A 1,153,433-nucleotide genomic window follows, 5' to 3' on the forward strand; every position below is an offset into this window, starting at 1 on the left:
ACAAAAACCAGAAAGACAAATATTATCACATGTACTCATATGCTCATAAAAATGTTGATTTCATGGAGGTAGTGAGTAGAATGACAGTTATCAGAGGCTGGGAAGAATGTGGGAGTGTGTGTGGGGGGAAGTAAAGCAGAGTTGGTTAATGGGTACATACAGTTAGTTAGAATAAGTTCTAATATTCTCTAGTTATATAGGTGACTATATTTAACAATTACGTATTACACATTTCAAAATAGCTCAAAGTAAGGACTTGAAACATTCTCAACACATAAAAAAGGTAAAATGCTGATGGTGATGGATATCCTAAATATCCTGACTTGATCATTACACATTCTATTCATGTAACAAAATATCACATGTATCCCATAAATATATTCAAATATTACATATCAATAAAAACATTAAAAAGTAAAAATTTTAAAAAGACATCTGAACAGCTTCCTTGTGTGCTTTTTGTTCCACAATACATGTATGTCCTCTTTAGCTTTATTGTGAATATAAATCAGAAATTATAAGGCCAGATGCAGTGGCACGCATTTGTAAGCCCAACATTTTGGGAGACTGAGGTGGGAGGATCACTTGAGGCCAGAAGTTTGAGACCAGCCTGGGCAACAAAGCAAAACGTTGTCTCCACAAAAATAACTAACTAATTAAATAAAAAAGATCCAGGCATGGTGGCACATGCCTGTAGTCCCAGCTACTAAGGAGGCTGACGTGGGAGGATCACTTTATCACAGAAGTTTAAGGCCACAGTGAGCTATGATTGTGCCGCTGCACTCCAGCCTGGGTGACAGAGTAAGACTCTTTCAAAACAAAAACAAAAACAAAACTATCTATATTGGATAGCAAACAAATTTGGGATGGAAACTGTTGAGTTTCTGTTATCTAGTCAATACACATAACCTCAATGAGGAATTTTGTTACCGCCTGGATATTTGTGTCCTCCCTTCCCAAATGGCTATGCAAAATTCTCACCTGAAATGTGATGGTGTTAGGAGGCAGGGTCTTTGGGATGTGACTGGGTCATGAAAACGGAGTTCTCATGAATGGGATTGTACCCTTATAAAAGAGGCCCCAGAGAACTCCCTGGCCTCATTTTCTCACTCCGTATCTTTGGTTAACTTCTGTTAAGCCAGGATAAATCATTACCTACATCACTGGGTTGCTTGCAGGCATAACTCACAGAAATTATTTCTATGCACTAAGTCTGTGGTAAATGTTAATCGTTATTATTTGTCATGGTATTTACGAATAGTGACCCATGACATTGGTTTGGTTGCCTGATGAAATCCATTTCCTATAGCATTTTAGTGTAACTTAAGATTTAAATTTTTAAAATCATAATATGCTAGGCACCTACTAAAGACTCTACTTCAAATCAGCCTATTTTGAAATTAGAAGTATATGCTGTTTAAAATCAATTAACTGCACAAATAGCTGTTTAAAGTAGATAAATTTCATTTGAATAATATTTATAAGTAATTATTTATATGATGTGTATCTGGATCATTTAGCATTAATTCATCATTCAGGAACTCTTCAGTGGGAACTACAGTCAAAAGACACACACACACCTACATTCTATAGTTCATGAATTCTTCAGTCGTAGTTATTTGCCCCAAGACCTTCTTTAGTTAATTGATTAGGTAGAGGGTTTCATCGGCTCAGGCAGGGAGTGTGGATGTTGTTAAAATTCTTGTCTGGATATTGTGCACATCTCATAGAAAATGTTCTTAGTGACTAGTGAGTAATAACTATGCCCTACTTCATGAAGGTCCAATTCAGAGTGCTGTTCTACAGCCCTCTCCACCTCCACTGAGAAGTTTCCATTGGTGCATTGAAAAAATGAGTTCATTTACATGATACTGTATCAAGTTAAAAAGATTGGATTCTCTTATAGGTATATTGTTACTTTTTTTTAATACGGCAAAAGTAATACAAACATGTAAAACAAAAAATGTGGAGTACAAAATTTTATAGTCCCATCCCTCTAAGATGACCACTATATGTATATTTTTAAACAAAAAATGCACGATTTTAGATATGTTGTTCTGAAACAGCCCTTTATTGATGGAAATCTAGGGTGCTTCCAAGCTTACTATTACAATATTGAAAATGAACATCCTTGAACATATATCATCACATACTTGTGCAAGCATTTCACCCATTAAACATCTAAAAGTAGAAATACTGGTTTAAAGGATACCTGTATTTAAATCTTATTAAATAGCCTCCGAAAGAGTTTATCCTGCTCACTTATTCACAAAGCAGAAATGTGCCTATTCCTGCTACCTACTTACCTGCCCTGAATAGTACCACGCTTCTATTTCTTTACCACTCTCTTAGATGAAAAATGATAGGTCTTTTTATAAAAAGATTTGAGAGCATTATGGGATTGAGCATTTATTCATATGTTTTGTGTCATTTTAATTTCTTTCCCATTAATTATTGTTTACCCTTCACCCTGTCTCACCCCCATTTCCTGGTTGTATCTTTGGGCAAATCAACTTCTCTGATACTTTGTTTCATTGTCTCTGCAGAGTCGAAACGAGGTACATCCTAAACCTGTGCGTTTTCATGGGTCTTTTTCTCTCGTATCTGATTTCATCTCTATCCCACTTTGTAATGTATTGTTAAAAGGTAATTTTTGAAATAAAGGTAAAATCATGACTCTCATACAGAGAAAAAATGAACATGTGTGAAAGATTTTACTTATTTGATAAGGGAAGCAGGCAAATGTTATACAGGATCAAAGGAAAAGTCAAAAGGTACCGATTTATATGGAATAAAGGAATGGAAAAAGGCAAAAGTATTTTTTTCCTGAGAGGGGAGATAAGTTCACTGAAACCCTATCAGACAAGACAGAATGTGTAGTCTATCCATTAACAAAGAGTTGTAAAATAGCTCAGAGACTTTTGTTTGTTTGTTTTTTCAAATGTTTATTTTATGTACAAAGAACTATCATGGTTTTTCATTGAGTAGATGCCTTGGATAATCCTTTGAAGGAAGATCATTTAGTCCAACTTAATGAAACCAATATCCTTCGCGTACTGACGGAAACACTGGCGGCACAATTGAGGCCATATTTCCGGATCAGACCGTGCCGGTTTGAACACACGCGGCAAGAGCGAGAACCCTGGCCGAATTTTCGCGGGTGGCTCCAGTACAGCTGCTGGTGACCCATCTTGCTCTCAGAAGTGCAACGAGGTAAAAGGAAGGAACTAGCTCAGAGATTATAAAGGCTAGAATCTGACTGGCTGGGCACAGTGGCTCACAACTGTAATCCCAGCACTCTGGGAGGCTGAGGTGGGAGGATCGGTTGAGGCCAGGAGTTAATGACCAGCCTGGGCAACAGAGAGAGGCCCCAAATCTACAAAACAAATAAACAAACACTTAGCTGGGCATAGTGGCACATCCCTGTAGTCCTAGGGGAGGTGAGGAGGGAGGATCACTTGAGCCCAAGAGTTAAGCTGCAGTAAGTGATGATCATGCCACTTCACTTCAGTCTGGGCAACAGAGCAAAGCCCTGTCTCTAAGAAAAATTAAAAAGGCTACATTAGGTAACACAAGGCATGTTGTGTGTAGATAATCCATAATTTTCCATTGAAACACAATTTTTTGTATAGTCTCTCCTCTTTTAATAAAAAATAATCTCAAAAGATTATTCTTGATCACAAAGAGTCACATGGTTACAGTCTCGCCAATGCACCACAATGTAGCAGTTTCTCATTGCCCAAAGTATCACCCGAAGTTCTTTGTATAATGACCAAGAAAATTAAGAAGGGCAGACACCAAGGGTGAAGTTGGAGCAAAAGTTTAATAAGCGAAAGAAGAAAGCTCTCCACTGCAGAGAGGGGACCCGAAAGAGGATTGCTGTTTTCACAGTTGAATACAAAGGCTTTTATAAGAAACCGATGAGGGCTGGGCACTTTATTTCCGTAAGGCACAAATTTCTGGTAACCCCGTTGCATCCTCCTAGTGCGCATGCGGGCCTTTAGCTTGAATTACTCCATATTGCTTTGTTCCCTTCACTGTGCATGTGTCAGGAGACGAAATTTTCCATTGCAGGAATGTTTGGGCAAGTCACCTGTGTAGCCTGTCTTATCTGTGCATCGGTGGGCACGTCTTAGGCAAGCCCCCTGTGCAAGTTCCCTTATCTGTGCCTGCAGCTTGATTTTTCAGGCTGTACTTTTGTTTGAAAGAATTCAACCAGGGACCCACCCTAACTGCTGCCTAACTGGTTTCTCCCTTCCTCCTCTCTCAACATTGGCAGATCTGGCCTGATTATATATACAGGTGTAGCAAGCAAATTCCTTTACCATAGAGACCTAAAATTTGCTTTGCTGGAAGTTTTTATAAGTAATCTCAGAATGGGCTTTTAAAACCTCTCATTATTTACTATCCTGGGGCTAAGAAACCAAGGTAAGAACTCATCATCAGATTTCCTTGCAGTTCCTGTAAATGAGACGAATTGCTTTCTTCTCCAGGTCCCCAAAAGATGCTAAGACTTTTGGACCTGCCAGAAAGTGACCTTCTGTACCTACCTGGAAGGCAGGGAAACCTATAAGTCAGGTACCAGGTGAGCTTACCCAACAGGACATTGCATGCATTGGTTTCACGAGGTTTACAACCTTAGTTACTTAAAAGAACATGGTCATATTTGGTAAAATGGCATCATTCTCAAATATGACAACTGGATATGCACATGCAAAAGAATAAAGATGAACTTCTTCCTCAAACCATACACAAAAATTAACTAAAAATGGATCAGAATCCTAAATGTAAGAGCTAAAACAATAAAATTTTTGGAATGAAATGTAGGGTATAAATCTTTGTGACCTTGGGTTAGGCAAAGCCTTTCTAGATGTAACACCAAAAACACAATTGACAAAAGAAAAATTAGAAAATTGTGGACTTCACCACAGTCATGCTTGAAAGGACACTATCAAAAAAGTAAAGAGACAATCCACAAAATGGAGAAAACATTTGCAACTCATATGTCTTATAAGGAACTCATGTCTAGTATATATAAAGAAGTCTTACAACTCAATAATAAAATAACCCAAATACAAAATGGGCAAAGCATTCTAATTAACATTTCTCTAAAGAAGATATATAAATGGCCAATAAACACATGAAAAGATGTTCAACATCATTAGTCATTAGGGAGAAAAAAAACAAGTAAATCTCAAGGTGATAGGATAGCACTTCATACCCATTAAGATGCTGTAATCAAATAGATAAGAAGTGTTTTTGTTGTTGGTTGCGGTGGTTTTTGGTTTTTGTTTTTTTTGAGACAGGGTCTCATTCTGTCATCCAGGCTAGAGTGCAGTGGTGCGATCACAACTCAACGTTCTGAGCTCAGGTGATCCTCCCACCTCAGCCTCCCAGGTAGCTGGGACTCCAGGCGCATGCCACCACACCTGGCTAACTTTCCGTACTTTTAGTAGAAATGTGGTTTCGCCACGTTGCACAGGCTGGTCTCAAACTCCTGTGCTCAAGAGATCCACCTTCCTCAGTCTCCCAAAGTGCTGGGATTACAGGCATGAGCCACAGTGACTGGCCAAGTGTTGTGTAAGGTGTAAAGATATTGAAACCCTCATACACTGCTAGTGGGCTGAAAAATGGTGCAGCCACTTTGGAAAACAATCTGATAGTTAAACATAGGGTTGCCATAAAAATGAGTAAACATAGAATTACCATATGACCTAGAAAATCTACTTCTAAGTATACATCCAAGAGAAATGAAAACATGTTTACACAAAAACTTGTAAATGAATTTATATAGCATCAGTATTCATAATAAGCAAAGAGTGAAAACAGTCTAAATGTCTTTAAATTGATGAGTGGATAAATAAAATGTTATATTTGTACAATGGAATAATATTTGCAAATAACAAGGAATGAAGTAATGATACATGGTAAAATATAAATGAACCTTGAAATGTTATGCTAAGGGGAAGAAACCAGCTATAAAAGATCACATGAGGCATGATTCCGTCTATATGAAATGTCCCAAATAGGCAAATCTGGGTTGGTGCTTAGTGGGGAAATGCAGAGTGACTATTAATGGTTATAATATTTCTTTTTGAAGTGAAGAATATGTTCTAAAATTGATTGTGGTGATGGTTGCATAACTGAATATACTAAGAACCATTGAATTATACACCTTATTATTATTATTATTATCATTTTTTAGACAAGCTCTCGATTTGTCTCCCAGGCTAGAGTGCAATAGCGTAATCATGGCTCACTTGCAGCCTTGATCTCTCAGGCTCAGGTGATCCCCCATCAGCCTCCCAAGTTGCTGGGACTACAGGCATGTACCACTACGCCTGGCTGATTTTTAAAAAGTTTTAGTAGAGAGGAGGTCTCCCTATATTGCCCAGGCTGGTGTCAAACTCCTGATCTCAAGCAATCCTCCCGCCTCAGACTCCCAAAGCGCTGGGATTACAGGCATGAGCCACCGTGCCTGGTTGAATTGTATAGTTTAAATGGTTAAAGTGCGTTGTATGTGAATTATATCTTAACAAAGCTGGCACGCCAAAAATAACTGAAATTATGACTGTCTACTGTATACCATTGTCTATTGTCTATTATCAGCCAGAGTTGCACCTGAACTCTGATAAATAGAACAATGTCATAGGCAGTGAAGGCATTGACAAATCTCTAGGAAGTTCACATATAGATTTTAGTTTGTAAAATGTTTGTGATGATTTTACCCATATAAATTTAAACTAGGGAAGTGTAAGTATCTTTTTTAATTTGACAACTCTTTCTATGTAACTCATTAATAATAACACACTGTAGGGATGAAAGAAAGTTTTCTTCCACTCCCTGGGAGTTCAAGAATTTGAGTCTATAAAACAAAACGACAATAGCGAGATCAACAGTAGAAAAGGCATACAAATGTATTAACGTGCAAGTGCACGGGAGTCACCCGAAGTGTGCTACTGAAAGAAGGGCCAGACGGTTGAAGTTTAAATACCCTCTTCATAGGGGAGAGGGAGTGGGGGATGTAGGCAATTTTAGAGGAAAAGCAAATGATTTTTAGGGGTGAAGAACAAACAATAGCCTGGGAGAAAGTCTATCTGGGCTTTGGGTATGGTGTCCAATCTAGTCATCATTCCAGCAAGCTAACCTTCTTTGTTTTCTGAGATTATAGGGAGAAGACCTAAGACAATTGCGTTCTGTCTGGAGGAACTTCCTGTAGTCCCATAAGGGAACTTCAGAGAAAGCCTCTCCCTCTGCTGTCTGAGAGGCAGAGGACTGTGATTGGGGGACAGAGGATGAGGGTGGGAGAAGGTCGGAGAGACTTTGTTTCTGAGGCTGTTTTTTTAGTTGAAAGCATGTCAAGAGGCTGGGCGTGGTGGGTCATGCCTATAATCCCAGCACTTTGGGAGGCCAGGATGGGAGGATGCTTGAGCCCAGAGTTCAAGACCAGCCTGGGCAACATGGCAAAACCCCATCTCTACAGAAAATACAAAAATTAGCCGGGCATAGTGGCATGTGCCTATGGTCCCAGCTATTTGGGAGGCTGAAGTGGGAGGATCTCTTGAGCCTGGCAGGTCAGGGTACAGTAAGCTGAGATCATGCCACTGCATTCCAGCCTGGGTGACAGAGTGAGACCTTGTCTCAACAACAACAACAACAAAAAAAAGGGGCTTGTCAAGGCACCATATTTTACGGTATCATTCTTTTGTTTTTAGACCTAATAATATTAAACGAGCCTAATTATTTCTAGCATCTCTCTTTTTAGAAGGTAAAAGACCAAATCTTTGTGACTTTATGGGAGTCCTTTGGGAAATCTCAGAGGCAGTTCTAGTTCTTTGTGGTTCTCAATAAGCTTAAAGAGCACAAGGGGGTTTGGAGACCAAAAATATTCTACTCCTTTGGGACAAAATTACTCTTTTCCTCAAAAAATGGAAGCACACAGAGCTGTATTTGTCAGAAACTATGGCTCCTAAATATAGCCAAAGCCACATATTCATTATAACTTGTAGCCAAAGTAACACACTTCTGTTTCACAGAGAGACCTGGAGAGTGGATAATTGTTCACTGTCACACCAGCATTTTGCAGCAGACTAGCAGAACTTGTGAATACACACAATACAGCTTGCCTTAGCCACACATATCATTTTTATACACTCCTTAAAGTGGCAGAAATGAGCAGCACATTCATTACAGATCCAGAGAGATAGTCCCATGAAAATAAGAAGTAAAGGGATATAAACTTGAAATTATGAGTAGTAATGAGTGTTTCAGTATTCTATCTTACTATCTTGAGATACTGTCTCACTATCTAATGATTCTCCATTAATTAACTCAACTTACCATTGGTCCAAGGTTTTAAGTTACTTACAGACCTTGAAAATTGTCCTGAAGCTGACATACACAAAACATAATTATTGTTGAAATAAAGTTTATCACAATAATGATTCAGTCTGGGTAAATATAAATTTATATTTGTAAGCATCTTAAAAATGAAGTAGAATTAAGGCAAGCTTATTCAATCAATTAACCTGTTTAAGATTAGGAAAAACATATCCAAGTAGCATAAGCACCTACATTATATTATTCTCATTCTCTAATAAATCAAAGAAGACATAAGCATTTTTTGTTAAACCAGTAATATTAAGCTTGTCTCATTTGCCAAAAAATTTATCTAAATTATGTGAACTTGAATTCTTAAAGCATTAATTTGGTTTCTGCAAGAGCTCAAAATAGAAAACAGATAAACAGAAAGGACTAACACACTAGATTCTCTGCTATCTCTCACCTAGCAGAGATCTCTATTAATTCATTTACAGAGATCATCAAATAATCAGATCATAAAAGTAAATTCCCAACGATTACTTCCAGCAACGAGAAATAACTTACTGACAGTAAACAACCCAAAACCAAAAATGTAAAATTAATATAGAGGAGAATTAGGATGAGAAAAACGGTGAGCAAAGTTCTCTTGCCACCTTGGATTCAATTCTGTGAGCCAAGAAAAGATCTACCTGGGCTTACACTGCCCATGAAGTGCATTTCTCTGCCTGCAAAGGTTACCTGGCTTTGGTAGGTAAATCCACTGGGCATTTCAGTGGAACTTCCAAAATTGTTAAAAGATAATTTTCTAGAAAAGGTAAGATCATGACTGTCATATGGGTATACAAATGAGCTTGTGTTAAAATTTTTATTTGACTCATTCAGTAAGGAAGGCGGGTAGATATTATAATTGGTTTAAAGGAAAATTCAAAGGCACACATTTCTATGGAGTAAAGAAATGGAATTACAAATAGAGGCAAAACTGTTTTTTTCCCCCCATAGGAGATGGGAAGTCAATTGAACTCCACTCTGTGAGACAAAATATGCATGTCTATTGTCAAAGCAAACCACAGCCAGACAGAAAGTTAAAGTGATAAAAGCAAATTTTATTCAGGAATCATTGCAATAGGGAAAAAGAGATCTCAGCATAGAGTGAAACCCCATTCTTAATACAACAAGAAAAAGCGGGGATTTATGACCAAGGAAAAGGGCAGAGATCAGAGGATAGAAAATTACTAAGAAGAAACATCAAGGCTATGGGGATTATTGCTACACAGACTTAGGATTCTTGCTAAAGGCAGTCCATTGTGATAAGATAAAGAGGATGAAGGAAGAGGAATTTGATCAGCTATCAATAGTGATCAGATACTAAGGGTAGGGGATTTTTGCCATATTGACTCAACAGGATTCTTGCTAAAACGGACTAGGTGGGGCAAGGATGAGACGAAGGGTGAGACTTAGTCTAAAAGAAGATTCAAAAGAGCCTAAGGGGAGGGTCTTTGTCACTTTTAAATTACAAAGAGTCATAAAATAGTTCAAAGATTATGAAAGCCTAAAATCTAGTAACCCAGAGTGACATGCTGTATATGGATAATGCATTAAAGCACATTTTTTTTTTCTATAGTCTGTTATGAGGGATGTCTTTATATAGCATTTGTTCATATCTTCTGCAGACCCCATAAATGTTGAATTGCTTCTCAAATAAAAAAAACCTGGCTGTTAAGAGACTAGCTGAGAAAATATTTCTACTTATAGGGTAAATGCAAAATGGCTTTATTAATACTGATAGATAATGCAGCAAGTGGCCCTAAGATTGTCTCTTAAGAAAAGAACTTTTATCTGAGGCCTTTTAATGATCAGGTCCTGGCCTGGTGCGATGGCTCATGCCTATAATCCCAGCACTTTGGGAGGCAGGCAGATCACTTGAGCTTAGGAGTTCAAGACCAGCCTGAGCAAATGGTGAAACCTCATCTCTACAAAAAAACACAAAAATTTAGCAGGGTATGGTAGTGTAAGCCTATAGTCCCAGCTACTTGGGAGACTGGGAGGTGGAGGTTGCAGTGAGCCAAGATGGTGCCATTGCACTCCAGTGTGGGTGACAGAGTGAGACCCTATCTCAAAAAAAAAAAAAAAAAAAAAAAAAAAAAAAAAAAGAACACTATACTTATCAGACCCAAAGAGACATTAAAATGAGACTGCAATAATGTCCTATTTCCCACTTTGAGCTATGTATTAATCTCTTGAAACTGCTTGCTATTGCTACAAGTAGCTATAAATTAAGCTAATAATACCACACCAGACACTATAGCCCACATCCTGTAGCTAAAAATGTATAGCCATTAACTACTCAGTGTCATTTTCATGAACCAATGAGAATTCCTGACAAGCAACTTTGTATCAGCCCACTCTACGTCTCCCTTTTTTGCCTTTAAAATTCCACTTGTAACTACCGCTTGTTGGAGTATATTCAGGGCAACTTGAATCTGTACTCTTGTGTTGCAATCTGCAAAGTTGGCCCAAATAAACTCTCTACGTATATTAATTTTGCCTCAGCTTCTTCCTTTTAGGTTGTTGACACACTAAAGAAACAAAACAATAATGACAACATAAGGCTATATGTCTAATTTCAACCTGAAATAAAATTTAAATCAAGTTAAGATGTTTTTATATTGATGGGGTTCAGAACACGTCATCTTAAAGTGTGACTGTAAAAGACCAGAAGACACCACCCCAGATAAGCCTCTTTGACATATAATTTTTTTGAGCTGAATTATTTTGGGAAACAGCAGACACAGGAGAAACTCAGAAAGAGTAGAAGTTACCCTTTTGTAAGAGAAATTTATGTCTATAATGAAAATCTTTATTTGTAAGGGTGTCTCGCTCTCAGTACCAGGAAGAGAATGACTAAATCACAATATACTCTTAATTAATGGAGAAGGAACTGACTTAAGTTTGCATAACAAACTTTGATCTTGCATACTATACTCTTCTTATCTCCCATACTCAGCCTTTCCCAATAAACTTCTCTTTTTATTTCAACAAAGGACAGTATAAGCTGAAGTTTAAACAACCTTTTGAGATCTTCTCTTGAGATTTAGCCTGGAGATTTTACTCTTTCAGATTTCCCTGAGTATCCCTTTCAAGTATACTGGAGGTATACATGTTATTCAACTTTTATTTATTTTTCTCCTGTTAACCTGTCTGTTTTTATAGAGTCTCAGCTACGAATTCTGAAGGGTAGAGAGACAATTATTTCTCCTCCTCCATGGTTTGATATTAAATTACCTGTTTAACTGATTAATAATTTTTTTTTCCTATTAGTTGTTTGGGTATCATTTATAGACAATATGCAAAAGAAAATAAATTGCCCACAGCTGGGAATAACTGAAGTTATATTCTGAAGTAGAAAGTCCAAAAGTTTCTTAAAGAAATTAAATAATTGATGGCTTCATTTAATAAGTATTAGGGATTATTCTCAACGTGCCAGGTACCATGTGTTATCCAACCAAACTTTGGTTGGCCGACCTGGTGCAGCAAAGGCAGACATTGACACCGAGATTTGCAGTGAGAGAAAGTGAGGCATTTATGGCGTGGCATCAAGCAAGGAGAATTGGGTAGCTAACACTTAAGACCCAAACTCTCCCGTGGCTTACAAGCAAGGGTTTTTAAAGGAAGGGGTACATTTCAGGAAAGCAGAAGTTACAGGCAAAATCATACGTAATTCAATACATGGAGGTTATACATTGGTTTTGCTTCGAAAGGCAGAATATCTGGAAGTGGGTGCTTACAAGTAATAGAGAAGTTGACAGATCGTTTGATTTACGATTGCTTAGGGAAGCAATGCTTTGTCTAAAAACTTGGGATCAGAAGAAAGGAATGTTAAGGTTTGATCTATGGGCATGATGACCCTCTCTAGGCCCCTCATGAAGACATTAAGAACAAGGGACAACGATCAGAGTTCAGTCCTCAGTTCTCCCTTATTTGAGGTCTGTGTGACGGGGGTCAGCATTTTCCATCTTGTGGGCATACAGGTTTCTGAAAAACAACTCAGGGACATATGTCAAGATGCTATCTTCAGTTTTTACAGGGAACCAAACATTTTATGACTCTTACTTGGGTGGCTATTGTTTAAGCTTATTATTACCTTATTGATTAGTGGATTATTTATTTATTTCTCAAGGATAGTGTGGTGCCTGGAATTTTCCCCTGAAGGGACTCAAGATTTTTTCTTTATTTCCATGCTCGAGGGATGGGGGAGCAGGACCCTAAGAGGGATATCATGTGCTTACAAGAAAATGCAGTTTCAGCTTTCAAGGATTTTAAATTTTTTATTTTTTATATATTTTTTGAGATGGAATCTCACTCTGTCACCCAGGCTGGAGTCTGGAGTGCATTAGTACAATCTCAGCTCACTACAACCTCCCCACTACCACCCAGGGCTCAATCGATCCTCCTACCTCAGCCTCCCAAGTAGCTGAGACCACAGACATGTGCCACCATGCTCGGCTAAGTTTTTGTATTTTTGGTAGAGACAGGGTTTAATCATGTTGCCCAGGCTAGTCTTGAACTCCTGAACTCAAGCAATCCGGCCACCTCGGCCTCCCAAAGTGCTGAGATTACAGGTGTGAGCCACCACGCATGGCCAAGAAGAATTTTAAATTTATCTGCACCAGTAATCATCTGTAGATAGTGGCAGGATTATTATTATTATTATTATTATTATTATTAGAGAAGATCTTGCCCTGTCACCCAGGCTGGAGTGCAGTGGTGTAATCACGAGTCACTGCAGTCTTGACATCCTGGGCTCAAGAGATTCTCCCATGTTAACCTCCCAAGTAGCTGGCACTACAGGCATGTACCACATGCCCAGCTAAGTTCTAATTTTTTTGTAGAGATGTGGTCTCATTATGTTGCCCAGGCTGTCTTGAATGCCTGGCTTCAAGCAATCCTCTTGCCTTGGCCTCCCAAAGTGCTGAGATTTCAGGTGTGAGGAACCACACACAGCCAGCAGTAAAAATATTATAATGCAGGTATGCAGAAGTGTCTGGGAGTTGAAGTCCTTAGGGCACCTAAGGTCAGCCTTCAAGGAGCTGGCAAGGCCAGGGATGTGTGGAGAAGAGTGCTTCAAGGAGAGTGAGTAACAAGTGTATGGATTGGCTGGGTGTGGTGGCTTACACCTATAGTCCCAGCACTTTGGGAGGCCAAGGCAGGCAGAGTCCCTAAGGTCAGGAGTTCGAGACCAGCCTGGCCAACATGGTGAGACCCCTTCTCGACTAAAACTACAAAAATTAGCCAGGTGTGGTGGTGGGAACCTGTGATCCCAGCTATTCATGAGGCTGAGGCAGGACAATTGCTTGAACCCGGTAGGTGGAGGTTGCAGTGAGCCGAGATCGCGCCATTGCACTCCAGCCTGGGCGACAAGAGTAAAACTCCATCTAAGAAAAAAAAAAAAAGTGTACGGGTTGAAAGGCAAGGGAGCAGGTATCATTCTGGAAATTATAAGTCCTTCTGTGTAGCTGAAGCATACAATGTGAGAAGGAAGGGATGAAAAGAAATAAGGAGGGGAAGAAAGCAGGACCAGCCATAAAGGAGCCTATTGTGAAAAACTAAAGAGCCAGGGCTTTCTGTTGCAGGTGAAGCATTTTAAGCTAGGGAGTTGTGGGATCAAATTTGCATTTTTAGAAAGATGGCCCAGGAAGCAGGTTGGGGGATGGGTTGTTAACCGTGTTTCCTAATGAATACTTCATTCATGATTTAGCACAAAGTTTTAAGTGATTCTCAAGTTCCCTTGAGGTATTTCTTTACAATGTTTGGTCTGTAGCTACAACTTGGCTACACTGTGAGTGCAAAGCTGTGACTCTGTGATAGAAGGTGAATGAAAGAAATGGGAGTTGGAGGGACATGATATTTTGAAGTGGGGGTCAACAAACTATGACCTGAAGCCAAAGTTTTATGCTGTTATTGTAAAGAAAATTTTATCGGAACACAGCCACCCCTATTTGTTTTTGTATTGTCTATGGCGGCTTTTGTGCTGCAACAGCAGAGTTGATTAGTTGTGTGAGAGTGTATGGGATGGAAAGCAGAACATATTTTACTGTCTGTTAATGGGAAAAGTTTGCTGACCTCTAATTTAAAGGGTTAAAATTTTGCATACTGGCTGGGCATGGTGTCTCACACCTGTAATTCCAGCACTTTGGGAGGCCGAGGCAGGAGAATCATGAGGTCAGGAGTTTGAGACCAGCCTGGCCAACATGGTGAAACCCCATCTCTACTAAAAATACAAAAAATTAGCCGGGCGTGGTGGTGGGTTCCTGTAATCCAGCTACTCGGGAAGCTGAGGCAGGAGAATTGCTTGAACCTGGGAGGCGGAGGTTGCAGTGAGTTGAGATCGTGCCACTGCACTCCAGCCCAGGCGACAGTGTGAGACTCCATCTGAAAAAAAAAAAAAATTGCACATTAATGTATTTTATTTTTTGATTTATTTTTTATTCCCTATATTGAAAAAGGATTTGTCCAAATGTTAAGGCCAGCCCAGTGCAAAATGTCGAACCTTGAAAGCTCTGCTGGTAATAATACTGGTAATAATATGTGAAGATGGCAATATTAATGGCATGCAGAGGATTGTCTCTATGACTTCAATTCTTCTAAAAATCTTCCAAGAAGGAGCAGAAAGATCTTGTTTATGTACTATTGAATTTGATTTTTTTTTGTGGTTGTTCAATGAAAGGCACTTGATAACAGATACATTTTAAAATATGCTGCATAACTTTTAGCACCTTGGATTTGAAAATCTCAAGGACAGTAAGTGAGTTTGTGGTTGGAGTACCATAAGCCTGGTTTTTACTGGATTCCTGGTTTAATGCCTAGAGGCTTAGGATAATCCCTTATTTGTGGGGAAAAATGCACAGAAGTATTTGTTTCTTCAACTTACGTTAGCAGCTTCTGAGGGTCCCTATTCTAAATAAGACCGTCTTAGATTGCATCAAATAAGCACCTTATGGGACTCAGAATAGGTCATTTTACTCCTGGCATCTCCTGTAGCCTCCTGTACTCCCACAAGCTTCCTGCTTAACCACCATGAGCTAGGACACCTCCAGATATTTGAAATTTTGGTATAGAGATGCAAAACCCTATTTCATGGTTCAATTTTCTGTAGTGTCCATATTCACCTCAGGAGACGGTGACTGGAACATATGCACCAGTAGCATTTATTTAATAAGAACCTCCTTTGGCTCTTATTGCTAAACCCAATGACTAGTTCAAGGCTGGAGAACACTGACACTTAAAAAGAAAAGAGTATATTTCAGTCTTTGATTGAAATTATCCAACGTTTCTGGAAAAGTCAATTTGGATAACAGTTGGTGTTTCACCTCCTAGTGTTAAACCCGTCTTCCCTAGGCTGTCCTTTTGGATCTGTTAATCAAGTTTCCTGTCTTCTCCAGAAAGCAGCTTAATTGTTTATGTTCTGCAGAAACCCCTCACTGAGAAAGATATTTAATTTGTATCTTAATCCAATATTTTTATGCAGTATGGTAAAACACTATTACTTGTTACAGTATATTGTCAGCTTCATTACTGGTCTCCTGATAGAATTTCTTCCTTTGATTTTAATCTGACTTCTATTTTTCTGTTACCTCCGTCACAACTTTTGGGTTATTTTTTTGACCCAAAATACCCTTTTCTGCCAGAGAAAAACATCATCATCACCATAAGAACTATTGATTGCATGCCTACAGGGTGCATGTCATTGTACCTGGGGTTTTACCAGGTTTCATTAGCTTTCTTTCCTGGTGCAGCAGAATGGCACTCAAACAATAACGAAATACAAAACCAAAAACACAAATCCCACAAATCAACCTGCTTTATGTCATTCCTTCTGTCTGGAAGAAATGAAAACTGGTATTCTAAGGTGTGAACCAGGCACTAAGATGGATCTCAAAAATAGGTGCTTTACTTAGAAATATATTCAAGCCTATAAGTATATTATTAGCATGACCTTGTTTGTTTCTTGCTGGAATAACTTTCTCTTCCATCCGCCCTTTTCCCTTTTTGCCCCCATCTGCCCTTCTGACAGCAACAAAATGAGTGTTAGCAATGTGCTATTATTTGACATCCTTCTTTTTATAAAATTGAATTTCTTTTGATAAATGTCAGGAGGGGACACACATTCTTCAGTAAAATGAACTGAGCCTAGAACAGATTTGTCACTGCCACCTCACCAGTCATCTCTTTTGCTTCTGACAAATACAGTATGTCCTGAGCTTGTCTGTCCTTGGTGACCTTAAGGAAATGGAAAAGTGATTCCATCCTTTCTGATTTCAGCACGGTGAATTGTCACAGATGGCAAGTTAGAAATGATTAAAGTGTTTACATATTCTTTCCTTGTTGCTGTCCTCTCAGGGCAAATGTATAGAAGGATGGCAGAACAGAACAATATGAAAGACTTTATGTTAAATAGGACTATTTTACATTTGGGTTTTGCAATGTTTAATGTTATAAAGATTATTCGTGTTTATTTCACAAATACCTTTTAGTATTCCAATAGAAGGATCAAATTTAGAATAGCTGATCCTTCAACATTGACTCTACCTCTTTGTAAATCATATTAAAACAAAAAAGAATCACATAAAATAACCTTTAACCTTATTTCTGAGAGTGGATCAGTCTTTGTCTAAGAACATGATGTTATTATTATTATTCTAGTGTCCAGATGGCCCTGAAGAGCTGACGGTATAGGAAGTCAAAGTCAGGAAAGAAGGTAGGAGATTTGAAGTTGTTACCCTCAGAAACACGGGACAATAAAAATGAGTATATTAATGTAGTGCTGCAAGGCATTATCCTATTTTCAGGTAGTTAGTCCTAGAATTAATAGGAAATCGGCTGGGTGCAGTGGCTCATGTCGGTAATCCCAGCACTTTGGGAGGCTGAGGCGGGTGGATAACGAGGTCAGGAGTTCAAGACCAGCCTGTCCAATATGGTGAAACCCCATCTCTGCTAAAAAATACAAAAATTAGCCAGGCGTGGTGGCACGTGTCTGTAATCCCAGCTACTGGGGAGGCTGAGGCGTGAGATTCACTTGAACCTGGGAGGAGGAGGTTGCAGTGAGCCGAGATTATGCCACTGCACTGTAGCCTGGGCAACAGAGTAAGAATCTGTCTCAAAAAAAAAAAAAGAAAGAAAGAAATAGTAGGAAATCTTTCTTTCTCAGATCTGCCTGAAACTCTGTTGTTACTGCACCTTATCTTTTTTTTTAACTTTGAACCAGAAGGTTCAGTGTTAGCAATGTAAGAAAGATTTAAATTGGTCTTTACAGAGGTAAAAATGGATCAATTTACTCCTTTAGCAAACTGTTACTAATCTCTGCTGTGTATAGATGCTGTGTTAGGCATGGAATGGGTAGAGAACTTCACAGAAAAGGTTCTCACTCTCATGGGAGTAATTTGCCAGTAATCAAGTAAATGAATTTGTAGATTATTTCTTAGTTCATTTATGTTGCTATAAAGGACTACCTGAGGCTGAGTAATTTATAAATAAATTGGCTCATGGTTCTTTAGGCTGTACAAAAAGCTTTGCTCCAGCATCTGTTTCTGATGAAGGCTTCAAGCTGCCTCCACTCATGGTGGAAGGCAAAGGGGAGCTGTCATGTGTAGAGATCATATGGTGAGAGAGGAAGCAAGAGAGAATGCAGGGGAAGGAGCCAGGCTCTTTTTAACAACCAGCTCTCATGGGAGCTAATAGAGTGGAAACTCAATGTCCTTGGTAATGTCCAGAGGACAGTACCAAGATATTTGTGAGGGATCCACCCCCATGACCCAAACAGCTTTCATTAGGCCCCACCTCCAACAATGGGGATCAAATTTGAACATGAGATTTGGAGGGTCAAACAAACAAAGCTATAGCAATTATGAAATTGCCACAAGGGAAATACACAGGAAGATATAAAATAAAATAACAAGGAAGACAAACTTGAATAGCAGTAATGAATGCCAGAGGCATTATTCTATTTAATAATTCAATAACATATATGTGTGTATTGATCATGTATTGAGCACTTACCGTATGTCTAGTGATCTTCTAAGTGCTTTAAATGGACTAATTTATTTAATTATCACAAGAAGTTTTTGAGGAGGGTTGCTATGGACTGAATGTTTGTAATCCCTCAAAATTCAAGTGCTAAAACCCTAATTTTAATGTGATGATATTTGAAGAGGGATCCTCTGGAAGGTAATTAGGTCATGAGGGTGGAGCTTTCACTATGGGATTAGTGCCCTTATGAGAAGAGACACCAGAGAGATGATCTTTCTTTCTCTTAGCCATGTGAGGACACAGAAAGAAGGAGGCTGTCTGCAAACCAGAAAGAGAGCCCTCACCATATACTGAATATGCTGGCCCCTTGATCTTGGACTTCCCAGCCACAGAACTATGAGAAATAAATGTTTATTGTTTAAGCCAGTCAGTACATAATATTTTTGTTAGAGCAGCCCAAATTGGCCAAGATAAGGATCTTATTATTATTTCACATCATGATGAAAAAACTAGGGCACAGAGAGGTTTAGTAATTTCATAAGGTCACAAAACAAATAAGCAGTAAAACCAGGATTTATCCCAACTAAACTAGCTCTAGATCTGCATCCTTAACTATTATTGTTATTACAATCCATCCAGTAGTTGTTACATAAATTGCTTAAGTGCTGAATATTGTGTCAAGTAATTGAAATACAAATATTAATAAAAATGGTGCATTACTTTTAAGAAGCTCACAGTCTAGCAGGGGAGACAGAATAATAATTAGAATACTGTGAGATAAATGTAATACTAGAAATATGAAGAAATCATATTAGAAGCACTGAGGATACAATACTACCATGCATAGTGTTTATTGTTTTCTTATTTTAAAAAAAAACTAATAGAGACAGTAATCCATGAGGCAGTTTATAAAGTGCTGCTAAATTTGCTACTAAGGCAAATGGGAAATCAAAGTCCTGTTAATGACTCTTTCTAAAATTTGTTTGTAGATATTTCTTAGCCCTTATAGGCCAAATTCATTAACCCTCAATGATGCTAGCTTTTTCTTCTATTCCTGCCACACAGGAATAGAATTTGGAATTAAGAGGGAAAGAATTGTGTTCAAGTGGTCAATTAAATACTAACTTATACTCTATCTTATGTTATTAACTACTGCTTGGTGAAGTTTTTCTTTTCCCTGCAGTTTCTTTATTCCTTACTTCATTCCTTAATTCTAAATCCATAATCCCAATTCTTGCCTAACATCCCCACATGAATATTTCCCAAATATCTCACAGTCAATATGTTCTACTCATGGTAGTAATATTGTAGTAGCAGAAAAGTGTGATACCTTTCCTCACTCATTTAAGAGTCATGGCTGACACTCCTATAACAAAAGACAGATTAACAAGATAAAAGGATAACAAATTTATTTAATCAAAGTTTTATGGTCCAGGCGCGGTGGCTCACACTTGTAATCTCAGCACTTTGGGAGGCTGAGGCAGGTGGATCACCTGAGGTTGGGAGTTCGAGACCAGCCTGACCAACATGGAGAAACCTTATCACTACTAAAAATACAAAATTAGCTGGGTGTGGTGGCTCTTATCTGTAATCCCGGCTACTCCGGAGGCTGAGGCAGGAGAATTGCTTGAACCAGGGAGGCAGAGGTTATAGTAAGCCGAGATAGCACCATTGCACTCCAGCCTGGGCAAAAAAAAGTTTTATGTGACACAGGAGGCTTCAGAAATGAAGACCCAAAGACCAAGGAAAAAACTGTTTTTATGCTTGGATTCTATGAAGAATGAACAGCCATGTAGAAATGTTATTGGCCAAAAGGGTATGATAGAATGGTAATAGACTGAAGGGAAAAACTCAGTAACACCTGTCTGTTTAGATTCTTCTTGGTCTCTCCACGTAGTATTCCTTCTTCCCAGAATGGAGCAAGGCCCTTCTGGAATGAGGATCTTCAAGGGAGAAGGGAGAGAGTTATCTTTCTAAGTTTTATAGCTTGTTTTGTGGGAGAGGGGTTCTAGTGTCTATGACCCATCTTGGGGAAGAGGGATTCTGATTTCTATGACTCACTTGGAGGAGAAAAATGGATGAGAGACAGGAGAGTGAGAGATGGTTAGAGAGACTTGCTTCTGAGGCCCTTCCAATGTCCTTCAGTTCAAAGTACTCAGCATCCCAGGGTGCCATACTTTGGGGTATCATGTTCTGAGCCCTGTCAATATCCTCTCTCAGGCTCTTATGCTTAGATACCTTCCCATCTCCTTCACCCCATAAAATAGATTCTTAGGGCTTCTATAACAAATTAGCATAAACTGAGTGGCTTAAAATATCAGAAATTTATTCTCTCACAGTTCAGGAGGCCAGAAATTAGAAATCAAGGTGTCGGCCAGGCATGATGGCTCACGCCTGTAATCCCAGCACTTTGGGAGGCTAAGGCGGGCAAATCACAAGGTCAGGAGATTGAGACCATCCTGGCTAACACAGTGAAACCCCATCTCTACTAAAAATACAAAAAATTAGCCAGGCATGGTAGCGGACGCCTGTAGTCCCAGCTAGTCAGGAGGCTGAGACAGGAGAATGGCGTGAACCTGGGAGGCGGAACTTGCAGTGAGCTGAGATGGTATCACTGCACTCCAGCCTGGGTGACAGAATGAGATTCCATCTCAAAAAGAAAAAAAAAAAAAAAGAAAGAAAAGAATTCAAGGTGTCACCAGAGCCACACTCCTTCCAAAGATTCTAGGATCCTTCCTTGCCTCTTCCAGCTTCTGATGACTTCTGACATTTCTTGGTTTGTAACAGCATAACTCCAATCTCTGCCTTCATTTTCACATAGCCTTCTTAACTTTGTCTCTTATGACAATGTCCCTCGTCCATTCCTCCATTCTCTCTCTCTCTCTTTTTTTTTTGGAGATGGTGTCTCACTCTGGTACCCAGGCTGGAGTGCAGTGATGTGATCTCAGCTCACTGCAACTTCTGCCTCCCAGGTTCAAGTGATCCTCTCCTCTCAGCTTCCTGAGTAGCTGGGACTACAGGTATGGGTCACCACACCCAGCTAATTTTTATATTTTTCTTAGAGATGGAGTTTCGCCATGTTGCCCATGCTGGTCTCAAACTCTTGGGCTCAAGCAATTCACCTGCCGTGGCCTCCCAAAGTGCTGGGATTACAGGTGTGAGACATCACGCCTGGCCTCCTCCTCCATTCTCATTAAAAGACTTGAACAAACATTAGTATAGTTTATGACAGCTCAAGTTCGCATCCTTAGTATCACCACTCCAGTCTCTTTAAGTTCCTCCTTGGCAAAGCTCAAGGCTGCCCAAAAAATTTATTTTTTGTTCTGGCCAACACCTGAAGATAGGGCCCCTGTCTTCTTGTCTCTATGGGAGGGTAGGAGCCTAACTTTGACCAGTACCAGTTAGCAAACTCAGATGATTTCACATGGGCCAACTCACTGCTATGGTTTAGATGTGTCCCCCAAAGTGCATGTGTTGGAAACTTAATCCCAATACGACAGTTTTGGGAGTTGGGGCCATATGGGGGTTATTTAGGTCATGGATACTCCACCTTCACCAATGGAATAATGTTGATTATTTAAATGGCCTGAAGTTGTGCATAAACTCTCTTGCTTTCTTTCACCGTGTGATGTTTTCTACTATGTTATCATCCAGCATGAAGGCCCTTCCCAGATGCTGGCACCGTGCTTTTGGACTTCTCATCCTTCAGAACCATAAGCGAAATACATTTCTTTTCTTTATAAATTACCTGGTCGGTGATATTTTGTTATAGCAACACAAAACAGACTAAGACACTTGCCTTCTCACTTTTTGTAAATTTACACTCCCTGACTCTGCTCCCCACTGTTCCCCTTTCCTATTCTCTCATTCTCTCTCTAAAACAAATCAAAGTTGAGTTCAGTTTATACTGGATTCTCTTCCCTTTTGCAGTAGTTAATTACTAATTAAAACCTGTCTTTAGGCAAGGCATGGTGGCTTGTGCCTGTAATCCCAGCACTTTGGGAGGCCGAGGTGGGTGAATCACCCAAGGTCAGGAGTTCAAGACCAGCCAGCCTGACCAACACAGTGAAACCCCATCTCTATTAAAAATACAAAATTAGCCAGGCGTGATGGAGCATGCCTGTAACCCCAGCTACTTGGGAGGCTGAGGCAGGAGAATCGCTTGAACCTGGGAGGCACAGGTTGCAGTGAGCTGAGATTGCACCATTGCACTCCAGCCTGGACAACAAAAGCAAAACTCTGTCTCAAAAAAAAGACAAAACAACAACAGCAACAACAACACCCTGTATTTATCACTTTAACTAGTATCTGTATCTGTTTATCTTTGGTAATTATAAGACAGTCTTTTTGAATTTATGGTCCATCCCAATCCACTATGATCTCATCACAATCGTTACTTTATTTATATCTGCAACACACATTTTTAAATAATGTAATGTTCCAATGTTCTGGGTGGACAGGAATTTTGGAAGGAAACTATTCAACCCACTGCACTCCGATATCCAATTAGTTACTCTAGCAAACTGTATTAATTGTTTACCTAATATCCAATGCCCATGTACTCCATGCTAATAATGCTTTTTCAAAAGGACAATGTGATCAGCCCATAGTTATGGACCATGATCAGTCTCAGGTGATCAAGACACTTCTATTCCCCACCTGCCTAGCCTCTAGCTAGAGGCTACCATGTGACTCGGCTCCAGCCAATCACTCGCCTAAAGTAGGCTGTGGAGGAAGGAGATGGTTGTTCAACAACATGAGAGAAAAACCAAGAGAGCTGACAAATGATGTCACTGATATTGTCAAGCTTCTGCACCAACACCAGTAGCCACCTACCTGCATCTACTTGAATAAAGTAAGCCTCTGTGTGTTCAACTTTGTTCAAAAGAAATTCTGTTTCTTGCATCCAAATGGATTTCTAATTGATTTATTCACCAAGCTCAATTAATTTTTTTCAAAATGTCTCATATTTATTGTTTCCTTTCCAGTCAATCAAATCTTCATCATTTCTTGCTAGACAATTAAAACATCCTAATTAGCTTCCCTGCCTCATTCCAGTCTCATCTGCTCCCTATGGGCTCACCAGAGTAATTGTTCTGAAATACAAACCATGCCCTCTGTTCAAAAACTTTCCTCAGCTCTCAGTCACTTAGAGAATAAAGTCTAAATTTGTTAGTACTAATGATCTGGCCTCAATAACTTTTTCTAGTCTAATTTACTTCACTATCCCTTATGCACTCTATAATTTGCACTCCAAAATTACACTCCTAGATAGACCCTGTATTTGCACATCTTAGCCTCTCTCCTCAGTCGGGAAAAATTTGTAGGAATACTATTTATTCTTCAGAACCCAGCCCAATCTATTCTCCTCCAGGAAGGTTTCCAAAATCATCAGGTCAGAATTAATCCTTGAACTCTGATACTTTGTTGTTTGTTGCTCTAGTTCAGGCAGTCCTAGGCTTTAGAATGCTTGACTTGAAAACAACTGGCACCTCCATCCAGTGTACATGTACACATAACAATTCTCTTTCCTATGCTGAATCTAGACTTTCATCCTTCACCAATAACCAAGTATTTCACAGCATCACGGGGTGCTTCTGCCTGATGGCCAGCTGGTTGATCTTGGCAGTTTTATCATTTCTATTCCTTTGTAATGCCTGTGCAATTACTTAAATATTCTAATGCATTTTACCTGATATTTTAGACACATGAAAATGATACTACTAATGAAAATATAACTGAGACCAATATTAAAATCATGAAATAGGCTCAAATTTGCTATATCTTTAGCTTTACTTAAATTGTTCTACTGTGTTTAATTTTGAAGGAACAGGACAAAATTAAGAATATATGTAGGTAGGGCTGGGTACGGTGGCTCACACCTGTAATCCCAGCCCTTTGGGAGGCCGAGGTGGGTGGATCACCTGAGGTTGGGAGTTCGAGACCAGCCTGGTCAACATGGCAAAACCCCATCTCTACTAAAAATACAAAAATTAGCCATAGGTGATGGTGCACATCTGTAATTCCAGCTACTTGGGAGGCTGAGGCAAGAGAATCCACACGGGAGGTAGAGGTTGCAGTGACCCAAGATCATGCCACTGCACTCCAGGCTGGGCAACAGAGTGGACTCCATCTCAAAAAAAAAAAAAAAAAAAGAATATATGGAGGATGCAGGAATACAGATGCCCATACAATGTGGGATATGTTCCAATAAATCATCAACAGTTGAAAATATTGTAAGGCAATAATGCATTATTATATCTAACCTACCAAACATTGTAACGTAGCCCACCCTACCTTAAACATGCGCAGAACACTTACTTTATCTTACAGTTGGGCAAAATCATCTAACACAAAGCCTGTTTTATAATACAGGATTGAATATCTCACATAATATATTGAATACTGTATACTAAAAGTGAAAAACAGAATGGTTGTATGGGTACAACAGTATTTCTACTGAATGCGTCTCACTTTTACATCGTAATAATGTCGAAAAATCATAAGTCAAACCATTGTAAGTCAGGGATTGTCTGCATATTATTGTAGGTTGTGACTTAAAGTGTAAGTTTAGCAATGGGAAAAATAGAGACATGTTTAAAATTATGGAGTAAGAATTAGCATCAAAACTTTGCAATTATTCAAAGGCAGAGAGAAAATCACAAGTCCTTAAAGCTATTGATTGGATACAATTTGGTAGGAGTTCTTTTATCAAGAAAAGAATAAGGACTGGCATTCTATGTTTCTTCTTATTAAAAATGCTCACAAGTTACATATCACAGTCAGCATCACAGTTTTCTGCAAAATCTCCATTAGCAAATCCTTCTCCCCAAAGTGAGAATATCCCCTTTTCCAGAATACTAAATACTATCTAAAGGAGAAAAAGAATGGTAAATTGAGGTGAGAAATTATAATGACTTTATTGTCTCTAATGTTTAATCTACATTTTAAAATTTTAAAATGCTTTTAGAAATCATACACACATTCTAGAACACATAGGGATAAAACAAAATACACATTTATACCATAATTACAGATTGTATAATACATTTAGCACAGTATAAAAAGAATCCCCCACATAGCTCAACTTCTATAGCCACAGTACAAAGGGAGACGTTAATTAATTGGACTCCGAGAGACAAAGAATTCTTGATCAAATAAGCTTAGGAATGCCACTTACTAAATCCAGTCTTGTAGGTTCAAAAAATACATTAGCATTTTAAAGGTTATGGGAAGGCTTCACAGTTAAAAAAATCCATTTAACTTTGTTTAATAATTAAACACTCATTTATTTGCAAAGAGGAAAAATGTTTTTCCCTTCAGCACACCTATGAACAACCCATCCCAACAAAAAGAAACAAAACCATAAAGAAAGAAACGGCTTTCCTTAAATCTCAATTTAGGAAGAGCTAAATGATGGATTTCAGAGATAAAAAGATCTTATTATTTTGAATTGTTTTGCTGTGCCTAGTACAGTGTCTAGCAAAAAAAAAAAAAAAAAAGCTCTTAATAAATACTTATTAATTAAATAACATAATGAGAAAAAATTGAAATGGAAACCAGTTTGGAGTGCTGGTGTCACAGGCGTGTGAACCAGAGCAACTCCATCTTGAATAGGAGCTGGGTAAAATAAGGCTGAAACATACTGGGCTGCATTCCCTGATGGCTAAGGCTTTCTAAGTCACAGGATGAGACAGGAGGACAGCACAGGATTGAGGTCATAAAACCTTGCTGATAACACAGGTTGCAGTAAAGAAGCCGGCTAAAACCCACCAAAAGCAAGATAGTGACGAGAGTGACCTCTGGTTGTCCTCATCAGCACCATGACAGTTTACAAATCCCATGGCAACATTTGGAAGTCACCCTGTATGGTCTAAAAAAGGGAGGCATGAATAATCTACCCTTTGTTTAGCATATCATCAAGAAATAACCATAAAAATGGGCAACCAACAGCCCTGGGGGATGCTCTGTCTATGGAGTAGCCATTCTTTTATTCCTCTACTTTCTTAATAAACTTGCTTTCGCTTTATGGACTTGCCCTGAATTATTTCTTGCCCAAGATCCAAGAACCCTCTCTTGGCGTCTGGATCAGGATCCCTTTCCTGTAATACTTGGAGCTCTGAAAAAGTTTTAAAACATTCTTGACTTCCAACCAATGATTTTTTTCCCCATTGTGGTAACATATACATAATATGAAATTTATCATTTTAACCTTTTTTAAGTGTACAATTCAGTGGCATTACATACACTCATATCGTTGTGCAACCATTACCACCCTCTATTTCCAAAACTCTTTCACCATCCCAGACAGAAACACTATGCCCATTAATCAATAACTCCCTATCCCTATTCCTCTCAGTCCTTGAAAACTTCTATTCTACTTTCTGTCTCTATGATTTTGACTATTTTAGGTACTTCATATAAGTGAAATTACACAATATTTGTCCTTTTGAGTCTGGCTTATTTCACTTAACACAATGTTTTCAAGGTTCATCCTTGTTGTAGCATGTATCAGAATTTCATTCCTTTTTATGACTGAATAATATTTAATTATATGTATATGCCACATTTCGTTTATCCGTTCATTTGCTGATGGACATTTGGGTTGTTTCTACCTGTTGGCTATTGTGATATAGGGGAATAGAAGTATTTCCTCACTCGTCCCAGGTTCATGGCTGAAATGCAGATCAACAAGAAAAAAAGCATATGAATTTATTCAACATATGTTTTGTGCGACATGGGAGCCTACATAAGGCAATGAAGACCCAAAGAAGCAGATTAAGCATGTGTACTTTTATGCCAAGTTTGATGAATAAATGGATAGACATGGAGAAATAGACTTGGACATAGGGGGCATAATCTACCAGTAATGAATTTGGGGAAACTTAGCAAGGCTTGTCTGTTCAGATTCTTGGTGTCTCTGTGTCTTTGGCTGCTTTATCCAGGTATTAGAGAGGGCACCTCTCACATGAGGGTCCTATGACTTGCTTCAAGGGAAGGTCAGAAAATCCTTCCTAAGTTTTATGACTTGCTTCAGGAAAGAAGGGTGGAGTAAAGTGAGGGTGACCTTCCTGATTCTGCTGTTTTCTCAGATTCTTTCAGCTTAAATAAGTATGTTGGGGTAGAGTGTCTTAAATTCTATCAGTGAATAATGCTGCTATGAACGTTGGTGTACAAACATCTGTTTGAGCCCCTACTTTTAATTATTTTAGGTATATACCTAGAAGTAGAATGCTAGATCATGTGGTAATTCTATGTTTAACTTTTTGAGGAGCTGCCATACTGTTTTCCATAGCGGCAGCACTATTTTACAGTCTTACCGCAATATGTGATGGTTCCAATTTTTCTACATCCTTATTGCTATGGTTTAAATGTTTTTGTCCACTCCAAAACTCATGTTGAAACTTAATCTCCAATGCAACATGTTGGGAGATAGGGCATAATGGGAGGTGTTTAAGTCATGAGGCTCCATCCTTATGAATGGATTAATGCTGCTATAAAACAGGCCCGTAGGAGTGGGTTCTCTCCCTCTCCTGCCTGTTTGTCATTTGAGGAAACTACATTTCTCCTCTCCAGAGAACTCAGCATTCCAGCCACTATCTTGGAAGCAGAGAGATCAGTTCCTAACTTGCCAGTCCCTTGATCATGAACTGCTCAATCTCCAGAACTGTGAGAGAATAAATTGCTGTTCTTTATAAATCCAGTCGGTGGCATTTTGTTACAGCACCACAAAATGAAGTAAGACACTCACTAATGCCTAGTGTGTTCAATTTTTAAAGAAACAATAGCCATTCTAATGGATGTAAAGTAGTGTCTTACTGTGATTTTGATTTGCATTTCCCTAATAACCAGTGATGCTGAACATCTTTCTATGTGCTTATTAGCCATTATTATATTTTCTTTGTTTATTTTTGAATCTCTATAAATGATTTAAAAATTCTATATGACATTTTGATATACAAGTTGCCACATTTTAAAATTACACTGATCTTTAGTCACACAGGGACTTTGGTTGGAAGAGAAGGTTATTCCTTGATTCTCAGTTCTAGGATTTTCAGTGGAGAGCAATTTACTTTTAATTTATTTTTTATGATCTCCTAACAGTAAAGAGGATTCAGGACCTTCTGATTTGTCTATGCACAGGACAGAGCTGACATAGAAATTCTTACCACTTAAATACATAGAAATGCTAATATTACTAGTTCATTCAATCAATGATTTTTTTAATTCCAAACAAGATCAGGGAAATTTTTTTCTTTGGCTTGTTAGCAATCATCTGAACATATAAAATGTCATTAATTATATAACACTACTTTTAAATACAATTTTGGCAGACAAATGGGAGGATATATTTAAAAACCATTAATTTTTCCTTTTTTTCAGTTTCCATCTGACCTTGTATATCATGATTAACAGGTTTATTTGAAGGATGTGACAAAAAAATAAAAAATAATAATTTGATGATTTTCCGGGATTATCTTTTTTCTCAGAGTCTCATATAATGTGTTTTTTAAAAATTGTAAAATGTTTCAACCATTGTAAATTTTCATTTAATCAGCACTTCCCCCAGTTTTTCTCCTTGATGTTCTTCTAGAAACTTTGTCAGGAAAAATTGTGAAGAATTTTGAATAGGCACAATTCTGGGTGTTCTGGAATGTCTGACATTGCCTGGCTTACTCTCCAAGGTAGGGTTATCTGATTCTGTTGGAACCTGTGCTTTGGACTGCCCTTGACTGAGCTATTTTACAACTCAGGAAGTTGTAAAAATTGACTGACAGTAAAATGCAAATTATTCTTTTCTGTAGACATGCTAATGAATTTTATCATAGAGATACAATTGATTTCCTCTCTATAGAAAAGATGATTCCAAACATTACACTTTAGTACCTATAGGATCTATTATTTTGCACATATTAGCACACTTACTTTAACATTTCTGCTTGCCTACGTATGACTGTTTCTATTCTTTTTTGAATAGGTTGTCATATCTTACAGGGTCCTTCATTAATTAATGAGTTAAATAAAATTTTTCACATATGCTGATTTAATATTTGTATTTTGCCATTTTGGAAATCATCTTTTGACAAGTTTATTATCCTTGATAGTTACTAAGTACTAGTTTTCTCATCAGCTTAGGTAAACCTATAATATAAATAAAAGTTTACCTTTGAACAAATTAAATTTTTTCCAGATAGCAAGAAAGTCAACATTTACTAGGTTTTTCCTGCTTGCTTATTAATAAAATATATGCTGATTAATTTTAAAAAGCATTCTTTAATGTTCCCTTACTTCCTGTCTCCCCTCTAGATTCTAATTGTCTGTTGCTTATTCAATCTAGGGCTGATTTCCTTTTTGACAAGATTACTAGGCTGATAGATAAAGGAAATGTTATAGACACAGTACATCTGGACTTAAATATTGTATTTAGCCTATGTCGAATAGTTTTCTATATAATAGGATAAGTGACAACTAGGTAAAACTGCAAATAATTCTGGCCCTGCCTGGTTGAGCATTTTATTAACGACTGTTATGCCTATTGTGGGACTGACTTAGATTAATTTTTGTTGAACACATTCTGTTTGTCAGGCACTTTTACTATATCGTCTAATTTATGAATATTATCTTTATCCTGCATGTACTCAAGGACCAAATTAAGATAAGTGATTAAAAATTATAGAGAAAATCATTTCACTGAACATAAGAGTAACTTCTTAGCAGTTAGAACTCTCTGAAAATGGAATAGTAAATTTCATGAAACAGAAAATAACAGAATGGTTGAGAACATAAGGTTTAGTGTCGGGTAGATCTGCGTTTGTGTGCTCCAGGTTCACCATACAGTAGCTTCTTGAGCTGGGGGAAATTTCTTCTTTGTTTCCTTATCTGCGAAATTAGGATATTAGTAGTACCTACCTCATAGTGTTTTCGTGAGTAGTAAAGGAGATAACATTTTAAAGTGCTTTTAGCACATAATAAGCCTTCAACAAATGACAAGTTAAAAAAATACTATTATTATTATTTTGTTTGTGGTTTATGGAGAATGAGAAACAACACATGGAACAGAATCACCCCAGATGAGCTCAGCCAACCCTTAGCTAATCTGTAGATGCGTGAACAATAATAAATGTTTTAAGCCACTGAGTTTTGGGAATGGCTTGTTATACAGCAACAGCTTATCAATACCTCACGGTCCCTTTCACCTCTAAAATTTCATAATTCTATGGGATTATGCTATACATGTTGCCTCTTATTTGAAAGGTGAATTACAGGTACTTCTCGACCATGAGGTAAAGAGTAAAATGTATCTGTTTCTCATCACTGATGCTTGCCTGAGTTTGCACTTACTAGAGAATCGCTGTCTCAAGAAGCAATACATGATTACTAATCATCTTGCTCACTTCTTCTACAATTCTTTCACATATTATCTCTCAGAAGGATAGATGTTGTCTGGCTTGTTACTACAAAAAAGTCCAAGTCCACATCGCAATTATAAAATGACTTATCAATTAATTTAAAAAGCATTGCTTGGTGTTTTCAAGGTATTAAAATGTGTATTCTTAAGCATTTAAACATTAATCTTTTATGAACTGTTCCTGACATTGCTAATGGATGAGTAGGAGAAACAGAGTTCTAATAGCCTCATTCATGTCTTCAGAAGTCTAGGAGTCCTCAGTTTATTTAAAATTCTGGTTAATTTTAGTTACTCATGCTCAAGGATACTCTCTGAGCATCATGTCCGATTTTCTTTCAGTTTTTGAATTTACTCTTAGTTGTGTACAAGAAATACAATTAGCAATTCTTATTTATTTGGGACTAATTATCCACATTACTATTTCCCTTTCTATTTTGCTTAGTTTCAAAGCTCCTTTACATAAATTAAACAGGTCTATAAAAGGAGGTAAAAACTCAAATCACACAGGTTTATTTTATTATGTCGTGAAAAGTATTAAAATGTTTTTGATATCACTTTCAATTAACTATGAATTTTATCACTAATTCATTCCTCTGCCCCATCTTAGCATAGTAGTGTTTAAGATATGTTTACAAAGTTTAAGGCAATAGTAAGGTTTAATTAGGTAACCAGCTATTTTGAAAGAACAAGTTTATTTAATTGAATTAAGCCTTTTCTTTTTTGAAATTGGTTTTTAAGTTTGGTGAAATAGCAAATTATTGAGAATGTGAAGGGCTTATGTTGGCCTTTCTATAATAACCTTAGGTCTCCCCATTCCTTATTAATTCACAGTTAAAATTAATTCTTGGGACAAAGGAATAAATCCTACATTGAGTAGTGAGATGTGCAGATTCTTCTTAAAGTTCTGATATTCAGCTCTTCTATGGTCTTGGACAACTTTTCCAATATCAATGCAAAAAGACACTTTTTGGGATGTCCACTGATTCTATCTTCTCTGGGAACTGTTCTTCCTGTTCACAGGGGTAGACCTCTGACAATCAGGTTTGCTCTACTAGGCCCTTACCCACTGGTTTAGTTGATTGGAATATAGGCAAGTTCTTAGTTGTAAACAACATGAAATCACTCTGGTATACTTAAGAAAAAAAAAATTATTAGAAGAGTTTGGGAACATTCACAGAATCAATGAGAAGAACTGAAGATTGAGCTTGGAAAAAAATGAGCAATAATTAAGGGAGGCCATAACTCAGGACATCTAAAATCATGCTGCAGAAGAACCTGGTTAGGACATGACTGCTGTCGTTGCCGAGCAGTCACCACTGTATCATCAGATGCTGGAAGCTGCTACTGCCACCAGAACCAGAAGCCACTGCCATTGGTGCCACAGCCATAGAAAAATTCCAAATTGTGTGTATCACCTGAGAAAGTTCCAAGGAACCAAAAGGTGGGGAGTTGAAATATCTGCTCACCTAACTGAAGATTCTTTATAATTAGAAAGATGTTTTGATATTGAACACACACCACTGATGAAGGTTCATCATAAGGGCAAACAGGTCAACTAGATTTTCTCCCTGGACATACCTAGAAAAAAATAATAATGGTTTTAGCATACCATCCTTGGTTTCTCAAAGAAAAGAGATATGAAGTTGGAAGCTGCCGAGTGACCATGATCTTACCCGGCATATGGACAGAGAAACAGAGAAAGTCTAACTTCAGAGAAAAAATAAATAAATAAATAAATAAATAAATAAAGCAAACATGCAGAGAGAAGAAGATATGAGAGATGAAGAAAGAGCTGGTAACTTTTCCATCTCTTTCTTAGGCCTGACTGCCCTTCTGAATTCTTATTTTCTTGCTTGGGCTGGCTCGATATACTTTCTGTTGCATACAGCTTAGGGCAACAGAGAATCTTATTTAATATACAAAGTGATATCTGTGATAGGGTTCAGAGTAAGAGATTCTCAATCAGGAAAGATAAAATGGGTGAAGTCAAGGCAGGTGTCAGATTGGGAGGAGCCTCACACTCCCACCTACTACCTCAGTCTTAGGATAGAAACTTATCAGTCTTTCTGCAATATTGAAGTAAATAGGGAGAACTGCTCATTATATCTTACAACTCAGATCATTGTCTACCAAGCCATGAGGGGCCTTGGTAGAAAATATTAGTATATATCTATTTTTTGTAGCTGTCAGTATAAGGTGCAGAAGAAAAAAACCAAGTTAGATTTGCTTGACTGGAAGCACAGAGAGAAAATCTGAGCTTCTAAACAGATTGCTGGGTGGGTGCAGTGGCTCACGCCTGTAATCCCAGCACTTTGGGAGGCCAAGGCAGGCAGATCACTTGAGGTCAGGAGTTCAAGACGAGCCTGGCCAACATGGCAAAAGCTTGTCTGTCTAAAAATACAAAAATTAGCTGGGCATGGTGGCAGGCACCTGTAATTCCAGCTACTCGAGAGGCTGAGGAAGGGAGAATTGCTTGAACCTGGGAGGCAGAGGTTGTTGTGAGCCAAGATCACACCACTCTACTCCAGTGAGTACAGCAAGACTCTGTCTCAATCAATCAATCGATCAATCAATCGATTGCTGAGGTATCAATGAAGAAATAAATCAAGGAAATGTGAATTGCAGTAGTTGAGTCCTGAGTTGACTCCCCTTTTTGTAGTTAAGATAAATAAATGTCTTGACCAGCAAGTGCAAGATCCTGGAAACAGGAATGGGAATATCCTGGAAGAAGCAGAAGAGTGGGGAAGACTGACCATACTTCTACCTCCCACCACCATCCTTCCAAAGTACCTCTCACTAGCTAAAATAGGAGAATAGGGACAGTATTTCCATAGCTGATAAGAGCGGAGGGAGTTCTGTTATTCTAACTACCTCATATCAGGCCATAGTTTTTTTGTTGTTGTTTTAGAGATGGGGGTCTCGCTATGTTGCCTAGGATAGTCTTGATCTCCTGGGCTCAAGAGATCCTCCCACCTTGGCCTTCTAAAATGCTGGAATTACAGGCATGAGCCACTGCTACCAGCCAGGCTATAGTTTTTTTATTTTTATTTTTATGTTTTTGAGACAGAGTCTTTCCCTGTTACCCAGGCTGGAGTGCAATGATGTGATCTCAGCTCACTGCAACCTCCACCTCCCAGGTTCAAAGGATTCTCCTGCCTCAGCCTCCTGAGTGGCTGGGATTACAGTCCTCTGCTACCACGCCCAGCTAATTCTATAGTTTTTAATTCATGTAGTAAAGAGCCATATGGATGGTGAAACCTTCAGACTTACTTCAAAAACAAACAAAACAGAACATAGGCCTGAGCAGAGGGAACAAGCCCTGGCTATTCAATTCAGAGCATGACCTAACAAGATTTGTGGTGCTGGATTTTAGCAAATGGAGTCCAAAATGGATGTGACAGCCAGCCGGAAAGGTTTTATAAGAATGAAAATGTCAGTGAAAAATACTAAATCTGGTGAAAGGGGACCATAGTCGACTCATACCAGAAGAGTCAATTCTTAGGAAATTTTCAGACACAATCCAAAGAAGAAATAACACAAACTGAAAGTTCACTATAGGGTCAAGAAACTCACCAAAGGAGTGAGTCAAAATTATGCCCAAATAAGTCACTTGCTCTTTCAAGCTTTTCAAACTGCCACTGTCCAGCAGATTAATCACAGACCAGTGATCACTATATGGAGCCTTCTTTCTGTCACTATTTCTCTATATAGCCATTTCCCCAAGTATTGTATATTAGATATATTGAGAGCAGTTAAGTTTGTAATTTAATCTCTACATTTTAAGAAAATGAGAACCAAATTAAAACTGGATTTGGGGAGGAAATGGACCTCACCCAGAAATTTTACACAGGAAGAGCAGTGACCCAAGGCAACATCACTTTCGAATGTAATGGATTATCCACTCATTACCTGGGTAGTCCTCCATTGTGGAGCATGTGTGAATGAGTGTGTGTGTACTGGTGTGTACTTGCATTTGAACCTGAGGTAGCTGGATATTATGAGTCAAGAATAACTTTATAATGTAAAGGAAGAAGTGTATGCGTTCTGAGTGTACTTATTCATGTATCTGTCTAGCCAACTTTTAGCAAAAATTGCTTGTCCTATCTGTAATGGTTGTCCCCTGGTCATGCTATTTATGCATCGAGAGACTCTCCTAAAACCATAATTGATTGGACGTAGATGAATATCTGGTTCAAAGCAGGCCAATTAGCTTCCCTATCTTCAGAAATAAGAATTGGTAATTGCAGGAAGGCTATTCTCTTCCCACCTGCACATTCCAACCTTAGTCCATTGTGTAAAATATCTTTGAAAATGTTACAAGGAAAGTTTCTGCCCTTCTCTCCATTTCTCAGCAACTCAACCCCGAGGGAGTTGGTGGAGTGACTTAGTCAATTAGTAAGTTTGAGTAAAGGGTCATTGCACATGTCTGACCAGATCCTTTATTCGCCTTTTGCATGTGTGCAAGTGGAATGTGCTCACCTCCTGGATGTCTTCCCCATCTGATAAGCTCGCCAGGTGAGGCCGCCAGGTCACACCATCTCCTGAGATGCAATCTGGATATCTGCCTGGACTGGCTGAGTTCAATTCAAAGGAAAGTTGCAGAAAAGTACATTTTGGCCTCAAGTTCAAGCCACATTATCCCATCCAGCTTTACTGTGGCAATTTCTCAATTGGCTTAGCATTCAGAAGGGAGAATAATGTGATTAATTGACTGCATAAAGTCCAGAATAATTTAGGCACCCAATCATTCTGGACTGGTCCCTTGAATGATAGAGATGTAAACTGGGGATCTGTGGAATAAATATCTCCTACCCATCATGTGGTTGGGAAGCATAGAAAATACATCTGCAGAAATAGAGAACAAAGCAGTTGTTCAGAGAGAAACAGGGTGAAGACACAAAGATAGAGAGTTATGGCCTCAGTCCCACCCTGGAGCCAGCTGCATTATACTGGCCTTAGGTTCTGTGAAATATCATTTATTCTTATACTGTATTTTGTTTTTGCTCAGGCTAGCTCAAATTGCTGTATAATTTACAAAGAATCCTAACTAATATACCCTCTGAACTTTACTATTTTCATTCATACATAGCCATTTAAATACATTTTCTATGTGTCTCACTTGGAGAACAAAATGAGATGATACACACCAAAAAAAAAAAGAAAAGAAGAAAAGAAAATCACAAACTCTGAGTCTTTTTGATAATATCCCAAATAAATGGTTTTCCAGCCTTTTACCTTGACAGGAAATCACTATTGCTTGAGGGAGTCTGTTCTGTTTTCAGAATCCTCTAGTTGCTAGAAAGTGGATATATATAGTAAGTCAAAATTTTCTTTCCTGTAACTTCATCTCATTTATCCTAATTCTTTCCTGTTGGGTCACACAGAACAAATGCAGTCTCTCTTGTTCAGGACAGCTCTCAAAGTTTATGAAGACAGCTATTAAATTCTCACCTAAGTCTTTTCTTTTATAGACTACATTTTCAGGCCGTTTAGGTATAGGTCATGATTTCACTGCATGACTGTGCCTGTAATAACCAAGTAAGTCTGGACATATAAATTGGAGAGATAAAAACAATTTTGATTAAGTCTTGATCACTGAAAAAGAAAAAGAAGTCTTTGTTAATAAGGTAATTGGGATGGTATTTGCCTTTTATAGTGTTTCTAAATCACTGACAAATATCTTCAGATTCAGGTTAAAAAAATACAAATTCCTGGGAATTCTTAAAACAGAATTCATCCTATTTTTTTTTGTGTGTGTGATATTTATATGTTTTAAATTTTTTTTTTTTTTTTTTAAAGACAGAGTCTTGCTCTGTTGCCCAGGCTGGAGCGCAGTGGCACGATCTTGCCTCACTGCAACCTCCCCCTCCCAAGTTCAAGGGATTCTCCAGCCTCAGCCTCCTGGGTAGCTGGGATTACAAACACGCACCACCACGCCTAGCTAATTTTTGTATTTTTAGTAGACACAGGGTTTCGCCATGTTGGCCAGGCTGGTCTCGAACTCCTGACCTCAGGTGATCCACCCACCTCTGTCTCCCAAAGTGCTGGGATGACAGACATGACCTACCACGCCGAGCCTGTGTTTTTAAATTTTGATAAGTGACCACAATGATAAAGTGGTGTGTCATTTTTTGAGGATAGAATTATGCTAAAAGTTTCAGAGGTTTTCTAAAAAATAAAAATACAATATTAACTGCATTTGATGAGATTATGTATTTTAATAACATGTAAAAATGATCTATACCAGATAATAGAAAAAATGAAAAAAGTATCACTAACACCAAATAAAATCAATTAAAAATTGAAAGATATTACAAATATTTAAAAGTTATTCTTAAAGTAAAAATTTAAAACACACAAACCATGAATTGCCCTATCTGACAGTCTTGGTCTTCGTTTTGTGACAAATATTCCAAATGTAGAAAAATTTCTTTCCTTTTGTTTTGGTGTTAGAGTTGAGCGCATCCAAAAGCATCTTAAAGTTGAGTATTACAGCCCACATACCTTTCTATAGCTCATTTATTTCTTTATTTTATTTTGTCAGCTTGCTCTGGTTTTATAAATTGACATTCCTTTTGATAATTCAGGTTTTAGATCAGTTGCTGATTTTATGTTGGAATATTCCACAAAAATCCCTATCTTCTTTGCATTTCTTCAATTAAAGTGTTTATAAGGAGGACTTCTGGTTCTGGGCAAATGGAAGTACCCTCATTCCTCCCAGACCCTCTTTCTGACAACTAAAAAACCCTGGCTGTAACTCAACAAACAAGCATAGGAAGACTCTAACACTGAAAAGAAGAAGGTGAACTACTTAGGAACCTGGGGACCGAAGGAATGACATGGCACTGAGTTCCCTGGATTTCCTTATTGCCTCTCATATATTCCAGACAGAGTCCTGCAAAAGCTTTCAATTTGGAGCCACTAACAAACATACACAAGAAGCCCCAAGATGAGCCTGTTCCTTCCCCCTAGCCAGAACTTTTTGGCGATACCTGCCCTACTCCAGGCAAATACCAGTGGAAAAACTGCACCCTCCCTTTCTCAAAGTTTGAGTAGAATAGAACAGGAAGCTGAGTTTTTGCCCCACTCTCTGGAGGCAGGCAGCAGCACTGTGATCCCCCTCAGGTTGGCTTTGCCTGGCTGAGCAGGGATCTGGTTTTCTATCCCTCGCCTTGTGTCGGCAGGGTTCAGCAATGAGCTGAGCTTGTACCCACAGTGAGACTCAAAGAGATGGTGGGATGCAGGGCTCATCACAGTTATGCTTCAGTCTAGTGTCAGTGGGAACCAACAGGAAGCTGAGACTCCACTCCCATCCAGCATCAACAGCTGAACCGGGTCGTGTGACTCAAGTCTGGTCAGTACTCTACCTACACCCACACCTCCATGTAGGCAGGGCCCAGTGGGTTGCTGAGTCTCCACTTCCACCTAGCATCAATGAGACAGAACAAAGCAGTAGAGGCAGGGATAGTTGGCACTTTGCTTGTCTCCCTGTCCTCCTCTGGCATCAGGGAGGCCCAGCAGAGAGTTGAGAACCTAATTTCCACCCCAATCCTGCTGTAATAAAATGGTGTGAATCAGTCGTCTGCTTCCACCTTTCTGGTGGCACCTGAACTTAGAGGTATCAAGGTGGTGTGAGCGAGTATCTCACTTTGACTGGAAAGGTGTCGACAGGGCAAGGGGCAAACTTCTGACCCATGTGTTAAGGGCTGAATTGTGTTTCCCATCCTAAAGTCATATGTTGAAGCTCTAATCTCCAGTACCTCAGAATGTGAATATATTTAGAGATAGGTCCTAAAAGAAATAATTAAATTCAAATGAGGTTATTGGGGTGGCCCTTAATCCAATCTGACTGGGGTCCTAATAAGAAGAGGAGATTAGGACACACATAGAGACACCAGTGGCAGGTGCACCCAGAGGGGCAACTATGTGAGGACACGGTGAGTGGGTGACCATCTATCTGTAAGCCAAGGAGAGAGGCCTCAGAGGAAGTCAACCGTGTCAACAACTTAATCTTGGACTTCCAGCCTCCAGAACTGTGAGAAAATACATTCCTGGGTTTTTGTTGTTGTTGTTTGTTTGTTTTTGAGATGGAATCTCGCTCTGTTTCTCAGACTGGAGTGCAATGGCACAACCTTGGCTCACCACAACCTCTGCCTCCCGGGTTCAAGCAATTCTCCTGCCCCAGCTTCCCGAGTAGCTGGGACTACAGGCATACATCATCATGCCAGGCTAATTTTTGTATTTTTAGTAGAGACGGGGTTTCACTATGTTGGCCAGGCTGGTCTCAAACTCCTGAACTGGTGATTCGCCCACCTCAGCCTCCCAAAGTGCTGGGATTACAGGTGTGAGCCACCACGCCTGGCCAAATTTCTGTTTTTTAAGCCATCCAATCTGTGGCATTTTATTATGGCAGCACTAGAAAATGAATTACCCTCCCACCCCTACCCCGCCGTAGACATCAAGACAGGATGAATAAGTACTCCACGTTTGTCTGGATGGTGTTGGTGGGCCCACTAGGAGACCAAACATACAAAATCACCTGCCTTCTTGCTACACCCCAACAGGAGGACTACCTGATTAAAAAAGATTAAATAGAATCCAGAGTCTTATACTATAATATCCAAAATATCCAGAATATAATTGAACATCATTCCTCATACCAAGAACCAGGAAGATCACAAGTTGAATGAGAAAAGAAAATCAATAGATGCCAAAATCAAGATGAATCAGATGTTGGAATGATCTAATATGGATTTTAAAGCAGTTATTATAAAAATGCTGTAACCAGCAATTACAAATTCTCTTGACACAAACAAAAACTAAAATATCTCAGCAAATAATTAAGTTAACAAAAAAGAACCAAATAGAAATTATAGAACTAAAAAAGTAATGAAATAAAAAATTTGCTGAACGGGTTCAGTAGTACAGTCAAGATGACTAAACATAGAATTGATGAACTCTAGGATACATCATTAGAATTTACCCAACCTGGCTGGGTGTGGTGGCTCATGTCTGTAATCCCAGCACTTTAGGAGGCTCAGGCAGGAGGATCCCTTGAGCCCAGGAGTTTTATACCAGCATGAGCAATGTAGGGAGACCCTGTCTCTACAATAATAATAATGATAGTAATAATTTACCCAACCTGAACAATGGAGAAAATAGATTGGAGCAAAAATTTGGACAGACTGAGGAACCTGTGGGACAATAACAAAAGAGCTAGCATTTGCATTATTGGAGTTTCAGAAGTATAGGAGAAAGAATGAGACAGGAAGAGTATTTGAAGAAATAATTTGTTAATATGTCCTAAATTTGGCAAAAGATATAAACCTATAGATATAAGAGGTGGAGTGAACCCCAAATAGGAGAAATCAATGCCAAGACAGCTCAGTTAAACTTTTGAGTAGTAAAGACAAACAACAAAAGTATTGAGAGCATCCAGAGAGAAACAGCACATAACTTACAGAGGTACACCAATTTGAGTGAGAGCAGATTTCTCATCTGGAGGCCAAAAAGAAGTATTAATAACAAAATATTTTCAAGTACTGAAAGAAAAGAACTGTCAATTCTATTTCTGGTGAAAATATATGCTTCAGAAGTCAGTGGGAAATAAAGACATTCTCAGATGAATGAAAATAGAATTTGTTAACTGTAGTCAATAATATATTTTGATCATGTGCAGGCTTAGCCATTGCTTCATTATTTTGTGTTTGTTATTCCAGCTAAATCTACTCTCTCAGTGTTTTTGCTTTTTATAGTTATTAACAAGATATTAATCTTGGGTTGTTTTTATTTCAACAAATTTTTACCATGTGTGGTTTTATTTTGAATTGTTTCTCCCATTACTAGCTACTATAAATTTGTAATTATTATCTGGCTAACTCATTAGATAATTTGAGAAATTCTTTCAGATATCTCAGGATTATCAATGAAAAGCCAATCAAAACCAATCCCCCCTGTTTTCTCCCCCCCACTGTAGGGTACCAGGAAATCCCTGGACAAAATGTGAGGCAGGCCTGGATCTCCTACATAACTGCTTCCTTCATTCATGGATCTAAGGATTTGGTCAACTATTACTAGGACAGTCATTTAGCAAGGCTTATGTATTTCCATTACCAAGAGATAATCTACATATGTTGTGATAAAGGAAAGAAATGAAAAAGATGAGATATTCACTAGCTTTTATGTTTTGCCCTCACTCGTTTTTCTGTTTTCTACTTTATTATAACCTTATAAAAGAAGAGAGGAACCCTGCCTCTCAGTGTACCAAATAAGAAAGGCAAAGTTGTAATTGGTTAACATCATTGTCAATCATCTTGTATATTAAAGACAGAGGCAGATCACCTACCTGTGAAAATCTGAGTAGGGCATGTCTATGGAGTTTGATCTTTGATGCTTCTCTTTCTTACTCTAGTTTTTCCGGGTCTTTTTTGTTAGTTCAAAATTTGCTTTATTTATTCCTATAAACTTTTTGTATCCATCCCATCAAGCAGTTATCCTTTGAGCTACAATGTAATTATACTTTTTAAGTTACTTTAAAATATACAATTAAGTTTGTTATTATTGACTTAAGAGTCACTCTATTGTGCTATCAAATGGTAGGTCTTATTCTTATTCTTATTCTTACTCTTATTCTTTTCTTTTCTTTTCTTTTTCTTTCTTTTGAGACAGAGTCTCCCTCTGTCACCAGACTGGAATGCAGTGAGTGATACAGTCTCAGCTCACTGCAACCTCCACCTCCTGGTTTCAAGTGATTTTCATGCCTCGGCCCCCTAAGTACCTGGGATTACACTCATGCACCTCCAACCTGGCTAATTTTTGTATTTTTAGTAAAGATAGGGTTTTACCATGCTGGTCAGGCTGCTCTTGAACTCCTGGCCTCAAGTGATCTGCTTGCCTTGGCCTCCAAAAGTGCTGCTTTTACAGGCATGAGCCACTACACCTGGCCTTATTCATTCTTTCTAACTAACGCTTTTAGTACCCATTAACCACCCCCACCTCCCCCAACACTCCCACTACACTTTCCAGCCTCTGGTAACCATCCTTCTACTCTCTATCTCCATGAGATCAATTATTTTGATTTTTAGATTCTACAAATAAGTGAGAACATGTGATGTTTGTCTTTCAGTGCCTAGTTATTTTACTTCACATAATGATCTCCACTTCCATCTATGTTGTTGCAAATGACTGGATCTCATTCTTTTTTATGGCTGAATAATATTCCATTGTTTATATGTACCACATTTTCTTTATCCATTACTTGCTGATGAACACTTACGTTGTTTCCAAATCTTAGCTATTGTAAACAGTACTGCAACCAATGTAGGAGTGCAGAGATCTCTTTGATATATTGCTTTTCTTTCTTTTTAGTATATACCCAGCAGTGGGATTGCTGAATCATACAGTAGCTCAAGTTTTAGTTTCTGAGGAACTTCCAAATTGTTCTCCACAGTGGTTGTCCTAATTTACATTCCTAGAAACAGTGTATGAGGATTCCTATTTCTCCATATCCTCACCAGCATTTCTTATTGCCTCTCTTTTGGGTATAAGCTATTTTGACTGGGATGACATTATATCTCATTGTAGTTTTGATTTGCATTTCTCTGATGATTAATGATGTTGAGCACCTTTTCATATGCCTGTTTGCTGTTTGTATGTCTTCTTTTGAAAAATGTCTATTCACATCTTTGGTCCATATTTTGATTGAATTATTAGATTTCTTTTCTCCTATAGAGTTGTTTGAGGTCCTTATATATCCTGGGTACTAATCCCTTGTCAAATGGGTAGTTTGCAAATATTTTCTCCCATTCTGTGGGTTGTCTCTTCACTCTGTTGATTTCCTTTGATGTTCAGGAGCTTTTTAACTTGATGTGATCCATTTTGCCCATGTTTGCTTTGGTTGCCTGTTCTTGTGGAGTATTGCCCAATAAATTTTTACCCAACCCAATGTCCTGAAGATTTTCCCCACTGTCTTCTTGTAGTAGTTTCATAGTTTGAGGTCTTAGATTTAAGTCTTTAATCCATTTCAATTTGATTTTTGTATATGGTGAGAGATAGGGGTCAAATTTCATTTTTCTGTATATAAATGTCCAGTTTTCCCAGGATCATTTATTGAAGAGACTGTCTTTTCTTCAGTGTATGTTCTTGGCACCTTTTTCAAAAACAAGTTCACTGTAGGTGTGTGGATTTTTTTCTGGGTTCTCTATTTTGTTCCATTGGTCTCTGTGTCTGTTTTTATGCCAGTACCATGCTGTTTTGGTTACTATAGCTCTGTAGTATAATTTGAAGTCAGGTAATGTGATTCCCCCAATTTTGTTCCTTTTACTCAGGAGAGCTTTGGCTAACCTGGGTCTTTTGTGGTTCCATATAAATTTTAGGATTGTTTCTTCTATTTCTGCGAAGAATGCCATTGATATTTTGACAGAAATTGCAATTAATCTGTAATTCTTTGGGTAGTATGGGTCTTTTAAAAATATTGATTCTTCAAATCCATGCACATGGAATATTTCTTCATTTTTTTGGCATCCTCTTCAATTTCTTTCATCAGTGTTTTATAATTTTCATTATAGAGATTTTTCAGTTCTTTGGTATTTAATTTTATGTGTGGTTATTGTAAATGGGATTACTTTTAAATTTGTTTTTAACATTGTTCACTGTTGGCATATAGAAATGCTACTGATTTTTGTATGTTGATTTTATATCCTGAAACTTCACTGAATTTGTTGATCATTTCTAATAGTTTTCTTGTGGAGTCTTTAGGTTTTTCCAAATATAATATCATCTGTAAACAAGGATTATTTGACTTCCTCCTTTACAATTTGAATGTCCTTTACATCCTTTGAATCACCTGAAGTTACAAAACTCACTGGTAACAATAAGTACATACACAAAAAAACCAATTTTATAGCACTGTAACTGTGGCATATAAACTACTCTTATCCTAAGTAGTTGAAGACTAAACAATGAACCAATCAAAAATAACAACTATAACAACTTTTCAAAACATAGTAAGTAAAATAAGATATAAATAGAAACAGCAAAAAGTTAATAAGTGGGGAAACAATGTTAAGTCATAGAGCTTTCATTTGTTTTCTTTTTGTTTGTTTATGCAAATAGTCTTGTTATCAGGTTAAACATAATGGGTTATAAAGTAGTGTTTGCAAACCTCACAGTAACCTCAAACCTAAAAGCATACAATGGATGCACAAAAAATAAACAGTAAGAAATCATCACCAGAGAAAATACCTTTACCAGAATACAAATAACACAAGGGCAGGAGTAAGTCTTTACTTATCAATAATAACATCTTTCTCTAGTTTGACTGGTCTAGCTAGGACTTCCAGTAAACCTTGAATAACACTGTTGATAGAGGGTGTCATGTTCCAGATCTTAGAGGAGAGGCTTTTAGTTTTTCCTTATTCAGTGTGATACTAGCTGTGGGTCTGTCATATATAGCTTTTATTATGATGAGATATGTTCCTTCTATCCCCAGTTGTTTGGGGGTTTTTGTCATAAAGGGATTTTGAATGTTATTAGATGCTTTCTGAACATGAATTGAAATGATCATGTGGTTTTTGTGCTTCATTTGTTGATATGATGCATCACACTGGCTGATTTGCACATGTTGAACCATCCTTGCACCCCTGGAATAAATTTCACTTGGTCATGGTGAATGATCTTTTTAATATCTTGTTGAATTAAGTTTTCAAGTATTTTGTTGAGAATTTTTGCATCAATATTCATCAGAGATATTGGCTTCCAGTTTTTTTTTTTTTTCTTTCTTTTTTTTTTTAATGTGTCTTTGTCTATTTTTGGTATCAGGGTAATACTGGCCTTGTAGAAGGAGGTTGGAAATCTTCTCTCCTCCTCTATTTTATAGAATAGTTTGAGTAGGATTGGCATTAGTTCTTATTTAAAAGTTTGGTAGAATTCAGTAGTGTAGCCATCAAGTCTCAGTCTTTACTGGGAGACTTTTTATTATGGCTTCAATCTTGTTAATTGTTATTGGTCTGTTCAGGTTTTAGATTGCTTCCTGGTTCAGTCTTCGTGGGTTGTATGTATCTGGGATTTGTTCATCTAGATTTTCCAATTTATTGGCATCTGGTTGCTCATAGTAGCCTCTAATGGGCCTTTGAGTTTCTGTAGTATCATTTGTAATGTCTCCTTTTTCATTTCTGATTTTATTTATTTGGATTTTTTTCTCTTTTTTTCTTAGTTTGGTTAAAGGTTTGTCAATTTTCTTAATCTTTTCAAAAAACCTCCTTTTTATTTCATTGGTCTTTTGTATTTTTTTCATTTCAATTTTATTTATCTTACTCTGATCTTTATTATTTCTTTTCTTCTACTAATTTTGGATTTGGCTTGCTTTTGCTTTTCTAGTTTTTTAAGAGGCATCCTTAGATTGCTTATTTGAAGTTTTCCTGTTTTATGATTTAGGCACTTATAGTTATTAGGTTGGTGCAAACATAATTGTGGTTTTGCCATTACTTTTAATTATTATTATTATTATTATTATTATTTTTGAGACGGAGTCTCGCTCTGTCGCCCAGGCTGGGGTGCAGTGGCCAGATCTCAGCTCACTGCAAGCTCCGCCTCCCAGGTTTATGCCATTCTGCTGCCTCAGCCTCCCAAGTAGCTGGGACAACAGGCGCCCGCCACCTCACCTGGCTAGTTTTTTGTATTTTTTAGTAGAGACGGGGTTTCACCACGTTAGCCAGGATGGTCTTGATCTCCTGACCTCGTGATTCACCCGTCTCGGCCTCCCAAAATGCTGGGATTACAGGCTTGAGCCACCGCGCCCAGCCTTCTAATTATTTTTAATGGCAAAAATCACAATTACATTTGCACCAACCTAAATAAACTTCCCTCTTAGTACTACTTTTGCTGTGTCCCACTGGTTTTGGTATGTCATATTTCCTTTATCATTTGTTTCAAGAAATTTTTCAATTTTCTTCTTAATTTCTTCATTGAACTGTTCATCATTCAGGAGCATATTGTCTAATTTCCAAGTATTTGTATAGTTTTCAAAATTCTTCTTATTAATTTCTAGTTTTATTCCTTTGTGGTCAGAGAAGATGCTTGATATTATTTCAATTTTTTGAATGTTTTAATACTTGTTTTATGACTTGACATATGATCTATCTTTGAGAATGATCCATGTGCTGAGGAAATGAATGTGTATCTGTAGCTCGTGGATGGAATGGTCTGTAAATATCTATTAATCTGATGTTCCTTTGTTGATTTTTGTCTGGAAGATCTGTCTTTCTGCTGAAAGTGGGGTGTAAAAGTCTCCAGCTATTATTGCCTTGGGGCCTATCTCTCTCTTTAGCAGTAATAATATTCCCTTTATGAATCTGGGTGCTCCACTCTTGGGTGCATGTATATTTAAAACTGTTATGTCCTCTTGCTGAATTGACCCCTTTATCATTATATAGTGACCTTCTTTGTCTCTTCTAGGTTTTGTCTTGAAATCTATTTTGCCTAATATGAGTATAGCAATTCCTGTTCTTTTTTTGATTTTGTCTTTGGTTTTTTGGTTTTCATTGATGGAATATTATCTTTTTCCATCTCTTTATTTTTAGTCTATGTGTGTATTTGTAGGTGGGTTGTGTTTATTGTAGGCAACAGATTGATGGGTCTTGTTTTTTCATCTATTCAGCCACTCTATGTTTTTCTATTGGAAAGTTTAGTCCATTACATACAATGTTATTATTGATAAGTAAAGACTTACTCCTGCCCTTGTGTTATTTGTATTCTGGTAAAAGTATTTTCTCTGGTGATGATTTCTTACTGTTTATTTTTTGTGTATCCATTGTATGCTTTTAGGTTTGAGGTTACTGTGAGGTTTGCAAACACTACTTTATAACCCATTATGTTTAACCTGATAAGACTATTTGCATAAACAAACAAAAAGAAAACAAATGAAAGCTCTATGACTTAACATTTTTTCCCCACTTATTAACTTTTTGCTGTTTCTATTTATATCTTATTTTACTTACTATGTTTTGAAAAGTTGTTATAGTTGTTATTTTCGATTGGTTCATTGTTTAGTCTTCAACTACTTAGGATAAGAGTAGTTTATATGCCACAGTTACAGTGCTATAAAATTGGTTTTTTTGTGTGTGTACTTATTGTTACCAGTGAGTTTTGTAACTTCAGGTGATTATTTATTGCTCATTAATGTTCTTTTCTTTCTGACTGAAATATTATCTTTAGCATTTCACCTTGTCTTGTAGGACAGGTCTGGTATTGCTGAAATCCCTCAGCTTTTGTTTGTGCAGAAAATTCTTTATTTCTCCTTCATGTTTGAAGGATATTTCATTGAATACATTATTCTAGGTTAAAAGTTTTTTTTCCTTCAGCACTTTAAATATGTCATGCCACTCTCTCCCGGCCTGTAAGGTTTCCATTGAAAAGTCTGCTGCCAGATGTGTTGGAGCTCCATCGTATGTTATTTGTTTCTTTTCTCTTGCTTTTTTTGTGTGCGTGTGTTTTTGTTTTGTTTTGAGATAGAGTCTTGCTCTGTCACCTAGGCTGGAGAACAGTGGCGTGATCTTGGCTCGCTACAACCTCCAGTTCCGGGTTTACGTGATTCTCCTTGCCTTAGCTTCCTGAGTAGCTAGGATTACAGGTGCCCACCACCATGCCTGGCTAATTTTTGTACTTTTTTTTTTTTTTTTTTTTGTAGCAGACACAGGGTTTCGCCACATTGGTCAGGCTGGTCTTGAACTCCTGACCTCAAGTGATATGCCTGCCTTGGTCTCCCAAAGTGCTGGGATTAGAGGTGTGAGCCACCATGCCTAGCCTTTTAGGATTTGTTCTTTATCTTTGACCTTTGGGAGTTTGATTATTAAATTCCTTGAGGTAGTCTTCTTTGGATTAAATCTACTTGGTATTCTATTACCTTCTTGCACTTGGATGTTGTTATCTTTATCTAGGTTTGGGCTCTGTTATTATCCCTTTGAATAAGCTTTCTACTTGTATCCCCTTCTCTACCTCCTCTTTAAGAACAACAACTCTTAGGTTTGCCCTTATGAAGCTATTTGCTAGATCCTGTAGGCATGTTTCCTTGGTTTTTCTTTTTTCTTTGGTCTCCTTTGACTATATTTTCAAATAGCCTGTCTTCAAGCTCCCTAAATCTTTCTTCTGCTTGATCAATTCTGCTATTAAATTACTCTGATGGATTCTTTAGTATGCCAATTGCATTTTTTAGTTGCAGAATTTCTGCTTGATTCTTTTTAATTATTTCAGTCTTTTCCTTACATTTATCTGATAGAATTCTGAATTCCTTCTCTGTGTTATCTTGAATGTTTTTGAGTTTCTTCAAACCAGCTATTTTGAATTATCTGTCTGAAAGATCACCTATCTCTGTTTCTCTAGTATTGGTCCCTGGTGCATTATTTAGTTCATTTGTTGAGGTCATGTTTTCCTGAATGGTGTTGATCCTAGTAGATGATCTTTGGTGTCTGGGCATTGAAGAGTGGGTATTTATTATAGTCTTCACTATCTGTGTTTATTTATAGCCATCCTTGGGAAGGCTTTCCAGATACTTGAAAGGACTTGGGTGTTGTGATCTACAAGGACTTGAGTGTTGTGATGTACTTTAGAGAGCACCCCAAACCCAGTAATGCTGTGATTCTTGCAGACTCACAGAGTACTGCCTTGATGACCTTGGACAAAATCTGGGAGAATTGTCTAGATTACCAGGCAGAGACTCTTGTTCCTTTTTTCTTACTTTCTCCCAGACAGTCTCTGTCTTTGTTCTGAGCCACCTAAAGCTGGGGATGGAGTAACACAAACACCCCTGTGGCCGCCACCACTAAGACTGTGCTGGGTTAGACCTGAAGCCAGCACAGCACTGGGTCTTGCCCAAGGCCTGCTATAACCCCCCCTGGCTACTGCCTATGTTTTCTGAAGACCCTGGAGCTCTACTATCACCAGGTGGCAAAGCCAGCCAGGCCTGCGTGCTTCCCTTCAGGGAGGGAAAGTCCCCCAGCCCACCAGTGGGTACAGAAGTGCCATTGTCTAGGAGTCAGAGACTAGAGTGAAAAACCTTAGAAGTCCACCTGGTGTTCCATTGTATTGTGGTTGAGCTGGTAAACAAACCACAAGACGCTGTCCTTCCCACTCTTCTCTCCCCTTTCCAAAAGCAGAGAAGCCTTATCCTATAGCCACTGCCACCCCAGACCATGAAAAGTACTGCCAGACTACCACTGATGTTCCCTTAATGCCTAACAGCTCTTAAGTTAGCTTGTCATGAATGCTGCCTGGCCTGGGACTCGCCCTTCAGGGTCGTGGGCACCCCTCTGGCCCATGACAGGTCCGGAAATGCTGTTCAAGAGTAAAGTCCTGGAATCAGGGACCTCGAGAGCCTGCTTGATTCTCTACCCACTGTGGCTGGGTTGTTAGCTGAAGTTATTCCCTTCTGGCCCAGGGTGTGTCTAGAAATGTTGTCTGGGAACTAGGGCCTGGAACAGGGGCCTTACAAGTCTGTCTGGTGCCCCATCCTGTTGTGGCTGAGCTTGTATCCTAGATGCAAGACAAACTTCTCCTTGTGCTTCCCTGTCTTCTCTTCAAGTGGAAGGAAGGTGTCTCTTTTGGAGCTGCAAACTGTGCAGCCTGAGGTTAGGAGAGGGGTGATGCCAGCACTTCCTTGACTACCCACCCAGTGTCTCAGTATGTCACATGCCCCACCAGGCCACTGTCCTGGGCCTATTTCAGCACTAGGATATGCCTAAGAGTTGCAGTCCTTATGGCCTAGACTGCCTTTAAAGTTTACTTGGAGACAGAGAGCTGTACCCCTGGGTGGCGAGGTTTGCAGGCACTCAGTTTCTCCTCTGGCTAGGGCTAGTTTAAATGCTCTCTCTATGGGTGGACATCAGCTGAGTTTGGTTGGTGTTTCCTTTCTGCTCTAACAAGATACACTGAGTTCAATGCCTCACAATTGCTGTGTTCTCACTCCCCCAGCACCCAAGGACACTCTCCACACCATGCTGCTTCTGGGGGTAGGGGTGGAATGGGGGGTGGCATCAGCGATTCAGTACTATTTTTTCTATCTCTTCATTGCCTCTTTCAGCGATATGAAGTTAAAATGAGGTACCATGAGTGCACACCTGATTTCTTGTTCTTATGGAGGTGTTTTTTCTTTTTCTGTGTAGATAGTTGTTAACTTGGTGTGGGGTAGGGGGAAAATTATGTGGAAATTTGTATTCCACCATCTCGCTCTGTCTCCCTCTTTCCCAGACTTTTTTAAACCTAACAACCACAGTGTTTAAGTGTGAGTAGAAAATAAAGGGACTTTGTTGAAAACCCTTCTGATTGATCTTTATTTTTTAAGAGGTCTGAATCTTGACCTGCCTTGTAAGAATATCCTATTAATTAATTTGAAGGGAAGGCCAGGAGAAGGAAGGCTCCTTTAACTGTTGGCCAAAAATTATCCTATAATACTTAGAGAGCAGTTACTGTTTCTAAAAATGTTAATCTAAGTCTTTCATATTTTCATATCAGTTTGTATACTGGCTACTGACTTTCTGCTCTGTAGGCTGAGCAAAATACAAAGAGGAAAGGGTAAAGGACCTCTTCAGCATTAAGCCACATGAAAATTTCTTGCCTAGAATTTGTCAAGGTAAGGCAGGGGTGATAGATTCAACCAGTAAGAAAACAATGAACTGCCATTTTTAGATTCATACAGTTTATTACTTACTTGGACAGCAAAAGCAAGAGTAGCCAAAGGTGCCAGCTTTGGTATCCCTTGCACAGGGTGACACTGATACAAAGGAGGTCAGATGACCACAACCTGGATGACAGGGCACCCTGTTCCAGAGGAACCAATGTCATGCTTCGGCTAAGCAGTTTTACAGCCTGAGGCTGTACTCTAGGGAGAATGAGGTAGAAAGTCTCATACCTCCTCAAAACACAGGAGGCAATGAGAAACTGGGAGGTGAATGAGAAATGGCCTTGGGGCAGGTCCTCACAAGCCTCTCATGATCTCATGTTATAGGAGAATCAACAGCATTCCACCACAACTTAGCTCAGCCGCAGTCAAGTCTCGCTGATGTGGCCTTTGTGGAGATGTGCAAGGGCACATGCAAATGTGCAGGTCACTGTGGTAGAATCCTTCTCCTATATTTAGCTTCTGTAGCCATTGATGTGACTGTGATTTTTGTTAATCAAAAATAATGGCTTTGACCTGAATAAATTATTTACTGAAGTAAAAAGAAAGTCAAGCGGAATGATTATTCTAGTCCAAAAAGGCTAAAATTATAGGCAAGTCTTCACTAAACCCAAAAGTCACTGATTTGTTTAAATTCTACGTTGTGAGATTAAATAAATCTCAGTCACTTCAAAAAACCCATTTTCACTCCCCTGTCCCCAACCTTTTTTCCCACATTATTGCCCCACTTTAAGGAACAAACATTGATGAATGAGAGACAGAAGGCAAGAAGAGTACAGTTAAAAAAAAATGCCTTAACCTTTCCCCTCCTGAGGGCTGATTCTGTTACTCAGTGGTTTCACGCAGCCTTCTTGAGATGTCCTGTGTGACTAAGTAACCAACTGCATGTACTGGGATGCTATAACCAGCCTGGGAACATACCACCATGGATATTCCTCCCTCTGTCCCTGCCTCTGTTCCCCCTTTTCCTTCATTATTGCTTTTCTAGTACTGCATCCCTGCAAGAAAATTTTTAACATGTGAACTTGTCTCAGGCACTGTTTTCTAGAAAATCTGAGCTATAGCAGTCGCTTATATTTTTAGATATTCATTATACAAAATTTCAAACATATACAAAAACCATGAACAAGTACAAAGAACTCCCCTCATCATCTAGATTCAATAATTATCCATTTTATTTTCACATTTATGCTATCTCTTTTTCTTCCTTCTTTTTTTTTTTTTTATGTTGAAGTATAAAGAAAATGCCAGAGAATACATCTTTTAACTTCAACATACTTCAGAATACCTCTCCAAAAATCATGGACATTTTCTTACATAATCACAATGCCATTATTGCACCTAATAAAATAGTATTTCTTTGGTATCATCTAACACCAGTCCCTAGTTAAATGTCCGTGATTATCTTACAAGTCTTTATAGTAGTGATGTTTGAATCAGGATCCAAGTTAAGATTCACATCTTACATATCATGGCTGTATTTTTTTTTAACCTAGGCTTCTCCAGACCCCTTCCCTCTCCTGTGTGTCCAGTTATTAACTTGTAGAGACTATCAATTGTCTCAGAGAGTGTCCTCCATTCTAGATTTACCTGTTTCCTTCTTTGTGGTGTAATTTTTTTTTTTTTTTTTTTTTGAGACAGGGTCTCACTCTTGTCATCCAGGCTGGGGTACAGTGGCACCATCTTGGCTCACTGTAACCTCTGCCTCCCGGGTTCAAGCGATTCTCCTGCCTCAGCCTCCTGAGTAGCTGGGATTACAGGCACGCACCACCATGCCAGGCTCATTGTTTATTTTTAGTAGAGACAGGGTTTCACCTTGTTGCCCAGGCTGGTCTTGAACTCCTGGCCCCAAGTGATCCACCTGCCTCAACCTCCCAAAGTGCTGGGATTACAGGCGTGAGCCACTGCGCCCGGCCTCTTTGTGTTGTCATTTAACTTATTCCTGTAACCCTCATGTTTTTTGTAAGCCTGTAAGTGAGAAGTCAGTTTTAAGGCTTGATTAGATCCCATTCATGTTTTTGGGGTGATAACATTTCATACTTGTGTTGAGTGCTTCAGATGACATTAGGTCAGGAAGCACACAATATCTGGAGTTCCACTTGTAATGACAGATTATTAGGCTGAGGTAGTGATCGTCTGATCACCATTGTGAAGTTCCTCATGAACATTTCGTCTGTTAGTTTGATCCATTGATGATGGTTGCCTGAATCATTTATTAAATGCAAGGTTGCTAAATGGTGGGTTTCCAATTCTGTTGTTTCATATTTATTATAAAAAACTACTTTCCCTCAACAACAATTTGGTTTTCTGATATATAGTTTAATCGGGAAAGATAAATGAGAAAATTTGAATTATTTTCTTTTAATGGACAATTTTAGAACAAGGGCTTAGTGCTAGCTACTTGCAATAGTGTCCAGTGGATTTTTTTTTTTCCTTTTATTGATCTCTCCTTTTTGGAACATCATTAAGAACTCATGAATTTTTATATGTTCAGTATGTTTCAAACAACTGCATCCATTACTTTTTTTGATGCTTAAATTGTCCATCTTTGGCCAAAGGAGCTATTTGATGCTGGTTTCTGTGTCCCTTTGACACGTCTTTTTGTTAATGGATTCCTGGCTTTGTGGCACAAGTTATCCTATGCTCATCTTGTGTATAACCTGGCCCAGATCTGAAGTCAGAGATTCCACTAGTCAGCTCTAGTTTCTTTTAATTGGAAATTGTACTAAAAAACCCCAAACTGGATGATTTACATTATTTTTATTTGTAATAAAAATGAAAGGTTATATATTTAAAATTTCATGCCAAGGTAGTAAGTTTAGAATCAAATATTTATTTAGTTAATAAATAAAACTATAATTGCTTATTCTGTCTTTGTTTTAAGCTTACTTTTAAATTATTTTTATAAAAGGGGATATACCTTGTTATAAGTATACCTAAAACTGGATTAATAACTATATACCAATATTACATTTTTTCCAGATGGTACAATTTATATTCAAAATTTTCCAAAAAGTTTGAGATGAAGGATATAAATGAAATCTCAAATGTTTTCATATGAATTCAAATAATAATATCAATTTCATCAGAGTTGCTATATAGTAAAAGCTTTGAAAAACTTTTTTGAAATGTCATGATTTGATATGAGCTGACAAATATGAGTTATAGCTTGAAATAAGTAAAGGGCTATAATTTCAGGTGTTAACAGACGCCTGTGTGGAAATACATGACATTCAAACAAATGAAATGCAAAATGCCATTTGGCAGTAATTCTCCAAGTGAGGTTTGAGAACCCATAGGGGTTACTGAAACCCTTCCAGGAGCTTTGTAAGGTCCTCCCTTTTTCAACTATGAATCTGTATGACAGTTAATTTTCTTCATATCTTAGGTATAACAACATATCACAACAGCCTGAATGCAGAGGCAGAATATGAGAATCCAGTGTTCTCCATTAAGCCGGATAATAAAGAGATTTATAAAATGTTAAAAATGCCACTTTCCTCTAATTTTTTGGGAATAAATGTAGTCATTATTTATAAAAATAACGTTTACAGTTCTAACATGTAATGGGTTTAAATTAAACAGACACGTGTCTAACATATTTCTATCTTAAATTTTAATACAGTAAATATGGACATATATAACCCACATAAACAACAGCTCTTCAAAGTTCTCAATCATTTTTAAGAATGTAAAGAGAACTTGAGATCAAAAAGAAGTTTGAGAACTGCTACTCTATGATACTTCTATTATTTGCTTACTAATGGTAGGTATGTATAGATAGGAATAGATTTTAATATCTGCATTTATGGGATTTGTAAACTTAATTATTTTAATTTGTTTAACTATCTCCTTGAATCTTAGATTTGATGCCTAACTATAATTTAAATTTGTACCTTAGTTAGGACTACATGATTCATTTTCCCCTGATGGTATTAACAACAAATAGAGGTCTGCTTTAATATATGAGGAGACAAAGCAAATATATTTGAACTAGATACACAAAGCTAAATATTCAGCTTAGAATTTAATTGATAAATTAGAATAAAATAGGATGCTCTAACTGCTGCTTCTTTTTCTCATAAACTATTTTTCTCCCAAAGATCAGTTTTAGGTTCAGAGCAAAATTGAGCAGGAAGTATAGAGTTCCAGTATATTCCTGTACCCCACATCTGCACAGCCTCCCTGACTATGAATATCCTATACCAGAGCAGTATATTTGTTACAACTGATGAACTTACATTGACATCATTATCACCCAAAGTTGAGATTTTATATTAAGGCTCCCTCTTTGGGTTGTATATTTTATGGGTTTGGACAAATGTATAATGAATGTATCACCATTATCATATCATACAGAATAGTTTTACTGCCCTAAAAATCTGTGCTTCATGTCCCCTCCTCTCTGATCTCTGGCAATCACTGATCTTTTTACTCTCTCCATATGTGATGGTTAATACTGAGTGTCAGCTTGATTGTATTGAAGGATACAAAGTATTGATCCTGGGTGTGTCTGTGAGGGTGTGGCCAAGGAGATTAACATTTGAGTCAGTGGACTGGGAAAGGCAGACCCACCCTTAATTGGGTGGGCACCATCTAATCAGCTGCCAGTGAATATAAAGAAGGCAGAAAAACATGAAAAGGAGAGACTGGCCTAGTCTCCCAGCCTACAGCTCTCTCGTGTGCTGGACACTTACTGCCCTCAAACATCGGACTCAAAGTTCTTCAATTTTGAGACTCGGACTGGCTGTCTTGCTCCTCAAGCTTGCAGACAGCCTACTGTGGGGCTTTGTCATTGTGTAAGTTAATGCTTAGTAAACTCCCCTTTATATTTATATATCTCTCCTATTAGTTCTGTCCCTCTAGGGAACCCTGACTAATACACCATAGGTCTGCCTTTTCCAGATATTAGCTTCTTTTTAAGTACACTTGATGAATCTTCTTGACAAAATCAGGCCAGACCTAGCAACTCTTTTTGTATGTTTATTTACTTCCCAATACAATAAAGGCCATAAACACCTGTATTTGTTCTTTATTCACCTACATTCCATCCCAGACTGTCAGTTCCTAGTGACCAGGAGCTCCATTTAATTTGGGGTCATGGTACCAAATAGTTCTTGACTGCTATTTGATGAGGGTGGTCCCCTCACCTAAGTGCTTTTGCAATTAAGTCCTTAAGCACTGGCAGAGAAGAGCTTACCTTACAGTAATTATTTCTCTGGCAAGTAAGAAAAACTGGCACATATCCCTTTCACAGGAGAGCAATTTTGCTCGCTTCAGGAGACTCTTGGAATTTTAGTTATCAGGTCATTTAAGACTCTGAGTAGATTCTTAAACCTTTAGAATAAATTTTGAACCAAGAATGCCAGAATGTCTGTTATTTACATTAGTATTAAGTGATCTGAAAGTGCACAGAGTAGTTTGGCAGCATCTAGAAGGAGAACAGAGACAGAAATAATGAAGATATAACTGGAGGAGTAAGAAAAGGAGAAAAAAAGTATTTTATGTCTGTTCAGTACTTCTAGGTGCCACTGCTGCTGAATGCCTGGGCTTCAGCCTAGGTTGGGTTGCTCCTAGCAAAGAAAACCAATCCCTGAGACAACGAGTATTGCCAGGGAAGACAGGCTTTAATGCAGGTGATGCTGGCAGGGAGACCAGTCTCAAACCTGTCTTAGGGAGACTAAAGTTAGGACTTTCTATAGCAGGGAATTATGGCGGGGTAAGGAAGAGGAGTTTGTGAACAGGCAGCAGATGTACCTCATTGTCCAGATGTAGTGTTCTGGAAAGTTTCAGTTCCTTGACACTATCTGGGAGGTCTGACAGTGTATCTCCTGAGAAAGGAACTCAGGTAAAATACATGCAAGTTTCTCAAGTTTCACTTCGATCGGAAAATTCGGTTGGTTTCGGTCTTCCCTTTCTATTTATCAATTCCTCAATCATAGGGAATCTGGTAGTTAATCTTTCCAGCTGCTTCACATGAAGGAAGGGCATCTTGGGATGATAAGGAATGAAAATATCGCACCTGTAATTGCAAGTACTTACGAGTACCTGGTTGGCATCCAGCTTGTTGGAGCACCATGATTTGGGTACTTTCATCAACATTTGAAGCCACATTGAATTAGGATAATTAATAACATGGATAAGAAGGTTTCTTTGTAGGTTGTAATAACCCAGTTAAGAGTTTGTACCATTTGGCCAGGCGAGGTGGCTCACGCATGTAATCCCAGCACTTTGGGAGGCCGAGGCGGGCAGATCACGAAGTCATGAGATCAAGACCATCTTGGCTAACACAGTGAAACCTCGTCTTTACTAAAAATACAAAAAACAAACAAACAAACAAACAAACAAACAAACAAACAAAAACCCAAATAGCTGGGCGTGGTGGCGGGGGCCTGTAGTCCCAGCTACTAGGAGGCTGAGGCAGGAGAATGGCGTGAACCCGGAAGGCGGAGCCGAGATCGCGCCACTGCACTCCAGCCTGGGCGACAGAGCAAGATTCCGTCTCCAAAAAAAAAAAAAAAAAAAAAAAAAGGAGTTTGACCCATTTGAGGGCAAAAGCTTCAGTATGAAATTCCAGTTTCTCTCAAGTAAACCGCCTGTCCTGTATTACTCACTTTGGTTTACCTGGAGGCAGCAAAACTGAATAGTTTCCTGAGTGCACCTGAGTAGGAAAAAATGCGATGAGGAGTTGCCCAAAGATCGTTCGTGAGGTGCTTTGCCACTGCTGCCCTGTACTTAAGCAACTGTGAGGATTCTCTCTTTCCTGACTTACAAAACAAGAGGAGGAGCTGAAAACACAGTTTCACAGACTTTTCAGCTCTTTACTGTCCTCTCCCCCGTTAGTATGTTACTGAGGTTAGAGCAAGTGCTCAATAATTCCTTGCTGAATTAGTGTCGTTTCTGATCTTTTTAGATCCACGCCGCATTTTGAGCCCGACCTGGGCGGGCGGTCCAGAGACCAGTTCTCCGCCGGGGGCGGAGCTTCGGAAGGCCACCGCGCGCCGGAGGAGCGGGGCGGAGCTTGCCGCCGGCGGAGGGCGGGGTCTGCGCGGGGACTTCCCCTGGGCTGAGCTGCGCAGCGGGTGCGGAGGGCGGGCGCCCGGCGTCCGGCGGCGGGCGGGGGGCTGTGAGGCTGGCGGGGGTGGGCAGGCGCGCAGCCGCCGACCCTTGGTGGTCTCCTGGGCTGGGGACCCTTCCCTGGGAGTCGGCCCCGGCCCCGGTGGGGCGAGCGTTGCTGGGGCGGAGGGGTGCGCGGCCGCGAGTCCTGCGTGATCGCGAGCATGTGTGCGTGCGCGTGTTTATGTGAGGCGCGTGCGGCGGCCACCCCTGCCTAGTCCTCTTCCTGGTGGCACTAGCTAACTAAGGTGGGAAACCGGCGCCAGAGGCGGCACACCTGGCACGGAGCCGGCCCACTCCTCCCCGCCGAGCCCCCAGAACGCGCCCTCTCCCATTCCTCACAAAGGGCACTAGTCCGGTCCCCGGCCCTGGCCCTGAGGGAGCGCTGTGGGGACGCGCTGCCTTCTGCCTGGAAGTGTTGGGCAGGTGGTGGGAGAGCCTCAGGCTTGAACAACAGGATTTTAAAGCACGTGTCTGTCTGTCGTTTTTTACTTTTAGGGTTTTGGCCAAATTGGGCGAGGGCACAAAATAACCACTTACCCCTTCTCACCGAGGAAGAGCGGGAGAAAGGGTAAGTAAGGAATGGTCAGGGGTGGAAGGAGCTAGGACTGTCCTGAGAGCGAGAGAGAGAAGGGCTAGATCCAGAACTACTCCTGGGGAACATGGGCCCAGATTCTACCTTTTCATCGGGAACTGGAGGACCCACCTTCAAAGTCACAGGCCCCAAGCCCCGGGCTGTTTTCAGGCTCACACAGTCTATAAAGTTGCCTGGGAGTTTAACAGCTTGGGCATATGGATCCCTTTTAGCCGCTTGACCCGACAGAAAACTGCCCTTCCCCTTTACCTGTTTTTACCTTGCAACAGTGGTCCTCTCTAGTTGTCTGTCTCCGGCCCCTATCTTATTAGCCAGCTTTGACTAATCCCTGAGACCTTAGCACTAAAGAATCCAGGTCCTGTTTGATAATGAACAGTAACCCCCTCTAGGGATGTTTACATTTTAAAAGGGGACTCCTGAAAAAATCCTTTAGGACCCTGAGGCGTAAAGTTAGTAACAAGGTTACTAATGTTGAAGTTCTTCGGAATTTTCTCTCAAGCTTACAGAAGAAGATGTTTTGAGGGGAGAGAGATGACCAGGCTGGGCCTTTTTCTCTGGACTTTATACTCTTGGTACCTCCTTGCAAGCATTCCATTCACTTTTGAAAAGTTGCCAAAAAGGACACTGAAGTCTTCTGAGGCTTACTGTGATTTTCAGTGTGGTCTATTTCATTGGTTCTTCTGTGGGACTTTTCTGTCACTTCTTTAATACACTGCTTCCCTCTCCCCTGTATGATGAAATGAAACACACCTCCTCTCACAAGGTTGGGAACTCCTTATGCATCCTGTATGTCACATATAAATAACTGTTTTAAATTAGTTGAAATTCAGATTAGATACAAGCAGGAATGTAGTAAACCACATTCTTGGATTCTTACACAGGATAAGTAGAATTGCCCTCTGTGATCGGCTGCCTGTTCTAATACTGGCTGCCTGTAACCTGAACGTGCCTGTTTGTGCTCAAGTGATAGGTGACCACATAATTCACTTTATGGAAAACCAGGAAGTGATTGTTTATTGATAATGGGTTCCTTCATTGATTCAATAGCTAATTCTTTCTTTTTTACCATGTGCTGAGCACTTTTATCAGCACTTCGATAAAAGTAGGATGGTGAGAATGATGAGATCGTATTGGAGATGGCTGTTTTGGGGCAGGCCTTCCACCAGTTTTGTGGATTTTCTGAATCGTTACATGTTAATGTACAAGACTTTCCCTCTACTACTCATCATAGTGGTTTGCAGGTCTGTACAGTGTTGTGAAGAATATAATTATTATTACACCTTTCTAGTACTTTCAGTAATAAACTTACAAGGATGACTGACCTTGGCGATTTGTGTCCTATACTGAATAATGTTACAGTCGTTTTCCAGTGTACAAGTATAATAATTAGATGAGGATAACTTTTGTAGTTGTTCCATAAGAAGGACCTAATATTAGGAATCATGGAGAGTGTAAATGATGATGTCCTTAGAAAAACAAATACGAAAGTAGACCATTAACTTGCGTGGGTTTCTGTGCATTTAGCCTCATTTAAAAAATCTAAACTAGAATAGTTCTTTGGCTTTTTCTGGTTATAAGAGTAATATAAAGTCAAAAAAAGTTATTTAGAATTAAATCTGGGAGGGATGTAAAAGGCAAAATGTGAGTTTCCTATGAGCCTACTCTCAGATGACCATTTAACAATTTGATATTTATTTCTTCAGCTTTTTGTTCCATATATACACATACTTAAATATGCAACTTAAGTATATGTTAAAAATGCATACATCTTAACTATGTATTATATATGGAACATATGTGGGACATGATACATGTTTATATATATATATCTATTTCACTGTTATTTGGTAAAATTATAAATTTCTTCCTTTTTCTCCTTCTTCGTGGCTATTTACCACCCCTCCTCACTCCACCCGAAACTTTCATGTAGAAGTAGCATGACTTTTATAGTCTTTTGGACATAAGTTTGATTTCTGGCTCCTATTTTATTAGCTGTGTCACTTTGGGCCATTAAAACTTCCCTGCTGCATGATTTCTTATCCATCAAAACAGAACAAAGAGTATATATAAAAGAATGTGTGAAAAAACAGTGCCTGGCACGTAAGTACTTTTAAATTTCCCTCCCTGTTTTTCTATGTGGTCACCCATTACTTTCCTATGATCTTCCCTTTGATTGTGGAAAGCCATGTAGTACCTAACTTTCCTGTAGCTGTTAAGCCTCCCTGGGATTTGCTTTTCACAGGGGATCACCTGGTGTATCTGATCCTAGAATTTCTGGGACAGGGACTGACACCTGATGTGACCTTATCAGATCATTCCACAGCCCTGGATAAAGTGTGTCAGCTTGAAAAATGAAGGGAAAGAATTTCTATAATGTGTTTAAAAAGCCCTGACAGTGTTCTTAAAGTGAGAAAGACATACTACTGTATTTAGCTGAGTACTTAAACTTAGGATTTCTATTTCAGAAATGTCTTTGGTTTATAAGAATTACAATAAAAATGCTGATGCTTCATGTCCAAACTGTCATGATTTTGCCAAGTTGTGGATTTAATATACAGCTTAGCTGAGTATTCAGCATATCTAATACTGCTCTGAAAACTGAGAAAGACAAGTTCACAGACATCTGATTTCACACCAGACATCTGGTTTTACTTTACTGAGGAGTACGTTTTGTCAGTAGATTATAGGCATATCAACTGTACTGCTATAGTTTGTGACATTTCTATCGTAAGCTGTGGTCTGTGGGGTTTAGTATGATGTTTTACTCAAATGACAGCCCACCAAAAATGAGCACCTGGTCAGATAAGCATATTTCCCACAGGTTTCTTCTAGTGTCATTGTTCTTACAAGTTAACAAGGCAAAATCATTCTATCCTTGGTGGCTTTTATATTTTTTGTGGAAGCAAGAAAATATTCTTAAAGCAAAGCCTTACTTAAGAACCCATTGTATTCCACAAGTTCATTTTCAAGTCTATTGTTTGTAAAGTGAACAGTGTACTGATAGGAATAAATAGCATTTAGATTTCCAGGTCCGGACCCCAGGAAATATGGTACTTACTTTCATATGGTAGTAAGGAAAGCTTTTTAAACTCATTGTGAGCCTATTATATATTAGTGGTACTGTAGACTCTAATCGACATATGTAATAGTGTTTTGGAGGCAAATGTCTTCTGAGTGCCAACCTAGAATGGTTGGACCACGTCTCCCGCCATTTTGAGGTAGTGAGGGTATAGAAAAAGCTCTGGAGGTTGTCATTCTTAGGTTTTCAGGCGGGCCCTGTCCTTGCTTAGCTGTTGACCTTGGACGTAAATTCCTCATGTGTAAATGGGACAATTACTCATGATTACTGTGAAATTCAGTCAGTGAGTATAATGTAGCACAGTATCTGTCATAAAATAAATTCTCAGTAAATAGTTGTTTCATTTTTCCTCAAAGTCCTAGACATAAGAACAAAGATACCCTTCCACCCCCTGCCCTTGCATCCGGATTAAGCCACTGGCCTAGACCTGTGGCTCCACTGGAGGGAAACTACCCATGGCATTGGGGATTTGGTAGTGGGGACTCAGAAAGGATGATGCAGAATAATGACACAGGAGAGGGGTTGCCAACTGAGAGAAAGGTGGCAGTCTTGATCAGTCCATGAATTTAGGTCAATGAATTACTTGGTTCCTAGAAACAACCATCTTTTTCTCTGGCTTCTCTGTTGATCTTTGTCAACTGTTCCACTGGAAACTTTTACCTTCTTGATGTCTACTTAGTCCAATAACAAGTTTGTTTTTTTGTCGTCTTCATACTACCTGAATAACCATATTTTTCTATTTTTTTTAATGGTTAGGACTTAGTAATGGATGTCTGTACTACAGTAACAGATGTCTGTACTACAGATGTCTGTACTTTCTTAAGATCTGGTATTTGTTTTTCTATACTCAAAGTCCAGTTGATTTTCTTGTTCTTTCATTGGCCCATACCTTATTCATTAACCTCTCCTCTCCTTTTTTATTATATATCTGCATTGAACTAGTAATGTACACGGAACTAGTGACTGTGAATTGAACTAGTGAGGAGGATATAAAGATGAAAAGTCGTTGTCTTTGACCAAGGATCTTATAGTCTAATAGGACTACAGATATCTTGACCAGTAGTTCAAATACAGTATGCTATTTGCTATAACAGAGGTAGGTACAAGTGCAAATGAAATCTAACAAGAGCTCTTGATCTCTGCCTGCAATACCAGGGAAGGGTTTTAGTAGTGGTTGTGTTTGAGCTGAGACTTGAAAACTGAGTAGGAGCGGACATGTTGATAAGCAGTAGAAAGCATTTCCAGGTAAAGCCAACAGCCTGAGTAGTTGTGTGGCATTACGAGAACATAGTGTGTACTTGGCACTATATGTAGGTAAGTTATATTAGAGTGTGAAGGACAAGGTCAGGAGTGAAAGGAGATGAAACTGGATAGCCAGTTCAGGGTACACTTCCTATGCCATGTGTAGGAGTCAGCCACTGAAGAATTGTGAGTGTCATGGAAGATCACTGAAAGCAGTGTGCAGGGTAGATTGAAGGTGGAGTGGGGTTGGGTGTGGGGACATGGCAAGATTGGAAGCTTTCAAGGACAGTGCATTAGTATCGATAAGAGAGGTAGAAAGCTTAGATAAGGGTGGAAGTAGTGGGAATAGAGAAGTGAGAATGTTTAGGAAAAGTTAGATGAGGGAGAATTTGCTGGTCTTTGTGACTGAATGTAAAAGATATGGGAGAGTGAGAATGTTAGAATGCTTCATAGGTTTCTGGGTAGTGAGTGGGAAAAGAGAAGAGGAAGAAGGTATGAGGGAGAAGAGAATGAGTTCAACTTTGGACCTGCGTTTAACATGCTTGCAGGGCATATCATTGGCAAGTGTGAGATGTCTAGAAGGCAGTTGGATATAGGATCCTGGAACATCACAAGAGATTGCAAAGGCTGGAGAAACAGATGTGTGTGTTCTTACCATGTGGAGAGTGCCCCATTATTGGAACGCTAAGCTAGTGAGAGTTATTTATATCCTACTTCTCAAGGTCATCACCAAGGCCTGATTTTTCACAAAAAAAATTTGCAACCTCTGGCATAAATGGGTTAAGGAACCCTCAGGGCAGTGAGAGAAATGGATATATAAATAAAGCAATCTGGGCACGGTGGCTCACCCCTGTAATACTAGCACTTTGAGAGGCTGAGGTGGGTGGATCACCAGAGGTCAGGAGTTCGGAACTAGCCTGGTCAACATGGCAAAACCCTGTCTCTACTGAAAATACAAAAATTAGCCAGGTGTGGTGACACGTACCTGTAATCCTAGCTACCCAGGAGGCTGAGGCAGGAGAATCACTTGGACCCAGGAGGCAGAGGTTACAGTGAGCCGAGAATGTGCTACTGCACTCCAGCCTGGGTGACAGAGCAAGATTCCATCTCAAAAAAAATAAAAAAATAAAAAAATAAATAAAAATAAATATATAAATAAAGCAATGCTTTGAGGGACAATATGTACTATGATAGAGTTAGAGTTCAAGGTAAGATAGACGCAAAAAAATGGACTTCATTATTTTTGTGATCCTGAAGGACTCACAGAAGGTGATACCTGAGCTATATCTTGAGGTGTGGCATGGTGAGGTTCAGGGAGTGAGATTAGGGGAATAAAATATTCCTTAATGGCCCCATGATAGCAGCAGAAGGGGCTTGGGTTTCTCCTCTCCCCTTTCTTGTTCTTTATGATTTTATTGCAAGATATTTTTGTCTTTGAGGAAGTTCTTAGGGGGTTAATATGTTTCAGTTTACATATAGACATATCAGCATTTTCTCCCTGTGGTATAAACTTTCTGTGAATTTACCAACGCTGGTTTATTATATATTAGACAGCTGACACAAACCAGTGCAATTAAATCAAGTATCTGGGGGATGAGGTCCAGGCAGTGATATTTTCAAAGCATCTTAGGTGTCCTCATGGCAGTCAGGGTGGAGCACCACTGGGCTGAAACATGGTTTAGAAGAAAAGGCTGGGATTTGGTGCCAAAAACTTGTAGATTAGATTCTTGCAATTCCTTTTAATTGTTATGTATCCTTAGTTAAGTTACTCAGACTTCTCTAAGGCCATCATTGAAAAATGGGATGGTAGTATACCTGTCCTGCCTACCTGTTTTGCAAAGTTATATGGCTCAAAAGACGAGATTTGTGTGAAGGGACATTATATGCAGATGTGATTATAACAATAAAATGTTCTTTTGACCTTCTCTAGAAGTGGACAGGCTTAAGAGCTGGCTACCTTGTTCTGTAAGATGGTAACTACTTCATGGATTTTGATTTAATATTTTACCATCAGGAGCATTTTGATGATACATTTTACTACATTTGTGTAATGCTACGAGGTTGAAGACCTAAAGCCAAAAAGCAGAACCTTAAAGAAACGGCAGTTGAGCATTTCCTGTCTGACATATTCTAATTGTTTAAAATTACACAAATGCTTATTGTAATTAAGATTGTTAAGTGTGTAATCTCAGTGTCAGTAATATTTTAGTATTAAAATTCTCTAAATGTGTTGTGTTTATTTTCAAGATATGCACATTAAAAATAGCAATTTTCCAGAAAATAGAACTCCACAGAGCGCAATGGAGTACCACAAATTCACTTATTTTGTAGATTCGCATTATATTTGTTAAGAATACAGGGACATATACTGTGTCTGTGCACTGTAGGAAGCCTGACATACTAGCGTCAGTCATATAATCACATAGGAATGATCATCCTTACAGTATTATACCTTATTTTAATTGAGAAGAAGGTGGTATTGTTTGAACCTTCTTGAACCTAAAACCTAAAGACTGGGTTGCAGATCTGTTTTCTCTACTCATTCCTGTATGACAGTTGGAAAATTAACCCCTCTGAGCCTCATATGTAAAACTGGGTTCTCTGTTGTTTTGTAACATGAAAAACTTAGTGGCTGAAAACAACAATAATTGTTTGTTATCTCATGGTTGCTGTGGGTCAGCGATTTGAGGGGCCTTGCTTGGGTCTCTGGAGGTTGCTGTTAGATATCAGCAGGAGTGGAAGTTTTATAGGAGCATCACTGGAGCTAGAAAATTCACTTCCAAGGTGGCTTACTCACATGGCTGGCCAGTTGGTGTTGGCAGGTTGGTTACTTTCCGTGATGGGCTTGCCATAGGGCTGTTCTCATGAGGTGGCAGATGACTTTCCTGAGATTCAAGCCACCGAAGTGGACGCTGCAGTGCCTTTTATGCCTTACCTGTGGAAGTCATACACCATTATTTCAGATGTATTCAGTTGGTCCCGTAGACCAGTCCTGATTCAGTATGGGAGGGGATTACACAAGGACATGAGGCAAGGATCATTGCGGACTGTCTTGTGAGGGCAGGCTACCTGAGAGGATAACAGTCTCTACCTGACATAGGATTGCTTTGAGATGCATTGTAAGCATTTATGGGAGAGTCCTTTGTAAGCCATTAAAGCAGCATATAAATGTGTTATAGAAGTGATGGTGGCTCACACCTATAATCCCAGCACTTTGGGAGGCCAGGGCGGGTGGATCACTTGAGGTCAGGAGTTCGAGAACAGCCTGGCCAACATGATGAAACTCTGTCTCTACTAAAAATACAAAAATTAACCAGGTGTGGTGATATGCGCCTGTGATCCCAGCTACTCGGGAGGCTGAGGCAGGAGGATCTCTTGAACCCTGGAGGTGGAGGTTGCAGTGAGCAGATATTGTGCCACTGCACTCCAGACTGGATGACAGAGTGAGAGTCTGTCTCAAAAAAGAAAAAAAAAAAAAGTGATACTATTCTTTTTGACCAGTAAAACTGAATGGAAGTTGAATTATTTTGCTTTGTGCCATGTTAGCATTATGACACACTTTGCTCCAAATCCTTCCCTGCTTGCTTCTTTAAAATCATGTTATATCTTTATCTTACATCTTTATATTCAAGAATTCTCCCCCTTTAATAATCAGCTAGAACAAAATAGCATGTCTTAAGTTTCTCACATCTCTGGTGTAATAGTACTACATTGAATGGAAGAAAATTATAAACGAGCAGTGGCTATAGCATGAACTTGTTGGTCATCTGAGTAATAGCCTCAGGTTTCATTCTAGAGCATCTCCTTGAGGAAACCTCTGAATGTCTTCTTTGTATTTCTCTTTTAGTACTTTCTCTACTTTGCCTGGACTATAGTCTTACCATATTTTTGATTGGAAAATTCTTAAGGTAGAAGGGGCTATATTTCCTCCTATTCAGTGTCTTTTATCACCTTTAAGCTAATGCTTTGTACTTCACTGGTGCTTAATCAGTGTTTACTGAGCTGGACGGCTGGCAGAACTCTAGCCTTCGTTGCTTCCCTGAAACTTCAGATGAAGAAGGTCGTGTTTTGCTAAGGTGGTAGTGGTAGTGATAGTGGTGGTGGATCCTGCCGGAACCATCTTTGAACCTGTCTTATAGGTCCCTGATTTGCCATTGGAGCCCTTGGCCTCTCATAAATGACTCAGGTATTTGGACTGTTTGTTAGTTGCTTCCTCACTGATGACCAAAGCAAGCAAGTGACCACACACACACCTCTAACAGTCATACCTAACATACCTAATAGTCATACCTAGCATACTATTTGTTTCTAAACACATAGTATGTTTTTGGTAGTACATAGTATGTTAGGTGTAACTTTCAGAATCTCATTGAACTCCTGCTTAGTTTGGTAACACATAGTATGTTCTTGACTTGTTAAATTAAGAAGACCCAGGATATAAAAGTGTACAACTTTCTTTCAGGCAATAAATCATAAAAATTTAATATTTGTACCTTTTCCCAAGTTTATTCTGAGACATAGGTCTTTGTCACACACACTTTTATATATCTTTCCTTTGAAAAATGTAGCATTTACAGTCAACTTTTGAAAAATCATTTTGCTTGTTCCTGGAGGACACGTTGCAAACACATTATCAAGTTCTAGTTTTGTAATTGTATATAGCGAAGACTTTTTTTAAAGAAGGGAAATGTTTGTAATGTCATCATGTTTTGTATTTTAGGATAATTTCGTTTCATATGATTCCCATTATGTAAACTAATAATCACATTTGTATCAACTCAGGATTCTTTTCTCCTTGTTCCTGCAGATTTTCTCCTGCAGATTTATCTGCTGACTTCCCACTTTAGGAGTTCTTTGCTTCCTTAGCCCCACTACCTGCCTTCTCCATCTCTTGTCTGACTCCTACCCTGTCTTTGGACTCAGTATACTGATGACCATTAGAGGATAAGCAGGCTACAATGGGCAGAGCAGATGTTGTGAGGAACAATGTGTATGTAAATAAGAGCGGTGCAGAAGGTTAGGATTGACAACTTTCTACTAAATAGGTAACAGAGGTAACAGAGGACCTGTGAAGTAATAATTTATAGGAGAAGATTAAGATTGCCACAGATATTTTGCCTTACTTATGTAAAATAGACTATTTTTTAGGGTCATTTTTGGTTCACAGTAAACTTGAATGGAAGGTACAGAGATATCCCATTTGCTCCCTGCCCTCACACATGCGTAGCCTCTCCCGCATGATCAATATCCCACACCTGAATGGTACGTTTGCTACAATTGATGAACCTACATGGACACATCATTATCCCCCAAAGTTCATAGTTTACATTAGGGTTCATTCTTGATGCAGTGCATTTAGTGGGTTTGGACAAATGTATAATGCCATGTATATACCCTTATAGTATACAGAGTATTTTCACTGCCTAAAAATCTTGGGTTCTGCTTATTCATCCCTCCCTTCTCCTAACCCCTGGTAACTTCTGATCTTTTCACTGTCTCCAACGTTTTTGCCTTTTCCATAATGTCATAGAGTCAGAATCATATAGTATGTAGCCTTTTTGGCCTTTATTTTTAGTTTTGCTGGTATTGCAGATTATTTACAAAGGATCAGCATTTGTTTAATAGTTGCTTGAATAAGAGTTTTTTTTTAGTGTCAGATTTAAATACTGAATAATTATTATTTAGTTTTGTTAAATGTTAATAACTATTTAGCACTGTTATGTGAAGGCAGTTTGAATCAGTTTATAAGTGAATTAGCTTGTGCTTTTTATGAGTCTCACTACGTTTTTTTTTTGAGACGGAGTCTTGCGCTGTCATCCAGGCTGGAGTGCTGTGACATGATCTCAGCTCACCGCAAATTCTGCCTCCCAAGTTCAAGTGATTTTCATGCCTCAGCCTCCCAAGTAACTGGGATTACAGGCCTGTGTTACCATGTCTGGCTAATTTTTGTATTTTTGGTAGAGATGGGGTCTCACTATATTGGCCAGGCTGGTCTCGAACTCCTGACCTCAGATGATCCACCTGCCTCGGCCTCCGAAAGTGCTGGGATTACAGGTGTGAGCCACCACATGTGGCCAGAGTCTTACTATTTCTCATGTTTAAGAGATATCCTGTAGTCTGAATATGTGGATTTTATCCTGTAGTCTGAATATGTGGATTATGACAACATATTAGAAGATTTTTTGAGACCTGTCTGATGTATATGACTACATTATGTCAATACTCTAAACATTCAGTTAAAACTCTTATATCAAAACTTAAAAAATAGGCTTCAAATATAAATACCCAGATGTTAACATGGTGATATATAGTGAAAAGGATATGTAAGATCTTTATTCAGGTGCTGTCTCTGTTATTACCTATACGAACATGAACAAGTTGCTTTTTGTCTCTGAACTTCATTTTCCTTCTGGGAAAATGGAGATAACACATACTTCATAGGTTATTTTGGAGGACTTTATAAGCTGTTTGTAAGAATCCTATGTGAATTTAAACTCATAAAGAAAAGAGAGGAATTGTTCGGTTAATGAGTCAGACTTGGTTACTACCGTAGACTTAAATTTTTTTGTTTTGAAGATTAATAGTAAAGAAGGGAAATAATGATTTGGGGCTAACAAGTCAATACTGCCAAACAGATGGTTATGTAGCAGCATCTGAGAAAAAAATGACTGTATTTTTTGCTGAAAATGTCTCACTGATTAAGCCTTCTTTTGTCTTCTTGTGAAAGGTATATATACCCTTTGGGATATTCTCCTTGTGTGCTTTGGTCTTAATCATATTTATTACCTAGTTGTCAGCTTGAGATGTTAGTCTTCCTTCCAAAAGCATAAATTATATTGCCACATTTTTGTGTAGTGTCAGAGACACATTATTTCCTATTTGTAGGAAGAAAATGCTAGATTCTAAAGCACTTACGACCGGTCTCTGTATGGGTTGAGCCACAAGGGCAAGGTAGTATTAGATGGAAAGATTCTTGGGAAGAGAATAGAAATAGCCTTGTAAAATTAAATTCCTGAGGGAGGTGCTATATTAAATACAATTCTAGTTTCAATCAAAATGTCCCTATAGTTTAAAATACTTAGAGAAAAATGGTGACATGATAATGAATTAAAATTATAAAAAAAAACTATACACTTCTGAGTTTGAGAACAGTTGATGGTGATTACTTCGAAATAAAGGTGTAATTGTCATCTCCTGTTAGTACCATTGACATGCTTATTATATTGTAATATCAACTTTTTGTATTTATACTAATTTACTTTCTTCTGTTAACTTCAAAGTGTATCATGTATCTAAAGACAGAACGGTGGTATATCCTGTGACAACAGATGTAAGAATGACTGTTCAGCTGCTAACTCCTAAAGTAGACATGGAGAATCAAAAAGGAATTGTCACCAGCAAATAAGAAAGAGTACAGACAATTCCTGTTAGGTGTTACCTGATTTATGGTATTGAGAATGGGGAGAAGAAAAATTTAAAAGCATTCTAGAGAAGCATGCAGTCAAACAAACTTTATTTTTTGAATGTATTTGGAAGAACTTTTTTGGTGTAGCACGCACATAGAAGGTCAGTTGAGAGCATTGAATTGGGTGACAAGATAGATAATATTGTGTCCCTGAAACTGGTTTCTCACTACCTAGGCTAAATGTGGGGAAATTCAATGTTCATAACATTTCATGAATTCTTTCTGGACATATAATCTCATCTCTTGAAAGCAGGATAGGCCAGGTGCAGTGGCTCACACCTGTAATCCCAGCGCTTTGTGAGGCTGAGGCAGAAGGATCACTTGAGTCCAGGAGTTTGAGACCAGCGTGAACAACATGGTGAAACCCTATCTCAACCAAAAATACAAAAAATTAGCTTGACATGGTGGCATGTGCCTCTGGTCCCAGCTCCTTGGGAGGCTGACGTGGGAGGAGTGTTTCAGACTGGGAGGCAGAGGTTGCAGTGAGCCGTGATCATGCCATTGTACACCAGCCTGGGCAACACAGTGAGACCCTGTCTCAAGAAAAAAAAAAAAAATTAGACTGATGTGGTGGTGCCCATAGGTAGTCCCAGCTACTCAGGGAGGCTGAGACGGGAATCGCTTGAGCCCAGGAGTTTGAGGCTGCAGTGAACCATAATCACAACACTGCACTGTAGCCTGGGCAACAGAACAAGGCCCTGTCTCCAGAATAAATAAATAAATAAAATAAAATAAAATAAAATAAAAAACTAAAAAATAAAAAAACCAAAAAAGCAGGATGAAAAGGGGAGTGTGACAGTTTGTTTAGCATACAATGGAGAAGTAAGAGTACAGTCGTTGAGTGAATTGCATGAATTTGGGCCCATACTTGTCCATTTTGAATTTTATGATAAAGTGGTGAGAATCAACTATGATTTTTTATTATTAGAGGTCTTATCTTTAAGTTGGTCTGATTGTCTGGTTGTTTAAAGTTGCCTTGCAACCATGATTGTTCCAAGCCCTTAGTCAAAGAAGTAGAGCAGCACATTACCTTATTTCACCTTTCTGTAGCATTCTATTCCATAGTGGTTTAAAATTAACTTATTGAATAAATGAGAGTATATTTGATATTTGAATCAGTTTCAAGTCTGCTCACTGAAGTGCTGGTTAAACTCAAGATTGCAGTCAGTAATCTTTGTAAAATTCTCTGACCAGCATTCTGCTGCTTAAAATGGTTTTGTGGCTTCTAGTTGCCCTAAAATTAAGAAAAACTTAAATTGGCCTAAAAGACCTATCCTACCTGGCTCTGCTTGCCTCTTCAGGTTTTTCTCTTTTTTACTACAATATTAGCCTTCTGTACCCCAATGAGACTAATTTATAGATAATAAGTTCTTGTTACCTGGGCCTTTGTTTCATTTTTAAAATTTGGATCATATCTTCTTACAGATACAATTTAAATGTTTAGAGGCCTCTATAAATTTTCCTTGCTGTGTGTTACTATGTCACAAAATTCACTGGATTTACTTATTTGTAAATATAATGTAGTAGGCCCTAACTAAATAATTTTTGAATCAACGTGATAATTGAGTGATTAGGGAGAGAGCAGAGACATCAACTTGAATGGACCTTTGAAGGAAGGGAAGAACATTCAAAACAAGGAATATAGTTTGAACAAAGACATAGTGGAAGTACCCATGTTTCTAAATTTAAGAATTAAGAAAACATAGTATATGAAAAAGCAAAGAAAAACTAGGAAAAAAATGTTTGCAATTCATATTATACGAAGACAGCTGATTTCATAAATATGTAAAGAACACAAACAACTCAGTGGAAAGAAGACCAACAATTGGATAGAAAAATGGACAAATATACGAAGAGTATTAATATTTCATAATAAGAGAAATGCAAAATTTAAACTTTAATGAGATGTCTTTTGTAAAAAACATAATTGGCAAAGAAACAAATTTTGAAAACACAATGTGTCATTGAGGGTATAGGGACCTAGGCAAGTGTGAGCATTGCTAATGGGAGTATGGATTTGTGCAATTTTCATTGAGATCAGTTTGGAAAATTTGAAATCTATATAGCATTTGAATTTTCTACTAGAATGTATCCTATAGATCCTGTAATTGTGTGAAATAATGTATTTAAGGATACTCTTGGCAATGACTGGAAACAAATGCCCATCCTTAGGGTAGTGGATCAATAAATTATAGTATATATAATGAAATATTTATATTGTTAAAAATAAGGCAGTTTATATATACTGAAATGTAATAATCTTCAGGATATAGTAAGTCAAAAAGGAAAATACAGAACGATGGATAGATTATTCTGGAGGAGACTTAAGAAATGTATTTTCTTATATATGCATTGACTATTTCTGGGGGGAATTATAAGAAAATGGAAAATGCCTCTGGGGATTGGAACTTGGTAACTGAAGAGCAGGGATGGAGGTTATTTTCCATTGTATTCCTCTTTTGAGTATTTTAAATTTTGTATTAGGTAAAAAATAAAAACAAGGAAGAAATATATTCAACTCAAAATGTACTTCTGCATTACATACAGCCAACTCTGAGAAATCAGGGAATAGAAAAATGAATTTAAAAAGAATCCTGTGGTTCATGTATCTGATAAGGGGTTACTATCCACAGTATATAATTTGGGAGGCTAGGGCGGGTGGATCACCTGAGTTCAGGAGTTCAAGACCAGCCTGGCCAACATGGTGAAACCCTCTCTCTACAAAAAATACAAAAAGTTAGCTGGGAATGGTGGCCTGTAATCCCAGCTACTCGGGAGGCTGAGGCAGGAGAATTGCTTGAACCTGGGAGGCAGAGGTTGCAGTGAGCCGAGATCGCGCCACTGCACTCCAGCTGGGTGACAGAGCAAGATTCCGTCTCAAATAACTCCGAACATCTCAACAAGAAAAAACAACCAGACTAAAACATGGGCAAACGGTTTGAATTGACATTTCTCCAAAGAAAATATACAAATGACCAATAAGGGCATGAAAAGATGTTCAACATCATTAATCATTAGGGAAATGCATATCTAAGCCCTAGTGAAATTCTGTCTCACAATCATGAGGATGACTCCTATGGAGTTTTTTGGAAGCTTCTATGGGCAGAGCTGACCAACCTGTTTTCTCTCTCTTTTTTTTTTTAATTAATATTTAAAAATATAATTGTACTAGTTTTATCTTAATAGTGTAAAATATGTGATCCTTTTGTTCTGCTTTGAGAGTGTGTGTGTGTGTGTGTGAGAGTCTGACTTCTGGATGCAGATACTTTGTTCTGATGTTGTCTTATTCTGCTTCTCTCAATGTAAGAGAGAGGATTGGGGTTTTTGTCTTCGTTGGGGTTTTGGTTTTTTTTCTACTTTAATTTGTCTCACTCTTGTTTTGTTTGGGGTATAAACCATTCTCAGGGATCCTTTAATTTTCCTTCATTCTTAGGGTAGCCACTTACCTTCCTTCCCTCATGAAAAAAAAAAAAGCCAATATACATTATTTTTATATATGTTGAATGTAAACTTCCCCTCCTCAGCTGCTTTTCTCTCACCTTGTTTTGCTGCTCTGTTACAGTAAGCCTGAATTCTGTTTGTCCTCTGCTACAAAGGCCACCTTTTCGATTTTTCCCAGTCAGTGAAATAGAACGTGTCTAGAATACAAAAAGCAGATGACATATTATTCCAAAGGTAAATATGTACATATAAATTTATTGGGTCTTATTGATTTTCTCTGTGATAGGTGAGATATCTAATTTAGTTGCTTTGTTGATGTTTTACACTTTTATCTCCTTATTCAGTAACTTTGCTCTTTCTTTGCATTAAAGAAATACGAACTGAATTCAGAGTCGATAGGAGCCATACTTATTTTTTTTTTTATTATACTTTAAGTTCTAGGGTACATGTGCACAACGTGTAGGTTTGTTACATTTGTATACATGTGCCATGTTGGTGTGCTGCACCCATTAATGGTCATTTACATTAGGTATGTCTCCTAATACTATCCCTCCCCCGTCCCCCCATGCCACGACAGACCCCAGTGTGTGATGCTCCCCATCCTGTGTCCAAGTGTTCTCATTGTTCAATTCCCACCTATGAGTGAGAACATACGGTATTTGGTTTTCTGTCCTTGCGATAATTTGCTCAGAATGATGGTTTCCAGCTTCATCCATGTCCCTGCAAAGAACATAAACTCATCCTTTTGTAGAGCCATACTTAGTTTTAAGTGTAGAATTTGTCTTTCAGCCAGGTATGATGTTGCTCACTTTATTTCCTTGATCTCTTTTTCTTCCTAGTTCTCAGGTATTAAAGCTATAAGATGTACACTGTCCACACCTTTGAATGATTCTGAGTTCATTTGTTTTGCTAATTTTTCTCTCCTGCTAGGAGATGTGAGGAAAAAAGTGTGAGGAAAAGTATTTTCTGTTCAGCTTCTTTTGGAAATAAAGTAGTCGAAGGGGAATGAAAGGTATATTCTTAAAGATTGCTATTTGATTATGGAATAAAGAAAATTTTGAGTAGTAGTTTATCTGAAGTGTGATTCTCTCTTGGAACATCTAACATCCTATTAGTGTTAATTTGCATATCTTTTGCTTTTAACAAAGGTGTGATTGGATCAGAAAATATAAAGGCTATACATTTGCTCTCATATAAAATTTTTTTTTTTTTTTTTTTTTTTTTTTGAGACGGAGTCTCGCTCTGTCCCCCATGCTGGAGCATAGTGGCCGGATCTCAGCTCACTGCAAGCTCCGCCTCCTGGGTTTATGCCATTCTCCTGCCTCAGCCTCCCGAGTAGCTGGGACTACAGGCGCCCGCCACCTCGCCCGGCTAGTTTTTTGTATTTTTTTTAGTAGAGACGGGGTTTCACCGTGTTAGCCAGGATGGTCTTGATCTCCTGACCTCGTGATCCGCCCGTCTCGGCCTCCCAAAGTGCTGGGATTACAGGCTTGAGCCACCGCGCCCGGCCTGCTCTCATATAAAATTAATTTTAGGGTAATACAACCTTCTAGCTAATTTTTATCTTTGTTGAAAGTATTTTTGACTGAGGATTCTGGTTGGTTAGAAGCCAGAGGAGTCTGGTTGGTTAGAAGCCATGCTGTTCAGGCCGGTACATTGGGGATTAATCAAGAGTGGTCTTGCTGGCTTACAGAGAAGGCTTATCTCATCTCTTTGCCCAACACGTATTTTTGTTCTCAAGCAAACTAATATAGGGAAATTGGTGTCAGGGGAGGGGTTTGTTATACTAGCAGTCCCTGCCAGTTACAGGAGGTGACTAGTGTGGTGATTAGCATCAGCTTTGTATTTGAAAAGTAGAGCACACTAATATGGTTATGAATGTTTTAATAGGTAGATAACGAACTATTGCAGAAAAAGTGGTAGTTTAAAATTAATTGCAGTTTTGGTTGAAAAATGTAGTTGACTTTGTTCTGTATTTGCTTTTATATTTGCTGAAAGTATTACACATAAAGATTATGCTTTAAATACTGTAAAATGTTTTTCTAGTATTAAGTAAATGATTGTGGAAAATGTTATATTTGAAAGGTCATGTTGATTTTCTGGCATTTCCAGTTTTACATTTTATATATACAGTTGGATTGCTTTAGCTTCTAGTTGAGTGTTAGAAGACCCAGGTAATAAATGTAGAAGATAAATTGCAAAAGGACACAATTTTTTAGAATGCACGTGTATTTTATGTTTCTTTTGTTTCAACAGTGAAATTTCAAATTCTAAGAGGCAGTTGAGAGTGCTGAAAGTACAGCAGGATAATAAGGACCTTCAGTAATTGTGAAGTTTAAAGACAACCCTGATAATATTTTTTATTAATTGATGTTCCATATAGACTTTGTACTTTTTTTCCTTTTCTACCCCTTCTCCATTTGAATGAGACTTGAACATTTACCTTTTACCTAGTGGATTGAATTAATTGTGTATTCAGAACACTTTTCCAAATAAGTAATATCTGAATGCTGCAGTAGCAGTTATGAAATCAATAACTCATCGTGCCCTGTGTTTTATTGGGAGTGCTGAATATTTATTGGGGGTTACGAGTAACTGGAGGCAGTATAGCATAGTGCTTAAATACATAGTTTACAGGGTCAAATAATCTGGATTCAGCTCTGCTATTTACTGTCTCTTTGACCTTGGGAAGATTCCTTAAGCACTCTGAGCATCAGTTTATATCTTTTAAAATGGGGATAAAAGTAAGGTTAATGTAGAGATTAAATGAGGTAATTAAAGTAACAGTTTTTAATATTACTATGTTTAATACAGTGATATAAAATTTTAATCAACACAAAATGAATATTCTCTACTAGACTGAGGTTTTTATTTTATTAGTTTTACAACAAGAATATTTAGTTTTTTTGTTTTCCCAATTAATGCTTCCTTTAGAGTTTGTAGATTTTTATCATAATTTATGGAAGAGTAATATTGACTGATTTTTGTGAATGGCTAATCACTCTATTAAAAATGAAATAAAACCTTACTATACCACTAGCCAAATATTTTTATATTTTATATTTCATAATCTAATATTTGTAACTGAGGTTAATATCCAAAATATAGGAAAATGTTGATATGCTTTTGACTGAGAAAAACTAGCCTTTTAAGTATTTCTTGGAGGATTCTGTTACCTACATCTCACTTTTATTTTTAAAACTCACCTTTCATCAGGGATTTTATTATGGCTGGTTTTGCTTAACATGTATGAAGAAGTAAAATTGCCACTTTTCTTTTTAATTACTTGGATAACAATTAGTTGGTTAGGGACAGGTCTTTTTAGGTGATATGCCTAGTCTTTTTTGCAGAACAAAGCTACATTAGGTTCTGAGAAACTTTATTTTTCAAAACTGGTAGATATTAATTTAAATTGCATCAAATCTCTGTATGGCTCATGTATTTTTATCTAGCTCATATATTCCCTGAAACCTATCAAAATTGTTACTGAATTTTCTTTCTAAGCCATTTATTGTCACAGTCATTGTGAAACTCCCTAATATCATTTGATGTTGATGAGACAATAAAAATAAGTTTCTTATAAAATGGGAGAGATCAGATTATTCTCAAGGCTACTAAACTGCTGTTTAAGATGAAAACAACCTTTCTGGTGACCAGTATAAAAATAATTTAGTTTTATTTACTATTATTGGTGCTTATTTGCAAATGGAGGCATAACTTATCTTTGCTGCTGAAAGCAGGAATATATTAGAAGCTTTCCTAATGTGTTTATTAAATGAACGCAGGTATGACGTAAAGATCAGACAAGAAATTTAGCAGTGTTATCTTTATAAGTGTAAATAATTTCATGAGTATGTTGATCTTATAGCAGAAGTCAGAAATGGCCTTTGAACATGGGTGTAGTGATGATGATGGAACATATCATGGAAGATAGGTAATTTTAGTACTGTAAGGGAGGGGCCATTCTGATATTGGAGGGTAAAGGCCTGAAGTTAGAGTCATAGAATCATAGATAATTGGAGCTAAGGTCATCTATTCAAATAGATGAAATGAATTGCTTACTCATTGGCATAGCTAAGACTTGAATCCAAATCTTATTTCGGACTTGGTACAAAGCATAACAGGAACAGAAAACACTTAGCCCTAGAACAGAGTGGGCACTTGGTTCTTTGGGAGGGATACATGCATGGAGAGGTAATATCAGATGAGTTGCATGGCTGTCAATACAGCCTGATCTGGCTGCTTATTTTCTCCATTGCTCTCTTGACTGGCATTTAAAGGAGTGGAATGTCATCAACACAACCATATGAAACTATCAACATTGTAAATGGGTGGTAATATAAACCATATCTACAATTAAACAAACAGTCAGGATACATTTATTTAGCATCTGCAAATGCTTAGCAAAATTCTAAGAATTTTAGGATGTATAGAAAGGAGTGAGACAAGGCCTATGCCCTTTAGGGGCTTACAACTTAGTTGAGAAGTTACCTATAAAACGGTAACTAACAGTTTTGGGTGCCAAATGAGGGTGTGGCTAGTGAATGCCAGAGGAGTTTGGAAGTGGAAGAGGGCCTTGTAGGTTACAGTGCTAATATAGGGTTTCCCAGAGAGATGAAAATCAAGTTTGGTTGCTTCTCACCTCATTAGGTCTTATGAATAATTTTATGTGTTCAGCTGTAAAGGTTTTGGATTCATTTAACTTGTTACAGATCCTGGACTTGATTGCAAGTGTTTCCCTGACTTCCAGTCAAGTGCCATTCCACAATTGCACAATGTTGTGCACAGGTTGGCAGGAGGTTTCTGTTGGAAGAAGCCCATTTTTGCTTATCAATCTTCATTGTGTTCACTAGCAGATAAAATTCATCCCACTGGTCTTCTGGATGTTTTATGATGGAGCACCCCCAGTTTCAGTTACCTGGAGCCCCTTTTGTTTCTTGATTGGCAAAACAGCTAAAATTGTTACTTAAATATGAGTTTGGTGGATCTTTTCCTTTAAGGTGATCTTTCTACTAAGAAACTATTAAAGTGAGGTGGGATATTTGTTTACAGTATATGAAACATAGCAGCAGCTGGCATTTACAGTGGGCTTCTGTTGTTCAATTAGATCATTTTGGTGTTCTGTTATGAATCGTTAACTTGAAGATTGGTACATAAATAATGCCATTAAAAATAATAAGTAAATTTAGAAATAGCTGCATCAGAGAATAAATATACTTCTCAAAAATCCATTTTGTTTTCCCTCCTCCTGGATATTTCTGTATTCAAATGGTATTTCTCATTTTAGCACAAAGGAAGGCCTATAAACCTGACAGTTGAATTTAGTCTAACCAAGAAATATGAAATACATTAGAGCTTGAATTATATAGTGCAAACCTCAATCCACTGCTGATTCTTTAAGGCAGTGTTTTTTTAACCTTTTTCTTTTTTTATTTTATTCTTATTTTAATGTAGTGAACCCTTCTTCAAAGAAAATCTTGGTTGGAATTCCATTATTGGAAAAAAAAAAAAAAAAAAAAGAAACAGATAAAAGCAGAGTGGCTCTGATTGAGGCAGCTCAGAACTCTGTTCACTTAGCACCTGCTCCCCCTGGCCCTTAAGACTCCAGGGAATCATTAGGAGACCATGGAGCACAGACTGAAAACTAATTGCTTGTAAGGAAAATCTAACTAAACACTTTCTAAAAATCAGCTGTTAATTGGGAAAAAAATTCTTAATGCCTTATAGTTGAGTGGATTATGAAAGTTACTTGATCCTTCTTATCCATCTTTACTGCCTTTGGACAAGAGTGTTGTGTTATGATTTACTGAAGAAAAATACACACAGAAAAAAATCAACTTCTTGAAGTTCAATATACAGATATATGTAATAATCGGCATATGTTATTTTTTTCTTTTCTTTGTTTTTTTTTTTTTTTTTTTTTTGGTGAGATGGAATCTCGTTCTGTTGCCAAGGCTGGAGTACAGTGGCATGATCTCTGCTCAATGCAACCTCTGTCTCTCAGGTTCAAGCGATTCTCCTGCCTTAGCCTCCCAAGTAGCTCGGACTACAGGCATGCGCCACCACACCTGGCTAATTTTTGTATTTTTAGTAGAGACGGGTTTCACCATGTTGGCCAGGCTGGTCTTGAACACCTGACCTTGTGATCTGCCCACCTCAGCCTCCCAAAATTCTGGGATTACAGGCGCATGAACCTCTGTGCCCAGCCTTTTTTTTTTTTTTTTTTTTTTTTTTAATGAACCAGGGTCTCATTGCTCTGTCACCCAGGCTGGAGTGTAGTGGTGTGATCACAGCTCACTGCAGTCTCGATCTCCTTGGCTCAAGTGATCCTCCCACCTCAGCCTCCTGAGTAGCTGGGAGCACAGGCATGTGCCACCATGACTGGCTACATTAATTTTTTTTTTTTTTTTTTTTTTTTTTTGAGAGAGGGTCTTCTTTTGCTGCTAAGGTTGGTTTCAAACTCCTGAGCTCAAGTGATCCTCCTGCCTTGGCCTCCACAGTGCTGGGATTACAGGCATGCACCACTGTTCCCAGCCCACATATTTCTTTCTGTGTATATTTATACTTACAGCAAAAGTATAATTTCTTTTTAAAACCACTTTCTCCATAAATATCTTCAACTGTGAAGTAAAACTATCAGGTAAGAGATGGAGGCAGTCATTTGTGTGTACATACACCACACACACACACACACACACACACACACACAATTTATGGCATGTGGTTGTGCAGTGCTGTTCAATCAAGGCCTCCAGAGTATGATGTAGTTTATATGGACAGCTAAGTGGTTTATTAATTTGTTCAATGAAACTATATTGAACACTGAGCACTTAAGTGCAAAGCACTGAAGTATAGCAGTGAACAAGTGTTTCTGCCTGCACAGAACTCACAGCTGATTAGGGGTAAGGCTGAGAAAATCAGGTGTGATAAATGTTGTGCTGGGGGAGCATAGAGTTTTATGGGAACACATAGGAAGGGAATCTAAGTCAGATTTGGAGAGCCTCAGTGGACTTCCTGATAGTGACATCTGAGCTAACCTGAAGGATGGGTAAAGCTGGCCAAAACAAAGAAAGGTGGGAAGAGTGATGTAGACAGAAGGGAGAGGTGTGTAAAGGCCCAGAGACAAGTAAAAGTGTGGCATATTCTAGAAATTGTATGGAGTTGGGTTTGGTTGAAGCATGATGTGCTATAAAAGAGTGGAACTGGCCAGCCACGGTGGTTGACACCTGTAATCCCAGCACTTTGGGAAGGTAGGTGGATCACTTGAGCTCAGGAGTTTGAGATTAGCCTGGGCAACGTGGTGAAACTCCATCTCTATAAAAAATACAAAAATTATCAGGCGTGGTGGCACATGCCTGTGGTTCCCACTACTTTGGAGACTGAAGTGGGAAGATTGCTTGAGCCTGGGAGGCAGAGGTTGCAATGAGCTGAGATTGCACCACTGCACTCCAGCCTGGGTGACAGAGTGAGACCCTATCTCAAAAAAAAAAAAAAAAAAAAAAAAAAAAAAAAGTGGAAGTGATGAGACTAGGAATCTAATCATAATTAGCCTTATATGCTAAATCTAAGCAGCTTGATATTATGCTATAGAAAATGAGGGGTTATTGAAGGATTTCAAGTAAGAGAAAGTTAGGATGATTTCTATTGTTTTCATAAATGGTCACTTTGGCTCACTACCATGTTGACCTTTGGGCAGCTGTTTGGATGATAGGGTCATTCTCTGAAAGTAGAAGAACCGGAGAGTATAGAATGCTGTGTAGTTTGTCTTTCCATAACATCCCCAATTGCCTCTATCCTTTATAAAATCCATCTTTCTTCATGTTATTTTTATGGCCCTCTTAGCCTTATCACAAGGCTGGAATAATTCCAAAGAACAATGCTTAATGTTCAATATCTATATAGATACTACACAGAAATGTCTGTACTCTTTCAGTGTAGAAACTGATATGATGCCTGGCACTTAGCAGATATTCAATAAATGTTTATTGATGTGAAAGGAGTAAATACCAAAAGAAGAGATGTTGATTCATTTTTTTTTTTTTTGGTAAGATTTCTCTGCTTTTCTTAACATGTCCTTTAGATGCAGACAATTTCAACGTCAGCTATTTCTTAACAAACTTACAAGGGTACAACCATTATATAATAGTACTAATGATAATTAATTAAACATTGTACATTCTAAATAGTCTTCAAAGTCACAAGCTTTTTGCTTTACTAGTGGATCTCAAATTCAATTAACAGTTGGATATGCAGATATAATATTCAAAGAATAGTGAAAAGCTTTAACTCAGCTCAACAATTATTCTTTGGAAATTAGTGTAGAAGGATAATGTATAAATTGAAAATTTTTTTTATACGTGCAAGAGAACTTCTTTTCTAACATATTTCTGAGAATGATCATAAAGGGGATTTATTTTAAAACAATATTTTAGGCGGAGCATGGTGGCTCATGCCTGTAATCCCAGCACTTTGGGAGGCTGAGGCTGGTGGACCGCTTGAATTCAGGAGTTTGAGACCAGCCTGCGTAACATGGTGAAACTCCATCTATACAAAAAATGCAAAAATTAGGCAGGCCTGGTGGTGTGCATCTGTGGTCCTAGCTATCGGGAGGCAGAGGTGGGAGGATCATTTGAGCCTGGGAATTGAGGCTGCAGTGAGCCTTGATCATGCTACTGCACTCCGGTGTGGGCAACAGAGGGAGACCTTGTTTCAAAAAAAAACCCCAAAAAACAAACAACAAAAAACAACCCTCCTCCAATATTTCATATTTTATTTAACTTAGTAGTTTGTAACATTTTTTTCATGGTATTACTTACTTAAATGAAATGAAATTACCTGATTTACCTTTTGAAGCTAAAACCCATATTTTAAAGTATTGCTCAGATTCAGAAAATTAGCAAATTCAAAGCTGTTTTTCCAGTGGTTTAAACTCATTACTGACTTTATTTAATAAGTAATCAAATTTTTTCATATTTAGCCAGTGGGATCTCCAGGCAAGCTCCCATCTTCTTTGATGTACTTCCATCTTTTTTCTAAACACTTCTTAGTGGCCAATGAAAATGTTTCAGGCTCATCTTAAACATTCCCCACCACAGACCCAGAATCAACCTTTTCTCTGAAGAGTGCTGATTCTTTGGAGTAGGGAATGGTATTAGACCCTAACAATTGAGTACTACGTATACTCATTGCTACTTCTATATGGTTTTGCTTCCAGAGCCCCACAGCATTTGTCCCTGATTCTGGCTGTGTATTTATATTCCCTTTTCCCACAGTCAGCACTGTTCTCCCAACTCATTTGCTCAATCCTACAATGTAGCTTAAGTAGTTTCACAATTGTTTCCCTTACTGTTTGCATTCCCCACCCCTCAACTTCCCAACCCAAATACCGCCCATAGTATTTGACTATATACCCTTGGGTTGGGTATAATCAAATACTGTATCCAAAAGTTACTTGGATTAGTCCCTTTTCCTCCCCCACCATAGTTGATGACTGTTTAATTCACTCCCTTGTTTAGATTTTAAGTGTCTGATGGAGCAAAGACCATTTCTTTAGGTGTATCTCATATAGAATCAAAATCTGTAGTATAAATCAAGAATATTAATGAGATTGTTTTGCCCTGCATTTAATATCTTTCATTAGACACTCTCACTAAAATAAAGTGAAGTATGCAGTTTTTTTCTTTCCTCTTCCTCCTCTTTCTCCCTCTCCTTCTTTCTGTCATTTCTCTTTTTTGCTTTCTTTCTTTGTTTTTTGTTTCTTTTTGGTATGGAACATTTCTCTACCTTACTGCATTTTACTCAGTATAGTAGAGGCATTTCTGCTATTAATGACATATGCATTCCTGAAAAATCTTTAATTCTGCAAAATTATACCATAAAATTTTAGGGCTTGTAAAGAAAATAGGGCTAGGAACAGATCATTTGAAACCAGTGGAATTTTGTAAACAAAGCTAAGAAAATAGAAGTTGTCAAAAAAACAATAGCATTATTAAATCCCTACTGGCATTTGCACCCAGCATCACATCAGTCTTAGCCTCAATCCCTGGTTTTCTTTCTTTGTTGTAGGTCCTTAAAGTCATTCTACTTCTAATACAGATCAATTTCATCAAAGTTGAAAATCTGCTCCAGGATATTGATCTGTTGATTTTGTTTTATTTTAAACACAGGGGAAAATATCTTTGCATTTCTTCGTTGGTACTCTCAGCCTCCTTTAACAGTGGAAAGTCTTGAAGCCACCAAATGAGACTTTCGCTTTTTTTTTGAGACGGAGTCTTGCTCTGTCGCCCAGGCTGGAGTGCAGTGGCCGGATCTCAGCTCACTGCAAGCTCCGCCTCCCAGGTTCACGCTGTTCTCCTGCCTCAGCCTCCCGAGTAGCTGGGACTACAGGCACCCGCCACCTTGCCGGGCTAGTTTTTTGTATTTTTTAGTAGAGATGGGGTTTCACCGTGTTTAGCCAGGATGGTCTTGATCTCCTGACCTCGTGATCCACCCGTCTCGGCCTCCCAAATTCGCTTTAATTGGGAGAAAACTTGCTCTTGGTTGGATCAAAACCTTCATGTACTGGGGAAAATTGTATATGAACCAGCATAGCTTTCACATAAGACTGATGTCATTTTCCTACATGTGAGCTAATTTACATTAAGAAATAGCTATTGTAGCAGAAAAAACTAGTATTAATATTGTTTTAGTATATAAAGATACTAAATACCCATTACTGAAGATATAAGTAATATGGAAAAATATACAGAATAAAGTTAAATTCCTTTCATTGCAAATAAATACTGTCATCATTTTGGTTCATATTCTTTATTATTTGACCTCTTTCTATGATGATAAGGATGACGATGAGGAGGATGCTGTGTGGGTATAAAATTTCACATAAATGGGTTCTTTTAAAAATGCAATTTTCCAACTTTTTTGAAGCAGAATCTCAAGCAATATAACGATATATTGTTCTTTTTAATGATTGCAAATTATTCTGTTTGCATGCCATCATTTATTTACATATTTGTGGACATTTGGATTTTAGTTTTTCACCGCAATAAAAATGGTATGTTGAATATCCTTGATCATATCTTTGCATCCATAAAATAAATTCCTGGAGTGGTGTTTCTGAGTCAGAAGGTGTATTCATGTAACATTTTGGTATATATTGCCATATTATATTTGTCAGTTTGATAGACTAAAGTGGTCCTTTGTTTTTATTTATATTGATGTTATTATCAGTGTGTTTACACATCTTTTTATGTCTTTATATACTGTCTATATTTTGTTTCAGTGAAATAGCTTCCTCTCAAAATTATTGTCTTTTATACTTTCTAAGAATTGTGTAATTTTAGAGATATTGAGCCTTCATGATTAATAAATATTATGATTTTTTAATATCCTGCTGATTGTCTTTTAACATTATGGCATGTTTTGATTTTTATGTAGTGAAATCTATCAGTATTTGTCTTTCATGTTTTCGGGGTTCTGTAAAATGTTCAGAAAGGCCTCTTTCTACCCTTAAAACACTGTTGCTTTTGTTTCCTTTTATTATTTTTATATTTCTATTTATTACATTTAATGTTTGGCTTATCTGGAATTTATTTTCTTATGATGAATTTAATAAATATCCAGCTTTGATTTTATTCTCCTTCTAAATTGTAGCTAATTGTTTCAACATAACTTGTTAATTCAACTTCTCTTCCCAATATGAATGTTGACTTTATCAAATACCAAGTTTCCTTGCGCCTTTGGGTCTTTTTGTGCTTTTCGTATTTATTAGTCATTTCTGCAAAACAAATAACCACCCAAATCAGTGGCTTAACACATTTATTATCTCACACAGTTTCCGTGGATCATCAGAAATTTAGGAGCAGCTCAGCTTTATAGTTCTGATTCGTGTTTCTCTTAACGTTGAAGTTAAGATTTCAACTCTAGCCACAGTTGATGAAATTTCACAGGTATCTTAAAACAATGTCTTCCAATTTACAGGCAAGTATGCAAAAATCAAAACAAGGCATATAAGTATGGAGAATAATCTAAATGAGATCACAGTTCCATATGCTGTAATACTCACCATAGGCTCATTATAATACCTGGACTTTTTGTGCAGCAGACACTTGTGTCTGGGTAATGCTGTGCTCCATCTGCTTTTATCTCCAGGCCACTCAGGATGAGCTTCTTTGTACTCTGTCCTCTTGGCTGTTTTATTTATTTATATATTTATTTTTACTTTTTCTTTTTTTAACATATGCTTCTTGTCCTTTGTTGCCATTTCAGCAAATGTGCATGCGTGTTTGTGGGTACACTTGCACTTATAAGCTAAAAGGACCATAAGCACTCATTCTAAAGGAATTTATTTCTGTTGCTTTCACCTTAAATTGCATAAATCTTTTCCTCTGGTTTGCATCTTCAGTACTGAGTCTGCACTGTTGCTTTTTGAGCTCCCCATGGACTTGCAGCTGCCATACATGGGCTGCGGGCACCCTTCCAAATCTTTAAGCCATAGTCTGAACAGATTTTATTTTTGACAGACTAATCAGAGCCTTAATGTGCTTTCCTGATGGGGGAGACTGTGTTTCTAATTTTTTGTATTTATCATTTTGTAAAGAGTAGTAATAGTCCCTGGGCTAGCTATAAGTTTGCTGGTTAAATTGTATTTTTCAGTCCTACTTTTTTGTGACTTTCTCTTTCCATTTTTGTCCCTTGGGGTCTAGTGACCTGGTTCTTTTGAGAAGCCTTCCTACTCCTGACTCCCAACCCTGATCAAAGGAAAGACCATGTTGTAGGTATGACTTGAGTTGATATGGCATTCTAGTAAAGGCATTTGCATTCTAGTATAGAAAGCAATATATTTGAAGCGTGAAGAGTAGGGGTCAGGATAGGATTTTCATGAGACCCAGAAACCATGTTCTTTAAAAAAATTTTTCAATTCTGCTTATTGTTGAGCCCTAATAAGACCCTTGTTCCATTCTAAAATAAGACCGAAGTAGGGCTGCAGTGTAAGAGAAGTGAATATGAAGCAGTGTTAGGCAGTAGGAAAAAATGTGAGGTAACAAAGTAGATAAGGAACAGCAAAGCTTGATACTTGGATGACTGTGCTTTGGAAACTGGCTGTCACATGATTGCTAGTGATATTTTTCCATTACTCATGTTATTGCCTAATGCCCACTTTCTAATATTTTTGTACCCTTCTTTTTTTAGGTTCTGAGTGTTACTACCTTTTTCTTATTTCCCCTGTCTCACTTCTTCTAAGTTTTGATTTTCAAAAGGTTCTTGAGATTTTTTTTTCTAGAGTGCTTTTTCCATTTATAGGCTTTCTTAATTTTTTTTAAAGCCAATTTTGAACACAGCCCAAATGCCAAATAATGCAGTATTTTCTTCTTAGCTATTCAGTGAGTATTCCTGATGCTGATAATATATCCTTTTACTAACCCAGTGTATTATTACTTCAAGAAAAAATGGACTTATGGTGAAATAGTCCAGTATCCTCTACTTGCTTTGCTTGGGTTATGGATAAGTACCTGGTCTGTTTCATTTATACACATATTTAAGTCCTCATATTGTTAGCTTAAAATTCACATTGCCTTTAGCTTCTACTTAATGATAGCAGTTATACTTTTCTATTAAATTGGAAAAAAATAGAGTACAGTGTTGAAATCCAAACTTTGTGGTTATTAGGGTTTAAAGCTTACCAAGCTTCTCCTTGCTAATAGTTATCATTTAATAGGATTTTTCTCCCTCTGTAAAAAGCTATTATTGACTGTCTTATTAATTTTTATGGTAAACTTTTTGTGGAATTTATTTCATTTTAATAACTGAAATTTGAGATTAGGCATTTGTTGTAAATGTTGTTAAATGGTGTCTATTTGGAGTTACAGGATAAGGATAATTTATAGGATTAGGATGGCCTGAGCCAGTTCTTAAGAGAGTCCTAGAATATTGTTAAAGGATTTTGATTGATATGGTTTCCAAAAATATTGGAGCCATGAAGATGTCCATATTGATGAGGAAAAAAAAAAAAAACTAAAACAAAAAAATTCATATTGAGGCCGGACGTGATGGCTCACACCTGTAATTCCAACACTTTGGGAGGCTGAGGTGGGCGGATCATGAGGTCAGGAGATTGAGACCATCCTGGCTAACACGGTGAAACCTGTCTCTACTAAAAATACCAAAACAAAATTAGCTGGGTGTGGTGGTGGGCACCTGTAGTCCCAGCTCCTCGGGAGGCTGAGGCAGGAGAATGGCGTGAACTTGGGAGGTGGAGCTTGCAGTGAGCTGAGATGGCGCCACTGCACTCCAGCCTGGGCAACAGAGCAAGACTCAAAAAAAAAAAAAATTCATATTCAGTCTTATGTCTCACTTGTCTTAATATATATCCTGTTCCCTGATCTGGCCAGCATTCTTGCTATCTCAGATGGGCTGTATGAATCTTCACTCTAATTATATTTTTCTTTTATCTGAATGACTTAACAAATGTAATTTATTCTTTTATTTCCAGAGTTTTGAGGAAAAATTTTAAACATACAGAAACATTCTAAGATTTTTATAATGAACATTTTTAAACTCACCACCTACATTCTAATTCATTTTTTTTCTTTTTAGCCTTTCTCATCATGAATTTTTTTCCCTGTAATTCCAGTTCTTTTCTTCCTTTTTTTTTCTTTCCTCAATGACTATTATGTAATTTATTCCTGTGGTCCAATTCCGGCACTAAGTCATATATTTCCTTTTATTTTGCTTAAAAAAAGAAAAAACCTCAAGACACCTGACAGTGCTGAACACATTCTTGTTAACTGGTCAATATCAGTACATATGATTGCCCCTAACTGGTCAAATCTTAGAACAGCATGAGGTTCAAAGCAGAACAAAATGATTATATATTAAGTGTCTTATCACCTAGAAGATGGGCTTTATTGGTTTATTGTCTGTAATGGACATCCTTAATTCTGTTACCCTTTTTTGATTTGTTATTGGTAGTCCTCTTCCTTAGACAGAGCTTGTGCTTTATCTGAAGAAATACCCTTTGATGATCTAGCCATTTTCTTTACACAAATGCTTATGTAAACAAAACAAATGCATATGAACATTTTGAACCTCTGGAAACCCTGCAAGGTTTCACAGATGAAAAAGTTTGCTTACTGAGATAAAGTAATTTCCACACTGTTGAATCACGATTTGAACTGAGGTCTTGGATTCAAAGCCCAGCAGGTTTTCACTGACTTTCCCTCTTTGCTGATGCTGCTTCTGAAGAGCACCTTGGACAGGATGGGGCCTGCTCTTCTACAGAATCTGAGGGAAGGGTGTGCATAAATGCATGATGTTTGCAAGTTGGAGTCCTTACCAAAAAATCAGGAAGCCTTTCTGAATTTCCATATCCTAGTTGTTTCCTGGTTGTATTTTCTCTCTACATCAGTTGTACTAGAGCATGACCTTCAAATTCATTTGATTTTACGTATTGCTAACTTAAAATTGAATACATCAGTTTTAACCTCTCTTCTCTTAGTATCCAGATGCTTACCAGTTTACCAACAGAAAGTCACAATTATCTCCATGAAAGAAGCAATTTTATAGGGCGTATCTTCATCCTTGTATCAGTGTTGACTTCTTTATTGGGTATCTTTGCCAAAAAATGACTAACTTTATGCCTTACATAATTACATTTCTCCTCCTTTATTATTTTTGACTGTTTTTCCTCTTTCTTTCTTATTTCTTTTTTTGTGTATGTGCCATTTTGGTCTTTCCTGGGAATTTTCAGGTGAGAACTACTAACTCAGACAAGACTAAAGATAAAGAATTTGAAACTGGTATTCATGTTCTAAAGAGTACTAAGTGTCTGTTTATAAAATATTATTTACTTATAATGTGAAAGGAGCAAGGTAGTCCTGAAAATTTTTTTAAATTGCTCTCTATAGATTACTTGCCAAGATCTGCTTCCATTGGAACCAAAATTGTTGTAATTTATCAGTTTTTCTTTTTTATCCTTGTATTAGTCCAGATGTATCCAAATGTTTCCTGATTTTTCACATGCTTAGGCTCTGTTTACCAAGCCAGGTTATTGGTACCAGGGGCTGCTAGAAAGATCCATGGAGGATGACAGCTGGATTATGTGTGGTCATCTGCTTGTTTCTTGTGATCTTGTCACAGGTCCCTCTGGGGAGGAACTATGGCTTGGTTAATCTGGTGTCTTAACACAGTGTCTAGCACAAAGTTGGCACTTAATGTTGAAAGAATGAAAATGCAAACTCCACATGGAGAAACGACTGTGCTGGCCTTGTTCTATTTCACATATGTATCTCTTAGCACAATTCCATGGTGCATGGTACGTATGTATATACTGACCGATTCAGGCATTGTATGTCAGATTTGCTTGGATCCCCACTCTTGTGTTCTCTGATATTCATAGTTTGATGATTTCCTCTTTATAAATAAAATCTTGATTTTGTGTAGGCTTATGATGATGATTGAAAGGTTACATTTTACATAAGATACTGCTTTATAACTTATTATTTTCCTCTTACCTTCAAACCTCCCACACAACTTTTAAATAGTTTTTATAATTAGGATGACTTGTGGTGGATTTATCCACCTGGTTGCCATGGATGAGTGATTGGTGACTTTGTACAAGCTAAAATATAAGCAGACTTAAGAACAATTTTAGATGAATTAATGCATGATCAAGCCACAAGTTGTTATGGGAAGGAGAGAAATTTACAATGTGGGTTGTTATGTGGTTGAGGTCAGCATCACCAAGAAACTCTCACTTGTAAGTGCTGTAAGCCAGGTGGCAAATATGATTTCACTTGATTCTGAAAGCTTATTTAAAAAATATTCTCAGTTTAAGTATTTCAGCAATGAACCTGGTGTACTTACAACTTTAAGCAATAATTTTCTCAGGAGCAGTGTTTTGAACCTCAATAACTTCCATAGTTACAAGAAGAATGAGGTAACTGATAAAGATTATTCCCTTTTTGCCAGGGATGATTTTAGTACCTCATTGTTATTGCTTAGATGAAATTTTTCTCAGAGGAAGTCGGGGCTAGTACTTATTAGTGTGGTGGTTTTAAACATTTAAATTGTATACAAAAGACCGGATCATCTGAATGATTCTTTGGCAATTTACATAGACAAGGAGATGCATTAACTTTGCCAATATGTGAATGCCATAAAACTTTAAGAAAATTATTGGATATGACAACATAGAAATATTGTGTTCATTTCTTCATGTATGTATGGCTTCTTTAGTATTTACTTGATAGAAGCTTTTAACAGTGTTTTATTATTATGAAATATAGGTGCCCCTCACAATTCAGATAAGACAGCACTGAATTGAGCCTTTTCTTTTCAGCCTCTGAAAATAGCAACCACTTGTACCTTGTTTCCAGGGTAGCCTTTATTGCCCTTGCTTCCTTGGCTTGGAGCAGGATCAGCACACTATCAGACTGACACATCTCCCTCATGCTCCTTTTTAATCTCTCAGAAAAACACTTGCCCTGACTTTGTTGGGCAGGGGATGGTAGCAGTGCTCTGGTCAGCAGTCGAGTTGTGGAAATGAGAAGTGAAAGAGCAACAGTGTTCAGGTCTTTATATTTAAAATGTTCTTTTACATGATTTGCACTGGTTTCAGCTCCCTCACCATTGTGTCTTTTAACCAGTTGTTTAATAAAATTAATTCTTTTTTATTTTTGACACTTAAAAAAGTCTCAAACCATAAAGGCAACTACTTTTTCTTAGTCAATAATGATCTCAGTATATTTTTTTAGTATCTGCTAAAGTTCTTAAGAAACAATTAAAAACAATAAAAAATTATAGAAATAAAGCATTCTGGCTTAGAAAGAACCTTAGGTATTACATCTAACCCTTCCTCCCCCTCACTTTTTTTGGAGACAGGGTCTTGTTTGGTCACCTAGGCTGTAGTGTGGTGGCACAGTCATAGCTCACTGCAGCCTCAAACTCCTTAGCTCAAGCAGTCCTTCCATCTCAGCTTACCAAGTAGATAGGACTACAGGTGTATGCTACCATGCCTGGCTAATTTTTAAATTTTTAGCAGAGATAGGAGTCTTGCTGTGTTGCCCAGGCCTCGAACTCCTCACTTGAGTTCTTGCTTGGCCTCCCAAATAAGCCCCTTCTTGTTACACATGAGGAAATAGGCACAGAAGTGACTTGTTCAAAGTCATGGAGCTGGTTATAGACAGACACAGATTATCCACCTCAGGTCTCCTGAGTCTCATTACCATGCTCCTTTTTGGGTACCAGTGACTAAATGGAGTAGAAGTAATGTAGGAGAACATTACTGGAAAAGAAGAGGAAGCTCAAAATTCAGGGAATGTGAATTTAATGCAACGTTTATTAATGTTTCCCCCTAATTTACATTTTAATCATGCATACTACCTTATCACTAAGATAGCTGTGGCATCATACTTGGAAGCATTCTGTTTCTATCCTGCAGGTATCCTCAGCTATTTTGTGAAGGTCCATGCATGCAGGGTATGATGAACAGCAAAGAGAAGACATGTTTCCATTCTGTGCCTCTTAAAAGTAGTGAACATTTGACAGAACTTTCCAGAAGTTTCCAGAAATATGACAGCCTGCATTGGCTGCATAAACAACATTATAGTCAGTTAAATATATTGATTGCTGCATAAACAGGAAATAATCTTGCTCAGTGTTGTTTGTACTACTTAGAGCAGCAGAGACTGGAGTGAGAGTGTGGTTTGTTCATTGTGATGGGATAGAGATTAACACTAGTGTTACCCCATATTATCTGTATATCAAAGTGACTTCCTAGGGCAGATACCATTTTTCTTTTTTAGAAACCAGCTAAAGTTCAAAGAAGAAAATAGTAATCGTCTCTATTCCTAGCCTCCAGAATTAACCACTGTTAGCATTTTGATGCTGCTTTCTTCCCTCTTTTGGTATACTTTAATAACTACACAAGTAACATATGGGTGGTTATTAAACAATTAAAACAATATAAATAATATTCAATTTAAAATACTTTTATGTGCACATATAAATGTATGTAGAAATGTATTGTTTATTGAAAGTTTTTGAATGGTACTATACTATATGCTTAGCCATCTTTATATCCTCTGTACTTAGCATTGTTGCTTGATAGTAAATAAATGCTTACTGAATTAAAAATTCACGTAATAAATTTTGTATATACTCTATCCAAACTGAACTTATTTTAGTTTCTTAAACAGCTACATTTTATTTTGCCCCTAGGCCTTCATATATGTTACTGCTTTTACCTGAAATGCCCAGGTCTTCCCTCAAATGCCATTTTTTCGGGGGTGGGGGTGTAGTGGGGCAGGCCTTCCTTGATCATTTTCTGATGAATAAGACAGCCTTGCTTCATGCTGTCGTGCTTCAGGGCTATCGTCCCTTTTTAATGCTCATCCATTGGAAATAATTGTTGAAGGGCAGTCTTCCTTGGTATATTGTAACTCCTTGAGGGCAGGGAGCACATCTGCTTGTTTGCCAAAAAAAAGTTTGAGGAATGGAATTATGAGCATAATTTTAGTATGAAATATTTTGACATGTAATTCAAGAGAATGACAAAATAACAGTGCTTTGACAGGCTACCACAGCCCCTTGACACTTTATTTCCTTCCTTCTCCCATCATTGCCCATCTAATTCCAGCTCCTGTCAGTTCAACTTCCAACATACATCTTAAATCTGCCCATTTTAGTCCGTCTCCACTATCATCCTACTCCAACTATCATCTCTTGCCCTGGACCACTAGAATAATCTGGTTTCCCTATATCCATTTTTGTCCTATCCAGACTTTCAGAAAGATGATTATTTCAAAACGCAGATACGATCATTCACCTCCATTTTAGAACATTTCAGTTACTTCGCATTTGCTGCAAATCCTTACAGGGCCTGCGAGGTCTTAACTGCTCTGGCATTTACATTGCCTCCTCCCATTTATGTCCCACTGTACTCTTCCACTTCCTGTGTGCTTTATCTACACCAGCCTCCCTTCAGTTGTCCATCACAACATGACCACTCCTGTCACAGGGACTTTGCATGTGACATGGCTGCTCTCTGGAATACCCTTGCCTACCCCACAGTTCTTTATCTAGACAACTCCTCCTCATTTTTGAGTTCAGCCTCTTCCTCAAAGACCTTTCCTGACCTCTCTGTATCTCTCTCATAGCACTTATTACAACTCTTATGTATATTTATGTGATTTTCAGATTGACCCTTATCATTCCATAGTTGGTTGTAAAAACTCGATGAGATAGGGGACTGGGACTGGCCTTGCTCACTGTTTTATGGTTCCCTGGTGCCTAACACAGTGCTTGTGGAAGACCCTTAGTAAACACTGGTTGAAAGAATGAATAAGCCAAGTAGTAAGTGAGTGGGTAGATGAGTGGATGGATGATTGAACTGCCTTAGCAGGGACAAAGAGACAATCCACTGGAAGTCATTTTCTCATGGAACCAGGTGGAGGTTAGAATGTAGAATCTGGTAGTGGTGTTCATTTTCTGTACAATGTTTGTTCTGCAGATACTTAATGTAGTACGGAGGTAAACTAAATGTAAGGAGACATTCAGGATGATATTTATTTGCTAACTTTTCCCCTTTTCTCATTTTCAGAAGGTAATAAACTTGAGGAGTGAGTAAACATCTGACCTTTAAACACCCAAATATCAGTATTTTCCAGACTGGCTCTAAGGGAATCACTTGAAGTGTTTTATTTTGGTGGTCTGAGTGAGAGTGGGGATCTTCATTTTTAAGCATGTCAATCAAGGCAAGCTTGGGAAACACTACCCTGGAATTATTATCTGGGTGTTGTATGTGACTTAAACATAAGTGTAGACCACCTAAAATAACTTTGAAGCTGTCAAACTGGTCAAAGAGGAATTGATTACTTACTGTTGAGCCATTTCCTTTCTATTCTACATAGTAACTATTTTTTTTTCCCTATGTACATGGGAGCATGTTATAAATTACTTGTGGAGTCAGATATTTTATAATCTGAAATCTTTGGATATATTTATTTATATTTTGGAAACATTAAAAAGAATAGATGTGGAGGTCATTCCATTTATACATTTATTGTAAGACCGATGTTTGTGTTGTTAAACCTGTGGTTAGAAGTGTTTTCAGAGAGACTGAGCTAATGAAATCTAATATTGAGGAGAATGTATCTTTTGCATCTTGAAGGTACTAATTTGATAAATATGTCAAAGTTATTCTTCTATATTAAGGCAGATAGTACATGATAAATGGGACCTTTGTAAAATAGTCCATTGGAAAAGTATATTAAATCTTTTGTAGAGATATGTAAAAGGAGCTAGTAAAGGTGTTTTGATTCTAGGCAAAAGATGTCATTGAAGAGAAACTAGTTTTACTCAAGGGCTCACATTAAAGCTGGGTATGAATGAATGAAACATGTCAAGCAGGTTTACTCTTTTAGGAGTATAGTGGTTAAGATAGCTCACAGAAACAGTCAGTACCTTGGGCCAAACACATTTCTTGAGTACCAGATGTGTGAAATCATAAGCAATTTAACTTAAGATTATAGTTGTTAGATGAGTTTGAATGAAAACATGTTTTTAAATTGCTTATATTCTAAAGTTAGTCTGAGTTACATTTATTCTGATTAGGTATAAAAAGATTACTGGTTTGGGTGAATGTTATGTTATGTGCAATATATGTTGATAAAAGTATAAAAAACAAGAGTACTGGTCTTAATTACTTACCTTGCATACATATAGCCCTTATTGATGTCAGTTACAGTAGGTAATTCAGAATTAGCCAATTTAGATTATCATTCATCTTTTTCCTGTGATATATTAAAGATTTGGGAGGGAATTAGTGGTTGAGTATTTTTATTTTTATCTATTTTCTGAGTAAACAGATAACATTGTGAGTTTTATGGTATACAACACAATGTTTTGAAGTACATGTACATTGTGGAATGGTTAAATCTAGCTAATTAATAAATGCATTATCTAACATATTTATCATTTTTGTGGTAAGAGCATGTAACATCCACTCTGTTTACATTTTTCAGGAATACAATATCTTATCATTAGCTATACTCACCTTACTATACAACAGATGTCCTGAAATGTATTCCTCCTAAATGTAATTATATCTCCTTTGAGCAACATCTCCCCAACCTCTCCTCCCCACTAACTACCCCACCTTCTGGTAACTACCATTCTACTTTCTACTTTTATGAGTTTAACTTTTTTAGATTCTATATATGAGTGATTGTGCAATATTGTCTTTGTGTGCCTGGATTATTTTACTTAACTTAATGTCCTCCAGGTTTTTCCATGTTGTATCAGATGGCAGGATTTCATTCTTTTTTATGGCGAAACATCTTAAAGTTATCTCACATCTTAAAGTTCATTCATCCATTGATGGACACTTAGATTAATTCCATACCTTGGCTATTATGAATAGTGCTGTGATAAACATGAGAGTGCAAATATCTCTTCTATATATTGATTTCAGTTCCTTTGGATATATTCCTAAGAATAGGATTACAGAATCACATGGTAGTTCTATTTTTAACTTTTTGAGGAAACTCCATACTGTTTTCTATAATGGCCATATTAATTTACATTCCCATAAAGAGTATATAAGGGTTCCTTTTTCTCCACCTTTGCCAGCACTTGTTGTCTTTTGATAATGGCCATTCTAACTGGGGTGGAATGATATCCATGTGGTTTTGATTTGCATTTCCCTTATGACTTCACATTCTTTTCATATACCTGTTGGCTATTTGTATGTCTTCTTTTGAGAAATTATTGTTAAGCTCTTTTGACCATTTTTTAATTGAGTTGTCTTTTTGCTATTGAGTTGTTCGAGTTCCTTATGTGTTTTTGGATATTAGCCTCTTGTCAGAAGTATAGTTTGCATATATTTTCTTCCATTCTGTAGGTTGTCTCTTTATTATGTTGATTGTTTGCTGCACAGAAACTTTTTAGCTTGATGTAATCCCCATTGTCTGTTTTGCTTTGGTTGCCTGTGCTTTTGAAGTCTTATCCAAAAAAGTCTTGCCAAGACTCCAGCTTGTGTGACAGAGTGAGACCCTGTCTAAAAACAACAACAACAATACCAACACTGCCACCACCAACAGTGCAAGTGATTTATCTCTGATTTAACAGTCCAAATGTAAGCAATGCAGGACAGTATGGTGCCTCCATAGTGTTGCAGACCTAGGATCCTTCCATTTTGTTGCTTTGTCATCTTTACTTGAAGCTTTTATCTCATAGTTTGAGATGGCCACCCCTACTCCAACCACCAAATTGTTACAGTTATAAAATGGGGAAGAAAAGGGAGGGCATCCTCCTTTTCAGGGTACAACCTAGAAGTATATCCTTTCTACTCATGCTGTTGATCAAATCTAGTGACATGGTCACACTTAGCTGCAAGGGAGGCTGGAAATAGTCTTCAGTTGGGCAGCCACGTGTTCCACTGAAACTTATTGCTGTAGAAGAGAACAGATATCAGGGGTATAAGGAGTAACTTCATCATAATAGTCAGCAACAGAAAAGAATTTACTTCTGGAATGCTTATTTTTTTCTAACTTACTGTTTTGTGTGGAGAAATTTTCTACTGAAGTTAGCAAGTGGACTTGAGTCGTGGAAAAGCGTTAACCTGAGTTCATGTATTTTGCTTTAGGACTTTAACTAAGTCAGATTTATTCTGACGGTTACAGGAATGAGTGTGAAATATATTAAGAGACAAGATTGCCCTTTGGTAACTCTTACTTTTCATGTACTGTTTTTATGTTTTTGTTTTTCACCTATCTTGAGACTAATTTCATAGTTGTTTTCTTTGTATTTTTAGGTATGGCACAGTCACAAGGGTGGGTGAAAAGATACATCAAGGCCTTTTGTAAAGGCTTCTTTGTGGCGGTGCCTGTGGCAGTGACTTTCTTGGATCGGGTCGCCTGTGTGGCAAGAGTAGAAGGAGCATCGATGCAGGTGAAAATGATATAACTTAATTCTTCAAAGCACATACTTCATTGTTTTTCAAGCACTAGAAATGAGAGTGCTAATTATTATTCCTATTCTGGGAACTGAAAGGTTATAAAAAGGCATTGAAATGAAATTTTACTTTACTGAATGTGTTCTTAAGGTCTTCTAAAACAGTCATATTATAATCAGAGGAGAGGTTAATAAAAGTAACTATCAGTTCTCTGGGGAGATGCTTAAGAAATTATACTAAATGACACTATTTTCTATTAATATGGCTCTATTCGAATATCCTTTTAATGCGAAATTATTAGTGTAGTTGCAAGATAGGTTCGAGTCACAATCAGTTGCTCTGTTGTTATATAGGTATATGATTTCAGTTTGTAGAAATGTCTAGACCATTGATCCCAGATATTGTATTGTGTTCTTTAAGCATGTTGCTAATTGAAAAGATTAAGTGCAGTTTACAGTGGAAGAACTTTGGAGTGGAGATTTCCAGAAGTTTTATGCAAATAGTCTTCTGGAATAACTTGGAGAAAATTATGTTGTCCTAAAGTTGATGTCTAGAACCTAGTGGTTTTAGTAAGTTTATGCAGTTAGGCAGAAATTGCATTTTGTTATGGGGTTTGGTTTCTTGTATTATCAATATGTATTAAGTTCATGCGTTGTGCTAAATAGTTATATAAAACAAATAACTAAAATGAATATATAACCTTCTAAAAAATCAAAATTATACAGAGAATAACCAGCTTAGTTTTTTTTTTCTTTTTGTTTTATTTAGAGCTAGTTAAGGGCATAGTTATCAGCTTTAGGGAGTTAGAATTAGTTTGCTTTATTTATTGTAATTATGGTGTTGAACTTCTCCCTGAGTTCTGGTAGTCAGTGAGATACAGAAGGTCAGGGAATCCTTTAGCTTCTTTGGGAAAAGCTACATATTTAAAGCTGGACTGCCTTTATATTCTACTTCCATCATTTGAGCACAGTTAGGGCTTTCTCTTGGGCAGAAGATTCTGCTCTCAACCCTTGTCTTTCAGATTCTCTCCATAGTGGGTCACCAGCCCAAAGCAAACTGGTCACTTACTTTGAATGCAAAAATATCTTAATGTAGGGGTACAGTAAACATAGGAAGGGAGATTTACAGGCATATGGCTTTAAATACACTTTAACACATTTAAGATAGAATGTATTTTATATTTGTTGCCTCTTTAATCTTGAATTCCTAGCAGCCTTGTCTTAGACCCAATCCTTAGGAAAATGTAGACATTCTTTGCTGAGCTTTGGAGTCAGATTCTTCATTTCAGATTAAAACTGCCTTCTTCACAGCCATCCACATTCCTTTTTGGTCCCAAGGATCCCTTTGAATCCATTCACAAGCATGTATCTTTTGGTAATAAATAATCCAGTTAAGAATGATTTTTTCCCCCAATTTTGTTACTGTTGTCTTGCTATACAACTATCACTGTTCTAAGAAGAACTTTTCCAGAACACAAAATCTCCTTACTTTGGATCCAATGATATTCCAGAGGATCATGTGGCAATCATAATATCCCAGTCTTCATATTTTTAGCCCAATATATTCCTACGGAACATCTATGTTGATGGCTTGTGCTGAGAGCTAAAGCAGTTCATTGCATAATATGAGATACAGGTCTTGCTTACAAGACCCTGACTGTCTTATGAAAGAACAAGACTTATCCCCAGTGAAGAAGGTAGTGAAGAAAGGGTTAAATCATGTTATTTCTAAATGTCGATTCATGGACTAAAGCCAGGTTTGCATTAGATATATTTGAATTTGCAGAGGTATTAGAATTTCTTGCAGTATTCCTGGGCCCTACCCCTAAGAAGTCAAATTTATTATGTTAGAATTTGTTTGGTATATTGTGTATAGTTTCCTCGGCTACTGGTAATAGGAAAATAGCTTGGTACAAAGGGAATTTGTTGGAAGGCTTATTATATACACACAAGGAAGTCAGGAGTGAGGCAGTTGTCAGGGACAACTAGAGCCAGGACCTGAATGCTGTCGGAGTGCTCTGTCTTCTTTCTAAGTTCTTCTCTGCATCTTGGCTTAGCTCCCTAAGACCAGCTTTCTTTGCATAGCAGGGTACATGGCTGCTGGCAGCTCGCATGCCCAGTTTCTTCACCGCCTGAGAGAGATTGCTCCTACTGCCTTAATTTCAGTTTGGAGTATCTTGGGGAAGGACTGTGATGTATTCAGCTTGGGTCACATGCCCTTTTCTATACAACTATACAGATCAACTTTGGCCACCAGGATGGGGAACCGTGATTGGTCCAGCTTTGAACAAGTATACACCCCAAGTCTGTGGCTAGGCCAAGTGATCTGTAAGAAAATGCCAACATCTCTTTGAATCACATTGTTCTGTGGGAATTAGGGGGTGGAGTATAGGTGACATTTCCTAGAGGAAAGAGAATTCTATTTTCTGAATCAAAGTAGAATGGAATTCTAGGAAGAAAGGAAAACAGGTTTTTACAATCGGGTCTATATTTCATGAAATTTAGACCAACTCTAGGTATAATAGATAATTTAATTTACAGTTTCACTAGATACCAGTAAATCATACTTTAAATTATTTAAGAGCAGAAATTACAATAATGAGATTTACAGATTAACTAATTCAACATATTTGAAGACATCTTTGCTACTATACAGCTTTGATCAACTAAACATGTTTATATCATGGGGTTCAACAGAATTTTTGACAATTGGGATAAATTCTTCTCTTTAAATTTCTCTAATGACTCAAGGACTGAAATAGTTGGCATGGTGTGGAGATCTCTGGAAGTCCCTGAGCATCCTGCAAGGAACACAGCTGCTTTTCTTTACTCTGGGAAAAGCCACTCTTGAAGGTCACTCAGCAACTGGTAGAAACATTATTTAAGAAATAGCCAAGGATTGAAAAATTAAATCTCATGAAAGGGACATGTAATACTAGTATTTTGGGTTTATTGAATACATACTGTTATGATAACACTGGAAATTCACTTTGAGTAACCAATTTTGCTGTAAAAATTGTTTTTCGATCTTTCAAAAATTCTGTTGGTGTGTGTTTAGGGGCAGCATGTTTTTAAGATTCCCTCTATGAGAAATACTTATTTACTTATTAAACACTACTCAGTGGTTCTTTTTTCAGGTTAGGATTTTCAATATTAATTTGCAATTCATTAAGTGTTTGACTAGAAAGATAAGGGTGATCAAACATGGGAAGTATCAGCTTATTAAAGGCAAGCCACAAATGAAAATAAAGTTTCTAATGATGCATTGGTACAATTCAATGGAAAATAGGATTTAGTTTATAAAATATTTGGTTTTTATAAAGCCGTAGAGCTACATTCATTTCATTAGATGAGTTGTCCCTTTTGCAATGCTCGACACAATAAATGCTGGCACAAATTGGTGGTTAATGATTATTCATACTGACCTATTCACCTCATGCACATGAATCACTTCTACTGGTTGCTGAAAGGTTACCTATGAAAGTAGATGTTCTTCCTTTTCTTAAAAAAGAAGCACCACATTACATGACATTCATTTAATTCAGGAAATGAAGACTGATATTGCATATAGTTGAAACTACAGAGGGAATTTATGTAGGTGGAATGTAATTATTCAGATTAGAACTTTAATCGCTTACAGAGGCTTTTAGAGTAAAAGGGTGCCCTAGGAATAATTTAATGACCTCATGCCGAAGTTTTAGGTTTTATTTGAGTGAGAATTCCTGCAGTGGGGTTACTGGTCCTGATAAAAAAAAGTATATGCTTTCCACATTTAAAACTAAGATTTAAGACTTTGAAAAGTAAGTAAAAGAAATAATTTTGTGTCATTATCTTTTTTTTTTTTTTTTTGTAATTGATACATAATTTTTACATAGTATATCATTTTCCTATTTTCATTTGCATGGCCAGAGGGGAAAAATACTTGAACACACTACTACACAATCCTGTCTCTCTAGGTCAGACTTCAGAGATATATGTATGCGGAATATATTAGGAAATTATAGAATATGTAGGAAAATACAGTTTAATCAGCATTGAGGTTTTTGTTCATCAGTAACATACATTTATGGGTTTGAAATTGTCTTGACTTTCAGCTACCTGTGATTATCTTGTTTCCTGTTGAGTTTGAAATTAAAAGTATCATCAAAAAGCAAGCAAAGAGACTCTGTCTTTCAATCTGTGTTTAAAAAAATTTTTTTTAACCTATAGCCGGCTTAATAATATTCAACAGTCATTATTGGTTGTAACTTATTTTGACACTCTGAGAAGCTGCATACAGACTCTCAAGAAAAGAGATATATTGTGATTTACATACCAGCATTTAAGATAGAGTTATGGAGTTTTATGTTACCTGCTAAATTTGCACTTCCAAGATGCTGGGCACCAGCTGGCACACATTTCCTCCTGTGCTGACTCCTCTTTGTCATCACTCGCCTTGGTCTGCTGGGGCTGACGTCAAAGGAAGTCAGGATTTAATGTTGGAATGCTTTATTGGCTTACTTGTGTGCTTTCTGCCCAAATTACTCTTGGCTCAGAAATCTCACCTGATGTTTTACCCCTTAGGATGAGTTACGAGTTTTTACATAGTTCTGTAACCTGTCATTAGTAGAGACTTTGTATTTATAGCAACAAAAGTGTGATCTTGAAACATTTGGCGAGTGATAAATTTGTAATGTCCCTTTGTGGATTTTTCTTCACTTGCCGTGATAGAATAACTATGTGTTTCTGTTTTATATAGCCAAGGTTATATCTGTTATTTAAACACAAACTTTATTACACTTTTTAAAAAGTTGTTGTAAATTTAGATTTACACAAAAGTTGCAAGAGTAGTGCAGAGAACTCCTATGGGTTCTCCTTCCAGATATACCAGTTTTCAATATTTTAGTATATTTATTTTATTATATTTTTTCCCTCCCTCTTCTCTCTCTCTTCCTCCTCCTCCCCGTCCTCTTCCTCTCCTTCTGTATTTATGCGTGTATGAATACATACCCACAAAAAGTCTTATTAAACCATCTGAAAGTAGGTTTCATACATCATGCCCCTTTAATTCTGAATACTCTTGTACATTCTTCCTGAGTCATGATGCTTGCTGATTGGTATATTAATGCTTTTCTTTACTTATTTTAAAATTTTATACTTTATTCATAGTATTATAGAGCTTTAAATACATTAAGAAATGACTCAAGTTCTAAACTTTACATTTGAAACAACTGAGACTCAGACAGTTGAGGTACTTTACGTAAGCTCACACAATCATTGAATTTTGGAATTCTGACTCGGACCAACTGTGATAGTGCTGTCCGTTTTACTAAATAATAACTAATAAAAGTTGTGCCTTGTCACTGTTATGATGCCTCTTTATACTATTCCTTCTCACAGTGATGTTTTATTCCATTTTATTTTGGTTTATGGAATGATGTACTTAGTAAGTTATTTAATTTTGGGATGATTCTGTAGTACATTTAGTACTTAAATATAGAAATTAAGCTTTATGTTATAATGGGGGATAAAAGCTTTTAAATTGTGCCACTCAGATTGATAGAAGATACTCTTCTCTTAGAAAGTCTAAAGATTATAAAGTTTATAAGAAGGGATTAGACTATCTGGAAATACAGCAGATGAGACATATTGAAATATTCCCAATGCAAAACTCGTAAAAAATTAAAAACAAAACATTAAAAACTTTAAAAATGTAGAACTAGCTTGCAGGGAAGCAAGGGAAATTCTCAGAGACCAGAGTAAGGGGAAATACATTTCCAGGGCAGTAAGTACACATTAAAGTCAGTAGCTGTCACATGGATATTCGTCAATTCCTGGTCATTTAGAGCTTTTGGTTTCAATGGCCATATGGGGATCAGAAGACAAGGTCATAGGCTCATACAAGGCAGGAAATTGGAACAGATATTCTAAATAAAGTCAGGACCATGGAAGAGACACATCTTTAGGAAATGGATAGACTAAAACAAAAATCTGTTCTGTAAGAACAATTGTCTAGGCTCTGAGAGAGAAAGCCCTAATGTGGAATTGAGGTTTGAATTCGCATTCACTGCACCTGAAAAATCCTAAACTGAGATACTAATTTCCAGTAGCCTGGGTTTAGAGCAGCCCCAGGCACCAAATTCCCTGGGCACATGCAGCTTGCAACCAGGCCTTATAGAATCCCAGAGATAAAGTTTGATGAACATTATATCCCAGTAAAAATATTGCATGAGAAAATGAGCTCTATAAGTGAGAGTCAGAAGCAACTGTGAGCTGAACCAGACTTTAAAGACTTGAGAAATTGGAGCTATCAGATATTAAGTGTAGTTGAAACAAAGAGAGGAGAATGAAAATAGGAGAAAGCAATAAGAGATAATCTAAAATGGTCAAGCAAAGTACTAATTTTATCACTTGTGCTTTGATACATTGTTTTTTTGGGTGATGATGGCATTTATTGTGGTTATTGTAAAAACTTATCCTCATAGTATGAATATTACAAAATTGGCAGTGAAAGACATAATAGCTGAGATGTACTTTAAAATAATATGACAAAAATAAAAGTGTAGTAGGGTTACAGATGAAACAAGATCGGCCATTAATTCATAATTGTTGGCTCTACGTGATGGATTACATGATGGTTCATTATGCTAGTCCATCTACTTTTTAAAAACCATTTTTATTGAGGTGTTATTTATATACCATTGAATTTACCCATTGTAAGTGATATAATGATATTTTCCAGCTTTATTGAGGTAAACTGACAACAATTACATATATTTAAAGTATACATGGTATATATATATTTATTATACTTTAAGTTCTAGGGTACATGTACACAATGTGCATGTTTGTTACATGTGTATACATGTGCCATGTTGATGTGCTGCACCCATTAACTCGTCTTTTATATTAGGTATATCTCCTAATGCTATCCCTCCCCCTTTTCCCCACCCCACGACAGGCCCCTGTGTCCAGGTGTTCTCATTGTTCAATTCCTACCTGTGAGTAAGAACAGTATACATGATATTTTGATACGTGCAGACATTATGAAATGATTACCACAAACTAATTAACATACCCATTACTTCACATGGTTACCTTCTTTTTGGTGATGAGAACATTTAAGATCTACTCTCTTAGTAAAATTCAAGTGTATAATACAGTATTATTAGCTATAGTCACCTTGCTGTACATTAGGCTTCCAGAAATTATTAATCCTGCATAACTGAAACTTTGTATACTGTGACCAACATCTTCTCATTTCCCCTACTTCTCAGCTCTTTACAACCACTATTCTACTCTCTGCTTCTGTAAGTTCAACTTTTTTCGATTACACATAAAAGTGAGATCATGCAGTATTTGTCTTTCTGTGCCTGGCTTATTTCATTTAACATAATGTTTTCTAGGTTCATCCACACTGTCACAAATGACCAGATTTCCTTCTTTTTAAAAGCTGAATAATATTTCATAGTATATATACCACTGTGTGTGTGTGTCTGTATATATACACCTGCAGAAGAATATCCACACACACTCATATATATACAAAAACCCACAGCCATACTGGCCATACTTCCCTTCATCCATTTATGAACATTTAGGTTACTTCCATATCTTCGCTGTTTTGAATAATTCTGCAATGAAATGGGAGTGAAGATATTTCTTTGACTTACCGATTTCTTTTCCTTTGGATACATACCCAGAAGTGAGAGTGGTAGATCATCTGGTAGTTCTGTTTTTAATTCTTTGAGATATGCCCCTATTTTTCATAATGGTTGAACTAGTTTATGTTCCTACCAATAGAGCACAAGGGTTCTCTTTTCTCCATATTCTCACCAACACTTATCTCTTGACTTTTTGATAATAGCCATCCTAGCAGGTGTGAAGTGACATCTCATTACACATTTAATTTAATTTCCATTTCCCTGATAATTAGTTATATTGAATATTTTTTATATGCTTCTGGGCCATTTGTATGTCTTCTTTTGAGAATTCTCTATACAGGTCTTTTTTCTATTTAAAAATCAAGTTATTTGTTTTCTTGCTATAGAGTTGTTTGCATACCTTATATATTTTATATACTAACCCCTTATTAGATATATGGTTTGCAGATATTTTCTTCCATTCCATAGATTGTCTCTTTACCATGTTGATTGTTTCCTTCTCTCTTCAGAAACTTTTTAGTTTGATAGAAGCTCAGCTGTCTATTTTTGCCTTTGTTGCTTGTGCTTTTAGGGTCATATCTAACAAATCATTGCTCAGATCAGTGTCGTGCAGCTTTTCACCCTATGTTTTCTTCCAGTAGTTTTACAGTTTCAGGCATCATCTTTAAAAATCCATTTAGAGTTGATTTTTGTATATGGTGTGAGATAAGGGTCTGATTTTATTCTTCTGCATGTGGATATTCAGTTTTCCAAGCACCATTTATTGAAGAACCTATTCTTTCCTTGTTGTGTGTTCTTGGCATCTTTGTTGAAAATTGATTTTTCATAAATGTGTACATTTATTTCTGAATTCTCTATATTCTATCACATTGGTCTATATGTCTGTTTTTATGCTAGTATCATACTGTTTTGATTACTGTAACTTTGTTTTTGAGTTAAGTAGTGTGATGCCTCCAGCTTTGTTCTTCTTGCTCAAGATTGTTTGGCTATTCAGGATCTTTTGTGGTTCCATATGAATTTAGGATTGTGTTGTGTATTTGTGTGAAAAATGACATCAGAATTTTAAAGGGAGTGCAGTTGAATCTGTAGAATGCTTTGGGGTGACTTGAATTTTTTATGAAAAATATTTTATATAATAAAATATCAATAAATAATAGTAAAATTCTTAAACTTATGGAGTCATGCAATCATTACCATAACCCAGTTTTAAAATATTTTCATCACCTGAGAAAGGGACCTTATGCCTGTTTGAAGTTAATCCTCACTCCCACCTCTTTCCTTAGGCAACTACTGATCTGATTTATAGATTTGCCTTTTCTGAACCTTTCCTGTAAATAGAACCATACTAATGTGGTTTTTTTCCTGACTGGCTCTTTTACTTACTAGAATTTTGCGAGGTTTAGCCATGTTATACTATGTATTAGCATTTTATGTCTTTTTATTGCAAAAAGTATTCTCTATGAATATACCACATTTTGTTTCTCCATTCACCAGATGGTAAACGTTTGGGTTTTGATGTTTTCATTATTGTGAATAATGCTGCTATAGATATTTGTGTCCAGTTCCATGTATATACATGATTTCATTTCTCTTGGGCAGATACCTAATAATGGGATTGCTGAGTGGCATGGTACATTTATGTTTAACTTTTAAATAAATTGCTCAACTAACTCGGGTGGGGAAAGTGGGCTGCTGACTGGCACCACTTGCACTCTCATTCCACCTCTTTAACACCTGATATGGGGGAGTGAAGGGCCTACTTGCCCCATCTTCTTATTGCTGGGGAGTGAAGTCCCGCTCCCTGCTGGGCCCTGCTGACACCATGGTGTTGGGGGATTGGGCGGGTGGTTTTTCCTTTGATGTTTGACTGGATTAGGATGGTTATTAGCAAAAATGTTTCTGTTCCGCTAGGTCTTCCCTTTCCTGGTCCTTTGGCTAGAGAGAGAGGCTTTTCTTCAGGTCTTTTTTTTGTTTGTTTGACAGAGCGAGGCTCTTGCCAGACTGGAGGGCAGTGGCGTGATCTCCACTCACTGCATCCTCTGTCTCATGGGCTCAAGCCATTCTTGTGACTCAGCCTCCTGAGTAGCTGGGATTACAGACTTGCACTATCATGCCTGGCTACTTTTATTTGGTATTTTTAGTAGAGGTGGGGTTTCACCATGTTGCCCAGGCTGGTCTCAAACTCCTGAGCTCAAGCGACCTGCCCGTTTCAGCTTCCCAAAGTGCTGGGATTACAGGCGTTGGCCACCACGTCTTCAGGCCCTTTTTTTGGTTGGCCTGTTGGTAGCTACAGGTTGTAGGATTCTCTAGTGCCTGATCTAGGATATATGGGACGGAAAAAGTCCAGGGGAGTTGCGATGGTGTCATTTCTCAAGTCCTGTGGTTCCTAGCCTCTAGTTTCTTCCTATATTTTTGTTTGTGGTGTTATGTTCAGGGTGTTTTAGTTGTAAGAGGGATGACTAATGATGAATGGATGAATTCTGGTCCTGTTTTTTAATCTTCCCAGATATCAGAGGTTACTGAGGTTTGGCCAGTGGAAGATGGGAAGAAGTGAAGTGCCGTTTTTAGACCTGGCTCATGAAAAATCTTTGCGATCCTCCATGCTCTCTCCTCTGTCTGCTGGCTGAATGCAGATGCTTTGTATTTTTTTATGATCTGGTTAGATAGGTGTGGCCACTAGAGGAGACAGAGGAGAGGCTCAGGGAAACAAAGTTTATTAGACTTACAGGTCCTAGAGACAGGAGGTAAAAAGCATGGTATATGGGGCCACATGGGAAAGACACTAGAGTGGTCAGGAAGCAGATGACAATAGCAGGTAGGCCAAAGGTTTTTGTGGGGTTTCTGTGCAGGAAAGGCAAGGCAAGGCAGGGCAGGGTGAACAGTTTAGGATTGGCTAGTTTGAATAATTTTGGCAGATTCTAAGCTGTAGGGGTGGTCCTTGGTTGCCTGGTACCTGGCCTTGGGAAGATGAAGGCAGAGGAAATTGTCTCCAGGGTTACACTGGCTGGAGGAGGTATGGTTCTGGATTGGTTAGTTTGCATATGAAAGGCATGCTTCTGGTTGAGCTCTTGCTAGCTGGGAGAATTGGCTAGGTCTGGCAGAGGCAGTGTCTCCCCAGCTAGGAATGTTTTTTTAAGGTGTCAAAACATCATAATATACAGGATATCTATACTGATATTGATATCTGTATCAATACCTATATCTATATTTATGTATATGTATGTATATAATATAATACAGCAGAGGATCCAGTTGAGGACACGATGCCACAGGGGATGGTAGAGGTACAAGCTCAAAAAAACTGGGTTTCTGAATGATTGCGTGGAGTCAGTCCACTCACTATTGTGTTATACCACTGAGCTTTTGAAATTCTTTTTACAAGCATTTAGCCTATTCTGACTAGGTAACACAACTCATTATTTTATCTTTTCTTCTCTGCTTTTTCTTAAGTTCCCTTTAAGTCTAAACTCAAACTCTGTCTTCTTCATGCAACTTTCTTTAATTCTGTCATTCACTTATTAGAAATCCTACAGCATTGTAAGTTTAACTCATGATTATAAATCCTTTTGTACTGTCCTCTAATTATTAATTTCATGGGTTAACAATAACTGTACTTTGTAAGTTTCTAAAAGAAAGGGACCATAATCCTCTCACCTGCTAGTTCAGAGGGATGCTGGAATAAATGCATATGAAATTTCTTCTTTGAAGCATTGATATGCCTGAATAATTAAACCCTACAGAAATATGATAAAATGAAATTATGATCATTAAAATTTTTTTTTTTCTTAGACTTTGAGGGTATTTCTGGTGAAAAGTTTTTAGCTTCTTGATGAATTCATCATATTCTTTATGGCAGAGATTTTCAAACCTTTTTGCTCATGACTCATATTAAGTAATGTAGTTTTGCACTATACACACATACATGCAACTGGAACAAAAGTTTCATTTAACAATACTTAAACCATAATTACTATCATTATGTGCAATGCTGTCTGATATTTTCTGTTCTGGTCATAACCTATTAAATTGATGATTCTGACTCACTCATTGGTTGTGACCTGTAGTTTGCAAAATGCTGCTTTATTGCTGGAAGGAAGCTTACAAGGGTGAGAGAGCTCAGATTGAGCTATAACTAAGGGAGTGGAGCATGTTAGCTTTTGATTCTGAAATTTTAAATGTGGGCTTGTCATAAGCACATCAAGCAGTAAGTGCAACACGAAGGATAAGGAGCCCCATAGTCTGTCCCTTGTTTGAGAAAACCCTTTTGTAGCTGCTGTGGTCCTTGGGCCTTTTTTTATTACATCGTCTAGGGTACTTATTAATGACGATTAATGAGCCCCATTTCAGACCTATGAAATTAGAATCGCTTTGTGAGGATCTTGGAATCTGCGTTTTAACAAACTCTGTAAATACTAAAGTTTGAGAACCATTTTCTGAAGGAGAGCTCCATGTCTTGGGTGAGGGCAAATTGTTGGGGGATTTGCTAGACACGGTAATTGCTTTTGCTTGAAAAATCCTCATTGCCTTTGTTTACTAAACTTTTGAATTCTTAGTCTTACACCTTTTAAAAAATTTGTTTTATTTACCATCTCTTTGTCTATTAAATTATTCATCATATATTTGTGCTAGTTTTAGCTTATTGTTTGTAATATTGAGAATGGCAGGAAGCAGCCAAATGCCTAGGCAGAGAGGGTGGGTCCCCAGTGAAACCCGCTTCCAAGCCCAAGACAGTTTAAAGCCTGAAAGCCAAGCTACAAGTTACATCCTCAGACTGGATTGAGAACTTGCCTATTTGACATGCTTTCCTCTGATAGATCCCCACCATTCAGCCATTTTACATATACCCACTCTTTCCTAATTGGTTTTCTACACTGTCGTGCCCACCTTTGAGTGGTGTCTTCACTTTAACCTTTTTTGCATGGTCACAAACCAATCAACACACTCTCCCCATTCTGAGTCTGTAAAAGGCCCTGGACCCAGCCACACTGGGGACTTTCCTGCCTTCAGATAGGGGAACCATGCCCCTTCCACCTGCTGTGCCCCCTGTTTGCTGAGAGCTTTCCTTTTTCACCTATTAAATTCTACTTTACTGACTCTCTGGTGTCCGCACGCCTAATTCTTCCTGGTTGTGTGACAGGAACTCGGACGTAGCTGAGCTAAGGAGCAGAAAGACTGCAGCAATATTATACTGATGAGTACATCATTTTATATTATGTTCTTTTTTTAATTTTTAAATTTTAATTAAAAATTTTTCTATTTTATGAACCTTATTTTTATTTAAGTTTTTTTTAATTTTATTTTTTAAAATGCCTGTTTTATACTTTTTAGCTTGTCATTTGCTTTTAAGACTATTTAGTTATCTTTAAAATTTTTATTTTGTCAGTGAATTTTTTTCTTTCTTTTAAAAATATAAACTATCTTTTATTTCTGTAGCTTTTAAAATGATGAACAGAAAGCACAGTCACAAGATTGTCAGCTGAATGGATGGCCCATTCATTTAGCATGGGATATGTGTAGATTTTTATGGTAATGATTCCGTAGTGAATCAGGCCTCCCTCATTGATTTGTGTAGTTTCCTCCTACAGTGACTCTGACCATGTGACTTGTTTTGGTCAGTAGAATATAAGCAAATACTGCTCAAGAAGGAGCTTGGTCAGTACTTGTGAGCTGGTAACATGTAAGAACTCAGGCTATCCTGATGGAGGAGATTTTGGAGAATAAATGAAGCATCCTGGCCTTCAAGCCCCAGTTGAGTGCCTGACATGTCAATGAAGCCATCTTGAACTTTCCAAATGAGGGAAGCCAAAATCGCAGGATCACAAGCAGATACATTTTGGTTGTTCTTTTTAGACACATAGTTTTGGAGTGGTTTGTTATGAAGCGAGAGATAACTGAAACAAAAAACGGCCTTTTATTAGTGAAGTGATACGATAACAAAAACCTAAAATATGTAGCATTGATTTGGGGACTGGTTGGCAGTTTGGAACTGGTAATGTGGTGAGGGGAGTGTTGGCAGAGGCTGGACAAATGGCAAACAACTGTTAATAGAAAACAGAAAGATAGTAAAATATCTGTTACTGGGTACTGGAATTATGATGATCTGTTTTTTATAGTACTGAAACATTTTTAAAAAATGTGAACTGTAAGAACTTCAAAAATACACGATATACCTAATGATCTTACAGATTTGGCTAAGGAGATTTCCAGGTAAAAATATTGAAGTTGTCAGCTGGCTTCTTACCGCTTTATATAAGATATGGGAAGAGAGAAATGAACTTATAGCAGAAATTAGAGGAAATATAGGGTACCCAGAACTTTTTGGGTTGGAAAATCTTTGAGGCAAAAGATCCTCAAAGTAAGAAATAGCCTGGGGTAGAGATCAAATCAGGACTGGAAGACTCTTTATTAAGACCTCAGGGCCGAGTGTGGTGACTCACGCCTATAATCCCAGCACTTGGGGAGGCCAAAGCATGCAGATCACTTGAGCCCAGGAGTTTGAGACCAAACTGGGCAATGTGGCGAAACTGTGTCTCTACTAAAAATAGAAAACTTAGCTAGGCTTGGTGGCATGTGCCTGTAGTCCCAGCTACTTGGGAGGCTGAGGTAGGAGGATCACCAGAGCTCAGAAGGCAGAGGTTGCAAAAAACCAAGACTGTGCCACTGCATTCCAGCCTGGGTGACAGAGTGAGACTCTGTCTCGAACAAAAACAAAAGCAAAAACATAAAAAACCTCAGAAAGATATAAGGTGGTACTTAATATATCTTTTTAATTAGACAACATAAATTGTAAACTCTTCAGGGCTTTGTGCCATAGCAGCCTGACACTTTCAAAGTAAAGAAAGAACTGGTTTGAAAAAAATTATGGGTCGGGCATGGTGGCTCACGCCTGTAATCCCAGCACTTTGGGAGGTCGAGGCAGGTGGATCACAAGGTCAGCAGATTGAGACCATCCTGGCCAACTTGATAAAACCTGTCTCTACTAAAACTACAAAAATTAGCCTGGCGTGGTGGCGTGTGCCTGTAGTCCCAGCTACTCCGGAGGCTGAGGTAGGAGAATTGCTTGAACCTGGGAGGCGGAGGTTGCAGTGAGCTGAGATCGCACCACTGCACTTCAGCCTGGGCGACAGAGCAAGAAAAAGAAGAAAGAAGGAAGTTATGGATGTAGTTGTGGGGGGAATGGAATGAGCCCCAACTAGATTAATGGGAAGTCTACAGCATTTTAAGGGTGTTGAATTAACTTGTACTAAAATGAGGTCAATTTAGAAAAAGACCTCTGGGGTGTGTCCACCTTATTATGAAGGAGCATTTCTTTTTTTAAAATTTATTATTTATTTTGTATCATTATTATTATTATTATTTTAAAGAGACAGGGTCTTACTCTGTTGCCCAGGCTAGAGTGCATTGGTGCAATCAGCCTCGAAGTCCTGGACAGCTAATTTTTAAAATTTTTGTGTGTGGAGACAGTCTCACTATGTTGCCCAGGTGGTCTCAAACTCTTAGCCTGGAACCATCCTCCCACCTCCCAAGAAGCTGGGTTTACGGGTGTGAGCCTGGCCTCCTTTCTTTTTAAAAAAGAGCGCAAAGCCCAGAGGGCAGAGCTAAGAGCCATGCAGACCAATAAATTAGGGAACCATTCCAGAAAGCAGAAAAGAGCTCTAATTAAAGGACATTCCTCTCCATGGGATGGGAGGCCTTGACAACACATGCTGCTGGATTTTAGGCTTTCTATGGACAAGTGACTTCTGTGTTTTTTTCATTGCCTTTTAAAATCTATGGTTATCTTCTTTCCGTCTTCCCATGATATGTTTGGTGTTTGGCAAACAGATAATTTATCTTTTCACTTCGTAAGTCTCTGATTTGAGATGAGCTGCACCCTGGAGTCCTCATCCATTCTGGAACCTGATGCATATCATGAATTAACGAACATGAATCCTATTGCAAACATCTGAGGAGACTTTGGGGCTCTTAGGAAGGGTTACATGTATTTTGCATGTGTGAGGGATATGATTCATTGGATCTAGAGGGCAGAGCTTTGGTAGATTGTTACGTTGATATTCCCTGTCTGCCCCATCCCCCATGAGCCATGCTCCTTGGTACTGAGCTCTATGTCGTCCTCTCCTACACCGATTCTTGACTTGGCTATATGACTCCCTTTGGCTGGTGGAATATCAGCAAATTCGCAAACAGAGGCTTGGTAGATGCTTACACAAGGGAGTTTGTGCTCCTGGAACACTGCTGCCTCCATGGCTGCAGCTGCCTGAGTGATCACAGCCAGACAAGCTGGCTAATTGCATAGCTAAGCATAGCCTAAATTGTGGAATCATGAACCAATAAATGACTTTTGTTTTAAGTTTTGGAGTGGTTTGTTTTGCAGCAGTAGATAAGTGATATAAGATATATATGCTTTTTTTTACCCCTTTTTATCTGCCACAGTGCTTTTCAGTTCCTTTTGATAAGCTGTTTCCTATGCATGTGAGCTCCTTTGTTCTAATAGCTTTGATCAATGTAATTTAGGGTACCCAGGTACCAAAATTTCTATTTACACACATTTGTAGTTTTAGGATGGTAACTGTTTCTTTTTTATTTTTTTCCTTATAATGCAGCATCAGGTTCAACAATGAGGAGCGAAAGGATCTAAAATCCATGGTATTATCTTCACAGATTTCTTCACAGATATTATATAAACCACGTGAATAGATTGCTACACCATTGTATACGTTGGGGAATTTGGCCTCTTTGGAGTTACATGCTTCTGAGGGAATCACGCAGCCTCCTAAAATCTTTGTTGTTTGTTGAATCATTTCCTTTCTATGCTACACACCTTACTATGGACTTTTTTTCTTTTTCTTTATTAATAGGTTAGGAGACAGAAAAGTGGTTCTGGGCAGGAAAAGCTTAGCAATGAATAGGAAAGCCTTATTCAGTTTTATGAGGAAGTTAAAGATTCAGCACGTATCTTGCTGGGGCTTTTCCGTGTAGCTGGCTTATTTTACATATAGCAGTCGGTCTTCAAGTTAATATGCAAATATGTTTATATAAATTTTATATTTCATTGACTATACATGATCTATTTCTGATATGGTTAATTAGAACTATACATTAGAATAGCTGTCTCAAAACCTGTTTTATTAGCTAGAAAACACTATGCACATATTTAATGGTAGTATTTTATAATTAGTGCATTGAAACAGAAACTTTGCAGATTTGAACCTTGCAATCTAGTTGTAGCAACCTGAATTAAAGAGATGCTTAAATACTGAAGAGCTTGTTTAAAGAACACAAACTTTAAAAATATTAGTAATAAGAGGATATAAAAATCAGATGCTTTCCCCTTCAAAAGCAATTCATTGCTTAGTGCTTACAATAATATAAAAGCACTGCATATTGATTGGCAGAAAACTTAGAAAACATAGAAAAATATGGAAAATAAATAATTGATACCACCTTTCAGAATTATTTATTTTAAATATATTATTATATAATACTAATAGTTAAAAATTATTGAATGATCACTATGTTCAAGTCATTATAGTATTGACTTTATAGATATTAGTTTATTTACTATCCCCCACAACTGTATGATGAAGATACTATTGTTAGGCCACATAACAGATGAAGAAATACAATCAGAGAGATTGGATAACTTACTGAAGATTGCAAAGATTTAAACCCAGCTTCTGACTTCAAAATTTGCCTTTCTAAACCATTATAAGTTATTCTGTTTCTTTTCTGCACAATTTCCGTCTTTACATTATTCTTTTTCTGTTCTTCCCTTTTTTCCTCCATCCCATCTTTCCTGAAATTGGATCATACCAGTTTGTCGCGTTTTTCACTTATTTTCCAGACAAATCCAAATATATATTTTTGCGCAGTGTAATTTTTATAATCATTTTTTATATCCATACAGTTTAACCATTGTTAAACCAAGGTTTAATCAGTTTCCTATTATTGGTTTTGAGCTTGGCTCAGTTATTCACTTGATTTTAGCTAAAAGTTTGAGAAGCTATTAACTATTGTAACTAATGTATGATGAATATCTTTGTATGTGTTCCTTTGCACATATGTCTACTTAGTTTCTTAGGACATCTTTTTAAATGTGACATTTTCAAGTCTAAGGACAAGATCACTTTTAAGACTTTAAATATATTTTGGCAAATTACCTTGTTGATAGTTTATATAAAGATTTTCATTCCTACAGGTAGTATGTGAGGCCTGTGATACTTTGATGGATGTGATGTTCTATAGTAGAACATGCAGTTAAGTTTAGGAGAATGAAAAATTAACAACCCAATATAATTCTGAGTTAAATCAATATGTTATATGTTCACTTTTATTAATATAGTTTTACAGGCTTTTAAAAGAAAAATTAAGAAATTATATTATAATTAGGGTTCACCAGAGAGACAGAACCAATAGGATATATATCTGTCTATCTGTCTCTCTGTCTGTCTATCTATCTATCTATCTATCTATCTATCTATCAATCAATCAAAGGGAATTTATTAGAGGAATTGGGTCAAGTGATTTTGGAGGCTAAGAAGTTTCATTGATAGGCTCTCTGTAAGCTGGAGGTCCAGATAGCTTGGCTTATTCCAAGTCTGAAGGTCTCAGAACCACAGAAGCTGATGGTATAACTCTCAGTCCAAGGCCAAGGGCCTAAGACCTGGGGGCTGGTGGTTCAAGTCCCAGAGTCTAAAAGTCGGAGGACCTGGAGTTCTAAGATTTCCAATGGAAAGAGCAGGGTGTCCCAGCTTCGGGGGGCGGGGTGGGGAGAGAGAGAGAGAGAGAATATTTACCTTTCCTCTTCCTTGTTCTTGTGTCCAAGCCCTCAACTAATTGCATGGTGCCTGCCCACGTTGGGTGAGGGTGGATCTTTCTTACTGAATCCAGTGCTTCAAAGGCCAATCTCTCCTGGAAATACTCCCTCACAGATATACCCAGAAAAATGGTTTCTTAGCATTCTGGGTAGCCCTTAATCTAGTCAAGTTGACACCTAAAATTAACCATCAGAAGGGGTATGGGTAATAAGTACCCATTATTTAAGAAGAATGTTTCATTTCTAACTTACAGCTTTGTACAGACCTGGGTACATTATAGTCTATTTTATTATGCACACCTAGTGAGACAAATCTGAGAACTCTAGAAGCCATGCAAATTATGGAGACCCCTGAATAGCAAGGGAAGAAAGATGGCATTGTAGACCATATTGTCCACTTTCTTTCAAAGGTGTGGCATCTAAAAATTCTGTAATCAGAATGTACATTTACTTTAACTGTACTTACGTCATGCTTCTTGGCCAGTGCTGCAGTGTGAAAAAGTCTAAATCAACAGTACTATTTCAGTTTCTTCTATTATTGCCCCTGCCCCCACAGATATGTCTTCAAAGTAATGGTTCTTCAAAAGAAGTCTGAGGGCTACTGTTGGGTCCTTGTGACTGCAGCTGGGCTCCATCTCACTTAAAAGCACAAGGTTTGATATTTACCTGTTGTAGATTGTGTGTAGCCAGTGTGAGTGGTAATTTTTATAAGCCTGAAAAGGTTGAAAGCGTTGCACCCAAAGAAGTAAGGTCAAAACTAGGCTTTCTTGATGTCTTGGAAGCAGTGAATCATAGGCTATAGGTTCTTTAAAATTAAAATATGAATAAAAAATTTATAGTAAAAAGCCAGAATAATATCATTTATTGATTGATGGCTTCAGTTTAGTCTTACAAGGCAAGAAGTGTACTGTGACTGTGTTTAATTCTCTAGGAGAATTTTATTTTCATAAACCAAAACGTGAATTCTTCCAAACCTGTCATGTGATTTGAAGTTAGACACAAGCTGAGGATTTAGGATACCTTGACAATAATATTTGTTTGTAGGAGAAAGAAAAATCCTTCAGCATAGTCTTTGATCAGAGAAAAGATTAAAACCTAACTTTTGTGTTATGCTTGTTCCAAAAGCAGATTCGATAGATATTGGCTACTTCTAGCTTTAGTATAACTTATTGACATCTGTTGAAATATGCTGACTTATATTGTATTTCTTAGAGTGAACTATATAGTACTTAGGTCAGAGCAAAGCATACAAACTAAATATATGTTCATTAGAAAAAACAACTTGTGAGATACAACTGAGCCAGAGGAAAACAAGGTGTGGGGAGGGGTAAGCAGTAGGGGAGAAGAAAATGGAAATCATAATTTCATCAACCAGAGCTAAGAACTGTTAGATTTTTCAATGTATATGTTTTTATATATCTCTGTATGTGTCTATATGTTTTAAAAAATAAGATTTTAAAATATAATGGGTGTAAAATTCTTACAGGTATTCATAACTAATTATGCACATTAAATTTTTTTGGATTAATTTATACAGGCAGAACAATTAAGACCCCAAATAAAAGCATCCTAACTTTACTTGCTTAAAAAAAGTGAGGAAACAACAAAAAATTTAGAAATGAGGGGTAGAATATTCTGCCTAAAGACTTTCAGTTTACTATGTAAAATGGGAAATATGCAGGGCAATATTTAAATGTTTAATTTTTCTTAAATCTTGTGGAAAGGATACTGTACCTGATTTTGTTTCCCTTTATTTTGTTATTGTTGCCATCATCATTAGTGTCCTGTTTGTTGACTGCTACACTGTTTCATGACTGTAATGTTTTGTAGACTGTTCTTGTAGCAACCCCATGAGGTCAGTGTTACTGCAGTCAGTCCCCATTTTATAGATGAGGAAATGAGACAGGTTAAATAATTTGTTTCAGGTAATATGGTTAATAAGAAATAGAGACAAGATTTGAACATAGTTTTCTGTGTTTAGGGCAAGGACTATTCAAAACACTTCTCCAAGTTTGATTTTTAACTTTAGTGGTCCACGGTAGAAGCAGAGAAATAGATGAGTGTGAGAATGCAAGTTGCTGAGAGAGACAGAGAGAGAATATTTACCTTTCCTCTTCCTTCTTGTTGTATCCAAGCCCTCAACTAATTGTATGGTGGCTGCCCACGTTGGGTGAGGGTGGATCTTTCTTACTCAGTTCAGAGCAGATGTTTGGCTTGTTTTGTTCTTTGTTAGTGTTTTTCCTTTTGCTACTGGAAATCACTGTGACTACTAGCAGGAATATCTGATACAATCAAATACTTGGAGATATAGGTGGAAACCCCTAGATTAAATATTCTCTGAGATTTCTTCAAAAACGTTATTATTTGAAGTTAGTTATATTTTGATGAAGTCTCTTGGAATCTAGGATTTAAAATATTAACAACATAACAAGAAAGTACAGATTCTGTGGCCATATCAAATTATTATTTATGACTTTTAATTTCTACTTGATGGGTTTAACTTCATTGATTTGAAAAAATTGCTTACTCTATTTTTTTTTTTTTTTTTTTTTTTTTGAGGCGGAGTCTCGCTCTGTTGCCCAGGCTAGAGTGTAGTGGCATGGTCTCGGCTCACTGCAGGCTCTGCCTCCCGGGTTCACGCCATTCTCCTGCCTCAACCTGCCGAGTAGCTGGGACTACAGTAGTTGGGACTACAGGCGCCCACCACCACACCTGGCTAATTTTTTGTATTTTTTAGCAGAGATGGGGTTTCATTGTGTTAGCCAGGATGGTCTCGATCTCCTGACCTCGTGATCTGCCTGCCTTGGCCCCCAAAGTGCTGGGATTACAGGAGTGAGCCACTGTGCCCGGACGTTGTTTTTTTCTTTTTAATAAAGCTTTTGTTTTTAGTGAATTACAGAAAACTGTGGTTCTTATAGTGCTATAGGAACAGCCTCCCAATTCAAGAAGGTTTTTCTTTATAATGTTTTGTTGATATTCATAAGTGTTAGATTCATAAATAAATAATATAGTTTACTGTGTTGTGATTACCATTATTTCACTATGAATAATAAAGCCCTATTCAACTATTTCTAACTCTTAAATTGCCTAACTTGGTGAGACACAAAAAATTTCTTACTATACTTACTTATCTAGAATATGTTTTCATTGAAAGAGATGTATACATTATTTAGATAATGTATATTCTAGAAACTGTCTGATTTAAATAGCTTTTAAAAACCTTTAATCTTTTGGACTTTATAGAAATATTATTTTCCAACCACTGTTCTGGGATTAGGTGTACAAAAATGGCTAAGACATGGTTTCAGCAGTTGAGAAACTTAGACCTGAGTGAAAAGAGTCCTACCTGTAGGCAGATACCTATTAAGTACCTGCATTGCTATGGGAACGCACATGAGGGAGTAGCTAATTTAAACCTGTGGAGGAAAGAAAAGGTAAAAGAAAACTCTGTTGCTTCCTTTGTAAAATCAACCAATGTCATTCAGGTGTTGACTGTTGATTCTAGTATTTCACTGTTGGAGGTTAGACATGCTTCCTTCTGTTTTCTTCCCTTGCATAAATCTTTTGTTTATAATGCTTTACCTTTTGGTTCTAACAATTACAATTAGAAAAGTTGGGCATTTGAGTGATTCTGTAAGGGAAAGATGAAGTTAAAATTTGGGTCAATGGAGACTTTTCTATCTCCAGTGTTGGAACACCAAGATGTAATTTTCCAATTTCCTTAAGGGAACTGCAGCATGTTTTATATTTTTATATTTTTTAAAGGCTTTACAGAGGAGTCCCCATCAGATAAGGACTTTGACAAATGACTAGAAGTTTCCAAGTGGAGAAAAAACATTCTTGACAGAGGGGAAGTCTGATGATGAGGCATTCAAAGAGTGGGTTAGAAACTGGACCTGACTTACGAGTCTTCCAGTATAGGGGATAGGGTAAATGGTACTACTGTTAAATAAGGAGGGGAAGTGTATTTCGGGGCTGGAGTAGGCTGGAATAGGATCTTTGTTTTGACCTTGTTAATTTGGAAAATCTTTGGAAATTCCACCAATTGATTTTTAAAATTCTTTCCACTAAAATGTGTTAATTACCTGCAAAGTGCCCGATCTCAAAAATATAGGCATAAAAAATAAGTCTAAAAACTTAAAAAAATAAGAGCTTATAGACTCTTAGAAAGAGAGATAAGGGAACGATTATAATGCACATTTAAATATTTGATAGAAATAATCATAGGATGTGATGGTGAACTTGGGATTTTTGATCTTACGAGTTACAGTCACAAACTTCAAAAAAAAAAAAAAAAAAAAAAAAACCCACCAGTAAAAGAGACCAAGAAGAACAGTCGGAAATAATTAAATCACCTTTTGTTCCTTCACTATTATGGCAAGAAAAAAAAAAAAGAAAAGAAAAACCAAATGCAGTGAAAGTACAATAGGGAGATTTTCTCTTTATGGTCCAGAGTCCAGATAGTTTCCCTCCAGGTCACCTTTACTGTGTCAGTTATATAGGAAGAAGAATACAAAGAAATGAGGGAAGAGGACCTGTGGATACTGAGGTCAAAGACAGAGAGGAAGAGGGAGATAGAGAATTTGAATGAGAAATATGAATGAAATAGAGAGTGTACCCTTGTGGAAGCTCAACTTTTAATAATCTAACCTATTGTTGTGATGACAAAAGCTCCGTTCCCTAGCACCATGGCTCAGTAAAGCCCTTTGGACTTATGCTACCATATTGACTCTGTTCCTCACTAGGGATAGAGACAGAGGAGGATCCTGGGGGTAGAGAGTACAGAACTGCCTAAAATTAAAATTGTGATGTAGTAGTATCAATAATAGAAGTTATTGAGAGGTCACCTATGGGCCAAGAACTACCATAAGCACTTTAAATGAATGATCTTACCAAGTAAGGTAGTGTAGTCCACTCTTGAACAATGACGGGGTGAGGGACCCAACTCCCATGCAGTCAAACATTTGTATGTAACTTTTGACTACCCCACACCCCACAGCTTAACTACTAATAGTCTACTTTTGACCAGAAGCTTTCCTGTTAACATAAACAGTTGAGATTAACACATATTTTTATATGCTATATGTATTATATACTATATTTTTACAATAAAGTAAGATAGAGAAAATAAAATGTTATTAAGAACATCATAAGAAAGAGAAAAAGATTTCTATTTCTTAAGTGGAAGAGGATCATCATAAAGGACTTCATCCTCACTGTCTTCATATTGAGTAGGCTGAGGAGGAGGAGAAAGAAGAGGAGTTGGTCTTATGTCTCAGGGGTGGCAGATGTGGAAGAGGTGGAAAGGGAAGCAGGAGAGGCAGACACACTCAGTGTAACTTTTATTGAAAAAAATCTGTGTATTAGTGGAACCATGCAGTTCAAACCTGTGTTGTTCAAGGGTCAACTATATTTATAAATCCCTTAAACAGTGTCTTGCACATGGTAAGCACTTAATGTATCTGGCTATTGTTATTAGACTAGGACACATGGTAAGTACTTGGTAGGTATTGGCTATTATTATTTAATTATTAATTAAATAATAATCATCACCATTTTCCTAGTAATGTATGGCATAATGAAGTTAAGTAACTTGCTGAAGATCATATAACTAGAAAGAAATGGAATCATTTCTAAGTTGGAGGTGACAGACTGATTAGTGTAGATATAGCATGAATTGCATAATGATTGGTGCTTGAAATATGATGATGCTAGAGAGGAAAGAAAACATGTGCCAAAAGTAGAAGACATTATGATTAAAAAAAGATCTCTTTAGCTTGCTGACTGGTTGGATGAGAAGTAAGAAGACAACTAAGATTTTTAAGCTGGTTGACTGGGAAAGGGTAAACTGAATGTAAGAAAATAAGAAAGGACTGGGCATGGTGGCTCGTACCTGTAATCTCAGCGCTTTGGATGATAAGACAGGAGGATTGCTTGAGGTCAGGAGTTCAAGACCAGCCTGGTCAACATAGCAAGATCCTCCCATCTCTAAAAAAAAAAAAAAAAAAAAGGAAAAAAAAGAAACCAACTTAGCTGGATGTGGTGGTATGCATTTGTAGACCTGTAGTCCTAGCTACCTGGGACCTGGGAGACTGAGCCCAGGCATTCAAGGCTACAGTGAACTATGATCATGCCAGTGCACCCCAGCCTGAGTGGCAGAGCGAGACCCTCTTTAAAAAAAAAAAAAAAAAAAAGAAGAGGCAAATGCACTGGCTCACATGTGTAATCCCAGCATTTTGGGAGGCTGAGGTGGGCGGATCATGAGGTCAGGAGTTCGAGACCAGCCTGGCCAATATGGTGAAACCCTGTCTCTACTAAAAATACGAAAATTAGCTGGGCGTAGTGGTGCACACCTGTAGTCCCAGCTACTCAGGAGGCTGAGGCAGAAGAGACTGTCTCAAAACAAACAAAAAAACAAAAAAAACCTTTTTATTATTAGGAAGTGATAACAAATTCCATTTTAATCCTGTTGAATTTTTTATCAGGTAGTCAAGTGAAATGACTAGCAGGGAATTTAAAACTAAGTTAGAGATTTAGGTATTATCACTAAAGGAGTTGGTGAAAGCTCTGGCAGTGTTTGAGATGTTCAAGGATAACCAGCGTTTTTCAGCTGCAAAACCCTGGATCAAAAATAGTGTCAGGATAATAGCCTCCAGGCAGAATTTTGACATATTTATCAACTCTTGCTTTGTAGAAAATCTACAAATAATTCCAGGAATCTTTAACAAAAGGCATGCCATTACTGCTCCAGGGACTGGCTGTTGCCCTGTGTTCACTGTTTTCCTTGCTTCTGCCCCGGTTGCTGTTGTTGTGTCTCCACTGGCTGCTGTCATTGGCTCCTCAGTGAAGGCGGAGAGCCTCAGTTGTTGCTTGGCACCTTTCCTATCACCACAGAAATGGCCACTTCCCATGGTAGCATTCTTGGAGAGTCAGAACTGAAATCAGCAAGAAACAACCAACTGCATCAAAAAGTGGGCTGAAGCTGGGCGCAGTGGCTCACACCTGTAATTCCAGCACTTTGAGAGGCCAAGGTGGGCAGATCATGAGGTCAGGAGATGGAGACCATCCTGGCTAAGATGGTGAAATCCCATCTTTACTAAAATACAAAAAATTAGCGGGGCGTGGTGGCGGGTGCCTGTAGTCCCAGCTACTCAGGCTGAGGCAGGAGAATGGCATGAACCCAGGAGACGGACCTTGCAGTGAGCTGAGGTCGCTCCAGTGAGACTCCATCTCAAAAAACAAACAAACAAACAAACAAACAAACAAAAAAAATGTGGGCTGAGGACATGAATAGACAGTTCTCAAGAAAAGATATACAAATGGCCAAAAAGCATATGAAAAAATCCTCATCATCTTTAATTATCAGGGAAATACAAATCAAAAGCACAATGCAGTACTACTTCACTCCTGCAAGAATGGCCATAATCAAAAAATAAAAAAAAAAAAGATGTTGGTGTGGATGTGGTGAAAAGGAAACACTTTTACAATGTTGGTGGCAGTGTAAACTAGTACAACCACGATGGAAAACAGTGTGGAGGTTCCTTAAATAACTAAAGTAGATTTACCATTTGATCTAGCAATCCTTAGCAATACTAGGTATCTACCCTGAGGAAAATAACTCATTATATGAAAAAGATGTGTGCTTGCACACACATGTTTATAGCAGCATAATTTACAGTTGCAAAAATATGGAACCAGCCCAAATGCCCATCAATCAACGAGTGGATAAAGAAAATGTGGTGTGTGTGTATATATATATATGTATACACACACACATATATATATTACTCAGCCATAAAAAGGAACGAAATAATGTTATTCACAGCAATCTGAATGGAACTGGAGACTATTATTCTAAGTGAAGTAAGTCATGAATGGAAAACCAAACATTGTATGTTCTCACTGATATGTGGGAGCTAAACTATGAGGGCACATTGGATACATTGGACTTTGGGGACTCGGGGGAAAATGTGGGTGGTGGTAAGAGATAAAAGCCTACACATTGGGTACAGTGTACAATGCTCGGGTGATAGGTGCACCAGAATCTCAGAAATCACTACTGAAGAACTTAATTCATGTAACCGAACACCCCCTTTTCTTACAAAACCTATTGAAATAAAAAATGAAAAAGAATTAAAAAACAGTGCAAAGGCTGTCTTAGCTCTTCTAATTATTTTGTCCCCCTGTTCTTGCCTCAAGCTTGTTGTTCATTGGATTTGTCTGTACCCCTGTCCAAATGACAGGTATGCTGGTTTCATAGTTCCCCAATCAAATTTTTGTTCCTGTATGGTTCCTGACCTTCAGAAAAATTCTTACACAAAATGTTTCTCAGTTCTTGATCCATTAATCCTCAGGCACAGTTAGACTTCTCTGAATCCTAGGATGAAAGCCCGTTATTAGGCTCAAACTGGGACCAGGACCCGTGACATGTGCCCTTTTGAGAAAAGAGAGGTCAAATTGGGAAATCCATACATTTAATAATGATAATTCTATCACATCTTTCTTTTGCCCTCTTCAGTTCTTCATATGACTGTGAAGATTTGTGGATATGACTGTGATTTGGGATTATTTCTTCTTTTCCCGAGATGGAACAATGATGTGTACTACTGTGGAATTATATTCTATCTGGATATTTTGTTGGGAGGTTTGACTCACTTCTTCGTCATGTTTTTATATTATTCTTAAGGCTTTTCATACCTCTTTACTGGAGTTTACTAAAGATTTTAATGTCTAGCACATGTTCCTTTCAAATAAGTATTGGCAATTTATTTTTTTCTGGTTCATCTGTGAAGAATCCCAATGAGCCTTTTTGAAAACTCATCATTTGCAGTTACTTTAGAACAGCAATTTATAGAAAGGTACTGTATTAGAAATGTTTTATTTCACTCCACTCGAGCTATGAAGTGCAAGAACCATGAAGATTGAAAAATACAAATGATAGATGTGTCTCTTTCTCCTTATTTTCTAGCCTTCTTTGAATCCTGGGGGGAGCCAGTCATCTGATGTGGTGCTTTTGAACCACTGGAAAGTGAGGAATTTTGAAGTACACCGTGGTGACATTGTATCATTGGTGTAAGTAACTCAGAAGCATACTATATTTGTATATAAAATTATTTATACTTAATGCTGATTGAAATGGTAATCCATTGTTAATATCATACTGCCAATTATTAAATTGAATACATGTTAAATATAATGTGTTTTTAAAAAATCAATTTTGCAGTGTAACAGTGCTCTAAAAAGAATTTTTTGTGTTTAAAATATGTTAACTGACTAACATATTTGGATTGGGTAAAATGTATTTAATGTTGATTAGAAATTATTAAAAATACATGCATTTAGTATTACTTTGGAATATTTTGAAATTTTGCATTTTGGTAAGCAACTTTTTTGTTACCCCAATGTTTTCTTGGTTTGTATAGATAAAAAGTATCCCTAGAAGGTGATAATTATGACATGAGAATCATTGACATTTATGTACATCAGGAGTTTAACTGAAAAAGGAAATTTGAAAGACTAGTACTGGATGCTTCTGTTTGGGGCCAAAAGGTGGCACTGTTTCACTGTTACAATATTGTGACTGGTCAGGATCAAAAATTTCATTCCGGTCTTAATGTAGAAAAGGAATGTCAAAGTGTGCATAACTGATAAAATGATATAATACATAGTCCTAGGACATGCTTAAATGGTTTGGAGATTTTTGTTTGTTTGCTTTAAAAGTAAATTTACACTAGGAAGACTGCAGCCAAACTTGTCTAATTTCTTCTGGTTTCAAATACTTATAAAAATGTTATAGTATGATTCCCTGTTATGCCAGTTAGGGGAAACAATTAATGTAGCAGTGTTACTGCCATTTGATTTGGCTACAGTAAAAACCTGCTACTGGGTAAATACCTTTCCCATTTGTATTTCCAATTCTTGAATTGGAAGGATTTTTTTCTTGTTAGATGGTAACTTAAAATTGTTTGGTAAAAGCACGACATTGCTTATTTGTACTTAACTTCGGCTAGTGCTTTGTGGAAACAGATATTCTATAAATGTGTTTCTTTCAAGACTATTCTACCAGTATTCATTTGAAGATATATTAACCAACTCTGGTTAGTGACTAATGAAATAAATTCAAGTGGAGTTTTGTATGGCAGACATCCAAGGAGGGGGATTAAATGCTTCTCAGGTTTTGAGTGCTTTTAAAAATATTAACCTGCTCTTTGAAGTGTACTTTTATTTTGTCATTCAGAGTACTATTTTTGCAACCTCCTGAACAACCTTTTCCATGCTGGGTTAGCCTGTCATATGCTCATTATTCTTTTGCCTTTGGTTTGACAAGGTTACATCCTCACTTAGTTGGTGATGGAAAGGATACCCACCCAAGTGAAAGAGGTCACACTATACACAGACAATTGTGCAGTATTTTTTTTCCCTGTGAGAAACATGCTCACTATCTCTAACCAAGTGGACTTGAATAGATAATTGAAAAATAAAACAAGGCTCCTTGATATTCAAGGTTGCATGGGTTCATAAAAGTACCCTGCCATATCATGGAGTATATTAAAAAGAGCACATTACTCTTTTATGTAAATATTCATAGTGATTGATATTTATTATATACATTAACTTCAAAAATATTCTATTCAAATTGGGATTGATATATAAATTATACCTATTCCAGTTGAACTGTATTTTTTTTCTGGAGACAGAGTCTCGCTCTGTTGCCCAGGCTGGAGTGCAGTGGTGTAACCTCGGCTCATTGCAAGCCCCGCCTCCTGGGTTCGGACCATTCTCCTGCCTCAGCCTCCCGAGTAGCTGGGACTACAGGCACCCGCCACCATGCCTAGCTAATTTTTTGTATTTTTAGTAGAAATGGGTTTCACCCGACTGTGATGGTGATGGTGGTTTCACGAGACCATCCGTGTTAGCCAGGATGGTCTCGATCTCCTGACCTCGTGATCCGCCCACCTCGGCCTCCCAAAGTGCTCGGATTACAGGTGTGAGCCACCGCCCCCGGCCCAGACTGTGTTTTTAGTGACTCAGTTATGTGCTATATCTTTGTCATGTACAAATAACACAAACTTTCACGTGCTTGTTTTTAGGAGGAGCCATTTACATAAAAGAATGCTTAGTTACTAGTATTACATATTTAACAACAGATGATCATGAAGCAATATTGTTACTTTGAGAAAGAAACAAAAAATCTGATGCTAAATTCTTCTTTAGCATTATTTAAAGTCTTTTTTTAGGTCAGGGTCAGGTGGCTCAGGCCTGTAATCCTGGCACTTTGGGATGCCAAGGTATGTGGATCCCTTGAGCCCAGGAGTTTGAGACCAGGTCGGGCAACATGGTGAAACCCTGTTTCTACAAAAAATACAAACATTGGCTGGGTTTAGTGATGTGGGCCTATAGTTCTAGCTACCTGGGAGGCTGAGGTAGGAAGATTGATTGAGCCTGGGAGGTCGAGGCTGCAGTACTCTGTGATTGTGCCACTGCACTCCAGCCTGGGTGACAGTGAGACCCTGTCTAAAAAAAAGTATCTTTTTAGTCTTATGAGCAAAAATGCTTTCTAGCCTATATCTGTGTATTTTCATACAAGTTAGAAACTGCTTCATTTTAGAAGATTGATGTTGATTTGATCACAGTTCATAATATACATTTAATTTATGTCAAATATTGAATATTTGCTTTTCTTACACAATGCATCAGTTTGGTTTTAACATAGATGATAATTTTTGTTACTACATTGGAGCATCCTATTTAAGAAATGTGTGATGAATACAGAAATGTGCATTAAAATGTTCAATTTAAAGCTAATTATAAAATATACTTTGTAATTTTGTTTAGAAATTGATATTAACAGTATACTTTCATTGATAAGTAATCTTTGAAAACCTTCTTATATTAAAAAAGTATAACCTTTTTATATTAAAAAAATCTTGAGACAGTGTATTCAGAATGTGTGGGAATACAACATTTCTACTATAATATTTATGCTTTTCTGGAAAATTTGCAGTTTGCAAATTCTTAAATCAGTAGGGCTTATTCAACTTTATAACCAGAGCACTGATGAAAACAATAACAATCTCAATAAAAATACTAACACAGTTTGTAAGACATAAAGTTTCTAATAATTAAACGGCAGTAAAAGTAGTATTTTACTTAAAACATAAAAGGTGGCGACAGCCTAGTGGTAGGTGGTATAAGGAAGGGTTGAGGCTGTCTATGGATACAAGGGCAGAAAGACATTATCATCAGAAGTCATAAACAGAGAAAAGCTTGTAAGCTTTGTACAAAATGTTCTGATACCAGAGTTGTATGCTCTCCTCATTGTTTTGTGTTACTTTGTTGTATTTATTTATTTATAAACAAAGATCAGGGTTAACTTTGCAACAGCACTTCTAAGAGAAAGGTTGAATGTATAATACTGATTGCTTCCTGGTTTGCTGCCATTAGTATACGTAGCCTTCAGTTGCCTTTACTAATGAAGCAAAACATTAATGATCTGGGAAAAAAATTACATATGAACCAATGTAACTTCTGCATTACACTGAAATCTTTTCTCCATTTACCAGTTGTCTATGTTAATTCATGTTGCAGAAACACACACTATAGCAAAGCAGACTGTCCTTTCTATTGGAAGGGGTTTTGTTCAGAGTGGGTTGACCAGTGTTGTTTCCTATAGTGTGGGATGTCTGGCAGAGGGAGGTCGGTGCATATTATTTTTTTGCATATCTTTCTTATTTTTCACTGTCTCCTTCTTTCTTGTAAAAAGTTGGTCACAGTGGAGTTATTGTTTAAGTATGTTATTCAGTAGCTATATTTACTTAATAACATTACTGATTGCACAAAATATGATTTGCTGTCATCAAGTCCTCAGTATATGTAGGTGGCATCATACTCTCTTAGTGATTTACAAACTCAGTGGTGATTAAGGAGGATTTTCTATACCTTGGAATTGACTTTTCATTAACCTGTGTGATGGCCTTCCTGGCTCGCATAAGTTGCACTCTTTCACAATAATATATCACTTAACAAGTCCATTGGGACAGAGGTTCTTTCATAATAAAGTCCTAAATAATCACATTTATAATTGTTTTAACTTTATTTTACTTTTATTTGTTTTGAAGAAAAGTTGCAAAAATAGTATAGAGAGTTCCCATAAATCCCCTAATGTTAACATTATATAGAACCATGGTTCAATTACTGAAACCAGTACATCAGTAGAATATTATTAGGTCTAATCTATAGACCTTATTCAAATTTCATCTGTTTTCCCACTAATGTCCTTTTTTTGGATGAAGATCCTACTCAAGATCCCATATTTTCATTTTTTATTTTTTATGTCTCTCTAGTCACCTTCAGTATATGACAGTTCCTTGATCTTTGTCTTTTATGACATTGACACTTTTGAAGGGTACTGTTCAGTTATTTTGCAGAATGCTGCTCAGCCTCTTTAATGTTTGATGCCAGACTCTCTTTAAATGGAGAAGCACTAATGTTGATGGCAGTTGCTGAGGCTGAGGAAGCTGCAGCAGTGGGAACCCCTGAATGAGGGAGAAACTGTCTTGAGTAGGCAGTAGGGCCAGCTGGGGAGATGGATATCACAGGGGCAGAGGAAAAGGACATGGTAGGATTTCTCTTTCAGGCATGGGTCTTTTTTAGTTTCTTGGAACCACATACGTGGGTCATGACTACAAGGGTTCAGGGGTTCTAGAAATAAGTCTACTGAGTCAAATTTATAGCTGCTAGGAAGCAAAGAACAGAGCTGTGTGGGTGGGAGAAAAGGCCACAGTTTATAGAGAGCTAGAAAGGAAGGATGAAGGGCTTCCTTTCTCTTCCTTTCCTCTTAATCTGGATCACAGATTTCACTGTATTGAACCAGTGTTCAGTTCTATAGTAGAAGGTTGGTGTAAGGGAATTCTTTGAATGAGCATGCCTGTAAGTAAGCATTGTGCTAAGTGCTTTGAGTACGCTGTTTTGTTTTTGTTTTTGTTTTTTTTGAGACGGAGTCTCGCTCTGTCGCCCAGGCTGGAGTGCAGTGGCGCGATCTGGGCTCACTGCAAGCTCCGCCTCCCGGGTTCATGCCATTCTCCTGCCTCAGCCTCCCGAGTAGCTGGGACTACAGGCGCCCGCCACCTCGCCCAGCTAGTTTTTTGTATTCTTTTGAGTAGAGACGGGGTTTCACCATGTTAGCCAGGATGGTCTCGATCTCCTGACCTCGTGATCCACCCGTCTCGGCCTCCCAAAGTGCTGGGATTACAGGCTTGAGCCACCACGCCCGGCCGAGTATGCTGTTTTTATTTAATTCTCACAATAGCTGGAGATAGTAATTTTTAACATAATGAAACAGATTTAGAGCAAGTGCATAGCAAGTAAAAAGCAGGGCCAGAATTTGAATCCACATTCATTTGACTGTAAGCCTATACTGTCTGACAGAGCAAGCACCTGCAGTTATTGAACACTTGAAATATGGTGATTGCTGCTTGTTAAAATCATAATAATTTGGATATATTCTTGCAAATAAATATATTACTAAAATTCTACCTGTTTCTTTTTCGTCTTTTTCTTCTAGTTTTATTTTATAAGAGATTGGGTCTTGCTATGCTGCCCATGCTGGGCATGAACTCCTGGGCCTAAGTGATCCTCCTGTCTCAGCCTCCTGAGTGGCTGGGACTACAGGCAAAATCAGGGCATCTGGCTGATTCTTCCTTTTTAAATGTGCCTAGTAGAAAATGTAAAATTACACATGTGACATACATTTTATTTCTATTTGATAATACTGGGTTTAAATCTTTTCCCATTATACACTGCTGCATCCCTGGAGTGTGTCTGAAGTGAACTAAGATGAAATCCCAAAGTCTGAGATGGACAACACTAAGGTAGTTGCTATAAAGCAACGGTAGACTTCTAAAGATAGGTAAACACCTGGTGTTGGTGAGAGTGCTGGAGTGATCAGGTCCAAAGACAGAGAGAAAAAGACACATAATCTATGGAGAGAAAAAAAAACAACCATAATATTTTTAAAGTATTTACTGACTGCTTATTTTTTTTTGTAGCCATTGGGTTAGGAGTTCTGACTTCACTTTTATTTGATTCTAATTAAGAAAAACCAATAAAGTAGGTATTGTTGTTATCCCTGGTTTTATAGATGAGAACACTAAAGCATAGAGAGGCTAAATAACCTGCTTAAGGACATGGTAAATATTAATAAATGGCAGAGCAAAGACTTGAAGTGCCTCACATCAAAGCTGTGACTTAACCATCATCCTATAACGTCTCCATGTGATGTGGTACGATGCTATGGTTGAGTAACATTGATTCTCACCAAAGAAGTCATGCTGGCCCTGGTATGTCTACATCTCTTATTTTACTTCCATTTCTGTAGTCAAATTTCTGATACAGTGGTTCCTGAAATACATTGTAGTCTCCTCATCGATAACAATAATACTGTATTGTGAACATATAGTGTGCATACAGTTTCAACAGCTGGTTTTTGTCATGCTAAACTAATTGCCAGTTTCTGACAGATGGCCAGTGTAGTGTGGTGGCTGCTTCTCTATCGATAAGTATGAGCAAAGAGTCATAAAGATTTGAGCCAGGGAAATAGATGAAATAGAATAGAGCCCTTGAAAACAAAACGAAAGGTGCTTTGTGTCTTGAGTGCTTGTAAATCTTGAAAGGTCCCTTGACCCACCAAGGAAATTAATTGGAATCTGCTAAAAATGGAATTTCATGTTTTGCCCACAGTAATAATAATACTGAATAATGACCCATAATTGTATTAAAAGCCAGTTATCAGTTGAGCTGGGAAAATATAATTGTGTATACTTATCTGTTCTATCTGTACTCATTCCCAATTTTTAAAATCTATGGCCAAACATTTTTCTGAGTTTGTAGTTAATATAGTACATTTAGAAAGACCATGACTTTTACAGAAAGATTCTTTAGGGAGGATGAAGTACCTAGGTTTCTAGTTTTTTTTTTTTTTAAATTGACAGTAAAATGCTGGGGAGGGAAATCCTGTATTGCAGTTTATTTTTGGCACTTTCAATTATCCATAGTAATTTGCAGTCATTACTAAGTATATGTACAAGTGACATTTTTTAAATAAAGAAAATGAGATAGTAAAAGTATTATTATTATTATTAGATACAGATTAAACTGAATTTTAAATACTGTTCATAGCCATACAAAAAGTTGGTATCCTTGGCTGGGCACAGTGGCTCATGCCCGTAATCTCAGCACTTTGGGAGGCCGAGGCGGGTGAATCACGAGGCCAGGAGATCGAGACTATCCTGGCTATGGTGAAACCCCTTCTCATACTAACAATACAAAAAGTTAGCTGGGCATGGTGGCGGGCATCTGTAGTCCCAGCTAATCGGGAGGCTGAGGCAGGAGAATGGCGTGAACCCGGGACACGGAACTTGCAGTGAACCGAGCTTACGCCACTGCACTCCAGCCTGGGCGACAAAGTGAGACTGTCTCAAAAAAAAAAAAAAAAAAAAAAAAAACCAAAAACCAAAAAAAAACCAGTTGGTATCCTTAGGACAGTCCTTAATAGCAATTTGTTTTCTTAAGTAGGATAAACTGTCTTCACAATGCTTATACACTTAATTATGTAATAAGACATTTTCTTAGTTCAGAGACAAACTACAGCTTAGAAGTGTTTCATAAATTTCAATTTTGAATTACTGAGATTTTGTGTTAATGTAACCATAGGAGATATATATAGCTTCTGCTCATCCTGTTTTATAAATTTTATATCCTTTGAGAAGTAACTATAAGTTTTCAAAGAACAAAATTATACAGGCAACATTCTATTAAATACTGGTGCTTATGTTTATAAATGTTTTTATTTTTACTCTGAAATAATCTAGTCTCTGAGAATGCTGTTTCTTATATTTAAAAAGATGAGTAAGTACAAGGCAGCATTTACAAAGGACCTCCCAAATACACGTTAAATATTATATGTAAGGAGTCAGATTTAGCTATTGAGGAGAAGCATTTTGACTATGTTTACATAATAATTACAACAGAATTAATTAATATTTTAGAGTAGTAAACAGTTTAGGTTTCAAGCAGGAAATAGAACACAAGGCAAATCAACCATCACATAGGTGTGTCAACCTATCTTAAATACTTTTGGAATCAGTAAGATATAGAGGCATACGTAAGGATAGGCCACAGATCAGTCAGTGGCTGATTTCTATTTCTGGCTGTAAATGGACTAGTTTATTTCAAACTAAGGCCTACACTGTCAATAATGAAAAAAACTGGATTAAAAAAATGTGTATGGCCGGGCGCGGTGGCTCAAGCCTGTAATCCCAGCACTTTGGGAGGCCGAGACAGGCGGATCACGAGGTCAGGAGATGGAGACCATCCTGACTAACATGGTGAAACCCTGTCTCTACTAAAAATACAAAAATTAGCCGGGCGCGGTGGTGGGCATCTGTAGTCCCAGCTACTCGGGAGGCTGAGGCAGGAGAACGGCATGAACCCGGGAGGCGGAGCTTGCAGTGGGTGGACTTGGCGCCACTGCACTCCAGCCTGGGCGACAGAGCAAGACTCCGTCTCAAAAAAAAAAAAAAAAAAAAAAAAAAAAAAAAATATATCTAAAGGCGTTGGAGTACTACCAAGGGTTAAAGATCTAAGAATGAAAGGAAACATACTGAAGTGAGCCCTGTATTTGTGTCATTTTTCACCTTGGATTCTGTCAATTTGCAAGCAACACAAGCCAAGCTGAGAAGCCGAGCAGCAATAGCTAAGATGGTGAGAGGGTGAGCAGAAATTTTATCAGTTTCACAGTGCCTGCAAGCTAAAATTCAGAAAGGAGGAAGAAGGACCCTGGTAAAACACTCTAAGCTTTTCATTGGGATTCCTGTGGGGCTATATCCTAGGAGTTAGGAAGAACTATAAATAGGCCACTACTTACAAAAATCAAAATGTATTCTTTGATAAACCCAATCTTGATTTTAAGGTGGTCTGCCTTTACTTTAACGGTCATTCCTGGAAGCAAGAGACATCATGCAGGGTTTCTGTAATTTTTTTTATGCACAGCACTTGACATTTAATAAAAAATTATACCATGCATATTAGAAGCCAGGACCAAGAAAAACAACATAAAACAAGAAAGGATAGAAACAGTCTCACAGTAATCCAGATATTGGAATGATTAGACATGGACTATTAAATAACTATAATTGGGTAGGTGTGGTGACTCATGTCTGTAATCCTAGCACTTTGGTAGGCCGAGGTGGGAGGATCACTCCAGCCCAGGAGTTCAAGACCAGCCTGGGTGACATAGCAAGACTTCTCTGGTCTCTACTTAAACAAAAACAAAGAAACAAAAGCTGGGCTTGGTGTTGCATGCCTGTAGAATCAGCTAGCTACAACAGAGGCTGAGATGGGAGGGAGGATAACTTGAGCCTTGGAGATCATGGCTGCAGTGAGCTATGATCTCACCACTGCACTCCATCCTGGGTGACGGAGTAAGACTCTCTCTCCAAAAACAGAAAAAAATTATAATCAGTATTTTTAAAAAAACCGATGAAAAGATGGATAATTTCAGCACAGAATAAGAATCCATAAAAGTAATTTAAAGAAATTCTAGAAATAAAAACGGTGACTGAAATGAAGAACTCAGTAGATTAGTTTAATAGAAAATTAGACACAGCTGAGGAAAGAATTAGTGAACTGGATGATGGGTCAATTAGAAAATATATAGAATGGGGTATGGAGGGAATAAAAGAATGGCATATACAATCAATAGTGTAAATAGTGTAATAGTGAAAAATGCTGACCACCATCTAATTGGAGTCCCAGGAGAATAGAAGAGTAGGAATTGAGGAAGAACCATTATCGTAATAGATTCAGGCCAAGAGTTTTCCAAAATCAATGAAAGACATCAATCCACAGAATTAAAAAGCACTAGTGGAATAAATACAATGATAGATATTTAGGGTACGCAGCAGTCAAACCACTGAAAACCAAAGAATATAAAAGTGTTTTTTTTTTTTTGAGACAGAATTTTGCTCTTGTTGCCCAGGCTGGAGTGCAATGGTGCGATTTTGGCTCACTGCAACCTCCACCTCCTGGGTTCAAATGATTCTCCTGCCCCAGTCTCCCGAGTAGCAGGGATTACAGGCACACGCCACCACACTTGGCTAATTTTGTATTTTTAGTAGAGATGGGGTTTCTCCATGTTGGTCAGGCTGGTCTTGAACTCCTGTCCTCAGGTGACCTGCCTGCTTTGGCCTCCCAAAGTACTGAGATTACAGGTGTGAGCCACTGAGTCTGGCCGATAAAAGTCTTAAAAGGAAAAAAGACATATTAGCTTCAAAGAAGCAAAAATATAGCCTACTTTTCAACTGATGGAAGACAGGAGATAACTGAATGACATCTTTAAAGTCGTAAATGAAAAAAAGTCAATCTAGAATGTTGTACCTGTTGGAAATATTCTTAAAAAATAAAAGAGAAATGCATTCTTTTTCAGATAAACAAGCCCCTAGCACATGCTCAATTGTTCTTTTGGACTTCCTGTACAAAACAAATTCAAAGGGTTAAGAATTTCTAGTTGGTAGGTTCAGAGCATTAAGCCCCAATTGTGGTGTCCCTTCTGAGCCCAGGATTATGTGTGACTGCACTGGTCACATTGCCATGAAGCCAGCCCTGGTGGTTGGTAGAGGGGTGGGCACTGGACCTAAGCAGGGCCAATCAGAGCCGTTCCTGGAAATGGATATATAAATATTAGGAATGAAAAGTTCTTTATTTTGTTAGAATTTGAACAATATGATCTGTAGAAAATCAGTCATATTTCCTTAAGGATACATCAGTAAAATATGAGGCAAATGTAATAATTAGAACTTTGGTTTCAAAGCAGATTCCATGCTCTAATTCCCTGGATAGTGAATATAATAAGATGATATATCCATAAATAAGTTACTTTACACTGCTAAAGGGACAGATGTAAATAAGGCGACTAATCAGTTTACCTTAAAATAAAGGTTATCCTGGATTATCCATGTAGGCCCAGTGTAATCACGTGAGCCCTTAAAAACAGAGGCAGAAGTAGTAGTTAGGGAGATGCAGCATACGAAGTCAGAGATCCAAAGGACAAGAAGGATGCAACACATTGTTACAGCCTTTGAAGATTCAGGGACCATGGGCAGAGGAAAGCAGGCTGCCTCTAGAAGCTAAGAATGACCTTCACTCAAAGATCAGCAAGGAAACAAGTACTTCAGTCTCACAACTACACAGAATTTTGCCAACAGCTTAATGAGCCTGGAAATAGATTATCCTGGGATTTCTAGATAAGGGCGTAGACCCGCTGACACCTTGATTTTGGCCTTGAAAGATCTTAATATGAGGACCTAGCCAAACTTACTAGACTTCTGTCTTAGAGAGCTGTTAGATAATAAACAGATGTTATTTTAAACCCCCAAATTTGCTGTATTTTGTTACAGTGGCAATAGAAAATCATGTTAAGCAATAAAAAATACAGACAGTTTTAAAACCACCTTTACTATGTACAAGGAAATGTACTTTTACAAAAGATTATTAAGTGTTTGAAAACACCAATTTTATTTACAGAACTGACTAATTTAAAAAGTATTATTTTCTTTTCTGTGAAACAAATCTGAAAGCCTCTATTTGCCTATTCTTCAGTGCAAGACTATGGGACTAGGCTTTGGGAGATCTTGTTTCTGCTTTGAGTTGCATCATTTTTAACTGGCTGAGTGAACCTGGACAGGTTATTTTAACTGTTCTTGGATCAATTACATCATCTGCAGAATGAGAGGTACAGACTAGTTGATCTTTAAGGTCTCTTTCATTTAAAAAATGCATGAAAATAGCTTTAGGGATCAAATGGAATTGTTAGGAAGCTCAACATAAGAATTAATCCCTCAGGATATCAGAAAACTATGTTGCATAGTTTTAAAGTTGGAGTCAAAACTGACTTGAAATTTTTTAAAGAAGAAGAGCTATATTGACACATTAAGTAGAAGTTCTGGAACAGATAGGAGACTTGGAACACCAGGTCTTTATTGGTGAAAGACATCAAATGAATATATACTTATCAAGATTATATCTGTAGTTGCAATTATTGAAATTTGCAAATATAAACGTTGGCAAGTAGATGTTTTAACAGAAGGATGAGATCAAAATCCTTTCCTATTTATTTAAAATTACTCAAAATAAGATAGTGGTAGAAATCTTTGTTTCTTCATTTCTTGTAATTTATTCTGGGAGTAGAATTTTTAATATTCTAATGGCTAATTTTGTTCTGGTTATCTCCATCTCTCTTGTCAACTTAAGATGTATTTCCCACCGGTAAACACAGTGTCCACTGGTTCTTGCTAAATAAAGATACCATAGTCTGTATTCTGCTTCATAGTTAAGGTCTTGGAAAAGTGGAAGAAATCTCTCAACTAAACTTAAACATAACCTTATTTGATCCAAGGTCAGTGGATAACTTTAATTTTTCTTTTCCTTTTAGAAAAAAGAGGCACAGTTTTGGTGAGTAGAGGTGGCAAGGCTGGGAAATGTGTCTGTAGCTGATAAGAAAGGGAAAGGGCTTAAAATGACATCCACCAAATTTTATCAGTGCCTTGGAGCTCAGGAAAGTATTTCTTTCCAAGAAGAGAGCAGGAATGCCTTTTAAAAAAATTGTTTATTTCCATTAATGAGAAACCTCAAGGACCCATGAAAGGTTATTCCTTTGCATTATCTAGTGACAGCTTTACTCATACTCAGAGGTTACATTAATATTTACTGATGGCACAAGTATAGATTTCACTTTGTTAAAAATTGTATGGATGTTGGAACTGCTGTTGAAGAAGCTGACTTGGTTTGATTTGGCTATGGATATGATAATTATAATATGGCTTTCTGTACTTTTAGAAGTCATAAGTTACATTGCAAGGATTTGTGTATTTGGGTTGCTAGAAAGTTACCATATAGTATTATGACAGTATAGTAGAAAACATGTCTCACATAAGAATACTATGTCTTATGTGAGAATAAGAATACTATGTCTCACATAAATTTTACCATAGAATTAAGTAAGAATCATTAAAATATTCCAGGTTTATTAAAAATTCATTATTCTACTAGAGGATCTTTAAAGAGCAATAAGAACTTGAAGAAATAATAGGAAAGCTTTGGTAACAATGACACTGTGCTAATTGAGTTTAAAGAAGATAAAGAATGTATTAACAGAATGGATCCAAATTTGGCGGAAAAGATTTGTAATAAATCAAGGGGGGAAATCAGTTAATAAAGAAAGAGGCCAATTATCAGTGAGGGGAGGGGAGTGTGTTTCCTGATTCTAAATGAAAGGTTAAACTACTTGGGTGAATTTCAGTTTAACAGAAAGGAAGAAAAGCAATATGGATAATTAGGCAGTAATAAGATCATACTGGGAAAAAAAAAAAAAAAAAAAAACTGCCTTAGGTGCTAGGGGAATATTGGCTAATGAACTTAACCTCCTGCAGTTATCTTTGAATATTCATTTTTGCTTTAGAAATGGGAGAAGTGATGTTTTTAGTTATTTTCAAGGAGGTATGATTCTTAGCACACTTGATCATATTGTGGACTTAAAGAAAAGTCATTTCAACTTTTATTTTAGATTCTGGGGGCATATGTGCAGTTTGTTACTTGGGTATATTGTGTGATGCTGAGGTTTGGGGTATGATTGATCCCATCATCCAGGTAATGAATATAATAGCCAATAGTTAGTTTATCAGCCCTTTTCCCCCTTTTCCCTCCCCCCTCTAGTAGTCCCCAGTGTCTATTATTGCCATCTTTATGTCCATCAGTGACCAATGTTTAGCTCCCACTTATAAGTGAGTACTTGTGGTATTTGGTTTTCTGTTCCTGCGTTGATTTATTCTTAGGATAACGGCCTCCATCTGCGTTTATGTTGTGGCAAAGGACATGGTTTCATTCTTTCTTATGGCTGCGTAGTACTCCATGGTGTATTTGTACCACATTTTCTTTATTCAGTCCACTGTTGATGGGCACCTAGGTTGATTCCATGTCTTGGCCATTGTGCATAGTGCTGTGATGAACGTATGAGTGCGTGCATCTTTTTGGTAGAATGATTTATTTTCCTTTGGATATATGCCCAGTAATGGGATTGCTGGGTCAAACGGTAGTTTTGTCTTAAGTTCTTTAAGAAACCTCCAAACTTCTTTCCACAGTGGCTGAACAAATGCTATTAAATGCTGCTTATTGCGAATATTCTCTAGAATATTGATATTGAATCTACCACAGATGCTTAAGCAATGTAATGACTATCAACTGTCAGTTATTCTTAACATGAAGTAGGTTGACAGAAACACCAGCAATGTGATTCAGTCTGCCAGTATTGAAGGAGCAGTGATACTCTGTAGCTCCATGCTGGATTATGCCTTGCTAAGAATAGTCAACAGTGGGACACTTAACATCTGCTATATAGTAAGCTGAAAGGGGACATATACAACCAAGGAAAACTTGAAAACTTTTAAGGATGTGGTAAAGCTCAGGTTTTAATGACATGTGGCTCTGTACTTTTGTATTTTTTTGTATTTTGTATTTTGGGGAAGGCGGCCACATAGGAGTCCAGATGGAATAACTTTGGAATAGATGAATACACTAACTCCGGTTATGTGAAGAGGGGCCACAAACAGCCAGGCAAAGAAAAGAAGACTTGCAGATTGCCACGGAAAACTCCTCTATGGAAAGCATAGTCACCCTGTGCATAGCTAACTCTTATTAGCTAGATTTTCACCATCCTTTTTATTTATGTGATAACATTGAAATAACAGCAAATATTCAAGAAGTGGAACTGATATTCTTTGTTTTTATTACTTTTAATAATGTCATTTTGGAATGACAATAATAGTTTTATTTGTTACAGTAAATATAGGGTATATGTACAAAATAAAATAAGTATGTTACTTAATCAAATAATCTTTATTAATTTTTATCAGCACTATTTGCATTGTTTTTTTTTTTTATTTTTATTTTTTTTTCTTTTTAGTAGAAGAGACTTGGTTTCGCCATTTTGGCCAGGCTGATCTAGAAATCCTGGCCTCAAGTGATCCACCCACCTCAGCCTCCCAGAGTGCTGGGATTACAGGCATGAGCCACCGCATTCAGCATAGCACTATTTTTGGAACAATATTTCTACAAAGGAAATAACTACCATGACTACAACAGTTATTAGCTTATTAAGATGTCTCATAAAAATTAAGTTTTAAAGTTTCAAGTGATGTTTATTTTTCAATTTCACGTGGAAAGCATGAAAAAACTAATTTTTTAAATAATTGTGTCTTTTCTTAATGAAAAGTGTAAATACATTTATAATTGTTGGAATATTGAAGAAATTACAGCTAAATATTTTGGTTGGTTATAATTATTGGTGATTCTGGAACTGTGGTTTACCTACAACATAATGGTTGAGTGTCTGAAGATTTCACTGGGCAAAGCAGGATTTTAAATCTTGCCAGAATTTGAAATACAGTATATTATCATATACTATAGCTATATTTTGAATATAAGTCTTAATTTTGTGTGAATATTACATTATTGAGCAACATGAGGCCTTAATAAGTTACCACTATCAAATGGCAGATAATAATATAATGGTTGAGAGTAATTTCTCTGAACTTTTCCAGATGTGTTTTCTTAGAACTTTTTTTAAAGAGATGTGTACTTGAGAGGAGGATATTCTCTTTAAAATTCATATGGAATTGATTGAAGTAAATTCAGAGTGTGTGTACATATATATATACACACACACACATATATATACTCACACACATATATATACACATATATATATATGCCCACAGTAAAACAAAACAAAACTGAATCATGAGTTGACATACCTTACAATATTTGTTAAATTACAAGTTGACTGGTGAACAAAGGATATTCTTAGGGAGATTGTGATTTTAAGTTTTTTTTTTTTTTTTTTTTTAACAAGTCATTTTATTGAATGTGGTGTAGAATAAGATTGTATATAACTGTTAAATTTTCACTGACATTTCAAGTGGTGGAATAATAGAGGAAATATACCCAGGGACTAGGTTCTAGTCTAGGTTCTGTTTCTAGTAACTAGGTGACCCGAGTAAGCCACTAAATTAGTTAGGACCTTATTTTTTTAAACTATAAAGTCATGAAGTTGTCTTGGGTGACCTCTTCATTAACTTTCACACTAATGTGATATATATAGGCTGGCTCTGATGGAACTTTTCTGAGTCCTGTTCTTCTAATTTAGTATCTATTCTAGAGGATAACATTTTGAATGTTTAGGGACGTTCAAAGAAATATAATATGAGCCATATATGTAATTTTAAATTGCCTAGTAACGCTTTGAAACAAGTGAAAAAAGAAACAAGTGCAATTTTAATTTTAATAATTTCTAACCCAATATATCTAAAATGTTATTTCCACATGTAATTAATATTAAAATATTAATGAGATATTATACCTTTTTTGAAATAAGGTCTTAAAAATCTGGTGTTGGTTTCATTTGGCACGTCTCAATTTGGATTAGTTGCATTCAAGTGTTCAGTAACCACATGTGGCTTTTGGCTACTGTGTTGGACCTTTTTTGCTGCTAAAGTTATAGCATCTTTTTATCTATACCCATGAATCAAATTTAGAGACTTTAGAGTCAGCTTTAATTACCTTTCGTTTTCTCTTCTCTACTCTATACAATAATGACAGAGACTTACATTCCCTAGAATCTGTCAAGATTTACAGGTAAATCAGTACATTTTGCTCTTATTTCCAAGCATCTGGAAAGAATAGTGATGTTTATTTCCAAACATCTGGAAAGAGATATTTCTGGGAAGAAACATCTGTGAATCCTCTTCAATTCCTTAAGTCACTTACTCCCTTAGTTTAGTAAAATCAGACTTCTATCTCTAATATTCTACAAAAACTCTTTGGAAAAATTCTCAAATCTTCTAATTGCTAAATCTGATGGCCACGATACAAATGTTTCTTCATCTCTTAGCAGAAATGCACACTGTGAATACTTCCTCCTTGAAACTTTCTTGCCCTTTGTTGTATATTACATCCTTTTTTCTTGGTTCTGTTTTAGCTTTGTCTGCTTTGTGGTTCCTTTTTTGGCCCTCTTTGTTTTCCCTTTGTCCACTGCTCTTGACTTCTTGCCTACCTGATTTCTTTTTGAAGCATCATACCTGTAATTTTAGCTCTCTATTGGATATATGTGTATGATGATATTCCTCAGACTTCTCAAACCCAACCTAGCCCATACCAAACTTGTTTTCTTCTTCTGGTTACTATTTTGATTCTTGGCATCATATTTAGTTACAAGTCAAAGTTAGAGACTTCACTTCCATCTTTAACTTCTAGGATTTTCTGATCATCTGTATCCAGTTAGACTGGATCTACCTGAAAAATATCTATTGAATATTTTTTGGGTCTACCTGAAAAATATCTATTGAATATTTTTCTTTTCTCCATTTGCAAAGTCCAGGTGCCACATAGATCTCTCCTTCATTGACTGTGATATGTTTTCTCTAGTACATTTTCCACATTGCTAGCAGATTTATTTCCAACATAATTTGGATAATATCACTTTCCTGCTTAGAACTTCTGCTGATTCCATTTTCTTCTTACATTGCATATGAGTCCTAGACTGCTGTTCTATCTTTAACTCTAGACATTCTCTTTTATAGTTCTCTCTCCTCTAAAAGTCAAGACTTAAAAATATTTCAAATGATGAGATTTTAGGCTTCTTGATGGCTACTGGGAGAAACTAGCCATCAAATATGGATAGTATGGCCCCTAGAGCACCGCTATACTCATAATAAATGGGCCAATATGATGTATTTATGTGATACCCATAATTAGGTTAATAAGCATGTTTCTTTTTTTTTTTTTTTTTTTGTAAGTAAATCCCCATATGGATATTTTAGTTACCGGGAGCAAGAGTTAATAATATCCAGGTAACAATGAATGATGTATGTTTTATTTACACACATGCTTTCTATACTTGGAAACTAATATAGAGGTTTATCTTGGTTAAGCTGTACAGCTCAGCTGACTTTTATAGGAAAACAATAGATCCCCTGAGGTAATACTAATGTAAGTAAAAAGTAACTTTGGCCATTAGTATATCTAGCTGGGATGAGAAAGAATGACTTTAATTGTTACCTATTTACTAATATTTTTACAGTTGGTTGTTTCCTGACCTCTTTATTCTCCTAGCATATTTAATTGAGATGAGATGAGATGTTACTTCTCTAAAGTGCAGCTTATTTTTTTTCTTAGCCAAATCCTGTTATTATTAACCTCATTTGCCTTAGCTGACAACAGGCTTCCCTTAGGCAGTGTAAGCATCGATGCTCTGAGGAAGAGGATAAATATTAATTGGAGTGTACTACTTCTTGGAGACCTTTAAGAAGTCCTAAATAGTCTGAGAAAGTGATTTTTGCTTCTACTTCAGGAGTGTTTGTTTAAATACTTAATTGCTGAATTTGAAAGAATACTGGAGGTCATAAACAGTAATGAATATATTGTCAACTGGAATATTTCTGCACATACTCAGAATGTTTTGCCCCTTTCTCAAAACTATAGCAAGGTAATAAACTGATCATATTTAAAAGGGTAATTAACCTTACCATCTCTGTAATCCCGAGTAAGTCTAGACATGAACTCAGGAGTTGGCATATTGTTTTCAATGTACATACCAGCCATCTTTGAACATTTATTCTGTAAAATGACTTGTATTATGTTTAAGTGAGTATGAGCAGTGTGACTCACATAAGTAGGAGAAAAGAAGCCAAAAACTGCAACAAAATATTCCCTTTAAAATGAATACCATCTTTTACAGAACTGAATATATTTCTGGACTGTATATAGAATTGGAAATTTTAGAACTAAAAGTTTTTAAGAGCTTACTATGTGTCAGGAATTGTTCTAAATACTTTACATATATTACCTCATTTAATCTTTCCAATAGCACTGTGAGGTTAGAACTATTATTTTATAGTGAGGAAACTGAGGCACACAGAGACCGGGTGACTTGCCCAAGGTCACCCAGTAGGTGCTGGGGTGAGGATTTACACCAGGGCCTTCTCACCTCAGGGGCTGTGCTTTTGACCACTTGGGTCTTCTGCTAATCAGTGATTTAATCTGCTATTTGGTCAATCTGGTTTTTTACTTACGAACTTTCCTGCTACTACTCTTAGCTCATACTTAGTACAGTTGTCCCTTCATATGCATGGGGAATTGGTTCCAGGACCTCTCAATTGTACCAAAATCCAAGGATGCTCAAGTCCCTGGTGTGAATGGTGTAGTATTTGCATATAACCTATGGACATCATTTCGTATACTCTTCTCTAGATTACTTAGGACACCTAATACAATGTAAATACTATGTAAATTGTTGTTATACTGTATTGTTTGGGGAATAATAACAGGAAAAAAATGTCTGTACATGTTTAGTACAGTTTCTTCCCCAATGTGTGTGATCTGCTTTTGGTCGAATCCATGGATGTGGAACCCACAGATACGGATGGCCTACTGTACTCTCATTTCTAAGTTGAACGTTTCTTGAGATCTAGATATTTCTGAGGTATTGATAGATGTACTTATATAAATACACAGATATAGTACATAACTGCATCTCAGGGCCATTTTGTACAGTAACAGTAATCACTTTTTGTTAATTGTAGTTATTGTAACTGAGGTATATTTCTGCTAAGCCAAGTAAGGGAATTTTTTAAATAAGTTTTTTTGATGTGTTTATTTTTACTTTAAAAAGATGGTTTATAATTTGCAAAGATCAATGAGGATTTCTTTTCCCATGTTCACTCCCCAACTCCTTACCCTTTCCTAAAAAGCGACTAAATTTGATAATTTTTAATTTTTTTGTTTTGAGTGACGCCTGGACTCAAACACTACTACTCCTCCCCATCCCCCAACAATTAAACAAAACTAAGTACACGTATTTTGGGAAGAAAAGCATTATTAAGGACCATTTCTTTGGCTGAAGTAGGGGTTTGAAAACTGTCTTTTAAAAGCCGAAATAGACCCTGGGAAGTAAGTGGGAGTGTAATGTTTCACATATAGCCGAAATAGCCCAGGTAGGGGATTGATGAATATCAGAATCTTGACTGAGAGCAGTCATCAAAAAATGTGTTATAAGCAAATAAAACACCTGAGGACTTAGGATGTACCACCAAATAGGGGTCAGAGAGCCCATTATGGCAGAAATGGCAGGTGTTAATGACCTTTTGGACAATGGGTAATTTACCTAGTAAAATTTAAAGAGTTGGCTGGACACGGTGGCTCATGCCTGTAATCCCAGCACTTTGGGAGGCTGAGGCGGGCAGATCATGAGGTCAGGAGATCGAGACCATCCTGGATAACATGGTGAAACCCCGTCTCTACTAAAAATACAAAAACAAAATTAGCCGGGCGTGGTGGTAGGTGCCTGTAGTCCCAGCTACTCGGGAGGCTGAGGCGAGAGAATGGCGTGAACCCGGGAGGTGGAGCTTGCAGTGAGCCCAGATCTTGCCACTGCACTCCAGCCTGGGCAACAGAGTGAGGCTCCGTCTCAAAAAAAAAAAAAAAAAAAAAAAAGAGTTGGCCGTGTTTGTGTGTATTCCCAGCATACGTTTGATTGGGTGGGTAAGGTCCATGTAAAAATGATTGAGGCTAGATTGACTTAATGTGTAGGTCAAGGGAAAAACATCAGAGGAAAAATTAATAATAATAGCAGCCAATGCTCATAGAACACTTACTACAAGCCAGGTATTGTTCTAAGCACTTTATATAGATTAATTGATTTAACTGTTAAAAAATTAATGTAAGTAATGTGGCATGTATTTCACATAGCAGTCCTGTGACTTGTAAACTTTACTTATTTTTTTATTTATGAGACATAAATAAAATGTCCCGTGTTGCCCAGGCAGAGTGCAGTGGCATGGTCACAGTTCATTGTAACCTTTAATTCCTGGCCTCAAGTAATCCTCCTGCCTTCGCTTCCCAAGTAGCTGTGACTGCTTACACCTGTAATCCTGGCCTTGTACATTATTACCTTTATACTCATTTTATTAGTGTACAGAGAGGTAAATTAACTGGACTTATATAGTCTAGTATGTGGTAGAGGCTAAATTCAAAGTGAAGCAGTCTGCCTTCACAATCCATGCTCCTGACCTCTGCCATATCCTTCTAGATTAAGATATAAGTATGAAGGAGGAAAGGAGCAAAAGAGTAGCAAATGTATATATGATAGAAAATGATGTCTTTACTACCAATTTTATTTCAAATCTCAATTTGTGGCAGCCATGCTGAGGCTAAACTACTTTCTAGAATTTGGATAAACAAATTATGTAAATACTCTAAAGAATTGGCTTATCCCTGTGTACCAGATAGGGCCTTGGTGAGAAAGAGGTGGTACATTCAATGGGGACAATGAAGAGAGTTTAATGAATGGACTTCATTATAGAGGGATGGGTGGTAGTGCAGAATGCAGTCATTGAATGATAGTGAAGTGCCCAGGGACTAGCAACAGTGGGATGTCATCATAGCCTGATGCCAGAAGGAAAAAGAGGTAGGGATGGAATTACCCATTCTGGTGAGAGCTAGAATTATGGGAGTGGGGCTAGTGGATAGGGAATAGGACTGTGGATAGCCGAATGTAGTTGCTACCAAAAGAGTGGCCTGGTGGGGGTATGGAGTGGCAATAAATACCCTCCCTTCTCTCTTCTGTTGTATTGTGATCTTGGGCAGGTGCCTCCCATTTGCCAACCGCAACTTGAAGCGAGAAATTAAAGCAGCATGGATGGTGCAGTTCACAGAGGTTAGCCTCTGGGATGTGGAGCAGAAAGGAGCAGGGAATAGATTTAGAGGGCAACAGAGATTAACCAGCATGCCACATGTTACGGGTTGAGTTGGATCCCCCCAAAAACGTTGAAGATCCGCATCTTTACAGAAGTAATCAAGTTAAAATGAGGTGTTTGGGTCCTAATCCAGTATGACTGGTATCCTTATAAATGGGAAATTGGGACAGACACACACACACACACACACACACACACGGAAGATGATGTGAAGACACACAGGCAGAAGATGGCCATGTGCACGTCAAGGAACACCTGAGGCTGCCAGAAACTAGGAGAAAGGCATGGAACAGATCCTTACTGCCTTCGGAGGGACATAGCCTTCCTGGCACCTTAATTTCAGATTTCTGACCTCCAGAACTGTGAGAATACATTTATGTTGTTCTAAGCCACCCCGTGTTTGGTATTATGTTATGGCAGCCCTGTGGGATAACATACCATATGTCATGAAACAGTTCCTTATTGATTGGATTTGTTTCCAGTTTCTTTTTGAGTGTATACAGCCATAGAGCCATGAAGACCTTAGAAATCAACTGATGTAAAATACTGATTTTGGAGATGCAGACCTTGCCATTGGTCACACAACTTTAATGGCGGGGGCAGAGCTAGGACCCTATAGACAAGCTGTATTAGAATTCTTAGAGGTGGACATGCTAGGGTTTTAGTTAGGGCCATAAGCACATTTTATCATTGAACTTCTAGTTAAGAAAAGATTTATCACACAAAGAAATGATAAATGTTTGAGATGATGGATATCCCAGTTACCTTGATTTGATGATTACACATTATATGCTTATATTAAAATATCACCTGTACCTCATAAATAAATACAACTATTATGTATTCATAAATAATTAAAAAAACTTTTTAAAAAGGAAAACCATTATTTCTAGATTTTACAAGTTTTAATATCCTAATCATTAATTTCTAGATGTAATTAACTGTGTTTCATTGGTTCATTAATTTCTTATCTCTACTTTGAGCCAAAATTTTCTTGTTAATATGAGGCAGTTTTGGAAAACCTTTGGCCACAAAGCTCTCTTTTGAAAATTTAGAAGAAAAATAGTGTTATTCAGGTGATGATCATGTTGTCTGTTACTTTGTTTAATGATTATAAATTCACTAAGATGTATCCAGTTGGGAGACTATTTATGTAAGCAAGCTGGAAATTGTCATGTGTACATAATAAGTTGCTCAAACAATTACTGGTTATACTTTGAGTCTTACTTTGGCTGGATATTTAAAAATTATACATTTAGAATAATTATTATTAAAATAAACGTATATGGATAAATATAAAGATGTTTCTAGAAATCACTTATCAACTCCCCAAGACGATACTGTCTTTTAGTACATACACATCCAGGTTTTTTAAATCTCTGTGTTTGTGCCTGTGTGTGTGTATGATCTATATAAAATGGAATTGTGTCATACAAACAATCTTGTAGCCTACTTTTAAAAACTCAACATTATAGTGGCAAATTATTTTTTTCCATGACAGTAAATACATTTTGAAGGAATGCTGTGACCCTGCAAGTGATACAGAAACAGCTGTTTCCAGTTTTTACTAAACATTATGTTAAATGTATTTTTGCCTTGTAAACAATGTGAAAAACATCCCTGTAGGTAAATCATTGTACTGTTATCCAATTCTTATTCTACATGGAATCAAGTTTGCATGATGAACAAAGAGATCATCTTAAGAGCAATTTCCAGTCTCCAGAATAAAGTGAAAACTCAGGAACATATCTCAATAGGAAAAATTTGCAGTAGGTTGCAGAGATGTGCCAAAGTCAATGTACAAAGACTTCAAAGAAAAGAGGAGTTAAAAAAGCCTTCACTATAAACCTTAAGCTAAATATTGGGAATAAAAATGATTACAACCCTTTAGGGAAGCAATTTGGCAATGTGTAGCAAGAGCTATAAAAAAACTTTCATCTTTGCTAGAATGTGTGTTCCTGTGCGTGTGCATGTATGTGTGTGTGTATTTCAGGATGATTTTTTTTTTCGCTTTTTATTTTTTGTTTGAATGTCTTATTTTGAAAAAATCTAAACGTGCTTCACTTGGAACTCCCATCTGCTTCCCCAAACTGTGTTTTTTTGTACCAAATCCCAGCTATCATATTGGCTTTTAATTTTGATTGTTGTTTTTGATATATAGTACTTCAGTTGTGAGGAATGTATTTTAGGAAAAGAATTTGAAATATTGGAAAGACTCATGTTTAATAGGTTCCTAATGGAATTATTTGTAATGGTACAAAAATTGAAAGCAGCTATCCAACACTAAGACAAAATATACATTGTGGAATGTACACTTGATGCAATACCATACCTAAAGTGAAGCCTGTGAAGAGTTTGTGGTACCATGGGAAAAAACTTATGCTGTTAAATAAATAAATGAATAAGATGGTTAAGCAAGTATATAGAATCAAGTAAGCAAAAACGTGGCTTGGAAAAATATGAGAGGAAACTATACTAAAATGCTGAATAGTGGTTTACTTGTGTCATAGTCTTACGGTTTTGTGGGTGTATTTTTTCCTTTTGCCTGCTGTTCATTATAGTCCATATTTTTATATTGACCATTAATTAGTGTTATAATAGGAAAAATGCAATAATCTTGAATCATGATAAAAACATAGAACATCATGTTGGGCTTTAGATAATCATGCAACCTGACTGAAATCTTTTTTTTTTTTGGCAATTGTGGGAACAAATTATAGGGACAAATAATATCAAAGAAGGATTCTGATAGGATTTTCCTTGTGGAAAAATTTGCAAATAACTGCTCTCATTCCTCTCATCTCCTGGTTAACTTTTCTTCTTTGACCACTTAAAAAAAAAGACAAGGAAAACATTTATTAAAAAATCTCCCACAAATACCTTTGTTTATGAAGTATAAACAAAACAATAATAAAATAGTGTGACTATTTTATTCTTTTTTTCTAACTTTCTGAAAGATTAATTTGTTGGCATTAAATTAGCTTCTCATTTCTAATTTGTCTTCCTCTATTTTCTTTTAGTTCTTGGAATTTGCACTAAAACTCTTAAACATCAATGTGTTCAGATGTATTTGTGAAAGAAATATTCCTTATAGCATTTAGATAATAACAGTTAAAATTTCTTAAAAAACTCAATTTGAGTGCCCAAGTAGTTGTATGCTTATTCTGTTTAGTTTGTTTATTGCATTTCAAATGAGTTTAAGTGTGAGTTACAATTTATGTCTGAGGCTCTGGCTACCTTCTCTCCCTGTACTCCTTCGACCCTCATGCTAAGGTGATTCAGCCCACACAGCTGAATTTCAAAATGAAGCATATTGCCTGCTAGTTGTCTTCTGGGGCCTCTAGAGGTGTAGTAATACTAAGAGCTACTCCATGAAGCATTTTTCTTTCATTGAAGTCTATGATAACTTTATTCACATTCTGATTTTCAAAGTCAGTTTCATTTCAAAGCAGAAAGCCAAGAATGCTTTCCAGACTTTAGCAATTTCCTTTATTGCTCCATATTCTTTCTTAGGAATGACAGTGTACACTTGTAATCCTCCTACCATAGGATCCCCCTGCACTGAAGAGGGAGTTCCCTGTGAATTTCTGATCAGTAAAAAGGGTATGTTTTAAGGGAAAAGTTATATTTTACTGTAAGAAATTAATGATAATATATAATAATACCAGAAACTTTTGCCTCTCATTTAGGTTGCTGTGACAGAGGGAAAGGACATGATAAATGACTCATAAAACTTGTGACTAGAAGTATCACATACCACTGTTGTTTGTATTTCATTGCTCAAAGCAGTGACATGTTTACTCTTAAAGGGGGAGTAAGTAAGTATAGTATAAAGATATAATAAAGACATAAAGGAATGTTTATTATTTCTAAGTACTTTCATAGATCTGATTGGTTGATTGGTTTATTTAAATAAAATTTATTGAGTACTTACTGTTTATTGTCATTTTTTATTACTAGTGCCTGTCATATGCACAAGGGACAAGATTCCTGCACTCATTGAGCTAACATTGTTGTGATAATACTGTTTTGGAAATAAGCTTTTCAGTATTTATCAAGAACCTTAACAATTCTCTTATCTTTTTTCCTATTAAATTCACTTCTGGACTCCTACACTAAGGAGATATTAGTAAATATGAAAATATGTATAATGATAAAGATAACAGTTTTCTTTGTAATATTGAAAAATTAGAAACAGATGTCTAGTAGGAAAATAGAGGGAACTCTATTATATTTACTCATAGAATGTTATGAACTCATCACTTTGTATTAGAAACAGTTGCCACATTTTTTAGTGGTTATTTTCAGTAACATTTTAGCATCCTGTGGTGACATAAAGCAGATAACGTAATTCATTCTGGGTGTAAGGACTAGCAAATGGTGAAGATTTTAAATTGTTAGGATTACATAGAAGAATTCTATGTCCCCAAGCATGGAGTTTATGTACAAGGAGATGAGGAGGATGTAGAGAAACTGGAAGTTTTGAATTCTAATAGTGTATCCAGTCATTCAAGGAGACATATCCTGAAGGCAACTGGAAATATAGAATCAGAGACTGGTTAAAAATAAAGGCTAAAAATGTTCTTTGGGGATTCATCAGTATGGAAATGTTAGTTGATCTTGTGGAAGCAGATGAGCTGTGAAGGAGTGAATCAAGATGAAGGAGAATATAGGCAGAGAATCAAAGGGGGATGCTGGTGGGAGAGAAGAGGAAAAGGATCTTGAAGAGAGTGACAGGAAGAAGACAGGAAGAGAGGGATAGGAGAATCAGGAAAATTTTCTGTTTGGGGAAATTGTGGAGAAAGAACTTTTTGAAGGGAAATAGAGCAGAGGCAGAGGAGAAAGATAGGAGGAACAATTTTATTGGTAATTTAGGGTGGTTTTCCTAGTAACTTAGGGTGGTGCAATGGTAAGTTATTCATTTGTTAAAATAGAAAGCATATTATGTTTATTTTTGATAGAATAATAGCATTTCATAAGTTTTTTTTTTTCTTGAGATGGTGTTTTGTTCTGACGCCCAAGCTGGAGTGCAGTGGCACGATCTTGGCTCACTGCAACCTCTGCCTCCCGAGTTCAAGTGATTCTCCTGCCTCAACCTCCCGAGTAGCTGGGGAGTACGGGCGCATGCCACCATGCCTGGCTAAATTGTGTTTTTTGATGGAGATGGGGTTTCACCTTGTTGCCCAGGCTAGTCACAAACTTCTGACCTCAAGTGATCCCCCTGTTTCGGCCTCCCAGAGTGCTGGGATTACAGGCATGAACCACCGTGCCCTGCTGTGTTCTATAAAAATTGATCAAAGTCTTTTGACTATTTAAAAACCACATTTAATTAAACACTTGATAGCGCAAGCAGAAATTATTTACATTTTTAATAGAAATTTAGTCATACAATGAAAATGCACTCGACCATTTCTTGATACAAAGAAAAGATTTATGCTAAGAAGTAGTCAAAAATACCAGTTTTATTTATTCATTTATTGAAAAAATAATGTATATCTCGGAGACTGGAGCAGGCTAAGTGACTTGAAAGCTGCAAGAAAGAAAAAAAGGAAGCAAATGTAACTTTTAAATCTTTTAGACAAAAATATCTAGGTAGTATGATTCTGCTTAGAAACTCAAAGATTTATATGCTGTATCTTGAAGCAACTAAAGGACATGGTGAACATTTTTCATATGTCACAAAGTGTTTTATATTTTTGCTGTAAGGGACAAATTAGCAATATTTGGAGACTTCACAATAACTTTGTGGGGAGAGCTAGGGCATTTGTAATGAGAAAAATATAGTTTTGTCTTGTATGAAAAAGTAAGTTATAGGCCAGTAAAATGTTTCAGTATCTTGTATACCTAGAAGGACAGCTGTGACAATTGTGCCTGTATAGATCTCATTTATCCTTAAAACCTTCTAGTTTTAAATTGGTACGGACAGTGTCCTTAGTCAAATAGTATGGTCAGAATGTATTTAAATTTCTGTCTGTATATTCTGTTTTTGGCCCACTGCAGAATCTAACAGATAGGTTTTTATAGTTTTCTTTTTTTCTTTCAAGGCCAATATTAAGTAAAATGTAACAGGTAATCTGAGTTAGCATCATTGATAAGTATTAGAATATTAGGTTTTTAGTTAGGAAAAGACCTTATTGATCATTTGCATTTCACCTGCTTTTGCAGATGAAGGACTTGAGACACAGGAAAATTAAATATGCTAGTCCCACTAGAAGTAAGCTACCTGACCGTCAATATGTGTATTTCCAATAATCTCTGCTGCACCTAATTTTACAATATCAGTGCTAAAATGTAAATGTAACCAGGCAGAGAATTACTATTGACTCAGTGTTGATGTGGTTTCAGTAATTCGGCAAACCAGAATCCTGAGTCAAGCATCATGTAGTAGGTAAGAGAAGAGAGAGGGAAGGAAATCTAGGCATGGGATGTTCAGTCTGTTACTGAGACAAAAGACCTGTGATTCAGTTTTGACAATGTCACTTATTAACTGTGATTTTAGAGCAAAACCCTAAATTCTCCAACCTTCAGTTTCTTTATATATGAAATGGGAATAAACATTGTTGCTGTACTTACTTCCTAGGTTAATTGTGAGAATCAAGGCCATTGTGAGAAAGAGTCAATTTCTAGTTTACCAACATTTATTTGCTGTTACTAGGTACTAGGCAATATTGTAGCCTTCAGCAATACAAAGACAATGGAAACTTTTATAACATATTACAAAAGGCTAAAAATTAAGAAGTAAAATTTAGCAGGAAGTCTGATTGATATCATTCATAAATATTTAGAATATTTGCTTTTTAATTTGGAAAAGACCTTAGAGTTCAATAGAGACTTTTGTCTCCTTAGTCTTCAAAGAGATTACAACTTGGAGAGATGATCCTTTAGACAAAAAGCCTTATGATACATTGATTGAGACTGTCATTATAATAAAAGCAGTTTTACAAGCTGTTAACTAATCTAGGATTGAAAAGAGGAAAGGAATGTCAGCAGTACATCAGAAAGAAAGAACATAATTTTCTTAGAAGTAGAAGTAGAGGAATGAGTGTTTTTTCATTTTTATTATTTTGCTTTAAGCCAGCTCCATTATGCGACACCATCTTGTTTGCCCTTCTGCTAGAGACCAAACCATCCCCACCACTCTTTTAGTAAACAAGAGATTGAATAACCTTAGTTCAGTCAAGGACCTCACCTTTTCTTGCCCTAAAGAGTTATTTGGCTTCATTGTGATTTTGGCCTCAGCTTTAAGATTCATAAATTTCTAGCAGTCTGTGTGGATTAACCTAGTGTTACTATTTAAGGAAATGATGACCATCTAGTAATAGGTTTTCTGATTGTAAGCTATTTGCCATTTATAATCCTGCTATATGTTTTTACACTTACATTTGTGGTGTTTTATGGATTCTAAAATGTCTATTTTTTTCATATTTGAACGTATCTGAAACTGGGATGCTTCTTTGAATTGATAGATTCAAAATCCATGTTGGGTAAGTGGTGGTTTTGATGGAGTTGTTATCTGTGCATGTGTGAATGTGGCTGTAATGTCAAAATTTAATTGAGTTATGTACATTTCAGGTATTCTAATAATTGCCAAATCCTATGATTTAGGCTTGGAAAGATAAGTTATATATACTCAAGTATATACGTGGAGGCATGGGAACAGAACAGTGGAATATATGATATAGATATCCAAAAAATGAAATCTAAGTGATAAAAAAGCATTATGTCATAGTTTAATTGACAGCCTTTTTCCTTCTAGGGATATATATATAAATAGTAAACATACATCATATAATGATGGTGCTTTGGATTCATTCATATTTGGATTCAAAATATTGATGCTGCAACAGTTTAATTTGAGTGATTTGAATGGATGACTTATGTCTTAATGGAAATTTTAAGAAAGCCTGCCTATGGAAGGTGGATATTATTTCAAAAGTCATACTTTTAATGATAGAATATGTTAAGGGATACTTTTAAAGAAAGGTTAAAATCATGTCTTTTATTCAAATATAAAAAGAATGGGTATCAAAGACTTTATTAAGCTCATTAATTAATGAGGGGATCAGTAAGATGTTAGAAATTATTCAAAGGAGAATTTTAAGAGCATACATATATAGGCAATCGAGGATGCTGAAATGAATGTGCAACAGATGCAAAACTGGTTAATATACTCAGGCCAATTATCCATTTAATTTCACTGGACACAATTTATTTGCATTTTTATGGAAAAGAATTATTTGTATTATTCTGTATCTTACAACTACATAGTTGTAAAGTAGCTGAAAGACAATGTAAGGCTCATATTCTTACTGAATCAGATAATCTGGAAGGGTATACTAAATAGGACATCTACTAATATTTTGCATATTTCAGTGTTTCACAATTTTTCCTGAAAAATCTTAGAATTTAGAAGGTTTCCTGATAGACTTTGTATCAAATTTTAATTTCATAGGAAGGATTGCATTCAGACCATGCTAGAAAGATAATTACCTGATGTTTTCTTATAGCTTCTCCCTTAATCAGTCATTATTCCATCTAGCTGAATTAGAGTGTTAATGGTTTTGAATTTTTCATTTATATCTTTGGGTCAGTAAATTGAATTTAATCTTGATTATATCTTTGGGTAAAGAGAAACTTAAAAAAAAGCTTTGAAAATAAGGAATCTATAAACACTTATTGATTACATACTTTATGAAAACACATCTAATTAAAATAAATTATCTCAATAATTCTTAATAATGAAACTATAAAAATTATAAGAAGACTCCTAGGAATATTTTTTAGCAATTTTTTTGAAATGATACACAGGAATTATTAATGAAATTAGCTATATTTGAGCGGGTCTTTGTATTTAATTCCTTTTATACTTCCTTTAGTGAGTTGAGAATGAATCATTTCCTATTTTTTAATGGAGTTAATTGCTTAAATATGGAAAAATGGAAAGTTAAATGTATTTGATGGAGAGCAGAATCAAAGCTATTATCACAAAATATATACTTTTTTCAAAATTGAAAGTAAATTAAAATTAAAATGTTTAACTTTATTTTTGCCCATGAATTTTGACTGAGAATAAGTTGTCACTTGATGAGCCATGTGTGGTGGCCTGTACCTGTGGTCCCAGCTATTCTGGAGGCAGGGGTGGAGGATTACTTGAGACCGGGAAGTCGAGGCTTCAGTTAGCTGCGATCATGTCACTGCACTCCAGCCTAGCTGACAAAGCAAGCCCCTGTCTCTAACAACAAACAAAAACCAAAAACCCTCAAGAAGTCCAAAGTTGTTTATATGGTTTCAATTTGCTGTTACAAAGTTGTCTCACAATGCTTTGTTGATGTATTAAATATATGAATACATAAAGTTCTTACTGAGCATGCAGATATAGTTATTTAAGTGTTATGTTTATTAGCTTGGTAAAGTATATTTTTGAGACATAACCCTTTACATTTGAAAGTCTGGCATTTAACTTGGGCTCCACTTCCCAAACCATAGGGAAATACTCATTGATTCATTATTCAGCAAATATTTATTGAGTGCTTGTTGTAAGGCAATCATTTTATAAATGCATTTTATCTTAGGGATCTTTCCCTTGCCACAAATAAAAGAACAAGAAAGATTGAGTTTTGCTGTGTAAGAGTGATTCTTGGGTTGGATCAAGACATTGGTGAGGGATAACCAGTCAATTACATGGACTTCCCAAAATTATCCTTCCATCGTTTTGCTTTCCTCTCAGTGGCTCCCCATTAACCATAAAGATGATCTCTCGGTTTCATCCTCTTCTATTGGTAGCATGTATCTTTACATGTGCTTAGTCAGTTTAAAGCAAGATACCAATATCAAACAATGCTCCAATTTAAAATGAATACTTTTAAAATCACACTTAAATTTGTTGAATAGCTTCACAAATGCATCTCTGAATCTGTTTCTTACGGTCTTTTGTGAAGGTTTTTGAAGGGCTGTGCTGATCAGTGGAAAATCAGAAGAGTGAATCTGCTGTAATGGTGGGGAGAAGGCATCAAGGAAAATGTGCGCAAAAAAGAATTAAGGTGGTAAATTTATACGAGAGGTATTCAAGGCAGGAAACTGTGAAGACACTGCCTAAATAGGAGTGAAGATGCAAGCTAAACAGTGGGATGCTATGAGTTTTTGTGGCCATAAAATGAGGTCAGCTAAGAAAAGAAGTATTATTTGGGTTTCAATGAAGGCTGCACTGTGCATAGATTACTTCCAGTTGTAGCTATGGACACTAATCTATGATAATGACACGAGGGTTAGAAAAGTCACGTGCAAATTAAGTAATTAGAATTGGAACAACATGTGGTTTAGGTAGTGCTACCTCCGGTGGCGAGTTTGATACAGGTAAAGTGAGAGTTTATTTATTCAGAACTCCTACTGTGTGTCAGACTCTATTCTAGGTATTTGAGATTGGCCAGTGAACAAAATGATGTAGATCCCTGCCCATTTGAAGCTTACTTTCTAGCAAGAAGAGACATACATAGAGACATAATAGGTATAGTAATTGTGTACATTTTTTTGTTAGGAGATAAATGCTATAGAAAATAGTACTGTAAAGAGGATCAGAAGTGTTGGAGGAGATTATGGTAGATTGCTGTATTGAATAGAGTAGTAATTTGCTTTTGAATTGGAGAGTTATAGCAACCTGCTACTTTATTTCCTCTCCCTTATGACTTCAGAGAATTGGAAGTTGGGCCTCCCCAGAGAGATTTAGTGGCAGACGAACAGGAAGTAAACAGATGTGTATTTTTCAAGATTGTAGTAAAATTTGGATAGTTTAGTCATGATCTTCTCTTTGTCCCTTAATTTCTTTTTTATTCAGCAATAGAAAATGATAAAAATACGTTACTGGAAAATGGGCTGCAAATTATCAGAGTTCTAAAGCAGAGATATATAATTTATTGGAAATAAATCTCACTTATGAAGGATTTTGGTAGCATTTGAGTCATATGCTTCATAGGAGTCTCACGACAATTTTGTGTAACTATGGTTTGCTTAGGGAATTCTAAGTTTTATCTACTTTTCAAAAGACCAGTGTAATCAATGTTTCTTTGGCAAAACTCTATATATCTTGACAGCTTGTTAAAATAATAGTTAGCTTCTGACTTTCCATTTCACATATGCAGACTGTATCATAAATTGCTTTACTAAACTTGATGCATATGTATAGTCGTGGTAGATTATACAAGATTGTTGCTGATAAAAACTTTAAAGTAAGGCTCAAAATTAGATTGTAAACCTGCATGTTGATTAATATATAACTGTTACTAGAAAAACATAAGTGTAAAGTATTTCATGTATCACTGAATAATGTAATGTCTCCAATAGATATTAGACTGAAGGACAGTAGGAAGGGAGATACCTTCCCCAGCCCTACTGCCTTTCAGTGACTAGAATTGTTTCAAGTCTGTATAGAAAGGCACTGTTAATTTTTTATTCCCTGTGACCTGTATATCTTCTCTTATCTTCTACTTAATCCTTTCTTTTAAAAAAGTATATATTGATTTCTTGCATGTGCTACTAGTGATATGTCCAGAGAAAATGTAGGATTTCTTTGTTTGCAAGGGTTTCTTCCTTTTCTACTAAGTCATTTTGCCTTGCCTTCTCTCTCCTTTTTTCCTTTATTCTCTTGTTATTGCCTGTTCTTCAGTTAATCCCGTTTCCCAATCTCTACCCTTTTAGCACTCCATAAAAAGGATCATGTAATCGGAAATCTAGAACGTTAGAATGTATTTGAGAATGCCCATGTCTCAGAGAACGTGCTTGAATTCTAATTCTCCATTAGTTCTTTCAAGTTTCATTCTTCTCAGCCTTCACATTTATACTTCCTTATTATTCATCATGATCTTGTATGGTTTTGTTCCTTTGAAGGCCAAAGCAGTTTAAACTCATGTATGTATGTATGTATGTATGTATGTATTTATGTATGTATATATGTATGTATATATGTATGTATGTGTTATATATGTATGTATGTATGTTTGTGTCTATTTTTTTTTCATTCTTCTAGGAAAGAGGGGGAATAAATTGGTAGGAAAGAGTAAAGATGGTAAGATGTTTTCTCATATGGAGAGCTGGTCCTCACTTAAGCTGAGAGCACCTGTAGTGGAAAAATACATGAGATTTTATTTTTTTGTGGCTCCCCACAGTTTGTCTGCCCTAAACAATGTCCTGTAGTATTCTTGGGGATGTGTAAGAGCATGACTTTTTTTTTTTTTCCTATAAAGCTAGAGAAGGATAATTGTGAGAAGGGAGATGGGAAAGGATATCATATTTGAGAGGCACTTTCTCACATAGGTCATTTTTAGGAAAAAATTTTATGGAAGTTTAGATCTAGCAGTTGATTTCCTTAAATATATTTATGTGCCTAGCTATTTCTTAGAAAAATCTTCAAGTAATTAAAGGGGTATGTCTACTCCAATTTGAAGACCACTGCATTATACCATATAGCTTCTGTTCCTGCTTATCATTTTTACTCTCTTACTTTTTTGTGTTAGGTATATTTGTTATCATCAGGGTTAACAGCGTCCTGTTGTTTATTTTCTGAGTGTAGGAAGTATATAAATGTTATCTATATGACTGGATTTGTTTAAGTACTTGATAAAGATGTAGCAGTGGAAGTGATGAGGAGAAGAAAAGGAAGAGGAGGAGAATGAAGACAAGTAAAAAATAATTTTAAAAAATTCAACACTTATTTGCAGGCACTTAACAATGCTAGATACTGTTATAATCACTTTAAATATTATATCTTTATTTAGTCCTATTTGTACCCTGAGAGGCACTTACTGTTATTATCCCTGTTTTATAGATAAGAAAATTATGGCACTGAGAGGTTAAGAAACTTGTCCAAGCTTGTCAGTGGTGGAAGCAGAATTTGAACCAAGCAGTCTTATTCTAGAAAGAGCCTTAACCACTGTGCCATCTTTCTTGTTATGTGCATGTGTGTGTATGTACATATACATACATGTGAACATATTCACCAATGCATTAGCTGGGCTAGACCATAAATGTTTGTATCAACAGATATATGAATATTCACAATGTTTTAAACCATCAGAAAAAGGACAATGTAATTAATGAAGAAAAACATAAAGGGTATGGGAATGGGGAAAATAGAAAAAGAGTAACAACCTTATTTATCTCAAGTGACAAAGTAATTTTTTAAAAATAGAAATACAACATTTAAAGATACATTCATAGCAATTAAGCCTATACCTTTAACATTTTGTGATATTTACAGAGAAATAATTATAAAATCTATTTAAACATTTTTCACCTTTTGAAATTATATACCCTGTCAAGATGCACATACTATATTCTTTACAGTTCAGTTTTCACATATAATAATGACATTTAAACTTTTCCTTCCTTCTAATAGATAAAAAATCAAATTCCTTCTTTTTTAACTTTTTTTTTTTTTTACTTTCCACCCCTTTAACTGTGGCTGTAGAGAAAAAAATTGAAAATGCACTAAGTTTAAAGATACTTAGTGATCCCCACATTTAAAAATAGGAGGAAGAATGAGTGGTAGCTTAACATATTTGAATTGAATGTAATAGTTTCTGATATTTTGATAATTACAACCTTTTCAGTGTTGTGTCAAAACATTTGAAAAAATGGATTCTGAACTCCCTCTGGGATATTTTGAGGAGAGTTCTGTTCTGTGAAGTCTGGACTGGGAAGGAATGTAAAGCAGCACACTAGTATGTCCCCATATTTAGAACTCTTCAGAGGAGACTTGATAAATGTTTTGAGCTCTGTGTGCTTAGCTGCAGCAAGCTGCTTCAAGTTTACTAGGCATGCTGGAAATTAAGTTGATTTTGGGTCAAAGAGTGACCATGATTTTATCCTCCTCTGCATCCTTAACCAGCCCACTCCGGTTTCCTTCTCTTAAGACAGTGGTCCTAGTACTCCAATTGTTTGTAAAGTAGCAGGTTCCTTTGATAGGCTTGTAAAATAACTTATTGCATTTGAAAATTTGGATTACTGTATTGAATAGAGATATAAGTAACAGATAAATTATTGTCTCTGATATATCATGTAGCCATGTGTGAATTACCTTTTTGGGTCTTTGTTTTCTCATTTTTAAAATGAAGGGGATTGAATGAGATAACCTTATAACCTTATCTTAAGAAACGTAAAAGCAACGTATGCTATTACGTGTGTGTATTTTTACTAATTTATCTTAAAAGTTTGTGATACATGCTCTGGAAAGAAAAATTCAAATGAAAAATCCTCAGTATTTCTGAAGCAAAGGTGAAATTGAGAGATTCTAGATGGTTGTGTGAGGCCTGTGTTCCACTTTGGTGTTATCCCTGTCAACATAGAGGCTTTTGTTCTGTTCTGTTCTGTTTAAATGGTGTTTGTGACTAGGTCCAAACCAGCTCAGTTTGGCTTTTTAATTCATAGGACTTGCTATGAAGTGGCACTTAACTATATGGGAAATTTAATTTTAAAACCACTTACTCTCCTATGATTTAGAAAGGACCTCCTAGCACAGAATTGTGGAAAATTCTATTAGTGTATGTATTTAACATTATAGTATCATGTGCTTTATTAGCTGCATCCGGTACTAGTTTATTTATACCAGACTGTTTTTTTGTTTTTGGTTGTCACATTTGAGGCACCTATACAGACATACTGCAGTGGATACTTCGGCCTTCTCATTAGCACAGACCATTTTCTGAGGGTTAGAGATGTACCTTGTAGCCATCTTTGATATGATGGCTGATTTCAGGGTTATTTCGTTCAATATTCTGGCATTGATGAAAGTTTATATAGGGAGCAAAGGGTCATGAAAGGGGTAAAATCCAGTATTTGGAAGGTCTAGAAAATCATTCAACTGTAAATGATGAAGTTCTCAAGTACATGTCTCCATAGCTACTTCCAATGATTGAAACTAGTTTTGAAAAGACAAAATACCTGGAATAGTTTTTGGCTTTAACTTCCTATAGTTCCCCTAAGGAAGTAGGACTATACTTAGTGTAGTTATCCTGAGACTATTGTGGGATCAATTTGTGGAGCGTGGTAAGTGGCTCCCAAAAAGGAATCCCTACTTTGCAGTGAACACTTAACTGTATGGCTTTGGACTCCTCTGATAAATAGTTCAGACCATATTACCTGCAGAGCTTTTTTTTTTTTTTTTTTTTGAGAGGGAGTCTTACTCTGTCACCAGGCTGGAGTATAGTGGCACGATCTCAGCTCACTGCAATTTCTGCTTCCTGGGTTCAAGTGATTCTCCTGCCTCAGCCTCCCGAGTAGCTGGGATTACAGGCGTGTGTCACCACACCTGGCTATTTTTTGTATTTTTAGTAGAGACAGGGTTTCACCATGTTGGTCAGGATGGTCTCGATCTACTGACCTTGTGATCTGTTCACCTTGGCCTCCCAAAGTGCTGGGATTACAGGTGTGAGCCACTGTGCCTGGCCTACTTGCAGAGCTTTTCATGTGACTGTTACACTGCCTTATTTTCCAGTTAGTTGTGTACAGGAATACTTTTTTTTAAATTGTGTTTCATCTCACTGCACTTGGCAGAGACTGTGTTTTTTTACAGATTGAAGGTTTGTGCCAGCTCTGTGTCAAGCAAGTCTGTTGAGACCATGTTTTTAACAGCACGTGCTCACTTCATGTCTCTATGTTGCATTGGTAATTTTCACAATATTTCAAACTTTTTGTTATTATATCTGCTATGATTATCATAATCAGTGATTTTTGATGTCACCATTGTAACTGTTTTGAGGCACCATGACCCACACTCATACAACATTCCTGACCTAATCAGTAAGTGCTAGGTTCTGACTTCTCCACCTCCACTGACCTGCAGTTCCTCCATCTCTCTCCCTCCCCTTGGGCTTACCTATTCCCTGAGACACAACAATATTGAAATTAGGCCAATTAATAACCCTACAATGGCAAGTGTGCAAGTGAAAGGAAGAGTTACACGTCTCTCACTTTAAATCAAAAGCTACAAATTATTCAGCTTAGTGGGGAGGGCATGTTGAAAGCCTAGATAGGCTGAAAGCTAGGCCTCTTGTGCTGAGCAGTTAGGGAGGTTGTGAATGCAAAGCAAAAGTATTTGAATGAAGTGAAAAGTGCTACACCAGTGAACACATGGGATGATAAGAAAGTGAAATAGCCTTATTGCTGTGATGGAGAAAGTTTTAGTGGTTGGAATGAAGATTAAGCCACAAAATTCTCTTAAGCCAAAGCTTAATGTAGAGCAAGGCCTGACTTCCTTCAATTCTATAAAGGTTGAGAAAGGTGAGGAAGCTTCAGAAGAAAAGTTTGAAGCTAGCAGAGCCTTTAGTTCATGAGCCTTAAGGAAAGAAACCATTTTCATAACATGTAAGTACAAAGTGAGGCAGCAAGTGCTGATGTAGAAGCTGCAGCAAGTTACCTAGAAGATCTAGCTAAGATAATTGACAAAGGCGCCTACACTGCACAACAGATTTTCAAGCTAGACGAAACAGCCTTATATAGGAAGAAGATACCATCTAGGACTTCTCTAGCTACAGAGGAGAAGTCAGTCCATGACTTTAAAGTTTTGAAGGACATCTGACTTTGTTGTTAGGGCCTAGTGTAGCTGTTTACTTTAAGTTGAAGCCAGTGCTCCTTGACCATTCTGAAAATCCTAGGCCCCTTAAGCATTATGCTGAATATACTCTGACTGTGCTCTATAAATGGAACAAAGCCTAGATGATAGCACATCTGTTCGTAGCGTAGATTGCATAATATTTTAGGCTCATTCTTGTGACCTACTGCTCAGAAGCAAAGAATCCTTCCATAATATTACTGCTTATTGACAATGCACCTGGTCACCCAAGAGCTCTGATGGAGATGTACAAGGTGATCAGTGTTTTCCTGCTCGCTAACAATATTCATTCTGTTGCCCAAGGATCATGGAATAATTTTGACTTTCCAGTCTTATTACTTAAGAAGTACATTTGTTAGGCTATCGTTGCCATAGATAATTATTCCTCTGAGGGATCTAGTCAAATTAAGTTGAAAACTTCCTGAAAAGGATTCACCATTCTAGATGCCATTAAGAACTGATTCATGAGATTCATGATTTGTGATTCATGGGAGGAGGTCAAAATACCAACATGAATAGCAGTTTGGAAGAAGTTGATTCTTTGAGGGTTTTAAGACTTCAGTGGAAGAAGTAACTGCACTAATAAAACAGTTTGAATTAGAAGTGGAGTCAGAAGATTTGATTGAATTGCTACAATCTTGGATAAATCTTGAACGGATGAGGAGTTGCTTTCTGTGGATCAGCAAAGAAAGTAGTTTCTTGAGATGAAATCTATGCCTGGTGAAGATGCTATGAACATGGTTGAAACAACAACAAAGGATTTGGAATATCCCATAAACTTAGGTGGTAAAGCAGTGAGAGGGTTTGAGAGGACTGACCCTAATTTTGAAAGAAGTTTTACTGTTAGTAAAATTCTATCAAGCAGCATTACATGCTGCGGAGAAATCTTTCATGAAGGGAAGAGTCAATTGATGCGGCAAGCTTCATTGTTGTCTTATTTTAAGAAATTACCACAGCTACCTCACTCTTCAGCAACCACCACCTGATCCGTCAGCAGCCATCAACATTGAGGCAAGACACTTCCATAGCTAAAAGACTACAACTTGCCAAAAGCTCAGATGATCATTAGCATTTTTTTTTTAGCAATGAAGTATTTTAAAAATAAAGTACGTCCTTTTTTTTTTTTTTTTGCCATAATGCAGTTGCACACCTAATAGATTACAGTTTAGTGTAAATGTAACTTTTATATACACTGTGAAACCAAAAAATTTGTATGACTCACTTTATTGAGGTGATCTGGAACTGAACCCATGGTATCTCCACTGGTGTACGTACCTCTGAGGTCTTTCCTTGATATAATGTGTGAATACCAGTTTCCCCTGCCTAGAGCTTCAGGACTAGAAGTGCAGCTTTGAGAGCACTGGACGGGGAGATGGAGTCCTTGAGACTGGGCCACTAGAGTTGTGGAGTAGAGGTTGGAAGGGAAGATTGGAAAGAGCCATTTCTGAAAAGCAGAGATGAAGGGATTAGCCATGAAGTAGATGAATGAAATAGCGTAGCAAGGATGTAAACTTCAGGGAGAATTTCCAGAGGAGAGCTAGATGCTGGGGTATAAGACAGAATGATTTGTAGTAGTCTGTGACTGGTGTAGTTAAGGATGGGCTGATTCTAACTGCTGGACCCCGGCTTGATTTCACAACGTGTCCACATCTTTTGTTGCCAAGTAATGTTGTCATTTACGTGCAAAGTTCCTCTGAGGCAAGAAGTGTTTCCTAGTCATTTTTTATCCTATTAGTGTCTAGCACATAGTAGACAAATAAAACTTTGTTGAATTTTAGTTCATATTTGTGAAGACCTGTATGTTTAAATTCAAGATACATGACAAATGGAGATTGGAAGTTGTAATTTCTTTTTTAAGAGAGTGTGTTAGGGGTGCAGAATGAGAGGGCTATGTTTAGTAACTGATAGTCTTACTGGTCAACATCTATCTTCTGGGAAGAAGCATGACTAATCCTATACATTCCTTTCACATTGGCTTTCTCTGCTTTCTTTTGCCTATCAGCTTTGTCCAGATTGTAAACAATAACCTAGAAGAGAAAGGTTTTATATTTCATTATCATTTCTTCTAACAACGCAGCTTTGTGTGAATAAGACAATATCAAGTAGATTGTTTACTTTCAATTAAATTTCCCAGGAAAGAGTTCTAGCATTTAATTTTGATTAAAAGTGAATTTTTGTTCTCTAGAGGATTGTCAGAAGTCATTATAAAAAGAGCTATGTTTGGAAACAGTGGATGTGGGACTCCTGAATATAATAGTAATTTAAACTCAGAGGTTTTTCATAAAAATCCTTTTTTTTTAATAAAAAAGAGATGACAGTTTATAAAGAAATGTAGTTCTATAATTTTAGATGTTTAAGAACATAAAAATGGATTATATTAACGATATATAGATTTACAGTATTCCTTGAGACTGTCAGCATGCTATTTTAAAAATAAGTGACATGTGTCTTATAGTAAACAATTTAGTATTTCTGGTTGAAAAATACTTTAAAAATGTACTGCTATTATAACTCATTCATATTGGCCTTTAATAGGTAACTCCATTGGATTGGTTTCTGCCCCAAAATATTTTGCTGTTATAGATTTCATGGAATAGCAAAGAACAAATAATGTGTACATGCTTGTGTAACATAATGTTAAAGAAGATTTAGGAATTGAAAATGTTGAGAAACAGCTTTTCCTGGCATGCATACCTAGAGAGGGTTTGCATCACCACTAGGGACACAGAATTGTTATGATCTCTGGCTTTTTATTACATGTCTGATAATTATTTGTTCACAGCCAGACCTACCATATTCAGTTCTGCAGGTTGTGCACTGCATAACTGTAATGATATTGTGTAAAACCTACACATTTATATGTAGTGACTCTGGGTTTTGAACAAGATAAAGCAATTTCTTTACTTAAGGAGTTTACATTCCAGTGGGCCAGACAGATAATAAGTAAGATAGGAATATATCAGGTAAAAATAAATACCATACAGTTAATTAAAACATTGTAAGGTGATAGTGGCCAGATTAGGTGGTCAGGAAGAAACAGTAAAATTAAAAGAAGTGGTAATTTAAGAAATAAAATATTTGGTAAATGGTATAATTAAAATTATATATATTTCTAGACATTATCATTTTTGTATTTTGTTGCTAAAGATAGTCTGATACAGTTGTTTGTTTTCACTTTGGGTTTTTAAAAACTGTGATAACAGTGGGATGTATTTATTTTTTTTGAGATGGAGTTTTGCTCTTGTTGCTCAGGCTGGAGTGCAATGGTGTGATCTCAGCTCACTGCAACCTCTGTCTCCCTGGTTCAAGCGATTCTCCTGCCTGAGCCTCCCGAGTAGCTGGGATTACAGGCATGTGGCACCTCGCCTGGTTGATTTTGTATTTTTAGTAGAGACGGGTTTTTTCCATGTTGGTCAGGCTGGTCTCGAACTCACGACCTCAGGTGATCCACCCGCCTTGGCCTCCCAAAGTGCTGGGATTACAGGCATGAGCCACTGTGTCTGGCGGTGGATGTATTTTTTTAAGGATATATTTTGACTGATTTTCATAAAAAAAAGAGTAAGTGCGTTATACAGTTTGGATGTTTGTCTGCTCCAAATCTCATGTTGAAATATAATCCCCAATGATGAAGGTAAGGGAGGTGTTTGGGTCATGGGGGCAGATCCATAATGAAAAGCTTATTGCCTTCCTCATGATAAGGAGTGAGTTCTTGCTCTAAGTTCATGCAAAATCGTTTGTTTAAAAGAGTGTGGCACCTCTCCAGTCTTGCTTGCTCTCTTGCCATAGCTGCATGCCCTTTACCTTCTGCCATGACTGGAAACTTCCTCAGGCCCTCACCAGGAGCAGATACTGGCATTCTGCTTCTTGTACAGCCTGTAGAACTGTAAGCCAAAATAAACCTCTTTTATTTATAGATTACCCAGTCTTAGGTATTGCTTTATAGCAGTGCAAACAGATTAACACAGTGCAGTTTTGTCTAATGACCTAATGTTAGATTCTTTGAGTTTAACTTAGTGACAGTATTACAAGTATAACAAAATATTTAGGGCTTAAAAACTTTTGAGTTACTTTATTTTGATTTTTTACACAATGAGAAAAAATGTTTGAAAAGTATTCATATGTGTGTGGGGTATGTGTGTGTGTAAGAAGAAAAGACTTGGAAGACAAGTCCGAGCTGTCTTACTTAAGAATACGTTTGTATGTAAGTTTTCTAGTTTGTGAAATATTATGATGAGAAATTTTGTTTTCGTGTTTGTACATTGTTTGGTTATAAGTGTACCTTTTTAGAGTGTAGTGTATTTCCTTCCAGCCTAATGTAATTTTTTTTTTGAAACAAAGCTTTTCCATGTTGCCAGTTGGTTTCTATGTTTAATATCCTAATGGATCTTAAATAGAAGGTCAAGTGGATATGACATAATTTATGTAATTAGTCCTTTATTTTAATAATGTTTGCTTTTTCTGGAGTTTTACTGGACAGGTCCTCCTGTCCATCTTGCTGCCATTGGACTGCCCAGTATGTATGTTCCCTTAATAAATTCTGTTGTCTCTTTCACTAATTCTGGGTTTCCTTCTTTGGCCTCTCAAACATAGTGCCATCTAATTGAAGTCCACAGAGGTTTGGCAGGACAACTGGTATGCATGGCAAGAAGTTGAAGAAAATTCCGTGAGTGCCAAGATGATGGGATTAGGAGAGAGGAAGTGTGCGGAGGAAATTCTAGGCTGACTGTCTGCATCTATAGGGGGTCTGATAGCTGCTATCCTTGGTGAATGGGGCCCACTGCAGCAGTATAGGGATGCCCCCAAAACACTGAAGGGTCTGGAAGAACTGTTGCCAGGGGTGGATCTAACTAAACGAAAGTGAGATGCCCAAGCTGTGGCAGCTGTGAGTGGCTGGCTGCTTCTATAATTTGTAGCTTATAGTTTTTTTTTTTTTTTTCTGTATTTTGGAATATCAAAATAGATTGTCCAATTGTGAATTTCTTTAAAAATATATTTAGTGGGGACAAATGCAGATTTCTTACATGTGTATATTACACAGTGGTGTAGTCTTGGCTCTTAGTGTGCCCATCACCTGAATAGTGAATATTGCACCCAATAGGTAATTTTTAAACCCTTACCCACCTCCCACCCTCCCACCTTTTGGAGTTTCCAGTGTCCATTGTTCCACTCAGTGTGTCCATGTGTAGTCATTGTGTAGCCTCTACTTATAAGTGAGAATATGCAGTATTTGACTTTGTGAGTTATTTTAATAAGGTAATGACCTCCAGTTCTATCCATGTTGCTGCCAAGGACATTATTTCATTATTTTTTTGACTGCATAGTATTCTAAGTTGTATATATACCACATTTTCTTCATGAAATCCTCTGTTGATGGACATTCAGGTTGATTCCATACCTTTGCTATTGTTACTAGTGCAGAGATAAACATACAATTTCAAGCATCTTTTTAATATGATGATTTCTTCCCTTTGGATAGATACCCAGAAGTGTGATCAGTAGATCTAATGGTGGTTCCACTTTTAATTCTTTGAAAAATCTCCATACAGTTTTCTATAGAACTTGTACTAATTTACATTTTTACCAATAGTTTATAAGTGTTCACTTATCTGCATCCTTGCCAACATCTATTGTTTTTAGTCCTTTTAATAGTAGCCATTCTGACTGGTGTAAGATGGTATGAGAAATATATGATTGTGCTTCTAATTTGAATTTCTCTGATGAATAGTGATGATGAGCATTTTTTCACATTGTGTCATGATTGGCTGCTTGTTGGCTGCTTGTGTGTCTTCTTTTGAAAAGTGGCTGTTTGGCCAGGCACAGTGACTCATGCCTGTAATCCCAGCACTTTGGGAGGCCAAGTCAGGTGCATCACCAGAGGTCAGGAGTTCGAGACCAGCCTGGACAACATGGTGAAACCCTGTCTCTACTAAAAATACAAAAATTTGCTGGGCATGTTGGAAGGCGCCTGTAATCCCAGCTGTAATCCTAGATGGGAGGCTTAGGCAGGAGAATCTCTTGAATCCAGGAGGTGGAGGTTGCAGTGAGCCAAGATTGTACCACTGCACTCCATCCTGGGCAACAGAGTGATACTCTGTCTCAAAAACACCACCACCACTACCACCAAAAAACAAAACAAAACAAAACAAAACAAACAAAAACAAAAAAATGAAAAATGACTGTTCGTGTCCTTTGCCCACTTTTTAATGGGTTTTTTTTTTTTTTTTCCTGTGGAAAACATTCTCTAGTTTGTCTATTTACTCTGCTGATTATGTTTGTTTCTTTTGCTGTGCAGAAGCTTCTTACTATAATGAATTCCCATTTGTCTATTTTTGTTTTTGTTGCATTGGCTTTTGAGGACTTGGTCATAAAGTCATTGCCTAATCCAAAGACCAGAAAATAAGACTTTGTGACAGGTATGGGTCAACTTTCATTCTTCTGCATATGGCTAGGCTATTCAGTTTTCCCAGCACTATATATTAAATAGGATAGAAATTTTTCAGTGTATATTTTTGTTGACTTTGTTGACGATCAGTTGGTTGTCTGTATGTGGCATTGTTTCTGGATTCTCTATTCCATAACATAGACCTATCTGTTTTTATACCTGTACCATGCTGTTTTGGTTCCTATAGCCTTGTAGTATAATTTGAAGTCAGGTAATGTGATGCCTCCAACATTGTTCTTTCTGCTTGGGATTGCTATGGCTATTTGGCATCTTTTTTGGTTCCATATTAATTTTAGGATTGTTTTCTCTAATTCTGTGAAAAATGATGTTAGTAATTTAATAGGGATTGTGTTGAAATTGTAGATTGCTCCATGCAGTATGGTCATTTTTAACAATATTATTTCTTCCATTCCATGACTATGGGATTTTTAAAAATTTGGTTGTGTCATCTGCACTTTCTTTCATCAGCATTTTGTAGTTCTTCTTAAAGAGATGATATGGTTTGGTCCTGTGTCCCCACCCAAATCTCACCTTGAATTATAATATCCGCACGTTTCAAGGGCAAGGCCAGGTAGAGTTAATTGAATCATGGGGTCTGATATGGTTTGGCTCGGTGTCCCCACCCAAATCTCATCTTGAATTGTACTCCCATAATTCCCATGTGTTGTAGGAGGGATCTGGTGGGAGATAATTGAATCATGTGGGCAGTTTCCCTTGTGATTAAATTCTCATGATAGTGAATAACTCTCACAGGATCTGATGGTTTGATAAGGGGTTTCTGCTTTTGTGTCTTCCTCATCATTTCTCTCCTTGCCTGCTGCCATCCGTGTAACATGGGACTTGTTCCTCCTTGCCTTCCACCATGATTGTGAAGCTTCCCCAGCCACGTGGCACTGTAAGGCCAATTAAATCTCTTTCTTTTGTAAATTGCCCAGTCTAGGGTATGTCTTTATCAGCAGTGTGAAAATGGACTAATACTGGGGTGGTTTCCCCCATGCTTTTCTCGTGATAGTGAGTGAGTTCTCACGAGACAAGCATCTGACATTTCCCCTTCTGGCACTAATTCTCTCTGCCATGTGAAAAGGTGCCATCATCAGGATTGTAAGTTTCCTGAGGCCTCCCAGGACATGCAGAACTGTGAGTCAATCGAACCTCTTTTCTTTATAAATTACCCAGTGTCAGGTTTCTTCATAGCAGCATGAGAATTGACTAATACAAGAGATATTTCACCTTCTTTGTTAAATATATTCCCAGGTGTTTTTTTTTTTTGTAGCTGTTGTAAGTGGAATTGCCTTCTTGATTTGGTTCTTGGCTAGGTCATTATTGGTGTATAGAAATGCTACTGATTTCTGTATATTAATTTTGTATCCTGAAACATTACTGAATTCATTTATCAAATCTAAGAGTTTTTTGGTGGGATCGTTAGGGTTCTCTAGATATAAGATCTTATCAGTGAAGAGGGATAATTTGATTTTCCAATTTGGATGCCTTTCAATATTTTCTCTTGCCTGATTGCTCTGGTGAGAACTTCCAGTATGATGTTGAATAAGAGTGGTGAAAGTGGGAATTCTTGTCCTTTTCCAGTTCTCAGAGGGAATGCTTTCAACTTTTCCATATTAAGTAAAATGTTGGCTGTGGGTTTGTCATATATGGCCTTTATTATGTTGAAGTATGTGCCTTCTATACATAGTTTGTTCAGAATTTTTATCATGAAGGCATGCTGAATTTTACTGAAGGCATTTTCTGCGTCTGTTGAGATGATCATATGGGTTTTGTCCTTAATTCTGTTTATGCAATGTATCACATTTATTAGTTTGTATCTTTTGAACCATCCTTGCTTCCCTAGGGTAAATCCCACCTGATCATGGTGTTCCAGCTAATCTCGCTTTGCTGACACCATTTATTTAAGGAAAACTCTCTCTAACTGTGTCATTCCTCTACTCTCACACCACAACAATCATCAACATAGATGACTGTTGTGACCATATGTGTGGGTTTTTTTTTCCCCACACTCCAAACAGCAGACACCAGCTGGGTATCCTCTAATTCTATTCTCACATTACCTAACTGGAGATAGTGTCAGATTCCACAGGTTTAGGGCTTAGTTCCCAAGACTGCACCTTTCCCTGTTCCCCCTCTACCAGTCTCAAGTCTAGGCCTCTGGAACTTCTGATGGACTGGCTTCAAGTTACAGTTCCCATGACCCCCTCTTTGGGTTCAATTAATTTGCTGGAGTGGTTTACCAAATATGAATTTCTGAATACTAACTTTTTGTTGTCCAAAGAATACAATTTTTTTTTTAATCTGCTGAAAGTTTGGAAAAAGTATAAATATCTTAAAATAGAAATTAGGAAAGGTTTGACTTCATTGTTATTCCAATTATTAGACATTCAACAAAGGTCTCAACTGGAAACAACGATGATGACAACAATGAAAGCCATTACTTCTGAAAGAGAAATTATACTTCTATGACTTTTTTATAAAGTTTAGAATTAGAGCTTTTGGTAGAGTTTTAGTAAAGTTTGATGGAGGCCGCTTGAACTGTAGGAAATTGTTTCTTTCTTTTGTGATCATCAGTTATTTCTACCACATTTTTGTGGACCTAACCACCCTCTTTTTTTGTTTTAATATGCATTATGGACCTACCCACCCAAATATTAGACTTAAAAAATTATATAATTGAAAATAAAGTTGGCTGGAAAAAACCTGTGTGATCTTGCATTCTGCACATGCATATTTTTTGGCTACCTATATTGGGCTGGTGTTAGGGTACTATGATCCTTGCTTGTAGAGTTTATAGATTAATAAAAGGAATGAGTAGAATACTTTATTATATATGAGAAAAATGAGACCAAGCAAAGTGACTTGCTCATGAGTATACAACAGTTTCTCTTTACGCTGACTAGTGAAATCTTGAGAAAGTCCAAAGTTCATTAATGATGGATATTGTTGTACCATAGGTTGCGTTTCCTCTCTAGGTTTATCTGGATTTTGTTATCTAACAAAAGAGCTATAAATCCTGGCCATATGCCATGGAGGTACTGCAAGTATGATACCTATTACTGAGATGGAGACCTTTTGTGGTCAAGATAAAAAAGGGCACAGTGTATTTAATTTTTTTTTTTTTGAGACAGAGTCTTACTCTTTTGCCCAGGCTGGAGTGCAGTGGCGCAATATTGGCTCACTGCAATCTCTGTCTCCTAGTTTCAAGCGATTCTCGTGCCTCAGCCTCCCGAGTAGCTGGCCCTATAGGCGCTCACCACCATGTCTGACTAATTTTTGTATTTTTAGTAGAGATGGGGTTTTCCTATGTTGTCCAGGCTGGTCTCGAACTGCTGACCTCAGGTGATCCACTTCCCTTGGCCTTCCAAAGTTATGGGATTGCAGATGTGAGCCACCATGTCCAGCCTGTATTTAACTTTAATAGTATCTTTTGTCTATTTACCTCCCTGGGTAAATGAGAAAACAATAAATATATTCACGAACTGGAATAGGTTTTTATTTTGTGCACCCAGCATCCAGGACAGTATTTAGGTATAGTACTTAGATCTCCTAAAAAGACTTACTTTTGAAAAGATTAATAGTTTAAAATAGTTACCACACCACTTTTCTAAGTGATTACTTTTATTTGGCCTGCTTAAGTAAGGATTTTGGTTTGAGGATGGAGAGTCTGATAAATCAAGGAAGTACAACAATTTTATTTATAATTATTTATCTCTTTTTAGGCTAAGAGGATTATATATTCTCGGAACTATAGATCTATTTTAAATTCAAATTTTGAAAAGAAGTTAAAGAAGGCTAAAAGGCATACTTGATGACATTTTTAGTTTTTCCTAAAAATGTATAAATTTATATGCTTTTATTTTTTCTACCAGGAAGGAAAAGAATAATAATATTCTGTTATTTTTAGATTCCATAGCTGTAGTTGTCAGACATATTTCAGTTAGGTTATTCAGGAGGCATATTGTAGAAATTGTCAAAAAATTCAAACATTTCTTTACTTTGTTATTAATTTTCAATATTCTTACCTTATGTATTCTCTAATTTTGCCCTTTTCCCAATTTTAATATTATAATAAGAATTTCAAATAGGACTTTGTAATTTATGAGTTAAAACCAGATGGATGAGAGGATGAGTACCTTAAGAATAGAATGCATTTCCTTGTGTTTGTTTTGTATACACATGGCAATAGCCACTGAAAGGGAACTAAACTACATTATGATCATTCTTGCTCAGAAACTCATGTCCAGCTGGCTAATTTTAGAGCCAAGACCCTATATAATACTGTGTTGCCCCTTTCCAGCTCTAATTTTGATTTCGGGGTCTGCATTTTTGAAAGTACAGGCCAATATGTCCAATAAACAAACTAGTGAAATTATTTTGCCCACATGATAAATGTTTGTAAAAATGTTCCCCAAAGGGATCTCTAGGAAGATATCATTTCTTCAACAAAAATCTTTTGCCTTTGAAAGGTGAAATTTAGTTGTGGGAGTCTCAATTTAAGAAACACAGGCTATTTTATCTGAGTTGGAGCTCAATTAGATGTGAATCTTTAAATTGTTTACTTAATTCTTCTGTGCTATTGTGAAAGGATGCTATTTCGTAAATGTGAAATCAGGAATTCTATGTTGATTTTTTTTAAAGCTAACTTTTAGTGCTTTTATTACATAGTGGACAGGTGTTATCCTGCTGTTGAATTCAGGAACCATTCTTAGCACCAGATGTGGGTACTGAAGCTTTCCTGGTCTATGTGTGGAAAGCTTGCTTGTTTAGGCTGCCAAGCCAGAGGAGGCATCATACTTTTCACTCAGGCCATTCCTCTTCTGCTGACAGATGAAAGATTGGCAAAGTAGAGTTTTTAAAAAGGGTAGGTTAATTGTTTCTGGAGATTAGAAGAAGGGGCCTTTTTTTGTGTCGATGCCTATAGGCATGCTTACCCCCTGCCCCAGCCCCCACATATATGTACCTATATCAACATGCATTTCCCTACATACGGTTCCCAGAGATTCATGAAGCTGCTCTTGAAGCTCATGAGCAACCCCCAGATTAATATACAAGCGTTACTTAATGAAAGAAGAAAAAAAGATTGCATGTTCTTTTATTTGATAGAAAGCACCATATTCATCCATTCATATGTCCTGAGCACCTGTTCATCCATCTACTCATGTATCTATCCATCCACCCACCTACCCATCCATCTACCCATCCAACCTTCATTCGTGTTTTATCTGATACTTTCTGTTTGTCAAAACTCTGTGTATTTTACTTTTATACTTTTAAAATTGAGTACTATACTGCTTTGTAAGTACTTATGGAGCTTTGTAAGTACTTACGGAAAATGAAAGAATGATTCATGACAACTATGAAGGTGTTCTAGTAGAGAGTGTGTACATATTTGTTTGTGGTTGTATAATAATGCAGTTTGAAGCATTAATAGGTTTGGAAAGGTGGCATAGATAGTTATTTCAGCTTTGCTTTTCTTAGACTCATTTTATATTTCAGAAAGTCTTTTTGTGGACTTTTTGTACTGCTCTAGTTTTAAAATAAAGTGCATTGTCAGTAAAGCAGAGTTAGATTTTTTTTGGTGAAAATAAAATTGATAGACACTTGAACATTTCTTTAGAAAGTTACTCTATCAAAGAAAAGTTTAAAAGGTTTTTAAAAGATTTTACTCATTTTACCAAAAAAAGTTTCTCTTCTTTGGAATTGATTATTAATTTATTTCACATATGAGGCATCTTGTAAAGGTTTTATTTAGGGCAGTAAGGAATCATTTTAGTATTTTTAATCATTCAATTTTTATATAGAATTTTTTTCTAGTCCTTGTTACTTTAAAAAATTACTGTTGAAACCCCCTATTTCTCTTGACATTTTCAGTATTCATTTTTCTACTGCTTTAGTCTTTATCATCTGTATATGAAACAGAAAGTATCTTTTTTAGACATGGAAGACAGAGTGACTTATTTGGAAAATAAGATTCTAATTACTCTATCATTTTCTGTAAGGGTGAAATACAATATAAGGGAACAATAAAGAAAATCTCCTAGAATATTGCAAATTCTAAAAAAAGGAACGTAAAGATTCAAATGCACACAATCTGCTGACAGGACTGAGCCAATGAGGTGTACAGCATGAGTGTGTTGCTACATAGACTACACTTGTATCAGGAGCATATCATGAAAGATGAAAAAGTGAAAGTGGGTACTAATAGCACTCAGATTTCAAAATGAATATCATTAGTATTCCAGCAAAATTACATTCATAGCTATATCTTAAATCCAATGTGTTTCAAGGGAAGAAAATGTCAGTAATATGAACTTACCTAATAGAATCGAGCCTGAGGCTCTGTATTTGCTCTTATGACATTAAATATGTAACTATTTAAAAGTCTTCTGATATGTGGGGCTAGATTTATAATTTAATACTGTAGTAAATATTAAGAGTGCTTAATTTTTTGGCATAATGGAAACATAGCATGGAGATTAATATCTGATCAATAGTCAGGATCCTTTTGCAAGGTTGTTCCCAGATTCACACTGTTCTGGCACTCTGCATATAAATACTTTTCTGTTTAAGGTTTATTGAGTTGGATCACTTAATTGCATCTCAAAGTTATACCTTCGAATTCTCACTTTTTTCTATTTCAATATGGTAATATAGTTTTCTGTTAAATAGTGACAGTATTATTATTTGTACCAACAAATGAAATCAGGTTTTCTATTTATTTTTGTTCTAGAAGTCTCTTTTCTCTTGGATCTCTGAATGTTCTTCATTTTCTTTTATAATGCACTGTCCAGTCCCAAGAAGTACCCTAATATTAATACTACCTTTCTTAACTGATTTCAGTTATTAGAGCAAAACATTTCATTTGGCTTAGGGATCGTTTGATAGTACCTATAGAAAATAATTTGAAACAAATTACAAGGTATCTTGAGTCTGAACCTCTGGCCCAACTCAGTCGCTGGGAATATTTTTAGAGGATTATTTGAGGTGAAGGTCCACTGATACTTCTATCCTCAGCCACTAACAGATAAATGATAAAAGAATTCTAAGGTCTTTTCTAGTGAACTCCATAAAGAGTACCAGTCTTGAGTGATAAGTGAAGTAAGAAGTTTGGATCTGAATAAGGGAGCAAATGAAAAACTATCATGACATTAAAGTGGTCAGTAATGCAATGAGACTAAGAGTTAGGGCTTTGTAACCATACTCATAAAATAAGGTGAATTCTGTTTCACCTCAGTTCCTGTCCCAAATTTAAAAGCATGGTTGTACAATTGCATGAATAGGTATATGGGTAAATATTTTTTATTATTAATTACTACTATTTATTAAACAGCAAACACTGACTTTCATTATTTTAAAAAATCTCATATAATCTTCACATTAAGCACGTGAGATACACAGTGATATCCACATCTTGCAGATCATAAAGAAATAATATTGCAGTAAACTCACATATGCCAGCATTTTGGTTAGGTTGTTTACAAAGGCAAACTACTCATCAAAGTAAATGTGACCAGCCACATGCCTTAAAAAGGGCAACATAACAAAGTCTCTAAATAGATTGTAGACAATTTGCACAATACTTTGATATTTGTCCTTTGTCACTTTTTGGGGGGCAGAGTTGCTATGTGAAAGATTTGCATTTTTATTTGCATCCTGGTCTAGGGAAAGCTTTCTAATCCCTGAGTATGCATTCTTGGGATTTCAAGACTTTAGAGAATTGTTTCCCAAAGTGAGTTCTGGGGAAAACTTGTTATTGCAAAAAACCTCTCAGTGGTAATACCATCAAATGTGAATGAACATACCTTTAATTATTATAAATGGAATACATGTTGCTGTGATTTAGTGGTGAATAAGCAAAACCTAAATTATATTGGTGATTGAAAAGATCACAGTATCTTCTAAAATCAGTATATAACATACAAAAAGGAGGGATTAATGTACATATATTTATTTTAAATTATTTTGACATATTTGAGAAGCAACTACCAGAAATATATAATTTACCTCTTTTAGCTGTAAAACAAAGTTTATGTATTATAAGGTTACCTACATGATATTCCATACCCTGGGATGAACTTTCTGCTCCCTGTACCCAATCTGGCAAAATTTTACTAACCTTCATGGTCCTGAAAATCCCTGCCTGTCGTGTTTTTATAGCAGTTAATGTATATCACATTGCATTACAATTCAGTTCTCTTTTTCTGTATCATTTAGAGACATCTGCTTCTTAGAGGACTTTGACAAGTATTTGTGGAATAAATGAAGGAGTAGATGAATAAATTATATGTTTAATTAATTTAGCAAGATTTTTATCCAGTCTTAACTATTTGGACCAGTTTTTCTGACTATTTGATCTAAGAATGATCCAGCAAGTGGGTAACTAAGATTATGGTTCAAAATGTTTGGGAACACTTGCTGATTCCTCTTTCTTTACTGAGTGAATTTGAAAATTAAAAGGATTTTGGAGAAATGACTTTTTAATTTGAAAATGTATTTTATTATGGAAATTTTCAAACATACGGAGAAGTCGAAAGGCATTTACAGTGAACATCAGTATACTCACCACTCACATCTTATCACTGTTCTATTATGTATCTATCTATATTTTAATCCCTCTATTCATCCATCAGTCCATCTTATTTATTTATGATGCATTTCAAAGTAAACTATAGGCACTTCCCCCTAAATACTTTCAACATGCGTATTGTTAACTAGAGTTCAAGAATAGTTTACAGGTTTTTTTTTGCTTTTGAGGTAAAATTTAAATACAATAGTGTGTATAAATCTTAAGTGAACATTTGCTAGTTTTAACATATGCCCATGTTGTGTAACCCTAATGTCTATCAAGATATAGAACATTAACATCATCCCAGAAAGTCCTCTTATGGTCCTTCTCAGTCACCTTCTGCTCCCACACCTTACAGGGAACCACATTTCTTACTTTTTCCCTTTTTCTATAGATTAGTTTTGCCAAAACATGATGTCTTTAAGGAATCAAAGTATGTAAATGTTTATGTTAAAAACAGAAAGCAATCCCTAAGTAAACATTTACATCGATTACATTTACATTTCAGTTGAAACTAACAACTGAAATGACAACTGGAAAACTACAGAGGGCAATTGATGAAGGAAACTTAAAATGACTTCATGTAATGACTAATGACCTGGATTTAGAGGAATGTCAGAAGTACACGTGGCTAGCGTTCCATTATGCCTTGTAATTGCTATAATGGCAGCAGACTGTGTAAACCTGAAAGTCACTTGACAGAGAATCTTGCCTGGTGGTCAGCAAATGTGATACAATTCTGTGACCCAAATCAGCACATATTTTACAAAGGTTGTAAAGTCAAAATATGGTGATTGTTTCAAATGTTTTGGTTTTGTGATAGAATTGCTTAATATTTGGCTTTTAGGATGATTGTAAAATGTTGAAAATACAGTTTTAATTAATATACAATGAAGAGAAATATTTTGGAATGTATGAAATTACTCTGTGTTAAGAGTCTCCATATTAAAAATATAGTTTTAAATATCATGGTTATACATCATGCATAGATGATTATATAGATGTAATGAATCCCAGCTGTTATTCAGGTACCTTGTGATATATGCCTCACCTAATATATTTAAATGCTGAGCTTTTGTCAGTAGAGAAAAAAGTCATCAGTAATATCTAAAAATTAACATGGCTTAGTCTGGGACACTGGCCCTTACAGTCTATTAATTACTTGTCGTCTCTGGCCTCTCTCTGTTATTCATACCACAGCCAAACACTGAGTACTAGCCGATGCGTTTTAAGAATCTACTGAAACCACCCGTCTATCTTCCTTCTCTCCCTCGTTCTCTTCTTCCTTCTCTCCTTTATTCCCGGCTCCTTGAACAGATATTTGTGGTGCGCCTGCGTTGTAACAATGTAAAATGGTGGAGATACTGTCATGAGTAGAAAGCACCTTACTGTAAATCAGGTTCTACAGATGCTGTTTACGTTTGTAAACATTAACTTCTAATGAATCAGAATTCACTTAAAAAATCATACATCCTAGAATTTGTGAATGGATTTTGTGAAAAACAGGGCATGTTGGTATACGTGATAAGATGGATTATTCAAAGTTGATCGAATGTCTATACTGTTTATTTCATTGCGTTATCTCTACAACTGAAACAACTAGACTTGCTTTACCATTAACCATCTGCAACAACTATCATGCTCAGTGTAGCCATTAGTATAGTTAACTATCTTTTTATTTTAAAAAGTTTCACCTGCCAATTTTGTTGATCTTTGCAAAAAACCAGCTCCTGGATTCATTTATTTTTTGAAGGATTTTTTGTGTCTCTATCTCTTTCAGTTCTGCTCTGATCTTAGTTATATCTTGCCTTCTGCTAGCTTTTGAATTTATTTGCTCTTGCTTCTCTAGTTCTTTTAATTGTGATGTTAAGATGTCGATTTTAGATCTTTCCTGCTTTCTCTTGTGGGCATTTAGTGCTATAAATTTCCCTCTACACACTGCTTTAAATGTGTCCCAGAGATAGACCTCTAGCAAGATTAATAAAAGAAGAAAGAAGAATCAAATAGACACGATAAAAAATGATAAAGGGATATCACCACCGATCTCACAGAAATACAAACTACCATCAGAGAATACTATAAACACCTCTACGCAAATAAACTAGAAAATCTAGAAGAAATGGATAAATTCCTGGACACATACACTTTCCCAAGACTAAACCAGGAAGAAGTTGAATCTCTAAATAGACCAGTAACAGGCTCTGAAATTGAGGCAATAATTAGTAGCCTACCAACCAAAAAAAGTCCAGGACCAGATGGATTCACAGCCGAATTCTACCAGAGGTACAAAGGGGAGCTGGTACCATTCCTTCTGAAACTATTCCAATTGATAGAAAAAGAGGGAATCCTCTCTAACTCATTTATGAGGCCAGCATCGTACTGATACCAAAGCCTGGAAGAGACACAACAAAAAAAGAGAATTTTAGACCAATATCCCTGATGAACATCGATGCAAAAGTCCTCAGTAAAATACTGGCACACCGAATCCACAGCACATCAAAAAGCTTATCCACCACCATCAAGTTGGCTTCATCCCTGGGATGCAAGGCTGGTTCAACATAACGCAAATCAATAAACGTAATCCATGACATAAACAGAACCAATGACAAAAACCACATGATTATTTCAATAGATGCAGAAAGGGCCTTCGACAAAATTCAGCAGTCCTTCATGCTGAAAACTTTCAATAAACTAGGTGTTGATGGAACATATCTCAAAATAATAAGAGCTATTTATGACAAACTCACAGCCAATATCATACTGAATGGGCAAAAACTGGAAGCATTCCCTTTGAAAACCGGCACAAGACAAAGATGCCCTCTCTTACCACTCCTATTCAACATAGTGTTGGAAGTTCTGGCCAGGGCAATCAGGCAAGAGAAAGAAATCAAGGGTATTCAATTAGGAAAAGAAGAAGTCAAATTTTCCAAGTTTGTAGATGACATGATTGTATATGTAGAAAAGCCTGTCGTCTCAGCCCAAAATCTCCTTAAGCTGATAAGCAACTTCAGCAAAGTCTCAGGATACAAAATAGATATGCAAAAATCACAAGCGTTTCTATACACCATTAACAGACAAATAGAACCAAATCATGAATGAACTCCCATTCACAATTGCTACAAAGAGAGTAAAATACCTAGGAATCAAACTTCCACGGGATGTGAAGGACCTCTTCAAGAAGAACTACAAACCATTGCTCAACTAAATAAAAGAGGACACAAACAAATGCAAGAATATTCCATGCTCATGGATAGGAAGAATCAATATCGTGAAAATGAACATACTGCCCAAAGTAATTTATGGATTCATCGCCATCCCCATCAAGCTACCAGTGACTTTCTTTACAGAATTGGAAAAAGTACCTTCAAGTTCATATGGAACCAAAAAACAGCCCGCATTGCCAAGACACTCCTAAGCAAAGAGAACAAAGCTGGAGGCATCACCCTACCCGATTTCAAACTATACTACAATGCTACAGCAATTACAGTAGCATGGTACTGGTACCAAAACAGAGATATAGACCAATGGAACAGAACAGAGGCCTCAGAAATAACACCACACATCTACAATCAGCTGTTCTTTGACAAACCTGACAAAAACAAGAAATGGGGAAAGGATTCCCTATTTAATAAATGTTTCTGGGAAAACTGGCTAGCTATATGTAGAAAGTTGAAATTGGATCCCTTCCTTATCTCTTATACAAAAATTAATTCAAGGTAGATTAAAGACTTAAATATTAGACCTAAAACTATAAAAACCCTAGAGGAAAACCAAGGCAGTACCATTCAGGACATAGGCATGGACAAGGACTTCATGACTAAAACACCAAAAGCAATGGCAGCAAAATCCAAAATAGACAAATGGGATCTAATTAAACTAAAGAGCTTCCGCACAGCAAAAGAAACTACCATCAGAGTGAACAGGCAACCTACAGAATGGGAGAAAATTTTTGCAATCTACCCATCTGACAAAGGGCTAATACCCAGAATCTACAAAGAACTCAAACAAATTTACAAGAAAAAAACAACCCCATCAAAAAGTGGGCAAAGGATATGAACAGACACTTCTCAAAAGAAGATATCTATGCAGCCAACAGACACATGAAAAAATGCTCATCATCACTCGCCATCAGAGAAATGCAAATCAAACCCACAATGAGATACCATCTCATGCCAGTTAGAATGGCAATCATTAAAAAGTCAGGAAACAACAGATCCTGGAGAGAATGTGGAGAAATAGGAACACTTTTACACTGTTGGTGGGAGTGTAAATTAGTTCTACCATTGTGGAAGACAGTGTGTCGATTCCTCAAGGATCTAGAACTAGAATTACCATTTGACCCAGCGATCCTATTACTAGATATATATCTAAAGGACTATAAATCATGCTACTATAAAGGCACATGCACACGTATGTTTATTGAGGCCCTATTCACAATAGCAAAGACTTGGAACCAACCCACATGTCCATCAATGATAGACTGGATTGAGAAAATGTGGCACATATACACCATGGAATACTATGCAGCCATAAAAAAAGGATGAGTTCATGTCCTTTGCATGGACATGGATGAAGCTGGAAACCATCATTGTCAGCAAACTATCACAAGGACAGAAAACCAAACACTATATGTTCTCACTCATAGATGGGAATTGAACAATGAGATCACTTGGACACAGGGTGGAGAAAATCACACACGGGGGCCTATTGAGGGGTGGGTTCTAGGGGAGGGTTAGCGTTAGGAGAAATACCTAATGTAAATGGTGCAGCAAACCATGATGGCACATGCATTCCTATGTATCAGACCTGGACACGTTGGGCACATGTACCCTAGAACTTAAAGTATATATATATATATATATATATATATATATATATATATATATATATATATAGTTTCCCCTGTACCTCTATTGTACAGATAGTTTTTTATTTGTTTCAAAACAACTATCCTTGGTCGGAGAAGTTTAGAATTTCTTTTGTGATCTCAATTTGTGTGGTAGTAAAGTGCTCACAAAGTCGCAAGTTTGAAAACTTGATTTCTTTTCTCCATTTGGTTGTGAGTTTGACTGACCAACTTAAGTATTTAATTTCCATTATTTATAATGAAGCACTTTTCAATTCAGGCTGAATCTCAGAAAAAAAATACATATAAAAATGTAAATGTAATTACTTTAGAACAATTGAAACATTTTTATTGTGATAGCATATATATAACATATAATGTACCATTTTAACCATTTTTAAGTGTACAGTTCAATGACATTAAATACATTCTTATTGGGGTGCAGCCATCCTCACCATCCATTTCCAGAATGTTTTCATCTTCCCAAACTGAAACTCTTATCCATTAAGCAATAACTGTGTAACACTTCACCACTACTTCCAGTGTCTGGTAACCACCTTACCATTTTCTGTGAATAGGACAGTATCTTTTGAGTAAGGGCAGTAAATTACCATTTTGCTCTGTTAACCCTGAAAATCTGAGACACATCTCAGTTAATTTAGAAAGTTTATTTTGCCAAGGCTGAGGACATGTGCCTGTGACATGGCCTCCAGAGGTCCTGACGACATGTGCCCAAGGTGGTCAGAACACAGTTTGGTTTTATGCATTTTAGGGAGACGTGAGACATTAATCAACATATGTAAGATGAACATTGGTTCCGTCTAGAAAGGCGGGACAACTCAAAGCAGGGAGGGGCTTCCAGGTCGTAAGTAGATAAGAGACAAATGGTTGCCTTCTTTTGAGTTTCTGATGAGCCTTTCCAAAGGAGGCAATCAGATATACATTTATTTCAGTGAGCAGAGGGTGACTTTGAATAGTATGGGAGGCAGGTTTGTCCTAAGCAGTTCCCAGATCCACTTTTCCCTTTAGCTTAGTGATTTTGGAGCCCATTTCCTTTCACAGCTCCAAATCCTCTTAGGTAAGAATTTTTTTCTTCCTTTTAGAAAAAGTCTTTGGTAAAAGTGTAACAATCAGGGTCTAATCAGAGAAACAGAGCTACAGAAATATATGTATTCCAAGTCTAGATTCAGTTCTTTAATGTATTTAACAAAACTTCCCATTTTTATTTAATAATTTGAAATTTTTTAGTCTCGGCTGCCAATATATTCTTCATATATTGGAATAACATTATTCTGCAGCTGTGGGAGGCAGCAGCAAGTAAGGCAATTATATAAATGCAATTTATTTAAAGCTTTAACCATTTATGTGAAGCTAGGCATTTGATTTGATTTCCACCTATGGCAATGGCTTTCAGAAATTTCATTTGTAATTTATTTGATGTAATTTCAGGCTGAGAATATCTTCACAATACAATATTGAAAAAATAGTTTATTGAAGGATGGCTTAATGAAATATAAAGAGTATGAAATGAAATGTAAATCAAATAAAACTTAGGGGCTATTTGCATAAATGGCATTTAGCTATTGGGCATTTTAATATTTGTATGTGTACAAATGTAATTTTCATAGTACAAAAAGGTGGTTTTACAAATGTTCGTTTTATTAGAAGCAATCTCTTAAATATAATTAGATAAAAGAAATTTTTCTGTATTTTTTATTTTCTTAAATGAATTGGTATTGTCAGGCCAGCATTTGATTTGATCAATATATTGTTTACTCAAAGAAAAGCCTTAGTGATTTAAATAACCATAACTGTAAATGTATTAAGAACTTCACTGGCAGTAGCACTGCAAAGCTCAAAGGCACTCAGTGTAACCTAATTACTAGGAATAACATTTGTATTAGTGCTAGTGAGATGTGAGCTTTTTGCACTGAAGGCTGAAGAGTTATCAGATTAGGTCCAGTGTGAGCAGAAGGGACATATTTCAAATTTACCCTTTTAAATCCTAGAATTCAGTGACAATGATGTGACTGGGTTATTGATATTGTAGTGCATCTAGGATGAAGAAATGAATATGTAGAGATTACTAATTAGTGAATATATATTTTAATCAAGACATAATTATCTCTAGCATCAGGGTCAGATCAAGGTTTTACTGGGGATCTGAAACAGACTATTTGGAGGCAGCCCTCCTAAAAAAAATACAAAATTACAAATACAAATTTATATACAAGTCAATATGTATTTAGAATGAGAAAAGAAATCATAACTGATTACAATTTTGTAAAAGATGGTCAATGACATTATAATAATATTTGGAAAAATAGCTGCTGATCACAGTTTTAAACTACTTCTTCCACATCTATAGGATACATAATGTTTGAGCGCCTCCTCAGATGACAATGACTTTATAATATAATTTTTTATACATTTAGAAAGATAAATTAGACTTTCCTGTAGTATAGTTAAGAAGATTGGCCGGGCGCGGTGGCTCAAGCCTGTAATCCCAGCACTTTGGGAGGCCGAGACGGGCGGATCACGAGGTCAGGAGATCGAGACCATCCTGGGTAACACAGTGAAACCCCGTCTCTACTAAAAATACAAAAACTTAGCCGGGCGAGGTGGCAGGCGCCTGTAGTCCCAGCTACTCGGGAGGCTGAGGCAGGAGAATGGCGTGAACCCGGGAGGCGGAGCTTGCAGTGAGCTGAGATCCGGCCACTGCACTCCAGCCTGGGTGACAGAGCGAGACTCCGTCTCAAAAAAAAAAAAAAAAAAAAAAAGAAGATTTTGTTTTTATTATTGATAATTGAGCTGTACAAAATGTGCAGCTTCACTCACAGACATAGTATTTATAGAACAGCTACAGATTTGGGCTCTGCAAACGCAGTGTCTGAAAAGTTCTGTTTCATTGTGAGTCCCATCTAAAAGAAAAAACAAATGTCTGCCACATTTATAATGGTATATGCGCTATTAACTATATTCCTAATAAGAGAAAACTTGACTAGGCATTGATTACAAATGGAATTATCTGCTTATTCTATTTCATGTCTCCTGATTGGAAGAATTTTCCACAGAGTAGCTTCTGGCTGTGTGAATTTCAGACTCTGCTTCTCTCCCATTTGCCACAAATCTTTAGTTCTAGTTGCCACGGGACACATTCGTGGCAGAGGTTACACATTCAGGTACTATGTGTATGTACATATGTGTCTGACTATGTACCTTCATATCAGAACCCCATATGAGTTAGCACAATGGGAAAGGGATGTATTCCTAGAAGCCACTCCTATACTGGAACAGATGGTAAACTAATTACACATAGAAATGACCGAGAACCACTTACATATATCCCACTAAAAACAATGTACTACCAGTTCTGAACATACCACCAATTCTGAATATACCACCCAAACTAAATATATCACCCTTTGCATGATCCCCAGGTTGCTCGCCGTGACTCCCTCCACCCGACAGCAGAAGATTGGTTGAGGGGAACTGGGAGTGGTAAGGGAAAGATATTTTATGGGCAAAATATCTTACTTTTACAAATTTTACTAAAATATATAATCATGGATACATTGCTAGGGTACCTGCAGGGACATTTTCAAATGAGGAAGGCCTGAAGCTTAAGCTTTATGATGAGTTTTGTGGTAAACCCAATTCTGTCAAATAAGTGCTGTTTCTTCAATGATAGAAATCTTCTATATCTGTGCTACCTAATATGGTAGCTTCTAACTACATATAGCTGTTGAATACTTGAGATGTGAGTGCAACTAAGAAAGTGAATCTTTAATTTTATGTACTTTAAATTATTTTCAGTTTAAATAGATACATGTAGTTTATAGTTACTGTATTGGACAGTATATATCTAATGTATTAATATATTTGTGTAAAATTGAGGCTCCTTTAATTCTATTAAAGGTATTATGTATCATACTATATTCTGCTTAACTTTGGATGTTGTTTAGGGATTAAACTCTCAATTGTGGTCTAATTTTATACTACATATGATTCATATATTGCCTACTGAGCAACTAAGCAATTTTCTTAATTATGGACAAATATTATGCTGGCTGACCTATGCATATTAAACTGAAACAATACTTTTAAAGTGCTTCTTCTGGTTGGGATTTTAAAAATATGATTATTAAAACCAATCATATTAAAAAACCTTATATGATGGGCTAAAATATGTGTTTTCAAAGCAGGGGTTAAAACTTTTTACATGAAGTACTTTTATTTTTCTCTTAGGAAATTTAATAAGGCATCTCCAAAGACAGAGGGAAAGTGGATTATTTGGTTGACATGCTTAATATTTTATTTCACTGCTTAGTTTGCTAATTCTAGTGGTTCAAACCAGATTTCAAAATCTGGGCTAAATCTCTGTCATGCTATGACATGGCATTTGACAGTAACTCCTGAATATTTAATTGATAGAAAAAGAGAAAGCATGCATATTGTTTAGTACAATTGTGTGAACTGCTATGACATATCATTATGTACAATTTTCTGAAAGACTGCATATTTTATTCATTATATGCCTAGCACAGGGAAGAAATTTGTCATTACTGTTAATGCAGTGAACAGGTGACCTTTCAAGCATCATATATAAACTTTCAATATGTACTTTAATGGGATAGCTGATGATTTTCTGTTTATGTGCTGTTGATTTTATTTGCACAGTTGGGTGTTGACAAACACTGGGAATAGATGTTATCCATGGATCTACATGTAATAATTATAATTAATATTTAGAATGACTGGATTAACTTTTTAAAATTGAGATGAAATTCACATAATATTATGAACCATTTTAAAGTGTACAATTAAGGAAAATTATGCAAAATCTCTTTCAGAAATTTAGGATTCATGATATGTTTTATTTGCAGGTTTCAAAATTTTTTTTGTTTAAAACCTGTATATGTTTAAATATTAAAAACATTTAATTATCACTTGATAGCAATTTGTAAAATCCTAAGTAGAATTTTAAGTTGTTATGTAAAATTTCTTTGAAATGGAGAATTTTAATCCTAAATTGCTTCCTGATAGATTTGTCATTGCATTTTATTCTCAGGTGTGTCATTTTTTTAATAGGCTGTGGTTGTGTCATATATACTAGTTATAATTTGGCTTTTCAAAATATCAAATGCCAACTATATGCAAAATAAGTAAATTTTTATGACTATGAAATTCACTTCAATTGTTGAAATGTACAAAAGCCCCAAATGTCTTCTTTTAGCCTATTTTGTTGACTTTGGTGATTTGTCAACCTGAAGGTAAAAGACTGTATTAGTTTTCTATTGCCGTTTAATAAACCACAAACTTAGTGGCTTATAAAAATGTAAATTCATTATCTCAGACTTTTTGTAGGGCAAAAGTCTGGGTATAGCTGGATTTTGTGCTCAAGTTCTTAAATGCTAAAGTGAGTGTCTCCCCTGGGCTACAGTCTCATCTGGGATCTCCTAGGATCCTTTTTCATGTTCATGTGGTTGTTGGCATAATCCAGTTTTTTGGGGTTGTGTGATTGAAGTCTACATTTTCTTGCTAGCTCTTGTCTGGAGACTGCTCTCAGTCTCTAGAGGTCCCCTCCTGTAAGTCCTTGCTACATGGCTCCTACACAGACCCCCTTCTTTAAGACCATCAGGAAAAGCTCTCTTAAACTTTGAGGCTTATCCTTCAAGGAGGCCCCAGTCCCTTTTAAGGACTCCCAGAATCATTTCTATTTTGACAAACTTGAAGACAGCTGCTTTGGGACTTTAATTACATTAATAAAATCTTTTCATCCTTGTCGTATAATGTAACATCATCCTGGGAGTGAAATCTATCATACTTAAAGCCCTACCCACCCCCAAGGGGAAGGGAATCTTCAGAGTGTGTGTACCAGTGGGCAGGAATATGGGACGCCACCTTAAAATTCTGTCCACTACAGGAAGCTGTGGGAAAATTTGAAAATGTGTGTTTTTTTTTTTAATTAATAGACTGTATTTTTTAGTGTAGTTTTATATTTGTGTAGAGAGCTCGCATATAATCCCTTTTTCCCTGTGCACAAGGAATAATAATTTCACCTATTATGATAGTCTTACATTAATGTACATTTGTTAAAACTGATGAACCAATATTGATATAATATTATTAACTGATGTCTATACATTAGGGTTCATTCTTTGTGTTGTACAACTCTATGGATTTTGACAAATGCATGTCATGCATCCACCATTGTGGTATCATACAGAATAGTTTCACTTCCCTAAAAATCCCATGCTCCTACCTATTCATCTCTGTCTTCCTCCTGCCCATCACTCCTACTACTGATCTTATTACTGTTTGTACAATTTTGTCTTTTTTAGAATGTCATTTAATTGGGATCATACAATATGTAGCTTTTTCATACTGACTTCTTTCATCAGTATGCTGGCTAAGACTCATGTCTTTCCATGGCTTTATAGGTTATGATTTTTTAAATCACTCACTAATATTTGATTACATGGATGTACCCTAGTTTGTTGATTCAGGAAGCTACCCTCTGGGTCTTTTTGAGACTTGCTGGGAAATTGCCTGCAGAGGTGACATTGAAATTCACTTGCAATCTTCCTGCGGGGGTACAGGAGGAAGTGGCTTCTCTTTGTGGTTCCAGCGTACTTTATTCTCTTCTTGCTTCTATGGTATGTGGTGGAAGTGCGCAGCCCCTGAGGAGGGGATCAAGTTCACTGCAGAGATTCTCATGGAGGTGTTATTGAAACTTTCCGGAAAACTGCTGGTTGGAACATCTTGAGACTTGCCAGGAAACCACTTGGGATGCTGGTGGAACTGGCTGGGAAGCTGCTTATGGAGGTGCTGCTGCAACTTGCTGGGATGTGAGTATCACTGGTATCTTTGTGATGCTGATTGCCATAAGAAACACAAGAGAACAAAGCATATCAGAACTGGAAGGAGAAGCTCCTTCCTTCTGCAGTGTTCTCTCCAGCAGCCTCTGCTAACAAAATTTAATGCCAGCTGCTGGCAAAAAAAAGATATAGGGTCCAGCTCCCATATCACAAAGCAGGACAGTGAAGGGTAAATTTGGAGCTGACAGGCAAGAGGTTGATAACTGGCACACTTTCTGTTTCAACTTTGCTGAGAATTTTTTTTTTTCTTGAATCAGGACTGAGTGTTTGATAATTGCCACATCCTTTTCTGTAACTATTGATATGGTCATGTAGTTTTGTTTTTTAATCTGTTAATATGGTAAATTACATTGATTGGATTTTTGGATGCTAAACCCATCTCACATTCCTGGATAAGCCAAACCTCATCATGATGTATTTTTTTTTTATATTGCTGGGTTTGATTTGGTAATATTTTGTTAAAGATCTTTATGTCTATATTTATGAGATATATTGGCCTGTCATTTTTTTTAAATCTCTATCTGGATTTGTAGACTTGGTGGCTTCATTAAACAAACTGGGAAGTATTTCTTCTTTTTTTCTTTTCTAAAAAAGTTTGTATAGGGTTTAATTCTTCCTTAAATATTTGATAGAATTGACTGGCAAAACTATCTGGTCCAGGAATTTTCTTTTTGAGATGATTGTTAATTATGACTTAAGCTTTTGAGATTGATGAGGGGTTTATTCTGAGTCAGTTTTGTAATTTGTGTCTTTTAAGCAATTGATTCATTTAATTTATCTAAGTTATTGGTATAAAATTGTTCATAATATTCCTCTATTTTTGTTTTGATGCCTGAAGTATTTGGAGAATATCTCCTTTTTTATTTCTGATATTTGTAATTTGTATCTTTTCTGTTTTACTCCCATGGTCATTCTAGCTATTTATCATTTAAAAATGCTTTCCAAAAAGCAGCTTTGGGTTTGTTTTTTATGTCTTTGATTATTTGCTTGTTATTATTTCTTCCCTTCTATGTACTTTGATTTTAATTTGCTTTTCTTTTTCTACCTTGTTAACGTAGAAGTTTGTTTTTTTTTTTTAAACTACAAAATTTCTTCTAAACCAGTGGCTCCCAAATTTTGTTGCAAATTGGAATTGTCTGGGGAATCCTTAAAAATTAATAATTCTGTCTCCCATCCCCAGATATTTTTATTTAATTATTAAATTGATATGAGGTACAATGGGATTTTTTAAAAACTCCCTATGTGATTTTTAGTGTGTAGCACATTTGGGGAAACACTGTTCTGAACAGTAGTTTAGTTTTCTCCCCAAAATTTTGATATAGTGTGTTTTCATTTTATTCAAGATGTTTTTAAATTTCCTTTGTGGTTTCTTTTTCCATTGGTTATTTAGAATTATATAGTTTGACTTCCAGATATTTCCGGACTTATTCCTTAATTGATTTCTGTTTTAACTCCTTTGTGACCAAAGAAAGTACTCTGAGTGATTTCAATACATTTTTTTTAAGGCCTGGCATATGCCCTATTTTGGTTAAATTTTTTACGTGCATTAGCAAATTTTGTGTATTCTGCTATTGTTGTTTATAAATATCAATTAGGTCAACTTGTTAATGGTGCCACTCAAGTATTTATATCTTTACTGTTTCTGATCTCTTTGTTCTGCCAATTACCAAGAGAGTAGTGTTGAAATCTTCAACTATTATTATGGGTTTCTTTTTTTCCTTTCAGTTCTAGTTTTTGCTTCATGTGTTTTGAAGCTCCATTATTAGGTGCATAAATATTTAGAATTGTTATCTGTGTGTGTGTGTGTTTTTATTTTTAATTGTCATTTTATAGCTCACTCCTGCAGTTGTCCCCCACCCTTCCCTTCGATGACCAATTTTGCAGGCTTCAGGGAGATCAGGGAACAAAGTTGGGTGCTGGCAGCTCCACTGTTCTGCCAGCTGGGGAGAACAAGTCACAATTACAAATAATCACAACAATTAGCACCTGTACTTGGGAGAGCTGCAAAGTGAGGAGGCCCCAGCTCCCGTTGTACGCGGGTCTACTTGACAGTGATCTTACTCTAGAAACAATGATATTCCTTCGCCTGAGGCAATTGATGTTGATGAAACCGGTGGCATCGATTGGCTCATAATTCCCCTGCACGCTGACGCTCACCAGCTCCTCCTTGTAGAGAGACAGTAGAGACTTCTGGCTGAGGATGTACACCTGGCCCTTGAAGATGGGCACCTGCACTTTTCCTTCCATTTCCTCCTGGGACTTGGTGATGCAATGGTGGACAGATTTACACTCAGGGTTGATTTTGTGCACGTCCCGATCCGTGGTGAAGACCTCGATGTCTAAATGAGCCTGGTGAAGGATGGTGCCTGCTGGGGTCTTGTAGATACCTCTGGACTTTATTCTAATGAAGCGGTTCTCCACAATGTCAATACAGCCCATGCCGTGCTTGCCCGTGACTTCGTTCAGGTACATGAAGAGCTCCAAGAAGGTCTGGTGAGGTGGTGCCATCTTGATGCTCACTTTCATGGGGACCCCTTTTTTTGAACCTGATCTCGAGAATTTCAGGGATGTTGTGGGCTTTGACTGGGTCATGGGTGTATTGGTAAATGACATCTTCGCCTTTGTGTTCATTTTTGGAAACTATTTGATCTGGCTGTATGATTTTAGTTTCACAATTTTTTTCTTATAGCACTTTAAATATGTCATTCCATTTCCTTCCAGCTTGCATAATTTCTGACAAGACATGTTTATTATGTTTACTCCTATGTACATTATATGCCTTTTTTTCTTGCTACTTTTAAGATTTTTCTCTTTATTACTTTTTTTTTTTTTTTTTTAGCAATTTGATTATAACATGTCTTGTCATGGTTTTTCTTTATTCTGCCTGAGATTTGTTGAACTACTTGGATTTGTAGGCTGATAGTATTGATCAAATTCAGAAAAATTGGAGGCATGTTTTCTTTAAATATTTTCTTGACCTCTTTCCTCTTATTTTAGTGCTTGAATTACAAAAATGTTAGATTATTTGTTGGTACCCTCACATATTATCAAGACTGTTTATTTTTTAAATGTTTTCTTCCTTTGTACTTTGTTTAAAATTATTTATGTTGCTATGTTTTCAACTTCACTGATATTTTCTGTAGTGTCTTATCTGCAATATTTTCATGTCAAAAATATTTTTTAATGTTTGGACACTTACTTTGGTGGTTCTCAATATGTTCTCTTTGTCTTTTCATTACGTTCATGTTTCCATTAAGTCTTTAATCTTATTGAACTTATTTTAATAGCTGTTTTAAGGCCTTTTAATGTAAATTTTGTTATCTTTGTTAGTTCTGGATCTGTTTTTATTGACTGATTTTTCTCCTAGTTCTGGGTAATATTTCCCTCCCTTTTATTTGTCTGTCTCTAATTTTTTTTTTCATTATTAGGCATTGACTATTAGTATTTACATTGTTCAGCTGAATTTGAACAATGTAGATACTAATTTACATTGGTTTTTCTTTTTGGTTACTAATGTAATACTAGTTGCATTTTCGTTTTTCTTTTAAATGGTCTCTCTCCCTACCACCCTCCACTTTTTTGGTAGGTATTTAAGTTATTTGCAGATCAGCCTGCTCATTTCAAGGCTATTTTTATGCTTTTCAAGGATGATCTAGGGTAATCTTTAGAGCTAGTTTAGACTCACTACTAAGGCATGAGCTTTCTGGAGTCTCTACAGAATACTCTGGGTATTCAACAACAAGGGCTCTTCATTCTTGGAATTGTTCACTTTATAGCTCCCCTGAAATTGATCTTTTCCTGCTAGTTATTTTTCACTTGGCTGCTTGGAGTTTCACCCTATGCAGCACAGATTCCTATTCAAAGCCTCATGAGTATTCTTATGCCAGTCTCTGCATAGTGTTCTCTTTATCTGTAATGTGTCCCACAAATTCCAGCCATCCCAGACTCTTCAAACTCTAATCTGTTTCTCAACTTATTTGGACCATGATGTTCTTTTTGAGTTCCCCATTCTTATAACACAGTTTGGACTTTGCGTCTAGGTTGAAACACAGACAGTCTTAGATATCAACTGATTTGTTTCCCTTTTGTTAATAATCACATGCCTCTTCTGCCATTTGTCTACTATCTGAAATAGCTTTATATATGTTGCCCACTTTTCTAGTTATGTATAGGATTTTAAGGGCAGTCCTGTAGAAGTTCAGCATAATTATTTGTTCCACTTAAATTTAATGTAATGAATGTAATTTTTCTAAACCTGAATATTGAATCTGGCTACTCTTAGAAGCAAGCTTTATGTTACTGTATGTTTTTATATTCAGAAATTTCAAATCTTTCTATAGACCATAAGGTTATTTAACCAAGGTTATACTGATGTCTTAAAAAAAAACTCTCAAGTTTTTCACAAGATACCCTTTAGGTCATTTAATTTTGCATGTGTGTATGTGCAAGTTGGTGATGTACATGTACAGCTTCTTTTAAACATGTACTGGGACCCACCAATGAGAACATGCAGTTGTGATGGTTCTTACTGTAGAGCATGCTGAACTATGAGAGTTACTCATGGTTGTATGTTACCCCAGGGACTTTTAATGTGCTTGGTTATATAGGTCTGCAAATTTTTAGCTATGGGCTGATAACTATATTGAATCATAAATTTATTACTGATGCATTGCTTTCTAGGTAGACGTTAAATTTTAAGACAATTAAGGGTAGGAATTAACTTTGTATTATGGAATGGTTTCTTCAACTTTAAATGAATGTCTTAAATGTAAATATTACTAATTTGTGTAATCAATACACAAAAACATTGTTTAATTATTAATTTGGAACAAAAATTAATTACAGTTTCTTAAGAATCATAGAGGAAATGGAAAATATTTCTAAATAAAAACAATTTAACTGACAGAAGCTTGTTAGCACTTAGCAACATTTATTTTCAATTACAAATGGTACTTTTTTATCACCATTTTTATTCTAGGTTTGTATCAATATATCATCTAGACAGAAAGTGCTGATGTAGGTTTTTCAGTGCTAGCCTGCAAAGGAATTGAAGGTGAATGTGGTTTTAGTTACATATCCTGCTTCCTCTACATCTGTGCTTTGTGTTTTATTAGACTGTTTAAAATACATTGTTGTCAAATATCGAAATGTCAGGCTTGCTGATCATTTATATGCCTTCTTTTTAAAAAAATATTAACTACATACAATGTGATTATCAGCTGTCTTTTCTAGGGGTGTCTGTAAATTTGAGAGTGTTTTACTGGTAGATACATGAGAAGTTAGTATCTCCAAGTTTTTCATTCATATTGGCTTACTGCCATGTGAAATTTATTACTGAACTTTCATATGAAAAAGATAAAACACACTGTCATCTCATCTTGTCCCATTGTGCATTTCAGTTACAGGAACAAAATGATATGTTTGTAGTTCTGTGACATGAGGCACTAGAAAAATCTTTATTATAGAGACTGTGTGACTCAGAGTTTGTGTGTGTGTTTATGCATGACTCTTGCAGAATAAAGTTGTATTTATGTGTACCCATAGTGGTATTTCTGTGTCTGTATGAACATAGTGATTCAGTAGATTAGATCATGAGCATTCTTTATATTTGTCTATAGTAATTAAGTCTCTCACTGAATATGAACCAGGTACTGGCCAAGCTGTCTTATAATAAATATTATATTTATTACTTGTTTCAATGGCTATATAGATAATCATAAGTGTTGCAAGTTGGTCACTCATTGGAAAATCTTAAATACACTACTTACAGGGAACTTACCATGTATAAACACATATGGTGTTATCTTCTCCTTTTTTGGTTTGTTTTAGATAAGTGCGGTGCTTAGCATTTAAGGCAGAATGTTTTATTTTTATGTTAATTAACATATATTTAGTTCTATGACCTTGAGCATGCTATTTAATTTTCCCATGCCTGAGTTATCTCATCTCTGAAATAGGAATAAAATAGTTCCTGCTTCATAGGATTGTGTTGAAGATTAAATGAGTTAATACATATGAAGCACTCAGAACAATTCTTGAACCTAAGCAAATTTCCAGTGAGTAGTAGTTATTGTCACCATTATTATTAGTCAATTTAAGAATCAGCCACTAATCTTTCTTTTTTATGTCTTTATATATAATTTACATTTCATAAAATTCACTCATGCTAAGTATAGAAATTGATGATATATAGTGAATGTATAGGGTGGTACATCCATCACTATAATCCAATTTTGGAATATTTTAATCATCCTGAAAATACTCCCCATGGCCATTTGCAGTTACTCTTATTTCTTACCCCTACCTCCAGGCAACCACTAATCTACTTTGTATTTCTATTGATTTTCCCCTTCTGGCTATTTCAGTTAAAAAGAATCATACTGTAAATGGTCTTTTGTGTTGGCTTCTTTCCCTGAGTGTAATGTTTCTGAGGTTCATCCATGTTATAGTATGTATCTGTATTTTGTTCGTTTTTTTTTTGCTGAATGTTAGTTTTTGTTTAGATGTACCTCATTTTGTTAATCCACATACCATTTGCTAACCTTTTGTGTTGTGTTGCTTTTAGGTATTATGAATAATACCATGAATATGCTTTTATAATTCTTTCTGTAGATATATGTTTTCATGTCTCTTGGGCAGATTTCTAGGTATGGTATTGCTGAGTTGTGTGATGTATTTATGTTTAACTTTGGAAGAGACTGCCGAACTGTTTTCCAGGGCGGCTGTGTGTACCATGTTATATTCCCATGAGCAATGTATGAGGGTTCTGTTTTCTCCACATCCTCACCAACATTTGTTTTTTTTAAATCTTTTTTGATTTTAGCTATCCTAGTGTGTGTGTAGTATCTTATTTTAGTTTTAATTTGCATTTCCCTAAAACACAGATTTATGTGTCTTACTCAAGGTTACACCCCAACTCTGGGGATACCGGGAATTTCATTATGCATATGTGGGCTCAAAGACTGTGCCTCTTTTCCTCATGTGGGACAATTTTCAAATACTGTATCCACTGCAGAGGTTCCTGTGGCTCAAACCTCTGTTACAACCGCATTGCAGTTAAGCTTCTTTCTCTGCCTGTCCTGCTTCCTTCACTCCCTTTCAGATGTTGTTTCTCAGGGCACTCCCCAAAATGCATGCAAATCCCAGAATCTTAGAGCCTGTTTTCTAGGGAATCCACCTATAACAGGGATATAGAGTTGATAGGAGTCACTATTTTAGAGAGAGTGATTAAGGAAGACCTCTAACTTGAGGTAATCTTTGATCAGAGACCTGAATACAATGAGGAATTAAACAAACTAGATAAGTCAGGGGAAACTTTTCCAGACAGAACAGCAAATGCAAAGATCCAAGGCAGGACCATGCTTGACAGTAAAAGACCATGTGGGGAGTGACCAGAATCAGTAAGAGGGAGGGAAGGTAGGATATAGCAGGAGGCCACACCTTGCATGGCTTTTGAAGTGTTTTCAGTAGTGGAATTCCATGATCACTGTACATACACCGCATGTTCTCACTCATAGGTGGGAACTGAACAATGAGATCACTCGGACTCAGGAAGGGGAACATCACACACCGGGGCCTATCATGGGGAGGGGGGAGGGGGGAGGGATTGCATTGGGAGTTATACCTGATGTAAATGACGAGTTGATGGGTGCAGCACAGCAACATGGCACAAGTATACATATGTAACAAACCTGCACGTTATGCACATGTACCCTACAACTTAAAGTATAATAATAATAAATAAATTAAAAAAAAAAAAAAATAGAGTGTAAGGGACCAAGAGCAGAAATAGGGAGCCAGTAAGGAGGCTACCATAATAGTCCAGGTGAAAATGGTTGTGGCTTGAGTTAGGGTGGTAGCATTGCAGTGGGTGAGAAGTGACCAAATTCTGGATATATTTTAAGGATATACTTTTTTTGATGACTGGGATATGGAGTATGAGAGAAATAGAGGAATCAAGGAGGATTCTGAAGTTTTTGGCTTAAGCAATTCCATGAATGGAAATTGTGTATTGAGATACAAGAGGCAAAGGAGTGGGTACGGGTGGTAGAAACCAAATTTTACCTTTTAGACATGTTAAATTTTTATGCCTATAAGACATCTAAGTGTAATGTAGAGAACTTGTCATTCATATCTGAGTCAGGACTGAAGATAGAATTTGGGGAATTTTCAGGATATACATTATATTTAAACTATACATCTTAGTGAGATCACGTAGATAGAGATTGACAATTTTTCTTCTGTAAAGGATCAGAGGCACTAGATAGTCATTGTTGCAGATATTCAGTTTTAACCTTGTATTGTGAAAGGAGCTGTAGATAATAATTAGGAAAATGGGTGTGGCCATGTTCCAATAAAACTTTATAAAAATTAATAGATGGTAAGTTACATTTGGTCTGTAGGCAGAAGTTTACTGACCTGTGACCTAGACAGTGAATAGAGAAAGACAAGAGTACTATACTCCTCCTAGGGCAGTCCAGCACTTAAAGGTTAGGAATAATGGGAGTCAGGAAAATGAGAAGGAGCAGCCAGTGACCTAGGAGGGAAACTCAGGGAATGTGATTAGATTATCATTTATGTTTCTCCTCACTTCAGCTATGTTTTTAAGTACATAAATAATTCATGTAAAAATCGAAACATAATATTCTAATCTTTCATGATCTTAGACGTATTGTTTCTCTGATATTATACTTTGATAATCACTTATTAGAATTTATGGGTATTACAATGTAAAATGTTCATAACTTTTTAGGCATTCGAGTGTGAAGTTCTAATAATAATTTTTAGTGCATTTTTTCAAATATGCTATTTTTAAACTATGATGTGTGGGGTTATTTGTTAAGATGATGTACTTGGAGTTTTCTGTTCCTGAACTTTTAGCTGGTCTCTGGGGGTGCCTGTATACTTGGGAGCAGTAAAAGCAGAGAAAGAGAGTTCAGAGATAACAGATACATCTTTTAAATTTGAGTATTTCCATTTCTTGAGACCTTTGACATTTTTGTAAAAGTACACCATTGCACATTGTCTAGTAAGTAACTAAAAAGGAGCTGTGTAAGCACATGTGAAACTCACTAAACCATACTTGGTAAAAGAAGTTACAGACTTGTAATGTCTTAGCTCAGAAAGATAACTGATTATATATATATATTACCAGAAATCTTGGTTAAATTTGTATTGTATTTAATTTGTAGAATTGTAGTTCTAGCAATCTACACCTGCTGTAATTTTTATTTTTCTGATATTTCTATAACTAACAGATGCAAGTTGAAGTAGGAATTAAGGAATTACTTTAGACACATTTTTTTGGGTTGCATTTTGGAGTTCAGACACCAGAAGTGATTCTGAAAGTTTTGTATTGCTTACTGACAGACATTATGTACCAAGAACTCACATTACTGTAGGTCACTGAATTAATTTAAGAAATACCAATTGACATCATTCCTTTAGGGAATTGTGGGCTACTGCTTGATATTACTGTCTTTGACAAATGTGAAAATTTAGAATACACTTTATTTTTAGTGTGTTGGGACTTTAAGAATGAAGTGATTCCAAATTTAAATTTTTTCAAATGGATAAAAATTATACTTTATAGACTTTCTTTCTACCTCTTTTCACTGAAATAGTGAAGTGCTTGAGTTTTCCATCAACTGTTGTACATAGTTGCTTATTTCTAAATGGAAAAAGAGTCCCAGAAAGTATTTGAAAGTCTTGAGAGTTGTGCTCAGAAGTCACTTATGATTTATGGGAAGAAAGTAGTCAAAATTGGTATTCCTTATGTGTCTATTACATTTGAATGCATGTATATTCTGTTATGTATAATGTGTTCTAGGTGAAATCATTAGGAAGTAAAATGTTTTCATTATAATTGCAGTGTCAGTTAGGAAAACCCTTTTTGCTTGAAGACTCTCAGTAATTCCACTGAACACTCCTGGTATTTCAGCTTCTTGTGGTGACCATTTTAACTGTAGCATACTCAACCTGATTTCTTTGCATGCTAGTTATGTACTCAGATGAATTTATATCCTTTGTACTCCAAAATATATATAAAAAAATAGATTGACTAGCATGAATTTCTATGGCCATTTGTTTTCTAGCCAAGTAGATAAAGTACTGTGAGCTAGGGCTGTGTTAAACGTGATGCATGTGCTAGGCCTTCATAAAGGATAAAACTCCCTGTGTGTTATGCTGCCGCTGGATTAGTTAATCAGTATATGTGTTTGCAGGTTGTTCCAAGTATGCCTCTTACAATAATATATAGGTTAAAAAAATAAGCAGAAACCTTTCAAAAGACTTCCAAGTGACATGGCTAATTTTGCCCCAATATTATTTTATATTTAACTGATGGCAACTCTATATTTAGAATTCAAGCTATCATGTAAATCAAAGGATCCCAATTTTAACAATATCACACAGAAAGGGATCCTCACTTCTACCCTTTCACTATCCTCTGCAGGATTCTTTACAACCCAAAAAATATTGGGTTTTGTGTTTGGGATGTAGCTTTCAAACTATGTAATCTGAAATAGCTGCTTAACTTTTTTCCTGTGATTCTTCATGTGTAATAAATAAAATAGTTGACTTAGATTATTTTATTGACTCCCTTTAAACAAAACATGTATCTTGAATACTTACTATTTGAGGCTACAGTGAGCCAAGATTTTGCCACTAGGTGTGATTGCACCAACCTGGGTGACAAAGTGAGACCCTGTTTAAATATATATATCTATATCTATCTATATATATATCTGGGCTGTACTAGTCTGTTTTTACACTGCTATAAAGAACTACCTGAGACTGGGTAATTTATAAAGGAAAGAGGTTCAATTGACTCACAGTTCTACATGGCTGGAAGGGCCTCAGGAAACTTACAATCATGGTGGAAGGCAAAGTGGATGTCTTACATGGTGGCAGGAGAGAGAGGAGAGTGAGAGGGGAGGGCCTGTCAAACAATTTTAAACCATGAGATCTCGTGAGTACTCACTATCACGAGAACAGCCCTGTGATTTAATCACCTCCCACCAGGTCCCTTCCTCAACACATAGGGATTACGATTTGAGATGAGATTTGGGTGGGGACACAGAGCCAGACCATATCATGATCGTGGCAGCTTGCACGTAGTCCCAGCTACCTGGGAGGCTGAGGTGGGAGGATCACCTGAGCCTGGGGGGGTCAAGGCTGCAGTGAATCGAGATTGCACCACTGCACTCCAGCCTGGGTGACAGAGTAAGATCCTGTCTCAGAAAAAGAAAAGAAAAGAAACAATAGGTGTAAATAGACATAAATATACATAATGTGTTTGTGGAACTATGAAGGCAATGTGTCTGGAACAGAAAATTTCCATTGTGAAGATATTAGGAAATAGTTTGAATATACAGATATGCAGAGTCTTGAATGCCACCTTGAGGATTTTTAATTTGATTTTATAGTAAATTGAAACTTTTTTTGTTTTGTTTTGAGACAGGGTCTCTCTCTGTTACCCAGGCTGGAGCATAGTAGGGTGATCTTGGCTCACTGTAACCTCTGCCTCCTGGTAATTCAAGTAATTCTCCTGCCTCAGCCTCTCGAGTAGCTGGGGCTACACGTGTATGCCACTGCGCCTGGCTAATTTTCATATTTTTAGTAGATACTGGGTTTCATTGTGTTGCCTGGGCTGGTCTCGAACTCTTGACCTCAGGTGATCTGCCTGCCTCGACCTCCCAAAGTGCTGGGATTCCATGTGTGAGCCACCATGCCCAGCTGTAAATGGAAGCTTTTAAGGTTTTTGAGCAAGTAAAGTGATAAAAGCAGCATCTTAATTCTGGAAAAGGATGATTCCATTTCATTATATGAGGTAATCTATAGAGATAAATAAGGAAACTTGATATTGCCGGGAATACAAGCTGGGGTCTTTCACAGAAACTTAGTTTCAGAACAGAAGACTTTTGCTTGGTTTTAATTTGAATATGTAGGACATGTACATTGTGAATGAATGAAGGATTGTTTTTCCTAACTTATTATTATTAATATTATTATTTTTGACATGGGGTCTTGCTATGTGGTCCAGCCTGGAGTGCAGTGGCAATTCACAAGCACAATCATAGCTCACTACAGCCTTGAACTCCTGGGTTCAAGCAGTCCTCCTGCCTCAGCCTCCTGAGTAGATGGGACTAGAGATGCATGCCACCCTACCTGGCTTCTATTATTTTTTAAAAACCATGAATTTATAACATGATAAACAGTCTCTTAGATAATATTTTTATGGATTTTATTCACCAGTCTTGCATTTACCACTGTGTTTGGAATGTTGGCAGTGCTAAGTAAACAATGGTTTAATAATGAGCCTATAGCCTTCCTAATTCTATTCCTTAATAGCCTCTCAAGTTATTCCTTCTACCTGCTGTTGAATGTAGCTATGCAGTCCATGGTTTACCAGTTGAATTGCTCAGTATGACCATGGCTTGCTTAACATTTTTCTCAATCAGACTTCATGAATATTTAAAGAACCTCTTGAACAGAAGTAGTGGTCTACTACCAGTCAGAGTCCATATTTCCAGAGTGCTACAGGAAGTGTAATCTGTAGTGTTTCTTTGGAAAGGACATGGCTGGTTAATTTTTCTCTTATTCAAAAAAGTACATTGAAACTTGGAAAGGTATTAGAACTGTAGTTTTAATCCTACTTATCGATGTATTATTTTCATCCTAAAATTCTTTTGCTACTACAGGATTTGTTTTTCTTTAAAGAACCATATTCTGTCTTGTGCTATTGTTAGTTAAGCACAGGTCTCTCTTACCAGAATACACTCCTTGGAGGCAGAAAATTGACTTTAATTGCCTTTGCTCCCCCATAACACTTAGCATAGGTTGGCAAATGTTTAAGTTAAAATACTGTCTTTAATATTTATAGGTAAGTATTCACTAGCAAATTGGAATTGTATTTTACTTACAGATTAACCTTAACTCATATAACTTATTGGATTGCATTTTAGATCAAGAGGCTAAGTTTTTGGGGTATCTCAACAAAATAATCTCACCACATGCTATCAAATTCTTAAAAATAGAAGCAAATCTGTTCTGTCCAAAGTAAACTTACTCCCAACATTTATGGAAATATTTAAAACATCTAAACTAGAGCAAGGAAATGACAAAAAGTGAAAAGACACAAAATAAACCTTTCCTCACCAGAATATATTTGGGAAGAGATTATCAGTATAATCCTTTTTTTTTCTTTTTTGGTATGATTGCAAAATGTGTCACTTCTATTGATCATTATGGAAACAAGAAAAGTTGTAAAATTATAATACTAGTACTCTTAAGGCATTTTGTTTTAGAGTAAAAATGCAGTCATTAATCTAATGTCATATGCATTTCCAAAGATGAGTCTATGGGGTAAGCAAGACAGGTTGAGACCTCCTTTTTAACCTCATGCCTACGCATTTCACATCACCAGTATCTTCTGAATGAGCCATGCAGTATACCTACACACAAATTTAGCATGGGGAAGGTACAGTAAAATGCATTGTTGTTCAGACTACAGTTATAGATGGCTGATCCATAGAAAAACCCTAAGGAGCACAAGGTGAGAACATTTTAAATGGACAATGGGGTAGGCGGAGAAGGTCGAGTCTGGAAGGGTCAGACTGGTGGGGATAGGGGAATATTACCAAGTAAGAGGTGTAGCAGCAAGGCGTAAAATTGGGTTCTGGGGATACAGGTCATGTCATCATAGAATTCTGAGATTGAAAAATCTTAAGAGATCATCGTGCTAAGAAATTACTGATTTCTGAATTGTTCACCACAGTCTAAAATATTAAGTGACTTGTTCACTGTTGCAATCATTAGTCACTGGCAGGCCCGAAAGGAATTAAAAGTCTTGTAGTCTTGTACTCATTCATTTATTTAATGAATATTTACAAACTGCTTACTATGAGCTAGGTGATAATGATAAAATATCTGAGACATAGTTCTTCTGAAATTCTTTTGATTTAGTTGGGGGACTGACCGGTAAGTCAGAAATATAAGGTGATAAGGGCTATGATCAGGTATGTTCAGAAGTCTTGGAAAACAACACAGGAGAGGTATCACATTCAGATGGAGAGTGGGGCTAAGGACTCAGAAAAGACTTCTGGGGCAAATCTTTTTCAATAGTTAGAGGAATTGAGTCCACTTTTTAAATTAATACATTATAGATGTAATTGGTGTGTTCTACATAGAGCCAAAACATCAAACTACTCTTAATAATGTAGGATGTTTTGTTGATTCTCTTCTTTTATAGTGCTGGTAGCATGGAAAGCAAGGAATGAAGGAGAACCTTGATTCTGTATTAAAGGAGCCTAAAGATAGGATATGCTAGTACATGTTTAAACGATAGGATAAGCTACTACATGTTTAAAAGGTAGGAAATGCTAGTACATGTTAAACAAAAACAACTTAGGTATTGTTAGTATGAAAGGATACATTAATAATAATACATTAATAATACAGTTAGGCTGGGTACAGTGGCTCATGCATGTAATCCCAGCACTTTGGGAGGCCGAGACTGATGGATAACTTGAGACCAGGAGTTAGAGACCAGCCTGGGCAATATGGTGAAACCCTGTCTCTAATAAAAATAAAAAAATTAGCCAGGCATGGTGGTACATGCCTGTAATCCCAGCTATTCAGGTGGCTGAGGCACACTTGAATCTGGGGGGTGGAGGTTGCAGTGAGCTGAGATCATGCCATTGCACTCCAGCCTGGGCAACAGAAAGAGATATTTGTCCAAAAAAAAACCAAAAAAACAAAAAAAACCTCTTTGCTTTGTCGAAGATCAGTTGGCTGTAGGTATTTGAGTTTATTTCTGGGTTCTCTATTCTGTTCCATTGGTCTTGTGTGCCTATTTTAAAATCAGTACTATGCTGTTTTGGTGACTATGGCTTTATAGTAGAGTTTGAAATCAGGTAGTGTGATGCCTCCATATTTGTTCTTTTTACTTAGTCTTGCTTTGGCTATGTGGGCTCTTTTTTGGTTCCATATGAATTTTAGAATTGCTTTTTCTAATTCTGTGAAGAATGATGGTGGTATTTTGGTGGGGATTGCTTTGAATTTGTAGATTGCTTTTGGCAGTATGGTCATTTTCACAATGTTGATTCTACCCATCCATGATCTTGGGATGTGTTTCTGTTTGTTTGTGTCATCTGTGATTTCTTTCAGCAGCATTTTGTAGTTTCCCTTGTAGAGGTCTTTCAACTCCTTGTTTAGCTATATTTCTAAGTATTTTATTTATTTTATTTTTTTGCAGCTATTGTAAAAGGAGTTGAGTTCTTTATTTGATTCTCTGCTTGGTCACTGTTGGTGTATAGAAGAGCTACTGATTTGTGTACATTAATCTTGTATCTGGAAACTTTGCTGAATTATTTTATCAGTTCTAGGAGCTTTCTGGAGGAGTCTTTAGGGTTTTCAAGGTAAATGATCATATCATCGCAAACAGTGACAGTTTGACTTCCTCTGTACCGATTTGGATGCCCTTTATTTCTGTCTCTTGTCTATTTGCTCTGTCTAGGACTTCCAGTACTATCCTGAAGAGGAGTGGTGGGAGTGGGCATCCTTGTCTTGTTCCAGTTCTCAGAAGGAATGCTTTCAACTTTTCCTCATTCAGTATTATGTTGGCTGTGGGTTTGTCATAATGGCTTTTATTACATTGAGGTATGTCCCTTGTATGCCGATTTTGCTGGAAGTTTTAATCATAAACGGATGCTGGATTTTGTCGAATGCTTCTGTATCTGTTGAGGTGATCATGTGATTTTTTGTTTCTAATGCTGTTTATGTGGTGTATCACATTTATTGACTTGTGTATGTTAAACCACTCCTGCATCCCTGGTTGAAACCCACTTGATCATGGTGGACTACCTTTTTGATATGTTGTTGGATTAGGTTAGCTAGTATTTTGTTAAGGATTTTAGCATCTGTGTTCATCAAGGATATCAGTCGGTAGTTTTCTTTTGCTCATGTAACCAATTCCACCTCTACCCCAAAAACTTATGGAAAAAAATTGATCTGAAAAGTGTTTATGGTTTAAACTTGACGTGTTAAAATACTTTTGTCTGAGGAAAACGTGATTAGCTGTCTCCAATTCTGTATACAAAATGCATTTCAGATGGGTTAAAAATAGAAACAATATTAAATGTAAGTCATAAAATACTTAGAAGAAAGTGTAAATGAATTATTTCATAGTAGGCTGAGAAAGGCCTTCCTCAATATAAAACCAAGGGGACATATAATGAAGGAAAAGCTTACAAATTTTATTATGTAAAATGAAACTCTCTTATATGTCAAAAAAGTGAAATGATAAAGTGAATGAGAACCTAGAAAAATATTTGCAACATCAAACATGTCACTCCTGTATAAAAAACAGCCACAAAATAGTAATAAAAAACAAATACATTCAAAGGATAATAGGCAAAGGTAATGAACAAATAGTTCAAAAAAGAAAATGAAAAATGAATTTATTAAAGTGATTAATCTTACTTGTAAATGAAATGGCATGAAATTAAATGAGACATATTTTTTCACCCATCATACCAGCAACACAATATTGATGAAGTTTCTTTAAACCTGTACTCTTATGGATATTGGAGAAAGAACAATTTGGTGGTAGGCATCAAAAGGCTTGAAAATATTTACATGTCTTTACTTGGTACTTTCAACTTTTAGAATTTTTTTCCAAGACATAAATCAGAGACTAGAGCAAAGATAAAGGGAAGTTCACTGCTGCATTATTATGGTAGTAACTGGCCAATAGTGGTGGGTTAGCTAAATAAACTATAATATTTACAAACGATGGAATATTCGTACAGCCATTCAAAAATCATGTTTTTGAAGACTATGAATATTGAAAATGCTCCTGTAATGTTGTCAAACAAAAAAGCAAGTAATAAAATGATGTATACTATAATTCTAGTATTTGAAAAATATAGTACATATGTATAGGTAAAGGATTAGAGGACTACAGAGAATATAAATATTGGAAATATGTCTATTATAAGTGATTTTCTTATAATGAAAAATGTTTTCTTTTCTTTTTTTTTTTGAGATGGAATCTCACTCTGTTTCTCAGGCTGGAGTACAGTGGCGCGATCTCGGCTCACTGCAGCTCTGCCTCCTGGGTTCACACCATTCTCCTGCCTCAGCCTCCTGAGTAGCTGGGACTACAGGCGCCTGCCACCATGCCCAGATAATTTTGTTTTTGTATTTTTAGTAGAGACAGGGTTTCACCGTGTTAGCCAGGATGGTCTCGATCTCCTGACCTCGTGATCCACCCGCCTCAGCCTCCCAAAGTGCTGGGATTACAGGCGTGAGCCACTGCATCCAGTGAAAAATGTTTTCTAAAGCTTCATTTCTTTTATGAGAAACAGTTATAAACTACAGACTAGCATTGTATATCGTTATAATAGTGTTGTATATATACAGTAATTTGCCAACTATATTTATCTATTCTTTTGAATTTTTATTTTACTTTAAGTTCTGAGATACATATGCAGAACATGCAGGTTTGTTACATAGATATACATGTGCCATGGTGGTTTGCTGCACCCGTCAACCCGTCATCTAGGTTTTAAGCCCTGCATGCATTAGGTATTTGTCCTAATGCTCTCTCTCGCCTTGCCCCCACCCTCTACAGGCCCTGGTGTGTGATGTTCCCCTCCTTGTGTCCATGTGTTCCCATTGTTCAACTTCCACTTATAAGTGAGGACATGTGGTATTTGGTTTTCTGTTCCTATGTTAGTTTGCTGAGAATGACGGCTTCCAGCTTCATCCATGTCCCTGCAAAGGACATGAACTCATTCTTTTTTATGGCTGCATAGTACTCCATGGTGTCTATGTGCCACATTCTCTTTATCCAGTCTATCATTGATGGGCATCTGGGTTGGTTCCAAGTCTTTGCTGTGGTGAATAGTGCTGCAGTAAACATTTGTGTCCATGGGTCATTATAAACATGTGTCCATGTGTTTTTATAGTAAAATGATTTATAATCCTTTGGGTATATACCCAGTGATGGGATTGCTGGGTCAAATGGTATTTCTAGTTCCAGATCCTTGAGGAATTGCCACACTGTGTTTCACAACGGTTGAACTAGTTTACACTCCCACCAACAGTGTAAAAGCGTTCCTATTTCTCCACAGCCTCAGCAGCATTGTTGTTTCCTGACTTTTTAATTATCGCCATTCTAACTGGTGTGAGATGGTATCTCATTGTAGTTTTGATTTGCATTTCTCTCATGACCAGTGACGATGAGCTTTTTCTCATATGTTCGTTCTCCATTCTTCAGACACTCTGGATATATTACAAATTCAGTAATATGAATTTTATAGTTTAAGAAAATTTGTTTAATAATGCTTATTTAGTGGAGAGTCCAGATGGAATTAATGCCCAATAATTTTTCTTGAGAATGTTGCAGAATAATATTACTACAGATAGTTAGTTGCATATTTTTAATACAATAGAGATGAAATTGTACTATGCTTTCAATTAACTTATTTAAATGGGAGAAAGGCAAAAACTATCAACAGCAGAATAAAGAAAGAGTACATATATAAAAGTACCAAAAAGCTGTATTGTGTTTGCTTCATTTTCTCACTTTTAGAAATTTTGTACCTATACTATGATTTTCATTAAAATGTAGATATTTCTTATACTAGCACATTCATTTACAAGAAAAAAATTTTGCTCTAATGACTATAACATAGTATAAAGTAAAACTGAGTTCATGTAGTAATGTGTGGAGACACGAACAAAACTGGACTAAAAATTTTTATTGATTGCTTTCTAATTGTGGTAGAAATACATTTTAGGTTTCCATTTATGGAGAAAGAAAAAAATGGCAGAGGGTAGAAGAGTCATGTGGAAGAAAAAATAGAAAATATAACTTGGTATTTATGCTTGAAAAAAAAAAAGATGATTCAGGCAATTGGCCCCATTCGCTCTGTCTGACCACCCTTGCCTCCTTTGGCTTCTCAGCATTTTCACCATCCTAACTACTGCTGGCCAGTTTCATCACAGCTGCCCTCTGCTTCCTGCTGTAGTGTGTGTTTGGCCACTCTCTTGTTCACATGAATGGTACAAGACATTAACTCATGAAGTCAAAGGATACTCATCAGATGGAGAGCAGCTGCACACATAATGCACGGCTCCACAGTGACCATAGAACAGTGTGTTCAAATACTTCAGAAGGACTTGCCACTTCGAGGACACCAATCAAGGACCTGATCAGTGGCCACCATTTCTGCATGTCGAGTAGCCTGAAAAGAGAAAGGGCCTTGCACTGATATTGTTTGCTTCGTGTAACTACTATTTTACAAATATACAAAAAATAAGTACCAAAAAAAAAAAAAAAAGATGATCGATTAGAGTCATCTTCTAAAATGTGTAACCATGGAATTGTCTTATAGTCTATTATCCGATGAGATTCCTAGGTTTTTGATTTGGTAGCTAGTGATAGGGACGGATATTTAAAATTCTTTGAGATGAAAAGATCCTAACTTATTTCGGCTTGAACACTCTGAGCTAAGTCATTTAGCACAACCTTATATAACCCCATCAGAGTGTTTACTGTTTTCTAATATGGGGACAAATGAAAAATTTAGAAAATTAGGACAGAAAACAAACAAACAAAAATGGCACTCAGAAAAGAAGTGGAATAAGGAGAACACATCAGAACCCTAATTTGATTCATATTTGTTTCTCAGACTTTTGTTATTTGTTTAGATATGACGATGATGTTGTCATCAGTGATGGCAGCAATGAAAATCGATTATACTATATTTAATGCTAAATGCTTTACATAGGTTATATCTGAGGTAAGCCAGAAACTGTTGAGAGAGGAACTTAATATATTTATCAAATCTAAGATTCATCTTTGTGTCATTTATTTTATCTTTGTCGTATATATTTATGATAAAGTATTTCTTCATGTACTTTATGAAAAATATTGTCAATTAAACTGTGATACTATTTATTGACTGTAAGATATGTCTTGATTCCAGAGATGACAAAATATTTTAAAAATTATATCCTCATCAATGAAATATGTTGATTGGTGAAAGTGAGACTAGCAGACTGATGAATAACTGTTTCCTATTTTGAAATCAGTTTTAAAAAGTTTATCATTAATAAAGGTGGAAGTTTTGAAAATGTGAGAACATGATGTTAAAAAAAACCTGTTCCAATCCTGATCTCTTGGCTATCTTTGGGCCTTTCCTTTGTGGAAAAAAACACACATCTATAAAACCCACTTATGTGAGCAGAGAATCAAAAGAAGGATTTGGAGAGGTCTGCATATCTTCAAGTAGGAGTCGCCTTTAATGTAAGTATAAGATAAACTTTAATTTCTGCTAGTTTTATACATTAGATTTCAAAGTTGTACTCTTGGGAGTGAGGGATGGTGGTAGGGAAGATTTTAAGAGTAAAACAGAAAATGAACATTGAGAAATAAATACATTGTTCCTTGGGGAGTGTTCTTTCTAGAGACACTGAGCCTGTAAACCATTCCCTCCTACGTAAAATGTCAGGAGCAAGATTAAATAGCTCTTCCTAGCATGCAGAGTTTACAGACCGCAGATATTCCCCGAGCACAGCAGACAATAGAGTAAGTTTAATTGAAAATACGTTATGTTCTAAATTCTGCTTATTGTTTAGTGCAAAACTTGAGGAAGGAGGAAGGAAGGGAAAGGGAAATGGGACAAGTTTTTTACAAAAGGTAATGGGAGGAGAGCTGTTGCAGAGCCGGGGAACAAGTAACTGGCTATTCACTTGTAAGATCTGTGGAAAAGTGGAAAACAGATTGAAGCATTACAGTAGTGTAGAAAGATATTTCTTTTTTTGTTTTCAGTTCCCAGCAGAGAGCTTCAGAAATCCTTGGAATTGTCTGAGTCATTAGGGTGACGAGAGCATCTTTTGTTCTAGTGAGGTTATTCTTGGTGGGCCCTTAAAAAGCTTCAGGTTGCAGGCTGGTTGCCCAACAGACCAAGCCTTGATTAGCAGCTTGGGACTTTTAATCTCATGTGAAAACCTTTGGGGAGGGGAAAGGGGCTGGAGATTGAGCTAATCACCGATGGCCAGTGATTTAATGAATAATACTTATTAATGCAGCCTCCACAAAAACCCCTAAATGCCTGGGTTCTGAGACTTTTATAGTTGGCAAACACATCCACATGCCAGGTGGGTGGTGCCCCCCAGCTCCATGGGGACAAAAGCTCCTGTGCTCTGGACCCTTCCAGACCTCACGAGATTTACCTCCTCATCTGGCTCTTCATTTGTATTACTTATAATGCACTAGTAATGATAAGCAAAGTGTTTTTTGGAGTTTTATGAACCACTCTAGCAAATTGCTGAACCTGAAGTGAGGGGAAGACCCTCCACTTCAGACTTTATAGTCAAGTTGGACAGAAGTGTGTGTAACCTAGGAACCTTGTTTTGTGGGACTGAGCCCTAAAGAGTCTGATGCTAACTCCCGGTTGTTATTATCAGAATTAATTGAATTATGGGACTTTCAGTTTGTGTCAGAATTGGTTGGTGTCAGAAGGAAAAACACTTCTCACTTGATGTCGGGGTGGTGTCAGTAAACACAGCTGAAGCATACTTAGGAGAGGCATTGAGTTAAAGGCCAGGAAAACTGGAGGGAGGTAAAGAAGTAATAGGTTGATGGGAAGTGTGTTCAGTTGTAGATAAGGAAGTTAAGGCAATAAAATAAAAAAGTAGTCACATCAGATGCTTTAGAATCTAAATCTATAAATTCTTGGCCTTGGGCCGGAAATTGTTTTTATTATAGCTTCTGTACATTTCCAGTGGGAGACATTGATCATTAATATGTGGCTAGAATAGGAAAAAGAGACTTGACTGGTCCAGTTAATCTTTTTCCTGGTTAGACAGTATATCAATTGGAAGGGTGCTTAAAAATTTGGAAATGTGATTGCTCATGTGACTTTGGGCTAAAAGTATGTTCTTGTCTGAGGCCCTCCTTGGGTAGCTAATAGCCAAAGAGAAAATATAGTTTGCACGTTGCTGTATGCTGGAGATAAATGCAATCAAGCTGGTAATGAAGAATTTGTATATGCAAAGCTAGGAGAGGACATTGAGGCAGGGAGGGAAAGAACACTTTCTGAACCTCCTTTGCCAATCGAGAATTATTAACCTGAGATTGAAGAAGTGCATATCTGAGGTCAAGAACAAGGGGGCAGTGCTCAATGTCATCCTTTAGAACAGGGGGCAGGAATCCCACCTGGAGAGTGGAGGCAACTGAAAGAGAGGTATGGTTGTGTTGCCATATATTAAGGAACTCTATTCAGGTTTCCTTGAACTCATACTCTTATCATAATTGTTGTCATTGTTGTTTGTCTTTTTGCCATTTTTGTGGTTGTATAAGGCTGAAGTTTTTTATTTTAAAAAATGTGCATCTTTGGATAGTCATTCTGTATAAAACGCAGGCAGTGCAGTACCTATGGTTGTTGCATTGGGTTATTTAAAAATGCAGAAATTTAAGACACTTACAAAGCAATCTGAGTGTAGAATCCTAGATTTGAATTATTTTTTCTGTAACTGTCACACAATCTAGCATTGCCCATACCTAATTTTTCATAGTTTTAGTGATTCATCTTTATCAAATCTTTGTAAAGCATTGTACTTACTTTTCTTGGATACAATAATCCTTTCTGCACTCATGTTTCATCAGGTTGTAAATAATTTAGTTAAACCATATAATTACTATAACAAGAAAAAATGGTAATAAGTGTGGGAACAAAACAACCCCTCTTGGTGAGTGTGAAGCTCAAGGGTTGGGAAGAAGAGCAGGGGCAGAGTAGAGAGTGGCCTGTACAGGGTGCTGCATGTTCCACAAGGGAGTGGAGAGCCTCGACTAATGGAGTATCAGCAAGAGATCTGCTCCTGATGCTCACAGTCTTTCCAGTTCCTCTGTTCCTGTGCTTTCTAGAGATTCTTTAGTCCTTTGAAAATCTTTTATTTACATATTAGCAATAAGCCATGTTTGTAATTATTACTAAAAATGAAAATAACAGGATATATTAGTAACCGGGACTGCTATTATAGTAGATAATAGGCTTTCAAATAAGTGTAAGAATTCTGAAATTTATAAGGTAAGATTTTTTATGTTAGTTGAATGTATTTTAGTAGTAAAGTAAGGAGTAATATTACAGGCTGATTACTGAGGTCTCTTAAATTTATCCTATAATTAGAATTTTATTCTTCATAGTTACATGTTAATGTGTGTCTGCATTTGTTTGTGTTTTTTTTGTTTTAAAATGTGATACTAAAAATACACAGAAATTGAAATTTAGCCCCACTGCAGTTCCATAATCTCTTCTTGCTTTGTTCTGTTGCTAAGTCAGAAATTCACATTTGCTAGATTATTACCTATTGCCATGGAAATAGTTTTGTTGTATTACTATTTCACTATAGGAACAAGCAGCAGGAGCTAATGGACCATAAGAGGGAAATTTGTTGTTTAAACAATGATTATCTTTATATTTGGCTAACATGAAAAGGGGAAAGTACAGTTTTTCTGTCACACAGCATGAGAAGTAAATGAATGAGATTTAGAGACAGAATTTACCTGAAAAAAATTTATACCTGTCTTGTGAGTTGGAAATAAAGTTACCTACTCACAAGACAAAATTATAAAATGTGTCTATATCAAGCTGTGTTTTGTCAAGTCACAAAAGAGGGCCTGTGGCAGGTTGGGTTCCCTAGAAGCAGACAATGAGATGGAGTTTGGGGTGTGAGATGTATTTTAGGGATCGTCTCTAGGGAAAGGAAGAAGGAAGATACAGGATTGAGCAGGGGAGGAAGCCAAACTGTGAGGCAGGCCTGACAGAACCCTAGACAAGCCAGTGGGACCCTCAGACAGTGTGGCCTTCAGAGTTGTCTCAAGTCACCACTGCCCTGTCAGAGGATGTCGAATACCCCAAGGGAGGGCGGTTCTCTGCAGCTATGACGATGTTGAAGTCTACTGACCTGGCGGTTATCTACTGACTGCACTGCCCATATATGGGCCATGAGTGAGTGCTTCTTTGAAGGGGGCTCTGGGTGATGCCTGTTGTTGTCTACATAGGTCTTATTTTGTGACTATCAGGGAAATTTTGCAATTTTATCCTTATAATATTTATAATTCCCCAATATAAATCACCTTTCTAAGCCAAGTATTCTGTAAGAATTAACATTTTACAGATTTTAGACACGTTCAAAACACCTTTTAACATCCTTATTTTATTTATTTAGTGCCCTTAGAATTATATAGGCTGTATTAGCCTCTAGCGCAAGCACACTTTTTTATTTTTCAAAATTCAGAGCAGATTGTGGCTCTTCATAGAGAGCTAAGGTTTTTCTTAATAGTTATATGGGCATTTAGGGCCAAACGTGTCTTTGTTTTTTAATCATTTGACAATGATTTCAAGCTCATAGAAACATAGCAAGAATAGTACAAAGAACTGATAAGATTTTCACTCAAATTTTCAGTATTAAGATTTGTATAGCTGCTTTATCATATTCTCTCTCTGTCTCTCTCTCAGTTTGTCCTCCCTCTCCTCTTACCATTACACATTATTATTATTTTGAAGTTTTTTTTGGCTTCAGAGAACATTGGAGACATGATGCCCCAGTACTCCCTTAGTACTTCAGTGACTGTTTTCTAAAAATAAGGACATTTCCCTACATAATCTCAGTATAAACAACAAAATAAGAAACTAGTATTGATACAATGTTACCATCTATTACACAGATTCAATTCATAATTCACCAACTGTCCCAATGATGTTCTTTATATGTCAAGAATCTAAGCCTTGTATTTAGCTGCCCTGGTTCTTTGCTCTCCTTCAATCTGGAATCTTCATTAATCTTGCCTTATCTTTAATGATTTTGACATTTTTGAAGAGTACAACTATGTTTTATTTCTCTACTTGGATTTATCTGATGTTTCCTCATGAATAAGTTATTTTGGGTATTATTACCACAAAAGCGATGCTATCTTCTCAGTTCTTCATGTGAAAAGGTGTGGTTCGAGCTTATCTTGTACTTTTCTTGCCCCAACCCTGGTGCTACCGAAGACTTCTGGTTTCTTTTAGTGGATTCTAAGGTTGCCCTTTGCTACTGAGTTCTAAGGTTGCTGTTTGCTACTGAGGTGTCTTTGCTTCTAGATCTTTTCAGTGAACAAACCTAGGAAATACAGGTTTGCACATTTTATGTATATATGTATGAACATATATATACACACACACATACACATACTGATATGGCTTGGCTGTGTCCCCACCCAAATCTCAACTTGAATTGTATCTCCCAGAATTCCCATGTGTTGTGGGAGGGACCTAGGGGGAGGTAATTGAATCATGGGGGCCAGTCTTTCCTGTGCTATACTCGTGATAGTGAATAAGTCTCATGAGATCTGATGGGTTTATCTGGGGTTTCTGCTTTTCCTTCCTCCGCCATTTTCTCTTGCCACTGCCATGTAAGAAGTGCTTTTTGCCTCCTGCTATGATACTGAGGCCTCCTCAGTCATGTGGAACTGTAAGTCCAATTAAATCTCTTCTTGTTCCCAGTTTTGGGTATGTCTTTATCAGCAGCATGAAAACACACTAATACATATGTACATTACATGTATATATGTATGTACATATATACATATACATCTCCATCTATCTATCTGTTGATCGGTGATCTATCTATCTACAAATATACGATCCCACTGATCTCCTCAATTCCAAATGACAGGGTTTATTCTTCCTTCCCCTTTTTGTACTTGTAGGTTCCTTCTCCAACATTAGAAAAGCTGGCTCCCATTATCCTCAGCATATTTAATTGTTTGCCCAATTTCCCCTTTTTATACTTAATTTTACAGCTATATGGGTCATCTCCTTGACCTCAACCCACTATCCCCAGCCAGCTGGTTGAATATTTGGTCCCGGTCTTACTGTCTTGTGCCAGCTAATTTCTCAGTCCTAACCAAGGAAAACGGGCCCAGATACTTCTTGTTTCCTGGCACTTTTATTATTTTCCTTTAGATATAAAGGGCTGTATGGACTCTAAAAGTGATTTGGCTGAGCACCTAGCATTTGGTATGGGTTATATCATAAAACAAATTGCTATTAAAAATGGGGTTATTTATTTATTTATTTATTTATTGAGACACAGAGCCTTGCTCTGTCGCCAGCCTGGAGTGCAGTGGTGCGATGTTGGCTCACTGCAACCTCCGCCTCCTGGGTTCAGGTGATTCCCCTGCCTCAACCTCCTGAGTAGTTGGGACTACAGGCAAGTGCCATCACGCCCGGCTAATTTTGTTGTATTTTAGTACAGATGGGGTTTCTTCATGTTGGCCAGGATGGTCTTGATCTCCTGACCTCATTATCTGCCCACCTCAGCCTCCCAAAGTGTTGGGATTACAGGCATGAGCCACCACGCCTGGCCATATTTTAGTTTTTGTGAAAAAAGTTATTATTCTAGATGTGAATGACAGAACTTTATTGCTTAGCTTAAGATTCTATTATGGAAGATAATAACACTGGCATACATGCTAGCCATTTTTGATGTTAAAGATAGTTTATGAATAAGAAACTATATTGTTAAGGCAAGTTTTTCTTTGGTTTCTTTTAGATTTATTTTTTGTCAGCTTGCTAAGCAATAGCTAAAATGAGTTCTTGTTGAATTTTGTTTATTGGTTTGCAATAATGAGAACAGTTATTGAGTCCAATAATTTTGTGCTTTTATTTTCAAGTAACAAAGTGTTCTTATTTTGTGATGATACCACAGAAAGCTAGTTTAAAAGCTAGTTTTAAAGGATCTGTAGCTTGAGAGGTTATAATTTAGAACGGAGGCATGGTGGTCAGAGGAAATGAGCCAAAGTTAAAAGCCTTTTCTGTGCCATTGCATCTGTAACCATCCTCAAAGTACTCTGCACTTTATGTCACAAAAAGCCTCAAATCCTGTGGGTAAATGTTATCTGCAGGAACCTCATCATTTCTGAAAACAGTACTTTTATTCTTAGAGTGTTTGAACAAGAAATACAAATAATAGTATTTTCTTTTCTTTTTAGAGGACAACAGATAGATAGAAGTATTCTTCTGCTATTTTTGAATAAGTGCTATGTGATATAAGAAGCAAAATCAAATTTAAAATTAATGGATGGTGAGATAGAAACTTAAGGTATTATCTTGGTTAAATCTCTTTTGCCTCCTTTGTGAAACAGTCATTCTCTTCTTTTTGTGGGGTTATTTTATGCCTAATTTTCTTTTACCAGGTAAAATGTAATTACTTGTCAGCTAATAGTTTATGGCACAGATGTTTTTGCCAAAAGCATTAAAGGTAGATCTTGGTTATATATAACCTTTAAGGGACACAGGGAGCACACATGATATGGACAAAGCAGTTGATAGGCGGTGATTATGATCGCACAGGGAAGGGGAGTGAAGGCTCATGTTATTCTTTTTCTTTAAATGTATTTACATTTTATCATGAGTCTTTTATGAGTTTTCATGTCCTTGTCTGATGTAACTTTACTTGCTTCTTATCCATTCCCTCTCTCTTTTTGTCTGCCTTTGTCTCTCACATACATTCATTTATACACACCCAAATATACATACCTTCACATTGAATTTAAGTAGCTGGCATGCTTAGAAATATCCTCACATGGGGATTGCATAGGGCCAATGTATATAAATTGGTGTGCCTTTGTGTATATATGTATACATATATGTACCTTTATGTATATATGTATAGTCACACACTCTATTTTCAAATAGAAAACCAGTCATACAAAGTATTTGCCATATCTTAAACATTCAGTTTATGTTTGTTAAGTGAATGAACTTGTGAGTCTAAAAAGAGCAATGATATTAAGGATTGAGGAAAACTGGGCATAGGAAAGGATTACTCATGGAGAAGTTATTTTTTTAGCAAAGATTGACTTGTCTAGATGGTTATGTCAGGTTATTTATCAATCATGTGGAGCAGGCTGGGAGTGGTGGTTTATGCCTATAATCCCACTGCTTTGGGAGGCTGTGGTGGGAGGTTTGTCTGAGGCCCGGAGTTCAAGACCAGCATGGACAACAGAGCGAGACCCTGTCTCTTAAAAAGAAACAAATTAGCTGGGAGTGGTGGCATGTGACTGTAGTCCTAGCTACTTGTGAAGGTTAAGCCCAGGAGTTGGAGGCTGCAGTCCAGCCTGGGTGACAGAGTAAGACCCTGTCTCTATTAAAAAAAAAAAATTTTATGTGGAGCAATTGGGAGGTTGAGTTTATTCCTTCAGCCTACCTTGCTGAACCAAATCTTATTTCTGATTAGTAGAGGGTAAGTGTATAATTAATTGAGATGTACACATATGTCATTGTAAAAGATAAATTATGCTTTAGATGAAGACAGTGACCTGGGTATGGGATCAGATATTTGTAATTTTTTTCCCTTTCCATCAGCTTTTCTTATGGCAGCTCATTTTCTGTCTTATGACAGCCAAGTAACTCTGTAGAGTAAAATGACTTTTATATGATAGAAACCATAATGAACCACTCAGGACATTTGCCTTTAAAAACAGCAATAAAAAGATCAAACATTCTCTAGTTACAACTTTAACATTTTACCATTTAGAGTGATATTGCTAGTCTTGTCAATGAAAATGACCACTTGGCATCTTTTTGGAGTATGCGAATGTATGGTTGGGGACTCACTTTGGCCTGGTGTAGCGCTTTGGGTCTTGTACAGGATTTTCTGAATCACTTTTCTAATGTGCCCAAAATGTAGAGAACAGGATACTGCTTCCCCTGCTGCTTTCCTGAATGTCAACATCTTCCTCTTTTATAAAGGGCAAATTGCTATATTGAAAGGAGTGTGAGCAATGAAAATCCATGATTTGGTTAATAGTTCAGATTAGGGTACCAACCACTTGGCTTTCTTACCCCTTTTTGCTCAAATGCCACTTGTCAGTGAGGTGTTCTTTGGCTATCTTATTCAAAACTGTACCCTTGCCCCCCACCTCCACCTTGCCTTATTTTCCCAGTAGTACCATCTGACATACACATTTTATTTATTACACGTCTTTCCTATAAGAAAGAGGTCCATGAGGGCAGGGTTGCTGCAATCCCAGTGCATTGCCCAAAGTAGGCATTTGTTCATTATTGGTTGATGAATAAGGCCTTACAGAACCTACCTAATTTTTCTAAAAATTCATTTCCTCAAGCATAAAATGGAAGTGTTAGGAAGTACTTTGTGTGCTGTAATATACTTTATGAGGTGTTTTGTTAAAGTTAGAAATTAATCAAGTTAGAAATTCTAAATTTAATACAATTTATGTATTTCCTAACTTTATCCAGTTGAAAAAATATGTGTTAAATGCTCTTTTTGAAATGAATGGGGACAACTCCAAAGCTGCCTTTTTGGCCCCAGTTCTGTTTACTGCTACATGACTCATTTTCACTTGTTTATGAATCATATTTTTTGCTTGCTGCTTAAGAGATTCCTTACCTGGAGGCCAAATGGAGCAGTGATTGACTGAAGAGTCAGAAGATTGTTTACCTATGATACAAAGACCTTCAGGATCTCCTTCTTTCTGTCTTCTTTCAATAGTAGAGGGACAGTGCTGATAGAGTGCAGCAAGGGCCAGTTTCTGCCCTCCAAAGTGCTTTAGGAGTTTGGGAGAAGTAGGAATGAATTGTGACTTGGAGTGGGGACCAGCCTTGACAATATGCTCAAGGCCAGAGATACAAAGCTGAATTCAGCGATCTCTACCTGATTTCTTAGTGGAGATACAATTGCTGTCACCACCACCACCACCACCACCAGCACTAGCACTAATACGTCGTCGTCCTCCTCCTCCTCTTCCTCGTCTTCGTCTTCTTCTTCTTCATTTAGAGATGGGGGTTCTCACTCTGCCACCCAGGCTGGAGTGCAGTGGTATAGTTATAGCTCATTACAGCCTCAAACTCCTGATCTCAAGTGTTTCTCCCACCTCAGTGTCCTGTGTAGCTGGGACTGAAGATGTGAGCCACCTCACCTAGCTGGGAGATACTATCAAATAGCTAATTATAACCAAGTTCTTAATTGAGATATAAATGAGCACAAGAGCATAGATGAGGCAGTGATATTGAAATGTAACCGGACAGGTCAGAGAAGACTTCCTTGATAAGGTGACATATTAACTGAATATTTATGGGCTTGAACATATAAAAGTGGAAGGAGGGGGATTTCAGAAGGGGCAGAGTGAGGAAAAACATGAAAAAGAAAGAGGCAGGAGAACTTAGTGCATATTTTAGTTTGTCACTAGGATTTTTGGAGGTTGAAGGTGAGATTTTGATTATTGAATCCTCCACCTACCCCTCCTGCCTTCTGGGATTCTGGACTGAAGCATTATTTATAAAAGGTATAGAAGCCAGCAGGGAAATAAAGTGCTGTTTAAAAGGTGGACGAATTCTGGGTAGCCCTCAGTGTCTGGCTTTTTCAGCGAAGAGTGTTGGACCATGAGGCTTGGTTTCGTAGGCTTAGCTTGGTTTTCTGATCCAGTGAAGCCCAATACCCTTCACACATTCACTTGTCGGTGGAGACACTGGAGCAGAGTAGAGATGATGATGGGCGGGCCAACAGATTCTTTTTAATCACACAAAATAATTATGACCACTCAGCCTGGAGAACCACATCCTACCTAGGCATGCCTACCACTCCCAGAAACAGGCAGAGTGGAGGTATGGAGAATCTGGGCTCATTTCTTTAAAGCACAATAACTCCACCCAAAAGGTTTAAATGTGGCAAAGTATGATAGCTATGACTCTTGCCTTAGGAAGGAACTAATTAGGGTTATATAGACTGGAGGGAAACCCTCTTTATTCTCTTCAGTCTCTCTACTTCACATGTGCATAGATAGAAACCCTAGAGGGATACATGGGTTCCCTGTCCCCAGTCACTCTAGTCCACGTTTTCTTCCTCCATTCCTCTTTATGACTAATGGCAATCATTTCTCACAGGTTTATTTTTTGTGTGTTAAGAGTATGGATCACTGGCCACAGAGTAGACTGAAGATGATTCTCCCCTACCTGAATGAATCTATGTCCTTGGCTTTAAAATATTTGCTGTAAATATTAAATACTTGGAAGTATGGAACCACATTTGCAGCTACTGTTAGCCAAAGGTGCCCAGTAATTACCATATAACCTGAGTAATATTTTAATACAGAAACTAGAGTTCTTACCTGCATCTGAATTTATCTTTGCCTCTTGAGCCACCTTCACTTTCATTTCTGGAGGAAGAGGTGTTCTTTCTTCTGTTCAGGATTGCCTGTCCATCTGTGTTCTAGGTCTTCTCTCCCAATTCCTCAGGCTCTTGCTCGATTAGATATTCCATTTCTTGCCCCTTTAATCAGCTTTTCTGTACTGACTGCTTTTCTGAGCCTTTGAACATGCTCAGGTCTCTCATGTCCAAAATAAAAAATGACAATACCCCAAACCATCCCTTGATTCTGTGCTCACTACTTTATTATTTTTTTATTTATAGTTAAGATTTTAGAAACAGTTGTTTATACTTGGTCTTTCTTGCTTCTCTTTTGCTCTTTAGCCTTTGGAGTCTTTGGCAGTCTTGCTGGTTCCTACCACTGGGATCGCCTTCATGAAGGTCATCAGTGATCTCTGACTTGCCAAATACTTTTTGATTTTTTTTTTTTTTTTTTTTTTTGGTATTTTGTATACTTTTCAGTGCTTCTCTGAAGTTAGGTACTTTTCTTTTGTATTTGATTCTATTGAATGTTACTTCCTTAAAAAGTTCTCTTGGTTTTTGTGATTCTGTTCTTTATGAAGTAGACTCTACTCTTTCCTTGCCTTGGGAAGGGACTAATTAGGGTTATATAGACAGGAGGGAAACCCTCTTTATTCTCTTCAGTCTTTCTACTTCACATGTGCATAGATAGAAACCCTAGAGGGATATGTAGGTTCCCTCTCTGCAATCACTGTAGTCCACATTTTCTTCCTCCATTTTTCTTGTTCATATGTGGCTATTTGTTAGTGAACTTGCTGTCGATCCTTTCTCTCCTTTTCAGAATTTTTGTGTTGCTGTTCCTTCCTGGACCCTTGACCTTATCACTCTACAACCTCTCCTGGAGCAAACACTTTTATGGGTCTGCTGCTAATTCCATATTCTCTAGCTTCAGCTTAGGCATTTCTGTTATACTTCAGATCGTGACATCCAATTGCTTCCCAGACATTTCCACTTAAATAACCTACACGCATTTCATACTTGATACATTTGATGATAATAAAAGTGTTCCTCTTTCCTGTTTGCTATTTCAATGGGTGATAACATCCTTTCCACAGTTTCTCAAACCAGAGAGTTGGTAAGCATTTCAGACTTCCATTTAGCTCATTACAGTATAACTAGCATGGTACCTGCATATCCTAGGCATGCAATAATGATGTGTTTGAATGAATGAATGAATGAACACATGACTTCTCTCTTACTCCTTATATTCAATCAGTCACCAAGTCCTGCATCTTCTTTTCTTTCTTCTCTTGAACCTTTCTCTTCTGTTCTTCTCCATTCTTAATATTCTGGATGAGACTGTCCTCTCTCACCTTGGTGATTTCAATAGTCTACCTTGTTCTCATCATTGCTAGTGTATTTTCCTCCTCACAGTTTTTCATCTACACAAGTACTGTCCAATTGAAATGTATTATACAAGGCATATATACAGTTTTACCTATGCTAGTAGCTACATTTAAAAATAAAGAGGTGGTATTGATTATAATAATATATTTTATTTGATCTAGTTTATCCAGAATAAACTAGATGGTTTATTTCAAGTGCTCAGTAGACACGTGGCTAGGGGATATACCATATTCACTAAAGTAGCTCTACACTGCTAGCAGAGTAAAAAAATCTCATCCAGTCTCTGCTTACATTGCTCCTCTGTTTTCACTTTTTCAGTGACTCCCATGTCTTACAGGTCAAAAAAAATCTCAACTTAGTAGTATCTCCTGTAAGGCGTGACATGGTCTGGCCCTTCTCTACTTCCCTCTCTGACCTTTGTACTTTGCACCCTACTAATGCCAAACTAATGTCGTTACTAGTACTATGCTGGGTTAATCAGCTACAATAGTTCATGCAGTGTTGTTTCAGCACTTGTGGATGGAAATGCAGGCATCTGGGTGAAAACATGGTTTTCTTTATTCTCAGATCTACTTATTTTTAAATAAGGTGCTCAGATTTGCTCTCTCATTTTGGAAACGTGGAAAACAGTAGTGAGAATAACCTGATATTTTTCACTTAGAATCAACTCAGGTACCTTAGAGAAACAGATTCTGTTACTTTTTGTGAAGAAAACTGAGGTTAAATTGTCTTCTAAGGTTAGCAGTTTATGCCCGGTATTTCTTTTTACAATTTCTGATGATAAAATGTGATATCAGAGTGTATCAGAGACAAGCCAGATGGCCAATTTTAGACTAGTTTTAGTGCTAACCAAAGGGCTAATTTTTCTCTCTCAAACTCAAGCGTGACTATTTATTGTCAAAATATTCAATAGCTGGACAAGCTAAATTGGTCCAGGAAAACCTAATTGGATATTTTCCATCTTGCATACCTCTGCTGCTTATATTTAAGGAACCCTAGGGAATAGCTGTTTGTAAAAATATTGATTACATGTCTGCTGTTTTTTAATAGCTGCATATTAATTCAAGAAGTTAAATTTCAAGGGACTGAAATTTTAAAGAAAAAGAAAAATCGGAACCCTAGCACTAGTCCTTTCACATCCATTTAGGTGAATAGTTTTAGTTCTATTGCATTCTGAGTGTTGTTATCAGTCTGCGTGAGGAGGACCACATGATTAGCTTGCTCATACTTTGACAAAAAAATCATTATATGGCTCGAGCATGTTGTAGGAGTCAATGAATATATAATCTATTTCAGATTCCCTGAAGATATTAAATATCATCTCACTTTGAATGTAGAGGGTATTTCTTAATAAATGTTTATAAACTCTCATGGCAGGGCCTTCATATGACAACTAATAAACATACCATTGTGAATGGTGTTAATAAAAAGACATAATACTGTGAAGTGCCTTCAAATTTTTTGGGTGTTATAATAAAGTATTATTTTTTTCCTGACAAATAAATTAGCAGTGATTTAATCATTTTATGGTAATTAATGTTGCAGAATATGCACAGAAGAGTTTCAATGGAGCTATTTTACTATTTTCTAGTAACTTACTTTTGATTTTTATTTAGATAATTCATAATACTAAATCAGCTGTAGAGAACAGTTGCCACTTGCAGTGTATACATGGATTTTGTTTTTACCTAAACTTATGTGGATGTATGAAATCTGTTATTAATGTTAGAAAATAAAGTTGTTCATGAATGTTATTTCATCTAAAAATTCCAAACTTGAACTAACTTGCTAGTTTTCTTAATCTCAAAATGAGTTCTTATTTACTTGATGAGCAAATAGTAGGCAGTTACATGTTAGACAGTTTTGTTATTTAGAGTTTGATAATATGTGCCATTTTATATTTCTGGAATTTTCTGATCTTGAAACTATAAGCCTTCAGATATGTATTATTATTAATAATATATTATTATTTGAGAAAATGACTGGTATTTCTATTTGACTTTCAGCATGGTTCCTTTCCACCATATTCACTTGATAAGGGAATTATTTATTTATTTTTTGGCTCAGTGAAATATCAGTAGTGCTTTTCTGAGGTGCAGCAGTCTAACGTGAGATTGTTTTAAGGTGTAATATTATGAAATTTCATTTCACCATGTAAACATCTTGACATATTTTGCAGTTTTTAAAGTGTCTTTTATTTAGATATTTATAACAACTATTATCCTGCATAATACATATATAATTTATGTACTCTCATTGGGTGCATTCTTTGACTGGAATATAAATTTTCATTTACGTATCAGTTTAAGTTTGAATTATGTTGTAGAAGTGAGGAAGTGATACTATACATGGTATTTCTTATCTTTAATAGGACTTTTTTTTACCGTAAGGGTTACTTGAAGTTTTGAATGATATTTTATTGGCAATTTTGGTCTTCTCTTACAGTGTACAAATGTCATGTATTGTGTTCTTCAATTAATAAACAGATTGTATTCTACTGCTGGAGTAGCCTTTCAGTAAATATATTTCAAAATGGTGTCATTAGTCTTTTAATAAATATTATTATTAAATATGTATAAACATGGGAAGGTCTACTGTATAATTATATGTTTTAAATTATCTTGTATTCTTATGGAATTGTATACCTGTTTCTCATGCAGAATAACTACACCATTAAGAGAGCATACTAACCTGTTTTTATGTTTGTAAAGATTGCATGTCAACTAGATGGCTTGAATTAATCTGAATTCACCTTCATAATAGTGCTGAAGAAACTGATACTGCAACTTCTCATGTAACAAGAAGATCTCAAGTTTAATAAGTCTTTGAGCTGATTCAGAAAATAGATTTGTTGCTAACAGCTTTTATGTTAATATTGATGTGAGAATGCAATTGGATATTATAAAAACTCTTCAGTTCAACTGTTTAGTCATTAAAATAATTTTGATATAACAGGTATTGATTAAGAAAGAGATTTTAGAGATAGAAAGACCTGACTTCAGTTCTTTGATTTGCCAGTTACAGCTACAACGGTGCCCTTGGGTGATTATAACAATACCTGCTTCATAGAATTGCTTTGAAAATAATTTAGATAATAAGATTTAGTAAGTACTAATAAATATGAAGTATTATTATAAAAGTCATGAACATTTTTGTCTTAAATATATTTAAATTTGCCGGAAGTTTTATCAATTTTTCTATTTGTGACAATTATAAAATGTTGACTAACTGGATTATAAGTATGCTAAGCTATAGACTTTTTGGAGGGTCCTTTGAATGCCAATACAATCCACATATCAGAGAACATTATACAGTTGACATTTAATAAAATTGAATTGAATTTTCAGGGCTTCAGCTGGTATGATTGTCATGCAATTTTGCTTATATCCTGACATATAATTGTTTTATAATTTTTCTATATTACCTGCCAAACTACATTGTAAACAAAAATTGATTAGAGATTATATTTCAGCTTTTAAAAAATATTATCTAAAGTTGTGTGAAAAAAAAAAAGACCTTCAACTACCAAGTCTGTTCCGTAAATATTTCTTGGATTTTAACATGATTTTTTTAATGGATTATCTGTATTCCCCTTGATTTTAAAAGAAAAATGAATAAGTAAAACTTAGTTAAGTTAGAATTATTAATGGAAGAATGCTAAAATCAATTATGGTACCTTAATACTATGTATAGTATTATAAGATATATATGTGGATGTGTAGTTGTACGTGCATAGAAAATACTGTGGTAGGATTAACAGCAAATTGTTTATAGAATTACTTCGGGTGAAGAGATTAAAATAGTTTAGAGTGTATATCAAATTGAGTTTTGTAATTGCAAGCAAACTAAACTCAGAGATTATCTAATCAAAATAAGAAGGAGATTTATTGGATAAAATGTGATTATATCATAGAATCAAAAGCCAAGCTGAGTAAATAGGCCCCTGGAAGCATGGAAATATAAACAGCTGAGACAGTTCATTGGCAGAAATTCCTGTGCAGTTTCTGTGGCAGGAGTGGGATTTGGGAATTTCCTGTGACTGACAGCCCTACTAGAATGACATAGAATGGAGGGAAAAGCATTTTAGCAAAGGAAAAGATGCTGGGCATGAAGAGTATCATAGAGCTGTACTATAGAGGGATACTATACTGTAGAGCTGTACTATAGAGGGGTTACTGTACTATAGATCTGTACTATAGAGGGATACAATACTATAGAGCTGTACTGTAGAGGGATACTATACTATAGAGCTGTACTATAGAGGGATACAATACTATAGAACTGTACTATAGAGGGATACTATATGATAGACCTGTACTATAGAGGGATACTATACTATAGAACTGTACTATAGAGGGATACTATACTGTGGAGCTGTACTACAGAGGGATATTATACTATAGAGCTGTACTATAGAGGGATACTATACTATAGAGCTGTACTATAGAGGGATACTATACTATAGAGCTGTACTATAGAGAGATATTATACTATAGAGCTGTACTATAGAGGGATACAATACTATAGAGCTGTACTATAGAGGGATACTATACTATAGATCTGTACTATAGAGGGATTCAATACTATAGAGCTGTACTGTAGAGGGATACTGTACTATAGAGCTGTACTATAGAGGGATACAATACTATAGAACTGTACTATAGAGGGATACTATATGATAGACCTGTACTATAGAGGGATACTATACTATAGAACTGTACTATAGAGGGATACTATACTGTGGAGCTGTACTACAGAGGGATATTATACTATAGAGCTGTACTATAGAGGGATACTATACTATAGAGCTGTACTATAGAGGGATACTATACTATAGAGCTGTACTATAGAGGGATACTATACTATAGAGCTGTACTACAGAGGGATACTATACTATAGAGCTGTACTACAGAGGGATATTATACTATAGAGCTATACTACAGAGGGATGCTATACTATAGAGCTGTACTATAGAGGGATACTATACTGTAGAACTGTACTGTAGAGGGATACTATACTATAGAGCTGTACTACAGAGGGATATTATACTATAGAGCTGTACTATAGAGGGATACTATATGATAGACCTGTACTATAGAGGGATACTATACTGTAGAACTGTACTGTAGAGGGATATTATACTATAGAGCTGTACTATAGAGGGATACTATACTGTAGACCTGTACTGTAGAGGGATATTATACTATAGAGCTGTACTATAGAGGGATACTATACTGTAGAACTGTACTGTAGAGGGATATTATACTATAGAGCTGTACTATAGAGGGATACTATACTATAGAGCTGTACTACAGAGGAATATTATACTATAGAGCTGTACTATAGAAGGATACTATACTATAGAGCTGTACTATAGAGGGATACAATACTATAGAGCTGTACTATAGAGGGATACTATACTATAGAGCTGTACTATAGAGGGATACTATACTATAGAGCTGTACTACAGATGGATACTATACTATAGAGCTGTATTATAGAGGGATGTTTTCCTTCTTTATGTATGAACACATACACACATACACATATATATTTATATATGAAATGGAAATAAAAGAGTGATATTTTAGAAGAATGACTAAGAAAAACCTATAGAACTCGGTGATAAGGAGCTACTTCTAGGGGGAAAATCCAATATTAGAAGAAAATAACTATATATACTATATTTTTTATTATGCAAATATATATTACATGTATTTATTTTCAAAACACCTTTACTGAAATTTAATTCATATACCTTATGATTCACCCGTTTGAAGTATACAATTCAGTGACTTTTAGTATATTCACAGAGTTGTACATTCATCAGAATAATTTTAGAACATTTGTGTTACCCTCAAAGGAAACCCCACATCCCTTAGATGTCACCAGCATACCATCTCCATTCACTTTGTCCCTAGCAACCACTAATGTGCTTTCTGTCTCTATAGATTTTCCTATTCTGAACATTTCCTATAAATTGAATTACACAATATGTGGTTCTTTGTGACTGACTTCTTTCACTTAGCATGATGTCTTCAAGGTTCATCATGTTCTATATATCACTACTTTTTATTCCCTTTTATGTCTTAATAATATTCACTGTATGGATAGACCCCATTTTCTGTGTCCAGTCATCAATTGATGAACATTTAGATTGTTTCCACCTTTGCTTATTATGAATAATGCTTTTGTGAACATTTGTATACAAATTTTTGAATAACTTTTTAATTCTCATGCATATATAGCTAGGAGTAGAACTGGTGGATTATATGGTAACTCTGTGTTTAAGCATTTGAGGAAATGCCAAACTGTTTTCTGAAGCAGCTGCTCCATTTCACATTCTCACCAGCAGCGTATGGCGTTCAGTTTCTCCACACCTTCATGAACACTGTTATTATCTATTTCTTTGATTGTAGCCATCCTAGTAGATGTGAGGTAGTATCTCGTGGTTTTGATTTGCATTTCCCTGATAACTAATGATGTGGAACATCTTTTTATGTGTTTATTGGTCCCACATATATTTTAAATTAATGAGATTATGAGGCTTTTTTACTTTCAGAATTTATTTTTTTAAAAACTTGTCAGATTTGTTTAGATATTTGTACCATTACTCTTCATTGTTTATAGTTTTGACTGTGTGTTATGTAACACAATTTTAGTTACTCTACATAATTTCTCTGTTAGCTAACTGTTGTAAGAAATGGAGACTGAGAGAAGATAAGTAATTTGTTCAAGGTCACAGAGCTAGTAAATTGTATAGGATTTGAATCCAGGTCATTTTAAATCCAGAGCCTGAGTTCTTTAAAAATGCTACTATAGCATGTCTCAAGTAACATATGTTTTTAGGTTTCCTGTATTATTATTGTTATTGTTGTTGTTCTGGTTGTTACTTTATTTTACTCAACTACATAATCTCACAGAGACAAAGGCTCTTAAATTTCACATGAACCTCAGTTCAAAAATGTCACTTTTGGCCTGGCGTGGTGGCTTATGCCTGTAAGCCCAGCACTTTGGGAGGCCAAGGTGGATGAATCACTTGGGGTCAAGAGTTCAAGACCAGCCTGGCCAACATGGTGAAACCCCTTCTCTACTAAAAATATGAAAATTAGTCAGGCATGGTGGTGCACGCCTGTAATCCCAGCTACTTGGGAGGCTGAGGCAGGAGAATTGCTTGACCGGGAAGTGGAGGTTGCAGTGAGCTGAGATGGCACCATTGCACTCTATTCTGGGTGAAAGAGCAAGACTCCATCTCAAAAAAAAAAAAAAGTCACTTTTACCAAATGCAGGAAATCTGTTCACAGGATTGCTGAGGTACGGTTGTTTAGCCAGGATTACATGTTGTTTTCTATCTACATGAGAGCTGTATTTGCTAAAAATGCACATTTCCAGGCTTCACTCAGATACTATGAATGAGCCAGTTGAGTACCAGAGCTGGAAATCATAATTTAAGCCAATGGATTGGATCAAAAACCACTTTTTTTGGTGGCAGATATTTTACTGTTTCACAAGACTACTGTTATTATTACTTTTGATGGTTTTTCATCTGTTTCCTGGTAGTTTTTGTCTTTTGATCTGCCTCTGCTCTTTGTAGCAACACTCAACAAGCCTGTTCCTTTTAATGTTTGCCAAATATGGCATCAATGTGTGAGTTCTTTTAGTCTGTAGTTTACATCCTGAGAGTTTTACTGAGTTAATCATCAGTGAAGACTCTCTTACTGAGCATCTCCTCAACAGTGGGAGACAGCACTAAAGTATAAGACCCCCCACTATGAAGGAGCTAAACTTCTGGTAGGAACTGTGAGCATTTACCAGAAATATTCAAGTCTTTTTGATAGATCATGATATCATATTTGATGCTTAAATTTCACATTTTCTTGTCTCTGAAAACAAAAGTCTAGACTTAGTGACAATAGTTTTCCCTGATTTAATGTAACTTTTCCTCAGCAATGTGATAGCTATCGCTAACATCGAATACACCATCCAGTCTTCGCACAGGCTTAGATAACCCTGAAACTTTGTTCTCTCACTTGGGTTGCCAAGCAAGAAGAGAATACTATTAAAGGGTCAGACTCATGTGATCAGGTCCCATTAGCTTTTGATTTATGGCCAAAGACATTTTACTTACGTCTTTACTTGTTTGACTCTCAGGATCTGACTGTCTTTTGGTTTTAACTTGGTAAGAACTATTGGGCTTTTTCCTCTTTATACTGCGAAAAATGCAAGGAGCTTTATGATAAGTTGTTCATCAGAGTACTTGTTAGACATAAGGACAGTAATAATGTGGGAGAAAGAATGGACTTTGAAAAGCTTGCTTTGTGGAATTGTTGAGTCTTGTCATTTTTTTTTTGGGGGGGGGAGGTTTCCTCTTGAGAACTAGCTTCTTATCACTAAATTCTTTTAGGTTTTTATTAGTTGTTCTTTTAGGATGCCAGTCTTTCCATTTCATTTACCTAAAGTTACCAGCCTAGTCTAGGACTTTACTAGCTACAGAATGATCAGTACGAGGAAAGAGAAAAGGCTCAATGGTGAATTTATTACATGAATATTGACTTGATTTATGCAAATGCATTGTCAACAGGTTATCAATTTACATTATTCAGTATGCATTTGTAGACACTTATGACAATATCAAGCTTTAGCACATGAGCAATTTTTGGAGACCTGCTTTATGCTTGGATAGTTCAGAGCAGCTCCCATTATATAATCTGAAGTAACCATGATGAGGGCTTGGCTTTTTTCAGGAACTGAATGAGGTCTTTGCTGCAGACTAAAATGGGAAGGATCAGAGCAAGCTTACCATCAGAAATCGATGTTTGCCTTTTTCTTCTTCCTCCATGATTAAAAAAGCAGGGGGAAAAAACCCACTTCAACTTTGATTTGATTCAAAATAGTATTTCCTAAAACATAAGCCATTCTTGTCAAATATGAGTTCCTTAACTTAAAAATACGTTCATTTAAATCCCTGATGTATTTTCTCATGTTCTTCATTCATGCTTAGGGACAGAGTGAGTGGGATTTATGAGTTACTGTACTCAGTACAGGAGAAATTAATTTGGTATAAAATATGTAGAGTATAATCTTACTATTTTTGTATAATATTAGAATTTATCCTACTCTTACCAACCTATCCTCGAAGCCATTTTCCTTTAGTTCATAATCCTCACTAACCAATTTTTCTCCTGTGGGAACTTATAAGCATTAGCAAAGCTTATAACTGAAGTTGTCAAGAAAACAAACAAATTGAAATATCTGCCACAGAGCAGCTTTACAAGTAGCAGCTCCTGGATCATGAAAGGACCAAGAAAGAGGATCCTAAATGCATGGCCTCTTTTCCACTTCACTTTACTTAGTAGCACTGAAAAACAGGTTTCTCTCTTTTAGTCAGTGATTTTTCTCAATTTCAATGTATTTACTGCATGACATTTGCTGAATACATTTGCAAACATCTCATCCAGTTTTCAAAACAATTCTGCCCAGTAGATGATACCAGCCTTCATTCCTCAGTGCCGCACTGTCTTCCAGTATGTTAACTTTTTTGATCATCTCGAATTATTTTTCCTTTTTGTAGAAAATTTATTTCTTCTTTCCTTTTATATATTTTCAGTTAAATTTAAGAAATATTCATTTAACAACTACCCTGTGGGAGGCATGTGATCTCTTTCTCTCCACATTTTTTTTTTTTCACCACTTAACGCTACTTTAAAGTGTTTTGGGGAAAGTTTCTTAATCCTCAATAATGAAAATATTGGATAATTTTGTAGGGGCAAGTCTCTTAATCCTCCATAATTACAACTTTGGATAATTTTATAGATTCCTTCCTCCAGTGGGTAACAAAACAGATTAAATCAATGTATTATTTTCACTTTTACCCTAATTGTTCATCTTCAGTGTGTAGACTTTATGGGTATTTGCAAGAACATGATCAGTGATCTACAGCACTTGAAATAGAAAAATGAAACTGATTAGGAATTATGACTGCTCATAATGTTCTGTCCCTGTTTTGTTTTTCTAGTGCAAAACTAGTGTTTCTTATCATCCTTGCTCATACATTATGTTCATAGCCTTTTGGGTAGAGTAGGAGGGAAAGAAATAGATTAAATTGTCTTTCTTATCTGCCATCCTGTACCACTCTCATCATTTCCTTTTTTTTATGAAACAGAATTCACTTATGTTAAAAAAAAAAAAAAAAAAGAACAGAACTCATCAGAAGTGACAAAGTCAGTGATCATTTGAATGCTTATAGGCAGTCAACTCCATCTCTCTTCTCTGCCTTCCTTGGTATCTGCTTCCTTGTAAGGTGGCTCATATTGTGGTTATGTGATAGCAGCCAGTGGCATCTGGTGGGTGGCAGGTGGAAGGTGAAGGAATATTTATCTCGTGCCCATTGACAGAAGGAAAGAGAGTAAGAGATACATATTCTTTTCTTTCATGTGGCTCTAGCATTTTGTAGAAATATTCAGCATAAAGGAAGTATTATTCCAAAGTTTTCTTTGTTGTGTTTTGTATTTTTTTTCAGATTTTTTGTTTTAATTTTTGTGGATACACAGTAAGTATATATATTTATGGGATACACGAAATGTTTTGATACGGGTATGCAATGTATAATAATCACATCATATAAAATGGGGTATCCATTTCCTCAAGCATTTGTCCTTTGTATTTTATATTTTGTTTGGTCATTGCTTGCAATTTTTATGCATGATGTTGGCACAGAACCTCAGACTGGCAATTGTATAATGCTGGCTGTTTCTCCTTGGTAAAATTGGAATACTGAAACTTTGGAAAATGTTTCTCAAGGTGATTGTTCTCTTACCCAAAATTGTGGCCATTTGTCAATATATTCTTGAGTTTCACAGTTTGAAGAATACCAATTATGAAACTTAAGACACGCTACTTTGAAGTGCATGTTTGATGCTGACCAGCTCAGCTTTAAAAACAGTGTTTTCACAATATTTTATTTGTACGTTTGTTTTGTTTTGCTTCAAAGAATAGTTTCCTAAGCTGAGCCTATTTAAATTACATAAACATATGACTACACCCACTTCTTCACACCTTTTAGAATTTTAAATTTTTAGTATAGGCTATATATATTTGCCAGTGTTTACTTCTGTGCCTTTAATGAAATGCCTTAACATTGTGGGAGTGACTTTTAAGTTCAGTCTCTGTACATACAGTCTCTATGGTGATACTGTGTCACTATTATATACTGAACATTCCACCAAAAGTGCCTGACAGTCAAAGAAATGGCCCTACTTTGTGGGAGTGACTTCTCAGTTCAGTCTCAGTACATACAGTCTCCATGGTCATACGGTATCATTACATGCTGAAGGGTCCACAGAAGGTACTTGCATGTCTTTCTTAGAAACTTCATGTTACCTCCTATGCTATGGTCCTCTTTTGATGGGTGCCTTAGGCATATGCTAACAAGATTTTGTTTTTTTAAAATCTTGTGACCCCATTATCCAAAGGCAGTCAAAAGCACACAGCCATTAAGGGGCTGAACATGAGGACTTTATACTGCATACTGGAAAGTCACCACAACCCTAGTAAGATCTTCTTTTCTAAGAAAGGGATGCAATTAATAGAAAGATTCAAAAGTTTTGAGAGAAGGCAGGCTGCAGAATCTAGGATACTGTAGCAGCCATGAGGAAGACATCACCATAACAGAACGGGAAAAATCCTACAGAGAAATTAGTAAATTAGTAAACAAGAGTCCAAGCATGGAAGATTGTAAGACTTGCCATGACTCTCCTCAAGTTGCTGTGTATTTTGAGGGTGGCTATATTCTGTTCTTCCTTACCTCATCATGTATCCTTTCTGTAGCCCCTCCATCACCTGGCATACTCTGACTGTGTTTCTGTTTTGGAGATGCCTAAGAGCGGATGTCCTACAATTGCCTATTGAATAATAAATCAGTTTTCAAACAGTGATAATATATAACTGAAATAAAAATCTTGTATAATAAAATAGCCTAAAATGAGGCTGAAAACACCAAGTATGGAAGTGGAATATCTGAAAAAGAAGCGAGATTGTAGGTTTTTGTGTTAATATTTTCTCACTATATACAGATTTTATTTATCTTTAAATAAAACTTACCTGGTTGTATCATAGTTCTTAAGAAACTATGGAATAATTTAAATGAGGAAAAAATATGGCTATATACTAAATTGGTTTAGGGAAATCTCATTAACATGCTGCCTTTTTGTCAAGCTGCTAAGGCTCACTGACTCAGTGTGAATTTAGAGAAACGTGATTTTGATGGTAGTGCTACTAACTATACTTCATCACTGTCTAGATTTCTTTCTCTGTGTTAATATTTATGGTTATTTGGAAATTTTCCAGTGTTAACTATTTTTAACATATATGTCAACTGTACAGGGAAGTTCTGTTTGAACAAGGGTGCAATAAAGAATTTTATAAGTTTTTCCATAGATGCTTTCTGTGTAATCTCCCTGAGAACAGAGATTTTTGCTTATTTTGTTCAATGATCTATTCCACTTGCTTAGCCCAGTAGTACCTAGTTGGGTGTTCTAGAGGTATTTGCTAAATGAACACATTCAATATCAATAGGAATTTCTCGGAGGGCCCATGTGCTGAGCAGCCGAAGTGCCGCGGAAAGTGGAGAGCTGACAAGGAAGATTTCTGAGCATTTTTGCTGGCAAAGGGATTTCGTACAGCCTCCAGGCATGCGTCTTTCTGCCCTACTGGCCTTGGCATCCAAGGTCACTCTGCCCCCCAATTACTGCTATGGGATGAGCCCCTCAGGCTCCTTGGCAGACAAGAGGAAGAACGCCCCATGGAGCAGGCGGCGCCCAGTGGTTGTGGAACCCATCTCTGATGAAGACTGGTATCTGTTCTGTGGGGACACGGTGGAGATCCTAGAAGGCAAGGATGCCGGAAAGCAGGGCAAAGTGGTTCAAGTTATCCGGCAGCAAAACTGCGTGGTCGTGGGAGGGCGGAACACATATTACCGCTACATTGGCAAGACCATGGATTACCGAGGAACCATGATCCCTAGTGAAGCCCCCTTGCTCCACCGCCAGGTCAAACTTGTGGATCCTATGGACAGGAAACCCACTGAGATTGAGTGGAGATTTACTGAAGCAGGAGAGCGGGTACGAGTCTCCACACGATCGGGGAGAATTATCCCTAAACCCGAATTTCCCAGAGCTGATGGCATCGTCCCTGAAACATGGATTGATGGCCCCAAAGACACATCAGTGGAAGATGCTTTAGAAAGAACCTACGTGCCCCGTCTAAAGACACTACAGGAGGAGGTGATGGAGGCCATGGGGATCAAGGAGACTCGGAAATACAAGAAGATCTATTGGTATTGAGCCCAGGGACAGCAGCTCCTCCCCAACTTCTGTCCCAGCCTTGAAGGCTGAGGCACCTCTTTTTCAGATGCCAATAAAGAGCAGTTTATGAAAAAAAAAAAAAAAAAAAAAAAAAAAAAGGAATTTCTCTAATTTACTGTAAGGTATAGAGTCATGTTATTACTGGAGGGGAAATTAAGGATCATAGAGAATGACTCACTGACTCTTTTCATTGATTAGGAAATTGAGGCTGAGAGACGTTAAATGTTACCTAAGGGTATGGCTGAAGAGCAGCAGAACTAGGCCTACATTCTAGGTTTCCAAACAACTGGCTCAGTTTCACATGACCAACACGGGTTAGGGTTGGGTTTAAACTCAGATCTGACCGACAGTGAAGTCCTTTGTCTGGATAAGAGTTTTTGATACTTTTATAAAATTTTAATATGTCACCTTTTCTTTATAGCTTTTCCTCTGTCCCTAAACAGAATTAATTACTTCCTTAACAGATTATACTAAATACTATTGTTTTCTAGCATGTATCACATTATATTGAGTTGATTCCATGGTGGTGAGTGCTTAAGACCAAGGACTAATTCATCTTCCTCTTTGCCATCCAGAATTTAGCCTGACTGCCATGATAGATGACCTGTGTTTTGAATTGCTGTGAGAGGTGGTAACAAATAATATATCTAAGCCTAGGTCTAGGGAGATAAAACTTTTATGAGAAGAACAAAGTCTCATCACCTTTTAAATACAGTTAATGCTTGATAAGTGTTAAAATTAAATAATAATTATTCTTGGAGATGTGATTTAATGATTGTTAATCTTGATTGGCTTTTGAAAATGACTTCTTTTTTTAATTTTTAAAGAATTGGTAGCAGTACTTTTCTATTGATGTATTGGTTTCAACATTAAAACTCCTTCTGACCTCATTCTACGATTTCCTACTGGCTTTTTAGACTCTCACCAATTCATGATTAATGCCAGTTTGCAAAATTTTGCCTGACTTTGACACGAGTAATTTTAGCCCTTTCATGAAAACTGAAATCCTAATACTATTATGAATATATTCCTTAGTAATTATACCAATGAATTTTATACAGCTGTAGCAAAACATGTCTAATTATCAGTTATCTTTTAAAGGAATTTTTTATTCTTTTGAACTTGAAACTTATGTAAGGCTGGTATTTATACAACATTTGAAAACATGAAGGGAATAACATTTCAGGAGAATGTTGTGGTATTACAAAATGTAAAAACCTATAGAAGATGCCTTGTTTTGCCTGTGCATCTCACAAATGTAATGCTATTTACTGATAGTAATATTTCAAACCAGTTTTTTATTACTGCTAAGTCTTCTGAGATACATAATGTCATCCCTTTAGGGAAATGGTCTGAAAGTATTTGATTCCTGTTTGTCGTGTGAAAAACTACTGTAACATCTTATTTCTATGAAAACAATATTAAAAAAGAACAGGAAATACTGTAACAGTCATCCATGTGCTAATTTCTTGAAAGAAGGTCTGTATTATTGGTATTGTCATTGAAATCTTTGGTCCCTTCTATAAAACATAATATTTTATGAATATAACAAAACTTGAAGTTCAAACCATCTTCCTTTACAGCTTTAAAAAAAATGAGGACCAGAATGAATTCACACTTCAGATGTTGAAGCCAGCTGATGGAAAGCCTGGACTAGATTTTAGCTCTTTAAATACTTTGGCCAGTACTTTTCCCAGTATACTAAACCATTGGAAAAGAATAAAAGTCACCCAAAGAACTGCTAAATAAGATTATATAATTTTATCCCCTTATGCTTTTATATTTTATTTTACAGATTTGTCGTTGTTGTTACTCTTGTTGCCGGTAAAGGAAACAGATTGACTTAAAAGCAAAAAAGGAGTTTGTTAGACAAATCTGGTATCTGGGATGGGAAAAAGCTTACAGGATTGAAGGGAGACTAAAGAGTTATGCTTGAAACAGATAAGAATTAGGCAGATCTGGAAGATCTTGGTAGCAAGAACTTTCAGGAACAACAACAACAAAAAGGTTAGGCTGTGTTGCTGGCGTAAATAAACTCTAACCACATCTTTGGTATGTGCATTGATTCTACTTAATACACTAAATCTTGAGAGAATGTGTCTGATTGACTGAATTTGGATTCTATGTTCACTTCCCTATACCTTTGGAGTGAGCAGAGAGTTTTCTGGAAGCAGCCTTTAAAAGATGTCTTTAGTTTCCATAATGGAGAACATGTATTTGGATTTATGCTTCCACCAGGACTGCATAGTACAGAAAATTCCCCCAAAAGAAGCAGGGATGATGTCAGGAAAAGGGCTGGATGCTGGGCTGCCATAAAATGACATATCCACATAATACACCTGAGAATTCTATTATGCTAGAAAACTCTTTTTTCCTATATCCATTATAACCAGCATTTTCCATATAAGCATATTCAATATTTTTAAAATGTGGATTATGTAGTGTATATAGATTGAGAATATCTTAAAAGTTTTTCTATCTGTTCTTCTGTCTCTGGTAGCATCTTAATTACTTAATAATATCTTTTCCTTTTTTTAATGAGTGGTCAGAAGGAAAAACGAAGAGGGGGATGCAAATCTAAGATAGTCTTTATGTACAGCATTCATTGCTCAGTGAATGGAAATAATAGCTATAATCTATTGCTTATCCACTGGTTTTTTACCTAGGTTTTCAATGTAAGAACTATTTGAGAACAGAATCTCAGGTTCAGTTGCAGTGGAGCATGTTGTTTACAAGTATGAGGTCTAGAATGAGACTCTCTAGGTTCAAATTTGGACTCACATTAGCTGTGTGGCCTTGGACAGGTTACTTAACCTTTCTGTTTTTGTTTTTTCCCCATGTGAAAAGGGGGGAAATAATAGGATCTATATCGTTTGAGTAACTGTGAAAATTGAAAGATATAATATATATCAAGTACTTATTAGCATAGTGCCTGGCATTTAGTAAGCGATAAATATTAGCTATAATTATGTGTATTAGCTTTTGTTAACTGTACTACATGTTGTGTTAATAAAAAAAAAGCCTTTTTGCTGAGAGAAAGAAGTACTACCAAATTGAGGAAGAATGAAGATAACTAAATAACTTGACCTAAATATAGTATTGTGCTTTTAACCCAGTAGGAATAAAAACAAATTAATGATTATTACTCCAGAAATACCTATTAGTGTATGTCCTGTTGTGCTTGCATTGTGTGGGCTCTTCATATTCTTACTGTAGTTTTAAAGAAATTATTAAAACAATTCACAGAGTATTTTTTTTATTCTTCTTTCTGATGTAATATTTACTAATGGAATATTTTATCCACACAGGAATATATGTAGCATGTAGGTAGTTACAAAGCATAGCAATAAGAGGAACAGCCACGAGTGTCACAGAGAACACGGTCAGCACGTTCTTCTGTGCATTCCTCCTCTCTCCGATTCCTCTCTCTCACAGTACCTGAATTTTGTGCTTATCTTTTGCCTGCTTTTTTCCCCCTCAACGTTTGTATTTAGAAATAATTTTAAACTTACGTCAAAGTTGCAAAGAATACCCATATTCTTTTAAAGCTGGGACTTATCAAGTGTTGACATGCTAACATTTTGTCCCATTGGTTTTATCGTGTGATCTCTCTCCCTGTCTCTCCTCTCCACATATATACGTGTGTGTACACATATATACAGAGAGAATGAATATATTTATGAAATAACCTATAGAGAGAATGCATATGTATAGAGAGAATGAATATATGTTTATATTCTTTTTTTAGAATCTTTTGAAAGTTGCAGATATTATTGCCTTCTTTCACCTCTAAATATTGCAATGCAATTTCCTAAGATTAAAGCATTTTATTTATATAATCACAGTATAATATCCAGTGTCAGTAAATGTAACTTTAATATATTGCTATTACATAACTTAACATTCATATTTGAATTTTGTCAGTGTACCTAGTAATGTAGTTTATAAACATTGGCTTTTTGTTTCTCTCCAGTACAGGATCCAGTATGGAGCCGTGTATTGTACTTGCTTGTCAGGTCTCTTTAATCTCTTCTAATCTTTAATCTGTAACAATTCTTCAGCTTGCTTTTTTTTATCTTTTATAACACTGATACATTTGAAGAATACAGGGCCTTTGCCCCTTCCTTCCTTCCTTCCTTCCTTCCTTCCTTCCTTCCTTCCTTCCTTCCTTCCTTCCTTCCTTCCTTCCTTCCTTCCTTTTTAATAGAATGCTTCTCATTTGAGGTCTGTTTGATGTTTTCTCATGAGTTAGGTTCAAATTTTTCATTCCTAGCCAGGATATTATATAAATGATTTCTCTTTTCCAGGCATCGCATCTGGAAGCACTCAATATTTATCTGGTCAAGGTACTGTCTAGTTTCTCTATTTTTTAGTTACTACTTATCCCCCTGCTATTAATGAGCAATCCATGGGGAGATATTCAGATACCCTGCATATATCCTGCTCTTAATTGAAATTTCTCTTCTTGATTTAGCATCTACTAATAATTCTTGCCTGGACCAGGCTTTATTGTCATGGTTGCAAAATGATGATGTACCAGTGCCAGTATTTACTCTTCATTTACTAGTCAGTCTTTAGCATCCTGCTCTGCCAGTACTTCCCTTCTTCATCATTTCCATCTACTTTTTATTAAAAAAATTTTTTTACTGGTGGTTTATAATTCTAAGTCTTTGTGATAGGTTTAAAATATCATTTTTGAGCATTTCCTTACTTTTTGGCCTAGCAAGGTGATCCAGGGTAATTGTGTATCTTCTGTATCTAGCCCTGAAACTAGCTATTTCTCCAGAAGCCATGATTCTTTTTGGCAAGGAATGGCATGAAAAATCAAGATTGGAGTGCTAGGTTTATTGGCCCTGTAAATTGATTAAACTGTAGTTTATAAACTAGTTGGTAATTGTTTCTCATTTTCATCCTTCAACTTTGGTTATTTATTGAGTTTCTTTCACTTAAGTCAAGATGCCACCTTCAGAACCTATGATGTTTTAATTCTTGTTGCCTTATTTATAGTCCTTTATATATTTATCATGGTATTCCTCATATGAATGTCAGGATTGGCTGCCATGTTGTAGGAAATTCAATAGCTGCTCTAGCGTGGCATGAAACAAGGAGCTGTATAGGATTAGTAATGATGTCTGTCACGGGCAGATGAAATAAAGCATTATGATGTGGCATTATTGAAAAGGATAAGCATGAAAATATTTTCAAGAAATGAAATATTCATGATAGCAGATCATGTTTCCCAACCTGAACAGTTTCAAATAATCACTTATTTCTCCTACATCTTTCATGAGGTACAGGAAACTAAGGAGATACAGGATTGTGCAAAGGCCACTGCGGGATATTAATTTTATACTGAATTAAATTTTAAAAGTTCAGCAGCAGAAAGGTTAAGACCTTCTTATTTAAAGTTTGTCTTATTTCTTAAGGTATTTCCTGTTGTTTAGAGTTTTAACCACTCTACTTTTTGTTATAATGGATGTGATTTTAATAAAATAAACAATTTTTATTATGTACATAATGTTTATAGTTTTTGTTTTGCTTTGTTTTTTTTTTTTTTTTTTGAGACAGAGTCTCACTCTGTCGCTCAGGTTGGAGTGCTGTGGCATGATCTTGGCTCACTACAACCTCCACCTCCTGGGTTCAAGCGGTTCTCCTGCCTCAGCCTGCCGAGTCGCTGGGATTACAGCGCCTGCCACCACACCTGGCTAATTTTTGTATTTTTAGTAGAGGTGGGGTTTCACCATGTTGCCCAGGCTGTTCTTGATCTGCTGACCTCAAGTGATTTGCCTGCCTTGACCTCCTAAAGTGCTGGGATTACAGGTGTGAGTCACCATGCCTGGCCAGTGTTTATAGTTTATATAAAATATTTCACATGAATCCTATTATTATTACTATTATTTTTGAGACGGAGTCTCACTCTGTAGCCCAAGCTGAAGTGCAGTAGTGCAATCTTGACTCACTGCAACCTCTGCCTCCAGGGCTCAAGTGATTCTCGTGTCTCAGCCTCCCAAGTAGCTGGGACAACAGCATCCTAATTTAATCCTACCTACTGAATGTGATCCTGTAATTACTATTTTTTTAATAAAGGAACTGTGACTAAGACACATTATGTAATTTCACCAAAGTCACAGAGCTGTGCTCTATATATGTATATATACTCTGCCTAGTTGCAAAAAAAAGAATTGAGATAGATTATTTTTTTAACCACAATACAAGTAAAATGTAAAAACTAGCAGATGACAGAAGAACACTAAAAGCATATGAATAGAGAAGTGAATATGCTAATTATAAGAGCTAGCTATTATAATTCTTATGATTAACAATCAAGTTTTATTTTATTCAATTTGACTTTTAATGTTTGGCACCTGCTTTGTGCTGTTAATTTTGTTAGTCCTTAGAAGAGGTTACTGTCTATATAGGGAGACAGAGATATAATTATATTATTTATGTTTTTTTTTTTTTTTTTGGAGACGGAGTCTCGCTGTGTCTCTCAGGCTGGAGTGCAGTGGCCTGATCTTGGCTCACTGCAAGCTCCGCCTCCCGGGTTCACGCCATTCTCCCGCCTCAGCCTCCCAAGTAGCTGAGACTACAGGCACCCGCCACCACGCCCAGCTAGTTTTTTGTATTTTTAGTAGAGACGGGGTTTCACCATGTTAGCCAGGATAGTCTCGATCTCCTGACCTCGTGATCCACCCGCCTCGGCCTCCCAAAGTGCTGGGATTACAGGCTTGAGCCACCGCGCCCGGCCGATAATTATATTATTTAAATACAAAATGATAAGCGCTGTGGCAGTACAAAGAAAATAACCTGTGCCCATTGTATGTGCAGGAAGGGGTAGATGTGTGTGTGTGAGGGATCTTACATGAAAGTTTTCTGGAAAAGAAGATTACTGAATCGAGCCTTTAAGCACAGGTAAGAATCAGCTAGGCAGTAAATAGGGAATGGATATTCTGGTGAGGGACAACATGATGGAAAGGTAATACATAAAACCATGTGGTGTGTACAGGGAGCTAAAAGAATAAGTACAGGAGAAAATGGGAGGTGGTTGGGAGATCAGGCTAGAGAGGTCAATAGGGATCAGGTAATCTTGTCCTCATATGCTTGTATTTTAATTTGGAGATACCTTGAAGGTTTTAAAACAGGAGAGTCCCATGATTAGATTTTTTATATAAATTTTACTCTTGCAGCTGTGCAGAGGATGGATTGAAGAGAGGAAAGACTGTAGGCAGACAAATCAGCTAGACTAACACTCTAGAAATCCAGGATAATGAAGAAGAGATACATTTCCAATGTATTTTTTACTTCAAGCCTTAACGGTCTTAGGAAATACACTGGCTGGTGCTAGTAAGATTGACAAAAGTGGAAACACGAGGGTTACTTTATTATGATCAAAAAGGAGGAAATATTTCTACGATAGGTATGTTTTTTACAGACTACATTTTTAAAAATTCAGAATTGCTCTTGACTCATGTTACAACAAGCAAGGCAGAGCAACTCATATGGTTTCTAATTCTTCGGTTTCAACAAACTTAAGGAAGATGTAATTGAGTTAACAGCTGATAGTTTTCAAACATCAAATATTTTTAATAAGCTATGTGATTTTGGTTTCAGTAACATTGCCATAACAAAACATCCTTCTCGTCGTCTACTTAGTGAACAATTTCAGTTCTTTCATAAACAGAGAAAATAAAAAATAGAAAAAATTGATGTGAAACTTTATACTAGCAATGAGTAACATTCATTCAGAGGCCTATACACTATTTTAAAAAAGAAAAAAATCTAGCCCTTCTCATTAAGAAATGCATTTCCATATATTTCTTATTTTGAACATAACAGTTTTAGAAAATTAAACACAATTTAAAAGTTCAATTTTAAGATACATTTTTATTGAAGAGAAGTGATCAGTTAAAAACTTTTAGAAATAAAAATGATTAAATTAGGGTAAAAGCCTGTGGGGAGATAACTAGAAATGAGTTTAAGCAAAAAAGTGTATATATATTTTCTAACTCTTGAATTTTTTAAAAAATAAAATTCTTGCTGGCGTATATCAGATTACTGTGGAATTTAGATTTTTTGGTTCCCTTAAAAGACTGATATAACAGTTTTATATAAAAATCACAGTATTTGTGACATGCTGGAAATTATAGCCTTTGCAATCATTTAAATTCATGATGAAAATTTTTACATGTCAACTGAAAATGTATGTTGTGGATTTTTAGAAAATTCTTTTAGGAATATGAGAGGGAAAAAAAATGAAGACTATTGTTTTAGAGCTTCCTTCTTAGAACCTAACTTTCTTCAACAAGCCATTTTGTAAAATGTAGATGAGTAAAAGAATTGAGATCATACCTACTGAAAGTATTATTTTGTTAGTAATGAAGAGTAGTTTCCTAGGTTTTGGATGCCTGACATACAGGTTATGATAAAGCTGATCTTCTTTTATCAAAGATGAGTGGTCTAGACAGCTCTCTTAGTTGAATACTTTTTTTTATTGAAGGGTACTAGTATCCCTAGGCAGCACCAACATTTTCCTGAAAGGAAATCTTTGGATCAACATAGGCCCTTGAACAAGTAAGTATTTTGTTGAGTTTCCATAGAACAAGACAGATATAATTTGGCAAGGAAAAATTTTATGTTAGAGTTTATTAATTGCTTGCTTTAAGAATACTCAGTTATGCTGCAACTGCTACTATAGAAAGTATAACTCTGAATAGTGAGTTAGCTAAAATATACTCCCAGATAATTGAATTAGTAAGTGTATATAATTACATATAAATTACTCTCTATAATTCTGCGTAATTAAGTGTTCAAGAATGCTTGCAGAATGCAACAATTTTAGTTTTGATATGCATAATGTTGAGTTTGTTGTAATGGTAGTAGTGAGAATAATAGGGACCAGATGCCCACACAGCTAATAAGTTGTGAAACTGGTATTTAAACCCATGTGTTCAATGCCATGTTATTTCTACTACAGCAATAGGAAGACTGCCTAGCATTTTATTCATATAGAAAATTGGCTATATTTAAATATAGTTTATTGTTTACTATTAATAAAAGGAATCCTGGCATTGTTACAGGATTTCACTAATTTATTTATGGTTCGTTAAACTCTTAAAAATTTAGGACCCTAAAGAGCTTCTGTTCTGTAGGTTAGTTTTATCAATATTTAGCATATTGGAAATTAAGATTGAGAACATTTAAAATATATATTCATTTAAAAATAAAAACAATAAATTTATTATGTATCAACATAAATAAGACAGTTTTATGAAAAGTATATATTTCAAAACAAAAATATTTAGTGAGAAGAGGGTACTGTTTTACTTTTGCTTTGTTCTTTGTTTTTTGGAAACAAGGTCTTGCTCTGCCGCCCAGGTTATAGTGCAGTGGCATGATCATAGCTCACTGCAGCCTTGACCTCCTGGGCTCAAGTGATTCTCCTGCCTCAGCCTCCCAAGTAGCTGGGACTATAGACATGTGCCACCATACTTCACTAATTTTTTTATTTTTTGTAGAGATGAGGTCTCGCTATGTTGCCCAGACTGGTCTCAAACTCGTGAGTTCGAGCAATCCTCCTACCTCAGCTTACAAAAGTGCTGGGGTTACAGGGAAGAGCCACTGTGCCCTAGGCCTGTTTTACATTTTTGTAAATCTCTTTAATATCTGGCCTATAGAAACAGGTGGATTCTTATATCTGCTTTTGCATTCAATATGTTGTGTAATGTTATTTGATTTGGAGTATGTATGAAAACAATCATCCCTCACAGATACGTACTTGGAAATGGAGGCCTTATAGACCCCCTGAAAAGTTCATGGGGACCATCAGAGTGGCGTCTGTGGAGCACACTATGGGGACACTGCTTTAAAATATTATCAAAAGTGTTACATTTTAATAATTAGTATGCATGTAATAAAATGAAAATCTAGTTTTTGCATATGTATTATGTTGATGTCTATATTTGATTTTAGCTTCATGTATTATGGAGGACTTTCCCTAACTTTTGGATTTGTAATTACATTATGGCAAAATTGTAATCAGAAACCGAAATCATTTTTTAAAATTTATGGAGTGGATTAGAGTATAAATTTCAACAGGATAGGAATTGTGAACAGATGTTATACTGAAAAACCAATAGAAAATAAATTCAAATAGGTTATTATTAATTTAGTAATTGTAATAGTATGAAATAATTCTGTACTCCAAGAGAACATTTATCCCATTAATTCTTTAAAAAATCAAGATCCTCAACCATCTGTTTATCTTTCACCATCTTTCCCACCCTCACTCCACCTCCTTCTTGCATTTACTTCCTCTTCTTTAACATTCGTTCAATAAATATTTATTGGACTCCTTATCAGTTAGGGTAACCACTAGCTTATGTAACAAAGAGATTAAAAAATGTATAATGGTTCAGACACAATGAAAGTTTATTTCTTGCTTAACAACCAATGAGCATATTTCTGCTTGGAGTAGTGGCTGCTCATTTTATAGGTGGCTAAGGAAGCTGCAATTTCTGTGGCGTTTATGAACCTGGAGAGGCCCAGCACGGTGGCTCACATCTGTAATTCCAGCACTTGGGGAGACTGAGGCATGTGGATCACTTGAAGTTGGGACTTCCAGACCAGACGGGCCAACATGGTAAAACCCCGTCTCTACCAAAAATAGAAAAATAAGCCAGGAGTGGTAGTGGGTGCCTATAATCCCAGCTACTCGGGAGGCTGAGGCAGGAAAATCTGTGGAACCTGGGAGGTGGAAGTTGCAGTGAGCTGAGATTATGCACCTGTACTTCAGCCTGGGTGACAGAGACTCTGTCTCATTAAAAAAAAAAAAAAAAAAAAAAAAAAAAGAAGAAGAACCTGGAGAATTAGGAGGCCACCTCACATGGATGCCCTGGCCGTAGCTTTTGTCTTCATGAAAAGTAGAGGTTGGACATTCAGATCTACTATGTTGCAGAAAAATCAGATTTTTGTGTCACTGACCTTGCCAGTAAAAACAGCAGAGGCAACAGCAGCCGGCCTCTGTCTCAGTGTGTTAACCTTGCTTTCCAAAGTAATTCCAGTGTATTTGCTTGGCAAGAGCTAGGTGATGTGCCAACATCTAACTGTCAGGAAGTCTAGGAAATAAACTTTAGCTTTCTAGCTTAGCTTTTGTTCTAGCTGTCTAGCTTAGCGTACGTTAAAGAACACAACTGAAATGGAGTTGAGTACACTCATCTGCACACCTAGGAAAGAGATCTAAAATGAAATATAGTAGCATGTCAGCAATTATTATGTCTGGCTAAATCACAGCACCTTCTCCTTCTTTTACTATCTTGATTTCACTCCCTTGTTAATCTTCATCGGTATTAAAGAGACTTTATCCCATTTCCAGTTGTCTCCCTTGGTTGCTATAACAGCATAAGATAAACAGAACAGTCATATTGGTGATTTCCAGCAGTCATGGGAAGACTTTACTTTTAGTGCATAAACTATAGAAATTTCACCCATGCATAGTTCTTTTGTGGGTGGGATTATTTAGTGAATTGGTTAAGGGAGCCTTTCAATGCAACTATATGTATGTTGAAATATGTCAATCTTGATTATTCTTGCTTTGCTGCCTGGTGTGGATACTTTGGGGTTTCTAACTTCTAATTGAGATTAGGCATTATGGTAACCAAAGATTATTATGTTATGGAAGAAGCCAAGATAATCACAAGATAATGTGATTTTTTTCCTTAGGTAGGTCAGAATCAGTCACTTTCTCTTGTTATGCATTGCTGCTTACTGAAGCTTCTATATAATACATGAGGGCAAAAGATGCTTTCATTAATGTTTGGGTGTTGCCTAAGTAACAAGTGGAGTAATTGATTTATCCTCAGTTCCTGGTTGTATCCTGGTCATTGGGGAGCTGAGAATAGAGGGTAGTAAGATAATGCATCTGAAGCTGTGGGGTAGGTGAGGAAACGTGAAAGAGTAGTCCAGAAGGGAAGGGAAATCTAAACATACTAGATGTCTACAAATCAATAGTTCATTCTAGAGTGTGAGGCACCCAGAGGGTGTAGCAAAAACAAGCCAAATGATTATGTACTCGGAATCTAAAATGTGAATGGTTGACAGCCCAGTATGAAGATTGAGTTTCTACTCTGAGATAGGGTGTCAAAAGAGTCTAGAATGCCCTAGGGTGAAAACCTTGGCTTTTTGTGGCTTGCAGAAATCAGAGTATGGGAGTGTGGTGCGTATGGTGCGTGTGGTGTAGGAGGGATTATGGTAGTAATTCCAAAACTGGCTAGTGCCCTTGGGTTACTTTCAGTTTCCATGTTCATGGGAAGATGGGTATGTCCCACATGGTTAAAAGTACCAGATAGAAATGGGTAACAGCATATATATATATATATATGAATAATTCCTTCATGATGACTCATGTTGCTTAGGGCTAAGAGAGTATTTCCTTTCAAAAATGCATTGCTTACCTCCTTAAAACCAGTTTGATGGATTTGATTATTTTATTCTGTTTAATGAAAATATTTAGACATAATAGCTAGAGCTCATGAATGTTCCCAGCTATATAAATGAAAAAACAAAGTGCAACATTCAGACAAAACAAGTTAATTCAGTTAATACTACTCTGAGTTGTAAAAGGACAGACCAGCATCTGAAGGGTTTTTAATGTGGCAATTAAACATGGTTAGGGGGCTATGTAAATTAGCATGTTTTAAACTGCATTTATGGTCATCTTAATCTGATATGGCTGACTTAGTTTCATAGTCATTTGAGGATAGTTAATTCTACTTTATAGTTGCTTACCAGGAAAGTATGCGTCATGCTGTGTGGTAGGGTTTTGTAAATGAATTTAAAGAAAATTGTTATTGTTGGAAAAAAAATTCATTGTTTAAGCATCATCTAAAGTCGCTGCCTCTAAGGGATCATTGCTGCATGGTATTTAAAAGTAGGTTTTAAATGGGTTTTATATCTTGACAATTTGAAAAGAACAACACAGATGTGTGTATTTAGCCAAAAAACTTTAAATGCTACAGTGGGCCAGTCTGTGTCCACATTCCTTCTTGAAGTGGTTAGTGATTAATCCTAGGGCAAAGATGAGTTTGTAGTTTATAAAGTACTGTACCAGTTGATAGTAATCTTGTAGCTTGTATATATGCTATATATATGTGTGTGTGTGTGTGTGTGTGTATATATATATATATATATATATTTTTTTTTTTTTTTTGAGACAGCATTTCACTCTTGTCGCTCAGGCTGGAGTGCGATGGCACCATCTCGGCTCACTGCAAACTCCTGGGTTCAAGTGATTCTCCTGCCTCAGCTTCCTGAGTAGCTGGGATTACAGGTGCCCACCACCATGCCTGGCTAATTTTGTATTTTTAGTGGAGATGGGGTTTTACCACGTTGGCCAGGCTGATCTTAAACTCCTGACCTCAGGTGATCCGCCCACCTCAGCCTCCCAAAGTGCTGGGATTACAGGCGTGAGCCACCGAGCCCAGCCTATATATGCTTTTAATATCTTCTGACTAAACAATCTGTAAAATTGTCAATTCTTTCTCTGTTTTTTTAAAAACCAGTTTTATTTCAGCTTATCTAGAAAGTTAACTTTATAACATTGTTTATATGAGAATTCTTCTAAAATTTTTCAGTGCTACACTAAAAAGTGTACAATTGGGATTTAACATTGAATAAGGGGTTACAGTCATTCCCCAGCATCTGTGAGGGACTGGTTCTAGGACCTCCCTTGGATGCCAGAATCCGAAGATGCTCAAATCCCTGATATAACATAGTGTAGTATTTGCTTATAACCTATGTATATCCTTCCTTATACTTAAAATCATCTCTAGATTATATATATTTCCTGATACAATGTAAATACTGTATAAATAGTTGTTATTCTATATTGTTTGGGGGAATAATGACAAGAACAGAAGTCTATACGTATTAAGAGATGCAAATTTTTTTTGAATATTTTCAATCCTTGGTTGGTTGAATCCACAGATGAGGAACCCATGGATACAGAGGGCCAACAGCATCTGAACATGTTGAATGAGTCAAATTTACTAGTCTAAAAGGAATCTGATTCTATTAATCCGCTTTGTAGTTGAACATATTTTATTCAGTATAACGTTTTCTATGTATATATATATGGTGTGTGTTTAATTTTCTAAATTTAAATTTAATGTTTAAATTAAATTAATTAGAAAATTAGTTTAATTTTCTAAATTCTGCCTATGTGGAACCTCGTGTCGCTTAATTGTTGCCCTTTGGAGTTTGTTTTTCAAATAATCATATACTCATGAAAGCAAATATTTTAAGAATCATTAAGTTTTCTAACAGAATTAGACTTTGTATTTTCAGATATATTTAATTAAAGACCTATTGGTAGGAAAATAACTTAAAGAGCACTCTTAATAAAGCTTAAACACAAACCTTTGAAATATGAAGAAAATTAAAATAGACTACATTGTATGTTCTCCTTAATTAAAAAAATGCTTCAAATATGTTTGGATCATTGCTCAGACAGTAGAAAATAAATTACATTTGATATAGAGGTGAACATTTACAAGATTACTCATGAACAACATTTCTGTACATCTTATGAATGAGCAGGAGGTTTTTCTATTCTATTTTTTCCCTGTTTTTTATTGTTTCTCTGTTTTGAGTAGAAGTTTTCAAAATTGCTTTTAAAACTGGTGAGTATTTATGACAATAACTGAAGAAAAGAAAGAAATTTTGAAAAAATATCTCAAATTACTAATTAAGAGGATATACACAGATTATATACATTAAGTAATAAAGCCCACGATTATAATTTACACTGAATAAGTTTTGAAGAGTAACAACACTTTTTATTTATACAGTATCTGGTTAAAGATTTATAGTGTATAAATTACTGATTTTCATAATTAATTTATATAAGAAAAGCATTTCACCAAACTGATTTCATGCATTAGAATTATGTACATTATATTTTTAACTTTTAAAAATTTATTCCATTTTTATTTTTTTATTTTTTATTTTATTTTTTTGTTTTTTGTTTTTTTTTGTTTTTTTAATTTATTTATTATTATTATACTTTAAGTTGTAGGGTACATGTGCATAACTCCATTTTTATTTTTTAAAAATTCCATGCACATTGTAAAAAATAAAAGAACTTTTAAAAAGAAAATTTAATTTCTCTTTTCAGAGGCAACCATTGTTCTTTATATTCAATACAAACTTTCAGCTTTAGCATACTGTGTTATAAATTGGACATTCATAAAATGTTTTGCATGGATGCTGGTGCTAAAGATTAGCTTGTGGAAAACTAAATTCATTAGTACGTTTCTCCAGTAGCATCCTTTTCAGATCCTTCACTTTCTCTTTATTCTCTCATATTTTATTCTAGTACCTATACAATTGTGTTTATTCTGTTGAGATTGGAGTTCAGTATAGGGTAGGGATTTTTTTGTTGTTGTTGAATGAATGGTGTATCTTCATTTTTCAGAACTTCTTTTATTTCCTTTGGTTGAATTTTACAGTTTTCTTCATATAAACTTTGCACATTACTTCTTAGATTTACTTCTAGGTTTTCTGTATTTTTTTGTTATTGTTAAAAATATTCTCTCCAATAAATCTTCCAATTGCTTATTTATGATAATGTATAACAAGGCCATTAACGTTGATCTTGATTCCGACCGCATTTCAAAATATTCTTATTTATATTTTTCAGTTTATTGTCTGTGTCTTTCTAGGTAGCCATATTATCCAAAATAACACATTGTCTTTTTTTTTTTTTTTTTAAAAAAAGCCTTATACATCTCAGTTTTTTTTCTTTGTTGACTAGGACCTCTCCTCCCTCTTGACTTTCATGGGCATCCTTCTGATATTTATCATTTAATGTACTATTTCCCTTAGGCTCCTCATATGTAATCAAATAAGTTTTTTCCCCTCTATTTCCAATTGGTCAAGTGGTTTATTTTCATTGTTGGTTGCTGTTTGTTTACTTTAGGTGGAAATTAGATTTTTCAAGTACTTTGACTTTTGATACTAGGTATCAATCAAGATGGTAATATATGTGTTGTGTATTTATTTGTTAATATAGTAAATATATTACCTTAATGGATATCCTTAAATTTACCTGTCTTACATTCCTGGATTAAATATTATTTGGTCATATTTTTAACTATTCAGCTGGATTTATCAAGATTTTATTTGGAAAATTTGTACCTATATTTATAAATAAGGATCTGTAGTTTTTTCCTGATATCTTTATTCATTTTTGGTATCAGAGTTATTCCATCCCCATTTTTCCTAAATATAAAGCTCGATGTTCTACCCTTTATTGATTTTACATTCTCTCTGAATAATATCTGTTCTTACCACTTCAATTACATGTCTCCTTATACCATTTTATCACCTAATAGTCTGTCGGAGGACCCTACATAGGCAACTATATTTGATATTTCAAATGCTTTCAGAAGACAGAGAAGAAGGAGAAAAAAGAAATATGTGGATAAAACCAGTGTTTTCATAACTTATGTAACATATATAGCTGACTGTGTTTATGGAGTCTATCATAAAAATGTATAGTCTTTTGATATATTAAGTTGTATATTTTCTTCTGAGTAAGTTCTTTTTTGTGTATGTATATATTTATGTATATATGTGTCTGTATATGTTTTCAATACCCATAGCCCTTTTCCCACTAAACTGGACTGAACCTTATTGCCATTACAATGTTTTTTCAGAGAAGAGTGTTAATGCAATAAAAAAAAGTTAAATTCCTTTTTCTGAGTTCTGAGTAGGCTACTGAAACTTCTAGTTGGTTTAATGGTCTTGACACCCAAGATAGTGTATTTCAAGCAGCTGAGCTATATGAGATAGAAAAGCGTTTTGAGTTTTTAAAACAAAGCTCTGAAGATATCAGTGCATAAATTTATTTTTATTTTAACAACAGATTGGAAAGAAATTAGCCAAAGAGTGAGATGATCTCATCACATTATTAAGTAAGTGTTGCCTTGGTTAGAAGGGGAGTTGAAACAAGATTCAGTAGACATGGCAGCCGTGTGTTCTGCCGTCTTTCCTCTACAGCCAGGGATAATGATAGAAGCTCCCTTTAATAGAAGATCTGAGCATTAGAGATTTGTGCTTCACTCTCTAGGTGAAAGCCAGGGGATGTCAAGCCTTATATAAAGCCCCTGTCTGATGACAGTGTGCTGGTGGCAGAGTTGGAATGGCTGCACAGCCCTCTTCTTCTGGAATTTTGTGAAGCAACAATCTCGTGGGTGTATCCCATATCGAATGACATGGGATCAATTAGATGGAGATGGTTGACCATATGAGAAGAGTCTGCAGATAAAGCAGGTGGAAGATAGTTAGCAGGCTCCTATGCGCCCAGGAAGGCAGTTGAGACTTCTTGCACTTTTGGGCAGAACAAGGGAGCTGGATGCAAGACCAGTGCTTTAAAGGACCTCACAGTAATGATGAAAAGAAGAAGCCAGGAATGGTAGTATGGAATACATGATTAGAGACTACTAAGACTACTACAGGTAGTTCACTGAAAACCAGGTTACACAAATGCTGTTGACTAGAGACTTGACAGGTGCCAAAGCAGAATGCTACAGGTCTAGTGCCTTTCACCAATACCATGCGGCTGCTGTGTGAACTTCCCTCACCATGTAACCCTCACCTTCGGGAAGAGAAAGATGAGGAGTCATGAATTCTTAAAATGAGAATATGCAGAAATTACTGAGGAGAACCAGAATGATGTAAGTATTTCTAGTAATGACTAGATGATGTCTTCTGATACTTGGTGCTACAGAAGCAAGAGAGAGAGGAGGTAAGTTCCATTGTAGAAAACAAGATGACCAGGCACAGTGGCTCACGCCTCTAATCTCAGTACTTTGGGAGGTTGAGGCACAATGATCACTCGAGGCCAGGAGTTTTAGATCAGCCTGGTCAACACAATGATACCCCATCTCTCTAAAAAAAAAAAAAAAGGTTGGATGGGCATGGTAACATGTACCTGCATTCCCCAGCTACTTGGGAGGCTAAGCCAGGGTGGTCGCTTGAACCCCAGGAGTTCAGGGCTGCAGTGGGCTATAATTGTGTCTTTGTCATCTTTGTGCTATGCTTATAAGGTTTTCTTAAAAAATACTTCTCCCATATCCTGTCAAGCGTTACCATTCATGTAGGTTTTATAATGCTTCTGGTGTTTGTGTCCATGATTCCAAACATCTGGCTAATTGACTGCATTTATACCTTTTACTCATATGTCTTGGTGTTATGTATATATTTGTTGTCTTAATGGGAAGCATACTGATACAAACTGCAACTGGAAAAAGTAGTAGAAAAGGAAATATTCTCTGTCAAGTGTCATTCTGTTGAAATAAAACTGATGTTTAAGTAGATGAACATCTTTTCACTGAGAAGTTGTGACCTAATCAGATTCAACTGCATATTAATATATCAAACAGGAAATATTAAAGTACTATGTAGCAGCTGTCTTGAAATAGGCAGGTTGAGAAAATTTAAAGTGATATACATTGGATATATGATACAACATTTATGAAATTGAGATGGACAATATGTCTGCACTTATTTAAAATACATTGCTTGAAGTTTAACAGAATGATCATGTAATTAGATAATAAAGTACAGTTAGTGGATGCCTTTTGTTTTTGGAATCACATTATAGCCACTTATTTAACAATTTTTATCTGTAGCACTCATTTGAAATTTAGATGTGTCAGAAAGGAATAGGTTTTATCAGATATGAGAGAACTTGATGATAAAATGATACTGATGATGAATTGCTCCTGTAGCTGGCTATCATCAGGAATTGGGAGTTATCTATAGTGCAGTGTAAGTAGAAAAGATGGGTCAGGCACGGTGGCTCACACCTGTAACCCCAGAACTTTGTGAGGCTGAGGCGGGCAGATCACGAGGTCAGGAGTTCAAGACCAGCCTGGCCAACGTGGTGAAACCCTGTCTCTACTAAAAATGTAAAAATTAGCTGGGCACAGTGGTGCGTGTCTGTAATCCCAGCTACTCGAGAGTCTGAAGCAGGAGAATTGCTTGAACCCAGGAGGCGGAGGTTATAGTGAGCTGAGATTGCGCCACTGCACTCCAGCCTGGGTGACAGAGCAAGACTGTTTCAAAAAAAAAAAAAAAAATTAATGCCCCCCTTGTTCATTTTGATTTAATGGGCTGGTATAGAATGCAAGGTATTTTCCCCAGTGTACATGCAATAGTGAATTGAGCAAAAAATGTATTAAGTAGGCTTTTTACTTTCACATCAAAATCAATACCAGCCTGTTGGTGAAAATTTTAAGATTATGATTTCCTCATCAATTTGCGTTGTACTTTCATCTCTTACAATGTAATACTTGGCCATCTACTGTAATAATATTAAATGCAGTGATTGAAAATGCATAGTCTATTTTTCATCTAATTCATCATCCCCAACAATTACAGTATTCACCGTTTTGGTCTAAGTGGAAACTCTATAAGTAAATTAGGGTAATGTAACCTCTAAGACAATTAAAAATAGATTTAAAAGATGAGAGGTGAAAGTCCTCATGGTGACTATGAATAAACTATTAAATGTTATGGATTATTTTTGGAAGAGATGTTAGAGTCTGTTTTCCTATAGTATAAAATACTCTATAGAAGTTTTCCTATAGTATAAAATACTCTATAGAAAATTGAAGTGAAAAGTTGATATTCTATGGTGAGGTGAAGCTGAAACCTTCTCCTAATCAATACACAACTTCAGATAAAAGCTGCTATTGTGGCTATGATTATTTATGCAGAATGATCATATAAAATGCAGATAATTAGTATACTCCTAGACCCCCCTCTCTGAGGAAGGAATATTGTAGCATTACAGTGTGTTGAACGCCTAGTGTATACTGCTTTAGGATCTGGGGATACTAAGATGGCCTTGTTCAATGAGTTCATAGCCGAACAATTTATAATAATACACACTAATAACTAAAAAATAAAGATAAGTCCAACAATAAAACTATATATGCAAGCTTCATGATATGTAGTATAGTTTATTATTTTAATAGTTACCATCAGGATTCCTTTTAAGAAGGGAACATCTGGGCCAGGTGTGGTGGCTCACGCCTATAATCCCAGCGCTTGGGAGGTTGAAGCAGGTGGATCACAAGGTCAAGAGTTTGAGACCAGCCTGGCCAACATGGTGAAACCCCCTGTCTACTAAATGTACAAAAATTAGCCCAGCGTGGTGGCATGCACCTGTAATCCCAGCTACTTGGGAGGGTGAGGCAGGAGAATCACTTGAAACTGGAAGACAGAGGTTGCAGTGAGCTGAGTCGCGCCACTGCACTCCAGTCTAGGCAATAAGAGCTAAACTTCATCTCAAAAAAAAAAAAAAAAAAAAAAAAAAAAAAGGAACATTTTTGTTTTGATAAATAAAGTAATGAGCTCACATGCAGTAGATGAGAGCCATGATATCGGGTGTGGATCGGGGACTCTTATTCTTCTACATCAGAGAAGAGACATTTATTTTGACTAGAACAGGGAGCGGGCTCCTGAGAGACAAGAGGAGAGGAAGTCAAGGTAGTAGGCTGGATTGGGCCTCATGATTTGGCCCTACCAAGAGAAGGCCATGTATTTTCTTTGGCCTCCCCTTCCTTTCTGTTCTTTCAGTCACTATTTCATCCAGCTCTTATCTCTCTTCACAGCAGGGACTCCATTCTACTCCCCTTGCTGGTACCGCCTGACTACCCTTCCTCCTCTACAGACATTCTTAGTGAATGAACTGTTGCATAGTTAAGGCTCCTAGGGCTTTATGAAAGCCAAGAAATATTTATTTGCCTTATTAAAGTTTAGAGGGAGAAGCTGACTTTTATCATTTGAAATTTAAAGAGAAAGGCAACTGAAGTAAGTTAACTGGGTTGCATTTGGTTAAACTTTGCTCAAAATTTTAAAACTATTTTTCGCTGTCTCATTTTTTTTTCCATAGTGAGGTATATTGCATCCCACTTACCTGTAAAATTCTTGGGAGGTCGAAACAGTGTTTCATGCATTTTGGTTACCATCCCAATGCCTAACGTAGCAGCTGCTCAACATAGGTGCTCCTTCATATTTGTTAAATAATTTATTGTTATTAACATTAGCAATAATTTTAATTTGTTATTTTGGCAATATTTTAGAGAAAAATAGAATTGAAGTAGCAATCCTATGTTCTGATTCTGGTAATTAGAGCTCTGGGAGGCTCCTCGTAGATAATGTAGTTTGAACTCTGAAATCAGTTTTTTCCTCATGGAAAACAATTAAAATTGCAGAAAAACTACGTCTGGAAATAAAACAGCCTCTGATGTGTTCTGCATGCAAGCTCAAGCTTATAAAGTATTAACCAGGACACACAGAACTCAGTCTACTTGGGAAGGAAATAAATACTTGAAAGGATTTTTGATGAAGAAAATATTTCTTTGCTAGTCTAAAATCTTTCCAGGAAAGTCCTTAGGAGTTTTTGAGATACACATAAGAAGGATAGAAGAAGTCATATTCATTGCTTTCAGATACCAGAACCCTTGGATGTCAGAGTCAGCTAGTATGTAAGTGGCACAGGTTCATTTTCTACCAGGAGATCATCTAGGGACCTATGAGACATATTTTAATGCTATCGTAACAGTTTCTAAAGACTATCAGACAAGTCTAGTTCTATAAATGACACTAATAATGCCATTGGGGGTATTTTAAAAACCTTTGGAAGCAATGACCTTATTCGTAGGGCAGACTTATGTTAACTGTTTGCTATTAGGACAATTTTGCAAGTTTTACTTATTTGTTATTCTCAAAAACTGCATCATTTGGTTTCTAACATACTGAAATGGAGAAGGAAGTGTATTAGAGTATAGTTAGATGGACCGATAACTGGCTCAGTCTTTTTAAGAAAACACGAACACCTACTGTGTTTTAGGGAGTGGCTGAGAATTTAACATTAAACAAAATGTGATCTAGTTGGAGAGACATATTTATGAAGAGAAAACCTTTTTATATAAAGATTTTATATAAACACTTAGAAGTATTTCATCTTCATAAATACTTTGATAGAGCTTTTTTAAAAATTATGCTTTAAGTTCTAGGGTACACGTGCACATCGTGCAGGTTTGTTACATATGTATACATGTGCCATGTTGGTGTGCTGCACCCATTAATGTAATGTAAAGCATTTACATTAGGTATATCTCCTAATGCTATCCCTCCCCCCTCCCCCCACCCCACGACAGGCCCCAGTGTGTGATGTTCTCCACCCTGTGTCCAAGTGTTTTCATTGTTCAATTCCCACCTATGAGTGAGAACATGTGTTTGGTTTTCTGTCCTTGTGATAGTTTGCTCAGAATGATGGTTTCCAGCTTCACCCATGTTCCTACAAGGGACATGGACTCATCCTTTTTTATGGCTGCATAGTATTCCATAGTGTATATGTGCCACATTTTCTTAATCCCGTCTTGATAGAACTTTTTAAAATAAAATTTTCTGTGAGAGATAAGTTTCGCTTATGAGAGAGGAAAGATGGGGAAATATGTCACAGATGACAGACAGTGGAATTGGGCTGTGAAAGATGAGTAGAAGCTCATTGCCTTTTCTTTGTCCCTGTCTCTCCCATTTTTTTTCATATATTCTAAATCTGATAATCATACTCAAGCCCGACCCCCTATTCCCCAATCTCCTTGGAGCTGATCTCAGTTGACTGGGAAATATGAACACTGGAGAGAGGCTTCCTCTCTGTAGCCATCCTTCCCCCTTTCCTACTGTGTCTCTTAGTCCTGCTTGAAGCTTATTCTTGTACTTTGGTCCCATTTCTCTGGTTGTCCATTCTCTCTTCTGCTCTGGTTTGGTTTCTACTGAAGTAGTCAGGTCAGGAGTTAGGGTATGGGCTTTGGAGTAAAACATGAGTTTAATTCCTGACCTTGTCCCTTGGAGACTGGTTTCATCCACTTCTTAATCGTTTTTACCTTCAATCCCTCCCTGTCTTCTGGTGTTTCTCTTTCAAACTGTAACTTGCTTGTGCACCCATACAAATAAGTCACTTCCCTTCTCTGGCCCTTACATCCTCTCTGCTCTCCTTCTTAGCCAAGCTTCTTTAAAAGGCTAGACTACACTGCTAACACTCCATATTCTTCAACCTATCGCAATCTGTATGCTTCTCATATACCTCAAGCTCATCACATTCAGAACAAAACTCTTCTTCCTCAAGCCAGCCTTTCTGCCTCTATTCCCTCTCTGAGTTTATTCATTCACCTAAGCAGAGACTTGGCAGTCATTCTAGACTGCCTTTTCCCACCTCTCTTCTTTTTCTTCCTTCTTCTCCTTATCAGTCACATTAGTGATTAGTGAACATTTCTTATGAGACAGAGACGTTTTAAACTCTCTGCCGTCTATTATCACAGCTAATTTTGCCAGCATCTCTATGAGTTAGGTGCTCTTATGCCTATGTTACAGTCGCAGAAACCAAAGTATAGCTTCATTCACACAAATTAAAGTGGTGTAGCTGGTATTTAAAGCCCAGAGTCTGACCAGAGCCACATTCTAAAGTCACTGCTATACTACAGCTTACAAATCTAAAGCATCACGAAGTATTGTCAGTTCTGCTTTTAAAAATCTCTCTTGAATTCATAAATATTGTTCCATCCATACACCTGTAATCTAGTCAGCTTCTTGTCTTGGCTCACCTCAGAGCTATAAGGTCTCAGTCTCCAGTGTGGCTTTCTGTTTATCTGTCCATGTATACGTTCAGGGGGATCTTTTAAAATACCATAGTGAAAGTATAAGTTTTATCATTAAAAAAGCACAGTGGGCCTATAAGTCTGAGGTAAGTTCACACCTTTTCCTGTATCATTTGGAAGGCTCCATCCAAACTACTTGGAGAAAAATGCAGTTGGTATGTTGATTGCATAGATAGTTTGAATATATGAGTCAGCTTACATATTAAATAACAGATTCTGGATCTAACAGATGCTCAGTAGTCTCTCTTACCCCCATTCTCTCCTCTGCTTTCGTTAGGTCTCTCCTGAAATAGCCCAGGACAGGGGTTGGGCATAGGCTTTGGAATCAACATGGATTCAATTCCTGACTTTGTTACTCCCAATATAGCTTCTAGCAAGTGTTTCTATTTCTGTAATCTTCAGTATCTTCATTATAAGTTGATGATTATAATGTCTTCCATATTAGGCTTTACTGAAATAAGACATGCAAAGCATTTACTACATGTGATGGTTCTTATTGTTGACTTAGTGAATTTGTCTTTGATCATTGAAATACAGCAATGACAACATACTTAGAAGAGAGTGGTTAGGTAATTGAAATAACCCAATGCTATGTCTTGCAGTAATGGTTGAAATTGAATAAGCTATAGCTATTTAATCTGAAGACAAGAAAACTGATGCAAGAGGGTGGGTAATAGCTGCTTCCAAGTGTTTGTGGAGATATGGAAGATGAATTCAGTTTATTCTCTTGGCTCTAAGGAGCGTAGCCAAATGGGTGTATACTAAAGAGTTTAGGTAGATTTTCACTCAATATAAATAATTCCATAACAGAGCTGCCTTAAAATGAACTGGACAGTATAGCAGCTGTTTCAGTGGAGGTCTGATGTTCATCAGTCGGGATTGTCAATTGGGACATTAGTGCTTTGAATAGAGAGCTAGACTTGTTAACCACTAGCCAGAATCCCACTAGATAATCTCCAGGGCACTAGCCTCCTCTGATGTTCTATGAGTCAACTCAGTTTTTGCACATCATGTTATTTTCAAGCATATTCCACCTGGAGCATTTTACAGATCACAGTTTTTGTGGTAACCAGTTCCTGTAATATGTTGCAGTTCTCAAATAATCAAATACCATGCATTATTTCCTCTTCTGTACTTGCATGCTGTCTTTTATATTTCCCCAAAGTGTTAAATCTGGCCTTTAGGAATCAACATCCTGTAAACCCCAGGAGACAGTCCAATGTGTGCAACATAGGGCTTATTGCAAACAGCTGCTTATTGCAGAGTGGTGGGTAGCAAATTGTGCCTCAGGTGACCAAGAGGAAATGAACCTGATCATGTTGAGCTTTCTAATGAAGCACAACTAAAACAGTTTGATGTAAAAGTCTGTCTACTGGGCCAGGCGCGGTGGCTCATGCCTGTAATCCCAGCACTTTGGGAGGCCGAGGCAGGTGGATCACAAGGTCAGGAGATCGAGACCATCCTGGCTAACAGAGTGAAATCCTGTCTCTACTAAATACAAAAAATTAGCCGGTCATGGTGGTGGGTGCCTGTAGTCCCAGCTACTCGGGAGGCTGAGGCAGGGGAATGGCGTGAACCCGGGAGGTGGAAGTTGCAGTGAGCCGAGATTGCGCCACTGCACTCCAGCCTGGACAACAGAGCGAGACTCTATCTCAAAAAAAAAAAAAAAACAACAACAAAAAAACTGCCTACTTGGAATTTCTACTTGACCTCAAATTAGTAATATTACACATTTAGTAATATTAGACATTTAGTAATATTAGACTTGCCCAGGAGTGATAAAGGAATTTATTGAATCTTAAAATGTGGATAACATTATATGTGATACTATATGAAATTTCCAGTTGTCATTCTTACTTAATAAATCTGTTCCATAAAACGCTAAGGAAAACTGTATGTGAGTTAATCAGGGTTTATCTTTACTACTACCTCTGCCCTGTCAGTTTTACTACTGTTGTATACCTCTGAGTTGAGTCCCTGGGTTTCTGGGACTTAAATGTTGTTTTGCCTCATATTCTCCTCCAGAGCTTTATCACTGTGGCCTCTTCCTGGTGCCTTTAGGTGCCACTTCATTTTCAGAACTTTGTCGACTTGTTCTCTCTAATTAAAATTCTCCAGTGTTTTATTTTCTTTTCCTCCATTCTCCTGTTTGTCCTTCCTAAGGTAACAACGATCTACTTTCAAAAACTCAACTATATTGATACATGTTAATACATGAGTTAATCTCAGGTAACTTACGTATGAATGGTAGTGTTCAAAACAGAAGACATTTATCCATCTCTAGTGATGGGTGTTAGGTGGTTGAAAGTGAAATTTAGAGAAAATAAGAACTTTGTGTTCACATCAAAATAGTCTGCATATATTATACCTATAGACAGCTTCCCTGCCTTTTTGCTTCCTTCCTAAATCATTTTCAGTCTTTCTACTGTATGCTAGACATGGCTCGCTCTATTGGGAATATGCTGAAGAGCAAAGAAGGAAAGATCAGTGAATGGGTAATAGAGAAAAACAGGAATACAGATTGAGAGTTCAGTTTAGATATGGTGTCCAAGGAAAGTCAATTTCAAGAGGTATTACATTGAAACCAAAGGAAGAAAAGGAAGCAACCATACACAAAGTGAAGGGAAGAGTGTGCTAGCCAGAATGAGCGGCATGTATAAAGGTTCTGAGGTGGAAAAAACTTGGCATGTTGCAAGATCTGGAGGAGGCCGTGTGGCTGGAGCTTTACTAGGACAAAGCTGGAGGACGTATGTTTGGAGAGGTCAGCAGAAATCAGAACATTAATAGGATGGTAGGAAGGTATGTTTGGAGAGGTCAGCAGAAATCAGAACATTAATAGGATGGTAGGAAGTCATTGAGAGAGATTTTAAGTAAAGTGACTTCTATTTATAGTCTGACAGCTCTATATTAAATTGCATGGGGCAAGAATGGAAATAATGAATTTAGAGGTCTAAGAGAGGGGAAGTGGATTACTGTGAGTATAGAAAAAATGAAGATAAGTGGTCAGATTGAAATATCCCTTTGGAGGTTCATACCTAGACTTTTTGGGTTGTATTGGAAATAGCATTTCAGCGAGAGAGAAGAAACAATGACCACAATCAGTTTTCTGTTTTGATCAGTAAATGATGGTTGTACCACAGAATGAAGTGGTGAAGGTTCCTCACTTTACAGAAGAGGAAAATAAAGCTTGAAGAGGTTATGGTGACTACAAGGTTACCTTCTCTTTCACCCTGCCTTTTCAAATTTAAATGAACACCCAGACCATCAAATTATCTGTGCCGGAAATATATTTTTATTCTATATTATGTCTCAAGGACTCAGCATGGGACTGGCATTGATATCATTCACTCATGTATCAAAAAGATATTGAGTTCACTAAGTGCTATTGTATATGGAACAGGGACACAGAGAAAAGGTCCCTCTGTTGCTGATAGTGGAGAAGACAGGACATTTACACGCTATGTGGTTGCTGAAGGAGCGAAGCACCAGGTGCGCAGGGAGCCAGGAAAGGATTCTGGGTGAATGTCATGTCTCAGCTGAATAGTGAAGGCTGAGTGGAAGTTAGAAAGGACAGGATATAGTGTGGTAGGCAGAAGTGATAGCTTGTAATTAGAGCCAGAATCTGAAAAGCTCAGACAGAGGACATGAAGTTGGATCCCTGTAGTTGAAGAGTTTAGTTCAGAGAGACTAGAGAAAGGAAAAGTCACAGAAGTGAGCAGGGCATGTTATAATACTCCAAGAGCCATTTTAAGAACTTAGATACAATGCTGTGATAGACAGGGGGCCATTTATGATTTTTAGAAGGGGCATGACTTGATACAATTAACATTTAACAAAGACTCTTGTAACTGTAGTGTGAATAATAGATTGGAAAGGGATACAGCCACTCAATAAATATTTGTTGATAATATTCTGCAAAAGTCTAGTATGTATAATGGGTAGTTGCAAGGATTTTCAGCTTGGTTAGACTTAATCAATGACACTATTTAAAACCACCAGGGAATGGTACAAACAGGTCCTCACTGAATCTTACTGCTATTTTATTCTGTTATTTAATTTTTTTGGCAATTTGAGTTTAGCATATACATGGTTTCTTTTGGTAGTTTGCTGGGGTTTTGCATAACTTTTATGTTACAAGGGTGTTACATTTAAAAGAAATCATACAACTTTTTAGAGATTTGTGTGTCTTTTTCTCTTTGAAATAGTGAATACTTAGTGCTACAAAAATTTTAAGGTAGCTAGAATTACAGTGAAAGTTGACATATTTAAAATACTTCTAGACAGAAATCTCGGTGAAAAAGGAACAGAAAATTATATATAATTATATTTGCATAATTATAATAGCATTTTTAAGATCAATAAGATAATACAGGGAAATTCAAATGTCAGTTTATTACCAATGTAAGATTGTGTATGACCTTTATTCTTTTTTTTTTTTTTAAATAGAGTCTCGCTCTGTCGCCAGGCTGGAGTGCAGTGGCGAGATCTCGGCTCACTGCAACCTCAAACTCCCTGGTTCAAGAGATTCTCCTACCTCAGCCTCCCGAGTAGCTGGGATTACAGGCACATGCCACCATGCCCAGCTAATTTTTGTATTTTTAGTAGAGACAGGGTTTCACCATGTTGGCCAGGGTGGTCTCCATCTCCTGACCTCGTGATCTGCTCACCTCGGCCTCCCAAAGTGCTGGGATTACAGGCGTGAGCCACTGTGCCTGGCCAACCTTTATTCTTTGTATTGTTGTATATATGCAAAAAAGATTTTTTAAAAATATAATATTTTAGTATATATTTAAAACTCCCAATTGATAAATTTAACTTCTGGAAGTTTTCTATAAGTCAAATCTAACCTTCCTCCGAAGTACAAAAGTTATTTCTCCTCTACAATCCAGTATCAAATCTCTCTTTTAATATTTTCTTTTAAAATATTTTGGTTACTTGAAGTTCTTTCTTAAATACCTGTCTTGGTCTATTTTGTGCTGCTATAACAGCCTACCTGAAACTGGGTAATTTATAATGAATAGACATTTATTGGCTCATGGTTCTAGAGGCTGGGTGTCCAAGATTGAGCGGCTGGCATCTGGTGAAGGCCACCTTGCTATTTCATCTTGTGGTGGAAGAGCTAAAAGAAGTCAAAAGAGGGTGAGAGATCAAACATACAGCCTCAAATTCTTGTAATCAGTATGAATCTATGCATAAAGGTGGAGCCTGCATGACCTAAACACACCTCCCATTAGGCCTCACCTTTCAACCCTGTTGCATTGGGATCAAGTTTCTAAAACTTGCTTTTTGGAAGACACGTTCAAACCATAGCAATATTGAACTAATCTCTTCCTTTGAAAAATCTGCCTTTTTGGTTCCAGCTCTATCCTCTGTGGTTTCAAGGATATGTTTAAATATTTCAAATGCTATCGAGGCTTATTATTTATGAAGACTTATGCAGGAGCATTTACCATGGGAATGGTTTTACTTTAGATCATAATGAAATAGTTACTTCAAGCCAGTTTCTTTCCTGTACTTATATGTGTTTAGGTGTGTTAAGACTGGATTGAAAGTCTCATTTGGTGTATATATACACATATATATTCATATGTATGTAACTATATATGTCTTTTTAAACATTAATTGCAGTTTACATCATTTATTCATATATTCATTCACTATGTTTGCTGAGTATTTTCTATTTCCCTCCATTAGAATGCAAGAGACAGGTGCCTAGAACAGTGGCTCACAGTAAATATTTGTTAAATGAATAAAATTGATTTAATATCTTGAGAACTTTTCTGTGTGATGTATTGGCTACTAGAATTATCACTGAGAGGTTAAGTTATATTAAAGATTACACAGCTGATTAGTAGAAGAATTATTACTAGAATCTAATTCTCAATGTTGCTCTGCTGAATTCATTGCTGTTCTAACATATACTTAATGTTTTCGGTGAAAATTAAAAATTGAAGTATATCATGCAAACAGAAATGTGCACACATCTTGAACGTACAGCTTGATGAACTTTTCCAAAGTATTGGTCCATGTAATTATCACACTGATCAATATCAATAAAGAACATTTCTTCCCGCATGTGACCTTCCTGTCTTTACCCAGATGACTTTTGTCTCCATAGGTTAGATTTGCCAGAAGTGTGTATTAATCAAAAGCATACTTACAGTAAGTGCTCTTTTGTGCCTGACTTCTTTCAGTGACTATTATGCAGGTGAGGTTCATTCCTGCTTTTATAACAGAAGTTCAGTGTTGTTTTGCTATGTAGTATTCCTTTGTAAGACTGTTCTGCAATTTATGTTTCCATCCTCTTGTTAATAGACATTTGGTTTGTTTCCAGTTTTGGGGTACTACAAATGCTTGAACTTTCCTGTACATTTGTGAATTTCTCTTTGGTATAAATCTAGGAGTGCAATTTCTGGGACCTAGGATATGTACTTATTCTGCTCTAGGAGATACAGCTAAAGAGTTCTCTAAAGTGGTTCTATTATGTTCTATATTTGAAAATATGGTGGACATTAGAGATGTGTTTTGAGGAAATAGGGATCATATTGGCTGAAAACATACACAGTCTTAATTCTTAAAGAATCTAAATAGGATATAATTACTTTTTTTTTTTAAGAACAACTAGAATAATATCTTTTATATTTTTCTGTTTATCCCAGCTTTTCCTTTGACCTAGGAAAAAGTTGAATGGATATATTATCAGGCTGTCATCTCTTTGAAGTACAAAGAAGTCTGTAATAGAAGAAAAAATTTCAAATATTCAGGGATCATACTGAATTACTATAGATGTATTTGTTGCCCAATAGTAATGATTCTTTTTCCCCCGTGTATACCACAAAACTTGAAGTCAGGAAAAAGAAACTTTCAGATTTCAGTTCATTTGATATCCAGTAACTTTTTTTTCTATTTTTTTCCCCATGTACTAGAGTTTCTTGGTTATGTTTAATATGTTACAATGAATTGTTTCTAGAGTATTCTGTATATAGAATGGTAGTATCAGTGATCTACAAAAAATTGATATTTCTTTGATGATTATATTGCCTGAGAATCCCAACTAGCACTCTGGAGGACTATGTGCAGTTCTTAAACCATGTGTTTTGGAACATAGCATCCTGATTTGATATGGCTTTTGAGGCTATTTTAGCCTCAGTTCGTTTCAGTATGGTGTTTGGAAGGTATTGTGATATATTACAGAAGGCTAACTACTCAATTTTCACCAAAATTCTTTTACTGTGCAAGTACAGGTCCAGAATAAAAAGTTGAGTTGAAGTCTTTAAATTAGATAGAGGAATGAAAACATCACTAGCTTTTATATCTTTGTTTCATGTTCAATTGTACTGCATAGTTTTTATCTAATTGAGAGGAGTGGTATAGTTTGTTTAATTACTCCTCCTTACTTCCAGTTTTTTCAGTCACTATTTCTGCAATTTTGATTGGCTAAACTCTTTACTTCACTGTGTCTTAGTTGCTTCATCTGTAAAATGCGGTGTAGGGCTAAGCTGGTTCTTCCTAAAGCTAATGTCATGGTGTATGTTCTATATATTTATGTAGGGTATTAGGTATATATTAATAAAGAACAATTTACATGGGCCTTTTTTTTTTTTTTTTTAATTCTTCTTCATTACAAGTGGAAGGAATTATTTCAGAGAGAAATACTCTCTTTTTAGAGAGAATAACTATCTTCCCTTTACTTACCTTCATGACTGGTGCTAAATGAACCAGGGAGGAAAGAGATCTGCTGAATCATGGCATTGAACTAGGTGTTCTAAGCATTATAATTTCTGATGAATAGTCTCAAGAGGCTTCTGCAAAATGATACATTCTGACATCCAGTGACCTTTTAAACTAATATTTCTATTATATAATTCAGTTGCTTCTGTTTCCTGAAAGTAATAACATTAGTTTGTACTGAAGTAGATAATGATTTTGTTAGCAATTTCCTTTGTGGTAAGTGTTTTTACAGTAATTTAGTTTGAAGGAAGAATCGTTTGTACAAATAAAATCCAGAGGAGCTCACTTGTAGTATACTGGGATCAAGAGAAAATGTAGTTATTGACTCCTGGGACAATATTCTTGAGACTCAGGATAAATAGTTATATTGACAGAATTTATTTTTGGTGAAGCTTGTTGCCAACTGCAAATCTTTCTTAAGCATGTGCACATGCATGCAATATTGGGGCAAAGGGATAAGAATGTGGAATTCCTGCTGGTTCTTTCTATTGCTAGTTCTTTCTCATTAATGGATAAAAATTACAAACTAGATTTCTTTATTCACAAGATCATAATACCTCACAGAGTATATAGTAAGTACTAGTGAAATGATAATCAGAGGCATATACTACAGTGTCTGGCTAAGTGATGCTAGATAAGGATCAACAATTTTTCTTTCTTTCATGTGTGCCATAAGATCCTAAAATAACTCCCAAGCAGGTAAAGATAATTTATTTTTCATAAACTTTTACTATTAAGTGTACTTATTATGTATGATTGTTTGATTTGTTGCATATCCATCAATTCTTTTTACCAATGTAATTTATTATTGAGAATACCTAGTCCCTATTTATGCAATAACAATTTACTATAACTAGAATGACAAGGGTGGGGATAGATGGTTGAACTTTAGTTTTATATTCTTATCTAAAATACTGAGATTCATAGAAAAAAAAAAGGGAACGGGAACGTGCTAAGGAGAAAAAAAATAGCAATAGATTTTCTTTCCTTCACAGTTTGCTTCTATTCTTTAATCACACATAACTTCTACACATCTTTCCTACAAACCCTCTCCTCTGCTAAACGAATCTCATCTTTGCCCTACAGTTATCATCTCTGCAACTGTGTATTTGATTGCAGAACTTTCTCTTCTCTACCATAGTTGAGGTCCTGCCTCCTCCATGAAGTGCTTTCACCGTGCTTCTGTGCTTGCTTTATTCCTTTGTCTGTCTCTGTTCTCTGTCTCACCTACTTGCCACCTAGAACAAGTTGCCCTGGATTGTAATATATCCTTTTATGTATGTTTTAACTCTCCAGCTGGATTATGTGCAGAGGCAGTCCTTTTTATTTTTTTGTATCTCTGGTAAACCTCATAGAGGCCTTCACATGACAGATTTTTAGTGAATGTTTGTTGATGCTGTTGCTGCTTTTGCCTCTGCTAATGTTGATGAAAAAGAATGAAAATCTACTCCTGAATGTATGGTACTTAGTTTTTCCATTTCTCTGTTTACCTTGGGTAACTAAGACACTCTAGGTTTAACTAATTTGAGGTCAGACTTGGTTCTTCCTGCTGAATGGTTGATTCATTTATTTGTCAGCCTACCTGCCCATTCAGCTGTCCATCCATCTGCCCATTCATTGGTCTAATTCATCCATCCATCCATCCATCCATCCATCCATCCATCCATCCAAATAATTTAATTAATACCTTCATTTAGATAGTACAAAATATGCTAGGAGCCATGGACGATAGAAAAAAAATTAATAGGGGATGATTATAGTATAATTTCTGTTATTGGCTATTCCTAAATAATTTTGATATCTTCAAATAACTTTAAAAGACAGGCAAACAATATCTATGTTAATAAACTCTACTGAATGTATTACTTTTTATAATTCTCTGCTTTTTTTAAAAAAGAAAACCTAGCCATTTCATTTAGCTGTGGATGTTTGTTGCATTAGATAGATTTTTCATCCTAATGTAGAAATCTTACTGAACCAAGAAAGTACTGCAGAATTTCTGAAGGCCAAATATTCAAACTTAAATAATAATAATGTAGGCTTGCTTTTCATTAACTTGACTAAAATTTAAAGTTGGAGTTGAGAAAAGATTGGAAGAGCTGACATTAAATATATATGATGCTTATGAATCTGTGTTTGGCACTATTTTCACTTACTTGGTTTACCTTATCAAGACTAGTTTCTGTTAAGCCACTTTACCTTATTCATTATAAGTAAGACTAAGTACCAAAATTCCACAAAAAACAAAAAACAAAAAACAAAAGAAAAAAATCTACTTCTGAGAAAGGCAACTTGATTAATCAATAATGTAAACATGAATTCATATTGGGTAAAATTACTTTAGCAGAAAGATCTGACCAATACTATAAAATAAGTATGCTTTGTTATGAAGATAAGTGAAGAGATAACTTTCATTGAGAAACAGCAAGAAATTATATAACAAATTAGGCAGAATGAAACATGAATGCATGGATATGAGAAAGAACTTATTAGAAATTGTGGAATTGAAAAATGTTGTGATTGAAATTAAAACACTACTGTAGACAAGATAAACTCTAGAAAATTTACTGTTAGAATTTTTAAGCTGACAGATAGTATTGAGAGATCCACCCCAAATCAAAGATAGATAAAACATATAAAAATATTGTTGAGACTACAAGTTAGGTTGGGAAGTGTCATCATAACTAAAAGTATCTAAAACATTTTAAGCACATAATATCTTTATTTCTTTATCTCCCATTCACTTTAAAATAAGGCCTGGTATGGTAGCTCACACCTGTAATCCCAGCACTTTGGGAGGCAGAGGTGTGTGGGTTGCTTGAGCTCAGGAGTTCAAGACCAGCCTGGGCAACATAGTGGGACCCAGTCTCTACAAAAAACTTAAAAAAAATTAGCCAGGCATGGTGGCACACACCTGTAGTCCCAGCTACTTGGGGGGCTGAGGCAGGAGGATTTCTTGAGTCTGGGAGGTTGAGGCTGCAGTGCGCCAACATTGTGCCTCTGCACTCCAGCCTGGATGACACAGTGAGATCCCATCTCAAAACAAACAAACAACAACACAAACTTAAGATGAAATTAAGTATGCATGAAACCATTTTTTGACAAAACAATTTAAACATCAAGTAAGTTTCTATTGATGTACAAAGTACGATAACCTCTTTACCCTTTTTAGCCAATCGCAATTCCCACCCCATAGGTAATCATTATTCATTTGATGTATATCATCCCAGATACCTTTATTCCTGTGTATTTCCATGAAATTATATACATACATGTAGAAATGTATGCTTTCCTGCTGTTTTATAAGAGGGATCAAATTTGTGCATATTACACACCTTTAAACGATTTACAATACATGTCATCATGTCACAATAAATGTTAGAGAACTTTACATATTGTTTATGTAGCTCAAACTCATTCTTTTAAACTGTCCTGTTGTGTTCTTTGGTATGTGTATTTCCTAGTCTTTTTAGTAATTTTCTTACTGAGGGACATTTAGGCTCTTTCTACTTATTGCTCCTACAAACAGCATTTCAATAAACTTTCTTATATATGTTAAGTTACTAGTGATCTTGGATATCTCTTCATGTTCTCATGTGTATTTCACCTGTAAATTTCATGTTGATAACTTTTACTTATTTTTATTTTGAGATGTTCTATATAATAAATATTAACCTTTCATCTTTGTGCTGTAGATATTTCCTCCCTGTCCATTTGCCATTTAGCTTTGTTATATTTCCACTCTTTATACATTTTACATTTCATGTTGTCTGGCTAACTTTTTTGGTACTCTCCAGGCTTATAATAACAGAGATATTTGGTACTCATCCTCATATTTATTATTATTTAAAGGGATGCATCCATTTCATCAAATATGGTTTTAAATATATAAGATCTGTTCCAAAGAGAAGGTGAGGGAGGCTGAAACCTAGCTCTTGTTTGTATCTTTTCTATAAAGAAAAGTTTTTTAGGTCTCTTTTCCTGTCTCCTCTACTTCTTGTGCCAGTGTTAAGGTTTAGATTCCAGAGGAGCATTAGTAAGTGTGAATCTCAGCTGAGCTTATAGGACTTGGCCTATAAACTGCTCCTGCTACAGAGTCAAAGACCAATGAAAGCTTCCTGTTAGAGCTCTCTATGGGATAATTAACAGTATAAGAGTGATATGCCTCAAGAAAGAAGAGATGTGTCTCAAATTTTGGAATTCCATCGTTACCTGACTGATATTACCCCAAATCAACCTTTCTCTTCTGTTGTTTTCTGTGTACTGAGATACAATAGGAAAAGTGAGGGAACTGGAAGAAATACAAGTGAAGGTTTAAAAAACAATAAATTTAGTAGTCTGGTATTGTCTTACATACTTGGGCAATCAGTGCCATAAATCTCTAGGGAGCTAAATTCCCCGGAAGTCTTTTGCACTGTCAGGACCAAGTTGAAAAAATGATGAGAGCCTAGAGCATACCTCGGCACTGTTTCTTTATAGTCATGCATGTAGGAATGCCATGTTATACAAATTAGTTTATTACCCTGAATGCCTTTATGAGTTGGGAATTTAATTCATTTCTTTTTTATTTTTAAAATTTCATTGATAGAAATGTTAAGGCTATGAATTTTTCTCTGATTATTGCTTTAAAAATACTTGATCAACCTAAGTGCCAATCAACAGATGCATGTATAAAGAAAATATGGTATATATACCCAGTGGAATAGTATTCAGCCATAAAAAAGAATGAAATCTATCGCGTACAGCAACATGGATGAAACAGAAGGCCGTTTTGTTAAGTGAAATAAGCCTGGCACAGAAAGACAAATATAACATGTTCTCATTCATGTGGGAGCTAAAAAAGTGAATGTCATGAAGACAGAGAGTATATTTGTAGCTACCAGAGGCTGGGAAGTGGAAGAGGGGAGGAGGAAATGAAGGGGGGAAATATATATATGTATTTATTAACACCAAATTGTACACTTAAAAATGGTATAGATGATAAATTATATATGTCTATTTTACGTCAATAAAAATATTTTGATATGTAGTGCATTTATAATTTTTTAAAAATGTATTTTCTAGTTTTAGCTTGTATTTACCCCTTCACCTAAGACTTGTTTAAGAAAAGGTTTTTTCTAAAAGAAGATATACAGGTTGAATAGTGTATCAGTCAGGGTCTTCTAGAGGGAGAGAACTAATAAGTTAGATGTGTATATAAAGGGGAGTTTATTAAGGCGAACTGACTCACAGGATCACAAGGTGAGGTCCCACAATAGGCCATCTGCAAGCTGTGGAGCAAGGAAGTCAGTCCAAATCACAAAAGTGAAGAACTTGGAGTCCAATGTTCAAGGGCAGGAAGGACCCAGCACAGGAGAAAGATGTAGGCTGGGAGACTAAGCCAGTCTAGTCTTTTCATGTTCTGCCTGCTTTTATTCTGGCTACACTGGCAGCTGATTGATTAGATGGTGCCCACCCAGATTGAGGGTGGGTCTGTCTCTCCCAGTCCACTGACTCAAATGTTAATCTCCTTTGGTAGTACTCTCACAGACACACCTAGGGAACTTTGCATCCTTCAATCCAATCAAACTGACACACAATATTAACCATCACAAGTCCACCCCTTGTCAACTTGAACCCATACACATCTCCTGAAATCATAAATAGTCTTCAAATAAAGACAATAATAAGATCATAATTATGCCTAACATAATAAAACTATCCTTCGTACAACTAGAAATGCACCAATCCCCAACCCAAATGCTATTACGTAAGGTTAACAACACTTAAATGCTGATGGTAAATCAATGAATCTGAAGTCACATTTAAAGGAAAAAGGAAATAAAATGAAGATATTTTCTTGTACTAATATGTACATGCACAAACATGTTCTTAACAAAAGGAGGAGGAAATACTCATTGCAGTTACAGTCCTTGTTGTACAACTGGTCACGTGGTTGTAGCTGGTATTGATGACTACCTTCTTCTACTACCCGTTCTGTATTCCCTTTGCCTTCAGCAAGCACCTCAGCAGATTGTGTTTTTTTTTCTTTGGAGTGACACAAACCTTCATTCCTGAAGGGTCTGGGCTATTTGTAGTCATGACTGGACTGGGCTGTTGTAGTTTCCCATTGACCTTAATCAGAGGGCATGGTAATACTAAGAGACACCCCAAGGGATCTCCTGTATTCCAGACATCCCTTACCTCCATTGTGGATTAGTAGACTGATTTCATTTAATCCAACCAAGTTGACAATATTAACCATTGAAAGGAACCTTTTTTAAAAAGTGCTTAAATAATTTCTAGTTTTATTTTATTTTTGGTTAGAAAGTATTTCTTAGAGTATTTCTATTTTATAGAATGTACTGATGTACATTTCCTTATCATATAATGTATGATCAGTTTTTGTGATGCTCTACATGTATTTGAGAGAAAAGTTTATTTTTAGGGTGTAAAGTTTGACATGTATTCATAAAATCTACTTTATTAATATTTGTAGGTATTTTTAAATTTTCATTTTACATGTTTATTGATCTACCTTGTTCTAAGTAGTATGTTAAAATCTCCTATTGTTAGTGTTCTTTTTGTGACTTCTGGCATCTCTTATAGTTTTTGTTTTACAAAATGATACTATATTATTTGGTACATAGATATTTATATTTAATATGTCTTTATTGTGATTTTGGCTTTAGCATTAAAATGTGTTCTTCTTTGTTACATTTAATGCTTTTTGGCCTGCATTTGATTTTGTATGATTTTCTTTCAGTTGGTAGGTTAAGTGCATGCACAATTATTGAAAAGACTGATATTGTGATTTTAATTTTGTCATATTGTAATTATTATGCATGCTATATTATACTTGCTTGGCTTCTTTCTTTAATAACCCTTTTTTACTATTTGATTTTTGAAGTTTTTTTTTCTAGGAAGGTTTTATTTTGGTCTAGATGTCATGTTTGTGCCTCTTCCTTTACTAACGTCCTTATTCCCCATTTAAACATCATGACCTTTTAACGTCTGGTTATTCAGCTGTTATTGATATTCTTTAGTTCCTAACTCATGCCTATAAAACAGCCTTTTTGTCTTATTGTTTTTGCAGCATTATTTCTACTTTGAGAAAATAGCACATAATATATAGCATGTAGCATATAGCATATAATGTATTTTCCCATGTGTCTTATACCTACAATAAATATATAAATGTATACTATTAGTTTTTGCTTAACTTTCCCAGTTAATAGCAAGTTGGGTTACGTTCATCTTCTAATATTCTTTAAGAACTCATGGATACAGAATTCCTTGAATTCTTGCATGTTAAAAACTTTTTCTGTAGCTTTGATACTCAAAGGCAGCTTGGCTGTTTGGATTTCCCTTTATTTCCTGGAGCCTTATGAAAATTCTGCTCCATTGGTATCTTGCTTTGAATCTTTTTAAAAATTGTAAATTGATAATTTATAATTGTATAAATTTATAAAGTGATATATGACCCATGAATACAATGTGGAATAATTAAATCAAGTTAGTTAACAACATATTCATCACCTCAAATACCTAACATTTTTTGTGGTGAGAACATTTGAAAGTTACTAGCTTAGCAATTTTAAGATGTACAGTACTCTATTATTGACTATAATCATCATGCTGTACAATAGAACTAAAAAAAGCATATTCCTCCTAAGATTTTATACCCTTTGATTATCATTTCCCCATTCCTTACTGCCCCAGCTTCTTTAACCACTACTGTACTGTCTGCTTCTATGAGTTAGATTATTGTAGATTTCACATATAAGTGAGAACATGTGATATTTGTTTTTGTTTGCCTTACTGATTTCACTTAGCATAATGTTCTCCATTTTCATGCATGCTGCCAGAATCCTTCTTTTTAAAGGCTGTATAGAATTTTACTGTGTGTATTTACCACATTTTTTTATCCAGTCATCCCCTGATGGGCACTTAGGTTGATTCCATAACTTAGCTATGGTGAATAGTGCTGCAGTAAACACGGAATACAGGCATTTCTTCAACAAACTGATTTCAAATCTTTTAGGTAAACACCCAGAAGGTGGATTGCTGGATCATATGCTAATTCTATTTTTAGTTTTTTGAAGAACTTCCATACAGTTTTCATAATCGATATACTAATATATATTCGCACCAACAGTATACAAGAATTCCCTTTTCTCCATATCCTTGTCAATATTTGTTAACTTCTGTCTTTCGATAATAGCCATTCTGATAAGTGTAAGATGATTTCTCATTGTGGTTTTTAATTTGCATTTCTCTAATGATTAGTGATGTTGAACATTTTTGCGTATGTCTGCTGGACATTTGTATGTCTTCTTTTGAGAAATTTTTATTCAGATATCTTGACCATTTTTAAATTGGATTTTTGGTTTTCTTGCTATTGAGTTGTTTGAGCTTTCTGTATGTTTTGAATACTAACCTCTTGTTGGATATGAATCTTATTTTTGATAAATCTATTGCCACTCTAATTCTTTTACTTGTGTATATTGTTTGAATTCATTTGCCTGGATTCCCTGAGGATTTTTCCTTTATCTTGAATGTCTACTACTTTTACTAAAATATGTCTCTGAGTTGATTGTTACAAGTTTCCCCCCACCCCCTGTGGTTGGTGGGCCTATTCAGTGTATAAGTTCTGGTCGTTTGTGTTTGAATACTTTCTTGGTTAGAGTTTCATTATTAGTCATATTTTATTTTAAAAAGTCTTCTTCAGAAATTCCATTTATATATAAATTGTATCTTCTTTTTCCTGTCTTCCATTTCAACCACTTTCTCTTTGATCCTTTTTAGTTTTTTCTCTATTTGATTTTATTCATTTAGTTGATTTTCTACTATTTTTTAGTATCTCCTATTGCATTTTCTTTCAAATCTGTTTTTCCTCGGGCATCTTGTAATTTACTTTCCATTTCTGATGTGATTTTGTATTTTTCTCTTTTCTTTCTGTGTTCAGTCAATTGGTGTTTTATTTTTTCCTTTTAAAATTTTCTGGTCATTCATTTCTCTACTTAGTTTTTAATTCTTGTTTCAAGGTTGTTTTTTAAATCCACCTAATTGCAGAATTTATGGATATTTATCAGTTTTGAGTGTCATGGTTTTCTTCTGTCTTGCCACTGTCTTTCCATTTGTTTGTGTGAGAGGGTAGAATTTTTTATCACCTGAATCGTTTGGGTCCTTATTTTCAATTTTCTTTTTATGCTAGTTTTTTGTTTATCTATATGCTGGGATGGTTTAACATTTCTAGTTTCAGAGCACCCTCTCCTGTCATTGTAAGCAAAGTATTGTTTCTTTACTGGATGGCATGGCTTTCAAATGGCATATGCCCTTCAATTTTTAATTTTTCTTTAGTTTTATATAATTCAAAATGTTCTCCCCTTTTTCTCTCTCTAATGTATAGTTTCCAAAGAAATCTCTCCTTTTGTTTTAGCTCTCTTTTCTCTCCAAAGTGACGCTTTTACAAGGTGGCTTTGTCATGTCCCATGTGCCTTTTGAAGTCTCCTCTCAGTTTTCAGTGTTCTGAGCTAACTGTTCACTTTTCAGTACATGCAGGGCCGAGGGCTGAGTTTCTGTTTCTAGCAGTGATTTTAAATCATGGTTCAACCTGCCTTTCACTCCTCTCTGCTCTCGTCTCTGTAGTTTCTCCTGAACTGCTCTTGGTCTCCACGAAGGCTACTGGCAGGAGCACATGAGAGAGAGAGGTAGGTTTTGATGTTTATATTTATATTTACAAGTACTTCGAAGTTTGGAGTTTCCTTGTTTTCTAGTTATGTTGAAATAGTGAATTTTGTATAGTTTTAATTCTTCTCCTTCTCTTCTTTTTCCTCTTCCTCTGTTTCTTTTCAGGATATTTTGGTACTTTCAAATTTATACCTCTGCCACAGCTTCAGCTGCCTAGAATCCTCTCTATTAATGCATTCTTGATGGCATTCAACATCCTGCAGCAACTTAAATGTTTCCTATCTTGCTTTTTATGAATTTAAATAACATGATTGTACATGAAAACTTTTCAAAAGATGAGAAGATCTTTTAAATTATTGTAGGCTTTATGAGACACCCAGTCTGAGCAGGTTAGGAAAAAGTAGATTCTGAGGTCTTACCAAGGTCTTACTAATGTAAATATCAATGGCTTTTTTTTCTCTCTGTTATTAGTGGTTAGAGTTCCAATTTTCTTTTGTGAGGCTAAATAATAAAATAATGATCTTTTTAAGTGTGATGCATCATTGACTGCTGTCGTTTTGCAAAGATTATCTGAGAAAACTCTGTATGTTTAGTAAGTCCAAGGGCACGTTGAAGTTTCATGTGGAATAGTTACATGGGAATTTGCTGCAGCAATTACTCTGTGGAATAGTTACATGGGAATTGGGCATGCATGTATCAGCAATTACTCTGCTGTTTAATGACAAGTTAAAAATTATCCATTTACTTTATATACTTCAAACTTTGTAATGCTTTTAGAATTTGTGTGCCCTGAAATAATTTTTGTACATCACTTCCCGAGCCATACATTTCTCTCTGTGGGCTTTTTATTCTAGCTGCATTATGAACATCCCACCCATGGGCATGAACATTTATCCTACACAGTATCCAGCTGTTAGCTACTCTAAGATGTAACACACCTCTCGTCTTTAGAACTAATTCTAAGCCTTGCTGTACTGAGGCTTATAAAATATAAACCCTTACCTTTTATAATTGCCATTTACTTTATATACTTCAAACTTTGTAATGCTTTTAGAATTTGTGTGCCCTGAAATAATTTTTGTACCAATAAGGAGCAAGAAGGGATGGTTGCTTTCCTACTGATGGGGGTTGATTCCAAACTTTGCTATTGATAATCAGTGCCGCAATAAACATACGTGTGCATGTGTCTTTATAGCAGCATAATTTATAATCCTTTGGGTATATACCCAGTAATGTAAGATCCTTGAGGAATCGCCATACTGTTTTCCATAATGGTTGAACTAGTTTACAATCCCACCAACAGTGTAAAAGTGTTCATTTCTCCACATCCTCTCCAGCACCTGTTGTTTCCTGACTTTTTTAATGATCGCCATTCTAACTGGTGTGAGATGGTATCTCATTGTGGTTTTGATTTGCATTTCTCTGATGGCCAGTGATGATGAGCATTTTTTCATGTGTCTGTTGGGTATGAATGTCTTCTTTTGAGAAATGTCTGTTCATATCCTTTGCCCATTTTGATGGGGTTGTTTGTTTTTTTCTTGTAAATTTGCTTTGTAGGTTCTGTGCCCTTTGTCATGAGTAGATTGCAAAAATTTTCTCCCATTCTGTAGGTTGCCTGTCACTCTGATGGTAGTTTCTTTTGCTGTGCAGAAGCTCTTTAGTTTAATGAGATCCCATTTGTCAATTTTGGCTTTTGCAATTTGCTTTTGGTGTTTTAGACATGAAGTCTTTGCCCATGCCTATTCCTGAATGGTACTACCTAGGTTTTCCTCTAGGATTTTTATAATTAGGTCCATTTAAGTCTCTAATCCATCTTGAATTAATTTTCGTATAAGGAGTAAGGAAAGGATCCAGTTTCAGCTTTCTACTTACGGCTAGCCAATTTTCCCAGCACCATTTATTAAATAGGGAATCCTTTCCCCATTTCTTGTTTCTCTCAGGTTTGTCAAAGATCAGATGGCTGTATGTGTGGTATTATTTCTGAGGACTCTGTTCTGTTCCATTGGTCTATATCTCTGTTTTGGTACCAGTACCAGCTGTAGTATAGTTTGAAGTCAGGTAGCGTGATGCCTCCAGCTTTGTTCTTTTGACTTAGGATTGTCTTGGAGATGCGGGCTTATATGAACTTTAGGTGAGTTGGTAGCTTGATGTACACGATCTGTGTCCTCTTTGAGAGCTCCTTGTTTTGTAAGTTGGATTCCTATGAAGCAATTGTGAATGGAAGTTCCTTCCTGATTTGGCTCTCTGTTTGTCTATTTTGCTGAAATTGCTTATCAGCTTAAAAAAATATACAATCATGTCATCTGCAAAGAGGGACAATTTGACAATACCCTTGATTTCTTTCTCTTGCCTAATTGCCCTAGCCAGAACTTCCAACACTATGTTGAATAGGAGTGGTGAGAGAGGGCATCCCTGTCTTGTGCAGTTTTCAAAGGGAATTTTTCCAGTTTTTGCCCATTCAGTTTTGTCATAGATAGCTCTTATTATTTTGAGGTACGTTCCATCAATACCGAATTTATTGAGCGTTTTTAGCATGAAGGGCTGTTGAATTTTGTCTGAGTAAACCAGCCTTGATTGATCATGGTGGATAAGCTTTTTGATGTGTTGCTGAACCCGGTTTGCCAGTATTCAAAATAACTTTTAAGAGCTTATAGGAGAGTACTCTGAGAGAGCTCTTTGTAGTTTCATTAGTTCTATTATGACTGAGAGGTCATGTGGTTTTTTAAAAATATTATTTGGCTTAATGATGAAAAGACGGTGAAATGTGGGTGGTTATGCTGCTTTATAATACTTTATTCTTATATGTATTCTTATATATCTACTCTATTTACCTATTTCCCAAACAGGTGATTCAGGTATGTAGTTAAAACCCTCATTTCCACAGTGAAATCAGGAGCTTTTTGATACATAGAAATCTGGAGAATTAAGAATTTTTCGTACTATGTACTCTATGTTTTCAGCTTGCATTTCTGACCTTAAGCAATTTATGGCTCTCTTTCTTTCTACTTCTGCATTTATTTTGGCCAAATCACAGGATTTGATGATGACTTTTAAATTATTAAGATACCATAAGATTACTTTCTGGCCTCTAACTTATTTCTGAAAATAGTTAAAAATATTTTTCCTTTTCATATAGAAATAGCACATTTGTGAGCTGAATTTTTCTATATTTATTTTTATTTATTAACATATTGTATATTTTCTCTGTGCCAAGTGCCACAAAAGAAATAGTTCAGTCTTTTGAAGTGCAATGAAATACATGGATGAATGAATGGTGGGTTACGGTACCTCGCAGGAACAGCTGTAATAGAGATATGCAGCAAGGGGAGTGGAGTACATGCTAATGAAATTGTAGAAATTATTTAGTTACAGTGACACTTTTTATGCATAATGATCTGTGTGCGTGAACACTTATAAAGCAGGTTAAATGGGGCATTCTATTTTGATAATATTTTCTCTTACATGAATTTTAAGAATTATTATCTTGCTTAACTGAAACTTTATACCCAGTTGGACAACAACTTCCCATTTTTCCCTCTCCCAAGCCCCTGACCACCACCATTCCCTTTTGGCCTTTATGAACTAAACTATTTTAGACACTTCATTTAAGAAGAATTTATGTAGTATTTGCGCTTCTGTGACTGGCCTATTTCATGTAGCATAGTGTTTTCCAGGTTTATCTGTGCTGGCAGGATTCCCCTTTTTCCCCATCCATATGCCAGGATTCCCTTCTTTTTAAAAGCTGAGTAATATTCTAGAGTATGTAAACATACTACATTTTCCTTATCCTTTCATCTATTGATGGACACTTAGGTTGATTCCGTATCTTGGCTATTGTGAATAGTGCTGCAGTGAACATAGGAATGCAAATACTTCTTTGAGATCCTGATTTCAATTACTTTGAAATACCAAATACCAAAATTTATTTTGGATAAATATCTGAAAATGGGATTACTACGATAAATGGTAGTTCTTTTTATAATTTTGGGTGGAACCTCCATACTGCTTCCATAGCTGTTACATTCCCACCAACAGTGCATAAGGGTTCCAATTTTTCCAGTGTTCCCTGTACTTGTTTTTTTTGTTGTTTGTTTGATAATAGCCATCCTAGCAGGTGTGAATTGATACCTCCTTGCAGTTTTCATTGCATATTTCTGATGACTAGTGATCTTGAGCATCTTTGCATATTCCTATTGGCCATTTTTATGTCTTCTTTGGAGAAACGTTTATGAGAAGTAGGAATCTTAAGGAGGAATATGTTATCAGCAGCTGAAGAAGATTTCTGAATGGAGTTGAGTAAGAGACAACTGAGAATTGAGGCATTGTACAATTTTCACTTATGGAGGGAGAATGCATGCCCATAATTTTGGAATTATTGTAACTTTAATATCTGAAATGGAAAGATATTTTAATTATAATCTTTGGTAGTGAACAAAAACTATTTTTTGTAGTTTTGAGAAAATTTAAAAAACATTTAATCAAATTCATTTTTGCTAAGCATCTTAATTTTTATTTGGCAGTCTCAGTCTTATAAATGCATAGTTTATATCTTAATTGAGGTACTATGATGAACTAATTGCTTTCAACATACCTAAAATATATAAAATTTGATTAAGTGTAATTTTCTTTATATGTTTATAGACCTGAAAGTAATAGCAAGTGAAGAGAGAAGAAATTTACTCAGGTTTGATTTAGGAGATTTTATGAAATCTAACTATAAAAAAATACTGTACATGATTTAAGCACAGCATGTTTTACCATATGCAATTTCAAGCAATGATAAATTATAAATAGCAATTTTGCTTACAATTGAGTTATAGACAAAACTACATTATAATTTAAATTAAAATTCCAGAACATTATTACTACAGCAAAATTTCATGAGGGGTTCAACCTCTCTAATAAAGAAATGCAAATGAATCAACTGTGAGATGCCAGTTTGATCTACCACACTGACAATGCTAAAAGATAGAATGTAGTATGGACAATGGGTCAAGGGAATAGAAGTTATATACTTGTGGTGGGAATGTGAAAAGTTTCAATAGTTTTGAAAGGTATTTAGATGATACATATTAAAATTTACATCCTTTGATTCAGGAATTTCACTTGAAGGATTTTTTTGGTTAAGAAAATAGAGACACAAAAAATTATATGAAGGGCTCGATTACAGAAGGACTTATAATATTAAAACACTAAAAAAACCTAAACTCCAAAAAATGATAGAAAGATTAAAAATATTTTGGTAGGTCCACATGATTATCTTAGTATACATTCATTTAAAATTATATTTTGGAATTCATGTCCTAATATGGTAAAATATCTATAGTGATATTAAGTGAAAAAAATGGAATTAAAACATGTTTATTTTGCATGCTTTCACATTTGTATTTTTAAAAAAATTATCTGCATACAGGAAGATTGAAACAAAATATACCAAATACTGTTTTTATTTATAATTTGAAGATAGGTAATCTTTAAAATGTTCTCATTTTATATATCTTTTTGAACTTTCTAAGATTGCTACCATTAATCAGTGTTATTTTAAAAGTTAAACATTATTTTAAAAAGCTCTTAGAATTAGCTCAAAGAATATACAGCTATGAAAATATACATTATTGGCCGGGCGCGGTGGCTCAAGCCTGTAATCCCAGCATTTTGGGAGGCCGAGACGGGCGGATCACGAGGTCAGGAGATCGAGACCATCCTGGCTAACACGGTGTAACCCCGTCTCTATTAAGAAATACAAAAAACTAGCCGGGTGAGGTGGCGGGCACCTGTAGTCCCAGCTACTCGGGAGGCTGAGGCCAGAGAATGGCGTGAACCCAGGAGGCGGAGCTTGCAGTGAGCTGAGATCGGGCCACTGCACTCCAGCCTGGGTGACAGAGAGAGACTCCGTCTCAAAAAAAAAAAAAAAAAAAAAAAAAAAAAGAAAATATACATTATTTTGTAACTAAAATCTTATATTTCTTTTTTTGTGCATTAACCTATTATTGGGTTTTGTGCTAGTAAGCTAACATTCACTGAACATTGCATTCTCTATGAGATGGCATTTGCAAATCTCATAAATTTAGAGAACACAATTATGTCAGTGAATTGAAATTAATGAAATGGCATCCCACACAGGCACCATAATTTGCATATTAATTTCAGTTAATGTTTTTATGGATGTGACAGACTTATCTTAGTCATATTTGATAAAAAAATTAACAGATTGTGAAGCAACCAAATGTTGAGCACTTACCCCCTAGATTTTCAGTATTCAAAAAAATCTTTGGTATGTTATTGTTTGACACTTTGAATTTTAGTTTATTTACCTTTTATTGCTTTAAAAAATAAAAATAAATTTTGTCAATAACAGATTGTTGTTGATATCGAATATTTATTTCTTAGCTGTAATAAATTATTTTCCTTTGTTAGGGAATGTAGTATTGGAATTTCTCATTTAAATATATTACACTTAAACATTATATTACTCATGATTTTGAATGAATTTTTTATTTGACTCTAGGAACTATTGTTAAAAATATTTACTGGTCTTCTCAAACATGCCTTCATGTTTTATGGCATCTTTTCTCAACTTGAAAAACAGTGACTTTCCTCAACTTAATTTAAGGAACGTTTGATGAATTATGGTTTGTAGTTGACTAATTAGTTTTACCTCCTTTTTTAGGCATTGCCTTAATGCATTCTCTCTCTATTATGGTCAGTTTTGCCAAATGAAATTTTATTTTACCTGTTTCAAATTTATTTGCATGTACAATAGACTTCTTTTCCTCTTTGTGCTTCATTTTCTCTTTCAATTCATCTCTTTTGATGACTGTTTCTTCTTTGTTATTTTTCACTTTGTGTGTTTGGGCTCTCACCCTAATCTCCCCACCTTTTTATTTATTAGGTTGGCTACTAATTTGTCTATTTTGTTGAATGTTTCAAAGAACCAGCTTTTTGATCTGTTTATTAATTTTGCTGTTTTTCTGACTTCATTTTTATTTTTATTAATTTCCTTCTGCTTTTGTTGTCTGTTATCAGTCTTTTTCTAGTTTTTCACATTAAATGTTTATGTCATTTTATATACTTTCTTGTTTTCATTTTGAAGAAAGAGAGTTTATTACAGTGAAGAGTTTGCAAACGTGGGAGATGCGGCCTTTAGTGTAAAACAAAGGTGCATTCACCATTTTATTTACTTTTGTTAAAAAAAAACTATGTAAGTATTTAATGCTATGAACAGAGCTGGGAGGCATAGGCTTTGATATAAAATAAGGTGCATTCCTCATTTTATTTCTTTAAAAAATATGTAAGTATTTAATGCTATGGATTTTCTTTGGAGAAGTGCTTTTACCGTGACCCATAAATGTTAGCCTGCTTTTTAATTTGTAGGTGAAAAGGTCTTTTTCTCATGTAAATTATTATTCATTATTAGTAGGTTTCTTGGGAGAGATTTTGCATCGTGATCTGAGAACAACACTATTAAATGTATTTGTATATTAGTATTAATATTACTAATATTAGTATATTTCTAATTTTTTAAAAAAATTCAGTTCCTTCTACAACCCAGACATTGGATTTCTTTTTCATTTTTTGGGACCTGGAGATTTCTCTACTATTGTTTCAAACATAGCTACATAACTGAGAATTCTTATGCTGTTCTTTCTACTTCAACATTTCATCGATTTGGAGCAGAAAGTGACTCATGGTTCTGTCTGTACAATTGAGTATAATATTATGCTGATATTATGCTTGTGTTAAATTCAGTTTCAGAATGTCTATATGATGTGAACTAAAATTCTGCATCTAACCAGTCATGGGGTCACTTTGATCTCAATAAATATTTATTGAGAATCTATTTATCTGGCACATACTATTTCCATGGATCAGGCATTAAATAATTTGGGTGTCAGCCTTTCGTTTATTAATAATTGTCCAGTAGTTATCATGTCTTATAGTAGCCATATTCAAGACTAATTAAATTGCCAGTAACTACAAATTGAAAGTTGTTACCTTACATTAATTCCTATAGGGATGTCTCTTGGCATTGTTTTCTTTGGCAGAAATTATAAAAGTTCACAAATGAAAGTACTTTAAGTACTGTGAGTGTGGTAGATCATATTATACACAGGGTTTTAACATAGTTATAGGCTTTAACATAATTTGAGTTTTAACATACGGCATTTTAGGTTTAAGGATTTGTATCATACCTCAAGGTATTTTAATGTCCATAACTAAGTCACAAGGACAAGAATATAAGTAAAGTCTTAGAAGTTTTTTTTTTTACAGTCCTTTGAAAAGACATGCTGAACTTTTCTATACTTATCACTCTATAGTTCCATGCCTTTTAATTAAATAAACTGCTGAGCATATAATTTTTCTTTCATTTTGGACTTTGAAGAGTGAGTCTGCTAAGAGAGTACTTACATCGAAACCACATTCAAGTGTCTATGTTACAGGATTTCTAATTTGGTGATTAGAATTTGAATTTGGTGATTTGGAGCATAGCTATATAGTAAAGCAAGCTTTGGATTTAAGGCTAAAATTTTGATTTGCAGTTAAGGACTCCTTTTATATCACTCCCATGATGTACTGCAAAAACCTGAGAATCTCAACCTCAAAGATAAATATTAATAATTTAGAAAAAGAAAAGATTGTTTTTTTTTTCCATGAGAATATTTGCATTTAATTTAAGACGTTGAGAACATTACCTCAAATCAGAGATCTGAGTAGTCTCTAGCTTCTCAGGAGCACTCAAAATGGATGGAGATTTTTCTTTATAATTAGTGTCATTTATTTAATCAGTGTGCAATGATTAAATCATACACGGAAGCAGGATTTTGATTATAATCCTTTTATTTCAATAGAGTTATAGTCTGCTTACCCTGAGCCAATTGTGTGTTGACTTTCACTCTCACTGTATGGACATATGCTTTTTTGGTATTATCATAGGGGCAAATAAGGGTAAGTCAAATCAAAAGGTCATGATGTAGCCTCCTGATCAATTAACTTTCCTAGATTCATTAGGATTGCCCTGGAATTTCTGACAAACTTTTAGCTGTTATTTATTTATTTTTCCATTGGGCAGATTGAAGAATACTTAGTTCATACCCATTTTGATGGCCATATTTTCTTGAAGAAAACACGGAACACATACTGCCTTTCATTTATATCTTTATTCGTCAATTCAGGAAACATTTAGTGAGAGTCTCCTTTGTTCCAAGTACTGTTGTAGTCATTATGATACAAATATGAATAAGTTGCTTGTACTTTAGGAATCTAATAATCAGTGATTGGGGGAGGAAGAAAAAAGTAAACAGTACAGTATAGTATGATAACTACAAGCATAGCGTGCTTTCAGAGCACACAGATGTGTCACCTGGAAAAACTGGAGAGGTCTAACAATGTTTTCTTGAGGATTACACCTGCATCAGACTCAATTGCTTTAGTGTTGGGGATGAGGAATGGTGGTGCCTAGTGCTGAGAGAATATGAGCAATTGAGTAATTGCAAATCCTTTAGCATTGTTGGGTACCAAAGTGGGAGTGGTAAGAGTTCAGTGTGAACAGCAACCAGTCAGATTATCAAGGGCCTTGTAAACACTGTTAAAGAGTTTGGACTTGATCTGAGGGTGGTGGGTTGCTCCTAAAATGTTTTAGAAAGATTATTCAGATTATGTTTTAGAATTTATGGGTTGTAGGCCAGAGAAAGGGAAACCAGTTAGGAAACCGATAAAATAACCTAGGTCAGAAATGATATGGGCTGAAGCAAATGCTGAGGAAGTGAGAGAGAAATGAATAGTTGCATGAGTGAACAAGAATTTGGACTGTGAGAATGGGAAGAGGCAGAGTCACTCCTAAGCTTCTGATTTGAGTAAGAAGGTGGATGATGGTGGTGAAGCCATTGACTGAGGTGAATGGAGAAACACAAGAAGGCATAGTTTGGGGATTTTACAGAATTAGCTTCTGTCCTGGTAGGACAGTGTGACCACATGTTCTCTATGACCTAACAGTGTACAACCCGGATATGATCTATTGTTGAAGCCTCACATGACTTATGGCTGGGGATCAATGACTTTTCCTCTCTGTCTGAGTATATATATCTTCCCACAATGGAGGCTGATGTGGGGATGAACGTATACTTTTTTTTTAAAAAAAAGAAGTCTTAATGCACAGAAATATATAGTAGTGAATAGTTAACAAGGGAAGAAAGAGCTCCAGTTAATAGTACTAAGTTAAAAATAAAAGAGAAAAGTAGAAATAATTTTTATATAAAGTCATTGTTATGACCTCTTATGGAATGTGGCAGCTGAAATATTAGCTATTAGTTAACCCCTAGGAGGTCTTGGGCATTACCTGGAAATGGCCCTGAAGGTGTATTTTCAGCCAATGTTCTGGTCTTTCTTTAATCTGTTTGTTTCCTGTTTTATACTATATGTTATACTAGCATTCTAAAAAAAACTTAGGTTTAAATTATTTCTTTCTTAAAAGAGAACTTATTCCTATAGAATATAGCCTTCTGTATTAAAACAGATTATAGGGTTGTTATTGAGGGCTGATCTTTGAAACAACCAAACATATAAAATTGATGAATGATGAACATTTTGATAGTTTACTGATTACTATTCTGTTATATCTCTGCTTCTTCCGCTTTCTACCCTAATCTCTTCCCACCGTCTCACCAGCCATAAGGAGTTCTGCTTAGATCTGCTAGACTATGAATTTTTTTTGACTGTTTTAGAAATAACATTATATTATATTTGGAACATATTGGAGAAATCTATAATATGTAGCACATTAGTGTAGAAGGATATTCTACTTCCTGTGCAGAGATGACTTTTAGTGCTTATGAGGACTTTAACTATGGTCTTTAAGCTATAGAGAACATCAGGTCACAGCTTTATATTGCTGAACAGTTCTCTGGATGATGTGAGGGTGAAAAAAGAATGCTCTCAGCACTTTTTTTGAGTGTGACAAGATTACAAATGATTCCTCACAAAGTCTTGAAAGTGTATTCATGCCCTCAGACTTGCCCTCCTGCAGACATATTTGGTAGCAGTTACTTAGCCTAACAAAGTCTAAAATAGTCTTACATTAAAACCCCATGGTGATTTTCTGATTACCAGGATGGTAGGACAGGGATGTTTTCTTATTGGTTATTGTGACGTGTGGACAATATTGAAGTTAATGATAGCAAAATAGTTCACTTATCTATGTAGTTGGCTGACTTGTGGCTGAATGGCAGGCTAATCTTAGAATTATTCAGCAAAGTCTGGCTAATGGCCGAATCATGATGAATAGACAGTATATTAGCTCGTTAATTGAAATGAAGAACTGTTACTTCCATACTTGAAATGTAGATAATACCAATTACGTAACAGTCCTAATTTAGTAACTAAAATATTTTTAACAGAATCTATTAAGTACTAGAAATTTTTCTTAATTATGGTATAGTTATTCACTCTTCAAGTGGCTTGGTAAGGCATTGACTTTAAAAAGTGCCGTCTTCTATGATATCTTTTGACTTACAAGTTTGCCATTGTACCTCAGAACTAGAAAATCAATTTCTCATTTGAATCGATCCATACCACTGTTTTGCAGTTAATTACTTCGGTCTAGGGTTTAGTTATGTTCAGATCTGCTATAGGTTACATCTGACCTGAGGCTTCTTAATGACGATGATTTCTATGGTAAAATCTTTTCATGGGGAGTTGCTTCCCAGATCTTCCTTTTGCTGTTTCCTTTAGACATCTGTATGTGTCTGCAATCTATTACTACCAGATTTCACCACCAGCCCTTGAACTTACCTTGAATTGTTTGTGTGCTCAACCCCTTTGCTGTTGTTTGTAAGGAACCTGAGTTCTCCATTAGCTTCCAATGTGTATTAACCGGGCATCTGGGGAAAGGATGCCATCTGCTTTGAGGAGAGAATCAATCACCCTTTCATTTACACTGATATTTGGGCTCCTTAAAGGCCCCGTGGCCTTCCTTCACTCTTTAACTTTTTAGATTCTGACCTATATGGGAAAATAAAACTGCTAAATCATAAGCTAGTATAGTTTTTACTTCCATAATCCTTCATGGCTTGGATAAATAAAACATTATAAGGATTGCATCATAAATAAGTGGTTATATTCTGTTAATATTTATGTACCATAATTGGTGCTCATTAAAGAGCAGGTTGAAAAAATATAGACTTCAAAATATAACAGCCTATTTGGTATTTTTCTTAAGTAAAGGAAAATGAGACCATGTAGAACCTATAACAAACTTTTATTCAACCTTTCCTGAAATTTTCAAAGTTTCACTTAACTCTGACAGGTTCAAGGAAATAATGAAATATTAAATTCACGTACTTTAAAAAGCTTAATATTAATACGTTTAAAGAACTGTCTTTAAGCATCTTAAATATTTCTTAAGCAATTCAACAACAAAATAAACACCCTTACTAACCAAGTGAAATCAGACTGACAGGTTGTCTGTAGCAGCCTTACAGTGGTCTCCTCTGGTTTATGATCTGGGGAATGAAGACAAATCGTTGATTTTTAAATAAAATCCCATATACTCTTTGCTAAGAAAATTTGCCTTTAACTTTTAGACTTTTGAATATTTTATTACTAGTTTTTTTCTGTCTCTGATTCAGTATTATTATGTCTCCAAAACACTGAATATCTAGGAAGTCTGATTGATAAACCTCAATTTCCAGAGAGTCATGTAGTATTTCTTTGCCCATATAATGTTGGATCTTAATATATAAATCTTGCATTCAGCCAACCATATTAAGCTTGGCAAAATCCTTTGTTTCTACATTAGATCTGAATAATGATATACTGACAATTAGAATCTTCATTTATTTCTAGTTCAGAATGGCTTCAGATGTTGTTGAGCTTTGTACATACATCTTGAATGAAATGAGGTAGGCTGGAGTGGGTATAGGATTTAAGGTCAGAGGCCTGGATAATAATCTGGCTCTTCCAAACTCACTTAACCCCTTTGAGGCACTTTTCATGTCTGTACAAAGGAGCCAACAATCACGCCTGTAATCCCAGTACTTTGGGAGGCCGAGGTGGGCAGATCATGAGGTCAGGATGTCGAGACCATCCTGGCCAACATGGTGAAACCTCGTCTCTACTAAAAATACAACACTTAGCTGGGCGTGGTGGCACGTGCCTGTAATCCCAGCTACTCAAAAGGCTAAGGCAGGAGAATCACTTGAACCCGGGAGGCGGAGCTTGCAGTGAGCCGAGATCTCACCACTGCATTCCAGCCTGAGGACATAGTGAGACTCTGTCTCAAAAAAAAAAAAAAAAAAAAAAAAAAAAAAGAGCCACCAATATCTCTCTCATTGGGTTGTTGTGAGATTTGAAAGAGATAATGTATGTGAGATTCTTTACAAATGGCCTTTTATGATTGTAAATATGAGAATTGTTTTTTACTGAAGCATATAAATTTATGAGATAATACATTTTGACTATCAGATGTCCTTGCATATTTCTTTATTTTCCCTTTTCTCCATTTACTTTTTAAAAATTTGTTTATTCTCTCTATTCCTTCATAAAGAAATGTGTGTATTAAATTAAAGGCCCTGGTAGCTTGAGTGTTCCTAAGTGGTAGCCCTCTACAAAATGGAATCTTGATGAATAAGAACCTGGATTAATTTGTTCATGGCTAAGTATTTTTCTTTTCTCCCTAACTATGTATTCATGCCTAAATCATACATTTAGATCATAACTAAGAATTTTACTTTGTTGGCTCTTAACATAATGAAATATATTCTGGTTTTCAGGCCCTTTTTTCTACTTTTTTTGCTGCATGTTCTTTCTTTGTCTATGTATCTTTAACTTGGGGTGGCTGGCTTGTGTTTTGAATACATCCAACATCCTCCACTCTTTATGCTTCTTATGCCTTTCTTTATACCATCCACCCAGTTGTAATTCCCATCTACTCTCTGAGATACAGCCATGTGCCAATGCATAATGTCAATAATAGATTGTGTTTTTGATGGTCTTCCCATAAGAGGATAGTACCATATTTTTACTGTACCTTTTTATGTTTAGATGTGTTTAGATACACAAATACTTACCATTATGTTACAGTTGCCTGTGGTATTCAGTGCAGTTACATGCTGTAGGTTTGTAGGCTAGGAGTCATAAGCTAGGGTTAGTTGACCATACCATCTATGTTTGTGTAAATACACTCTGTGATGTTCGCACAATGATGAAATTGCCTATGTGCTTTTCTCAGAACGTGTTTCAGTCGTTAAGTGATGTATAACTGTACTTTCTTGTTGTTCAGGTGTGGTTTAAGCCTTATCTCTTACCTGAAGTCTTTTCAGACTTCTGTAGCCAGAGTAAGCCTTTTTTTACATTCCTATGTAGTTATTATCTGTAATACTCATCTTTTTATTACTTGAAAAATGAAGACTTTCTTTCTTTCGTTCTTTTTTTTTTTTAGAAGCCACTAGGAAACGTTTCCTTGTGTGTTGTTTGCTTAAATGGACTTAGTCTCATTCATTACTGAAAGACTACTTGGCGGTGAGGAAGGTATTACTATGATTGGTTTACATTAAACAGAGCTTAACTCTGAAGCTGTGGTAGAAAGGATTTGGAAGAGCAAATTGCATTGTGGGCACAGATAATTGTCCATCCTAGAAAATATCCATATAAATTTTTAAGAAATGCAGAAGCATCAGAAATATTTTTAGAAATCCATTTCATTTCTGTCTTCATTTTGTTTATTTGTTTTGTTTTTTCAGTCATTTCCTGCCATTACGGCACTCATAGGCTACTGCAGGATTCAGATAAATACTTTTTAGCAAAGTATCATAAGTACCGTATGTATAAGCAAGATCCTAAGGAAATACTAGTTTCTTCCTATTGCTTTACCACCTGTCAGGGCTAGTTTCCTATGTTATTTGGACCTCTCTCTGCATGACTGCCCAAGTTTTTCATATCAATAAAAGAAGCTTAACACAAAATTACTGATTGTGATTAAAAAAGTCTTTTTCCTGGTTGGTTGTATAAGATGGACTGTGATAGCATCACAAATGTTTGCCTTATGATATGTTTTAAAAAGTCAATGATATTCTGGGGGAGGGCCACCTTAAAAGAAGTGAGAATTAAATCGGAATTTTTCTTTGGGTGAGATATGCAAGTATACTCTTAAAATATTTCCCTCCTAATTTACTTTGGTTAACTTCTAGTTCTCCTAATTAATATGTAGGAATTTGGCATATTAAGAGGGTAGATTTTCTGTAAAACAATCATGACAAAATAGCAGACAAAAAATAGAGTATATTTCACAGCTTAATTTAAGTAACATTTTTACTACTCTTTCAATTATGTTCCATAGGTCTCCACTATTTGTTTAGAAGAATCTATAGGATAATTTTATTTCTTTAATCTTAGTGGAAAATACGGTTATTAAAATGGACATTGAAAACATATTAATAGTTATTAAAGTGGGCTTAGCTGATAGATTGATTAGAAGCTGGGGAACTTGCATAGAGAAGGAGGAGAGCTAGCTTTTTCCTAGACAAGTGGGAATTACTTCAGTTTATTGTATTACTTCAGTAGTTATTGCATTACTTCAGTTTTATTATCCTATACTAGAATAGCTTTCTAAATGATCTTATTTTCCCCATCTTATTCACTCTAATGAATCCTTCATTCCCCTGGCAGTTATCTTTCTAGAATTTAAATTTAAAAATTTAAAATGCAACATCATTCAATCAGTTGTATGAGCAATGTATTAATAGAATCATACTTTGCTCACCTTTTGCCTAACCTTTTCTTCAGCATATTCCTGATAATCTCCTCATTTGCTATATTTTAAATTGTATACAATTCTACTTTCCAGGACATCTTGTGCTTTGTCAGATCTGTATGCCTCCACACATGCTGTTTTTCTGATCTGAAATATTGTTTTTTCTTGTATTCTCGAGAAGCCGTAATTTTTTCCCCAAGTCACTTCCCTGAAGCCACCTGTGTTAGGCTATTCTCACATTACTATAAAGAAATACCTGAAACTGGGCAATTTATAAGGTGAGAGGTTTAATTGGCTCACAGTTCTGCAGGCTGTACAGGAAGCATAGCAGCATCTGTTTCTAGGGAGGCCTCAGGGAGCTTTTACTCATGGTGGAAGGCAAAGCGGGAGCAGGCACTTCACATAACAAAAGCAGGAGCTAGACAGAGAGTGGAGGGTGGAAAGTGCTGCAGTCTTTCAAATGCCCAGATCTTGAGAGAACTCACTATCACAAAGGCAGCACCAAGCCATGAGAGATCCACCCCTGTGATCCAAACACCTCCCACCAGGCCCCACCTCCAGTGTTGGGGGTTGCAGTTCAACATGAAATTTGGACTGGACAAATAATCCAAATTATATCACCATCTATGACCCTTCTTGGCTGTTGTAGTTGGCTCTCCTGTATACCTGATAGACATAGCCTAGTTATTATTTACTGTATTTTGTTTCTTTCTTCTGATTCTATTTCCCGACTATAGTAAAAACTCCTATAGTTGATTTTACATCTGTAACTCTGGGATTTGGCACAATGTCAGGAACATAGAGACAGTAAGTATTTGTTGATTATTGAGAAAGTTAAGATTAGATTGAGAATGGCATTTTGAGTGCTTGTGTAGTATTTGATTTTCTTTACAGTTATTATTATACTATAGAACATATATTTAATTTATTTTATAAATGGTTAGAAGATAAATGCATCACATTCTATTTTTCCATTGTTTGGTTTTGTGACAGTTAGTGCTGTTATCTCTTATCTATATATCTGCCCTTCCACACTCTACTGCAGAGATATAAAACCTGTGAACCACTCATGCCAGATTCCATTGCTAGCAAGTTTTCTATTAGGTACAGCCAAAGCAAGGCAATCTTGAAAGACTGTAAGATAAGAGAGAAGCAGCAGCTATTTATTTCCTTTTATTGGATGGTGTACTTCAGCACGCAGAAGAGGATACTGAAGGTGACTACAGGTGGCTGTGAGTTCCAGAAGCATTAGTGTTGGCATCTTGAATAGCAGTAGCAGTACTCCTGCCTCTGTACAGTATAGGCTCTGTTGAGCAATAACAGAGTAGTCCCAGTGGCACCTGTAGCAGTTTTTCCAGGAGCTGGGTAATGATTGCAGGCTTGTGGGCTCCAGCCTAGTGGAGTAGCATCCTCACTTTGGTTTGAAACCCTGTTTTTGTTTTGTGCCTTCAAGTATTTATTTCTTCCTTTTTTTCTAACCCCTTGAACAACTGTATAATCAATTTCTGGTATTAAGTTTCCTATTCTGGAAATGTCTATAGTAGTTTCTGCTTTCTTTAGTGAACAATAACCAGGAGTAGTTTTAGGAGACAGAATTTCAAAGATGAGAATTTGAGATTGATTATCTGGCCATACTGCAGTTGAATACAATAGTATATCATTGCCAGTGGAAAATTTCCATTCCATGCAGGATCAGCTCAGTTACTTAATGTATCAACTTTTTTATCAGAAACGAAATGTTTACTAAAGTCAAAGCTTTGGGAAATCAAATGGAAGTTGTAATTGACTGTTATGGTTTGAATAATGATTCCTCTTGGCTGTTTTTGACTATGCTAGAAGGTTTATAGAAAGGAAATTATGGGTTTAGGACTTCTCTCAGTTCAAGGATAGTCAGGTAAACAGAGATCCATGATCCCCTCCCTACTCTCATTGCCAACACAAATTGTCTTATCTTTTATCATTGCAGTAATGATGCAGCTGAAAATAAGAACCAAACTTCAGTCCTGAGAATTACAGAATCACAGTACAAGTTGAATTCACAGCCTCCCTAGCTTTCTTATATGGAAGATAAGACATGAATGGTAGACATGGATCATGAGAATTTAAATGAATATATGTATGTGAGTGAACTCACCAAAATCTGAGAGCCTTGAACCCCAGTTTCCTCTATGCTTCATATGCAGTTTCCCCAATGCTTTATTGTGGAACCAACATCTTCTTCTTTCTCTAAGGAGATTAAATTCCCTCTTCTTGAAGAGCCTGTAATGGCCATAGCGACCTCAGTCTTGCAAGAAAATATCCTAAAGCCTTAGGGAGATAGGAATGTTGCAGTGGCTTTATCATGTGTAACCCACAAATGCTTTCCTCATGGAAATATTGAGAAATGCATTGGTGAAGGGAACATCACTGTCCTTGAAGAAATCTGGGAAGGCTGTATTCTGATTGCCTTGGGTATGATATTAAGTGCCACTTTCAAAGTAGACTCTCTCATTTTAATGGAATGATGGAATCCTGGAGTGGCAGAGGCTGAGTGTCCCAGTGTGATCACTGGAAGCAAAGTGAGTACAATTGCAATAATGGGTGAAAGAGCCAGAGTGACAATCAGACTGTTGTGACACCAATCTTTTAATTTTTGATGGTGGCTGAAATATCACTAACTGTCACAAAACCAAACAATAATGGAAAAATAGAATGTGATGCATTTATCTTCTAACCATTTATAAAATAAATATATGTGCTATGGTATAATAATAACTGCAAAGAAAACCAAATACAGACTCTAGGGTACAGAAACATACTTGATGTTGTGAGCAGAAAACTCATTTCCTCACCCTGATACAACATCATGGCCTCTCACTCAGTTTCTAGACCAGAGCCAGTTCACAGAGCCACAGCCCTTAAATGAAATGAGGACAACTGTATCCCTCTGAAGATAAAGCATGACTATTGGTACAAATACATACCAAAAATCTCTTCAAGTTGTCCAATGTGATCTCAGTCATTTACCAGGATGATTGTACATTGTGGAAAGGGAAATTCTTAGTTATTTCAGGGATTACCTTACATGGCTCTTACTTGACACTAATCTTTGGCAGGGAGGGGAGACCCAAAATATTTGACCATTGTTCTTGTCAAAATGTGACTTTATGGTGACCAAATGATCCCTCCCTCCCTGCCTGCCTGTGTGCCTGCCTTTCTCCCTTCCTTCTTTCCTTCCTTCCTTCCTTCTTTCCCTTCTCTCATTTTCTTTTCCTTTTTCTTTCTTTTTAACTTGAATTACTCTTACTGTAGTTCCAGGGAGTCTGTGTATCTACCTTGTGATCATTGTGCAGTTCTTGAATGCTTACCTTGACTTGATATCAGCTGTAGCTTGCAGAACGTCCATATTGGCTTTCTGAACCATGGAGTGAAGGATGTTGTGGTAGAAGGGGCCAAGTGGAAAGCCCTGGAACTGTTCTCCCATCCAGGAAAGCAAACCAAAAGCAGTAAATTCATTACAGAAATTTCAGAGATTACCGCTGCTATTAAATACTTAAAAATTTTAAAACAGAGATTTTTAGCACATACTCATTTTACTCACCTGCTTGCCTTGCACAAAGGAGAATAGGCCTTAGAAACCATGATGCTTTGTTTTAAATTTAATCAGGTTGCAATTCTGATTGGAGATACTCTTCTAGATGTGATCTTTTTACTAGAGCCAGTCATTCTTGTCTCTGGCACTTGGTATACGGCTATTGATCTTGCAAATCCTTCCCCTATTCCTGTATCAATTAGCCAGGATTACAAGAAGCTGATTACATTCATCTGACCAAGAATACATTATACTTTACTGTCAAGGCGTATAAAATCTGCTTTGTCATAATCTAGTACATATTGGAGTTAATTTTAAAATGGTTAAATAAGGATAAGAAATTTCATACTTTTTCCATTATTAGTGGAAATTTGTAAACCAAAGAACATTTCTTAGAACTAATAAAGGGTAGAAGAAGAAGGTGTTAATTAGTGCTTAAAGCAGTATATATTTGATTGGCTTAATTTAGGATGATTGTTCTTCCAGAATTAAAAATAAAGACCAACAGAAAGAAAACTTTAACATAAAAGTTAATTTTAAGCTATAGAGTTTCTTGTCTCCTTACCTTTCCCTTGTCTTAATGTGCTAAATTAAAAATCAGAGGTTCTTAATAGTTTTTGTGCCATGGACCCCTTTTCCAATCTGGGGAAGTTTGTGGATCCAGTCTTAGAATTAAAAAACAAAAAAAATTAAGCGTGTGAACTCAGGAGTCTTAGATTTTTTTTTTCTTTTCTTTTCTTTTTTTTTTTTAGATGAGGTCTCACTCTGTTGCCCAGTCTTGAGTGCAGTGGTGATCTGGACTCTTGACTTACTGCAACCTCCGCCTCCCGGGTTCAAGCGATTCTCCTGCCTCAGTCCCTGGAGTATCTGGGATTACAGGCACGCACCACCATGCCCGGCTAGTTTTTGTATTTTTAGTAGAGACGGGGTTTCACCGTGTTGGCCAGGATGGTCTCAACTCCTAACCTCAGGTGAACCACCGGCCTCGGCCTCCCAAAGTGCTGGGATTACAGGTGTGAGCCACCCTGCCTGCCCAGAATGTTTTTAATGCACAAAATAAATGCATAGGATTGTAAAGGAAATAAACTAAATTGAAATAGTGCCATCAAAATATTTAAAAATCGTCCGGGCGCGATGGCTCACGCTTGTAATCCCAGCACTTTGGGAGGCCCAGGCAGGCGGACCACGAGGTCAGGAGATCGAGACCATCCTAGCTAAGACAGTGAAACCCTGTCTGTACTAAAAATACAAAAAAAATTAGCTGGGTGTGGTGGCGGGCGCCTGTAGTCCCAGCTACTGGGGAGGCTGAGGCAGGAGAATGGAGTGAACCTGTGGGCGGAACTTGTGGTGAGCGGAGATTGCGCCACTGCACTCCAGCCTGGGCGACAGAGCGAGACTCCATCTCAAGACAAAACAAAACAAAACAAACAAACAAAAAACAACCAAAAAAACCCAAAAACAAAATATTTAAAAATATCTGAAATAGTAATATATGAATAGTAACAGTAATAGGATGCAGCATTACTTCTAGCAGGTACTATAATTTTGGAGTTAGTGATGAGTGTAACAATATTTCAAAATATATATTATTTCTCTTGGTCACAGGTACAACAAATAGTACTGCGATTTGTTGTCTGCATTCTTAAAGGGAAATTTAAGCTTTTAGCTAATTGTTAATGAAAATAAGCATATGATCTTTTTTTCATCCAAATACATGAATCATATTCCCTAAATTGTATCTATTGAACTTTTTGGTGGGGTTTAAAACCTCTAACATATGCCGGGCGCGGTGGCTCACGCCTGTAATCCCAGCACTTTGGGAGGCCGAGGCGGGCAGATCACAAGGTCAGGAGATCGAGACCACGGTGAAACCCCGTTTCTACTAAAAATACAAAAAATTAGCCGGGCGCGGTGGCGGGCGCCTGTAGTCCCAGCTACTCAGGAGGCTGAGGCAGGAGTATGGCGTGAACCCGGGAGGCGGAGCTTGCAGTGAGCCGAGATTGCGCCACTGCACTCCAGCCTGGGTGACAGAGCGAGACTCTGTCTCAAAAATAAAATAAAATAAAATAAAATAAATAAATAAATAAATAAATAAATAAAACCTCTAACATGGTGGAAAGACAAGACTGAGTGAATCTATGTGAAAAAGTATCAATTCTTTGACCAGTGAGATACCACATAGTCAATGAATACTTCTGATATACTAAATGGTTCCTTGTGGACCTTTAGGAGCAAAATTATTTTGAGCACACACTCTGTTTTCTTCCATTTTGTTAACTGGTTGAGCTCATTTACTTATAATACTCATCCAAACTGGCCACATAACATTTTAAAATTTTGTTTATTTCCAAAAAATTGACTTTTTGCAATCATCTTCACTAATTGCCTGGCATAGAATTCTTACTAGGATGTTTACACATGTACTATTTGTTGTATATTTGTCAGCTCACTCAAATAAAACTGCAAATGAGGAAAACCATTGTATTTTGTCCACTACATCTATGAAATAATCTTTTTATTTTTTCTTCCTTCTCTCAAATCTCAATCCCAAATCATGACAATTTCACAACCATTTGAAAAATTATTGTGTTTATTGGATTATATGCAGGTGGAGTTCTGTACTTTATTCTACTAATCAGTGGTTAAGTTAATGATGCACTAGTTTAAATTTAGCAAAATGAAGCATTACAAGCTCAGCTGAAAAATGATTCTTGTTTTAACCAGTATCTTCACACAGCTGTTTAAATACCATATTGTACTTTTTTCCCTTTCCTTATTTAAGATGGCACATGGTACTTGTGTAATCTTTGCTTATTTTAAGCTGGCATAAAAGAATGGTTCTCAGCAAATTGAAGGCAATTTGCAAAACTGAAGGATATTCTTATGAATTTAGGCCAAGTTAAATTATTATTGAAGAATACATCTTTTTTCCCCAAAATTTCTCCTGAGAATTTTTTTATTATAATGTTATATTTGAAAGTTTATGACAAAGGTACTTTTTTTTCCCATTTGTTCCATGTAATTTTCTTTCTTTTGTATGATGATACCATTAAAGTAAGATTGACCAGAAAGAGTCTGACGTTTTTAAATTGTAGTAGTTCACTGTCTGTACTATCAATTTTATAATATTTTTCTGTCTAGAAACTTTTTGTTCTGCATACATAGAAATAAAGGCTGACTCAATGCATATTACATTAAGATGGCAAGTTTAAATACTTTTTTGTAACTGCTTGTTTTTTCACTCCTGCCCTATCCCCACTGCCTACATCTTCAATCTCCAGATTCCTACATCACCAATAAGACCCAAAGTTTCCTTTTCTCTTGTATTTTTCTCAAATGTACCAAATAAAACTTTACCTTTAGATTTTATTATTTGCTTGCCCTTATATATTTAGCTTTCACATTTTCATGAAAGGTATATAATATTTACAGATATTAATAGTAATATTTTGTCACAATATATCTGTGAGATAGGGTACTGCCAGTGTAGACATTATGTTTACTTTTTAGCATGGGACTCTTTATGTTGGTTAATTTAAGCAAATAATCTTGTAGGCCAGAAATACATTTGAATTTGGAAAGATAAGGAATAGATATGCACAAGCATAGTTGTAACTTAAGAAACTGAGTTGAACTATATCACTGTAATTGTTTTACTTTGCGAAAAAACTCAATATCTCTGTTGCTTAAAATTTGTAGAATTGCTTAAAGTGTTCAATTATATTCTGTATATGTATTCAAGTCCCCTTGATATCAGGCCTGATTTTGGTTGAATTTTATTGTTTTGTATTTATAGAACTTATTTTTATTATTACTGGATTTACACCGAACAACAAGAAATAATGACCCATGAGCTTTTATATTAATAAAAATTGTATTGCTATGGCCATTTCTAAGGAAGTTAGAAACACAATTGGAACAAATAGGAAATAGTTCCGAGTAAGAAAAAAAAATCTCAAAGAATAAAAACAAACTGTGTAAATTATGAATATGATAAAACTTATGGGGAATATAGTAACTTGAAAATATTTTTTGATTTAATAAATATTATATATAAAATGTATGTAATTACATTTTATAATGGTATATTGCTTTTATGCAAAGTTATGTTATATATAGCATATATAATTTTGGGAAGTATCACTCTGGAACCTTCTATATTTTTACCTACTGGGAGGTAGATAATCATAGTTTTTGCCTAGTTATATTTTATTATAGAATATGGTACATACAAGTATGTTTAGTGCAGAGATCAGAATTAAAATGCATAAGGGAAACTAGAAGGGGTGGAACCAAAAATCAAAACTTAGTGACTTGACAGTATTGGTAAATACTGTTAAAATAAGAATAACAACATAAATAGTAACTTTCGTGTAATATTGGCCAAATATTAATCACTGTTTAGTTTCTTATTTCAAGTGCCATTTAGAGCAAATATATGAGAAAATTAAGAGCTTAAATTGTGGAGTATATCAATAAAATATTTTTTAGGATCCAAAATAAGGTACTTAGTTTTCTAACACAATTTAAGATTGTATAATAGATGTGCTTATTTCCTTTTTTTGAGATTCCTGTCTTATTTATGTAGAAAATAGAAATGATAAACTAAGGACTATATATAGAAAATAGAAATAAAGATATATATATATGTATATATAGAATATAAGTAGAATATAATATATATAGAATATAGTTAACCAGTTCTTTAAACATCAGAGAAGCTCTTAATAATGAGAGATAATTTCCATAAATATAAATTTAAAATATATAATGCTGCTATATACTGACAATCTAGTCTTCTTCCCTGCCTCCCCCATGTGCTGTGGGTAGTGGACTCTTAGTTTTGTTGTTTTATTTTTCTTGATTCAGCCCAAGGGATAAAAGTCAGAAAACATCATCAAATTGAAAGAGTCTCTAAAGATTGCTTACACCACATTACTTTATCAAGAGAGCTTCTCATTACAGCTTCCCAGCCAGTAACCCCTTTTCTGGTTTAAAACTACACACACGCGTGCACACACACACACACACACACACAGAGTCCAGTGATAATCAATGTGATCTCATATATAAAAATGAAAGGCCTTTAAATATTTCTGAAAATTTGCTGACATAGATGTCAAATAAATAAAGACAGATTTATGCTAGAATTTTTTAAATAGACATAATTTTTTAGAGAAGTTTTAGTTTCACGGGGAAATTAAACAGAACATACAGAGATTTTCCATGTACCTACCCCTGTTCCCATACATTCATGGACTTCCCCATTTATCAGTATCCCCCACCAAACTGGTACATTTGTTACAGTTGAATTGACATTGAGACATCATCACCCAAATTCCACATTTTACATTAGCATTCATTGTTGATGTTGTACATTCTATAGCTTTGGACAAGTTTATAATAACATGTATCCCCTGCTAGAGTATATAGAGTAGTTTCACTGCTCTAAAAATATGTGAATTTATAAATGTTTTTTGATGATTAAAATTATATATATGTACTTTGGAAAATTTAGAAATGTAAAACAGAAGGAAGAAGAAGAGGAAAAGATGGTCATTGCACACATTTTGATACAAATTTTATTTAAACAGATATCAAAGTAATCTCTGCAAATTTGGGCCATGTTTTTTACATCTCTTGATATTTAGAGATTTATTATAAAAATTTGTGATAGTTTCTGGATAGTATCTAATTAGATAGGTATCGACCTATTCTTACCTCCACCACTTTTCCTCAGAAGCTCGTTTACCTAATTATCAACCACTTTTTGTGTAAAGCACTGAAGATAGAGAACAACAGAATGGAGACCTCATCCAGGTTAGTGACATTCTCACAGGGAAGATGTTGGTTCTAAGACCAGGTTCTAGGATATGGTTCTTAGCTTCACAGGACCTGAAAGCTGATTCTTCATTATTTTAAAGTTTATTAGCCTTTCCAGGATACACTCACCAAACAAATTCATAAATATATGTTATCTGGTATTACTGATATGTAAATCAGAGTGCTAATTTATTAATTTGCCATTTTGTCCCAGCTACTTGAGAGGTTGAGGTAGGAGAATCACATGAACCTGGGAGGCGGAGGTTATAGCGAGCTGAGATCACGCCACTGCACTCCAGCCTGGGCGACAAAGTGAGACTCTACCTCAAAAAAAAAAAAAAAAAAAAAAAAATTAGCACTCAGGGAGATGGATTTCTTTGTAAAGCCCTGAAGCCAGCTGATCCTACTGAGCTTCACACCACTGCTATTCTGGGTTGCTAACCAAAATACCCCTTTTCTAATAATTTAGCCCTCTCTCCACTCTGCTTGTACTCTTCTCGGATTCTTTTTTCCTGCACAGCTTCCCACTCTTCTTAACACTTACAAGCCTCTGGAGACGCCATTTCATAGCAAATCAAAAGAAATCAACCTCCCTCATCAAAAAAACAAGACAAAGTTTCTCTATTCTTACACTTGTCAAAAGAGTTTTCTTATTTCACTTCCTGTCATCAACTAAAATCTGAAATCTGGAGCCAGCTCTTTCTCCAACAAAGAGCCCTGTCTCTTAGGTAGATTATATTTTAAAATTCTTATTTCTGAGACTTCCCTTTGATCAGTGTCAAGGAGATCATTTTTTTGAGTGTGTTGGTTGTTGTTTGTTTTTGTTTGTTGAGGAAAATAGGAAAGGTAAGGTTTAAACTTTCTTAAATTTCCCTTCTAATTACATATTTTTAAAGTAACATGTGGGTCATCTTGATTTTGGACACTGATGTTCAGATGGTTTCATTTCCTCTTACAGGATATACCATACACACAGACACACACACACATTATATATGTATATGTATAAGCACCCATATATTATATATGTATATATACCCATATATTATATATGTGTTATATATACACACTATACATATGTACACACACATATATACACACATTACATATATGTATATACACACATTATATCTATGTATATATACACACATACTGGCTCACAATACGCTGCAAATGACTGAACATTAATTTTTGCTCTTCTCAATTCATTCTGAGGGTGCTAATTTCATTTCCCTTTGGGGCATGATATTTACTGTTGTCCTCTTTCTCCACTTTACCTCCATTAGTATATTTTTGCTGAGAAATAGGAAAAACCTATCTCTATAGATTCTGTGGCACTTATTTCCTGTAAAAGCTGTAAGTGCACATTTTATTTGGACATTGATTTCTCATCTGATGACAGAAAAGGCAAGGTTAGGATTTCAGAACTTCTCTTCTGTTAACAATATCTTCATCCTCTCCTTAGTTTAATTCATGATAATAGTTCAGACAAACTTTGACCGTTAAATCCTTTTAGGCAGCAGTGTTTCCCAAAGGCCAATATTCGTTATGAATAATTAGTTTCTTCAATTCATTTTAGTGTATGAAATTAACAGTATATGGAAATTCATTTTCTTTCTGATGTAATAAACTTTTCATTAATGTATGAGATTAACTTTTCAGTTTTTTTCTTTTCCTATACAACTGATGGTTAGAGTATTCAATAGGGTATTTTACTCTGTTCAGAGTAAAGTTCTTTTGGGAGGTTTGTGGTTTTAGTAGTTGTTCCCTCAACTCTGTTCCTTCCATCATACCTTTTTTCTTTTATTGCACAGGAAATGGTGAGGTCTCACCAAAAAGCATTCATGAAATCCCTGAAGAACCCTAGTAAAGGTGCTGAGATTGATTTTTGTGTTTCCTTTTTAAAGAATGCACAGAGCAATGTGTGAATCCCATATCTTTGGGAAGCTTAATATTCAAAAACTGTCAACTCAGTTTTGAAAAATTGCCTTGTTTTTGCCATTATTATTTCTGACAAATGGATCAGGTGTAATTTTAAAGAACGGGAGAATCAACCTTAAGTTATTTCTTCACAAATATGAAAGGAGTCCCACAAAACAAAATATAGTATGCCCTGACTTTGCATAATCGTGATCATAGGAATCAAATCCCAAAGCACTTATAGAGAGGTAAGTAAAAGCATTGCAGAAATAAATAATCAAGATTGATTGCCTCCAAATTGTGAGTATATATAAATAAACAAAAAATTTGCTTTAAGGGATTGAACTTTTAAATTTATTCAGCCAGAGATTCATTGTTCTGATGTCTGTGTGATTTTCTCTTTAAGGAAAGACTGAGAACATATTCATACTTTATAAATTGCTAATACCTAGTGGTTGATATAATTATTAAATGATCTGTGAAGAATACATGCTATTTTAACTTTTCAGGTTTCTATAGCTCCCTTAGAGAAAAAAAATCAAAGCACTTTGAGGGTACTTAGAGCAGAACAAGGCAATCTAAGGGGGAAAATGTATACTTAGAAATACACTTGGATTTTTAAATATTTGAGTCCTGGGTATCTTTGCAGTTTCAGAATTGCAAATGATATTTGTATGAGGCCATATTTTGCTTTCTAAAATTTCAAGGATGGGGGCAAAGTGGCAGTGAAATGTGCTATCTTGATGCTAGTAGGATACAGTTATTTTGTGAAGAAAATTTAGTGACTTCAATATTGGAGGTTCGGGTCACTGGACTGTAGTGTAAAGCCAGGGATGTGGTAGCCCCAGAAATTATCTCACAAATGAGTCATATTAAGAAAACTCTCTTTAAGATGTATTCTATGACATACTCTTTCCTTTTATGGCAATATTTTTCCTTGGAACTAAAACTAGAAGTCACCAAATAAAAGATTCTAGGTAATAAAGATTTTGGTAATTGTCATAATCTCCATAAGAGAAGCCAGAGAGAAAAACAAATTCTTTATTTCACTACTTTTTTTGTGTGATGACTAATGCTCTTTTAGTAGATGTGTAACCTCGATTTGGTTATTTAACCTCTCTGTGCTTCAATTTCTTTTATTTATATAGTGGGAACAGTAATAGCACCTCCTAGGGTTATCATGAAGACTAAATGAGCCTGTGTACGCACGCATACACACACACACACACACACACACAGACACACACACAGAGTTATCGAAAGAGAGAGAGAGCTTTTAGACAAGTGCTATGTATAGATGTGTTTTTGCTATTGCTGATTCATGCCACACTTCATAAATAGGGATGTCAAGCTCTATTCTATGTGCTGGTCATATAATGAGGAACAAAGCAGACAAGGATCTTGTTCATATGAAACTTGTATTTTGGTTGAGGAGGTCAGGGAGACAATACAACAGGTAAATAAATGATAAAAATTTCAGGTAGTGGTAACTGCTATGTAGGGGATTAAACTTGGTTGTTTATATAGCTTGAAGTATTTTTTAAGGAGGTAACATTTTAGTTGAGAACTGATGACAGAGAACTAACCTTGTAGAAATCTGGGGAAGGACATTCCAGTGAAGTTACTAAGATGTGCTAAGAGAACAAAAAGACTGGTGATGCTAATGGGTACTGATCTGGGCCTGTGCAGTGTTAGGTGTGACTTGAGAGGCTGGCGAATCTGGTCTTGTACAGCTCTGTGAGCCTGGATAAGGAGTTAGGATATCATTCTAATTGCGGCAGGGAACTCTTAAGGTTTTTTGTTTTTTGTTTTTGTTTTTTTTTTTTTTTAGCATGAAATTGACATGGCGTAATTTACATTTAAAAAACCATTTTGATAAGACCTACTGTATAGCTACAGTACTCCAGACAATGTGGTATTGGTGGAGGGACAGACACATAGATCAATGGCATAGTATATGAAACACAGAAATAGCCTACACAGATATGGCCAACTTAATTTTTGACGAAGGTGCTAAAGCAGTTCAATGGAGGAAGGTTAGAAATTTCAACAAATGATGCTGGAGAACCTGGACATTCACAGGTAAAATAATGAACCTTGATCTAAACCTCATACCTTCTACAAAAATTAGCTCAAAATGGACCATTGACTTAAATGCAAAATGTGGCACATGTCTTGTACTTTTAGAAAGATCTTCAGGTAAGTCTGCTGTGCGAACAGAATTGAGGACCTCAGCAAAACTGCAAACAAATCTCAGCACTTAAAAGTACAGGATGTTATCCAGGAGTGTTTTAGGTTGTGTGTGATACTTGTTACAGGCATTTGATTCTGCAAGTCTGACCTGATCCCAGAGGACCAGTATCACTTCCTCAACTGAGCACCTCTTAACTGAGAATGTCAGAGATATTTATATGTCTATAGATGTCTTAATATTTTTTCCTTCAAAATAAGTTTTACTCTAATTCCACTCTACTTCCCTAGGGTCTGTCCAGCTTTTATTTCAGATACCTGTTGAAATAATTACTTCCTTACTTGTAGTTACTACAACTTTGTCAGCAAGGATGCAGCCACTGTTTATTTGTGCTTGCAGATTGCTGTTAGTCCTTTTGTTCACTTTTCTTTTTAAAATGAGCCCTGGCTAGGCAATAAATTCTTTGTGTAAACAGACCACATGCAAGTGTCTTTGCATGGTAGCTGTAGAATCCTGCCTATTAAAAAAAAAAAAAAAAAGACAACAAATTCACACATGAGATTCCTTTTTTGTGTGCATGTTGCTTATGATCAGGAACTACAGTAAACTGTTACCTCATTAATAAGTTTAATATTTTGTTTTTCAAAAGACCCACTTTGTATCCTTTTTAAGTAGATAATCACACATTTCTTTTTTTTTCTGCTTCAGCTACCTTGAAAGAATCTGGGAAAACTCCACTAATAATGGTTTTGTATTTGCTTCTGAAAATGACAAACTCTTGTTTGATTTTTCTAATGGCCACTGAATTCTATGTTGCATTTTGAAGATTGTTTATTTGACGAGCTCACTAGAACACCTAGCGTATAGTAGGCATTTAATGATGGTTATTGAATGAGATTAACTGCTATTTAGTGATAGCTGGTGTGTACCACCACTGTTTGGTATTCTGGCAAGTTCTGTGTTCCTGTAGCTTTCAATTTTGTGGTACATTATTTATGCATAATGACAGCTGTCCAAGACTTTTTATAATATCCCACTTATGAACATGATGGAAACTCTTTCTCAAATATATTTGGTATTTGTCTCTGTGTGTGTTTAACTGTACCCTGACCTGGTTCCTTCTGTCTTTGCCTTTGTCTCTTTTTCTCTTTCTTAAGTCTCAGTGACATTGTACACCAGTTATTTATGGTTCTGGTAATTCAAGACAAATAGGGAGGTGTGTAGGCTGGTCCTTAAATAAAGTTCTTCCTGATAACTGTGCCTCTTGACTATACTTTCTCCCGTTTATGACCTCAAGTGCATAGAATTTGTTTACTTATTATTGATCAATATTAACCCCTTTATTTTAGTTTATTACTTTTTTTCATACTGCCTGCATTATTCTTCCTGCATTGAATATGTATGTAAAGTAATATATGTCCTTACAGTGTCCTCTCCATCAGCTTATTTAGGTATATGTATATCCTTGAAAAAAGATTGGCTTTTTTTTTTTTTTATTTTTTAATGCAGAGTCTCTGTCACCCAGGCTGCTGCAGTTCTGTGGCACGATCTTGGCTCACTGTAATCTGTGCCTCCCTGGTTCAAGCGATTCTCTTGCCTCAGCCTCCTGAGTAGCTGGAACTACAGGCACCTGCCACCACATCCGGCTAATTTTTTTTTTTTTTTGTATTTTTAGTAGAGACGGGGTTTCACCGTGTTGACCACGTTGGTCTTGAACTCCTGACCTTAAGTAATCCACCCACTTTGGCCTCCCAAGTGCTGGGATTACAGGCGAGAGCCACTGCACCTGGCCTGGCTGTTTTTTTTTTTTTTTATTATATATTTTTAACAAATACTTACATTGCATTTTTCAAATCCCAGACAGTTTTAAGCTTTTAGCAACATTAATTCATCGAATCCTCACAACAGTACTCCTATCCCTCTTGGCACAGAAAGGTTAAGTAATTTGCCCAAGGGTATGTAACTTATAAGTGTGGAGCCAGGATTTCAAGCTGAGACTGTCCGGTTCTAGAGTCCATACCTCTTTGACCAGTATAATAAGCTTCCTCTCCATTAATGCTGAAGTATTGTGCTGTAAAGCCTGCTTGGTTCTTTCCTCCTTTTCCATGTTGCTATGTGTACATCAAATTCATAATCTTTAATTGCTACTTGATATTCTGTTTCAAGCATATGCCGCATTTTCAACTTTATTAAGTTATATATAATAATGTCATTTTAAGTGTGCAGTTTAGTGAGTTTTGACAAATGAATACATTTTTGTAAACAACTTCACAATCAATACAGAGAACATTCCCTTCACCCCAAGATGTGAAGGAGTACCCTGGTACCCCTTCCCAGTAAATCCTGCTTCTGGCTGCATGAAATCACTGATCTTTTTGTCACATTGGATTCGTTTTTCCTAAACTAGGTTTTGTATAAATGGTCTTATAGAGTATACACCTTTGAGTTTGGTTTCTTTTGTTCCACTTGTTTTTGAGACTCATTTATGCTGTTGTTTGAATGACTAGTTCATTTCTTTTTATTTCTTTTGCGATTTTTCATTGTGGAAATATACCACAATTTGTTTATCCATTCACCTGTTTGTGGATATTTTGGTTGTTTCCAGTTTTTGACTAGTATCATTAAAGCTGATATATACGTTTATGCACAAGTCATTGTGTTGTCATGTTTTCTTTTCTCTTGGTAAATATATAGGAATGGAATTCCTGGGTCTTATGATAAGTATATAATAACTTTATTTTTAAAACTGCCAAAATGTTTTACAAAGTGATCGTGTGACAGTCTCACCAGTAACAAATAAGAGTTTGAGTTCCTTCACATTCTTGACAACACTTGGAATATTGTCTGTCTTTTATTTTTAAGCTTTTTATTTTGAAATAGAGTCATAGTTGCAAAAATAATGCCGAGAGGTCCTGTGTTTCCATCACCTAGTTTTCCCCAGTGATAACATCTTGTGTAATTTTAGAACTGTATCAAAAGCAGGGATGTGATGTTGGTACAATCCACAGACCTTATTCAGATTTCACTAGTTTTATATGGATTCATTTCAGTGTACATGTATATATAGTCCTGTGGAATTTGTCACATTTGTAGATTCATGCAAGCACCACCATAATCAAGATACAGAACTTTCCTATTATCCCAAAGATTCCTCATGCTAGCCATTTATATTCTTACGCATCCCTCTTGGCTCCCTTTTCTCCATTTCCTCTCCATTTTTGTGGGCCCTTGGCAACCACTAATCTGTTCTTCATCTTCATAATTTTTCCATTTAGAGAATATTATATAAGTGAAATTATATAGAATATAACCTTTTGAAGTTGGCTTTTTCACTTAGTGCAGTGCCTTTGATATCCATCCAAGGTGTTGTGTAACATGTATTGATAGTTCTAGTTTTTTGCATTTCATTGCTGAGTAGTATGGATATAACACAGTTTATTTAACCATTCAGTCAGTAAAAGACATTTGGATTGTTTTTAACTTTTGATTATTACAAAAAAATGTCTGTTATGAATATCTATGGTCATGCTTTCTTGTGGACAGTTCCCATTTCTCTGTGATAAATGCCTAGTATTGTGAGTGCTAAGTCTATACTAAGTGTATGTTAAATTTTGTTTTCTATTTTTTTTTAAAAGAAAATTTCAAACTATTCTCTGGAGTGGCTGTACCATTTTATATTCCACCAGCAAATGTATGATTTATATAATTTCTTCATATCCTTACCCGCATTGGGATTACCATTTTTTAAAGCTGTTCTAACAGTTGTGTAAAAATACCTCATTTTAGTTTTAATTTGAATTTCCTAATTACCTAATGATGTTGAATATCTTTGTGTGTGCTTATTTGCCACTTTTATATCCTCTCTGGTGAAATGTCTGTGTCTAGTATTATCAGTTTTTAATTTTAGTCTTTTTAGTTTCATGTATTGGTATTTCACTGTGGATTCAGTTTTTGCTTTTCAGATGAATTAGGATGTGGGCATCTTTTCAAATGCTTATTGATCATCCTCTTTTTTGAAGTATCTGTTCAGATTTTTTTTGCCCATTTTAATTATGGTTTATTGGTCTTATAAAGTTTTGAGTTCTTCACATCTTGCTATTACTCCCTTGTCAGATATGCATATTGCAAGTATTTTCTCTTATTATATAGATGGCCTTTTTTATTTTTAAATGATGTATTTTTAAGAGTAGAAGCTTTTCATTTTCATGAATTTCAATTTAGCAATCTGTCTCTTTCATTTTTAGTGCTTTTTTTGTTAACATTCTTTCTAATAAATCTTTCCTACTCAGAGTTCATGAAAATTTTCTTCTAAGTGTTCTAAAAGTTTTGTAGTTGTAGGTTTTATGTTTGGGTATAAAATCCATTTAGAGTTAATTTTTGTTCATATGTCACATTTTTATTATCCAACCTCCTAGTGACTGTTACTTTGGATTACTATCATAAATAACACTGACAAAATATCATTATATATAGCTCCATGTGAATATGTGGAAAAGTATCTCTAGGTGGTTTTATATATATATATAGTATACATATGTATACAAATATATATAATTTATATATGTATACATATATGTGCATATATACATATATGTGTGTATATATACACATACAGCACATATATATATATTTTTATTTGTGTATGTAAAATGGTATCCACAATGGTTGCACACATTTATACTCCTGCTAGCACGGCGGGAGAGTTTTGTTGGCTTCATTTGACTTCTTATGAATTACTGTATAATAAGATTTTTCCTTCTTTTTCACTGGCTTCTAAACCCGTATTTCATGTGTTTTGTTTGCTGCATGCTTCTCTGTGACAGTCTTGTGACCCTTTTCCATTTTACTTATTCTACTCTTTTGTAGAAGGGGAAACCTTTACTCTTAACCTGTTCAACTTGTGTCTAAACTATGAGTATATAGTCTATGTGTGAAGCCCTTAGGGCCGTACCACAGTTTCAGTACTTAAGCTTTGTCATATGTGTTTTGCCAACTTACCACCCTTTTATCTCCTTTTTGGTTCTTATCTGTGGTCCTTGTCTATCATGATACTGCACTGGGGACCTCAGGTAATATATTAACACATAAAATTAAGTGGCAAATTGTGTGAAGACAATTTTCAAATATAGTTATGAATGCTATGTAATTTTAGATGAAAATACGTATGAGCAGATGGTGAAGTAAGTAGTAACTTACAGTACCTTGTTACAGGTCACACCTTGAAAGTCTCCTGTCTAGTAAAGGACAAAACCATCATGTTACAAATATGCTGCAAAATGCTGTAATATGCAGTTTGAAACTTCACATACTATTAGAAAAACTTGTATTGAACAGATGTTTCAAGTCATAAGGTCTGCAGTATAAGCCAGTTAAATTTACATAATGATTTCATAGGCTAAAATATTAGTTATCTTCTCACTTATTGAAAAGTCCATTTATTGCTACATTACACTTAGCTGCAGTAAGAAATACCCATACTAATCTTCCCTCTGAAATACTGACTGAGAAAATTATATATGAAAATAAAATATTTCTTTTTTTAGTTTTTGCTAAGTCGTTTGAAAATTAATATTAGTTATGAATTATATTTATAGAAACTGTCACTTGCATTAAATGGCGCTTGCATCTGGTGAGCATTATTTCACAGTATCAGCAATTTAGTTTGAATCTGTACTTGCCAGTTTTGGTATCAACACTGGAAAATACTAGGAAATCATTGTGAATCATTGACAAGGTCCTGATGGTTTAGTTGCCATGGTTGCTCAAAATGTATAATCTTTTCTTCTTGTCTCACTGATAGATTCGTGTTTAAATTATGTAAACATTAAAACACAGAAAAAGAATTAGAGCATAGATATAAGGGTTATTTTTACTTATAGCTTTATATGTAAATTAAAACTACATTGTTTTTAAAAAACTTCCATTGAACAAACATTTTTCTCACCATGTTTACTTTTGATTGACAAGTTTTGGTTAATTTCTAGAGCCATATACTGCTCATTCTGGTTTTCCTGGGACAGGTTAGGTTTATGCCCATGTTCCTGGTGTAATTATTGAGAACAATCTGTTTAACTCAAAGTAAAATATGCCTTATAATACATCTCTCAAATCAATATACTTTTGTTAGCCCTGGGCTCTCTGATTTTGCCTCCAACTAGCCGTATGACTATGGGTAAAGAAAATAACCCAAAGTTTCTTTATGTTTCTTTTTTTTTGGATTTATTATTATTATTATTATTATTATACTTTAAGTTCTAGGGTACATGTGCATAACGTGCAGGTTTGTTACATATGTATACTTGTGCCATGTTGCTGTGCTGCACCCATCAACTCGTCAGCACCCATCAACTTGTCATTTACATCAGGTATAACTCCCAATGCAATCCCTCCCCCCTCCCCATGATAGGCCCCGGTGTGTGATTAAGTTTCTTCATCTGTAAAGTGAAATGGTAAGGGTAAATGATCTCTGAATATTCCTGAATGCTTTTAAGATTAATGTTTCTTTGATGTTTAGTTGCTTCTAATATAGCAGTGGTTTAGAGCAGTGATTTTCAAAGAAGTTTATTCTGTTTTACTATTTATGGTCTTTCTCTGTTCTATCCTATTATATCCTATTAAAATAAATGCTAGTGATGACCTACTAACTTGATTGCATGATCAGAATAGGGTTAGGTTGAAATCTATATCTTGATTTACATGTTCCTGAGTATCATTTTTAATTTTTTACAATGACCAGTTAGTTACCTTCTCTAAGCTTCAATTTCCCCATTCACTTGTGGTTAAGTGTTCTGAGATTAAATGAGGTAAGCTATATAAAGTGCGTAGCAGAGCACCTGTTGTATGGAAGAAATTGCATGTTAGCTGTCCTCTTATTTATTCACATTATAAATGTGACTCCCCTCTGCTAAGATTACCTTACATAGAATCTAATACATGGAAAGTTTTTTTTACCACATTGTTAAACATATTTTAAAACTACAGATAATATTATATCCTTGTCAGTCAGCAATTTTGAAGCATATCCATAAGTGCTTTGTCAAACAGTAGTTATGTTTTTATAGTAGTTTTGTGAAGTAAGTACCTCTTTGGTTTGCTAGCTGAGTAGACTCCCCACCAAGAGGTCAAATGTCAGGAAATTCATTGAAGAAAATACATTATTAATTTTCTGCCCTGTTCTACTTAGGATATTCATCTTGTTTTTCATTTGAAATAATACATAGCTTCTTTATATTGAAGTATATATGCCTTTTAAAAATGTTAGAATCAAAAATTGCTCTCACAAACAGTGAAAAGGATTAATATTTTGATTATCTTTGAAGCAATAAGCTATTCGTTTCTAAAATAAAATACTAAATTTATACCTGATCAGTCTTTTGGTCTAATGCTCAGTCAATATACTGGGGAAAGAATTGAATTCAGGGGTTTGGCTTTTACATTTATTTTGCTCATACTGGGTTATCATTTTCTGAGTTTCCCTGCACTTCTTAGGTGTACACCATTACTTATATCCCATGTCCTTGCTGCTGCTCTGACTGAAAAGCAGGATGGTGAGGTATATGCTAAGAGTTAAGTCTTTTGACTTAATATTTTGACCAGTCTTTCATCCTTCATATTGAGTTTCATTCTATAGAGGAATGAGCTTTCTTGGCCTTTACCATTGTGCTGCGAAAGTAGTTCAAAGTGGTTATAATGGTTGTTCCAAAAAGAAGATAAAATAATGAATATATATAGTATTATGCAGAGCACATATCAATCTGCCATATTCTTTCCATTATTAACTCAATTCATTTTTCATGATAACCCTGGGAAGTAGGCATTATTATTCTCCAAAAGGTGTTCAATATTTGCCACAGTCCTGAAACTAGTAAATGGCAGAGTTGAAATCTAAACCCACCTGGCCCACCCTGGGAAGTTTGTGGAAGTGGATTCTGGATAATACACTCAAGATCACAGTCTTTAGTCTGATGTTTTTCATTTTTATTAGCGACATATAATATGTCAGTTTCTTTGAACCAGGCTAGGATGCCAGTACTCTGGAAAACAAAAAGAGGATATCAATTAAAAAAAAAAATCATGGCAAGTTGGAAGAACTAGTAAATGTAAACTGAGTACATTTACATCTACTGGATATAGCTCTGTAGGAATGTATGCAGGGTAACTCACACAGGGAGGAAAAAACAAACTGTACAAATGTAAGAGGATAACATTAAGAGGCTACCAGGCAATTCCCTTTTTCTCCTGAAGCCCTGGTCATGATTTTATTATGTAGAATTTGGAGAGAATCCAGAGGAATCCAACAGAAATTATTAAAAGGTTTGAGAAATCTGCTATGTGATGAAAGTCTAAAGGATTGGGTTTATTTAGCCTACAGAAGTGAAGTCTGAATAGGGACTTAATTAGTCTTCAAGTTCAGTGAAATCATAGACACAGAGGCCGGAGTGGTTCTTAGGAGAATTGTCTTCTGACAGGCATTCTTGAACATGGTTTTCTTGGTTTCACTGTGTGTGAAAGGATATTATATTAGTGATGATGAGCAGCTCTTCTTTCTTCACTGCAGAGGGACAGGCAAGAAAGAGCTTAAATCACCACAGTAGTGATTTAGGTAGAACTTTTCAAATATCCTTGGAAGCTTGTGGAGATTCCTTCCTCAAAGCCTTTTTGTTTTTAGTTTTATTTTCAATGGACAGATAATAACTGTACATATTTATGGATACGATATGATGTTTTGATGCATGTTTACAATGTGGAATGATTAAATATGTTAATTAACAAATCCATCCTCTAATATACTTGTCCTTTTTGTGGTGAAAACATTTAAGATCTACCTTTTTAGCAGTTTTGAAATATGCAATGCATCATTATTTATTATAGTCACCATTTTGCATCAGATCACTTAAGGCTTATTCCCTCTAACTGAAATTTTGTACCCTTTAATCACTATTTTTCTCATCCTTTTCCCCTGGCCCCTGATAACCATCGTTATATTTTGTGTGTAGACTGCCAGGTTTTGGTGGAATGGATTTTAAACTGACGGAAGAAAAAAGGTACATTATTCTTTATACCTGGTTAAAGGTAAACATTTTTTTAGATCCTTTCACTCTAAGCTCTGTAAAAGTACGAGGACATCTGTCAAAAGTAAGACTGGATGATAGGTATTTTAATGTTGTAATCAGGAGCCTCATTCAGTTTGTAGAACTCCTTAGGGACTCTCTGAGATGTTTGTGGGCCATTGCCCAGGAGGGCCCTGCCCTTTGGAAAAGAAGACATTTATTTAGATGATGCGAGCGGCTGCTGCAACCACTGGTCTTCTGCAAAGGCTTCTTGGTGTTTCTCATTGAACTTTTTTTTTTCCCTCCAAGGATCTTTTCTGATTGAATCACCCCAAGTTACAAGATACTATCTGTGTCTTTCCATTGCCTCTTTTTATCTAGAAATGATATCCATTTCTTTAGCAGCTGGCCTCATTTGGATTTTAAGGGAGGGAGTGGTTTCTATTTAAAGTCACATAGTAAGGTATGAAATGCACATAAAGAACTTCTATAGGATCTTTATTTGAACAGACTTCCTTCTTTCCTCCCACAAATATTTACAGAAATCCTGCTAGGTGCCAGGCATTATTCTAGGTACAGTGAATATAAAGCAGACAAAAATCTCTACTGTTTTGGAGCTTGCATTCTAGTTGGGAGGTGGATAGAAAATTATGTGTGTGTGCGTGTGTGTGTGTGTGTGTAGTGAGAGAGAGAGAAAGAGAGACAGAGAGTATTACATAGTGATAAGTGCCATCAGAAAACATGAAGCACAAAAGGGGATTTATACAGGGTCAAAAGTTCAATTTGCAATCGATTTGTCAGAAAGGCCTCATATGTCTATGTATCACAGATATTTCTCAGTTGCCTATTTTGGGCTTCTGCATCTTTTCTCCCTTGCTTGCCAAAAACAGGAACTGGCAGCTTGGCAGGCACTACTTCTACAAGGTTGCTGACCTCTGACATAAGTAGGGTCTGTAGGATTTAAATCATTCATTTTATTTTTTAAAAAGAAGTCAATCATGCTTTAATAAACACAGATTATATTTTAAAATTACCTCTGAAGGTATTTAAAACATTCCAACAAATATACAAATATGACCAGAATTTGCCAAGTATATAGGCAGTCTATTTACCTTCTTCTATATATTTAGAATGTTTCTCCTGATTTTTCTTATTCCTCATATTATATGTTGCACATTGAGGGATTTTTGTAAAGGGTGATAGGCAATGGAGTATGAAAGGATTCAACAGCCCCACTCCCAGAAAACCCACTTAATGCACATGATCCCTAATGGTGGGTCAGCAGCATGACGGTTGTATTTGAATAAAACTCTTATAAAACAAAATTAAGAATCATGTGGACTTACTGCTGTGAGCATGGGAAGCAACTGAACTATGTCCTTGTTTTCTTTGTGCAGTGGCAGACTGGGGAGAAGATACTAACAGATAATATGTAGGTTTGAAATTTGCAATAAGAATGTGAGTGAGCTGAATCTGAATAGAGTGAGACTCAATTCAAGGCTGGTGCTTTTGTGGTGGGGATATTAAGAGAGTGTTAACTTCACTAATAGGTTTTATGTTCATTAATCAAATTCCAATTCAAATGGCCTTTAAATTTATATAAAACCTGGAGCTGTGTCAACATCAAAATTTCCGCGAGGTCATAGAAGGCTTAAAACACAACAACCAAGCATAAGAACAGTAGGTATACTGAGTCTGGAGAAACGTTTGAGCTGGGGAGGCAGAGCTGAGATCACGCCATTGCACTCCAGCCTGGGTGGCAGAGTGAGACTCCATCTCAAAAAACAAAACAAAACAAAACAAAACAAAATAGAACAGTAGGTATAAAGTTTCTTTCTGGGACTACAAAATAGCTTGGATCTCTTTCCTAAAATTTTCAGAATTGGTCTTTTGATTTATATATCCCTTTGAAGGGACAGACAGAATAACTTGAGATAATTTGCTCATTGTAATTTCAGGTCCAGGTTCAGTTCATCATGATTACCATTATCTTACAAATTAAGCACTACATCTTACCCTAGCATTCAAGATTGTTCAGAATTTGTCACCAACTTGTCTTTCCAGGATTTCTTTCTTTCTTTTTTTTAATTATATTTTAAGTTCTGGGGTACATGTGCAGAATGTGCAGGTTTGTTACCTAGGTATACACGTATCGTGTTGGTTTGCTGCACCCATCAACCCGTCATCTACATTAGGTATTTATCCTAATGCTATCCCTTCCCTAGCTCCCTAAACCCCTGACAGGCCCCCATGTGTGATGTTTCCCTTCCTGTGTCCATGTGTTCTGATTGTTCAACTCTCACTTATGAGTGAGAACATGCAGTGTTATGTTTTCTGTTCTTGTGTTAGTTTGCTGAGAATGATGGTTTCCAGCGTCATCCATGTCCTTGCGAAGGACATGAACTCATCCATTTTTTGTGACTGCATAGTATTCCTGGTGTACATGTGCCACATTTTCTTTATCCAGTCTATCATTGATGGGCATTTTGGTTGGTTCCAAGTCTTTTTTTTTTTTTTTTTTTAATACTTCAAGTTCTAGGGTACATGTGCACAATGTGCAGGTTTGTTACATATATATACATGTGCCATGTTGGTGTGCTGCACCCATTAACTCGTCATTTACATTAGGTATATCTCCTAATGCAACCCCCCCTCCCCCCACCCCACAACAGGCCCCAGTGTGTGATGTTCCCTTCCTGTGTCCAAGTGTTCTCATTGTGTTCAATTCCCACGTATAAGTAAGAACATGCGGTGTTTGGTTTTCTGTTCTTGTGATAGTTTGCTGAGAATGATGGTTTCCAGCTGCATCCATGTCCCTACAAAGGACATGAACTCATCCTTTTTTATGGCTGCATAGTATTCCATGGTGTATATGTGCCACATTTTCTTAATCCAGTCTGTCATTGGACATTTGGGTTGGTTCCAAGTCTTTGCTATTGTGAATAGTGCCGCAATAAACATACGTATGCAGGTGTCTTTATGGTAGAATGATTTATAATCTTTTGGGTATGTAGCCAGTAATGGGATTGCTGAGTCAAATGGTATTTCTGGTTCTAGATCCTTGAGGAGTCGCCACACTGTCTTCCACAATGGTTGAACTAATTTACACTCCCACCAACAGTTTAAAAGCATTCCTATTTCTGTACTCCCTCTCCAGCATCTGTTGTTTCCTGACTTTTTTAATGATCACCATTCTAACTGGCGTGAGATGGCATCTCATTGTGGTTTTGATTTGCACTTCTCCAATGACCAGTGATGATGAACTTTTTTTCACGATTGCTGGCTGCATCAGTGTCTTCTTTTGCGAAGTGTCTGTTTGTATCCTTTGCCTACTTTTTGATGGGGTTGTTTTTTTCTTGTAAGCTTAAGTACTTTATAGATTCTGGATATTAGCCCATTGTTAGATGGACAGATTGCAAAAATTTTCTCCCATTCTGTAGGTTGTCTGTTCACTCTGATAGTTTATTTTTCTGTGCAGAAGCTATTTAGTTTAATCAGATCCCATTTGTCAGTTTTGGCTTTTGTTGCCATTGCCTTTGGTGTTTTAGTCATGAAGTCTTTGCCCACGCCTATGTCCTGAATGGTATTGCCTAGGTTTTCTTCTAGGGTTTTTATGGTTTTAGGTTTTACATTTAAGTCTTTAATCCATCTTGAGTTAATTTTATTAACAAATAGCCTAAATCCACTCAAACAGGAATTTCTCTCATAGAATATCTTTTCCCTTTGACCACATCTTTAGTCCTACTTATAGGGCTGCATATCTGCAATTGAATGTGATCTCTGCTGTCTTTGAAACTCTCATAGTACTTTGTTTAACATGTACCTTAGTGCATTGGAAACAACAGTGAGAACGAAAACCAGCCAAAAAAATCTAATAAATTACAAGAGAATCTTCGTGTGACTCTTCGAAATGTAATGTGGGTAATTTTTGATGTTTACCTATGCAAGGCATTTCATTATTAAGCTTGTGGAAACCCAGATTGTCTTTGATTGGAATTTGGATAGATTACATTTCCCAGCTCTATGAAGCAAGATTAAATGCTGCAAACTTTGTAGACCCCAATATTTCTTTCCATTGATCCAACTATCCATCACATAGGAGGGAGTCCGTGGAAGTTCTCCTGTCCGTGAAACTGCTTGAGGGCTATTTCAAAGGGCTGTCTTTTTGGCTTTACATTCTAGTTCTCTGTAATTAGACTTATATACATTTTTTTTTTTTTTTTAACAAGATCATCTTCAATTCCCTCCAACTCTGGGCCTGAATCAGAATGTCTGGCAGTTTTTAAGTTCATAACAACTTTGAACAAAACTAGCAAGTAGACTTAGCCATTTTCATACTCAATTCCTTGAGAAAAATACCACCAATTTAATGTGTATTTTGTTTGTTTATTATTTTTTTGGTGTGAATTCTTGATTTTGTGGAACAAAAGACCGTAAGTTACATCTGTATCCATGATATTAGTGACATCCTTTGCCCTCCATCCATGGTGCCTTTACAAATCAGTTATGGTGTTTAATACAAAAGCCTTTATGGTGCCTTTACGAACCAGTTGTGGTGCTTAATACCACAGTCAAAATCAGGGTCTGCAAATGTTTTCCTGAGGGCTTAGTAAATACTTCTGAGCAGGTAAAGCAGGAATACGTACATTTAGAGATTCATTCTGTATCTTAATGGCTTGGCACTCTTAAGTGAGCAGGATATGTGCTCCTTCTTATTTTTCTTCCTACGTAGAGAAAAGTAAGGTTATTTCTTATGCTGGTATCATTAATTTATTACCACAGACAGGATTGGGGTGGGCTTTAAAGAACATTGTTTCTGATATCTAATTATTGGCTGTAAGAATGGTTTCATAGCACCTTCTCTAAAATCAATTGCAGAGATCCTCTAACATTTTATTGGTCCATAGTAACAACCCCATGGAGCAAGTCATCTCACTTATCTAGGGAGAGCACATTCTGCAGCCAATTTATCTTGAAACATTGCCTCATTTGAATTATTCTAAGGGTGTCTTATCAAATGTTTTCTTTTACAGCATGGTGATTGGGAATGCCTGCCTTGGAAATTCTGTATCCCTAAATCATTCTGACCAGGCTCCGCATCTCTGGGAACTCAGTCACCCTCTGACGGGTGTGTTAAAGAGGATCCATGACCATTTTCTGAGAGAAATCATGGCCTTCCTTTGCTTAGGAGTGGGGTGCTCTCCACATGCTGCTGTTTTGTTTTCATAAAGTAATGCAAACCTGGTTGTTAATCTGCTAATTCTCTAAGTTCAGTATGCCCTTTATTGACAACAGAGAATATTTATATTCCTGTTTTTTCTCAGATACCACAATCTCAAACTCTATGCCACTTTGTCCCTATCAAAACTGTCTCTATGATAATATTTGCATAATATTTCTGAGGAATATATAATCTGTTCATTCTGCTAGGGAGTACACCTTTTCTTTTAATTCAAGCCAGACCATCGGAGAGTTTTGGCCCTTTGAGAATGGCTTTTACTGAGTGGTAGTGTGGTGTTATCATTGACAGATTGAGGGTCATTAGTAAGCAGTTTCAGTTAAGTCATTATTGTGTTCATCATGTTGGAATGCGTAAGGAGATGATCCACATATTACACAGTCTTTGTCTTATGAACAACCATGGGAGAAAGTTCTTAACTGTCCTGTCCCAGTGTCAGGAAAACCTAAACTTCTCCTGAGCCACTGTTGCTGAGAATCTTCTATTGGTTTTGATTCCCAGTGCATCTCTAACTGTACTTCTGTTAAACTTTTCGTGAACTATCCTGACTCCATCTTCTTCTCTTATTATTTTTTCTTTATGTGTGTCTTCTTGATAATTAGTCTTTTTAGTGTTATATTGTATGTACTTCTATAAGCTATCAAAAATCCTTTTGGAATGCTGTAGGTAATGAATGAAAAACAACAACCCACAAATATGAGCTTTGATTGAACCTTCTTCCTTGGTTTTATATTATAGTGACTGGTTTTCATACATAACCCCCTATCAGATATGAGGACTTTCAGGGTGATTGTTGTCTCTTATTCTTTATCATGCAGAAGTATCAAGCACAGTACTTTGTATTTAATAGTATCCCTGTGAATATTTTGCATTACATAAATATGCATTTATTGAATCTAGATACTGTTGGGTATACAAATATGAATTAAGTGTGGTCTCTAGTCTCAGGAAAACTGTAAATCACTCTCAATTGATTTACAGTTGGAGAGATACAAGAAAGACTGTGTTAAGTGCTATCATATGCTGTGGAAGTCTTGAGAAGGGAGCAATGAATTCTGATTGGTGAGGGTCTAGAGGATTTGACCGGGGGAATACTGCTTTGGGGAAGTCTATTCTTAGCACTGAAAATTGAATTGCATGAGCATTTATGTAGTTTTTGTATGATTCTGAATTGCTTTTTTTCTCCCTTAAGTTTCAACGATTCCCCTTTAAGCTAGTGTTCTGAAATTTAGAGAATACACCTTTAATGATACCATGATTTCATAGACTTTAGTCCACTCCAGTCCAAACTTGAAAACTTTAGTGTTGCCTCTTCCCTTCATTTTCTGATAATTTTAAAGGCTTTTCTCTGTTCAATCAGATCTTTCCCAAGGAAACATTGCTAATGATTTTGTAAATGATGATTTCTGATTATTTTTGTTTTTGTTTTCCTCACAGCGTGTCCTGTTTAGATGATCATATGATTTTGAGGTCATTCATTAGGCTGTGACATTGTACTAAAGGCCCTCTGTAATTTGCATCCTGATGGCCCTTCCTGCCTTGTGTTCCTTCATTTCCTCCTCATATGCCACACTGTTTCATGTCATAGAGTAAGCTGCATCCTCTCTTTGCAAGGCCTTTATTATGTGATACTGTCTGTGCAAACTCCTTTCCATTCTCCATGATCCTCTCATTCACCTGAGAAGCCCTTCCTTACTCTCAGCACAGTCACTCCACCCTGTGGCTCATGGGTGTAGACAAATAGCCTCATCAGTCCTTGTTTCACTGACAGCAGATATTAATTTGCATTTCTCCCTTTTCATTAGATTTGAGCTTCTAGGTGGCCAGATCTGCATTTTGTTCTACTTTCTCCAGTGCCTGGTAGAGTGAGTGTGTTTTCCTGTATTTGCAACTTTTTGTCCAACCATAAAGATGGATAGTTTTGTAGTATACTAAAAACCCTTTGAACTTGTATCACTCACAGAGTACATTGTCATGGCTGAGCTAGAGATTACACTCTGGATTTCTTTCCTCCATGGCAACACTTCATTCAGTTTTCTTTTTGCTCTCAGTGCCTGCAACCTTTCTTATTTGTGAAATTTTTAAAGCCCCGGGCTTATAGTTGTTCTCAACTCTACTGACTTTTCTTTCCTCTTCACTCTTGCTACCCTTAAGCAAAGTCATTGTTAGCACTATGGTTTTCCCAAACATTCCTCCCCAAACTCGTCCACTTCCAAGAATCATGAATTTCCCTTCAAGTTTCCTTTCCATGAACTACATCCTTTTTTTATTTTTTATTTTTAGTTAATTTTAGATGATGATGATGATGATTATTATTATACTTTAAGTTCTAGGGTACATGTGCATAACGTGCAGGTTTGTTACATATGTATACTTGTGCCATGTTGGTGTCCTGCACCCATCAACTCGTTAGCACCCATCAACTCGTCATTTACATCAGGTATAACTCCCAATGCAATCCCTCTCCCCTCCCCCCTCCCCATGATAGGTCCCAGTGTATGATGTTCCCCTTCCCGAGTCCAAGTGATCTCATTGTTCAGTTCCCACCTATGAGTGAGAACATGCGGTGTTTGGTTTTCTGTTCTTGTGATAGTTTGCTAAGAATGATGGTTTCCAGCTGCATCCATGTCCCTACAAAGGATGCAAACTCATCCTTTTTTATGGCTGCATAGTATTCCATGGTGTATATGTGCCACATTTTCTTAATCCAATCTGTCACTGATGGACATTTGGGTTGATTCCAAGTCTTTGCTATTGTGAATAGTGCCGCAATAAACATACATGTGCATGTGTCTTTATAGCAGCATGATTTATAATCCTTTGGGTATATACCCAGTAATGGGATGGCTGGGTCATATGGTACATCTAGTTCTAGATCCTTGAGGAATCGCCATACCGTTTTCCATAATGGTTGAACTAGTTTACAATCCCACCAACAGTGTTAAAGTGTTCCCATTTCTCCACATCCTCTCCAGCACCTGTTGTTTCCTGACTTTTTAATGATTGCCATTCTAACTGGTGTGAGATGGTATCTCATTGTAGTTTGGATTTGCATTTCTCTAATGGCCGGTGATGATGAGCATTTTTTCATGTGTCTGTTGGCTGTATGAATGTCTTCTTTTGAGAAATATCTGTTCATATCCTTTGCCCACTTTTTGATGGGGTTGTTTGTTTTTTTCTTGTAAATTTGTTTGAGTTCTTTGTAGGTTCTGGATATTAGCCCTTTGTCAGATGAGTAGATTGCAAAAATTTTCTCCCATTCCTAGGTTGCCTGTTCACTCTGATGGTAGTTTCTTTTGCTCTGCAGAAGCTCTTTAGTTTAATTAGATCCCATTTGTCAATTTTGGTTTTTGTTGCCATTGCTTTTGGTGTTTTAGACATGAAGTCCTTGCCCATGCCTATGTCCTGAATGGTATTCCCTAGGTTTTCTTCTAGGGTTTTTATGGTATTAGGTCTAACATTTAAGTCTCTAATCCATCTTGAATTAATTTTCATATAAGGAGTAAGGAAAGGATCCAGTTTCAGCTTTCTACTTATGGCTAGCCAATTTCCCCAGCACCATTTATTAAATAGGGAATCCTTTCCCCATTTCTTCTTTTTCTCAGGTTTGTCAAAGATCAGATGGCTGTAGATGTGTGGTATTATTTCTGAGGACTATGTTCTGTTCCATTGGTCTATATCTCTGTTTTAGTACCAGTACAAGCTACATCCTTTTTTTTTTTTTTTTTGGCCAATTTCTCAGTCCTACTTCCTCTTTCCAAATGCTGGCTTCATTTGTCCAGCTGCCACAATGAGTGGCTGTAGTAATGAAGAAGGAGAAGAGGATGTTAAGGCTTCTTTCAGTGACATTAAAAGCTATGGAAACACAAGTTATAATTTTTTCAGTTATATTCAATAGTCAGCAAGACTAACTGAATTTACAAAACAAAAGAATAATTCTTCAGTTTACGAGCAAAATATCTCTAGAAGTTTTGTACTATAGGTGCAGTGAAAAAGTAACTGCTTTTTTAGATGGCTGCAGTGTTCCCAACATTGTGCCCATTAACTGTGGCAGAGCCATAAGAAGTACAGGGTATTTTACCTGTGTTGAAAAACTTGTGTTATATACTGAGGAGAAAATGGTAATATACGTGAGTACTGTGACATAGAATAGGATATGAAATGCAAATCTGATCATGTCTCTTTTTACAACTTTAATGATGTCCTGTTACCCAGAGTAAAGCCCAGGCCCCTTGGAGTGGTTTTCTTGATCATTAACAATCTGGCCGTAACCTCCTTTTGCAGCTTGTCTTCCTCCACTGCCATTCTCCTACCACATACCCTACATGCTAGGCACTCCAAACTGCTCCTCATTTTAGATTTTATCATTCACTTGAAAACCTCCTTGCTTTGGAAATCTGCCTCTATGTTTTTCATTTTCTTTCTCCCTGTCTTTACTACATAAATTTATATTCATCTTTCAAGACCTGCCTAAATGTTACTTCCTCTGTTCTGTAGTGTCATTCTTTCCTGCATTTTCCTAGGTAGAATTAGTGTCAACTCTGTATGCACTTTTAGCTCCTTGCTAACTCCCATTCTTGCATTTACCACAATGTTCTGTAATTGTTTTTTTCTGATTTCCCTTTTGATTTCTTCTTTGACCCATTGATTATTTAGGAGTAGGTTAATTTCTACCTACTTACGATTTTTCCAAATTTTTCCTGTTATTGATGTTTAATTTTTTTCTATTGTAATCAGAGAACATGTATTATTTCTATCCTTTTAATACATTGAGGTTTTTTTATGGCCTAGAATATGGTCTGTTCTGGAGAATGTTCCACATGTGCTTGAAAATAACGTATATTCAGTTGTTATGGATAGAGTATTCTATTGATGTCTGTTAAATTAGTTGTTTATAGTGTTGTTCAAGTCTCCTATTTCCTTGTTCATCTTCTGTCTAGTTGTTCTATGCAATATTGAAAGTGAGTTATTGGCCAGGCCATGGTGTCTTATGCCTATAATGCCAGCACTTTCGGAGGCTGACGGGTGTGGATCACATTAGCCCAAGAACTTGAGACCAGGCTGGTCAACATGGTGAAACCCAGTCTCTATAAAAAACACAAAAACTAGCATTGTGGCTCACACCTGTAGTCCCAGCTACTTGGGAGGTTGAGGTGGGAGGATTGCCTGAGCCTGGGAGGTTGAGGCTGCAGTGAGCTGAGATCGTACCACTGCTCTCTAGCCTGGGGGACAGAGAGAGACCCTGTCTCAAAAAGAAAAAAAAAAAAAAAATCTAAAAGAGACTTATTTAAATTTCCAACTATTATTGTTGAATCATCTGTTTCTCCCTTCATTTCTGTCAGTTTTTATTTCAAATATTTGAGTGCATCATTATTGACTGCATATATGTTTATCATTTCTATAACTTCCTGATTGATTGGCTCTTTTATTATCACAAAAGTTCCCTCTTTATTTCTGAACTGGGAGCGGGCAATAACCAACTACCATAGACTCTTCCCTTTCTTACTGAATTTCCATTTTTGTAAGAACAGATATTTCTTCATTTGCTGTCTGCTCTGAAGATGATTTACCTTAAAAAATTTGTTTAACCAGTTTCACTGGAGACCAGAGCAGTGGAGATCCTCATGCTGTCATGCCAAAAGTTGATCTGTCACGCTTCTTTCTATAATTTTTTTTTATGTGTGTGCTTCTTTTCCATCATAGCCAATTAGTCTTATAAGCTTTATGAGGCTATGTTTTATTCATGTTCGTTTGTTCACTACCTAGCACAATGCTTGAAATATTGAAGGTCAGCAATTCTCAATTTTTTTCTCTTTTGGACACAGTTTTGAATACTGAAATTTTTCATGGTATGCTTGAATATATTTTAAAAAACAAAAAATAATATTAAATAACTTAGCAACAATTATGAAATATTTATTGCTATAGCTTAACAACATTTCATGACTTCTATAAAAACAACCTTAGTTGTCCTACCATTCCTATGGTCTCTTTCCAGTACCCTGTTACCTTTAGAGAAGAGCTGTTTACTGCTGTGACTGATCTGTGTCTTCACTGTATGAAATCAAATTTGTTTTTGGTGCCACTTGATGTCATTTCCTATCTTTGACTTGTAGCAGAGTACCCCATTTATGTAATGCTGGTATATAGTATGTTTGTACACTTTTCTGATAAACATGGATGTAATAATATGTCTGCTTAGTTTTGACAAAAATAACTAGTTAGTTTTTGGGTCAACTTGGGTGGAGGCACCTCTGTGAAGTTTACTATGCCTCCCAAGTGTCTCTGTTGGGTACTTAGTCCGCGTTTAGTCACTGTTGGATAAAATAAAGGTTAAACTATGAAGTATATAAAGTGTAGACTTCAAATGCTATGGAAGTCTTCCATGTAACCTAAGCTGTGAGGTTTGTGACAGTTTCTTGACTTGCCACATTTTTTAGTCTCTATCCTATGGATTTAAGGGGTTACTAAATTTTATTGCCTTTATCTTCTACAGGTTTCTAAACCAACCTCCTTCCCTCCCTCCCTCCCTCCCTCCCTCCCTCCCTCCTCCCTCCCTCCCCTTCCTTCCTTCCTTCCTTCCTTCCTTCCTTCCTTCCTTCCTTCCTTCCTTCCTTCTTTCCTTCCTTGAGTCTCGCTCTGTCACCTAGGCTGGAGTACAGTGGCGCGATCTCCGCTCACTGAAAGCTCCACCTCCCGGGTTCACGCCATTCTTCTACCTCAGCCTCCTGAGCAGTTGGGACTACAGGTGCCTGCCACCACACCTGGCTAATTTTTTGTATTTTTAGTAGAGACAGGGTTTCACCATGTTAGACAGGATGGTCTCGATCTCCTGACCTCATGATCCACCCCGCCTCGGCCTCCCAAAGTGCTGAGATTACAGGCGTGAGCCACTGTGCCTGGCCAATTTTACTCCTTTCTTGGTTGTTCTTAGGTATTCAGTTCTTATCCAAGCCTTTAAACACTTATACTAAGTTTTTAGTAAGAGCCGCCTAATTTGTTTGTTTCTTTAGTCTGTGCTTTTGGGAAGTCACCTTGTACTTTACTACATAGACCAAGTTTCTCAGAAGACCGGTTCATCATGACATTTCCTTTTTTTGCTTGCCACTGATGTTTTCTAAATGTTTGATGTGTACCTAAAACATGTGTACTGTTTTAGGTACAGTGGTTCCGTGGTGAACAAGCTGGACAAAGTTTCTGCCTCCTTGGACCTTCTGTTCTGTGTTGTGATAGGCAGTAAACAAGTACATAAAGGAGATTCTCACACTGTGATAAAGGCTATGGTAGTAAAAAATACTATGATGGGATAACTTAAAAGAGCACCTTAGGTAGGTGAAGAGTGAAGACATCTGAGGAGATGTCATGTGAGCTGAGACTTGAAGGATGTGGATGAGCCATGCAGGAACTGGGAAAAGAGGACTTCATGCAGAGGGAATAACAAACATAAGGTCCCAGGAATAGGGAAGAGCTTGGCATGCTTGTAAAACAGAAATGAGGCTGTGACAGCTAAAACATAATGAAGGGTGAGAATAATTAGATGATGTCGAAGGGAAAGCCAGATCATTTAGGGCCTTGCTAAAGTATGGCAAGGAGTTTTATTTTGTTTGAAGAGCCCTGTAAAGTCATTGATGTTGTTAAGAGGAGTCAAGTTACTTGTTTTTAACAGATAAATCCTGGAGAATAGTTTGAATAGGCAAGAATAGAAGTAGGAGACTACTAAGAAGGTTGATACTTGTTCTAGGTAAGTGACACTAGTGGCTTAGCATTAAAGATGGAGAAAGCTGGGTAGGTCAAGATAGAGGTTGGAGCTGGAGTCAATGGAATGAACTGGGCAATGCGTTAAAAGCCAGAAATATTTGTTCTCCATATGCTGCATCATGGACAAAATCCTTTGTACTTTGAGGTCTCTGTAACCTGGCCTCTTTGTATGTCTGTTTATTTTCCTTTACACCCTAAGGTCCACTTTGTTCTTCAAGCAAAAGAGGATATAATATACTAGTTAAAAGCACATGTTTTTGCACCCGACTTCCTGAGTTCAGATCTTAGCTCTGTCCCTTCCTGTGTGATATCAAGTCAGAGAAATCTTGTGCCTTAGTTTCCTCATCTGTAAAATTGAGACAATGATATTTAGAAAAAGGGTTTTTTGTAATTAACTTAGGATCTCAAGATGGCATCCTTTGGCTAGTAGAAATAGCTTTTCAGTTGCTGCCTCAGTCTTCACGTGGCCTTCTCTTATGTCTTTCTGTTTGTTTCTCCTTCTCTTCAACGGACTTATCTTTGGATTAGGGCCCATCTTAATTCACAGTACTCTCATCTCAGGATCCTAAGTTAATTACAAAAAACCTTTTTCCAAATCAGGTCATATTTACAGTTTCTGGAAGTTGGCACATTGGCATATCATTTTGGGGGTTCACTATTCAACCCATTGTAGTGAGCTTTTTGTATCTGGCTAAGACCACATTAGTTCCAACTTTGCTTTTATTCTTCTGTTTTATACATTTTACCCAATTTTGAAAATCTGGCATAAACCTTATGACTTCCATAAAATAGCCTCTGCTGTATAAGATTTGTTATTGGGAGATAACAAGTAAAATCAAATAAAATAATGTTTTTGAATGTCTATGATTATCAAAACTGCACAGAGGACTTGCTCTCAACAGACTACTTAGGTTAATTGCTTTTTATGGATTATTTGGGTAGTTGAAATTCTTGTTTTCATGTTCCATGTCTTAAGAATTAGGAAAAATATTTCATTCTCATAGAAATTTGTTTTGATGACTTAGAAACCATTAAAATGAATATTTCTAATTCTATTAAGAAGAACAAGATATCTTAAAAGTTGGATTAGAGATAGAGTTTTAAATCTAATTTCTGGGTACAAGTTGGGTATAGATTTCAAGGAAATGGTTGTGATCACACAAAACTAGATCACTTGTGTATGTGGGGAAGATAGAGCTAGAACAAAGAAGAACTAATACCAATCCTCTTGGAACTATTCCAAAAAATTGAGGAGGAGGGAATTCTTCCTGACTTACTCTGTGAGGCCAGCATCAACCTCATCCGAAAGCCAGATAAAGAGACAACAATAAAAGAAAACTGCAGACCAAAATCTCTGATGACCATAGACACAAAATCCTCAACAAAATATTAGCAAATATAACTCAACAGCACATCAAAGAGATAATACACCATGATCATGTGGGATTTATCTCAAGGATGCAAAGATGCTTCAATATATGTAAATTGATACATCTGATACATTACATACACAGAATTAAGGACAAAACCATATGATCATCTCAATAGATGCAAAAATTTCGTTCAGTAAAATTCAGCACCCCTTCATGATAAATATCCTCAAAAGACTAGGCCTTAGAAGGACATATCTCAACATAATAAAGAAAATATACGACAAACCCATAGCTGACATCAAATGGGGAAAAGTTGAAAGTATTCCCTCTAATAACTGGAACAAGACAAGGATGCCCACTTTGGCCAGTCTTGTCCAACATATTACTGGAAGTCCTAGTCAGAATGATTAAGCAAGAAAAAGACATAAGAGGCATCTAAATTGAAAGTGAGGTAGTCAAATTATCCCTGTTTGCTGATGATATGATCTTATACCTAGAAAACCCGACAGACTCCACTGAACAACTCTTAGAATTGATCAATGAATTCAGTAAAGTTTCAGGATACAAAATTAATGTACAGGAATCAGTAGTGTTTCTTTATACCAATAACAGTCTAGCTGAGGACCAAGCCAAGAAGGCAATCCCATTTACAATAGCTATTAAAAAACGCTTAGGAATATATTTAATCAAGGAAGTGAAAGATCTCTATAAGGAGAACTACAAAACACTGATGAAAGAAATTGTAGATAATACAAACAAATGGAAAAACATTCCATTCTCACAGATTGGAATAATCATTATCATTAAATCTACAGATTCAGTGTAATCCCTATAAAATTGTATGTTAAAACTTAATTGTGTTACCTTGTGAATAATTCATACACCCCCACCAGACTGAATAAGTTGTATCAGGTTTGTTAAAAGTGAATTTTTTATTATTACATTTTCAGTGTAATTACTGTCTTTCCTTCACCAGTTCCCCACAACTGTCTTTGGAGTGTGAATTACTTATAGGAAGTAGCCGAAGTATAGAAATGCTAGTGGGGGGAACAATAATTCTGGTTCAGAACCATTAGGAATTCAATTCAGAACATAAACTTTCTTTTTAACAAGCTAATTCTCCTTGGAAATATTCGAGTTTGTTGATAGAAATGTTTATGTGAGAGTGCTTTACTGTTATTTGTAGAGAAGCATTTGGGCCAAGTCTCTTATCTCATTAATGTCCCCCGACCTCTTATTAGTGAGCAATGTGGTCTTACTGACTTACAGGCACTGACCTGTATTCCTTGTCTCTGTGAGCAGATCCTCTGGGATCCTCCATGGGATTCCTATGAATATGCACAGTGCAATTGCATTTTTCCCAACATGAAAGAATTCAAATAGTCTGGAATCTTACCAACTTTAATTCTGACACATCTCAAGATTAGAATGTCAATGTAAATGAAGAGGCAGAGTTGCGCCTTGGTGCTACTGCTTTGGGATCAGAGACTGGAAGATGTCAAGCAGACAGAGCTGTAAATGATCAAGCGTGAGTGCTTTACGTACTGATGGGGAATGCTGGTATCTTTTCATGTCTGCACTCTGTTAATTCTCTAAACCGTTATGCTATTACTCTTTCTGTTGGGAATAACAAGAAAAAATATTCTATCTGTGTTGCCTGCTCCTGGGACATGTGCCTGTTTGCTTAAATACGGGTCTTTGAATTTAGGATTACAGAACAGTTGTTCAGAAAACAACCACAGCAGTATACTTCAGAAAACCCTTCTCTCTTTTGAGATATAACTGGATTGGTGATTCGTGTCTGTTTGTTAATTGCAATAAAGCTGCTATTGTAATTTAGTATGCTTGTTAAGAACAGTCCAACAGTCCTCTGAGGGACAATAGATAACCTGCCATGTGTCTTGCTTAGGGAGCTGGTAATTATTTTACTGTAAATGAATCTAACAATAGCCTATCAGAAAACCACAAGAGGGACAGGCTTTGAGGGAGAAGTGTTAAAACTGAGGCTCTTCTTTATTGACTACATTCATCAGCCCAAATTACTGGCAATAAGGTTTTTAGAGAGGTTCAAGTAAAGTAAAATAATTAAGATTCTCTTCAGTTACTGTAAAAAAATTCTTAATATGAGTGCATCTTATTTAAGACTCATTTTAACCTTCCTTTTAATGGAACTTTTAATGCTTCATATTATGTAATGATGACTTTCCATTTTGAAAAGGTGATCCTACCAGATCAGAGACTTGTAAATTTTTCCTGTAGGAATTGCTTGATTATTATCACTAATCACATTTTAGAACTACCTACTATATTTTATTTTGATTTACATTGATTTTTCCCCCCTGGGAAAAACAGGTGTAATTAAAACCCCGATGGAAGTAATAATTTTGGGTGTCACTGGCAGAATAAATAAAGGATAGGTTAGGGAAGCACATTTTCGTCCCATGAAAGACTTTCAAAATTATATGTTGACTGCGGAAACTGTAGGCAAGTTATTAGTTTCCAAAAAATTTAAGAAGTATATATAGTTCTTAATAAAAAATGGAGTTTGTTATAAATCAAACTGATGACTTTGGTATTTGCATCCTCTCGGCATTAAGATCAAACCTACTTTTATTTATATCCTTTTCATTACTTCCCTCTATGCCACTGTGCTCCAACCAAACATAATTATTAATTCCAGAAATATTCCATGTAATATTTGTGGTTTTGGCTATGATTTTCCTTGAGCCTTGTATGTTCCTAACCCTAACCTCTGTATATCCAGAACTTGAGACCCCTTCAGACCCTGCTGCCTCGAGAAGTGTTCCCTCATCAGGTGGAATGAATGTCCCATATCTCTGATTCCCACAATATTGCACCTGTACGTCCCTGCATCCTCAAGGCAGAAGTTTATATACTCTGTTCATAATGACCCCATACCCATGGCAAGATAACTGTTGTTCTATCCACTGGCACTTCCTTTAATTTAGAGTTTATTATTATTTATTATGTCTAGTTTTCCATATTTTTCCTGTTAGGCTATTAGCTCATGTTAACCTCCTTATTGTATCAAATAAGGCTACCCATGATCTGATCCCTGTCTTTCTCATGCAGCCCAAAATTTCTACTGCTTCGGGCTTTATGCCTCAATGTTCCAATAATGTTTCAGAATTGCTGAGGTTTTTTTTTTTTTTTTTTTTTTTTTTTTTTTTTTTTTTTGAGATGGAGTCTCATTCTGTCACCCAGACTGGAGTACAATGGTGCAATCTCAGCTCACTGCAATCTCCGCCTCCCGGGTACAAGCGATTCCCCTGCATCAACCTCCCAAGTAGCTGTGATTACAGGCACCCACCACCACGCCCAGCAAATTTTTGTATTTTAGTAGAGATGTGGTTTCACCATGTTGGCCAGGGTGGTCTTGAACTCCTGACCTCAAGTGGTTTGCCCGCCTCGGACTCCCAAAGTGTTGGGATTACAGGCAGGAGCCACCACGCCATGACGCTGAGCTATTTTTAATTTCTGGACTTTCATCTAGGTGTTTCTTCTGTTTGTAATGTACTTCATATTCTATCAAGACTCCATTATCACCTCCTCCAATATCCAGATCAGTTAGCTAGTTTCTGTACTCTTGCTACGTACTTCTGTATTATAATCTGAGGCAATCTTACTGGGTAAATGAGACGCTGACTTTGAAATCTCTATCTTTCTGCCAATTGCCAGTTTTGGTCCTGGAGTCTGAGGTGTGTGGGTCCAAAGAAAAGGGCTAGGTGAGCCCAGTTGAAAAGGTTGGAGATGTCCTGTAGGAATAAGTTCCTGGCTGGACATTTCTGTGAACTTGGTCAGCCCTTTTCTACTTTTGTTCACTCCTCTTCTCTATTAACACATCAAAAATTTTATAATAGTCTGTGTATCAGACAATCAGTGCTGAGTCTGGGACACTTACTATGTGTGAAGCACTGTACAGGCCTTGAGATTAAAATGTTGAACAAGACAGAATGGTTTCTTGTGGAGCTTAGCTAGTGACGTAAATAGTTGTAGTATGATCAAGTCATTTTCAGTGTGTTTAATCATACTGAAGTAGCAGTGTACAGGGCCTTTTGGGATTATAGTAGTGATTTATTTATTCTGGGGAATCAGGAAAGGTTTGTATTAGACATGGCATTTAAGCTGAGATCCAAGAAATGAGGAGTTTACTAAAAAAGCAAGGTGGAGACTCTAGAAACATTAGTATAAGCAAAATCCCTGAGATAGGATAAAATGAGATGTGGTTGAAGGCCAGCATAGTTAGCTGGGAGAGTTTAGACAAGATAATCCTGAAGAGATAGGGTATGGGCTTTTTCTTGGAGGTTATGGGAAGCCACATTAAGGATTTTAAACTTTGTCTAAAAGATACAGAAAGTCATTGGAGAATTTTAACGTCATCATGTTTATGTTTTATAACAGTTATTCTGTCTGCATTACAGAAAACAGATTGGGTGGAGCAAAAGTAGAAATGGAGTGTTTGTATATATCTGATTAAGAGGCTATTGCTGTGGTCCAAGCATGAGATTACTCTGGTCTAGATTGGTGTGGTAATAGAGATGAAGTAGACACATTGGAAACATGTGTAGGAATAGAATGTGGTCAGAGAGAAAGTAGTTAAGAATGACTTCTAAGCTTGAACAACTTGAGCAACTTGCTTCATGGTGGTGTCATTTTTTTCCGAGATAGGTTTTAGGTAATGTAGGGCATTCGTACTCAGGGACTCTCCAAGATATCCAGATGGTCAATTGGATAGATAAGCCTGATCCCGAGAGGTGAATCTGGAGTCATGGCAGGCATCTGTGTGGATGCAGTTACCTGGGCCAGTGATTGTCAAAATGTGGTCCCCACACCAGCAACATCAGCATCACTTGGATTTAGACATGGACTTTTCTTAGGCCCCAACCTTGACCTACTCTATATCAGAAACTCTGAAGGTGAGGCCCAACTATCTGTGTTAATAAGCCTTCCCTATGGTTCTGATGTACACTGAAGCTTGAGAACCACTGGCCAAAGCAGTGAAATGTAGCATGAGGACATAAGTGTAATTTGTGTTATTTTACTCCAAAAGTAGTCTTAATTTGTGATGAAATTTTATGTCATTCAGCTTTTGCCCATTCTTCCATTGGACATGTATATTAGTCCATTCTCACAGTACTATAAAGGACTGCCCAAGACTCGGTCATTTATAAAGGAAAGAGGTTTAATTGATTCACCATTCAGCATGGCTGGGGAGGCCTCAGGAAACTTACAATCATGATGGAAAGGGAAGCAAACACGTCCTTCCTCATAGGGAGGCAGGAAGGAGAAGTGCCAAGCAAAAGGGGGAAAGCCCCTTATAAAACCATTAGATCTCATGAGAACTCACTCACTATCATAAACAGCATGAGGGTAACTGCCCCCATGATTAAATTACCTCCCACTGGGTCCCTCCCATGGCATATGGTGATTGTGGGAACTACAATTCAAGATGAGATTTGGGTGGGGACACAGCCAAACCATATCAGTATGTTAATGGAGTATGTAATAGTCTCAGCAGGAGTTATATAGTCCTGAGACTGTACTTTACACTAAGATTTTGAAAAATTGTTCATGTAAGATAAGTGCTCATTTTAGAGATGCCATAAACAAAATCCAATTGTTATATATTGCTAAAGGAATGAAGAAAAAACTCTACAAGTAAGAAAATAAAAACAAATTAATACTTTTGTTTTTATTAGATGGAGGTCTTTTCAGTTCAAACGTACCGTTCATAAATTATTGAAATGTAGGTGTCATGTAGAAATTACTTCAATTAAACTCTTTACCTTGGAAACTACTTTCCAAATGGTAGGATGCTATTTGGTAAGCCTTTTAAAGTTGGTTTTGACAGCTAATTTGCTCACATAATAGCATAAAGTTTCTTCTCTTCTGCATCATGTTTTTAAAGAAGTTTTTTTCTTTATAGTGAACTCTGATAAATATATGAGATAATTGATGGACTACATCTACATAAAAAAGAATTCAAGTCACTAAATACAATACTCATGACAAATAGAATACATTTAGACTCTTCGGTCCCAGGATTGCATTCTGTCACTATGCTCAAGAAAAATACTGAACATTATTAAAAAATGAAAGGCAGATCAGTAGAAAAGGTTTCTTTAAGGCACTACTGAAGTTTATCATAATGGGAGACAGGTAATGATAACTTCCAAGTAATGGCATCTATGCTATAGTACATTCATTTGACACATTTTATTTGAATGAAATAGTTTTTTAGTTTTCTAAATAAAAGACAAGCCAGCTTTCTCTGCCCCCATTTAATTAGGGCAGCTACATTGTAGGCACTAGGAAAAGAAAATGGGTGATTTTCGAATCAGTGGGGAAGATACACACACACGCATGCACACACACAAAGAAGGTACAACAGGAATAGGGTTCATATAGGTTAATATAATAACATGCAGTACCAAAGAGTGATGCCTGCACTGAATCTTGAAAGACAATTAGCCAATCTTGAGAGAGGTATTCTCAAATCAGAACATGATAAGTGCTTTTCCTTAGAGCAGGTATAGGTAGCCAAAAATGGTGCAACTCCAGGAAAATTTCTGAGTGGATTTTGATTATATACTTTAGGATAGCATTTCTGTGTGGTGAGTTTGCATTTGATAGGTCTTCTTTTAGATAGGATACTGGGGCTTAACTAGATTTAAACATGTAATTCCATATTTTGATAACATAATTTCATAATTTGTTACATCTTCTTTCATGATGTGAACATTAGTTGTTTTTTTCTTAAAAAACTGTGATACATACTACCATTAATTAAAACTTGCATTTAACATCCTATACCTACAGATGAAAATACTGTGTTCATAGTATGTTTAATAATACTTGTCAGTGAATATGTCTTTTCATTTTTAAATTATAAGATGAAATAAGTGGCACTGTTTCTGAAGAGAGATGCCATAGTATATAGCAAACACATAATTTTTGTACTTGCCACTTTATTTTACAATTATTTGGATACTTGCATGTTTTCAAGATTATATATACTTGATTTGGCTTAAAAATTCTATCATTTGTTCAGTCTTTCCATATGAATAATGTCTTTCTATATGGATTGCATTGCTTAACGCTTATTTATATAGTGTCTTAGCATGATGAGACAATATAATAATATGAAAAATAACTGGTATTTGTTGGGACAAGGAAAGGAATCACATCAAAGTGTTTCTTAAATGAGCAGATGCTGCTTTTGATAAAAACTTTTACAGTGAAACCTCTTACTATCTCCACAAACTCTGCCCTCTCAGTGCCCTGTCAACTCATGACTAGGTATGGATCTCAGACACTGGCAATTGTAGGCAGAAGTAGCATAGGCGCTCTCTCCCTGTATCATCCTTACTTTTGTGCCCTATGCAGTAACTGGACCTTGCTCCACCTACTTTAGAAGTAATAAAAAGTGGGCAATATTTGCAGATGCCTCCAATTTACCAAGGACCAGAAAAGATAATAATTCGTATAGAAATCTGAAGTTTGGCCAGGTGCAGTGGTTCATACCTGTAATCCCAGGTATTGGAAGGCTGAAACAGGAGGATGGATCGAGCCCAGGGGTTTTAGACCAGCCAGGGCAACAGGGTGAGGTCCCATTTCTATATAAAATAGAAAAATTAAAATTAGCCAGGCATGGTGGTGCTCGCCTGTGGTCCCAGCTACTGGAAAGGCTGATGGGAGGAGGATCATTTGAGCACAGGAGGTTGAGGCTTTAGCGAGCCATGTTCATGCCACTGCATTCCAGTCTGGGCAACAGAGCAAGACTCAGTCTCAAAAAAAAAAAAAAAAAAAAGGAAATGTCAAGTTTAACTCATATCTCTACCCTGGGAGTGCAGTTTTCACTTCTGGCTCCCTTTTTTTTGAAACCAGCAAGTTTACCTCTTTGGCATTGTTTTCCTATTGCTGCCACCACATAGCTGAAGCCTGTTCCTGGAATCCTGCTTTGGGCAAAACCATGACCTAGGTGAAGTTTGTCTTAAGACAACTCCTGCCTCCCTTTTCTATCTCTGCTATCCACCAAACATCTAATACTCTTGAGTTCCTTCTACCCTGTGGGACTTCACACAATGTTATTGATTGGTTGCATCCTAATATCCTACTCCTTTAAGGGATATCTGCTTTTTATAAGAGAATGTCTTGGGGGGAATAATATATAACACATAGGGATAAATCTCTAATGGTAGAATTTAAAACATCTTGGTGGTGGGGTGTTGATGAGTGAGAAAATTGGGGACAGAGACTTTTGTCTAATCCTAAAGTAAATGAATCAGTGACTACTTCCTCTGTTTGTTTTGTAAAGCTGGGGTTATTATTCATAATTAGTGCCAATTAAAAAATGTCTTGAATTACCATACTTAAAAAGATAGCATATAGGCATGAATGGGCCAGAATTTACTACTACTTCTTTGAAAAAGATACTCTGTAATGATACAGAGAATGAACTGAGACTATTTTTATACAATGACTCATGAACTCATAGACATGAAGGAATGATTGTTGTTCCACATTTCAACTTGTGGTCTATCCTGGAATCATATTTTAATTAACCTAGCAAACACCTTTGTGGATGATAAGTAATATTATCCCCGGAGAATAGTATGTAGAAAAAACCGTTAATATAATCTGAAAGCTCGAAAAAGAAAAAAAAAAATAGACCAATCATTAAGTCTATTAAAGATTGGGTCAAAAGATAGTTCAAGGTTAAGAATGTCCTGCTAAGAAGTTGCCCAGTAAATCAGTGAGAGAATTGGGAGAAGAACATCTGAGCTTCTGGCCTCTTAGGGCATGGAGTCACTGTTTTCTTTGAGGCCATGTTTATAATCACAGCAAGTGACCTGGGGAGACCAGTGCTCCTAGCAATGAAACAGATGGCATGATGTTCCCATCACCCTGCAACTCATGAGCCATAATGCTGACCAACTGGGAGACAAATGTTAAATAATAACAAATTAGGGTATGTTTAAATAATGACATTGAATAAATCTTAGTAATTTTATATTTTCAAAGGACTTTACAATTGTTTTTTATTACCCATTCAAATTACCTAAAATTCCTCTAATTCACTATGCTCTTTTTAATGTCTCAAGAAAGGTCTCTTTGAAACCATACATATTCTGATGATGCATTTGTATTAAGAAGAAAGATTATCAACCCCACAACTTGGTAAGGTTCTATAAAAATTTATAGAAATATGGCACGTTAGCACTAAAGGGAATTTTGGACATGTGGGGGAATTGAATTTGTAACTGTGGTCCTCAGACCAAACTTATGATCAAAATCATCCAGAAAACATGGTATTGAATCAGTTAAGGGTGGCCTTTGGGGTTTCAAAACAAACTTTCTGGATCATTGGAAAGCTAGGTTAGAGAAATTGATCAAAGACCACGCGGACCTTGACTTTGCTTTCTTCATCTGGATGAGGCTGTGACCTTGCTTATGCTGAGCTTGATTCAATAAATAGGAGAGATGCTGTTTGTAAACATTCCTTTCAATGGAAGCATGTCTATTGCATCATAAGTTCTTTCTGGCTAAGCTACTTTAACCACATGTATAAGAGGGCAGTGGCATGACAATAATGTGGCAATTTCATATGTCTGGCAGGAGAATGTCATAGTCTTGGCTGTTTGACTGGGGTCTTAGACTAATTTTAAAGTGGGTATATGTAAGTTCAATTAAACCCCAATTTTATAGATGAGGAAAATGCACTTTATGGAAGAAAAACGACTTGGCTAAACTGATGTTCTTAGTGCCAGAGCTGGAGATAGAACCTAGTTCCTTTTTTTTTTTTTTTTGAGATGGAGTCTCCCTCTGTCGCCAAGGCTGGAGTGCAATGGTGCGATCTTGGCTCACTGCAACCTCTGTCTCCTGGGTTCAAGTGATTCTTCTGTCTCAGCCGCTCCAGTAGCTGGGATTACCAGTGTATGCAACCACACTTGGCTAATTATTGTATTTTTAATAGGGACAGGGTTTCACCGTGTTGGCCGTGCTGGTCTTCAACTCCTGACCTTAAGTGATTCGCACATCTCAGCCTCCCAAAGTGCTGGGATTACACGTGTGAGCCACCGTCCCTGGCTGTCTGGTTTCTTTTAATGACAGCATTAGATTTCCGTCATTTTTACATTCATTCATGTATTTATGCATTTAGTGAAATTACCTGTGTTTGTAGAGATACAGCAGTCACTGTCCTCATAAATACTATATTATATTTAAGGAAGACAGACAATAAACTAAATAAGTAAAATACGCTTTAATATATGTTTCAACATGTTTAAAGTATGTTAGGTTGTGGTAAGTGCTATTTAAAAAATCAACTCAAAATGAGGCTTGGGGGGTATGTGTGAGAGCAGGCTGCTGTGATTTTAGGATAGGTTGGTCAGGGAAGACCTCACTGACTTGGGTAATCAGTCATTAACCCAGTCATGTAGACTCTAATCTTGTAATGCCTACAAAAATCGACTTTCCTTTAAATTTCCCTGAATAAAAACAGAACCCCCCTGTCATGTCTTTTCTTGACCACAAATGCTTGTTTTCTTTCTCTCTCTTTCTCATATTTTTAGAGCTTTCATTATCCTGCCCCTAGTCTGATTTTCAAAAAATTCAAACCTGGATCATCTCACTCTGCTACTCTGAAATCTTGAGCAATTTCTGAGCAGGCTTTTCTTGGGCCTGTGCAGACTCAATGCTTCTGCCCTTCTGGGTCTTTGCACCTTGTGTTTTCTTTTAGGAATGTTCTTCCACCCTTTGAAACCCTAGCCATGTTTCACAGTCCATGTCAAATAATGTCCCTTCCATGAAATTTTTTTCTGATTCCTTTGTCCCTGCTCACCCCATCCTTGAATCCTTGATGATAAGAAGTGGTTTCTAAATCATATTTTCATTAGCACAGCTCCTGACAAATTGTCACTGCTCCAAAATGGTTTGTTAAATCAAATTGATATTTACCAGATTCTGTTGAGAATCAGAGATCTCAACACAAAGTTGAGATTTTGATTTGGGTTCAATATACTGCTCATAAAAGTGCAGCTGAGGCCTAGGAGAAAAAGTGTTCAATAGAATACATTTCCAACAGAAAAAGGCTTTTAGTAATATAGCCTATTCTATGTTCAGAAACAGTTGGGGAGAATGTACTCACGTGAATTTATGTGGGCAGCTGGCTGTCAGCTGAACCATGTGGAAAGGAATCTGCCTTAAACTGTTTTCTGCTAAAATAAGCAACATTTTAGAAATGTTGTCTATCTCTTTAGATTAGTACTAAATTATCCCACAGTTCTTTGAAGCTCATCAAGTTGATAATTGTTTCCAATGATGTGTAAACAAACTTGCTTGCTTTAAACAGTTAAGTCTTGCTTATTTGTGTAAAAGATGCAGGTAACAAAGGGTTGGAATTTAATAGGGGGAATTCAGTATATCAGCGTCCTTTCCCATTGGTTCCTGCCCTACAGCATATCATGCTGCACAACTGTGGGTACGAAAGCTTCGCTTCTGGGAGATTTAGCCCTTTCTCCACCTTGAGCCACATTTACCAATATGAGAAAACTGCTTCTTCAACAGAGACTGGAAATGGATGGCTATTTCCATATCTAGTATCCCTGGCATTAAGGTAGTGAGGCAGCCTCCCAGCTGGCCATGCATTTTCCTTCGATGCCAATCTAACCGTCTAATCTTCTCTGTAACTAGCCAGTCAGTACCTGGTCTTCTCGGTTTCTGCTTTGTAATCAAGTCGAAAATAGTGCTGGTATCCAGCCTTAAATTCTCTATTCACAGATTTGATTCCTGTTGGGCGAAAACCTAAAAAAAAAAAAAAAAAAAAAAAAAAATCTTGCTTAGACAATTAGTTTCTGCAGGGCAAGTTTTTCAGAGATATATTTGCCAAGAGGGTATGTATAAAATAAAAGAAAATTCCCATCTGCTGTTTCCAGCAGAAATGTCTGATTTGGAAATATCTTCTCTACCCAGAGGATTTGACACTATTGGGCAAGCTTGTAGACCTAAATCTGAATCTCGCCTCTTAAACACAGGAGGCCCTTTAATCCAAGACAGTTTTGTTTGTAAATAAGCCTGTGCCCTTGTCAGGTGATGGTCATTATCTCATTTTAAGAAGAGACAGGTAGAAAATAGTAAACTGTATGATGTGAGACTTTGTTCCCTGATTTTCTGTGTTAATGTGTTTAAATTTCATTTTAAGTTTTAACACTGTATTAGTTAGAAATGTAATTGGGCATTTTTCCTTATACTTTGAAGCTGCGTATGGGTTATTATAACTGTACTCACTACGTCCATCTGTAGCCTATCACCCATTCATCCTAGACAGAACCTTAGGAATTATTTTTAGATATCTAAAATGGGGGATTTTTTTGCTTTTTAAATATATCTTCTTATTAAGGTCACCAGTGACCAGCATGTTGGGAAATCCAATGGACAAATTTTAATCCTCATTTTTCTTTACTGTTAAAAAGGCACAAATGCATTCTTTCTTCCTCGAAATGCTTTCTTCCTCTGCCTTCCAGTAAAGCCATGCTCTCCTAGTGTTTCCCTAATTTCCCTAGTCACTATTCAGTCATCTTTGCTTGCTCCTCTTCCTTTTACTGATCTCTAAAAATTAGAGCACACCGGGTATCAGTTCATGGACCTCTTCCCTAGTAACAGTGACTCTCTAGTTATTTCATCCAGGCTTGTAGTTTAAAAATGCTATTGATATGCTGATGACTCCTAAATTTATCTGTCTGTCCCAGACTTCTTTCCTATACATCCAGACTCATATATCCAATGGTCCCCTTCTTATCTGCATTTAGATGTTTACTTAGATTTGAAACCCAGTATATCCAAAGAACTCCTCCTCATTCCTATTTAAGCTGTTTCCCATGGTTCTCTTCATTTCAACAAATAGCTGTTTTATCCTTCCACATGCTCAGGGCATAAAACTTGAGGTTATCCTTGAGTCCTCTTTCTTTTGTTGTTTTCATATTTTACATCCAATCTGTTGGGAAATTCTTATGGTTATTTCTTCAAAATATATGCAGAATACAGGTACTTCTCACTACCTGTACCTCTCCCAGCTACCAACATCTTTCACCTACTTGTTACAGCTTCCTAACTAGTCTCCTTGTTTCTGTCCTTGGCACATTATAGTATTTTCTGAAGACACCAGTAACAATTACCATGTCACTTATCTACTCCAGACCCTTCAATGTTTTCCCGCCTCTCTCAGAGCAGAAGTCAAAGGCCTTACAATGGCTTACAAGGGACTATATTATCTGACTACTCATTAACCCTCTGAAATCATTTTTTTATGACTCTCCTCCCATTCACAATATAGCAGCCACAGTGGGCCCTTCCTCCCTGAGCAAACATACAGGACCCAGACTGTCAAATCAGATAAACATGCATTAGAGATCTTGCCCAGTATCAAACTCTATTAATTAATGTCAAAGATACAGGCATTCTAAAAGCTTAGTCAAGTGAGAGAGAGAGGTCCAGGATATCAAGGGCAGCTTCCAGGGTCCTTTCCACATTGGACAGGATTCTCTGGCTCAGAGCAGATGAAGTCTCCATATGATGTGCATGGGATTACCTCACGTAGCAGGAATATTTAAATTGTGAAACATCTCCATTTAATACTCTAGACAGTTCTATCTGTTGAAGATATTATCTACGAAGATATACCTCATAAATCTCACGTTCTATTTACTATAGGTAATCTTTAGCTAGGGACATCTTGCTACAGATTATTTCTGCCTCTTGGTTAAATACTGTTAGTGTATTTACTTAGAACTCCAGAGGACAAGAACTCCAGAGGACAGAGCCCTGCTGCAGGGCTGTTGTACTTGCTCTTCCCTATTATGGAAATGCTCTGGACTTAGATCTTCTCATAGCCTGTTCCTTCACTTCATTCAGGCCTTTACTAGCATTCAGGCCTTTATTAACCCTCCCTGGCTGCTCTGTATAAGATTTCAGTCCCACTCCCTGATACATCGTCTTCCTCTTTCCAGTGTTTTTCTCTTTTATACTTATCCCTATCTGAAATACTATTATTTTATTTATCTTGTTTATAGATTGTTTGTGCCATTAGAATATAAGTTCCTATAGGCTGAGGTTTTTGTTCATTGTTTTATTCTTAGTGCCTTGAATGATACCCAACCATAGTAGGTTCTACTCTGTATTTATTGATTGAATTCTTGTTTTTGCATCCCTACTACACTGCCTTGGCCGAGGACCTCATCATTTCTCACTTAAATTACCACCGTCATCTCCTAACAGACTACTGGTATATTGTTTCCAATATGATCTTTTTAAAAGTCAAATCTGGTCATATCTCTCTCTTCAGCTTAATATTCTTTAGTCTCTCCCCATAACCTTCAGGGTAAAATCATATTTCTTAGCACGACACTCAAGTCCTTGCTTACCTTTCTGACCGCAGTGCAGTCCCTTTCTCACTCATATGTATATGTCTTTCCCCTTGAAGGTCTTAATGCATTTTGTTCCTGAATTTTTGTGCCTGAAATGGCCTATCTGAATCATGTGAATAACTAGCTCCTTGATGATTTAGCCTAAAACTATTTCCTGATGTTTCACTTTATTTTCTTTAGTCTGGATTAAGAATTCTCCTGTAGAAACCAGTACCTTTGTCTGCTATATCATTTACATGTTATGTTATACTTATTCTAGAAAGTATATGTCTTATTCACTAGACTCCAACCTTCCTGAGTTCTGTTCAAGACATTTGGTAATTTAGTTCATAGTAGATCTTCACAATGTGCTGAATGAATGAAGCCCTGAATCAGAAAATAAAGGGAATTTAAATTGTTAATAGCTTTTTAAAAATAGTTCCCTGACTTGGTCACATAAGACAAAGAAGAATAATTCCTTAATTAGTTTTCATTAATTTCATCTGTACTATACGTAAAGAACAACTAAGTCAGTATTTCAGTGGGATCCGGTCAGGGAGGGAAATCATGTTGTGGGAGGTGTTGGTGAATATACAGGGAATATTATGAGGTTCAGTTACCTCAGAGAGCTAAACTATGATGAGAGAACTTTCAGGAGGCTTGTTCATCTTCATCCTATACTTAGCTGTGGAGAAATTAACCATAATTAAATATTTGTCATGTTATTAAATAGATCAACTTAAATAACTTAATGGAAGTTTCTTGACCTACGAACTTGTTACGTTATACTGAGAGTTATGTGTTAACTAGAGAAGGGCATCTTTTTTTTACTGAGATTCATAGTGCTTGGTTTCCTGGAATTTTCATTCCTGATTCTAAATATCCCTCATTTCAAACATCATGTTTTTTTAAAAAAATTATTATTATACTTTAAGTTCTAGGGTACATGTGCACAATGTGCAGGTTTGTTACATATGTATACATGTGTCATGTTGGTGTGCTGCACCCATTAACTTGTCATTTGCATTAGGTATATCTCCTAATGCTATCCCTCCCACCTCCCTGCTCCCCACAATAGGCCCCAGTGTGTGATGTTCCCCTTCCTGTGTCCAAGTGATCTCATTGTTCAATTCCCATCCATGAGTGAGAACATGCAGTGTTTGGTTTTCTGTTCTTGTAACAGTTTGCTGAGAATGATGGTTTCCAGCTGCATCCATGTCCCTACAAAGGACACGAACTCATCCGTTTTTATGGCTGCATAGTATTCCGTGGTGTATATGTGCCACATTTTCTTAACCCAGTCTGTCACTGAGGGACATTTGGATTGATTCCAAGTCTTTGCTATTGTGAATAGTGCTGCAGTAAACATACGTGTGCCTGTGTCTTTATAGCAGCATCAAACATGTTTTTTTATCCCTATGTATTTACACTGTAATCAAGAATAGTAAGAATTGCCATTTTAAAAGTATTTATCTACTGATTTAATTTAAGCTGGTCTGTTTTTATTAAATTCACAAATGGGAAACTTGATAGGACAATAAAAAAATTCTCTATTGTCAGGTATTTGTAGTATAATTTTATGTCTGCAATTTTAATACCTTTTTGATTGTATACTCCTTTAGAGAAGCAGTCTCTTCCTCATATTTCATATGAAAATGACTTATTCTTACATATTTTCTTTTTTTTTTTTTTTTTTTTTTTTTTTTTTTTTTTTTTTTTGAGGCGGAGTCTTCACTCTGTCGCCCAGGCTGGAGTGCAGTGGCCCGATCTCGGCTCACTGCAAGCTCCGCCTCCCGGGTTCGCACCATTCTCCTGCCTCAGCCTCCCGAGTAGCTGGGACTACAGGTGCCTGCCACCGCGCCCAGCTAATTTTTTGTATTTTAGTAGAGACGGGGTTTCGCCGTGTTAGCCAGGATGGTCTCGATCTCCTGACCTCGTGATCCGCCCGTCTCGGCCTCCCAAAGTGCAGGGATTACAGGCTTGAGCCACCGCGCCCGGCCATTCTTACATATTTTCTAAAGTACCACAACCCATTATGATTAAATTGTTTTGCAAAATGGAATTCTGAGGTGTATAAGAATATTATCATGAAAATATCTTTATAGGTAGAGACCTTCACGTTACCTTATAGGTGCCATCCCAAAATTTTGAATCTACTTTGTTCTTTTAGTTAACATAATCTCTCTTGATTAGGTCTAAAAATGAATTACTTTATACCATATTCTGCTCTGTAGTGAACTGGCCAAGGGGACAATGTAGCTTAATCCCAGTTTTGTAGAATTCAAATTACAATTTACATATAGTCATGAGCCACATAATGACATTTCAGGTAATAATGAGCTGCATATATGATGGTGGTCCCATAAGATTATAATGGACCTGAAATATTCCTATTGCCTAGTGAAGTCATAGCTGTCATAGCATTGTAGCACGATGCACTACTCGTGTGTTTGTGGCAATGCTGGCGTTAACAAACCTACTGTGCTGCCAGTTGTATAAAAGTGTAGCCCATATAATTATGTATATTACATAATACTTGATCATGATAACAAATAACTGCTACTGGCTTATGTATTTACTATGCTGTATTTTAAATCATTTTAGAGTGTAGTTCTTCTACTTAAACAACAAAAGTTAATAGTAAAACAGCCTTAGGCAGGTCCTTCAGTAGGTATTCCAGAAGAAGGCATTGTTATGATAGGAGATGACAGCTCCATGCATGTTATTGCCCCTGAAACCCTTTCAGTGGGACAAGATGTGGAGGTAGAAGACAGTGATATTGATCATCCTGACCCTGTGCAGACCTAGCCTGATTTGTGTGTTTGTGTCTTAGTTTTTAAGGAAAATATTTAAAATATTTTTTTAAAAAGAAAATAATTTTTTAAAATAGAAAATGACTTATAAAGGTTTAAAGAAAAGTATTCCTCTACAGCTACATAATGCGCTTGTTTTAAGCTGTGTTATTATAAAAAGCAAAAAAATTTAAGATTTTAAAAGTTATAAAAATATTAGTAAATTAAGCTTAATTTATTATTATTATTGTTGTAAAATTATTTTTTAGAGACAGGGTCACTCTGTCTCCCAGGCTGGAGTGTAGTGGTGTCATTATAGCTTACTGCATCCTTGAACTCCTGGCCTCAAGAGATCCCCTTACCTCAGTGTCCTGAGTAGCTAGGACTATAGGCATGTGCCACCACTCTTGGCTAATTTTAGTAAATTTTTAAATTAAAATTAAACTTAAGCTACGTTGCCCAGGCTGGTCTAAAATTCCTGACCTCGAGTTATCCTCCTGCCTTGGCTTCCCAAAGTTTGGGGATTACAGGCATGAGCCACCATGCCCAGCCTAATTTGAAGAAAAAATTTAAAATAAATTTTGTGTAGCCTAAATGTACAGTGTTTATAAAGTCTACAGTAGTGCAGTAATGTCCTAGGCCTTCATGTTCACTCATCACTCACTCACTGATTCACCTAGAGGAGCTTCCAGGCCTGTAAGCTCCATTCTTGGAGCTTATACACTTTATACAGGGGTACCATTTTAAATCTTTTATACCAGATTTTTACTTTACCTTTTCTATGTTTAGACATGTTAGGTATGTTTAGCTATGCAAATACTTATCATTGTGTCACAGGTGCCTACAGTATTCAGTACAGTCACATGTTGTACAGGTTTGTAGCCTAGGAGCAATAGGCTAGACCATAGAGCCTAGGTGTGTACTGGGCTGTACCATCTTGCTTTGTGTAAGTACACTTCCCATAATGATGAAATTGCCAAAGTTATGCATGGCTATAATTAATTATTTTATTTCCTCAGTTAATCATGTCCTGGTGTCCATTCAGTACTTAAGTATAAGTACTGAAAAGTGTAGTTTTAACATATTTATTTCAAAAATATGTTTTTCTAGCTAGGCACGGCAGCTCACACCTGTAAGTCCAGCACTTTCGGAGGTCAAGGCGGGCAGATCACTTGAGGTCCGGAGTTTGAGACCAGCCTGGCCAACATGGCACAACCCCATCTCTACTAAAAATACAAATGTAGCCAGGTGTGGTTGCAGGCACCTGTAATTCCAGCTACTTGGGAGGCTGAGGTATGAGAATCACTTGAACCTGGAAGATGGAGGTTGCCAGGAGCCGAGATCATGTCATTGCATTCCAACCTGGGCGACAGAGCAAGACTCTTTTTCAAAAAAATAAAAAAATTAAAACAAACAATTAAAAAATGCTTTTCTTCATAAAACCAGTATTTTAAATGGGATTAATATATATGAGCCATCATGTAGAAGATTTATAAATATGAATGAACAATATGGATGGTAGTGACTAAGGCCCTACTATCTTGTGAACATATTTTATATTTTACCATTGATCTTCTTGTTTTCAATCAATTCACCTATTTTTCTTCTCTAGTATTTACATTGTACTCCGTGATCACCCACATATGAGGGGTGACATGTTAACTAATCTTTTAATATATTTCTCCAAATGTCTGCATCATTGAGATTTGTGGTAGCAGGAAGCATAAAGGAACAACTCCCAGTTATCATTATTTTATTGATGTTCCAAGAGTTTCCTTATTAACCTTTATGTTAAGTTTTGGGGTTTAGTAATTACATATTATTGTGCTAGGAAAACATGCCTTGCTTAATTATTAAATCAAATATCCTGTAGAAAAAGGTGTTTTAACCACATGTTTTCACTCATAAGTGGGAGTTGAACAATGAGAACACGTGGACACAGGGAGGGGAACATCACACTCCAAGGCCTGTTGTGTGGTGGGGGACTGGGGGAGGGATAGTGTTAGGAGAAATACCTAATGTAAATGACAAGTTGTTGGGTGCAGCAAACTAACATTGCACATGTATACCTATGTAACAAACCTGCACGTTAGGCACACATGTACCCTAGAACTTAAAGTATAATAATTAAAAAAAAAAAAGAAAAAGAAAAAGGTGTTTTAAGGATGTATAGACCATATATTTTGTACCAGTGTAATCATTCACTGTGTTGTTTAAGCAAATAAGCTAGTTTAAGCTTATAATGAGTTTTTAATTTATAGGGAAATGAATCAGTAGGGCAAAGAAAGGTACAAAATCTTAGAAGAATTTGCCTTGTATAATAATGGAAGACTCACATGAGTAAAATCCCTACTGAACTAGCTTTTGTTAGACTAAAGAATGCAATTATATTAAAAATGAATACTTCAGTGTAATATGAATCCAATGCTGCCTGAATTATTATGTGCCAAATTAGGTTGCTGTAAACAATAACAAAATGGGTGATTGTGTAAATGAAGGCTTGGAGTTATTTAAACTTGCAATAGCATGTTTAATTAGATGCAGGGAAAGCAGAAAATGTTTAATGTTGTAACAGGTGACCTGAATCAGTCTGTCCTACAGAACGATAGGCTTTTAGACTAATTTTCATTTAAAACACAATAATTGAATAACACCCCTATTAATATATAATATGGATTATTTCATATTATTCATTTTTAGTAAGATGGCTCTTTTAGTGTGACAGCTGTCAGTGGGAATTATTATGAGTTGTGTGTGAAACACTGCTAACGGAGTTAAGCCTTTGTTGGATTTTTCCCTTGCAGAATCTGAGAAAACTGTTTGTTATCTTCTGGTTAGATTATATTAAGATCATAATCTGATAAATGTCTTGAGAGAAAAACTTACGCTGTGGCATTTGGCTGGAATATAATTGTGTAGGTCTCGTCTACTTTTATCTATTGTAGGTAGTTTAAGGTGCTTACTTAGAAAAATGATGGACTCATCATCTTTAGAAAGATCTCTGGAGTTGATGATCTACGCAGATATTATTTAGTCAAATACCTGAAACTGCTTCTTGCCTTTACATTTTTTGTCTTTCAGACTCAATACAACTCAGGTATTTTGAAAATGTTTTTTCTCAGAGGGTGTGAATTCACAGTATATGACAATTTAATGTGGCAATTCAGGGCAGAGAGTTAAATTATTGAAGAGCCACCTTGATTCCCTTTAGGGGTACTCTATCTTATGATTTTCCTGTGGTACAGAAAAACCCTTTTACTTGATTTAGAAGAACTTTTCTCTTTAGGCAGCATGGTCCTCTATGAACAATGGACATATAGTGAAAATCTGTGGTGAGAATGAGAAGCTGCAAGCATATTTTAACAATGAAACTGCGTATTTGTAAATGTGGAGTACAGTTTACTGTGTTAATCCTTCTTCAGTGGGGTATTTCATTGACATATTCTATTCGTTTGGAGTTGGTTTCCAAAAGGAATTAGAAGAAGAAAATATATTACCTTACACAGTGAACCACAGTTATCAAAGTGTTATATGTAGAAAATAATATTCGATTTAAACATTATTTTTCAAATAAATTGTTACAGTTCATATGTACATCATTTGCAGATCTAGAACTTGAAGTCTGTTTGGTTTAAAAGCAAAACAAAGTTTAACTTTCATGTATGCCATTTTGTAACTATGTAACTTTGGTAAATAAATGTTTTTGTATGAATAAACCTAAATAGCATAGTACTTTAAAACAAGGAAAAAGAACATTTGTTTAAATGGGCTTGCTAGAATACTATCTAAATCAAGCAACTAATTTTTTGTTTTAAATAAAAATACTTCCCAAAGAAAGAATATACAATGTATAATATAAATCTCTATGCTTCATTTTAATTTTTTGAGAAATAGTTATGATTTGTTGTTTGGAATATGCTGCTCATTGAATATCTTTGAAAAGTTTTTAAAAAAGCATTTATTGTTTCCAGAAACATTCCTTGGTAATTACAGCTTTGAACAATAGAATACAGACAAAACTAGTATGTGGGAGTTATTATCTTGTTAGAAGCATTGTATAGATATATAATCTTTTCTTGGAAAGAATTCTGAAGCTTTTGGTTTGGACAATAGTTATTGAAGTACACTGTCTCTATTCTGAGTGTTCCAAGAAAGCTTGTGTTAACCGAAGCATGAGATTTGGAAAGAGTAGACCTCAGTTCAAGTCCTGACTCATCTATCCCTAGCTCTTTCATCTTTCAGATCCTGGATGGCTCAGTCACCTTTCCTGAACTTCATTTTCTTCTTCTGTAAACTTGTGACATAGTGTGTAACTTACAGGATTTTATTAGGGTAAAATGGTACATGCATATGAAAATTTAAAATTATATACTATAATAATTATAGTCTAATTAATTCCCTTATTATAGTGTATAATTAACAAAAACTTTCACTTGTTATTAGGTGGCGCTTCTCTGTAAAAAAAAAAATGCTGTAATGAATCATTTTAAGTGGAGCATGTTTTTGTAAAATGGATGATCATCACCCTCCTTTCTCTCACTCCCTCTCCAACCATTCTTTTGTTTCACTCATTTTCTACTGTGAAATTTTCAAATTGCAGCTGTTGGTGTTGTGCCTGTGATATATCTGAGAATGCATTCTATCCTCATGGAAAAGAACACATTCAGTTTGAACTTGAGGTTTGTTAGTTTTCTTTAATTATGATATGTGCAGTCATGCTTAGAAGACATATTTGTCTCCAAGGATTGGTGCCCAGTTTGATTGCTGTGGGAAGATATGCTTTAAAATTTGTATTGGTGGTGGTCGTTACAATAGTGGAATTGGGGTGGAGGTGGAATTGCTACTTAACTGGCAGTTTCATCTGTATAGAAAACCTTGATGCGTTCTTGTAGATTATAGATTAAAAATGTAAAGTAGTTATATTTGGGTATAGGATCGTGGATAATTAAAATTTTTACTGCATTATGTTAATTACATTTGAGAGTTACATATATGTTTGCTATGCAAAAATTAATGTTGATAAAGAGCTGAAGATTTTTCCGAGAAACAATACACAATTGACCTTTGAACAACACAGGTTGGAACTGCACAGTTATATGTGGCTTTGCTTTCAACCAGACTTGGATTTGAGGGATACGAAACTTGTGTTACAGAGGGCTGGCTTTTTTAATATGAGAATTCTGCAGGATGACTCTGGGACTTATGTTGTGCAGATTTAGTTATATGTGGGTGGTCCTGGAACCAATCCCTCATGTATACAGAGGGACAAATGAGCTAAATACATGCTAAATGAGCACGTATATGTAACCTGATTTTTTCTTTTTGCTAATAAAATGTTAATACATTGGGTTCATCAATTATGCAATAAACTAGGTATTAAGTATTCTGACAGTCTGCCCTAGATTTAAAACAGCACTTTGAGTACAATATTAGGTAGTGAAATATCCTATTTCAGAGAGTTTTCATCCATGAAATAGCATTTTTGTGTTCATTTCTGTTTACCAGATGAGAGATTGATAGGTGAAAACAAAAATGTTCCATATTTGTTATGGCTCATATTTGTAAACTTTACCCTTTGCAGGTTTGCATATATTCAGAGACTTTCAGGATCATTCCAGAGTGCTTAGGACCATTCATTTTATTTTGAAATCAATAAAACAAAACAAAACAAAAGACCAGAAACAGATAAGAAACTTTACATTTTAAGTCTTTTCTCTATCATTCATAGCCACCAAAGCAGAGTTTTAAAGGCCTTTATCACTCAGAAATCTCATTCAGCGAGGGTGGTTTGGGGGAAAAAATGCTTAGCTCAAATAAGAGGTAACTTGATGCACAAATTTTATTTCTTAGTGAATTGGTTTTAAATGGCCTTGCAATCTGTGGAGTTAGATAATTTCAACAAATATTATGTTTGGCACTTCAGTGCTTTGAAAAAGGTTTGTAAAAAATTAGATGGTTGTAGATGTACAGTCTTATTTGTGAGTTCCCTCTTCTGTTCCATTGGTCTATGTGTCTATTTTTGTACCAGTGTCATGCCATTTTGGTTACTATAGCCTTGTATAGTTTGAAGTCAAGTAGTGTGATACCTCCAGCTTTGTTCTTTTTGCTTAGGATTGTTGTGACTATTCAAGCTCTTTTTGGGTTTCATATGAATTTTACAATAGTTTCTTCTAATTCTTTGAAGAATGTCAATGGTAGTTTAATGGGAACAACATTGAATCTATAAATTACTTGGGAAGATGACCATTTTCTTGGTGTTGATTCTTCCTATCCATGAGCATGGAATGTTTTTCCATTTGTTTGTGTCTTCTGATTTCTTAGAGCAGTGGTTTGTAGTTCTCCTTGAAGAGGTCCTTCACTTTTCTTGTTAGCTGTATTCTGAGGTATTTTATTCTCTTTGTAGGAATTGTGAATGGGAGTTCACTCATAATTTGCCTCTCTGCTTTCCTGTTGTTGGTGTATAGGAATGTTAGCGATTTTTGCACATTGATTTTGTATCCTAAGACTTTGCTGAAGTTGTTTATCAGCTTAAGGAGCTTTTGGGCTGAGACAGTGGGATTTTCTAAATATAGGATTATGTCATCTGCAAACAAAGTTAATTTAACTTCTTCTCTTGCTATTTGAATATGCTTTGTTTCTTTCTCTTGCCTGATTGCCCTGGCCAGAACTTCCAATACTGTGTTGAATAGGAGTGGTGAGAGAGGGCATCCTCGTCTTGTTTTCAAAGGGAATGCTTCCAGCTTTTGCCCATTCAGTATCATATTGGCTGTGGGTTTATCATATATGGCTCTTACTATTTTGAGATATGCTCCTTCAATACCTAGTTTATTGAGAGTTTTTAACATGAAGGGATGTTGAATTTTATCAAAGGCCTTTTCTGAGTCTATTAAGATAATCATGTGTTTTTTGCCTTTAGTTCTATTTATGTGATGAATGACAAATATGACTTTCTCTTCTAAATGGATAGTTTTCTTTCCTTATAAGCAGTTTGTAAATATTTAGTTAAAGCAATAAGAAATATAGAGTTGAACACTTTAATTCTATAAGCATATAACTTTTAAAATTATATATGTAACACATGAAGGACTGGAAAACCTATTGTTGTGGAAATTACTAGTCCATGCAAGAATATAAAACTTTAACAACTTGGGAATTTACTAGTACTGTGTACATTCCTGTCAACATGCCTCAGTTATATCATAGTTTTTAATTCTACAAGAGTTTTAGATGGAGAATTAGTATTACAGAGAACTCTTTAAGCATAATACATATTTCATAATTCAATATATAATACATATTTCACATTCAGAATATGTATCTCGGGAATGATTGAATGGCTGGTGACCAAGGCAATGTCATGCCATACTTTTTTAAATTCCTGTTGTTTCTTCTCAAAACAACTACTCTTTAGTTGGCATAAGAATAATAAGAATTTTTTTTAGTAACAATATTTTTCACCTTCAGATATGTGGTTTACAAGAAAAGTGCACAAAAAGAGATTTGTGATATGACAGAAATAAATATTTTAAGATCTCCTTTTTCTTCCCTGGTAAAATACAACTTAGTAAATGTAACAAATTAAGAAATACCAGTTAGAGAACACTGGACAATAGATTGTTTCTAAATAGAGTCATTATGAAAGAAAATAGTATGTCAGAGTCCAAAATCTTAATTAGTTGAGGAATAGTTATACATTTATAGATGAATTCTAGCTTGTTCCTGTTTTTAGCCTCCCAGAATTTATCTTTTTTAGTCATTATCATGATCTAGTTGTGCATAGGCTTTGGTTGAATTGTAGGAGTGTTTTGAGTGGTCATCTGAGATGTCCAGCATTCAGTGATGCACGAGGCCTTCAGAATGAAGAAGGATTGTAATAAAGCTCCCAGCAAGCTCATTTGTGTGCTATGAATAGCTCACTAGGTGAAATACAGCCAATGCAAAAAGTACATGGGTGGTTCAGGTCAATGAATTGTATTTTGTAGCTCATTGGATTTTTTTTGCACACTCCAAAAACTGCTTTCCCACTGTTCCTTTAGCTGGGCCCATGGATTGTGAAGTGTTGTGATGTAGTTCTCTTTTGTTTTCTTTTGTGCTCTGGAGTTGGAGCTATGAAAGGCAGATTCATTTATTGTTTAGTTGAATCAGAATGACTGCAATTCCACAAACAAATTGGACTTCAGTTAGGAGTGCTTTGTCATAAATAATGTTGGAAGAGATTGGATTTTCTCCTAGCTGATATACTTCTGCTGTACATTAAAATCGGTGTCTCAAAGGGACTGATTTATTACTGAACTGACTGATCACTGGGCAACATACACCTGTCCTTGTTCTGCTTTGTTTTTGCTATCTCTATTTTCCTAAAGCATATTCAGGAAAAGTTTATGGTAAGGGAAACTAATATTTGATTTTCTGAATTATTGTTTTCATTTTAGCCTTCATTAAAAATATCACTTCTGTGATGCAAAACTCTCTCAGTGAATAATTCTTCATGATCTAGAAAGAAAACCTATTTCACAGATTGGTTAAAGGCATTTTCCATGGCTGGGTCAGGTGAGTCATATTTTTCACATATAACGTTAGGACATTTTAAACTTTAACAACATGTTTTTGCTAGAGGCTACAAATACTGTAGCAATACCTGCAAATACCTCTTTTCATTGACTGTAAAAAAGTTTTTTTTTCCCACTGAAGTATATTTACTTCCTTTTGTTTCAAGTTACTGAGTTCTATAAATCATCCAGAGACATAGAAAATCTGGTAATTTCTTCCTTGGTGGAAAAGTGTATATATAGGTATATATACTTATATATATATATATATATGCACACTTTAAACTTACATATTTACACACTTTATACTTATGTATAAAAGTTACAGCACAATATACATTTGGCTAGACCCTTGGTACTTAACTACAAATGCCATAACAAGTTGCATTTTGTTTTCTTGAATCAAAGGCTTCTGTGTGGCAGTTACATTGTATCAGTAAGAATCATTTCATGTGTAGGGCTGTCCTTGCCAAGTAGGTTAGATGGGTATTAATTTTGTTAAGCATTTTTTTGGTCTTGTTTTTGCAAGCTCTAGAGCCAGAATTTGCATCTATCTCTGTCTAGTTCTAAAGATTATGTATTTTCATCTTTGCATATTACTTGTTGTTGTACAGGAATAAAATTTTACAAAGCAAATCATACTTTATATTCAATACATAGAAGACAGTGGTCAATGTGTTTTTAAAGTGACCGTTTTTTGGTAAAGACCTATTTTAACTTCAAATTATTTTATATTATATATTCCTCAAATGAGTCACATCCATAGTGACTTGGAGTGTATTAACAGGTGCTTTAAGTATATGTAATCTTATTGATGATATTCAGAATCATATTAATAGTTTTTTGAAAGTAAGACTTAAATGTAAATTAAGCACAATTCAAACATAATACAATATTTACCGTTCAAACAGTAACTTAAGTTACTGTTATCTTAAAGGTTTTCCAAGAAGCATATGGTCATGACAGTGTAGCATTTACATGTATTCTGAGTGTTCATTTATTGTAACTGTACCACATATAGTTTTAGATGCTCTGTGCTTTGCATTTTAAAAGCATTTGGTGTTTATAGCACCTCTGTCTTTCTAAGACATGGCCTGACTAGGTTTGATGTCTAATGTGATTTTTAAAAAATCACATTAAGTGTGACTTAAGTATGGGGGTTGGAGTGAAAATGAAAATGAAAATGTTTAATTTTTCTGACATCAGACTAGTATGCTTCAGGGAGAAATTTAGCAAAGGTAATTGGACAGACTACCAATATAAATTAGGTCAATAGCCCGGACCTACAAGTGCTAGCCTTTATAACATACTTGACAGCAACACAAATCTGTTAAAAGAAAATGGGACTGTCCTTGATATGAAATAATGGGATTGTCAAAGATACAACACATGGTACACTTTTTCCTTTTAATTACCATATGAGAACAAAATCAGTTTTTGCAGCTGGTTCTTCTTCATTTTATTTGCCTACATCTCACACCTAAGGGGTTTGAAACATGACAGACAACAGGTGTGAATATGTATCTAATAATTGACTACAGTTTCTGTTCTTCCTTTAAAAATTGACTATATTGTAAACATCTCTAACACTAATAAAGACAGCTTGTTTTTTCTTATGTGTAAAATGCTTTCTAAGCCATGGTTAGATTATATGTCTGAATCAAACGTAAATAAGTCAAGTTATTAAATTACTCTTTCTAGAAGAACAGATTTTAAAGGAATGATGAGTTTCAGTCAGTTTAAGTGCAGCTGACAAGCAGCCATTCATTATAGCCTAGTGTGACATTGATTTTTGACTAGAAGAAATGGAAACATAGCAGTAGCTATACATCCTTGAGGAAACATTCTATATTATTGATACCCTTTGTTTCCTTAAGAGCTACTCCTAAAATTCTATTCAAATTGAATTTTGATTGTACTAATGAGGAAATCTATTGTCAATGTCAAAACATCCATTATTGTGAAAATAAGATGGTAATGCCAAATTATTACCTTAGCATCTATTTCTACCTTATTCCTTACGGACAAAAGCTGTTTCCTTAAGGACAAAAAGTGTTTCATTATAGAACACCTTTAAGACACTTTTAAAACAAGACCTTAAAAAAAAAAAACAGGAATTACAAAATACCGCTTAATTACCTTTAGCAAGAACACTTAGGCTTGCTCATTGGGCAGATTAAATAGACGATTGAAACAAAGTCAGTTGATTTGGCTCATTTTTCCCCCTACATTTTCTCCAGTGATTACTGCTCTCATCTTTTTGCCAAATTGATGGGAGTTGGCAGTAAAACAGAAGCAGTTGAAAATGTGGGAGAAGATGAAGTTTTCTGGATTGCATAAAGGATCATGAGAGATAAAGAGATTGCAAAGAATTGGTCTTATCAGGTTGATATTCTGCATCATGTGTTTGTCTGTTTTCTCTCATAATCAACTAGACCTAAATTAAGAACCCTTGCCTTAAGAGAGTGTTATTTTTGTTTTCCAAATTTTGGTAAATATGATAGATTCGGCCAAGGAGGTGTTCATAATTCTTGCGTATTTTATCTTTGTCTTGTCATTAAGTGTGAGAGCATTAAATTCAAATTTTTTTGAAAGTTGGTGAAAATTAACAATGGTGTATTGTTAATTCGTATGAATAGACTATGTTGAAATTAGGGCCTAGGAGAGTGAATGCTGGCTTTTGAGGCCTGATCATAAAGAATATTATATGTGACATTTGTGTAAGGGAAATAAGTGAAGGAGGTGATTTCAGGGAAAGTAAAGTAGTATTTACTCAGCGATAGTTTGGATAACAAACGAACTAGGCTAATGTTGAACACGATGTGGATTCGAACTCGTTATTCAAATTGACAGAGACTTGGAATTAGTTCAGATTTACCTATGAGAAAGATGGTCTGTTACAACAAAAACAGTGGTCCATTCAGAGTGGGGCAGAGATATTGGAAAGTTGCTGTTTCTTTGGGAATGGTTTTCCACTATTGGTGAAATAGTGAAAGTGAAAGCTACTATTATTGCAGTTATAGCGTGAACATTACATACTTTATCATTTAATTTTCAGGGTCATTCTGAAAGGCAGTTATTGTTATGCCTGTCTTACAATTGTGAAAATTAGGATTCAGAGGATATAATGAACTTATTCAAGGTCAAACAACTACTAAGTGGCAAAATTGAACTCAAGCTACTCAAGCTAGGTCTGTCTGATTGCAAAACTTTTACTTTTCCACATACTATTCCAAATTATCAAAAAATATTAGAACTATTTTTCCATGTAACAAGTCTATGTTAGGTCAGCTTTCACTTCAGCTTATGTCATAACAGCTATCTTCATGCGTGGATATTTTACCTTTTGATGGGTCTTTTATCACTCTAAAACCTTTCTTTTTCATTATTTGTGATTGGGTCTTAAAAGAGAGACAGTAGCTAGAATTATATTAGATTGACCCTGGAATCTACTCCTTCCTTTAATAAAAAATCCATCTCTATAACCTTGAATTTGATGCTTTTCTAACTCTCTAATCTTCCTGGCTTTTATAATATTAACAGTGAGTGAGTGAGTGATACATGTTATTGTCAATGAAACTTAACAATTTATGTGGTAAGTATTACTATTGTCTTCACTTTACAGATAGGGTCAAGTAACTTGCCCAAAGTCAAACATAAGTAAACTAGTGGAGCCAAGATTTAAAACCTTACAGGTTCCATAGGGTGAATCCTTGGTCTTTCAACTTCTCTTCTCTGTAATACATCATCTTTTTCCAGACTTCCAGACTGTCTTCTTCCTCATGGTACAGGATTGTTTTCTAATTACTCCAGTTTTATGTGTCCTTACTTGGTCTTATGTTTCCATAAGCAATACTAATGGCAGCCCCAGAAATTACAGCTTGACATTCCAGAACACTAGCCTTAACGTTTGAGAATAGGATATAAGACAATGCAGCTTTGGAGTCCATCTTCTTCATATAAGGGCTTTACTTCTAGGCAGAATAACATTAAACTAATAAAATAATAGTCAGCTTAGTGCCAAATACTATGTTACGTGCTCTTCATGCATTCTTTTATTATTGCAACTACTTTATTGGATAGATACCATTATCATCATTTTACAGATCAGGAAGGTAAAGCTTAGGGAGCATAAGTAATTCGCAGAGGTGTTATCTATCTTGAAGTCTATTTTACTTTAGAGCTCATGAGCTAAGGTGACTGATCTTGCATATTCTCTGAATAAAGCCTCTAGATCTTAAACAGCAGATTGGACTAATTGAACCCTCTGAATGATGGTAGAAATGATCCTAATTTTTTTTTAAAGAAACAGATTAATACATTTATAAGGTGTAATTTCTATGATTATAGGTAAATATTATATTAATGCTTTGTTTTAAATTATTTTTGCGGCCGGGCGCGATGGCTCATGCCTGTAATCCCAGCACTTTAGGAGGCCGAGGCGGGCAGATCACAAGGTCAGGAGATCGAGACCACGGTGAAACCCCGTCTCTACTAAAAATACAAAAAATTAGCCGGGCGCGGTGGCGGGCGCCTGTAGTCCCAGCTACTCAGGAGGCTGAGGCAGGAGTATGGCGTGAACCCGGGAGGCGGAGCTTGCAGTGAGCCTAGATCACGCCACTGCTCTCCTACAGAGCAAGACTCTGTCTCCAAAAAAAAAAAAAAAAAAATTTTGCTTAATTTCTTCTATTTTATAGTTTTAAAATCTTGCCTAAATATGTTTATTAAAATTAATATTAACATTGATATTAACCATTAATATTAACAAGGTAATATATAGTTTATCTTAGTTATGTTAAATATTGCCAAAATAAAAGAAACAAATTATAAAATCGTTCTTATTTAACTTATTTCAGATGAAGGTAAAATACATGTGAATATGGCATGCTAGTTTGTAATTTTCCAGTAAATCAAAACAAAACACAATACACAATTTTATGAATTATTCTTATAGGACATCCAATTGAATTAATTATTCAGTATCTAAGGCACAGGATAGCATTGTTTTCTTCTTCCTTTTACTGAATTATCTTTTCTAATTTTAATTAGCTTCAAAGGAATTATGAATTTAGTATTTATTTTGAGCCTTCTATGTGTCAGACATTATGTCTGGGTGCAGAAATATTTATTCCATCAACTAGGATATTTAGGTTTCTTCTTTTGGATATTTGTTCTTTTTTGTGCATTTAAAAATTATTATACATTCTGAGTTATGGAAATGTCAGTGTTGTAGGTTCTTACTTTCTATTCCCAGAGAATGGCCATTTAATTGTTTCAGCCTAGATGGAGTTACAGGAACTGGATTTGCCTTCCTTCTAGAAACAAATAAAAAAGACCAGATACAACGTACGAAAGGGAGTCTTCAGACGTTAAATATCAGACAGTTCAGGACAATGATCCTTTAAGAATGGCAACAAATGAGGTAAACCCTTTGACTGTACCAGCTGATTGCCTTAAGAGATTTTTTCCAGGGCCCAGCAGGGAGGAGAACCCAGGTGAATGTTGGTCGTCTAGGGTTGATGAGACACAGTTGGGAGAGTGGGGAGGTCCAGGTGGCTAGAGTTTGCAGGACAGAGTACTGACTGGAGAGAAGATGCACAGAGAGAAAACTACATAGATATGCAGAGGGTCGGCGTATCAGCATGTGGGAAACCTACAAAAAGCTGGAGAAATAATCATCTCAAAAGAACACAGGGAATAATTTTCAGAATTTATACAGGGCTGGGAATTATTCATGTTCCCTTATCAGCCAGAAAGTGGAAAACCTCATAACTCACGAAGCATCAGATAGAATAAACAGAAGAATATTGCCTAGTAGTGGAGCATATTCACCCTAGATTAAAGGCTGTGCCAATTTTGCCTAACAAAGTTTAAAAGCCAACTTCTGTAGGATTTGCTGTTCCCAAGTAACTTGTTTTCCAAAACAAAGCTCAAAGATGTTCATTAGAACACAAGAATATTTACCACCCCAAAAGGTGAAAATCATGTTTGGGAGCTAGTAAAAATATTACTTTTTATGCAAAGACACAGGAAACCATGACACAAAATGAGGAGAACATCAATCAGTTAAAAAAAAGCACACACAGAAATGAGAGAAATAGTAGACAAAGCATTAAGATAGTTATTGTCACATTTCATGAGTTCAAAAGAGATGAAAGATTGAACACGTGAAGCACAGAAATGGAAGATATGAAAAAGACTTAAATCTATCTTCTAGAGATGAATATTATAGGACCTAAGATGAAAAATTAGCTGGATGGGTATATGACAGTTTAGAGTCTACAAAGAAAGACATTAATGAGGTGACATCATAGCAATGGAAACTGCACAAAATGAACCACAAAGAGAATAATGACTAATTTAAAAAAGAGAGAATCAGTGAACTGTAGGACAATTTCAAGTGCTTCAATATTCATGTAATTCAAGTTGATGAAGAGGAGAGAGTTTTAGACTGAAATATTTGAAAAAATGGTGGGAAAGACAATTAATAAAAACTGTAAACTCAGGTAGAATAAACTAAAAAAACTCCAAGCACAAGAAAATGATACAAAGGCATATCATAATCAAACTGATTAATACCAGTGATAATGAGAAAATCTTAAAAGAAGGTAAAAAAAAAAAGAGATATATCAGGTACAGAGTAACAAAGATGGTTAAGAGTCTTTGCTTTGGAAACAGTGAAACACAAAGGCAGTGGAATAACATTTTTAAATTATAGAAAGAGAGAAAGTATCAATGTGGAATTTTTATTTTTTTATTTTTTTATTTTTTTTATTTTTTTTTATGACGGAGTTTCACTCTTGTTGCCCAGGCTGGAATGCAATGGCATGATCTCAGCTCACCGCGACCTCCGCTTCCTGGGTTCAAATGATTCTCCTGTCTCAGCCCCGAGTAGCTGGGATTACAGGTACCCACCACCATGCCTGGCTAATTTTGTATTTTTAGTAGAGACTTGGGTTTCCCCATGTTGGTCAGGCTGGCCTTGAACTCCTGACCTCAGGTGATCTGCCCGCCTCGGCCTCCCAAAGTGCTGGCATTACAGGTGTGAGCCACCATCTCCAGCCATCAACGTGGAATTTTATACCTAGTGAAAATATCTTACAAAAGTAAAGATGAAATAAAAACTTGTTTAGATAAACTAAAGATGAAAAAATTAATCACTAGTAGATCTGTACTGAAAGATACACTAAAGAAAGTTCTTCAGGCAGAAGAAAAATGTTATCAGTTAGAAACCTGGACTATATAAAGGAATAAATGACACTGAAAATGGTAATTTTCTCCCCGTAGAGTCTCTTTTAAAGTTATTTGACTAAGTAAAAAATAATAAAAATATATTGTGAACTTCATGACATATATAGAAGTAAAATTATAATAGTAACAGTGCAAAGGCTAGGAGGGGGGAAATGTAAGAATACTGATGTAAATTTCTTATACTATGTATGATGTGGTGTAATATTACCTGAAGACAGTTCATGATAAATTAAAAGTATAAACTGTGAACCAACCACTAAAACAACAGTCAAAAGAATTATAGCTACGAAGTCAAGAAAGCAGATAAAATGGAATAATATAAAATACGCAGTTAATCCAAGGGAAGTAGAAAAAGAGAAAAAAGAGGCTGAGGGCAGATAAAAGCAATAGAAAACAAGTAGCAAAAGGGTAGATTCAAATCCAGTCATGGTTGTATATATCCAGGGGAAAAGGAGATTATCTTATAATGATAGAAGGCTTAGTTCATTAAGAAGGCCATAAAATACAACATTTATGTACCTAATAACAGCATCAAAATACTTGAAGCAAAATATGGCAGAACTTCAAGGAGCAAGGCACAAATCCAATTTTTGTTGGAGATTTAAATATTCCTTCTTAATAACTGATGGACAGAGTAGACAGAAATAGGTATAGACATAGAAGACCTGAACAACCCTATTAATCTGGTGTAACTGACATCTGTATCTATATCATACAAAGAATATTATCTGAGTTTAATGAAATTAAATTAGGTGTCTATAATGAAGGACTTGTAGAAAATCTCTACATATTTGTCAATTAAATGACTGTCCTCTAAATAACCCAGAGGTTAAGAAAGAAAAAAGAATTAAGGAAATATTTTTAACTGTATGAAAATGAAAATGGAAACACATCAAGATTTGTGGAATGTAGCTAAAACAATACTTAAAGGGAAATTTATAGCACCATTTGTATTATAATGACCATCCAACTACATTAAAGTTACTTGTTAATGGGTTGTCTTCTTGTATATTGCAAACAAGTTCTGCTTGTGGGGAGAAATCTTAGCTACAGAATAAACATAATGTTTACTTTGTAAGATGGTGCTACAAAACAATTTGTGTGTAAAAATTATATTCTATAATTTGAATTTTTAATTTTTTACATTTGGACTTTCATTAGACATTGTTTGGTAAAGGTATTTAATCATTAGAATATTGTTGGTAAGTTTTTAAGTTATTTCATGTAAGTTGAATATTGATTTCATAAGAATTATCTTCTGTTGCTAAGTTCACATTGTAAGTGCTGGCACTAAATACCAATAAACCAATAAAAGGCCAGTCCGATACTGTTCAAACAAATATATACTTATAAATCTTCTCAAATTTAAAATTCATATTTTGACAATTAATAACTTTTACTCCCTGAATAAAATAATTATTGGTGACTTTTTTCTTAGTCAAGTTTTTGAATAACCTTTTTGTGTTACGATTATCTTTTTCATGTATTTGATACTAGAAGTCATCTCAGTGAAATTATTATATAGTCAGTTTGTCAAATACCACTCACTTTGTATGGGTATTTCCTCAAATTCTGATTTCCTTTTAAATGTTAGAGAGTATTTTGAACCTAACATTATTACAAAAAGTAATTTAAGGTATTTATTTCAGGGAGTGAACTGTGACATTTTAAAAATGAGATCACATTTATTTATATACAAAGGTATTTAACCACCAATTATATAAGGATATAAGGTCATTTTTACTAATAACCTATTTTTTTAAATATTAGAGATTGTATTTATTAATCATGCTGTAAAAGGATTACTCATTTTAAAAAGTGGCTAACTTAGGTACATGCATTGAATGTAATCTACATTCATTGTATAAAATGTACATTCATCGAGCAGACATTTATTGAGCATCTAAGATGAGTTAGGTTCAATGTTTTCACTGGGAATATGGAGAAATTCTGACCTGAAGCAGTTTATAGTCTAGTAGGGGTAGGTGGTAGCCTGGCAAAGCAGAAATTGCAATACAGTGAGATAGAAGCAAGATGCATTGGGAGAACATCGTACCAGCATTAATGCAGCCTGAGGAGGAGGGTAACTCCTTTCAGAGGAGTTGACTCAGAAGGGGATTACAGACACAGAGAATGAGTAAATGTTCAGAATTGTTGGCTTACAGTGTGTATAAATTAGAATGGTAGGTGGGGAGGTAAAGGTAGCAGAGATAAGCTATAGGGTTAATATTTATCCTGTAAACAAGCAGAAACTATAGAGTGAGTGATCTAATCACATTTTCATTTTAGTACTGTCATTCTGAAAACATTCTATGAGATGGAATGGAAAAGGAATTGATGACTCGGAGTGTGAAGAGTGAAGAGTTCTTAGTATTTGTTATTGGTTAATTCTCTTTTGATTTCAGGGGTCAAAAATCTAATGTAACTTGGGCTAACAAGAAAGAAGTCAAAAAAAGAATTTATTGGTTCAGAAAATTGAAAATTTCCATGTCAGATCTAGCTGACCTCAGGACTGGCCTTTACAGTCCATCTCTGGTATCTGTGTTGCATTACAGAGTTGGGTTCATTGCAGGTTATGACTCCTGAGTTCACATATACCTAAATGTTTTTCTTTAAAAAAAAAAAAAACCCTCCAAAATGAATCAATATAGTGAACTAATTATTAATTTCTATGGGATTCTTTGGCTATTTTTATTGGTGTTTGTGAATTCTTTACTCTCCTAATTGAAGATTCTTTGTTCTATACATGAGTCTAAGCTGCTTCTAGGAGAATGTTACAAATTTTTTTGGAAAAATTCTATATCCTTACTTTTCTTTAAAGTTCATAAGAATAATAATTATGTCGAGGAATCATATGTAAATTCATGTTACTTTTCTACACTTTAAATTGTGAAGAAAATACAGAAATACTAAATATTTATTAATCTAGTCCACATTTATTAAACATTTCTTTTGTGTGTGATATTAAGTCTCTATGTGTGAAAGTAATTTTGTTTAATAGGGCTTTTATACTTGAGGACTCCTTTCCTGTTTTCCATTTTGAATTGTCTTAAGATTCAGATTGACTTCCTAGATAGTGTACTGAAATTTGGCAGTGTTTTTTATAGAAAAAAATTATTATACTTGAGAGTTGTATCATATGATATTCCTTGAGAAAATCTCAGAAGAGTGTTTCAGTTATAATCGAATTGCCTACACTTACAGAGCTTTTTTATGAAGATTATTATACATATTTATTCATAGTTCTCTGACTTTGTTTTACTTCAGTACTCAGTCATCATTTATTTATTCACTTTCAGTCAAAAAATATTTACTAAGCCCTTAACATATGTGCTGCTCTCGGTAGATAAAATAGTCATGAATATTTTCTCTTATGGGATTTATGTTGTGAAAGACAGATTAAACAAATAAACACACTAAGTTGACAACTGGTATTAGAGGGGGAAAAAAAAAAACCAGGCAACAACCTTCTTTAGAATGAGCAAGCAGGGAGGGCCTAATTGGAGAAGTAATATTAAGCTGATCAGGTGGGTGATTAGGAGTTATTTTTTCTTGTTAAAAATTTGGGAGAAAGTCTAGGTAAATACTTTTAGGAGGGATAGAGCTTGCCTTTTTGAGAAAATCAAAGAAGACCTGTGACTGTTAAGGGTGAAGGCTACAGTTATGAAAGATGGGGTGTTTTGATATTATGATTTTCATTTCACAAAAAGTATTAAGTTTGTTAAGCACTAATGCATTAATTGTAGTGGCAGGAAATAGATGATGGTGTAAAACGTCATAATAATTTACCTCCTGCATTTGAGAAATGGAGACAGATCCATGTTTCACTTTGTTGTCAGTTATTAAGTACTTGCAAAGGCAGACAGATTAAGTAATCTGGTTGCTGATAGGACATCTGAAAAATTATTGGTTTCAGTATTATAAAAGCTTTCTTTTTGTTTGTATGTACACACACACACACACACACACACACTACTTATTTACCTACCTCATAGGGCTTCTGTACATTTTGTTGCCTTTGTCAGATGTCACCCCCTTCGCATTAATTTGCACCCATTCATTAGTTATCAATTTCAGCATTTCTTCTTGAAATAAGTTTTTCTTGATCCCCCTTCCTCAGTAACCCTAAGCCTAAGACATGTACCTTTGTTACAAATATTCCCAGACCTGTGCTTCCTTTCTTTAGATTGTATCTCAGTTTGTAATTGCACACTTATTAGTGTTTGATTACCGTTTCTTACTCTCATACACACTCAGTAAACTGAAAGCTCCATGAGAGCAGCTTTCAATTTAAAATCTGCATAGCTTGGCACTGAACCTAGCACCTGTATGGTAGTCAAATATTTGGTGGAAAAATATTTGGTGGAATGAACAAACAAATATATACCACCACCTCAGCCTAAAGTTTTTCTGTCAGACAAAGCTGACATTTTCCCATGTTTATTTTCTTTCAGGATAAACTGAGGTTTGATTATTTAAATATTTTTTGAAATTACATATAAAACACTTTTATGAGCATAGTAACTGTCTTAAAATTAGGGGTAAACTAAATATTTCATCTTGTTGCACTTCTTTCTGCATTTCTTCCCTTTTGAATCTCTTTATTCTTCAAATTTCTGTGTGATCTAAAGTATGGAAGACCTTGCTAATGTTTGAATTGGTATCAGACCTCAGTAGATACTTGCGAAGTGAAGAAATGAATTATTTACAAGACAAGAAGCTGTTCTTCACATTAATTAATTGGCTGTAAGAATGATCCAGCAATGAAGAATGCTGAGCACTAGTTTCCCCATTTTCATGATTAAAGCAAATGCCCTAGGCACACATTTCTTTTTCTGTGCCATCATAACAAATAAAGACCCTGTCACCCCAGCAACTCATTATTGTTTGTTTTCTATTTGGTGAAATCCAAAGAGATCTTCTGTGGTTATATTTGGGAATTTATTAAAGCTTGCAAATCTCTGTTGTTCCATAAAGCTGAAAATAAAACATATGCTAGCCCATACCACACTGTCCAGGGTCTTTTTTGGAATTACATTTAAGAGCTGAGAAAATGTAACACAGAGATTTTTACCAAAGCTTACATAATCTTCCGTTCTTTACACTCGGGCTTTTTTTCTGAGCATTTCTCCAATGCAACATCCCCACATATTTGGGCAGAGTTTAGAATCATTTTCCATACTAAGTGAAAAAATGATTCTAATTGAACTTTATCAAACGTTTGCCTCTGAAATGGAAAAGTTTGGTGTGTACTAATGATACAGATTATTTTAATATATGTGATAATTCCTTTTCTCTTTTAGTCAAATGTCCTGGAAATTCTTCACTAAATCGAATTTTATCCATTGTTGAGGTTTCTCCTAATGATAAGCACTTAAACCACACAATCAACCCTAGAAAGATGGAAGGAGATGGTGGGAATGTGAGTAGGGTGAGTTGGTGTGGCAACCTTTGGAACCAGTTTAGCACATTCCACGGTACTTTTCCTATCAGAAAACCAGGGATGATTTCAACCATAAGGAAAAGCAATTACCTTGATCACCTGATTGTGATTTGCATGCCAGAAACTGATAAAATCATTTCACATGCTTCTATCATGTATCATGATACAGATTGTATCAATGGGTACATATGTATCACTTACTATGCTAAGTTTCTGTTTCATGGTCAGGATACTTTAAATACTCTCAGTATTTCCTTTCAAAGGGAAATTGAGGGTTATTAAATCAATAGTTTTTAAAAAGTGTTATAAAAATAGTAAGAATTAATTTTTGTTTCTATTGCATTATATCTGTCATCAGTGTGGAAAGAAGTTACTTTGTGATAAAGGCAACCCCATAGAATAACTGAATGTTTTGTAAACTGTTAGTGTGTTGGTAAATTGTTGGTATGAAAAATCAGGGTTGAGTATGACATTAATAGTAGGTAGTTAAAAAAACTAGCAATTCTGAGGTTTCGGGCTGTACACACACACACACATACAAGCATTGCTAGTGCTTATTGAATTACCTCTTTGCACCATGTTTAACTGTTACTTCTTGGTCATTTTTGAAAGGTATAAATTATTTTACCTTTGATTTTACATGTATTCTTCTTTTTTTTACAACATAGTAAAATACCTTTCACCTAAGATGGCAGAGGTCCTTTGTTAACTCAAGAAGATGAATCTCCATAGGATATAGGATATGCTATATTTAAATGTAGTTCTTCTGCAAATAACTATAGAATATTTATGCATTTTTGACAAAGTTTCAGAGGCATAAATGCTGCCATTGCCCAACAGAGGAAATTTCATACAAAACTCACCAAACTTTATGTATGGTCAGTTTCTGGGAATGGATACTTCTGCAGACTTGTTCCCCAGTCTTCTTGCACTTCAAACACACACTTGAAAGATGTGATCTGTCGGCCTGTACTGGTCTTGGCCATCTGGTCTCAAGGACCAGATGAATCAAGGAAGCTATCTTGATTCTTGTGCTTAGAACTCAGTGTTTCCTGGCTTTTGGGAGGTATTTCCAGATTTGACACCTTTGATTTTTTTTAAAAAAATAAACGTTTTTCTTTTTGGGTTTCATTTTTTTTTTAAATGAGAACCTATTCATCTCCTGATACAAATTGATAGAAATAGACTTGACTTTATCAAGTTAAGTACTTGAGCCAGACACATGTTGTATTCCAGCCTGTGTTCCAAGTGCTCCTGTCCTCACCTTGACAGCCTTTCAGGTTTGTGACTGATAGGGATGGAAGTATGTGGATTTTATTTATATGCTGTTGTCTTGTGGTTAGTATGTTTTCTTGAATATAGAGGAATAGAATTATTTTGTGTTTCAGAATTGCTTGTTTTAAACATGAACATAAAAATATTTCAACAGCAGATAATCTCTTAATGAGGGGATTCCTGGTTAGCCCATCTGAAGTCAATGGCTAACCAGGGATTCATATCTTGAATCCACCCATCACTTCCCCTTTTTACTGGCATTTCCAGTCTCATCTTCTCCACTGATTATTATCTTGACCAATAAATTTACTCATGTATTTTCAATGTAACTCTCTCCATTCTATCCCATCACATTATTGCTATATTACTTCCATCTAGCCAGTTTACCAAAAAGCATGTTACAATTATTGTAGACTCAATGATACTGTACCTGATAATGCCCTTTTTGGAGAAATGAATCAAAGATCATAATTAACATTTGTTTTTTGTTGTTATTGTTGGCAGAGTTAAACTTTCTTATTCCACTTCACAATTAGCTATAATTGTGTTGCTATAAAAAGAAATTTTACATTGTCTCTCCTATTACTGTGGTAGTCAAATTGATTATCATTTAGCAGAAAATCAAAGAGCACAATGATTAAGCAGTAGAATGACCTGTTGCTAGCTCTCAGAGGTTTAATTCCCCAGAAGCGGACATTGAGATGAAGATTTGTTTGCAAATAGTTTATTAAGACAGTGAGAAACAGCTAGGCATGGTGGCTCACACCTATAATCTCGGTACTTTGGGAGGCTGAGGCAGGAAGATCGTTTGAGCCTAGAAGTTCGAGACTAGCCTGGGCAACATGGTGAGACCTTATCTGTAAAATAAAATAATAAAATAATAAAATAAAATATAGCTGGGCATGGTGGCACATGGCTGTAGTCCAAGCTACCCAGGAGGCTGGGGAGGGAGGATTGGTTGAATCTGGGAGATCGAGACTGCAGTGAGCTGTGACTGTGCCATACTTCAGCCTTGGCAACAAAGCAAGACTCCATCTCAAAAAACAAAACAAAATAAAAAAAGGAGCAATCAGTTAGGGAGTGACAGAATGGGGATAAAAAGGGAATGGGGAAGAAGAGGTATGATTTTAGACAAAGTCTCTTCCAGGATAGCTTTAGTCTAAACCTTCATGAAAGCTCTGGAGTATGAATTATTTGTCTGTTCAAACCCAAATTAAATGAGCTGGATGTTCATACTTCCATCCCTATCAGCCATTGCCTAAGGATGATAAAGGTGTACAGGAGGGGAGATGCTTATCCCCAGTTAGGGACAAAGTGGCTATAGTAGCCTGAGGGCATAAGAATACTTAACAAGTCTTATCTTTTGGAAGCAAAATCACACTGAAACATGTGAGTCACAATATGTATTGTAATGTGCACAAGTCATCTTAAGGAACCATGTGATGGAATTCAATAATTTACTTTCCACTCCACTTAACCAACCACTCCTTTTTTTTTTTTTTTTTGCTTTAACTCACCATTTTGACTGGAAAAGGGATGAATATCCTATAGCACTTTTGATGGATAATTGTGCACATTCTTCTTTGATACTATATTGATATTCTACCAAAACTCAACAAGCAGTACTTTCCTATACACTAGTTACAATGTGGAATCTGAGGCCATATCAATGAACTTTTTGTATTTTCTCCGTCAAAAATCCATTGGTTTATCTTGCACCTTTGAATAAATCTTTTACCAATACATGTATTGGTCATTTGGAAAATATTGATTCATTGGGTTGTATATATCTTCCACATGTTTATGCATTTTATTATACAGCATAAACAAATCCCATTTATTAATATTACTACTGCTGTCATCAGAAAAATCATGATATTAGTAAGCTCTTACAGTGACAATATAAGGCTTTCTTACAACTGTCACAGTGACAGATGTTAAGTTTTTCAAACTTCTGTTTTTTGCTTGAAAGCTTTAATGTTATCATTGGTAATGAATACTGTCCGTTGTTTTCCTTGAAGTGACAGATTAACTTAGTCCATTTTTGTGAAAGTATCTACCAAAAATCTAAGTCTAACTAATAATAGTTTATCTGTCAGTTGTCCCGTCAAGAAAAAGTGTTTGATAGAAAAAAGTGGCTAGTTCAGCTTGCAACTGAAACAACCAGGAGTGCTGTTCCTTAAACAACCATTGTACTCCAGTGTGCAGTGAGTGCTTTATGTGTATTTGCCATTTCACCACACAGAATAAGACACATTTAATTTGAGATATAATGGAACTAAGATTTTTACTACTTCATCAAAGATATTCTTAAATAAAACAGACTTTGCTTGCTTTAATGACAGTGCATGGCAGTGAAGAGTACAATGACTCAGTAAAGTTTGATGCCAAGGCTTTGATTTGTGCTAAGCTACTAGCAGTTCTCCCACCAGTGCTTTCATATCATCTGTGAAAATATTAACATAGAAAATGGGTAAATAACATCTTAATATCATTATGAAAATAATTTTGCCCTCATGAACTCCTGAAAGGTTCTCGTGGATCTCAGGAGTCCACTGAGTTCACTTTAAGAGCCACTGCTTTAAATAAAGCAACAACACACAGTATTTTGCATCTTGCCACCCTCTGTCACCAAGTATCTACCTTAGTCTTTGCATACAAATTGCAATAATCATTTAATTTACTCCTTGAATAATTTTGGAAGATGATATTTAAAACACCTTTCTTCAACTTCCTTGGATACTTCTACTTTTAACAGAGTTCCTCTCTAAAATGTTATTAGCAGGTGTTTATATTTTCATGGAAATTTTCCTGTGACAGATAGACTCACACATTTACAAACCATCATTTGCTGAGGCCATCAAGTTAATTTTCCTTAATCTATTTATTTCAAAGAATTTTAGTATATCCATTTTACACTCTTTAGTTTTTAAAGGGTGAGAATAATGGCAGTCCCACTTGTAGTTCTGAAATGCTTTTCAGTTCACAAAGCACTTCCTCCTGCATCATCTCTTTCAGCCATCACACCAATCCTTTGAGATTTGCAGGGCAGTGTCATTATCTCCACATGAGTAAACCCAGGTTGAGAGACGGGGAAGTGGGTTGCCTAAGGTCTAAGGCCACACAGTGAGTGGCAGAACAGAATTGAGATGCTCTGTTTTCTATATTCAGTTTCCTCCTGTGTATAGTGTTCTTTCTTTTCTTGTAACAATTTAAAAGGCATTCTATATTTTTTCCCCTAGTCTATGTAGCTGGTTTCTCTTATGATTTCATATCATAAGATGCCTGCACAGGCTGTTGACTTAGATAAAAATACTGTATAACTGAAGAAATGGAAGCTACACATAGGCGCTGTGGTCTCAGCAAAGGCCTGATACTGCTCACAATTCTGTTGTAACCATGAAGGTTACTTCCTTTTAAACTTAATAAGTATCAGCCAACCCAGGTATGAAATTTTCAGCTACAAGAAGAACTGCAGAAAACAATTAAATAAACCCTATAGCCAATATAAGGCAAAACAATACAGAGAATGGAGATTTGCTGGGTAATTAAGCATGTTATAAAGTAAACTGACTAATCGATAATCGTATGCTGGGATTAGTAATACAAAAGGCTGACACGCATTGTATGAATTAGTGAAAAAGGGTTTTGAGGAGAGTTTACAATAGCAAAGATGATTGCATATTATAAAAATTAATTAAACATTATTTCTTTGTGGTATTCCTTTTTGGCCAAGAGGATTGAACTGAGCTTCCTAGAGTTCATTGTGCTTAATTAGACTTTAAAAAATAATTTTTCTTAATTTGTTAGAAAATATTTTTAAAAAACTGCAAGTGATAGAGAATAATAACATATATCCATGTATGCACCATCCAGTTTTATCATATTTTAACATTTTTCTAGCTCTGCTTTTCTTAAAGAAAAAATATTACAAAGATAATTAAAACTTACTGTATACCTTGTTGTGAGGCTGTATCCATCACTTCCAAGAGTTAATTATAATTCTGAATTTACTGCTCATTTTTCCATGATGCATGTTTTTATATTTTGATACATATGTTTGTATTGATAAATATATATAGTGTTTTTCATGTTTAAATAGTTTATAAAATTTGGTATCATTCTATGTCATTTTGCAACAGTTTTTTTATTCAATATTGCTTTTGAGATGATTCATATTTATATATGTAACCCTGATGTAAGTATACAATGTGTAGTATTCTTTAGTGAGTATGCCATAATTCATGTATATGTTCTACTCTTGATGGCTATGTAGGTTCTTTTCAAGTCTTGCTATATGGAGTGATATCAGGACATTGTTATGTATACTTCCCTATCCACATGGACTTCCACATGGATACTTCCCTATCCACAGTTTTTTTAGGGTGTATACCTAGAAATGGAATTGCCAGGTCTTTGGTATACATTTGTTTAATTTATTAAATATTGTCAGCTTATTTTCAAAAGTAGTTTTGCTATTTTATACACTTCTGCATTCCTTACTCACTTATGCTCTTATATAAGAATGTTTCATTTTCAGCTCACCTCATAAAACTTGGTATTGTTAGATTATAAATTTTAATATATCCAAATATCATCTCCTTAAAGTTTTATTGCACATCTCCCTGATTACTACTGAGGCTGAACATCTTTTCATATGCATATTGACTATTTTCCCTCTGTGAAATGTTTGTTTCTATCCTACTTTCATTTTTCTTTTTGGTTGTTAAGCTTTAAAAAAATTACTGTTGATGTGTAGGTGTCCTTTTATATTTTGGATAATAATCATCTGTTAGTCATAAGTCTTGACAATATTTCAAGTCTGTGGTTTATTAGTTTTGCTCATGTGTTTTTTTTTGCACAAAAATTTTTATTTCTACGTGGCAGAGTTTTTTTGTTGTTGTTAGGCATAGGTATTTTTCTTGTTTAGGAATTTTCTTACTCTTGTGTTATAAAGGTATGTTTTTCTATATTTTAATTTTCACATTTAGGTCTAATCAATCAGGAACTGAGGTGGGATTACAGATCAGGAACCTGGAGGCAGCATTATACCTCTAATATATCTACATATCTTGCTTTTCACATTTAGGTCTCACCTGTCAGAAATTGAGGTGGCATTATAATTAGGAATTACTGGTGGCATTATACATCAATGGGGGAAGACAATAAAAAAGTAAATCCCCTTTTACTTTGTAGCTAGTCTTGGGTAGGGATTTACTTTTCCCCTATCATCCCCCCGCCAATTGTGATGGCATCTCTTTGATATTTCATGTCCATGCTGGCATGGATCTGTTTCTCTGCTCTTTGTTCTGTCGTTTTAGTCTAGCTATGCATCTCTGGCCTAATGCTATGCTGTTCTAATAATGATAGTTTCAGTATCTGGCAGGAGACTTTTTTCTACCTTGTACTACGTTTTCATAATTATCATTGTTATTCTTAGCTCTTTAGCCTTCTATATGAATTTTGGGATTACACTATCAACTTCTATGAAAAACTCTATGGAATGACTTCAAATTGATACATTAGTTGCCACAAATTTGCTGTATTTATGTTTTTTCCCACATGTGAACATGGAATTACTTTTCATTACGTAGAGCTAAGGTTTTATAATTTTCCCCATAATGTGATTATACACATTTTCCCCTGTGTACCGTATGTTTTTATTGTTGCTAGTGTGTATAGGCTCACATACTCTCTCTCTCTCTCTGTTTCAGTATTGAAATGCTTGTTTCTTGTATATAGAAAGTCTGTAGTGTTTGTTTGCTAGTCTTTAAACTACTTTTGAAGTCTTCTAATAATTTGCTATAGAATCCATTAAAATTTTCTATTTTGGTGGTCATAACATACAGATGTGGGTAATTTTCTAATACCTGTTTCTTAAATTTTTCAAATAGTCTTGAGGCATTGACTATTATCTCTAGGCAGTATGAGAGAAGCAGTTTTGTTTTTATGTTAATGATAATGTGACTAAAATTTCAGTTTGTGATGTTTGCTGTAAGCTCTTAAGAGATACTCTACGTTACTCTGTATTTGGGTAGAGATGCTTCCTTTACTCCTTGTTTGTGAAGGTGTGGTGGTTAATTTTATGTGTCAACTTGACTAGGTAACAGGATGCTCAGATATCTGGTTAAACATTATTTTAGGTTGTGTCTGTGAAGGTGTTTCTCGAAGAGGTAAGCATTTAAAATGGTGAACTTAGTAAGCAAATGGCCCTTTCCAATGTGGGTGGACATCAAACCATCTGTTGAGGGTCTAAATAGAACAAAAAGGTGGAGGAAAGCTGAATTCATTATCTGCCTGACTGTTGAACTGTAGCACCCATCTCTTGCCCTCGGTTACCCTGGTTCTTAGGCCTTCAGACTCATACTGGAATCTATACCACTGACTCTCTGGTTCTCAGGTCTTCAAACTACATCACTGTCTTTCCTGAGTCTCCAGCTTGCAGAGGGAAAATTATAGGACTTTATTTCCATGATCACATGAGCCAATACCTTATAGTAAATATCTGTGTGTCTGTATATCTATCAGTCTCTGTCTCTCTTCTCTGTCTCCCTCTGTATCCATCCATCCATCCATCCATCCATCCATCCATCCATCCATCCATCCATCCATCCATCCATCATGTTTCTCTGGAGAAGCCTGAGTAATACAGAAGACTTTTTATCTCAAATGAATATTTAATTTAACAATTATTTTTCCTGCATTTAATATAATAAATTTTCTGATGTTAAACCATCTTTGCAAATCTGCAATTAAATCTAGCTTTTATGCCTCCAAATAATTTAAAGAAATTTATTTTATGTATTCAGAAATACCATCAGATTTGTTTCAAAATCTGAACTTGTTTTAAAAAGGATTTATTTTTTATCTGGTAACCAAAAAATATTTTACTCTTCATTTTTTATACCTTATGATACCTATAAAATATTTTACTTTATAATACATATAAAGGAATTATAAGTAGAAGCTCAGCTCTGACTTTGAAATTGATTTGATATTTTTCCTTTGTGAGCCTGTGCTGCTTTAATATGGTGGGAATAGGGTCAGTGGTTTGTTCTTTAATACTAACTGGAAAAATGTAATATTAGGTTTCAAATGGCAAAAACCGCAATTACTTTTGCACCAACCTGGCAGATAAGTGACATAAAATATAAGTGACATAATTCTATAGTGGAACTTGGAGAAATAGTGCGAGCATAAATTTGTAGTCAGAGAATTAGGTTCCAAATTTATTTTGTGAAATTTCTTTTTCCACTAGCTGTTTATTGGCCTCTGATAAAAGAAGTTAAAATAATATTCCCATTGCTTGAATCATTCTTTCACTACTCTAAGATCACTTTGTTGCTTATGGATACCTCATTTACTTCCATTAATTTATTGAGAAAGCTTTTCAGATTAAACACAATAGAAACAGGTTAAGAAAGATTAAAAAAATGATTAATTTCCTGTTTTATAGAGCAAAAAAATTAGTGGTACTGTTTAATTATTGTAGTTGAATTTGATTCCACCAAACAGTGATTTGAGATCGTAGAATACTGACAGCTAAGGTAAAAAGACAGTCATATTAAATTAGATGTGATTTCATTCTTTCATAAGATAATGCATCCTATGAAATCATAATAAAATATGTAAGCAAGAATACAGACTCACTTAATTTGAATAATATGTGAATTAATTTTATGATATCAGTAGAGCTAATTTTCATGTTTAGCTAGCCCTATTTACTTAAAATTTATGCACTGGCAAATACAATAGCTCAAACCAATGCAGAAATATTAATACCTGCAATATTAATTTAAAATCTAAGGTCCTAGGCCTTACTTCCAGAGATTCTGGTTTATTAGGTCTTGGTCAGCATATTGATGATCGCAGGTGGTCTTAGGATTACACTTTTAGAAATAGTGCCTCAAACAAAGAAAAAAAAGGTTATGATTTTACTGTAATTGGGTCATTATTCTAGATTTCAGAAAGTGGCTTTTAAAATTTTTTAGTAGTTTGGCATTTCAAAGTAGAGGAAGTTATAAATTTCCATGTAAAAATAACTTGTGATGGTTAACAGCTAAACAGCTAAACCCAAATAGCATAACATACATCAGTAGTTGATTTTGTTAGCCATATAGTCTCTTTCTTTCTATCTTAATACCTCTATTTCATGCCCTCTTTCACTCCTTCATAAATTTTAGTGCTCAACATAGATGACTTTTGATCTTGTATAGATATTCTTAGTTGTGGATGTATTTGTTATTTCATATTTTAAGCAGAACTCTGGGATTTTAAGAAAAATATTTATTATTTTGTATTAGAAGAGGCAGGTCCTCGATTTCCAAGATTTATTATACTTTTGTAATAACTGGCTTTAGTCAGGGGCTCAGATTTCAGAACTGTTCATGGGAAAGTAATTTCCACTGGTGTCATTGCTAACCAAGTGAGTGACATTGATGTACGTAGCCCTGGCCTATAACTGGTCAGCCTGAAATAATTAATCAGAAAAAACAACTATTTTAGTACCTGACTGAATTAAAGCCTTATTCATTATGAACTAGGTTAATTGGAGATCTCCCATCTCCAGACTTTCACAGCTGTGGTTAGGTTAATGAAAATATTTTAGATCTAGCTGAGTGTATAGCCTTGGATATTTCTGTGATTTAATTTAAGACCATATGGGGAACATTTTATTTATGTTGCCTGGGGTTTATTGGTGCATTTTCTTTAACATTGTAATGGAAAAAACTGATAACACTTTTGAAAATATGTTGAAAGTTTACACTTTTGTTTTATTAAATGTGGGCAATACAACATAATAGTATAGGTACATGCATTATTTATTTGCAGCTCTTTCAGGAGGAAGACATTAATTTTCATAAGAAATATGACATTTATAAGAGTTGAAAAGTTTAAAAGGAAGTGCACAGAAATTGGTAAGACTTGTAAAACCTTGGTTTACCAGGTCTGGTGATGACTTGCATAAGAAAACTTTAGAACAGGAGCAGATACTTGGGATACTTGTTTATGTTTTGCTATTTGTTTACAAAGACCATAAATGCTAAGCTAAACAATTCATATATAGGGAAAGAGTGAATAAAGAGAGAAGATTTTATTATTGTCCCTAGGATACAAATTTTCTGTCCATCATAGAATCCTTTGATGTTTACTGCTTATGAAAGCACAAAAAGGCAATAGTCTTTTCCATAGCTCATGATTTTGAAAAGAAAAGTGAAGAACATGAAAAATACTGCTTCCGTTGATTCTAATACTCACCTTCAGAGAGAGATCGAAGACTTTCAGTTCATAGTAGAGATCTAATCTTGCGAAAAATACTAAACTTAATTTTTATATTAAAAAATAAGATTTATAGAATATATAGGGAAGATTGATAGTTATTTCATATCAAGCAGTTTTTCTTCCTTGTATTAGAATTTCATTCATATTGATTATTCTTTAGCATCATAATTTTGAGATAAATCTTACCTGGAACTATTGTTATTTGCTTCTAATCAGAATATAAAATATACTAGTTTTGTTATTGTTTATAAAAGATAAAGTAAAGGAGATTGGATAATTCTGTCACAATTCTCATTCTGACTCAATGGACATTTTTAGTTGTACTCAGCATTGATATCCCCTTTATTCCTTACTTACAGTATATCCTAGTTTCTTCACTCTGCTCTACTCTGCTGTAGGCTAAATGCTTCAGGAGAAGCTGAGCCTAATCCAAGCTCCATGAGTGGGCTTTATTAGTCTAAGGTGAACACCACCTTTCTTACCACTTCTTGTTTCATGTGAAAAGGGTCAGGTACCCACTTAAGTGGACTGATATTAGGAGTAGTGCTGGTACATCCCTGGACAGGTCTTCCTTTATTCTCACTGGGAGAGTTTCTTGAATTGATTCTCTTTCTGTTCTGCTGGGCTCCTGGCCACCATTCTAACACCAAAAGGAGAACTAGCTTTAAGATAAAGAATTACTACAGATTGCAGAACAGAGAAAAATATTCCTAACCAGGAACATTTTAACTCCACTGCATATTGTTGGGGGGTGGGGGGGGGGTGAGTGCGGGGGGGGGGGAGAGAGAGAGAGAGAGAGAGAGAGAGAGAGAGAGAGAGATCAGAAGATGAGGAATGTCTTTGATAAGAATTTACACTGGAATTTTTTCCCCAGAAAATTACAAAGGGAAAATTAAAATGTGCCATTTAGGGTTTTATTTAAAGTATTGATATGGGAAAAATCACTTGCATGCATTTTATAAAATGTCTTTTCTTCTTTTCCCCCACTTTTCAAAGGTGTTATTTTATCCACTGCAAGACTTCAAAATGGTTATGTGGTTGACTGAACATAGTCATAAAGCCAAGCCTTCTGAAGTTGAAGGGCTTATTGCCTTAAATGATATTCTTTTGATTATATGGTTAGCCTATTTGCATTTGTTAGTGCCTCATATGATATAATTGGATGTCTCATCTTTTGCCAAAAGATGTTAGAATCTGAGAAACCATTTCCTTGAAAATTCCACTTTAAGGGTACAAATTCAGGTAGACAGGAGGAATATGGTATTTCTTTTTAGTTCTATTGCACAGTGTGGTGAATATAGTTAATAATAGAGTATTGTACATTTTTAAATTGCTGAGAATAAATTTCAGATGTTCTCACCACAGAAGAGTGGTAAGTATTTGACGTGATGGATGTGTTAACAAGCTTGATTTTATTATTCTACATTGTATTCGTAAATCATAACATCACTTTGTACACCATAAATTTATGCAGTCATAAATTGACAATTTGTGATAAAAATACATTCCAAAAACTAAAATTCAGAGCAAGTTTAAACTGTGGAATATATCTTGAATCATTTCCTCTTTTTCTAGGGAAGAAATGAAATACTCATATAGTTAATCCTTCATCTGTTTTCTTGTTATCTAGCTTGATAGGCAACATTTTAAAACAGTGCTCTTGAAAAGAGACTATTTCAATGAATATGTACTTGGGACCTCCTCAAAGGAAAGTGAGATGACAAAATTGGTGACATGTGTGACTCCATACTCTAGTGACAGAGAAGACAATTACAGTGAGGTAGCTGGAATGATCTGAAGGCAAATTGGAATTTTCCGAGAGAGAATGGAGATGTTTATGTGAAGAGAAAGACAGTTGGAAGGAAATGTTATTTTAGCTATATATTCTGGCCGTACATGACTTAACAAGTATGAATTTCAAGAGGACAATAAAAAAGAAATTATAGTAATCAAGATAGGAAATGATTAAAGAATGGGAGAAAATTTTAGCCGAAAGGGAATGTGAAGATTAAATACAAATTCTAACAGCCTGGTTGACAAGTTGATGAGCACATTTACAGATGAGAAATGTAGAAGGAACAAAAGAATGACTTCAACAGTTTTGTGTAAGAGCCAGCCTCAGGTTTGTATTAGAAAGAATGAAAGTAGAATTTGAGCAAAGAAGTTTCTGAAAGAGGAGAAAATTAATGTTTTGCCACAGTTTCCTTCTGAGGCTTACCCAATGATTGACATACTTTTCTTTTTTAAGTGCCTATTTGTGGGCGATCTGATACTTTTTGTATCTAACCTTTCTTTTATTGTTGAAAGAAATAAGACGAAATTCAGAAAGGAGAGAATGTATATCTTTTTTTGAAGTTAGACTAAATGGGTGCCTTCCATATTTTGCCTGTTATGTGTAGTGAGTTTGATCTTGTAATATAAAAGTAGCTATATTCAAATAAGCTAGAATAGCTTCATGATTCTTGTTTGGGAAAAGTAATTGTTACTTATTTGCTAGCAGTATTTGTGCAGAAGCTGGAAAAACATTGGATTTTGGGTCAGATTCAGATTCGAGTCTAATACTGTTACTTAGCAACTTTTTGATTCTGAGTAAGACACTTAACTTCTTTAGGCAGAAGGGTATGATCATAAGTATGCATGGGAGTCTCACCAGTGAACAGAATGGCTCATGTAGATGATCTGGAAAGTACTTATCGTGCTTAGGAAATAGTACTTCTTGTACCTATATAATGTCTCTGTGTGGTTGCAACCACTGACACTTTTAACCAATGGTAAATATAAGGAGTGATGGGTACTATGGCAAACTGGTATCTGAATTCACAGTTTAAAGAATGTAGATTGCAGTGATTGTTGATATGTGGGAATGAGGGCATAGTTTTGCCAGAACTTCTGGTTTTTGGTTTTAGTTTTTATTTCTAAGGAGGAGACTTAAGTTTGGATTTTTTCTGTGAAGTTTTTCATTTATACATGTAAGCATTTCATCAGAAAACAGTTTTGCTGCACTGGTATGTGTCAAACAAAACAAGTCTTCAAGCCAGATCTGGCCTGTGGCTGTGTTCTACTTTAATCTCTCTCTCTCTCTTTTTTTTTGTTTTTAACATGGTTATTGAGCTCTGGATAATCTGCACAGTATGTACTAGAGTTTGTTTAAATGTTGAACAAGATGCTGAACATTCTTAATATCCTATATTTTATTTAGGCGCGATTTAACATAAATTTGAAAACAAATTGTCCAGGCGCAGTGGCTTACACCTGTAATCCCACCACTTCAGGAAGATGAGGCAGGCAGATCACCTGAAGTCAGAAGTTTGAGACCAGCCTGGCCAACATGTTGAAACCCTGTCTCTACTAAATAAAAAAGAAACTGGATTTGGTGGCAGGTGCCTGTAATTCCAGCTACTTGGGAGGCTGAGGCAGGAAAATCGCTTGAACCCAGGAGGCGGAGGTTGTAGTGAGCAGAGATCACGCCACTGCACTCCAGCCTGGGTGACAGAGTGAGACCCTATCTCAAAAAAAAAAAAAAAAGGAGAAGAAAAATGACTTTGTCATTCATTGGATTAAAAACAAAGTAGCTAAGAGGATACATTTAATTAAGCATAGAAAGACTCAAAAGAAAGTGATTGATTTTATTTCTCTAATTTTAGTAAGATATAACCATGAAATTTGTTTTGAGTGTTTCACACAGATTTTCTAAATTAGCAAGAAAAGATATCCTTGAAAGGGACTGCGGAGAGTAAAAGGGGACAGATGATGATTTTTTATAATTTTTTTTCAAAATAAAATCATTACCTGCCTATTTAATTGATTTATTGTGTATTAAAAATATGTTTCTACCCCCAAGGTTACCAAAGTTAACCATCATATATTTTACATTAGAAATGTATGAAAGCCTGTAGCTCTTCACTATTCATGTGACTTGGGTCTTTTTTTTTTTTTTTTTAAATCAGCTTTTATCTTAGATACAGAGGATACATTTGTAGGATTGTTACATGGATATACTGAACCCAGGTACTGAGCAGAGTACCCAATAGGTAGTTTTCCAACCCATGGTTCCCTTCCTTTTTTTCCCCTTTAGTTGTCCCCAGTGTCTGTTGTTCCCATGTTTATGTCCGTGAATGCTCAATGTTTAGTTCCTACTTATAAGTGAGAGCATGTGGTATTTTGCTTTCTATTCCTACATTAATTCACTTGAGATAATGGCCACCAGCTCTATTTGTGTTGCTGCAAAGGACATGATTTCATTTGGTTTTTTGGCTGCTTTTTTCTATTCCTTTATTTTTTTGGCATAGAATTTCAAATTAATAATAATAATTTAATACTGGCCATGTGGTAACTTTTTGGTTTTAGGGAAAACTAGAAATAGAGGAAGCAGTCATGGTTTGAATGAAATTACCCTTACAGATGATTAGTTTGGGGGTGAGCACGTGATCCACAAATTGTGAAGCTATAGGTCACCAGTGCTATGATCTGGCCTGACTCAAAATTAGGAGTGGGTTAGTCAGTTCAAGAGAAGGAGTTAATTAGTTAGCAATTCAAGTAAAGTTAAAAAAATACCACAAACTAGCAGATGACCCTAAGGTGATGGGGGTGATTATGGCAAGACAAAATTATGATGAAACAAACTATGAGTAAGATGACAGAGAAGACATGTTAATAACCATGTTAAAACTGGTTGCGGTGGCTCATGCCTGTAATCCCAGCACTTTGGGAGGCCGAGGTGGGCGGATCTCCTGAGGTTGGGAGTTCGAGATCAGCCTGACCAACATGGAGAAACCCCGTCTCTACTGGAGTAAGTCAAGGCAAAATAAAATTACTGCTCCAAGGAGCAGGCACATGAAGAATCGCTGAGTATCATTAATGGGAGAGCACCAGAATGAAGATCTGGGAACACCTGCGGCTGAGGCCTCTGATCTCCCTTACATCCCTTCCCTCCTTGAACCAATTTTCAGCTTTCATTTAGGCTCTGTCTTGATTTTTCTGTCACAAAATATTATCTTGTAGCTAGGTCTTTGCATATCTAGTCCTTCTTGAATTACTTCAATTTCCCCATTCTCTCTCTCCTCTCTACTACCTCCCACTTCCTTCATAGCCAGCTCTCACCCAGTTAGCAAATTTCACTCTCGTTTCTCTTCCTCCAAGAAGCCTTTGCTGACTCCTTTCTTTTTGGTGGTGGTGTTTTCTTAAACCATGAAACCCTTCCTGGAATACATTACGTCTTTTTTTTGCCCCTGCTTTTCTTATGATCTCTCAATTTCTCCCTCCCCAGACTATGTCAAATGTTTTTACAGCCTCCAATTCCTTCCTATTTTCTATTCTAGCTAAGACAGTGTTGAGCCTTCATTATCTCACTTGGATCATGATTAGCCACAAAGTCACATTCTAACTACGGCCTTCCTCCAGAATTTCAGATTCTTTTTCCTAAAGTACAGGAGAAAATCATATCACTCTGTCCCAAAATCATGAGTAAATCTCTAAGTCCTACTAAATTAACTGTAGTTTATCAAGCCAATATTGCAAATGTTTCAAAATGAGGTTCCATTGGCCTGTCCAGCTCCTCACTACTTGATCACTGACTGTGAGGTCTCTATGAGGATACCCCATCAAACCACTTGCTGCTTCTCATTTTCTTTACAGTACCCCTATTCATGCCATTCTCACCTACTGTATTTCCTCCCCATTTCCCATCCTCAACCAGTTTTTTTTTTGTAGCTTTCATTTAGAAAATGCTACTTCTGGCTGGTCGCGGTGGCTCACGCCTGTAATCCCAGCACTTTGGGAGGCCGAGGTGGGCGGATCTCCTGAGGTTGGGAGTTCGAGATCAGCCTGACCAACATGGAGAAACCCCGTCTCTACTATAAATACAAAATTAACTGGGCGTGATGGCGCATGCCTATAATCCCAGCTACTCGGGAGGCTGAGGCAGGAGAATTGCTTGAACCCGGGACGTGGAGGTTGCTGTGAACTGAGATTGTGCCATTGCACTCCAGCCTAGGCAACAAGAACAAAACTCTGTCTAAAAAAAAAAAAAAAAGAGAGAGAAAATGCTACTTCTTCCATTCTGCCATGATTTACTTGTTTTTTTTTTTTCTTTCTCTGTCACGCAGACAGCCTAATACACAAAAAGAAATACAGTAGAGTTTTATCTATTCTAAAGCCCAATGATTAGGAACACTAGTGCTGTAACCAAACTACTTTAGTTCCAACCTGTTTTTGCTTTTTATTCTGTGGCCTCAGACATGTTAAGTAACCTTTCTTTGCTTTAGTTTTCTCATCTGTAAAAAGGAAATAATTAGTGCTTCCCCAAAAGTGTCATTGACTAGATTGAATGAAGGAATACATGTAAAGTGTTAAGGACAGTATCTGGCACTGAGTGCTTAATAAGTATTATTGTTACTGTTATAAGTTATCAAAGTGATAAACATTTTGTTATAATTGAAGTGACTTTTTTCACTTGTCAACATATATTCCAAGAAAAAAATAAAGAAATTCATCACCAATGTACACTAATTGACTAAAGATATTGAACTGGTAATCAAGGCATTCTTTACTTCATTTTGGGCTTATTTATTGAGCCAATAAACATGGAATCATTTTAGTCTTATTTTGAGTAGTTTTCTCTGTGGTTTAAAGAATTTCATTAAACAAATCTCAGTGTAAAGATGGCTGCTTTTTCTCAACACTGAATTTTCAAGCTCCTTAGAGGTAAGGTCTGCACTTACATTTTCCCATTGTATCTTTAGATGTCTTTTCCTTCTTGTATCAGTTCCATTAATGAGAATGCCTTCCACATCATGGTTTAGCCTGTCTACTTAATGGTATTTCTCAGGAATAATGGGCTGTTTTGTAATAATTGCCTGAATAACTAGATTCAAAAACAAAGGTGAAAAGAACTTGAAGAGTTCGCTTCATTTCTAAAATGTGACTTTCAGTTAACCATTGAGAAATATGCTCTAGAATATGTTTGCTTAGACAAAAGCAGTGGTCAGTCTTCAGTTGTATAATTAAATGTTACAGGCATGCCTGTGGGGAGGTAATACAGGCAGCTCTAATTTTATCCAATTTTCTGATGGATTTAGAACAGTGACATCATCTTGAAGCAGAGACTGTGGACCCTTCTCTGGTGAAGCTTGACTTAGTCTTTCCCCTTCCTCCTTCCTGCACCTCTGAAGTACTCAGCACCTTGGAGTTCATTCATGCTGCTTAGCTGCACAGACCACTGTTCTGGGCTGGGCATCATAACATATTTGTTTTGTTATTGTTGTTGTTTTTGAGACAGTCTTGTTCGGTCACTCAGGCTGCAGTGCAGTGGTACAATCTTGGCTCACTACAACCTCCGCCTCTTGGATTCAAGCAATTCTTCTGCCTCAACCTCCTGAGTAGCTGGGATTACAGGTGCCCACCACCACACCCGGCTAATTTTTTTATTTTTAGTAGAGACGGGGTTTCACCATGTTGGCCAGGCTGGTCTCAAACTCCTGACCTCGTGATCCACCCACCTTGGGTTCTCAAAGTGCTAGAATTACAGGTGTGAGCCACTGCGCCTGGCCCATAACAAATTTGTGTATCAGGGATTTGGGGATTAGAAATGACAGAAATCCAAATCAAAGCTTACATAAACATTTCATGGGCTAGATTAGTGAATTTGGAGGATAGTTTATTGATTCGTGAAACCGGGAAGTCCTGGGGTATAACTGACCTCGGAAAACTCCTGGAGCTCCAATGGTGGTATGACATTTTCGTCTCTCTCTTTGTCTCATCTTTATTTCTCAGTTACGCTTCTTTGTGTATTTGTTTCATCTTATCCTATATGGGACAAGGTTCAGACAGGCACATGGTGGCAGGTATCTCCAGATATACATTATTGTAGCCCAGAATGAGGGAGATACGCACCTTCTTATAAAAATAATATATTCAGTTCAGTTGCTCTGTCCAATTCATTTAACAAATATTTATTGAGTCTCTATACGAGACTTTGTGAAATCCCATGAAATACATGAAAAAATACAAGAAAACCATAAGTACTTTGAGGAAATAGCAGAGAGAGTGCTACTAGAATAGAACTCTGTCTCTCAGTGAACACTTAAAAATTCCAGGGAACAAATCTAATTGACGTTGCTTTGGTCTTCTGGCCAACTTTGTATCCAGCCACTGTGCATGGAGGTTCAATGTAAGTGGCCAGGCCCTTGGCAAAATTCAAGTATGAGTGTTACAGGATCCTTGGAATGTTACTTTGCCAGTCGGAAACCTCTTTGACCAGTGGCACATTTGCTGGAGTTTTGCTTAGGCCCGCTGGGCTTGTTCTGCTCACTCGACCTGGAAGGCTGCACTTGGCTTATGCTACCAGCCTGGATCCTATGCCTGCCAAGGGTGAGCCAGGCACGGAGTGGTGAGAGGTGTGCAAGCGAGCATGGGGTCTGACCATTGCGCACAGCCAGGCATGCTGGCTGCAGCAGGGCAGGCAGTTCCAGGCACTGGCATGGCTGCTAGTGTTGGGGTGATCAGTCCCAACCCCGGCTGTGGGTACCTGAAGTCTGGTGGCGACAAAGGAATGAGAAAAGACAAGTTAAGAGTAAAAGCAGGTCCATGGGGCCATTTGCTAGAGTGAAGGCTGCAGAAGGCCCAGAGCTGTGGTTTCTTGGCAATTTATTGAGTAAAATCTTTTGATCTAAGAAGGGGATGGTATGGGGTAAAATGGTGAAGGAGGGGGAGCGTACATCACTGGAAAGATTTATAGCAGTGGCGGTTACGTGAATTTCCTTTAAGCTAAAAGCATATGTCCAACTACTAAGATAATCTTTAACTTGGGGCTGCAGGTCGTGGGAGCTGGTTTTACAAGGAGCCAGGATGTCTGGTCACATTCCAATGCTTTCACCCCTGAGCATTCTTTGTAAAGCTGCAGAACAGGTCATGCTCACTGGCCTGGGGACACAATAGCAATAAGGAGATGTTTCTCTTCAGAGGCCCCCTATGATGTTTCATAAGTGTCCTATACAGGGGTGACTGACTAAACTGGCACCCCATAAGCCCTTCCACCAGCATGCCAGCTCCCTGAGAGGCTGCTGTCGGACCAGGCATACCGCAAGCAGCTTCCATGGTTGGCACTGGGAATGTGGTGGTACACAGAAGCTTGGAGATTCCAGGAATAGGAAGAGACCCAAAGAAGATGTCACAGCCCAGGCTCAAGGAGCTCCTAGATCTGGGGTCCCTGAAGGACCATAGCTCTTCTCTCCTTTTCTTTCTCTCCTTCTTATCACCATCTATGTGGCAAGCAAGGGATGTGTTTCAGCCCTGTTTTTGTTACAGCTCTTTTAGCCCTGCCATTTGATGGGTCCCAAGTTCTTGTCCTGAGTCCAGGAAGAATGAGGTATGTGGACAGGTGGAGAGTGAACAAGGCAAAGAGGAACTTTATTGAGCAACAGAACAACTCAGAGGAGACCCACATTGAATAGCTCCTCTCCACAGGCAGGTCATCCCTTCAAATGTTCAGCTCTCATCAGAGAGGTGATCCTGGTGTGGGTAGCTCCTCTCCACAACTGGTCATCCTGTCGTCTCTTTAGCTCTCAGCAGAGAGGAGAGCCTGAAGTGGGTTCCATCAATTTTTTGAGTCTGGCTGAGTCTGGAGCTCTTGTGGGCCTCAGAGGGGAGGAAGTGTGCACCAATTGGTCCATGAGTGGCGATGGGCAGGGCTGGAAAGTACCACAAGTTCCCACTCTGGTTTGCACCACTAGCAGCCTGGCCCCTAGAGGGCCTCAGGCCCTCTGCAGCTTAAATGTGGGGCTTCACTACGGACCCACCCCCTTCCACTCAGGAGCCTGTCTGCCTCCTGCCACAGTTCATGGCACCCAGGCTGTTTGTGCTGTGGGGTGCCTGCAGGCCAGCACCAAGCTGCCTTCAGGCTCCACTCAGCCTCCCTCCCATGCTCATTGGCACCCAAAGCCTGGAGGGGACTGAGGCAGCAGGATCGCTGGTATGTCAATGCTGCCCTTAGTGTGTGCACACCCAGCCTGATTGTGACAGCACCTGGGCTAGGCCTCAACTCCACTCCAAGATCGGAGCAAGTGCAGGGAGCAACGAGAGGCCAGGCAGTGAGAGCAGACACTTCTGAGCCTGAAGAGACAGGGGGCCTTTCCTGGCCTCCAAGAGTACAGAAATGCCTGGGTTTGGAGCCGCCACTGCAGCTGTGCCTGGGAGGGTGGGGCTTCTGGCTGCTTCCAGCCCCTGCCAGTTCTGTGGAGAGCGTAGTCGTGGAAACACATCCTCCACTGAAGCTGTGTCATGGCAGCCTCTGCTCTAGATGGGCTGCCGTCATGAGGATTGAGAACTCCACCAGAGCACATGGAATGAGACGGGTAGTCCACCCAAGGACAGAGCAGGAGATGGGAAATGCACTGGGCAGAATTGTAGCCGATGCCCCATGGAATCCACAAATCTAACATGTTGTTATCCTTTACCTTTAGAATTGCTCTCCTTTTTCAACCAGACCCCACTGTGTGTAAAAATTATTTTTTAAAATCATTTTATTCACCCATTGTGTATATGAAAACATTTATATTTTTGTGATGGTAGCAATAATTATTGTTTGCCACCCCCCTGGTTTTGTTGGGTAGTAGGGGACAGGGTCCCACTCTGTTGCCTAGGCTAGAGTGCAGTGGTGTGATCTCAGCTCACTGCAGCCTCCGCCTCCCGGGCCTAAATGATCCTGTCACCTCAGCCTCCTGAACAGCTGGGAACACAGGTGTGTACCACCGTACCTCGCTGGTTTTTTTTTTTTTTTTTTTTTTTTGTATTTTTTATAGAGACAGGCTTTTGCCAAATTGCCCAGGCTGGTCATGAACTCCTGGACTCTAGTGATCCACCTGCCTCGGCCTTCCAAAGTGCTGGGATTACAGGCATGAGGCACTGCATCTGGCCGTAATGATTGTTTGCTCTTTGAAGGAAAAAGTTGTTTGCTCTTTAAAGGAAAATCTATGAACTATTATTTTATAAAATAAAATTAATCTTCTAGATTAGGGTTCCCTGACTCATCCTTATAATTCCCCCAGAAAGTTGAGAGAGAGAGAGAGAGAGAGAGAGAGAGAGAGAGAGATTGAGATTGATCTGGTTTAGTAGATCAAGATGAAGACTGTCAAAATGGCAATACAAATGCTTAGGATGATTTAATGATTACCTTAGTTTCATCTATAGTATAGAAAGACAAGAGCAACATTAAGTAGGATTTCAATCTTCTAATCTGAAGTTTTGAATATTCCAACCTCTCTGCACAGTCTTCTGCCTTGTTTTCTGTCTTTTTCCAGGTGATAATTTGTGTTCGAATAATCCCCAAATTTTTCATAGTATGGCTTTACAGGTATACTACATTTATCTGTCAAGCTTCTGATCATATACCCTTGGTCAGAATCTTTCTCAGGGTCCTTGTTTCTTACAGATTAAATAGATTGGGTCTAATATTCAATGACGTTTTGACCTGGTTCAGTTCTGATTCCAACCCTATTTCCTACTCCTCCCATTGAATTGCAGCATGCTTTAAACTCAAAGTGTCTTTCTTATGTCTTTCCTTTTTTTCTTCATTTTCGTCTCTCTTTCTCTGAATAGCCCATTGCTTTCTTCTTTCCACACTTTCGCTTTTGTAGTTCCACATAGAGTCTTTTCCTCCCAGTTATTCAGGATGCCCTCCACCTTAACTCCTTTGGTGAAAATCCAATTTATGTTTTGGGGCTTATCTGAAAGGGATTCACATCTATGCAGGCTAATCATATGAAGTTTCCTTCCTCTGAACTCTTGTAGCACTTTCTGTAGTATTTCCTTGAAGTATTTAGTTTTCTTGTATTTCATCTTATACTTTATGGGATTTTATAAAGTTTTATATACTGACTCAATAAATATTTATTAAATGAGTTGGTGGATAGAGCAACTGACTGAATATAATATTTTTTTGGAAGAAGAAGAAAATTTTTGCTTAAATTAAATTTCTTATTCTATTTCTCTTTCCCCTTTTATCCAAGGTCGATCCAGGTAAAGCCAAAGGCCTTATCCTTATCTGCACTGTTGGGAGACACAACACAAGAATTTCAAGTTCTAATATTATTTCTCATTTTAAGTAATTTTGGTCTCATTTAGTTCCAGTTCTCACTCTCAGAAAAAGATTACTCTTTGTATATTAATATTTCTTAATCGTGGTTCTTATTTCAGTACACTAATATCATGGTATTAAGATCAGTTTTTGTTTTTTGTTGAATATCTTCCCTTAGAGGGCAGTCTTATGATTAAGAACATAAGTATAGGCAGATATAGTTTTTTTTTTTTTAAATATTAACCAGGTAGTAAAACTAGAAAAGGGAACACACTTAAAAATGTGTGCTACTTAAAAATATGTCAAGCATAAGAAAAGAGAAATATTTCTTTCCAATGGTAGTGAGAAGATACCTTAATTGGGTTATAAAATAAATACAGGTAGTCCTTAGAGTTTTCTAAGAATAATGAGACACCTAACTGCCTGGTTGAAGAGACTTCTACCTAGACATAACAAGAGTAGTTTCAAGGAATTTTGTTAGTTTTTGCACTTCTGAGTTTACATGTGAAATAAACCCAGCTTGAAAACTTTAAGCTGATGAATAAAGATAGCCACATAATTATGTTGAATGTGTGCTCTATCTTTAAAACAGATGTACTTTCTAATTATTAAGACAAATATCCTAACTAATCAACTAATTCTCTACTAATCTTCCTATCAGGAGTCTCTTCCTAGAGAATTGCTGAAGCTGGGGTAATTGTAATTAAGGTGAGGCAGAGAGTTAAGAAAGCAAAAAACAAAGTCTCCTACCAAATGGAGCTATTTGGAAAGGAGTTACTCAGCCAAAAGGAGATACAAGGAGCTACTCTGAAGCAAAGGCTCCACTAAAAGGTGAGGACAAGGAGAAGAGATTGATTGTTCACTCTTGGCAAAGAACACCTTGCTTGGACTCTGAGGGGACAGAAAGGGTACTGTAATTCCCTCCCATGAACTGGAACAGGGCTAACAGGCATATAGCATAGGTAGGCCTAGAAGTAGGCACGATGAGGCCTAGAGATCAAGAATATCTGAGTCATTTTTCTCTTCTTGACCCAGACCTTCAGGCCCACCTGTAAGTGTCCTGCCCACCTATTTCTGGGTAGTTTCTTGATGTTATACTTGTGTATATAATAAAGAGTAACAAAGAAGAGTTATTTTATAGTTCAAATACTGTTCTGTGTTGTTGCTAGAGTAATCAGTCTCTTTAGAGATTCATTTAACACAATTATGTCTTTGAAAAAGTCATTTGTTCCTAAAGGCTGATTATTATAGGAGGGTATCTTATTCTGATAAAGGTGGTAATTATTTATCTGACTAAGCAATCTTGATTGAATATAGCTAAATGTTTGGCATTTAGACTAGAGAAAAACTGTATTGGTATGTGAATAAATTAAAAGTAAATATGAGTTTTACCACCTTTATTAGCTGAAACTACATATTCATTTTTGAGTTTAATCTGTAATTAGTGAGTTTTTACTTTTTTTTTTTTTTTTTTTTTTTTTTGAGACGGAGTCTCGCTCTGTCGCCCAGGCTGGAGTGCAGTGGCCTGATCTCAGCTCACTGCAAGCTCCGCCTCCCGGGTTCACGCCATTCTCCTGCCTCAGCCTCCCGAGTAGCTGGGACCACAGGCGCCCGCCAGCTCGCCCGGCTAGTTTTTTGTATTTTTTAGTAGAGACGGGGTTTCACTGTGTTAGCCAGGATGGTCTCGATCTCCTGACCTCGTGATCCACCCGTCTCGGCCTCCCAAAGTGCTGGGATTACAGGCGTGAGCCACCGCGCCCGGCCCTACTTTTTGTTTTTTGAGAAGGAGTCTGGCTCTGTCGCCCAGGCGGAGTGCAGTGGTGTGATCTCAGCTCACTGCAACCTCCGCCTCCCGAGTTCAAGCGATTCTCCTGCCTCAGCCTCCGAAGTAGCTGGAACTACAGGTGCATGCCACCATGCCTGGCTAATTTTTTGTATTTTTAGTAGAGATGGAGTTTCATCGTGTTAGCCAGAATGGTCTCGATCTCCTGACCTCGTGATCCGCCCACGTCGGCCTCCCAAAGTGCTGGGACTACAGGCGTGAGCCACCGCGCCCGGCCATGAGTTCTTACTTTCTGAACATTACTTTCAGATTTCTGAAGAAATAAACAAATTGTGCTAAGTTCTCATCACAGATTCTTATAATGCCATCAGTTTTAAACTATAAACATGGAGGCAGCACCCATGGAAGTAAGAGAGTGAATGTTTACAGCATGTGTACGTAAGTTGCCTCAAAGGATAATTAGATGATTATAAAGACACTTTCTTTGAGATAGCCAATTTTAAAAATCTATTGCTCCCAAGTTTTACTTATTTGAGTAATGGTAACATATTAGCAATTATGAAACTTCAGTTGCAGCCAATCCCATTGAAGAAAGAAAGTAAATAATAGCATTTTCTGTAAAGACCCAAAGGATGGCAACAGAGCAATCTTTGCATTTTCTGCTGTGTATTCTATGCCCAGCTTCCCATCCATGTGTTCTCTGAACTACCTACATATGTATCATTCATCTGATTTCACTCTATTTGTTTTCATTTGTTTTATAACTCTTCCTTTGGCACCAGGGAGATAATTTTCTAGCTCTTCTCCATCCTTTGTGAACCTCTGAAAGAAGGCTTTTATAATTAGACTTCATAGCTTTAACAAACATTTCATAACCTGCCAGTAAAAATGTCAGTTCTGTGGGCCAGGGCATAATTAAATGAATAAGTATCAGTGTGGTAATTCAGCCACAAAATAAAATAATTTAAAGGGGTTATTAATTAAGGACTTGATTTGATTTTGGAATTCTAATCAACAATAAGCTGTGATTGTTATGGGTAAAAATCTTCTTGCTTTCACTGTTCCCTTTTCTTGGCCTATTACAAATAGTAAATAAAATTGTATCAATGAAATTTTCACTTTATTATTATTTTTTGAATGATTATGCACCTGAGAGAATGTTATTAAAGTATCAACAAATTGTATATGCTCAAAATGAACGTTTTGCTATGAACCTTTAAAACCAAACCTGAGTAATACAAACAATATATAAACCTTATAGTAGACTCTATTTGAGTCCATTAGGTCCTGATGGAAGGCTGAAAAAACAGTAAAAATGGAATCCTGGAAGCTAATAATAGTTTGTTTGGTAAGGGGTCTTTTGAACTGAGAGCAGTAGGAGGACGACAAATGTGTAAAATGTTGGGCACTATAATGATAAGGTACAGCAAGGATGGATTAACTATTGGTAACTCTTGTAAAAAATAAAGAAAAACTAATTTTCAGGACAAACAAAAAGACTGGTAGAGTAAAATTAATATTTTAGAATAGAAAACCTCTATCTTTGAGCCAGGCGTGGTGGTTCATGCCTGTAATCCCAGCACTTTGGGAGGCCGAGGAGGGCGGATCACGAGGTCAGGAGATTGAGACCATCCTGGCTAACATGGTGAAACCTCGTCTCTACTGAAAATACAAAAATTAGCTGGACATGGTGGCACGCGCCTGTAGTCCCAGCTACTCGGGAGGCTGAGGCAGTAGAATCGCTTGACTCCGGGAGGCTGAGGTTGCAGTGAGGGATTGCGCCACTGCACTCCAGCCTGATGACAGAGCGAGATTCTGTCTCAAAAAAAAAAAAAAAAAAAAAAAAAAAAAAAAGAAATCCTCTATCTTTGCTAGGAATTAATTGGTTGTTTTTACATTTTTAAAGATATATTTGAAGTCTGGGAATGAAAGAGTAAGCAATTACTTAGAAGTCAGCATAATAATGACTAACATTAATTGAGCTGTTACATTGTTCTAGGAATTGCAGTAAGTGCCTTATGGGTATAATCTCAAATCTTCTCATGAACCCATGAATTAGGTTCGTTTCTATGAGGAAACTGAGGCACAAAGATTCTTAGTGGCTGAGCTGAGATATTTAACTAGGACAGCCTATTTCCAAAAGTCAAGTGCTTGGCTATCACTCTGTATCCTTTCCAAGGTATATTCTATTGATGATGATGCTTTAAGTACATTTCTAACCAGGTTGATTTTAAAATGGAGACTCTGTGGAAAGTTTTCCATTATACAATATATTCCAAAAGGAGAGACACTTCCAACGTTAAATCATTGAATAAATTTCCTTAAAAATCTTACAAATGTTTTTTATAAAAATTATTTTTTATTCAGAAAAACTTGCATGATAAATGGCAATTTCTGGTATTTTTTTAATCTGCTTACTTGAAATGTATGCTGGTTGTGCTCATCTGGAGCCTAAGAGTAACACACCTGAGGAAAATCATCTCCCCTGATGAGGCTTATTGTTTGTTATTAATTTTGTTCTGTTTGGTTTTATTGTTCTCTTGCTTGGGAGATGAAAATAAGCTTCCAAGTATATATTCTCACTTTAAAAATCTTAAGAAAGAATGAATAAGATCTAGTTGTTGATAGCACAATAGAGTGACTATAGTCAATAATAATTTAATTGTATATTTAAAAATAACTAAAAGAGTATAATTGGATTGTTTTTAACACAAATGATAAATGCTTGAGGTAATTCCATTTATCCTTATATTATTATTTTGATACATTGTATGTTGTATGTCTGTATCAAAATATCTCATGTACCCCACAAATATGTACACCTACTATGTACTCACAAAAATTAAGAATTAAAAAAAAAATCTGAAGAGCACAGTCACTTACTGGGTCACTATACACCAAAATGAATATAAACATAGACTTGAAATGTAGTTTGAGATGCTGATTTGGGGAAACTAATCAAAAGGCTTGAAAATTGCTTAGCAACTCTGGACTTAATGTATCTTAGTGCTGGAAAGCTAAAGGGGACTTACTTACTTGCATAAAGGGATATTAAAAGAAACATGTTTTTGTTTCCTCTGGGTGGATAGAGAGGAAACAGGCTTAAGTTAAAGCAAGCACTATCTAGTGTTATAAAAGAGATGTAATGAAAAACCTCTGGTCTTAATAGGGAGATCTGAAGGAGGTTATAGATTCTTTAAAATCACAACTGTGTAAGAATAAGGTAGTGTTTGAGGTGTTTTAAAGCAGTCGTGTGTGCCATTAGAAAAACAGATTTGGTGTCACTGGGATGCCTTTAGAGATTTAACACTGTGTTTTGTGGCATGTTTTAATTGTGTGCACTTGAGTTTGGAGCTGTGCAGGCAGTCCTCTACTTAAAGTGATTTTACTTGTAGATGATGCATAAAGGCTTCCCTCCAGTTTCTTCTATATTATTATGTAATAGTACTTAACGCAAGCAGGTCACAAATGAACTCGCCCCAGCTAGTCTGACTCCTGATGTGAACCAAATAAGACCCGCTCATCAATAGCCTCAGCTTGTTCCCATGGGCTACTCTGTGGAACTCAGATTAGACTCAGTGCTAGAGCAGCAGCTGGGACAGAGCAGAATGGGAGCAAGATGGCCTGGCCTATAGTTCATGATTTAATCTTTTTTTTTTAAAGTGTGTAAATCTCCTGTATTTTTTGTTATTATTTATTTTTATTTAATGTTATTTTTTTTTACTGATATGGATAGTTTGCATATTTAATTCTTGAATTCAAAGAGGTAAAGATGGAAGGTGGGAGAAAAATATATATTTGGTTATGAGGAGAACTTTAATCTATGTAAGGTCCCGTGATGTTCAATGGAGCTGATTTTCCTGAGGAGTTAGGAAATTGGCTCTGTGACAATCCCCATGGAGAAGTTCTGTAGACAACTGTAGCAATGATAATGCCCTTGAAATAAATACACAACAAACCAAGTAAAAACACTGTGAAGGGCTACACTTGATGATGTATGTGATGGGCTGAATGTGTCCCCCCAAATTCTTATGTTGAAACTTAATCACCAATGTGATAGTATTGAGAGGTAGAGCTTTTAGGAAGTGATTAAGTCATGAGGCTGGAGCTCTCTTGAGTGGGATTAGTGACCTTATAAAAGAAGTTGAAAGGAGGGTCCTAGGCCTGTTTTATTTTGTTTTTGGCTTTCCACCCCTGCCATGTGAAGATGCAGTGTTGTCCCTTGTGTACTTTTTGCCCCTCCTGCAATGTGAGGAGGCAGCAAGAAGGCCCTCACCAGATGCTGAATGCTGGCACCTTGGTCTTGGACTTCTCAGCCTCCAGAACTGTGGGAAGTAAATTTCTGTTTCTTGTAAATTACCCAGTCTGATATTTTGTTATAGCAGGAGGAATGGACTAAGATATAGTGTATGAAGTTTTATATATTGGTGAAAAAGGATTCATTCTGATTACTATATTGTCACACTTTACATCCCGATATACTCTCCAACAATGTTTAAGTAATGACTGCATCAATAAAAGGAGTTTGAATTGCAGACACTTACTTTGTGATCTTTAGTAGGTTAGTTAACTTCTCTAAGCCTTAGTTTCTTTATCTTTAAAAGGGGGATAGTAAAACATAAGCTCTTGTAAAGATTAAATCATTTATTATATGAAAGTACTCAACATGATATTTAAATGTGAAAGTACCTCAAGTATATAGGTATGTAAGTATATAGGTGGTAGCCAAGAAGGTTTATTTTTTAAAAAATTTATTTTTAATCAAAATCACAAAGTAGAGTACAGAATTTTCATGGGAAAAGAGAGCTGGTAGATCATAATATATATAGCTACTTTATGCTTATGTACTAATACACATAATATAGATCAATTGTCATTATTTAATACTTAGTATGTTTGGAAAACTGTACAACATATTAAATTTTGATCAGATATTTTTTCATGTATGTTGTCTTGCAGAGGTGATGATATGCTTTGGGTTTTATTATAAACTAAAATGAGGTTTTTCTTTTGTTGTTTTATGTCCTTGTAGTTCATACTGTCATTTATTTTTAACAGAAGCAGATCCCAAATTGCATTTTAAAGGTAGATGCCTCTCATGAGACATTTGCATCAGTGAGCAATGTGGGCTTGTGAAAGTCCTTTCAAAACTACTCACAGCAGGATTTGTCTCAGTCGTTGAAAAGTTCTTGGACAGCACAAGATAATTTCTCATCCACTAGAGGAACGTTATTATTTTAGAATAATATTTTAAAAATATAGATCCTATAAAAGGTAAAAGATTATTTTTTGAATGTCAGATTTATTTCCTTTCTGATTGTACGTTGGGATGGTTAGAGTTTAGGAGTTTAAGTGATTTGTGAGTGCATTCAGCAGTTCTATAGTGTGAGATCTTTTGTATTATTAAAGTAACCATTTTAAACTATTCCTGAGAAACTTCTTACAAGGGTAACCAATGTAATGGTCTTGAGACATGGAAATTGTTTCCAAGAGAAGTTTTAGGATTTAGTGATTTTTTTTTCAAATATTTGAGAGCTATCTTTTTGGAATTACATTGCTCTGCTCTTTATTATACTGCATAATACCCTAAGGATCTTTTTCATTTTTTTGATTCATTGTATCAAACCTATGTCCCTTCCTCCAGAAAATGGAAAGGTGAAGGCAAAGATAAATTATTTTACCTAATGTTTGACGGTGATAGAAGCAGAACAAGTAGCATCATGAATCTAATTCCTTGGGTTTCTTTGGTCCTTCAGTTTTAATTGAGGAAAAAAAAAAAAGGAACTAATATAATAATGTAGTATTACCCTGGTCTACTATTTCCCAAACATTACTTCTTTTTTATTTTTTTAAAAACTTATGCCTTATATTTTCTGACTACTTTATTTAAAATAACACCTTCCCCAATAATCTGTATCTATCTTGCCTTCATTTTCTTCAAAACACTTGTTGCCATCTGACATACTATATATTTTTCTTGGTTTTTTTTTTTTTTTTTTTTAAACTGTTTGTTTCCTTCATTAGAGCAGGGACTGGTATCTGTTTTGTTTATTGCTGTATCCCAGTACCAAGATCAGTGCCTGGTATATAGGAGGCCCTCAATAAATGTTTATTGAATGAATATGATAAAACAACAACAACAAAAAACCATCTTGTCTATTAAGGTGACTGACTTCTTTTTATGTTAGCATTTGTTTCAAGAATTAATTCATCTCAAATGAACTGTCATCCCTTTGACTGTCACCCTTCTTTTTACTTGCATCTGTGTCTGAATAGATAGTCCTAGTTTGGGAAGTTGTAATAGTCACTTCTCATTTTTAGATGGCCAATGGCCTATTTAAGGAGGGTAGATTACTTCCCCATAACCATTAATGTTTATAGTTTAGGGCAAGAGATCAATACTCAAGCCATCTGTATTAAACTTGGTCTCTCAATATGGTGGTCATCTATGGATGTCTTTATTTGCTTGATTGTTTCTATCCATTTTCCAAAATGGATTTAAGAGGCTAGCTATCTACAAATTCCTAACATCCCATTCACACTCATCTCTGTTTCTAATCTACTAATCAATAATTATTGGGTCAACTAGATAGAGTTCATAGCGCAAAGTTGCTTATTATTTCTTTATCTCATTTCTAAAGAGAAGTGGTTCATTTCCCCAAACTCCTTTTTTGCTTGGATAATGTTTTCCTTTGATGTTATATTTTAGCACTGTTTCAGCCAGTCTCTGTGAAGAGTCAATTCTACATATCCACTTTACTGTCGATCATTAGAGTGCAGCAACCTAGAACAAAGTGGAGGCACTTGAATTGCTGGCTGGGTTCACGAGTGAAACTAACTGTGAGAACACTCATCTTTGCCCCGTTGGGTTTATTTGGAGTAGATCAGTTTAAATGATACGCCTCCATGGGAGAAAGAAGACGCTTCCATAACAATGAATTCTGCATGACAGGAAGCTGTGAGTGCGTGAGAAGTAGTTATTTTTGATTCTTGAAACTTGTTATCAGAGAATTGTTAGCATGGTGGACTTAGGGGCCAGCACTCCAGTTAACAGCTTCCTTTTCCGGACAATTTTAAGTTCCATTAATGGATTTTAGTTAACACTGACTTTTTCTGCCAAGAGCGGGTGTCGTGGAAATTTATAACCCGGTATCAAAGGAAACAGAAATTCTTCATTTGACTTTTAATTGTCTCTCGAGTGACAATTATGCTCTGAGTGATGGGTCGAATGATGTTATTTATCACAACACTAGGAACCTGTTTAGTCAAGTAGAGAAGCTAGTTTTCAAAAGATGTGCTTTGAAATTAATATCTAGTTTTGCATGTGGATTGATTAGTAGCTTATCTATTTGGGCTGCTTTACAAGAACTGGGTAGCTTAAAAACAACAGAACTTTGTTTCTCATTGTTCTGGAGACTGGGAAGTCCAAGATCAAGATGCCAGCATATTCAGTTTCTGGTCTGGGCTTATTCCACATAGCCAGTGTTTTCTTGCTGTGTTCCCACATGATGGAAGGGGCAAACAAGCTCTTTAGCCTCTTTTATAAGGACACTAATCTCATTCATGGGGGTGGAGCCCTCACAACCTAATCATCTCTTAGAAGCCCCATCTCTCTCTCTCTCTCTCTTTTTTTTTTTTTTTGAGACAGGGTCTTGCTCTGTTGCCCAGGCTGGAGTGCAGTGGCACAATCTCACTTTACTGCAACTTCTGCCTCCCAGCTCAGGCGATCTTCCCACCTCAGTCTACTGAGTAGCTGGGACTACAGGTATGCATCACCATGCCTAGCAAATTTTTTTGTATTTTTTGTAGAGATGAATTTTCACCAGATTGCCAAGGCTGGTCTTGAACTCCTGTGCTCAAGCAATCTGCCATGCTCAGCCTCCCAAAGTGTTGGGACTACAGACAGGTGTGAGCCACTGTGCCCAGAGGCTCCACCTCTTAATACTATTACAGTGGGGATTAGGTTTCAACACAGGAATTTTGGGTGGACACCAACATTCAACCATAGCAGTCATATTATAATTCTCAAAAAATTTTTATAAAGATCACATTCCTGAAATTGACGCAATTGTTTTTGGACTTGATACGTTAAATGTTGGTTGGTGATAACACATCGATTTTCATTTTATAGTAGTAGGATGTAGGCATGCTCTGCATTTCCATTTAATGAATTGTTTGTGTTTAAAAGATGTCTTCAGACCCTCTAAGCATATGTGTTTGATACTAGCTTTTTCATATGTGTTTCTTAGAACAGATATGAATTGTTTCCAAACATCTAAACAAGCCAAGATGGGAATCAGGATTGTATGAGTAGGATCTCATTTTGTCTTGGTAGAAGACTTAATCTAAAAGAATTTTACACAAGGAAAAGCTCTTTTGTTTTTCACTATAGTACTATAATTTTGTTCAAATTGTTATTGAATAAAATAACAATGAAAATATTAATTATTGCAGGAGTACTACATTTTATTAGCAGTTATGTTAATGGGTTCTTCCTATTGTTTGTAATGCCTTTTTATCTTTTATCTGTTTGTTGAATTCCTTTTATTCCTCAAGTTCTAGGTGAACTATTATCTCCATGAAGTGTTTCTTTCTCTGCCAGGGCAGAGTTGATTACTTTTCCTCAGTCATCCCATTATTGCTCTAAATTTTCTTTTTTTTTTTTTTTTTTTTTTTTTTTTTTTGAGACGGAGTCTCGCTCTGTCGCCCAGGCTGGAGTGCAGTGGCGCGATCTCGGCTCACTGCAAGCTCCGCCTCCCGGGTTCCCGCCATTCTCCTGCCTCAGCCTCCGGAGTAGCTGGGACTACAGGCGCCCACAACCGCGCCCGGCTAATTTTTTGTATTTTTAGTAGAGACGGGGTTTCACCGTGGTCTCGATCTCCTGACCTTGTGATCCGCCCGCCTCGGCCTCCCAAAGTGCTGGGATTACAGGCGTGAGCCACCGCGCCCGGCCTTGCTCTAAATTTTCTATTATGGATATAGATATTTAGTATGTCTATTATTTATTACAGCCATATAATAGTGTATTATAATAGTTTATGTGTCTGTTTCTTCCTTTTTTTTTTTTTTTTTTTTTTTTTTCCCAGCAGATGGTGAGTTCTTCATGGGCAGAAATAATGCCGTTGTCACTTTTTAAATATAAGCTCCCAAAATAGAACCCAGTATATACCAGGTTCTTTAGTTGGTAGAGTAAACAAACAAAATACAGACAAAATGTCCTGTCATTCATTTGTAATAATCCCTACTGTTGGGCAAACTTTGATGGTGTGAATAAAGCCAGTATGTTTGAAAATTTTATATAGTTCCACTAGATGTAATAAAGAGATTGATTAAAGATCCAACAAGTTAAATTAAACAGTATTACACTTTCCACTGTACCAATAAGACATTTTTAAAAGTTTAGATTATGCTTTATTCTGTGAAAAGGCAATATCATGAATCCTGCTTTATTAATACCTAAATATGTTATATCACCATTGGTTAGTTTTGTATGGCAGAAAGGATATAGAAAAAGTAAGAATAGAAAGAAATTTTAACATGATGTACTTTTCTCTGTAATTTTGTAAATTCACATTCCATACCTACCAATAAAAATAACTCTATACCTTTATTAAAACTTCAATATCTTCATTTATATTTAGAGTGGTAGCAACATAAAATTGAAACCTGAGAGTTGTGAAGGATATAAAGTCATGTTTTAATAGAGAAACTAAATTGCTCCTTCAAAGAGCCTATAAAACTGAAAAGCATTCATTATAAATGTAATAAAAACTTATGAGTTCCATTTTATTAAAACTACACCCAGTTTCCTGGAGGGACTGGATCATTTAGAGGTAAACCACTGACACTTTATGTCTAGCAACATACTTTATGTGAGATAAGACATCTACTGAAATGAGGTTGGTGGTTTTAACATGATCCCTAATGCACATGCACTCATAAGATTGTAATTTTAACTTTAGCAGAGTTTGCTGCTTTTGATAGTAAATTATTTACTGCTCAAAGCTCCTTCACCAAAAAACAGAATGATAGTGAAAGATAAAGCTTATGCTTCTTCTAATTGACTTGTTATATCAGACTAACATTCTGTAAACGTCTTACTCAAATCAAATTATATAGGTTAGCATCGTTACAGGATAATAACTTTAGTGATTACCATTGGCTTTTCTTTTTCTATTCAGATATAATACTGTTTTTAATGTGTTAAAGAGAATCATTTTTAGTTTTGGCTTCTTGTAGTGTTTTCAACTTTTACATATTTCATATTTGGTACTATTTTACATATTCCACATACAGATTTTAATTAATTGTAGTTGTATTGCTGACAGTATGTGAAGGTGCAAGAGGAAATTACAGGGAACTGACAGGTTGTCCAGTTACTCTTAGTTTTAGAATCAAGTAACTTTAAATAGAAATACTCACATACTTAAATGAGAGAATTGAAATATTTGAGTTAATATACATTATATGTAGGCTGTATTGATTTATTCAGAAATGAGGCAGGTTGTTTTTTGTAAAATGGTGGCAGAGTAAAAATGTATTTATTTCAATCCCTTTCTTGAAATCTACTTCACAAATGCATGTCAATTAATGAAAAAAAATGGACACAAATCATAACAGCCCAACTAGGAAACACAATTCCAAAACGTAATGACTGACATAGCTATCAAGTTCAGTGGAATTCAGTCCATATTGAGGGAGGACACTGGGAGCTGAAACATAGTTTTCCAGATCTCTACTTGTTTGTATATATCTCTGAAAATGCATATATTCTCCACTCAAACATTCAATTCAATTGGTAGTTTTTGGTAAATATTGAAGAAGTTTATATTCTTTTGAGGAACTTACAATCTAAAGAAAGAGAAAGATATGACAAGGACATTATAACTCTAAGGCCAGATACAAGTATTATGGAAAAACAAAGTCCCAGAATGAATGAGTTCTAATAACAGAGGAGAACTGGGAAAAATGCTTCATAAAGGAAGTAGCATTTGCAAAAGTGTGGAAAGAAGGATAAGATTTCGGTAGGCAGTAATGGAAGGAAAAGGCATCATTTGTAGAAGTAGCATGAATCAAGGCAGAAATTATCAGGGCATGTTTGGGGAATAGTTATGGATTCCAGTTTGATTGCAGCATGGGATACATGCTGGAAAGTATGAATCACTGCTTCACAAGGAGCTGTGGTTAACCAGAGTGACCTGGCACACCCATGGTAGTAGGAACTTTGAGTTCATTATGTCAATTAATCTACACAGCAGCCCATGGGGTAATAATAACTGCTTGTACAGGTTAGGAAAGTAAGACTCAGAACTTGCCTAAAGTCGCTCTGCTATTGAGTAGTTGAGCCAGGAGTATGACCCAGAGCTGTTCTGACCCGTGTCATTACTCACAGTATTATATGATTCTAAGGGCAGACCTGGAGCCATATTTAGAGGAATTGTCACATCAGGTCAAAACTTCAGCCAGGTTATACAGAACAGAGAGAGCATTTTTTTTTTCTTTTTTCAAAATGAGTAGAAGAAAGTCTGTCTTCATTTTCCCATTAGTAATTGCGTTCTTGTGTCCTGAAGAACAGGAAAAGAATACATGGCTTCAAAATGCCATCTTTGAAATCCTTGGTGAAAAAGTATAATTAAAACCCAGATGTCCCTAAATTTAGATTATCTATGTACTCTTCATTCTTCTGTGCAATATTATCTGTCTACTGATTTCTAAATTATATTTAGTCAATGTTTTTTCCTCCTTCTTTGTTGTTGTTGTTTACTGTAAGGTAGATCTTGCTTTAAATCCCTACTAATGTATGACAATTCTAAAGTCTGAAGGAACTTTTAATTTCAAAGTAATTGCCTGGCATCAAGAGTAATTTTCAAAGGAGCTAAATTATTTTAAACATTTTAAACTGCAATTTTAGTCTTTAGAATTAGATGGATTTGTCATTTGATAGAATGTAGTAGTATTGAGTGAACACACTGAAAGCTATCACATTGTATAGCAGTTCTGCTGAGTTTTAAAATATAGTTATTTTTGCCATCCTTCCAGCTGATACTTCCTTAACTGATGACAGATGGTACTTTGGTTTGCTGAAGCCCAATTCTATGATTATGTTATCTTTGATTGCCTTTTTAAAGATGTATGGAGATATCTTCATCAAATAATTAGCTATATTACCTTGAGAATTATTTTACTATAAATACGTGATTCATTTTTGTTTTGTTTTGTTTTGTTTGTTTGTTTTTGAGATGGAGTCTTGCTCTGTCGCCCAGCCTGGAGTGCAGTGGCGGGATCTCGGCTCACTGCAAGCTCCACCTCCGGGGTTCACGCCGTTCTCCTGCCTCAGCCTCCCGAGTAGCTGGGACTCCAGGCGCCTGCCACCACGCCCAGCAAAGTTTTTGTATTTTTAGTAGAGGTGGGGTTTCACTGTGTTAGCCAGGATGGCCTCGATCTCCTGACCTCGTGATCCACCCGCCTCGGCCTCCCAAAGTGCTGGGATTACAGGCGTGAGCCACCGCGCCCGGCCAATACTTGGTTCATTTTTAAAGGAATTTGTTGGCTTATGTTATCATGTGAGATTTGGTGTACTTCCTCAGCCTTTTCAGTATTTTCTGGGCCTCCGATTATGTAAAATAGCATAGCATTAATTCATGATGTCTTTGTGAATATAAGAGGATTCAAGAGAGTTCATGGAAGTTTAGGGAAACTTCGTAAAGGAAAAACTGGAAGTAGCTCAAGTCAGCCTCAGTAAGGGCAAAATAAATGGATATACCTGTTCAGTGAAATACTGCACAGCTCTGAGAACCAGTGAGTCAATTCTGTATGCCCTGTTAAAGAGTGGTGCCTAAGACCTATTTTTAAGTTAAAAAACTGTAAAACTGCAAATAGTATGACAGCATTTATGTAAAGATAAAGCTATATGGATATGTAAGAAACAAACATGTACAGTGAAAAATTTTGAAAGAAGCATAACAATGATTATTTCTGGGGAAAGAAGCGAGGAAAAAATCATTTAAATTTAAATTCTCATATTTTCATTTCCTGTTTCATGAAAATGCTTTATTTTTTTCATCCTGTTTCTCCCATACTCACAATGGGCATGTATTGCTTTTATTAACTAAATAGTTTTTTTAAAAAGTCTGTATTTACTTAGAAAATAGCGTGTAGGAGACTCTTAGTGTCCTCCATAATCTTTTTGAATGAGACTTCATCATCTCCTAATTTACAATGATTGTAGGATGCTCTAGAGAAAATCCCACACCGTTCTAGTTTAACACTCGTAGTGATGAATGGGTCACTTCATGGAATTATTTTCTTTTCTAGTTTGATTTTTATCGTTTGATTCTGGAAATGATGACCAGATCTAAATCTTAGCAGGCATGACCAGCATGGTATAAAAGGTTAGCACCATAAAGCATTTTGTTCCTTTTAGGGAACAATATAATCTTTCACATTATTCCAAGAGATTATTTTTATTGTGTTTTTAAGGCCACAAATAATCTTGGTTTAAAAATTAAATTTGTGGGTGTGGCCGCTCATGCCTATAATCCCAGCACTTTGGGAGGCTAATGTGGGAGGATTGCGTAATCGGAGTAGTTCAAGACCAGTCTGGGCAACACAGAGAGATACTGTCTCTACCAAAACAAACAAACAAAATAATAAAAAAATAAGGTGGATGTGGTGGCATACACCACCTATGGTACTAGCTGCTTGGAGGCTGAGGTGGGAGAATCGCTTGAGCCCAGGAGTTTGAGGGTGCGGTGAGCTGTGATTGTGTTAATGAAGTCCTGCCTTGGTGGTAGAGCAAAAATAAAATAATATAGAATAAAGTAAAATAAAGTAAATAAAATAAAATAGACAATAAAAATTAAATCTGATTACATAGTCTAGCATTCTATTCATATTGATGAAAAATATGAAATTCATTAAAACCAATGCAAAAAGTTTATCTGGAATATTTGTAGGTTTAAAGAGATTTCAGATAAATTTTTTTTTTTTTTTTTTTTTTTTTTGAGACGGAGTCTTGCTCTGTCACCCAGGCTGGAGTGCAGTGGCCGGATCTCAGCTCACTGCAAGCTCCGCCTCCTGGGTTTACGCCATTCTCCTGCCTCAGCCTCCCGAGTAGCTGGGACTACAGGCGCCCGCCACCGCGCCCGGCTAGTTTTTTGTATTTTTAGTAGAGACGGGGTTTCACCGTGTTAGCCAGGATGGTCTCGATCTCCTGACCTCGTGATCCGCCCGCCTCGGCCTCCCAAAGTGCTGGGATTACAGGCTTGAGCCACCGCGCCCGGCTCAGATAAATTTTTGTGTTGGTTTTAATAAATTTCATATTTTTCTGATAATTTATAAAAGTTAAATTTATCATGTTCTGGAAAACACATGGATTTTAGAATCATCCACACTCATAAAAAGGAACTCATAGGGTAGTAAATGGAAATAAATGAGCTCACATACATAAAGCATCCTGAAGACAGACTCAGTCCATAATTAGACTTTCAATAAAAATATATGTACATATTTGCTTTGAAAAATAAAAATTCCATTATAATAAAGTTTCTACACAATTAAAAGATAATGTGGCAACTGATAAAGAGACATGATTGAAATTTTACACTTTGACTTCTAGTAGTGTTACTTCCTATATTCTTCCAGTCTGTCTCATTTTTATTCCTTGCAAGTTTATGTTTTCAACATAGTCTTTAGAAGCAGCTGATAATGTCAGTCCAGTTTGTATTGAGATCATAGAAATTGGTATCAGTTGAAACAGAATAGATAAGTTTTGAAAAAAGATTGTTTCTAGCCTCTCATCTAATCTTCCAAAAATATTAATGGGATTTAGGGTTCCACTGTCCTTACTACTTTAAATTGAAATTAGTTTAAATTGAAATGGTATTAATAATCCAATAAACTTAAAATCTTTGTAATTTTGTGTAAGTATAAATGGAAGCCAAAAATATATTACTTCATGCCTCTTTCATATACTTTACAATGTAAGTTTTATGTAGTGCATATTATTTCATTAAGACCTAACATATTAAATAAATATACTAAATGGTGACAGTTTTAATTGTTATTTTTCAGTAGTTTGGTTTTTTAAAAACAATTCACTGAAACACATTTCTGCTTATGGAAAATCATCTATGAAAATGATAAGTAAAATTGTTTTGTTGTAATATTTTTGCATAAGTACATACATTGCAAAAAAACTGGAAATTTAGTGTCTACATGCTAAATATGATTATAGAAGTTGATACTGGGTGGAGCTAAGTAGTTATGGTCTTGGTAGGTAATTTTATGATTTCTAATATAAGGTTAGACATAATGCCTACCTCACAGTCTTGGTGAAAATTATAAAGGAAGTTTTATAAAAGAAATACTGTTTTAGGTGTTTATCTTTTATTTAGAAACAAATACTGATTATTGTTTTTATCAGCTCTCTATATATTTGTGAAGACATACATACTATTCATTCACAACATCTGTGAGTACTTGTTGTGGACTCGGGATTGTGGCAGGTAGTGGCTTTTGTGATAAATAAGATGAGGTTATTAACACTGTTGAAACTCATAGTTATTGAAGGAGAGGAAACATTGAAAGCAAGTAATTATGGTACAAAATTACAAATGTTATAAACAGGCGTAGTGGTACAAAGGAAGGGTGTATTCTGCTGGGATCTCCAGAATCTTTCTCAGAGACTGCTCCTTAAGCAAGATAAATGAGTGTTGATATGACCAAATGGTAGACTGTCATAGGTAAATTGAACATTAAGTAAACATCTACTCCACTATTAAAAGAATACTAAATGTAGGATGAATACTCAGTTCATCAAATGTTTATTGAAAAGCCACAGTAGACAAGTTCCTGTACTAGGTACCGAAGAGCTAGAACCCTGAAAAGATCTGGTTCTTGCTCTTCAGGGGCTCACAGTCCTACAGGAGACAGACGTGTGTTCCCAGAGGGCTGTGCCCCAAGGCAGAAGTCGAGTAAAGGTGCTGTAGAAACTTTGTGCCACATGACCTGGCCATGGTATCACTGCCAAATCCCAAAGAGACAGCTGTGACTTTATAAGTAGTTTGGCCTCTGGAATACTGAGTTAAAAGTGGACTGGCCTAAAAGAGCAGAGAAATTTTAAGAAATCAATAATATTTTACAAGCCCATATATGATATAGTCTTGAGATGTAAAGCCAATTAATGGGTAGGACACAGATTAAATAACTGGAAGTTGACCCATAGCCTGGTCAAAATACGTGTATATAATAGGTAAAATAAGTAATATTAAAAGGGAATATAAATTATATCACTAAAAATACTATTAGCTAACCCAGCTAAAATCTCTTAATTAGGTATATCAATTAAAATATGTACTGAAAGATCTCCTATTGATCTTTTAGTTTTTCCCACTTAAATGAAGAGGCTCTTTCTGATTGGCCTCTGTTCTCTCTGGTCAGGATCTCTGGATATCGAGGATTTCCCATTCAGAGGACTACATTTAGCATCCCTTTTCTCCTTAATCCCAAATAATCAATCACTCTCAGGAGTTATAAAACCTGAGTGAAAATAAGAACTATATTTTCTTGAAAAGTCATTGGAGATGGATGCTCAATGTTTGACTCTGTTTTAAGGATTGTTTCTAGGTCTTTCTAAATCATTACCACACTTTCTCACCATCAGACAAAAATTACCTCAATTTTATTTTTATTGTGCCTTTAAGTTTGTTTATCTGTTTATCCATTCTTACTTCACTGATTCTTGGGTGGGAAGAAGTAGCACCTGAACCCACTGTCAAGAGCATAGCTTCCACTGTGCCCTTGTTCTGTCATTCCCTGCTTCCTGCAAGAGCTTGCACAGACACCCATCGACTTTCTTTTGTATTTTAATTTCTTTCCATTAGCCCTCAAAGAGGCTACATCTCCATGTACTTCACAAAAGAGAAATAAACAAAAGAGGAAACCCCTCACATTAATCTCTCCCCAGGCTTTTTCCTTTCTCACTGTTCTTATGTTTGAACAGTTGTTTTTACTCAGTATCTCCATTTATGCATCTCTTAGTAATTCTCTATCCACTGAAGTCTGGCTTCTGCTGGAATCATCCAGAGCTCTCAGGTTGCCAAGGACTTCCCAATTGCCCAACTCAGACTCTCCTCAGGGACTTGATCACTGTACAATCTATGTGATTAGCCATCACCTTTCTAAACTCCTCCTTGTGGGGAAAAGAAAGAGAGATCAGCCTGTTACTGTGTCTATATAGAAAGAAGTAAACATAAGCGACTCCATTTTGTTCTGTATTTGAGATGCTGTTAATCTGTGACCCTACCCCCAACCTTGTCCTTGCAAGAGACATGTGCTGTGGTGACTCAAGGTTTAATGGATTTTGGGCTGTGCAGGATGTGTCTTTGTTAAACAAGTGCCTGAAGGCAGCTTGCTGGTTAAAAGTCATCACCATTCTCTTAATTTCAACTACCCAGGGACACGTACATGGCCAAAGGTCGCAGGGACCTCTGCCTAGGAAAGCTAGGTATTGTCCAAGGTTTCTCCCCATGTGATAGACTGAAACAATAATGCTAAAAGGTTTATGGAGATGTTTGCATATGCATCTCAAGGCACAGCATTTTCCTTTAGACTTATTCATGTCACAGAGATTTTTGTTCGTATGTCTTACTGCCGATTTCCTCCCTACAATGATCCTATTGTCCTGCCACTCCCTTATCTTTAAGATGGTAAAGATAATTATCAATAAATACTAAGGGAACTCAGAGACCAGTGCCAGTGTGGGTCCTCTGTAAGCTGAGTTCTGGTCCCCTGGGCCAACTTTTCCTTTCTCTATACTTTGTCTCTGTGTCTCATTTCTTTTCTCAAGTCTCTTGTTCCACCTAACGAGAAACACCCACAGGAGTGGAGGGGCAGGCCACCCCTTCACTCCTTTACCTCATCAGCTACCACTCTCTTTTTGCCTCAGTAATTTGTTTTTAGTCTTATTGTATCTTCTGCCTTTATCCTGCTTAAAATCGTGGCTGTTTATTTTAGTTCTGCATTTGATCTTCTCTTTGTGTACTTTGCACTCTCTTGGGTAATCATCCCCTTTCTTTGATTAACCTGCCATGTGATGCCCAAATCTGGAGCTCTTATCTGGGTTTCTCCTGAGCTCTATTCTCTTTCCTGCATCTGGATGGACAAGGCACTTCATAATTGGTATGTTCCAAACCTCTTACTGATTTATATCTGTTGTCAACTAGAATTGAGATTGCTATCTTTCAAAATAAACAAATTCACTTAATTTTATTAAGATTAAGTATTTTACATACTAAGTTTTGTTAGAAGAAGCAAAAAGAAAAGGAGTTATGATTGCTGGCAGTTTGAATTGCTCAGTTTGCAGACTAAATACAAATTTGGGACTTTAGAATAGCAGGAAATAAAAATACATTTTTTTGAAATGAATTGACACATGATATTTTCGAAAGTCAAAGGAAACAAATGACTTTATTGGGGTTGCTTATACTTATATCATGGTGTAGTATTTTTATTTTAAATATTTGGCCTTGACGCTAAATAATATATGGGAATATGAGCTGTCATAATCTCATAATCTTTTCAGGGCATAAAATAATCTGATCAAGGCGGATGAGGGTTATAAAAATGTATTGTTGTATTTATTCTGTCTTTGCTGGCTTCTGGGTGAGTCGGAGAGAAAATTCCTTCTTCCACTTGGGTACATAGTCCATCAGCCAAACTCCAAGTGATAACCTGATGAGTAAAGGTGTCAACCATAAGGTTGCTCTGTGCCAGTGCGACTTCTGTTTGCTTCCATTACCTTTCACCAGATCCTGCCTGATAACCACAGATTTCCATGTGGTCGCTTTCTGCTCCTGCTCCTGCTTGTCAACAAGCCCTCTCACCTGCTTCTACTACATAGTTCCTGGCTGTAGAAATGGAACCAAGCAGCTTTGTTTTGTAGAATAAATGGATTTACCCTTAACCAGCAAGGGATGATTAGGATGGGAAGGTAGGGTGGAGGGATGTGTATAGAAAGAATGTGAAACTTGAAGTGCCCTTTTAAAAATGTTTTCTTGTTTGGCTCAGAGTAGATCAACTTCTGTTTGGCCTGACTTTATTTCCTAAAGACACTAACTGGTCTCAAGACATGTTTAAGATTAAAAAATGCTAGAATCTTCTTACCTTAGAAGCCAGTTTGTGCTACTACTGACCTGTCAGGAGGAATACTTCCATGTCAGGAGGAAGGAATATACCAGTATTTGCCTTTAGGGGATTTGCCTGTAAGAGTACCTTAAAAGTCATTCCCAGTCAAGGCAATTCGTTTAGATGTAAAAGCATACAAGTGGTGTGCGTGTGCGTGTGTGTGTGTGCGTGTGCGTGTGTGTGTGTGTGTGTTTGTGTGTATTTGAGCAGCAGCATTTTACCTTGCTGCAGATTTTAACTATCTTTCTGAAAGTATTCTGTTATAGTGAATGTGACTGTAATGTAACAAACAGATTTTACATGCTTTAATGGAATGTAAATTGCTCTGTGAGGCTAAATGAAATAGTTAATCTAGACTTTTGCCTTCATTTTCTAACCTGCATTTGGGGGGAGGAATGTTCAAAGAATATTTTTTTTTTTTAAAAAAGAATGCCATTCAAAATACAAAATAATATGCTGCAAATGATATTAATAAAGGTCATATAACTACATTAGAATGAAGACTTGTAAGCCAGGCTGGCCTTGGAAATAGTTGTGAGTCAGGCAGTATGCTTTTGTTGCTTCTCACCCTTACCATCTCTTTGATGCCTTCTTATCTGCCACTGCAGTGGTCAGTTCCTTTCTATCCCGTTTGCCTGCTCAAAGCAAAAGGAAGAAGTATTATTGATGTTTGCTATGGGTCAGGCTTTGTATTGAATGTTTGACATATACTGTCATTTAGATGACTCTTAAATTTGTGGCACCAGCTCTCCTTCCCCAGCTGCAAACTTTGTTTACTCAAACTGCCTAGTTAAGATGCTGCTGTAGAATTTATTTATATCACATGATGTTATACACAAATACCTGCTTACCAGCCTACCTTCGTACATACATATTAATAATCCTGTTTTATATAGATAAGCAATATGCTCATGTCATGTCGGTGAAAAGTGTGGCTTTTGATGCTAGACTGCTTGAAGAAACAAAGGCTCCAGAGATTGTCACCTGCCCAAGGTCACATATTGTTAGTGACATATTGTAGTAAATGGATTTGGACCTAAGTGTGGCAGACAGCAACTTTCATTCTTGCAAGTATTTTTAACCACTTTTCTTTACCTTACATTTCTATTGTTCTATTGGTGCGTAATGGAGTGAAATATTTCTCTTAATTGTGCATTTTTGTTTTTTATATATACATATCATATATTTTATGCAAAATACAAATAGTTTTCCCTTTGGACAAATCTAAAAGTATATTTGATAACAGAGGAAGAAGCTCTGTAATCTACATTTAGCATGTTGGTAATGCTAGATTTATTTTTAAATTAAAGCCTGAAGGACTAGTAGAATCAGAGAAAACATTTATTTTGCTTAGGTGTCATTGTTTACCTTGAGCATGAAAAATAGAGCAAGTAGTTAGAAAGCTTAGAGGAGTTAAAAATAATAACCGTCATGGTGCCTCAGAAATAAAAGGAAATGATAAAGCGTATACCTACTAGCTCAGTGTTCAGTGATTTTAGCTATTGGTAAGACAGTTAATTTAGTGTAAAAAATGGTATGAGATGATGCTGTAAAATGTATATCTGCAGACAATTTTTGTGTTATTATTTATTTTGATATACTGTCAACTGGTCATGTTAATTTCCACTGATAATACAACTGAAATTATCGTTTCAACCTGTATTTCAGGGACTTTCTCCAAATACACTTAGAGTTGTCTTATAAACAAAACCTTATTATAGTCACGCAGAGTTTGAAATGTTAAGGCTAATTTATGAGAGCAGTTTGTCTGAATAAGCATTTAGATTAGGAAAGGAATCTTTCCTCTTTTCTTTTTTTTTTGGTTGAGACAGAGTCTCGCTTTGTTGCCCAGACTGGAGTGCAGTGGCCGGATCTCAGCTCACTGCAAGCTCCGCCTCCCAAAGTGCTGGGATTACAGGCTTGAGCCACCGCGCCCGGCCCAGGAATCTTTCCTCTTGAAGATATAGTAAGTCTTCTCTTTCTACTCCTAAGCCCTCTATTTCCCATGCCTGGGGTGGGTTGGAGGTAGAGAAACACCTTAAGCTAAGTCAGTTCAAGATCATAAAAGCTATGAAGAATGACAATCCTCTGAAGCTTTTCTGTATTAAAAATATCCCCCTTATTCTCTTACCTTCATCTTTGCCCTAGTTCTTTGCTGAAGAGTGCCATAGTTTCTTCAGAATTTGTAGGGTTTAGGAGAATGTGGACCAATATTTCTTTTTTTTTTTTTTTTCAGGACTTAGGTTATCTGTGATAGGAAAGTTAAAGTATAATCTATGAGTAGAGTGTAAAAACATTAAAGAAAAAGCTCTAGAGAAAATAACTGCCCTATTTAGTAAGTGTTAGTGCTGTTCTTTTGGTCATTAATGTCAAGCTGATTTCCTTTCTGGCAGGCCCTTGTAGTATTTTTTTTTTTTTTCATTGAAAAAGATGGGTTGCATGAAAGCACTGATGTCTTTTAATAGTTATAATTGATACACAGGCCTCTCAGGCTTCTGACACCACAAAGGCAAAGTTTCTGCTTTTGAGACACATCTCTCTGCCCCTTTTATCTCCTCTAATTGATTTTGTTATTTTAATTGAAAACACTGGTTTTAAAGAATAGAATTCTATAGGGCCCTGGTTAGAGAATGGCCACAATAAAAAGTGTACATGAATTATCTCATTTCATCTGAGTGGCAATCTTTAGCTGTGGTGCCTCTAGACCATTCTCTACTGCTTACTGCAGTTTGCACTTGAGGGCAGTTCTCTCTCAACAGTACTCCTAGTAGGTGCAATAATGGAGCTGGCTGATGCTATTGGAATGGTGCTTGAACAGGAGGAACTTTTTTATTAGCCATATCTGTAGTTCTGATCTTCTAGGAAGTTAGTTGTAATAATTCCCTTGGCTTAAAAAGATCATATTAGGTAGGAAATCTTCCTATTGAAAAAGATGTTATTCTATAGGACTAATAGCTAAATAACAAGCTAATATGAGTAATGACATTATTTTGGAGAGTGTCAGTAATACCAAGTTTTTCAAGTGGCCACTCTCTGGGTCCCCTTCCATTGTGTGCAGGTGCCTGATTAACAGTTTACCTGTGCTAGCTACCCACTCACTAGTGAGTACAAGAAATTATCTCCTCCCAGGACAAAACAAGTTCTTTCCTTAAACTGCCAGATGCAACTACTATGAGCAGAGCCCTCTAATGAGCTCTTATGGACTGAATGTCTATTCTCCAAATTCATATGTTGAAATCTTAACTTCAAATATGATGGTATTAGGAGCCTTTGGGAGGTAACTAGGTCACAAGGATGGAGCCCTCATATATGAGATTAGTGCCCTTATAAAAGGGGTGCCAGAACAGTGTCTTGCCCCCTTTCTGCCATGTGAAGAAACAATGAGGTCAGTCTGTAAACTGGAAGAGAGCCCTCACCAGAACTTGACCATACTGACATTCTGAACTCAGCTTTCCACAACTGTGAGAAGTAAATTCCTGTTGTTTATAAGCCACCCAATTTATGGCACTTTGTTAATTGCAGCCTGTACTAAGACAGGAGCACCATGAATTGGCCTGAAACATGTGGGATACAGTCTTTATTTAAGCCGTTATTGAAACAGCAAAAGAGAACTTAAGCCACACTGTGACAGAGACTGCCACAAGCCGTGGAGGGAGCAGGAGCGGTAGACTGGCAAGCTACAAGCACTGACATCTACTTTTCCTCTACAGAGGGTCTCTGCCAGGAAGGTCCCAACCCTTCCTACTAAAGCTTCTCCTTCCCTGACACATCCCAAATCAACTTGGCCTTCTCTGTTCCCATACCATCCTTTAAAACAAACAAACAAACAAAAACTTCCATTTTCCCTTTCAGAAGCAATAGCATCAATATGGATGTAAATCTCACTCTAACTTGGCGGTATTTTGACGTACTTAAGACCTCAGATTCCAGAGTCAGGCTGCCTGGATTTGATTCCCAGATCTACAATTAATACGTGAGTGATGTGGGCAGGTGATTCAAGGTCTCTGTGCTTCAGTTTCCTCTGTAAATAACCTGTATGCACTTTATATAGAGAAGTAGTTGAGTTGGTGTTTGTAAAGCACTTAAAACAATATCTGCCACCTGATAAGCTCCTTTTAAGTGTTTGCCATCATAATGATTATTATTACTTGAAATATAGTTCTAATGACAATGTTCATTCCTTCAACAAATATTTATTAAGAACATATTTTGTGCTAAGCATAGTATTCTGTCTCATTTCCAACAGGCTCCGTACTACGAGTAAGGCCAGATGCTAACTATAATAGAGTGGTTTGAGTTCTCGTTACAATACTATATTTGAAATATAAGAGCACAATTGTCTTTTAACTATATATTTTAAAAGGTTAGATACGTAACTTGGGCTTGGGTGGTATTGCCCTGAATATCTGGGTACTCTTTCAAAGTGCCAGCATTGCATTTAGTTGGCCCTAAAAGAGAGAGCCTGGTGGCCCTCTCCTTGGGTGGCAGAACTTACATCTTGTCTACGCAGTTGCTCTGCTTCCTTGAGACCCGCTGATGGAAGGGTTAAGACCTCCTTGGCCAGAAAAGGAATGGCCTAATTTTCTTGCTATTAGAACACCACCAGCTTACTCCCATTCTCTTACACTGCTTTGCAACATACACTGTATGTTTGCAGTTGTCCTCGACAACATTAATACTTACTTTGATTTTATTTATGTGTTTGGAGTCTTTTCCTCTGTGTAAAGGTGTATTCATTTATGGAAAAAAAAGTGCCTACTAGTAATTCTATTCTCAGAACTAAGTAGACTAATTTATACTGTACTGGGAGACAAAAAGGTATTAAAACTGGGGGAAAAAAAAAAAAAAAAAAAAAACCAGGGCCAAGGGGGAAGTTACAGAAAATTGTAGGGAAAGAGTTTTCTTTTTTTTTTTATTTTTTTATTTTTATTGAGACGGAGTCTCGCTCTGTTGCCCAGGCTGGAGTGCTGTGGCCGGATCTCAGCTCACTGCAAGCTCCGCCTCCCGGGTTCCCGCCATTCTCCTGCCTCAGCCTCCCGAGTAGCTGGGACTACAGGCGCCCGCCACCTCGCCCGGCTAGTTTTTTGTATTTTTTAGTAGAGACGGGGTTTCATCGTGTTAGCCAGGATGGTCTTGATCTCCTGACCTCCTGATCCGCCCGTCTCGGCCTCCCAAAGTGCTGGGATTACAGGCTTGAGCCACCGCGCCCGGCCGGGAAAGAGTTTTCAAAAGTAAATGTGGCCTCTTCCTGGTGTTGCCTTTGTCTCATCCTATCCTTTATACATGAATTCCAGAGGCTCTTAAAGAACTAGGCCACAAGATACATTCTTAGATTTTATATTGAAAACTGATTACCTCATCAGTATGCCTGATAAAAGTTGAAAGAGGCTGGGCATGGTGGCTCACACCTGTAATCCCAGCACTTTGGGAGGCCGAAGTGGGTGGATCACGTAAGGTCAGGAGTTTGAGACCAGCCTGTCTAACATGGTGAAACCCCGTTTCTACTAAAAATACAAAAAATTAGCCAGATGTGGTGGCACTTGCGTGTAATCCCAGCTACTCAGGAGGCTGAGGCAGGAGAATCGCCTAAACCCTTGAACCCAGGAGGTGGAGGTTGCAGTGAGCTGAGATCGTGCCATTGCACTCCAGCTTGGGCAACAAGAGTGAATCTCCTTCTAAAAAAAAGAAAAAAATGAAAGATATGGTTCTAGATGCTTAGAACAATTGAGTGGAATAATAGGCATATCTTAGGCAGAAAAGAGGAACAATGAAGGCCAAAGTAGACATAAGGACATGAATAGTCCCATGGCTATAACTATAGTTGTGACAATCACATGCCAGCAGCATATACAGTGGTGTCACTGTCTGTCTGTGCGGTCTTTCCTTTAGAAAAGGTTAATTACAGCCTTTCTTTGCATCATGGACACCTTTGGTGGGAATCTGCTATCCCCTGTACAACTCTTCTCAGAATACATTTTTAGATGCATAAAATAAAATATATAGTGTTTAAGAGGAAACCAGTTTCATTGAATTTATTTAGCAAAATATTTTAACATTTGTGATGTATTATATATTTGTTTCTTCATAATATATTTAAATGTATTAAGATGATCTAATAACACTGGGCCTATCAACAATTATAGTTTCAAAGTAGTGTAGTGTTGAAGGTAAAAAATATTTCAAGATATGTAAAACAGTTGGAATGTGATATGAAAATAAATCAGATTTCTGTTGGTGACCAAGTCATAGAATTTAAAATAAAGCATATTTCCCTACATGTCCAAAAGCTAAGCAAGCTAATCACTCATATCTGTTTGTACTTCTCATGTTATTTCATTTAAAATGCTGATATCCATTGAAATAAAAATTTAAATGAACGAAGTGGTTGGACAATAATTCAAAAGGATCTGGCAAATAGTTTGCTCTAATCCTCTTGCTATTCTTTTCATTAGGTTACAAAAATTTTAGTTTTCTGTTACTGTTCTAATCTACAAGAATACTTACAGGTTAAAGTGAGTTTTCAGATTCAGTAATTTATGTTTACTTAATATATTTTTGTGGTTAATTGTTAGGTTCTTTTTATCCTTTGAGGTAATATGCTCACAACCTCTAGATTTGCTTATTTTGCCAGCACTTTCAGATCTTTAGTTCTTATGCCTCCCGACATCTAGAATTTCTCCAGGCATATTTTATTTCTAATTTCTAAATGCAATGAACATATTCAGACATAGGAAGAAGGCCTATGAGTTATGGGTGATTGTTGTTATGTACTAATGGTGCCCATGGAGGGTCTCATTAACACGCACAGCATGAGGAATTTTTGCAGCTACCACGTAGAGCTGAAAAATCCAACCGCAGTGTAGATTTGATTGTTTATGTCTCAGTATTTTTATTTGGAGCTTTAAAGGACATTAACAAAACTTCTTGGGACAGGTGGAATGCCATATGGCATAGGGACTGGATCACTGCCATAGCTTTAGAGATTTATCAAAGCTTCTCCTTCTAGTGGGAATAATGTGAGTCTCTTGGACTGCTTCCATTCAGTGATGACATTCATGTACAGATCAGCAACAAAGGTACTTTAAAAACAAAACAGTAACTATCTCGAAAGAGATTTCTTGCTTTTGATAGGGCCTGAAGGAGAACTTCTTTATTAGCAGGATCTTTATTGGATTCAAAAGTTTTTTATACTTACTAACTTCTTACATAAAATGCATACAAATACTGTTGTGCAATAATTTGAGGGTGGGTTGGGTGATATAGTGGTTTCTATGCATTGAATACTCCTAAATTCAGATTTTATGCCTTCTGAACACACGCATGTGTGTACACACACGCGCGCGCGTGCACACACACACACTTTTTGAACATCTATGGGTAGTTCTGAATGGTGGCATTGCCTTTGAGTGGCCGTGTCGTCTGGGGTCTGATGTAGGTAACAACAGAAGTCAGGTTTCTGTTGCGCTTCTGACATTAGTATAGCAAACTTCTTTTCCACAGTGTTTTTTGGCCAACTTTGAGGTGGGGTGGGAAGAACTGCGTTCGTAGTACTGCTTGCTACAACTGCTTCTAATGATCTCTAAGCAGTAGTGAGACCAGAAGCTCTAGAGAGCAGAAAGACAAGGGAAGTTCCTTTCAACGCCTGAGAGAGAAAATGGATTGCATCCTTGTTTAATAGAATATGGAGAAATTGAATATAATTATGTCACTAACTTCAAATTATCAATATATATGTACTTTGGAATACTATATATAATTCATTCTGTACAATATAATTTTTGTAAATAATGATACCTTTCAGGGTGTCATTTTAGATAGAAATTGGCACCTTAAATATTTTAAGGTAAAGATTAAAGAATATAGAATAACATTTGCTTATTGCCTCATTTCCATTATTTTCCCCCCTACTTCTCTTTGATTCTTGTGACAGAATTATAATTTGTCTCAAGAACACCCTGGAGTATTCTTTGATTCTTCGTAGCTGCTCATATATCTCTAATAAAGTAGTGAACCATAGTATGAAAAAATGATATTGCATTGAATATAAAATATAATAACTACCACTTATGGATACTTTCTATTTCCATAAATGAGCTAGATACCTTATATTGTCCCTATTATTGTGACAACAGTGCAAACTAGGTGTTATTATTTCCACTTTATAAATGCAGAAAATGAGACCAAGATAAATTAAGTAACTTCCCAAGTTCTTAAAATGTACCTAACAAGTGGCACAACTGGGTTTTAAAAAACCATTATCAGTTAAATTCCAGAGTGCATCTTCTTTCTTTTATGACTGAAATATTTGTCTTTTGTTTTATGTCAGACATTTCAAAGGGATTCATAGTTTCTTGATTGAGGCATTTTGCCCCTTTGAGTTAAAGGGCCTCGATGAACAACAAATATGCCTTGTGGAAGACTAACAACAACAAAATGAGAGAAGTCACACTGCTAATGAGAAACAATGTATGATCTAGGAAAATGCCAACCCAACTTCTGACTGTAAGTCTGAGAGTGTAGCTTCTCCTTGTCCCACTTAAGCTCTGGATACATATGCAGTCATTTCCCTTTATAACTCTGTGGACAGAGCTTGCAATATAAGATCTGAAATGATACAAGTGACTCCCAGTAAAATGAAGCCGAGGAAGCTATGGCCTAAAATATAAACTCTTTTAAAAAGCTTGTTTCCTTACTGAGCTTGCCAATTTCCATAATTAGTCAGAGGCAAATAAGTACCTTAATTAGTTTGATCTTTATGGAATTTCCAGCATATTTTTGTTTTGTAATCAGAACTACATTTGAATATATGACTAATATTCCTTATAAAGGTTTACATTAGCATACATCAAAATGGTTTACTTCCGTTTCAGGATAGAGATATTTTATTGACATAATTTTAACATGCATTTCATAAAAACACAGTGTTTATGCATTATTACTTACTTATTTGAAATATCACATCTTCAGTCTGCGGCATCATGGGGTTAAGCAGAACATAATGGCCTTTCTTCATTTTTTGGTTTAGACACAATCACAAACATTTAAGATACATTTGTAAATAGTTAATATGTCTTAACCACTTTATATAAATAATACTTTAAACTTTTTTTTTTTTTTTTTTTTTTTTTTTTTTTTTGAGACGGAGTCATGCTCTGTCGCCCAGGCTGGAGTGCAGTGGCCGGATCTCAGCTCACTGCAAGCTCCGCCTCCCGGGTTCACGCCATTCTCCTGCCTCAGCCTCCCAAGTAGCTGGGACTACAGGCGCCCGCCACTTCGCCCGGCTAGTTTTTTGTATTTTTTAGTAGAGACGGGGTTTCACCGTGTTAGCCAGGATGGTCTCGATCTCCTGACCTCGTGATCCGCCCGTCTCGGCCTCCCAAAGTGCTGGGATTACAGGCTTGAGCCACCGAGCCCGGCCAATACTTTAAACTTTTAAAATGATCATTAATATAAAAGCTTATGCAATCTAGCAAGGCACCAATTTAAGAGAAAACTGCCAGTCTGTGTCTGTAAGATTTAACATTCCAACGATAGTATAAATTAAGGGTTGATTTGATTAGTGAATTGCTGTTTTCCAGATTTCAATTTACATAAGCACTTGAGAGAATCCAAACTATTTAGAAACTAGCCTGAGTTCTCTTGTTTTCTTTTGCATGTCTCTGCTTCCTTTGTGTCATATATCTGTAGGATCAGATTTTTTTCTTATTTGCAACTAAATTCATTCTTGAAATCATGACTGCCTTAGATTTCACATCACATTCTTACCTCCACCTCAGAGGTATTTTCTTTTGAGAAATACGATTGACTTTCTTTATGTTTTTAATACCACTTGAAAAAAAATCTCTGTGGGTACTTTGTACTCTCTTTTCTAATTCTCATTTTTCAATCTTACTATCTTCCTTTTTGTCACTTTCAGTTGATAAATAAACTGAGAAACTCTATATTGACCCCAAGCTGAGTGCTTTCTTGAGTTTTCCAAGGTCTGAGGGTTCTTTTGAGTGGAATGCATCATGGAGTTGTCGGGGACTGAGCTCTGAGGCAACCTGGCTCCTCTACAAGCAAATTCTTTTTTTTTTTTTTTTTTTTTTTTTTGAGACGGAGTCTCGTTCTGTAGCCCAGGCTGGAGTGCAGTGGCCTGATCTCAGCTCACTGCAAGCTCCGCCTCCCGGGTTTACGCCATTCTCCTGTCTCAGCCTCCTGAGTAGCTGGGACTACAGGCGCCCACCACCTCGCCCAGCTAGTTTTTTGTATTTTTTAGTAGAGACGGGGTTTCACCGTGTTAGCCAGGATGGTCTCAATCTCCTGACCTAGTGATCCGCCCGTCTCGGCCTCCCAAAGTGCTGGGATTACAGGCTTGAGCCACCGCGCCCGGCCTACAAGCAAATTCTATTGAGACCTTGGGACGGCTTCTGCTCTTCTCAGTTTTCATAGGACCAAAGAAGTGATAAATACCTGATGGTACTAGAAACTAGAAAACAAGCTATGGATTTAGTTTCATTAGTATTATTATTAACCTGGTAAGTGGGAATCCTGTTACAGAGTTCCACTGAGCATACTGAACAATTGAGTCCTGAGGATGTTAAAGTGATGGACGGTTAGATAGATTTGATTATACTAAGAATGGCACTAGGAAGAAAAAGAGTAAGATTCTTCATTTTATATGTCAACTCCTTTGACTTATTGCCTCTTCTGACACTTAGGAAAGATCATTTTAAAACCTCTTTTTAAGTTTTTTATTTCTTTTTACGCTTAATTCTTTTTATTAAAGAAGTGACTGCATATATTGAAATGTTTATTCTTAAAACTTTTGAAGCCCAATAATTTTATTCAACACTTGTTCTATATGTAAGCAAGGTCTGAGCATATTTAAAGTGACACATGAGCTAGCTACAAAATTTATAGCTATTTATTTTAGCTGTAAGAAGTAAGCAGAAATGTGGAAGCAATGATAAGAATCCCTTAGTGTACTTTATTCTTGTGTTAGCTTTTATCATGCCATTGAAAATAGTTATGGTCAACTTTTTGTTATTGTTTGTGGCATAAAACTAGATTAAATACTGCTGGTCATTTGTTTAGGTTTATATAAAATCTGCACATTTATCTTAGTATCTACTTCCAAAATTGGAAAGTTCACGTTTTTGTGTTTTAGGGCAAGAGAGCCTTCATTTATTCCTCTTATTGATCATTTGAGTTTGTATTCATTGCTGTGCTTCCAACTAGTAGCTGTCTATATGGGGCCAGAGCTTCTCCATCAAGCTGGGTACTCAAATACAGGATTTACCCATTTGTTAAATCTGTTTAATGAGTAGTTATGATTCATCTGACATTATTTAGAACATGGAGTATGTAATGATGAACAAGACAGGGAAGATCCCTATTCATGGACATTACTTACATTCTATTAAACAAATAAATAAGAAAATAGCAGAATAGTGATAAGTAAATTGCAGATATAGGATTATTCATTAGAAGCATGTTTCATGTTATATGTTTGGGGAAATATTATCCATTCCTATTTTAGAAAGTCACATGAAGATATTGCTATATTTATTCTCCAGCCAACCACAGCAGGGGAAATTAGGCTCAGTGATGTTCTTATTAAGTGGCTCCTAAACATATGTGCAAGTTGCCTACTGGCAACAAAAACAATATAGTAATAAGAACATCAGGTGATGTATACTCCTAATTACATTTAAATAGCCCTATGTATCGTGATAATAATGTAATAATGGTAAGATAACATAGTGATAATGGTATAGTAAGATAGTATAGAAATATGGTATAATATTTGGTGGTTATAAAAATTAATATCATTTTCCTTGTTCCAATAGCATCAAGTAAACACTGTAATATATGTTATTTTAATATGCTAGATTTACTTTAAGGAATAACATTTTTGTATCCAGGAAACAGCATAGAAACCTAATATACAGTATGTCAAGATTTTTCTCAATTTATGAAATGAAACACATATTCCATAAACAGCCAAAATGAATTTTAAAAATAGGCTTTGTCAATATGTACGTGTAAATGAATGAAAAGTAATTATATAGTACAGTCACTTCAGCACAATTTTATTACAAACTTGTGTCGTTTTATTGTGCTTCACTGTATTGTGCATTAGATTTGTGGTAACCCTGCATTGGGTAAGTCTGTCATCACCAGTTTTCCAACAGCATGTGCTCACTTCATGTCTTTGTGTCACATTTTGGTAATTCTTGCAGTGTTTCAAACTTTCCTTATTGTTACATATGTTGTAGTGATCTGTGATTAGTAATCTTTGCTGTCACTGTGGTAACTGTTTGAGGGCACCACAAACCTCACCTGTACAAGATGGCAAGTTGAATTAACAAATGTGTGGTTCTGACTACTCCACTGACTGGCAGGTTCCAGATCTCTTTTCCTCTCCTCAGGCCTTATTTGCTGAGACACAACAATATTGAAATCAGACCAACTAATGACCCTACAATGGCCTCTGAGTGTCCAAGAGAAAGAACTAGTTATGAGTCTCTCACTTTAAATGAACATCTAGAAATGATTAATTTTAGTGAGGAAAGCATGTCAAAAATTGAGATGGATCATAATGTAGGCCTCTTGTATCAATTAGTGAAGTTGTAAATTCAAAGGATAAGTTCTTGAAGGAAATTAAAACTGCTACTCTGGTGAACACACAAATGATAAGAGACTAAAACAGTCTTATTGCTGAGATGGAGTTCTGGATAGATCAAACCAGCCCCAACATTCTCTTAAGCCAAATCCTAATCCAGAGCAAAGCCCTAACTCTCTTCAATTCTGTGAAGGCTGAAAAGAGGTGAGGAGGTTTCAGAAGAAAAGTTGGAAGCTAGCAAAAATTGGTTCATTCCTGACAGCTTCAGGAAATAAGCTGTTTTCATAACATAAAAGTTTAAGGTAAAGCAGCAAGTATTGACATAGAAGTTACAGCAAGTTATCCAGAAGATCTAGCTAAAATAATTGATGAAGGTGTCTCTACTAAACAACAGATTTTCAAGACAGATGAAACAGCCTTGTTTTGGAAGAAGATGCCATGTAGGACTTTGATAGCTAGAGAGAAGTCAATGCCTGACTTCAAAGCATCAAAGGACAGGCTCACTCTCTTGTTAGGAGCAAATGCAGCTGATGACTGCAAGTTGAAGCCAGTGCTCGTTGCCCATTCCAAAAATCCTAGGTCCCTTAAGAATGATGCTAAATCTGTTCTACTTGTGCTTGATAAAGAAAACAACAGAGTCTGGGTGACAGTACATCTCTTCACAGCAGAAGTGTCCAATCTTTTGGTTTCCCTAGGCCACATTGGAAGAAGAATGGTCTTGGGCCACACATAAGATACAGTAACACTACCAACAATTGATAAGCTAGAAAAAAAAATTGGAAAAATCTCATAATGTTTTAAGAAAGTTTATGAATTTGTGTTGACCATATTCGAAGCTGTCCTGGACTCAGATAAAAAAATTTTTTTCAAGATACTACTACTCATTGAAAATGCACATGGTCATCTAAGAGCTCTGATGGAGATGTATAAAGAGATTAATGTTACTTTCATGCCTGCTAACACAACATTTATTTTGTAGGCCATGGATCAAAGAGGAATTTTGACTTTCAAGTCTTATTTTTTAAGAAGTACATTTTGTAAGACTCTAGCTGTCATAAATAATGATTCTACTGATGGCTCTGGGAAAAGTAAATTGAAAAGCTGGAAGGGAGTCACCATTCTAGATGCCATTATGAACATTTGTGATGCATGAGAACAGATCAAAATATCAACATGAATATGAATTTGGGAGAACTTGATTCCAGTGCTCATGGATGACTTTGAGGGATTCAAGACATAAGTGGAGGGAGTAACTACAGGTGTGGTAGAAATAGCAAGAGAACTAGAATTAGAAGTGAAACTTGAAGGTGTAACTGAATTGCTACAATCTCATGATAAAACTTGAACAGGTAAGGAGTTGCTTTTTATGGATAAGGAAAGAAAGTAGTTTCTTGAGATAGAATCTTCTCTTAGTGAAGATGCTGTGAACACTGCTGAAGTGACAACAAAGGACTTAGAATATTTAATAAACTTCACTGATAGAGGAGTGACAGGGTTTGAGAGCATTGACCTCAATTTCAAAAGTTTGACTGTGGGTAAAATGCTATCAAACAGTATCATGTGCTGCAGAAAAATCTTTCATGAAAGGAAGAGTGAATTAATAGGGCAGACTTTATGGTTTTCTTAAGAAAATTGTTACAGCCACCCCAGCCTTCAGCAACCATCACCCTGATTACTCAGCAGCCGTCAACATAGAGGCAAGACCCCCTGGTAGCTAACGGATTATAACTGGCTGAACGCTCAGATGATTGTTAGCATTTTTTTTTTTTTTAGCAATGTGGTATTTTTAAATTAAGGTATATATATTTTTTAGACATAAAGCTATTACACACTTAATAAAGTATAGTATAGTGTAAACAAAACCTTTATAAGCACTGGGAAAACAAAAAAATCTATATGACTTGCTTTATTGCTATATTCATTTTATTGTGGTGGTCTATAACAAAACCTGTAATATCTCCAAGGTACGCCTGTATCTGGTTCTGCGATTCAGTAGAAAAATGCTTGCTGGTTCTTAAGAGTATGTGTATGTCCCCTAGCTAGTAAGAAATAGTAATGCGAAAAGTAATTAGCATATCTGAGCACATGGTATTTGATGTTTTCTTATTTCAAATATCAAGTTAATCCCATTTTTACAATAAAACAAAAAATGAATACCCAGGAAAAGGCACACAGGGAATGTGGAAGCCAGGATTTAACTTCCTGCCCTCTGACAACAAGTACGTTGTAAGCCATTCCACTCTTTGTGACATAAAGCCGCCAACCCCATCTTCCTGCCATATTTGATGTTTCTATATGTGAATAAAAGAAATGTCACATGTACCCAACTCTAAGGGAACATTTTAGGTCAAAGGCTCATCTTGGTAAATTAAACTTGTGTGTTATCTTCCAGGGCCTTGATAACAATGGTTCTAGTTGCTTCATGGACTAAAAGATCTATAAATGTAGGTAAATATCAAAGCTGACTGTTCTTTAATTTTATATTCTATTATTCTAGTTAACACACTTTTTAAATTTGGAGATGTTTAAAAGACAGAGTTTGATCATTATAAGAGAGAAGGTCAAAGGAAAGGGAATAGATTTTTTAAAAATAGGGAAGGCTGGGCACAGTGGCTAATACTTGTAATCATAACAGTTTTGGAGCCTGAGGCAGAAGGATTGTTTGAGGCCAGCAGTTCCAGACCACCCTGAGCAACATAGCAAGACTCCATCTCTACAAAAAAAAATTTAAAAAAATTAGCTGGCATGGTAGTATGCATCTCTGGTCTCAGTTACCCAGGAGGGTGAGGTAGGAGGATCACTTGAGCCTGGGAGGTCAAGGCTGCAGTGAACTGCAATAGCACCACTGCACTCTAGCTTGGATGACAGAGCAAGACCCAGTCTCCAAAAATAAGAACACAAATGAAAAAATAAAAGGGCAGTGTGAAACTCCCTAATCAAGTCAAGTGTTTGTTGTGCTGATTTTAAACTTTTTTTGACCATTTTGTTAAGAATATTTTTGTGCAGTACTTTTTCAAGATTCACGTTTTTCCTATCCTTTTTTTCAACATTTACCAGTAAACTTAAGGATTGGTATTCATCCAATGAAGTGCATATTCAGGAAGGAAAGAATTATGCAGAAAGAAAGGTATTAAGGGACACAGATTTTCCTTTCTTTCTTATACTATGCGTAGAAAATAAACTAGATTAAGCAAATGGCGTTTCATACTTAGAAGATCATTGAGAAGCTATAGGTAATAAGAGAGTCCACACTATGCACCATTTATTTTTGTTTATGGTTTGAATGGGTTTAAATGATTTTTACTCTTTCAGTTATTTTGAAATGTACAATTAGTTATTGTTGATGGTAGTTACCCTTTTGTGCTATCAAATACTAGATTTTATTCATTCTATCAAACTATATTTTTGTATCCATTAACCATCCTCACACTCACAGCTTCCACTATCCTTCCCAGTCTCTGATAACCATCATTCTTCTCTCTGAGTCCGTGAGTTCATTTGTTTTAATTTTTTTAGCTTCCACAAATAAGTGAAAACATGAGATTTGTCTTTTGGTGCCTGGCTTATTTCACTTAACATAGTGACCTCCAGGTTCATCCATGTGGTTGCAAATGACAGGATCTAATTCGTTTTTATAGTCGAATAGTACTTCATTGTGTATATGTACATTTTCTTTATTCATTCTTCTGTTGATAGAAATCTAGGTTGCTTCCAAATGTTGATTATTGTGAATAATGTTGCAGTAAACATGGGCGTGCAGATATCTCTTTGAATACTGATTTTCTTTCTTTTGGGTGTATACCCAGTAGTGGGAGTGCTGGGTCATATGGTAGTTCTATTTTTAGTTTTATGATGGGCCTCCAAACTGTTCTCCATAGTGACAATACTAATTTACATTCCCACCAACAGTTCACAAGGGTTCCCTTTTCTTCACATCCTTGCTAGCATTGTTGTCTGTCTTTCAGATAAAAGTCATTTGAACTGGAGTGAGATGTTATCTCATTGTAGTTTTGACTTGCATATCTCTGTTGATCAGTGATGTACCTTTTCATGTACCTGTATGCCATTTGTATGTCTTCTTTTGAGAAATATCTATTCAGATCTTTTGCCCATTTTTAATCAGATTATTGGTTTTTTTCCTATTTTTGATCGCCTTATATATCTTTTTATTAATCCCTTCTCAGGTGGACACTTAGCGAATATTTTCTCCCATTCTGTGGGATATCTGTTCACTTTGTTGATTGTTTTCTTTACTGTGCAGGAACCTTTTAACTTGATGTGACCCCATTTGTCCATTTTCGCATGGGTTGTCTGCTGTTGTAGGGTATTACTCTAGAAACCTTTGCCCGTTCCAATGTCTTGGAGAGTTTCCCCAGTGTTTTCTTGTAATAATTTAATAGTTTGAGGTCTTAGATTTAAGTCTTTAATCCATTTTGATTTGATTTTTGTATATGGTGAGAAATAGGGGTCTGGTTTCATTCTTCTACTTTTTTTTTTTAAACCTCCAAATTATAGATAAAATTTATATTTCTTGAAATAATTTCTGATGTTGTGAATCCTGTTATTTCTAATGGAATGTGCATTTTTGCATAAACATTATAGATTTCTCTTGATAACAAACCTACAATGGACTGCATTTATTTCTTTCCTACCCCCTATATTACATTATTACTAAAAAGTGTACATATTGTATTACTTAGGAATTAAAAGAATAGACAGTCTCGTTGAACTGCAGTGAGCTTATAGTTTGCAGTTAGGAATAAAGGAGGTACTTGTGTTTTTTTCTTGAATGTGGCTAAGCTAAGATGGGGAAAATGCTGCCTGTTATTGTAAGACCTTTTCCTTGGCCATCTGCTTGCCCACATTCTAAATGAGTCAGAAATGGAAGCAAGACAGTAATTAGGATGCTGTATAGTTAATCCTAATCTTCTTGCATAAAGCCGGAATACATAATGCAACGAGGACTCTGAAAACAGTAGTTTTTTTATGATTTTCCACTTAATTTCTGATATACTTCAAAAGAAATCATTTTCAGTTTAATAGAGTTCAGTATGTGCTTTAATAAAATGTAAAGGTTTTTAATGGTAGTAAGAAATTATTAAGTGCCTGTTGTAAGCCTAGTATTCCACCAGGGACTTATTTATGTTTGATTTATTGGCTTTATATTCTTTATTGGAAAATCTAGCCCACTTAAAGGAATCCCTTTAATGCTGAGTGTTATATGTATATCTCCTCTGCCTTGCATATTTTTCTTTGACCATTTACTGCACAAGTATTGATTTCGGAATATCTTTCAGATTCTTTCTCAGCAATTTGAGTTTGTGCATCTGTGCCAAGAAGGGATTATATTTGTTTCCGTGCACATGCTTTATGGGGCTCTGTTCCTTTTTTCAATAATTGTTTTACTAGAGTCAATAGAAGGCTGGTTAATAGTTTTTCATACGGTAATAGAATTTTTTGAAGCAGGGAGAATGTAATCATGAAATTTAAAAATAAGCAAACAAGGGCCAAAAGATTTAGGCTGTATATTTCCTGTAACCACTCTGAACTTTGAAATTTGGTAATATTTTGTTGACATTGAGTGAAGTAGGAGCTGCAAATATAAAACATACAATAAAAATATAGACTGTGGCTCTAGGCAGAAGGCGTGTAAATATGCCTGTGTGTATGCATGGTAATATGCATTGAACTAGGAGTCAGAAGACTAGGTTTTGCCATTCACCAGCTGTAGGAAGTCATTAAACCTCTATCTGCGTCAGCTTTCTGAGTGGTATTACCTGCCTTGCTTGTCTTATTTGTAAGTATGCACTGAGATTAACTATGTTAAAGGACTGAAACTTTTAGAGTTGTTCAGTTGTTAAATAGTGTAAGTCTCTGTGTTTATAGCCAGTTCAGTGTTGATTGTAGTATTATTCTAGTGAAACTGAGACCAGGGTCCCATGGTTTTAAAAATATATTCTTACATGAGTATGTGTATATGTATAATTTTCCTTTATGATATGGGGCAGGTAGTGAAAATTGAAGAATGCTATTCCATACAAATAGATGCCCATGGGGGTGGCTCATATTTATAAAAAGAGTTGATGCTGATAATCCTTTGAAAGAGAAACTCAGCAAGCATTGTTAATATATTTAACTTCACTGTAGGTACTTTTAGAACAATAGTTTGAAATTTTAAAACAGAACAGTGAACGGCAGATATTTGCTTGTGATTTTCTTAAATGTTACAACGATGGTAAGCTTCTTTCCTCATATTTTATCTGCATTTTCTAGATATGTCCTGTGACTGATTTGTCTTCAGTTACAGGACTGTTATTAGTCCTGGTGTGTTTTTCTTGATTATGTAAGAAACACTCCAAGAGGAAGGTTGTATCTGCTGTTTTACTAGGGATTGGAAATGGCACTGTTACTCCAGAAATGCATCACTGTTGCTCTTTGAGTCTGGACATACAAATTATAGTTAACTGTTTACCAAACTTGAGAAAAAGAATGAGTGTATGGCCTCCAAACCACTGTGGTTGTAACCAGTAGATTCAGGCAATGTATAAAATTCATACACTTTCATTACAGTGTTTCTCCTTTATTGGGTAGACACTAAGTTAACGTTCTCAGCATCTTCAGAAAGTTTACTAAGTAGCTCACAGAATGGGTGTGAGAGGCCAAGTGTGCACAAGTGATTCAGTGATTCAAGCCATTAAAATTGTGTATGGTTAATTAATTTTTTTCAGGTAGAAAGTTGTTTTAGAAATTATTTGTTAAAGAAATCACTTTTTAGGAAATTAATTTATCAGAAAAATAGAATAATAAGTGTATTTTATCTAAGGAGAGTCTGAGGTTTTAGATGTCATCATCTAATAATGTTAAATTTTGAAAAGGAAAATTTAAGTTATTAAAAATCTTCCAATGACTGCAACACTTTGGTAGTAATATTAATGCTTTGAGAAAAAGCCCTACTTCTAGGAAATTAGAATCTCCTGGGGCTTTTATGACCTAAACTCTCAGTTATTCTTTGCTGGGATTCTTATTGACTTCATGTATTGTTCATTTGTCTATAGCATGTGGTACAATAGCAGTCCCTCAGCAGGTTACAGTTCTCTCTTTGCCATGTAGAAAATAGTAGTTCTATTACATAGATTATCGGCACGGTGGTTTTTCCACCATTATACCATGAGTTCTCTGCCATTTTGTCAATTTCAAGTTGATTTTAATTAATTTAATGGTAGGTTGCCTTTTAATAATGCTTTTATAATATGACATATAAAACTCCACATGAGCTTGGAACACATTAGGTTAAATGAAATAAACCAGGCACAGAAAGATAAATACTGCATGTTCTCACTCATATGGGAAAGCTTAAAAGTTGATCTCATAGAAGTAGAGAGTAGAATAGTGGTTACTGAGGAGGGGAAGGAAAGGGGAAGAAGGAGATAGCCAAAGACTGGTTAATGGATTTAAAAGTACAGCTAGATAGGAGGAATAAGTTCTAGTGTTCCCTAGCACTATAGGGTGACTATAATTAGCAACAATGTATTATATATTTTAAAATAGCTAGAAAAGCAGATTTTGAAAGTTCCCAACACAAAGGAACAGTAAATGTTTGAAGTGATAGATATGCTGAATACCCTGTTTGATCATTACACATTGTATACATCTATGAAAATATAACATTGTACTCCATGAATATATAAAAGTATTATGTGTCAATTAAAATAATAATAAAAGCAAAGAAGAAATCATAGTGTTCTAGTCTGTAAATTTAATAATGAATATAATATCAGTAATAAATAAAGCTGCTAAGTTTCCTTTCTTATGTCTCTAAAGCACTCAATGTTGAGTGCAGTCTGCTTAGGAACCAGCACTATGATGCATATTTATATTATGAAAGTCCCTTATATTTTAAACCATTTAGCAAGCAGGCTTAGCAACTGACATATGTGATTTATTTATCTTCACAATGTAGTCTTCACTATACCTAGATGCACAATATTGAAGAAATTCTTCTGGGCATATACTACTTTTTTGATTGAGATTAATGCTGTTTTCTGTTAAATCAGAGAATAAATTACCAAATGCGTGCACCCTATATTTCACCAAACCCATAATGTTCCACTCATTCTTTTCTTCAAGTTATTGCTTTCTTATTCCTTTCTCCACCGCTAACCATACCTTATTACTTAGCCCCTGCATTTTTAATTCTTTATTTTTTCTTTTTTTACCTATTATACATCTACTTATTTTACATAAATGTAGATAGTTACAGTTCTATCTGCTTTTAGTGTAAGCTACCTGCAGTTTTTTTAAGCAGCAGAGTTATAATTTACAAGAAATGTTCTTCACATTGTTTCTTGTCTAAGGAGCACCCTCAAGTGTGTTCTAAACAAATCCTAGTCTCATTAGGATGTTGGTAAATTTTCTTCAGGATATTAATCTTTTTTCCCTCTAGATTATTTTATTCTACACATACACATTATGGCTATAATCTTTAAATATCCAACTTTATGTAATACATTTTTCATAAATGTTCAATTTGCCATGTTTTCTTTTGAGGCAGAAGAAACTTGATCATGGAGGTGAGAAAGCTTTAAATGATTTATATTATACAGGTGGTTCCCTAATGCTTCTTTGTCTCTCTTTGGGCTTTTAAGGTAAATATTTAAATAGTTATTATGATATTAATAAAACTAGAAGGCTCAAATATTATTTCCCTTGTGGTCAATGATTCAAAACATTGATTTTATGCTACCCTAGTGAGTTTCTAATATTTTCAATGTAGTACAATATTGAGGCCTCATGGGAAAATTTAATTCATGATAATTTAAAATATAAGTGTATGCCACATGGTGTGCACCACATATCCTCTTTCTCTATGTGTGTGTGTGTGTGTGTGTGTGTGTGTGTGTATCTTGCATCCATACTTTTTCTTTTAGAAAAGGGCTCTTAAGAGTGCTCATGAAGAAAAACTGATTGCCTTCATTGCTTTATACTTATATAGATTTTTGGATTTTTATACCGATTTCTCAGAGGTAAAAGTAAACCAAGGAAATACAATCAAACACACAGAGTCTTCTCTTGCCTTCTGAGCAATTAGAACTATTCAGTATAGCCTGATTATAAGATACAAACACTGTGTTCTTGTATACTATGACCACATATCTCAAGGCTCATATTTCTGTTTTAAGAATCTTTCTAAGTACAAGGAGAGTGAGGGTTGAAAATTACCTTCTGGGTACAGTTGTTCACTAGTGGGGTAACGGATACACTAAAAGCCCAGACTTTACTACTATGCAGTATCCTTGTAATAAAACTGCCCATGTTCCTCCCTATAAAATTTAAAAAATTTAAAAAAGAATCTTTCCAAGTATGGGGAAAACATGTAGATGATGTATACCTTAGGTAAACTGGGAGCTAGGGAGATGATGATAGGAACCCTCAGACCTCATTATTTTGACATGCCAGGAGATGTGTAGATTTGTAGGATTATCTTTTCTAGGGCTACCCTGTCCTTTTGGTCACATTCTCTACCTCTCTAAGTCCACTTCCTGTGCTATCAATTTCTTTTGGAAATGACTGCCACAGGCTTTATTTCTTAAGGGTATTGGCCTAAACTATTGTATTGTGGGCTCCTGTTCTGGCTACAGCCATCTTTCAAACAACCGTGTTTCTGGATTTTATGTTACTGCCAGTTGTTCTGGACTTTTTCCCCTGCCATGATGATCTAGGGTCACTGCAGAAGAAATTAATTCTGCTCTTAAATTGGCCTTTATCTTTTTGCTAATCTACCTGTTGTTTCCTGTACATCTAGATTCCCTGGTTTGAAGGTTGCCTTGATTTCCCAACATAGTTGTTGGATTTCCTTATGGGAGAAAAAACAAGACTAACAAGACTAACAAGAGAGAGACCTTATATTCTTTTATAAGAAAGGATTCTTAATATTGGTTTTTTCCTTCCAAATGGCAATTCATAATATGTGCTAAAATACAGTGACGTAGTTTCAGCAGTTTCAACTGTTGCTTGAATGTATGCATATGTATAGATAAAACAGCTTGCAAATGTATTTCATCAATATAGATGTGCTATTACAAATCATTTTTATATCTATATCTCTTTTGTAAAACTGGATTAACTTGAGTGCTTTTAAAATCTAATATAAGAAGTTAAATAACTAAATGCCACCATGAAAAACAAACAAAAGGGGACAATAAAAGAAGAGAACTACTGGATCTGACAGAAATGTGGAAACACTGGTGTGCCAGTGTAGTCTGTGACATTTCTTCATGAATGAATTTTGTTATATGTTGTATTGTGTCTCCCCAAAACATGAAGTCCTAATTCTCAGTACCTGTGAATGTGACATTATTGGAAAGGTCTTTGCAGATGACCAAATGAAGATGAGGTCATTAAGGTTGCCCCTAATTCAGTATGACTGTGTTCTTATAAAACAGGGTAATCTGGACAGAGAGAGAGAGTCACAGGGCAAATGCTGTGGGAAGATTGGAGTTACGATACCACAAGCCAGGGAACACCAAAGATGGTCATTGTCAGCAAGCCACCAGGAAGAGAGAGGCATGGGACATGTTCTCCCTCACAACCCTAAATGTAACCAAACCTAGGTTCAGAAGAAAGCAACCCTGAATGTAACCCAAACTCAAGTTTGGTTGCTTACTGCTCAAAAACCAAATGTGAGAGATAAGAATTGGTGGGAAGAGAAGCAGGTTATTCACAGTCAGCCAACTGAGAAGATTTTGGACTAATGTCCTGAAGTACCATCTTAAGTGAATACAATTTCAGGTTCTTTTTATGTGAAGGGAAGGAGAAAGAGTTGGGAATTGGGATCAAGAGGTAACTGATGATTTCACTGCAGACATCTGGGCCCCAGGGAGGGTCCAAGGAGGTTGGGAATGTCTTTTTCTTTGGTCAGGTCACAATGCTCCTATAAATCTTTAATAAAATATATAGTTGTATACACACTTCTCCTTTAATCTCAGAGTTACTTTTAAAAACTACATGATTGCTGTTTTTGCAGATTACCTCACTGTTCTAAAATTATCCTTTCCTATATGCAGGAATTGGATAAGGGCCCCTTAACAAAAATGGAGTTAGTTATAATATTAATGCCTCTTTTGTTGTTTCACTGTTACATGAGGATACCTTGTTTTTAGACTTCCAGCCTCCAGACTGAAACAAAAATTTTTGTTGTTTCAGGCACCCAGTTTATAGTACTTCCTTATGGTACTCCTTGCAAACTGATACCAATTTAATTTGGTAACCGATGATCTAATATCTATTTCAAAAGCCATAGCATCTTTCCATTTAGTGTCAGTTTTTGTTTTTTTTTTTTTTTTTTTTTTTGAGACGGAGTCTCGCTCTGCCGCCCAGGCTGGAGTGCAGTGGCCGGATCTCAGCTCACTGCAAGCTCCGTCTCCCGGGTTCACGCCATTCTCCTGCCTCAGCCTCCCGAGTAGCTGGGACTACAGGCGCCCGCCACCGCGCCCGGCTAGTTTTTTGTATTTTTTAGTAGAGACGGGGTTTCACCGTATTAACCAGGATGGTCTCGATCTCCTGACCTCGTGATCCGCCCGTCTCGGCCTCCCAAAGTGCTGGGATTACAGGCTTGAGCCACCGCGCCCGGCTAGTGTCAGTTTTAAAGGCTAGATTATTTACTTATGACAAATTATTTTTTACAGAAGGAATGTATGGAAAGGATAGAATATATTATACAGCTTTGCTTGAAAAGTATGCAAGTAAAAAAGTATGCTTTACTTTTCAAGCAAAGCATGCAAGTAAAGCTTTAAGATTACCTTTAGATCTGTTTTTCAAATTAGAGAAGTCCTTGTTAAGTAAAATCTATATAGCAATATGGAAAGTACTTCAAAGGCAGGGGTAAAAAAGCAAAATCAATTTAGCATAGGTCAATAAATGTGTATATATGCCCAAAAAGAAATATAAACTGGCTTAGCAGCAAGACACCTTTCTTCATTAATGATGTCTGGTTTAAAATGCACTGACCGACTCTCAACTTATAAGACTGGCTCACATCCAAACCTCCTGTTTACAGATGCTGCTAGATGGTTTGCTTAGCAACGTACATAATGGGACCATGGGGAATTTGGTTTTCCAGCTAAATGAGTTTAGAATGCTCAAATAAAAGCAAAGGTTCAGGTCTGTAGGAAGAAAAAAAAAACAAAACAAAACAAAAAACAGAACTTAAAGCCCACAGGTAAAAACCAATCACAAATAATTGGATTATTTTTGCTAATCATTTTTCAAATTGTTAAAATAAATTCATATTTATAAATGGCTGTAACACTCAAAACTAAGTCCATTTTTACAGACAACATATCCAACAGAAAAGTTTCAAATTTTGCCACAAAGCTACATAATTCCAGTGTTCTATAGACCTTAATGAAATTTATTAAGATTGAAAACTTTCTATGCAAAAATTTTACTGTTTGAATAAAGTAAGTAGAAATCTCTTAGTTTCTCTGAAGTGTAAAAAAAACACCAACAACAAAACAACACCCAGATTGGTAGGCAGATATCTGCAAAATAGTTTAAAAAAATTAAGTGGAACAGTTAATGGAAAAGGTATTATTCCTGTTCATGAAAGAATTCATATTGCATATACCCAATAGCTCAAAAGCCAAATCTTAGATGTTAACTTAAATCACTACAACCATTCTTTCTTTCTACATTATTTTACTGAGGATTCTGAGTAAACACAACAGACTCTTGTTGTGTTCTTAGGACCAGTTATTTTTCAGGTACATGATGTTAAATCCTTAGAAGGATATTAGAGAGTGAGCCTAATACTTTATTCTCCCTTTTACTATATCCTGGTGAAGATAATTTAGTCGTTGGGAAGCGTGTTCCTCAATACACTAAAGGTTAGAGAAACTGCAACAATGCACTTGTTTTCAGGAGTTTGGAGTAATATGATTTCAGTTGGTAACCTTCTGATACTATTTGGTTTGAAGCTGAGGGGTGCCTGAGTTAGGATGTCCATATAATCTTGAGCTTGAAGTATACTGAAAAATCAGGTAGACCAGCAAGGTTTTGTGCAAAATGGGATGTATGGTCATTTTTCGCAGAGCAGACCACTTCTTTATAGTGAAAAAAAATGTTTTGGATTTGTGGTTCATGAGTGGTGTCAGCAGGTAACCAATAAAAACAGTCTAGAACAGAGCATGGTGATAATCAGTTAGTTGAGAGCCAGTCAGAAGTAGCTGAAACTGTATGTTACTGGACATAATCAGAGGAAAGATCTAAAAGCAGGCTTTGATGACAACCGGTGTAGTTCATGACATGGTCAGATCTAGCCCCCTCACATGGGAAAAGAGTAAAGTGGTAAATAAGAGATCAGACTAAATGGTAGAACATTGCCAAGTGATATACATCATAACAGCTTCACATGGGCCTGTGACAGTGTTGAGTTTTTCTATGGTGTAGTGGGTTGAATATGACCACACCAAATGATGTGTCCATTTCTCAGAACCTGTGAATTTCATCTTATTTGGAAAAGGAATCTTTGCAGATGAAAGTTAAAGGACCTCAAGATGAGATTATCCTGGATTATCCAGGTGGGCCCTAAATCAAATGACAAGTATCTTTATGAAGGAGACACAGAAGAGACACGCAGAGAAGAGGTGAAAGCAGTGTATAGGCAAAATAAAGGCAAAGGTTGGAGTGATGCAGCCTCAAACCATGGAATGACTGGACCACTAGAAATTAGACAAAATAAAGAAGAATTCTTCCCCAGAGACCTTGGAGGAAATGTAGCCCGATGACACCTTGATTTCAGACCTCTGGCCTCCGTAACTGTGAGAGAGTAAATTTCTCTTGTAAGCTGCCCAGTTTGTAGTGCTTTCTCTGGGCAGCCCTAGGAAACTCATATAGTATGTGTGGGGCACGAATGAGCCAACTCTAATGTTCTGCAGTTGGCACTGCCTTAGGATAATGGAGGCCACTTCTGGGAAGGAAGCTGTGAAATCCTAGGTGCTCCCTGATTGGTAAAGTATATTTGCTTCTCTTTTTATGTAACCTAGGACATTATTTAAAAGGATAGGAGATAGTATAATATAATAAATAATAAAATTTACGTTCAAGCAGGCCAGAGTGGGAGGAATCCTAGTTTCTTAGGAAAATAATTATACTTCCGGATAAGAACTTCATAGATAGTTTAAGGACTAGATTTTGATTGTCTAGAATTTAAATCTATGTCGAGACTATAGATTTCATTTATTGAATTTCCTGGATTAGAGTCAGGCTGTGTCACTAATTAGCTGGGCAAGATACCCATCTAAGCATCAATTTCTTAATCTATGAAATGGAGATAATAATCCTTCCGTTATTACTAACCTCACTCATGGGGTTTAAATGAAATAATTTAAAAATATGAATTGCTACTTTTTTCTTGTCATTTTAAGATTATAATTAAGAGACTAAATGTTCTTAGAAATGAGATGACAGATCCTAGTTGGGTTATTGAGCTCTCTTTGGGGATGAGTATATCACTGTCTTATGAGAGAAATTTCAGTCTTAGTCTCTGCTGATTGGCTGAGAGCAATCATTAATATTAATCAAAACCTATATTAATTGAGAATGCACTACAATCCTGATAACTTGTCAGGGGCTTGGCCTTCAAATGGTAGAAGGCAGAACTGCAGTTTTATCTCAAGATGCTGTCAGTCCTGTTCCTAGGAGCCAAGAAATCTCCCAGAATGAGTATGGGAGATTTGTTTTGGTGCTGCGAAGAAGGTGTTTGTAGAGTTAACCCCAGCTTCGGTCAAGGGCTTATCACAAGTCTATTATCCTTATACTGATTGTTCCTTGTTATCACTTGAAACAACTAAATCAAGATTTTTAAAACTGAATTTTTAAATAAAATAAGTAGATAAAATTAGCAAAATACTAATGAAGTCAGTTAAAATAGTAAAATAGCTTAAATGCATTAAAAAATAAACAGCCACTGTGGAAAATAGTATGGCATTTCCTCAAAAAGTTAAACATGAAATTACCCTGTGATCCAGCAGTTCCACTTCTGGTTATTTATCCAAAAGAATTGAAAGTAGGGTCTTGAAAGATATATTTATATACTCACCTTTATATCAATGTTATTCACAATTGCCAAAATGCAGAGGCAACCCAAGTATCCATTCACAGATGAATTAATAAGCAAAGTGTGGTGTATATGTACAATTGACTGTCATTTAGCTTTAAAAAAGAAGGAAGTTCAGACATATGCTACTATATAGATGGACCTTGAAGCCATTATGCCAAGTGAAATGAGCCAGTCACAGAAAGACAGATACAGTATGATTTTACTTGTATGAGGTACCTAGAATAGTCAAAACCATAAAGACAGAAAGAATGGTGGTTGCCAGGGGCCTGGGGTGGGGGGAGTGTGGAATGTGGAATTATTGTTTAATGGGTACAGAGTTTCTGTTTTATATTATGAAAAAAGTTCTGGAGATGAATGGTGGTGATGGCAACACAACAATATGAATGAATGGTACACTTAAATATAATTAAGATAGTAAATATTATGCTATGTGTATTTCTCTACAATAAAAAATAATTGAAAAAAAAAATCTACAAAACCACACCCAAAACAGTAAATAACCTAGCAAAAAAAATTTTTTTTAATCAGCTCACAACAAAATGAACAAAATGTCATGTCCCTTCCAAGCTCTTTATTTGAATTAAGTGACTTGAAAACTTGACAGATGCTATGTTTGTGAGCCTGGCCTGATTCCTATAATTAGTTATACCCTTCCTTTGCTTTTCTGACTCATCTGACAGTAAAGTTCATAGATTTAAACTGGATCGAGTTTTCTGGGCCTCAGCATTATTAGGTCACTGTGTACTGTTGTATTACTACCCTGTTCTTGATAACTGGGCTCTTTATGTCTTGCTGCGGCATCCCTCCACCCTTTCATCCCATTCCTGGTAAATCCATCTGGTGTCAATCTCTGAGCCTGTGGTGACTTCCCTAGTGACCCAGTGCTTCCTCACAACATGTCCTGTGAATGGCGCCCATCCACTTAGTGACAGGACTCCCTCTGCTGCTTACTTGTCTTTCTAGCTGGCTTTCTATCACCTTTAGATTTCCCGGAGCTCTACCTTGTTGTCAACACTCCCTGCAATAGGTTGGTGCAAAAGTAATTGCGCCAACCTAATACTATGTCTGAAGTTGGCCAATTGGCCTGCCTTTTTGCTTGCCTGCCTGCCTGCCTTCCTGCCTTCCTGCCTCCCTCCCTCCCTCCTCCCACCCTTCTCTCCCCTCCCATCCCCTCCTTCCCTTCCCTTCCTTTCTCCTTCCCCCTCTCCTACTTTCCCTCCCTTTTTTTAACTGCTGTCATACTATGCCTTTTCCAGTAGTCTGTTTTTAATCCGGTAAATGTTATGTTCTGCTTACTGCATGGTACTTTCTTCTTACAGCTATTTCAGATCTTTTGTGCTATAGCTTGTTCCAGTATAGAAGGAAAAGCTCCTTCCTGCTCTATTCCCCATCCATTTGAGTCTTTACATCTGTAGTTAAGGCCACAACAGCCTAGTCTCCCCTGAGATAAAGCAAACCTAAGTTACTTTAGAACAAAGACTATTCTCAATAAGAGATATCAGACTATTGGATTATAGACCAAATTCCCTTATAGAACGTTCCCTTGGAGAGTCCCTGGTTCTCTTATTAGGTTGGGGCATCATCCACTGCATCTCAGGTCTCTCTGGCAGCACTGCACACAAAATCTATAGAAAATCTATCAAGCTCCTTATCCCATCCCACCCTCATCTAAAGCTCACGAAACTTCACCAGCTAAGTTTCCCACTGATACCAATCCACACAAGCCACTTAGGGTTTAATTTAATGTTCTATGACAAGGCAGGAACATACACGTGACAGAATTGAGACTACCAGAATATTGACAGGGGATTATCAACTTTTTTTTCAGAGTTTCAAGGATAAACGAAGCTAGACACTAGTTAAAGCACTGAGGAGAGATTTGATTGAGTAATAAATAGTTGCATTAGGGAAGTGAGTCCAGCATGAATTGAACTCAACTTCACCAAAACAAAAAGCTGGAGACTGTTTAGAGGCCAGGGACTGGCACTGAGGGGTGTTAATAGGGGGTTGGTCCATGTGATGAAGCCACCTGGGTTTGTTAATTGACACTTCTCCAGAGGAGAAGCAATCTATCTTTATGACAGGAGGCAATGGTATTAGTCAGAGCAAGGTGCCCACTAGAAGTTGGGCCTTAACTCCCACAGGATCTGGGAGTGAGAGTGACAGTTGTCTCCCAGAATGTTTGCATCTCATAGAGAGAGCATTCAGGTCCTTGAGGAAACAGTTTGGGATAGCAGATTGTCCCAAAGGGCAAAAAAGCATTTATAATTGCAAGCTTTCCAAAGCAACTGCTCTATAAGAGCAGGGTTCAGGGGCCTATCTGGTTTGGGACTGGAACAAACAGCAAGTTCTTCTGGCAGTATTGAGCTTTTTTCAGGCATGCACTCTAAGGTGGGATGGGGTCATCCTAGAGCTGTGGCCTTGAGCAGTTAGAAACTATGTTAGTGTTTGTTCAAGTCTCGTAGTGTTTATGTTGGTGGGGGTGGGAGTGTCTAGACAAAATCATTTGTGCCAAGAGTTTGCAGTTTTTATCTGCCACGGTTGAGGCTTAGTCAAGTGGAGGATCGGAGGATTCTGACAAAAGTTTGGTCAGGAGAAAGTCATTTGGCAAGAGCATACCTTCTAGCTGGAAATTTTATCTTACCTTGGAGCTTGGCAAACACAATGGGGAAAGAAAACCCAAAACTACTCACTCAAAACCTGGAATCTTCCTTGATTCACAAACATGCCTTCTGTAAAGTTAAAATCAACTTTAAAAATGGATAATGAATGCATCCCTGTGGAGGATGTGCCCTCCCTAAGCTGAGTAGGTGACTACATTAGATGACTCTAATATATGTTTTCATAAACTTTAGTATATTTGTGTTGTACTTATTGTCATTTTAAAATGTCACATTTTCCCTTTTTAATGTTGCCAGACTTTATCCCTTATGATTCTAAGAGCTCATGTTTACCTGAGGTCATTGCTCCTTGAGATGACTTTAGAAATAAATTTTGTACAATTCTAATCAAATTTCAGAGTTTAATAAATTTCTTCAAGATTCTTTTAAATTTCTTCATGTCTTAGACATTTTAAAAACTCATTGGAAACACGTACGTGTAATGCATTTAGGGAGATGTAAAAGACATAATTTTTAACAAAATCTTAGCGATCAATAGTTTGTTTACCAATAAATATAAAAACTGGTATGACCTTACTTTTGGTTTGGTTTGTAGGCATTGATTTTGTGATTTTGATATAAACAATTTTAGTGTGTTAACCAGAGCAGACCATCCTTTGGACTAATATTAGCCATCTAACAGTTGTTAAACACAAGTGGTAACTCACACATACTCACATATTATGGAGTTCAACATCAGAATTCTATTTAAAGCAATATCCAAATATAATGTTTTTTTTAAATGTTGGGTCCTTTATTTGAAGTGGAGACAGTTTGTCAAGTTGTCTTAAAAATTGTCCTGTCAATAAAATTATTTATAATGAAATGAATAAATTGCTTCTTTGCAGTAAACATTTCATTCATTAGGATCAAAAACCTTGTGGATAATGAATGTCCTAAAGTCTTTTCACTATTTTGAGCAAATTGGTATTTAATACTGTTGCTCCATACAATACACTTGTTTAGCATACTTATTACTCACATCCTTGAATTTTGAGGAATGTGCTCTGAAGCATTTGTGAAATTTGAATATACCATGATAGGATACCTAAAAAATTCATCATCACTAAAGGTTATTTTGGGTAACTTTTTTGTTTCCTGGTTTGCTATTTTTTTTTAACCATAACTGAGTAATCAGTTTTATCAGATACTTTTTTCTCTATCTATTGAGATAATTTTAATTTTGTCTTGTAGAATGTTAACATAGTAAATTACATTTGTAGTTCTTTTAGTTATAATCCCCTTGTAATCCTAAAAGTTGAACTTAGTCAAACAGTAGAAATGTTTTTATGTATCACTGGATTTCATTTTTATAACATTTTGTTCAGGATATTTACATATACATACATGAGTGAGAGGGCATATTATTTTTTGTTCTATTGTCATAATCTGTTTTTTCATCAAAGCTATATTGACTTCATAGAGTTGGGAAATAAATCACTCCTCCCTTCCGTGCCCTTTCCCCCCATTCTCTAGAAAAGTGAAAGATTGAAATGCTTTGTTTATTGAAAGTCTGATAAAACTTCCATTTAAAAGTCTCAGAGTCTGTTGTATTTATGGAAAGATTTTAAGGAAATAATTCCATTTATTTAAAAGTTGTATATTTATTTGTATTTTTATTCTTTGTTGAGATCAACTCTATTTTATAAAGATATTTCTATTTAATGAAAGTTTTTTCAACTTATTGGCAGATAAGTATTCACAGAACTCTTTTAGTATCTTTTAATTCTGTTAAATCTCTGATTATGTTACCTTTTTCATTTCTAATATTTATTTGGCCCTCTTTTATTAATTTTTCAAACTTGTCAGAAGTTTATGTGAATTCTTAGTTTTTTCAAAGAATTAACTTTGCATTTTGTGATTCCTGTTTAATCTTACATTTTATATGTCTTTATATATTTTTTTAAATTTTTTTACATTTTATTTTATATTTCTTTAATTTTTGTTCATACCTTTGTTATTACTTTCAATTACCTTTATTTTTACTTTATTTCTCATTGTCTAACTTCCTAAATGACATACTTAGCTCATGAATTTATCCTTCTATCTTAATAAAAATTTAAGTCATTAAACTTTTAACAGAGAGTACTCAACATATATATGATAAAGAGTAAAGAACCAGTTGAGTTATAGATGTTAATTCATTTACTCACTTACATGCAAAATGACTTACTCACCATACCAGCCTTAAAACATATACGATTTAAATTTTAGTGTCTGTACAAGCTTTTTGTAAACCACAACTGTGATCTATAGAAATTGCAGTAAACTACTCTAATATGTATAAACCTAGGCAAAAACACTGCTCAAATGTTTGTTAGTGGAATTTATCATTTTTCCTATATATAGCACTTCTCTGAAGCATTTTTTTATAGCTTTTTAATATTTTCAGATAACTTATTTATAATAATACAAACATACTTATGGCATACTTTCATAAATTACGTAAGTGAAATTTGCCTGTATTTTGCTGTTGCATTTTTTGGATATATTTAATACTGATTTATTCTGTTTGCTCATATTTATGAGATGAAGAAGAATTTAGCATCTATCATCACTGATCAGTTTTAACCACGATTAGAATTTTACTAAAATACCCCTTATGAATCATATCATTTAGTAAGTGAAGAACCAAAAGTGTGAAGCTGCTCTGTGCAAGTTGATACCGTTAACTTTGGAGCACTTGAAATGCAGCTAGTCTGAATTGAGATGTGCCCTAGGATAAAATCCAGACTGGATTTTGAAGACATAGTAATAAAAAAAAGAATGTAAGATTCCTCATTAATAATTTTTATGTTGATTGCATGTTTAAGTAATAATATTTGAGGTATATTATAAAGTAAAATATATTATCAAAAGTTCACCTTTTTTCCTCTTTAAATGTGTCTATTAGAAAACTTAATGTTGCATATATGATTCACCTTATATTTCTGTTGGACAGTGCTTCTCTAAGAGTTCATTTCTTCATGTAAGCCTTCATGAGAAATTGGTAAAAAATACAGTGACAAAACACAGGGCTTCTATTCCCCATTTAAGGCATTTAGCTTATTTCAAAATTCATTTATTTTGTTTTCTTCCTTTTGTTTAGTGAATTTATTTTTGCTGGCTGAGTGTTTTCTTAATTTGGAGAAGTTAAAAATTATTACGGAAAAGGTTGTTGTTTTTTCAAGCCAAATACATCAACCAGGTAAATATTTTAAGGTATAAATATCATCAGTATCAACCTGAGGACAGGTGTGGTAGCTCACACCTGTAATCCCAGCACTTTGGGAGGCCAAGGTGGGCAGATCATGAGGTCAGGAGTTCGAGACCAGCCTGTCCAACATGGTGAAACCCCATCTCTACTAAAAATGCAAAAGTTAGCTGGGTGTGGTGACACGTGCCTGTAGTCCCAGCTACTCGGGAGCCTGAGGCAGGAGAATCGCTTGAACCTGGTAGGTGGAGGTTGCAGTGAGCCGAGATCATGCCACTGCACTGTAGCCTGGGCGACAGAGCAAGACTCCGTCTCAAAATAAATAAACAAATAAAATAATCAGCACCAATCTGAACAGAAAATACCCTTTCTTAGTAGAATGCTGCCAGAAACATTTTAAATTTCAAAACATAATTTTATGTCACCTAGTTTAGAACTAGGTACATTATGACATTTGGTGGAATAAGCGTCTGGATATTAAGCATATGCTTATAAAAGAAGAGAAGACGCTCCGTTTAATTTTGGTCATGTTTATTTCATTGATACTCTAAATTTAGGTGTGATCATAAAGCATCTATTGTAGAAAGGTTAGACCAGTCCTGGATTTTGTATTAAGCTTGGGCTGAATAGCTTGGAATGGAAACTTAGATATTACTCACAAAACAAATTATTTGTTCTTCAGTTTGATAATTCAAGAAAACTGAAATAAATAACCCCGTTTGTTATCTGCATTATTCAACAGAATATGTATTTGTGGATCTTTGAAAAAATGTATACGCAATATAACTTCTTACCTGTTTAGAAACAATATCATAGACAGTTGTGTAGCACCCATGAGTATGAAATGTCCTAAAACAACTGAAAACTGTGATTAGAAAAACTAGAGTTTTGGACGAAAGTTAAATTTGCGTCTTATAACAGTTTTACATTTAGAAATTACTCTTAGCAATCGTAAAATCACATAATTACCTCGAGGCATAGTTGCTACTACTTTATGTAGTGAACAGTGTTTAGTTGCAAGTGCTATAATGGATTATATTATATAATTTAAAAATCTCACCCTTATGAATTATGTTTTTACTGTCATTACTGTTGAGTTTATTTGGTATGCAACAGTCTTTGATGATTCTCTCTATATGTGTATCTATATCTACCTATATCTATCTATAATCAGAGCACTTTGAAGAGTTGAAAATATTGGAATGTATTTTCTTTGACATGTAAAAAATACTGTAATCTTATTTTACATTTTTCTGAGTTTTTGCCAAAATGTGTTTTTGCTTCTGGAATAATAAAAACATGTATTAAGGTATTATTTTTGTATATAGAGTATGGGATGAGAGAATGCTCACAAGCTAGAAAACTGTAATAAAAATTCTGACAGTAATGTAGTGCTAATAGTAATATATTTTAATGATGTCATCGGGGCCAGATTTGTGTTGCCTATGCAGACAACTAGAGTAAGTTAATATAGTTGTGTAATCACCAATAATATCCAGAAAATGTGTTTACTGTTTGATTATAGTTTTTTTAAAAAAATATTTATTATTTTATTTTATTTTTAAAATTTTTGTGCTTAGATAGTAGGTATATATGTTTAGAGGGTACATGAGATATTTTGATATGGGTATACAATGTGTAATAATTACATCAGGGTAAATGGGATATCTATTACCTCAAGCATTTATTCTTTATTTGTGTTACAAATGCTCCAGTTACACTCTTTTAGTTTTTAAATGCACAATAAATTATTGTTGACTGTAGTCACAGTGTTATACTATCAAATACTAAATCTTATTCATTCTATCTAACCATATTTTTGTATCCATTAACCATCCCCACTCCTCCTCCAATATGCTTCCTATTCTGGTAACCATCATTCTACTCTCTACCTCTATGAGTTCCATTGTTTTTTTAGTTCCCACAAATAAGTAAGAACATGTGAAATTTGTCTTTTCATGCCTATTTTATTTCATTTAACATAATGACCTCCAAAACCATCCATGTGGTTGCAAATGTCAAGATTTTATTATTTGTTATGGCTGAATAGAACTCAACTGTGTATATGCACCACATCCATTGTTGGACACTTAGGTTGCTTCCAAATCTTGGCTATTGTGAATAATGCTTCAACAAACATGGGAGTACAGATATCTCTTTGATATACTGATTCCCTTTCTGTGGGTATATACCCAGCAGTGGGAGTGCTGGATCATATGGTAGTTCTATTTTTAGTTTTATGAGGAGCCTCCGAACTGTTCGTTGTAGTGGCAGTACTAATTTACATTCTCACCAGCAGTGCACAGGGAGTCTGTTTTCTCCGCATCCTTACAGCATTTGTTAATGCCTTATGTTTTACATGAAAGCCATTTGAACTGGAATGCGATGTTACCTCATTGTAGTTTTGATTTTCATTTCTCTGTTGATCCGTGATGTTGAACACCTTTTAGGTGAAATAGACGGATTTTTTGAAAATCACCCATTCTCATCACTGACACATGGAGTAGTAGAAAATTTGAATTGTCATATCTGTTAAGAAAATAAACTCTGTCAATAGAAACCTCCTCACAGAAAAAAATGTCAGGCCCAGAAGACTTCACCAGTCTGGTGTTCCAAACATGTAGGAAATACTAGATACAAGGTCTGCACACAAAGTCATTTGTATTTCTCTGTGCTAGCTTGAAAGACTTAGAAAATGAAAATTTTAAAAGATGACATTAATACTAGCATCAAAATCATCAAATACCTAGGGAAAAATAAAAGATTTGTAAAACCTGTGCACAAATTTCAAAAGTAAAAGAAACCTAAATTAATGGAAAGATATATCATGAGTTTATGAATTGTGTCAATGTTGACTCAGGAAACTGAGTATAGATTTAATGTAATCCCAATTAAATATTCAACAGGATTTTGTGGGAGAAATGCAAAGGCCCAAGAGTAACCAGGTCAGTGTTGAAAAACAAGAATGAGGTTGGAGGACTAACATTACCAGATAACAAAATGCATTAATATTGAAATTTAATATTTAGAAAATAAAGTAACTTAAAATACCAAGTATTAGAGAGGGAAGATGTGGAGCAGCTAGAACTTTTAAGGTGCTTGTGGCAATGGAAGTTGGTATAACCACTCTGGAAAACTGTTGACAGCCTAGTCTAAAGCTGAACTTAAACATCTCCTGTGACCCACCTATTCTAATCCTAAATACATACCAAACCAAAAAATGTGTGTAGCTGTACCACAAAATCTATACAAGAGTATTTTAAATAAACTAAACTATGGAAATGTCTATCAAGAATAGAAATAATAAAAATCCTGTAGATATAAAATTAAATTCTATAGAGCAATGAAAAGGCATAAACTATGACAATACAAAGAACACGGATAAATCTCACAGGTATAATCTGGAGCAAAGAAGTCAAACACAAAATAGTACATATTCTATATTTTAATATCCATGAGTTCTCAGACAGGCAAAGTTAAAATGGCAGTTTAAAATTGTTGTTACCTTTAAAGAGGCAAAATCCCTGGGATGGAGCACAAGGGAAGCTTTCTGGAATGGTTGATGTAAGTGAGTTCACTTCATGAAAATACCTCCAAGCTAGGCCTAAAATTTTTACATTTTACAATATCTATGTTATATAACAATGAAAAGTTTTTAAAAGTATATATTATTTTTGTTCAGTAGAAAACATGACTGTCTGTGTATATGTGTAATTGCATATACATTTCCATGACAATGCACACAAGTTTCCATTGTCATGGAAATGTATGTGCAGTTATACATATACACAGACAGGGAGACAGAGGAATATAAATGCAAGGCTTTCTAGTGAAAAAATTTTTATTGACCACATTGGCATTTCAGATGGCTTAGAGATTGGTTAGAAGAGAGCTTAGTTTACCTGTTCTAATGTTCCAATTTATGTGTTCCAAGAAGGAAAATGCCTACCCAGAGAAGAGATCTAAATAGTTTATTTAGAGTGACTATTTCTCAGTTTCTCTGTTTCCTAGTGGATAAGCAGTTGCTGGTGACATTCTCCCCAGAAGCAGAGTCAGCCAGAGTTGAATGTTATTGTCCAGCCTTTTTGCTGCTCTAGTATTCTCAAGGCTTGCGTCACCAGCCCCAAAGTAACGACACACACTACTGCAATGATATCTGCATTCCACCTAAGGAAGTTTTGGAAACTTTGGGTTCTTCTGTTTCTTACAACAAATGCAGAAACAGAAAAACCATATTCATCCTGATCCTAGGAAAGAAGGCAGAATTATTACCCATACATCTTTGAATATATCTCTCCTCCCCAGCTGAGTTTTAATAATAACTCATGATCTGGATGTGGTAGCTTATGCCTGTAATGTCAGTTTTTGGGAAGCCAAGGTGTAGGAGATCACGTGAGCCCAGGACATCTCAGATCACGTGAGATCACGTCTCAGATCACGTGAGACCAACCTGGGCAACGTAGTGGGACCCTGTCTTTACAAAAAATTAAAAAAATTACCTGAGCATGGTGGGGCATGGCTCTAGTCCCAGCTGCTTGGGAGGCTGACACAAGGGGATCACTTGAACCTGGGAGGTCAAGGCTGCAGTGAACCATGGTCACACCACTGTACGCCAGCGTGGGTGACTGACAAGAGTGAGATCTTGTGTCAAAAAACAACAGCAACAAAGAAAGAAAACTGAACTAATGTACAGTGATTTTTAGACTTCAGCCATCTCGTGTGTTAAATGTAAACTCAAACTGCTATTAAGAGTTTATTAATTATCCCTAGTTCACAGAAAGTAAGATTTGGAGCAATGAGGTTCTTACATTCCAAGTAGAATTCCTTCATGTAGTTTAACCAGTATTGGTTTACCATCACCATTTTCTTTTTGCTGAAATTAATTTGAAAGTCAGATATAACAATAGTAGTGATAAAAAGGGATGTTCTTTTCATGGTGAAGTTTGGGTTTTCTTGGTGTTATTTTTCTTATTGTATTTAAAAAATAACATTCTATTTGCTGACGAGATGCTTATAATTCTCACTAGGAAGATCCTAAAAATATATATGTATATGGTGGATAATAATGCTAATGCCTATCTACCATTATTATGTTTCTAGCAGGACTTTAGAAATCTAAGAAATAAATAGCCAGTTAGTAAAGATAAAGCAGTCAGGTGTTAGAAATATCTATTAAAGGTACTTTAAAGTAGTTTTAATTTTATTTTTAACATTTTTAGCTATTAAATATAATAGTGTGGTATATAATAGAGCATATGCATCTTTAATTTCAATAGACTAAGAAACAAGATTGAGTAATAAATGAATCATTGTGCTGTGAAATTAGTGGGGATCTTTTCCTTTTTTATAAAAAGAGAAAAGCAATGATACATGAGAGCCTTATTAGTAAGAAACTTACTGGGAGAATAATTTGATAAAACGTGAAGACTCTCAGCAGCGCAGTTTCTAGTCCAAGAAATTTGAATAAGTGTTAGGAAATATGAATTTGTTTCTGCTTCATCTAACTAGATTTGGTACAATGGGGTGTTCAGTTAGGGAGAAAAAGCCTCTGGTACTTAATAAGGCAATAATTCATGCAGAATGGATATGAGCAGTCATTGAATGAAAAATTGATTTTTATAGTGTCCCAGACTTGGTAACTTTGGAGATTTGTGTGCTTATTGTACAACTACCATAAAGAAAATGTGTATTTCTCATTAAAAGGTGAGTACCTTTTTTCCTGTGTTGTATATATGTTTGTTAAGAGTTTAATCATTTTTCATCTGCAATTTTAGACACTCTTACTGTGTTTCCAAGTACAGTGTAAGTAAAGAAAAATAACATGGCCTCATGGTCTACTGATTTCTGTTAATCCAGAGTAGGTCAATTCATAAACTGGTCAATTTCCATCCTTACCATGAAGAGATAGGCACAGTTTAGTTTATATTGTAAATCAAAACATCCTTTAACAATCCAGAAGGCTGCAAAGTTAAGATTACCCCTCGTAACTAACAGAAAGTTATACTATTTACTGATTATGTTGTAAGTCAAACTACTGCACTGTTCTGATTCTGTGTGGTAGCATAGTGTTTATTGTTACAGTATGTCTCAATATATAAAACAAAAAAATTAACTTTAGCCGGTATAAGTCTTTGTGTTGACATTTTATTGACAATGAAGTTTGAATACCTATAAATCTTCTTTAAAATTCCCAAAGTCATGATGACTTTTAAATACTGTTCTGTTCAAAGTCATGATGACTTTTAAATACTGTTCTGTTAAGAACTTGTTTTAAAAAAGAAAAATTGAGTAACTAGCTATTTGCCATAAGGCAGTACTCCTAAACATATAAAATGCTATTTTAAAGAGATATGCTTCCTTTCCCCTCATGTATAATATATTCTATTTTGGCATACCTAAAGGCCTTTAGAATTCTTTACAGTAAAACTGCACGTTTTTGCATTTATATTTAACTCAGAAAAATCAACAAAAATATTACTTTGAGGCTTGATATTTATCCAGCTATCCATTCATCATTCATCTATATATATTTATGTACAGCTATCCAGTATTTACCTGGCACTGTCCTAAGTTCTGGAATACTAAGAAGAATGACATTTACTTCTTGTTAGCTCATAATTCAGTAGAGATAGATAATATTTAAAAAGAGAAAGTAAGAAGATGGGATTAGAAGAAAGTAAATAGAGATTATTTTTGTAGTATAAAACTTTGGAGAAGATGAAATAATGACCCTTTTGTCTATTAATGAGGAGGAGCCGAGTTGAGGATACAGTACATAGAACATCTTGCTAGCATCTGCTTGTGTTCTGGTAGAGTTTTATGAACTGAGCTGAAACTTCAACAAGTAATCTCACTTATTAGGGAGGATGACAAAGGAAAAACTTTCGGTATATGTAACTGTTTTTCTATTATACTATGCTTAATAAAGATTTCCTTTCTCAAAATATATTCTACTAAGAAGTTGCTAGTGTGAGAAATAAACAAACGCAGTGCTAAAATGTGATGGGTGCAGTAACAGAGATGTTTGCAGGATTCAGTGGGAAGAGGGAGTACTATACTTTTGCTGAATTGAGGAAGAGCCTAAGGAAAAGTTATACATAAGAGGCAAAGTGGTTTAAATAACGGTAGTGCAGTGGTAACATTAAGTGCTCAAAGGGAAGGCAATGTGTAGATTTTAAGCATTTAAAACTTTAAATTAATTATGATTAATTATGTAATTAATAGCAATTAATATTACATTTTAAAACTTTGAACATATACTAAATTATAGTGAAGAGTCTAGTAAAATACCATGTATTTTACCCCACCAACTTTCTCCCTTCCAAGATTATTTTAAAGCAAATCCCAACACCATAGTATTTTTATCTGTAAGCATTTCCATCAATATCTATGGATAAGGTCATTCATACATAGTTATTATTACTCTTATCACATCTAAAACTTTGAGAATAATCTCTTAATCTCAAATACTGTTTTCAGATTTTGTTTGTTTGAGACAGAGTGAAACTCTGTCACCCAGGCTGGAATGCAGTGGTGCGATCTCGACTCACTGCAACCTCCGCCTCCCAGGTTCAAGCTATTCTCCTGCCTCAGCCTCCTGAGTAGCTGGGATTACAGGCATGCACCACCACACCCAGCTCATTTTTGTACTTTTAGTAGAGATGGGGTTTCACCATATTGGCCAGGCTGGTTCTGAACTCCTGATCTCAGGAAATCTGCCCTCCTCAAGTGGTGGTATTACAGGCGTGAGCCACTGCGTCTGGCCCTGTGTTCAGATTTTCGTGATTGACTCATAAATATTATGTTTATTTTTTACATTTGGTTTGTTCAAAATAGGAGGCCCACATGTTATGTTTTGGTAAAATTAGGAGCTCCATATTTTACATTTTGGTTATGTCCCTTAAATACAGTTTTAATTCCATAGATCAGTTATGTCTCTGTCTCTTTTTGTCTCTGTCTCTTTCTTTCTTCCTCCCTCTCTCTCATTACAATTTGTTTGTTGAAATTTGTTGAAGAAACCAGGTTAGTTTTGCTGTAGATAGTTTCCCACATGTTGAATTTTGGTGATTATATCCCTGTATTTTCATTGAACCTATTTCTCTGTGCCCTGTATTTCATGTAAGCTGGTTGTTAGATCTTTCTAGACATTTTAAAGATGTGGAAAAAGAATGAAAAATAAACTGTATGATCCCAAATGGCTATCAGTAGAACTGAGGCCTTCCCTTTCTCAATTACTATTTAAGTTCAACAAATGCTGATTGAACCTTCTTTATGCTCAGGTACACTGGCAGGTGGCCTAGATGTTATACAGATCAGTAAAATTCAAAGTCTGTTTTCAAGTGCTTATAATAGTTCACTGTTACACAGGAGTCACACTGGCCAGCTTGCTCAAGAATCCCAGGACAGTATTCTCTAGAATATCCTGACCCTAACACAGGCAGACAGAGCAGTTCTCTGGTGGGAAACAGCTTTTCCTATGGAATAAAAGCCACCAGCGCTTATAATCTCTCCAGGCATCAGGAATGGACTGTGGCTAATGAAATGGCACAGTTGGTTATATGGAAGCCATGCAGAAGAGCAGGTAACCTGAAGTAATCTGCTAGGAGACCAAAGAGAAAATTAAGCTCAAAAAAGATTAGTAGGGCATGCTTATTTCTCTGAGAAAAGAATAGCCAATATGGCTTGCATTTTCCACCATAAGATGAATATATACATATGTATATCTATAGACACACATACATGTTCATATAAGTATTGTTTTTACTTCGAGAGTGTAAAATTCTATAGTAATGAATATTTTGAGTGCTTGAAGGAAAAACAAAGGACAAAACACATCTCAACCTTGTTTCTCCTTAGTTGGCTTTGTTTCATGTTTGAATTGTGAAGCCAGCTCAGTGGCAGAGCCAATTATAGCAAAGGTCTGTCAGACTCTATCCCAGGGACTCAGTTGGTGGTTTGGTGCAAGTTCGTACTGTCAAGATGAGTGGTTTTGTTCACGATTTTTAATGTAATAGCAGGTAATGTACTCTTTAATACCAGGAGGTTCATTTGCCTGTAGTGGAAAGGGAGCAGCTATTGAGGGAAGTTCGTTAGGGAGGCAGAACCAGGACCCCCTTAACTGACAGCCTAGAAATGAGAGTAAACCCTGTGTCTTGGAGATGCTTGAGGAATAAAGATTTGAACATATGACAAGACTTATTTAAAAATTAAAAATAGAGAGCATGTATCTTTGGTGGGTTATGTCAACCCCTATGTGAAATTGCAATACATTGTCAAACCTGCAAAGAGATCACAATATTCTATTTGGTTTTCATGTCATGGTTGAGATTTTAAGTTTCTTGCAAGTCACTGCATAATAAAGGCAGGCATGACAAAGACAAATAAAACAAAGTAGTACTGGAAATAAAATAAAAAGTGAAATGGAATTTTGTTAAGGTTTGGCTTCCTGACATATCCAAATTTATTGGTGAACTGTCAGTGTATTACTTCATGGGGTATAAGAATAGCCAGCAGTTGTTTTTTGGATGTTTTAAATAAAAATTTGACGAGTTGCTTCTTTCTTCAAAGAAAGGTAATCTTGAACATAAAGTGATCCTCCCGTTTTTTTCATATACATCATTGTAGATGACTCAAATAGCTATTTAACATTTTATTTTATTAATTTTGTTATATTGGTTATGTAAATCACATATACTTATTTCAATAAACAGCTGACACTTGAACAACGTGGATTTGAACTGTGGGGTCTGTGTGTACATGGATTTTTTTCCTATACATGTTGGAAAATTTTTTGGACATTTGCAACAATTTGAATAAACTCATAGCTGAACCAATTAGTCTAACAATATCAAAAAGTTAAGAAAAGTTACGTATGTCATGAATGTATAAAATATATGTAAGTACTAGTTTATGTGTTAATTGACTGTTTATGTTATCTGTAAGACTTCCAGTCAACAGTAGGCTATTAGTAGTTAATTTTTGAGGGAGTCAAAAGTTAAATGCAGATTTTCAACTGCTTGGGGGTTGACACCCCTAAACCCCACGTTGTTATAGGGCCAACCATATTACTTTTTTCTGCTCTTACGTTTCATGAAGAATCTGTCAGTGTTTTACATGTATCTTCAATATCAGTGTTTTTCATTATTAGAACCACTTTCTGAGTCACTTAACAGTTTCAGAACATATCTTCTTCTTTCTTTTGACTTCTGACCTGATGTTATCACTGCAATTATATCCCAAACTGTAATAACTTATAAAACATGAAGGGATTGGTTTTAGTTCTGTTTTGTTTCATCTTCTCTGTGGTTTATATTTGTGATGTCTTCAACATAACTACTTACTGTATTACTTCTAACGTACTCTTTGAATTTTTTTATTACAGCAGCAGCATAGCAAGTGGATAAAAGCAGACTCTGGAGTCAGCCTGTCTAGATTCAAATTTTATTTACTCTATCTGGGACCTTGGCCTCATTAAGTTATCTCTGTTTTAGTTTTTTTCCTATGGTTAATAATAGTCCCAACCTCATAGAATAGCTTTGAACATACAGTGAGTTGTTCCACATGAAGCACTTAGAGGAACTATTACTATTTAAGTGTTTCATAACAAAGTATAATCATTTGACATTAAATAAACCAGTATACTCTTTTGGTAACACAACACAGACACACACACACACGCGGACACACACACACATACACATATGTCATCCACTACTTGCAATTGTGAGATTATACTCCCAGAAATAATTTCAGAATGAATAAAGGTAGAAGCAAATAAATCTGTAAAGTGTCCTCTGTAAAGCTTAAAAGACAGAAATTATTGCAGTAATCTCACCTTAATATGTCTTTTTAAAATAGTATTTTGCCCCAGGTAAAAACTGTCATCTACTGAAATGTTTTTACAATAACTTTATTGAGATATAATTTATATACTGTAGGTTTCACACTTTTAATGTACATAATTCCATGAATGTTAATATATTTACAGAGTTGTACAGTTATTACCACGATGGAATTTCAGAACATTTTTCCTTATCCCCAAAAGAAACCCATGCACTCTAGCAATCATTCCCTATTCCTTCCTCTACCCTAGCGCTAGCAAGCACTATCTACTACTTTCTGTTTGTATAGATTTGCCTGTTTTCACTATTTCATGTAATTGGAATCATACAATATTTAGCCTATTGTGAGTGGATTCTTTCAGTTAGCATAATGTTTTCAAGATTCCTCAATATTTTAACATGTATCAGAACCTCATTTGTTTTTATTGCCAAATAAAATTCCATTGTATAGATGTACCACATTTTATTATCCATTCAACAGATGACGAAAACTTGGGCTGCTTCTATTTTTCACCTGATATGAATAATGTTACTATGAACACTGGTGTAGAGGGTTTAGCATAGACATATGTTTTCAGTACTCTTGGGGTATATACCTAGGAGTAGAAATGCTGGGTCATATGGTAACTGTATTTTTAACATTTTCAGGAACTGCCTACTGTTTCCCAAAGCAGCAATTTAAAACCATAGAAAGCTCACTGTTCTTAGCAAGATTCAGCTATTTTTCTTGAGTAAATGCTTCTTGGAACATTGCAAGCATTTGTTCAACTTTTGGAATTCTGAAAAAGTTTATTTGGACAACTGTTTGTGTTTTGGTTGCTTTTATAGAGGAGCATATTTTTGGAGGTCCTTACTTCACCATTCTAGAAGTGGTCGCTCCTGCCTCCCAACCACTAAAATTAAAACAATCTGACTATGGGGGACTAGAGCCACTAATGTGCTTTCAGGCCCAGAGAGTGAAGCAGAGGATTAAGCCTAAGGAATCTGAATCTCCATGGTGGAAAAGTACTAAGAGGAGAAAGAAGCTATGCCTCGGAGAAGAGTGCATTGAAGTGACCCACTGGATAAATCCCTTTTTATGTGGATACTTAAGAGATATTGCCAACATGTATTCTCATATTTTTCCATGTATGTTGATGTAATCCTTCCAGTTTACAAGGCTCTCTTGCCTAAAGATAACTTTCAGTCAGTGCTCTCATTTTGGACGGAAACCATTGGGAAAGATAAACAATTGCATGAAAGTCCCATGCAAGACCTTTATATTAATTAAACCAATTTCTTATTCATTTATGTGAACCATCAATCACAAGATATTTGAGGATGATTCAAAATAATGAATGTACAGGACTGAATTTAAAACAACAACAACAACAGCAACAACAGCAGCCCCCTGGCCTGAGAGGAAACAAAATGTAGTTAGGGAATATTGGAAAACTTATAGAAATTATAAATTCTTCCAAATAATTTGAGAGAATATTGTGTCTCTAAAACAAGATTAGCATCTAAGAAAAAGGAACAGATAATAAGAAATAGTTTTTACAATTAAAGTATGATTGTGAAAGTGGAAAACTAAATAGAAGAGCTGTGAAATAGAATGGAGCCACAGGAAGAACAAATTAATTATTATGAATATAAAACCAAAACCTTAGCCAAGAAATGTAGGACACAAAGATGGAGCCAATAAAATAAATGTTAGGAGATGGAGGATACATTTAGTAGCAGCAGCATCTGTCGAACTCAGTGTTACCTCTGGCATCCAGTGAAGGCTTCTACCTCCAGAACATGTCTAATTCAATTGCAGATAAAACAATATCGATTTGTTTTTTTCAAAACGTTTCTTTCTTAATTCCCTTCTTCATCCATTAACTTAATAAATATTTTTTAAGTTCTTTTTACATTCCTGTTACTGTGTTGACCCTGGGCATAGAGCAGACTTGATTCTTGCCCTCGTGGAGTTTACAATTTAGATGATAGAGCAGGATGTAGGGGCTCTTGCCTTCTGTGCTGTGTTTAATATTAACTCTGCCTAGGCTGCTGGAAATGCACTTCTAACATATTTAACTGTTCTTCTATTAATTTTCGAGGTCTGATTCTAAGCTAAACAAAGAGGCTATCATTTGGGCTCTGGTGGCAATTTCTCTACTTCCTATAAGTATGCTTCTTTTTCTTTAGTGTTTTTCTTGGATTAGAGGGAGGATTTGAGAAGGCATTCTTGATCCAGATAAGTGAAAGGGAATTTAATATTAAAAAAAAAAAGAAAAATATTTAGCTCTTTTTAAAGCTAGCAAGAAATCAGAGAAACAAGATAATCTTCCCTCCCTCCCTCCCTCCCTCCCTTTCTCCCTTCCTCTCTTCCTTTCCTTCCTTCCTCCCTTCCATTCCTCCCTTCCTCCCTTCCTTCCCTCCCCCACCTCTTTCCTTCCTCATAAAAAAGGCATGTTATATTGACAAGAAAAGCACAGATCCATCTATTTTGAATTATAAGTTTTTAGTTAGCATTTTTAGTTACCTGAAAGATATTTTAGCTATTGCACTCTTTTGTGGGTATATTACATTACAACTTCTCTTCACTTATTTTTTATATTCCTCTGATTTCATTTTTAACCTTTAGATAAAATTTAGTTTTTGTTGGCATTCCTTTAATCTCTCCTAAGTCAGTATATGTGCATTCTATCTTCTGTACTTTTCAATGATTACTCTGAATGGGCGTTGAATGATGAATGGAGCCAACATATCCAGAGAATAGCTGACTTTTAGCATTTGCCTTTAACAGCACAATTTTCCAAATGCATCCTTTGGAATAATGTTTTTATTTGTTTATTTATTTTTAACTGCTCTAAGTTATATACATTGTTTTTCTCCCAAGTTTTTGCTTCATAGAATTGTGCTTCTTAGTAAGAAGTGGCTCATGATTCTAATAGTCCCTTAGTATTACTTATGTCTTTGCAACCACCAGACTCAGCATTCACCCTGATGTGATGCTCAGTTGACACTTGAGAGTAAGTGGGAAGAGTTCACCTAATGCCTCATCTAGGGTACATGCTGTTCCTATTGTATCTTCTTTCTTACTTGGCAGTCCATTAGAACATATTGTTGATTTTATTATCAAAACCATCATCATTCTGAACTTCTTACTATATGTGCTGCTACTTGGCCTACCCATACCAGAGCAATGGCCTTTGTTTGGTCTCTGACAATCAATTCTTCCTAATAGAGCCAGTGAGTTAAATATCTAGATGACATTGTTTTCATTTAAATAGGTAATAGATATACAAAGATAAAATTGAAAACGCACAACAGCCTATAAAGTGACAAGTCTCCTTCCTGCTTCCATCCTCCAACCACAGTTCCTCTCTACAGAGGCAACTACACATATTCCCTTTTGACATATGTGCGTATGTTCACAAAGCTGCTTCTTGCTAGATGAAGATCCAAATCCTTAATATATTTCATATACTTGCATGAGTATATGTCTTCAGTTTTATTTCTCAGCATATTCTCTAGTTTCCTCTCCTCCAGCCACACTGTACCTAAACATCTTCTTTTGTTGTAGATCTTACCTTGCTTTTTCTAAACTCTACACAACATATGCACATTTCTACCCTGAAGGTTCTTCCTCCTTCTCTGCACCTCTTAGCTTGACTCTTCCAGGTTAGACAATATCTTCTCAGAGAAATCCTCCCTGAACCTACAGTTCAGATCAGGCCCTTCTAAGACAAGATTCCTGTTTTGCTTTCATAGTATTTATCACAGTTTGTATTTATATATTTAATGATCATTTGCTTAATGTCTTTTTCCTTCGCAAGACTTTTAGTACCATTAGGGCCTGTATGTTGCTCAACGTTGTTTACTCAGTACTGGCACATAAATAGTTAAGAAACATCTATTGAATAAATGCTCAAGAATCCTCATTTGCCTGTAGGAGGTATCTCTTTCATTGTAATCCATTCACTTATTTCTTGTCTACTGTTTTTATATGGCCAGTCTCCCAGAACTTCTATCCCCCCTGGATTTAATATGTTTTAACTCAGCAACTCTTAAATAAGCATAAATATTTTGGATAGTAAGAAAGGGGAAAATGAAGTGAAAACTATAGGAACACAAAGGAAAAGATGATCCTGGCACTTCTGAGATAGACACGCTGTATTTGAGCTACTGCACCAATGAGCATTATGATCAGCTTCTCTATGGAAGGTAAAATTTCTCCCTTAAACTCTCCAAATACATCTGACTCCCAGCTTATGTGACTTTCGAACTCTAAGATCCACAAGGGCAGATCTGGCTCACTGCTGTATTCCTAGAACTTACCACTATTCCTGTGAAGTAGGCATTGACTAGATATTGTCTAACTGGAAGTTTAAATTGAATGTGGCCATATTGTGTATTTATAGAAGTATTTTAGGAAGAGGAACTTGCAGTTATTCAGGGAAACTGTGGCACATTATGTTACTAATGTCAAATACTGGGGAGACATAGAGAAGTATTATTTGTGCTCTTAGTTTTGGCTCTGCTTTTCTCTAGTAACTGTAGTAGGTTTTGTCATAACATGATGGGTTTGCCTTGTAAGAAAAATAATCTTACAACACAGAGATTTTGTTAGTCCAGAAACAATCCTTTTATTTGACAGTGTTGCAGTGTATTATCTGTGACCTTGAGATAGAAATAATAATTTTTTAAAAAGTTTTCCAAACAGGGTAGGGTAATGAACGAATAAACAGAAAACAAACCATTTTAAAGCTTTGGTTAGATCATTGATTAGTTCATGTGGGTTACTTTGAATATACAGTATCTGCATTGGTTTCTTTCTCATGGGCAAAGAGATTACTAGTGTTATCATTTAAAATGAGAATGCATTTTCTCACATGGATAGCACAATAAATGTCCTGAGATTTACATGGCCCTGATGAAGGATCAGTCACTGGCTGTGGTTTATATTTACTTTCTGTGCCCTTCCTCAGTTAGAATGATCTTCATTAAAGGTATTATTCCATTTCTTGGCTTCAGTAAGAAGTGCCTGTAAAAGAATTCTTTCATTTGAAATCAGTGAAACAGGAAATTTATAAGCAAAGGAAAATGAATTGCTAAGAAATAAGTATTTGTGAAATGACCCAAGGTGGGTTTTAAAAAATGTGTATGGATAGAGCATTTCTACTTTATTTTCTTAAAAATCCAAAATTGTTGGTCTTTCATGGGGAACATACTGTACTTTTAGGATAACACCTGTTGTTATGGATTTATTTTTGGAATTTTTGACCTCAAGTGTGAATGCTACATAGCCTTGTGTCATGAGTGTTTACCTCACTTATTTAGCCTGGTGCAGGGGTTGGGGGTTGGGGGTAGGATTCCTCAAATATGTATTCAGAAAATTAAATTACTTCTTAGTGGTTATAACATCACAATTGCATTCAATATTTATACAGTATCATGATTACATAATCTGTCACCTCTTTTTGAAATCCATGCTTTTGTTTTCTTCTCATTGTGTAATAAAAATGGCAGTTTCCAAAGATGGGTATCTTTAGTTTTTAAATGGCACGTTGATTTTTTTCATGATATCAGCAAACATTTTTGTCTTTTTTGATTTCAGAACAAATGTAAAGCATTGATTGGCACACACACACAAGTTAGGAAATATGCTGCTTGGCAACTGAGTAAAAGTAAATTAAAAAAGTCTCTTAAACCTCCAAAAAGGTATACAATAGTACAGGATGGGTTCTGTGCACAAGCTTTCTGTCTGTAACATAAAAGACATCACAAACTAAAAATAAAATCAGAATGATGAATTTCAGTGACAACAATAAAAGTTTTGGGACCGTGAGAGTTGTTCACCTAATTGAGGGCACTGCCTTTTCTTGTCCTCAGGTATAGGATATTGCTCCATTTTAAGCCATTGAGGGAGAAGGGCTTTATATTTAAATTGCAAGCTAATAAATAGTCTTTTTCTCATTAACACGCATGACCTTTATGATTTGTGCTCTCATGCATACTGGCCCAGTTTCTCAGTCTCTGTTAATGATGTTTGGAACCTCTGTTTAACATGGATTATTTTCTACCTGAATCCCTGCAAATTCACAATAGGTGTTAATTGTAGTGATCTGCTTGTCCTGTTCAGGAAAGAAAAGTATCAAAATGAACCCTACTTGTTGCGCTTTTTCTGATTACTTCAATATGTGTATGAAATGATACTATTTATGAAAGTTATGCAGGCAGCTTTGTAATACTTCTGTTATTATGATATTATATATAATACATGGGTTTCTTACTTCAAATAAGCTCTTTTCTATTCTTTTTTGTTTTTGTTTTTGAGGCAGAGTCTAACCCGGTTGCCCAGGCTGGAGTACAGTGGCACAATCTTGGCTCACTGCAACCTCCACCTCCTGGGTTCAAGCTATTCTTGTGCCTCAGCCTCCTGAGTAGCTGGATTACAGGCATGTGCCTCCACACCCAGCTAATTTTTGTATTTTTAGTAGAGACGGGGTTTCACCATGTTGGCCAGGCTGGTCTCGAACTCCCGATCTCAGGTCATCGGCCCAACTCGGCCTCCTAAAGTGGTGGTATTAGAGTCATGAGCCACTGTGCCTGACCCTGTGTTCAGATTTTAATGTATGCAATATTGAATACTGATCTTTAGGCACAGTGGCTCATGCCTGTTATCCTAGCACTTTGGGAGGCTAAGGCAGGAAGATCTCTTGAGGCCAGGAGTTCGATACCATCCTGGGCAACATAGTGAGACCCTGTCTCTACAAAAACAAAATTAAAAATTGGCCAGGCATGATAGTGCACATATGTAGTCCTAGCTTTTTGGAGTCTGAGTCAGAAGGATCGCTTTAGCCCAGGAGTTTGAGACCAGCCTGGACAACATAGTGAGACCTTGTCTCTACAAAAATAAATTTAAAAATTAGGCAAGCATAGTGGTGCACACCTGTAGCCCTAGCTTTTTGGGAGCCTGAGGCAGGAGGATCACTTTAGCTCAGGAGTTTGAGACCAGCCTGGACAACTTAGCGAGACCCCATTTCTTAAACAAACAAACAAACAGACATCTCTAGCTCCTGGTTAAATATGATTGATTGAGCACGTGTTTATCTGTTCTCATTGAAATGTCACTAAAATGCCAGTGAGGAATAAAAACTCCCATAAACCCACAAGGATACAGAGAATGGGAAGGATACTATAGTGGACAAGAGATGTTTGCAGATTTGTAGTTGTTTAGAGAGTTAGGGAATAAATTGTTGTAGGTAGATAGAAAATTAAGCAAGCTAAAAAAAGATGAAGCTAAGGCAGTGATTATCTGTAGGAAATATAAAATTATACAAAAAAAAAAAAAAAAAGAAAAGAAATGTAACCCTGGCATTTTATGTGTCTCAGGTCTAATAATTTATAATAATGCATATATTAATGTTGATTTAACAAAAAGTTGTGATAAAATTATAATTTGAAGAAAGATTGGGAGGGGAAATGTGGAGGGGTTTAAGGGAGCTAAATTCTCATTCTTTAAAGTATTATTTCAAAGGAAGTAAATTATATCAAAGACTTTAAATGTTAGTAGTATAGGTATGGAATTTGGTGCTAACACCAGAAAAAAAAATTCTGAGTTAATGTTACTTGATTCTCTTTTACTTTCTCCATCCCCAGTCATACCAGAGCCTACAGACACTAATGCATAGGGTAGAGACCATTGCAGCTGGAAGATCCGAGTGCTAGTCCTGACTCTTTCACCAACTAGCCATTCATTTTTCAATTTAAAAAGTCATATTGTTTCATAATTCTTAAACCACTTCATCACCCAAGTTCTGTACTATGTCTCATAGACATTTTCCTCTATTATAAGCAGAGTACGTAAGAAGAAACTATTTCCAGAAGCTCTCTCAAATATATTAATTTCTTATTTGCTTTGTCACTCAGTCATTTACCTAAGTGGCTTTAGAATTACCCTTTCAGTGGAAGAATAGACTATTTTTCTTCTTAAATGGCCAAACAGTCTTAATAACTTGTAGTATAGCATGGAATTATTATTTGCATGAATGAAGAGCAATAGTTTCTTTGGTTGGGGCAGATGGAAATATTTTCAGTTCCTACATCCTGTAACATTTGTGAGAAGTTCAGATATTTCCAAAATTGCAAAAAGCCATCTGGCCAAAATGGCTTGGCCCTGTTAACTTATTTAGCCCTCCCCAATTACATTTCTTAGCTTTCTCATGTCTTATGCTCTCAGTTTTTACAAAGTTTATTCAACAGTGAATATGATATTAAATGATGCATAGTGTTTTGAAAGGCACCCAGCTATTACTTTGAATTTTATTTAGGTTTCAGAACCCTGGAGATTGAATGGGCGTGCGGAAAATATCCAGTATTGATGCACCTGGGCTCAGAAAGACATGATCTTGTCCAAAGGTTCATATTAGCCAGGTCATTGCTACTTCATGTCATATCTACCTTTGCCAACCAGTTTTTTTTTTTTTGTTGTTGTTTTACAGGGCAGTGAAGAGCAGATGATAATAGACACAAGCCAACATTTAATGAGGCCAGATAAGCTTCTTAAAGTAGACAGAAGGCTTTGTCCTCTGAAATCCCCCGAGTCTTGGTCTCCCTCTTTCCTTCTTGCCCCAACTCTTTTTTCTGTCCCTTTTTTCTTCCCTTGCCTTAAAAGGGAGGAAAGTTCTTATGTCTCACTGTTTTTAGTTGGTTTCCTTAATTTGAGTCTCTCCTCTTTCTTTTCTGATCTTTATTTTCAGTCTTATTCATTGAACTCCAAGAAAATAACATACGTAGGAAATGTAATTCTAACTGTGGTTTAGTGGATGAGACCATGGAAGGCTAGGAGGTAACTGTAGAATTAAAAATTAGAGTTTCAGTTTTTGAAGAGTGTTGCCAACAGCACAAGCAATCTTGTCAGAGAAAGAATTATCCTAGTTTTTCGTTTTGCTGGGAAATTGTGAGTTGAACCAGATTTCCAGCAGGCAAAATACATTTTAATAGGTGTTCTTTTTTCCTAGCTCAAAATAGGTTTTTTTATTCAGAGAAAAATGTGTTTTGTTTCTACTTGAGGAATTTGAGGTTTATTGCTAGTTTTATAAAATGAATAGACACTATTTTATGTGTCTTCTGTTACAAAAAGAACAACTTTCTAGATGGGGGAGATGATTAACTTGCATATCAGGATTAGGCTAATTACTACTATCTGTAATTTTCCCAAAATATATTTGGAAGCTGCTTAATTGCTATAGCATTAAAAAAAAAATCTCTTTACTTTCTCATAGTTTTTCCCGCCATAGGTAATTCTCTAAATTGTTTCAGGGAAGTTGCCTATCCCCTGAAGCTTCTAACATTTTAGATTCTTAGTGAATACTTATTGAACAAAAAGAAATATCAATCTAGTCCAGTCTCTGGCCCTTGTTACCTGTTTTGTGTAGTTTGTTACCTGTTCATAGACTCATTTAGGATTTTTGCTTCTGGGTAATAGCGCCACTGTAATTCCCAAAGCTTTAAAATTGTGTCTTAATTTAGATCTTTTATTAGCTCCGTTCCAAAATTTTTTCCCACATTGTACAATGTAAATAGGGCAAAGAAAAAAAAATCCAGACTTATTCCTTTTTTTTTTTTTTTGGTGAAATACTAGATATCAAATGGATATCACATTCATTTATTTGTTCATTATTCTCACAATAGTCAAATTGAATCTTAAAGAGATCAACAGAGATGATTTAAAAAATCATGTCAATTAAAACACATTTAGCAGTATGGTAGTTCCTCCTATAGTTGTGGTCTTTGAATACATCATAATTTTCAATATTTTTCCTCCCTAGAAAATAAATACAGGCAATCTCTGTTGCCTTGAAGGGTTTTACAAGTAAGTTTTATTACTTGAGGGTGCAGAAATGCCAGGCTATTCCAGGCAAGTGAAAAAATAATGTCTGGGACTCTTTTCTGGCAAAACAACTAACTATACTTTCAGGTTCATGAGAACCAAATAGGACTTCAGCTGACTTTTTTCTTTTAAAATAGAAGTATCTATTGGCAGGACCTTATATCTAATCTTTTTCTAGCTTTCTGTTTTCTTGTAGGACTACTTTGATTTATTGTGAGTCATTTTGCAGGGTTTTATTTACAAGTATACCTAACTTGGAACAAGTAATAACGTTTGTTTGCAGATGCCTAGTACAATTTAAAATGGCTTAAGCAGTTATATAAGAAACAATGAATTATATTGCCCATGTAATACAAAGTAGCTACCACAACTAAGCAGAAAGACACACTACTTCCTTCTTACTTTGATCTTATGGCCCCTGGAGTTAATTTAGGGCAGGAAATGCCAGTGCTGGAGGGCTGCCACATCATTGGACAAAGTGAGAGCCTTTGGTTATTTTCTTTATGAGACTGTCACCCTAGTTTTGCTAGTGCTGAAGTGACAATAGCAGAAGAAAACCTGTAGCTAAAGGGCCCTTGTTGTTTTCCAGTGGAACAAAAACATCACGATTACTCTAGGCAATATGACATTATTCACATTCACTAAATATTTTGAAAAGAATGAATGGAATACCTTTTTGTATTTTAAAGTAGGTTTATGCAAAGGTATAGCACAAGGCTGGTCTTGGTGGCTCAGGCCTGTAATCCCAGCCTTTTGGGAGGCTGAGCGGGGCAGATAGCTTTGAGCTCAGGAGCTCGACACCAGCCTGCGCAACATGGGGAAACTGCATTTAAACAAAAATTAGCCGGGTGTAGTGGCTCATACCAGTAATCCCAGCTCCTCAGGAAGCTGAGGCTGGAGGATCACTTGAGCTTGAGAAGCAGAGGTTGCAGGGAGCTGAGATCACACCACTGTACTCCAGTCTGGGAAACAGAGTGAGACCCTGTCTAAAAACAAAAAACCAAAACCAAAAGTTGTAGCATATACATCTGTACTTCAACTGAAAGAGATTTTTAAAGTATAATTTCTTAAATCATTCATATTAAAGTTCTCATAAAAATCCAACACTAATTTCTGTTCTCCTTTGTTAGAGCTGTTGAAATACAACTTAGTTTTAAGAAACGGACTGCTTCTGACTCTGTGCTTTTATCATTCAGAGCACTGAAGTAGTAATTTAATATTTTTATTCCTCAAATCAAATTATTTTTTTCCTATCATTTGCTCTGCTTCTTGGCTTATCAAACTTGATTATATTTGCCTTTTCTTATTTTGAGCAATGTGGTCTAAGTGTATGAAATAGAAAAAAATGATCTTACTAAGTAGATAAAACAATATGGCAGTGTTTTTTTGCATAATGGAAAATCGTGAATTCTGGCTTAAATTTTTTTTTTTTTTGCCATGATTAGGAAATAGTGAAATGAATAATCAGCAACTAGCACTGATTAAAATTCTTTACTTCCAATAGAAAAGACCATTTTTATAAGGTATCTAGATGGGTCTTCCAGCATGCTTATCATTATAAATTGAATACAGAATGAGTCTTCTCATAAATAAAGCTTACTTTATTTTTGCTATACCACTATAAATGCTATCAAATAGCCGAGGTGGAGGAAGTTTACCACATTTCCACTAAACCTTATTGCCACTAGAAAGTGAACCAACCCACCATCTTTTTGCAGCATTTCAACATGACAAAGACCATATGTAGTTAGCTTCTAGATTTATGCATTTCTGTTTGTTTGTAGTGAGATTCTTAATTCTATGCTGTTCTGATAATTGCTGATGCTAATAAGTTATGCTAAGACCTACCCTTGCTACCTGCTTAATGACATTTGTCTAAGAGATTATAGTAGTGTACATGAGGAATTCCAAGGACTATAGTAGGTGTTAGCAAGCTAACCACCATTCAACCTTTCAATTTGTTTAACATGGAGAACAAATCCCTGTCACTACCACCTATAAAAACTTGCTAGTGATATTACTAAAAGTTCCTTACCTGAATTTTCTTACCTATAATATAAAATATGGTTGCTGAAAGAATCTTTCTTATAGAGGTTAAATGAGTTTATACGTCTGTTCATGCTTAGCATTTCCTAAGTGCTGGTGATGATGACATTGATGATGCTGGGAACCACATCATTTGGGATCAAGTGGAATTATCCTTGTCCATTTACAGCCGGCTTTGCTCCCATTTGAAAATAGTGCAGGAATTTGGTTAATACTACTCCAGCCACATAAAGAGATTAGAGATTAGCACACTTGGAGGATTGCTTCCAATTTCCGGTACTACATTTGAAGAGAGACTTTAATGACTTGAATCATATCCAGAGAAGAGTGACCTGAATTGCTTTAAGCACATGGGTTTCTTCAGTATGGAACAAACAAAACTTACAGAAAGGCTAGCATAATCAATAACTTTCAGGGCTGCCCTACGGGATGTAGATTAGATTCATTATTTTTTGTTTTCTAAAATAGAATTGGTAAAGATTAGAAAGAAACAAATATACCACGAGAGGGAAAAATCTATTTACTCCTAGGACTTTTAAAGAATATAATAAGGTGGGTGGGCACGGTGGCTCATGCCTGTAATCTCAACACTTTGGGAGGCCAAGGCGGGTGGATCATGAGGTCAGGAGTTCAAGACCAGCCTGGCCAAGATGGTGAAACCCCATCTCTACTAAAAATACAAAAAGTAGCTGGGCGTGTTGGTGGGCACCTGTAATCCCAGCTACTTGGGAGGCTGAGGCAGAGAATTGCATGAACCCAGGAGACGGAGCTTGCAGTGAGCTGAGATCATGCCACTGCACTCCAGCCTGGGTGACAGAGCAAGACTCTGCCTCAAAAAAAAAAAAAAAAAAAAATTAGTAAGGTGACATATAAGCAACTGACCTATTTACTTCATAATGGTAATGTATGTTGGTCACATCATTGGGAGATTTGAGGACTGTAGGGGGATAACAGGGTGGGCAATGAGGTCATCTTTTATTCTGAGATAAGAGGTCTTTGATGATACCTTGAAAGTGTGGGCATCTCTAGTCTGGATTAAGAGTGAAATAGTGGAGTCAAGAGATAATATTATAAAGTTTGTCAAAGGCAGAATGACAGGCTTTTGTAAGAGTGTATTTGGGAGACAGGGAGAATGTGAGGCCCTCTTTTTTGTATGTTCTTGATTTTGTATAAAAAGCATATGTTATTTCTATAAAAAAATAAGTTATTAACATGTAAAAATTATTTCGTATTTTGAAATAGTATATTTTAAAAGAATAATGTGGCATCATGATGGTAATGTTGAGATTTCAAGTCAAGAACTTTGGAAGAGGTTTAATGTGAAAATTCCTTTCTGAAGCCAGAGTGTTTAAAGATCACAGGGTTAACTTTTCCCAACACAGTAAAAATCTTTATTGATAAGGCCCATCACTTCTAAGAAAGACACTCACAGCTCTTTGTTTGTTTTTTTTTTTTTTTTTTGAGACGGAGTCTCGCTCTGTCGCCCAGGCTGGAGTGCGGTGGCCGGATCTCAGCTCACTGCAAGCTCCGCCTCCCGGGTTCCCGCCATTCTCCTGCCTCAGCCTCCCGAGTAGCTGGAACTACAGGCGCCCGCCACCTCGCCCGGCTAGTTTTTTGTATTTTTTAGTAGAGACGGGGTTTTACCGTGTTAGCCAGGATGGTCTCGATCTCCTGACCTCGTGATCCGCCCGTCTCGGCCTCCCAAAGTGCTGGGATTACAGGCGTGAGCCACCGCGCCCGGCCTACTCACAGCTCTTTGATAGTGCTCACTTTGGAGGAGTGGAAAGACTCAATGGGATTGCAGATTCGTCTGAAAATACTTTTATTCAATTTCTCCTTCCTGTGACCAACCAATAATTCATCAAGGTAGGTTAGCATCACTTTTTTGACATCACAGAGTAGATATGGATAATAAATCAAATCCCAGTCATAATATGTATGAGAATATCTTATATCTTAAAAAGTACTTTATAGATATGTAATCAGAGTGTTATCATATTTAATTTTAGTTTCAAAATCAGGGGCCATTGGTCTCATAGATACTATGGTGTTTTATATCTTCTGGTTTCTGTAAAGCTAAAACTGGATTCATTTTTTTCCAGAATAAGATGACAATTTGTGCTGAGTTACTTACATATTCTCCCTGATAGTCTGAGTATTCACACTGAGACAGCTGGCCTGAGTAGTATAGCCTAGTATCGGGGTAGAATTCCCTTATCAGTAAAATGAAAATCACTCTGTTATATATATTTAGTAAACATTTTGTTTAAGAGGCTACCTGGCCCTTTTCTATTACTGATACATAGTGAAATGGGACAGATACATCTGTGGTGAGATGAAGTCCTCTTCACTAAATTAGGAGCTAGCATCAGGATATTAAAGAGGTCTTTTTAGAGTATACTCAGGTATGAGTATTTTAAATGTCATAGAAAGATGGATGTGATGTGCTTTTATCCTATTTATTTTTTGTTTAGAATTTTCTCCTTGGTTTCAGGTGAAAATCTCTGAAAAATTTTTAAAACAAAACATTGAAGGATTGAAAAATAACTATTTTCATAATGTATGTATCAGAGTTCCCCAAAACACTTTTGAGAAAATGTCATAGCAAAAATATCTCCAAATTTTATGTTTTTATAATGGAAGAGATAAGTTAATACTATAAAAATTCCTCCTCAAAATTGAGCTTTCAAAAATGCTTTGACATAGTGCAGTTTTTACTCTAATAATCCAAATTAGACTACCTTATATTAGATAATATTAATAAAACTTTGCTTCTTAGGAGAGCACAGTGATAAGAAACTATAGAAAATCTAGAATGGATATCTGATTTATGTGGATCAGTACATCTACAAATACTCTTAAAGTTGTTTTGAGTTCAGCGTCCCAATTGGAAACATAATAGAGAATATTTACAAAATATTATCTGAAGAAAATGATATGAAATCTAGGTAGTTAGAAGTATGTCTGGTGTTATATAAAATATAGTTTAAAGAAATTAGGCACAGTACTTTTTTTGGTTTTTCCTATATCTGTTTCTCTTTATACACTCGTTAAACTCTATGTTAACATATTTATGAAATTTCTGAAAAAGAAATACAATTGACACAGTGGAAATAGAACTAGGTCAATCTTAAAGACATCAACCACAATTTCACATTACATTTGGGCTTCTATGTATAAAATTACCCAGAATACTTAGGCTGTGTTTCATTTATTTGTCCTTTGGGGAGACAGTGGAAAGCTGGAGTGACATTTTGACCATCTACTAATTTCATGGGGGGTGTATTTTTAAAATGTCTGAAATTAGATATCCATCAAATACTGGACTGTAATAACTGAATATAAAGGGTGTTTGTTTCTGAGAGTACGCTTGTGAGGCTTTTTAGTATGTGTGTTTTCAGATTAGGGAAAGTTTAAGAGGGTGGAGTATAGAGTGTGCCTATGTCCATTTTCTTTTCTCTTTTATTTCCCACGTCTTCCCATATTTCTAACTCTGGAGGAAGCTGGGTGCTAGACTATATAGGGAGATAGGATTGAAATATGGCAAATGAATCTTTGTACCCTTATAAATTAATTCTGGTCTTTTAAATTTGTCATAGTCATTTTTTTCCCTAGGATACTGGTTTCTAACATGGTTAGCACAAAATAAAGTTTGATTTTTACCCACCTCCTGATTTTTCTTTCTGAAGCCAGCTCCTGCTTTGTCCTTCAGAACGGTCTCCCAGTTGCCTAGCACTCTTGTCATTACTAAAAATTTTCAGCTTATTAGTCTCTTCATGCCATTCCTAGTCTACCCTTAACATTTCTCTGCCCTCTAATTGGGATATTGTGTAAAGATTATCTTAGCTCTGAGTTAGAAGCCTTTCTGGACTATCTTACAATAACTGATAATGTTGTAACCCCCCAAATATGTATAATCTGTCCCCCTGCCTATCATGCTTTTAATTCCCTGAATTGTAATTGCCAGATTCATTTGTTGGTATTCACCTTTTCACTCTAAGTTTTAAGATGTCAGGAGATTTGTCTATTGCTGTCAGTGTTGAATCTCTAGTAGCTAATATTTTGTCTGGTACACAGTAGATCTTCAATAAATGGTGTGTGAATAAAGCATGGGCCACTCCTTGCTTCCCTGCTTAGAAACCTTGCTACTATTAGACCTGACCCTTGGAAGAAGCACTAACATACAATGAGTCATTAACATAACAACAACAGTAACAACAACTAAGCTTGGTCATATCATTTGGGATGAGAACATAGGTCAACATAGTGACTTTAGTACTCGTTGAATACTGAGGAGCTTCTTTATACATAAAAATATTTCTGCGTGTCAGTTTAATTCCATAGAATTTCATTAACCTAAGAAAGTCTTTTAAAGAACCACCTTTTTTCTTTCACTCGGACGTATAGATGATCAGCTTCCTCTATGAGTATCTATAGATTTTAATCACACAGATAAGTTTGATGGTGTCCAGTTTTTATTTAAACTCTTTGCTAACTCTTTTATCAATATGCAATCCATGTCACCTAAACTATATTAAATAATTTTGTTCTCTTGATCTACATTATACAATTTATAAAGTAGAACTCATAAGAACCCAAGATTTGCAATAGATTACATGTCAGTCAACAAAGCTAAGCATTATCAGCTCACAATGACATCTGACTCTCCAAGCTGTTGGTATTGATGTGGGTGGTGTTCTGAGTTTCCAGTGCCTATAGTGTCAGTAATCACAAGGATGGAAATGTTGAAGAGAAGTTTCTGTCTCCTCAAACTTCACTTTTTAAGCAGATGTACCTGCTAAGATTGAGTTACTGTGCATGATAAGTGTAATCGGAGAGTTGGCAAGCAGGTTAAATATAATTGACCATTCTATATTTTCCTATAATGGGACTGAGAAAGAGAAGAGCTTTGTAGATTGGGAATGTGAAGTAGATGCATGGAAATAATTGCAGAAAAATTCTTTTAAAAGTCCCTAGCCTTACATCTACTTGGAACTTGATGTATATTCTTATTTTAAAGGTTTTATTTATAAGAATGTGCATAGGGTTTCCTTTTTTGATAAACTAGTGTTCTTTGTCTTTGGCAAATAAGTAGTAACTGCAATTTGACAAATAAAGACTCTTTATCCCCATTTTCTGATGCAAAACTGAGATAGGAATATTATAAAAGAACATACTGATGGGGAGAGTTAGAAGATAATAGGAACAATTAATGAATCGAATGTTCTGTTGATGGATTTTTCCCTCTCCAGAAAATCACCTATTAGTTATTGTTGTGAGTTACGGCACGCTTATAAAGTTCCTGTTATTATTTCTCTTGGTATTGAGTCATTTGTTTTTTTTTTCTCTATGTTATTATTTTTGTTATAGTTAATATGCATTCATATGAACTATATGAATATATTCATATATATTCATTCATATATTTGTTCATATATATATTCATATAGTTCATATGTTTTCTTGGGGAAAAATACTGAAATACTTCTCTGAGACTGATATATAAAATTGGAATGTTAATGCTGAACTCAAAAAGAAATTTCATGAGGATCACATAAATTGGGTTGCAATTATATAATATACATATTTATATGTAATATATATTACATTATACTACAGAAAGAGATGTGCAGGCCTGCCTATCAGCATGCCTGTCATATTGTAAGATAGCAAATGTTCATTTTCCCACACCCCTTCTTTAGATCTGAAGTAGATTTCCTAAGAGCACAGCAAATTGTTAATCTGGCACATATTCACAATTTAGTGAATGTTTCCTTCTTTTCTTCCTTTCCTTTTTCCTTCCTTCCTAATCTGTAATCTTTCTACTCAAGTAAATATAAATGCATGTTTATCCAAATATAATGTTAATAATATGTTTATTATTTTCTATGCATGCATGTGTCAACAAAATATCTCAAGCGTTGCATTATCACTTTAGGACCGACCCTGGACTGCGGCACACATAATCCACTGGAAGGAAACCCTCATTCCCTTTAGCCTCACACAGTTATTTTTGTTGTGGTTCTTTTTTTGTTTTTTCACTGCAGTCACTTAATTCCTCTTGATTTGTGTGGAAAAGATGTTGTTTGTAGAAAGAAATGAATATTTTGTTTTCTACTTTTTATATATATTTTCTATATGCCATATCCGTGGTTACAAGAAATTTTTTTACACTCAAGGATTTGAATTGACTTGTTAGCATGATATACTTATATGAATTCATATATTTTATACGTAAATTTTTTTTAAATCTTGATAAAATAAGTGATTTAATATGAAAGTTCTATACTAGAATTTTGTTTCATTGATTTATTTACTAGGAAATACGGATAGGAAGGTAAGAGCTTTAAAGTTATTTTGGAGACATGATTTCTTGTTTTTTTATTGAATAGATGATTCTTCTCTGCAACCATTATTAAAGAGATGTTTACTAGAGGTATCTGACCTGAATCCCAGTTCTGATAATGAATTTCAATTTTATATCGTATTCTTTTGAAAGACCATTTGGGTATGTTTAGCTATATTGCTTTAATATTGATACCTTTATTGGTTTAAGAACTATTTCTGTCTTTACCAGCCTTGAGTCTAGTACCACAAATGACAGGGAGGTTCTTTTATTACACCGTGATTCTCTCAATGTGAGGATTAGGAGGGTTAATTTATGTCCCAAGCTCACTCCATTATTTGTTCCAGAGGCTGGTAAACATTACAAAGGAGTATCACAATTGGATTTTGAATCAATAACTTCAGACACTGAACCATATATTTTAATGAGAAGCTGGATTTTCCTTACAATAGTCAAATAATACTATTAGTTTCTTGGCGATATAGTAGAGTTAGAAAAGATAAATATAAACATACAAAGTACTGTGAGGTCTCCAAATGTTATAGTTCATCCTTCTAAAAGGCTTACTAAGGTCAACCACAATTCTTTTTGCTATGCTTTGTTACTCTGGGCCACTTCACAATAATTTTGAAATTATATATGATACTAGCTTTGAATGTATTACTTATTTGAACTATTCAGTTTGCTCCTAGAAAAAGTCCTATTGACGTATCTGTGAGGTGTTTACACCCTTAGTTGGTATATGCTCTATGGCATATTTCAAAAACGAGCTAGGAGCCTTCTGAGATGTATATACAGTGAACTAGAATAGGTAAATTGAAATCTCTGTAGGCTTGTCTATTTTTAGTATGAACAAAAAGGAATCACGTTCTATTTCATATGATGTCTTCTCACTTGAGAATTCTAAATGCATACTACTGAATTCATGAGCCTCCTGTGTATATTGTAAATGAAATGTTTAGGCCAAATTTTGGAAATAATCTATATTCTGCTGTAATATTCTTTTTAAAAGTTTTTCTCTTAATAATTTTTCTTAGAATTTGATATATGTTTTATGACTGCTAATATTAACTCTCGTTTTGCACTTTGCTCCTCTGTAAAAATAATATTTTTATTTTCCTTTAGAGGAATAACATAAAACTAGGCCATGGCCACTCTTAACACTCAAGTCCTTACTTTTCAAATGAACAGATAAAAGCAGTCACTATTGTGTGGCAACTGGAGTCAGTTCTGTCTTTTCCCAAAACTCCATGATACTCATTGTAGCCATTTCTAGACATGGCATTCCAATACAATGCTGTAGTTCTCCCAAGCAACGACCTAGTTATCTGTGCATTTATTAGAGTAAAATGATATTATAGAAGCGAAGCTGTAGTGAAAATATTAGCATCTGAAAAAGAAGATCATTGTAGTCTTTTCTGTTTAATTGATTGCAAAATATCCTTTCGGGATCCTTAAATATAGTAATATATAATGGTAGTAATAATATAATATATATAATATATAACATAGTAAATATAATGGTGACAACCATATTCTTCACAAACATTTTTACTTATTTGCTATAATGTCTTGGGAAATTTGAGGAAAAAGATTGGATAAAAGAAAATAGAGCCACAATTTAGTTACTATTCATTACTCCCTATCTCCTAGAAAATCAGCATTGTGATGAAGCCCAAGATACTATGTATAGTGACATATATAATTAGAATTATTTCCTCATATTTTTGATGGCTGTGAGATATGTTATTGAGGTTTTTTTCACTCCTTAATACATGCATACTTTTAAACATTTTAGTTGTTTTTATTTTTTGCTTTATTAGTTTCTGACACATTTTGGATTTTTCATCTAAAACATTAATCTCTGAAATTTTAAGATTATCCTTTATAGTTATTAGAGTATCTTGTAAAAGTTAATGTGTGGCCGGGCGCGGTGGCTCAAGCCTGTAATCCCAGCACTTTGGGAGGCCGAGGCGGGTGGATCACGAGGTCAGGAGATCGAGACTATCCTGGCTAACATGGTGAAACCCCGTCTCTACTAAAAATACAAAAAACTAGCCGGGCGTGGTGGCGGGCGCCTGTAGTCTCAGCTACTTGGGAGGCTGAGGCGGGAGAATGGCGTGAACCCGGGAGGCGGAGCTTGCAGTGAGCCGAGATCACGCCACTGCACTCCAGCCTGGGCGACAGAGCGAGACTCCGTCTCAAAAAAAAAAAAAAAAAAAAAAAAAAAAAAAAAAAAAAAAAAAAAAGTTAATGTGTATAGTTAAGTTGGTTCTCCTCCTTGTAAAGATATATATAGACATTTTGTCAGTGCTAGATAAACCTTTTTGAAATTCACTTCTCATTTTCTCTTTGAGTTTGAAATAGGGGTCACATAACAGTTATCCATGTTTTATGCATAGAAATAATTTATAGTAACTAAATGTGCCTTTTTTTGTTTGTTTGTTTTGTTTTGTTTTGAGACGGAGTCTCGCTCTGTTGCTAGGGTGGCATGCAGTGGTGTGATCTTGGCTCACTGCAATGCCGCCTCCCGGGTTCAAGTGATTCTCCTGCCTCAGGCTTTCAAGTAGCTGGGACTACAGGCATACGCCACCACACCCAGCTAATTTTTGTATATTTAGTAGAGACGGAGTTTCACTATGTTGGCCAGGATGTTCTCGATCTCTTGACCTTGTGATCCGCCCACCTCAACCTCCCAAAGTGTTGGGATTACAGGCTTGAGCCACCACACCCAGCCTAAATATGCCTCTTAATTTATCCAATCTAAGGATAGTATTAGGCTGTTTTCTGCAGATATACTGAATAAGATCAATATTATATTTGAAGCAAGCTTTTACATCAAAGTTGTGATAAGTAAAGCATTTTAGACCAAGGAAAAACCTTGTAGTTTTTCTGAGCATTATCATTTTGTGAAAGTATGAATGATTAAGGCTGGGACTTTACCAAATCACACAGTTAACATGTATTTGTGAAAATACTGATAAAGAAAATAAACCAGAATACAATCTAGTAGAATATAAGTTTTAGATGGTAGAAAATTTGTCCTGTTTCTCTTTTTCTCATGACTAATAGCCATACAATAAATGTTTATTGAATATGAACAAAAGATAATTAAATGAATAAACTAAGGAATTATTTTAAACTTATGCTTGTTTGTGTGTAGTTTTACTTAAACTTCCTTTGTCTAATTAGAATAAAAACTTTAGCACTAAAATAAGTATTAAATGACTAGTATATGTACCATAAATCTATGTCATTTCTTTCTTCGTAAAATGGTTGGCATATGTCTGCCAACCTGTTGCTGCTTAGCGTTACTGACAATTATATACATTATAAATTATATATTTGGTCTCACACTGTTTTTATATATTTTTGTATTCAATTGGGCATGCTTATTGTTAGAAAATCTTAATTTTATTTTGTACTATAAATTATAAAGTATGTAATTCTTCAAAAATTATTTTTGTGCCAAGGTGTTTTTCTCCATACAAGGTGAACAGATTAGGTGGCATTCATACAGCTGTAAACTTTAGAGTTTTATTTGTTATAGGTAAAGTTCTGTTTTGCCACAGGAGCATTCATATCATATCACAAAATTGCAAGTTAAATGCTTTGAGTACTTTGACCAATGCTTAGTTTTATGTGAGGATTAAGAGGTAACAGAGAGAGTATGAAACACTCTTCTCATTGAAGCAGATGTCTTTTCTCTCTCACTGGAAATTTATATTAAAATTTAATCAGATAAGTAAGTTCATGATTTGCCTTGAGCATCTGTATATTTTTGGTTGTAACAAAAATACTTCATTTTAGTGCTCACTGCTAGATGTCTATTGAGAATGCATATTTCATAACAAATTTTAAAAGAAATATGTAGATTAAAATGAATTCTCAGTGCTATGATATGTTTGTGATACTTCTTCAGGCACATAGGTTTCAAAGAAACATACAAGGTACATGCTTAAGTTGTTGCTGACCTACACTATGCCTGCATCCTAATAGGTTGTATTTCAGCTCCTATATTTTTGACAAATAGCTGAGCTCTGTAAAGCTCTGTTTGTGGTGCTGAAACCTCTCATGATGTATGAGCATGTCTGGCTGATAAATTCTAATGTCAGCCTCTGTGTGATAGTGAATCATCAGGTTGTAAAATTTGTGTTTGGGAAACACGTTGAATTCGCAAGTTTCATGTTTTGGTTGTGTTAAAATTAACTCAATTTGTCCTTTTGCTTTAAGAAGTTCATAACAATTGCCTTCTACACTGTCAAAAACAGCTAGGATTTAATTGGAAACTGTCAATGCTATCACAAAAGAAATGTCTAATATTAACAAATAAATTGATAGGACTACAGTGCTGAAAATGTTTATAGGCCAGTGGGATGTTGATATTATGCAGCAAGCCATTGTAAGAAAAGTTAAAAGTTGCTTATGAGCAGACACAATAGCAATTAACATGAAAGCTTTGTAACTTTGAGAGATAAACAATTTGCCTATAAAAACTGTGGTATTGTATTGTCTCAGAATGTTTGCTTTGTACACAAATACTTCTGTTTTTTCAGGACTGTGGGGGTTTGTTTGTAAAAATGATTGAAATCCTCAAAAATCTTAATTCTCTTTTTTTAAGTGAAATCCTTATATTCCCTATATAAGATTTTTAAATAACTGCTAATGTACTTGGCACTTCAATTCAATGATTTGTAATCTTTTAAGCTGTGGGTTTCAGGTGCCTTAAATATATTCTTAGAGGACTGGACTAAAAAATTAAATTCTTAATTTTTTCTTTTACTTTAAAATAGTTTTAGAAGCTTTTCCTTTAGTTAACATCATTCCTCTTAAATTTGTGGCAAACTCTGGAAGTATCTGAATTGTGTCATTTTTATATTGGGGTGAGCTAAATAAAAGAAATTTCAGAAAGTTGAACCTGTTAAACTTCTACTACTAATCCTGTATGTTTTAGGGTATAATTCTAAAATCTTAGTCTCGGACTGAAACATGCTGTTTCCTTGCCATGTTTCAATATAGTAAATTATTAAGTTATTTGCTTGTTATTTCAGTGAAGCTCCTTAACTGTTTTGAATCAGAGAGAGATTTGAAAATTATACCTAGAGCATAAGTCATAATGAAATTTGGCAATAGTTTCTGCAAAGCAAGCAGCCTAGACCATGCATGGTGGGTCATGCCTGTAATCCCAATACTTTGGGACACTGAGGTGGGTGGATCATGAGGCCAGGAGTTCAAGACCAGCCTGGCCAATATGGCAAAACTTCGTCTCTACTGAAAATACAAAAATTAGCCGGAGATTCAGTCGCATGCCTGTAATGCCAGCTACTTGGGAGGTTGAGGCAGGAGAATTGCTTGAACCTGGGAAGTGGATGCTGCAGTGAGTTGAGGTTTTGCCACTGCACTCCTGCCTGAGCAACAGAGGGAGACTCCGTCTCAAAAAAAAAAAAAAAAAAAAAGAAAAAACAGAAGCAAGCAGCCTAAAACTAAGCTACTGCCAATAATTAAAATAAGACTTTATGTTGCTCAGATACTGAATTTATATTGTCTCAACCTAATAATTTAATCTACTCCAAAAGCTACTTGTTAAAATCCTTAAGTGGATACATAATTTCCTAGAGTTTCTGTCAATAGTTAAAGGGTTAAATACAAATTATGATTGCCATTTGATATTGATTAAATGCTTTCTGAAATCCGTATTTGAGACTTTATAAAAATGTAGGCAATCCCATCACCCAAGGAAAGTGCCTTACTCTTAGCATTCCAAATTTCATTATAGAAAAACACCTTTTAAAAACTTTGTCATTTAAATGATATCTGATCAGATGATATTTCCCAGAAATTACTCTTTATTTAGAAACAAAACAAGACAAAAGCAATTGATTTTAATCCAAAATGTATTTTTCCTTATAAAAGAGGTCCACATACTCACTGTGTCTACTCTACAGAATTTGTCCATTTTATTACACCACGTGTCAAGTTTATCTGGTCACTGCAAAAACTCGTGGCTAATATGTGTAATACAACACAGGAGGAGGTATTGCTCAGTTCAACTACTCTTATATACTTAAAAAAAATACAGAAATGTTTTTGTCCACTTTAACTGTAGTCCAGACATAAAAGTTACATGAAAGTTTTAGAAAATGGAGTTATTTTATTTGGTTGCCACAGTACCCCTTGAAGCCAGTTACTTAAAATGCTGACGTTATACATATTTCCATTGGTCAGGAGCAGCATTGGTGAAGCTTAAACTTTTCTCTCAAAAGTAATCTTTCTTTACGTTGTTTTTTGTTTGTTTGTTTTGTTTTGTTTTTAACACAACTGCAGTCTTTAGCTTTTTTTTGTTCGTTTTTGAAGTAGGTTTAGTTGGTGGTTTTTACGACATTTGTTGGTAAACCTATAACAGTTGCTTTTACTTTCAATGATGTACTTTTTTCTTTTCGTGCTTCCCAGAGATTTATCAGAGGAGGATAAAGCTCACCTAATGCAAAAGTTGGTTTCTGTAAGTAATTCCTCACATAGCTATGTCCACCATCACAGTTCATTTCTTGAGAGAGGCAGCTGATAAGACATATCACACCAATAATCCCCAGAAGGCCTCCAAGACAGGCCATAAGTGTTGTACTATTACTCTTTTCATACTGTTTTTGATCAGGGTCCAAACCTTTGGTGGTGACATTTACACATTTTTTTCTGTTTTTCTGATAGATGGTGGGAATATCAATACAAATTTTATACTCAGTTGATGGGTTCAGATGAGTAAGATTATATACCTTGACATCAGATGGTATTCGAGCACTTTGCGCAGCATGAGAATTTTCAGTGTTGACAAAGGCTGTCCATTTAACACTAGATTTGAGAATTTTAGAACTTGCTTTCCAGGATACCAAAACTGAATTGGCCTGAATATCTCTTATTTTAATATTCAAAGAGCCATTGTTATCCTGTGGAAAAGATCCATCCACTTTGATCATGACAGACTTCAAGTCAGCGCCAACTAGGTTAGTTGCTATACAAGTATATAAACCCCCTTCTTTGGGAGTTATGCCATTTATTTCTAGTGTTCCTTCAGAATGGACATAGAGATTTTCTGTCAGGGTATTAGGCAAGAGTTTTTGACCAGAAGGTGTTATCCAGTAGATTTCAGGCTGTGGTTCTGCAGTAGCTCTACAGTGTAAGGAAACATAACTCCCAGCTTCTACATTTAGATTAGAAGGAAAGCTCTCAGGAGCTATAAGAGGGAGACAAATTTCCATCATGTCCCTGAAATGAACTTGCCGAACATTCTGACCTTGGAATTCAGGTGGGTCCACACAAAACAGTGAATCTGGCTCCATAAATCGAATGTTGGTTTTGTTCATATTAATCCAACGGATGACACAGTCACATCTGATGGGGTTACTGTGTATGCTGATTTCCTTGAGGTTTGGCAGAGACTCAATGGTACCATGGTACAGGGCACTGAGGGCGTTGCTGTTCAGCATGAGTGATTCCAGCTTGGGGAGTCTGAAAAATGCATTGGGGTGAATGTAAGACAATCTGGGGTTGTTAGTAGCTTCTATTTTTCTTAAATCTGGCAGGTTATCCACAGCAAGACTATCGATGGAAATCAGCTCAGGCATATTGTTTATCCCCAACTCTTTTAAGTGTAGCATATTGCTAAAATCACCCCTTCGTATTCTATTAATAGGATTTTTATTTAGATCCAAAAATTTGAGATTTACAACTTTTTGAAGAGCAACATGGGGTACTTTAATAAGCCTGTTGTCATAAAAGGAGATGCTTTCTAAGTTTTCAAGTCCAACCAAGGCATTATCTGGTATTTCTGTAAGGTTTATACCAGCTATGACCAGGCTGCGAAGATTGATAAGAGGCTTAAAGTTCATGTCTTTGATTCTGATAATTGGATTTTCCCCAATCATCAGAATCTCTAGATTTGGAAGAGCATCAAACCACTTACTGTTGATCATCTGCAATCTATTTGAATTGAGATGAAGTCGAAGAAGATTATGTAGGCCAATAAAGGCTCCAGGTGAAATTGCAGAAAGCAAGTTGTGATTAATATAGAGTTCTTGTAAGTTGCTCAGTTCTGACAGACATTTTTCAGGCAGTTCAGTAAGTTTGTTTTCCTCTAGGTACACAGAAAGGAGCTGAGGCGTCTTTTTTACATTAATATTGGTGACCGAAGATAAATTGTTTTGAGATAAATCCAGGCCAGTAAGGTTTACTGGAAAGTCTGTGGAGTATTCAATTTTTGCAATATTGTTAGTCTGCAGGAGCAGAATCTGTGTGTTAGCAGGCAATCTGGCTGGGAAAGTTAAAAGACCTAAATCATTACAGTCCACTGTAGATGCTTCCATATAAATGGATCTGGGTGTAAACCAAGGCCTGATTTCACACGTACATAACTGTGGACAATCCACTTTTTTATCTACAGCTTGTACTAGTGTAGTGATAGCTAGGCCGAGTAGCACATGAATTCGGAGTGGCATGTCCTTCATCTTAGCTTTCTTCTTCAGAAATGTAATGGGCCCTTAAGGATTCCACAGTCAGTGCTAGTAAGTTCAATAGGAGCTGATTGATAAGGAAGATACTTGCATTTGTCAAATGATGAATGCCATAGAACCACAAAGTTTTTCTTCACTGAAATAAGTGCCAGTGCCAAAATTGCATTGTCCAAAAATGTCATGCATATTGGAGAAGAGAAGGTTACTATTTTCTTAATGATATAATATTGATGTACTTTTTGAAGGTGGAGTATGTATAGATGGTCATAGGAGATTGAGTAATTCATTTATTTAGAAGTATAATATTCAAATCCCATGCTTGTTCAGTATGTGCAGGAATAGCAGCATGATGCTAAATGTAATAAAATGAAATATGAAAGAAAAAAGAGAACAATAATTAGTACAAATGAAAAATACCATAATTAATATCCATTAACTAATTATAATTATTTCATGTATAAATTTTATTTTTAGAGTTTAAGTACTTCAGTATGTCTTGGTGACTTTATCATTTTCATGACTGTCCTTGATAATTCTTGGCCCAGACATTGGGCAGGCTGAGAAATTTAATCTTTAAAAGGCTAAAGATTTATTATTATAATGAATATGTTTCCAGAAGTTTTCTGTTATTTCAAATCTTTACTTGTTTATACCTTGTAATTTTATTCATTATATTTTCATTAGCTTTGAAATTTAGTTACAGGGAAAAAAAGAAAACAACTTTTAAGTTTTTAAACTGTTGATGGCTTTTTTTTTTTTTTTTTTTTTGCTTTTTAGAGAGGCAAAATAAAAAGCCAATAAATAAATAATACTGTTCACTTATAACTAAATGAGTTAGACTGTGATTCAACAGGCTCCCAGGAGACAGGATTTAGAGACAAAAATTATAAAATGTTAAGTAAGCTAGATGTAGTGGTATTAGCTGTTTCCCATTTTCATTCATACTTCTCTCCATAGTCTTCTTTGCATAAAGTGACTTGAGTTTTGCAGTCTTCAGAGAAGATTAAGTTCAACTTGCTGTAGATGTACCTGTATGTTATCATTCTTAGCTAAAGTTCAGGAGATTAACATTTGGCTGTTTTATTTTTCCCTGAGAATAACTTACCTTCCATTACTAACAATGAAAAAACAATATTATTACATCACTGATATGGTTTGGCTGTGTCCCCGCCCAAATCTCATCTTAAGCTGTAACTCCGATAATTCCCATGTGTTGTGGGAGGGACCTGGTGGGACATAATTAAATCGTGGGGGCAGTTTCCCCCATGCTTGTGATAGTGAAATAAGTATCACGAGATCTGATGTTTTTATAGGGGAAACCCCTTTTGCTTGAGTCTCATTCTTTCCTGGCTGCCTCCATGTAAGATGTGCCTTTTCCCACCTGCCATGGTTGTGAGGCCTTCCCAGCCACGTGGAGCTGTGAGTCCATTAAATATCTTTTTCTTTGTATTACTCAGTCTTGGATATATCTCTATTAGTAGCATTAGAATGGACTAATACAATCAGTAACACAAAGACCTAGATATTTTTCTTTTAAATGGATACCAGTGTCTTTGAAATATAATCATTTCCAACACCAAGTTTCAAATTTGATATGTGGGGATCTTTCTTTTTCTCTATGTTTACCTCACCATCTGCCATTTTCCTGCAGGGAACCTTCTCCCTATTGATAGAGCTATGGTTGCATCACTCTGCCTGGAATAGTTCTTTCTTTGTTTTAAATTACTTTTTACTGTCTTTTCAAACCTGAGTTCAAGAATCTCCCCTCTGGGAAGTCTTTCATACAAGACTTTCATATAACCCCTCCCTCCAGATGTACTTAGCTGCCCCTCCACAGTGGTCCCATGGCTCCAGCACTTGCCTCTGTCAAGCATTTCCTTGATCCTTCCTTTCACCAGTCACTAATCTCCTTGAGAGCATGAGGCCTGCCTGACTTTGCATCCCATCTTCTGGGCATTATCATTATAATATAGTATACGTTCAAGAAATGTTTCGAATGAAACAATAAATTAATTTTATTAATAAAATCATTTATGCATCCTTTTACATATTAAGCAATTCAGTCTGCTTAATTTCTATCTGTTTTAATGTGTGTAAGTATATACTAACATCATATTTGTGTTACATACATTACTAAAATCCAGAGACTAAAATTCAGGCTAGTACAAAGGAATGTTAGACTTTAAGAGAAAAGTTAATCTATTGTATCTGTGCTTTATTATTTAATTTATCCGGTCAACATTTATTGAGCACTTTCTACATGCCAATTATTGGGTTAATAGCTAGAATAAAAAAGATGACTTAGATATGGTTGATTCCTTTAGTAAACTTTCAGTCTGGAGGGGAAACAGAAGTAAACAGATGGTTACAATTCCATATGCATGCTCATTTGGGAGCATATACCCCTCTGAATAAAACGAAAATAGAAAATAGAAATCTGTTGCTCCTTTATGTCCAGAATGAAAGAAAAACCTAGGTACAAAGTCCAGTTGCATTTCTGTATGTTTCCATAAATCACTTAGCTGAGAATGGAGAAACCATTACTTCTGTCAATTAATTGGTTAGGTCTGCTTTCTCCAGCAGAGCAGAGAGGTACCTATATTCTTCTTTAGGTTAACTAGAGGTTCGGAAATATTAAAGATGAAGCATTCTTTCTGGGGGAGTCTTAATATAATGTCTCTTTTTGTTTTGAAATTATCCCGGTGAGTGTCTTAAAATCAACTCAAATGTCTATCAATGACAGACTCGATTAAGAAAATGTGGCACATATACATCATGGAATACTATGCAGCCATAAAAAAGGATGAGTTCATGTCCTTTGTAGGGACGTGGATGCAGTTGGAAACCATCATTCTCAGCAAACTATCGCAAGAACAGAAAACCAAACACCGCATGTTCTCACTCATAGGTGGGAATTAAACAATGAGAACACTTGGACACAGGAAGGGGAATATCACACACCGGGGCCTGTCGTGGGGTGGGGAGACGGGGGAGGGATAGCATTAGGAGATATACCTAATGTAAATGATGACTTAATGGGGGCAGCACACCAACATGGCACATGTATACATATGTAACAAACCTGCATGTTGTGCACATACACCCTAGAACTTAAAGTATAATAAAAAAAAAATTATGTTTGTATTTAATTAGAAAGTGTTTTCTTATTTCATCATTTACATAGCCATATGCTAGAAACAACCACATTTTGAATTAGATTTATTCTGAAAGCTTTTGAAAGTGAGGGTGTTTATAGTGGTGAGCATATTCAAATGTTGTTTCTCCTGGTCTGTAGGAAGCAATAGTATGGGAAACACAATAGAGAATATAGAAATTTATCCTTTCTTCAGCATAATATTGACTTTTCCTTATGTCTGTGGAAATGAATATATTTCACTAATATACTATTTAGTATGGGTTGTTTCCAGGATAATAAGTAAGTAATAATTGTATCTTCTTAGTGCTTTATAGTTTTCAAAGCCTTTTCTTATTCATTATTAATTTAATATTAATGAACTTGTGAGATAGGTTGGTGATGTACTTTAATCTCCATTTTTTAATGTAAGGTTGTTGAGACCCATCTGCCTGATACCACACAACAAATAAATGGTGGGGTGGGATTAAAACCTAGTTTAGGCCGTTAAAATCAAACAATTGTAATAATTCTCATATCTTATATATCCAATTCCTGTGGACACTTATAATTTGAGATTTCTTTACTGTGAAAATACCAATTGTTTCTTGGTATAATTATATGTGGAAGCTTTTATGAATAAAGCTACTTTTCCTTAGTAAGGAGATCTTCATTCTTTGTCTGTTTTTCATCATTTATGAAATACTGATTCAACACCTACTTTTTGGCAGGCATTATCGTAGATACTGGAAAGTCAGCAATAAATAAGATAAAATATCTACTCACCAAGTTTTCAGTGATCAAAGGGGTAAATAGCTAAGGCCAATGATGCATAGTAGATTTGATTTACAATAAAAACGTGTGCAATGCTCTGTGGATGTACAAAGGAAAGAATGCTTAATTCTGTTCCTCCAAAAGGAGCAACATGAATGTTCTATGTGCTTTTGTGATACTTATACAAAATTAACTGGGGTATAATGAGGACATGTGGATAAGAAGATTTAAAATCCACTATCTTTTAGATGAGTTTTTATAATGCTAAAGCTTAAGAACAAAGTGTGCCTTCTTCTTTGCACCTCATTATGTGTATTACAAAGACTACAGAGTCTGAGGAAAAGAAACATTTTGATACTTAAGTTGAAAAATTGGTGAAGAAAAAAATTGCCATGGGTACATTAAAACCTAGTTTTTCCTTTTCTTTTATAGCAAATTACTAGCTAAGTTCATTTATATAAAGAACTTAAATTCTATTCTCCCATTATCTGACTTCATATTCCCTTGTAAGACTTGATCTTTCTTCAGTTCTAATTGAAAGTTCCATATCCCGAAGGTATTGTTGAATTACACTAACTGCATCCCTATAAAAGACTGTTCTGTTTTCCTTGGGAAATATTTCTTTTCCAGTTTTTCGAAACGAATTATTTGAATTTATATGACAACTTTCAGGAAATGGATAATGGTAACTATTTAGAATAGTTTAATGAATGATATCCTTAAAAACTGATGTTAATGAGAAATTGATTTAAGGAAAGAAAAGAAAATTTGTTTTGCATTAAGAAACGCGGGCCAGGTTTAGTGGATGATTTTGTAACTGGGGACAGGATACCTCACTTTCTGGTACCTCAGATTATTGATCTCTATAATTTAGAAATTTGGCTGCATGATCTCTAAGATTCTTTCACATTCCAAATTTATGTTGTACTATTCTGTGAACATCAAAGATGTTTTTCCAAAGGTGTCTAACAATTGAATGTGTGTAAACTCACTTATCTGAATTTAACCTTTGTGTTTTTTTAATTTATTATAAGTTTATATTCAATACTCTAGTCCCATGCCATTAACAAATTAGAATCAGTGAATTTTAGCCATTATGAGGCTTTTAATAAAGACTATCAAATTAGTTACCTGCCATTATTTCTATTTTATCTTTTTATCTACACAGTAGTAAACAAACGAGAGAGTTACTTTAGTCATTAAATTAAGGCAAACTGGAAGTAAATTGCCTCGATTAGAGCACTTGATCTGAATTCAGATGTGAATTCAAATTCCTTCATTTTGCCTCAAAAGCTCAGTCTTAACCACTAAGTTCTACTTTCTGTCAAATGTTTATTTTTAAAATAGCACTACACATCTTGATATCTTTTCAGAAAGGTGTTTCCTCCAACTGTATGGGTGTACTGCCTTTTGTGTTATTGTTGTCGGGTGTTTCTCTTCCTTTGATAATAAAGTTTTACTCAGACAAAATTATAAGGCAGTTGAATATTGTGGAAGGAATAAATTAAAAACTGTTTTCTAAGCCTAGTTTTGCCATGTGAGAGTAATCACATTGCTCTCTGAATCTTAGTTTCTCACAAAATGTGCACTAAATTTTCACTGTTGTTTTCAAGTTGATGTTAATGTCCTGTGAAACTGTAGAGATTTTGCATGGGGTTGCCATTATAAAGAAATTTGTTTATTAGAGAAAAATTATTTTTGTTATTGTTTCAAAATTTATGTAGTAAAATGTATGTCATGTCCACCCATATATTTAATGGATGCTATCTTTTAGAGTGTTTTTAGAGTGGATTCTGATATTTTCAGATTCTCAAATCTGATATTTTGAGATTTTCAAACTGGCAAAGATCCTTATTATTATTATTATTATTATTACAGAAATAGCTATAGATTTTTTTTTTTAACAGAGGGGCAATTTGGTATTATTTTATGTCCTTGTCATGTTTAAGAACTTTTATTTTTACCCAGCAAGCATTAATGCAGATCATAAACAAATCATGTGCTGTTTCCATTCCTCATGATATAGGGCTCAGATGGTCCTTTAGATGACAATAAAGGCCTTGTAATAAAGTTCTCTCAGAGAAACCAATAGTAACTTAAATAGCACAATTTTCTCTCCTGAGTCTCAAAATATGCTTTGGGCAGATTTGAGAGAATCTTGGATGTTTTATCTTTTTTCTTCTCTTGTTTTTAGAATTTGAGGCTTGTGCTACATGGGGATAGTTTTCTTTAAACAATAATTCCGACCAGGTGCGGTGGCTCATGCCTGTAATCCCAGCACTTTGGGAGGCTGAGGTGGGTGGATCACCTAAGGCCAGGAGTTTGAGACCAGCCTGGCCAACATAGTGAAACCCAGTCTCTAGTAAAAATACAAAAATTAGCCAGGTGTGGTGGTGCACATCTCTAGTCCCAGATACTCGGGAGGCTGAGGCATGAGAATTGCTCGAACCTGGAAGGCGGCGGCTGCAGTGAGCCCAGCTTGCTCCAGCTACACTCTAGCCTGAGCGACAGAGTGTGAGTCTGTCTAAAATACATACATACATACATATATATATAATAATTGCAAATGTGTCACCCTAATACATCAAATTTATGGAATCTAGTTATAGTACAGCTATAATTTAGAAAGGGTAGTTTACAGTATAGAAATCTCTCTTTATAATTTTCTTTTACAGAGCGGGGAATGAAATCTTAATCACAGGAGTATTTCACATTTGGGTAGTCATTTCTGTGTACTCATAAATTACTAGCTTGTCATGATACTGTCATTTTTTATTATGAAAATTCTGATTTGTTATTTTTAATTATTGATTTTGCTCAACTGAGTACTTCATTAATAGCAATATTTGTGAAGTTAACTTTTGTACATGATTAGTAAAACAAATGATAATTTTAAGCCGTAACTTGTCTCTTGATGCTTATAATTTTTCTTATAAGCATCACTCCGTATATTGGGGAATTCTAATTTACAATATGGCATAACAGTACATTATTCAATATTGTTTGAGAGCCAATGGATTTTGATTGCCTGATTTGCTTTTTTAACTTTTCTTCTATGATTACCTTGTTATTTAGCATTTATGCAGTCCCAAGTGTAGGTCTCTCTGGGAAAAGCACTCATTTATTCACTATCCTTAATAATCACTCATCTTAGATTGAAGTATAATCATCTTGTTTTCCAAGTTGGGAAATAGTGATGGAAAATTTGCTTCAAGTTATAATTAAACTAGAGATCTCTATTTGGGTGATGCCTCTCTGTTAAGTCACCGCACTTTAACAGTAGGGTATTGTATAAGTATGCAGGCCTGGGAGTTAGTAGGAGACCTTGTGACCTTTAGTGACTTCGTTTCTAAAATAAAAATTATCTTCAAATTCTATTATTATATAATTTTTGTAGTAACCTTAAATATTCTCAAAACGGTTTCAATATATTTATTTTCTTTTTTGGTTGGGGTGGGGGGAGTTGAGATGGAGTCTCGCCCTGTTGCCCAGGCTGGAGTGCAATGGCACAATCTCGGCTCACTCACTGCACCCTCCACCTCCCGGGTTCAAATGATTCTCCTGCCTCAGCCTCCCGAGTAGCTGGGATTACAGGCACCTGCCACCACGCCCAGCGAATTTTTGTATTTTTAGTAGAGATGGGGTTTTACAATGTTGGCCAGGCTGGTCTCCATCTCCTGACCTCATGATCTGCCCTCCTTGAACTCCCAAAGTGCTGAGATTACAGATGTGAGCCACTGTACCCAGCCAATATATTTCTTTGTGCAAACTTAATACAGTGTACTTGGATGGATACTGATAGGATTTACTCAGATATTTTATGATATTTTTAGGTTTTCATGTTTATTCACGCTTTATGTGTCTCAAACTAGGGCATAGAGATAGACAACGTGCTAATTTCACTCGCATCAGAAATAGTCTATAAAAAGATTCTTACGACCTGTACAAATTCATGAAAATTTTGAAGAACTTGAAAAATTTGTACGTCAGGAGTAATTTATTTATGCTTATAAGAGAAATCATTGTTTTCCTGGCAAAAATGTGTGTGTATGTGTGTGTGTGTGTAGATTTGTGTGTATGTGTACACTGAGAGACTTCAGTTCTGTTCAGAAAATTTTGAATGTGATTGACTAAATTTATGCATTAAATTTTCCCATTTTGTCCAATCTTTATTTCTATCAATAGATGTTTTGAGGGATTTAATTAGACTTTAATTTGTATTTTACAATTTCATATAAATTGAGAGGAAAAGTCTGCCCAATTGAGAGGAAAAGTCTGCCCAAATATGCTTTCCTTATTCTCTTGACAGTTTTGGTCTCTAAAAGCTCATTCTTGTCATTTATTTACAGTTTATTTGAGAAGCTAGTGCAGAGTATGACTGGTAAATGATGTCATCCTTTTATCTTCAAAGGAATTACCAAAGATGTGGAGATTTCCCTGCTTGAATGACAGGAGAAAGACTTATATTGTGCCTCACAGTACAGTGGTTTGGGAAATGTGTGTCTCATGTAGACCCACTTCCAATTATCCTGCATTTCAGATGAAAACATTTGGGGTAATTATCCAGATAATTTAAACCATTTTTAAGTCATGTTTTTAATTGGAAGATAGCCAACTATCCTGTCTTTGAAGTCTCCATTCTTTATGTCACATGAAGACTGTCCATCTCCCTGGTATAGTTAAAATAAAAGAAAGAAATGAAGTGATTGCAGCTTGAGTTGGTTTTATGAACAGACACGAGTATGCTGCCTTATGCTCTCTGATCTTGCAAGCACTACTCTCTAGGGCCTTTTACATGGGAGGACATGATAGGCATGTATACAAAAAAAAAAAGGACTATTCTATATTGATTGCCACAAGTAAATGCTTTTATCAATCTCAGGAGGGATGGTTTCTGAAGCATAGATATGTTGTAAAAGGATGGCAGCAAAAAGGTTTTCATCTCATTTGTATTCCTTGATTAAATTTGACAGAATAGAAAATCATTGGTTTGTAAAGAAGATAAGGAAACCTGTGGACAAGAGTCCAATGACATAGTATAGATAGAGAATGAAGAACATTTTAGTTACAATATTATTGCAGAAATCTTAAAATTATGTTTTGGGGAGGAACATTCCTCTGAAGGAACTCGGAGTAGAATCTTTCTGGGTAGTTCACTTTCTATTCTGCATATAATAAAGTATTGGTTCTCATTGCTATTAAATAAAACAACACTAATATCAGTGTTTTACGTTTTTACTAAGAATTGGGAAGATAAAACGTGTCAGAAGAAAGGAAATAAAATGAGCTCTTTCAGTTTGAAAGAATTTTTTCAAATGCAGTAAACAAGAGACTAAATTATAGCACCACATTTTCGGGTGTGCTGGTGTCAGCTGATGCCTGCCATGAGTTCAGAGATGGATGGTGCTTTTCTGTTACTATATCTAAGGGAGATGATAATAGCAATGTGGTCTGTATTTTTAGTTCCTTATTATAAGCATGGTATTGTCTATTTTCTTTTTAAAAGTGTGTCAGATTTCCCTCATGCTCTATGGTTTGTTTCCTGCTTAACTTCTTGACAATCTGCTTAAAACAACATTGGTATATTTGTGTCCAGAGGATACAAAAATGTTTTAAAAATAGAACAGCAAACATTCCACCGTAAGCTTTGAAAAAACTTCCTGAATTATGGTTTTGAGTTTCAACCAAGACGTGGAGGCTATATTTATGGCTGTGTGCATGTTCGTGCATCTTTTTGTGAGTGGAAATTCATTACTGTACAGGACATGAGCTCTTTCCCTAACACTTGTGTTGAACGGTTAATGTGAGATGGTGGCACTCTGAAGTACAAAGTAACAGAGAGAATTAAAGTTCTTGATGCATGCTAGGTCAGTGAAGCTTTGTTATTTATTTCCTGTGTGGAAATAAAAGGCACTATATGCAGGTTAAAGTTTTGCATTTCCAGGGCCAGGAGTGGTGGCTCACGCCTGTAATCCCAGCACTTTGGGAGGCCAAGTCAGGCGGATTACCTGAGGTCAGGAGTTTGAGACCAGCCAACATGGCGAAACCCAGTCTCTGCTAAAAATACCCTGTCTCTGCTAAAAATACAAAAATTAGCTGAGCGTGGTGGTGTGCACCTGTAAACCCAGCTACTCGGGAGGCTGAGACAGGAGAATCACTGGAACCCAGGAGGCAGAGGTTGCAGTGAGCCAAGATTGCACCATTGCACTCTAGCCTGGGCAACAGAGCAAGACTCCATCTCAAAAATAAATAAATAAATAAATAAATAAATAAATAAATAAATAAAGTTTTGCATTTCCTTTTTCCTGTCACCTAACTTAAAGACATGTATTTTTTCTTTTTTAGAGAAAAGGTCTCCTTTTGTCACCCAGGATGGAGTGCAGTCACTTAACTTTATAGAAGCCTCACAATAGCTCTCTACTTGAAGTTAATTATGTAGGACTACTTTATGTAGATGACCTTGCAAAATTTTATTGCCTACAACCCCCTGAAATTCATTTAAAATTACTATTGACGCAGGTGGACATGAGTTGAATCACATTATTTCTGTTCATAATGGGCTTTATGGTAAATTCTTCTTTAATGTGTTTACAATATTTGACTACTGTAGCATTTAAGAACTAGTCTATACCAGGTTATGAACATTTGGGAAATATGAGATCCCCCAAAAAAGTGACATGATAAAAGAAATACATTTTGCCTTATGTGTTGACTAGAGAGGGCTAAAGTTAAGGGGGGAAGTAAAAATACTAACGGGCTATTTTTTTTTTTTTAATGGAAAGCAGTACAATTTGTGATGCATACCAAATTTTAATTTTGTGTTAATGGACAATATAGGCCCTTGGTAACATTACCTTTCTTTTTTTTTTTTTTTCAACTGCTACCCATGAAGAGCATAGGCAGTATGCCCACTTAAGTGTCTTTTTGCAAGATTATACATGACTAGAGCCCCAAAGGGAGTTCTAAATCTTAGTGGAGAAAAAGAGTTCTTTAAAAACAAGGTTGTAAATTTGCATTCATTTCCCTCTTAGAAGCCTGGTGTTCATCTCATATATGGATTAGGTGAAAGCTAAGTGACAAATCACCTGTTTGGGAAAATTTCTTAGTAGATAAACTCTCTCCAGATAATTTAGGATTATGTTTCAGACTATCAGTTTAGGCTCAGAAAAGCGAATGGTTTTATATTATGTTATAGCAGCTTCACAGGGTAGGATTTAATACATTTTTATGGATAAAATGAATAGTGTTCGATTATTGGATCTGAGTTAGGAGAAGAAATTTTCCCTTCACAGTCACATGGTTTAAGATCTGGAATCCCTTAAATTTGATCTGGGACATTCACCTAACTTTACTGTTCCAATATGCCAAGACAAAATTATTTTGTGAAGGAAAGTTATTTAATTTACAAGTTAATGTCTCTTGCAGAAATATTTCACATTGCTCAATCAAGAATTACTCAACATTAATTTCATATATGTAGAAACATTCTTTGAACTTTAAGTTATTTGTATTCTATACTTATGTTTTGATATTTATGCTTATGTTTTTATATATTTTCCTTAAGATAGTTATGTAGTAAAGTTTATAATAAACCATTTTGGGCTTGGAGCTCAACATCCAGACCAAGAAAGGAATAAAACTTTTTCGTGATTTCTGTTAATTATAATTCATGACACTGGTTAGTAAGATATAATCTATATTTGTGATCATTCCTGGTATTGTTTATGTTTTCTTGGAAGATAATATATTATTTCAGTGAATAAAAGCTATTCTAAATATATGAGAAAAATTATTAAACTGTCACAATAATGGATATGGACTTGAAAAATACTAGTTTTGAGGTTTTCTTTAATGACTGATTCCTTTCAATTGTATGGAGAAACAGAGATTTGAATAAGAATATCATTTTCCCTAGTGATGTCTTTATGTCTAATATCCATGAACAGATAGGATCTTTGATGCTTTACTTATCTTTGCATATTTTAGTATAGTTCAGATCCTAAATACTTTTAGGAGTCTCGGTCTGTCGCCTAGGCTGGAGTGCAGTGGCATGTTCTCAGCTCACTGCAACCTCCACCTCCCGGGTTCAAGCGATTCTCCTGCCTCAGCCTCCTGAGTAGCTTGGACTACAGAACCATCATGCTCCGCTAATTTTTGTAATTTTAATAGACACAGGGTTTCACCATATTGGTCAGGCCAATTTTGAACTCTTGACCTTGTGATTCGCCCACCTCGGCCTCCCAAAGTGCTAGAATTACAGGCATGAGCCACTGCGCCCGGCCCCTGAAGACTTTTTAAGGGCCCTTTCCATTAACTTCAGTTTTCCATCATATAACAATAGCAACAAACAATAAAAACAGCAATAGTAGTCACAGTCATAATGTGCTATAATGTACAAATTCAGTTCAATTTTCATATATGACCTTACTTGATTCCCCTAACAATCCTGTCAGCATGTTCAGTTATACCCACTTTACAGGTGATGACTCAGAGAGATTTCATGAGGTGGTCAAAGTTGGAGGGCCATATCAGTGATGGCTCCTGAACTCTGTCCCAGGTCCCCGACTCCATTTTCAGTCCTCTTCCTATGAGCTCTGTGTAATAAAGCTTTGTGTTATAGAGATATATGTACTTGATTGCCCCCTTACTAGTTGTTAATGAAACACCTTCATGTCTAGACCTATGTCTTACTCACTGCGTAAGCCTATACAATGCTGACTTGTCTTCTTTGCACAGTGAAATTAAATGATACTTTCTTTTAAAACTTAATTAAGATGCTTTTGTAGTTCATAAGCATGATGATTGAGTTTTCTTGCTCTTGTATGAGATGTGCCTCCCTCAAACCTTAGAAAACTGACTTGAAAAAAAAACTTAATTATGGAAGAAAAGTTAATAGTTAATCATGTAGCTGTCAATGAACATGTTAAATTGTACTGAAAATGTTTTACACATTTTAGATGTTTGTTCTTTAATTTGGTCTTTAATTCTCCTTGGTAATACCTTATTTATGAACCACCTTACTTAAAATACCCCGTGAAGTCACTCTCACCATGTTGTTTTCTTTATAGATCATTTAAGACTGCTATAAATTATTTGCTTTTTCTTTTTTGCTTACTTCCCATCACCTCCACTAGAATGTTAGCTATATTAAAGTTGTTTCCTGTTTTGTTCAGAGCTATATATCTCCAGTGCCTAGCTAGAATATTGCCTGGCATTGTAGTTCAATAAATATCTACTGAATGAATGAATATCAGTTGCTTTTAATTATAAACTTCCATCTTCTTATACATTTAAACAAATTTGCTGTACAAGGTACTCATTTGTGACCCTTATTTTGCTGGTGAATGCTGAATTGACTCATGTGGTTTGTATGCATGAACTATTTAGTGATGATATAAGCTTGGCAAACAAAAATAAATATGTGTGTTTTTTTTTTAATTCAGGAGATTACAAAAGTGTAACAAAACCCACTTGAAAATAGTAGTATGTTTAGAAGCGTATAATTAAATCTGTGATTGTTTAAAAAGAATCATAAAAATTCTTCTAATCCAATGTCTACTCTCATTATATCTTGAATAAATCCGTTGTGAGGAAACTAATAGAGATACGTATATTTTGTTTGTATATCTTTTTGTACTTGAGATATGGTTTTCAATTGATTTTTATAGATTATATCTCTAGTAATAGCACAGTGTAGTGGGGGTATAAGATATACAGATTAGTTTCTTAAAATTTGTGACATTTGTATTTGGAGAATATAGAAAATCATGTAATTTAAGTTATAATATATTCTTAATGACTGGAAGTGCCACAGACTTCCGGAATTAATGTAAAAAGCTGTATCAACAACAAAAAGAGCAATAATAAACATTAATATAATTGAGTGTTAAGTACTGAGAAAAGTCCTCGAGAAAATTGGTTTGGTGTGGCTGCAGGCCAGACTATGCTTGTTGCCAGCTGATAGTGATCAAATGTAATACATCAACAATCTGTGAGGTTTGTGTCTCCAAACCTAGACTGGGGTTAAGAATCTGCACTAGAAAGTGACACTTAACAGAAGACAGTGTATTGTATTCTGTAAATAAAAATAAAAAACAGTATTGTAAAGAAAGCCATATATACTTTGCTAAGGAAAAGTTTATGCAAATCAAGACAATATCTCAATATTTGCTGCAAATTGAGACTGGGAAATATTTTTGGTGCAAAATTTCAGCAGAAGAACTCAAAGTCTATTCAGCACACATGAAACTAGTAAAATTTACTTAGAAGTTTAAGCTTTGCATGCTAGATTCTATAATATTAGCTGCAGAATTGGAAATACTATAGCATGACCCAGAGCTTTGAAATGGACAGCCAAATGTTGCAAATAAATCTTTGGGAGTTTATTATTAGCCAACAAAATTATTGCTCACTAGATCCGAAATAACAAATCTGTGGCCTTGACATTTAATCAGAGCATGAGACGCATCTATTGAATTTCATATTTGAGATTATTACTTTACTAGAGCCCCAATTAAAGCATGTAGATTCTAAAATTCTGTTCAGATAAGGTAAAATACAGAATGCTTGTTATACATGCACAGAATCTTTTTATCCATTGCCCCTTCTTCAACATGCTTATTTTGAGTTTTTACTGAACAGAAATGACTTTAATGTAAGTATACAAAGAACTACCCAGAATTTCTTTTTAGAAACAAAGGAGGTAGGAGGTTGAATTTGCCCATATTCCCCTGTGACTGATCAGTTGAGTATAAACTATTTACAATAGAATGTTGAAAGGAATTTTCTACCTGCTGTAGGGCTGGCATTGTAATATAAGGCAATTTTACATGCCCATATAATTTAAATTATTAGACTTTATATAAAAACTTTTCTTCAAAGTCTGCCTAAAAAGAAAGAAAAAATGGGAGAGGAAAGAGAGAAGGAAGAAGGGAGGGGAGGAGAGACAGAGGGAAAGGGGAAAGAAGGAAGTTTCTGAATCTCTCCCATCTATCTTTTTCACATTCTAGTGAGAGAAATTCTAAGTATTGTCTATTCATGAGCATCTGCAAATCACATTGCAGCTTAACTGTCTCTCCTCTGATTTAATAGAAACTTTGATTGTTTTCTAGGATTTATATCCAGAGTAATTGCTTTTGCATTTTAATATAGAAAGAAGTAGATTGAATAAATGCATAACATATTAGAAATGCTATTAAGCAAATGATTCTATGTGGTACTATCGAATGAATGTTTTCCTTTACTCTTCTAAACAAAACACACATTTCTCCAATTATTTTTAAATTGAGAACAGTGGAAAAGAAATCTATTTGTGTGTTGATTTTTTTTTTTTTTTTTTTTTTTTTTTTTTTTTTTTTTTAGTATGATTAAATGGTATAGCAGAAGTTTTATACAGTATAGTCAGGTACTTTTCCCTGCAAGATCTGTAAGGACAGTTTTTATCTGCATCCTAGATATACAGTATTTTCACACACCGAGACTTTAATTCCTGTTATCTTAATGTTATTTATAAGTCCCTCGCATCTCTTAGCAGCCATACTTCATCAACTCTTGCTATATTTGAGTCTCTGCCTCAAAATAGCGAGCCTTTATCTCAAGCCGCGGGTGGTGAGAAGTTCATGAGAAGTTTACACGTGGCAAAAATGGTGATGGTAGAAGACATCTGTTTTTCATTTTATTTGTGTGTTTTTAATTGGACTGTTTTTCTTAGAGAGTTTCTCAAAACCAGTGAGTTTCTAGAGAGAAGAGATTTCTATTATTTCAAGGGATGATAGTTAAGATCCTTCAAAAAAGTTGACCTTCCCACATCAGACCAACGTCTGTAGAGTTTGAACAGTTGTCAAACTTGCCCTTAAATAAGGAGAACAATGACTTGAGCTTTAATTGTTCCACATTCAGGGCTTTAAATGTTCCAGATAGTTTGCCTCTTCTCTTAGTTCCCAGTTAAGAAGTAAGTAGGTAAGGGATGAGTATTCCTCCCATTTTATTTAGCGTGTAGGTGCTAATTTGTCTGCTCTAATGTGCACCAATGTTGGTATTATATGTTCTAAGGTCCTCTGCTGTATCCTTGGAAACAGACTATGTTATGTGTTACTGTGAGATTACAAATATGTTTCTAAGAAAATTAGCTGCCTATTATTTGTACTTGCTCTTGTTTCTGATTCAGAAAAATAAGCGTGCCCTTGCTGGTGCATTAAGAATTGAGGTGTTGTGTATTCCTGGGAGTGTCACTCATAGATTTGATACATACATCAGTGGAGTTAAACTGGCTAAAAGAGCTGTCAATGAGAAAAAGTGGGGATGCTATAAAAGGCAATGGCCCTATCACATTCATGTGACTCAGGCAATCTTCATCTATTTCTTTTATATTTTTATGGATTTTTTCTTTTATATTTTTATGGATTTTTTTTCTTTTCACCATTTGCATAAATTGGTAGTACACGTAATATAAATGCAAACAACAGAGAGCAAGCCCATTTTTAAAGCTATGAGAAAATAGACCTGTCAGGAGATTTGTTCAATTTAGGGTGGGAGGAACAATAAAAATACATGCTGTATTTGTTTCTTAGAAAGTACTCTAAGGGTGTTTTCCCCCCAGCCAACTAAATTGCATGTGGCAGTTGCTACAGCAACCCATTTTTGTGATTTGCAGAATAAGGGAGCAAACCAGATGTCAATTGTCAGTAAGTTTTTGTTGTCATGGAAGACGTGAATGTATGCAGTGTCATTTGGCCAGTTTATGTACTGTTGTGGTGTATTGTTCTCATCTGCTATTTTCAACATGCTGTCATGAATTAGTATTCCTTTCTTTGGATGCATAATTTCTGAGTTTCTGAGTTTTATACATGATGTTAACTGAAATAACTACATGTCAGATTCATAGAATGTTGTTGCAAAATGAAGGTTATTTGACATCTGTTTTGTAATTTTTCAGCCTATTGACATAAGAATTCTTTATTTCATGAAGAAGACTCAAATTAATTTTTAAAGGGCACTTCAAAGATTTTGTGTTATTTTATTTGAAAATACATATTTGCAATCTACAGAGTTAAGAATATATTATTGTCTCAATGAGATCTTTAGTAAGAAAGTAGGAAATAGCTCTGGACTGGGAGCTTCTGAAAGTCTGTGGTCATGCCTCTGCTGTCTGTATTCTGGCAAGTAGATTCACATTTTAGTCCCAAATCACTTGTAAGAGCTATTATATCTGGAACTCCCCATCTCTTCTTTTTATTTTTCTTCCTCTTTTGTGTGAGGGACTGTCCCCTTTTCTCTGCTTTTCCTGTCTTCCCCACTGTTCTAGAAGCCATGACCCTCTCATTCTAAATAGATTTTGCCCTCCTTCCAATGGGATGAGAGCCTGGGTATTTGTACGCATATTTTTAATTTGATAAGAAGTGTTGCTTACAGCTTATTGTAAATACATTAACATCTCATTGCTTGTGGCAAGTCCTCCACACTTTTCATCCCTACTATTAATTTTCCTTTTCTTCACATTTAAAAATTTTTCTTTAGCATTTGTTCTAAAAAACCCCGAATCAAAAAGACTAGATAGGGGGATTAATGATGAGACTTTTCTATTATTTAGCATGATTTAAAATTATTGCTGGCAACCATACTAAGTAGTTTCACATACAATATCCCCTCAGCCTTTTAAAAAATTGATATCAGCTTCAATAGAAGTGATGGTATTAGTTACTAAAGTGACATCGTATCAAAATATATAAACATGGAGCATTAACAACAGAAGTGAGAACAATTTCTAGAACAAAATGTAGAGTTTGGTAAATCTAAAGCAGATAACAAAAGAAATTGTTTCATTCTTTACAATAAATTTGAACTGTGGATTACAGAACAAAACATTTACAGGAAAATGGGACACAGAGGGAGTGGGAGAAAGAAAATCATATGACTTTTGTCTCTCCTGTACCTGGAGTTTCATCATTTCCAACTCTGCAAAATTGGCTCAAGATGTGAATAGTAAAGGCGTATGTATGTGCATGCATGCATGAATGAAGGCATCCTCCAGCAAATTTGCCTTTCAAAAAAGTTGCCTGAATATAGGCCCAAACTCAGAGATATGAAGAATGTTAACCTGGGGAAGTGAAAATGAAAATGTAGCTTTTCCCCCACATGCATATTACAGGAGTATCACTTTTCAGTATTCTCATTTTGTTTCACACTTAACCCCAAGATTTCTTGAATTGAGAATTCAAATGCCTTATTTTGCTCTCTGGTACTCTCAAAATGGTGTTCAATAGAAGTAGCCTAGTCATTAAGGGATCAGGCATGGACTCTCATTCTTTCTCTGCTGCAGCCATTGTTTCCTCATCTACTGAAAGGTGAGTGATGATAGTATCTACTTCAAAGGGATGTTGTAAAAATTAAATAAAATAATGCATTAAAAGTTCATAGTATAAAAAAGTTCTTCTGCACCAGACACATACAAAGTGGTTACTAAATGTTAATCACTATCATATTAAGAAGTCATCATATGGATAAGAACTCATTAGAATTTGCTGTAACTTAAACTTATAGGTGAAAATATTGGAACAGGAGAAATGGCAGAGCAAAATAAAACTACTTAAATGCCATTTTGCTCTGATTATCATAAAAGATTGTAGAATTTTGCTTGCCTAGTAGATATTTTTCTGGTTATTTCTATGAAAATAATTCTAAAAATGTATCATGCTATTTACCATGTTAGTTATATGACATGTCTTAGAAGAAGAAAAAGTCCTGGAAAGCAGGTGCAAATCAGTGTGGCTAGACTTAGTTAATTATTTATAAACTGGTAAAAACTATTAGTAGTTGTCAAATATTAAAAAAAATCCAGTATTGGTCTGTGTGTGAAAGTATAAACGTATGCATGTATGCTTGTTGGCAATGGAATAGATAGAGATAAAGAAGTACAATTATAACTATAAATCTGCAGAAATGCTAATACAGGTTTTTTGAGTTGTTATTACTTGAGATATGGTTACATTTTGTAGGAAACAAAGTCTAATATATATTGTTAAAATTTAACAACATTCATTAGTACTCACACAAAGTTCTAATTAGAGTAAAAATAAGAGAGAAACGAAAACTGTGAAGTCACTATGATAAATGGACACTGTAGTCTTAAAAAAGACCATGTTATTGTCAGCAATGTTTAAATTTTAGCAACTCGGGGACTTGAGTGCTGGTTGTCCTATACTATATGGTCTACAATGGGGTTTTAATTAACATTTAAAAAAATAAGTTTACAATGAGATTTATGATTTCAATGATTGTAATTATTTTATACGTGTTATAAAGTCTTTTATGGCCCTAGGAAAGAGAATTAGTGAAGAATGGTTTCAGAACTTTTTAAATTTGAGATGGAATGTCCCAGAGTAGTGGAAGTTTCTAATAGAATAGCACGAAGAAGCTGGATTATTCTATTTATTTTTTAGATAGGTATGAAACTTCAAACTTGCTATTTCTATGGTTTCCATTCTTTCATTATACTTGTGGACCTCCGCTTAGTAATTTTTCTGTCTCTCTTTTATTTGACTGATTTAAACAAAACAAAATAACTCTTCAGCTAAAATCACTTTAGGTCACAAACTCAAAACTCCAGACTCGAGTAATTAACATGCTTGATGCAAAGCAGCAGCAACACATTACTGTCAACAAAATGACAATCTAAAGAGACATCTTGAAAACTGACTGGATGACAGTGAATTGTGCTTCTGCTAAACTCCAGCAGCTAAGAGGTTCCACCAATATGGGCCCTTCACAGAGAAGACACTGCTGAGTTTATAGGGTTGAGTTTGAGAACTTTTGGTCATCGTGATGCATTAAAAAAAAGAATGATTTGACAGGAGCATATGGTCCAAACTTTTTAAAACTGTGATTGTAGTCAATGTGCTATGAAATACCCACTGGGCAAGGATTGAGTCACCTGGTTTGGGTTCTAATTATGTCTTTAAGTCACTTAATAAGTGACCTAAAATCTGTAACATCTGTCTCAATATAGGGATTCCGTTATATTCTGACTCATTTTGTTTTAAAAGAAATTGACGGGCAGTGTAGAGTTTACTCATTAATCATATTGGTGGCAGTTTCTGGGTGACCCTCATTTGAGTTCCATATGGAATGAGATATAGTGTATGAAAATTGGAGTTCATGAACATGTGGGCAGAAGAGGTTTGTCCATTTTTGGTAGGTGTTTCTCCTAAGGATACATAACCTAGTACCCTAGAGATATCACCTGACTGCCAAGAAATGACTGTGGATGGTATACCTTTTTAGATCAGGGACAGCAGAGATAGGAACTATGTTTACCACAGCCTTTCATTATTACATATTAACTGAGGTCATTTACTTTGAATGTCCCAGTCAGATCCCTTAAAATCAAACCCCTAACTCATTTAGCTATACCCTCTTCTCAGTCTTCTCAGGAAAGATACAAGACAATATACCTATTTAACCTGTTATTTTTCTTGTATATTTCTCAGGAATTATACAAGACAGTATACCTATTGTACCTGTTGTACCTATATATATTCTGTATTAATTCAAGCAATTGATTGTCTCAAGTAATTTTTTTTTCATTAAATCTAAAACAAAAATGGTAGACAGTGGACAAAGAAAAAAGCCTTGAATCTTTACCCAATAATTCTGTAACTTTGTGCAGAAAATAAATATGGATTCTTAGGTGTTATTCTTACAGATTCTGAGATCACACATTAAAAGTACCCAAGTGAGTTTGGTAGTACATCATCACAGGTACAAATATATGATTCTACTTGCTGTATCATAGAGACATTCTTCCTTATCAGTATGCCAAGGTTCTGTTCAATGACTAGGGATGTATCTATATCATGGTCGTTGATTAAATGACCATGAGATGAAATGTCTAAATGAATAAGTGGTAAGATATTATCTTAGAATATTTCTTCTTTCAAAGACATAAAATCTCTATCAAGTAAAATCCAGAGCAGCACATTGCTTAAAAACTAAATATGATGATGTGAAAAGAAAGCATCATGCTTAAATGGGGTTGAGAATTTGGTATACTACTAGCAGGGGTGGAGGCAGAATGTGGTGATCAAGGAGGAGGAGTTACCATTCTGGACAGGAAAAACTCTTCATGGGAGAATTTTAAACTTATAAATGTTCATCATCTTTACAAAATATAGAAAGATATTTAAAAGTTTTCAAATATTTTCAAATCTGGTGAGCAATATTCAGGGTCGAAAGAATAAGGTTAAAACATTGTTATACTTGTTCAATTTGCAAGATATTTATGATCAAGAAAACTTTCCTTATTTCATTAGTGATTTCCATTCCCTAAGAAATGATAAAGATCTTAGATGTTCATAAATCCTCCTGGAATTCAACCATGATATTTTTACATACATTACACTTCTAAAATTACACAGATTAATAAGAATGTTTAAGTAGAAAATCCACAAGTAATACTTCTAGATTAGTTGAATTATATTGTGTTCATTATCATTATATTATTTATGAAATAATATTATACTAATCAGGTTGTACCATGTGGTAAAACTGTAAAGTTTGATACATTTATTATGTTTATTTTAAATCTATATATGTTATAAATATTTTAATATATTATATATATTTTTTATTATATATAAAGTTTGAGCATATTATTATATATATACTCCTGATCTTGGCTGAGTTTCAAACTGTAGAAAGAGCCTGTTGTTAGATGCTTCTGCATAAAAAGTCAAATGCTTCTCTAAGGATTAATATATTATGCTTATTCTAAGAAATCTGTGATAAGGCATTAGGTACAGTGTACACTGCTTGGGTGATGGGTGCACCAAAACCTCAGAAATCACCTCTAAATAATTTATTCATGTAACCAGACACCATCTGTTTCCCAAAAACCTATTGAAATTAAAAAAAAAAGAGAGAAATATATGCTAAGGAAGACACAATAACATGGGCTTCAGAGTCAGACATTCAGGATTCAAATCAGGACCTTTCCACTGAGCGAAGGTGGGCAAATGCTTCTCCATTTCAAGCCTCGGTTCCCTCATGGAACCAAAGTGAAATGAGAGGAGGTGAACAAAGAGCTTACCCAGGTTCCAGGCTGTGGAGCATGTTAAATAAATGTTGCCCAACATCTTCCTCTTCTTTCTCTTTCTCCTCCTCTTCCTTGTCTTTGTTGTATATAAGAAGTAGCAGGAAAAAAACCCCAAAAGTTTAATTTAAAATTATACATGTCCTTCTTTATTTCTTATATGTTAAGTTATTCATGATTCACAGTACTTTAACCTTTTATCACCTCAAAATTGAATTTATTTTTTCAGTTGTCTAATTGCTTATAATTTCAAAAAAAATCTTCATTTTGAACAGAAAATATATGTTGATGTGAGCTCTCTAAACTCCATTTTTAATCACTGGAGGAATCCTCAACAACATTTTTGCTTTAATTTTACTTTCAGATTTTGTTTCGTAGAACAGTCAAGTCGAAGGACTCCCCTGATAGTCTTTTCAGGAGGTGACACAGCAAGAAATGCTGAAGTTTTACAAACAGCTAGTACAGAACGCTTCTACTAAAGTTTTAGGTTTGGCTCAGCATCCTCAGTTTGAAAAGCAAGTTACAGCTTTCATCAGTTAACCTTGCAGGGCTAGAAGCTTATGCATACTGAGGAAGATTGATGAATTTCATTGAAAATTGATGCTCATAGTAGCAATGAAATTGTATTCAGACTATTTTCATGTTCATCATTTAAAAGAGAATGCATGAGGGGGAAAAAGTGTCCAAAATTTGGAACTAGATACAAGGACACCTTATTATAAATAATGAAATTTGAGGCCAACGAGCTAAGTTTTGCATTTTTCTTTCGTGTCACTTATACTGCATGACCTCAGGTAAAGAAGTATGTTGACTTCTACTTGATGGAAAAATGATGAGAGAGGAAGCTATAAGCTGCCGGTTCACAGGTCTGGCTGTGAACTGAACTGCAAAAAATTATTTTAGTTAATCTAGTGGATCGCGAAACTCAAATATAAATAAGTAAAGCATCACTCCTTTCTCAGAAACAAAAGAAGAATCCTACAAAGATATAATATTCTAGTATGAGCAGAATGCATGATATGAAACTATAAATGGAGTTTTTGTATTTTGATAGAGAATCTGACTCTTGGAAGGCGATATAAACTAGCTATATTTAGGCAGTACCAATGGGAGGCAGTGTTGCCTCATGTACAAAGGCATGTTCTTGAGAGCTAGGTTCCTTTTCCTGTTCTTCATTAGTTATGGCAAGTTACTTTTCTTCTCTAAGCCTTATTTTTCACGTTGGTAAAATGGGTTAAACATAGTGCTTCCATAGTACGGTTGTTATGACGATTAAATGAGAAAATGTATGTTAAGTGCTTAGCACAATGTTTGGCACGGAAAATGTTTGTATGTTGTAAACGAGATCTGCCAGTATTACTACCATTCCTTTAGCCAGTAAAGGACTGTCTAAGAGAGATGATGTGGTTTGAATGTATAAGGTCTCTGCTTATATTAATTTATGTCATAACATTTGTTTTAATTCTTCATTACTTTGATTATTTTGCCCAACAGCAGCATATTATGGTATAATTTATAGCCTAAATGTAAAAATGAGACTTTGATATTTACATAAATTTTGCTTCCTCATTAAAAAGTAATTGATTAAGGAAATGGTGGTTTGGAAAATGCCTCACTGATTTTAAAAAGTTAGCTGAACATCACCTTATGACACTCTTTAAACAACTGTAGTGTTTGTGTAAAAAATATGTGGGTAATAAATGACAATATGAGGAACAAATATAAACTATGTGTTTGGTAAGTGAGTCAGTTCAGCTAGTCACACAACAAATTGACTTGGATGAAGTTTATATCTTATAATGGCATTTTATATATTTTTCATTCAAGAATGACTATGAATAGAGCTTTCAAAGTTTATATGTTGTTAGAGTATGTTTATCTTTCATATATGGCAGTCACCTTGTTTTGCTCTTTCCATTCTATTCTGTTGCACTTTCTTTTCAATGCTATAGCATTGTGACCTAGACTCAATTCTCTCTTCACTTGCTGTATCTTTTTTGTTCTCAATGCCTTGGGCACCTGCAGTGTAAGGCCATTAACACCTTGGCCTTTGTAGAAATCAAAATATCTGTATAGATATATATTGAAATTATTTCCTGCAACTATTGAAATTTCAATAAAGGTCATTGTGGTTCCACATATTCTACAGATGTTGAATACTTTTTGTAGAACATGTTCAGTGTTTGGTATTTCTGAGTGACTGAGTTTTGATAAAAATAGAATTAAACTTAGACCCCATTAAAAGTCCATATTTTGGAGGCATATAAATATAGCGATACAGTAAACAGTCTAATGACATAAAAATCAACATGAATTGTATGTTTGAAAAATACGTCTGTTTTTAACATTTTTTTTTTCCTTAAGAAAGGTAAGCTGCAAATTAGTTGACAATGTTACTTAAATGCTTTGATCTCTCAACATTATGAGACTATAAATTATAGAACAAATGTTACCCCAGGGAATGAATCCACTAAAATATTTGCCTTCATTTCATTGTAGTCGTTATTAATTTGATAATTTTTGAAAAAAGTTATAAGTCCAAATCAAACCTGTTTACCACAGTGAAAACGAAGTCTCTTAAATGTCTTCTATAGTTAAAATATCTACTATTATTCATGTCACTTGTAAGTGTTGGGAGTCCCGAGCTTCACCTTTGGGGCCTTAATCCCGGGAGAACACATTCTGCCATTCCTCAAGTCCTGTTTTGTACCAATTGGGAAACAGTGCCTCTTGCATTGTTCCTCAGGGAATTAGATCCCAGGAGCTTCAGGAAATAGAGAATGTTGCCTATTGATGCTAACCTTTAACTGATTCAGTGGGCCTTTTTTATGCAGACATGCAAAAAGTGGTGATGTTTAAACTCCTTCCCTGAGTAGAATAGCTGATTATCTGTGGAATGCTTCACCTCCTGGAAGTAAAGCGTGAAATGACAAACTTTAGAATATGTTTTAAAGGGATTTTTATTCATTTCAAGATCTGTATGACTTTTGACAGACAAAATCTCCCCTAGAAAGGGCTCACAGAATAATGTATGTAAGTTTACTGGCATTTTGACTTTAATAGTTTACAAATATACCAGTTTACTTTCAAATTAACTAATATTTTTATCTTATTTAGTGTGTCATTTTCTCCCCAAGACAAACCAGAAAGGAGATGCTAAAGAAGTTGCTTTTATGTTGACACTTGATCCATTGGGGGTTCTTAAGTGACTTTGGAGACTTTGTTCGTAATTTTTAGTAACCTGGAAAATCCCTAAATAATTTACTCATCTCATTTTATCCAGTTTTTGAGACCTTTGCCAAGTATCTGTTTATCAAAGTGCTAATGCTGTCAGACAAACATATGGATGAGTAGGTAGAACAACATACAGTCTTTTTCTCCAAGAATAGATGTGGGTTGTGGGTTTTTTTTTTTGGTTTGTTTTTTTGTTTTTTTTTAAATTTAACTCAGGCATAGCAATAGCTGTGATTTAAGAAATAAAGATTTTAATTTGCAAAAATCTATCCAGATATGGTGTGGCATGGTACAAAAACATAGTTGTTGGAAGGGTAAGATCTAGAGTGGAAGTTCAATAAAAAGGGAACTGACATTTATTACTAACTTCAGAAATGCCAGGGACCAGTGCTACACCCATATTTTCTTCTACTCTCTGGAGTCAGAGACCCTTGCACCTCAACATGTTAGCAAGTCTCTAACCTCACAGAACCTCATTCTCCTGTCTTAAAGATGTTCATCATCATCATATCTACCCTACTTCACCAGATCGTTGTGAGGAGCAAAGTAATTGTTGAAAAATTGCTCTGTAAATGGTAGAGCTTTAAACAAATATTCACAATTACTGTGTTTATATTTTGTATCTTTCTTACAAGTTGAGTCAATTAATTACTATTATGTTAAGCAAAATTTGGAGAGCACATTTAAAAACAGAGAAATTTGCCCAAAAGAAAAGAAGAGGATTGTGATACTAAGGAGATGTCATTGCCTACTGGAGCTCCCACTCTGACTCTAGAAATCAGAAAGTAAGTTGGGATGGAGTAGGGGAGGGAGAGAAGGAGACGGATTGCTATCCTGATGTTTATTGTTTTCCAATGAGATGTATAAGCAAAGCATGGATCCTGAGAATGGACACTGTATATAAAAAAATAAGGCACATGTTAAGTGCTTTAAATTATTTATAGTGAACCCAAGTAAAAACAGATGTGGAGAGGCTCCTCAGAATTCTTGGAAAACCTTAAAACTTATAGTGGATGATCGATAGCTGAGTCTCTGTAAGTGAAGGATAGTGTCATTATTATTATTAACATGTTTTAAAAACAGGGCAAAACTCTAATATTTATGACTCTTTACAGAATATAGTAAACCACATTCAAAAGATGAATTACGGTTTTGAAATATTTGGGTGTTATATACTTAATAAATCATTGCTGCTTCTGTTATTGAATATTGGCTTTTGCTTTTAGAATGCTTGATTATCTGAATAAACATATCTCTTTTTTGCACATATCTGTGAGTCTGGGGGGATTTTTTTCAGATAGTTTTTTGAGAAAACATTATATTTGAAAGGCTAAGGAGGCAGAATTTTAATGGAATGTTGGAGGAAGTATTGTAAGGAGTTCTAACCTGGGCCTCTCCAATCAATAGCTGGGTGAATACAAAGTACAGTATATTACATTATAACGATTTCAAACCCTTTCAGTCTCAGTTTTTTTCACCTACCAAATAAACATATTAGACTAGCTACTACTGTCTCTTTCAATTCAAAAAATTCTATTCTATGAAAGCATGTCTCCCTTCTATATTCCCATATACTGAAGCTGTGTAATGTGTTTTTATTAATGGCACCATAGATAATTCTTCCCTTATTATGGCCTAAAGATGAATTAACATAATAGAAAGCAGGTGTATACAAACTTGACAATTATGCAAATATAGTAGATAGCCTGTAGGTACTGTACTTCTTCAGAAAGATTTGAGATGGGCATTAAGTCTTCCTTGTTAATCCTGTATTTAATGACCTCTAAATAGCATCTATTGAGACCTTCAATTCCTTTCAACAAGTTAGAAAAACATTTTGATTTATCTCTCTTCCTTTTCCCATCCTCTGGCACCAGCTACTGTCTTTATATTAGAATTTGACTTCCTTTCCTTTCACATTGTGGCTAAAGAAATAATTGTTATCATGTTTTACTAGTGACTTCGTAGCTGTCTAACAAGACATCACTTTTTCAGAAGGAGAGGGGAGGAATTCCCTGAGCAGGAGCTATGTTCAGTTGTCACACAGTGAAGCTTTCCTAAGTACTCATTGCATAGCCAATATCAGACAGCTTTATCTTTGACAGCACGGACAAGATGTACTGATGTTTTGCCTAGAGTTTACCTGATTTATTTAGTTTCATGTGCCAAACAATGATACATAAGTAGTTAAACTCTCAGAACCAGGTCTACATGGAACATTTTAGTGGGCTGTACGCATGTCTAGTGTTTCTTCAGACTGGCTGGAGCCACATTATTTTAAATCATTTTAGAGGAGCATCCTTATTGAGACTAGAAGTAAGAACTCATTTTTTAGCCTGCTATTAGCTTTCTTTTAATGATCTCCTTTAGATTCACCAACAGATACCTCACCTATGCCCATTTTCAGGGGCTGCTAATTAAGTAATAACCTTTAACTTAGGTAAGTTTTTTTTTTTTTTTTTAAACTCAGTTTATAAAGCTTTCTGATCAAGTTAGGTTGTAATAAATACCAAGTGCCATGTTACATAGGAATGTTACACCCAAAAAAATTCAGACTGGGGAGGAGGAGTGAAACATCAAACCCATCATATGGCAAAAGCAAAAGATGTTAAAAAAAAAAAAAAAAGAACAAAGAAACAGTGAAATATAGTTAGTGCATCATAAGTTGATCACCTTTTTCATAGATCACTAAATTACTGGCCTAGAAGTCTGGTAGCACTGTTTATTCAGCCATTAATAACAAGAACAACCACCTCCAAATAAAAAATTCCACCTACTCATCAGCATTCTAACTCAGCATGTTGCCTGTGACAAGCGACACCCTGAAAAAAATGGTCCTTTGAAGCTTGTCTTGCCAGGAAGCTGCTATTTCTGGTATAGTTACATGATTTGGGGAGACTATGGTTAAGTCTTCCAGGCATACACATATGTCCATCATCTGGCATTTGTAGGTGCTGATCAAATCACCAAACTCACTGGCACACACTGAGTGACAACACTGAGGGCCTGGAGTGTTGGTATTTCTCAGACTCAAGTGGGCACATTACTGATCTCTGTAATCCACAAAATATGTATGTGAGCTTTACTATGGTTAAACAGTGAATCCACTGTTCTTAGGTGTCATCGATTGCAATTTTAAAATAAGGCGGGTTAGATTTAAGAATGTGTGTCTGGCATGCAAACTTTCCCTGGAAAAGGTCTAAGAAAAACTGAAATCAATACTGCAATGCTACATTATATGAGAGTTTGAAATCAGAGGGTTGAGTATCTACTTCTTTTCCTCTTGGTTAGGAACTTAGGAGGTACCTCAGAATATCAGATCTGGTCTGTTTCAAAAGCAGCACTTTTAATAAATAGCAGAAAAGCAAATAAAACACCTTTTCCTTTTTGTAATAAATCATTTTGTTTTTTTTATAGATTGCATGTGGCGTTTGAGGCAGAGTGAGCAAAGCTGCCAATATTGTAAGCTGATGCTTCAGCATCTTTCATTTTTCTCTCTGAGCAGGAACCCTCTTCTTAAACTTGTTCATTTTACAGAGAGAAAATCGAAGCCACTGGCATATTGTCAGAGCTGCTTTATTGTCATCATTTACAAAGGTCACTGGAATTAATTGACTTCTTATATTACATATTGTAAACTGATTCATTTTTTGACACATTTATGGGAAAGTGGCAGGATCTAAGTGGCTGGTTATTGTCTTTTTGCTTTGGCTTATATTACAAACTAGAAAACCAATAATAGCTCTGAAATCACAGTTGTGGAAAAAAATAACCCACAGTTTCAAAGAAGCTGACTCTGTTAACTATGTGGTTAGTTGAACTAAAAGAAGGCAGGAGAGAGCTCCAGAAGATGAAATACAAATGCTAGGTTTCTTTTACTGTCTTTCTAGGACCCAGTAAAGAGGGCAGTGAATGTTTCCATGAATATCCTCAATTGATGTTGTCTGTTTGAAAGCATATTCTAAGTAGCTGGCTTCCCTTTACAAGATTGGAAGTAAAAATTAACCCACAATGAATTCCATGAATCATCGATACATGGATGCTCATAGAGTTTACTGAGAGTAATTCTGTCTCAGAGGCATTGCTTCTGAAACTAAAGATGAGAAATATATCAGTAATATTTATGGTACCAGAGCACAGTATATTCTAGGTAGATATTTTGAACATTTACTTCTCTTTTTGTTTTCACATTATCCCCTTTTCACTAAATTAGGAAGGTTCTACTCATATTCATAGCCTGCTTTCACTGAAATTAGAGGCACAGAAACAAGGACATATTGTTAAAAATGAATAAATTAGAGCCGAATTAAGCCATCCAGCTCAATAACAGCAAAGGGAATATAGCAGTTGGTTAGAACAAACAATCTTCTTAAATAGGAAATGTACTTTAAAGCCATCCTGCTGTGATCCTGTTAATTACCAAAGAAGATTAGAACTCTTCTGGTTCATGGGATCCTTTTACCTAGTGTGTGGCAGTTCCAGCTGCATTAGCAATCAGACATTTGCACTGTCCCTTCAGACCAGTGAGGGGATGTTATTAAAGGGAAGTCATTTACCCCAGTCCGTAAGATGTAGCCTGGCAGAAATTCAATAACTGTTTGTGATATGCTCAATCCGCTACTCTGCTTAGTGATTTTAGCTCTTAACATACAACAGCATTTGCCTTAATTTGCATCCACTGGGTGAGAGAGAATAAAAATGCCCCATTTGGTGGGTTGATTTCAAAACACAGAATAATGTGTGATCTGTTTTTCACTACAAATAATGTGAAGAAAAAGGAAAATTGCACCCCCTCATCCGTGTCTCTCCTCTTGTCTTTCTGTCTCCTTCTCTCTTCCTCATCTCCTTCTCTCTCCCTCTCCTCTCTTCTCCCCCAGTGTTCCCTTCTCTTCTGTCTCCCTCCTTTTTCTCCTCCCCCCAACACTGCTTTTTCTCTCCCACTCACATCCTCTGATGGGCATTCAAGCTAGTAAAATGCATGTTGGAGAATCTCACAAACACAGCTAGGCACACACAGAGCCAGCTGGGTTTTGCATGTGAATTTCTTCTCAAAAGTGCAATAAAAGAAAAAATGCTCTTAGAATTCAGACAAGAAGACATCAAAGGAGGATTTAGGTGTAAAAACGTGATCATCGAGGTGACAAGAAATAGAACGTATTTTAAAAGATATGTGTATTTTAAACTTACCTCGAAAAGCAGTTTCAGTGCTAGCCCACCTCCGATGTCCCTGCGTGCTGGATTCCTCAGTTCCTTGGTTGAGATAATCACATGGTTGTGTTCTTGCCCGGTGTAAATAGGTGCATTTGCGTGTCTATGTAACAAAGTGTACACAAATATGTACTATAGATATGCACACATGCACGTAATCTTATCTCTGTATTTTAAAATATAAAGGAAGGCAGAAGGCTGCAGCCAGGATTCCTTCTTTTTCCCGGAACTCTTTTTCTCAGTCGGCAGGCTGAGGTTCTCAATCCAGTGAAGAGAGATCCTGTGAGCTGGCTTTATTTTCCCTTGTTTCCATGGTGGTTAGTGGTGCATCGTTCACCCGATCAGTTGTCACACTGACATGGTGCTGCCTGCTCAGCGGTCATTAATAACTGAACACCCTCCACTCCCCAGAGAGGAGCCAATCGCTTCAGACTGCCAAGATGTAGCACTCGCAGCTGCTCCAGTCTGGTTGGCTGAAACAAACTGTCTGTTCTATGACACTGCTGCTTAGGATACAAATAAATGAAACAGGCTTGCATATTTTCCTAGGTATCATTTTCCTTATTTTTTTCCCCCTTTCTGGAGGAATGTTGGGAATTTTTTGACAAGTTTTCTCAATTTGAGGTTATCAGTCATTCAGAGAAACAATGTTTTCAGTCTGCAAATAGGCAGGACACACTACTGATAAGGATTTCCCAAATATTAAAAACACGTCGTAGAGACTCACACCTCCAACTCTGTCTCTGTGAAGTTCAGCAATGACTGTATTATTTAAGAAGAGAAGCTTGCAACTGTTTTGAGTGGCATTTGGTTCTCTATAGATCCTACTTAATTTAGCATATGTGCTTGGTGTTCAATAACACTTTTTTTTTTAGCAATGACATTTCTTGTCTGGATTGACCAGATTTTTAAAATAAAACATATATTTGCCTCTCTGTAATTCACAACATTGGCATTTGAGGGGGTACTTTTTAAAAATATGTATTTCTAATTATACTCACTGACTTCTCCTTATATGATGTAATCAATCTAGGAGCTACATATGAATGGGTACATGTGTAGGTGTGTTTGTATATCTGTGTGTGTGTGTGTGTGTGTGTGTATTTAGGATATATTTTTTTACCACTCTGGGGAAATAATTCAATTGTAATAAGCTAAATTATAAAAAATATTATTTATCTTTGTTCTTAGGCCTATTAACTCTGAGAGGATATTTTCCAGGAAAATATACTATATAAGCCATATATGTAAAACATTTTTATTAATTACCAGAAATTTGGAAAACACAGGAACACATAGCAGTGCATATTTCTCAAAGAACATCTATGAAAAAATCAAAAAGCAGTTTTAAAAATGCATGTTTTACAACCTTAATTAGTATACTAAAGAAACATCTTGTTGAGGAGAATGGAACATGAGGATTAATATATCAACAGGTCAAAAGCAGGCTAGTCATAACTCCAACCCCAGTTTTGAGAGACTACCCTCTAGTGGAGTAAAAAGAAATGACACTTACTTAGATTTAGGAAAAAAAAAAAGCCTTCATATCTAATTGCTCCTTCAGTATTTATTGACATGACATAGACCAATAGTTTGCAGTTACAATAATAATAATAATACCAGAAAAAATTTTAAACAATAGGCTTATCTTTAAATACTAAATATTTTCACTCTGTAGTTTTCTAGAAACAGTTCCCAAATGCTTTTTCTCTATAAGAATTTATTCAAATGAATCAAAATAAGTTCAAGATAAAAGTAGCATCTCATTTAACTTAGTATTTATTTCAGAATGTTATTGTAATATTTTATTATTTGCTAGATACTCTAGTATTTACTCAGAAAGCCCTGAGTCAATTCTGTATATTAGGGATCATGGTTGAGTGTTGGGATGTTGTGTTAAGAGTATGTTTACATATAATTTAATGTACTTTTAGTAGTAGTAATAATCATCCTTCTTACCCCTTAATTTTAATCTAGGAAATCTCAATTTCTTTAATATTCCAAATTATTTCAATATTTGCATGATTTATTGCCACATATGGAAGAATAATCTTAAAATTGTGATAATTATTTGAAAAAGGAATTTTTATTTATGCCATGGTATCTAAGTGATTAATTTTCATCGATTGGTATTGACTATATAATTGACAAATCCAGTAATCAAACCAATTATAATGCACTCCCATAATGAAGGTAAGTTGTGATAGTCAAACAGAAACACGATTAAACTACTTTCTTGGTTTTTAAACAATCATACCTAATATTTTAAATTTCAGTCTCTCAGAAATCAAGAAAAAATCTTTTCATTTTTGATTCATTTAGAATTGTTAAAGGTAGCCATTTATATGTTATCTTACATTATTTCATAGGAAATTGTTTTAACTAAATGATCACTTTTTTGAAAGTGGGAGATGAGAGTGCTCTTCCTGCAATTGTCCTTTTAATGTAGGTACATGATAAATTTAAAATATTTTATACTCATTTTTATAAATTTAATATCATGGAGCACTAGAAATGAGATTTTAACGTGAAAGAGAAAATGACTCTGGCTGTGGATGAAAAGGATGACGATTCTGTTCTTTGGCTGGAATTTCTATTTTGTTCCAAGAGCATCAGCAGCTTTGTAGAATCAGTGTGTGTTTTGGGTGTTTTTTTCACTTATCAGGGACTTCAGTCCTTAACTGTAAATGTGAAATGTGGCTCTCTCAAAAGATACATGAAAAAATTATTTTGGTATCACATCTATATAATGAAGTACCATATGAAGACATTACATTGTAATACAGTAAGGATTTTAGGGTTTTTGAATTAATACAGTTGTGAGTGATCATCAAATGAGAACCATGGAAGCTTAGCACACAGTTGGCACCTTAAAGACAGGATAGAGCCCCTCAGGTATTCCAGATTTTTTCCACCATATTACCCTATCATCTACCGGATGATTGACAGTCCTCTGCTAATTCTTCTTTTCCTTCTTCTTGTTCTTTTCCTCCTTCTTACTCTCCCTCCTTTCCCTTCATTTTTTTTTTCTTTCTTTAGTTTCTTCCTTTAGAAGGCACTAAAGCTTCAGAGAAATTTCACATTGCAAACCACAGTATTACATGGTTGTACGTGTTGCCTACATTGTAGGAAATGTCTACAGGTTTCCTAGATGAATACTGAGTTTTAATGGAAAGGTGTTGAAATGATTTTAAAACATAAATGAATAATTGCAACCTTTAAATTATATTGAAAGAGTTTTGCCTTCATCATCAAATAAGAAAATATTGGGGTACAGTAGATCAGTATTCATTGACTTAGTCATTGGGATTTTTTTTTTTTTTTTTTTTTTTTGAGATGGAGTTTTGCTCTGTCTCCCAGGCTGGAGTGCAATGGCACGATCTCCGCTCACTGTAACCTCTGCCTCCCGGGTTCAAGCAATTCTCCTGCCTCGGCCTCCTGAGTAGCTGGGATTACAGGAGCGTGCCACCAGGCCTGGCTAATTTTTTTTTTTTTTTTTTTTGTACTTTTAGTAGAAATAGGGTTTCAACATGTTGGTCAGGCTAGTCTCGAACTCCTGACCTCATGATCCACCCACCTGTGCCTCCCAAAGTGCTGGGATTACAGGCAAGAGCCACCAAGCCTGGCTAGTGGTTGGGATTTTTAACTTGTTTATTGCAATTTCATCAAATCCAGGGCTTTATTTGCTTTGTGCTTTTCTTAGAAAAGTAGCCTGGGCAGTTGGTAGAATGTGAGTTGTAGAACCACAATGCCTGGGTTTGGATCCTTACCTTGCCACTTCCTAGAGACTCTGAGCATCATGTTAAGTATCATCTCTGTTAAGCGTCATTTGTGCATCTTGGTTTAAGTATCATCTCTGCATCTCATTTTTCTCCCAGAATTGTTAAGAGCATTAAAACAGTTAATATGTATACCGAGTTTAGAAAAGTGCTCAAATATAGTAGTCTTGAACAAATGTTTGACGTTATTATTGGCATTATTATGGTAGTGGTCATTGTTATCATGGTCATTGTTTTCCTCCTTTAACAAGATGTAATCTCTCATTTGATCCACAATAGTACTCTTTATCACTCTTATTATTTATCTTTTTTTGGTATTATAATTGCTTCTGTAATTTTATCGCTCTTTATTTTATCTTTATCGCTCTTATTATTTATCTTTTTTTGGTATTATAATTGCTTCTGTAATTTTACCTGTTTCCCCTTTTAGCGTATAAGATTCTCCTAGAGGGAGTATATGTCTTATTACATTTTTAAGCTCCACAATGCATATAAAATGGATAAAATAACATCTGTCGAGCACTAACACTAACATATATTTGTGTATTATATACATTAACTTCAAAAATATTCTATTCAAATTGGGATTTTTTTTTAAGACGGAGTCTCGCTGTGTTGTCCAGACTGGAGCGCAGTGGTGCGATCTCGGCTCACTGCAACCAACGCCTTCCGGGTTCAAGTAATTCTCCTGCCTCAGCCTCCCTAGCAGCTGGGACTATTGGTGCGTGCCACCACGCCCAGCTAATTTTGTGTATTTTTACTAGAGATGGGGTTTCACCATGTTATCCAGGATGGCGTCGATCTTCTGACCTTGTGATCAGCCCGCCACAGCCTCCCAAAGTGCTGGGATCACAGGCGTGAGCCACTGTGCCTGGCCAAGATAGATATTTTTACGTTCAATTGACAGTGTAGAAACATTGGCTGGAAGAAGCTAGCTTACTTGCCCAGTGTCCCAAAACTATTAAATAATGGGGCTAAAATTTGAACTCAGTTCTGCTTACAGAGCCAGAGCACTTTCTACTGCACAAGGTACTCAACATTCACTTGTCAAATAAATGAATGCTTGAGGGATGGCTGAGCCAACCAATTCAATGTAGTCAGCAACAAGGGATGCCAAAAATAAAATACTATTTTTAAAAAAGGAATGAGTTTTATGCACTAGACAGTGGATGCTTTTATACAGTAGTGTTTGTTCAGGGTTGATGACAGAATTTTTATTGCTGTCATGATTTGAGAAGTAGAGCTCTGAAGAAATGCAGTGCCTAGTGGAAAAAATGAGTTGATATGCTCAGAAAGCTAAATACAAATGAATGAGTCACTGATGGTGAGAGGCTGACATTGTGCTAAGAAGGTCTTCAGTGATTTTGTCCTTTGTGGTCTAATTCTAATAACAGATTAGTTCTCAATTCAGTTAAAAACATGATGTAAGGTGAGTAGTAACACTGGTTGTTTGTTAGAATGTTGAACTAAAGCAAGTTGGGTCAGAGTTCTCATTTTCTTTTTCAAAGGAGTTTTGGAAGGTAAAATTGGAGAAAAACAGAGATTCTTATTTACCTATAGGTTTTGTTTTAATTTTAAATTTTTTCTTTATTTTTCAGACAGTCCTTGCTCTGTTGCCCAGACTGGCGTGCAGTGACACGATCATAGTTCACTGCAACAACCCTGAACTCCAGGGCTTAAATATTCCTCCTACCTCAGCTTCCAGAGTAGCTAGGACCACAGGCACAAGCCACCATATGCTGCTATTTTTTCTTTTAAGTTTTCTCTTCTTTTTTCTTTCTTTCTTTTTTTTTTTTTCCTTTGAGTAGAGATGTGGTCTCTCTGTGCTTCCTAGCCTGATCTCAAGCGGCCCTTCCACCTCTTCCTTCTATATGGCTGGGATTACAGATGTGAGCCACAGCACCAAGCCATGTCTTTTTTTTTTTTTTTTTTTTTTTAATTTTAAGTTCAGGGGTATATGTACAGGTTTGTTACAAAGGTAAACATGGGTCATGGGGCGGGCGGATTGTGCATATTATTTCATCAGTCACGTATTGAACCTAGTACTCATTAGTTGTTTTTTCTGATCCTCCCCCTCCTCCCACTCTTCACCCTCCAGCAGGCGCCAGTGTCTGTTGAGTTTTCATCATTTAGCCCCCACTTGTGAGTGAGAACATGCAGTATTTGGTTTTCTGTTCCTGCATTAGTTTGCTAAGGATGGTAGCTTCCAGCTGCATCCAGGTCCCTGCAACAGACATGATCTTGTTCTTTTTTTAATGGCTGCATAGTATTTATTCCTTGGTGTTTATGTACCACATTTTCTTTATCCAGTCTATCACTGATGGGCATTTAGGTTGATTCCATATCTTTGCTATTGTGAATAGTGCTGCAGTGAACAAACATGTGCATGTGTCTTTATAAAAAGCGGGCAAAGGATATGAACAGATACTTTTCAAAAAAAGAAATACGTGCAGCCAACAATCATGTGAAAAATAGCTCAACATCACTGGTCATTAGAGAAATAGAAATAAAAACCACAATGTGATACCATCCCACATCAGTCAGAATGGCTACTATTAAAAAAGTCAAAAAACACCTTACTAAGTCCTTACTAGATTAATGGGATGCAAACCCACGAAAATTTAGTTAACAACTAAATACCCTAATCAACTAGCTTCAATCTACTGGCGAGGTTGTGGAGGAAAAGGAACACTTTTACACTGTTGATGGGAGTGTAAATTAGTTCAACTGCTTTGGACAGTGATTCCACAAAGACCTAAAGGCAGAAATACCATTCAAACCAGCAATCCCATTACTGGGTATATACCCAAAGGTCTTATTTTTAATGAAAGATACAAATCATTTGAAGAACAAAAGTAATCTCACTATGCCAAGAAATTCACAATCAAGGATGACGTCAGAAATCAATGAGACAAATTTTTTTCTATATCTCTTCCTCAGATTCCTTTATTCGTCCCTATGTTTCTCCTTGTATTTCTCTGTAGATCCAAAAGGTCTGTCATCTTGGCTTTTCTCTGTGTCTCTCTCCATTCTTTTCACTCAGGGAATTGACTTTTATTCCTTTTCTAGCGATGTGAAAAAATATCTAGCAATATTTCCACAAAATCTGTAGATATGCTTAATTGTTACTCATACTACAATGATAACAACAATCATCCCTTTAATCCTGAACCCTAGTCTGTCTTTCCATCTCTGTCCTCCTCGTATTAAGTTTCTCAAAAGAGCTATCAATATTTGCTACAATCATATCATCACTTTCTACCTACTTTTTCAATTGACCTTTCTCTGGTTTCTAATCCAACCTTGTTACTGAAATTCTGCTTTGGAATCTCAACCAGTGCCCTCCCAATTTGGTTCTTGCACATCAAAGCCTCCTAAGTCATTGTCATGCTTGTCTGAACATTCTGTCTCTTGTCATTGTGGGTTCATCTGCCTCTTAAGTATTTGTCCTAGGTTTGTTCTTTTGCCTACAGTTCTTCATATACTCTCTTAGATAATATTATCTCTTCTACTGTGTACTTACTACTTTCAAACCTATATCACTGCTCTTGCAAATAAAATAATCAATCAATCAGTCTCTTCATCCATGCATCCATCCATCCATGCATCCATCCATCCATGCATCCATCCATCCATCCATCCATCCATCCATCCATCCGTCTGTCTGCCTATCAATCCATCCCTCCAATTGTCTGGTAAATGTCGCTACTTGCATGATCCCCAGGCACTCTGTACTCTACGTGTCTAAAGCTGACCTCTTAAGCTCTTCCCTAAACTGGCTTTCTTTTTTTTTCTTTCTTTCTTTTTTTTTTTTTTTTTGAGACGGAGTCTTGCTCTGTCGCCTGGGCTGGAGGGCAGTGGCCGGATCTCAGCTCACTGCAAGCTCCGCCTCCCGGGTTTACGCCGTTCTCCTGCGTCAGCCTCCTGAGTAGCTGGGACTACAGGCACCCGCCACCTCGCCTGGCTAGCTTTTTGTATTTTTTAGTAGCGACGGGGTTTCACTGTGTTAGCCAGGATGGTCTCGATCTCCTGACCCCGTGATCTGCCCGTCTTGGCCTCCCAAAGTACTGGGATTACAGGCTTAAGCCACCAAGCCTGGCCTTTTTAAAAAATTTCTGCTGTTACCTAGTTACCTAGAGAACTGCAAAACTTTGGACTTTGTGCCTCATATCTTGCATTTCACCATATGCAACTTGATTTTACTCAGAAATTTTCTTAAATTATCTTCTCCGTCTGCTAGGTGTTCATCCTGTCTTACCTTGGCTGCTGCAATTGCTCCTAATTTCCCTGCTTCCAGTCTCATCTTTTATAGTTCATCTTTCTTGCTTCTAATTTCATCCCTTCTAGTCCATTCTCCCCTTCTTCCACAACACAGCCAGGCACACACTTGTGTTTAGCAAGCCTGCTTCTCACTGTTCACTCTTCATTCCTCAGTTCAATTATTTCTTGACAGCAAATTTAGTATTTTTGTCGTGACATTTATTATTGGTATTATTAAAAAAATAGAAATGATTTCCCTTGAGCTATCCAGAAACCACAATGAAATAGATCAGATTTTAAAATATACATTGCTATGCAAATGCAGAAATTATGTATGCTGAAGTTAAAGTACCTAGAATAATAATAAATAACATTTGTTGAGTTTAACTATATGCAAGACACTGAAACTTGGTAGACCCTGCACACATATGGTTTCATTCTTACAGTACTGTGAGGCAGTCAGGGACTTCACCGTTTTCACAGAAGAGGAAACTGGGGTTGGTGAACTTCTACAGTTATCACGCTAGTGAGAAAGGAAAGCTAGAATGCAAGTCAGACTCCAAAGCCAACAGTCTTCAAACTGTATTTTCTTCTCTTCAGTGATCTTTTGAAGCCCTCGTTCTCCTCTTCTTTGCATGTTTTATAGCTTAACTTTTGCTCCTTGTGTTTGCTTATTTGTAACCAGATTGACAAAATATTCATGGTAGAAGACTAACAATTTAGCTATGCCTCATGTTTCTCATCCCCAAAATGTTTGACGATATTTTTATTCTACTAATTGGATGATTAACATAGTGTGAAGGTATCTATAAATTATTATTCCTCAAAGGCAAACATTATATCAGCTGAGATAATTTTTTATTATTTTCATGTTGGTTTTTATTTTGGATAGTTGTTGTTATTTGTCCGCCTTTAAGAGTCAATATTTAAGATGAATGACAATTGTATTACCCAGAGAAACCAGCTCTTTTTCTAATTATTGTGTCATCCTGAAACTAAATAACAAAATGGATCGATACACGTACATAATAAAACTTCAACATTGGTATACATGAAACTACTTTACTATATTTTAAATATATTTGAGACTACGAAAGACAACATTTGCACCCTGTTTTAATAGCAAAGTTTCAAAGCTTTATTGAAGATGATTATTATGCAGAAAACTGGAAAATGAGAAGTAGTAGTCTTTAGGCATAGACAGAACAAGAATAGGACAGGCTTAGGATTTAAAGGTAAGGAAATGTAAAATACAATCAAACAAAAGAACAACACGTGTCTTTTTTTGCAAAATCACTTATCTTTCTTTCCATTCCATAGACATGATGCAGAAAATGAGCAAATTAACCCTCACCGTTAAGAGCACTTCTTACATCCTTAACCTTTTATAAAGGGTATACTTGATTAGAAATGCAATGAATATTCAGTGCTTTGGTCAGTTTAGACTTTGGGGGTGCTCCCCAGCTGTATAATGCTCACTGAGAGCCTATGTGTGAACCACAAGCCTGGGAGAAGCCTGGCTGGCTGAAGGGGCTGTGCTGAAGGCTTTCACATAGTTCCCATTACTAAGGAAACCACTCGTTTTGTCTGAACACTCTCTGAATAGATGTCTCATTTGAAGTCTAGTGCTCAAACCATGAGGATTGCATTATGGAGCTGAGAAAGAAATGAGGAGAACAAAAAATGCTTGAAAATGCCAACAAGCATTCACAAAGCGTTGTACTGTAATAGCATTCCATGAGACAGAAGGTGCGTTTATTTTTGCTGCATTCCAAGCTATTTTGGTGTTATAAAAGCAAATTCCTTTGCTTGCCCACGTAATCAAAATAGGAAAAGCAGATGTTCTTCTGACCTATTCTTAATTCCTGCTCTTGTTAGGGTCTCACTGAGAAGTGTGACATACAGCAAAAGAAGGACAAAATATGGATTCTCATATTAATGTAGTTTTGCTCCGTTGTGCTTTATAACTAAATGGTGTAGTGCTATCCCTGTGCCAATAAACAAACACATGTTCAGAGTCAGACCTCAGGATTTGTAGCCTCCAAATGGTTACTGTTAAATTCAGAATGGCTACTGCAAACTGGTGCTCGGTGCTCTTTAGTAAGAATCCAGTTCAGATTTGGAGTGAGAAAACACTGCTTCTAGGAGACTCCTGCTCACTCTCCAGCTTCTACTAACCTACAGCAAGAAAGCAGCTCCTACTTAAAGTATCAGGCAATCATTCTTTCTTCCTTACCCTGGAAAGTAGAGTTTGCAGGACTTTGATTATAGTAAGTTCTTTATCATCCCTCTCCCCATTTTTGATATGGTCAATTACATTATTTTAAAAGTATACATATTGCTATGCAGACACCCAGTCAGAGGTTGCCACCTCTACACCCATATAGAAAGTCGGGGAGGAAGTCATTCTTACCTCTGTGTTGAGCTCCTTTAATCCTTTCAGCAAACAAGAGATGTATCAACACAGTTAATCCACAAATGCAGAAATTAATAAATATGTATAGATTACTTGTCGTTTTACTTTTTGCTGACTGTCATAGCAGTTAGTGTCTTACCCGCACAAGAGCCCATGACTAAATGAGATCTTTGGACTCATAGCCCAGAGCTTTAGCACTGCACTAAGGACAGTCCCTATGTGCACAGTTTGGTCAAGTCTCTCTTTAGAAGACCGCTGTTAACAAAGAGGTGCTAGCATTTCTAAAATCTAGAAACAGGCACAATAAGCAAGTCCAAGTTTATTTCTTTCATGGATTCTTAAAGATTAATACTAAAAAGTTATAAATGTGAAACACTAACACAGCATTGTCAGAAGAAAGTCTTGGGTTTGTTTTTACGTTTTCTTTTTTCCTTAAATATATTGGCAGTCTCGCATTTTTAATAAACATATATTTCAAGTAATTGTCTTTTGCAGATTTCTTCCTCGACCACATTTAAGAAATGCCAAATTCAGTAGAATTGACTAAGGATAAACTAAGTGGTTTTCTAGCATTTAATGGGGCATCCTAACACCACTAAAAAGGCCCTAAATTTGAAAGCATGAAAGAAGAAAGTTTATTCTTGTGGAAGTACAAAAATACTTATTCTATCAATAATATCCTCACTAGGCAGATTACAGGTCTTCAATTCATTTTGAAATGAACAGCCTGAAGCTGCCAGCTGTTTCTGATCTGATGTGCTTATAGAATATTTACTTAGAGTATATATTTAGCAGTTTACATATCATGGCTACTGACAAGAAAATTCTCCTAATACTGAAACTTACTATGAAGTTTCTGTTTTTAAAATGGATATATATTTGGTCCCAGATATGTTACCTTGTCAAAATTTGGCATTGAACAGGATGTCTGCATCTTTGTATTCCTGGTCCTTAGCACAATACCTAGCATATAGTAAGCATTCAGTAAGAAGAGATTGAACTGAATTGTTTGATATGAGAAAAATCTAACAAAGTCAGCATGTATAAGATGATCCTTAGCCTGGCTTAATTGAGTGTAGAATGATGGAAACAGCAAATGTTTAACTGTCTTTGACAATTAGCTAACAAAGTCTAATTTTTCCATGTCCTTTCAATCACTTATAATCTTTTTTGAAATATTCTGTGTTTATACATACACACATATATCATATATATTATACACACATATATAATATATAATACACATGTATATAAGAATATACATATGTGTATATAAGTATATGCATATATGTGTGTGTATGTTTACATATATATGTGATAAAATTGCATTGAAGGGATTGAGTCAAATCTAACAGCCCTTACTTCGTTTCAAGTACAGTGGTTATGTTTGTATTTCATTCTCTTAATGGGAGAGTTTTCAAAATGTCTCCAAGTACCATGAAACATCAGATATTCATTATAATTCTGTTTCTGCCTGCAGCAATAAGATCTGTAGTCCACTATAACAGTCCTACATTTCGATTAACACCAAGCATCATCTTATCTGGAGAAGTAAGTCCTGTTTAGAAGACTTAAATTTGTTCATAGAAAGAAATTGTGTCTTAGTCCATTTTCTGTTGCTATAACAGAATACCATAGGCTGAGTAATTTGTAAATAAATGACATTTATTTTCTATAGTTCTGGAGGCTGCGAAGTTCAAGGTAAGGGGCTGCATCTAATAAGGCCCTTATGACATCACACGTGGCAGAGGGCATCACATGGTGAAAGAGCAAGAGCATGCCTGCTCAGGTGTTTCTCTTCTTATAAAGCTACCAGTCTCATTATGGGAGCTCAACTCTAATGACTTGATCTAAACCTAATTGCCTCCAAAATACCCCACCTCCAAGTGTCATCAGTATATGAATTTGGGGATCAGGTTTTCAACACATGAGATTTGGGGACCCATTCAAGCCATAGGAGATTATAATTTGAAGACAAATGGAGAATTTAGTTATTATCCAAATTATTAGTATATATGTATAATCATAAAGTTAGGAGCTCATTTACTAATTTAAAAAATGTTATGGCCTTTACTATGCATATGCAAGCATACATGTGCTTTGAATTATGAAGTCCCTCCTGTGCGATTTAGGACATTGTCTTAAAGCCTAGGTCAAAACTTATCTTCCTATGGCAGATAAAATTCTAAGAATGACTAAAATATAGTGAACTTAAATATAAGTAAATGCCAATTTGTGTAGTATTAGATTTAATGGATTTAGAAAAAAGTTAATATATTCAATTCAATGAAACATGTATTGATTTTGATTCCTTCTATATTATTTAACTAAATTAATGTTGGGTTCTAAAATGGTTATTTAAAAAATACCACAGTGTAATCCCAGCACTTTGGGAGGCCAAGGCAGGCGTATCAGCTCAGGTCAGGAGTTTGAGACCATCCTGGCCAACATGGTGAAACCCCGTCTCTACTAACAACACAAGAATTAGCCACGCATGGTGGTTCATGCCTGCAGTCCCAGCTACTTGGAGGCTGAGGCAGGAGAATCACTTAAACCTGGTAGGCGGAGGTTGCAGTGTGCTGAGATCGTGCCACTGCACTTCAGCCTCGGTGACAGAGCAAGATTCCATCTTAAATAAATAAATAAAAATAAAAAAGACCACAGCTTTATTGTAAAACATTTTGAAAACTAAAAAAGGATGAAGAAATGGGGAAGAAAGCCTTTGCACATCAAAGGATATATTTTATATACCACTTTGGTATACTTTGCTTTGGTACATTTTTTTGCCCTTGCATAGTAGAAAATATTCCATATTTTAAAAGTTACATCATAAAAATAAAAGAATCTTTATTATTTTAGTGCCCATATTAATACTATATAGATACTCCATTCCCCAAATATTGGGCGTTTGTTTCCTAATTTTTCTATGTTGTGAATAATACAGAGAATGCAGTAGCAAGAATCAGTAGACTGGATTGCTTTAAGTGACTTTCTAGACCAAAAGATTGAAGCATTCCAAGACTCCTGATATATTATACAGATTGCTTTCCTGAAAGTGCATACCAAGTTCACATAGCAGGTATGAGTCTCATTTCTATCATGTCCTTGCCAGCATTTATTTTTTCATTCATTCTTTCAGGAAATATACTTGAACACCTGTCCAGGTTTTGTCCTAGATGCTTGGGATATAAAGGTGAAAAATAAAGTCACTGTTTTCAGAAATGTTACTTGGGGTGATATAAGAGGTAGATGATAAATAGGCAATGATAAACATGCAAGTAAATAATGATTCCAGACATTAGTAAATATCATTCAAAAATTAAAACAAAGTAATAATATAGTGAATAGCAAAGAGGGATTATTAACATGCAGTATTAAACAGGTTCACCCTTAGAAGCTAACATTTGAGCACAGACATGAATGTTGAAAGAAGAGTCAGGCCAAGAAACAAAAGCAAAGTGTAATGGGCAGAAGAACAGTGTGACAAAGGTCCTAAGGCAAGAATGAGCTTGGCATATCCCAGGGACAGAAAAAGGCCAGTGTGTGCATGAGTCATGAACAAAGAGGAAGTGTTAGGATGCGAGGCCTGAATGGTGACCAGGGATGAGATCTCCTATAGTCTTGAAAACCGTGGAAAGGAATTATATTTTAATTGTAATCGGCAGCCATTGGACAGTTTTAAGTAGGGTAGAGATATTATTACACTTACAATTTTTACTCACTGTTTCAAAAGTCACTAGGCTGCTACATGGAGAATTAGTTAGAGGTGGGTAGGAGTTAAGGGGAGCAACAGATGCTGAATACTGGACTTCCCTGATAGCTGAAGAGATGTTGAGAGATGGTAGTATTCCAGAGATATTTTAAGCCTAGACCTAAAAAGACTGTTAATGGATTGTGTATAAGGGATATGACAAAAGAGGATTTATGTCAGACTTCTACATTGTGGTAGACTGTGGTGCTGCTATGTGGGTAGTGGTGCTATAAAGTGAGAGGTGGGATTCCGAGAGAAGAGCAAGTTGCGCTCATCCCCAAACAGAATTCTCTCTTTCTCATGTAATGGAAGGGTAATGTTTTACAATGTTTAAAATGCTTTTATCTGTTGCTTAACCATATAAAACAAAGAAACAAAAAAAAACAACCAAACAAAAAACTTTGCCCTCATCAGCCCTAGTCATTTATTTCCCTGAAGGGAGATTCAAATTTGTAACAGAAGAAATTCCAAGAAGTAGTCAGTATAAGATGCAGCTTTGTTTTACAAAAATATAATTATGCAACCAGCAGAAGAAACAACTAGCACAATGGCCTTAAGGTGTGAATTTCTGGACCAAATACAGCAAGCTAGGCTTTCATCTTGAGATAAGATTTTCCTGATTCCACCTGAGCCTGAGACTCAGCTCATGCAATTTTTCCCTAGCTGGAGGAGAGACCCCATTCACTATTAAGGTCTAGCTAGAGTTAGAAAGAAGAAAAATAAAATATAGTAGAAGGAAACTAAAAGCCTTTTATTTTGCCCTGAGGATTTTTAGGGAGAAAAGAGAGGAGAGAGATGAGAGTAAGGTAGTTAGAGAGGTGTGTTCTGACATACCCTTGTGACTTTAGCTTGGAGACGGGTAGGTGCATTAAGTAAACAATGATATCATTGCCCCCATCTCTGGTAAAATATCACCTCTTTGTTCTCCCATCATTTTTATACTGTGCCACAGCAAATTGACCACACTATTATGTGGACAGAGGGATTCCCTGTGATTTAGCTTTCCTGAGCCACAGATGCTGGGTTGAGAGACAGAAGGCTAATGGACAAAGGGTCCCAACAGCAGAGGCTGGGCTGATTCCTGAGCTACATACTGAATGGAAGACAAATGAGTCATTCAGGAGGTTGCTGCCAGTGGAAGCTGAGGTGAGGCTGATTCAGCTACAAAGAACTATCAGGCTCTCAGTAAACCAATGGGGACAAAAAAAAAAAAAAAAAAAAAAAAAAAAATCCCCACACTAAGGCAATCAACCATCCAAACCTCCACAAAAATGTTACCAACCATAGATCACAGCTTTCAATGTCAGCAGAGCAAGTAGTACTCAGGGGCACATTGAATACATACCAGATCTTCAGTGCTTCTCAGACTTACGAATCACCTAAGGATTTTGTTAAAATGCAGATTCTCATTCAGTAGGGCTGGAGTTTAGCCTGCATCTCCAACAGCCTGCCAGGAGATGTTGGTGGTGCTGGTCCACAGACCACACTTTGAGTAGCAAAGAGCTAGTACACACGCAGGATCATCATGAAGGCCAATGGACTCCTCTCCTCCAATATCATGAGGGGGGCTATTTGAAGAACCAAACTTTTTTTTTTTTTCCTAGAGAGAAATGAAGTATGATTGGAAGGATCTATGAAACTATTAGACTAGACCAAATTTTAACTAGATAAGATATTTAGTTCATTTGATTTTCTGGTAGCTGGCAAGGGGAATGATGAGGTGAACAATTAAATTGGCTGTCAACAAAAGTAAAACATTGTGTTTTTTTAATAGTTCAGAATAGTGAGTTAAGCCTGGCTGACCTTTTAGCCAAATAATGGACACATCACATTTTAAATATAAAAGCATGGAGCTCAGAGGAGAGATTGGAGTTTAAGGTGTAAATTTAGAAGTCATCAGCATATCTATCTTTAGATGCAACAACATGGGGAAAAAGTGTACACGAAGACAAGAAGTCCTGAGAATCTGACCTGGGGCACTCTATTATCTAATGTGAAATAAAAATGGAAAAGCCAGCAGAGGACAGTGGGAAAGAGCAACCAGCAAAAAGAAAGCCAAAGGAACTTCATGTTACGGAGGCTCAGAGAAAAAAACATTCTCAAGAAGAAAGGAGGGACTGTTCTAAATGTTCCTGCAATTTCGAGTATCATGAAAACAGAATATTCACCATCAGATTTGGCAACTAATATTCATTTATGATAGATACAAATAAAACTTTTCAGTTCTGAAAACAAGGCCAGGTGCTGTGATTCACACCTGTAATCCCAGCACTTTGGGAGGCCAAGGCGGTTGGGTCAGTTGAATTTAGGAGTTCAAGTCCAGCCTGGCCAACATGGTGAAACCCCATCTCTACTAAAAACACAAAAAATTAGCAGGGCATGGTAACGCATGCCTGTGGTCCCAGCTACTCAGGAGGCTGAGACAGGAGAATCACTTGAATCCAGGAGGTGGAGGTTGCAGGGATCCGAGATTGCACCACTGTACTCCATCCTGGGTGACAGAGCGAGATTTCATCTCAAAAAAGAGAGTCTGAAAACAAGCTATTTAAAATATAACAGCCAAACTTTTTTGCTCCCATTACAATGACAGTTCTTGAACCCCACTGCCTCATAGCCCTTCGCTCCACTTTCTTCCTTCCCATTATCTCTTCTGTCCACACTAATCAGCCTTTGATCTCTGTCATTGTGTTGAACAGTTCTTATCAGTCACTTGCATGTTACCAAAGTCTCTAAAATTTCTTTGTTCTTAAAGATTCTATGTACAAATAGACGTTCTCTTGATATTTTCAGCATTTCTGTTTTTTGATCATAGCCAAAAGTACTGCAAAAGTATCCTTATTCCTGAAACCTGATACGTGATTGCAGTCTTGGCCAAAACCAGAAATGAAAGGAAAAAAAGGTATTGGGATGTGGAAGTTAAAAAGGCATTCGAAAAAAATTGGGACTCTGTCACCTTTTTCTATTGAAAATCAAGCCCCATTAGCAAGAACATTAGAATTTTGATTCCCAGCCGTGTCTGTGTAGATGAAAACTCTGTGAGCCAACTTCCCTTTTCCAAAGTGATCTAAATATTGTTCAGAGAGTTCTAGTTAGTTGGCAGAGAAACAAGTATTTAGGCAGAAATATGTCCAAAAATGAGAAGACTAAAGATATGCATCATGTGTCCATGTATTTTACATGGGACCAAGATTAACTGGGTTCTGCTCCGAACCTTAAGAAAGAAGACTTTTTCAGCATTGCTAGAAATAAATCTTGCTTTAAAAGTTCATTGCAAGTGTGGTGTTTATGAAAAGCAAATTAGTATTCTGTAAATTCTCTTAAAAACTTAAAGTGATAATCAGCTAAAAGACAGTTGATGAGTCATCATGGTAGGTGGAAAGATGACAGTCAGGTCAGGAAGTGAATAAACCAGGTTTCTTATTTTTGCTCTGACTCAATTTAATGTATTAGTTTGGGTAGGTCATTTAACCTGTCTGGACCTTATTTCTTTAAAATGAGGGTGTTAAACCTGGTTGTCTCTGGTGTCCCTTCCAGCTTTGATGTTTTGTGAACCTGTAGTTCAATAGTCAAAATTACGGAGTAACAAAGCAGAGTTCAGCAAGTGTTATCTGTGCAAAAGTGATTTCCATTTGAATGGTCAGATATCAGAGCTTGGACATTGTCCTGAGTTCTGTGGACAGACCAAGGGATAGAGAGGAACAGAAACTGACCAATAAACACATGCATACTTATCAACAATTTATCCCAAATACAACATTTCTCAAATTTCCCTACAGCGAAGCCAAAGGTTAATAATTAAAGAACATTAGTGTACAGACCATTAGAAATAAGTAGTCTCTTCCTGAGTGGCAGAGTTCTGCTACATAACTGGTAACACAACTAAGGAAACATTTAAGGGTGATCTCTATTTCAGGAAAAGAGAGTTAACAGAAGATAACCTCTCAAGGGAAATGGTGGAATCCCACACATTTGAGACTCCTAAAAATGGACTCAAAATTGCAGTAAAAATGATGCCACAGGGAATAATCTGGCACTGGCAAGCAGATAGACTTGATAAGCAAATGGGATTTTTCATTTCTGTTTGCCATGTTTCTAAGAGGAAAATGGCCAGCAAGAGAGAATATGGCTGAGAACATAGTCTCAGATCTATACAAACTTGCAGGCTTCAATGAAAAAAACCCTCTCAGGGATACTACTTTTTAAATTTTTAACTTTCAATTTTGGAAAAAAATTAAACTTGTAAAAAATTTGCAAGAATAGCCCAATGAATCCCCAAATATTCAGCAATTTATAACATTTTGGTACGTTTACACACTTTCTCTCTCTGTCTGTCACTCCCACTCTCACTCTTGCTCTCTCTTCCCCTTCTCTCTCTGTTTCCCCCACCACACACATACAGCTATATGGGTGTATATGAGTGTGTTTATATATATATGTGTATGTGTATATATATATATATATGTGTACACTCATTGTCACTTTTATTGCTATCATTTTTGTTGACCTATTTGAAAGTACATTGCAGATATAATGACCCTTTAACCGGAAATCCTTTGTAGAAGTTTTTCTCTTACATAGCCACAGTACAATTATCAAATTCAGTATATTTAACATCAGTACAATGCTATTATCTAATACATATTCCGTATTCAAATTTCACCAGTTGTTCCTAGAATGTTCCTTATAGCCATTCCTATGCCCTTACCAAGGATCTAATCCAGGATCATGCATTGCTTTCAGATTTCATGTATCTTTAGACTCCTCTCTTTTTTTTTTTTTTTTTTTTTTTTGTGACAATCTCACTCTGTTGCCCAGGCTGGAGTGTGGTGGTGCAATCTCCGCTCACTGCAAGCTTCACCTCCTGGGTTCACGCCGTTCTCCTGCCTCAGCCTCCTGAGTAGCTGGGACTACAGGCACCCACCACCACACCCGGCTAATTTTTTGTATTTTTAGTAGAGATGAAGTTTCACTGTGTTAGCCAGGATGGTCTTGATCCCCTGACCTCATGATCCGCCTGCCTTGGCCTCTCAAAGTGCTGGGATTACAGGCGTGAGCCACCACCCCTGGCCTAGACTGCTTTTATCTGAAAGTTTTCAGGTTTTCTTTGTCTTTTGTCATGCTGACTTTTTTTTTTTTTTTTGAGTTTTGTGGAATGTCTTTTATTTTGGGGTTTCCTGATATTTCTTCATGCATGGATTGAGGTTATGCATTTTGAGAGTAATGCAGTTTACACTGCATTAAGTTCATCTTATCAAAAGGCACAAGATACCAGTTTACCCCAGATTGGGGGACATCAACTGTGATCTCTTTAGCAAAGAGAGTATCTGCCAGGTTTCTCCACTGTAGAGTGAATTTTTTTGATATTAAGTATTTTGTATATATATTATATTCCTCATCAACTTTCATGAAATATTTTTGCAATCACTGATGTTTCTTGCCTGAATCAAGTACTATTATGATGTTGTAAAATGATTGTTTCTAACTCCGTCATTCCTTTTCTATTAACTAGTTGGAATTCTGTTGTAAGGAAGAGCTGTCTCTTCTCCCTTCTTGTTTAGCGCCAGTAAGGACTAACGGATCTTTTTCCCAACAATGAGTTGTAAGCTATTAGTATCATCATTTGCTGTGATTCTTAAATTGCCCTATATTTGGCTGGTGGGTAATATTTCCTTTTAACATTTTCACTCATTTGTCATGACCCCTCATTTTTTTAGTGGATGTATCATCAACAGAGTCTTGGGAACTTTATGAAAATTTGTATTAAACTTAAAAAAATTGAAGTGAAATTCACATAACATAAATCATTTATAAATGTACAATGTATAAATTTGGTGGCATTTAATACATTCACAGTGTTGTACAAACACCACCTCTATCAAGTTACAAAAGCATTTTCACCCCATCAAAAGAAAACTCTGTACCCATTAAGCAGTTACTTCCTGTTCTCCCTTTCCCCTTGCTCTTGGCAACTACCCGTCTGCTTTTTGTCTCAGTGAATTTACCTATTCTAAAAATTTCATATAGTTGGAATTATGTAATATGTGACCCATTATGTCTGGATTCTTTCACTTAGTATAATGTTTTTGAGATACATCCACACTGTAGCATGAATCAGTACTTTACTTCTTTTTATGGCTGAATAATATTGTATTATATATATATATATCACATTTTGTTTCTCCATTTATCTATCTACAGATATTTGTCTTGTTTTGTTTTCGTGTTCTGGCTATTATAAATAGTGCTGCTATGAACATTCATGTACATGTATTTGCTTGAGTACCTATTTTTAGTTTTGAGATATACATAGGAATGGAATTACTGGCTTATGTGGTAATCCTATGTTTACCTTTTTGAAGCACCATCAAACTCTTTTCCAAATTGGCTGCACCAGTTTACATTCCCACCAGCTATGTATGAGGGTTACATTTCTTCTCCACATTCTTACCAGTACTCTTTATTGTTTATTTTTGTATGTGTGGGGATTTAAAAATTCTTATAATTTTAGTGTGTGTGAAGTAGCATCTGATAGTTTTGACTTGCATTTCTCTAATGACTAATCATATTGAAAATTTTTTCGTGTACTTGTTGGCCATTTATTTATCTTCTTTTGATAAATGTCTGTTCAAGTCCTTTACCCATTTTTAAAGTGGGTTATTTGTCTTTTTGTTATTGATTTATACAAATTCTTTTTAAGCTATAAACTTTTTAGTAATATATGACATCATATTACTTAACAAGTACAAATGTATTTAAAGTCATGGTTTTTTTCCTGATCCGAAATTTAAGTGAGAAACTTGAATTAATAATAGTACCAAGGAAAATATCAAATAGATAATTCTTTGAAATTACTCAATTACAACTTGAAGATATGTCTACTTATATATGAAGTCTAGGTTTGTTGTATTTTAACATATCTAAGGTTCAGTTAAAATATCATATACTATACCTACTGTCCAAGGTACCTTCCATATTGTCCAAATATGGCCACTATGGTGCAACAGAGCATTTTGGAGTTTCTCAGTGAGTTAGTAATTTCAACTCACTAGGGAAAATCCTTTTAAACTCAATTAGTATTTCTTGAATGAAGCTCAATTTGGCAAACTTGTAAAGTCTCTTTTGCAAAAACAACTTACTCTAAGTTTCTATCAATCTTCCTTATTTTCTTAGTCAAAAATATCCAATCGTAAGTTTCTTTCTAGACAGGTAACATTTTTATTTAACCTAAAAATATCCTAAGTTTTTTCTAGCTATTGCCTTTCTCTGTAATTTTTTCTCTGTATACCGTTAATAGAATTCATGGGCCAAACACTAATCATCATTTGCCATGACAGTTAGAAGCAGTGCAGCCATACAGTATGCTACTTCAAACATTGTGGAGTGTTTTGCAGCATGTTAGATTGCTGATATTTTCAGATGCGAAGGCTGCCTTGTGAGGTGAAGCCTGCAACCCTTTATAGTTTTGTGGTGCTTAGTATTTTTTCCAATTGAATATATAACTTTCTTTTCATTATTCAAAGCTTCTTTGGACTTTATATTTTATGCTTTACATAGTTTTTTCACTATCAATTTACATCTAGTCCTACATTCCTGACAAAAATGTGAACTACTTTAGCTAAAAACTGTTTTCCTTCCAACCTATAAATCTGTGTTGTGAAGTTCTCGATAATATTTATCACCTTTCTTCTGTTACATGTGGACTGTCTTTGAAGGAGGGCACCCTGGATGTGAAACTGTAGGGATGCCAGTACCCAAGGCTAAAATGTGGCTTCTTTCATGATATATTTGCAAATAGTGGAAGAACTTTTTAGTGGAACATTGTCATGTCTTTGGCCCTGGAAACTTGTTCAATAACATATTCTGGAAGCATCTAATGAGATCCTGGGGGTCAATTTTTTGTGTGATTTGTGTAGCTGTCATTCTATCTTAGCTTTCTCTCCAGGAAGGAGATCAGTTCCAGGTTACCCCATCTCGCCTCCTCATGTGAGCCCTAAATGGTAACTGGGTGAGCAATATTATGAGCAATACTGCAGAGGGTCTCAGGAGACTCATTGCTGGTCTCATTGCTCATTGGAATCCAAACGCTACTAAACATTTGTCAGTATAATAATCAGTCTTCATTATAATAATCTCTAGATAGCAATAACGAAATATATTAAAATATTTTTTACCTAGAAACATAGAATGTTTTACTTTTCAGAGACCCTAGATAGTACCCACTGTAAGTTTATAATTTGATGGATAAAAAACTCACTCAGTTTCAGTTCTCTTCATGTCCTGTTGTTATAGATTAATTCATTACTACTCCTCATTTTACCAAATGTTTGAGCTCAAAGGACAGCTAACAATCATCTAGCCCAGATATGTCAAATAAACAACATTTCTACTGCAGCTTGCCCATGGAAGGCATTGCTCATTGATCAAAATGCTCCTTCTCACTGAGCACAAAGCATCCTTCTTCATGCCCAGCAGTCATCACCAGTAAAACAAGTTGGTACAAAGGAAGGAATCCGTTTGCTTTAATAGACCTAGTCTCGTACCCTCAATTTAAAGATGGGAACATTAAAAGAAAAATAATAATGAAGTTATTTGCTTAAGTTGCAAAAGGAATCATTTACCAAGCAAGCCTCTTGGCTCGATATAGTGTCCATTCTACATTACCAGGAAGTATCCGTGTGCATAGCTAAGGAGACTAAGTACTGAGTAAAAAGCGACTCTCTCAAAGAACTATTACTTTATTTTATTGGCAAAGAGATAGCTGGCTTCATCCCTGATAGCCCACTGACTTAGTGGACAGAACAACAAATGGGATTTGAGTTAGACTTCTGACATGTCGTTTCTAAAACTATTAGAATGATCTCATGGTTTGTTCTGGGAAGTTTAAAGTTCAGAGACTAGACAGGGTCTTTTAATGTTGCTATTTTCTATATTTACATTTTAGTTGGAAATTGAAGGAGGCTTTTTAATTGGCTTATGATTATCACTGAGAGGTTTCTCTGTTGCTAAAAGCTGATACTTGTGCTATTATAAATATTAAAAACAATAAGTACATGGAATGATTGTAATTTATTATTTAATATTCTTCCTTGAAAGCATTTCTTTTGTTTGATTGAAGAATGTTTGCTAAATTTTAAACCCCACATCTTGAGCTTTTTGCCCCTTTCCCCCACAGAACTGTGAAGCAGTACTGTTTTGCAAAATATTCATAAAATGACAACTTTAAGCTGCATATTGTTTTCATGAAAATACGAAGGCCAATCACTTGTTTCTTGGTGGTTTTGCATATTAATTTATAGCAGCCTGGAAATGTGAGAAATTATTCTATACAAAATATACTTTTCTCCGTAAAAAGTTTACTATGAAATATTTATTTCTCACAATGAAAAATGCTGCCCATCAGTCACGAATATTTTTGCAAAATTACTATTGATACACAAAATAAATTTAGCCATCTGTCTTCTCACACTCCTTCCTTCTCTTCGTCTGTATTCTCTGTGGTCTCTTGTTGTATGTATGTAGGTAGGTAGGTAGGTAGGTAGGTAGGTGAGCGTGTGTACATTTGCTAACACACACATACATATACTCTTCTTTACCACTGTTAATTCATCTACAGTGCATAATGGTTGTATGATTTTATTTATTTTTCTTTTTTTATATTTAATGCTTCACACTTCAAATATCCTAGTAGCACACTGGTTTCATTGAAGGACTACTAAGTGTTAAGTCTTCTTTGAAGGATTTTACATCTATGATACTTCTCCTCACATCCTTAATCTGTTGCTGCGATTCTCTTATCTGTTAGAGACTATGACCGTGCATATTCCTGGTTCATTCCCTATTTCTCTTGCTGTTCTTTATCTCCTTTGTCAGTTTTTCTTTGGCCTGAGGTAATGGAAAGAGCATATACTTGGCCATTAGACAAACTTGGGTTTGAATGTCACTTTTACCACTTCTAACCATGTAACTTTAAACAAGTCTTTTTTTCTTTTTCCTCATAGTCTGTTTGAGCATCAGTTTTCATATGAAATAGTGCTTTACTGTATCAGTGACCTTACCAACAGGAATAAATAATCCACTCAGATTAGGAGAAGTTGAGAAATATTTATTTTTAAAGGAACTAATCTAATTACAAATGTCCTTATCCAAAGGGAGAAGGGAAGGAGCAGTGACTTGGTATCAAAAAATGACACAGCCAATGTAAGGCAGTTCCACTGGGGGAGAAGCACATTAATGAATGCTAGGTTCTCCCTCCTGTCTCCCTCTTGCCTTCATCCAGGCTCCCCATTGGTCACAACAACCTTAAGGCAGAGGTTACACCTATTTATGTCATCCATATGGGTCAGCTTCCCAGGTCAGAGACTGTGGTACATATGAGAGTGTAAGCCAACTACAGAGTTAGAGAGAACAGTTCCAAACACTGATGTCTCCTTTGATACTGAGTTCATCTGCGTAGAGGTTCCCATAACTACATTCCAATTTGATAATTTGCTTGAGGGACTCACATAACTTACTGAAAGCTGCTATACTCATAGTTGTGGTTTATGATAGGGAAAGGATACAAACTAAAATCAGATAGTGAAAGAAGCACATAGAGCAGGTCCAGGAAAGTACCAAACATGAAGTTTCCACTGTCTTTTCCCTGTGGAATCAGGACACATTCCTTTCCTAGAATAAATGTATGACAATATGGAGAGAGTATTGCTAACCAGTGGAGCTTACCTAAGCCTTGGGGTTCACGGTTTTTACTGAGGCTCCATATACAAACATAGACATGATGGATTGCCTATGTGGTTGATCTCAGTCTCTAGGTTGACTGATACCATGTAACCCCAAACCCCCACATTAAATTGAATTACTGGTTTTACTAATGTGACCAGGCCCTACCGTAATTCATATTGGTAGACTCTTTAGCATGACCCAAGGCCTCCAGGCAATCAGATACTCCTGACATTTCAGGGGCCTAGAGATTACCCATCAGAAGCCAAGGACAAAGGCCAGATCCCATTTGGGGAAAGGTTAAATTCTGTACCACACAGTGGAAAACAATACAGAGAGTGGGTCTGGGGGTGCAAAAGTTAGCTATTTGGCCATTGCCTTTGAGAATTACTTAATTCTTAACATTAAGAGATAACTGATATAAAGCATCTAGTGCGGTACCTAGAACACGGTTTCCATGTATTTTAAATGTTATCTTCCAAAGTGATTTATTTCATTCATCTCCTGTTTTTCCTCCAGAAATATCTTTTTTTCCAATGCCTTCTGCTTTGTTTTTATTGTTAATATTTTCATATTTAAAATTTCATTCCTTTAATTATTCTTTGTTCATTAAATTACTCACTCAATAGTATTTATTGAAGGCTTATTTTTTCCTAGTACAGATGTGGTTTCTGTCCTCAGAATTTATAGCCTCGCAGCCAGGCACAGTGGCTCACACCTGTAATCCCAGCACTTTGGGAAGCCGAGTCAGGCAGATCACAAGGTCGGGAGTTCGAGACCAGCCTGGCCAATATGGTGAAACCCCATCTCTACTTTAAAAAAATACAAAAATTAGCCAGGCGTGGTGACATGCACCTGTAGTCCCAGCTATTTGGGAGGCTGAGGCAGGAGAATTGCTTGAACCCAGGAGGCGGAGGTTGCAGTGAGCCAAGATCGCGCCACTGCACTCCAGCCTGGGAGACTTCATCTCAAAAAAAAAAAAAAAAAAGGTACAGCCTAGTATGGGAGACAAACAAAAGCCAAGTCAACCAACCAAGTGCGCGCGCACACACACACACACACACACACACACACACACACACACACACACACACTGTATTAGGGTTCTCTAGAGAAACAGAACTAACAGGATAGATATGTATATAAAAGGGAGTTTATTAAGTAGTATGATCTCACAAGGTCCCACAATAGGCTGTATGCAAGCTGAGGAGCAAGGAAGCCAGTCCAAGTCCCAAAGCTGAAGAACTTGGAGTCTGATGTTCGAGAACAGGAAGCATCCAGCACGAGAGAAACATGTAGGCTGGGAGGCTAAGCCAGTCTAGCCTTTTCATGTTTCTCTGCCTCCTTTATACCCTGGCCACACAGGCAGCTGATTAGATGGTGCCCACCCAGCTTAAGGGTGGGTCTGCCTTTCCTAGCCCACTGACTCAAATGTTAATCTCCTTTGGCATCATCCTGATAGACACACCCAGGATCAGTACCTTGCATCCTTCAATGCAATCAAGTTGACACTCAGTATTAACCATCACAAGTCTACCCCTTGTCAACGTGAACCCATACACATCTCCTGAGATCATACCTAATCTTCAAATAAAGACAATAATAAGGTCATAATTACATCTAACATAATACAACTATCCTTTCTACAACCGGAAACACACCAATCTCCACACCAAATGCTATTATATAAACTTTGAAATACTTAAATGCTGATAGGAAGTCAATAAATTTTATGTCACATGATAAAGGAAAAAGGAAATAAAATGAAGATATTTTCTTAGTACAAGTGTATACATGCACAAATATGTTTTTAACAAAAGGAGGAAATACTCATGATTGTTACAGTCCTCATTTCTGCAACTGGTCCTGTGGTCATAGCTGATATTGATGACTACCTTCTTCTACTACCCATTCTGTATTCCCTTAGCCTTCAGCAAGCACCTCAGCATGCTTGATTTTTTTCCTCATGGAGTGACCTAAACCTTCATTTCTTAAGGGTCTGGGCCATTTGTAGACCGGCCTGGATTGGGCTGTTGTAGTTTCCCATTGAACTTAATCACAGGGCATGGTAATACTAAGTGATGCCCTAATTGATCTCCTGTATTCCATGCCTACTCTTACCTGCCTGCATTGTGGGGTAGTAGACTGCTTTCATCTTGATAGTGCAGGTCAATCACCCCAGCCAACACTGTAACCCCCTTCTTAGCCTGTTGACTTAAAGGTAGCAGGAGCCCAAAGTGTCCAGGTGGCAACCTTAATTTCCAGTTTAATGGAATCATTGTTGTGTCTCCTGGTGACAGCATTTCTCCCTCTGAAATTAAGAGCTCTAGGGCAGCAGAATATAATACTGTGGGAACAGGAAGCAAAAATTTTGATAGTGAATCACTAGGGATAATGGTGAGTGGCGCCACTTCTACTTCCACACCTTGATTCCTGGACCCATGAATCCTGGATATGGGAGAAACAGTACCATATATTGCATGCTGATTCAGAGAATACACAGCCTTCTGGAGAACTTTTCCCCAGCCCTGCAAAGTATTGTCACCTAGTTGGCATTGTAATTGTGATTTCAAAAAGCCATTCCACCGTTCTATCAATCCAGCTGCTTCAGGATGATATGATTTGGCCCTGTGTCCTCACCCAAATCTCCTTTTGTAACTCACACAATTCCCATGTGTTGTAGAATGTGATTGAATTATGGGGGTGGGTTTTTCCTGAGCTGTTCTCATGATAATGAAGGCATCCCATGAGATCTGATGATTTTAAAAATAGGAGTTTCCCTGCACAAGCCCTCTTCTCGTCTGCCGCCATATGAGATGTGCCTTTTACCTTCCACCCTGATTGTGTTGTCTCCACAACCACGTGGAGCTATGAGTCCAATAAACCCCTTTCTTTTATAAACTTCCCAGTCTCAGGTATGTCTTCATTAGTAGCATGGAAACTGATGAATATAGTAAATTGGTACCAGTAGAGTGGGGTGCTGCTGAAAAGATACTAGAAAATGTAGAAGCAACTTTGGAACTGGGAAACAGGCAGAGGTTGGAACAGGTTGGAGGGTTCAGAAGAAGACAGAGAAATGTGGGAAAGTTTGGAAGTTCCTAGAGACTTGTAGAATGGCTTTGACAAAAATCCTGATAGTGATATGAACAATAAGGTCCAGGCTGAGGTGGTCTCAGATGGAGATGTGGAACTTGTTGGAAACTGAAGCAGAAGTCACTCTTGTTATCTTTTAGCAAAGTGACTGGTGGCATTTTGCCTCTGCCCTGGAGATTTGTGGAACTCCGAACTTGAAAGAGATGATTTAAGGTATCTGGAGGAAGAAATTTCTAAGCAGCAAAGCATTCAAGAGATGACTTGGGTGCTGTTAAAGGCATTCAGTTTTATAAGGGGAGCAGAGCATAAAAGTTTGGAAAATTTGCAGCCTGACAGTGCAGTAGAAAGAAAATTCTATTTTCTGAAGAGAAATTCAAGCCTGCTGCAGAAATTTGCATAAGTAGCAAGGAGCCAAATGTTAATCGCCAAGAAAATAGGGAAAACGTCTCCAGGGCATGTCAGAAGTCTTCACAGCAGCCTGTCCGATCACAGGCCCAGCAGCCTAGGAGGAAAACATGATTTTGTGGGCTAGGCCTAGAGTCACTGTGCTGGTACAGTCTAGGGACTTGGTGCCCTGCATCCCAGCCACTCTAGCCATGACTAAAAAGGGCCAAAGTACAGCTTGGGCTATGGCTTCAGAGGGCACAAGCCCCAAACCTTGGCAGCTTGCACATGGTTTTGAGCCTGTAGGTGCATAGAAGTCAAGAATTGAAGTTTGGGAACCTCCACTTAGATTTCAGAGGATTTATGGAAATGCCTGGATGGCCAGGCAGAAGTTTGCTGTAGGGGTGGGGCTCTCATGGAGAATCTCTGCTAGGGCAGTGCAGAAGGGAAATGTGGGGTTAGAGTCCCCACAGAGTCCCTACTGGGGCACTGCCTAGTGGAGCTATGAGAAGAATGCCACCGCCCCCCAGACCTCTAGAATGGTAGCACCACTGACAACTTGCACCACATGCCTGGAAAAGCCACAGTCACTCAACGCCAGCCCATGAAAGCAGCCAAGAAGGGGACTGTACCCTGCAGAGCCACAGGGGTGGAGCTGTCCAGACCATGGGAACCCATGACTTGCATCAGTGTGACCTGGTTGTGAGACATGCAGTCAAAGGAGATTATTTTGGAGCTTTAAGATTTGACTGCCCTGCTGGATTTTGGACTTGCATGTATCTCCTTTGTTTTGGCCAGTTTTCCCCATTTTCTGTATTTGCCCAATGCCTCTACCACCATTCTATACAGGAAGTAACAAACTTGCTTTTGATTTTACAGACTCATAGGCTGAAGGGACTTGCCTTGTCTCAGATGAGACATTAGACTATGGACTGTTAAGTTAGTGCTGAAATGAGTTAAGACTTTAGGGGACTGTTGGGAAGGCATGATTGGTTTTGAAATGTGAAGACATGAGAATTGGGAGGAGTCAAGGGCAGAATGATATGGTTGGCTCTGTGTCCCCACCCAAATCTCCTCTTGTAACTCCCATAGTTCCCATGTCATGAGAGGAACTTGGTGAGAGGTGATTTAATTATAGGGCGGGTCTTTCCTGTACTGTTCTCATGATAATGAATGAGTCTTATGAAATCTGATGGTTTTAAAAATGGGAGTTTCCCTGCACAAGCTCTCTTCTCTTGTCTGCCACCATGTGAGATATGCCTTTTACCTTCCATCATGATTGTGAGGCCTCCCCAGCCATGTGGAACTGTGAGTCCAATAAACCCCTTTCTTTTTTAAATTGCCCAGTCTCAGGTATGTCTTTATCAGCAGCATTAAAATGGACTAATACACATGTACACAATAGAATAGCTCTAAATTACAGAAAATACTTTAAGGAAAAGAAAGGATGCTAAGTGAGTGGGGAAGGAGATAACCTTAAATCTGAGATGCTAAAGGTGGAAATGACCCAGCTCTGAAATGATGTTGTCATGGCGGGAGAGCATTCTGTAAAGAAGGAATAATATTTCCTGAGGCAGGAGGAAGCTTGGTTTGAAGAGTAAATGGAAGAATATTCATGCGGCTAGACTGCTGTAAGTAAAGAGCAATGAAGAAGAACATAGATTTTAATGGAAGAATCATAGGAAAATCATTGAAAGGTCTTTATGTAAATCAATGAAATCATTGAGTTTACACTTTCAAATATTACTTTGGCTGAACTGTGTAGAATTGATGTGTTTTGGAAACTGGGTGGGAGCAGTGCAAAGTGGAGTCCAAAAGACCTCTTAGAAGTTTGTTAAAGCAGTCAAAGACCTGAGCCTTACATGGACAACTGAAGTGGCAGTGCTTATGGTGAAGAACCTGTGGACTTGAGATGTATTTGTGGGTAGCTTTGTAGGAGGTGCAGATGAGGAATGTGAGAGAGAGAGAGGAATGGAGTATTAATTACCCCTGGCCACCCTTTAAGTCCCCCACTTTGAGCAACTGATACGAGTCTCTGAATTCATAAATTCACCCCTTTGTCATTTTCAGCTCCTCCAAGCAGTGCTACCTGCAAACTATTGAAAACAAATCCTCCTTGCCAAGAAAACAAAGTCCAGGTTCAGCCAGTCAGTCAAGGCCCTCTGTGATTTGGTCCTAGTCTTTCCTGCTTCATTGATCACCTTCTTACTAGTATATATGGCTCACTAGCCAGTCTGATTAATCTCTGTGCTCTGAATAATGTGCGCACTTATCTTCAGTCTGTTAATCTTACTTAGCCCAGCCTGTATTCCATGTACACCGCTGAAATCTTACTTGGTTTTGAAAACTAGCTGATATTCTATCTCCAGCGTGAAACTCCTCCATCTCAGGTGATGAAAGAGCCAGACTTCACACGTAGACATTTGTTTTAGAATGCAACCATGAAAATAAACATTGTTCTATTCCCAGTCTATTTTTTATATTTTATTATAAAAGAATATAGAAATGTTGAGATGTTTTAAAAAGGAGCATTGGGTCCTAACTTTGTCTAAATCCCAGAACCTTAATATGTAGGTTTCTTATAGTTTGTGAGGATGAAATTCATCTAAGTAAGTGAAATAGCTAAAGTTTTAGGACAGTATCTGAATCAAAACAGGGAGAGAACGCAAGCTTTGAAAATATACACAGTATCCATTTTCCCAAGCAGCTTATTTTTAAACAAGTATCCATATTGATGCATAATAATAATTGTTACTGAGTTCTGTTGAGTTTTCAGTTGCCCTAAGCACTTTACATGAATTCATGCATTTAGATCTTTTCCAAAAACTCTAAGATGGATACTGAATTATCCCCATCTTGTAGATTTAAGACTGATGCTTAGAAAGCTGAGATAACTTGCCTCAAAGTCTTAACAACCAGTAAGGCTGGAGCCAGAACTCAAATACCTTTACCTGTGGACACGCCTGGTTCTGAGCCTCACTGTGGTGCTTATTTGTAGAATTCCCATAAAACACAGTGAATTTAAAGCTGAAGGTTATGTGCAGGCATTGCTAAGGGAGAAAAGTGGAATTCTTGAGTATTATTTCATTTTGTAGATTGGTATTATTGAGTTTTCCTGAAAGGTCAGAAAATAATTAGGTACATGTATAAAATAATGTGGTTTCTTGTATAAAGAAATCCTTTAACACTTGAGTGGTGGTAGTACCTGTTAATGCAGTTAATATAAATGAGTGACTAGTTCACATAGTCTTTCTGAATTGTCAGTAATAGGCGTGGGTAAAAAGGTCATGTCCATCTTGATAACAAATGAATATTTATTTTTTAAAAATGGTCTTTTTTGGCTTCTTTGGGTTTATTACACTACTGCTTACAAAAATAAATCAGTGAAGACTTGGCACATTGCACACTCTGTTTTCTAGACACTGAAAGAAATGCTGGCAACATTTCCATTAGCTTACTAACTAATGAGACAGCATTGGCTACTTTCACAGGACTTGGATTCTGGCAAGAAGAGTTCTTTTTTTTTTTTCCACAATTAGGCATATAATTTTCAAGTTATTACCATATGCTGTAAAGTCAAAGATGTATTTATATATTCATACCCTGAATGAAAAGACACTACATTCTTATGGCATGTAGACTGCCATATTTTTAGACACTTGAAGTCACCATCATGAAAAGGCAAGGATATTAAGTTTACCCTTGCGGATAATTTACTTTGTGGTCTTCTGTTAAAATTTTGAGCTATAGCTTATTGCCTATTCCATTTGGTCAGCAGAATATGTAAATGACAAATACTCATGCTAAAATATATAAAATTAAGTGAACATTTATTGAGTGCCTTATATGTTCTAGCCACTATTTTAGTCTCTGGGAGAAGAGAGGTGATAATAACATAGACTCCTCCCCTCATGAAGTGTCTAGTCTAGCAGGGGAGATAGGTCTGTAATAATTAAATATTTTAGAGAACTACAGGCTTTTGTCACATGCTATAGAGGGGAAAATGCTTACTTTTCCCTAGAACAATCGGAAAAGGTTTATGTTTTCCACTATCCTATATGTGAATAGGAAAGTTCAAATCTTTTAAACATACACTTAATTTCGTTTTAGTTTATGGTCCTATGCTACATGGCGAAGGTACTGCCTACTTATCTACCACTGATAAGATGTGAAAAGGCCAGGCACGGTGGCTCACGCCTGTAATCCCAGTGCTTTGAGAGACTGAGGTGAGCAGATAACAAGGTCAGGAGTTTGAGACCAGCCTGGTCAACATAATGAAACCCTGTCTCTACTAAAAATACAAAAAATTAGCTGGATGTGGTGGTGGGTGCCTGCAATCCCAGCTACCCCGGGAGGCTGAGGCAGGAGAATCGCTTGTACCCAGGAGGTGAAAGTTACAGTGAGCCGAGATTGCGCCACTGCACTCCAGCCGCAGCGACAGCGCGAGACTACATCTCAAAAAAATAAATACATAAATAAATAAAAAGTAAAAAAAAAAAAAAGTGAGAAAGGAGGCGTAAGGAAGGAAAAAACACAGTAAGAAACTCTCAAAGTGGAAAATGTAATGCATTTTTTAAAGAAAAATCAAGATAATGATTTTAGTTTTCAGCTCAATTTTCAATGGTTTTGTTTTTCAAAAGCATTAGTAGGATAGGACTCAAGTCGGTAAACGCTGGGTCATTTGCTGGGAGTGGATGTTTTCCTAAGACTTCTGCTAATTTCTCTATGGGTAGAGTAGGCGGCAATAATTTGTATAAGTATTCTTGGGTTTCTATATGCTGATATAATTTGTGAGTTTTTAAAGCCTTGTGTTTAAGATGAATTAGAAGGTAGTGTGGCACACTGAGCTGTATAAGATTTATTTTTTATCTCTAATCATCTCAATTCTATAAATGCGCAAATTCATTTTAAAATAATAATATAAGGAACCATGTTCTCTTTAATTGTATTATTATTTGTGATTCTATCCTGAGTTCCTATTTAATGAGAACAGACTGTGTCCTACAAACACCAAGAACTCTTTTCAGTTCAAGCTTGTTTTTTATAAGAATTGTTTGCTCTTTTAAATCTGAAGTTTGAATTATTCCAAACAGGCTAGCCAAGACATTTTAGAAATAAGTGTAAAATACACATTATAATTTTGTAATAACAGTACAGTCTTGGTGTACATTTTTTGTAGATAATATTTTTATTAGTTGTCTTTTGTTTGAACTCATAATAATAGATTGTCTTGGAGTGGGATGACAGCCTGAGTTAGAAAAAGGATGTGGCTTATTTTCTCTCTTTGGGGTGCCTGCATCTATGTTTATATGGGTTTGTAAAAGAAAAATAGATAAATTCATGTGTTTGTGGAAATTTAAGGCATTATAATTTTTAATTGAACAAAATCTGCCTTTTGCAGAAATGGAAATGTTAGTTACCTCAGGCCTTTCTGTTGTGATGGGAAGAGAGCTGCTGAAGAGCCTAAAAAACAAAATTTGTATAAACTTTCATTTAATACATATAATACAGACACATATACATATGCTGTATATATGTGCAGATATGCATATATAAATACGTACGTACAGTTGAAGAAATTCCTCATAAGAATGTTTTATAATGGCTACATGTTTTATGTTAAAGAAGGAAGTTTTTACAGTGATTATTTGATTATTTTCTTTCGATTGCCAAATAATTAGAGGTTGCATTTCATCAGGCTTGAAAGCACCACATAATACTTAATGAGCATCCAGTTGATTAGAATTTTGACACAAGGGTTAGTTAGGCCTATTCCTCATAATATGAAAGGATATATTTATTAGATTTGAGAATACTAGTGTCACTGATAGGTGTGATTTCACTGGCAGTTTTAACATAGGTTCCCATTTATTCAGTTGCATTTAATATGTAAGCTGCTTTCTATGAATGGCAAATATTGTTAAACCTTCCGTACAATAAATGCCCATGGCATATTAACGAAGGGATAATTTTTATTTGTCATCTTATTTTTAAAAATTCTTACTTATCTGTTCTGTCAGATTTGCAAAAGGTATATATATATGTGTGTGTGTGTGTGTGTGTGTGTGTGTGTGTTAGACTATAATGAATAAGAATTACAATAGAAAAAGACTGTTGTTTTAAAAACCAACTTAGTATCATCTTCTTTGCTCTGAGATGACTAGCTCAAAGCAGTCTGAATCCCTTTCATATTCTGGAGGAATGGAGGAGGCAGATGGCTGGTGCCTACCTTATGGAAGTCATCAGCCTGCACTATGGGTGAATGCACCATGCCAGTGAATCAAATGTAGGAAGCAAGCTCTAAAAAATGCAGAGAAGGAGAGAGTATGATTCGTGAGATCATCTTAAAATTAGTTATTATCATTGGCAGCCAAAGTGTCATGTCCTTTATGATCTCAAAAAAGAATTTTAGTAATAATTTGGAAAAATCATGTCTGTGAGTAAAAATGAAAGTTTTCAGGGTAATTACATCTAGAAGTGAAATCCAACTTAATACATTAAACTCTATTAAGTATATTTGGGGTACTTGTATACTGTTGACCCTTGAACAATACAGGGCTGAACTGCATTTATATGTAGATTTTCCTCTGTCTCTGCCACCCCTGAGACAGCAAGACCAAGCCCTCCTCTTCCTCCTCCTTCTCAGCCTACTCAAGGTGAAGATGACTGAGGATGAAGACCTTTATGATTAATTACTTCCACTTAATGACTAGTAAATATATTTTCTTTTCCTTATGATTTTCTTAACATTTTCTTTTCTCCAGCTTACTTTATTGTAAGAATACAGTATATAATACCATGCACAAAATATTTATCAGTAAGGCTTCAGGTCAACAGTAGGCTGTTGGTAGTTACATTTTAGGGGGAGTCAAAAGTTATACATGAATTTCTGATAGTGCAGAGAGTCAGCAACTCTAGCCCTGTGATGTTCAAGGGTCAACTATAATGATTCTGAAAGGGCTTTACTCAAATATTTTAAATATCTAACATAGCTACTTGAAACGATGTTGATGATGTTGATATATCAATATATTTAGAGGGATTTAATCTGATGAGTGTCTTTCCAAGTCACTATTGTGTGAAAATATAAGGGCTTTCTTTCTGTCTGGTTTTACATCTCAGGCTTTATCTTAACTTCAGGCCTCTGAGACAGGAGGAAGATATCACTGAGCAAAATTGCCATGTTCTGCTATGTGGTAGATAGAAGGTCATTAGTGTAGTGTTTTATGCAATTGATTATGTTGTAAATGATAAAGACTGCATTTGTATTATTTGCTTTATTTTTACTAGATTTTCATTAATAACCATCTATTAAATGCTATGCCATACTAAATAGATAAGAATATACTCAAGAGATATATTAGTTGTTTAAATAAACAGCTTATTCTTAAATGTATCTGTAAATATAAAAGTAGAGATGAATTTAAAGTAACATAGCTTACTGATATTAGGCTTTAATTGATAAAATATACAGAATATTAAAAATAATTGAATGTCATGAGTTTTCATTAAATATGCCAGTTCTAAAAGCACTAGCTTAAGTATGTCATTGCCACACATACATCAACAGGATAAATATCTGGTATTGGCATGGCACGTACTAACCACTAGAATTTATCACATCAGATCTCATGATTATAAGAAGGTATGTTCAAATATATGCATATTTATTGGTTAGGCTGATGCTTATAGGCTTACAAGTCATTCTGCTCCTTCCCCTGAATTTCCTCATCCCTCTACCCATTATGTCCTTTGAAGCCTAATGGATTATTTTTCAGTCACTTATCATTATATATTCTTAACCAAGAATAGCAATTAAGCTTCTGCAGAGTGGCAAAGAAGTGCGGCCCAAGGATCCAGTCTACGAAAGCAGTTTGACAACAGACAGGGATCAAAGAAAATAGAAACCAGCACCCAGCAGAAAGGTAGATAGTGCGGAAGAGAACAGAGGCCTGAGCAAAGGTTTGCAAATGGATGAGGAAGAGAATCCCTGTCAGGTATCTTCGCAATGGAAACAGGCTTCCAAAGAGGAAGTAGGGGCAGTCAGGCTATGAGAGCTCTGCCTTCTGAGGTGCAGGCTTCCTGCATCAGTGTGCCAGGGGTAGAACCACGTTCAGAAACTTGCCAACTCAGCCAAGCATGGTGGCTCACGCCTGTAATCTTAGCACTTTGGGAGGCTGAGCGAGGCAGGAACATTGCATAGTCAGGAGTTTGAGACCGGCCTGTTGAACATTGCGGGACCCCGTGTTTACAAAAGAAGTGGATATGGTGGCTCACACCTGTAGTTCCTGCTACGAGGAGGCTGAGATGGGAAGCTTGCCTGGGCCCAAGACTGCAGTGAGATGTGATTGCGCCACTGCACTCCAGCGTGGGCGACAGAGTGACACCCTGTTTCTGGGGGGGGGGGGGGGCGGGGGGGGAAAGAAACGTATCAAATCCATGACTAGTGAAAGGGATGGGGTGGGGTCAGTGCTACTAGTGGTGGTCACTTTTGAGCCAGCCCAACTATTTTGTTTCCTAATTTATTGCTATATTTTGGTTTTCTAGTGAAGAATATATAGATTGAGCCTATAACTCTACTAGCAATTCTCTTCTTTTACTATTGTTCTTCAAATTTATCACATCGAGAAGACATATCCTGAACTGTCGAAGACTTTCCCAGTGGAGAAAGGAAGAAGTATAGAGGTTTTCCTCCTGAGACTGATTTTAGAGCAACTGATTTTTAGAACCTGGTGTGGGGAATACACTTTGCAACAGAGGGAGGTGCTGACAGACTTTCATGTTCCTCTGACCGTATTTTCCCTCTTGAAGAAGGCATTTCTGTTCGTTGTGTTCAGCTTGAAAACTCCTTCTCTTCTGTGGTAACTAACGTGCTCCGGTGTGTGTCTGAGACAAACGGTACCTCATGGGTTTCTGCAGGGATTTATGTGCTCAGTTCCTGGGACATAGCTCATTGGTAAAGATAATTCTGCATGAGGAACCATTTGACATTTCTTGGGTACATTTGAATCGTATCTTGTAAAGACTGCAAATGGTTTAATTGGGCCATTTGGTGTGCCCTGATGCCAAGCATATGTGCCAGTTGATGTCCCTTTGATAGTTTCTTCAAAATGAAGTATTTTTAAATGTCTTCAAGATAGGAAAGCTCTTATGGTTAAAAAATAGCTGAGGAGAGAAAAGGACATTTAAAAAGTCAAAACAACAGAATGATTCAAAAATCTTCTGTCTCAATGGCATAGATTTTTTTTTGAAAATTGAGATACCAATGTATAGGTGAATTTTAAATTCCTGTATATTAAAATATATCAAATAGAAATATTTTAAGTATACTCTTAAAAATATGTTTTCACATATTGTGGTGGTTTTAAAGATTTTAGTCCACTGATTTGCTTCTTTCCCTAGTGACCTATTTTTTTAATTTTCCTGTCATTACAAATTACCACTTCATTGATTCTTCTCATAGTAATGATTCATATAAATCTAATTTCCCTTTGAAAATGAATTGTTTTTTTATTACCTTACCTCACTACCATAAAGAACTTGGTTAATTTGAATTAAAATAATAAATATAAAATGCTTAATTTGTTTAGCAATTATGGGTTTTATTATTCTGTAATCTGATATAGTTCCTTCTTGTTAAGTCTTGTGGAATTGACACAGCAGAGATACACTTATTTATAGCAGATTATTTGGTGCATTTGGCACTGAATAGAGTTTCCTGTCTGTGATGTGTTTCTTGGAATTCTTTCTCCACTATAATGTATGTCTTCTTGTTACAGTAGATAGCTAATCAGGCATGAGCAAAGCAGGAGAGGACTCTTCCCTCAGCCCCCACCACCAGGAATGTCAGGCAACCATCATGTGATGGTCAGGCAGGTGTCACCCTGTCTCTCTGAAATAATAATTGGTCACAGCTGACACTAGGGAAAGGCAGTCTCGCTATAGATATAAACACCTGAAACTGGTGATCAGCAGCTCCCCGATAAGATCTCAGGAGCTGGGTGAGTGAGCTCAAGCATGTACATTAAGAGGCAAAATGGTGGCGTTTAACTGGTATATGACCACCTAGGGACATTTGACTGGTAAGGAAAGAATGCCTCAAGTGAGCTTGCCTGCAACTCTAGTAAACATACTGTGCACGCTCCCCTCTCAAGCGCTAGCAGGTCACTGCACATGTGGACAGCCCACCCCAAGGGAAGAATCAGGAGGGAAGGGATGCAACACCCTGGAGGCATGCCAACATATAAAACCCCAAGTTAAAAGGTCAATTCATGCACATATCTTTCAAGCTGCTTGCTTGGCCCTTTTCCAAGTGTACTTTCCTTCCTTTTGTTCCTGCTCGAAAGCTTTTTAATAAACTTTCATTCATGCTCTAAAACTTGCCTTGGTCTCTGCTTCTGCCTTATGGCCCTCAGTCGAATTCGTTCTTCTGAGAAGGCAAGAACTGAGGTTCCTGCAGACCTGTATGGATTTGCTGCCGCTAACACTCTCATATAGATACAGCTAAGCTTGTATGGTGCTGAATTTTGGTGGGGGAAAACAGAAACCTATTAGGGGAGGAAAGAACAGGGGAATGACCCAACAAAGCAGCTAGTTATTAGTTTAGATAGTAGAGGCAAAGAAGCACCTGTTCTGAAGGGGAAACCATCCTATAAAGTCTCTGTCTTCTTTCTTGGCAGGCTATTGATATTACTATTGATACTAGTGACCAAAAAAAAGTCAAACTCTATAAAATATTTGAAGATGTTTATTCTGAGCCAAATGTGAGTGACTGTGGCCAGGAACACAGTCTCAAGAGGTCCTGAGAACATATGCCCAAGGTGGCTGGGTTGCAGCTTGGCTTTATACACTTTAGGGAGATAGAAGTTGCAGGCAAAGACATAAATCAGTACAGTAAGGTATACATTGGTTCAGCCTGGAAAAGCGGCACATCTAGAACATTGAGGGGGGAGCTTCCACGACATAGATGGATTCAAAAATTTTCTGATTGACAATTGGTTGAAAAAGTTAAACTTTGCCTAAAGAGTTGAAGTTAATAGAAATAAATGCTCGAATTAAGTAAGGTAAAAGGGGTGGCAGAAGTGAAGATTCTTGTTATGTATTAATAGATCAAGGCTCCAGGCAGCAGGCTTCAAAGAGGATAGATGGTAAATGTCTCTTATCAGAACTTAAAAGGTATCAGTCTCCTAGTTACTCTCTCCTGGGTCAGGAAAAGACCTGGAAAGGGAAAGGGATTCTCTATAGAATGCACATTTCCTCTACAAGATGGCTTTGGAAGGCCATTTCAAAATATGTCAAAGAAATATATTTTGGGGTAAAATACTTTGATTCCTTTCAGGGCCTGCCATCTTTCCTGTGATGCTATACCAAAGACAGTTTGGAGGTGGGTATTGCTTCAAATAATCTGTTTTGTCATTCTGATGACCTCTATTTTAATGTTAATGATGGTCATTTGTGCCTAAATTCCAAAGGGAGCATGGATAAGTAGGCATATCCCTCCTCCATTCCTGTCAAGGCCTAAGCTACATTTTCAGGTTTCTTTGGGATCTCCTTGGCCAAAAGGAGAGGTCCATTGAGTCAGTTGGAGGCTTAAAATTTCATTTTTGGTTTACAATGTCACCAATATTCTTGTCACCTATTCTAAAAGATAGGCTGCTTAGTGATATAATCAATCATGATTCTTCAAACGTGACAACCTAAGATTTACCAAAAAAAAAAGAATGTTTCAATGTCTAAATGCTTTGACTTTTTAAAATGGTGCCTTCCAGGAATAGCCACAATTAGAATGAATCCACTTTTTTTTGTTTGTTTGTTTTAGACAACTTATATCTCAAAAGGTAGACATTTCTCAAATATTTTTCCCCAGGAGGTTTTCAAATACGAAAGCTTGAGCTATAGTGAATTTCAGAATTTTTGAACTGACATAAGCAGCCTTCTATTTATAAAGAGTTTTTATTAAAAGGCTTCGAAACACTTCAGAAATATATTCTGATGATAATAAGAATAGATGTGACTCTTCAGAGGGCACAGAACCAAGACTGGTATTCTCCTGTTTCTTTGTCCTGTGTAGTGTTCACTAGATGGATTCACTCAGGACAGTTTCCTGAAGCCTTTCCTATGTTCCCCAGGGAAAATATTCAGTGATCTCGGAAACAAAATAACTCAGTGACATAAGAGAAAAACTATCCATAGTTTTATTAAAAATACTGACAATATAGAAATAAACAGTCATACACTAGTCTCCCTTTGCCTTTGTTTTTGGACTCAGGGAGATGCATAAAAATACTTAGACCATAAGAAAATTATTTATGTATTTATTTTTAAATTTTGAGACAGAGTCTTACTCTGTTGACCAGGCTGGAGTGCAGTGGCGCACTCATGGCTCACTGCAGCCTTAACCTTCTGGACTCAAGCAACAAGAAAACTTAAACCACACCCTACTTATGTAGGATGCTGAATATTTTCTTTTATCCATTGTTTCCCAACAACTCTTAAGTCAGCTTTCTTGTTGGTTAATTTCTTTTCCTGTAATTAGCTCATTCAACTTTCACTGAAGTTTTCTAGACAAGAGGCCTGATGACTAAAACAGTTTGAATATATCCTGTGCTTTCAACTGACCCAGTTCTGATTTCTTTTCCACAGCGCATGGATACCACAGATGTGTGTTTTTAATGGCATAAATAAATAAATAACTTTTGAAAGGATGTGGTACGTATTAGGCACAAATGTAGTTGAACCCAAAATGATATATTTTTTAGGCTGGTATTGATAAATAGGCAGCAATTAGACTTGCATTGAGTCACCCCAAAACTGAGACTTTACTAAAGTCCACGCACAGTAGATAATTCACATATTGTAAAATCACTTTAAAAAGACTGTCAATCTGCCAGGTAAAAAGCAGTAAAGAAGATGTCCCCTTTAAACAAGACCATTTAACATTAACATACCTAAAGAAAGAACGCATCAGTAGAAACCGGGTGAGAGAGAGTGAGCTAATATGTTGAGAACTTTCCGGTATTGCGCCGATACTTTACAGTTGCTGTTTTCCTTATTCATCACAACCCTCTAACTAGGTTTTATTACCTGTGTTTCACAGATGGAAGAACTGAGCTCCTAGAGATTGATACAGTTTCTCCCAAGTTTCAGAAGGGGGAAGTGACAGAGTTATAATTTAAATCTGGTCAATTTGGCTTCAAAATCTGTAAGATTCTTTACTGTATTGCTCCCAGTGGGCATCAATTTCTATGGTTTAAAACCACTTGATTGCATTAGAAAAGGTTTTCATGAATGGACAGTATGGGATTATCCAATGAGTGCTTATTGAATGCCTATTAGTGCTTCATTTTGGAGCACAATCACACAATCATTTTACTTTAATAGCACTATTCCAGTGGAATAAATTTTGAAATTTGAGACTGTGCATCCTCAAAACTGAAACCTTTGACGAGGGAGAGGAGAGTTTCTCACAGTCCTCTTCAGCCAGCCTCTGTTTCTTAGATTCCTTTGGTGAAGATCAGACCAGTCTGTCCACTGTGCTCTCAGATGGCATCTCCCAGTGGCTCCTTTCATGCCTCACACTTCCCTATGGGAGTGGTGGGACTCACGGAACAGCAGTTAATTTCCCCTAAATATTTACTCTCTTCAGGCCCTTTATGGCCTCAGTATGGGTGCTGAACTGCAAAACTGTTTTGACTACTTCTTTTGCAAATCCTGCAAAAATGGTCTTGCATTTTGCCTTTGTTTTGGAATTTGTTTTGGAAGTATTTGACAAATAGTTTTTTGTTCTTAACCAGTATTTCAGATGAACCAGGACAAAGAGAACCAATTTAATATTCTGTTGCTGCATACACTTTTAAGAAAAAAGAAAATTCTCTAAGTATGTAGAATTTAAGGGGTGGATCAAAGGGAATAGACATTCTGAAGTAATGACAGACTTCCTACAAAGGGTGACCAATTATCTGGAATTTTAAAGAAACTAAAAGGTCACTTAGCTATAGGCTGAAGTTTTAATATCCCTTAATACTTTTTAGATGTATCATAAAAATCAATGCTCTAAGCTTAAACAGAACAATTTCTTTAGCATTTTAATTTTAAAATATGGCTGGAGGTATTTGGCTATCAGATAAAATGGTATATATTTAAGTTGGTCTCTACTAATAGTTGATAGCATGCCAGTATAACAACTCTGGGTCCACTTAATGCACACTTTTTCTTAGATTTCAAACTCATGTATGTAGTATTTGGATATGGCAGAATCTCTTCTGAGGACAGTGACCAGTTTCATGTCCCTGCAGTATGTGAGCATCCATCTTTGCGGAAGATAGATGCTCAGGAAATATAAGTTATTTAAATGAATTTATTTATGGTCACTTCTTCCTGATATCCTGCTGTGAGCAAGTTGTCTTTTTATAGTCTTTATGAAACACAAATACAATATTCCTCAGAGTTCACGTTAATAATCACAACTTCTTGACAATGTAGATAGCATTATAGTGTATGTTTTAAAATGTTGTTTTGCCTGTTGACTTACTCAACAAATATTTATTGACGATGGTGTTATTACAGGCCTCCTTCCCCCAAAATAGCATCCAACAATAATCAGTGTTAGTATGTTAAGTACTATAATTAAGGTGAAATATGTACCTCAGTGGGAAAACAGAATAAAAGCAACTAGGGTGACTGATGGTGGTGGTCAGCAAAGACTTTACAAAGGTGATATTTGAATCAGTTCCAGAAGGATTGTAACTGAGCAAAACAGGCCCAGATGCTCATTGCTTGCAGAGTCCAATTAACAAGAGCAAGATCTGGTAGAAAGAAAGTGAATTTATTAACCAAAACTAGTAAAGGAGGAAGCAGCCAGATTTCTATCCAAAGTAACTGCTTCGCTTTTTGGGGGGATGGCAGGCATTTAAAAAGGGAAAACTTGATAAGGAAGGCGTGCAAGAATTGGGCTGAGTACAATGCACGTGTACCTTGTTTTGGTGGCTGACTGTCTTGGGTCCCAGTCCACCTGGACCTCAGACTGACGTCTCAACAATGGCTGGGTTGTTAACTAGCCACTGCCTTAAAGTAATCTCTGGGACTTCGCAGCTGGGTCTCTAGACCAAGTCTGTCTCTCTCAATATTAGCCCCTGGAATCTCTAAGAAGACACATAATTAGATATTAGCTTACAGTTAGATGAGTGTGAAGGGAGTACATACAGTGAGAAAAGGAGGGCCACAGAATCTATTTTAAGACTAAGGAAAAAGGCTTCTACAGTTTGCCTCAAGGTTGTATCTTGAAATCCAAGAGAAAGAAAAAAACTTTAAAATACATTTTGAAGGGCCGGGCGCGGTGGCTCATGCCTGTATTCCCAGCACTTTGGGAGGCCAAGGTGGGTGGATCACCTGAGGTCAGGAGTTAAAGACCAGCCTGACCAACATGGAGAAACCCCTTCTCAACTAAAAATACAAAAATTAGCCAGGAGTGGTGGTACATGCCTGTGATCCCAGCTACTTGGGAGGTTGAAGCAGGAGAATCCCTTGAACCTGGGAGGCAAGGTTGCAGTGAGCCAAGATCACGCCATTGCATTCCAGCTTGGGCAATAAGAGCGGAACTCTGTCTCAAAAAAGAAAAAAAAAAATTGAAGTTAAACTGCCTGGTTAGGGGAGGAAAAAACACATTCCCAGCAGAGGTAACAACATGTTTCCAGCACAGAGATAGGAAACAACAAAAGTATAAGCAAATGATTCCCTGCCACTTAGTAGCTGAGAAGCTTTACCAAAGTAGCAAAGGAGATATATGATCTTGCTTTAGCAAGATCTGCTTTAGCTTTAGCTTCCCTGGGGCCCTAGTTTTTATTTTTAATATATTGCCTATCTGATAAGTGCTTGAAGGATTAGCTTGTGATAGATGTACACTCTTGGCCCAATACTGAGTACTCAGTCATTGCTCCATGAATGAAAGTAATGAATGTGGAGTCCCTGACACCAGGCTTGGCAAGTGGTAAACACCTCGAAATGTAAAATATTGTTATTTCATCCTTTGTTCCCTTTCTTTGGTCTATATGGACATAATTTCATTATTAAGATAAAATAGACCATGAATGATGTTCATCTTTAATTTGGCTCATTCTTGACTAATAATTTAGCTGGTGTAGAGTTCTAATTCCTTCATATTTTGAACATAATATTTAATAGTCTTCTGTAATCTATTGCTAATGAGAAAAACTTTTCTTTTTATCTTCATTTATTATAGATTCCCTATCTTGGTTCTACAGGTGGATTTAATTTTTTTTTTTCCTTCTTGACTTTCAGTGTATACTTTTCCGTATATCTTTATTCAGTTCTGGAAACTTCTTTTTCATTATTTCTCCTAATTTTGTTTCCCTTTCTCTCTTTTGTGTGACACCTACTGGATATATGTTGGAGCTTCTCAATATCTCCCTCATGTCCTTTAACTGCTCCTTTATTTATTTATTTATTTATTTATTTGAGTCGTAGTCTCGCTCTGTCCCCCAGGCTGGAGTGCAGTGGCGCCCAGGTTCACGCCATTCTCCTGCCTCAGCCTCCTGAGTAGCTGGGACTACAGGCGCCCGCCACTGCGCCGGCTAATTTTTTGTAGTTTTAGTAGAGACGGAGTTTCACCGTGGTCTCGATCTCCTGACCTTGTGATCTGCCCGCCTCAGCCTCCCAAAGTGCTGGGATTACAGGCGTGAGCCACCGCGCCAGGCCAATTTTTTTTTTTTTTTTTTTTATTGCATTATCTTTTTGGGATTCATTGTGTGCCTTTTAATGCTCTTTGAAAATTTCTACTTCTTTCTTTTACTATGGTAAGCCTACAGTTTATTTAATCTATTGGTTCTTTTTAAAATTTTAATGACTATACATATTTTATTTTGGTGTTTCTAATTGGTTCTTTTTCATTTGTACTTGGTATTGTTTAATTTGTCTGTTTTAAATTATGTTTTATTTTATGGACATGTCTTCTTTCATCTTTTTGAGTTTGTAAACTATCTTTTTTTCAAATTCTTTAGATTATATTAAGATTTGTGTTTTTATCTAGTGAGTACTTCTCCTAAATTTTATTTTATTGACCTTCCCTTATTGTTATTCTTTTAAAAGATGTTTCATAATTTTGTTCTGTATTTTTATCTTGGGTGGGAGGTTTTTATTCCAATCTGTATTTGTTTCCAATTGCTGTTATAGCAAATTAACACAAACTTAATGGTTTACAACAACACAAATTTATTACCTTAACAATTCTGTAGGTCAGAAGTCTGATGTGTTTCACTGGACTAAAATCAAGGCATCAGCAAGGCTGCGTTCCTTTTGGAGGCCCTAGGGGAGAATTAGTTTTCCTGCCTTTTCCAGCCTCTACAGCCTGCCTGCATCCTTGGCTCATGGCTCCCTTCCACCTTCAAAACCAGCAATGGTTCATAGAATCTTACATTGCATCACTCTGACACTGACTGTTCTCCTGCCTCCTGTTTTTACTTTTAAGGATCCTAGAGAAGTGATTAGAGAGATGGTCAAGGTCTGGATCACAAAGATCATGGGAAAGAGCTTGGATTTTGATGAAAGTACAGTAGAAAGCCACAGGTAGTTGTATACAGAGGAGTGACAAGATTTGATTTGTGTTTTTAGATGATCCTGCTGGTTACTATGTAGGGAATAAATTGTGCAGAGACCAGATAAGAGGCTTTTGGAATAATCCAGATGAGAAAGGGTAGTATATTGGACTAGGGTTGTGGCATTAGAAATGAAGAATGGGCATATTTTGAGGATATATTTTGGAAGTAAAGCCCATAGAATTTACTAATCAATTGAGTCTGTCTGAGAGGTGAGGGAAAGGGAAAAAATATCAAGGATTTCTTTTGTTGTTTTGGCTGAGTAGGCTAACTAGCAAGCCAAATAGTTGTTCTTCTACACAGACAGATTTTGTTTTACCTTATAGCTGTTGTAATCTTTGTATCTGAAAGCTGAAAGTGGAATCTGTGAGTGTTTTTAGCAGTTTTTCCTAGCAGAGCTATATTGACTGCAATTTGTATGTTAATCTATTATCTCTTTATTACTTTTCCATCTTTATATTCTCTCTGCTTTATCTTTTTCATTTTAAAGTTATGTTTTTCATTATATTCTCACACCTCTGTTAGCTGCCTTAAGTCAAGGCAGTATATAAATACATTATAAATAAACATAAATAAATTATAATCAAATAGTCTCCAGAGTTGTCAACTACCCACTGTCTATGTATGTCAACTTTCAAAAGATTGTTGTTCATTAGTTCACTTAAAGCACACATACATATATCGTAACTTGTTGATGGGATAAAAAAAAGTATCAAATTGGTTCCTTTGTTTGTTTCCACTGGTCATGCCATTTTTGCGTTAGTGCTGTGTATCTGTCACTCATCAACCAATTCTGAATAGTTAGGAAATATGACAGTAGATTGACAAATGGCTTATATGATTTGTTCATAAAGATACCCAGAATTATAGTGTGTACAATTTTATTTTTATTTTTTTGAGACAGAGTTTTGCTCTTGTCGCCCAGGCTGGAGTGCAGTGGTGCAATCTCGGCTCACTGCAATCTCTGCCTCCTGGGGTCAAGTGATTCTCCTGCCTCAGCCTCCCAAGTAGCTGGAATTACAGTTGCTTGCACCATGCCTGGCTAATTTTTGTATTTTTTAGTAGAATTGGGGTTTCACCATGTTGGCCAGGCTGGTCTTGAACTCCTGACCTCAGGTGATCCACTGTCTGTGGCCTCCCAAAGCAGTGGGATTACAAGCATGAGCCATCGCACCCAGCCCGGTAGGTACAATTTTAGATTCTAGGTCCTTAGAGATCAAAGGCAATGTTGACTTAATTCTCTGCATTTGGCATTTTATCCTATTCCATGATATATGAGGGTGAGACTCTATATGTTTTTGGTGATGCTGGTGAAGAATCATCTAAATAGATCAGAAGGCATTCAGGGAACAGTTAAGTTGACTCTACTAAAAATGGCTCAGAGAATATAGTTGCTTGACATAATATCTTTTGATTGATACTGAAATGGCAAGAATTAACTTGGCAAATGCCTCAGTGTTTTTATTATTTTTATTAAAGGATCACCATCTTTTGGACTATGAACTTTCTTACATACCCCTATCAAATCCCTTTACTGACAAAAGAGCTGACAAAATTATTAGTCATTCTCTTGTTTTGAAGGTCAAGTGATGATCTCTGTTTAATATTCCTGTCCACAACTGTTTTTTTGCTTCCTGTTTAGTAATTAAAAGCATTGTCTTCTAAGCTACTTTCTTGTCTAGTACATATTAACTAAGATTTCTTCATTACACCTCTGTAGAGATGGCAGGAAGCAGGCCACTGATATAATTATTTCTGGTGTTACACTAAAAAACTATTATATCAAAGGTCACACAGTGATATTTGCATTTTCCAGTACTGAAACATAGCTTTTTACTATTCTGTTTGGTTTTTTTTTTTTGTATTTAATTTTTAACCCATAATATTTAGAAGGAAATGAATTTGTACCTAAAGAAAACTCTCAAATTCAGCTAAGATGGAGAAGATAAAACTGTGCAAGTCTGAACTGGCAGATGTCAAATTTGCATCTCATTTAAAGTTTATGTATTTTCCTTTAGGCATTTTTGGGTACTGTATAAATAAACTGTTAAGATGTTAATGTTGAGAGGAGAAGGGGAGGAAGGTGGGACATTAAGTAACCATGAAATTCCAGGCTTCCTGGCTGAGTTAATTGTAATACCTTATCAGTATATTATATTACCACTTTTAAAAATCAATTTTTTGCCACCTAAAAAAAAATCAAATCATAGGATGTGCTTAATTCAAGAGATGCCTTTAGGAAAGGATCTTATGCAAGTATTTCTTTTCATATTTCAAAAATTAAAGGAGGATATAACAGATTGTCTTTGAGACTTACTACAGGTTGGGCCATTAGCAGCTACTGTTAGGAATTACAGGAGCGTGTGTGGATTGAGTGAGGTGGAGTGGGAGTGTAGTATATGGTTGTTTCTGAGGCACGTTGAGTCAGCAGTATCAGCTGTAGAAATAGGAATTTGACTTCTTTTGCGCCATCTGCTTTTGATATTTATTCTTTTATTCAAGAAATATTTATCGAATTTCAATTATAAGCCAGGCACTCTGCTAGGTGCTGGCTTAGAGTGAACAAGACACGATCTCTGCCCTTTCAAGATATATAGCCATCTTACATTTCTTTATTATTTTCCCTAGCCTCAGAATACCAGAGAGTGGGTCAAGAAAAGAGTAGTGTAGATTTGAAGGAATGGAGAAAGGTTGAAAGTTGTAAGCTTCTTTAAAATCCTGAAATCCCAATTTAGATGTTATTCATCTATTGTGGCACAGCAGACCATGCTATTCACTAAGCTCTTAGGCAGAACTAAGATTTTAGGCAGAGTATTAAATAGATCAAGCATGGCCTGTTCTATATCTTTGCTTCTCTTTGCCTAACCAGGAGCCCTTTGACCTCTGCGAGCATCTAGCTTGAGCTTGAGCGTGTTGTTTCTCCAAGTGCCTCCAGCTTAGGTATCACCAAGTTAACCCTTGCAAGATAAAATCTTTAAATGGTAGCTGGGCATGGTGGCTCAAGCCAGTAATCCCAACACTTTGGGAGGCCGAGGCGGGTGGATCTGTTGAGGTCAGGAGTTTGAGACCAGCCTGGCCAACATGGTGAAACCCCTTCTCTAATAAAAATACAAAAATTAGCTGGGCGTGGTGGTGTGCACCTGGAATCCCAGCTACTCAAAAGGCTGAGGCAAGAGAATCACTGGAACCCGGGAGGCAGAGGTTTCAGTGATCAGGACATGCAGCTTTACAAATATGTGCATGAGGGGGATTATAAGGAATACTTTAAGAATCATAAATTATAGTGTTACTTATTTAACACACACTATGTAGCACTTACTATGTGCCAATCTCCGTTCAAAGTTCATTTCACCCTTATAAAAGCCCTCTAATATAGATTATTGTTTTTACTTCCATTTCAAAGATAAGGAAACTGAGCTACAGAAGGGTTAAACAACTTAAGTTCACACAACTGGCAGACTTAGCATTCAAACTGAGGTATTCTGGCTTCAGAGCCTATACTCTTGACACTAACTACACTAGATTGCCTCATATCCCTGTGTACTATATGCAGGACACCTGAGGTCTATGCCCTAGTAGGAAGTATGAGTCAGAAATTCAAAGAAAAACCCTGGGCTGAAAACAAATTGGAATCATGTGCACCTAGTAATTTTAAGCCATTAGAGTAGAAGAGTACAAATAGAAAAGGAAAGGGGATTCTCAAGGATAGGGCCTTGGGGTCTAGCAACACTTAAGTGACTGGTGACAAACACACATCAGAAATGTAGACTGAGAGTGAACAGATTCAGGAAAATGCTATCTCCGAAGCCAAGGAAAGACAGAATATCAACAAGAGTTTAACTTTACCTGTGCCCCTGAGTGGTTAAAAGAATGCAAACTAGAAAAGCCACTCTATCTGGCAGTTGAGAGATCGTTGCTGCCTTTTTCTAGATATTTCTTAGAATTGGATATTTGTAGTGAAGAAGATAGAATGAGCTGCCACAAAGACACATTTTAAGAAAACATAAGTACATGCTTAGACTTTTTATTTACACATATTTTTACTCATTTTGTGAAACAAATTTAGTTGATTTCAAGGCCTTTTTTACTGTAAACTTACTCTTTATACCACACCTCAGCTAAGTTTAGTTTCATATTATTTTACCTTGTAGGCACTTGTAAATTTTTTTAATGATGATATTTCAAAAATTTGTGAGCCCCAGGAAAACAATAATTTAAATTTCTTTAGGTGGTACGTGGTCATAAGAATTAGCCACTAATCCCTAAGCAGGATTATCTTCTAGAAGATGATCATACCAAAATACTAGCTGCGAATGATAATTCAGAACAGCTAGAATTGTATGTTGACATTGTATGTTTGTAAGTGAATGCAAGCTAAAGTTGAGTATTTTACCTCAGTGCAATATTTGAGCCAAGTAATAGCATCAATATTAATTTCTAAACATAAATTTTTATAAATGTATAAATGATGTAACTAAAACTTATCATCCCATGCTTTATTGCCCTAGTTAAAATCTTATACATCTTTTGTTATGCATCAGTTTTAAATAGCTTTTAGATTAAATATTAGATTTAATATTAGATTTTATAAGATTTTATATAATTATATAATATTAAATATTAGATTTATATATTTAAATCAAATTCTTACTCTCTTTCTTTGTCTTTTTAATTCTGTCAGTACTTTTAGGTGACCACAGGCTCTCCGCTTAAGTTAGGATATGCTGCTGTACCTACTATTTAAATCTAATATTTAATATTAGATTTAAATATCTTTTAGATTAAAAGATTTTCAGGATATACAATCAAATGTTAGATAAATTTGATTAAACACTCTCTTTGCTGTAACTGTTTGGCAGAATACATTTTATTAAACTCAGGGTAGAACATCCCCTAAAACTGGGTATTTGCTTCAGTAAGAATAAAAATCCAAGTTGTTTAAGTTTTCAATATCACTACTGCTATCAGTCTAGGTGACCTAACGTTTCTCCACCTGTTAAAAATTATTGGTCATTTTGACAACTCCATATCTATTTAAGGAATTTAGTTATTTAATAGCAACATAAAATTCTTTTCAAATAAATAATTTTTGGAAACTTTGGTTTAATTTTTTAATCATGGAAATAATTATGTAGTGTAGTGGCCAGACCCTTTTTTTTGAGACAGAGTTTTGCTCTTGTCACCCAGGCTGGAGTGCAGTGTCACAATCTTGGCTCACTGCAACCTCTGCCTCCCGGCTTCAAATGATTCTCCTGCCTCAGCCTCCTGAGTAGCTGGGATTACAGGCATGTGCCACCATGCCCAGCTAATTTTTGTATTTTTAGTGGAGACGGGTTTCACTATGTTGGCCAGGTTGTCCTTGAACTCCTAACCTCAGGTGATCCACCCACTTCGGCCTCCCAAAGTTCTGGGATTACAGGTGTGAACCACCCTGCCCAGCCCAGACCCTTTTATAGATGGGTCTGCATGTATAGAGTTGGGCTAATGTGCTGCTAAAATGCAGTGGTAGCCAATTAAAGGCATAGGAAGATGGGAAGATATTTCTTAGGTAAAATTTGCACACAATTAAGGGAGGACTAGAGATGCTGGAATTACTTCTTGATTTTCATATTTTTGTGAACTTTTGATTAATGCAATAAAAATGGGCAGTTTTTGTTGTGATAGGTTTTTTTAAAAAAACTACCATGTTAATACTTTATTATATGGACTAACATATAAACAGGGAATTCAAAGCAGGGAGAGCTCACTGACCTGAATTAACGAGAATTTTTTTGAATTGTGCTATCTGTACTTGATGCTAAATTTAGTTTTTTATTTTCCAGGTGGTATCTGCCTACTGGTAAGCTTTACCAAACATGGCAGCTGAGCATATCTTCCTTAAAGTGTCATGAGTGTAATATTTATGTTAGTTTAAGGGTTAGTAGAGATTTGCTTATGTTTAGAAAAATATATTCTGTTTTTGTTAAAAATAAACTAGATGTTTTGAACATGTTTATGACTCCCTAAATAAAACACACTATATTTTTTATGCCAGCTGTCATTTGAATAACTGAGTTTTAATAAATATGTTCTGAAACTTAAGCTTTTAAATTTGAGATTTTACGTTTTCCAAAATTAAAATCAAAATACATGTTTTGAATTGATGGTTGGAACAGATGCAATGAGATCATATATAAAAAATGATGAAAGATATGAGATTAGGCTATCTTTATACCTCCAAAGCAGACCATTCTGTTCTATACATTGTGCTTATCAAAGTTTGAAATAGAAGTTATGTACAAAAAAAAAAAAAACCCCGTTCCCCAAAGTTTGAAGTCTGAGACATAAAAGAAAAAAAATTCCCTGAATTCCAAGGCTTAGAAATATATTTCTATCACCTTCTTATTTATATTAAGTCACAAGTAGAAACCTTGATTTTGATTAGTGAGTTATCATCCCCAAGTTTGATTACTTGTACTTTGAGAGAATTTCCAATATTCAATTCCCTGGATTTTAAAATCTGTTTTCTACTAATAACTTGATTTACAAAGATTATCCCCTTTAATTTTTAACTATGCTTCATTTCAACTCATGTCAGATTAAAAATTGGCTTGAGAAATATTGAAAATGGTACTCTTCTCCATAGATTATTTAACATATGAAACAATATACCCCCTTTTCTATTCATTTTATTTACACTGAGTGCTAGAAGTTGTATAGTTTTACGCCCAAGAATCTGTTTTACTGAACAAACCAGAACTCTTTTTCACCTCTTTACATTTTAGTTAGATGCTGGTGCCTAGGTTATTGTGACTGCTCAGTGCATACCGTTCAGGATCATAGCTGATTTTAGTGAGTTTGCTAACCTAGTTCAGGGTCTTTGAATCTCGTTGGCTTTAGCAGGTTTGAAAAGAGGACAACTTTTACTACTTCCTCTCCCCTATCTTTCGTGTATTTCTAGTCATTGATGAGGATAGGATCCTCAACAGTAACTAAGTAGGCAGTGCTGTGGGCTTACTCCTTTTCCACTGTGCTTCCAATTTACTAGCCACCAACGTATTGCTTTTCCTTTCATTTCTCCCACCCACAAATTGTGAATAATTGCGTTTAGATTTTATAAAAATAGGGGGCCCGGGCGCGGTGGCTCACGCCTGTAATCCCAGCACTTTGGGAGGCCGAGGCGGGCGGATCACGAGGTCAGGAGATCGAGACCATCCTGGCTAACACGGTGAAACTCTGGTGGGCGCCTGTAGCCCCAGCTACTCAGAGGCTGAGGCAGGAGAATGGCGTGAACACGGGAGGCGGAGCTTGCAGTGAGCCGAGATAGCGCCACTGCACTACAGCCTGGGCGACCAAAAAAAAAAAAAAAAAAAAAAGATTTTATAAAAATAAGAATCAATGTGTTCTTACTCTCTTTCTTTGCCTTTTAAATTCTGTCAGTACTTTTAGGTGGTCACAGGCTCTCCTCTTAAGTTAGGATATGCTGCTGTACCTGCTATTGATGATGAGAAAATATTTTAACTTCAAATTACGGTTCTTCATTGTAACATTTGCTAGTTATGGTGTGGTCAATATTTTACTATAATAGTATCTATCAAACACACACTGGCCTATGGGACAGAGTTTTTCTGTGATGGATAGATTATTTAGACACAGATAGGATGAGCACTTTAAGATATCACCACGACTTTTTTACCTGTTAATAAAATACAGTACATTTAAACTGTCATCTAGAAACAGAATGGGAACTTTCCCGTCTCTTCATCTTATTTTTGATATTTTCTGCACATACTTTTTCCGTTTTCATTACCCTTTTTATTAGCAGCAATTGTACATAATTAATTACTGTAAATTGTTTTAGTAAAGTTTGCTTTCTGTCCAGTGTTAACAAAGCCAATATCTATTATGTAAATCTAAATCTGTGAGATACACCAGAAAGTAAATGCTTGAATAATAACTACCTTCTTTGAAGCAAAGACAACTGAGTTTATTTATATTGTGAATGTCATTTCACAGTTCAGTCAGTTACCTTGCTGGGCAATAAAAGACCCTGAAATTAAAATGACCCCTTTTCACAAAATATAGCTGGATGATTCATTTACTACAAAGAAGCTTGGCTTGAGAGTTCTCCTTCTGAAATATAAAATGATATCCTACTAATGCATCTGAAGTGTGCTTTAAACCTATCCAAGGAGACTCATGAAATTAATGACTCCATTACATATCGTGATTCTCTTATATTACGTTTACTTTTCCACTGTTTCTCCTCTGATTTTATATTTTATCAGTTGCATTCCCAATCTTTGGAAACCTCCACTTCAGAAAGAGTATATGTTAACAGCTGCCTTGAAAACCTTTAGACCTCTAAAAATTTGAAAATATAAATCTTAAGATTAATGTTCCATACTATGTATATGTTAGTTTGGTTTAAGAATCTTAGCATTTTGAGTATTGAAGCACCTGCCAGCTTGTTGAAGAAAATCAGCTTATAGCACAACAGTGTAATGATGACAAAATGTTAAATTTTTCCTTGTGAAAAATTTCATTTTCAGCCTGAGTGATCCTATACAACAGTGTTACTAGCTAAGAAGGAGGGATCTGCTCAGCAGTTCCGACTGCTCATTATTGGTCCTTGACATTTCATTCATATGCTTATTTTTTCTGTTGCAAAACATTATATCACTTGAAAACATTAATAAACAAAAATGTTTCTTTTTAATTGCAATACTCCCACATGGTGATTTCTTATGATATCATGAATAAATTTATAATCTTAATGGATTCATTAGAAAAATAAGTGACCCTGGTATTGAACATGTTAAGCCACTTATTTACCTATCCCAAACTACAGAAACTATAAAGTTATCTGGTTTGTAAAAATACACTTTTACAAGAATGTATGATAGAATTCAACAGCTTTTTAATCAAGTAATAGTATTTTAAAAAGAGATGTGTAACAGCAATAAAATTCCAGTTTGCTTCTGGAAGCACTGATGACTTTATTAATACTTTATTTGTGAGACTTTTTTTTTGGCTTAACTATCTAACTTCTGAATGAAAGAGAATAAAGATCCTGCCCTAGAGGATCCTGATGCTTATAATCTAGTGAAGTGTCTAGAGATAAATTCTAAAGTGTCAAAAAGTCAAATTTATAATGTCATATTTATACATTAAAGAACCTGAAGGATTTATTGAATCAGAGTATTAGGACTCAAAGGGACTTTAATAATCCTCAAATGCGAACACTTTATTTTAAGAATGAGACAGCTGAGGCCCCAAAGGGGAGATGACTTACCTGGGGCTTGCTGGGAGGCCCAGGTAGAGCTGGGACCAGAATTTAATTCACGGTGCATCTCTTGTCATTAAGGGGTCCAGTTTATAGAGGAAGGTTTCAGAGGACAGGTAAATTTTTCTCTTAAAGGAAATGGTATTATAAGCAGCAGTGAACTAGATCTAGAGATTTGTGTTTCTTATGTTAGTTCTAAGTTTTTACTAGTTCTAAAATGCCATGTTTATTGATGTAGTTTGGTAGCAAAGAAGGAATAATATGAGCAATAATAATGAAAAAAAATAATAATAATGACTAAAAGTTATAGAACTTCCTATGTGCGAGGCTCTGTTTTAAGCACTTTGCATTCATTAGCTCATCTAATCCTCACAGTAACCTTGTGAGGTAAGTATTGTCGTCATTCCCATTTTACAGATGAAGAAACTGAGGCACAGGGAAGTAACTTGCTCAAGATCAAATGTGGAATGTTATACAGTGTATAAATGGAATGACCACGTCAGTCCATATCAGATGATTCCATTTAGGAAAGGGATTACTATGTTGAAGAATATAGATAGTTAAGAAGGACTCCTCCAATGATAATTTTTTAAAAATAAATAATCTAGTAATTTCTTAGTGTTATCTAACATGATGATGTGCAACATTTCTGGAACTTTCTTCTTATTGACAGGAGGAAATTGTCAATAATTTGAAAGTATCTAGCCATAGCTTGTGTCCATAATTCTTAAGGATGTTATTGCTAGCATTGGTATATGTCAGCATGTATACAATGATGCAAAAATTATGGCTGCATAATCACCTGTGTGTTTGACCCTTTTCACTTGTAGTTGGTCACATATGTAGAAGTAGTCACTGTTTATTGCAGTATTCTTTGGTTCAAGGTCTCATTCCAACCAAGTAACCTCATCTCTGAAAGCATGTGTACTTGACTACTAGGTTATGTTGTCCATATTTGTGTTTAGAGTTATCTTCTATTTCTTGCTTGTTTTAGAAAATGCTATTTTGCTTTTATACTTTAGTTACCCAAACATCAGATTATGTGGAAGGGTGTAAACAGGGTTGATAGGTGATACCTTTTTATTCCTGTCATTGTCTTTACATGTTGGCCATTTACCAGTGTTATTGGTCAAAGTTTTATAGAAAGTACAGAATGAAGTAGTAATAGTAGGTCTAAATAAAACTACCCACTTTTGTAGGATTGGAGAAGCAGATACAGTTTTGAAGCAGGGCTTTATTTGATCCTGTCTCAAAGCAGTATTGGATTCTTTAATATTCTGTTTTCTTTTAACATCCTATTATTGACTCGACTGAAAATGATTTAAAAAACTGTAACTGAGGCCGGGCGCGGTGGCTCAAGCCTGTAATCCCAGCACTTTGGGAGGCCGAGACGGGCGGATCACGAGGTCGGGAGATCGAGACCATCCTGGCTAACATGGTGAAACCCCGTCTCTACTAAAAAATACAAAAAACTAGCCGGGCGAGGTGGCGGGCGCCTGTAGTCCCAGCTACTGGGGAGGCTGAGGCAGGAGAATGGCGTAAACCCGGGAGGCGGAGCTTGCAGTGAGCTGAGATCCGGCCACTGCACTCCAGCCTGGGCGGCAGAGCGAGACTCCGTCTCCAAAAAAAAAAAAAAAAAAAAAAAAAAAAACTGTAACTGTACAGGGTCTGTAATGGAAGTACAGTTTGGTTATATGTGGAGTTTTCCTCTGTGAGGTTCAATAAAGTTGAATTAACTATCTGTCTGTTTTGGTTTTATTCAACAATATTTACTCAGCTCTTACTAAGTATTAAGTATTGTCGTAGGTGCTGGACCGAGTCTGGTGCTGTTATGGTCATTAGCCTCTTTTAGCTCTAGGCTACCCTTTGAAGTAGATAAGTTTCTGAGAGGATCAGATTTAAATTTTTGCTGCTAAGGTAAACTAAATATGCAGTTCTATACAGCATACATTTATTCTAACTGCTGTGCAGAAATTATTAGACTTAAAATACAAAATAACAAATTCTTATGTTACAAACTAAGCCCTGGATATTGCTATATACTACAATATCGAATTTTCTCTACATCCCTTCCTTTCCCTAGGCATAGATGGGTGGATGGATAGATGGAGGGAAGGATAGATGGATGGATGAAGAGATAAATATAGAGGAAAATAACTATGAAATATACCTTATGATTTGTTAGGAAATGTCACTTGCTGAAATTCTAATCACTTCTTAAGACGCAACTCATTTGTAATCCTTTGCAATGTTTCTCTGAATCTTGTATAATTAATGCCTTGCCCCTATGTGTATAAAATTCTGTTTATAACTCCATTATTATACTTACTATAGTTACACTGGTTGTGTATATGTCTGTTTTTTCTACTAGACTGTAAATTCATTGCAGGGTAAGAATTTTATCTTAATTCGTCTTTGTACTTCAATTCCTTTATACAACCTTGTATCAAGGAAGAATTGAATACGTGATTGCTGCATTCCCCCTCCTCATTGTGTGATTACTTTATTTTTAATAATCATTATTGAAATATAATTTACCTACAATAAAATTCATCAATTTTATGTGTACATTTCAATGTATTATAACAAATTCAACATAAAAAGTGTTCCCATCACTCCCCATACTCCTTCTCGTCCTTTTTGCAGTTATTCTTCTCCCATCACACCTAGCACCTGGCAACTACTGATGTGCTTTATGTCACTATAGTTTATTGTCAGTAATCTATTTTATTTTATTGCTGAGCAATGTTCCATAATATGGATATTACCACAATTTATTTATCTGTTAATCTGTTGATGGGCCTTTGGGTTTTTATAGTTTGGGGCTATTATAAATAACACTGGTATGAATATTAACATACAAATTTTTGTACTGATATGTTTTCATGTCTCACGTGTAAATATCAGAATGTTATATAGTTGGAATTACATAGTATGTAGCTTCTTCAGATTGCCATATTTCACTAAGCAATATACATTAATGGTTCTTCCATGATTTTTCATGACTTAATTGCTTACTTCTTTTTATTGCTGAGTAATATTCTGTTGTACGGATATACCACAGTTTGTTTACTGTTGAAGGATATCTTAGTTGTTTACAAGTTTTGGCAATTATGAATAAAGCTCTATAAACAGTCCTGTGAGGGTTGTTGTAATGACATAAATTTTTAACTCATTTGAGTAAATAGCAAGGAGTACAATTGATGGATCATGTGATGAGAGTCTATTTAGTTCTGTTAGAAACTGCCAAACTGTCTTTCATAGTGGCTGTGCCACTTTGCATACCCACCAGCAGTGAGTGAGAGTTCCTGTTGTTCCACATCTTTGTCAGCATTTGGTGTAGTCAGTGTTTTGGGTTTTAGTCATGGTTGAATGTGTAATAGTGTCTAATTGTTTTAGTTAGCAATTATCGAGTGACATATGATATTGAACATTTCATATACTTATTTGTCGTATGTATTCATTTTAGATAGGGTGTCCACAACTTTTGCCCATTTTTATTTTATTTATTTACTTATTTTTATTTTATTTATTTATTATTTGAAACAGAGTTTCACTCTGTCACCCAGGCTGGAGTGCAGTGGCACAATCTTGGCTCACTGCATCCTCTGCCTCCCAGGTTCAAGCAATTCTCATGCCTCAGCCTCCTGAGTAGCTGGGATTACAGGCACCGCCACCATGCCCAGCTAATTTTTGTATTTGTGGTGGAGATGGGGTTTCACCATGTTGGCTAGACTAGTCTCAAACTCCGGACCTCAGGTGATCTGCCCACCTCAGCTTCCCAAAGTGCTGGGATTACAGGCATGAGCTACCACACCTGGCCTATTTATTTATTTTTTGAGATGGAATATTGCTCTGTCACCCAGGCTGGAGTGCAGTGGAGAAATCTCGGCTCACTGCAACCTCCACCTCCTGGATTCAAGCAATTCTCCTGCCTCAGCCTCCTGAGTAGCTAGGATTACAGGCATCCAGCACCATGCCTGACTAATTTTTGTATTTTTAGTAGGGAAGGGGTTTCACCGTACTGGCTAGGTTGATGTCAAAGTCGTGACTTCAAGTAATCTGCCCACCTTGGCCACCTAAAGTGCTGGGATTACAGGTGTAAACCACTGCACTCTGCCCTGTTTTGCCCATTTTTTAACTGGATTGTTCGTTTCTTTATTGTTACATTTTAACAGCTCTTTTTATATTTTGGATAGAAGTCATTTATCAGATGTGTGCTTTGAAAATATTTTCTCCCAGGCTGTGGCTTGGTTTTTCATTTTCTTAGCAGTGCTTTTCATAGAGCAGAAGTTTTTAATTTTAATGAAGTCATTTGTCAAGGATCAGTTGATCATATTTATGTAGGTCTACACATAATTCTAGGCTCTCCATTCTATTCTATTGATCTATTTTTCCATTCTTCTGCCAATACGAATGGTCCAGGTCAGATGTAGTGGCTCATGGCTGTAATCCCAGCCCTGTGGGAGGCCAAGATAGGTGGATAGCTTGAGCTCAGAAGTTTGAGACCAGCCTAGGCAACATAGCAAAACCTTGTCTCTACTAAAAATACAAAAAAATTAGCCAGTCGTGGTCATGCCCACTTGTAGTCCCAACTACTCGGGAGGCTAGGTGGGATGACTGCTTCAGCCCAGGAGGCGGAGGTTGCAGTGAACTGAAGTTGCACCACTGCACTCCAGCCTGGGTGACAGAGTGAGACCCTGTGTTAAAAAAAAAAAAAAAAAAAAAAAAAAAATTCTCTGGTGTTTTTCATGGTCATAATGGCATTACAGATTTATTTCTGGAGTAAGACCACAGAGGTAAAGTGCCTTTTCATTATATATCAAGGGTACATACTGTCAACATGATTTATCACCATTTATCACCTTGATCACCTGGCTGAAATAATGTTTGCCAGGTTTCTGCACTGTAAAGTTATTCTTTTTCTCTTCTTTCTATACTACAATTTTTGGAAGATAGTCACTATGAGCAGCCCACACTCAAGGGGTGGAGAAGTATTCTCTTCCTCTTTGAGGGCAGAATATTGACATAAATTATTTGGATTTCTTCTGTTGGATATACTTGCCTCTTTATCTTCATTCACTTACATATTCAATCATTTATTTATTTCTGTGTAGGCTTGTGGATATTTATTTTATACTTTTTGTTATAATCCAATATGTTTTTTTAATTTTGGTGATTAAATTATTTCAGCTTTGGCCATTGGGAGCTGTTTTAGTTGGCTTTGGTGTCCCTATGACGTATCCACATCAATATAGGCTTTCTCTCTTGCACACACACCACACACACGCACACATACACACACACACACCTATACCCCTCCTTATTTTCTAGCACTCCAAAATGCTCCAGGCTCACTTTTTATATTTCCTGTTCTTGTCCTAGAAGCATCTATTTTCTCAAGGAGCATGGATGCCTTTTATTGGGGAGTGATATTAGAAACCAAAGTCTGGACCCTAGGTATGATCATTGCTACTGGTATGTGATTGCTTCTAGGCCCTCTCAGCTGACAGAACAAAGAAATACATGCATCGATTACTAACCTGTGTGTATACTCATAACTGTAAACATTACTAGATGTAATTATCTGTATATATATTTAAGCTAAACATGTGTTCATACTGTGTCTCCTACCAGAATTCATCACCATATGAATGATTCTAATCACTCTCCCTTGCTTACCTCTAACCTCCCACTCTAACAGTAAGGAATCTGGCTCCCATCCTATGGCATCCATTTACTTGTTTAATTCTCATATATATATAAAATATATATATATAACACATATGTATATACACACACATATACGTATACACAGACACATATACACACACACACATATATACGTACATACGTATACACATATATATACTTTTGCTTTTATTTGTTGTTCCTATTGTATGCATTTTTGCTCTAAAGTATAGTAAATACAGTGGGTAACTATGTAGTTAATCCTGTTTTACTAATATAAATAAAGTGAATACATTTGTATTAGCCTCTCATAGTTGAGAACTTTATAGCTCACCTCTACTCCAAAGGAACCTGTGGAGTCTTAGTGACAGCAACTCAGTGCGATTTCTTTAGGGGCTCCATAGCTAAATCTTTAATCACAGTCAAATTGGCATCTTCTCTGAAGTTCTCATGTTGTGTAGATCTTTTAACTGTACAGATCCCATGTGAAGGAAGACAAAGGAATAAAAAATACTTCATAATAATAAAACTAAGTATATCTTCTATTGGCATTCATTACGTGCGCATATGTTTTCACATTAAATGGAAAAATGAGGAAAGAAGAGTTTGTTTAATGAAAGGAAAACAGTTTTTTTAAGTGGCATCAATTTTTAGCACATACTATAGGCTTTTTTTTCACTTTTTTAAAATTTCAGATGATGGGGGAAGAGTAGGAAATGACTAATATTTAAAACAATTGCTTCAGTGGTCTGAATAGGTTCAATCCTGAACTCTGCACATCTTTCTCACTGTGATTTGGCTCTTGAGATTGAGTCTCTCCTGGGGCAGAATCCAATATTCCTTTTGTGGTAGTGAGCTGGAATGAGCTACTGTCTGGCTTTCTGGAAAGAATTAGGAACTTGGGAGAAGGAACAGTTGTGACCATTGGGTTTTGGGATTCCATGATTCGTGATTCTGTCACTGTCCCATTTAAGTGACTGCCTTTTTGTTCCCTTTTTACATTGCCCATGAAGCATGACCCGGATTCCTGCCAGAAGCCACTTATGCTGTCAGATGTGTTTAAAGCTGTTCTTCCCTTTGACTAGCAATAATTTTCTTAAAAATCAGGAATATGAGGTTGACTCTTTCAGTAGTTTCAGAAATGTGTTGCTGGATTGAAGTGGCTAAAATTATAGCTGGTATGGAAAGTGATGAGCAATACATTGAAATACCCAAGTACTTTGTTTTCTAACTATAACGGTCATTTCATTTTCTTCTAACTTGGTAGGCTTACTATTTTTAGATTCATGACAAAAAAGCCAGAAGACATTTGACCGTCACTAATGGACTCTCGGCATGGAGAGGGTAATTTAGGTAGTCTGCATGACTTCAATGAAAACCTTTGGGTCTTAGGTTAAAAAAAGTCTTTGAAAGTTGATTCCTGCCTGGTCACAGCCACCTGATGCAAAGAAATAGCTACTTGTATTTCTTCAGCTGCTTATTAATAGTTTGATCTAAATATGTCACTTGAGCTTTTTATGTTTCCATTTTTCACCTCCAGTATGGAGAGAGTACTTCCCTAGAGGGCCCCACTGCCCACAAGAGCACTTTGAAAAGTGTGAAGACATTCCCGGCTCTCATCTCTGTTGCTCCCAGTGAGCTGAAACCAGATCCTTCCCTGACGTAATTCTCTGACCATCCTTGAACTATGTCCCACGAAAGTTGTTAAACTCTGTGTTGTACCTAGGTTATGCACTGGCTTATGGAAATTGGATCAATGTCCATGAGTTTTAAATCTATTGAGAACTCAAGCAATAAGTGACTATTTTATCATGACAGCTGATTTATAACTACTTAGAAAAATCATATATGCTCCCTTTACATTAGCCGTGTCTGGATAGTTTCTGCAATATTTTTAAAACAGTGTTTTTTTAGAAGACTAATAGATATTTTATGTAAAAATGTATAATTTTAATTGATGCACTATATATTCTAATCCATTAGGTGGATTTCAGATTTTCTTGAAGGTTCAGAGTCCAGTGACATTTGAAGAAAATCTTATTTTACAGCTTACTTTTCACATTCTTGCTTATAAGATTTTTTCCTTATGTCAAATCCAATCATTTTATATGCAGATGTATGTCATTTATTCTTTTAAAATGCATAATCTTTTCTTTAACAACATAGTGTGATATTAAGAGAAAAGAAAGAATGCAAGGAAAACCATGAAATACTAACTAAAAGTTTGGTATGTTAGCATCATCTAATAACTGTTAGGGAAATGATTTCTTAAATAATGAGGCCCATCTTGAAATTCAGCATAGTTTATTTTTTTAGAGAATCTCCTTTTGATGGTACATTTAATAACCTGTTACACAGACAGTTGTACCATCTTCATTACAAATAAACTACATAGTTTTTCTTTGCATAAAAATTTCCTCAGAGCTGTTTGCTGTTATCTTTGTTTAGAAAGAAGATGATTATTAAGTGTATTCAGCAGTAATGAGATTTCCCTATGCTGATTGCAAGATCTAATTTGTATAATATGTAGACTGAAGAGAGGAAGAGAGAGAATGTGGGAGAGTCCAAGGGAAAAGCTGCATGCCAAACAATATACAGTATTTGCTGTTTATCACTCACCCTGTGCTCAGTATGAGTGTGCTTAATCTCATAAAATATGACAGACTTACCAAGTTAATGATTATTAGACTTGTCAATGTAAGTCTACTTTACCAAGCTTTGGCTAATGTTGAAAAAATCTCATTTAAACTGTCGAATTTGTGTAAGAAGTTTGATTAACAATTGTTACACTATTATTCTTTTTCGTTTAAATTTATTTCTTCCATTTGTTTTTGAACTTCTTAAACTTTTAACCATATGAATCTTTAAACTATACACTTTAAGAAAATTTATCTTAAAATGAGTTTTAAGAGAAAATATATGACTTATTTTTAACCCATGAATTTAAATTTCCTTATTAAATGTTTCATTTACTTTTGCCTTTCATTTTTCAGGAATCATTTCTCCTAGTCTATCTTTCTAAGTTGTCAAGCTTTTGTGATTATAAAAAATAATACTGCTTTATTCTGTGAATTTAATTTTCTTCCTATTCTGAGACTTCTGCCCCATGAAATGTAAAGTTGAGATTTCTTTGTTCTTCATTTAGATATATCAAGATATGTTCCTGAATATTGTGTAACACATAAAGAAGCAGTATTAGACTTCCCTGAACGTAGTAGATGCTCAATAATCTCTACCATTTATCAGTCGAAAATGAAATTTACATAGTAGTCATTTTTGCAAGTACTTCACTGTGTCTGTAGACCAAGAGCATTTCTACCCTGTATACCTCCAGAATCCCCTCCTAGAAGAAATCAAGAAGTTCCCACTAAATGACTTTAGCCATCCCAATGACAGAAAATTGTCTGCAGTTTCATTCACAGAAAATTAGTGTTTCTTTTTCTCTCTCCCTCTTGCCCACAACCACATCATTATTGAGTCATTTTAGTCATTTTAGATTGTGCCATTTTATCTGTGAAATTCAGTGAACTGAATATTTTTAGATATTCAAAGAACAAATAATTGTGATGTATTTTGTAAAATATATAACATCACTAATATTATTACAATACATAAGCAACTCAAAATCAGCCTTCTTTTCTCTTGTATCTATCTAGACCCTCAAGAGAATTCAGCAAATGAGAACTCAGCCCTTACCAGTGATACACAGTATTGTTTGCTCTCAACCATACAGAGTTGTTTGTTTATACCATGTATCAAATCCATTTGAGAAACTGCAGTGGGTGTTGAAGTGGCTCTTTATAAGCAATAGATCAATAAACAGAGTGGTTAATCTGTGTTGAGTTAGCAGTTAGAGACTGCTAATGAAGTTACACTCATTCCAAGATGTCTTGCAGTGGGAGAGAATGTGACAAGGACAGAAAACTTAAACTGGATTATCCAGAGAGATAAAAGCAAGTTATGTTGAAATAGTGTATCTGGTTTTATTTACATCTTTTATAAGGCCCCAACTAGCTCAAGAGGCATCTCTGACTTATACAGAAAAAAAGAGGAAATAAAAAACCAGCATTATCTACCCCCACATTACACTACAACTGTATACAATTATTTAATCCTTTCTTCCCCAGCAAAAGAAACTAACAGCGTGCTAAAAGAAATCTTGACAGTTAAGAGCAGTGTGGGGATAATTTCAATAATTTAAAAAGATGTTGCTTTCTGTAATAAAAATTGATTCCATTTCTTTTATTTACTTGAATGCATGCTTGTTGTAAACACCTTAAATTGAAATGCATCTAATTTATGTTTTTCTGAACTACTTGATTCAGTGTTTTCAAGTACATTGGTGTTGGAATTTCCGAGCTATTTATATGTAAATGGAAAGTCGTTTGTAATTGGCACAGGGAGAGCCTGCTAGAAGCCCAATAATCTAATCTAAGTTGCACATTTTCCCCTCTCTGTTATACATTCATAATGGCATTTGAGGGCAAATAGTTTGATCCTTATGTCAACATCACTCTCCTCTGCAATAAGGGGATGAGAAAAGGGAAACTTTGTTTTAAGGATTAAATGGCGAAAGTTTTCTGTGACACGCCATCTTAGACAGAGCTGCCAGGTTTTATAGGGAGCAAAAAGATACCATTAACTTCTAACTACTTGCAATAGGAATTTAAATTATTTGCTTCAGGTAGTCAAATGAAGGTAAAATTACGCAATGGTTGTGACTGTTATAGACTTAATTTTGCCAAATTTTATTTTATTTTTAAAAATGTATCCTACTTGAGAGTTTGGTAACAATGACACTAAAATAATTCTTCTGTTTTCACATTTTTCCTAATTTGTGTGTTTTTTGTTTGTTTGTTTGTTTTTAATATTAGCAAAAGGATCTATCAGATAGAAAAGAACATTTAATGATGTTAAACACCCAGGGAACTTGTTATATGCCTATTATAAATCATGGACTGCGTAAACTTCAAGTAATCTGAGAAGAAGGCACCTGAATTCCAAACTCCATGCCTGAGGAAACAATGTTAAAACAGATTTGATATGAATTAGTTAAAATGAGATTCGTTATTCATGCCATTCATCCCACGTATCTAGCCATCTATCCATTCATATATTTCTTCAATAAATATCATGCCCAACTAGGCTTACACCCTGGGCTGGATGCAGAGAGTACAGTAATAAGTGGAAACTCCTATCACCCTCCCAGAGAGGATGCCTTGTAACAGGAGGTGTAAGCCAGGTTACATGGTGGAATGAAAACTACATTAAATTTTACCTATTTTTTATTTTCAGGGGCTTCATTCCTCTGCCTTTTCTAGATGTTTCAGAATTAACCATTTAGGCACAACCTGTTTTATTTAGATGGAAATATTTCTAATATATGACCTCTAAATAGATAGTATTGGATGTAATCTTTATGCTTTCAGGTTCGTGGTTTTGGATATTACAATGCTGGTTTGATTCTGATCTTTCTTACTGGTAAAAATGACTTTTATTGGTGTAAAAGTCTAGGATTTACCAAGATTAAACTTACTCTCATTTAATCTTCACAACAGCTCTAGGAAGTGGATGACATGGCTAACCGCATCTTATGGTTAATGAAACTGAATCTCAGAGAGATTAAGTGGTGAGCCACTTTACTTGTTTACATCATCTGCCTGGTGCCTACAGGCCCCTGAGTTTCTGGTTTGTTCAAAGTTCAAAGTGGTGTGTTAGAAGTTAAGAACTAGTATAATAACTGACATATTTCAGGTGACATGGGGGATGATTATGGTGGGAGGATGGGAGTAGGTAAAGGAAGGAATGAAAGAGATAGATGAACCATTTCCATTCCTATTTGGAGAATCTGATACTTTGGTAATGGTTATTTGTAGGTAACGAAAATTTCAGAAGTTTTTCTCTAAAATATGTGGATTTCAATACCCCCTTAATTAAGCCTCTTAATTAGTTTCTTTTTGGTGAAAACCAATCATAAACCCTAAAAATGTCTGATATGATTAAGGAAAATTTGAAAGATAAGTAAAAATATGCAAGTTAAAGTCAGGGGTATCTTCTCTCTGCTATTTTTCTTTCTGCACAGGTAAATGGTGCTAAAGTTGTTTATGGATTATATGTTCTAGTTATTTGGTCAGTCCCTTTACTCTTTAATAGAGTAAAGGGACTTCTAGATATGTGACAGTTGTTAAAAGGGTAAAGGCCAGGGAGGAGTAACAGGGTCAGGATTTACCCTTCTACAAAAGCAACAACAACAATAAAAAAGGGCAAAATATATGAAACAAGACTGTGGACATCAGGCACTTTATGAATATGTTCCCTGGAAGATGAGAAACAAGGTGAGCCTCACCATTGTCCCAGCTTACTTTCAAGGTACAGCATAGAAAGGAGGAACCAGACAGAGCCTAGAGGACTACCTGGGTTGAGCTGATGGAGCTGAGAATCTGGGAAGACCAAGGCATTTGGAGTTCCTAGGATAAAGTAGGAGAGAGAAGAGAGAAGAGGGCTGCTCAGAGAGCCTCCTCTAGAGATCTGCCCCCTCAAGTAGTCGGCTGAGTCCTGATCAGCTGATGTGCCTGAGGAAACTAGTCAACTCTGGAAGGAAAGAACTATCTGAAAGGATTAGAGATAACAGTGCCCAGTGTTCACACAAGGCTGGAAATAGTGCTGGTTCCTATCACCTGACTGGACAGCTCAAGATTCACAATTCATAAGGGCCTTGCCTTAAGAGTGGACAGTAATTAGCCCATATTGAACACTGCTCCTGGAAAACAGTTTGGCAGTTTCTTAGGAAGGTAACATACACTTACTTACAGCCATTCCACAAGTAGGTATTTACCCCAAATAACTGAAAGTATATGTCCAAACAGTGACAGCCACAAACCTTCATAGCATTGATTTGTCATAGCACCAAACTGGAAACAACTCAGATGTTCATCAACAGATGAATGGATAAACAAACTGTGGTGTATGCAGACAATTAAACACAATTTAGAAATAAAAAGGAATGAACTGTTCATACATGATGCAACATGGATGAATTTCAAAATAATTATGCTGAGTTTGAAAACCTAGACAAAAAGGAATATGTATTAATTTCCTATTGCTGCCATAACAAATTAGCACAGAGTTGGTGGCCAGAAACAACTAAAATTTATTCCTACACAATTCTGGAGGCTGGAAGTTCAAAATCAAAGTATTGACAAGGTTGCATTCTTTTCAAGGCTCTAAGGGAGAATCGTTAATTTCCTTTTCCAGCATCTGGTGACTGTCGGCATTTCTGGCTTGTGGTTTACGACTGCATCACTCTGCTCTGCCTCCATCCTCACACTGCTTTTCTCTCTTTATTTCCTCCTCTCTGTGTCCTTATGAGGACACTTCTCATCGATTTAAGCTGTATATCTCTTATGAGGACACTTCTCATCGATTTAAGCTGTATATCTCTTATGAGGACACTTCTCATCGATTTAAGGTCCATCCAGATAATCTAGGATGATCTCCTCATCTCAAAATCCTTAATCTGAAAAGACTCTTTTACCAAATAAGGTCCAGTTCCTAGGATCCAGAAATTAGTATGTAGACATATCATTTGGGGAGTCACCATTCAACCATCTACACTGTGTCATCCCACTGATACAAAGTTCTAGGACATGCAAACTAATCTGTCATGACAGGGCCTGGAAGAGTACCGGATTTGAGGAAGAGATTACCAGGAGATTCCTAGGAAGCTTTTGGGAATGGTGAATCCATTTTGATTATCTTGATGTAATGATGGTTATACAGGTGTTTACATAAGTCAAAACTTATCCAGTTGTATGCTTTAAATATATCCTGTTTATTTCATATTATAGCTTAATAAAGCTATATTTTTAAAGGGTAAAAAGATGCATTGCTGAAATTTTGCCCCAGAATTTTACCTATCTTTGCTTCAACCTGCATTCTCTATTTCAGTTTCTTCATATGATAAATTCTTGACTCATAATTGAATGGTAGAACTCACATGGCCAGTATTTTAGATCTGTTCATTTGTGGGTTTAATATGGTCATCTACAAATTACTGATATAGTTTGCTTTTTCTTACTTGTGTCATGAGATTACAGTTGAATATATCCTGGACTATTCACCCATTTCTCTAAATTACTGATTCTCAACCTTTCTGAAGTCATTTTACCTCTTAAAAATTTGATGAAAGTCATGGACTCTTCACCCATAGCAATGCATATGTGATTCTAAATGGTTTCATAATTCTCTAAAGCCCATACATTAACCACTACATCCCCATCATTCATGAAGTTTAAGAATCCATAATTTGAATAAACTTAACAATTTTTTTGTTTCTGTTTTTGAGACGGAGTTTTGCTTTAGTTGCCCAGGCTAGAGTGCAATGGCATGATCTCAGCTCACTGCAACCTCCATCTCCCAGGTTCAAGTGATTCTCCTGCTTCAGCCTCCTGAGTAGCTGGGATTACGGGCACCTGCCACCACGCCCGGCTAATTTTTTTTTTTGTATTTTTAGTAGACAGGGTTTCACCATTTGGCCAGGCTGGTCTTGAACTCCTGATCTCAGGTGATTTACCCACCTCAGCCTCCCAAAGTGCTGGGACTAGAGGCATGAGCCACCGCTCCCAGCCCATAAACTTACAAATTTATATTTGTTTGAAAAGGAGCATTTGGAGCCACACTAGTCTAGATGATTTGTTTATGTGTTTACCAAGATCATGAACAATTGAATAAGTATTATTTAACAAGGAAATGATGGCATTTTGTGAGTGCATGTGTGTTTAGCTGATACAGAAAATGTGTGAAATCGAAAGCTTACTTTCAATAAGCCCTTACATTGCTGCAGATGTTAAGCAAGCACCAGAACTTGCCTTCAGGACACCGTTAAGAGAAATGCGAAATCTCATCAGGCCCCGCTTCACACATCACATCCTCATGTCCACAGCAGCAAATTCGCGGGGTCTTCTGTGACCATGTAACGCTGTCAACAGTTTCACTGCTACATTATGTATGACTTTTTTCTACTGAGGGCATGAGCAGTTGGTATAGAGCTGCAAGGGTGAATTTGTATTGTGTCTGGTTCATGGCTCAGAAATGAGTTGCATCTGCTTTGCATATTTGCTGTCTTTCTCATTCAATTTCACAGCATTTGCCATAACAAAGAAAGGGTAGCATTAATAATGAATGAAACTTATTTCTGATCAGAGTTCTAGGATTTTTTTAAGGCCGTCTAACGTCTGTTATGCAGTGGGTTGGTGAAAGGATCAGCAGATTGGTGACAGAGCAATTGTACGTGATAACATGAATTAGTGACCTCCCTGCTTCTGTTTTTAGTCCTGAAGCTATAGGATATAGATCATCCTTGAGAAGAGCCAAGATTTTTTGTAAGGGTAGATCAGTGTTTCTCATTTTTGTTTTTATTCCAACATTTACAAAGGGGTATTACACATTTCCATCATAACCACAGCTACTCACTAAGATTCTTGAGGGAGCAGGGTATCTCTGAACATCTGATGGGGAGTAGAGTTTCAAAAGTCTTCTCCTCTCCTAACACCTCTTGCGGTCTTGTTTATTTTCTTGCCCCCAGGCTGAAAAAAGCACTTGTAAAGATTAACTTGTAGCACTGAGTCTGTAGGAAAATCATGGCAACTTAAAGCAAACATTAAGCTGGAGTTTTGTTTCCTTTGTTAGATTGATGGAGGCACTTCATTCTAAGGATGTCACTGATTCTGAAATTATGATGCCAGGGCTACATTTCTGCTATGCCCAGCTTGCATTCACTCCTACCACCCTAGTCTTCTTAGGAATTTTTTATAGCTAGGCACATGACTCACCCTTACTTAGGCAGGAAATATGAGATTTAGAAAGTGACTCTGGCTTCAGACTAGGATTTGTTGGCAGAACAGGGCCAGTTTTGGTTCACTTGGAAGAAGGGTGGCATAATGCTCAGCATAGGTGATTCTACTTAAGAATGGTGATTGATTAGGGTGAGTGATATGGTTTGGCTGTGTCCCCACCCAAATCTTATCTTAAATTGTAGCACCCATAATTCCCACTTGTCATGGGAGGGACCCAGTGGGAAGTAATTGAACATGGGGACAGGTCTTTCCCATGGTGTCTCTGGAGATCAGATGTTTTATTTGTTTATTTGTTTTGATATGGAGTCTCACTCAGTCACCCAGGCTGGAGTGCAGTGGTGTAATCTTGGCTCACTGCAACCTCTGCCTTCTGGATTCAAGCAATTCTCCTGCCTCAGCCTCCTGAGTAGCTGGGATTACAGGTGCCTGCCACCGCCCCCAGCTAATTTTTGTATTTTTAGTAGACGGTGTTTCGCCATGTTGGCCTGGCTAGCCTTGAACTCCTGACCTCAAGTGATCCTCCCATCTTGGCCTCCAAAAGTGCTGGGATTACTGGCGTCAGCGACTGTGCCTGGATGGTCTGGTGGTTTTATAAAGAAGTGTTCCCCTGCACAAGCTCTCTTGCTTGCTGCCATATAAGAGGTGACTTTGCTACTCCTTCGTCTTCTGCCATAATTGTGAGGCCTCCCCAGCCATGTAGAACTATGAGTCCATTAAACATCTTTCCTTTATAAATTACCCAGTCTCAGATACGCCTTTATTAGCAGCCTGAGAACAGACTAATACAGTGAGTGAGGAATCAGATTATGAAGAATGTTTATGATTTATACCTGCTTTCAGATAGGATTTTCTGAGGCTTATGAAAAAATAAATATTTGCTAAATATAAGAGAAAAGGCATGAGAAGAGGGAGTAAGGGAGGAAAGATGAGCTGGATAATGGAAATTGTTTCATCTCCCATGATACAACTTAAATCTCTTTTTTGGGAGTTTCCTGGTATAAGGAATAGTGTATTGTTCACCCACTCTCTATATTGTGCAGTTTTATTCTGAATAGTATGGTCACTATTTAGTAGTTCATTAATTATGTTGTAGCTTCATCATTACACGTTATCGTTTGGCAAATTAAAGTCAAATGAGGAAGTACTTGATTTATTTTACTTATTATTAATTGTTATATTTTGTTAAAAATGAGCAGGAATTTAAGAAATACCTCATGACACACTTTTTCTAGATCCCTTTGAAAACAATTTGCATATATTAGTCACTGATATTTGAAACAAAAACTGACAAAAATGAAGGGAGAAACAGACAATTCAACAATTATATTTGGAGACTTCAATATAACTCACTTTCGTTTTCTTTCATTCTTTTTTCTTTTTCTTTTGAGACAGGGTCTTACTCTGTTGCCCAGGCGAAGTGCAGTAGTGCCATCTCAGCTCACTACAACCTTCACCTTCTGGGCTCCAGTGATTCTCCCACCTCAGCCTCCTGAGTAGCTGGAACTACAGGCACATTCCACCACACCCTGCTAAATTTTGTGTTTTTGGTGGAGACAGGGTTTTACCATGTTGCCCAGGCTGGTCTCGAACTCCTATGCTCAAGCAATCCACCTATCTCAGCATCCCAAGTGCTGGGATGACAGGCGTGAGCCACCTTGCCTGGCCAACAACTCCAGTTTAATGTGCAGTAAGCTATAGTAGAATGTAAGTTCCCTGAATGGAGGAATTTGCATCTTGGTTTTTTTGTTGGCTTGTTTGTTTGTTTGAGATGGAGTCCCGCCCTGTCACCCAGGCTGGAGTGCCATGGTGCGATTTCAGCTCACTGCAACCTTCGCCTCCTGAGTTCAAGCAATTCTCCTGTCTCAGCCTCCCAAGTAGCTGGCATTACAGGCACCAGCTACCATACCTGGCTAATTTTTGTATTTGAAGTAGAGGCAAGGTTTCACTATGTTGTCCAGGCTGGTCTTAAACTCCTGACCTCAGGTGATCCACCTGCCTCAGCCTCCCAAGGTACTGGGATTACAAGTGTGAGCCACTGCACCAGGCCTTTTTTTTTTAAATTGCTGTATCCCTAGTGTCTAGAAAGATACCTAGCACATAGGAGACATACAATACATGTCTGTTGAGTAAGTGAATATACTATACAAGTGACATCTAAGAGCTGTCTAGAGAAAATATCCTTCAGGTGATCAGGAAATGCTTCATGGAAGAGATGACATTTTGGCATGACATGGAGATGTTACTGTATTCCAGAAAAATTGAAAGGTATGAATATGGAAAGCAGAGGGAAGGAGGGTCATTGAGTTGCCTTTCAATGTATACCCTTACTTTCAATAATTTTTTTTCCGGGGATAATAAGCAGTGTCACCAGGCCAGGCTCCAGAACCCCTGGTAGTGGGTCCTTTCCAAAGGCACTGGCATTAGCTGCTGATTTATGCTGGCTCTTCCAACGTGTTTTTAACTCTCTAGGCAGGAGTCTGACTTTCTTTTGTGTTCCTTTTCAACCTTGTCTTTTCTTTTCTAAAGTCATTTTCAAAGGAAGACAGAAGACCTTGTGTAAGAGGAGGCTAAATCCTTTTTTCTTGCAGTGTGACTTCTTGATTCTTTGAAAAGTAGGTGGAGGCCCCCTTGCTGGCTGCCTCCCTCTCTGTCTGCTTCCTGGGCACCTCACTCCTGCCAGTGCTCCCAGGAGGGTGGGGTTGTGACTCTCAGCCACTGCAGTTTCCCTGCTGCGGGGCTGCTCTGATTTCTGACTTCCCACTTTGCTCTCCCTGCCCCTTGCCCTGCTGCCTGAACTCCCTTCAAGCACAGCAAGGATACAGATCCTGGAGCTTTGCAAAAAGTAAGGAAGCCCTGGAACACTGGAGCAAAGGCAGCAAAGAGCTCACAGTCACCTTTAGTTCCCCATCTTCCTCCCTCATCATTGTTTTTTCCTCTCAATGCCACCAGATTTTACCTTCATGTAGTGTTGATTTATTTACCCTCCATCCTTATTCAACACATTTATTGACTGTTTACACTATGCTAGGTGCTCAGAATATAAAGACAGTAATGTCTGCTTTCGAGGAGCAGAATTATCTGCACAGAATCTAGGTATAGAACAACTAGTCATTACAGTGGATCCTCTCATTTAGAAGTTATCTACACTCCTAGCTAGCTTGAATATGTTCACTAACTCAGTCGACAATTTGGCTTAATTAACTGATTTAGTTTATTAGAAAGCCATTGCAAATGTAGGTGTAGCATTTTTTTTTTAATCAATGCCATTGTGAAATGAGTCTTCATAAAAAATACTGATGCTTGTAATAATAATAGTAAAAAGACACACAATTTCCATTGGTTTAAGGTATGGACTCTAGCCAAAATATGTGGTCCAAATTTTGGTTTATCCTTTTACTATCCATTTGGTTTTGGGCAAATCATTTAACTCTGAGCTTCAGTTTCTTTATATGAGAAATGGGAACAATGATGTTAGCTGTCTGTTGGCATTGTAGGGTTTGAGTATTGAATGAGTTTATGCAAAATACTTAGAACAGTGGCTGCTACACACAAAACGCTACATTACCCTGTTATTGTTGAAGTGTTTCTACTTTTTAGATCTTACCCACAGAACAGCCGAGAGTTAAATTCCAGTTTGAACAAGGAAAATGTTTCTTTTCTTTAGAAACTGTCCTGTGTTTTAGGGCCTTACTTTTCATCCACCGTTTCATGCTATTTACAAGTGAAGGTTCCAGAGATTCCTATGTATATCATCAAGCACAATTTGCAGTCAGTGTCAACACTTGCGCCACAGAGCCGCTAACACTGTGTCCCATTGATACTAAGTTCCATTAACACGGTGTCCCACCATACTGCCAGGTGATTTTAATGAACATCTGGGGTGATTCTGCCTCACCAAAACTTGTCTTGCTACCTTTCAGAACAATATATGTATAGGAAATTGTTAGATTTCTCCTACTTCTGAAAAATAACCTGGTTCAAATAATAGTAGAATAATGATGCTGCCTTAGAACTGAAAAACAGAAAAGCAAACACAGTTTAAAAATAGCTGCAACTTGCAAGTGATTGATAATGTATATTAGAACCCAAATGCACTAAAGATATCCATTGCTTTCATTTTCCAAGATGACTAACAGTTTGTCCAAAAAGTATTGTTAAGTAGGTTTGTTGCTTTGGGAAAGTAAGCCTATGTATGTAATTCAAAATGATTTATTTTTATAAAGTCAGGAGTCTTTCTTTCTGCTGAATGGGTATTTTCTCTGACATTGTCTCTGTAGTTTTTCTTCTTCTAGTGGCTTCTACCATGTTCATCTGCCTTTTAGGAGAGTTGTCTGGAGCTTCCTGAGCCTGGCTAAATAATGAGGGCTGGACCCTTAGCTGGGTTTCTTAGGGGGAGAGAATGACAATGAACATAGCACAAAGGGTCAAAATCAAGGAACCCTCTACCTGCCTCATATGACTGGTAAAGAAGGGATTGTGTCCATTAAGATAAAGGCAAGTTAAAAGTAAACTGAAGGGGAGTAAAAAGAAAGAGCAATGAAGAGGATGTAAGACAATTTCCATATCTGGGAGTGGGGTGTCTAAGCCTCCTGTTTTTTAGTCACTGATCTTGTGGTAGTTGGCTTTCAAGGCACAAGAGTGTGGTACAGTATACATTACCCTTCTTCCAGCTAACGCACATAATAATCTATTATATTATCCTAGACTTTTGACATTACTGGAAAATAAGTAATGGCCATGGAGTTAAAAATAACAGGGCTGGGTGCAGTGGCTCACATCGTTAGTCCCAGCACTTTGGGAAGCCCAGGTAAGAGGATCACTTGAGTGTGAGAACAGCCTGGGCAACATGATGAGACCCCATTTCTAAAAAAAACAATAGGAGCGAGGCATGGTGGTATGTTCCTGTGGTCCCAGCTACTCAGGCAGCTGAGGCAGGAGGATTGATTCAGCCCAGGAGGTTGAGGCTGCAGTGAGCCATGGCCACACCACTGCACTCCAGCAACAGAGCGAGACTCTGTCTCAGTAAATAAATAAATACATAAATAAATAAATAAATAAATAAATAAAGGCACATATATTTAAAAATTACAATATGAAGTTCTGTTGACTATAACGACTATAGTGATTATATATATAAATTACTGGACTTTTTTTTTTTCAAGTTTGACAGGGAAGGAAGACAACATTCCAGTAACATCCTTGTAGCTAATCTCCTTCATTCTAAATTCTTATCTGAGTTTAACCTAGATGAAACACAAGGCTTTTAGTGCAAATTGAAGATGTAGTTTTAATTTTAGATGTTGAGATAAGATGTCAAAACATCTTACTTAAGCTGGCTGATACATATAGTTGTTTTTGCAATGCACACTAAATCTCAGACAAGGGAATTTCATATTTTTATCCTTGAAAATTTCTGGCATTATGCCATTGTTCTTAGCATAACATTATTAATGCTATATTTAAGTTTGTTGTCTGAGGATTCCTAGGGAGTTGAATGCATTCGATCTAAGAAAATAATTGTTAAGATATCTGAAGTAACTACTTTATAATATTTCTTAAGAGTGTTTGAAGTGGGGAATGTTGTGGAATTGCTTAAGAGTCTTTGGTGTTTGAGAGAGGCTATATAAAAGGCAACACAAGTGTGTCAATCACTAGCATCAAAAAGCTTTTTTTTTTTTTTTTTTTTTTTTTTTTTAATCGTTCAATTCAGTGGTCTTAATATATTCACAGAGTTCTGGACCTGTCCGCAATATTTAATACAAGAGTATTTTTATTACCCCCTAAAGAAACTCTCTACCTTTTAGCATTCACTCCCCATTTACCGCCAGCCTCCCTAGTCCTAAGCAACTGCCAGTCTACTTTCTGTCTCCACAGATTTGCCTATCTTGGACATTTCATGTAGATAGACTCAAACAATAAGTGGCCCTATTTTCTATTTCTATTTCTATTGTGAAAAAAAAAATTTACTCTCAACTATTTGCAAGTGTACTTTTTAGTAGTGTTAAGTATATTCACATTGTTGTGAAACAGATCTGTAGAACTTTTTCATTTTGCAAATCTAAAATTCTGTGCTTATTATAAAAAAGCTCCCTCTTTCCTCCTCTCTCTCGCCCCTGGTAACCACCACTCTACTTGCTCTATCTATGATTTTGACTACTTTAGATACCTCATTTAAATGGAATCATATAATATTTGTCTTCTTGTGACTGACTTATTTCACTCAGCATAATGTTTTCAAAGTTCATCTGTGTTGTATTATGTGATAGGCTATCCTTCCTTCTTAAAGCTGAGTAAGATTTCATTGTATGTACATATCACATTTGTTTGTCCACTCTTCTGGTAATGGATATTAAGGTTGCTTCCATCTCTTGACTATTTTGACTGTTGCTGCTGTGAACATGGGTGTGAAAATATCTCTTTAAGACTTTGCTTTTCATTCCTTTGTGTATATACCCAGAGATGGCATTGCTGAATCATATGGTAATTCTAATCTTAATTTTTTGAGGAATCTCCTTACTGTATTCCTTAGAGGCTGAGCCATTTTACTGTGCCACCAACAGGGCACCAGGGCTCCAATTCTCCACATCTTTGACAACACTTACTATTTTTATGTTTTGTTTTGTTTGATAGGTGTGATCATAATGGGTGGGTGTAGGATGATATCTCACTGTGGTTTTGATTTAGATTTTCATAAGCTTGTTGGCCATTTGTATGTCATCTTTGCAGAAATATCTATTCAAGTCCTTTGCCCATTTTTAGATGGGTTATTTGCTTTTTTGGTGGTGGTGTTGCATATAAAAGGTTTTTGAATATTCTTTATATTAGCCCCTTATCAAATATATGATTTGCAAATATTTTCTCCCATTCAATAGATTACCTTTCACTCTGTGGACTGCATCCTTTGATGCACAAAAGTTTTAAAGTTTGATGTAGTTCCATTTGTTTATTTTTGCTTTTGTTGTCTGTGCTTTTCATGTCATATCCAATAAATCATTCCAAAAGCCTTTTAAATAGTCAACTTATGATAAAACAGAGTTCAGTAATTCAAAGATTAAGCCAGGAGTCATTTATATTTGCATTTAAAATGTAATTTGTACATACATATATATGTGTGTGTGTGTGTATATATAAATTTTTTTTTTTTCTTTTGAGATGGAGTCTCACTCTCCTGCCAAGCCTGGAGTGCAATGATGCAATCTTGGCTCACTGAAACTTCTGCCTCCCAGGTTCAAGCAATTTTCGTGCCTCAGCCTCCTGAGTAGCTGTGATTACAGGCGTGCACCACAATGCCTGGCTAATTTTTGTATTTTGGGGTTTTGCCATGTTGTCCAGACTGGTCTCAAACTCCTGGCCTCAAGTGATCTGCCGGCCTCGGCCTCCCAAAGTGTTGGGATTATAGGCGTGAGGCACCACACCTGGCCTATTTGTACTTATATTTGATTATGGGTATGCCTACTTTTCTAAAAAGTAATTGCCAGCAAAATAATGAAGTTTTGCTGTGAATATATGAGTCGTGAAAGTGAAAATATGTCTAGTTTTCCTAACTTGACCCCTAGGTCAAGACCTCCTTGACATGAGGGAACTTTTTACATGTCTGTCTTCCAAAGAATTTTCTTGGTAAGATGAAAGCTGTATGAGGTGGTAAACCAGACTTGTTTCTTAAAAAAGAAAAAAATATATAAGCAGTCTACTTAATGTTTAATCAAGATAATCCACAGATAAACTAAACTTGAATAAAAGATATACATAATTAAGATTTTATTCTATAATATTGCCTCAGTTATAGGGAATCATTCTACTTCACTATAAAATGAAGATTTTTTCCACCTGTAGGCAAGGGGCATATATGGGAGTTTGTATGTGGGAGGAGTTAGTTTGGAGTGATGCCTGTGAACATAACCTGCTTGCACTCAAATCCTCCTCTTCTCCTCCTTCTCTGTTCCTTTTTATGTTGAATGGTTTCCTGTTCACCCACTTACTAAAACAAAAACTTGCACACCCGCCTTCCGTTTTCATCTCCCTCACACCTCCCATCCAGGCAGTCACCCAATTCTTTCAGTCTTACCTCTGAAAAGTAAGCCTGTTTCTTTCTGTCCTTATTGCTACTTTCCTTGTGCAAGACTTCATGTTCTGCCTTAAAGTGTTGTAGAAGCCTTTTCATTGGCCGGCCTGTCTGCTTTGACTTGCTTCCTTCAGTCAGAAATCATATTTATAAAATATGATTTGCTCATGTCTACCTCTTACATAAAACCCTTAAGTGGTTCTCAATTGCTCTTAGTACTAATACTGAAGTTATTAGCATGGCTCATAAGGTCTTTTGCAGTCTCACACATGTTTACCACAACAACCTCATCTGTCCTTATGTACTTTTCCCTTGTATAACCTTTATCTAGGGATCTTCTAATGCCCTCTCTCCTTGTCTGTATCTCTCAGTGGACTGTGGGGTTCATGAATATAGGAATCATACCAATCTAGCTCACTGCTATAGTTCTTGTACCTAGTGCAATGTACAATACATCAGGTATGCAATACAACTGTGTTGAATGAATGAAAGCTGCAGTGCACATAAGCTATATGGAAGCCCTTCCGCTTTCTAATTGCAAATTTTCTTACAATAATTTAGGATGTTCGTTATTTTCTGCCTCCCAACAAGCTTGAGCAAGTTCTGAATAAATAAGATACAGTGAACCCTCTAAGCTTTCATTTCCTCATCGGCAAGATAGGGGCTAAAGCCTTTACAAATAAATCTGTAAGCTAAAGTGATTGGACCCGTTCATCTCTGAAGCTTTTGTTCTGTGATCCTATAAATATGTATCCACCCTAACTTACCTAAAACTCCAGAGTAGCTACCACATATGTAATATATAAATAGTCGCTCTAAATCTATATTTATCGGTCTTCTAAAACATACTTTCTGTTAAGGTTGGTTTACATTTTTTTTTAAAGTCAGGATTGTGTCTTTATCAACTATATTTCGTTTGCCCCTATGTTAATATCATATATAAATATTACTGTAGGTGAATTATTTCATTGTAAATGGAAAAAGTATAATGTAGAGGAAATGAATGCATTCATGTTTATTTGCCTAGGTGAAATTTATATTTGTTTTTATTTTATTGGCTGCATTATTATGAAATACTGTTTGCATTGTAGTGAGGCATTTCTGAAAGTAATTGCAACATTGTATGAGGTACCCAAACTCCTTAAAGGAAGAACAACAATATAAATTCAAACTGATAATGGAAATAATTGCATTGTCACTCTGAAAACTCATGCTTGGACATCTCATCAGAAATGGTGCATATGAAAATTAGCTAGATCAAATTTTACCTGAAATGGCCATAGAAATTTCTTTTATCCCTGTACCTTTGATCTGCATTACATTTCAGCTCCTCAACTAATAGAATTCCCTCTTCCTATACCTTTTTTCCCACTCGAACTCAATAAATATCTGTTACTCAACATAGACAGGGGGCTGAAGATGAACATACTTACCTTCTCTTGCCTTCCACACATGAGTGGAAATTGTTCTGGAGAAGTGGGCTGCAGTCATGTGCTGCCCAGCTGTGAAGTCCCATTGAGAAATACAGGACGGCAGGAAATGGCAATATCATAAGAATTTTGTGCTCGCTCTCCTACCAGAGCCATAGGAATTTCTAACTTACGGTATACCTTTCCCCACCCAAGGCACATTTTCTTCCTGGTGAGAATTGATTCATGGCCTATCAAAATCACACAAGTAAATGAGTAATTTATTTGTTTTCATTTGTTTATTCACTCATATAGAGAAAATACTCACTGACACTCTTGCCAGTTGTTGCCATCTTCAGTGCAGCATGGTTTCAGAATTCATTCCTTGCCCAGTAGCAAAGCTGGAAACTATCACATCATATCACAGAGATGTCTTGGCTAAGGGTATAATTACTCAACTATAAGAAATGATCCTGGTCCAGAAAAGAAGGCCACAGGCTCTCTATTTATTGCCTCCCTCCCCTTAGACTTCATTTCAGAGTAATGACATAGTAAGGGGACTCTTTTCTTAAGAAAAGTGTTCAAATGCACTGCATTCCTGAAGGAAAATGTCCCTTGTGTGTGCATGTTTTGTGTACTTTTTTCTTTAATGATAACACAGCTACCTGTCCAGTTTGGGTGCATGTGGCTTTAGAAGGATACAAGCATTATTTCTCTAGGTATACAGTCTGACCACTTAGTTACAAGTTTTACTGAGTCAGATACTAATGAATACTGCTCTTAGCAAATGGCAGTCTGTCTAAAATTTAGTCTTGATAATTCAACATGATTAATCTAGCACACGATTTTCTTACTTTCCATTGGCAACTAGAACCATATATTTGAAAATTTAGTGGGTACTCTTTTTCTTTCCATAATCATTGCCTGTTATCACATCTCTAACCACTCGCCAGTGCCACTGACTTCCATAGCTCTTTGCCTAGGATTACTCTCATCTACTGATCCCTGGAGTACTCTCTTGGTTTCCACAGTGATACTGCACCTGACTTACACTGGGGAACACTTTCAACACCTGGGTCTGTATCTTGACTTTTTTTTTTTATCCAGTTCTGATGTCCTCATTAAGCAGTAAACTTTGAGGCTATACCTCAAACTTGTCTTCAGTTGAAACTTTGCCACAAACCCCAGTTTATTTCTGTGCAAAATAATTGTTTGGCCTGGATCTATGCACTCCCTGTAGCTCAAAAATTTCATAAACTATGGTCAGTAGTAAGAGGCTTTTTGAGATAAGCATGCTAATGAGTCAAATTATAAAATCTCCATAGGTTTAATCGAAACTATCCATTTTTGCCCGCTTATACCTCTTAGGATGTGCTGCTTGATTACTTGTCTTTATCTAGTCTGAAGGCATCCAAATGAATACACTAATCTGTGAATGAAGAAAACCATTAAAATGATTAAACATATTGTTAAGATTTATCTCCATGCAAATAATTGTTAAACTAAAATTTCAGTTACATTACTAAAGATGTAAGACTCTGTGACTTCTCTAAAACTTACTTGATTTCTTAATGTTTGTTAAGGAAAACATTTATATTTTAAATAGCAAGTCTTTGAAAATATGTATCAGAAATGAGATATAACTAAGAAAGTAAGCAGGATGATATGCCAAGTAGTCTACAAAATGTTACCTGCTCTAGGTTTCTCTTTACTCTTTACTTTGCCTGTAAAATCTGTGGGAAATGCTTGGAATATTTATCTAAGGAACTTGCAGATATGCTGATATAGTTGAAACCATAACTGTTCAATTAGGACTCAATTGTAAATCAGCCGATGGCTAGGTTGTTTAGTAGCAGGGACACTGACACGGCGAGTTCGTTTCTTAATTTCCTGTGTAAATGAGGGCATACATTTAAAAATAAAAATGTTGCCTCGAAGCAGTGTTACAGAACACAAATAAGATTCAGAGCCTTTGCTGAATTTCTCTTCAGCGCATTTGTTCTATTCTCAAAACCACAGCATTTATTTTTCAGCTTCTACTCAGAGAACCCTAAATCCATTTTCCAAAGTAGAATATGAAAATAAGTGGGAGTGGCTTTGTGAGCCTTTGAACTGTGCTAATGGTGTTGCCAAAGATTAACTTTCTTTTTTTATTTGTTTTGTTGAAGACAGATTGAAAACACAAAAACAAAACAAAACAAAAGATCAAAGCCACATATAACATGTAAATTTTCAGTATGTCAAAATTTAAATTTTTCTCATATTAACAACTTAAAATGGGAATATTTCAACTGCAAGGTGTTCTTGTATACCTATGCTTCATGCCATGGGTCATCATTATCAGCATTTTTTTACGTGCCTATTATGTATGAGGGGCTGTTAGGTGACCTGAGCAACACAATTTCTGCCCCCACAGAATTTATAGTGTCTTAGGGACCTTGTTAAGATCAAAGCTAAAATGAAAAATACACTCAGAAAAAAATGCATATATATTCTGAACTGAATCTACAATTAATTTGACTTACTAATATAGTGTCAAGTGAAATCATTGCAATTATAGCTTTCACCAAATAATAGGGACATTTTGGCTTAACTGAAGATATGGTTTGCAACAGTGAAGTTAGATGTGGGCAATATCTTCTTTTCTGGAACAATCTGATAAGGCCAGATAACCAAGTTTTTAAATCGCTTTTAGAGAGAATAAAATACTAGCATATCGTTATGGCAGCACATAGTAGAAAAACAATACATACATATAGACCGTATTAAAAGAACAGCCCCCAAAATTGTAAAATGATATGAAGCAAATACTAAGTGTGACCTGTGAACCATTAATGACACAAAATTTAAATATGAAAACAATCAGTGTAAGTTAGTCAGGGGATGTCTTCATGAATAACTGACACTGAGATGACTCGAAGTGGCACGGAATCCGTGCATATTCCTGCTTTTGTTTAGAATTTCCTATTCATTTGGAAATATCTAATTCATTCTTTGTAACTCAAGAGTAGCCCATATTGTATCTTTCCATTGTAACTTTGCTGAACCTTCTCACACAATTACCTCCCCCTCCCTACTCATACAACAAACAGTTTTGAGTGTCGACTATGTGCCACATACTCTTCTAGGCACTGAGGATACAGCAGTGAATCCATTTGACTAAGGTTCCTGTCAGCATGAAAATTACAGGTTTTGTTTGTTTGTTTGTTTGTTTTACAGGGGGCAGGTAAGAAAGGAGCCAGAAGAGTCAACAATAGTAACATTGTGCGTGTGTGTGTCTGTGTGTGTGTGCGCGTGCATGTGTATGGCCATATATATATAAGTATCATGGAGAAAGATAAGGTTTAAGAGCGATAGGAGGTGGCTAGGGGCCTAGGAGTAGTTTCTTTTACGTAATTGTCAGGGAAGATTTTTTTTTTCTTTTTTTTTTTTTATTATTATTATACTTTAAGTTCTAGGGTACATGTGCATAACGTGCAGGTTTGTTACATATGTATACTTGTGCCATGTTGCTGTGCTGCACCCATCAACTCCTCAGCACCCATCAACTCGTCATTTACATCAGGTATAACTCCCAATGCAATCCCTCCCCCCTCCCCCTTCCCCATGATAAGCCCCAGTGTATGATGTTCCCCTTCCCAAGTGCAAGTGATCTCATTGTTCAGTTCCCACTTATGAGTGAGAACATGCGGTGTTTGGTTTTCTGTTCTTGCCATAGTTTGCTGAGAATGATGGTTTCCAGCTGCATCCATGTCCCTACAAAGGACACAAACTCATCCTTTTTTATGGCTGCATAGTATTCCATGGTGTATATGTGCCACATTTTCTTAATCCAGTCTGTCACTGATGGACATTTGGGTTGATTCCAAGTCTTTGCTATTGTGAATAGTGCCACAATAAACATACGTGTGCATGTGTCTTTATAGCAGCATGATTTATAATCCTTTGGGTATATACCCAGTAATGGGATGGCTGGGTCATATGGTACTTCTAGTTCTAGATCCTTGAGGAGTCACCATACCGTTTTCCATAATGGTTGAACTAGTTTACAATCCCACCAACAGTGTAAAAGTGTTCCTATTTCTCCACATCCTCTCCAGCACCTGTTGTTTCCTGACTTTTTAATGATTGCCATTCTAACTGGTGTGAGATGGTATCTCATTGTGGTTTTGATTTGCATTTCTCTGATGGCCAGTGATGATGAGCATTTTTTCATGTGTCTGTTGGCTGTATGAATGTCTTCTTTTGAGAAATGTCTGTTCATATCCTTTGCCCACTTTTTGATGGGGTTGTTTGTTTTTTTCTTGTAAATTTGTTTGAGTTCTTTGTAGGTTCTGGATATTAGCCCTTTGTCAGATGAGTAGATTGCAAAAATTTTCTCCCATTCTGTAGGTTGCCTGTTCACTCTGATGGTAGTTTCTTTTGCTGTGTAGAAGCTCTTTAGTTTAATTAGATCCCATTTGTCCAGTTTGGCTTTTGTTGCCGTTGCTTTTGGTGTTTTAGACATGAAGTCCTTGTCCATGCCTATGTCCTGAATGGTATTACCTAGGTTTTCTTCTAGGGTTTTTATGGTATTAGGTCTAACATTTAAGTCTCTAATCCATCTTGAATTAATTTTCATATAAGGAGTAAGGAAAGGATCCAGTTCCAGCTTTCTACTTATGGCTAGCCAATTTTCCCAGCACCATTTATTAAATAGGGAATCCTTTCCCCATTTCTTGTTTTTCTGAGATTTGTCAAAGATCAGATGGCTTTAGATGTGTGGTATTATTTCTGAGGACTCTGTTCTGTTCGACTGGTCTGTATCTCTGTTTTGGTAACAGTACCATGCTGTTTTGGTTACTGTAGCCTTGTAGTTTAATTTGAAGTCAGGTAGCATGATGCCTCCAGCTTTGTTCTTTTGACTTAGGATTGTCTTGGCAATGCGGGCTCTTTTTTTGTTCCATATGAACTTTAAAGTAGTTTTTTCCAATTCTGTGAAGAAATTCATTGGTAGCTTGATGGGTATGGCATTGAATCTACAAATTACCTTGGGCAGTATGGCCATTTTCACGATATTGATTCTTCCTATCCATGAGCATGGAATGTTCTTCCATTTGTTTGTGTCCTCTTTTATTTCACTGAGCAGTGGTTTGTAGTTCTCCTTGAAGAGGTCCTTTACATCCCTTAAGTTGGATTCCTAGGTATTTTATTCTCTTTGAAGCAATTGTGAATGGAAGTTCATTCATGATTTGGCTCTCTGTTTGTCTGTTACTGGTGTATAAGAATACTTGTGATTTTTGCACATTAATTTTGTATCCTGAGACTTTGCTGAAGTTTCTTATCAGCTTAAGGAGATTTTGGGCTGAGACAATGGGGTTTTCTAAATATACAATCATGTCATCTGCAAACAGGGACAATTTGACTTCTTCTTTTCCTAACTGAATACCCTTGATTTCTTTCTCTTGCCTGATTGCCCTAGCCAGAACTTCCAACACTATGTTGAATAGGAGTGGTGAGAGAGGGCATCTGTCAGGGAAGATTTTTCTAAGATAACCTTTGACCAGAGACTTGAAGGTAATGAAGGAGGGAACCATGAAGATATCTGGAGGAAGAGCAGTCTTAGGCAGAGCAGTCTTAGTACAGAGTCCCTGAGGCAGTAGCATTCTTGGTATGCTCAAAGAATAGCAAGGCAGTCACTGTGATCAAGAGTAGAGCAGTTGAGGTAGGTGGTAGTACTTTACCTCAGAGAAGTATTGGGGGAGTCAGAGTATGTAGGGTCTTATATTCCTTGGTGGATGTGAGCAAAGGAATATAACAATTTGGCATGGTGGAGAGCTCACACTGGCATTGTGTTGAGAATAGAGGATGAGGAGGGGCAAGAGATAAAATAGGAAAAAGAATTTGGAGGCTATTGCAGTAGTAGAAGGTATATTGTTATAGCTCAGACCAGTAGTGGTGGAAATGGTGGGAAGTAGTTGGATTCTAGATGTATTTTGAAGGAAGAACTAACAAGACTTGATGATAAATTAGATGTGGGTAAGAGATAAAGAGAAGAGTCAATAATGTTTTAATGTTTTTAACTTGGAAGGATGGAGACACTATTAAGTGCAGTTGGGAAGAGTTAGAAGACTGAGAAATGGCAGAAAGTGGGGAATCAGCCTTTTAGTTTGGGATGTTGTTTTAGATGCTTATGACACAGCCAAGTGGCAATAACAGGTAGGCAGTAGGATGTCAGTTTGAAATTTAGAGAAGTTTGGATTGAATATACACACACACACATACACATGCATATATGTAAGTATGTATGCACAGACATACATGTCTATATGTTTACATACATGTCTATATCTGTACATACATACATGTCAATTTTCTTTCAAACACATGAGAATGGAAGAGATTTACTAGGGAGTGAGTGCATATGAAAAGAAGTATGAGGTCTGAACCCTGGGGAGTTTCAACATTTAGATGTTCGGGAGAGGCAGAAAAATCAGTAAAGGAGACTGAGAAGGTACAGCTGATGATGCAAGAGAATTAAGAAAGTTTTGTGTTTCTGAAGTCCGGTGACATGCACGTATCAAGGAGAGAGTGATCAGCTGGGTCAAATGGTGCTGACCCTAGCAATTCTGATGGAATGGTAGGAACAAAAACCAAAGTGGAGTGGTTTAGCTCTGTGTCCCCACCCAAATCTCATCTTGAATTGTAATCCTGACATACCCAGGAAGGAAGGTGATTGGGTCATGGGGGTGGTTTCCCCCATGCTGTTCTCATGATAATGAGTGAGTTCTCACAAGTTCTAATGGTTTTATAAGTGTTTGGAAGTTTCTCCTTCGCTCATCTCTCTCCTGCTGCCATGTGAAGAAGGTGCGTGCTTCCCTTTCTGCCATGATTATAAGCTTCCTGAGACCTCCCCAGCCATGTGGAACTGTGAGTCAATTAAACTCCTTCCCTTGATAAATTAGTCTCAGGGAAGTTCTTTATAGCAGTGTGAAAACTGACTAATACAAGTAGGTTCAAGAAAAAATGGGAGGAGGGAAAGTGGGGAAGTCAGAAATACGATAGAGATGCTCTCAAGAGAGCATATTTGTGTGCTGATATATCCAGCAGATATATGAATATATGTGAATGATTCAGCAGCGAGAAAGAAACTGATGAAGTCAATGATGGAAAGGGAATTCCTTAAGTGGTTTGCTTGGCTAGGTAAAAGGAGGGGGACCTTCGAGTGCTTACATGATTATAATGGAGTTTCAGAAAGACAGAGATAAGTGGGCACAAAAGGTGAGAGCCTGTTAGCAGTGGTTCAGAGAATGAGGCAGCTGAAACAATCAGATACTGAGATCCTAGAAGCAATTGGCAACAGCAGCTTGATGTCAGCAAGGACTATGGAATTTGGTACATTAGATAAAATTGTTGCTCTTGAAAGAAATAGGAAAGCAGGAAAATATGCTTTTCCTAGTACAGTGTCTATCAAAAGGTTTGACCTTAATAGATGCTTCATGAGTGAATGAATGTTAAAATAAATAGCTATTATGGGAAAATGCTTTTGCCTCAAGGGATTAAACTAGCTGTTTCCTGGAATCACTTTTAGTGTTAAAAGTCTATGAGTCTATGAAAACAAAGCCCAATAATGCATTATGAAATACAGAGGCCGAATAATATGATATAAACATCATCCTTTTCCCTCTCCTATATCCTTGACAGTCAGTGCACATCAATCACCTTACACTTTTTCACACTGAGTCAAAAGTTGTCTTCAGAATCTTTTCTGAGTCAGTCAGTCACTATCTTTGGATTGGCTTTGGCATTTAAGATTATATCTATGTATCGTCACTGATATATATTTATAAGATGACAGTGACAATTAAGTCTTTCCTAAACTGCATGGGAGATGTAAGCATAATTTGCCCTAAAATGTGAAAATGCTTCTAGGCGCAGACTCAGGTGAGCCCCTTGAGAATTGGCAGAGTGATAGGTCTGTGTGGAGGGACTAGGGGTCCCTTGACCAAGGGGTCCATGGCTTAATTAAAAAAAAAAAAAAAAAAAAAAAACCAACCTGGCCTTTCTGAAATTAGTTTCTGTTCTTTGCCTCATATTCCTTTGTTCACCAAACAGTACTCCAGCCACTAATTCTGTTTCTATACATTCTGAAGCTAGAAAGAACGATTGATTGTGGAGAGCAATCTTCAGCATTTAGTCTGAATTGAAGACCCATTTATAATGGAAGATCCTCTTTTCAAAGAAAAAACTTACATTCTTACTGAAGGGGTAATTGTCATCAAAATCAAACCCTCATAAAAGGAATCAGATTCCTTCAGTAACTGTTAAATTATAGGAGACTAGACTTCCCCAGAATAGAAACTAATCTGGTCATTTATGATTGTGACACCTTTATAGGAGCATGGTAAGTGACAAACTATGTAGATTTATTATCTGCTTAATTGAGGCAGATGCAAATTCTAATTGCATGGGATTAACAGATTTTGGACTAGTTGTTACATAGATTGGTGATATATACGCTAGATTTAAATAGTTTCCCAAACTGGCGTCCTTGCAAGGTATGCTTGTGTTTGTTCTCTCTGTGTAATAAATTTGGACCTTATGTTTACATATAGGTCAACACAAACTCCTTAATAATTTCCAAGAGCTACTTTATATAACAATAGGAGATGTATGATTGCTAATAACAAACACTGTATATGGTTTTCTTCTATTTTTTTTTTTTTCCTCCTATAGGAAAGATGGCATAAGGATAAAACAATTCTCGCTGGGTATGTGTCAGACAGCCATTCTGGGTGCACCAATTTGCAGACCTACAATAAGGCAGAGGGGAATCTTAATGGAACCACCATCTTGGAAAGCAACAGGGTGAACCACTAAAGTGATGGCCTCCAAAATAGGAATATAGGCACAAGCTCTTTGAATCTGGAGCAGTAAATTCACATACTCCAATCCTTCTGATGATAAAAGTGATTGCCTTTTGGGTGGGCTCCTGAGTAGTTCATAACTTAGTAGCTGTACCATATATTGGATCTTACGGCAACCTGGGACAGTCTGAATTAGATTTAGCTACATTTATGTAATAGCTTTGATGTGATAAGTGAGAGTAGTTTTGTTTTTCTTTGTACAGCTACCCTGAGATTTCAAAATCTACCTTTTATTTTTATTCCCAAATGCTGAATTATTTTATTAGTGGATTTATTTCTAAAAGTTAAATAAATAAACCATCCACATAGCATACAGTAACAGAAAAATCATGCCCAGATAGGGTGGGCTACTAGATACACAACCAGAAGCACATGCTTCATATAGAAATTGGACAGCTTTGCCTTCCTTCAAGGGGTTGGGCGACTGAAGACGCTATTTTATTCACCTGTGGTCAAATTTTTTGGGCCACGGTATTGCTTTAATTCTTGGGATAATGGTGAGTTTCTCAGAAGATCTATTTTGCAAGGAGGTGGGAGTGAAAACTTGGGACCATAGCAATCATTGACTGACATTTATCAAGTCTTTACTCAATGATAGGCAATGACCTAAGTGCTTTATGAGAATTAAACAGGCTAGGTATGTTGTCTCAGGCCTTTAATCCCAGCACTTTGGGAGGCCAAGACAGGAGGATCATTTGAGTCCAGGAGTTTCAGACCAGCCTGGGAAACATAGAACAACCCTACTTCTACAAAAATATAAAAAATAAAAATTAGCCAGGTATGATGGTACATGCCTGTAGTCATAGCTACTCAGGAGGCTGAGGTGGGAGAATCACTTGAGCTCAGGAGTTCAAGGCTGCAGTGAGCTATGATTATGCCACTGCACTCCAAAAGAGAATTAAATAATTCTCATGGCGACCCTATGAAGTTAGGATATTATTTTCTCTTTTGTAGAAGCTTATGTGACATGTGCAAGATCACTAAGATAATACATGGTGAAACTAAGCATTCAAATCTAGACAGTATGCCTCTAGTCTCCACTGAGCTATATTGGGATGCATCATTCTCTCTGTTTCTTGCCCTTTCATTCAGAGAATCCATGATCTTTGGCAATGATTCATTGCTTTCTTTATAAAACTTATCAATATGTACTAGGTGAGAATATACAAAGTGGTATATCTGTCTGTTAAATAACTGCTTTTTAAAAAATTTGTTTTATGTGAAATGTCCTATGATAAAATTAGAGGTACATTCAGTGGGGTGGAGAAAGAACGCTGGATTTGGAATTAATGACATTAAATCAGCCAGGCATAGTGTCTCATGTCTGTAATTCCAGCACTTTGGGAGGCCGAGGTAGGAGGATTAATTGAGCCCAGGAGTTCTAGAGCAGCCTGGGCAGCATAGTGAGACCCCATCTCTACAAAAAATTTAAAAATTAGGTGGGTGTGGTGACACACAACTGTAGTCCCAGCTACTCAGGAGGATGAGGTGGGAAGGTCGTGTGAGCCCAGGAGATCGAGGCTGCAGTGAGCTGTGATCACACCACTACACTCTAGCCTGGGCAACACAGTGAGACCCTTTCTCAAAAAAAAAAAAAAAAAAAAAGAAATCTATCTGAAATTTATAATATGAAGAACACTAAAATTTTAATGGCAATTACAATTTTTATTCATGTAGTACTTTGTAGTTTAGATAATCAAAAGATTTTAATATGACTTTTGGCTTTATGTAGAAGGGATATTTTGATGACACTGATTACATAAATAAATATGTATATAAGTCATAAATAGAAAGCTTTATAATTTATATACTATTTGATAAGAAATACATTATTTGACCATTGTATAGCACAAATCTCTAAAATTGAGAGGATATGCGTTAATATTATCTCCACTTAACAGTTAAGAAAAGTCAGGCCAAGCAAATTATTAGTAATAGCAGTTTTACAGCCAGACCAAAACCAAGTTATTTTGATTAAGTGAACAATGAACTAAATGCTAACATAAACTAAGAACAGTAGCAAAATAACAATAATGACATGCTAGCAGAAAAATCCTCCCAAAGGGCATTTATGGCTTGAGGGTTCCAGTGTATCTATGTCAACAGGAGGATGTTCTGGATTCTCAGAGAACATATAAGGAAGCGTTACCTGCGTGACAGCATTACCATGGTCCCAGGATGTACAGTTTGAGAATCTGGATTTACCCACATTCCCCAAGGTATTCAGTCTCATGGACACTGGCTCATCCCCACCAGACTCACAAGAGCCAATTTAAACAAGACAGAGTTCAAGTGTGGTAATTCCAAAAGAAATCTTGCTTTCAAGTGACTTAAATTTTTAAGACTGTTCATCAGGATAATTTCCAGAGTCAGGATGCAGTGGAAACTGACTTAATATCTGGAACATGTGTGGTGAAGCTGTGATCAGAGTGGTGGAAACATTTCAAATAAGTCGGTAAATTTTCCATTTTAAAAATGACCCCTTGATTTAAGTATATAACAAATGAAAGTAAAACTACTCTTAGTCTCTTCATATCCCATCCCATAACTCCCCTTCTCATTACAGCCTCTGACAGGGCTTCAAGAACTCAAAGCTTAAGATTTGAAGCACTCATCTAAGCTCTAGAGAATTCTGAAGAACCTCTGCCTTAAAACAGACAGATCTGTAGTGAAAGGTGGTAGGTAGCCCAACTCTCCCAGATTCCTCATCTCTTTACTTGAGGAATTTGTTGGATAAAACTCTGGCAAACTTGGTCAGTCTGATTCTTGTCTTCGCTTGGTCAGTCTGATTCTTTTCTTCGCTCTTTTTTCTGATCATCCTCATCAGTTAACACATTCCTTCTCCTGGGATCTTTACACCTTTGATTGGGTAATAGGGAGGCTTACTTTTCCTGCTGGACCTGAGAGGCTTTCTATTACCTTAGGATAATTTTTACCCATACCTTGTGTCTTCTACTCTGTACTGATTTTATTAAACTTATTTTCAGAATTCTGCTGATACCTCACAGGGTCTCTTCATTTATACTCCCTGCACTTGACTCTCATAGTATCAGGAAGTTCCGTTAATCTCGTCAAATGAGAAAAAAGGCTATAGTTATTATAATATTGTTGATGTGTTCTGTTGCAGTGGGTGCCAAAGTTTAATTTTAGTTTGCTCAGTTTCCTTGTAATTTCTTGACCACATGCCTAAATAGTGTGTGTATGTTGGAGGAATTTGAATGTGATCAATTTTGCAGCCTTTAACTACCTAGCTGTAGGGAGTTCTCTATCTCTGATTGTTCCTTCCATCTCACAAACATTGCAGTGGATTGTATGTCTCTTTTCTTGATGACTGCTTTTGACGATAATATCAGACGAAATATTTTGATAAGAGTCCCAGCTCATTACAAATTGCAAATTATAGTTTGACCTTAGTGTACCACTAATGCTCATGATTAACTTTGTGTTTGAACTTTGCCTGACATTTAAATATCATATTAATCTTGTTTTAACAGTGAAGGATTTTGACAGATTATGAATAGTGAGATTCTAGTAAATATTTCTTTAATTGATTCATGTAAGGTGTAATGAACTGTTTTCCAAATTTCATATTAGTCATCATTCAAATACTTAGCTAAAATGAAACCAGATCTCTTTTGATATAAAAACAGCTGATTTTAACTTGCCTTCTCAAAGTTTTAAAAATATCTTCAAAACTAATCTGTTCAAACATTTATGTGTGAACATATTATATTTATTTAATAATTTTGTGTTTTTATCACACTTTCATACATGATTGAATACAATAATGTAGGTATTAAAATATGTAAGTTGAAGTTATGCTTCAGTGGATTTTATTTATATTGGGACCCTCATAGAAGATTAGCTTAAAGAAAGATGTTTGTAATAATTAAACATTATGTTATTTTATAAGAGTAAAATAATGTTTTAAAAGTACAATAACAACAGACAGATGTTTTAGCACCTGTATAGGAGATTTAAAAATGATGTTTTCTCAAATCCTGTGTGGCACTAAAGCCCTTACACCAGGATTCTACATGCAGAGGTTTACCTGTGTTCCATTGATAATGCCGTGTCTACATGTTTCCAAAAACTTGACACATGTGGATGAATTGGCCAGTCAATATCATTGTTTGCATAGAGCATCCATATGCAGTTTTAGTTCAGTGCTCTTGCTGCTAACTGTGGCTTTTCTAGCCCTTTTATTATCATTCTGGTACATTTGCAAAACAAACAAGAATGTCAGAATATTGGTGAGAATTTCCATATTTTCAGCCTACCACAGGGAATCATTCATCTGTTTTTCTTTGTTTGTCAGAGGATTCTGACTCTGTTGCCCAGGCTGGAGGGCAATGGCACTATCTCAGCTCACTGCAACCTCCACCTCCCAGGTTCAAGTGATTCTTCTTCCTCAGCCTCCCAGGAAGCTGGGATTATAGGCATCCATCACCATGCCAGGCTAATTTTTGTAGTTTTAATAGAGATGACTTTTTACCATGTTGGCCAGGCTGGTCTCGAGCTCCTGAACTCAAGTGATCTGCCTGCCTTGGTCTCCCAAAGCCCTGGGGTTATAGGCATGAGCCACTGTGCCTCTTCCATCCATCTGTTGTTTTAAATGTACAAAATAAAAAATAAGCTATAAATGCTATATGAGAAAAGATAGTTTCAAAATGAAGCCCCCCCCCCCCCCCCGGCACTGCCACCCAAATATATTATCACCTTATTGTCATTTCTATTACATCACATTATCTTCTGATGAAGATCCTTTGACATTTGTAGCTGTGAAGGCAAGGGGTGTTATCATGTCTAAGTTGAGGGTAAATATAGAAGGTTATCAAGAACTTTTAGTTAAGAGATAGTACACTTGGAATATGTGCTTACCTTGCATCCCTCGTGAGATATTTTAAATGGATAAATCTTTAACAGAGGAGAGAAATTCTGGGCTGATAGTCAGCAAGGTCCATAGAGGTTAGAGTAAGAAATGTGGATGTAAACAGGGATTAATTGAGAGTACCTCTACTCCTCTGCCCAATTTCTGTTCCCAGAATAATCTGACAGATGCCTAGGAAAACAACAACAAATAACAACAACAAACACAACAACAAAATGGCTCTTCCATACAAAAACAGAATGGATCCACTTGGAAAAACTAAGGCTTTTAGTGTGGATATTGGTATTCCAGAGAAAAGGGAGTAGAGCTCTTCTTACTCTGCCAATTGAGGGAGTTTCTCGCTCTCTCATCTTAACTTGCAAAGTTTCATCCTTCACCTTTGATTCCCTCCACCATGCTTTAGTATCCCACATAAATATCCCAGTCGAAATTCCCACTCAAGGAAAAGACTTGGTGAGGAATAAGTCCTTCTTACCCAGCAGCAGAGGAAGCCCACAACAGCAACCCTACCCTCCTTTTGTAACTATGAATGGACCACCAGTGATTGCCAGGTCTATGGGGAGACCCAGTAACAAGAAAGTTAAAAGATCAAATAAACAAAGAAGAAACTTGATCCCAGCAGAAAGAGTAACTATTCAGAGAACATAGTATCTTGGTTTTTTTATTCATCAAAAATATTTAGAAGTGTTTGAGAACATATTGTATCCATAAAACAAGAATTAGGAAAACTATGATAAAGGAACCATTAGTGAGCTAGAGAGTACTACTAGAGAATACAAATATGATTGTTGAAATTAAATCAGTAATGCTAAAAAAAACAACATTGAGAAAATCTTGCAGAAATTAGAGCAAGAAGACAAATAGAAAAAAATACGGGGGAGAAAAGCTATAAAGAAGAGATGCCAATAAAAGAGGTACAATCCAGGAATCTCAAAAAAAAAAAAAAAAAAAAAAAAGAAAAATGAAAAAAGAAATAACAAGAAAATAGTAGCAGACCATATCCAGACCTGAAGAAGGATATTTGTCATTTGATGGTTCCCATAAAATAATCTAAACCCAGACACATATTTAATTTTTAGAACACCAAGGATAAAGATGAAATTATAAAAGCTTCAAGAGAAGAAAAAAATGTCTTAACAAAAGAACAAAGATCTGATTTACATGGTGGCAGCACAGGGCACCAAAAGAGCATTATTTTTGAGATTATGAGAGAAAATCTCTTTTCCAACTTAAAATGGTATTTTGCCTCCATTATGTAATAGCAGACTGAAGACATTTTCAAATATGGAAGAACTCAGAATATTTCTCTCCTAATCCACCACCAAATTGTGTGGTGGAATGAAGATTGCTGTAAGCTAGTTAACATTCCTCCCATTGAGAGCTGTGGTCCTATATCCTCTCCCCTTGAATCTGAGTGGGCTGTATAACTGCTTTCACCAGTTGTGTACAGTGAAATTACATTGTGCCCATTTTCTAGCCCAGGCTTTAGGAAACTATCATCATTTATTTCCTATCACTTGGAACATTCCTTCCATGAATTGGCCCCATTTGGCACTCTAGTTGACAATCCTAGTTGAGTCCAACTTTCCAGTCATTCCCTCCAAGGGGATGTGAGTGATGCCATCTTTGAATCCACAAAATTTTCCTAAGAAACAATTTAACCATACAAAATTCAAAAGAGCAGAGTACATATTGCCAACTTAGCAAACTTTTATTCACTTAAAGTGTTTACTGATTTGCAGTGATTAATTGATAGTTGCTAGAACGAGAGAGGCATTCAATTTCATAGCAAGAGAATCATGTGCCTTGTTCTAGAAAACTCTGTCTTCTCTTCATTCTGGTAACAACCCCAACCTCGGAGAGCAAGTATGGTCCTCATTACAGGGAAACACAAGCCTTTTTGGAGGCACATTGTAGGGTATAATGACTATGATAGAAATTTTAGAACACAGAAAGTAAGAGTAGAAAGGCCACTTAGATTACCCTGTCATAACCCTAAATTACCAGATTTTAAAATTCATGCCTTTTGTAGGCATTGGGAACTACTGGGTTTGGGAAGTAGAAGGAAAGACCCCTTTCAGGTCATATTGGAACAGGGCAAAAGCCTAGTGATCTGGGAACCATCCAGCCAGATATCCTGAGAAAGGACAGTTTGAGCATGAGATATATTGTCAACTGTATTGATTCCCTAGTAAGAATAATGATACATTATGGAAGGAAAGAGTCCACATAAACCGTAGGCAGATATAGGAGGGGAAAGCAAAGGTTTAAGTACAATGAAGCTTCCATGTTCTATTTCTATAGCATCTCAGCAACTAGTTTTATTCTCAGCATCCTGTATTAGAAGAACTTGGCAAGTTCTGAATTTTCCACACATATATTTTTTATTTCCCGAATTCTTCATACTGATCATTATTTATAATCACTAATAAGACAAGCTGCAGACTGGGAGAAAGTATTTGCAAACCACATATCTGAGGAAGAATTTGTGTCTAGAATATATAAAGAACTCTCAAAACTCAGCAGTAAAGAAGCAAGCAGTTAGAAAATGGGCAAAAGACACGAACAGAAAAAAAAAAATCACTGAAAAGTATATGCAGATGGCAAATAAGCACATGAAAAGATGTTAAATATCATTAGTCATTAAGAAAATGCAAATTCAAAACAATGAGATATCACTACACAGCTATTAGAAACTAAAATACACAGCTATTAGAATACTAAAATAAATAATAGTGACAACACCAAATGCTTGCAAGGATTTAGAGACTGGATTATCCCCCGGTGGGGATGTAAATGGTACTGCTGCTTGACAATTTCTTATGAAACTAAACTTACACCTACCATATGACCCAGCAATTATCACTTGGACATTTATCCCAGAGAAATGGAAACTTACATTGATACAAACACCTGAATATTAATGTCTATAGCATCTTTATGTGTAATAGCCTAAAACTGGAAACAATCCAAATATCCTTCAACAGGTGGTTAAACATATTCTGGTACATCCATACCATGAAATATAACTCAGCAATAAAAAGGAATGAACTATTGATACATACAACAACCTGGATGGCTCTTAAAGGGATCCTGCTGAGTAAAAATTTTTCTTAAGTACTTTTCATATGATGTCACATTCTTGAAATGACAACATTATAGAGATAGAGAACAGATTAGTGGTTGCCAAGGTTAATGCAGGTAGGGGAGAGGGAAGGAGGTGGGTGTGGCTATTAAAGGGTAACATATATGCCCTTTGTGATTGACTCTGGTGGTATATGAATCTACATGTGTAATAAAATTGTACATTAGTGGTACATGAATCTACATGTGTAATAAAATTGCATAGAACTCAGCATACACGCCAGTGCATACATACACACACACACTCACAAATAAGTTCATGTAAACCTGGTATAATCTGAATAAGTTCAGTGGATCTTATCAGTGTCAGTATTCTGGGTGTGATGTTGTACTACAGCTAGGCAATATGTCACCATTGAGGGAAACTGAGTGAAGGGTATACGGAATCTCTGTATCATTTCTTAAAATTGCATGTGAATTTACAGTCTTAAAATTAAAAAGTTGAAAAAAATAAGAAAAAGGCCTATGTATTTTTGTAGCCCACTCAGAAAAAAAAATGGGATTTTAAATATCCTATTCTATCAGGAGGGACTGCTAATCTGGTTCTCTCTCATATGGTCCCTGAGTCAATGATCACAAGGCAGGGTCTACCCAGCCCAGATGTTATTTCTCAGCAGTGACGATAAAACTAACATTTCTTAAGCCTTGCTGCATGTCATCCTACAACTTCTTCATTAGAATGATGGCTTATGCTGTTCTGTATTGTCTGACATAAGCATATACCTACAGCTTCCTTTTATGCCAACCCCCCTCTCATTCTCTCTGATCCCGCCACAGTTGCCTTCTTTCATCTCCTGAAATGTGTTGTAGTTTTTCCCTCCACAAGCCACTTTCCCATTTGCCTACAGCACTTTTTGCTGTTTAAGCCTTCTTACTCTTCATATCTTAGTTATAATATCATTTCTTCAGAGAAGACTTCCCTGATTTTCCAAACTACGTCAGATGGCCTGTAACACACTCTAGTGGTATTTTGACTTGTCATAGCACTTATGGGTGCAATTGCATACTTGTCTGTGTTGTCATTTGATCTTAAATTTGCAGTAGAATAAACTGAAGCTTAGAGAGATGTTTTACAAGTTGCCCAAACTTAAAGTGGTAAAGCTGGGATTTAATCCAGGTCTGTTTGGCACTAAGTCTCATGCATTTATTGGTATTTCCCCAGGCATCTTATGTGTATTACATGGTGAGATTTCTTATGTCAGGATATTATGAATGCCACAAAAGGATTTGTTGACAATGTCCTAACCTGTAGAATTATATTTCTTTACTATACTATTATAGTGTCCCAAGTAGATTACAGATAGGTAGAAACTATACACATGCAACTCGTGATCATTTGGCCAAGGACACAGAGACTAGCAGAAGCTCGGGGAGAGATGTAGCATATCTTAGCCTGATTTTCCCTGGTCCAGGGTTCCTAATGGGTTTCATGGCTACTTTGATGCTGCCTGCGTTTGTAAGGTACTGCCACATCTGGGAAACCACATGATTCTCAGAAGCTGGAACTGAAATACAAAGTCTGTGTACTAAACATTTTAGCAACTGTTTATGGATGTTGAAACCTCCTTGTCATTAAATCTCCTGTCATTGAACCAAGCTCCGTAAAAATAATGTACTACTTATCTCCTGGAAGAAGCAGAATAATTCTACTGTGTCTCTTATCACTTAAATACCCTCTTGCTGATTAGCATCTGAGGAAAACAGTTTTCTTACAACTACTCTTAAATATAAACACAAATATGATCAATAAATAACTATAAATATGCTTTAGTGGGGCTCAGGTATTAACTCAAGATTTCTCCTTATTGCAGAAATCATCATAACTTTTAGCCTAAGATCTAGCATGTGGTCTGATCCATTGTAAGTTTCCCTTCTTGTGTTCTTCTGGTTCTATTTCTTCACTTTAACGGAGCCTATAAGGTTCTTACTTCATGCCAGTCTGCACTGGGATTATAGCTTCTGTTTTTCCTGATCCTTATGTCTGAGTTCTTGGTCTTGGTATGAGCAAATGACTGACATTCATGTTACTTTTACTTCTATGGTGCTCTTCAGATGTCTCTTTTTCTTTCTAACAGAAATGGAGATTGCAGCAGCCCTCTAATTTTCAGCGTGCCTTGAATGTTCTCTAGCTGTGGGCCTTTTCTGGGAAGATTTATTTTCTTATTAGGTCCAGAACTCAAAATATGTTTCTTTATTTCTTGCCACCCTGTTCCTTTCTGTGTAATATCAATTGAATCTTTCTTCTATCATTAGAAGCTCAGAAGTGTTACAGCTTAACTCCTTCTTGCTGTACAATATCCTGTGATTCATACCTTATCACTGTCAGCCAGTAAGAGAGGTGCTGAAGAGATTGTGTCTCTTTAGTATTTAGACGGTTGCATTGGTTACTTTAACAGAAACCAAAATAACAAAGGCTGAGACAATGTAGAAATGTATTTCTCTCACACATAGACATATAAGTCATAGGTGGTTGTAGGAGGGGACATGGGGGAGAATGCGCTGTTCCAAAAGGTTGTTTAGAAACCAGTTTCCTTTTTGTTGCTCCCCATCCCGGGTGTTTCTGGCATCAGTATGGTCAAAGAGAGAAAATGAGAAAGAAGCAGAGGGCATACTCCTTTTAAAGGCATGATCTAGAAGTGCTACGTATGGGTTCTGCTTATGGCCCATTGGCCAAACTATAATCATATGGTCATACTTCGCAATAAGGGAGGCTAAAACATGTAGTCATTAGCTGGGGGCTAAATTTTTTATATTGCTAAAAAGAACATGAGAGCAGACACTCAGGAACAACATCTGATTTTTGTATCTAGGCTTGAAGGGGAGAAAAGAACCCCAGGAACAGTTCAGAGTAAGCCAAGTTCCTATGGCTTGTGTGAAATCAAGAGAAAGCAAAGGAGTCTGGCGCAGTGGCTCACACCTGTAATCGCAGCACTTTGGGAGGCCGAGGTGGGCAGATCACAAGGTCAGGAGATCGAGACCATCCTGGCTAACACGGTGAAACCCTATCTCTACGAAAAATACAAAAAATTAGCGGGCAGGGGTGGGGGGAAGAGAAAGCAAAGGAAACAGGTTTGAGCCTAAGCAGAGATCAACCAGGGTTTGTCAATACAAAGCCAAGTGTGTGGTTTCTCCAGTAAAAAAAAGAAAAAAAAAAGAGAGAGAGAGAGAGTAGTGAATACTTAAGGTATCAATGAATGATCAATGCTATTTCCCAACACATTAATTTGATGCTGGCATTAGAGACAGCACAGAGAGAGAGACAAATAGAGACTTTTTTTTTTCCCGAGTAAGAGACAATACGATTTAACATGGAAGTGTGGAGAGAACAAAGGGCAGAGACAAGACAGGCTTGAGAGACACTGGAGAGGCAGATTCCCTCAGATGGGCAGAGAGGACCTGGAAGAAGTGAACCTCACTCTGCAGTGTCCAGCATGTTTCCCTAGGAAAGTGTGTTCATCAAGAGTGATGGGGAAGTCAGGAGGGGCTGATTTTGTTTTGTGGCCCATCTTGTTTGGTTGTGTAGGGGTTTTGGCAGTAGGGGAGCAGGAAGAGAGGTGAATTATTTGGTTTTTGAGCATTTGACTTTGAGATATCAGTGCAAGATCCAGTTGGACATTGACAGAAAGTCAGACTGTTGGAGGGCACATAAGGAGAGTTTAGAACTTTAAATTAAAGAGGTTTGAGGTCTGTGTCTTTTTCATGAAATCTAATAGGTAAAGTCATGAGAATGTCATAGCAAAGAAAGAAAAGGATTGGCTTTGGGGAGGACTTCTGTTTATTGAGGGATAGCAAGAAGAGCTAGAAAAGCAGCTACATAAAAGAAATCCTCATTGATGTTCACAAGAATTTCAAGGAGAGCAGCAGCCATCAGGGTAACCTTTCTAGAAAAAACAAGAACAAGGAAAGAAGCCAATCGATCTGTTTATTGGACAATCAATGTAACTTCTGTGAGACCTGTTTAGAGCAGAGACACAGGAACCACGATTGTACAGTTAACTTATGTACTAACAGGGCAGCAAGGAGGAAGGAGAGGCAGGTGTGGTGATGTTACCTTTTCCTTTTCATTTCAGTCATTCAAATGGCATATGTCTCTCTGTTATTGTGGGCTGTGAGGAACTGGCATAGGTTGAAAGGCAGGAAGGCCTTAGGGAAACCTGGCCTGTTTTTGTTTTTTGGTTTTTTAAAATTGGATATAGTACTACTTCTCTCTCAATTAGTTGTTTTAGTCTCCTGTGATTTTAAAATAAGTGCAATGTACATTTTGTTTTCATGAAACAAGATTAGGTTGAGAGCTCAGTAAGTTTAAGTAGGTTATTATCTTTTACCTCTTTTGATGCAATGAATTCTCACTAAATAAATGATCTTTTTCCCCATTAAGTGATTTGTACTTGGAGTCAAGCCAAGTTGTTTTATCTCCAGGGACGGAATACAAGTGGCCTACAAGGACAAGATGAATTTATTTGCCAAGAAGTTGGCAATTTGAATAAGCATTAATTATGGTATTATTTCTGAATATATTCTTAATTATAGTTACATTGATATTGGCTAAGAGTTTTGATACATTTGGACGAACTTTCCATATCAACAAATGCTTGAGTGATCTGATTAATCTTCCTAGTGAATGTTTTGTATATTATGATGCTCTTGCCAAGACATTTAGGAACTCAGTTAAGGTATTTTTTAAAAAAGTAATACATCTTTATTTGAATTTCAAATATGCCTTAAATTCTGTTCAGAAAAGAAAATTAGATTGTGATTATGATTTATCTTATTTTTAAGGACTGATAGCATTATTGATGCATTATTATTATACCTGTTTCTTTGGTAATATTTATGAACTACATACTTTATGCCTAGTATGCTTGAAATTTGTATCAAATCTAGTTATGTTACTCAAATCTAGTTATCTAGCATGTTATTTAATGTTAAATAAATAGTTGGGTATATAAGTTATTGAAACCATAGGAAATATTTACTTTAGTAAGCATGTTGCCAAAATCTGTAACTGTTGCAATTTATAATTAATAAATATTTGTTAAATGTTTGTTGTATATAATGCATTACACTAGGGGGGCACAGAAAATGTAGAGCAATACAAGATTTTTTATACCATCAATGGACTTATAATCTCTGAAAGAAATAAAGAAATGCACATATAATTGTAGCATGTATTATAATTGATGCAATGAAAAACATGAAATACAGTCAAAGTTCAAATAAAAATAAAACAGTCAGGTACCATCAGTTTGTTTTTAAAGAGAGGATGCTTAAGAAAAGTCTTGGCCAGTGGATATGATATGAGTGGCAGAAATGAGTAGCCTTTTCCAGGTAGAGAAAACATCCTAAGTGAAAGCAAAGAGAAGGAGAGCATGATCTAAATTTGGAGTTGAGTAGGTCAACCAGGTGCAGAAGGTAAGCCTGAAGAGTCATAGTGTCGGGGTGGAGGGTTATTGTGGACACCATGTGTGCCAGAAGAAGGTGTTTTTAAGTATTTTGATTCATAGATAATAGGAAGTCATTGTAGTAGTAACCACCACTGGGTTACTATTATTATGGTTGTGAGAGCTGTATATTTCCTAAGCAACTAGCAGAGTCTATTAGTAGTGTGTCTTTCAAAAAGCAGATTAGTTTGTTGGTCTGTGTCTGGAGATAAGAGCTATACCCTTCAGAAGGAGGACCAGCATAGCCCTGTGGAACTAGGTTTCCCATTTAGACAAGGCCTAAAATGAGAGTTCTTAATGTTATCATGGAGTGACAAAGACACACTGACCAGATTGAAACAAATGATGGCGTTTTGCTCCTATTACTAGACCACACCACCATTAGTAAATTGTAAAATATTCATTATGATTTTAATAAATTCTAATTATTTTGTGAATGGTAGAATTATATTGCATTGCATTTTTCAGTGTTGAACATGTTAATCGGTTAAATGTAAACATTTAGAACAAGCCACGCTATACGTAGCCCTGTTTTGACCTTCTACATTTTTTAACATGGTGGGAGCCTCAAGAAATGAAGTCACATGGGCCATGTTTGACCTCAGATGCTTTGTCAAGGCTATAACATTTTCTTATATGTACAGAGCATTATCATTTATTAATCTTCTGTAGACTTTGCATTGATCATCCTAAATGATGTGGTTTGAAATACCAGTACTATGTAAACAGCTCATAGGATTTGTGCTAATCCAGTGTAACTCATGAAATTTACTTTTAATTATGAAACACACATTTTCATATTATTGCATGAAAATTAGAAAAGTTTTCTTTCCAAGAGAGGACAAAGAAAGGGCATTAAAATGAGCTGTTAATAAAAGGTGCCAATATGAATATGAGGTTTGTTCTTGGCCAGCAGCACTTCAGATTTTGCCATTGTTGAGAGTGTATAGCCCAGGACAGTAGAGTTAGGCCTAATGGGTCTAACTTTCTGTATCACACAATTGGAAAACCAAGATAGATTTTTAAGTAAGAAATGGTGTTTTAAAAGCCAATCCTGGTGTAAGTTAACTCAAGAGTAGATTGGCACTGGCATTAGAAAGCCTGGTAAGGAGGCTTATGCAGCAACCCAGCTACCAGATAATAAAGGCTTGGATTTGGAAAGTGACCAGGAAAAGGAAAGTTTCTGAGGCAAAAATCAAAACCAGTCAGTCTGACCCCAATGCCTATGATCATTCTACAATTTCACCTTCCTCATGAAAAAGAAGTATGGCAAGGGCTCTATCCTCTTGGTACTTACAATCTGGTTAGGCCATAACTAAACTAATTGAGATTAAATATGTAGAAGAATGGTGCTATCTCTTGAGTACAGCAGGGATGATAAATGTTGGTATAAAAATATGTCCTTCTATGATCTTAAATGTGGCCCATTGAGATTTCCTATGAATCTATTACAATATTTAAATTTGAATCTTTGGCTAGGATTATTTGTGAAGGCAACAGCCATGCATTTTAAGATATTCTTAAAGAAATTCACAAAGATAGTTATTTAAATGATACTTAATGTTTTCATGATATTGGGAGGAAATTATAAATTTATAGTTACAAAGCATTAAGGATATTGTCACAGTATGTATATAATTAAATTCCTTATTTGTGTGGCTATGTAGTCATATATGTCATATATATTTACTTGAATCACTGATTTGTACATCCTTATTTGCTGTTGCTGCTTTGTGCTTCTTATTCTGATCCATACACAGAAAATAATGTATGGGCTTTTATTGAGCAAATCTCTTGATGGAAAGTAATTCCTGATGCATCAGTCAACAGAGAATTGGTGGGACAAAATAGCATTGGTTTTTGCCTACATAGGTTCATAGTGAATACTCAGAATTTTTTTCTTTATGGAAATTATTAAATAAAAAATATATTCCAATAAAAGTAGATGTTATTAACTTTTTCCCTGCCAAGATTTCTTGAAAACTTTTTTTCTAATGTCTTAAAAAGCATTTGCCCATTAGATATGTGAGGGAAAGAGATAAAGTACATATTTTTCATTTTGTTTTTATCCTTTATTATAAAATAGCTTTAGAATTTTGTCATTGATATATATATTTAGTTATATATTAATATTTTTATTTAGGAATATTTTAATATAAGTATGATAAATATTTTCAAAAATGAGAATTGCATATAAAATAAAAAATTAAACTTATAGTCCCAATACTCAAATATAGCCGCCAGAAATAACTTTTTTTTTTTTTGGAGACAGACACTGTTGACCAGGCTGGAATGCTCACTATGTCCTTGACCTCCTAGGCTCAATTGATCCTCCCATCTCAGCCTCCCGAGTTGCTGGGACCACCAGTGTATGCCACTGCACCCAGCTAATTTTCATTTTTTAAAATTTTTTGTAGAGGTGGGATCTTGCCATGTTGCCCAGGCTGGTCTCATACTTCTGGGCTTAAGAAATCCTCCCACCTCAGTCTCCTAAAATGTTGAGAGTATAGGCATAAGTCACCACAACTGGCCAGAAATAACTTTATTTATTTATTTATTTATTTATTTATTTATTTATTTTGAGATGGAGTCTTGCTGTGTCACCCAGGCTGGAGTGCAGTGGCACGATCTGGGCTCACTGCAAGCTCCGCCTCCCGGGTTCATGCCATTCTCCTGCCTCAGCCTCCTGAGTAGCTGGAACTACAGGCGCCCGCCACCACTCCCAGCTAAATTTTTGTATTTTTAGTAGAGACGGAGTTTCACCATGTTAGCCAGGATGGTCTCCGTCTCCTGATCTCGTGATCCGCCCGCCTTGGCCTCCCAAAGTGCTGGAGTTACAGGTGTGAGTCACCGCACCTGGCCAACATCTTTTTTTTTTTGAGACGGAGTTTCACTCTTGTTGCCCAGGCTGAAGTGCAATGGCACGATCTCGGCTCACCGCAACCTCCGCCTCCCGGGTTCAAGCGATTCTCCTGCTTCAACCTCTCAAGTAGCTGGGATTACAGGCATGCGCCACGACACCCGGCTAATTTTGTATTTTTTAGTAGAGATGAGGGTTCTCTATGTTTGTCAGGCTCATCTCAAACTCCCAGCCTCTGGTGATCCGCCTGCCTCGGCCTCCCAAAGTGCTGGGATTACAGGCGTGAGCCACTGCGCCCGGCGAAATAGCATCTTAATGTCTGTCTTTCCAGACTCTTTCTCCCACATGATCATTTTTATAGTTTTTATAAAAATGAGATTATATTGAACATACTATATTTATGTGTCTTAATAGAATATGAAAATCCTTCTAAATTATCAGACATTATTCTACAACATCATGTTTTTTGAATACATACTATTCCTTTTTAGGAATACAATAATTCCCTGAACTCCTCCCCTATTTTTAATTTTTGGATTATTTTTAATCTTTTCCAAAATAGTTCCTTTTATTTTTTAATGGTACACACAAATCGAATCTGGGCATGTATATAGACCAGGTTTGTTTTTGCTGCCTTACTGTGTTTTGTGACCTACTGCTATGACCTCATTTTTATGTCTTTATCCCTATACACATGTAGCAAAGGTTGCTATCTATTTACTAGAGTTGGTGCTTTCCTGTTCTTCCTGTGCATCAACTGGACCACATTTCACAGCTTCTCTTGCAGTTACTGTGGCCACGTGACCAAATTCTAGCCAAAGAAATGTGACTAGAAGTCATATGCACCAATTATAGGCCTGCTTCCAAGATAGCTCCCATGCTTGCACCTCTACTCTCTGTTTTTTTCCTACTGACGGGGATGGAGGCAACTCCTAGGCTAACCTTGGAAGCTGTGTGTTGATGGTGGAAGAGCCATTGACAACCCAGCTCCTGCATAATAGAGTAAAGCGGCCTTGCCCCTATGGCTCCTACCGAACTGGATCACTTTGGACTGTTATTTCAGCTATAAGTGAACTTTGATTGGATTTGAGCTATTGTACATTTTCAGTACACCTTGTTAGAGCAGGTAGCCTAGGATGCTTTGTCACATAACCCTAAATCTTACCTCAATCCTGTAAACACTGAGAATTAAGGCTCTACTTGGTTCTCCATAGTCAGCTTCCCATACCATTTAGTTACCTTTTTCCTTTCCCCATTTGTTTTTCTGACATTCTGTCTTTCACTGATGTAGAACTAAGCTGTTAAAAATTGATAATGGGATAATGAGCCATCCCTCAAGGGTATTTTTATTTTAGTAGAATATTTGGGGGAGATTCAAGACCTTAAGCCAAGACAGTAACAAATGCAATTTTAATTAATATTTTTAAATGAATGTAATAGTTCTTAACTAAATCATAGAGCCATATCGCCCATACCATCTATGAGATGTTAACAGGTTTTAGGCCAAAAAGATATCCTGTTCTTAAAGACATTTTGGACACCTGCACACCATACCCATCTATTGGCAATGTACAGTTCATATGAGCATGTGAAAGGCTGTGAGAAACCTTGCAGTAAATAAACCCATCTCCTTTCTCTAACCTAGTGTTTCCAAAGTTTAATTTCCCATAGAAGTCTTCTTAAGGTTCTACCATTAACATCTTGGAAAACTAGTGTTCCATGGAACACAGTTGGGAAATGCTATCCCAGAATATTAGAGTCCAAGGAAACTTTGACATAAATGACTGAGAAAAATAAATGAGAAGGACCATTTTAAATTTTGCCTATAGTTCAAAAGAGATAAGTGGTTCTGATTCAAATAAAAGTTGTCATTGCATTTTCAGAAACAGGTTTACTGAGTGGAATGCAGTGCCTTGCCAATTGCTGTCAACTCTGATTACCCTTTCCCCTGTCAAGAGTTTAAAAATAACAAGAACACTTGCATTTGTGAGAATTCAACTATTACTTTCTTCCTTGACATCTTTATAAGTATTATATGTTATTTAATTCAGTCAGGTAATTTGTTCAGCCTGTTTCTTTCTTGAATTTTAAGTTATTACCTGTCGATATACTACAGGTAAGTAGAAAAGTGATGAATTCTTGGAAATTAGCGTTTATTCTAAGTTTATCCTCTCTACCCACTAGATTGATATATATTTTTCTTACTCTACTGTTGTCCATCAATAAAGAATTTTTTACTATTTCAGTGAGAGTTAACTGGAGATTCTAATCATAACATTATATAGGACTTTATCTTACCTCAGGAAAAATAGGTGACCCAAGAAGAAAAATATTTAAAAGATAAAATATGTGGAGCCTTATAGCCAGTGTTTGAGTGTTTGGGTGTTTGGGTGTTTTCTTGAAGTAGAGATTTTTTTTTTTTTTTTTTTTTTTTTTTACTATCTAAGAAGATATATTTCAACCCACCCTAGTGATAGTGTCGCAACACTGGAGGGGTGTTAAACATCTTATTTTACAAATAAGCCAGCTGAGGCCAAGAGAAGCTATGAGATTTGACCAGCAATCAAAACTAAATTTTCCAACTCTGGAGTTTGTGTTCTCTCCTCCAGTTTATGCTGTTTCTCATTTATCTTTTAAAAATTCTATTAGTTGGAAGAAGCTTCACGCTGGGGATAGTAGGTGACAGTCTCTAAGGCAAGATTTGTAATAGACCTGAGAAGCCTCAAAACTGAGATTATTCCCCACATCCTGTCCTGTTTGATACAGTAGAGATAGACTCGTTCATATCTTAAAGGTTTTTCCATTTTTAGGAGTCTCTTTTAAAAATGTAAATATGCCTAGAGGAATCTCTCCTAAACTCATGCTGACTTAAAATTTTATCTCAGATTAGGTGATCAAATTGGTTCCTAACCACAAGAGCTGAGAACAACACCCTAGGTGAGGAGGGGGCATCATGGGCCAGGGGTAGGAAGTTGGTGTAACAGGGTCCTTGAACTTTCCCTAACCAAGTGTAACCAGGAAAAGCTCAAACTTTTTTTTTTTTTTTTAAGCTCAGCATATTTTAAATGAAATTAATTCTGAGCACATAGATGGAATCACCGATACTGTGTGACAGAAGTTAGAGCCAGGTGGCAACAACTTGGATTTGCCAATGCACATCTTTGTTGAAAACTTAAATTTCCCTCAAAGAGTTAGTAAACTAATTTTATCTGATATTTCCTAATTTTTAAAAGTTCTGCCTTCCACTTAGTATGATAGCTGGTTATACTTGGAATAATTTTATTTTGTATTTCTAGTGAGCTTCCTATGTTTGCTTAAGTTTATAAGCTGTATTCTTATTAAATTATCATTAGGCTGGTAAATGTGAGTAGTCACTTTTTGTTTTCACTTTTAAAACTTGCATTCTAAAATAATTCTTCTCCTTTAAAGATAGTATTGTTTTCAGTTTTATTAATGACATTCAATTTCTGTCAATGGATATCAAATAAAATACAACTTTGTCGGCTTTGAGAGGAAGTACATTCTGATTTTGATGCTCAAAGTCAGTTGAGGGGGATAAAACTTAAGAACTTCAGTATTTCATGTTGTAAATGTTTTATTATTTCATTCTTAACAAATACAGAGTTTATTTCCAAAAACATTAAAAAATTCACACACTTTTAAAAGTAGTTTTAAGCTTGACTAACATACTTCATTTATATTGTCATAGTAATATCATCAAGTATAACTATGTTAAACAAAGAAAACTTGAATAGTGAAAATCTATATTTTTGTTCCTGATTTGTGACACCAACTTACTTTTTTTAAACAACTTTTCAAATAATGTTTCTTAAATTTCATAGCAATAATCCTCATGATTTGTTGTAATATAGATTCTTAAGCCTTAGAGGTCTGAGGAAGGGCCAAAGAGTCTGCATTTTTAACAAGCAAGTTACAGAAACCAATTTGAGAAAACTGGCTTATATTAGTTTTCCATTGCTGCTATAATAAACTACTACAGACTTAGTGGCTTACAACAACAAATGTTTATTATGTTATAGTTCTGTAGTTCAGATGTCCAACAAAGGTCTCACTGGGCTAAATTAAAGTGTCAGTAAGGTTGAGTTCCTTTCTGGAGGCTCTAGGGGAGAATTTGTTTTCTTGCCTTTTCTAACTTCTTGTCTGCATTTCGTGGTTCATGGTCTTTCTCCTCCATCTTTAAAGTTGGCAACAGAGCATCTCTCTAATACTGTGTTGCCATCTCATCTTTTTTTTGGACTCTTTTTTTTCTGCCACCTCCTTCCCCTTTTAAAGACCTTGTGATGACATTGAGCCCACCTGAATAATTGAATTATCTCTCTATTTTAAAATAGTGACCCAAAGGTCCATTGATTAGCAAACTTAATTTCTCTTTGCTATGAAAGCTCACATATTCACAGGTTCTGGGAATTTGGACGTGGCCATCTTTGAAGGCCCATTATTTTGCCTGCCATACTAGCTTTACAAATTTAAGATGCGAGATCATACTTGAAAATACTATTCATTTTTGTTTCCTAAGTGTTTTTACTAAAATTAGGTTAAGCCCCTACTAAGAAGAAAATATTAGTAGTCTTTTATCAACAGAACATTTTTATTAAAATAAGCCTAAACATTGACTATTACTCACCACAGATTTTTGAGAAGATAAAATATCACTAGTAAAAGATTTAAAGAAATATGAATACCTAAGTCAAATTATTACTATGTTTTTCAAATTTAGTCCCTATTACAACTCTGCTTAAGTACTGGTTTTACCTCTTATGCAACGTAAATTATTAGCTCTTGTGTACTATATTCACACTTTTAGTGTTTTGAGACTGAATCTAAAGCACTGTATTTAAAATATTCATGTATTTAGTTTGATAATACTAAATATTTTCTTGAATTTGATCTAGAAACATGTAGGAGTATGCTTTTACAGATTTCCTGTCTCCTTTAAGAATCTAGGTGGGTGTTTTTTGTTTTTTGTTGTTGTTGTTTTTTGGTGATAAGTAACATATCACTCAACTGGCTTAAGCAAAAAGTGAATATTTAAAATTAATCTGATATCTAACATGACGCATTTTTGTCTCTGTTTCTTTCTAAAGTAGATTTCATTGTGTCAGAGTATATGGGACTGTACATGACTAACCCATGGGTCTGCGTTAACATGTCCTCTGTTAAACAGTAAGAGATTAAATCATATCTGAGTCCTCTGTCAATTTAAGAGATTGAATCATATCCAAATCCCTTTGGGAGTGAATCTGCTTGGTCTAGTTTGTATCAGGCTTTTGACCTTTACTCAGACATGCAATGACTGGCTGAGATAGGGCTATAGACTATAAATGTGGCATCTGGAACCCATACATGTGCTATTTTGGGGGAGATAGTGGGTGATCATGAACTAGGAAGATGAAAATCTACGGAGGTTAAATACTAAAATCTTAGTGACTAAATAAATAGCAAGGGAGGAATAGTCCTTTTCCCATTATCTTCCCTTGATACTACTGAATGTATGTGGACAGAGGGTCCTTAGAAGGGCTAATATTCAGTCATTTCTAGCTCACTTTTCTTCTAATTGGACAGTGCTTCATCCTAACACTTGTTAAATACTTTGAATTTCACATCCTATTACTTTCTACTATTTTAGCAAAACAGGTAGAATCCAATAAATATTTAAGTGTCATGTAGGCATGTAAGAACGAAGAGTGATTGCAATGATACATATTAAAAGCATTTCTTATGTGACTCTTGGTGATGATGTTACAATTTTAGATTCTGGCAACTAAATATATGATGATGAGAAGGGAAGAAATATGAGGAGGCAGTGATTTCTCAAGTGAACTTTGAGAAGATTCCTGTTTTATAAAAGTGACATTACAGAAGCAATGTTTATTATCAATCTGTCAAGTTACAGCGTTAAGACTATATGAAGTATTACTTTTAGAAAAGAGGAAAAATATTTTGTTTTATTTATATCCATGTTACCTTGAAAATTATATTATTAGGCTTCCTTGAAGTCTAGGATCTAATAATTTACTTACTCCAATTCTTCTCCGTATTTTGTTAGTTTTTGTTTGTTTTATAGAGAATAATAGTCAATAACTTCTTTTTAATAACAGAACTCTTCAATTTATTTATATTTCTTTGTAGAAATTATTTGCATGGAATCCATTCAGTGTTTTCATTTCAGGATTTATTTGTGGATAATTGCATGACTATAAATAGAATAAAAATTGTAAGTGGGATGTTTAATGATGATAAGCATTTGGCCCTTAATTGAGGGGAGGTGTGATATTAAGGGGGTTAAAATTAACAATCTTTAACCTATGACTTTCTGTTTTGGGAAACTAAGAGTTACAGTTAATGGTTCTATCATGTGATTTTTCAAAATTAGATGAGAAGAATTATGTGACTTAAGGAAATTTACAAGCTACCATTTCCACACTAGACTTGAATTGCAAAGATCCTACTTACAAAAAAATACCTTTATCCATTTGTTGTAGTTGAAACTAGATTATTTAATTTATGATAATCAAGAAAACCTTAAGCTATAAGAAAAAATAAATATGTGGTTGATACATACCGTTGATGTCTTTTCAAATAGACATTAGTGGTCACAAAGTATACTTGTATAGTCACAGTGGAGTCTTTTTAGGTAGTTCGTGAACCCCATTGTGTTAGCTCCTTCATAATGCCTACCAATTTGCTTCATTTTTGACCTAGTATGACCACCTCCAGGAATCAGAGAGTTGTTAGGTCTTCATGCCTATTCAATCCCAGGATTTTCTACTGAGACTGCCAACAAAGGTGCAAATTTTGATGTTCTGTATGTCTTTTTCCCCTTAATATGAGCACTTACACAACATGGACTCAGCTAAAACTACTTGACTTAGAGTAACTAGTGATCTAGCTAAGGTCAAACTGTTGCCTTAAATAGAGAGTTCTGAATCAATGGAAGTGTCTTCCTGGAGGTGTGTACTTGGATATGTGACCTGATTCAGTTTTATATCTTTGGCTCAATGACGCAGCAGGGCCTAGCTTTTGGAGGACAGTAGTTCAAAGGTATCTATGTTGTTTTTGAAAACATGAGAATTATACAGGGAAAATCACTATCTTACCTCAGGTTTTCTAATAGAACCCGAAATAAGATGCATATATTAATAAATCTGCCCAGTTAATACCTAACCAATTCTCATTGGAACATTTAAAAATGTCTTTGAAAAAGATCTTGTAATGTATGCTTCACCTTAAATGTCCTAATAAAATGCCCTACTGTCAGTTTTTAAATTAATCCCTTTATATGTAGTTTCTTATTCCTCTGTCCAAGAAATGGCAGAATGAAGGATAAGAGAAGGTACTTATAATTCCAGGTGTTTGAAGACACTTGTCTTGACTCTTCAAAATGAGAAACTGGCAAGTGTTGCTTTTTTGTGTCGGGCATGGCTCTGTGGAGCAAAAATAAGGAAGGCAGCAGAAGTGGAAGAGGACCAGATTTGGAGAAAGAAGTTCTATTCCCATTGTAAGAGTGTGAATAACTTAGAAAAGGTTTCTGCTTAAGTGTGCTGAAAAGATAGATATCTTTCCTCAGTCCTGGAAATGTAATTGAATCAGCCCTCTAATGAATACATTTTTGAAGTATTTCAAAATGTTAAAAAGGAATCACTTCAACTCTCAAACCCTACTTATCACTTCAGTCTTTTTTTTTTTTTCAAATAAAAAGTGCTAGTTTTTTTTCTTTAAGTGAAAAGTTAGTGCTAACCACTCAACACATAAATTTTATTTGAAACATTTTGTCATGCTTCAGGAGTATAGTTATAATTATTTCATCAGGCCCACTCTTACTATAAAGTTTTAGCACAGTTTTCCTGTGTGCTACATAAGGCATGACCAAATTTGTTTAATTTGCCCTGTATAAACCTAACTGTAGGCAAGAATTGTTAATTATGCAAATAATATTAACAGTGTGACTATTGCCACACCCAATAATTTTCCGAAAGCCCTAATTTGAATAACTTGTTGACCATCAGTACTGATAGAATTCTTTAGATAATTGTAATATTCTGTCACTTCTAATAAGCATTGGCCCTACCTGGAAGTCCTCATTCTATTGGGAGTTAAGAATAGGAAAAACTAGTAATGATAGACTATTAATTAAAAAAACAAAAAGATGACAAGACATCATCTGTAATTCTATTTTTTTAAAATGTGTGTAGTTAGAAAACAGTAAGAAAAGATAAATACTAAAATGCTACTAACCATTATAAATGAATCAAGGGGGATTTGAGAAAAAATTTAGACAGAAATACTAAGAAAATAAAAGAACTAGGAATGTGTTCAGACAAATTTGTGGCGATAGCCAGACAACATGGTACACTCTTCCCCAGAGAAAATTAGCATATACTGTGTAAATTCGTGTGGATATTCGTGTTGTACATATATTCCAGAAAAGTTGTATGTAAAATATATGAAGTTCAAGAAGAACACCTTATGGAACGTGGTGGGTCCAAATCATGATTATCTCTAACTGTAATACCAAGTGTCAACCTTAAAATGTTAACAATTAACCCCAAACGTCCTTAATTTTCTATATAGTTCATCCCATAAATAATGTAAATTTCTAATGAGAATTACTAAAAAGTATATTTGTATATTTCTAGTATTTTAAAGGTCACACAAAACAAAATGTTTTGAATTGAGCAGGATTGTAGCTTTTTCTATTTTTATTAAACAGGGCTTCGTGTTTTTGGTATACAACTCTGAAAGATTTATGAAAGAATTTTAGAGGTCAAAGGGTCAGAAAATTAACTGGAGGTTCTATTAGGGACTTTATGTTAATCATTAATCTCTTCAAACTGGGGTTAAATACTTTTTTCTTTCTCAGATAAAAATTCAGAATGTTTAATGTAGATGATAAACTTATTTTATACAGGATTTATTTTTTAAGCAGTTAATTGTTTGATCTTTTTATCTCATTTTAAAATGTATTGTGGATACACAGCCTTTTAGAAGGTGAAAATAATTTTAGAATGTCACCATCAATTTTTCTTTCCTGTTACTTACGTGTTTCTTTGTATTGATTTTTCTTTAAGTGAAACCACATTGCAAATAGTAATGGGCACTACAAGGAATTACAATGTATTGTTGTGGTTAATAGATGGATAGATTTCCAATCATAGTCCTGGTCTCAGTTCCAACAATCCAATTTGTGCCTTTTTGGGAAATATTCATTTGTTTATGGCATATCTTTCTTATTGTAAAATATAGGCAAAATTGTTTCACGCTTTTAAAATATTAACATAATTAAGTCAGAGTTAAAGTATTCAGAATAAAAGACTACAAATATACTAACAAGTGGCATGGTCCATCATCCTAAAAAGAAAACACTGAAACAGTGAATATGAGACTAAAAAGTGGACTAATACTGTTATTTTTCAACTTTCTAGTGCCTTATTCTGAATACCTGTTATGCCTCAGACTTTTTTTAACTGTGCTTGCTTTCAAGGAAGTTCTGTGAATTATTTGCGGAATTTCCTGGGCATTTTAAATAAAATATTATTGCTTTCATTTTGTTACCTAATTTTACGTGAGGAGCAATTAATTAAAATACACAGTAGATGAAACAATTAGATTTCCTTTACTTTCCACACAAAATTGGTTTACGAAACTTTCGCATTTTACTGGAACAATTAAATTTCCCAGTATGAATACATTTAGCTACGAATTTAACAGCTCATAAACTAATGCAAAAAGTTGTCAGATTACTGGGCCTAAAAGTGGCTTAATCTATCTGTACTATCTTTAATTATTTAAATGTTCTTATGAAGAAGGTTCTAAGGAAGGAAGCCAGGTAGAAGGAAAAAGAAAGGAAAGAACGGAAAGAGGAAGAGAAGAAAAAAGAGAGAGCGAGAAAGAAAGGAAGGGAGGGAAGGAGGGAAAGAGAGAAGTCATTTGGCATTTATTTGAAAGTAGAGTCAAGCTTGCTATTTGGTGGCAGAATTGCTAACTGGATGTAATAAACCACAACACAGACTTCACAGAAATGTTGTGTGGTCATCTTAGTAGCGAGAAGTTCATTTTGTGGTTTTAGTTTGAGACTATAGCTGCTTTCCTACTTAAAGTAGGAATTGGACCCATGGAACTCTCCGTTATAATTTATGATCTCATTCTGAGACTCATTCTATCTAAAGCAGATGCTTGGCCGCTTATGTTTAGTAGCTCATGGAGTCTCTACAGTAATATTGGGGATCAGCAGTAACATTTGCTGTCATCCTTTTATACTCATGAAAAAATAGATGTTAAGATAGCTAAATGACTTGCTCAAGGTGATACAGCTAGTATTTGGGTCTGAACCCTAAAAAACTTGCATGCCATTGATTGTAATAAAATGTGTTTTGTAAGCTAGTACCATGTAGAGTACCTGGCACCTGCTTGTCATTCAGCATGTATTTGCTGAATGAATTAATGACCATAAGAAATAAATTCTTCTGTACCCTAACACCACAGCCTTTCTGTTAAATCACAGTTTGTCTGTCATTTTTGCCTGATCTGAGGAGATTTTTATATTCTTTTAAAAATCTCGGAAATGGAATGTCTTACTCTTTCTTATTTGAGTTATGATGCTTCATACTAGTTGTAGATTCAATTCCAGGTTTATATTACATATGGAATTAGAATATTGAGTTTTTTCCCTGATGGGAAATTTTAGATTTTTGTACATGTTTTAAAATCGGTATTGTCATGGTCATTTAAAAAATCTATTATGGCTTTTCTTTAAGGCTATATCTTTATTGAACATGTAGGGAGCCAGTATGCTGAATTTCATAGAATTTTCATGTGAGCATTTCCAACGGTACCTGTAAAGGTGGACTAGGCTTCCTGCATCAGAATCACCTAGATGAATACTTGTTTTTTATAAGTGCAGGTAACTGACTTAGGACTGGATATAATGAGAAGGGTAACACTACCTTCATATCATCTTATGGTCTACTTATAGAGTCAGAATTAATATATAAATAGATAAGCAAATACATAGCAAATGAGAATTTTTAAAATGTTACATAGTATCAGGGCTAAAGAAATTCAAAAGATCTGATATAATCCTTGATGAATTCCAGACTTTGTTTTGGTGTTGCGGTTAATTTTTCACATTTAGATAATCATTGGTATCAGTTCTACTCTGCCCATACATTAAAAAAAAGAAAAATCCACTTTCTCATTTACTTCAAAGCTGTTTTCTACTTCTAGTTTAATGTTCCAGTATTTGAATGCGAAATTATATTACTGAGTTTAATATGACTAAAAGTAAGTTGCGAAAACTGATACACTGTTAGTTTATATACTTTTAATTAATACCGAAAACATTCACTTTTTATGTGTGGTAAGATTTCTAAAACTGTGACTATGACACTATAATCATCATTGCGGTGCTCGTGTGAAGGGAATAGCTTAGCACCAAAGCCACCATTCAGAACAAAGAGACTGTCTTGGAAGGTGATATGACACTGGGTCAATATGTTACTTCAGCTGACTCTAGCACTAAGACATCTAGAAGCTGGGTTCCTGAAAATTAACTTTCTGGATCAAGATAGTTTATTAGCTGGCAGTTAAGAAATTCTGCATGCATTCTCCAAAGCTAAGGTTAAGGTGATAAAGCAATTGAGCCTTTCAACACTTAAAGAAAGGTGGAGGTGAAACGAAATAGCCATTCAAAACAGCAAATAATTAATTGAGTCTCTTTGTTAACAGGCAGGAGGTCAAGTACACATAGCCACAGCCATGATACAGTCTGCATTCTAAACAGCTGAGTCTTTGACTTGAAAGTTACTAGATTGGAACTTTGGGAACTATTTCAAATGAGATATTAATTTAGAAGGGTAGTAAAATAGCTTGAAAGAGATTCAAATGGTCATTTGCCATACCTTTTGTCTTATTATCTCTATAGAGTTATAACTTTGACTTTCCTTTCTTTTCCTTTTATTATTTAAACTCATGTTATGTATCTGTTTTTAAACTATAAGAATTATGCAGTAGGATAATGTTCATGTTATTAGATCAGTGTAACTATGAATAGATAGGCTTATATATATTAAAAGTTAACAAAAATGAAATAGGATCCTTCTGGAAACATTTGAATTATCTACATATTTATCATAGGACTCCTCTGGACATTGCATTTACATTTTTAAAGACTGGAATGATAAGGACTTAAGGAATTATAATTGTAAAAGATGAGATGTTTACAAAATTTTTCTCCTGTGTGTAACATAAAACAAGATAGCAGTAAATAATTGTGTTTAAAATAGAAGGCCAAAAGCAAACTTGCATATTTTCTAATTGACAAATAATGTCTGAGAAGAAGTGTCCAAAATACACAGAGGGTGGTGCTGAATAAAATCTTTGGGAGGAAGAATAGGAAAAGACCTGGAACATTTCTTGGATGGGGATGTAAAGAATTAGAGGAAGACATCTGAGTGCCAGTGAACAGCCTGGAGGGATGGGCATTGTGCTGGAAAAAGCAAGGCAAACAGATGGCAGCGGTGAGAAAGAACTGATAAAGGGTGGGAGAGACATGGTATGCACCAGTAAGGCTTTGGGGCTCTATATTTTAAAACGAAACTGAATCAGAGGATTTTGTGAGAAGTATTTACTTGATTTCATATCTTTTTCAGAAAGGCATTTTATTTGAGGTAATACGGTTAGACTATTTAAAAGTTTTAAATAGAATTTAACACCGTTACGTAAATCAAAATATCTATCCATGTGGTCATTCCAAAGTATGGTCGTTGCCTACAAACCCACTGTAATGCGGATTAGATCCCACATATTTCATACTGGAGATCTTTCTTAATCACTGATGTTTGTGCCCATGTCTCTTGGCAAAGCTCCCATGTTAGAGTGAAACGAAATTCCCAAGTTTGTGCCATTCAGATGAAGAATGGTGGGTGGTGAGCATATGTTTCTGAGAAGTTGCTTTTATTTAAATCAAAGCCTCCTTCTTACATTTAACCCACAGACATTTAAGACCAGTTAAAGATTATTTCCATTAATTCTATTTGGACTTGTTTTACTCAATTGTAGAGGTATTTGAGGACTATTAATTGTTCTTATACCTATGTCTGGGAGAGACTTATTAAGCTTCAGCTGTGGGAACCACATAGCTATCAGGACCCATTTAAATTTCGTCCACACATGAAGATGAGGGTTTGGTCCCATTTTGCCTTAATAATCTCTCCCACTCTTTCTTTGAAGAAAGCTGTTGGTCATGTTTGAGCTGTGGAATGATGGTTTCAGAGTCTGTGAAATGTACAACTCACAAGGAGCATCAACATGACAGCTGTAGAGATTAGAGTCCATTTTGTGTGTGTACAGAATTAGGGGACCGATGCTCTGAAAAGCAGGCGAGCCTTCTCACATTAATCAATGTCTTTCAACCTAGAATCAAAGCAGCTTCCTGCAAGGAACAACACATGTGGACAGACATGGTCTGTTTCCATTTTAAACAGGTACCTAATTATTCGGAATAAGATTTTATGAACTAGAAAAAAAGTGGCTATAGGATGTGTGTACTAAAGAATAATAGAAAAAGGTAAATCTTCAGAGAAATTGCAGCCTCAACATACTCAGGGTTTTTATGAAAAACACATGCCTCAATAAATTTTATAGTTATTGCTGACTGTGTACACTCAACTAAAAATAGCAGGTCAGAATCTTTACCTTCTTGAAAGGATGCATTACAGGTTGAGATATGGTTGTGATTTTTGGAAAGTGATTTCTTTGGTGTTCTATGTGTAGAACATGGGCAACTAGGAATTCTTCCCCAGATTTATTAAGATATGACTGGCAAATAAAAATTGTATGTATTTACAGTATAAAATGTGATTTGGCATATGCACACCTTGTGAGATGATTCAATCTAGCTAATTAACATAGCCATGTCCTCATATATTTATCTTTTTGTGTGTGTATGGTGAGAACATTGAAGATCTACTTTCTTAGCAATTTTCAAGTACATAATACATTATTATTGACTAGAGTCACCACACTGTACAATAGATCTATCCTTTGACCAGCCACTCCCCATTTCTGCCCCCAACCTCCACCAACAATCTCTGGCAACCATCATTCTATTCTATTGACTGGCAATATTTTGACCTCTGCATTTTCTTACAAACATTAAAAGTTTTTCAGGCTAACAAGGGAAAGGACAAACATAGGAAGAGTGAGTAACAGCATTATAACCAAACTTTCCCTCATTCTAAGGTGCCTGTTGAGTGAGTAGAACCCTAACATAGCAACTTCGAAGATCTGTCTTCTCCAAATCAGTGCTTCTGTGCTCTCTTTGTGGAATCCATAGGCAGCACTCTCTCTTCTTACTCACCTGGCTGTGTTTTTCTGTCTACTCACTGCTCTGTACCTGTCTGGCTTGGTTTACCCTAATGAGATAACTTCTTCTGTTCGTCCTTGGAAATAAATCTCCCCTTTTTTTCTTCTATTGTTGCCAAAGTTCCCTTACGATCTCTCACAGTCTTTTTTAACTCCTGACCTAAATTTTGCCATTCTTAACTTGCCTCCTTTCTCCAAAAGACATTTATTCTCGGCTACCAAAAATCCTTTCCAAATTAAGCCTTTTCTCTAGCTCTTTCACCCTCTCTATAGCTCCATGTAATTTATCCAGCAGAAAGGAAAAAAGGTAATACTGGAAGACCTAGAAACACATGCATAACATTAAGAATAAGAGTTAGACATTTAATTTAATTTTAGTATTATTTAACTTAAAGCATTGACAAACTATCGTAGTACAAGTTATTGCAATATAAATAGCAGAAAATGAAATAAATAGAAAAATTTTCTGGTAATATAGCAACTGGAGCTAGCTGAATAAGTGGCTGTCAAGCTGAGCAAATACATGATAATGCTGTTTTTAGAGGTGGTTAGTGGAGTTGATTTTGTAAAATCCCAAGCATCATGTATTTTTTTTCTGAAAACAATTTGCTAATATTATTCGAGTCTACAATTGGGGGCATAAAGTTGACCTTTTCAAAGGAGTAAATTGTATGTAGTTACTGGTGCCTGAGAGCTCTTCTGCAAAACAATAGCATTGTATTTCAAAAATTAATAAGTTCAACAAGGTTAGAACAGAAATGTGTCAGGATACTTCATATTCTACTTGTGTTCTAACCTCCACACTGTCAACATTCTCCAGGAGAGTGAGTTTTTGAGAAATTAGAATAGTATCATTGATTATGTGGCATCTTACCTCTCCCCACACGTACACCTAACTCAGTTTTACTAGGAAATTTTGAATCCAGTAGCACAGTTTAAACATTAATAATGCATATCTCAATTGTCACTAGAAAGCATATTAATCAAAAGATATATGCAATAGAGTAAAGACAATGGAATGGATACAAATTTTCAGGCCATAAAAATCAGGTATGCAAAAATATATAACTTTATTTTGCCATTGCTGATTTTAAGTGTCCTATTGCAAACAAGTCTTAAGTGTCCTATTGCAAACAGTGCTTTTCAATTCAGGGTAAACGTAAGAGCTTTCTGAGGCAATTCGAGACAAATTAAGTCTGTTTATAGTTCTTCATCTTGTCAGAACAACATCTAAGCTCCAGAAATTTATAGTGTGATGGCATCAGGGGAGGGACCCTGCACCTTGATGGACACCTTTCCTTGCTGGCATCCACGGGATGGCATGTCAGCCTGTCTGAATCTCGGCTGTAAAGGTTCCTTTACTTACAATCCCCAGTGCTGGCAACCACTGAAATGTCTCCATTCCCATCTGTGTCTTTCCTGGCCCTGAAAAAGTATCATATGGTAACCATAAAATGCTCTAGGTAAAATGCTCAAGACTAGCCTTGTGCTCACTTTCTTCACTTTTACCAAGATGCTTTCTACCCTAAGCTAGGCATCTCATACCCTACAGTATCACCAACATCATGGGAAACTGACGAGTAAGCTGTGTTGGGCACAAGCTGACCCTTGTGCCATTCTTCCAATAATATTCTCCAGGTGGCTACAGGTACTTCTAATATTTTGCATGGACAATGACTTAAAGGTCCTAACCTCAGTCCTTGTAGACTAGTATTCATTCTGCAATTCAGTTGGTTTGCCTTCTCTGTGTCATATTGATGGCAATGGATATGGTCTGATGTAGAAAATACAAATAGCTTGCTCTTTCAGGGTGTTTTGTGGTATGAATATCCTCCAAACCTACCAAAAATGTGTGGTACTATTTCTCAACCTGATGGAAACCGAACGTCTAAAGCTGGTTAGCTTAACTGAAGTGTCAGGGTTATGTGTCTAGATTGATGGACTTATTCCTTTGAAGAGCAGTTAATTTTGTTTGATTCCATGACCTTAAGGGGTATTCCATGCAAAGCCATACTCAGTGAGATAGTTTGGATAGGGGGTTAAAACCTAGCTTGACTAAGGGGGAAGAATGTTTCTGAGTGCATGTCCATCTTTGAGAACAGAATGGTGGTGCTTCTGTATGAAGGTCTGCATTTGGGACTCTGTATTGAAAGAATAGTCAGTATGTAAATTTATGTTAGCATTCATGTCCTTCATTTCCACAGATATTGTCAACTTTAAGCATATTCAATATATTAAAATCAAGGTTTACAAATTACGGAATATAATTTTCATGACCAGAAGTTTCTTTATAGATCAAAAGTTCCTTTAAAAGCCATAACTCCATATTACACAGTAGAATACATGGGCGCGCACACACACACATTTTACATATGTGCTATATATTGTTTCTGTGCTGTGTATATTCATTTACATACAAATTATTCTAGACAGCGAGGTAAATTGTAATTATATTAAATACCTGAAGATTGCACGATCTGTGTTTTGAAATGCTTTAGTTAACAAACATTGTTGGAAATTAATTTATTGTTATGATTATACCAAATTCCTTAAATTTTTCATAGTTAAATGAAGGCATTTGTTTTTCAGGATCAAAAATACTCAATTACACAGCTCTTTTCAATTATAGAAGTTAGAGTCATAAATACAAATTTAATTGATTTTACATAATCAAGGCTGATTCACTAATAAGACCAGTTGTCACTATTTGCTTATTAAATTTATCCTAATCACATTTGGTGAAAGTGAAATAATTCTTACATTTAACCAAGAACACTTTTTATCAATAAACAACAATTCAGTTCTTTAAAGTTCATTCTTTTTTTGTTTCATCAGTACTGTTAAAATACATTTTCCTGTGTAAGGAATTGGTAGAAGATAAATCTGAAACATAAAGGTGATGTTTCTGCTGCTGCATTCCTAGGTCACTAGAAACCCAACTGGAATCTCTCCAATGTCCTGAAAGATTCTATTGCTGCCTAGCAGCCTGAGTCAGGTAGGGTATGCTCTGAGAGATTGGCCAATATAGATAAACCATCCTTTCTTATTCCATCCCCACCCCACAAAATGAGACTGTGTAGGTCGCATAGCTTGAAATTTGACTCTATTTTCATTAAAGTTTTCTAAACACATAAAAATCTTCTTCCCCTATCTGAGGGTTCCCTTCCCACGATCTTTCCTTCCCCTTCTAGAAAGTAAGACAAATTCGAAACATTAACATGGGTTCTTGCCACCTCATCTGTACGTCATTTTGCCAGTAATGAGGCTCTTGGTTGGGAGCATTCTCTGGGATATCAGGGCAAAAGTGATTGTTAGGGATTGTATATACATATATCATTCTCTGAAATTACATCTGAAGTTATAAGCTCTGTGCTTGAGAGGATTTCAAGAATGAATCCAAAGAACAACTAAAGTCTATAGTTTCTTTTGTTTAATTTTGGAAGATTTACGTGATACAAAGAGAAGTCAACAAGGGGATAAAGGTAGCTGAAATACTACTGACCTACATAAAAATTTTGAGAGTACTAACTCATGAAACTATTGAATTTTAAAAATGAACCATTAAAAATGGGGCAATATGTACAAAGTTCACACTACTGATAGTGAAGCAAGTGTACAGAATCCAAAACTAAAAATTATTTCTATCTTGATTTTACAGATAATACCTACCTAATTTAAAATAAACCTGTGCTTTTCAATATGGATTCAGTTATATTTAGTTTTGGTGTTTCTTCAGCTAATTATGTAATAAAATTTGACCAAACCTTTACAATGCTTTTCTTGTTCTCCAATGCAACAGAACCTGAAAATTGTTTTAATAGAGGGTTTAAAAAATAGTCTATCCATGTAAGTCTTCAAAAAGGATTGGAACTCTTGTCTTAGACCCAGTTAATTGATCTCCTTTATGAATTTATTATAGGAAGGGATGTCTAAAATTTACTGAGTACCTACAATATGCTAGAATTCCTGCTAGAGCTTTTATGCGTTTTTTCTCACTATTTACATGATGCTCTAGCTAGGAAAATTTTTCAAGATTTCTAGACTCATGTCCTCAGGTACTACACGTTTGTGAAACAAGCTGGCGGGACTGGCAAATCATCTGCTTCTCAGTTCCAATGGACTTTTTTTTGAGACGGGGTCTCACTCTGTTGCCCAAGCTGGAGTGCACTGTCGTCAACATGGCTCACTGCAGCCTGCACTCTCTGGACTCGAACAATCCACCTAACTCAGCCTCCTCAGTAACTGGGACTACAGACACATGTCAGCGTGCCTGGGTAATTTTGTATTTTTTGTAGAGACAGGGTTTCACCATGTTGCCCAAGGCTGGTCTCAAACTTCTGGGCTCAAGCCATCCATCCTCCTTATTCTTCCAAACTGCTGGGATTACAGGCATGTGCCACCGCACCCAGCCTCCAGTGGACTTTTCTCATGCAAGAATGTGCTACTTGGGTTGCCAGATCTACCTATTTTTTCAAGAGAAATAAATTTATATGACGTCTCCTATTTGCTTAGCTAGCTCAAGATTTTTTTTTAAATGCATGAATCAAATAAAATACTTCTATAAGCCAGATATGATGGTCTGACTACTGGTTGAGGATTTCTGATCTAATCTTATCTTCCTGAAAATGAGACCCAGACAGGTTATATAGCTTGCCTAGAGGGAGCGGTTCACTTACAGCAGAGAGGACTAGTAACAGCAAGACTGTGTTTCCATTTTTCTCCAGTCCATGGATTTGCAGGGCACAGGAGGACCATCACATGGTCACCAAGTGGAAAATTTGGGTAATAGAGAATGAGAAAGATTAAAAGTGGCAGAGGAAGAGCTAGATATACTGCAAAGCCTTTTAGCTCTAGCCACTGTGAAAACCATGCTAAACTCTGGCAACATTTTTCAAGTGTAACAGGGAAAGGAAGTGATAAGCTATCATTTGATAACACTTTTTATCATTGTGTTGAGTGGACTTTTCGTTCTACTTATTTTCATGATAAAAGAATAGAAAAACATACATTTTTAAAATTATAATGATGTAAAGTTATGTGGCTTAATGCATGCTTTATCCTTTAGGGATAGTGAAAAACATCCTCTTGTAATAGGAGGCATTCCTAGAATATTAGTTTTTCCTTTCACCTCAATAATAAAGCATTAGATTTAGACCTCACTGGGATATATGCAATGCAAATAGTGTCCAGTACCTGGTGGTATTTTTAAGGGGTCAGTGATTGCATTAGATTGTGGCTAAGGTTACTTCTAATTCTGTGATAATCTGGGCCAATTCTGAACCGTATGAATATAAAAATCTACCCAAGTCACAGAGGGAGGTTTTACAATTTTTATCATAAATGGGAAAAGAGAATGCTTAGACCCAGGGTTAAGGTATCTGTGTGACACCAGGATCAGGGCGGGGGTGGTCAGGAAAAGAGAAGGTGGGACATATGCTAATCTCTCCATCCCCACAATACACGAGGGGTCTCCTGAGTATGCCAAAGTAGCTTTCAAGTGCTCTCAACAGGGTGAAAATTATAATATTTTGGGAACATAAAAGAACACAAAATTAGTGAGAGAGACTGGAAATTCTATTATATCTACATTAGACCCCACTCCTTGACCTGCAACCGTTCTAGTTAGAGACATTCTCTGCCATACCACACAGAGCTGCTAAGACTCATGCAGTAAAGAAACAATTTTAGGCTCCTCGTCCAAGTCTCTGGAGAAATCTTTCCCAATGAAATCATAAGCATAAAACAGAATGTTTAAAATCCACATCCCAGAAATAAATATGGTAAAACATTGCTTATTATGAAAACACTAAACTTACAAATTTAAATGTAAATTTTAGCATTTATTGGGGAGCATACATTGTATTCCTCAAGTAAAGCATAATCCTTCACTTGTTATTCTTCACATTTTCTAGGAGATAGGCAAGTGGCCAAGAAAATTAAGACAAAGAGAAGTTTAATAAGTTTCATGATGTAAATCTGTAATAACTCTCTGACCACTTCTACTTACATCAAAGTAATGCATTCAACAGCCTAATGATTAAAATATAGATATAGATTTTAAGCAGTAATGGAATTAATGTTAATAATAGCATTTTTCGTTTTGAAATTATTTGATTAGATTCATGAGTTTAATATTACATTAAAATTTATAGACATATTTGAAGTAGTAATTTGTAAGGCTTTAATGATATAGATAGCTCCCTTTGCATACTCTATTTTGCCTCATGATCTTAAAATATAGATTATTTTAAAATATAGAATACCTTTCAAGAATCTCAAAAGCTTAAACATTGTTGGCATAAAATATATTTTACGCTGATACGGGTTGCTTTTTATATTATTTCATTAATGCTAGTCTCACCTCAATATTAGGCAGTAAATTTGATAATTAGTTCAGGTCTTATACCCTATCTTGGAGTATTTCTTCCTGGGTAATGTCATGTAACACAAATAGTTGTCATCCGCTAAAGGATATCCCAATAATCTGGACCCAAAATCTGGGTATGAAAGCTTTTATCCACACAGAACTTTTCCTTTTCCTTTTGTTTTAGAATCTTCTTGATCAGTTCCCAGTAAAAATGAATGCATATTTCTCTTTCTGCTATTACAGATGTGAAGTCATGCCACAAAAAATATTTTCTAACATACAGTTTCAATCCATACATTCTGTTGTTAGTTCCATATCACTAAATATTCTTCTCTAACATTATTTTTAATGACTGCAAAGTATTTTATTATGTGAGTGGACTATGGTTTATTTAACCTGTCTGCTCTTGTTGAATTTTTCTCTTTTTTAAAATAGACAGTAATGCTTTAACTATCCATGTAGCCAAAATTTTGCATACATTCATAATCATCTCATTAGGGTAAATTTCTAGAAGTATCATTATTATGTTTAAAAGAATATAAAATCTTGATATTGTCTTATAGAAAGGCATGTTACATGACCAAATACTTTATATGTAGAATATCAATGTCGCTAATCCCCCAACAACAATTTATTTTTATTAGTAGTAGTACGTCTTTGTCAACATAGTAAGGAAGTGTTTTAATATCCCATTATTATAATATGCAATTATTTGATGACCACTGAGGCTGAATAATATTTTATGCTTTCCTAGTTTTTAAAATAGGAGACATGGGAGGGGCACTTTTCTAAAAGGTCTATGAGTAACCCTGCAGAGAGTACCTTAATTTCATTAGCTTGAATGTGCGCATACCACTCACTTCAGCTGTACATTAATGACATGAACGTTGTAGAAACATAATATTTACTTGATGTAATAAAAGGACGAGGCCAATCAAAACTCTGATCAAATTTCATTTTAAAATAAAAAAATTAAGTTAGTGAAAAACTGTGAAACTAATTGTTACACATAAATGCAACTAGCTTACATGATTTCATGTTCTCTGCAAGACATTGTGAAATATAAATCTTATTGAAAGTGCACATTTCCTTTGATGAAATGTACAGTTTGAATATATTTGATCTTTTCAGCTTTTGCGCATTTACATTCCTTTTAAAAAGTACTTCAATTCAAAATGTGACTTGAATTTAAAATATTTTTATCTATGCGTGATTTTGAAACACATATTAAATGATCATTTATGTGATATATGAGATGTTTCTTGAACTGGGTCTGTTAAAAGCCTTAAAATGTTATTGGCAGGAAATTGACCATATTAAGATAGAGTTACCCATTGCTGCATGACTAATTACCCCAATGTCTAGCATCTTAAAACAACAAACGTTTGTTATCTCACATATTTTCTGAGGGTGAGGAAACCAGAAGCACCTTAGCTGTGTGGTTCTGACTCAGGGTCTCTCACGAATTTGCAGTCAAGCTGTTGACCAGAGCCACAGTCTCTGAAGACTTGACTGAAGTATCTGCTTTGAAGCTCACTAATGTGACTGTTAGCCGACCTTCCTTCTTCACCACATCAGTCTCTCCTTAGGCTCCTCAGGACAGACCAGACTTCTAGAGTGATCCATGAAAGAGACTTGAGGGGAAAAAATAGAAAGAGGAAGGAAGGAGGGGAGAGGGAGAAGGAGAGAAAGAGGGAGAGCCTGTAAGTCTGTTTTATAACATAATCTCAAAAGTGATGCACCATCAGTTTTACCATAAACTATTGACCTCATAGATGAATCCTATCACAGTGTGGAAAGGAAGTGCATAGGGTGTATATACCAGGAGAGGCAGAGGTTTATTTAGAGTAAATAGTATTACTGTAAGTGAAAATTTACCATAATCAAGTAGCTTGAAATAAATGATGTCTGTATTAAGTATATCAAAACCTGTCCATTTATTTTAACTGTCAGTAGCTCTGTTTTAGCACTCTGAATTCTATAATCATCAAATGGCTAAACCCAAATGTAGTTTCAAAAAGTTCTCTAATTCTTTATTTTTTAAAGAAAATGCCTCACATCTTCAGTGTTTTTATGGGATTTAAATAAAACTCCTTTCTTAATTTTAAATGCAATTTAAAAAAAACTGATGTTATCATTTTAAAGAAATACGTAAGCATTTTCTTATGTACTAATCCTCTTTCCTCTAAGTACTTGTGTAGTTCTCACACTGCTATAAAGATACTACCTGAGACTGGATAATTTATTTTAAAAAAGAGGTTTAATTGACTCATTTCCACATGGCTGCGAAGACCTCAGAAAACTTGCAATCACAGCAGAAGAATACGGGGAAGTGAGGCACATCTTCTCATGGTGGCAGGAGAGAGAGCGAGCAAGCGAAGGGAAAGTGCCACACTCATAAGCCATTGAGGGAAACCAACCCCATAATCCTGTCACTTCCCACCAGGTCCCCTCCCTCTACACATGGAGATTACCATTCAAACTTAGACGTGGGTGGGGACACAGAGGCAAACCCTATCAAAACCTATCTTTAACAACAATAATAATTTAATAATAAACTTTATTCCTTAATAAGAAAATTTTTTATTCCTCTGTAGTTTTTATTTTTGTAAAGTTTCAACATGGCTCCCCCCGCCCACCCAAGAGTTTATTAAAAATGAGAATTACTTCAGTAGTCACTTCCCATCACTTGGAACCCGAGTGAGACTGATGTCATGTCGTGGAGTGCAATGGAATCTGTAAAGACTTTAATGTAACCTATTTTGTTGTAGAATTTCTTTTCATCTTCCTAAAACAACATGGACATAACTGATTGTATAACGTTATCTTCTTGTTCTAGGTCACCTAAAAACCCAGAACAGAAGATCATTAAGAGAGTGATTGCTCTTGAAGGCGATATTGTCAGGTAAGTATTTACTGTTGTTTCTGAGTTCAAATTTTAAATATCTAGAGTTCTGTTATCTACATGACTTGGGAAATACATCTCAAGTCAAAGAGGACCAAAGTTTTGGAGACATTCCAAATGAGCTGGTACATCTTTAGTGAGCATCATTAACCTTTCAGCTTGTAAGGAATGCATAAACTTACTGATCATATTGTTATTCTTTAATTGTGAAGTATAGGATAAATATTAATTTGAATTAACAGTGTATTCTAAAATGATCATTAAATCATTATTGATCAGATATTAAAAGTAGCATTACTATTTTAAGATTATGATGTTAAGGTTCATTTAAAAAAATTCAAGAACATTTAATTATTTTAGAAGCAAATGCAGAAACTAAGAGGACTCTTTTGTACTCATCGAGATGGGAGAAAACTGAAAAGGATATGAAACAGAAACTTCTGAATCAGTGACAAGAATGAAAGCTTTAGATGATAAGATTGTAACAATCAGGTGTACTAAAGCAACCTTTAGTATTGTTGTATTTATTGTACTTGCTGATAAATCAAGAAAAATTGTTGACATTCAGCAAGTAAATACTGTGTGGCATGATATGTCTCATTATGATCGTTTTCTTTAAACAAGTTGTAGCCAGGCCTATACAATGTGGTAACCAAAATGCTTTGAGTACTACATTCAGGAAGTTTTCTGACCCTGTTTTCTTAGAAAAACTTGATCCTAAAGTATTTGTATTAATAATAGTATGTATTAATTAATCTCACTAAAATGAACCTCAATCAGTTTTAGAGCAGATTTTAGGCCAGCACTTCTCACAGCATGGCCAGAGGATCCCAGGGGATCCCCAAGACCCTTTGGGGGTCTATGAGATTAAAACTACTTTCCTAATAATACTAAGGTGTTACTTGCCTTTTTTCACTCTCATTCTCTTGTGAGTGTACAGTGGAGTTTTCCAGATGCATAATATTGGAATTGATTGAATGCAGGAGCAGATATGAGAATTCAGCTTTTTTCTATTAAGCCAGAAACTAAAAATGTTTTCAAAAATATTTTTAAAAATCATTATTTTTACTATTTATTGTTTGCTTTTGGAAAAGAACTATAATTTTTATTTAAATTCTATTCTTTTTGTTAACGTAAGGGTTTATTATTGGTATTTTAAATTGAATCAATAAATGAAATTTTAAAACAATTTTCTATTTTAATTTCTAATGTGGTAATTACTGGTAAATAGTAGTCACATAAATAAAAGTTTTTTGAGATTCTCAATTATTTTCTAAAATGTGAAGGAGTCCTGATACCAAACAATTTGAGAACTTATCGATGCAGAAATTCATAGCAACAATTTCCGCATCAGGACTGAGTGCTCATTAGTAGCCTACATGATATCAATGAAGCTCTTTTAAAAATTTGTTGGGGTGTAATTTATTTACCATACAATTCACCCATTTAAAATATACAGTTCAATGAGTTTTAGTATAAATTTATACAATTGTGCAACCCCCACAACAATCTAGTTTTTGAACACTTCTCTTACCTGTTACCCTCAAAAGTTCTCTCTTGTCCATTTGCACTAAACTCCTGCTTTAACTCCCAACCCCAGACAGCCACAGGTCTGATTTCAATCTCTAGAGTTTAGCCTTCTCCAGAAATTTTATTTAAATGGAATTATACAATATACAGTCTTTGGTGTCTGTGTTTTTTTGCTGTTGTTGCTAACAATGTTTTTTAGGTTTCTCTATATTGTGCATGTTATTAGAGTTTATTTTTATTCCTGAGTAGAATCTATTTTATAGATTTACCACATTTTGTTTATCCATTCACAACTTGATGCATATTAGGATTGTTTCCAGTGTAGGGATATTATGAGTAATTCTATAGGTATTGTATGAACATCTGGGTCTTTCAGTGGAAATATTTTCTCATTTCTACTGAGTATACAGTTGGCCCTCTGTATCCATGGGTTCTGCATCCCTGGTTTCAACCAACTGAAGATGGAAAATATCCAGAGAGAGAGAGAAAACAAAGGATCGTTGTGTCTGTGCTGAAAAAAAAAAAAAATACAGACTTTCTTATCATTGTTCCCTAAACAATGTGGTAAAACAAATATTTATTAGTATTTATATTGTATTAGGAATAAGTAACCTACAGATAATTTAAAGGATATGGGAGCTGTGCATAGTTATATGCAAATACTACATCATTTTATGTAAGAAACTTGAGCATCTGTGGATTTTGGTATCTGTGGGGGGATTTTGGTATCTATATTTGTGGGAACAAATCTCTCACAAATACAGAGGGACAACTGTATCTGTGGGATGCTGAGTGTTATGGTAGGTTCATGTTTAACATTTTAAGAAACTGCCAAACTATTTTAGAAAGTGACTGTATCATTTCATGTTCTGCCAGCAATGCATAAGGAATCTAGTTTTTTTACATCCTTGCCAGCACTTGGTATTGTGAATATTTTTTATTATAGACATTCTAGTGGGTGAGAAATAGAATCTCATTGTGATTTTGAATTGCATTTCTCTGAAGGCTAGTGATACTGCGTATCTGTTCATGTGCATACTTTCCATTCATGTCTCTTTTTGGGTGAAATAACTATTCAGATTATTTGCACATTTTGTATTGGGTTGTTTATATTTTGAGTTATAAGAGGTTATTTGATTTTGATTATTTTAATGGAGTGAGCATTTGGGGGAGGATATATAATGCTATGATTTAGTCAGGTCTAAGTCTATTAGTATAAAATAACTTAGTTATCATTTCTTATAGAATGTATGTTCTAAACTAGACGAAGTTGGTGACTTTTTTTTTTTTTTTTTTTCCCCAAGAGCCTATCCAGCCTTTTGCTTTGTGGCAGAAACTGGGAAGAGCAGTACATTTAGAAAGCCATTTGATATACATCACAAATACCCAAAATACACTTTTAGAATTTGAAAAACAGTGTATAGATATGATGCAAATCCCATTCAAAGAATGTCAGCAACCCTTGAAAACATTATCCTAAGTGAAGGAAACCAGTCACAGAAGACCACACATGTATGATTCCATTTATATGAAAGGTCCAGAATAGGCAGATTCCTAGAAACAGAAATAGATTCGCGATTCTCAGAGGCATGGAAGAGGGGGAGTGAGAGTTACTGCGAATGAGTATAAGGTTTTTATTGTTTTGGGGGAGTATGAAAATGTCCTAAAATTAGATTGTGGTGATGATTACACAACTCTGTGAATATACTATACTAAAAACATTGAGTTGTACATTTTAAATGGATAAATTCTGTGTTATATGAATTGTATCTTAATAAAGCTATTTTTAAAACCCAAAAGAATGTGGCACCAAAGCAGGCAAAAATTTCATCTACATAAAGCAATCTAGCAGGATTAGGAATACCAAGGGATCCATTTTATATTATAATCCAAAGACAACACAGCTTTTAACTCAGATGGGTCATTATTGGTCGCTAGCTGAACAGTCAACAATGTGAAACTGCAAAGCTTGATCAGACATAAAAAGCTTTGTGTAATCAGAAATCCTACAACAGACCTTTCTGAGGAAAAAGTACAAGTTGCTTTCCTCAGCACATGTAAATATTGGGTTTACAGCAGAACCAGAGCCAGAGCAAGGGTTAATGACGCAAGGCTGGGAGTCGAGGGAACAGGAGTTGGATAATGTGAAAGATCTACACCCTCTCTTTCCACTGCTGCAGTCCACGTGCAAAGTCTGCGAATTGACACCAGGGTCATGTGGCTCTCTCTGTCCCCCTTTGGTACACCTCTATCATGGAAAAATGAAAAACATAAATAAAGGACCTTCCAACCGTGTGGGCTCTAAAACTATTTGATAATTGATTCAAAAAATAATCATTTTTCAGTGTTTGATGTTTTTAAAGAAAATTAAAAACTTCTTTCCCTTTGAAACTTTGGCACCTGAAGATCCTTGGCTTCCTGGATTTTATATTAATAATTGAATACATATATTCCTATAATGATTTTCTAACAGTGTCAAATGCTAAGGGGTATTTAGGGAATAGAATATTATTTACTGATGTGCGTACTTCTTTTCTCTGTGACTCATTTTTTTAAAATGCCAGAGTATATTAAAAAATTATAAAAATATGCTGTTGACTACTAAAAACCATTAGTCTACTGGTCCCCTGACTTGTGACAGGCAAGGTGCTCTGGTCTGTGATGTGGATTTTTTAGTCTCATCTTTCCTCTGGATATTACTGGATTACCCAGTTGGTGAGCTAAACTAAAATATTTTCTTGGAAAGAATTTGATATTTCATAAAATGATCAAGGAAACAGTCTTGTTTTTTAGGGCTTATTTATACTTACTGTAGGTTTCAGTAGTATTTGAGGTTAGACCCATTGAAGGATTAATCGAAGGAGTAATAGAATCTTCCATTTAATATTCTGGTAGTTACACTCCTTTAGGTAGCAAAAGTAGCTATGTAGTGAAATATAGCTTAAAGAGCACTTAAGGGTATCTGGGGAAGTAGGGCAGTAGGAGCCAAGGCTCAGCCTATCTTTACTGCAGAATGGGAATGACAGTGTTGCAGGACTTCCATTTTCTGTCACTTTCATCCCCCTTTGCCCCCTTTGCCCCCTTTGCACATTGCCTTTGCCTATTTGTGTTTTGGCTGGCTTTTGCTCCACCACCAATTGCTGACTTCTTGGATGTGCCTCATCTCTAAATTATCTGAGAGAAGTCTGAGTGTCGCCCTTTGAGATTTAGATCTGGGACCTGTCTACCTGACAGACGGCTGGTCAACCAGTTGATCGACTGCCTTTGGAGTAGGCATCCTTCCCTGGTCCTGTCAGCTGTGTCTAGGTAGAGCAGTCATCTGCTGCACACCTTGTACTTATAAGGAACCTGTTGGTAAGGGCTTGTTGGTATGACAGATAAGATGAGACATCCCAGAACGGGGCATTACAATTAGCAGTCACTTTGCTCAGCGTTACCTTTTAAAACGTTTCAATAAAACTGTAATATGCTCTCCCTAGAGTTGCTTTGACATTACTGTCTGGGGAAAATCAACTTCTTCTAAAGATTTGTTTTAAATTACGGAAATAACACAAGCTTATAAAACTCAAAATGCTTTAATGAACATCCTTGCATACATACCTTTGTACACTTGTGTATTTATTTTTGTAGAATAGATACCTAAAAGTGGAAATATTGGGTCAAGTTTGTTGTTGTTGTTGTTTTTGTGGTTGTTATTTTTAGTTCCAGTATATGCTGCCAGATTTTCCTCTCAAGCGGTTTGTGTATATTTATACTCTCATCAACACAGCATGAAAAACTGTTTTAGAGAAAATTAGTTTAAAGGTCATGTGCAATGGGGAAATTTTGGACTTCAGATTTACAGGGTAAAACATTTTAACATAAATTTTGAAATTACTTTTGGGTGATCAGTTTAAATTTCATTTAATCAGTTCACTGACCATAGACCTTAGTGCCATTCATTTAATAAGCACGTGGTCTAGATACTGGAAAGACATAAATGAACACAAGAGACAGTGTCCCTGCCCTCATGATGCTTACATTCTAGTGGTTAGAAGCAGACAATAAACAAATATATAAGACATAATGCAATGTCATGGGTAAGACGTGCTATGAAGAAAAATAAAGTAGAAAAGGGCTTAGAGAGAGATAGTAAAGATCTGGGGCTGTAAGATGTTCACTGAAAACTTCCGTAACAAAAAGATGTTTGAAGAGACTCATAAATTAAGGACGACAGGGAAAGAGTCATACTAATGTCTGAGGAAGGGAGAGTTCAAACCAAAGGAATAACAAATGCAAACCTAAGATGGATATGTGAGTTCAAGGAAGTACAAGAAGCCAGCATGGTTGGGACTTTACTGAAGGAGGGAAACTGAAGTAAGATTAGATCTGAGAGGTTTTCAGAGCCTTGTGGGTCCTAGAAAGGACTTTGGATTCATTTTAGAAGGATGGTGAGCCATGGAGCAGTATGATCTGATTGGCATTTTTAAAGAATCACTCCTTCTACTGCTTGGAGAATAGACTAAAGGGGGATAATCTGACTCAAACCATTGGTCAAAGTGTTTTTCTCTTGAGAAAATCATATCTAGCTTCTTGTAGAAAGAGTTGTATCCTTGTTTATGACATGCATGATACTTTTATTTGTTATTTTAAATGACTCAGATAAAAGTAGTTATGTTATTTATAGTCACAGTCATTATGATTATATAGACAAGGCAAAAAGTAGCCTGGAAGTACTTTTTCAGAGAATTCAGCTGAATTTACAAATAAATGTTGTAAAAATTGAGATTCGGGGGCAGGGGGAGGGTGAACTTTCTACCTTGATGTCAGCGTTGATTAAAATCACAAGGCAATTGCTTGATTCTCTGGATCTCTTAGCTAGGAATGCAGTCATTTTCATAACGTTGACCCAAATGGGTATGCTTATCTATAACATCCAACAGTAAAAATAAGCTGATTCTACTAATACTTAGACCCATTAGTTCCACCGAAATACTGTTTTTAGTTAATTGCTTTTTCTTATTAATTTGTTATGACTCAAATAGAAGCATTGTTTTAGAAAAGCATGAAATGAACGCAAAACACTAGACTCCAGCAAGTCAATGTGAGGCGGCCACAATGGAAATTGTTAAGGCATCAGTGTTTTTATTGGGACACTTGTATTTCTGTTTCATGGATCTTCTCTGCCCAGTCAGAAATGAAGTCCAGCATCATTTTTCTTCTCTCTTGGTGAAATACCACTTTATAGATTTTGGAATCTCGGGCTTCATGTGGTTAGCAACCTCAATGAAGTAAGGGAATGGACTCTTTTTAGTCCCTAGTGAAGAAGATGACCATATAACTTATCATCTAAACTAGGACACTTTGAGAGTGAAAAAAGATGAATTCATTATTACATGAGGGACTTCACGTAAACTGGGACTGCCAAGACAAACTGAGACAAATGGTTGCCCTGCTAAAGAAATGTAATCTGCTTTATAAATCACTTCACATAATTGGATTTTGTTTAGTTCATGGGCCTGACTGTTTAGGAAAATTCCAAGAAGTGTTCATAGAAAACAGAATCACTTCTCGGCTCCAGGGAGGAATCAGGCAGGGCAGGATCAATGCGGTTGTCAAGAAGTGTGTCCTGCTCGTGACGCAGTCATTTTGTGCTGGTGAGTCCAGCACAAGGCTTTCTTTAACTAGTATTGATATTGCAGAGTAATCTGAGATAGAGAATCATGAGTCTTCTCTCACTGCAAAATATTTAAATGATAATTTGTCTTTGAGTCTAAAGACTGTATTGTAAAATGTCAAAACACCCTAATTTATTGAAAACAACTTTCTGGTATTAGCAAAAAAATCCATTTGTCACTAGAAATTAAACATTTCAAAGCCTGTTGATTTTAAATGTACTGTTGAAGATGTGGAAATCAATATTAGCCTATCATAGCTGGCTGAATCATATTGGGTTCTAGCAAACGATGAATCTTTATAAGAAGAAAAACAGAACTAAATTGAGTTTACCCCAGTAAAACTACAAATGATGCTTGTTTAATAACTTCTTTTTTTTAATGATTGGTGCAGTAGCTCTGAATAATAGAAGCCAATGTATCCGCATGGCTCTCTTCTTGAAGATCATGCAGTCATTTATGTCATTTTTGGTAGATTAATAATTAGAGATGGTTTCTGTCCTGAAAGGAGGGAGATATGAAAAGAAACTCATGTCCAGGACCCTGTTAAAGATTTGGTGAGTAAAATGTTTTAGAGCATGGAAGCTAAGAGTTTGATTTTATAGTTCTCAAGTGGGAGCCGAGTAGGCAGTTCTTTTGAGGACAGAGGATATTTGTACACTGTTTCTTAGTTGTTGGTAGCTTCAGCCCAAGGTGTTCAGAAATCTTTGAAGCCCTATAGCATGGTTTAATTTGAACACTGAATTTTCCCAAATCAAAATAGCATTGCATACCTGTCTTTAATGCTTAGGGTCTGACCAATGCTGCCATTTAATAGACAAGGGATTGAGCAGTACAGTTAAATGTCTTAGGCTCTGTCCAAGGGTTTAGTTGCCACCAAATAAGAGGCATTTGTGAAAAATCATCAGTATCCCTCTGATGTTACCCCTAGAAATTATTAGTATATTGTGGATATTCTTACCTTTTTCTTGTTAAAGAATTATAATTTTTCCTCACTGAAGAATCATAGATTGGTAGACAACCTATACCTTTATAGAAATATTTCTTTCTTTTCTAAAGTTGTAGGTGGATTATTTTTCATGCTATTGCTGTATCAGTGAATAAAAATGGAATCGTTAATAAAAACTGTATGTCTTAGCAATAGGTATTTGTTTCTAATCACCAGAGAGATAGTCAACTTAAGTTTATATATAGACTCTTTACATATATTTAAGTTTATGTATAGAATTTTGATTTTATATCAAGATTAATAAATGTGAAAAATGTTGATTTAAAAAAATACATATTATTTGTGTAATCAGTTTAGCAGTATAGGGAGGTTTCTGGAGGCAATACATCATAGGGCATATGCTTTCATGTGTGACAGCTGCAGAAGGTTATTAGGCCACTTAGATTGAATTGCTTTTTCCAATAATGGTAACACCTATTTTGTGATACTCTCCCCACCCCTGTCAGTGATTTCCTTAAATGGTTTTATTTTCTACCTTAGTCCACCTATCTCTCGTGAATAGAGTTCATCTTTAGATATGAAAATCTTGCATATTTATTCATTTGTGCCTAGTTATTTACTTGGTATGATGTAGAAGCCGTGAGCACAAACTATGAACTCAAACTGCCTTGGTTCAGATCCCAGCTTTGCCACTTTGGCAAATTACTTAACTCTGTAAATGAAATCTTTCTCATTGATAAAATGGAAATTGTAATAGTGTATACTCCATAGTGCTTTCTTGGGAATTATATGAAGTAATGGATATAATTTGGTTAGCACAGTGCCTGGCTCTTAAATGTGTTCAGTAAATATCAGATAGCAGTAGTTGTTGTGATTTAATCATGATTTATTGAATGCCTTGAATATTTCCTGTGTGTTAAACACTGTTCCTATCTCTGGGATTATAAATTTTAAAAGCCAAAGATTCTTGCCCTTTTAAAGTTTATAGTCTGGTGGAAAGAGAACAAAGGCAACAAAAGAAATGGAATATAACAAGAGAATTGCCACTATGAAGATGCGCTAAAACCCCTGGAGCTTAGCAGGAACATCTGGTGGGCCTGAGTGGCCCGGCTGTGTTGGAGACAAATTTTGGGTTGAAGTTTGAGATGAGAAGGAGATCTGTAGCCTCCTTCTTAGTTGCAAAAATAATGTGTGCTTAGTATGGAAAATTCAAATAATACTGGAGCATAAAATGTAAAAAGAAAAGGTTCTCATTTCTCTCCCTCTAATCACACCCCCAGACATATGTCTGGTGTGTATTCTCCTAATCTATGTCATATTAAAAAGATTAGACAAACAACACCATCAAAAAGTGGGCAAAGGATGTGAACAGACACTTCTCAAAAGAAGACATTTATGCAGCCAACAAACATATGAAAAAAGTTCATCATCACTAGTCATCAGAGAAATGCAAATCAAAATCACAATGAGATACCATCTCACGCCAGTTAGAATGGCAGTCATTAAAAAGTCAGGAAACAACAGATGCTGGAGAGGATGTGGAGAAATAGGAACACTTTTACACTGTTGATGGGAGTGTAAATTAGTTCAACCATTATGGTAGACAGTGTGGCGATTCCTCAAGGATCTGGAACCAGAATACCATTTGATGCAGCAATCCCATTACTGGATATATATCCAAAGGATTATAAATCATTCTACTATAAAGACACATGCACGTGTATGTTTATTGTGACACTATTTACAATAGCAAAGACTTGGAACCAACCCAAATGCCCATCAATGACAGAGTGGTTAAAGAAAATGTGGCACATATACACCATGGAATACTATGGAGCCATAAAAAAAGATGAGTTCATGTCCTTTGCAGGGACATGGATGAAGCTGGAAACCATCATTCTCAGCAAACTAACACAAGAACAGAAAACCAAACACCGCATGTTCTCACTCATAAGTGGGAGCTGAACAATGAGAACACGTGGATATAGGGGAGGGGAACATCACACACTGGGGCCTGTCGGAGGGTGGGGGACTAGGAGAGGGACTAGCACTAGGAGAAATACCTAATGTAGGTGACGGGCTGATGGGTGCAGCAAACCACCATGGTATGTGTATACCTATGTAACAAAACTGCATGTTCAGCACATGTACCCCAGAACTTAATGTGTATTAAAAAAGATTAGAAAAATGTTTATTTTATACCAGATTTTATCTTGAATATTCCAAAATAAAAATATGCACTTGAAATATATCTCTAAGGAATCAGATGTGTATCTGTGGGGAGTTCCCCATACATGTTATACTAGCATACCTTTGCTAGGTAGGTATTGGAAGACATGACAATTCCAGAATTGCCTACTTAGTAAGTCTCGGAATCGTCCTAGCAGTGGCATACACCAGGATATCATGACTATATTATTGGGTAGCAATGATATTTGATCTAGACAAATGTACAGAAAAGTAAGGGAAAGAGAAGGAATATTGAATAATGTCCTCATTATTCAATGTTTTTTATATTAGACTCACTATACCTAAAATGAAATATTAGAACCATCATGTCCTCTCTAGGTAGTCCATGGGCTAAAATAACTGAGATACTTAAGATGGGAAACACATTGGCTTAGCTTCATTAGGAAGAATCTCTTCACACAGGGCCTAGCCGGATGATCTGATCTGACTGTATCCTCATCCACACCTCCATCTGAAGATGGTAATCAGTTTGTAACTTGTGATACTTTTCACAAAACTTCTTTCCCACTTCTTGGACTAGCTTTGGAACATTACTCCTTAGTTCTACCATGAGCCTTAGCTTTTCCCCCAATACAGATGGACATCATGAAGTTCTCCTTTGGAGTCTGGTGTTTCCTAGCAGGAAGCACATGCCACTTGAAGCTGGTTAGTTCGTTTGTATATTAATCCACTTAGGCCTAGTGTTCCATTACTGGAATGCTAAACATGTGGGAGTTTTTTATGTTCTACTACTGAAGATTATTGCTAAGGTCTGATTTTTCACTCATGCAAAAATTCAAAATCGCAAACTCTAGCATAAATGGGTTAATTAGCCTTCTTTACTGCTGACTCAATTACATTTCTTAGTAGTATAACTTTCTAAAGGTATGAACTCCAAGTAAAGATGTAGAGAAATAGTAACTTTTGTACCTTCTTTTGAACTAAATATTAATTTATGTTGTTTTCTCTGTCAATGGTAATGTAAGTCTATCAAATATTTGGAAGGGACATATAAGTATAATTATCTCAGTAGGAAGCTTAAAAATTGTCTTTTAAAATAACCCCTGTTTTCAGCTGAGCTTCAGAAGCATGTCAGAAGGAGTCTAGAATATTTCAGCCGGAACAATTACTTTATATTAAGAAGCAGCTCATCTATTTTTGTGCAATTTCAGTTAACCTTGTTTAACTTAACGTTGACCAGGGTTTCTCTTTTAGGATGTTGGGAGGAAGAATTTTATGTAGGGAACAGATGTGTTCAAGTTATTGATTTAATTAGTTATGGATGCTTTTACGTTTTTATTTAAAAAGTGTATGAAAGATTTTTTAGGTGTTTATGTACAATGAAGAGTAGCATGATATAGTAGATGGTGTTATTACACTTGGATTAAGAAAATAGAAAATTCAGTCCCAGCTCTGTTCCATACAAAGCTGTGTAACCTTGGCAAAGTTACTGATTTCTGAATTTGATGTGTTTGTATCTATTTTCTGGATTATTTTGAAGACCAACTAAGATTAAATATAAATACACACACACACACACACACACACACACACACACACACACACGCCATATATACATGCAGCAATACTTTGTGAGCTTTAACACATGATCGACATTTAATTTATTATTGACTCATTTTCTGTTTGGCTTCTTCAGAGCTTCACAGAATGCCTTGCCCATTTTAGATTATCAAATTTTTGTTATGATTGTTGAAATAATATGAATGTTCTCCTAGGTTAATGAATAGCTCTGTATTTTGTAAATTGTAAAGTTGGAAGAAACAAACAAATTAAAAGTTTTTTAATTTAAATTTTTATTTTATTGTGATGTCAACACTTTATATGAGATCTACCCTCTTAAAAGACTTTTAAATGTGCAATACAGTATTGTTTACTATAGGCTCAATGTTGTACAGAGATCTCTAGAACTTATTCATCTTGCTTAACCTAATTTTATACTCGTTGATTACCAACTCCCCATCACCACCTCCCCCAGCTCCTGGTAACCCCCTTCTACTCTCTGTTTCTATGAATTTGAGTGTTTTAGATACTTCATGTAAGTGGGATCATGTAGTGTTTGTCCCTCTGTAACTGGCTTAACTCACTTAGCATAATACTCTCAAGGTTCATTCATGTTGTTGCATGTGGCAGGATTCCCTTCTTTTAATACTTGAAAAATGTTTCAAGTTCAAATATATATATTTATATATATTTATAAATTTATAAATTAAATTATATGTATTTATATATTTATAAATTATATGTATTTATATATATATTTGGCATATATATACATGAACTTTGTGCATATATATATATATGCCACATTTTTCATATCCATTCATCTGTCTATGGAAATGGTTAAAAATGCATCAAACTCATAGAACTCAACAAATTTGTAAGGAACAGAGCTGGGACTGCACTTCCTGTCATACTACTCCAAGTGTCACACACCATTACTATATCATTCTACCCCTCATTGTCAGTAGGTTGATTCTATATCTTGGCTATTGTGAGCAATGTTGCAAAGAACATGGGAAGGCTAATATCTCTTTGATATTCTCATTTTAATTTTTTTAGATATATATCCAAAAGTAGAATTGCTGGATCATATATGTTAGTTCTGTTTTTAATTTTTTGAGGACGCTCCATACTGTTTTCCATAGAAGCTGAACCACTTTGCATTCTCACCAACAGTGTATCCTGAATAACCCAAACAACAGTGTATCCTGTTCTTCTTGACAAAGAATAACAAAATTGGAGGCATCAGGTTTTCTGAGTTCAAAATATGTTACAGAGCTACAGTAATTACAACAATGTGGTACTGGCATAGAGACATACCTACAGACCAATGAAACAGAATAGAGACACTGACAGAAACCCATGCATGTACAGTCAATTGATCTTTGACAAGGATGCCAAGAATACACAATGGGGGAAAGTCAGCCTGTTTAACAAATGATGTTGAAAAAAACTGGATATCCAGATGCAGAAGAATGAAATTTTACTTTTATCTTACACCACACAAAAAATCAACTCAAAGTGGTTTAGATTAAAAAGTAAGACCTGAAAATGTGCAACGTCTGGAAAAGAACATAGTGGAATAGCTTCATGACAGTGGTTTTTGCAATGATTTCATGCAACATGCAACATAAGCCAAAGTATATGAAAACACATTTTTCCCTCATTATTCAGGGGATTTTAAAATTTTTATTTTAGATTCATAGGGTATATGTGTTGTTTCTTACATGAGTATATTGTATAATGGTGGGTGTTGGACTTCTAGTGCAAATACTTTTAAAACTTTCCATGGAAGTACTCAAATGCTGTCTACTGTATCTTTCTAATTTTAACCTGCTTCTTCCTGCATATTGTGACCTGTTGGCAAGAAATTGCACTTACTGTTTTTCTAATTTTTTTTTTTCTTGTCTGTGTAGCAGAGATCAACATACTTTTTCTTTAAAAAGACAGACAGTATATAGGCTTAGTTTTGCAGGCCATACTGTCTGAGAAATTTATTCAACTCTGATATTGTAGCATGAAAACAACCATAGGCAACACATAAAATAAATAAATTCCCAATAAAACTTTATGTACAAAAATAGATGTTGGACTAGATTTGGTCCATAGGCTGTAGCTTGCTGACCTGTGGGCTATATTATCTACTTTCATTTCCTTAACTTGGAAATCAGTAGAAAATACAAAACTTATTTTTAGTCTTGGCCAATAGTTTAAATAGAAGAGAAGAATTAGCCGAAAAGCCATGGATTTGTTAGTTATATAGTGGTCGAGGCAGAGAGCAACAAAAGAGAAAATATTGAGTTGTTACTTTAAGTGAGATTTTCCTGAGTTGCTAGAAAGCACATGGGTACACCTAGACAATGAAGATATATGTCTTGAGTTGGATGGATATATTAGGGTTCTTCAGAGAGACAAAACTAATACATATATATGATGTATAGATATATGAGAGGGCATTTATTAGGGGAATTGGCTCATGTGATCATGGAGACAGAACTGCCATAAGAGGCCACCTGCAAACTGGAGACCATGAAGTGCCCATAGCATGGCTCAGTCTAAGCCCAAATGCCTCAAAACAAGGGAAGCCAATGGTGTAACTCTCAATCCGAGGGCAGAGGCCTGAGAACCTGGTGGGGGCGGGGGAGCAGTGGTGTAAGTTGTGGGGTACAAACGCCAAAGAGCCTGGAGTTCTGTTGTTTAAGGACCGGAGAAGAGTATATCCTAGCTCTAGGAGAGAGAGGAGATTGCATTTGTGTTATATCCAAGCTGATTGGATGATGCCCGCCCATGTTGAGGGTGGATTCACCCCACTTAGTTCACTGACTCAAAGCCAATCTCTTTTGGAAACACCCTCAGAGACACACTCAGAAATAACCATTTACCAGTTCTCTAAGCAATTTTTAATCCAGTTAAATTGGCACCTAAAATTAATATCACAACGGGGAAGAGCTATTATACTACAAGAACACTGTGTAGCACCTTAACTGGAGAGCAGTGACAAAGCTTGCAAAAAAAGAATACTAAATTTCATTGCCCAAACAGTTTCTTCTTAACACAAAAGGAATAGCGGCAGTTGAGAAAATTCTGTGTCTGAATACTATTCCATGTTATTTATAGCTTCTTTTTTAAGCCCAGCCCAACTCTATCTTTCGGTGGCTATTTTAGCTTACTCTGACTGTGCTGGACCAAACCAATAGTAGAAAATGGAGCTAATAACTTTGAAAAAAGCAATTTAGTTCCTCAATTCATTCATTGTTATAGAAAATATTCAAATATTATCTAACACATTGTGAGTGATACCTAGGTATGTAATAGTGTCTTAGGAACAAGCAGTAATTATTTCCATATTTAAATGTTGATGTGAAACTAAAATCTGCTGTTTTATAGAGTTGGAAAATGTTTATTGAAAGAAATATTAATGGTAAATTGCTATTTTTTTAGAAGTGTCTCTAGTTTTCTTCTGCAAAGTAATCTTGCATGAGAGTCTGAATGGTTCTCCTCAGCAGAACTAATCAGATTTTGAAATTGATCATCCTCCTGGTTGGGATTCAAATGAGAATTTGAGTGAAAATGATTACATATTTTTCCTTATTGGGGCTGACAGTTGTTGATATTTTCTTTCAGAAGAGTAAATTGTGCAGTGAAACCAGTGTATTTGGGGTATGGAGAGCAGCAAGTCATCAACTTTGAGCTCTGCAACTGGACACCTGGGAATCAAAGAGATTTTCTACTTTGTTTATTACACAAATAAATTACATGCCCTGACCACTATGCGATACCTGATTTTAATATGCAGCCAGGAGCAGACAGTGAAAACTGCTGCATCCCACGCTGCTTCCGCTCTAGGTGTACTGATACTTCCAAAGAATTTTTCTGGAGCCTAGATTTCAATTTTACATACATCAAAAAGTAAACGACTATTTAATCTTTTACTGTAACATGAAGAGGAGCAAGTAATACATACTGGAATGGAGTTTAGTAGGATGGAAACCCAAAATGGAAAGATTTTCTATTTGAGATGAAAGTATAATAAGCTGTAAGCTTTACAAAAGCCTGGAATATGCTTTTGAGGAGACGAATGAACAGATTAGAATTTGGTTTATGTATGGGAAAGTAAGGTGACCTTTAATGGATTTCTGGGGCCGTCTTTGGAGGATTATGTAAATGAAGCCTGAATTCTAAATCTAATACAGGTATCATTAAAATCAAGAGAATGTTTACTGCATGAGGGAAATTGAAATAACTCCTAGCTTTATAATGTTCCTGAGCCCCAGTATTCTCACATGACTTTCAAAAAAATAATGCTTATTTTTTATTAAAACCTACAACATCCTTAGCAATAAAGTGGAAGGAAATCAAGGAGGTTATGATAATGAAACTTCCCCAGCAATGTGTGAAAATTTCACTGTAGAGTAAGCTACTAATGAGTATTCAAATCATTTTAATCTTTGCTAATATGAAAGGTGAAAGAAATTCTTGTTGTTTTAATTTGTATTATTTTCATTGCTAATAAGAATGAATATTTTATGCATTTATCATCCTTTTGTTTCCTTTTGTAAAATCTATTCCACAATTGTCCGTTTTAAAAACTGGTATTAAATGTTTTCTTAACAGTTTTAATATGCTAATGCCTTGTCATATTTAGATCAAATATATCTTCAGTTTGTGATTTGCCTTTTAGTTCTATTCATTCTCATAGATTATTGCAAAAGTAAAATAATTTTTTAAGTCATATGATCTTACTTTTGATGGTTTTAGATCCATGAAATAGAACTCTAGAAATGGAAACATCTGGCATAACTTTGATACATTTACCTATTGGTTTTGTAGTTATTAGTGAGTTAATATTAATCTATTGGGTTTTACACATATAGAGACATGGGAGTTTACTGTAAATTTTACAATATGTTTGTCTCCATATTTTAAATTGATGATATCTAGAAATACTTTATGTAGAAGACCATATATATGCCTATGTACATTCCATAGGCAACGTAACTACCACATGAAGCGTGGCATTGTTGTAATAGATTGTTTCTCTAAGTGTGATCAGAAGCATCAGAGTCAGCAGGGAACTTGTTAGAAATGTGTTTAATAAATTATTGATTCTCACTCCCTCCACTTTGAATTGGAAACTTTGGGGATGGGGTCCAGAAATCTAGGTTTGACAAGCACTCCAGGTGATTCTGATGCACGCTGAAATTTGAGAACCTGTTTTGGTATTTGGTCTCTCACCAATTAACTGCTTGAATTTGAGGTGAGTGGTTTAATTTGTTTACATTTTGGTTTAATCAGATATAAAATGATGCTATCTTCCCACAGGATAGATTGGAACATTCTGGATCACAGATCTCAAAGTCTTCTTCAAGTGAGCTGCCACTGTCTCCATGCTTAAGCTTAAATTCCCAGTGTTCGGATTTTGGTTGGGATGTTTGGTGGGCAAACAGACTGCGGGGTCAGGTCCTCCTGTTCCCTTTGTGTACTTTAATGTAAAGGGTCTAATTCTGCTCACAACCTCCACCCTAATTGTTTCTGTAGGAGTTCACTTCCACTTTTTTCTCAATCTCTGACCTCTCCATGATTACAAGCCTTTAGAAAAATGGAAAGCGGCTGACAATAATCTGAGGACCTTTGCACTAAATGATTTCCATGTCGTCCAGCTCCTAAATTCTATAATAATTAGGTTTTTTTCTGTAGAAAAAGTGGAAGCCGTCAGTACATACATTTTTGTAGAAGGAAGACTTCTCCCACTCCGGGGTACGGGGTGGGTCCCATAGCTGAGTCGTGCTCAGTGGCGGATACTTTACTGTGAGGCATCTTAACCACTGGCCTTTGAGGTCTCCCAAAAAGGGAAAGTGCAAGAAGCAAGTGAGGTGGGTATTTTCCTTCACAGTGCCCAGGAAGATGGGTTACCAGGCCTTCATTATTTCCTCCCCAGATTACTGTGGCTGCATCCTAACTGGTTTCCCTTTCTTACCCATGCCAGTCCATTCTTCATACTTCCAGAAGAATGCTTTTAAAAAGATGTTAATCTCATTATGCATTCCTGCTTTTTAACAAATGTTAATCTCATTATGCCTTCCATAAACAGGAGCCCTGCAGATGTGGCCCCTGGTGAGCCTCTGAGTATCCCTCCAGCCACATTGTCCCCACTGTCTCTGGCCATACCTATAGTTTGCATTTTCTTGGCAGCTATGTAACGTTTTACATGCCATTGCCTTTGTGGAAAGCACCTTCCTTTTGTCTTGTTGCCTTTGTTTTGTTTTGTTTTTGCCTGGCGAATTCCTACTCAGCATTTTCATTTCTAGTAATTTATCAGGTAGATATGTTTTCACATGATTGCAAAGGAATGTGTATAAGGGAGTTAATTATAAATTAACATTGTTTATAATAGCAAAAGACAGAAAACATTCTAAATGTATGTCAATGCAGTTAAGGACATTGTAGCACATTCATAAGATAGAATTTCTCTAGGACAATTAAGAAGAAAAGGATCTATATGTACACACATACATATACACACACACAAACACACATACACTTGTATATGAGTAAACTGTCTCTGGAATTAGTTAACATAAAGTGTCAGATTTGGACTGCCACATCCATCCCAATCATTTTTCTAAGAGTCTACCTCCACTTTCTTTGTAATCTAAACTAGTAACTAACTAGTAGTTAGTAGTAAATGAGTAACTTTTCCTTTAGAGAAGGAACTGGAGGGTCACGAAAGTGAAGATTTTTCAATGTATACTCTTTAATCCTCAGGAACCTACCTACATTCTCATTCTCTCTCTCTCTCTTACACACACACACACACACACACACACACACACACACACACACACACACACACACACACTATGTGCTTGAGCTATAGTATTACAGATTTAAAAATACTTTCATATCTTATCTTCTTATGTTCATGTTGTATCCTGAATGTGGCAGATCCTTCTCCATCCCCATCCATCTAACAACATCCTGTATCCTTACCCTGATAAGAATGATTGTCCTCTTCTCTGATTCCGTAATACTTTATTGATCTGACAGACGTGAAATACATGTGATTATATTAGAGCCAGTAGTACATTTTCTCTATTTGTGAGCTCCCTGAGGTCAGGAGCAATGACTTATTTTTGGAGCCCAGAACAATCCTGCCTTATGAAATCTAGCTTATCAAGGGTGTGCTCACTAAGTATTTGTCACATTTAATGACTGCAGAAAGCTCTGCAATATTTATAAAACTTCAATCCTGAGTATCACTCTGTGAAATGATTCTATTTATTTTGGAAATATTTCAACTTAGTCCAATTAGTAGCAATCCCAACTCCTTATCTTTAAAAATGTAAACTCTCTAATTTGCTGAACATTAGTTTTTCATGTTGCTGAAGGTTAAGGAAAGCAAGTGGTAAAGAACATGAGTCTCAGCCATCTGTTTTCATTTTTATCTCTCCAGCAGCATAAATGCTGCAGGGATTGTCCCTGCATAGCAAAGGGGATGAGGATATGCTTGTTTATTATTGAAAAGGCTTAAATGGGCCCCATGTCAGTCAGCTTAGACTAACTTCTTCTGTGGTAACACCCTACCCCCACATCTGAATAGCCTGCAGTTAATAGAGGCTTGTTTCTTGCTCCATTATTTGATCCCCCTGGGTTGCATGAGGCTCTGCTCTGTGTTTTTTTCCTGTAGGGAATAAGGCTATCAAGGTATTAATAGTCTCAGGGGAGATGGAGAACAAAAGCATGGTGGAATAAGGGATGGATCTTAAGACTTCTACTTAGAAGTGGCATGTATTATTTCCACATACATGTCATTGGCCAAAAGAAGCTGCCACATAGCCAAGTCGAAATCAACAGGGTGGGCATGTACTCACCTATCCGTCTGCCAGGGATGGGAAACAAATATTTTCAACAAGAATACACTCTACCAAAGTCTTTTTTAGAGTTCTCTTAAAAATAAATTGGTTTTGCACTTGCATCAGTGTGCATATTCAACACACATCAAATGAGCAAGTACCACAAACAGAGCACAGTAGGGAATGTGAGGCTAAGTCAGACACTCTCTTTTCAAGGAGCTGACTGTCAAAAGGGCCTAAAAATACCTGTGATACTTTCCTGCACAGTAGTCATGTCAGTATTGCTGGAGAAAGCTGGAGTTGGGATAGCGTGAAACTGTATGCCTTAGCTAGTTATCCCTGAACTAAATTTCTACTAGTGTTACTTTTTAGTCTCATAAGTAAAGGTATGCTGTTCAGGGATTCATCACATTTATCTGTCCTTTAATTGCTATCATCCTTTCAGAAATTGTGTGGTCAATATATGTCATTATTTTAAAATTATTTGCATGTTTGATAATAAAGTATTACAGTGACTTTACAAGTCACTGATCAAAATAGCTGGCATTGCCTTATTTATCATATTCCTTGGGCGCTGGATATCCATAGTAGTATATGGAAAAGTCTTACAAAAACCATTAAGTACAGTATTTTTATAGTATTTTATAGCCTTCTTTCTACTTAATTTTCTATTTACTCATTTGTTGTTTTCTGTATCGGACATTTTATTTTTGAAGAAGAAAAATCTGCTCATGCCACAGGTTGGTTTTGGATTTCTTGGTGGCCTGGGAGACAATTTTCAGTCTACCCACTGATACATGGTACTGATGAGCTAAGCTGTCAATGTTTGTCTATTGGAAGATTATTCATTCCTCACCCCTTGCCTTTGAAATATATATTCAGAAGGATCATATTTTGAGAAAGGATTAAGTATTTCAAGGGAGAAAACTCATTCTGCTGTTTCTAAAGCGTACACAGCTGTTAAACTTTAATTAAACAGGTTTTTAGGAGAGGGGACTGGAGACCAAGTTCGTAAAACTAGACAGATATGCTTTGTAAATGAAGAAGAAAGCTAATTAAGCCAAGCATAGCAGCCTAATATTAATTTTTAAAACACTTCCAGTGTATTTGTTGTAAATCTTGACACTGCTACTGCGTATTTCCTATTGAGTTATTCTTCAATTTAAGTTCAGTGTTTGGTTGTCAAAGATTCCTAGTCAGTTGGAAAATTATAAAATCTTCCCACATTATGTTAATATTTATTGCAAGAAACTTAACTCTTGAATGAAATGTAATGAATTGATGAAAATAAGTGGTGAGCTTATACTTTGGAAGTAGAATTTATTAAGTAAGGCACCAAATAACCTAGAGCAACCAGTCAATTAACAAATTGTTTTATTACCAACAGATTCTGTACACTAAAACAAAACTGACAAAACAGATATAATATTCACTTGTGTTTTTAAAGCTTATTTTTCAGTCCTTTAACTAGGGTATGATTTTTTTTTTTAAATGTACTAAAGGATAGCTGTTTCATTTTAACAAAAATTGAGCTCCACAGTACACCCATAATTCTGGGGAGCAAGAACAAAAAAGCCTAATGAATTAGAATTTGTTACCACGCTGTCACAAGCTAAGAAACTTGCAGATGAACTCAGTTATTGAATTGAGTTCATGATTTTCATTTGTGTTCTTTTGTGCATGGACTCTGTGAAGGAACATTACTTAATATTAGATTTCACCTTCTCAATAGGGAAGATATACAGGAAAAACTTGAAAAGCATAAAGGTATTTCAATTAAGTCTGCTGAGAATGAATGCAGTAAATAAAACCAAATTGTGATTTATTTATATTACTCACAAGTTTAAACCCCTTGTCTCTCATTCGACAATAAATGTCCTGTGTTATTCTCTAAATAGAACTATAAAGCATAAAGTAAGCATTGACTATATGCTTAAATGCATTAATATAATTATAAGAATTTCAAACCATTACTTAATAACTGAAAAGATCTCTTTTGTTTGTGTAAAGCAAAAGGATCACAGATACTGTTCATTCAGAAGACCTCCAGAGAATAGGAAGATGTTTGAGACTATCTATAGTTTTCTCAGACAGTCACAATAGCTGCAGATAAATGAAGATTTAGAAAGAAATTATGCTGAGCAACAGAAATTATATGGCATGTTATTCTGTGGTGCTCCAGCTGATATACTGAATAGCCATAATACGGCCATCAACAGAATATCCCTGAATATGGGATGTTTCTCCCAGTAGGTTTCTGGATAAAAACTTGTTTTACTTATGCTGAAGATGCAAAATGCACAAATCACTCTTCTGAGAGATGCATTTAACCTAAAGAGGTATTGTTACTCTAGGTCCTTACTTCCATTTTCAAGAGAGTATTATCACTGATTATGCTGAGCATAACTCTGCATAGTAGTGATTTCTTCTGTCATGCTGGATGAATGTCAACAGTGATGATTGGTCCCCTAAGAATTTTATCAGGCTGTCTTCCTTCATGCAGCACACTATCAGCAAGTGATGTGGCTGTGATTCAACCACCACTTATAAGCGTATTAATCATAAAGATTTTGTAAGTTCTTTCATTTTTTTTCCCCAAGCCACCTAGTGAATAAAACAGAATCTTGTGGTTTTTCTTTCCCATGACACCTCAGGTATTTCCTGATAGCCAGGTAAATTATTTCAGGTTGTTGTTTGTTGTGTTTGTTTCATTATTGATTTACAAAGAAGGAGAGTGACATACAGTTGCATACCTTGATGACAGAACATCAAAGCTGAGTTCAGTTCATTTGCACTCACATTATAGATGAGGAGATTAAGGCCTGAAAAATTATGTGACTTCTCAAGTTTCCATAGCTGCCTAATGAAGTCAAACTCAGACCCCTTAACCCTTCGTCTATCTTGATGTGCCAGTGTTTATTGGAAATCTATAAACTTCAGCGCAGTTATCGTTCATTCTGTTGGGTGGGTGAGTGGCTGAATGAGATCTGTAAAGATCATTTTATTTCTGAGATTTTATAATTTTGTGATTACTAATGAATAACCATCAAATATGCATATTTGGAATTGTTTTTATTTGTCTATGTTATTGTATAAATGTATACTTTAACTTTTTTTTTTTTTTGAGATGGCGTCTCACTCTGTCGCCCAGGCTGGAGTGCAGTGGCACAATCTTGGCTCACTGCAAGCTCCACCTCCCGGGTTTAAGGCATTCTCCTGCCTCAGCCTCCCGAATAGCTGGGACTACAGGTGCCTGCCACCACGCCCGGCTAATTTTTTGTATTTTTAGTAGAGACGGGGTTTCACTTTGTTGGCCAGGCTGGTCTGAACTCCTGACCTCATGATCTGCCCACCCAGCCTCCCAAAGTGCTGGGATTACAGGTATGGTCCACATTATTTTAACTTTTTAAATGGTTACCCGATTGTAATATCTCTGGAATTAGATCTCCCTTATTTCCTGATAAGGAGACTCTCTCAGTCAATGGTGTAGTAATGTAGTACTACTGTTTTGCCCACATGAGTATATAATGTCAGAATGTGTTTTACCTTTTAGCAAAATACAGCAGAGTTCCCTTCTGTTGCATGTCTGTGTCAGAACTTCAAGTCTTTTCTGTGTAAGGCCTCTTTTGCTGCACTTGAGAGCTTTTCTAACAGCCTACTATGTTCTATTGTTGATGCAATGAATACAGCGAGATACCCACATTTTGTTTAAAGATAGTCACTGAGCTGTACTCTACTGCCAGCTAAGATGACTGCTTAATTATAGGCATGCTTTTCTAAGGGAGATATATTTGTTATCTTCCATAAACAGGGAGACAGTAAAAGTCATTTGGCTTACATTCCTAGGGATGAAGGTTCAGGAAGGGGAGCTTCATTCAGTGCTTCATACTGTTGTCAACACTAACTTTACAGGTGGTGCAGGAAATTGTGAAGTCATTGGGTCCGTAGGACAGACTTTGTGCGACAGCATGAAAAATCTTATTACTTTTTTTTTTTTATTCCCTGTGTACTAGCTTTACAATTTTAGAAACAACTGATTTTTTTTTTTTTTTTTTTGCAATTTTGCATTAGATCAATGGTTTTAAAAATCTGGCCGAACATGGAAGCTCTTGGGACACTTAAAAATACAGATTTCTGGAAGTTACTTCAGAACAACTTAATTGGAAACACCCAGGAATGCAGCCCAGGGATCTGTAATTTGTAAAAGCTTCCCCGGGACACAAAAAGTCTTGATCCCATTTCAGACCAATTAAATCAGAGTCCCTGGGGATGACGCCCTGGAATCAGGCATTTAAAAACTCTCCCGGTGATTCTCATTTATAACCGTGGTTGAAAACTACTTCTCTATACTTTCTTCTACCTTTAGGAGTCAGCTTTGGGAGCTCTATTTTCTGGTTTAGAGGATTTGGCAATGTAAACTTAGCTTCTTAGGGGCAAATAGAATCTGCCTATCATTTGTATGTTCATATGTGAAGTGGTCTAGAAGTCAGTTGCAGAATCTGTACTATTAGAAGCCTAAATTTTTGGTATATTCAAACTTCATGATAGAGTCAAGAAAAATTATTTGCATATAAAAGGATCTAACATTAATATCTTCATTCTATCTCATTCCCTGCTAGCTCATCTTCTGGTAAGAACTGCATATTACATTTAACGATATTCTTCCCCTTAGGTGACCATTAAAAAAAGATCAACTATTTTTGTATTGTTTTGTAAATTTAGGGAGTAAAAGTGTAGTTTTGTTACATGGATATATTGCATGGCAGTGAAGTCTGGGCTTTTACTGTACCCATTGCCCAAATATTGAATATTGTGCACAAGATCAGTTATCCTTTTAATCAGAAACTCCAGCAGGGCTTACCTTACTCAAATGCATAAGCTGTAATTGGCATACATAGATGAATTAGTTTTGGAGGGTATGTTTGGAGTTCTTGTTGTTTCATTTGGAGAAAGGGTGGTTATTGGAAACATATTTTCAGTAAAGAAATGTGTTTCCTGTCCAGTCTGGCTCAGAAAAAGCTGTCACACTGCACTTTTCCACCATCCCTCAGGAGGCCTCAGCTCTACTTTTATGTATCCCTTAGCTGTATAGCTTTTATTGTGAAATGCTTGCCTCCCAACTAGAGTGAATTTCTCAGCCAGGAGGCATTTAGGGACATTGTTTGATACCCCTCCCTCCCTACTAGAACCTAACATAATGCTGAACACAGATTAGTATGCCATAAATGTGTATTGAATCATTTATTGATAACCCTGACTGCCTTTTAAGGATGGTAGATCCTATTAACTCATTTTACCATGTACCTGACAGATGATTCATAACACAAAAATTGGGAGTTTAGAAACCAGGAAGAGCTGAACTGAGATGCATACTGGGAGAGGAACTTAGAGTGAGGCCTGGGAGGGAGGTGTGAGGAGCAGGAATGGGAGAGAGAAAGGATTAGGGGGACCAAGGAGATAAAGAAGGCCACTCAGGGAACAGAGGCCACTTCATATGACTTTCAAATGTTTCAGTAAGTCTTTGAAGTTCTGTTGCTTGGTGTATGTGAAGTTCTTGTAGAAATTGGCAGTGCTTTTATATGCATCCTTGTTGGCACAGTTGAAACTGAGACGAGATTCACTGAAGGAAGATCCAGCAGAGGCTGCGATACTACTGTGAAAGCATAACATGCCTCTTCTGCCAGGACATAGTATAAAGTATAAAATGGGTTTTATGTCTTCACAAACAAAAACTTAGTGATATAAGCCAAGCTGAACTGGCTTTGCAAAATATAATGAGTCCAAAAGTGAACTTTCTCCTACTCCCATTCTTATTCCCAGTTGTATGGGGTTGAACCATATAATTTTGCCATCTTCTAACTCAAAAATCGTGAAATATAAGCAATGACGTGACATCCGAGTTAGAGTGACTGGAGTCATCCAATAGAAACTGTTGGCATTAAGTCTTAGAAGTGTGAACCCCTCCTAAGCTTGGAGTACCCTGAAACTGCCTTCAGATACATAAGCTGTCTGAACTGGAGTCACCTACTTTGTAAGCCTCTTCACCCCTAAACTGTGCTGCCCAAACTGGGTGTACATAAGCCCGGTGGCCCACTCCCACTCCTCTTAATGCCACATTCACAGCCTGAGAAGGGATCTTCACGTATATTTGCATCACACCCTACCTTTATCTCTAGTCACATGACACTGTATGCCAATTTTTTTTTGGCTTTTTTCACTTAGCATAATGTTTTCTGTTTTTATTAATTTCTGGGATACGTGTGCAGAACATGCATGTTTGCTACATAGAAACACACGTGCCATGTGGTTTGCTGCACCCATCAACCTGTCATCTACATTAGGTATTTCTTATAATGCTCGCCACCGGTAGCCCTTGGAAACTCCCTATAGGCCCCAGTGTGTGAAGTTGTTCCCCTCCCTGTGTTCATGTGTTCTCATTGTTCAACTCCCACTTATGAGTGAGAACTTGCAGTTTTCTGTTCCTGTGTTAGTTTGTTGAGAATGATGGTATCCAGCTTCATCCATGTCCCTGCAAAAGACATGAACTCATCTTCTTCATGGCTGCATAGTATTCCGTTGTCTATATGTACCAATTTTCTTTATCTAGTCTATCATTGAGGGGCATTTGGGTTGGTTTCAAGTCTTTGCTATTGTGAACAGTGCTGCAGTAAACATATGTGTGCATGTGTCTTTATAGTAGAATGATCTATAATCCTTTGGGTACATACCCAGTAATGGGATTGCTGGGTCAAATGGCATTTCTGGTTCTAGATACTTGAGGAATCGCCACACTGTCTGCCACAATAGTTGAATTAATTTACACTCCCACCAACAGCATACAAGTGTTCCTATTTCTCCACATCCTCTTCAGCATCTGTTGTTTCCTAACTTTCTAATGATAGCCATTCTAACTGGCATGAGATGGTATCTCATTGTGGTTTTGATTTGCATGTCTCTAATGACCAGTGATGATGAGCTTTTTTCCATATGTTTGTTGGCCGCATAAATGTCTTCTTTTGGGAAGTGTCTATTCATATCCTTCACCCACTTTTTGATGGGGTTGTTTGTTTTTTCCTAATTTGTTTAAGTTTCTTGTAGATTCTAGATATTAACCGTTTGTCATATGGATAGACTGCAAAAGTTTTCTCCCATTCTGTAGGTTGCCTATTCACTCTGATGATAGTTTCTTTTGCAGAAGCTCTTTAGTTTAATTAGATCCCATTTGTCAATTTTGGCTTTTGTTGCCATTGCTTTTGGTGTTTTAATCATGAAGTCTTTGCCCATGCCTATGTCCTGAATAGTGGTGCCTAGGCTTTCTTCTAGGGTTTTTATGGTTTTAGGTCTTAGGTTTAAGTCTTTAATCCATCTTGAGTTAATTTTTGTATAAGGTGTAAGGAAGGGGTCCAGTTTCAGTTTTCTGCTTATGGCTAGCCAGTTTTCCCAACACCATTTATTAAATAGGGAATCCTTTCCCCATTGCTTGTTTTAGTCAGGTTTGTCAAAGATCAGATGGTTGCAGATGTGTGGCGTTATTTCTGAGGCCTTGGTTATGTTCCTTTGGTCTATATATCTGTTTTGGTACCAGTACCATGCTGTTTTGGTTACTGTAACCTTGTAGTATAGTTTGAACTCAGGTAGCATGATGCCTCCAGCTTTGTTCTTTTTGCTTAGGATTTTCTTGGTTATATGGGCCCTTTTTGGTTCCATGTGAAATTTAAAGTCATTTTTTCAAATTCTGTGAACAAAGTCAATGGTAGCTTGATGGGAATAGCATTTGTTTGGTGTACTTGAAAGTGACTGGGAGAATGGAACCAAGTTGGAAAACACTCTTCGGGATATTATTCAGGAAAACTTCCCCAACCTAGCAAGACATGCCAACATTCAAATTCAGGAAATACAGACAACACCACAAAGATACTCCTCGAGAAGAGCAACCCCAAGACACATAATTGTCAGATTCACCAAGGTTGAAATCAAGGAAAAAATGTTAAGGGCAGCTAGAGAGAAAGGACGGGTACCCACCAAGGGAAGCCCATCAGACTAACAGCGGATCTCTCTGCAGAAACCCTACAAGACAGAAGAGAGTGGCGGCTAATATTCAACATTCTTAAAGAAACTAATTTTCAACCCAGAATTTCATATTCAACCAAACTAAGCTTCACAAGCAAAGGAGAACTAAAATCCTTTACAGAAAGCAAATGCTGGGAGATTTTGTCACCACCAGGCCTACCTTATAAGAGCTCCTGAAGGAAGCACTGAACATGGAAAGGAAAAACCAGTACCAGCCACTGAAAAAACATAACAAATTGTAATGACCATCAACACTATGAAGAAACTGCATCAACTAATGGCAAAATAACCAGCTATCATTATAATGACAGGCTCAAATTCACGCATAAAAATATTAACCTTAAATGTAAATGGGCTAAATGCCCCAATTAAAAGACACAGACTGGCAAATGGATAACGAGTCAAGACTTATTGGTGTGCTATATTTAGGAGACCCATCCTACGTGCAAAGACACACATAGGCTCAAAATAAAAAGGGATGGAGGAATATTTACTAAGCAAATGGAAAGCAAAAAAAAGCAGTGGTTGCAATCCTAGTCTCTGATAAAACAGACTTTAAGACAACAAATATCAAAAAAGACAAAGAAGGTCATTACATAATGGTAAAGGGATCAATGCAACAAGAAGAGCTAACTATCCTAAATATATATGTCCCTAATACAGGAGCACCAGATTCATAAAGCAAGTTCTTAGAGACCTACCAAGAGACTTAGACTCCCACACAATAATAGTGGAAGACTTTAGTGTTAAAATCTTCATCATTAATTAGGAAAGTAAGTCTGAAGAGGGAAAATCTGTACTTTCTCCTTATGTACAAAGAGTCTCTGGGATCAGATCCAGCCTTCTAAAAAGTTAGAGCCCACGGGCATTATCCATGGAGTAAGATTTGAGAGAAAATTGGAAACATCTCCCACTGTCAATATTAGATCAACGAAACAGAAAATTAGCAAGGATATCCAAGACTTGAACTCAGTTCTGGACCAAGCAGACCTTATAGACATCTACAGAACTCTCCACCCCAAATCAACAAAATGTACATTCTTCTCAGCACCACATCACACTTATTCTAAAATTGACCACATAATTGCAAGTAAATCACTCCTCAGCAAATGCAAAAGATTGGAAATCGTAACAAACAGTCTCTCAGACCACAGTGCAATCAAATTAGAACTCAGGATTAAGAAACTCACTCAAAGCCACCCAACTACATGGAAACTGAACAACCTGCTCTGTGTGACTACTGGGTAAATAATGAAATTATGGCAGAAATAAATAAGTTCTTTGAAACCAATAAGAACAAAGACACAACTTACCAGAATCTCTGGGACACAGATAAAGCAGTGTTTAGAGGGAAAGTTATAGCACTAAATGCCCACAGGAGAAAGCAGGAAAGATCTAAAATCGACACCCTAACATCACAATTAAAAGAACTAGAGAAGCGAGACCAAACAAATTCAAAAGCTAGCAGAAGACAAGCAGTGACTAAGATCAGTGTATTCCATTTTTTATTGTCTTTCTTTTTTTGTGTGTTTGTTTTCATCATTAATTAGGAAAATAAATCTGAAGAGGGAAAATCTGTACTTTCTCCTTATATAGAATGAGTCTTTGGGATCAGAGCCAGCTTTCTAAAAAGTTAGAGCCCACAGGTATTATCCATGGATTAAGATTTGAGAGAAAATTGGAAACATCTCCTAAACCAACAGCCTATAAGCCTATACGGCCTGAAGAGTCTGAGCATCATTGATGAAACGCATAGAGCAAAGCCAAAGAGTTTAAAGAAAATCTTCATGAGCCCTGTGTTAAAAGAGCACATACCTTTCACAAAATCATCATATAATTTTTCTTGTTTAATATTATAAGAGGGCTTACTTTAATGCCTTCTCTGTTGTGTGTGTAGGATATTCAGAGTGAAGTTGCTGAGAGCAGGGAGAAAGAAATAGGTGAGGAGCAGGGAGGGTTTCTTTAAAGAAAGTGGAAAAACAAACCTCACAAACTTAATTGGACCTTCCCTCCAGTTATATCTGCCTGGGGCAGTTCTAGATCACATATCTCTGTTCAAGGTGGTGTTCAAGGAGCTAGAGAACCCAGTATTTAATCACTGCCTCATTACCCCCCCTCCAGTATTTGGGCATCTGGTAATTACCTTGTTCACATTCAGTCCAGCTATGTCTCCACCAGGCTCTTCCTCTAGGTCTGTTTCTCTGTGTAGCACACTATGAAAATGAAGGAACAGTGCTTTCAAGTGTGTTGAATACTTAACTGTACATGATAAAGTTAATATAGCTGTCGTTTCCACACACTTCTTATTTGTGATTATGTTTCAAGTAAGCACAGTAACAGCAATCTTAAAAACCCTGTGGCAAAACTAAAGAGAGTTAGAGCTCTTCACTGATGTAATATTCTGAAATCACATTTTTGCAGGTTCACCCTCTTACTGCGGGCATGTATAGTCATATATCATGCTAGCAGATTCTATTGCTTTCTCCAGAAAGGGAACATGAAATTGTTTACCCTATTCTTTCAATTATCTCTCTCATCCCCATGTTGTAATTCTGAGGTTAGATTCCACAGGGAGTACCTCAGTATTAAAACAGTGTGTACAAGGAAAATGTAGGTGACATATTTTCCCCTTTTCTTGCAAAGGCAAAAATATCAAATATTTTCTCAAATGTCACTGGAGAATGTAAAAACTGCATTCTTGGGCCAGGCACGGTTGCTCACACCTATAATCCCAGCACTTTGGGAGGCCGAGGCGGGCGGATCACGAGGTAAGGATATCAAGACCATCCTGGCTAACACGGTGAAACCCCGTCTCTACTAAAAAATACCAAAAAAATCACCGGGCGTGGTAGTGGGTGCCTGTAGTCCCAGCGACTCAGGAGGCTGAGACCAGAGAATGGCGTGAACCCCGGGAGGCGGAGCTTGCAGTGAGCTGACATCTTGCCACTGCATTCCAGCCTGGGCAACAGAATGAGACTCCATCTCAAAAAAAGAAAAGAAAAAAAAAAAAAACTGCATTCTCAGTAAATATACACTAGGAAAGTAGATTCTGAAGCAGCGATTTCAGAAAGGGCTTAAGCCTCTAAGACTTTTGTTGGGATTTATTCAATCTAGAAATAGTTATTCAGCTCTTATTATGTAACTGGTGTTGTTCTAGGCAATGTGGATATTGATAAGAATCCCTACTGTCATAAGCCTGTATGCAACAGTAGTGTAGGGATGTGGAGGCCAAAAATAGGACATAAAGGCAGGCCACACACATAAATGAATGGTAGTGGCAAGTACTCTGAAAAAAATAGAAGGGGGTGTAGGGCTAGCCATTGACTAGTTTCAGTGGGGTAGGTATGCATGAGGGTTCAGGTAGTCAGGGAAGGTGATCTAGGCTAGAAGAAAGGAGTAGAAGAAAGATGTAGTCCTGTGAGAACATAGGGTCTCTGTGTTTAAGGTAGCGAGAGGAGCAGGACCCTAAGGTGCTAATGAGATTGGTCTGTCTAAGGAAGGGAAAGAAGGGTCCTCTGGTGGATATGAAGTGGAGTGTAGTGGGAGACGAGGCCAGAGAAGGTGCTAGGATCAGACTGTGTAAATCCTAGACCATGGCAGAGCTTAGATTTTACTCTAAGTAAGATAGGAAGCCACGAGAGGGTTTAAAACAGGCAGGTGACATGATCTGATTAATATGTTTACGTGATCATTGGCACCAGTGTGGGGGTTCTATAGTAACCCAGGCAAGCAATGATGGTAACTTGGGCCTGGGAGATAGAATGGAAATGGAGGAAACTACAGTAGATGGAGTCTGGATATGTTTTGAAGAACACATCAAGATTTGCTGAGGATTAGATATAGGGGCTGAAGTAAAGAGAGGAATCAGAGGTGGCTCCTTGGATTTCAGTCTGAACAACTGAAAAATACATGGTGAAAAATGTTTATGGAGATGAGGAATATGAGGTAGCGAGGAGAACAAGTTAGGCAGGAAAAAGGGTCATTGAGTGTGAGGGATAAATTACCTGAACACTAGACTCAATGAAGAAGAGTTCCTTTTGCTGCTGCCAATAGCATCCCTTCCCGTCTCAGGGTTTAATGACATCCCTTTGTTTACAGGAGAGCCTTAAATGTTTCAGGCCAGGGAAATCTCTTATTCTCTGCTTTGTTCTCATAAAAATATTTGGAACTTTCCTGCAAAACGTGTAGAATGAGGTAAAGTGTATCTCTTAGGTATCTCCAACCCAGGGTGCTTATCCTCACCCTCATATGTTCTCCTTTCCACTATCCATAGTTACCGCCTCTCATACCCTACTTCAGTCATTGTCAGGGCCATTATAACTCTCACTCCTGTCCTCAGCCCCCAGAAAAATTACAATGTCATATTCACTAGATTTTAGGTACATTTTCAGGCCCAAATGGGGTATTTTAAGATCACACAATTTATAAATGATTCAACCATTGTATATTGATACTTTTTGTGAATAGCACTTTGCTGGGTACTAAAGGATAAATTTTAAATTTGTATAAACATAGCTGTTGCTTTTAATGAACTTAGGGTATAATTGAAGCTATAGAACACATTCACATGAAATAACTACATAATAAAGTTAAGTAGTTAAACTTTGTGGAAACTACAGGGCTAAGTTTCTTATCCAGCTTGGTAAAACTCCAGTATGGTTACAGTATGATGGCAATTCTACCATCCTCTGTGACTTCAAACTTCACTAGCAATGCAAATTATTAATGTGATGATTAAGTAGTTTGGGTTTTATGTTATAGTTTATACCATTACTGGGCCACTTTCTGTGACCCAGGGCAAGTTCTTAACTATTCCAAACCTCACTATCTGTCCTCCAAGTGGGAATAATATAACCTACCTATATAGCTATTATAATACATATGTGAAAAATTACCTGATATGCAGTAAGAACCTGGTAAACATTTGCTCTCCTCTTTTTCCTCCTTCCTACTATCACTATCATTTGCTTGTGTGGGTGGTGTAAACAATGAGAGTTTACAGGTACAAGGCTGTCTGCTCCTTGGAGAAGTTCAAGTTAGGGAAAAAAAAACAAAAAACAAAAACATGGTAACAAAAGGTTTACTATTGTCCAAAACTACAGGACAAAACAGAGGATAACCTTGGTGGAATAAGTTGGTGGAGGAGCTGATCACTATCTTTCCAAATAATTGCACCAAAGGAGGTATGAAAAGGAAGTAAAGGCTTCAGCAGAATAATGAAGTTTCATTGTTGTGCCATGTTAATGCACCATGTAACTGTGTATTGACTTAACAAGGTTTCTGATTTACGCTGCTCAGTCTTATACATGATGAAATGATTAAACGCAGTATACTCATTAGCTGCAGAACGGATTACTTCTCCTGAGCTAAGACTAAATCTACCTCTAAGACTCTGATAAATTTGTCTCTTGACAAACAAGTATTTAATGGCAGTTATCTTCCCCCATCTAGCACCTCCTTTTGTGGTCATTTGCTTATTATTGGGAACTTGATAAAATTCACAACTCAATCATTTCATGACATTTCTCTTTGTAAATGGCACCTTGTCTGTCACTTCTTGATCAGAGAATTAGTCAGTAAGTGACTCATTCCTGATTTGTTAATGCAAAACCTTTTTGTTATTTAATCATTTTGAGACAGTCATGGATAGTTATTTAGCTTTGCAGATTCTTATAAGTCATGAGCTTGCTTAGGCAGAAGATGTTGAGTAGCTTGTTGAATTATGCAAAGCTAGGTTCAAAAAGTCAATCTTGATTTACAGCTGTTGCGTGAACAGTTCAGTGCAGGTTCAGTGAAGCACATTATCTGCAAATAATGCTCAGTACTTGTGTAGAAACAGCCTGAACAGAAAGCAACTTCATTCTATATGATTAATGCACAAGTGCTTTATAAACTATAAAGCAGTCTACTGATATAAAATGGAATTCACATGCAACATTTGTGTGACAGTGGGTGGAACTATCCCAAGGACAATGAGTTTCTATTGATGGCCAAGATCATAGGAGACCTTACTTTCTCAAATGGAGGGAAATATCTTAGTGTTACTTAATTCTGTGTACTGTTCGTTGATTATGACGAAAGCAACTTCTCATGAGCATTAAATGCCAACCATTCTAGAGATACAAGAAACTAATTATAAGATACTGAACTTAAGAATGTCCAAGGTTTTGTCCTACTACATTTATTCCCAATAAACAAATAGCTTGCAAATTTGAAGGGGCCACATGTACACTTAAGTCTCATCTTCACTCCCTTTTTTTTCTGACTTTCAGTTGACAAACAGAATGATTTGCTTCTCCCCATACATGAGGAAAATTTTCTGCTACTTCTTTTACCACCAAAATAATAAAGTAAAACACAGAGATGGGCTAGTGATTTCAATAAAGTGTCCAATAGTACAAATTATAATACTGAAAGAGAGTGGAAAACTGGCCAGGTGGAGATCAGCACCAGGAATCTGTGGCTAGGTCACTACATTTTGTGGCTTTGCTTAATACATAGATTTTGGAGCAGGATCCCAGCCAGTAGCACTGGGTATGTGGAAGAGACAGATGTACACATTTAATCGATTGTTCATTCCATAAGTTGAATGGGGTTTTAGGACAGGTCTCCCAGCCTAACAGAACTGAGGCACAGGCCTTGGTTACATGGATGTGATCCACACCAACGGTTGCAGCCAAGTGGCAGCTAGGTGGGCAGGCAAGTTTAGAAGAGTCGCCTGAAGCAACAGCAAGGATTCTAGTCATCAGGTAATTGCCTCTACTGTGCACCCTCTACAGTGGCTGCCTCTGCTTAGGAACCTGGAGAGGCTGAGCTGCCTTCAGGGGATTTGGTTTCTGAAGCTTAGAAGACCCGAGAAAGGAAGGATTCACGAAGTTTATAGAGCAGTTGGTGAGGGATAGATTATATTACTATTAGTGTGTTTAGAATGTTAAAATCTAGTGTAATAACAGAAATCTCCAGTAGGAATGTCTCCAAAAGGCATGTGCTGCGAGTGTTATGTCATGAAAGTATCTTTGTTTTCTTTCTATGTGTGCCTGTTTCTGGATGTATTTTATGTGTATTCCTGTTTGATTCTCTATCTCCTGTGTGTCTCTGTGAGATTCTGTTATTCTCTGTGTGTGTATACACTGAACTTTTAAAAATCATCGTTTTCCTTTTATTTCTGTGTTTTTCTCTCCTAACCTCTGGTTTTCATTTGCTTTCTACTCTCTTACTTAACCAGATGTAATAGGAAGCTGAAACAATGTGTGTATGTGTATGCGTGTGTGTAGGTACATATATACATATGTACTTACACACATACATTTTTAATTATATTTTGGATAAGACGTTTTTGTTTATTGTTCTTAAATTGAAAAACAGAAGAGCTAATATTACCATATTTTTAGAAAATATCAAACTAAATTAAATGTATTTTTGCTTCTGTCTTCAGTTGATGCCCTCCATAGTGATTTATCTGTTTTAGGGGTTCGTTGTGTTTTTAATAGAGACAAGAGAAGAAACTCTTTTTTCCTTCTACTTCATTCGTTCTGGTAGTTCATGGCGTATATATTGTTTTAGCTAATCTTATTTATTTCTGGCCCTGCTCTAAAATAGATTTGAGGTAGTATACAAAAATAACCCTAACACAGGAGAGGAAACATATCAAGAAAAAAGGAACAGAGTGGAGATAAGAGATACTGCAAAGTGAGTTCCTATTGGCCAAAACTGAAATTAAGCAAGGTCACTGTTTCATTTATAAAATAATGTGTAAGAAAACCTTCTTACATTAGAGACTTAACACAAGGGTATATAGTTTTCTATTGCTGCTGCAACAAATTTTTTTATCACAAATTTAATGACTTAATACAAATTTATTTTCTTACCCTTCTGAAGGTCAGAAGTACAGCATAGACATTATCAGGCTTCGGTGTTAGCAAAGCTGCATTCTTTTCTGGAAGTATAGGAGAGAACCTGTTTCCTTGCCTTTCCCAGGATCTAGAAGCTTCCCACCTTCCTTGACTCATGGCCCCTTTCCTCCATATATAAAACCAGTGACATTCCATCTCCTTGACCATTCTTCTATAGTCATATCTCTCTCCTACTCTCTTTTTCTCCCTCTTCCTTTTTTAAGGATTTGTGTGATTTCCTCGGAACCACCTGGATAATCTTGAGGGCAGCTAATTAGCAAACTTAATTCCATCTCCAACCCTAATTTCCCTTTGCCATGTAATGTAACATATTCACCGGCTCTAGGAATCAGGGCATGGACAGCTTTGGGGAGCCATTATTATGCCTTTCACACAAGAATAACAAGTAATCTGATATTCCTAGAGCATCTCTCTCTCTGTCTATATGGCTCAGGTAGTTGAAGTTTAACTTCTTATATATGTTGGGTAAGGTCTCCAGGGCATCTTGTACAGGAGGGAGAGAGAGACAAAGAGACAGAGAGAGGGGGAAGGAAGAAAAGAATGGGCGGGACAATAGAGGTGAAGTGGGGAAGGAGGAGGAGAAGGGAAATCAATAGGCAGAAATAAATAGAATCTGTGTTGTTTTTTATATCCGAGCCTCCAAACATTCTGCAGCACTACTTGTATCACTTTCTGTTCATTAAAACTGAGTCACTAAAGTGAGACCATATTCAAGGGTGATGAATTATATTGAAAGAGTGTCAAAGAATTTGCAGACATGTTCTAAAACCACACAGTCACTTAAAATATTTACAGTGTCCCCCAAACAGCTTTTCTTGGGGATAACAAGTAAATAAAACTTTTTTCATGGGTCTCATAAAAGGACACTGTGTGTGATATAAAAGATGATGGCCTCACCAGTATCTGTACAGAAAAAATTGCAATGATAAAATTCATAGAGATGTTTATTATAGCAATTCTAGGTGCTAGCCCCAAAGTATGTTTTAGGAAAAAAAAATCATTCTACAAGTTGCAAAAGACTTTCTTCAAAGGTTTCGAATGGACTAAAGAGAAGCTAAGCAAAAACTTAAAAATGAGAAAAATTAATGGACTATATATACATCCTTCAATTGATGCTCCATCAATATTGTATATTATAATAAAAATTTTAAAAGACTTAGGCATGAAAGAGATGAGGATTATATTTCTTGACAAGAATAATGAATAAAAGTAAATTGCATGGCCATTTCAGGGCAGATCTGTAGGTTTTTAAACGTAGTTTGGTATTTACTTCTTAAATGAAAAAATTTCAGACATAAATATACACAAACCATTTTTCTTGGTTAAATAGAGGATGAAAAGTATCAACTTAAAAATTGTTGTTTTCCAACTTGTTATATGGTCACTTCAACCGATGCAGAAAGAACATCTGATAAAATTAAATGTGAATCCTTCCTATTTTAAAAAGAACATCTTTATAAATAGGGATAAAGGAACTGTCTCACCTTAATATAGGTAATATATCAGTACAACTATATACTTAAACAATTTAAATCTTTTTATTGTAGAATATGAATACTGAAAAAAAAAATAGATGTTTTAATGTTTCAGTATAGCCTCTTAGAAAATATACAGAGGCTACTCTAGGGCTCCCATCCTTGCATTAATTGACTTTTCATCATTAGTATTTTTTTTGCAGATGTTTAAATCTGATATAATATATTTTTTAAAAACCTGGAGTATGAATATAGTAAGATCAAGTATGGGAGTTATCTAAATTAGGTCTTATACTATGTGTTCATAACCATGTTTTACTAAGAGGGTAGTAAATAATTTTGTTGATTATATCCTCCTATTTTGGCCTTCTTTATATTCTCTTCATTAATATTTTCTTTTCTCGTGGATTGAGAACAGGATCATTCATTCATTTGCTTACACATTTAGCAATTAGTGTACACGAGTCTACTATTTCCTTTGTAATTGAGCAATATAGGACACAGACTGTGAAATGAATGAATAAAAGATAATTACATGGAATACTTAATAGCCACATTCACCAGCTTTTTAATGTTCTTTCATTTAATGTTCTTTCATTTTCATTGTTGGTGTGTTTTTCGTACCTTATAAAATAGGAGTTTATAAAGAAATTCTGAATGACTGTCAAGTAGTCTCATATCTTTTCATCGCAGACAGAATGTCAGTAGATCTACATGCAAATTGAATGCAGCATCGATCTAAAAAGTATAATTTTAAAAAAGTTTTTTTAAGTTATAAAAAAAGTGTATGTCCTGGTACAGCTATGAGAGTATCTGGGGGATGGGCTCTTTGAAGTGTTTGTTTTCGTTTTTAAAGACAGTTCCTCCTACATGCTTTATGCCTAGAAGGACTTTGATGTCTGTTTGTAAGGCCATACTCGTGAAGTTAGAGTTAACTTTTTAAGACCAAATATCCAAATATATGTTCAACTGTTTATTTTCTGTTCACTCAACAGTATATCCATATAGAAAAATGAAAGCTAATCTTCCTTGGTCCTTCCATTTTAGTGCTAATATCTTTGCTATTATCTTTTTCCCTCCACATCTTATGTCATGATTCCATTTTTCACCCCAGCAATACAAGTTTCAAAAGAACACCTTTCTTCAGCATACTCCTTTTTATTCCCTTATCATGCATAGCTGTGAATGGTTAGATGTAGTTGGAAGTTTTTAATAGCTCCTTTTGTTATCTTTCTCTTACAGAAAACAACTTTTTCTTGAATATACCATGTTCTTGAAATATAAGGCTCTAGGGTAGTGTAGTGGTAGAGGCATGAACCAGAACATTTTTTCAAATTGTTTAATCAGCTGTGTATACCAGTCCTACTTTGGAGCAATAACTAGAACACATAGATGGGATAAAAAGTGGGAAATGCTGTTCCTGTCCCTTCCAAAGCACTGAAAAAAGAAATGAGGCCATTTAAATTGTTGAGTCTCAGCACTGATGTTTAACTATTGAAAAGAAGATACTTGAAGAAAAAAAAATTAGACATCCAATTATCTACTTATTTTTGCTCTAACTTGAGAATCCTGTTTCCTAGTGAGGACATTATTATCTGCCCTTTATTTACATTATTAGAATATATAATATTAAAACTGACCTGCCCAGTTCCTCATAGTGAGAGAAACATAGGACAAACCTGGTACCTGCAGCAAGAGGACCTTGTGGCTGGCCAGAGGGATGGGGCCCCTGTAATGAGTCCGGTATGTCATTGCAGGACTCCCTTGGCAAAGGTATTGCTGAAATGGAACCTCCAGAGGACTTCTTAGAAGAGAAACAAAAATAAATCCTGATCCCTATCCACACCCTTTTATCTGCCTGAAGAACTATAAACGTTTTCACCAGAAACCTCTTCTCAATTTTGCTGTAATGAAGGAAATTGAAGACACCCTGGGGACAAACAGTACTGCCTCTGTTCTCATTGGCCCAAACCTGGCTTCATGCTGATAAAGGTTGCCTATTCAAATGAATCAGTGCTCTATGTGAAATCACAAAGTGAGGAAAAGAGCATTTTAGGTAGAAGTCAGACTTCTCAATAATCATGGGAATTGTTCCTTTGTCATACATTAGACTCAGGTAGACTCGAGACTGAGCTACAAGGTGAGCTGAATGCTACCTTAAAGGCCAAGGAAGGAGACAGGCTTTTAATTCACCTGTACATCAGTGGGGGGCTATTCCTGGGCTTCTGTTGTCAATCATTAGCAATCAGGCTATAATGTGAGACAACCTGTAGGGCATTGGGATATAATAACTCTCAAAAAGGTAAGTTCTGAGAAATCAGTTTTAGTCTACCTTGAAGGAAAGCCTAAATAAAGAATAATGTCATAGTTATAGAAGAGTAATACTCTAATTTAAAAATGAGATCTTTTGAGTCATAATTTAGATCAAATTAAAAGTGTGTTGGCAATATATTTTAATTAAGTAATAATGAACTGTGACCAAAATATTTATGTATAAAGCATATTTGATAGATTTTGTTTTATGAAAAAGTAATGCTTAAATATAAAAAGGCTTAGTGAATTCTTTTGAAATATTCTACTAATAAAAGATTAGAACCTCCCTTAAAAGTAAAATGTGTGTAGACATATAATAAAGTCTCCTTTCAGGGAAAATCCAATATATTTAAGAGTTCACCTTTTATGCTTTTATGAGTTCACTCTCTATTTTATTTTTCTTTTAAGACTTAACTTTCTGGGGTTTTTTTTAATGCTATTAATGACACCAAATGCATATATACATTGTCTTTATATAGAAGGTTGGTTTGCTGGTTAAGTGTCCCTATTGAATGCTTTATTTTAATTTATTCTTAAAACAATGCTTTTTACTGGAGTTTCTCTTTTTCCTGTGTTTATGGTCAAGCCATAGAAGTTTTCTTGATAGTGTAAGAGTCACTTTTCTTAAGAATGATATTAATAATGATAGTTGTATTAATTGTTTCTTCATCACTGAAAGTTGATTCATGAGTGGTAAATGACTCGCTGTTTACATGTTCTTTTTCTTTTTTGTAGTAAAAGGACTAAAATTTGAAACTTGTAGTTATTGGTACATCAGGACAGTATGTGTTTGCTTATGCCTGGGGATCTAGCCATAGGCACGATCACCACAGCAACTGCCCTAGGCTTGTTTCCTTACAGGTAGAAATTTGTAATGGTGAAATGAAAGGCTTTGAGACAACCAATCTAATTGTTGACTGTGCCATGCAGTGGGGCAAATCAGAAAATCAATCAGAGTCCACCACTTTCCAGGTTTTATCTTGTTACACATCAAATGAAGGTCTTGACAATCAATCTGATGAGAAAAACATTACATCCAGACTTTAGCGAGAAACCAGTTTGCTTCATGATAGACATTTGAAGCAATATCAGCCTCATATTCTTACAATCAGTGGTTGCAGAATTTTTCATGATTCTAAGTTCAACTTCATGTGTATAAAACAGGATGGTGGTATTGAATCAGAGTCTTTCTAATCTCTGTGGTTCCTTGAGCCTAACCCAATCTGTACATTAAGTGAAGAGAAGAAAAACAATATTTTAAGGCTTTAAACATTTATCATGGAGTTTGAGTCACTTAATTTTAAAATCCATTCATGAGGAAATGATTATGTCAAGTGGATTTAGATGGTTCCAAACGAAAACCCTGTTAAAATACTATATCAAAGTATATCAAGACTAGATTGGGAGTTTTATATTTTGCATGTATGTTTCCACTAGGTTTATTGAGATGTAACTAATGATTTTTTCACTTATTATCTATCAGGATCCTTTGGACAGAACATAATAGACAATTGACAAACATCTTAGTATTGTTATATGCAAGCATTTGTGGAAGATATAAAGAAGTAGAATTGCACGTAAGCCTGATGTGTGCATAATTCTTTACAGTTTACAAACATTGCCGTATACGTTTTCTCCAGACCACTGGTCTTTCCAATGACCTCTTAAATCGGTAACAGCTATTTCTACAGTTCTTTAAATGCTTCTATTTTCAAAGCAAAGTGAAATTTTTGTTTTTGTAGCATCTTGGCACTCTGTCATATGAGAGTTGTGAAACACACTAGCTGAAGCTTATTCTTAATGGAAAGAAATACTGTGGCTGTTAATGTTTTTTTCTAGCTAATGAACCAAATCTATAATAAGGATACAAGTTCTAGCAGTGGTGCAAGCTCTTTGCAGTACACTGACGTTAGACATGACACTGCAAGAAAAGATAATTTCTGACTAATGCCAAGGACTCTGGAGAATTATTAAAATGCAGTACTCTGACAAGTTATGTTGGAGTAGTCTGCTGTTAACTTCTAGGAGAGATAGAGTATCCTCCTTGTGCCAGAGCAATTTATATTTCCAGTTTTCATATATGTCAAAATAATGTTCTTTGTGGTATGCCATGGGTAGTTAAGCACATTTGTGATTCCAAGATCCAAGCTTTCACATAACTGAATCGATGAAAACATAATATGATCCCAGCCAATGCTTCCAGTCTGAATAGGAGAACAGAAGAAACAAGCAGGGGAGTGTTATCTCAGGCATTTCTCTCCTTGGCCTGGTTTACTAGAATTCGTATGTGCACTTTACAGTGAAATCCCTCAAAGGGAGGGTAATTTGAATAAAACACCTTGTCTCTATTGGCTAATTAGATAAGAAATAATGCAGAGGAATAATGACGTACGTCCAGTGATCCCTATGACACATCACCTCTTGCTTTGATGTTAGATGGTGGAAGAGCTTCTGTTTCTAGCAGATGAGCATCTCAATATAAATGCCTGCAGCTACGACTCTCCCACTAGAGAAGGGAATTTATAGATGCCACTGTCTTGAGAAACGTCATAGATGGAATTGACCCTTCCATCCCCAAGGTAAAGAACCACCTTCAGTTTTAAAACAGTGAAGTGTAGAGAACTGAATCATGAAAAAATGTATTTTTGTGTAGCTACTATTTGTCAGAGTTCAGCCAATGTTATACAATGAGTAGCATATAAAATAATATTGAACAAAGCTTATCTCACTTAAATGCTTCAAAACATAAACAAAAATATTATTCAACATGACTGTCTCATTTAAGAAGCTGACAGTTCTAATTCTTATTCTTTTTTCTCTCTTAAATAACTGGTCATTCAGTAAATTATTATTTTTTTTAAAGTCATGATCTCAGAAAAGAAAAAGGACTTCACAGCAAAAACCGACGAAATCTAAATAAAGTCTGTAGTGTTAAGCCAATGTTAATTTCTTAGTTTTGACAATTGTGCTATGGTTATATAAGATGTTAACATTGGGGAAAGCTGGGTGAAAGGTGTATGCGAACTCAGCTATTTTTGTAACTCCTCTGTAAATCTAAAATTATCTCAAAATAATGTTTTAAAAAATTCCTGCCAGTTATTGGGACAAAGAAGTATCATGAATAAGAACTCTAATTATTAGTGGGACATACCCCATAGTGATCATTGCTTTCTTAAAATATACAAAGAAAATGATACACAGAAGCTTGGTAAAGCATATAAATATATTATTTCAAAAATGTGGAAACACATAAGATCAATTCCCAGCATTAGGACTTTCAAATTAACAGAAACCTCACAATAATGTCAAAAATACAGAGCATACTAAGGGAAACTCCTTCTGAAAAAAGCAAAAAACCAAATCACTTTCAAAAACTTTAAAGCATTAGCTCTTCAATGGCCTTCTATCTCAAAGACATCTGTGAAATGTTTCCTAATTCCCCAGAATAAATCAGTAACCCTGTTCTCCATAGGCACCTGGTACATCACATTTCACTGTCACTTACCACATCTCTCTGTGTCCCTACCTAGGGTGCATACATCTGGAAAGGAGAAACCTACTATATTAGGGTTCCCTAAAAGGACAGAACTAATAGGATACATGTATATACAAATGGGGAGTTTATTAAAGAGTATTGACTCACATAATCACAAGGTGTGATAGACACAATAGGCTGTCTGCAAGCCGAGGAGCAAGGAAGCCAGTCTGAGTTCCAAAACCTCAAAAGTAGGGAAGCCAACAGTGCAGCCTTCAGTCTATAGCCAAAGGCCCGAGAGTCCCTGGCAAATCACTGATACAAGTCCAAGAACCGAAGAACTTGGAGTCTGATGTTCGAGGGCAGGAAGCATCCAGCACAGAAGATGAAGGCCAGAACACTCAGCAAGCCAAGTCTTCAGAACTTCTGCTTGCTTTATTCTAGCCAAGCTGGCAGTTCATTACATAGTGCTCAGCCAGTTTGAGGATGGGCCTGCCTCTCCCAGTCCACTGACTCAAATGTTAATCTCCTGCGGCAACCCCCTCATAGACACACCTAGGAACACTATTTTGCATCCTTCAATCCAATCAAGTTGACACTTGGTTAATACAACAATCACACTTACTTTATGTTTATCTTCCCTGATGCCTTAGCTCACAATAGTACTCTGAATTTTTTTTTTCAAGAAATCAGTGAATTTGATTGAAGAAAATGTGCACATTTCAAAACCCTTTTTAAAAGAGAATTTCTGTTTCAGTCTCCTCTCCAGTGTGCGAATGAGGAAAAAACAATGAGGAAAATATTTCGCAGAAGCACTTGTCAACTTTAGGGTGCTTGAAAGCATACCCTCATTGCTCCATAGAATTAAATATAAATGATCCTGAAAACAAGTCGAGTCTCTATGAGAAAGGTCTTGGTTGGCATAGGCTCAGTATAATTTGCTGATTCTGCTCTAAGTTTCATTGGTGATTTCTACTATTGAAATCCTGGTTATTTGAAAGTTTCAGTTCATTATACCTTAACCACAAGTTTCTATCTCTGCCAATTTCTGTCTCTTATGGCTTAATTTGGTGAGTCATATTAGGAAAAGTCAAGCAGAAATTAATTACCGGGATTCAACTTGTCATTTTAAACACTTAAAGTAGTGAAATAAAAGTTACATTTGGAAGTAAATATACTGAAAAGGAAAAGTCATGCAAAAGTCAGCATATGGAAATGGATCATCCTCAGGCGGCCGTGAATTGGTTTTGACTTCATCAAAACGTCTAGTTCATGGTTGGTACATTTAGTATGCACTGTGGCTGCTGCTGTTTGAAGGTTATTAAGTTTGACCTAGATTTTATTGGTGTTCACTCTAATCTACTCAATTATCTTTTGGGGTTTGTGTGTGTCTCTGGCAAAGATGAACCATCAATTTCTATTGACATATAGAATAGTTGTGAAGATTTGATAAAATGCTAATTGATAACAATGAAAACTGAGTCACTATTTTTATAAAGACTTATTTTCTTAATCTTTTTAAAATTATTAGAGAAATTATTTTTAATGACAAGAAGAGTGATGTAAAGAAGAGTAATGCAACAATGAAATCCTGTTTCTGGGGTCAGGTGCAGTGGCTCACGCCTTTAATCCCACCACTTTGAGAGGCCGAGGTGGGCGGATCACGAGGTCAGGAGTTCAAGAAAAGCCTGGCCAACATGGTGAAACCCTGTCTCTACTAAAAATACAAAAATTAGCCATATATGGTGGTGCACACCTGTAATCCCAGCTTCTTGGGAGGCTGAGGCAGGAGAATCCCTTGAACCCGGGAGGCAGAGGTTGCAGTAAGCCGAGATCATGCCATTGCACTCCACCCTGGGCAACAAGAGTGAAACTCCATTTCAAAAAAAAAGAAAAGAAAATCCTATTTCTTTTGGTATTTTTGTAGCTCACACATCTTAAATAAGGGGATTATGATGAAAGGCACTAAAGTTTTAGAGCTGTAAGTTCAGGAATGCCATCAGAGATCATGATTACTTCATTCTCCTAACTCAGTCTAAATGCAAATCACTTGAAACAAAAAAATTTCTTCATTTTCTTAAATATCATCAATAAATAAGAATTTATAGTTCGCTTGGTAATAATTTCATAATCTGTGTTTTGAGACATCTAATGGTCTACACTATATTTGGCTATATTATCAAACTTTGAATAACTACAACAAATAGGAAAGGAAAGAAATTCCTAAAGGAGAGACTTGTACATTGAACATTGGGATATTTCGTTAATTTCGTCTACTCTTGGCCTGTTGTCGGTGGTAAAGTGGATGCTTCTAAGTGAAGTAGAAGGTGGGAGACTTAGGAAATATTATAAGAAGGGACTGATTTTATTTGAGCAGCAGTCTAGTAGTGACCTAATAATTTCTTGACATATTTTTCTAAACCTGATATAATTTTAGCAGTATTCTCAAAGTTGTTCATTCTGCCCATAAATTTATAATATTTTCACTAATTTCTTATTATCCAATTGGGAATTTATAAGCTTCTTTTTACCAGGCAACTGATGTTTTTCTATTTTTTATTTTTATTTTTATTTTTATTTTTTTGAGATGGAGTCTCGCTCTGTGGCCCAGGCTGGAGTGCAGTGGCCGGATCTCAGCTCACTGCAAGCTCCGTCTCCCGGGTTTACGCCATTCTCCTGCCTCAGCCTCCCGAGTAGCTGGGACTACAGGCACCGGCCACCTCGCCTGGCTAGTTTTTTGTATTTTTTTAGTAGAGGCGGGGTTTCACCGTGTTAGCCAGGATAGTCTCGATCTCCTGACCTCGTGATCCGCCCCTCTCGGCCTCCCAAAGTGCTGGGATTACAGGCTTGAGCCACCGCGCCCAGCCGATGTTTTTCTTTTGTAATTTATTTTTGAGTAGATAATACATGAACATGGTTCAGGAATTTTAAAAACTGTAGTACAGCAGAAGAGACCTGTCCACCTTGTTTCCCATCTCCCTGTTCTTTGCCTTCCTTCCAGGGACTTTTAGAATGTACACGCAAGCAAAGAAGGATTTATTTACTTTATATTCTTCTTTCCTTCCTATTTTTACTGGAGGAGCATGGACTGGAGTCAAATCTACTTGGGACTGAATCCTAGTTCTCAGTTTCTTCATCAACAAATATGAGTTAATAATAATGTCATCTTCACAGAATCCTTAAAAAGGTTGAATAAGAAGACTGTAAGAAATGTATCACTATTTTGACATGCAGATGGTGTTCAGTGGGTGTGATTATTGTTATTATTTTTAACCTTTGAATGATAGGAAAGGCATGAAAAGAAAAAAAAATGTAGTATTGGTGTTCTGAGGCTGTCATAACAAATTACCACAAACTTGTTGGCTTAAAACACCAGTTGTTTATTCTCTCACAGTTCGAGAGGCCAGAAGTCTGATACTGAAAGGGCTGTGCTCCCTCCAGAGATTCCCTTCCTTGCCTCTTCCAGCTTCTTGTGGCCATCAGCATTCTTAAGCTTGAGGATGTATCACTCATTCTCCGTGTCCATCTTTATGTGACTTCTCTTTCCTACTTGTCTGTCCCACGTGTGCTTTTTTGTCACATGGATACTAATCATTGAATGTAGGGCCCACCCAGAAAATCCAGGATGATCTCTTCTTGAAATCTTTAATTTAGTTACACCTATAGAGGCCCGTTTTCCAAATAACATCACATTCATAGGTTCCAGGGATTAGAATGTGGATTTATCTTTTAGGGGGGCCACTATACGAACTACAAACATCTTTTTTTGTGATTCATTTTGTGATGACTAATCTATTAACAGAAAATATGTTTTTGAGAACCATTAATATATTACCAACTATAGTATTTCAAATATAGAAACTTTGATTGACATTTTGTTTTAAATCAGCCTTACACATAGTAAAAGTTTACCAGTAAACTATGAAATATAAAATTAGCAAGTTGATGGTAATAAAACTGCCACAAGCAAAGAAAACATACATTATTTTTGCTCATAAAATTATTTGGCATTCCTGCCAGACTTTGGTTCTATATGTGCATCTGTTGGGGAATGGAGGAAGGAAGTAGTGTAGGAGAGTTAAAAAATAAGAGGGTGTATTAATGGTTTTGGTCCCATTTTATAACAGAACTTGAATTGGCTTGTCACATCTTCAAATATTCACTTTTACTCTCTGTTGTAAATTTTCTATCCCAATGATGTCCCACCTCTTTTATATAATAATAGAATGGCTTATCCATTCTGTAATAGCACAAAAGAGTTAGAAGACAGAAACACCAGATGCATTTTCTCTATGTCTTTTGGAACAGAAAAAGTAGACAAAATGTTAAAATTTTTCTTTGAAATCCATATGAGTCTGCTTCAAAGAATCACCATTTCCAAGAGAGAATATTCATGATTGCATTACAAGCATTCAGACAGAAACACTTTATGTTGTCAAAAGCTGCATTTCAACTACCAGTGTCATCACAGTGACTGCAGTGTCCTGTTACTTTTGCATGACTAAATCATACAACAAAGCAATGATTTTTAATTCTTTAATTCTTTTTATTTTTTGCAATTGATTAGCCTAAAAACTCCACATATCCACATCAAGGATGTAGATATGGCCATTGAATGTGATGTGAATCTTTTAATAAACATGTTTGCAGAATTAGAAAAGTATTGGCTATGTTAAATACTAAACCTTACACTAGCTAGGAAATGCCTTATTAGTCTTTAATTTACTACTCAGATTATCTGATAGGATGTCTCAGGAGATGGCATGATTTTCACAAATAGCCTCCAATGTGTTAAATTTTTCATCCTTAAAGCTTTTCTAAAGTCTGTCAACAGTTTTCTCTCTCTCTTTTTTGCCGTATTATAGTGTATTTTTTAATTTTAAAACATTTGAAATAAAAGTTATGTACATTCAAAATGTACAGTGTGATGATTTGACATACATACATGTTGTATATTGATTACCAGTCAAATTAATTAATACATATGTCACTATAGTTACTGTATGTGGGGAGAGGATCCTCAGCGATTACACTTAAATTCTATTATCTGAATAAGTTTCAAGTAAGCAATACAAGTATTAATAACTGTAGTTGCCATGCTATGCATAAGATCTTCAGAACTTGTTCATCTTACAACCTCAACTTTGTACCCTTAGACCAACATCTCCCCATTTCCTACACCCTCCCAGCCCTGGCAACCACGATTCTACTCTCTTCTTCTATGAATTTGACTATTTTAGATTCCACATATAAGTGATATTATGCAGTATTTGTCTTTCTGTGTCAGACTTATTTCATGTAGCATAATGGCTTTCAGATTCATTCTTGTTGTCACAAATAGCAGGATTTCCTCCTTTTTTATGGCTGAATAATATTTTGTGTGTGTGTGTGTGTGTGTGTATGTGTGTGTGTGGTGTGTGTGAGGACACGTGTGCACACAAGTGCATCACATTTTGTTTATCTGATAATCTATAGATGGACACTTAAGTTGTTTCCATATCTTGGCTATTAGGAATAATGCTACAGTGAACACGGGGGTGCAGATATCTCTTAAAATACTGATTTCATTTTCTTTGGATATATACCCAGGAATAGGATGGCTGGGTTGTATGATAGTTCTGTTTTTAATTTTTTTCAGAAACTGCCATACTGTTCTCCATAATACCAGTACTAATTTACATTCCCACCAAGTGTACAAGGGTTCCCTTTCCTCCTCACCATCACCAACACTTGTTATCTTTTGTCTTTGATAAGTCATCCTAATAGGTATGAGGTGCTATCTTGTGGTTATCATTTGCATTTTGTTGATGATTAGTGATTTTGATCGTGTTTTCATATACGAGGTCTTCAAAAAGTTCATGGAATGTATTTATTATTAAAAAAATGCACAGATTTGAAAAACTTTTGTACCAAATTAAACTCATACTAAATTTGCTGTAATGTGTCTGACAGAACTTAGTTTGAGGCATTGAGAAGAATAAGACATCACTTTGAAACGAGCTACATGAATTTTGCTAAAATTGAAGCAGGAACAAACATCACATTTATGGTAAAGGTTGGGTGGAAGAATGGTGAAATCATTGGTGCTTTATGAAAAGTTTGTGGGGACAGTGTCCCAAAGAAATCAGCAATTTACAAATGGTAACTCATTTTAAGACAGGACAAGACAATGTTGAAAGTGAAACCCATAGCAGCAGACCATCCACATCATTTTGTGAAGAAAAATTAACTTCGTTTATGCCCTGAATGAAGAGGACTGATGATTAACAGTAGAAACAGTAGTCAGCATCATAGATGTCACATGCAATTGGTTGAGCTCACTCAATTCTGACTGAAAATTAAAGTTGAGCAAACTCTCCATGTGATGGATGCCAAAACCATTGCTCCCAGATCAGCTGCAGACAACAGCAGAGCTTTCAATGGAAATTTTAAATGAGTAAGATCAGGATCCCGAAGCATTTCTTCAAAGAATTATAACAGAAGATGAAACATCGCTTTGCCAGCGTGATCCTGAAGACAAAGCACAGTCAAAGCAATGGCTACCAACCGTGGACATGGTCCAGGAGGAGCAAAAGCAGGCTGGTCAAGAGCAAAGGTCATGGCAACAGTTTTTTCGAATGCTCAAGACATTTTGCTGTTTGACTTTCTGGAGGGCCAAAACAATGATAATATCTGTTTATTATGAAAATGTGTTTTTGCCAAAGTATTAGCAAAAAAAAAACCTGAGAAAATTTTACCTGAGATCCCTCCTCCACCACAACAGTGCTTCTGCTTTCCTCAAACAAGGGCAATTTTGTGAGTTTCAATGGGAGGTCATTAAGCATCTATTTTACGATCCTCATTTTGCTCCCTCTGACTTCTTTTCGTTTCGTAATGTTAAAAAATGTTAAAGGACCCCAATTTTTCTTCAGTTAATAATGTAAAAAAGGCTTCATGGGCATGGTTAAATTCCCAGGACCCTCAGATCTTCAGGGATCAAGTAAATGGCTGGTATCATTACTTAGAAAGTTGCCTTGACCTTGATGGAGCTTATGTTGAAAAATAAGTTTGTATATTTTTAAATTTTTATCTTTTAATTCATATTTTCCACGAACTTTTTAAAGTTTCCTCATATACCTGTTGCACGTCTGTGTATCTTCTTTGGAAAAATGTCTATGCAGGTCCTTTGTTCATTTATTAATCGAATTTTTTCTTTTTTTTTTTTTTTTTTTTGCTATTGAGTTGTACGAGTTCCTTCTATGTTTTAGATTTTAACCCCTTTCTGCTCTTACATACCCGAATGTCTTCACCGATGCCAATTGCTTTGTGAATTCTTGAGAAAGGTCACATTTAGCTCCTTGGCGTTTGCTAACCAACAAAGTATTAGTTTGCTTTCGATCCCTTGGTGTGCATCAAATCTCATTCTCATATCTTAAGGGCAGGGTATGTCCGTAGCCTCTTACCTATTGTCCAATACACAGTGGTTATTAGTCTACTGGTACCTTCCTGGACGGAAGGGAGAAAACTGCTCCTATTTTCCTCTTAACTAATTATAAGAAAGACTAAACGTGTCCTAGTAATCGTAAGTCAGACTTTATATTTTATTTGACAACAAAGCATGGAAACTACAACTTCCAAAGTTTAATGTTCCCAGGGTTCTTCTTGACTACTCTTCACTCATCTGTCTTTATCATGAGATGATCTCCACCTTCCACAATGTCATTTGCCACTATCCGTTCCCTCTCTAGCCATGTCTGTCGTTTCTGCCGTTCTGCATACTGGGAGTTGTAGTTGCTGAGGAGATGCAAAATCACAAGTTCTCATAGTGTGGGTTGGAAGGGGATCCAGCTTTGGTATCTCAGGAGTCAGTTCCTGATCAGTAAGAGAGGTTGCTACTTTACTTTCAGGCTAGATGTAGACCTTGATTATCAACCTAGGAGCGAGTAGCAACTACTTTTCACAAAGCCACTGGCATTTAGTCAAACTTTGTGTTTGCTTTCTTGTTTTTACATGGGCATTGTAAATAAAAACCCAAATACTGAATTTTATAAAGATCCGGGTTTCTCTTTGTAAAACTGCCCCATTATCCTACCCTCGTGAAGTAAAAAAAAAAAAACTTTAAACGTGTGTGTCTCCTTCTATAATTTTTAATGCTCACAGAAACATACATGTACCTTTATGCTTATTTGTGTGTGTGTGTGTGTGTGTGTGTGTGTGTGTGTGTGTGTGTGTGTTTTAATCTAGAGCTTGGATTTTCTTCAATGTGTTATTTCCAGTCTGAGATCCATCACAAACATTTTCACCACAATTTAACTAATTATTTATTATCTCTGCCCAGCGTCCCACAGCTTGAACGTATTATAATTTTTAAGTTACTTACTTGAACACTTACATTGTGTTTACATTTTTGGCTGTTACAAACAATGCTGTAGGGATCATTCTAAAATTGTAAATTTACTGGCCGTAAGATTCTGATAGGTACAGCCGAATTGCCTACTAAAAAAAGGGCAAGTAGGAGTTAGAGATAGATAACTTGCCTTCTTTCATTTACAATGTGTTTGAGAGTTTTTGTTTTGTTTTGTTTTTTTGTCTTTGGTTTGTTTATTTGTTTCTCCTTTGCCATTATAACTGGATACTGGAAAGAAATCTCTCACTTAAGGCAAGACAGACACCTTTGGAATGTATATGCCTAATCAATAATTTTTTAAACAGTGCATGTACTATAGGAAGTTTCTTCCTCTCGGAACTCCTTCTGCCTTTTAGAAGGAGAAAATTCTCAATGTATTTACTGCAATTTCCATAGAGGAAATTATTTTGATACATATTTACTATCCCGTCAAAAGCTTGAAATACATACCTGAATTTTCCAGGAAATCTTGAATAGGAATTGAAAGATTAGACAGGTTAAAGTAGATAGCAGTAATAGTTGTCTCTTTCTTCCTTGATAAATGTGGGTAAAGCTAGAGAAAATATGTTGTTTGTGCTGCCAGAAGCAGAGAATAGGTATATTGCTGTCAAGATGGGAAAGGAAAAACATTTGCAATTCTGTTCAATGCCATGAATTTCATACCTGACCCCCAGATGATTTTTCAAAACTCCTGTTTCAGCCTCTTTTTAGCCAACTTGGTTTGTTACGAGTTCTTAGCATTTACACATTTGAGTATGAATCTTTTTATTTGTACAGTTTTGATTTACTATTTAAACAAAGACAAGTCATTTAATATTTATTCTTCTGTTTTCATGTTCATGAAGACAGAATAATTTCCACATTATTGAAATTAGCTAAAATAAAATTTTCTGAGTATTTAAAAGCCCTGGGAGGGAAAGGCAATTTTAGCATAAATTAATGCCTTTTAACTGACATTTTGTAATGTATTTTTAATTTCACTTTTAAAGCTGAATTTGAATGCACACATTTTTGTAACTTTTATCTTTTAGATGTAAACTTCTTACTATACAAGATAGCTTAGATAAATGACTATGAGAATGCACACAATTTTTGGTTATGTAATTTCCTTTTTTTAACTGTCTATGTATTCTCATTTTAATGTCTGGTTGTTCATCTTTATCATTTGTTTAAAAACTAAAAAAGTGTTCAAAAATTCCTTCTAAATTTATATATGGAATGATCAGTGGTTTGCTTGCACAATGTTTTAATAAATGCATGTGTGTCTTCTACTTCTTGATTCTGAGAACTCCATTATCCACATTTCCGTAAGAAGAACTATGCATACACACTTTTGTATATATATTTTTATATGTGTACGTGTGTATATATAAAAACACATTTATTTATATACATACATATATGTGATCATATATATTTGTAAACACGCTTCACATATATTGAAGAGTAAATTATAATGTTCTTTTCTAAATATCTTGTTTTATCCCACATCCTGCAACCCTCCCATTTGCTACCTTCTCTGTTCAATCACAATAACATTAACATACAGGGAGAATATTTATATACAGGCTTCTCCTAGATAAAAATATCTTCCCCAATGGCTGAGCATAGTATTACGTGTCGCAAATATCAGGGTTTTAGAATTATGAGTTGTCAACTAAAAATAATGAGTGAGAAGAGAGAATTATCAGGTCTCACATATGAACTTCATCTGTCCATGGTACCTTTCCACTTGACGAAATCACTTACTTCAAACTCAACATTTCATAGATAGATGTCATCACCTTCCCCCCAAATGCAACCCAATTTTTTCATCCTGCAGACTTCAAACTGTGGAGTCAGCTTTGATTCCCTTCTTTTGACTCAGTGACTAATATATAATAATATGATAACAATGTCAAAGTCTCTCTGATTCTTCCTTTCTTTTCACACTGTTGCCATCCTACATCAAAATTCAACATTTATATTAATGAAATTTCCCTTCCTGGTTTTGTCTACAATCTTAGCATCTAGCGCTACATTTCACCACATGGTAGGAATTGAATCAATAGTCATTGAATGAGTACATGAACACTACAAGATTCATTTTATTAATTTGATTAAAATGCAGCTCTCATCAAGTTACTTTGCTGAATGCAGATTTCTAGTTCATCTCAGCTATCAAGAGAGGAAAAATGAAACTTCTCACCTTAGTTTTTAGGGCTCTTTAAGATCTTGCTCTCTTAATTTTACTTTTATCACTACTCTTACTGTGAATGCTCTTTGTTGCATTTATGCTACTTTAAAATTTCCCTTAGTGTTTCATGCCTCATCCCAAGCCTAGCATGCATCATTCCTATATCCTGTGTTTTCATGCCTGGTTTACTTACTCCGAAATGACCTATCATGTCTAGCCTCCCTGCCTAAGGCTTAACTGAAGTTTCTGTACTTAAAAGTTCTCTCTCTCTCTCTCTCCTCTGTTTAACACTGATGCTTTTCTAACTCACAGAAGTAAGAATCCCTTCCCTTCTCTTGGAGAGTACAGATATACTTTAACGAATGGTGGGAATGGTAGGTAGAGTTTATGAGCCCATTGCAGGTAGAGGATAGAGATGGATGAAATGGCTAGATGAATGAAGTGAGAGGGTTGTTGGATAGGGAGGTGCTCAACTCAAGAGGGCCTGAAAGTGGAGAGAGTTTTTGTTAAGCCCAGAGAGTAGCCTCTGAGAGAGGGAAGTAAGTTCACACACACAAAAAAAGCCTGTAAACATGAATGTTTCCTTCCTCAAAATTTGACTTTAATATAGCCTAGCCTGATGTTTCCTGGGCAGCAAAAATAGAATCATCTTACAGCACTGTTCTCTTGCTTTCAATGCATTAGAAGTTTTCTCAAGTACCTTTAGGTGAAAGTCATGTAACTTCATTACACCCTGCCATGCTACATTGTCTGGCTTATAAGGCATTTATTTTAGGGCCATCAGTCACTGAATTTCTATGTAAAATGAACTCATGTCTCTTGTGGCGCAATAAGCAATTGTTTGAACTGTCTTGACTAAACTATTTATTTAGGCACCTAACCAGTTGATTAAATAATACCACTGGACTAAGATCCTTTGTTCTTCCAGCAAAGTGCAGTACAGTTTGGTCCCAGCTCACCACTCCTGCCTCATTTCATACTGCGTTCCTACTGCCTTTGCCTTTGCCTTTGTGCCACTCTGGCCTTTCGGTTTCTCAAATGCGCTAGGTTTCTTTTGAACATGGGATCTTTACATATGCTCTCAATCTGCCTGAAACTTTGCTTTCCTTGCCTGTGTAGCTCTCTCCACTCTCTCTGACTAGGTCAGATTCCCCTATTATAAGCATTTTTTGCTTCTTGTACCTTTTTTTCATGGTCTTTAGCACAGCTATGATATTACATTTTTGAATGATTACTTGATTAATGTCCATCTTTCCTACTAAATTTGAAGTTCCCTGAGAGTGTATCGGTTTTTACATATTTTTGCGTCCTACTGCATGGCACCTGCAAGGCACTCAATAAATAACTATTAAATTAAGTGAACTGTGAATTTAAATTTCATTTGTGAACTCATTTATTTCATAGATACAGCTTTATTCTATTACATTGTTATCCTTGTTATTTAAACCTTCTAAAACACAAAAGAAACCAAACACATCTGAAAAGACTTCTAAGCATAAATAGTTGAAAGCATAAATATAGTTATCTATTTAATCAAAAATTGATGTTTGTCTTTTGTACAATAGAGACAGTTCTTTAAAGATATGGTAACTTTCTCACGCTGCATGATTTGGGGAAACTTTAAATACATTTTGAGTATCAATATATTCCCACTTCCAAGCAAGATTATACACAGAAAAGTCTGAAACATCCTCAAAGCCTTTTACATTTCAACAGAGGGAGCCTAATGATTTTACTAGGCAACGTTGTTATACAGAGTTTTCTCAGTAGAGTGAATGCTAAATCAGTTATCCAGCAAGTTCATGTTAAAGGAAAGATGTTCAAAGAATTATTCCACAAGACTTCTCATGCCTAGATCTTCAAAGTATACCTGCGTGGTTTAGTGATACTAAACTATAAATAATTTTGAAGGAGAGAGAGAAGTTTGATGGTTTAATAAGAAAGGGGTCAGATTTTTCTGGACACTGAGTTTGCTGGATGCAGAGATACTGTTTATAAAGATAAGTCTTTTCTTCCCTTTGTAGCTGATTTTTTGAATTTCTTAGAAATATCTGCTCTAAATTTCTTGCTTCTTTCCTGAGTTTACCCATAAACCAAAAACTACATAATACTTGAGTGCAACCAAAAGAAAAATCTATCCATGATGAATGTCTTTAACTCCTCCCTCTTGCTCATGAGCCATATCTAGCCAAGCAGCAAGTACTGACCATTCTGTCACATGAGTAAGGCTTGGCTCCTACCTTTCTTCTACCTATCCACCCTGGGAATATCCTAGCTTAGCACCAATAACTTCTGAAGCATTCCATCCCACCACTAATTCCCCCACTCACTGTTGGCATGGTTGCTTCTGAAATGCAAATCTGAGTACTCCCATTTAAAACATTTAAATTGCTCATGATAACAACAACAAATGAATATAAAATTTTTACTATATACCAAGTACTGGTCCAAGTATTTTATATATATGAACTCATGATTATTCCTTGGAACGGTAAATCTAGAAACTATTGATAGGGACAGGAGGCAGGTAAATTCTGGGCAGAAGAGAGTAGGTCCCTAGTGAAGGCCCCACCCTCAAGCCAAACAGCCTGATACCACAGCCCAAAGTGAGAACTTATGTCCCTGTTTTCCCACTTGAATGTTGCCTTTTCCAAAACCACCCATGGCCCACCCCACCCCCCATCATGTGCCCATAAAAACCCCAGACTCAACCAGGAGAAAGGAGGAGAAGCAGTTGGACATTGGAGACTACAGTTTGACATTGAAGAGAAGCAACTTGACTTCAGAGGGATAGCTTGATGGCATAGCTTCAGAGAGGAGTCCGGTCAGGCACAGCTGGACTTCAGGAAAAGATTACCTTCCTGTTCTTCCTCCTTTCAGCTCCCCTTCACACTGAGAGCCCCTACATTTACCAAATCCAGTTCATTCATGTGACCTCATTCCTCCTAGATGCTGGACAAAAACTCAGGTGCCACAAGTGTGGATGCAAAAGACTGTCACACTGACCCTCCACTGATCTGTTACCACTTAAGCCATCCACAAATGGCAAAACTAAAGTGTTACTATATGTAACACTCCTTCTGGGGCTTCAGGGGTCATGGGCACCCCCACCTCACCCTTGCCTAATGCTGCTGCAGGTCCCTCACGGAGTTTTGCTCCTGCCAGCACCTGAAAGTGCTCAACCCAGCTCCTGCACCTGCTCACCTGTGCTCCCCCTCCTGCAAGTGGTTGAGAGCTGTGGACTGAGTAAGCAAGGCACCCCTGTTGCAAGGCTCGCAAAGGGATCAGGGAAGTATCTGGCTTCACTATCAGTCATCACATTAGTATAATCATAAAACTGACATTAATTGAGTGTTTACTTTGACCAGGCACTGTCCTAAGCACTTCACAATATTAACTCATGTATCCCTAAAGCAGATAAGTCTGGTTATTTTGGTATGGTCTTTTTTTTTTCACAATTATAAATTAATTAAATCATTAAGTAGTGGTTAAATAACTTGCCCACCATCATATGGCCAAGCGGAGAGGTGGCTTTCAAACCTAGGCAATTTACCTCCATCCAGAGTCCGTGTTCTGAAGCACTGCTCATACTGATTTTCCAAATAACCCCCCTAATTTTGTAGCCTGGCACACAGTGCTCATTTGGTTCTCTTTTCCAACCTCATTTTCACTAGGGTTGCATTTGCCTATCTTGCATTTTATACTGTCACATGGAACTAAACAAATGCTGTCATAAATGGATTCTTCACCTAGACCAGCTTGATTAATTCAAACACTCTCTTTATTCTTTTGTACAACATTTGTCTGAGGTCTGTGACCTAGAATGCTCACAGCTAAAAGATTACTCTGTAGGCATACTATATTCTTTTGTTTCCACCAGCTAAAATGTTTGCATTAAAAAAATCAATGGTGATTATTCTCAAACATGCTAGTTGTACCTATTATTGTAGCAATCTAATGTAATTAAATATATGAAACATGAGTAAGAAAAAAACAGTCAAATGTTTTGAAAGACTAACTTTTAATGAGTTTTCTTTTTTTAAATGGCTGTCAAATGCGGTGAGATAACTGTGAAAGGCTGGGGAAAAATTTGTAAAAATCTAGAATCATTCTGTACTCAGATTTTGTCACAAATATCTTTTTCATTCCAATGCAGAGAAACTGAAACTGGCAGTTGTAAATAGTATAGTATGGGTGTGGTATGTGACAGAAAGATTTTTCAGAACTTCAGCTTATGGATTCATACACAAAGAGAATGACTTCTTATCTCAAAAGATTGGTAAATAAATTGTGTATTACATGTTTTATAATTCAGTGTTATGATTAAGAAATGAGAGTATGATAAATTCCATGCCTTTGCCAACTTTAAAAAAATCAAGCTGACAACTCTCAGTTTGGATTGTATTGGATGGAAGGATTTCTTATTGTTGAGGTATGGTACCATATGTGCCATCACACCTACAGTCCAGTCAAACTACAGAATTCAGGGTTCTTCTAATATTAACCCATGATGTACTGATGTACTTTATGATCTCTCATCTTTTGCCGTTGAACGTGCTTTCCTTCTGCCCAAAATGCCTTTTCCTAAACTCCTTTACCTGATAAGTTCTATTTATCCTTTAGTTTTGAATATTACCTGCTCTAAAATCTTTACAGACCTCCCATGACCAGCTAGATCCTCTTATATATATTCGAAACAACTACTCAGGAAAAAAAAAAAAAAGAAGTAACTAAAAATTAAAGGGAAAGAATGAGTGTCTTCATCCTTTTTATTTTTTTCTTTAATGGGGATAAGACAGTTTTCAAAAATCTAATTTTAAGTATAGTGAAAACTTAAACTTTCCTAATCCTAGTATGTTATTCTTAATAAATCTCTAAGGCAATCACAGATGTGACAATGATTTAACGATTAATGATAATATTGTGGTGCTGAGGATGGAAGTCATATGACAAGGGAATCGTGCAAAATTTTGACTTGGAAATGATTTGACCCAAAAACTTGTTATTTTTTACATGTTATGGTCAGGTCGATCATTTCTAGGAGAGAAGTCCTGTCAGTAATAGATACACAACTGCAAGGCAGCCTAAATGTGAACACATAACTAAGTGAGACAGCAGATGGTAAGTAGGGTTTAGGTGATTGTAGAGATTTCCATGGTAAGCATATTTTATCTAATCAAAGTGGTATTTTGTAACCATGAAAAGAATATAATTGTAAGCATTTATTATCTAAGTGGGATGATTTTTGATAAGGGTGAAGCAGGATTGCTTTTGTTCAAATGAGATAGACATCAATCAGAAAATATAGAGATTATGTTAATTATGTGGTTCTGGTGCTTAAGAAGTAAGACAGGACTCTCTTGGACTCACTTTCACTGACAAATCACAGTTTAACCTACGACGCACTCGAACTATAAAGCTGAAGTCCTTACATACTTTGCTTTCCTAGTGATCCTTCTATGGCAAGCCCGTAAAACAAGGGTGTGAGTTGCATTTAATTAGGTCTCAGTAAGAAGCAAGCTATAGTAATATGTTTTGTTTAAGGTACTGAAATAAAAACAAGCATATAGACAGGGAATAGAACAAAACAGAACACAAACCCTAGGAATAAATCCATGCATATAACTGATCTTTGAAAAGGATGCCAAGAATATACAATGGGGAAAGGTATTCTCTTCAAAAAATGGTGTTGGGAAAACTGGATATCCATATGCAAAAGAATGAATTGGCACCTTATCTTGTACCATACACAAAAGTCAACTCAGAGTGGATTAAAAACTTCAATGTAAAACCCCAAACAGTAAAGTTCCTAGAAGAAAACATAGGGAAAAGCTTCATGATATTGGTCTTGGCAGTGATTTCATGGATATGACACTAAAAGTACAGTCAACAAAACAAAAATAAACAAGTGGCACTATATCAACTAAAAATCTTCTACAGAGCAAAGGAAACAATCAACAGAATGAAAACACAACCTGTAGAATGGGAGAAAATATTTGCAAACTATATATCTGGGCTTAATCCATATACAAACTGCAAATGTGGTTTTAGTCTCTAAAATATATAAGGAATTGTAATCTCTAAAATATATAAGGAACTCCTACAACTCTATAGTAAAACAAACCAAAAAATTGATAACCTGATCAGAAAATGGGCTAAGGACTTGAGTAGATGTTTCTCCAAAGTAGACATACACATGGCAGACCACTGATATGAAAAAAATGCTTAATGTCACAAATCATCAGAGAAATACAAATCAAAACCACAAAGAGATATCACCTCACACTTGTGAAGATGGCTATTGAATAAACAAAGGCAATGAATATTGGTGAAGGCGTGGAGAAATTGGAACCCTTGAACATTGTCGGTGGGAATCAAAAATAGTATAGCCACTATAGAAAACAGTATGGAGGTTCCTACAAAAAAGTAAAAATAGAGCTACCGTATGATCCAGCATCAGCATCTTAAACAAATATGTGCACTCCTGTGCTCATTTTAGCACTTTTCACATCAGACAGCATATGGAAACAACCCACATGTCAGTTAGCAGGTGAATGGATAAAGAAAATGTGGTGTAGACATACAATGGAATACGATTCTTAAAAAGAAGGAAATCCTGCAATATACAACAACATGGATGAACTTGAGGACATTATGCTAAGTGAAATAAGCTAGTCACAAAAAGACGAACCAACATTACTTGATTTCATTTATATGAGGTATCTAAAATAGTCAAATCAATAGAATCAAAGGATAGAATGGTGGTTGCCAGGAGTTTACGGAGGGGAAAATGATCTGCAGGCATAAAGTTTCAGATAAGCAAGATGAATAAGATCTAGAGATTCAGAAATCTGACATATAACATTGTACCTATACTCAACAATATTGTGTCCTACACTTAAAAATCTGTTGAGAGAGTATATCTCATGGTAAGTGCTTTTACCACAGTAAAATTTACCCAGAAGAAATACACGGCCACATACCACGTATACTCAGATACTGTCCCTGTAATCAGTGTTAGCCTGGTATGTGTAGCAAGCAAGGGCGCCACACTGGGAGAGCCTAATTGTATTGAATTCATTGAAGAATGGCTTTCACTGGTAGCTGGCTGTTCAGCTGAGTCCATTTGGCCCTCAGGCTGCTAGTCTTAGGAGGATAATTAAGTATAATGTTGTCACCTTTTTTATTAACACCCTTCAGATATTCCCCATTGCCTACAAAATAGAGTCTATATTTTTAGATTGATATTAAAGTCTCTATACGGTCCATCCCCAACCTACAACCTACATATGGTGGTTTCCATTAAACCACATTTCAGACAAACCAAAGAACTTAGGGTTTTTCTAACATGAACCCTTGATACTCTACATATATATATATATGCATCTTTTTATAATTCACGACATATTTATATTTTATTTTTCTAATTTTCCAGATCAGGATCAGCCCAATCAGAATTAATCTTTTTTTTTTTTTTAAAGGAGTGTGGACCCTTAGTTAAGTGTACAGGCTTTTAGGTATCTGGGTTTAAATACTTTATGTTTGTTTGTTTGTTTGTTTGTTTGTTTCACAAAACCTAATTTACTGTCATTTATTAGATGATTTTTTCTATAATTAATTGATAGTAGGCTGTTAATATCATCATTATATTTTGAATCTACCATTTATCACATTTTGCTTTGTGGTATTTTTTCTTTACTTATCTGTTATACATAAGGTTTTTGAGGTTAGAAGCTTTGTCATACTTAAAATTTTAATCTGCCTTAACCCTCCAAAATCATGTACATTTTAGATATTTTTAAAAAATAAATGTAGACTGAGTTGAGTTGATAGGATTGTACCTTACTAATCATGTTAAAATCATAACTTGTGGCAAATCCAAATACTGTGTCTTTCAATAATATTTATCCTTCATATAGTCTTGTAGCTTTGATGCAAATCAGTCTATAAAGTCTGTAAAATGAATCCATTCAGATAGTGCTTCTGCCATATATCTAAGTCAGCCAAATATCTGTACTTTATATCTACTTCAGATATATCTAAAATATCTTTGAAATATTTTAGTTTGTAATCAGAATCTAAGCCATCATTTAAAAAAATCTGATATGTTACTGATTGAATTTCCTACTAAGTATGCAAGACAAAATAGTCTTCACTTAATCAGGATAGCAACAAATAGCCTTCTTAAATAGTATTACTTATATGCAATATCTATATCCAGATTGAATTCCACTTTTTCTAAAAATGTAATTGTAAAAGAAGCTTCCATCAGTATGGGTAAAATGTCCACAAGGGAGAATATAAAAAGAAGTCCTGAAATGTGTTAGTCCTATCGGTTTGGCGTTTAGACTCAATTTTCACAAACTAAGTCTAGCGCTGTTAACAAACTAACCTCTCCAAGCCTCAATTTTTTTTATCTGTAAAATGACTGTGTTACCTGAAGATACCTGAAATCCTTTTCAATTTAAGATAGTATATGATGCTGTTACCAAAATGAGGGAAATGGCAACCCTAAATTGTTTATGGTATTCTAGAGGACTACTACCAGAATCCATACTCATTCATCCATTTAGTCAGTATATATTTATTGAGTATGTATTGAAAATACAGACAGGCATGGTTTTAGGTATCAGGAAGACGGTGCTAAAATCTCTACCTCCGTGGAATTTGCAGTTAAGTGAGGAAGACAGACAAAAACATCAAGTAAACAGTGGATAGATTATAAACCCAGGAGTAGTTAAGTACTATGAAGAAAAGTATGCTGAGGAGTAGAGTGTGACAGGAGGAGCTATTTTAAATAGAGAGAAGGCATTTAAAAAGGAATACAGAACATAAATTAGGTTAGAAAATAAGTCTGAAGAGAGAGTATTCCAAGCAGAGAACAGCAAGTGAAGCGACAGCCACAGTTAGAAGGGTCCTTGGTATGCTTGGAGGAACATTGAAAAGGCCCGTGTGGTTTCAGTGGAGTGAGCAAGAGGTGATGAGGCCAAAAGTGTAGCCATGGCCAGACGGTATAAGACAGTAATTCCCAGAAGAAACAATCCACACATACCGCCCCCCACCACCCCGGCCCACCCTCCAGACATTTGGCAATGTTTGGTGACATTTTTAGTTGTCACATTAGCAAAATGGATGCTACCAGCTCTAGTTTCTGGAAGCCAGTGATGCTACTAAACATCCTAAAATGCTCAGAAGCACCTTCTGACTCATTGTTTGACTCAAAATGTCCATAATGTTAAGGTTGGGAATCTCAGATACAGGACTTGTAAGCCAAAGTAAGAAGTTTGTATTTTAACTGTGATGGGAATCCACTGGAAATGTTCAGTAGGGCAGAAGGATGACATGGTTGGATCTGTTGTGTGGAGAATGACTAAAGATGGAGGAGAGGAGAGACATGAAAACTAGTGAGGAGGTGACTGCAAGAGTCCAGGAAGGAGACGCTGGTGGCTTGGATGAGCATGGACGCTAAGGAGGAAAGGAGAGAGATTGTTGTTCTCCAGATATAAGTAAATTGAATCCTGGATTTTTTTCCCCTTTTTGCTATGGTTTTCTATCTGGCTTTAAAGTTTCATGAAGTGATTTAGATCATTTGACAATTTACATTTGGAGGATAACAATTGGCCTACATGGCAGGGTGTCAAGGGGATGTATTTATGGAGGATTGACTCTTCAGTTGAGATCTTCACAAAAATAGGAGAAATTACATCTTATAAAGATTCACTTTATCCTCTTGAATCCAGTTTCTTAAGAGTCAGATATATACCATACCAACCTAGTGGAGATAGAAGTCAATTTTATGCTGTTTATTATTATTTGGGGTTACATTTAAAGTTTAAAAACCTTATTAAAAATGATTTCCTGCTCTTCCTATCTGAATTGAACATTCCCTGATTTTTCTCTTTCATAAAGAAAAAGTCAGGCTTATAATCGAGCATATTTCTTGGAAGTTGAGAACTTTGTTCTCTAATTATTGTGGCTTAGGTCATTGATAGCAAATATTCAAAGATATACAAAGACATACAAAAATATTCAAAGTTATACAAGGCACAAAATAGCCTAGAACATTTTATGTGAGCTTTATGTTTAATAGCAAACATACACAGGTGCTCTGATCCATAAGTCCTTTCATGCTTTGTAGCCCAGAGAATTCATTGGTTAGCACCCTGCCACCCACCGTGTACTATTAAAACAAAAATGTCCTGTATTGAGAAAGAAAAATAGATCTGACTTCTAAACAATTCACTGCCCTACATTCATATGAATGCTGGTAGTCTGGGCGTTGCAATATGGGTTTGTAATGTAGGTTCATGTAGGCTGAAGCAATTTGGACTTGAATTAGCAAGAGTCCTTATTTGATACTCTATAAAAACTTATTTTATTCATATTTATATTTAATGAATAATCTATAGCTGTCAAATATGGAATGTAGTATGGCATTTCTTTTAAGAAGTCATTGTATTCTCTTTCTGTAGTACTATCGTTTGTATGAAACTGTTGGAATAATTCATAAAAAGGAATATTCAGTGAGAAAAATACATGATATTAGCAAACTAATCTTTGCTAACTTTGATTAGGTGGCTTTATTATTTTGCACCATTTGTCACGTAAAAAGAAAGATTCCGATTCAAATTTAGCCATATTCCAATGGGTTCTTGTAATGTATTTGTATATTAGTAGATATGTTATTAGTAGATAAAGAAGGATTAAAAAGCCAAATGCAAAGTTCATTCAAAAGATACTGTATCATTCTACACTTTGAAGATCAAATAGTTTCATAATCATTGCAGGCAATAAATAATGAGTTGAGTTAACAGAGAAATTATTTAAAAATAAAATTACAAGCTCTATAAAGATCAAAGGAAAAGAAAGCAAATCAGTTAGTTCATATGTCTTGATTAAAGAGTTGTCTTTTTGGCTCTAAAGGCCTAAAAAGTTAAAAATGTTATTAACTCTGAAATAGGAGCACAAAGACAGGTTTGCTGAGCTTCCCACCTAGAAGAGGATAACAAACTTTATTGTAATGACTGTAGAATGGTTGCTAAGTTTTTTTGTTTTTTTTTTTTTTTTAAAAAGGCGGGGCGCGGTGGCTCACGCCTGTAATCCCAGCACTTTGGGAGGCCGAGGCGGGCGGATCACAAGGTCAGGAGATCGAGACCACGGTGAAACCCCGTCTCTACTAAAAATACAAAAAATTAGCCGGGCACGGTGTCCAGCGCCTGTAGCCCCAGCTACTCAGGAGGCTGAGGCAGGAGAATGGCGTGAACCCGGGAGGCGGAGCTTGCAGTGAGCTGAGATCGCGTCACTGCACTCCAGCCTGGGCGAAAGAGCGAGACTCCGTCTCAACAGAAAAAAAAAAAACAAAAAAAAAAACAAAAAAAACAACTCAGGAAAAAGAGCTTATCTTCTAGCTAAAGAGTACCTTCTGATTCTTTATGAATGGTATGACAGGAAGAGCCAGTGTAGACTCAGCCCATCAGTACGTGTCCCAACTCTTAAATCTTTCCCTCGTAATTTTACTCACAGATGGGGGGCAGTCTCTAGGGAAGTAGAGAATGTGTTTTATTTGTTCTGGCTTTGGGTTTGGGTTTGTGGTTTTGTTTTTTCTTTTGCCTTCCCAATCTATGCAATCAATAGCAAACTTTTTAGAATTCTAGTATATTACTTAAACAAAAGTGATTATTTTAACAGGCATCCTGTTAGAACCAGCCTTTGAGAAATCCTTAGCATAGCATAGTGAGCAGTTAGTTGAGGGCCCTTAGCAATGGCAAAATGAAGGATATTTCCATGAACTTGATTTGTCCTCTGTTCTTGCCCTCTAACATTTATTTACTGTTGCATTCAGTCTCAGAGGGAAGAACTAAATGGGAGGATTCCTGGACATATTGCCCTTAATTAATATTCCAACTTTTATAAATTACCGTTTGTTTTCTTCTTTTTTAATTTCTGCTTATTTCATTGCTATGACACAATTATTGGTATTTAAATCTTTATGTATTGAATGTATATATGTATATATAAAATATTTTATGTCTACTATAATTACTTTTTTATATGAATCCACATATAATTTACACAAAGGCATAAATATGGTAATATCATAATGCTTTGTTTGGAAGTGTTGTGTGATTTTTTTGTTGTTGTTTTTTTTGGTTTTTTTTTTGCCTATGCTCTTCCCTTTTTGCACTTTCTGTAAGTTCTCTCATCCTCCACCCATGTCAACAACCCCTCGTATATCTTCAATGTAATTTTCTTTATGTAGTGTAATGCTTCCTATATTCACATTCACATTTGCATATAGTGACTTTTAAACCTTTCCTTTTTACAAAGGATAAATCATATTGTGTGCTTTTCTGCTTTTCTATTCGATAATTTTTGAAACATCTCTGAAGTTAATTGATGGCTCTAATTTGTTCTTTTTATGGATTATATAACATTCCATGGTATGCACATACCATCATTTATTAAACCTTCCTGTTTTAACTATTATCTTTACATCCAGATTTTTTGCCACTCTGAACAGTGTTATGAAAAACATTATTGTACCTGTGTCCTTACATAGTTATGTTATGTCTCTATCCCAGGAGTAGAATTGCTAGATCACAAGACAAATAAATTTTTAAAATGTTTTGGATGCTGCCAGATTGCTTCCAAAAAGATTATAGCTCTTCCTATTTCTACCAGCAATGTGAGAGTACATGTTTCCTATACCTGTGCTAGCAGTATGTTTCAGCCGTTGACTATAAAGTCATGTTTACTCTAGTTCGTATTTTCCTGACTACTAGTGAATTTAAGAAGTTTTTCCCGTCTCATCTGTCACTTGCCTATTTGTATCTTTTATCCATTTTCAATTGAATTGTCTTTTTTAAACATAATTTCATTATATATGCAACATCTGTACAACATTTTCCCCCCATAGATACTGTTAATCGGTTGACTTATGTATTTATAGTACCTTTTGTCTTTCAAAAGTTTTTAATTTCAAAATACTCAGATATTTTTGTATGTTATTTTACAGCATACCTTTTGCTTTTTAATTTTACTTAAAAAGGCTTTCCTCAATCCTACTTTATACAGGTAGCTTCCAGATTCTTTATTTAAAATCAGCAAGAGGATCACTTGAGGCCAGGAGTTGGATGCCAGCCTTGGTAATATAGTGAGACCCTGTCAGTACAAAAAAATAAAAAATAAAAGTGAGGCATGGTGGCACATGCCTGCAGTCCTAGGAACTCGGGAGGCTGAGGTGGGAATTATGTGAGCCCAGGAGTTTGAGACTACAGCTGCAGTGAGCTATAGTCATGCCACTGCACTCTAGCCTGGGCAACAAAGCGAGACCTTGTCTCTAAAAAAAAAGCAGAATGCATTGAAATGTATTTTTTCCCTACATAACTAGCACATTAGCATATGGAAAAGACCTACAAACTAAATGATGATGATGCAAACACCCAGGAAATTATTTTGAGAGAAGATTTTCTAAACAAATGCAACAATACCAATTATATTAAATATTGATTTTTCTGAAAAATAAAATTACACAAGTTCACTATTTTATTTAAATTGGTTTGCCAGAAGTCATCCATAGAATAATGATATGATTCACTATTTTTATCCATGACAAAGTCCAATTTAACAGTAAGTAAACTAATTATGGTATTTACACCTTTAACATTTTATGCAATCTATCATCATTTTAGCAAAAACTAATTTTAAATATATTTTCTTTACAGTGTGGAGTTATCTTTTCTATATTCAGTCAACTTACATAATGTCTGTAATTATGCTATAATTACAATAGTATTTTTACTGTTTTACTAGGTTGGTGCAAAAGTAATTGTGGTTTTTGTCGTTACTTTTAAAAATGTCAAAAACCGCAATTACTTTTACACACAAATCTCATCTAGTCAGGAGGTTGAGGTGGGAGGATAGCTTCAGGCTAAGAGTTGAAGAGTAGCCTGGGCAACATGGCAAGACCCCATCTCTAAAAATTTTTTTTTTAATTAGCGGAGCATGGTGGCACACACCTGTAGTCCCAGCAAAACATGATTGTGTTTGCAGAAAATTCTGAGAACTCTACAAAATGAAACTAGAATAAGAGAGTTTAGTAAGGCTGCAGGATACAAAACCAATAGAGAAAAATCAACTACATTCCTATGTAGTACAATGAAAAACTGGCAGTAATTTTAAAATATCTTTTAAAATAACACTAAAACAGTAAATGCTTAGATATTAATTTAGGAAAATATGTGCAAGACTGTTATGCTATCAATCTCACAACAGAACAGAAACATTTTCAAAGACCTTTAAAATTGGAAAGAAATGCTATGTTCATTAATCAGAACACTCAATGTTGTTAAGATGTCATTTCTACCTAAATTGCTCTATAGATTCAGTGCAATCCCAATCAAACTCCCAGCAGGCTCCTTTGCATAGACATGGACAGGGGATTCAAAATCGTTTGGAAATGCAGAGGACTTAGAATAGCCAAAGGGGTTTGGAAAGGAGTATAACAAAATTGGGGGAATCATCGCACCTGATTTCAAGACCTATAAAGCCACAATTATCATGGCAGTATGATATTGGTATAAACATCAATGAAACAAAATAGAGTCCAGAAAAAGACTCATCCATATAGGGTGATATGGTTTGACTGTGTTCCCACCCATATCTCTTCTTGAAATGCAACTCCCACAATTCCCACATGTCATGGGAGGAAGCCAGTGGAAAGTGATTGGATTACGAGTGCAGGTCTTTCCTGTGCTGTTCTCATGATAGTGAATGAGTCTCATGAGATCTGACAGTTTTAAAAAACGGGAGTTTCCCTGCAAAAGCTCTCTTCTCTTGTCTGCCGCCATATGAGATGTGCCTTTCAGCTTCCTCCATGTTTGTGAGGCCTCCCAAACCATGTGGAAATGTAAACCACGTGGAAATGTAAGTCCAATAAACCTCTTCCTTTTGTAAATTGCCCAGTCTTGGGTGTGTCTTTATCAGCAGTGTGAAAATGGACTAATACTAGGGCAAATTAATTTTAACAAAGTTAACAAGGTAAGTCAAGGGAGAAAGAATAATTTTTTCAAAAAAATGGAAAAATTGGATAACCATATATAAAAAATTGAAATTTGAACGATATCTCAGACTGCATAAAAATTATTATAAATAGCCTAAAAGTATAAAACCAGAAGAAGAAAACACAGGAGAAAATCTTTGTAATTTTTGGGTTCAGCAATAATTTCTTCTGAAAAACATGTACTTTAAAAGAAAAATGTTTTAAATAGACTTCATCAGAATTAAAAAATGTATATTCTTTGTAGAAAAAAACTGTTAAGAAAAATTTAAAAGCACACAGATTAGGAGAAAATAGTTACAAAACATCTCTAATACAAAATTTATATCCAGATTATATAAAGAATTCTTACAACTCAGTAATAAGACAAATCACTGAATTTAATTTTTAAAAGTTGAATAGATAATTCACTAAAGAAGACATGCAAATGACAGATACATGAAAAGATGCTCAAATCATTAGTCATTAGGAAAATGCAAATTAAAACCATTCTATGCCCTTAAAATGGCTAAAATGGAAGGAATGATAATATCAAGTGCTGGTGAGATGTAGAACAACTGAAACGTTTAAACATTGCTAGTCCTACTGCTTTGGAAAACAGTTCTGTAACCAAACGCAGGTCCCATCCCTCACCCCTTGCAGTGTCTAATTAACAATAATGAGATCTGACAGAAAATAACTTTATTCCAGAGGTAGCTGGGGGAGGTATTACAAGCTCTTGCCTTGAGGGTACCACTTCAGTCTTCAGGACAAGAAGGCACGGGCTTTTAAAGGGGACTTGGCATAAACAACATGTAGAGGAGGGAGTGAGGAGGGATGGGGTCTTTGGATGTCTTACCTGTCGGGTGGTCTGGTTGGTGCCAATGTGGGCAGAGGCAGGTTGTAAATTGAGGCTACCTCCTGGTGGAAGAGAGTTCTGGAGGCACCTGGTTTGCTTCAAGGTAGGGTCTCTGGGACTTCTAAGTAAACTCATAGATAAGCTTGCCATGCCTGATGGAGAGAAGGTAAAGGCTATATTTGCCTTCATTAAGAACTAAGTAGGAGGTGGGGGGAAAAGAAAAAGAAAAATAATCATTTTTTTCCTTTTAAAAATAGGATATTTGACCACAGTTTGACAGTTTAAACATTCACTTAGCAGGTGAGCCAACCATTTCATTTGTAGAAGAGAAATGAAAATGTGTCATACTTATACTGCAATGTTCATAGCTGCTTTAGTGTTCATATTCAAGAATCTGGGGTACTGTGCTCACTATCTGGGTAATGGGATCATTCAAATCCCAAACCACAGCATCACGTAATATACCCATGTAAAAAACCTGCACATGTACCCCCTGATTCTTAAATATAATTTGAAATTGTTTGTGTAAAAAGTCAAATATTAGAAACAGCTAAAATGTTCATGGACTATTGATTGATAAATTCTGGTACATTCATATAATAGTATACTATTTTTTAAAAAAAGTAACAAACTACTTTTGTTTGAACAATGTGAATTGATCTCAAAAGCATTAGACTAAAGTAAGAAGCCAGAAGTAAAAGAATACATATTGTATGTTCCCATTTACAGTCACACCTTGTTTTATTGTGCTTTCCCTGATTGCACTTTGTAGATGTTACATTTTTTATAAATGTAAAGTTTGTGGCAGCCTTGCATCCAGCAAGTCGATTGGCACCATTTTCCTGAAAGAATATGCTCGTTTTGGGTGTCTGTCAGCATTTTTTAGCAATAAAATATTTTTAAATTAAGGTGTGTATTTTTAGACATAATGTTATGGCACACTTAATAAGCTACAGTATAATATAAACATAACTTTTGTAAGCACTAGGAAACCAAAAAGTTCTGTGACTTTGTTGCAATATTGCTTTATTTATTTATTTATTTATTTATTTATTTATTTATTGAGGTGATCTGGAACTGAACCAACATTATCTTCAAGGAATGCCTGTATGTAAAATTCTAGAAAAGGCAAAACCATAGTGACAGAAAGCAGCATAACAGGGATTGCCTGAAGCCAAGGATGAGGGTGGGGCAGATTTGCTCGCAGAGAGACATGAAGAATCTTTTTTGGGTAACTCAAGTGTTTCGTATCTTGATATAGATAGGGATTATGTGACCGTTGATTTTTAAATTCATTGAGTTGTATACTTAAGATTGCTGAATTCTATTTCATGCAAATTATGCTCCAGTAAGGGAATTCTACTGTCAATTTAATTTTCTTTCTTTTTTTTTTTTTTTTTTAAGGTAGTCCATGTTTTTTTCTCTGGAAGCTTTTCAGAATTTGAGGTTGGGAGTAGTGAGACTTCAGTGTTCTACAATTTCATTACAACATATGATGGTGCGATTTTTACTTGTTATTTGCACTGATTGCAGAATCTGCATTTGTAGCGGTCAAAGGAAAACTTCCCCTTCGCCCTCTGAAAACTGACTGAAAAGTAACTGACAAAAGGCAGATTAATAGGAGTGAAGTCATACAAAGTGCAATGGAGGCTTCAGTCACAGAGCGAGTACACCAGGCAATGGAGTACAGATCATTTTATACCCTTCTTTTTAGGGGGAAGGGAGATGGGGAAGTGTGGAGAATTTTAGGGTGGTAGTAAATGGTTTTTATGGGAATTCAATGGGGTTGAACATACAATGGCCTGAGACAAGTTGGACCCACAAAGCAGACGATGGTTTGTGACCAAAGTTTATTCAGGTATGTTGAGACTTCAGACTTTCTTCCTGCGATATGAGTTGAGTTAATGAAAACTCAGGGAATGGACTGGAGGTAACCATTTTCTTCTGAGCCAGTCTGGACTTCAGGGAGATAAGGGAACTTCAGGGAACAGCTTCATCATGAGCTTTATTTAGGAGAGACAATGGGTTGAGAAACAGGAGGTGGAAGGAGGTCAGAGAGACCTTGAGGCTTCTTCAGTTTAACACATCAAAGTGCCATATTTTGGGTTATCAATTTCTGAGGCCCAGCACATTTATTCATTCATCAATTCGGGAAAATCCTCTACCACTATCTCTTCAAATATTATCTCTTCCTTGTTTCTTTTTATTCTCTTTCTTTGGAATTTTGATTACACTGATGTTACATTTTCTTACAATGCTTCCCATATCTTTCTAATGTCTCTAATATTTTCCATTTCTTTAGTGCTCTGTATTGAATTCTACTCCAGTTCATTACTTCTTTCTTTATCTCAGAGTAATTTGCTTTTTAACCCACTTATTTAGTTATATATTTTAATTTTTAGAATTTCTATTTGGTTATTTTTCAAGTGTCTATCTTTCAAATATTATATTCTTCCTTACTCGTGTATTTAATTCCCTTTATACTTTTAAAAGTATTTAAATATAGCATATATATTCATAAATCCAGTATTTGAAGTTTGCAGGAGTCTAATTTTGCTACTTATTGTTTGTCCTGACTCACTAAGGTGGGTATTTCCAAATGAGATTTGTAATTTTGGATTGTGGGTTCCTGTTGGCTGGGATTTATCTATAGAAAACCTGAAAACCACATTTGAGGGATTATTCTCTGCCAGATGCCTGGGGCCGATTAAAGTTGATTCTTAACTGTGTGAGACTACCCAAGTAGTGTGAATTTGAACCTTAGTTTCACTTGAGAGCAGAAGGTAGATTCTCAAAAGAGAGTTTTTTCTCTTTCAGAGGCCAACACTACAAAGGCAAGTGTTCTTTTTATTTTTCTTTCCTGATGGTGGATTTTTTTTTCTGGTTCTATCTGTTAACAGTGATAAAGAGACCTAGTTCTAATTGCTGATCTTTCTGAGTCCAGAGCCCCTGACTTCTGGTCCTTCAAGACAATGAAAACCATGGATCTAGTATCCAGGGAGCAGTAAATACGCTCAGGGCAGCCACTACTTTGGACAATGAGAAAAACTAAGAGAATAATTTGAAAAATAGATAAGAATACCTTAAATCAATCATGAATTATTAATATAAATAAGTGACCTACTTAAGAGGGAGAGAAGGAAAGAGAGAGAGAGAGAGAGAGAGTGTGTGTGTGTGTGTGTGTGTGTGTGTGTGTGTGTGTGTGTGTGTGCGTATTTGGGAAATACTTTTAATAAGAAGTTCTTCCTTTCTTTCTTGTGGTAACAAGAATTACCTAGACAATACTTTTGTATTCACCCGATGACACTCAAAAGATTCAGAGACTTAAAAATATTGTTTTCAAGGTCAAATCAAATTGGAGGCAATGATTCTTTATTCCATTTATAAGACCTAGGTAACTTGTCTTGGTAAAGGTAGTACTAAAAATGCCTTTTCTTTTAGACAGGTAGTTAGAATACCATACAGAGCTCATTTTTGACTGTCAAAACCAAAATTATTTGCAAGCCATAGATACATACAACCTTGTAGGCTGACACCTCACTTAACTGTTAAATCACCTAAAAGATTATCTTGTCTTTCTTTTATGTGAATTCAGGAGCACAAAGCTATTTAAAATTCTTTCTCTAGAGAAATTCTATTAGGAGTATTATATTTCTTTGGCAGTCCTAAAAAGAACTAGCCCAATATTTTAACATCATATTTTTTAAAGCTACTTTGGATTATTCTTTAAAAAGTTAGATTGAAACCCAAGAAACAGAATATGCACTGGGATACAGCGTGAATTTTACCAGGGTTCTTCTATAGCTCTAAGTGTTCTTTCAAATCTGTCTGGTATCTAGGAAACCACTCTGTATTAGCATAGCAATATTCAAATATACAAGAGACTAGTAGGTAAAAACACAAATAGATTGTACTTTCCCCTACTACTCCCTGCATATTTGAATATGCAGAACCCAAATAGTGTTTTTACATGTAAGTTTTAGAGTGTCCCAGACGGACATAAGAGCAAAAGAGAAAAAAGATTGATTGTACCATTAAAAATAGGCTGTAGTTACAGTGCAGTCGTCGGGAGAGGAAATTACTGAAGCGTAGTTCAGGTAATTTTAAAAAACTGATGCTAATAGATGACAGAGGCTGAACACATTCTGACTTATAAAATGAAAGAAAATAATGGACAAAGGAAGACAATAGCAATAAAAACTACCACTTACTGGGTTCTAACTATACATCGGAACTATATTCAGTGCTTTACTTAAATTAAAAACAGTCTCAACTAGAAGAGAATCCACTTATCAAGTGTTTAATGTATGCCACTTTTATCTATAGAATAATTTTTTGAGTTAGGTATTGTTACTTGCCTAGTTGTGTAACTGAGGAAACTGACACAGAGTTTCATCAACTTGTGCAGATCATGTAAACTTGAAAATGTTAGGTAAGATACAAAAGCCAAGACAGGCTGGCTCCAGAGTGTATGCTGTATAACAATCTTTCCATTTTATTTTCATCTAACTACTAACCTTCATTTCAGCCCAGTTAGGGCAGGAGTCTCTGGGCCATGGACTGGTACTGGTCTGTGGCCTATTAGGAACTGGGCCACACAGCAGGAGGTAAGCAGCAAGGGAAGCTTCATCTGTACTAACAGCCACTCCCCATTGCTCCCATTACTGCCTGAGCCCTACCTCCTACCAAATCAGCCGTGTGATTAAATTCTTACAGGAGTGTGAACCCTATTGTGAACTGCGCATGTGAGGGATCTAGGTTGCATGCTCCTTATGAGACTCTTATACCTGATGATCTGTCACTATCTCCCATCACCCCCAGAGGGGACCATCTAGTTACAGGAAAACAAGCTCAGGACTCCCACTGATTCTACATTATAGTGAGTTGTATAATTTAATTCATTATATATTACAATTTAAAAATAATATAAATAAAATGCACAATAAATGTAATGTGCTTGAATCGTGCCAAAACCTTCCCCCACCCACCCTGGTCCATGAAAAAAAAATGTCTTCCATGAAATCAGTCCCTACTGCCAAAAAGGATGGGGACTGCTAAGTTAGGGTATGTCTTCTTCCATTTTAAAGATGGGGAAATAGAGGTAGAAACTCTAAGTAACTTGCAAAAGATTACTTGTGAGTAATAGTATCAAGATCAAAACTGGTCTACTCTGTTTCCAGAACCTATATACTTTCCACTCTATTATTCTGCCTTTATGACAGTATTTTTTATTCTTCAGTTATTCATTTATTTGGTCATTCATTTAACAAATGTTTATTGAGTACTCTGTGCAGTCTGTTCTGGACTCTGGGGATACTCTTATGAACAAAAAAGGCAAAGTTCCAAAGATTGCATTCCAGTGGAGGGAAATAAAAAATAAACAAATAAACCCATAAATGTATATCAAGTGTTAGCAGGCTCAATAAAGAAAAATAAAGCACTGTAAGCAGCTAGAAAATAATAGGATAAAGGCTATATTTAAATTTTTCAGATAAGATGGTCAGTGCAAGGAAACGTGTAACTGTCACTGGTCTTTTAGGATGCTGTTGCTTTCTATCACAAGTATCCTGGCTTACATGACGTTAAAACTCAATCTTGGTTTCATATCACTCTTCTGGTTTCTGGAAGAATATGCTTGATTTAAAACTCACCATGTCATTGCAGAAATAATTTTATGCTGGTTTTCCTTTGTAATTCTTGAATGGTTATTTGAAGAGACAAAATTGGTAATTGTTTTCTTTCTGAGCATTTATCCAAAATACCCAGCTTAATAAGGTGAACAAACGTTTGGACTGATTTGGAGAGTATGCCTTGCCAACAATTAAGTAAAAGGATATTTTCTTTGTCATTAACATTTCATGTAGAATATTAGTTCTTAGAAGCAGTCTAATAATGAAAGCTGTAGTGATGTCAGGAACTAATTGACTGATTTTAATTGAAGAACACTTATATTACAGAGTATATGATGGTAAGATGTGTTCAACTTGTTTTTCACTTTTCTTTAAAAAGCTGAAAACTTTCTTCCCAATAGTAATTAAAAATAAACAGCAGTCATTAACTTACTGTGGGCTTCTAATAGCCACAATATTGCTTCCTTGCATGAATGATGTACTAATCTAAAGTAAAGTAATTCAACACTGAAATTATCTTGAAAATTAAAAACCATCCTAGGTAATGAATAGTTTCAGTTTCTGTAGCACCAATTTATGTTTAGTTTTTTTTAATGTATTCTTCTGCACATATACAACTTGCTAACTAATAAAAATAGTCTCAAAGGGACACCACCTCAAAGAACAGTATGTGTGCCAAGCTCAGTTTCTGAACTCTGCAGGCTTGGAGGTGATATTTATGCACTCCTTCATTCAGCCAACACTTACTGAGAAACGTCTTTAGGCCAGGCGTTTTCCTGAGCTTTTTAGGGGATAAAAGAAAAAAAATGCAGTCTCTGCCCCCAAAATAACTTCTTATTATGGGATTAGGTTAATATTTTATTGTAAGCCTGTCTCTTTCATTTAGTTGGTTGTATCATAATTTATTGAACCAATTCTGTGTTGTTGAATATTTAGGTAAATTATTATTATTTTTTGCTATAAAAAGCCTTGTTTGAACACCCCTTGTAGTGAATAAATGTGTCTGTATTTCTGATTTTATTTTTCAAATGGATTTCTACAAGTAGAATAACTAAGTCAAAAGACAAACATTTTAGTATCTTAAAAATGTACCAAAAAGTTGCCTGAAATGGAAATACAGGGAAAAACATTATACCATTATACATTGCTACGAAAACTGTGTGAGATAGCCTTTTCTTAGTCCATTTCCTTGCCAGCATTAAGAATATAGAATGTTTTGCAACATGTGTATCATTGATCTTTAGTCTTCACAATTGTTAAAAAAATTTTCATTTTTAGGAATACTTTAGTGCTGGTTAAAAATTTTCAATATTTGATTCAATATCTGATATTGATAGTTTTTATCTAATAAGAAGTTATCCAGATTATGTTCTTTCCTTTATTTCTTATGCTGAAATTTAGAGTATTAAGAGGTTATGAAAAGTGTTGTCCATTGGTTGAGAAGTTTGACTGCAAAAAATGAAGATTGTAGTTGTGCGTGAGTCTGTTGGAAAAGTTGAATATTAACTTAAAAGTAAATGTTAAAAAACCAAGTTAGATCTGTATTTTGTTGGGGTTTATTGGATTTCATAAATACATATTTAGAATATTGTGAATTAAATTAAATAAAACACATTATATTTAGTGTCAATACATTTTTTCTAAGCACAAAATTCTTACCTATAGAAATATAAAAAGAAAAAAAATACTGTGAATAGATTCAAAGGGCTCTAACCACATCTTCCTTAAAAATGAAATTATGGAGAAGCTTCATGGTTAACCTGTCTGTAACATCTATGTAATATTTTTGCCATTCCTGAGTTTGTATGCTCAACAGTTTGATCTCTTTTCTATTCATATCTCAGTGGTTACACTGTTTATTTCCAGAACCATAGGACACAAAAACCGGTATGTCAAAGTCCCCCGTGGTCACATCTGGGTTGAAGGTGATCATCATGGACACAGTTTTGACAGTAATTCTTTTGGGCCGGTAAGTCATCTTTTATCTTCTTGTTGATATAATTGGATTTCAAAGGTGAGAACAAAAGTATGTCAGATAGGTTATTTGGGTAAGACTGATCATGAATTTTATAGTGGAATAGTTTATGTTTGAAAATTTCCTTTTAAGTATCATAGATAAAGTACACTATCAGTGTGTATGTAGGTATGTGTGTGCACATGTGTTTCTTAGAAAAAAAAACTCATACACTTCAAGAAAATACTAAAAAATGCTTTTGGCCAACTACCTTATTCCAAATTGGAAGATCTTTTTTTCTCCCACGGGAATACTTTGTAGCTTATATTTTCAGTTGATGTTTAGGTCTTGTACACATTATGTAGGCATCAGTTTTCTAAATCATTAGTTTAAAATGCAAATGTAATGGAAATCATATTAGTAAATGTACAGGAAGCAAATTTTACCTCTACCCTCTTAGGGTCCCGGCGGGGCCTGAGAATTAAATTGACATAAGACAGAGTCATAGGAGAAAAGCCTGCAAATTTAAGATAAGTTTTAGGTGGCACAGGAGCCCTCATAAAGAAATGAAGACCCAACAGGTGGAAAAACGTACATACTTTTATGTTAGATTGAACAAAGAGACATAATTGTGGAAAAGTAACTAAATTACGTGGTGAGGCTAAAGGAAGATAATTATTTTAACACATTTTAACAAGGTCTGTTGGTACAGACCCCCCTCTGTGCCCCCTGCCATGACTTCCCACGAAATAATGTTTTTTTCTCCTGGTACAGGAAGGGCATCTTTCACATGAAAAATTGTGTCTCCTGCTTTCAGGAAGAAAAGGAAAAGATTAGAATGCTCTTCTTGCATCTGCTGTTTGTCAAGTGCCTTTAGCTTAAAGTTATCCTCATGTCAAAGTGGCATATTTTGGAATGGCATAATCTGTCACCCTTTATAAGTAGAATGTTAGAATTATTGAGTTTATAGTAGACATGCAGACATTCCTTATTCCATGCTTGCACTCCATAAAATTGAGACTAAACTGGTATTTTGGGAGTTTTTTCATGTTGAATGTATACAGAAATTCTGTATTTATGAATCCCTGCAATAGCTCCTAATATAAAGTGAAGAATCTTTTAGTTAACTGGCACTACACCTGCTTCTCATTATCTAGTGTGTTTAAAAGCTTGGATCTTCACTCATTAGATTTTCCTAAAGGTAGACATATCTGTACTTGTTAACATATATGTAAGTTGAGCATCCCTAATCTAAAAGTCTGAAATCGGAAATGCTCCAAAATTCTCATATTACTGAGCACCAATATGATACTCAAAGGAAATGTTCATTGGAGCATTTTGGATTTCAAATTTTGGGATTAGATATGCTCATCCAGTAAGTATAGTGCAAATCTCCAAAATAAAAAAAAATCAAAAATTTGAAATACTTCTGGTTTCAAGTATTTTGGATAAGGGATATTCAACTTGTATAAGTTAATATTGAATACCTTTAGATATGTTTGTGAAAAACATTTTATCCATATAGTTTTTTCTAAAATTTAATGTTGGTGGTCTCTAATAAAACAATTTCTTTCACATAGTATGAGGGCACACTCCTGCTGTCACTAATGGAGCAGCCACTTTGACTCATCTTTGGCTGACAGTACAGTAATAGAGCTAGAGCTGGATAAACATATATGACTGTGTGGAAGATAACTTTAGGAAACTACTCCTACTTCTTTTTTTCTAGTTGCAATGATGATAATAAATACTACTAAGACCCTTTCTTGCCTTTGAATAGTAATTATTACAAAAATATAATATAATTTTTGTAAGGTATACTAAAGTGAAATAAACAGATTGGAAATGTTTTAGGTCGCTTACAGTGTAGAAGTGACTCTTGTGACAAAATTTTGTAGCAACTCGCAAGTGAAAAAGATTACCTAAAAACCATTTCATGTCTCTCTCATCACAGATGTGATTGGGTATGAAATATTTCCATTATGTATGATGTCTCTCTGAAATATCTTTATGCTAACCCTCTTGAGTTTATGATCATTGCACAATGATAGAAAATGTCCTATCGTCTCATGATACGGATTTGCCAATTTATGACTTTAGTTTGCATTTCTAGTGTGATAAATACCTTTCATAAGTTTACTTTAAAATTTTGATAATTGTCTGGAAGTGTTGTTCAGTGCATATTACTACTTGATTTTACTGGATTATATCATAAAGACTTGGTGATTCTAATGTGTTGCTTTATAATTGCTCAGAATATTTTCTAAGCATTTCTTTCAGTAATTTCTTTCTCTGTGAAAGACATTAGTGTCTTTTCCTTTACGACACCTGGTTCTATGTAGATGAATACATTTTCTATTGTAGCCATGATGTTCTTCACCAGCACACAAAATAACTGATTATCGTAGATAGTGACAAATTTTCTGCCTGCTTTAAAATGGAAGCACATAAAAAGTAAAGTTTGTATTTGTATTTGTATATATCTATAGCTGTGACATTTCTAATAGTGATTTTTAACTACTCTACGTTGACAGACTCTTCAATTAAAAATGCATGCAGCGATTATTATAAATATTAGTAATTATATTTGAACTGTTCTCCTAGATAATATGTTCCATTTACTGAAAACACAAATGTGATTCTTTCCATGGCCTCCAGTTAGCTTGTACATTTTCCACTTTGAAGTTTTTCTATCATTTTTATCTAGGTTTAAACTGAGAGCAACCAAGAGACTTTCACTCTTTCCTGCATAGTGATTTGTGAAATTCTAGTATCTAAAAATAAACCTAAAGTAAATTATTTATATATTTAGCACCTAAAATATATAATTTATTTTAGCTACTTTGACCAAAGGACATTAGAAGAAAAACTTTTGGCTTATACATTTCAAGGCAAACATAACTTTTCTAAGATGTATAAATGTATTTTGATTTTTAGGTTTGTGATCATACTGTGACCTTGTGAACAATTTGTGTGCCGGGACTATGAAGCATAACTGAATAATTCAGATTCAGAAGCTATTTATGATAGAGTGCGTCTTTCTGAGAATGGAAACTTTGAGCTATACTAAATATGAGTTCTTTTTAGTTCTAAGTCATTTGGAAAAGAGCAAATTCAATCACTTATTTTATTGATACCTTATTAGATAAAATATTAGCCCCCAGAGTGTTTTGTGAAGGAAATATGCCTAATAGGAGATGATAGTTTTAGAAATAAATGAGCATTAGAACTATTATTTATTAATGAAATGAACTGTTGGTTTGAAAGTGATGATATATAGAATATTAAAATTCCATAGAATTCCTTTTGAAGTTTATGAAGTACAAAAATTTTTTCACTTTTTAAAAACTAGTGAAAAGTAAAGGAGAAAAAGTAAAGGTTATGTTTTTTGAAAAGTGTGGAAAATGAATATTAAAATTTATGAAGTGCAAAAAATTTTCCATTTTTTAAAAGCCAATGAAAAGTAAAGGAGAAGAAGTAAAGTTTATGTTTTTATATCATGCAAAGCTTTTTATCTATGCCTTCAAGACACATTTTTGAGCACCTGCGGTTTGTCCACTTTGATTTAGGCTTGTGGATCCTGATGGGTGGGATGGCTCAGGAGAAACAAAAGTTACATTTAACCAGGCAGAGATTTTAGATTCTGTAATGTATGTGGGAAATGGACATTTTAAGCAATTTAGTATCTAATCATACCTGTTCTGATTTTTTTCCCCTATATAATACTTCTTTGGTAAAAAACAAAACAATAGATTCTTGGAGTTGCAGGAAGGATGAAAGAATGGGACCTTTTCTTTTAAGAGCACTTGACAGCCGGGTGTGGTGGCTCATGCCTATAATCCCAGCACTTTGGGAGGCCAAGGCGGGTGGATCACCTGAGGTCAGGAGTTTGAGACCAGCCTGACCAACATGGTGAAACCCTGTCTCTACTAAAAATACAAAAATCAGCTGAGTGTGGTGGCGCATGCCTGCAATCCTAGCTACTCGGGAGGCAGAGGCAGGAGAATCACTTGAACCTGGGAGGCGGAGGTTGCAGTGAGCTGAGATTGCACCATTGCACTCCAGCCTGGGCAACAAGAGAGAAACTCTGCCCCCCCAAAAAAAGAGGTTGAGGGAAGAGGAAGGGAGGGAGGGAGGGAGGGAGGGAGGGAGGGAGGCAAGAAGGAAGGAAGGAAGGACGGAGGGAGGGAGGGAGGGAGGGAGGGAGGGAGGGAAGGAACGAAGGAAGGAAGGAAGGAAGGAAGGAGGGAGGGAAGGAACGAAGGAAGGAGGGAGGGAGGGAGGGAGGGAAGGAAGGAAGGAAAGAAGGAAGGAAAGAAGGAAGGAAGGAAGGAAGGAAGGAAGGAAAGCACTTGACAAAGAGAGGAATTGGGACTGAGTCTTGGGAAATGTTTAAAATAGTCAGAGATTATAAGGACAGAGATTCAGGTCATAGATGATAAAGAGTGGACTGAACCTGTGAGCCTTCTGAATTCTTTTGCCACTATCACTAAACATTAAAACATACCCTGATGCCCAGAAGGAGCAGGTAAGAGGATCAACAGATTCTACCAGTACTAAGGTATAATCCCCACTCTCAAGGAAGGATGGAAGGGAGGGAGACAATCAGTCCTTCACAACACATTGTAACAAATACTCTAGTTGGGGGTATGACAGGGCCTTTTAGAGAAGTAGAGTGTGTATGAAAACCCATGAAATCTCCCAGGAGGATTTGGTAGAACAGAGTGTTCTGAAATCAGTGAAAATAACTATTTGGTAAAAATCCTGCGTTACATAAAGCACTCTAGATGCTATATGTTTTGTGAATGAAGTAATTTACGCCTGGAGTGGTTAATGGGTTTTAGCTGCATTGAAAATATTCTGCCTATGCAATACAGAATAATCTTGTGATACACGAGAATGAATTTTCATTGCATTTATTTATTGTCGAATTGTAGCATTTTCCTTGTGTAACTTCTCTAGAGCAGCTAGAATAGCTTTTATTTAAAATCAGCCATTTCAAATTTAAAAAAGGTCATTAGACAGTGTTGACAGGATCCAAATGAAGTATTCTCTTCACACTTTCTTTGAAAAAATGGTGCTTAGGCTTTAATTGGTTATATTTTCTTGTGGCTTGTAGTACATGCTTGTTCTTTAGAAAATTTTGATAGGAACTAAAATAATCTATATTTTATAGAAAAATACTGGTAACAGTAGTTTTATAGTTTTTGTTAATAAGTCATAAAGCCTCACCTTGTGGTTTTTCATCAAATGTTTCTCATGATTCCCATAAACAGTGCCAGAACCTGGCAACCTCACATGCTTTACCTAGATATAATTTTCATTTGACTGGTGTAGACAAAGGCATACATCTCATAAAAAGATCAAAGCCACTTAAAGGAGATATCATTATAATGAAAATATTTGTATAACCAAAGATAACTAAGTTTTGGAAGAGAGCCCATTCTCAGAAGCTGTGTTCAACACCAAGAAATGTCCATGCAGTAAAATGAAACAGAAAGTCCCTCAGGACTAGCTTCACTGTTCATTGGATTTGTTGCTGTAATTAAGACATGAAAAAAATATATGATTTTAAAAAGAGAGCTTGGAAACATAATATGGTGATGAAATAAATAATGTCACCCGTCTTCCCAAGAGAAGAGGCAATCTTAGCTTCCATTCCTACCAAATCAAATTTTGTCTTATGCCTTAATTATTCTGCTAGTGTAGAAATTATTTTCCACATGATTTCATTTTTAGATAGAAGAATGTCAGCAGAATTGTCATTAGACTTTATTGCTATGGCAGATACTGTTCCTTTGGGCCATTTAGTTACAGAATTAAACACATTCATTTTATTAGAAATATATATTTACTGATAATAGGTCAGGAGCCAAGATTTAGTGAAACATATGCAGGGGTTATTAATTTAGCGATTTTATAAGCGCTTAGAATTTTTTTTAAAGTGAGGTCAAAGCCTTTATTTTACTTGTTGGTACCTACATAACTGGGCATACATACAAAAATAAAATGGAAAAATATGAGGCACCCATAAGACAAAAAAAAGTGTTCTATTGAATATATTGAGATTCAAAGTTTGAGATTAAATTGCCTCATTTACATGGATATGTACTTATAAAATATTCGGTGGGTAATTTTGCTCTCCACTTCTTTTAATAAATAGCAAACTATGTAAATAACTTTGTAAACAGCAAACTATGTAAATAACGTTCTTTTGAAGCTGGGAAACAGCTTTTTTTGGAAATTTTTAATTTTCTGAAAACTTGTTGGGTAATCTTTAAAAAGACTTTGCTCTGTGTCAGTATCTTATTGGTTGTATTTGAAAAAGATGAGTTTAATTTTAAGTGTCTTGGGTGATCTTTTTTGTATAATGGAGCCGTAAATGGACCCTGTAGTGAATCATGATAACTACACTTGTAGACATTATTCATAGTAAGACCCATGTGAGTTTTTGGTACTTTAAGATTTGTCTAACTTGGTGAATCAAGCAAGTGAAAATGCAGTTTTTTACTGATGTCGTCAGAATCAGAGCCATAATGTGTATTCTACTGATAAGGTCATCACAGGCCCCATGGCTTTTGCATTAAATAGAAGTTATTTTTGTAATATGACTCCTAAATAATTCTGCTCCATTTGATATTCCTGTCACTAACAATTTTTCTGAAAAGAATCCTGATCATATCATTTTGCTTCCTAACAACAATATTATCAACCTACAGTACCTACTATATTCAATAAAGGCAAGAAAGTCCTCTCTTACCACTTATATTTGACATTATGCTAAAGGTCATTATCAGTGCAGATTAAGTCAAGTAAGAGAAATGAAAGATATAGGGATGGGAAATGAGGATTCCAAACTGTTATTTTTCATAAATATGATATTGTCTCCTTAGAAAACCCAAGAGGAATCTGCAGAACTATTAAGACAATTATGCAAACTTAGTAGTATAATAGCTATTATATACATGATGAAACATGGCTAGATATCATCAAGAAATAGAAAACATACTGTTAAAGAATTTGCCATTTAAAATAGCAGTAAAAAATTCAGGATTGGTTACCTCTGGAAAGGATGGGAATGAATGTTATTGGGAAGGAGTGAGTGTACAAAGACACCAAGTTATAGTACTTATATCTGAAGCAGAGTGGTGAGCATACAGATGTTCATTACATTATGCCTTATGCTTTTTATGTCTAAAACATGAAAGAATACTTCCTTTTTTTTTTTTTTTTTTTGAGATGGAGTCTTGCTCTTTCACCTAAGCTGGAGTGCAGTGGCCCAATCTCAGCTCACTGCAACCTCAGCCTCCTGGATTCAAGCGATTCTTCTGCCTCAGCCTCCCAAGTAGCTGGGATTATAGGTGCACACCACCACACCAGGCTAATTTTTGCATTTTTAGTAGAGACAGGGTTTCACCATGTTGACCACGCTGGTCTCAAACTCCTGGCCTCAATTGATCCATCTGCCTCGGTCTCTCAAAGTGCTGGGATTATAAGCATGAGCCACTACGCCTGCTATAATAGACTATTTCTAATAACTGCATAAGTTAAAATATTAAAAGTTGACATCAGTGACTCCACATTACTTACAAATATTAGATCGTCCCCTAATATATGTGAGGCCTAAGGCATGGAGGTCTAAACACTACATGTCTAGATATTTAACATGTAACTATAAATTAAGTTAGCAAACTGTTAAATGAAATATGTAACTTTTCCTAACTGGATAAATATATCTCCATATGGCTAAAACCAGCAAACAAAGATGACTGAATTTAATTATTATTACACATTTGAGTATTCTGTTGAAAGGTCTGTGATGTTTGGAAGAGTAATAAAATGAAAACATACATAAGCGTTAAATTACATATATATTCCAAATGAAAATTCCAAGCTGTTATTTTTCAGTTTTTTAAAATACATTTTAAATTCATTTATACATTTTTTTACTGGCCTCCATTTCAGCAAAATCTCTATGTTGTTGCAATCAAGATTTTCACATGATATGAAGGATTAAAATAATATTTAATTGTATTTAGTGTTGATAATTTAAATATATGTTTATGAAAATGTAGATGAAAATGAATGTAAAAGAATTTAAAAGTAAATTTTTTCAAGTCTTTCCAAAAGATTTTTTTGTAAAATGTCAAAATGTATCTTTCCAAACCAAAAGTCAAAATATAAATAACTATTAACATAAAATTACATCAAAATTATTTAAATAGAACTGAATTTTTAAGTATTTAAAGAATTAATTACATTTTATTGCATATTTTATAAAAGGAAATCTATTTACAGGTTTGAGGGTTCAATTTATACATGCTTATCAATGTAAAGAGTATCATGCTCCATGCATGTCATACCCTCAACTACATACATATAAGTTTAAGAGCAGTATGAATTATTTAGTAGTCACAAATGTTTCCTTTGTCACCATGCAGAACTGTGGTGAATACTGTGTTTTCCTGAGTACCTCTAGAATTCTAGAACCACAAGTTGAAACATGAAGAGCAGAAAGAACAGGGGCACTCAGCTACTGGCAAATGATACTGAGTATACAAGAATCTGTGGCCTCCATGCTGAGAAGGCTTGTCACGTCATTTAATTTCCTTCTAAGCACTTCTAAGCTAAGTGCTTTGATGGCTGAAATCCTGCCTGTGATCAACTGGTGAAGTTTCATGGCATTTGGAATCAGTCCATTTTTAAAAAAATATAAAATATATGGAAAAACATGTGTCTGGGTCCTTAATGGTGTTAGTTTGTTGTGAGTAAATCCTGGTGAATAATCGGGGTTAGAATGTCACACTTTGCTAGTGCTGAATGCCAGATCTTGAATGACATAGGGACCCATGTGTTCGTTAATAAATTCAATTTTTGTGAAACTTGTGATGTGCAGGTTCCTCAAAAACACAGGCACCAAAAAAGCAGTGCCTCTTGCCGGGGCCTGAGTGAAGTCTGGCTCAAAAAAGCTAGTGTAAACTCATTAGCAGGGCATTCAAACCCTTTTGATTCTGTCTCATGCCAAATTTTCCAGATCCATCTTACCTGCCTATGCCTTGATCATTTCATAAATTCACCATTTGGTTTTGCATTTTTGTATGTTGGCACAGGATGTCATTTCTTCTCCCTTTCATTATCTTGTACCTGCCCACGTTAATCTGGACAATGACTACTTCCAGACCTACTCTAACATGCAGTTTTGCTTCTGACTAAGCCAGTGACCCCACACAGCATTTGCAGTATAATTGCAGTGATTCTGTGTGTGTAAAGACTGTGAACATTGCCAAGGCAGCTATGGGAGCTAACTCATCCTTGTATCACTGTAGCCCAGAACTAGGAACAGAGTTTAACAGCTGTTTCATGACACAGTTAATGGCCAATTTCTGCACAGTAAAGGTTCATCTAGAACAGGGTGCAGTGAAATCTGGCCCTTGAACCAAATCTGACCCATTCCTATTTCTGTACAAAAGAAGTTATGTTGGAACACAGCCACACTCTGGCTTTCATATTGACTTTGGCTGCTTTCCCACTGTAACGGCTGAGTTAAGTACTTGCAAGAGAGACTATATCCCACAAATCCTAAAATATTTATTATCCTCTCTTTATAGAAAAAGCTTGCCAACCACTGATCCTAGTGAATTAGTAATAGATAACTTTAGAAAGATTGGTTTAGGACTGATTATGTCTGGCTGTTAATAGGAAAGTCAGAAATTTGAACATTAGAAGGAACTAAAAAGCCCTTTACATTATGGAACAGGAGAGTAATAAGTTATGAGAGGTGTCTGGCAAGACTGATTTGGGAAAATTATGAATGAAAGATTAGATTGGAAATAGGATATAGGTAGAAAATGCAATCATTTGATAATACTATTAGTTCAAATGGGATATGATTAGGCATTAGGCAAAGGTGGTGATAATAAAAATATGAAGTAGATTGACTTATAAGAGTCCTTAGGAACTAATAATTGGTTTGATGTCTGTTATATTCTGCTTCCTCGTATTAACTCACCACATCTGTTAGAGAAATTCACCAGTTGGAATACTGAACTAACTCCATGCTCATCTCTGATGGGTCAAACCTTAAAATTAAGCATAAGCAGCAGTCTTGGCTACGTGATGAGAAGTGTGCTACCTGGTAAGTATTAGATTTTTGTCCCTGACCTTGGGAGTACCAATCAAGTCTTGTTCATGACTCCTTAAATTATAGGCAAATATTATTCCCTCAAAGTATCAAAGTTCCATTCTGTTACACTTAGCATCTATGTCAACTAACCCCCACTCATTTCACCAGACTTTTCTACTCTTTTTGGTAAAGTTCTCACATGTTTCAAAAGGTATAGACAATTCCTAGAATGTAGAGGCTAAAAGAAGGAAACAGAGTGGCGAATATTTTGGTAAACCAGCTGAGAGAAAAGCATGTTTTAAAAATTTATTTGCCATTATTATTTAAAACATACCCAAATATATATTTTTCAAAATTAAAATATTTTCAATACATCAACACATTGTGGGAAGTTGTAAATAAATTTTTTAATTAAAAAATATTTTCAAAAAGAAATGTATCAATTTTTGTGAAGAAATGATATATAATGTACTTTCAAGTTACATTAATCTCCCCTTTATATTGTTACTGTATTAAAATAAGTATATTGATATTGTGTGTTGAAATTAGGATGTAATCAGTGGAAGGAAAGGGGAAACTGAAAGGCTTCATCAAGTTGTGGAATATTGAACTTTTTTGATTACTAGGCCTGATTTTCAAAAAGATAATAGTCATTAACTAGGACCTACTTAGACTAACAACTACATTAGGCTGAAGTTTTACTTAAACCTCCAGTAATTTTATTTACAGTTGAAGAGCTTCAACCAAACCATTTTCAAAGCTGCTTAAATCTCCCTTGTTGTGAAATACATCTACCTATTCCCCACTGAGGCTTTAAACTCTGTCTGCCTAGTATTTGCTGGGAAGCTACAGGCAAATGAAACATTCCTCTCGAATTAGCCATGATTATATTTGGGTTGTTCATATAAATTAAGTTTCACTTCACAAAAACCTAATGAGATTATAAATTATGTCATTTCTACGAGTCATTATGGAATTATCTAGACTCTAGTCAAGGAGAACTTATAATCTTCACAGAATATTTGGTACAGAGTCTTTTAAAACAAACTGTATTGCATTCTTCTTCTGTCATTAAAAAAAAAACACAAACACACAGCATTGTCTTTCAAACAAAGAAAATATATGTGCTGAAGAGGGAATGATAATTACTGTTAAATTAATGGATTCGTTAAATCTACTGGCATGGTTTCGCTGGGCCATTGTTTTTAGATTTAATGTGTTATCCTGCACTGACTGAAAAGTAATAGTATAAAATGAGGAAGGCTATTTTAAAGGTCATTCATCAAAATGCATGGTACTTAAATAGCTTTTTTGCCCAGATGGTCATAACTGGTTAAACTGTTATATTTTTTCAAGTAGTATTTGTGACTGTTTGAATGTGTGTCCCCTCCAAAATTCATGTTGAAATTTAATTGCCATTGTAACAGTATTACCAGGTCAAATGTTTAAGAGGTCATTAGGCCATGGCTGGGATTAATGCCTTATAAAAGGGTGACTTCAGTCCCCTTTTTCCTCTTTGCTCTTCTGCCTCCCATTATGTGTGGAAAAACTATTTTTCCCCTCCAGAGGATACAGTATTCAAGGTGCCATCTTGAAATCAGAATAACCAAACCTGCTGGTTCCTTAATATTGGACTTCCCAGTCTCCAAAACTATGACTCAATACATTTTTTATTAAAAATTACCCAATCTGTGGCATTCTGTTATAGCAGCACAAGCAGACTAAGACAGTATTGAACTGTTGAGTCACAATAGTATATTTTATAAAGAACTTCAGGTATATTTTACAGAGTAAGTTCTGATTTTATTATAGTCCCATAATATTTATCTGTATTTTAATTTAAAGAAACCAACCACCTTGCCTTAAGAAGAAGTATCTTTTTTAGATGGAAGAGCATTATTTAAACTACTGTTTTATTGCAGGAAAATCTTCCTACTATTATATGTTTGGTATAATAATATTATATTAATTTGAAATTTCATTATATGCTTCTCTACCTTATCATTACCCCTAACCATCTCACTGCTCATTCTTTTGAAGTTCACTATTCACAATACCTTTTTCTGTCACATCAAAGTAAATTTGGTATTTGATGTAAGAAGGATTATGAAGAGGTTGCCCCTTTATGGAAAGAATTTAAGTAGGATATGCCTGTGTATATAGAGACTACCCAAAATTGATATATCCCCATCCTTTAGGTTCAGGAAGACTGCCCTCTTCATAAAGTTATTTACAACATTCTCTGTTTTTAATTCCTGAAAGTCTCTCAAATGACCACTAGAATACTACCATGATCCTTTGCCTAGTATGTCTGCTTTAATGTGCTTTTGTATTACTCCACTCCTGTTTAAAAGCAAGCCAGCCAAAAACATCACAAATCATGCAAAACAAAATCATTTATAGATGCACAAAAAAATACCCTATATATTCTTTCCACTCGGTTGAAAGTGAAGTAGGCTTAGAGTAAAATACATTGTCTTCAAAACTCATACATTCTGTGTTCTCAGCCCCAGATGTTTACTACTAAGTAGTAGCCCCTCCTTAAGAGGGGAGATCTCTCCTGCTCTCAAAATTATTTTTTCTACTCCTCCCCAAAAGGAGGAAATCTAGTAACCTTTCACAGAAAAAGACAGAGAGATGAATGTCATCTCTTGCAAATGCTGCTTTCTTTCTTTCTTTCTTTCTTTCTTTCTTTCTTTCTTTCTTTCTTTCTTTCTTTCTTTCTTTCTTTCTTTCTTTCTTTCTTTCTTTCTTGTGTGTGTGGTTGTTTGTTTGTTTGTTTGTTTCTGAGCCAGAGTTTCACTCTTGTTGCCCACACTGGAGTGCAATGGCACCATCTCGTCTAGCTGCAACCTCTGCCTCCTGGGTTCAAGGGATTCTCCTGCCTCAGCCTCCTGAGTAGCAGGGATTACAGGTGCATGCCACCATGCCTGGCTTTTTTTTTTTTTTTTTTTGTATTTTTAGTAGAGATGCGGTTTCACCATATTGGCCAGGCTGGTGTCGAACTCCTGACCTCAGGTAATCCACACACCTCGGCCTCCCAAAGTGCTGGGATTAAAGGCATAAGCCACCGTGCCCGGCCAACAAATGCTGCTTTCTTTTAACCTTTTTTGTTTTGTTTTGAGACAGAGTCTTGCTGTATCACCCAGGCTTGAGTGCACTATGGCACATTCTTGGCTCACTGCAACCTCTTCCTCTGGTTCAAAGGATTCTTGTGCCTCAGACTCTTGAGTAGCTGGAACTAGGAACTATAGGCATGCGCCACCATGCCAGGGTAATTTTTTTGTATTTTTAGTACAGAAAGGGTTTCACTATGTTGGCCAGACTGGTCTCAAACTCCTGGCCTCCCTCAAGTGATCCACGTGCCTTGGACTCCCAAGGTGCTGAGATTTTCTTTTAACTTTTAATAAATGTAGCATGAACATCTCTCCTCAACTCAACATCACCATAAAAAGAAAATAATAATAAAATGGTATAAATCACCTAGCAGAGAGAGAAATTATTTTTGTGGTGGTGGCTCCTCGCAAATATCACAAGTCACTTCACTTGTCTCTAAAGACAACATCGAATAGTGCTTGGAAGGTGGTTTCAATCGTGAGACTAAAGAGGTGGCATTTACCCCTACCAGATACCTGTTGCTTCCACTCCAAGGCCTTCTGAGGCTAAGGGAAGCCTAATCCCATGGCCATGAGCATGAGCAGTTTTCCGGTTCTGCATATTTCAGTTTGAGACATGGGACAGGGAATGGTCTGACCTCTAGTTCTCAATCCAGAGGGTCAGCTTGTGTCCAGTTCCAGTCCTGCACCAATTAGCTATGACCAGTGGGGCAGGATCTAGTTGAGAAAGGACTGTGATTGGCCTAGCTTGAGGTAAGTGCCTGTCCTGGAAGAATCAATAGCTGCCAAGGGCTGGAATGTTGTGGTTGTCATAGTTTAGATCAGGTATCTACCTATAGACCAACCAATTCTGGCCTAGGGGCAGCGTTATGTAAAAATTATGGCAGCTCCATGGAAACGTTATCTTGTTGATGCCAGTACAGAGAAAGGGATTGTTGTTCCAGATAATACAGGGTGTTAGGCAGACAAAAGTGTAGACAACAATGTAATATAATAAAACGTAAAAAGTATAAAAGCCAGAGACAGGTGCAACATCATGAAGTTCATAGAAGTGATTTCTAGCAAGAAAGAATTCAAAGACATTAATCAGTTAAACCTTGAAGAAAAGATAGGATTTGGACTTACAGACAAGTGGAAAAGTAACTTTCGAGAAGTAGAAAGCAAGGTAGCAGAAGCATGGAGGTGGAAGTGTTTAGAATATGTATTGGATACTTGAGCAATTTTGTTTGGCTAGATATCCAATATTTTCGGTTTTAAGTCTAAGTGTGATTAGTTTATGTGGCTTCAAGATTCTGTTTTCTACTTGCAACCTATGCAAATTCAAATTCAGTGCAATTAAAATGACAAAGGGAGATTTGCACTGTTTAATAAATGGGAGATTGATATTAATCGTCAGGTGTTTGGAATCTTTGCCATGAGAGAGGGAGGAGAGATAAGTGGTTCTAGAGGCAGTATATAGGAGCAGTGTATTTGTAGACTTTGCTTCGCTATTCTTTGTTAAATAATTAAATATAAGTCTTTTAAAAAATCCACTATGCCTCCTCAATCAGGAGCAATAAGTAGGTTATCCTGTGCTACTAAATTCTGAGATCTTTGTTTAGATAAATTTAGTATGCATACCAGATAGTATTAAATACTTTTGGCCGGGCGCGGTGGCTCAAGCCTGTAATCCCAGCACTTTGGGAGGCCGAGACGGGCGGATCACGAGGTCAGGAGTTCGAGGCCATCCTGGCTAACACGGTGAAACCCCGTCTCTACTAAAAAATACGAAAAACTAGCCGGGCGAGGCGGCGGGCGCCTGTAGTCCCGGCTACTCGGGAGGCTGAGGCAGGAGAATGGCGTAAAAACCCGGGAGGCGGAGCTTGCAGTGAGCTGAGATCCGGCCACTGCACTCCAGCCTGGGCGACACAGCGAGACTCCGTCTCAAAAAAAAATAAAAAATAAATAAATAAATAAATAAATACTTAAAAAATTATATTGTATATCATACTTTTGCAACATATATGCCTCAATGTAGTTTATCTTAGATTAAGAACTATTAAAGTTCTGAATCTGTGGGAGAATTTTCTTTGCATCCCCTTCTTTTTTCTTTTCACCTTTCTACCTTCCATAATATTTCTTTTGCAGGTCAGCTAAACACGTGGGCTTTGTAAGATTACTCATTTATTTGGTTCAGGATTTGTCAGGATGTTGCCAAAACCTGTGATCTCTTCCAAATATCCATCTTAGTCTTTCAGCAGTATTCGATATCGTTGGCCACTTCCTTTTTAAAACATTTTGAGAATTTTCTTCTTTTAGCTTCCTTGAACCCATATAACCAGTCACTTTTTGTAGGCATCATTTACATTTTCATCCTTCTCTGCCAGATTTCTAAATTTTGGCATGCCCCTGAGCTTGATCCTGATTGTTCATCCGTACTGAAACCCTCCCTAAGAAAATTGATCCTGTGTTTTTAAATGCTGTCTTCGTGTATCGGTGCTCAGATTCGCATCTCCAGATCGTATCACACTTGGATATTCAAGAAACATTTTAAATTTAACATGTCTAAAAGGAAATTCTTCATTCCCTTCCTTCCTACTTCCATCTTCTTTCCTCAGATTTCTTCCATTTCAGTAGATGGCACTATCCACCCAGTTACTCAAGACAAAAAGTTATGAGGCATCCTTGGGGTCTCACTTTTTATTGCCCTCAACTGCCTGGTAAGGCCTGTTACTCTTCCACCAACGTCCCAGAGTCCTGTGCTTTCTTCCATCTCTGCTGCTGCCTCACTGATTCAGGTCATCATCTATGTCACTACAAGAGCCTCCTAACTGGGCTGCATGCTTCCCCTCTGCATCTTCTAAACGTCAACGTCTGTGTGGCAGCTGCAGTTATCTTAGTTATCCTCAAAGCCAATCTCTAGCCTACATGAAACACTTCAGTGGCTTCCTGTTGCTATCAGTATTAAAAGCGTTAAGTTTTCTCTGATTCCCTTGACCATGGCCTTCAGGGCCCTCCCATTGTATGGCCTCTCCATCTCTCCCCTTTCCATGCTTGCACCTCTCTCATCTTTCAATTCTTTGAACAGGTGAAAGGCCTTTTGTCCTAGCTAGATCCTCTTCCTTGAATTCACTTCCTTTAGGTCTTTGTGTGGTTGACTCTTTATTTTCCCCACTTCAGGGAAGATTTTTTTCTGTGCATCTAACAAAATGGAACACACATACGTGCGTGTGCGTGTGCGCGCACACACACACGCACACACACCTGCTTCTAGCTACTATTACTATTTTATTTTCTTTATTCATGTTTATATTTTTATCTCCTCCAATAGAAAATTGAGCTTCATGAGGTCAGGAACCTTGTCCTTTTGGTTCACTGCTGTAGCACAGTGCCCGGCTGGCTCATAATAGGCACCTACTGCATCTTGTTAAATAAACAAATTTCTGTTCTGTGAGTGAGTTTAGCACTCGCCATGCCTTCTGGTTCAGAAATAAGGAGTCAATGGAAAGTATACAAGAAGGACATCTGACATCTTTGGAAAAAAGAGACTAAAATGTGCTTAAAATGGTTAGTGGAGATTGGAAGAAGGCTCCTGACATGATGCACTTTTCAGAAAGAAGATGAGATGGATATCACCTTAAAAATAGATAGTGATTCAAGCAAAGCAAACATAACAAGGAGAAACAGGACCAAATAAAAGGTTTCTTTTAGGTAGAACACAGAGCTTTTGTGATAGGTCAGCTGAACAGGCTGGCTGAAACTAGGAGGAGGGGCAGAGTGGTAGAAATATCTGGGGACACGAAAAGAAATGATTGTCTTATCTACAGGGCAATAGCAGGACTGCAAGATATTTGTCAAGATATCAGAGGGATATTAAACAGGCAAAGTCCAATTTAGTATGGGATGGCCTGAAATCTAGGAGTAAAACTATCTCCATGGGAAGAGAGAAATCTTAGGACAGTAGAAAGAAGGATGGAGCCAAAGCTTCTTATCCCATTCTGAGTCTCTAAATAGAAATTTTGTTATCCATGACTAAAATATTATAGGACTGTTCCCCAAATTTTCATGTGTATTAGAATCACCTTAGGAGCTTATAAAAAATAGAGATTTTCTGGCTTCCTTGAGATTCTGATTTAGTAGAACTTGTGTGGGTTTGAGGAAGCTGTACTTTAGCAAGTATTCCCCAAATGAAACTGATACAGTTCTAATGCAAGGCCAGGCCATGCCTCAAGAAACACTGGCTTATAGGGGTCTATAGTTTTGTCTGTGTTCACGTACTGTTTAAACACAGTTTAATCATGTTGTGAATGCCTGAGGAAGTGGTTTGTATATGTATGTAAGTGCATGTATGTGTGTAATTGTTGATGAGGTAGATATAGTGGAACTAACTAAAAAGACATTTCATTCTAAAGATTAGACGTTCTCGTTTCTATTGAATTTATTTACAGGTTTTGCACTTACGTATAATCTGCCCTTTTATTGGCTGAGTTTTAAAAATATAATTAGTTTGAGATGATTTTCAAATAACCTGAATTCGCAGAATCAGATTTTTAATTAGAAATTGGATGTTAGAAATGAAAGAGTGTGTTAATTAAATATGTATTTTATTTTACTAGAAAGTTGCAATAGCCCCACCTGAAACTGATTCTACCCAGTTGATTTTAGTGAACTCTGGGAAGAAATAATTCCTGTTTCTGTTGTGTGTGACCAAGTAAAAACTGAAGAAACTATTTATATAGTAAAAATGATCACCCTGGTAAAAGTGATAGCATTCCCTAGAAAGAAATATTCTTGTGTTAGAAAAACTTACCGCTTCCTTTTCCAAGAGAATATAAAAATAATTGGAGTCTCCCTCTTTTTATTTTTTAAATTTTTTTCAAGAAATTTTGTTTCTTTTTCAGAGGTTTCTTTTTGCATTGAGTTCAGGAACTGTTAAAACTTGGCTGTTTTCCAGAACAAAAAAATTGATTAGATTGTTGAAAGAATAATGGAGACAGGCTAGTGGATTCAAGGAAAATTGTATGTGTAAAAAGCACCAAATACAATGCTTACTGGAGTATTCTTCCCATTGCAATTATTCATTTAAAGACAGTTGCTGGCGGACTGCTTGTGTAAACAGCAATGCCTGCCCAATGCCAGTTAATATTTTCGATGTTAGAGATTTTCTAAAGATAGAAAATGTTTTAGTAATCTTTGTGTATGTCTCCTTTGCCTAGCCCAGGGCCTGACACTCAAAAGTTTAATGAATGTCTAGATTAGACTGGAGCAGGTTGGAATAAAATATGTGATAAATTTGCTATAATTTGAACCCACTGCCTCTGGGCCTGGATTTGATGATCACAATTATAAATATATAACCTACTGTGCCACTGTTATACTTGGGGTGATTGATTTTGGTTCTTATGACTGAACTAGCTCAAAGGGTTGTCTTCATCCAACATAGTTACTATTCGTATAATTACTGAATCTATAAATTTCATGCCTCTTTTGTTTCAAACAGAAAAATGGGCTTGGGGAATAAGAAAAACGAAGAAATCCTTAGCCAAAATAATATACACCAGGTATTCTTTGTCTTGGCTTGATTTAGTTAGTCTTGCTCATCCAATACCTCATGCTTGTCTCTCCGTATCACTGAATTTTCAACTTGGTTACACACACACACACACACACACACACACACAAAACCTCCCAAGAACCTTGCATTCAGAATAAAAAGAGCTACAGATAGAAACTTTTTGAAGTTTGAGTTTGTGTCTCTCTGAAGGTCAGCTGCCTTCAGTTAATTGCTCTGTTTTGTTGCTCCCTATGTTGATTACTTTTATCTGGAACCCTAAAGACCTGTGGGGACCTCTCAGGGTGACAGCACCATGACTGAACAGTGCATGGAGGGGCCAAGAAATGTCAGCATCAGAAAACTCCATGTGAGGATAATGAGTTCAGGCGTTTCAGAAATCAACCAGCTTCAGAGAATGGCATTTGAGTGTAGTCATGCTTATTTTTGAAATATAAGAGCTTGAAGCTCCCCTACTGAAATAAAGAGTTTTCAAACAAAGGCCTGGAGGAACTGCATTGGCAGTTGCTTTCATATCTAAGGGGATGGTACTGCTGTTCAACCTGATCCAAAGTGAAATCTAGAGATGAGGGCAAAGAAGAGAGATGTTCAAGGGTAGTTAAATTCATAGAAACTTATCAAAAAAATACATGGGAAGTTTTCTTGGTAATAGTCATGTTATTTATCATCTTTCAGCTCCCCACATACATAAAGACATTTTATTGTTCATATATTTAGTTGTTTAATTTTAAAAATTTTCTTGCTCATACATTTTATTGTAGAATTGTCTTAAGGACTTGGGGCAGCATTTTCTCACTGCTATGCACTGAATTATGTCCTTCTCAAATCCATATGTTGAAGCCCTAACCCCCAGTGTAATGATATTTGGAAATGAGAACTTTGAGGGATAATGAGATCATGAGGGTGGGGCCCATCATGATGAGATTAGTGCCCTTATAAGATGAGGAAGAGACTCCAGAACTCTGTGCCATATGAGGACATAGCAAGAAGGCAACCATCAGCCAGTCAGTAAGACAGCCCTCACCAGAACCTAACCATGCAGGCACTCTGATCTGGGACTTCCAGCATTCAGAACTGTGAGAAAATGAATTTCTGTTGTTTAAGTCACCCAGTCTGTAGTATTTCATTATGGTAGCCCAAGCAGACTAATATACTTGCATAGTGATAATTATATGGCTAGGTCATTGAGTGAAGATGTTGTGAATAAAAAAGATCTCATCTGTGTAAAATTCCCTTTAACCAATAGTGTATATAGAGGTATATATATATTTTTTGTATATGAAAATCTGCCACTGTGTTTGCAATTGGTAATTATAGCTTAAGTTTCTTTTAATGTATTTTGTGTTCTTTGAACATTTTGTGAAATACAACTATGGCTGGTATACAGCAGAACTGAAGCTATGTGTATATTGTTAGATTTAGGAAACACTGGAATCTCCCACAAACAGATCACTAAATAACAAACACCCAAGATTTGGGATTTACTCCTTTGTGTTCAAGGCTTTGTGTCTCTTGGAAACCTTTGGTAAAATACAAATATCCTTAAAAGAGTAATCAGTTGAAACTTTACTATTATTTTTCCAAGCATGGAATAATTTTTAAGATTAACAAATTGTCATTTTAGGGAGGAGAGTTAAGACTCTGAGGAAGAGCAGATGAAAATAGGGAGGTTTCACTGTGGGGAGGATGGGCCCTGACGTGCTCACAAGGGTGAAGCATTAGAGGGAAGATCACACCTGAGAGAGCTCAGGTGGTACAGGGAAGCCACCTGAGTTCCTGGACACTGAGTTCCTGGAATATGCCAAGAGGAGATACCCTGTCCTCTCTGATCTCTGTGGCTTAAAAATCTTCCTTATGCCTGCCTCTGCCCTCTTATCTGAATGTTCTCAAACCATCGCCTTTGTGCTGTTTTAAAACTCACTCCCATCTCCATAACCAACTACCAGATTTTATGTGACTATTCCTATCTCCATTTATCTTTCTGTCACCGAGGCTTCGTGCTGAAATTAGTAGTTCTTTTAATCTTTTCTTCTCTTTACCCCAATTAGAAATTTCCTAAAGTAGAGTAACAGCAAAGAACGGGAAACCTGAGCCAAAGCAACAAATGTAATAGATACTCAAGGATAAGGTTTATGATCAGGCTTTGCTATGGAAAAAAGAAACAAAAACATGTCAATCATGTCTTTAAATTATTACTCAAAGGTCATAGAAATCTGTTTGCTAGACAGAATCCTTTAATTAATGTTATTCAGAGATACTTTTGCCTTATCTCTATCCTTTTACTCCTGTAGCTCCTGATACCTGGTTGTGCTTTGACATGCCTAGAGAATTTCTGAAGAAGTTCTGCTTTGTATCAATTTTTAGCCTATACTTAAGTATACTGATGCCCATGTTCTTCTCGAAAAAAAAAAATTAGTTTGGAGAATAAAGGTAGGGTTCTTACATAATTTTCCTCATTAAAAATGGAGCTGAAATCAGGTTAAATACTAAAAATGAAAAGCTGTTTTAAATGCTGCTTAATTATTGAATAGAGAAAAATACACAAGGGGCTATATCTAAAGTGACGTTTTTTTCCTCTGGGTTCATCGGTGCTGCCTACCTGATTGTTTTTTGAAGGAGGGTGTCTTTTGTGATTAAGTCACTTGTCAGATTTGTGTTGATATGCAAAGTTTCATTTTATTTAATATATCTCTAGAAGCTCCACCATCTGTTACTAAAATTCTTCCAGCAGGAAGTTCAAGAGAATAGCATTTGTAAGGTAAAAATATATCAGCCATAGCTAGAGCTTCAATGTTTTATACTTAAGATGTAGAACTCAGAGTAAATGTTGATGGAATGTGGTTGGTAAGAGTGAAATGAGGGCTAACACTGGAGAGTAGGCAAGGTGGGAAAAACTGAAAGGCAGGAAACATATTTACATTTCTTTTTGAACATTTTCAGAAAAGTCCATCTTAATTTTATTTACTTTTAGAGGATGTTTAAAATTTAGTGTTTGTCAGAATTCATCTTTTCACCCATTCAATTAATACTTATTAAACCCAACAATGAATGAATAAGCATGGTTACAGTGTGTGTGCGCGCAAATGTATATACTTCCTGACACGTATAATCTTTTATAAATAATACAGGAAATAGATAAAGTTTATCTTTAAATATACAAATTTTAAATACTGAATTAAAAACATGTTAAAGTGGGGTAAGAATAGTTAAATATTTGAGCATCCTAAATAATATTAGATAGGTAGCTAGCATGACAGTGGGGAAATATTTAGATATTTAGATAAATATCTATGTAATGTAGCATAGCCACTTAAGAAAGGAAGGATGTAGTCAATGGATCACAGCACATGGGATTGTTAAACTGAAGAGAAAATCAGGGAAAAAAGACTTGTTAGAATGGAGAACTGATTATCATAGTTTTTAGAATCCTGAAATTATGACTTCTGATTTGAAATTAGGAATATAGCATTAGTAGACAATTTTAATTGGTTCGTTGGCCTCAAAGTAAAGCATGTTTATTTCATGCAGAGTGTCTAGCATATGGCAATACACAGGTAAGAAGTTCAAAGAGATTATTTGATGAAAAGATGGCTCAAAGGATGATTACATCTGAAACAATTCAAAAGAAAAATAAGAAATAACCCTTTTTACACTCTGTGTTTCTTCAGGGTGATTTTGATAACAACAACAGAAAACTTCAAAAGGGAGCATGAGAGATGCTAAACATACTCTTTAAATAATTCTTGGAATGTTAGTTGTGATTATTAAATGATGGCTTGGTCAAACCTTTGCATTATAAATATATTTTTCTATTAATAGTAGCAGCAATATTTCTCTTCATTACTCTTAAAAATATTCTTTTCATGCTCGTGTGTCCCTGTGTATATTTGAACACATTCATACCAACTGTACTACTACCTTTATTTCAATGTATATGTCATCTCATTGAACCCATTTCTACTGTTGTTTTAAAAAATAATCATTACTACTACCTTTATTTCAATTTATATGTCATCTCATCGAATACATTTCTACTGCTGTTTTAAAAAATAATCATTGAACTTTGGTATTTTCCTGTTTATCGTAAGTATAATGCAAGACATTAGAAAGTATTTTGAAACATGGAAAGGATCTTTCAAATTTTTGATTTTGTACTAATATAATTAGTTATATTATTAACTAACATAACAAATCCTAACATAACTATCTTTTTCTAAGTATGTGTTATGTGTGGTAGAATGTATTATTTCTATTATTCACTCCTCTGCTTTGTAAGTATGTTATGCATCCTTACCTTTTCCTATTTGGGGTGATACTATTTCAGTTCTCCCTGTGGGAAGAGAGTGCTTCTGCATCCCATTGATATCGGGCTTGTCAATGTGACTTGCTTTGGCCTGTAGAGTACAGATGCTCCTCAACTTGTGATGGAGTTACGTCCCAATAAAACCATCATAAGCTGAAAATATCATAAATTGAAATACATTCAATACACCTGACCTACCAAACATTGAGCTTAGCGCTTAATATTTAAATGTTCAGAACATTTACGTTAGTTGGGTAAAAATCATGTGGCCACACAGTACACTGTCGAGTACCAGTTGTTAACCTCATGATCATGCGGTTGTCTGGGAGCTGTGGCTCACTGCTAATATTGAGAGAGAGTGCCACTATCTTGAGAGAGTATTGATACAGCATATTGCTAGCCAGGGGAAGATCAAAATTCAAAGTATAGTTTCTACTGAATGCATATTGCTTTCTCACCATCAGAAAGTGGAAAAATCCTGAATCAAACCATTGTAAGTTGGACCTTCCATGTAAGTCTGCCAGTAGGCCATGACCAAACCAAAATGTTGAAAAATCATAGTGTGGTCTTTTCCATTGCTCTTTTCTTTGTGTCATCAGAACAAACATATCCCAGGTGGGGGCTGCTCTTTTAGCCCGAATCCCCAAAAGAAGGAGATATGTGGAGCAGAGCTAAGCTGATCCCCCATGACTCGTGGCCAACATGTAAAGTGAGTAAAATGTAAGGAAACAAGAAATAAATGGGTGTTATTATAAACCCCTGAGATTTGGAGGTTGACAAGAGCTGTGGAGGGTCTGAAATGTTACCCTACTTGCAAGCTAATGTGTAAGCCAGCCATTGGATGGTGGATTCTAACAAAGGATTTAAGATTTGGTCAGAGGAAAAGGTCAGTTTATTACTCATAGCAACAGCAGTAGCCAGAGTATCAGAATTTGTGTTTGTTCTCTGATCCCCCAGTTTGTACAGGACAATGTGTGTGGAGGGCCAGGCATTATAGGAGATGGGCCTTGAACTTCAGGAATCTGAATTTTTTATATGAGGAGGTAAGTAGGCCAGCTCTCTGCTTTTTAGGGAGAGACCTTTATTTTCTAAGGTGATACGCAAACTTGCCCTTTGTGCTAGAGAAAGATATCTTTATCTTCCAAGGCTGTTCACTGTACAAATGTCCTTGAAAGATAGTCTAAAATAAAGTAATATGTTCACAAAAGACCTGAAGGTCTTCTCAGAGGTCTTTATAGACATGGAAATAGTGGGGATGATTTATTTATTTCAAGAATGCAAAAGTAAATTTATTTTTTTTAAATTAAATTTTACTTTCAGCACAGTGGCTCATACCTATAATCCTAATACTTTGGGAGGCCGAGGCAAGAAGATCACTTGAGGCCAGGAGTTTGAGGCCAGCCTGTGCCATATACTGAAACCCTGTCTCTACAAAAAGTTAAAAAAAGAAAAAAATAGCCAGGCCTGGGAGCACCTATCTGTAGACCCAACTACTTAAGAGTCTGATGTGGAAGGATCACTTGAACCCAGGAGTTCGAGGCTGCAGTGAGCTATGATTGTACCACTACACTCCAGCCTGGGTGACAGAGCACGACCCTGTTTCTAAAAAAAAATAAAAAATATATAAACAAATATAACTTTAAACATCTCCTCTAAAGGCATTCTGGATCCCCATTGGGGGATTTTATAAAAATATAAAAAATCCACATGTATTTCTATATGAGTGTAGTATGTGTTGTTTATCCATACATGCGCACAGTCTATTTAAGAAAATACATGTATACTAGAGCTGTCAAAAACTTCTAATATACAAATTAATGTTGTACATATTAGTCACTTAAAATGCCTATTTTATAAATAAACCATGCTGGTCATGTGGGCATAATTTATACTTGTAATAAAATAGTGTTAATTGGAATTAATATGTTTTCCCATATTTTCTGGATCTGCTATAGGCATTTGGATATTAGAATAGACACATATTTGGTAAAGAGAATAACAAATTTTATACCTTCTGAATTCTTAAAATATTTTAAAATTAGAAATATGTTTGTAGTTTGGTTAAACTTTTCAGAATTAGTTGATACATGAGAAATGAATATTTCAGTTCTTTTTCTTTCTGGCCTATGGTCATTAACAGGCTTTTGGGGCCTTTCAATAGTATTTTCAGAAAAATGGAAATTCAGATTTTTAGTGATTACAGTGAGAGAACTGTCTTCTGGAGGTAAGGCCCCTCTCCAAAGGCTTGCCAGAGTTTTGGTGTGTTAAACCTTTCCGGATGAAAACAATTTTTGAAAGGCCAGATGCGGCGGCTCACACCTATAAACCCAGCACTTTGGAAGGCTGAGGCCAGATCACTTGAGTCTAGGAGTCTGAGACCAGCCTGGGCAACATGGTGAAACCACATCTCTACAAAAAATATAAAAATTAGCTGGGCGTGCCTGTGCATGACTGTAGTCCCTCCTACTCAGGAGGATTACCTGAGCCTGGGGAGTTTGCGGATGCAGTGAACCAACATTGCAACACTGCACTCTAGCCTGCCCGATAGAGCAAGACCTGTCTCCAAAAAAAAAAGTTTGTCCTCTTTAGTCAAAATCACCTAAAAGCATTATATTAATGGAAAAATATTTCATTTTCTCCTTCTAATGGAAATTAAATTAGCAAAATGATTTTAGCTTATTTTTCTTCTCTCTGTCTTATAGTAGATCTCTCAATCTCACTCTGTCTCTCTCTCTGTCACACACACACACACACACACACACTCACACACAGACTGCTGGTGGTAGTCATTCTTTTACCTTTTGGCTTTGAGATAAAATGAATACCTTTGAGGAATGTTTAAATTTTTTCATAATCAGTAAATAATGACTTTAGTTAGTATTTTTGAATAGTTGGATTCATTACATACATTTTTATCCATTATTGTTTAACTAGTTCCATCTAATTCTGACTATTTTGCTTTCAAAATTTAAAGGATTGCCCTGACTTTATTTTTAAACGAAGGAAATTTACTTAACCTTTGTTTTAGTTTTCTTAGGTTTTCTTTTTTCCGAAGTGGCTTTAACACAAAAAATGTAGGTGGATTCACCTACAAACCTTGTGATTTGGGAGCTGTTGATGGCAGATGTAAAGGGAACTATAAATTTAAGCTCTATAATTAGTGAACTATCAGTATACTTGTAGCATCAATGCAGTATACATTCTTGTTCTCCAATTGTATAGAGTATGAGATGAGCAGTAATCCAGTCATATGAATCTTAAGTCATATGACTTATGAATCTTATGATAATACCTTTATTGCACTAACTATACAGTATGGACAAACGTGCTTGCAGAGAATAAGACATTTTTTTCTTCAGCTTCCTGAAAGTATAGAATTTAAGATATACTTAAGTTCTGTAATTGTATCTGTCAGCATTCAGTTGGCCAATAAAAGGTATTACCATCAACATGACATGCCTTTTAAGTAATCTTAAGGGCTCTAAGAATGTCCTATATACACAAATACCTCTCAATAGGAGGTAATATTTTCTATGAAATGTATTACTCTAGTCATAGCATATTCACATGACCGAAATATTTTTTAAATCTTAGTATAAATGAAAAATTTGATATTTATTAAATTTTTAATTATCTTGTAGTTTCCTCTTTTTTCCAATTCAGTTTCTTGGCTTTATATATTCCACAAAATGGAACACAATGCTGCCCCCACAGTTGATTTGTTTATTCTGACCATGTAACCATTGATATTGATCTCTACTTAATCAGTTCAGAATGAGGCGAAGCTTTGATTATGACAACATCAAAGCTAAACAATGACACATGTGGCAGGTTTGTTCATGAATTCCTCATGTTAATGTTTTAGGTTAAAAAATATGACATCAGTTTAAGTCCAGAGTAGATGAGATCAAGCTTTAAAAGTGTAATTCATGATTTTTTATGAGTATGACTATGAAGGATGGTCTGTAATAACTTGAACACTTTTCCTATTCTAAGTTTAGAACTTGGCCGGGCCCGGTGGCTCAAGCCTGTAATCCCAGCACTTTGGGAGGCCGAGACGGGCGGATCACGAGGTCAGGAGATCGAGACCATCCTGGCGAACACCGTGAAACCCCGTCTCTACTTAAAAAAATACAAAAAACTAGCCGGGCGAGGTGGCGGGCGCCTGTAGTCCTAGCTACTCGGGAGGCTGAGGCAGGAGAATGGCGTAAACCCGGGAGGTGGAGCGGAGCTTGCAGTGAGCTGAGATCCGGCCACTGCACTCCAGCCCGGGCGACAGAGCGAGACTCCGTCTCAAAAAAAAAAAAAAAAAAAAAAAAAAAGGTAAGTTTAGAACTAAAAAAATTGCACTTCACTCCTGACAGAAGACACAGATTTTAAATTTTTATTTGCACGACAGTTTACTCCTAAACAATTTTTTTTTTTTTTTTTTTTTGAGACAGGGTCTCATTCTGTCACCCAGGTACCCAGGCCAGGGTTCATTGCCACAGTCTTAGCTCACTATAACCTCTGCCACCCAGGCTCAAGTGATCCTCCCGCCTCAACCTCCTGAGTGGCTGCAATTGCAGGTACACACCACGCCTGGCTATTTTTGTATTTTTTTGTAGAGACGGGATTGTGCCATGTTGCCCAGGCTGGTCTCGAACTCCTGAGCTCAAGCAGTCTGCTTGCCTCGGCCTCCCAAAATTCTGGGATTACAGACGTGAGCCACCACATCCAGCCCATACTAGATTTTTATTTAACAAAAAAATCAATATTTGTACTGAAATTTTTAGTCTCAAATTTTGCTCTGAAGTATTTTCTAAAAACTGTCTTTATCTGAATTCCTAACATTTTTTCATTTAGATTTTCTGGTATGGCCAAAGATATCAGACAGCACTCAAGTCAGACTTGAGTCAGACTCAAAAAATACTTCTGAAAAGCTCTAAATTATCCAATAATACAGATCTCTGAGTCAAAATTTTCATAGAAATATTGGAATCCTCAGAATTTTGATGAGCACTCTCACTTTTATCACGAAAGTGTTGCTTGGACCTACAGAATTCCAAATCTACCTTTCGTATCAATCAAAACAACAAACCAACTCTTCATTTTCAGTGAAAAAGAAAAGAAACAGTAAAGAAGAAAGTCAACCAGTTGCTTATCTGTTTGGGGTTATCTACAAACCAAAATTGGATTGGATTGATCCAATAATTTCAGAAAGACGTGATCAGAAAGTAGAAAGAAGTGATTTGAAAGTTCTTTAAAACTGATATTGGCTTCCAGCAGATCTACTTCAACTAATGCTGTTGGTTCTGGATATTTCTAATCTGCAATGCTGAAGTCTAACTTATCTGTCCAGATTGATAGTAGACTGTAGATTTCAAACTGGTACATGGTTAGTTTTGAGTCTCCCTGTCCCCCTCCCCCTCTGCTAGTCTGAGGAGTCTGATTAAATTAGAGTGTTCCAAAAACTTTAGTCTGGAAACAGTAACCATCTCCCTGCAGTTTTTAGAGATTAAGAGGATACCTTGTTACTAATCTAGACCTACTATATTTCTGCAAGTGTATGAGGGAAAAATAGAACAAGCCCAAACCCAAATGGATATTAAATCAAAGAGAATAAAACTGATAAAACCGCTGTAATTGTTAGTTGAGATTTTCTTTTCACACTCTGCTTCTTTCCAAGAGAACTTTGAAAGTTTGTTTTTTTGTTTAACCTATAAAAAAAGATTAACACAAATGTAATTGAAAGGAAGAAAGAAATCAAAGAGAAGGACAGATACAAATATCTTACTATGAGGCGAGTATCACTATGAGTGATTGCTGTAGTTAGGCTATCAGTTTGGTTATGAGCTTCCTGGCAGCCTAGTAGAAAGTGGAGTTATTATGAATAACAAAGTTTTTGTATCAGAAAAGAGAATGTGTATCGTCTCTTACAAGGAGATGGAGTTAATGCTGAGTGGTGTACTAGCAGTGTCTTTTTAACATTTTTTTAACAGAAGCAGAAATCACATAGTTGTTTTGAGATAGTTATCAAAATGAAATAGGGCTTTAAACATTGAAACACATCTTAATCAAGCAGATCCTTCAAATAGTGAAGCTGTGTGAACGTCCACAGAGGCTAAATGCTACCCAAACATAGAGGAGCCTCACATGCCTCAGGACTGACTGGATTTTGAATCCCTTAAACTGGTATTTGAGTACTCATAACACTAATAAAGTTCTTGTTAAAAATACAGATTGTTGAGCTCTATTCCTGGAATTTCTGATTTAGTCAGTTTGAGATGAGATCCAAGAATCTCTATTTTTAACAGGTACCTAATATGATTCTAATGCAACTAGTCTGAGTAGCATTTTGAAAATCAGTGTCTTGGGCTGTCTTTTTTCATATCTTTCATGTTAGTCAAATTTTTCTTAGGAATCAGATAGAATAGTGTAATAATATACAATCTGAAGGCAGCCTACAGGGCAGGTATTTTATAATGCTGATTAGGGGAGAACTATACAGGATCACACAAATAGTAGGATTTTTTATTCTATATATGCAAATTATAGAGCCAGACTGGTATGCTAGGCTAGACAAAAGGCCAGCCCCCCCATACGTTTCCCCTGCTTGAGACCAGATATTCCCCAAGAAAGAGTTTTGAGTTTGCTCCAGTGCTTGGATTACTGATGAATTCAAACATCAGGTTAGGACAAATCAGACATAGTTTTGTGTTTGAAAATCCTTAGAGAAAGTATTACCTATGGCACACAAATAGCTATCCAAAAAGCCTTAATGATGACCCTTTGCAGGTCTCCAGATATGTCTGCCAGGATAAGTGAGCTGCTAGACGTTCCCCAGACAATTGAACACATTGACCTGTTATATGGTGCTATTTAATATCGATCAGATGAATGTCAGAGAATGTCTGACGGAGACAGTGGTTTTTGTTTCATCGAGGTTAATGATGAGTCATTCATCCAAACAGCTGGCGGCTCCCAGGAATCCCTGTCTCCTAAGACCACTGCTGTTTAATGAACACCAAGCCATCTCATCAGCATTTAGGAAGCCTAAACTACTGAGTTGTTATTTCTTATTAATTAAAGGCCACTGATTTCAGCCTCTGTTGGTTACTTAGTAACAATTCAAAGCATATCTCGATGTAAATGTTCATTAAATATACTATTGGTTTTGTAACAAAAAGATAAAGTGGATATTCTCCCTTTTCCAAATCTATTTCCCTTACTTGCCAAATTGATTTGAGCATGTCAGATCTTGCTAGCTGCTCCAGATGCTTATATAAATTTTGATCTTTTATAAGAAAATAGCCTGATTTTCCTTTTTCATGAATTTGTATCAGATAAAATAATGTCACTTCCATTATACATCACCAGGATATGGAAGGCTGCTTTTGTCTTGCTTTAATTTCTAGGTAGCATGTTCGAGGAGATTGGTTTACCTTCTAGAAATTAACATTGCTTTCCTACTTATCTTGGCAGTGGCATTATTCTGCCCTTAACTAAGTACATTTACAAGCGTTGGTAATCCATATATGCCTTTAGCTGAGGATTTTTTTTAAAAAGTTTGACATAAAATGGACCCCTTGTCTTAAAAAAGAATAAACTAAGACCTTTAAACTGCCTTTCTCTTTCAACCTTACTTTAACACACCAGACTTGATGATGAGTGTCTTTAGTAATTTTGATATAATTCTTACTGTTTTTTACTGGAAGTTTTGTAAATTTGGTGGTTTTGGAAGAAAGTGCATTTAGTCAAAAGAATGATTGCTGTAGTAGATGAACAGTTCAAACATTATAAGAAGTATGTGAAAAAAAGCAAATTGAGGCTTTCCGTATTTTCAAAACTTTTAGTTAAACTTGCTTTACTGTAAGCATACAGTTTTCTATCGTTGGGTCTATCACATTATTTTTTGTGCACTGAGTAGATTGATTAGTAGTGTTCCTATATTAAGTATAATTTGTAAGGAGATTTACCCAGATAGGTGTCCATATATAAATTAAGATATAGATTGACAAGTACCTGTCTAAGTTTAAGGAGTGGCATATCTAATTGAAGTATTGTGGGACTGATTTTAGTGATCAAATAAAGGTGAGATATGTTTGGCAAGGAATCTTGAAGAAGGTGAATTTTGGCAGAGTTTTAAAAGAAAGAGAAAGGACAAATTTGGATTCGGAAAATATAAATGTCATTCGCATTGAATAAACTGACAGATGGCTAAGGGCATAAGGGATATTAAACATTCTCTGCTAGGATAGTGAGGAATTAGCTCTCTTTCTTTGTTGGGTGTGCTTCAGCCCAGAATGGTTTCTAGCTTAGAATCAGAGAAATGTGGAAGATCGTTGACTACATCCTGCATGTCAACCTTATGAAATGAAGTCCTGAGAAGTGAGATGACTTCTCCAGGGCCAAACAATTGTCAGTGGTGCAGGTGGAGCCAAAATGCACACATTTCCAGTATAGGACTTCTTACATATTAAACGACACTGTCATATCACCCCATAGGCATTAGATCTCTTTATCCTGAATATTTTAGTCATACAGAAAAGATAGAAGTGTCTAACATGTAGGACTTTAGGTTGTATAACTTTGATTATCCATTCATTGTTTTTTTCTATTAGCAGCAATTTCTTCTTGATCAGAAAGCTTAGCAATCATTTAAGATAAATTTGTCCCTGTATATTTTGTTTTCATTGATTCTTCACAGCCCTAGGTCTGTCTTTTTAGTGCATATTTTTAAATTGACTAATCAGTTTCGGACTGTTATGTTGGTGTGTTGTCTTAAATTGTGATAGAACTGGCCTTAAAAATGTGTAGTATAACTGTCCTTTCATGAGTTAATCGTTAACATGGGTTTGGGAATAGGACACATCTAGAAGGAAAGACAGTTCTAGAAACCTCATTTTCTTTTCTCTTTATTCAACAGCAAATATTTATTTTATACTTGCTGTATATTAAATACAGTCTAGGCACTAGGCCTGTAAGGCTGCATGTGTACAGTCACTGAATTCCAGAATATTATAGTCTAGTATGAAGCAGAGATGAGTAAACAAGCAGTTATTAGAAACTCAAGCAAACTATTTTATTTCAAGATGGTGATGTCTGATTTGAGGTCTGATTATTGAATGAAAACCCCTTTGTATGTTTTTATTTTCAGAGTACGTTAGTTACATATGTTTGAAGTGTTATTAATCTTGGAATATTAGTGTGCTCACATATCAATTATCTGGTAATGTTATCTCATCTGGCTAGATTGACTATTTTCATGGGATGTGAGGTCAATATGGAGTTATTCCGTAATGTTTTAAGTGCATGTTCCAAGCTACATTATTATTACAATGGAGGAGCAGAAGCACAGTTTTATTTTTTTTTTGACAGAGTGAAACTTACTTAATGGGGAACACTTTAAAAGGCCAGAATTTTATATGTATTTTCTCCTGTGGATTTTCCAAAATGATTCAGTGTCTGTTCACTGTTACTATTCCACAGGATTCATTCCATAGGGATTAAGTAAGGCATAGTGGATGTAATATTTAAATGTATTCTTTATGTAAGTTTTTCACTGATATATAAAACAATAGTCAAAAAAATTTAAATGGAAAATATAAATATGTTAAGTGGAAAAGTAGGCAGTGTTATTTCTTTCTAAAATTTATGGTAGTATTATATACATGTAGAATATTAGAATGCCTATATTTAAAATATATATGCACCTACCTAGTTAACACTAATTAGTTTCAAGAATCTGGGACTATTTATTGGTGATTGTAAGACATATGCGCTTTTGTTTTCATTTTGATTTAATAATATTCTTAGTCTGTACTTTCAACAGAAAAATGATTCTTTGTAAATTGAGAACAGCATTTATAATGTGTTACATTTCATAGATTGTGTGTTTATCATGTACTATGGAAACTATCATTTCTCTGGCTATCACATATTAATGTACATAGTCCAATGAACTTAAATTTTCTAGGTAACCTACATGACTAGTTATTATTGACTGTTTTGCCTTGAAAATCTCTTTGATTGATTTCATGAAGAAAGCTACATAAAAATTATGTTTACCATTTATCTTTAACAATTGTAATTCAAAATCATGCATTTTCAGAATTTTCTTAAATCTGTTTTCACCAAGTGCTTCTAGAGAGAAAAATAGAAGAATTATAGTCAATATCAAGTTTCAAAATAATAATAGAAGAGGCATTATCTGTCTTCATGTATAGGAAAACATTTTTCTCTTTAAAAGATATCTAAAAGTTCTATCATCTCACAAGGTAACTAACACTATAGAAAAATGGCCTCACATTTCTATTTAAAGGAAACCAGCTTCTACTGTCTGGAACCATTCCCACTGCTATCCTAATTGCTATCCTAATTACTTCACATCACAACATGTGCGCTCAGTGCCTACTCTCTATAGACAGTTGGTGGAAGAGTAAAAGCTCATGAACACATAATCCAGAGCTTAAGGTGTATACACATGATTTTACAAAAGCTAAGGTTTTTTTTTTTCTGATAAAACTAATCCATGTCTTTATTTACAGAACAATACCAATACATATATATATAAAGTACAAATTTCGAGTCCCACCAGAACAAATCATTTTGGCCTAACGTCATGATTTTTTGTGTGTTTGTGTATGTTTGTGTTTGTCTTATTTCTATGCCTGTATAAATGTGTTTGTGTGTGTGTGTGTGTGCACGTGTGTGTGTGTGTGTGTGTGTGTATATATATATATATATATATATCTGCAAATGTAATCAAGTTATACAATTTGTTCAGGAATTTCTTATGTAATTTATTATGGACATGTTCCCATGTTGTTCTAGTAATCTTTTGCTGCATAACCAACTCAAGATGTAGTTGTTTAAAACAGCAGTATCTTCAGTCTTTGGCAGGGATCACTAGGGACAGAGCAGCTCTGCTCCACTTTTGTATCATCTGGGATGATTCAAAGTCTGGGAGCTGGAACCATGAAAAGACCTCTTCACTCATGTATCTGACAAATGATGCTGGCTGTGGGCTTAGACCTTAGCTTAGCCTATCAATTGGAATGCCTCCACTTGGGCTCTCTATGTGGCCGGGGTTTCTATTTTAAGACAATTCTCCATGAATATTTCATGGTTCTACATGATCCAGGCACTCTGAACAAAGGCATTTACAAGAACGTTTTTATAAGGAGACATTCCAGGATAGTAAAGCTTAGAGACATCTCCCTTCCTGGAGACAGTCCAGGGTAGTAAAGATAAAAACCTGTCCTCCTCCCCAGATTTGCTTGCATTCCAGAATGAGGATAATGTTTCTCTTTCTCCTGAAGGGAGGACTGGCACATCATCAACAGCCCTATAGAAGATCAAAGATTTTCTAATTTGGGGGTTTCTGTTTTATAATGCACCCCATTGCATGTGCAGGTACCATCTGGTCATCATGTTGCCCTGCAAGGACCTGGGCTTAGAAAACTCATGCAAGATGTTGTTGTTCTTGCTGTGAGTAATAAACTGTATTTATCTGTGACTCAGAGGCCTCATGTTTCCTGTGTGTATGTATGTGTGTGTGTGTTTGTATGTGAGTGTATCAAGCAATATTCATAATATTAATATGGATGTATATGGCTGTATATGTGTATACATCTATCCATCCATCCATCCACCCATCCATCCATCCTCCTATCCATCCATCCATCCTGTGGCCGTCTAATTGTTCACTTGGAAGAAAGATAAAGTCTCAGACCCTTAACAGTTTCTGACACAATGGTTTCCTCAACAAATGGTGGCTGTATTCCAAAGGCAAGTCTTTTGTGAAAGGGTCAGAGCAAAGTGGAGACTGTATCACCTTTTATATTACAGCCTCAGCAGTCATGCAGTGTCGATTTTGCTGGATTTCATTGGTTGATCACTCACAAAGGCCTGCCCATGTTCAAGGGTAGGGATGTAGACTCCAGCTCTTAGAAGAGAAATAGAATGACTCTGGAATAAAATGTGAAACCAGAAATATTGCTAGACCACTATTAGAAAATTCAGTCTGTCACATATATCAATACAAATAAATGTATCTTATTTTTAATTTCTGTATCAATTCCTATTGATGGACATTTAGAATTTCTGCATTGCTTTTAGCTTAGAATTTTTCAGATAACAATGTGTAAGGTAAAGACTTTCATGTCATAATTTTATGAGTGAGTTCAATCCTGGAGGGTAAGTGGCGTTCTTGCCTTATTTCCCTTCTCCTTTGGGAAAATGGCCTCACATTTAGGAAAAGGAAAATGAGGTAAGGATGGCAGGAAAGCAAAAATGAGAATGATTTACTGAGCTGACCACTGCTCAGTGTCAAGCATGATAGATTGCTCAGTCTTTCAGAATCATATCCTCAAAGACAACATAAACAATGTCTCAGGACAAGGAAGGAAGGGAGAGTAATTTATCTGCTGTCTCCTGTCTCCCATTGGCCAAAGTTTGCTTATGGGGCATTAATTCGTCTGTGCATCGTGCACCTGCTTGAATGGTACAACTTCTACATTAGACTTAGTAAATACGAATTGGCTTACAAGAGGTGTCTAGTGTGTTTGTATATCCTGAGTTTTTGTGCAAAGATGATCTGTTTTTATAAATCTTTGTGTACCTGTGAACTTACACCACTAAGTTTTAGAATTGAAGTCTCAGAATTTTTGAATATATACATTTAAAATTTTGTCCATTAACAAATATTACTAATTGTCCTCCATAAAATTTATATACATTTATACTCTTGCAAGTGATCAGAAAGAATTTAACCTCATACATTAGACTTAATCAATGTCCTAATTACTGCCAATCTAATCAACATAAGTCTTTTTGTTTTCCTAGTTTGTTTCTTTGAGTTTTTTTGTGATGCTGAACAAATTTTTACATGGTTATTAATCTTTTCTTTTCTTTAGCAAATTGTTTTTTCATGTCTTTGTTAGCTTTTTAATTGAGGCATATTTTCTTTTTCTTATTGATATTCTAACTTGCTATCTAGATTATGAATAGCAAGTCTGTCTACATTTATAAATATATATTCCAGTTTTAATCTTTTATATTACTGTTGTTTGTCATGTCTTCTGTCAAACAGCACATAAAAATATATCAGTCTTTTGCTTTATAGTTCCTAACTTTTGAGTATCTTTTTTATTTTTATTTTTTACTAAGAAGTTTGATTTTATACCATATTTCCTAATTTGTTATAGCATTAGTGTTACAGCACAGGTGAGCCCTAAAATTGGGGCTTAGCCCAGGAGGGTTCTTGGCTTGAGGGTGAGCCAGTGGTGTTAGATAGTAGTCTTTAATTGAATGATATCATTCCTTGCATTGCAGGGCTAACTCATAGGCAGTGCTGCCAGAGTCAATGTATGGGCTCTTGGCAACTTAGATTTACATAGGCAAACCCACTTTCAATTATATGTAAATCAAGGGGCAGGTTAATGCAAATTGAGAGGCAGGTCATTTCAAACTTTTGAAGAAAGGGGCAGTAACTTCCAGGTCTTTGTCATGGAGAAAGGTGGTAACTTCTGGGCCATTATCATGGCATCTAAACTGTCATGGCATTGGTGGGAGTGTCTTATGCCAATGAGCAATGAAGGCAGCTAGGGATCGCTGGTTCCTACTGAGATTTTTTGCTTTATTTTGTATGGACCAGATCCTGCTTTGATAGCAGAAAACAAGTCCTACCAGTCTCCTACCCCAGTTGCTGATATATATCTCTTTTTCTTATTTGTTTTCTGATTATGCATTATATTTTCTGACTTTAGTAGTTTTCCCATTGATTCTCTTTGAATTTCTAGGTAGATAGATACATCATTTTAAAATTTCATTATCTTCTACATACTTTCCCTATGTGCATCTTGAATTTTTCTTTATAAGAAAATATTTTTCTAAATATTATATTATGAACATTCTCTAAGACCGTTTGAAACCTATTCTAGTTGCTGAACTATTTTCTGCTTATGTGGCATAATCTAATTTGGTTTAGATTTTTAAAATTTATAAATAATTCTGTGAGAATTATCTTAATAAATGAATCTTTTCTACCTTGCTGGTAACTACCATGAAGCAGATTTCTAGAGGTAGAATTAGTGGGTTAAAAGTAGGAACATCTTCAGGGCTGTTGTCATATTGTCAAATTGCTTTCCAGAAAATGTTTACTGCAGCAAAATCCCAACAGCAAGGTAAGGGAGCGTCTATTTCACTTTTACCTTTTTAGCACTGATTTCTATTACTTATTCTAATTTTTATTAATTTGATAAGTGATAAACATCATTATTGTAATTTACATTTTGCTTTGATTACAAGGACAATTAACATTTTATTGTATATTCATTAGTGATTTGTGTATTTCGTCTGTGAATTTTTCTTTCATGAACTTAGTCTTTTTTAATTGAAATTTTTCAAAATGATTTATATAATATTAAGGGATTATGACTGATATTTGGGGCAAATATTTTTCCTATATTGTAATATGACTTTTGATTTCATAGACATGTATTGTTTTAAAATTACAGACACATCTCTTGATTATTTTATGTTTTATGATTTCTGTTCATTTCTTTAAGTTACCCTTTATCAGAAAATCAGATAAATATGTACACTGAGGTTTTTTACAATTAGTAAACTATTTTTTTAGAGCATTTTTAGGCACACAGCAAAATTGAGCAGAAAGTACAGAGAGTTCTCATATATCCTCTCTCCTCACAAACACATACCCCAGCTTCTCCCACTGTTTACATCCTGTACCAGAATAGTGCATTTGTTACACTGATGAGCATACATTGGTACATCATTATTAAAGCCCATAGTTCACATAGAGTTCATTCTTGGTTGTGTACCTTCTATGGGTTTCACAAATGCATATGACATATATCCCTCATTGTAGTATCATACAGAATAGTTTCACTGCCCTCAAAATCCCCTGTGTTCTGACTTTTTATCCTTTCCTCCCAACTACTGGCAACCACTGATCTTTTTACTGTCACAATAGGGTTTTTTTTTGGTGGTGTTTTTCTTCCTCAGAATGTCATATATTTGAAATCATGTAGTATGTAGCCTCTTCAGATTTGCTTCTTTCACTTAGTAATTTGCATATAAGTTTCCTACATGTCTTTTGAAAGTTTGATACTTTGTTCCTTTTTAGCAGTGAATAATATTCCATTGTCTGGGTATACCACAGTTTACTTATTCATTTACCTAGTGAAAGACATCTTGATTGCTTCCAAGTTTTGGAAGTTATGAATAAAGCTACTGTAAATGTTCATGTGCAGATTTTTGTGTGCACATAAGTTTTCAGTTTATTTAGGTACATATCAAAAAGTATGACTGCTAGATCCTATGTTAAGAGTATATTTAGTTTGTAAGAAACTGCCACACTGTATTCTAAAGTGACTATCATTTAACATTCCCATCAGCAAACAGTGAGACTTATTGTTGCTCCACACCCTCATCAGAATTTGTAGTTGTCAGCATTTCGGATTTTGGCCCTCCTAATAGGTGTGTGGTGGTATCTCGTTGTTTTAATTTGAAATTCCCTAACGCTTTATTATGTTGAACATCTTTTCATGTGCTTGCTTACCATCTGTATTTTTTCTTTGGTGAGTTGTCTGTTCAGGCTTTTTGCTTATTCTTAAAGGTGACTTATATTCTTATTGTTAAGTTTTAATTGGTCTTTGTATATTCTAGATAATAGTCCTCTATCAGACATTTCTTTTACAAATACTTTCTCAAAGTCCTTGGCTTATTGTCTGATTTTCTTGGCATTATCTTTCACAGAACACAAGTTTTAAATTTTAATGAAGCCAGCCTATCAATTAATTATTTCATGGGTTGTGCCTTTGATGTTGTATCTAAAAGATCATCACCATACCCAAGGTCATTTATTTTTTTCCACGTTATCATCTAGGGGTTTTATAACTTCATATTTTACATTTAGGCCTATGATTGATTTTGAGTCAATTTTTGTAAAGGACATAAAGTCTGTGTCTAGATTTATTATGGTGGTTGTTATTATTATTTTGCAAGAGGATGTCCTGTTGTTCCAGCACTATTTTTTGAAAACTCTATCCTTTCTCCATTGACTTACCTTCATTCCTTTGTCAAAAATCAGTTGACTGTATCTGTGTGGCCCTATTTCTGGGCTCACTAGTTTGTTCTGTTGATCTCTTTGTCTATTCTTTCACTAATAACATACTGTTTTGATTACTGTAGCTTTAAAGTCAGCTAATGTCAGTCCTCTGATGTTCTTCTCCTTCAATATTGAGTGGCTATTCCAGGTTTTTTCCTTCTCCAGATACACTTTAGAGTCAGTTTGTTAATATCTACAAAACAACTTGCTTTTGATTGGGATTACGTTGAACCTACAGCTCAAGTTAGGATCAGTAATTAGCTAGACAAAGTGATGCTATTTTACTTTTCACTTTATATTTTCTGTATTATCTGACTTTTTCAAATGAGCATGTGTTAAATCGATTATAATCAGGCTAAAAGAAATGTATTTAAGATAAAACGTGTTTTATGGTAGTACAAAAGTACAAGCAGAAAATCAGGTGCTTTCCTGTATTACACTACTTTTTTTTCCTTATCCATGTTGTACATCTTAAAAAGCTTTTCAACAAACCTTTTCAATGTATTATGGTCTAAGAACTCCTAAACCTTATTGAAACAGTCCTATAACTTTAATTTATTAGACTATGTCTAGCTTGATTTTTTTAATCAGCATGATTTAACAAACATTGCTTGAATATTTGACATACAACATTTTTTGTGCCCATGTTGTTAGAGATAGACAAATGTAGTATTTGCAAATGTAACATAACAAAATATTTCTTGAACTGTGATATTGATGAAAGGTTGAATAAAAAGGACATCTGGAAAACACTGAAGGAAACCTTAGTTCTAGACAGTAGTTTGAGGAGACCTTTGACTCCAGTAATAGCAATGATAGGATAGAGGACAAGATAGATGTCAAAGATCAACAGGGCTTGGTGACAGAAGGATTTTAATTAGATTTGCTTATTTAAGATGGTAATTGAGGAAGTTGAGTCAATGACAGAAATAGAGTAATGCCAAACACAAGAATTTGAATAACAGCTAATATATTATGAATGTCTATGTCCTTATTTATTTTCAAGTGAAAAAAGGAAATCCAGGTAAAATTTTCCCATGACCAGTTGGAAGCATTCAAGGTTGAATTAGAAATCAAGGTTTGAGTTACGTGCAGTGACTTGCACCTATAATATCAGCACTTTGGAAGGCTGAAGCAGGTGGATCATCTGAGGTCAGGAGTTCAAGACCAGCCTGATCAACAAGGTAAAACCCCTTCTCTACTAAAAATACAAAAATTAACCAGGCGTGGTGGCAGGCGCCAGTAGTCCCAGCTACTTGGGAGGCTAAGACAGGAGAATTGCTTGAACCCGGGAGGCGGAGTTTGCAGTGAGCCAAGATTGCGCCACTGCACTCCAGCCTGGGCAACGAAGCGAGACTCTGTCTTAAAAAAAAAAAAGAAAAGAAAAAAATCAGGGTTTGAGAGAGGCTGTGAAGCAAGGTAGGCAGGATCCTGACCTTAGCTAAAGAAACTTGGTGTTCTTGGAAGTAACTACCCATGTTACCTTGGCCAAGGCACTTCGCTGTTCAGGTTCTCCGTTTTCTTGTGGTTTAAATGATCAGAATGAAAGACTGTATATTTTCTAACATTACTAGTAGATTGTTAACAGCTGAAGCCTGTGATAACAACTCACCTGATTGTGATGATAATTAGAAGAGGGCTTACCCAGAGCAATGTGTGTCTCACTTCCTTTGGGCTGCTATAACAAAATACCATAAACTAGGAAACTTAGAATCAACAGAAACTTATTTCTCCACAGTTCTGCAGGCTGGGAAGTACAAGATTAGTGGCTGGCCGATTCAGTGTCTGCTGAGGGTCTCTTTCCTGATTTATAGTTGGCACCTTTTCTCTGTCCTCACATGGTGGGGAAAGGGCAAGGAAATTCTCTCTGGCACCTCTTTTATAAGGGCACTAGTCTCATTCATGAGGTCTCCACTCTCATGACCTAATTACCTCCTAAATACCTCATCTCCTGATATAATCATATTGGTGCTTAAGCTTCATCATATTTAATTTTGGGGGAACAAAAACACTTAGACCACAGCAATGTGGAATCATGAAGTTAAGGGAGAAGACAGTTTGTGATGAAGTGTTAGACAGTCTGATCAAGCACTGCAAAGAACTCAAGGAAAATTAAAGAGTACCTATGATCTAAGAAAAATCAGTTGGAAATAAGTTTAGTAAAGTGGTGTGGATGAATGCCCAGGGAGAAACAAGTGTAAATATAGCTGATAAAAATACAAAAATTTGATAAAGATAAAAGTTTATTTTATCCCAGGCCCTTAAGTCATTAACAGTCAGGAGATTATAGGGCAGGAGTTCTTAATCTGGCTGCAGAGAGGACTCAGCTGGGAGCTTTTTAAAAATACAGATGAGCAGGCTCTATCCTGCTCCCTTTGTCAGAATCTGGGATGTGGAGAATGGAGCTGATACTTTTCAAAAGCTCTCTCAGACAGGAACAAAAATAAATTAACATATATTTTCACTCATCAATTACTATCTTTATAAATAAACATTAACCTAATATTAATTCAACATGCACTGTCTGCTAAGCACTGTACTAGATGCTGAGGGAGACGGGTATACACATAAATACGGAACACAGTGAATGAAGGGGAAAGGGGAAAGGAAAGGTGAGAGGGAAAGCTCTGAGCATGTTCTTGCAAGGAAGAGCTGCTTTTTTGGATTTTAGGTTGAAATATTGGAGTTATGACACAAGCTACTTTTTAAATCTTTCTCAGCTGATGAGAGTTTGGAAATAAAAGAGCCATCCAATTTCCTAGATAAAATGAGGAAGTAGGAAACTTTTTGCCTGGGGGTCTCCCTTCAATCCTCTTCATTGCACTTTGACTCCACAGACTTCTCCGTTGTCCTTGGTGTACATGTAATGGAACCCTGTGACCAGTAAATTTCCTGGCCATAGGTAGTTGTGGGAGAAGCAGAGATGGAAATGTGGAGTTGGGAGAGAAACGGTCCATCCTTGCCATTTCCATACTCTCTTTTAGGTTGTAGCTTTACCGTGTCTCCTTCTGGACTACTATAGAAGTTTCTTAACTGTCTTCCCTGCCACTAAGTGCTTTATCTCCCACTCTGTCTTCTGCATAGGACTAGATGTATCTTTCTCAACTACATCATCATCTGGCTTGAATACATCTGAAAGCTCCCCTATTATTGATTAACCATAGGATGAAGGGCAAATACCTTAGCATATAAAATACCCACATGCATTTGTCACAAGCTTACCCTTCTCTGTGTCCTTTTTTTCTGGGTGCAAAACTGCTAAACTTTTTTTGGTTTCCATTTCATACTGAACTCTTTTATGACTCCATTAATTTGCAATTGTTGCTATCTGAAACATTTTCTCTCTTACGTCCTTACTAGATCTAATTTCAACATTTATCTCTTTTATGAAGTTTTCTCCTAGTCTCCCTTAGCATTTTATACATGCCTCTAAATACAAATTTACCTCTGATAAACTATATTTATTTAATAATTTGTTACATTTCTTGAAAGAAAACTCTGAGCTTTATTGATCTTTGCATTTCTCTCCTCCTCAGTGGAACTGGCAAACAATAGATGTTGAAAAATGTTTCTCCAATGAATACACTAACCAGAGCACACTGGGAATCCAGAGGCTTCTCTTTTACAACACTGTTGGCTCAGCAGTGACAGTGATCTTTTAAAAATGCAAATCCTGTCATGTCACTCTTCTGCTCAAATCCATCCAAAGGCTCCAGACTTCACTTAGATCCTAAGTCTTAGCACGAAACCCAGTCAACAGTCTGCAGGACCCAGCCCCTTCCTCCTATCCCAAGCATCTCTCCTGCCCTTTCACTCATGTACCCTGCCTTAGCCACCCTGGCCACCCTCTCTGCCTCCCATCCCGACACATGGACCACTTCCTTAGTCCAGAATAATCTTCCCTTGGCACTGGTTAGCCAAGGGAAGTTCCTTCCTCAGCCTTCAGGTCTCAGCTTGGATATGACTTCCTCAGGAAGGCCCTTACCCACATCACATTTTCCTACTATCATGTCACATTGATGGCTTTATATTTTTGTGGTGTTTATTACAATGTGTAATTTACATTTATCTATGTTATATCTGTTTAATGTCCATCCTGTTCACTGAGTTTTATTCTCCATTATAGCAACGACCTTGTATATTTTGTTCTAAGATGAATCTTCAGCATGGTGCCTGAGAAATATTTACCCAATAATATAACTGAATGAGTGACAACTTTATCCAAATACCTTTGGATATTTTTCTCTTCCTGTCTACTTCCTTTATTTTTAACTCCAATGCCCCGTGTTTGTCTAGTAAATATACTACTTTGTTGACTGACTGGCCCCCTCCATACCCATACTATCATCACCATCAAACCACAATAGTTTTATGCAAATGTCTAAATCTCAAATAAGTAATAAATTGGAGTATTTAGTTTGTTTCTTCGTCTTTTTTTGCCAACAAAGTTGAAATTAAGCTTCTATTTGTATATCATTTTTTTTATTTCTTCAAGATAATTGGCATTGGGCAGTTATTAAAGCATCTTCTTAAACATTTACTATAAGGCTTGCAATAAATTCAATACCATTAAAAGTTCATGTTCGCTGTCTTCTTTGTCTTTTTTGTTGTTATTGTTACTCCTCATAAAGATTGAGTTTTAGAATTACCAGCACAAAGCTATACAGACTATCTTGAGTAATCCAATAATAACCATGCATTTTATCTCAGATTTTTAAAATCTGATTCAATATAGCTAATTTAGTTTTTCTAGGCTCTGGTTTTAAATCTAATTAAGACATCTTAAATTGCCCAGTTTCCATTCGGGTAGCCTGCTTTGCCCATAATTTTCAGATTTCAAGACTTCTCTAATGAATTTCTTCCATTGCTTTCCTGCAATTAAGCTTCTCTTCGATTAAGCTCTGTCAGGCTTAGTCATAAGGCAGATTGCTAACCAATCAGTCTTATTAATTAAGAACAAAAAAAAGATTCCTAAGAAAATTCCTTTGTATACAAGGTAATTTAGGGGAACAGCCTATCCTTTTGCAAATGCCATCATATCCTTTCTCAGCACAGCAGGTAATAGGTATTTTGGAAACTGATTAACTTTCCCTTCTTCTTTACCTATTTTGTCTTCCTGACCTCTCACAATCTCCCCTCCTTCTGCCTCCCCAGAAGGTTAAAAACACAATAAGCAGCCACATACAACAATAGCGCCTGAGGTTTGAGGAAGATGGCATTTGGTTTGCCCTTTGGCAAAGAGCAAAGTAGCACTTGCCAGCCCCAGGCCTTCAGAGTTGAATATATCACTTCCAGGGTGCAATCTGCCTCTGTTGTCCTGTGGCCTGTGGACCTGAACTCAAGCCTCTGTTTCAAAGGCATTATGTTACAGCACACCATCTGGTCAGCTGGCCTAGCATCCAAAGAGATTTGGAATCACAGTGCAGAGGAGCTAATTATGTTCAGTGAGTGTTTCATGATTTGCTATTTCAGACAAATAAACAAAAATAAATTATTGAAAGATTTTCTTTCTGTTCTCCCTGTTCAGCAGATTCAAAAGTGGAGAGGAAAAAAAATCCCCAAATAGGAAATTTTTGGAGAAGCTATTGAGTCCATTTTGAATAACTGAACTGCATATGTTCTAAATTGTAATCCTTTTGGGCTTGAGATTGATAAGAATATTTAATGTGTTTCTGCCCCATTTTACAGTGGACAATTTTCATGCTAAGTGCTTTAATGTATGTCTGTACTGCTAATGTATCACTTGAGGCTGTACAGTTCAAAGCTTTGAGTGTACTTTATAAATTTGAGATTTATTGACCCAGTGTTTATATTAACTTAGACATATTTATATTTGTATCTTTTGAAACTCATGCCATTGGGACAGGGTGAAATATTTGAATTTTACATCAATTCTTAGACAATTTGATAATGTACTCATTGATCTTCACAGTTACTTCTGCAAATGTCTAAGCACTTTTTGTTTGCCAAGTCCAGATACAGTAGGTCTTATCTGAAAATTAATTTTCCTCTATAAAGTCCCAGTTCTTTAAAAAAAAAGTCTTCAAGCAATAGTATTTCAATATTTGTTAATTTTATAATATATATATTGAAGTCATATAAAATTTGATCTGAAATGCAGTGTGAATGACATATCTATTATGATAAAAGAAAGCGAGGAAGCTGTGAAGCAAGCATGAACATATTCATTTGGGAATATTTGTTAAACTCTAATTAAACTAAATGATTCTAGATTAGCCTTATTAGTTATCTAAAAATAAGTATCTATAGAGAAATGATTCTACTTTGTCATCTATCATTACTTTTCATGCATAGATTTTTCATTAAATATTTTAAAGACAAGAATCATGTCCTTTTTTTGGTCTCATCTGTTGTTTATATCCATCTCATATAGTATCCTTTTAAAAACAGAACCTTTACTTTAAAATGTTTAATTGACATGAATGTATTAAATGTTTTGAAGTAAAGGTTCTGTTTTTAAAAGGATACTATGTGAGATGATAGATATGTTAAATTGCTTACCTATAGTAATAATTTCACTATGGTTGTATATATCAAAACATAATATTGTACACCTTAAATTTATACAATAAAAAAAGGAAAAAAGAAAACTGTGTATTATACATTTGTTAATTCATCTGATATACCAGTAGGGCTTGAAAATCTAAATTTAGCTGTTCATGTGAAACTTGAAAAGTGCTTTTTCAAGTTTATTGAATGGACCCTTGAATTAAATAAACACCATTAACCAGTATCCTTTTATGAAAGCCTAGTGCCTTCTCACTATTAGAACCCAGCCCATGGTTTGTTATATTACTACCAAAATTAAGTTTATGCCTACCAAATTGCCAAAATATATAAAAACAGTTCCATTAAGAACAGAAAGCTTAAAATAGTCTATGAAATAACATTTTTGTACTTAAGAGTTTTACGTAGAAGTTAAAGAAACAAATACTATATAGAAAAGAGATGAAAATTTTTCATAAAATGAGTATGTATATGACACAATCATTAGGAGCAAGGGCATGTAATTTTTAATTGCCCTTTCAAATATATTACATATTCACAAATTATACGAAGGTAGATATTCTAAAATCTTGTTAAAATGTTTCTAAATACACTTTCATTCTATCATATGTAAATAAATTGTTTCAAGTCAGCATGTAGAAAACAAGTTATTCCATGTAATTTTCTACTTTTTTCTACCCCACCCTCTGCATTTACGTGACAGTACTATCACCTTCTCAATTTTAGCTAAGCAGACATTAACCAATAATATCAGTTCGACCACATTTATTTCCTTTTCCAGATTGTAAACTGTTTGAAAGCGGAATCAATTTCTAATTTATTTATTTATTTTTGTATGTTATAGAGCCTTAATAGGTTATATGTGTATAAGCGTGTGGGTCAGGATTCCAGAAGGAAATTGATGGCGCATTCAATTTGATGGAATTGTAGATGGGAAACTATTTACAAAGGTATGAAAAAAGGATAACAGAAAACAAGGATGGTGAAGCAGTCTTGGGCTAGCAATAGTAGGAGCTATTACCACTCCTATGTCTGAGGGTGAAAGTGGGGATATACTACCAGGACCTACAAAGAGCTTCAGTTGAGGTTGTAGCTGTAGGAGGGAACTTCTGGCAGGAGCTGTGACCTTTCAAGGAACCTGGACTGCTGCCAAACCGTAGCCCAACAGAAAGGGAATCTCATTCTCTATGTTCTGCCATTTTCTTCTCATTGGCCTTCTGCTGGCTAATTCCAAACAAAAGCCAGACACTAGAGAAGTCTGTCAGTGTAGCCCATCAAAGCCTCTTCCAGGAGCACTGAGAAGGAAGGAGAAACAGTAGATAGAACCATGGGAGGGAGGGATGTGTGCAAGCAGAGTATATTAGCTTAGTTGATGATATATGAATGCAACAATGATAAAGTCTTTAAATGTTCTAATTTACTAAAATACATCTGCCTAATATAAGCAGATATTAATTATTTAATTGATTAATATGAATAGATAGATATCATATTTTATATATATCTGTTATCTATTCATAACAGGTATAGTTTGGTAGATATATCTGCTTAATATAGGAACACATACATAGCCCTCATTATCCATTCTTGTGTTTAATATTAATTAAAATATATGTGAACACATTTAAGCATTTATGTGCTTAAATAAACTTCATTTCACTCTCTCAAATCAATAATCTGGAATATTCGTTTATGTATTTGAGTGCTTGGGGTAAAGGTATAGCTGTAGGAGGAGGCAGTTGTTAAGGACTACATACTCAACATTCTCTTGTAAGGACCTCTTTTGTCATAAAGATGATTTCTAATATATCTATACCTAGGTCAAGAAAGAATGGCATTTGTATTAACCTAAGTGGAAAATGAATTAGTCTTTTAGCACAGCCTGAATTAGCCTAATAGACTTTTTTTTTTATTTATCCAAGGAGTGTTTACAAATCCTAGTGAATATCATTTGTTCATTTGATGTTTCTAGTGTTCATTGATATATTCATAATATATATTTGGCATAATTTTGCTAATAGCTAATTGAATTAGTTTTTTTAAAGATATTCCAAGGTCTGTCCTTCATATAACAATAGAAAATTTTCACTGTGAATCATCATCTAATTTTTTCTTAAGTCTGTATTTTCATATATTAAGATGGTTCAAATGAAGGAATTTAAGGTTCAAACAATAGCATGGAAATTTGTTGTTAAACTAACGTATCCCTGATCTCTGGAGCATTAAGTATGCTGTTATTATCATATTAATAAGAACATCTACTAGATCTAAAGTGTTGAATATTCATGGAAAATAAAATCAGTAGATCTTAAAACATTTAATGCTACATTAAGATCAACAGCTGAATGGCAGTCAGAGATCATCCTTATGATATATTTTTCCTGACTCAAATAAATTAACTATTCCATGTATATATTAGAACATATAACTGGACTCAGTAAATAAAGTCTTAGGACTGTTTATTAATCTATTTTCTGTTGCTTATAGCAGAATACCTGTGAAACTGGGTAATTAATTTTTTAAAAGGGAATTTATTTATTATAGTTATGAAGGCTGAGAAGGCCAAGGTTGAGGTGTCACATCTGGTGAGGGCCTTCTTGCTGGTCATATGGCATGGGAGTTGAGCATGCTCATGTCCTTATTCAGGTCTTTCTTTATCTTATAAAACCACCAGTTCCACTCCTATAATATGCCATTAATCCAGTAACCATGAATGGAGGAGTCCAACACATGAAATTTGGGGAACACATTCAAACCATAGCAACCTATTAAACTGGAAACCCCAAATAAGAGTATACACATCACAAGAAACACAAAGGACAAACCATTGAAAATGAGATGCATAAATAAAATACAATAAAGAATCTACTTTTATTTATGTTCATAAAGCATTAAGTCAAAATATTGCTTAATAGTAGAACATGTATATTATTTATAAGTAAATGTATATTTATATGGTGTGCATGCTAAAAAATTCTTCAGGAATATAGGATCAAAGGCCCAGATAACTACTGACTGAATATGATTATTTAGGAAGCTAAAAACTAGTCTATTATAAGTTCTAACTACCATTTCTACCTATGATGTTAAATACATGTCTTAACCCAAGGCCTTTGCTGGAACAACAGTGAGATTTAATTATTCCAGCAATTCATTCAACCAAAACAAATTGAGTGCCCTAGTCTAGGCCCAGAAAGAGTATGTTCTTACATAGTCTTTGGTTTCTCGATAGAGCCATCCCCAACATATAAATTGCAATTTACAGGTAGAAATTAAAAGCTCAATTGCCAGACCTTCTGGGCATTTTCATGTCTAAATGATACTGGGATTCCCGGTTAAGAAGGAAAGCACCTGTTGGTCTCCACTGTCATTCAGAAATACACTTTCAGTAAACATTACCCTTCCCACCTTCCTCCCAACCCCCATTCATCTTAAATTTTCATGAACTAAAAATCGATTCCTTCTCAAATAGTTTGAGGCCCCTGTATAGTTGACATCAACCTATCTTTTTCATTAAGCTATTTTTTTAAAAATATAATGGTGGGCAACAATAGTAATTCATTTTTTCTGTACCAAATAAAACCCTACAGAAGTAAATAAATAAAATTTAATAATAACTTCATCTTCCCTTCTTCAGCCTCATGTCTTTGTGTAACAAGTGTTAAAATCATCTGCAGCATAGTAGTCCTTCTTTATTTTCATATAAAGATAGACACATACATAGATTTTTGCATATTCCCCACCCTTAACCTCTTTCTTGCTCTTTCTCCCTTTCTTTCTCTCTGTCTCTCTGCCTTTTGTTTCTTTCTCCTCTTTTCTCTCTCTTTCCTCCCCACCTCCTTCCCTCCCTTCTTTATTCTTTCTCCCTCCCTTTCTTCTCTCCTAAAGTGGAACACTATACACATATTCTGTAACTTGCTTCTTTTTATACAGTGTATTATAGACATTGCCCTGATATCAATACCTGTAGATCTAATTCATTCTTTTTAATAGCTGTATAATATTCCATAATATGAATGTATCATGTTTTATTTAATCATTATTGGTGAGCAGGTTGTTTTTAGTTTTGTGCCATTACTAACAGCAATAAACAACCTTGTACATAAATCCTTAGGTATTCTGCCTGTAATTTTTATGAAAAATCCCTAAACCTGAGATTACTGATTCAAAAGGTGTCTTCACCTTTTAATAGTAATGGACCTTGCCATACTACTTTTCAGAAAGTTTGTGGCAATTCACATGGCCATCAGCAGTGAAGCAGAATTTCTCTGCACCCTGGGGATCCTTATTAGTTCTGGATTCATCAGTCTTTAAAATGGTTTTCCAATTCAATTGGCAAAAATATAAGAGAATTTCATTAATGCTTTACGTTTCATTATACCACATCAGCCACCTAAAGCACAAGGGCAAACAACCAAAAGCCTAGGGCCACACAGGTTTCTAAGGGGATTTTTTCATAACTTATGATGCATGAGAGAATTTTGCCATGTATGTTTATGAGGTGTATAATCCGTTTTCACAATGCTGATAAAGACATACCCAAGACTGGCAATTTACAAAAGAAAGAGGTTTATTGGGCTTTCAGTTCCATGTGGCTGGGGAGGCCTCACAATCATGATGGAAGGTGAAAGGCACGTCTCACATGGCAGCAGGCAAGACAAGAGAGCCTGTGCAGAGAAACTCCCCTTTTTAAAACCATCAGGTTTGAGAGACTTACTCACTATCACAAGAACAGCACAGGAAAGACCTGCCCCCATCATTCAGTTACCTCCTGCTGGATCTCTTCCTCAACACATGGAAATTCAAGATGAGATTTGTGTGGGGACACAGCCAAATCGTATCATGAGCCCCCCCCCCCCCACACCAAATTTATGACAATACTTGTAAATTCAGGTTTTACTCTCAGAGAAATTCTGGAATACAACCAGCTGGAATGTAGGAATTGAGTGAGTTGATAGAACAGTGGGAATACAGGAACCAATATTAACCTAACCTTATCATTTCTGAATTGCCCTTACAGAGATTTCATTCCACCAGGTCACATGTTTACAAAGAACTCAGCTCCCCTCCACTCCTAATTTATGCAATACTGACTGAGATTTGTTATCTTATTAACTCACTACAGGATCTGTCATTCATTAATATATGTCATTTGTAGGTGCTTATAGCTACAAATGACAGTGAACAATTGGGTGTTGCCCTGGGTCTAAATGTAATTACAATGTTCATTTCAGCATATGCCATGCTCTGCAAAGCCAGTGACCCATTAGGAGAAATGGGTCAAAAGTTTTCTGCCCTCAAAAAATGTGAGGCATGTGAAGAAAGATTTGTTGAATGAGAAGAACAAGAGAAAACAAACAATGAGAATAACAGAATTATTAAAAGAGTTCTAATCTTCTGTTATTTAGCATTTATTGAATACAGTGTCATATATGCAAAGATCATAGCTCGCATTTCTACCCAGTGAATTCACAGAGAAAGAAAAAGAGATTTAGGAGGAGAAAAAAAATGCTACGGAGTTTGACACAAAGCTACCTCTGGGAACAAAGGCAAGTATTTTAGCTTGGAGAAATGATTTGAAATTTACAACCAAACGCTTTAATTGTCCTGGCTTTGCTACTTCTGGTTGTTTTCTCTGGTTCATAGTTGTCCTTGGTCCTAGGGCTCTCAGGATGTTTGGGGAGAGCAGGTTGATGAGCCAGAGACCTTCTTGGCAGCTTTCCAAGAGTCTTTGATAATCTGAGAGACCTGAGGACAAAAATTTCAGTCTATAAAAAGCTCTGCCATGCCACATGTTAAGTACGTGGATCAGACCTTTGGCCTCAGATAATAAACACCTTTATTCTTTAGCATATGATGATAGTTACAGTCATACTACCCTCTCTCCCAGCATGTTCTCTCCTATTGTTCCCCGAAATAAGCTCCTGGGCAAAATCTCTTTTGACCCGTTTGCAGCAAAGTCTTTATTTTGTTCTTACGGTTGTTCAGTGAGGCAAACATTTTTCCTGCTCTGAGCACTAAAGGTGATTTAGCTACCTGTTTTACATACTTATTCCTGCCTGAGGTGCTCTGGTGGTGAGATTCTGAGGCTAGGTGGCACAGGTGACAAGTCTTTCCCTGGGGGAAAAAAATTTTCATGTGAATGCTTCCACCTGGCACCTGCCCTGGCTGAAGGCTCTCAGTGTTTACCTGACATCCATTCCTCTGAGGGTGATTGGTTACATGGCAGGCAAGTGGGCCCTGGCAGGTAGGAAAAAGCACCTATATCATGAACACCAGGTTGTGCTTTACTCCACCAAGGCCAGGGTGTTTGAGAAAATCACTACTGCCAACTGTAATCTGTTCTTCCAATTCTTTCAGTTAAATTTGTCTTAATCCCTACAATTCTCTTTGTAGAAAAGACAGCTCCCAATCTTAGCCTACTTTCATACTTTGCACTGTCACATGCTATAGTCTTCTCTTCTTCAAACTGTTTGGAACTCAATAGTTAAGTTTTTGATTATATGATAAATACTGAACTCCAAAAGCTGTGAACTCAAAAATTGAATTCTTTGTTCTAAGATGGTATAATGGTGAGATATATATATATATATGTACACACACACATATACTTAGAAGGAGGGAGCACAAAGCTGTCTTCCTTCCAGGGGTTGTCTCCTATTTCTTCTGGTACCAGTCTCCCTGATGAATTGCTAGAATACTGATTAGCAACTTTCTTCAGGATTGAGTTGAGCTAATGTGTATATGTTACATATACACATTATATATATATATCCTGAAGAAAGTTGCATATATATATATAATATAAACACACACACACACATATATATGTACATATGATTAAGCCACTCTTAACTTGGTATTAATATGATCAATAAGGCCTGATTTATGTCTAGTGACCATTTCTTACATGACAGACTGCTGTGCTAGTATGGGAAAGTGCTAGTCTAAACTGAATGTGCTCCAGCAGTAACTACAGTGAATTTCTGTGGAAGTCCCAGTTTTAAAACTACATTTAAGATTTATTATTCATAAAGAATATTTGAAGAAGCTTTAAAAATAAATTACAATAAAAAAGTAGAGACTTCTAAATAAACTTAGAACAACCAATGAAATTATAAGGAGAAAGACTCTAGAAGCAACTTCAAATGAATTTATTAATGTAGATGAGCACTAAACTTGTTCTCAAGTTATTGGCGTCTGAAGCAAAAAAAGAAAGTAACTTAGTTGATCTAGTTCTCATTGTTTACCTGAAGAGAACTTTCATATTCATCTCAGAGGCCTTCATGAATCAGGCTGGTAAGTAAATGAGAGAATTGACTGGGCATGAACCAAAGAGAATGGTACAGCTTATGTTTGCCCCATTCAAAGGAATTTGAGCTAAAGCTAAGCAGAAACAAAAATCTTTTTCACTAACTAAATAAAACCAAAGGGCTGAGATGTGCTTAGACAGCCGAGTTAGCATTGAAATACAGCGGAAATTTATCCTGAATTTGTCATTTTAGGCCTTCTGTAACATGAAATGTAATGTTTAATATGCAAGTTATTTTATTTAAAAAAGCACATATATGGTCATTGCTTTAAATGGTCTTCTAATATTGAACTTCTGAAAAAGCTGGAAGATTAAATTTATTGTTTTGCCTCAGTGAATGTACTATGAAATCTCTAAAAATCAGCCATCCCCTCAGATGGTCTAAGAATGCCCCTAGGTGGCAGGACACAATTAAAAATACTTTAATTTTGTGATTAAAGCGCTCTCTCTCTCTTTTTTTTTTTTTTTTTTTGAGACGGAGTTTCACTCTTGTCACCCAGGCTGGAGTGAAATGGCACAACCTTGGCTCACTACAACCTCTGCCTCCCAGGTTCAAGCGATTCTCCTGCCTCAGCTTCTTGAGTAGCTGGATTACAGGCACCCACAACCACACCCTGCTACTTTTTGTATTTTTAGTGGAGACGAGGTTTCACCATGTTGGCCAGGCTAGTGTCGAACTCCTGACCTCAGATAATCTGCCCACCTTGGCCTCCCAAAGTGCTGGGATTACAGGCATGAGACACAGCGCCCGGCCTTGTGATTAAAGCTCTTTTAAGAGCTCCACTTTTTCTTGTTCTGGAATGAATATCTCCAGCAATGCAATAAATGTTCTCCCTTGCATTAAATAGGAAGCAAGGCCATAATATGACAATGGATTACATCTTACGTATGAGTAGAATATGGCAGAGGGGAGTGAGGCATTACGGATCAACAGTAGAGTTCCCATAGGAAAACATGTCAGGAGCTGTACAGGAGGGAGAAGGGAAACCTGCCCTAATCCTTTCTCCTGCTGACCTGGTTACCTAAATCCATTCCCAGAATTAGAAAAAGTCATCACAACTTCTGTGTCTATTTCTATATGTTTATGTTATTCATATGATCAGAGAAAACTGAATTCTCCCTCTGCATTCTCATACTCTTTAGTAATTTTTATCTCTGTGATCGCAGAATTCCTATGAAGAATTCTAAGTTTCTTGGTGGTACTTGTGAACAAAAGAAACTTTTTATTATTATAACTGTGTGCAAAATGCCTGTCCAGGGTTAAGTGGTGATCCCTGTGACATCAGTTCAGTTCTGGGTGGGTGTGGGGAGGTACATAGCTCGAGACGTGGGCTTCACAACGTTCTGAGTTCACCAATGGCCACCAGACCAACTAAAGCTACAGAAAAGCTAGGAAGCCTGCAGGCCCCTTTTAGATTGTGAAAAATAGGGAAGGCAGGCTGGTCAGCTGAAGAGAGGGGTCTGTGATTACTGGCTAGAAGAGAAGGAATGTGTCACATACTGGGAAGTCCTGAACTTTATAGTATGGCTTACTTTGCTAAGATGTTACTTAGCAAAACCCATGCATATACCAGGATAAAGACAGTACTATGCAAAACCTGGCTAAAATCAGAATGACAGAGTGGGGCTTTTTTTTGTTTTTTTGTTTTTTTGTTTTGAGACGGAGTCTTGCTCTGTCGCCAGGCTGGAGTGCAGTGGTGCACTCTAGGCTCACTGCAACCTCCACCTCCCGGTTCAAGCGATTCTCCTGCCTCAGCCTCCTGAGTAGCTGGGACTACAGGCATGCGCCCCCATGCCCAGCTAATTTTTTGTATTTTAGTAGAGACGGGGTTTCACCATGTTGGCCAGGATAGTCTCGATCTCCTGACCTCGTGATCCGCCCACCTCGAACTCCCAAAGTGTTGGGATTACAGGTGTGAGCCACAGCACCCAGCCCCACAGAGTGGTTTTAAAGTCAACTCAGTTTGGAAACAAGTTTTTTAAAAAACCCTGCTGGGACCTTTAGCTTCAATTAGGGGCCTTCATCTAAGCCTTTCACAAGTCTGAGAGCACTGTTTGTTTTAAAGCACTAAACACTTTAGACTTCACCTGGAAAGAATACCTGGGTACCTCTGAATAAATCAGTGACCCCAAACGTCTAGAGAACAAATGAAGATTCTGCAGATTTTTTCCCTCTAGTATTTTTGTCAGGCCAGAGCATTCGTCTTTTAGTGCATGCTTATTTTTATACTTGCTATAGCAACCCTTTATGCTTTTATTGAAATATTTGTAACCTTTCATAACAGCCTCTTTTGATAAGTTTCCACTTCAGTTTTCATTTTGCAAATGAGATGTTATTTACCAAGTTGGCTGCTTGTGTCTTTTGGCTAAATATGCAGCATATTTTAGGGCCTTTAACAAGATACGTTTGAAAGGCCAATAATTTGTTATTACCATATGGTAGAAAGAATAAAGACGTTTTCTCAAGATTCCCATTCCCAAATTGTGTAATCAAACACTCACCGAGGTACTTATGTGAAGGGACTTTGGAGACAGAATTAAGGTTAATAATCAGCTGACCTTAAATTAGATAAGGAAGCTGAATGTTTCTAGGGGAGGGGGCAATATTTAATGTAATCACACGAACGCTTAAAAGCAAAGCAGGAAAACAGAAAAGTTAGACAGAAGCTGTTGAAGACAACAGCAGAAGAAAGATGAGATAGAAGGGAAGGTAGAGAGATATGAAACATGAGGACTCAACCCACTGTTGCCAACTTTAAGGGTCAAAGAATGCAGGTGGCCTATAGAAACTGAGAACGACCTCGTTCCACGGGCAGCAAGGAAGCCAGACCTCACTCCTTCAGCTATGTGGAGCTAAATTTGGCCAGCAATACAAATGAGCTTGGAAGTGAACTCTCCCCCAGGGCCGGGCCAGCAGACACTTTAATTTCAGCCTTAGGAAACCCAGAGCAGCCAATTCTGACTTCCGACCTACTGAACTGTGAGGTAACAGACTTGTGTTGTTCTAAGCCTGTGTCTGATCTAAGCTGCTCTAAGTCTGTGGTGATTGTATATGTACTGTAATGGTAGCAATAGAAAATTGATAAGGCTCAAAATGCCTTGGAGTATCTGAGCGTCCAGGTTTACTTGATTTTGACAACAGCTGCTCAGGAAAAGAGAGCAAGGGAGGAAGAGAGAGAAAATGAAAAGAAAAAAAGGAGAGAAGGTATCTGACATTATAAACAGTAGGGACAATTTGTTCTCCATTCCATGCTATGACTCTCAAGTGGCTTCTTGCACACCTTGTGGTATTAGCGTCTCACATCACTGAGTGCATTTTTGACACTGAAATATTTTGATGGTTTTTTTTGGGGGGGGTACAAGATGGTCTTCTTTATCATAAACTGTGTCCTACTGAGTACATTATATTTATGAGTAGTTACAGTACAGGGTTGTGTATGTAAAACTGTGTCCACTTTAAGGAAACTGTAAGAGATCTTCAAGGGTATTTTGATTTCAGGTCACTTTTATCTTATAGACTGATTTTTTCCAGAAACAAACCCCCATATGAAGTCCAGCACCTTTGTTCTAAATGCTGTCCCTCCCAGCCACAGCCTTTGGAGAACCTGAGCTTCTAGAAGGAAGCAGTCCACAGGAAAGTGAAGGAGCCTCACTTGCTACTGCTAAAAAGGCATGAGGCCCATGTATATGCTGTCAACCCATCAATTCCTTCAACTTCTCTACACAAGATTAGAATGTCCGTTTTTCCTTTCTAAGCACACTACAAATCATTCCTTTTTTAACCTCTTTTCTCATACAAGGTAACCTGGGATGTTAGTGATAAATAATCTGATTTAACCTAAGAAAATTTGGCGGGTTGGGGAAGGGAATGACACTAAGCACATATATATGACTTGCCCCAGCCCTGTTCCCTCATTGGTATCCTCAATGCCCAGGAAAAAAGCGTTGATTGAGATTAATTTCTCAATGCATAATATCCTTTCTTTTTGGATACCTAGCTTCAATATTGCTTCTCTCTCAAATCTCTTTGTAATTTTCTATGTAGGAAACTTGGGAGGCCTCCCACACATTGGCTCATTTTAACAAAAATACATTTCTTCTGCCCTCTACAACCTCCAGGAGCCTTCAAAGATGAAGTTAATTATACATATTTTAAAAAGAAACCAAATACAGAGTCTTGAGGATTTCAAGTTCTAAAACCAGATTTATTATGTTCAAAGTAGTGTCTGGATAAAAGGAAAGTATAACATTAAAATATTAATCTATTCATGCCATTTAGTACTTTGAATTATTCACAAATGCTTGGGGTTTTTCTCTTTTGTTTTTGTTTTTTGTTTGTTTGTTTGTTTTTTTCTAAGAATAAGGCATTTATCTGAGACCAATCAAATAGAAAGGAATATTTTTTGCTTTTAGAATTCTTCCCATTTGGGGTTGTTTTATTATAGAACACCACCCCTCGGACATTTTATGAACTATGTTCATAACGCATTTACATGTGATTGAAGCACTTAACAGAAAAATTAGGGAAATTGAGCACTAACAGCTAAAGCAAAATGCTGGGCAACTATTTCCAAATGTAAAGTGCTTTGAGGCTGTTAAGCTGTTATATCCCACTCCCCCAAGCTCTCCTTCCCCTGAGAATTATAAAGGAGATGAGGTTCTATAAAATATTTGGTGATGTCTGTTTTGGTCTTCCATCTACATTTTCTAAGCTGATTTGGGGGTTTAGCTTTAGCACCTCCCCATTTTATGTTGTTTATTCAATGATATTCTAGGTACAGAGTAAACTTTTTGAATTTCTGCCCTCCTATTTGTAAAAAGACAATAATAATACTCATCTTTGCCAATCTCATAGGATCAGGAAACTTGAACAATATGATATACAAAGATATAAACTTTAAATAGCCGTATATAAATGAAGTATTAGAAATGATGTTACTTCTAACATTGTTATTAGCAATAACTTTACAGACTCAAGATGCTATGAAGATTTAGAAGGCCCAGAACTTATACTCATTATAGTTGAAGATTCAGAAATGTCATTTAGGCCTGGAATATTTTATTTAGGTTCTAATATTTGTTTAGTTACAAGCATTTTGAAAGATAATATTATGCTCACTAAATTTTTGCTCTCCACTCTTGCCCAGGTTTTTCAACCGTATCTCATTTACCAAAATCTTCAGAATCTTTTAGATCCCTGGTTGTTTTCCTGTGGAGAGTCTTGTTAGTGTTTTACTCATAATTGAACTTTACATGTGCTATATCTTGTGTAGAGTAGACTAGGCTTGCCCCATCTTCATTTGACATATACATTTCTTTTAGTATCACCTAAGGTCACATTTATTTTTTGCCAGTCTCCCATATAGTGTATTCCATGCTGGAATGAATTAGGAATATCAGGGGAGGAGACATACTCTGCAGTGATTCTTTGGAATTTAGGAAGGGCCATTATTGATTATATAATCGAAAGATCTTTGATTTGACACAAGAAACAGAGTGCCTGAATGATAAAGCAGTTTGCTTAAGGTCACACAGTTGGTTGTTAGCAAGGGTAGAATTAAAATTCTGATGATTCCAGATCTAATGCTCTTCCTACTATGCAGGAGAAGGAGTAGGTTAACCAAAAATATAATTTGAGTTGAAAATTATATAATTATATATGTCTTACAGACAATAACATTGCAGATGTTCTCCTTTATTAATATATTTGCTAAAGGTCGGAAATTTCCTCTTTACAGATGTTAGTTCAAATTTAGCATGAACTGGTATGGGTGGGTGGGTGAGTGTGTTTGTCAGATAATACTCATAATATGAAACATATATGTTCAGATAATATTTAGTAGTTACTCTGTAGCAGTTGCAGACCACCCAGTATTCAATGGGAAACAAAACACCAATATTCCATAAGCTACTTTATTGATATAGCTTATTTTATAATTTTCTTTGTGATTTATTAGGTGAATTAAACACATAACTTAAGGAGAGATTTTCTTGTTTTGTAAGTTTATGATGAATATTAGACCTCAGGGTAAAGTTATTGAACATTAGCACATATGCACACAAAACACTGTGATAACATCACAGAATATTTAATGATACTTGAGTTTCACATAAAATATTTTCACCTGCAAAGCCCAGAGCATTTCATAAATATGAATGCTGTTAATCAAAGATTTGAATAAATAGATGGATTTCGTATTGTACCCTGAAGATAAGTAGCTTTAGATTGTTATTGAATTTATGTCGTCTATTTTAGGAGTTAGGTGGAGGTGATAAAACTGAGCCTAGATTTTATCATCATTTGTAATAAGTGGTTCCAAATAAAACATTTTAGAATGTTACCAGAAATAAAGAGTTGCTAGATTATCATACTCTAGGTATGAAAAACAAGATAAAGATGGAAAATTAAATAAAACAAAATGAACAGTAAGTATTGTTTAAAAGGTATAGAGAAATTAAGAAAAAAGGTGTAGTCAATTTATAAAACACACGTTTGAATTGTCTTGTTTAAGCACACCATGGAAATCAATAGTTGTAGTTTCACTTGGAAGATATTGTTTATAATGATTATTTAACTAGGAATTTCACCTTCTTCTTCCTTTTAATTTGTGTTATTATCCATTTTCCCCGTTCTGAGCTCCTCTAGCTCTAAAATTCATATGATGTTCTACAGTGGGACATTTTGCTTAGTAAAATCATTGGGGCCTAATTTGCTAAAAAGATTCATACTGTGTGGTTTAAGAAATTCATAGTGAGTATCTAACAATTACATGTTGCTGAGGTCACTGTTTTTGTTACTTTGTGATGATGATGGTTTGGGTTTGCACAGAAAAGGAGTGAAAGCAGCTCTCCACCAGCACACTTACGGGGTCACTTTCCTTATCTCTACCCTATTTTAATTAGACATCCTGAGTGTTCTTCACAGTTTTCAAAATAGGGACATTTCTGCGCTTCAGCCAAAATATATGCATCACAGTTCATGTAGGGTACTGTTCATATCATACAGAAACTGCTTGGGCTTGAAGGCCTTTCTCAGTTCCAACACAGCCTCATTCCCTCCCAGCCTCCGAACGTCCCCAAACACTAAGCTGCTTCTCTTCCCCTGTAACCTATCTTTACCTTACCATGACTTCCAACAAGGTTCCACCCAAGTTCCAGTTCTTTCACAAATCCTTTGCTAACTTCTCCAGTCACAACTGATTTATTATATTGTACTTCTAGAGCACTCTCTCGGCATCTCACAGTTGAGCAGTTATAGTTCAGTGTGGTTTTACGAGGCTTGCTATTGTCTCAATTGTATTTTGTTTCTAAAAGAAAACTACCACATGTTTCCTTTTTGAAATCTACGTGGTCCCTGGCATAGTGAAGAGGAAATAGATTAAATATCATAATAAATTTCTATTAATAAGTTAAGTATTGTGATCACATCTGTCTTAAGTTCATTTTACACTTAAAATACCCATTTGTAATGAGGTTTCTTTCTGAGCAATCAATTATTAGAAATGACTTTCATACAGGTAAATTTTAATTTTATATATATATATATTTATCTGTACTTCACGAATTGTTTTTGTTGGAAAAGAATTCTACTCTGAGTGATAGAGTAAGTCAATTTCTCTAAAAGTAAAATAAAAGAAATAGAGGAAAAAAAAGAAAAACAAATCAGGCTGTTCTGGTAAATATGAAGCGTATACTTAACAACCAAAACAGTTTATTGGTTTGTGATTTTTTTTAGATATAAATGCTCCCTCTTTTAATTCTTAGCCTATTATTAATAATTAATACTCTGGTAATGCTTTTTTACTATATAGTTTTTTTTAACTTTGATAGTTCCTCAAGGTCATATACATTTTCATCTTAGGAGTAAATAGAGAGCAATGCTCTTCAGCTATTGTTTAGTCCTAATAAAAGTATGTAGTTTCCAAAATAGGAAAAACTGATAACTTCAAGTAGGCCCCAGTTAATGATTTTGCTATCTTAAAATGGCAGTTGCTTATAAAAACATTATACACCGTTCCTGTGACATAAGAAAACTTCTCCAGAGAGGAAAACTGGGGATGGAATTTGGAATGTTGCTTGACTATGTATTTAGAACTGCTCTTGAAAAGAATACAGTAAAATGGTAATGTAGCAATTTCTAGCTTATGTTCACAAGCAGAGAGAGCCCAATCCTGCCAGTCAAATCAAGAGTGTTCTCTATTTCATTGGGAATTGATGTCTTTAGTTAATACACTCAAGCATTAAAAAAAATAGCCTATGTTCTGAATTAAGTATGGAAAATACATTTCTGTCCAGGAAATTAGTTGAGTTGAAATTATTTTATCTGAGGAAACAGTACAGTAAAATTTCTTTCCTTTTGGTGTAATTTTAAAGTGTTCTTTCTATTTTAAACTCAGGCAAAAAATGCATTTTATAAATTGGGTGATGGAACTACTTTAGTAGAGAATTAATAAATGTTAAATTAGCCTAGGGCAGTATCTATAGAAAGTAATAAAAAAAAAAAATCCTGGTGTGTTTACTTAGAATTTCTGATCTGTCTATTCATAATTAAACTTCTTAGCTTTCTTATTTTTATCTACAGTTAACATCCTTCCGCCATTCCCCCTGGTAGCTCAACTTTGATTAAACAATGTTTTAGGCCAGGCATGCTAGAAAAAATAGGCCAGGTGTGGTGGCATGCGCCTGTAGTCCCAGCTACTCGGGAGGCTGAGTTGGGAGGGTGTTTTGAGCCTGGGAGATCAGGGCCACTGTGGCCCTGTGAGCATACTCACACCACTGCACTCTAGCCTAGGTGACTGAGCAAGACCCTGTCTCATAAAAAAGGAAAGGAAAGGAGAGGAGAGGGGAGGGGAGGGGAGGGGAGAAAGAAATGTTCTAACTTTATGTTTTTAAGTAATTCTTAACCCACAGACAATTAAGAATTTTCATACCCAAAAGAGACCTGAAGTAATGTTGCAAAATGGTAATTTTTTTCTGTTAAAAGGACCAAATAAAAAAAAGGAAAAACAGTTTGACTTCAACTTTTGCTCAAATGAATTCAATGAGAGAGGGAGTTTCAGTTTAAAATGAGAATTCGTTATTGAATAAAGTATAAAAATAAGATGATTTAGAAAGTTAGAAAAACTCTTTATGTACCTCTTTCCATTCTGTATCCTTTGATTTTATGACAACTTTCTCACAATATCCTTAATCCTGAAAAAAAGAGGTTAGTGGTAGAATATAGGGGAAAACATTTTACTGCAAAGTGATTCCTCATTACTCTAATTCAGCTTCATGTTGTGTCAGGTCTTCTAGGAGTTTTTATTAAGCAAACTAGTTGCAATAAAAAATGTAGTACCACTTGAAAATACCAGTTATGTGAGTGTATGTATATTTTAATAAAAATAGACTTGGCATTTGCTTGATTTGCCTTTTTTTTCTTTTAAGAAGAGAGAAATACGTAAGGAAGTATCATCTATACATGGAATTTTAGGTGAGGATAAAAGAATAACGAAATGAATGTCATGTTCTTAGTAACTTTGCATACAATAAGATCTCATTATGAGCTCTCATTATGAGTTAATGTGATTTTGAAACAAGTTTTCCCTTCTTCTCTGTCTTCACTTATCCCCAGGCTCCATCTTCTGTGAGACAATTGAGATTTCAATCCCAAACTCCCAATCCTGGTCCAGGATATGTAACTTAATTCCAAGTCTAGCCTGAGCCTGGTTTCATTAGAACCAACATATGCCTTGTCCTCCTGCTAAATAAAGAAAACCTTCTGATGCCAGTTCCTGGAAGATAGCAGTGAGATTTGGTTCAGATTACATTGTTTCTCTCTTCCGAATTATCCTGCATTTCTGTCTCCATTTTTCTTAAGCCAAATGCTTCCATAGGACTTTCTCCCCCTTTATCACTGGCTCCTTCTAACTCCTGTGTCACTCCTTAGGTGCCAAATAATGATGCAGAGGGTGATCAAAAATGGAGCTGTTGCTTCAGCTAGGGTTTTTCTACCACCGTAGTCTGCTATGGTATAAGAAATCCTATTGGTTATATTGTAAATTATTTTTTCTATATGATAGAATACTTTGCAGTAAATAAGAATTTAGGGCAGATCTGTTGCTCTGAAATGGAAAGATGTAAATAATCTGAGTAAAATAGATTCATTTCCTGTACTGTGCCACTCTGTTTAGAACCTACATATATATAAATACATACATAGGTACATTTATGTATATATACATATGTGGATGTATATATGTATATATAGGCTTATTCCATCACCAAATATATGTGTCAGAGAAATAAGGTTGGATGAGTACATATGAAACAGGCTATCGGTGATTATCCCTGGAGAAGAATAGAGGTAGAAGTAGCAGCAAAGTTCTAACTTGAATCTTATCGAATGGCTTAGGTCATATGCCTGTTCCTGAGCCACTCACTGTGGCCAGAGGGTTAGGATGCTCTTATTAGGTGGGCCCCCCTTAAGCCAGGGGTGGAGTCAATTCTACTTAAACCACATGGACTAATAACTAGGAAAGGGTGGTTGCATGAAGAAAAACCAGGATGCTGTTTCCAGAAGGCGTACTAGATACCAGGCAATAAATATAGCACATGTCCATGATAATACTCTCTTGGATGTCTTCATTTGTTTACAATATTTGCATTACTGTATATAATAGCTCTAATTACTATAGCTTAAAAATTGAACAAAAAATACACAGACTGTTTCAATTTTAATTGAATTGCTATAGACACTGAACTAATACTTATGCCAAAAATTGTAAGGATAAAAACAAAAAAAAAGAGAAAAGGGAAAGTTGTTTGTACACTTACCTTCACCTGTTACAGCTGCTTTGATGAATAAGCCCAGAATGCTATTTATAATAAATTGCCACCCCTTATATTTGTTTATGAATATATGACCCTTTATCACATTTCTCACCAGGCTAATGCTTGACATTAAGGCCTTTATAGATTTGATTTTTTGGATTTTCTGTGATATCTTCTTTATTAGTCACTAAAGTCATTCTAGAATTGGCAATTTTTAAACATTTATTAAGCCTTGTGCTTTTGGATTGTATGAGAAAAATATTTTACAGTGTTGTAAAAATAGAGAAAATTGCTAAAAAGCAATAATATTTATTTTTTTCTCAAGAAAAATGACTGTCAAGCCAATAAAAAAAAAAAAAAAAACTGGTAAGTTTCACTGGTTTCATTACCCGAGTACATGTCAAACAAATCAAAAATATCCAAGTATAGGGTCTGGTATCAGAAACCAGAGCCTGGGGAATCTTTCAGTCACCCCAGCCTTCATCTGTCCCCCATATCCTCAACACGACCTCTCCTGTCACCCCAGGGTAGGTACACAGGGTTCTATGTTGCTGGCCTGATAGAAATGGAAGCGGTTTCAGCTTTACCCATCTCAGCACATTTTCAGGGAAACAAACTTTTTATGATGTCGAGTCATGGCACCCATAATTGAAGTTTCAAAGATTTAGTTATATTAATTTGAAGAAAATGGTATATTTGAGGCTTAAATAACATATCAGTACAAACTACTTGACACATTCAGGTATTGTTCATTATAATCAATCACTTTCAAACTGAATTAGGCAATGGGCTCTTTCTCCCCAAGCTTCAAACTCTGCCATTGAGGATATTTGAGACTCATTAATCCCATTTATGCCTAGTGTTCCATTACTGGAATACTAAGCATGTGGGAGTTATTTATATCCTACTGGTCAAGGTCTGATGGCAAAAATTCAAAAAATTGCAACCTCAGGAATAAATGGGTTAAGGTTCTTACCATGATCAGAGTACTGACAAGCAGCTTAAACATTCATTCCCATGTCAACAATTCAGCTCTTTTCTTAGGCTGTTTAATAACTGACATACCAGAAAGGGGTCTCATGCCCCCAGGATATTAAGATGTTTGGAGTGGGAAACATCATAGCTCCTTTAGCAACACATGCTATCTGATTATAACTATTTCTTCAGTGACTTAGAGCTGAATTTTTCTCACTGAAGAATTTGAAATGTTAAGAGTCTTTTTACTCAATGGGCCAGAAATGGTATCAGCAGCCATATGTGAATTCTCTTATAGTCCTTTTTAGCTGAATATTGATAAGTGAATTAAATGCAGCCGTTGTAATGTTTTACCAAGTTAAATGAAAGCAAGCAAGTGAGAAGAAAGAAATTAAGAGGACTAAACAAGGGATAAGCAAAACATTTCCAGCTGAGAGTTAGGAACGAGATGGAAGCTGGCAAGGCAGAACAGTGAGGACACCGGCTCCAGATGGCAGGCATTTAGGAAGGAAGCCTTTACACCAGCCACCAACCTCTTAGAGTTGGCGTTGGTGTGCTTTGTCTTTCGTTTTTTTCATAATGCAAAGCTACTGCTGTTTCCAAAGTGTACGTAAGGCTTATGGAACTGAAGAATGGGGGAAAGGGTGAGCAGTGGCAAAGAGGAGTAATTTTTATTTCATATTTTTAGATTATTTGGGGTTTAGTGCCATTGGATAGTAGGGCTTCAGCATATATTTTGCCTAATGAATTGCATTGTTGTTTAAAACTCATAAAGTATCCAACTGATGAAACAGATAGTTGCCCTATTAGAGAAATGTAGTAATTGTTTTTTTCAGGTTTTGAAGAACTTCATTTTAACACTACTTTCTAGGAGATATGAGAAAACATAAATTATTATATTTATCTAGTTCATAATTTATTTTACATAAAATAATATTACCTTTTGGTCTGACCCATTTGTTATTAATGAAGTATGTAACGTAATCTTTTAGGTAACTTTTTTTATAAAGATAATACAATATATGTTTATTTAGGACAAATCTGGATTGGCACTTGACCAAAAAAAGTTAAAGCAAGTTATCCATAAATACAGGTCATAAGCTTTTTCATAATCTTATTCATAATTAGAACTAAAAAGGCTAATATTTTGGTCTTCTTTCTTGCTATATATGAAATAATATATATATGTTGATAGGCATGACAGGTATTTTGTTTTTTATTACTGCAATCTCAATGTCTAAGAGTATTGTAGTGCACATTTTTGTACCATGATTTGTTTTTAGTATTAATATCTTAGTCTTCTTCATACATTATTGTATGAAGATTAAATAATAAAATACATTAATAAAATAAATAATAAAATGTTATTATTTATTACCTACTGAATATTAACAGGCCAAATCCCTTCATTGATATGACTTTGCTTTTTGCCTGCCCACCAACCAGGCTCTTATTTGATGTTTTCTTTCTGCCAGTATAGAAAAATGATGTGAAGTTGAAATGGTAATTGAGCTTCACTGTGCATTTTTATTTGGAAAAGGTGACAGAGTATTGGGTTGTCACACTAAGGAGGGAGAATGAAGGTTAATGGTGATTTTCAAGTAACTCCTATAGGAAGGGTGATTTTAGCTTTATCCATTTCAGCATATTTTCAAGGGAACCTAAACTTTTTATGATGTCGAGGATTATGAATCATGACACCCATAACTGAAGTTTCAGAGAGATTTAATTATATTGTTGCTTTGAAGAAAACTACATAGAACCATATTTAGGTACAATTTCAAAATCATTTCATCCAGTTTTCACGTCTCTGTTTCCTTTAAACTATCTGGTAAACATCCAGAGATTCTGAATGCTTCCCTCTGATAGATGCAGAGAGCATTTAAGCTAACACTCAGCTGTTTGTTTATTATGTTTCCAAACTTTTTCCAGTTTCTGTTTAGTATTCAGTGAAATGGTGTAAAGAAAACCATCTGCACTGCAGCTGCAAAGGGATTACCTTCGGTTCTTCTTTTCAAAAAGAAGCCAAATGCCCTCTGTGCACAGCCCTGGACAGTTGCTTGGATCTTGTGCCATATGTTTTATACAGTACTCCTGGAGCTAAGTCAATTAATAGCTCAGAAGATACAATTAGCCTTTTAGTGACTGCATTCATTCATAAAGGGCTGCCCAAAATAAAGAAACTCTTGATTCCCTTCTCCTATTATAATTGCAGACTGAAGATTTGAAATGTTGGATGACAGCAGATGTACTGAGATTGTTAGCCCACGGTGGCTGCTCTGCTTTATACAGCCTACTACCACCAAGACAAATTACTAGGTGTGGGCTAGGGTATTGGCACAAAATAAAAATGAAGTTATCCTCAACGGAATGCATTTAAGTTGAATTTTACAGTCCTTACCATGTCTTGAGATAGTTTTTGTCTTTATTTGAATACATATTTTAAGCAGACACTGAGTATTGAAATGTAATTATTGAAATGTGTTGAAATGTAATTACTAAATGTAATTATTAAAGTGAAAAACTATTGTTTTTCCATGTACTTTCCTTCCTTGGCAATCTTTTTTTAAGGTAAAATTTTATTAAAACTTTGAGAATATTTTAGCAAACTCACTTGTAACTTTTTCTTACAAACCTTTAGGCTGCCTGTAGCTCTAGAAACCATTGTAATCATAACACACAGATATTAAGCCAAGGCCTGTCGTCAACTAGGGCAGAAGTTATACTGATTTCTTCTGACTTATATCTGGTTCAAGGGACAGTCCAAGAGTCAGTGGTTTAGCTGGGGGCCAGATTTTGTGAGGATGACAGGATTTGCGTACAGAATTGAAAATTTTCTGTTTCCTTGGTAGGATGCCTTAAGTAACTGTAACATTACTGAAGTTGTATTTAAAAGAATAGATTTAAAGACTTCTATACAAAAAGTTGTAATCATTTTCTTCAAACCTGTTTGTACACAATTATATATGTCTTCATGTATATATGTTTAAATGCTTTTTAAAGATTAATGCTTTGGGAATATCAGTTGCTTTCATAAGAGTCTTAAGTAATTTATCTCAAATTATCAAATATCTATTTGGTTAAAATTAGACTTTGTGTTTGGGTAACTAGAGAAAAGTTACAAACAAAGGGAAGTGATTAGGAAGAGGGGTGATTTGTCACTTGTTCAGGTTGGAGATGGATACAAGCACAATGAGGTTTCTTGTTTGTGTTTTTTAACACACATCAGAAAATTCAGACACACTTTCAACCTAGGTTTTTTAATGGCCAAAGAAATGTCCTCCTGGGTTGAGAATAAGAATGAAGATACTGTATTTGACAGAAAGGAGCTAACTCTATCAGCTTTAAAAAGGGGTAGACTCCATAAGGACTAGAAGAATAGGCTTGAAGAATAAAGCTTCCCACAGAGGAGAAACCAGAGTAAGCACATACAAGGAATGAAGAAAATTAGAGCATATTAGGTTTTAACCTACCTTCTAGTAAGATTTTAAAACTAAGAGCCAGAACAAGTCTCCTAAATAGTGACCAAGAAATGATACAGAGATGGGGACTGACTACTTGAGCATAGATTGGTCATTATGGTCCAACATCCATGAATAATCAGAACAGACATATACAAAGGTAATATTGAAGGATTTACACCTGTCCCGAAACATATTAAACCTTCTCCTCAAACCACAATTGAGTCATTTGGCTATTTCATCCTAAGGAAATATTTAACTGTTTTTCAAATGCTTTTTACTTCCTAAGACTGCTTTGTACTTTCTGATATGATTAAGATTTTTCTCATCTTTCATATCACCTTCTCTGACTATGCCAGAAAATTTCAAAGGGGAATTAAAAAAAAAGAAAGCATTTGAATTGGATCATATTTCTAAATTGAAAAGTTGACCAGAAATTTGGCAGCCATAGATCTGAGCACAGAAATATTTTATCATTTTAATTACTGTTTTAGTGTGCAGTATCCCTTTAATTGGTTTCATTTTTTTGAGACCAGCTATTTTTTGGCTTTTGTGGGGATTTTTCCCTTTGAAGATTGTTAAGAATTCTCATGCTTAACACCTAGGAAAGAAGATTATCTGTTAAAGTGCACAGATAACAGGGAATAAGGTATGGAATACTTTTGAAACTATGGATAAATCCTCTCAAATAATCAGTTTAATGCTATCTTGGATCCATAGCATATCTTCCTTCAATAGCCCTTACTTTATTTTAATACATTTTATCATGTTAATCTATTAATGTTTCCATGAGTTAAATGGATGCCAAATAATATCTGCATTGAACACATTGAAAAATTATGGTACAATGAAGTCTAAAGTGAGTCACCCAAAATTATACAGAAAAGAACTTAAGAGCCAGAACATGAACCAACTTGCTTGGACTTCCACTGACATTTGAGCTCGTTGCTTTAAACATATTCTATAAATAGGCTTTATACTGATTTTTCTAGTAATTTCATGGATTTAACTATCCATCTTATTACTCATCAGGTTCCCTCTGTGATCAGTAACAAGGATTCCTAATTAAGAGTGCGGTCTTTGGCCTAAGAATGGAACAAAGATAACTGGTCCGCTTATTGATTTATTGAATTAATGGCTTCCCCTACTTTAGCAAGGGTTGGTCTAACTAGAAGAGTTAACTCTTCACTGCAAATAGACTAGATAATGCCAAATATACATACACAAAGAAATATACTTTTTGATTTTTCTACCTTGTATAAATTGTGTGCTCAGGGTATAGCATTATACCACTTCATTAGGTTTTAGAAAAGTTTCAAAATATCTCTAAAACACAATTATGCAAAGTAAAGGCCACGTATAAGACAAGTCAAAATTGTAAGGCCAATGTTACTCCATTGTTAGAAGAGGATTTACTGTGTTTATTTGGCTGTGATAGAATACAATTTTATGATTCTATTACATTTTTCTTAATAGACCTGTGAGTTTATATTTTTTCCTTGACACAATTGCTCATAAATCTTGAATTTAATCAGTTAGTGTAATAGCAAAATTTTAATTATAGGATCATCGAATTTGTTAATGTTATTTAAAAGATGACTTAATGGTGGTTTGTTTTTAAGAATATTTCACGTATTAAAAGATAGGTGTAAACCTTTCAATTCTATTTTAGTATATATCTGTTCTGATTATGCATGAATGTTGGACCATGAAAGAGATTGTATTATTCGTTCATTCTACAGCTTTACTCCATGCCTATTTTGTTCCAGGAATTTTTTCTAGGTTCTGTGAATTTAACAATAAATAAGCCATAATTCATTACCGTCCTGGAGCTTACCTTCTAGCACTGACTTGTACTATGGAACAATAGTTGCCATTTTCAGACTGGTAAAGTTTGTTCTTAAAAATTTAAGTTTCTATTAAATGTTAATTTATGTTATATCAGTAATAGATGAAACACTTCGAGAGCACCTTTATTTATTCAGTAGGACTTTTGAGTCACTCATCTACCTTTTAAAACTGGTGTGACTTCTTTGTACTTTGTTCAAGATTAGGAAATAATTCAATGTAGCATCTATGGTAATATTAAAGTCAGTTTTTTCCAGGCAATTCAGTATCGTGAAGGATATCAGTGGTGATTTTATTTCCTTATTTAATTTCAGGAGTTTTCCTGTAACCTAGCTGGCTATAAATGTTTAAGCTAATGTAAAGCAGCTGAAACAAAAATGTTAGAGATTTGTTTCTCTCTTACCTAACATTCTGGCCTAGACTGCAGGATAGCTCTGAACCTTTAGATCATTCAGAGACCCAAGTTCCTTACATATTTTTCTTCCATCTTCTAAGTAGTCCTCATCTGCATGGCTGAAGCTGGATTCCTGCTACTTTGGCATTCCAGTCCCATCAGGGAGTGGGTTTGGGAGGAAGCCTGAGGAAAGCTGATTGTCTTTAAGTTGAAAATAACTAGAAATTGCACTCCTCACTTTTTGCACATCCCATTGACCCAAACTTAGGTGTCCACCTCATACTGCAAGGAAGTCTCGGAAATGTAATCCCTAGTTGAGCTGCTATGTGCCCACCAAGACTAGGAGAATGCATTGAGGGGACAGCTAGTAGTGTACCACAGGACTCGGTGTGCATTAAAAACCAGAGTTTCAGAACACCCTACCTTCTGATTGGTTTTAGTCAATCCCACAAGTGATAGGTGAATCACTACTCTTTTAGACTCCAAAGACTTCCATGTAATAAGGTTTTGCTTCAGGGACACAGAACAGCCTACAGACAAAAGTACATTATGATATGAACTTTTGCCATGCAAATATTTGGTATATAGGAGGTTCTTTTAGGAATGCCACACAGAATTTTTCATCTGGAAATAGTAATTGGCATGAAAGAAGGATCTAGCATTTAAAATAAATACTGTGTTTCTAACAGCAAGATCAGAAACACAGTGTTTACCACCCAAGTCCTGGGTGTTTAGAGATGATAAACAAGGAGGGCATCCCCTATTTCGTTTTTAGAGAGTTTACATGTGGTTTTAAAGCAGTACAATTAAGAAGTTAGATGTAGAGTATTGGCAAACAAGGCTTTTTGCACTTCCTTAATTTACTCACTGATCATAAACTTATGCTCATCTTTCAAGTACCCATTTTACCAGTTGTTCTTAAACTTCAGCTTATATCATAATTGCCAGGAAGACTAGGTAAACATATTCCTGCATGGCCCCACCCCCAGACTTTGTAATTCACTAGGTCTTATGTGGGGCAAGATAATTTGCTTGTCTAACAAGTGCCAAGGTGTTGAGATAGTGATGGCTCCAAGACCATACTTTGAAAGCTATGGGTAACTCTGACTCCCCAGGTGTTCCTTCAAGGAATGACTTCTCCCAATTGCTGGGAGTGCTCCCAGAGGATAGCCTGTCAGCCCATCAGGACTTGCCGTTGGCTACCAGGAGCTGCCTGGTCCAAGGTCACTCCCATTTCTGGAGCTCCCTCCATCCAATGACTAACCACAGCAGAGGTAGGAAGACCCAACACAAGATACTCTTCCAGCCCCTTTCAGTGCCAGAGCTCCTAGTGGTATCAACTGACTTCCCTCTCCACCTCATTCTACTTTCTCCTTCTCCCTGTGCACACATTGATCCCAAGGGTACTCTCTATAAACATGTTAAACACTAAATTCTGTTTCAGAGTCTGCCTTTCCAGAGACCCCATACTGAAACAGTAATGATTCCACACTCTGTCTGTCTGTGGCGGATCAAATTGAGTCCAGGTTCTGCAGTTTGATGATATTCAAAGTGGACATCAACAGGCTGTCTCTAAGCTCTGCAGCTCATACCTCATAGCTGCTTCCTAACCCTCTCTTCTTTGGTCTATCTGATCCTCACCATCCCCTACACAGCTCCTACTATTCATTCCTATCTCAGAGATTATGTCCATTTTGTTCCCGCTACCTAATATGCCCCTCCATTACTGCCCTTTTTACCTGTCCTAATCCTATACATCCTTCAAGGCTCAGACACAAACTCATCTATTTCAATAGGCATTCTCCATATAACTACTATGGATCTGATCTGGACAGACTTCTAGTAATTGTGTTGATAATCTTGACTTCTTTTACGTATTTCTATTATAACATCAAGTGGTATTGAAAATGGCCATTTACTTGTGTTTATCCTTCCAGACTGTGAGCTCCCTGAGGGCAGGGACCACACTTAGAGTTATCCTTAAACAGATAACTGGCCCAGAAATAAGTACTGAACCATTGCACTGATGTGCCCATAGTGCCTTGTAATTTCTCCACCAGCCTTCGATATGTATCTTGCTTCATCCTCTGTACAAGTTCCTCAGGGTCAGGACTTTGTTTTTTCGCTCTCTTATATTCTCATGGTTCTTAGAGTTGTGCTTTAAAGAGAGCAGATGTTCAATAAATACTCACTGAATAAAAAAACCTATTATAGTTAATGGTTTTTATGGCCCATAACAAGGAACACACTAATAATGTGTATTCTGAATAGAAGACCATATCTTATGATTTTATTATATATTTCTCAATATTCGAATGCTTATATTTCCTTAAAACATGAGTTCTTCATAGTCTCAGTATTTTATAGTGCATTTATAAATAAAATTACAAAATAATAATGGTATAGGATATTAATTTGAAATAAACTAAAAAATGCCACCTAACAATATGGGGGAGAATATAATAAAAAAAAGAATATAGAGCTGAACTTACCAACACACACACACACATGCACATACACACTGTCTTTAAAAGAAGAAATCCTTTTAAAATATAATCCGTACCACCAGGTTAACCTCAGGATCTCTGATTTCATGAAAATTCAGAAGAGAATTTTTAATAATGTAAAACTTCCTTGTAATCGTCATATTTTCTATTTCTGCTAGGCTAGACCAAGGAGTCTTATCTATATTCAAAGATGACCAAGATCAATGACTTGGATTTAGTTAAAATTTGCTTCTAAAATTTGCTGGTTATTCATAACACGCAAAGAATATATGTTGTAAAGAGTACAGGTGTATGCTCTGGGCTCCATGTATTTCATAGAGACATATCTAAGGTTTGTCAATCTTTGCTGTCATATGGAATGAGATATCTCTGCTAAGTAGGAGGATCCTAAAACTGGGGATTTGCTGCCTCTCCCACCACCTGCCTCCGATAGCTGTCAGCACAGAGGTAGGCATACAAGGCAATAATCCTACAACTCAGCAAGCTGTGTCACCCAGCCCAATATCTGTTTCCCCATGTTCCAGACCTCAGCAATTCTGTTGTGCCAGCAGTGGCAATTCATCCCTTATCAGTGCCTGTGTACAGGACCTCAGTATTCTCCATTTATGTCCCTGTTAGGACTCTCTCTGTGAATGACTAACCATGACCTACTTCCTTTTTCAGTATCAGAGGGTTCACAACTGAAATGATTGAAGAGTGAAGTTGATCTCACATTCTTAAACCTATCAATTCCCAATTCTAGCTAAAATTGTAACAGCATAAATAGAAATGTCAATGCTTCTCTTACCCATCATTTAGGATATGATTATATGGCATCACTGTTTATAGTTTTCTGGCAATCCTTATTGTTCAGAGTCTCAGTCAACTGAGTTAGTTCTCATAAGAACAATGACCAAAGAAAAGTATAAGTCAAGCACATATTTGGAAAATCTAGTTTCAAGACAGAGGTCTAGAGAGCATACTTTTGTTTTTAATATGGGAAGTTCAAATAAAATTTAGACAAGCAGTATATAGGAAGGCTCAATTTGAGCAAAATATTAGATTCAAACAGCAACATGCCCCTAAAGGGGCAACCACAGCAGCTAAGTAAATAACAGACAGCAGGTGCAGGCTCTATATTAGAGTATATGAGAAGTTTTGGCTTTCCTGTCAGACCTAGAAATCTGGTGGAAACTGAGGCGTAGAAACATTTTCAACTATGTACAGCAGTCATGAGTTAAAAACAGTCGCAGATAACATTGTGCTGCCATCCATGGATAAAAATGAATCTACTAAACCGTGGGCTGTAAGTCATGTGGTTTGGTTTGTTTGATTTGATTAGGGTTTTTTATTTTTTTGTTTTTAGTGCCTGATCCACATTTCTGATTAAGGTACCCATTGTGAACAGTGGCCCCCATTTATGAGATATCTGACTAAGACTTGTGGAATAGAGTAGACTCATCTTGGAGCCAACTCTTAATCCTATGTTATTGGCACCTGCCCTTACCAAATGTACCCCATAAAGAAGTTATGATTGTCTATTACATATCTAGGTATATGAAACTTAAAATAGTAACATGGATAGGGCAAAATGATGCTAACCTGTCACTGTTTCCAAGACAATGTACAAATGTCCTTTGCCACAATGAATAAAAATGCTGTGATATTATATTTGTAAAACCATCATCTTAAGGAAAATTTGTTATAAGGAAAAACTGGTGTGTCTACATCCATATATTTTCATTCAAATCGGCATATACACTTTTTGCGAAGAAACTAGTATTCCTTCTTTTTATAACTTCTCAAAGAGTTGGCAGGTGTGCACATAAGGGAAGCACTTCATGACTGTTTATTGATTTGATCCTTTTGTTGTTTAATGTGTATCTGTGTATTTTCTGGTTTTGTTCTCTTTTCTTGGCCATTCAAAAATTATCTGCAGATTCATGTAAAACCCTGAAAATTAGCTTATAACAGTAAGACATACATCATTAAATCAGATGGACATGCCATTCAGCTTTGAGTGGGAGGGAAACTTGATAATTTGTTCTCTGTATTGTCATTCAGTCTCCCAGTACTTCTAATACTCCAATTGTTGTATCTATTCCTGTAGGCTTCCCACTTGACACTTTCTCACACTTCCTAATGATCTTCTCTATTAGTTAAATGTTTTGTTTATAGAATGTACAGCCACAACAAACTAGAAATTTATAAATAAAAAAGATTTTTAAAAGCTATCAATTCTTCTTTCAAGTGCATGAATTCTGTTTGAACAGATATGACTTTGAAATAATGAAGAAAAGATTAATAAATATTTTACACATGCATTTAATATTTTAGCAAATCTTTAAGGTCAATTTTGTGTTAAAATTTATGGTACCACTTCAGGGAACATTTATGGAAATGAATTTCAGAATTCACCCTCATTGTCATGGAGTGATTTACAGTAGAGTTGGACAGGTCTATATCACTGCAGAGCTAGTTATGTTAGAGACTCTATGGGTGAACTGAAGCAAAGCCTCAACAGGTGGAATTGGTAATTCAGACACAGCCATCAATATTGCCAGTGAATCACCCATCTCCTTGGCCTAGGCTGTCTTGACTTTGCCTGAAAAGGCTACCACTGAACGTTTTCTGTCTTTATTTGAGAAATAAAATGACTAGCTGTGAATAAAAATGATAAATTGTCATCTTTGATCTTTTCTTCCAGAAGTTATATACAGTAGTTCCTCGAGTAAATTTGACTCCAGTATGTTTCCCTTTACTAAAGTATTTGGGCAATCATGTATTAAATGCAAAGGATGTGGTGATCCATACATTATGACATGCTTCCAAAAACAAATTCAATGATATAAAATAGAAGATAATTTTATCCTCTTTCTTTTAAAAATAACTTTACAATCTAAATTCATTTTATAATATACTCAGTAAATTAGTCCACAAATATGTCCTGACTTGAGTTTCAGAAAAAAGGCACATCATTCATTTAATTTTTCTTCAATTTGAAGTTCCCTTTCACTAGGTTTTCGTGAAGGAGTAACCCTTTCAAAAACAGGTTTTAGCACCCTCAAATTTAGTTCTTCAGTTTTTAATTATAAGCTTATAGATATACATGTGGTAACCATGCAGTTAGCAAGCAGAGGAGTCCATACTCTGGGCATTCTTTGTAAAGACCTCAATGTTAAATTGACTACTACCCAGCTCAGGCCAATAGTATCAAAGGGAGATAACTGGTATTTGAGATTGGCAGTGTTCACTTATTCCTTTACATGTTTTTCAAAATTTATTTATAATTCAGTAAATCACTAGAAAACAACAAGCTTAACTGACATAAAATGCCTTATTTGAGTCACAGATTATTACCATTGTTTCAGCTTTTATCAAAAGTCAGCAAAAGACCACATGAAAAGCCTTTCTATATTATCTGCAGGAGACTATTGATGTCGCTGCTCATTAATCACAGAGTTCCTTATAGATAAATTTTTTATATGTATGTTTCTATATGTAAATTTCTCTTTTACTTCCAGGTAAAAAACATCTGTTTGTGGAGATGTTTCCCTTTAATCAGATAATAAGAACTGAAAAAGTAATTGCTTCTCTTTTTCCTGAACTAGTAGAAAACTCAGAAATAAATATAATATTCTATTGAAGTCATCATCTTTCCTCAGATCTTAGTGTTCCCCTCCACCCCCGGTTTCTTCCTATTTGGCTTTAAATTTATTTTTCTAGCATTAATCTCAATTTTCTATTACAAATTGGTATAGCGTTTTTCTAGAAATAGAATGAATATAAGTTACTAATATAAATGCCAAAAGTTGGAGATTCTCTCCTTCATTCATTTATTCAAACATTCATTCATCTAAGTTTATCTCTTTAAAAATATTAGTTGATGATCTCCTATGAGTCAGGGTGTGTACTGGGCACTGTGGATATAATTGTGAATGAGGTATATTCTCTTCCTTCAAAAAGCTTCCCTTTTGATTTCTTCTTTGTGCCTTTCATGATGCCAAGCACATAATAAATGTTCCTCAGAAATGTCTTGTGTGATTGCCTCTTCTCTTAGTTGATTATTTTTGCGACTTCATTTATTTGAATGTTTTGAAATAAGATGAATGTTATCTGTTTGAATTAATCACAGTGTCTAAGCTTTAACATTTTGTGCTTTTCTTTTTTTCCTGTAGTTGTGTCCTAGTGTGATTAGAATCACAAAGAAGAAAATATTTTATATTTTGATAAATAAGTTATATATAAACTCAATGACCTCTATAAGATTCTTATGGCTTTGTGATTAATTGCACATCTCATACCTTTTCTTATACTTTGACATTTCTTTTGTGTTAATAACCATTGTTTGCCCTTCTGTCATTATCAGATAGAATAGTTATTCTTTAAATCCTTCTTCTACATCATTTGATTTTTCATGGGCAAAATGCAAGATCCATTTCAAAACAAATGATGTTAGGTTATTTATCACTTCTTGATGCTGACATGACACTTATTTTATACTGTCATGCACTGCAATCATTCGTGTGTTTTCTTTCTGTTAGTAGATTTCAACTTTTAGGAGATCAGGGATTATTTTATAACTTTTCAACTCTCCTCTAGGAACTAGCAATGTCTTCCATATAGCAGGGAACCAATAAATAGCATGTGAATAAAGTAATCAGCTCCCAGTGAATAATATGGGTATTTAGAATGGCAGATATGTTTATGCTAGTGCCCAATGTGCTCACACTTACAAGCATGAACTTGCTGTGGCACAAGAGAAACATGTTTTCTAATTGCCTCCTCTCTTAGTTAATTATTTTTCAGGCTTCATTTAAATGTGTGTTTCAAAATAAGATGAATTTTATCTGCTGAATTGGTTAATTACATCATAGAGAAGGGAAGATGATATTGAAAGCATGCTTTAATTCAACCTAAAAATGAAAACTTTTTCCATTAATAATTTATTCTTGAATAAAGGTAGATACTTAAAACCAATATTATTTCTCTCTCAAAGTTCCTCTACTACACATATGTTCTACTGTGTAATTTTGATGAGGAGTCAAATTGGGTGATATGTTTCACTCAGGATTTTTATGTCACTCAGACTTTCAGTTTGTGAAATAAGGTAATAATAATTTAAGTTTCAAAGCAATTTTTTTTATTTTCTGAGACAGAAGTGAAGACAGAACCGTTGCTTCCTGAGGAAAAGGATCATGAAAGATCACCTTGCTCTTTACCTTTTAAATTGAGAATCAAAGCTCCATAGATCCTGCATTTTAGTACTTACATGGGAGGTGTTTACTCATAGGTAGTGAGGAAAATGAAACTGCCACTCTTCTTGGAAGTGGGGAGTTCTGATTTACTTTTTGCTGCCTTTGCTATACAAACCAGAGGCTTACAATGAATTAACTCAGTACTTGCTGAGGTCCCAATAAGTGATAAATGACTGGCTAATGTAGGCAAAGGCATTTAGCTATACTTTGTATGCATTGTAAATGTGATATTTTCTGGAGTGTTCTGCTAACACCTTGTAGATATCCTTGGTTAATTAGCCAAATATTGAAAGAAGGAAGCCTGTCTTTCACCTGTGATCTTGCAGGTCTTGCTTTCTAGGTAAGCAGAGCTGTGGGTTGTAATACAAAGATTTTTGTTGGTATGTGAATTCTGAGTTCTTCCTTATCTAGCTTTAACTGTTTCCTCTTCCAAAAAGGAAAAAGTATATTCCAGAAAAATAGTCTATGAAATAACATAATATAGTGTATATTTTTAGTATTTGAAAGAAATTGAGATTGTCTTTTAAGTTACCATAGGATGATACTTGGTCCAATAATATTTCACTAGAGAGTTTTTGTTAGAAAATCTCTTTCTAAAAGCCAGAAACAAGGGTTTTGAATAATGAAGACAAGAAAAGATAGTAAAATAGCATACCATTTGAATTGTTGTGTTGGAAAGGGCACTGGGTGAGGAAGCAGTAAGATAGAGTTCTATTTCTGCCTTGAACTCATTTCTTTACTTCTCTGCAGTGCTTTACCTCTCTGCAGCTTGGCATCCAGGTGGAGAACTGGATGAGTTCTAAGTCCATCTGTATTAGTTCGTTCTCATGCTGCTAATAAAGACATACCCAAGACTGGATAATATATAAAGGAAAGAGGTTTAAATGACTCACAGTTTAGCATGGCTGGGGAGGCCTCAGGAAATTTACAGTCATGGTGGAAGGAGAAACAAACACATCCTTCTTCACATGGTGGCAGCAGGGAGAAATGCAGACTGAAGGGGGAAAGCTTCTGATAAAACCATCAGATTCCATGAGAACTCACTCACTATCACAAGAAGAGCATGAGGGTAACTGCCCCCATGATTCAGTTACCTCCCACCAGATCCTTCCCACAACACATGGGGATTATGGGAACTACAATTCAAGATCAGATTTGGGTGGGGACACAGCCAAACCATATCACCATTTATCTGTCCTACTGCAAGGTAAGCATTGCTTTGTATAATGCTGTCCTTGAGGGTAAGAAAGTGGCCTTCTCCTTCTCTATATCCCAGAGCCTGGGATTTAGTAGCTGCTTTCTAAATGTTGATTGATTTCTACTCAGTTCCCAGATGTATGACCAAAATCTTGTGTGATTCCCTGGTTCAGTGTACAGGGCATCAGCTCTGGGGTTAAAAAGCAGGATATGGACCTGAATCCCAGACTGACTGTGCATCCAGTGCCATCTTCTCTTTTTGTCACAAATTTCATGTGTCTCTACATTTCTGGTTCAGCAGATGTTTCTTTATGGCTGCTATGCGTATGCTTGAGTTGGTTGTCAGGGCTGTTAAGTAAAAAGCCCTGTCAGCACAGTGTCTTGCCCTCAAGAGAGGATGTAACTTCAATTTTATGACAATGTTTATTATTACTGATATAGGAAAGAAAGTCCCTTGCTTGTTTCTGGCCCACTTGCTCAATACTTTATATTTAAACCATGATAGGATACTAATTTTTTTAAAAATATACCAATCTTGCTTTAGACTTGTAATCATCACTAAGTAAGAGAATCTGTAATCATGTGACAAATACTGAGTCAACAGCTAGGAAAACCATACTAGTTTGGTTTGGTAGTGGCCAGTAAAAAAAGCAATGTTGGGCTGCAAATAGAAAGGAACTCAGCCATAATCTTAAAGCATATTTCATTTGGGGCTCCATCATAAAGTTTGCAATGTTTGTCTTCAGCATGTTCCAGCTACTTTTAGTCCCTTTTCTTATTCTCTCTGTTTGGAAAGCACCTGGTGTCTTAAATCACCCTGACTGCCCAGAGTCTTCGCTGCATCTCCCCATCTGTTTCTCTCCATGTATCTGAACCAGAGGAAAGAGCAGTGAGCCAGAAGTCAAAGACTGGACCAGGCCCAATTGCTAACTAAATGTAAAACTGTGGGCAAGTCATTTAACTATTCTTTGTCTTAGTTTCCCTGTATGTGTGTGTATATATCTATTCATTATTTATTAATTCATTATTATTAATGAATATATGTATTCATTATTTATATTTAAAGAAGGAGTTGGAGCTAAAAGTTTCTTTTAACTCATATGTATGATTCTATGAGGTCTTCATCTCATAATGAAAACATTCTTATACTTTCCTTATTTTCTTCTAAGTAAACCTGGAAACTTTCTTCCAAGGTGACAATAGCAATAGTCATATACTGTGGTAGAATCCCTAGAAGGCTGGGGATTTTGTTTTGTGATGGTGTTTTGTCTTGTTTGTTTTTTACAAGCTTAATATCCTAAATGTCTTAACTCAAAAAAAGGAATATATGATGATTGCATTTAAGTACCGTTTGAAAATAATGGAAGATATATTTTTTAAGGAATTTTCAATCAACACTAAAAATACTGTCTCTATAGTTTTGCATATATCCAGAATGTCATATAGTTGGAATCATACAGTAGATAGCCTTTTCAGATTGGCTTCCTTCACTTAGTAATATTAAGGTTTCTCTATGTCTTTCTATGGCTTGAAATTTCATTTCTTTTTAGTGCTGAGTAATATTTCATTCTATGTATGTACCACAGTTTACTAAATCTATTCACCTGCTAAAGGACATCTTGGCTACTTTCATGTTTTAACAACTATAAATAAAGCTGCTATAAATAACTATGTGCTGGTTTTGGTGTGGACATAAGTTTTCAGTTCATTTGGGTAGATACCAAGGAGCACCATTGCTGGATCATATAGCAAGAGTATGTTTAGTTTTGAAAGAAACTGCCAAATTGTCTTCCAAAGTGGCCGTGCCATTTTGCATTTCTACCAGCAATGAAAGAAACTTCCTATTGCTTTACATCCTTTCCAGCATTTGGAGTTGTCAGCTTTTTGCTATTCCAATAGTTATGTAGTGGTAACTTGTTCTCATTTGCAATTCCCTCATGACATATTGTGTTGGACACCTTTTCATATGCTTATTTGCCATCTGTATATATGCATTTAAATTTTTTTATATAAGTTTTTTTATATTTAAGGTATAAAACGTGATGTTTTGATATGCATATACACAGTGAATGATAACTAATTAACATATCCATCTCCTTACATAGTAATTATTTTTAAGCATGTATGTGGTGAGAACACCTAAAATCTGCTCTTTTAGCAAATTTCCAGCATACAGCACTGGATTATTAACTGTATCATACTATACATTGCATCTGTAGACTTACTCATTCTATACAACTGCAGCTTTATACTTTTTTTGTTGTTCTAAAGAAGATATAAGTTCTAAATTACTATGGCATTGTGCATTTTTGTTGATCTTTTTTCTTAGTTAAAACTAATTTAAAAATTTTATTATTTTTATTTCAATAGGTTTTTGGGGATGAGATGGTGTTTGGTTACATGGTTACTTCTTTAAGTTGTTTTGTTTGTTTGTTTTATTTTTTTTGAGACAGAGTCTCGCTCTGTCACCCAGACTGGATTATAGTGGTATGGTCTCAGGTCACTGTAACCTCCACCTCCTAGATTCAAGCCATTCTCATGCCTCAGCCTCCCAGGTAGCTGGGATTACAGGTGCATGCCACCACACCAGGCTAATTTGGGGGTTTTTAGTAGAGATGGAGTTTCACCATGTTGGGCAGGCTGGTTTGTACCTCCTGACCTCAAGTGATCCACCCACTTTGGCCTCCCAAAGTGTGGGATTACAGGTGTGAACCATCACGCTCAGCTGGATAAGTTCTTCAGGGGCGATTTCTGGATACATTTTGACCAATATCTCCCCATTTTCCCCAACTGCCCACCCTAGTAACCACCATTCTTCTCTCTATTTCTATGTGTTCAACTTTTTTAGATTCCATGTGTAAGTGAGAGCATGCGGTCTCCTTTTTTCTGTGTCTGGCTTATTGCGTATAGCACAATGCCCCCCAGTTTTATCCATGTTGTTGCAAGTGGCAGGACATTCTTTTTTAAGGCTGAATAATATTTCATTGTATGGTTGCCAGGGGCTGGGGGAGGGGGAGATGACTAGGTGGAGCACAGAGGATCTTTAAGGCACCAAAACTCCTCTGTGATGCTATAATAATGGACACATGCTATTCATTGCGTGTGTGTCAATAGAATGTACCCCTAGAATGTACAGTGTTAAGGGTGATCATTTTTTTTGTGTGTGTGTAAACTATGGGCTTTGGGAGATAATGATGTGTCAATGGAGGTTCATGGAAGAATAATCAATGTACCACCCCAGTGCAAGCAGCGTGCAAGACATTGTTAGTGGGAGAGAATGTACTGTGGGGGAGATTGAGGTATATGAGAATTCTCAGTGCTTTCTGTCCAATTCTACTGTGAACCCAAAGCTGCTTGAAAAGATAAAGTCCACTTAAAATTTTTTTTAAAGGCCAGAAAAGCCTGAGGTTTAGTCTCAGTGACTATCAAGAGGTCAACCAAGTGGCAGGGTCTGGAAAAAACTTACAGGGTTGATTTGATACAGATTGTAATTTCTAAACTAGTACTGAATAAGACTTAGAGAAGGAAAGAAAATGGTATCAGTTCAGCAGCTGTATGCCAGTTCTTTCACATTTGTTTCCATTTAATTCTAAACCTAGGAGGTAAGTATGTATAATCCCTTTTCATGTAAGAACATTAGATTCTGAGAAGTTAGTTTATTTGCTGAATTTGACAAGCTAAGGGTAAAGGGTGCAGGTGTCAAACCTGTCTGCCTCTCTCTGTGCCCAACAGCCACCAGCTACCTCTTTCATGTATATGAGGAATAATGAAAAAATGAAGTACACATAGATGGTTGGTAGAAATCCAGTTCTCTGACTGTAGATAAAATTAGTTCCCTTGCCCAACTTTGAAGGGCAAGATGGAAGAATATTTATTCTCAACTCCATGTTCTCATAGAGGGAGATCATTTTTACTCTGCTCTCCAGAAGGGAAAAACATGTGAGGAAGACATGCCCCTGTTTCTGTCCACCTCATCATTTGCCCCTTCCAAGGCAGGAGGAGCGACTTCTCTGATAGTTGAGTTTCAGAGAAGGAAATGATGGTGCCCAGATCATCCTTCTGGCTCCTGTCTGCTGGACACATTCTCTGCTTCTCTACTGAGTGAACTTTCAGGCTAGGGTCTCCTCTCAGACATCATCTGACAATTGTTCAATTCAGGAGTATTAGAAGGTATTAGGGGGCTCACTGTGATGGTACCTCTGAGTCATGCTCTTTGATCAACTTTATTAGTAATAAAGCTGACATTTTGATATTTTATTTATTCATCACACAGTTGGTTCCAAATTAGGAGAGGAAGAGGAATATAGTTTTGTTTACTGGCCCCTGAAAACCTCAAAAAATGGGTAGGATAAAATCTAAAGTATTCATATGTTAAAATATATGTATGTCAGAATAATTATCATTAAAGATAACACAGTAATAGTTTTCATTTCTGCCCTTAGGGAAAAATCCCTGGCAAAATATTTTAAAGAGACTGAGTGACAAATATGTTTAAAGGGTTATTAGCTTATGGAAGTGTAGAGTTGGTCCGGTAAGCTTGCTTTTTCTGCTTGGATAGCACCAAGCCAGTGGGACTCATTTTAATGGCTGCTCCCTAAGAGCTGTACTTATGATGTTTCATTATTTTATATTCCTTATTGGTCCTAGTCATCAGCTATCTTACAAATTCTTTTTCTCTTATGTGCATGTTGGGAGAAAGGCATGCAAGTACTTCGTTCTTTACTTGAATGGTGGTGTTTAGCCTTTCACTGTGGTTTTTAGTGTGATTTTTTTCCCCCCAGTATCTGTAAATGTTATGAAGAGCTATGTTTTCATGGGTAGAAGTTTGTATTTATGGAATTTTCTTGATTGTTCACCTGCCAAATACCAAATCTGTCAGTTTTCAGGGTGCCCAGTTAGGCCATCTGTGTGTGCAGGTGTCAGGGGTGCTTCTCCAAGACAGTGGCACACATAAGTATTTCTTATGTGAGGTGTCATTACTGGTCTCTTTGCATATTTTTATTCAAATTCAGTTATTGTGTTGAGTGCCCAGACATTCTGAGAATCCAAGAATTTACTCACTGGATTTTAGAACTTTAGTTTGACTAAACCGTAGTACAATTGAACATTGCTTTGGGACTTGCTTGCCGGCGCTGAACTCAGCATGCTAAAATAGGACCCTTGTTTAAAGTAAACCTACTTCGAAGTGGCCCCATTGTACCACTGTTTAACCATTTGCTCAGGCCCAAAAATCTAGAACCCATCCTTGATTACTCTCATTGTCTTATAACCAAGCTATCATGTCTGTTCAGCTCTACTTTGAAAAGCAGATACACCCTGTATCTGACCACCTTAGGTACTTCTGTCATTACCATTGCAGTTCAAGCCACCATGATATCTTGCTTGTTTGAATTATTGCAAGAGCCTCGGGACTGGTCCCCTTGATGCTTCATTCTCTCTTGTTCTTCATATAGATGATTTTCCACAGAGCATCCAGAATAATCTTTTTAAAATGCTACTCAGATCACATCAAATGCCCTTCAGTTTCTTTCCATCGGTCTTCTCCCTAGCCTCTGAAGACCTACATGATCCAACCTTTGGCTACCTCTGTGACCTTCTCACATACACTCTCCCCCATTTTCATTCTGTCCCAGTCATATTGTTTCTCAAGCAAGTCAAGCTAGTTCCTGTTTCAGCCCTTTGTATTTATTCTCCCCTATGCTTGAATGGCCTTTAACAATAAGAAATATTTATTGAGCTATGCACTAGAGACTACTGTAGGCCCAGTGACTAGAGCTCTCAACAAGACAAAGTTTATATCATTAGCAAGCTTTCATCCTACAGAAAGATGACAGAATGTAAACAAATTAACAAATGTATAAGGGCTCAGGTAATGGTAAGTCAAAATTAGAAGAATATGATCCATGGGCATAAGATGTGCTACTTTATGGAAAGTGTTTAGAGAATACCTAACAAAATGACTCATGAGTAGAAGCCTTGAGGAAATGAAAGAGTGGCCACATAAATATTTGGGGTAAGTATATTCCAGGGAGAAGGAATAGCAAATGCAAAGGCCCTGAGGCATGAGTGTGCCAGGTGTTTTTAGGGAAGAGCAATGGCACCAGTATGCCTAGGATGTAACACGTCAGGCAGGAAGGACGGTAGGAAATAAGGTCAGTGTGGTGGTGGAGACTCAGATGATGAAGGGCCTTCTAGGCCGTTAAGGATTTAAGCTTTTAATCTATATCATAAAGGAAGCCAGTAGACAGTTTTGAGCATTGAAGTGACATAACTGATTTATATTTTTAGAGAAGTACTCTTCCCATTGTGTTGAGAGTAGACAATAAGGGAGGGAAGGTAGAAACATGAAGACTAGAGGCTACTGCAATAGTCCAGATAAAAGATATGATGGTATGAAGTTATAGGATTCTGGATGTATTTCAAAGAAAGAGCTGGACTTCACAAGGTTTGCTGACAGATTTAATGTGGGTATGAGAAAAAGGGAGAAGCTAAAGATGAATCCAAGTTGTCCTGAGCAACTGGTAAATCTCTTCCATTTACCATTATCTTAACAAACTTAGTGACATAAACCAGCCATGTTATTTTACTGACATATTTGATGGGTTAGAAATTCAGATGGGGCACAGCAGGGGCATCTTGTCTGTTCCCTCTATTCCACAATGTGTAAAGCCTTGGTTGGGAAGACCCAAAGCCTGGGGTTCACTCAGTGGTGAGAGCCTGGAATTATCTGGAAGTGTCTTCATGCACATGTCTGGCAATTGATGCTTGCTTTTGATTAGGACTTCAGCTGGTTTGCCAGCTGGAACACCTACCCACGGCTTCTCCAGGTAGTCTTTCCAGGCAAGTGAGTTTGGACTTCCACACAGCACAGCAGCTAAGTTCCAAGACTGACTGAACCAAGAGAGCCAATTAGAATTGCATTTTCATGATCTAGTCTTAGACATCACATAACCTCACTTCCACCATTCTCTATGCAATGAGACAGTCACAAAGGTTCACAAAGAATCAATGACAGGAAACAGATATACTACCACTTATGGGAGACATGTCAAGGTCACATTGCAAGAAGAGCAAGCAAGATGGGAAATATTGTGGCAGCCCTCTTTGGAATACACAATCCACCATCATGGGGAAGGCTGTGAGAATAGCAGGTATGTATCAGAGTGCAAAATTAATTAGATTTTGGCAGTGTTGTATTTGTGATATCTATAAGACGACTAAGTGGGGATGTCAAATAAGCAATTGGATGTATGAATTTAAAGAAGGATCTGCACTGCAGATGTATTTGGAAGCCACTTCTCTGTTTGAAAACATGGAGCTGGATGAGGCAGAGTGAGTATAAACAAAGAAAAGAAGGTCCAAGGACAGAGCCCTGGAGCACTTCAATGTTCAGGCTTAGGAAGATGAAAAGGAGCCGTCCAAACAGACTGACATAAGTAGCCAATGCTACTAAGACAGTGGTGTTCTAGAAGCCAAGAAAAGCAAGTATTTACATTAGCTTAAATCCACTGCATCAAGTGCTATTATACGATGTGGACTGAGAATTAATTCTGTCAATCTGAAGGTCATTGATGACCCTTAGGAGATATTTCCTTGTTGTGAAGCTCAAACCCAGCTTAGTGAGGGTTCAAGAACAAATGAAAGGAAAATAAGACTTTGAGTGTGAACATCTATTTCGAAGAGTTTGACTGTAAAGGGAAATAGATGAAAGAGATGACTTTTAGAGGAGATGTCAGGTCAAAGAAGGGTGTTAGTTTTTTTTAGGCTGGAAGATTTTAGAGTGTATTTGTAAGCTAGTGGGGGAAAAAAGCAGAAAGTGGAGTAAATAATGATCGGGGATATCAGCAGGAGCAAAGTCCTTGAGCAGGCAGGAGGAAAAGGCATGCAGTGTAAATGATGTATGCTGGGTTCCCTCCCTTTCCTCATGTAGACCTGTATTCTTCTCCTTGAAGAAACCTTCTCTAACTACTTATATAGAAGAACCTACTCCATTCTCTTAATCTGTTTGGGGTTTTTTTTTTTTTTTTTTTTTTTTGTCCTTCCTGGAACTTTACCATATATTCATTTATTTCTTATCACTGCATCAGAATGTGAACCCTATTAGGGCAAGGATTTTGCCATATTGTTCCCTGACCTATTCCTAGTACCTAGGACCTGGCATATAAAGCATATTTAGAAAAATGTTTTCAGTGAATGGATGACTGTGGGATAAATTAAATTGGAATCTTTTTGTTTTGGCTTAGCATCCCTCAAAATTATTTTACAAATTTAATTCAAACGTGATTTTGACTTCACATTTTAATTACTGTGTCACTTTGAGACTCCTGGGGATTAGCAGAAGACTTAATGGGAAAATAATTTGGGAGATTTTATATTTTCTAGTACCAAGATTGTCCTTGGCAACTTGATTATTTCTGAAGTGGATCCTCATTTGACAGACTCCCAAGATAAGAAATTTGGCATAAAGCAACTACATAAGCCCTCCTCTACCCTCCATTGATCACATTGAGTAGCAGTTCAGTTGCTCAGGAGACGGAACTGAAAATCAAGAGATAAAAGCTACAAGAAGCTTTGTAAAGTTCTTTATAAAATACGTGTCCATACACTAACTCATCTTACCTATTAGGAAAGGTTGCAATACAGCATGTGAATACTTCACTGGGGGTATACTGCAACATTATGAATTAAGGGGTGGGAAGCACTTTCAGATTCTCAAATAAAAGATGCTTTCTTAAGTTCACAGTGTCATTATCATGGTAACTATGACAAATGAAAACATTCCCTTCACTTTTCTCCCTTATAAGTCACATCTTATTGATTTGTCATGTCAGATAAAATTGTATTTTCTTACACATTTTTTTCTTTTTTCCTGCTTTAGAGTAAGAAAGTAATTTCACAGCAAGAAAAGAATACTATCGTGTGGAATATCATGCTATATATCCCAAGTTTTTTTTATTTGACAAGCACTCCAAATTCAACTATTGACTTACAAAGCTGTGTTATTTTTCATTATGTTATGTTTTTGGCTTTCAGTGTTATGGAGAAATGCCTGATTAAAAGGAAGCCTGCAAGTTAATTCCCAACATGCCCTTTGGCAGCTTTTTCATTTCACTTAGAGGTGGGAGCAGGTGGTGTCATTTAGAATTAAATACATCATGTCTCAGTTGGCAGGAAAACAACATTCAGTGATGAAATATCCCTGCAATGAATCTCATTAATTGTTCACCAATTTGTTGTAACTTTATTTGTATTTGCATACTGTAATACAAGTACAATGAAGTGTCGTACATTTAGATCATACTTAGTGTTAGATTTAGCTATCAGCTGTAAAAGGCCTTTGGTGTAACAACTCTGAAGGGCTGGTACGTGAGTGCCAGTCCATCTCCTACGGGAGGCCCCCTAAAACAGTCTTGTTTCATTTCCACCATTTTCCAGTGAAGTGATAGCAATTTCACAAAACTGTAGTACAAGCTTAAGCTATTTTTAGCATCTTTACTCCGTGAAAAGATAAAACAGATCCTGTTTGAACTCTCATGTGTTCTCAGAGACTTAATACTGCTGCAAATTATAATCTTTTTTCTAGCATTCAAATGTGCCTGAATGTCAAAGGGCAACTGAAAAACTCATCTGATATTTTCCATAGAAAGATACATATTGGGATTCAAGTAACTATGTATTATATTTGATACAGCTTATTATAAAAGTAATTCTGGGAACATTAGACTAAACTAATCTCTTCTTATGAAGCTGTTTCTATCATAGACTGAAAAAACATGAAAACATGTTAGTTAAAAGACTTATTATAATATTTATTGTTAATATACAGAAAATGCGGCAATGTTGTAAGCATCCTTTTTCTGAATTCATCATTTTCATTTATAAAAGGACTTATAGTACATCTGTTATGTGCCTGGTTTGGGACTGGCTTGCAGAAAATGTGAAAGATCCTTAAGATAGACTCTCCCTTTCAAGGAATCAGAAGTATCTTTAAAAACTAGATATAGAAATATGAAAGACAGAGAAGAATACGTATCAATGTACAATTGACAAATCATGTGGAACAGTTAGTGTTATAGATGAGAGTTTCTTGAAGTTTTATTACAGTATTTTCCATTATTAAAGGTTTTTACTTGTAATAATTATATGATGAAATAGCCTATTGATCAGATCCAACATCTCTGCAATAAAATTAAGTGGATATGGTTTATAATGCTTTCTGTTGACAAATATGCATTCCTGTCATTGGTGATGCAAGGCGTTATCCTGGAAAGACGACTATAGTAGAGGATGGAAACACTGATTCTATCTTTGCTTCACCTCTTCCTAGATGCGTTGCCTTCAAGAAGTCGCTATTTTCTAATCTAATAATAAAATGGGAAAATGTATGAAAAATCCAGTGCCTTAGGATTTACTTTTGCTCCCCAAGCTCATTGTATATAGTCCTAATACTGAAAAAGATCCTTGGGACTCTACCATCCTAGAGGATGAGAGTATCTGATTTTCAAGGTCACCAGAACCATTTTTAAATCCAGCCACACTGATGTGGAATCACCACCAACAGAATTAGAGATATTTAATAAGAAGATATATTATTTAAAAATGACTGTTACTTAAAAGTGATAATAAGCAGAAGATTGTATTGATGCAAATTTTTAAAGGTGGCAAGCCTTGTTGTTTCAGGGATATTTTTCTGGGCAAAACACATTTATTTTTAATCTTTTTTACCAATAGCTTTTGGTAAAAAGGACTTCAGACATAATTGAACATTCTGACTTCTGCCACCTCCTACTGTACTTTTAACACCAAAATTTACTTATCATATCTGAATCTATTCTTCTAAAAAGAATGTCATTAAATTGATGAGAAGTTAAAATTAACCTTATTTCTGAGTAAAGGCAGTTTCTAATACCATGTTTTAGAAAATGTTTTACAAATGTTTCTTGTATCTTATTTTAAAATGACATCATTTAACATGGAATTATAATTTTAAATTTTATGTCAGTGATTATAATCTCTGTGGTGAGTGGCTACCATGCTGGACAATGCAGCTCTAGAGAACTGGTTGTCAACCCTGGTAGCAAAGGAGAGCTCTAAGTAGAGCTTTGAAAAATCTGCTCTCCAGTCCCACTCCAGACCAATTACATAAACATCTCCAGGGTGGGATCCAGTCATTAGGATTTTCAGAAGAACTTTCCAAGCGATTTCAATCTGCAGTGAAGATGAAGACCACTGCATGAATTGGAGACCTCACTGAGACGTTTTGTTTTTATCCTAGAACCGCGATACATCTTTAAAGCCTTAAGCATGGATGAGGGGTGATCACATTTACATTTTTAAAAAATCACTCTGGTGAAAGCACAGAGATCAGATTCGAGGGAAATACAATAGATGTAAATGTTGGCAGATCCTTTTAGTGGCTTGGGCAGTAGCCCAGTTCATGGATGATGGCTTCATGGTAGATGAAGATGGAATCAAGAGTTATTTGGAAGATGAAAGGTCTTGATTACAGATTGAATGTAGAAGGGTAGGGGAGGAGATGCTGTTCAGTGTGGGGGAGGATACTGCAAGTAGATGCAGTTGTTACATGATTTTTTAAAGATCAAATATATGCAAAAGCTTGTCGTGAGTTTTGAGCCTATGCAAACAGATGCATTAAAAGTAAAATAAGATATTTCCATTGCTGAAGAAGTCCATAGGTTTTGCTATCAAGTGTTTAAATTATTAACTGTAACACTGAAGGAGGTTAGGAATTGTACCAATGAAGAGGAATATTACTTATTGTATTCTTGTTACCTAGATGGTAAGTCATCCAAAGGAAGGGCAAATTAGAGTGTAATTCTTTTATTGTGGGTTCATGTGTGACCCACTAAGGTCCTTCTGAAGAAAATATTTACTTGTGCCTTAAAAGACATAAAATTAATAGTACTTGATTTTTGACTTTAAATAGTTATAATGAACTTAAGGAGAGGCTAGTCCAACGTCTTTTTATGGAGGGGCCAAAGCTCCATGGGGTTTAGGAATGTGCTCAGGTCACACGGTTTTCATTTCTCCACACTACAATGAACTTGTTGGATTGGGTGCTAACCTGTTCTCTGTAAACCTTTGGCTCCTTAGAGAGCTTGCTTCTCCACATTTACATACGTTTCTGCATTTTCTTAAACTTCTATGTATTTTTCCTCTTCTTGTATTGAAAATACAATGTAATCTGAGACAGACTTCTTCCTCTTTCAATTGTTTGATATGGAATTTTTCACAGTACCCTGATATAGTAAAATGCTGTGAAAACTCTTTACTCAAACATCACATGTCCATTGAGTAAGACTGTCTATATATATACCAGGAGTAATTTTTTTACATATTTGTTCTAATTAGCAGACTGTTTACATTTTTTTTCAGTTCTTTAAAATCCTGCATTTCAACATGTGAACATTTCATAATGGCATTTACTAACATGATCTAGTCATATTGTAATAGAAACAACATCTAATTTGAGCTGGAAAGAACAGATTACTTAAGTTGTGACTTAAGAACCACTTTGTGACCTCAGAAAAGTAAATTATTTTTGCTGACCTTTAGTTTCCTCGTTGTAATTGAGGATGTTGGTACCTACTTGATAAAGCTATTATAAAATTCACAGAGATAATATTAATAGTAATACTGGGCTTCAGTCTCTATCAATAAGATATAGGACTCCACAATCACAAAACTCAGCTTATTAGTATGCTGTCATTTTCCCTGTTCTATATGGTCCCTGATAGCTGAGTTTAAGCTAATTAGACCCAAGCTAGAGAACAGAAAACCTTGTTAACATTATACACCTCCCAGATCCACTGTTCCTGTTCTAACCTCAGTGTACTCAAGAGCGCACATCTCCTGCTCATATCCTTTCAGAAAAAATCATAATTATCCCTTACTTATTCCTCTTCCATTGCCTCAGTCTACACACTAAAATTTATTTACTTAATTATTTTATTGGACTTCAGGATTGTGGTCTTTTCTGCAGTTGCATTTTCACGATCTTTTGTGACCTTTCTACATCCCTGTCCTTTGAATCTCTTTATTCTTATTCCAAGGACACAATATTTTTTGTGCTCCTATGCCCATATTTTACCCAAGGCATGTGATAGTTTTGTACATAGCTGAAGATTTAACTGACCTCTAAGCAAAGAGTTTCTGAAGGATATGGTGCTTTAGACAAATTTGTATGGAGACATGTAGCTGAGTGCCTAGCACACAGTAAGTACCTAGTAAGTGTTAGCTTAAGCTTTGGGTTATAAGCGTTCCTTGTGTATTTTTTTTAAGGGACCTAATATATGCAAACAAACATGCCCTGAAGAGAATACTTTGTCGAATTGCTTGACAGACCATCAAAAACAGTTAAAAAAAAAGTTAAAAAGGACTAATGTGGTTCATAGAGGTGCCTTTCCATCTGTCCCCGCCTCTACCAATAAGGCTGCATTTATCACATTTAAGCAAACAACATATTGTCAGAAAAAGAAACTGTCAAATTGACAATACTAAAGTAAGTACTAAAACTGTTAGAAACACATAGCAGGTTAGATTCTGATGCTGTTTGTTTATTTTTTCCTCTACTGTTATTTTTAATTTAAAATAGTCATGTGTATTGTCTCACTTTGACAATCTTTCTGAGGACTGGAACTGTTCCATCTACCTTAGGCTTAAAATATGTTTATCATAAGATGTAAGCCTTGTGGATATCTCAGAATCTCTTTTTTGTGTGTACATCTGGATTTAAATACTGGAGACATTGAAGTAAGGCTGAGAGGAGGCCAGATCTTCCTGCCGACTAGAACAGCCTATTTCAGGCGTTTATTGAGCTAACTCAGCTAGTGGCTAAATTAATCTTCAGGTCTCAGCTGTTACAACCACTACTGGGTTAGAAAGAAACAATGATAAACTTCATATTCAAAGGGACAGGCTTTAAATTAATTGAAGAAAGTGATCATTCTCTTTCTTGGAAAAGAGAATTTGATTTCTATTGCCTATTAATTTTTCAAAGAAGTTTAAGGGCTATATAGCATATCACCTTAGGCATATAATTATAATGAAACTTTATATGTACTTTTTGTTATTAAAATAAGTATAATTAGGTAGGCTGACTTCCCTTATAATTATCTCCTTAAAGTTTTATTTTAGGCACAATCTGTTGTTAATATTTTATATGGGTCTGTTTTAATTTGGATGAAGATTTTTGACAATTCATAACATATTGTCAGATAAGATCCATTTATATCTTGCCTAAATTATATCTGAATGTAGGAAAATGAATATTATAGTCCATTTTAGGAACATATTCAATATATGGTTTTCTTGGAAAAATACATATCTGTATCTCAGAAATAATATACTGACTCGATATTGAGTAGATATTTGATTGAAAAAATAAGAATACCATATGGCAAATTAGAATTTGGTAGTTTATTTTTTGTCATTTTTAAATTAGAGAATATACTGTAATATTCTTTAAAAAGCCGTGCATTTTTTTCACCTTAAAAATTAATTTAAAAATCTGAATTGTGGAGTTTACATTTACAATATGTAGACTGAAACATGTCACACTAAGCTGGGAATTTGTACTCAGTATTGTATCGTGGATATAGATGTTTTACATTACTGGAGGAAAAATAGGAACACCTTTCTTCAACTCCCAGTTGAACAAAGGGATGGTTTTTGTAGCACAAGATGAATTAATTACTGTTGAAAAATAGGCATACTTTTGCTGCTTTGCCCCATATTGCTAACAAACATAGTCTGTATAATTAAAAGCCTTTTCAGTGATCTATAAATTCTTATAAACTCATGACCAATAATTATCCTTAAATGTTTCAAGGTTAGCAAATGGAACACATATGTAAAATGTTAACTTCTAGCATCTTCCCCATTTCCTTGAAAGATTCTATTCAAATCTCAATTAGTCCCCTAATGAAAAGCTTGCATCTGTATATAATAAGCCCACACTGGTGGAACTGCTCTCTCATGCAGCTGCTGAACTCACAAGACAGGGAGTGCAAATAATGAGACAGGCACTCTGAAGGAAAAAAGGCTGGCACTCTGAGCCTGTTCTGCGGGGAAGTAGAGGGGTTTAGCAAAGGCACTCTCCTTTGTTAAATGAGATATACACTTATAAGTTTGGTAAGTAAAATTCTTTTAAATAGAGATAAGTTTGTAAGATAAGACTTCTGGTTTTTTTTTTTTTTTTTTCTTTTAATCAGCTGATACTTTTCTGGAAATTAATCGGCTCCCAATTGAGAATAAGCCAGAATGGGAAGGGAACATAGAGGTAAGCTGGCAACCTGGAGAACGGGTAATAGCAAGGGAGAGAGATCAGGCAAGCAGGGCTGTGTGCTCGAAGAGTTGTGATATGAGAGGTGAGAGGAGCCTGAAACAATAGAATCAATAGAGTTTGAAAATTTACCCCTGAATATACTCTGTTTATATGTGGGAGTTAGCTCTAGAATATTTGCAGAAATATAGAGACTTTGAGAAAATATTTTCAAGTAATACTCTTGCCAGTGGTGAATTCTCAACTCTCTTTTCAGCACCAGTGTAAACCATAACAGTTTATTTTTTTAACACAAAAGCCTTTTTCTATCTAGTATATAGAGAACTAATCCAGAGAGTCAGCTTCTAATTCAATTACAGGAATTGAACAGTACACTTAATTTCCTGAATACCAATTTGGATCAACCTTGTTTTTGAAGCTTTGGTGCAAAGCACTCAAATCATAATGAAGTACAAAAAGGAACAAGGAGATCTCAGCCCTTCCTCAAGAGATTCTTACCTAGGCGAGCCACAACTCATGTGTCAAAGATGATTTTAAAGACACTACAAAAGGTAGAAAAATAAAATATTTTATTTAATTAACATTAGCAGATATGTTCTTGACAGTACCCATGCTAAAAAGATTGTAGGCAATGGTTATTTCATTTATTTCTTTTATAGCCAAACTGTGTTTTCCTCTTTCTTTAAATCAAATTCAAAGTCCAGATCATTTACTAACTTCCTAGTTAGGCAGTTCCCTAGGAACTTTACTCCTGTATTTTCCTTACTATTATAATAGTAACAATTCTTATCACCATGTCTCATGGATGGCTTAGTAAGATCCTGCCAGGAAAATAAATATTAATTCTTTTAACCTGGGTAATTCAAATTAATCCCTGGTAGAATATGCTGTGGTGTCCAAGGGTCCTGCAAGGTGATAACACCCCTCTTAAATAGTTTTTCCTTGCTTACCGTAAAAGTTGGGAAGTACTAGATAAGCCATCTGTCTGCTCCTAGAAATACCACAGATCTGTGCATTGTAGACTGTTTTGCTACACATACTGTTTAGAGTTTAAGAACTAGCTACACACAGTAGCACATCACCAAATATTCCCCTGAGTCAGAAATGCCTTTCTCCCCCTGCCATACCTCAGTTCCAGTCATGCTTTTCTCAATAACTAAACCTCCATTGTTCAAATGTAGTGAGAACAGTGCCTGTTGACCCAAATTTGCTTTGCCTCCATCAGTAGTTGTGATAACTTACTATATTTTTCAGGTGTAGAAAACGTTTGAATGAAAAGACATTATTTACACTCATTGAATATAAAATAACTTTGATTTAGTTTTATTTGCTTATAACAAAAGCTATAAGAATAACTAGTAGAATCTCTTCCTTTATTTATTACTTATATATCAGACTGTTGTGAAGTGGACAAAATAAAATGACTCATGACCAGTTTGTGCTGGGACTGGCTTGTATTGACTTCTGGGAGATGATTATTAAGTTTTCAGTTTTTTGATTGATTGTTAAAATGTAGCCATGATTAAAGGTTAAATTTTATAAAATTGTTACTTACAATTAAAGGTAATAAATCCTCAAGACTTCACTTTCTATTCATGTTACTGCATTTTACTACTATACATGGTGGACATAATGATATACCACTGAGCACCACTTCCCAGCTGGATGTTCAATCATTTTAACCCGATGACTTGATTTTGGCCATGGTGAGAGAATTTACACCACAAAAATAGGCAGACACTACAAATTAGTTTCACCCTACTGAAACCAAATTGTTATTTCCAGCACACCACTTATAGCTGAATAGCGTTTGAAAAAAAAAAAAATAGATGCTGTTACAGTTCTAGGGCCACATATCTAAAATGATGTTTCTTAAAGCACTTATGTTCCTAACCTCTGCTTACCTTATTCAAAAATGTAGTTTCTTTGGTTCCATCCTTATTCTTCTCAATAAGGTTATTTTGTCCACGTAATTATTGTATACACTAAAATTTAAGAGCAACTGTCCTAGAGCTTTCTGAAATATGGAGGAATAAAAATAAGTTTGTGCTACTTTAGTTTATTTTTACATTGAGAAAGAAGCTAAATTCCGGTGGTAATAGTAATGCTACAGCAATGAGAATAAAATCATTCACTAACTTACAACAGAAGTAAATGATGATGAATGTGTGCATCATAAGAGATTATCAGCATCTTTATATCCCCAGCACTTCTTCCAATATATGGCATAGATGCTAAATAGATGTTCCTTAAGTTGAAGACAAAATTCTGAATTGTTTGATGTCTTCTATTTCCTATATTTTGTTTAATACACTCTTTTCTTTAAGATTTATATTTGTTCACATATGTAAAAACACGAGATTTCAATTGTTTTTCTTATTAGATAGAAATATTAAATAGAATTGTTTAAAATATCTTAAAGCTTCTAGACTCTCTGTCCATTAGATTTCTTCACTGGAAAACCTTTGTATGACAAAATATTTTTTAGCTTCTACATTTTTGCCTTCATTTGGTGGCTCTAGAAGCCAGATGTTCATCTTAGTAAAGTTGACATATTCTCATCTTCTTCCTAACCCAGCACTGCCTTAAAAACTGCCAAGAAGTTTTAAGTGTGGGTGTTTCGGTAAAAAGGAATTCACTGCTGTCCATCAGTTAGAAAATGTTAGGTTTCCATTTTTAGACCAACAGAACAATAAATGAAAAATCAAATCTTTAGAACAGGAAAGACTTATTTTCAGTCTCTTAAAATTAAAATAATTAATTAGGTTTAAAATAAGACTGCATATATAACCACCAAACTATATCTTTTTTGACAGTTTATTTGGCATTAAGATTTTCTCCCTTGTAACTGTCAATATGGAAATTTTAATATAGTGGATCTGTAAGCCACCACTATTGCAAATCCTCAGAATAACACATATTGTAGCAAAAATAATGCAGAATGACACTTCTGCCAAACGTATTTATAGAATGAAGCTTATATAACATAAGACATTCTAGAAGCAGTGTTCATTCTCCAGCTCTGCAGCTTTCTCAGCAGTATTCCTCAATATTATTTTTGGTATAAGATATTCATATTAAATTAATGGACTAAAGAAACTTCAATTTAAGGGGTCTTATTGGAGCAGCAAGGTTAAAACTAGGTTGTGGGGGAAAATATTACTGTAGGAAATATGCATTAGTAGCAGGTTTGATTGCTTTCAAATTGTCCCAGATGACTACATCTTGCTTATTAACATTGCTACAAATCTATTTCTCCCTCATGGAAACAATGGCTTGTGGGGCTGTCATAGCTCAGAAGAGTTGTGTTCATATATTTATGAAGTTATTGCCTGTGTTTTCCAGATGTGGCCCAAGCAAGTGATTGTCAGGCACACCTGCTGAGCTGGGCTCCTATTATAGTTGCACGAGGATGCAGTCTTAAGAAGTATGCATCCCTGAATGGTGTGCCAATGAGAAGGCCCATGGGAAAGGATTTGAGACATTCCCTCGAATTTCTAGTGATACTAATTTCTCACTACTTTTATCCTCCCCCACCTTCCTTATGTTTAACATAGAGCCGCTGTCAAATTCATAGCCACAAATATTAACAAACCCTGTCTTGGAAAGTTGCAGGAAGTTACCATGAAGTTTACATGGTCCCTAGCCTACACTTCAATGTGTAAAGAAACACAAAATCAGTGGGGAAGACAAACATTTTTTAAAAAATCAACCGTTTGCAGTAAGATAGAATAAACACAATACCAGATACAGTGGGAGGTATAAAGTAAGAAATAGTCTTTACAACTTGAGACATAAAGAGAAAGCTTGACCAAGAAAGTGACCCATGGGCTGAGTTGTATAGTCATCAGGCTTTCAAAAGAAATATCGGTACCTTCTAGAAATTGAGGATAAGTGGAAGATATAGATGTCTTCCCCATTTTAAAAATGTAAACAAGTTATAATCTGAATACTGCCATACATCTATTAGTGTGCAAGTGCAAAGTTAGTCAAGAACTTGTTCATTCCTACTCAATTCAACAATTAGCTTTAAGGAAAAGCTACTCCAACAATTAGCTTTAAGGAAAACTTCACTCCCTATAAGATGCAACAGTATTATAGTGGTAGGATCAGAAAGCCTTCTGGTTTGCTCAGGTGATGGTGTCCTCAGTTAAGGGGGCCACACAGCTAAAGCAAATTCTAGACCTGGTGTGCTATTTGACTGTTGGGCTGCTGGATTCTTGTTCGTGGAAGGTAGAGATACCTGCATCATTTTTCTGGGAAACCACCTCTCTTAAATACCACTCATTTTTATCAAAGATTGTTTTTAACATTACTGAAGCCAATTAACTCACCCTGTAGTACAGAAATAATGGTGGTATTTGAAGTGCATGACATAACCATCTCTGTAGTGTGGACTCTTGATTATGATCTTCTGATGCTAACTGCCCTGAAGTGTGAATTACTAATGACTTTGGTGTTCATTAAACATCCATAGGGTGTAAATTAGAGATAATTTACACATATATACAGTCACTTTATTATGAAGCATTTTATTCAGATTACAGATAATTTATTATTGGCAGGGGTATGATGTTTTAACTATATTTTGAGGTTTATAAGTTCCTTCCTCAATAAGTTATTTTTTCATGGGTATTTTTTTGTACATGTGTATATTTTTCTTATTTTGTACATATATTTTAAAATAGCTAGTTGACTTTGTTGCCCGTGGAGTTCCACAAAACCAAGGTAATGCATGGGCATGGAACACTAACGAGGAGAAACAGTTTCCTGTTTAAGAACAACTCCCATGTTTTTCTTTTAGAGGAGAAAATTGAGAGCTGTTTGGTGGCTGCCATACTTTACATTTACTTTACATTTAATGTTTTGTTTTCCAACTAAAGAAGAGTAACATTAGATGCAGCAAAAAGAAAACATATTTTTATTCTTCAAAGCTTTCAATTATGAAAGAATGAAACTTGAAGATGAAAAGTATTTTGAGGGTTCCTCTAGGTGTGGCTTTGAACTAAAGACAGATGTGTATATTTGAAAGTTTAAAACATTCAACAATTTTTTTGTGTCTGGGAATACCAAAATAAAACCTCCATGGGCTGCTCTCTAGTCATGGTTTTCTCTACTAGTTTAAGTTTAGAGAACACTTCATACAAATGCCCTCTTCTTTAAGTTTCCAATTGTTATCAGGTATTTACTTGGAATTTAAATAGAATTTTTCTGTTTCAGGTGACACTACCCATAGCAATTGACTCAACTTACTATCAGTTCTATGTTTTGTAAATGTACACACTTTAAGCTACACATACAAACTATGTTAAATGAGAAACACGCACACGCACACACACACACACACACACTGCTGACTTAAGCATCATACACTAATTGTAAAATATTTGGAAAATGCAGAAAAGTAAAAGAAAACAGGCATGATCTCATTATCAAGAGTCAGTAAATGCTTGGGATGGTAATGTATTTCCTACCCATATTTTCTATATGCATACATTTTATTCCAAATTTATTCCAAAATTGAAACAGCATATAAAGTTTTATATCTTCCATTTCACTTGCTACAAGCATTTTCCTATATCACTAAGTAATCATTGAAAGTGAGATTTTAATTGGCTGCATGGTATTCCATCCTAGGGATTTGCCAGGATTTATTTATTTAACCACTTCGTTATTTTTTACACTAAGGAGTTTTGTTTACAATTTAAGGATGTGTATGTGTGTATTTCTATACATATGTACAGTCACGCATCACTAAATGAAGGGGATAATTATGAGAAATGAGTCCTTAAGCCTTTTCGTCATTGTGCAAACATTACATAGCACATGTACACAAACCTAGATGGTATACCTACTATACACCTAAGCTATATGGTATAGTCTGTTGCTCTTAGGCCACAATCCTGTGCAGCATGTTACTGTTCTAAATACTGTAGGTACTTGTAACACAATTGTAAGTACCTGTGCATCTAAACATAGAAAAGGTACAGTAAAAATATGCTATTATAACCAATGAAAATTTTGCTGTCATATATATGGTCCATTATTGACTAAAATATCATTATGTGGCACATAACTATATTTAAATTGAACTTACTAAGATTTTAAAGCAGATTTATATTATTTCATAATATAGTGAAGGGCTTTTTGTTCCCTTCTAGATAAAAGTAGTAAAAAATACTGTTAGAGATAAAGCAATATTTTTATGGATGACTATTAGCCTTGGGGCCAGGAAAAGCAGCTGGGGATATTCACTTAGTACCATTTTTACATATTAACTTTGCCCTTTCCATGCTTGCTTGATGACGTTTGCAGCACTGAAGAACGGTTTCGATTACTAGCCAACCAGAGAGCATGATCAAACCAAGCATGTTGCCTGTTTCAGGAAAAAGAGGTTTTAGGTAACTGAAGGCTTACCAGTTACTGATTCCACAATCTTCTCTGTAAAATATTTTCTGCCTATTATGTAGACTGGTGGTTTTAAATGTGGTGAAACTATGATATACCATACAGTATTTTAATGTGGCACCCTATTTTTCAGCCTTCCCCCTTCCCAAAGTATTGTTGGATACAAGCAGCCTTCAATGGCAACAGTTATCAAGGACAAAAAGAAAGTAATTTGATTTCTAGAGATACAGAAAGAAAATATGCCTGTTTCCTTTTAAATGGCTACTTATAAACATTTTTTTATTATTTTACCCGATGTCATGATTTGGAACTCTGGCAGAAAATAGTTTAAAGAATAGTAGTGAAGAAACTAAAAGCATAAAATAAAGTAAAATAAAATAAAATAAAATACTATTAACTTCATTGAGCACTTGCCTAATTGCCCTCCTGGACACATTAACCTCCAAGTGAAATGACTGATTTAATTCTGCCTGTCCTTTCTCACCTAGAACTCAATTTGGATGGCCAAGTTTAATTCTGTTTCTAAACATCAGGTTAAGTGGTTTAAAAGTTTCAGCACAGTTGTTTTGTTGTAGCTGCATTTTTGTTTTTATGTTTATAATTCTTTGGGAAATATAGTGCAAGGAAAATTGTTCTTATACCTATACTTATATGTTGCTAGACAGTGGTTGGCCAGTGTTCCAAATTGAATCTGTCCCTGCACCTGATAGGTAATGACTGATTTTTTAATGTTCTAGACAGGACCCACTATATGAAGTATTTCAAAATATTAGATTGAGATGCTGTTTCAGGATGTCTTCAGATAACAGTGATCTAATGATTCGTTTTTACTGTTTTCTAACACCTGAATTTTCTGTGGCTGCGTCTCAGCCAATTAGGAGGTAGATTTAGTGCTCTTTGCTTAAAGCAGTTGCAAGATTATAGCCCCACGCAGGTTGTAAACATTTTGTCAGCATAGAGACCTTAAAACATTGAAAGGTTCAACATTTCATTTGTTTACACAGTTGAAAATCCTTGGTTTTCTAGCACACACACAGTGACTAAACTGATAATACCACTTTTTCTGCTTGACAGTATCTTGTGAAACGTTGCTCCAAGATGACCAGAACCCTTTTTTAGGTCTTGTTATGTGGAATTTATACACTGCCTTGGAAATATATATCTCTTCAATGCTTTAAAGTTAAATTACTTTTTAAAAAATCCATGTTTGTAATTATTTTAAGGGTAGTATCCATTTGAAAGGACAAAGGAAAAAAAAAAGAAATGAATATGGCAGATAGTACTTCTCGTTCGAACTGGAGTGTTCCTGTGCACAGTTCTGAGTGCACGTAATTTACTGCACTTGGTCCTTAATATGCAGGCATAAGGCCTCCTGCCAGTAATACTGGGAAGATGGGAAGTCTGAGCTTTTCTGTCCAGTGCTCCACACCCAGGGGTTGCATAGTGCTTACAAATGACTTCAGTTGGGGAGTCAAGACCAACTTGGTCCTATCTCATTGCAGTCAAGGGGGCCTGGCTTAAGCCTTGTCTAAAGCCATAATTTCTGAACATTTTGATGGGCACAAGACAGTGCATGAAATGTAAAGATCTGAACTTTGGTGAAGAAGAAGTGTGACTGGGAGGGGGAAGGTATTTCATTGTTAATTTTAATTTATTCAGAAAAATTCACGAAATAAAATACATTTTCGCTGATGTTTCCTAATCATAAACAAAGGCTAATTTCTCTTAAACCTTTTAATATATTCACAGAAATGTTTGTAATTTGCTAATGAGTGTCATTATATTGAGGGGCACATTGCACATGAAGGATTGCATTTGTGCAGGAATGACCCTGCATAAATGCACATGGCTTCACATTTGTTGTAAGGGAATTAAGTATGAGCACTTCCATCCCCTGAGTTCTTCACAGAAAATAGTTTGCTATTGCTTTATTTAAGTGCCTGAGATTTTATAGCACTATTAGGTTTATCTTCTAGATTTTAAGAAAGAATTCAACTCTCTAAGTCCCTTTGGGATCAGGAAATCGTTGTAATTGGTAACATAATCGTTACTGTTTTATGTATGTGACTGTGTCTGTTTGTATGAGTGCATAGGGACTGGGGATTCTTCAGTGGCTTATATCTACTTGAACAAAGACGACCCATTATGAAACCCAACAGTTCAGGTAGTCAACACATTGGGTTTTTAAACTACGGTGTGCTAAGTCAGTCAGATGAGTGGTTATTTGTTCTAAGGTTTGGATTGTTTCCCATCAGGAGATACAGTAGAAGAAATTGATTCAAATCTGGGGCTGACTTTACTCACTTACTGGTTCAGCAGTATAGTCATATAACGTCTATCTTACTTTTAGCTCTCTTTTCTTTCTTTTTATTTATCGCTAACTTTTATTTCTTTTTTCTTCTTCTGTCCATTTTCTTTTCAGTTATCCATGTTAAGTGGTGATGAGAATAGCATGAATAAATGACACCCATAGACAGCTTATAATTCTCAATTGAGCCGATAATTTCAAACTTGTCTTCCATCAGATCTTTTTATGAGAGCTGCTCAAAATGATCAAAATTGATTAATTTGCATTTTACTTCCTCTCTTCATCTCTGCATATTATCTAGCAGAATACAAAAATGCTGTGGCCAAAAGACAGCAGAAGAAGGAAGGAGGAGACCTAGATAATCTATTAACTGGACAATCAATACCAGCATAATGAGGAATTAGTTGACTACTAAATTACAAGCTTATATGCAAATGAATGGTGGTATAAAGCAGCAGCATGTGTGTTCTCTGTACAAAAGGTCATTCCTGTTATGCCAGATGAATGCAAAATGGCATGGAAGTGAATGTGGAAGTTTAAGAGCTAAAGAGGCTGGACATAAGAAGTGACCAGGAAAGAACAAATACTAGCCTAGGCAGGTAACAAAAATAACAAGGAAATTTAGAAAAGCAGCAGAAGAAATGTGCTATGAGAATGAAAATGTATTCAAAAGACTGGACCAGAGGAATATGTGAAATTGTGCTATCAGACAAAAAGGTACCAGAACATTTACATGGACTTTAGCAGCATACTCTGTTTATTTTCATTAAAAGAAATTTAAGCACACCTAATTCTGTGCATGTTTCCATTAAGCCATGTCTACCCCATAAGCAATCAATAGTCATTATTACTTTAAAAAAAAAAACTCCCTCATTTATTCAGTGAATATGTTTTGATTGCCTGCTGTACATTGGGGCTCTGAGCTAGTGCTGGGTAAACAGGAACCGACTAGGCAACGTGGGTTTTGAGGAAGCTGATGATCCAGTGAGAGAGATAGGAAAGTAAGCAATCACAACATGTTGCTATAAGGGCTATGATACTAGCTTAAAACCAGAAAGGAGGGATGTCTATTTCAGCTTGAGAGAATAAGTTTCCTTGCTGCAGTGATGTCTGCACTGAGAGGTCCATAGGATATGCCGAAGCTGGCCCGGGAGGGAGGGAGACATTGAAGGTCTTCCAAGCTGAAGGAATAATATGTATACAATCCTGGAGAAGGAGTATGGAAATTTGTGAGGCCAGAAGTAGTTCATTATGGCTAAAGCCTAGCATCAGGAGAGAGTGGGAAGTAAAGAAACCTGAAGGAAGCTTTTTTTTTTTTTTTTTTTTTTTTTTTTTTGACACGGATTCTCGCTCTGTCACCCAGGCTGGAGTGCAGTGGCGCAATCTCGGCTCGCTGCAAGCTCCACCTCCCGGGTTCACTCCATTCTCCTGCCTCAACCTCCCGAGTAGCTGGGACTACAAGTGCCCGCCACCACGCCTGGCTAATTTTTTTTTTTTTTTTTTTTTTTTTTTTGTATTTTTAGTAGAGACTGTCAGGCCTCTGAGTCCAAGCCAAGCCATCGCATCCCCTGTGACTTGCACATATATGCCCAGATGGCCTGAAGTAACTGAAGAATCACAAAAGAAGTAAAAATGCCCTCCCCCGCCTTAACTGATGATATTCCACCACAAAAGAAGTGAAAATGGCCAGTCCTTGCCTTAAGCAATGACATTACCTTGTGAAATTCGTTTTCCTGGCTCATCCTGGCTCAAAAAGCTCCCCCACTGAGCACCTTGTAACCCCCACTCCTGCCCGCCAGAGAACAACCCCCCTTTGACTGTCATCTTCCTTTACCTACCCAAATCCTACAAAACGGCCCCACCCTTATCTCCCTTTGCTGACTCTCTTTTCGGACTCAGCCTGCCTGCACCCAGGTGGTTAAAAAGCTTTATTGCTCACACAAAGCCTGTTTGGTGGTCTCTTCACACGGACGCGCATGACAGAGACGGGGTTGCACTGTGTTAGCCAGGATGGTCTCGATCTCCCGACCTCATGATCCGGCCGCCTTGGCCTCCCAAAGTGCTGGGATTACAGGCGTGAGCCACTGCACCCGGCCTGAAGGAAGCTTTTAATGTGAAAATCAGGTCACTCCTCTCTCTACTTAAAACCCTCCAGTAGCTTCCCATAGTGCGCAATGGAACTGAAATGGCGTAGTGGCCTGCAGAGCCCTGTGCATCTGGCCTCTTTTTAACACTCTAGCCTTACATCCTTTACTGTGGTCATTCTTTTTCTTTTTCTTTTTTCCTTTCTTTTCCCTTCCTTAAACATATCAAGGTCATTCTAGTCCCAGGCTCTTTAAAGGCAGGGTCTTTCCGTTTTTCACGTGTTTCTGTTTATTATTCTAGATTCAGTCATATGTCACCCCTTCCTGGAGGCCCTCCCCAATCACTGCAGAATTAAAGCAGCATCCCAAGTCACTTTCTGTAAAGCTCTCTTATCTGTTTTAGTTATAACACCTATTAGTCCTGAAACTCTCAAGTATGCATTTATCTGTTTGTTTTCTACTTTTCTCTATTAACAGACCTCATGGGCAGGGATTGTGCATACTAGTTTATTGCTAGTTTATTGCTATATTACCAGCATCTGGAACTGTGCTTGGCACATAATAGACAATCAATAAAATTCTCTTCAATCACTGATAAACAGATTAAGCAGAGGACAATTTCCAAAAAAAAATGTCTTAAATGCCATACCAGGGGCTTTATGACAAAAGCAATGGGTTTTAACAAGGTAGGGACATTACCAGGATTCTGTGCTTTAGAAAAAACGTCCTGGCTGTAGCATGAAGCATGGATTTAGTACGGCTTGATGGGAGCAGGAAGACAAGTTAGGAAACTATTGAGATTGGTCCAGTCCTTCACCTGCTTAGTGCTGACTTGCATGACGAGAGTAACGTTGGAAATAGAGGTAGAGACTGAATATATGGTAGTGTTATGCCCAGACCGTTTATTCCCCGAAGAAGACCACCAGAGTCCAGAGTCAAAGCTAAGCAGCAAGGATCTTTATTACAGGTTCGAACCTGGAACTCTCCCTCGCTCGTGAAACGAGACGGGCAGGAGAGCTCCCCCACTGAGCTCCGAGCAGTGTTATATAGTCTAAGAAAAGTGGGTATAGAGTTATTATACAAATCAGATATATGATTGGCTAGTGTTTGAACAAGGCGATTTGGCTAACTATGATTGGTTCCCGCCATTTCTGATATTTTGGTTCAAACTTTGAGGCGGGAGAGCAGGTTTATGGCAGCAAGAGTTTATCTTACTTAAACACGTCTTGTGACCTTGCCTCAGAACTTACAAAATCTCTGGTATGTGCAAAACAAAATCTCTGGTACGTGCAGAAAACCAGGTACTCACAGAACTTACGAAATCTCTGGTATGTGCAAAGATTAGAGAGCAGAACAAGGGTGTAGCGGGTGGGGGGCGGGTACACATCTATCTTTGTGTCCTTTCACTAGGTGATGATTAATTGATGGGCATAAGATAGAGAATGAAGAGTCAAGATGATATCTAAGTATTGTTCTTGTATAAGTGAGTATATGAGAGAGATGTGCGCAGGAGATGTGGATTTGCAAGTCATCAGCAAATAGTTTGGTAAAGGACACGGTTATAGTGGATGAGCTTAGCCTAAGGAAAGGGTGGAGAGTGACACTAGGAGAGAGTTAACATTAAAACCCTAAAGTATACAGATCAATTCAAAATCAATTATTTAAAAATGAACCAGTTTAAACCCATACTGAAAGTAAGTTAAAGTAATTAAAAACTTGGTTTAGGAACATTGTTTCTCCCATGTATGAAGTCTCTTTCTGGTTCTGTTTGCTTGTGTCTGCCATCAATCTTTTCCATTTTGCAAAAACACAAACTCGTTCTTTAGTAGGTAAGGTTATCTTTGGGCAAGTCTGTCCAACTCATAAGCAACAACAATATGGCTTAATAGGATAAATAAATTATATGACAGACTGAAAGGTCAGTTTGGCATCTTGCAAAATAAATACTAGAACAAGAAAAACAGATAGCATTGTAATGAGTCTCAAGTTAATGCTTCCAGGTAATCATTAATGAAGTCATTTTAAATGCCAAACAAGGAGGACCTTGTTTTTCTCCCCTCACACAGACAGGATCCAGTGGCCCAATTAAGCATGAAAATTGCCATAAGTTTCATCAGAAGCCCTGGGAACCCAAACACCAGGTTCTACCCTTGAATACTTAATTGCCTGAAGTTTCTGATTACAACTGCTCTGAATACATCAGAATCTCTAATCAGTTATGTTTCTGCCTTCTGTACAGAGAGTCCAAAAAGCAAGATATTAAGCATTTTCTCTTGAAGAAATAAAAAGTTAGGATAAATGTAAATTCTTAGTTTTCGTAAAGGAAACAAGTCAAAAGGGATTAAAAATGGCAAATTAATGTGATTCCATTTCTTCCCTCAACTCCCACCATAAAAATTTCCTATTCGCACATAAGAAATGAAAATTCATTTTTTCTAGGTTACATACATTTTTATATATATATATTACATGTTATATATATGTATATAATATATATGGCTTACTAGGATAAATAAATTATATGTATATGTATATATACACAATTATATGTATATATATTATATATGTATATATATTACATATATGTATATGTATACATATATATAATATATTTTAGATGGAGTCTCGCACTGTTGCCCAGGCTGGAATGCAGTAGTGGTACGATCTCGGCTTACTACACCCTCTGCCTCCCAGGTTCAAGCAATTTTCCTGCCTCAGCCTTCCAAGTAGCTGGGATTACAAGCATGTACCACCATGCCTGGCTAATATATGTATTTTTTAGTAGAGACAGGGTTTCCCCACGTGAGCCAGGCTGATCTTCAACTCCTGACCTCAAGTGATTCGCCCACGTCAGACTCCCAAAGTGCTTGGATTACAGGAGTGAGCCACTGTGCCTGGCCACATTTATATTGTTTAATTTTTGACAAGTTAAAGCCCTTCCAGATTGGAATCAAATACAAGTTTATTAAGAGTCAGAAATTAGTTGGAAATAGTCTATCTTTAGATTGTATTTCACCAATTAAACTATTTAAATAAATCTCTCCTATGTTATTTGGAAATGTGTAATTTATTCTATTTGTAGATAACTCAATAACCAATACAGTCACAACAAATTCTATTTAATTAAATCATTAGAACTAATAATTACGTGGTCAATAAATTATATCCACATGATACAGAATTTCTGCTGTAATGTGATGTGTGTGGTCCTGAAAACACCCACAATGTGCACAACCACACACTGAAAATAACCAAGTGTATTTTTAAAAAATAGGATGAGGCACACCACTCAAAACTTACACAGCTTTGTAACCAGCACTAGCAAAAACAGTTTTTAAAACCTAATGAAAATACTAGCCTACTTTTAAAAAGATGTGTTAAATTCCTATTTAATAAATAGATGGCTACTATAGTAAATAAAGTTTTAAAAGCTAAGTGTTTGAGGTTATTGATAAGCTACCCCAATTTGATCATTTCACAATGTATAGATGTATCTAAACAGACATCGCACTGCACAATTTTTAGATGTCAATTAAAAGAAACTTTAAGATTTCTCAAATGAATGAATGATTTCCAGTAGTTATGACCTACCCATTACTCCATCTACTAGCAGCATACCCTAACTATAGGCAAAATACTAAATACTGAATATAGAATCCTCAATATCAAGTGGTTGTGGTAATGTGATATCAAAGAAAAAAATGTTTTGAAAACATTGACAATTCTCTTCAGTCCATACTGTGTCCCCCAGTATGATATTTAGTGGGCATATCTTGAGAGTCGTGATAGCTTCTTCAGCCCACCCACAGTTTTTGCAGACTTGGAATCTCATTAGTAATCTTGTCTCCTCTTCTGGGATATAAATATGTCTATAACTTTCCTCTGTAAGTATTTAATTTCCTATGATAATGTTTATGGTTAGAAACTTCTATTCACCATTAACCTTAGCAATCTGATTTATTATAGGCATAGAATATTTTATGAGGAGAAATGAAAACTGTTCCTCTTATCCTACCTGCTTTTGCATAGTAGATGTGTACTGTTCAAATCTACAAAGTATCTTTTATCTTGATTTTGCTGTCTATTCTGGAGGTTAAGCTTTTCTTTTCAGATTGCTGAATAAGAATACAGCAGCAAAATGTCTAGGTCAGCAGTATTTCTTCATTTTATAGATGTAAAAATTGAGGTTTGGGATTCAAGTTCAAGCCTGTTACTGGATCGGTATAGTTTTCAGTAGCTCTTCCCTTCATCATCTTGGATCAATACAAGAAACCACAAAGACATTAACTAGTTTTTAATGTTTTTAATAACATCTTGGTTGGCTAGAAGATTAGAAGTAAAAGAATAATAGTAGCATGTATTTTGAACTTGATGGATTTATGAGTAATGCTTTTAGGAGTAATGATACTGCATTTAAATACTAGTATTTTCTCCCCAAGTAATTTAGTAACAAAAAAGGAGCTATGTATTCTTTTTCCCACTTTGAAGTCGTAATTCTCTTTCACTGACATATTCGTTCTCCTACACTTGGATTTTTATTATAATTAGGTGCTACTTTATGAGCAAATATTTCAAAACAGATGTTTGTTGATTTGTCAGGTTTGCAATTTTTTAATACAGGATTTGTTGATAATAATTGTGCCTTATACAGAGAATTCTTAATACCAGTGAGTTATTTAAAATCTTGATCGTGATATACTGTTGTAGAGAATATTACATGTGATGATATTCTTTCATCTATTTGCTTCATTTTTGGCTGAATAATGCAAATAGGAATATTTGGCTTTTTTGAGTGGGGCGCTCACATATTGCTTTATGATTAAATGAATTAAAAAACTTGAAAATCAGAAACCTCTTTTGAGTTTATTGTTAATGTGCCATATGATTGTATGTATTTATGACATATTGTGAGACTCACTGCACCCAAGAAAGGATTATAAGTACTTTTTTTGATCATCTTTAAGTAGTTATATAGTTGGCATTGTCAGTAGGTGGTCAGAGCCCTTTCATTTGCCAGAAGGCATACTTCGAAGATGATTTCAAGGTTGGCAAGTAGTTATCCAGTTCTGTTACCTTGCATTCAAGTCAGTTTACATTTCTTTATTATTTTCATTAAATGGAAACGAGGATGTATCACTTCATTTAAGGCTTCTGTGAATTCAAGGCTTTGAGTAAAACCTCATTAATCTGCACCCCATTTGTTCAGAGAATGTAATAATTCAGCAAAGAGCTGGGCTGAAGTTTACTCTCCTGCTATCTGTAAAGAAAAGATTACTAACCCATTAACCAAATTAATAGTGCAAACAAGATTGGAAGAACAAATGGCATTAAACACCCTTAAGCGCTTTAGAAACAGCCATATACCTACAGACAATCTAAGCTCCATATATAAAATATTCTCAGAGTTTTCTTTAAGGAGGATTTCTGTCCAACAACAATGATGAGAGTTTAAAATGGCCCTTATTAGAAATACTTCCCTAATTTACTATTACCCTGCTTTAAATCAAGTTGCTCCAATTTGTGAGGTTTGGCTGAACTTGGCAGGCAAATTATGAAGTTTTTATAAAGACTTAGGTGGTTTGTCAGTGTTATATGGTAACTATTAGAAAAGACCTTCCCATTTAGTAGTGTTCAGGTGGGATTTTGATGTCTAAATTCTAGTACAGCCAGATATTTGGGATCGAAACATTTAATTTGTTGTGTATATAATACTCTTTCACAAAGATTTATCCTATTAAAAACTTATGAACCTGGACCCTAGTACACTACCCACCATTGGGCTTTGTTTGCTCAGAGTAGACACTCAATGAATGTTGAATAAGTGAATGAATGAATCAAATTCAGTATATGCTGGAAAGTGTGTCGTCAGGGTCAAAAGTTCTTTTCTTCTCCATTGAATAGAAAGTGTAGTTTTCATCTCTTCAGGGAACTAAAACAAAGGAAATTCCATAACTAGCTTATTGAAATGTTAAGCTTGTTCTATCACTTGACTCCATTTTCCTTCCCCCACTCTCAATAACCTCTCAAGATTGCTTATTTCTTTTTCTCAGGATGTTATCCCGAAGAAGGAAAGAAACCCAATGTGGATTTCATCATTTTCCTCCTCCTCCTTTGCTGAACTGTGATCACACACTAAAAGCTCCATCCTGTGCTGATGTTTGAGAATCTGTTACCATGGAGCTATTCCCCAGCTCAAAGGATGGTTTTATTGCATATAGTGTTACAGGAAAAGAGAATGGTTAAAATTAAACTTTAAAAAAAATCCTGATTAATAATAATAGAAAATGGGAAAAATGCTTTCAAAAACAAACGCAGGATGGAGTATATTTTTGTGGTTGCCCTTGCTCTTGCTCTCCAAACATTTTCTTTTATTTTTTGCTTTCTGTTTTTGGGAATTGTGTTGCTTATAAAAGACCCTGCTGTCCACTAGCTTCTGGGCATGTGTCCAAATTACAAGTGGACATTAAGTCAATTTAGCAGATAAGATTTCCTTAGAGACCTCCATAGGATTTCACTAGTCCATTCCTAGCAGCCTGCCTCTGACCTCCGCCCTCCTAGACAAAGCTACTTAAAAAAAATAATAAGATTTGGTGCTTGTGAAGAGGTCAGGAAGGATACAAAAGAGTGAAGGATAAATACAAGATTTTGAAGCAAAGGTGACTTGGAGATTGATACCGAGGCAGGCCTAGAAGGGAGGTGATGTTCAGGCAATGTGATAAGCTCTTCAAATGAACATGTTCATTATACACAGAATGTGCCACTTTGCAGCCAGCAGTGATCTTACCATGAAGGCCATAACCTTGTTTTCTTACATAGATTGATTGATTAGGATTTATAGTTTTTATGGACCCACAATTTTAAAAATTCAAAATTTTATAGTTATAACTCTAGTATTTTATACGTTTCTGAGCACTCTGAAGCACCTTGCTGATGGGAAAAAAAAAAAAAAAAAAAAAAAAAAAATGATACATTTACCAGAAGTCTCTTTCCCAGATAAAACCTCTGAGAAGTTATTTTATATAACTTTTAGGAGAAATAAAATTTAGAAATACATTAGGAGGCAAACGTAATAAGTTGCAATTAAATCTTTTAAATGCCTTAAAATAGCTGTTAAAATATTTTCCAAGTTCCATGATTCTTTGGAAAGGAAAGGATGATGGCTATTAGAGAAAGAATTCAAAGCATTCTCTGCTTTTAGGACCTCAGTCTAGGTAGAAGCTAGAAGTGGTCCAGGGGCAGAGGTATGGGCCCCGTGTTGACCAGGGAGCTATGTTGGCAGTGTTTAGCTTTGGTACAAACAGAACATTTAAGGTATGTTACGTAGGCCTGACAATTGTCATGATGACACTAGAGGTCAGAAGTTAAAGAAATGAATAAGCTGTGATTTATACTTAGCATGGCATAGAGGTTAAGGGCTCAGGCTTCCAATTAACAGCTAAGTGTTTGTTTAAACTCTTTAAGCCTCAGGTTCCTCATCTGTGAAATTGGATTTGTAATCATATTTGCTTCACAAGATACTTGTAGGGATTACATTAGGCAATACATGTCAATGAGGTTAGCCTTTACACATAGTAAGTTCCCAGCCTACAGTAAGCATCTGATAAATATAAATGGTTATTTCTATAAAAATTTAAAATCTCCTGAGAGGTACTTGATGGATGCATATCTACTTCAATTTTATGGCACTGTGAATCCTTCCTGTAGAATATGTTGACTTTTGGAGATCATTAGGAAGGACTTCAGCATAGTGCTCTTGATATCTTATAACCAGCCTAAATGGAGATGGGTGTAATTCCACCCTAGTACTATATCTGAATCTAGGTTGAAGAGTTCAAGATTCTTCTGTCATGGAAAAGGACATCATTGATCACTGGAAAGCTTTGTTTGCTAAACAGTCAGCAGGGCTTGATGTGAGCTAGATAAAGAGGAATGGCTATATTTTTGTTTTTTACCATCCCCATCATCAAGAAGTCATTATTTCTCATTTGTTTTTCTGGCAGAGTGCTCATATTCTACAGACTGAGAAACCACTTAGTCCCCTTCTGGAATCCCACTATGTTAGAAATATTTGCTAACACCAAAAGTTTAAAATTTGACTGGCTGAAAGGTGGAGTAACTTTGAATCTCAGCCATCCATAGGAAGAACTACTCTGATATACCAACAGCTCTCATTCTCCCTTACTTATCAGCAAGCTCTGTATTTGGTAGCAGATGCTTTTAAAATTCACCAGTTTTCCCGGATATTGCTGCATTGCAATGTTTGCTTTCTCTATTCTCCAACCCACTTATGTGACTTATACATCTGGTTTGACTTCTCTGGCTCCTGTGGCTTATGGGGCCATAATTTCCTCTAGGGTCTGCATGATCCTTGTGAGGTGCCTACTGTGATGATCCTATCTGGTGTTCTACACTTCTAGTAAGAAATAGGTGTTTAGTCAGAGCTGTTAACAATAGTCAGCAAACCTTTTGAGATATTCCAGGTATTAAGTGCTATGAGAGATATTGAAATAAATATATTGTAGAACAAAAGAAAGCACAGACTAAAAAAATTCAATTCTGTGATATGTTGGAAGGAAAACATAACCAACACTTTGCTCCCTTTCAATATGGATTGGTGTCTTCTAGGCACTTCATTCCTTCCCAGCAGTTGCCCTCCTGGGAGTTGGGGCCAACAAAAACTCTTTTATATAAGCTGAAAGCAGTGAATAATAGACCACTTCTTAGTCTAGTTGCTGGTATGGGCATTTCATTTCTGACCTTTAATGTAATTTACCTACACAAACAACTGATAATGGAAAACATCAGCTTCAGAGCCCTTCACAGTTTTAAAACATTTTCATCTATTGCTGAATTATTGTAGTTTCCTGAAGACTATACAGATTATCTCTATTAGAAAAAGAAGTTTCCAATTTAAACTTAATGTGAAGGGTAGTCCAATATTGGATGTAAACAACTTTTCTAAGACAGATGCAGATAAACACTAATAGAAAGGGAATGATACTATCTTAGGCCTAGACGTGGAGAATTAAGACTGAATTCTCAAGGTGGCACAAAAGCAAGTGAATTCTCAACCCAAGGCTGATAAGTAGATAATAATTAGAAAAATAAAACGGTTTTCTTTTGTGATGACAAAGCACAGATGTCTCCACTTGATTTCATATTAAATGGAAGGCTTAACTGGCATTGTGGGGAGAAGAGGAAGCTTTTTTTCCCCTCAGAAAGTGCTGAAGCAGATTGTCTATTAAAAAGCTTAATAGAGAATTCAAAGACAGAGACCTCACAGCAGGGGAAAAAAAGAGTAACTGGGTTGGGAAAGAATGAATCTAATAATAATAAGCAACTTTGCTTCTGCCAGGAAGTTCAATTCTGAAAATTCACACAACATAAACTCAAGTCATTTGTATCCTCTCTTATTTGAAATTATTGAAGCTATAACTTCAGTAGTTCATTGATGTCAAGATTCCCCTAGAAATAAAAGTTGAACAAGGGCATGTATATACTTTCTTAAGGAAACAAGTAAAAGCCTAGTCAGTAATGTGTTCCCTGACTCTTTTTTTACCACAGCCATTTTTGAAAACAGGGCCTCTTTATAAAATACTTAGAATTAATAAGAATATGCATCATGATCGAGACCATCCTGGCTAACACGGCGAAACTCCATCTCTACTAAAAGTACAAAAGATTAGCCAGGCATGGTGGCGGGCACCTGTAGTCCCAGCTACTGGGGAGGCTGAGGCAGGAGAATGGCATGAACCCAAGAGGCGGAGCTTGCAGTGAGCCGAGATTGCACCATTGCACTCCAGCCAGGGTGACAGAGCGAGACTCCGTCTTAAAAAAAAAAAAAAAGAAGAATATGCATCATGAACCTCCTTTTCTCATGAACACTTATACAAACCTTCTGCCTTAGTATCCATTTACTCCATTTCTTTCCTCATATATCATGCTATTTTATTTGACCAGCCTCCTTTCAGAAATTTATATTTATTCATTTGGCAAATATTTATCTCATATCTACCCTGTGCAAGTCACTGAGGACTCAGAGGAAGGTAAGATAAGGTGCTCATGGTCTGAAAGAGATAGAAATGTAAACAGATCATTACAAGGCAGCCTGTTCAGCATCATTGCACAGGTATGAACAGAGTACAATAGGAACAAGAAGGAGATGTTCTCCCTGGGGGTGACTCCGGAATGTCTTCCAGTGGCAGTGACATTTGAGCTGTGTCTCCAAGGATGATGAATCTGTGGTCAAGCGTCACATGCAAGATTCTCATGGAAATAATGGCAAGTAGAATACTAAACATGCTGTTTATATAAAACAGTTTTCTCAGAAATGAAAATTACAATGAGTATTAAGGCATAGAGACTGAATACCTTTAATTTGGAGGAAATTTAAGGTTAACAAAATCGGGATAACAGACTGTGAAAAGATCTCCACTGGCTATTGCTAGATGTCTCTGTCTATAAGCACTTTTCTTTTTTTTTTTTCTCTCTCTATAAAGTTCTGTAGCAGCAAGCATCAGAGAGATTTGGTGCCTGGGAAGGTTTACTTATATAACTCATTAATTTTCCAGGCACTGCAATGACCAGTAGTTACTACATTTTATAATTAAAGGCAAACTAAGTCTCACAAAGGTTGGATGTTTTGTCTGGGATCTTGGAGCTCATCAGTGACAAAACAGTTCGTTAAACTCCAAGATCTTGATTATATAATAATGTCCTAACTGCTCACAAAGTATTGGAAGGTTGTATTGTAGGAAGACTGAAAGTCAATATTGATTGATTATTATCTACTAAATAGCTCAATGTCACATGCCCTGAGACCTCTTCTTGCTCATAGGCAGGGCTGCACTCTGCTTATTTACTAGACTCATCCCCTTTCACCTACAAGGACATGGCTTTAGCAATTCTTATGCTCTCTCCTGAGCCATCAATATTATCCTGTCTGTAAGGTCTTTCCCAATAGCATACTAACGTGCTGTTTGTTATTCTATATATTTTGTTGAAATCTCTCTCTCTCTGCTTCTGCCTCCCATGACTTCCTATGTCTCTCCTTTTCTTCACTGCGAAACTCCTTCAAAAAGTTGTCATTACTCACAATTGGTGTTTTCTCTCCTCCCATTCTCTTAAGTCCACTCCAGTCAGATTTTCACCCACACCACTATACAGAAACCAGTCTGCTCAATGTTAATAATGACCCCAAGATGCTAACTTCACTTATCCATTCTTCATCCTCATCTTATTTGACCTTCAGCTACATTGACACACTAGCTCCATCTTTCCTTCCTCCTTGAAACATTTTCTTCCCTAACTCCTAGAGCAACATATTCTTCTAGTTTTCTTCCTATCTCATATTTACTTGATGGTTAGTAGAAATTTCAAGCTTTTAATGAATGAAACTGAACTCATTTACTACATCACTCCTACTTCTACCCCAGAATCCCCAATCCCACTTCCTTCTACCACCTTCTCCTCAGCTGTTTCCAGTGCCTGAAATGTTCTTCCTCCAAACAGCTGCATGGCTTCCCCTCCCCACTTTCGGGAGTCTACTCAAGTGCTACCTTCTTAATGAGGCTTTTTCCGTCAGAGTGCTGGCAAAACACAGATGGCATACTCAAAGTAGAAAAATTTAAGAAAGATTTAACAAAAGTATGGGCAGGAAGCAGAGGGAGTCCAGGAAGGATATGCATATCCCAGGCCTGATAAAGCAGAGCTGTTACCACTGCTGGACAAGGGCTGGGAGCACTTATAGAATCCAGTATATGAGATATGGGTAGACGGGCCTCCCTTGAGAAAAGCAGTGACCTTTGAACTTCAACTGGGGATCCTTATTATTTGTACCAAATTAGAAGCCAGAGGGCAAAGGAGCCCACTAATACAATCCACATAACCTCCTGGGACAAAGAGTTCAAGAGAAATGTGGAGAGCATATCTGGTGAGAAAATAAAAAACATCGCATACAGGCCTCCCTCGCCCACCATATTTAAAATTACAACCACAATCAACTGCATCATTTGAGGTGTATAGTGCAAAATGAAAATGCAGAATAACTTGTTAAAAAATATATTAAGCTCTAGATGGTGATGATGAGTATTAAACCAAACATGAAGCCCTTCTGAATGTGGTGTCCTGTATGACTACCCAGGTTGCACACCCGTGAAGCCAGCCCTGATTTCACCCCTTGCCTCTAACACTGGATTCCTTCCCTATGCCTCTTTCTGACTTTTGTTTTCTCCATTATGCCTATTTCAATCTAACTAACATGCTATATCATTTTACTTATTTATTTGGTTTATTTCTCTGACCCACTTGAATTTAAGCTCCCCAGAGCAGGAATTTTAGTATCTTTCATTACATGTTGCATATAATGCCTCAAACACTCCATGGCACATAGTAAACACAATAAATATGTATAAATACATACAAATAAAATGTATAAACTTTTCTCTTAAAAAATGGAAGAAGAAAGGCTACAGGAAGACATCAAACCCTTACTGATTGGTTCCCTTTCCACAGTCTGACCTCCTCTCTTCATTAGCCATAACTGAAAGCTACGTGCAAGCCAGTATCTTTCATTGGAAAGGATAATTTTTAAAACTCTCAGTATTTAAGATCATCTGTCTTAACAATTTTCTATATAAAGGCAGTAATCAAAACAAGTAAGTCCTGTAACTTAAATTAACAGTTGGCATGTAGAGCAGAAATGTATGCATGAATATAATTTTAAAGTTTTATAAGGTTTATTTCCCTGACATGAACCTACCTAATATTCTTTATGGCCTGCCCTTTCCAGAATCAGTCATTCTCAGAGTTCGGTGCTTGGCCTACTTCTTTCCTGACTATTCAGACTCTGCAGTATACTCTAGCCATGGGTTCAAAATAACATCTTAAGCAGCTGAGGCACAAACACTATTTCCATCCTATATCTTCCATCTGGGCTTTAAAATATATATGCTACATTCCACTGCCTACTACATATCATCACTTGTAAATATAGGGATCTAGAGCTTACTCAGAATGGATGTAACTGCACCTCCTTCTCCTACTCCAGCCACTAGCCTGCTATTTCTGCTTTGTCTCTAAGGACAAGCCACTTTATTCTCCATGATCCAGCAGAGAACCTGGGCATCACTGGTGGCTTCTCTCTTTCCTCATGCACCATCTAATTAATCTGAGCAGACTCTTTGTTTTCCACCTCCTAAATATGTCTCATGTCTGCATCTTCCTTCTTATGTCCACATCTGCTATCCTAGTTCACATGTTCATCATTTCTAATCTAGATTTTAACAGTGGTCCCTTCAGTAGTCTTCTTGCCTTTAACTGTGCTATTAAATCTGTCACCCACAAAGCTGCTAATAAGGTTATCTTACATGCAAATCTTACCACTTTTTTTTGTGTAAAGTTTGTTAAATGGCTCCTCATCACCTGTAGCATGAGTGGCCTCCTTTAAAATGGCAATATAGAATACTTCCAGATATTCTCTTCTGTGTCTTTTCCAGTCTTGCTCCAGAAATACCAAACTACAGTATTAGTGCTTATTCAACCAAATCTTTTGCATGGCCTCTAATCCCTCCAGGCCGTAGCCCCTAATGTTGGTTCCTACAGCACCTACCAGGTATGTTTTTCCCAGTCTTATCAACCCAGCAAACTTCCGTTTCTCTTCTAAGACCCATCTTCTCCTCAGTTCCGCTACACTTTTTAACAACTTCACTGTAGCCTTCCATAGAACATTGTAAGGAACTGTTGAAATACCTTTCACACCACTCTACTTTAAAGCTCATTCAGAGAAGAGACATTTTTTAAATCTCTGTATCCCTATGCCTTGCACAGTGCTCAGCACAGGTTAGGTGCTCTATGAATATGTGATGCTATATTTAGATTGTGGCTATCACACAATATGCATATCTGTGTAAAAACTTAACCTACAGGTATAGAACTACATAACTATAACTGTAAATAAGTACTTAAGTTTTCAAAAGTATTTTAAACAATATTTCAAATAACCAGTCTGTTAACTTTTCTCTATTTTTGTCTAGAAATTACTAATGGCAGCTAGTTTTATTTTTCTACTGATTGTGAAAAAAGTTACTTTTAAATAAAAAAGTAGTAGTTTGTAATTGTTGTATTTATTTAAAAGCTTTATAAAGAAAACTAAATATACCTAAATGAATATATACAAACATGCAGTAAACATATTTATGAACAAAATATTTAAGAGTTTCTTTAAAAACTATAGTTTTATGGTCTAAACTGAGGATTAACCATATGTAATTAAAAGTTAATATTTTAGACCCATAGCTTATGTGGCAGATATTGTTATTTATGCTTAATCCATTGCCTGTATCATTCTGCATCAAATAATAACCTCTTTCAGTTCAAGTGTGTACTAATTGGAGTATGTGTTATCAGAGCCTGATGGTCACATTAAAATTTGTCATTTGAATTTAATTTCAAATTTAATATTTAAAAAAAAAATAGAATGTGCTGTAACCCTGCTATATACCCTGGTTCTCTGAGGGCCACATTAAGAGCATAATGTTCTTGTTGGAGGAATATATAGAGCAATAAACAGTTTTGTGGGTGATTAAACAGTGAAGTAAAGCTGAATCTTCCAATTGCCAGCAAAAGGCTCTTATGGCAAATATGTTATGGTACCATGAAAATTTTTTTTTGTATATTAGTTTTTCAAACATTATTTTATGAGTTTGAATATAATTAGATTTATACTAAGCAGTAAGCAGATGTGTTTCTGTTCACTTAAAAAATTCTGACAAGAATTTCCAAAATTCAAAATCCATGTTAATATCACTAGACCCAAAAATAACTTTTCATTTTCTATAAACTATTTCTGTACCCACAGAAAAGCAGGAAGAAGAGAAGAGAGGACTGACATTTAATCCAGAACAGATATGCCTTTAGGTAGAGATAGCTGCTGTGTAAAGCTGACAGATTTCTACAAAAAGTACAGTTCATAGATAGAAAAACTGTACTCTACTTCTACAGGCTATTAAATATGGACTTTCTGAACAAGGACCATTAGTTAACCCTGGTAGTCTATGAAATAAGGTATTATTCATCTTGTTGTAGCATCCGTATTCACTGATTATCTTAATTGGGGCATCATTATTTTTACACTAGCAGTAAAACATAGAAAAAGAGCTGGTAAACCATTACCTTGCTTTTTCCTCCCATGGCACTATGACTTGAATGTTGATGTCTTTTACCTTTTGACCCCATTTTTAAGGACAGCCTCCCAAAATAGATTATTTGATGGAAATGTATAATCTTGAAAAGAGGATAGGAAAAATGATAGTTGAAGAATTTCTTTGATAGTGAAATAAATGTAATGATGGTTTCAAACTATGCAGATTTTGTAGAAAGAACCTTAAGACCTGTTTACTGGGATGCTTAGATGGGACCAAAACCTTTATAATAAGAAGTAAAGATAGCTGGGCCCCCATTTGTCCTTCTATTTTTATTGGAACAATGATTCCTGAACAAGTAATAAGTTAGTTATAGTGGTGTTTAGACATAATTTTCCTCCACTGTCTATATTCCCTCCCTATTTTGTCTTTCTTCCTCTTCTTCTAAACACACATACACACACTTCACACACTCACAAACATGCTTTCAAATGAAAGCCTCTTACCTTTTTGGCCATTTCTCTTTGGCTGCTTTTCTTTTGAAAAATCAGACATGATGTATTATCATGTGTTCTTGGTATCTACTAATATGAATGTCCACTTAAGGGCCACACGTAATGAATACATTTATAATTCCTGAATGTGGTTGTTAGAAAATTGAGGTATCGTGATATTGCTATAATAGTTTAGAATTCAACATTTCATTGAAATGTGAGCTTCTTTATACACAAATCCTTTGGTCATAAAAGTTAAATGTCAGAAGGCATTATGCCCATTTGCAGGGATCAGTAATGAAAATAAACCTGGTATCCACTTCTTAGCTATGAATTAGCAAATGAAAAGAAGTATTCTGATCAAAGCCACCATGGGTCATCCATATTTTCCTCTATTCCCTTTTCTAATATCTAAGATCATGTTGAGTAGAGTCTTCTATTTAAGTAGGTAGTTTGAAAGCACATTGGACTAACTAGATTATTTGAGGTAGAAGGATTCCAGGTGATTTAAAAACTAATTGTTGATTTATAAAAAAGCAATGGAGTTTAGAAATATTTGCAGTGATTTCTTTCATTCTCCTTACCTTCTGCTACCCCAGCATCAACCAAGCATTTCCCATAAAGTATAACTGCTACAAAGGAAAAGCTTATACACCATACTCTGTTATGAGTTAAAGCAACTTCATGGAAACTGTAATAACAAGTGTTAGTGTGATTCTTTCCTTTAAAGGACTTAGCAATCTCCTTAACCTCTTCCTGTATTTACTTCCTCTTTGGTAAAATGAAAGGCCTTACTTATTTGTTCCCTCAAATCTGTTCCAGCTGTAATATTCGATAATCTGTGATGTTTCTTTTACTACAAATTCAGGTTTCCTTCTATTTCCCACTGATGATCAAGATGTGTTGTCAACCCAACCTCTTCTTTTAGGCAAACCGTTTTCTTTTCTCTTCCCCACATCCCTTCAGAGTCTGGGGGTTTCTTCTTTGATTGGCTGAAAGTGGGCCTGCCTGCCTCTACCAGTTTGTCCCTGAAGCAGTAAGGAGATGTGTATCAGAGGATCTTCATGATGTCAGAACAACCCTGCTGCTATAGTAATGGAGGGCCAGAGAACCCAAAGACCCTGGGATACTAGACTTGAAAACAATAGAGTGAGTGTCCCAGTCACTTTGTATTGTTTAATATAATCATCACCAGGATTTTAAAATACAGCAAGTAAAATCATTAGATATATAAATGTGTATATATAAATAGAAAAGTTGGTAATTGTAGTGTCTCATAACTTAGGACACAGACATATTTTTAAAAGACAGAACCAAAAATACTATCATCATGGGTTAGACAGTTTAAGATCAAGACAATAAAGGCATCAAAACATACTTTTAAATTTTTTTCTACAGTAATGGCCAATTATGCATCCCAAGAAATCTATTGTAATTACCATCAGTAATAAGACTGAACCAGAAGAGATTATATATCCTATATAATGCTTTGTAGCTGACCATTTCTATAGCACTAAACCTCAAAATGCATCCCAGGAGCTATTTTCTTCATGCCTATTTCTAAAAGCCGAAGTTAAAACTCTATATTCAGCAGTGGTTCTCAAACTTGGGCACACATGTAAGTATCACAGGGGTTTTTCCTAAAAGTGCCATTTATGAGGTGGTAACCCTAGAGATAATGATTTAGAAAATCTTAGTGTGGGACTTAGGATCAGCAATTTCAATAATCTTTCCCACCCAGTGGGATGAGAATTTTGTGGGTTCTCAATTCCAGAACCACTCGGAAGTTAAAGGTTTTGGGATGCATGTGATCAAAGGTCATAATCCATGTATTCTTTCATTTTATTTAAAGATATTATTAGGGTTTTTTTAATCTTATGACATTTAATATGAATAAATATAAAATATTTTATTGTTACGCATGATCACAAAGCCATTAATTTAGAAGTATTTATTTTCATTCATAAAATGCAATCTAGGTTTAAACAAACCTGTCTTTAGTTCATTAAATATTAGAATTTCCTGGTTACTAACTTGCTGTGTTACAGCTGTGAGGCAGCTACCTTCTTTACCTTATTACAATTTATTATGTTACAGCTAGATCTTGTTTCAGTGTTCCAAAGAAAATTTCCTAGAGCACTGACTGGTTATCAGGGTTATTCTTTTATTCTCTTTAGTACTCTTGCTTTTGTTTCTTATGAATGTTTCATCTTATTTCCTCAAGGCCTCTTAGAGTTGCTTAAATGTTGGCTTTCTAAGAGATTGTTTGTAAAAGGCTTAGAAAAATCAGTAGAAATATCTAGACAATGAAAAAAACAGGAAAACAGGATGTTAGCCAAATATTAAGTGTGTTTCTAAAGGAGTACTGTCATGATATTTTTCTTTTTAAAATTCCTGTTCTAACCATCTATCATATATAATGAGATTTGCTTTGTACATATCAATGTGCTGTCTTTGCATAATGAATCTCTTCTAAAGATCCCCGTGTCTTACATGTGATTTTTTTTTAAGTCTCTTAGTGAGGGACAAAGTGGAAAGATTCTGGATGTTGTTTTCCCATTATGTTCTCAAGAGAGTATTGTTTAAGGAAGATCCAAAAGTATTAAAAAGAAGCAAGACATTCTACTGAAAAGGTTTATCTTCTTTTCACTCTGAAAACGTTTTTAAATGTGAAATTGCTTTTATAATTTCCACTTGGACAAAGTAGTGTTTGGTATATGATTTCTGATAGATGTTTATTAAAATTTTAATATTTTGTTAATCATGGATTTTCTGCTTTTTTGTTTTAAAAATATTTCATAAAAATATTGTTTGTTTGGATTACTAAGGGGATTTTTGTTTGTATATGCCTCCTTAAATTTGGTGCCCAAAGTAAACATCTCAGTAGTTTCAACCTCGTCCTGGCCTTGTTTCCTATTATTAATGTGGCCTGTATACAGAAAATACAGTATTTGGGAAGCATTAACAGTAATCTCAGCAATCTACAGTGTCTGGCATGGGGCAGGCCCTCATTAAATTGGATTACAATTTTGTCAGCATTTAATTGTTGTAAGTTTTTCTTATTTATCTTGATTTTCCAGAGTGAGTCACCGTAATTGCTATTAATTTATTATTTTCTTGGTATTTATGTTCCTTTCCATTGCTTTGAAGGAGTAAAGGCATTTAGTTTAAACTATATAAAGATAAATGCAAACAATTTTATTCAAATACGCTCTTTGCTTCTATTTACAACGTAATCCAAGAATATCCCAATAGATATTCAGGGTTTTCCCAAAGGTGTCTGTTTTTCCATGGGTTTCAATGCTTCTCAGAATTATTCTTTTAGAATTTGCCCTTGAACAATCCCTTTATGGAAGTGAAATAAACAGAGTGCTGAGTCTTTCTATAATGCAGTGACTTTGCTTTGTATTGACAAAAAAACTCTTACAACTGTTTCTTGTGTACTGTGTGTATTGATGTGTTTCTGAAGGCCCAGATCAGTGAGTAGAAGCTATAACTGTGCACTCTCTTTGTGGAAGTTTAAAAACATTGCTTTAGACCACAGAGATTTTTAGCTATATCATTAAATTGAATTTACACGTGAAAACTTAAACCAGGTAATCCTTACAGTGTTTGTCTATTGAAAAGTTTTTATTTTAGTGACATATTTATGCTGTTAGAGTTTAGTCCTGGCAGCTTGTCTAAGTAAAAGTATTACTTTCTGGGAGCTAAATATTAGCTGCAAAAGGTTTGCTGTAATATGAAGTTTAACATAATGGCAATTGTTTTTATTATTATTATTATTATTGTTATTACCATTATTATTATACTTTAAGTTCTGAGGTACATGTGCAGAATGTACAGGTTTGTTACATAGGTATACATGTGCCATGGTGGTTTGCTGCACCCAGCAACCCGTCATCTACATTAGGTATTTCTCCTAATGCTATCCCTCCCTTAGGCCCCCAACCCCCAACAGGCCCCAGTGTGTGATGTTCCTCTCCCTGTGTACATGTGTTCTCATTGTTCAGCTCCCACTTGTGAGTGAGAACATGTGGTGTTGGGTTTTCTGTTCTTGTGTTAGTTTGATGAGAATGTTGGTTTCAACATCATCCATGTCCCTGCAAAGGACAAGAACTCATTCTTTTTTATGGCTGCATAGTATTCCATGGTGTATATGTGGCACATTTTCTTTATCCAGTATATCATTGATGGGCATTTGGGTTGGTTCCAACTCTTTGCTATTTTGAACAGTGCCGCAATAAACACACGTGTGCATGTGTCTTTATAGTATAATGATTTATAATCCTTCAGGTATATTCCCAGTAATTGGATTGCTGGGTCAAATAGTAATTCTAGTTCTAGATCCTTGAGAAATCACCACACTGTCTTCTACAATGGTTGAACTAATTTTTACTCCCACCGACATTGTAAAAGTATTCCTATTTCTCCACATCCTCTCCACCATCTGTTGTTCATGACTTTTTAATGATCGCCATTCTAACTGGCATGAGATTGTATCTCATTGTGGTTTTGATTTGTATTTCTCTAATGACCAGTGATGATGAGCTTTGTTTCATATTTTTGTTGGTTGCATAAATGTCTTCTTTTGAGAAGTGTCTGTTCGTATCCTTTGCCCACTTTTTGATGGGGTTAATTTTTTCTGATAAATCTGTTTAAGTTCTTTGTAGACTCTGGATATTAGCCCTTTGTCAGATGGATAGATTGCAAAAATTTTCTCCCATTCTGTAGGTTGCCTGTTCATGCTGATGATAGTTTCTTTTGCTGTGCAGAAGCTCTTTAGTTTAATCAGATCCCATTTGTCTATTTTGCCATTTGTTGCCATTGCTTTTGATGTTTCACTCATGAAGTCTTTGCCCATGCCAATGTCCTGAATGGTATTGCCTAGGTTTTCTTCTAGGGTTTTTATGGTTTTAGGTCTTAGTTAACTTAAGTTTTTATTCCATCTTGAGTTAATTTTTTTATAAGGTATAAGGAAGGGATCTAGTTTCAGTTTTCTGCATATGGCTAGCCAGTTTTCCCAACACCATTTTAATAAGTAGCGAATCCTTTCCCCATTGCTCGTTTTTGTCAGGTTTGTCAAAGATCAGATGATTGTGGATGTGTGGCGTTATTTCTGAGGTCTCTCTTCTGTTCCATTGGTCTATATCTCTGTTTTGGTACCAGTACCATGCTGTTTTGTTACTGTAGCCTTATAGTATAGTTTGAAATCAGGTAGCATGATGCCTCCAGCTTCGTTCTTTCAGCTTAGCATTGTCTTGGCTATGCAGGCTCTTTTTTGGTTCCATATGAACTTTAAAGCAGTTTTTTTCAGTTCTGTGAAGAAAGTCAATGGTAGCTTGATCAGGATAGCATTAAATCTATAAATTACTTAGTGCAGTATGGCCATTTTGATGATATTGGTTCTTCCTTTCCATGAGCATGGAATGTTTCATTTGTTTGTGTCCTCTCTTATTTCCTTGAGCAGTGGTTTATAGTTCTCCTTGAAGAAGACCTTCACATCCCTTGTAAGTTGTGTTCCTAGGTATTTTATTCTCTTTGTAGCAATTGTGAATGGGAGTTCACTCATGATTTGACTTTCTGTTTGTCTGTTATTGGTGTATAGGAATGCTCGTGATTTTTGCACATTGGTTTTGTATCCTGAGACTTTGCTGAAGTTGCTTATCAGCTTAAGGAGATTTTGGGCTGAGACAATGGGGTTTTCTAAATATACAATCATGTCATCTGCAAACAGGGACAATTTGACTTCCTCTTTTCCTAATTGAATACCCTTTGTTTCTTTCTCTTGCCTGATTGCCCTGGCCAGAACTTCCAATACTGTGTTGAATGGAGTAGTGAGAGAGGGCATCCTTGTCTTGTGCTGATTTTCAAAAGGAATGCTTCCAGTTTTTGCTCATTCAGTATGATGTTGACTGTGGGTTTGTCATAAATAGCTTTTATTATTTTGAGATGTGTTCCATCAATGCCTAGTTTATTGAGAGTTTTTGGCATGATGGACTGTTGAATTTTGTCAAAGGCTTTTTATGCATCTATTGATATAATCGTGTGGTTTTTGTCATTGGTTCTGTTTATGCAATGGATTACGTTTATTGATTTGCATATGTTGAACTAGCCTTGCATCCCAGGGATGAAGCCCACTTGATCATGGTGGATAAGCTTTTTGATGTGCTGCTGGATTCAATTTGCCATTATTTTATTGAGGATTTTCACATCGATGTTCATCAGGGATATTGGCCTGAAATTTTCTTTTTTTTGTTATGTCTCTGCCAGGTGTTGGTATCAGGATGGTGCTTGCCTCATAAAATGAGTTAGGAAAGATTCCCTCTCTTTCTATTGTTTGGAATAGTTTCAGGAGGAATTGCAATCCTGGTCTCTGATAAAACAGACTTTAAACCAACAAAGATCAAAAGAGATAAAGAAGTTCATTACATAATGGTAAAGGGATCAATTCAACAAGAAGAGCTAACTATCCTAAATATATATGCACCCAATACAGGAGCACCCAGATTTATGAAGCAAGTTCTTTGTACCTCTGGTAGAATTCGGCTGTGAATCTGTCTGGTCCCGAACTTTTTGGTTGGTAGGCTATTAATTGTTGCCTCAGTTTCAGAACTTGTTATTGGTCTATTCAGGGATTCGACTTCTTCCTGGTTTAGTCTTAGTAGGGTGTATGTGTGCAGGAATTTACCTGTTTCTTCTAGATTTTCTAGTTTATTTGTGTAGAGGTGTTTATAGTATTCTCTGATGGTAGATTGTATTTCTATGGGATTGGTGGTATCCTCTTTATCATTTTTTATTGCATCTATTTGATTCTTCTCTCTTTTCTTCTTTATTAATCTGGTTAGTGGTCTATCTATTTTGTTGATCTTAAAAAAAAAAAAAAAAATAACCAGCTCCTGGATTCATTGATTTTTTTGAAGGGTTTTTTGTGTCTTTGTCTCCTTGAGTTCTGCTCTGATCTTAGTTATTTGTCTTCTGCTAGCTTTTGAATTTGTTTGCTCCCGCTTCTCTAGTTCTTTCAATTGTGATGTTAGGGTGTCAATTTTAGATCTTTCCTGCTTTCTCTTGTGGGCATGTAGCACTATATATAAATTTCCCACTACACACTGCTTTACATGTGTCCCAGAGATTCTGGTACATTGTGTCTTTGTTCTCACTGGTTTCAAAGAACATGTTTATTTCTGCCTTCATTTCGTTATTTACCCAGTAGTTATTCAGGAGCAGGTTGTTCAGTTTCTATATAGTTGTGCAGTTTTGAGTGAGTTTCTTAATCCTAAGATCTAATTTGATTGCAGTGTGGTCTGAGAGACTGTTATGATTTGCATTCTTTTGCATTTGCTGTGGAGTGTTTTACTTCCAATTATGTGGTCAATTTTAGAATAAGTGCGATGTGGTGCTGAGAAGAATGTATATTCTGTTGATTTGAGGTGCAGAGTTCTGTAGATGTCTATTAGGTCCACTTGGTCCAGAGCTGAGTTCAAGTCCTGAATATCCTTGTTAATTTTCTGTCTCATGGATTTGTCTAGTGTTGACAGTGGAGAATTAAAGTCTCCCACTATTATTATGTAGGAGTCTAAGTCTCTATGTAGGTCTCTAAGAACTTGCTTCATAAATCTGGGTGCTCCTGTATTGGGTGCATATATATTTAGGATAGTTAGCTCTTCTTGTTGAATTGATCCCTTTACCATTATGTAATGACCTTCTTTATCTCTTTTGATCTTTGTTGGTTTAAAGTCTGTTTTATCAGAGACCAGGATTGCAACCCCTACTTTTTTTTAAATTTCCATTTGCTCTGTAAATATTTCTCCATCCCTTTATTTTGAGCCTATGTGTGTCTTTGCATGTGAGATGGGTCTCCTGAATACAGCACACCAATGGGTCTTGACTCTTCATCCAATTTGCCAGTCTGTGTCTTTTAATTGGGGCATTTAGCCCATTTACACTTAAGGTTAATATTCTTAATGTGTGAATTTGATCCTGCCATTATGATGCTAGCTGGTCATTTTGCCCATTAGTTTATGCAGTTTCTTCATAGCGTCGATGGTCTTTACAATTTGGTATGTTTTTTCAGTGGCTGGTCCTGGTTGTTCCTTTCCATGTTTGGTGCTTCCCTCAGGAGCTCTTGTAGGGCAGGCCTGGGGGTGACAAAATCTCTCAGCATTTACTTGTCTGTAAAGGATTTTATTTCTCCTTCACTTATGAAGCTTAGTTTGGCTGGATATGAAATTCTGGGTTGAAAATTCTTTTATTTAAGAATATTGAATATCGGCCCCCACTCTCTTCTGGCTTGTAGGGTTTCTGCCAAGAGATCCACTGTTAGTCTGATGGGCTTCCCTTTGTGGGTAACCTGACCTTTCTCTCTGACTTCTCTTAACATTTTTTCTTAATTTCAACCTTGCTAAATCTGACAATTATGTGTCTTGGGGTTGCTCTTTTCGAGGAGTATCTTTGGGGCGTTCTCTGTATTTCTTGAATTTGAATGTTAGCCTGCCTTGCTAGGTTGGGGACATTCTCTTGGATAATATCCTGAAGAGTGTTTTCCAACTTGGTTCCATTCTCCCCATGACTTTCAGGTACACCAATCAAACATAGATTTGGTCTTTTCACATAGTCCCATACTTCTTGGAGGCTTTCTTCATTTCTTTTCACTCTTTTTTCTCTAATCTTGTTTTCTTGCTTTATTTCATTGAGTTGATCTTCAGTCTGATATTCTTTCTTCCTCTTGGTCGATTTGGCTATTGATACTTGTGTATGCTTCACAAAGTTCTCGTGCTATGTTTTTAGCTCCATCAGGTCATTTGTGTTCATGTCTAAACTGGTTATATTACCCACCTTCTGGAGCCTACTTCTGTCAATTCATCAAACTCATTCTCCATCCAGTTTTGTTCCCTTGCTGGCGAGGAGTTGTGATCCTTTGGACAAAAAGAAGCATTCTGGTTTTGGAATTTTCAGCCTTTTTGCACTGTTTCTCCCCACCTTTGTGGATTTATCTACCTTTGGTCTTTGAAGTCAATGACCTTCAGATGGGGTCTCTGAGTGTACATCCTTTTTGTTGATGTTGATGCTATTCCTTTCTGTTTGTTAGTTTTCCTTCTAACTGTCAGGCCTCTCTGCTGCAGGTCTGCTGTAGTTTGCTGGAGGTTCACTCCAGACCCGTTTTGCCTGGGTAGCACCAGCGGAGGCTGCAGATCAGCAAAGATTGCTACCTGTTCTTTCCTCTGGAAGCTTCGACCCATAAGGTCACCCACCTGATGCCAGCCAGAGCTCTCCTGTATGAGGTGTCTGTTGGCTCCTACTGGGAGGTGTCTCCTAATCTGGATACACAGGGGTCAGGGACCCACTTGAGGAGGCAGTCTGTCCCTTATCAGAGCTCAAACGCTGTGCTGGTCGATCCGCTGCTCTCTTCAGCGCTGCCAGGTAGGGACGTTTAAGTCTGCTGAAGCTGCGCCCACAACCACCCCTTTCCCCAGGTGCTCTGTCCCAGGGAGGTGGGCGTTATATGTATAAGTCCCTGACTGGGGCTGCAGCCTTTTTTTTAAGAGATGCCCTGCCCGGAGAGGAGACAGTCTAGCTGCAGCAGCCTTGCTGAGCTGGAGTGGGCGCCACCCAGTTCCAACGTCCTGGTGGCTTTGTTTACACCGTGAGGGTGAAACCACCTACTTAAGCCTTAGCAATGGTGGACGCCCCCCACCCACCAAGCTCCAGTGTCCCAGGTCGAGCTCAGACTGCTGCTGTGCTGGCCGCAAGAATTTCAAGCAAGTGGGTCTTAGCTTGCTGGGCTCCATGCGGGTAGGAGCCGCGGAGATAGACTACTTGGCTCCCTGGCTTCAGCCCCCTTTGCAGGGGGAGTGAATGGTTCTGTCTCACTGGTGTTCCAGGAGCCACTGGGGTATGAAAAAAAAAAAAACTTCCTGAGGCTAGCTCAGTGTCTGCCCAAACAGCTGCCCAGTTTTGTGCTGGAAACCCAGGGCTCTGGTGGTGTAGGCACCGGAAGGAATCTCTTGGTCTGTGGGTTGCAAAGACAGTGGGGAAAGCACAGTATCTGGGCCAGCGCTCACAGTACAGTCCCTAATGGCTTCCCTTGGCTGGGAGAGGGAGTTCCCCGACTCCTTGCGCTTCCCTAATGAGGTGATGCCCCACCCTGCTTCAGCTCGCCCTCCTTCGGCTATACCCACTGACAAACCAGTCTCATTGAGATGATCCAGGTACCTCAGCTGGAATTGCAGAAATCACCGGCCTTCTGCGTCAGTCTCGCTGGGAACTGCAGACCAGAGCTGTTCCTATTTTGCCATCTTGCCAGCAAATGGAAATTGTTTTTTTTTTTTAATTTTAAATAAATAGGACATCTCATTTTTATTAACTTTCATTTAATACTTGAGAGTTATATCTAAGTCATGTCAATGTTAATTCTGCAAATCCAGATTCAAATGCATGATTTGATAAGGCATCATAACTATAATGTGAATAATTACTATCTAAAATATGATATAGACATTTTCTGCCACATGAAGTCAAATTGACTATCTGAATTTCCTTCAAACTACCTTTTCTCAGACCTAGACACCACATAGCTCTTCACTGCCCAACCCTAGACCTATAAAACTATTTAACATATTTTTGAATTTTGAGAACCAACATTAATCTATTTTCTTTCAAGATGACTTTCAATAAGCTTTTCAGTAGCATTGAGTTCTAATTATATGAATGTTACCTGTATTTGTGCTAGGAAATTTGGAAAATACAGAAAACATTAAAGAATGTGATAAAAATCGCCACTGATATAACTCCCTAGATAGCATTAAAATTCAGGTGTTTTTCCTTTTAGGAATTTATCAGTGTGATGTACATAGGAATGTCCGTGTGTGTGAAAGAGGGGGAGAGAAACGTTTGTAAGGGGATATGTGACTTAATTTGTTATGTTGCTTCCCCTACTTAATGTTGGGCATTTCATGATGTCAGCAAATAGTCTTTGAAAGTATAATTTTTATTTTTTTTATTTTCTTTTTTTTTTTTTGAGACGAAGTTTAGCTCTTGTTGCCCAGGCTGGAGGGCAGTGGCACATCTCCATGCACTGCAACCTGCGCCTCCCAGTTCAAGCAATTCCCCTGCCTCAGCCTCCTGAGTAGCTGAGATTACAGGTGGCCGCCACCATGCCCGGCCAATTTGTTTGTATTTTTAGTAGAGATGGGGTTTCACCATGTTAGCCAGAATGGTCTTGATCTCCTGACTTCATGATCCACTCGCCTCAGTTTCCCAAAGTGCTGGAATTACAAGCGTGATCCACCATGCCCAGCGGTCAAAAGTATAATTTTTTATAGTTGCAGAATGTTTCATTGCATGGCTATATTATAATTTGTTTAACCATTTTTGCTTCTTCTGATATATAAGTTGTTTCTAATTATTAAATTGTGTTATTATAAATTATCTGTAATGAATATCATTGGAATATCTTTATTTATAAAATTTTCATGATATCATAGTTTCTTTCTCTAGGCTCTTAGAAGTCTAAGAAGTTTACTTATGGTATATAAACAAATTTAAGGCTTTTGGATGTATTATTGCCATTGTGCTTTTCAGAAATGTTGCTATAAACACATTTTTAGAAAAAAGTTGCCATTTGAAGTAAATATACAAAAATAACCTCAAAGTCTTCATGTAACTAAACTAATTTATATTGTCACTCTGTTTTTCATGTTTTTATTTTATAATACTGTTGTTCTCACATGCTAATGTTGTAATTCTTGAGGCTACATTAAGCATCTAGCCTTGCCATTACTCAAAATTAGTCCAGCTTTCTGAGTATTAACCTGCCTAAGTGGAGATAGACTTTTCCTCAATAGACTACGGAATACCTCATACCCCTAAGACTTTCTAGATTCTATGATTATTTTCTTGCCAATTTGAAGAAGTAGAATCTAAATGTTTATACTGATTGCCTCCTAGAGCAGTAGTCTCCAAATTGATTACAATCCACTGAGATTGGAAAGACAACATAAACATTTTATTTATGTTTAATTTTTATTTTATTCTTTAACAAAATTATTTGTTCATATTTTATAATTTCTATAAAATAATAGCATAATGGAGTGTGTCTATAATTTATAAATAAATATATTGAGGTTTCATGCTGTCTTAATTGATTCTGGCTGCTGCAGCAAAATACCTTATACTAGGTAATTCATAAACAATAGACATTTATTGCTTACAATTCTAGAGTCTGGCAGGTCCAAGATCAAGGCACCAACAGAGTCAGTGTCTGATGAGGGCTTGCTTTCTGCTCCAAAGATGGTGCCTTCTTGCTGTGTGCCCTCATGTGAAAAAAGGACAAAAAGGACAAATAAATTCCCTTAGATCTTTTACAAGGGCACTAATCACATTAATCACAATGAGGGCTCTGCCCTCATGACGTAATTACCTCCTAGAGGCCCACATCTTACTACTATCATACTGGAAATTAAGCCTCAGTATGAATTGTATTTTGTTTCGTTTTTTTTAATTCACCATTTTTTTTTGTATTTTATTTTATTTTACAATTTTTTGATTTTTTTATTTCAATAGGTTTTTGGGGAACAGGTCATGTCTGTATATGAGTGAGAACATACAATGCTTGGTTTTCCATTCCTGAGTTACTTTACTTAGAATAATAATCTTAAAGTTTATCCAGGTTGCTGCGAATGCCATTATTTCAATCCTTATTATGGCTGAGTAGTATTCCATGGTATATATAAACTACATTTTCTTTACCCACTCATTGATTGATGGTCATCTAGGCTGGTTCCATATTTTTGCAACTGCAAATTGTGCTGCTGTAAACATGCATGTGCACGTATCTTTTTCACATAATGACTTTTTTCCTCTGAGTAGAGAGTAGATACCTGGTAGTGGGATTGCTGGGTCAAAGGGTAGATCTACTTTTAGTTCTTTTTTTTTTTTAGTATACAATAACTTTTTTATTATTATACTTTAAGTTCTGGGTTACATGTACAGAACGTGCAGCTTTAAGGAATCTCCACACTATTTTCCATAGTGTTTGTACTAGTTTACATTCCCACCAACAGCGTAAAAATGTTCCCTTTTCACAGCATCCATGCCAACTCTATTATTTTTTGATTTTTTTTTTTAATTATGGCCATTCTTGCAGGAGTGATATGGTATTGCATTGTGGTTTTGATTTGAATTTCTCTGATAATTAGTGTCAATAGGATTGGCAACAATACTTCTTTGAATGTCTGACAGAATTCAGCTATGAATCCATCTGGTCCTGGACTTTTTTTCGTTGGCAGTTGTTTTATTACCATTTCAATCTCACTGCTTATTATTGGTCTGTTCAGATTTTATGCTTTCCTGGTTTAATCTAGGAGGGTTGTGTATTTCCAGGAATTATCTGTCTTCTCTAGGTTTTCTAGTTTATGCACATAAAGGTGTTCATAGTAGCCTTGAGTAATCTTTTGTATTTTGTGGCATCAGTTGTAATATCTCTGACTTTGTTTCTAATTGGACTTACTTAGATCTCTCTGTTTTTGTTTTGGTTAATCTCGCTAATGGTCTATCAATTTTATCATTTCAAAGAACCAGCTTTTTGTTTCATTTATCTTTTGTGGGTTTTGCTTGTTTGTTTCAATTTCATTTAGTTCTGCTCAGATCTTTGTTATTTCTTTTCTTCTGATGGGCTTGGGTTTGGATTGTTTTTGTTTCTACAGTTTTGTGAGGTGTGACCTTAGATTGTCTATTTGTGCTCTTTCAGACTTTTTGATGTAGGCATTTAATGCTATGAACTTTCCTCGTAGCAGTGCTTTTGCTGTATCCCAGAGGTTTTGATAGGTTTTGTCACTATTATCGTTCAGTTCAAAGAACTTTTAAATTTCCATCTTGCTTTCATTGTTAACCCAACAATCATTCTGGAGCACGTTATTTAATTTCTTTGTGTTTGCATGATTTTGAGGGTTCCTTTTGGAGTTGATTTCCAATTTTATTCCACTGTGGTCTCAGAGAGTACTCGATATAATTTTGATTTTCTTAAATTTACTGAGACTTGTTCTGTGGCCTATAATATGGTCTATCTTGGAGAATGTTTCATTTGCTGATGAATAGAATGTATATTCTGCAGTTGTTGAGTAGAATGTTCTGTAAATATCTGTTAAGTTCATTTATTGTAGGGAATAGTTTAAGTCCATTGTTTCTCTGTTGACTTTCTGTCTTAATGACCTGTCTAGTGCTGTCAGTGGAGTATTAAAGTCCCCCATAATTATTGTGTTGCCATCTATCTCATTTCTTAGGTCTAGTAGTAATTGTTATATAAATTTGGGAGCTCCAGTATTAGATGCATATATATTTAGAACTGTGATATTTTCCTATGGGACTAGTTCTTTTATCATTATGTAATGTCCCTCTTTGTCTTTTTTAACTACTGTTGCTTTAAAGTTTTTTTTTTTGTTTGTTTGATGTAAGAATAGCTACTCCTGCTTGCTTTGGGTGTCCATTTGCATGGAATATCTTTTTCCACCCCTTTACCTTAAGTTTATGTGAATCCTTATGTGTCAGGTGAGTCTCCTGAAGACAGCAGAAACTTGGTTGGTGAATTCTTATACATTCTTCCATTCTGTATCTTTTAAGTGGAACATTTAGGCCATTTACATTCAATGTTAGTATTGAGATGTGAGTTACTATTCTACTCATCGTGCTATTTGTTGCCTGAATACCTTATTTTTTTTCATTGTCTTATTGTTATATAGATCCTGTGAGATTTATGCTTTAAGAAGATTCAATTTTGGTGTATTTCAAGGATTTGTTTCAAGATTTAGAGCTCCTTTTAGCAATTCTTGTAGTGCTGGCTTGGTAGTGATGAACTCTCTCAGCATTTGTCTGTCTGGAAAAGACTATCTTTCCTTCTTTTATGAAGCTTAGTTTCACTAGATACAAAAATTCTTGACTGATAATTGTTTTGTTTAAGGAGGCTAAAAATAGGATCTCATTTTTAGTTTCTGCTAAGTTTCTGCTAAGAAGTTTCTGCTAAGAAGTTTCTGCTAAGAAGTTTCTGCTAAGAGTTTCTGCTAAGAAGTCTGCTGTTAATCTGATAGGTTTTCCATTATAGAACCTGATGCTTTTGACTCACAGATGTTGATTCTTTCCTTTGTCTTTAGATAACCTGATGACTATGTGCCTAGGCAAGAATCTTTTTGTGATGAATTTCCTAGGTGTTCTTTGAGCTTCTTGTATTTGGATCTCTAGATCTCTAGCAAGGCTGGGGAAGTTTTCTTTGACTATTTCCTCAAATGTGTTTTCCAAACTTTTAGACTTCCCTTCTTCCGTGGCAACACCAATTAGTCTTAGGTTTGGATATTTAACATAGTCCCAAACTTCTTGGAGGCTTTGTTCATTTTTTAAAATTCTTTTTTCTTTGTATTTGACATATTGGGTAAATTCAAAAGTCTTGTCTCTGAGTTCTCAAGTTCTTTCTTCTAATTGTTTGATGGCTGAGACTATTGCTGAGGCTTTCCAGTGCATTTTGCATTTCTCTAAGTGTACCCTTGATTTCCTGAAGTTGTGATTGTTTTTTATTTATGCTATCTATTCCGCTGAAGAATTTTACTTTCATATCCTGTATCATGTGTTTGATTTCTTAATTTGGACTTCACCTTTCTCTGCTGCCTCTTTGATTAGCTTAATAATCAACATTTTGAATTCTTTTTCTAACAATTCAGAGATTTTTGTCTTGGTTTGGATCCATTGCTGGTGAGCTGGTGTGATCTTTTAGGCATGTTAAAGAACCTTGTTTTATCATATTAGCAGAATTGTTTTTCCGGTTTCTTCTCTTTGGGTGGACTATGTCAGAGGGAAGATCTGGGACTCAGGGGCTGCTGTGCAGATTCTTTTGTCCCACAGGGTGTTCCACAGATGGAGTGTTCTCCCCCTTCCGCTAGGAATGGGGATTCCTGAGAGCTGAACTCTAGTGGCGGTTTCTGCTCTTCTGGGTCTAGCCACCCAACAGAGCTACCAGGTTCCAGACTGGTACTGGAGAGGGTCTTCAAAGACTGCTGTGATGTGATCTGTCTTCAGGTCTTGCAGCTGTGAATACCTACGCCTGCTCTGGGGGAGTTAGCAGGGGAATGAAGTGGACTCTGTGAGGCTCCTTGCTGTGTTTTTGTTTAGTGCACTGGTTTTGTGTTGCTTGGCCTCCAGCCAGTAGGTGATGCTTTCAAGAGCTCATTAGCTGTGGGCCTATATGGAGGATGCAAACTTGCCCTAGGGACATCTGATTAAGTATTCAGGTTTCCCAGGTGGTGGGCAGAGCCATAGAGCTCCCAAGAGATTATGACCTTTTTCTTCACCTACCAGGGCAGGTAGAGAAAGACCACCAGGTGGGTGCAGAGATAGGTGTGTCTGAGCTCAGCCTCTTCTTGGGGTGGACTTGCTGTGACTGCTGTGGCAGTTGGGGGTATGGTTCCCAGTCCAATGGAGTAATATTCCCGGGGGGATTAAGGTTTCTTCTGCTGATCCATACAAGTCACCAGGGAAGTGGGGGAAAGCCGGCAGTCACAGGTCCTACCCTGCTCCCATGCAGCCCTTAGTCCTAAAGGCTGGTCTCACTCCCACTGTGCCCCAACAACAGCACTGAGTCTGTTTCCAGGCAGCCAGTGACCAGGGCTGAAAACTTGCCCCAGACCATAAACCTCCCCATTGAGAAAGTAAGCAGACTCACAGTTTTTTGGCATCTCAGGGAGCCTGCAGTGGTAATCCAGTTCCTTCAAAGGGTCTGTGGATTATCTTGGCTTTCTGGTATATTCCTGCTATAGTTCCTGGAGCCAAAGTCCACAGTGTGAGTCTCCACAGGCTGCTCTGTCCATCCAAGTGGCAACTGCAAGCTAGTCCTGCCTCCTGTCTGCCATCCTAATCCCTCAATTTCTCAATATGAATTTTGGACTGCCACAAATATTCAAACGGTAGCATTCTGCCCCTGATCCCCTAAAATTCATAACCTTCTCACATGCAAATACATTCATTCCATTCTAAAATCTCCCAAATTTCTGACTTATTTCAGCACCAACTCAGAAGTTCGAAGTCCAGAGTCTCATCTAAATATCATTTAAATCAGATATGGATGAGACTCAAGGTATGATTTATCCAGAGACAAATTGCTCTCCAGCTGTGAATCTGTGAAATCAAACAAGTTTTTGCTTCCAAAATGCAATGGTAGGACAGGCATAGAATAGATATTCCCATTTCAAAAGGGAGAAATAGGAAAGAAGACATGGGAACAGACGTCAAGTAAGTACAAAGCTCACTAAGGCAAAGAACATTAAATCTTGAGGCTTGATCTTTGACTTTATGTCTGCTTTCTGGATATACTGGGGTGGAAGTTGGGTCTCCAAAGCTCAGAGCAGTCCTACCCCATAACTTTGCTGGGTGCAGCCCACAGCAGCTTTCATGGCATTGCAGTGGTACTCCTGCAGTTCTCCTGGGCTGAAATTACATGCTGGTGGCTCTGCTGGTCCAGGGTCTTGGAAGTAGTCCTGCCCACACAGCTTTACTGGACATTTGCCCTAGTGGAGGTTCTCTTCGGCATCCCCAACCCTATAGCTTACCCCAAGCATTGCCCTAATGGGGACTCTGCGGTGACCCTGGCCCTGACCCCATGGATCTGCTAGGTATTACCTTATCAGGGGCTTTCTGTGATAGCCCTGCCTGTGCCTGAGCCCTGGGGCTTTTGGGGTTATCCTCTGAAATCTAGGCGGAGGTAGCCAAGCCCCCATAGCTCTCGTACTCTGCATGCCTGCAGAGGTGTCACTATGTTGATGCTACCAAGGTTTACTGCCTATGCCTTCCAGTAGGTTGGCCCCAGCTGCACCTGGGCCCACTTGAGCCACAGCTGGTGCAGCTGAGGAGCACTGCACCAGAATCTGGGGAGCAGAGACATGAGGTGGTGCTGGGCCAGAACCCCTGAGCCCTTTCTGAAATTTTTCACACAGGAGCCGTGGGCTGTTTTTTTTTTTGAAAATTTTCTGCCCTCAAGACCCTGGCAGTCTGGGCCTGTGATGAGAGTGGCAGCTCCAACAATCTCTGAAATGGTTTTGGGGTCATTATTTCTTTTTTCTTCTTTCGAGACTCTGTCACCCAGGCTGGAGTGCAGTAGTACGATCTTGGCTCACTGCAACCTTCATCTCCCAGGCTCAAGCTAGGACTACAGGCGCACGTCAGCATGTCTGCCTAATTTTTGTGTGTGTGTGTGTATATATGTCTATACAAATATATATTTATAAATAAATTTATATAAACATATAAATTTATAAATGTATTTATAAATTATATATATTTGCCTACAAATATATATATTTGTAGACATAGGGTTTTGCCATGTTGCCCAGGCCCACCTCGAACTCCTCAGCTCAAACGATCCGCCCACCTCAGCCTCCCAAATTGCTGGGATTACAGGCACAAGCTACCGCACCCAGCCTCTTTCATTGTCTTGATGAATAGCATCTGACTTCCTTTTGAAGTGGCCTCATTGTCTGGAGTAACACGCAAAGTTGGTTGTCTCATGGCCACAGAGATCAACGATGTGAACACACAAAGAGTGACTTTAAGAGTGGAAGTTTAATAGGCAAAAGAAAGAGAATAGCTCTCTGCTACAGAGAGGGATCCTGGAAAAATGGGTTGCTGATTCGCAGTTTGGATACAGAGGCTTTTATAAGAAACTGATAAGAGGCTATGCATCTCATTTGCATAAGGCATGGGTTTCTGGTAGTTCCACCCCATATTCCTAGTGCACATGCAGGCTCTTAGCTTGAGTTACTCCATTTTGCTTTGTTCCCCTTACTGCGCATGTTTCTGGAGATGGAATTTTCCATTGCAGGCATGTTGGTTATTTCCATTCCAGGCATGATGGTTATTATTCCCAAGCTGGCTATGTAAGTGTCAGTTATCACGTGTAGAATTTATGCAGTAAGATGGATGAAGAATTGAGGAAAGCATGCCCTCTCCCTGTCAAGGGAACCTCTGTGAGTCTGTACGTAGTTCTGCTTACATTTTATTAGCCAAAATTTAGTCACAACACTCTACTTCACTGACAAGAGAGCCAAGGAGTATGTTGTTTTTAGATAGGTTGCAAAGAGCCCCAGTCTTCTATATAGCCTTTCTCATCTATGCAGCTGTGGGCATGTCTTAGGCAAGCCCCCTGGCTAGTTCCCTTATCTATGCCTGCAATTTGATTTTTCAGGCTGTTTTTTGTTTGTTTGTTTGTTTGTTTGTTTGAAAGAATTTAACTGAGGACCCACCCTATCTGTCTGCCTGACTGGTTTCTTCCTTTCTCCTCTCTCACTTTTATCCATCCTGATTTTCTAATCAAATGGTCATTTGGCCACACTGTTGGTGTTTTCTTCTGAACACACTTTTTTTTTCTTCTGAGATTTTTCCACATCTTTAAGTTCTGCTTCCCTTTAGATTATAAATTCCATCTTTAATTTATTCTCTCTTCCTGCATTTTACTAAAGCAGTCAAAAGAAGCCATGTCACATTCTCAAAACTTTGATTAGAGATTTCTTCTGCCAAATGCCCTATTTCATTGCTCTTAAGATCTTCCTTGAACAAAATACTAGGACACAAATAGTTCAGCCAAGGTCTTTGCATGCTGTCACAAGAATGGCTGTTCCTCCAGTTTCCAATAAGTTGTTTCTCATTTCTGTCTAAGATGTCATCAGAATGGCCTTTACTGTCTATATTTCTACCAGCATTCTGTTAAAAACCACTTAGATAATCTCTAAGAAGATCAACACTCTCTTTACAGCTCTCTTCTTCTTTGAACTCTCACCCGTATTGCCCTCAATGCCCCTCTGTTCATGGCAATGTACTTTAAAATTCTTCCAGCTTCTACTCATTACCCAGTTCCAAAGCCGCTTCCACATTTTTAGGTATTTACTTCAGCAGCACCCCATTTCTGGTGCCAATTTTTGTCTCTGTTCATGCTACTATAACAAAATATTTTAGACTAGGTAATTTCTACGTAGTAGAAATTTAATTCTTGTAGTTCAGGAGGCTGAGAAGTTAAAGGTCAGGGTGCTGGCAGAGTCAGTGTCTGATGAACGCTTGCCCTCTTCTTTGTAGATAGTACCTGGATGCTGTATCCTCACATGATGGAATGGATGATTGCAGTGCCCTCAATAATAGAGGAAGGGCCAGAGGGGGAAAAAGGGCCAAACAGGCTTGTTCACCCCATTTCTAAGGGCACTAATCCCCTTAATATATAGAGCCCTTACGATTTAATAACCTACTAAAGGCCTTACCTCTTAATACTGTTGCATTGGAGATTAAGTTTCAACATGAAATTTGGAGGTACACAAACATACAAACCATAGCACGCATTCACATTTTTAAGTTTATATGAATGTATGTTTATGGCAGAGATTGAGAATTGGCTTCTAAAATCTGTTCTTCCTTCTCTCTTTCTCTTCCTTCTTCTTTTCTTAAAAATACACACATTTTTAGCTGGGCTCTTCGCAACCTATCTAAAAAAGAAACACTCCTTGGCTCTGTCAGTTAAGTAGCATGTTGCGACTAAATTTCGGCTAATAAAATGTAAGCAGAACTATGTACAGACTCGCAGAGGTTCCCTTGACAGGGAGAGGGCATGCTTTCCTCAATTCTTCATCCATCTTACTGCATAAATTCTACACGTGATAACTGACACTTACATAGCCAGCTTGGGAATAATAACCATCATCGTAGAAAGTTAAGATAGAAGGAGACCAGTCCCTGACAACCCTGTAGAGCTGTTGTACTAGCACAGGACAGCATAACTATGACTTGTATCTTGTTTAAATCACTGTTTCAGGAGTCTATTTTTTGCAACTAATCCAGTCTTAACTGATAAGGTATCAAAGCAATTGAAGGCCAGGTGCAGTGGCTCACACCTGTAATCTTAGCACTTTCAAAGGCTAAAGTATCACTTGAGGCCAGGAGTTTGAGATCAGCCTGGGAGTCATAGTGAGACCCCTCTCTACTGAATATTTTTTAAAATTAGCCAGATGTGGTGGTACGTGCCTATAGTCCTAGCTGTTCGGGAAGCTGAGGTGGGAGGATCTCTTGAGCCCTGAAGTTTGAGACTGCAGTGAACTGTGAACATGCCACTACACCCCAGCCTGAGTAACAGAGACCCTATCTCAAAAAAAAAAAAAAAAAAAAAAAAATTCATTGTGCTTGAGCCTTCATCTTTTCCATTCGTCAACTTTTACCACATATCTGGAGCATTTACTAAGCGTATGTAGTAGCTTGTTCTGCACCTAGGAAATAACTTTCTATCAGAAAAATTGAAGACATTTTCCTGAAAAAAAAAAAAAAACAGTTATTTTGCTCAGGGAGTATTAATTTTCCCATGAGTTCCAAGTGTTCGTGGACAAGGTACAAAATCCTTATAAAAGCAAACTGGTATAAGCCCAGAGGAAAAGACTTCTTGCTATCTGTGTCCATTCTTCCTCAGAGCAAATGAATTCAGTACCATATCGATTTCAAGCCCTCAAACCATAATGCACATGCCAAATTAGGGAGAGGCAGTTCCAAAGACCTCTTTATTTGTAATTAGAAAAAGATTATAGGGACTTATTTTAGGTCTTTGTATTCTTCCTGTTTTGATTAAATTCTGAAGCTTCTTTGAAAGCAGCTAGCTATTACTAATAATCAATGGAAGAAATAAAATGAATATGCTTGACTTTCAGGGAGATATTTTCATTCAGTGTTATTACCTGAGGAGTATTAGCTCATAAGTCCTTTGATGAACTGTCCCTTGTTGCCTCTTCAGCTCACTCTCTACCCACTACCCCCTTCCCCAGGACAATGAATTCTTCATACTCTCCAGCCCCTTGAACTTCACCGTAATAGGTGTTCTCCCAGTACAGTGTCTCCAGCCCCACCCTACCCAGTCTCAGCTTTGGTATCACTGTGCCTGGAGAACTCTTCTGAAAAATCCCTCTTGTGTGCTCTTATAGTCTTCATTAATTTCCCATTTGTAGCAGACATGCTGTTTTCTAATTGCTGGTGAGTTGTTTGTGTCTCTAGTCTAAGAACTCTAAAAAGAGACTACTTTTTTCGTTCAGCACCTATTTCAGTACCTGTCACCTGGTAGGTGCTCAGTAAGTGTGGAATGATGAATAGATTATGATAGTTAAGTCCCTTTTACCAACTTCATCCTGAAGTCAACAGAGAAAATAGGCTTTATGATCTCATACTTATGATATAAATAATTACCATAAAATTTGAGCATGTCAAGAATTCTTCACCTAATTATTGCAAGGTATTATATTTAATGGCATTTTTTCATGCTTGTATTAGTATGTTTGCCTACATATTTAGGGGAACAAAAGCTACAAAAACAGAGACACCAGTTTGAATTCAGGATTCAGGACCAGTTCGTGTATAGTGTGTCTTTGTGAGCTCCCTCTCCTGTGTCACCCACAAATTACAGAGGCTGCTGGTAGAGTTCATTATTGCAATGACAAACGGATAAGGGCACTATCCCCCACTATTATTATGATGGGGGAATAATAACAATAATAAATACTAAATACATTCTTGCTGTTAGCAAGGAACTCAGAACATCTGTATTCATTTAATATTTATTGAGCATCTTCTATAGATCAAGCACTATACACAGTTGGGTAGCTAGATATTTATGTTTTTATGATATTCTGTACACTAAAATACAATAAGATTTCTTATAAACATAATAAGTGTTAACATTTTATAGGTTTCTCTAGATTATAAAAGTAGTTTTTACATATGTATATATAATTTCCCTTAATTCTGATGGCAAATTTTTATTTTAGATACTAGGGATCTGAGTCTAGGAGAAGTTAAATGAAGATACAAAGTAAAATATGACATTCAGAAGAGTTCACCTGATTGGATATTGTGTTTTAAATTTATTTAAATGGATACTTCTTTCTAGTCACACCCATCAGCTGCAACATGTGTTTAATTATGATTTAGTTTTATATTGTATATACTCATATTAGTCAGGGTTCCCTAGAGGGACAGAACTAGTAGGATACATGTACATATAAAGGGGAGTTTATTAAGGAGTATTGAGTCACGCGATCACAAGGTGAAGTCCCATAATAGACTGTCTGCAAGCTGAAGAGCAAGAAAGCTCTCCAACTCCCAAAACCTCAAAAGTCGGGGAGCTGGCAGTGCAGCCTTCAGTCTGTGACTGAAAGCCTTTGAGTCCCTGGCAAACCACTGGTGTAAGTCCAACGGTCCAAAAGCTGAAGAATGTGGAGTCTGATGTTTGAGGGCAAGAAACATCCAGCACGGGAGAAAGATGAAGGCCAGGAGACTCAGCAAGTCTACTCTTTCCATTTTCTTCTGCCTGCGTTATTCTAGCCATGCTGGCCGCTGATTAGCTGGTGCCCACCCAGATTGAGGGTGGGTCTTCTTCTCCCAGTCCACTGACTCAAATGTTAATTTCCTTTGGCAGCACCCTCACAGACACGGCGAGGAACAATACTTTGCATCCTTCAATCCAATCAAGTTGACACTCACTATTAGCTATCACAATACTCTGAACATGAAAATCTTTCATGTTTAATCTTTCATGTTTTCATGTTTAATCTTTTTGAAATTAAAAGCCAACCTCTTTGATTTTACCTCATAATGTTCAATAGATTCCCAAAACTAAAGAAGAATTGCTTCTTCATAAGAGATGCATTGCTTTTTTTTTTTTTTAATCAACTTTTATTTTAAGTTCTGGGGTACATGTGCAGGATGTGCAGGTTTGTTACATAGGTAGATATGTGCCATGGTGGTTTGCTGCACAGATCAACCCATCACCCAGGTATTAAGCCCAACACCCACTAGCTGTTCTTCCTGATGCTCTCCCTCCCCCCAACCCCCTGACAGGCCCCAGTGTGTGTTGTTCCCCCCACCATGTGTCCATGTGTTGTCATCGTTCAGCTCCCTATTCATGTCCCTATGACAGAGACTTCACCCCAAAATGAAAATAGCTTTGATTATCATAAATTAGCAGGAATGTTGACAATGACTCTTGGTATGGTTTGGCTCTGTGTCCCACCCAAATCCCATCTGAAATTCTTATCTCCATGTGTCGAGGGAGGGACCCAGTGGGAGGTGACTGAATTATGGGGGCAGTTTCCCCCATGCTATTCTCGTGATAGTGAGTGAGTTCTCATGCGATCTGATGGTTTTAAAAAGTGTTTGGCAGTTTCCCTATGCGCTGTCTGTCTCCTGCCACCATCTAAGCTATGCCTTGATTCTCCTTTGCCTTCCACCAGGGTTATAAGTTTCCTGAGGCCTCCCGCGCCATGCAGAACTGTGAGTCAGTTACACCTCTTTTATTTATAAATTACCCAGTCTCCAGTAGTATCTTAATGGCAGTGTAAAACAGACTAATACGGCCAGGCATGGTGGCTCACGCCTGTAATCCCAGCACTCTGGGAGGCCAAAGAGGAGAGATCACAGGGTCAGGAGTTTGAGAACAGCCTGACCAACATGGTGAAACCTCATCTGTACTAAAAATACAAAAATTAGCCAGGCGTTGTGGCGCGTGCCTGTAATCACTCAGGGGGCTGAGGCTAAAGAATCTCTTGAACCCGGGAGGCGGAGGTTGCAGTGAACTGAGATCGCGCCATTGCACTCCAGCCTGGGTGAAAACAAAACAAAAACGGACTAATACAACTGTTTATCCCACTTTTACCATACACTATTTGTATGACGATGGACAAGGACCTTAAGTCCTAGTTTTTCATCAGTTAAGGGGGATAATGATTGTAGCCACCTCACAGAACGTGGTGAGGAACAAATGAGATAATATGCACAGAACCCATAGTACAGTGCATGGAGATAGACATTCAATGCAAAAAATACTTTTTTGAGACTGGACTTATTACTGTCCTTTGCATAGGAGGGGGATCAGTGGCAATATCTGGGTTTGTTGGTTTGAAAGTAGTTAGGAGGTGATTAATAAAACATGTTAATGGTGAGCCTTGTGCCCTGATTATTCTTTGCAGGTAAGGTGGGTCAAAAGGGGCGTTTAATATTGTTATTTTATTTTATTTTATTTTATTTATTTGTTTGAGACAGAGTCTCACTCTGTTGCCCAGGCTGGAGTACAGTGACGTGATAATGGCTCACCGCAACCTCCGCCTCCCAGGTTCAAGTGATTCTCGTGCCTCAGCCTCCCAAGTAGCTGGGATTACAGGCACACACCACTATGCCCAGCTAACTTTTATATATTTTGTCGACACAGGGTTTTGCCATGTTGCCTAGGCTGGTTTCGAACCCCTGAGCTCGAGCCATCTGCCTGCCTTGGCTTCCCAACGTGCTGGGATTACAGGCGTGAACCACCACTCCTGATCACCTTTAGGATTATTAATAATATTGATAACAATAATAACAAGCATGGCAGATATTATGTATGAATGCTTACTATTGGCCAAGCATTAAATTAAATGCCTTTGCATATTATTTAATTTAATCTTCCCATCAACATTATGAAGTATATATTAGTACTCCTGTTCTTCAGAAGAAGAAACTGAGGCAAGCTCAGATAAACTGGCTCCAGAGCCAGACTCAAGCTTCCCGTGCTGCCTTTACCATGTTAAGAGAAATGAGCAGAATTACGTGTGTGTGGGTATGCAATGCAGAGATTGTTGTGTATGTAGTTGTTATGTTGACTTAGTACAACTTGTTATATGTAATTATTTGTAAAAATTTACCTCATATCTGTTTAAATCCTCCTGGTGAAGCAGTTCTTTTCTTATCCCTTGATATAAGTTCAGGCAAGTCCCATGACTTTTCCAGACACTCTTAGATAATAATACACTCTATAGTAGCTTTGGGGGTAAGAACACAGATTCAATTTAATAATTTAAATATCTAGCTCATATTATATTTAATATTCTAATATTTTTTAAAGTTAAAGCTTCTCTCCTTGAGCTATAAAACTCAAGCTCCTGTAGGCAGGAAACCTGCAGTGGGGAAAGGGATACTTGGTCTCCTCTCTCTTTCCCTACCTTGTCTTCTCCTCTAATTTGCTAACATCAGTTTCTGACCCTGCCTGGTTTGGAGCACTGGGAGGGAGAGGAGGAAACAGGGATAGGAAAGTTCTTCCTTGATAAGTTCCATAATGTTAGTCTAGCATTGGTGCTCTCTGAACTTGGAGGATTTTTAATATTTATTTATGTATTTATTTAGAGACAGGGTCTCACTCTGTCATCCAGGCTGGAGTGCAGTGGCGCAGTCTTGGCTCACTGCAACCTCCACCTCCTGGGTTCTAGTGATTCTCCTGCCTCAGCCTCCGGAGTAGCTGGGATTACAGGCATGCACCACCCTGCCCAGCTACATTTTTTTTTAAGTATTTTTAGTAGAGATGGGGTTTCACCATGTTGGTCAGGCAGGTCTCAAACTCCTGACCTCAGGTGATCCACCCACCTCAGCCTCTCAAAGTTCTAGAATTACAGGCGTGAGCCACTGCGCCCAACCTGGACTTGGAGGATTTTAAAGCTGACTTACTTCTGAATGCTTTTATTGACTCTGCCCTCTGAAATTATTTAATGCCTAAGGAAGCATTTCCATTCTGGCTAAGAAAGCCAATGGTCCCTCCCGTGTTTTCTGTTGAGATCTTGACCCTTTCCAGATGATCTTCTTAGACATGACCAGAGGTGACCCCATTCTGACTCCTTCTTACAAAATGCCCACAACTGGTCCTTAGGAAACACTCACATATTATGAACCCCAGTGTACTTTGGGCATTAGTGATTCCCCACTCAGCAAATTTCTCTTTGCTCCAGCATAAGTAGAGCTAGACAGTCACTTGGCCTTTAGGTTTCTCATATACATGAGGCAGATACCAGTGTATATGCACATGAAAATGCAGGGGACACATATTAGGGTTTCTAAAGAGGTTCTGTTGAAGTGTCTTTCCCCATGCTGAGGTGAGGAAAGAGATATCCCATTCTTCAGAGCCAAAATCACAGCTTATCAGTAACTTTTTCCAAATAAGATCCCCGTTTTAATTTCAGACACTAGGACTTTGATGTAGGTATGGCATTTTAGAATTGTGTAACTGGTTTCTCAGAATCCTCCTTTGGAAATTCAACATATGAACTTACACCTCTTTGGGAATGTGTTAATTATTGTCTTGGTGCTACAGCCAAAACTTCCATTTTAATATTCCATGATATATAATTATTACTTCTGGATAAAGGAGATTTCCATGCTTTTGTATGCTTTATTTTCTTCTCTTTCTCTCCTATCAGAACAACTGAATATATATTTCACATACCTATTCAGATGGTGAGGGTGATGTTCAAGGAACCCAGTGTCTGAAGATAGCGGAATCATTTATCTCATAATTCTTGATATGCTACTATTCTCTCCATTTGGGTTGGCCTGTTAATGCTCTTCCTTGGTGAATTTCTATATGAGAGGCACTTTGATATAGGAGTTATGGACAGAGTCTGGGGCTAGACCATTTGGATCAAATTCCAGCCCCACAATTTATTAGTTGTGTGTCTTTGGGCAAGTTATTTAATCTCTATGGACCTCAGTTTTCTTATCTGTAGAATGAGAGTAATAGTACCTGCCTCTTAGAGTTGTGAGAATTAAACGAGTTAATATATATAAGACTCTTAGAACAGTGCTTGGTGTATAGCAAGTGCTATGTAAGTAGTAGCAGCAGTAGCAGTGCTTGTGATTACTAATATTACTGGTATTCATTCTTTAAGTTTCAGTTTAAATATTACATAGTTTATGAAGCCTTCTGCAATTGTCCCAATCAGAACAAACCAGCTTCTAATCCGTGGACTTAAATGAATGGTCTACCGCCACCCTTGTCACAGGGGACCAAGGTTATTGTTAGCTATCTACCTTCTCCATTAGCAAGTGATTATTACAAGGTTATTGTATTTCTTGCTGAACACAGTGCTTAAACATAGTAGACATGATCAGCAAATGTTACGTCTTTTCCCTTCTTATTTTTGTTGAATGGTTGACTCTAACTCTTCAAATCTAAAAATGAATATATAGTATTTTTACAATATTATAAAATAAGAATATTCTTTTAAAAATTTGGATGTTGAAGGAAAATACCATGGAAATTAAATGAATTTTGAAATAATTATTAATAAAATCTTTCATCTATTTCCAATGGATATGAGACCAAGAAAATATATTTCATTTTGTATGGCTTGTAACAAAAGCCAAAATTTACCAAAATACTGACTTATTTAAGTTAAAAGCAAAATATTTAGAACAAGAATTTCTTTAGTAACTGAAATCATATTAATGCCAAATGAAAGCCTAGATTCCGCTTTTCATACAAATTGTCATTTCTGGTTTCCTCTCTGTAAAATCAAGATGGGCAAGTGTGATCCATGTCTGAAATACCTTTGTGGCATCAGTGATAAGGTGAACTCTGGCATAATCAGTGTAGTTTCCAGAGTAAAGACTTTGAGGATACCATGACTAGTTATAACAAATCTGTTCTTTAGACAGGTACTGCCTCATTTTATCTATCTATCCCAAGGGACTTAAAGCTTTGCTATTCTCATACTCCCACAGTCTCAGCCCTGTCATCCAGTATAATGGTGTAGTTAAATGAATTGCACTTGGAAATGTTTTTACTTTAGTCAAGGTCGTGCAGGTTTTAGCATCTCACAGCCAATTCTTGATAAGCCACTTACAGGTGTATGATACCCTTAATATCAGTGATTCTTGGATGAAAAGGAGTTGACAGGTGATTATTGATGAGGGGAGGTTTAGTTTAGTTCTTGTGAACTTTAATAGTCATTTTTGTTTTAAACTGAGGAGTTGAGCTAAGAACCATATTTGTAAAAACAAATTTACAAAACTATTGGAATTATTGGAATGCCATTTTCTTTACTAAATCTAATTTTTAAAATATCTCTTTCCTGACGCAAAAAAAAAAAAAAAAAAAAAAAAAAAAAAAGCTGAAGACATTTTCTCTTATCCTTAGCAACCTTGGAGAATCCACCTGCAACACTCCTCAGAGAAACTGCAACATTAAAGTTATAGCAGTGCATACTATTGTTGCTTTCCGACAATGTAGCAAACAGAAACTTTGGTTCCAGAATGTTCCTGAATGTAACACAGTAAAATTTCTTGATAGGAATGCTTTACAAAAGATGTCATTGAAGATACCCAGTTTGGAAGTTAAGGCGTTGGCTCTGACATTAGTTTTGCCCCATCTAAGCTTAGTTTGGTAGAGTCGTATATAGGGCAGGATCTAGCTAATAATTGTCCTTAACTCAACAACATAATCTTATTTCAGGTAGAAAGCCACACCAGCTTAATTGCCAACCAGATAAATGGTGATCACTTGAAATCTGTTTTATACTTATAAATAAATCTTGAAATATTATCCATGCTTAAAAGATGAAATGATATTTTGACAACAGGCACAACTTGGTTCAAGTGTCCCAAATGTTCTACAGTATTTTGAGGGGTTGTTGGTAAGCAGAATTACTTAAGGAACAGAAAATAGCTAGAAATGATATTGAAGCAACATAATAAAATTTAGCATAAACTTTACTTTTATAATTCATATAAATTACTTATAAGCTCTTTCTATTAAGCATTTGCAAATGTTTCTGCTAAATATTTTCTTAGCAATATTTCCCTCCTAAGTTCCTTGTGATTACTGTTCCAAGATGTCTGTTCTTTTCTTTTTTTCCTTTGTCTCTAGGTAAGTCAACCAGAGCAAAATATCTGTTCTTAAGTGTGGGGATCATTTGAGATTGTAGTTGAAGGTTACATGGCATATCTATATCATTACCTCTGTTTTCTAATTCATTTGGCTCCATAGCCGTAACCAGAGGATATAAAATAAAGGTTCCAGTAAATATCTCTTGAAACTGTGGGTGTTTTTATTTTTTTTTTTTTACAAACAGCATTTTATTAAGATATCTTGCCAGACATATGGACTGTGTCTTTTTTCCATCAATCAGTTTTTAGAACTACTACAATTGCTAATCAGTAAAGGTTTATTTAGAGGATTAAAAAAAAAAAATCAAACCTAAAGAATGGATCACTACCAGTTAGCTACCTTTTATTCCCTTTAGTAGGAGAAAATTATATTGACTTCAAAAAATTAAAAACCAGACACTCGCAGACATGTAGGTTTCTGTTTGCTTGTGAGCAAGATTGCCATGTGGCAGCTGCATCTCAATTGTAGGATCAAAAGCTTGGGTCAAGATTTTGCATCAAACTGGTGGTAGTTTATTCTGTTAGCTGGAGTGACAGTGACTTCTAGTCATCATCTTTGCTTGGAGGGGAATGTTTACACACATGCATAACTTCTGTCCCTATTGGAGAAGACTTCAAAATCCCAATCGTAATACAATTTGGCATCCCCATTTATGGTCCAGTGGCCAAAGTTTTAGACTATCGCTTGATGACCATTTCATTATTCTTTATTACTTACACGAATGTTTTTCATCTTATGGTTGGTATGTCTGTGTTTTATGAAATGCACTGCAATATCTTAGGTACGAGGGAATCTGCCTATTAAGGAAGACTTGACAATTGGTACATAGAACTGAAGACAAGTTTGCCAAGGTTGCCTGCTTCGCAGCTTGAGTTTTTTCCTGCAAAAATTGTAACCAATTCCAGATCCTCATGGTCTGAGAAGTGTGATAATGAAGAATAAAGAGCTTTTATTTTCAGAAACTTGCTTCACCCACACATTTCTCTGCTCCACACCCCTACCCCATCTTTCTAGCATCTATATTCTCTGGTAATTATAGGAATGGTGGGGCTGAGTTATAATCCCTTGTTATTATAAGAAGGTCCTCTAAACTAGGGGTTGATTTCCTCACTGGAAATAATGGTATATGCTGTGTTTCAAGGATACCATTGAAACTCATAACAACATTTACCATAGAAACAAAACTTGGCATATATTTTCACATTGAGTACAATGTATGCTATCTATTTGCCAGAAAGAGAAAAACACTGGATCCAACTTTCATGTGGAGAAAATAGAAAATAGATTGTATTATGTCTTTTTTTTTTTTTTTTTTTTTTTTTTTTTTTTGAGACGGAGTGTTGCTCTGTCGCCTAGGCTGGAGTGCAGTGGCATGATCTCTGCTCACTGAAAGCTCCGCCTCCCGAGTTCAAGCCATTCTCCTGCCTCAGCCTCCGGAGTAGCTGGGACTACAGGCGCCCACCACCACGCCCAGCTAATAGTTTTTTGGTGTTTTTTTTGTTTTTTTGTTTTGTTTTGTTTTTGTATTTTTAGTAGAGACGGGGTTTCACCGTGTTAGCCAGGGTGGTCTCAATCTCCTGACCTCATGATCCGCCCGCCTCGGCCTCCCAAAGTGCTGAGATTACAGGTGTGAGCCACCACTCCCGGCCAATAGATTGTATTATTTCTTAGTTTTCATATGAAAGAAATAATATTCATAGTAATATTAGCTAGTGTGACAGTGACTTTTAGCTCTAGAAGTTAGATGGGTTTTGAATCCTGACTTTGTCTCTTACTACCTAGGTGTGCACTGGCAACTTTTTTTAACTTTCCTGTGCCTGGTTTCCCATTTTTAAAAAAGGCAGAGATGGTACATCTCTGAAAGAGTTGTGGTTTTTGATAATTGAATGAGATAAAAGTACTAAATATGTATTAGCTACTTAATGAATTCTACTATTAGTAATATAACCCCCACTACTGTTCCCACTGCTATTACTCTTAATATTGTTATTATTACATCTCATTACTCAACACCCTTCAGGTTTTTCATTGCTCCATCCCCACCCTATTCTGCTTTTTTGACTACTATTAATATTTTGATTATTATCCTGGAAATGTCTTCTTTCACACCTATTGAAATCCTATTCATCTTTTCAGTGCCAGCTCAATTGAGCCCTCTCACTAAATCTTTGTCAGTCTACCCAGTTAAAATCAATCCTTCACACAGCTGTGCTTTCAAATGCTTAGATTTTCTCCTTTATTACAGCACTTCAATTCTGTCTTAGCAAAGTCTTTCCATCCTCCTTTGCTAGTAAAAATTTCTTAAATCTTTATTCAGTCCCCCTACATATAATCGCCTCCGATAAGCACACAAGTTTTCTATATGGTCACCATTCTGTCAATATTTGTTGAATTAAATTGTCATTCAGCATTAATAGCAAAGATTTCCATTCTTTGCTAGAAAAATGAAAATTGATGGTTATACTTATAGTTCTCTGAGTTCATTGAAGAGACTGAAATGTTCTTTAAGTAATCAAATCACAGTCAACATATTTTAGAATTTTTTTTTTTTTTTATCATAGTCTGTTCTTTTGCTTTTGGTCACCCAAGAAAACCTATAAGATAGTTTCATTTCCTATAAATCTCCATAGTTCTTAGCTTGGATGTTTTCATTGGATAAACCATTTGCAAGGGAAAATTGCAATAAACAGTAATAAGAACAATAACAATAATATTAAAAATGTCAGACCTTAATTGAGCTCTTACTATTTGCCGTACACTGGCCAAGCACTTCACAATGCATTATTTCATTTTAGTCCTTGCAACAACCCTGAACAATGTGAGACTTAGGGAGGTTAAAAGTTTCCCAGAGTCTTACACATAAAGATGGTATCTGTCCCTTCCAGCTTGTCCCTGGAATGGGTCAGTGTCTGTCTGTCCATGCATTTGGTCAGTGTACAAAGCTACCTCTCAGTAATGACACTAGATGTAGTATGGGTGTAGGATGGTAATTTCATTGGAAGGGAAGCAAGATAACTCTTCCTGAAGCTGATTTTGTATAACAAGCATATACTATTTTTATATATTAAATGTTAATCTTGATGCTGACTCGCGGGCGGGGGGGCGGCGGTGGGGAGAAGCTGAAAGAAAAATGGAGGGCTAAGCCGTCCCAAAGCACCACTTGGTACTGCAGTTGCTGTCAATCCAGAGGCATGAAGGAAAAATATGTGTTCCTAGATACCTGTGAATGAAAATTCACTTTTGAATTCTGCCTATCCTGGAAAAATAGGTTGGCAAGAATCCCAAAGTATTTCCTTGCTATTTTAAAAGCATAGACAGAACCACTAAGACAAGTGCACTTAAACAATTTCAGAAATATTCGGCATAGAATACTGAGTCTCCAAGGGTTATATTCCAATGAATAGAGACAGCTAATATAAGAACAGAAGGGCCCCAGCCAGTATCATATTCCCCAGCAATTAGTAGTAGAGCAAAGCCTACATTGTATGTTATTTTCCAAAATTTAAATTGTTTTATTGTATGTACATGAGACATCCTGTGGCTTAAGTTATTTTAAGATAATAATACTGACATAGTCATTTTTACTTACAAACCTCACACAATTATGACAATATTCCCCTGTGGTGGTGAACAGTTTCATTATTGTTTATATTGTTGCTTCAGCTCATCCCTTTAGTCCTCTTTTATTTCTTTCACTAATTGTTACAACAGCCTTGAAGAAGAGCGATTACTTCCTACATAAATGTTTTGTTAGAATAATTGCCAGGCTCGACTGGGGGCTCTGACTCTTTATCCCTTAGCTGACTTTCTAGAATAAAATAGCATTATACCTCTATGTGTTATCAGCCTTTTAATAGCCACACCTTAATTCCAATTTGGGTACCTCTTAAATTTTGTTGTTCATGATCTCTTGCTTTTGGCTTTGCAGTTAATGGCCCCTTACTGTGATTCTCGTGTAAGTTTCATCCAGTAACAGTGATCTGTCCATGCTCCTCTCAGCTAGTTTCCCAGACATTATGAGATTTCCAGGATTTTAGTTGGAATACATCAAGTCATCCAAAATTGTGGTTTTTAGACTTCAAACACTAAGATATAAAATAACTCTTGAGTTTTACAGCTGTCAGGAGCAAGAACATATTGGATCGGTTTAAGCCAAAAATATTTCATCTCCAATTTGATTTACTTGATATTTTGGCTAGAAGTACAGAAATGTTATAAATAGTGGGTGGTGATTTACAATGTAACTACATAAAAGAGTGCTATCATTCAGAACCACAGGATAAAGCATGTGATGAACTCTCATTATTGTAACAGGGCCTGAATTGACAGCTTCTTCTCATTTAAAGCTGGTTTTTTTTTTCCTACGAAGATCACAGAGCAAGGTCATTTGACAACGCAGATGACATTTTGCTTTGATCGTTCCTTCAGAGATGTTCAAGCAGAATAAAGCATCTTATATTCTATTGAGACACAAAACTGTTACTTTATAAACATTTCAAACTTAAAAGAACTTCCTGTTAATTTGTATGATGCTAAATAGAAAAATATTAGGATATATTTTGAGAAGTAAATTTTTGTATTTTAATAATGGGGTTTTTTCTGCAGAGCACAATAACTTCATTTGACTCTACAGCTTTTTAATTGCCTATTAAAAAAAAAATCCTGATTAATTTTCTGTGGTACCCTTGGTTGTGTATTACATGGGTAACTAAATTAAAATTAGTGAAAAAGGCCTTTTTTCTTTTTGCCTTGAAATACCTTTTCCTGAAATTATGGACTCTAAATTTTACCTTCATGTTTGCTTCTGCATTGACTCATCCGTGTGCCACAAGGTGTATGTGTATTCAGATGGTACATGAGACCAATTTGTAGCAACAGTCGTTGACTTTTCCTTTATTCCTATCATTTCTGTTTTTGCTCGTGTTCAGTCCAGTGTTTGCCTGGATTCAGATCTGATTATCCTTGTTTTGAATCTCTCGCCTTAACTTTCTGAGCTACATCACTAATCACTCGATATTCCTTATTTCAACCCTCAGTGTTTCCCAAAATCAAAGTTTTCCTAAGTTGTGTGTTCTGGTGCACAGTCAGGGAATAGGGTGGAGTGGGTTACAGGCGTGTCTGGAGTACTGTGTCATTCCAGCAGTAGGACCCCTTGATCTAGTCATTTACAGCTTTAGCCAGCCTCATTTGTGTATTCCAGTGTGCAAAACAAATATTAGCATTTTTAATTTGTGCCCTGAGTGCTCAAAGGTATCTTCTAGCTCTTGCTGCTTCTGGCTATTTCAGGTAAGCACCTGAGCCAACCTCTATTTGCACCTGAGGCTCCCACCACAGTTTGGAACCACATCCAACTAAATCTGCCTTTTATGATTCAAGACTATGATCTCTTATCCTTGAAGATCCCATACTCCTTTGTCCCTCTGATTCCCCTTGCTGTTCAAATGCTAAAGCACTTCAGTTACCTCCACCAACTTAAACTATTGCCAGCTTCCTCCCAGGCTAGCTTGCAAGTGCTTTTAACTCCCTGGTTTTTATCTATTCTATCATACTTCTCTGCCAACAGCTAGCCTTAGATTAAGTCTGCTATTTATTTTTTTGTTTTTATACTAAGAACACTGAATGCCACCGAAGAAAACCCAACCATTGAGTAGATTAGTGCAAGCAACTAAAATTTATTATGTACTCTTCCGTTGGATAGCAGTAGTTCTTTTCACATATTCATGTTAAACTCCATAATCTAGTGCCAGGATTTGCTCCAAATATCTACCACTGTCTTCAGAATTCCTACTTCACTTCCAACCCTTCTAAAAAAACAGCATTGCTACACATTGAGAATAAGTGTTCTCAAAGTTTCTTCTTTTACACCAGAAATCATGCCTATATTTCCTCTTATTCTTACCTCCATACAGATGTAGGAGAGAGAGATCACCACCTTATATCATAAATCTGGGGGCTATCATCGTCTCTTCATTTACCTTCACTGTCCCGATTTAACACTCTATAGATAGAGAAGTCCCATTTTTGGTCCTAAACTAATTCCTCCATTTCTGGTTTAGAACTCATCTCCATGTCCCAGGGACCATACCTTATCAGTCATGCCCTTTTTTGCTGCTTTAATTTCTTCCTCCCGTTGGCTTCTTTCCCTACATATAAACCTGCTTACATCTCTCTTAACTTACAAAAAGTGTTCTCAATAATATTTCCTCCTCTAGTTTGATCTATTAATAATTCCTGCTGTTTGACAGTATTTTTGAAGGTGAAAACAGTTTTCAACATCTCCACTGCTTCATTGTCCATTTGCTCCTCTATCCATCTCAATCTGGATTCTACCAACAAAACTCCACAGCAGCCATTCATGATGAGGTTTTTAATGACTTTCTAATTGCATAATCCAAGGACATGTGAATGCCACTACAAGTGATTCCTTCTTCTTGAAACTCCCTTGCATTTGGTTTTCATAACATCACTATCTTGGTTTGTTTGTTCATTTATTTAACAAATGGCCATGTACTGTGTTCCAAGTAGAGTAATAGGTGCTATGGATATATACAATGGCAAGTAATACAAGTACCTTCCCTTTGGGTGCTTACACTTTGAGTTGTGTTTTAAACTGAGCCTTTATAATCTACTTGGATGCTCTTGATTGTTCAAATAAACCCTTAGTTATTGCCAGACAGTAATACCCTATCTTCTTCTCAGTAATACCCTACCTTCTTCCTCATTCCAAGTTTTCTCCTAGATAGACTTACCCAAATCCTCTAATTATCTTATTCCTCATATTCTTATGGCATTCAGATATTTCTTCATTCCAGACATCTATCATGAAATATAATTCCACATTTCTAAATGCTTACTTCTTCTTTTAGGTTTCCAGTTTCAATGACTAACACCATCATTTTATATTAGAAACCTGAGAATTGCTTTGACTTTTTTTTCCCTTCTCACTTTCAATCACATATAGGAGGTCCATATTTAATTAGTCAAACCCTTCAACAGAATATATCCTTTATCCTTAATATTTCTAACAACCATTCACTCTTTTCAGAGTTGACCATTCATTTCTTTACCAGAAATATTGGGATTAAGCAGTGACTATCAGATCACATGCAAAGAGAACCTCATCAGGCTAACAGCAAACTTCTCAGCAGAAATCTTACAAGACAGGAGAGATTAAGTGGCTATTTTCAGCATTCTTTTTTTTTTTTTTTTAATTTATTTATTATTATTATACTTTAAGTTGTAGGGTACATGTGCATAACGTGCAGGTTTGTTACATATGTATACTTGTGCCATGTTGGTGTGCTGCACCCATCAACTCGTCATTTACATCAGGTATAACTCCCAATGCAATCCCTCCTCCCTCCCCCCTCCCCATGATAGGCCCCGGTGTGTGATGTTCCCCTTCCTGAGTCCAAGTGATCTCATTGTTCAGTTCCCACCTATGAGTGAGAACATGCGGTGTTTGGTTTTCTGTTCTTGTGATAGTTTGCTAAGAATGATGGTTTCCAGCTGCATCCATCTCCCTACAAAGGACACAAACTCATCCTTTTTGATGGCTGCATAGTATTCCATGGTGTATATGTGCCACATTTTCTTAATCCAATCTGTCACTGATGGACATTTGGGTTGATTCCAAGTCTTTGCTATTGTGAATAGTGCTGCAATAAACATACGTGTGCATGTGTCTTTATGGCAGCATGATTTATAATCCTTTGGGTATATACCCAGTAATGGGATGGCTGGGTCATATGGTACATCTAGTTCTAGATCCTTGAGGAATCGCCATACTGTTTTCCATAATGGTTGAACTAGTTTACAATCCCACCAACAGTGTAAAAGCGTTCCTATTTCTCCACATCCTCTCCAGCACCTGTTGTTTCCTGACTTTTTAATGATCGCCATTCTAACTGGTGTGAGGTGGTATCTCATTGTAGTTTGGATTTGCATTTCTCTGATGGCCAGTGATGATGAGCATTTTTTCATGTGTCTGTTGGCTGTATGAATGTCTTCTTTAGAGAAATGTCTGTTCATATCCTTTGCCCACTTTTTGATGGGGTTGTTTTTTTCTTGTAAATTTGTTTGAGTTCTTTGTAGGTTCTGGATATTAGCCCTTTGTCAGATGAGTAGATTGCAAAAATTTTCTCCCATTCTGTAGGTTGCCTGTTCACTCTGATGGTAGTTTCTTTTGCTGTGCAGAAGCTCTTTAGTTTAATTAGATCCCATTTGTCAATTTTGGCTTTTGCTGCTGTTGCTTTTGGTGTTTTAGACATGAAGTCTTTGCCCATGCCTATGTCCTGAATGGTACTACCTATGTTTTCCTCTAGGATTTTTATGGTATTAGGTCTAACATTTAAGTCTTTAATACATCTTGAATTAATTTTCGTATAAGGAGTAAGGAAAGGATCCAGTTTCAGCTTTCTACTTATGGCTAGCCAATTTTCCCAGCACCATTTATTAAATAGGGAATCCTTTCCCCATTTCTTGTTTCTCTCAGGTTTGTCAAAGATCAGATGGCTGTAGGTGTGTGGTATTATTTCTGAGGACTCTGTTCTGTTCCATTGGTCTATATCTCTGTTTTGGTACCAGTACCATGCTGTTTTGGTTACTGTAGCCTTGTAGTATAGTTTGAAGTCAGGTAGCGTGATGCCTCCAGCTTTGTTCTTTTGACTTAGGATTGTCTTGGAGATGCGGGCTCTTTTTTGGTTCCATATGAACTTTAAAGCAGTTTTTTTCCAATTCTGTGAAGAAACTCATTGGTAGCTTGATGGGGATGGCAATGAATCTATAAATTACCTTGGGCAGTATGGCCATTTTCACGATATTGATTCTTCCTATCCATGAGCATGGTATGTTCTTCCATTTGTTTGTGTCCTCTTTTATTTCACTGAGCAGTGGTTTGTAGTTCTCCTTGAAGAGGTCCTTTACATCCCTTGTAAGTTGGATTCCTAGGTATTTTATTCTCTTTGAAGCAATTGTGAATGGAAGTTCATTAAGGAAAGAAATTCCAAACAAGAATTTCATATCCTGCCAATCTAAGCTTTTCATAAGTGAAGAAGAAATAAAATCTTTTCCAGAAAAGCAGCTGCTGAGGGAATTAGTTACTATTACACCAGTCTTACAAGAGATCCTTCAGCAGGTTCTAAACTTGGAAACAAAAGAAAGATACCTGCTACCACAAAAACACACTTACATACATAGCCCTCAAACCCTATAAAGCAACCACACGATAGAAACTACAAAGTAACCAACAAACAAACGTCATGATAGGATCAAAACCTCACATATCAATATTAACCTTGAATGTAAACAGTTTATGCACCCCACTTAAAAGGCACAGAGTTGCAAGGTTTGATTAGAAAAAAATTTTAAAAAGACCATCCATCCCCTCTCTTCAAGAGACCCATCTCACCTCTAACGATATCCATAGTCATTCCATTTGCACGACAGATCTTTTCCCAACCTTCAAAGTAAAGGGTTGGGAAAAGATCTGTCGTGCAAATGGAAAACAAAAAAGAGCAGGGGTCACTATTCTTATATCAGATAAAACAGACTTTACATGAACAAAAGTAAAAAAGGAAAAAGAAGAGCGTTACATAATGATGAAGGGTTCGTTTCAGCAAGAAGACTTCACTATCCTAAATATGTAAGCACCTAACATTGGAGCACCCAGATTCATAAAACAACTACTTCTAGACTTAGGAAAAGACTTAGACAGCTACTCAGTAATAGTGGGGGACTTTAACACCCCATTGACAGGTATTAGATCATTGAAGTTAGGTTAGAAAACTAACCAAGAAACTTTAAACTTAAGTTTGACACTTGACCAACTGGACCTAACAAACATCTACAGAGCACTCAACCCATCAATCGCAGACTACACATTCTTCTCATCTACACCCCAAACATGCCCAAAGGTAGACCACAAAAAAGTCTTAATAAATTCAAAAAAACTGAAATCATATGAACATACTCTTAGACCATAGTGGAATACAAATAGAAATCATTACCAAGATCTCCCAAAAATGACAAAATTACATGGAAATTAAACAGTTTGCTCCTGAATGACTTTTGGGGAAAGAATGAAATTAAGGCAGAAATCAAAATATTACTTAATAAATGAAAACCAGATACAACATACCAAAATCTCTGGGATGTATCAAAAGCAGTATTAAGAGGAAAGTTTATAGCACTAAATGCCTGCCTCAAAAAGTAAAACATAATTTCAAATTAATGATATCACACCTACAGGAACTAGAAAATCAGAACTAGAAAAATAAGAACAAACTAACCCCAAAGCTAGCAAAAGAAAAGAAATAACTAAAATCAGAGTGAAAGTGAAAGCAATTGAAACCCCAAAATCCAAAGAATTCACAAAACCAAAAGTTGGTTCTTTAAAAGGATAAACAAGATCAATACACTGTTAGCTAAATTAACAAAGAAGAAAAGAGAGAAGATCCAAATAGCACAATCGGAAACAACAAAAGTGCCATTGCAACACATCCCACAGAAACATAAAACATCCTCAGAGACAAATATGACACCTATTTGCACACAAAATAGAAAATCTATAGGAAATATATAAATTCCTGGAAACATACAACCTCCCAAAATTGAAAACTGGAAGAAATTGAAACCCTGAACAGACCAATATCAAGTTCCAAAATTGAATCAGTAACAAAAAAATTGGCCAATTGAAAAAAGCTCCAGAGGCCAGGTGCAGTGGTTCATACCTGTAATCCCAGCACTTTGGGAGCCTGAGGCAGGCGGATCACTTAAGGTCGAGTTCAAGACCAGCCTGACCAACATGGTGAAACCCTGTCCCTACTAAAAATACAAAAATTAGCCAGGCGTGGTGGCAGGCACCTGTAATCCCAGCTATGTGGGAGGCCGAGGCGGAAGAATCACTTGAGCCTGGGAGGTGGAGGTTACAGTGAGCCAAGATTACACCGCTACACTCCAGCCTGAGTGACAGAGCAAGACTCTGTCTAAACGAACAAACAAACAAACAAAGCTCTGTACCAGATGAATTCACAGCCAAATTCTATCAGTCATACAAGTAAGACCTGGTACCAATTGTACTGAAACTATTTTTAAAAAGTTGAGGAGGAGGGATTCTTCCCTAACTCATTCTATGAAACCAGCATCATCCTGATACCAAAACCTGGCAAAAACCCAATGAAAAAAGAAAACTTCAGGCCATTATCCCTGAGAAACTCATTACCTGTGTTTATCTATGTTTTGTTAAGGTGGAAAATCCTCAACAAAATACTAGCAAACAAAATCCAACAGTGTATCAAAAAGTTAATTCACCGCAATCAAGTAGGCTTCATTCCTAGGATGCAAGTTTGGTTCAATATATACAAGTCAATAAATGTGATTCACCACATCGACAGAATTAAAAATAACCATGTGATCATCTCAATAGATTTGGAAAAAGCCTTCAATAAAATCCAACATCTCTTCATGATGAAAACCCTGAAGAAACTAGGCATTAAAGGAACATACATCAAAATAATATGAGCCACTTATGCCAGACCCACAGCCAGAATCATACTGAATGAGTAAAAACTGGAGGCATTCATTCCCCTTGAGAAATGGAACAAGACAAGGATGCCCATTCTCACTACTCCTATTCAACATGGTACTGGAATTCCTAGCCAGAGCCATCAGGCAAGAGAAGGAAATAAAAGTCATCCGAATAGGAAAAGAAGAAGTCGAACTTCTCTTTTCACTGATGATATGATGTATACCTAGAAATTCCTAAAGGCTCCTGGAACTGATAAATGACTTACATAAAGTTTCAGAGTACAAAATCAGTGTCCAAAAATCAGTAACATTTCTGTACACCAGTAATATTCAAGCTGAGAGCCCAAGCAGGAACACAATCCCATTTACAATAGCCACACAGCAAAACAAAAACAAACAAAAACTAAAAATAAACTAAAAACACACCTAACCAAGGTGATAGAAGATCTCTACAAGGAAAACTATAAAACACTGCTAAAAGAAATGAGAGATGACACAAACAAATGGAAAAACATCCCATGCTCATTGATTGGAAGAATTAATATCCTGAAAATACCTTACTGCCCAAAGCAATTTACAGATTCAGTGCTATTCCTATCAAACTACCAATATCATTTTTCACAGAATCAGAAGAAACTATTTTAAAATTCATATGGAAACAGAAAAAAGAGCCCGAAAAGTCAAAACAATCCCAAGCTGTAAGAACAAAGTCAGAGGCATCACATTACCTGACTTCAGACTAATAATATAAGTCCACGGTAACCAAAAGAGCATGGTACTAGTACAAAAACAGACATGTAGACCAATGGAACAGAATAGAGAACCCAGAAATAAAACTGTACACTTATAGCCATCTGATCTTTGAAAAAGCCAACAAAAATAAGCAATGGGGAAAGGACTCCCTATTCAATAAATGGTGCTAGGATAACTGGCTAACCATATGCAAAAGAATGAAACTGAGCCCTTACCTTTCACCATATACAAAATCAACTCAAGATGGATTAAAAATTTAACACCTCAAACTGTAAAAATCCTAGAAGAAAGCCAAGGAAACCTCATTCTGGGTATCAACCTTGGGAAAGAATTTATGACCAAGTCCTCAAAAAAATTACAACAAAAACAAAAATTGATGAATGGGACCTAATTAAACTAAAGAGCATCTGCACAGCAAAAGAAACTATCAACAGAGTAAACAGGCAACCTACAGAATGAGAGAAAATATTCACAATCTATGCATCTGACAAAGATCTAATATTCAGAATCTATAAGGAACTTAACAAGCAAAAACAACCCCATTAAAAAGTGGGCAAAAGACATAAACGGACACATCTCAAAAGAAGTCATACAAGTAGCCAACAAGCATGAAAAAATGCTCAGCATCACCAGTCATCAGAGAAATGCACATCAAAACCACAGTGAGATATCATCTCACACCAGTCAAAATGGTTATTATTGAAAAGTCAAACAACAGATGCTGATGAGGCTGCAGAGTAAAGGCAATGCTTATACACTGTTGGTGGTAATGTAAATGAGTTCAGCTACTGTGGAAAACAGTTTGGATATTTCTCAAAGAACTTAGAACTACTGCTGCACATAGTAGCTCATGCCTGTAATCCCAGCACTTTGGGAAACCAAGGTGAAAGGATTGCTGGGTCCCAGAAGTTCAAGACCAGCCTTGGCAAGATGGCTAGACCTCATCTCTACAACACAATATGGAAATTAGCTGGGCATGGCGGCATGTGCCTGTAGTCCCAGCTACTTGGGAGGCTGAGGCAGAAGGATCCCTTGAGTCCAGGGGTTCAAAGCTGCAGCGAGCCAGGATTGCACCACTGCAGTCCAGCTTAAATGACAGAGTAAGACCCCATCTCTAAAATACATAACTACTATTTGACCCAGTAATCCCTATTACTGGGTATATATCTAGAAGAAAAGAAATCATTCTACCAAAAAGACACGTGCACTTGTATATTCATCACAGCACTATTCACAATAGCAAAGAGAAGGAATCAACCTTGGTGCCCATCAATGGTGCATAGGATAAAGAAAATGTAGTACACATACACCATGGAATACTACACAGCCATAAAAAGAATGAAATCATGTCCTTTGCAGCAACATGGATGCAGCTGGAGGCCATTATCCTAAGCAAATTAACACAGGAACAGAAAACCAAATATTGCCTGTTCTCACTTATAAGTGACATAAAAATGGCACCAACAGACACTGGGGACTAATAGAAGGGGGAGAGGGACGGGGGAGGAAGGGTTGAAAAACTAACTTTTGGGTACTATGCACACTATCTGGGTGACAGGTCATTCATATCCCAAACCTCAGCATTATGCAATACACCCGTGTAAGAAGCATTTACATGTACCGCCTGAATCTAAAATAAAAGTTGAAATTATTTTTAAAAATGACTGCACTGACATAAAAGTTAAAACTTACGAGATGAAATATTTTGACCCGCTTCGTCCTTTGGATTAATTTCAAGACGTTTTATATAACATTTTATAACGTTGGCAAAATTAATTACCGGGGGGTCTACCTCTTAGGGGTTGGACAAATCAGTTCACAACAAGCAGATACGTTTCATAGTAAATAAGCAAAGTGCCATGCAGTAAGTTTAAAGTTGCACTTTGTTTTTTGATCTGAGATATAATCATGTGTTTACTGTTTGTTCACCTAAAACATTCTAGTATACTAGAAACTATTAGTCTCTTTCCTCTAATATAACTGTTTGATGAGGTATCGGAGGTGTTTTAGCCAACTCTTGATTATCTTTGGTGATGGATCAGCATGGATGAAAGACATTTATAGATCATTTTAAATTCTCTTCTTAGTCAGTAGCTATAAATTCCTCCATCACTAAATCTCTTAGGACATTGATAGTAAGCTTCCAGTTTAATCTCCTTTTAGTTCTCTATGATTATTTCTGGTGGAAATAATAATAATGAGCTGATAATATATAAAAACGATGACTTACTTTTTATCATTCAATTATATAATAGGAATTGACTGCTTTTTCAAAAAGAGGTGATTTCATCTGGTTTGAGAAAATGCTTTGCTGGAAAGTTTTCTTAGATTGGTCATATGCTGTGGGATGAGGGTGAATAGCCAAGTGTGAAATGAGGGGTAACATTAGACAAACAGGATGAAGAAAGAGTCTCACTAAACCCCCAACTAGTTAATTAAGATGATTCTCACCAGTACTTAATTTTTCCCCCAAGAGACTTCTGAGTTTACTTTTCCTAATAGTCTTACTTTCTTCTCTTCTCTTTGGAAAAGGTAATTTCTTATTAGTCTAGCAAAACCAAATGAGTAGAAATTGACATTTAGAACACAAACACTTGATAAACTGGGTCAGACAAAGTTAACAGTCTAATGAATAGCTTACCATGCAGTCTAATGTTCCATGTTGTCACTTGACTTCTGGTAGGGCAGTTGGAGGCAGCACTGCCGCAGAAGTGCTTCTCCCTGATGCAGAATTCACCACATAACAAAATAATTAGGATAGAGTCTCAGCAATTAAGAAAAGAGAACTATAAATATTGTTCAGAATAGCTTATAGTTACACCATGCATTGGAAAGTTGCATTATTTAATAGGTGTGATAATATTGTAAGAGAAACTTGGAAATGTTAGGAAGAAGCAATACTCCTAAGGGAAATTATTCAACCTAAAGTAACAGGCTCAATTTTTCTTATTCAGCAGTCAGGAGGTTGTTATTCACACGTTAAATTGGCGATTTTTTCCCACTGCACATGGTTAACAAATGTAGTTATGTTGACAGTTTTCCTTAGAAATTATAAAATCAATTGAGAATATTAGGAATTTGGTAAGTAACTCCTAAAGCCTTAAAAACCCCCTCTTGCCAGCACTTTGGGAGGCCGAGGCGGGCACATCACGAGGTCAGGAGATCAAGACCATCCTGGCTAACACGGTGAAACCCCATCTCTATTAAAAATACAAGAAAAAGAAAAAATAGCTGGACGTGATGGCGGGTGCCTGTAGTCCCAGCTACTCAGGAGGCTGGGGCAGGAGAATGGCGTGAACCCGGGAGGCAGAGCTTGCAGTGAGCCAAGATCACGCCACTGCACTCCAGCCTGGGCGACAGAGCGAGACTCCACCTCAAAAAAAAAAATTCCCCTCTTAATAGCAATTAGAAAACTATTATTTTCTATATAATTACAATTCTGTAAGATTTTGAATATATTCCACATTTTATTTTGAAACCTAGTCATTATATAAGCAATATTCTTCATCACACAGAGACCTATTTGCAAACATCAATGTTTTGTTTTCTGAACACAATATTCTGTTTCTAATGATATTGTGACTTTCTTTGTTCCCATTGCTTTTCATAGCTCATATTTCTACAACATTATTTCTACAAGGCAAACTGATTTTATATATTCATTATTTTAAAATATGAATGAGCTACAAACTGAGGTTTTGAAAAAGTAAAAGGAATTATCTCTGAGAGATTAGTATGCAGGGAAATAAAGTAGAAATTGTGGAGAACTCCCTAACTCATCTGATAAGCCAAGAATTGGCTTGACATTCGAACTAGACAAAAACAATACAAGAAAAAAAACTACATACAATACTCCAGTGAATGTAGACACAAAGATCCTTATGAAAATATTAGCAGATTGACTCCAAAAATACATTTAAAAAAGGATAATATGTTGTTACCAAATGGGGATTATCTCTGGAATGCAAGGGTGTTTAACTTTCAAAAGTCAGTGTAACTTAACATAATGAGAAGGCAAAACCATAAGATAATTTCAACTGATGTGGAAAAAACATTTGAAAACACTCAACATCTATTCATAATAAAAATTCTGAGAAAACTGAGAATATAAGGGAACTTCCTCATTCTGAAAAAAGTACCTATAAAAACCCACAGCAACATTATAGTTACCATGATGCTTTCATAAATTATAAAGGGCTTCATGGTTATAATGCATCATAAATGATTTCTTTCTGAAACAGAAAACAAGGTAAAGCTATCTGATCTCATTACTTTAATTCAGTGTTGTACTGAAGGTTTTAGACAGTACAGTACAACAAGAAACAGAAATGAGAGAGGCATACAGATCAGGAAGTGAAAAGTAAAAGTTTTAAAGACATGATTGTACATTTAGAAAATGTTAAGGAATTTATTTAAAAAACTACTAGAACTAATATGTAAGTTTAGTAAAGTTGAAGAGTACAAGGTCAATATGTAAAAAAAAATTAACTTGTTTCTATATACTAGCAATAAACAATTGAAAATTGAAAATGTTAAATCATATTATTTATAATGACATTAAAATCTTGAAAAACTAAGGGATGAATTTAACAAAATATATGCAATACACTCTGAGAACTATAAAACATTGTTGAAAGAAATTAAGACCTAAATAAATTGGAAAATATACTGTGTTCTTGGATAGCAAAGCTCCATATTGTTAAGATGTCAATTATCCATGATTTGGTTTATAAACTCAGTGTAATTTCAGGCACTTAGATCTTAATATTAATATTCATGGTTAGTGTTAGCCATTGCCCTGAAAGTATTGTCTATTTTATATTGAATTTTTCTTTTTATTCATAAGTACCCACTTATTCAAAAATTTCTCTGAACATGTATATGTGTATATATTAAAGCCAAATAGTATATGAGCCAAAATAAAATCCAAATTTGTATCCCAAATTTGTCACAAGTGTGACCTTTTAATAAGATTTTAGAAACCATTCAGGGGCCAAGTGTAGTGGCCCACTTATAATCCCAGCACTTTGGGAGGCCGAGGCGGGTGGATCACTTGAGTCCAGGAGTTCGAGATCAGCCTGGGCAACATGGCGAAAACCCGTCTCTACAAAACATACAAAAAAAAAAAAAATTAACTGGGCATGGTGGCATGCACCTGTAGTCCTACCTACTAGGGAGGCTGAGGTGGAAGGATTGCTTGAGCCTGGGAGGTTGAGGGTGCAGTGAGCATGTCACTGCACTATAGTCTAGATGACAGAGTGAGACCCTGCTCAAGGAAAAAAAAAAAAAAGGAAACCATTCACCTACACAATGTATTTGACTATACACATATAGAAGTCAAATTAGAGCTAATCTACCATAATGGGATAGGAAATCTGGTGTTAGAACAGCCTGAGTTTAAATCCTGGTTTGCAATTTTGTGATCTTTAAAAATTTATCTAGTGTCTTTAATCTTCTAGTTTCTCATGTTTAAAATGGGATTAATAATTCTTTTGTCGGCTGGGCATGGTGGCTCACACCTGTAATCCCAGCACTTTGGGAGGCCAAGGCGGGCAGATCACCTGAGGTCAGGAGTTTGAGACCAGCCTGGCCAACATGGTGAAACCCTGTCTGTACGAATAAAACACAAAAATGAGCTGGGCATGGTGGTGCACACCTGTAATCCTAGCTACTTGGGAGGCTGAGGCAGAAGAATCACTTGAACCTGGGAAGCAGAGGTTGTAGTGAGCCAAGATTGCGCCATTGCCCTCCAGCTTGGGCAACAAGAGTGAAACTCCATCTGAAAAAACAAAAATTTTAAAAAAATTCTTTTGTCATGTTTCCCCAGATTTAATGAGATAATGTATGTAAAGCATTTAAAATAATGCCTGATACTTAGTAAGCACTAAATACTTGGTAGATGCTATTATTGCTAAAAGTGACAGTAACTTGCTATTAGGGGCAGTAAATGCTATAATATATACTGTATTATATATGATATAGTAAATATTCCATTTTCACTGCAGTTCATTTCTAAAACCTACACTATGATAGGTTAGGGTGAATAATAATTTTTCTATAGGAATTTTGTAATAAATGGTCATTTCAAAATGGCCTATTCAAGATTGCCTCATATATAACAGAAGTGTGATATGTGTAAAATATGTGTACAACATGTCATAAAACAAAACAGATTCCTTAACTGTAACCCTTCATAATAATTTAGGTCCGTTAAAAAATAATTTACATCTGCTTTTGAAAAAGCTGTTGCAAAATCTATAAAATGGATATAAATGTACTGCAAATATTCATTGATGTTACAGTGCATTCCAGTTTCCCCAAAATTGAACACATGCAAAATTAAATTATACATACTATATCAGTACATAGTAATACTAGTATCATGGCCACATTAATAAGCATTTAATACTGAATTTCTTTTTATTTCTTATAATCAATGGGTGGAGTTCTGTTTTGGTTTTGAAATGTATGAGAAAGGCAAAATTGAAGGAAACGACCAGGTAAGAAAGTCCAATATCGAGCGGATGCTAACCTCAAGTTAGAGTTCAGGTAAACCCATGAACACTGGAGAGTTTCTGATAAGGTGAGAGGTAGTGATGCAAAGCACTGGAGATGCCAGAGTGTTTGGGGAAATATTTTGGGGGAATCCAGGCTGGCAGGTGGTTATTGACCAGGAGACCTGGCTATGGGTAATATCTGACTACTGGTCAAACAGTATTTGTGCCAATCTGTGTGAGGACTATGGGGATTGCAGTAGTTACGGCCTGAATATTTGGAAAAATGAGATTCACCAGGGCAAGGTAAAATCTACAAGGCAGTATATGGGGGTTTGGGATGGTGGTAAGTGGTGGTGCTTTGAAAGAAAAATGACCAAAGCTGAAGCTTCAGTGCTGTGGACTAGAGCTTCTGAGATTCAGAATGGCTTCAATTAAGTGAAAAAACCAATGCTGGGGCATTGGGTTCCAGATCAACTGAAAGCAAGGGAGGCTTACGGGTGTGTTAGTTTTTTTGTGATGCCTCACAAATTAACACAAATGTAGTGGCTTAAAACAAGCCATATTTACTATCTCACGATTCTGTGGGTCAGGATCATGGCTGACTTAGTTGGGTCCTCTGCTCAGTGTCTCACAAGGCTATAATCAAAGTGTCAACTGGGCTGTGTTGTTATCTGGAGGCTTGACTGGGAAAGAATCCATTTCCAAGCTCATTTAGGTTATTGGCAGAATTCATTTCTTTGGGGCTATGGGCTGTATAAGAGAGGGCCCTAACTTTTTACAGTCTGGGGACTTAGAGACTGCCTTTAGGTCTTTACCACTTGATGCTTTCTGTAGGCTGCTTATAACATGTTTTTCTTTAATTCTTTAAGGCCTTCACACTCAGTCTGTTAAGACAGACTCACATAATGTAACAACAATATGATCATGGGAGGGATATTCTTTCACCCTTTTTTTTTTTTTTTTTTTTTTTTTTGAGATGGAGTCTCGCTCTGTCACCCAGACTGAAGTTCAGTGGTGCAATCTCAGCTCACTGCAACCTCCGCCTCCTGGGTTCAAGTGATTCTCCTGCCTCAGCCTCCCCAGCTGGGATTACAGGTACACACCACCATGCCCAGCTAATTTTTGTATTTTTAGTAGAGATGGGGTTTCTCCATGTTGGCCAGGCTGTTCTCAAACTCCTGACCTCAGATGATCCACGCACCTTAGCCTCCCAAAGTGCTGGGATTACAGGCATGAGCCACTGCTCCCAGCCTCCTTCACCATTTCTATTTTCTGTTGGTTAGAGTCAAGTTCCAGGTTCTACCTGTACTCAAGGAGAGGGGAGCTATATTCAGTGGGTGGAAATCATAGAGACCATCTCAGAATTCCTTCAACCACACTGAGCAAGCCCAGTAACTTACTAGGCATCACAGACTGTTTGTCCTAATATGTGACTTAATGTTCTGGGTACCATTAAATGAGATATTAGAAAGGATGGGTACTTAGAGATTCAGTTGAGGCTGTCACATAGTCTAGGGCAGCATTATTTTTAAACTGGGGCCATCTCAGCACAACTGAGAGAAGCTTGGGAAATCTGAGGCAGGGAAGAAAGACTGGGTAGAGGAGTTATGGGGAAGAATAACACTTTTCCTCAGTGGATGTCAAGTTTTAGCTGCTTAGTATCAGATGAAATTAAGGCCCCTAAGAATAAAGGCTTTTAAATCTCCTTACCTTTCACTGCCACAGTTTGTTTGACACTCTGCTGACAGCTGTCAAAGCACCTCACCCTTCATTGGAAATCTATAAAAACAATTACCATATCATTAGCATTTACTTAAAAAATAAGAATTCAAAATATTTCTTAAAGCATCCAGATGGACACAAGGCCATAGACTATCAAGGCATGTGTTGATGTCTTTCTGTACTTTGATATTTATGAAAACTTTTGAAAGACTTGCAAATGATGACTCAAATGATGTGGTGGAAAGATGAGAAGGTGAATACTGGACACATAGTGTGTATTGGTTTGGGCTAAATTTAACTGCATGTAGCAAAATCCATTTGGCTTCCTCCCACTCTTAAGAGGCCCAGAGCTCCTCCTGTCTTCCAGCCCTGCCATCCTTGGAGCATGAACTTTTAGTCTTAAAGGCTTCTAAAGTTTATATGCCAGTTTCTATGGCTGCTGCTGAGCTCCAGCCATCACTTCTGAATTCTACAAAGGATGAAAGAGGAAGGCAGTGGTGGGTAGAGGGGAGGGTATTCCCTCATGGCTCCATGCATCCATCCATCTGTCCTTTTACAATTCTGGATGCTACTGGTTGAATTACAATGAAATAATAAGATTCCTATATTCAAGGGCAACTACTTAAGTATTATTAGTAAGGGATAATATTAAATTACATTATATGTTGAGATATCATTAAGATCTGAATAATGACTAAGCCTATTTATTCCAGTAGGTAACAGTTATACATGATTGATTTCTCTTTTCAGAGAACACATTATCTTAGGCACTTTTCAAACACTGTAATTTCAGTGTATCATACAATTCCATATTGACTCTTTCTGCTAGTACATAGCCAGTGACTATGGTGGAGAGTTTGGGTAGAAACTCAGTCTGTGGCATCTTCTACTGTATTTAATTCCCAGGCCCTGCTGCCTCCCCATGAAATTTTAATGATAAATTCTTCAAATGGAAATCGATGATACCTTAAAATGTCAAAAGACAATTTTTTACAATGAATATTTTGACAGATATTAGCATTTAGTGACATGTATATTTAGCCATAGGATTTTAGCAATAAAATATTTAAGTCTCCCAAATTATTAAATAGCAAATCTTACATGTATTCATTACACAAAGACAACATGCCATCTTTAGCCATTTCATTCCAAATAATGTGCACATGTAATTCTAGCTTATTATTTTGAGAAAATTTCTTAAGAATTCTTTTTTTTATTTTTATTTCTTAGAGACAGGGTCTCACTCTGTTGCCAAGGCGGGGGCGCAGTGGCATGATCACAGCTCACTGCTGCCTTGAACTTCTGGGCTCAAGTGCTCCTCCCAAATCAGCCTCCCAAATAACTGGGACTACAGCACGTACCACCATGGCCGGCTAATTTTTCTGTAGAGACAGGATCTCACTATGTCGTGCAGGCTGGTCTCAAACTCCTGGCTCAAGCAGTCCTCCCACCTCAGCCTCCCAAAGTGCTGGGATAACAGGCGTGTGCCACCATGACAAGCCAAGAATTCTTTCTGTGGTCGCTGTTAGTTAAAATTCCAAACCATGAATAACACTTTAAACCAACAAAATAATTTGTTGTGATTCTGTTGGAGATTCCTTCGTCTACTCAGTGAGGTAAATAAGCCATTCTTTTTAAGGGTATAGACATTTGAGTATAAAGTTAATATTTTTTAGGTTCTCCTGTGTTTGTGTTCAGGTCAGCACTGCTGTGGTAATCAATGTGCTTCAGCTATGATTACTCAATTCACTCTGAATCCATCTATATCTGTTTTTGTACCCAGCATGCTTCCATTGTGGTCATAAGGATATCATGAGATACTGTCACATGTTCAGCTGAATTCAAGATATGCCATGTCTAAAACACTTCCCTGATTGTGAGTCTAGGTACCTCATCACAAAGGAATTGAGGTTAATTTGGCATAACTAGTTGGCAGCAAACTCAGGTTTGCTTCTGGTTGATTTCTCTCCATTTCCCCAAGTGCTTACAGACCATCTGCATAACAAACTTGAATTGAATTTCAACCCTCATACCTAAGGATGTCTCCTTCACTTCTCATCTCTTTCCTCAGGTTTTATTGCTGTTTATTGAGCCCTCCACCTGGATCTTCCTGCACATTTCAAACACAATACATGTCAAATGGAACTCATGTCTGTCCTACTTTTTTTAACTAATGACACAATTACCCATCCTGTCCCCCCGATCAAATTCTTATTCTCTTTGTCTTCTACTTCCAGTCAGCTTTCTGATACACGTTTTATCTGTCCCTTTTCCCTCATACGACAGAAATGTCTCAATGCAAGGCTGGGTACAGTGGCTCATGCCTGTAACCCCAGCACTTTGGGAGGCTGAGGTTTGCGGATCACCTGAGGTCAGGAGTTTGAGACCAGCCTGGCCAACATGGTGAAACCTGTGTCTACTAAAAATACAAAAATTAGCCAGGCATGGTGGCAGGTGCCTGTAATCCCAGCTACTCAGGAGGCTGAGGCAGGAGAATCGCTTGAACCTGGGAGGCAGAGATTGCAGTGGGCCGAGATCGTACCATTACATTCCAGCCTGGGTGACACAATGAGACTCTGTCTCAAAAAAAAAAAAAAAAGGAATGTCTCAATGCAGATACTTATGATACTTATTCCCTCTGCCTGGAATACTAGACTCTATTTCTCACTGCTCTCCCTGCCGGTAGTCCATTTTTCTTCTTTCACATACCTGCCAGAATAATTTTCCCAAAGCAAAGCTCATGTCACTCACTACTTAGAAACCCCCATGGTTTCCCATTAGCTGATAAAGATAGTCCAGATTTGTTAGCCTGGCATTCGGGTAGCAGTCTGGACGGAGTCCTTCTTGCCAACCTTACTGCTTATGGAACCCCTTCATGCATGTGACGTGCCCTGTGTCTTCATGTGCTTTTCCCTCTTTTCATTCACCCCCCTCTGCAATCACTCAGTAAGAGATGGTGCAAATGTTTATAGAGCTTTTACTGTTTCCACTTTTGAAAAGTGGTTTCTCTTTCTTCTGAATGATCCTGACATGTACATTTACCTCTATCATGGCAAAAGGCCTTCCTCTGAAGTCACAGCTATATTAGAGTGTTAGCTTTTGGAGACAAAGACTTCAGTTTATTAACCTGTGCAGTTCCCACAGCATATGTCATCTGTGGAATCTGTCATTCATCTTTTGTCTCTGTGCTCTGCCTCCTTAATTGGAGACTATCATTCTTAATGGTCTGTCGGACTAGGCTGTCTGAGTCTTCTTTTCACAATTCTGTTGCTTTGGTGTCTCTCTACACTATTAGTCTCAGGAAGCACCCTACGTTATGCTGCTGCCCTGAGGTTTGGGCTGTTCTAGAAACATAACCTTTTCCATCAGGGACTGCTGCTCCCTCCTCTACTGTCTTTCCTGCCCTCCCGCTTCTATCTTTTCAAAAATTTAATTAATTTTTTTAGCCTTTGAGACTATCTTTATTATTTTCATTATTGAGGGGAAATTCAAATAACATAAAATTATCCACTTTAAGTGAACATTTCTGTCTGGGCACAGTGAATTACATGCCTATAATCCCAGCACTTTGGGAGGCTGAAGTGGGAGGATTGCTTGAGCCCAGGAGTCTGAGACTAGCCTGGGAAACATGACAAGACCCTGTCTCTACAAAAAATTTAAAAATTAGCTGGGGGTGGTGGCATTCACTTATGATCCCAGCCACTTGGGAGGCTAAGGTGGGGGGACAGCTTGAACCCAGAAGGTTGAGACTGCAGTGAGTCACAGTTGTGCCACTGTACTACAGCCTGGGTAACAGAGCAAGACCGTATCTCAATAAACAAATGAACAAATAAAAAGTCAACAATTCTGTGTCATCGAACATTTTTATGATGCGGTACAACCACTATCTCTATCTACTTCCAAAATGTTTTCATTACCCCAAGGGAAGCCTCTTATCTATTAACAAATTACTCCCCATTTCCCTATCCTCACAGCCCCTGGAATGACCAATGTGCATTCTATCTCTGTGGATTTACCTATTATGGATATTTCATATAAATGGAATCATACAATATATGGCCTTTTGTGCCGAGCTGCTTTCACTTAACACAATGCTTTCAAGGTTTATCCATGTTCATTTACCAGTATTTCATTTCTTTTTATGGATGAATAATCTTTTGCAGATATATAGATATATATCACATTTCAGTTACCCACCCATCCACTCACTTCTAACTATTGTAAACAGTGCTACTATGAACATGCAGGTTCAAGTATTTGTTTCAGTCTGTTTTCAATTCTTGATATATACCTAGGAGTGAAATTGCTCGATCATATGTAAATTCTGTGTTTAACTTTTTGAGGAACCACCAAATTCGCGCTCTCTCTCTCCTCCTCTTTCTCTCTCTCGCCCTCTGTTTCACTATGCCTCAGTCAATTGCATCTTCAGACCTGAGTACCTTCTCAGAAAGCCTTAATAATTGCCAAGAAATCACATTTACTCCTTTGTGTCAGAACTTAGACTGTGTCTCAAAGGCAATTAAGGACCTAAATATTACTTTTTCTTTTCCTTAATTTTCCCCTGAGACTTACTGGACTCTATTAGAGTTCTTTTTCTGTATCATGTATATTGTTCTTTTTTTGTATCTGATTTCATCTGGGTTTACAACATCTTCATCCAGTGGGCACAGATGCCAAACACTTTCTTCCTCATCTCCTTAAGATTGTGCTCTATCCCTGTCAGGAACCAATTGTTCTAAGATCATAAGTCATCACAGAAAAATAAATTCTGGTCTATTCTTTTTTAGCCAACTATTCACTTGTATGTGATTTTTTTCCCCTTTTTTCAAAGACAAAACCTTTAATTGGAAAAAGAAATAAAAAGACTTAATCTTATGTATCCCAGAGTTTCACAACTCTTTTTCACAGGGAGATCGCTTTATTTTTTACGACTTTATCATTCTTCCAAGTCATCAGAAATGGTAGTATCTGCAATCTCTTGTAGTTGGGATACTCATTCCAAGTGGGAAACATAACAACTCATTAAGATGAAGGTCCCCTCTGTTCCCCAAGAAGGAAAGCATCCATCACCAACACATGGCCTCCCACTTGCGAGGGTCTCTAGAGCCTCCCTTGCATTGTTGCTACCATAAGTACTCCAGAAAGACTAGCTTGACCTTGTATTAAGAACAACAACAAAAAACAAAACAAAACTGATTTCAGTGCAAGAGTTCCAGAGGCTTTGAAATTCTTTCTTTCTCTTTGTGTGAGGTTCTTCCCACATCAAGCTCGTGACACTGGTTTGGTTTGCCCTGTACTCAGAAGACATCTCATTTTCAGGTGTCTCTGGATTTTTTTCCTGTTCCCTTTAGGAAAGCTTCATCCTCTCTAATAATCCAGAAGGAGGAGAAGCCTTCCTTAAGCACTTTCACTTATTTATTCAGGAAGTGTTTGTTGAGCCTTTACAGGTGCGAGACAGTCCCTCTGGGCACTCAGGACACAGCAGTTAACAAAGCAAAGTTCTGTTCTCAGTTTCATAGCCTAGTGAGTAAATACAGATAGAGAACAAATGAGTAAGTCTATACTGTGCAATGTGTCACCTGGAGAAAAGTGCTATAAAGACTAGATGGCACTATTTTAAATGTGGAGGACATAAAAGGCTTTTCCATTGTGACATTTGAAACCAATTAGGGGGCTAATGAAATAGTCCTGGTATAAGATGACGGTGACTCAGACCAGAGTGGTTGAGACAGATGTGATTTTCCTATGTTGTATTCTCTTATAGCTGGGAGATCACTCAACATTAGAGCGCACAAAACCCCTGCCCTTCTTAAGAAGTAGACAATTCAGTATATATCCTGTAACTCATATAAGATGTACTTAATTTTCATTCTTTGTCTCAAATGGAACTTCAGTTCTTTGTTATATGATTTGTATTTTGTTACCAGAATGATTGCTTTTATATACTTAACCAGTTGATCTCAAACTTGAATATGGTGATGCATCACCAGGAAGAATTGTTTAAAATGAAGATTCAAAGGAGCACCCTGGGAGATTCATGTGCAGATGGCTTGGACTGCATTTTCACAAACACTGCACTTAGTCCTCTCCTTAAACTGCGCTGGTTCCACCGTACCACATTGCTAAACTGTTGAAGATTTTTTGCAGCTAATCAAGTGATTACTAGTGTTCTTCTAGTTAGCAGTCACATTGGGTCTAACAGTATCTAATAGAATCTCCTGCCTTTCATGAGAATAAACAATGTTTTGATTTCCTGCTTCTAGCAGTTTTCACACTGGTTCAGACTGCTCTGAGTAGTAATTCCTCATAGAAAGAGCTATTTTTCCCCACAGCTATAATCTATACCAAAAATAAATAACAAATCATAAATAATCAGCAAAATTTGAAACTTATTTTCTTTAATAAAAGATTATTTTCAATGACATCAAATGCAACTGTTATAGTTAACAATCTGTAGATTTGAATCTGAGATATTATATTTAGTAGAGTCCATTTTTACCAACCAAATTTTTTTTTTTTTAATTTCAATAGCTTTAGGGGTACAAGTGGCTTTTGATTACATGAATGAATTATGTAGTTGAGAAGTCTGAGATTTTAGTGTATCTGTCACCCGAGTAGTGTATATTGTACCTAACATGTAGTTTTTTTATCACTCACCCTCCTCCCACGTTTTCCCCCTCCTGAGTCTCTGACGTACATTATACCACTCTATATGCCTTCGTATACCCATAGCTTAGTTCTCAGTTATGAGTGAGAACATACAGTATTTGGTTTTCCGTTCCTGAGTTACTGAGTTACTTCACTTCAAATAATGGCCTTCAGCCCCTTCTAAGTTGCTGCAAAAGACATTATTTTTTCTTTTTTATGGCTGAGTAGTATTCCTTGGTGTGCATGTTGGGGGGAGTGTGTGTGTGTATACACATCACATTTTCTTTATCCACTCAGTGTTGAATGGGCATTTAGGTTGGTTCCATATCTTTGTAATTGTAAGTTGTGTTGTTATAAACATTTGTATGCAGATGTCTTTTTGATATAATGACTTCTTTTCCTTCGAATAGATACCCAGTAATGGGACTGCTGGATTGAATGGTAAATCGACTTTTAATTTTTTTGAGAAATCTTCATACTGCTTTCCATAGTGGTTGTACTAATTTACATTCCCACTATCAGTGTATCAGCATTCTCTTTTACCACATCTATGCCAATATTAATTGTTTTTTGACTTTTTAATAATGGCAATTTTGGCTGGGGTAAGGTGGTATCTCATTGTGGTTTTAATTTTCATTTCCCTGATGATTAGTGATGAGCATTCCTTCATGTTTGTCAGCCATTTGTATGTCTATTTTTGAGATATGTCTATCCATGTCATTTGCCCACTTTTTGGATAGGATTTTTTATTTTTTCTTGCTAATTTGTTTAGTTTCTTGTAGATTATGGATATTAGTCCTTTATCAGATGCATAGTTTGCAAATATTTTCTTATTCTGTGGGTTGTCTGTTTAATGATTATTTCTTTTGCTGTGCAGAAGCTATTTAATTAGGTTTCATTTATTAATTTTTGTTTTTTCTCCTTTAGATGTCTTAGTCATAAATTCTTTGCCTAGGCCAAGTCCCGAGAGTTTTTCCTGGGTTTTCTTCTAGAATTTTCATTGTTTCAGGTCTTAGACTAAGTCTTTAGTCCACCTTGAGTTGATTTTTATGTATGGTGAGAGAGAGGGATCCTGTTTCATTCTTCTACAGGTGACTGTCCGGTTTTCTTAGCACCACTTATGGCATAGGGTGTCTTTCCCCAATTTATGTTTTTCTATGCTTTGTCAACGACCAGTTTGATGTGTGTATTTGGCTTTATTTCTGGGTTCTCTATTCTGATCCATTGGTCTGTGCATCTACTTTTATACAAGTACCTACTACAAGGTTACTATAGCCTTGTAGTATAATATGAAGTTGGGTAATGTGATGCCTCCATCACATTATGTGATTTATTCGTTTTGTTTAGGATTGTTATGGCTATTTGGGCCCCTTTTTGGTTCCATATTAACTTGGGGATTGTTTTTTCTAATTCTGTGAAAAATGATATTGGTATTTTGATATGAATTGCATTCAATCTGTAGATTGCTTTGGGCAGTACGGTCACTTTCACCATATTGATTGTTCCAATCCATGAGCATGAAATGTAGTTCCATTTGTTTGTGTTGTCTATTATTTCTTTTAGCAGTATTATATAGTTCTCCTTGTAGAGATCTTTCACCTTCTTGGTAAAGTATATTCCTAGGTTTTTTATTTATTGGTCTGTTTTTGCAGCTATTATAAAAGGGATTGAGTTCTTCATTTGATTCTCGGGTGGGTCATTGTTGGTATATAACAGTGATCCCAATTTGTGTATATTAATTTTGTAACCTGAGACTTTTCCGAATTTATTTATCAAATCAAGGAGTCTTTTGGAGGAGTCTTTGGGATTTTCTAGGTATACGATCATATCATCAGCAAATAGAGGTAGTCTGAATCTCTCTTTTTCAATTTGGATGCCCCTTTTTTTTTAAGATGGAGTCTCGCTCTGTCGCCCAGGCTGGAGTGCGGTGGCACGATCTGGGCTCACTGCAAGCTCCAACTCCTGGGTTGATGCCATTCTCCTGCCTCAGCCTCCCAAGTAGCTGGGACTACAGAGCCCGCCACCACGCTGGGCTAATTTTTTGTATTTTTAGTAGAGATGGGATTTCACTGTGTTAGCCAGGAAGGTCTCGATCTCCTGACCTTGTGATCCGCCCGCCTCAGCCTCCCAAAGTGCAGGGATTACAGGCATGAGCCACCACACCCGGCCTGGATACCCTTTAGTTCTTTCTCTTGCCTGATTGCTCTAACTGAGACTTCCAACAAGCAAGTCTTTTAAAAAAACTAATTGCAAGAGCAATATAACAACATTAAAGGAAATGTGGAGGTTCTATCAGTATGGCAGACTGAACTAAAGTGAAATTTCCTCCTTCCATAAGCTCTTAAAAATACTGAACAAAATACAAAGATGAACCTGAGGGAAAAAAAAATGTTCACCTGGAGGACACAAAAAGAAGACATGAAGCTAAGAACGATGAGCTCAAAATGTGAAGCTGTCATGGTTTGGGAGATTCTCAGACTGGATACAGGTCCCAGCATCACAGAACAGGAATTGTGGCATTGTCTGAGCTGGGGGGTGAGTGGGTGCCACAAGAGAAGGCTGGCCTGGACTCTGAAAGTCCTGACCCCTCAGTGAAAGGCTAACCAGCAAACTTTACCCAAGGTACAAGGAAACTTTATCCTATGTACAACAAAACTAGTTTTTTTGTCTCAGGACTTTAAATGACAATAATATAGAAGCCTCCCACAAAAAAAAGATATATAGTGTGAATTTACAATACATGCATGGTGCTTGAAGTTCTAAACCAAGAAATTAGAGCACAAACTGGTCTAGACCAGAGAAATTCCTGTTACCTGGCAAAAATAAGTACAAATCTGCTGTGCTGAAATACTTCCACAACCTCTCTTGAGACATGTGCAGATAAAACAATTCTCTGAAGAACAGTTTAAAATAAAACACTGCAAACCAAATGATGAAAACATCTATCATAAAACAGGGGCAGCAGATAAGACAAGCATAACGATTAATTAGGAAACAGAAAACTTGGGGTTCGAGGATGATCTCAAACATACTAACTAAAAAGTGCATTTACAATTATTAAAGAGAAAGTATACATCCTACAATAAAAAGAGGTAACTCTGAAAATAAAGTAGACTTGAAAAAGAACAAAGCTGACCTTTAGAAATGAAAAATATAGCAGTTTGAAATTAAAACTCAATGGACAGTTTAAACAGGCAGCTTAGACAGAAGTAAAAAGACAATCTACAAACTGGGAACTAAGTACAGAGAGATAAAGAGTTTAAAAATATCTAATAGAAGCTAAAACATATGGAGAATAGAATGAAAAAAATGGAAAATAGGTGGAAAAATAACGTGCATACTACTCTAATCATCTTTTTCTTTGCTCTTTTTAAAAAATTGCCATTACAAATCTTTATAAAGGAAACACATTCACTTTTTTAACTGAGAAAATGCCATATTTCCTTTTTAAAAATTGCAAAATATGGTGAAGCCATTGTTTGCAAGCTTTAGCATGCATCAGTATTGCCTTGGAGGCCTGTTTGAACCACAGAATGCAGGGTTCCACACCTAGGGTTTCTGATCAGTAGGCCCAGGATGGCACCTACAAATTGGCATTTCTAGCAAGTTGTCGGGTGATGTTGATTGTGTTGGTTGCAGGACCACACTTTGAGAATCACTGCCTTGTAAAGTCTTAAGAAGAAAACAGAGATGACCTGTAATCCTACCCCCTAAAGATAATGAAATGTTTATGTGCGTCCTTTCAGACCTCTTTTTGATAGAAAAAAAAGTGTGTGTATATATATACACATGTTATGTGTATGTGTATATACATACATACATATAGAGAGAGAGACAGAGAGAAAGGACACATATGTATCCTTTTAAAAACAGTCCCACATAAGCTTTTACTATTCACAGTTTTGTAATTGGCTCCTTACATTTAATATACTTTATTGTTAGTATAGCTACATCATCATTTTTAATGGTTACGTAGAATTTCAGTATTAGGATACATCATAATTTATGTAAACTAATAATGGACATTACCAGAATATATTTTTGCAAACTTGTCCTAGTTTTGTTTTTTTTTTTAGCCTATGTTTCTTTGGTAGTTTTCGGCCTACTTTATAACTTAGTCTTTAGTATGCTTTTGTGGCGGAGGCTTGACTTGGAAAATATTAAATATATTTAATCTATTTTTATATTGATTAATTTTTTGCTAAGGAAAGGACTAAAGGAATTAGTAAACTGGCCAGTATTTGGTTTTGTTTAGAACATTTAAATCACAAACATAGCAGTTTTTGGTTCATAGCTGTCTCTTTTGTAGTCATACCATTTTTTTGTGTGTGTGAACATAGTTGTACAGGTTCAAATTGGTGATGAGTAGTGTTTCCATGATCTATTTCTGTGTAACAAGCTACACCAAACTTATTGGTATAAAACAACACTTTTATTTTGCTTACAATTTTACAAATCAGGAATTTCAAAAGGGCTCAGCTGGGTGGTTTGTGTCTGATACACATGGCATAAGTTGGAGTGGCTCAGGATAGAGGATCCACTTCCAACATGGCTTCTTCACTCAGATGTTTGGTACCACCATGTTCTTTCACTTTTCCCTCTCTCTATTTCCACGTGACATTTCATCTTCCAGGGACTCTCAGTGTGGCTTGGGCTTCTCACAGTATGGTGATTTCATAGACACACTTCTTACATGATGGCTCTTTTCCAAGAGGCAAAAAAGGAAAAGCTGCCAGGCCAGTTAAGTATTATGCCCAGAAGTGGTCAAAGCAGTCACACCAACACATCCCCAGCCAGATACAAGCAGATGAAGAAATAGACTCCACCTCTTGAGATGGGTTGGTGGAAAGATTACATCACAGAAAGGTGTGTGAGTAGGGATATATTTTTGTGGCCCTCTTTGAAAAATGTAATCTGCCACAGATAGCTTATTAACATAAAGAAATAAGTAGAATTATTTACGTACACATGCTTTGGCTATTTCATCAAAAACTGTAATATTTTTAATTTATTCTTTTAAAAGTATATTTCTAATAATTAAGATCTAAATGTTAAAGTAATTTGTTATAAAATATATTTAATGCAAAAGTAATTCATAGGTCCTTTTTTGTCAGCCATGCACATTTTGAAGTTTCTTCCTGAACTTGCTAAGTATTGTCTAAGGGAATGTCGTTATTTATAACCTTTTATTTGTTTATGAATAAAGTATTCATTGAGTGCCTACTATGGATAATATGTTGAGTACTTTAAAAAACAAAAAAGATGAATTAGACATGGATTCTGCCTTTGAGGTCCTTATAGACATCTCAGGAAGATAGCACATATAAATAACGATAAATAAGCTGATGAGAGAGACATTGATAGAAGTGGGGGTAGAAAAGAGTCATTTTTTAAAAGCTTTCTGAAAAGGCTTTATGGAAAATGTTGCTGGATGTTGAGAGATGGGTAGAATGAGGACATGGAGGTGGTGATGAGGAATAATACTTAACAGGAATAGTGGGCAAAATGTCATGAATACGGAGTAACCATGCCGGTTACACTGTGACCATTTCAGTTTGTATTTTAGCAAAGAAGTTCTTAAGATTTGATGGGCACAGAATTCATCCTGAAGACCTTGTAAGGAGCTTGTTCAGGGTATGTGGTAGAGGAGTATCAGGAAAGAAGAATGAAAGAGTGGATAGGTGGGCATAATACTGTGATGGTTCCTGAATTCCAGGCTATGCATCTTTTCTTTATATTAGTAGAAAGTGAAGAATGATTGAAGTGTGTTAATCGTGGGAATGATCTGATTGAAGTCAAACTTTAGAAAATTAATCTGCTACCAGTGTGTATAGCAGTTGGGGAAAAACAAGGTTGAAATTGGAGAGTTTTATATTGAGGTTACTGTGTTCATTCAGGGAAGAGGAAATCAGAACCTGTTCCTTGATAAGGGCAGTGAGGGTGGAAGGAGCGGATGATTCAAGCAAGAAAAAAATCTGTAAACTAATTAGAAACAAGGGTGGTGAAGCAACGACAGAAGTCTAATTATGGCTGAAAGGTTACCGTTGAAGCAGGCAATAGGGAGATTCCAAAATCGAGACACCAGGGCATGAGACTCAGTTGAGGCAACTGAATATGAACTGGTGTGGTACCTGCATTTTGTTTGTATACTGAGGGGGATACCCTATTGGGGTTGTCCAGCTAGCCACTGAGAAGAGAATCAAGTCTGGAGATCAGGAGAAAGGATAGGACTGGAAATATGGATTTGAGGGTTACTGGCAGTGTGGTAGGTGTTCCAACTCTAGTGTGGATGAGTTTACCAAGAGAAAGAATATAAAGAGAGCAAAAAAAAAATAGAGAAGACAAACCTCAAGAAATAGGTACATTCAGGAAACAGGGGGATAATTATAAATCAGCAAAATTGTATAATGTGCTCAGAGTCCTGAGCTATGCTACTTACCTTCTGCAGAGAAGACATTTTAGCAGGTAGTGATCAGCAGAGTTAAAGATTACAGAGGGAGATGGAGACTAAAGACAAGCCATGGAAGGTGTTGGTGACTTTTAAGAATGCAGTTCTGTCACATAGTGAAAACAGCAGGGCTTAAGGAATGAGTCAGTGATCAGAAACTGGAAACATTTATAATGCAGTGTTAGTTTGCTAGGAAAATTCATACTTCCAATGGACCTTTTAACTGCTATTGAAGAGCTGGGAGAAAACCAAGAAAATATTGCTCATTTAACTAAAAGCAATTTCTTTGCGATCTGTCACACGTGTAATTTAAAGCAACAATGGAAGTCTTCCATTCTTCTTTTGTTCATTACTGTAACTGCCTCTACCAGAGGCAAAGGTCTCATAGGGATGTTACCTTAATCCAAAGGATTTTATTTTTATTGAGCTCATCTTAGTACATAGAAAAGCTCCTTCAAAACCCAGCTTTGTGTCAAAAAAAATGAAACATAACAGCAACCACATTTTATTGCTATTATAGATAGATTTTCTAAGAAGAAAATTGGTTGGGACAAAATTTTGCAACCATTTTATACTTACGATAAACCATCATAAACTAGTATCACCAGCTAACCAAATACAATTTTTCTCAAGGGCATAACTCCTACTTCAGCACCATTAACTGTCAACAATGGGATATGATATAATGCAGCTTGTTTCTTGTTATTATTGTTGTGTAGTACATCAGGCTTAATCTGTACCTGACTTTCTGTGGGGCTGCCATAGCAGTTAGTGTGTAGCAGAGCACTGGGCTAGTGCTTTGCAAATTATACAAATTTAATTCTTGTGGCAGTCTTGCAGAGTTGATATTGTTATTCCCATTGGACAATGAGAGAAGGAAGAATGAAAGAAGTGAAGTTACTTACCAAAGATGATGCAGCTCTTAATTTTCTGGATCCTAACCTGGTTTTCTGACTCCAAAGCTTGTGCTCTTGTGTTCTGTGACTGATGATCACTCCACTCCTGTTTCTTGAACTGTCTGTACATTATGGTGCTCCAGGAGCATGGATGCTGCACTATTGATGCTGAACTATCAGGATTTTTTTTATGATTAGAGACAATATTCTCTATTTGACCGATGGATTAGTTTGGGTTGAGACATCCCTCTCCCCCCCAATCCTTAATGAAAATTTCTTTAAGATAATGAAGAAGTTGTCTTTTCAGCTTTAAGGGGATGTAGAAAAGCAAACTGGAAAAAAAATTTAAAAATCACTTGAAGGAAAAGGAAAATTTGGAACTGTAGTTTCAAATGCCAGGTAGCACTGGATACAGTAGGTTGAGTGTGGCCAGAAGTTTTTGTGAAAAAGACTTCATCCATAGGCAGGGCAGGTTCTACTCCTGTTGCTGCATGCATATCTTGTTCCATTCCACTTTGGTAGGGAAATGGATTGATGACAGTTTCTTAATACTGGGAGAGGACACAGAACAGGAGGACAGGAGTGCCAAATACGGTGAGACCTTCATCACCAGCCCAAATCTCTCTTTCTCTGCACAAGGCAGTGAGCATTTCATTTACACAGGGGCTAACACACCTCTATCTTCAACCCTTGACAATGTAACATTATCCCTAGGTCTATAAAGCATCAAGAGTTTTAACAGTCAACCTCGTCTGTTTGCCTGACCAAGATCAATCTAAATTATCACACAACGGAATTGTGTGATATATTGTAAATTAAGAAAATTTACAAATTAGAGCTAGCACTGAACTATCTGAGTCAGTGGAGTAAAGTTATATATAATCTATAGCAGTGGGTAATCTCAAGATAATTTGTAACATCGCTTTAAAAAAATTAATTTGTCTCTGTCATTATACTTGCCTTAGGCTACCATTAAAATGATCTACCTTTTCTCTGGCATAGACATAACGAACCACAAAAAAGAATTAAGATTTATTGCTATTCAGTCTACTTTAGGAAATAACAGCTTGGAATATAAACATTTTTGTAAATAAACTACACTCAAGTAGTCAGTCCATAGTTAGCCATGAGGAATTTCTTCTGGTTTATGGTAGCTCTACCAGTTTTATTTTATTGCTACTATGTTATATTTGACATGGCTCATCTGTCACTTTATAAATTTCAACTTTAAATAATCTGCTATTATTAATTTTCAGACAATAACTGTTTACATTCAAAACCAAAAGACTACATGTTATTTACTCTTAGCAGTTTCAGTATATGGAAATTCGAATATCTCACAAAGCATCCCAGCCATGGCCTTGTGCCAGCATGTTTATTGATTGAATGTTGAATGACCGTGAACAGATTTCTCTGAATTAACTACTGTAATCAAAGTACAAAAGCAAGATAACTATTATTTGTAGGAACTCAAATCTGAAAAAGAAAAAAAAAATCACAGAGTCAATAGAAAGTGTACAAAGCTGGAATGACTCCAGTAACTTAATTTTTCCTAATGTAACAACAATATATTCAGGGACTAAATATCAATACTAGGACTGACATTGGACCAATATGCCTTTAAGATGATCACAGTAACATTACTTTGTCAGTCATTCAAACTATGCTTTATTAACAAGATGATTTCTCAAGAAGACAGATTGAGTCTTTACAAAAAATAAAAGTAGCAAAAATCTGTATGATAGTTTAAATTTCTTGTTTTTTGCTTTAATTTGCTTCGTAGTTGATCTGATAAAAAGTGAACATATATATCTTAATATTTAAAGTAAAACATTTACAATTATTTCTCAGAAATGGTACATATTTGCCATTTTTGGTAGCATCTTTGTTTCACATAAACAAAAGTTTCTTTCTAACCAAAGTAGTATTGAAAGCTTGTGAAATTCATTTAAAAGTCAACTAAAAATTATATAAAGCACTGCATTTACCCTTCTGAAAGCAAAATGTTCATAAAGTAACATTTATTTCCATTAGAGGAGATATTTTAATTAAACTACTGAGAGGTTTTACATTATATATTTAATCTATATGAGTCATGTGCATATACACAGATGTATAACTGCACTACCGGAACATAGTTTTCAGGATTTTAACAGGCATTATCTAGATCTTTATATGTTCTATAGATTCAATAAGAAAAAAACCCAAATAGCTGCAGTTTTAAAGGTGATGTTAGAAGTATGTCCCCCACTCATCTTTAACTGCTGTATTCTGTTGTGCACTAATCTCAATGCCTCCGTTTTTATAAGTAAAGCAATGCTTCTCTACTTGTGCATGTCTCATGAACTCCGGTTTAAGGGTGGATGTGTTACTCAAACAAGTTTATGAATTCTTGCATATAGTCGGTAGCGTTCTAGCATTACCTCCGAAATGCTGTGTTCCCCCAGGTGTCTGCCCTTAGTGCTCTTGCTTTCTTCTCCTTCCCTCTGTGAGCACTGTGTTCCCATGGGTGCAGTTGGGTAACTCCTGAATCTCTAAGTTCTGCTTCACACCCTCGCCTGAACTCTCACACAGAATTTTCAACCATATGCAAGATATCTTCTGTGGCATTCAATAGGAATCTCAGATTCAGTAATACAAAACTGAATACATCATTTCCCAAATCTGCTCCTTGTACTGTGATCCCAAGACTGTTAATGGCATTACCATCTTTCCAGGCAGGTGAGAAATAATGGTCATCTCCCTACCTTGTTCTTTTCTCAGCTCCAATATCCAATCAGTTGCTGAGTTGTGTCTAATCTACATCTGCATTTTCTGCAGTTTCATTTTTTCATTTAATCAATTGACAAACATTTTTTGAGCTTCTTTCTACTTTTATATCATGTCTTTGGAATATGAGGCAGTACCTGCTTCAAGAAGCTCACACCTAGTAAGAGAGAAAGAACTAAATAGATCATCACTGCCCAGTGTGATAATTACTAGTTTGAATTAGTCACAAGCTGCTGAAACTGAGAAGAGGTCATGGAAGCCTTCCAGAAGGAGGTGGCATGTAGGCACTGTCTGGAACGATGAAGAGGAGTTATCTAGGTAAAGAGCAAGAGAAAGCCTTCTGGGAGGCAGAAACAACAGTATGTACAAATGTCCAGAGCTGTGAGGGATCAGAGTGTGCTGTGAGAGATCTGAGTGTTTTCAAGGAGGCATAAGAGTGATTCAGGCTACAAGCTGAGGAGTGCTGAGAAATGAAACGAAACGGAGGAACATTTATGAAGGGCCTGGATGCCAAACTAGGGAAGTTGGATTTCAATCTCAAAGTATTTTTCTTTCTTCTTTTCCTATGCATGGCCATATCTTTTGTCAGCAACATTGCAAAAAAGTCCTGACTATTCTCTTGCTGACCACTCTCTTGCCATTTTTTTTTCCTTCAGATTGCAGTCAGTGGTCATTTCCCCAGTGAGAACCTGTCTCTCTTCCTGATCCTTCAATGGCTCGAATTACTCACTAGATTGCTCTCAGTTCCTACAACCTCTTCTCCACTTCTGCCAAACACATTGCATGGGTCAAGCTTATGACAACTGTCCTCTTTGGTGAATTATAGCCTTTTAAGGCCTGATTCTATGTCTCACACAGCTTGGTACATTTATGAAATAGAACACCTTGCTGTGTGCTTTGCATGTAGTAGGCCTGTGCATATCTGTTGTGTTGAGTAAAAGGAATCTTACCACATTTCTCTATGTTTCAGGGCCTTTTATGCCCATTGATGTAAAGTTGCTGTAGTAATCACTAGTTTTCTTGTTGCCCTCAGCAAGTGTTCCTTACAGCCCAGTGGCTTGTAACATGCCCTGCTGCTACAAATCAGAACAATTCCCAAACAGAGTGGCATGGCTGTGTACAAACCTTCATGTGCAGTGGTGTTTTTTTGTTTTTTTGGTTTTTTTTCCTGCAGAAAATGAAAGACCTCACTTTTCCCTAGAGTAAAAGCAGGCATAGAAAGCGTGGATGCGGGTCCCTTAACAAACATTACAATTTCTAGGGTTCTTTCCTCATTTCACTGATCGGTATAGTGAAAAGGGCTTCAAATTAAGAGCCAGAAATAGGTTTTGAAGTCCCATCTCTAGCTAACTGAGTGACTCTGGGTAGCATTTCTGGGCCTCAGTTTTCCCACCCGTGGAACTGGGAATTAGAGTTAATTTCTAATCTCCTTATAAACATTATTCTTTCAGCAGTATTTCCACATCAGCCTACCAATCTGGCATCTCAGTTTCAAACAACCCAAACCCATTCTCAGTTTTGTTTTGTTTTGTTTTGTTTTGTTTTGTTTTTTAAATCCTTACTAATTTTAGCAGACAAGATGTCATTAGAAGAATATTGGCTAGCTTACAGAAAAATTGCAATGAAAACTAGGCTTGGGAATTTCACAGCTAGCAACACAGCACACCCCTATGCCACTCCACAGGAACAACGCAGTGAGGATGGCATTTGGTGTTTCTGGACACTTTCTGGCACTCATGTCTCTGCCAGTAATCTCTGCTTCTGTGTCTTCACATTACTCCCTCCATGTTCATGATCCTAGATGTGGGCATCTGATTGGCTGGGCCCAGGACAGGTGCTTCCACCTAACTGCTGGGAGTGGAGAAAAGGAATATCTGGATCATTTTCCTGGAGGAGTAGGCAATAGAAGAAGACATTTATTTTCACAGACACATGGACAGACATGCAGCCATCATTAAGACTGGTGTTGCCAATTGTGCCATGCCCACACCTGTAATGATCTCAGTGAGGTAAACCCTGCTTCACCATGTGCACACTTAAAACTTCAAGCACATGCTAGATCTGTTTCTTCCTGAGAAGTCAGTTTTTCTCGGATTTAGACCACTTTTTCCATTACCTTTTATTATGCTTTATTTTGTCTTCAACAACACAATTTTCTGGATTTTCTGGTGTAAACTAAGAACTGCAGTTATAGCTCTGACCGCTCAAAGTGTCATTTTAGGGTGAGGAGACAGGCAGAGTGGGGCGGCTCACTCATCTGGCTCATCATTCACTTGCAGACATGTAGCAATAGTTTGGAATCAGGAATTCTCTCTGGCCATAAACAAAACAGATCTTATATATGAAAAACACAGTTGAGAAAAATAATTGTAAGGGCATTCTACCTATCTAAGTCTCCACATAATCTAAGTTCTCATCATTGGAATAAATTAGGTGTCTAGAAGATTACATATAAGACCAAGTCACCTTAGTCTCATGCAAAATAATATTCACCAGATTGCCAGCAACTTGAACTCTGTTTCCGCCTTTTTTGGGGCAACCTAATGTGTGAATATTGTTCGTTATGATACTTAGAGTGTCCTGTACTAGTCCCTATGTTAGAAATGTGTTGCAAAAATTAAATCAGAGGAAAAGTTAGTCTCTCTTTAAAAATATGAAGTTTCCTCTCATATGAGAGCTGTGTGAATTAGCCTGTTGTCTTCTTCATGTGGCACCGGATGTGGTGCTAGTCACAGCGACTATCTTGGTCTTTGTAGTTGTTACTTTTATTTATCTTCTTTCATTTCTGGTTGTTTATTTTCCAAGCCTCTCCCCTTTTATTTTGAAAGCAGACACAAAGAGGGAAGGGAAGTAGAGGGAGATGTTTAGATAGAGAGCGGAAGCAAAATAGCCACCCAGATGAACAGAGGTAACCCCAGCAGAGGAATGGCTGCGTTCACCACAGCAGCGGGATTGGCAGTGGGTATCAGACACCTTGTCATCCCAAATCCTCTCTTAACCAATGGCAGTCTAGTCTGTCTCAGTGGCTGCCTGCCTAGTTGGTCTAAATGTGGTTTAAAACAACATCATCAATATTAAAGCCTTTCACACCTCTCCACTCATGTATTTATATGAACTGTTTTATCTCCAACATAAAAATAACATGTGGGACATCAACTACTGGAAAGAAAACGAGAAAACAATGAGACATCGGTCAGTAATGTCATCCATCCACCTTGGATTATTGTGAATAGTGTGAGCTGTTAACTATCCAAATTATATTCAAATATTTCATCACCTGCTTAATCAAGCTGCAAAATAAGGAGTTAGACCACTTCAACTCCAGTGATTTGATTATGTGATAAAGAGACTGGTGCATAAACATCAATCCTGGGAAATTAATTCATGAAAATTAGCTGGAGATACCCCCAGAGGCCTGTTTTGTATCTATTTTTGCATAAAATGTTGAACTGACTACTTACTGAGGGTGTCTTGGGGGGACTAGAATGATTATGCATGATTCTGTAGTTATCTAGAGAGAAGCATGAAGAGGCTATGAAGTGACCTGAAAATGCATTCTGATTAAAGCTAAGTCTTGAACAGGAAAATTGCTTTGAAATGATTAAAGTTAAAATTGTTGGTAATGAAGGAAAACACTTGTCCTAGAATGAGGCCTTTGAAAGAGAGAGTCTCATTTTGAATGTCTTCCAAACCATAGGGTCTTGCTTTTAAATTGCAAAATATTACATTGTATAAACCTATCACATTATCTCACCTTTGAAATTAATGAAAGATTAGGAGAATGTTCTAGATAAAAATCTGGAAAGGGATGTCATAAGTGAAGATCTGTCCTTAGGGGAGTGAAGTCAGCAGTATCCTTTAGAGCTAACTTAGATGAATCTGCTCAGTGGAGCCTTTTCAAGGCTTGGCCACAACCTCTACTCTCAGGGTACTTGGCTCCTTTGTATGCCTAGCATGCCAGGTTGTAGTTCAAAACTTTGTTTAAACATCTGTCTTTCCCACCAGATCATGAGGTCCTAAGTGACAGGGATCATGTTTATTACCTTCTGTATATTTCCAGCATCTAGTAGGGTGCCAATCCCACCTAGGATTGAGCCTATATCTCTGATTATATTTATTATCTTTGGTACATATTCACCTTTGCTTATATTTAAAGATGTTAATATCGCATCTGAAACTAGGAAACTTATACTACAGAATTCAAACTTTTCAGCTGTTGGAAAGGTGATATCAGTATCTATAAACAGCATATTTAAACTATGTCTATGCCATATGTAACATAATACCCCCAGCAGAGACTGAGGCGGCTTCTAGAATCAAGCACATTAATATTTCTGCCGTCAGAAGTATGAATTGGCATACTCTATGGGATAAATAGACTATAATTTTATAGCAGCTCAAGTCAGGTCAGATTTTGCTACCAGAAGGTTACAAAAATCTTCATATTTTTGGAACTCTTTTGATTTTAGAATTGCTAGTAAGGTCTGTGGACCTGTATTATATCTTCAGGAAGGAAAGAGTTCTTTTCTACAGGAAATATTCCTAGGTGCAAGGGCCATTACTCTTCTGAGTTCAAGGAGGAGGAAGAAAATGATGCTGGGTCTTTCTGCACAGTGACATGCTTCCAGAACTATCACTACTGCTAGGGTCTCGCAGGATGGTGATACCAGAGGGGGCAATCTCAGTAGCTCATTTCCCACAAAGAAAGGTCACCCATTGTGCCACCCCTGACTCTGTGCCTTTTACTTTATCTGCTGCTCCTTCCTCCCTGTACTAACCTGTCTATCCATTTTTTCCAGAGCCTCCCTTCTCCACTCCTCCATTGCTTTCTATCTGTATTTTTTTTTCTTTTATCCTTTTTGGCTCACCGAAGCTTAGAGCTTAGGAGTTTTGAGGCTCTTCTTGTTTGCCTTCAGCATAATTCTTTGGCACATGATATTCATATACCTCATTCACCTAAACAACCAAAGCTTTGCTCTTATCAGGTTGTCTTTGAGTGCATATCAGTCAGTGCTTACGTGGAATGGAAGCATTCTGTGTGCATGCCTTTGTTTGTTAGGAGTTGTGTTTATCTGTTCTGTATGCTGTGTAGATAAGCATCGTGGGAATGTGTGAGTGGATAATAGGCTAATACTGTTCTCTGTATGAACCTAGTCTCCTGTATCCAAAAATGTTGGTGAAAAAAGTCAAGTATGGATATGTTAATCCATGTTTAAAAATAAAGTAGGTAGCATGATTGATATGCTTTAGTCTTTTTAAAAAGTATCTTTTTGATCATTTTTAACAGTGCAATTGTTCATTTTTCTATGTGACATTTGGTCTTGGATGCCTTTATTTCTAATTCTGTTTGATTTACTTAAACCATGCATCTGCTTTGCTAGTATCCACAAGAAATCTCAATGTTATGCTATTTATTAAAGGAATCATTTTGTTGTTCTCACTTTTTCTTAGTCTCTTAGATTGCTTTTAAAGTTGTGCCTTTATTGTGGTTGTTATTGTTCATGTGTAATGTTGACATGAGCAAAAACTGGTGACCAGAGAGGTGGGATCAGGAAAGCAGTGTCTCTGTACATCAGGACATCCGCCTGCACTTGTGGCATCATGTTGAATGCATGACATCACAGTAGAAGCTGCAAGTGAAGTCCTGTGCTTCTTGTTAGTGACCTTGCTCTCTCTTTGACACTCACAGCCCTGGTCTCAGCAGTGACTATACGGGCAACATCCCCCTTTGTGGTACCCAATCCAGAAAGAATTGGGGCATGTTGTCAGTGCAGTACCAGGAAGTGTACTAGGGAATTCCATATTCTACCTTTTAAAAACACTTTTGAGACTGTCTCACAGTTCTTTGTAGGGATAGATTGCTGTCAGTCCATTGTGGTATATCATCAGTGATTATGGAAGCCCTCCTGTTACTTAATACTGTTTTCTAAAGAACTATGGGTGTTTCCATTAATGTAGGTTAAGGAATTTCCTTGATGCCCAGATAATAAAATACAGCATTTACAAACAAGCTTTCCTCCTTAATTCACGCATTCAGTAAATACTTATTGCTGACAGGTAGTTCCCAATCTTGTTCAAAACACCATGCTAATTTATAATATAGAAAAGGTGAGCTAGAACCTCTGCCTGTCCCATCAAAGACGTTATAGGGTCTAGAGTAAAAATCAGGGGTTGGTGAACAATGGCCCTCAGGCCAAATACAGCTTGTTGCCTGTTGTTGTAAATCAAGTTTCATTGGAACAAATGTTATATTCACTTACATATTGTCCATGCCTGTTTTGTGCTGCAGGTACAGAGTTGAGTAGTTTCAACAGAGATCATATGGCCTGTAAGCCTAAACTATTTACTCTCTGACCCTTTAGAGAAAATGTTTGCTGACCCTTGCTATAGTGATGGAAACATAAATTATTACATAACATCACAAAAGAAGCAGTACCTTATAGTGGGAGGAGCATGAATTTTGAATCATGCCTATTTCAAATCTTGCTTCCACCATTTACTAGCCCTACAGCCATCAGCATGTTACTTAGTAATTCTGAGCTTTTTTTTTTTTTTTTTTTTGCAAAATGCAATTAGTAATATCTATATACTGCAGGTTTAATTTTAGTAGTAAGAGAGGTTATATATGTAAGGCCCTCAGAGTATAGCAATAATCAATAAATGTTCACTTGTCAAAATAATGGGATGACACATAAGGAGGATGACTGTATATCCTAGAGCCACCTTGGTTTACACCTACTGTCCCAGTTTAATTATTAATAGCCCCCTTCACTCTTAAATGTCCTAATTTGGGTAATAAATTGCATGGTCACACTATGCTTAGGGAATTTCTTAAATCTTCATTTGTGATTATCTTATTTTGATGAGGTACTAAATTTGTTTTAAAACTGTAAGTTTTATTTAAAACCTATTTTAAAGCTGTAAGTACTATGATAAGAAAGTAAATTACTTTGTATTGGTCATTGCTGACCTAACCACATGAATGTTTTGGTTCTTATATTATTAAATTTTGTTCCTTTAAGCAAGAAACATTTATTAACCCAATAATAATGTTTTCAAAATCTCATTAAGAAGACTTAGAAATAACAAAACCAGTGAGAAGAAAATTGGTTTTCGGATGTCACAACCTGGTAGTAAGAAGCCCAGGAGGAGTGGGTTCTGCCTTTGATGAAATACGGGTGCATTTGGGGAGAGAAAAACTGGGAGAACTGAGCCTGTTTTTTTTGAGCCTAATAAAGGATGTAGCCACTACTGTGCTCATTTTGTTCATTTGAATTAAGTTGGGGCCCGAACCATTGGTTTTCCCTTTAAACAAGGACCTGAAGGTAGGGATCACTGGCAGGTAAGTTATGGTCCAAAAGGGATCACCACTTTTAATGATACCTCACTAGCCTTATACTCACCACTAGCCTTATACATGCTGAGAGAAAACACTGGATGATAGCTGTATAATCCTCTGGATCCAAAGGTGGGAGGTCAAGAAGATAAGAGATGTGCTACTTTATAAAAAATATATTTAACTCAAATATATTGATCTTCATATTGGGAAGAACTGGATATTGGGGAGATGCTACACCAGGCTTCGATTCCTTGGTCAGGAACAAATGGATATGAATTGGAGTGGCTGGGATGGAAGAGTCAGGACTGAATTGGGTCTTGCAAGAGGGATCCAGGGATCTAAGGAAGAGGATTACAAACTGAAAGGACAATCAGAAGCAGGCAGATAGATATGGTATGTCCTGTTGTGGGTGCTCTGGAGAGGCCCTGAGAGTAGAGTACTTGTACTGAGAAATCATGAAGATGAGTTTGGAAGGATGTGACTGTGAAGGACCTTTGATGTCAGATTGGAGAGCTGACATTTCTTTAAGCATTAAGAAATCAGTACTTACGTTAGAACAACATTTCAAATTTTGGATATTGTTTCAGTTTGTTTTGACTTTTGAACATAATTATAGGTAATTTAATATTGTAGAATAAATATCATCTGACTGCTGCTTTGTTTATTTGGAAATTTCTCTCTCTTCTTACGCTGCTAAGTAAATTCATCAAAATATTTTATTTGCTAAAAGTGCAGATTGTTTTTCCTGCATACAAAATATTTTAATCAAATGGATTTAAAAGTTTTGTGCTTCACCTCATTCCTCACACCTCACATTGATCATCTTCTGACCCTGGCTCTAGTTCTGACATGGTTTGGCTGTGTCCCCACCCAAATCATATCTTGAATTATAGTTCTCATAATCCCCATGTGTCATGGGAGGGACCTGGTGGGAGGTATTTGAATCATGGAGGTGGTTTCCCTCATGCTGTTCTCATGATAGTGACTGAGTTCTCATGAGATCTGGTGGTTTTATAAGGGGCTTTCCCCCTTTTGCTTGACACTTCTCCTTGCTGTCACCATGTGAAGAAGGACATGCTTGCTTCCCCTTCTGCCATGATTGTAAGTTTCCTGAGGCCTCTCCAGTCATGCTGAACTGTGAGTCAATTAAACCTCTATCCTTTATAAATTACACAGTCTCAAGTAGGTCTTTATTTGCGGCATGAGAATAGGGGACTAATACAGTAAGTTGATACTGGGAGTGGGTTTCTGCTTAAAGATACCCCAAAAAGTAGAAGCAACTTTGGAACTAGGTAACAGGCAGAGGTTGGAACAGTTTGGAGGGCTCAGAAAAAGACAGAAAAGTGTGAGAAAGTTTAGAACTTCATAGAGACTTGGAGGGCTCAGAAGACAGGAAGATATGGGAAAGTTTGGAACTTCCTAAAGACTTGTTTAATAGCTTTGAGCAAAATACTGTTAGTGACATGGACAATAAAATCTAGGCTGAGGTGGTCTCAGATGGAGATGAGGAACTTGTTGGGAACTGGAGCAAAGATGACTTTTGTTATGCTTTAGCAAAGAGACTGGTGGCATTTTCCCCCTGTCCTAGAGATCTATGGAACTTTAAACTTGAGAGAGATGATTTAGGGTATCTGCTGGAAGAAATTTCTAAGCAGCAAAGCATACAAGAGGTGACAGAGTATAAAGTTTGGAACACTTGCAGCCCGAAGATGTGGTAGAAAAGAAAAACTCATTTTCTTGGGAGAAATTCAACCCAGCTGCAGAAATTTGCCTAAGTAATAAAAGCCCAATGTTAATTGCCAAAACAATGAAGAAAATGTCTCCAGGGCATGTCAGAGACCATCATGGCAGTCCCTCCCATCACAGGCCTGGAGGCCTAGGAGGGAAAAATGGTTTCATGGGTTGGGCCCAGTGCCCACCTGCTCTAAGCAGCCTCAGGACATGGTGCCTTGAGTCCCAGCTGTTTTGGCTTCAGCTGTGGCTAAAAGGGGCCAAGGCACAGCATTGCTTCAGAGGGAGCCCCAAGCCTTGGCAGCTACCATGTGGTTGGGCTTGCACGTGCATAGAAGTCAAGAACTGAGGTTTGGAAACCTCTATCTAGACTTCAGAGGATATATGGAAATACCTGGATGTCCAGGAATAAGTCTGCTGCAGATGGGGAGCTCTCATGAAGAACCTCTGCTAGGGCAGTGTGGAAGGGAAATGTGGGGTTGGAGCCCTCACAGAGTCCCCACTGGTGCACTGCCTAATGGAACTGTGAGAAGAGGGCCACCATCCTCCAGACCCCAAAATGGTAGATCCACTGATAGCTTGCATTGTGCACCTGGAAAAGCTGCAGACAGTCAATACCACCCCATGAAAGCAGCCAGAAGGGGAGGTGTTCCCTGCAAAGCCACAGGGACAGAGCTTCCCAAGGCCATTGGAGCTCACCTCTTGCATCAGCATGACCTGGATATGAGACATGGAGTCAAAGGAGAATCATTTTGGAACTTTAAGGTTTAATGACTACCCTACTGGATTTCAGACTTGCATGGGGCCTGTAGTCCCTTTGTATTCACCAATTTCTCCCATTGAAATGAGTGTGTTTACCCAATGCCTGTACCCTCATTGTATCTAGGGTGCAACTAACTTGCTTATGATTTTACAGGCTCTTGGCAAAAGGGACTTGCCTTGTCTCAGATGAGACTTTGGGCTTAGACTTTTGGGTTAATGGTGGAATGAGTTATGACTTTGGGGGACTGTTGCAAAGACATGATTGTGTCTTGAAATGAGAGGACATGAGATTTGGGAGGGGCTGGGTGTGGAATGATATGGTTTGGCTGTGTCCCCACTTAAATCTCATCTTGAATTGTAATTCCCACAATCCCCACATGTCATGGAAGGGACCTGGTAGGAGGTAATTGAATCATGGGGTCAGTTACCCTCATGTTGTTGTTGTGATCGTGAGTCTCATGATATCTGATGGTTTTATAAAGGGCTTTTCCCCCTTTTGCTCAGCACTTCTGCTTGCTGCCATCATGTGAAGAAGGACATGTTTGCTTCCCCTTCTGCTATGATTGTAAGTTTCCTCACAGTAACTGTGAGTCAATAAAACCTCTTTCCTTTATAAATTACCCAGTCTTGAGTATGTCTTCATTAGTTATTAGCAGCTTGAGAATAGACCAATACAAGTTCTGAACATCTTTCTTTTTTTTTAAGCATCTAAACAGAAATGTATTGCTCACAGTTCTGGAGGTTAGGAAATCCAAGATTAAGGGGCTAGCAAATTCAGTGTCTGGTGAGGGCCCCTCACATAGTAGAAGTGCCTGAACATCTTTTTTAAAATGTCTTTCCTCCCACTACTGGTCTTGTTCTTCCTTATTTTCTTTCCTGTGTTTTTTCCTCTATCCCAACTCAAGGCTCTTTTGCATTTGCTTGTCCTTATCATGTCCTTGCAAGCCTTTCCCTCAAGAGAGGGTGAAACTACCTGAAGCCAAGAAATGAAAGAGTGTTCTGTAGACTATAGGTTTGTGGAAAGGGAGGGGAGGGAACCAGAGCCACACACACCTGTCCCCCTGGCATCTGAAGGAAAGGCTGGGCTCATGAAGACTGTGTCTACCAGATGCCAAAATAACTTCTCAGTGGAGCCAACTCAATCAAAGACAGGCAATTCAGTGCAAATTTAGTCCATGTGGTTCATTGGCATTGTGTGGGCGAAACAACCCATTGATTGATATCCCTGATCACTTTCCAGCCAGTAATTTTGGTGTTTCCTAAAACAGAGATTGCTAAAGTGGGAAGGAGGAATATTCAAGTAGTGAATACAATGATCCATGGGAGGCAAGAAAGAAATATCAGAACTTCTATTTGTATCTAAAATAAGAATCTAAGCCATATTAACATTTGATTTTATGGATTGTTAATAGTATATATGTAATTTTAACATAAATAATAGGGATGAATCCTCAAATTTTTTGCTGATGCATAATCAAAACAGTTTGGTGACTACTGTTCTAGATTACAAATTCCCAATCTGTGGGCTCAGTGTCCTCCCACTCTACCATAGGGGCAACGGTTATTACAAGAGTTCTATTAAGACATGTAGGGGACTTATCTTCACATTCAGTACATATTACAAATGCAATGATCTGCTCAAGGTTTTCAGGGTTCATTTAATATGCTTTTGCTATTGTGTTTTGAAATTTACTGTAAAAGTAACTTTCTTATACCTGAAAAATGTGAATACATTGAAGGAGACACAGTTACACATGGGACACAAATAAGTAAGGAGAGGGGAGAATCAAGTTCCAACAAGATGTTAGATTAGTTGTTCAAAGTATTTAACTTATTGGAAGAGTTATATATACTTAATCATCTCTCTTTTTCTTTAAAGCAAAAATTGTTTTGCTTTTCTCTCAACATATTTCTTTGTTCCCCTATTTTGAGGAGTAAGTATTAGGACATTTCATGGACCTGACTTCTAGCAGTGTTTTTTTTGTTTGTTTTTTTGTTTGTTTGTTTGTTTTTGAGACAGAATCTCCCTCTGTCACTGAAGCTGGAGTGCAGTGGCGTGATCTCGGCTCACTGCAACCTCTGACTCCAGGGTTCAAGCGATTCTTCTGCCTCGGCCTCGCGGGTAGCTGGGATTACAGGCAGGTGCCACTGCATCTGTCTAATGTTTGTATTTTTAATAGAGATGGGGTTTTGCCATGTTGACCAGGCTGGTCTCGAACTCCTGCCCTGAGGTGATCTGCCCACCTCGGCCTCCCACAGTGCTGGGATAATAGGCGTGAGCCACTGCACCCGGCTGCACAGTGTTATTTTAATTCATGTGTATATTAGCTTGCTAGGGCTCTCATAACAAAATACCACAGACTGTGTGGCTTAAACAACATAAATTTATTTTCTGACAATTCTGGAACTAGAAATCCAAGATCAAGGGTTCAGTATGTTTGGTTTTTTCTACAGTCCCCCTCCTTGACTGTTGATGGCCACCTTCTTACTATGTTCTCACATGAACTTCTCTGTGTTCACATGTGCTTCTGGTGTTTCTCTATGTGTCATAATCTCCTCTTCTCATATGATCACTAATCCAGTTGCCTTCTGGCCTCATTTTTACTTAGTCATCCCTTTAAAGTTTCTGTATCCAAATACAGTCACATTCTGAGGTATTACGAGTTAGGACTTCAACATATAAATTTGAGGTAACACAATTTAGCACATAACAATGTACACTTACTTGTGATGAGTCTATTTTTTCAGGAAAGAATGTGGGACCTAGCCGTATTGAGAAGCAACTATATTAGGGCAACTATATTCTGATTTGTCAAGGACAGTCCTGATTTATTTTTATTGTCCTGACTTAATTAAACTAGCACCCCCTTGGACTGCCAGAAGTGTTTCATTTGGATGATAAATGATATGGTGATCCTGATAGAAAGCTTCTAGAAAAAGAGTTTATGTATTTGAGTCTGGACTCAAAAAAATGCATTGCTGCACCTAGACTACCTCGACTATGAAATAGAGGCAGTAATAGTACTTACCCCATGGGTTATTGTGAGAATTAAATGAGTCAGTATGTGTAAGTCATTCAGAACACTGCCCTGCATAGAGTAAGCACTGAGTGTAACACTGAGTAAGCAAAGAGCAGGGGGATTGTATTTGTCAGGTGTGATGGTGAATTTTGTGTGTCAGGTTGGCTGAGCCAGTGTGCCCAGATCTTTGGTCAAACATTATTCTGGATGTTTCTGTGAGGGTGTTTTTGAATGAGATTTACATTTAAATTGATTGACTTTGAATAAAGCAGGTTACTCTCTGTAATGTGGGTAAGCCTCTTCCAATCAGTTGAAGGCCTGAATAGAACAACAGGATGACTTCCCCTGAGTAAGAAGGAACATGCCAGCAGATCGTCTTCAGACCTCACCTGCAACATTGACTCTTCCTGGTTCACAAGCAGTCTGCCTTTGGACTCGAACTGCAACTTTTTCCTGGGTCTCCAGTCGGCTGACCTCCCTTGTCAGATTTTGGACTTGCCAAGCCTCCACAATCACATGTGCTAATTCCTTAAAAATAAATCTATCTCTCTCTCTCTCTCTCTCTCTCTCTCTATATATATATATATATATACACATATATATATATGTACACACACATCCTGTTGGTTCAGTTTCTCTGGAGAACCTACCTAATACAACCAGTATGCAAGCCAAAACTGTACCTGAAGGATAACTTTTAATTTTTACAAAGTTCATATATTTCTGGATTTTTATCTCCTTCTATATTCACTATACTCTTTGCCTGCCTGTAGATATATCAATTTTTAAAAATGAAGATCCGTGACAAGACACTATGGAGGATGAATAGGTTCTCTCTCTATTATTCTCAGTATTAAAAAAAGAAACCCTGAATTTTGCATTCCATACCATGTTTTGAAGGAATATTGATGTTATCTGATAGAATCCTCATCATTCATCATTGTGAAGATGAATTTTTTTTTTCAGGAAGCAAGATTAGTAGCTTTAATGAATGTTTAAAATAAAAGAATTCTAAGATTGGTTTTGGTAAAATGAGTGTTAAAAAAATTGAATCACTATGCCCAAAACTGAGTCCAAAGCTAAGCAAGCAAGCAGATATATTGGCAAGAGTTCAGCCAAGTTAGAAGACTGGCAAGTCACCCTTATGAAAAAAAAGTTAAACATCTTGAAAAGCAAATAAAGGCTTGAGGTACATCTGAGTAGCAGCTATCAAATTTTAAAAAGGGTTATTGTAGAAGAGATGGAGACCAGCTGTTTTCCAACTCTGCTGAGCTCAGATAAGAACAAAACTGGATAAAAACTGCAATATGACAGATCATTTAGATCTAGGGAAGTATTTCCTGGAAGTTAACGTAGTTGGAATGGTTATTTAGGATGTTCTGGAATACATTCAAGGGATTCTTTAAAGCTGATTAGGTTTACCTTTTCAGGATGTGAAACAAAGTGGAAACTACAGATTTAGGTTCCCCAATTGAGTAATCAGCAGAATCACTAGGGTTAGATGGGGTGAGGAGACTTCAAAAAAACACAGACTTCATTTCTATGAAGTGATAGAGGTAGCTTCCAGGATATATTGTTGAAAATAAAAGCAAGGTGCAAAAGAGAATACAGCATGTTACCTTTGGTATAAGTCTAAAAGGGAAAAAGGAACACGTATGTATGCTTATTTGCTTTTTTTCCTCTTCAAAAAGGAAACAGAAACAGCAAACTGGAAACTAATAAAATTAGTTACCTATTGGGGATAGGTGGAAGATGGGAATGGGATTTCTCTTTGTATACTTTTTGTTTTAGTTTCCTATTGCTGATAGAATAAATTCCCATAAATGTAGATCCTTACAACAACACAAATTTACTATTTTACAGTTCTGGAGGTCATAAGTCCAATATGGGTCTCATTGGGCTAAAGTTAAGGTGTCAACTGGGCTGCATTCCTTCTGAAAGTTCTAGAGGATAATTCATCTCCTTCCTTTCTCTAGCTTCAAGAGGCTGCCTGCATTCCTTGGCTCATGGTCCTTTTCTCCAACTTCAAAGCCAGCAGCACCACATTTTCAAATCTCTTTGAATCTGACCCTTCTGCCTCTTGCTTTCACTGTTTAGGACCCTTGTGATTACATTCAGGTCCATAAAATAATAGAGAATATTCTTGTTATCTTAAGGTCAACTGGTTAGCACTCTTAATTCTTCTTTATTCTCTAACATATTCACAGCTTCTGGCAATTAAGATGTGGACATCTTTTGCCAGGACAGTGGCGGAGGAGGCATCATTCTGCCTACCACATCTTTAAAAAATAATCTTAACTTTTGAATGATGTAAATTTTTATATATTCGAAAATAAAATGGAATCAAAAATGGGTAATAAAAGCAAACTCTAAAATTGAATATAAATAGAAACAAATGAGCCTAACTCTATATCAAATGGTAACATAACTATATGGGGGAGAAAATAAAGAATTTATTCCAGGCCAGGCACAGTGGCTCATGCCTGTAATCCCAGCACTTTGGGAGGCCGAGGCCGAGGCAGGTGGATCACTAGGTCAGGAGATCGAGACTGTCCTGGCTAACACAGTGAAACCCCCTCTCTACTAAAAATACAAAATATTAGCTGGGTGTGGTGGCAGGTGCCTGTAGTCACAACTACTCAGGAGGCTGAGGCAGGAGAATGGTGTGAACCTGGGAGGCAGAGCTTGCAGTAAGCCGAGATTGTGCCACTGTACTCCAGCCTACGAGTACACCCTTAAAATGAGATATATTTTAAGGACTAAAATAATTACATAGAAATCTTAATTTGTACTCAGCAAATTTGTTGTTGGTAATGGTTGTAATGTAGTCACCTTGAAACTATTTTGAGTATATTTTAGGGAAGTATAAATGAGTAAATGTGTTAATGTTGTGGGGAGCCAGGATAATCACTGTGGAAGAAGGGAGATAAAATATGGAGTGCAGAAGGTGAGGGAGAACCTTGTGGTATTGGATTTTTTATATGTATTCCCTGAAATGGCATAGAATATTGATACCCTAGGAGCACTGAGCACACCTAGTACCAAATCTTGGTTTCTAAATAGCATTCCTTGCTAAAAGAAACCAAGGCACTTTAAAGAAATGTCTGATCTCAGGTGGAACAGGTATAAGATAAAAGGTAAGCCTGTAACAACTAGTAGTGTCAAAAAGTAAGGTAGTGCTAAAATACAGATGGAGATGTCTCCAAAGGACACATAGAGCTCCCACTGGCCAAACTTAAGACATTTGAGCATCAAACAGATAAATAAAAAGTAGTCACAGATTTTGACTTAAAAAAGGACTTCTTGATATTACAGTAGAGGCAGGGTGAGAGGGAAAGCACTTTTTTTTAGAGAATAATGCCAACTAATAAATGCAAAAGAAAGAATACATTTGGAAAATCATTGTTTTTATAATCCCTAATGTAATAAGTGATTCAGCAGGGTCATCAATGAATGTTAAAACAATTAGATGAAATATAGCTGGCATATAGGATATTTACATTATTATAAAATATATCACAGAGTTATTCCATTACAGAAGGAAAAAGATTTATTTGTGATGGAGAAATCTAGTCAATATTGCCTTAAGTGATCAAACTTGCTTCATAACAATGAGATGCACCAACATTTTGTGCCTCCTGATTTGATGGAACTTGACTCTAGTCATGAGGGAAAAAAATCAAGCAATTCCAGATATAGGACATTTTACAAGGCAACTTGCCGGGACTCCAGATTAAAAGAAATTAAATGTAAATCGAAGCAAAACAATGAGCATCAAATGCAATCTGTGACCCTTGATTAGACCTTGAGTTTTTAAAATAATGGCTATGAAAGACATCACTAGAACAATCGGAAAATTTTGAATATGGACTCTGTAATAAGTAATATTGTATCTACATTAAATATCTTGTGTATAATAATGCTATTATGTTCATATATGAAATGGTCTTAGTTCTCAGGAGATATATGATAAAGTATTCAGGGATAAATTTAGTATGATGTCAACAACTGTCAAACAGTTTAGAAGAAGTAGCTGTGTACATGTAACATATATGTACACACACATAAAATGAGGAAGAAATGAATGCAGCAAAATGTAAACGCTTACTTTTGATGGAACTGTTTTTTGTGCCACACTTTCAAATTTTTTATAGGTCTGATTTTCAAAATAACAAGTAGAAGAAAAAACCCTTTATTGAGCCCAAGGGCTTCTTACTACCCTTCGTGCTTATTTAGTTTGTATTTCAAGTAGTTGTTAAAAGATTTTTCTTCTTCTTCTTCTTTGTAAACAATGTGTTTCTGATTATCTTTTTGGAAACCTTCCCTGACATCCAGCTCTGTCTTTGAGTCCCTAGACAATGTGATTTTTTTGAATATGTACGATAGCAAATAGAAGAGATTTCTTGAATTCATGTAATAGCAAATAGAAGAGCTTCAGTGAAAAGAATGTTTTATGTTAATCTCTGTGGAAGTCCAATTTATAGGAAAAACATTTGAAAATGGTAAATAAAGTGGACGTATAGTATTACTTTATAACTGGCACTCAGTAAATATGTGCTAAATATGAGTGTATTTTGTAAGCTTCTAAATACCATTAAAATATCATGTGATAATAACTATAACAACACTTTTTTTAAAAGCACAGATTTCCAGGCCCTCCTTCAGACCTGTTGAAGGGGAATCTCTGAAGATAAGACCCTGATCTTCCTTTTAAACAAGTTTGCTCTGTTCTTCTGTTTGCTGAAATTGATGTCTTTAAGAAGATATAAGATGTTTAAGGGCTCCCTTCCTGTCTTTGGGCTCAGCCTTAAGTCCTCCCCCTCACCTCTTCCATCCTCGCCAATCTCTGCTCGCCTCTGCTAATGGGGATTCTTTACCATCTGCCATGATCTGTATACTTTATTATTTTTCCTCACTACCCATCCCACCTTGTTTGCTTTCTCTTGGTTTTCCACCTCTCTCCATGAGTACTAGATCCGCGTTACTCAGTGTACTCTCCATGGAGACAGCCCACCCAGTCTCACACCTAACTCCTGCTGCTCATCTAGTAGGTGGGACAATGTTTTTTACAAAATATGTATATTTTTTAGGGCTCTGTGATTTTTCCATAAAGAAAGTCTCTCTGGGATACCAGTAACTCTGTGGGAAATTCTGAGAACATACACCAGATTTATGCTTCCTGGGTCTATGCAATCAGGCTCTTGAGGATAATGGTTAAGATGGTGGACTCTGGTGTCAAACTGCTTGGTTCTAAAGACAGACTAACCACTTGGTAGCTATATGACTTTTGGCAAATTTTTTAACCTCTTTGAGCTTTGCTTTCTCGTCTGTAAAAGGGAAATATTAACAGAACCTACCTCAAATGGTTTTTGTGAGGATTAAAGGAGTTTACATGTAATAGCACCTAGGAAAATGCTATATAAGTGCTTACTGTTTTTTTCTTTGTATTTCAATGGCTACAAAAGGTGTTTACTTTTTTTTTAAATTCATCTTCACCTTTCCATTGAATGTTAAACCTGGATTAAATTCTGCTTTCAATATATTAATAACTATTTTTATAAAATGATTTATTTCTTGCTTTCTTTGTGTTTCTCATGAATTCAGGTTTCCCTAGGACTTCTGCATGCCCATGCCACACATATCCTGTGGCCCCCAGAGCGCTGGCAGAAATTAGAATCTGTTCTTCCTCCAGAGCGCTTACCAGTACAAAGAGAAGAGGAATGACTGCATGAATCTACCTGAGTTGCTGGCATTGGGATGCCAGTTACTGGAGAGGAATGGAAAAACAAAACCTCCAAAAGGGAAAAACTTCCAACAATATGATGCTGTGTGAGAAAAATTTACAGCACATTAAGACGATCTGTATTATTAAATAAATAATTTTCAAACGTTAAATAGTATTAAATGGCACCTGATTTTGTGTTAAATTTTAGTTCCCTGTTGTTTAATGCCCCCAAAATATGTAGATCTTTGAGAATGTAAAAATACTGCATCCACATGTCTTAATGGGGCTAAATTTCAGATTATTTGTTACATATACTTATTCTATTGATTGTTGGGTTTTGATTTTGGTGCTTGCTGCTGAAATAAATTGAAAATTAATATTCAATAAAAATGATGTATTTGCCACTTACTGTTAAGGTAGAACAAGAAGGAACACATATTATACATATAATGATGGGAATTATATTGTGATTTGTAGTATCTACAAAGTAGTAACTGCCAGTTAGGAAGAACAGTAAACAGTGATGTTAAAATAAAACAATGATTGGTCAGGTCCTGTCTTGAGTGTTTAATTCTCATTGAGCACATCCATTAATGAGGAATTTCTTACCTGTTCTGAAAATAAGGAATTAAAGTAATGGAGAACCCATTCTATTGATACTTGCATACAGTCAAGCCTTTCTTATTGGCCCTTTTTAATCTTACATTTCTGAGTAATATCATGCCTGTTCACAATGATGGGTAAACCCATTTATCAGCATTTAGTCATACTATTTGTTTAAAAGTTCTGAGTGAAATAGAAGAAAAAACAGTCCAGATCAGCCAAGTTTGATTTTCTTCCCCTAATTATTTCTCAGTATTCACGTCTGTAATACTGAAATCACCAATTGCAAAGTTATAGTAGAATAATAGAGTCTGTAATTTGTATGGATAAGGGAGTAAATTCCCTGCATCTAAGTCTGTGTTTATGAAAGCTTCTTTTTCATCATAGCATCATCATATTCAACAAATATTGATGAGCACTTATATATTAATGTTGGTCAGAATTTTTTTCTAAAGCAGATCGCTTAAAATTTTTCTCTGGCTCTTCATTGCCCTTCTCAATTCTTCAGTTCAATTTTCTCTTCCCCAACTTGAACTTCATACCCTGGCTTTTAACTGCAGTTGACCAAATACTGCTATTTCAAAGCTTGTAATTTTTTTTTCTTTCTTGGCAAAGTGCCTCCCTTGGAATTATTTGTAAAATGTTTAGTGCATAAGGGTATTGACCCTTTACTTGCTGGAACACAGGAAGGTCTAAGGGTCATATAAGAGAGGATTGGGAGTACTGAGGGGAGGTAGAGTAAAGAACAAATAGGTGCTGGTAGTGGCTGCTATTTACCACTGGTATAGAAGAGTTCAATATTTTAACAGTTTAGCCCATTGGCTATCAGCCTTGCTACCTTATTGACTACCCGTGCCATTGTTACTCGAACTATTCATTCAAGATTCTAAATCTTTGGAGGGAAGGTAAATGCTCTTCCTATTCAATTTTCTATTCACTAGCCATCCAGCACATCACCAGCAGAGTTAATGCCTAATGCTTGTTGAACAGCTCAGCTGACTAGTTACTTCTTCAGGAATACGACCCCAGGCAGTCACTGCTCTACCTGACATATACGTTCATTAATGTGTCACTGTGCATGTTAATGATTTGTGTACATATTTTCTCCCCTACTAGACTGTGAGCTAGTAGTCTATTCTAGAGCAGAGTTTATCTTGCTCAACTTGGTCATACGATTGTTCATAATTGACAATAAAATTCTGTCTAATCAATGTATGAATCCTAGGCACTGTGTTAAGAACAGGAAAATCAAGGTAGATAAAACATAGATTCTCATAGTCTACTGGTGGGGGAAGGAGGAACTGTAAAGAGGCAAACAGTTAACATACAATTCAGCAGCAGGTATAGAGCATGGAATAGGTGAAATGTGAGCAGAAAGGGCTGTAAATCTGATTGTGTCTGGGGAAATAGGGATGGGGGAAACCGTCACAGAAGGGGTGCCATAGGCTGAGCCTTCTAAGATGAATGGAGTTCCCCTCCTGTGAATTATAAATTTAATCTGTATAAATGATTTCAGTCACTTAAATAGTTTCCTCTCAAACATTACTGCCAGTTTACTGCTCAGGGTGTAGTGTGTATATTGTGTTTTATACATTTAGTTTGTAAAATGTGAAATAATGATTGTGCCTCAGGAAGATTGAGATTTGTAATTTTTTTTTCACTTTACAGAAGTCATTTCAAACAATTTTACCAAGTAATTTATAAAAATGTGTTGTATATCAGAGGTTCCAAGATGGCCGAATAGGAACAGTTCCATTCTACAGCTCCCAGCATGAGCAATGCAGAAGATGGGTGATTTCTGCATTTCCAGCTGAGGGTACCAGATTCATCTCACTGGGGCTTGTCGGACAGTGGGTGCAGCCAACAGAGCAGGACAGGGCATTGCCTCACCTGGGAAGCACAAGGGGTCAGGAATTCCCTTTCCTAGCCAAGGGAAGCTGTGACAGACGGTACCTGGAAAATCGGGATACTCCCACCCTAATACTGCACTTTTCCAAGGGTCTTAGCAAATGGCACACCAGGAGATTATATCCTGTGCCTGACTTAGAAGGTACCACGCCCACAGAGCCTCACTCACTACTAGCACAGCAGTCTGAGATCAAACTGCAAGGTGGCAGCAAGGCTGGGAGAGGGGCATCCACCATTGCTGAGGCTTGAATAGGTAAACAAAGTGGCTGGGAAGCTTGAACTGGGTAGAACCCACCGCAGCTCAAGGAGGCCAGCCTGCCTCTGTAGACTCCACCTCTGGGGTCAGGGCATTGCTGAACAAAAGGCAACAGAAACTTCTCCAAACTTAAACATCCCTGTCTGACAGCCTTGAAAAGAGTTGTGGTTCTCCCAGCATGGAGTTTGAGATCTGAGATTGGACAGAATGCCTCCTCAAGTGGGTCCCTGACCCCTGAGTAGCTTAAGTGGGAGACACATCCCAGTAGAGGCCAACTGACACCTCATACAGCCGGGTGCCCCTCTGAGATGAAGCTTCCAGAGGAAGGATCAGGCAGCAACATTTTCCGTTCTGCAATATTTGCTGTTCTGCAGCCTCCACTGGTGATACCCAGGCAAACAGGGTCTGGAGTGAACCTCCAGCAAACTCCAACAGACCTGCAACTGAGGGTCCTGATTGTTAGAAGGAAAACTAACAAACAGAAAGGACATCCACACCAAAACCCCATTGCTATGTCACCATCATCAAAGACCAAAGGTAGATAAAACCACAAAGATGGGGAGAAACCAGAGCAGAAAAGCTGAAAATTATAAAACTCAGAGTGCCTCTTCTCCTCCAAAAGAATGCAGCTCCTCGCCAGCAACAGAACAAAGCTGGATGGAGAATGACTTTGATGAGTTGAGAGAAGAAGGCTTCAGACAATTGGTAATAACAAACTTCTCCGAGCTAAAAGAGGATGCTCGAACCCATCGCAAAGAAGCTGAAAACCTTGAAAAAAGATTAGACAAATGGCTAACTAGAATAAACAGTGTGGAGAAGACCTTAAATGACCTGATGGAGCTGAAAACCATGGCACAAGAACTACATGATGCATGCACAAGCTTCAGTAGCCGATTTGATCAAGTGGAACAAAGGATATCAGTGATTAAAGATTAAATGAATGAAATGAAGTGAGAAGAGAAGTTTAGAGAAAAAAAAGTAAGAAGAAATGAACAAAGCCTCCAAGAAATATGGGACTATGTGAAAAGACCAAATCTGTGCCTGATTAGTGGACCTGAAAGTGATGGGGAAAATGGAACCAAGTTGGAAAACACTCTGCAGGATATTATCCAGGAGAACTTCCCCAACATAGCAAGGCAGGCCAACATTCAAATTCAAAAATACGGAGAATGCCACAAATACAGAGAAATCCTCAAGAAGAGCAACTCCAAGACACATAATTGTCAGGTTCACCAAAGTTGAAATGAAGGAAAAAATGTTAAGGGCAGCCAGAGAGAAAGATTGGGTTACCCACAAAGGGAAGCCCATCAGACCCACAGCAGATCTCTCGGAAGAAACTCTACAACCCAGAAGAGAGTGGGGGCCGATATTCAACATTCTTAAAGGAAAGAATTTTCAACACAGAATTTCATATCCAGCCAAACTAAGCTTCATAAGTGAAGGAGAAATAAAATCCTTTACAGACAAACAAATGCTGAGAGATTTTGTCACCACCAGGCCTGACATATAAGAGCTCCTGAAGGAAGCACTAAACATGGAAAAGAACAACTGGTCCCAGCCACTGCAAAAACATGCCAAATTGTAAAGACCATCAATGCTAGGAAGAAACTGCATCAACTAACAAACAAAATAACCAGCTAACATCATAATGAGAGGATCAAATTCACACAGAACAACCTTAAATGTAAATGGGCTAAATGCTCCAATAAAAGACACAGGCTGGCAAATTGGATACAGAATCAAGACCCATCAGTGTGCTGTATTCAGGAGACCCATCTCGTGTGCACTGATACACATAGGCTCAAAATAAAGGGATGGAGAAAGATCCACCAAGCAAATGGAAAACAAACCACCAAAAAAAAAGTGGGGGTTGCAATCCTAGTCTCTGATAAAACAGACTTTAAACCAACAAAGATCAAAAGAGACAAAGAAGGCCATTACATAATGGTAAAGGGATCAATTCAACAAAAAGAGCTAACTATGCTAAATATATATGCACCCAATACAGGAGCACCCAGATTCATAAAGCAAGCCCTTAGAGACCTACAAAGCAACTTAGACTCCCACACAATAATAATGGGAGACTTTAACACCCCACTGTCAACATTAGACAGATCAGTGAGACAGAAACTTAACAAGGATATCCAGGAATTGAATTAAGCTCTGCACCAAGCAGACCTAATAGACATCTACAGAACTCTCCACCCCAAATCAACAGAATATACATTCTTCTCAGCACCACATCACACTTATTCCAAAACTGACCACATAGTTGGAAGTAATGCACACCTCAGAAAATGTAAAAGAACAGAAATTATTTAAAAAAAAATTTTTAAAAATTAAAAAATAAAAAAACTGTCTCTCAGACCACAGTGCAATCAAACTAGAAGTCAGGATTAAGAAACTCACTCAAAACCACTCAACTACATAGAAACTGAATAACCTGCTCCTGAATGACTACTGGGTACATAATGAAATGAAGGCAGAAATAAAGATGTTCTTTGACACCAATGAAAACAAAGACACAACATACCAGAATCTATGGGACACATTTAAAGCACTGTGTAGAGGGAAATTTATAGCACAAAATGCCCACAGTAGAAAGCAGAAAATATCTAAAATCGACACCCTAACATCACAATTAAAAGAACTAGAGAAGGAATAGCAAACACATTCAAAAGCTAGCAGAAGGCAAGAAATAACTAAGATCAGAGCAAAACTGAAGGAGATAGAGACACAAAGAAACCCTTCAAAAAATCAATGAATCCAGAAGCTGGTTTTTTGAAAAGATCAACAAAATTGATAGACTGCTAGCAAGACTAATAAGAAAAGAGGGAAGAATCAAGTAAATGCAATAAAAACTGCTAAAGAGGATATCACCACCAATCCCACAGAAATACAAACTAGCATCAGACAATACTATAACCACCTCTACACAAATAAACTAGAAAATCTAGAAGAAATGGATCAATTCCTGGACACATACACCCTCCCAAGACAAAATCAGCAAGAAGTTGAATCCCTGAATAGACCAATAACAAGTTCCAAAACTGAAGCAACAATTAATAGCCTACCAACCAAAAAAAGTTCAGGACCAGACAGATTCACAGCCAAATTCTACCAGAGGTACAAAGAGGAGCTGGTACCATTCCTTCTGAAATTATTCCAACCAATAGAAAAAGAGGGAATCCTCCCTAACTCATTTTACGAGGCCAGCATCATCCTGATACCAGAGCCTGGCAGAGACACAACAAAAAAAGAGAATTTTAGACCAATATCCCTGATGAACATCGATGCAAAAAAATAAAATACTGGCAAACCAAATCCAGCAGCATATCAAAAAGCTTATCCACCAAGATCAAGTTGGCTTCATCCCTGGGTTGCAAGGCTGGTTCAACATATACAAATCAATAAACATAATCCAGCATATAAACAGAACCAAAGACAAAAACCACATAATTATCTCCATACATGCAGAAAAGGCCTTTGACAAAATTCAACAGCCCTTCATGCTAAAAACTCTCAATAAACTAGGTATTGATGGGACCTATCTCAAAATAATAATAGGTATTTATGACAGACCCACAGCCAATATTATAGTGAATGGGCAAAAACTGGAAGCATTCCCTTTGAAATCTGGCATAAGACAAGGATGCCCTCTCTCACCACTCCTATTCAACATAGTGTTGGAAGTTCTGGCCAGGGCAATCAGGCAGGGGAAAGAAAGAAAGGGTATTCAATTAGGAAAAGAGGAAGTCAAATTGTCCCTGTTTGCAGGTGACATGATTGTATATTTCGATAACCCCATCGTCTCAGCCCAAAATCTCCTTAAGCTGATAAGCAACTTCAGCAAAGTCTCAGGATACAAAATCAATGTGCAATAGTCACAAGCATTCCTCTACACCAATAACAGACAAACAGGGAGCTAAATCATGAGTGAACTCCCATTCACAATTGCTTCAAAGAGAATAAAATACCTAGGGATCCAACTTACAATGGATGTGAATGACCTCTTCAAGGAAAGCTACAAACCACTGCTCAATGAAATAAAAGACACAAACAAATGGAAGAACATTCCATGCTGATGGATAGGAAGAATCAATATCATGAAAATATCCATACTGCCCAACGTAATTTATAGATTCAGTGCTATCCTGATCAAGCTACTATTGACTTTCGTCACAGAACTGGAAAAAAACTACTTTAAAGTTCATATGGAACCACAAAAAGAGCCCGCATAGCCAAGACAATGCTAAGCAGAAAAAACGAAGCTGGAGGCATCATGCTACCTGACTTCAAACTATGCTGTAAGTCTACAGTAACTAAAACAGCATGGTACTGGTACCAAAACAGAGATATAGACCAATGGAACAGAACAGAGCCCTCAGAAAAAATACCACACATCTACAACCATCTGATCTTTGACAAACCTGACAAAAACAAGAAATGGGGAAAAGATTCCCTATTTAATAAATGGTGCTGGGAAAGCTGGCTAGCCATATGTAGAAAGCTGAAAATGGATCCCTTCCTTACACCTTATACAAAAATTAATTTAAGATGGATTAAAGACTTAAATGTTAGACCTAAAACCATAAAAACCATAGAAGAGAATCTAGACAATACCATTCAGGACATAGGCATGGGCAAGGACTTCATGTCTAAAACACCAAAAGCAAGGGCAACAAAAGCCAAAACTGACAAATGGGATCTAATTGTACTAAAGAGCTTCTGCACAGCAAAAGAAACTACCATCGGAGTGAACAGGCAACCTACAGAATGGGAGAAAATGTTTGCAATCTACCCATCTGGCAAAGGGCTAATATCCAGAATCTACGAAGAAACAAATTTACAAGAAAAAAATCAGACAACCCCATCAAAAAGTGGGCAAAAGACATAAACAGACACTTCTCAAAAGAAGACATTTATGCAGCCAACAGACACATGAAAAAATGCTCATCATCACTGGCCATCAGAGAAATGCAAATCAAAACCACAACGTGATACCATCTCACACCAGTTAGAATGATGATCATTAAAAAGTCAGGAAACAACAGGTGCTGGAGAGGATGTGGAGAAATAGGAATACTTTTACACTGTTGGTGGGACTGTAAACTAGTTCAACCACTGTGGAATACAGTGTGACGATTCCTCAAGGATCTTGAACTAGAAATACCATTTGATCCAGCCATCCCATTACTGGGTATATACACAAAGGATTATAAATCATGCTGCTATAAAGACACATGTACATGTATGTTTACTGTGGCACTATTCACAATAGCAAAGACTTGTAACCAACCCAAATGTCCATCAGTGATAGACTGGATTAAGAAAATGTGGCACATATACACCATGGAATACTATGCAGCCATAAAAAAGGATGAGTTCATGTCCTTTGTAGGGACATGGATGAAGCTGGAAACCATTATTCTGAGCAAACTATCACAAAGACAGAAAACCCAAATATCACATGTTCTCACTCGTAGGTGGGAACTGAACAATGAGAACACTTGGACACAGGGTGGGGAACATCACACACTGGGGCCTGTTATGGAGTTGGGGGAGGGGGGAGGGATAGCATTAGGAGAAATACCTAATGTAAATGACAAGTTAATGGGTGCAGCACACAACATGGCACATGTATACATATGTAACAAATCTGCATGTTGTGCACATGTACCCTAGAACTTAAAGTATAATAATAAAATAAATAAATAAATAAAATAAAATGTGTTATATATCAAAGAACTTTTAAACTTAAATGAATGTTAAACTACCAAATTAGCTTGCTCATTTTTGCCTTGCACATGTAATTTCTGAATGCAGATGGTCAGAAAAAAAGGAAATTTAAAGAAATTTTTATAAGTTACCTATACTACAGATATAAGACTTCACTGGCATACATTGGGAGAGAGTGGAGACTGGCGTTTGGAAATGGAACTTGGAAAATATTTTAATATTCTTAAGTTACAGTTTACATAATCAACTATAGTCACACTTGGAATTTTTTTGAAGTTTTACCCACAATAATATTAGTCTATGGCATAAAAATATTTTCTCTATTCCTTCCTAAACCATATTCACCTCTGTATACCTGGTGATTTCCTCCTGAATCTTTCTCGGGTCTACGCAAAACTGCCTTCTCATGGAACTTCTATGGTCATCCTTTCTAAAGCAGCCACTGCCCCTTTGTCACTTTCTATCCACCTAGGCTGTTGCATTTCCTTGACAGCACTCTCACTGTTGTGATATTATGTTATTTGTTGATACTGTGCCAACTGGAATGTAAAATGCATGTAATTTATGTTATTCAGCACTATATTCCAATGACTACGGAAGTGTCTGATGTGTCTTCATCAATACTATCACACTCAGATCATATTATCTCTTCTTTCTTGTATTACTGTTTTTTAACTGTCATTGAACTTTTCTTACTATTCTCATTTTTGGATTTACATTTCTTCTTTTTTTTTTTTCCTTTGGAGACAGAGACTCACTCTGTTGCCCAGGCTGGAGTGCAGTGGCACCATCTCAGCTCACTGCAACTTCTGCTTCCTGAATTTCCAGATTCAAGAGGTTCTCGTGCCTTGGGATCCCGAGTAGCTGGGACTACAGGCCATGGGCCACCATGCCCAGCTAATTTTTTTGGTATTTTTAATAGAGATGGGTTTCACCATGTTGGCCAGGCTGCTGTCAAACTCCTGAGCTCAGTCAATCCACCCACCTTGGCTTCTCAAAGTGCTAGGAATACAGGCATGAGCCACTGCACCCAGCCTTTTCCAGTTCTTTATTCCATGCCTGTAATATTCTTTTAAGTTATTTTTGTTTCTTGTTTCATAATTTATTCTGCATTCTGGATATGTTTGTCAAATTTATCTTTCTTATCATTAATTTAGTTTTCTGATATATGAATATGCATTTTGCTATTTCCAACATTTATTTTATTTTCTTGCATATTTCATTTACTTTTATTCTTTTTATTTTGCCCTCTCTTTCAGGGTAGATGTAACATACATGTGCAAATTGAGGAGAGAAAATATTTGGTTTCTAAAATTCTCTTTTTTAAAAGAAGTAACCTTACTTTATGGAAAAAAATTATTTCAAGCCCTTATGGCATGGTTAAAAAAATATGTTACAGAAATTTTTTCAGTGTCTTACATTGCATTTTTCTTTATCCTCACTTGACTATGATTGCTGATCTATGCTGCTGTTCAGAAACCAGGTGTCTCTGTTAACATCAAGTTCTACTCATTCTGGGGCTGGAGAGTTTTAAGTTGGTAGCATAGCTTTTTAACTGCAGTTGCCATAACTCAGGGGCTGGAAGATAATTCTTCCCTGAATCTAGAACTGAAGCTTTGGCTAACTGTAGAGCCAGGGCTTATATCTCATCTCTACAAAACACCTCTGATTAGAACCACAGTGGACTTGGTTGCTCCTAAAAATATACTCTATCTTGAATGATTTCTTTAATGTTTTTACTTTTATTTTTAATAAACAACAATGGACCAAAATTAGAGAATTGCCAGGGAAAAAATCATAATGAAACAAGCTTACTAATATGTCCTAAACTCCTTACAAACTCCCCACCCTTAAAAATTATTTATATAAATAGGTATACATGTATATCACACATATATTACTAAGAGGACTAAAAGAGACCTGCCAGGGAAAAATCATGAGACAAGCTTGCTAATAGGTCCTAAACGCCTTACACTCCATCCTTAAACAAAAATTATTTATATAAATATGTGTACATATATATTAAACATATATTACTAAGAGGACCAAAAAGGTAAAAATAGCATACTACACACAAAACAAATAACATCTACAATGTTACGTATTTACAAGAGTCTTGAATATTACGCTAAGTAGAAAATCCTAATTTAAATCAAAACAGAAGTCTAAATTTTCTAACCATAATGTAATGAAAATAAATAATTCTGATTTTGTCCATTCAGGCTGCTACAGCAAAATAGATTAGATAACTTATAAACAAGAGAAATTTATTTCTCACAGTTTTGGAAGTCAAGAAGTCCAAGATCAAAGTGCCAGCAGATTTGCTCTCTGACGAGGCCCTTCTTCCTTCCTAGATGTCTTCTCACTGTAACCTTACGTGGAAGAAGGCGCAAACAAGCTCCTTCAGGTCTCTTTATAGGGCATTAATCCTATTCAACAGGCCTCCACCCCTGATCCAATGACCTGCCACACTCCTCACTTCCTAATGCATTGCACTGGGGAGTCAGGATTTCAACTCACCAATTTTAGAGGAGAAAAACATTCAGATCATAGCATATTCCTAATATAGACAATGTCAGGACCTCAAATCACTTTAAGTCTATTTAACAACCATTGCCTTTTGTGCCATCTTTGTCATTTAAAAAATACATCTATTTTAAACACAATACATTATTATTGTTTAATATAGTCAATATTTTAAAATTTTACTCACATATTTACTATTGTTTCCTGCATTTCCATGATTTCCATGCAGTTGTGTCTAAATGGTTGTTAAATCACCCATTGAGTTCCTAAGTTCAACTATTACATTTTTCAGTCCTAGAATTTCCGTTTGATTCTCTTTATAGTTCCTATTTTTCTGCCTAAATTCCTAATTTTATCTATTTCTTAAACATATTGATAATTATTATCTTAAAACTACATGATCACTTTGATTTTTGAATTTATCACGTTTGTTTCTATTGTCGATTTTTTTTTCCTGGAGTTTGGTCAGTTCTTGCAATTTTGTATGCTTATACATTTTTAATTCATTTTGAAAAATCACATTTGAAAAATTTTAGAGATAATTAGAAACTATTAGAGATAATATTTGAAATAATTCAATAAATATTAACTTCTACCAAAGAGGATTTCTATTTTGTCTTCACCCTCCCAAGATGTAACCATTTGGGGTCTCAGGCTATAACGTTTACCATAGATCCTCCTCCTTTTCGAGTCCGCCAAACCTATTATTAGCTTTTAAGCCTCTTTGCTACTGTATTCACATGAGCAGATACCTTAAGAGAAAGAGTGAGCTCAGTGTGATACACATCTCAATTTCTCTTATGTCTAGAATCTTGATCTTAGAAGTTATTGGTAAGACTCACTCAGATAAATTGTCCAGATTTCTAGTTGTAATAGGCAGGCGAGTTGGTCCAAAGAAAATTATCTACTATTGTAAGATCTAGAATCTTGCATGATTTGTATAGGTATTATGTGGGCTATGGAAAAAGGTGGAAGGGGTAAATGTTTTGGCATGACATTTTCGAATCTCTTTTTAGAATTGTCCATTTCAGAAGAGTATTTTGGAATCTTATCTTTAATAGATGTCATTTGTTACATTATAAGAACAATATAAACTTAGATGTAATTTTGCATTCAAATTACTAGATGTCTATGTATTTTTTATATCACATCAGATAACAGAATCATATTTGCCAGATACCCATTTTAAGTTTGTACTTGATTCTGGTCCACATCTCTTTGGTTTTATGTGAAATTAGATCAAGTGGTCATTTATTTAACTTTTCAACTTACATGTGAATCTTTATTATGTACCAGAAACTCTACTAGGTAGATTTCCATTTCCACTGGGAGAAATGTTCAGGAGAGATAAGGGAAGGTGGAGGCTAAAATTAATATTTAATATTTAAATTTGCATCATAAATAGCAGTTCGTATCTGTTATTTCTTTTTATCACATTCCTACTAAATGTAGAGTGGACATAGTGAGGAGAGGACACTGGGTTCAAAGGGTTGAGTAATTATTTATCAACCAGCTTCACCTTTTATGTTGCTTATCCCAATTTAATTTTTCTAATAGTGAAGAGAGAATCGTGGATATCATTTACTAAATGAAAATTTTAGAACACAGTTTCTGTGTTTTTGTTTTGTTTTGTTTTGTTTTTGTAGTCGGGGGGAATGTGGAAGTTAGTACTTTCAGACTATGCTCAATGGGAAAATATAAATATTAAATAATAGTGTATACATTTTGCATTTCCATGAACAGATTCCAAATGGTATTTTTAAATTTTTATTTTATTTTAAAATGACCAACATTTCTTAGATTCTATAAATTGAACATCAAACTTCTTACAAATTAAATAAGTAAATGTATCATAAATTGAGATAAATCACAGAAAATCTATTAATAAAAAGGGAATGTGTTCTGGAATCTATTGGTTTTTAGAAAAATAATGCTGAGTATAACACTAGTTGGACAGCATTCCTGACACTTTCGCTTCAGCCCCTTCCCAGCAGTCCTCGCAAATGTAATTCATTTCAACACACATAGGTTCACAAGAACACTTAAAATGTAAGCTGCTTTTCTCTCCCTGTTTTTGTTATACGATGAAACACGGTATTTGCATCATCTTGCCTCATATTGCACTCCACATCATTATTATTCACCTAGTCAGCTTCCATTTATTTTCAGAGATTGCCACATTATCAATTCCATTCTCATCATGTTAAGTAGGCTTCATGCCAATTTATAGTATTTTCCTTTTTTTTTTACAAGTCTAAATGTCCATAGTTTGAAGCCTAAAGAAAAACTAAGCCTCAATTTTTTGTACATTTTTAATTGCAGTAAAATATTTTCATAAAGTTTGTGTCAGAACCTACTCTGATACTTGTATTACAGTCTAAGCTACGTAACATTGTGTGTAATCTTTATATTTCTGAGAATATTATTTCAACTAAATCCACTAAAGAAATAATTTTTAATAGAGATTATCTACCATAAAAGTTAGATAAACTTTTTGGGGACTTACTAAGGGCTCCTGCTTAATAAGTTAGTCTTCCTTAACAGTATATTGCAAAAATAAAGTAACTGGCAGAAGTATGAACTAATAATACATTTAAATTTACTCTAGGTTATATCATGACAGAATACACTTGACAGTCATTTATTCTTGATGTTATATTTTAGAATATGAATATTCATACATCAGTTAAGTTATGTTTGCTCACTTATCTTCATATTCTCATCACCAAGTTGTAAAACATGGGTGCTTCAGAGCTTTCCATTTTGATTTTCAAGCTTAAACCACTGAAAGGTTGTGTCACGGTGTGTTCTTCTCTGAAGGCTTCACTGCCAGTCAGTCTGCAATTTCTCTTGTAAATCTCTGGTTGTTTGGTTTCTAACTGAATGACAGTTAAACATTTTGAATTCAATTGAAACTTACATTTTAGGAGTTTACTTTGCATTATCATCTGGATATTCAATATCCTTGCATTAATAATAAATGAAACAAATGACAGGTGGATTTTACTTTTCCCTTCAAAAAATTCTTTATAGCTCTTGTTTGATCACCAATGGATATCATATTCACACAAATTGTTACCCAAGAATCCTGTGATTATATGTATTAATCCTGTATTTTGGCATTTATAGATCTAAATCCTTCATGTATCGCTATCATTTGATTAACATACTTTTGATGAGGTTATAATTAAAGAAATAGATTTCCCTTAGCTCTCATTTAGTCTCTGAATTTAAGTGCCTTGCTCTTTCTAAGATCAAGAGGTTTTTTACATCTTCTCCATTTTCCTGCAGCAGCCACATACACTTTAAATCAAGTTTGGAGATCTTTACAACTAAACCCACTTTTTCTCATTACGTTAGGTAGATATGAGTATGCATTGATTTTTATTGAATTTAATTTTCATATAAGTTTTAAAGTAAGGTCATTAAACCTCCTAAATGAGATCAAATTGCTGAAATTATATGATGCCCTGACATATGTCTAAAGGATAAGATAATTTAAATATTTTTGAGTTTTAACATCTGAATTTTTGATTTCTCATTAATTCTCATTTTCTGTTTGAGAAAAAAAATACTGAGATTTGCTAAAATGTTGCTTTATCGTCTATAGAATTCTCTCATACCCCATCAGTCTGGCTTTCTCAATTATCTCTATAGTGGAGCATTATGAACAAGAGTGGAGCCTCTAGTATTTGTTCATTCTGTGTGACATTACAGTGCTATGTAGTGGCAACTTCCAGGGAGCAATTCTGGGCAATATAGCGGTAATGACAATGACTATAGCTGTTATTTATTGAATACCTCCATGTATCAGACACTGTGCTAATTAATTTACAAATATCATATTTAATCACAACAACATTTTCTTCCCAACAATATGTATGTAAAGGTAGATGCTATTCCTAATATAAAGTTGGGAAGACTGAGTATCCAAGAAGTTAAATGATTTGCCCAGTGTCACATAGCTAGTAAGTGAAGGGTTAAGATGGGTATCCAGTGTCTATCTGGTTATAAAAGTATTAGGTTGGTGCAAAAGTAATTGAGATTTTTGCCATTACTTTTAATTGCAAAGCTGCAATTACTTTTGTACCAACCTAATAGATTGTCTTTTCTTTATCTTAATGGTTTGTCAACTTGAATCATTGTGACAGGCTCCTGACTGTCAGAGATAATTTTCTAAAAATACAGATAATCATGGGATTCTTATTCTTATTGGCTAGAGAGGATTCAAATCCCAGGTCAACTACTCGCTAGCAATGTAAATATTGGGGCAAATTACATTATCTCTCTAAAACTATCATTTCATCTGTAAAATGACTATAATGGAAATAATGGCTAATATTGAATAATTATCATTTAGTGCATATTTATATTAATTATTTAATCACAGCAACAATTCAATGAGGAGATTATGTCATTTTCCTCATTCTATAGGTGGAGAAACCAAGGCAAACAAAAGTTAATTGACCTTGGGTGGGGTGGATGTTGCATAACTAAAGACTAGTGGAACCAGGATTTTTACCTATGCCTGTCAAACTCTCAATCTCTGAGAGCCTATGCTTCTAACCACTTGGATATTCTATTTTCAGTATAATACATACTTTGCAGGGTTGAAGTGAAGATCAATTAAAAAAAATGAAAGAAAGTATGAATGCATGTATCTTTTCATGTGAGCAAGTTGCACACAGAAATGAACATATCTAAGCTCTGTCACTTAATCATATTTTTTATAATTCAAAAAGGTAAGCAGCCTTGGTAAAAAAAAAAAAAAAAAAAAAAAAAAAAAAAAAAAAAAAAAAGTACACAAATGTTAATGTGTCCTTACTACTGTTACAAGATTATTCTACTGTTATGATAAGAGAACAATGAAGGTTTGGTTACCGTTCTTTTTCTTTCTTGTCCTACTCCTTTTCCAAGATAGATGATGACATTTTATCATAGTCCTTAAGAAATATCTCAGATACACCAGCATTAACTTGTGTTTTAAAGAAATCACTTAGCAACACTAAAATTCGTTAGAGAATCATCCATGCAGAGCAAAGTGTGACACACAATGCTGCAGTAGCAGTGGGTGATTATAAATGATTCGTCCACAAAATGTGACTCTGCAACCTTGAAATTGTGCCACTGGGGTATATTATGCATATGGCACTGATGCCCACGCAAAGATTTGTAATTACCAAACACATATTACAGGATATAATTTCTTGCTATGGGAGAAATCAAAACTCTTGTGTCTCTTAGCTCAAGCATGGCTCACATCACTTTAATGTGTGACAGAGGTACCATATACTCAATTTTACATGTTACCTCTGAATGTCAAACAATGCCCTGGAAATGTCCAGTAGAATCTGTGTGCAAACCCCAAACGGGAGGTATATCACTCAGGACAAATGTTTCTAGGTTTCCTTCCCAGGAAAAAGGCTGTTACATTTCCTTGGGGAATGAGCTAAACTTTTTAGTTGCAAGAAGCAAAGCTAAAAATAAAAATGCTCCTGGAGAATAAATCAGGAATAGGCAGCACTTAAGGACTTTGGATAAGCTTAAAGACAAGGCAGTGTTTCAAAAGATAATGAGATTTCCTTATCATTGATAGTCTGAGAGCTAATGGAAAAGATAACCAGAGTCTTCAAAAATCTGGGACTCTAGAACCCCTATCGGCAGGGAATCACATCATTGTATTCTGATATCAACTGAATATGTGACTCTCATTCCTCAGTGCCTGCCTCATAAAGGTGCCCTGTAGGGATGAAAAAGTTAAGCCTCTCAAGTGCTGGATTTAGTAAAGCAGGTTCAATTTCTGTCCCAGCAATGCTCAGGCTTATTTTAGAGTAAGCATAGGTTCCTAAACTATTACAATCTACACAATCAGAATAGCTCACCTTTACATAAATTTATATACACTTGTCAATATGAATATTGTCATTATATATCACAGGTTCACAGGTGATCTTCACAATTGTCCTGTATGGATAAACTAGTTTTCTGTGCTCTCTCTCTCTCTTTTTTTTTTTTAAGAGATGGAGTCTCACTCTGTCGCCCAGGCTGGTGTGATCTCAGCTCGCTGCAACTTCTGCCTCCCGGGTTCTAGGGTTCTAGCAATTCTCCTGCCTCATCCTCCCGAGTAACTGGGACTACAGGTGTAGGCCACCATGCCTGGCTAATTTTTTGTATTTTTAGTAGAGATGGGTTGCCCAAGCTGGTCTCCTCTTTTCTGAGCTATAACGCCAATCCAAGAGCATGACCCAATTATACATGCTAGAAGAGTCCTTGTTTCCAAACATGAATGATGTTAGCATTTCTACAAGTGCATATTAATTACTTCCTTTTTCTCCTCTATTGACCAAGACTTTAGTTTTCTCTTTCTCCTCTTTGTAGAGATCTATGGTCTCTTTGTGAAGTCAATTTCAAGGCCACTGTTTTCTGCTTTATATATGAGGATGGAAATATATCAGCCTGGAGGTAAAAGATAAAGCACTAAAAAAGAGACCCTGAAGCTATAAACCAGAACTACAGAACAGTTACTACAGAGTGTTCACCAGAAAGCCAACTGAAGAGTCTTTTATGGTGAAGAAAGTCATTTTGGTTTGTGGTATGTTGTTAGATATTTGGATAATGAACTGTTATTCTGCTTTTGTACTTGACACTCAAACGTTTATGCTTTAAAATTACTTTAACCTTTAAGACAGAAATAGCCTAATGCCCTTCGAAAGAAATTACATTACCACAAATATGCATTTACAACATCTGTTTTCTTCTTTCATTCTCTGTCAGATTAAGTAAAGTCTTTAAAAGGTGACACTATCCAGAACCTCATAAAAATGTACACAGTGATGCTAAACCTTAGGCTGCCCTCTGTGATCAGAAGGACAAAGCAGCCATAGGCTGAGCAGAACAGCTTCCAAATGACGATGCCTCTAAATACGTCCCCTTTTCTAGGTGAGGACCCAAATTAGTGTAAGCCTTTTGATTTCTTATTTTGGAACATATGCAATGCTAGTCCATAAATGCACCTCATTTTCTTAACTGCATTACTTATAGAAACATCATAAACACTTTTGGAAATAATATTTTCCCCTAAATGTTTAGATTGAATGGAAATTTTAGAATAGAAGAAAATTGAAACTTCAAGTTGTATCCTTAGTAGACCTTTCTCACTTTAATGAAAATGTACTCTATAAAGTTAATGTTTTTCTATTACCATTTACAGTTCGTTCCCTTATTCTATGTCTAAAACTTCTAGGTTATAGGGTTGCAATATAATAGAAGTGGCACCCACCTGGGAGCCCTGCTCTCATGCTGGTAACACCACTACCGATTGGTAAGACACTGACTATGTCCTATGAAACTGAGAGACGCTTTGCTCTCCTCACAGGCTTGCTGCAAAAGTATGAATGAATAAATATTTTGTTCTTTTAAGGTATCTCCCAGCAGTGTGACTGATTCGATATGGTTTCTTCTCTCTGATATTCTGCACGTGGTTGTGCTGTTCTTTTTATGCTTGGCTGTTCATACTCATCCCACCAACTGAAACATAGCTTATCCACAGCCAGTTCTTCAGGTTGGCTATCCTCAACGGCAACATTTTTCTTTAATTCTTCACAACAAACACCACACAGCCTATCATATGACAGTTGCTTAATAAATACATTGAATTCAAACAGTTTAATACTTCTGCTTTATAGCATAACATTTGCTAATTAGAAGAAAGATACTGTATTGTTATAGATATGTTAACTGACCTAGCCTAATCATCTTCTCTCTCCATCCATCTGTCCAGTGTTGAACAATAGAACTTTATGAGGTAAGGAAATGTTCTATATCTGCACTGTTCAATACTGTAATCACTAGCCTTGTGTGGTCATTGGGCACTTAAAATGTGGCTGCTGCAACCGAGGAACTAAATGTTTGATTTTCCTTAGTTTTAATTAATTAAAATTTAAATAGCCACAAGGCTAGTAGTTCTTGGTACTAGATAGTACAGACCTATGCTGACCAAAATATTTCCTAGGGATAAGATAAAGTTTTCATGGCCACTAGGATGCTTAAAACATTTTTGACAGACAATCTGTCAGCCTATGTAAGTTGTAAAATTACTTTCATGTTAAATTCTTTCCACAGTCATTAACTAATTTTTTTAATAGTCTGTGTGTGTGGAGCTAACACACCTGGTAATGACTTTCAACCATTTTCCCATGAAGGTTAGCAAAGGCAATGTATCAGACGTGGATTGGTCCTCCTATGACTCAAGCTTCCATTTTCAGGGGAGATATTTTGAGCATCTTAATGATCACTGATTCTCAGATATGGCTTCAAAGAATACTTGGAGATGACTCTTAAATACAGCCATAAGGGAAGAGAAGTTAAATGATTTTAATTCCACAGAGGTCAATGTTCTTATAAAAAACGAGGAAGAAATATATCAGCCTAGTAGTTAGACTGTATTTTCAAGAGAATTCGATTTTTATCTTCGTTGGGAGAAAGTCATACATGAAGAACATTCAGATACAAACCTTTGCGAGGTAATTTTCTCAAAAACAGAGTCAAAATTCAAAATCTGTGGCCTTTTAGCAAAGGCTGCTTTGGAATAGAAAATAAAAATCATGATTAAAACAACAAAGATGAATCAAATACCCTGAGGCTCAGCGAGAAACTCTAAAACTGACAAAAAAAAGAAGAGTCTGGTCTGACAAGAGCAAACACAATAAATTTAGGATCAAGTATGCAAATCATGGCCATATAATAGATTCTCTAAATCAGGGCATTTCATCATGAAAAGGGGCACTCTTAATAATTATGCCGGGAGTATAGGTGGAAATTTGCACCTCTACTGAGTTAATACAGATGTATAATCACATTAACTTTTTGGGAAAATGTGTTGTGAGTTAGCATTAACTGTTTGACAGCAATGGTTAGGACATTTCTGCTCTGCACAACATATCCTGGTTCTTTTCAAAGGCTTGCATTTTCAGAATTTTCAGGAACTGGGTTTTTAAAGGTTGATAGTAGTTTTAAAAGTCTCCCTATGCAGCTGCCTTTCGAGGAGTGCCCTTCATGATGCCGAAGCTCTGTATCCAAATTAGTGGTGAAGTCTTCTGTTATTATAAATCTTTCCTTAGACGCACCCTTTAGTGCAGTCCAGAGCTATGTGGATTATTTAGATAAGGAGTTGGCAAACATTTTTTTTTTTTTTGAGAGGGCTAGATAGTAAATATTTTAAGTTTGGTGACTGTATGGTCTCTTTTACAGCTACTCAACTCTTGGAGCTCTGGTTACAGCATGAAAACAGCCATAGACACTACGTAACTGAATAGATGTGGCTGAGTTTGAATAAAGCCTTATTTACAAAAACAGGTGGTGGGCCAATTGATTTAGATAGACCCAAGCATGAAAGACACAGAAGTCAGACAAACATTAAAGTCACCTATATTCTCATAGGGCTCTTTGTCACACAGATACAGCCTCCTTCCTTCCTTTCTTCCCTCCATCCCTCTTTCTTTCCTTCCTTCCTTCCTTCCTTTATTCTTTTTTCATTTACTAAGCAAATGTATACTGGAAACCAACTCTGCACCATCAGTTGGGATTACAAAGATTAATAAGGTAGATATCTTCACATTTTTTTCTCTGAATAATCTTCTGTCATGCTGCCCAAAGGTGTGTGATACGGCTTAGTGTTAGAGAAACTGAGGCCCCAGGCCATAGGATGGCTGAAGCAGAGCCACACTAGACCTCACTGGCCTGACTCGGTGCACTGCCACTTTCTTCACCCCTGCAGCTTGGAAAGTGTTTGGAAGAACAAGAGAAGCAGTAAACCAACATTAATCCATTTTTGAAGATCCTTTTATAACTTACATTCTATACATAGTCGTATTTCTCCAATCTCCCAAGGAAAATTTTTAATAACCCACTCATAAAATGAATAATAAATATGCTTTTCTATATGGTATTATATTTTCATCAGAAACAACTGGAAATATGTAAAGCATTATAATGGCAAAGCAATTAGCACTTCTAAAATTTTTATTAGACTCAATTAAATATTCTGCTATATAATAACTATATACTAATTAGCAGAAACACTAATGTAAAAGTGCTTTGTCTTTCTGCCATTCTATAACTTTTTTTCTTAAAAGATATTTATCTTAGAGTTGCATGTTTTCCTTAGATCTAATTACTAAAAATAAAACAAACTCTATCTAGATGTAATGTTTAGATTGGTCTTAATAGTAATCACCCAATTTCTTACGTTGCAGTCGCAGTAACCACATTCAGATCACCAAGAGCACCCTTGTGATTTAACCTCACGGAGCAAGTGAAATGCACTATGGCAGCTTCCACATGTTAAGTCAGAGATAGGGCACCTCTAGCCCAAAGTGTCTCATTAACTTGTACATAATTTCTTAAAGAAATACAGTATAACATCTAGGTCAGGGCACTATCTTTTAAGTCTTCAAAATAGCCTCCAAGAATATTATATCATTGTCTTGACTTTCCTGGAATACCTGTTGTACAAGACAGACAATATTTGTTCTACTTACCCTTACTACAAGATTAATTAGAATATCATATAGAATAAAATGCACCAGACTTTGCGTTAATATCTTCCATAATTCTCATTTAATGCTCACTAAAACCATGTAAGTGTGGAAAAAGAAAACTTCCCTGGGTCTCTTGGTGCTTTTGTAAAAAGCCCTAGCTTCCAGGGATATCTTTCCCTTTATAAGCAGAGAAAAATCATTTGTCCTCTTCCCTTACCTACGGAACATCCAGCTACTCACGAAGGGCAATTGACCTGGCTCTCATTGCCTGGTTCCAGGGGTAAAGACTGGGGAAAAAGGCAGACAATGCACTTAGCATTTACTGTGAGGTAATAAGAAACCTGTCTCTGATCCAGAATAAATACCTCCTGTGTGCATTCAGAATAAAGGTAATAAAGATGACTATGAAAAACCTGGCAGTGAGATAAATAGATTTTATAGACGAAAAGATGACGTTTACTAGCATATAAGGGAGTCTAAGTTAACAGATCAAATAGGGATACTGAAATTTCTCCTGTCAGTAAGATTACAGTTTTAAAATTGTCCCTTTTCTTTTTCCTGGTTGTGGAAGTGGTGGGAGAGTTTCTGGACCATCTTCCTCTTGGCTCCAGTTGCCTGCCCTTAACCCAGGGCTTAAATTTCCCCACCCCAAACCGCCTCCCCTCCCCCCGCCTCCAGCACTCTGGGGCCATAGGCTGCTCTTCAGTCTCCAGGGCCTCTGCATCCGTGTCCTTCTGCCTGACATAATACCCGCCCATGTGTGGGTGAAACAGCCCCACTATGTGTGGTGCCCTTCTCCTTGCTTACCGCACTTTCCTCTTTCACGTGGATGATGATCATTCAGTCATTCATTCTTCATGCAACCCGTGCCTTTGCTAGCTTTGTTTCTGTTTGCTTCCCTTATTTTTTTGTAAGAACCTTTTCCTGTCTCTCTGTATATTACCCTCTTTATGCTGCTGGTTCTCAATGCCTTATCCACAGTTCTGAAATCCAAAATGTCCTGAAAACTGAGAGGTTTCTTACTTGTTTGCTTGGTTGGTTGGTTGATTTTTTACCTGCCTATTTGGCAGGAAAACCCTCCCGGCCTGACCTGAACACATTTGAGGGCAAAACCTGACTTGAATTGATAGAAGACTATTTAGAGACTTTATTTCTTCAACTTGGTGTGAATATTGTATGTTTCATGATAACACCTTAGTGTACTTCTAGAATACAGATTTTGATCCCCTGGAGGTGAGAGGGGGATTGTGTAATATGTACTATAAGCCTCATACTACTCTATTTTGAGATTTTAGATTCTAAAAAATATTTTTTACTTCCCGAACATATCCAGCCTGAGGGGTTCAGAGAGGGAACTGGGCTTTTCATTTTCTGAGCTGACACAACAAGGAGATGAGTTGTGTCCCAAGACTGTTTTCTCCCTGTGCCATGCCTACTCAACTGAGCAGGCAATGTTATGAAGTCTTTTTACCCCTTATGTTAAAATTAATAAAGTCAATTTTCTGCTCATCTGAGGAGAGTTCTGGAGCTAAGACAACAATGGAAATACTTAACAGAGAAGTCTCTCCATTCAGAGGCAGGGAAACACAGTACTTTCCATAGGAAGAGGGCAGAACTTGGGATTAAGTTCTAGATAGTGATGCTGATTTTGAGTGTAGACTCCAGACCTTATGAGCGTGGAGGATGGGGCACTTGTGGGCCTCTGAGGAGGCTACACTCAAGACAGGATGAGGACAAGATCTAGAAGGGAGAATTTTGGCAGATCACTCAAAATTAGAAAGGACATTAAGACTTTTGTTTTTACCATTTGTTTATCTAGCAGTGGGGCTCCTAGGAGGCAGAGACTCTGGAGACAGGAGTAGAAAAGAAAGATAGGGATTGCTTCAGGAGAGCAAGACCCTTAGAAACTGAAATTTCCTAAAACAAGAATTTGAGGCAACTTGCCTTGGCAAACTACAGGGAGGGTGGGGATTTGGGGATTGAGTGACACAAGCAGAAGCCTGGAGAAGGAGTAACTAGGGTTACTGGTCTCTGCCCTGTGATATCAAGATTCAAACCTGAGTTCTCTATTCTAGGAGAAATCCAATACCCTTTTTAAAATTCCTCCTAAAATTTTAGATGCTAAGACGTCTTTAGGCTAATGGTAAACTAGGGAAGAAATGCTGCATCTAAAGGTATTCGAATCCAGTTAAAACATATAAATACCCTTATGATGCCAAATTGATGAATGAGCAACAAGTTTGTGAACCTGCCTGAAGGAATCACTGGTAACAGCTGGTAATCATTTGTTTATTTCATTATGGCCAGTAGAAGATGTTGACCTTCTTGATCCCTCATGCTATTCTTTTTTTCATTGGCACAGCTGTCTTGTTTTTCTTAGAAATGTAGTTCTTCCTCTTTTTCCACCTCCTTCCTCACTCCTTTGTTCTCTTTAACCCCAGAGCATGGCACCATTCTGTCCTGCACGCCTCCCCGTCCTCCATGTGTCTCCCTCTTTGCCCCTGTGTGTTTTCATATCCCTGCCCTTGTAATAATGAACATATACATGCATTTTAAAAGTTTACTTATTTAGTAATAATAATAAACAATTCTGATGGTAATTTTTTAACATGAAACTAAATGGAAAGATTTGTTTTCCTCAAAAAATCTTGTCCCTCTCTTGCCCCCTTACCTTCATTAAATATAACCTTTAAACTTGGGTCCAGCTCATGAGTATGTATTTTTTTATATTGCTCACTTATTCTTAATCAATTTATGGAAATAACTGTGTGCTGTTATTTAAAAGTTCATGTTAAAGCTTTTCTTTTAAAGAGAAGAAACTATCTTGTTCTAAATAGTTAATTATAATTTGCAGTGAATGATCATTACGATTTTGCCATAATAAAGAACGTAATTGAAATGCGTCTCTTTGGGAAAGCATATGCAGTATATGACTTCTTTCTGACCACGAATTTCCCTGAAGCAAAATTCTAGTGTAGTCAAATTTACTTTTCTATACCTATTTAGCAATCAAGAGAATTTTGTTCTGAGAATAAGCAAATATTAACTGCCCACCATGGGAAATAATTAGAAAAGGGAGGACTGGGGATTTGGGAGAAGAAAATGGGGATTGAGCACACGGCAAACTAGGAGTAGAGGTTGATTGCTGTGGTTTTCAGAGAGGAAAAGGAAGGCAGAAGTTGAGTAATTTGGGTCTCAGAACGGCCTTCCTGTATAGTGAGAAGAGCAGAAGTCAGGAAGGAGTCCTCAAAAACAGACTGGGGAGCCAAGTCCAAGCATCCTGCCACATTCTAGAATCTCCTGGTGTTTAGAGATTTGAAAACACTCATTTGCTGCTAGAGCAGATATGCTAAATAAGGCAACAGTAGCATGTTATCTGAAGTGTTCGTCATCCTGCAGCCATGCAGTAGAGTTGGACTTGGGAGTCCAAGATCATAACTCTGATTTATAAAATCCAAAAGGCATTGACCTCTTGGAGGGAAGAAAAGATGGGAGAGGGAAAGGTGAGAGAAAATGCCTCTCACAAGGCAATGCTTTCCTCACACAGAGCACAATTTATTCTAAGCATGTCTTTGACAATGAACAAAAAGGGAGATCTTGAGCAATGAATGGTCTGAAAATTTCATCTCGGAACCCATTATTACTATTTAAGTTATATAAAAATTAAAGATAGCATCTTCATTTGCTTTGTGTGGGGGTCTTTATTGTCTCAGTTTTTGCTGATATTTAAAATATTTTAAGATTCCCTTTTACGCCCTTAGTTCTTATAACATTGTTTATCTCATAAAGGTTTTTAGTCCTTCAACTTAAAATTCTCTTGCTATGAGGGCTTGCAGAAAGGTCGTCCTTACAGTTATTGGAGTTGTGGGGAAGAATACTGGACATTTGATTTAAGGAATTTAAAAGATCGTTATCCATATATATCATTCCTGAGAAGTAATTACCTCAGCTTTGTTTAAATGCCCAAGTGATAGAAAATGTGTTGTCATACAGCAGCCCATTAAATTTAAAATAGGATTATTTGTTTGACAATTTTCCTTACATTGATCTAAAATTTTTCTCTCTGCAATTTATTCTGCCCTCTGAAATAAAGAAATATGATCTATTTCTAAGAGGTGGTGACAATTTATTTTTACGTGTAGTTCAAGTTCTTTCCATTAGCAACAAGCTTCCTGTATATTCCTATACATTGTGGGTTTTTAAATTATCACATATGATACTTTTATGACTGTAATTCCTTATATCTGACTTAGGTTGATGACTTCATTTAATCTCATTTGATCTCTCTAATCCTTCCCCCTTTTCCTTCCCTGGCTACTGTTCTTACAATTCACTGTCCCAGACCTTTCTACTCCTACAGCTCCCACCTTTTCTTGTCCCCGATTGTACCTTCTCTGCAAACAAACAAGAGCCTGGGCCTGACAGGTAGCTACTCTGAGGCTGGTGGATATGTCATGGGGACAAGTGGGCATCTGGCCAAGTGTCAGCCACCTTCCATGTGAGGGAGAGAAATCAAAATGGCTGTGTCTTACAGCCGCCAGCCTCAGTGAGAGCAGAGGCGCTTCCCAGAGGTAGTGGCTCTAAAGGCTCCCTTGCTGGAGCTAAGTTTGGCAGGAAGGGGCTGGCGTCCCATGGGGTCAGCTGCATTGGAGCCTATAGCTTAGAAGCCTGTGGGAATTGGGTACCAAAGTCATAGGAGCCAGTGGAGGCCAGAGGGATGTCTGACAGAGTCCATACATTTCATATTTGAAATGCCTTAGGAACATGGATTCTCTGATTTTTACAAAAATAAATTCTGACACTTAAAAATCATAAAATGCTAGTGGTAGTACTGGTAGATCAGTCTTACAAGAAATAACGCCAAAATGCAGTAATGCTATTTCCTCCTGCATTGCAGCCAGTCCACCTCCAGCAAACCTTCACTCCTCTACCAGCTTCCTCCTCTGTTCCTAAATGACAGGATTTCGGCCCCATTTCCTGGATACTTTCTTGTTTTAATGCATAGTAAGTTTATGGGACTGACTTTGGCATTCGTCTAATAATAACAGCTATTAGGTATGCATTCAATGCACACTTAGTGAAGCCAATTCTTGGGCTCTGGGCTGAGCACTAGGGATTTAGCAGTGAATGAGACAGAGGGTTGAGATGGAGCTCTGGGGCCAGACTACTTTCATTCATCCCCAGCCTTGCCACTTACTAGTTCCTCTAACCATTATTTAATATTTTTGTTGCAGTTTCCTCGTCTATCAAACAAGAATAATGGTAACAATTAATTGATAATCTAATTTTCAATTGAAAATCTAATGGAGTTGTCAGGATTAAATGACTTTATACATGCAAACCACTTAGAACAATACTTTGCAGCCACTAAATATTAAATAACTGGCATATGTTATTACATTAGATGGTTCCTACCCTCAAATGCCTTATAGTTTAGTAGACAGAAAAATAAGTCTCTCTCAATTGACACTGGTGAACTGATCAGAAACGTTCGTTAAGGCTATTTGATTATCTAAGGCTCCACCAACAGCACAGTTTTTCAGCCCTTATTTTTAAACCATATATTTTTTTTCTAATCTATAAAGATATCTCAAGATAGGCCAATTACCTTCAGATGCCATTGCCTAGTGCATTATGGTTAACTAATACGGTATGTGGAACATAAAGCAGTGTGGTACTTTTGAACTGGTATATATTTGCTGTTAAAGAGCCTGGCTACTAATTAAGTTCTGGAAAAAGTTGAGCAATGTTTTAGCTCAGGATGCTATAACAAAATAACATAGACTGGGTGGCTTAAACAACAAGTAGTTCTGGAGGCTGGGAAGTCCAAGATCAAGTTGCTAGCACAGGCCCTGGTGAGGGCTTGCTTCCTGGTTTGCAGACAGCTGTGGACTTCTTACTGTGTCTTCCCCTTAGAAGGGCACTAATCCCATCATAAGGGACCCACCCTCACATTAACCTCATCTAAACCTAATTACCTCCCAAAGGCCCACCTCTAAATACCATCACATTAGGGGTTAGGGGCCCATAACCAGTAAGTTACAAAACTTACCTACAACTCAGATTCTTTACTCTACAGTAAAGATCAACAATACCAACACCAACACTCTCTCAGGCCTATGAATTTGCAATGAAATGTTTTATATAGAGGCCATTGCTCAGCATTTCAGAAGTTCTTCTGTCCAGGAGTTAATAATAATGAATTTCTAAAAATACATAATGGAGGTATAAACATGTATCCTATATTATAGTAATTTGCAGTTGATAGATAATTAAAATTAACTGCCTTCCTGGTACTGTCTTTCCACATGATTTTTGCAAGTGTGTCAAAATACTATTCCAGTCTTCTAAATGGAGGGACCATGTACATAGCTTTTGAGAGCACAATTCTAATTAAAAGATGGCAGCTGAGAGGTAGTTCAGTCTTTGTTATAACTCAAACCTTGTCAGACAGAATTTGAATTGAATTTAAACATCTTCCACTGGAATTTTGTTTTTCTAGTCCCAATAAATGTATCCTTTGCCTTTATTTTTTTAGACAAAATATGGCCTTTTGTCCAAAAAAAGTGTTTTTACTTTTTTTTAAAAACTTCAGGCAGGGATCCTGTGACTGTTGGGAGCCAAGAAAATATGTATGCTCAAAAATACTGGCCTGGCTCAGTGGCTTCCGTGTGGGATCCAGGGGTTCTCAACAACAGTCATGATATTTCCTTGGAAGCTGCACACCAGTGGGAGCTTGAAGCTCGTGAAGAGAGTGTTTGTGAGTGGCAGGCAGCTGTGGGCAGGTAGGTAGGATGGTAGTTACGGGGCTGACTTATGAGAAGCGGTCCTGCCTCTACTGCAGACTTCTAGAGGACAAGAATGAGCTGGATACGGACTACCAGGAGAGACTGAATAACATTCAGGGGCTCTGCATGCCTCTGGTAGACACTTGTTTGGTCTTTGTTAAAATATTGGCCTGTGGAAAACAGGTTTGCAGTACTATTTTGGCCATTTTATATCCATCAGGAGAACTTTTGATTTATTTGGAAGCAAAATGGTTTATGAGAGAAGGTCAGGCTCTGAGTCAGGCAGCCTTGGGTTCCCAGTGCCTCCATTTCCAAGCTGTGTTGTTTCGAGCAAGTTACTGAATCACTTTGTTGCTCAGTTTCCTTGTACATTAAATAACTAGTTTCAGAGGGCTCTTGCGAAGATGGAAAGTGGGAGGGTAGCTGTATACCCGGAGCATTGTAGGTGCTCTAGATACGTTCCTTTAAATCACATTCTGGAAGGACAGCCACAATATTATTTCTCTTCGGTTTGAATTTAACTTGTATTTTTTAAAAGCAAATGCCTTTGTATTAATTAGAGATATTTGAGCTGCGAGTAAAGGAAAGCCACACTAATAGTGTTTTAAATAACAAACAATTTATTATCTTACATAATAAGAAATCTAGAGGCATTTCAGGGATCAGTTAACTCAACAATGGAATGATACCATCAAGGACTTGTTTTCTTTCCATTTTTTCTACTCTGTGACCACTAGTGTGATGATTAATACTGAGTGTCAACTTGATTGGACTGAAGGATACAAAGTATTGATCCTGGGTGTGTCTGTGAGGGTGTTGCCAAAGGAGATTAACATTCGAGTCAGTGGGCTGGGAAAGGCAGACCCACCTTTAATCTGGGTGGACACAATCTAATCAGCTGCCAGCATGGCTAGAATATAAGCAGGCAGAAAAATGTGAAAAGAGAGATGGGCCTACCCTCTGAACCTACATCTTTCTCCCGTGCTGGATGCTTTCTGCCGTCCAACATCAAATTCCAAGTTCTCTTCAGTTTTGGAACTCAGACTGGCTCTCCTTGCTGCTCAGCCTGGAGGTGGCCTATTGTGGGATCTTGTGATCATGTGAGATAATACTTATTACACTCCCCTTTATATATATATATCTATTCCATTATTGCTATCCCTCTAGAGAACCCTAATACAACTAGCATGTTAAATTTGGTGCATGTCATCTCGAGATGACACCAGTATATAATTCCACCAAGGAGTAGAAGGCACATTCATGAATCTCTCTCTCTTGTTAAACCTAGGATGGAAATCTATCCCTGAGTCCCCACAGAACTCAGGGAGGGAGACTTCTGAAATGCTGAGCAATGGGCTCTATGTAAAACATCTCGTTGCAAATTCATAGCCCTGAGAGAGTGTTGGTGTTGGTATTGTTGATCTTCACTGTAGAGTGAAGAATCTGAGTTGTAGGTAAGTTTTGTAACTTGTATGTGACAGAAATGTGTCACATACCCATGCTAGACCAGTCATTAGCAGGAAGACTAGAAGAGCTATGAGATAACCACAATGAGCATTCATCTTCTGTGTCTGGGGACAGATCTATAAAATGGGCCTCCAGGAATCTAACAGTTGTGCAAATTTTGGTAGCAAAAGAGGGAGTAAATTGCTTTGTAAGAGACAGTAAATGGCTGTTGAATAGGCAGCCAATACAAACTCTATAGTACACTATTACTAGTTAAACAAGTCAAAGTCAGACTATCATGAGACAAACTCTTTCAGAAAGAAACTGAAAGAGGAAAGCCTTAAACAGTGGAGATGGCTAAAGCCAACCTCAGCTGTCCAAGAAACGTGATGTATTTACATATTGGTAACAGCTACAGTGGCCAGAAGTTGGAGGTTGGAATAACTTTTGGAAAGCTGCTATTTTCTCTCTTCCTTAGGACAAAGTGGACACTTCTTCTCTTCCGATGGGGAAAAACATAACTATGTGGAATGCGTATTCACTTCCTTAAAAATGCTCTGTGTACTTCTGTTTGAGATGTTTCAGCTACTGCTCTGTGAAAGGAAATGCAAGGAAGTTAGGATAAGGAGACTACTGTCTTCACCCATTCTCACATGTCCACATGAGGAGAGATACAAGAATAACCAGATTTATCAATGAGATGAGAGGAAGCTACAGGGATGCTGACTTTAAGAAAAGTCAGGAGTAGGGGAGAAAAATCCAGTGCCAAATGTCTGACAGGTAAGAGCCTATATAATATTCCAGTATTTTTAGAACTGTCCAGAAGATGAGGCAAAGTCGCCCCGTTAAAGAGGAACATTTATTATTTGTAGGAGAAAAAGTCACTAGCCAATAGGGAATTTGTTAACAGTCTGAGTGCAGATAAGGAGGCTGGGTTGAATTTAAATGTTTTCTTCAAATACATATGACGCTGTTTTGCAGAAGATAATGTCTGTTTGTTTTTACGCCACACTTAAGTCCTGAGTAGAACTTGAGTTGACATTAAGGGATGAAGGTTTGGAAAGAGTTACAGAGGAGAATTTCTTGAGCATTTGTGTTACCACAAATGAGAATGATTTGCTAGTGGAGGCTGTGCCCTATTTCTTTGCCAGTCTCTGTCAAAGAATAACTTTTTATCTGCTATGGTTTAAGCATGATTCAAGAAGGTTGGATCTGATTGTATTTCAAGCTTCCTTCTAGTCCATTAAAATGATTCTTAGCCATTTTAAGGCCACTGGGGGAAGTGTTAGTGTTCAAGTTTCCTCTGTGAAAAGCAATGGCATATGAATGGTGGCTGTTGGCAAAACAATAGCCAGAAGTGGGTGGGATTTTTGCATTCAGACACCCTTGTGAAGGCATATACTTTCCATACAGTTTTATTTGTCTTATCCATTCAACTTCTGTGTCTGCAGAAGAATCAGTGTTCCTATGTGCGTATGTATATATGTGTGTATATACATTTATACGTGTGTGTATATCTATATACATACACACATATGAATTCTTTTGAAAGATAGATAAGTAAGTCTGAGTGTAAAGAGATGTCAGGGGAAAAAGCAATGAGATTCCATGTCTTGTAATACATGAGAGACGCTCAAAACACTGCTGACTACCCTGGCAGTTTCTTTTAGTTCCTAGGCATATGTATTGGTTTTATTTAATAATCATATTCTAAAAAAGGAAAATGGAAACTGACAAATAAGGATGGAACATAATTCAGCAAATCTAGTTCATGTCAGAATTTAGATTCAAAACATTTTTGAAGAAATGGAAGAAATAAACTTTCAGAGGGATATGCTTCTAACCCTTCATCTAATATTCCATTAAAAGAACTCAGAAAATAATGTCGTTACAGGAAGCTCTCACCCTGCCCTTACATGGGTTCAAACACATTTCCTTTCTTTTTTAGGTTCGTGAATGAAAGGTGGCTATATAAATAAAACTAATTAGCTACCAGGGGAAAACCATAGCCTTTCATTACAATCAAAGTTGATAGGAGTTCATCCAGAGGTTTAGTATGTTTCAGGCCTTGTCAATGCTTAGGAAGGAATTGGATAATCCCCATAATTAATACAGAAACTAGATTTGATTTTCTGCTTTGAAATTTTATATTAAATTTAAAAAGTGAGACTCGCATAGTAATTAAAGTTTAGATACATAAAAGAGGTAAACAAATTATGATGTACAGTCAGGAGAATGCTGCTTAAATATTGTAATCTAGTAAGTTATGATCTGAAGGGACCATATATATAAATGAGATTGTCATAGCTTCAGATAATTCATTGTTTAACATCTAAAATCAAATAATGCAGTACTTTTAGTGTCTCCAGCCTCTGACCTTCATTATTAAAGTGAAGCTCTAATTATAAATCCTACTATGCCCTTGGGTAGTTAATCCAGTAGTGACACTGTTTATTCATTATGTACACTATGATGTTTTATTGCATAGTATATTCTGAAAAATTAATTTTGCTAGTAGAAGAAAACTGTGCTTCAAAATAGTAGGCCAACTTTAGGTCTTTTGAAGTGGGGTGTTGTTATTTTAGATTTTCATCAAGTTCGTCTCCTGTGTAGATAAATCGAAAGCCTCAAAACTAAGTCCTGTACATTCTAAATATATGAAACATTGATGACCCATAAACATTTAAAAAGTTGTTCAAGAGTCGAATCTTTCCATTGTCACCCTCTCTCCTTACTTTAGTTTTGGAGATAAAATAGCTGGTTGTGTAGGCATTGGTCAAATTTATTTGTTCTAGGTATCATGTAAGTAGAGTCTTATTGCTATGCCTTCCTTTAAATGCATCCTTGTCTCCTCTGAATATCAGAAAGGTGAGGAAAGATGAGAAGAAGGGAAGGAGGGAGAGAGAGAGGAATGAAATTGACTTTGTGTGAGGAAGGGAGGAAGAGAGAGAGACGAATGAGATTGACTCTGTGTGCACCCCTGTTGTTAACCCAAACCTTCCCTAGCTTATTCTTGCTGGCATCACTGATGATTTTGCCTGCCGCTGCTGCCTCAATTGAGCCCATCCTTACTGAGGCAGGACAATGAGGTAGCAGGTGTAGTTGGTAGTTTTTCTTCTTTCTATAGAACCAGTATCCAAGCAATTGTGGTAGGCCCTGGGTATGTGAATGTTCACTGAAAGGCAGCCTGCATTACTCATGACCTGTCTGTGGTCCAGTCCACATAACTGGGTCTTAACCTCAGTTTCCCTGCCTAGCCCTCTTCAACTTTGCAGGCCTGCCACACTGCATGGGCTTGTGAACCCTCTCCCCTGGACAGAATGGGCAAGAGCTCTTCTGAAGGACATCCAACTTCCCCAACCCAACACCCATTGTGCTGCATGCTGGAGAAATAGTGATAAAAGGTGCCATTCCTGTCTCACAAAGGTTAGAGACCAGTGAGGAAGACAGGCATTAAACCAGCACCAAGCCAATTAATTGCCCATATGCTAATTAGTATTAGTAGAGAAGCTATGGGAGACTGAATTGGGCCTGCGTCTTAATTTGTAATGGTAGCTGAGCAATGAAATCGAGATCTTAGTGACATTGAAAGAAAGTGTTTTTTTGTTTGTTTTTTGTTTTCTTTTTGAGACGGAGTCTTGCTGTCTCCCAGGCTGGAGAGCAGTGGCAGGATCTCCACTCACTGCAAGCTCTGCCTCCCGGGTTCACGCCATTCTCCTGCCTCAGCCTCCTGAGTAGCTGGGACTACAGGTGCCCGCCAGCACGCCCGGCTAATTTTTTGTATTTTTAGTAGAGATGGGGTTTCACTGTGTTAGCCAGGATGGTCTCGATCTCCTGACCTCGTGATCCGTCCACCTCGGCCTCCCAAAGTGCTGGGATTACAAGCGTGAGCCACAGTGCCCAGCCATTGAAAGAAAGTTTTTAACACAGTTTTCTCAGAAATGAGAGGCACAGCACACCACACAGGGCCACACACCTGGGTGTCACACTTGGGGGCTGGAAGCAGATAGAGAAATTGGGATAGTGCCTTTATGTTCGTAGTGGTGGGAAGCAACTAGGTAGAGACATCCCTATCTTCCGCCCCACTCCTTGGTAAAAATTTTCTGTATTAGTCCATTCTCTCACTGCTATAAAGAAATACCTGAGACTGGGTAATGTATAAAGAAAAGAGGTTTAATTAGCTCACTGATCCAGAGGCTGTACAGGAAACATAATGCTGGCATCTGAGGAGGCCTTAGGAAACTTACAATTAATGGTGGAAGGTGAAGAGGGAGCCAGCACTTCACATGACTGGAGAAGGAGAAAGAGACAGAGCTGGGGAGATGCTACACACTTTTAAACAACCAGATCTTGTGACAACGCTGTCATGAGAACAGCAAGGGGGAAATTCACCCCCGTGATCTAATCACCTGCCACCAGGCCCCTCCTTCAACAGTGGGGGTTACAATTCCACATGAGATTTGGGCAGGCACATAAATCCAAACCATATCAGGTACTAAGGGGAAACAGATCATGGTGAATGGTTGGGGGAATTGTGACATGCTTTTTGTGAACCCATGAAAACTCAGGTTGTTAGTCTGGTCCTGTGATGCAGCATACTCATGGAAAGATTAGGAATAAGGGATGTCAAATAGTCAGTACAGAATCCAAAAACATGGTTAATACAGAAGCCAGAAGAGAGGGACATGACTGGGATTGGATTGTGTAGCTGGTGTGGTGGGGTCATAAAGAACGGGCCTGATGAAAGTGATGTGAACTTGCTAACGTCCTCTCTCTGGCTTCCAACTGCATCTGGCATATAATCTCAACCCCTTGGGTGACTCTCGAGGCCCCCCACAATCTTTCCTCATCTGGTGCATCCCTGCCTGGCCAGCCCTCTCCCAGTTTCTCTGATTCACTGAGCTCTTTCCTATCTCAGGGCTGTTGCATATGCTGCTCCCTCAGCAGGGAAAACTCTGGGGGCAGGGAGGTCAGACAGGGAAACCTCCGAGAAAGTGACTTCAGCTGAGAACCAAAGGATGAGGAAGGAAGGATTCCCAAAGCCAAAGTTGAAGGGACAAGAAAGATCATTCCTGTGAGAGGAGGGAGGGAATGGAGCACACTGAAGGAGCCCAGACATTGCCAGTGTGACTAGGGCATTTCCTGGAAGAACAACGCAAAATGAGGCTATGGACAGAACTTCCGGGGTTGGACCAAGTGGCCCCGTAGGATGTTAGTCTTTCTTCTAAAAGCAATGGGGAGGTGCCTACTCCACCAACTTAATGCCAGCCATTCTTGAGGTTTCAGCTGGAGTGTTATTTTCAAAAGGAGCTCTGCTCTGTCTCCAATTTATATTCACTTCCCCTACCTTTATAATCTCTGGCCTTGACCTCCTGAGGACTTAGCCCAGGTTGTAATTATGTATTTCTTTGTCTAGGGCTGCGCTGTCCAGTCTGGTTGCCACTAGCCACTTGAGCACTTGAAGTGTGGTTGGTCTGAATTGAAATGTGCAGTAACTGTAAAATGTAAGTTCAAAGACATAGTGCAAAAAATATATAAAACATCTCATTAATAATTTTGAATACTGAATGCATGTAGAAATAATGCCATTTTGGATCTAGAGGGTTAAGCAAAATATATGTAAATTAATTTGACCTGTTTCTTTTTGTTTTTTAAATGTAGTTACTAAAAAAATTTAAAATTACATATGCAACTGGAATTTATATTTCATATTACATTTCTCTTGTACCATGCTGGTCTAGACTGTAAGCCCATGTGAAGGGAAGAGCTGGTTAACTCTGCTCACAATAGAATCATCACATATATAAGGAGCACCCTTAATATTTGCTCAATAAATGACTGTGAGAACTTCAGTGGAGTTGTGAAGGTCACATGGGAGTTAACCACATGAGGATGTGTGTTTGTTTCGGGTGGGGAGGGAACGTGGGCCGGCAGCACTTTCTAACAGAGAAAACAGAAAAGCAAATGTGTGGAGGCATGGACTAGCATGGAGGTTTTAGGGAACTGACATTTTAGCGGAGTAAACATGGGCAGGATCACCACGGAGATGCACGTACCATAATAAGGTATTTGAACTTTGCTGAATGCAAGGGGAACCAGACTCAATAAAGAATTTTAAGCAGGGAAGCAACTTGATCAGATTTATGTTAAAGAACTAACAGGGAAGTCAGGCAGAGGCTGAACTGAAGGCAGGGAAGCCACTTTGGAGGCATTTTTGTAATCCAGGCAAGAAGGATGAAGTCATGAGCAAAGGAAGACTGGGTACCAAGCAAGAACAGTGGACTAACTCCAACTTTCTGGAAGGTAGACTCCAAAACTACGGAGTCCAAAGGTGGAGGGTGGAGACGATTTTCAGCTTCTGGGTTGGGCAACAGGATGTAGGGGGCATCTGTTAATAAATGAAAACTACTGAGGAGGCAACCAAAGCCACTTTGTCAAAATGCACATCTAATTGTGTTGCCATTCTCCATCCCTCTCTAGCCTCCATCCCCATCTTTAAAGGCTCAAAAATCTTCCCCTTGCTCTTAGAACAAAGATTAAAATCTTACAGAACCAGTGTGGTCCAACCCTGGAAGTTCTCTCCATATTCTCATTTAACATTGTTCTTCCCAGGGGATGCCACAGTCACACTGGTGGCATCCGGACTCCCACAAAGTGCTCTGTTCTCTCCCTCCTCTCCCAAGAGTGATCTTTCTTTTCCCTCCCACTTGGCCTTGGGAATTCTTCCTCATCCTTTGGTTCTCAGCTGAAATCCCTTCTCAGGGATGCTTTCCCTGTCAGCCACTCTGCCCAGGTGCTTTTGTTCAGTGCTCCCTCACTATTGCATTTTGTTTTGTTTTGTTGTTTTTCTTCAGAGCCCTTCTGACATTTATGTGACGATTTGATTCATCTACCTTGCTCCTGCTAGACTCTCAGCATCCTGTGGGTCTGTTTTCTTCACCTTCACGTCCTCTTGGCACATTGCTGGTCCTCAGTACATACTTGTTGAAAGAAGCAAGTAGGTCAATAAATGAGCCTGGAACTTGGAAGGCGAGTTGCAGCTGTAAGCTCAAATTCATATTTGGATAGCATCTTCCTAGGCCAAACCTGTGTGCGGTACCCTGTGTTCCCTTGCATCATGAACTTGCATGATTACCTGTACTTCCAAAACATCCTTCCTGAAACCTGACCCAACTCCAGATACCTCCTCTCTCTTTCTAGCTTGATTTTCTAAGGAGCCAGCTTAGTTTTGCACATATCACATGTTTTGACCAAGAGAAACAGGTGATATGGCAGATTTAATGAAGGATGAAATGGAGTATTTTGGCATCTTAAGGATCTAAATTTTGAATTGTTTTTTACTCCTCATTTTCACATAATTTTACAAACTGATATGTCAGTGGATTCAAGAATTATTGCAGAATCCAGCCACCCAGAAAGTTTGCATTAGAAAAATCAGCATTAGAAATGCTAGGATGTAGAAATACAGTGAAAGCAGAGTCTACTTTTTATCATGAATAATTTATGCAATTCTTCTATTAACTGTTCAATGAAATAGAAAGCCTCAAGGTGACTGTTTGCCTGAGTATGTTATATTCATTTCAAGCTCTTTGGTGTTTAATTTGGTTTACTTTCTCTTTAAATACTAAACAGCTGGTTTTGAAAGCTGTATTTAACACTCAACAACCAGACAGAAGAGGCAACTGCTGTTTGCTATGCATGAGATAGCCACACTCAATGATAAATCTTGGTTTAAACTTTAATGTGACACTTCATAAATAAATAGGGAAAACAGCATAATTATCCCAAACACGTGTTACTTGCCTGAGCCATAGTTTAATGCATGCAACCTGGCTGCAATCTGTACAAAGAATATCTTTAAAATTTTAATGTGGCATCCCATGGATGGAAAAGTAACCATTATGAAGTTGTTAAGATAGTAGTTTTCCCTTGTTGGTTGGAAAATAATTCTAATTAGGACAACAGTAATCTTGAATACACGTTATGTTCAAAAAGGAAAAACTGAAGATCCTGTATTCTTTTAGCTTACCTAAAAGTAGTGCCCCTCACTTAAGATAGGCAAGAATGAACTTGTAAATCACTCGACTCAATTTAACATGAGGACCAACAAAGAAAAAAAGGCCTATTACTATATCAATACATTTGTTCAGCATGATCATAAGCAATATGGCAATATGGTAAGATCTTTTTTCTTTTTTTGCACTGCTTCAATCATCTTTATTCTACAGAATAGCTCTTGTTTTGTCTATCCAGACCTCTCTCTGTTCTGACAACAGAAACTCTTTTCCTAGCTACTGGTGGTGGGAAGGGTCTACATAACTTTTTAGCCCTTGTTCTTGTGACTGATCTAAGCGATGGGTAGGTCATCCAACCTGGGACAATCCAATTCCTATGTGGGGACTTTTCAAATTCAGGATGTGAAAAGAGAGCCTTTTTTCTTCTCTAGTCATACGTCCTGGGGGTATGGACCCAGGTAAACCCAGAGTGATGTCTTTTGCTACGTGGAGAATATGATCTGAGGAAACGAAGCCGACGAGAAAATGCAAGAGGTCGAGCATTCAGATAAAGGGATTTGAGTCCTTGGTTTCAGCCCCAGAGGTCAGGTCCACTTCTGCCTTTTCAGCAGATGGGTCATATGAGCCAATAAATTTCCCATTGTCTACTTTGGCTCATTCACTTGGGGATTCAGTCACTTGAAACAGGAAGAGACATGATAGATACATCCCGTTAATAAGGCAACAACTCAACAAAATAATGAAGTGGCTACCACGTTCAGGTATCCTTAAATCCAAAAAGACAACATGTCTTTCACTATCATTCTGCTTCTTTCAAATAAACTTACTTTCCTTAAAAAAACAAAACCTTCCACAAGACTTCAATGAAGTGATCAAGTAACTGCTGCCATTCCTAATGATTAATATTTTAATTTAAAAGCCAGCATTTTATTCAACCTAATCTCTAAAAAGGACCTCCCTAGTAGGCAATCAGGGCTGTCAAATATAAATATGACACTGTTGATGTAAAGTGGAATTTACATCTGAATATTCTGCTGTGAGTTGCCAGAAGCATTTGTCATGATATTTTTCAAATCCTATCACCCTAAAGCAGCAATGTCATCTGTCTTTGCTTGTAGCCATTTCCATGCAGCGACATTAAGAACAAACTTAATTGACAGTCACTAGGAACCCAAGGGCAGCACACATGATCAATTATCTAAATATGCCGGCGTTATCAAAGAGAATGGAGTTCATGAATCTCGTATAACAAGACTTTTATGTAAAAAAAAAAATGTTCGTTCTTTGGTGGCATGGAGCTATCACCTGAACCTGAGTTATTTTTATTTAAAATATATATTAAATGAAAGTTCAATAAGCTTTTCCCAGTTTGAAGTCTAGAGAACTTTATGGATGCAAACTAATCCTAAAGAGGATTACCAATATGAAGAGCGATAGGTAGTTATCTGTCAGCTCTTTTCTATATTACTCTTTTGATAGAAGATTCTTGAAGTCCCCATCCTTCTCACTGGGTCTATCAGTGCACTGTCACAATTACATTTTGGGAGAGGGAAGGGATTCTATTATGGAGATTGGCTTCTAGCATTATTTTCCTGAATTCAAAAATTATTGGATATCAAGTCTCTGTTTTAAGAAGTCATTTGTATTAGAGATAATTAATTTGGCTTGTCACTGTAGGTCATTTTGAAAAAAAAAAAGACTGATACGTTATTCAGAAGAGCTTGTGTTTTACATGAAGAATTTTGAACATTCAGGAGCATTCTCTGGTGGAGAAAGTAGGGTTTGGGTTTTGGAATCAGATGGACTTGGGTTTGAATCCCAAGTCTGCCATTTACCAACTGTGTAACCCTATGCACCTTTATTATCTTTTCAATTTCCTCATTTGTAAACTGAGTGATGATATTATATCCCTCATCAGATTGTTCTGAGAATGAAATGAGATAATGTTTGAAAGGGATTTGCAAAGAACTGAGCACAGAGTGAATATTTAATGCTTTGTGTTTCTTTAAGAATCTTTGGATTAAAAAAACTGTGTTTAGATGGATATACTGATGAGAATTGGTTCTTATGGTTTGAAGTTAGAAGTCCTTTTGGATCTACGGATTCTATCGAGTGGGACAACAGTTAAGCGAGGCTTAATTTGTATATATCAGCAAAGTCCCTCTCATCATTATTATTCTTTAGTGAGGTCCCAGAGGTGGTGACAAGCTATTTTGAATTTCTGACAGTCTGACAAAACATTGCATGGTACAAAGTGTACATCTTTATTCTATTGTTGAAAAGTATTATTTTATTTTAAATATTTCTGTGTTTGTGTACTTATTTTTCATGAATTGATTTTTATTACCTACTATATGCTAGAGTGGTAGGTAATATCGCAGGGACCTTGTGCCCAAAGAATTTACCTGCAATCTGGGAACATTGTTGAGTGAGGCACACATGTAACTACAACAGAAGCCAGTAAGAGAGAGCGATGCAAATGCTGCAGAGGCGTAAGAGCAGAAGAGATTTACCTTCAGCTGTGTGTGTGAGAGGATGATTCATTGTTCTGGAGCAGTAGTCCTCAATCCTGGCTGAACACGAGAATCACCTTGAGAGGTTTAAAGCAAAAGCCAAAATTTGAAAACTCAAAACACAACAAAACAAACAAAAAATAGTGTCTTTGCCCTTCCCCAGATCTATTAAATCAGAAACTCTATGGATCCCAGGCATAGGTAATTTTTAAAAATCTCCCAGGTGATTATAATATCTAGCTACCTTTAAGAGCTACTGCCATAGACAGTATAAGCAATAACTTAGCTGATGGAAACAAGGGTTGGTGAAAATCCCAATGGAAATATTAATGTCCACAAAGTCAAGAACATTAGATGGAGTGCAGCATTATTAGAGGAATGGTGAATGACCTAGTCTGGCTAGAGTATAAGGAATATTCATGCTTTAAGGCTGTGTTAGGACCAGAGTATAAAGGAAATGTATATTCAGTATAAAATCATTTTAACTGTTGTTTATAAGACAACAAAGAATCATAGTGACAATATCAGATTTGCACTTTAGGGAGATAATGTGAGGTCAATCTGACTATGATATCTGTCATCCTGTTGATCACTCTGGTTGAGCTGGGATCCATTCACATCTTCTTTCTCATAGAAACATGACTGTATTTAGGCATCCAAGTGTCTCTTACACAGCTTGGGGAGCATATGACTCTACCTGTCTTCTCCTGGGATGGATTCTCATTAGTTTAAGTAAACCACTGCATAGCCTTTACCTCAAAACTCTTTAGAATTCATAGGCAGTCTTGCAAGCAAAACTGGCCCAGTCAGATGGAAGGGAAGTATTTATAATCCAATGGGAACATGATTTCTCCCTCTGGCTGGAACTAGCAGTGTTGTCCTAATTGTCACTTTAAGCATCATAAAGAGATGTGACCATAAAGAGACCTAGACTTAGGATGAAGCAACAGAGCACAGGGGTTGAAATAACCCAAGCCATAGTTGATGGCATTGGTCTGTTGATTAGAAACTCCTCCTTCCTTCTTCTCTCTTAGCTTCCATACTGCCTCTGGATTTGCAGTTAGGCAGGATAACTATTTCCTATAGTTTGAGTCCATTTTGGGCACAGTTTCTGTTCCTAACAGTCAGAATCACCCTTATGGATCCTAGGGAGTTTGGGTAGAAAGGTTTGAGTAGTAATAGGTTAAAAATTTAAAAATTGACTAGGAGAGTAAAAGTATTATTAATAGGAATAAAAATGTTAGGAAGAGAAGCAAATATTGATTGTTGTCATGTGTTTGAGGGGCCACTGGGAAGTAGACACAAATGTCCAGCTTTTGAACATGCTGCTCTGAGGATTAGAAGACAGACTAAGACTAAAGATACATATTCAGAAGTCACCTGTATACATATGGTCTGGAATTTTAAAAAGTAAGCGAGAGTCCCAAGACAGAGATTGGTAGCTTGATCTCACCTACCTGAGCCTACAAAATTAATTCACATTTACCTTTATGTCTTTGTTACAGATACCTCTCTCTTCCTCTCTGCCCAAGCAGGAACTTAAATGGGGATCACTGTGGGAGTGTTTTCTGGGAGTCTCTGAAGGAGGAATCACACAGAACGCCAAATGTTCTGATCCCAGAGGCTCAGAGACTGGAGTGGCCCTGTTCCACAGGTGAGAGCTAGTTTTATGTCAAACTTCTGCTATTCTTTGTCCTCTAGACCTTAATGCACTTCTTCTTTTGTACAGAATTTCACAAAGGGGCTAGAAATTCTTTCAGCTTCTAGGCTGAACTACACAAAGATTTTCTTAAAACTGGTTCTTCCATTGTGTGAAATTGCGTAAAGGGGCAATGTTTTTAGCTTGTCCTTCTTCCATCCTAGTGACCCACATTCAGTCCAGGACTCTAGATCAACCAAAGAACCAATTTTTTTCTTCTGGTTTCCTCATCTCTCCCTTCCCCCTGCCTCATCAAAAATAAATAAATAAATAAATCCCCTTTTCTTTCCAGTGATGGAACAAATATCCATTCTTATCAGTTACTGCACATGGATTCAGGGTGCTATGTATGAGTGAGGAGGAAGAAAGAGTCCAATATCAATAGCTTATTGTTCCAAGGTAGCCAACCTCACAGGTGATCCCCAGTGATCCTGACTTCCTGTAGCTCCCCACCCCTAGTTGTATCAAGGTTGATCTGTGTGACCAATAGCATATGGTGAAAGTGGCGGGATGCCAGTTCTAAGATTACATTATAAAAAAATGTGGCTTCCATCTTAGGTGCTAAATGTTGAGATGAGTGGGGAGCAAAGATATGGAAGTAACACATGCAGTTTGTCTTTTGAATAGTTTGTTAGTTGCAGTTTGGAGGATAATTAAGCTTGGGGAAAATATATAATAGGGTGGAATAAAAGATATATATATATAATAAATATTATTTTTATTTTTTGAAAGTTATATTATTTATGTTGTGCTGGGATCGAACTACACATGATATTTTATTTGGCTTTTGAAAGCAGCAACAAAGTAGTCCTACCCCAAAACACACATAGGTATAAATTATGTATGTTACATGGGTATGAATGTTTGTATGTATTAGTGAGGTCCAAATCAACAAGACTTTAAGATACTAAGTATAGTATTTTCAATACATCTTTCAATTTTCACTATAATTAAGTCTTCATTACAGTCTCACTGTTTTTAAGGAATAAAATAGTAAATACTATGTGAAAATATTTAGATCATTAATTTGGAAGAAGTACTGCTCAGGTATTTTGTAGAATATCCTCCAAACCGGGCATATATGATGTTTTTGTCATGATTAGACTGGGGTTGTAGGTTTGGGGGAGAAAGACCACATGAGTAAAGTACCATTCTCATCACCCCCTACCAAGGGTATATGCTATTAACAAGATAAACCTGATGATATTAACTTTAAACATTCATTTTTGAGGGACTTATATTTGTTCAAACCTCAGGGCTATGTACTCTGATACTCATTTACTCATGGGGATACCAGAGCCTAGAAACTGGGACAATTTAGCTGGAGCTTCACCCATGGTAAGGGCCATCTGGAAGATGCTTAGCCATGCAGGGAGGGAGAAGCCATCTGACTAATTGTGTGACCATGGAGAAGACACTGCTGCTGTGGTGAGCTTGCCGCCCTACCCTGAGGCAGAGTGAGGGAGAAAGCGATGCCTTGGCCTCTCCCCTCTCCCACACTCCAGTCATTCTCCAGTGTCTCCCACTGACTGAGCCTACCTGGAAGCCAGTGAACAAGGGAGTGGGGGCAATGCAGTGTCTCTGCTTGGCAGGGCAGAGCTGGGGAACGACAGAGTATAAGTCTGAGCCTCAAGCAGGCAAGTGATGGATACTGCGTGTAAAGGGATGTGGGTGTGCCAGAAAATGAGAATGATCAATTGATGAGGGAGCCAGAAGGAAAGACCCATTTTTGCTGGAGTGAGAGTTCAACTGATAAAGACCCACAGAGGACAACCTCTTTAATGATGAATGAGGGCTGATTCGGGAACAAAGAGAGCAAAGTTGATTATAACTATAGCTGTTACTAAATTTTAGGTAGTTTGCTTGTCTTGCAGAATCTAAAACTCAAATATTTAGACTTTGAAGGAAATTGTAAAGTCTGCAATTGTAATTTATGCATGAAGAAGTATATGGAAGTTATAATATGGAGAGTATTAATGAATTGAATCAAGATTTGCAAATATTCAAAAGAAAATGGCTTTAGGAAGTGACCTCTGATTTCTGGTTCTGTGGCCTGGTGTTGAGTGTGAGCTCACATTCAAGAGAAGTTCTACAACCAAACCTGAAATTTTTGTTTCTGTACTTGAAAAATAGAGATTATGTAATCTTCATGTAGCTCACTGGCATTGAGAAATTACAGGTGCACTTCAAATAACAAGTAATGTAAGACCAAACTCACTGCTAATGCCAGACCTCAGACTATGGACCATAATACTAGCTCTAAAACTATTATATAACCTTAAATATGAAATCACATTCATCTCTATAAATAAATACCAACTTCATTCACCTTGAATTCAACTAACCTATCTTCGGCTGCTAGTACCTAGGGGAAAATGTGGCCTTTTTCTTTAGGTATTATATTTTAATTTGATTTTAAGTCATGAGACGTATGACCTCAATTATCTAAATACAGAAGATATGCACATCAATGACCCTTTTTCTGATGATATATTTTTACGTGATAATTGACTGAATCTGGCTTATACATGATTCTAATAAATTGCTACTTGCAATTTATTGTGTTTTTTACATCTATAAAGAGGTAAATTGCTCATATAATTATAGTCATCATCTCAGGTCCCATGAAAGAGAGGTACCTTGCCCAAAAAATGCCAAACATTCTGCAGCCAATTCTACACAATTATCCTTTAAAAATATAGATGGGACCTGTCACACCGTAAATAATTATTACCCTTCCTTACCTGAGACATGAAAGACTCAGTTAAACATTTCTGAGAAAAATAATGATAGTTAAGAAATACACATAGATTAGAAGGGAAGGGAAATATATCTGGAAAAAGGAAAGGGGCTATGCTTTGTAAGTAAAAGGGCAAAGAACTTCAAATCCTTCTATTTGGCTTAAGGCTGGTTTTGAATATGTTTCTAGGGAACATTATTATATAATTTCTAACTCTGAATTGCCTTAACATCCTACAGTAACAATCGAAATTTAAAAATAGTTATTTGCTTAATAGCTGGTAACAGAATTAGGAGGGAATTGTCTTTATTAGAAAAATTCCTCGATCTATGCCTGTGATGGGAGAAAGGTCCACGGACCTGGGCATGTCTGAGTCTCGAGGCTTCTGAGGGAGAATCATTCTGCCTAGAAAAGAAGTTTTTCAAGCTGCCAGAACCGTACAGCAAGGAGGAAGTATGAGGTTCAGATAGATGACAAAAGCTTTATGGTCTGTAAAGTAATTGCTATGATTGACCTTCAATTCTCCAGTAAGAGCTACTAAACTCATGACCTATAGATCTATGCCTTTAGTGGAAACCAGTGATGGGACTTTAATGTCTCAAGAGATGTTGTTATAAATAGAAACACTACATCCATTTGCCAGAGTCCCGAAGCCAGGGGAGCCCATGAGCATGGATTTTGTGAGAGAATTTACAAAAGTCTTGATGAGTGCTCTGAATTTTATCAGCCAGAGAACTGTTGAAAGAGCAGGGGTCTTGAGCTAAACTGACTTGGCTCAGGGTAGCAGGAGGACCATGGAGGCCACTTGGGTTTCACTGCTTATTTGTCATAACTGTCTTGGCCACTCCTTCTATACACTTCTCCTGGGAGAAAGACAAGAGAAATGAAATAAATAAAAGTGCAGTTTATGTTTGAATCGAAATGAGCTAAGGTGGCAAGGACTAATGTTGGCAGTTGAGGACAGAAAATCACTAATATAAGTCAAAGGTTGGTGGGGTCACTGACTCTCTTCAGAATTCAAGCATGCCAAACTGAATTCTCTGCTTCTCAGGACTTTTACATTTTTCCACATGCCTCTTTTCCACCAGAAATCACTGATTTGCTAGTTGATCATCTAGGGTTTTTGAAATTGATAATAATTATGTCAACAGAAATAGTACATTTTGTACAGACGGTTCTTTCCAATTTGTAAATCATTTAAAAATCATCTCAGTTGATCCCTCTAGTAACCTTAAGGATACATGGGACTCAATTATTATTGTCATTCACAAATAAAGAAAGTAAATTCCAGAGAGCCCAAGTACTCTCAGTCACAATTAGTAAAAGGTGAACTTAATTTATTTAAACAGATTTATTGAGATGTAATTGACATATAATAAACTATACATATGTGCTCTACAATTTGATGAATTTTGACACATATGTAAATCAGTGAAACAATCACCTTGATAAAGGTAGTGAACATATCCATTACTCCCCAGAGTTTCCTTGTTCCCCTTTATAATCCCCCCACCAACTGGACCCTCCTATACAACCCCAACACCGATCTCCATGTAACCACTCATTACCTCCTGTACTACCCCATCACCCATCTCCAGGTAACCACTGATCTGATTTCTGTCATTGTATGTTAGTTCACATTTCCTGAAACGTTCCATAAAAAGAAGAAGAAAAATAGAACAGACCAATTACTGATAATGAGATTCACCCAGTAATGAAAAGCCTCCTTACAGTTGATGGCTTCATTGCTGAATTCTACCAAACATTTAAGAAACTAATATCAGTGCTTTGCAAACTTTACCAGAAAAATAAAAAGGAGAGAATTCTTCTAAACTCATATGAGGCTAGCAATACCCTGCTATCAAAACTAGAGAAGAGACCACACACACAAAAGAAAATGACAGGCCAATATCCCTGATGAACACAAAAATTCTCAACAGAATACTAGCAAATCAAATCCAGTAGTACGTTAAAAATGTCCTTCATGGCCAGGCCCAGTGGCTCATGCCTGTAATCTCAGCACTTTGGGAGGCCAAGGCGGGCAGATAACATGAGGTCAGGAGTTTGAGACCAGCCTGGCCAACATGGTGAAACCCCGTCTCTATCAAAAATACAAAAATTAGCCATGTGTGGTGGCACATACCTGTATTCCCAGCTACTGGGGAGGCTGAGGCAGGAGAATCACTTGAACCCTGGAAGCAGAGTTTGCAGTGAGCTGAGATAGCACCACTGAACTCCACCCTGGGCAACAGAGCGAGACTCCATCTCAAAAAAAATATTAATAAAATAAAAAAAGTGATCCACTATACTCAAGTAGGATTTGGTCCAGGGATACAAGGGTAGTTCAACATAAGCAAATCAAAAAATGGGATAAATTACATCAACAGAATGAAGGACAAAGTCTATGTGATCATCTCAATAGATGCAGGAAAAACATTTGATAAAATTTAACTTCTTCTCATGATAAAGGCTCTCAAAAAAGTAAGTACAGAAAGAACATACCTTAATACAATAAAGTAAACATCATACTGAATGGCAAAAAGGTGAGTTTTACCTTTAAGAACTGAAACAAGACAAGGTAGTCATTCTCACCGCTCTTACTCAACATAGTACTGGAAGTCCTAGCCAGAGCAATTAGGCAAAAGAAAGAAAGAAAGGGCATCTAATTTGGAAAGGAGGAAGTCAAATTGTCTCACTTTTTAGATAACATAATCAGATATAGAGAAAACCCTAAAAGCTCTATCAAAAAAGTCGTAGAATTGATAAATTCAGTAAAGTTGTGGGATGCAAAATCAACATACAAAAATCAGTAGCATTTCTAGGCACCAACAATGAACTCGCTGAAAAAGAAATCAAGAAAGCAATCCCATTTACAATTGCTACAAAAAATTACCTAGGAATAAATTTACCAAGGAGGTAAAATATTTCTATGAGAAAAACTATAAAACAGTGATGACAAAAATTGAAGTGGTCACAAACAAATAGAAATACACCTAATGTTCATGAATTAGAGAATTTAATATTGTGAAAGTGACTGTACTACCAAAAGTGATCTATAGATTCAGTGCAATTCCTATCAAAATACAAATGACATTCTTCACAAAAAAGGATAAAAAATCCAAAATTCATATACAATAACAAAAGACCCTGAATAGCCAAGGCAATCCAGAGTAAAAAGGACAAAGCTGTAGACATCACACTATCTGACTTCAAAGTATACTACAAAGCTATAGAACCAAAACAACATGGTACTGGCATAAAAGCAGACACATAGACCAATGGTACAGAGTACAGAACCCAGAAATAAATTTACATATTTATAGGGAACTGATATTTAACAAAGACACCCAAGGGTACTCACTGGGGAAAAGACAGTCTCTTCAATAAATAGTGCTGGGAAAACTGAATAAACATACACAAAAGAATGAAACTAGACCTCTTTCTCTCACCATATACAAAAAATCAACTCAGAGTGAATTAGACTAAAATGGAATACTTGAAACTATAAAACTACGAGAAGAACACACAGGAGAAAGCCTTCAGGATATTGTTGTGGGTAAAAGATCTTATGGATAAAATATTAAAAGCACAGGCACCAAAAGCAAAACTAAACAAATAGGATTACATCAAACTAAAAAGCTTCTGCACAGGAAAGGGAACAATCAACAGAATGAAAAGGCAGCCAGTAGAATAAGAGAAAATATTTGCAAACTATTCATCCAACAAGTGATTGATATCCCTAGTATACAGGGGAGTCAAACAACAACAAAACAACAACTAAAAAATCAAATAATCCAGTTTTTAAAAAATGGGCAAATGAGATGAATAGACATTTTGCAAAAGAAGACATAGGCATGGCCAACAGGTTCATGAAAAAGTTCTGCCATTGTTAATCGTCAGGGAAATAAATGCAAATCGAAACCACCGTGAGATATCATATCACCCAGGTAGACCGCCTATTATCAAAAAGACAAAAAATAACAAATCCTGCTAGCATGCAGAAAAAGGGGAACTCTTTTACACTGTTGGTGGAAATTTAAATTAGTATAGCCATTATGGAAAACAGTATGGAGGTTCCTCAAAACACAAAACATAGAATTGCCACATGATCCCTCAAGTCCACTACTAGGTTTATATGCAAAGGAGATAAAATCAGTATGTCAAAGAGGTATCTGCACTCCCATGTTTATTGCAGCACTATTCACAATAGACAAGATATGGAATCAAACTAAGTGTTCATCAATGGATAAAGAAAATGTGGTATATATACATAATGTAGTACTATTCTGCTGTAGCAAATGAAATTCTGTCTTTTGCAGCAACATGAATGAGCTTAGAGGATTTTGTTTTCTATTTTTCCTTTTTTTTTTTTTTTTTTTTTGAGAGTCTTGCTCTGTCGGCCAGGCTGGAGTGCAGTAGTGCGATCTGTGCTCACTGCAACCTCCGCCTCCCAGGTTCAGGTGATTCTCCTCCCTCAGCCTCCCCAGTAGCTGGGATTACAGGCACCTGCCACCACGCCCGGCTAATTTTTTTTTTTTTTTTTTAGTAGAGATGGGGTTTCACTGTGTTGGTCAGGCTGGTATGGAACTCCTGACCTTGTTATCTGGCTGCCTCGGCCTCCCAAAATGCTGGGATTACAAGCCTGAGCCACCGCGCCCAGCCGAGGATTTTATGTTAAGTGAAATAAGCCAGGTACATAAAGTATTGAGTATTTCACCCATATGCACAAACTACCAATGTTCTCAGAGAAGTAGAGAGTAGAAGAGTGTTAACTAAAGGCTGGGAATCATAGAGTGGAGGAGGCGATAGTGAGAGGTTGATTAATGGACACAAAATTACAGCTAGATAGAATAGTATTTTACAGAACTGTAGGGTGACAATAATTAACAACAATTTATTATATATTTTCAAATAGCTAGAAGATTTTGAATGTTCCCAACACAAAATATGATAAATATTTGCAGTGATAATATGCTAATTACCCTGATTTGATTATTACACATATCAAAATATCACACTGTACCCCCTAAATATGTACAATTATTATGTGTCCATTAAAAATAATAATAAAAACCAACTACTGAGTTGTATTCCATTGTGTATATATACCATAGTTTGTTTATTCAGGCACTTGTTGATAGACATTCGAGTTGTTAACAGTTTTTGGCTCTTACAAGTAAGTCTGCTGTGAACATTCATGTACAAGTCTTTGTAGAGACTTATGCTTTCTTTTCTCTTAGGTAATCACCTAGGAGGGGAATTGCTGAATTATATGGTAGGTGTATGGTTAAGTTTTAGGAAACTATTAGACTGTTTTCTAAAGTGGCTATTCCATAACACACTCCCATCAGCAGTGTATGAGGCAGCCAATTGCTCTGCATTCTTACTAAAACTTCTTATGGTCAATCTTTTTACTTTTAGCCACTCTAGTGTATGTACAACTGTATCTTATTGTGGTTCTAACTTACATTTCTCTAACGAATTATGATGTTTAGTATTTTTTCATGTGTTTCTCCGCCATCCACATACCTTCTTTATTGAAATACCTGTTGAAATCCTTTGCCTGTATTTAAACTAGAATTTTCCCCATGTTATTATTGAGTTGGCAGAGTTCTTTACAAATTCTATTTATGAGTTCTTTGATGGAGATGTTTTGAAAATATTTTTTCCTATCCGTGGCTTGCATTTTTATTTTCTCAACAATGATTTTAAAGACACAGAAGTTTTTATTTTTAAGTCCAATTTATCGATTTATTTCTTTATGGATCATGCTTTTCATGTTGTATCTAAGAAAGCTGTGCCTAAAGTAGCAATATTTTTTCTTCGTTTTCTTCTGGAAGTTTATAGTTTTAGGTATTGCATTTTGGTCTATGGTCTATTTTTTAGTTAATTTTTGTATGGCATGAGGTATGGACTAATGTATATTTTTCTTTGTATGTGAATTTACATTCGTTCCAGCACCATTTCTTGAAAAAAAAAAAAAACGATCCTTTCTCCACTAAATTGCCTTTGCAATACCCTGCTGGTTTAACAGCTCTCAGGTCCAGAGTGGGAAATAAAAGCTTAAAAATCTGTGATTTGAGATTCTTGGGTTGAAGGATTTAGGACTTTTACATGACTTCCCCATTTCTAATAAGAAGTGCCATGACTCAAAGAGTCTCCTTACTCTAAGACTAAGAATCTCCTATCAACGTTTAGTATAGTCATCAACTTTAGGGCATAGTTTCCAAAGCACTTGTGAGTAACTGTGCTAATTAACGTGTCTATTTCCTCTTAAGAACATGCCAAACTTTCATCTGTCAGTCAGGCAGATCTAGGAGACATTATGCCCTCAGCTGAGGAAGCCCTATTATTATATATGAAAAGGATTCATTGAGAGCATCACTGTCAGAGAAGTCAAAGGAGAGTATATAAATGGGAGAATGTAATATGTGATCTGATCCAAAGCAATTAATATAATTTTCTGTTTAAGTTAAAATTGCTGATATGACAGTAGGGCAGGGTGTGATTCATGAGGAGTTGATTTAGACCCTAAGAGAAAGAAGGAAATTAATCTAGAAAAGAACAGGATTAAAAAAATTTTATGGTACATGTCCTTATCATTGTTAATTAATATTAATATAACAATGTTAATTATAATGTTGGTAATATAGTCATTATTAATATGCTGAGGAGACTAAGATCCATTATATATCAACTTTTGATTTGAAAGGAGGTTATTGGCTGAGACCTTGGTTAACAGTCATTTATTATTTCCCATTTGGAATAGAAGAATAGGTCATTTTAGTTTAACCTATATAATCAGAAAAACTTTGTTTCAGTGCTTCTATGGTGAACAAGAAGTGATATGTTCTCAGTGTTTTATGACAGTGTTATTTCTCTGTCTCTAGGAGGAGAAAGACTTTCTCTTTTTAAAACCAGAAGTACATCCCTCCTGAAATAACTTGGAAACCTCCTCGTTGTGAAGTCTACAGGGACATCAAAAAACCACAGCTATCTGTTCCCCAGCTGTATCTTCTTCTTTATCCCTTGGAACATTTGTAGCTGCACTTCCTACAAGAAGGGACCATTTGTAATCATGAGCAAAGATTGATTCAACATTTTACTGAAGGTATTTAAATATTCTTCATTTGAAGAGTAGTTATGTGCTTCTACGGGCAGAGGCCAATCTAATTTTTCTTAATGTCCCCAGAGCCTACCATGTTGCCTGACAAGGTATAGATGCTTGCTCAACATTTTCTGAAAATGGAGGCCAATATCACAGAAATATCTAATCCCCCTCAAATCTGGGGATTTAGTTTTCTTTCACTCTGTTCTCCCCCTACTAAATATCCACACTTTCCATTCCTCCATCCTTTTGAGCTAGGTATATTTTAATTTTCATTATATCAATTTAATATTTATATTATGATGATTATAAACACCTTTTATAACCACACCCACTTCTTCCTCACCCTTGGCAACCTCCATTTCTAAAATTTTGTCGTTTCAAAACCATTATATAAATATGGAGTCATATAATATGTAACCTTTGGGATAAGTTTGTTTTATTCAGCGTAATTACTTAGAGATTCATCCAAGTTATTGCTGCATGTATCAATAGTTGATTCTTTTTGATTGCTTAGTGAGATATCACGGCATGTATATACCACAGTTTGCTTAAACATTTCCTTATTGAGGAACATTTGGGATGCTTTCAGTTCTGGGCTTTCATGAATGAAGCTGCTTTGAAGACCCAGGTCTAGGTTTTTGTATGAACATAATTGTCATTTTTCTGGGAGAAATGCCCAAGGGTGCAATTACTAGGTCATGTAGTAATTGCACGTGTAGTGCCACAAGAAAATCCTGTTTTCCATGGTGGCTGTGACATTTTACATTCCCACCAGTAATGTATGAGGGTTCTAATTTCCCCACATCCTCATAGACACTTGTTGGTCCCCCACCATCATGCTTTTTAAAAATTTATGTAAGCATCCCAGTTGATGGGCAGTTGTGTCTCATTATGGCTTTGATTTGCATTTCCCTAATGACAATTGATGTTGAATACCACTTTTCACATTCCTCTTTGGGCATTTATATGTCATCTTTGAAGAAATGTCTATTCAGATCCTTTGCCCATTTTTTAACTGGGTTATTTATCTTTTTATTACTGAGTTGTAAGAGTTTTTTATGTGTTCTAGATACAAGTCCCTTAACAGATACATGATTTTCAAATATTTTCAGTAGACTGAATTTTCACTTTCTTGATTGTGTCCCTTGAAATACAAAAGTTTTTATTTTGAGGCAGTTCAATGTATTTATTTTTTCCCTTGGTTGCTTATGTTTTTGGTGTCATATTTAAGAAAATGTTGCCTTATTCAAGTTAAGAAAATTTATGCCTGTGTTAACTTTTCTAAAGGTTTTATAGCTTTGGCACTTACATCTAGGTCTTTAATCCATTTTGAATTAATTTTTGCATGTGGTATAAGGTAAGAGTCCAAATTCATTCTTTCAAATGTAGAGTTTCATTTAGCCCAGCACTATTTTCCCAAAGACTATTCTTTCTCCAGTAGATGATCTTGGTACCCTTGTTGAAAATTGATTGACAGTAGATACATTGATTCTCAATTATATATACACAAATATATATGTGTGCATGTGTGTGTTGATTACTATAGCTTTGTAATAAGTTTTGAAATCAGAAAGTGTGACTCCCCCAACTTTGTTCTTCTTAAAGATCATTTTGGGTATTTGGGCTTCCTTGTATTTTCTTATAAATTTTAGGCTTAATTTCTGTGTTCACTGTATAAATCTTCACTTAATCTTTTCAATATAGTTCCCTTACCCTCAACTGTGCCAGAGATGTTGTTTACTCTGCAGAGGATAAGTCCCCAGTCCTCTTCTGGGTAGGAGAAGAGTAGTTGCTGGCTGCATGGATCTGAAATAGTCTCTAGGTATCTAATGACTTCTACTACTTCTTTGAAAGTACATATTTTTAGCTTTTTTTAGAAGAAAAATGAAAGGAAGAAAAAAATTTAGAAAAAAATTGCATCTTTATAAAGCTTCGTGCTTTATCTCTGATTGCTTTCCTTTTCTGCTTTGTTATTAAACATTTTTCCCTAACTGCTTTCCAACTTTATGGGTTTTATGTCTCCTTTACAACCATTTTCTTAAGTACCTGATGCCATTAATTTCTGAGGCTTTTACAAGTTCTGGAATAGAATGGAAAGCATGTTGCTTATTGGTTCTTCCCATTGCTGACTTAGAGCTCAGCTTTTCTTGGATCTTCTAAGTCAATGGCTACATGTCCATCTGCTTTCTGACATTTAAGCTAATGTTGTTCCTGTTTCCTTTCATCTTGCCTTTGACTTTGTGGGTTCATTCCTTGAAAAAACCCCTTTACTATCATATTAGACTTTCAACAAAGAGTGAATTCAAATGTAGTGTTCAATTTGCCATTGCCATTTTTTACTGGAAGTCTCTTTATTAAAAGTGTCTTTCTGTAATGTACTGAGAGCTAGTTTCAATATGATTCAATTATTTCACTATGTAACTTTAAAAGCTACATTACATTCTATTGTGGGAATATATGATCATTTATTTAACAACTTTATTTTGGCTCATTTCCAAAATGTTAGTTCTGGAAGCAATGCTGTGATGAACATCTGTGTAGAAATGTTGTACAATTCCATAAGTATTTCCCTAGAATAAATTTCTAGAATTGATCTTATTCAGTCAAACGGTGCATACATATATTAAGACTTCTGATATCCATTGATAAATATCCCAGCAGAGAGATTTTGTTAATGTCATGTCTACCAGTTGGATATGAAAGTGTTCTTTTCTGAACACACTCATTAACGTTGGGCATTTAAAAAATTCCTTTATGCTTTTATTTTTTAGTTTTCAAGCCAGAATTAGATTAAACACAGTGGATTTTACAATAACACAATTTTTAGGAGGAATGGCTTAAAATCCATTATCCTAAAGCTGGGTACATTATATTTGGCAGAAGTCTCTACAATTTAATCAATTTATATTAAAAATAAATAAAACCCTAAATATAGCAAATCATTTGGTTTGCTTGTTAAGAAGTATGTTTTCTTGTTAATTCTTCCTAGAATTTCAACAGGAAATTTTTTTACTCAAGTAGATATTTATTGAAGAAAATGTGAGACTTATTTTCTATGGTGTTAGCAGAAAATTTATTAATCCTACTTGGATAATCTTGTGGGCTACTCACTGTAGAACAGAGTTTTGAGAATTTGAACAATTATTTCTTCATGGCTGGAACAGACCTAAGTCTCTTTTTAAATTATTTATTTATTGTTTATTTTTAGAGACTGGATCTTACTCTGTCACCCAGGCTGGAGTGGAGTAGTGTGATCATAGATTACTGCAGCCTTGAACTCCTGGGTTCGAGTGATCCTCCAACCTAAGCCTGCCAAGTAGCTAGGATTGCAGGCACATGCCGTCATGCCTGGTTAACTTTTTGATTTTTGTAGAGACGAGGTCTCGCTATGTTGCTCAGTCTGGTCTCCAGCTTTTGGCCTCAAGTGATCCTCCTGCCTCAGCCTCCCAAAGCCCTGGGATTATAGATGTGAGCCGCTGCACCTGGCCAGGACTCTTTTTGTGTAATTTTGGGGGAATATCTTGGTCTTGCCTGAAGGCATTCCTTTGTCCATTTTAGTGATGATATAGAAAGACCACATATTCAAGAGGGAGTCATAGTCAACTGCCCCATTTTTAATCAAGTAATGTCAGTGAGTCTTATCTGTTTATTCTGTCTTTAAACAACATGCAACTGTTCTTAACATTACTAACTATACCAAGTCAACTTTTCTCTGTTCACATTAGTTAAAATTTTAGAGACCGATAGAAACTATGAAATATTGTTTGAATAGTAAGCAATTCAACTACCCTCATGAACTGTGATTTTAAAATAACTTTGAACCCTTTCTTTACATGAAATTTTTAAGTCCTATTTGCTTGAATTCCCCTTACTTCTGATAAGATGAGCAATTTCCATCAGGGAAGTGCCAAGAACACTGTGCTGGCCCTCTGAAAGAGAGTTATGTAATTGATTGTCTCCCTTTTATGGCTGCAAAGTGGAGCCAAATTTCATAACAGTATGTCTGCATCCCAACTTTCCGTCTCATGTAATCCATGTATTTACTTTTTCTATAGTGATGATTAATTTATAGTCATATTTTTTCTCTTTTTAAAAATATATTTTGTCAGCTTATAATTCATTGTAGAACAGGTTGAGAAACAGGAAAACATATTTTGAAAAATATCATGGTCAATAGGGAACCAGTGAAGATTTCTTAAAAAATTATTAATTGATAATATCTTTACCTTAGAAAAATAATACTGGTATCTCTGTGAAAACAGATTATAGGGAGATCATACTGGAGACAGAATGGCAGATCAAAGACATTCGTAAAGCCACTGGCTTCTAGGAGCTACACAGCCAAGAAGGGAAACACAACTTCACATGTCAGACAGGACACAGGAAACCAGAAACCATTCTAAGTATTTCTAACAGAGGGGATTCAATGAAGAAAGTATTTACATGGGTGTTAGAAGAGCTGGAAAGCCAAACATGAAATGGTAAGGCAACCTACAGTTTAGCAACAATAGGAAGCACTGCCACTACTACGAATGGAGAGACACAGGAAGGAGGTGATGTGACAGAACCCACAATTGCAGCAGTTTAATGGAGCCGCACCCATGGTGAGGGCTGTCTGAAATGTGCTTAGCCATGCAGGGAGGGAGGAGCCATCTGACTAATTGTGTGACCACAGAGAAGATGCAGCTGCTGTGGCGGGCTTTCCATCCTTCCCTGAGGCAGAGGGAGCAATGCCCTGGCCTCTCCCCTCTCCCACACTCCAGTCATTCTCCAGTGTCTCCCACTGGCTGAACCTACCTGGAAGCCAGTGGAAGAGAGAGTAGGGGGTGATGCAGTGTCACTGCTTGGCAGGGCAGAGCTGGGGAAGGACAGAGTATCAGTCTGAGCTTCAAGAAGGCGAGTGATGGATACTGCATGTAGAGGGATGTGGGTGTGCCAGAAAATAAGGGTGAGCAATTGATGATGGAGCTAGAGGGAAAGACCCGTTTCTGCTGGGGGGAGAGTGCAGTTGACAAAGACCCACAGAGGACAACCTCTTTGCTGATAAACGAGGGCTGATTTGGGAACAAAGAGAGCAAAGTCGATTGTTACTATCCGTGCCACTAAATTTTAAGGAAGTTGGTTATCTAACCTGGATTTTAAAGAAGATTGGGAATTTAAATCAAATTTTGAAAGAAATTTCTAGTCTCTAATAAATTTGTGCATGAAGGAAAACATATGGGAGTTGATTTCTTTAACATGGAGATTTGTAAATATTTAAAAGAAAAATGATTTTTGGAAGTGACTTTTAAGGGCTCCAAAGAGAGGGACCATGAGCTATACTGCATGGGACTCAACGTAATCTCAAGAAAAGTTGAATTTGTCTTCATGCAGTTTGAAAAGCCATTAAGCAATTAGAAGCACATTTTTAATGCCCAGCATTCCCACAAATAACATGAAACTAAATTTGTTGCTAACAACAGACCTAGACTACCAACCATGATTTTAGCTCATACCTTAGTCATACTTATCCCCATACTTAAATACCGAATTTCTTCTTGAATTTGACTGGCTTGTCTTTGGCTGCTAATGTGTGTTTCTTTGGCTTCTTTGTTTAGGTGTTATTTTATTTTATTTTTTTTAGATGGAGTCTTGCTATGTCACCAGGTTGCAGTGCAGTGGCACGATCTCAGCTCACTGCAACTTCAGCCTCCTGGGTTCAAGCAATTCTCCCATATCAGCCTCCCAAGTAGCTGGGATTTCAGGCATATGCCACCATGCCCAGCTAATTTTTGTATTTTTAGTAGAGACAGGGTTTCACCATGTTGGCCAGGATGGTCTCAATCTCCTGACCTTGTGATCTGCCTGCCTTGGCCTCCCAACTGCTGGGATTACAAACATGAGCCACCGCGCCCGGCCTGCTTGATTTTTAATACTGGAATATAGCTAACCCATTTTCTAAATACAGACAGCATGAAAATTATTATTTTCTTGACCATTTATGCTGAGTGAACTCATTGTATATATGACTCCCTTGAAGACCTGACTATACTTTTTTATGTTTCTCTACCTATAAAGAGAATAATTGCACTGATTTTTTAGATCTCAATGTATATTGTGTTCTTTTCTTTTTCACGTATTTTATCCTCCATGACCCTAGTCTATACAAAAGCTCAACATTTTATTTTGTAGACCAGATCTTCTAGGATGCTTAAGGATTCCATTTATCCCTGGGCTTTTAACATTAAATATTTAAACTCCATTTATAAGATTTTTAGGCAACTGGTCTGTGCAAAGATAATACCATCATCCCGATATAACATATAATTCTAAAAGTTTCAGATCTGATTGAACATAAGGGTGTTGCAGAAGACTCATTTGCTGAGGCTTATTCTAGCTCCACTCTGGATTAATGACCAGAGAAACCTACTGGGACCCTCAGTTAAAAATGCCATTATATACAGATAAGAGCCTTTTATATCTGGAAGAATTCTTCAAGTTTATATGGTCTAATTAGTGGGGTGCTACTATCTTCATACGTTTGGCAGAAAATATAATTTCTTTGATATGTTTTTTATTGACACAGTTTCAGCAGTGTTTTAGAGTGTCATCCATCTCTCTTGTTTTCTTGTCACAATTTACATAAAATGTCATGGAGGATAGCCTGGTTTGGTGTATTAACCACTCTAAGAATGACTACTTTTCTGTATATCTAAAAATCACATTTGAAATATAATTATGACATTCTAAGCCTAAGTCTTTTGTCTTGAAGCCAGAATAAATAACTTTTTACAGTATTTGAATTCTGAATGTCAGCTGCTATAAATTCATAACTTTTCGATCGGGAATTCGATCAGTATGAATTACAGGGGTGGTAGTGGGATAGAAAGAGTCTAAAATTAAAATCTCATCAATCTAGTTAGAGCTCTACCAGATGGATTTAATTCACTACAGAGGCTAAGCAGGGCCAGCTGCCCAACCTTCCCTGGTGATCAGCGATAGAACTGGTTTGATAGTAGTCACTGCTTTAATAGATTAGCTTTGTGTCTTTCTGTCTCTCTCAATCTTTCTCTCTCCGTGTTTCTCTTCTTTCTTTTCTGATGGGGGTTGCATGTAAGTTCAGGCTAATACTGACTGTTAGTATGGATTTTAAATTTCATAGACCTTCTAAAAAGAAGGTTTTTTGTTTGTTTGTTTTGAGACAGGGTCTTGCTCTGTGGTCCAAGTGAAGTGCAGTGGTGCAATTACAACTCACTGCAGCCTTGACCTCCCGGCAATCCTCCCACCTCAGCCTCCTGAGTAGCTGAGACCACAGGCACATGCCACCATGCCTGGCCTTTTTTTTTTTTTTTTTTAATTTTTGTAGAGACAAGGCCTCCCTGTGTTGCCCGGGTAGGTCTTGAACTCCTGGGCTTAAACGATCGTCCCTCCTCAGCCTCCTAAAATGCTGGGATTATAAGCGTGAGCTTCTGCTCCCTGCTCTAAAAATAATTTTGACATGATGACCACTGTGCTATTCTTTGCTAGATACAAGCAAACATTTTACAGACCTGAAAGTGTTAACACAGCTTTCAAAACAAACTAATTTTATAACCCAATCTAGGTTCAGCTCCACAGAAATTAAGCTCTCTGATAATATTTTTGATACAAGAATTCAATTAGTGTATCTGGATCTGATTGACAAGATAGTGGGGCAGTTGTATGAGGTAGATATTATTACTATCTCCTCATTTCATAGAAGATAAAAATGAGGTTTTGAGAAAAATATTTGCCCATGATAGTCACAGAGAGTATCTCCCAAGGTCACCTAAAATTTTCAGAAGACAGTAAGTGAAGGAATGGTCTAAACTCAGTTCTACTGACTCTGAAGCCTAGGAACTTGAATGGCTACTCTATGAGCCTCCTGTATGTGAGGGAGTTAGACCCTGTGTTAAGAAACTGGATTCCCTCCTAGCAAATTTCAAGTATAAAGCTGAAGAAAAAAAGGAAGAAATAGAATACTCCTCATGTAACCATCTCTCTCTTCTTTTCGGGGGGCAAGAACTGTGCCAGCTTTATGATTGTGCCCATTCTCTCAGCGTCCCAGAGCTGCACGTGTCTCTCCACTTCCACCCTACTCTCTTCTTAAAGCACAGGATTTTGGGCTCTTCCCTTCCAGACTGGCTGTACTTTCATTCCCCACCCTCCTTTCCTACCTGTCCTTTATCTTCTGTGGTTACAGCTCTTCTCTCGATCATCTTATTGGACTTTTAACATCTCGATGGAAAGAAAAAAGTTTGCAACAAATGAATTTAGATATAATGTCCATCCACTGATACTGAAATATTTTGTTTACCTTCAGGTAGTGTTTTTTGGGGGCTGTGAGAGTATGTTCTCACATTTTATCATAACTACAAAAGAAAAGAACAACAGAACAATCATAGCAGCAAGAGTTTTGAGTTTTGTGTCCCAGAACATTAGTTTTCTGTTTCTGGCATAGTTGAACACAGGAGTGAAATCTGGGAAGAATGGGAGGAAACTCAAATGAGTCTTCCATGTAGGACCTGCTTTATTTCTCAGGCGTCTTGCTATAGTGCCTGTGAAGAACATGAGCTTTTCAAAAATTTTTCTTAGCTTTTATTTTTGTTTTAGACGTAACAATGTCTTGGTTTTGAAAATGCAATAACAAGGCTGGGGGCAGTGGCTCACGCCTGTAATCCCAGCACTTTGGGAGGCCGAGGCGGGTGGATCACCTGAGGTTGGGAGTTCGAGACCAGCCTGACCAATATGGAGAAACCCCGTCTCTACTAAAAAACACAAAATTAGCCGGGTGTGGTGGCACATGCTTGTAATCCCAGCTACTCAGGAGGCTGAGGCAGGAGAATCGCTTGAACCCAGGACGTGGAGGTTGCCGCGAGCTGAGATGGTGCCATTGCACTCCAGCCTGGGCAACAGGAGCGAAACTCCATCTTAAAAAAGAAAAAAAAAAATCCAATAATGTTAAAGGGTTATAATAAAAGTTAACTCTCTTGCTATCCTTCAGTCCCAGTTGTTCTTTGATAGTTACCTCCACGTCTCTAAATAATATGCTTTTACCGCCATTTCTTGACTTGTAAATTTTGAAATCGGTTAACTTCCTGCTATGATAGTGTCAAAAAGAAAATCAGATCAAATTAGAAGAATTTTTAAAGTTTATTGTTATACAAAAAGAAAAAGTACAGATCATGAGGAGGGAGACTTCAATCCAAGGGGTAGGAAGATGGCCTTCCAGCAGTTCCAGCTCAGTTTATGGAGCATAAAGGAGGAAGTATCTTGACCTTTTTTGTGATTGGTTGGTATGCTTTAACATTCTTTTTAAGGCAAGCAGAGCTGTTTAAGCTGATTTTTTCTATAGTTGATTGATTTAATTTCACTGAATCATGCTGACAAGGACATAAAGCTTCTGTTTTGTGTTTCATTTACGATTAGAGCTAGCATTTGGGGGAAATTAGGATGACTTCAGTTTTGGTGGTGTGGTTATTGGGCTGTTGACCTTGAATTATGTCTAAACTGTGGCCTTCACTTTTTTTTTTTTTTTTTAAATAATAGGAAGAATGTAGATCTCTTCCATCATGCTCTGCCTTTCCTATGATAAAATCATCTTTGGTGATGTCAATTATGTTTACAACATGAAGAATATGTACATATTTGTTATGCAACCAAATCCTGACTGTAAGAATATTTCCTTCTTTAAAGAGCATTCTACTCTTCTTGCTATTTTCTACTTTAGCATTCTCACATCTTTAGGATGTCCCAATCCTTAAGTGGTCTGTGAGCTGGGGTCTTATAAGGTAATTTGGCTAACGCTTTAGGCTATTATCAGTTACCACCTCTGTGCCCTGTTTCCATCTTTCAGGAACTTGTGGGTATTTCTCATCTGCTGAAGGTCCCTTTCTTACTGTCTTTGTTGGTTTATGGTGTTTCATTTCACTACTGAATTTTAATTAGATCTGCAAGGAGAGAAAATAAACAAAGTGGTTAATCTATATTCTTAATTTGGGAGTCTCAGGTTACAATCAGGGACGTAAGATTTTCAGAGGTGGGCTTTAGAAAGAGCTCTCTGCTGTGTAGAAAAGATCCTGGAGGGCGTGAGTCTGGAAGCAGGGAGTCAGCCAGGAGGGAAAGATGGGATTTTCTGCCTGATTGAGTGACTTTGACATCAGGGGATGCAGAGTCATAGGCCTGTGTCATACCCATTTGGCCTGTCACTGGCCTTGTGGCCATGGTTAAGCTACTTTATTTTTCTGAGCCCCAGTTTTCTTATCTATAGCTCTATAATTCCCATAACTCATTTTTAGTACATACAAAAATACAAAAATCTAATTTAAAACAAGCAGTAAAGAAAGAAAAAGAATCATACGAAATAAAAAGAGCCTAGTCTCTTTTATCCTGCCCACTCTCTTTGAATACATCTTTTTATATTTTCTCAGAGTAACAGCACAACTTAGCTTGAATACCTCTCAGCCAAAAGACTTCTAGAAGCAGTGTCTTCTAGAACTGGCCTTCTAGTATTGGAGTCACTATACTTATGGCCCTGCTTTGGTAGCTGAGTTGAGTCTAAAGCTTACTTTGTGAAGAGATTCCTTTCCAGGGAACATCTTCGGGTGGGAGGAGGAGTTCACATGAGAATAGAGAAGCTGATTTGCTTATACTGGGCTTAAACCTTTGGCATTACCATTAACCATGCCGTGAAAAGACATTATGGTATACCAGGATGGAGAAAACAAGCAAAAGGACTTTGAGAGATGTCCAAATTAATCTTTAAAATGCATTCTATGACTAAGAAACATTTTAATCTTGGACTCAGTACAAAATTTCAAAACTTAAACTCAATGAGCCGTAATAGGACTAATCATAAAATTCTTAACGGTAACAGCCTTTAATTATTGCAAGCTGTAGCAATGCCTTGTAATGCTAACACAGATGATATGCTACCACACTCTTTTTTCAAAGGGTAGAACTATTTCAAGTACCCTACAAAATAATTACACTTCAAAGTGCTCCCTAGGCTTGGGGCCAAAAAAGGAAAAAAAGCAAAAGGGAGAAAGTAAAACCATACAAAGACAGAAAGCTTTCACCTCTGTAGAATTTTATCTCAATTTATTGACATGATATGATAATTGTAATTGGAATTATACTGAATTCCATTATTTCAGATCTGAGGAACTAAAATTCATAGACTTATTCATGTTAAAACTGAGAGCAATTTGTTCAAAATATCCTGGTGAGAAGAAAATTGCCTTACGTCTTTGAGGGGTCGTAATGGTTTTCACGGTGTCTCCAATAAACCCATTGCAGGACATAACAGATAATTGAAAACAACAGCTGAACATATTAAGTCTGTTAGTATCAAGGTTAAAGTAGTGGAATAAAGTATTCAGCTTAAGTGATGCTATTAATGCAGTGCCTTCACATGTGGTCCATCTAACACATTAATACTTAATATGGCACTTATGATTTTCATAGAAAGCTTCTACTCTCACTGATAATTTGAATATTTTTTGGAAGGTAGAAAATTTTTTCCACAATGAACATTTTTTCCTAAAAACCTTTTAACTGTAGGTTAATTCAGCAATTGTGGCATGATCAAAAAAGACCAAAACTAACCTGAGGGACAAATCATCGTGACTGCCAGACCCATGAATTTATTGTCTTATCCTGTAAAATGAAAACATATTTATAGTATCTATGCCAATAACACATAGACTGATGAAAGCAACTGTATTGAACTCATGAATGGCATTAAGCCTGTATTTTCCCCAAAACCTTGAGGGGAAACATTTTTTTTTTTAAATTTTTTCAGTTATTTAAAAAGAATACCTTCCCCCATCTCCATTTTTTCCCTTGTTTTGCATCCTGTATTTGTCCACTGCACTTTTTGTTCATGTTATTTCCTCCTATTATTTTCTCTTCCCTCTTTATTTCCTCCCTCCCTCCTGCTTTCCTTCCACATTTTACTTTTGCAGCCTTCTTCTAAGCAACAGAAAGACAGAGGCAGTGAATTATATGCTTATTCAAAGTGTTGAAATCATAGAATCTTCAGTATTTACATAAATCAAAGCCATGAGAAGACCCTGTTTCTACTTTAAGTTTTTTTCATCCCTACCCTGAGCTTATCGCCAGTAATATCCATTAATATAACTGAATAAATTAATATTATTTGAATAAGTCAATATTACTATTTAACTCTCTTACTCAGGTCTTTATTGTCTCCAATCCAAACTATTTGCAGCCATGAAGGATTTTTGGGCATACAAATGGGACCGTCTTTTGCCTCAGAAATCTCTGTGGCTTCCCAGCAACCACAGCAATGCCATCACCCTTGATATATTAGGCTCATCACTGTATGATCTCTGCCAGCGGTTCCAGTCTCTTCTGCCTCCCTCCCCTAATGGCAGCATTCCCCTCCTAGACTTCAGACTTTACTTCTGCTTTTCTCTCAGCTGTCTCATTCTTTCTTCCACTTATCTGACTCCTTAGCAGTCTTTAAATTTCAATCCAAATTAGACATTTCCATGGTAAATATCCCTGATGCCTCCTTTCTCAGGCAGATTGAAGCGTAATTTTCCCTGGGCTCCCATTTTAATTTGTGAGTACCCACCCATTAATATATATGGTAATTCCATGTATGTTTGCGTGCCTTCACACAAGACGCAGAATTCTAAATTCCTTGAAGGCAGACTGTAATCCAGACTCAGGTCTTTCTGACTTCAAAAGTCACTATGTTTTGTGTCATATTGGATGTGAAAGGTTGATGTCAATGGAGAAGTTGAAGGTGCCACTGAGATCTCAAGTTTAACTCATTGGAAAGATGGTGATATTGTGGATGGAGAGAGGAAGCTGAAGGAGTAGGTTGTGGGTGGTAACATTAAATACCCATAATGGATGATTTGAATAAAAAGAGAAATTGGGTGAAGAATGGTTTGCTGAGAAAGGCCAACATTAAAGGCATGATGACAGGAGCTCGAAGAAGCAGTCAGAAAGGACAAAAGCAAGGATAGAAGCCAAAATAGACACATTTTTAAGGAGAAAGGAGTTAACATGTTAAAATGCTTTAATAAGTCCATTAAGTTTCTGGGCTCAAAATAGACCATTGTACATTGAGTTTGATAAATAGAAAATCATTTCAAAGACATTTCAGAATCTGGGGTGGGATAAATCAAATTGTAATAAATTCTAGAGGGAGATGAAGTTGGAGAAGTATAGATTTGTATGCCATTTATGACGTTTGAACTTGAAAGTGGGTAAGGAAGAGAGGGTGGTATAGTTGCTGTAGGACCTATCTTAACTTGAAGGGAGAAAGAAGCTTATGTGAAGGAATTTTTAACATACTTGTAGGTTTAAAGAAGGCAGCTGGCAGGGATGAAGGATTTGAAAGTGCAGAAAATATGACATATAATTGATGGGATTAATAGGTACAAGAGAAATAAAGGGGGCAGAATGCAGAGGACAGATGGACAGCTCAGCCTGGGTGAACAGACTTTCTCTAGATGGATGAATGGATGGATGGACAGACGGGATATTGACTGAAGAGGTAGTTATATGTGGCAAAGAACAGGGAGAGACTGGGTAACTTTATAACCCATGATCTTGATTTTTCTTTTGCTAAATGAGACAAACTCTGTGAATTGAAAAGATATTATAAGTGTTAGCTTTCTCTCTCTGTCTTGTCTTTCGGATTTTATGATGTTGGGGTGGGCATCACCTGCTTTAGTCCAACTGATGAATCTATCAGTTGCCATTCATATTAGTCTCAGATGAGCAACAATCTTCTGTTGCTCATTATGGAAAAGCAATTAAGCAGTACTAATGGACTGAACAGGCATTTACCTTTAATTTTGATATCTGAAGGTTTCTAAAAAATGCTTATGCAGGAAAATAATTTTTTCTTTTCTTGGTAGGATGGCTGGTTTGAGTATTTAATGCAATTAAAAGCAAACAAGCTTCGTAGTGTGTAGCTTTGCTTACTGGGTTAGTATAATTGCACAGGGTGAAGTTGGAGATGTACATATAATGCTTGGAAAGAATTGGGGGGCCTTGAAAGATTAGTTTTGGTAAAAATAAAATGTTACACTCGTAGGACCAAAACACCCAAAGCAGAGTAGGGGGCCTACCCGAGGGACAGAAAGTCAGCGTCTTCATCTTCTTATCTGAAATTTTCAGGTAGTATAACTTGGGGGTAGGTCATATTTTAATTCATCCATATTTTCCAGACAAACACACTTAATTCTGTATGATTGCCTGGGCATAGATATCAATATTCCCCCCAAATCTTCACTGTGTTTAATTCATGAAATCTTTGTTTTTATGAAATCTTTGTTTTATGTTTTAAATGCCTTCAACTATTAAGTACAGTCTACTTTAAATATTTGATAGGTTAATGAAAAGGTTTTGAGTATTTAATTTTTAAAAATGGATTTTTTTTCAATATGAGTTGAAATTCTCAATATAAAGAGGCCTTGGGGATTGGCTTTTTTGGCAAAATCATAATTGCTACTAGTTATAGAGTCCCTTCCACATGCTAAAAGCATTGTACACATTATCTTATTTATTTGGACAGCCACCATCTAATCTGACCATTTGTAAGTTTGGATGTTGCGTGCTTGTTGACTCTAAAATTCCTCTGTAATAAGAGAATTAGCATGGTTTTTTTTTAAAAAAAATTCTTCTTCTTAACCTATCACATGGTTAAGCCAAAAAAACAAACTAAATAATTGCTATCTAAATAAAGCAATAATTGAAATGAAACAGTCATGTTTTTCTTCACAGAGACTGGTTTAGAAAGTGATGAATGCAAGGTAGTTTAAAAGTGCTAAATAGCCATTAATAAAATGTTTGTTGAATAAATTCATTTAACATTGTGAATACTACACGTAAGATTTTTAAATGTTCCACATAGCCTGGAATTATTTGGCTCATTTTTCATGCTGCTTATGAGATTCTGATTTCCTCGAGTTGTTTGACAGCCATAGTATAAATTCATAACTTTGTGTATTTTCTTTGAACAGAGGAGAATACAACTCACACAGTATTTGCTGAGTACCTTTAATGTATTTGCAGATTTCTGGGGTAGACCTCGGAAGGGAAGAAGCTGGGAGTATGGGTCACCAAGGGTTGGGTAGGAAGGATGCAAAATCAGTATATTTTCTGCTTGTAGAGTTTGCACACTATTGTAGGGGAGAAAGGGATAATACAAATTACTATGACACATTTAACAAATGCCAAGTAAAACTTATGAATGAAAGTACTGAAAAAAACTACCATTTTTATATGATTCTCTATTTAACATTTAAAATCGATTTTATGTTTTATTTCTATGGGATACAATGAAGCTTGAGGAAAAGAGAAATGTATCTCTTCCTCCATTTCCCTTCTTCTGCTCCCCAGAAGTGCATCAGAAAGAAGTGCTATTTTCCAGGTTGAAATCTGGCCTATCAGTTCTAGAATGCCTATTCGAATTTACCCTCCTATTTTCTATTACATCTGGAATTTGCTAAGTGTTTCACAAACTAAACAATGAGCCAATTAGCAATTAAGCATTAATGACTCACTGCGGTAGCTCTTAGAGCTAATATATTTACAAATTTATGGGAACTTTTCTAAATCAAAATATTGGCTACGGTGGTAGTAATTACTGTCCACAGGGTGAATCTATGGGGAAATATTTTGGAGCTAGATTAGGTTTTGAGTCTTTTGTGTTAAAAACTCTTTATAGTCTTAGATTTCATCCTTCCTGCAAGACAGTTTCACACAAGCTGGCAAAATGTGCAGGACTCCTAGATCAGATATAAAAGGCAAGGTTATATGATAGATCTTATAGTAATGCTCACAGGAATAGCAGTAGCCAGAATATCATCATTTTATTTTACCACTTCCTACGCCCAGTTCCCACAGGATGATGCAAGAATGACCTGGTGATGCCTGCACACTGATAGGCTGTGTGTCAGGAGAGGTATGTTGAGCTTAGGGAGTGCAAATCTTTTATGATGGTATCAAGATAATCTGCTCAAACTTTGTCCCAGAGGGAGACATTCTGTTTATGATACTGGATGATAGGCAAACCTGCCCTTTGCTCTGCAGGAAGACACCATCTCTATCTTCCAAGCTGTTCACTATATAAACATCCTTGCAAGGTAGTCATAACAGAAGGGCAATTAGTGCCTCTGTGTGGAAGACATTCAGAAATGCACGACACCCATGGAAAATTGTCTCCTGACACTGTATTATGAGTTGTTTTTCAGCAAGTACCTCCTTTTACAAGCCAAGCAATGTTTTAGGTGCTCTAGAGTACACTTATCAACATCCTCATTTATTCCTCAAATGACGCTATGAAAGATATTTTATTATTTCTGTTTTACAGATGAGGGGCCTAAGGCTTAGAGAAATAAAGTTACCTGCTAAAGTACAAACAATGAGTGTCATTGTTGGGATTTAAGACCCAGATTTCTCTGACTCCCACATGACTGCCCTCTTCACTCCAAAGATCAACCTACTTTTCTATATAAGGGGCCTTGACAACTATAAGCACCCCATTGGAACATAAATCTAACTTAAAGGACTTTCTGCAGAAGGTGATTATACATAGCAATTCATTAAATGAATGAATAATACTCCTCTTTGTGTTTATGCGCCATTGACTAAATTCATTTAAAAGGAGAGACGGGATTAGTAAAGAAAAAGAAAAAGAAAAATCAGTCTCAATTAGGCTCAATTAAAGAACCTCTGACTTAAGTCTCCAGTTTTCTTCATATTTTACCTGTTTAGCTATCAGATAAATTCCATTACTGAATTTGATAATTTTTCTTTAAAAAATTTAAAAGGGGCCGGGCGCGGTGGCTCAAGCCTGTAATCCCAGCACTTTGGGAGGCCGAGACGGGCGGATCACGAGGTCGGGAGATCGAGACCATCCTGGCTAACATGGTGAAACCCCGTCTCTACTAAAAAATACAAAAAAAAAAAACTAGCCGGGCGAGGTGGCAGCGCCTGTAGTCCCAGCTACTGGGGAGGCTGAGGCAGGAGAATGGCGGGAACCCGGGGGGCGGAGCTTGCAGTGAGCTGAGATCCGGCCACTGCACTCCAGCCTGGGCGGCAGAGCGAGACTCCGTCTCAAAAAAATAAAATAAAATAAAATAAAATAAAATAAAATAAAAATAAAAAATTTAAAAGGGTACTTTTCCTTTAAAAATTTTTAAAAGTGTACTTTTCTCCTTTTTTACTATAAAGGAAGTGGCTTTTCCTAATTCCCTACAGTTTTTCTCCTAGAGGTTGTCCTGATTGTGTGAGTGCCAAGTGTAGCAATTTTTGCCTACGGCATCAGATGCTGGTTTTTTTTAGAGAGGAAAGGTTCAATAATAAGATCAAGTAAGACTGCTGATTCTGGCCAGAATTCTTCAAAAGAAAGGTAGCTCTCTAGTAAATAAATACAAATTCTTTTCTTTTTCTTTTCCTTTTCCTTTTCCTTCTTCTTCTTCTTTTTTTTTTTTTTTTTTTTTTTTTTTTTTTTTTTTTTGAGATAGGGCTTCACTCCTGTTACCCAAGCTGAAGTGCAATGGCACAATCTTGGCTTGCTGCAACCTCCGCCTCCCAGTCTTAAGTGATTCTCCTGCCTCAGCCTCCCAAGTAGGGAGGATCACAGGCACATGCCACTGCATCCGGCTAATTTTTTTGTATTTATTTTTTAGAGGTGGGGTTTTGCCATGTTGCCCAGGCTGGTCTCAAACTCCCGAGCTAAAGTGATCTGCCTGCCTTGGCCTTCCAAAGTGTTGGGGTTACAGGCGTGAGCCACCATGCCTGGCCTAGTAAATATTTTCTGATCTTCACTTGGTTCAATACTTTGATTCTTTGGGACAGTTAATTGCCATCAAGAAGTTGGTAGTAAGAATAGTCTTGACTTACTAACTACTAAAATATGGTCTGTGTTCTTGACCACCAAGGTGTGTTGAAAGTCACTTATGAATAGCTCTACTGTCCCACTTTATGTCTCACTGTTTGTGTGCATGTTTCTAAGCACCATTCCCAGGACATGCTCTGTGTGGTTCTCTTCCTATGGTATAACGTTTAGGCTGCTCTTTTTGCCTCTAATGCTCTCCTTCCATATTATTTCATGATCTTCAAGTTTCATCCCAAGAAGAGATGCCTGATCTTTCCCACAGATTGTAATACTTTCCTAAGGTGAACTGCCTTAGACTCTAGTTTTCCTTTTCATGGATCATTTTGATTTATCCACACAGACATAATGTAAACTTCTTTTGGCAGTAATGGGTGTCTTACTTATCTTTGTATATTGCATAAATTATATTTGACATCTGATATGGTTAGGCTTTGTGTTCCCACCCAAATCTCACCTTGAATTTTAATCCTTATAATCCCGATAATTCCCACGTGTCAAGAGAGACCAGGTAAAGGTAATTGAATCATAGGCAGTGGTTTCTCCCATGCTGTTCTCATGATAGTGAGTGAGTTCTCATGAGATCTGATGGTTTCATAAGGGGCTCTTTCCCCTTCACTCAGCACTTCTCATTCTTGCTGCCTTGTAAAGAAGGTGCCTTGCTTCCTCTTCGCTATCTACCATTATCGTAAGTTTCCGGAGGCTTCCCTAGCAATGCTGAACTGTGAAACAATTAAAGCTCTTTTCTTTATGAATTACCTAGTCTCAAACAGTTCTTTATAAGAGTATGAAAACAGACTTATACAACATCTTATAACTTTGAGGAGGCCCGAGGATACACTTCAGAACAACTGGCAAAGAGGACACATGGAATGCAATGTGAGGAAGGTCACTGCAAACATTTCCCTGGTGTGATTAGGTCCCAGCTCCTTCTGCTGTATGCTAAAGGGTGTATGCTTCCACTTCCTGCCTGGCTGGGTGTGCCCACTCTGTTGGTGCCTTGCTTTCTGCACTAGATATTTTCTGCTGAGACATTGAGGGGAGCTCCTTCCTGTGTCTTGACTTACCTAAAACATTCTGGGTCTGCCCTAGCATTGTTTGTTCTGAGGTCTCAGTACATGATATACAAGGAAAAAAAAAATCTGATCCCAGTGTTGCTCACTTTTTTTTGTTAAAAGAAACAAACAAAATAATATTCTTTTAATAATTAGTAACAGTAATTAGTGTTGTGAGCAGATGGCTTTCCATCTTCTTCCTACTTAAAGCAGTGTACAGGTTACACTTCAGTTCTCCAGATGCCATGGTCTCTATGTGATGTCAAATGAGTAAAAATTAACTGGAATGTGTGTTACATTGGCATAAATATAAGATTTCCATGATGTTCCTTTTCCTGCTGCTTTTTTGTATTATATGTATTCATATATTTATGTATATATAAATGTAGTTTATATATGTGATATTATATGATACATATGTATGTAAATCGATGCAGATATATACACAATACACCTCAATTCTACAATGCATGTTTTCTGACACTAGTGTGCTTCTTACATTGACTTGTATATTTAATATAGCATTTCTTCTTTTGCAAAGCTATATTGAAAAAAGCGGATGGATCACGCATTTTACAATTGATAGCATCTTAGGAACAACTGAATATATTATTTATATGAGGGAAAGACTAGTTGAAAGAAAATTACCATAGTTTATAATGGGAACGAAGTCCTTTTACCAGAGTTAAGCACACAAATATGATTGCTCTGCCCTTAGATTTCTGAATAGAATGAGAGGCAGAGTCAATGTTTGGCTTCAATATAGCATTTACACAAGATGGCAAGCATTCCTGGGGATGCTATAGTTCCAACAACACAATCTTCTCCAGTCTAACATCACAGTAATCTTTGTTGGCATTAAAGCTATTTCATCTCTGGCAGAGTAACATTCAGTGGATGGATTAGGAGTCTTATCTTGCTAAAACCAGCAACATCAGGAATCGATAGATGAATGACTTCTGCAAACAGTACCTGAGGGAGGAGCATACTTTTTTTCTTGAAGTTTCCAGGGATAATCCTAACATTGCAGATGGCACAAATGATGTGGTGGTAGAAGTTGATTATTCTGAATTTTTTTTTTTCAAGCTCATATTAGGTCCTAGCAGATGAACAACCTAGGTTCAGCTGTGTTTTTCGTTTGTTGTTTTGTTTTAAGCAATGGAAGGAAAATAACAAAAACATTTTGTTCCTTTTCTAGGTACAGAAATTGATATAGCACATAAACTTTACTGAAAACATCTAAATGAATCCTGCCAAACTGTTTGTAAAGCCTAACTTTATTTTTCATAAACAGTTTTACTCACTTCTGATATAAATATAAATATATGTGTATATTTCATTCACATGAACAGAGATAAAATGTTTTCTTCTGGGGTAACGTTCTTTTCTCTTTAAAAATGGTAACTTGTCAATTAAGAACTTTTCTAGGACTCAGTTTCCCCATATGAAAAATGGTGAAAATGATAGTTTCTACATCAAAGGGTTACTATGGAGAATGAATTACATAATGTAATAAGGCACTTAGCCTGATGCCTGACTAAGTAGGATTTCCATAAATAATAAATAAATAACAAGTAAATAATAGATAATAAATAATAGATAAATAAGAATTGTATGTAGCCACTTTTCACACTCGTACATTTTTAGGTGTGTTCACAATTTGTATGTCTATCGTCCATCAGCAGAATGTTTGTGCAGATATGCTCCAGTGAAAGCTGGGCTTTGCTTTTGTTTTCTAGTCCCTGCATCCCCACGCTTGGCAGACATCTTTTCAGATTCTGCCTGTAAGAAGCTTATTTCTTAGTGTCCAGAGATTATAGACATGTCTATGTTTGGCTCTGTGGAGGGCTGGTTTCCATGTGTATTCTCACAGCAAGACGAGTCCCCACAGTCGGAGCCTGGCTCACAACAACCACTTTCAACTCCCACTTCATTTTCCAGCCTTTCTCCATCTTGTGATGAGCAGTGGCTGCCACCACTGCCATCTCACTCAGTCATTCTCGGTCTCAAAATGCAGTGAAGCTTCTCTTCTCTGATCTCCCTACATTGAAGCAAATTATTCTTGCTCTTGTTGCTGGTGGAAAGTGAATTAAATTGAAGTCTGGAGTGCAGCCGACTGTACAAGAGACTCATTTTTTGCTAAGCGATGTCATCAGCCCACAGCTTACATTTTCCTTCTTGGTTTTGTTTATTTGTAATTTGCCTACATATGGCATTAAACAAGCGCTGGAAAAAGAGAGAAAAAGGTAGAGAAGCTGATCATTGACATCCCTCATGCAAATCCCTTTTCTTAATTGTCTCACTGTCTCTCTGAGTGCAAAGTGAACACAACTCCATACCAGTGAATGGTTCTCTGCCTTGGCGAAATAATACAGGGGCAAGCCTTGCTCCTGCTTTCTAGGGTAGACACAGGGAGCTTCTTCAAGATACAGAACAATTCCAGGGACAGTTTCTTCTCTCACACATCATACATGCCACTGGCATGAATGGAAAAGGGTCGCCAGAGACCTAATGTGTATTGACTGCCATTGAAGTTCCAGAGGCTGTGTTAGATATTTACATTCTTAAAAAAAAAATCAATAATAAAATGAATTGATTAGGAGCAATTGCTTCAGACTGTTACCGGAAGGCAGGCCTTAGTGTGAGATGTGCTGTTTCTTGGCATGTTGAACAAAGAACTGAACAAAACACACAAAGTAACAAAGGACGGAAATAAAGGAATGAAACAGGGAAAGTAAAGATGTATTGAAGAAAGAGTACACTCCACCCGGTGGGAGCAGGCCCAGCCAGTGGCTCAAGGGCCCTGGTTACAAGGTTTTTCGGCATTTAAGTACCCCCTTTTGATGTCTCAATTGGCCGGTCCTGTGAGTGAAGGATTTCGCTCATGGCCAGTTACAGGCTGGAGCAGATCGCGGCCCTATGCACATGAAGGGCTGATCCACGCTTCCTCCTCCCCTCCCACATCCGGGGCACTTTCCCTTTCCTTCTGAGCCATAGTGGGCAGGGAGGGTTGTAGGGGAGTCGCCTTTGATCCTTTGTTACTGGGGTGTAGGGAGATGGGTTTTTTTTCTTTTTTGATTCACCTTTAGGAAGTTAGCATAAATTGGCCTTAGGTTCCCTGCCCCCAGACCCAGGTGTTTTTTGATCCAGCTTTAGGACGTTAGCATAAATTAGCCTTCGGCTGCCTGTCCCCAGACACAGGTGTTTTCCTTTTAATGATCTAGCTTTAGGAAATTAGCACGAACTGGCTTTCAATTCCCTGCCTCCAGACCCTATTCTTCTGCCTCAAGACTTCTGAGAGAGCTGTGGTGTAATGGAAAGGAGAATTCAACCCTGCAAGTTAGGAGACCATCGCTAGTACTGGTTCAGTCACTAAGGACCTGTGGCGGTACAGCAGAATGTCCCTTCACCCTCTGTTTGTACGATGAGTGAGTTGAGTTTGTAACTTCTATGCTTAAAGTCACAAGATGGGCAAATTTTGGTGCCACTTTAACTCCTGGTGAACATCAGCATATGTTTATCAGTAACTGTCTTATTTTAATTTTCAGTTATTTAGTGATTGCTTATATAGCTGATAAAGCTTGGGGCTTTCTGATTTTTTTCCCTTTCCTCCTGCTGCTCACTTTTGGGCCATTTAAGCACTCGTTGATATATTTATCTCAGACTGGAGAAATAGCATAGATAGGGACTCAATGAAGTCCATTGAACTCCTTAGTAATAACTCTGATAAAAAGGATTCAGGTGAAAGGGCTGAAACCTTGCAATTCCAGTGAAATTTGGAAATTTATTTAATATTTTGATGAAGTTTGAGAACTTATTTTTCCATTTGTTTTGTATGTACTTTTGCAAATTAGAGGCAGAAAATGGCTATAAGGTAAACAAGAGTCTAGTTGGAATGAGGGATGTATAATCTCAGATAAATCAAGGGACTTTGCATGGCTAACCTTGAGTTCCAAATTCATTTGGTACAGGACTAAAAACTAATTCCCATACATGAAGTGCCAGGATGACCTATGAAAGCAGATGGAGTATTTTATATATCTACTAGTACAAGCCTTTCCTGGAAACAGACTAAGTCAAGGATTTCCCAGTAATTAAAGAAACATTGTCAGGATTGTTTGCTTAATTGGCTAAATTGTGTACTTATAAAAAACACACCTTCGGGAGGCCAAGGCAGGAGGATCACCTGAGGTCAGGAGTTGGAGATCAGCCTGCCCAACATGGTGAAAACTTGTCTCTATTAAAAATACAAAAATTAGCTGGGTGTGGTGGTGGGCACCTGTAATCCCAGCTACTTGGGAGGCTGAGGCAAGATAATTGCTTGAACCTGGGAGGTGGAGGTTGCAGTGAGCTGAGATTGCGCCATTGCACTCCATCCTAGGCGATAAGAGCCACACTCTGTCTCAAAAAATAAACAAAAAACAAACAAACAAAAAAAACAAAACAAAAAAAGCCCCACAAACAAACACCCCTTTGAGGGATTAAAGAAGACCTAACATCCTAACATTATTACTATATATCTGGCATTTTGTCTAGCTCATTATATACTGTATTTCATTTAATTCTCAAAAAGGAGCAGTAACATCTATGATGCCCAAAACATACTTTATTCCGTTAATGCCAACAGGAAGGCCATTGTTGTTCACCACATTTATTTATTTTTTCCTTTCTTCTGCTTGTTTTCCTCTGCTCACATCTCTTCCTTGTTCTACTTTCCTGGACTCCTTGGTCCCAGCAGCTGATAGTCATTCGTTTTCTTCCTTCCCCTTCCATGTGCTTCCTGCTGTGCAGTCTTGGGCCTGCCCCAGGCTCCCGTGGGTGTCCTTTAACTTCCCTGGCAACTTTTGAGATTAAAACTGTTGCAGGCTGCTGGCATAAGTCAAGTCACATTTGGCAAAATGTGTGTTATGTATCTGGAAACTGGGTTGTACTCATTCTAGGGCAATTAACTGGATAATTGCTCTGGCATAAAGACAGCCTTGTACTATTCTTGTAATGAAATAAATAATTTTAACTACAGTTCTACCTACTACTTCCAGAGTGTAAAAATCCTGGCCCATTCTTACTGTAGATCAATTAAATGTCTCTGAAGCTTCTTTATGTTCTCTTTTGTAGGAATTTTGCTGGCCGTAATCATTGTGTCGTTTTTGAAGTGGGTGTCCTTGGTCTCTCATGGAATAAAAACCAAATGCTCCCTGAATTAAGCAAAGTGTGCATGGGAGGAAGCAAAAATCTCATAACCTTTTCTTCCTCTAATTTTCTTTGGCCAGGGCATTCTCCTGCCTTGTCTAGCACTTCAGATAAATGAACACAAAAAGGGTGAAGAAGTCCATAGTTTTAATGGGTGATATTTGAAAGAATTTTACAAATGAGAAGAGGAAGGATATTCCTGGTCTGATACTGGTATTATATATATCATTGACTAGTCACTCTAGCTGATCTGACCTAGATCAGCTTCTACGTAGTTACAGAGAACCTAAACCATGTGTTCAGTTTTGTGCTGTGTGCTGTTCTGCAAATGGGGAAAATAATTGGGTAACTTGCCCCTAGGACCTTATCATGCTTTTGGGAAGTTCAGAGACTCCATACACCTAACAAGAATGAACTATGCAGGAGAGCTGGGGTGCCTTTTAAATTCTTTTCAGTGCATATTAAGAGCTGCTGGTATTCAGACGAAACAAAAAGATCTGTATGGTCCAAAAAGATTTTTTTTTTGGAGAATTTGGGACTGGAAATAAGCCTTAAAGAATGTGTGGCAAGTTAGTAAGAAAGAACAGGGTGTCTCAAGCAAAGGATATTTTTCCTTGTGTCTCTCTCCTCACTCCCCATCTTCCCTACTCTTTTATGGTGAAACTGGGCAAACAAACCAATCAGTGAGGCAGAGTAGATGAGTTTTCAAGTTTGGGAATCTGATTGTTGGTTTGGATTGTTGTTTGTCACTCGCAGGCTGTGTGTTCTTGATTCAAATTTCAAGTTTGTCATCTATAAAATAAGGATGATGATGGCACTTATCTCTGGATTTTTCAGAGGATTCCTTGTGATATTCTTAATTTATTCAACACATGTTTTTGAGCACTTAGTTCTTGGTCCTCTGCTAGACTTGGAGAATGTAGAAATGGACACAATGGATACATCTTTATCCTCAAGGAGCTTAGAGTCCAGCAAGGAAGGCAGATGCAATTACATAACATGCTTCCCAGAGTTCCTGGGTCATAGCAAGTCTTCAGTTGTATATTGGTACATATCAGCTGCTATTTTCAATAATTACAGTAATCCAAGTGGGGACCTACAAAATAGAAAAAAAAAAATACCTTTAATCTTCTGCTGGCACAATTGGATTAGCCAGTGGTATTTTGCAAATTCAATATTTTGTGTTGAGTTACCAAACTTCCTTGAAAGTTTCCCAATCTAAAGAGTATCATAGTATATTGATCTTAATACATAGTTATACATTAGGTTGAACTATACCTCTTTGAGAACAGTAGTTCTGTCTTTACCTTTGTATGACCAGTGACAAACTGTATAGCATGGTGGGGCTAGTCAACTATGAAACTGATTTACTTTCTCGACTTTCATTCTGAATAAAATTTATCTAGTCACCCACATCTTTGGCCTTCAAAGCTGCAATGCTGTGTAAATGATACCTTGGACGTATCTCAACTCAGTAATCACTTCGTCTTATAGAATGTTGTTGTCTTATCTACATTTTGTCCTCTCCCCCCCTCAAGTTTTTGATGCCAACCATCACAGATTCCTGAGAAGCAGACTGTGATTCAGAGATTGGGGTACAGGAAGTTTATTAGAAAATTCTCTTGGGGCCATATTTGATACGGGGAGGGATGGAAAGAAAGCAAGATTGGTCAGAGGGAGAAGTTGGGCTATCATGAGGCCTCATTGGAGGTCTCAGCCAGCCCAAAGGGAGCTCTGAAGTGGGATGGGTCTTTCAGAGTTGTCCTGAGTTAGGGCAATGTAGCCCCAGGCTGTTATGTCTCCATGTTGATCAATCATTGGATGAGGGCTGTCCCAGGAATAGGGCATGGGCTCAGGTGAGGTGGCTGTCTCCAGCCAAGGCAACTCCCTAAGAGAACTGGCTGTCAAAGGAGCAATCCCAGAAGCTGAGAGAACAAGACCCTATTCCTGAAGTGGGATCTGGGTGGCACGTCACAATACCTACTACACACACAGTCTTCCCTAAAAGGTAAATTTGAGATTGGGTCTAAAGTGATATGTTTCTAGTTTTTATATTCTACCAAGGGAGCACCCATGCTGTATTAAATGATTATAGAATCAACATTCAACAATTTTAGGTCTTCTAAAAGCTTCCGTCACAAGAGAAACTTGACAAGACAGTATGACTTGGATTCTCTGAGCTATGTAGTCACTGGGTTAGAGAGGAGACTGGAGAGTATCCATATAATCAGTCCATATTTACGACTAATCTTTCCCCCTCATATTTGGTTATATGTGAAATGGCTGAAAACTTTTGCTTTTTTTTTATGAGCTGTTTCTTGAATTCTGAGTCAGCATTCTCTCAGGAAAATGTTATAGTTAAATTAGATAGTTGCTTATCATTTACTGTCTTCTCTATTGCATGTGTATTCTTAATCGTGTTTACATTAGCAATAAATAACTCCTGGAGAGCATAATGATACTTTTATTTCCATCAAGCGCTGTGATCACAGCTTCAGTCATATCATAACACATTGCTGTACCGAGCTAAGTTAATGACTCCTCAAGACAGTGTAATAAGCTCATAAATGAGCGTTTATTCAATTTTTAGTAATTGTGGGTTAAGTCTTCCAGGAATGTATAAAATACAGAGCCTTCTGAGTTTATGATTATTTTTCTTGCTTTTAAATTAATTTAATTTGTTACCATATATCTGATGTATTTCAATTCCAAGTCAGAGATGTTGATATCGTGTCTTGTTTAAAAATTCATTCTTTAATGGTTTATGTTTATTTTTTGAAATAAAAAAAGAAACCCTATAATGTAACATGGGGGTGGGGGCAAAAGCAAATTATATGTAAAAAAATCAATTTTCATCCCAATGATGTGTCTTATTTGAGGCTGTTCATGCTTTTGAAGAGAAAATATGTAATACTTAAGAAATTTGCTTCTCTGGATAAAAGATGTTTGTTAACATTATAAGCCATGAGCTTTCTATTTAGCTATATTTTTCTATGCATGTTTTAAAGAAAGTGTTTCATTTTAAATGACCAGAAAAAAAATCCCCAAACAAAACAAAATAGGTTAATGACCAGTGACAGATCTAAGAATTTGCATTTTAAATTTTCTATAATTAAACCTAAGGCTGTTCTTTTCAAACATTTTAAAGCTTCATAATATTTTTACTCAAATACTGAAATATCAGTTGAAAAAACATTCATTTTAGTTTAGTATGGAGATTCATACTCCCCTCCAAAACTAGGTATTTTTGATTATTTTCTTTTCTAACTGAAAAAAACTTATGCAAAATCTCAGAGAGATATATATGTGTGTGTATATATATATGTGTGTATAAAAACTATAAAGGATAAGATGATAAACCTCTATGTATCCATCACTCAATTTCATCATTTATCAAGTCATGCTGAATCTTGTTTGTTTTATGTCTACCCTACTCACTCTCCTTTGTCCCTACTTAGATTATTTTAATATTTTATGATTTTATCTATATATACTTTAATAGGTACCTTTATAAGGATTATTTAAGACATAGTACCAGAGGCTTCTTATTATACCTAAAAGTTAACAATAATTTTCCAAGAGCATTGGATACCCAATAAGTGTTCAAAATCTCTGACTATGTCAGTATTTTAAAAAAGATTATTAGTTTAAATCAGTATTCTTATAAGGCTTATACATTATAGTTGGTTGATAAAACTTTGATGTCTCTTTTGCCATATAGGTATCCTCTCCATCTTTAATTTTTTTTTAATAGTCTCTTTGCTGAACCAATTGGCTCATTTATCTTGCACAGTTTTCCATAGTCTGGATTTTGCTAATAGCATCTTATATCAGTTAACACGTTCCATTGTCCTATTGCCTATAAATTGACAGTAAGATCTAGAGAATTGATCAGATTTAATTTTTTGACAAGAATATTTCAAGTAATATGTTGTTTATCTGTCAAGAAGTGTGAAATACCTGGATGACTTTTTTTTATTATTGACTAGATATATTACATAATTATGATGTTGAAACATTAAAATTCTATCACTCCTACTTAATTTATTAGCTGAGATACTTCTATAAAGAAATACCTCTCTTCATCAACTATTTAGATATCCTGAGGTATATACAGTTTGTATACAGATACAGTTTGCCTTATTTTTCTCTTTATTTGCAATTTTCAAAATAACAAATTGGTTCCCAGTATACTTTAAATATGATAAGTGAATTTTTTAGTTGTTATCTATCACATTTTAAATATATTTAATGTGTTCATCCATAGATGCAATTAAACTTATTGATATTCAAGAGTCCCATCTTTGGCCAGCGGGAGCCTCTTTAAGTTGGCTTTTATGACCCTTTAACCCATCCGAAATATTCTTCAGTAGCTTTCTAATTTTCTATATGGCAAGAAGTGCCAGGCTCATTTTATGTCAAAGATCTGGAATCAGTCATTGCTCTAGAATTCTTGGAAATAGTATTAAAAGTAACAATCTAGGTGGTAGGAGTTATTTGCTTATTATGAAAGGCCACTTATTGCTATTAGGTTGGTCATTGTATCAGGGTTTTTCAGTGAACCGAGCTTTTTTTGGTTAGTAAATTATATCGTAAGTTCATATTGACATATTCTACTCACTTTTAATACTATAAGATTTTTTTACTTAACTCCATTGATCTGACATGTGTTTCCTTTGTCTTATGCTGAAAATCTCAGTTCACAAGGAAACCAGTATAATGATTCATTTGCTTTGTTTCATGATATACACACAATGGACACAGAATAAAACATAAACACTGCCATCAAAAATATGATGACTAAAGTTTAAAAAAATTTGCAGTTATGTGTGTACTTAGTTTACATCTCACCTAGCATATATAGTAGAGCTGTGGTGTTTCAAAGTCAATTAAAATAGTTTTCACAGGGTGATACGATCCAGCTCTGTGTCCCCACCCAAATCTCATCTTGAAGTTTAATCTGAATTGTAATCCCAAAGTGTTGGGGGAGGGACCTCGTGGGAGATGATTCGATTTATGGGGGCAGTTCCCCCATGCTGTTGTTGTGCTAGTGAGTTCTCATGAGATCTCATGGTTTTATAAAGGGTTTTTGCCCCCTTCGCTCTGCACGTCTCTCTCCTGCTGCCATTTGAAGAAGGAGGTGTTTGCTTCCTCTTCCACCATGATTGTAAGTTTCTTGAAGCTTCCCCAGCCATGCAGAACTGTGAGTCAATTAAAACTTTTCCTTTATAAATTACCCATTCTCAGATATTTCTTCATAGCAATATGAAAACAAATAATACATAGGGTAAGTTATGCTACAAACTCAATACATAGGGTAAGTTATGCTACAAACTCAATACATAGGATTCATTTGTTTTGTGTTGCTTTAACCTTTTATAACTTTTAAAAATATTAAAGTTATTTACAATATTTTAATTGTTCCAATGTCAAATATAATAAACAAGGTATATTCAGAAAAGTCTTGTCCTCTTGGCCCCATGCCTTATCTACTATAGAGATAACCACTTTAAAAAGTTTTTAATTGATCTCTCCATAAGTATTTTATTTGGTATTTAGGAAAGTTCTAATTTTTACTTTATACTAATATTCTTATACAATAACCGTAATCCCTTTCTTTCTGAACGTTGTCTTTTAGTGTCCTATCACAAGCAACATTAAAAGTAGCAAATAGCCTATTTCCTCCTTCCCCATTCTTTCCTAACATTTAATGTAAAGCATTAATTTTTTGGTTAATAAACATAAGACAATCATTAATTTTGATAATTAATTTTGATTAATCATTAATTTCATATACTTCATTCTTCACTTTGATTTTTTTAAGAGACAGGGCCTCTGTCTATCACCCAGACTGGAGTGCAGTGGCGTGATCATAGCTCACTGTAAACTCAAACTCCTGGGCTCAAGTAATTCTCTCACCTTGGCATCCCAGGTAGCTGGGACCACGAGTGTGTGCCACCATGCCCAGGTAAATTATTTTTATTTTTATTTTATTTATTTATTTTCTTTTTGAGATGGAGTCTCGCTCTGTCACCCAGGTTGGAGTGCAGTGGCGTGATCTTGGCTCACTGCAAGCTCTGCCTCCCGGGTTCACACCATTCTCCTGCTTCAGCCTCCTGAGTAGCTGGGACTACAGGTGCCCACCACCACGCCTGGCTAATTTTTTGATTTTTAGTAGAGAAGGGGTTTCACCATGTTAGCCAGGATGGTCTTAATTTTCTGACCTTGTGATCTGCCCACCTCGGCCTCCCAAAGTTCTGGGATTATAGGCGTGAGCCACTGCGCCCGGCCCTATTTTTATTTTTAGAAGAGACAGGGTTTTGCTTATGTTGCCCTGGTTTCAGACTCCTGGCCTCATGCAGTCCTCCCACCTTGGCCTTCCAAAATGTTGGGATTACAGGCTTAAGCCAATGTGCCTGGCCCACCTTTGATGATAACTGTAAGAACATATAGCCATGACATATTATAATTTCTCTCTTATAATTGCCATTTTGCTTTAGTTTTTCAGGTAAATATTTATCCAATGTTCATCACTGGTCCTAACATCATTGTCATTCTAGTCATTTTGGTTGTCAGAATTCCATTCTTGTTAAATGCCTGAAGAAGGGTTTACAGGCACAATATTCTCTGAATTCTGAAATTTTCATAATGTTTTATTATGGCTTTTATACTTGATGTCATTTGTGCTACATATAAAATCATTAGCTCTCATTTTCTTCCTGATTTTTCTCAAATACTTTGCTATATTGTCTTCCATCATGAAATGTTGCCGGGAAAAAATAGCTGTCGCCCTTATTAGTGACTAGGTCTTTTTGCCTGGCTGCTCAGTGGATTTCGTTTTATTTTTCTTTAAGTTTCATATTACATGTCTCTGTGTTGTTTGTTCTGGTTGCAGTTTCAAGCAATAATTTTTGTTCAAGTTGGGTTTTTGTTTACTTCCAAGTTTGTAGAATTAAAATTTTTAGTATTTGTTTACTGCATTTTGCTGTTTTCCTTCATATATATAAAATGAAATCTCAAGTTCATTCTTGTGTTTCTTCTAGTTCATTCTTTATATCTGGAAATATTTTCCCTTTATTTCTGTATCTTTCCTGCATTTTCCCAGCTATCTTTTCAAGTCTTTCTTTTCTCTAATAACATAAATTCTAAGTTTTTCTGCATCATATTTGTGTCATTATTTCATTGTTTTCCTAATTTATTATAGTTTATTTTTAAGTATTAGATTATAATTTTCATATTTTCAGTCAAATTTTCTGAGGTTTATTTATTTGTTTATAGGATCTTTTTGTATATCTTATTCTATTTTTCTGAAACATAGATTTTGAATACTGTTTTATTATAATCCTTTTCTGTTATCCATGTTTCAGCATGATTATTTTTTCTCTGTTCTTATAAGGAGAGATGGGTCAGAATCACTTTCCTCACCTGACAGCTTTGGGATTCCTTCTTCTGTTATTTTCAGTGTTAAAAATATGGCCCTGGGCTGGGTGCAGTGGCTCATGCCTATAATCCCAGCACTTTGGGAGGCCGAGGTGGGCAGATAACAAGGTCAGGAGATCGAGATCAGCCTGACCAACATGGTGAAACCCTGTCTCTACTAAAAATACAAAAATTAGCCGGGTGTGGTTGCATGCACCTGTAATCCCAGCTACTCAGGAGGCTGAGGTGGGAGAATCACTTGAACCCGGGAGGCAGAGGTTGCAGTGAGCAGAGATCATGCCACTGCACTCCAGCCTGGGTGACAGAGTGAGACTTTAAAAAAATAATAATAATAAAATAAATACATATATCCCCTGTACTTTCCAAAATGTGGAGGCCCACTTTCACCTGGATCTGGTCTCTGTTTCCCTGTCTTACTTAACTTGGATTCCGCTTCCAGCAGTTTCTCCTCAGTGCGAACCTTTGCCCCGAAAGGAAGTTTTAGTTGATTAGTTTCCAGAGTCTGAAAGGCCCACACTGCTCCACCACAATTTGACCTTATTGTGGTTCTATTCCATTACCCTGCAAATTGGAGCCCATAAACTTCCCACCCATTTTTGGCTGCTGTACTCAGCATGGCCTGTTGAGCATTCTGGTTAGCACTGTTGGTTTTCTGGGCCTCATGGCCATCTGGAATCCTCCTGTTTTTCTCTGTTTCTTCTTTTACAGTTGCTGAGGCCACATGGACTTTGTTGTTTTGGTAGCTTGTAGCTCCCAGTTTGTGTTTTTAGGTTTGGAGGATGCCTTGCAGTTACATTTTATCTGGAAGTAGTTTTTGGGCTTTTGGTCTTATTATTCTAGCTGTTCTGTCCGTTATTAAGCCTAGTGGTGGGATTCAAATATATTCAGAAACTTTGCCACTATTACCATTTTATCAAGCTAGTGTTTTAAACATACATTTTACTCAAAATTTCTGACATAGAAAAACTATATGGAAAATTTGCTTCATGAACTAACTCAGAGTTTTACTATATAAAGTAATATTATATTTCTATTTGAATTAGCTATACAAAAGCTTCTGCAAAGATAGTGTTCTAGGAAAAAATAACAATAAATCTATCCTGCACTTTAGTGTGGGGGTAGTGGAGAACACACGGGCAGTGTTGTTAGACTTGAATTTGGCACTCACCAAGATCACCAAATAGTTTACTAGTAATTGTGTTTCTGAGCCTCAGTGTCAGTGCCTAGCACATAGTAGGTTACTGATACATTTCATGAATAGATAATTGAATTCATTTGATTCCTGGTACCTTCCTTGTCAGATTATTATGAGGGTAACAAGCAATATGTGTAAAAGTGATGGGTTCATCACTTTCCGCACCACACATATCCATTTCTTGTCATTTCTTTGTTTTTCCTCAGTTATATTTTAGACCTTGTACCTACCTTTGATGTGATTTATGTTGTTTTCTCAGTTGTGGTAGAATTGTACTGAGCCATTTTTATTCCTGTGTGTTTGTGCATGAGGCTATCGATCTGCTCATTTGTGAGACCATGCACAAACTCATGTGTAAGGACTGGCTTGTGTTCATACATGACAAGATGTGTGCATTCATGCATGAGAGTGTGTGTGTGTGTTCATGAGGCCATATGCCTGTACACAGTATCCTTCCACACTAATTGTCTACATTTCTTGTAGCTTTATATGGTAATATTTAAGTGAAATCCAGGTTTAAAAAGGGTTAGAAATAAGCTCTGGTGATTCATTTATTTATGAAACTGCTGACAATCCTAGCTTTCTGTTGTGGGGGATTCTGGTTAGTAGATTATCATTTGACCTTAGAAAAATCTCAGACAACATCAGCAAGGCTTGGAAACAGCAAGGACACTTAACTGAGGCTTTTGATGCAGGCTTAGCTATAGCAATGATAAGACTGGTGATTACGAACAAGCAGAGGAATAAAATGCCAATTTTTAGAAAAGATCAACACTCACAACCATCCAAAAAATGAAAGCTGACAGGCAATTGATTGCTTCACTCCATTTCCACTAACTATAAGGGCAATAAAACTGGATAGAGAAAAACAACTGATGGATGCCTGGGATTTGCCTAATAAAGAGAACAACCCACTTACCTAATAGAAGCCAGAAATATCCTTTCTCTTTCTCAATATTAGTTTCTAGATCCTTAGACCAGGCTCGGATCAAGCAAAAAGGTGAGCAAATGGCTGGCAATGGAGGAGATGCTGCTTTTTAAGGCAGCCAGGGCATTCTTCTTTGTTCCATGACTCCAAACTTCTGACATCCATTTGGAAATTAATTTCAGCAAATAAACAGGGTGGGAAGTAGGGGAGACTGGTAACTCCTTAAGCATCGTGGCAGCTGTAACCACCTCAGATGTGGTGCTGTAGATAGGGGCTGAAATAATAAAAATCTTGGTAGCACTGTACGCTGAGGATTTGAGTTTTCATATACTTCATAATTTCAAGGTTTTAGAGATCGAAAAAATTGGCATGGAGAAAATTATACTTAGCATGTTAGAATATATAGATGAATGCGTGCTAAACACAGAAAATTGAAAACAGCCTGGGCTTATAAATTTGTCTTCTGACTTTAAATCAGAGAAAGGATGTTCCACAAGCACCTAAATGGATATTGAGCACAGGCATTGTCTATCCTGTCTGCTGGCAAATGTGAAGTTTGTGTAGAGTTTTTAAAAAGTATACAGGTAATTACATAGTGATAAAATTCCAAACAAATAAACAACTTGAGTCTATGAAAAGAGCAACAACAAGTGACAGCAACCACAACAACAGATCTGCAGAATAAGAGAATGGGAATATCATTTTAATTATTTCGAAGAGTAACATGCCACCAAAAAGGACTGATTTTCAGAATTCACAATGGAACTAGAAAAACAATAAAAATGTTCTGCTTCAATAGTATATTTGGAGGAAAGGAGAAATGTTTGTAAAAAGTGGAACAAAGTGAGGTAAAAAATGAGATGGTTAGCAAAGGAAGAAGTGTTACAAAGAAATAATGCAACAGCAGAATTAAAACCTACGCATAGTAGAATGGCATTGTCGGAAATACAATCAGTATGAAACAAAAGTGAAGTTATCCGAGCACATAAAGGTAAAGTATAAAGAGATAATGATGATAGAGATCATGATAGCAGAATAACAGAGAACAAAGATGTATTCTAAAAAGTAAACGTGTTTCTGAATTAGAATAAAGCAATATTTAAGAACATAATAAAAAAACTTTACTGAACCAAATAAAATATCTGAGGATGCAAACTTAAAAGACTTCCCATAATTGATATAAAAAAATCTAAGGAAAGAGATACATCTCTAAACCTATACTACTAAAAGTTTTTAGGAAAGATTAAGAAAAAAATTAAACTTTTATTGAGTTAGATTATTTTCTACAAAGTAACAAAAAATCTGGTGGACCTTAGACTGCTCTTCTGCAATGTGACATGCACAATAACGAATAAAATGGAATATTTGGAAAAAAGTTAAATTTGGGGGAGAGAAGGGGATGATTTAACTTATAGTGATTGTCTTTTATATGTAAAGGCAAAAGGAAGTGTCAATAGGTATGCAAAGATTGAGGAGGGAAGATATGTTATCCACATAATCTTCTTAAAGACCACTGAACATAATGCTTACTCAAAAATTAAATAACTTAAATATAAGAATGTCAAGCTCACTTGAGTTCTTACTTATTTGATACAAAATTAAGATATATGATCAGATTAGGAGTTATCAGATCACCCTGTAATCTGGATTCAAATCTGAGGCCTATAATTTTACTAAGTCATTCCTCTTTGGATTCTGAACATGTTTTTACACTTTAAGTGCTAAATCATGTGACTGATTTCACAGTTAAGGTGTAATCTCTTGCTTTCTTTGAAGATCACCTAAAATAATTTGGTTGTAACTATCAGCAGTATATATACATAAATATATGCATAGATAAGTTTATATAAATACAAATATATAAAGAAGTGTCTGCATATTTTTATAGGCATCATGAACACGAGGGTTGCTGTCTAGAGTTGAGTGGTTATGCCACCACAAATGTGACTAAAATAGTAAGAGGGGACTGAAATTTGGTCCTTGGTTCTCTCACAAGGCACACCCTAGCAGAGAGCTGTTTCTGCCTGGAGAAAGACAATGAGGTGACTTTTCTTCATCAGAATTCCATGCCTTGTGGCCCCAAGGCTGTGTCTCATTGTAATTCATTTACCTAGGAAAGATGCGGTTTGCTAGTTCTCCTGGAGGCACCATAAGGGCTATCAGTATGATACAGTGTAGACAGAATTACTAAACAAACTACTGTGTTTCTTCTTCCCACAAAAGTTGTTCAGACAACAGAAAGGCCATTTTGATTGTCAAAGACCTTGAATAATGACTTTCTCCATCTTCAAATACAGACTGAATGACCTGGGTCATGCTATTTAATTAACAAAAAGTGGTAAATAAGCCTGTGACAGATTTTTATGTTATGACGAAACTCCTCATCATATCACAGTTCATCTAAGCCCAGTAAGTGTCCTTGAGATAACAATACTTTAAAAGAGTCAGTAAAATGTGCTACATGCACTAGCACATGGACTAAAAATAGGCTGTCCCTTAACAGTGGGACTTTATTAAATTTAAGCCCTCTGGTCTCACTTGACACAAGTGACAGAAAGAGGGGAAATTTAAAGAAATGAAAGATGAAGGGTGAGAAAGGTAGAGGAGGTAGATGGAAGGTAGGGATGGGAAAGAATATTATACATGGTAGCAAAAATGGAATGCTCACCCAGAGAAAAACAGCTACATGGAACTAATAAAAATATAACCAGTCCTTATTTGTCAAGTGAGGTCCCTGAAAATTCCTATTTTCAAATTTTATATAAAAGTGAATGTATACCATTTTATAGTATACCAGTATAAAATCATGCCACGTGATTAGAACTCTGGGAGAAATATTTTCAGAACAAAAAGATTATAAATAAATACTTCCATGGGTGGTTATTTTCCAAGGTGGCAAGACAATTGGATATTTTATTTTCTCCTATATTTCTGTAACTTTAAATTGTCTATAATTCACCACATATTATTTTTTAAAACCAGAAAAATAACCTAGTATACTTCATTAAAATTAAAATTATAGGAAATTTGTAACCAGACCTCAGAAATAAAGCCAATTCCATTTCACAGAACTGATGTGAATACTCTAGATTCAATGCTGCTCTTCTGTTGTTATTTATACACTACTTAGCTTATGACAATTCTTCATTTACAACCACAAAGAAATTCTATATAATGAAGCTCTTGTACAAATATTGTCTTCATAAAATACTAGTTGAGGTTCTTTTTTTAATTCAGATTTAATTTACTTTGACTCTTTGCAAGCATGCTGATAATATTTTCATCTGGAATTTATAGGAAACATATTTGTTCTTAAATGCTGTTTTTTCCACATCAAAAATATCTGGGAAGGTTTTATAAATATTACCTATTAATCTTGATGACATTTTTTGTAAAGTATGAACCAACAGTGCTCAATCTCCATTTTAACTGAGCCAAGTGAGAGTTTAAAAGCTTTGCCTCAGTCAGTAGAAGTGCTGAATGGGGGCTTTTAGTCCCTGGCTACTAGCCATGTCATGAATGTGCCTGGAGAAATAAATCTGAAAAAACCATTTTTTCTTAAATTTGTTTTTCAAACTCTTCAGGGACAGACTTGTTCAGGAGTCTTCTACAGCCATCACCAGTGAGCTTCTGCACCACATGAGTGACCAAGACAGCCTTACCATTCCCCTCACCTTCACTGAACTTTACACAGGTTTCTTTCTGACTCTAGGTCTCTGGCCTCTCTTTCCTTACAGTGTTTACTTTAAAAAATCTGCTGTTGTAAAATTTGTCCCTGCCCAATTTGAGATGTAAATCTTCTACAACCCAGGAACGTCTTTCTCATGAACCTGGGACCCATTCCTTTGAAATGTGATCCTCAGGAAAGATGATGTTCCCATTTCTCAGTCTCTGTGGGAAGGTAGGAGACTAAATTCAAGGAGCTCCAACAGGCAAACACAGATGACCTAATCATGCTGAGTCACCCTGCCTTTAACATCCTTCAGTGCTTTTCCACGAACTCACCGTATAACTTAAAAATTCTCCTTCCTATTTCCGTGGAGTTGAGTTCAATCTCTCTCCCCTATTGTAATAATCTTGAATACAATTTTCCTTGCCTGTTTTAACTCTGCCTGGTACTATTTCTCTTTGACATGCCATATAGTATATATTTATCAGGTCTGGAATCATTGCACCAGAAATTACTAAGTCTAAAGCTTCAATTACTCTCTGAAACAATATGTTAACACAATAATCAAAGACCAGTTTAATTTCCAATTGTGGGTCACAGCAGAGCCTTGTAGATTAAAGGGTATCTAAGTTGCATTTGCTGGCCGCTTAGAACCTGCTTTCTATCCCTTGTTTACGCTACTTACCATCCTGTTTTCATCAGAAGTCAGGGTTGCAGGAATAAAATGTTATTTCAATGTGTTTTTTTTTTCAGTTTATCATCCTTTGCTCTTCAGTAACATCAAACCTGGTCTCTACAAGAACATCCCACTTCCAGAAGACCACTCTATATATCTTCTAGGACTGGTACATGCTTTTGAGCTTATAAAAGGTATAGGTTGGTAATTAACATACCCTTTTAAATGTGTCCCCTCCAAAGTTCATTAGTTGAAATTTAATCCCCAATGCACCAGTGTTGGGAGGTGGGGCCTAATAAGAGATGATTGAATCATGAGGGTGGGGCCTTCAAGAATGGATTAATGTTACCTCACGTGTGGAATAGTTATCATGAGAGTGGATTGTTAAAAAGTGAGTTCGGTCTCTGGTGCCTCTCTGTCTTGTGTGCCCACTTCTACCTTCTGCCATGAAATGATCCTTACCAGATACCAGTGCTACTTTTTGGACTTCTCAACCTCCAAAACTATAAGCCAAGTAAAGTTTTTTTCTTTATAAATGACATTTTGTTTATAGTTTATTTCATTTACAATTTATAAAGAAGCTTCTTTATAAACTTCTTTCACATTTCCTTATAAATGTCCCAATTTATAGTATTCTGTTAAAGTAGCAGAAAACGAACAAGGCAACACCCATCTCCCCATCTAGACTGTAAGCCTTATGAGGACAGAGACATTGTATGTTTATTTTGACTCAAGCAATGTCTTCTCTAGTCCCACATTAGAACAATCATCCATCTGAGATTTTGAGATCCTGGTAGGTCCACCTTCTCTGTTAGGGCTTTTTTGATCCTCTTTAAGGTCCTTTGTGAGGTCTAAATTTGTTCCAAGAGAACTATGAATGTTTGCACCATTGGTGGTTAGGTCAGTACGTTCTCAATGCTGCTCCATCTACAACCCCCTTTAAAGTCTCCCAGAGGAGAATTACACACCTAGGAACATATGTCAACCTATCTCAGTGGAACTCTTTAAACTCCTTCATTTGGATGAAGGTGAGTAGGAGAGAATCTCCTTTTGAAGGAGAAAGAACAGCCCAATGGTATATCACTGTATTTCTTTAAAATACACACACCCCCCCTTATATATACTTAAAAACTCTATATATTTCTACTTGTATAAATCTTTTAATATATATCTCAATATAATCTCTCTATGGAGTCTTTATATAATCTATATAAATATATCTCATAATCTCATATTGTATATAATATGGAATATATTTAACTAAATATGTATTCTATTAAGCTATATATAATTAGATATGATATATTTAACTTACATATAAGCTCTATTATATTAGTTATAGATTAATTTGTATAATTGATAACCTTACTCCACATAGTGTACTATATAGTATATGCTATATACTCTATAGTTTTAGTGAACTATTTTGTATATATTATGTAGTATATATTATACAATTTACATGTATACTAATATATTTTCAATAGTTATTCACTATATTATATACAAAGTATCATTAATAATTTGTGACATATTATACATATAAATATCTATTGCTATATATTATATAATCTTTATTACATAATACGTCATCTATCTCCATTTTTATCTTGTTGAACTGCTTGAGAGTAGTCTGCAGGCATCATGACACTTTGTCCTAAATACCTCACATATATCTTCTATCTATGAGGACGCTCTTCTCATAGGATATCCTTGATCATTTTCACTCAAGAAACTTAACAGGGATATAATACAATTACATAATATACAGCCTACATTTCCATTTCTAAATATTCGATAATATTCTTCATTGCTATACTTTTAAAATAAAATTCAGAAAATAATCAAAATAATCACTCATCAAATTTAGTTGTCTGATCACTTTGGTCTTCTTTACTCTCTTTCTAGGACAGTTTCCCTTCTTGCCCGCTTCCTGCTCTTCTTTTTTCCTCTAAGACATTAACAGTTTTGAAGTCCAATTATCTGGATCTGACTTATTATTTTCTCATGTTAAGTTCCAAGTAAACTTTTTTGTCAAGAGTCCTACATAGATAACTGTGTTTCCCTTCTGTGGCATCACACTAGGGGGTATATAATGTCAATTTTCTTCAATATTGGGGAAGCTCTACAACATCACTTGGTAAGGTGGCATCTACTAGATCTCTCTACAGTGTAGTTATCTTTCCTTTTGTAATTAATAGGCAATCTGGTGGTTAAACTTTAGATGGTGTGAAAATCCTGTTTCCCAACCACCATTCATCTAAATCTCTTAGTATCAACTGCTCGCCTGAGTCAGTTATTAAGTGATGGCTACAAACAGGACTCCATTCTCTTTACTGAGAATGGACAGTCCATTACTGTCATCAGTAACCTAGCATTTGAGCTGTGGGCACTTTGGCACCTACTTCTTATTCTTAGTCTTTGGTGTCTTATCCTAAGTTAATGGAGACAGAATCCCAACATAGCATCCTGATACTATTGTTTTTCTTCTTCGTCTTTTAGAACTGAGGTTTTTTGCTAATTTTCATTATATACACTGCAGATGCCAGCACAGTTCCCTCAAAATGGTATGTGTCCAATAAACTAAGTCAGTTGAACTAAATGTGAAAGAATACAGTGCATGCATGAGTATATATCTTTATGTTAGAATATCACACTGGCCCTATATAATAGAAAATCCTGGATTAAAAGAATACATCAATTTGACATTTTAAGCAACTTGATTGTGCCTAAAATATTTGACAGTTGGGAAGTAGTATAAAGTAATGGTTAAATGTAGTCTTTAGATTTAGACAGCTGTGTGAGTTTGAGACAGTTCTTTAAATTTCTGTGTCTGATTTCCCTAATACTTAAAATAGGACTAACGATATCCATTTCTCAGGGAAGTTTTAAGGTGAAATGATATAATGTAGAAATAGTTTGGCATAATGCCTGATACAGGGCTATATCTGAAACAAGGCACTTGGTAAATGATAGCTAATGTTATTGTTTCTACTGCTTTAACATAGTTTAATTCTGAATTATAATTAAAAGTATTACTTCTCTATTAAATATATTATTTATGCATCCTTTTGAGTATGTACAAATACTATATCCAATTAACACGTAAAATATAAGCCAAATGTTAAAATTTGACACTATCTGTTGGCTCTTCTATGCTGCAGACATTTGTGAGTGTTCTTTATGGCTTTTGTTTATAGCAGATACTTAAAAATTTTAAAGATTCACATTGTAGTTCCTAAAAATACAGCTGATTCTCTTTCAAGTCATGACATGTAAGTTTTTCAAAAGCCTTTCTAGAGAAACAAATGTAGGTTGTTTGGGGCTTATTTTCCCAAACATGATGTCTAGTTTTATTCTGTAACTTCACTTCTCATGATGGCCTTTTTACTTTCCTGACAGACTGCCCCAAAAAGGTCAGCTCTTTTGACTCTCTTTATTCATCTCTTTCTTTCTTACTAAGACATCCAGATTCACTTTGTCTCTTTCTTCCAGGAACACAGCACTTACAATTTTCTGTAGCTCTTTTACTTCTTCTGTAGCATTTTCACTTTGCCAAGCTGTGTGTACTGCTCTCTGAAGAGTTAACACAGAGTCCATCTGGTACCTCATAACAGCATGCCTTTTAGTCTACATTTTATCATAAATTATCTTCTCATACTGCACAGAGTCCTTGCAGTGTTCAGCCGAATTGAAATAAGCTTTCTGAAGCCCATCCTGGGTTGCCTGTTCTTAATGGTTTTGTCTTCACTTTGAACAGGGTTACTGCACCTTAGAGCAAAATCGGCTTTGAAGCCATGGAAGTTTTAATGACTCCTAATGTAATAGAGAGTTCACCAAGAAAACTTGAATGGGAATATTTATACACATTTTATTTAAATTGAGCTGGTTACACAGCTTATAAAACTTTCCAGAATCATCCTCTGTTTTTTTTTTTTTTTCTTCCCCATGAGGAGGTGATCTGGGATAAAAACTAATCTTCAGAGACTCAGGTGCTTATGGGAAATGAGCATGAGAGAGTCCACCTGGAAATCAGGAGATACTGACAAGCAGAAAGAAGGAGGTTCTGAGAGGAAATGTCATTTAATTTGCTTGGTCTTTCTTTTCTTTTTGTCTTGATTGTCTTTTGGGGAAACCAGGACTCTATGCACATAATGTAAAAAAAAAGACAGAAAAAAAAACATTTTGGAAAGAAATATACTTGCATATGTGAAACATGTGTGTGACCACAGCAGGATGTTAATATACAAACAACTCACTACCCCAATAAATTTTCTATTAAACATTTGTTTCACTATGATTTGCATGTATCTGAACTAAACCTTATCTGTGGTTTCAATTACCCATGGTCAACTATAGTCAAAAATATCAAATGAAAAATACCAGAAATTCAAAATATGTAAGTGTATTGTGAATGGAATTGTATGCCATTCTGAGGAGCATGATGAAATCATGTGCCACCCTGCTCTGTCCTGCCTGGGATGTGAATTAGCTTTGTCTAGCAGATCAATGCTGTCTATGCTTCCAGCCAATAGTCACTTAGTAGCCTTCTAGGTGATCGATCATATTAGCTGTCACAATATCACAGTGCTTGTGTTTAAGTTACCCTGATTTTACTTAATAATGGCCTCAAAGCCCAGAGAGTGATGCTGGTAATTCACAGCTGCCAGTGAAAAGCTGTGAAGTGCTTCCTTTAAATGAAAAGGTGAATGTTCTCAACTTAATAAGGAAAGAAAAAGAAATCAATTGCTGAGGTTGCTAAGATCTTTGGTAAACATAAATGTATGTATGAATAGTATGTAGTTATAATTGTTCCATTTTATTATTAGTTATTGATAATCTCTTACTGTGCCTAATTTATAAGTTCTTTATTATAAGCATGTATGTACAGGTTTAAAAAAACCATAGTATATATAGGGTTTGGTAATATCCATGGTTTCAGGCATCCACTAAGGGTATTGGGACATACCCCCAGCAGATAAGGGCAGACTACTGTACTACAGAACTTACATAATCAACTACACATCTTTGAAAACTTATATCTGCTGAGTATAAACAAGGTTCTAACTTATTGGCACCACCTTATGCTGGCTGTCTGCTCTGGAGACCCAAGGCGAGGCTGCCTGTGAGTGGGCTGATGCGTAGATAATACCAAATTATGCTGAAGAGCTGGGTTCTGCTGTATTAAAATTTCTTCTAGTCTAGGGCAATAAATTCTCCTAGAGGAACCAATATATGATTTGTGTATGTGAAAACTTGGGAACTTGAAATAATCTTTTTGATTAAGTTGTATTTATAATGTCAAACTTTTCTTTCAGTCCCAGAGTTGGTTTAGACCGGAAAAAAAAAAAAAAAAATCTACGGAGTGGCTTTCCATCAATTTCTGATAGAAGTATGGTTGGCTGTCTCAGGCCATGATTTTGGTTAAGGTTTTCATGCTGAAAATGCTTCCACCTAGAAAGTGATCTGAGGACAGCACTAGGCACTGTACATGCAGGGAGCACCTTGGTGGACAAATGTCCAGCTGTCTCGCCTAGGCTTTTCAACTTCCTTGAATTGGGCACCAGAGAAGGAGAAAAAGGAGGAAAGGCTAGAGTTTTGGTGAGTTTGGACCCAGCAAGGGGATAGGGGACATCAGAATGGCAGCACCTTAGCAGTGGTGTTTCTATGGACATACACTCAACCCTGAGGGTAGGCAAAGATTGTTGTTTTGAAAGGTGACTGATCTGAACCTAAGACATTTCTCATGTCTTCACTCCATCCAGTCTCTCTGGTTCAGCTATTTGATTTGATCACTGCCTTCTCTTGTCCTGATTTGGTGTCCCTTTCTTTCTCTTCTCCCAGCCAGTTGTCATGTGTGGCTTGTTTTATGCTTGGTTTGTCTCTATAGCCTGAAGGTTTCCTTCTCTTGCTTTCCATTCTGTAGATTCCAACTTTGATCTGCTTTAAGTCCTAGGTCAGAGCCTGGTTGAGTCACTGTGTCTCTCCCTAGTAAGGATGTGTGATGTTAGCTGGTAAATTGGGTCAGATGTCCTTTTTCCTCCTGTTCAGATAGAAATTGGCATTGAGTACATTTACATTGCCAGTGCTCTGGCTCTGAAGACTTAGATTCTGACTCTCACACACACACACACACACACACACACACACACACACACACAGAGGGATATGGAAATATGGAAATTCTGGGTCTAGTGCTAGTGTTTATGTGATGTTAGAGTATAATTAAATTATTAACTGAAGTAATAACTTGCTACTTTGTCAGATCTAATGGACACTGGACCATTTCTTAACTTCCCATTCCGTTCTTGGGGTGGTGTTTTTTTTCTCTTGACTTTTGTGATAACACTTTCATATTTTCTCCTATCTCACTTGTTGTACTTTTTTCTTAGTCTTTTTGCCAGCTTCTTTTTCTCAACTAGAACATTAAACATTGTAGAGCCTGTGGGCATTGTCCTAGGTTCTTTTCTTTTTATTGTCTCTTCCTATCTCATCTCATTCTATCCTAGGGCTCTGCAAGCTATCTATGCCCATGGCTCACAGATTTTTGTCTCCAGACAAGATTGTCCCACTGAATGGCTCATCCTAAAACCTGAATCCTATCAATTCTTCTCTTTTCATTACCACCTACATCTATCTATGAGCAAGTCCTGCCACTTCTCTGCCCACTTCCCCCTGCATCAGTCCCAGACCATCCCACTCGCCTCTAAAACACCATCATCTTTCACTAAAGCTGCTGTAACAGTCTTCTTACATGTTTTCTTCCTTTTGTTCTTTATAACCTCCAATATCCATACAAAAATCAGTGATTAAAAATGTATGTAGATTCATGGAACTCTCCTATTTAAAACATTTTACTGAGTTCCTATTTTACCTAGAGTAAAATACATTGTCTACAAGGCCATGATCTGACTCCTACCTACCTTGTTGGTTATATCTTATAGTGCTGTCCCCCTAACTCACTACTGTTTAGGTGCATGACCATCCTTTCTGGCCTTTACATTTATCAAACTCTTTCATACTTGTCTTTGCACTTACAATTCCCTCTTTGGAAAGCTTGGCTCTCGGCTTAGGACACTGCCGTTTCTCTTTCATCCATCTTCTTTCATCATTGTTGTTTATTTTTCATCCTTGGCACACTGTTGTCTGTCTTAATACACTGTTGTTTTTCTTTGTGCAGCTTATCCAAAGTGTACCTCCGCTTTGTTAATCTCTATTCTATCACTAACTTTTTAATGGCCTTCACACTTATCACTCTCTGTAATTATCTACTTGCTGTTTATTTTCCATTCATTCATCTCCACTGTTCTGTCTCCCCATAAGGTAAGCATTGTGAGCAGAGGGTATTTGTCTGTCTTGCTTATAGTAATATTCCTAGGGATAGAAGTTTCTTGCCTCTATAAGATACTCAACAAAATGTTGATGAATGAATGCATGAGAAGTTAAGTATAGCCACTCTGGCTTCTCAGGGTAACAGTCTTTTATTTTTTTCATTTAGGTAACACTTTCATTAGGTAACACTTTCTTCCTTCTTTCCTTTTTTTTGGTAGAAGGAAGAATTGCTGAGAGAGTATTAGCAAACAGACAAGGGTAAGAGTCCCTGGAGCTCTTTGTCATGCTAAAATATATTGTAGCCTAAATATATTTGGAAATCTCTGGGTAAGGAGTTTCTTGTTCACCTCTATGATGGGTTTTAGTGTGTTTCCTGTTATTTCATCAGATTACAAAAATGAAAATTCACAGCTTTTAGAAGAATCTGAAACAAGGCTAGTTTTATTTGCTGCCTCCAGTTATATCAGGATTCTACTGCAAGAAAATAATGATCAGAGTTAATGAGGAGTTAATAGTGCAAGCCAATCTGAATAAAAGCCAAAAACAAATACCTAGCATAGGGTTTTTGTAACCAAAGTTCAAAAAGCTCTGAAAAGTGAAAAGATTTTTTAAATGTTTGTGGCAAACTCTTTGTAAAAAAATCCTGACCTGAACTTACAAGAGACAATTTCAAGTCCTTATTTATCCCCAAATTCATGTTTTCCTGGAGAAATATTAATGATCTTAGTTAATATGATATTTATAACATAAGTTATAAATATGAAGATCCACATTTCCACGGTGCTTTGAGGGCCTTCCAAATAATGGTGTCACGCATTCTGGGCTAAACTCAAGATTGGTTCTTCTGTGATGTCCCAGAATTAGACTGTATCATTGGATTCAAAATATGTGCTACTTCCTTTCATCATTTATTATATAAGTAAGCACTTGTTAAGGTGAGGGGCAAATGTTTTTGCCCAGGAATTAAAAACATAGAAGCTTCTGGTAGCAGTTATATGGAGCAAGAAAATAAGTTTCTTTTTAGTAATGATATGCAATGCTTTAGAGGAGATTGTAATGAATAGAGTGAAGTGGTGGTGCATGGAATGAAAAAATATAGGCAGTAATAAAACATACCTTACAGTCTTAATGGTTTTTTTAAATGAATAACAAGTGGTGACAAGGTTTGGGGTATGATCCAAGTTGAATTGGCCATCACTAATTACCAGGTATTTTTTGTTTGTGCTTGGCTTTCATACAAATTGGCTTGCAGTTATGCCCAGATTCAGTCAACTGCAAACTCAAACTCAACAATTTCCAGCACTGACAACTGTCCATTAACTCTGACCATCATTTCATTGCAGCTGAATCCTTGTCTATCTAGAGGGGATACATGAGGAACCAGCCTTGTTTCAGGTTCTACTGAGGGGTATTTATGTCTTGAGGTGCTGCCACTGCAATTAGTCAATCCTATGTTTGGTATTTTTTACTTCTAAGGGTTCAGGACTACATGTTTGATGGCTGGTAGATTGTTTGACATCTGGTGCTATTGAAAGCAGTATTAGTTCCAAGGAAAAAAAAAATAGACTGTCAGTGCTTTTTATTTTCTTTCCTATATCTGGTTCTTTATTCCTTTTTTGCTTCTTCAATCTGTCCCTAATGGACCCTGGTGAACTTAGAAACTCAAAGTTAAAAATAGAAGCTTTCAGTGACACGAAGAAAAATGACTCTGGGTTGGTAAATATTACTGTCCTAAAGAAGTGAGAGTAAAGTGCTTGATTCAAAACATTTAAATAGAATTTGTGAGTTCTCAGTGTGATGATCTCCTAGATGGGAAATATCACCTGAGTAAAGTATCAAGAGTAGTTTATTTCTTTTTCCCTAAGATTGTATATTTTGTAAGAACAAAGAAAATAACTTCTGTCAGCAATTTTAAATACTACTTTTTGGAGGTAAAATACATTTACAGTGAAATGTGTATATCTCAAGTGAATAATTCTGTGAGTTTTGATAAATGCGTACACTCATCTAACCCACTCCCCTATCAAGAGGTAGAATATTTCCATCAACTCAGAAAGTGTCCCTCTGTTCAATACATTTCCCAGTCTCAAGAGGCAAATGCTTTTCAGATTTTTATTATGATAAATAATTTTTGTCTATTCTTGATCTTTATGTAAGTGGAATCATTATCATATACAGTGTTTCGTATCTAGCTTTCTTTGTTCAGCATGTTTTTGAGATTCATCCATGTTGTTTTGTGTATCCATACTTTTTTCATTTTTATTGCTGAGAAGTATTTTATTGTGGGAATAGAACAGGTCTATTTTTTTAAGTCTATTTTGTTGATGGAGATGTGGGTTAGAATTATTTCTAACACAGGCTTTATTATGAATAAAGCTGCTTGAATATTCTTGTACAAGTCTTTTTGTGTATCTGTGTTTTCATTTTATCTGTATAAATATCCAGAAGCAGAACTATTAGGCAATACAATAAGTGTGTGTTTAGCTTTGTAAGAAACTGCCAAATAATTTTCCAAATTGGTTTCACCATTTTATTTGCTTTCTGGCAGTGTATAGTGGTCCCAGTTGCCCGATGTTCTCTTTAACAGTGGTATGATTAAACATTGGAGTGAGTGTTTTTACATCTTGATAGTTTTAGTTTGCACTTCTCTGATGACTAATGAGTCTAGGATGGCTCCTACATTCCTATCTTGATATGGGGTTTGGGTGTGGTGAAGGAGGCAGTTCACAGAGATAACACAAGAGGAGAAAAAGGGAAGTGATAGAGTATTAAGGTTTGGGGGTGTTAGACAGATAGAAACATGAACTGAATTTTAGAAAAAGAATTTGGAGAAAGCACAAATTTAAGAATCAACAAGAGATGACTTTGGGCAGATGGTGGAATAGGAGGTCACCTGCTCATCTTCCCTCCAGCAAAATCAAGAATTCTGCACCTACTCACAACAAAAGTCTCTTTGTGTGAGTCTAGGAATTCAGTTACAGCCTGTCTCAGGCACAAACTGGAGCAGTATAGACAGCCCAGGGATCCATCCAGTGACCCGTCAGGAGCCCCCCTAGAAACCTGAAGGAAGCCGCACCCATCAACACACCTTGGAAGGAATATGGACATATTCTTGGGAGAAATATGGGCAAATGGATTCAGGAAGCTCAAAAGGCCTTAAGCAATATCAATTTAAAAAGGAAACTCTGAGACACATTATAATCAAATTATCAAAAATCAAAGACAAAGAGCGAATCTTCAAAGCAGCAAGAGAGAAGAAATTGTCAAATATAAAGGACTACTTCTCAGTAGACTTCTTAACAGAAACCTTGCAAGCCAGGAGGGCATGGAATGACACATTCAAAATGCTAAAGGAAAAAATTGTCAATCAAGAATACTACACACTGAAGAGCTGTCTTTAAGAAATGAAGGAGAGATAAAGAAATTTGAAAACAGGAAAAGGATGAGGCAGCTGGTCATCATGAGACTGGCTTTACAAGAAATGTGAAAGGAGCTCTTACAATTGAAACAAAAGGATGAGAAGTATCAATATGAAGGCATATTAAAATATAAAACTCACTGATAAAAGCAAATGCGTAGTCAAATTCAAAATACTCTAATACTGTAAAGGTGCTCTGTAAATCACTCTTTGGTATAAAAGTTCAAAAACAAATGTATTAAAAACAACTATAGCTATAAATAATTGGTAAAAAGATATACAATGTAAATAAATATAAAGTATTCCATCAATAGCATAAAATATGGTGGTGAGGAGAAGTACACAATTGAAGTTAAGGTATTATCAGCTTAAATTAGGACATTATAAGATGTTTTATGTGTGCCTCATGAAAACTGCAAGAAAGTCTAGCAGACACAAAAAAGATAAAGAAGAATCAAAGCACAGTATTACAAAAATATAACAAATTATAAAGGCAGCAAAATTGGAAGAGAAGAACAAAAGAACTATAAAACAGTCAGTAGAAAATTAACAAAATGCCAGTAGCAAGTCCTTACCTATCAGTACTTACATTTGACGTAAATAAATGAAATTCTCCAAAAGAAAGAGTGATTAAATGGACAAAGAGACTCATTTTAGCCTTAAGAGCACATATCGATTGAGAATGAAAGTTTGGAAAAAAATATTCCAGGAAATTGGTAACCAAAAGAGAGCAAACATGGCTATGGTTATATAAAACGAAATAGACTATAAGTCAAAAAGCATAAAAAGAGACAAAGAAGTACATTATGTTATGATAAAGGGGTCAATTTATCAAGAGGATATAACAATTTAAAATATATATGCATCCAATATTGGAGCTCTTAAATATATAAAACAAATATGAATCGATCTGAAGGATAACATAGACTATAATACAATAATATTGGAGACTTCAATACTCCACTTTTAACAATGGAGAGATCATCTATACAGAAAATCAATAGGGAAATAGTGCCACACACCCCTTCAAGAGGAGGGCATTGTATAGAGTATGTTATACCATGATGCAGGAATCCTAGGAGCCTTCTTAGAATTCTGCTTACCATGCTGTCTCCCAATGGCTGGTTGAATGACTTTTCTTTGTTTAATGGATGCAACTTGCTGATGACTCCTAGGTGACAAGTACGCAATGGACAGGTAAATAACTGTTAGTCTGTATCCTATAGTGTAGATATAGCATATTTCTCAACAAATAAAAACATGGCTGGAGTCAACTTTTTTATTTTGAAGAAGCATCAATTGCTTTTTATCTCCTTAGAAGTAAACTTTATACCCTAAGAATAATTTACTGTAAAAGCAAAAGAAATTTAATACTATAAATATACAAGGTATTTGATATTTCTTATGTTAGTATTTGCAGGAAACTATTTTTATATAACTAACTCCTGCTGTAATTCTTATTTGACATCAGGTAGTCCAACCCCACAAATTCTTCTCACTGAAAAGGCAGTCTGGGCCAGGTGCAGTGGCTCACTCCTGTAATCCCAGCACTTTGGGAGGCCGAGGTGAGCAGATCATGAAATCAAGAGATCGAGGCCATCCTGGCCAACATGGTGAAACCCTGTCTCTACTAAAAATCCACAAATTAGCTGGGCGTGGTGGCATGCGCCTGTAGTCCTAGCTACTCGTGAGGCTGAGGCAGGAGAATCACTTGAACCTGGGAAGCGGAGGTTGCAGTGAGCTGGGATTGCACCACTGCACTCCAGTCTGGTGACAGAGTGAGATTCCAGCTCAAAAAAAAAAAAAAAAAAAAAAAAAAAAAAAATAAATAAAGCAAGGAAAAAGTAGTCTCCTTTAGGATGGAAATCAGGAAATATGCCTAATTATGGATGCCTATTGAAATTTTTAAAGAAAACTGAATGTTTATATGGTTTGCCTATGTGAAAAAAATTTTTTAGCATCTTTAAAACATTCCCATTGATAGTTTCTTGATATTTACTTTCAAAATGTTCAAGCACTTTACAAATGCATATTATGTAAGTAATTATATAGAACTGAACATACCATAAAGTTGAGGGTAAACAGTAAAAATCAGTGATGCAGAAAGAAACCAGACCTTTTATATTTTGTTCTTATTTTAAATATATTATGCCAATTATATATCTCTTGAATATGACCTTTTTATTAAACAATCGAGTAGGGTGATGAAAATACTGATATTTGGAAGAGTTTTGAGTAACACTAATTTCTTGGTTTTACAGGGTTTATTCATAGAAGAAACTCTTAAAACTTCATTCTTTATATGATTCATCTCATAAGACAAAACTTTAACTTAAGAGAAGGCAACAAAAATCAGCAATGAACATGTGAAATAAGTAACTCATATAGTTTTTAAAGTCTTATATATAACACTTTTAACATGTTTAGGGAAGGAAATAAAGGTACCTGAAACAGTATTCACTTTCCTTCTTGTCCCTCTGCCAGGGCAGCTCACATCACTTCTGTAACACCACATAGTTGTAGAGATTCATTGGCCTGTAGTGTGTGTGTATGGGGTGAAAGGGGATAATTAAATATTTGAACTGAGAATCATCACCAGAAAGAGTACTGCAGTGTTTGCTAGTGGCTTCCATGAACAGTGGAAGGCAATTTTTAAAATTTAGTTTCCTGGAGGAAAATAAAAATAGAGAAAAGAAGAAAAAGACATGCTAAAGGAAAGGAAATAGGAAGTTTTGCTCTTTTTCCCTACTAAATTGCAGGTATTTAGTGGTATTCACTAGTTATAGAGAATCAGAGACCCAGAGCAGACCCAAACTGGTAGAAATGAGTGTGGCTTTGGGAACTGGAAGCTTGACATGCAAACAAAGATCCTTGGAAGTGCTAGGATAGTCAGGGTCTAGACAGGATGGGGCCTCCAGGAACCTCAAAGGGCCTGTGCAGAGTAATTCCTCTGGTAGCTCTAAATACAGATGGTGAAGCAGGGGGTATGCTGCTTCCAGCAATTATTTGTAAATTTGTACTTGATACAGTCATAGTAGATAGAGCTAGTAGATATAGTGTATAATTTTATTAGTGTTTGAAAAGAGTAAAGATTGGCAGGGTGGTGTATTTTGAGGTACTTAACTTGGTGAGCAGACTAGGAGGCATGTCTGTTTCCTTGTAACTGGTGGCAGCATGATGGACTCATCCAGTGATGCTTTTTAGTTCTTTGCAACAAGTTACTATTTTAGTAACAGATTAGAACCCCAAAGCTGATTTTATTTGGAAATTTATTATTAAAGAAATAAAATACATTAATTGTAATAGGCTTAGCATGAAAGATTATCCTGTAGAGACTATGGATATGATGCAGTATGTGGCTAGATAGGTTCCAAAGTGCTGTCCTATCTTTCCACGAAATAGTAGCTTGACTCTGGAAAAGATTGACTTGAGAAAAAAAAATAGTCTTTTCTTCAGACATTTATTGAGCCCTTAACTTGGGCATTGTGTGAGGAACTGAGAATAAAAAGATTAAAAATTCAGATTTCCTGCCCTCAAGGAGTTTATAGTCTAGTAAAAAATGCTACACAGTACCTATGTGCTCTTTTCTCAAAATTAAAAAGCAAAATTATGAACTATGTGTCCTTTTGGAATCATTTGTATAAAACAGAACCATGAAGACAAAGAGACTGCAGAGTATAATTATATCTAATGCCTATAGAAAGTGTCCATACTCCAGCCATGGGTCTACATAATTTTGTAGGTATTGTATTCTAATACTGCTGTGCAATATACAATGACAGACTCTCAGAGACATAAAAAAATAGGCATTTATTCACCTCATTTATCTGAGCATTGGCTGGAATTAGCTAATCCAGGCTGCGTTCACCTGGGCAGCTCTGTATCATGTTTCCGTCATCCTCCTCCTGGGAGCAGGGGGCTGCTCTTCACTGGGCATGTTTCTCCCAGGGTGATGGCAGAGAGTAAGCACACCAACAGGCACCATTACTTTTTCCCAATTCTATTAGCCAAAGCAGGTCATATGGCCCATTTAAGTCAAGGGGTAGGGAAAAAATTTACTCCTGTAGAGAAAGAAACTGAAGTCATGTGGTAAAGAAGACAGGGAAGGCTGAAGAATTAGAGTGAATAATGCAATGTAACTACAGGTATTGACTTAATTCTGACAACAGCTTCATGAGGTAGATATGCTCAATGGAAGAAGGGTAGTATAGAGACTATTGCATCTGAAGCCAGACTGTACTGGGTCTATTGCTGGCTCTTCCACTTACTAGTTATATGACTTTTATAACTTACCTTTTTGTGCCTTAGTTTTCTCATATATAAAATGGAGATAATAATTTTACTTACCCTATAGGGTGTCATGAGAATTAAATGAGTATGTCTGTAATATGTTTAGAGTCATATTGGACACGTAATAAATGCTTATTAAATTTTGGCTCTTTTACTGAATGGATAGCTAACATTTCTGTAGTTTTACTGTGGTCACAAAGTCATGTAACTCAGTGTTAACAGCAATAATGAACAGCTTCTGCTCCTACTTTTGCCATGTGATGTGCCTGTTCCCGTTTTGCCTGCTGCCATGATTGGTAGCTTCCTGAGACCTCGCCAGAAGCACATGCTGCTATGCTTCCAATACAGCCCTCAGAACTGTAAGCCAGTTAAATATCTTTTCTTATAAATTACCCATTCTCAGGTATGTCTTTACAGTGGTGCAATAATTGACTAACACAGAAAATTTGTACTGAGGAGTGGGGCATTGCTATAAAGATACCTCATAATGTGGAAATGACTTTGGAACTGGGTAACATGCAGAGGTTAAAAGAGTCTGGAAGGTTCATAAGAAGATAGGAAGATGAGTGAAAGTTTGGAACTTCTTAGAAATTGGTTAAATGGTTGTGACCAAAATGCTGATAGTATTAGGTTGGTGCAAAGGTTTTTGTCATTCAAAATAATATGTGGACAGTAAGGTCCATGTTGATGGGGTGTCAGATGGAAATGAGGAACTTACTGGGAACTGGAGCAAAGGTCACCCATGTTATGCCTTAACAAAGAACTTGGCTACATTGTGCCTATGCCCTAGGGATCTGTGGAAGTTTGAACTAAAGAGTGAAGATTTAGGGTATCCGGTGGAAGAAATTTCTAAGCATCAAAGCATTTAAAAATAACGTGGCTGCTTCTAAGAGCCTACGTTCAGACATAGGAGCAAAGAAATGATTTAAAGTTGGAATTCATAATTAAAGGGGAAGCAGAACATAAATGTTTGGAAACTTTGCAGCCTGGCTATGTGGTAGAAATGAAAAGCATGTTTTCAGGGCAAGAACACAAGAGAGCTGTGGAGAAACTACTTGACAGAGAAATTTGCATAACTAAAAAAGAGCCAAGTGCAAATAGCGAAGACAATGGGAAAAAGGCCTCAAAGGCATTTCAGAGATCTTTGAGGCAGCCCTTCCCTTTACAGGTCCAGAAGCCTAGGATGAAAGAATGGCTTCAGAGGCCAGGCCCAGGGCAGCACTGTTCTGTATCACCCAGGAGGCTGCTCCTCATATCCTGGCTGCTCTGGCTACAGCCTTGGCTCCAAGGACTCCAGGTACAGCTCAGGCTGCAACTCCAGAGGGTGTGATCCATAAGCCTTGGTGACTTCCATGTGGTGTTAATCCTGTGGACATGCTAAGTGCAAGAGTAAATGAGGCTTGGCAGCCACTGCCTAGATTTCAGAGGATGTATAAGAAAGCCTTGGTGTCCAGACAGAAGCCTGCTGCAGGAGTAGCACTCTTACAGATAACCTGTACTAGGGCAGTGTGGAAGGGAACTGTATGGTTGGAGGCCCCACACAGAGATCCCACTGGTGCATTGCCTAGTGGAGTTTTGGGATGGGGACCACTATCCTCCAGACCCCAGAATGGTAGAATAACCGGTAGTGTGCAACTTCAGCTTGGAAAAGCCACAAGGGTGGATTCTTGGGAATCTACCAAGGCCTTGGGATTCTGCCCCTTGCACCAGTGTGCCCTGCACATGGGACATGGAGTCTACCCCTTGCATGGAGTCTATCTCAAGGCCTTGGCATTCTTCCCTGTGCACCAGTGTGCCCTGGACATGGGACGTGGAGTCAAAGGAGATGATTTTGGAGCTTTAAAATTTAATGACTGCCTTTCTGGGTTTTGGATTTGCATAGGGCCTGTAAGCCCTTTCTTTTGGCCAAATTCTCCCTTTTGAAATGGGAATGTTTACCCAGTATCTTGAAAGTAAATAATTTGTCTTGATTTTACAGATTCATTTGTGGAAGAAACTCATCTCCATATATTACTTGGGAACTTGGACTTGGGAATTTTGATTGAGTTGATGCTGGAATGAGTTAAGACTTTGGGGGACTGTTGAGAAGGCATGATTGTATTTTGCAATTGAGATGGACATAAGATTTTGGGGACCAGAGGCAGAATGATATAGTTTGTATGTTTGTCCCCACCCAAATTTTATGTTTAAATGTAATCCCCAATATGGGAGGTGGTGCCTGGTGGGAGGTGTTTTGATCATGAGGGCTGATTCCTCATGAATGGCTTAGGCCATCCCCTTGGTGATAAGTGAACTCTAGCTCTGAGTTCACACAGGATCTGTTTGTGTATAAGTGTGCAGCACCTTCCCTGCCCATCCTTGCACCTGCTTTTACCATGTGATGTGCCTGCTTTCCCTTTGCCTTCTACCGTGATTAGAAGCTTCCTAAGGTCTCCCAGAAGCAGATGCCACTGTCTGCAGGCTTCCTGTAATGCCTGCAGAACTGTGAGCCAATTAAACCTCTTTTATTGTAATTAAAAATGTAGTGAACTCAGAACAATTGATGTCAAATCATATCTACTCTTGTTCTTGATCTTAAAATCACAGGCACTGTTCTCCACCTGCTATTCACAGCTAGCGTTTTTTAATTAAACAATATTTTGAAGACATCCTTATCGGTATTGTTACAATTTACAATAGAATGAAACGTATCACCCTTTTAGTAAAGGCTATACATTAATTTAATAATAGTTACTGATAAATTTTTATTCACTATCAGGAAATATTCAGGTTATGTCACTTAGTTTTCATGAAAAGCTCTGTTTCAAAAAATATATTCTTTATCCACATGTTGTATTTTTCATTTATTTCCCTCAGATTGCTGTAACTTTTTATTGCCATAACCCATTATTCATACATATATAACTTAGAATTTTTGAAGTTGCAACAAAGGTATAAAGATTTAAATCTGAGTATTCCAGGTTTTGTGTGAAGAGTTTTGTGTTTGAGGAGGGATCATCTTGTGACAATATACTGAAGTAGATAATTATTCAGTTATGAAATATTGCTTATATATCATCTACTCACAGATAAAAATTGTAGTAGATACAGAGAATACAGATAAATGAGATGTGGTTCTTGACTTCAAGAGTTTATAGTCCCATGGTAAAAAGTAAACTATTACAGCGCGGTGTGGTAAGTTCCAATAAGCATCTACACAGTACTCTGGACATCTTACCTAAATAAATGGCAGGGAGGAAATTAGGGAAGTCTAGGAGTAAACCAAACGGAAAAGGAATATGCAGAGTGGAAAAAGCAGAGACTCTTAGGCAGGCAGTAGTGAGTGCAAGTTTAGTGCTTCTGGCAATAGTTTGGAATGAATAAAGAATTGACTTGTAGAAGTGGGAACAGTAAGAGATGACTCTAGAGAAAAATAGGCATGAATCGGATCTTTAATGATCTTGGATGCCACTCTAAGGACTTTGGACTTTACTTGGAAGTATTGGCCGGCCATTGAAGGTTTTTACACAATCTCATTTACATATGCTCATGCTCCTTCTGATAGCCTTGAGAGAAATAGTTTGGCAGAGAAAAAGAGAAAGCAGGGAGGAGGGCAAGATTAATTAGGAGGCTGTAGCCTCTGGGTAAGAACTGACAGGGCCAGACTTAAGGCATGGCAGTAAGAATGGGAGAAGGAGGCAGATTCCAGAGATGTTAAGTATCTGGCATGAAGCTTTCAATAACTATGTTTAGGGTACTTCCTTACAGTGTTTGTTTCTTAAATAGGAAGATAATTAGGCTTTGGCTTTCCCTACCTCCTAACCTGGTAGAGTAAATACATTCATATATGTCAGTTGCAGCTGCACACACCTCCAGTTGCTTTTCCTAGCTCCACAGAGAACATTTGGGCATTTAGTAATAAGTGCATGGTACCGTAAACCAAAAGTGGATACATAGGCCATCTAAATTGATTGGATGAAGATCCAGACCTATTAGGTTGTAAACTGGCCCCAATGAAAAGTGTTTTCATTTAATCAAACTACACATGGTCACTGACTTAAGATGGTTTGACAGGAATTTTTAATTTTATGATGGTGTGAAGGTCATTCACATTTCAGTACTTTGAATATGCATACAATTTTGAATTTTGATCTTTTCCTGGGCTTGTAATATGAGGTACAATACTCTTTTGTGATGCTGGGCAGCAGCAGTGAGCTACAGCTCCCAGTCAGCTACACAGTCACAAGGGTACACAACTGATACTGTACTCTACAGTGGACAGTATATAACAAATTATGAGATATTCAACACTTTATTATAAAACAGGCTTTCTATTGATAATTTTGCCAAACTGCAGGCTACTTTAAGTGTTCTGTGCACATTTGAAGTAGGATGTGCTAAGCTATGATCTTTGGTAGAAGTGCATTTGTATTAAACACATTTTCAATTTGCAATATTTTCAACTTTTGATGGCTTTGTCAGAATGTAACCCCATCATAAGTTGAAGAGCATCTGTAGTTCATTAGAATGTTAGAATTTTAGAATTTGAAGGTAACCACAAAAACCTATTGTGCAGATGAGAATACTGAGATCAAGGGATGTAAGGGCTTTGTCAGTGATAAAGTGGTGTTAAAATCTGGACAGTCTTAGTTTGCAACACTTTCTACCATATCACACAGCTACTATTATTATATTTTATTTGAAACTTATCCTTGTTTTTTTTGTTTGTTTGTTTTTCTTGTAGTCTTTGAAAGAGTGGCAAATGATCTGTTTTTATTTAGTTTCAACATTTTATCCCTACTCACTTTTTATCATTTTGTATTTTTAGTTCCACTTGATGATTTTCCTTTAATGGAATAAAATTTTACTTTTAGTTGGTACTGCAAAAGAAATGAACAAAAATAAAACTTTCTAAAAGAATAATTTAAGCCTCAAATGCATCTCCCAGTAATTTCATATTAGACTACTTTTAAATAAATTATAGGTAATTAAGCATGCAAATACACTACTTTAAGTACCAAATTAGCTACCTTAACTGAAATAATTGTCCTGGATAGCATATTTTTTCAAAGGTATTTTTCAAGGTGCTACATAAATCTTTGTTTCTGGTGTGAAAAATGTAATTACTCTTGGAAGAAAGAATATGATAGCAGTTGATTGTTCAGGAATACAAACGTTGTAGCATGACTTACTAGCCTCTTCAGACCCCCATGTATTCATCTGTTAAATAAAAAAACTGACCTAGAAATTTACAGACGTTTTCTCCTTCTCCAAAGTCTTATAATCGTTTATCTATTAACTGTGATCAATAACTTGCCTTGTCTACAGGCACCTATGCATTCTCCTAATTTTCACTTGTTAAATACCAAACTCTGCAACAATGTCCCTATTCCAGCCCTGTTGCATCTTATTATTTTCCATGTTCTGTGAGATAGTGAATTGCTTGGAGTTTCTCCTTCATTATCTTAAACAAACAAACAAACAAACAAACAAACAAACACCTCTCAATTTCTGACCTGTAAGCATATCCTCAAGTATCTGTATGTCTGCTCTCTATTTTTTGTTTTCATTTAAGTTACTTTCTAATAACGGCTTTACAGATTATCTATGTGACTCCTCCTGTCTGGGTACTGCTGCAAGATTTCCATGCCTGTGTTACTTTTGTAAAGTCACACCAAAGGAAGAATGAAGAGCACACCATCCCTTACCCTTAGGACTTACATTCTTTTCCCGTCATTCTTTTAGTATTACCTTTGAATATTCAATGTGCGTGTGCACCTTGATACAGTCTAAAGTTAGCCATATCCCTATACTCCTAACAATTTAATATATTAGAATGCCTAAAATAGAATCCTTCCCTATATCTAATTTGTTGTTATATACCATTTCGGTTCTGTTTGTTTTAAAAATAAACTTCTGGGCTATGATTTACATAAAAGAAAATGCATACATGTGAAGTGTACAATTGGGTGAATATTGACAAATGTATACACCCATCCATTTGACTTTTAACATCCTCAAAGTTAGTCATTACAAGTAAATCAAATCACATGTAATTACCAATAGGGTTCAACCACATGTGTATTATAGTTGGATTTAAATTTACTTACATACTTTTAATTCCTTTGCTCCTTATTGCTTCTTTCATTTTGTATTCAATTTTCTTTCAGAAATACAACCTTTAGGCAATTACATGTAGACCCTCAGGTATTGACAGTTAATTATCTTTCAGCAGGTTAAAGTTAGCTTTTTCTGCTGTCTTCTTCCACTGCTGTTGTTAAGTCTGCTGCCAGTCTAGTTGTTATCTCTTTTTAAGTGAATTCTCTTTTCTCTTTAGCTGCTTTTAGATCTCCTATGGTTGCCCTATAATCATATTGTTGAGAATTTACTATTATTTATTCTATCTTAGATCTATTGAAGTTTCTTGAATTGGGAGACAGATATTTTTCATGAACTCTGAAAAATTCTTGTTTGTTGTTACTTCTAGGAGTTTCCTCCATTTTCTCTATCTCGTCCTTCTGTGTCTCCTATTTGGCTTGATATTAGACCTTATCCTTTTACCCTTTGTATCTTTTACTCTTTATTTCAAATTTTAATCTCTTTATCATTCTTGCTGCAATCTAGATAGTATCCTCAGTAATATATCAATATATATGAATTTATTTAGTTGTGCTTGACATAATGTTTAACCTGCTTATGGAGATTTCAATTGGGAACATCTACATTTATCCTTATGCAACATCTATTTTTTTGCAATGTCCTTTTTCTTCCTTGTTTTTTTTTTTTTTTTTTTTTTTTTTTTTTTTTTTTAACATTTCTGTATGTCTTTACTCATTTTTAGCATACCTACTATAGTAGTCAGTTTTCACACGGCTTTAAAGAACAACCTGAGACTAATTAATTTATAAACAAAAGAAGTTTAATTGACTCACAGTTCTGCATGGCTGAGGAGGCCTCAGGAAGCTTACAATCACGGTGGAAGGTAAAGGGGAAGCAAGGCGTATCCTACGTGGTAGCAGGAGGGAGAGATGGGGAAAGGGAACTGCCAAACACTTCAAAAGCCATCAGATTTCATGAGAATTCACTCCCTATCACAAGAACAGCATGGGGGAAACTGTCCCTATGATCCAACTATTTCCCACCAGGTCCCTCCCTCCACACATGAGGATTACAATTCAAGATGAGATTTGGGTGAGGACACAGAGCTGAACCATATCACCTACTTTATAATTTTTTAATTGATTTTCTAGGGATGCTTAACAAAATATGACAAAGTCAGAGGCTTAAACAATGGTCTTTTATTATTTCACGGTTCTGAAGGCTAGCAGTCTGAGAAAAAGATGTCAGCAGGGTTGGTTCTTTCTGAAAGTTGTGAGGAGGAATCTATCTGTTCGTGCTTTGCTGGAATCTCTGGCCCTCCTTGACTTGTGGAAGCATAGCTCTGGCCTCTGCCTCCATGTTCCTGTGCTGTTTTCCCTATGTGTGTGTCTGGCTCTGTCTGAATTTCCTTTTTCTTAAAAGAACACCAGTCATGTTGGATTCTGTTCCCACTCTTTAGCATGACCTTATCTTAACTAGTCACATTTGCAATGATCCTATTTCCAAATAAGGTCACATTCTAAGACACTTGGAGTTAGGACTTCAACATATGAATTTTGAGGGGGGACACAATTCAATGCATAATTACCTCACATTCTGGTTCCAAAATTTGAGATCTTGGGGTCCTAATTGCCTGGATTTCGTGTCTGCTGAGCCCGTTGTTGCAGAAGTCTTCTTTTGGGGCTTTGAAATTTTTGAACATGACTTCGAGTTTTCAATGGGGAAAACTGTCTTTTCTCTGTGGGATGACTACAAAGCTGTGTGATGAAGGGTACCTCCAAAGCAGTTTTGCACGTACTTCTGCTACAGGCAGGCTTGAGTATAGCACCACTTCAGGGCCATTTTTATTGTTGCTGTTATCAATTTCTGGCCTTGGAGTTTCCTGCACCACATGTCTGATGTAAATTTGTGTTCCAAACTCATGAGAAACATAAAACTAGAGTTTACAATTCTCTCTAAAGGCTTTTATTTTTCATCTAGAGCCAGGATAGAGAGCAGTTTCATTGTCTTTTCCTTGAGCTGTAGGTCTGAGGATGTATTAGGCCTTCCTTACTAGAATTGCAACCCTCACAGGGGCCTAGATTTATGCAAGATTTTAATAACTATGACTCCTCCTCAACACCCAAGGTCTCCTAATATGTCCCATGGGGGAGTAAAAAGTCCAACTTCCTGCCATTCCTGAGACTGCAGAGCTGCCACTCTGGCTTTCAACTTTGTTTTCTCGGTTGCTATCTGAGAATTTTGCTTTCTTTTCACCACTCTTTACAAAATCTCAAGCATGATTCATAAATTATATTTTACCCTGCATCTCCACTTACCAGTAGAGAGAAAGTTTCCTCAATGGTCTTTGCTAGAACTGGAAGTTACAGTCCCTCTTTCTGAAGAGTTGCCAATAAATATTCAAAAGTCGAAGTGCCTTAGCTAAGTTCATGCCATTATTTAGAACTCTAGTCTTTTGACTTCCTGTTTGGTGACCTTATACACTCTCTCTCTTCACCTTCTCATTACTGTCTTTCTTACCCCACTATTGTCACCTTATTCAATAAAGCAACTCACAGGTTTTTGGGGAATTTGATGTAATTTCCCCTCAGATTCTAGTCTACCTCCAAAGTGTTCTGAATCCCAGAAACCCCAGCAGTAAGTGGCTTGAAAACATAGCATTGAATAATTTTAATACCATTAATGATTATTATATAGAAAAAAATATCTCCTTCTCTTCTCAAGGTTCATCAAATGCCAAGTGACACTATAATCCTGACATTGGCTAGTTCTCAATGGAGTGCGCTAGACCTTTACTATTAAATTATCCCATGCTATTTTAAAGTATGCATTTATTGTTTCTTCAATTTCAGATGAGTGTTATTTGAGCCCAAGTCAGGTTTAGTTGATTCCTTAATTAGAGCCTCACTTAATTGTCCTTGGGGAAATTGCCCTAGATTCAGCCATAGGTGTGACTTCTATCATGAGGCTAGCAGGCATGAGATTTTGTAGGGAAAATCTTCTGGAGATAAGTATGATTGAGAGTTAGATTTATTGGGATTTCTGTCTTATTCTACAGTCTCCATGTATAAGAATATGTGCCAACTTAAATCTCATTTCCCATTAGGCCAGACTGACTGTCATTACATATCAAGACCTGACAGTCTCTCAGATGTGCCTTGTACTTAAGACTCTTGGATCAAAGTTCTTGGATTGCACATAGCAATTGATGTAAAATTGGAATTAGTGTGGAAAATGAATATTCAGACCTTTTATAATATGCCCTCGCCCCATATTTTCAGCTTCATCCTCAAGAGATGGGGTTCTAGTGGTTTTTAGAATGAGCCTAAATGTAATTCTGCACTGTGAACAATAGATGGATTTAAGGAAAGGGGCACAGAAAAAGACAGAAAGCTGGAGTCCACAGTAGACAGACTAGCAGCTGTTTCCCAAAACATGGTATCTCACTAGATTTTTCAATGAAAGAGTTAGGGATCAAAAAGGACCTGGGAAGTTCTCTTGTTTTTTCTGGGCTGTCAAGAGCTATGTATGCATGTAGGTATGTGTGTACGCACATGTGTGCACAGTTACATGTTCCTGCCCCTTGGGCTACAGTTCTTCCGAATGGCAAGCCCTTTCATTTACATTCCTGTTAGATATCAATAGAATCTTGCTGTGCCGTGACATCTACCAGATCAAAGAAAGCCAGCAAATAATCTGGTTGGTAGACTATACTCCCAAATTTTATTTTTGGTTGAAACCGAAGATTTTTTTATGCAAAAGGAGCACCAATGATTTTTGCTATTCTGTGCAAACCTACCAGATAAACAAAAGTAACATTTAAGATAGACTACTTTCCATTAAGCTAGGAAACAATAAAAAATTTAGAAAAGAATTTATTTTTACCTTGCAGTACAAAGCATAAAACACCATTGCCTTAGTAATAAGTAGCACAAGTATGAATTTATATGGTTGCTCAGATTTCAATGTGCTACCATTCTGAGAAAAAAAATGGATATTAGATCTCATGAAAAATCATGTCTTGTTTATCTAAAAGACCTAAGTAGGCTTTTAGGATCTTACTCAAGGATGTTTCTTTCATATTCATTGTTTCAAAGGAATATTAGTAATTAAGAAAAGGCAAATTCATAAGGGTGCAGTTATTGCAAATGAGACTCCTAGTCCCTGTTTTTAAAGTTAATGAATAGATACCTCCTATGTGATGCGAAAGTATTCATTCCACTTATAGTATTTTAAAACTCCAACCTCTGGAATAATCTGAGAAATATGCCTACCATCAGGTTCTGCATTACATTTAGAATGCATGTTTTAATGACTATGTCCCTATTATTAAGCTTTATTTCATTATTGGATATTTGGCATTTTACCTTTCCTAAATTAAAGAGTTTTATCCAAATGCAAAGGGAAAAAAACAAAAAAACAAAAAACAAAAACAAAAGCTTGCTCATCAAAATGATAAAAAAGAATCACTTTTAACCCATCTTGCATTACGGTTTCTACTTTATCCAGCAAATTCCGTTTACCTTTCCAAATAAAGTATCTAAAAGTGTTTTGTAAGATAAGTATTTCTTTGCTCTTTTGTACTGGTGTTGTTCCTATAGGAGCTAACTGATGGGAATACTTTATGAGATATCACCAATATTTTAGACTTCCTTAGCATGCTTTTCTTTCCTCCTTTGACATTTGATGTATGATATATACAAATTGATACATTTGTCATACTCTTGGCTAGAGAAAGAGACCAAAACAAACAAACAAATAAGCAAACAACCCAGAAAACCTTGATCCCAGCCTCTAAAGGGCACATAATACAGAGTAGTAAGCCCTGTGCAGAATTTCGTAATAGATAAAATGCCCAAGGGGCAACTGGTGCCCAAAGGGGCAATTAAGACACTTTGGTGGGGCCAGCAATGTCTTCATGAAGGAGAAAGTCCCTGAGTTGAGTTTTGAAAGACAAACAGAATTAATGAGAAGTGGTAGAAGAGTATTCTAGATTGAGGCAGTGGTACATATGAAGTCACAGAGGCATTAAATAATATGATGTATCTGAAGAAGTTCAAATTAACTTCATATAGCTTGAACAAAGAATGTGAGTAGAGGAAGAGAGTGAAGCAAATCATGAAGGGGTTAGTGAACATTTTAGAAAGATCACTTTGTAGCAGAAAGGGGAGGTTGCTAAGACGAGTTAGAGTGACCAGCTGGAAGCCAATAGAGGAACAGTGAAAACCTAAACTAAGGTTGCTGCAGTGGGATGATGAAAAGGTAAATTATTTAAGGGAAATTAAGGAGGTAGATGGGCAGGTCCAGGTGACTGGATGAACTGGCACTGAGATAAGTGAGTTGAAGTCAAGGCTGATTCCCCAAATCGTCTGGGCCAGACGGAGAATACTGGAACCATTCACAAAGAGAAAATAGAGGTATAAATGCAAGTTATTTTAAAGTAATCCAATGAACTTGTTTTTAACTTGCAGAATTTGACATGCTTATAGCATATCTCAGAATATATGGTCTGTACCTGTTGGATACAGAGGGCTGGAGATTAGCAGACTTCTGTGTTACCTATACAACTGTAGAAATCTTCAATGTATTCTACTTGCCTTATGCATTCTACAGAGGTGTCTTGAGAAACAAGTAACATGGTGTTGGAAGCAAATACGTTGCTTTTCACAATTGTATGGTAGCTACAATCTATTGGGTGTATTGGGCTAAGTGCTTTACAGAAATTCTTGTTACAATCTTGTGGATAAATATTTACTAAGGCTTAAAGTCATTGAGTAACTTGGCCAATGTCACACTGCTTGTACATCCTAGACAAATGATTTGAACCCGGGTCTCTGATTCAAAAGCCTGTCCAGTAGACCACTGGACTACCTGACTTTTGATTTATTTTACTTCTGCAGATAATATGAATTATTTTCCACTAGGCAGCTTGACATACACATTTAAGGAAATTGGTCCTTCAGAAAATATAATTGTTAATATACCAGTAAATATTACTCAAAGTTCCATGAAAAAAGTATGTATTTCTTCATTTTGTATAGACAAAGGTAAAGATCTCGTTGGTAACAGCAATTTATTTTTAAAAAACCTGATGTCTAAAAAAGAAATCTAAATATAATGAACTTTCATTTGTACAGAATGGTTGATGGAAAGGATGACTTTCCTGTCTTTATAGAACTCTATAAGTTACAAAAATTCTGATACATCATTCATGATTCTTACAACAGACCTGTGAAACAGGTGTTCTTTTCATTTTCATGGCTTAAGAGACTGAGTTATTTAGGCATATCAAATACTTGGACAATCATTGTTTCCTCTTTGCATATTAACATATCCATGACACTGAAAAATGTAATGCTCTTATATTGATATGTTGGAAAAGCTTATCAAGGAAATAATACCCAGTCAAATTGTTGCATGTTTTAATTTCCTAAAATCTCCCAAGTGGTCAATTTTTCTTTTCCTTATAAGAATGATGATTTTCCCTTCACAGAAACTGAAAACTTAATTAAACTTTAGTTGCTGTTTAGCCAAACTACAACACAATTTCATTGATTAAAAATGATGAATCATATTAATAAATTCAATAGCATTAGGAAATGAAAATATATAATGCAATATTTTAGGAAAAGTCACTTTCATGGAAGGAAAGCAATCCTTTAAGAAGGGTTACAAAAAGAAAAGGAAAAATTAAGTGTAATATTTATAAGTTTGATAATTTTGTTTATTTATTAACAAGTAACTATCATCTTAATGAACCCATTTACTTGTGGATATGAGTAATAAGAGAGCCTGGCCAAATGACCCGTCCATTCATACAAACAGCTAGAGCTTGAAGGTTGAGTAACATTTTTAACACTCAGTCTGGATTCACCACAGTAGGTTTACATAAAAATGCCATGGGCAGAAAGACGTGTGTGTTCTTGCTTTCACAAGAGCCAGGTCATCTAAAGAATTTTATATATGAGGCTGGAGGGTGCTAAAAAATAAATAAAAGCTAGAAAAAAGTGAGGAATTTCATACAGGAGTATTCTTAAATTTCATGTTTATATTTAGGCAAAGCACTGCTCTAGTAAAAGACGCACTGCACTGTTTGGAAAAACATTTTTGCATTATGTAATAAGCAGATGAAAGTGATATTTTTAATATACTTTGCATACTTAATTCAGAATTATTTACAGAGATTATAAATGATGTTAAGTGGCAAAAGATATAACTGAACTATATTCAGAAGAATTCAGCGGGGGCTCTGGATTGCAACAAGAACATGATTAGTAAAAAAAAAAAAAAAAAAAAAAAAAATTCATGGTATCTTATTGTTATCATAGTGAGAACGACCTAAAAGGTAAGCATTTAAAAAATGGTTTCCCTTTGATTTGCTAACTGCATTGGAAAGGAGCACAACGTGAAATGGCAAATTGAGAGTTCAAGGTTATTTTGGGCTTTATGTAAAGAGTGCTTTGGAATAAAAGTGCCAGTTCTTTACTCTGTGACTGGAGTGATGTTATTCATTGAGGAAGGGGGTCTCCTTAGGGATAAAAGAAATGCTGAAAGATAGTAGAATTAGAATTGAGATTTTTAAATAGATCAGAGAATTGTTTTATGAAAAGAAAGCTAAAGTAAAATCAGGAACTAGGCCAGTTGCCCATTTGCTTCAGAATCCTAGGACCTCTAGTTTTTAATTCAACAGAGCTTGAACAGAACTTCCATGTATTTTCTAGTGCACACTTCCAGAGGCCCTGGTGCAATAATTACAGAGGACACCCAGATATGTCAAGTTGAGTCCATGTTCTCAAGGAATTTACCTTTTGTTGAAGGATACAAAAGGGGCAGACATAAAAATAATATAAAGCACAAAATGAGAGATTTCTCAACTCAAAAGTAGTACTGCACAGAGTCAGAAAGGGAGAGATTTCCCTTAACACAGATAACCAGGAAGGGCTTTCTGGAGGATGGGGCTTTGAGATTGGTCTTAAAGAAGAGGTAGAATCTTGACAAAAGAGTTACATTGAGTGGAGACTAAACAGAGATTATAGATTGCAATGAATTGAAAGGGTTGGGAGTGCTGAACTAGAATCGGATTCAATTGTAGGCTATTTGGAGGGGATCAGTGAAAAACCAGGCTGGAAAGGTTTATTGGGACTTTGCAGATGGGAAATTGGAGTGACGGGAAAGGAAAACAGGCAGGAGAGCCCTTGATAGCTTTTGACAGGCAGATGATTTGGTACATGGGCGTGGGTGTCTGATAAACCATGGATGTAAATCCATAGCCTGCTCTTTATGTGATGAATTTCCTTGAGCAAGATTATATTTCTTGGAACATTTATCTTCCTCTCTACAATAAAAACAAAGATTTTTAGTACCTACCTCCAGGAGTTATGAGAATCTGATAAGATGATGATGTTGCTCATTGTACAAAGTAGATGATTATTAAAGGTTTATGATTGATGTTTTTATTGATGCTGTGATTAGGAGAGATTTATCTAACAGCAATGTATACAGTAGATTTGGAAAAGGATATACTAATGGTAGAAAGGCCAGTACAGAAGCTAGAAAGAGAGAAACAATGAGAAAGTTGAATTTATAGGACTTAGCAAAGCAGATTTTTATAAGACATTGTGAAAAGGGAAGAGTCAAGGATAACTGCAAAATTTGATCCTATTTGAGAAGGAAATATTACAAAGCCAGTTTAAGTTTTTCTCATGGAGAAGATGAATTAGATTTATGACATACTGAGTTTGTGGTTTGGATATGAATATATCACTTAGATATGTTCAAAAGGCAGCTGGAAATACAGGTCTGAGGTTTAAGAGAGAGGCTGAAGTTAGTGCAATGAGCTTGGGAATCTTCTCCTGAGAGGTGATAGTTAAGGTCTTTGCAGAGAATGACATCATCATGGGCTGCTATATAGAGACGAAAGAGGGTTAAGAACATAATTCTGGGGATCATCTTCATGTGGGGCCCATCAAGGAAGATGAAGAACATACCAGGATAAACCTACTAGCACAGTCTCACGAGAACCAACCAGAGAAACAGGGGGTTTGGAGAAGAAGGAGAGGTCTACCCAAGATACAAAAATGTCAAGGGGATGAGGATTCCAAGAAAATTCCCTTAAATTTGGTAAAAAGGAAGCCTTTGAAACTACAGTGTGAAAAAGCATTGGGAGTACAAGTTAGAAGGTAAGAGATTTACAATAGAAAAAATGAATATAGACTATTGAAAAGAAGGTTAGTAGCAAGGATAAAAAAATAGAACTTGAGTTAGAGATGATAGCAAGAAAGAGGAAGATTTTTCAACTGAGTGTGTGTGTGAGATGGTGATGGTGATGGTGTGGGATTGGTGTGTTTGTAGACAGAAAGATTGGAGAAGACAGAGCCAAATAAGAGGAGAAAAGGAAACCATTTCCTTTGTAGAAACCCTTAGAATGAAAGTAAGACCTCAAGTAGACCGATGAGATCTTGTGGCTGGTCCAGAGTGACATCTTAGATATTTAACAAGAATATTTTTTGGTCAGAGGCTCAGGCTACTTAATGGACCCAACTGTATTATGGCTGAGGAAGTGATTCTATGGATGGAGTTATAGTGGGCAGTCTGAGGAGGGACTGCACAGGAAACAGCAGTGTATGCTCTCAGAACAGCAATGAGATTAGATTCACAAAGGCCCAGGCTGAAACAGTGTCCTTACCACTTATTAGCTATGTGACCTTAGGAAGTTTCTTAATCTTTGGAGACTTCAGTTTCCGTATAAAAGAAAAGGAATTTAGAGAGCCCCTTCTACGTTTGTTTTAGGCACACAGAAGTTGCTAAATTTAGTGTAAATTACCATTAATAATTAGATATACTATTCACATTTTAATTAATGTTATAACTTTACTACTAATACTCTATCACAGTATTTTTTCCCAGTCATTAAGTTACTCCTTCATCCACTGCAATAATAATTTAGTATCTGCTTCCAAGTGAACTGAGAAAACCACTGTATGTGCCTAGGAGTAACTGATCAATTGTCTTTCTTACTGTCATCAGGAATTAATTTAAGATATTGACTGAGCATTTCCTAATGTGTATAAAATTATGCAATAAAATATAACATGATTAATTGAAAGTGAAGAAACCCTTTCTTCTCATTAATGAGGTCAGATATATAATTATCACCTTTTAATGTCATGTTCTATCATCTTAATTTTACGTACATACACTGAGAATGACCTTATCAGAGCCCAGGTATTTCTCATGAGTCTGACAGAGAGTGGTTTCCCCTTGTCCATATTGGGCTCATCTTCTGAGGGAATCTAGAAGACTTTGCAAACAGTCAGTTAATGTTCATATGTAGTACAGGTTTCTTTTCTTTTCTTTTTTGTAAATCTTTCTTCATTTTGAATTAGAAAAAAGCATTCAACAACCTATTTTGAATATCCACATCATTAAATGCCCATCCTTTCTATTCTTCCCACTTGCACGTTACCAAAAAAAATTCATGGATGGTGAAGTGGATCACAATTTTATAGAAGGATCTAAATTAGGCACAATCTAAAAATAATAAACTTCTAAGAAGGAAGGCATCTGACATGCTACACACAGGGCCACTGGAAAAGCTACAGTGGACTGAGAAAAGAGATTTATTTTCTGATACCTTTAAGATTCTGTATTTCCTCTCCTTCTTTGATTCATTCAAGGAGATGGCATATTATTCAATAATGGATACTAACAGGCTTTTCTAATAAAGCCAGATTTAGAGAAAATAGACTTGACGTGAATTAGGATTTTCATGAGACTTGAAGATCCCCCTAATATTTTAAAGCAGGAGTTTTTCTTCTTTTACTTTTTTTTTTTTTTTTTTTGAGGCGGAGTCTCGCTCTGTCGCCCAGGCTGGAGTGCAGTGGCCAGATCTCAGCTCACTGCAAGCTCCGCCTCCCGGGTTCACGCCATTCTCCTGCCTCAGCCTCCCCAGTAGCTGGGACTACAGGCACCCGCCACCTCGCCCGGCTAGTTTTTTGTATTTTTTTAGTAGAGACGGGGTTTCACCGGGTTAGCCAGAATGGTCTGGATCTCCTGACCTCGTGATCCGCCTGTCTCGGCCTCCCAAAGTGCTGGGATTACAGGCTTGAGCCACCGCGCCCGGCCTTCTTTTACTTTTTAAAAATGGGCAGAATCTATTACATATTCTAAACAACAGCTTCATCCAGAAATGTAATAAATAAAAAGGATTAAAGCAGTAGTGCTCTGCTAAGGGTTGGGGTCCTTTTGTCTACTTTCTGGACTTTAAACTCTTTGAAGTTTAGGGCAGTGTTTGGGAAGCCAGTAAAACCATAAGAGGTTTTCTCTATAATGTTTTAACTATTCAAGATTACTCATCAGCGTTAAAGTAATCAGCATTTTGACAGGGAGTAAGTAGGGAGGAAAAAGAGGTGATTTAGGAGTTAACTTATATTTAACTCCTAAGTGATATAAAGTGACAGAGGAGGAAAATTTGAGTGGGAAACTTTGAGTGGCTAAAGACAGTAGGAAGATCTCTGGAACTAAAGGATTGGGCTGAAGCAGGGGATAAGGAAAAAAGAATTATAATTACTTTTTTTGAAATCCTACAGGATGCCAAACATACTAGTAACATTTAATCTTTACAACATTGCTGTGAGATACACATAATATCCATTTTACAGGTTGAGAAGTTAAGGCTTAAAGAGTTTAAATGACTTGTCCATTGTTGGTAAATAGCAGAGTCTGGATTTCAGCCCAAGTCTATTTAATTCCTGATCTCAGATAATTCACTAAGTAGGACAAAGTGTGGAGAGAAGGAGACATTCACTGACTTTGAAAATCTCTATTTACATCTCAGTGTTGTCCAGTGCTGTCTCTAGACGTTGTACCTCCCGGTGAGGGAATGCAGGTGTTACTCAGCAAGTATTAGGCTAACTCTAGGCAGATGCCTCCTTTCTCCAGTCTGACAAGCCCAGGCTTGTGCTTATTTCTCTATCTAACCCTGCCCAGGCCCTGGGGAGAAGCCTGGTATTCTTAGTGTTTATTTAATGGTCAGGTCTCTCTGTTTTATGACAATACCCTGGCCTTTACTCAGTACAACCTAGGACTGTAAGATAAACCTATTTTTCTTTTTTTTTTTTTGATTTTTTAACATTAAAAAAAATCTTCTTAGCTTATGACTATTCAGGATTACAGGGTAGAATGTTAGAGTTGGAAGTGTCTTCAGGGGTTATCTCACCACACCTTGGCTCAGAGCCCAGGATGCTGAGTTATCTGCTGTGTAGGCTAGTCGAACCAGGCGTGTGGGGCTCTGAGCTCCGTCACCCTCTGGGTTGATGGCAAGAACGCAGATCTAGCTGCAGTGGCCGTAGACACTGGGTGTGGGTCAGTGTTTCAGTCTTGGTAAGAACCTAGCAAGAAGGTGAGGCCCAGGGCAAGGGCCTAGTATATGAAACTATTTATAAGGGGACTTAGGCACAGGGAACAGGAGAGGGATCTGAGTGCCAATTCTAGAATAGTAAGGAGGCCTACATTTTTTGAAAGATAGGGGTCTAGTTAAGAGTATTACACATCAAGCCTGAGAAAACAGCAAATGTGTCTCAATGATGAGTGTTGGGTTTGTTCTCTGAATTCCTAGACATTGCTTTTCAATGAAACAGGGCAAGTAGTTGGTGGGCTTAGCTTCCTGTTTACTTCTATTATCATGAGTGTGGGAGCCAGGCAGGGCCTAACATGACTTCTTTGAGGGCTAATGAGTAGAGCTTTGATTCCACGCAGAACAAGACTCATATCCTACCTCTGTTAGTGGCAGAATGTATCTGTATGGGCCTTAGCAACCTCAATTCTTGCCTCCTCAGAAGAAAGAATTTGACTGAGAGGCTTAAGGCAGAAGGAGAGACCAAGGCAAGTTTTAGAGCATTTGATATATCTGTCCCTTAACAGATGGACATCCAGCTTTTAAATAAACTTTTCACCCTCAATGAACTTATTGGCTGAAAAAGCCATCCATTTTGTCATTAGATACCTCTAATTATTACACAGTTTGGGTGGGGACTCAATATCTACTTATCAACTTATTTAATAAAACTATAAAAATCTATAGGCTTTTCTCAAAATCTACAAAAGATACTTATCTTTACTACCATATTATATTCACAAATATATGTTATATCTTATATGAACACCTATCAAGCTTTAGGTTCATACTTATTATTAGGTTGGTGGAAAAGTAATAATATTCAAAGAAATCGTCAGCTATGTCTTTGTAGGCGTTAATTTGCATTTGGCAGCTGGCCTTCAGCAAAAAGTTCAATATCCTTCTTGCAGATATGACTTTGACATTTATTCTTGGCAAGATAAATACTGTTCTAATGCTTTCTCTTTAAAAAATATCATACTCACATACAGAAGTAGCAACAGCAGACAAAGAAAAGACCTGAATTTTCTATAAAATAATTTTGAATTGGTATACTATCTTGCAAATCTCAACATAAATTTCTAATTTAATCACGAGGTTCAATTACTTCTGTAAAAAAGAAAAGAATAACTGAAAACCAAAACTTCAACAGTAATAGACATAGTTGAGTATTTTGGTTGGGAAGCTTCAGTGGAAACATGGATTATCAGTTTCATTTAGATAAAATCGTTAGTATAGTCATCCCTCAGTATCCACAGGAGATTGGTTCCAGATTGTACCCCACCCTGAACACCCCAGGATACCCAAATTCACGGATGCTCAATTCCCTTATATAAAACAGCATAGTGTAACCTATGTATATCCTCACATATACTTTTAATCATCTCTAGATTACTTATGATATCAAATACAATGTAAATGCCATGCAAATAGCTGTTATACTGTATTGTTTAGGGACTAATGACAAGAAGAAAAATGTCTGTACATGTTCAGTACAGACCCAACCATTCTAGACCTAACTACATTTTTGATCTGTGGTTGTGAAACCCATAGATACAGAGGCTGACTATACGTCAGAGGAATGAAAAACAAAAAAAGATACCTGCAGCCTTTGTTGTTGTTGTTGTTTTCTTCCTCCTTTATATAAACACTGGGTCTGTTCTTCAAATGTTTCAAAGAGATAATATGTGCAGAAAACTTTTTTTCCCTGTTTTATTTTGTGTTTATAACCTCTTCATGCTCAGTCTAAAACAATTTCCAAAATTCAGAGTCACAGTCTAAATCTATTCCCCCTTTGATGATTTCCCAGGAGGTCTGTGTCTACACGGCAAGAAAAGAGCCAGCTGATTTGACTTTTTCTGTAGAAAAATATAATATTTTATAATGGCATATAGATAGTAATAATTTTGGGATACTGTAGATTATGTTTTTTTCCAAACTAATGGGTGATAAAATAATAATAATAAACATTTGTTAAACACTTCTTAAATGTCAGGAGATTAAATCTTTATCTTGAATTATTACCTCTCCAAGGTGACTTGTATAAACTTAATTTTACAGAAGAGGAAACTGAGGCTCAGAGAGGTTAAGCCACTTGCCCAACTCCTCTCTGTTAAAGAGTGGAGTGAAGATTTAAAGAGAGATCTGCTTAGTGTTGCCAAACTTCACCTTCCACTGAACCGTCCTGAGTCCTACCCAGATTGAAAGACTGCTTATTGAATGTGTGAACCCATGTCAGGTCCCCAAAGCCTATTTTGTGTGGCAATTACAGTTGCTGCACATCTGATTGTATATGCCATAAACACAAGGGAAAAATGCTTAAAAAGGGGAAAATACTCTAAAATGGAAGAAATCTGTACAAAACCATGAAAGTCTGGAGATTCATTATTTTCCCAAAAGGATAAGATCTAAGACAGAGAACTGTAAGCAACCCTCAGTTTCCAGACCCTCAGGAGAGTTCTTCTGTTCATTTTACAGCTATCTGTGGTTTTATTACACCTTTAATTGGCTAGAGCCTTTAATTATGGTTAGGTGAATCCATTTGTGTGAAATAACAAGCACAAACTTTCTTCCATTTTCAAAATGAACATTTGTGCAAATCCATATATTTTTTTGTTTGCCATTGTGTATATTCTTTAGTCTCCCATTTCTATGTAATTTGTGACTTTCAGACTTCCTATTATTAGCTGTGGAATGTGACAGGTAGAAAAAAAGGCATAAGGTCATTTCATTATTCTTTGAATCAGTTTCAGGTGCATCACTTTCTTGGCTTAAAAAAAAAACCTGATAGCTTGTGATTTAATTTTCTGTTTTAAATATCTTCTTTCCTGACAACATTCCTTCTGTGGCTTGATTCAGCTTAAATGCTAAAGCAGATATCAAATTTTTCATTGCATTCTACATTTTACTTTAAAAAAATATAGATAAAGCAATAAAATTCACACCTGATTCTGCGAAGATAGCATCAATGGCAGCATAAGTTTTGGATCTGAATCCTCATACAGAAATAGAGAGACGGCTGGGCATGGTGGCTCACGCCTTTGGGAGGCAGCACTTTGGGAGGCCAGCACTTTGGGAGGCCGAGGTGGGTGGATCACGAGGTCAGGAGGTCAAGACCAGCCTGGCCAAGATGGTGAAACCCCATCTGTACTAAAAATACAAAAATTAGCCGCGTGTGCTGGCACATGCCTTTAATCCCAGCTACTCAGGAGGCTGAGGTAGAGAACTGCCTAAACTTGGGAGGCGGAGGTTGCAGTGAGCCGAGATCCTGCCACTGCATTCCAGCCTCGGCGACACAGTGAGACTCCATCTCAAAAAAACAAAACAAAACAAAACAAAAAACAGAGAGACTAAAAAACAAAAGCAAAAAGCCATGTTCGACGCTGGCAACAATACTAGGCATCACCACAATCCCAGGTGGGAGCCAACCACCACAGCCACCAAACTCATGTGAAATAGGCATTTGTTCAGTAGAAAGTGAAGAGAAATGGTATGGCCAAACGCAACGTGTTATGCAATGATTGACAAATAATTTAAAAACTATGTAGTCCAAAAGGATTCTTTGGTAGAGCTTATAAAGAGGCCAGTATTTCTTGCTATAGGAAAACAGAAAACCAACTGGAACCAAACCCACTCTCCCAGGGAAAGACACTCTGCCCCACTAGGCTGCAAGAATCCCTCTTGACATCTGCTCTTGCTTTTTTTCCTGGCTGCCCAATCAATAGCTGGGGTTAAGTTGCAGCATAGCCTAGATAGGGACATGCTGGATCTCATACGAGGAGAATGGAGCTATACTCCAAAGGACTGCAAGAATTAGCCAGTATGTACTAGAAGAAGCTGCTGGAGAACCCATGGGACTGGATTTTGAGGGTACTGGACCACAGGGATCAAAACATAAGACTAAATAAGGAAGACTTTATTCACTTGAGAGAATTCTTTTGGGATGCAACATGCAACACTGACAAGGACTTCAGAAGATGGTGCAAACTACTTAGGTGCTCCTAAAAACCTAGAGAAAGTCATTGTTCGTGTTGAGTGAAATGGAAATATCTCAGTTGCAATGGTAAAGGGCAAAACAAGAGGTTTAAAATGTTCTGGAAATGGGCATATTGGAGTGGCTATAATATGTCAGGCCAAAAGACCTGCTAGAGGATTATGTTCTACGGAAAGTCCCAGAGGACACACCACTCACCAAGGTCATCAGGAATGTGATGATGATAAGCAAATGAGCATCACCAAGAAATTCAGTGGTGGCTTTCCTCTGGAAAGCAGGACTGATGGGAGGAGACACTATTCTGGAGATTGGCTTGTTGATGATAGCAATGGGAATGAGAGGGTCCTAAAGTAATAGAGGCTAGGTAGTGGCACTTAACCTCTAGATGTCAGGAAGGGGCAGCCAAGTGGTATTGACCTACAGAGAATTGTAAAGATGATCAACAGACGTGACGTTCTCAGGGGCAAAACCTATGGATAGCCAGTAAGTTCTCATGAATATACATAATAGCAAGGAATTTGATGGTCAGGAAGTAAGAATGAATGGGCAAGAGACTGAGAGAAAATTCCCCAATAAAAATTCATACTCTCTATCCAGTTTCCAAACCTAAACCATTTTCCAGACCTAGAGTTCACTGACTGAAGTAGTGGCTAAGTCTCCAAGAGGAAGGACCTGGCAACACCATGACATATATATGTTGTAATGATTCTCCCAGCCTTTTACCAAAGGACTTATGGGCCAGTAGGTTTTAAGTCTAAAGAATGAATTTGTATTGGGGCAATAATAACAAAAATAAAAAAGCAAAAATCAACTTCCATCAGCATTTAAACCTCCATATGTTCCATAGGTCAAATCTAAACCTTGTACATATTTTTCCAATTTAGTGTCACAGTGATTGGTCCTGTGACAAAAATGGCATGGTTCATCTGATTGGATAGACTGTCAAGTGGCTTAGTGATCTGATATTTTGTAAAACATAACAACCATTTTCAGATGCTACTTTTTGGTATGCTGCCTCTTTCCCTCTGTCTTTACCTTCATACTGAATCTACAGAAGGCTCCAGCACCAGATCCAGGCTCAGTCAATTGCTAAGGCAGTTCAGGATGGAGTCGAAAGATGCTGGAACTCACAGTCTCATGCTAACATCTGGTGGGCCAAGGATGGCTCAGAGGGCTATGCAGCTTCTGAATCTCTCAACATTCTCCTTGTTTTTCTTGTGTCGTTTTAGCCCAGTTCTACAATTGAACTTCAGTTTTTACCCTACTCTGTTTCTCTCTGGTAAGCCTGCTCAGTTTTCTAGTCTCTCTTATGGCTTGGGGGTCCCAACTTGAATTTGTTCCACTAATATAGTCTGGTTCTTGCTGGCCAATCTCTATCCTGTTCCCCAATTTATGGATGAGAGAGTAGGTTATGTTTCTTGAAACCAATCCTATACTTTACATTGCTACTACCTGTTGTCTTGCCAGGAACCAGCTGCCCCTCTATTTCTCTGATAATCTGGGTTCCTCTAGCCCTTTTGACTCTGCACCAAATACCTACTTCTTTCCTCAGCTAGATGCCTTGGTCTACTAATTGGGCTTTCTGGAATCCAACCCAGGTCCTGGTTATTTTCCTTACATTTTAGCCTGGTCCTAGTATGTCTCAGAAAGTAGTCTGGTATTTTTGTGACCTATCAATAGAAAACAAAAGCTTACTATTTGTCTATGTTAATTTTATTTATTAGTACTACCTGTGTGAATAAAATGAAATTCGTCTTTTTATTTTCATACAATAGTGAAAAAAAATCTGGTTTTGTGGATTGAATTTGAAGCCTTTCCCTGTCTCAAGAACTGTGATGTGTCTGAGATTTTACCCTACATGCAAACTAACATGTTTGCTTGCTATAGTTCCATGGATACTGGCAGAAGACATGAGATTTGTGGTCAGAGACAGAGGACCCTATTACGTATAACAATAGCAAGTGGAATGAGCATACTATTTGTATCAGTTCCTCTCCTCTCCCTGTCCTTTGTAGGTAATATAAAGAGATCCATATGAATGCTGCAAACACAGGGGGCTTGCATCACAGGTGAGGAATCCTGAGTTAGGGAACTTGAATATCTTATAAGGGACAGTAAGCCTGACTGTCCTTTTCCCCAGAGGAAGACATTATCTTTTTTTTTTTTTCTTTTTTTTGTGAGACAGAGTCTCCCTCTGTCACCCAGGTTGGAGTGCAGTGGTGGGATCTCAGCTCACTGCAAGCTCCACCCCCTGGGTTCACTCCAGTCTCCTGCCTCAGCCTCCCAAGTAGCTGGGACTACAGGTGTGCACCACCTATGCCTGGCTAACTTTTTTGTATTTTTAGTAGAGACGGGATTTCACCATTTTAGCCAGGGTGGCCTTGATCTCCTGACCTTGTGATCCGCCCGCCTCGGCCTCCCCAAAGTGCTGGGATTACGGGCGTGAGTCACCGCGCGTGGCCGGAAGACGTTACCTTTATTATACAGGACAGTAAATTAACTTTCTGCTTGCTCTGGAGGGAGATACTGTCACTATCTTCCAAGTGTGTTCTTTCTACAAATATCATTGAAAAGATAGTTTGGGACTAAGGTAGTCAGTGCCTCTTCTCGTAACACTAGACACCTATGGAGAATTGTCCCTCAACATCTCATACTTCAGTAGAAACACAGTGTACCTCAGAATCAGTCACCCTATCCAGCTTCTCTAAAGACATCAAGAGGGCTACTCTTTCACTGATCAGTTAATCCTTTTATTGTCCCTCAGAATCTGCTGAGATACTTCTGACTTCATAATATGAATATTTTTCTTCTGTGATGACGAAGACCAAAACATCCAAGTAGAAGTCCTAGGAAAAATAATCTCTCTTTTTAACCTTATGGAACAAGTTATTATCATCTCTTCTTTCTAACTAAATGACATGGCTGCCTCCCTTGCCTTCCCTGTCAAGTATCCAAATCTCTTGGAATGGGAACATTTACTGCAGTGTAGCTGAATTCATTGCTTTTGATCCTCTCAGATTGACTGTGGGACTCTGGGAAGTGGAGACTTCAGTGGCAGGACTTTTGTGACATGATATTTATCTTCCCTGGGTGGACTCTTTAATCTCAACACTGTCCTTATTTCCTCTGGAGCTGGGACTGCTGAGTGTGGTGTTTGCATTGACCCAGGTACCTGTTCTTATGAATTAAGGAAGAGCATTTATCTAACTCTGACACTATACTGCTCTATAATCTTAGGTAAGTCCCATGATGTCTATGGACTTCAGTTTCCAGACATGAAATGCAAGAGGCTTGGACGAGTTAGAAATCAAGAATTTGAATGCGTATGGTCAGAGCCATGAGGTGAGTACAACTCCAGGTTCTGATATTCAAATTATGGTCTATGTAAATGGAAACCCCTGAGGCACAACTATGTGAACATGGCCTTCTATAGGTGTACATTTTGGGGGCCCTGTCTATAGGAAAGTCAGGCAGTAACGCCACTGTGCTAATAGGGCCAGGATATGACAATCCAGTGTCATCAGAGAAGTCACACATCATACGGCAAGTCAATCAGTTTGAAGGTGTAAGAGTCTTCATTCTCTGGTGAATATTGTCTCTGGAATGCCTTCCTGGTTCTACAATATATGATTTTGCTGGTTTGTTGGTGTTTCAACTTTTGTTTTCCCTGCTTTCCCTCTGAGGCATGGTGCTTTCTCTGATGGTCACAATTACTAGAAAGTGGTAAGGATGAAATGAATGGATACAAACAAGAGCTCCGTGGGGGATAAACACCTTTCCTGCTCAGAGAGAGCTACAGTTCTGATTTTCAAAGACTTGTTGACAGACTAGCTGCAAAAGAATCACCTGGAGAACTTAATTAAAAATAATCAAAAAGCTTTCTCAGCCCACACGTACTAAATAAGCATCTCTGGGGTTGTAGGCCAGGAATTGATATGTTTTAAAGGCCCCCACAGGTGATTCTAAAACTTAGCCAGGGTTGGGAACCAGTGACTGTCTAAAAGTATCTGGGAGGAGCAGAGATCTTTTAGTGGATTAACTTCTCACCTCCATTGTAAAGCTGCTCAGCCTGGGCAGAGATTAGATACTGCGGCATGAATAGAATCAGATAAAAGACAGCACTTCTTTATCTTAGACAGCTGGTTTAAGAAACACAGATACTCACATGAACACAGGTTTGGATATGCTTAACAAACTATATTTTGTGGCATTAGCTTTAATGGGTGACTGAGATTTTGGAAGCTGAAGATTCATTTAGGATTAACAAAAGTGTTATAAATGCTCAAGTTACTGCAAGTGCTTCAGTTAAAGTCAAGTAAGTTCCTTTTGGGCTTCACTTTTTTTTTTCTTTTTTAAGTTTCTAGTTAATCTAGTTGAGATTTGATTCTTAATAGGGTATATACAGACTTGCATTGAAAAGAAAATGTTCCTGTTCAGATAAAAAATCAGCAGAATTCATTCTTTTAACTCTTATATCTGGGTCTATATAGCACAGGTGAATTGGGTATAGGACCATACAGCTAGCCCAGGAGTGTTCTCTGGAGGGTATTTTGGTGGTAGATAAACATCAGCCTATTTATGTCCCTTACCTCGTGGCTTACCTCTGAACGGTGATTCAAAGTGCACTGCTAATGTCCAGAACCACCTCAAAAATGATCTGTAGTTGTGGTATAGTGGGAAAAGTGTGGGAGAAGGGAAGAGACCACTTATTTGACCTTGAGGAGATTATTTCCTGTCTCTGGGTTTCATGTTTCTCACATGTGAAATGAAAAGGCTAGTTCCTTTTCAGTGTTTCTTCTTTTTTATTGAGATCTTGCTCGCATATGGCTATGTTGTACCAGTTAGGGGCATTAGCTCATGGCTGTTCGGTAGTTTTAAAAAATGTAAGCCAGCTCATTCTATACCTGTTGTTACTTTCTCAGGTTAACCCTAGATGATCTCTAAGGTCTCTTTCAGTTTTAAAAGAGCAATATCTATGAGCTTATATACTGAATGTTGTGATTTTTATAGCTTAGGCTTCTGCTGTATAAAATAGATTTTCTGTTGTATAAAATAAATTTGGAGATGGGTAGAAGTAAATTTTCGTGAAACTCAGAATTGGATACTCAGAACAGGTTCTTCCTGAAAGAAGGAATTCTTTTGCCCTGAATTTCCCTTCCTCTCCTTTGGGGGAATCTTTTAAGTTCTCTGAAGTATAGAATATCTAATGTTTTACTTTCTGACTGGGTTACATTTAGCTGTTAGAGTGGCTGACCAACTTTCGAACAGAAACTTCCAAAGGTGAAAGTTGACAAAGTATGCCAACATATGGGAGGCTGAACTTGGCCCAACAACTTATCCAGAAACTCCTCCTTGCCTCAATTAATCATTGACCTAAGGGCCTCTTCTCTCTGTAGTGGCAAAAAACCCACCCAATGCTTTGTTTGAACGACACACTTTGTTGAGTAGGTCTGTTCACAAGGGAGCTAGCTCTCCTTGAGGGCAGTGTCACCGTTCACACGTCTGTTTTGACAACAGAGAGCAGACATAAAGCGATTAAGGTAGAGTAGTGTCTTTTTTTTTTTTTCCTTTTTTCCAGAAATGATCAGTTTCAAGGCAAAACAAACCTATCAGCTTCTACTGGGGATAAAAAAACTGATCTTCAACTGCCAAAACCTTAAAGTTCTCCCTTTAAATCTAAAGGAGCCATGAATAATCCTTTTTTAAAGATGTGGTACATGAACAAAGTGCTGTGCTCTTTGAGGGTGTGATTCAAAATACAAAAGGTGTTATTCATAATACCTCTTTTACTGTAAAAAATGCATGCTTGCTAACTTGGGCTTCAGCTGTTGTTAAAAGAAAATCTGCAGATAGAGCGAAAGGGCAAAAGGGTGACATCTGGCATAACAGACTTTCTAAGATGGTTTTGGCATACAGCCTGCATTAAACAGCAGAGGCTGAAAAAAACTATTGAAATAAAAAGAAAAAAAAATGAGGACAATACAACATTGACTTGTAATCTTTAGCAAACTTATTTAAAACCAGTGCAACCATTTTGTTGTTGTTGTGACCGAAAATGGGCCATCACCTCTAATATTGGCTCTGAAAGAGGAGAATGAGATTGTGTGATATTTTCTCAAGTGGAGGTGGTGAAATCTTGTCATAAATTCAGAGACACTGTACACTTGACTTCACCTTTTCACCTGGGTGAGTGATGCACAGAAATGTCCACATTATTATGGGTTCTCCTCTGCTTGACTTGTTTGGATACTTGTTAAACATAGTACATCAATTGCTGCTTGAGGTAATAAAGAATACATTTTATCTTCAAAACAACAGTGGCATGGAAATTATGATTCCTGTAGCTTGAGAAGAAAATAATATACTGCTTGATACAAACAACGGACAAATTAGGATAAAACTTCTAAATCCTATAATTACCCAAGACACTGAAAGATAAGAATCACTGTAGAGAATTACCTTTGCAGGAAGCAGGTTTAAAGACTACCAATTTCACGGGCTTCTATTTTTCTTAAACTATATTATTTTGCCTGCATCTGCTCAGCTTGGAGCTGAGTGGTTAAGTGAGAGGGAGGTAGAAGTATAGCTATTGATTCTGGATGATCAATAACCTATTGTTTGACAGCTCCAATGCAGTAATTCTGCTGGATTCTGAGTGAGTGAGTCCTTTGGTTAGTTCTGATCTGAGCAGTCTCAATCAGTTTGTGCTTGTTGCTTTGATATGCATGCACATTTGGGAGGTGACCAAGCCATGGCAACAATTCTGTTAAAAACCAGCCTTTGTGTTTGGCCTTGGGCCCTATTCAGTTACACTGGAGCTTGAACTTTACTGATGTAAAAGACTTATGCCTTCACTCTAGTTTCTCACGTGGAGATGAAAGCAAGAATATTATCCACGGTGTGACCTTGATCCGCACATGGCTAGATCTCTGTGGGAGTTTGGCATGTGAACGGGGGACACAATATGGCCTTTGAGAGTTGTTTATAAATAGAATCTGTGTAGCCTTAAATGATTTATAAAGCTGTGATTCCAAAGATTGAGTAATATCGGTTGTTTGAGGGAGAGGGAAAGTAAACTATAGTGACAAATAACTAAATGCCACTTTTATATACCAGTTACATAAAAATTTTTCTAGGGTAGGGTTCCTCAGCCCAGACATTGAATTCCATGAAGTTTTATTCCTAATTATTCATTAATTCTAATAGTAATAATGTAGACAGCACTATTTGGTTATTTTAAGTCAAGGAGAATTACAAATAAAAGGAAAAGGTGTTAAATGAAAGGAGAATGGGATACTGAGAGCTTCATTTAGAGGGGCTGTATCTTGAGCAACAATGAGGAATGCAATTTTCTTGAGTATGAGGTTGACCTGATGATAAAGGACCATGGATTTATTTTTTCCTCTCGTTTATCTATAAGAGTGGTTATTCGTTTTATGATTTGTCTAGTGTTCCAGGGCCTTCCCTCTGCTCTGTCAGACTGGGTTTGGATATACAAGCAGTAGATCCAAAATGGAAAAGAATCAGTCAGGCATGGATGGATGAAAATAGTTGAGAATTAAGAAAGAAATAGAGAAGAATGACTGAAGACAGAGGTTCTGAAATCAGATTGTGTTTCTAATCCTAATTCTGCCACTTACTATCTCTGTGAGTTATTGAGCCCCAGTATTCTTCTTTGCAGCATGGGGATAATGTAGATGGATATGGCGAATTGGTACTCAGATATAATTCTAACCTCCTTCTGATCTGCCTTATATAGTGTTGAAAACTAAAAATGGTATTTCTGAGTTTGTTTGCTTCTTTCTATGAAGGATTAATGTTTACAGATATTGTTCTTATGTCATAAGCAATTAGAAAAATGGACAAAACTTATTTAAAAAACCTGTTTTCCTAATTTAGACAGTAGCCACTTTAGACTCTGAGAGAAGGAAAGCAAATGGGTTGAGTCTTACAAATTCCCTAGCTTACCACCTGACAGGACTCCCAGGCCACAGTGTTGGGAGGGGAACCAAGGAAGGCCTGGTGGCCTTCCCAGTTGAGGAGGTAGAGTTAGGTACAGGGAGGCAAAGGCAGCTATACTTTGCAAGGCCAAATCTAGAAAGGAGAATGCGTTTAGAGCTTTCAGAGGAAGTGCAAGATCCAGAGGAGTCCCCTTTAGTTTTTGACTGAGTACTGATTTGTGTAAACATGAGACGAAATTTCATGAGACTGAAAGAAAAAAGAAAACCCAACACTTGGAAGTTAGTAATGATGGAGGCGATGGGCCATCTGGAGCAGCTGCCACCATCATGCTGACCGCAGCAGGGAGGCACAGCTGCGGCTGCATGCTCCATGGAGCTGGCGGGAGCTGGGGACAAGCAGGAGCCCTGCCCCTCCCCAGATGGGGCAGGAGCTCCCCAGCTGCCACTGCAGCCACCCAAGTCATGGCTGTGGACCCAAGCATCCCTGTGCTCTCAGGGCTGGGAGAAGGCAGCAGCCTCACCCTTCCAGGTGTAGGTGCAGCCAGCCACCTAAACCGTGGCTGCAGACCCAGGCCTCCTGCTCCATGGAGCAGGCAGGAGCCCCACCCCCGGCCCCAGCTGCAGCCATGCAAACCAGGCTATGGACCCCGCATCCCTGCACTCTTGGGATCTGGGAAGGCCCCTCTGCCCTCACAGGTTTGGAAATGCCTGCTCCTGCTGCCTGGATTCTCCCTTCTGTCAGCCCCCACTCCAATCTTGGAGCAAAGTCAGAGCTGAGTGAGCCTGGGTGCTGTCATGGCCTGGCCAGGTGTGCACACACTTGGGGCAGTACTGACACACCAGTCCCTGCTGCCTTGGCTCCCCTCCGGATTTCGAGTGCTGATGTGCATACTAATGCTCATCAAAGGGAAGCTGATGGAGGACTGAGGGCAGCTTGGTGCTGGCCTGCAAGCATCCCTTAGCACCTACAGCCTGGATGCCATGAATGGCAGCAGGAGGCAGACAGGTTCCTGAGTGAAAGGGGGCAGGTCCCTAGTAAGGTTCCACCTTCAGTCCAGGAAGAGGCTGAAGGCTGGGGACCGGGCTGTCAGTCCCATGGACTGGAGTGGAAGTTTGTGATGCTTTTTCCGGGCCTGCCTGTGGCTACCCATGGACCAATCTGCATGTACTTCCTCTCCTCTGAGGCCTACAAAAGCCCTGGGCTCAGCCAGAGCTGAGCAGACATTGGGAAGACTGGCTGCCAAAAGAGGTTACCCACTCCACGGTCTCCTCTCTGCTGAGAGCAGCAGACATCAGATGACCAGCTGCAGAGAAGAGAGACCCACTCCAGGGCCTCCTCTCTCCCAAGAGCTGCAGAGACACAGGACAACCTGCCTGCCAAGAGGAGCTACCCACTCTAGGGCTTCCTCTGAGTTATCGTCACTCAATAAAGTTCCTCTTCGTCCTGCTCACCCTCCACTTGTCTGCATGCCTCATTCTTCCTGGGCACAGGACAAGAACTCAGGACCCACTGACTAAGGCTAAAGGAGCTGTAACACAACCAGGGCTGAGACATTCCTTGCTTGCCACGTTGTGGTTGAAAAGAAGGAAAGAGGAGCTGTGGCCCTTCAAAGAACCAGACCTGGGAACTCCCTGAGCCAGGGCTGTAACTCCCTCTTTGCGGCCCTGTTGTTCCTGGCATCTCCAAGCTTCTGAGTGACACTGTGTTCTCCGGTGCCAGCTGTGGAAGCTGCTTGTGGTGCCCTGGTCTAGCTTCAGCCTTGAGGAGAGCTAGCGCCCATGCTGACATGAAACTGCCCACCCCATTGCAGCAGCTGGCATGTCTGTGCAGTGGCCAGACCTACTTATATTCCACTTATAAGTGAGAATGTGCTCACACACCTGTTGCTGCTCCACACAGTCTCCCTGGACAGGCATGGGATCCAGGCTGGTAGCATGAGCTGAGTGCAGCCTGCCAGGCTGAGTGGGTGGAATGAGCCCAGTGGGCCTGAACAAAACTTTAGGAAGGGCACCACTGGCCACAGAGGTTTCCAGCTAGAAAAGCAACACCCTGAGGATCCTGCAACAGTAGGCCAAGTAAATCCAGGAGTACATAAGACTAGGAATACCCTACATTTCTTCCAGTCAGGGTCACTGAACTTCATAAAACATGAGCCACTGGATAGAGATCTCAGGAGACATATAATCCCAAAGGGAACACTGCTCTGTGCATGCCAGAGAAACAATAACAACAACCAAAAAACCCAAATAAGCCATTAAAAACAAACAAGCCGTAAAGCCACAAAAAGATCAATCTAAAACTGAAAGGCACTTTACTATAGGCCAGAACAAAGTTGGACAATCTTTAAAATAATGTAATAAAATCTAGGGTTCAATAGCTTTAAATTCAGAATTTCTGCCAGGTGCAGTGGCTCATGCCTGTAGTCCTAGCACTTTGGGAGGCTGAGGCAGGCAAGTCACTTGAGGTCAGCAGTTTGAGACCAGCCTGGCCAACATGGTGAAACCCTGTCTGTACTAAAAAAAAATACAAAAATTAGCCAGGCATGGTGGCACATGCCCGTAGTCCCAGCTACTCAGGAGGCTGAGGCAGAGGTTGCAGTGAGCCAAGATTGCACCACTGCACTCCCGCCTGGGTGACAAACCAAGACTCCATCTTAAACAAAAACAAAAAATAAAAAAGCACGATTTTTGGCATCCAGTGAGAGTTTCCTGGCAGGCAGGGAGGTAGGAGTATATTACCCATGACCAAGAGAAAAATCAATAGAAACAGATCCAGAAGTGACAGAGATGATGAAATTGACATAAAGGAACATAAAACAGCTATTATTTATCTTATAAATTCTTCAAGGATATAAAAGGAAAAAAAAAAACATTATTAAGAAGTAAATGAGAATTTGAAGAAGACCCCCAGTAGAACATAATGCAATGAAAATACAACAGTTGAAATGAAGATACACTGCAGAGTATTAGTAGCACTTTAGACAGGGTAGAAAAAAATGGCCAGTGAATTTGACAACATAGCAGCAGAGAGTTGAAAATGAAGTGTGGGGCGTGGGGAATTGAACAAAATTTTAAAAGGCATCAGCAACCTATAGGAAAATATCAATGTGTCTGACATACGTTTAATTTGAGTCTCAGGGAGGAAGGGTAATGAGGGGAAAAGATTGGGCAGAGGAAAGAAGTAATATTTGAAGAAAATATTGGCCAAAATTTGTTTTCTTTAACTTTTATTTTAGGTTCAGGGGATACATGTACAGATTTGTTACATGGGTGAATTACATGTCTCTGGGGTTTGGTGTACAAATCATTTTGTCACCCAGGTAATGAGCATAGTTACTTGATAGGTAGTTTTTCAACCCTCACTTTCCTCCCACCTTCCACCCTCCAGCAAGCCCTGGTGTCTATTGTTCTCCTTTTTGAGTTTGTAAGTACTCAATGTTTAGCTTCCACTTATAAATGAGAATATGTGGTATTTGGTTTTTCATTTCTATGTTAATTTGCTTAGGATAATGGCTTCCAGCTACATCCATGTTGTTGCAAAGAACATTATTTTGTCCTGTTTTATGGCTGTGTAGCATTTCATGGTGCACATACCATATTTTTTTTATTCAGTTCATTGTTGATGGGCATCTAGGTTGATTCCATGTCTTTGCTATTGTGAATACTACTGTGATGAACATATGAGTGCATATGTCTTTTTGGTAGAATATTCCTTTGGGTATATACCCAGTAAAGGGATTGCTGAGTCAAACGGTAGTTCTGTTTTAAGTTCTTTGAGAAACCTCCAAAGTGCTTTCCACAGTGGCTGAACTAATTTGCATTCCCATCAGCAGTGTGTGAGCGTTTCCTTTTCTCTGTAACCTCGCCAACATTTGTTATTTTTTGACTTTTAAAAAATAGCATTCTGACTGGTGTGAGATGATATCTCATTGTGGTTTTAATTTTCACTTCTCTGATGATTAGTGATGTGGGACATTTTTTCATATGAGTGTTGGGCATATGTATGTCTTCTTTTGAGAAGTGTCTGTTAATGTCTTTTGCCCATTTTTTAATGGAGTTGTTTTTTGCTTGTTGATTTAAGTTTTGTATAGATTCTGGATATTAGACCTTTAGTTTGCAATTTTTTTTCTCCCATTCTGTAGGTTGTCTGTTTACTCTGTTGATAGTTTCTTTTGCTGTGCAGAAGCTCTTTAGCTTAATTAGGTCCCACTTGTTTATTTTTGTTTTTGTTGCAATTGCTTTTGGAGACTTCATCATAAAATCTTTTTGCCAAGGAATATGTCCAGAATGGCATTTCCTAGGTTTTCTTCTAGAGATTTTATAGTTTTAGGCCTTATATTTAGATCTTTAACTCATCTTGAGTTGATTTTTCCTATGCTGAATGGAAGGGGTACAGTTTCAGTCTTCTGGATATGGCTAGCCGGTTATCTCAGCACCATTTATTGAATAGGGAGTCCTTTCTCCATTGCTTATTTTAGTTAAGTTTGTTGAAGATTAGATGGTTGTTGGTGTGTGGCTTTATTTCTGGGATCTCTAACCTCTTCCACTGGTCTATGTGTCTGTTTTCATACCAGTATCAAGCTGTTTTGGTTACTGTAGACTTGTAACATAGTTTGAAGTTGGTGATATGGGAGTGGCACCAAGGAAGTGCTAGATAGAGAAAGGCAGGGTCCCTGGCAAGGTCTCCACCCTCGGGCCTGTGCCTGCGGACCTAAGTGAGAACAGGCTTTCCTGTTTTTGTGCCCAAATGTTGCATTTTCTAAGACTACTCTGACCCACCATGCCCCCCATCCTCTGCCCATATAAACCTGAGACCTTAGTGGACACACACACAAGTAGGTGGACATCGAGAGGAGCAGAGGAACACAGCAGCAGATACCAGCAGACCGTCAGACCAGCAACGGTGAAACGATGCAACAGAGGAAGAGCGAAGAGGAAGGATGTCTGGATACCAAGGGGATTTCAGCTGGGGGCAGTCAGAGAGAAGTCTGGCCACTGAGTGGCCTGACTCCAGGGGAAGACCATCTTCCAACTCCATCCCCCACTCCTGCCTCCCCATCCATCTCACTGAGAGCCACCTCCTCACTCAGTAAAACCTTGCACTTACCCTTCCAGCCCACATGTGATCTAATTCTTCCAGTACACTGGGCAGGAACTCAGGCTGTTCCACTGGCCCCCTGCCCTTGCGATAAGGCAGAGGGTCTATCGAGTTGATTAACACAAGCTGTCTGCAGACAACAAAGCTGAAAGAGCACACTGTAACACACGCCCACTGGGGCTTTGGGAGTGGTAGACACCCACCCTAGATGCAGCCATGGGGTCGGAGCCAAAAACACTCCCCACAGCTTCTGCCTCTGCCCATCTGCAAACTTCCACTAGGGGTTTGAGCAGTGGAGCAAGCCACACCTCTGTCACACATTCTGCAAGGGGAATAAGGGAACTCTCCTGTGACGGCTCCAGCTTTATTCTTTTTGCTTAGAATTGCTTGCTCTTTTTTGGTTCCACATAAATTTTAGATTTTTTTTTTTCTAATTCTGTGAAAAATGATATTGGTAGTTTGATAGGAATAGGATTGAATCTGTAATTGCTTTGTTCTGTATGACCGTTTTAACAATATTAATTATTCCCAACCATGAACTTGGAATGTTTTTCCACTTGTTTGTGTTATCTCTGATTTCTTCCAGCAGTGTTTTGTAGTTCTCCTTGTAGACATCTTTCGTGTCCCTGGTTAGATGTATTGCTAGGTATTTTATTCTTTTGGTGGCTAATGTGAATGGGATTGCATTCCTGATTTGGTTCTCAGTTTGGATGCTGTAGGTGTATAGAAGAAATGCTACTGATTTTTATACCTCGATTTTGCATCCTTGCACTACTGAAGTTGTTTATCAGTTCTAGGAGCCCTTTGGGCAGAGACTGTGCCATTTTCTACGTATAGAATCATATCGTCTGTGAAGAGAGATAGTTAGACTTCCTCTATTCCGATTTAGATGCCTTTTATTTCTTTCTCTTACCTGATTGCTCTGGCTAGACTTTTCAGTCCTATGTTGAAAAGGAGTGGTGAGAGTGGACATCCTTGTCTCAGAAATCAGAAAGGTGACATTACCACTGACCTCATAGAAATATGAAAAACCTCAGAAACTATTACAGACACCTCTATATCCACAAACTAGGAAACCCACAAGAAATGGATAAATTCCTGGACACATTCAACCTCCTAAGATTGAACCAGGAAGAAATTGAAATCCTGAACAGACAAATAATGAGTTCTGAAATTGAATCAGGAAAAATACTTACCAACCAGAAAAAGCCCTGGACCAAATGTATTCACAGCCTAATTCTACCAGATATGTAAAAAAGAACTGATACCAATCCGATTGAAATAATCCCCTAAAAATCATGGAGGAGGGACTCCTTCTTATTCTATGAGGCCAGCCTCGTTCTGATACCAAATGAGACACATAGAAAAAAAGAGAACTTCAGGTCAATATTCCTGATGAACATAGATGCAAAATGCTCAACAAAATATTACCAAATCAAATTCATCAGCACACAAAGAGCAAATCCACCAGGATCAAGCAGGCTTTATTCCTGGGATGCAAGATTGGTTCAGTATACACAAATGAGTAAATGTGATTTATCCCATGAGCAGAACTAAAAACAATAACCACCATGATCATCTTGATAGAGACAAAAAATACATTCAGTAAAATTCAACATTCCTTCATGTTTAAAACCCCCAACAAACTAGGCATCAAAGCAACATACTTCAAAATAATAAGAGGCATCTATGACAAACCCACAGGTACCATCATACTGAATGGGCAAAAGCTGGAAGCATTCCCCTTGAAAACTAGCCAAAATTCTTTTCAAGATAATGATAACTTGAACTCACAGATCCAAGAAGCTCAAAGAATCCCAAGCCAAGTAAAAATGCGTATGGCTACACAAAGGCACAAAAGAAGCAAATTTTTTTTTAAAAATGTGACAATGGGAAAATCTTAAAAGTAGCAAGAAAATATACCAAATATTACTGTAAAATGAAGGCAAAATAAAGATCTTTTTCAAACAATTGGAAGCTCAAAGAATTATTTGCCAACAGACCTGCACTTCAATGAATGTTAGAGGAATTTTCTCAGGCAGAAGAAAATTGGTATCAGATAAAATTTGGGTGGATGAAAGTAAAGATTGTTTTAAGTTCATGTTAAAAATCTTTTGAAAGATAAAAAAAAATTAAAAGCAAAAATAGGATTGTATTGTGGGGTTTATAACACATGTAAAAATAAAATTTATGGAACACTTCACTCAACATTGACAGAATATACTTTTTTTTTTTTTTTTTAAGCTGGAGTCTTGCTCTGTTGCCCAGGCTGGAGTACAGTGGTGCGATGTTGGCCTTTCACTGCAAGCTCTGTCTCCCAGGTTCACATCATTCTCCTGCCTCAGCCTCCTGACTCCTGAGTAACTGGGATTATAGGTGTGTGCCACCACACCCAGCTAATTTTTTTGTATTTTTAGTCGAGACAGAATTTCACTGTTAGCCAGGATGGTCTCGACCTCCTGACCTCATGATCAGCCTGCCTCGGCCTCCCAAAGTAATGGGATTACAGGCGTGAGCCACTGTGCCTGGCCTACACATTGTTATAATACACATGTACACCAGTGTACATGGAACAAGGCACAGCGCTGTCAATGAGAATTGAATGAGAGAGAGAAAATGGAAGTATTCTGCAATAATGGTGTAAACTATAGCAATGTTATTTTTGAAGATAGAAATATAAAGGTAAAAATATAAAGGTACCTATTTTAAACTATGTAGTAAAAACAAACCCCTAAAACAAACAAATAAAAACATGTATAGAAAATAAGCCACAGGCCAGGCGTGGTGGCTCACGCCTGTAATCCCAGCACTCTGGGAGGCCGAGGCGGGCGGATCATGAGGTCAGGAGATCAAGACCATCCTGGCTAACACAGTGAAACCCTGTCTCTACTAAAAAACACAAAAAATTAGCCAGGCGTAGTGGCGGTCGCCTGTGGTCCCAGCTACTTGGGAGGCTGAGGCAGCAGAATGGCGTGAACCCGGGAGGCGGAGCTTGCAGTGAGCTGAGATCGTGTCACTGCACTCCAACACTCCAGCCTGGGCGACAGAGCAAGACTCCGTCTCAAAAAAAAAAAAAAAAAAAAGGGGCGGAGCAAGATGGCCAAATAGGAACAGCTCCAGTCTCCAACTCCCAGCGCGAGCGACACAGAAGACCGGTGATTTCTGCATTTTCAACTGAGGTACTGGGTTCATCTCACTGGGGAGTGCCGGACGATCGGTGCTGGTCAGCTGCTGCAGCCCGACCAGCGAGAGCTGAAGCAGGGCGAGGCATTGCCTCACCTGGGAAGCGCAAGGGGGAAGGGAATCCCTTTTCCTAGCCAGGGGAACGGAGACACACAACACCTGGAAAATCGGGTAACTCCCACCCCAATACTGCGCTTTAAGCAAACAGGCACACCAGGAGATCATATCCCACACCTGGCCGGGAGGGTCCCACACCCACGGAGCCTCCCTCATTGCTAGCACAGCAGTCTGTGATCTACCGGCAAGGCAGCAGCGAGGCTGGGGGAGGGGCGCCCACCATTGCTGAGGCTTAAGTAGGTAAACAAAGCTGCTGGGAAGCTCGAACTGGGTGGAGCTCACAGCAGCTCAAGGAAACCTGCCTGTCTCTGTAGACTCCACCTCTGGGGACAGGGCAATAATAAACACAGCCGAAACCTCTGCAGACGCAAACGACTCTGTCTGACAGCTTTGAAGAGAGCAGTGGATCTCCCAACACGGAGGTTGAGATCTGAGAAGGGACAGACTCCCTGCTCAAGTGGGTCCCTGACCCCTGAGTAGCTAACTGGGAGACATCCCCCACTAGGGGCAGTCTGACACCCCACACCTCACAGGGTGGAGTACACCCCTGAGAGGAAGCTTCCAAAGCAAGAATCAGACAGGTACACTCGCTGTTCAGAAATATTCTATCTTCTGCAGCCTCTGCTGCTGATACCCAGGCAAACAGGGTCTGGAGTGGACCTCAAGCAATCTCCAACAGACCTACAGCTGAGGGTCCTGACTGTTAGAAGGAAAACTATCAAACAGGAAGGACACCTACACCAAAACCCCATCAGTACATCACCATCATCAAAGACCAGAGGCAGATAAAACCACAAAGATGGGGAAAAAGCAGGGCAGAAAAGCTGGAAATTCAAAAAATAAGAGCGCATCTCCCCCGGCAAAGGAGCGCAGCTCATCGCCAGCAACGGATCAAAGCTGGACGGAGAATGACTTTGACGAGATGAGAGAAGAAGGCTTCAGTCCATCAAATTTCTCAGAGCTAAAGGAGGAATTACGTACCCAGCGCAAAGAAACTAAAAATCTTGAAAAAAAAGTGGAAGAATTGATGGCTAGAGTAATTAATGCAGAGAAGGTCATAAACGAAATGAAAGAGATGAAAACCATGACACGAGAAATACGTGACAAATGCACAAGCTTCAGTAACCGACTCGATCAACTGGAAGAAAGAGTATCTGCGATTGAGGATCAAATGAATGAAATGAAGCGAGAAGAGAAACCAAAAGAAAAAAGAAGAAAAAGAAATGAACAAAGCCTGCAAGAAGTATGGGATGATGTAAAAAGACCAAATCTACGTCTGATTGGGGTGCCTGAAAGTGAGGGGGAAAATGGAACCAAGTTGGAAAACACTCTCTTCAGGATATCATCCAGGAGAACTTCCCCAACCTAGTAGGGCAGGCCAACATTCAACTCCAGGAAATACAGAGAACGCCACAAAGATACTCCTCGAGAAGAGCAACTCCAAGACACATAATTGCCAGATTCACCAAAGTTGAAATGAAGGAAAAAATCTTAAGGGCAGCCAGAGAGAAAGGTCGGGTTACCCACAAAGGGAAGCCCATCAGACTAACAGCAGATCTCTTGGCAGAAACTCTCCAAGCCAGAAGAGAGTGGGGGCCAATATTCAACACTCTTAAAGAAAAGAATTTTCACCCCAGAATTTCATATCCAGCCAAACTAAGTTTCATAAGTGAAGGAGAAATAAAATCCTTTACAGATAAGCAAATGCTTAGAGATTTTGTCACCACTAGGCCTGCCTTACAAGAGACCCTGAAGGAAGCACTAAACATGGAAAGGAACAACTGGTACCAGCCATTGCAAAAACATGCCAAAATGTAAAGACCATCGAGGCTAGGAAGAAACTGCATCAACTAACGAGCAAAATAACCAGTTAATATCATAATGGCAGGATCAAGTTCACACATAACAATCTTAACCTTAAATGTAAATGGACTAAATGCTGCAATTAAAAGACACAGACTGGCAAACTGGATAAAGAGTCAAGACCCATCAGTCTGCTGTATTCAGGAGACCCATCTCACACGCAGAGACATACATAGGCTCAAAATAAAGGGATGGAGGAAGATTTACCAAGCAAATGGAGAACAAAAAAAAAGCGGGGGTTGCAATACTAGTCTCTGATAAAACAGACTTTAAACCATCAAAGATCAAAAGAGACAAAGAAGGCCATTACATAATGGTAAAGGGATCAATTCAACAGGAAGAGCTAACTATCCTAAATATATATGCACCCAATACAGGAGCACCCAGATTCATCAAGCAAGTCCTTAGAGACTTACAAAGAGACTTAGACTCCCATACAATAATAATGGGAGACTTCAACACTCCACTGTCAACATTAGACAGATCAACGAGACAGAAAGTTAACAAGGATATCCAGGAATTGAACTCATCTCTGCAGCAAGCAGACCTAATAGACATCTATAGAACTCTCCACCCCAAATCAACAGAATATACATTCTTCTCAGCACCCACATCGTACTTACTCCAAAATTGACCACGTAATTGGAAGTAAAGCACTCCTCAGCAAATGTACAAGAACAGAAATTATAACAAACTGTCTCTCAGACCACAGTGCAATCAAACTAGAACTCAGGACTAAGAAACTCAATCAAAACCGCTCAACTACATGGAAACTGAACAACCTGCTCCTGAATGACTACTGGGTACATAACGAAATGAAGGCAGAAATAAAGATGTTCTTTGAAACCAATGAGAACAAAGATACAACATACCAGAATCTCTGGGACACATTTAAAGCAGTGTGTAGAGGGAAATTTATAGCACTAAATGCCCACAAGAGAAAGCAGGAAAGATCTAAAATTGACACTCTAACATCACAATTAAAAGAACTAGAGAAGCAAGAGCAAACACATTCGAAAGCTAGCAGAAGGCTAGAAATAACTAAGATCAGAGCAGAACTGAAGGAGATAGAGACACAAAAAACTCTCCAAAAAATCAATGAATCCAGGAGTTGGTTTTTTGAAAAGATCAACAAAATTGACAGACCACTAGCAAGACTAATAAAGAAGAAAAGAGAGAGGAATCAAATCGACGCAATTAAAAATGATAAAGGGGATATCACCACCGACCCCACAGAAATACAAACTACCATCAGAGAATACTATAAACACCTCTACGCAAATAAACTGGAAAATCTAGAAGAAATGGATAATTTCCTGGACACTTACACTCTTCCAAGACTAAACCAGGAAGAAGTTGAATCCCTGAATAGACCAATAGCAGGCTCTGAAATTGAGGCAATAATTAATAGCCTACCAACCAAAAAAAGTCCAGGACCAGATGGATTCACAGCTGAATTCTACCAGAGGTACAAGGAGGAGTTGGTACCATTCCTTCTGAAACTATTCCAATCAATAGAAAAAGAGGGAATCCTCCCTAACTCATTTTATGAGGCCAACATCATCCTGATACCAAAGCCTGGCAGAGACACAACAAAAAAAGAGAATTTTAGACCAATATCCCTGATGAACATCGATGCAAAAATCCTCAAAAAAATACTGGCAAACCAGATTCAGCAACACATCAAAAAGCTTATCCACCATGATCAAGTGGGCTTCATCCCTGGGATGCAAGGCTGGTTCAACATTCGCAAATCAATAAACATAATCCAGCATATAAACAGAACCAAAGACAAGAACCACATGATTATCTCAATTGATGCAGAAAAGGCTTTTGACAAAATTCAACAGCCCTTCATGCTAAAAACGCTCAATAAATTCGGTATTTATGGAACGTACCTCAAAATAATAAGAGCTATTTATGATAAACCCACAGCCAATATCATACTGAATGGGCAAAAACTGGAAAAATTCCCTTTGAAAACTGGCACAAGACAGGGATGCCCTCTCTCACCACTCCTATTCAACATAGTGTTGGAAGTTCTGGCTAGGGCAATTAGGCAAGAGAAAGAAATCAAGGGTATTCAGTTAGGCAAAGCAGAAGACAAACTGTCCCTGTTTGCAGATGACATGATTGTATATTTAGAAAACCCCATTGTCTCAGCCCAAAATCTCCTTAAGCTGATAAGCAACTTCAGCAAAGGCTCAGGATACAAAATTAATGTGCAAAAATCACAAGCATTCTTATACACCAGTAACAGACAAACAGAGAGCCAAATCAGGAATGAACTTCCATTCACAATTGCTTCAAAGAGAATCAAATACCTAGGGATGCAACTTACAAGGGATGTAAAGGACCTCTTCAAGGAGAACTACAAACCACTGCTCTGTGAAATCAAAGAGGACACAAACAAATGGAAGAACATACCATGCTCATGGATAGGAAGAATCAATATCGTGAAAATGGCCATACTGCCCAAGGTAATTTATAGATTCAATGCCATCCCCATCAAGCTACCAATGAGTTTCTTCACAGAATTGGAAAAAACTGCTTTAAAGTTCATATGGAACCAAAAAAGAGCCCGCATCTCCAAGACAATCCTAAGTCAAAAGAACAAAGCTGGAGGCATCACGCTACCTGACTTCAAACTATACTACAAGGCTACAGTAACCAAAACAGCATGGTACTGGTACCAAAACAGAGATATAGACCAATGGAACAGAACAGAGTCCTCAGAAATAATACCACACATCTACAGCCATCTGATCTTTGACAGACCTGAGAGAAAGAAGAAATGGGGAAAGGATTCCCTATTGAATAAATGGTGCTGGGAAAATTGGCTAGCCATAAGTAGAAAGCTGAAACTGGATCCTTTCCTTACTCCTTATACGAAAATTAATTCAAGATGGATTAGAGACTTAAATGTGAGACCTAATACCATAAAAATCCTAGAGGAAAACCTAGGTAGTACCATTCAGGACATAGGCATGGGCAAAGACTTCATGTCTAAAACACCAAAAGCAACGGCAGCAAAAGCCAAAATTGACAAATGGGATCTCATTAAACTAAAGAGCTTCTGCACAGCAAAAGAAACTACCATCAGAGTGAACAGGCAACCTACAGAATGGGAGAAAATTTTTGCAATCTACTCATCTGACAAAGGGCTAATATCCAGAACCTACAAAGAACTCAAACAAATTTACAAGAAAAAAACAAACAACCCCATCAAAAAGTGGGCAAAGGATATGAACAGACATTTCTCAAAAGAAGACATTCATACAGCCAACAGACACATGAAAAAATGTTCATCATCACTGGCCATCAGAGAAATGCAAATCAAAACCACAATGAGATACCATCTCACACCAGTCAGAATGGCGATCATTAAAAAGTCAGGAAACAACAGGTGCTGGAGAGGATGTGGAGAAATAGGAACACTTTTACACTGTTGGTGGGATTGTAAACTAGTTCAACCATTATGGAAAACAGTATGGCGATTCCTCAAGGATCTAGAACTAGATGTACCATATGACCCAGCCATCCCATTACTGGGTATATACCCAAAGGATTATAAATTATGCTGCTATAAAGACACATGCACACGTATGTTTATTGCAGCACTATTCACAATAGCAAAGACTTGGAATCAACCCAAATGTCCATCAGTGACAGATTGGATTAAGAAAATGTGGCACATATACACCATGGAATACTATGCAGCCATCAAAAAGGATGAGTTTGCGTCCTTTGTAGGGACATGGATGCAGCTGGAAACCATCATTCTTAGCAAACTATCACAAGAACAGAAAACCAAACACCGCATGTTCTCACTCATAGGTGGGAACTGAACAATAAGATCACTTGGACTCAGGAAGGGGAACATCACACACAGGGGCCTATCATGGGGAGGGGGGAGGGGGGAGGGATTGCGTTGGGAGTTATACCTGATGTAAATGATGAGTTGATGGGTGCAGCACACCAACATGGCACAAGTATACATATGTAACAAACCTTCACGTTATGCACATGTAGCCTACAACTTAAAGTATAATAATAATAAATAAATTTAAAAAAAAAAAAAAAAAAAAAAATAAGCCACTAATGGAGGTAGGTAGAATAATAAAAAAAAATCCAAAAGAAGGAAAAGAGAGAAAAAGTAACAAAGAACAGATGGGACAAACAGAAAAACAAATGGTGAAAGAGTACATGTAAAATATCTGTATTTATAAGCATAATAAAAGTAAGTGGTCTCAGCATTCTAATTAAAAATAGACAAAGGATTGTCAGATTGGATACAAAATTAAGACAACTATATTCTTTCTAAAGGAATGCATTTTAAATGTAAATAGAAAAATAGATGAGAAGGAAAATAATGGTGAAAGATATATTATGCCAACCATAGCCGAAAGAAAACTGAGGTATCTCCTGTAATAACAAAGTGGACTTAAGAACAAGGAATTTTACCAGAGATAAAAAGTGACATTTCATAATTTAAAAAGGGTCAATTAAATATAAACGTGTAACTTTTTATTATAGTTTGGATATTTGTCCCCACCCAAATCTCATGTTGAATTTTGATTCCCAGTGCTGGAGGTGAAGCTTATTGGGAGGTGTTTGCATGATGGGGGCGGATCCCTCATGACTTAGTGCTATCTTCATTATAGTGAGTCCTCCCGAGATGATATGTTTTTTAAAAGTGTGTAGCACTTCTCATACTCTCTCTCTCTTGCTCCTGCCTTTGCCATGTGACATACCTGTTCCCCCTTTGCCTTCTACCATGATTATAAGCTTCCTGAGGCCTCCCTAGGAGCTGAGCAGAGGCCCACACCATGTTTCCTGTAAAGCCTGAAGAACCATGAGACAATTAAGCCTCTTTTCTTTATAAATTACCCAGTCTCTGGTGTTTCTTTATAGCAATGCAAGAATGACCTAGCACACTGTCTAATAACAGAGTTTCAAAACACGTGATCTAAAAACTGACAAAATGGAAATAAAAGGAAAAAAAATAAAGGATGCAAAGACTGATATTAAATAAAATTGACTTTAATGGAAAATAAACAATTGACTAAAATAAAATTTAATGAATTTATATAAAAGCTACTGGAACTAATAAGTGTTTAGTAAGATCAATGGTTATAAAACTAATACACAAAAATCAACAGTGTTTTAATAGACATTTTAGCAATGAATAATTTTTAAAATAGCATTTATAATGGTATCCAAAATTATGGGATACTTAGAGAAAATTTAGTAAAATGTGCAAAAACTGTGTATTCTTTACAACTGAAAGCTGTAAAACATGGCTAAGAAAAAATAAAGAAGTCTTAAAAAATGGAGTCCTCTACTAAAATCTCTCCAGATTGATTTAGAAATTCAACAAAATCACAACAAAAACCCAAGCAGATTTTTTTTGGTGGAAATTGACAAGCTGCTTCTAAAGTTTATATGGAAATGCAAATAATCTAGAATAATATAATTAATTGTCGTAGTCAGACTTATACCTTCCCTCACCACCACCCAAAAAAATGTCCATCCCCTAATTCCTGGAACCTGTGACTATATTATCTTGCATGGACAAAAGTGACTTTACAAATGTGGCTAATGATATGAACCTTGAGATGGTGAGATTGTCCTGGATTAACCAGATGGCTCTGTATATATGGGTCCTTAAAGGCCCAATGTTGCATCAGATAGATGAGACATGAAAAGGAGGAGGGATTTGAAACATGAGAACCAACTCTTGCTGGTTTTGAAGATGCAGGATGAGACCACAAACCAAAGAATAAATGTGGCTTCTAAGAGCTGGGAACAGCCCTCAACTGAAAGCCAGCAAGGAAATGGGGTCCTCAGTATTTACAAGGAATTGTATTCTGCCAATAACTTGCCAATGGGAAATAGTTTTTTGTTTTTTTCCCCCTAGAGTTTCCATAAAGGAACAGAACCATGTGGACAACTTGATTATGCCCTACAAAACTGTAAGATAAATTTGTGTTATCTAATATTTTTAAGCTGCTTTAAAAAGAAACAATAAAATCAATATAATCATGTTCTTAAAGAATATCATATTTGAAAGGCTGACATGATCTGATTTCAAGATTTACTATGATACTAGATTAATCAATACAGAACGGTATTGGCATAGTAGTAATAAATGTCAGTGTGTCTTCAAATTCTTCTTCTCAGAATCCCTTTACACTCCAATGAAGTTTCAAGTTTTTGTTTATATGAGTTAAATGGGTTATACATGTTGATATCTACCACATGTTTTATATTTAACTTTAAAAATTAAATAAATTTTAAACATAGAATTTTACCTATTTATTTTAAATGTGCACTTTAATTATAATCTCCTTGTTGAACTATACATTTTTATAAAAATAACTTTAAATTCCCAGATGCACATCCAAATTAGTGAGAAAAGTTGCATTATTTTATGTTTTTGCAAATTTTAAAAATAGCTCTTTATTAATGCTGGATTCTCATTTCTGTTTCTGCATTACATTTGCTGTAATATCACACATAATCCTCTAGAAAAGTCCATCCATTGAACATTTGAGAGAATGAGAGAGAAAAAAGTAAATAATGTTTTAGTATTATTACAAAAATAAATCTGAGTTCAAGAACCCTTGAAAGGATCTCTGGGAGTCAGACCGCACTTTGAGAACCACTAATCTGGATTAATGGAACAGAATATAGTTGAGAAATAGACCCATTAATATATATATTCAACTGACTTTGAACAGGGATATGAAGCCAATTCAATGGAAAAAAGGATAATCTTTTCAGCGAATGGTGTGAAACAATTGGACAGCATATTCACAAAAATGAACCTCAAATTTGAATTATACCACATTCAAGCCAAGGTAGGCAGATCATGAGGTCAGGAGATTGAGACCTTCCTGGCCAACATGGTGAAACCCCATCTCTACTAAAAACACAAAAATTAGCTAGGTGTGGTGGTGCATGCCTGTAGTCCCAGCTACTGGGGAGGCTGAGGCAGGAGAATGGCTTGAACCCAGTAGGTGGAGTTGCAGTGAGCCGAGATTGCACCAGGGTGCTCCAGCCTGGGGACAGAGCAAGACTCCATCTCAGGAAAAAAAAAAAAAAATTAAAATGTATCAGAGATTTAAACATAGGAGATAAAACTCTAGATAGAAACATAGATACAATTGTTTGTGACCTTGGGTTAGGCTAAGGTCTTTTAGAAAGGACTCAGAAAAAGCATGAAACATAAAAGAAAAAAAAGATAAATCATCCAAACTTTTGCTCTTTGAAAGAAAATGAAAGGACGAACCATAGACCGGAGCAAAATATTTGTCAATCATTTATATAACAAAGGACTCCTATCTAGAATATATAATCAACATTTTCAGAAGAATACTAACAAGACAAATAACAGGATAAAAATGAATATAACATTTGAACAGGTACTTCACACAAAAAGTTGTGTGACCAACACATGAAAATGCCATAAAATTCATCATCATAAATCATTAGGAAAATGCAAATTAAACTGGAACATACCACACACTGACTAGCTTGAATAGGGGAAGAATTGTAGTATCAAGTTCTGGTAAGGATATAGAGTTTCTGCAAATTCTCATACATTGCTAATGGGAATGCAAAATGGTATGACTCCTTTGGAAAATAGTTTGACAAATTTTTATAAATTTAAACATACAAACATACGTGTCCTTGTGACCCAACAATCCTATTTCTAGGAGTTCATTCATTAAAATGAAAACATATGTTTATGGACTTATAAGTGAATGTTCATAATACCATATTCTTGGTAGCCCCAAACTAGAAACAATCTAAATGTCCATTTAGGTTAATGGATAAACAAATTGTGTTATTTCCATGTAATTGAATATTACTCAGCAATAAAAAGGAACAAACTACTATTGATATATGCAACAGCATGTAAACTTAAAAGCCTTATGCTAAAAATAAATGCCAGACACAAAAGACTATGTAAGATATAATTGTACTTATATAAAATTATGGAAAAGTCAAAACTGTAGTGATAGAAAGTAGATCTGTGGTTGTCTCGGGCATGTCATGGCAGGCAATAATTGACTGGGAAGGAACAATAATCGATTGGGAAGGAACACTGGGAAGGATTATCCTTTTTTCCATGGTTTGGCTGTGTCCCCACCCAAATCTCACCTTGAATTGTAATAATCCCCATGTGTCAAGAGTGGGGTCAGGTGGTAATAATTGAGTTATGGGGGCGGTTTCCCCCATACTATTCTCATGCTAGTGAATAAGTCTCATGAGGTCTGATAGTTTTACAAAGGGGAGTTCCCTTGCATATGCTGTCTCTTGCCTGCTGCCGTGTAAGGAGTGTCTTGCTTCCCCTTCCCCTTCTGTCATGATTGTGAGGCCTCCCCAGCCACCTGGAACTGTGAGTCAATTAAACCTCTTTCCTTTATAAGTTACCCAGTCCTGGGTATGTCTTTTTAGCAGTGTGAAAACAGATGAATACAACCAGGGAACATTTTAGGGCAGTGAGCATGTTCTATGCTTTGATTGTGTTCTATATACATCTTGGAAATTAGTTACATAACTGTAATTTCTCAAAAATCATTGAACTCTACATTTATAATGGGAAAATTTTGTTTTCTGGTAATTACATACTAATGAGGTCAATTAAAAAACACGACAACTCTCAGTCTTGCAGCTATGGATCCAAATAAGTTACAATGAACTGTCTTGAGATTTGAAAGGCTAAAGTGAGGCAGATGATGTATTTTTCAGCTTTTGCTTTTTTTTTTTTTTCTGGTAAAGAGGTAGTAGAGGCATTTAGTTTGTTCTGTGGTAGCATTAAGCAGAGTTCACTATGCCCAGTCATTTGCTTTGTAGATGCCAAGAGGCAGGACATGAAACATCCATTCTGCTAGTGCAGATTATAGCTAGCTCAGAACATTCGTAAGCTGGCAGCTATAGCAGCTTCCGGTTGATGGAAGTTCTCTGATTGTAGCAGCCACCTGGCTGTTGTGACTTCCTAACCAGTGTTAGTTTTGGCACCAATGACTTTCCGATCTTAGAAGAGGCAGCACTGATTTTATGGTGTGACCTTTGGAACTGTTCCCTTTCAACTCAACTCTGAATCTGTTTCTTCAACTCTTACCATGATTATGCAAGCTATATAATATTCTATGATGAAATAATTCTTCATTTAAACTAGATAGAATGGAGTTTGTTCTTTAAGTGAATGCTAATATACTGCCTTGTAGGCATATTATGAGAAATCAATGAGATTAGGTATGTAAACAACTTAACAGCACCTGGTACTTAGTAAAAAAAAAAACCCAAAAACAAAACAAAAAAAAAAAACCTCTATAAATATTTACTGTTATTGTTACTATCTAATGCTAGGTATATATACATAGTGAGCAAACCAGCATGGGAGTATAAAATTGAGAGTTGACTTGATTGCTCATTTATTCAGACAGAACTGAAATGATGTAATGGTTTGATGGCTCTCTAGATATGCCTAGATTTTCAGTTTATGCTAATTTGCCTACATGATCTGGCCCTTCCCCATCCCTAATCCTATCATCTATTGCTCTCCAGCTTGCTTATTGGAATCCAGACAAACTGGCTTTCTAATGCTGTGTTTCAAATAAGTTAAATTTATATCTGCCTCAGGGAATGAATGCAGAATATTAAGGTAAGAGTCCTAAAGATCTCACTTGTGCATCTTAAGTTCAGGATGCAGCTGTCTTATATACATAATCTTCAGAAAACCTGGAGATATGATTGTTGGTATTTGATAAATCCAAAAGAATAAGAAATGTTCAAGAGGCAGAAGATAGGCAAATGCTACTCTATTTTTTTTAATAGGAAAATAATAATTTGGAAAATTGTGGAGTAAGAATCCTAATGTAAATATGTAGCAAAATGATTTAATAAATGTTTTAAATGGGTTTTGAGTGATTGGAAATAACGTATTAGTAAGAGGCAGTATTAGTTTATGGAGAATAAGTTCAATCAAGTGAAATGTACTGTTTCTTTTAAAGCATTACATGACTGTCAGATTAAGGAACTAATGTAGACACACTTTAGTAAGGAATTTGACCAAGTTATAATATTTTTAGGAATAAGACTGAGAAATGTAAGCTGCTTATGACACAATGCAATGACCTATCTGACTCAGTGCATCTAATGCGGGACCAATTAGTGAGTGCCCACTGGCAGGCTCGACCCCACCTGAGGCTCTGAGACCACTCCTGACACAAGTTGTGATTTAGGTCAGGAACTCCACGACTTAGCATGCAAGTCAGCGCGATCTTTCATTTTCTCAGACATCTTGCTTGAAATCTTGATTTGGGGTCTTGAAGTCATCCTTGACATCCCTGTCACTTCTTACATTCAATTATCTATTAAAATTGATTAAATTTGACTTATCACAGTCATCTCTACCGCTATTTCTTAGTGCCTATCCTCATGTTCGTTCACCGATTGCCACAGCCCTTCTAACCGTTCTTTCTACCACATTTGCTCCACTTCTCCCCACTACAACTCCATATTGTTGCCAGTTATCTTTCTAAATGTCAAATCAGATCATGTCACTTTCTTGGTTACATATCTCAAACAAAAAAGTCGAAATTTCTTCATAATATGACCAAGACCTATATTTAGAGATTCATTTTCTGTGATTGCCTGTCCTCACTACTCACTTTCAAGAACACTTCAAGTTCTCTTGTAAGCTATGCTTTGGGCCTGCTATTTTCACTGCCTCTGCTCTTCTACATCCTCACTACTTGACGAGACTTTGTATTTTAAGGCCACTGAAATTTGAAAACCAGTGACTCTACTTACCATGGTCAAGTCTCACAACTCCTGGGGCATCATTCACATGGTATTTTATGTGAACAATACACTGCACAGCCCCTGCAAGCAAGCTCTTCATTTAGACTTCAGTGCGAATGATAACCCCTGGAAGACTGAAACTGGGTGGCCATGAAGATAATGTGTGAAGTTATATGCTGAAAATGTTTCTAATCGTATGTAAATATAGGAACATAGGGGAATCTTGTTATATTACTCCAATGTTCTTCCCTCCCCTCCCCTCCCCTTTCAAGAAGTAACTGTTATTACTTGTTGGGTTATGTTATTTTAGACATATGCCTAAATGTATTTCCATATGTATAAATGCATACTTATGTAAGTGTACACATGAAGTACAATTTTTTTCTTATGGGAGAGATAACATAATACACATTTTGTTCTGTAACTTGCCTTTCATGCTGTTCAGTGTGCCTTGGAAAATGTTGCTGGTCAACATATATAGATCTGCCTCATTTCTTTTTAAGTTGAACTCATTTGTCAGGATTCAGTTCAAATTGAGTCTATGTTTTTGCCAAACTCTTGGCAGCTCTGTTACCATTTTTGTGTGATTTCTTAACACTGCATATTCTTATATAATGGTACTTATTAGAATGAATTATAATGATGTCTTTACAAGTCTATTTCATCCCTAAATAAACTCTGATATCCTCAAATAGACCCAGGTTCTTGGAACATTTCAGTGGATCAAAATAATTTCTGTTGAGTGACTTAATTATATTGGAGCTTTCCTCATAAGTCCAGTACTAGATAGATAAGGTGAGAAAAATCAGTATCATACTCCTTAGACATCTCCTTGGATTGAAATGATTAACTGTCACATCTCTGAACTGTCCAAGGAGAGGTTACTGCTTGGCTTATTTTCTAGGCATTTTAAAGGTCCTCCTTGGACCTTTTTGGAGCATTCTGTGCTTTGTTTTGAAATACAAAAATGCACAGCAAAATATAGATTTTGAGGAAAAATTCCTATTTTTCAGGTTGTCAGTCTCTCCAGGCTCAAACTTGTATATTTTAAACTAGGCCTCAATTGAACCAAAGTTTTTCCCTAGCTCCTGTTTCCTCTTGCAGATATAAACTGAAACTTACTTTAAAAGTCTATTCCTTATTACTGAACTTTTCTTTCTTCAAACTTTTGGGACCTCTTTTATTTATCCAACTTTCAGCCAGTTATGAATAGAGAGTTGAATAAAGAGATTCCTTAGAAATTGACTTTGCTCAGCAAAACCATCTAGGTGTGCCAACTCTACCTTGTCCGATTCTCTCTTTTTTCTTTTTTGCCTTCCTATTCCTTTTCAGCTTTTCTCAATTACTTAACTTATCCACTTTTGTTGAAGATAATTGTGAATATTTGAAGAAATCATGGCCGATGGAACAAACTAAATATCTTATCTGAACAAGGAAGAATCTTTGTAAGTCAAACAATATTTATTGTACTTATTAAAGTAAGTATCCTATTCCTTGGCATCCATTTAACATCACATTAGTAGTAATAAGTCAAATTTTTATTGTTTATTGTCTTCATCCCTGAAAAAGATCTTATTCCATGATCACATGCATAGTTCTTTTGGCACACATGGGATGCTGCATTTCATAGAGTGTCATAAATAAGCCACTTCTCTTTGACACTGCTGCTGGTGCCAACAATACCTGGTACCAATACACTTGGTACTAACAATACAAAAGTTACATGGATACTTGTAATAATAAGGGGATTGTCTTGGTAGAAGTCCTTATGGAGGCTGTTGGTGAGTAACATGTTATTGAAAGCTAGAGAAAAGGAACTTTTGCTGTGTGTAGTGGTAGGTACCTGTTACTTGTAGTGTTACATGTAGTGGTAGATACGTCTTACCCACTGTTATGTGGAAAATATAAGATATACCTAATTAACCAATGGACTTGGCTAAGCAGATTTTTAAGCAGAATGTTGAAAATAACATCTGGTTTCTTTTAGAGGGATAAATTAAAAAATAATCTGTTTAATATTCAAGCAACAGTTAAAGGAAATATAAAGGAGCCAAGACTTAGGGGACACTTAATGGCAGTTCAGGTCCACATGAAGACATACAAAGCATTGATAATGGTAACTATGTAGGGATATATATATATAAAACAGTATAAATATATTTTATGGTAACACATTTCTTCTCCTATCTGATATAAAAGACAACCGCATAAAACAATTATGCAAGTGTGTTGATGGACTTATTATGTATTATGTATACAGATACAGGCAATTTCTAAGGAATCTCTTTATTCAACTCTCTATTCATAACTGGCTAAAAGTTGGATAAATAAAAGAGGTCCCAAAAGTTTGAAGAAAGAAAAGTTCAGTAATAAGGAATAGACTTTTAAAGTAAGTTTCAGTTTATATCTGTAAGAGGAAACAGGAGCTAGGGAAAAACTTCGGTTCAATTGAGGCCTAGTTTAAAATATACATATATAAAATATAATAAGCCATTATGTATACAGATATAACAGGTATAGCAATGATACCAAAGGAGGGAGGAGATAATGGAGGTATCAGTATAAACTAGATTGAGTTAAGATGCTAATTATAATCCCTAGGAAAGTTACTAACAAAATAACTAAAAAATATAGTAAAAGAAACAAGAGATTTAGAATAGGACACTAAAAAATATTTCTTCAAAAACCAAAGAGGGAACTAATGGAGAAGAAACAAGAAGCACAAAGATATATAGAAAACAGATAGCAAAATGGCAGTCATAAATCCTACTTTACCAGTAATTATGTTAAATAAGAATACACAAAAACCTTCAATGAAAAGGCAGACAGCAGAGTGGATTAAGAAAACATGACTGAACTTTAGGTTGTACATGAGAAAAATTGAGATTCAATACATGAGATAAATTGAGATTCAAAGACAAGAATAGATTGAAAGTAAAATGATGGGAGAAGATGTTATGCAAGCTGTAACTAATAGTGGCAATACAGAAGTCACACAAAGTAGACTTTAATATTGCAGGATTCTGGGAAGAAGGCAGAGTAGGAAATACCAGGAATCTGTCTCTTTACCTAGACAACAATTGCACTGACAGAATCTGATATAACTGTTTTGGAACTGTAAAGTCTATTGAAGGCTTGCAACTTTCAGGGGAAGAATTGGATGGTAAATTGCGGTTAGTTTTGGACAAATTTCAACTCTTAGCTCAGTAGCCATTATTCATCTCCTAGCTCCAACCCCTTGGCAAACAGCTGTACACATACATGTTCCTAGAGCAAACTTCACACAACTTGGGAGAGCCAGAGTGGCTAAAAAGGACTTTGTTAAAAGAGTTACAGTCAAAGAGGTGGTACTAATTGTTGTGGCACCTCCTGTAATTTTTGCAAACTCCTCCACCTCTAGCTGCAGTGACTTCCAGGGGACTGAAGCCCAGTGCCCTCTTTACTTCCTTCTTCTTTGATTTTTTCTTGCTTTCTGAGAATCAGATACCAAAGACTACAGCATTCAAAAGCAGCTGCATACATGGGGAAATTAGAAAGTGACCTCAAAAACTATAAGGCATATAGAAAACAAATAGCAAAATGACAGAAGTAAGCCCCTTCTTATAAGTGATTACTTTAAATGTAAATAGATTAAACTCTCCAATCAAAAGACAGACTGGCAAAATGGATAAAAAGCATTCCAATTATATTCTGTCTACAAGAGATTAATTTTAGATCCAAAGACACAAATAGATTGAAAGTAAAAGAATGGAAAAAGATACTTGGTACAATTGGTAACCGAGAGAGCAAGGGTGGCTATACTAACATTAGACAAGATAGATTTTTAAATCAGCAAAGATTACAAGACATAATGGAGGATATTATATATTAAAAAAACAGTAAGAAGGTATACAAATTATAAACATGTGTGTAACATAAGCCTATCTCTCTATATCTATATTTATATATATATAGCAAAAACTGACAGACTGAAAGGAGAAATAGACAGTTCTACATAATAGTTAGAGAATCCAACACCCCGTTGTTAATGATGGATGGAACAACCAGACAAAAGATAAATAAGAAATCATAGGACTTAATAAGCCACTAGATCTAACAGATATGTACAAAACACTCTACAAAGCAACAGCAGCTTACACATTTTTCCCAAGTGCTCACTGGGTTCCTGAATAGAACAGGTGTTAGGCCAAAAATTCAATCTCAATATATTCACTAAGATAAATACTGTATATGGTATCTTCTCTGACCACAACAAAGCAAAGTTAGAAATCAATAAAAGAGATAAAAGTATACAAAATTGAGGAAATTAAACAACATATTCTTAAACAACCAATGGATCAAAGAATACATTCCAATGGAAATTATAAAATATGTAGAGATTAATGTAAATGAAAACACAATATACTAAACTTATGAGATGCAACAAAAGAAGTGCTAAGGGGGAGATTTATAGCTATAAATGCTTACATTCAAAAATAGAAAAGGTCTCAAATCAATAGCTTAACTTTACAACTTAGGGTACCAGAAAAAGAACAAACTAAACTCAAAGCTACCAGAAAAAAAAGAAATAAAGATTAGAACAAAGATAAATGAAATGTAGAATAGAAAGAAGATAAAGTCATGAAACCAAAAGTTGTGTTTTTGAAAAATTTAACAAAGTTGACATCTTTTGCTAGATGAACTAATGAAAAATGGAAGACACTCAAACCACTAAAATCATAAAGGAGAGACATTACAACTAATTCCATAGAAATAAAAATTTAAAAATTAAAAATAAAAATAAAATAATTTATTTCTGTAGAAGTAGTTGTAATGTCTCCCTTTATGATTTTCATATACTCATTATACAAGAGTACTATGAGTGATTGCATGCTGAAAAATTTTAGAACCTAGATTAAATGAACAAAATCCTAGAAATCCAAAACCCATCAACCAATTTGTACATTGAAATTCTAGCCCCCAAGGTTATGGTATTCAGAGTCAGGACCTTTGGGAGGTAATTAGGTCATGGGGTTGAGCCCTCATGAATGGGATTAGTGCCCTTATAAAAGAAACCACAGAGAGATAGTTTGTCACCTCCACAAATGAAGACACAGTGAGTGCCGTCTATGAGCCACAAAGCAGGGTCTCACCAGACCTGACAGCATCATCTGAATTGAATCTGACAGCATCATCATTTTGGACTTCCCAGCCTCCAGGACGGTGAGAAATAAGTTGCTATTTATTAATATAAGCTACCCAGTTTATGGTATTTTGTCATAGCAGCCTGAATGAACTAAGACAGACACTATAAGAAAAGAAAACTACATACCAATACCCCTTACAACATTGATACCATGTTTGTCCTCTACAAAATACTAGCAAACCAAATCTAATTATGTGTTAAAAGGATTATATGCCATGAGCATGTGGAATTTATTTTTGGAATCGAATGCAAGGATGTTTCAACATAAAAAAAAATCTAAAAATGTACTATACCACATTAACAGAGTGAAGAGGGAAAATGCATAATCATCTCAATTGATGCAGACAAGGCATTTTACTTCAAGCCTATTAAGATGACTACTATAAAAAATAAAATAACAAATGTTGGTGGGGATGTAGAGAAATTGGGAACTACTGTTGTTGGAATGCAAAATGTTATAGCCACTGTGGAAAACAGTATGGTGGTTCCTCAAAAGATTAAAAATAGAATTAGCATGTGATCCATTAATCCCACTTCTGGGTATATAACCAAAATAATTGAAAGCAGATTTGCAAAGAGTTATTTGTACCCCCATATCCATAGGAGCATTATTTACAGTAATTGAAACATGGGAGTAACCTGTGTACACAGACAAATAATGGCTAAGTAAAATATGACACACACACACACACACGCACATTTACAATGGACTATATTATTCAGCCTTAAGGAAAAAGGGAATTCTGAAACATGCTACCACATGGATGAATTGTGAGGAAATTCTGCTAAGTAAAATAAGCCAGTAACAAAAAGCTAAATATGGTATCATTTCACCTATATGAGGTACTTAGAGCAGTTAAACTCATAAGAGACCAAGAGTAGAATATTGTTTGCCAGGGGTTAGGGGTAGGAGGATATGTGGTATATCTATGCAATGGAGTATTTTTTTGGCAATACAAATCAATGAAGTGTTGATTTATGTTAAAATACTGATGAATCTTGGAAGTGTTATGCTAAGTGAAAGAAGTCAGTCACAAAAGGCTACATATAGTTTGATTCTAACAGGCAAATCTATAGAGACAAAAGGTAGGTTAATGACTATCCAGGGCTGGTAGGAGATATAGAGGGACTACTGATGGGCAGGGGTTTTCATTTTGAGGTTGCAAAAATGTTCTAAAATTAAATTGTAGTTATGGTTGTACAACTCTGTGCACATGATAAAACACACTAAACAACAGACTTTAAATGAATGGAGTTTATGGTATGTGAATTATATCTCATATATGCTATCTATAAAAAAGAATCTTTTACCAAAGTGGTTAACAATTTGGAGTAAGAAAGGAGGGGTAGGGAAAAAACAATCTTTAAAATACCTTTTTTCTTGCTATATATGTTAAAATGGAGAAATATAATAAAGGTCCATGTAAACTAATTTTAATAAGCTCATGATATTCAGCTTTCTGCTAAGTAAGTTTCCTAGCATCTTACTGAAGACAGATGCAAGCTGTCTTCAATAATGAATAGGTGATAAAGAACAAAAAACTTCAACAAATGACATTTTCTGCACAGGCAAAGATAGCTTCCTATACTGTCTCAATAACCTACGAGGCCAAGAGTAGGCCTATCATCTAAGTACTAATTCAGCATTTCATGCATTTCAATTCTCAAACTTTACAGGATGTCTTCACGTTTCAGTTAAGTTAAAAATCATCTTAGAGATTCAACCTAAGATCCTCACATGTATACTCAAGGCTATTCATCGCAGCACTATTTGCTAAAGTAGAAATAATCCAAATATCCATTAACAAGAGACTGGTTGAATAAACTCTGCTACATACATACAATGGAGTATTAAGCAGCTATAAAATAGAATGAGAAATACCTTCATGTACTGCTGCAGAGCTATCTCCAGGGTATATTCTTCAGAAAAAAAAGCTCAGTAAAAATTGTGTGTACAGTGTGTTATTGTTTAAGAAAGAGGAACAGATAGATACCATTGTGAGGAGCAGATAGAGCTAGTTTGACTTCTTTCCAATATATTTTCCTTTGTAGATTTGACTTTTGAACTACCTAAGTATTTTACCTAATCATGAAATAAAATTAAATCCAGAAGCCAATCTTAAAAGGCAAAAGTAAAATAAAACAAACCAACAAACTCTTTAATTACTTTAAAATACTTATATTTTCTAAACTATCCAGGAAAAAACAAAACCACTCTTATTTCAGAGGATTCTAGTTAGACATTTTTTTGGCATCTCTTATCTGACTTTTGGTGGTTTGTTCAGTGACCTAGAAATATTTCTTTGATACCTTCATCAGTATTTTGTAACTTTACAGAATACTTATGTGGCTACATAGTAAGTACTAAGATCTTTACTTGTTGTTTTATTTAACCTTTACCATGACTCAGATAGGTATTATGATCTGCTCTGTACAGATGGATACTAGGGCTTTGGGACATTAAGTGACGTGCTTAAGGTCATTTGGGTCACCCAAGGTAGGCAGCTTGACTTCCTAATCTACTGCTTGTGATTAAATTCATATTAATCTCAAGGATATGTAAGCATCATAGTAGGAATTAATATTTGGAAAATGCATGCTTCATTTTTAGAATCATTTCCATTAAGGAAAACTCTGCATTTTGCCCATCAGTGCAAGTAAGAGTTGATTCAGCTAATTCTCCTACCATAAAACAGAAAAGTGTGAAATTTAAATATATTTGTAATGTTCAAAAGCACTTTAATTTATGTCAGCATGTTATTTATTTTAATAAAAGGAGGCATGTAATTTAAAAGCAACAAATGGTTAGTCTTAATAAAAGTAGCATAAATAGAACTCTATTGAATTATTTTTTAATTACTATTTACTACAAAGTTCAAGAGGGATAATTTGTCCATTTTATAGATATGTTTTGATTAAGCTTCTTGGAGAAGTGCTATCTAAACTAAATGTGTATTCTCATAACACTTATTATAATGCTTTATTTATTACAGGCAATAATTAACATATAAAACTTTCTACAAATAAGAACAGAATCCAGAATCCAAAAGAAAAACTAATCACCTTTTAAATGAGTGATCACTAAACAACTAAAAATGTCTTTTTTCTCATTTTTATTTTTCTATTGCTTTATGTAATAATTCCTTCCACATAAATTTACTGAGCCCCCCAGTGCATCAGGCCCTGTGCATTGGCTGTCTCCTTGCAGAGCTCTCTGCCAGCTTCACTTCTTCTACCAGATAACATGTTCTACTCTGCAGTCCTTTAAGGCCATGCCCTAGAGAGTAAGCTTGACAAAAGGTGGGACCTCCTTTTCTGACACTTTCAGAAAGAAATCACCAACTCAGATGCCTACAGAGACCTGTCAGAAAATCTAAATAAGTGAAGTTGCCAGGTAAAGAGACAGTAAGGAGTGGTGAGGTCCCAGCAATCTGTGGACAGCAAGGTTTCAGATCTCTTTGTTATCATTACAGAATGTGGGACCCAGGTTGTAAGAACTTCTAAGAAGGATGGAAAACAGGTTTTTAAAATATGAAACATCATAATCTAGAAATGTTTGTTTCTAGATTAATAACTCAGTGGAAAAATAAAATAAATTACAAAGTAGAAAGCAAAAAAAAAAAAAAAATAACTAAAAAATGACCTGTGAGTTCCTACGTGGGGCTGGTTGAATAGAACCTGTTAATTGACTGAATTTGGCCTTTGGGTCAGCACTACATGCTCTCTCCTTTACAATATCTTCTCTGAGCTTCATATCCTTGTCTGATAGTCCATTTCTTTCCAAGAGGATTGATATTGGGAATGTTTCTACCATTCAAAAAAGGCTCCAACTGCTACTCATAGTCATGGTCTTACCCTAAGACCTCATCAGCACAAAATGTTAAAATATAATACAATAAGCCCCAAATGTACGTAAGAGTTGTTTTACATATTTCTGCTTCAAGATCCAAAAATGTTACCATTTATAGCCTCTTCACATACATGTGTTGAAGTTGTTTCTTTTATATCCATCAATATTTCAGGTTTTAGCTTCAGTCATTTGCACTATATTGACTATGCCTGAAACTAAGCACCTTCATACTCAAACCAGGATTTTGTGAAAAATGACTGGCTTTGCCTACCAATACTGAACTATGAAGGAATCCCAAAACTGAACAGACCAATAACAAGTAATGAGATCAAAGTCCTAAATAAAGTCTCCCAGCAAAGAAAGCCCGAGAGCTGATGGCCTCACCACTGCTTTAATTGCCAGACTTTTAAAGAACAAATACTAATCCTAATAAAACTATGCTAAAAAATGAATACAGGAGAAGAGAATACTTCCAAACTCATTCTACAAGGCCAGTTATCAACCTGATACCAAAACCAGACAAAGATACATTAAAAGAAAGAAAATGACAGGCCAATGTCCCTGATAAAAAGTGATGCAAAAGTCCACAACAAAATACTAGCAAACCAAATTCAACAACATATTAGAAAGATCATTCATCATGACCAAGTGGGATTTATCCCTGAGATGCAAAGATGGTTCAACATATACAAATCAATAAATGTGAGACATCACATCAAGAGAATGAAGAACAAAAACATATGATCATTTCAACTGACGCTGAAAAAGCATTTCATAAAATTTAACATCTCTTCATGGGGGGGAAAAACCGTCGACAAACTGGGGATAGAGGGAACATATATCAACACAATAAAATCCATATGTGTCAGACTCACAGCTAGTATCATACTGAATGGGGAAAAACTGAAAGCCTTACCTCTAAGAACCAGAACATAACAAAGATGCCCACTTTTGCCACTGTTATTCAATATAGTACTGGAAGTCCTAGCTAGAGCAATCATACAGGAGAAAGAAATAAAGCACATCCAACTTTGAAAGGAAGAAAAATTATCCTTGTTTTGCAGATAATATGATCTTATATTTGAGAAAATCTAAAGATTCCACCAAAAAACTATTAGAACTGATAAAACTAAAATCTAGTAAAGTTGCAGGATACAAAAGCAACATACAAAAATCAGTGTCTGGTCAGGTGCCGTGGCTCACACCTGTAATCCCAGCACTTTGGGAGGCTGAGGTGGGTGGATAACTTAAATTCAGGAGTTTGAGACCAGCCTGGCCAACATGGTGAAACCCCATCTCTATTAAAAATACAAAAATTATACAGGCGTGCTGGTGGGTGCCTGTAATCCCAGCTACTTGGGAGGCTGAGGCTGGAGAATTGTTTGACCCCAGGAGGTGGAGGTTGCTGTGAGCCGAGATGGCCCCATTGCACTCCAGCCTGGGCTACAAGAGCGAAACTCCAACTCAAAATCAATCAATCAATCAATCAATCAATCAATCAGTGGCATTTCTATATGCCAACAGTGAACAATCTGAAAAAGAAGTCAAGAGAGTAATCCCATTTACAAAGCTACAAAAAAAGAAAAAAAAAAGATACCTAGGAATAAATCTAAAAAAGTGAAAGATCTCTCTAATGAAAATTATACAATATTGATGAAAGAAACTGAAAAGGACACTGAAAATGGAAAGATATTCCATGTTTCATGATCATGGATTGGAAGAATTGATATTCTTGAAATATCCATACTACTCAGAGCAATCTATAGATTCAATGCAATCCCTATCAAAATACCAATGACCTTCTTCATAGAAATAGAAAAGAATTCTTAAAATTTATATTGAACCACAAAAGACACAGAATAGTCAAAGCTTTCCTGATCAAAAAGAACAGAACTGGAGGAATCACGTTACCTGATTTCAAATTATACTACAGAGCTATAGTAACCAAAACAGCATCATACTGGTGTAAAAAGAGACACATAGACCAATGGAACACAACAGAAGACCCAGAAACAAATCCATACACTCATTTTCAACAAAGGTGCTAAAAACGTACATTGAAGAAAGAATAGTCTCTTCAATAAATGATGCTGAGGAAACAGGATATCCATATGCAGAAGAATGAAACTAGACTGCTATCTCTTGCCCTATACAAAAATCAAATCAAAATGGATTAAACAATAGGAATTGATGTAATAATTCAATTAAAAATGAGATCTGAATAGACATTTCTCAAAATAAGACATAGAAATGGCAAACAGGCGTATAAAATGTGCTCAACATCACTGATCAGCAAAGAAATTCAAATCAAGCTGCAGGGAGATATCTTTTTACTCCAGTTAAGATGTGACTTTTATCCAAAAAAACAGGCAATAACAAATGCTGGTGAGGATGTAGAGAAAAGAGAATCCTCATACACTGTTGGTGATAATGTAAATTGGTACAACTACTATGGTGAACAGTTTGGAGGTTCCTCAATAAACTAAGAACTACCATACGATTCAGCAATCTAATCCCACTGCTAGGTATATACCCAAAAGAAAGGAAATTAGTATATCAGAGACATATCTGCACTCCCATGTTTATTGCAGCACTATTCACAATATACAAGATTTGGAAGAAACTTAAGTGTCCATCAGCAGACAAATGGATAAAGAACATGTGGTACTTATACACAGTCAAGTACTATACAGCCATAAAATAAGGAGATCGTATCATCTGCAACAACATGGATGGGACTGAAATCATATTATGCTTTGTATACTTGCATTGAAATATCTCATGTACCCCGTGAACATATACACCTGCAACGTATCCAAGCAACAAGGTGAGTGAGACTCTGTCTCAAAAACAAATAAAAATAAAAATAAAAAATACTGGTTTTGGAATACATGAACACTTCTAGGCCAATGGCCTGATTTCTAATGCTTACCCGTTTGAGGCAAATGTAATTTTATTGTCTCTTAGAACTAAATCTCATGATCATCAGTTTTCAGATGCTAGGAAGGTTGTAGTTGGTCTTTTATGCTCAAAAATAAACTCTCAGAACCTATTTACTGTTACCTGGGGATGGGAGTCATAGGTATAGGGTGAATTTCCTTCTCATGTCACTTACTTGCATAAAGAACATCTCTTGAACTAGAGTAAGAAATTTGAACTTAAAGTTCCTCCTTGCCCTTTCCAATTTGGAGGGTATGTTACTACTCAGGAAGTACCCCAATAAGAATGGGGAGTGTAATCTCTGGAAGTCACTGGTCAAAGAGACAATATTTCCTGATGGAATAATCATCAACCTTATTACCAGAATATGGGTAGAACATTGTGGTAGATATTGGCCCATTCAATATCCAATTTATTGTATTTCTAGTGTGTGCAGTCTGTACCACAGATGCTGGAAAGTAAGAATCCTCTCAATGCTAGGGTTTAGGATGTGATGTGAAATCTCCCAATTAGATGTAATTTCATGGGACTTGAATTGGAATCTGTTAAGAGGCTGGGATAACCATGGCAAAATAAGTATGGTTCTGGAGCTAGTGGCTATCTTGGCAACATCTTAATTACAGAGGCAGCTTCTAATTGTAGCAAGTGTAGAAGTTACTTTGATGGTCCTATTCTTCAATGTTGTTTTGGAGTCATTCCTAGAAGCTCAAACTAGAGTCTGTTTCTTCAATCCTCTCACTAATCCTGTAAGTCATTTGACCTGTAATAAATAAAATCCAGTAGACAGCAAAGTTGGAATGAAATGTTTGCTGCCTTCTTTATTGGCTAAACTGTCTTATAGCTGGGATAGGCATTAAGTCTTAAAAAAAATAATGACTCCATATCTACATAAGGTATTATGTAAGTAGAGGAAGATAATTTGAAAATGAAAGAAAAAGTTTCAAGAGAAAGGATTACTTGACTGAGTGTCTTACTGCTAAAGCCACAGCTGCTACTGTCAGAGAGATTATTTTCAGTCATCCAATCATGTTAGAATGGACTCCCAATCTCCTATCGGCAACATATAGTTCTCCAAGAGATTTTAGTGGCCTGGGGATGGAATTGGGGGTAAATTAATTGCAATTCACTGGTGAATGGCAAGTCATACACCACACAAAATCTTCCTATGCTGTCAAGTTCAGGGGATCCAGAGCTCTTCCCATTTCAAAACACTCTAGGGATTGCTCTGATTATGAGCAGAGACTCACACACACTCATTTGAGGAAGCCTCAGATATTACCCGGTGCCCCTGCTTGATCACTGCTGGGAAAATGCTATACCCAAATTACATTTAGAACCTTGAGGCTAGGAATTGCACTTTCTCTCATGTCCTTGCCATTCTGTCATCACTGACTACTATCGAAAATGTAGCTCTGTTTGCTTATCTTTCTTCTTTCAGAGTTCCATTTCCACTTCCTGTGCTTATTTTTCTGGAACTACTGTTTTGCAGGTTTATTCCTCCACAGTCTTTCATGTCATTTCTGTTGGAAAATTCTATCAGTGATGAAGACGCTCCTACATACCCACAATATCTTCAGTTGACTTCTTGCCTTCCCTGGAACCCAGCTCTCTCTAAAGGGCAAAGCTTCTTCTGAGTATCTCTATTGTGAAAGCTGCTCATTTTCCTGGGGTCACCTTCTCAGCATTTTCCTAACTCCACAATGCTATTTACAAGTGCTTTCTCTTCAACCCTCCTGTAAAAACCACTCCTTCACTGACATTTATGCCACTTGGTTATGACATATTTTACCCCTTGTATATGGTTACTCATACATATTGGGCTCTTGGTCACCTCAAATGTATCAAAGATTTTACACCTTGTTCACAGCCTTTCACTTCATCCGAAGCCTTACCATATCTCTGGGTCCAAGTGAGCAGCTCATCCAACCTTTTTCCATCAGACTTTCTTGACCTTCCTAACACTAGTAATTTTCATCCCCAATCCATTTCTGCTGTTCCACTGTGGCCCTGGTTATCAGCCATAATCCCTATCTCACTGAAATTGTGAGGTCTAATATCCTACTCCTTCATATCTTTTCACTCCATTAGTCCCATTATATCCACCTTCTTTCACTGGTATTTCCAGATCTTAGATTACATACTACACCTTTGTCCAATCTATTATACTATTCAGAAACTCATTTGCTTTCCCATTTACCCAAATCCAATGTTTTAGTCACCCTCATCCAAAACCGTGCCTACCCTGCAACTCCTGGACTCGGGAATAAACTGTCTACCTCTGATATTTTGCTTATTTTTAGTTTTTGCACATACATAGTAGGTATCTATATTTATAGGGTATATGAGACATTTTGATACAGGCATGCAATGTGTAATAATCACAACAGGGTAAATGAAATATCTATCACCTCAAGCATTTATCCTTTCTTTGTGTTACGAATAATCCAATTTATACTCTTTTAGTTATTTTAAAATGTACAGTCCATTGTTGGTGACTGTAGTCACCTTGCCTTTGGTATTTTTGACACCTGTGCTGCAGTCCAAGAAAATTATAAATCGAGCAGATTTGTACTCTACAAATTTGTATCCTCTAATCTTGGATGGGCCATAGCTTCACCTTGTGTACCTGGCTTAGGGTACCTATTTTTTTTTCATGTAATTTAACATTTTCACCACTCTTCTGTATTGCTTCAACCATGCCTCCAACTTTACTGAGAAGCTTAATGGCCCTTTATTGGGGGCCATCAAGAAGAAATACTTTAACCTCTTACCGTTCATCATCTCCACAATTTTTGTTGTATCTACTCTCACCCTCTTAACCTTTGCCCTTCTCCTTTCGGATTAAGAAGCCTTTTTCCTAAGGGCTAGGGCAAAACTCTCCCCTCACTTTCTTTTTTTTTTTTATTTATTATTATTATACTTTAAGTTGTAGGGTACATGTGCATAACGTGCAGGTTTGTTACATATGTATACTTGTGCCATGTTGGTGTGCTGCCCCCATCAACTCGTCATTTACATCAGGTATAACTCCCAATGCAATCCCTCCCCCCTCCCCCCTCCCCATGATAGGCCCCGGTGTGTGATGTTCCCTTTTCTGAGTCCAAGTGATCTCATTGTTCAGTTCCCACCTATGAGTGAGAACATGCGGTGTTTGGTTTTCTGTTCCTTTGATAGTTTGCTAAGAATGATGGTTTCCAGCTGCATCCATGTCCCTACGAAGGACACAGACTCATCCTTTTTGATGGCTGCATAGTATTCCATGGTGTATATGTGCCACATTTTCTTAATCCAATCTGTCACTGATGGACATTTGGGTTGATTCCAAGTCTTTGCTATTGTGAATAGTGCTGCAATAAACATACGTGTGCTTGTGTCTTTATAGCAGCATAATTTATAATCCTTTGGGTATATACCCAGTAATGGGATGGCTGGGTCATATGGTACATCTAGTTCTAGATCCCTGAGGAATCGCCATACTGTTTTCCATAATGGTTGAACTAGTTTACAATCCCACCAACAGTGTAAAAGTGTTCCTATTTCTCCACATCCTCTCCAGCACCTGTTGTTTCCTGACTTTTTAATGATTGCCATTCTAACTGGTGTGAGATGGTATCTCATTGTAGTTTTGATTTGCATTTCTCTAATGGCCGGTGATGATGAACATTTTTTCATGTGTCTGTTGGCTGTATGAATGTCTTCTTTTGAGAAATGTCTGTTCATATCCTTTGCCCACTTTTTGATGGGGTTGTTTGTTTTTTTCTTGTAAATTTGTTTGAGTTCTTTGTAGGTTCTGGATATTAGCCCTTTGTCAGATGAGTAGATTGCAAAAATTTTCTCCCATTCTGTAGGTTGCCTGTTCACTCTGATGGTAGTTTCTTTTGCTGTGCAGAAGCTCTTTAGTTTAATGAGATCCCATTTGTCAATTTTGGCTTTTGTTGCCGTTGCTTTTGGTGTTTTAGACATGAAGTCTTTGCCCATGCCTATGTCCTGAATGGTACTACCTAGGTTTTCCTCTAGGATTTTTATGGTATTAGGTCTAACATTTAAGTCTCTAATCCATCTTGAATTAATTTTCGTATAAGGAGTAAGGAAAGGATCCAGTTTCAGCTTTCTACTTATGGCTAGCCAATTTTCCCAGCACCATTTATTAAATAGGGAATCCTTTCCCCATTTCTTGTTTCTCTCAGGTTTGTCAAAGATCAGATGGCTGTAGATGTGTGGTATTATTTCTGAGGACTCTGTTCTGTTCCATTGGTCTATATCTCTGTTTTGGTACCAGTACCATGCTGTTTTGGTTACTGTAGCCTTGTAGTATAGTTTGAAGTCAGGTAGCGTGATGCCTCCAGCTTTGTTCTTTTGACTTAGGATTGTCTTGGAGATGCGGGCTCTTTTTTGGTTCCATATGAACTTTAAAGCAGTTTTTTCCAATTCTGTGAAGAAACTCATTGGTAGCTTGATGGGGATGGCAATGAATCTATAAATTACCTTGGGCAGTATGGCCATTTTCACGATATTGATTCTTCCTATCCATGAGCATGGTATGTTCTTCCATTTGTTTGTGTCCTCTTTTATTTCACTGAGCAGTGGTTTGTAGTTCTCCTTGAAGAGGTCCTTTACATCCCTTGTAAGTTGGTTTCCTAGGTATTTGATTCTCTTTGAAGCAATTGTGAATGGAAGTTCATTCCTGATTTGGCTCTCTGTCTGTTACTGGTGTATAAGAATGCTTGTGATTTTTGCACATTAATTTTGTATCCTGAGCCTTTGCTGAAGTTGCTTATCAGCTTAAGGAGATTTTGGGCTGAGACAATGGGGTTTTCTAAATGTACAATCATGTCATCTGCAAACAGGGACAATTTGACTTCTTCTTTTCCTAACTGAATACCCTTGATTTCTTTCTCTTGCCTGATTGCCCTAGCCAGAACTTCCAACACTATGTTGAATAGGAGTGGTGAGAGAGGGCATCCCTGTCTTGTGCCAGTTTTCAAAGGGAATTTTTCCAGTTTTTGCCCATTCAGTATGATATTGGCTGTGGGTTTGTCATAAATAGCTCTTATTATTTTGAGGTACGTTCCATCAATACCGAATTTATTGAGCGTTTTTAGCATGAAGGGCTGTTGAATTTTGTCAAAAGCCTTTTCTGCATCAATTGAGATAATCATGTGGTTCTTGTCTTTGGTTCTGTTTATATGCTGGATTATGTTTATTGATTTGCGAATGTTGAACCAGCCTTGCATCCCAGGGATGAAGCCCACTTGATCATGGTGGATAAGCTTTTTGATGTGTTGCTGAATCCGGTTTGCCAGTATTTTATTGAGGATTTTTGCATCGATGTTCATCAGGGATATGGGTCTAAAATTCTCTTTTTTTGTTGTGTCTCTGCCAGGCTTTGGTTATCAGGATGATGTTGGCCTCATAAAATGAGTTAGGGAGGATTCCCTCTTTTTCTATTGATTGGAATAGTTTCAGAAGGAATGGTACCAACTCCTCCTTGTACCTCTGGTAGAATTCAGCTGTGAATCCATCTGGTCCTGGACTTTTTTTGGTTGGTAGGCTATTAATTATTGCCTCAATTTCAGAGCCTGCTATTGGTCTATTCAGGGATTCAACTTCTTCCTGGTTTAGTCTTGGAAGAGTGTAAGTGTCCAGGAATTATCCATTTCTTCTAGATTTTCCAGTTTATTTGCGTAGAGGTGTTTATAGTATTCTCTGATGGTAGTTTGTATTTCTGTGGGGTCGGTGGTGATATCCCCTTTATCATTTTTAATTGCGTCGATTTGATTCCTCTCTCTTTTCTTCTTTATTAGTCTTGCTAGTGGTCTGTCAATTTTGTTGATCTTTTCAAAAAACCAACTCCTGGATTCATTGATTTTTTGGAGGGTTTTTTGTGTCTCTATCTCCTTCAGTTCTGCTCTGATCTTAGTTATTTCTTGCCTTCTGCTAGCTTTGGAATGTGTTTGCTCTTGCTTCTCTAGTTCTTTTAATTGCGATGTTAGAGTGTCAATTTTAGATCTTTCCTGCTTTCTCTTGTGGGCATTTAGTGCTATAAATTTCCCTCTACACACTGCTTTAAATGTGTCCCAGAGATTCTGGTATGTTGTATCTTTGTTCTCATTGGTTTCAAAGAACATCTTTATTTCTGCCTTCATTTCGTTATGTACCCAGTAGTCATTCAGGAGCAGGTTGTTCAGTTTCCATGTAGTTGAGCGGTTTTGATTGAGTTTCTTAGTCCTGAGTTCTAGTTTGATTGCACTGTGGTCTGAGAGACAGTTTGTTATAACTTCTGTTCTTGTACATTTGCTGAGGAGTGCTTTACTTCCAATTACGTGGTCGATTTTGGAGTAAGTACGATGTGGTGCTGAGAAGAATGTATATTCTGTTGATTTGGGGTGGAGAGTTCTATAGATGTCTATTAGGTCTGCTTGCTGCAGAGATGAGTTCAATTCCTGGATATCTTTGTTAACTTTCTGTCTCGTTGATCTGTCTAATATTGACAGTGGAGTGTTGAAGTCTCCCATTATTATTGTATGGGAGTCTAAGTCTCTTTGTAAGTCTCTAAGGACTTGCTTGATGAATCTGGGTGCTCCTGTATTGGGTGCATATATATTTAGGATAGTTAGCTCTTCCTGTTGAATTGATCCCTTTACCATTATGTAATGGCCTTCTTTGTCTCTTTTGATCTTTGATGGTTTAAAGTCTGTTTTATCAGAGACTAGTATTGCAACCCCCCGCTTTTTTTTGTTCTCCATTTGCTTGGTAAATCTTCCTCCATCCCTTTATTTTGAGCCTATGTATGTCTCTGCGTGTGAGATGGGTCTCCTGAATACAGCAGACTGATGGGTCTTGACTCTTTATCCAGTTTGCCAGTCTGTGTCTTTTAATTGGAGCATTTAGTCCATTTACATTTAAGGTTAAGATTGTTATGTGTGAACTTGAGCCTGCCATTATGATATTAACTGGTTATTTTGCTTGTTAGTTGATGCAGTTTCTTCCTAGCCTCGATGGTCTTTACATTTTGGCATGTTTTTGCAATGGCTGGTACCGGTTGTTCCTTTCCATGTTTAGTGCTTCCTTCAGGGTCTCTTGTAAGGCAGGCCTAGTGGTGACAAAATCTCTAAGCATTTGCTTATCTGTAAAGGATTTTATTTCTCCTTCACTTATGAAACTTAGTTTGGCTGGATATGAAATTCTGGGGTGAAAATTCTTTTCTTTAAGAATGTTGAATATTGGCCCCCACTCTCTTCTGGCTTGTAGAGTTTCTGCCAAGAGATCTGCTGTTAGTCTGATGGGCTTCCCTTTGTGGGTAACCCTACCTTTCTCTCTGGCTGCCCTTAAGATTTTTTCCTTCATTTCAACTTTGGTGAATCTGGCAATTATGTGTCTTAGAGTTGCTCTTCTCGAGGAGTATCTTTGTGGCGTTCTCTGTATTTCCTGGATTTGAATGTTGTCCTGCCCTACTAGGTTGGGGAAGTTCTCCTGGATGATATCCTGAAGCGTGTTTTCCAACTTGGTTCCATTTTCCCCCTCACTTTCAGGCACCCCAATCAGACGTAGATTTGGTCTTTTTACATCATCCCATACTTCTTGCAGGCTTTGTTCATTTCTTTTTCTTCTTTTTTCTTTTGGTTTCTCTTCTCGCTTCATTTCATTCATTTGATCCTCAATCGCAGATACTCTTTCTTCCAGTTGATCGAGTCGGTTACTGAAGCTTGTGCATTTGTCACGTATTTCTCGTGTCATGGTTTTCATCTCTTTCATTTCGTTTATGACCTTCTCTGCATTAATTACTCTAGCCATCAATTCTTCCACTTTTTTTTTTTTTTTTTTTTTTGAGATGGAGTCTCGCTCTGTCACCCAGGCTGGAGTGCAGTGGCCGGATCTCAGCTCACTGCAAGCTCCGCCTCCCGGGTTCACGCCATTCTCCTGCCTCAGCCTCCCAAGTAGCTGGGACTACAGGCGCCTGCCACCTCACCTGGCTAAGTTTTTGTATTTTTAGTAGAGACGGGGTTTCACTTTTTTTTCAAGATTTTTAGTTTCTTTGCGCTGGGTACGTAATTCCTCCTTTAGCTCTGAGAAATTTGATGGACTGAAGCCTTCTTCTCTCATCTCGTCATAGTCATTCTCCGTCCAGCTTTGATCCGTTGCTGGCGATGAGCTGCGCTCCTTTGCCGGGGGAGATGCGCTCTTATTTTTTGAATTTCCAGCTTTTCTGCCCTGCTTTTTCCCCATCTTTGTGGTTTTAACTGCCTCTGGTCTTTGATGATGGTGATGTACTGATGGGGTTTTGGTGTAGGTGTCCTTCCTGTTTGATAGTTTTTCCTTCTAACAGTCAGGACCCTCAGCTGTAGGTCTGTTGGAGATTGCTTGAGGTCCACTCCAGACCCTGTTTGCCTGGGTATCAGCAGCAGAGGCTGCAGAAGATAGAATATTTCTGAACAGCGAGTGTACCTGTCTGATTCTTGCTTTGGAAGCTTCCTCTCAGGGGTGTACTCCACCCTGTGAGGTGTGGGGTGTCAGACTGCCCCTAGTCGGGGATGTCTCCCAGTTAGGCTACTCAGGGGTCAGGGACCCACTTGAACAGGGAGTCTGTCCCTTCTCAGATCTCAACCTCCGTGTTGGGAGATCCACTGCTCTCTTCAAAGCTGTCAGACAGAGTCGTTTGCGTCTGCAGAGGTTTCGGCTGCGTTTGTTATTGCCCTGTCCCCAGAGGTGGAGTCTACAGAGACAGGCAGGTTTCCTTGAGCTGCTGTGAGCTCCACCCAGTTCGAGCTTCCCAGCAGCTTTGTTTACCTACTTAAGCCTCAGCAATGGTGGGCGCCCCTCCCCCAGCCTCGCTGCTGCCTTGCCGGTAGATCACAGACTGCTGTGCTAGCAATGAGGGAGGCTCCGTGGGTGTGGGACCCTCCCGGCCAGGTGTGGGATATGATCTCCTGGTGTGCCTGTTTGCTTAAAGCGCAGTATTGGAGTGGGAGTTACCCGATTTTCCAGGTGTTGTGTGTCTCAGTTCCCCTGGCTAGGAAAAGGGATTCCCTTCCCCCTTGCGCTTCCCAGGTGAGGCAATGCCTCGCCCTGCTTCAGCTCTCGCTGGTCGGGCTGCAGCAGCTGACCAGCACCGATCGTCCGGCACTCCCCAGTGAGATGAACCCAGTACCTCAGTTGAAAATGCAGAAATCACCGGTCTTCTGTGTCGCTGGCGCTGGGAGTTGGAGACTGGAGCTGTTCCTATTCGGCCATCTTGCTCCGCCCCCCTCTCTCCCCTCACTTTCTGCATCCCACCCCTCGCATCTCTGTAGAAACCACCTTCAGCACCCGTACTTTCCTTCTTTGTACCCTAGCCACTCCCATACCATGAGCTCTTCCTCCCCACCTGTAAATATGCTTAGTTGTCTGCCACATTAAAATGATGCAACCTCTCTTGAATGAATACTAAATATGGACCAATATTGTACCTTTTTTATGTTTAAAATTCATCAAAGTGCTGTGGGGTATCCTGACAGAGATAGTTGGCCTTCAGAGTTTTTTAAAACCTGAAAAATAGAGACTAGAAACTCTGTTATTTCAAAATTGCAAGCAGTTTTATTTCTCTACCTACAAAATAGAATGTTCTTTTGTTCTATAAAAAAGTTTAATTGGACCTTTTTATTACATATAAAGCAAGCATTCATTTATTGTTCTTGTGGAGATCAGAACACTATTAACCCAAATCTGATATTTTTTTAGACAGAAAAGTTAAGCATTCTGTTGGTAATAGAAATTGTTCTGTATTCCTGGAGCAGATTAACATCTCAGAGATTTTTTGTGTGTGTGTTTATGTGTCAGGAGGAGATTAGAACTTCTTTTTTTTCGGCCCTAAATAAATTTAGAATGCCCAGGTTTGCAAAGTGTTGTTTGTTTGTGGAGGAGTTGTGTGAATTCTCATTCAAGAGGTTAGGGAAGAAAATAAGAAATCAAGGCAGTCAGACACCTGTAGAAAGAATATGGAATCAGTACCAGGTGTACCTGGCATGAGGAGTAGTGGAGAGAAGGAACTAGACCAGGCTAATGTCCAGTGCTCAGTGTGATATAAATTTGATTGATGAAGAAAGTACTGATGTTGAATAAATTGTCCATAAGGAAAGGTTATGCTCCTATGAATGGGCAGGATATTTTCTCTGAAGCTGGTAAATGCTCCTCCATCAGTTATCCAAGAAAGAGACATAACTTGGCACAGCAAATTAGGATTTAAGAGCCTGAGCAACAACACTACATTAGAAAGGGTACCATGATCTGGTTTCTACATACCATTCACTAAAAGGAACCAGGACTCTTGGGAAAAAGTTTGTCTCCAGGACTAGGAGAAAGAAAGGTATAAGATGAGCCTGGGGATTTTGTTTTGTTAGAAAGCAAGAATTGTTCAAAGAATGATATGGACATGTCAAAGAACAGAGAAGTCAGCCTCAAGGGGCTCTCAGTGGCCAAATATTACAAAATTTGAGCACCAAAAAAACATGATGGTAGTATAGATAATAACTAATTTAATAAAATAGGAATACATTAGCTTATATTGATATAAGTAAGTGATATTTGTTCATCAATGGGATATAATATAGTCAAAAAATACCTCCCAATAAAACACTGATTGATTATAAAAAGAGTGACTTCACTGTAGCTAAGCCAGAGAGATACCACCTTAATCAAGAGATAAAAGTTAACATCACCAGTGATGGGAAAAATTAAAATCGTGTACTACCTGGCAGATGCAATGAGAGCACAGCATCATCACTTCTGTGATATTCTTGCCCAGGATGCATAGCCTGAATCTAATCATGAGGAAATAGACGAGTAAACTCAAACTGAGGAACATTCTAAAAAAATAGCCTGTAATCTTCAAAAGTGTCAAGTCCTTGAAAGCCAAGGAAAGACAAACTGTTTCAGATGAACAAAGACTAAAGAGAAATGACAACTAAACATATGTGATCCTCGACTGGATGTTTCTGTTTGAAATGATATTATTGGAGCATTTGTTAAAAGTTGAATGGGATTTGAACGTTAGATGGGAGTACCTTATAGATGCTGATTTCTCAATTTTGATGGTTGTTTTGTGGTTATATAGGAGAATGACCTTATGTTTAGGGTGTAATAGTCAGATTGGGTACTTATTACATGATTTAAAGGGGGAATAATTCTTTAGTTTTCTGTAAATTTGAGATTGTTCCAAAAGAAAATTTAAAAAATCAGCAAATAAAACAAAAAGGTTAACGTCATCTCATTTCATCTTCAATGGTTATTAAGGCCTGGCTATTTATGTTAGAAAATGGTAATCTATACTCATTGCTTAGTTTTTACCTCTTATTCTTGCTGTAGCATATTGTAATCTTTCCTACTTGTTTTCCTTCACTCCATTTTAATGGTTCACTAAGGACTCCAGTAAAATCTTGCTTGACCAACCTTGTGCCACTTAGTGTCTGTGTAACCCTAGAAACTTAATTTACTTTGTCAGCTGAAAAATATCACAAGATCTATACATTTAGACAAGAAAACTTTCTTTTTATTTTCAACTTTAAAGTTCAGGGGTACGTGTGCAGGATGCTCAGGTTTGTAACATAGGTAAATGTGTGCCATGATGGTTTACTGCACAGATCATCCCATCACCCAGGTATGCTTTTCTGTCAGGCAGATTTCTCTGCCTATAAGATCTGAACTTTCTAGAGGCTTCAAGAACCTGCCTATATAAAAATATCTTTTAACCCATGAAATATATAAATGATTATTTTATTATAACTTTTCAGCTAATTTATTTTTAGCATGTATGACAGTGATATTGAAATAGTTCTCCTACACCATCTAAGACCGTTGAGTTCTTTTCTATAGATTTATAATCATCCAAACCTCAAATGGTACCAAAAAGCAACCTGAGCATTTTATACAAGAGTTAAGAGTTCATAAAACAACAAACATAAAACAATCAATAAATCCTGAAAAAGAGTCCCTTAAAAGTCCTTCACAAAAGCTCTGAGGAATATCTCCAGGGAAATGCAGACATCGTTTTTATAAAGTTCTAGATTTCCAGAACTTCCTTGGGTATTAATTAAGCTCAATGGGTTTAGTTTATATGTTGAATCAGATCTGATCAAAGAGATTTTTGTTTATCTTCATATTTTTTATGACCCTGGGATTACATATCTAACTTATAGGGTAGAGGAAAATAAACTATTAAATCTGGAGTCACTAAGGACTTCAACAGCAGATATAGTTTCAGCATTTTTGCCCCAATAATATACAGACATTTAACTGATACAAATACCTTCATGTCCAAGATTCTTAAATTCTTTCAGGATTCTTAAAAAGGATAGCCTCCATGGTTTACCTGTGTGTTATCACTGTAACACAATCACTCATGCTGGATCCCAGAAGAATGAAGCTCACTAAAAAAAAGTTGGACATATAGCAGAACAGTAACATGCTATGATTCCAATTAACTTTGAGATGATACCTCTATCATTTCATTTACATATCAAAGATTAAAGTTTCACTTGGGCCCTGGGTATCTGAGGCACTAGATGTCATTTAAGACATCAATGGGTCATTATGAAAGCAGAGCTGATAGAGAAAAAAGGTAGATGCCATTGTAATCTAGTGATCTTTACAGCACAACAAGGTGCCCTGAAGTTGGAAATCTAACCATGTTCCACAAGGAAAGCACATGGCCTAGCAAAGTTGGAAGTCCGCTGACTCCAGAAGGACTACAGTCAGAGTTAACCACACTGGAACTAGTTTACACGGTTACCAATCTGCAAATGAGTGTTATCTACAGAGAGAAGATGGTTGAACTATCAGAACCATCAAAAGCTGAAAGTAGCCCACAATTCAATCACAGGATTCAAGAAGAGGAACCTACAAATAGCAAAGAACAGGTTAGGAACTTTTAAAGTTTCTTCCTGATTTAATGAACAAGGCCAGCCCAAAGTGCGCATGATACTCTCTTAAGAATTTCCACCTTGGCTGGGCGTGGTGGCTCATGCCTGTAATCCCAGCACTTTGGGAGGCTGAGGCAGGCGGATCATGAGGTCAGGAGTTCGAGACCAGTCTGACCAATATGGTGAAACCCCGTCTCTACTAAAAATACAAAAATTGGCCAGACATGGTGGCACGTGCCTGTAATCCTAGCTACTCAGGAGGCTGAGGCAGGAGAATCGCTTGAACCGGGAAGGTGGAAGTTGCAGTGAGCCGAGATTGCACCATTGCACTCCAGCCTGGGTGACAGAGTGAGACTCTGTCACAAAACAAAACAAAACAAAACAAAACAAAAAAGAGTTTCCACCTTTAGGTAGAAACCATTAGACAGATTAAACACTTTGTGCCTTTAGCAAGTCACTTACTGTCTTTGAAACTCAAAAGCAAAGTAGGATTCATTAGTAACGCATCTCACAAGGCCTGATTACACAATAAGTGCCCAATGAATGGTAGCCTTCATTATTACTGTATGTATTCCTTTTTATGCATTTTTTGAAATACTTTGTTAATTCTCAAAGTCTGTTAAATAGGAGTACTTATTATCTGCCTAGTAAACAGATTGTTGAGTAATCATTTACACAAAATTTCTTGTAAAGCTTTTGTAACTTATTATAGATACAAGTTGGTTTCACAAACAAATACATGAATGGTCAAAATAGCTACAGGAGGAACACCATATTTACCTCTACCCAGAATAGAACACATATGAAAATAGATAGGATGCACAATAAAAAATCCATGTGTTCATTTAAAATTTTTTCTTGAAATCTGTCTATGTGCTGTTGTTAATGTCTGTAGAGCAGAGAGGATGTTCCCCTTATGAGTTTGCAGTCTACTGAGAAAAATCAGACATTGTTGTGATAAACTAATACGAAATTTAATAACATAATTATTTCAAGTTACTAAAATTCATTGCAATCGTTTTCAGTATAAACGTCAAAGGGCTAGTAATTTTTGTGTTGGTTTGTTTTTAATGTTACAATCACAAAATAATTCTGATATACTGGTAATATATAAGAAGGATTTTAAGTTCAAAGGCAAAATAAGAGGTCAGATCAGATCAGATTATTTTCTACTTGAATCAAAGTTTTGAATTTTTGAGATGTGCCCTCCTGCATGTCAGAAAAATCATACATTTTTCCAGAAAGCCTACTTGATGCCATTTGCACTTTGTGGATTACTGCGTGATAGACGCATATGTGGCCATTGGAATTCCACACCTCAAAATACATTGCATTTACTGGAGACTTTTTTTTCTGAAGGGAAAAAACCAATATTGTGTACCTATATATCGGAAGTCTAAAAGTCACAAAATTAGAAAGACACTTGAAGACCATCTAGATTAATCTTTCAAGTAATAATAAGTCTTTACTACAGAGTTTTTCTGACTATGATTAGTAAAAATTAAATCATATTGGAGGCTTTGGCTTGTCGTTATAAATATAGATGGCTGGACCTTAAATTTCTTTTAAGAGACTTGTATGTAGTTTAGGAAAAATCTAGAAAATGAGATGACTTTATCCCTATGCTAATATGTCAAATAATTTCCATCTCATCTTAAATGTTGCTTAAAAGGAGCAAGCTTTCTGCAAATGTGAAAAATATATCAAGAATTATAGCAATATTGATTTAAAAACAACCAGAAAGCAAAGTGAGAAATAGTTTACCATTAGTGAATGAGTAGCACTAAGCATAGTGATAAGTGGTTTAGATTTATTTCTCTCAACAGTGGTATGAAAGAAGAGGTGCTAGTACTGCTTCTGACAGGTTATGAAACAGTGGCTTTAGAAGGTGTTGAGTTATTAATACTTGCCCCATTTAACATGGCCATTGAGTGGCAGAACTAGACTCTAAATTTTTCTGCTTGGCTTGAAAGGACATCATCTTTCTCACTGAGCCATTTGTTGCTTTTACGTATACTTTTTCCAGATAATTCAACTGAACAAAGTCAAAGTTATCAAAGTTCTCTTACATTTACCACCCCCTGCACCCCATCATCCATCTTAGCATTATGGAGAGTCATAGTTATGTAATGGAAGAGCATGGGCTTCAGAATCAGATCAGATCTCTTACTTACTCTGCCTAACTTTGGAAAAGACAATTTATGTTTTGCAATTCAATTTCTTCATCTGTAAAATGGTTATAAAATAATCTACCTCACTAGCAGATGTTGAGTTTGTTTTCTACTTCTTTTCAAACTAGAATGAGAGTGGTGGAGTTCCAGTGGGTAGAAGGAAGTAGGAAACAACTTTCGTTCTCCCTATCCCTATATTGTGTGAACTACTCTCGATCCTACACAGCTGCCTTACAACGATCTGGATGAGACCCTTGAACCTGAGGCACTTTAATATATATTATAACAAAGACAGATCAATGGTAGTATTAAAGAAAAATAATTCCATAGTTCTGGTTATGCAGCTATAATTTAAGTCAATTCTAATAGTTCTAGATATTAATTATGTAGCAACATGGTTTGAGTTCAAGCTGTTACGACAAAATAGTACCCTAGGTGGCTTATAAATAACAGAAATTTATTGTCTCACAGTTCTAGAAGTTGGAAGTGTGAGATTGGAGTGCCAGCATGGTTGAGCTCCAGTGCGGGTCCTCTTCTGGGTTGCAGATAGCTACTTCTTGTATCCTCACATGGCAGAAAGGGTGACAGCGCTTTCTCAGGTCCCTTTTATAAGCGCACTAAATCCATTCATGAGGGCTCCATACTCATAATCTAATTACCCCCAGAAACCTCACCTCCTAATACCATCATATTGGTGATTATGTTTTCAACATATGAATTTAGGGAGACACAAACATTATGTCTCCTTTTGTCTGCTGATTCAACCAGTGCCCTATATTGCTAATTTTCATGAAAAGATTAGTCTTGAATATTAAAATTTTTAATGAGAGGATGCTTAGCTTCTACTTAAGAACAACTTGATTGAATATTAACAATGTATTTTTATAGCATATTTAATTCCAAGCACAGAGGAATATTTTTATTATAATCAAAGCATTAATCACCATGTTTATTCAATTATTTTGAATAGGTTAAGTGGGATTGGCTCTACCATTTTATTGCACAGTCTATTAGTGGATGAAAAAACTATGCATGTCTCCAACCTTATTTTATTCTTTTACTTTTAGTTCCAGAGTATTCAACCTTTGGAATTTTTTTACATGTTATATACTCAGTCCTTTGTTTCTTCTTAACTAATAATTAATCTGAGTTTTTCCTTTTAAGCTTCTTGTTGTGCTACTAGTTTTATTTTCATCTAATTCTCTAGAGATCAACAGATTTTTCATGTTTATAGTTCAATACCAAGACTAGATATGAATTAGGGAGAGACAGTGGATACCATAGCTTAGACAGCATGGCTACTCAATCTCATCCACGGAAGTGGTTGTGATTTGAGAGCAGTGGAGGATAATGGGAAGAGCTCTGGACTGGAAGTGATCTATATCTAAATTGTGATTCTGCTTTTATGTCTGTCCCTTTGCTTTGTGGGGGCACAATTTTCTTATAAAACTCATGGAATTGGGTTGGGTTGGCTCTTGGTTCTGTCCTACCTGGAAAGTTATGGGATTCTATGCTTTCTGTGAATCTGTGTAACTTTTTAATATCAATACATCCCCAGGGACACTATAAATTTCTCTTATGCTATTTGTGTAACATCTTTTCAAGTACTCCTAGACACAGATGAATCTGGCATAATTTAAAAAAAAAATTCTACCTTATCAGCACCTCATTGCTTTTGGGTAAGGCTGATCCCCTAGACCAGATGAGATCCAGAGTCTTGCATGGGTAGTTCAGGATGATTTGTGGAAATCCTCAGCAATATTTTTCAGAATGCAATAGCAGGTGCTGTCCATCACTTATTTATTCCTATTTTTCCCTCAGAGATGTGACTGCATACTTAGTGCCTAGTACAGGGCAATGATTACATCTATGGCCATTTCAGAAGATAAATCAAAGTGCTTTTCTTCATTCTACATGCAGAGAAAATGCTAGAGTAGCAAGAATCTATTAAAGAAATCTCTTGGAAGAAGACCAACCATTGTTTACAAGTTTATAGTAACATGATTCCCAGGTCTCTGTCACAAATTATTTATGGTTACTCTTAAATCTTCAGTATGCATCATTCTTCATTGAAAAGAAGCAACCAGAATAACGGTTCCTTTGTTATTTTTTCTCTGAGTTCCTTATTCCCCCTCAACCAGTTGTAACATCTTGTCTTTACTCATGTTTTCAACATTTCCTACTTTAGTATTAACACAAATCTAATTTGTGTTAATCTCTTCCATTTCCTTAATAAGTGTTTTAAATTTTTGGACTGAATACTACCCTTGCAGTGCCCCATCAGAACACATCTCCCAAAGATGTGTTCTCATTTATCACTGTCTTTGATTTTTAGTCTTTGAGACACTTAAAAAATTCCTGCATAGCTGTGTTCTTAAACATTGCTTGAGTATATTTTTGAAATAAAATATATTTTATGGGGCTAATGTTTTGCATTTTAATGAACTGATTTAAAAATGAACTGGTATAATTTTCTAAGAGTAAACTCAACCTGCTCATTCCCCACTAATTTATGATATTCTAAGCTCATACATTTACATCTTACTTTTATTTTAACATTTTTTCAATTGCTTTGCTCCAGATTCAGAGGATGTCATTTACAGGAGTCCTCACTTGTAGGAAACAATTATCTATAGATTGACAAATGAATGCTCAAAAGAACCATGTATTTTCTTTATCTCAATTTTTCGATTGCCTTTAGTCATATCTATGCTCAGTTTTACTGATGTTGTAGAGTGACAGATGAAAGAAGGGGGTTGTCAGTTCCTGGAGGACCAAAATTATGTCATCCATTCATATTCTCTACTGAGGTTTGAATATCCAGATATTTCATGATTTTTTATATCCCCCAGCAGAATGTAAGCTCTATTAGGATGCAGAGCACTGTCTACACAGAGCCCACAGTGCCTGGCACATATTGGTGGTCTCTTGCTCTCAGTCCATGTATTATTCACATACACATATGTTTATTTTTAAATTGATGTATAATTTACTTTTAGTGAAATGCACAGATCTTAAGTGTATAATTTGATGAGTTTTGACAAATACTCATATGTAACATACACTCTATCAAGGTAAATAACATTTTCATTATCCCAGAAAGTTTCCTCGTGTCTCTTCCCAGTCAAACCTTCCCCTGAAATGCAACCACCCTTGTGATTTTTTTCAGCACACATTGATTTTGCCTGTTACAGAACTTCATCTAAGATGCACTTCATACAATAGGTATTTTTGTTTCTGATAGCTTTTACCAGTGTTTAAGGTTTATTCTTGTTGGTCATGCATCATGTAATGTGTAACATGATGCATGTTTGTTTCTTAATATTAATGGATATTGAATATATAATAATTGTTTAATCTATTTTCCTGTTGTTGGTCATAGATACTGTTTCTGGTTTGGGTTATCATGAATTACACTGTTATGAACATTCTTGTACAAGTCATTTGTTATCATGAATTAAACTGTTATCATATTTGGGTTATCATGAATTAAGCTGTTATGAACATTCTTGTACAATTCATCTGCCTAAGACAAATAAAAACAGGTTCCCCGTGCCACACACACACAATGTGTTGTATTATCTATGTTATTGAGAAACAACAAGAAGCCTTATGTGGCTTCCTGGGTGGAGTGAACACAGCCAAGAGAATGGTAGAAGATGAGGTTGGAGAAGAAGGCAGGGACACCATTAGGTACAGTCTTGGAGCCTATGAAAAGGAATGCGTGTGTGTGGTGGGGGGTATACCTGTTTTGATTTATCTTAGAGAAGTACTTAGAAGTAGAATTGCCGGGTCATAGTGGTAGTTGTATGTCTAACTTTATGAGACACTATGGGGTTGATTTCTATTTTATAATCTTACTAACAATGTGTGAGAGTTCAGGTTTCTTCAAATCTTTGTCAACATTTAGCATTGTCAGTCTTTTTAATTTTATTCCTGTGGCAATGTAAAATGGCACAGGCACTTTGTAAAACAGTTTGGTGGTTCCTCAAGATGTTAAAGATAGAGTTACCATATGAACCAACAATTCTACTTGGTATGTGCCTGATATGGTTTGGATCTGTCCCCACCCAAATCTCATCTTGAATTGTAGCTTTGACAATCCCCATGTGTCATGGGAGGAACCCAGCTGGAGGTAATTGAATCATGAGGGTGGGTTTTTCCTGTGCTGTTCTTGTGATAGTGAATAATTCTCATGAGATATGATAGTTTTATAAAGAGGAGTTCTTTAAAAAACCCCTGCACAAGTTCTCTCTCCTCGCCTGCTGCCATCTATGTAAGATGTGACTTGCTCCTCCTTGCCTTCCACCATAATTTTGAGGCCTCCTCAGTAATATGAAATGGTGAGTCCATTAAACCTCTTTTTCTGTTACCCAGTCTTGGGTATGTCTTTATCAGCAGCATGAAAACGGATGAAGACAGTTAACTGGTACCAGTATAGTGGGGTGCTGTTGTAAAGATTCCTGAAAATATGGAAGCAACTTTGGGACTGAGTAACAGGAAAAGATTGGAACAGTTTCATGGGCTCAAAAGAAGACAGAAAAATGTGAGAAAGTTTGGAACTTCCTAGACACTTGTTGAATGGCTTTAACTAAAATGTTAATAATGATATGGACAATGAAATCCACGCTGAGGTGGTCTCAGATGGAGATGAGGAACTTGTTGGGAACTGAAGTAAAGGTGACTTTTGCTATGTTTTGGAAAAGAGACTGGTGGCATTTTGCCCCTGCTTTAGAGATTTGTGGAACTTTGAACTTGAGGGAGATGATTTAGGGTATATGGCAGAAGAAATTTCTAAGCAGCCAAAGATTCAAGAGGTGATTTGCGTGCTGTTAAAAGCATTCAGTTTTATTCTATTTTATCTTTGAGACAGAGTTTTTCTCTCTCACCCAGACTGGAATGCAGTGATGTGATCTCAGTTCACTGAAACCTCCACCTCCTGGGTTCAAGCAATTCTCCTGCATCAGCCTCCCAAGTAGCTGGGATTGTAGGCATGTGCCACCACACCTAGTTAATTTTTTTCTATTTTTAGTAGAGACAGGCTTTTACCATGCAGGCTGGGCATTCAGTTTTAAAAGGGAAAAAAAGCATAAAAGTTCAGAAAATTTGCAACCTGATAATGTGATAGAAAAGAAAAACTCATTTTCTGAGGCAAAATTCAAGCCAGCTGCAGAAATATGCATAAGTAATGAGAAGCCAAATGTTAATCAGCAAGACAATGGCGAAAATGTCTCCAGGACATGTCAGAACCTGTTCTGGCAGCCCCTCCCATCACAGGCCCAGAGGCCTAGGAGGAAAAAATGGTTTTGTGGGCTGGGCCCAGGGCCCCTTTGCTGTGTGCAACCTAGGGACTTGTTGCCCTGCATCCAAGCTGCTATAGCCATAGCTAGAAGATGTCAAGGTACAGCTTCGACAATGGAGACAGAGGGTCCAAGCCCCAAGCCTTGGCAGCTTCCATGTAGTGTTGAGCCTGCAGGTTCACAGAAGTCAATAATTGAGGTTTAGGAACCTCCACCTAGATTACAAGGATGTATGAAAACACCAGAATGTGCAGGCAGAAGTTTGCTGCAGGGGCAGGCCCTCATGGAGAACCTCTGCTAGGGCAGTATGGAAGGGAAATGTGGGGATGAAGCCCCCACACAAAGGCCCCACTGGGGTACTGCCTAGTGGAGTTGTGAGAAGAGGACTCACAGCTTGTAGGAAAAGCTGCAGACACTCAATGCCAGCCAATGAAAGCAGCTGGAAAGGAGGCTGTACCCTGCAAAGCCACAGGGGCAGAGATGCCCAAGACCATGTGAACCCACCTCTTGCATCAATGTGACCTGGGTATGAGACATGGAGTCAAAGGAGATCATTTTAGAGCTTTAAAATCTGACTGCCCTGCTGGTTTTTGGAGTTGCATGGAACCTTTAGCCCCTTTGTTTTGGCCAATTTTTCCCATATGGAATGGATATATTTACCCAATGCCTTTACCCCCATTGTATCTAGGAAATAAGTAACTTGCTTTCAGTTTTACAGGCTGATAGGTGAAAGGGACTTGCCTTGTCTCAGATGAGAATTTGGACTATGGGCTTTTGAGTTAATGCTGAAATGAGTTGAGTCTTTGAAGGACTGTTAGGAAGGCATGATTGGTTTTGAAATATAAGAATATGAGATTTGGGAGGGGCCAGGGGCAGAATGATACAGTTTGGCTGTGTTCCCACCCAAATCTCATCTTGAGTTGTAGCTCCCACAATTCCCAGGTGTCATGAGAGGGACTCAGTGGGAGGTAATTCAATCAAGGGAGTGGGTCTTTCCCATGCTGCTCTTACGATAGTTAACGAGCCTCATGAGATCTGATGGTTTTATAAAGAGAAGTTCACCTGCACAGGTTCTCTCTCTTTGCCTACCACCATTCATGTAAGACATGACTTGCTCCTCCTTGCCTTCCACCATGATTGTGAGGGCTCCCTAGCCATGTGGAACTGTGAATCCATTAAACCTCTTACCTTTATAAATTACCCAGTCTTGGGTATATCTTTATTAGCAGTGTGAGAACAGACTAATACAGTGCCCAATAAAAAATGAAAACATATGTCCACACAGAAACTTGAACATATATGTTTATAGGAACATGATAAATAATCACCCAAGACTGGAAACAATCTAAATGTCCACCAACAAATACATGGATAAATATAATGTGGTATATCCATATGATGGAATATTATTCAGCAAGAGAAAGAATGAAGTATTATATATGTTATAGCATGGATAAGTCTTGAAAACATTATGCTGAGGGAAAGAAGCCAGTCGCAAAGACTACACATTGTGTAATTCCATTTATATAAAATATCCACAATAGGAAAACATATACAGACAGAAAGTAGAGTTATTCTTACCTAGGGCTAGGAAAAGCAGGGAGTGAATGTGAATGAATATGGGATTTCTTTTTAGAGGGACAAATGTTCTAAAATTGATAGTGGTGACGGTTATAGATCCCTGTGAACATACTATAAAACATTGAATTGTACACTTTATATGGATGAATTGTGTAGTATGTGAATTATATCTCAGTAAAAGTCTTTTATTTTTGAAGAAAACAGTGGGAGTCACAGGTGCAAAGATCCTCAGATAGGAACATAATTGGTGTTATTGAGAAACAACAAGAAACCTTGTGTGGCTTCCTAGGTGGAGTGAACACAGTCAAGAGAGTAGTGGGAGATGAGGTTGGAGAAGTAAGCAGGGATCGCACTATGTAGGGTCTTGTAGACTAGGATAAGGATTTCAGATTTTATTTTGAATGTGCTAGGAAGTCACTGGAGGGTTCCAAATAGAAAACCAGCATGACCTGAAGGTTATTTTATAAACATCACCTTACGGCTGATATGGGGTGGGAGCTACAGAATGGAAACAGGGAGAACAATTAGGAGGCTCTGGAAGGAGTCTGGAGGAGACCTGGCTGTGGGTGCAGCCAGGATGAAAGCTGTGAAGGTTCAGAAAGTGGCTGGTCTTGGGATGTATGTTGAAGTCAGAACTGAGAAGTCACTACAGTACTGGATGTTTAATGTGAGGGAAAATTAGGGAGAGCCAGGTGGATGTACACATCTGTGTGTGTATTTGTGTGTGCATTCCACTTCATAATGAAGAAAAAGCTGTCTTCACTATTTTAATTTGTTCTAAAGGCACAAAATTTTATTTAAAAGAGAAAAATTAAATGGTCACATTTTTGTTTCTGCAAAAATCTTACAGTTTATATGTAGGATGTATATGTTCAAATAAACTCAAAGAATGTTACTATTGTTGATTTAAGAAATAAACTGCCCATAAAGTCAAAAAAGATATTGTTTTACATATGCAGTAATGATTTCAGAGAGTGCTCTGTGAAGTCATATAGGTCTTGTGACACTCTCAGGTTTTAGTATTGTACTGAATGTTTGCAATTGATGTCTCTTTTTTAATTTTTAAATTATATTTTATTTTATTTTTACTTAATTGTTAGATAAGTGTTTAGGTTTGGGGAGAATTTTCTGTTAAATACTTTCTGTAGCCATTTTCACTTTTTCACATTTTAAAAATTTCTCCCATTGTTTGTTTATATAAGAGAATTCTACAATCTAAATCCTATCTAAATTAAGCTTTTGTTCTCTTTGTGTAATCATTCATAGTTTGCCTGTTTACAGTAATGCATTTATTTTCTAAGCAGCAATTTTTAACTTACAATTTATATTTGTAAAAACCATCAGCAACATTTAGATTTTGTACTTTAAGTAACTATTTCTATGAATATTGTTCCTTGTACATATAGTGGTGAGGTCAGGAGAAGATAAATGGTTAGCTGGCTACAAAACCCATCAAGTGTAGAGCTGACTGCAAAAATCACAGTGAGCTATAAGCTGGTTCAGTTGTATTTTCATTAGGATATACTGAATTGCATAATTATGCTATTAATGAGTGGTGACCTACATTAAAGGAGCCTGTGATTGTTGCCTAAGCCTGTTATCAACATAAATAAAGGTCTTGAATATTCAAAATAAATCAGTCATTTTGAGATTCTTTTAGTGGGTGATTATTTGCATTTTAAAAAGTTCCTTTCTCTCTATTTGATAATCTTCAGCTGTATCTTTCTAGTTCCCTATTTCCCTAATGGGTGGTCCAGGGAGTCCTTTTAGTAGGGGCTCTTTCTACTTTAAATGATAACAAAAAGTTTTCTAACGTCCTGAGTGGGTGATATTATTGAATACAATTCTCACCTACAAGAGACTTTGGAAATCCGGTGATCTAGCCCTTATTCATTCTCCATGGGTCAGGTATAACTTTGCAATCAATCATACCATATGGCTGACTTAAATACTGCCCTGATAACAAGTCTCCAGGGACTTCTCCGTCTCTCTCTTTCTCTCTCTCTCTCTTTCTCTCTCTTTCTTTTTCTTTCTTTCTTTCTTTCTTTCTTTCTTTCTTTCTTTCTTTCTTTCTTTCTTTCTTTCTTTCTTTCTCTTTCTTTCTCTTTTTTCTTTCTTTCTTTCTTTCTTTCTTTCTTTCTTTCTTTCTTTCTTTCTTTCTTTCTTTCTTTCTTTCTCTTTCTCTCTTTCTTTCTTTCTTTCTCTTTCTCTTCTCTCTTCTTTCCCCTTTTTTCCCTTCCTCTCTCCTCTCCCTTCCCTTCCCTCCCTTCCCTTCCCTTCCCTTCCCTTCCCTTCCCTTCCCTTCCCTTCCCTTCCCTTCCCTTCCTTTCCTTTCCCTTCCCTTTCTTTTTTTGAGACAGACTCTTGCTCTGTCATCCAGGCTGGAGCACAGTGGCACCATCTGGCTCACTACAACCTCCGCCTCCTGGGTTCAAGCAATTCTCCTGCCTCAGATCCCTGAGCAGCTGGGAATGTTGGTCAGGCTGGTCTTGAACTCCTGACCCCAGGTGATTCACCTGCCTTGGCCTCCCAAAGTGCTGGTAATTACAGGCCCATCTATTTTTATTTCTTCACAGGGTGTCTTTTTCAAGGATGAGGAGAGTGTGGTGGGAGGTTGTGACTCCCAGGGCATTGAAGTAAAAGCTGCAAGTGCTCCTGCTCCAGTTCCAGGGACAAACAAGGTTGGGGATAGTTCCCATGTCCCACAAAGAGTTTTAGCTGGATCTAGGTGTCTGTAGGCTGAATCAATCGGGGAAGGCAGATGCTGAAGATTTGGAGGAAAATGCTAAATAAAGAGGAGAAAATCCCCAAGGAAGAGAGAGTGCGTAAGGACAAAGGGGAAAGTGTTCTCTCCTATACTGAGTGAACATTGCGCCATGCTTCCTGCATGTTGTCAGGGACTGCAGGTCAACCATCAAAACTGCAAGCAAAATGCGGACAACCTGCCTGACTCATGCAGTACTCCACAGATGCTCAACAATATGAGCAACATGTGTTGTTGTTTGTTATTATATTAAACCTTATTTTTCCTCGTGATGGAGATAAGTTGCATTGTTAAAATTGCATCCCACAGTGACTAGTGGCTGACCTATCAGTGGAGTCAGCTGCTCAAAATGCAAATTGGTCACAGTTTACCTCAGTAAAAACATTTCTAACTGATCCATGTAGGGATCTAATCCTGCCCCAACTTTAAGTTCAGTCATGTTCTGCTCTCACAACTGAAGGCGAGGGCAGTGTTATATGAGAAGGGGCTGCATACTTCTAAGATATTAGGTTGGTTTAAAAGTAATTTTGTTCTTCAATGGCCTGCAATTACTTTTTCAACAACCTAATACTTAAGCACTAGGGAAGGGCAGTGCTATATGGCTTCGCTTTCTACAGTATGACTCTTTCCCTACTTCCTGCCACAGCTAATTGGGCCAGTGGTGGACAGCCAGTTAATAGGCTGCTTAGGTGGCCCACACCTGTAATCCTAGCACTTTGGGAGGCCAAGGCGGGCAGATCATGAGGTCAGGAGATCAAGACCATCCTGGCCAACATGGTGAAACCCTGTCTCTACTAAAAATACAAAAATTAGCTGGACATGGTGGTGCATGCCTGTAATCCCAGTTACTCGGGAGGCTGAGGCATGAGAATCGCTTGAACCTGGGAGGCGGAGGTTGCAGTGAGCCGAGATCACGCCACTGCACTCCAGCCTGGCGACAGAGCGAGACTCCATCTCAAAAAAAAAAAAAAAAAAAAAAAAAAAAAGGCTGCACAGGAGACCATCATGTGGCCTCACACAAATAGCTAACTGGGTCAATTATATTCTACCTCATCAAAATTTTACATGGGAAGTTTTCTGAGACTAATGTCATGAACAGGGAGAAAACTGAGCTGAGTGAGTATATTGCAAAAGTCATAAGGTAGAACAGGAATATAAGAAATGATGACAAATCAAAGATTGAGAGAGAAGAAGCCGTTAGTTCAAAAGAGACTTTGGAAAGATACAATGTATAGGTTGCATTATGGTTAGGAAGAAGAGATTGGGACAGATACCAAGAGGAGTTAATATCTACATGTCTCTACTAGTGGGATTTCTCGATTTGCTTTGGGTCTGGAGTGCCCAAGTCTACCCTTGTTTCTGTCTCATGAAATTCTATCCCACCCAGTACTCCACGTGCATCCTTTAATAACCTACACATCCAGCCATTACTTTAGCTACCTAATTGGAACCGAAGTCCCTAAACAAAACAATATATGTCTACTTTCCTCCTTTTTATCTATTTTATATTGATAAAAAATTCAGTTTTCATCAATTCAAATTCAGTTTATTCAGTTCACTTCAATTTCTAATAAAACAGACACAAAAACTGAATGATTTCCATAAACTCATAAAAGGAAATCCCCTTTAATTCAGATAATTGGGTGAGAAATTTAAACTTCATTTGAATTAATTATATTATCTAGCTGTCCACTTAATTGATCCTGTTTGCATTTGAATTAAAGTTGTTGTATATTTCAGAGGAGTACATGTAATACAAGAATAAAAAATAAAAAGTTTTTATTTATATACTTCAGACTACAAGCAGCTTGCCAGCTGGGATTTAAGAGTTGTTCTCCAGGTATTCTTTCTACATAGTAGTTGGCTTATGAATTCCTTAGGCCTTCCTCAGAGACATCAACATAGGCCTCTCTGGAAGAGTAATAGGGATTTCATTTGATATATTTAGCTTGATATCAAAAACTATTTTAAATTATGCAGTGTACATTTGCTTTACTTTTGTTTTTGTCTTTGCTCTTAAAAAACCAGATATAAAAATTGAACAAAAAATTTGAATTCTATCTTTTCTTCCCAAGGACTTCCTTTGGAAATACAATAATTTAAATCCTATAAATATATTACCTTAATGTTTCTATAAAGAGTCATTTGGCCAACAGGATCTCTTAAGCCATGGGCATCTAGTCTTGAATAGAGTTTTTGGATGATTCGCAGAGTCAATATTGCAAGAAGAGCAAAAGAAAGAAAGTTCACAGAAATTTGACCTATCTCACAGGCCAATTGTTTCATTATCACAAACACCCAAAGGCAAAGGAGATGCTCAGGTGGGTTGGTGACCTGACAATGTGGGTAGAAGAAAAGGAATCTCATTTGTTCATAACACAGAACATCGGGACTAGGGGAGAAGGATTAAAAAAGAGAAAGAAAGAGTAAAAGAAGAAGATGAAAGATTTGGAAACAATTGGAGAAACTGAAGAGATTCTGAGCCAAAATCGATACACTTGCAGAAAATTATATGCTGTGTCCACAAGCCCACCCCTCCAATACAAGGAAGGAAATATTAATCACCCTGTGACATACCCCATGGAAAGCTCTTGCATTTGTCAACATTGACAAGAATGTTCATGGAAGCATTACTTAAAATGGCTAAAATTGAAGATAATTATAGACCAAAGGAATAAACAACAAATTAAACTATAGTCATATAATAGAATTCCATAAATTTGCAAAAATAAATGCAATAGAGCTGTCTATACAAGTATGGATGAATTTAATAAATAATTCTGAGAAAAAAACCTCAGTAGAGTACATAAAGTATGTTCGTATTTATATGAAGTATGACATCTTCTACACAAAGTTCAGAAACATGCTGTCCAATACCAAGCATCATTTAGGGATAATTGTGTCTGTAATAAAAATACAAAACAAAGTGTGGGAATAATACCTTTTATATTTAGGATGATGCTTTCGTCTGAAGGGAAGTAAGGTATTAGAATAAAAGCATACAGGGGGATATCTACTACTTTATTAATGCTCTACATTTTAAGACATAAGCAAGTACGGGGGTATGTTGTAAATAATTCACACTAATTTTTTAAGAAAGAAGGAAAAGCAAACCATAAAATCATGGCTAAGAGTCAAAGGGATTATGGGTCTTCTAGTCCAACATTCATGCATTTCAGTAATAAACTTCCCATGAAAAAATGTCCCTTCTGTTTCATTTTTATGATAGGCCAAACTCTGAGTTTTCTGATGACTCCTGGAGAGCTGTAGGACAACTCCTTATGTTGTGAGGAAACCCGCCTCTCTAACCCCCATTCTTTGACCTTTATCTCTTCCTCCAGAGCCACACAGACAGATTAAAATTCATTTCTCTTCTACAGAGTGGGTGTAAAATATTTTATTACAATTATTATTTCTCTTCTTTTTGCCAACTTAAATATACCCAGTTTTTTCAATCATTTTTCATTATCCTGTATTCAGTTGCACCCTCTTTGCTTTGAACACACAATGTTTCTCTTACATTTCCTAGAATGAAGCAAATTAGTTGTTTTACTGCTGCATGTGATAAAGACAGAAGCCTAGAATTAGGTTTATATGACTGCTTCATAGTGCAACACATTATAGTACAACAGCGGGGTTACCCCCTGCTGTGAACTGAAGTCCATTGAAAAGACAGATGATTTTTGTGAGCTAATACAAGACTGTACTGTGACAACTCTTGAAGTGATAGCGATGACATTGAAAAATTAGACACAACATTCCTGGGCTATATATAACAAATGAATTTCACAAATAACTGACAACTGTGATTATTACAGGTGCTTACCATCCCCTAATTTGTTTACAATGCTGATGAGATGGGTCTTTGTAGGTGACAGCATCTATTTTGGGTAGCATGAGTAAATAGGGGCCCAGAGTTTAGTTGCATGAAGAAAAGTATATCATTTTTATTAGTGCTAGTTTTTCATAAGTCTGTTATGTAATTTTAGGATGGAGAAAATTTTTCTACTGGAATATTAGGTGTTGTCCCATGTTTTGTTTGAATTTGTTAACATAGAAACACAAAAGGGAAGAAAGAAACAGTGCAAGTAGTAGAGCAGCTTTTATTTGTAGGTAGCTTAAAGGCTGACATGTATTTCTCACAGTATGTAACAGTCTCAACCTTAAATTAATAGAAGCTAAGCAGTAGAACTGAATGTTGAATAAGACTCTGGAAACAGGTACCCAAAGATGAAGGCGAAGAGCCAGTAAGCACTAAACAACTCGGGCCATAGATGCCTTCAAAGTTTATAATGATGCTAAATCACTGTATTACCCTCAAATATTATTCCTATTCCTAGTTTCTGTAAGCAGCAAACAGCACTGAGAGGCATAAGTCCATAGTACAATAAATGGTTGGCCTAGGAGTCTTTTCCTTCTGTCCATAGATGGGGCCTGCTCCATAACCCCTTCGACCACAACTCCCATACAACTAAGCAAGGGAAGTTCTGAGGAATGATTGCAGATATTAGAAGTGCCTATCAAAAGAAGAGACTGGCATCTCATTTCCTGTTTGCATGTCTGCTTATGCAGCATACATTCTACTATTTTCTGTGCATATCTTACCAGATATGGAAATGGAAAGAAAAATTGGAGAGAGACAGTGGGTGTAGATTGGAGATGTAGAGCAGGCTGCTTTCTGACTGCTGGATGTAGTATGAATAGAGGAATTCTTCAAGGCACGGAAGAAGTAGCTGAGTTTGACTCATCTTGCAGGTATGTTATTTAAGAGAGCTGACTGACTGCTGATATATATGGGAATAATCCCCTAAGGGAGATGTAGTAAGATATACTACTGAGGGTGAGAGCTGAGGGGTAAGTAGTCAAACTGGAACATATACCTCTCCCTTCAGGGAAGAAGGTAATGGAAAGGACCTTGCAACAAGAACTCATGGATGCTTCTCGCAATATCTGGATATTTAGATAAGGAGAACATCAATTTCTGGTAGATTTTGCCTCTTTTCATGTTTCTTGTTTTTTCATTCCTATCAAAATCCACTGGAGAGTGCTGAGAAGGGAAAGTAGACCCAAAGGTGTGACGATGTGTCTTATGAGCAGACCATGTCCAAGAAAATGCAAAGTAAAATTTTAAAACAAGGAAAACATAGTCATATGACCAATAGCAGTTTCACAAGAAAAAGGAAGAGGGAGGCAAGGTAATCACTAAGCAAATAAATAATTAAAGAAGAATCCTCTTTGCTCAGAAAGGACCCTAAATACATGTTTTACTTGCGGGGAGAATTATTGAGGAATTTTACCAGGCATATCCTGGTAAAATTCTATATTTCTCTAGAACAATTCTATATTTCTATATATAATTTTGATATACAAATAAAAAATTCTATATTTCTAAACACCAGGCATATCCTGGTAAAATTTCAGAATTTTAAGAATAAAAGGAAAATAGCCTCCACACATAAATAATATGTTATTTAAAAAGAGAAGGGGACAAGAATCACACATCTCATTTGTAGCATTAGAAGTTAGAAAACCGTGGAATAACAAATACAGACATGAGTGAGAAGGTCTGAAACCTGAGAATCCATTATTCTAACCAAGATAGCATTCATCTGTAAGGAGAAAGGAAGATATTTGCTTATATACAAAATTTTAAAATTACATCCATGTTTTATGAGCAAAACACTTTGAAAGGGATTCCTACCAAGTGACAAAAAAACTCAAGAGAGTTATCAAGAGAGAGAAAAAGAGAGAAAACACTAATCAGCAATGAACCAACTCCTCTCATATGTTTGTAAATAGATAAGTTGGTGTATAATGTTAAATAATGATGCAGCAATTAAAAAATTTAAAAATAGTCTGGGACCAAAAGAAGTAGGGGATTTTGTCAAATTCAATAAATTGAGGTAGGAAAAGGAATAAAAAAGTAAAAACTTTTCCAAAGGTAATTTAGACGGTAAAGACATTTTACAAGTTTCATCTTTTGGGCCTGAGGGAAGGCACACTGTTGGAGGAGAAATGGTGGCTGTGTTGTTTTCATGTAATAGTTGAGAATAAGTACTCAGTGATGCGTTTCATTAGGATCCTATTATTAACACTTTGTAGAAAAGCAAAGAACTTTCAAAGAAACAAAGGAGATAAATAGTGACTTTATACCAGCAAACATCAGATCTATAAATAGAAAATCATGAAGAATAATAAACAGTCAACCATAAATTAAAATGGAATAAATAAAACCAAGTATATCAGATATTAAACTAAACACGAATGGCTTCAGATCCCCTTAAGTCAGAGACTCAGTTTGGACTACAACCCAGAACCCAGAAATGTACGCATCACAAGAAATACACCCAAAAATAAGTGATAAAGACTGAAAATAAACAAAATGGATAAAGAGATATCAGACAACTGCTAATAAAAAGCTAAGCAGTAATAATGTTAATATTAGACAGTGTGCAATATAAATTAAAAATACTAAACATTACAAAGAAAGTAGTAGAAAATGATAAAAATGTGATTCATGGAGAGGACATAGCAGACACAATTCTAGCATTACAATTGACATAGAGAATAAAACTAGACTGAATATAAGGCTATCTTGCAAAGTAAAACAATAATGAGATATTTTAATATACTCATTTTATAGTCAAAAACATGTACACATTTCGGTAAAGTCATAAAAATTAAATGAAATCATATGTATATATTACATAATACTTCATTAAGATGTAAAGATCATATTATACATATATATGAAATGATAATATAAATCTGCACGTATCCATGAACAATTACAAAACTATGTTTTTACTTAGAAAACTTTTTACAGCCATAGTTGTTTTTTATAAAATCTAATAAAATTTAAAGTAAATAATGAAATTTAATAAATTATAATAAAAATGCTAACTCCTTAGAAATGAAGAAACCTGCTTCTAGACAACCTTTGAATTACAAAATATAAAAATGAAATTACTTACAAGCAAGAAAGTCATAAAAAAGAAAACATCTCATCACCAATTATAAAGCACAGAGAGAAACCTTTAATAAAAAGAAAATTAATAAATTTAAATGCCTTCATTAGACTAAGTAGAATATTACTATTTATCTGAAACAAATGTAAGTTGCATAACAAGATAAAAGGAAACTTGGAAGAGGAAACTAATAAATATAAAAGCTGAAATTAGTGAAATATAAACAAAAACAAAGAAAAAATAATAGTACAATGGGAAAAAAGGGTAAATGCTATATTAGGCTGATTAAGAAAGAATAACAGTAATAATAAAAGCAAAAGAATGCAAATATTGAGAATTAGTAGATTGTAAAAAGCTTTGCCATTCTGTTAAGGTATTTTAAATAAAGGAAATGATCAAACATAACCTCCAAGGGAAAAAATTCTTGACTAAATGAATTAGCATAAAAGAGATTACAAAAATGATTCAGGTGATTAAAGATTACCATTAAAATGAAACATGAGGACAGGTGGAGTTACCTCTAATTTGTATCTAAATTTTAAAAAATGAATTTCATGTTACTTAACTATGTCAGACTATTGAAAAGTGATGAATAGTTCTGAATTATTTTATGAAGACAGAATAACTTGTATATAAAAAATAATATACGTAATGCCCCAAAGAAAACTATAGACAAAACTTTTTGGTGAATATAGTTGTAAATTATGTTATCCAAGAAAATCCAATTATGCAAAGGAGGTTTAATAACAGTATTTCTGTCAACGTAATGCGAACTATCACTCCATTGGTGGAGAAAAATAATATAATCATACCAATAGATTATGAAAAGTCCTTTGATAAAAGTCAGCAGTGAATCCTAATAAGAATCCTAATTAAGATAAAAATAGGATAAACTACTTAAATGTAATAAAGATTTTTTTAACAAAAACATATACCATATTATGCAAATGTCATTGTTATCCAAATTATATGTAAATTTAATGGCAATACAGCTAGAACTTTAATTACTGGATCTCATGATTTACAGTTTGTATCAATTCTCGAAGATAACTAAAACAAAAGTAATACTGGAACGCTGGCCTTTCCAAAAAGCAGAACTATAAAGCTACTGTAATAAAATTGGTATGACTAGAACAAGAAAAAGCAAATTAAAAAGTACAACAGTGAAAGACTACCGACAAATAGCTCACAGTGTATATTAACTTTTTATCATAACACAATTGCTATTTCAATTCAATATGAGAAAATGGTTGATTTAGTAAATGATGTTGGTGCAGGTGAATATCTAATTTAGGAGAAAATAAAATTGAACTTCTGTCTCACATCATATATTAAAAATTAATTTCATGAAATTTTTAATGGCAATTTTATTTTTTAAAAAAGAAAACTATCTTAGCAGGTTATTCTGATGTTCAGAATAGAAATGATAGAGTTTGCCTCATAACAGCTCGTTTGAGACAACTATGTACATTTCTTCCTAACAACATATTCAGGAATATTATGTTGATAGCTTGAAACTGACTATGGTGGGAGAATTTATATTGCAGACATCATCAAATTCTACAAATCAGGGTTTCTTCTCCTCCCCTACCTGAAGTCAGTTGTTAAACATTTATCAGCTCACTACTGTGTACCTCAAATCTCTTCATCTAGGGATTAAAGAATATCTGTATATATATTCCCCTTATCTAAATTTGGTAGATACTCTGCACTGAAACAGGAAAAATTCAAACTGGAAAAAGAAATTGTCTATTTCTCTTTTTAATTTCATTAGTTGTGCCACATATTTTGTTATTGCATACATGTTTAGGATTGTCCTGTTTTCTTGGAGAATTGACATCTTTATCATTATGTAATGCCTCTCTTTATCTCTGATAATCTCACTTTCCTGAAGTCCGTTCTGTCCAAAATTAGGATAAGTACTCCAGTTTTTTTCTATTAAGGTTAGCTGGGTATATATATTTCTGCCCTTGTACTTTTTCTTTTTTTATTATGCTTTAAGTTCTGGGGTACATGTGCATAATGTGCAGGTTTGTTACAAATGTATACTTGTGCCATGTTGGTGTGCTGCACCCATCAACTCGTCAGCACCCATCAACTCGTTGTTTACATCAGGTATAACTCCCAATGCAATCCCTCCCCCCTCCCCCCTCCCCCCTCTCCATGATGGGCCCTGGTGTGTGATGTTCCCTTTCCCGAGTCCAGGTGATCTCATTGTTCAGTTCCCACCTATGAGTGAGAACATGTGGTGTTTGGTTTTCTGTTCTTGTGATAGTTTGCTGAGAATGATGGTTTCCAGCTGCATCCATGTCCCTACAAAGGACACAAACTCATCCTTTTTTATGACTGCATAGTATTCCATGGTGTATATGTGCCACATTTTCTTAATCCAGTCTGTCACTGATGGACATTTGGGTTGATTCCAAGTCTTTGCTATTGTGAATAGTGCCGCAATAAACATATGTGTGCATGTGTCTTTATAGCAGCATAATTTATAATCCTTTGGGTATATACCCAGTAATGGGATGGCTGGGTCATATGGTACTTCTAGTTCTAGATCCCTGAGGAATCGCCATACTGTTTTCCATAATGGTTGAACTAGTTTACAATCCCACCAACAGTGTAAAAGTGTTCCTATTTCTCCACATCCTCTCCAGCACCTGTTGTTTCCTGACTTTTTAATGATTGCCATTCTAACTGGTGTGAGATGGTATCTCATTGTGGTTTTGATTTGCATTTCTCTGATGGCCAGTGATGATGAGCAGTTTTTCATGTGTCCGTTGGCTGTATGAATGTCTTCTTTTGAGAAATGTCTGTTCATATCCTTTGCCCACTTTTTGATGGGGTTGTTTATTTTATTCTTGTAAATTTGTTTGAGTTCTTTGTAGGTTCTGGATATTAGCCCTTTGTCAGATGAGTAGATTGCAAAAATTTTCTCCCATTCTGTAGGTTGCCTGTTCACTCTGATGGTAGTTTCTTTTGCTGTGCAGAAGCTCTTTAGTTTATTTAGATCCCATTTGTCAATGTTGGCTTTTGTTGCCATTGCTTTTGGTGTTTTAGACATGAAGTCCTTGTCCATGCCTATGTCCTGAATGGTATTACCTAGGTTTTCTTCTAGGGTTTTTATGGTATTAGGTCTAACATTTAAGTCTCTAATCCATCTTGAATTAATTTTCGTATAAGGAGTAAGGAAAGGATCCAGTTTCAGCTTTCTACTTATGGCTAGCCAATTTTCCCAGCACCATTTATTAAATAGGGAATCCTTTCCCCATTTCTTGTTTTTCTCAGGTTTGCAAAGATCAGATGGCTGTAGATATGTGGTATTATTTCTGAGGACTCTGTTCTGTTCCATTGGTCTATATCTCTGTTTTGGTACCAGTACCATGCTGTTTTGGTTACTGTAGCCTTATCCTTGTACTTTTAACTTATCAGAATCTTTATATTTAAAGTGGGTTTCTTGTAGCACCATATAGTTGGGTCTTGTGTTTTTATCCACTCTGACAATCTGTCTTTTAATTGGTATATTTAGACCATTCACCTTTGAAGTGATGATTGATGTAGTTTGCTTACTATCTATCATGTTTGTATTTGTTTTCTATTTGTTGTTTTTGTTCTTTGTTTCTCCCTCTCCTCTCTTTTATTGTCTTCTCTGAGTGTAATGAAGCATTTTATATTATTCTACTTTAACTCCTCTTTTAGCATATCAGTTTTATTTTTTTAGTGGTTGCCCTAGAGTTTACAATATGAAATTTTAAGTAATCAAAGACCACCTCCAATAGCATTATACTACTTCAGATGTAGTGCAGGTAACTCTTATCTCTTGTCACCTCAATATTATTTATTTTAGTTACCCATTGTTACCAATATTGCTTTAAACAAACAATATTTTGTTTTAGATCAATATTTATCTTTTAGATCAATTAAGAAGAAATAGGCTGGGTGCAGTGGCTTCCACCTGTAATCCCAGCACTTTAGTTAGTGGAGGCAGGAAATTCACTTGAGACCAGGAATTTAAGACCAGCTCGGGCAAAATAGCAAGATCCTGTGCCTACAAAAGATTAAAAAATTTAGTTGGATGTGGTGATGAACATCTGTAGCCCCAGCTACTTGAGAGGCTGAGGTGGGAGGATCACTTGAGTTCAGAAGTTCAAGGCTGCAGTAACCTATGATCCCTCTACTGGATTCTAGCCTAGGTGACAGAATGAGACCCTGCCTCAAGAGAAAAAAAAAAGAAAAAAAAAAGGAAAAAATAAAAATATGGTTGCCTCCACTATTATTTCTCCTCCTTCTCCTTGCCTTCTCCTCACCTCTCCTCCTCCCTCCTCCCTCCTCTTCCATTTTCCTTTAAGGCACATTCAAGTTTCTGATCTATGATATTTTTCACTGCCTGTCTCTCCAGATTTGGGGGTAATGGTTTGTCTGCAACCCCAGTTCTCTAACAGATTCAGAAAAAGTTGTTGGTTATCAATTCGTATTGCTTTTTCTTGAAAGAATGGAGTGATGACTTCCAAGCTCTTTGCATGATGGAACTTACACTGAAAGCTGTATGATTGAAAATGTTTGAGCCTGTAAAAACATAAACCTTTTGTATGGCAAAAAGTACAATGGACAAAATCAATTAAAAAAAAAAACAGATTGTAGAACTATCTATTTGTATCCTAGATGGGACGTATGGGGTACATTTCTGTACAATACAAAAAAATTTTAAAGAGAGATGAGATAAAGGTTTCCACATAACACAAAAAAGTCTTACAGACAGAAAGCAAGAAGACAAGACAGACAAGATAAGCAAACCACTAGAAATGTGATTAGTTCACAAAAAACCAAATGGCCAATAAACACACAAAAATTATTAAATAAATGGTTAGGAAAGTACAAACAAAAGCAACAAACCTTCAAAATGAATATTAACAAACTTGGGTACTCATATATATTCTCACAGAATTATGAATTGTTGCAACTATTTTGGAAAACAACCTGGCAGCAATCACTAAAATAAAAAGCCAGCCCTAGACAATTCACAAGTCACTATTGCATATCTATCGTATACAAATAAAAGCAAATAAAGATATTCTTCTTTTGGATGTTTTGATTAGCATTGTTTTAGTGGCATGTAACAAAATGTTGCTCAGTGCTAGGGCAATGTCTAAATAAATTATAAAATATCCAAACCGTGGTTTAGTTTACAGTTATTTAAATGAACAAATGAATTAGAGCTATGCCAGTTGGCTTGGAGGAATTTCTTTAAAGAATTTATGAATGACAAAAGCAGAATGTATAAAAGTATGTCAAGTATGATTTCAATTGTGGAAAACAGTAAAAAAATATGTACTTACATCTATATAAATATTTTGCCAAAGTTGCAGATCCTATTTGCAGTATGATTTTATTATGTTAAAATGAGCAACAAAGCAAAGGGAATTAAAAAAAAAAAAACCAACCCTATCTATGCATGCAAAGTCTTGTGTAAGTTTTAATAAACTAAGTGAAATGTTTAGAAAGATACACACCACACTGTTGACATGGCTTATCTCAGGAAGGTGCAGTGGAGGAAGTGTAATGATACAGATGATAAACTTATTTCTTGTATACCTTTGTATTCACTGATTTCAAACATATATTAAAGTAGTAATTTGAAAAAATCCAAGTATACAAACTGTAAAGAAAAAAAATGATGTAAGGAAGGGGTCCAGTTTCAGTTTTCTGCACATGGCTAGCCAGTTTTCCCAAAACCATTTATTAAATAGGGAATCCTTTTCCCATTGCTTGTTCTTGTTGGGTTTGTCAAAGATCAGATGGTTGTAGATGTGTGGCATTATTTCTGAGGCCTCTGTTCTGTTCCATTGGTCTATATATCTGTTTTGCTATCAGTACTACGCTGTTTTGGTTACTGTAGCCTTGTAGTATAGTTTGAAATCAGGTAGTGTGATGCCCCCAGCTTTGTTATTTTTGGTTAGGATTGTCTTGGCTATATGGGCTCTTTTTTGGTTCCATATGAAATTTAGGGTAGTTTTTCTAATTCTGTGAAGAAAGTCAGTGGTAGCTTGATGGGGATAGCATTGACTCTATAAATTATTTTGGGCAGTTTGGCCATTTTCAAGATATTGATTCTTACTTTCCATGAGCATGGAACATTTTTCCATTTGTTTATGTCCTCTTTTATTTCCTTGAGGAGTGGCTTGTAGTTCTCCTTGAAGACATCCTTCACATCCCTCGTAAGTTGAATTCCTAGGTATTTTATTCTCTTTGTAGCAATTGTGAATGGGAGTTTGCTCATGATTTACCTCTGTGTTTGTCTATTATTGGTGTATAGGAATGCCTGTGATTTTTGCACACTGATTTTGTATCCTGAGGTTTTGCTGAAGTTGCTTATCAGCTTAAGAAGATTTTGGGCTGAGATGGTATGGTTTTCTAGATATACAATCATGTCATCTGCAAACAGAGACAATTTGATTTTCTCTCTTCCTGTTTGAATACCCTTTATTTCTTTCTCTTGCCTGATTGCCCTGGCCAGAACTTCCAATACTATGTTGAATAGGAGTGGTGAGAGAGGGCATCCTTTTCTTGTGCCGGTTTTCAGAGGGAATGCTTCCTGCTTTTGCCCATTCAGTATGATATTGGCTGTGGGTTTGTCATAAATAGCTCTTATTATTTTGAGATATGTTCCATCAATACCTAGTTTATAGAGAGTTTTTAGCATGAAGGGGTGTCAAATTTTACTGAAGGCCTTTTTTTTCCCATCTTTTGAGATAATCATGGTTTTTTTTTTTTTTTTGTCATTGGTTCTGTTTATGTAATGGATTATGTTTATTGATTTGGGTCTGTTGAACCAACCTTGTATCCCAGGGATGAAGCCGACTTGATCGTGGTGGATAAGCTTTTTGATGTGCTGCTGGGTTCAGCTTGCCAGTATTTTATTGAAGATTTTTGCACTGGTGTTCATCAGGGATAGTGGCCTGAAATTTTCTTTTTTTGTTGTGTCTCTGCCAGGTTTTGGTATCAAGATGATGCTGGCCTCATAAAATGAGTTAGGGAGGAGTCCCTCTTTTCCTATTGTTTGGAATAGTTTCAGAAGGAATGGTACCAGCTCTTCTTTGTACCTCTTAGAATTTGGCTATGAATCTGTCTGGTCCTGGGCTTTGTCTAGTTGGTAGGCTATTAATTACTGCCTCAATTTCAGAACTTGTTATTGGTCTATTCAGGGATTTGACTTCTTCCTGGTTTAGTCTTGGGAGGGTGTATGTGTCCAGGAATTTATCCATTTCTTCTAGATTTTCCAGTTTATTTGCGTAAAGGTGTTTATAGTGACAAGGTGACATTCTTAGCTTCTAGTTTAACGTAACCATTGTTTTAACTCCCTGTGGAGGCCTTATTTGATTGGAAACTAAGCTGTCTATACAAGCAGAAAACTGTTGGGCAGGGAAGGCAAAATCAGATCCAACATACATGTCTATTTTGGTATGAACAAATGGCTGCCCTTTTCACGAAAGAAATTTGCTAATGTAATCAACTTGCCTTCAGATGGCTCTCTGGTCACCCTTTGGAATGCCATTGTATCAGGGCTTCACAGTTTGTCTCTACTGTTGGCAGGTTGGGCATTCAATACTGATGTAGCCAGATTAACCTTGGCAAGTGGAAGCCCACATTGCTGCGTGTATCCATTCCAACTTTTCATTTTAGAACTAGGAACATGACCACAGGGTGACTTGAGGGACCCACTGTAGATGGGCTGAGCCAAAATGATATGAATCACCTGGCTTTCACAAATCTCGTTTCTGAAGGGTGAATCACTTTGCTCTTTTGTGTCTCCAAGAATTTGTGTCAACTCAAAGTCAGTGTCTGGCAATCCATAAGACATTCAGTTATTTTTATTTCCCTAAAGCATAAGCACCCTGGTAAATGGTTCCAGGTTCTCCTGGAAAAGGCTAAATGGATATTTTACCACATACGTTTTTGGCAGTGTGGTAGTATCCTTCCTCAAAGGGTTCAAACCTTCTCTTCATTTAAGCTGCTCGAAGTCTACAAACCACTCAAATCTGGGAAGTGGTTAAGGAGCATGACTCTATTGTAGTGATTCAATTCAGGTCTCCATCTACCAGTCCTAACAATTTTGCTTATAAAAATCAACGTAGACTCAATTTAGTATGCTGTTCACCTGTATTAGTCCTAAGAGTGTAATTATTTAGCCACAAAGATCTCTGTAGGTCATACTATCTGACTACCATCAGATCAATCATTGCTGTGCATTATGGTAACAATATCCACCATGACCCCGGCAATTAGTGCCAGTAACTATTACTTGCATCAGATGGGCCCTGCCACTTCAAAATCCCACCATTCTCATTGCCTTCTAGGAGTCTGTTCCACTGACACCTTTCCCAGTGTCATTCCTGGCATGCGGAAAAAAAAAAAAAAAGGCCATTAAAGAACCTTTGAAAGTTGCTCATTTAATCCTCCTGAATGCATTTCTGAAAGACTTTGAGAAGGAGTAAATGAGTAGTGGAACACAAAAAACATCCACTCTAGACTTTGAGAAGGAGTAAATGAGTAGTGGAACACAAAAAACATCCACTCTAGCGTCCGTGTCTCCCTAAGCCTTTGGATACTGCCTTCTTCAGATCACTTTGGCCACCACAGGTGCTCACTTACAGTCAATCATCTGACAAGCCTGTGATGGTTAATTCTAGGTGTCAACTTGACTGGATTAAGAGATACCTGGAGAGTTGGTAAGGCATTGTTTCTGGGTGTGTTTGAGAGGGTAATTCCCAAGAAAAATGGAATGTGAGTTGGTGAACTGAGTGAGGAAGATTTTTTCCTCCTCAGTGAAGGCAGGCACAATCCATTTGGCTGGGTGACTGGATAGAACACAAAGGCAGAGGAAAGGCAAATTCTCTCCCTCTTCTCTCTTCTCTCTCTTTCCCTCCCTCTCTCTCTATCCCCTTTTCTCTCCCGGAGCTGGGACACCCTTCTTCTTCTGCCCTGAGACATAAGAACTCCAGGTTCTCTGGACTTTGGACTCTTCATCTTACATCATTGGTCCCCTAGGTTCTCAGGTCTTTGGACATAGCCTGAACGATACCATTGTCTTCCCTGGTTCTGAAGCCTTTGGACTTGAACTGAGCCTTGCCACCAGTATCCCTGAATCTCCATCTTATAGTCAGATTATCCTGAGACTTAATATCCATAACAACATGAGTCATTTCCCCTAATAAATTTTATATTGTATCTATCTATCTATCTATCTATCTATCTATCTATCTATCTATCTATCTATCTATCTATCTATCTATCTATCTATCATCTATCTAATCTTTATATCTACCAGTCTTCTGTGGGTTTTGTCTCTTTGGGAAACCCTGGGTAAAACAAGGCTATTAGACTTATTCCTAACAATTCAAAATAACATATTGAATCCAAAATTACTTCTTAGTGCACTGATATAAATAAACCTAGCGAATCCAACAGTGTATTTCTTCCTCTCTGTTGTAACACTCTTACAATCAATACCCAAAGATATTCTTCCAGTTTTCACTAATATAAATTATCAAAATATTAAAATTCTTTTGTGTGTATAGCATATCCTCCAGGATTAGACTTTGTATTTTTCTCACGTTTTGAGTTCAGTTATAGGTTTAGAAGCAAGAGAGGTGATGGGGTGGTACTTGAGAATCAGCATTCTTCCATAAGTCTCCAGGTTCTTTAGTAAGGGAAGGTGAGTTTATTCTGACAGGGTAAGTTTCTACTGAGTGGAATTTGGGTGTTCATTGCAATTTATCTAAATAGCTCCATCCCGATCTTCAGTATCTCATTCTTTCCCCATCAATGTTATAGATAAAATACTGTAAGAGATTCTGAGGAGCCATACATTTGATTTGCATTTTAATTCATCACTTGTAGTATCAGACTTTGGGTTTGGTTTTCAAAAACTTCAAACCTGCAGCTAAAAGTTATGAGGTATTTTTTTCAAGATAGTCACAGATATTTCACTTTCAATATTCAGAACTCGAGATAGGAGTAGAAAGCCCTGACTTCATCATTTTCTTTTTCTTTTTCTTTTTCTTTTTTTTTTTTTTTTTTGAGACAGAGTCTTGCTCTGTTGCCCAGGCTGGAGTGCAGTGGCCGGATCTTGGCTCACTGCAAGCTCCGCCTCCCGGGTTCACGCCATTCTCCTGCCTCAGCCTCCCGAGTAGCTGGGACTACAGGCGCCCGCCACCACGCTCGGCTAATTTTTTTTGTATTTTAGTAGAGACGGGGTTTCACTGTGTTAGCCAGGATGGTCTCGATCTCCTGACCTCGTGATCCGCCCGTCTCGGCCTCCCAAAGTGCTGGGATTACAGGCTTGAGCCACTGCGCCCGGCCATTTGCTTTTTCTAGTACAGTTAAAACAGGCAACCATCTCTTTCCTTTTTTTTTTTTTTTTTTTTTTTTTTTTTTTTTGAGGTGGAGTTTTGCTCTTGTTGCCCAGGCTGGAGTCCAATGGCATGGTCTCAGCTCACTGCAACCTCTGCCTCCCAGGCTCAAACGATTCTCCTGCCTCAGCCTCCCAAGTAGCTGGGATTACAGGTGTGCACCACCACGCTGGACGAATTTTTGTAGTTTTAGTAGAGATGGGGTTTCACCATGTTGGCCAGGCTTGTCTTGAACTCCTGACCTCAGGTGATACATCCATCTTAGCATCCCAAAGTGCTGGGATTACAGGCATGAGCTACCGCGTCCGGCCGTCTTTCCTCTTTGTCCTTATAATCTGTATTTTGATTATAACTTTTTAAATTAAAAAATTAGTGGGCTGGGTGCAGTGGCTCACGGGCTCACACCTATAATCCCAGCACTTTGGTAGGCTGAGATGGGTGGATCACGTGAGGTCAGGAGTTCAGGATGAGCCTGGCCAACATGGCGAAATCCTGCCTCCACTAAAAAAAAATACAAAAATAAATAAATAAATAAATAAATAAAAAATAGCTGGGTGTGGTGGTGGGCACTGTAATCCCAGCTACTCAGGAGGCTGAGGCAGAAGAATCACTTGAACCCAGGAGGCAGAGGTTGCAGTGAGCCAAGATTCTGCCCCTGCATTTCAGCCTGGGCAACAAGAGCAAAACTCCATCTAAAAAAAAAAAAAAAAATAGTGGGTAGCAGTAGGTAGCTGGTATGGTCTGAATGTTTGAGTCCCTCCAAAATTCAAGTCCCTCCAAAACTCCTTACTTCAAAGTGATGGTATTAGAAGACGGGGGCTTTAGGAAATGATTAGGTTATGAGACTGGAGCCCCCAGAAAGGCATTCGTGCCTTTATAAAAGTAGCCCCCAAAAGCTCCCTTCCTCTTTCCACCATGTGAGGACACAACAAGGAAGCACTATCTGTGAAGAAGCGGCCCTCACCAGACATCAGATCTGCTGGTGCCTTCATCTTAAACTTCCCAGCCTCCAGACTGTGAGAAATTAAAGCCTGTTGTTTATAAGCTACCCAATTTACGGCATTGTGTTATAGCAGCCTAAACTAAGATAGTCACCCAAAGCATAGGCATCCAACTCCAGGTAACTCCAGGTGATAATGTAAGAAATTATTTTTCAAATATCATGGTCTATAAGTATCTTATTTACCACTGGCAATGAGGTTATTAGTGCTTTTAAATCTGATCACATTATAGAACCAATTCCAGATTCCCATCTTTAAGATTCTCTACCCCTGGATCCACTTTAGTGCCATAAGCTACGTCAGTCTGGGTTTGTTCAGAAAAGCTGAGGCACTACAAGGATGACAGAAATAAGTGTAAATCAAATTTATAAGTAAGAATTAATGTGTACACAAATTTGTGTGTAGCTGGTGGAGATTTGTCTGGAAGGCTGCAACTGAAAGACCAGAGAGACTTCCATTAATCACATCATTATTAAGCTCTGGCACTGACACAACTAAAAAATCTTACAGGACATTTGTAAAACCACAAAGTGGGAGCTCATGAGAGGTCTGTGGAAGCACCACAGTGACTGGAGTCATCATGTTTGACTTCCACAGTTTCCTTAGAATAATGGCTTCTGTTTCACTTTTGCCTTCCAAATAATTTATGAAGTCCTCTCATTGGCAAATTTTAATCTAATACCACACAGGGAAAGAACTTTGTGAAACAGTTTCAGACTTGAGTGGGAATAGTAGAAGTTGTATCATGGTGTCAACAGACACTCCAGAACACCTAGTTCTTTCCTGTCTCTGATATGGTTTTTCAAATGCTCAAACTCTAAAAAGTCCAGTCTTCCCTAGAATCACTCTAATATTTGTGTGTTGAATTTAACTACCACTTGTTGGGTACTCTGTTTCATACCTTATACTAAAATATGGGAATACAGTGATGCACCAGTCACATTTCTTTCATTACAATTTCATAGGCTAACAGGGAAGAAATATTTGGTAACAAGTAAGTGGTATTCATTTGAAGAATGCTGCAATAATGGTATACACCAAGATAAATAAGAAAAAATGGATGTTTGTTAGGAAAGCAAGGTTAAGAAGGTCATTTTAATGAAAAGAAACAGGATGTAAATCAGCATGAATTCTAAAAGATGACAAATTTAAGTAGATTAAGTTCAAGAAGACAGCGGGGGAGATTAAGTTGGAAAAGCAGACAGAGGTAAAGTCAAGAAGAACATATACAGAAGATTGAACTGTTTCTTTCTTTCTTTCTTTTTTGTAGCAAGTGGAAACCAATAAAGGAATTTAAGTCCTAGAGACTTGTTTTGTATAAAATTACTCTTTATAGCAATACAGTGGAAGAGTTCAAGGCCAGAGGTGGAAAGGCATTTTAGGAGGCAGTTGACATAGCCTAGGTGAAAATTATATAAAAGCTAGATTAGTTGAAGTTTAGGTGATGGTTTCAAATGGGGGTCCACATAGTTTAGTTGATAGGATCTGGAGATGTGCCAAGAGAGATGATCTGATGACTTTTCTCTGTTTCTGATTTGGTTGACCAGTTAAATGGTAAAGGTCATTAATTAAATAGGGGCTCAAATTAATATGTGCTTTGTAAGAACTCAACTCTGAAAAAATATGATACTTTTTGTTACTTTTAAATGGAACTATGTTTACAATTATAAAATGTACAAAATGTTCCTATGTCTTCATGGCACATAAAAGGAAAATACTTCATGTCAAAATAAGAAATGCATGCATGAATTTAGGTGCTCAACATGACCTATTATAATATCTGTCAAATAGAAAACCCTGGTAAATAGTATGCTGTGAATGTCACAAACTGTAGGCAAAGGTGTGGAAAATTTATGCAATGTAATCTGATCCATTCATTTTATAACGTTATATTGTATTTTAATTCTTCATTTCTAGTTTTCCTTGTTCTCTCTCTGTGCTTCTTCATTTAATTTGCAAAATCTGAGTTTACAATTTGTATGTTCATTTCATAGCTTTCTTGCCATAATAATCTATAGTTTTGTTCAGAAAGTATACTTTCTGAAAAAATGAAGGAATCACTTAATCAGTAAATTAACCAAATAGAAACAACTGTGTTATCAGAAAGTAGTGATTATAGCACCAGATTAGGGTCAGGAGACCTGGGTTCTGGCCTCAGTTCTGTCACTTCAGCAGGTGACAAATTCTCTTTGGGCTTGTTTCATTTTCTGAATGATTAATTACTTGTATTTTTGAACTTATCAGACTATATTTTAATACTTGTCAAAATATTTATTTTCAGGAATGCTCTACTGGACAGTCAGCTTTTGGGGGGTAAGCAATTCATCCTAATTATTTTTGTGTTCCTAAGATAGCCCAGTGCCAAGCAGATGCTTAATGAATAGTGGTTGAATGATTAAGTAATTGATTAATTATCAGGAGCATGAATGAAGGTTAAGGTCTGGAAAGTGGGATCCAAACAATATCTGGAGTATCATTAGTACTCAAGATCAAGAAAAGACCAAAAAATGAAGTTTGAAAGAAAAATTAAAAACCAGTAGTAAATTCGGATTACCTCAACTCCAGTAGAGCAAGTCAGCTATTGGGACTACAAGGCAGAAGTAGGCTTAATCCTGAGCAAAAGTAGTTTGCACCTGGCCAATTTTTGAGTTTTAACCAGTTATGAGAATTGCTAGGTTTGATAATGGAATGTTAAAAATAATTATTTGGAGATTCACTGTTTCTGGGATATTCCCATTTGTTAGGTGGTCCTAGTGATGGTAGTGAGCATAGGAGAGTTAATGAATTGGTTTAGGCTGTTTTTCTTTAAACTTTTGTTTTAAATATACTCTTCAGAGGCAGAACCATTCTATGGTTAAATATCTAGCTGGATGTTGTGGTTTGAATGATTTTTGTTCCCTCTGAAATTCATGTTGAAACTTGATCCCCAATGCAACAGTATTAAGAGGTGTGGCCTTTAGGAGGGCTTAGTGATTAAATAGGGCTCCACCCTCATGAATGGGATTAGGTGCCCTTGTAAGAGGGTTTGGTGGAGGAACCCGTTTTTACCCTTCTGCCACGTTAGGACATAGTGCTCCTTCCCTGCAGAGGATGTAGCAACAAGGCACCATCTTAGAAGCAGAGAGACAAGGCTCTCACCAGCTGATTCCTTGCTCTCAGACTCCCCAGCCTTCAGAACTATGAGAAATATATTTCTATTGTTTATAAATTACCCATTCTGTGGTATTTTGTTATAATAACACAAATAGACTAAGAATCTAGGCTTCCACAAATACTTATTAGATCATACCCCAAAGGGTGCCTGGCTGAGGCTTAAGGACCTACTTCAGGCTCTCTTTGCCAAGTCATGACCATGGGAAGGGAAGAGGGGAAGATAGTCAGAGGAAGAGTTGTGTTTTGGAGTTGGTCTCCCCAACAGGGACCTTTTCTAACTTGCATAAGGGTACAGAGATCCTGGCCCTAATGGTACCAAAAGAACATCCAAAAATTAAAAACAAATCACCAGAGGAGATTCTGACTACAAAAAGTGCTCTAGGTTTTTTCTATATAATGTTCTTATTATTTATCATATGCCAGGCTCCCCAAGGCTAATGCTTGAGCGTATAATGAATCATTTTCAGTAGCTTTATGCATAACCTCTACATTACAACTTGGTACTCAATGCATTTTTCTGAAGGATCCACTGAGAAATAAGAAACTCATATGTATGCATTGACCTGCTACCATGGGATATTACCCCTTGATCTTTGTAAGAAAACCTCTTCTAATTTCCATACCTTGGAGACATGTTAATGAATAAATGACTGATTAAAAACATTTCTTATTGAATTTATGTACTTCCTGAGACATTAGTTAGGTTAAAATTTTAGATGCTATTGAATATGCGATGATTTGGAGACTTTATAGGTGGGGTTGATTTGCAAACGTGTTTCTCTCCAGTGATTAGTCTGTGTCTAATTTTTGTGTTTCATTTTGATTTAAAAAATAGAACAGTTTCAAACCAAACAAATATATCAAAATATTCTCACATATTTAAGTCCATTTGTGGTTTAGCGGTAGATGAGATGGCAAAGATGCTTCATGACTTATTTATTGAATTCTTGTCCCTATCTAAAACAAGGAATCTTAGAACTGGGAAAATCCTAGGGGCCATGTAGTCTAACTTCCCACTTCATGCAAGGACCGTGTCTTAGTACCCTGCCTGAATACTTTCCCATGAAGGGAGTCGGGAGAGGTTAGGTCACTTGTTTGTTCTCTGTTCTACTGCATTGTTGGACACTGATAATTCCCAGAAACTTCTTATTTTGAATTGAAATTCTGACTCACTGGAATCCATTATATTAGATTCCTCTTTGTCTCACTTCCTATTCCAGGTAGTACCCTGAGGTACTGGGCAATATTATCAAAACAACTAGTATTTCAGTAGGTCAAAACAGTTCTAACTTGAGTTTTGTCTCCTCTAAACTAAATGGTCTTAGAGCTGCTAACCATTCTACCATCTAAATTCCTGTCAACTCACACTTGTTTCTCTCTTTCTAGTCTTTAGTTTTGCAAAGACCCCTTAAAAGACTGCCTGTGTTTGAATTCCAGTTCCACTTCTTAGTAGCTGCATCAACTTGGACAGTTATTGTAACCATTTTTTTTTGGCCTCAGATTAGTTATTATAAGTAAAGCATTCATTTGTTTACCAAATGTTTATTGAATATTTACATACCACGAATCACATAATCTTTTAGGTGGCTGAGAAACATCAATGGCTAAAATACATTTCCTTGCCCTCATAGAAGTTGTATTCATTCTTAAGATGGTTCCTGGCGTATAGTAAATGCTTTGTGATGTTTGTTATGTGTGTATATATTTATGTGTACCTGTGTATGAATATAATGTCCAAAGTAGTCAAAATACGTCAGATATACTCTCACTAGTGCTGAAATACATTAGGATTATCACTTTATTTAAATTGGAAGAATATTACCTTCTTTTAAAATTATTTTAATAGGTGGGTTAATTATTGCTTTTGTTAAGGCTAAAGTCAGCAGACAGTTTTAGTTATTATTTTTTTATAAGTAACATTGAGTGCTGTTATTAGCAAATATAAAAACTCATCTGTGTGTGGAGTGCAAACGTCTGGAGAAGACCAAACCCAGTCTTTGTGTTTTTGTGTATAGGACAAAATTTCCTTGACACAGTCTCTACCTTTCTGCCAGCGCTCCTTTCTGTTGGCTTGGCTTTGATCCTACTGCCTACCTCCTCTCGACCCAGTGGTATGCTGAAACCAACCTGTACTGTTGAGCTGATTGTTAAAAATTCAGGAATTTTGCAAGCTGGTTGCAAGATGCTGTTGATAGCCTGAAAGTGGCCACACTGGGAATATTTCATAGAAATCCGCAAAATCTACACATTAAAACTTTTCTTTTGTGCCAGTTTACTCGTGCACCACTGCCCCAACCTGACAAGACTTGACCAGCATCTCCTTATTGTGGTTTTAGTTGCCAGCTGAGCTTTACTTTGATTAAATAATTACTAATAATTAGGCTCTTGGCTGATATGTGTAACTGTACTTTCAATCTAGAATAGTTGTGTTTTAAGCAGAATTTTGATGGTGGGAAGAAGTTCCTAAGAAATTTTGTAAAGATAGGAATCTTTGTTTTTGTTATTGATGTTTCTCTACTGCCTAGATGATTATGAAGTATATAGTCAGTGTTCAATAAATATTTGTGAAACATATGAATGCTTTACATGTAATAAGTACTGTTCATTGAAACACAAAGAGGTTACATAACTGATGTCATGCAGCTAGGAATGAAGGAGTGAAGCAGTAATCCAAACATAGGCAATCTTTTAAGGAGTTCTTTGCAAAATTAAAGGAATTGAAGCAGCTGATCTGTGTTTTGTTTGTATTCTATTCCGTGTGATACCCCAAGGGGAAAGAAAAAAAGGCAAGTGATCCCATCAAATCTCCTTGTCAACTGGAACCTAGAGTATATAGAGTAATAATATTACCCAAGGAAAAGAGACCTTATCTGTTTAGTATTCCTATGAGGATATTCCCTACAGGACTGCCCCTAGGGCATTTGAAGCCCTGGGTAAATATTTTCTGGAGATGCACTGGGGGTGTACAAACAATTTGATTAAATATATAATGTATTACAAAATTAATACATATATGTAAAGTATAAAGATATATTGATGAAAATGTATAATAGTGAGCAGAGAAGTGGTACTTAAATATTTCTTTATTTTCTGATCAGAGCACATGATAATATTTTATAATGTCCAGTCATCTTTTCTTTTTGCTCAATCCCAGGAGCCGTGTTCTTCATGTGCTTTCTTGTCAAATGTGTCCTTCTTGGCAAATTTTATATTTCTTACCACAAGAAAAATGTAGCAGTACTGTTATTACTCACAATGTCATGGATCTTCAAACCTATTTGTATTGAAACACCATTGATCTTCTTGGTCCTATAGTTCCCAAGATTATAGTCCCATAATCATCTTGTTAATGATGATGATGTTATTACTCAGGGTACTGCATTCTCCATCATACCACCCATGAATATGGAATTCTAAGAACTCTCTCAAATGTGGTTACTGTGCTTTGGGGTTGATGACCACAAATGTAAGTCTTTCACAGTGTATGCAGGAAAATATGAATAATAACATTTTCTGGTTATGTTAAATGTATTATTTAGAATGTTATAGCATAAATATAGAAGAACATATTCCAACCATGTTAAACTCTTCAGGCAATGATCAGTGCATTCCTATGATGTAATGTCTTTCAATGTTGATCACATCTCTGCTTTCCACTCGCCAACAACAGTAAGTAAAAAGCAAGGGGCTCATGGGCAGAGCAAAAAGAAGGATCTCATTTGTACAAGGGATATTTGTCCTTTGTCCAGATCTGCTTAAGACTGACCCTGGAGAAGCTGGGCACAGTGGCTCATGCCTATAATCCCAGCATGTTGGGAGGCTGAGGCGGGTGAATCACCTGAGGTCAGGAGTTTGAGACCAGCCTGACCATTATGGTGAAACCCCGTCTCTACTAAAAAAAAAAATATACAAAAATTAGCTGGGCATGGTAGCACGCCTCTGTAGTCCCTGCTACTCAGGAGATTGGGACAGGAGAATTGCTTGAACCTGGGAGGCGGAGGTCGCAGTGAACCGAGATGGCACCATTGCACTACAGCCTGGGTGACAGAGTGAGACTCCATCTCACACACACACACACCAAACAAAACACAAAAAAACTGACCCTGGAGAACACAACATCACCACATTAACAGGAGGTAAGACAGGTCATTAATTAAAATTGCCCACTGGTGTTGAAAAGCAATGCTTGAAAAAAATCCTTAGAAGAGATAGGTGTGGCCACTTTGGAAGTGTGGAGCCTGCAGAAGAGGTGGAGTGATTGCCTTGAGTGCTAGCACCGGAGGGGAGGTAGACAGGGTAAAGAATGCCTGCCACCACCTCCGCTGCTCTCGGGTACTGAAACTCTAGGCAGCACCACAGTCAGTACACGCACAGGTGAGAGCTGATAATAACGGCCCAAACTAACGGCTTAAGCCCAAGGGTTTGTGTTGAACTTTCAGAAATCCAGAGTCCTGAACTTGTCCTCTGTCTGACATGAGTGAGAACCACAAAGAAATCTGTGTGTAAGCACATCATATGGCTGAATCTCATGAGGTCTAATAAAAGAAATATTAGGGCTTTCTGTTGGGAGTAATCTGCTTTCAAAGCTGATTTTCTTGAATTGGAACCCTGCCCTTGAACCACACAGCAATATCAAAGATGCAAGTCCCAGAGCTCTTCCGGGCATCTGGTCAATTCCATGTGGAATATAGAGAATCAGAGAGTGATTCTGGGAAGCACAGCACATGTGGCACCCTAACTACAAAGCGCTACCAACTGCAGGAAGTTCCAACTACCAGAGGGGAATTTGGAAATTTTTGAGGACAGTATTTCTGGCAAAGTGACCCACATAGGATCTGGTGCTGGGCAGTAACACCTTGATGAGATAGCACAGTTGGTGTAAGCCCGTCGTGGTGATCAGAGAGAGACTCTGAAAATTTTGAGGCAGGTGCTTCTGGTGACCAGGATCCATGCGGGAACAGGTATGAAGGCACCCTGCTGGAAGGGTGTGAGGTTTCAGGGTACCCTGCCTGAGAGGCTAACTTCAGACAGTACCAAATTGTAGAGAAGGACTTAGAACATTTCAGTGAAGGGATTTTGAAGCCCAGAGCCCTCCTAGGACCACCTGAGGAACTGGTCCTAGGTCAGGGTCCCTGCTTGGCTGAGTCTGAGAGTGGTACTCTTCCCTGGCTAATGAATTATTTAATAAACTTAGAATCTATGAGGCATGTCATCTTGGAGAATGCCATGTAAGTTCTACAATTCTCTAGGATATTAAATGGAGATGTTTCACAATTAAAGACTCCTCCTTCAATAGGAGGTAACCCTGGAGACTTCACTTTTAGAGATCTCATCTATTATTCTGGGCCAGAAGTCCATGTTTCGCATGGGAAGATAAGACTTGGAGAACAGCCCTTGAAGCCCTTGATCTTTCTGCCGTGTCTGAGTCTGTTGATTACTTGTGTCCTTGAAATTATTGTAACACCTAATACCCATTAAGATCTCTGGTTTGTTTAAGTCTGATTTACCAGTCTAAACTATATGTTACTCACATGGTGGACTGGGTTGTTGTTTGGGGGTATGAACCATTTACTTGGTGTCACATTGATTGCTTCCTCTTTTGCCTCACTCTGAAGTTGACAGACAGGTACTGAAGTAATAATTTTGGTCTCTTTTTTCTTTTTTGAAGGGGGATAGCTGGGTGGGAAGGCAGGTGGAGAAGAGCTTTCTAGTTTTAAAATCCGGTATTCTTGGAGGAATATACTATATTTACACAGCTAGCTAGCAAATAAATTTAGAAACACGTATCAATAGTCTATATTAAGAATAGAGATAAAGCACTCAAAATTCAAAGCATGCATCAACTCTATCAGAGTAAGTTATGTATTTCTTGTACTCCAGCCCTTCCTCTGTAAAAGAGAATTATCACAACAAAGCCCACATTTTTCTAAATACTTTTGTTTTCGAGGCTACACATTTCAAGGACACATCATCTAAACAGAGGAATTGATTTGTCTGAATAGAATTCAGCCAGGATCTCAGGGTTTATTTGACTTCTTAGAAGTCAGAGCGATCATATTTGGAGACATGTGCAAAAAATCTTACGGCAGTGGGTTATCATTTTTAATCCCAGAAAATAATTTACTAACTGGGTTTACCTGATGTTTAGTGTCCATTTTGAAGAACTGGCCTGAATCATAGTTATTAGTCATTATTTAATTTAGTAATGTTTGCTGTATAGATAGCTATCATTTATTGAAAACTAGCCATGTATCAGGCATTGTTTCAAGAACAATAAATATGTGGAGTATTTATTTCCCTAGAAACACTAGACATAGATACTCTTATCCCCACGTTACAGGTGAGGAAGCTGAGACACAGAGAAATTAAATACTGTAGATTGCTTATCGTTACATACTGTAATTACTATGAGTCAAACAGTTCAGATTGATTTCAACATGGATCCAAACTTCAAGATCAGAATGGCTGTGATACCCCAGATGTAACAACTAGATAATTATAGATGATTCCTCTCTAGCTATTTGCTTCTAGGCTCTAAGCTTAAGAACTGGATTCAAAGATGCAGGAGGGCTGAAAGAGTGAACCCAGGCCATTCTACTATGCAGTCACAAAAAAGAACGAGATCACATGCTTTGTAGGGACATGGATGGAGCTAGAGTCCATTAGCCTTAGCAAACTAATGCAGGCATAGAAAACCAAATACTGTATGTTCTCATTTATAAGTGGGAGCTAAATGATGAGAACACATGGACACATAAAAGGGAAGCACACACACTGGGGCCTGTTGGAGGATGGAGGGTGGGAGGATGGCGAGGATCAAGAAAAAAAAAAAAACTAATGGGTGCTAGGCTTAGTACCTGGGTGATGAGATAATCTGTACAACAAATCTTCATGACACAAGTTTACTTATGTGACAAACATGCACATGTACCCTTGAACTTAAAATAAAAGTTAAAAAAGAAAGAAAGAAAAATAACTCAGGCTATTCTTTTTAGCTGCTCATTTTGGGGAATATGGAACTAGTTATAAGTAATACTTACCTTTTTTTTTTTTTTTTTTTTCCTTTCAGGCATACCACTTTCCCCCTCCAATTTTCAGGCTCACACTATATTCTAGAATAGGTATAGGGGGATGTCTGGAAGGTGGTGGTAGGCAGTGAGTTGAATTTTGTCTTCCTCTCTTGTTCATTGGTCAATCACTCTTATTAAAAACCTACATTATAAAATGATGGGGAGCTTTCAATATTTGATACAAAAATATGATACTGTCCCAACCTTTATGCATTTAGAAATAAAAATAGAGAAAAAGTAAAGAGTATAGGAGTAAAATGTTATGAATTTCTAAGAACTGTATCCTAAAGCAATCCCAATATATGTCTTAGATAAAAATTTCCCTCATGGGTAACATACATCTTAATATTATTTGTAGCCCACAAATACATTTAGTTGTGTAAATACATAGTTTTACAAACTTATAGGTTAATATTTATCTTAAAGTTATTTTTATAATCCTGTAATTTTACTTAAAATTATGCATATTTTATACTTTTGCAATAGCAACAATATTTTTAATCCCTTCTAAATAATGTGCCTTTATTTCTTGAAAAGCAAAGGTAGTCTCTCATCAGTTTACAGTGGGTGAATGCTTTGTATTACATTTTAAATGTTGCTTTGGAAACAGGCAATTAGTTATAAACCAGGCCTGCCATTGTCATTTACTGAGAAGAAACACTGATATGGAGTTCCTTCTTTTGTAAATTTGAGATAAGCTGTCCTCCCAAAGACATCAAGATAAGAGGAATCAATGCACATTGTCATTTTGACAGGCCATATTCTCCTGTTAGTTTACACATCTGCTCAAGGAGGGAAAACTATCAGATACTTTTGCTGATAATGATGAACAAGAGAGGGAGTCTTGGGTTGGTATCTGAGGACAGCCTGTCAAGGCCCAGTAGAAATGCAATCAACTCATTCTGATGAGTAACATTGCCCTACAGGGGGAGCCAGGATGACAGCTGATCCTTCCCCTGCAGTTTGAAGTCCTTGCTAATGACCTAACTGTAATTCTCAGGCCTGTCAACAAGGCTCCAGCATGATTTCTCAGTCCAGTGAGCTATTTTCATGTATATTTTCAGGCCCTTCACCTTTGTTTTGAAGTGACAAGTCTCTGTGGTGGCAGGAACACCAAGGACAATTTGGTTGCTCCCAGATGGTTTGGAGAAAGGGCTGGTTTATGTTAGAAGCTGAGAATCCCAGCTCATCATGTAATTATCATTAAATAGCTCCCCTATTTCTGCCCAGTTTTTCTTTCTAGGAAGTTAACTAACGCTAAGATTGGCTGAGAAAAAATATCCTATTACCCCCTTTCCTATTTTCTTTCCCTCTCGCATGTCAGGAAATATCAAATATTTTCTGTTTGTTATTACATTAATGAAATGCTGATGTATTTTCACAGACTTAATAATTAGAATGAATGTGTCTAGACCAAAGGGATTGATTTCGTATTTTTATGTTTGATTTTTTATTCTTAAAAAGATAATTTTAATACTTAGCAATTAAAACCAATACAAGTATCAATAGTAACAAAATATGATTGCCTGTAAGAGAATTTAGGTGAAATGTAGACCATTTTTATCTAGGCAAAATAAAGATCAGAGATGAGGAGTGATTATTAGAATAATTAAAGAATCAAAAATTGCATAAATACTTGAACTTTCCTTTGTAAAATAGAAATGTTGGTATGTTTAACTTGCAAAATAACTTAAAATTTTCCCTTTAAAGGCTAAATGAAATAACATTTGATAAGATTAAATAGTAAATGAAAGTGTATCATCCCAGTGCTGAAACTTAGTAAGTGCTAAATAAATGTTGACAAAAGAATGATGGCCTCTAACTTCTGCTATTTTGGCTAAAGGTAAGATCTTAATTTATAATGTGGTTACTGACTGATTTTTATTTTATTATTATTCTTATGGTGTTATAGGACTAAAATGGTAAGGCTATGGAAAACTCTATGTTGCTGTTGTGGCTTTTATAAAGTAACTTGGATTTCTGGGTATTCAGTAGAACTCTGGCTTGTATGAGTACTTGACTCTGTGGACTGAGCTTGTCACATTCAATGTTGCATCCTGTGGCCCACTGAGCTGAGAGAGTCTATGGCCTATGGAATGCAATGTCTTTTGGAATTTGATATAAGGCTAAAAAAGTCCATGCCAAAGATATCTATGATAGAAGTGTGACAACATTATTTTTGTTCCTCCACACCATTCCCCTTCTCATTTGCATTAATTCTGTTCAGAAGCAATATATGGTGTGAGGAAGAAACCAATAATTGATTTTCAGTGTATTTTGGGCTATCACTACTAAAATTGATGAATTTATCTTGTCAGTATATTTGGTACTTCAACCAATAAACCCTATTGGATAGGCTCCAATGGGGATGTGCTTCATACCAATATTCAGTCCTTGAACACTACACATTTACTAAAAACTAAAAATCATCCTGACAAAGACTCACCCTGATCTTTCTTTTTCCTTTAGATTACTGATATGAGGTGACTATGGTTTCTGAACCTGAATTTTATTTGGCTTTAATTCATTTTTGATAGCATAAAGGAAGAAACAGTTCTTTCTAAATTATTCATCATGTTGTTTAATAAGTAGGCATCATACACTGTGATGGCTCCTGAAACTCCATTAGTCTATTGTGAAATATGTAATTATACACTATTATGAAAATAAGAATTTTTTATTATTCATATGTATTTGACAGCCTGCAATTAGTTTAGACTCTCTAATTAACATATGTTTTACTTAATGGTGAGTGATTATGGATTATCATTTAATTATACATAATTTCAAATACTCATGTCTTTTTTGGTGAATATTAGATATAAAAATAAGCATTTGTCAAGAGAAAATGTTCATGCTTTTCTGTTTTGTTTTTGTCCAGTACCAAGAACATTATTATAAAATAAGTAGTAAGATAATAGCTTTCCCTTGAGTAAATTGCTGAATATTTTTTACCATATATATTCTGCTATCATATTTTTGAATGCCACTGTTCTTTTATATGAGTTGTTCATGAGTAATTTTTCATGTAAAGAAGAATCAATAATACAAAGAACTGTGGAAGCTGGTGTGAGTTGCATTAATTGAACCATTTTTTTTTCTTTTCTGAGTGGTCATTCTAAATACTTGGGTTTCATCAGTCTACCTTAATTAGAAGAATATATTGTATAATCAGGTTACAGAACCAATTTTAATTTTTAATGTAATGGTACCTGATCATCTTTGAATAGCTTTTTTGTTTTTATATAATGCTTGATTAATTCATACAAGTTTTACTACTTGGTGGTTTTGCCATATCTTATAGATACATTTCACTGTTTAATAAAAGAATGTTTCAAAATATTTGCAAATTATGCATCTTATAGACAAAGGCCTAATATCTGGAATCTGTAAGGAACTTAAGAAAATTTTCAAGCGAAAAACAACCACATTGAAAAGTGGGCAAAGGACATGAAGAGACACTTTTCAAAAGAAAACATATACATGGCCAATAAGCATGTGAAAAAATGCTCAACATCACAAATCATTAGAGTAATGCAAATCAAAACCACTATGAGATACCATCTCATACCAGTCAGAATGGCTATTACTAGAAAGTAAAAAATAACAGATGCTGACAAGGTTGCAGAGAAAAGGAAATGTTTATAGACTGTTGAGGAATGAGGGGAATGTAAATTAGTTCAGCCATTGTGGAAAGAAGTTTGGCAATTTCTCAAAGAACTTAAAACAAAATTACCATTCTGTCCAGCAATCTCATTATTGGGTATATACCCAAAGGAATAGAAATCATTCTACCATAAAGACACATGTACATGTATGTTCATCGCATCAGAATTCACAATAGCAAAGACACGGAATTAACCTAAATGCCCATCATTGGTAGACTGGATAAAGAAAATGTGGTGCATATACACATGGAATACTATGCAGCCATCAAAAGAATGAGATCATGTTCTTTGCTGCAGCATGGATGGAGCTGAAGGCAATTGTCTTAAGCAAACTAACACAGGAACAGAAGCCAAATATCACATGCCCTCATCTATAAGTGGGAGCTAAACAGTAAGTACACATGGACACAAAGAAAAGAACAACAGAGACCGGGGCCTACTTGAGGGTGGAGAATGGGAGGAGGGTGAGGATCAGAAAACTGCATATTGGGTACTATGCTGATAATCCGGTGGTGAGATAATCTGTGCACCAAACCCCTGCAACATGCAGTTTACCAATATAACAAACCTGCACTTGTACTTCTGAATCCAAGATAAAAGTCAGAATAAAAGAAAAAGAATGTATAAACAGGGACAGCATGAAGCATAAAAGTCTGTGTCTTTCTCTACTTGCTAAATGAAATGACCATCACAGTGGCAAGCCCTTTCAAATACTCTTGATTGTTTTCTCTTTCAGTAAATCCATAGTAAATGGGATTAGGGAACAAACATTTCTAAAACCAGAAGCTCTATTGAGGTTTGTAATCAAAGGAAAGATATTTAGTAATTTCTTGTAAAATCAATGTTGGTATTTATGACTTAATTTGCATTTTTGACAGAATATATTGTTTTTTTTAATTAAAAAAAACACAAATCCACATATAATAAAATGTAAGTAGAAAGGTTATAATTAAGTTGGGGCTGTGTAGGTGTTTACTGAAAGTAATTAATGCCCTAAAGTAATTTTTTTTTTTTTTTTTTTAAAGAGAGGGCTAGAGTAATCTGTCATGGCTAAATCTGAAATGTAAGTGGGTTAGATAACTGTATTACTTCTCTGTAAATTTTGATGAAACCTCAACAAGAATACTAGATTACTGGGATGTACTGAGTAACTTACTGCAGTAGGTAGAATAATGGCCCCTAATTCTCTCCATACCCTAATTCCTGGAACCTGAGAATGTGTTATGTTACAGGCGAAAGGGACTTTACAGATGTGATTAAGATGTAGGATGCGGTGATGATTTTAGATTATCAGGGTGGGCCCAGTGAAATGACAAGGGTCTTTATAGTAGAAGAGGCAGGCAGAAGAAGAGAGTCAGAGGAGGATAAGACTAGGGAAGAAGGATCAGAAGAATACAAGTTGTTGGCTTTGAAGATGGCTAGGAGCCAGGGAATGACGCTGGCTTCTGGATAATGCAAAATGCAAGCAAACAGAGTCACCCCTGGAACCTCGAGAAAGGAATGCAGCCCTGCCAATATTTTGATTTTAGCCCAGTGAGACCCATGCTAGACATCTGTATTAGTCAGAGTTCTCCAGAAGGACAGAACTAATAGGATAGATGTATATATGAAAGGGAGTTATTAAGGAGAATTG

General features: G+C 36.5%; 3 protein-coding genes, 1 long non-coding RNA gene and 2 pseudogenes across 8 annotated transcripts; 3 read left to right on the top strand and 3 right to left on the bottom strand.

The window, feature by feature from the left end:
- Positions 1–2,919: 2,919 nt before the first annotated feature.
- On the bottom strand, positions 2,920–3,229 carry LOC126950322 (40S ribosomal protein S29-like; annotated as a pseudogene).
- A 54,190-nt stretch (positions 3,230–57,419) lies between these two features.
- IMMP2L (inner mitochondrial membrane peptidase subunit 2) lies at positions 57,420–926,929 on the top strand. Of its 4 annotated transcripts, XM_050782656.1 has the most exons (8): positions 57,420–57,505; positions 58,038–58,110; positions 97,171–97,307; positions 124,738–124,841; positions 642,512–642,577; positions 719,514–719,616; positions 756,829–756,862; positions 926,261–926,929. In XM_050782656.1, exons 3-8 carry the CDS (start codon positions 97,173–97,175, stop codon positions 926,386–926,388), a joined length of 570 nt encoding a protein of 189 aa, XP_050638613.1. In that variant the 5' UTR covers positions 57,420–57,505; positions 58,038–58,110; positions 97,171–97,172; the 3' UTR covers positions 926,389–926,929. The 4 variants fall into 4 exon arrangements, with proteins under 4 accessions (XP_050638613.1, XP_050638614.1, XP_050638615.1 ...); XM_050782657.1 differs by lacking the exon at positions 756,829–756,862; XM_050782658.1 differs by lacking the exons at positions 719,514–719,616; positions 756,829–756,862.
- Positions 227,521–227,833, bottom strand: LOC126949829 (uncharacterized). Its single transcript, XR_007723968.1, has 3 exons — positions 227,743–227,833; positions 227,650–227,680; positions 227,521–227,556 (listed from the first exon to the last, which is right to left on the bottom strand). It is a non-coding gene; the product is annotated as an uncharacterized LOC126949829 (long non-coding RNA).
- Positions 235,119–236,019, top strand: LOC126949826 (39S ribosomal protein L24, mitochondrial-like). Its single transcript, XM_050782655.1, has one exon. It carries the CDS (start codon positions 235,252–235,254, stop codon positions 235,900–235,902), a length of 651 nt encoding a protein of 216 aa, XP_050638612.1. The 5' UTR covers positions 235,119–235,251; the 3' UTR covers positions 235,903–236,019.
- LRRN3 (leucine rich repeat neuronal 3) lies at positions 480,283–514,167 on the bottom strand. 2 transcript variants are annotated; one of them, XM_050782653.1, is made up of 3 exons: positions 513,372–514,167; positions 504,948–505,029; positions 480,283–483,310 (listed from the first exon to the last, which is right to left on the bottom strand). In XM_050782653.1, exon 3 carries the CDS (start codon positions 482,950–482,952, stop codon positions 480,814–480,816), a length of 2,139 nt encoding a protein of 712 aa, XP_050638610.1. In that variant the 5' UTR covers positions 482,953–483,310; positions 504,948–505,029; positions 513,372–514,167; the 3' UTR covers positions 480,283–480,813. The 2 variants fall into 2 exon arrangements, with proteins under 2 accessions (XP_050638610.1, XP_050638611.1); XM_050782654.1 differs by lacking the exon at positions 504,948–505,029.
- Positions 495,640–495,716, top strand: LOC126951889 (uncharacterized; annotated as a pseudogene).
- Positions 926,930–1,153,433: the final 226,504 nt, after the last annotated feature.

Source organism: Macaca thibetana, chromosome 3 (assembly GCF_024542745.1).
Source record: "Macaca thibetana thibetana isolate TM-01 chromosome 3, ASM2454274v1, whole genome shotgun sequence".
Classification (NCBI taxonomy): Eukaryota; Metazoa; Chordata; class Mammalia; order Primates; family Cercopithecidae; genus Macaca; species Macaca thibetana.

What these genes read in the sequence shown, in the direction of transcription:
- IMMP2L (XM_050782656.1), top strand. Translation starts at nt 97,173, where the DNA reads ATGGCACAGTCACAAGGGTGGGTGAAAAGATACATCAAGGCCTTTTGT. An exon ending in TAGAAGGAGCATCGATGCAG is followed by an intron (nt 97,308 to 124,737) that starts GTGAAAATGATA and finishes CTTATTTTCTAG; the next exon opens with CCTTCTTTGAATCCTGGGGG. An exon ending in ACAGTAATTCTTTTGGGCCG is followed by an intron (nt 719,617 to 756,828) that starts GTAAGTCATCTT and finishes ATTGCTTTCCAG; the next exon opens with AAAATGTTTACTGCAGCAAA.
- LRRN3 (XM_050782654.1), bottom strand. Translation starts at nt 482,952, where the DNA reads ATGAAGGACATGCCACTCCGAATTCATGTGCTACTCGGCCTAGCTATC.
- LOC126949826 (XM_050782655.1), top strand. Translation starts at nt 235,252, where the DNA reads ATGCGTCTTTCTGCCCTACTGGCCTTGGCATCCAAGGTCACTCTGCCC.